This window comes from Pan paniscus, chromosome 13 (genome assembly GCF_029289425.2).
Source record: "Pan paniscus chromosome 13, NHGRI_mPanPan1-v2.0_pri, whole genome shotgun sequence".
Lineage (NCBI taxonomy): Eukaryota > Metazoa > Chordata > Mammalia > Primates > Hominidae > Pan > Pan paniscus.
Window position 1 is genome coordinate 109,327,472 of NC_073262.2, and position 1,093,448 is coordinate 110,420,919.

A 1,093,448-nucleotide genomic window follows, 5' to 3' on the forward strand; every position below is an offset into this window, starting at 1 on the left:
TGGGGACAATGCCCCAAATAAATCAGTAGTTTACACCATGGAATACTATGCAGCCATATAAAGGAACAAGATCATATCCTTTGCAGGGACATGGGTGGAGCTGGAAGCCATTATCCTCAGCATACTAATACAGGAACAGAAAACCAAAGACTGCATGTTTTCACTTATAAGTGGGAGCTGAACAATGAGAACACATGGATGCAGGGAGGGGAACTACACACACTGGGGCCTGTTGGGGGTGCAGGAAGAGGAAGAGCATCAGAATAAATAGCTAATGCATGTAGGGCTTAATACCCAGGTGATGGGCTGATAGGTGCAGCAAACCACCATGGCACATGTTTACCTGTGTAACAAACCTGCACGTCCTACGCATGTATCCCAGTACTTAAAATAAAATTAAATTTTAAAAAAAGAAAGGAAAAAAGAAATCAGTAGTTCGCAGAGAGATAACTCATTTTGAGAAGGGATGAGAGGATGTGAAAGATGAAACCCACAGCAGTGGACCATCCACATCAGTTTGCAAGAAAAAAATGAAGTTTTTTCTTTAAAGAAATGTGAATGCTGTAATTTAAGAGGACAATTAACAGAAGAAACAATAGCCAACTCCATAGATAGCTCAACTGATTGAGCTTACACAATTCTAACTGAAAAATTGAAGTTGCGCTAGCTTTCTACTAGAAGGGTGCCAAAACCATTGCACGTAGATCAGCTGCAGACAAGAGCAGAGTCAATGGAAATTTTAAACATGTGGGACCGAGATTCTGAAGCCTTTCTTTGCAGAATTGTAACAAGAGATGAAATATGACTTTGCCAGTATAATCCTGAAGACAAAGTACAATCAAAGCAACGGCTACCAAGAGATGGAAGTGGTCCAGTCAAAGCAAAAGCAGACCTATCAAGAGAAAAGGTTCTGGCAACAGTTTTTAGGATGTTCCAGGTATTTTGCTTGTTGACGGGCCAAAAGAACAATAATATCTGCTTATCACGAGAGCATTTTGAGAAAGTTAGCCAAAGCATTAGCAGAAAAACACCCAGGACAGCATCACCAGCGAGTCCTCCATGACACTGCTTCTGCTCATTCTTCTCATCACATAAGGACAATTTTGCAAGTGATTTGAAGAGAAATCATTAGGTATCCACTTTACAATTCTGATTTGGCTCCTTCTCTTTTCTTTTTGTTTCCTAATCTTAAAAAATCTTCAAAGGGCACCTAGTTTTCTTCAGTTAATAATGTCAAAAGGACTGCACTGACATGGTTAAATTCTCAGGACCCTCAGTTCTTTAAGGATGGACTAAATGGCTGGTATTATCACTTACAAAAGTGTCTTGAACTTGATAAGGCTTATGCTGATAAATAAATTTGTTTTTATTTTTATCTTTTAATTCCATTTTTCCATGAACTTTTGAAGTCTCTGTGTGTGTCTAATATACTATGTATATACGTATATATATACGTATATATGTATATATACATATATACGTATATATATGTACATATATATATACACATATATATTCATTTTCAGCAAAAAGAATGGGTTATGGTGTAAGAAAAGCCTTATTAGTTCTCAGAAAAAGATGTAACATGGGTACATAACTACCTGTGTTATCATGGGTAGTTTAAAACTGTTTTTAAAAAGTTATATGATAATTACATTTAAATAATACTTTACCCTCCTTCTAATGAATGAATGAATTAGAGCACAAGTTATTTGGGCAGATAAATAACATTTTACAGAAAGCAAAATTAAAGAAAAATCTGATTACATTCATTCTTTAAAAATATAACAGTGGCCAGGCACAGTGGCTCTCACGCCTCTAATCCAGCACTTTGGGAGGCTGAAGGAGGCAGATCACCTGAAGTCAGGAGTTTGAGACCAGCCTGGCCAACATGGTGAAACCCCATCTCTACTAAAAATGCAAACATTAGCCAGGCGTGGTGGTGGGTGTCTATAATCCCAGTTACTCGGGAGGCTGAGGCAAAAGAATTGCTTGAAGCTGGAGGCAGAGGTTGCAGTGAGCCAAGATGTGACACTGCACTCCAGCCTAGGTGACAGAGCAAGACTCTGCCTCAATAATAATAATAATAATAATAATAATAATAATAATAATAATAATAGTGGTAATCTAAGACTTCCCAAAACCTAGCAAGTTTCCATATATATTCAAATAAGATTTTTTAGAAAAGTTGTAGCATGGGAAATAAGTTTAGAACTCTTCTTGGTGTAGAAATTCCTGAAGTTCCTAGGTAGGCCTGGAAGGGTCCAGCCTCTCGGCCAGTCAACAGGATAGCTGAAGATATGATCTATCTGCCTCCACACCAAGTCCTTACCTTTCTTAGTTTCCGCAGAGAAGCATTCTAGTCGAACCTCCGTAAAAATGACTCAGCAGTTCTAGAAGACAGAAGCTGAGTAAAATCAGGTTTCCAGATGTAGCATTCCTGTGTAGAGTTGATTTCTTGTTCTGGTTGTCTAGCAATTGCATGCAAAACAGTAATCTTTGAGGCTGCACTATTTTTAAGGGCTCACAGAAGCACATTCATTAATAATAAAGATCCTGAATAATTTAAGGCTACTCCCACATCTCTTGTTTCAAAGGGCCATTTTCATATCAGTTTCACATGTAAACTGATGTAAACTGAAAGGCAGGTAAAATATCTGGGTGCTATTGAGAGCAGGGCATATCACAGAGAGCAGCAAGCAGTCAGAAGGGCCCCATGTCCCACATAACCGCCACCTTCCAAACCAACTCAGATAGGAGTGACCTAGGAGTGGAACTGAAGTAATTTTATTCTTTTATAAACACAGAGATGGGGTTACACATTTTTAAAAGGCATTAAATATAATGCAGGTCTTGAAAAGGATAATAATAATTTGTTATGAATGTACATTTCCTCTTAAAATTAAGTATAATCAGAAAATGTCTTATTTCTAAAGAAGTTTAGACTAAAAATGAATTTGTTCTAATCCTATTAGGATTTTTAAAAGATGATGTCACATGAACCAAATGTATCACAACTTTACCATTAATGACTTCAAGCTGTTGAAAAGGTAGGGAGCGGATATAGTTTGGCTGTGTCCCCACCCAAATCTCACCTTGAATTGTAATAATCCCCATGTGTCAAGGGCAGGGCTGGGTGGAGATAATTGAATCATGGGGGCTGTTTCCCCCATACTGTTCTCATGGTGGTGAATAAGTCTCACGTGATCTGATGGTTTTATAAATGGGAGTTTCCCTGCATAAGCTCTCTTGCCTGCCACTATGTAAGATGTGCCTTTCCTCTTCCATTGCTTTCTGCCATGATTGTGATGCTTCTCCAGCCATGTGGAACTGTGAGTTCATTAAACCTCTTTCCTTTATAAATTACCCAGTCTGGGGTATGAGAACGAACTAATATAGGAATCAATTTTAACATGTCTTTAAAAAATGTTTGAACTCCAAGCATAGGTGTTTTACTTCATGAGCAGCACCTGGAGAGCTGAAATATCTGAGTTTTCAGGTCCCAAAAGATACACTTAAAACAATTCTGGTAAGTGGGCACAGATTCACTCTAGAATGTCCCATAATAAAATCAGCTTTGAAAAGTTAGTATGACATCCAATGATAGTTAATTTATTATTTTGTTTTTGAAACATATTAGTATCACACTATTGGTTTCTTAAAAACTGAAACTTGAGACATTTTAAAAAATAAAAATTGATAAGTTATGGGGCAAGAATGGAATCAAGTGAAGGAGAAAATAATCTATCATGGGTCTTTGTCTAGATAAATGACTGATTTTCTGGGAACAGATAAGACAAAAATCTAGGAAGAAAGTAAATCTATTGCGAAATCTGTATCTGTTTGAGTACTGCAGACTTAAAGCTGAAATTGTATTTAGAAGTTTTAAATTACATTATATCTGCATTGTGACACATCATAGTGTCTGAGATATCAGCAATAGAAGGAGGTTTGAACATTTTTCTGAGTGCTGACATTTTTAGATTTCATCAGACATCTCTGGCATTGACTGATTCTGTGGAACAAGGATCTTGGTGCCAAAAAAAATTGTCTGAAGTTTCAGTCAAAATAACGTAACTAAATAAACAAATGTTTAAGTACCTAAGAATGAACCAGGGTATGTTGGAAAGTAATCTAAGCAAATGGACAATTGATAGTCCTAAGCTCTTAGCATGGCTGGATTTCAGACAGGCTTAGAGAAAAGATCTGAGGACTGTTTTGGTTTCACTTACTTCTGTCAACTGGAACTTTGTAGTTACTGTTGCAGCCCCTGGCTCGAGTTCATATAGTCATATTAAGACTTTTCCTTTTCTTTCCATAAAATGTTTAGGGTTATAAGTCAAAACCAGTTTTTTCTTCCAATAAATGTTTTGGGTTATAAATCAAATTTATAATCTTACAATACCATAAATAACTGATGAGGTGGCATTTTTTGCTAGCAAGGTAGTAGTTTCTATAAATCATAATTGGTGATTGACTCTGTCTTTACCTTGAGAAAGCAGGTAGGAAGAAGGTGCAATCTTTCCACACAATCACAATTTGCCCTGGTTGGGACATAAATGTTTCACACCAGCCAGAACCTGGGCAGCCACTCCTTCCTGTGTATAGGCACTCTTTCTGTTCACTCTCTCTCTGATGGCTCCTTACACATACATTTGAAGACTATAACTCCCAAGAGAGAAAGAGGATTTACATGTATTTACATACATGGTGAATAATCTCAGAGAAAAAATTAAGTTACTAAAGTTGACTGAAGAAAAAAATAGAAAACCTGTACCAAGGAAGATAGAACAAATGACCTTAAAATATTACATTCTGAGCCCAGATCATTTTATGGGTAAAGACTTCAAAGCTTTAAAAAACAAAAGATTTTTATACTTTGGAAATGGTTAGAAGACCTACAAGGTTACCAAATGTATTTTATAAAGCCAGCAAAACACTGAATGCCAAAAATGACAAAGCAATCATATGTTTCTCTCTATCCCACACATACTCTCACATAAAAACATATGGGCCAGTGTAATTTATAAATACCAATGAGAAAATCCTAAATAAAGAACCTAGAAACCATATATTAAAAGAATAATTTACCATAACTGTGTAGGTTTTATTCTAGAGCTACAAAGATGCTTGATATGTGGAATTGATAACATAACTATTAATAGGTCCGGTAAATGAAATCAAGTGATAATTTCAGTAGGTGTTATGAAGACATTTGGTATTATTATTAATTAACTATTTAAATGAACAAAAAATGGTATATGCTTATTGTGTATATGATGTTTTATTTATTTATTTAGAGACAAGGTCTTGCTCTGTTGCCCAGACTGGAGTGCACTGGCATGATTATAGCTCATTGCAGCCTCGAATTCTTGGGCTCAAGGGATCCTCTTGCCTCAGCCTCCCAAGTAGCTAGGACTACAGGTGCATGCCACATGTCTGGCTATTTTTTTATGTTTTATTTTTGTGAAGGCAGGGTCTTCCTATGTTGCCCAGGCTGGTCTTGAACTCCTGGCCTCAAGCAATCCTCAGTCCTCGACCTCCCAAGTTGCTGGGATTACAGGTGTGAGCCACTGTGCCAGTGGGATATTCTGAAATATATATACATTGTGGGATGAGTAAATTTATCTAATTAGCATGTATTACCTCACATACTCACTTTTGGGGTGAGAACACTTAAAATCTGCTCTCTTAGCAATGTCCAGGAACACAATACATTGTTATAAACTATAGTTGCCATATTGTACAATAGATCTCTCCAAGTTATTCCTCGTGTCTTACAGAAATTTTTGTATCCTTTGACCAACATCTTCCCAACCACCCTCCTCTCTCAGCCCCTGGTAACCATCAATCTAGTGGCTACTTTTATGAGTTCAACTTTTTTAAGATTCCACATATAAGTGAGATCATGCAAATATTTGTCTTTTTGTGCCTGGCTTATTTCACTTAACGTAATGTCCTCTAGGTTCATACATGTTGTTGCAAATGACAGATTTTTTTTCTTTTTGAAGACTGACTAGTATTCCATCGTGTATATACACCATATTTCCTTTATCTATTCACCCTCTGATGGACACTGAGGTTTACTCCTATCTTGGCTATTGTGAATAGTGCTGCAGTACACATGAAGGAAAGATATCTCTGATATAATGATTCATTTCCTTTGGATATATACCCAGTAGTAGGATTGCTGGTTCATATGATAATTCTATTTTTAATTTTTTGAGGAACCTCCATGTTGTTTTCCATAATGGCTGTATTAATTTATATTCTCACCAACAGCGTGAAAGGATTCCCTTTTCTCCACCTCCTCGCCAACACTTATTACTTTTTGTCTTTTTGATATAGCCATTCTAACAGGTCTGAGGTGATATCTCATTGTGGTATTAATTAGCATATCCCTGGGGATTCGTGATAGTGAACATTTTTTTCATAAACCTGCTGGCCATTTGTTGTCTTCTTCTGAGAAATTTTGATTCAGTTCTTTCGCCCATGTTAAAATCAGATTATTTGTTTTCTTGCTATTTAGTTGTGTGCATGTCTTATATATTCTGAATATTCACCCCTTATGAGAGACATGGTTTGCAAATATTTTCCCCCATTCTGTAGGTTGTCTCTTCATTCTCTTGATTGTTTCCTTTGCTATGCAGAAGCATTTTAGTTGAGGTAATCTCATTTGCCTATTTTTGCTTTTGTTGTCTGTGCTCTTGGGGTCTGATCCAAAAAGTCGTTGTCTAGACTGATGTCATGGAGATTTAACTTTACCCTTTTCCCATTGTTTTACATCTTCTGTTTCTTATTTCATGACTTTTGCCACAGTTTGCAGAACAGGTGAAACACATAAAAATTATAAAAACAATCCAGTTGGAAAATATAAAAGAAAGATTTAACTCATAATTTGAGAGAAATTTAAAAATATTTAGGTAGAAAGCTACCAGAGGCTATGATTTCATGGCTGAGGCTCTTAAAACTGTATATCAAATTCATCAATGACTTCCATATTGCTAAGTCCAAAGTACATCTTTCTACCCTTATCTTAGCTTTTTCTTGCTAAACTTTATTTTGCAATTTCAAAATACATAAAAGGTGGAAGAATAGTAAAAAAAAAAAAAAAAAAAAAAAAAACCCCCTCATATGCCCTTCTTCCAGAATCACTAATTGTTATTGTAAAAATGTTTGTTCAAATACACACACATCATGATTTTATTCTGAACCATTTAAGAGTAAGTTGCAGATATTCTGGCTTTTTACTCTTAAATACTTCATCCAGTATTTTTTAAAGATGATTTCCTTACATAGCTACTGTATCATTTTTTAAATCAAGAAATTTAACATTGATACAATGCTATTACCTAACAGACAGTATTTAAATTTTGCAAATAATGTCCTTTATAGCATTTTGTTTCCTGATCCAAGATCCAATCCAGCATCACACATTGCCTTTAGTTGTCATATTTCTTTAGTACCCTATAATTTGGAACACTTTCTCAGCCTTTTCTTGTTTATTGTGACATTGACATTTTTGAATAGTATAGGTCAATTATTCTGTAGAAAATATCTCCAATCGAGTTTGTATGTTGTTTCCCCAAGATTATTTTTTAATTTATACATTTCTGGGGAGCAATGATACCAGAAGAAATTCTTTGTCCTTCTTAGTGTATCACATGAGGAGATTCACTGCTATGCGGATGCTACCGTTTATCTAATTACCATGTGACATTACCTGTGTATACTTAATTAAGTTGGTGTCCCTGCAAGCTGATGTCTGTGTCCTTCCTTTACACACATCACACATCACATCCATCTTTTTTTTTTAAGCATTTTCTCATTTTCTGGGTCAATAAGATATTGCAGATTTATCACATATGTTCCCTGCCCCAATGCTAGAACCAATCATTTATTCAAAAAGGGTTGGTTCCTTTTAGTAGGGAGTGGTTTTAGAAATCAAAATTTAGGTGCTAAATGTGTTCACTGCTATGGGGATGCCACTGTTTTCTAGGCCTTTTCATAAGTTCATCATGATATCTTCAATTCCAGTCTAGCAATCCAAAACCACAAGGTTCTTCCTTCCCTTCCCCCTTCCCAAATCTGTTATACCCTTCCCCAATCTTGATTATCCTGGCTTCCAAAAACATTGATATATTTGTTCATTTGCACAATGTTTAGCTTACCTTTTAAAACTTTCCCTTTCCAAACACTGTCTCTTGGCCTCTGTTTTTATCACTCTACAGGCTCTCTTCCAACAGAAGGTTGTCTTGAGTCTTCTTTGTTGGCCTCTCCTTGTAGATCTGGCCCTTAAATATGGGAGTGCCTTCAGAATGGGTCTTGGGCTTCCTTCCTTACCCTTCCCTTCCTACACATGTTGCATAGTGCCTAGGTCCCTTACCACCTTTAAGCTAGTGATTCACAAATTGATGACTCTAGCCCTGTCCTCTTCCCTGAACTGCAGACTCATCGATAACTTAGTACTTTCACTTAGATATTAAGCTTGACATGCCCCTGATTTTCTATTCTATCCACAAATCTGTGCTGCTGTCTATCCACATTTTAGGAAATGGCACCATCATCCAGCTGGTTGTTCAAACTAAAACCAGTTAATCTTTGATTTCTCCTTTTTATTTACTCTCCTCGCTATATTCATTCCAACTTAAAATCCCATGAATGCAGCTGGGCACAGTCGCTCACACTTGTAATCCCAGCACTTTGGGAGAGTGAGGCATATGGATCGCTTGAGATCAGAAGTTTGAGACCAGCCTGGGCAATACGGTGAAAGCCTGTCTCTACTAAAAATACAAAAATTAGGCAGGTGTGGTGGTGTGCACTTGTAGTCTCCGCTACTCCTTCTTGGGAGGCTGAGGTGAGAGGATGGCTTGAGCCTTTGAGGCGGAGGTTGCAGTGAACCTAGACCATGCCACTGCACTCCAGCCTGGGAAACAGAGGTGACATTCTGTCTCAAAAAAAAAAAAAAAAAAAATCCTATGAGTGAGATATATCCCTCCAGAATATAACTCAATTTTTCCACTTCTCATTCTTATTACCATCTTCCTAGTCTAAGCCACTAGCATCTCTTGCATGAACGCTCATAATGGCCTCCTAAATGGTATCCTACCATCTCTTCTTACATTCCTCTAAATTTTTCTTCAGAATGTACTTGCTAGTGCCTTTAAAATCCAAATTACCTACCAAGATTTTGTGAAAACTTCCAAGACCTGCCTTTTTCTCCAAATATATCCCATACCTCTCTTGCACTTACACTGGCTAGCTTCTTTCTGTTTTTAAAAACTAACCCATCTCCTCTCTTACTCCCTACACTGGGCCTTTGCACCTGCTGCTACCCCTGCTTGGAAAGCTTCCTCCAGCTCATCTCACGACTGCCTCACATTCATCCTTAGGCTCCACTGAGCTCTTCGATGACAACCCTATCTGGAATAGCTTTATCGCATCACTCTGTTTTAGTCATAGCTGTCAGCATAGCCTGTGGTCATCTTGCTTCGTTATATGTTTATTGGCTTAATATTTGTCTTCTTCACTAGAAAGCAAACTCCTCAAAAGCAGGAACAAGAGTTATTTTGTCTTTTTTGTCCCTGTATGCTTAGTGCCTGCCTCCCACACTGCATGACTCATCATAAGCACCCAAGAAATGTGTTGAATAAATGAATCAGGAGAGGCTGGTTAGCACTGTGCAGGGAGAGTGCCTTGCCTGTGATCTCTGCCAGTCGACACTGGATATGGCTCCATTGTGAAGATGCAAGTTAATTAGCATCAAAGACCATCAGATACCTAAATCATGTAAATATTTCTTGTTCTGACTCTGAGCCTTCTGATTATAATTTGTGTTTCCATGTAGCTTGTGCAGGAAGTTAATGCACTTTTAGAGCTGTGGACATCTGGTAACTTTGGTACTTCTATTTTAAGTCTAAGAGGGGTAAGCTGGCATTCTTGTTCTATCATTAGTATTGTTGGCTTGGTTATCTGAGGGACATTAATGGTAGCTGCAAACTACACTTCTAATCCTGCAGAGGTGAAGAATAAATGATGGTCGTGAATTTTACTAAGGTGCTATCAGCCTGATAGACAGCCCATTCATGCTGGCAGGGAAGTGCACCCAGGCTGCCGACACCCAGAATGGGAGGGGATGGACATCAAAAAGGGTGGGCTAAGGACTGGCGCCCAGAGGGCACGGTGGGGGAGGCACACACGGAGGGCACTCAGGAACGGGGCAGGGTGGAACTCCAGGGGTCGGCCAGTGAATGGTACTCAGGGGTGGGTGCCCAGGGGATTAAGAAAAAAAAAAAGAATGAGCATTGTTGGAATTTAGAAAAGAGGGATCCAAAGTATGTATTGATCAAAACTGTGTGCTAGGCATTTTTCTAGGTGCTTAGAAAACACCACAAAACAGATGAGTATTACTACTATAGAGCTTTCTTTTTAGTGTGTTAGAAGGACAATGGGCAAAAAGTATAATACATGAACAATAATAACGTGAGACTGTAAGCGCTGTGGAATACAACAAAAAGTAGAGAAGGATAAAGGGGGCTGAGATTGCCGAGAATGGCAGATAGCAGTGCTAAACAGCATGGTGTGTATAGGCATTATTAAAAAGGTGAAATTTGAGCAAAGGCTTGTAGGAAGTGAAGCGTTGGTCACATATCATTTAATGAAAGAGTGTTCCATGTAGAGGAAATGGCTAGTGCAAGGCTCTGAGGTGGGAGTGTGCCTGGCAGATATAAGGTACAGCCAGGAGGTTTATGTGGTGAGAGCAGAGTGGTATAAACGTGAAAAATAGTAGTAGGAGAGGAGATCAGAGAGATGAAAAGGTGAGGGTGGGAACAGATCATGTGGCCTTTCAGGCCATCATAAGGACTTTGGCTTTTATTCTGTAGTGGAGAGCCTCTATGAGCTCTTAAACGTAATTGAGCTACAATCTGATTCACATTTTTGTTTGTTTGTTTGTTTTGATAAAGTGAATGTTTAATGGTAAAAGTTAAAAATCATCAGATTCATCTATCCTTTCTGTAGAGATATTCTTACCAAAGGGGTTATACTATGTATAGTGTATTATATAAAGCTCTTACTCTGTTGGAAACTATTTGGATGAATATCACCAACTTTTGTGATTTTCTTTTTTTCCATGGTTGACACAATCCCTTTTTGATTGATGATTCCTTTTTTAAATCTACGAAAGCTTTAAATTAATTTATAGTCAAGGTTAGCTATTAACTGAAGCCTGGGATCCATTCTGTTACTTTAAGAGGACTGGTCATTTCACCCTCAAAATATAATTAATTACTATCCTATTCTTGGAAGTGAGAAGAAAATTCTTTTTTATTTTTTATATATCTCTCTTCCAATCCATTTTGTATGTGATGACTGCAGTTTAATCCCAAAAGGATAATCTTCTTTCCCATATGTATTTTTTATTTTACTTTAAGTTCTGGGATACGAGCAGAGAATGTGCAGGTTTGTTACATACGTATACATGTGCCATGGTGGTTTGCTGTATCTATCAACCCGTCATTTAGGTTTTAAGCCCCACATGCATTCCCTGGGATGTGAGACTGGTTCAACATATGCAAATCAGTAAACGTAATCCATCACATAAACAGAAACAATGACAAAAACCACATGATTATCTCAATAGATGCAGAAATCACCTTCAATAAAATTCAACATCCCTTCATGTTAAGATCGCTCAATAAACTAGGTATTGATGAAACACATCTCAAAATAATAAGAACTATTTATGACAAACCCATAGCCAATATCATACTGAATGGGCAAAAGCTGGAAACGTTCCCTTTGGAAACCGGCACAAGACAAGGATGCCCCCTCTCACCACTCCTGTTCAACATAGTATTGGAAGTTCTGGCCAGGGCAATCAGGCAAGAGAAAGAAATAAAGAGTATTCAAATAGGAAGAGAAGAAGCCAAACTGTCTCTGTTCGCAGATGTCATGAGCCTATATCTAGAAAACCCCATCATCTCAGACCCAAAACTCCTTAAGCTGATAAGCAACTTCAGCAAAGTCTCAGGATACAAAATCAATGTGCAAAAATCACAAACTTTCTTATATACCAACAACAGCCAAGCAGAGAGCCAAACTGCGAATGAACTCCCATTCACAATTGCTATAAAGAGAATAAAATACCTAGGAATACAGCTTACAAGGGACATGAAGGACTCTTCAGGGAGAACTACAAACCACTGCTCAAGGAAATAAGAGAGGACACAAACAAATGGAAAAACATTCCATACTCACGGATAGGAAGAATAAATGTGAAAATGGCCATACTGCCCAAAGTAATTGATAGATTCAATGCTATTTCCATCAAACTACCATTGACTTTCTTCACAGAATTAGAAAAAAATTACTTTACATTTCATATGGAACCAAAGAAGAGCCTATATAGCCAAGACAATCCTAAGTAAAAAGAACAAAGATGGAGGCATCACGCTACCTTACTTCAAATTATACTACAAGGCTACAGTAACCAAAACAGCATGGTACTGCTACGAAAACAGAGATAAAGACGAACGGAACAGAAATAACACCACACATCTACAACCATTTGATCTTTGTCAAACCTGACAAAAACAAGCAATGGGGAAAGGATCCCCTATTTAATAAATGGTGCTGGGAAAACTGGCTAGCCATATACAGAAAACTGAAACCGTTCCTTACACCTGATTTACATTTTAAAAGAAGGCATCACTTTGGCTACTGTTTCAGTCCATTTGTGTTTCCATAAGGGAATACCTGAGGCTGGATAATTTATAACAAAAATAAGTTTATTTGGCTCATAGTTCTGCTGGCTGTACAAGAAGCATGGTGCCAACATCTGTTTCTGATGAGCATCTCAGGAAACTTCTATTCATGGCAGAAGGTGAAGGGAAGGTGGCCTATGCAGATCACACAATGAGAGAGGAAGCAAGAGAGTGAAGAGGGAAATCCAGGATGCTTGTCAACAATCAGCTCTCGTGGAAACTAATAGAGTGAGACTCATTCATTGTGAGGATGGCACAAAGCAATTAATGAGGGATCCACTCTCATGACCCAATAACCTCTGCTAGAACCTATATTGAGGATAAAATTTCAACATGACATTTAGAAAGTTCAATCAAATATACAAACCACAATAGCTACTATTCTAAGAATAGTCTGTAAGATTTCAAGGGTAAAGAAGGGAGACTACTTAAGAGGCTCTACAATAATCCAGAAGACAGTAGAGGCTTGGACCCAGAGAGTAATGGTGAAATTTGGCTTCTGGTAAATGCAGAAGACTATTTTGAAGGTAGAGCTATCAGGACTTCCTGTGATTGAGCATAGAGTGTAAAAGAAAAAGAAGGTAAGGATGACTCCAAGAATTTTGGTTTGAGTGAACGGAAAGATAAAATTCCTTTTTATTGAGATTTTGTTTGAGATTGAGGAGCAGGTGGGAGATAAAAGAATTAAGAGGTAAGTTTGAAACATGTTAATTCATTTGCCTATTAGCCATTTAAGTGCAAATTGCAAGTAGGATAGGGGAATCTTAAGTTTGGAAGAGGTGACTGGCCTGGAGATATAAATTAGGGGATTACTTGTATATAGATGGAATATAGAATCATAGGACTGGATGGGGTCATGAGTAGCTACAGATGGCAATCAAGGACAGATCCCTGGTGTACTCCAATATTATAAGGGTATAAGAGGATAAATCAGCAAAGGAGACTGAGAAATAGTAAAGCACTTCATGGGGATGAAGTAGGAAGAAAACCATGAAAGTCTCATGCCCTAAAAGGCAGGTGAAGTAAGTGTATCAGAGACAAGGAAATGATTGATTATGTTGTTATGGGCTGAATGTTTGCTCCCCCTACCCAAACTAATATTTCAAAAACTAATACCCAATGTGATGCTGTCTTAGTTAGCTTTGTGTTGCTATAAAGGAATACCTGAGGCTAGGTAGTTTATAAAGAAAAGAGGTTTATTTGGCTCACAATTCTGCTGGCTGGAAGGTTCAAGATTGGACATCTGGTGAGGGCCCCAGGCAGCTTCTACTCATGGTGGAAGGCAAAAGGGGGCTGGCATATGTAAAGATCACATGGTGAGAGAGGAAGCAAGAGAAGTGGGGAGGTGCCAGACAATTTTCAACAATCAGCTCTTGCAGGAACTAAGAGCAAGAGAACTCACTCACCCCAAGGGAGGGCATTAATCTATTCATGAGGGATCCACCCCTATGACCCCAACACTTATTAGGCTCCACATCCAACATTAGGACCAAATTTTAACATAAGGTTTAGTTGGGATGAACGTCCAAACCATAGCAGGCTTTAGGAGGTGGGGCCTTTGGGAGGTGATTAGGTCATGAGGGTAGAGGCCTCATGAATAGGATTAGTGTCCTTATAAAAGATGCATTTGAGAGCTGCCTAGCCCCTTCCACCATGTGGAGACACAGTGAAAAGGTGCTGTCTATGAACCAAGAAATATGTTCTTACCTAACACTGAATCTGCTGGCACCTTGATCTTGGACTTCCAAGTCTCAGATCAAGAATGGTGATAAATAATCAAGAATTCCCAGAATGGTGATAAATAAATCTCTGTTGCTTCTAAGCTACTGGTCAATGGTACTTTGTTATAGCAGCACGAAGGGACTAAGACATATGTCAAATGCTACTGATAGGTCAAGTCAGCATGAGGACTGAGGGCTTATCATGGGATTTTGCAAACATGGTGGTAATTTTAGGGGCCATAGATGAAAACTTAATTTTAATGGCATTGTTTAAGTATGACTTATGTGTGTTGATCTTGAGCAAGACACACTAGGGTTTGTGGCTGCTTTCCCAGAGATGGGTAGCACACCTACAAAGGAGGAGACTGCCAGGACTCTGCAAAACCTTTGCTATGGCCTCTCTGTTTAGAAATCATGCTTCTTTGTACCAATAAACTGAGAGACTTGTGATTAGATAGCTCTGTGGGCTCACTTTTTCTGCCCAGAAGAAATTAATATGAGGGGTAGAACAGCTGCTCACTGTTGGGAGAGTCACCAGTTTGCTTCCAGAAACTCAGCTGCAAGCTTGGGTGACCTTTCTGTGTCCTCTGCAGACCGAGTAAGCTTTCAGCTCTGAGCCAGGACCATTTTAGAGTTAAAGATGTTAGTTTTAAGGCCAGCAAAGGAGCAAATGGAAGTTACACATTACTTCACAGTTGCATCTGGTAGTGTGTAGATGGAGGAATAGCTCTTTATCCTATTTCTGTCTCTTGGAGTCTCATAATGTTCATCTCCCTGAAATAAAAAGAAATAAGTAATGGTTTGGCCAAGAGAGGAAAGGCCACATCACTGTGTAAGATCTATCAAGGCTTCAGTGAGATGAAGTTTGAGGACATAGTGTAGGGCAGTGGTTGTCAAAGTATGGTCCCCAGATCAGTAGCATCAGCATCACCTGGGAACTTGTTAGAAATGCAAATTCTCAGGCCCTACCTAAGATTTACTGAGTCACAAACTCTGGAGATAGTCCCCAGCAATTTTTTTTTGGTTGGTTTTTTTATTTTTTATTTTTTGAGACAGAGTCTTGCTCTGTCATCCAGGCTACAGTGCAGTGGCACGATCTTGGCTCACTGTAGCCTCTGCTTCCCGGGTTCAAGCGATTCTCCAGCCTCAGCCTCTGGAGTAGCTGGGACCACAGGCAGGTGCCACCATGCCTGGCTAATTTTTGTATTTTTAGTGGAGATGGAGTTTCACCATGTTGGCCAGGCTGGTCTCAAACTCCTGACTTCAAGTGATCTGCCCACCTCAGCCTCCCAAAGAGCTGGGATAACAGGCATAAGCCACCATGCCTGGCCCTCAGCAATCTATTTTAACAAGTGATTCTGATTCATGCTAATGTCAAAAATCATGGTCTGGAATTGAAGTAAGTTGGTGGCATTTACTGACTGGATTTAGGGAAGATAAAACAAATATAACAGTCAGTACAGATTTTGAGCCTAGCTGAGTTGGAAAAGTCAGTTTGTCTAGGGGCTGAGTGTGGTTGTTCATGCTTGTAGTCCCAGCTACTCAGGAGGCTGAAGCAGGAGGATCACTTGAGTCCAGAAGTTCAAGACCAGCCTGGGTAACATAGCAAGATCCCATCTCTACAAACATAAAAATGAAATTAAAAATTAGCTGGGTGTGGTGGCATGTTCCTGTAGTCCCAGCTATTTGAGAGGCTGAGGTGGGAAGATCGCTTGAGCCCAGGAATTCTAGGTTGTACTGAGCCATAATTGTGCCTCTTCACTCTGGGCTGGGTACAGAGCGAGAACTTGTCTCTAAAAAACAAATGATCTAAATATATTTCTTATTAATTCCCTTAAAATGAAAAATTGAAAGATATTTCTCTAGTAAGTTAAATAGCTGTTAGCTATAAGTATATATAGCCACAAATTTAAGTATGCAGCCATTGTCTATAAGTAATAGAACCCATCAATAACATGCACTTAAAACATAGAGTTATTTATTGTTTATTAGACAGAAATTCTGGAGTTGATCCAGGGTTGGTTCAGAGGCTCTGTGAAGCCATCAAGCCCTCAGGATTAGGCACCATGCTTTTTCTGTCTTTCTTTACTGCTACCCTCCTATACTGGTGATGTCTCTTCTCATGGCTACAAAATGGTTGCTGAAGCTGTGAGCATTACATCCCAGTAGGACAGCATTTTAAGCAGGAAGGAAGTAGGTGGGAGCCAAAGTGCTTTCTCCTTGCATACCATTTATTCTCTCTGTCTCATGCAGGCCTCCAGAAGACTTATCTATCAGTGTCCAAAATGGGCTGTATGCCTACCCCTAGGCCAATCACTGGCAAATGGGACTAAATTAGATATCTCACTATTTATTGGGCCCATCAACCATCCCAACAAAATCAGAGTTCTGTTGGTCATGAGAATTAAGCAGGGCTGTAGGGAGGGCAACTAATAGTGCTTGCTATAGTTACAAAGATTTATAGACACTTAACTCATATTCCAGTGACCAATTAATTACTTTATACACATAATGCCTTTCTCCAAACAATACTCTAATTTTTCTACAGAATATTCCTCCCTCATGGCTTTACCATGATAGCTTTAACAACATAGAGAAACTATTTATAATAACCTCACATTAAAGTTACTTTTAATGGGAAAATCAGACTTGAGATTTCCCAAGTTGGTCTATTATATATAACAGGCTACCATGAGAACCAGTGCATCAGTCGAAAAAATAAAGAAAAAAACAAAACTCCCTGTGTATTAGTCCATTTTCATGCTGCTGATAAAGACATACCCGAGGCTGGGCAATTTACAAAAGAAAGAGGTTTAATGGACTCACAGTTCCACAGGGTGGGGAGGCCTCTCAATCATGGTGGACGGCAAGGAGGAACAAGTCACATCTTATGTGGATGGCGGCAAGCAAAGAGAGAGGTTGTGCAGGCAAACTCCCATTTTTAAAGCCATCAGATCTTGTGAGACTTGTTCACTATTGTGAGAACAGCATGGAAAAGACCCACCCCCATGATTCAGTTATCTCCCACTGGGTCCCTCCCACAACACGTGGGAATTATGGGAGCTACAATATGAAATTTGGGTAGGGACAGAAAGCCAAACCACATCACCCTGAAAAATACTTTTGAAGTGGCATCGTAATTATTTCTAAATAAATAGCAAACACTTAACACTTTCCTCGCAGTGTAATTCCATATATTAGTTTGGGACAAATGTGTGGTAGTAGATATGGTGACTAAAATCAATCCATTCTATTCTTCTATAGGAGTATATTCTAGAGCATTCTTGTCATCCTATGGTGGTCCAAACATATGGCAGTTCATATTCATGCTGGAAGTAGAGACTTCTGGGGATGGGGACTAATATGTCCCAAAAGGGGACAAAACTCTGTCTAGGTCTCCTCTAGCCCTTTCCTAGATGCCCACCAATTGGAGAAGAAGCTTATTATCTCATTGTTCACAACTTGACACTCATGGGAAGAAAATCACTAAGGGGCAGGGCCACTACTTTGAAAGGTGATGTGTTCGTGGTTGTGTTCTTTGGTCTAGCTTTTCTATCTGGTTATGGGTAATAAGTGAGTCACATAACTGATTCAAGGGGTATGGAGCGGGAAATTTAGCTTGGGCTTCTTGGTCTGAATCACAGTTTCTAATCTCGCTTAGTTTTATCATAAGAAGCCCTGTATGTTGAGGGGCAACCGCCATGTGCCCAGCTCTGTGTAAAGCACCATTTGATTTCCCATCCAGCTCTTGTTCTCTGTGGTCACATTCCTTGGGTTGAGGACCCCACAAGGTCAGGCAATGGTATTGGTAGGATTAGGGCACAAAATCAATGTCCTTAACACAGATATTCAGCTTTCTTCACAATAACATCAAATGAAGTGCTGACTTTGGAAACAAGCAGAAGTCAGTCATGGGTTTGAAATTACCCATTGCATTATGATGGTGCAGAAGCAATGCAGAAGATGCAGCTACAATTTCCCTGAATTTTCAGAAAGTGATTTGTATCTTAAGAGCTATTAAACATACAGAGAAAGCACAGATATCAGCAGTTTTTCACATGACTCCTGGGCTTTCAAAAGTTCCTAACTGGCATTGGTAAAGGGCCTTATTAGCTGGAAAATATCTCAGCATACTGGTTTGGCTATTACCGCTTTAATAAAAGACTGTAATAGTTACTTAAACCATGCAATTATATAGTAAAAATATTAGGCTTTTCTTTCAAAATTCATTTTATTCAGGCCATATCTGTTGTCAAGGAGCAGAAACCTATTCAATCTAAGCTTTAAAAAAGTGTGATTTATTGTACAGACCTTTATACAAAGCACACTCAAGGAAAAATGGTACAGAGGCAGGTCTTATGAAGGTGGTGAACCCAACCAGCTCTGAAGAGCTCACAGGCACATAGTTCACCACCATTAACCTGACCCAGACACCAACTTACTCACTGGTCTCAGTTCAATTTTTTTTTGAGAGACAGAGAGAAAATATGATTGGTTCTCCTTGAGTGAAGTACATCTGTTTGGCCTAATTAGTTGAGGCCAAGGTGATGAGGACATTTGAGCAAACATGGCCACTTAGGTGCAGGTCTTAGGTATGGCTGATGGAAGGAAGCAGGTTCTCTCAGAAGATGTATGGGCAGATGCAATGACTGACAACTCTATTTTAATGTAATATAAAAAATAGCATTTGACACCAAAATAGTTCTAAGAAAATGCAATTATTATGAAACAAACATGAGTGGATACAAGTAATGCAAAATGATGGAACTCTGACCTCTGTGCTGTCACAGTGATTTAATTGCCTTGCATGGTATTATCTAAGACTGACATAAATCTTTCAAATTATTCTTCCTTAAATATAGACATTCATATAAATTCTTTCTATGTTTATTGTGCTATCAAGTAATTATATATTTCATCCAATTTGATCTGTTAGGATTCCACGGTTTTGCCTTCAAAGTCTGTAAAAGGAAAAGAATGAAAAGACATAACTATTTCCAAAATATGTTAGTAGCATATGTTATTATTCGCTTTTTTGTTTGCTGGATTCCTGTATTCATGATTCAATAGCTGAGAAAGTGCATGTGTGAGAGTGATTCTATGGGGAAATAAAGAGATCATAGTTAGGTATTTTCATATAGCAAAACTAATTGTGGCCTCTTCCCTGGCCACAAGCTATTTTTATGTGCTCTCTCCTGTCACCTTGCTTTTCATTCCAAATTATGTATGCAGCTATGTTGTCAGCTCCATTTCTGCTCTTGACTTTGCTGCTCCTCTATGCACCAATTTTAATTCCCCCTGATTAGCCCCATTCCTAAGTCCATCATACCATACATTTCAGAATGAAAGGTGCATGAAATTTTGTTCATTTTATTGGACATTTAAATAAAAGGGTGGGGGCTTGGGTGAATATCCTGATTGGTCAACCACAAAGAAATCTACGTCAGCTTTGTTTTCAACTCAGTTATATACTTGGGAAATCTGGACATGCAGATTACTTGTGTCAATTTCCTTACTTATTCATCTTGAGGGAAGGATTTAATGAAGGATTTAAGGATTTGGTTGCAAAAGTGGGAAGCAGGCCAGGCACAGTGGCTCACGCCTGTAATTCTAGCACTTTGGAAGGCCAAAGTGGATGGTCACTTGGGCCCAGGAGTTTGAGACCAGCCTGGGCAACATTGTGAGACCCTAGATCTACAAAAAAAATTAAAAATTAGTTGGGAGTGGTGATACATGCCTGTGGTCCCAGCTACTTCAGGGGCTGAGTTGGGAGGGGCACAAATCTAGGAGGCTGAGGTTGCAGTGAGCTGTAACCGCACCACTGCACTTCAGCCTGGGCAACAGAGCAGACCCTGTCTTAAAAAAAAAAAGGGGGAAGCTGGGATCCAGGAGAGTAAGCAACCAAGGCTGGGTCCCTGGGGAATGTGGGAAGTGGGGAGGGTTTGACAAGAATAGTATTGCAAGGAAATTTGATCCTCTATTACCCAGTTCCACTTGTAGAATAAGAAAATACTAGTTAATGTTTTGTCTACCACCTACCATTTAGGAACTCAAGACTCTGTGGCTTTTCAAAGGTGGTTTGAGGAATCTCATTTGGAAAATCTGCTGCTGCAAATAGAGTTAAAAGAATAGTTTTTAGTATGTAAAGCGCAATAATTTTTGCAGTTATTTCCATTTTCTTCTATCTTGTTCCTTCCACTCTGAGGTTTCTCTGAATGCATTGCTCTCCTAGGAGTTACAAGATGCTAGACCACTGTTATATAAAGTCTCAACCATTGATGATGACTTATGTATGTCCTGAGTGGACAATATGAACAAGCAGATGTTCAGTCAACTGCTCAGTATAGCATCTTTCTACCAACATCCCTATGAAGCCTCCTTCCCTGGCCCCCATAAACCACTGGGCAACTTCTCAATGATTGCTAGCTTCCTTCTAAATAGATAGTTTCAGATGAAGCCGTAAAAATGGAAACAGACTAAATTATTATTTTTTTGATATATGGTTTGTATAGGCAGCTTTAGAAAAAATACAATTCTCTACATAAATATTTGCAAGCACTCACATTATATGTATACAGTTGACCCCTGAACAATGTGGAGGTTACGGACACCATTCCTCTCTGTGATCAGTAATCTACACGTAACTTTTGACTCCCTCAAAACTTAACTAATAGCCCACTGTTGACCAGAAGTCTTGCCAATAACAGTTGATTAACATATATTTTGTATGTTATATGTATCACATACTGCATTCTAACAATAAAGTGAGCTAGAGAAAAGAAAATGTTATTAAGAAAATCATAAGGAAGAGAAAATATATTTACTATTCATTAAGTGGAAATGGATCATCATAAGGTTCTTTATCCTCATTTTCTTTATGTTGACTAGGCTGGGGAGGAGCAGGAGGAAGAGGAGGCATTGGTCTTGCTGTCTTAGGGATGGCAGAGGTGGAAGAAAATCTGCATAAGTGGACCTGCACAGTTCAAACCCATGCTGTTCAAGGGTCAACAGCATATGTGTATTTATGTAATACATTATAAATTATATATATGATGAGATATATATACACATAACGAGACAAAAATTCCCAGATTTTCCCTGTTAAGGAGAATTCTAACTTGGTTCTCTCAGTCTTTTCCTCTCACCTGTGTTCTGAGGAAGATGCTGTCTTGCCCTATTGGTTATTTTGGGCTTCATAATAGAGAATTGAGAAGAAAAGGGAAAGGTGAGAAGCAAGAGATACAAGGGACTGGAGCTGAAGTTAGAGTATTTTGGGAGAGTTTGAGGTGAATATGACAAGGAAGCAGTTTTAGTGCTTTTTAAAAAAAAGTTGACATTTTTATGCCCATTTCAAAGTGTTTGTGAAGCATATGAAAAGAAGCAGTTATTTAAAACTTGCTTTGGTCGCTAGACCATAACATTATTCTCTAACAACTGGACAATATGAGTCATGACTATTAGCAATATAGACATTGTTTATAACCCCACTGACTTACCATCTGACATAACTAGATTTTTTTCTTCATCAGGGACCAGATCTTTATGTCCTGAAATCAAAATTAAATAAAACATGCTGGATTTAGAATATAACCAACAACCTAACTAGGTCATGAGATGTTCTGAGTCAATGTTTTTCAAACTTCAGTGACTATGACCCACAATAAAAGACACATTTTACATTATAGTCCAATGTGCATATTTGTGTACATATTAATGAAACAAAAAAATACATGAAATAATACTTATCTTTTTCTAATTGTGATGGTTAATACCGAGTGCCAACTTGATTGGATTGAAGGATGCAAAGTATTGATCCTGGGTGTGTCTGTGAGGGTGTTGCCAAAGGAAATTACCATTTGAGTCACTGGGCTGGGGAAGACAGACCCACCCTTAATCTGGTGGGCACAATCTAATCAGCTGCCAGCAAATATAAAGCAGGAAGAAAAATGTGAAAAGGTGAGAATTGCCTAGCCTCCTAGCCTACATTTTTCTCCCATGCTGGATGCTTCCTGCCCTCAAACATTGGACTCCAAGTTTTTCAATTTTGAGACTCAGACTGGCTCTCCTTGCTCCTCAAGCTTGCGGACAGCCCATTGTGGGACCCTGTGATTGTGTAACTTAATACTCAATAAATTCCCCTTTATTTATACATAAGTATCCTATTAGTTCTGTCCCTCTACGGAACCTTGACTATACAGATTTTGGTACCAGGAGTGGTTCTAGAGAAACAAAATATTAAGGATGGAGTTCTTTTGTTGGTTTTCAGGTTTCTGGAGTTGGCTGCTTAGTATGATTCGACCTCCAAATGCTAAGGACCTAAGGACTCTACTTTTAATAGTATGGAGAACACTGATACTCCTTGGCATGAACTGTTTAATGAGTTATGCAAAATAAATGCATTTGACACTCCTGATTCACTGCCCATGAGAGGCAGGGAGTTTAGTGACTCTATACATAATATCTTTGACCATATGTGGTGAACAAAGGAACATAATGAAGCTGGTTAGCTGCTCCTAAGTTCAGTGGACAAAGTGATGAAAGAAAATGATGAACTCGGAGATTCTGTCTCCTGGCAGATACTGAGCCTCAAATCTGCAAAGATTGCCCTGAGTGAGTCTTATCTCCTATAGAGAAAGAGCTGAAATTGTGGAAAAACAGACACAAGCTCTTATTATGTGAGTGGCTGAACTGCAATGAAAAGTGTATGCACAGCCTTGCCAGGTGTCTCCTGTTAAAGTGAGGGCACTAATTGGAAAAGAATGGGATGCTGCAACTTGGAATGGAGACGTGTGGGAGAACCCTGATGAAGCTGGGGACACTGAGTTTGTAAACTCTGATGAACCTTTTTTGCCAGACGAAACAGCTTCCCCATACCCAGTAGTGGCAACATCCCCTCCCTGACCCATGCTGTCATCAGCCTTTCCACCTTTGTCTGAGGAGATAAACCCTGTGCTGCCTGAGGCAAGAGTGACGGCCTCCCCTGAGGCAGTTGCCAGGAAAAATGTTGATTCTCCTCAGTAGCCACACCTAACACCCTTGTTTGCTTCTAGACCTATAACTAGACTAAAGTCTTGGTGGGCCTCTAGAGGTGAGGTTGAGAGTATGACCCATGAAGAAGTGAAGAAGTGTGCTACACTCAAAAAGAGCTGCTTGATGTCTCTATTTTTTTTTTTTTTTTTGAGACAGAGTCTCATTCTGTCATCCAGGCTGGAGTGCAGTGGTGCAATCTCAGCTCAAGCTCCACCTCCTGGGTTCACGCCATTCTCCTGCCTCAGCCTCCCAAGTAGCTGGGACTACAGGTGCCTGCCACCATGCCTGGCTAATTTTGTTTTTGTATTTTTAGTAGAGACGGGGTTTCACCATGTTAGCCAGGATGGTCTCAATCTCCTGACTTTGTGATCTGCCCACCTCGGCCTCCCAAAGTGCTGGGATTACAGGTGTGAGCCACCACGCCCAGCCGATGTCTCTAATTTATATAAACAGAAATCTGGAGAACAGGTATGGGAATGGATATTAAGGGTATGGGATAATAGTTGAAGGAACACAGAGTTGGATCAGGCTGAATTTATTGACTTGGGCCTACTAAGTAGGGACTCTGCGTTTAATGTTGCAGCTCAGGAAGCTTTCTACTCTGGTCTCATTTCTGCCCTCTCCATTGCACAAAATTGCTCTCATTAAAGTCACAAATGACCTTTGTCATACATCCATTGGGTATTTTTCAGGTATCATTTTATCTCACACACCAGTAGCATCTGACAGTGTAGAACAGTCCTTGTTCTTGAAACACCCTCTGCCTTCAGGTCTTTTACATCATCAGATTCCAGGGACTTATCCTGACTCTCTGACCACCCCTTTCTCATGGTCCTCTGTCAGTTGCTCCTGTTCTACTTAACCATGACAGGCTAAGTTCCTCCAGGCTTTTTTCTCTTACCTTCTCTCTAGACAATCTCCACCATACTGATAGCTTCATTTCTATTTATGAGGCAACAACTCCCCATTTGGCAACTGTAGTCCAGATGTTTCTGAGCTCCAGGAAGTATGCAGTTCTCCATGTGACATTTCCATTTTAGATATCACACAGGTATTTCAGAATCAAAATGTAAGAAATGAAACTCATGCTTTTCTAATCTGGCACCATGCTTCTTCCTCTTCCACCCACAGGCGTGCATGCACACACACACCCCTCCCACATTCTCATATTTTCTCTCTCTCTCTCATTCTTTTACCATTTTCCCCTTATCAATAGTAAATCTGCCCAGTTGCTCAGCCAGAAGAACCCTGGGATTCACCAAAGCCAATCAGATTCATCAGCAAGTCTTGATATTTCCACCTCCTAAATATCTCTCAAATTTCTACTGCCTCTGGTCTTGGCTATATGCACTGCCCCTCAATACCAGTCTTTCTGCAAACAGCCTTGCCTTATTCCAGGATGTTTTTCAAACTAATCCCACAACTGACCAGGTTCTCTCCATCTAGAAATCTTCTGTAGCTCTCACATCTACTCCTCATGGCTGTATCTCTCAGCTCCATCTCTTCTGGCTTTGGCCACATGAGCTTTTCCACAGTTTTTCCAAACAAGTTGATATGTACTTTCCTGCTTCAGGTTCTTCCCTTCTATCCGCAGGCATGAGCTCTGACAGCACAGCAGCCAACATTTACTCCTCCCACGCACCACAGTTGCAGTCGTCTATATAATGTGTGGCCAGCCTCTTGATGGACTGCAGGTTCCCAGAGGGAAAGATCAGGTCTATCTCATTCACCTCTGTATTTCCAGCTCCTAGCACTGGCTTATAGTTGGTACTGCACACACATTAGCAGAAGGAAGGAATATTGGGCTCCAAAAGACACTTGACTAAAGCCCTTTGCATAAATAAATTGATTTATTTCTACATGTATATATCCATACCTAAGATGAGATCATCTTTAAGGCAAAGAAAAGATGTCAGCCCTCCCCTATTTCTTATGAGTGGAGAAAATACCAATAAGAAAAATAAGGTTATTGAAATTCGTTGGCTTTTAATAAAGTTATCTAAAAATCTGGTGTTGTGAGTTGAATTGTGTTTCCAAAAAGATATGCTGAAGTTGGCCAGGCATGGTGGCTCATGCCTGTAATCTCATCACTTTGGGAGGCTGAAGTGGGTGGATCACGAGGTCAGCAGTTTGAGACCAGCCTGGCCAACATAGTGTAACCTCGTCTCTACTAAAAATACAAAAATTAGCCAGGCATGGTGGTGTGCACCTGTAGTTCCAGCTACTCAGGAGGCTGAGACAGGAGAATCGCTCGTACCTGGGAGGCGGGGCTTGTGGTGAGCCGAGATGGCACCACTGCACTTCAATCTGGGCAACAGAGCAAGACTCTGTCTAAAAAAATAAATAAATAAATAAATAAATAAATAATATATATATATATATGTTGAAGTCCTAACGCCTGGTACCTATGAATGTGATCTTATGGGAAATGGAGTCTTGGTGGATATAATCAATTTAAGATGGGTTCAGACTGGTTTAGGGCAGGTCTTGAATGCAATGACTGGTATCCTTATAAAGAGAGAGAAAGAGAGACTTAGAAACACAGACACACACAGAGGAAAGATGGACATGTGAAGAGGGAAGCACAGGTTGGAGTGATGCAGCAACAAGCCAGGAATGCAAGCAGTGCAACCCAAAGCTAGAAAAAGCAAGAAGGAATTCTTTCTCAAGCCTTCAGAGAGAGTGTGGCCCTGCTGATACCTCACATCAGGTCTTCTAGTCTCCTGAGCTGTGAACAAGTAAATTTCTGTTGTTTTTAAGCCATCCACTTTGTGGTAATTTGTTATGGTAGTCCTAGGAAATTAATAAATATGTTACCTACAACATTTATAAGATCATAGTGTTCATAAGTTGTGTTTTCTTTAACATTCTTATGAGATGTTTTATTTCAAAGGACACATTGAACTTAACAGTTAATTTTGTCATTAGTTTAGAAATGACAAAATATAAATGAGAGTTATTCATATTAACAGTGATTCAGTTATAACAAATATTTTAATACTCTTTTAATAGCAGTCCAATAAAACATCACGTCTAAGAGCTTACCTGATTGGTATGGCTGAAAATGTATCTTGTCTCCAAGTGCAACAAGTTTCTCCTGTTGAAATTTTATAATCACAGAATTAAAGGACCACAATTCCTAACTTAATTCTTCTTCTTCTTTTTTTTTTTTTTGAGACAGAGTTTCACTCTTGTTGCCCAGGCTGGAGTGCAGTGGCGCAATCTCAGCTCACCACAACCTCTCCCTTCTTGGTTCAAGCGATTCTCCTGCCTCAGCCTCCCGAGTAGCTGGGATTACAGGCATGTGCCACCATGCCCAGTTAATTTTTCTATTTTTAATAGAGACAGGGTTTCTCCATGTTGGTCAGGCTGGTCGCAAACTCCCGACCTCAGGTGATCCACCCACCTCGACCTCCCAAAGTATTACAGGCATGAGCCACTGCACCCGGCAACTTAACTATTCTTTAATAGAAAAACACCTTGATTCTTCATTTTTAAATAACGAACAAATATTTTTAACATACCAGAAATTGTATAACTAAATGAGTAGTGTTCCTTCACTGATTTTTTTCAAACTTTTATTATCTCATTATTTTTAAGAATTAAAAAAAAATTTGAATCCATAGAAAAACCAATGTATGCCTTGGCCTAGGAGAATCAGTTTAAGGTCATTATCAAGGTCAGTCCCCTTGCATCTATTCTGACATTACCTGAATTAGATCACTTGTCATTCGGGTCATCATTTGTTCACTTATTTCAACATCTTTGAGATCTGTAAGAACCACCCAAGTTCCATTCTCAAATTTCACAGGCATAGAAAAGACGATCCCTTTCGGAATACCAAACTGGCCTGCAGTGAGCAAACACAAAGCAAAGCAATGCAGCAGAACTTAGAAACATGCACCTTTTCTGTTAAGCATTGTAGAAAAGGACAGACATAGTATAGGATTTTTAATGATAATGATGGAATTAAATTTCTCGGAACTCTTCTCCAAAGAGGACTGAAACACTCCCTCTAGAAGGATTGACTGAGTGACTATCCAAGTTCTAACAATTCTGCCATCTGTATTTATCTGACATCCAGAGGCTAATGCAGTCTTTCTCTTTTGAACCCTGTCTGTATTCTTTTTGTCTGTCTGCATGGCTTTTCCCTGGACCCCTATGCAGCCCATGAGCCTAAGTCATTTGTCCATCTGGCCTTCCACTCTTCTCACCTGCTACGGCACTCACACAGCCAGAGTATGAAGAATTGGGAAGGGAAAGGAGGGGAGGCAGGAAATTTGGTTATTCCTTTGCAGCCCCCAGTTTGCCATGTGTTTTGGTGTGTGTTTGCCTCATGGGGGATGATTTCCTTTACATATTTCTATGTCTTAAGCAGAAGCCATCCTTCATTTAATAACACATTTAATTTCTTTAAGATACACAGAAATACTTATATTTGGATGTGCTCTAAATAAAAAGATTGACCATATTTATTACTAACTGAGCACCATTCAGACAAAATTGTCCCCGTTTCTGGTGCCTCAATCACATAAGAAAATTATTTCTGCCATACTAGACAACAAAAATATCACCAGGGCAAAAAAACAAACAACAACAACAACAACAACAAAACATTGAGGACATTCAAGAAACCAAGATCTAAAAGACTTTTCCTTAGAGGGCTTCCCAGGTCCTCAAGTAATGCTGTATTTTGTTTACTCTGTGAAGAGCTAGCCTTATGGGCAGACAAGGTCTGAGGGTTTACCTATTTGGTATGGTTTCAGAGAGACAGACAATGATCATTTACCCTCCTCCCCCAAGTACTGCATTGTTTATTTTTGAATATAATTCCTACAGAGATTAATTAAACTTTCTTTCTACAAATAAAGGTAAGGTTTTAAGTGCCTATTTCCCTAAGGAGATAATTTGCTGATCTGAATTCACACTATGGCAATGTTCATGCACCTTAACTTCAATTGAACACGATTGATTGAGTGTCTACCATATAAAATGCTTCTCCTGTGAAGAAGCAAAGAGGTGGCCCAGAAAAAGCCTTTGCCCTCAGGGTGCCACAAGGAAGGGGACAATGCAACTAATCATACTATCAAAAACAGGCACACTATAATATTCTCCGTGATAGGCGAACAAAATGCTATGTGGGGATACAGAGGAGAGACAGAGATTAATTCTGACATGGGGGATTTGGGGAGATTTCCTTAACCTGTACTGGCATCACTGAAACAATAGGGAAGATGGTGGTTCTACTTATAACATAAAGAATACAAGAGATGGAACCAATTGGGAAGGATGACAGTACATTCAGTCTGGTATATGTTGGATGGAAGTGATGACATGACATCCAGGTGACAATGTTTCAGAAGCTAGAGCTCGGCAGAGAGGTCCAGGTCTGCAGCTCTGGGAGTGAATTAGCTTGCTAAGGGAGAAAGTAGAACCCAAAGGGAAGAGATGCTTCAGATAGACCTTACAGATGACAGAACAGCAGCTATTCTCTTTCCTGTTTTGTAAAAATGGTAGAAGTCAGCCGGGCGTGGTGGCTCAGGCCTGTAACCCCAGCACTTTGGGAGGCCAAGGCAGGCAGATCACAAGGTCAGGAGATCGAGACCATTCTGGCCAACATGGTGAAACCCCATCTCCACTAAAAATACAAAAATTAGCTGGGCGTAGTGGCGTGCACCTGTGGTCCCAGCTACTCGGGAGGCTGGGGCAGGAGAATCACTTGAACCCAGAAGGCGGGGGTTGCAGTGAGCTGAGATGGTGCCATTGCACCCCAGCCTGAGCGTCACAGCAAGACTCCATCTCAAGCAAACAAACAAAAATGTAGAATTCTTCTGCATAGTTTTTAGCGGATTAAAACACTAGGGCTGTAAAAGTTTATATGCAGTATTCGTGGATGGAGAGCAACCTTTCCACATTCCCAGCGCTGCCTGGTACCCTGAGATCTGGGTCCTGAAGTGCCTCTCTCTATCCTGCCTTTGTGTCTGTGCTCCTATGGTTCCCTGTGCCCAGTGTTCTTTCCACACTTGTCTTCCAGGTCAACGCTCCTCATACTTTAGGCTTACTGTAGTGTCACCTTCTTTATGAAGCCTGTCCTGGTTCCACCTGCTTCCTGCCTAGAATTGACCTTGCTTTCCCTTTATCTATTGCTAGGAAAACCTAACAACATGATTTTGTTTATGTATCTGGCTCTTGTTTATTCCACTGTAGGTTTCCTGAAGGCAGAGGCCAGGTCTTAACTCCTATGTGTATTTCCAATGCATCCATACAAAATATTGTTGACTTTCTGAATGAATAATTGAATGAATGAATGATTATGAAATTGTAAAAGTCCAGGCAGCTAATGGACCATGTTAAGAGCTAGATGGGTGGGGACACAGAATTAGGAGCACGAGTTATAGATAGAGTTTTAAGATTTTACAAGATATGAAAAACCCAGATTTACCTTCACTCAATATTCCTAAAGATACAATCTCCCCAGGTGGTGAGCCATGGTACCAGTATTTCAGTGTAGTGGCTATACTGTGTGCAGCCAAAATGCCTCCAAATTGTCTTCCTGTGCTGGTCAAGTTTTTAAGAATTGCCACAAATTCTCTTTTTAGCCACTCACTGTAAGGAGAGAAAGAAACAATTTTACAATGGAGAGAGGAATTAAAGAGAAAAAGGATGTTCCCTGGCTCAACGGAACTAAGTATCAGAAACCTAATCCACAGTCAAAATAGAAATACAGCTTTATTTCTAGTGTCTTTCCTCAAGTGTCTTTGATCCCCATAAAAAGTCAATTGAAAAATAGTGAAATGTAGTAGAAAGGAGTCCCAAGATGTCAAACTAAAAATATGATACTATAAATATGGAACATAGAAAAGTGGCTGAAAATGGCAAGAACCATTATTTTCATTACAAAGAATTGATCCTGTGTAGACTCTACCTTGGAACCAGTAGCACCCTACATATTAAACAAAATAATTTCATTAAACATTGAATTACAGGTTGCGTATCCCTTAGCCTAAATGCTTAGGACCAGAGTGTTCCAGATTTTGGAATATTTGCATATACACAATGAAATATCATGAGGATGGAACTCAGGTCTAAACACAAAGTTCATTTATGTTTCACATACACCTTATACACATAGCCTGAAGGTAATTTTATACAACATGTTTAATAATTTTGTGCACAAAGCAAAGATTGTGTAAATTAAACCATCAGAAAGCAAAGGTGCTGAATGTAGAATTTTCCACTTGTGGCATCATGTTGGTGCTCAAAAAGTTTCAGTTTTTGGTGCATTTCAGATTTCTGATTTTTGGATTGGGGTGTTCAAGCTGGATTCACGTTGAGAATTAGGAAAATAATTATGTTTTTATGATCTGAAGTCTAAATTCAGAGAATAGTCCAGCTGGTTAGCTTCTGCTAACCCTGCACGACACAGCTCTATGCAACACTGGTCCTGCCCACGCAGCAAATGCAGAGGAATCATGCTTCAAAATAGTGAACTTGGGACACATCATCCCTAGGCAGGGGTGAAGCTCCTATGGTCTGAGGAAGAAAATGAAAGCAAAGGGCAATGGAAAGAAAATCCTACAACTGGGAAAGTGCTGCAAAGTTTAGAAAAAATGCTTCAGAGGTGCTCCTTCCTGCTTCTCCTCTGCCTCATCATAATTGCTAGTGCTTATTGTACAGACACAGCCCTAAGTCCTTTATTGGGAGTAATCCATTTCATCTTCCCCAAGACCCTATAGGGAGGACCCTTATCATGTTACCATTTCCACTTTGCAGATGAAAAACTGAGTTACAGAGAGGCTGCTTAGCCTCTCTGTAACTCAGTTTTTCATCTGCAAAGTGGAAATGGTAACATGATGGTCACACAGCTACTAAGGTCACACAGCTACTAAGTGGCTAAGTGAGAATCCCAGCCTGGGTGGCTTGGTCCTAGGACTGTGTTCCTCACCACCTCTTGCTTCGGCCTCCTGCCACAGAATGCCCAGCCTGGCCTGTGCCTGCTCATCGTCTTAACTCCTTTCTTGAAAACGTTTCAATTAATTTCAACCTGGATAGATAGCTCTGTCTTTACACGAAGTAAGATTCCCTTATACATGCTTGCTTTAGAGATAACCTTACTTGAATATATGAACTACTGAAGGATCTGAAATATAAAAATTCATAATTTCAAAATCAAATCAATTACCTAGTTGATATTCTGTGGAATTTTCTGTTTCTTCAGTAGACAGCATGAACAAATATGAGTGTGAACAATGCAAGTTATTTTTGTACAAAGATTTATGAGATGATTTAAAAGATTACAACCATTAAACATTTATTTTAACATTGTCAGTATGCTTCACTTCAAAATATACTGTACCTGTCAAAAATCAAGTTTAAAACAGGGCGTGAATAATGAAGAGGTCCCCAAATGGCACTCTCATATCTGTACACCCTTGTTTTTCTCAGATCAACGTAATTATTTCCACTGATATTACCCCAAATGATCACGTCTTTAATGTCTGTGAAGAATAGAAAGTTTAGAAAAATAATAATAATGTATGTTAATATAAAAAATTACCTGAAGCCTATTTTTTGTTTGCGTGCATGTTTGTTTTAGGATTGGTCTTTTTGGTATAAAATGAATCTAGGTTTATGATTCCTAAAATTGTGCAAATTGTGTGGATCACCTCCCTAACTGTCATAGTTTGGCAGTCCCTAATAATGTTCTATGAATGGTATGGTGTATAATTAAATTAAAGAAATAATGAAATGTTCCTTGAAAGAAACTGCTACTGAAAATTATTTCACTGGTGTTTGTCCTGACTTTGCTTACCATTGAGAGAGAGAGAGGTGGAGAGAGAGTGAGTGAGAGGTCAAGAGAGGTGAGGGAGAAAGGACTTTTTAATATGCTTTGGTTTTTCACAAGGAGTTCTTGTTCTAGACTAGAATAGAAATTAGGGCAAATCATTTAACTCTCTGATGGGTTTCATCTCTGGCAAAATGAGGATATTGTAAGAGAACCCTGGGCAACATCTTAGTCAACAAATAGTTATGAATTCTATTCTATGTGTGAGACACCTCTAGGTACCAGGTTTAGAAGAAAACAAATCAGCCCAAATCCTTACAACATTCTAGGGGTGGTGGGAAGTGGATGAGAAAACAACTATTATACAAAGCGATACATGCTAAGAAGTAAAATAAGACCATAGTGGTTAGAGAGAAATAGGCATTGGCATTCGACATGATTTTATCATTGTTAACTGTCTAGGAATGTTGTATGAAAACTTTAAATAAATAATTTTATTTACTTATTTAACTTATTTGCCTAAAAACTTAATCACTTTTAAGTCCATACCACTTCTTACTGTGGAGATTAACTTCTTCCCTCTTCTCCTGTATAAGATTGCTTTTGTCTTCAACTAACAGAACATCCTACTGACTTGTCTTAACTAGAAGGACTACTTTTCTCAGGTAATTCATGGTAGGCAGTGACATGTGCTGGTTCAGCAGCTCAGAGATGTGATTCTCTTGGCCTTCCCCTCATGATCATAAAATGGCTGCAGCAGCTCCAACTATCACCCTCTGTCACACAGTTGTGTTCAAGTATTACCCTAACACAGCTGTGTTCAAGGGCAGGCAATAGGGAAAAGGATGGGGTAGAAGCTTCCTCTTTTGCCTTTTCTCTTTTCAAAAAGTGAAATATTCTTCCCAGGGGACCCCAAATAGACTATATCACTCAACCACTCCTAGTTGCAATGAAGCTAAGAAAAGGGATGATTGTTTGAGCCTCTATAGTAGAGAGAGGCTAGCAGAAGAGAGCAGGAAACAGATTTTCAGTAGCCCACCATCACTGTCTACCTTTGTCCTGTGAGATTCCCGCCCCCATCGGAATGTTTCATGCAGTAGGAATAGCTAGTTCTCCCTCCACCACCCAACTCTCAGGGGAGTTAGTGATGTGCTCCCAGGTCCCTCAGCTGCAGGTTGTAGGAGTGTGGGGAGGGTGGGAGTCAGGGTTTGGAGCTCATAGGATCCCACATGGGGAAAATAATTCTTGGGCCAGGTAAGCATATGGTAGGCTTCCTTCCTACAGCCTAAAGAAGCCTTTTAATTGTGCTGGGTTTCATTTTTCTTATCAGCTTTGAGGCCCTTGATAGCTCTAAACATCCCAAATTATGCTACAGAGAATGATAGTGGACATCTGCTTTCTTCCCTCTTGGCATGAATTTCCCCTCCTCCTTTTTTTTTTTTTTCATTAAGAGCATCCTGATTCTTCTTTAAATAACTACTCCTTCTCCAGTGTCAGTCCCTATCTGTCGGGTGGGACTGTCCTCACGCCTTAGGTCCACCTATAGGCATTAGATGCAGATTCCACCCACCCACCCCCTGCCCCTGGCCATGATGATTGATTTAGAGATGGGCATGCGGTCCAAGCCTGGACGAGGAGTTTGTATTCCTTTTTGCACAAACAATTGGGAAAGAAAGCCCTCATTCTCCTGGGGTACGTAAACTACAAGCATGTGAGTCTGGGATGCCAGTGACCATTCTGCCACCTTTTAGGGCTGAACTGAGAAGATCAACACAGAGAGCAGAGCAGAGGGATAGGCCAGCAGAGAGAGCACAGGTATGTCCTGGCACCACCGTTTGAGCCCCAGCATCCAGCTATGTATGAAATAAGAACTATCTCCTGTGTTTTTCAGTTATGTGGGGAAAAAAGTTCTCTACTTGACTTCAATCACTTTTTGTATTTTTTTGAGTCAAGGTCCTTCTCTGTTGGCCAGGCTCACTGCAGCCTCATGGCTCACTTGCAGCCTCAAACTCCTGTGCTTAAGTGATCCTCCCGCCTCAGCCTCCCAAGTAGCTGGAATTACAGGTGTGAGCCATGGTACCTGGTGACTTCAGTCACTGTGAGTTGACTTTTTTGCAACAGAAGGAGTCCTGACGAGCCAATACACATGGTCTGATAAATAGTGATTTATGAACTGAACTTAGGGGTTATCACGAATCTTGCTTTTCTGAAAAGGTTTGCCACCCTCTTGGCATCTAGAATAATCCCTGTATCATTTCCTTGGTGGTTTTTCTCTCTCATGATGTTTTGCTCAACTTTGGTCATTGCTGGCTGTCTCTTTGCTGCCTCACTGACAATTCTACTTGGACTCTGTCCCTCTAATGCCTTTTTCCTTTTACCAACTTTCCTCCATTTTTCTTTTTTCTGCTTCTCACATGCTTATTGGATTTGAGTAGAGTGGAGCTTAGAGTCATGGCACCAGCAGACCCACAAGACAGCAGCTTTCTGGCTGAAAGCCCCCAACCCCCCTCAACCCCACACCCCACCCACACATACACCTTGTTTTAGATTTTTCTTGATACTTTTCAGGAGTGTATCATAGACTTTCTGAGATAAGTCACTGTCTACACATATAATTATAAGGTTGATGACAGAGATAAAATAGAAAAAAGTTTTCATTTCCTTCTGAATAATTTTAGCATCAATTTGGTTGAGTGTTGTAGTGACTGTGGGGATAAAATACTAAAGATATGTATGCAAGAATACCGGAAATTATTATTTACAGTTTCATTGTAACAAAAAAGAAAATATAGCTCTGGCTATAATGTTAGGGGTTCACTGAAGCCTAATTGTCCTGACTGGGAACATTCTAGACTCACATTTCATTGTCTTCCCAATTTTGCTTGAGAGAATGCCTGTCATCTCCTTCCCTTCTCAATGGACACTGTTGCACCTGCTCCATCTAAGGGCAAAAGTAGCTAAAATATGTCCAATATTATCTCCCTTTTCAAATACAACAATCCATTTTCTGATCTAGTCTCATCTTCTCATCTTCCTATGATTCTGATATTTACCATTCAAAGATTAATAGGAGCAGAAACCGATCAGATATCATAATCCTATTGATAAGTTTAACATCCTTGGAAATGTTTATTATGTGCCATACACTCTTCTTAGCACTTTAGGAATACATCTCATTGAATCCCCACATCAATTCTAGGAGATAGGCACTGTTAACGTCCTCATTTTACAGATGAGGAAACTGACGCACTGAAAGACTAAATGACGGCTCAAGATCATACGGGTGGGAAGTAGGGCAGAGCCACTTGCACATAGCTTTGATTTTTTTTAAAACACTGGTTATCTTAATTGACTATTACCATGGGAAAAATGGAATACGATGTGTCACATTATCACCTGAATAATATAAATTGTATCTTATTAAATATTTATTGATTTTTATAATGATGGAAAAAGCCAGACACAAAAGCCAATAAAAAAAAATGTTTGCACAGTAGTCAAATCACACAATAAGTTCTTTATGTCTGTTTTATAATTCCTATTCCAGATACTCAGAATGTTCCTAGAGGGGACAGCGTTCTTCCTAGCTGCTTTGAAATCATGTTGTTTCAAAATAAAAACAAAAACATAAAGAGACATTCACTCACATGAAGGAGCTGTCTTCAGTTTTCTGGCCAGTATGGCTTTCGCTTCACCTTCCACCCCCAGCGCCACAGCAATAATGTTGTGTGCAATGCGTGGGGCATATCTCATGAGTAAAACTGTCTTCAGGTTTACAAAGGTTCTCCCTCCCACGATGACTCTGACGGACTCATGAGCATTTTTCTCTATCAGGTACCCATAGAGCCTGCAGAGAGGCACCCTGCTTCGGAGGCAGTCCTCCAGAGTGAACACCTCCTTGTCGGTGCTGTCGTCCAGCACCACAATGACGTGGGCCTGGCGGAAGGCCTCCTCCACCTTCGTGCAGATGGAGACACTGCGCAGGACGGGAGATGCCAGGTCTTGGGTCTCCACCACAAGGCTTTTGAGATGTTCTTCCGCCTGCTTGTTGTCAAATAGAGTTATGCTAATTTCTGTATGCATCCCAAACACTTCGCCACTCGTCAATATGGGAATTAGGTTGTAGCAGGCAGGAGCAGAGGCACTGATAAAAATGCAAAGCCGCATTGTGAATAGTTATATCCTTTGTCCCTTTTAAGCCTTTATTCTTAATAGATATTTCTGCATGTGCATCAATAGGGTGGTTTAATATTTAAATAAGCACACACATAGCTGCACTGACATTCTAAGGCTAGAAGTCAAAAGTAGAACAAAAACTTCTCACTACCAATCCCTTGCTCTGGCCATCTGAAATCAGTCCCCAAATAAGAAATATACCTGTTTATTAGGTTTTTCAAAGAAAACAGAATTCCCCCTATGCAGAAATCAAAATAAAAAAACTATTATATTACTGTAATTATGTGTTTATATTTCCTCCTAAAAAGATAAAGATGTAAGTTTCAGTTAGCCATAGCTCTTTTTTAAAAAGTACAACCTCATCTACACAATAATGACTTTTTTTTTTTTGGAAAGGGCTATCTTTTCCAAATTCTTACACAGAAAAATCCTTACAAAGAGGGCGGGATCAACATAGGCTATGTAAGGTGTATCTGTAGCCACAATTCTGCAGTTGTCTACAGCTGTGACTATCAGCTGTGAACTGTAATGCCCACCATGGGAAGTTCAGAAATGCATCCGGGCATTTCTGGTATTCACAGTGGGTTTGGGGAGGTGTATAATGGGGGTTTCAACAGTATCTGTACTGATTTAATCCTTTGAAACATCTAAAGAAGATGTGATAGTTATTAAATCTGGGTGATAGGATCATGGATGTTTATTACATCATTCTCAATTCCTTCCTGTATTTAAAATATTTCATAATAACAGTTTTAAAAATGAGTATATATTAGGATACACATGCACGTATGAGCAGGAAAGTGCAAAAGACAAACTGAGGGGTGAGGAAAGGAGAAGGGGAGGGAGAGAGAGAGCAAGACAGAGAGACAGTGCAGAGAAAGAAAGAGAGAGAATATGACAACAAAGACTGCATGTGCCCAGACTGGGAGCAAAGTGGAGCACACATGAGAAGGAGAAAAGCAAAAGGGAGCAAGGCGAGGGGAGTGGGGTTACAGAGAGGGAGTGGGTGCATAGAGAAAAGGCAAAGAAAGCTCTAGCACGTGGGAAAGAGGGAGACAGCAATAGTCAGAGAGGGTGAGCTTCTGCAAAGCAGCCATGCTATAGAGTTGTTTTTAGACCAAGTGTCTGTGTTTGTGTCTGTAAAACATAAAACTCATTTATGAGTTATATGAAGGATACAAACACACACACACACACAGGCATATGTATATGTGTATACATATAAGTATACATACACACAAATTTCAAACCTGACATTCAGGTATTCTTCCATCATGAAATTAATCCCATCTCATTGTCCTTTCTAAATATAAAAAGTAAATCTCATGAATCCTGGGATTTGACTGTCCCACCTGGTGATCCAGACCTGCAAGGGGTTGATGCAAGTTTTCAGGGCTTCTTCCTCCTGCTCTTTTTCTATATGTGCCCCCAGGTTCTCTTGAGCAATTACCATCATCAGCTCAGTCGTCATGCTAGAGGTGACATCATAGTAAAGCTAAATATTGGGAGAGAAAAAGTCAATATCAGAGAATAGATAACTAGTTGAAATTGGCTATAATGGAAAGTTTTTGTTTAAAGTCAAAATACAATAAAAAGAGACATGAGAAAATGTCTCAGAAAGCAAGATATTTGAAAAATAAAATAATGTAAGAGAATTATCATTGTTAGAACAGATAAGTTAACTTATATACCTGAGCATGCTCCAGGAACTCATTATATCCTCCCAAAAGCAAACCCTTTCCTCCATGATCCAACAGCTCTCTCCAGATGATAGGGGAATTCTTGTGACTCCACTTATTCTTTTCACACACATCTTTCAGCCAATCCTGTTGAATGATATCCCAAGTGAAGTCATATATTAAATCTGCCTGGGAATTCAATTTAATACTTTAGAATTCAAACATTAAAATACTAGGTTGCTTTTAATGTCACTATATACACATAATATAATTTAGATATCTTCAAAGAGTAAAATGTAAATATAGAAAATAGTGATGTTAGTAACAGATTAATTAGATAAGAAAGCATATTCTTCCAATTAATTGACCAAATAAAGGTACTGAAAGTTGCTCTTTTTGCTGAGGAGACCTGGAATCCAAGTGTTTAGCTTAAAGAGAGGTCACATGTTCCAACTCAACTGATTTTTTAAAAAATTCAACTAGTTTTGCCCTTATTCTTTTACACATGCAATATTTCCAGTCTTAGGGGCATATAAAATTTGATACTTTTTTTTAAATCTGTGAGTGTGATTTATGTAGTTCAGACTAAATTAATAAGCTAAAAGTTATTTGGAGATTTCCGATAATATTTATCAGAAAAAATTTAAATTATCATCATCTGATTTATATAGGCTAGGCCTTCCAATGACAAGATCTGAGTAGAGTCAAACAGAAACATTTTTATCAGCAAAGTACATAGCAGCAGTCTTAAAAACCACGTCATTGGAGGCATGGGTAATGAGGCCACCTTACCCATAAAATCCTGGAAACTAATTTCCTTGCTAATATTGAAGATCTGCCTGCCTTTATCTCACTTAAAGCAAACAATGCTGCTATGAGGATTCCAACACAGTCCCTCTAGGCACAGCATAGCCAGACCAGTGAACTACTGGGCCCATGAAGGAAAGAGACATTACCCCAAAAAACCTTCTGCACCCTGCAAAGCATGTTAATGTCCCAGCAGGAGCTGCAAGGGCATGTACAGGACTGGACCCTTACAGTGCTGAATCAAGAGTGGAACATGAAGTTAGACAAGGGAGAATTTATTAGTATGAATCACTTTTCGGCAATTCAAGAGTGTATACCCTGGCAAGGACCTCAGAAGACAGGGACAACATGTTGCCAGACTGGCTCTTAGAAACTTGGAGAGAGTAATTAAATAAAATAGAAATGCCAGACTTCATGGAAGACGGTAGAAGAATGGATCAAAAGACTAGTGATGCCAGGTGTGGTGGCTCACTCCTATAATCCCAGCACTTTGGGAGGCCGAGGCGGGTGGAACATCTGAGGTCAAGAGTTCGAGACAAGCCTGGTCAACATGGTGAAACTCCATCTCTACTAAAAACACAAAATTTAGCCGGGCGTGGTGATGGGTGCCTATAATCCCAGCTACTCAGGAGGCTGAGGCAGGAGAATTGCTTGAACCTGGGAGGCGGAGGTTGCAGTGAGCCGAGATTGCGCCATTGCACTCTAGCCTGGGCGACAAGGGCAAAACTCCATCTCAAAAAACAAAAAAAAACTAGTGTACGTGGTACTGTGGAAGGCTAGAAAGCCCGCCATTCAACCATGTTCTCTGGAAGGGATTGGAGGATACAACATGCACCTAAGTGATAAGGAATGCACTGGTGAGAGGGGTCCTGGTGTCACTGAGGAGCCCAGTGTGGCTGTCCATTCTAGGCCAAGGCTGTTTGTTTTTTTTTTTTCTTTATTTAAACTTCTATTTTAAGTTCAGCGGTACAAGTGCAGTTTTGTTACGTAGGTAAATTTGTGTCATGGGGGTTTGTTTTACAAATTATTTCATCACCCAGGTATTCAGCCTAGTGCCCATTAGTTATTTCTCGTGATCCTCTTCCTCCTCCCACCCTCCACCCTCCGATAGGCCCCAGTGTGTGTTGTTTCCCTCCCTGTGACCACGTGTTCTTATCATTTAGCCCCCACTTCTAAGTGAGAATATGTGGTATTTGGTTTTCTGTTCCTGTATTACTTTGCTAAGGATAATGATCTCCAGCTCCATCCATGTCCCTGCAAAGGACATGATCTCATTCCTTTTCATGGCTGTGTAGTATTTCATGATGTATATGTACCACATTTTCTTTCTCCAGTCTATCATTGATAGGCATTTAGGTTGATTCCATGTCTTTGCTATTGTGACTAGTGTTGCAATGAACATATGTGTGCATGTGTCTTTATAAAAGAATGATTTATATTTTCAGGGGTATATACACAGTAATGGGATTTCTGGGTTGAATGTTATTTCTATCTTTCTATGCTTCCACCAATAGCCTATAAGTGTTCCTTTTTCTCCACAACCTCGCCAGCATCTGTTATTTTTTGACTTTTAAATAATAGTCATTCTGACCGGTATGAGATGGAATCTTATTGTGGTTTTGATTTGCATTTCTCTAATAACCTGTAATGTTGAGCATTTTTTCATATGATTGCAGCCAAGGCTGTTAAAGGACATGCTGCCACACACCTGAACTCCCTGGCAATTGAGATGATAAAATCCTGAAATAATAGAGGCCAGTGGGCAGTGCCAATCAGACAACATTTATTGTGACAGAAGCACTACCAACCCAGCAGATGAGATAACTTAGCTGAAGATCAGACCGGCAGAGAGTGAGGGAAATCTATACTGGATGGTAGAGAAGAGAGGGAGAGAAAAGGTGATGAGTGTCAGTTTGGCCCTGAAACTATGAGCAGTGGAGACTATAGCTCATTTGACTATCCTTTCTCTTATCAAGTTTACCCAGGGAAGGATGGCAACCAGAATCCTGGAGGAGCTGTTCCAAGATGGTGTGAACTGATTATAGGGAGCATGTGGATCCAAAAGGCACAACAGGTGAACTGTAGCCAGTGCTGTCATGTACACTCCAGGTTCCCCCTTCACAAATGAGGCACTCACTCTCCCAGGCACCTGGTGTATTAGAGGCTGATAACTTAAAGTCTGACTCCATTCTCTCTCTAGGAATTGACTTCAGCCAAAGCAAATTGCCTTGCCTAAGGTTAAGTTCCTTCCCAGGGGCAGCTGATATCCGATGGCTGGTTGAGGAGGGAGCACAAAAGCTCAGCTACCTTGCCTCAGTTTGGAATAATTCTGAAAGGCCATCAAGAGTTCACTGTGGGATCCGCTGAGCCCTCTGTTGCAGCTATGTCAAACTTCAACTTCTCCCTTTACCCAATCCTGCCGCCCTCATTCCGTTTCAGGATGCTGTTCCCAAGACCACTTCCCAGTAAAGCCCCTTCACCAAAATCTACATCTCAAAGTCTGTTTCTGGGGAAACAGAGTCCCAAAGAAGGGTATCCCAAATAAGTCATTGGAAATCAATACCAAGGAGAATGAAAAGTTAACAAGTGCAGTGTAAGCTACCTGGATTCTTCAGGGGGTGCAGTCAAACTTATTCTACTTATTGATTAGGGTCTCATTTGTTCTACTAGGTATTAGGGAAAAAACATAAATATTATTTTGAGACTGGTAAGTAGGGACTTGTTTTACTAGTATTCAAATATCACTAGCACATGAACAGTCATTCCTAGAAGCCAATCTAATACACCAGTTAATATTTAATCAAATTAAAACACATTTTGTGCATGAGTGAGTTCAACAAACTATAAAGGCTTCTTACCTCCCAAACCTCAGGACGTTGTGTGATTTTATGTATCCAAAAATCAGGAAGATTCTTTTGTAAATAGTCTGCCACAAGTTCTGTTTTAGCATAATATGGACAATCTGCTCTACCTAAAAGAGTTCAAATTAGCAATGTTTTCTTTCATCATGCAGAAATTATTATGTAGTTCTAAGTATTTGCTATGTAATTACAGAATTAGTCATAGTTATGATATAATTTGATAACATAAAGTTGCAGTATAAACTGCTATTACATAAACTTCTGATGTTTATTAGATTAATACAAATAAAATAAACTTCATAGGAGGTCAGAATCTTAAGTAACAAAATGTGGAAAGAAAAAAAACCCTACTGAATATTTATTCTTTTCTAGTAATATGCTAGACCTCACTTCCTCTAGGAGGCTGCTAACTACTACTAATTCAGCATGAATTAGTACTGATAATGAACTACTCACTAATGGCCACCAAAAGGTAAAGTTTGAAGTGAGGAGTGGTGGTAAAATCACTTTTGGATTTGATGTGTGTCAGGAAGTTGTGGGGGTGGGAAAGAAGAATCTGGGATAACTTCTATTTTCCGGCTTGGGCAGATGATGCTGACCTTAACTAGAGAAAAATCATGAATGAGAAATTTAACTTTAGTCAAGTGCAGTTGGAGGTATTTGTAGTGTGTCTAAGTGGATATGATCAGCAAGTAGCTGGATATATATGTATATGTACATGTATATGTATATGTATATGTATACATATATAAGGGGTGCAGGTGCCATGTAAGGGTTTCAGACACACAATTTGTAGCCATCAACACCCAGGAAGTTAAAGCCACTACAACAGATGGAATTGGGCATCTGATAGAGCAGGAGGGATGGGGAAAAATGCAGAGCCCTCTCTGTAGCATTCTTCCTCAGTTAAGATAACTTAACTCCTAAGTTACCAACCTGTCTGAAGCTACCCCTGTCTATCAGCCACCCTGTCTAGTTCAAATCTATGGTTCATCTCTTCAAACCACTTTCTGGTCCATGTCTTAAATTATCTTTCTCCACTATCCTTTTGGGAAATGAGCCTGATAAAAGCCCCTTATCCTGGATGAACTCAATTACTTGCCTTTTCTGTAGCTGGGTCCCACCTGCTAGCCACCACTACAGAAACATTGTAGAACCAAGCGGAGGGCACCTTTAAAATTCATGGTCATCAGCTTTAATTGGCCCTCAACCCTGCGTGGAGATCCCTCTGTTTCCCTTATCAGCACTCTCTTCTGTTCTCCACAATTACTATTCCAGGCTTTTTCCTCTTCCTCCAAATCTTTTCCTTCTCCCCAACATTCCTCTGCATTATCAGAACACAACAGACAACTTTGCTTTTTACTTTACAAAAACCAACCCAAACAAAACAAAATGGCATTAGTTTGGAAAATCTCCAACCTCGTCCATCACATCTACATGCCTGTCTGTACTTGGACTCATCCTTTCCTCCTTTCTTCATTTCAATGGAAGAGGAGTCCTACCTCCTGTCTAATCTAATCGCACCACTTATGCTCTGAATCCCATCCTCATCTGCCTTCATAGGAACTTTGCTTAGTTAATTATCCTCTCTTTCTAGAGTCTTGTATCTGTTTCTAATAGTCCCTTTCTGTCATATTTAAATATACTCATTACATTATGTTTCTCCTGTCCTAAGAGACAAAAAACTCATCTCCCCCTCTAGCTATTGCCTTTCGTATGTCCTTTTTGATCAAAATATCTTGAAAGAGTTCCCTATACTTGCCATCCTCAGTTCTTCACTTCCATTTATTTCTCATCCACTGCAATGTAGCAGACCCCACAATTCTCTTGAAGGTCACTGAAGACTTCCATGCCACTAAATCCAACAGATACTTTCCGATCCTTTTCTTGTTGACCCTTGGCAGCATTTGCCACCACTGCCCCCTTCCAGGCTTTTGAAACACTGCTATAGTGGGGGCATTCTCCCAGTTCTCCTGTTCTATGGTCACTCCTTTCTATCCTTTGTAGGTTTCCATTCCTTTATCAACCCATTAAAAGGTATCATTCTGAGAAGCATCTTGTCTTTATAACTTACATATTCTTTTTGGCCAATCTGCTTCATTCCCTTGGCTTCAAGTAGCAATCTATATTTCCAGCTCAGATCTCCTTATCTAGATGCCTACACCCTCCTGTATTTTCCCATCTCCTTCAAAATGTCTCATAGACACTCAGAAGGTCTATGATGTATTTTGTCACCATTCCCCTACTAAATGTGCTTAGTCGCTTATATTTATTATGTCCATCTCCCTAATTATCTAAGAGTAGTAAGAGTATCCAGAGTATTAAACCTACTCATCCGCTTTTTTTTTTTTCAGTGACTCCTAATCTCTGCAATTATTCAAACCTCTGCTTGGGAACAATGTTTAACTCCTTTTTCTCCCTTATCTACCCTCCTCCAGTCAATTAGACATCCAGTTCTATAGATTCTGCCTCCCTAATATCTCTCCAATCCATTCATTTCTCTCCATCTCCATTGTTTGCCACTCTAGGCCAGGTCACAATCAACTCCCTCCTGGACTATAGCACTAGTCTCCTAACTGGTTTCTTGGTATCAAGTCTGTTTGTCCCACACTATAGCCGTAACATTCAGATAAAATTCAGATTTGATTAGGCCCTCCTCCCCTTCTAAAAACCTTTCATGTACTCTGGATAAAGTCTAAACTACTGAATGTGGCTCAAAAGAATCTACATTATCTAACTCTAGCCTCGCCTTATGAAATTCTCTTCCTTGTACTATTTGCTTCAGTCCTAATAAACTTATTTCAATTTTATACTTATTTTATATTCTCAATTGTCACCAAACTTGTTCTCCTTGCTCTAACCCCACTCCCAGTTACCCATGCCTAAATTGCTCCCCTCCTTTCTACCTCTTCTCTGTTAGGTCATTCATTATCATCTTTCAGGTATCTGCTTAAAATCTCTCCCTCTGGGAAACCCTTACCTGATTAAGTAAGGTCCCCTGCTATCGTTCCTATAGAACCCTGCCCTGTCAGTGTCATACATGCAACATTCTCTGTGTGTTTTCCACTGACTTCCCACCATGTGGTTAGTCAGTGTTCAAAAATATTCTTCTGGGCCAGGTGTGGTGGCGCATGCCTGTAATCTTGGCACTTTGGGAGGTCAAGGTGGGCAAATCACTTGAGCGTAGGAGTTCAAGACCAGCGTGGGCAACATGACAAAACCCCATCTCTACAAAAATACAAAAATTAGCTGGGCATGCTGGTGCATGCCTGTAGTCCCAGCTACTTGGGAGGCTGAGGTGGGAGGATCGCTTGAGCCCAGGAGGTCAAAGCTGCTGTGAGCCACGATTGCACCACTGCAATCCAGCCTGGGTGACAAAGTGAGAGCCTGTCTCAAAAAAAAAAAAAAAATCTTCTGTGGATGGTAGATGTCAATTGTGTTCAATGCATCAAAGAGATCAAATAAGTCAAAGACTAAACAGCTTCTATAAAAGTCAGTGGTGACTTTGGTGACAGCAGTTTCTGTCAGGAAGCAGAAGTAGAAGCCTTCTTCCAAGACTGATTGGAAGGCAGAACTGGAGATGGAAGAGCAGTCTACTCTTTTAAGAAACTTTACGAGGAGAGGAGGTAGGTACCAGGGATTGTTGTAATAAAAGCCTTCTCAGTTGAGTCCTTGCTGTCAACCAGCACTTTCAATCATTCTCTCCGTTGCTGCCAAGACAGGCTTCCTAAAATGCAAACTCATTAAGACTACTCTCCTGCTTAAAATTTTTCTATAATTCCTCATTGCTTTCAGGATACAGTTCAAACACCTTTGCTTGACCTACATGAAATGCAAGGACCTGGCTCCTGCTCCTGTTGTAGCCCCAGGTCCTGTCACGCCCCACATATCCAGATCTTCTGTTAGGCCAGGAAGCTTCCTGCCTCTCTGCTTTTATCTGGAATAGCCTCCTCAGCTCACACCTTCACAACTCAGCTCCTGTAATACCTTCCCCAGCCAGTTCCTTGTGTCCACCTCTCCCTCATCCCCCAAACCCAGATTAGGAGTCTACGCTCCCAGAGGCCTGTGCAGGTCTCCTTCATCGCGTTAATCACACCGTATCAAAAGTACATGTTCTGTGCCCCATGAGACTGAAAGCTCCTCTAAGGCAGGGATATGTTTCCCTCCATTGCATCCCCAGTGTCCCACAATGCTTGGCGCACCGTCACGGTCCAGTAAATAACTTTGAATAAATCTATAGCAAAGCATGGAGCGGTCCGTATAGAGGCTGCCAAGCCAAGCGGCCATGGGAGGTGAGCTGTTGTCGGCGTTTTGAGCAATCTGCGGGCGGACGCGGGGATCACTCACCCGCGATGACGAATTTGGCCATGGTCGGGAGAGACTCAGAGGCAGGGACCGCGGCTTCGCGGTTTCCTGGCAACCACGCAGCCAAGGGCAAGGCGCAGGCGCACTACAAAGTCTGGCGCCCAGCAGAGGTTAGGTGTTTAAAGTTAGGACCTGAATGGGTTACGTTGCGATACACGATCAAACATCGCCCTTATAAGCTCTGTGGTATCCCCGAGCCCCACTCCTGTATGCAGGGAAATTAGTCATTCTCCTCGGTAAACTTTCTTCAAGTAAGTCCTTCAGCTACAGCCGCGAACATATGCTTTTTGACCTTTGAGGGAATCCGTAAGATCTCGTGAGAAGCGCAGCTTCTCGGGGAAGCTGTCATGGCTGCTCCTGTATGTAGCCACGGCCTTGTGCTCTAAGGTGAGTGGAGGACGAGCTTGGGCTTAGCGGCTGCCCGTATCACATCCTAGACTTTTTTACTTCGAGGAGAAGAGTCTCACGAGTTGTCTTGGAAGTAAGTTTAAAGGAGGTGGGTTAATGCTGGGCGGCCCAGCTGCGGAAGGACAGGCTCTTGAAGTTGGTTCTGGGGTCTGGTGAGGCTGGCTGGTTGTATAAGATCTTCCTCTTAAGCGCAGGCCACATGCAGACATCGCTTTCGTTTTCTGCTTCTTCCACTGAGCCGTTCTACCTGCCCAGGTCCCTATTCTTGATGGTCTGGGTTCGGCCGTTGCTAAATCGTCATGTTGAAAATGATCTATCAGCCGGGCGCGGTGACTCACGCCTGTAATCCCAGCACTTTTCGGAGGCCGAGGCGGGTGGATTACCTGAGGTCAGGAGTTCAGGACCAGCCTGGCCAACATGGTGAAACTCCGTCTTTACAAAAAATACAAAAATTAGCCGGGCGTGGTGGCATACGCCTGTAATCCCAGCTACTTGGGAGGCTGAGACAGGAGAATTGCTTGAACCTGGGAGGTGGAGGTTGCAGTGAGCCAAGATCGCGCCACTGCACTCCAGCCTGGGCGGCATAGCAAGACTTTGTCTCAAAAAAAAAAAAAAAAAAAAAAAACAGAGAAGAAAAAAGAAAATGATCTATCAATGCTAATCCCCTAATTTTCACCGAGAACATTTCCATAACAATGCCAACAAAAGTCTCTCCTACAGAGAAAGCTTTATGGAACGCTTTTGCACCAGAAAAATCTCATTAATACAATGACTACTTCCAAAGTGACCTGGCTTCTTTGAAACTGGACACATTGTGGTAGATTGGAGGGAGCCCACATTGGTAAAAAAAAAACTTTTACTGTTTTATGTAAATGTTTAATGGCTCCATAGGTTCCCCATTTTCTCTTCTGTTAAATGCATTTCATTTCTTTAAATAAAAGTTTTGTTTTAATTTTTATTCTTTTCATTACTTCTTCCCCTACAGGAAAACCACAGCACGTGTTCTTTTTCACTAGTAGAAGTGACGTTGGTTTCATATTGACAACTTTGAAGCCATTTGGAAGTGTTTCAGTGGAGAGCAAAATGAATAACAAAGCGGGCTCCTTTTTCTGGAACCTTAGACAATTCAGTACATTAGTTTCAACAAGCAGAACTATGAGGCTATGTTGTTTGGGACTTTGCAAACCAAAAATAGTTCATTCAAACTGGAACATTTTAAATAACTTTCATAACAGAATGCAATCAACTGATATCATTAGATATCTCTTTCAGGATGCATTCATTTTTAAATCAGATGTTGGCTTTCAAACAAAGGGCATAAGCACTCTAACAGCCCTTAGAATTGAAAGACTACTTTATGCTAAAAGACTGTTTTTTGACTCAAAGCAGTCTCTTGTCCCTGTTGATAAATCTGATGATGAATTGAAGAAAGTAAACCTTAATCATGAAGTCTCCAATGAAGATGTTCTTACCAAGGAAACAAAACCAAACCGTATCAGCAGTAGAAAACTGTCTGAGGAATGTAATTCCCTGAGTGATGTGTTAGATGCATTTTCAAAAGCGCCAACATTTCCTAGTAGCAACTATTTCACAGCAATGTGGACAATTGCCAAAAGACTGTCTGATGACCAGAAGCGCTTTGAAAAACGACTGATGTTTAGCCACCCTGCATTTAATCAGCTCTGTGAACATATGATGAGAGAAGCCAAGATCATGCAGTATAAGTACCTACTGTTCAGTCTTCACGCCATAGTGAAGCTTGGAATCCCTCAGAACACTATTTTGGTGCAGACTTTGCTGAGGGTGACCCAGGTAAAATAAAAAGGAGATTTAAACATGCATTTACTTGGTTTAGAATATTTTGAAAGAATGAAGGGATATAGATATGTAGCCTTCTTAAAAGAGACTATCAAATGGAATGGTAGTTTCCTTTATATTTATTTCTGCATATATGTTATATGATTTAGAGGCCTTAAGTTAGCTAGTTATTTTCTTCCTTTTGCTATGGAAATTTATGAAAGCCTTCCACATTTACCATCCCCAGGGTTGAGTAGTGGTGAAGAAGCTAAAGTGAGGAGAGATGCAAGATATACAAAGAAAGCCTGGGTAGTTGAAGAAGGAGAGAAGGGAAGGGGAAGGAAGAGAATGTAGTCCATGGTAGAATTGGAATTCAGGCCCAGTAGATGATGCCTAAACTGATGAGCAGAATGATAGTGAAGGGGATGGTGTTTCAAGTAGAGAGGATTGCATGCCCTACTGTTCCCAGAGGAAAAGTTTGGCAAATTTGAAGAGCTGAAAGTAGTTTGGTGTAGCTGAAGCACAGAATGATGGAGTTGTATGTTTGAGTGGGTGGGAACAAGTTTTGTACATGGTGATCAAAGGAGAGGAGTGAGGGGCAAGAGGCTTAGGGGCAGAACAAGAGGCCAGAAAAATAGGAACCAAATCATAAAGAGCCTCTTACGGCTAGCTAAGGAGTATGCATTTATCCTGTAGGCAATGGGAATCCGTTGAAGAATTTTAAGCAATGGGTTGACGTGCTCAAATTTGTATTTTAGATCACTGAATGAGTGGAAAATGTATTGGAAGAAGGTTAAAATTGGATGGAGGGAGCCATTTTTAGTCTAAAGCAAGAATGTCAGTGTCCTGTTTAATGTCACTGAAATGGTGCCAAATGTAAGGAAGGAAGGATTAGCTTGTTAATCATTTATGTTTTAAGAGTGTACACTTCTGACGTATAAACTCAATGATAATGAAGTAATTTCTTAGCCAGGTGTGGTGGCTCACACCTGTAATCCCAGCACTTTGGGAGGCCAAGGCAGGAGGATCTCTTGAGCCCAGGAGTTTGCGACCAGCCTGGGCAACAAAGGGAGACTCCATCTCTACAAAAAATACAAAAATTAGCTGGGTGTGATGTACTCGCCTGTGGTCCCAGCTACTTGGAGGCGGAGGTGGGAATATCACTTGAGCCTGGGAGGTCGAAGCTGCCGTGAGCCATGATCGTGCCACTGCACTCCAGCCTGGGTGACAGAGCCAGACCCTGTCTGAAAATAATAATAATAATTTTTTAAAAGACAGGAATTCCTTGGGGATAATCTGGCATGTATCCTGTCTTGCTATAGAATTCAATAATTGGGTTCATAGCTATGGGAAAGTTTTTAACTTTTTACATTACTGTGATTTCCATATGTCCTTAAGGAATAACTAATTTGTATTTAGTGTATGTGTGTGTATTTGTTTAAACCACAGAATATCCCTGTTTATTTGTAGGCTGTGTATTAGTTCCTATGTAGTTATTTAAAAGTGACTAATAAATCACCTTACCTGGTCAGTGATGCTCTTACTAGATTTTGGACAGATATTTGCATCGGGATGACATCTGTGTTGGTGAGGTATGAGTAGTAGATTTTTGTAGTCAAAACATCTGTATGGATGATGGTGTCTCACTGACCTGTTGGAATAATGTAAAGACATTTTAGAGGTGAAAGGACAGTGTGCCATCAATGAATTTGCCCTTCAAACACATAGACAAGTGGTCTTTTCTTTCATAGTAGATATGGATGGAATGCTGTAAAATTGTTAAGGAAACCCTTTCATAGGAAAGAAACCTTTTTTTTCTTCTAACCATAACCATTTCTTATTATTACCTGGTTCTGACTTACGACTTTGTGATTCATTGGTTATGTAATTTTAGCAAAAGAGCGTCTCTCTCTTCAGGCTAAGTTTCCTCAGATGTGATTTTTTGTGAGGTGTATAGACTAGTTGTGATTAAACTGTAGAGTACTGCTAGTTAAGCTGTGTTGTTACTATTCACTTTCCAAATTATGCCCACTATTTCTGGAATCAAACTTAGTACCCTAAGTAAATGGACCTGAAAGAAGAATCTGTGGGGTGTAGGCTTCCCTTGAGACCCAGATAGCAGTGGTAGAATGTGGCAGGAGATGTGAATCAGAAGACTCACAAGTAAAGTTTCACCTTGATACCCAGGAAAGGATCTAGGGAAATTGTAAAGGCACAACCATTTAAGGATCTTTAGAGATGGGCTAGTTACCTTCTGTACTTCAGTAGTTCTTATATTCCTGCACTTTAACTGTTTTTGCCTTTGTAATGACCTTGAATTCCAAGTAGAGGTAAAAATAATGTTTAATAAAAGTTGTTTCAGAAGCAGTGGAATATAATAAATATCAAATGTGTTTTCAGTGATAATGGTGAAGGTAAAAAAGTGTTGATGCATAAAAGGATGTGTATCAGTCAGCTGGAAAATTCAGTAAGTATGACTTTTTATTTCCCAAAGATGCTGTTTATTGTGGACTGACTGTAGGAATTGTTGGTTTGATACTCAATCGTTTTATTCAGTACATCAGTTCAGTGGTTTTGCTTGGGTAAGATAGTTTACTATGGGCTCATCACCTGTAGTGTTTTTGTAATTATATTTCAATAGGAACGTATCAATGAGTGTGATGAGATATGCCTTTCAGTTTTGTCAACTGTTTTAGAGGCAATGGAACCATGCAAGAATGTTCATGTTCTACGAACGGGATTCAGGTGAGAACTCTCTTATGCTTTCTTCATGTGGTTTTCTTTGTTCCTCATATATCTGGAATAAAGAAATTGAGATGAAAACTAAACTCCTTTCTTGAGGGGAGGAGGGGTTGGGGAGGCTTTGTTGGTAGTTACAGTCTTTCATGCCTTATTAAGCTTAAAATCCTGACTCTGGATGACATAGGCTGGAAATACTTCTCTTAGGGTCCATAATAACAAAGATGTGAGTAACATTGAAATCTAAATTAATTTATTTTAAAACATAGTACTGGCCAGGCGCAGTGACTCATGCCTGTAATCCCAGCACTTTGGGAGGCCGAGGCGGGCGGATCACGAGGTCGGGAGATCGAGACCATGGTGAAAGCCCGTCTCTACTAAAAATAAAAAAATTAGCCGGGTGTGGTGGTGGGTGCCTGTAGTCCCAGCTGCTTGGGAGGCTGAGGCAGGAGAATGGCGTGAACCCAGGAGGCAGAGCTTGCAGTGAGCTGAGATCGCGCCACTGCACTCCAGCCTGGGCAACAGAGCGAGACTCTGTCTCAAAAAAAAAAAAAAAATAGTACTGATGCGGGGTAGGAGAGAATTGATATGTATATTTAATTCAGAATAGTTATTCGGGGACTATGTGAGGGTTGACATTGACCCAGCTTGAAAAGGAATTTATAAAATTGATATAAATGATCTAATGTCATAGATTAGTGAGAGTAAAACTTAACTCCCTTTGACGTTGACTATGCATAGGATATGTTACTATAATCTCCTGACATAATTTGTTCTTTAGTAAAGACAGCACAATAATGTGAGAGAAAATAGCACTATTAATAGATTGGGTCTCGATCTTTAACTACTTACACTCTCTCAAGCAGGTAGATCATTTCTCTGGGCTTCATAATCCTTGCCTGTAAGAAGGGGCTGGACCAAATGAAATTTTAAGATTTTTCTTCTGCTTTGAAGATTCTATGATTTTAATATTTATTGTGTTTGATAACAGAATACTAGTTGATCAGCAAGTTTGGAAAATAGAAGATGTCTTCACATTACAAGTTGTGATGAAGTATATTGGAAAAGATGCACCGATTGCTCTTAAGAGGAAACTGGAGGTAAACACATGAATTTTCTCTAGTGGATGAGATTTGAAAAAATTCTTTCTTATAACCTGCTATCACTGCCTGAAGTCAATTTTCTAGGAGGGCATTGCTGGGCTTTTAGGTTTAGCTTCACTAAAGTGAATGAATAGAAGTACCCTTATATTTATTTATCTGTATATATATACATGTATATTTATTTATCTATTTGTCTGGGTCATATTACCCAAACTTCATCCTTTTTGTTTAAAAATAAATGTTTAGGCCAGACATGGTGGCTCACACCTGTAATCCCAGCACTTTGGGATGTCAAGGGCAGGGAGATCTCTTGATCCCAGGAGTTTGAGACCAGCCTGGGTGACTGATCAAGACCCTGTCTCTGCAAAAAAAAAAAAAAAAAAAAAAAAAAAAAAAAATCAAAGAATTAGCCAGGCGTGGTGGTACATGCCTGTAGGTGGTGCATGCCTGTAATCCCAGCTACATGGGCGGCTGAGGCAGGAGGATCACTTGAGCCTGGGAGGTTGAGGCTCCAACCTGGGTGACAGCACAAGACCCTGTCTCAATAAAAATAAAAGTTTAATTTATTTTGTCATAGATAGTAAATTAAATTAAAATTTGTTTTTCTTCAGATGAAAGCCTTGAGGGAATTAGACAGATTTTCTGTTTTGAATAGCCAGCACATGTTTGAAGTACTAGCTGCCATGAATCACCGATCTCTTATACTCCTGGATGAATGCAGTAAGGTGGTCCTAGGTAAGAGGAATTTTTCTTTCATCATTTGCAATACCTGAGTTTCTGTTTTAGACTATTTTTGTTTTGTTTTAAAAACTTTGCTTTTATATGAAAAAAGAATAAAGCATATTGTATTCAAAACAATCAGGTAATTTTTGTTTGTTTATTTAACTCATTCTTCAAGATAATATCCATGGGTGTCCTTTAAGAATAATGATCAACATATTGCAGTCCTGCAAAGACCTCCAATACCATAATTTGGATCTCTTCAAGGGACTTGCAGATTATGTGGCTGCAACTTTCGACATCTGGAAGTTCAGAAAAGTGAGTACATTAACAATTTAGAATAAGCCTCACAAACTTTTAAAACACTAGTTCATTTAGCATTTTAAGTATTTCTCTTTCACCTTTATAGTAGTTAAGATACCAAAATATTCCAATGCTGAATTGACTTTTGAAAAATTAGCTCCTTATTATTCCTGTCTGGGGGCTACTTGCTAATATGAATAGTCCCCAACTTAGGATGGCTTGACTTAATATTTTTTGACTGTTTGATGTTGCAAAAGCAATACGCATTCAGTAGAAACCATACTTTGAATTTTGAATTTTGTTGTTTTGCTGGGTTAGTGATATGTTGTATGATACTCTCTTTTCATGCTGGGCAGTGGCAGCAAGTCGCAGCTCCCAATCAGCTGTGCAGTCATGAGGGTAAACAATGCATATTGTATTCAATAAATTACTTGAGATATTCAACACTTTTATTACAATATAGGCTTTTTGTTAACTCATTTTGCCCAACTATAGGTGAATGTAAGTGTTCTAAGCGTGTTTAAAGTAGGCTAGGCTAAGCTATGATGTTCAGTAAGTTGGATGTATTAAATGCATTTTGACTTAAAATATTTTCAATTTATGGTGAGTTTGTTGGGATATACCCCACCGTAAGTCAAGGACAATCTGTATACTATTCTATCCTTTGGTCATCTTTCTATTTGAAACAAAAATTTGCTCTTCTTTTTCGTTTTAAAAGGGTTGTATGGGCTGGGCGCGGTGGCTCACACCTGTAATCCCAGCACTTTGGGAGGCCAAGGTGGGTGGATCACCTGAGGTCAGGAGTTCAAGACCAGCCTGGCCAACATGGTGAAACCCCATCTCTACTAAAAATACAAAAAGTAGCCAGGCATGGTGACGTGTCCCTGTAATCCCAGCTACTAGGGGGGCTGAGGCAGGAGGACCACTTGAACCTGGGAGGTGGAGGTTGCAGTAAGCTGAGATTGTGCCACTGTACTCCAGCCTGGGCAATAAAGATCAAAACTCTGTCTCAAAAAAAAAAAAAAAAAAAAGGGTTGTATGGTGCTTTTGTTAGATATTTAGCATGATTTCCGTGTTTATACTTTGTTCTTGTTAGATTTCAAATAATAAAGATGGGTGATGTGACAGGCTTGGGGTTTTTGAAGAATAAAATGTCACTACTTAATGGTCATGTCCATTGTTTTATCCAGAGTAAAAGCCTTTAAAATCAGGAGCTGTGTTAAGAATATAAACATTTAATGAAGCACCTGGTAAAAACTTCTTTTTGCAATGAAATAGGTGATAACTGTTAGATCTCTAGGTTCAGTTTATTTTGGAGAGTAAGGTAAATATTGAGTTTACTGTGGAAATTGGTTATAGAAAGAGAAGTAATAATCCTAAGTAAGAAAGATTGAGAAGGAAATTGGAGGTGAACTTGAAAGTTTATTTTAATCATAATGTTTCAGTTCCATTTTCACTTATAGGTATGAATATTAAATATAGAAATTTTGGGGTTATGTCTTACATGTTACAATCTAGGAAGTATTTAAGTTTGGGAATGCGAGAATTTCACGATTGAGTTGGTCATTTTGAAAACCTTCAGAAAAGGCATATTTAAAAGTAATTTTCAGATATGTTGTATGAAAAGCATGTGGGAAGAGATTTATTTTTAAATCAGATGGAAACGTAGAAATCATTGTATGCCCTGGTTCTCAGCTTAAAAAAGATTGCTTATTAACTGGATACCCAATTCAAGAATTAATAGAACAGATTTTGTGAGAGAAAGATGATTGTTCCTTTTCATGGAAATATTCTGTTTCAGGATATATTCTGTTGATCAGGACAGTTGAATTGCTGCTTAGATTTTTTGAGATCTAAAAAATTACTATTAGCATACTGTAATTATTATAGAGTTTTCCCTCAATTTTCTCTTTTTAAGGTTCTTTTTATCCTCATTTTATTTGAAAACCTTGGCTTTCGACCTGTTGGTTTAATGGACCTGTTTATGAAGAGAATAGTAGAGGATCCTGAATCCCTAAACATGAAAAACATTCTATCTATTCTTCATACTTACTCTTCTCTCAATCATGTCTACAAATGCCAGAACAAAGAGTATGTACTTGTTTTTTTTTACCTTTTTTATTGCCATATAACTTACAAAAAAGGTTATAAATCATAAGCTTAATGAATTATTACAAGTGAACACACCCATAGTCATCATCCATGCCAATAAATAAAACATAGTGTTCCTTACTCATTTATAAGGTTAAACAAAATTTTATTTTATATTTGCTGCCCTTTGTCTTGTTTGTTTCTTTGTTCTTTATAATGTATTAGTTAATTCATTATAGGAGTTTGATTTCAAACCCTCCCAGCTTATCCTCGTAGCTCCTAAGTTCATAGTTCATTTTAACTGTATTAAAAAATGGAGAAATCTGTCTTTTAAAAAATTTGACTTTTTTTTATTATGGTAAGAACATTTAGTAAATTTTAAAGTGTGCAGTACAATATTGCTGACTTTATTATTAACGATATAGTTAACAATATTGTACAGTGGATCTCTAGAACTTAATCATCTTGCATAACTGAAACTTTATACCTGTTGAATAGCAACTCCCCTATTTCCCCCTTTCCTCACCCCTGACAATCAACATTGTAATCTCTGTTTCTATGACTCACCTTTTTAGATACTTTATATAAGTGGAGTCATGCGGTATTTGTCCTTCTATGACTAGCTTATTTCAGTTAGCATAATGCCCTTCAAGTTGATCCATGTTGTAGCATGTGACGAGATTTCCTTCTAAGGCTGAATAATATTCCATTATATGTATATATCACATTTTCTTTATCCATTCATCTGCTGATGGATGTTTAGGTTGTTTCCCTATCTTGGCTATTGCAAACAATGCTGCACTTAACATGGGAGTGCAGATTTCTCTTTGAGATTCTCATTTCAATTCTTATGAATTGAAATATATCCACAAGTGAGATCCCTGGATCATACAGGGATTCTGCTTTTACCAAGGGTTCTACTTTTACCAAATGCCTTTTTTTTTTTTAGCATCAGTTGAAATGATCATATGGTTTTTATCCTTTATTCTGTTGATATGATGTATCATATTGATTGATTTGCATATGTTGAACCATCCTGGCATCCCAGGGATAAATCCTACTTGGTCATAATGAATAATCTTTCTAATGTATTGTTGAATTTGGTTTGCTAGTATTTTTTTTGAGGATTTTTGCATCAATCTTCATCAGAGATACTGTGCTGTAGTTTTTTTGTTTGTTTTTTGTTTTTTTTGATGTGTCTTTGTCTGATTTTGGTATCAGGGTAATGCTGGACTTGTAGAATGAGTTTGGAAGTATTCCCTCCTTCTCTGCTTTTTGGAATAGTTTGAGTAGGATTAGTATTAATTCTTCCTTAAATGTTTGGTAGAATTCAGCAGTGAAGCAGTTTGGTCCTGGGCTTTTCTTTACTAGGTAGTAGTTCTACTTTTACATTTTTCAAGGAAGCTTCATACTGTTTTCCATGCACCATTTTGTAGTCCTATCAACATTGTGCAAGGGTTCCAATTTCTCCACATCTTCTCCAACACTTGTTAGATTTTGTTTTGTTTTGTTTTTTTGATAATGGCCGTCCTAACAGATGTAAAGTGATATCTCATTGTGGTTTTGATTTGCATTTCCCTGATGATTAGTGATGTTGACCATGTTTTCACATACCTGTTGGCCATTTGTATGTCTTCTTTGGAGAAATATTTAAGTCCTTTGCCTATTTTTAAATCATATTATTATTTTTGCTATTAAGTTACAGTATGTTATAATATGTAAACATACTATAAATATATATATAATATATATATTATGGGATGCAGAAAAAGCAATACTGACAAGAAAACTTAAAGCATTAAGTTTTATATAAACTTATAGCAATAAGCATAAATATATGAGTTACAGGAATTCCTTATATATTTTGGATAATAACTGCTTATCATATGTATGGTTTGCAAATATTTTCTCCCATTCTGTAGGTTGCTTTTTCACTTTGTTGACTGTTTCCTTTGCTGTGCAGCTTTTTAGTTTGATATAGTTCTCCTTGTCTGTATTTGCTTTTGTTGCCTGCACTTTTGGTATCATATAAAAAAAATCATTGCCTAACTAAGCCAATGCCATCAGGCTTCTCCCACACATTTTCTTTTAGGAATTTTGTAGTTTTAGATCTTATGTTTAAATCTTTAATCCATTTTGAGTTGATTTTTGTGTATGTTATAAAATAAGGTTCCAATTTCATTCTTTTGCATGTGGAGATCCAGTTTTCCCAACACCTTTTGTTGAAGAGCATATTCTTTTACTATGTGTAGTCTTGGCAGCTTTGTCTTTTTTATGCCAGTACCATACTGTTTTAATTACTGTAGCTTTGTAATATATTTTGAAATCAGGAAGTGTGATACTTCTAGCTCTGTTCTTTTTCAAAATTGCTTTGGCAGTTCAGATTCCTTTGTGGTCCTATATGAATTTTAAGTTTTCTTTCTATTTCTGTAAAAAAATGCCATTGGGATTTTGATAGTGATTGCACTGAATCGGTAGACTGCCTGGGTTAGTATGGACATTTTAACAGGATTAAGTCTTTCAATCCATGAGTGCAGACTGTCCTTCCATTTATTTGTGTCTTTAATTTCTTTCATCAATTTCTTTGTAGTTTTCAATATACAAGTCTTTCACTTCCTTGATTAAGTTTATTCCTAAGTATTTTATGCTTTTTGATACTATTATAAACAAGATTGTTTTCCCAATTTCCTTTTTGGATAGTTTGTTATAAGTGTATAGGAACACAGCAGATATTTTTACTGCTTTCTTTCTGATTTGGTTGTTTTTCTTTCTTTTTCTTTCATTTGCATAATTACTCTGGCTAAGATTTCCAGTACCTTGTTGAATAGAAGTGATGAGAGTAGGCATCCTTGTCTTGTTCCTGGTCTTAGAAGAAAATATTTGTTTTTCATCATCGAATATGATGTTAGCTATGGCTTTTCATATATGGTCTTACTTACAGTGAGGCACATTTCTTCTATACCTAATTTGTTGAGAGCCCTTATCATAAAGGTTGTTGAATTTCATCAAATGGTTCTTCTGCATCTAATTAGATGATCATATGATTTTTCTCCTTTATTTTGTTAATGTGGTGTATCTCATTAATTGACTTGCATATACTGAACCGTCTTTGCATCCCAGGGATAAATCCCTTTTTATTCATGGTGTATGATCCTTCTAATGCTAATATTTTGTTGAGGATTTTTACATCTGTGTTCATCAGGGATATTGGCCTGTAGCTTTCTTGTGTCATAATGCATGTGTCTGGCTTTGGTATCAGGGTAATGCTGGCCTCATAAAATGAGTTCTCTGTCTTCAGGTGTTTGGAAAAGTTTAAGCACATTAGAAGTATTGTTAATTCTTCTCACAATGTTTGGTAGACTTCAGCAATGAAGCCATCTAGTCCTGGCCTTTTTCATTGTTGGGAAGTTTTTGATTACTGATTAAATTTCCTTATTCATTATTGGTTTGTTTAGATTTTCTATTTCTTTATGATTCAGTCTTGGTAGGTTGTATTTTTCTAGGAATTTATTCATTTCTTCTTGATTATCCAATTTGTTGGCATACAGTTGTTCATGATAGTCTCTTATGAGCCTTTTTTATTTCTGTGGCATTGGTTTTTATTTCTAGTTATAATGTCTTGTTCGTCTCTTATTTATTTGAATCTTCTTTCTTTTTTTGTCAGTCTAGCTAAAGGTTTGTCAATTTTGTTCATCTTTTCATAAAACCAAGTCTTCGTTTTGTTGGTTTTTTCTACTTCTTATTGTCTATTTTATTTATTTCTGTTCTAATCTTCATTATTTCCTTCTGCTAACTTTGGGCCTAGTTTATTTGTCTTATTTCAGTTCTTTGAGGTGTAAATTTAGGTTTTTTATTTGATAGCTTTCTTTTTTTTTAAGATAGGTGTTTATTGCTATAAGTTTTCTTGTTAGTACTGCTTTTTCTGCATCCCATAATTTTGGGTATGTTGTGTTTTCAATTTTATTTGTCTTGAAATATTTTCTAATTTCCCTTTTGATTTCTTCTTTAACCCATTGGTTGTTCAAGAGTGTGTTGTTTAATTTCCACATATTTGTGAATTTTCTAGTTTTCCCTCTGTTGATTTCTAATTGTATTTCTTTGTGATCCGAAAGGATACTGGGTCTGATTTCAGTTTTCCTAAATCTGTTATGACTTGTTTTGTGACCTAACATATAGTCTGTTCTTGAGAATGATCTATGTGCACTTGAGGAAAATATGTGTTCTGGTGCTATTGACTGGAATGTTCTGTATGTGTCTGTTATATCCATTTCATCTGTAGCAGGGGTCCCCAGCCCCCAGGCCACGGACTGGTACCAGTCCATGGCCTGTTAGGAACTGGGCCACACAGCAGGAGGTGAGTGGCAGGCGAACATTACTGCCTGAGCTCTGTCAGATCAGCCATGGCATTAGGTTCTCATAGGAGCGTGAACCCTATTGTGAACTGTGCATGTGAAGGCTCTAGGTTGCGTGCTCCTTATGAGAATCTAATGCCTTATGAAACACCCCCCTATGCCCAGTCTGGAAAAATTGTCTTCCATGAAACCAGTGCCAAAAAGGTTGGGGACCACTGATCTATAGTGTTCTTCAAGTCCTTTGTTTTCTTACTGATTTAGGTCTGGATGTTCTATAAATTATTGAAAGTGGGGTTATTGAAGTCTCCTACTGTTATTGTATCATCTGTTTCTCCCTTCAGATCTGTTATATCTTCCTGATGAATTGGCCCTTTTATCTTTATGTAATGACCTTGTTTGTCCTTGTGACAATTTTTAACTTAAAGTATATTTTGTCTGATATAAGTATGGCTACCTCTACTCTCTTTTGGTTACCGTTTGCATGGAATGTCTTTATCCGTTTCTTCACTATCAAACTATGTGTATGTCCTTAAATCTAAAGTGAGTATCTTGTAGACAAGTTATAGTTTGGTCTTTTTTTTTAATCCATTCAGCCATTTTGTGTCTTTTAACTGGGGAATGTATTAGTCTATTCTCACGTTGCTATACTACCTAAGACTGTGTAATTTATAAAGAAAAGAGGTTTAATTGACCAACAGTTCCACATGACTGGGGAGGCCTCAGGAGACTTACAATTATGGCGGAAGGCAAAGGGGAAGCAGTCGCCTTCACAAGGTAACAGAAGAGAGCAAGAGAAAGGGCGAGGAAGTGCTACACTTTAAGCCATCAGCTCTTGTGAGAACTCCCTCACTATTACGAGAACAGCATGGGGGAAACTGCCCCCATGATCCAATCACCTTCCAACAGGTCTCTCCCTTAATACATGGGGATTAAAATTTGAGATGAGATTTGGGTGGGGATACAGAGCCAAACCATATCAGGGAGTTTAATCCACTTAATGTTTAGAGTAATTATTGATAGAGAAGGACTTACTATTGCCATTTTGTTTTCTGTCTTACAGTTTTTTCTTCTATCTTTTCCTTTCTTGTTGTCTTCCTTTGTGACTTGTTGATTCTTTTGTGAGATGTTTCAATTCCTTTCTGTTTTTCTTTGGTGTAGTCTCTAAAGGTGTTTCATTTGTGGTTACCATGGGTCTTACATAAAACATCTTATTGTTTTAACAGTCTATTTTAAGCTGAAAACAACTTAACTTCCATTGCATACAAAAGCTGTACACTTGTCTCCCCATACTTTGCTATTGATGTGACAGTTTACATCTTTTTATATTGTATATCCATTAGCAAATTTTTATAGTTATTCTTGATAGTTTTTTTAACATTTATACTAGAACTAAAGCACACCACTATTACAGTATTACCATATCCTATATTTGTTTATGTATTTACCTTTACTAGTGAGTTTTATACTTTCCTGTGTTTTCACATTGATGTTTTGTGTTTTTTTCATTTCACCTGTCTTTAGCGTTTAGTTTAAGAAAAGACTAGTAATGACAGTTTTCCTTGGCTTTCATTTGTTTGGGAGTCTTGATCTACATTTTTGAAGGACGGTTTTGCCAAGTGTAGGATTATTGGTTGGCAATTTTTCTTTCAGCACTTTGAATACATTATCCCAGTCCCTTCTCTGGCCTGCAAAGTTTCTGCTAAGAAGTTCACTGCTAGTCTGATGGGGGCTCCCTTGTACATGAAAAGTTGCTTTTCATCCTTGTGGGAGATATGAGTTGCTTTGAAAGTTCTTTTTGTTTTTGAATTTTGACAGTTTGATTACAATGTATCTTAATGTATGTTTCTTTGGATTAATCTTATTTGGGGTCCTTTGAGCTTTATGAATCTGGATGTCCATTACTCTTTCTAGATTTGTGAAGTTTTCAGCCACTATTTCCTTAAATAAGCTTTCAGCTCCTTTTTTTCTTCTCCTGAGACACCCATAATGCGCTCATTGGTTTGCTTGTTGGTGTCCTGTAAGTGTCTTAGGCTTTCTTAACTCTTCTTCTTTCTTTGTTCTTTTTTCTTTTTGGACTGGGTAATTTCACATGACCTGCTTCAAATTCTCCGATTCTCTTTTGCTTGCTGAAATATGCTGGTATGGCCCTCTAGTCAATTTTTCAGTTCAGTTATTATATTCTTTAGCTCCAGAATTGCTGTTTAGTTCTTTCTATAGTTTATCATTTCTTTGTTGATACTCTTATTTTGCTCATATATCATTTTCCTAATTTCATTTGCTTTTCTGTGTTCTTATAAGACAATTATTTTTAGTTCTTTGTTGGGCAGTTCATAGATCTTCATCTCTTTAATGTTGATTACTGGACATTTATTTTGGTACTTTGATTGTGTTACATTTCCCTGATGCTTTTTCTTCCTTGTAGCTTTGCATTGGTGTCTGCACAATTAAAGAAATAGTATCCTCTCTCTGTTTTTACAGACTGGCTTTGACAGGGAAAGACTTATTAATCAGCTTAGCCAGAGATTCTGGGGACCTCTTAAACTTTTTCTATGATTTTTTTTTTTTTTTTTTTTTTTGAGACTGAGTTTTGATCTTTGTTGCCCAGGCTGGAGTGCAGTGGCGCGATCTCGGCTTACTGCAACCTCTGCCTCCCAGGTTCAAGCGATTCTCCTGTCTCAGCCTCCCAAGTAGGTGGGATTACAGGCACCTGCCACCACGCCTGGCTAATTTTTGTAGTTTTGGTAGAGACGGGGTTTCACCATTTTGGCCAGGCTGGTCTACAACTCCTGACCTCAGGTAATCCACCCACCTTGGCCTCCCAAAGTGCTGGGATTACAGGCATGAGCCACCATGCCTGGCCTGAATGTGTTTATGGATTTCTAAGTAGAGGGATTTACTGGTTTCTTTTTTTTAATTTCTTTCTTTCTTTTTTTTTTTTTTCCAGTATCAGGGAATGTCTTGCTCCCTCTGGTGTCTGACTGCTGTACTACAGTCGGGGACATAGATGCTCCTCTCCTTTCTCTCCTTCGCTGTAGAGAAGCCTTGAGTTGTGCTGTCTGCTGCAAGCCACTGACCCCTTTTTTTCCTTCTTAACTGCTCCTGAGCATTCAAACTATGCTGGTTTCGTCCGCTCTCCTTGTGAGGTGAGATAGAAACCAGCTCCTTGGACAGCTCACCAAAAGGCTAGGATGTTGAAGACATGCTCCACTCCTCTCATTTCCTCCTGAGGCTGAATCCTCGGGTTGCGTACCTTCTCTCAATCTCTCAGAGCTGTGCTAAGTGCAGGAAGCTGTCCACCCCTTTTCCTTTGTTCTTAACTGCTCTCAGGCATCTGAACCCTGCTGGTTTTGTTAGTATTCCACGTGAGTTTAGACAGAAATCCAGCCCCTAGGGCAGCGCAGTGAAAAGCCGGATGTTGGTTGCACACTCTACTCTCTCCCTCCAAGGGAGAAGTCCTAGGCCAAGGTGATCTCCTTGGTGCTGAGCTGTGCCGGCTTTGGGGAGGGGCTGACCTGGGTAAAATGTTCTTCTTGCCTGTTTCAGTGCAACTCTTCTTGGTTTTGTTCTTGTCTGGAGTACGACAATATCTTAATTGGTTTCTGGACTTTTCATGAAGGTATTTTTGTCTATATGTCCTTGCTAAATCAGTGTTTCTGAGAAGCTGTGAGAACTGGACCTTCTTCTAGTTCAGTTTTGACCTTAACTATTCATTTGGTCTCGAGCTACTGCTTTCTATTCTTTTCATTTTAACCACAGCCATACATTTCTACTATTAAATACAGTGATTCCTCAAATGTGCCAGCTTCTTTCATACCTCTGCTTTCTACCCAGAACATCTTTTCTTACTCTTTGGATCAGTCAGGGTTCATTAAAAATCAGAAAAGCATATAAAATGTCATTTGTTAAAACAGTGATTAAAAGCATGGACTCTAGAGCCAGCTTGCTTAGGTTTGAGTTTCAGCATTGTCATTTGTTAGCTGCTTGACTTTTGGCAAATTACTTATCTGTGCCTCAGTTTATTCACTTATTAAAATGGAGATGAGCTATGTCTAATCTCATTGGGTTGTTATTAGAATTAAATGAGTTAATCTATGTCAACTTCTTATGACAATGCCCAGCACATAGTAATTTTTAGATTTGAAAAAAATTAGAGTGTAGGTCACAGAGGCCTTGGGGGAACAAACTAGGGCAGTTGTGAAGGTCTCAGTGGCAAGATGCACAGGCCATCTGTTTGCCATCAAATGACTTGACTCCAGCTGCTTGCTTTCCTTTTAGTTTTCCCTCCAGATTTAGATTTCTGAAAGAGAACATCTGATTGACTGAGTCTGAGTCAAATGCCCATCCCTTAAGGGCAGTTAATCAATTAAGTGGTGTCAGGCCAACTAAAAAGCAGCTTCCCACTGTACTGTCCACTGAATGGACAGACTCAGCTCATACTGCATTTCCTGTGTCTTCCCTAATTGTCACCGTCAGAGTCCCTGTGCTTGTCATGTCTTACCCAGTCTCTGGTGCAGCCTTGACAACAGGCTGCACCAGAGACTGGGTAAGACATGACAAGTTGTGTCACATCAATTTGTTGTGTCAGTAAGTCTGTCTCTGCTCCTCAGTTGGTAAGCTCTCCAGAGTCCAACCCAGCTGCCTGTTTTTCTGAACTTAGTACAGGACCTGCCAAAGAGTAGACATTTAATAAAGGTCGAAAAATATCTCCCAAATTCAATCTTCCTTTACTCCCCTGGCTTCATTTTCTTCTGAGGCTGGCTCCTATTGATGCCTTGTACTTTCTAGACAAATAATATCAAGCTAAGTGGTAATTAAAACTCCAGAAACAGCCCCAGAGGGATTAAGAGAGTAAGTACTGGGCGGGTAAGAGTTTTTCAGGTGACTCCAGGCAACCTGAGAGATAACTTGTTCCAACAAAATTGTTACGTTGAAAATAGAGGGGGGATAACAAAGGTAACAAAGGCTAGGAGGACATTTAATAAAATGGCAGTAGTAGAATTAGTACAGGAGGAGAATCATGAATGTTGTCTTTTTGTCTGTCTATTCTGCTTTCATTTAACCGAGTGGTTTTCAAACAGGGATGATTTTGCCTCCCAGGGGACATTTGGCAATGTATGGAGATGGTTTTTAGTTGTCACAACAGGAGGGAGGTCTGTGCTACTGGCCTCTAGTGGATAGAGGCCAGGGGTGCCGCTAACATCCTACTATGCACAAGATAGCCCCTCACAATAAGGAATTATCCAGCCCCGGATGTTAGTAGTGCTGAGATTGAGAAACCCTTACCTAATTCTAAGCCTCCCACCTCAACATTTCTCCAAAGGAGAAGTAGGGGCAATATGGCAGATATAGCAAGATTAATTAGTCACCATTTCCTGAATGCCCATGAATGTACAATTGCCTGGATTTGGTATTTTGAAGGCTATAAAAAAAGAAGTTTGTATTCCCTGCTCTTCCTAGACCATTTATGAGAACAACTCTGTTGTATATCCAGAGGAAGGCAGTACATGGTAGGCACCAAGTAAGTGCTTTATGGAGGAAGGAGAAAGGAAGATGGCAACTTATCTGGAGTAGCAAAGGTTTTGGAAGCAGAATAACTCAAAGTATTTGGGAAGAGAGTTGACTAGAAGAGATGGTTAGATAGGAGAGTGGTAGGAATTCTGGCTTATTGTATATCCACATGCTATACATTAATCATTATTTCATTTATGATGGCCCATCGGGGAGAGGGTGTGTTAAATCCAGAGTATCTTGCTGGGCTTTGAACCCAAGGAACAAATATGTAACGTTTAAGCTCTGTTGTTTTGGTCCTTTGGTTTCTTCTCTTCTTGATCTGTATTTACCACCTTATGGATAATCCCACATTTGCATCTGTGGTCATTAGTGTGCTCCTTAACTCCAGACCTGAGTCTCTGTGGGTTGCATATGGTCACTGCACATCCCAGAAGTGTCTCAAGTTCAGTAATTCTGGAAGTCAGCTATTTTTCTTGACTCATCCTTTTCCAATGACAAGCTCGTCCTCCTGTCTTCCTCATCAAAGTTTATTTGTTCGTTTAGTCAGCATTTGCCAAGCACCTGGACACTTAGGAGAAAGATGAATAAGACAGTCCTTCTTGCCAGAGGATTCTGTGTAATGGGTAAGGTAGATATGTAAATTGGCAGTTAAATATAGCATGAAAATTCGAGTGATCTAGCATATTAGTCTGTTTTCACGCAGCTGATAAAGACATACCCGAGACTGGGCAATTTACAAAAGAAAGAGGTTTAATGGACTCACAGTTCCACATGGCTGGGGAGGCCCCACAATCATGGCAGAAGATGAAAGGCACATCTCACAGGGCAGCAGACAAGAGAGACAGCCAAGCAAAAGGGGTTTCCCCTTATAAAACTATCAGATCTCGTGAGACTTATTGACTACCACAAGAAGAGTATGGGGGAAACCACCCCCATGATTCAGCTATCTACCACTGGGTCCCTCACAACACAAGGGAATTATAGGAGCTACAGTTCAAAATGAGATTTGGGTGGGGACACAGCCAAACCATATCATCTAGGATATTTGGAAATAGAGGAAGGATATATCAGGATGCCAGCCTGGTGAAGAGGAGGGTCAGGGGATATCAGGCAGTGTTGCCTGGAGGGGTTGGTATCTGAGCTGATCTTAAAAGATGGAGAGATGGGGTTTTACCATGGAAAGATAAGCAGGAAAGAACATTCCAAGTGAAAGGCCCTCCATATGCAAGACCTGGAGGAAAGAAACAGCAGAGCACATGCAGGGAACAGCACACAGTTTGGGCTGCTGAAGCATGAGGTACAGGGTGAGGAGTGGGGCAAGAGAAGACCAGAGGGGGGATCATTACCCAGGCTCCCAACTTCCTTGTCCACACCATCCCCTGCCCCCGCATCCCACTGCATGTTCCAAAAGCAATCAGTTACTAATTTCAGAAGTGCTGCCTTGCTGTTGCGTATATGATCTGTTATATTCCTCCCATTTCATCATAATTCCTATCGTTTTCCTGGCCTTATCACAGCCCTTCATCCTCCCCAACACTTCTTCCCCTACCCATGGACCTCTCAGTTGATTTCAGTCTCATTGTTAACAAGGGCTTGTGTCCAGGCATATTTGCCCCAGCTGCTAAGAAACACTCCTCTGTACCTTCATCTCACCAGTTATTCACTATCAGGCAAGTAGCATGTGCTTTCAGGGCTGTGCTCAAATCTTCTTCCCTTATTCCATCTTTTCCACTTATTCAAATTCTCCTCCCAAAAGCTTCTGTTTATTTTCTTTCCTCTGCGAGATCACAGTACTTTGCATGTATTTCTTTTTTTATATAACTATATGTATCATATGCCCTGAGAATCAGATTGACGTGTGTTCAAAGGGTATACCATTTATTAGTGGTGTCACTCTGGGCAAGCGACTGCCCCTGATTTTGATCTTTTCTGTCTTCATTTGTGCTTAACCACGTTATACTGTGTAACATTAGCTCTAGGTGGTAGGATTAGGCTTGCAGTTCTTTTAACCCATAGTATTGATAACTAGATAATTTTAGTTGGTTATAAAACTGTAGTGGTGGTCCAGGCGTTATAGAAAATCTAGCATAATTATGAAAAGGTTCTGGAGCCTGACACCTTATGTTCTAATACTGCCTTTGCTACTTCCTTGTCTGTGTGTTCTTAGACAAGTTACTCAATCTCTAAGCCTGTTTACCCATTTTTTTAAATGAGGAGAATAATAGTAATACCCATGGAGTTTTTTAGTGTGAGTTAAATGAGTTAAAGTCTATAAAATGTTTGTCTCGTGCAAGACATACAGCAATAGCCAACATTTATTGAATGTATACACTTATTATGAGATAACCAACTGTCCAGAATGATGTGTGGATACTTACTTGCAAGCCTGATTTTCTTATCTCTTTTCTTTGGAATCGTTAAAGATATTGGCCTTCTGTATATGTTGGGAAACTGACTTTTCTTTGTTCCCCAGACAGTTCGTGGAAGTTATGGCTAGTGCTCTGACTGGTTATCTTCACACTATTTCTTCTGAAAACTTATTGGATGCAGTATATTCATTTTGCTTGATGAATTACTTTCCCCTGGCTCCTTTTAATCAGCTTCTGCAAAAAGACATCATCAGTGAGCTGCTGACATCAGGTAGGATGTTAGTGCAGAATTGGTCACCAATTGTGACCAATTCTGCACTACCACTAGCTACCATATGACTCTGAATGGGGTCTTAGTTGGAGCAGCGTTAGTTGAAATTTGCAGAGCAGGTGTTGCTTTGGAAAGGGCTGATAATGGTGAAGTCAAAGGATAGTGCTTCAAAGCAGCAAACCTACAGACCCTTCTTTAATGACAAGTCCTACATGTAGAAAAAAATAAGGAATGCATCATTATTCCTTTTATTTATACTCTATCCTTCTATACAAAGGCTAACTGTTCAGGCTGTTCTTTATGCTTTGATCAGAGCTGTTTTAATTCCTAATCCTTACTTATCACATTTGAAGCCAACCTAAGTCAACTTTTGCAGCTGTAATCACTTGGTCACTCCTGGCCTGTGATGAGGGAACACCTGTTAGATCAAGAAACCAAATAGCCACCAAATTAATTAGTTCATTTACTCTTGGAACCAAATTAACTGTTGACTTTTAGTCTTTAGTATTAAATAAGGCAAAGCAATATCCAGGTAGATGTACAAAATTTGACGATGTGTCTGAGAATAGAGTAGTTCAGAATTAAAACATAAATAAATAAATGTTATAAAATCCCAAAGTTGAGTTGTAGAGAGTCAGTCAATAATACCACTTGCTGGTTTTTCAGGCAGTGTAATAATGAAGAAACAGCCTTGAACCTCGGAAACCTGGATTCTAGTTCCAACTTTGCCTTAATTACGAGGCTTTTTAACATTCCTGGGCATTTCCTTATCCATAAATTGAGGAGTTTAGACTAAATGACCTCTAAAGATATTTGAAGCCTTAAAACATTATCAAGTGCAGAGCTTTGATTTAGACCCTGTGGAAACCAGGGAGACACAGAGAGAGTCCTTGTGATAAGAAAGAGATAATTAGAAATACAAGTGCATTTATGTATATATTTATTATTTTATAACTATTACTAAATATATACTAATATAGTTTTTTAATGTTGCATTTATTTCTTCTTAATGATATACTCTCTTTTTTATCTTTTAGATGACATGAAGAATGCTTACAAGCTGCATACTTTGGATACTTGTCTAAAACTTGATGATACTGTCTTTCTGAAGGACATAGCCTTGTCACTCCCACAGCTGCCGCGGGAGCTGCCATCGTCACATACAAATGCAAAGGTGGCAGAGGTGCTGAGCAGGCTTCTGGGAGGTGAAGGACACTTCTCAAAGGATGTGCATTTGCCACACAATTATCATATTGGTATGGGACATTATATGATTTCCTTTCATTTTATTGTATTTATTTTCCTTTTTTTCTGACAAAAAAATAGGTATTTGTGGCAGCAGTTTAGTGTAGTGCAGCATTGCCTCTGGAACTGGCCTGATTCTTGCCTCATAAAATTCTTGTGACCAATAAATGAAATTCTACACATTTTTATGTGTCTAAAATCCCAAGACTAGTATCTGACACATGGTTAGCTCTCAATATATTTTAGCTACTGCTATTATCATTATTGGTAGTACTATTAAACATTTTGAAACAGAAAATCACTTGGGGCTGGTCACGGTGGCACACGCCTGTAATCCTAGCATGTGGAGAGGCCGAGGCAGGTGGATCACTGGAGCTCAGGAGTTCAAGACCAGCCTGACCAACATGGTAAAATCCTGTCTCTACCAAAAAAATACAAAACTTAGATGGGCGTGATGGCATGCCCCTGTAGTCCCAGCTACTCAACAGGGTGGGGTAAAAGGATTGCTTGAACCTGGGAAGTTGCTGCAGTGAGCTGAGATCACACTACTGCACTCCAGCCTGGATGACAGAGCGAGACCACATCTCAAAAAAAAAAAAAAAAAAGGAAAAGAAAAGAAAAAGAAAGTCACTTGGAGCAATGTTTGAAAAATTAATATCAATTCTTTCCTTTCAGATTTTGAAATCAGAATGGACACTAACAGGAATCAAGTGCTACCACTTTCTGATGTGGATACAACTTCTGCTACAGATATTCAAAGGTTGCTTACATATATTTCACTTGCTGGGCTTTCTGAATTAAAATCCTAATTCTAAAAGACTTCATATTAAATAGCAGTAGTAAATCTAAGACTTGATGTTTGTATGGAGCCTGCAGCACACCAAGAGACTTGTCATCCATCAATGTACTCCTTAGAAAGTGTAAATGTGGACGTTATGGTTGAATACAATGGACTACAGTATTGGTCATTTAATGAGACAGACATTTTTTTAAAATGAGGTTTTGAAGCTATAGTTCAATAAAACAATATTAATATAATTGAAACTATCAATGCAGTGTAGACTTTGGACAAGATAATATAATAGTGATCATAAAGAATAAAGACTCGAGGCTTCTACAAAAATCAAATACCCAATAAATATTTTGCTCTACCACCAAGACTTTTCCAGAGGTAGAGAAACTGTAGTTTTTTTAATTAAACTGTATTTGTATGGGTTAGAGCACATTGAAGCTAATCCTAAGTTGTTTCCTTGGCTCACACATTACAAATAGAGTGTCTCTGGGGAGAAATATGATGCTGTACCATGAGAGAACATCCTGCCTCTTCAGTAGATGCATAAGATCATGCCATCATTGCACATACCCATGGGTCAGTTACCCTTTATGTAAAAGCTCTGCTACATGGATCCTGACCCCAAGGAACTTGTATCTTCTGTTAACTCCACTGGACACACACACACACATAAATATGGTAGAAACATACAAAAAAATCTGTAGGGATCCAAGCTCTTATCTGCCCATCCCTCTTCATTCACACACAGTTCTGTGACTTTCACCTCTTTCTGAATGCATCTAGCTTATTTCTTGGCCATCTTTTCAACCGCTGTCTTTCCTATTAGTGCTACCCATCTCCCCTCAGAAGAGGCTTTCTCTCTGACCTCATTCCAAGATCAGTTTTCTTTTTCGGGTACTCCGCTATTCTGGCATAATAAAATAACAGTTGTTCTCAGCATAAAGTCATGAGAAGTGAAGAATGTGAGCATTCCTTTAAAAACATAAAATTTGTCTTATAACAGCCAGAGTATAGGTGAAGGCAGTAAGGATATAAATGTCTTTTTTCTTCTTTTTTTCTCCCAGTAAACTTAGTATTTCCAAAGTGCCAGGAACAATGAAAAAACAAATTACACCTTCCACATTTTCGTTATATTTACAGATTTTATTTTAACAGTCTTGCCTTTCTCTTGGTGTTTTCTTTCTTGTATTTAAACTCCTATTTCTGTTTTTTAAATGCTGCTTTCTCTGGGAGATAATATGTGTAAGAAGAGCATTTACTATTTGGTATTATTTACACCGTTACTACTACTGGTAGAATAAATAATTATACTCAGATCAGAAATCAGCACTACACAGAAAACCCTTAAAATTGGTGCTTTCATGTCTGAAAATTTTCCTCTTCAAAAATGTAGCCATCCTTAAAGGGAACTGAGAGGTAACTGTGTATAATGTTGTATATTTTTGATTTATAAAGTAGCCTTGTATAGTGGAATATCTGCAGAGGCCAAGTAAAAGAAGTGAAGGACTAAGACAGGAATATCAAGGATTGTGGTCGGTGGAGAGCTCAACTTGGAAATCTCCAGAGAGCAAGAATGCAGCAAGACTAAATGGTAATATCAATAACTGTTCTTGTTTTGTTTATTTTTGTTTTCAGAGTAGCTGTGCTATGTGTTTCCAGATCTGCTTATTGTTTGGGTTCAAGCCACCCCAGAGGATTCCTTGCTATGAAAATGCGGCATTTGAATGCAATGGGTTTTCATGTGATCTTGGTGAGAAAAAAATGCAAATGAAATATTCTTTAATTACTGATGTACATTCTAACAGCTGCCAGGAATCTTGTGGTTGAGACTGGTTACTAGGACTAGAGGAATTGTCAGCATTATTGGAATGAGTGCTTTAGTTACTGTTTTCTTTGAAAAAGAACATTGCTAGTACACGATTTGGGTTCTGCTCAGCTGATTACTGTCATTACTAGAGCTTTTACAAATGTTGTTCTGGTCAGCTTTAATCCTTTTTTGCTAAGAAGAAGAATGCAAATAATATATTTTCATATTTAAGATACACAAAACCATATTTAATTTCCAGGTTATCTTGAACAAGGGAAGGAAAGATGTTAAAGCTTTGTTTTCATGGCCTGTGTGAAGCTGTTACAGGATGTTTGCTGCCAGAAAAGGCTGGATGGTTTTAAGAGGATGGGTCTTTCTCTTCCCTCTTATGCTTCAATTTTATTTTGTACCCCACAGCTTCTCTTGAACAGCCTCTTCTGATGTTTCTAGGTAGCTGGAACCTTACAAATACATTTATATATATGTTGCTGTTGGAATCTATCTAAATGCCACTCATTTGGTCCTGCGCATAATGTAAGATGTAAACATTCCAAGTCTTCTATTATTATACTTTAGTATTGGAAATGGATTACGTGTGGACTATTGAGATTAAGATGACTCCTTTCTCTTAGTGGGCTACTATTTAAGACTTTGTTTTTTATATTGCTGATTATATATATTCTAAGGAAGATTTTCTCAAGAAAGCAGTTTTTGCACCATTTAGAGGACCTTTAAAATTTGTATAATTTTCACAGTTAAAGCTTTCTTAAACCCTAGCATGTAGTCTTATTATGCCTTTAAAATATGAGTAGTTATAAGGTCACATTTGCTTTCAAAAAGCTATTGTCATCATGTTACTTTACTATGTTTGGATCTCTAAACTAGCTCTTTTGTTAGTATCGTCTCACAAACTGATTATTTTCCTCTTTCTTTGGTAAGGTCAATAACTGGGAGATGGACAAACTAGAGATGGAAGATGCAGTCACATTTTTGAAGACTAAAATCTATTCAGTAGAAGCTCTTCCTGTTGCTGCTGTAAATGTGCAAAGCACACAATAAAGTGAAAATCAACCTTTTCATATTAGGAGACATGCATTTGTAAAAATTAATAAAGATGACAAGTCAGTTGTCAATGGAATTGAGCTATCTGCTAAGACAAAAAATGTTACCTCAGTTCACTATTAAAATTAATTTTAGGAGTGGAAGAAATGTTGTTACTGCCATTTTAAAATATGCTGAGAAAATTCCAGAAGGGTTATTTTTCCAACCACACCTATTCCCTCTAGTGCCCAGATATTTGATTTGTGAGCTGTACGTTTCACCTTTTCATCTTTGATCTACTAAAAACTGGTTTCTTAGTTGTGAGGTGTCACAGGCAGGTTGATGTGGGTAGTAGTCCTTGTGTTTGGAATCTGAATATTTATACTCCTGCTCTAAGCTGTTCTAAGACTTGGGGTTATGCCTTTAAATCATTTTCAAGCATTGGCCAAATAATAATTGGACAAAGTTCTAAAGTTGTCAAGTGTGTAAGAATTAGTGAGGTAGCTGTTGAAAATGAGTGAGGATGGTATTTGTATTTGTAATAAGCACTGCAGGTAGAGATATTTCATGGATTATAATAAGAGAAACACAGATGAGGTAATATGTAGATGGTAAGGAGTCTTACTGTTTTTGGGGTCCTTCCTTTCTCTTTCTTTTTTCCCCCTTACCCCTCCTACAATTTCATGAAGTCTTTTAAATTAAATATATAGCTGAATTGTGTTGTGAATCAGACCTGAGGACTATTTTTTCGATTATGTGTGTTCATTCTTTGTTCAAATATTTGTCCAAATTCAACTATTTTGTTCAATATGCCTGTCTACCTAGTATTTGGCTCGCTGGGGATATAGTGATGAATAGGCATGGTCTCTTGTGGAACTTACAGCATGGGTTCCATGCAAGTTGGTGTTATTCTGCCCCCAAGCACACAGACATGCAATTACTAGACATCTTAGTATGTGCCGGGCACTGCTAAGTATTCATTTGTGTGCTGCCTTTTCATGATCTGAACCCTTTGAGGTGTAGCTGCTATTATGATTCTCTCTGTGTCTTCACTTCCTCATCTCTAAAATCAGGATAGGTATTTGCCCAAGGCTACACAGAGTAGGGGAGGGCTAGAGTTTGAATGTGAGCTAACATAGGCTTATAAGAAAATACAAAAACTGGGCTGGGCACGGTGGGTCGTGCTTGTCATCCCAGCACTTGGGAGGCCGAGGTGGGCTGATCATGAGGTCAGGAGATCAAGACAATCCTGGCCAACACGGTGAAACCCTATCTCTACTAAAATACAAAAAATTAGCCTGGCATGGTGGTGCATGCCTATAATCCCAGCTACTGGGGAGGCTGAGGCAGGGGAATCGCTTGAACCCGGGAGGTGGAGATTGCAGTGAGCCAGGATGGTCCTGCTGCACTCCAGCCTGACCACAGAGCGAGACTCTGTCTCAAAAAAAAACAAAAACAAAAACAAACAAAAAAACAAAAACTATAGCAATATGACAACAGCTGCCAGGTTGTATCAATTTATCCAGCTTGCATTTAGAAAAGGTTAGAGCTGAAAGGAAATTTAGTGATTATTTAATTGTTACTTCCCTCATTTTATGGACGAGGAAGATAAGGCTCAAAGAATTTTCCTTTCCTGAAGTCTCAGCTATGCCATTGGTTCCACATCATTTCATCCTCGCCTGCTCTTCAGCTTGTGTCCCAGGAGATCAGGCTTCTGGTTCCAGATTGGACAACCTCTAGTTTTGTATACTTGGTCAAATGATTTAACCTTATAAGCTTCAGAACAAGATGCAGATATTCTGTTATTAAAGAAACTAAGGTTTTGTCTTTAAATGTTGAGTGTGCATCAGTTTTGAGTGTCTAATTATGACTCCTCTTCAAAGGATTTGACAAATTTGTGAATATTTATGACCACCTTTTAGGGTAGTAATTTTCAGTTTGTACTAGTTAACCTGGCAGATAAAAAGGCATCCCTCTTTTACTAGCATTCTAGTGTTAGCATTCTTCATTGCTTTGTGTCAATGAAAGAAAAATGGGCAAAGAGCTGATGAACATGAAAAAAGTTCAGTCTACTTGTAAAGACATGCACATTGAAACAGAAGAGATGGTTTTGCCTTTCAAATTAGCAGTTTTTTTTCTTTTAAGAATTACAGTGCTGATGAAGGTATAATGAGGCAAGCACTTGCATAAGCTGTTGGTAGACTGTAAATTAATACCTTTCTGGAATGTACTTTGTGGGGTTTTCTTCTCCCATAATTTAAAAAATAGCTTTATTATAGTATAATTGACATACAGTAAACTGCATATATTTAAAGTGTACCATTAGGTCAGTTTTGACGTACATACACACACACACACATCTGTGAAACCACAATCAAGATAATGAATATATCTATCACCTCTAAAAGGTTCCTGTCTTTGCTTTTTTCTCTGTCCCCTAAACAACCACTGATCTATGGCACACATAGAAAAAATATTAGGAAATATATTAAATGCTCATTTTGTGTGAGATATCCAAATATTTTTTTCAGAATCCCTAATGAAAAGGTTGATCTTGCTCTAGATATAAGATATAAAATTGTATTCTTGAAACAGCTACATGCAATTCTTTTTTATTATTTTTTAATTTTAATTTTTAGTTTTTTAAAGATGGGGCCCTGCTATGTTACCCAGGCTAGCTTCAAACTCCTGGGCTCAAGGGATCCTCCCGCCTCAGCTTCTCAAGTAGATAGGACTGATTATAGGTACAGGCTACTGTGCCCAGCTCAATTCTTGATTGAGACATTTACCAGCTCTCCGAATTCTCAGTAGTTACCACTGAATAGAAACTTTCTTTACACAAAGCTGATTAAACAGTTTAGAACTTTTAAAAAACGTTCAAAAATTGAAAATTTTATATATACATAGCCTAACAACTCTTCTTGTCATTGACAAAATGTAATGGTATTTTTTTTGTGATAATACACATGGACCTCAAATGCAATTGAACTATTCATATCAAGTATTTCCAAATAACAATGACATTCCAATTTATAGAATGTCATGTGTTCTGAGGGTAGTCACCCTGCAACTGGCTTGGACATCTCTAAGCAAATAGAAGTTTCTGTAAGATAGAGATTTGGGGCATCTACTTGGAACTACCTATGAGGAGCTGGCATTCCTCAAATCCCAACTGACTGCACTTTTCCATGAAATTACCCAGCAGTTATGATGGTCAGTGGCTCACTCAGCAGCAAGCCACTTAGGTAGCTGGCGAGGTGACGTGGCACAGCCTTGTCTTCACACAGCACATCACAGCCAGGCAGCAAAGGACAGATCTCTCTCATACTCTTCATTCACAGGGCCTGAGAGGTGGACCATCAGACTCCACCCTGTTTTGGGCTGACTTGTAGGGAGACCTAGGTGTGGAGCTTCCTGGCCAGGAGGGCAGTGGCTGCCCAGAAGGCAGGAGATGGCTATCTCTTTTTTTTTTTCCTGAGACGGAGTCGTGGTCTGTCGCCCGGGCTGGAGTGCGGTGGCGTGATCTCAGCTCACTGCAAGCTCCGCCTCCTGGGTTCAAGCCATTCTCCTGCCTCAGCCTCCCGAGTAGCTGGGACTACAGGTGCCCACCTCCATGCCCGGCTAATTTTTGTATTTTTAGCAGAAACGGGGTTTCACCATGTTAGCCAGGATGGTCTCGATCTCCTGACCTTGCGATCCGCCCGCCTTTGGCCTTCCAAAGTGCTGGGATTATAGGCGTGAGCCACCACCCCCGGTCCAAGATGGCTATCTCTTAACACACTTGTAACCCATTTGTGCACACAGGTGTGCCATGACTCACTGGTGGATCCAAAAAAAGCTGAAGCCTACATTTCCCAGAGCCCCTTTCAGCTTGAATTCCAAATGTGACTTAGCTTCCTCTATGCAGATGTACCTACTTGAAACTGGGAAGGCCAAATGAGATAGAGATAATGTTTCTGCCAACAAACAGCCACAGGGCATTTTATTTTTCTAGAAGAGCAATAACAGAGACCCCAGGGTGTGGTGTGGCAGGACGAGGAGCATCCATTTTGCTGGTGGGGATTGTGGCTAAAATAATGTGGCTCTGGAGCCAGCAATGGGCAGCATCTTCATGACTTTCCAGCTTCCAGGCTGTAAGCAGAGATAGCATCTCTTCTGGACAGCCAGTTATGTGATAGTGTTCTGAGAGTCATTCCTGGAAGTCAGACTAAAGGCTGCTCCTTCAGCCTTTCCATTCATCTTGTGAGCAGGAGGCTTCTGTGCATGGCCAGAAACTAACAAACAAAAGCACATTGTGTCTAAACTAGGTTACAGTGGTTTCTGTTATCAGCAAGTAAATCCTGATTGATAAAGATACTACAATATATGCACATATATATGTTATAGAATCAATAAAAACTGGATACTTTGCTTTAAAAGTTTGTGAATTTTGCTTTTAAAGAATTTCCCTCAGGGCCGGGCACAGTGGCTCACACCTGTAATCCCAGCACTTTGGGAAGCCAAGGCAGGAGGATCGTTTGAGCCCAGGAGTTTGAGACCAGCCTGGCAACATGGCAAAACCCCACCTGTACAAAAAATACAAAAATTAACTGGGTGTGGTGGCATGCACCTGTGGTCCCAACTACTCGGAAAGCTGGGGTGGGAGGATCGCCTGAGCCTAGGAGGTCGAAGCTGCAGTGGGCCAAGATTGTGCCACCGCACTCCAACCTGGGTATCAGAGTGAAACCATGTCTCAAAAAAGAAAAAAGAATTTCACTCAGGGTTACAGACACTTAATGTTATTAAGACCCACTAGGAACACCTGTGTATACTGCTGGCTGGTTTTACATGTCACCCCACCCTGAGCAGGTTTCTCTAGGCAGCAATAAAGCTTCTGAGGCAGAGGAAGGGAGAAACCAACACACCTGCCTTTATTTTCCACTTGTTCTCCTTGCATCCAGTTTTCACCACACTTCCCCATGCTTTCACTACAGTTCTGCCAGGCTCCTCTCAGGCAATCTCTTTACACCAGTGGCCACATAATCCTAAAGAGGGAAGGGAAGATAGCATCAAACTTTCACCCAATTATTTCAGGCAATCCATCTCCTTCCCTCCTCCTTGCTTGCTTGCTTCCTTGCTTAAAAAATGCAGAATAGGCCGGGCACGGTGGCTTACACCTGTAATCCCAGCACTTTGGGAGGCCGAGGCGGGCGGATCACGAGGTCAGGAGATGAAGACCATCCTGGCTAACATGGTGAAACCCCGTCTCTACTAAAAATACAAAAAATTAGCTGGGCGTGGTGGCGGGTGCCTGTTGTCCCAGCTACTTGGGAGGCTGAGGCAGGAGAATGGTGTGAACCTGGGAGGTGGAGCTTGCAGTGAGTCGAGATCATGCCACTGCACTCTAGCCTGGGCGACAGAGTGAGACTCCGTCTCAAAAAATAAATAAATAAGAAAGACATGAAATATATTAAATATATAAATGAGCTTTCACCTCGTCATAACTTTTAAGTTAAATTAGACAAAGAGCCAATGCTATTCTATTCGAGAACCTTTGAAGTGCTCAGATGTTGCTTACACTCATCAGAAAAATACTCCATCTTATTAAATGTGAGGTCTGAAGAAAACCTAGTGTTAAAGAAAATCAATTAAAGATAAATAAAACAGAGGGGCAAAGCCCCGTTCGCCAGCTTGGGTTCGGATGAAGCTCCCCCGACAGCCACTGCTCCTGTGCTGTTGCAGGCTATTGTAACGGGGGTTCCACGTCGTCCAGGCCACAGGCCAAGCCTTGGATGCACCTGCTCTTTGCCCAGCTGCCCCAGGGCAGAGCTCTGCACAGATCACAGTGCCTTAAGACAGGATGATAACACCCCTCAGTGTTTTCCTTAGAGTGCTCCATGCACCACAGCCATTTTTCAAAGCATCCCCCAGGCCAGGGTTAAGGCAGAACAGGTTTTCCAGTCATAGCCTCCCATTTAGCTGAGTGACATTTCTTGAGTGATCTTGTAAATGAATAGTTTGAAAGAAAAACAGGCAACTAAGGCAGTGCGGTCACATTGTTTGAGAATACAGGTGCAAAATTACTTGTGAATTTACTTGCTCATTTTTCCAAAGGATGTAATCTGTACACTTAGAAGTATTTCACTCACGTGGGGCTCTTTGTAGCAACACAAACCGAAAGCTATTTCTGAAACTCATATTTAACTGTGATTTGATATCATCTTGATTTTCTTAATTTTTTTAAAAATTGTGATAAAATACACAACATAATATTTACCATCTTAACCATTTTTAAATGTACAGTTCAGTGGCAGTGAGTACATGCACATTGTTATATAACAATCACTACCCTCCAGCTCCAGAATCTTTTCAACTTGCAAAACGGAAATACTGACACATTAATCAGTAACTCCCATTTCCCCTTTCCCCCAGTGCCTGGCAACCACCATTTACTTTCTGTCTCTATGAATTTTACTACTCTAGACACCTTATAGAGTGGAATTGCTCAGTATTATTCTTTACTGACTGGCTTCTTTCACTTCGCATAGTGTTTTCTGGCTCATCCGTGTCATGGCATGTGGCAGTATTTCTTTCGCCTGGGCACTTTGGGAGGCTAAGATGGAGAGGCCGAGAGTTGAAGACCAGCCTGGGTAACATTGCAAGACCCCCATCTCTACAAGAAAATTAAAAAGGCTTGAGCCCAGGAGATTGAGCCTGCAGTGAGCCATGATCATGCCCCTGCACTCCAGCCTGGGGAAAGAATGATACCCTGTCTCAAAGAAAAAAAAAAAGAATTTCCTTCCTTTTAAAAAGATGGAATTATATTCTATTGTATGTATATACCACATTTTGTTTATCTGCAGATGGGCCCTTGGATTGTTTCTACCTTTTGTATCAGTGTGTGTGTGTGTGTGTGTGTGTGTGTGTGTCTTTCTAGAAACTTGTTATTCTCCTGAGTGTTAAACTGTTTTAAATGTTTGGTTTTTCATTTCTAGAACATTTTCCTGTCCTAAAGTTTACCTATCTAGCTATCTATCATCTATCATTTTTCCTAAGGATCTTTAGTTGTTTACTTTTTAATGAAGTATAATATACGTTATGATAGTGTATTTTATGTATCCTCATATCCTTTCACTGTGGATTTAATTTTTAGAAATAACAAAAAGTCACATAGGGCAAATTCATTAAGCTGAGTGGGTGATTAAGTTAACAATAGTAATGACCATGTATTAAGTGCCTACTATGTGCCAGGCACTGTGCTAGCATTTCACACCCATTATATCATTCAGTCTTCACACCCCTGTTTGGTGGTTATTAATGATTACTAATATTTTATAGATGAATAAACTGATACTCAGGGCCTTAATTGCCTTTCCTAGGGGTGCACAACTAGAAAAAAGGCAAAGCCAGATCTGCACCCAAGTCCTTCTGACCCCAGAGCTCATGCTTGTGTCATCGCACCAGTGTTACTCAAGCTTTCCTGGTGATTACAGTCACATGTACTTGACAAAACCACAAACTGCTGGGCCTGTCCCAGGGATACTGAATCGAAATTTACTGAGGAGGGACCTGGGAGATTACACTGCTTGAACAGCATGGTACCGGGGAACCAGAGATCAACTTCAACCCTTCTGTTAGCTCTTAGTGGGCTGGTCAGCTGGATGTAGAAGCTAAATTGACAGCAGGCAGATTAACAAGAGAAAAATGTATAGATTTTACTAGTTTTACATGTACATGGGGATCTTCACAAGAGAGTGAAGTCTGAACAAGAGGCCAAAGTAAGATATTCTTATACTTTTTAGACAAAGAATGATAAATTTGAGAAGAAACAACAGGAGAAAGAAAATCTGGCTAGGACAGTAAAATTTTCTAGGGGAGTCACAGGAGATATATGAGGGGGTGTAAAGCAAGTGGAAGATAAAGGTTATTTTGTTCGTAAGTTTGTTTATTTGGGTTCATTGCAGCCTCCAAGTCTCTGGTGATAAGGGCTCTTTTCTCATCCTGGTATGGATAAATCTCAGGGCCTTCGAAGAGTATCCGTCCCAGAGGATTCTTTATCCCTTGCTCCATACAGGAAGAGATAGATCAGCTCTTCCTTTCTGAAACTAGAATTTCTCCATTGTTTTCCATTAGAAATAATCAACATACAAATTTTGGGATGGCACATCCTTCAGTCCTCCAATGGTATCTACCATATTTTTTTCAAACATATAACATACTTCTAAGGTAATGAGATTAGGTTGTGCAGCTCACAAATAGCTCTGAAGGCAGTTCCTATAGCAGAGACTCAATTGATATGAGCATTAGCTATTGGCATGACAGAATAGGCTTCAAAGTGACTTCTTTGAAGGACAAGATTTATTTGAATGTTCTGCTTTAGAATCATTAAAATGAGCACCCTCACTGCCATGTTGGCTCTACGCACAGTAAGATTAGAGAGACAGCGTTTTACAGTGAAAAGAGTAAGTCAACCCTGGTTTGGGATCTGGATAAATCGCTTAACTTCTCAGAGCCTTAGTTTCTTCATCTGTAAAATGGATTACTACCCAATTTGAAGGACTATTGTATACATTAGAAATAACTATATATGCCTTGTCATGTAGTAGATGCTTATAGCAGTTCTTATAATAATAAAGCAAAGTCCCCGTGGTGTATTGTAAATGTGAACCACACTCCTCAGCAGTGATCCTTGTGTGCTAAGCTAGTGGACCAGAGTTTCCAGCTCAAGTAGATCTGGAACCGAGTCTTGAAAAATGTGTGTAGAGAAGCTTCTGTACTTTTCTTATGTGGATGGCGGTGGCGAGGGGGTGGTGGCGGGTGCGGCTGCAATACTTAAAAAGGAATTCTATTGTGGCAATAAATGAATATGGCAAGAAATGAGCCTGGCGAGAAATGAATGACAATGGCCCCTAGGTGGTGCTGAATCATCATGGAAGTGGAGGCTGGACACTTGGTATTTGCGGAGGTGACTTCCTTCTGGTTTGAATTTCAAATAAGAGCACGACAGCAACTTGGGATATCTGGGGAAAAAGACCAGGCAGAAAAGAGTCTTTTCACTAGGAGTGGGTGCAAAATACTCTTGCCTGTGAGGCCCCTTCAGGTCTTCGGTTTGCTTTAGTTGGAAACAGGAAGCAGGGTCAGGCCAACTTGTATTCGTTTGCTGAGAGCTGTTGGAGCTGTGACTGATTCTGACAGATCAAATACCATTTATAACACTCCTGTGGGGGACACTTTAACCGGGGATGTTAGTGCTAGCCCCTCCAGAGACTAAGTATGTTTGCGGGATGTGAGGACCCCTGGAATATACAAATATGCATGCTAATGAATTTTAACAAAAATAACCCATTATTGTTTTCTGTGCAACACTGTGCATTTCTCAGCTACACCTGTCCTTTCCAACCTCAATTGCTGGGCAACCTATTTTTCTTTCGGCATCAGAAGCGATAGCATCTGGGAAGTGAATCTGATGAATTCTGCCTGGCAACCAACATCTTTCCAACTGCCAGATCCTGGGGTAAGAAACTGAGATGCTCTGGAGCTGGTTCAGGGCCAGAACGCACCTGTCCTTGAGGGCCTGGTGATGGGGGAAGGAGGCTGGCCAAATGCAGAACTTCTGAAACTCCACTTCCTGAGTTCATTTCCATTTTGGCAAAATGTGACTTAGGTTTCCAAGGGAAGGAGTTTGCATGTATTAAAATGTCTCAGTGGCTAAAGTTGCTTTGTGTCCTCCGCTAAAGCCTCCTACCATCGATTCCCATCTCCAACACGTTTTCAACTGTGGTGTTTTGGGAAGGTAACCATAGCAACTAAACTTATTCAGAAATGACTGGACCTAGGCACTAAATGGCAAGGTAACCCCATGGTAATTTTCAGTGGAAACCCAATATTGATTCTAACAATTTTACAGGCTGAGCACTGTTAGCTCTTTACTAAGCACTGTTCTCCTTTAAGACATTTGATTCTCACAACAACCCTGTGAGGTAGTCATCATTATCCTCTCTAACACTCAAGAGTTGGCTCATGGTTGTACAGCTAATTAAATCTGCTGGACCCTGAAATCAGCTTTTTTCTCTTATACAGACTCTGCCTTCTAAGGAAAACTGGAGAGACGCCTTCCGGTGTCTATTTTGCAGGTAGTAAAAGTGAGTCACAGAATCATGGAAATTGTTCAAGGCAACAGCAGAGCTGCAGATCCTCTGCCCTAATCCCAATAATGCCTTTCTGTTATATGTAGAGCTTTAGAGCTCTCAAGATTATGTCATCTATTGCTCACAGCAGGTCTTTGTGGTGATTATATCTATTTATAGATGAGAAAATTGAGACATGAAAAGGTTAAATGGCATTTCTCAAGGTCACCAATTACTATATTGAAGAACAAGAAATAAAATCCGTTTCTAATTCTCTGCTGCCTTACTAGATGTGGTGCTTTAAAAATATTTCATCCACTTATCTGTTTCAGAATGTATCAGATACATTAGGTACCATATATTATGTGTGGTTGACAAGATTTTCAGGATTAACTTTAATTCATCAGAGATAAACTTTATATCTAATGAGATCATCTTTATGGAAATACTGTTTATGAGTATAAATGTTTTTATGTGAGAATTATATATTCTAATGAATCTTTAAAAATCCATACTTCATGTGCTATAGATGCAAAATCATAAATTTATCTCCGTAAATTGCCTAAGATGATGGTAGAGAAGGGTGTTATGCTTAAAATTTTTAGCGCTGTAAAAGCTACAATAGTCTCAAGAGAAAAATGGTCAGTAATCTTTAACAGAGCCACCTGCCATGCATGGGGCCCAGTGTATGGAGAGGAAGGGTGGAGGCATAACCCCAATCCCACAGGGTATGTTCGGTGGCTTAGATTTGTTCACTCAGTGGGGTAGAGGTACAACTCATGAAGTGACACCCAGAAGCCTGGACTCCAAGTTCCTTTGAGAGCTTGATGTAGACCCTTCAAACATTGGTCGGGGGTGGGAGTGTGAGGTGAGAGTAGGAGGTGTGGGAAGGTGACTGGAGATAGAAGCCTGACTCTTGCCTGGAAAAGCCCAAAGGCAGAAGGCTGCCTGGAGCTGCTGCTGATGGCAGAGCAAAAACAGGTGGCTGTAAGAGGGCTTTTGGCTTCCAAGTTTTGCAGGGGAGAAGGGATGGCATGGATGCATAATATTTCCTGTGGATTAAACGAATGCTGAAGAAACTAGCAGGCTTGAGTCATCCTGAAAGGCACCTGTCCTAGAGGACGTCCTGCCAAAGCTCAGAAATCTCAGCAAAAAGAGGCTGTATGGGGTCTTCACAGTCAGCCTGAGAGTGCCTTGTGGGGGTCAGGTCAGGGAACGCTGTGGTGTAAGAAAGACACGCCATGGAAAGAGAGGTGGGAGTAGGGGTGTCTCTTAAGAACCCACAAAAGTCACTCATGTGAGGAGGAGCCAGCACTTGGGCATCGAGCACACAAAGGGCATCCTCGCAGACTGCAAGGTCACCAGTGAATAGACCCATTTACCTCTAGTCCCTCCTCCCCACCTGGCCCTGGAGATGCCAGAGGCAGCACAGTGAGCGGGGCAGGAGGAGCAGAAAACAGAACAAGGGGGGCAAACAGCAAAAGAAGATTCCACAGCCTCCTCCCCCTGCTGCTCATTACTGAGCTGGAAGAAAGGAAGGAATCTTAGATTGGGTGAGAGCTGCATATTTTGAGAATAGATCAGGTGATGAGCTTTTTAATACCTTAAAATGAGGCTCTTCTAATAGCCATGTGCAACCAAAAATACTCTGGCATATGCCAGAGATGGCCTCTCTGAGGTGGGAAGGGAGAGCTGGCAGAGCCAGTGTGATGGGCAAGGCAGGGAAGAAGATGGAGCTGTTTCCAGCCTGCTGGAGCTACTGACCCAGCCTGTTCAATAAACTAGTGTCCCCTAGTAAGAGCCTTCCAAGTTAATCGAATGAACCCCTGGATTTCTTCTTGCTCTGTCACCCCCAGCAGTGAGGCTCAGTCTAGAGTTTAGATCCTGCGTGTTCTTTTTCTTTTAACATCTGGTAGAAAAAGCACCCCCTGGCCTCTTCCACTTGGTTTCACATTTTCACTTTAGAGTTATTACGAAGTAGAAAAGCCACTTTTCCCTAAACTGCAGGCAAGAGCTGCAAACTCCCTCTAGGTGACTTTGTTGGGCCTTCAGAAGGAGGTTAGAATCTGAAGGGAGTAAACATTACAATTAGGAAAAATTATCTCTTACAATAAAACATCCTCTCATACTGTCTGTAATAGCATATCATGTTACATGGGCCCGAACAATATGTATTCATCTGCAATTATTTATGCTCACCAGGGAAAAATTATTTGTTTATTGTTTTAATCATGATTAACCAGCAGTGTAATGATAGGGTGATAATGATAACAACATGAAGAATGAAATGTTTGAGGTGCAAATGGAAGGCAAGATGCTAACCCTAGATGCTGAAAGTTTCTGGTAGAGCACAGAGGCAGGAAATCTATTCTTTAGTGGGGTGTGTGTGTGTGAGTGTGTGGTGTGTGTTGGGGGAAACGCATGGTATAGGGGATACATTTATCCTGAACAAGGACGAGATAGGAGTGGCCCAGTGCTCTTCTGACTTCCAAAGCCTGCTTTGCATTCAAGTTCAGGAGCTTAGGGCTCTCAAAGACTTCTTTTTCCTTCCATTCCTCCCACAGAATGAGAACAAATCCTGGTTAGAGCTACAGGGATCTTCCCAGCTTGTGAAAATTCCCATGTAATTGTTTCTGAGAGGCTGTCTTTCTCAGAAGTTCCAGAGAATTCCAGCTTCCCAAGGGCTGACCTTGAGTCATCCACACACCCGTTTTCCACCTTCTCAGCTCTGGAACAGGGTTTGGTTCTGTGGCTTATGACTTTCCCAAGGTTTCTGAGCTCGGTCCAGCAAGTAAAATATGTATCCCCTTCACTTAAGGAAGCAAAATTTTGTGGGCAAATTCTCAATCATGGCAAATCTTCATCTTTTGTATCTGGCTTTGGTTTAAACAAATGGTTAAAAGTACCTCCCAGCTAGCTTTGGTGAATGAAGTTGATAAAACTAAGTTACATTCTTTTTGATTAAATATAGGCATGAAGAGTTAATTTTTCTCTTCAGATAAGAACTAACTCAGAAGGCAGTTCCAGAAGAAAAGTGCATCCAAATATTTTGAACAATGACAGCATCATGGGAATAAGTGTACGGCATGTCTCCCGGGAAGAGTATTTGAAGCCCAAACCAACAGATACCACATAAAATACAACAATAGCCACTATCTTTTAAGCATTTTCCTCAAAGGTTGATTAAATGAAACACTTCAACTTTGGGGTAAGTATTATTAATGCACACTTTATGGATGAAAAAATTCAGACTTAGACTTATCAGCCACGTGGCTTTGAGCAAGTAATTTAAATTTTTAGATTTGATTCCAGAGCCATATATCATATATGACATAACTTTGTACCAACCAAACAGAAAGCAAATCATTTTCAAACAAATGCTTTATTGATTTTCTCTTATTTATATACTAGGATATGAAGGTAACAATACATTTTACATGGGTACCTTTCTGTCAAGTTGGAATGAATTTCCGCATGAATAAGAAAGGCCCATTTTCTCTTCATTTTTGTATTTTGAATAGTAGAGAGGCAAGGGAGATTCAGGAGACCTGGGTTCCAGCCACTGCCTCTGTCATTTAAATTCTCTAGGATGCCTGTTATTCCAGCACTTTGAGAGGTGGGCAGATTGCTTGAGCCCAAGGGTTCGAGACCAGCCTGGACAACATCGTGAAACCCTGTCTCTACAAAAAAAATACAAAAATTAGCTGGACTTGGTGGCATACATCTGTAATCCCAGCTACTCAGGTGGCTGAGGTGGGAGGATTGCTCGAGGCTGGGAGGTTGAAGCTGTAGCGAGCCATGATCGCACCACTGCACTCCAGCCTGGGCAAGAGAGGGAGACCCTGTCTCAAAAAAAAAAAGAAAAGAAAAGAAAAGAAAAAGGAAAAGAAATTCTCTAGGTCTTGGTTTCCTCAGTGATATAACAGTCAAGTTGGGATAGACCTCTAAGATGTGGTGCTCTCCCTTCTTCGCAAATGCTTAGCATAAGCCCAGATTTCCAATTCCAGCATCTGGTCAAAGGCCTTCCCCCTTGCCCCAAACCATGACTTAAGCTTGTAGAAGGGTATGCTGTCATCCTAGGACTAAGAATGTGCAGTGCCTCATAAATCAAATTCAACATTAAATTGCACTGCAAACAAAAAGTTTCACACAGTTACAATGTTGCTGTATGGAATTTAATGAGCTCCATATGCCTGACCTCTGGATAGAAATGATTTGGGGAACTGTAGCTGTGAAAGAGTCTAAGGGCATCAGCGTCTGGTGGTGTGAGTTACAGAGAGTGAAGAGAATCGACCACATTTTTGTACTATTGCCAAGCTTGGAAAGGTAGAAATACTCTGCAATCTGTATGCTCACCTTCTGAGAGAATGCTGACAGTTTTCCAGAATTTTTCTCACTCATCAGGAAGTTGTGGAGTCCAGTGGATTCTGACTTCCTTCCTGCAGTGCTCCCAGACACTCGTGCCTGTGAGGCCACTGGGCTTTCACTCTGTCCTGGGGAGAGCAGCCTCTCTTGTTGGACATATCGGTGACTTTTGATTTACTACTTGTACTTGTTTTGGTCGTCTCTGCTACCCATAAAAAGGTTCTGCCTAAAACCCAGATCTGACAATGTTATCAATGTTATTCTTCTCCCTTATTTAAACAATTCAGGACTCCTCTTTTTTTTTGTTTTTTTTTTTTGTTCGTTTGTTTTTTTAGACAGAGTTTCTTTTGCCCTTGTTGCCCAGGCTGGAGTGCAATGGTGTGATCTCAGCTCACTGCAACCTCCGCCTCCCGGATTCAAGAGATTCTCCTGCCTCAGCCTCCTGAGTAGCTGGGATTACAGGCATGCACCACCATGCCCGACTAATTTTGTATTTTTAGTAGAGACGGGGTTTCTCCATGTTGGTTTTCATGCGCGTCCGTGTGAAGAGACCAAACAGGCTTTGTGTGAGCAACATGGCTGTTTATTTCACCTGGGTGCAGGCGGGCTGAGTCCAAAAAGAGAGTCAGAGAAGGGAGATAAGGGTGGGGCCGTTTTATAGGATTTGGGTAGGTAAAGGAAAATTACAGTCAAAGAGGGTTTGTTCTCTGGCAGGCAGGAGTGGGGATCGCAAGGTGCTCAGTGGGGGTCCTTTTTGAGCCAGGAAAAGGACTTTCACAAGGTAATGTCATCAGTTAAGGCAAGGACTGGCCATTTACACTTCTTGTGTGGTGGAATGTCATCAGTTAAGGCGGGGCAGGGCATATTCACTTCTTTTGTGATTCTTCAGTTACTTCAGGCCATCTGGGCGTATACGTGCAAGTCACAGGGGATGCGATGGCTTGGCTTGGGCTCAGAGGCCTGACGTTCCTGCCTTCTTATATTAATAAGAAAAATAAAACAAAATAGTGTTGAAGTTTTGGGGCAGTGAAAATTTTGGGGGGGGTGGTATGGAGAGAGAATGGGCGATGTTTCTCAGGGCTGCTTCAAGCGGGATTAGGGGCGGTGTGGGAACCTAGAGTGGGAGAGATTAAGCTGAAGGGAGATCTTGTGGTAAGGGGTGATATTGTGGGGATGTTAGAAGAAACATTTGTCATATAGAATGATTGGTGATGGCCTGGATACGGTTTTCTATGAATTGAAAAACTAAATGGAATAACAGAAGGAGAAAAACAGGTATAAAAGGTCTAAGAATTGGGACGACTCAGGATATCTGATTGGAGAGTGCTTAAGGAGATTCAGCATAGTCCTGCCAGCAAAGATTATTTATTTACTTCAAGAGTTAAGAGTGGCAGTTTGGGGACAGCACCAGGAGATATCAGCTGTGATGGCTTGGAGAAACAGTGTAAACTGGCAGTGTAAACAAGAGCAGGGCATGTATGAGTAGTTGAGAACGGTGAATAGGAGTATGACTAGACAGAAAATAGTAGGGATGACAAGTTTTTTTTGGGGGGGGGGCACAGTCTAAGTTGGTCTGGTGTCTGGAATGAGACTGGGGCCTAATAAAAAGGAGCGTCTATACAGGAGCTTAAATGGGCTGTACCCTGTAGCATTCCGAGGACAGGCCTGAATTCTGAGAAGGGAAAGTGGTAAAATTATTGTCCAGTCCTTTTTAAGTTGGTGGCTGAGCTTGGTGAGGTGTGTTTTTAAAAGACCTTCAGTCCATTCTACTTTTCTTGAAGACGGAGGACCGTAAGGGATATAAAGGTTTCACTGAATACTAAGAGCCTGAAAAACTGCTTGGCTGATTTGACTAATAAAGGCTGGTCTGTTATCAGACTGTATTGAGGTGGGAAGGCTAAACTGAGGAATTATGTCTGACAGAAGGGAAGAAATGACTGCGGTGGCCTTCTCAGACCCTGTAGGAAAGGCCTTTACTTATTCAGTGAAAGTGTCTATTTAGACTAAGAGGTATTTTAGTTTCCTGACTCAGGGCATGTTGAGTAAAGCTAATTTGCCAGTCCTGGGTGGGGGCAAATCCTCGAGCTTGATGTATAGGGAAGGGAGGGGGCCTGAATAATCCCTGAGGAGTAGTAGAATAGCAGATGGAACACTGAGAAGTTATTTCCTTGAGGATAGATTTCCACGATGGAAAGGAAATGAGAGGTTCTAAGAGGCGGGCTAGTGGCTTGTACTATAGTATAACCTGCCTTTGCTGGTGTGTGGCGATTAGGCCTGGTGGAACCGCCATCAATAAATCAAGCATGATCAGGGTGAGGAACAGGAAAGAAGAAAATCTGGGGAAATGGGGTGAATGTCAGGTGGATCAGAGAGATACAGTCATGGGGTCAGGTGTGGTATCAGGAATAATGTGGGAGGCCGGATTGAAGTCTGGGCCAGGAACAACGGTAATTGTGGGAGACTCAACGAAGAGTGAGTATAGCTGAAGGAGCCGGGAAGCAGAAAGTATATGCGTCAGGTATGAGGAAGAAAATAGATTTTGGAAGTTATGAGAACTGTAGAGAGTGAGTTGAGCATAGTTTGTGATTTTAAGGGCCTCTAAAAGTATTAAAGCAGTGGCAGCCGCTGCACGCAGACATGAGGGCTAGGCTAAAACAGTAAGGTCAAGTTGTTTGGACAGAAAGGCTACAGGGTGCCTTCCTGGCTCTTGTGTAAGAATTCTGACCACGCTAACCATGCCTAGGAAGGAAAGGAGTTGTTGTTTTGTAGAAGGTGCTGGGGTTTGAGAGATCAGTCGGACACGATTGGCAGGGAGAGCACGTGTGTTTTTATGAGAATTATGCCGAGATAGGTAACAGATGAGGAAGAAATTTGGGCTTGATTGAAGTAATGGGGGCTGTCTGTGAAGCTTTGCGGCAGTACACCCTAGGTAATTTGCTGAGCTTGATGGGTGTCAGGGTCAGTCCAAGTGAAAGCGAAGAGAGGCTGGGATTAAGGGTGCAAAGGAATAGTAAAGAAAGCATGTTTGAGATCTAGAACAGAATAATGGGTTGTAGAGGCAGGTATTGGGGATAGGAGAGTATATGGGTTTGGCACCACGGGGTGGATAGGCCAAACAATTTGGTTGATAAGGCGCAGATCCTGAACTAACTTGTAAGGCTTGTCTGGTTTTAGGACAGGTAAAATGGGGGAATTGTAAGGAGAGTTTATAGGCTTTAAAAGGCCATGCTGTAGCAGGCGAGTGATAACAGGCTTTAATCTTTTTGAAGCATGCTGCGGGATGGGATATTGTCCTTGAGTGGGGTAAGGGTGATTAGGTTTTAATGAGATGGTAAGGGGTGCATGATCGGTCACCAAGGAGGGAGTAGAGGTATCTTATACTTGTGGGTTAAGGTGGGGGGATACAAGAGGAGGACGCAAAGGAGGCTTTGGACTGGGAAGAAGGGTGGCAATGAGATGTAGCTGTAGTCCAGGAATAGTCAGGGAAGCAGATAATTTAGTTAAAGTGTCTCAGCCTAATAAGGGAACTGGGCAGGTGGGGATAACTAAAAAGGAGTGCTTAAAAGAGTATTGTCTAAGTTGGCACCAGAGTTGGGGAGTTTTAAGAGGTTTAGAAGCCTGGCTGTCAATACCCACAACAGTTATGGAGGCAAGGGAAACAGGCCCTTGAAAAGAAGGTAATGTGGAGTGAGTAGCCTCCGTATTGATTAAGAAGGGGACTGGCTTACCTTCCACTGTGAGAGTTACCGGAAGCTCAGCGTCCGTGATGGTCTAGGGGGCTTCCCAGGCGATCGGGCAGTGTCAGTCTTCAGCCGCTAAGCCGAGAAGATCTGGGAAGGAGTCAGTCAGAGAGCCTTGGGCCAGAGTTCCAGGGGCTCTGGGAGTGGCTGCCAGGTGAGTTGAACAGTCCGATTTTCAGTGGGGTCCCACACAGATGGGACGCGGCTTAGGAGGAATCCCGGGCTGCGGGCATTCCTTGGCCCAGTGGCCAGATTTCCAGCACATTTAGCAAGCTCCTGGGGGAGGAGGTTCTGGAGGAACGCCTGGCTGCTGCGGTTCAGGCATTTGGAAGTCTTGTGTGCTGGAGATGTGGCTGGGGTTTGTCTCACAGTGGAGGCAAGGAATTGCAACTTTTTTCTGTTATTGTACACCTTGAAGGTGAGGTTAATTAAGTCTTGTTGTGGGGTTTGAGGGCCAGATTCCAATTTTTGGAGTTTTATTTAATGTCGGGAGCAGATTGGGTAATAAAATCTATATTGAGAATAAGACGGCCTTTTGACCTTTTAGGGTCTGGGGCTGTAAAGTGTCTCAGGGTTGCTGCCAAACAAGTCATGAACTGGGCTGGATTTTTATATTTGATGAAAAAGACCCTAAACGCTATCTGATTTGGGATAAAGAAAAAGGAGCATTAACCTTGACTATGTCTTTAGCTCCAGCCACCTTTTTAAGAGTAAATTGCTGGGCAGGTGGGGGAGGGCTAGTCACAGAACGAAACTGTAAGCCAGACCAGGTGTGAGGAGGGGAGGCGATAAAAAGATTACAGGGTGGAGGAGCGGAGGCTGAGGAAGAATTGGGACCTAGCTTGGGCTAGCGAGGAGGGGAGAGGTCAGATGGGTCTGTAGAAAAGGAAGATTAGAAAGACTTAGCGACGCTTGGGGTTGGGACTGAGGGGACAGGCGGGAGGGAAAGAAGGAAGATTTGGGACAAGTTGCACTGGGCACAGAGACTAGGAAGGGACTGATGTGTAAAAGAATGCCTGGACGTCAGGCACCTCAGACTGTTTGCCTATTTTACGACAAGAATTATTTAGATTGTGCAGGATGGAAAAATTCAAAGTGCCATTTTCTGGCTATTTGGAACTACTGTCGAGTTTGTATTGGGGTCAAGCGGCATTGCAGAAGAAAATAAGGCATTTAGGTTTTAGGTCAGGTGTGAGTTGAAGAGGTTTTAAGTTTTTGAGAACACAGGCCAAGGGAGTAGAAGGAGGAATGGAGGGTGGAAGGTTGCCCATAGTGAAAGAAGCAAGCCTAGAGAAAAGAGAGAGTAGAGAAACGGAGGGAAGGGGTTCGGGGGTTCTTACCTTCCAGAAAAGTGGGAAAAGGGGTTGGGGTGCAGAGATAAGAGGTCGGGGCACGGAAATAAGGGATTGGGGCACAGAGATAAGAGGTTGGGGTGTGGAAATAAGGGATTGGGGCGCAGAGATAAGAGGTTGGGGTGTGGAAATAAGGGATTGGGGGTTCTTGCCCTGTAGAAAAGCGGGACTTGCCACTAAGGGTGAAGGAGAAGGGGTTGAGGGGTACTTGCCCCTCTCCCAGAAAAGCAGAGAAGGGGTAGAGACAAGGAGAGAAGGGGTTGAGGTACTTGCCCCTTCCCCAGAAAAGCGGGACTTGCCGCTAAGGGTAAAGGACCAAGGCAGGCATCCCTGCGTGGTCTGACACCCTTGAAACGTGGGTGTATAATCAGGCGTCCCTGCAATGATTAAACACCAATGGAAGGCTGCCTTCCCAGTCCGTGACCGGCGCCGGAGTTTTGGGCCCACGGATAAAACGTGTCTCCTTTGTCTCTCCCAGAAAATGAAAGGAATTGAAATTAAGAAAAGGGAGAGATGGAAGAGTGGAAAGGAGAAAGTGGTTGAGGGACAGTGAGAGAGGTTGGAGAAGAGAGTAAGAAGACGCCGTTTACCTGATTTAAAATTGGTGAGATGTTCCCTGGGCTGGTCGGTCTGAGGACCTGAGATCGTAGGTGGATCTTTCTCATGGAGCAAAGAACAGGAGGACAGGGGATTGATCTCCCAAGGGAGGTACCCCGATCTGAGTCACGGCACCAAATTTTATGCGCGTCCGTGTGAAGAGACCACCAAACAGGCTTTGTGTGAGCAACATGGCTGTTTATTTCACCTGGGTGCAGGCGGGCTGAGTCCGAAAAGAGAGTCAGAGAAGGGAGATAAGGGTGGGGCCATTTTATGGGATTTGGGTAGGTAAAGGAAAATTATAGTCAAAGGGGTTTGTTCTCTGGCGGGCAGGAGTGGGGGTCGCAAGGTGCTCAGTGGGGGTGATTTTTGAGTCAGGATGAGCCAGGAAAAGGACTTTCACAAGGTAATGTCATCAGTTAAGGCAATGACCGGCCATTTACACTTCTTTTGTGGTGGAATGTCATCAGTTAAGGCGGGGCAGGGCACATTCACTTCTTTTGTGATTCTTCAGTTACTTCAGGCCATCTGGGCTTATACATGCAAGTCACAGGGGATGCGATGGCTTGGCTTGGGCTCAGAGGCCTGACATTGGTCAGGCTGGTCTCGAACTCCTGACCTCAGGTGATCCACCCACCTCAGCCTCCCAAAGTGCTGGGATTACAGGCATGAGACTCCTCATTTTTTATGCACATACTGTCCAGTTGGGCCTGACCCACTTTTTAGACTCCTTGGTCATTATTCTCCGTCTTTGGCATTCTGTGCTCCAGCTACTCAGAGGTCTTCCCCAGCATTCAGATTTCATCTTTTGGAGCCTTTTCACATGCTTTGTACTCTGAGGAATCCCTGCCACCTCTTCACCTGGAAAGATTCTCCTATATGAGTGTAGATTGAACAACACTTTCCTGAGTTCTCTCTCCTCACGTGTTCCTGCCCCATTTGTGGTTAGTCTTTGCCATTTCTGTGTTCCCATGATCCTTAGATGCAGTGAGGGATAGACAGAAGGGGCTGTATCTTCCCCCAGTAAACTGGGGAACTCTTCAGGAGTAAATATGTGTCTGATTCTTCCCTTTCTTTACTGAAGCAGCATATACTTGGCTGTCAGTAAATGCTGAGTGAACAAATGACGGAGTGTATGAATAAACAAAGTCCTCAGAAGCCAAGCAGAGTTTTCCCTCTTTTAATGTTTCTTCACCATATTTCTCTGATTATGTTGCATATCATAATTTATGTCCATCAAAGTTTTAGGCCATACGTACATCCTTTTTGAAGGCTATCGTTCAAGGGCAGGAAAACAACTAATGTTCCTTTGACCTCAGGAAGTTGCTGTGAAACAGGACAGAAAATGTACCCCCAATCAAAAATAAAAGTTAAAAAAAAAAAAGAACAAGCCAATAGACTTGCTTGTCTCCACAAAATGCTCCCTGAACTCGTTAAGAATCTGGATGGAACTCGTTAAGAATCTTGTCTGAGAGATGTGCTTTGGGTGCAGTCATTTTCTATGTTAATGTTTTGCAAACAAATAGGTCTCCCAAATGGGAAACTGACCAGAGGCAATAATGTAGATCTTCATATAACAAAATTTAATTTTGACATTTTTGTACTTACCTTTATTTCTAACCCTGAGATACCCAATCCATGAATTAGCACCTTTCCTCTTGATCCTGGATTCTGAAAATAAAGAATCTTCGTATTTTGGAGATTCTTAGTATTGAATATCTAAAATAAAAATTCAGAAGAATTAATAGCAGTATTTTCAAAGGACATGGTAATATTCAAACATACCATCTCATGTGATTCTTATAACAGGCTTATGAAATGAACTGGGCAAAAATTTAGGTTCTTGTGTTATAGATGAGGAAGCTAAAGCTCACAAATGACTTGCTCAAAGTCAGAGAGCTAGGAAATTGGCAATGATAAGACGTGAACCATTTATGATGATATGAGTAACCTCATCTCTCAATTACACGTATTTAGATGTGCATATGTAGTATAGCACAATAGTTTTGGCTACCTTTGCCAGTCTCTGAACTACCCAAGCAAACAATTTGTCCTGGAACTAACTCCCTAGTTACTCAAGTTGTCTCTTTGGGTCATTTTCATGTTCGTGAGCACGTAGAAGAGAAAATGGGACTGAGAAAGGAAAACAATGAAGATTGACCATTTGTTTGATTAAAGTTTTGATGCAAAATGCCAACTGATATTACTTAGAAGGAGAAACAGATTGTGAAATTACAAGGGTGGTTTTGTTTTTTGTTTAGTTTTTTTGTGTGTGTTTTTTTTTTGTTTTTTTTTGTTTTGTTTGTTTGTTTGTTTGTTTTGTTTTTTAACTAGGACTATCCCCTTTCTCCATTCTCAGAGAGATTCTAGGGCAGACGATGGTAAAGAATATAGCGATTTCATTTATTTGACTACCTGGATTCTCTTTAGAAAAAGTGATCCAACATGTTAAGAACTCAGTTATTAATAAAAGCAGTGGACAATTTAAAAGACAGTAAATTGGGTGTTTCCTGGTAATTCTGCTCTTGTTAGAATAATGAAATTTGAAGGTTTAAAACATAGCTTGTTTTGAAGTGATGCATGAGTTCCCAAAAACCTTGTTTAACATATTGCTGGAATAATGCATATGAGATGGTTAAAAATGGAAGTAGAAAAAAAATCCCCAACACCCTTAGAGGAATTTGCAATTCATAAAGTTACTGCCAATTTTGCATTATAGTTGCTATGGTAACCATGCTAGGCTTCTGCTCAAATGTTTCTCAGAAGGGGAAGGAATAGTATATAATAAGCTCTTCAAGTGTAATTTTTTTATTGTAGTTGAATTAGTGTGTAATTCTTATGTGAGCATTTTAGTAATCCATAAACATGCACTCTAGTTATGGTTCTGATTTTTTACCTCAGTATGTTTAAGCAATGTGTGAAAAGTTGCTGTCTACTATCAGTGCTTGGCAATTAATTTTAAAAATAATAACAAAAAGCATTAGCAACAGTAATTAATTATAAAAGCAAAAACAAAAATGCATTTCCAACCTGACTCTAGTAAATTTCCCAGACCAAAGCATTGGCTTGCTTATTGATTCAAAGTGCTTTCAGCCAAGCTTTTAGCTTACATTCACGAGTCACCCCTTGGCCCCTCTATGTTTTTCCTCAGAAGAATCCTATATATTGAATAAGTGAAGTATCAAACAGAGCCAGTTGGACCAATTAGTCTAAAATAAAACTTTCATTTGGCCATTTAGATAGGGAGCTATTTTTAAATGGTAATTGGATTTTTCTTTTTTTCCTTCAGCTTCTAGGGAGTGAGTCTAACAGCTGAGGTGGAGCAGTACATATCTGGACATGGAGTAAAGGTTGTTCAGGGTTTGATGCCTCATGGGTTAGTTTTGAATGCAGAAGAAGAGAAATGGGCTTTGGAGTCCAACAAGCCTGGACTTACACTCTAGCTTTGCATTTTACTAACTGAGGTCTTGGGCAAGTCATTTACCATCTGGGGCTTCAGTGTCTTCATTTGTGTAAACCGGATGCTTATGCCTTTCTTGCAGTGTTTGTAAGAATTAGAACTAATTGGACATGAACCGCATAGCTCAAAATTTGGCACAGTGTATTAGTTTCCTATTGTTGTTGTAACAAATTTAGTGGCTTACAACAACACATAGTAATTGTCTCATAGTGCTGGAGGTCAGAAGTCAAAAATGGGTCTAACTGGGCTAAAATTAAGGTGTGGGCAGGGCTGTCTTCCTTTCTGGTATCTCTAAGATAATCAGGTTTTTTGCCTTTTTTAGCTGCTAGAGGCTGCCTGCATTCCTTGGCTTATGGCCCCTTCCACTGTCTTCAAGGTTGGCAGCGGCCAGTGGAGTGATTGTCTTTCATATCCCTTCACTCTGCTACTGACTTTCTGCCTCCCTCTTCCACTTTTAAGGATCCTTGTGGGTTACATTGTGCCCACTCTGATAATTGAAGATAATCTCCCTATTTTAAAGTCAGTTTAGCAGCCTTCATTCCACCTGTAATCGTATGGGTCTTTTGCCTCTCCATATAAACTTTAAAATTTAGTTTGTTACTAGCTACAAAATAACTTGATGGGATTTTTATTAGGATTATGCTGAATCTATAGATCAATTTGGAAAGGATTGACGTCTTGTTAATATTGAGTCTTCCTATCCATGAATACAGAATATCTGTCCATTTATTTAGTTCTCCTTTGATATCTTTATCAAAGCTTTATAGTTTTCCTCATATAGATCTTATACACTTTTTTTGGATTTATGCCTAAGTATTTGATTTTGGGGGTTCTGATGTAAATGATAAAATGTTTTTAATGTCAAATTCCATTATTCATTGCTGGTGTATAAGAAAGTGACTGGCTTTTATTAACCTTGTGTCCTGCAACCTTGCTATAATAGTTTATTAGTACTAGGATTTTTTATGTTGATTCTTGCAGATTTTCTACATAGACAATCATGTCATCTGCCAATGAAAATGGTTTTATTTCTTCCTTCACAATCAGCATATTTCCTTTTCTTGTCTTAGTGCATTACTTAGGACAAATGTACAAAGTTGAAAAGCAGTGGTGACAGGGCACATCTTTGCCTTGTGCCTTATCTTAGCAGGAAGGCTTCCAGTTGATTAGCAACCAAATTCCATCTGCGACCTCAGTTCCTCTTGCCATGTAATGTAACATATTTATAGTTCCTGAGAATTAGGATATCTTTAGGGTGAAGGAGGATGTCATTATTCTGCCTACCATACACAGTAAGCACAAATAATTGGTGACTATGGAATTTTCTATCATTATTATTACTATTATTATGTATAGTATTAGTAAAAGTAGTCCTTACTCTACCAAAAAGGGTGCTCGAAACAGGATTTGAGACAACAGAAAAAGCTCTCAAAATCCACAGCCACCTTAATCAAATGTTGGCCTGCCTGGAGTTTTTTTGCTGCATCTCTGTTGTCTGACAATCAAACTCTAACAGATTTGGGTGGCTCCCTAGTTGGACCCCATACCTGGAGAGCCACCACTGGGATGAAGTTTCACTTCAAGTGTCTTGTCTTAATGTGTTTTTAATTATGAGAGGCTTTATTTCATTCGTGTTAACTTTTAAAAATTATTTTCTCGGCTGGGCACGGTGGCTCACGCCTGTAATCCCAGCACTTTGGGAGGCCGAGGCGGGCCGATCACGAGGTCAGGAGATTGAGACCATCATGGCTAACACGGTGAAACCCCGTCTCTACTAAAAATACAAAAACAAAATTAGCCGGGCGTGGTGGTGGGCGCCTGTAGTCCCAGCTACTCGGGAGGCTGAGGCAGGAGAATGGCATGAACCCAGGAGGCAGAGCTTGTAGTGAGCTGAGATTGCGCCACTGCCCTCCAAAAAAAATAAAATAAAATAAAATAAAAATTATTTTCTCAAAATGCACTAATTCCTAAAGCCCAGGAATTCCCCTTCAGGAGGAAAGCCTTAAAGGACTCGAATGAATAAACCTAGAGATGGCAGTGGGAGCTCCTGATAATGTGCATCCAGGAATGGTATCTTGACACTGGAGAGTAATGCCAGTGCCTGTCAGACCCCATAAGAAAATAAGACGACCAGAGACATGCCTGCTCTTCTTTCCACAGCAAACAGAATGAGAGAGAATAATCCGCACATGACTGTCGGTTAGTAAGAAGGAAAACATTCTGGCCGATGTTCCATCTCGGAACACGGTGACCAGAGGAGATCATGGAGCTACATCTCTGGAGGTCTCATCTGCTTGGGATGGTTTAGGTGTGGTTCTAGATAATGTTAGGCAGATGGCTGAGGGCCACCCAATTCCTTCCTTCCCTTATGAGTCAGTGAATTTCCTATCTCTATCTTTAAATTCTCCTTGGACTCAGTAGAACTGTCTCCTAGGTCGGGTGTACATTATTGCTTCCACAGTTCTCTCCAGGGCAATCGAGCAACTGAAAACATCTGTTTTTCACTGTCTAAAATGGATTTATCCCATATGAGTTACAGGTTCTCTGACTTCACTCAGTATATTCTAGTTTGGGGGAACAGTGTCTTAATGTCACCACCACACTCTCTAATTAGTCCATAAGAAGGCTTTATTTCTACTTGTCCTCTTCTTTCTCATCTATGTGTTTATTCAAATTGCTTTTTCCCCCATGAATCTTTTGAAATCTCTGTTCTTATAATTTGCTATGCCTTCAATTATTATCATTTTTCTTGGCTAGTTATTTCTCCCTCCTTTGATTTAGTCAATATATTTTATCAAAATAATTTAATGGTGATTCTTTTATAAGAGCAAACAACCACCTCTCTAAGTTCATATTTTTTTTTTTTTTTTTTTTTGCAATTTGATTTGCTTAAGGAGAATGTGCTTGAATTCCTAGTCTTAAGCAATAGGAAAGAACAGCTAATACAAGGTAAAGAACCCAGGTGATTGTCTCTTTTCTCAAGAAATCTACTCATAATGAGTAAATATAAGAAATCCTATTTGCATTATCCCTACAGTTTTCATCCTTAGGTCCTTTACATTTCTATGCTGCTAATGTATATATTTTCTACTGCTGGGAGAAGGGAGGAATGTGAAAGAAGGAATTTATGTTTTTGTTGACTTCCCTTTTACCCAAATTGACCCTCTTTGGAAATATAAGCTATCGTTTCTGTTGCATAAAAGGAGTAAATGTTGCTATTTACTGTTAGTAAAATAAATGGAAAAGAGCAAGGATATATCAACTGTGAAGTTGTTCCTTTTACTTGAGAACAGGGATAGAATCTTGGACTCTTGAGTGTGTAAATTCAATAAATGCAATAGCAGTTAAATAAATAAGTTGATATTTAAGTATGTAAAATGATTGTTTTAAATTCTATCCAATAATTTCGGAGACTTTGCTTTGAATAACATCTCTCTCTCCTTTTTTTTTTTTCCAGGTTTTTGCGCAATTCAGGTTTTTTTTTTTCCAGTCTTTTTGAAATACAACCTGAATTTACTGAAGTTTTATTTCCTAGTCTTAATACACTTGAGCATCTCCAAATCTTAAGTCAGTTTCCAGATGTAAGCTGGCAGATACCAGAGGAATAGACTTGAGTCAGTCATCATTATGGCTGAACTGCTAAGACAGTGAGGGTTTCAGTGAGGTGAAGTTGCTAGCTCTGGTGTTAGACTGACCCAGCTTCTCTCCCTGGCTCTGCCATTTACAAGCTATGTGGACAAACCTCTTAACCAGGGTGAGCATAATAATCACCCAAACTAGGATACTTTTGAGAGTGAATAGTGGTGTCATTAATAATTATGCCAGGATAACATGTATAAATCAGGACTCTCTTGGCCAAACCAGAATGCATGGTCATCCAACTCTTAGTAGAATAAGCTCTTTCCTCTGTAAAATGTGTAGGAAAAAATGTAAACATTTGAAAAATACCATCTTATACAGTGGTTTGTGGGTTAAATGAGATAATAAATAAAAAGTCCTTAGTATACAACCTGGCATATACTAAGTCCATAAATGTTAGTTATTATTGTGAATACATATCTGACTTTTCATGTCCTTCAGAGCAATCTAAAATGTGAAATAGTATTGATAATTGATAGCTACCATTTGCTTATCATATATAACTCACAAAGCTCTTGGTTTTATTTCTTGAGACATGTGTGCCATTTTTCCCTGTTTCCCTTAAGTACAATTAGTCAAATCTTGCCATCCCAGCCCTTCCACCTGAATAAACTAATTTTTTATTAAATCTATTATACCAGAATGCTACTTACTGCCCTTGGGTTTAGAGAAAGGGAGTATAGAGGAGGCTATCACAGTTCTGAATTTAAGTTTATAATTTTCTATTGCAGTCTAATCACCAATAGAGAATTTTCTTCTCCAGTTTTAGTTCCTGTGCAGATATCTGCCTGAAAGCTTCAGAAAATGTTGCATGGCCTTTTCAGAGGCTACCTATGATTCTGGAGGCTGTTAGTGTTGCTGCTCTTGCAATAAGAGCTTGTCTTTGAGAACAAAAATACTTCTCTGATGCCGTTTTTGTTTAGTAAAGAAAACAAGAATTGGAGATATTAGAATGTCCTTAATACCACTGTGATGAAAAACTCAGCTTAATTGTGCAGGAAGGTTTGTGATAGGTAAAGAAGGTGGACACCTTGGAAAAACCTCATATTCCTCTTAGAAGGATTCTTGAAAACCCAACCCATACTGCTTGATGGGCCCAGTAATTTCGTGCTTGTTTCTGTTTTTGTAAGATCTTATGGATATCTATGGACAAATGTTTTCCTGCTAGCATCATCAAGATACTAGTTGAGTTATTGATGACTTGTCTCTGTGAAGAGCTCTGTAAACTAGCTTCATTCATTCATCCAGACATCTATACATCCATTAATCTGTGTATCTGTTCAACAAATATTTATTAAGCCTGCTAGTATGGACTAGGAGCAAAAGATTTTAAGCAAGTAATTTCAATCTTTGCCCTTATGATAGATTTGCAAAAATGTCTCCAATTATTTGCCTCTCCATCTTTGCTTCATAACTTTATAGTGCTCTTCCATTTCTGACTCTGGCCTCAACCATAAGACTTGCTTTGGCCAATGACTTGTCGAAAAGCAAGTCATTGGTCAAGCAAAGGCTTTAAAGTATTTGCAAAATCAGGCTTGTTATCACTCTTACCTTCTTCATCAACATAAGACTATCTGTGCTAGTCTGTTGGGTGATTAGAGACGCTTGGAAAAGAGATGAATTAGCACAGTCATTCCAGCCAAGAGTATCCTATATTGGCTGATAATCAGCTGACCTCTATACATCAATACATCTTCCTAAACATGTGATATTATCCAACCGAGGCCAGAAGATTCATCCATTCAACCCAGCCAAGATCAGCAGAGCTGCCTAATCAACCATCCCAGAGGCATGGGTAAGGACTGCTTATCATTGTATGCCTTTGAAGTGTTGTGGTTGGTTGATAGTCAGCATTATTGTGGGAACAGTTAATGATACAGCTTCAGACTCTTGTTCTCATCTTTTCTCCTTGACAGTTACACTCCCATTTTTCCTAAGACATGTTGTGTATCTGCCAACTTGATGCTCTCACACATCCCACAATGATTTCTTTGGAAGAATGCAATGGCTGTTTTGAGGTATTTATCTCTGGCGAGTTCATGTTTCCGAAAGACTTGGATCAAAACTGCAAAAACCTTGAGTGTCTGTGAAATGGAAGAGACGATTCATTCACTTGTTTATCATTTATTGGGTGTTTGGGTACTGGCTCTGTATCAGAAACAATGCTGAGCCTTAGGGATGGCAGGGGCAAATGTAAATAAGTTTGTTTATGCAGATCTTGCATTCTACTGGAGGATGCTTCAAATAGGGAAACAAACCAAAAAAGCACAATATGAAAAGAACAAATACAGAGAAATCAGCACAGTTTTGCTTATTTTCCAGCCTAGAGAGAGATAACTTTTGATGGAAACATTTGAATTAAAGAAATGCTAAAATATTGTTAAATCATTATTCATTCAATAAGTACATGTTGAACACCTAGTATGGACAAAACAATGAACTAGATACTTGAAGCTTATACAAAAATAAGTTCTTAACAGGTTTATAGTCTAGAAAGGGTGACCAACATACAAAATTAATATAAAGCAGAAGGAATGAAGTGCTAAAACAGAGGTTTAAAGTATAATGTAAGCTGAGAGCAAAGAATGACTAATTCTCATTTGGAAAATCATGGAATGCTGTAAGAACACAATGGAATTTAAGCTGGATTTTGAAAAGATTTGGAAAGAGAAAACTGAGAGGTGCTGCAGAGGAAGAGCACCTAGAAATAATGAGAGCCTTGAGTCCCATGTTCAGTCCTTAGCAGTGCAACTCACTGGTGTGACTCTGGCCAATTTTAATGTTCTCACCTCAAAAATGAGTAGAGTGATGCTAAATGATCTATATAGACCCTTCCAGCTTTAATACCCTGAGTCACCTAATTCAGTTGCCCATCATATGCTTAAGCACAATAAAGTGGCCAATAATTTCCACTAAGGACAGGCCAGCATGGGCTCAGTTCATGGGTGTCACTCTGGAAATGCTATTCTTGGAGTGACAGAATCATTAGTTCTTGTTAGGAGTCAGGAGAGTGGGCTATGTAGGGAGGTTCTATGACAGAGTAAAGAGAATGTCACACAGACCTGGCTTTGATGCTGATGCTGTCACCAGCAATGTTCTTCGACCTAAGTTACTTAACCTCTTCTTGCCTCAGTGTTCTCATCTACAAAGTGGGGATGATAATCCTGCTATATAAGGTGAGGAGCAAATAACGTGGGACATGCGACGTTACCCATTAATAATAGTTCACTGTGGATAACACATGAGTGAATAAGCGAGGTATTTGTATGAGGATGTCCCTCTCTATACACAAGAGATGTGTTCCTGAAAGATCACACGTGATTTGAATTGTCTAATACCTCTTTCATATTCGAAATGTGTTGTTTTAAAAGTCTTTTCTGTGACTCTTCTTTCTTAACAATTTATTGTTTATTAGATTACATAAAGTTTGAATTTATAAAACAGGGTAATTATTTTCTTAAACAATGAATTATGAAACTAGACTGACCATGGAATGAACTGGTAGTTTTCTATGCAGTATTCACTTTCCCCTTCTTTCTTAGAAAGATGTTATTTGAGGTGCCAGAGTGCTCAGCTAAAAGACTACATTCCACAATATTTCTTGCATGTATGGGTGGCCAATGTGATGTAAACTGAAGGCAGTAAGTAAGGCATCAAGAAGAATCCCCTTACTCTATCCCTTTTTCTCATCTAGAATGAAGGTGAGACATTTGCAGCTTTGAGAATGGAAGTCACACGCTAAAGATGATGGAGCTGCAGCCCCCGATGACTTTGTGTGCTGCAGCACCAGCCCTGAACTGCCCATCTTTGGACTTTCCTTTCTGTGAGAGAGCAATAAGCTTCTCTTTTGTCTAAGCCTCTATTAGTTCTGTTCTCTGATACTAGCAGCTTATTGCAGTTTCTAACTGATGCCCCTAGCAATATTAGTGAGATCATCAAGTTCAATGGGCTGGCATTGTGTGTATCAGAATTGAAAATCAGTGTAATAACCATGCCTGAGCACAACCCCCTGGGAATCTTTTGAACAAAATCCCACAAGATTAACTAGATAATATTAGGAATGCTGTTATCGATAAAGTTTATTGAGCGTTCACTTAGATGCCTGGGAACAATGCAGGAAGGGGACCTAGTCTAGTCTTGAAAAACCACAGACGTCTTCATTAGGAAGGTGACGTGAATGCTGAAAACTGAAGCAAAGCAGCTAAAGGAAAGGTGGAAGGGAGTGGAGAGGGTGGGGGAAGGGTGTTATGGGCAAAAGAAACAGTGTTTGCGAAGGCAGAGGCAAAGTGAACTTGTTCTATTTGAGGGAACTGTAAGTGCTTTATAAATAAACAGAACATCATGTCAGAGGTCAGGACGGGGAGTAGATGGAAGTACTACTTCAGGCCAGAAAACTAGGCAGGGGAGCAGATCATGCAGACTTTTAAAACCACACTTACACATTCCAGTCTTTCCCAAAAGGAATGAGCTTCCATTTTCTTTTATGTATATATATATATATATTTTTTTAAATTATACTTTAAGTTCTAGGGTACATGTGCACAACGTGCAGGTTTGTTACATATGTATACATGTGCCATGTTGGTGTGCTGCACCCATTAACTCATCATTTACATTAGGTGTATCTCCTAATGCTATCCCTCCCCCCTCCCCCCACCCCACAACAGGCCCCGGTGTGTGATATTCCCCATCCTGTGTCCATTTTCAAAAGATCACTGGGATGGCAAGGCAGAGAAAAAACGGGGTGGATGGGAGTTTGTTGTTTCAGTGAACCAGGTGCAAGATAATGGTGACTACTGTAGCATGCGGTATTGGAAATATAAGAGGTAGACAAATTCAGAAGATAATACAAGTTGGAACGAATACGACTTGATAATTGATTGGCTTAGTGGTGAGGAAGATGCCCAGATTCTTGGCTTAGGCCAGAAGACAGGAGAGGGAGTGGCATTAATACTTGAATATGTATCAATGCACATTTGAAAATCTCATAGATTGTATATTTGGTGTTTCTTATAAGTATCCTAAATGTCTGTTTCCTGTTTAAAAATTAGCTTGATAGCAATTGGCTTAGTGAAAATCCAGTTTCATTGGTAAGAAGAGCAAGCCCTCTGGCTGTTCTCTGACTGGTTGGTATCTATTTCCTGCAGTATAATAAAGGGTACCCCTTGCCACAGGAAGCTATTACCAGATCTTATTTATTTCCTGATTAAAAAGGAGTAAATCATAGCTGGACATCTGTGGAAAATGAGTTTTTAGTACAGCTAAGGTAGTTAATGTCTAAATGGGAGTTTCTCCTGTGATGATAAATGTCTACTCTGTTGAAATAGTTTCCATAAAACTCAATTGGTACGAGGGTAGAGATATTGTGCAACTGTCAATGAGGCATTGAAGGGATGCTTGTTTATTGGGTTTACAATCAACAACAAATCCTAACTCTTATAAAAAATGAAAATGTTTTGGTGTACCAGTTTAGCAATATAGGAGCTTCTTTTTCAGAAAAAAACTATATTCTAATATGAATTTAGTTTAACATTCAGTGGATAATAGAAAAAATGTGGAAGACGTCACTAGGAAAAATAGCGAACAATTCCCATGTGTGGGAGCACAGTGATAATAGTTCTTAGAACAAATGGTAGCAGTTAGTGTACACAAGGGGTGGGCTTTTAAAAGTCATTGTTCTGTATAAGCTTTGCCTGTAAAATCCCTCACTGCTAGATTGTTGTCTGTATTGATGGACTGATGGAATGTAGCTGCAAGAGGTGAAGTGTACCTTTACCTTCAATTCCTGCTTCTTTTTCTCCCTTAAATACCTTGATGAAAAATACTGAACTGCTTCAATGACATTGGATGTAATTAGAAACAACAAATCCATTGTGCTCTGTGTATGTCACGCTACTGCCGTCCTTGTCGCAGTTGCTTTCCGTAGACTCTGGTTGGGTAGAGAGGGTAAATAGGAAAGCAAGGAAGATGTGACCATTTCCAGAGGGTTGATGATTTTCTCTAGGTTATGAAGATCACTGGGTTCCACTAGGATATGTGGTTATCTTCAGCTGGTTGTGGTAGAAACCAGCAGGGCTTCCTCTTTTGGAGACAGTTATCTAGAACCAGTTTCTATTAGTCAAGATCAGACTAGGCTGCTTTAACAAAGAGACCCAAACATACCATGACACACATAAGCTAGACATTTACTTTTCTTTCACATAACAGTCCAGAGGTGGGGATAAGCAGAGGTCCAGGGTGGGAAGAGGATTCTGCTCCACTGGCCACCTTGGGTTTTGAGTTTCTTTGAACTTGTTGCTTTCCCTTCCCAGACTATTGTCCTCAGCTGCAGGGTCAAAGTCAAGTCATCAGCATCACATCCTTTTTCCAACACAAGAGAAGAGGGAAAGAGAAAATTAAGGGTAACCAGCTTTCTTTTAATGATATAACCCAGAAGCTGCTCGTCCCATTGGCCTACCTGCAAGGGATCCTGGACAATAAAGTCTCTAGCTCAATGGCTGTGTCTCCAACTAAAACTGAAAGTTTTCTAGTACTAAAAGAAAGTTAAGGAAAATGACATTGGGAGGCATATAGCAGTCTCTGCTGCACAGTCCTTTTAATTTGCTTTAGTGACTGCTCTCTTTCTCAAATTTCATTTCTTGGGTGTTTGGGAAGGTGTCCCTGTATCTTATTGATGATGCCCAGATGGTGACTATTTATTACTAAGGAAGAAACCATTGGAAACTATATATTTCAAATGTCATGTTTAAACTGACATAGTTTGAATATTTCATACATTTAAGTTATTCATACATGAATACACTTCACTCTTAATGTAGCAGACTCAACATGGTGGTAATTACATTGTCTATCATGCTTACCTTCCTACTTGCATATTCAAGTATTAATGCCACTCCTTCTCCTGTCTTCTGGCCTAAGCCAAGAATCTGGGCATCTTCCTCACCACTAAGCCAATCAATTATCAAGTCGTATCGGTTCCAACTTGTATGCTGGGGATTTTCTTGTGTTGTTCCACAGCTCTGTCCTTGGAACCTGGCAATTAAGATTTGCTACCAAGAAATAAATAATGATGACACTTGAAATGAAATGGGAGGCTTTGTATGTTTAACACTGAAGGAAAATATATTGAGTACATTTGTATTTCAAAATATTATAGAAAGTTTTGTTTCTATGAAGTCCAATGCATCTCAGAAGATTCTGAGTTTTGTTTTCTTCTGCAATATTAAAATTATCTTTCCTAGGACTACCATGGTGCTTTTGGATGGGTTGGGGCTGGTGAATTGAAAGGGCCTAGTCTTTGGATGTTTAGGAGACACCTAGGATTTACTATTTGAGAGCCCAAAGGAGACATGTGGGGTCATTCAGGACTCTTCACACTTTGAGCACAGCAATAACAACATAAATGTGAATAGAATAAATATAAAGATATTTTGGAGACGGTCTCGCCCTGTCGCCCAGGCTGGAGTGCAGTGGCTGGCTGGATCATGGCTCACTGCAGCCTTGACCTTCTGGGCTCAAGCGATCCTCCCACCTCAGCCTCCTGAGTATCTGGGATTACAGGCATGCATCATCATACCCAGCTAATTTTTTGTTGTTGTTGTTGTTTGTTTTGTTTTGTAGGGACCAGGTCTCACTATGTTGCTCAGGCTCGTCTCCAACTCCTGGGCTCAAGTGATCCTCCAGCCTCAGCCTCCAAAAGTGCTGGGATTATAGGCATGAGACACCATGCCTGGCAGCACTAACAATATTTTATTTCACTTATCCGTCTTGTAGTATGGTTGCCTTTTTTTTTTTTTTTGTAGTATGGTTACCTATTTTTCTCTCCAATAAACCTTGAACTCCTTGAGGCAAAGAACTCTGTCTTTTCCCCTTTGTGTTTCCAGGGCCTATGACACACTGGCACAAAGTAGAGGCTGTGTGAGCTGGATGGGAATGGATGGGAAAGAGAAGTGGGACAGTATCTCTAAATAGGAGTTGGGAAACTTCCTTCAGTGTATGAGAACAAAAGGAGGAAAAGTTGGGCATGGATATACAAAGTCCAGGACGCCCCTGACTGATGGCTTCTGCGTACTCTGAGAGGGAGGAGGAGCTATCTTCAGTGGGTAGTGAGAGGGGGTGGGGAGTCCAATACTTTTGGGGAGCAGAAAACTTCAAAATAGTTACTGTGGGAAATAGGAGAGACAGCTGGGGAAATATAAGGAGTTGGCTTGCAATACTTTTTCATCTTTTTCACTTTCTGTCCCATCTTCTATTTATTAACCTCTTTTCCCTTTTGGTTTCTTCCTTTCTCTGTTTAAAGATGCTAACATGCTTGCAGATTAAATGTACAAAAAAATTCCTCAAGCCCAAATCCCTCTCCAGAAATTGACTTCTCCCTCGCCTCTATAAAGACAAACTCCTAAGAAGAGTTGCTGTCTTCACTTCTTGACTTTTTCCTGTCCCTTTGGACCTCACCCATTGACCGCCTTCTATTCCCTTCATTGAAATTATTTTCAACAAGTCCTCACGATATATCCCTCTGGCTAAACCCAATGCAAACTTGAGGTCCTTTACTCACTTGATTTCAGAGCAGCTTTTGACTGCGCCTTCATTCGTGAAATATTCTATTTTCTTTGCTTCCAAATTATTCCTGTGTCTCTTATCTCTCACCTGATCTTAAGTGCTGGTGTCCCTCAAGGTTTTGTCCTGGGCCTTCTTTCTTCCATGTTTTCAGTTATATTGTTATACTGATGACTATACAATCCACATCTCTAGCTTATTTATCTCTCCTTAGCTCCAGACTCATTTCCAGATGCTTCCTGGACCTCCACACCTGCATGTCCTAAACTCTTCCTGTCCAGAACTCAACTCATCACCATTCATTTGACACCTGCTTATTCCCCCACGTTCCCTAGTTTAGTGAATGGTGTCTGGCAGACAAGCCAGAAATGAGGACGTCATCCCTACCTGCAAGTTCCCCATCACCATGATTTTCCCTTTTAAAACTTCTTCTCAAAACACTGCAGCACATTAATGCTGCCCTAGGCTAGCCACCAAAGTCTATTGTCTACATTACTTCAACAGATTCTGACTGGGTTCCCTATTTTCAGTTCATCTTCTCTCCCAGCCCAGATCTCTGCATTGCAGCTAGAATGACCTTTCTAAATGCAAATTTTATCATTTTCTTTCCTGCTTAAATTTTTAAAAAGATGTCCCCTTTTCCTTCTCCAGGGAGTTTAAACTTTTACCTGGCATAGAGTTGTTCATAATCTGACCATTGATTATCTCTCCTGCCTTATCTTTAACCCCTTTCCCCACCACCACCGCAGCAATCTAGGCCACACCCAAATTGATCTCCTTTCAGTTTCTTGAATATACCATTGTCTCTCATCTCAACATGACACTTCTGTCTGGAAATCTTTCTCTTCCCTCCTTCTTTGCCTGGCTAACATTCGTTAATTCATTTAACAATTTTTTGTTAATGTATTGTAGTATTAGGGAGGTATTATCCTAAACACTAAGGAGATAATAGTGAATAAAATTGAAAAGTCCCTGTCTACCAATATCAGGACTGTGGATGTACCAATCGGCTTGTGTGTCATCTGTCATGGCAAACATCCAACTAGGGCTCATTTTGTGGATTCTTCAGAGGTCCCCAAGGGAAACTTTTCACTATACCCTTCCCTAGGGGGAGATACTGGGTGGCTCGCCAATTTAAAGGGAGAGCTGAATGACAAAACCTTGGAGAAACAATACCCAAGAAAGCTCTAGGATCTTAAGGTCAGGAACCCTTGGATTGACTCCACCTGGTGCTAACCTTGAAATGGCTCAGTTCCTGCTAGCTTCCTAAAATTAAGATATGCTGGAGGGGAATTTCTATGTGTTTCCTTGATTAAGATTCAGATTTCTTTAAGGGTACAAAGTTCAGTTATGCAAGATGATTAAGTTCTAGAGGTCCATGGTAGAGTGTAGTGCCTATAACTAATAATGCTATATTACATACTTAAAAAGTAACTAAGAGGGTGGATCTTTTTTTTTTTTTTTTTTTTTTTTGAGATGGAGTCTGGCTCTGTCATCCAGGCTGGAGTGCAGTGGCACGATCTCGGCTTACTGCAAGCTCCACCTCCCGGGTTCACACCATTCTGCCTCAGCCTCCCAAGTAGCTGGGACTACAGGTGCCCACCACCACGCCTGGCTAATTTTTTGTATTTTTAGTAGAGACGGGGTTTCACTGTGTTAGCCAAGATAGTCTCGATCTCCTGACCTTGTGATCTGCCTGCCTCGGCCTCCCAAAGTGCTGGGATTACAGGTGTGAGCCACTGCGCCAGGCCGAGGGTGGATCTTTAAAGTGTTCTTATCTACACAAAAAATTTCAGACTCCTGGGAGAGAGAATCAGGTTGACTTAAGTAGGTTCAAATATCTATACCTACAGGTTGGATAATGGGTCTGGAAACTAGAGCTATTGTAACTACCATTACAGTGGTCTAGATAGGAGATGATGGTAATTTGGATTATAGTTGCAGTGGAGACAGAGAAAAGTGGATGAATATGTTAATGGGCAGAAGCCATCAGGATTTATAGAATAAAGTGATTGTGAAGATGGAAGGAAAAAGGAAAGAGAATCATGAATGATGCCTAGATTTGGGGCTCAAATAACTGGTGGAAGGTGGAGCCATTTACTGAGATTGGAAGAATATGTAAGGAGGGAGATTTATGTTAGTGGGGTTGGGGGAAAGACAGGAGAGCATGAGTCTGTTTTGATCATAGTACGTTTGAGATGCGCAATCAGCCTTTGGATATGAATCTGAAGCTCAGTGCAGCAGTGAGGTCTAAAGATGTAAATACAGGAATCTTCAGCATAGAGATGCTAAAGTCATGAGCCTAGATGATATGACATATGGACAGATGGAAGGTAGAGAAGAGACAAAGCCCTGGGACTGAGCCCTGGGACACAGCTATACTTAGAGATTATAATAGAGGAGGAGGAGTCTGCAAAGAGGCTGAGAAAGGAGGCCAGCAAAGTAAATGAAAAAAAAAAAAAAAGGAATTTCCCACCATTGTCAAAGAAGCCAGATCGTCAGCCTGGGCAACAAAGTGAGATCCCTTCTCTACAAAAGAATTTTTAAAAAATTAGCTGGGCATCATGGCACATGCCTGTAATCCCAGCTATTTGGGAAGCTGAGGTGGGAGGATGGCTGGAGCCCAGGAGTTTGAGGTGGCAGTGAGCCATGATTACACTACTGCCCTCCAGTCTAGATGAGAGAGTGAGATGCTATCTCTTAAAAGAAGAAGAGGAAGAAGAAAGGAGGAGGAGGAGGAGAAGAAGAAGAAGGGGGGAGGGGGAGGAGAAAGAGAAGGAAAAGGAGAAGAGGGAGGAGAAGAAGCCAGATCTTATTATCAGTAACAGATCTTCTCCTGTGTGGATGCCTGTTCAATCTTGAAATGGATAATCTGCTTTAGTTGTCTTGAAGTTGGATTCACTCTTGCCCTCCCTATGTATTCGAATGTCTCTGATTTAATCCATCACTGTTCCAAGTGTCATGGATATATCACCCAACCCAGAAGGTATGTGTGGCGTCATTAACAGTCTGACCACATGCTGTCCCTCTTCTCTGTGGTGCTTATTTTCCTGTACAGGCTATCACCTGTCCAGTTAATCCTGCTCTTCTGTGTTTACGGGGGAATTTCCCCCACCTAATTCCTGTTACAGTCATGTGCTTTCTGCTGTTGATGGCCCAAGATCTGCACTATGGTTAGGCCTTTTTCTAAGCAAATAGAGTATTAGGGCTAGGCGGATGCTAAGCAATCCTACAATTCCAACCCCTTACTTTCCCCCCTAGCTTTATTGAGGTATAATTGACACATTAAAATTGTATGTATTTAAGGTGTACAACTTCATGTTTTGATGTACATATACATTGTGAAATAATGACCACAATCAAGCTAACATATTGATCACCTCACCACATCAGCATCTTCAACAGATATCTGCCCTACTGTGTTTATTACAGCATTATTCACGATAGCCAATAATTGGAAACAACTAATCCATTATTTTTAAGGCTAAGGAGGCTGAGGCCTAGAAATGATCATCCTATGCAAAGGGATGTGATGATGACATTTTAGCAGCTGTACTAGTGGAATGAATTCTTTCTGATGAATGAAATGAATTCTTTTGTGTATTCTAAACTTAAATTCATAAATGTCATAGATCAAGAGACATAAATATCTGGGGCTGAGGCAGGGGAGGTGGTTGTGTAAAGAAAATGATAACACCAGTTCTGCCACCTTTATGGCTCTATCATTAGATGGCATGAATAATATTGTAAAGTTCATGATAAATAATAACGTGCCATACACACGTGAGGCCATCTCTGTGCTCCAGATAAGACAGACAAATACTCGGCAATTTTCTCAAAAGTCGTTTGCACTCAAGAGAGGAGCTTATCCCCTGTTTTAAGAGCCCTCTGGCTTTAGATTTCTCAGCTCTTATAAGCACATATGGGCCTCTAGCCCCAGACTAGGGTACCCCTTACATACAGTCAAGGGCCTTTGTGGGCTTAAGCAAGAACCCTTGAGATTCTCCCCATATTCTGGTATGGGCCAACTGGCTCAAACCTGCTGCTCCCTGTAAAGCAGATGTTCCTAAAGTACCAAAAGGCACCTGAGGGTGGGAAGCTAGGCTGCATGGCAAGCTTAGTCCAGGGGCAAGCCCTGGAATGTAGCAGGGCCATTGCATGTCCTCTAGGAGGCATAAGAATGTTGGAAAGACTGATAGGTAGAACACACCATTAAATAAATAGAGGTGAATAACACATACTCTTGAAGACAAATGCATTTTAGCTTGATTTTATTTTCTCATTTTTCCTTAGGGGACCAAGTGGAACAGGAGTCCCTCAGGTGGAATTGCTATTAATCATTATCATTTACCTTCCAGAAAGGAAAAAATGAAGTCCAATATGTGCAAGCTGTATTTCTAAATTTCAGATATATTTGGAAACCATAGCTTCATTCTTCCTAATAATTACCAACTACAGAAGGAGAGAAAAAGCTTGTAATCAGGGATGCAATGTCAGCCTTTTTGGCACTTTTGTTTAAGACATTTATCCAGCCTGAAAAAAACATTATTAGGTTTCCATTCCAGATTGGTTCCAGAGAAAGCTTTTCACTTTCCCTCCCATGACACGGATTTTTAATATAAAACACACAGGGGCTACTGGGTAGAGAAAGGACAGAATCAGAAGGGAATTTAAAGATCTGAAATTATAATAAAGATCACTCTATAGACAAGGTGAGAATGATTTCTAAACATATCCTCTATCCCTGCCCCCGACACCTTCCATTCCCCATTGACTGCCTTGTGTACAGATGTTGTGAGTACTCTGGGTTTAAAGGACCAATGCCAGGCAGGGGGACAAGAACTGTAATGCCTGAGGACAAACACTGAAACCAGGAACTTCACTTAGGGCAACAGGGCACAGAAGAACCATGGCCAAATTCATCCTCCTACTCCTTCTCTCCCTTTCACCTTAGTATGGATCTTACAAATTTAACTATCTGCTATTTTTTAAAATGCTCAGTGGTGAGTTCTCATTTTAAAATAATGGTGTTATACAAGCAGCTCATGATAATCTGTATTCTGGAATAATTTGAGTCCTGCACATCCACACTCCTGCTTCCATTTCTCCTAGGACTGACAGGATCATTTTTTACTCTTTCCCTTTATTTTTCCTTCCTCTTTCTCCTTCATTTAATTGATTGCCCACTTGTTCCCCACAGTAACAAAACATGGGTTTGAGGCTGCCTACAGAAATATGAGAAATATAAAAGAAAAAAAAACAAGAAATAGATGAAGAAATTGGGGTGAAAGGAAAATTGGATTGCAAACATGAGAGGCAGCCAGGGGTGAGGTTAACGTTTGGCAGAAGAAATGATAAAGTTCTATTTGAAAGCCAGAGGTTGGCCACAAAGTTTGTTTTGAGCTTCTTGGATAAAAGAGGAAGTGGGATTAGTTACCAATAGCCAGAAACATACCAGTTGCTCAGAAGAACTTTTATATACTGGTTCACATTTTATTTACCTACTTTTGACCTTTTTATTGCTTCTCCACTCTATTGGTGGCTGAAACGAAGATGGAGCAAGATAGAAGCTGTAGGCTGATTTGAGGCTGAGCCTTTGGTATAGCAGTGGTTTCTACATCAAGCTATACACTAGATTCAGCAGTGGAGGAGGAGCTTTGAAAAAATACACATCCTTGGGACCCATTCATGGAGATTATGGTTTTGTAGGTATGGGGTGAACATGAGAAATATGAATTTTTTTCTCCAAACATATCTGCTATAGCAAGTCCACAGCACACATTTAGAAACTGCTGACGTAAGATGTGGTGAGAGGTGTCATGTTGCAGGCCAGGTTCTCCATGAAACAGAGATTTGCTTGCAGAAAGTTGATTGGGGGCACTCTTGCGATCGATACCTGTAAGGAGTGAAGGAAAAAAATATGGCAGAGGAAAAAGTCAGGCTGTGAAGCAATCATTGAAAAGGACTTTGGTCAATTCCAAGAAGAACTTTGGAATAGCTCTGCATATTTGTCTGAATTAGGGTAAGGGAGACGGGACTTTGTATTTCCTCCTTGACCAGTCACTGGAGGGGAACACAATCTTGGAGGGCGTGGCCTTCTTCAATGGAGGGAATCTCTAGAGAGGGACTCATCATGAGCTGTCTGCTGCTGATACTCTTAGCAGCTGAGGAAATGAGACCTTCAGTGCTGGAAAGTAGAGTCTGGATGGCACAAGGCAGCATACACTACAGTCCACCCCTTGACCCATTCAGATTGACTTGCTTCATATATGTTTGGGGAGCAGCCCATTTGAGATTCTGGTGGCCCTCTTTTCCTGGGGTGAACTTATAAGTAGAGGTTTAGTGGGATGAGCTATAACCCCTATGACTCTCTGTCATCCATAGGGATGCCTTATTCTTTTAAGCATCTCCATGTCTTTCTAAGGGTTGGTCCTTCTTGGCAACCACTCTGTCCTTGCTGTTCATTGGTCAATAATTGCTTTTACCTTGTCCCTGATGTCTAAGTTCTCCCCTCCCACATCTGTATTCTGTTGGGATCCAGTGATCTACATTGCTGCCAGGGAGCTCAATTCTATGATAGCATCTCCTATTGTCAACCATGAACTACAGAAGTTGCTCAACACTGAGCTTCCCAGTGATGCTGCTGCCCCTTGCACTGGGCCATTCCTTATGGGTTTGTTGATAGAACGCTTTCTGGGCCCTCTTGTGGATCAAAGTCATCTGGTGGCCTTTTCAGCTTTATCTGCTACACCCGTGATTGCCACTCTTCTGATGCTTTTAATCTTTCCTGTCACCTGCGCCACAGTATTTCTATACTACTTAGTGTGGGCCATTGCTTTCTGTAAGCTATTAAGGATGCTCCTGGTAGCATATTATCACCATCTAACTGGGTTCTTGCCAAGGGTTGAGTCCTACTCTACTCTTATATCTATAAATTCTCCTTTATCCACTTTTATGTTCTATCCACTCCCTTAATCCTTAGAACTCAGCCCCATACATGTTCTCCTGGCCTCTGTCAATCCATGTTGTATGGGTTCTACAGCTCCTGTGGCCTGCCAGTCCTTCCTTGCTTAGCATGTCCAGCACTTCTTAGGCCAAATTTTGTTATGTAAGTTAAACTTAATTACTGTTTTAGTGGTCAGAAGGTGGGTGATCAGGGCAGATCCTGAGTGGAATCTATCTTGTCTAGCAAGAGAAAAGTCCTTCTGCCTTGTAGTCCATCAAGCAGGACATTGAAAAGAAAGAGGAGGCCACTTCTGCAGAAGATTCAGAAAAATCTGGGGACTCAGATTAAATGCATCAACGCCAAGCATTTCCATTTCATATCTCAAGGTTCCGTTCCTTCCTAATCAGGGTCTTGACCTGGGTATATAGACCTGCCAGGAATCTTGAGGTATTGGGAGTGATGCAACTCTTATTCTTATAAATCTTGGGCTTGATCATCAATTTTGTCTGTCTTGCAGTGGCAGGAAATGAGAGTCACTTGATGATGCTGCAAAGCCGCCTTTGGCTTTTGCACTCAATCTAAATTATTGATGAATTACCCATATGATGCCTATTTCCTCCATGTTTCTCAAATGCCTCATACATTGGACCTGCTAAACATTTCGTTTCACTAGTATATGGTGCTGGCTCACCATCAGTGAAAGTCTTCCCTCACGCTGGCATCTAACTGCCATTGGTGACAGCCATCATTATTGCTGCCTGGCTCATGGGTGATCCAGCTCCAACATCTTATTTGTGAGCCATTGTTTTGAGCACTCCTAACACCCTACCTGCTGCAGATCAGGTTCCCTGGGAGGTGGTAATCTTTGGATCAACCTTTGTGGGAAAGAGAAGAAAGCAAAAGTGGATAGAGGAAGAAACTGGTCTGTGAGGCATTCACAACCAAGACCTCAGCCCATTCCATTGTTTGCTCTGCAGCTGTGGCCACTCTGTATCATCATCCCCAATTGGGGCAAGGGGCCCAGCCTTTATATACCTGACCAGTCATTCACTGGGGGCTGCTCCCAGGTAGGTGATGAGCTTAGGTTTAGCAGAGAACAGTCTCTGCAGCAGGACTCAATTATGAGCTGTCAGCTACCAATACTCCCAGGAGCTGGGAAAATGAGTGTCTTAGTCCTGAAAGGGAGGAGATATTTGGATGGCCCAACACAATGTCCACTACAGAAAGAAAAGCAAGTTAGGGCTTTGAACTTTGAGTCACTTACAGAAAACATACAAAGTCTGATCTGTTTGCTGCTATAAGGACAAATATCATAGAGCTGTCTGAGATTAAGACTTAGAATGCTAATATAAATGTGGAAAGATGAAGGAGAAATGACATTTTGGTTATACAAATCCAAAAATGTCTCCTGATGGTGATCATTTCTTTAAAAGTCTTCTCTTTTCTCAGTCTAAGAGAGCCTGTGGTTATTAATTGAAGTTCCCCCAGGTCTCTATTCTGAAAGCACTCTGGTCCATCTTCTTAGAGAATACAAGCATCAGCAGGTGTGTTACCTGTCCTCCAGGTAGGCAGATTGCAAGGCTATTCACAGCTTGATCAGTTGTTAATCCGGCCACTGATTTAATGAGAGTTGATTAAGGGTGCAGAAGGGAAAGAAGGAAGGAGAACAGTACCACATTAAATATACTTATAAATTATAGGATGCATCTCAATTTCAGAAATGTTAAAATGTGTGTAATTATGTGCCTCAGGAAGGGAACAATACAGTATGAGATAGGAGTAAATGTTATGATAAAAATGGAGAAAATATGGGAAAAGCCATGGAGAGACCATTCCAGAAAAAGCAGGAAAAACCTCAGGGGAGAGGTACAATTTGAATAGGGCCTTGAAGAAAAAAAAATATGACACACTTACATATGTGTGTAATTCTGCGGTCGCTGACCTTTGAACCATCTATATTTATCCATTTAGGCTGGTCTAATCTGGCAGATAAAATCACATTTTTCTGTTGCATTCTTTGTTTTAGCTGAGTCTCCTAGTATATTAAATTTGTAGGGATCTAATTATTGATCCACTTACATTGTATTTTTATTCAACAATTTAAACGATATTTGCATATATATCATGTTATGGTGTCAAGAGACCTTACAGCAAGGGAAACCTATTAAAATATCAGTAAAGCAAATGGTGTTTACATTTGCTTTGCTACTTGTTAACATTTGCCAGTTGAGTGTTGTAGTCTCCTAGTAACAACAGGGACAAAATAATAATTTTGTAGCCAGTATTACATACTTACCTCAAATTCACAGTAAAGCGTTAGAGATAAAGTAATTCCCAGTTACCACCACATTTCATATTTGTGAGTAGTAGAACTAGATAAGGAGGAAATAACATTAAATGATGAAATCACAATATTTTGGCAAACCTTAAAGCATTTTTTTCATTTAAAATGCTTCTTTCTTCTGCTTATAGAATTAATACAAGCTCATTGTAAGGAATTTAGAAAATATAGACAAATGAGGATTGGGATGAATTATTCATGTATACTTCTCAGTAAGGTAGGAACAGCAATTTGGCAATTGAAAATTGGAACAATGCCACTATGAAGTGACTTTTGAATGTTATGATACACACACACACACACACACTCTTCATTCTATAGCTCAAGTCTTCTAGAAAACAGTAATAAGACTGCCTTGCCCCCTCATTCCTTCCTTCCTCCCCTCCTTTTTGATCTTTCTGAATAAACTAACCCCTTGTGAATAACATGAAATCCACTTTTACAAGGTTTATCAAACAAGGAGCCATGTGCTATACTAGGACTTGTGAGGCAGTTTTGAGAATAACAAGACATTCAAGATGATTTCAAAGCTGGTGTCACTGTATTATCCTGAAAACAATTGTTTTTCCCAAGAAGAAATGCCAAATATTGGCCATGACACTTCAGAATTGTTTTAGAGCGGTGCTCTTAGATGTCATAGTTATGGTGATGTATAATGGAAAATAAGATTTGTTGATTTAGGAAAACCGCATTACATATAAAAACATCCATTTGTAACCATTTGGCTAGTCTGTCTTTAAAGGCATTTGATCACATCTACTAAATCTCTCTAAAACAAAATCTCTCTTGTGTTAGTTGTGGGTCTGCCCTGTAAATCTTATTGGAAAGAGTTAAGATACAAATGATCAGTGAGTGGAAGTGGAACTTTGGGTCATATATCTATGTAGTGAATACTGATGGTATGACAGAACAAGAGCATGGCTTTTGAAAGTGAGCTGTATTATGGAGGCAGATGGTCAACTGAGTATATGTCATTCACCATAACTTAGTCTAAACTAATTACCTAATGTAAGAAACAGATGTCCGGAGAGCCTCATAAACAGAAATGATATATGGATGACTTTATATTGTGGCTAGAATGATGGCAGCTATTAAAATGCCATTGATCTCCAAAAATAGAAAAAAAAGTATGTCAAATAGTATTTTATAATTATTTTTTCTCTCAGAATTTAAAACATCATATTACCAGTAACATGACCCATGCATATTAGTAACCATAAAATAGGGCTATTTGTGAGATTGCTTACTCTGCATAGGTCATCAGGGTACTTTATTTAAATTATTGCTCCTCTGGATGGAATTGTATTCCAGTGACCTGCAAACATAAATGCACCTCTGAAGGTTTCCAGTGCCCAGGCAGAATCTGTTCTTACGAACAATGCAATGTTTGCTGTATCCATAAAAGGAAGCCAATGAGAAAACTAAGACCTGCTCTAAGAGGAATAAAGTCAGCTTCTTAACTCCCAATTTGGTTTGGGAGATCTATCTCCCATAGATCACGTTACTGATAAATATAGTGACTGCACATTAGTCTTAATTTAGGATCTCTGATTTGATCAAACAGAAGCTTATATATTTTAATAAATCAGATCTTCCACTACTTTCTGCTTCCTTTTATTTCACATTAGAGAAGTATAAAGAATGATATAAAACAAACATAGTTACTAACCACCAAGATTTAATAAATGCTAATGTTTTGCCACATTTGCTTCAGATCTTGGGGTGGGGATTGGGGACAGTGGGAAGAACAAAACACTCTAGGGTAAAGTTTGGAAGGACTTTTCTTTTTTTTTCTTTTGTTTTTTGAATTTTTATTTTAGGTTCAGGGGTACATGTGCAGGTGTGTTATTTAGGTAAACACGTGTCATGGGGGTTTGTTGTACAGATTATTTCATTACTCAGGTACTAAGCCTAGTACCCAAGAGTTATTTTTTTCTGATTCTCTCCCTCCATCTACACTCCACCCTCAAGTAATCTTCAGTGTCTGTTGTTCCCTTCTTTGTGTCCATGTGTTCTCATCATTTAGCTCCCACTTACAAGTGAGAACATGTGGTATTTGGTTTTCTATTTCTGTGCTACTTCGCTTAGGATGATGGCCTCCTGTTCCATCCATGTTCCTGCAGAGGACATGATCTCATTCTTTTTTAGGGCTGCATAGTATTCCATGGTGTATATGTACCACATTTTGTTTATCCAGCCTACTATTGGTGGGCATTTAGGTTGATTCCATGTGTTTGCTATTGTGAGTAGTGCTGCAATGAACATATGCGTGCATGTATCTACGGTAGAATGATTTCTATTCCTTTGGGTATATAATGGTAGTTCCATTTTTAGCTCTTTGAGAAATTACCACACTGCTTTCCACAATGGCTGTGGAAAGTGATTTACCCTCCCACCAACAGTGCATAAACATTCCCTTTTCTCTGCAACCTTGCCAGCATCTCTTATTCTGTTATTTTTTGACTTTGTAATAATAGCCATTCTTTATGGTGTGAGATGGTATCTCATGTTGGTTTTGATTTGCATTTCTCTAATGGTCAATGATGTTGAACCTTTTCTTCGTATGCTTGTCATCTGCATGTATGTCTTTTGAAAAATGTCTGTTCGTGTCTTTGCCCACTTTTTAATAGGGCTGTTTATTTTTTTTCTTGTAAATTTTGTTTAAGTTCCTTATAAATGCTGGATATTAGACTGTTGTCTGATGCATAATTTGCGAATATTTTCTCCCATTTTGTAGGTTGTCTGTTTACTCCCTTGATAGTTTCTTTTGCTGTGCAGAAGCTCTTAAGTTTAAGATCCCATTTGTCAATTTTTTGCTTTTGTTGTGATTGCTTTTGACATCTTCATCATGAAATCTTTGCCCATGCCTGTCCTGAATGGTATTGCCTAGGTTGTCTTCCGGGGTTTTTATAGTTTTGCATTTTACATTTAAGTCTTAATCCATCTTGAGTTAGTTTTTGTATGTGGTGTAAGGAAGGGGTGCAGTTTCAATCTTCTGCATATGGCTAGCCAGTTATCCCAGCACAATTTAATGAATAGGGAATCCAAGAAGGACTTTCCTAAGCTCATTTTTCTCTCTCCTCAAGAGCAACTTTTATCTCAAAGTTGATGTATATCCTTCCTTTCCATGATTTTATATTTGACTTCAAGCATGTGTATGCATAAACGGCATATGGAATAAAAATATACATAAATAGCATCATTCCTATACATATTCTACAACCTGCTTTTTTATTAAACGTTATGTTTTCTAATTCCTATCCACATCAATACAAGTGCATCTTGATCATGTGCTTTTTGTCTGGTTAAATAAGTCTTATTTAACTCTGGTTTGGAATTCCATTGTTTGAGATATACCACAATATATCCATCTATCCATTTCTCTATTCTCGAACATTTTAATTGTTTCTAATTTTTCTCTACTACTAACAAAGTTTCAGTAAACATCTTTGTACCTGAAAGTGAAATTACCTATTCATATGTCCATTTTTTTGTATTTTTAAATTTCTTTTTCTTATTCATTTGAGGGAGCTATTTAAGTTTTCAAATACAATTTGCTGTTGTTGTTGTTATATAATGCAAATATCTTCTTCAAGTGTATGTTTTATTTTTAAACATTAAGCTCTCTTTTGTTTGTAGTCAAATTAATCAAACCTTTCCTTTGTAATTGGTGTTTTTGTCTTGTGAAATCTTTTCTTCTAAGATTTAGTAGAGATTGTAACCTCTAATTTCTACTAAAAATATTAAAATTTTGTATTTCTTATTTAAATACTTAATCCGTTTGGAATGTTTGACCATACTGGGAGTTAAGAATTTAATTTAATGCTTTTTTTCTATATGAAAAATAATTAACCATTACCAGTTTTTGAATACCCAGTCTTTTCTTAACGATCTATAATGTCATCTCTTTCATATATCAAGCTGTCATATAAGGAGGACATTACTAGTGCTCACCAATATCTGGCTATTCTGTCTTCCTGGATATCCCAAAGACTACTTCTCAGCTCTTCACCAGGACCATGTACCTAGAAATGACCAATGGCTTGTGAGCAGAAATGATGTGTGTAATTCTGGGATAAGACTGTGAAACATCCTTGTTCTATCTTTCAGTTTTCCTCTTCTCCTGTGTTGGAAAGCGTGAAGAATATATGTTGGAATGAGGGAGCCCACACAAGATAGAGCTACCTGGATTGTCACATCACCTTGTGGTCATCTGTACTAACAGCAGGTCCTGCGTGAGTAAGAAGTTAACTCTGAAGTGCTAAACCTCTGAGATGTCAGGACTAATGTGTTACTGTAGCTTACCTTGATGAATATGCCATGGTTCTGACTGTGGGCTCTCTATTTTCTTCCACTGGTTCATTTGTCTATCCAAATACCATTACTGCATTATCTTAATTATTTTGGCTTTGTATAAAGTCTTGCTTTCTCATAGGTTAAGTCTCTATCCTCCTTCTCTTTCTTGTCTTTTTTTGTCTTTTTATCTTTCCAAATGGATTTTTGAATAATTATCAAGGTTAACAAAATTGCTGCTGAGACTATGATTAGAATTTTATTAAATCTGTGCTTTAAGTTGAGAAAAAATGACATCTTCATTATACTGAGTCTTCTATCCAAAAGCATGATAAATCTCCTCCATTCATTAGGTTTAACCATATTAAAGTACCATTTTTTGTAGATTGAAAAAGCCATAGGACCTGTCTGAGGTATCATTTAGAGACAGGAAAAGATGATCAAGTTCACATAGTGAGTTGAAAAAACAATGGAGAAAGAATAGAATATTTCTGCCTGTCCTATCAACTCTAATTTAGTCAATAAGCTAGTTGTATGAGTTAGATCATGAAAGCTTTAAATTTTTTTAAATTATTAAAAATGTAATTTCATACATAGCAAAAGAATATATATGAAAGATATGTGTGTAGGGCAGTGGTTCTTAATTGGGGGTGATTTTTGTCTCCTAGGGTACATTTGGCAATGTCTGTGGACAGTTTTGGATGTCACAACTGGGAGGATGGTGCTACTGTCATTCAATCAGTAGAGGCCAGGGTACTGCTGACCATCCTACAATTGCACAATTGCTTGCTTATGCCTTACTCATTTATTTTTTATTTTAATTATTTTTTAGAGATGGGGTCTCCTTCTGTTGTACAGACTGGAGTGCAGTGGTGTGATCTAAGCTCACTGCAGCCTCAGGCTCCTGGCCTCAGCTGCCACCCACAGCAAATATTTATTTGAGTTTGAGAACCCTGATATGAAGTGGCTTAGAATAACAATAAAATAAATACCATATCTCACAATCTGGCTTAAAAAATTAAATTGAAAATTCATTTAACCATAGAAGTCACCACTATACTGATTTTTGAGTTTATCATTCCTTTGCATTTCTTTATAATTTGACTCCATATGCATGCATCACTAAAAAATATATGGTTGAGTTTTGCATGTCTGTATACTTTATAAAATGGAATCCCACTGCATACCGTGTTTACAGGATCCATGTATGTTGAAGTGTGAAGCTGTAGTTCGATTGATTCATTCATTTTTCACGGTTGTATAGCATTCCATTGGGTGAATTTAACATACTTTATTTAGTGTCATGTTGATTATTTAGGTTGTTTCCAGTTTTCTATTACGAACAGCATTATTATGTACATTGTTGCATGCACCTTTTGGTGCACATGGAAAAGCTTTTCCTCATGGTATATGCTTGGAATTAAACTGCTGGGCTACAGAGTATATGCATTTTTTACTTTATTGGAAAATGCAGATGAGCTAATATGCATTTTTGTCAGCTGTGTGTAACTGTTCCTGATGCTCCACATCCATGGGACTCTGTGTCTTTATAATTTCTGTCAATCTGGTGAGTCTAAATGGTATCTTTTTTTATTTTAACGTGCATTTCCTAAATTTATAATAAGGGGGCAACATTTCATATTTTTATCAGCTATTTGTGTTTATTTTTTGGTGAAATGCTTGCTTAGGCCTTATTTATTTATTGTTTTAATTTTTTTAGAGATGGAGTCTCCCTCTGTCACACAGGCTGGAGTGCAGTGGTGTGATCATAGCTCACTGCAGCCTCCAACTCCTCACCTCAAGCAATTCTCCTCACTCAGACTCCTGAGTAGCTAGGATCACAGGCCCATGCCACCACCTCCAAATAATTTTAAACTTTTTTATTTTACAAATAGGATTTTGCTATGTTGTTCAGGCTGGTCTTGAACTCCTGGACTCAGGTAATTCTCCCACCTCAGCCTCCTGCATAGCTGTATTTATGTCTTTTGCCTATTAAGTTATTGGTCTTGTTTTCTTTTAGGAGCTTCTAAATATTCCACATACGAATCCTCTGTTTATTATATGAATTGCAAATATCATCTACCAATTGGTGGATTGTTTTCACCTGTTAAATAATGTCAGTATTTTCTTTTTTTGGTTCTTTAAAAGTCATATTGAAGAAAATTACTGTCTAACCTAAGGCTATAAAGAAAAGTTCTATTTGAAACTTTAACCTGAATCGAAATATATTTTTGGTTGTATTTTAAGGGATCTAGTTCTATATTTTCAATATACCTAGCCTATTGTCCAAGCACTATTTCTTCAAAAGTCCATTTTTCTCTTACTAATATGCAAAATCCCTTCTATCACATATTAGTTTTACATATATGTGTGTGGGCCAGTTTCTGGACTCTATTTTGTTTTATTGGTTTATTTATTTATCCCACACCAATATCATGCTATTATGCTATTTTTGTAAATGGGGCTTAGTATCTGCTAGGATGAGTCACCCAATTTTTTTCTCCTCATTATGTAGAAGTTTTTGTTTCTATTTTTGGCAATCTTGGTCTTCAGTACAAATTTTAGAATTAGCTTATCAAGATTTATAAAAAATCTGGTTAAGATTTTAACTGGAATTGCATCAAATCTATAGATTTAGAGAGAATTGATATCTTTACAATATTTAGTAACCCCACCCCACCAAAATTTATTCAATTTTTCTTATATATTTAAATTTATTCAATTTTTCTTATATATCCTGGCAATGCATTAAAATTATTTTCATGCAGTGATTCTGTGTTTGCAGTGAGAGGGCCTCGTTCTATATCAATCCATCTGCCTTGACTGGTATATCCTCAAATACTATTAACCAGATCTATATTTTTAACAAGATTCTTCAAGAAATATATAATCTAGTGATAATGGTTAATAGCTATAGCTACACATAGAAAAGATTAAATCAACTAAACCTGTAAAGAATTTTCAGTTTACTTGAATTAATGTGGGTTGGGATAATTCATGATTCTCACTTGAAGTATTCCCTTTTTATTGACTTCTTCCCTAATCTTATTTCTAGAACAACACTGAAGCTTCTTTTCCATTAAAATCTTCTAACATCATCTTCTATTTTAGAATATCCATGTGAACCCTACTTTTCCCCACTAGACCTCAAAATTACATTAATGCTTTCTTGCCCAATACCTCAAATGATCAAAAACAAGGATGTTTCCCCTCCAAATATTTATTATAGCAATTTTCAAACAGTAAGAAAATTTGCAAGAACAGTAAAATAGAAACCATATACCCACCACCTATAGAAACCATTTAAGGTATTAGTATTTTCCCCATGTACTTCATCTCTCTCCTATTCTAGTATTTATCAATCATCTATTTTGTTGAACCTTTTCAACATAAGTTGCATTATTATGACCTTTCATCCTTAAATACTTTAACATGCATCTCCTAAAAATGACATTTTTCTATATAAACACAATGCTATTATATACCTAAGAAAGTATTAATGATATTCCAAAAACCATCCAATATCAAGTCCATATTAAACTTTTCCCATTGGTGAGTTTTCTACTTCTACTCTTCCTTCTGTATTAGCCAGCATTCCTCTTTAAAGCAGAGGTTTTATCACTAACTAGAGAAGTAAACATTAGTTGCTTCTAAATAGCCAAATTAAATTAAAATGCAATTTCTTAACCTGGGATTTGTAGTGACCACAGGATGCACTTCGGAGTTTTCTGACCCTCTTTAAATTGTATATACATACATACATATTTTGGGGGGCAGGGGAGAAGAGCCATACTATGCTCAGGTTCTCAAAGGTGTCTGTGATACCCCAAAAGATTAAGAACCACTCTTCTAAATGTTCCTTGTTATCCAGTGTGAAACATGGAATTCTCTGTGTTGACATATAGAGGAACTATACCAAATGAGAAATAGCCATATGTTCCATTTCAGAATGTGTGTTGCTGATTAAAAGCCAAATGGGAGTTATAAAATTTGGGAAAGTGAAGGAAAATAAATGCAACTATTAATTAGGATCTAGTTATGATGCTGTTGTGAAGAATAATACATCTTTAGCTTAAATAATATTCAATATCTTGATCATATGTACCATTAGGGGAAAATAGTGACTAAGTTGTTGTTAGTCTATAAAATTAAAACATACCCCAAAAATTAAAGCATTGGCCGGGTATGGTGGCTCACGCCTGTAATCCCAGCACTTTGGGACGCCGAGGCAGGTGGATCACGAGGTCAGGAGTTCAAGACCAGCCTGGCCAATATGGTGAAACCCCGTCTCTACTAAAAATACAAAAATTAGCTGGGTGTGGTGGTGCATGCCTGTAACCCCAGCTACTCGGGAGGCTGAGGCAGGAGAATCGCTTGAACCCGGGAGGCAGAGGTTGCAGTGAGCCGAGATCGTGGCACTGCACTCCAGCCTGGGTGCTAGGGTGAGACTCCATCTCAGAAAAAAAAAAAAAAAAAATTAAAGCATTATCATTTACTGACAGGCACTAATGACTCCGGTGGTGACAGGTTAGCTTAGTTCACACATTTCATAGATGATTAAAGTTAATGAGTGAAGTGTAAGCAGGACTCTACTTAATGAATGTGCTAATTGTTTTCCTTGCTGCAAATGTTAGTGTTGCTTTTAACCACAATATACAGAAGATTAGGAGCCAATTCATTATACGTTATTTAATGAGTTATATTTATACTATATAATGGCATTGTTAAATTCACACAGTACCCTGCTTAATATTCAAAGCACTTTACTAGAGCACACTATTTTAAGCTCAAAGCTGTCCTTTGTCATGGGGAGGCAGGAAGAGTATGCCTGTTTTAGCATGCTGGTTATGAACTCAGCCTCTGAATTCATGCTGCCTGGATTTAAGTCCTGGCTCCTACTTACCAACTGTGTGACCTAAGAAATGTTACTTACCTTTCTGTGCCTCAGTTGTCTCACTCATAAAGCAGGGTGAGTAGTAGTATCTACATCATGGGGTGTTATAGAATTTGGTGAGTTAATGCTTGTAAAGGGTTTGATGCAGTGCTGGGCATGCTGCTAGTCTCCAAAGTATGTTACATGATTCTCAGTTACACTCCTTCCCTCACGATCCATTCTCCACGCAGCACTCAAAGTGAACTTTCAAAACTGAGAATCCCTTCATGCCACCTGGCTGCTTAAAATACTCTGGGGACTGCCCATGGCAAGGGATTGAAATCCAAACCATTCACCATGGCCAGGCCTGTTCTCTAGACTGTGCCTAGCTCTGTGCACTCATCTTTCTCTCCTCACCCGTGCCTGGCTCCTGTGCTCTAAGCATGCTGCTCTCCTTTTTGTTTTTCAAACACACCAAACTCTTTTCTGCTTCAAGGACATTGCCTGAACCCCCTTCCCCCAGATCCTCTGGCACCTCTGATTCATGTGCCAACTCAAGGCAGATTCAGGAATGAAGGCTGCCTTCCCTGACTACCCAATCCCAGTTGCACCTGGCTGCTGCCACAGCCCTGTTGAATGAATAGATGAATGAAATTTTGTGAACCTTCAGGCTCATGGCACACTATCATCACTAGTCCTTGCTTTATTCTATTTTCTTTATAGCTCTTATCCCTTAAACAATGCATAAATGTACACACAGGTTATTTATTTATCTGAATAAATCTGCAGTGATGCATAAGTACCTTAGAACTCAGAATCTCCTTGGCTGATACTGTCATTCTTTCCATATGCTCTCTTGGCTGGTGGTTCTCCAAGTTCAGTGTGTGCTGGGCCTATCTCCAGAGTTTCTGATTTGGTAGGCCAGGGCAGATCTCTTTGGGAAAGTGACATTCAAGGATGAGGCTTAAAGGATGAGAAGAAGTCCAATCACATGGGAGCTGGAGGATGAGAGTTCTAGGCGGTAGGAACAGCAAGTGCCAATAAGCTGAGCTGAGAAAAGAGCTATAGTGTTTGAGTAACAGAAGGAAGGTGAGTATGGCTAAAGCTTGGAGGGAGAGTGGGAAAGAATTCCAGGCTGACCTTGAACAGGAGGCAGGGGTCTGATCAGGCAGTGCCTATTGGCCCTGTGGGGGAGGGTAGTTTGTGTTCAGAGTACAGTGAGAAAGCTTTGCACAGGGGAGAAACATGATCCAATTCACATTGTTTTAAAGGATCACTCGGGATGCTGTGTGGACAAAGCCTTGTAAAGGGGCAAAAGTTCAGTAATGAGATTCATTCTACTCCTTCCTTTGAAGCAGTCCTCTGGTCTACACTGACTTCCCACAGAGCCCACTGTGTGTTTTGGGCTCTAGAGCTGCTATAGAACTCCTTTAAAGTAGGTGGTTGCCATTGTAGCAAACAAATGAATATAGTGTCTGCCTCAATTCCCAACTTGGAGGAAAAGCTTCAAGCTCACAGTCTCTGTCTAGGGAGCAGCCCATGTCTTTTTCTGTGTAGGGGAACTCTGTATTCTGCCTCACCTATCCTGTTGCTCTGGCCCAGGTGTTGGACCAGGAGAGACACCAGGGTGGCCAGAATGCAGGCTGGCCTGCAGTTAGTGAGGTGGCCTGGCACAGGGCTCTGCCTAGCAAGGTTAATGATAGTGAACAAACCACTCCCATCAGACACTGTCTTTTGCAGCAGCAGCAGTAGCAGATGGTAGCAGGACTCGAGGCTTATGTGCAGAGAAACATCATGAGGCTGCAGGAGCCATGAGAGCGAGGTTATGAATTAGAGTCCGAAGTGAGCAGAACTTATTGGCAAACCTAAAAGGCAGTGGAAAAATACCTAGAGCAAAATGGGTTGCTTGGTGATGGCGGAAGAGGCAGAGGCCAAGGCAAAGCAACACCAGGTCCCCAACCTGGTAGAGTCCATTAACTTCTGCTGCTGGGAAGTAGAATGAATGGAAGCAAAGAGGGCCGGGTTTCCAGAGGGGTGCCAAGTCCTCAAGGTAATCCGTTTCAAGCCTGCCTCTTCTGGGCTTCTCTGCCTTGATGACCTCCCTTCTATACATGTCCTGAAATACCTTCCTACCCACACTCATTACACAGAGTGCCCCGAGCCCCTTGCCAAAATGAACCTACACCCACACCCCACCTAGAAATGGAAATTCCTCCTTGCTTACTGGAATTCCTTTACAGCCCTTGGATGTACAACTTGTTGTAATTTAACACTGTTCTATCATTGTTTAGGCCAGAATAATGTCTTCATCTTTAGTTGAAACTTTAGTATAAATTTGCCTTCACAGAAAGAAATGAACACCTGTTGTACCAAAATATGAGAAAGTAGCCATCTGACTGTAAATTACTATAGAATAGCAAAATCTCCCCTAAAATATAATTTTTAATTCATTGAGCTTATGATTTATACATTTTTTGGTATGTAAAATTCTAAAAATGAAATATAAAATATGGTAACATTTTCTCAGAGGTGCAAAAGAGATGCATCACTTACCTGTTTAAAACCACTTATTAGGCTGGGTACAGTGGCTCATGCCTGTAATCCCAACACTTTAGGAGACCAAGGCGGGAGGATCATATGAAACTATGAGTTTGAGACCAGCCTGAGCAACAAAGCGAGACCCTATCTCTACAAAAAAATTTTAAAAACTCATTTATTAGTAATTCATAACCTTTAGGGAATAATCTCAGATCCTTAGAAGGAAATTGGAGGCCCATCTCTTCAGCCTCCTCTACCAACCCATTTTTCTGCTTTGTTTTCCAAAATGCAGAGGTCCTGCTCCATCTGTATGGAACCACCTGTAATGTACTGACCAGGTGTGCTCTCTCATGCCTTGTACTGTTATAGCATGTCTGGTCTGGAAGCCTCTCTGCAACTTCAGTCCCCACTAGTTTGAGTGACTCCCCTCCTTGATCACACTTGGAGCTGAGTTCTTCCATTCAATTGTGATGTGTTCCACTGGGCGTTTCTGTTTACTTGTACATTCAGGGCTAGGATCTCAGCCTCCAGAAGACAGGGACTGTGCCTTTATCTTTCTCCAGGGACTAGCTCTGTGCCAGGGCATGTATAGCATGTGGCCCAAAATAAAGGTTTATGGAATGAAGGAATGAAGCTGCAAAGTCACGTGCCATGGTCTCAGAGGTATGGCTTGGGGTTGCCCCAGGAAGACAGATTTGGTACTCTCAATATCTTTATCACAGAATATGTATACAGTCCTTCTTCACACATGATTCCTAAATAATGTCATGCATGGGTGGCATGCTTCATGAAGTTTCAGGGTTTTAAATACATCTCCCTTCCCCCAGGTCCCACCTAGAAAGGTCAAGTGTGTTGTATAAACCCTTCCTCTGTATGTGGCCTAGATGAGGAGATCAAACACCTCACCTGTCCCAGGAGCAGAATGTTTTCTGGGTCTCACTGGAGTCTGGCTTTGATTACTTTTTAATCATTGGCTTCAGTCTGTGGGAACTAAACCTTACATGCCACCTCCTCAGAGGCATTTTGTCTCTCTGGACAACTTGTTCATTCCTTTATAGCAGCGGTCCCCAACCTTTTTGGCACCAGGGACCAGTTTCATGGAAGACAATTTTTCCATGGTTGAGGGAGTGGGGGGGTTGGTTTTGGGATGAAACTGTTCCACCTTAGATCATCAGGCATTAGATTCTCATATGGAGCATGCAGCCTAGCTCCCTCACATGTGCAGTTCACAGTAGGGTTTGTGCTCCCATGAGAATCTAATGCTGCTGCTGACCTGGCAGGAGGTGGAGCTCAGGTGGTAATGCTTGCCCCTGCTGCTCACCTCCTGCTGTGTGGCCCAGTTTCCAACAGGCCACAGACTGGTACCAGTCCACAGCCTGGGGGTTGGGGACCCCTGCTTTGTAGCACTCAGTACAATTTTACTGATATATTTATTTCTTTACCCTCTCTCTCAGAGTTGGGCATGAGCTCTGCAAGGGTGGGGACGATGCCTGTTCTATTCATTGCTCACCACACAGTGTGGCTTCAAAGGTACCTGATGAGCATCTGCTGGGTTATGTTTGGGTTGAAATACCCTCCAAGTGTCATACTACTAACTGGCATGCCCAACTTTGAAAAATATCACATAATTTCTCTCTCTCAAAAAAAAAAAAAAAAAAAAAAAAAAACCCTGAAGGGTGTGAATTGCTATTACTGTTTTACCAGTAAGGTAATAGCCCAAAGAGAGGTTGACTTGATGAAAATCACAGTCAATGAGAGAAATAAAGACTTGGAACCAGATTTTCTGATAGAAAGCCAGTTTTTTGACTTCTACAGTTATCTTTAGAGAAAATTTCAGGAGTGCTAAACTATGCAATGCTATTCCCAAGGTCACCTGGTGGAAATTCTATTGTCCCTCTGCCAAGTGCATACTAGGGAAGAGAAAGAAAATCAACAGGATGATAATGAAATGATGGTAGAAATGATCCAGCCTATTGAACATGCTGCTTGGCTTTCCCTTAAAGTTGTTATAGTAACTTATTATAAAACAATAAGACACAAATCTTTAATTCACACCAAAAAATAAACTCCCTGTAGTCTCATATGTGTGCCATCACATCTTTAGGAAGCTTTTTGTTAGTTGAGTTGATAAGCATCGACATTGAAGTCTTATCAGTCCAACAAGAGTGAAGAGAATTCAAATGTGAAATTCAATCCGGTCAAGAATTTGTTATTGGGCAGGAACCAATAAAAATGAGGCTCTGAGTTCATTATTCTAGTTTTTAGAATGCTCTGTCAGAATAAACACTAGAAAATATTTTATTTTCAAAACATAATGTTTTATACATATTAGTGTAAAGCACTATGACTCAGATATTCTAGTTACCATATCTAAACATTATGGCAAAAATTGCTATAAGAACACATGGAGATAGTACAAGCTTCTATGAATTATGATGAGCAAATGGCATTGATTCATGTCTCTGTGAATTAAAAGCTTAGGAAATGTCTATAGACCTTTCCCTTTGATGTATTGTCTGCTAATCTTTATAAACAATTTCCTGGATATTCTCATGATAAATTTAGATGTTTTAATACAATGTTTCTTAAATGATTTTGATTACAATTCACAGTGAAAACTACATTGGAACCCAAGGTACACATACATATGTATATATAACTGGAAATGTGTCTTACAACAATACCTTTGCTGTGTACCATGTATTCTGGTATTTTTTATTTTATTCTTTCCTATTTCATTAGTTAAAACAAATTCTGGTCATTATCCAGTAAGCTGACTTCATGTCCCTTTCACGGATTGTGCCCATAAGCTTAAAAACTCTCTTAGAGGGTGTTCTCGGCATATATTGCTTTGCAACAAACAACTGCTACTTTGTGGCTTAAAACAAAAACAGTTTTTATTACATTTCAACATTTTATTGGTCAGGAATTTGGGCAGTGTTTGGCTGGGTGATTCTTATGTTCCATATGGCATTAATGGGTTCACTTGGCAGCATGTGGCTGAAGAATGACTGGTTTTAAGGGCCCCAGATGGCTTCACTCGTATGTTGTTGGAGATGGCTAGAAAACTTGGCTCAAGTGGGACTGCCAATAGAAGGGCCTGCATGTGCCCACTCTGGCTTAGAGAACTCTAAGTAGTTGAATTACATGATGGCCCAAGAATCCACCAGACAAGATGGAAGCTCTATGACCTTTTATGACCTAGCCTTGAAAGTCCCACTGTGTCATCTCCATGGTACACCATAGGTGAAAGCAGTCACAGAGCCCACCCAGATTTAGGGAAAAGGAACATAGATCCTAATTCTCAGTGGAAACAATGTCAAAACATTTTTGGACATGTTTTCAAAACCATACAAGTAGCATTGAGTCATGTTTCTCTGAATTAAGAGCTGTGGATATATCTATGGACCATCCCTTTTGATCTAAAATTTATAAACAGTAACTTCTCTATTCTTATATTAAATTCAAATGTTGTAATACAATGTTTTTCAAATGATTTGACTATAATCCACAGTGAGAAATACATTTTTCATTACAATCCAGGACACACACACACAAACTACACATACATAACATTAAAAATGCTTTATGAAACAATACTTACACTGTGTACCTTGCATTCCATAGCTTCTCTTGTATTTTATTATATTTGTAAATAATGGTAGCTATTACCCACTAAATGAATTTCACACTCATTAATGAACTGTGACCCTAAGTTTTAAAAACACTGTTTTAGTGGATGATCCCTTTTTTCAGTTTAGGCCCAAATTTGCCTTTTCGAGACCCTTAGCTCTTGGAGAGCAAGAAAGTGGTTTTATTATTCTTTGTTTCTGATGCCATTGTAGATGTTCAGTAAATGTTTCTTGAGTCTTGAATTGAGAGAAAGAAAAAAAATAAAGGAATGAAATTTCTCTTACTCTGTCTACAATTTTACATTTGTCTTCTATTCTCTTTGATCTCAGTGTTACAGTTCAGTGAAACTTGTGCAGAAGTTATATATCATGATATATAACAAGGCTAGTGGTGGCTAAAGATCTATTATTCAGTTGAATTTCTTTCTTTCCTTCCAGCCTTTCTTCTGTCCAACATCTAGCGGAAAGATAGACATGTAAACAGAAAACACTAATACAAGTTCATAACTGAGATGGTTGACAGTCTGTCCAAAGTGTGCAGAGTAGGGAGTTATTACTTCTGTCTGTAGTAGAATTGGTGAGGCCACACAAAGCAAAAGGCATTTAGGAGGATGAAAAGGATTTTGTTAGATAGATGAGAAGATGAAATGTTTTCCTAGTGGAGGCGCAACCTGAAGAAAGACTGAGAGGTGAGATGTGTCTGCAGGGGGTCCTGAGAGTCTGTGACATTCCTGTGAGTGTGGAGGACAAAGAGAGAAGGGAGGAAGGGAAGGATGGGGAGAGAAAACTGAGGAGGTGAGTTGGGGCCATGTCAAGAAAAGCCTTATGACATATTAAGTCATTTAGATCAGGGGTGCTCCCTGGTACCCGTCAGTGGCTTGTTAGGAACTGGGCGGCCCAGCAGGAGGTGAGCGGGGAGCAGGGGGCGAGTGAGTGAAGTTTCATCTGTATTTACAGCCACTCCCCATCACTTGCATTACTGCCTAAGCTCTGCCTCCTCTTAGATCAGTGGCGTCATTAGATTCTCACAGGAACAAAAATCCTACTGTGAGCTGTGCATGTGAGGGATGTAAGTTGTGTGTTCCTTATGAGAATCTAATGCCTGATAATCTGTGACTGTCTCCCATCACCCCTAGATGGGACTGCCTAGTTGTAGGAAAACAAGCTCAGGGCTCCCATCAAGTCTACATTATGGTGAGTTGTGTAATTATTTCATTACATATTACAATCTAACGATAATAGGAATAAAGTGCACAATAAATGTAATGCACTTGAATCATCCCAAAATCACTCCTTACCCCAGTCCACGGAAAAATTGTCTTCCACGAAACTAGTCCCTGGTGCCAAAAGGTTGGGGATGGCTGTTTTAGACTCTATCCTGAAAGCAACAGAGGAGTGTTTCATCATATGACACCGTTCTTAAAAATTATAGGCAAAGGTCAGCACATAGAGATATGAACCAATACAACCCTGCCAAAGGCCCTCCCAAAGTAAGCATATGTCTCTTTATTTCCAGCAGAGGAAATTAACAGCACCAGACTTTCTTCATTATTAACATGAACAAATGGTGGCTTCGGTCTGTGATCTATAGTGTAAGATAAGCTGCTATGCTGTATCCCAGGAATACACTGGAACCTGGTTTAGGGACGCAAGGTGGGGACTCAGGATAGCTGAATTGCTTTTGGCCACTCTTAGATTCCTGATCTCTGGTGTGACGTGACACTTCAGAAAACTGGGCCCCAGTTTTCTCCACTGCAAATTATGAAGTGAGATTAGATCAATGATTTATATCAGCAGTTGCACATTTTTTTCTTATAAAGAGCCAGATCATAAATACATAGGGTTTGTGGGCCATATGGTCTCTGTAACAACTACTCAGCTCTGCCATTGTAGCTTGAAAGCAGCCATAGACAATATAAAAATGAATTGGCATGGCTGGGTTCCAAAAAAGCTTTATTTGCACGTGCTGAAATTTGAATTTAGTACAATTTTCATATCTCGTGAAGTATTGTTCTCATTATTTTTTTCAACCATTGAAAATGTGTAAAATACCTTCTTAGTTTGCAGGTTGTAAATACCAGTGGTGGGCTGGATTTTGGCCTATGGGCTATTATTAGCCAATCCCTGTTCTCTATGGTTACATCAAAGTATGAGGTTTCTATATATGCCCTATTTCCTTACAGGAAACATAGAATGGTTTTTAAAAGTTCAACAATAGTATATTTTCTAATGTTTGTACATTTAATAATTTAGTTTTAAACACAGCCAACCTGTATGGATAAGACTTATGTTGGTTATAAGGGTGCTTACTTTTTGGTAACAAAGATTTGTGGAAAAACTATAGGACCAAAATTAATTAGCTTCCCTGACACTCCTACTATGACTACAGATACTTTAAAGAATTACTTTATCAATTCTTATATTGTCACACAGACGGATAAGAAGTTACAGTATTAATATTTTTAAAACTTTTTTTTTAAGTGAGAAAGAGCTGAACAGATATTTCTACATCCATGTTCCGACAGCATTATTCACAATAGCCAAAAGGTGGAAATAACCCAAATGCCCATCAGGTGAATGGGTAAACAAAATATGATATATACATACAATGAAATATTATTCAGCTTTAAAAAGTAATGAAATTATGATACGTGTTACAACATGCATGAACCTTGGAGACATTACCCAAGTGAAATAAGACCGGTACAAAGAGACAAATATTGCATGAATCCACTTAAATGAGAACCCAGAGTAGTCAAATTCATAGAGACAGAAAGTAGAATGGTGGTTGCCGCAGGCTGAGGGAGGGAAAAATGGGGAATTGATGAATGGGCACAGTTTCAGTTTGGGAAAATGTAAAAGTTCTGAAAATGGATGGTAGTGATGGTTGTACAGCAATGTAAATGTACTTAATGAACTTAAAAATGGTAAAATGGTAAAATGTATGTTATGTCTATTTTACCACAACAATTTAAAAAAGGAGAATAGTAGAACAATGAAATAGTTGACCTAGCATCACACAAGACAGAAAGAAGATCGGAGTCAGCTGCAGGACTAGGACCTGGGATAGTAGTGCAGGGCTCTTTGACCACAAGATGACTGTGACAACTTTAATGTCTGTCTTTTGAGCCCTTTGTAATGGGCACTTTGCAATATTATTTCAGAGAATCTCAACTGACATTTTACAGAGGAGGAAACAGAGGTTCATTTGTCAAGGAACCAACAGGCAAGGTTGGGAAGCAAACCCATGACTATGCTTCCAAAGCCTTTGTCTTGACCACCACAGAACACCACTTCCCCGAAATTCTGAAGCCATCTATCTTGGAGTATGGAAGCCTCTGCCACTGAATGCAGGTTTTTCAGTGTAAATCATGGAGCCATTGCTACCCCTGAAGGCGAGAGGCTCCCGTAACTGTGCTGCCTGAGTCTGGGCCCACGGCACAGGACCTGGTGCTGTTGGTTTATGGTAAAGCAGGAAGGTGGTGCCTCGTGCTGGCAGATGATGCTGCGGGCCAGGTTCGTTTGTGTCTTCACTCTCAGGAGCATGGCTAATATAGCCTTTTAACTCACAGATTCCCACCTCAAATGTTTACATGACACCACTGAATAAAAAATATGTGCATGCTCTACCTCCCCCACTTGACTGTAAGGTAAAGGCAGGAGCTGGGCCTCTTTAATATTTATACCCTCCATAAGCTCACCCTGTGCTAGGGTTTGCATCAAGTAGGCACTCAGCAAATATTTGTTGAATGAATGCATAAATGAATGTTAAATCATCTGCCTCCAGATTTTCCTTTTGTTTCCAATTTTCCCTTCCATCTGACATATGCAAGTGCCTCCCGTGTCCCTTTCACAGATATTACAGATGCCCTCAACTATTTTTTGTGTTCTTCTGGCCTGCTTTTTCTCATTGCTGCTGCAACAGACTGAGGGCCAAAAATAGAAACCTCCTTGACAGCTTTGCAGAGGACTTACATTCCTGATTCCTAAGGTAGCAACACTGACTCTGTTGGAGCAGGATGGGAATTTCATGACCTGTCACATATTTGATTTTGCCTGATTTTTACAAGGGATAAAAGTTTTCCCTGCATGGTGGTTGATGCAACTTGCAATCACCCTTGGAAGTTAGGGTTTGGGACAAATAGAAGAATGTCATCAAACAGAGGGATGTCACTACTTGTCTTAAGGATGCTTCCAAATTCTTGAAAAGGAGACAGAATTTCTTTTCCTTTCTCTTTTTCTCCTTCACTTCTTCCCTCCCTCTCTCCCTCCTTCCTTCTTATTTTATTTCTTTCCCTCTCTGGATATCTCTGGTTTATGGCAGGGCCCATGACTCATATGTGTTTTCAAGCCAGTGCATATTATGAAGACACAAGACAAGAATGTGTATAAACACATACTCTGCCATAATGCTGATTTCTTTGGATTAAACTGGGGGAAAAAACAGCAACAGACACTGCCTCAGTCTAGAATTATCTGTAATCCATATACATCAGCACATGGTTTCCAGTATTGTGTTATGGGGAATTAGAGAAGAGACCTGGCTCCTTCTCTCAGGGATACTACAGTATGCTAAGAAGATAGGACAGAGATAGAGTTAATAATACAAGTTAGCATCTAAGTGATAAGTGGGTACTAATAGAATCTAAATAGTCACTCTTAATAAAAATCATTTCCATTTATGCAGTGCTTGCTAAATTCTAGATACCATGCTAAGAACTTTATATCCTTAGCTCTTTTGAATTCCAACCATAACCCACAGCCTCAGTACATAGGTGTGGGGAGGCAGTGAAGTGCAGTGGTTGGTGCCAGGCTATGGAATCAGACTGCAAGGTCCTGGTCCCTGGTGTCTCTTGGCATTCCCTACTGCAGAGAGAGAATATTCCTTCCTAGACATTGAGTCATTGTGCCAGTGTCTGCTACCAGCCAGGTGACCCCTTGAGTGCAGATGCCCCTCTCTCTGTTTCCATTTCCTTGTCTATAAAATAAGGATAATCACCGTGGAGCTTACCTTATAGAGTTTATATTAAATGAGATAATGTAAGTATAGTGCTTAAAACAGTGCCTGACATAAAGTCAATGACCTATAAATATTAGATTTTATGACCGAGGCTCAGAGAAGTTAAATAACTTGCCAGTGTTCACTCAATAAATTTATATCAGAATGAGAATTCACACTCAAACCTGACTGATCCCAAGGCCCTCTGATCTTAACCACTTCACGGTAATGGTTGTTCAGAGAGCAGTAAATCATTATGGATTAGTGTAAAAAGGGGGAAGATTTACAGAGAATGTGAGAGAGTTTGAAGGATGGAGTAGAATTTATTGAAAAAGAAATGGTGACTCTAGGCTTCAATGTAGAAAAATCTAGAGTTAACAAAGTGCCTCTCCCCATTTCCTTTGCCCAACGACTACCTCTAGATTTCCTTTTTTTCCAATGAAGAAGACACAGCAGCTAAAATGCTCATCCCTGGGGATGGGCAAAAATGCTTCCTGCCCTTCCCTAAATCTCTTGCAGTGGTGCTCTGGGGTCATGGTTTCTTTTGTTTTATTTTAGGTTTTACTTGCTAATGTGCATGTGAATTTAAAAAATCTAATATTTTAGCACTTAATTATGTAACTCATTTATTTAAGTTAGAAACAATGTTTGTAAATGTGGTAGGAAGGGTATACCAGCTCTTCTCTCTTTGAGAAAACTAGGATCCTCTCAAAGTTAAGGAAATAGGGAAACTCTGTGTATATATGTATGCATTATTTTTCCATCTCCATCTAGGAACACAACAGAAGTTGGGGAAGCAAACACTCCTGGCATTAGAAGCTACAGGAGACTGGCTAGCACAAATTCAATCTTTGTAGTTCTCAGAGATTTGCAGATTATATTTTACATTTTCTAACCTTAGCATTGACCACAATAAGGGTCTCTCCTTCCTTTTCCATGTTAACCCTTGTAATATGCTTTGGCTATGTCCCCACCCAAATTTCATCTCAAATTGCTCCCATAATTTCCACGTGTTGTGGGAGGGACCCAGTGAGAAATAATTGAATCATGGGGGGCAGTTTCCCCCATACTGTTCTTATGGTAGTAAATAAGTCTCACAATATCTGATGGTTTTATAAGAGGTTTCTCTTTTTGCTTGGCTCTCATTCTCTCTTGCCTGCTGCCATGTCAGATGTGCCTTTTGCCTTCTGCCATGATTGTGGGACCTCCCTAGCCACATGGAACTGTGAGTCCATTAAAATTATTTTTCTTCATAAATTACTCAGTCTCGGGTATGTCTTTATCAGCAGTGTGAAAACAGACTAATACACCTTGGGCTCAGAGTCTTTAACAGACTGTGTGGAGAGAGGATGGATCACATTGTCTGGGGTTGGGGATGGAACTTAAGGAAGGGAGGGGAAGGAAGCAGCCTAAGCAGGGCCAAAGGACTGTGGGAGAAGAAGCACAACTGTGGGAGAGGCTGCGGGGAGCCACTTCGTGCAAACAGAGCAGGGAGAAGGAAGCCTCTAGCCCCTACTTGGGTGAACTCCAGGAGGCCTCAAATAGACTGGGGGCCACGCCCCAGAGCAGGCGATCTTCTGGTTATGCATGGAGACCCTTGCTTGCATCTGAGGCAGAGAACTGACAAAACACTTTTGTAATTCCAAATCTTTGTTTGACACCTTTTTGTTGTTTCCACCCAAGTCCTCCCATCACTGACCCCCACCACTACCAACTGTCAGCTGAATTCCACCAATAAAGAAGACAGGGACATGATGACAATCCTAAACGGATCTGCTTAACCAGCTGACAGCCACTTTTGTTACTAACTGTATCACCCCTCCTGCTATGGTAAGGGGTGCAGGGTCTAAGTGAAATCAGTAGCTTTATGTACTATTCATTTCTCCCCTTTCACCCAACAAAATCTGAGATCACTGAACTTGTCTACCTTACAAAATGCCCTAAAGTATATTTGAACATCTTGTGATGGCTACATTTTGTTTCTAACCTATGTCATGCTTTATCTTCTCTTGCAGTAAGCACTTTATTGGTTTTCATGCCTTCCAATCTACTTTCTAACTGATGCTGGAGTTGTTTTTCTAAACCACAAGTCTGCAGTTGTCATTTCCTGCTTTTCATTGTCATCTGCTTAAAAAAAAATCTTCAGTTTCCTTTCTGTCACAAGTAAAATGTAATATGAAATCTCAATAGGTAAGACATTCTCAAGCAGCCCTGCTCTGTGAAAGTGGGGTTGGGTGCAGGCAGAGTCCTGCCCTCTCAGCCTGTCTCACCACATCTTTTGCCCCCTTGACCTTGACCAGTCCCCGTCCTGTCAGTGGCAACCACAGGATCTGATAGAACCCGTTTTGAGCGTGAGCATCCTCAAGCCCATGGCCCACTTCTCCACTCTCTTCTTCAGCACTGCCCATGCGACTAGAACTCCAGGCCTCTTATTGTTCCTTCTGCCCTTGCATGTTCTCCCTCCTTTCACTTCATTGCTCTTCTTCTCCTCTTACCTGCTGATTTCCCACTCAGCCTTTGAGAAGGAGCTCAGAAGTCACTTTCTCTTAGAGCCATCTATAACACCCCCATGAGAGTTGTTCACCCTCTGTGTCCATGGCTCTCTCTGTCCACCCACATTATGCCATTTACTAGATTGCTTTGCAGGTCTTCTTCTGCATCAGTGTCATCCCTCACTCGGCCAAAGATGCCATGTCCTACTGTGTGCTATGGGTTGAATATTTGTCCCCTGCAAAACTCATGTTGAAATTTAAGCCCCAATGTGGTAGTATTGAGAGGTGGGGCCTTTTAGAGGTGATTGGGTCATGAGGGCTTTGGCTTATAAATTGATTAATCCATTCATGGACTAATGAATTAATGGGTTGATGGATTAATGGGTTATCACAAGAGAGGGACCGGTGGCTTATTTTAAGTTCTGGGATACATGTGCAGGATGTGCAGATTTGTTACACAGGTAAACGTGTGCCATGGTGGTTTGCTTCACCTATCAACCCATCACCCAGGTATTAAGCCCTGCATGCATTAGCTATTTATCCTGATGTCCTCCCTCCCCCCACCCCCTCAATAAGCCTTGGTGTATGTTATTCCCCTCCCTGTGTCCATGTGTTCTCATTGTTCAGCTGCCACTTATGAGTGAGAGCATGCAGTATTTGGTTTTCTGTTCCTTTGTTAGTTTGCTAAGGATAATGACTTCCGGCTTCATCTATGTCCCTGCAAAGAACATGATCTCATTCCTTTTTATGGCTGCATAGTATTCCATGGTGTATAGGTACCACTTTTCTTTATCCCCTCTATCATAGATGGGCATTTGGGTTGATTCCATGTCTTTGCTATTGTGAATAGTGCTGCAATAAACATACACGTGCATGTATCTTTATAATAGAATGATTTATATTTCTTTGGGTATATACCCAGCAATGGGATTGCTGGGTCAAATGGTATTTCTGGTTCTAGATCCTTGAGGAATCACCACACTATCAGTCCACAATGGTTGAACTAATTTACATTTGGAACCAGTGGCTTTATAAGCAGATGAAGAGAAACCTGAACCAGCAAACTCAGCCTCCTTAACATGTGATGCCCTTTTCTACCTCAGGACTCTGCAGAGTGTCCCCACCAGCAAGAAGGCCCTCACCAGATACAGCTCCCTCAGCCTTGGACTTCTCAGCCTCCATAACTAGAAGAAATAAATTATTTTTAAAAATAAACTACCTAGTTTTAAGGAAGCAACAGAAAATGGACTAAAAATCATAGGTTATAAATGACCATTGTTTGTTAAATGGGGAAAAATCATGCACTGAGCTCATGTCAGAATAAAAAATTACCTCGAGCCCATTTATAGTTTAGCAAATTTGGTGAAAGTGAGCATTTTCTTCATTAATAGTGCAGTAAATCAACAGTGCAGTTTTGTCCTTTAAACTACATCATTGAGACAAAATGGACTTTTTTGGCTACATTTTCAGTCAAGATGTCCAGAGTAAAATGAAATGGAAGAAAATGGTTCCTTAGCATTCCTGGGAAATGATCTCCTTCTCTCTCAAGGCTCAACTCACATATTTCCTTTTCCCTGGGGGGGCCATCGTTGGCTTCTCAGTCCCATGTTTGTCTCTATTTAATTCTTCTTCTGATGTTCCTCTCCACTGCATGATCCTCTCCACTGCATAATCCACTCCTGAATTCCCTACTCTGGACTCAATCAAGATTTTGAGTTGAACTATGTTCATCTATGGAAGCAAAAGCTGGGTCCTGTGGTCCTTAGTGCTCTGTCTCTTTGATCAGGTAGTGAAGGATTTGCATCTCCAAGGACTCTTTTTTCCAAAGCCTTAGCACAAAAAAAAAGAAAAAAAAATTATTCAAGGAAAATAAGTCATTTTGAAGTATATGCCATTTGTTGTTTTGACCCACATGAGGAAGTGTTATAGGAAGGCAGAGATTGCTATTCAAAAACAAAAAGGAAAATTATGTAGCAGCTTCCACATTTTTAAAGACGTGGCAAAATTTAATTAAGGGCAAATATGTCCTTGCTAGAAGAGTCCAATAATGGGCATAATTCAGAATGCAAAGTAAAGCACCAAGTGTGATGAGTTAGGTAGTCTGTAACAGAAAATCTCACTTATTTTCTGGTAGGCAGGGGGCTCTTGGAGCTGAGAGAAAAGGAGAGTTGGAAAATGGGAATCTGGATAGGTACAGTGTGCCACAGCATCATGGTGGCAGGCCAGAGGCCAAGGCCAGAAAGTTCTAGTAAGCAGTTTCCCCTGGTTGGAGGGAATGGGGGGCGGGCGGTGGTGGTGGTGGAGGAACTGTGAGTATAGTATTCTCTTGTGTGCACTTTTCAGTTGTTTATTATATCATGCAGTGTTAGTGCCTCTTCATTAATCCCAAAATTCAAATAAAGCCCATCATACACAATGGCTTTTAGTTGGTGGTGAATTATGGAAGCATGGAGGAGAAGGGCGGCTGCACACAGCAGGGAGAGGAGAGAGAGAGCAGCTACAGGAGGTGGGAAAGTAAGCAAGGATCAAAACTTCAGAAGAAGCAGAAAGTCTTGGCAAGAGGATATTAGAACATCAATAGACCTCCAGGGAATACCACAGAATCATTAGGCAAATGCTCTACACCTCCCAGTTCATGAACTGGGGACTCAATCATTTTATTTGAATAGTAAAGGAAAGAGTGGCCCCAGGAAGCTGGGGGACTTGGGGAAATTTGAGCTACAAAAGGAATGTATAGCAGAAGAATGTGCATGCTGTCTCAAAAGGATGCTTTTCCACACTCTGGCAAGGCTATTTTACTACCTGGGCATCTTGATTTTAGAGGGCTAATATCACATTTGTCACATTAAATACAATACAGTATTTTGGTGTAAAAATGTGAAAACATCTTTGTAACTTTGCTTTTGATATTCTTATATATTCTTGATATTATTATCATGTCCATTTTAGAGTTTAATTTTTTTTGGACCCAATAAATTTTTTAAGATCAGATCTTAAAAATTTTATTGTACCTTTTCAAAGCTTGTGAGTCTTCAGCCCTGTGCTCAGTATAGCTAATGGATAAAATGTTCATACACCAGAGTAAGCTCTTTCTTGCAGAGGTAAAGCCAATTCCCAAAGAGGCCTTATCAGCGTTTCTCGACAAACACAGATAATTAACTCACACCAACAAATGCTTGATTTGGACCCTAATTTTTCAAATGGAATTTCAGTAGGCTAATTAAAGTAGCATAGAAATAATTTTTAGTGTAGGTCTTTATCTATAAGCCTTTTGGTTATCAATTAGAGACTTATTTCTAATAAAAAGAAAAAAGCAACAATGTACTCAGTTATTAGTAAATTAAAACCTTCAAAGTAAACCTCAAGGCCTGATAAGAGCCCTAATTTTTTAAAGTGTTCTCCTGTCAAGAGAATATTTAAAGTACAGGTTTTATAGATACTTTCCTTTTAAATAGAATTCTCTTAGCTAATCAGATGCTGAGCGGCGTTGCCTTTAATTTTATCTGGCCAAGCTTCCCTCCATCTGTTTTCCCATAATGCTCTCATTCCCTCTTCCAGATGTTTGGCACGGCATCTCAACTTGATGTCTATTTCTTCTTGTTCTCCTTCACCTCACATGAACCTTCCAAGTCATAATTCTTTGGAAATAGACACAAGGAGCTTTATTTCAAATTACCATCCTTTACTTAAGAGGTTCCATCTCTAAGGTCAGTAGAAGTCATAAAAAAATTTCTATCTCATTGTAGAATTTTTGGGTTGTATATATTTTTAAAAAGAAGCCAAAAGTACAGGAGAGTTAAGCAACATCTCCATGTTCACATAAGCCAGAGACTTGAGAGTAGGAATTTAATATCAATAATTGTACTTTTAATTCTATTTTAGGATTTGATTTACTGAAAACTGAAGCTATTCTATCACTCTACAGCTTCAACTTTGATCAATGCCTCTATCCAATAGGGGGTCAAGTACCTGAAGGGAAGGAAAAGAATTCTCTGGAACATATGACAGGAAAGGATCATTTGTGTGTGCCTGCTGAAAAGACAAATGACTCGTCCTCCCTGCCCTCTCACTGTGTCAGTGATCCTTGCTGCTCAGCTGATCATAGACAATCTTATGCTCTAGCTAATCTGCTGCTTTTCAAAGCAAACTGAATGGAAACAAAGGTTTAAGTGTCTGGAAACTAAATCATGACTTTAAAAAAATCTAGTGGCATGAAAAATTTCCTTGATAAAAGTATAGAGCGTGTTAGGAAAATTCTTTTCTGAGGCCACCTGCTGACATTCTATTTTATAACTGGAGAGAATACTGCCTTATACCCCAAACTTAGATAGAATGAAAGCTTTTTGACCAGGAAGAAAAAAAATACCATAGACCTTATTTTTAAAAAGTTCGGTAGTTTTCATGGTACAAAGGAATCTGCAAAATAGAAAAACTCTCCTTCCCATCATTCAAAAAATACTTTATTCATTCCACTATCTCATGCCCATCCTTTATTCTTCCAGCCTTACTGCCAACATTTTGGGAAAGTCCTTATTGGCTCATGCTGCACAAGGGCAATGGCCAGCAGGCTCTTGCCAATCCTATATCTGTCCTACTGGAAGTCCTCCCAAGGAAAACCATACATTTATTTAAAAGAAATACCTCAAGGTATTGGGAGAGAAAATGAAGCAACACAAGGATCCACCTCAGTGCATGGGTGGAGCTGCCCTGCTAGGGACAAATAAGAACAACTTCTTGTCTGTCAGAAGGGAAGAGAGGAGAAAAACCAAACTCAGGGGTAGAGGGATAGGTCTAAGCGATGGCAGAAGACATCTCAATCCTTGATGTAATCTTGCCCTATGACTTCCATTCATCTTTAGAACAGTTCCCAAATTCAGCTGGGCGCAGTGGCTCATGCTTGTAATCCCAGCACTTTGGGAGGCCGAGGCGGATGGATCACCTGAGGTCAGGAGTTCAAGACCAGCCTGGCCAACATGGTGAAACCCCATCTCAACTAAAAATACAAAATAATAATAATAATAATAATAATTAGCTGGTCGTGGTGGCGGGCGCCTGTAATCCCAGCTACTTCTGGAGGCTGAGGCAGTAGAATCACTTGAACCTGGGAGGTGGAGGTTGCGATGGTGCCATTGCACTCCAGCTTGGGTGACAAAAGTGAAACTCTGCCTAAAAAAAGAAAAGTTCCCAAACTAGTAACATACTGGAAGCTGGTGGATTTCTGTGGACACCTGGGATTCACTTGTGCATGGTATCTAAATAGATGTGCAAGGTGCAGGAGCATGGAGATGTTGGGAAATGAGAGGAAAGAAATGCAAGAAAGCATGGAAAATGTGGGGAGAGCTTTTAACAGACATAGGCTGTGGCATTTGGCTTCACTCAGAGCTCTTGGGGAATGGGTTCCCTGGCTGTTTTAGGTTAGACCGTGAATGAGTCCTATTACCTATGGAGTTGACTTTGAATTGATCAGCCTGGCATTCCAGCCCTGTGTGATCTTCCCTTGATTGACTACCTTCCAGCCTCCTTTTCCAAACCTCCTTATAAATGAACCGAACTGTGCTGATCACTTTCCCCTGAATGTGCATATTCCATTCCAGTGCCACTAGTAACTGGCTGAGTGATCATGGAGAAATTATTTAACATCTTTGATTTCCAGTCTATTCATCTGTAAATTGAGAATAATCTCATAGGATTCTTTCAAGAATTAAATTTGATAGTGCGTAAAATAAATCTGTAACCTGCTTCTCACTCTGTAGACACTTGATGAGTCTCACCTTCAACCCTTGCTTTTCCATTTGCTCCTTATGAAATTTTGCTCCTACGGATCCTTTTACCTTGCCCCTGCCAAGTTCAAACTCTAAGTACTTTAACTCCTATCATACTTTATCAAATATTGCCTAGCATTCTAGTGATTAACGCCTCTCTCATCTCTTCTAGCAGATTGCAAACATCCTAGGAACATTCATCTTTATATTCCTTAGAGCACCTACCTAAAGAGTTTGCAAATAGTGTATGCTCCATAAATATTTACTGAGTAAATCCTCCATTATTGTTTACCAAAACACTCCACATGATTTTCAATTATGAAGATTTAAATTTAAACTTATTCTATTAAAGTCTCAAAAATAAGACAGGATTTCTCACTAAATATTTTCCACTCAGTTTCCAAAGGCTACATTTTCAATATCAAGCCACATTCCCTTGAAGACTATCACTGCATAGGTCATAACCAGAACAATGTTTTGACATAAATCAAGTCCATAATATGAAATTGAATAGAACTTATTTTGAGCTTCCTACTAATGAAGGAAGGAAAATAAAATCATCTGGGAAAGAGCTGCCAAACATTGGACAGCCTGCTAATGTAAAAAAATGGGATGTTTCTTTTCACCATCTCTAAATTATTTGGATGGCAGGTGTGCCTGTTTTATGTTGTTGCTTATGCTTTCAATTGAAGAGTAAACTTTGCCTGTAGCCTGTTAATCACCTGAGCCTTTTGGAAAACTTAATTGAGAGGTCATTTGCTTTGCTTCCTTCTTCCTCCACATCTCCACAGCATATCAGCAATCATGGTGACGTGCCACTCTGCTGGTAATTCATATGGCTTATTCGGAAGCACAGATCATGGCTGTTAGACCTGCCAGATGTTCCCGGTCCCTAGCTGCAATTAAGTTCCAACATAGCCCAATTTGAGAGAGATTGAGAAACCACAGTTCTCATTAAGAATATTCATGAGTTTGCACCTTGAATAGCCAGCAATCACGATATGCCAGAACGGACAAGATCGTTTGAGAAGAGAAAAAAAAAAAGATGCAATTTAAAATAAGTTACCAGGTATGTGCTACGGGAAGTTCTGAAGTGAAACAGGGGGTATGGAATTGCATGAACTATTTGAACTGTCAGTCAAATCTGTCTTAATAAGAATTTACAGGGCTATCCCAGGGCTGCACGTTATCATCTGAAAAGCTTAAAAAAGAAAATCACCCAGGCCGTGGGCCCCACCCACAGGGCTAGTCTAGATCAAGAAAAAGAAACAACATTGTCGTTGGCATCCTCATCTCCACACATAAGGAGTCACCTCTAGACAGTTGCTATGGTAACCATGAGTGTGTTCTTCTTAGACATTAAAAATGAGAACTCAAAGCATCTTCAGCTGGACTGGAAACAGATGCCATGTGTAGCATATTCAAAGAAGAGTCAGCCAACCAAATTAGGCAATGCAGAGGTTATCAGAGGTTCCTCGTGTCATCTTCAGGAGAAATAAGGAAAATAGTCTTTTTTAGGAAACTTGTCTGAAATGGTAGGATTCACAGTTTAGGAACCATTTTCTGTTGAGTCCATTGTGATCCCCGGAGATAGAACCCTTGAATAGACGAAGAGCACAGGATTGCAAATTAAGAAACCAAGGTTCTGTTTCTGTCCTTAACTCGCTATGAGACTTGGGCAAATCACTGGTCTTTCTTGGTAACAATTTCCTTATGTAATAAAGGAAAGATTTCAAGAGACAAATTTAGACATACAGGGGTTGGAAAGGGCCTTATGGACAATGTGTTTCACTCTATAGTGATCACCTGTTTTTTCAGGGCTTCCAAAATCCATTTCCCCTCTATTCTGTAGCTCTTGGTTTTCCTTTGGAAATCAGTCTCTCCTCACTCTTTGTTCTGACTCCACCTTTGGTTCTAGAGAAGATCATTTTACCTCGGTCTGGCCAGTTGAAACACTGTGTTTGCCATTACACAGTGGGTGTTTTTGGGATGTGACTGAAGTCAGCCTGAGTCCAATGAAAATTCTGAACTTCTTCTGGAATTATGGTGACGGACAAACTCTTTTTGGGTTGTAAACCTGGCAATGTGAGTAAGAATCTTACTGTAGTGGGAGAATGTGCCTGAGGATGCAGCCAACACAATAAAAAGCAGAGTCCGGTAGATGAAGAGTAATAGTGTTCTGATGATGTCACTTAAAGCACCAAGATCCAGCCATGCCTGAAGTTGATATACCCTTTTCAGTTATTAAAAAAATCAACAAAACCCCTTTTTAAAAGTAAGCTAGTTTAAACTGGATTTCTTTCACTTATGTCCAAAAGAGTTCTAATTCATACAAAGCCCTCATTTTATAGGCTTAGGAAACTGACACCAAGGACGATGGCTTGTCCAGACCTCGATAAAGTCAGAGGCAGAACTAGAACCAGCTCTTGAGCTTTTCAGTTCAGAGGCTTTCAGGATACATCTAAACCTTGAATTTTACGATGTTAAGGTATTAACATCTTTGAAATTTCCATTTAACTGACTCTTTCCTTCTTTTCAATAACATCAATCTTCTTATAATACTTGATAGATTTGTTTTCTTGCAGCCTTTTGCCATTTCAGAATTCACTTATTTTGTAGCTAGTGTACCTACCAACCAAATTAGAAACAAATATAGCAACAATTCACTACTCAAATTAATATCTTGGTACAGGGCAGATCAAATAAACAATGGGCTGTCTTTAAGAATTTTTTCAACGGATTTATTTTTCAAATCTATCTTCCAATAGATTTTTCAATGCATTATAGCATCATAACCTCAATTTCCAATCAGAGGCAGAAGAGATGGAAGTCTTAAAAAGAAAGAAGGTGAAATTAGAAGAGATTAATATTTAGCTAAAGATTGGCTTCCATGGACTGACTGTCTCTCAATCTATAGCTAGTGAATTAAGAACCAAATTACTATAGGTTTTGCTAAATCTGTTAATCCAGTTTAAGAGTTTCATTCTCCACAAACAGTGTACTCCCATAACCCATCATCCTTCTGTCTATTATAACACTTATGTTAAATATCTGCCTTCTTCATTGGGCCTTGAGCCCCTATATGCCAGGGACCTTGTTTTAATCATTTCTTAGTCTCATGAACACCCAATCATTTTGCATGCTGCATGTGTATGGAGTAGAGTTAGAACACACAGATATTCCCAATTTGCTACCGAGAGCATTGGACCATAATACTTCTTTTAACTATCTCCATGGGCTGGTGTCAAGTTCATTTGTCTGTTATTAGTGTGTGTGAGAAGAGTTTCTAATATATTCAAACTAATTTCAGGTTTTGAAAGTTTCCACATGGACCGTTTTTAAGCAGAATCTCATGGGATTTTAGACCCTGAAGTGTCATATCTAATTGTTATCTCTTCATGTTCATGTCTTCAGTAATCATCTAGAAGTGATATTATGGACTGGCACTCAGAGGCGGTGTGAACTGTGAGAATCTACATTCTAAAATCTTCTCAAATCTTTTTTGCTATCCTTCCCATTTGTCTCACATCATCTGGGGTATAGAAAGTGTGAAACTTTTTAGTTTTATATACCTTGAAGAATTGAAACCAACCAGAGAGAGACTAGAATAAGGAACATTATGGAGTTGTATGTTATTATGTTTACATGTTAATTTGTAAAGTTCTGCCCCGCTCAGAACAGAGAAGTAGAAAATGCTTTTTTTTTAAATCTAGAAAAGAGGTGACAGTAAATTTGTCAGTGTATCACTATTTATTTTTTGAACTTGGAAAAGTACAGAAGAAATCAAAGCAATGTTAATTTTAAAAAATAAGAGAACATATCCAAACAATTTTTATTGGAGATTTCAATTTTATTTTTCCATTTAAAAGTAGAATATTCATTTACATTTGTATATTAATTTAAAAGGAGAGAAAAGTCAGCTCTACATATAATATCTCATTTACTCTTCATGACATCCCTAAAAATGTAAATATTAGCCACAATTCATAAATGAAAGACTAGTTTTAGGGAGGCTACATAAATTGCCCAAGGTCATGTAGATTACAAGCAGCTGAAATGGGCTGGAAGTCAAATGTGACTGACTCATAGGTTTTGTCCTAAATACTCTGCTACAGGCTTCTCAAAACACTGTCTGGTTTACCTATGCAACAAACCTGCACATCCTGCACATGTACCCCAAAACTCAAAATAAGCCATTGTCTCAATAGGACCTTTATGTATTATGTGTCAGCTATATGCTTTACATTCATTACCTGGTAATTCACAAGAATCCTGTGAATTGGATATTATTACCCTTCACAAACCAGGAAAGAGACTTAGGTGACTTGCTCAAGATCATCAAACTCCTAGGTGGCAGAGTCAGGCCATTAGTCACCATTCATTCTTTTAGCTCACCTTGATTAAACACAACCTCTGTGCTGGGCATCCCAGGAGCCAGAGTTGGGCCAGGGTGAGAAGGAAACACATACTTCCTATTCTCAGCACTTTAAATATTACTGAAATATTTTGTGAATGAAGGTGTTGACTCATGGAGAAACTAAAGAACAGACATTGTCACAGCATTCGTTTCTCTGAAATTAGACTTTAGTCTCCCCAAAGGACATGTGCATACTACAGAACCTCCTAGAACACTCTTTGAGAATTACTGAACTCAGTGTAATCCATTTGCTTTTTAATCTAGGCCCAGCTTCTGCTTTCACCCTGGGCCTGTTAAACGTTACTAGCTTTCTTTCCCATCTTCTTTTGCCCCACATCTGCCAGGTCCCTCCTATGGAAAAGAGCGTGACTTGACCTGCTGCTGCCCATCCCAGCTACCATTCTGTTTGTCTCCTTTCTTCCACTGCCAGGCACCTCCAATGAGGGCCTTATCCCCTCTGCTTCCATTTCCACACTGCCTAGTTTTTCCTTGAGTCCCTGTAATCTGCCACTATCTGCACCCCAAACTCTCAATACTAGTTTAATTACTTAATTACTAGTCTGGTTATCTTTTCTTACTTACCTCCACCAACTTCTAACTACAGGATCAAGTTCAGACCCCTTAGATTGGATTTTCAGTGTTCTTCACAATCTGACTTAAATGAAAGTTCTGGGTTATTTCCCCCCGTGTCCCTCTGATGCAAACATCTGTGCATCACAAAACTGCTCTACTCCCTGTTTCCTGAATATATTTTACACATTCTTGTATAAAATATGTTGCGTCAGGCACATATAGCAGTTTTCTTATTAGGCAAATGATGTATGGCTTACAGTACTCATAAAGCAAAGGCCACAAGGATACAGAAAGCTGAAAGTTCAATTAAATTATGCAGAATTTTTCTATTAGAAAAATCTAGAAAGAAGATATTTTAATTTTGGCATACATGAATGATCTGGACTTTAGAGTTCAGCGTGTGTGTGTGTATTTCTTAAATTATATAAAAGGTGAGGTAGAGGGTGAACCATGATCTTTTTAATACTTAGTTACTTAAATCTCTTGAATGACCACTAATTACGTGCAGAATTTGGGGGAATTTTTCTAACACATTAAGCCTCAATTTCCTTATTTATAAAGTGCTGATAATTGTAATACCTGTTTGATGGTATTGTTTGGGGGAATTAAAAGATATTGCATGTAAAATGCTGAGCACAGAGATGTTCAGTAAGTGCTAGTGAGAGCTGCTGCCATTCCAGCTGCTCATTATTCTACTGCTACGGTTCAAATGTTTGTCCCCTTTGAAACCTGTGTTGAAACTTAATCCCCAATGTGACAATGTTGAGATGTAGGGCCTTTAATAGGCAATTGTGTCATGAGGGCAGAGCCCATGAATCCCCATGGATTAATGCATTCATGAATTAATAGGTTAATAGATTAGTAGGTCATCATGGAAGTGGAACTTGTGGCTTTATAAGAAGGGGAAGAGAGACCTGAGCCAGCAAGCTCAGCCGCCTTACCCCCTTGCCATGTGACACCCTGTACTGCCTTGGGATTCTGCAGAGAGTCTCCATGAGCAAGAAGGCCCTCATCAGATGTGACACCCTCAACACTGGACTTCTCAGCCTCCAGAACTGCATGTAATAAATTCCCTTTCTTTATAAATTCCCCAGTTCTAAGAGCCATTATCAGCCTACCACAAGATTCTTGAAAGGAATGATCCATTTCCTTCACGTTTGTGCCTCCCACAAGACACCAAGTTGTGAATAAAAGATGATGAGTTTATGGGTGTTCACTAAATTATTAAAAAGTAATGATAACATTATTACTTTTAATAATAATAATCTTAAGTAAATTACCAGAAAAAGTTCATTCTTGGGCCAATGATGAGACTATTTGTGCCTAAGGACTGATCTTAAAAAAATCAAAGCAGGGGAGGTGTCCAGCTTATATCCATTGAATGAAAAGCATAACCTTAAATATTTTATAATTAATAGTTTGATATATCAATAAATTGTTAGAAAAAATTCTATTAAAAAATTCTATTGCATATCAAACCTTTACCCACGTGATCCAGTCCTGTCCTGAATAGTTTCACACTCAAAAAAGCATAGCCTCGAGGGATTCCAGTGTTTACCCACCTTCCTCTCAAACATTTAAAGGTCCAAGCATAAGTATAACAACTCTTAATAAAATGCCCTGTTCTTGGACGGGCGCAGAGGCTCATGCCTGTAATCCCAGCACTTTGGGAGACTGAGGCAGGCAGATCACCTGAGGTCGGGAGTTCGAGATTAGACTGACCAACATGGCGAAACTCCATCTCTACTAAAAATACAAAATTAGCCGGGTGTGGTGGTGCATGCCTGTAATCCCAGCTACTCGGGAGGCTGAGGCAGGAGAATCACTGGAACCCAGGAGGCAGAGGTTGCAGTGAGCTGAGATGGTGGAGTGCCATTCATTGCACTCCAGCCTAGGCAACAAGAGTGAAACTCCATCTCAAAAAAAAAAAAGCCCTATTCTCCTCTGGTCCCCAGTCCACTCTGAAATTTTCTGAAACAATTGAGCCTCTCATTTTATTGATCCTAAAGAAAGAACACTTCCGTCCATGCTGGCCCACTGTGTTTACTCCACTTAGGCAGTAAATGTGCCTCTATCCTCTGCCTTCTTCACTTCCTACCTCACTCAGAGAGGCTGGGAGGCATGGACACTCTATTAGGACATAGGTGGAGGGGTACATTTCACAGGACTTGGAATTCATAGCCACTCTATGGCTGAACCAGCTGGCTTTTACTTCTTGCCTCCTTGTAGTGTTTGCCAGGCACAGAAATATATTAGCTCTCTTCTGATGATGTATTCACTATCTAGAAATCAGATGTTTGGCAAACAGCCCACCTGAATCCAGTCAAAATAAGATGAATAATTCTTCAACTAATGTGAGATTAAAAAGGCAGAGTCTGTTTGTATGTATAAAACCATTTTCTTTCTTAGAATCTTAGAAATCACAGAACATACCCTAAAGTAGGCACTGCACTTTTATCATTGCAAAGGAGAAAATTCAAAATAAAAGCTTACTACTGAATGGATTGCTCAGTCAAAGAAGAGCCATGACACGTTAAATTCAATAAACCACTCAAGCTTCTGATCAAATATATTATGGGAACACTATAGGCTACAGTTTAAAAGATTAATCCAGGAAGAAACAATATACTACTGTATTGGCTTTCCTGCTGGCAGTCTCAGCTTCAGGCACAAGACAATGCTACCTGATAGTTGCCATGGTAACCATGCGAGTGTTCAGCTGGAGCATTTTCAAACAGAAAAATATAACATCATACATGAGTCTCTGTTTAAAGAGAAAGAGGATGGGAAGCAGTTTGGAAAATGGTAGCATGGGAGTCTGCCAGCACAAATTCTGCAATGTAAGGCTTGTGAGTCTTCTGATTTTTGTGAGGCTAATTGAGGGTACCACACCACACCTATTGATGGATGTCCAAAATTGGAGGTATAGTGAGTAACTTTCAGGGGAACAAGGGTAAGAGCTGCATCCGTGATGCTGAGGAGGTTGGACAGGACTCTCTGTCCTCCTGGGACTTGGGTTTGCTATTTTCACCAAACTGTAGCTCTCTAATGTCTTGCTGAATTCACCAGGTCCTAGTATTCACAACGGATTATTTAACCACTTGCTTCATGTGCCTTGTCCTGACTCTGCCTCCATGCTCTGCACACCATTTCTTTGTTGGTCGTAGGTTTTTAAAGACTGAGGAATTCATTCCATGTTTTCTTCATCCTTTCAACCTATCCAAACATTGCCTTACCACTGAGCTCATGCCTTACTTCTGTCTGCAACTGCCTCACCCTGCGATCACTACTTCCTCCCTAGCATCCCCTGCATTTTACCACCTGTCCTCCTCATGCTCATGTGCTGGTTGGCTGCTTTATTTTTTTTGAGCCATCAGCTTCCTGGTTATAAACTACCCCCATGGGCCAGATCTAACCTTTTGTTTGCCCGACACAATGTTTTGAAAAACTGAATCAACATCCAGTCAGGAGATTTCACATAACATTTCCGAGTCTGACAACTCTAGACCCATGTTCTTGGTAAGGCAGCACTTGTCCAGAGCTAAGGAGTGACTGTCCCCTTTAGATCAAGGTTGTGCTCCCTCACTTGGCTGCATTACAATTACTTACCTGCCTGGCTCCTGTAGCATCTGAAAGCCCTGAAGGAACTTGAGGATAGGGACAGCACCACACAGTGCTGCTCCCTCTATGTTCCTAACAGACTTGCTTCCTCTAGAGCCTCGTTCCTTTGCCTGGTTGGCGCACGATATAGATTTGATTTTTCAATTAAAATTAAAGATAATTTCATTTATTTGATGAACACTTATTGCTTACTCAGGCTGTCCTCCTCTAACCCTTTATCTATAAATCTGAGCTGCCTGTGTGCTTGAATACCAAGAAAACCTTTGCAATGGGGTGGAGTTTCTAGTAATGAGAGTTTCACCATCCATGTGGTTCCTGTCTAGGTATCTTTCTTTAAATGGAATGAAGGGAACACTGGGCAAACTGGAGATCTATGTCATGGCAATTGCTGCAAGACTACTGTAGGAAACCATTCTTATGGTCCTGCACCCATCATTCATCCATCTATTCATGTGTTCGGTTAGCCATTCCACCAATGCCTACTGGATACATTTCACAAGCAACCATTATAGAGAATGATGACGATGAGGAAAACAGTCCAAGTTCCTGCCCTCAGGATGCTTATAGTCTTTGGACTATTTTTTCCCCTTTGACCCAAACGGCTAAAGCAGCTGCTAAGTGAACTTCATGACCAATTCCAGAGAGATCAAACTGTGTCAGAGACAAGTCAAAAAAATAAAAAGGAAGAAGAAGAAGAAATGTAAATGGTCAAAACGTTTTAATGTCTCCAAAACACAGAGAAATAAAATTAAAACAATAATGATGTATCTTTTTAACAACTAAATTTAGCAAAGATCATAAAAAAAATTATAATGCCAGTGTGCAGAATGTGTGAGGAAATGAGCCCTCTTGTTTCTTTTCATGGGAAAATGACTTGGCACAGTGTTTTAAGGGGGCAACTTAGCAATTAATGTGAAAAATGCATACATATTTTATGATTTAATAATACAATTTCTAAGACATTCCTAGGAAATAAGGATGTACCCTAAAATTTAGCAATACAGATTTTTTTGTGGATGAGTTGTTAATAATAACAAAATATATAACTAAGTAATAACTAAAGAAACTAACCTATGTTGAGCACTTCCTAAGTTCCCTGCCTTAAGATACCAAATGACCCTGTGAGGGAGGCATGATTGCTAGCTGAAAAAAATGGCTCAGAGAGGTTAGAAAAGTCCATGTTGATATAGCTCTAAGGAAGCACAATGGGAAAGAGGCTGAGACCATTTAGTGATCACACCATGTCCCTGTTGCTTCTAGTGGTGAAAAGTCAAAAGAACATGGAGGTTTCACATTAGGGATCTGGCTTAATAAATCATGGAGCAATCATGCTATGGAATGCTGCTCAGTCACAAAAAAATAACATAGATGAAGATACATCCACTTGAAAAGAGGTTCGAAATATGCTGCAAAGCTGGTTATTAAATAGTGTGTATTGTGTGGTCTCAGGTGTGTAAGAATCCATTTATAAGCACAGGTAAGGATAGAAACATTCAGAGATGCAGATACTAAGGTTCAATTAGTTACCCTCTCCGGGTGGGAAGATGATTATTTCATTTTCCATTCATTATTTTTCTTATCTATATTTTTATTTTCTTTAAAAGATCAATCTGTATTGTTTGTGTACTAACCTCTATATTTACGTTTTCAAAATATAGTGGCATTATTGACTTAGATTTAGCATTCCAGGTGGCTACATGACACTCTGTCACTTGCTTGCCTGAGTTAACATTCCTTCCCCTGGGGTGTTACAAAAATCATCCTGGATTGAGAGCAGGTCGCTGGGTTTCAGGCTGAGTGCATCTAGTAATGCGTCCACAATGTGACCCGAGGCAAGTCACTTCAGCTCTCCTGGCCTCAGCACAATGAGCCGGCTGGGCAAGCTGAACGCTGAGACCCCTTCCAGCTCTGACATGCGATGCACTCTTATGCATTCATTTTCTCCTTTGGAGACAGCCTGTAACCATTTCCAGTCTACAGGAGAAGGACTTGAGAATGCAAAATCATTTTGTTCTATAAAAAAGCATGGATAAACACCTGCCTAACCCATTTTAAGAAATAATAACATGACATTTATAAACCACTTTGCACAGTGTTTATGAATTCCCTCCCTTGAGGCTCTGAGTTTGACTCTAGTTACTCTAGTAATTTACATGCCTGCATTTGGGCAAAGGATTTGCAACTCCAACAGAGGGGGGATGTTTTCTCCTGAGTTGATTGTGAATTGAGTGTCTCCTATTATATTGCTAGTGCAAAATATGTTAAGACCAGTTTCTCTGACACAGAAAATGACCCAGAAAAACAAAGTGGGTCTTCGTTTCAGCTCCATCTTCATCTCCAGCTGTATCTATGGACAATAATCCTTCCAGAAAGCAGCTGAATTGGGCTGGAATTGCATATCAGAGTGGCAGCTTCACCCAACAAGGGCGACTTAGAGCAGCATGACGCACTGTTATGAGGGGTTCTTTCCCTCTGGGAACGAAGATCTCAAGTGGTGTTTGAAATCCCCCATTTCTTGCAAAATACTGCTAAGGCTGCTGAGCTTAGGTTCCACTTTGGGGGTTTTCATCTCTGCGTATGCAACAGAATTCCAGACAAGAACATGAAATAACACAAACTGTTTTGTTTTTGAGCATTTTTGTTTAGTCCTTAGATTACTAAGGACTAACATTTGAAAAATGAAGTGAAAGTGAGTTCATTTATTTTATTTCAAATTTAGGGCACTGAAAATCTTTAAAACATTTTTGATTCAGCCGGGCACAGTGGCTCACACCTGTAATCCCAGCACTTTGGGAGGCGGGCAGATCATGAGGTCGGGAGATCGAGACCATCCTGGCTAACACGGTGAAACCCCGTCGCTACTAAAAATACAAAAAATTAGCTGGGTGTGGTGGTGGATGCCTGTAGTCCCAGCTACTCGGGAGGCTGAGGCAGGAGAATGGCGTGAACCTGGGAGGCGGAGCTTGCAGCGAGCCAAGATCATGCCACTGCACTCCAGCCTGGGCAACAGAGTGACAGAGTGAGACTGTCTCAAAAAAAAAAATTGATTCAAGTTAATTTCAAATATATATCATTCATATCTGCATACAAAACAACTCCACTGGAATGAGGATTTTAATTGAAAGTGAAGCTACAAATCTGAACACCTGGAGTGATCCACAGAAAAACATAAAATGCCATTGCCCAGAGGTGCTGCCCTCTGGATGGGTACCACTGCCTCCTCCACAGTCCAACCCAAGGAAGCTGAAGACCTCAGCTTCCGTCTCCCACCCATTTAAGACCTTAAATGAGATGTTCCTCTGTCAAATGAGCTCCTTTCTAGACTCTTCATCCCAAACTACTCTGGGCCAGTCTAATCTCACTGTCTCCCAAACATCCCCTATTTGCTCATGACTCTGCACCTGGGATGCCTTGCTGCCTCCCTAAGTGTCTCTCATTGTTCAAGACCCTGAGTTCAAGTACCGGTTTTACTCCACAACTAACCAGGTTAGTTCACACCAATGTTACCCAACTCTAACCCCGTGGCTCTGAGACATATTAGGTGAGCATTTCAGCCTTTCTAACATATGGAATCATTAAGCAAATTTCCCTAATACATCAAAGTACATGTCTGATGTTGCATATAGCTGGTCAGTACAGGAACAAAAGCACTGATTATTAAATGTTCAGGTGCACTGTAAGCCAGTAATTTCACATTGATAGCTAAAAATCAGCCATGTTGAGAATATTTTTACCACAGGAAATATGCTTCAGATCACTTGCCCCTGTAATAAGTGTTGGCTGATAATATTATAAAAGCATGTCTTTGTTTATAGATGCTAAGGTTAAAGACCAAAATCTGACCTTCCGTGGTAGAACCCCACTTGACCACTTACTAGCTATGTGACTATGTTCAAGTCATTAAATCTAAGCTTCATTCAGTATCTTTATTTGTTAAATGGAGCTATCAAATAAGCCAGCATTACAGGGTGGAAATGAAAACAAAAATCAGACATCCAGGTAATATGGTTGGTAGGATGTCTACATAAAGTATCATTCAATAAACGTCATGAGACATTATTGTCATTATCATTACTTTTTTTTTTTTTTGAGACGGAGTCTCACTCTGTCACCCAGGCTGGAGTACAATGTTGTAATCTCACTTCACTGCAACTTCTGCCTCTCAGGTTCAACCAATTCTTGTGCCTCAGCCTCCTGAGTAGCTGGGATTGCAGAAGCACGCCACCACAGTACCATGCTACCACACCTGGCTAATTTTTGTATTTTTAGTAGAGACGGGGTTTCCCCATGTTGCCCATGCTGATCTTGAGCTCCTGACCTCAGATGATTCACCTGCCTCAGCCTCCCAAAGTGCTGGGATTACAGGCATGAGTCACCACGCCTGGCCCAATGATTATTACTTCTTAGTGAGGAGAATGTGAGCAACAGGGATACTTAAAGCTATGGTCACTGCTAACTGAATATGTTTTAGTCTATTTTAATTGATATATATGTATTATTTATTTAACAATTTTATTGTGCTTATTTAAGGTATACAACAACAATGTTATGGGATACATATAGACAGTAAAATAAGGTTACAATATGAATGTATTCATCATCTCATGTAGTTATCACCTTTTTTTTGCTAAAATCAACTCATTTTGCATGAATCCCAAATACAGCACCATTTTATTACCTATAGTCCTCACGTTGTACATTAGCTCTCTAGACTTAGTCATCCTACATATCTGCCACTTTGTCCTGTGACCTACAATCTCCCCATTTCCTTCTCCCCTGCAACCACTGTTTTGTTCTCTACTTCTGAATATTTGTTTTTGTTTTTGTTTTAGGATTCCACATATTAGTGAGATGATGCAATGTTTTCCTTTTTTAGGTCTGGCTGATTTCACTTAACATAATATCCTTCAGGTTCATTCACATTGTGCCAAATGGTAAGATCTTGGGTTTTTTTGGGCTGAATAATATTCCCGTGTGTGTGTGTTTGTGTGTGCATGTGTGTGTATCAGTCACAGTTTCTTTATCCATTCATCAGTTGACAGACACTTAGGATGTTTCCATATCTCGGCTACTGTGAATAATGCTGCAATGATCATGAGAGTGCAAATATCTTTATGAGATGCTAGTTTTATTTCCTTTGGATGTGCCCAGAAGGAGGATTACTAGGTCATATGGTAGTTTTATTGTCAATTTCTTTAGAAATCACATACTGTTTTTCATAATGGCTCTACCAATCTACATTTTTACCAACAGAGTATGAGTTCCTTTTTCACCATACCCTCACTAACATTTGTTGTCTTTTGACTTTTTGGTAATAGCCATCCTAATGAGTGTGAGGTGGTATCTCACAGTGGCTTCAATCTGCATTTCCCTGACGATTAATGATGTTGAACACCCTTTCATATACCTGTGGGCAATGTTTATTTCCTTGGAGAAATGTCTATTCAGGTCTTTTGCCCATTTAAAAAATAAGGTTATTTGTTATATGTGTTCTTTATAAATTTGAATATTAACAGCTTATCAGACATATGATTTGCAAATATTTTTTCTCAATCCATGGGCCATTTCTTCATTTTGATCATTGTTTCCTTTGCTATCAGAAGATTTTTATTTTGATAGATTCCCATTTATTTATTTTTGCTTTTGTGAACTGAGCTTTTCATGTGGTACCTTTAAAAAACATTGCCAAAACCAATGCCCAGGAGCTTTTCTCCATGTTCTCTTCTAGGAGTTTTATGGTTTCCAGTCTTATATTTAGGTCTTTTATCTATGTTGAAGTGATTTTTGTATATGGTATTAGAGCCCAATTTCATTTTTTTACTTGTGAAAATCCATTTTTCCTAGTACCATTTCTTAAAGAGCCTACTCTTTCCCCATTGTGCCTTGTTGGTACGCTTATCAAAAATTAGTTGACCATAAACATTTGGATTTATTTCTGGGCTCTGTATTCTGTTCCACTGCTCTATGTGTCTGTTTTTATTCCACTAGTATGCTGTTTTAATTACTATCACTTTGTAATATCACTTTAAATCAGGAAATGTGATGCCTCCAACTTTGTTCTCCTTTCTCAGAATTGTTTTGACTATTCAGGGTCCTTTATGTTTCCATACAAATTTCAGGATTGTTTTCTCTATTTCCGTGAAGAATGCCATTGGGATTTTTATAGGGATTAAGTTGAATCCACATAATCTTGCTTTGGGTAGTATGAACATTTTAACAATATTATTTCTTCTGATCCATGAGCATAGGAAATCTTTCCATTATTCTTTTTTCCTTCAATTTCTTTCCTCAGTGTTTTATAGTTTTCAGTGTACAAAGCTTTCAATTCCTCGGTTAAATTTATTCCTAAGCATTTTTTGATGCTATCATAAATAGGATCGCTTTCTTAATTTCTATTTTAGTTAGGTTTTCATTGGTATATAAAATGCTATTAATTTTTATATGTTGATTTTGTATCCTGCAACTTTACTGAATTCATTTATTAGTTCTACCAGTTTTTCCTGTGTGTGTGTAGAATCTTTGGGGTTTTTAAATGTAGGATCATATCTGCAAATAGAGGTAATTTTACTTCTTCCTTTTTGATCTAGATGTCTGTCACTTCTTTCTCTTGTCTAATTGCTTTTGTTAGTACTTTTAGTATTATTGAATAGAAGTGGTAAAAGTGGGCATGCTTGCTTTGTACTGTATCTTTGTATTAAAGCTTTCAATTTGGGGCATTCTGGGTTTGTCACTTAACAGTTTTGTGAATGTGAATGCGTGACTTAACCTCAGAATATAGGTTTTTGTACCTTTAAAATGCAGACAGTGATATCGATGTCATAATGAGATTAAAGTATAAAATCAGCTAGCAAAGTTTATGGTCTTTAAAATAATCCCACTTAATTTTAGTTTCCTTCCATTCCTTCCAACAGGTAGTCAAGAATGTTTTCATCAACTTTCTCTTTATTCCTTCACTTGGCTGACTAGCAGAAAAGGATTGATTCCAAATGGTATCATTTAGAAATTCAGATATTTAAATCTTGACTAAATGATCCCTTACTCAGTGATAGTTCAGAGTTAGTAACACCCTTTGATGACTGCTGCTCTTATCAGCTGGGCTTTGACTTTATTTTAATTTCAGAGCCCAATGACAGTTTTTAGGGTTGCTTTCAGCAAAATCTACCATTTGATTATCCACAAATAGCACATCTTTTATCCAAGTAAGGTAAGTAGCTAGCTTAAGAACAGAGAGTCATCTAAAGTCAAAGGAACTCTTAAATTTATATCAACAGTTAATCCTCTGTGGCCATGTCGGGTCTGTTGGTGGATATGCCAAACACGGAAGACAGTGAAGTGGTGGCTCAGCGTTCTCCAAAGGAATGAGCAAGGAGATGAGGCAAAGCACACTCTGAAGGTGAGAGGGGTAGAGAGGGAAAGGCGTGTTACAGACGTGGCCAATCAAGCCTTTCTCTGAATCGTATCAGAAAACTCTTGAAGATAAAAACTCCTTGGCTTCTTTCCAGTGAGCCAACTTGATAGCTCTAATGCTACACACACTTTGAAATGATTATTTGTTCTGTGTTTAAAATGGGAAATTGAAGTTTGGCAAAGTCATTTGGACTAGCCCAGAATCTCATGCAAAGCAATTGGTTCAGAGCTATTAGTGCAGCAGATTTCTCGGTCCATTAAGAGTCTGACATAGTAGGAGGCGTCTGCTTGTGATTCTTTCCATTTCTAGCTCCAGACAAACTGCCCTTTCTGAGTCTTTAGTCTGTTTCTCTGATTATCTTTTAAGTGTCTCAGGAAAGTTTTTCCTCGATTTGGTGCTCACTGTTCCAAGCCTTTTGCTTCTATCCCTCTCTCCTCGCTCCCTGGCTGTTATTTTTTTATACACCATCTTTGAGAAACCACGTCATATGGAGATCTCCTAAATTTACTGTTCTCTACTCTTCACTTTTTTTCTTGGCTGTCTATTTAGATTCCTCCTTTATATTCTTGCAGCAATATTTTTCATGTATTCACTCTTTTCCTCTAAATGGTTGCCAAAATATGCAGCTGCTTCCTCCTCAATATTGTGAAGATCTGCCTTCTTTATCTATCAAAAGTTTTTTAAAAAAGACTTTATTTCCAAACCCTAACTTCGAATTAACCATATAGGAAATGACGGAGTCTCTAGACATCTACTGTTTGATCAACTGGTCTTTTCCCTCTTGACTTTCACACCCTAACTTTTCTTGGGCAGTCCAGGCTCAGGCAAGCACCAACATTATTTCCATTGCCTCTACTCCACTGTTCATTCTGGTGTCTTGTCCAGGCAGCCACAGTGGGCACAGTTAAAAGCAGCACCCTGCCAGCCTGCAGCCATATCCTTCTTGTGACTAGAGTCACTGGCAAGACATCCTTGTAGGGTGGGAGGGAGATCTTCTCTCTCTCACTTCTTATTCTTCTTGGCCAACAAAATAGAAATTCCAACCTGTCTGAAGTAAGAGGAAAAAGTGCTTTTCCTTTTTCTGACCACTTTCCACAAAAGAAGAGTGGCATTTATCTGTTTGGTGTGATGGTGAGGATCAGGCATTCAGTGGTCTGCTATTGGGTCAGGGGGTCAATGCTTAAAAGGCTGCATGTACTTGTGGCATCATTCACTTTGTCTCTGCACTCAAAAGGAAGGAGGAAGCCCCAGGTCCTCTATGCAGCAAGTGGAGTGAGAATCGGCACTGCATGTCCGATGTCCTTGTGTGTGTGTGGCGGAGGCAAATGAAGAAAAAGTATTAGGATGCCTATATTGGCCTCAAGTCCAAGGTTCTTCAATATGGTTTTGGTAGCACTATACAGATTTTTTTAAAACCCCTGTATCTATTAGCTAGTTTGGGGCTCAGAGAAAAGAGGGGGAGTGATTACCATCTCAAACTCCAAAAAGACCATGCTATTTCCTTTTATTTCCTGATTATTAAAATTAAATATATAAAAAACAACAATTATCTATATTTTCATAACTCATTTTTTTCTCCTTAGGTATTCTCACATCAATCCTAAGAGATAGAAGAGTTAAAAGCCATATCATGCTTAACGCGATTCTAGTGGCAATTCTATGAGAGGAATGGGGCTCACGGAGTTAGCTACATGCTATAGAGGGGAAAACAGGCACAGGGAGGCAAGATGACTTGCCCAAGGTGAGACCACATCTCTAGATAGCGGAGGAGCCACCACAATGACCCTATCTCATTCCCGATAGAGGAGGCCAGCCTGTCTCTCTTGCTTTGTGTTAGGTGCTACCGAACACAGTGGATTCTCAGTCAGTATTACTGTTTCAATATACACTGAAAGATTTTTATTTAGTGAATTGAGTTGTAATTCTACAACTCAAGAAGAGAAGAATTATGAAGAGGCACGGTATGGCTGTTGAAGAAAATTGAGCTCTTTCATCACTGCTCAAATACAGTCCTACTCCATTCTTTAAGCTATTCTTTCCCTGGTCCTTCTGTTTTCTCTCCCAGCATCCCATGCATCCCCTCCTGCCTGCCATGGACTCTCCCTTAGTTTGTGTCTATCTGGCTTACTTAAACATCTTATTAGCTAACCTTGTGCCTTGAGAAAATCATTTTATGTTTTGCAACTTTGATTTTCTCAAATTTAAAATTAAACCATTAAATGAAACCTCTAAGATTCCCTTTAGGCTGGACATGGTGGCTGATGTTTGCAATCCCAGCACTTTGGGAGGCCGAGGCAGGCGGATCACTTGAGGTCAGGAGTTCGAGACCAGCCTGGCCAATATGGTGAAACCCCGTCTCAACTAAAAATTGGAAAAAATTAGCTGGGCGTGGTAGCGCATGCCTGTAACCCAGCTACTCTTGGGAGGCTAAGGCACGAGAATCCCTAGAACCTGGGAGGCGGAGGTTGCAGTGAGCTGAGATTGTGCCACTGCACTCCAGCCTGGGCAACAGAGTGAGAGACTCTGTCTTCAAATAATAATAATAATGATAATAATAAGATTCCCTTTAGCTCAAACCATGAGCAGAGTGGGGAGACTTGTTTGGGTGGGAGCTGGGGTCCAGATGCTTTGGCTAGTGAATGTGGTCATCTCCCCTCCATTACCAACGGCTTCTACAGATTTAATATTTAATTAAATTTAAATTCCCTCTTTTGAAATAAACAGTGAGATTGTTGTCTCCTAACTGGACTCTGACTAATACAAGGAGAAATTTTGTTTTATAGATTACTTTTACCTAATAAGTTTCTGCTTCATCTTTGGGGAAGATACTCACGGCCAGAAAGAAGAGGAAATATAGGAGGAAGGTGCAGTCCATGATTGGGGCCAGGCTGGCAGAGGTCAGCTGGGTTTTTATTACAGTTTTCTGGAAATACAGATTAGCTTGCATTAGAAAAGCAAAAGACCTTTTAGATGTTGAAGTAGACTGGAAAGTAGTGTGGGTTAGAGAACAGAAGGGTAACAATCTTCCCTCCAACCTAAGAAAATAGCTTTCAATTTCTCCTTGGAGACCTCAAAATTATAAGGTAAGCATATTTTTTGAAAAGTGGGTTCATTATGGTCATCAGGTTCTAAACATCTATCTGTGCCTACAGTAGCACATTCCACATGGGTTGAGGCATGGCCTGCTCTCACTCCAGAACTTCATATGTGTTATTGCCTCTGCTGCAAATAATATTCCCACTTTCAACCTTAAACTCCTTCCTCCTGCCTCATTCCTACTTGTCTTCCCTCACAGCCCTCCCTCAACTAGGTTAGGTGCCCCAACTATGTCCTGCTATAGAGGCATATTCTTGTTTTTTATTGCACTCATTACAGAATAATGAAATGACTTCTTTCCACATCTGTCTCCATAACTAAAATGTAAACTCTGAGGGAGTTACATGTGTGTTTTATTCCACTGTACCTGGCACAGTGACTGGCACATAGGCATTCGACTACAAATATTTAATATAGGTACCAATAAGGTGCTATGTTTTATGGGGTGGTAGTGGTGAGAGTTAATCCCTTGTAGATTTTCAACTTGCCTGTTATATTTTGCATCCTGTCTGTCTAGACCAGTGCTCCCAAGTGATTTTGATAGCATTTGCTAAGGGACCACATTTTGAGATGCAAAGCTAGATGTTTGGAAAGTGCACAGAAAATGGAGCACCAGGGCTGAGGTAGGATAGAAGTGAAACGAAGCTTAAGTGTTCCCATGTTTGATGCTGCCTGCTTTTCTCCCCACCCTTTCGATCTTGGGCTTTCTATCCTCCCCCAACCAAAGTCTATTTCTTGGAAAGCATTCACATTCCTGGGTTAAATGGCAGAAAAGAGTAAATGACCGTGTTACTTGTTCAAGATGGTTTGTATTTTTCACAAGGAACAAAGCCCGTATTGGTTTTGAACCAAAGGAATGGAATTCAAATTGTGTAATGTCAAGTTTAAGAAGCCAGTAGGAAATCAGGAGACCACACTTGTAGGTGACTGAAGACTCGACCCACATAGGAAGCTCAGTAGAGGGACAGTGTCCATCACAGGGTGGGTGCACAGGCATGCATGTTGAATCAACAAAGTCACACCAGTCTAGCATATCCCTCAGTGAGAAGAAAGTACATAAGTTGTATGTGCACAGAAATTCTGTGCCATCATGAGCCTTCTGGAATTGTCCATGGGGCTTATTGGAGGAACTTAAAAGAATACATCCTACCTAGTGTTTCCTCACTCACCATGGGAAAAAAAACCCTGAAAATAAAATACTGTTAAAATGAATACTATTCTGGCTGAAAGTCTGCACCCTTGATAAGTGATTTGCTCTGTTAGACAGGCAGGAATTAGCATAGAGAACTTTGGAAAAGCCACCAACTATCAGTGGCTTGGTATTACAAACATGGAGAAGAATGAATTTCTGTGCTCAATTCCTTGCATTCTCCCACCATTAAGAAAGATGCTATCATTTCAAAATGAAGATATGTACAGTCTTGGACTTTTGGGGAACTTCTCTTGGAAGTTATTGGTGCTTCCAAAAATGGGTAGTCTGTAACACTTTGTAGGGAAGATCTATACTGGGGAGGGCTGGAGCTGTCATAATCTTTGTAGAGAACTGGAAGGCTGCCATGCTGTGTTCCTGAGCATTCATTACTTCAGGGAGGACACCTTCATTCCTTATGGTTAGCCCGATGAGCCACCGAGCAATGCTGATGGATTGGTAAGGCTCACACCCTGACTCCAATGCTCCATCAAGGTTAGATATGCTCGACTTTGCTGCCTTTTCAGTAGTTTTGTGTTTACTTCCCTCTTTTCCTATATTTTATACATGCCTCCACGTGACACTTATTGATATCACTGTTGCTGAGTTTGGGCATACTTCCAGAGAAGCTCAGATTTGCTCTTACTTTTCCATCCAATAAATTCATCTGTTAAGCATTGGGAGAAGAATTCTGGAAACTCCATCACTAGTTGGCAACTATCACATTTCTTAAGAGAAGAAAAATCTTTAATCTAGCTGAAACCATATTTCTTGTGCTGGAATGGATTTAAGACAAAAATTATATTGCACATTTGGGCACGGACCTTGATTTTTTCAACATGCATCTTTCATGGGTTAGGAACTGATGCTGCACATTTTCTCCCCCGGGGATTTTCCTTTTCTTAAGGCATTAAATTGCTTGCTCAGATGTATAAAGGATGTACCACCTTGAATGGATGTGCTAATTAGCAATGGTAAAATTTATGTATGCAACATTGATAAGGAAGGAGAGATTAAAATCCTATTTCATTTATGTATTATATGTTTACAAAAAGGAAAAACATAAGGGAAAGCGACCTCTTTTGTCTAGCTGAGAATTTAGAAATGAAAGGCATGCATGCATTTTTCAGAAGGAGGTGAGCAAAATGTTTTATGGCTTTCTGGCAGATATTCCACACCAATAGTTCCGAAGCCCTGCCATCCATGAGCCCCTGAAAAAAATTCCATGGTTAGCCTTTGTCCTTGTGTAATGACTGTTTGCATTCCTCTATCCAACTATAGCCCAGTTCATCTTATAGATTACCACCACCAAAGGGCTCTTTAAGCCTGGGCAACTCTATTACCATTTACCCTTGTGACATTTCCATTCTCTAACTCAGAGGTTCTCAAAGTGTGGTTCCCACACCAGCAGCACCTGCATCACTGGAAACTGGTTAGATATGAACATTCTTAGGTGAAACTCAAGACCTACTGAATAATAAAGTTTAGGGTGATGCCCAGCAGTCCATGTTTTAAAAGACACTAGCTGATTCTGATGTATGCCCTAACTGAAAAGGTGTTGCCTCCTAATTTGAAAAGGAGGATCAAAAGACTGCCCTTTGCCCTAGTCCAAAGTAGTAAACAACTAACCACAGAACAAGTAGTAACCCCATCCTAATCGATTGTTGATAGTGTCATGCTCTTGAAGGTCAGCCAATCAACTACAGTATCACTCCAGGAACTGCTTCTGAAAGTCAGCTCATCCTTAAACCACACAGCTGAAAGTCAGCCAATCCCTAAACACTCTTGCTTCAGAAAATCTGCCAACCCCTGAGCTCCCTGTTCCTAAAACCCTTTATGATAGCAAGTCTTGGTCTGTTCAGAGAGACAGATTTATAAGAGTAGCTCTCCATTACTTAGGAAGCAATAAATTTAGCCTCTTTGTTTCACATACAGATATATGGGATGTTAAAAATTTCATCCTCCAAAAAATGATCATTGTAGATTTAGAAGTCAAAATTTGTATTAGAGAGGTTTTACCAGCATTGTTGAAATGTTGGTGATGGGGATGTTTGAGGAACATGATATGCTTGTCAAAGACAAGAACCAACTATGAATTAGAGATGATATTTTATAGTAAAAATGATAAAAAGAAATAAAATATAATTATCCATTACTAAACATGTATAGTTATTATAAAGTAAACAATGAACAATTACTTTATGAAAGTTTTGATATAGTAATATCAGGAGAATAGGGAAGGAAGAAATGGGGTGATGTTGGTGCTAAATCATAATTTTCTATAACAGGAAGCCCCAACCTGGGCAACACAGTGAGACCCCATCTCTACAAAACAATTACAAATTAAAAAACAATTAGCTGGACATGGTGGCATGCACCTGTAGTCCCAGGCACTCAGGAGGCTGAGATGGGAGGACCCCTTGAGCCTGAGTGATTGAGGCTACAGTGAGCCATGATTGTGCCACTGCACTTCAGCATGGGTGACAGGGATTTTGTCTTAAAAACATTAAAAATAAATGATGTCAAAATGGACATTAATTAAATTTTAATGCAACTCAAGAAATATTTGTTGAGCATATACCTTGGATTGTTAGATGCTAGAGATATGAAGATGAAACTGTCAGAGTAGACAGGCTGTAAGTGATTTCAACACAATCCAAAGAAGAAATGAATTGATTCTGATAGTGGTGTTGGTGGTGAGAAAAAAAATTGCAAAGAGGAAGTCCTGGAAAGTATGCCTTCTAAGGATGAGTAGATATTCTTAGGCAGACTGAAAAGAGAAGTGCCATCCAGGGTGAGGGAATAACATGGGTGAAGGCAAAAGGTCCTGAAAGTGAGAATGGAGTTAGGGAAATAGTGAGTAATTTGGGGAACTGGTTAGAAGTAAGACTGGAAAAATAGTCTGGTGATGGGATTTAAAAGGTCTTGAATGCCATGATCAGAAGTTTAGATTTATCACAAAGGCATTATTTTCATTTTTCCTAAGGAAGTAATATTAGCTTTTGCTATTTTTTTAAACTTTTAGGTTCAGGAGTACATGTGCAGGTTTGTTATATAGGTAAATTGCCTGTCATGGGGATTAAGTATACAGATTATTTTGTCATCCAGGAAATAAGCATAGTACATGATAGGTAGTTTGTTGTTGTTGTTGTTGTTGTTGTTTTTTGAGATAGGGTCTCATTCTGTCACCCAGGCTGGAGTGCAGTGGCATGATCTCAGCTCACTGCAATCTCTGCCTCACAGGCTTAAGCCAACCTCCCACCTCAGACTCCCAAGTAGCTGGGACTGCAGGTGCATGCCATCACACCCAGCTAATTTTTGTATTTTTAGTAGAGACAAGGTTTCACCATGTTGACCAAGCTGGTCTCAAACTCCTGACCTCAAGACATCCACCCGCCTCAGCCTCCCAAAGTGCCAAGATTACAGGTTTGAGCCACCATGCCTGGCCCTGATAGGTAGTTTTTCGATACTAACTTTCCTCCTTCCCTCCACTCTCAAGAAGGCCGCAGTGTCTGTCCTTTGTGTCCATGTGTACTCAATGTTTAGCTTCCACTTGTAAGTGAGAACATGTGGTATTTGATTTTCTGTTCCTGCGTCAGTTCACTTGGGTAATAGGCTCCAGCTCTATCCATGTTGTTGCAAAGGACATGACTTTGTTCTTTTTTATGGTTTTGTAGTATTCCATGGTGTATATATACCACATTTTCTTTATCCAGTTTACCATAATGGGCAGTTAGGTTAATTCCATGTATTTGCTATTGTGAATAGTGTTGCTATACATGTGTGCTATACATGTGTATGTGTCTTTATGGTAGAACAATTTTTATTCCTTTGGGTATGTACCCAATAATGGGATTCCTAGGTCAAATGATAATTCTGCTTTGAGTTCTTGGAGAAATTGCCAATCTTCTTTCCACAATGGTCGATGTATTAGTCTGTTCTCACACTGCTATAAAGAACTGCCTGAGACTGGGTAATTTATAAAGAAAAGAGATTTAATTAACTCACAGTTCCACATGGCTGGGGAGGCCTCAGGAAACTTACAATCATGGCAGAAGGGAAGCAGGCACGTTTTACCTGGCAGCAGGCAAGAGACAGCATGAGTGTGAAGGAGGAACTATCAAACACACAAAAGCATCAGATCTCATGAGAACTGACTCACTATCACAAGAACAGCATGGGAGAAGCCATCCCCATGACACAATCACCTCCCACCAAGTCCCTCCCTGGACACATGGGGATTACAATTTAAGATGAGATTTGGGCGGGGACACCAAGCCAAACCATATCAGTTGACTAATGTTAGTTTTAATCTTTTGGTATAATCCTAAACTGGAACAGACTAACCTCTACTGTTCTCAATAGGGATGTCCTATGGCCTGAACTGTGTTCCCCCTAACATTCATATATTGAAGCCTTAACCCTCAATGTGACAATATTTTAGAACAAGGTTAAATGTGGTCAAAAGGCTGGGGCCCTAATCTGATAGGATTAATGTCTTTACAAGAAGAGACACTAGAGATCTATCTCTCTCTCTACCACATGAAAATATAGTGAGAAGGATGCCATTAGCAAGCCAGGAAAAGAGTCCTCACCTGAAACTGAATTGTGCCAGAACCTTGACCTTGGACTTTAAGGCTCCAGAACTGTGAGAAAATAAATTACCATTTTTTATGCCACCCAGTCTATAGTATTTTGTTATGGCTATCCTGATGGATTAAGGCAGAGTGCTACTGGCATTTGGTTGGTACAGTCCTTCATTATTCAGGACTATCCCATACATTATAGGATATGTAGTGTCTCTGGTCTCCAACTATAAAATTCTAGTAGTGCTACTCTGTCACTATGACAACAAAAAAAATGCTCCTACACATCTTCAAATGCTTCTTTGGGGGCAACAGTACTTACTGCTTCTGGCAGAAAACCACAAAAGGAAGCCTGTGAGAAGACTAATACAATTAAAATAAGATTTATTATGTTCCTTCCTGATCTCCTAGCGACCATAGGAAGGACTTTTACTTATTAAGAGTAAGGCATATGGTATAACAGCAAAATACAATGACAACAATAACCTTGATGTTCCTAAGAATCTCTGGTGTTGGAATAGAGTCTTTTATTTTGAGAAAGCAAAGGGAATACCTTGTCTTACTACCAAATGACTAACATATTCAAGTATCACAGTGAAAAAAAAAAACCCAGAAAACAAAAACAAGCTCTTTGCATCCTGAGATAAAAACAAAACAAAGGGAAAACAATAACGCTAGTCTTCAAAATAAATAAGACCTTGAATCCTTTCTACTAAGTTGCTAACTCTTTAGGAAAAAGTAATTCCTGATTTTTACAATACTAAATTTGGCAGATGTGTGATGACCTTGAAGATACAACCGTGTGAGGAAATTGCTATCTATCTCATCTTAAAAAATGATAAATTTAACCTTGGTAACCTTGTGGGGTTTCTTTCCCCCCATATCTGTTCGAAACCCTTTCTAAAACCCTGCAAGTAAAAATACTTGAGAACAATCCAACTGCAACAGAAATTTCATCATGCTCCATTATAAACTATTAGAGGCAATTATTTTCTGATTTATATCACCACAGATCTATTTTATTCTTCTCAAATTTCATTTACATGGAATCAAACACCATGATTATTTTGTGTCTGGCTTTTCTTGTTTGACATGTTTTGGGGACCTTTTTATTTTGTTCATTTTTTTAATTGCTGAGGACTATTCCAATGAATGGATATAACACAATTTGTTTATATGTTCTTCTGTTGACAGATATGTGGATTGTCTCCAGTTTTTGGCTAATATGATCAAAGCTTCTAGGAACATCATTGCACAAGTTTTTTTTTTTTGTGGATATATACTTTCATTTCTTACCTAGGACTGGAACTATTGAGACATAGGGTAGATGTATGTTTCATTTTATAAGAGACCGGAAACAGTTTTTTTTGAAGTTTTTATAGAATTTTACATTCCATCAACAATATATGAGGGGTCCAGGTGTTCCATATCCTTGCCTTATATTATCAAACTTTTAAAATTTTACGCATTCTAAGTAATTGCAAAACCATGTTACTTTGTGCCTTTAATTTGCATTTCCATGACAATCATGTTAAGCACCTTTTTTGTGTTCTTATTGGCTTTACATAAATTTATTTTTGTTTAAGTCTTTTGTTCATTTGTAATCGGGTCATTGGTCTTTATCTTGTTTATTTGTAAAGAGTATTTTGTATTTGTGAATATGAGTTCTTTTTTCACATATATTGTGCCTCGTAAGATTTTTTCTTTTTCCCAGTTTGTGACTTGTCTTTCATTTTTTTTTTTTAATAATTAAAAAATTTATGGGTACGCAGTAGGTGTATACATTTATGGTGTACATGAATTGTTTTGATACAGGCTTGCAGTACATAAAAGTCACATCAGGGTAAATGAGGTATCCATCACCTCAAGCATTGATCATTTCTTGTGTTACAAACATTCTAATTACACTCTTTTAGTTGTTTTAAAATGTATGATATTGTTGACTGTAGTCACCCTGTTGTGCTATCAAATACTAGATCTTATTTATTCTGGCTGACTATATTTTTATACTTCTTAAACATCTCCATCCTCCCTATACCCCACTACCCTTCCCAGCCTCTGGTAACCATCATTCTACTCTCTATCTCCATGAGTTCAATTGTTTTAATTTTTAGATCCTACAAATGAGTGAGAACATGTGATATTTGTCTTTCTGTGCCTGGTTTATTTCATTTAACACAATGTCCTCCAGTTCCATCCATGTTGTTGCAAATGACAGGATCTCATTCTTTTATATGGCTGAATAGTTCTCCATTGTGTATATGTACCACATTTTCTTTATCTGTTCATCTGTTGATGGACACCTAAGTTACTTCCAAATCTTGGCTATTGGGAATAGTGCTGCAATAAACATGGGAGTGCAGATGTCTTTTTTGATTTCACTTCTTTTGGATAAATATCCAGTAGTGGAATTGCTGGATCACATGTTAGTTCTATCTTTGGTTTTTTGAGGAACTTTCATACTGTTCTCCATAGTGGCTATACTAATTTTCATTCTCACCAACTGTATATGAGGGTTCCTTTTTCTCTACATCATCACCAGCATTTGTCATTGCTTGTCTTTGGATAAAAGCCACTTTAATTGGGGTGAGATGATATCTCATTGTAGTTTTGATTTGCATTTCTCTGATGATCAGTGATGTTGAGGACCTTTTCATATACACTTTTGCCATTTGCATGTCTTTTGAGAAGTATCTATTCAGATCTTTTGCCCATTTTTAAATTGGATTATTAGATTTTTTTCCTATAGAGTTGAGCTTCTTATATATTTTGGTTATTAATCCCTTGCCAGATGGATAGTTTGAAAATATTTTCTCCCATTCTGTGGGTTGTCTCTTCACTTTGCCGATTGCTTCCATTACTATGAAGAAACTATTTAATTCGATGTGATCTCATTTGTCCATTTTTTGCTTTGGTTGCCTGTGCTTTAGGGGTATTACTCAAAAAGCCTTTGCCCAAACCAATGTCCTAGAGAGTTTCTCCAATATTTTCTTTTACTAGTTTCATTGTTTGAGGCTTTAGATTTAAGTCTTTAATCCCTTTTGATTTGACTTTGTATACAGTGAGTGATAGGGGTCTAGTTTCATTCTTCTGCATATGGATATCAGTTTTCCCAGCAATATTTATTGAAAGGACCGTGCTTTCACCATTGTATGTTCTTGGCACCTTTGTCAAAAATGAGTTCACTGTAGATGTATAAATTTATTTCTGGGTTCTTCATGCTGTTTCATTGGTCTGTGGGCCTTTTTGTATGCCAGTATGATGCTGTTTGGGTTGTTATAGCTCTGTTGTATAATTTGAAGTTAGGTAATGTGATTCTTCCAATTTTGTTCTTTTTGCTCGGGTTGGCTTTGGCTATTCTGAGTCTTTTTTGGTTCCATATAAACCTTAGCATTACCTTTTCTTTTATTATTATTATTATCTTTAAGTTCTAGGTTACATGTGCAGAACGTGCAGTTTTGTTATACAGGTATACACGCAACATGGTGGTTTGCTGCACCCATCAACCTGCAACCTACATTAGGTATTTCTCCTAATGTTATCCCTCCCTTAGATCCCCACCCCCTACAGGCCCCAGTCTGTGATGTTCCCCTCCCTGTGTCCATGTGTTCTCATTGTTCAACTCCCACTTAAGAGTGAGAACATGCAGTGTTTGGTTTTCTGATCTCATGATAGTTTGCTGAGAATGATGGTTTCCAGTTTCATCCATGTCCTTGCAAAGGACATGAACTCATCCTTTTTTATGGCTGCAAAGCATTCCATGGTGTATATGTGCCACATTTTCTTAATCCAGTCTATCACTGATTAAGTGATGGACACTTGGGTTGGTTCCAAGTTTTTGCTATTGTGAATAGTGCCACAATAAATATACGTGTGCGTGTATCTTTATAGCAGCATGATTTATAATCCTTTGGGTATATGCCCAGTAATGAGATTGCTGGGCCAAATGGTATTTCTAGTTCTAGATCCTTGAGGAATCGCCACACTGTCTTCCACAATGGTTGAACTAATTTACACTCCCACCAACAGTGTAAAAGCATTTCTATTTTTCCACAACCTCTCCAGCATCTGTTGTTTTCTGACTTTTTAATGATTGCCATTCTAACTGGCGTGAGATAGTATCTCATTGTGGTTTTAATTTGCATTTCTCTAATGACCAGTGATGAAGAGCATTTTTTCATATGTCTGTTGACTGCATAAATGTCTTCTTTTGAGAAGTGTCTGTTCATATCCTTTGCGCACTTTTTGATGGGGTTGTTTGCTTTTTTCTTGTAAATTTGTGTAAGTTCTTTGTAGATTCTTGATATTAGCCCTTCGTCAGATGGATAGATTGCAAAATTTTTCTCCCATTCTGTAGGTTGCCTGTTCACTCTGATGATAGTTTCTTTTGCTGTGCAGAAGTTCTTTAGTTTAATTAAATCCCATTTGTCAATTTTGGCTTTTGTTGCCATTGCTTTCGGTGTTTTAGACATGAAGTCTTTGCCCATGCATATGTCCTGAATGGTATTGCCCAGGTTTTCTTCTGGGATTTTTATGGTCCTAGGTCTTATGTTTAAGTCTTTGATCCATCTTGAGTTGATTTTTGTATAAGGTGTAAGGAAGGGGTCCAGTTTCAGTTTTCTGCATATGGCTAGCCAGTTTTCCCAACACCATTTATTAAATAGGGAATATTTTCCCCATTGCTTGTGTGTGTCATGTTTGTCAAAGATCAGATGGTGGTAGATGTGTGGTGTTAATTCTGAGGCCTCCTTTCTGTTCCATTGGTCTATATCTCTGTTTTGGTACCAGTACCATACTGTTTTGGTTACTGTGGCCTTGTAGTATAGTTTGAAGTCAGGTAACATGATGCCTCCAGCTTTGGTCTTCTTGCCCAGGATTGTCTTGGCTATGCGGGGTCTTTTTTGGTTCCATATGAAGTTTAAAGAAGTTTTGTTCCAATTCTGTGAGGAAATTCATTGGTAGCTTGATGGGGATAGCATTGAATCTATAAATTACTTTGGGCAGTAAGGCCATTTTCATGATATTGATTCTTCCTATCCATGAGCATGGAATGTTTTTCCATTTGTTTATGTCCTCTCTTATTTCCTTGAGCAGTGGTTTGTAGTTCTCCTTGAAGAAGTCTTTCACATTCCTTGTAAGTTGTATTCCTAGGTATTTTATTCTGTTAGTAGCAGTTGTCAATGGGAGTTCACTCATGATTTGGCTCTCTGTTTGTCTGTTATTGGTATATAGGAATGCTTGTGATTTTTGCACATTGATTTTGTATCCTGAGACTTTGCTGAAGTTGCTTATTAGCTTAGGGTGATTTGGGGCTGAGACAATGGGGTTTTCTAAATATACAATCATGTCATCTGCAAACAGAGACAATTTGACTTCCTCTCTTCCTATTTGAATACCCATTATTGCTTTCTCTTGCCTGATTGCCCTGGCCAGATCTTCCAATACTATGTTGAATAGGAGTGGTGAGAGAGGGCATCCTTGTCTTGTGCCAGTTTTCAAAGGGAATGCTTCCAGTTTTTGCCCATTCAGTATGATTTTGGCTGTGGGTTTGTCATAAATAGCTCTTACTATGTTGAGATACGTACCATTGACACCTAGTTTATTGAGAGTTTTTAGCATGAAAGGCTATTGAATTTTGTCAAAGGCCTTTTCTGCATCTATTGAGATAATCATGTGGTTTTTGTCATTGGTTCTGTTTATGTGACAGATTACATTTATTGATTTGCGTATGTTGAGCCAGCAGCCTTGCATCCCAGGGATGAAGCCAACTTGAAAATGGTAGATAAGCTTTTTGATGTGCTGCTGGATTTGGTTTGCCAGTATTTTATTGAGGATTTTCACATCGCAGTTCATCAGGATATTTGCCTAAAATTCTCTTTTTTTGTTGTGTCTCCACCAGGCTTTGTTATCAGGATGATGCTGGCCTCATAAAATGAATTAGGGAGGGTTCCCTGTTTTTCTCTTGACTGGAATAGTTTCAGAAGGAATGGTACCAGCTCCTCTTTGTACCTCTGGTAGAATTTGGCTGTGAATCCATCTGGTCTTGACTTTTTTTTGGTTGGTAGGCTACTAATTATTGCCTCAGTTTCAGAACCTGTTATTGGTCTATTCAAGGATTCAACTTCTTCCTGTTTTAGTCTTGGGAGGGTGTATGTGTCTAGTAATTTATCCATTTCCTCTAGATTTTCTAGTTTATTTGTGTAGAGGTGTTTATAGTATTCTCTGGTGGTAGTTTGTATTTCTGTGGGAACAATGGTGATATCCCCTTTATCATTTTTTATTACATCTATTTGATTCTTCTCTCTTTTCTTCTTGCTAGCAGTCTATCTATTTTGTTGATCTTTTTTAAAAAACCAGCTCCTGGATTCATTGATTTTTTGATGGTTTTTTTGTGTCTCTATCTCCTTCAGTTCTGCTCTGATCTTAGCTATTTCTTGCCTTCTGCTAGCTTTTGAATTTGTTTGCTCTTGCTTCTCTAGTTCTTTTAATTATGATGTTAGGGTGTCGATTTTAGATCTCTCCTGCTTTCTCTTGTGGGCATTTAGTGCTATCATTTTCCCTCTACACACTGCTTTAAATGTGTCCCAGAGATTCTGGTATGTTTTGTCTTTGTTCTCATTGGTTTCAAAGAACATCTTTATTTCTGCCTTCATTTCATTATTTACCCAGTAGTCGTTCAGCAGCAAGTTGTTCAATTTCCATGTAGTTGTGTGGTTTTGAGTGAGATTCTTAGTTCTGAGTACTAATTTGATTGCACTGTAGTCTGAGAGACAGTTTGTTGTGATTCTATTCTTTTACATTTGCTGAGGAGTGTTTTACTTCCAATTATGTGGTCAATTTTAGAATAAGTGCGATGTGCTGCTGAGAAGAATGTATATTCTGTTGATTTGGGGTGGAGATTTCTGTAGATGTCTATTAGGTCCGCTTGGGCCAGAGCTGAGTTCAAGTCCTGGATATCCTTGTTAATTTTCTGTCTCGTTGATCTGTCTAATATTGACAGTGAGGTGTTAAAGTCTCCCATTATTATTGTGTGGGAGTCTAAGTCTCTTTGTAGGTCTCTAAGAACTTGCTTTATGAATCTGGATGCTCCTGGATAGGGTGCATATATATTTAGGGTAGTTAGCTCTTCTTGTTGAATTGATCCCTTTAGCATTATGTAATGGCCTTCTTTGTCTCTTTTGATCTTTGTTGGTTTAAAGTCCGTTTTATCAGAGACCAGGATTGCAACCCCCATGTTTCTTTTGCTTTCCATTTGCTTGGTAGATCTTCCTCCATCCCTTTATTTTGAGCCTATGTGTGTCTTTGCATGTGAGATGGGTCTCCGGAATACAGCACACCAATGGGTCTTGACTCATTATCCAATTTGCCATTCTGTGTCTTTTAATTGGGGCATTTAGCCCATTTACATTTAAGGTTAACATTGTTATGTGTGAATTTGGTGCTGTCATCATGATGCTAGCTGGTTATTTCACCCATTAATTAATGCAGTTTCTTCATAGTGTCAGTGGTCTTTACAATTTGGTATGTTTTTGCAGTGGCTGGTACCGGTTGTTGCTATCCATATTTAATGCTTCCTTCAGGAGCTCTTGTAAGGCACGCCTGGAGGTGACAAAATCTCTCAGCATTTGCTTGTCTGTAAAGGATTTTATTTCTCCTTTACTTATGAAGCTTAGTTTGGCTGGATATGAAATTCTGGGTTAAAAATTCTTTTCTTTAAGAATGTTGAATATTGGCCCCCACTCTCTTCTGGCTTGTGGGTTTCTGCCGAGAGAGATCCGCTGTTAGTCTGACGGGCTTCCCTTTGTGGGTAACTCGACCTTTCTTTCTGGCTGCCCTTAACACTTTTTCCTTCATTTCAACCTTGGTGAATCTGACAATTATGTCTTGGGGTTGATCTTCTCGAGGAGTATGTTTATGGTGTTCTCTGTATTTCCTGAATTTGAATGTTGGCCTGCCTTGCTAGGTTGGGGAAGTTTTTCTGGATAATATCCTGAAGAGTGTTTTCTCACTTGGTTCCATTCTCCCCGTCACTTTCAGGTACACCAATCAAACGTAGATTTGATCTTTTCACATAGTCCCATATTTCTTGGAGGCTTTGTTCATTTCTTTTTACTCTTTTTTCTCTAATCTGTCATCTCACTTTATTTCATTAATTTGATCTTCAATCACTGATATCCTTTCTTCTGCTTGATCAAATTGGCTACTGAAACTTGTGTATGCTTTACGAAGTTCTCATACTGTGGTTTTCAGCTCATCAGGTCATTTAAGCTCTTCTCTACACTGGTTATTCTAGTTAGCCATTCATCTAACCTTTTTTCAAGGTTTTTGGCTTCCTTGCAATGGGTTAGAATATGCTCCTTTAGTTGGAGAAGTTTGTTATTCCCGACCTTCTGAAGCCTACTTCTGTCAATTCGTCAAACTCATTCTCCATTCAGTTTTGTTCCCTTGCTGGTGAGGAGTTGTGTTCCTTTGGAGGAGAAGAGGCATTCTGGTGTTTGGAATTTTCAGCCTTTCTGCTCTGGTTTCTCCCCATCTTTGTGGTTTTATCTACCTTTGGTCTTTGATGTTGGTGACCTAAGGATGGGGTTTGGTGTGGATGTCCTTTTTGTTGATATTGATGCTATTCTTTTCTGTTTGTTAGTTTTCCTTCTAACATACGGGCCCCTCAGCTGCAGATCTGTTGGAGTTTGCTGGAGGTCCACTCCAGACCCTGGGTATCACCAGCAGATGCTGCAGAACAGCAAATATTGCTGCCTGATCGTTTCTCTGGAAGCTTCACCCCTCTGGAGAGGGGCGGCCACCTATGAGGTGTCTGTCAGCCCCTACTGGGAGGTGTCTCCCAGTCAGGCTACACGGGGGTCAGGGACCCACTTGAGGATGCAGTCTGTCCGTTATCAGAGTTTGAATGCTGTACTGGGAGAACCACTGCTCTCTTCAGAGCTGTCAGGCAAGGATGTTTAAGTCTGTAGAAGCTGTCTGCTGCCTTTTGTTCAGGTATGTCCTGCCCCCAGAGGTGGAATCTAGAGAGGCAGTAGGCCTTGCTGAGCTACGGTGGGCTCCACCCAGATAGAGGTTCCCTGCTGCTTTGTTTACACTGTGAGCATAGAACCGCCTACTCAAGCCTCAGCAATGGTGGCCACCCCTCCCCCTGCCAAGCTCCAGCATCCCAGATCTATCTCAGACTGCTGCACTAGCAGTGAGCAAGGCTCCGTGGGTGTGGTACCTGCTGAGCCAGGCATGGGAGGGGATCTCCTGGTCTGCCAGTTGTGAAGACCATGGGAAAAACACAGTATTTGGGCAGGAGTGTACCGCTCCTCCAGGTACAGTCACTCATGGCCTCCCTTGGCTAGGAAAGGGAAATCCCCCTACCCCTTGCACTTCCCGGGTGAGGCAATGCCCTGCCCTGCTTTGGCTCACCCTCCATGGGCTGCACCCACTGTCCAACCAGTCCCAATGAGATGAACCAGGTACCTCAGTTGGAAATGCAGAAATCATCCGTCTTCTACGTCGATATCACTGGTAGCTGTTCCTGTTTGGCCATCTTGGGAGGAGGGCCAGCATTACCTTTTCTATTTCTGTGAAGAATGTCATTGGTATTTTGATAGGAATTGCATTGATTCTGTAGATTGCTTTAGGTAGTATAGCCATTTTAACAATATTGATTCTTCCAACCCATGATCATGGAATATCTTTCCTTTTCTTTTTGGTGTGCTCTTAAATTTCTTGCATCATGTTTTACATTTTCATTGTAGAGATCTTTCACTTCTTTAGTTAGGTTTATTCCTAGGTATCTTGTTTTATTTGTAGCCACTATAAATGGGATTACTTTCTTGATTTCTTTTTTCTAATTGTTCACTGTTGGCACATAGAAATGTTACTGATTTTTGTATGTTGATTTTGTGTCCTGCAACTTTACTGAATTTGTTTATCCATTCTAATAGATTTTCAGGGTACTCTTTAGTTTTTTCCAAAAATAAGCCATGTCATCTGAAAACAAGCAAAATTTGACTTCTTCTTTTCCAGTCTGGATGCCCTTTATTTCTTTCTCTTGTCAAATTGCTCTAGTTAGGAGTTCCAGTACTATGTTGATAACAGTGGTAGAAGTGGGCATCCTTGTCTTGGTCCAGATCTTAGAGGAAAGGCTTTCAGTTTTTCCCCATTCAGTATGGATCTGTTGTATATGGTTTTTTATCATGTTAAGGTATGTTCCTTCTATATCCAGTTTTTGGGGGGCTTTTATCATGAATGAATGTTGAATTTTATCAAATGCTTTTTCAGCACCAGTTGAAATGATCATATGGTTTTGGCCTTTATTCTGTTGATTTGATGTATCACATTGATTTATTTGTGTGTATTGAACTATCTTTGCATCCCTGAGATAAAGCCCACTTGATTATGATGAATGTTGTTTTCATGTGTTGTTGAATTTTTTGCTTCTATTTTGTTGAGAATTTTTGCATCAATATTCAACAGGGATATTGGCCTTTAGTTTTCTTTTTATTTTTCAATGTGTCTTTGTCTGGTTTTGGAGGGTAACACTGTCCTCATAGAATAAGTTTGGTAGTGTTCCCTCCTCTATTTTTTTGGAGTAGTTTGAGTAGAACTGGTATTAGTTCTTCTTTAAATGTTTTGTAAAATTCAGCAGCAAAGCCATTGAGCCCTGAGCCTTTCTTTGCTGGGAGACTTTTTAGTACAGCTTCAATCTCATTACTTGTTATTGGTCTATTCAGGCTTTGGATTTTGTGATGGTTCAATCTTGATAGGTTGGTTGTATGCATCTAGGAGTTTCTCCATTTCTTGTAGGTTTTCCAATTTATTGGCATATAGTTGCTTATATTAGCCTCTAATGGTCCTTTGAATTTCTGTGGTGTCTGTCGTAATGGCTCCTTTTTTATCTCTGATTTTATTTGAGTCTTCTCTCAAATTTTGTTTAACTTTTCAGAAAACTAACTTTTTGTTTCATTTATGTTTTGTATTTTTTATTTCAATGTCATTTATTTCTGCTCTGATTTGTATTATTTCTTTTCTTATGCCAATTTTGGGCTGGTTTGCTCTAGTTCTTTAAGCTGCATCAATAAGTTGTTTATTTGAAGTTTTTCTACTCTTTTGATCTAGGTGCTTATTGCTATAAACTTTCCTCTTAGTACTGCTTTTGCTGTACCCCATAGGTTTTGGTATGTTGTGTTTTCATTTTCATTTATTTCAAGACATTTTTTAACTTCCTTCTTAATTTCTTCATTGACCCACTGGTCATGAGGAGCATATTGTTTAAATTCCATATGTTTGTATAGTTTCCAAAGTTCCTCTTGTTATTGATTCCTAGTTTTATTCCATTGTGGTCAGAGAAGATACTTATTATGGTTTCATTTTTTCTTTTTTGAAACTTGTAAGATTTGTTTTGTGGCCTGACATATGGTCTCCTTGAGAATGAGCCATATGATAAGGAGAAGAATGTATATTTTGCAGCCATTGGATGAAATATTCTGTAAATATCTATTAGGTCCATTTGTTCTGTAGTGCACATTAAGTCTGATGTTTCTTTGTTGATTTCTGTCTAGATGATCTTTCCAATGCTGAAAGTGAGGTGTTAAAGTCATCAGCTATTATTGTATTGGGGTCTATCTCTCTCTTTCACTCTAATAATATTTGCTTGATATATCTAGGTGCTCCAGTGTTAGGTGCACATATACTTACAATTATTACATCCTCTTGCTAAATTGACCCCTTTATCATTATATAATGACTCTCTTTGTCTCTTTTTATAGTTTTTGTCTTGACATTTATTTTGTCTGATGTAAGTATAGCTACTCCTGCTCTCTTTTGGTTTCCATTTGCATGGAATATCTTTTTCCATCCATTTATTTTCAGTTTATTTACGTCTTCATAGGTGAAGTATGTTTCCTGTAAAAAACAGATAGCTGGGGCCGGGTGCAGTGGCTCACGCCTGTAATCCCAGGACTTTGGGAGGCTGAGGCGGGCAGATCACGAGGTCAGGAGATCGAGACCATCCTGGCTAACACAGTGAAACCCCGTCTCTACTAAAAATACAAAAAAATTAGCCGGGCGTGTTGGCGGGTGCCTGTAGTCCCAGCTACTCAGGAGGCTGAGGCAGGAGAATGGCGTGAACCCAGGAGGCGGAGCTTGCAGTGAGCTGAGATCATGCCACTGCACTCCAGCCTGGGCGACTGAGCAAGACTCAACTCCAAAACAAACAAACAAACAAAAAAAACCAGATAGCTGGGTCTCTTTTTTTATTTTTATCCATTCAGCTACTTTATGTTTTTTTCTTGGAGGGTTTAGCTCATTTACATTAAATGTTATTGTTGATAAGTAAGGACTTCCTTATGTCATTTTGCTATTTATTTTCTGGTTGTTTTGTGGTCTTCTCTTCCTTCCTTCTTTCCTTTCTGTCTTCCTTTGTGTGAAGGTGGTTTTCTCTGGTGGCATATTTTAATTTCTTGTTTTTTCATTTTTTGTGTATCTGTCTTAGGCTTTTTTATTTGAGGTTACCATTAAGCTTACAAATAACATGTTATCAGCCATTATGTTAAAGTGATGACAGCACTGATTGAAAAAGAAAAAAACAAATTAACAAACAAGCACAGAGATAACTAATAACACTACATTTAATTTTATTCCCCTTTTTAACTTTTTATTTATTTATATATTATTGTGCTATGTCTTGAAAAGTTGTTGTAGTTATTATTTTTGATAGGTTTATCTTTTAGTCTTTCTACACAAGATATGAGTAGTTTACACACTACAATTGCAGTGTCATAATATTCTGTGTTTGTCTGTGAGTTTTGTACCTTCAGATAATTTCTTATTGCTCCCTTTTCTTTCAGAATGAAGAACTCCCTTTAGCATTTCTTATAGCACAGGTCTGGTGTTAATGAGGTCCCTCAGCTTTTTGTTTGCCTGGGAAAATCTTTATTTCTCTTTCATGTTTGAAGTCAATTTTTACTGGATATACTATTCTAGGATGAAAGTTTTTTCCTTCAACACTTTAAATATGTTATGTCACTTTCTCCTGGCATGTAAGGTTTCCCTGAGAAGCCTGCTGCAAGATGTGTTGGAGCTCAGTTGTATGTTATTTGTTTCTTTTCTCTTACTGCCTTCTTTTAAGATTCTTTCTTTATCCTTGACCTTTGGGAGTTTGATTATTAAATGCCTCGAGGTAGTCTTCTTGGGTTAAATCTGCTTGATGTTCTTCTATAACTCTCTTACTTGAATATTGATATGTTTCTCTAGGTTTGGAAAGTTCTTTGTTATTATCCCTTTGAATAAATTTTCTACCCTGATCTCTCCCTCTACCTCCTCTATAAGGCCAATAGCTAGGCTATTTTCTAAATCTTGTAGGTGTGCTGCATTCTTTTTTATTCTTTATTCTTATTTGTCTCCTTGGACTGTATATTTTCAAATACACCATCTTCAAGCTCACTAATTTTTTCTTCTGCTTGATCAATTCTACTGTTAAAAGACTCTGATGCATTCTTTAGCATGTCAATCTAATTTTTCAGCTCCAAAATTTCTGCATTTTTAAAAATTATTTCAATTTCTCTGTTAAATTTCTCTAATAGGATTCTGAATTCCTTCTCTGTGTTATCTTGAATTCCATTGAGCTTCCTCAAGACAGCTATTTATTTTTTATTTTTAATATTATACTTTAAGTTCTAGGGTACATGTGCACAATGTGCAGGTTTGTTACATAGGTATACATGTGCCATGTTGGTGTGCTGCACTCATTAACTCATCATTTACAGTAGGTATATCTCCTGATGCTATCCTTCCCCCAGACCCCCACCCCACGACAGACCCCAGTGTGTGATGTTCCCCATCCTGTGTCCATGTGTTCTCATTGTTCGATTCCCACCTATGAGTGAGAACATTCAGTGTTTGGTTTTCTGCCCTTGCGATAGTTTGCTCAGAATGATGGTTTCCAGCTTCATCCGTGTCCCTACAAAGGACATGAACCATTCATCCTTTTTTATGACTGTATAGTATTCCATGGTGTATATGTGCCACATTTTCTTAATCCAGTCTATCATTGTTGGACATTTGGGTTGGTTCCAAGTCTTTGCTATTGTGAATAATGCCGCAATAAACATACGTGTGCATGTGTCTTTATAGCAGCATGATTTATAGTCCTTTGGGTATATACCCAGTAATGGGATGGCTGGGTCAAATGGTATTTCTACTTCTAGATCCCTGAGGAATCGCCACACTGACTTCCACAATGGTTGAACTAGTTTACAGTCCCACCAACAGTGTCAAAGTGTTCCTATTTCTCCACATCCTCTCCAGCACCTGTTGTTTCCTGACTTTTTAATGATTGCCATTCTAACTGGTGTGAGATGGTATCTCATTGTGGTTTTGATTTGCATTTCTCTGACGGCCAGTGATGATGAGCATTTTTTCATATATCTGTTGACTCCATAAATGTCTTCTTTTGAGAAATGTCTGCTTATATCCTTCGCCCGTTTTTTGATGGGGTTGTTTGATTTTTTCTTGTAAATTTGTTTAAGTTCTTTGTAGATTCTGGATATGAGCCTTTTGTCAGATGGGTAGATTGCAAAAATTTTCTCCCATTCTGTAGGTTGCCTAAGACAGCTATTTTGAATTCTCTGTCAGAAAGATTTCTCCAGGATTGGTCATTGGTGCCTTATTTAATTTGCTTGGTGATGTTATGTTTTCCTGAATGGTCTTGATGCTTGTGGATCCTTGTCAATGTGTAGGCATTGAAGAATTAGGTATTTATTGTGGTCTTCACAATCTGGCCTTGTTTGTATACCCATCCTTCTTGGGAAGGTTTTCCAAGTATTCAAAGGGAATTGACTGCTATGATCTAAATCTTTGGTCACTGCAGCTGTATCTGCATTAGGAGATACCCCAAACCCAGTAATACTATGACTCTTGTAGAATCATAGAGGTGCCTTGGGTAAGATCTGGGAGAATTCCCTGAATTACCAGGCTAAGACTCTTGTTCTCTTCCCTTACTCTAGCGCAAAAAAACAGTCCCTCTCTCCATGCTGAGATGTCTGGAGCTGGGGGGCTGGTGACACAAGCAACCCTGTGCCCATCACCAATAGGACTATGCTGGGTCAGACACAAAGCCAGCACTGAGTCTCATCCAAGGCCCATGGCAACCACTACCTGGTTACTACCAACTTTCACACAAGGTCCAAGTAATCCATCTCAGATGATTTTTTTGGGTAGGGAGTGGGGTAAGGGTCAAGTTTGTTATAGATTGAGTTATCCATGAAACAGACTTACATGCAGGAGTATTCACAGCTAAAATACTCTTGAGGGATGAAGAAAGCAGAATTGGGCAGAGGAACTGTGGTACAACAGGGGCCTCAGTGAATCCTATGAGGAGCCTGATATTTTATCTAGCTCCTTAGTATCATTCCAAATGATGCAAGAGAGCTGGGCATTTGAACCTCTGCATCAACCAGTTACAGGATTTGGGCTGCCACCAGGGAGAGATTGTGATATTGGTTGGCCAGAACAATTCCCGGGGAGACAGGTACTCAGTTGTGAGCCATTAGCAGCCACCAACATGCTAGCAAAAGAGAAAAGGAGTCACAGGGCAGGAGGAGGGGTCAAATGAATGGGGTACGGGTGGGTCGGAGGGATGTAGGGGTGATGAACTATAGAACTCATGACAAGATTCCTTGTTTTATTTTTCCATATGGATATCTAGTTTCTCTCCCACCATTTCTTGAAAGACCTTGAATTGACTTGGTGCCTTGGTCAAAAGTCAATTGTGTGAGTCAATACCTCTAGTCTATATTATGTTTTATTAATTTATTTATCAATTCTTATGGCAATATCAAACAGTCTTGATGACTATAGTTTTATAATAATTGTTGCTATTGTGTAGTGTAAATCCTCCAAATTATTGAACTTGCTCATTTCCAAAATTGTTTTTGCTCTTATAGATCATTAGCATTTTCAGAAAATTGTTAGGATCAGTTTAAATGTCTTCAACTAACTTTGCTAAATTTGTTTGGAAATTAAATCTATGGATAAATTTGGGGAGAATGAACATCTTAATATTAAACTATTCAATTAATGAATGCCATATGTATCTGCCAGTGTATTTATGTTTTCTTTAATATTTTTCAGCAATGTTTTGCAATTTTCAATGTGTAAGTCATATATCTCCCAATGTATTTGTGTTTTCTTTAATTTTTTCAGCAATCTTTGGTAATTTTCAATATGTATGTCTTCCTTTAGTTTACCTTCCAGTTATTTAGTTTTAAAATGCTATTGTAAATAGCATTTTAAAATAATTTCATTTTCCAATTGCTTAGTGATAGTATATAGAAATATGGTAGATTTGCACATTGAACATGTATCATACTACCTCGCAAATTCACTTGTCAGTTCTAGTAGTTTTTGGTGAATTATAATGAGTGTTTTCAATGCACAATCAGGCATGCAATCCTGTAGTTTACATATAGTGACAGTTTTACATTTTCCTCTCCAAACTTTTTGCTTCTTTCTCTTTTCTTATTTCACTAGACTAGATTGCAGTACAATGTTTAATAGAAGTGGTAAGAGTGTACATTTTCCCATATCCCAGAGGAAATGTATCCATCATTTTGTGATATATAATATCAGCTATTGGTTTTCCATATATGATCTTTATCACATTGAAAAAGTGCCCTTCTGTTCCTCATTTGCTGAGAATTTTTATCATGAATAGGCAAGGAATTTTGTCAAATTCCTTTTTTGCATTTATCCAGATATTCATATTTTTAAATTATTCTATTATTGCCAATTGCTGGTTGATTTTTCAAATAACTATATTCTGGGAATAACACGAACTTGGTCATGCTTTTTAGGTATTTCTGTATTCAACTTGCTAATTTTTAAAAAGTTTATTTAGTATAACCATTTTGGAGTACAGTTTGGATGTTCCTCAAGAAACTAAAAATAGAGCTACCATAGGATCCAGCAATCCCCCTGTGGGACATATGCCCAAAAGAAAAGAACTCAGTATATCTGAGAGATATTTGCATTCCCACGTTTGTTGCAGCACTGTTCACAATACCCAAGATTTGGAAACAACCTAAATGTCCATTAGCAGATAAGTGGATAAAGAAAATGTGGTATATACACAATGGAGTACTATTCAGCCATAAAAAAGAATGAGATGAAGATGGCCGAATAGGAACAGCTCCGGTCTACAGCTCCCAGCGTGAGCGACGCAGAAGACGGGTGATTTCTGCATCTCCATCTGAGGTACCAGGTTCATCTCACTAGGGAGTGCCAGACAGTGGGCGCAGGTCAGTGGGTGCACGCACCGTGCACGAGCCGAAGCAGGGCAAGGCATTGCCTCACTTGGGAAGCGCAAGGGGTCAGGGAGTTCCCTTTCCGAGTCAAAGAAAGGGGTGACAGACGCACCTGGAAAATCGGGTCACTCCCACCCGAATATTGCGCCTTTCGGACCGGCTTAAAAAACAGCGCACCATGAGATTATATCCCGCACCTGGCTCGGAGGGTCCTACACCCACGGAGTCTCGCTGATTGCTAGCACAGCAGTCTGAGATCAAACTGCAAGGCGGCAGCGAGGCTGGGGGAGGGGCGCCCACCATTGCCCAGGCTTGCTTAGGTAAACAAAGCAGCCGGGAAGCTCGAACTGGGTGGAGCCCACCACAGCTCAAGGAGGCCTGCCTGCCTCTGCAGGCTCCACCTCTGGTGGCAGGGCACAGACAAACAAAAAGACAGCAGTAACCTCTGCAGACTTAAATGTCCCTGTCTGACAGCTTTGAAGAGAGCAGTCGTTCTCCCAGCACACAGCTGGAGATCTGAGAATGGGCAGACTGCCTCCTTAAGTGGGTCCCTGGCCCCTGACCCCCAAGCAGCCTAACTGGGAGGCACCCCCCAGCAGGGGCACACTGACACCTCACATGGCAGGGTATTCCAACAGACCTGCAGCTGAGGGTCCTGTCTGTTAGAAGGAAAACTAACAAACAGAAAGGACCTCCACACCAAAAACCCATCTGTACATCACCATCATCAAAGACCAAAAGTAGATAAAACCACAAAGATGGGGAAAAAACAGAACAGAAAAACTGGAAACTCTAAAATGCAGAGTGCCTCTCCTCCACCAAAGGAACGCAGTTCCTCACCAGCAACGGAACAAAGCTGGATGGAGAATGACTTTGACGAGCTGAGAGAAGAAGGCTTCAGACGATCAAATTACTCTGAACTACGGGAGGACATTCAAACCAAAGGCAAAGAAGTTGAAAACTTTGAAAAAAATTTAGAAGAATGTATAACTAGAATAACCAATACAGAAAAGTGCTTAAAGGAGCTGATGGAGCTGAAAACCAAGGCTCAAGAACTACGTGAAGAATGCAGAAGGCTCGGGAGCCCATGCGATCAACTGGAAGAAAGGGTATCAGCAATGGAAGATGAAATGAATGAAATGAAGTGAGAAGGGAAGAAGTTTAGAGAAAAAAGAATAAAAAGAAACGAGCAAAGCCTCCAAGAAATATGGGACTATGTGAAAAGACCAAATCTATGTCTGATTGGTGTACCCGAAAGTGATGGGGAGAATGGAACCAAGCTGGAAAACACTCTGCAGGATATTATCCAGGAGAACTTCCCCAATCTAGCAAGGCAGGCCAACGCTCAGATTCAGGAAATACAGAGAACGCCACAAAGATACTCCTCGAGAAGAGCAACTCCAAGACACATAATTGTCAGATTCACCAAAGTTGAAATGAAGGAAAAAATGTTAAGGGCAGCCAGAGAGAAAGGTCAGGTTACCCTCAAAGGGAAGCCCATCAGACTAACAGCGGATCTCTTGGCAGAAACCCTACAAGCCAGAAGAGAGTGGGGGCCAATATTCAACATTCTTAAAGAAAAGAATTTTCAACCCAGAATTTCATATCCAGCCAAACTAAACTTCATAAGTGAAGGAGAAATAAAATACTTTACAAACAAGCAAATGCTGAGAGATTTTGTCACCAGCAGGCCTGCCCTAAAAGAGCTCCTGAAGGAAGCGCTAAACATGGAAAGGAACAACCAGTACCAGCCGCTGCAAAATCATGCCAAAATGTAAAGACCATTGAGACTAGGAAGAAACTGCATCAACTAATGAGCAAAATCACCAGCTAACATCATAATGACAGGATCAAATTCACACATAACAATATTAACTTTAAGTGTAAATGGACTAAATGCTCCAATTAAAAGACACACACTGGCAAATTGGATAAAGAGTCAAGACCCATCAGTGTGCTGTATTCAGGAAACCCATCTCACATGCAGAGACACACATAGGCTCAAAATAAAAGGATGGAGGAAGATCTACCAAGCAAATGGAAAACAAAAAAAGGCAGGGGTTGCAATCCTAGTCTCTGATAAAACAGACTTTAAACCAACAGAGATCAAAAGAGACAAAGAAGGCCATTACATAATGCTAAAGGGATCAATTCAACAAGAAGAGCTAACTATCCTAAATATATATGCACCCAATACAGGAGCACTCATATTCATAAAGCAAGTCCTGAGTGACCTACAAAGAGACTTAGACTCCCACACATTAATAATGGGAGACTTTAACACCCCACTGTCAACATTAGACAGATCAACGAGACAGAAAGTCAACAAGAATACCCAGGAATTGAACTCAGCTCTGCACCAAGCAGACCTAATAGACATCTACAGAACTCTCCACCCCAAATCAACAGAATATACATTTTTTTCAGCACCACACCACACCTATTCCAAAATTGACCACATACTTGGAAGTAAAGCTCTCCTCAGCAAATGTAAAAGAACAGAGATTATAACAAACTATCTCTCAGACCACAGTGCAATCAAACTAGAACTCAGGATTAAGAATCTCACTCAAAACTGCTCAACTACATGGAAACTGAACAACCTGCTCCTGAATGACTACTGGATACATAACGAAATGAAGGCAGAAATAAAGATGTTCTTTGAAACCAACGAGAACAAGGACACAACATACCAGAATCTCTGGGACACATTCAAAGCAGTGTGTAGAGGGAAATTTATAGCACTAAATGCCCACAAGAGAAAGCAGGAAAGATCCAAAATTGACACCCTAACATCACAATTAAAAGAACTAGAAAAGCAAGAGCAAACACATTCAAAAGCTAGCAGAAGGCAAGAAATAACTAAAATCAGAGCAGAACTGAAGGAAATAGAGACACAAAAAACCATTCAAAAAATTAATGAATCCAGGAGCTGGTTTTTTGAAAGGATCAACAAAATTGATAGACCGCTAGCAAGACTAATAAAGAAAAAAGAGAGAAGAATCAAATAGACACAATAAAAAATGATAAAGGGGATATCACCACCAATCCCACAGAAATACAAACTACCATCAGAGAATACTACAAACACCTCTATGCAAATAAACTAGAAAATCTAGAAGAAATGGATAAATTCCTCGACACATACACTCTCCCAAGACTAAACCAGGAAGAAGTTGAATCTCTGAATAGACCAATAACAGGAGCTGAAATTGTGGCAATAATCAATAGTTTACCAACCAAAAAGAGTCCAGGACCAGATGGATTCACAGCCGAATTCTATCAGAGGTACAAGGAGGAACTGGTACCATTCCTTCTGAAACTATACCAATCAATAGAAAAAGAGGGAATCCTCCCTAACTCATTTTATGAGGCCAGCATCATTCTGATACCAAAGCCGGGCAGAGACACAACCAAAAAAGAGAATTTTAGACCAATATCCTTGATGAACATTGATGCAAGAATTCTCAATAAAATACTGGCAAAACGAATCCAGCAGCACATCAAAAAGCTTATCCACCATGATCAAGTGGGCTTCATCCCTGGGATGCAAGGCTGGTTCAATATACGCAAATCAATAAATGTAATCCAGCATAGAAACAGAGCCAAAGACAAAAAGCACATGATTATCTCAATAGATGCAGAAAAAGCCTCTGACAAAATTCAACAACCCTTCATGCTAAAAACTCTCAATAAATTAGGTATTGATGGGATGTATTTCAAAATAATAAGAGCTATCTATGACAAACCCACAGCCAATATCATACTGAATGGGCAAAAACTGGAAGCATTCCCTTTGAAAACTGGCACAAGACAAGGATGCCCTCTCTCACCACTCCTATTCAACATAGTGTTGGAAGTTCTGGCCAGGGCAATTAGGCAGGAGAAGGAAATAGAGGGTATTCAATTAGGAAAAGAGGAAGTCAAATTGTCCCTGTTTGCACACAACATGATTGTATATCTAGAAAACCCCATTGTCTCAGCCCAAAATCTCCTTAAGCTGATAAGCAACTTCAGCAAAGTCTCAGGATACAAAATCAATGTACAAAAATCACAAGCATTCTTATACACCAATAACAGACAAACAGAGAGCCAAATCATGAGTGAACTCCCATTCACAATTGCTTCAAAGAGAATAAAATACCTAGGAATCCAACTTACAAGGGATGTGAAGGACCTCTTCAAGGAGAACTACAAACCACTGCTCAAGGAAATAAAAGAGGATACAAACAAATGGAAGAACATTCCATGCTCATGGGTAGGAAGAATCAATATCGTGAAAATGGCCATACTGCCCAAGGTAATTTACAGATTCAATGCCATCCCCATCAAGCTACCAATGACTTTCTTCACAGAATTGGAAAAAACTACTTTAAAGTTCATATGGAACCAAAAAAGAGCCCGCATCGCCAAGGCAATCCTAAGCCAAAAGAACAAAGCTGGAGGCATCACACTACCTGACTTCCAACTATACTACAAGGCTACAGTAACCAAAACAGCATGGTACTGGTACCAAAACAGAGATATAGATCAATGGAACAGAACAGAGCCCTCAGAAATAACGCCGCATATCTACAACTATCTGATCTTTGACAAACCTGAGAAAAACAAGCAATGGGGAAAGGATTCCCTATTTAATAAATGGTGCTGGGAAAACTGGCTAGCCATATGTAGAAAGCTGAAACTGGATCCCTTCCTTACACCTTATACAAAAATCAATTCAAGATGGATTAAAGACTTAAACGTTAGACCTAAAACCATAAAAAGCCTAGAAGAAAACCTAGGCATTACCATTCAGGACATAGGCATGGGCAAGGACTTCATGTCCAAAACACCAAAAGCAATGGCAACAAAAGCCAAAATTGACAAATGGGATCTAATTAAACTAAAGAGCTTCTGCACAGCAAAAGAAACTACCATCAGAGTGAACAGGCAGCCTACAAAATGGGAGAAAATTTTCGCAACCTACTCATCTGACAAAGGGCTAATATCCAGAATCTACAATGAACTCAAACAAATTTACAAGAAAAAAAACAAACAACCCCATCAAAAAGTGGGCAAAGGACATGGACAGACACTTCTCAAAAGAAGACATTTATGCAGCCAAAAAACACATGAAAAAATGCTCATCACTGGCCATCAGAGAAATGCAAATCAAAACCACAATGAGATACCATCTCACACCAGTTAGAATGGCAATCATTAAAAAGTCAGGAAACAACAGGTGCTGGAGAGGATGTGGAGAAATAGGAACACTTTGACACTGTTGGTGGGACTGTAAACTAGTTCAACCATTGTGGAAGTCAGTGTGGCGATTCCTCAGGGATCTAGAAGTAGAAATACCATTTGACCCAGCCATCCCATTACTGGGTATATACCCAAAGGACTATAAATCATGCTGCTATAAAGACACATGTACACGTATGTTTATTGCGGCATTATTCACAATAGCAAAGACTTGGAACCAACCCAAATGTCCAACAATGATAGACTGGATTAAGAAAATGTGGCACATATACACCATGGAATACTATGCAGCCATAAAAAATGATGAGTTCATGTCCTTTGTAGGGACATGGATGAAATTGGAAATCATCATTCTCAGTAAACTATCGCAAGAACAAAAAACCAAACACCGCATATTCTCACTCATAGGTGGGAATTGAACAATGAGATCACATGGACACAGGAAGGGGAATATCACACTCTGGGGACTGTGGTGGGGTGGGGGGAGGGGGGAGGGATAGCATTGGGAGATATACCTAATGCTAGATGACGAGTTAGTGGGTGCAGCGCACCAGCATGGCACATGTATACATATGTAACTAACCTGTACAATGTGCACATGTACCCTAAAACTTAAAGTATAATTAAAAAAAAAAAAAAAAAGAATGAGATTCTGCCCTTTGCAACAACATGGATGGAACTGGAGATCATTATATTAAGTGAAATAAGTGAGTACTATTCAGCCATAAAAAAGAATGAGATTCTGCCCTTTGTAACTACATGGATGGAACTGGAGATCATTATGTTAAGTGAAATAAGCCAGGCACAGAAAGATAAACATTGCACGTTCTCACTTATTTTTGAGATCTACAAATCAAAACAATTGAACTCATGGACATAGAGAGTAGAAGGATGGTTATCAGAGGCCGGAAAAGATAGCTGGAGGTGAGGAGGAGGTGGGGATTGTTCATGGGTACAAAAAATAGAAAGAATGAATAAGACCTACTATGTGATAGCACAACAGGGTGACTATAGTCAATAATAATTTATTTGTACATTTAAAGATAACTAACAGAGTGTAACTGAATTGTTTGTAACACAAAGGATAAATGCTTGAGGGAATGGAGACCACATTCTCCATGATGTGATTTTTATGCACTGCAAGCCTGTACCAAAACATCTCATGTACCCCATAAATATATACACTTACTATGTACCCTCAAAATTAAAAATTAAAAAATTGTTTATTTGAATCTACGTTCATATGGGATGTTGGTCTATGCCAAGATCTCACCATTGCACTCCAGCCTGGGCAATAAGAGTGAAACCCCGTCTAAAAAAAAAAAAAAAAAAAAAAGTTGTTAAGTATTGTTATTGGGGTTATGCTAGCATCATAAAAAATGGACAATTTTTACTCCTATTTTCTGAAAGAGTTTTCTTCTATTTTTGATTAAATAAACCCCCAAAATTTGAAATTTCTTTGTAGGAATGTTTTGATTGCAAATTCAATTTACTAGATATTGAGTTATTTAACCTTATATCTTTTGTGTCAGTTTTCATAAGTTGTTTTTCTTCAAGGAGCCTGTCCAATTCACCAATTGGTATTGGGAGACAATTCTCCATGGGTCTGTTGTATTTCTGCGCATCTTGAGCAGAGACACCAACAGCTTTTGTTTCAGACTATCTTTCCAAGATGTTTCTATGGAGAGTACTCTAGAAAGACACAAATAGTTTCTCTTTCTAGAGTAGAAGGCAGGTTTGTTTGCTGTCCAGTAAAATAAAGATAATGTCTCCTTCTGGGGCAAACTTCAGGCAGGTTTGCTTACAGCTTCTTATCTAAGCCTTGAGATTTCTCATCTCTGACACAAACCAGCTGTGTGCACAACACTCATCTGAACTGCTTGTGTCACCCTATGGAAGGGAGGATTAAAGAGGAACTGACTCAAGCGTGAAGCTCATGTGGCTTGCTGTGCCGTGAGTAATAAAGGCCTTAGTCTGTGACCCAGGAGTCTCATATCTTCTGCCAACATACATAAGTCTGGCAGGCTAACTTGTAAGCTTGCAAACAGAGTGAAATAATCATAGTTCTTGACAATTTAAGATCCTTCACAGTTCCTGACAATTGGCATAGGTTGATTATCATATGCTTTATTCTCTTTTAAATGTCTACAGCTCTGTAGTGAAGTTGCTGCTTTCATTTATATTATTGTTGATTGGGGTTTTTTCTCTCTCTCTCTCTTTCTCTCTGTGCGCATGTGAGTCCTTTGATCTTTCTTGCTAGAGGTTTATCAATTTTATTAGTTTTTAATTATTTAATTATTATTATTTTTGAGACAAGAGTCTCACTCCGTTGCCCAGGCTGGAGTGCAGTGGTAAGATCTTGGCTCATTGCAACCTCCGCCTCCTGGGTTCAAGTGATTCCCCTGCCTCAGTCTCCCCAGTAGCTGGGATTACAGACATGTGCCACCATACCTGGCTAATTTTTGTATTTTCAGTAGAGATGGGATTTCACCATGTTGGCCAGGCTGGTCTCAAACTCCTGACCTCAAATGATCTGCCCATCTTGGCCTCCCAAAGTGCTGAGATTACAGGCATGAGTCACCATGCCTGGTCATCAATTTTATTTTTTTAAATGACATCTTTTGACTTAACTTTCTCTATTTTTGTCTGTGCTTTATTTCATTAATTTCTGCTCTAATATTTCCTTTCTTGTATTTATCTTGGGTTTAATTTTCTTTTCTTATTCTAGATTAATTGGTAAACTTACATTATTAATTTGATTATGGCATTCTTATTTTCTAATATAGGCATTTAAAGTAATAAATTGCCCTCTAAAATTGCTTTAATGCATCTCCAAATTTTGATATGTTGGATTTTCAATATCATTTGGTTGAGAACACTTTCTAATTGCCTTTTAAATTCTTATTTTACCCAGGGGTTATTTAGACATGTGTAGCTAACTTTCCAAATATTTGAAGATTTTTGAGATGTCTTACGATGAACAATTGCTAATTTAATATTATTTTGGACAGAGGACATATGCTGTACATCTACCCTAGCAAATGCTCCTTGTGCATTTGAAAAGAATGTATCTTTTTGGATGTAAGTGTTGGGTATTTTTCTAAAATATCAAATAGTAATGGGGCTAATAGCAGTTTTCACACCTTCTATATTCTTATTGATTTGGTCTATTTGTTTTATCTATTACTGAAAGATGGGTGTTAAAATTTACAACTTTGTGGATTTTTCTATTTCTTCCTTTTAATCTTTTAGCTTTTGCTCCACGTATTTGAAACTCTGTTATCGGCGCATGCACATTTAGAGAATTGTGATGTCTTCTTGAAGACTTAAACGTTTTATCATTAAGTAAGGTCCCTGTTTAATTCTGGTAACATTATTGATCTTGAAATCTACTTTATCTGATATTACTGTAGCCACACAGCTCTTCTTAGTATTTGCATATTTTATCCTATATATGTTTTATCTTATAGTACATTTTAACTTTTCACCTGTCTTTATATTTAAAGTAGATTTCTTGCAAACAGCATAGAGTTGGGTCTTAAATTTTTAATCGTACCTAGTAATTTTGACTTTTAAGGGAGTATTTAGTTAATTTAAAATTAATATAATTAATGGTATGGTGGGGTCTAAGTCTGCCATGTTGCTGTGGTTTCTGATTCTCCCATTTACTCTTTGGATTTTTTTGTTCCCTCTTTGATGACTTTTTTTGGGTGATTGAGTATGATTTTTTATTTAAATTTTTCTCCTCCTCTCCTCAATTGACTTTTTAGTTGTACTTTTTTGAATGTTTGCTTTAGAAATTACAATATGCATCCTTAACACAGTCTACTTTCAACAATATTTAATTATATTACACACAGTATAAAGAACCCTACAATGATACAAAGAGGCTTTTCAGCTCCCACCTTACCCTTTGTCTTCTGGTGGTTATAAATTTTACTTCTACATTTGCTATAAGGCCCAAAACACATTGCTACCTTTTGCTTTAGAAAATCTCTCTCTCTTTCACTCTCTCTCTCTCTCTCTCTCTATATATATATATATATAGCTTATTTACCATTTCAGCTGCTCCTCATTCTTCCCTGCAAATCTTCAGAGGTGAATTTTTCTCACTTCTCCTGCTCTGTCCTCAGTCTTCTAAGTATTAACCCAATGAACTTAGTGAAGGACTGTGGGAAAGAGTTCCTAAATTGGTGTAGACTTGCTCTGTGATTAGAGACCCTTGGATTTCAAATTTACTATGTCAGTCTACATGTTACCATTAAAAGTTTGATTTGCCTGGTTTTCCCATACCCCTGTCTACATCGAATTTTCCTTCTCTCACCACTCTGCCAGGAATGAACACAACCATGCATCTCTTTTCTCCTTGAAAGGGCTTGTGACTTAGTTCATTTAGGTTTCTGTGTATCCTCAGCTCTCTGACAGATTTAAAAAATAAAAAAAAATCCACAACTATGATTTCATAACTTCTTTTGAGTGTCCTTGTTGCTAAAATGAAAGCAACAGTATCTTGTGACTTTCCACACCTTTAAAAAAAGTGGAAGTACCCCGACGTCTCTCTCAATTTATTTGTGGAACTCAGTCCCTCGATGAAAGGTAATATAAGCCCCATGGCTTTTCTAATCATTTTCAGTTTAATAAAAAGGTCTTATTGTCAGCTGTTCAAATGTTCACTCCAATACCATCATAAATACTTTAAGTTTCATTTAACTTTCTCTCTTTTCTCAGGTCCAGCCTATTGCAGGCTGAACACCAGCACTGAGGGAGAAGGGCAACACTGGCTCCCCTCTCACCCCTCCAGTGCTTTTCTCTGTCCTCCTGTCTTTCTAATCTGCTTCCAGATCCCTCTATGGGGGAATACTGGGAATGGGAAGAAGCAAGGAAGCAGGAAATACCTAATTGACCGACACCTATTCTGGCTGTGGTAGATTTTATTTTTTTTTAACCCACCTCCTTTTTGAGATCTTTCATGGTTTCTTAAAGACCTAGATCTCTCTCCCCCCACTGCCAGGGAATCTCTCACCTGACATTCCCTTCATGAAGATACATCCATCTCCATGACAACTGGCCTTTTATGCTTCCTCAGCCCTTATGCATCTGTGCATCTGCTAGTGACTTCAGCTGCAGTTCTGCTGAGACTTTTTTCTCCCAAGTATTCCTCTTAAACAAAACCCAAGACATTTCACACTGCCCTTGCTTGGGGTCCTCATGTAGTCCCAAGGAAATACATATACATCCTTTGTCCTAATCAACTCTGAGAGCACAGGCTCCCCTGCAGCTGCCTCTCTTTATCCTCCAAGCAACTAGCCAGATATCCCTTACCCTTTAGCTTTTCTAGGTGGATTTAATACGTTATCCCCTACTTATAGGGACCACATATGAAACTCCCTGGGCAATCATCTTGAAGCCTTTTCCTTAGTCATGAAATGCAGTTTAAGAATGTCCAGTGCTCCATCATAGGGAGATAGGATTCAAAACCTATAGAATCTACTCTCCATAATGCTTCCTAACCTCCAACTCCCACCCCATCTCTAGACTCTATGAGTGAGAAACTTAAGAGTCACAAAATTGGTTTTTCATCTTTAGAAATTATATGATGTTCCACCTTACTTTGGAATGTAACATCTTTGTGTCTCAGTGGAAATTGCATTTAAAAAAAAATCCATGAACCATGTAGGTCCATCTCAAAAAAAGAATCCAGCTATATTTGCAACCACAAAAAATTAAAAACAACCTAAAGTTCAGCAATATGGGACTAGTTAAATAACTTATGGTACAACTATGCAAGAGAATATTCCACAGCTCCCCCCACCCCAAAAGGACAAGGATGCTCTTCATCTGTTGATATAAAATGATCCCTATAGTGTTAAGGGAAAAAAGGAAGAGTGTGGTGTGTACATACAGGATGGTATTGCTATTTTTAAAAAGGCTTTTGCTTGTGTTTAATAAGACATCTCTGATAGGATACACAGGAAACTGGTTGCATCTGAGGAGGGACATTTGGTAGCCAGGAATAGCTTTTTGTACTTTGTGAATTTTAAACCAAGTGAATATACAACTATATTTTAAAAGAAGATAATATTAAATTTAAAAATGAGTGTACAGCAAGGAAATAAAGATTATAGCTGACTTTCAAGCAAGGGGCTTGGCTGTGAAGGGCAAATGTGAGGAGATGAGCTAGTATGAGCTGCAAGACTGAGAAATGATGTTTCATTTTTTGTAGCAGGGTCATGGCTATTGCATGATTTGCATAAGCCTATTATACTGACTTGCAACATCCTTCTTCCCCCCAGGTAATCAGTTGACACCCATTCCAAGGCCTGTTCTTTTTTTTTTTTTTTGAGATGGAGTCTCGCTCTGTCACCCAGGTTGGAGTGCAGTGGTGCGATCTTGGCTCACTGCAACCTCCATCTCTCAGCTTCAAGTGATTCTCCTGCCTCAGCCTCCCAAGTAGCTGGGATTACAAGTGCAAACCACCACGTATGGCTAATTTTTGTTTTTTTATTAGAGATAGGGTTTCATCATGTTGGCCAGGCGGGTCTCAAACTCCTGACCTCAAATGATCTGTCTGCCTCAGCCTCCTAAACTGCTGGGATTCATAGGATGCTGACGATCTTCCTGGGAAACCTTGAGCTGTATCCATGATGGAGGTTCAGACATAGCTAGACATGTCTGTCAGGTGGGGTTTAGTTTGAGGCGGGTAAGCAGAGACTAGATTATTAGACAGGACAGCCCCTGAGAGAGAGAAACACGGTGTTTGGGGTGTATTGTTCACATAGAAAATAACTGCACAGAGCCCCCTGTGGCAAGGTATCAGGCCTGTTGAGGGCATGCTTGTTGTTGGTCTTCTAATGAAGATTAAGGCAAAGTGATAGGAATCATTACCTTCCCTTCTGTCTGCAAATCCCACTTGTCCAGGCACCACAAGGGTGCAGATCAGTAGATGCTAGCACCATTACATTGAGAACACTGGTGGCCACAGCTATCAGCAGATTCTGCATGCTAGCTTGAAACCCTACCTCAGCTGAGGATGAGGCCAGCACTTAGGCATATTGCTGACTCAGCTGGAATCTTCAGAGGCTGCTGAGCTGAAGGCAGCGGTGCCAGTAGCTCTCTAGTGGTGTGCGATGGAACCTTAACATGGCTGAGCTAAGGGTGGGCTGGAAGAGGAAGGTCACTAGCAAAGCAGCACAGCAACAAATGAACACAGCTTTTTCATGAACACGTGTGAGACCTCCCTTTCCTTTGGGAATCCTAGGCATACCTGGAGGCAGGAGTGGGTGGAGGTTAGGTTAGAATTATCTGCAAGATGCTAGAGAACATTTGTAAACTGGTAATTTTATTTTACCCGGTTACAATTTAGATTTAATCTGGAAGCTGGTGAAACCTGAAAATATTTGGGTTGTTCTATTTATTTATAGTTTACCTTTTGTATAAGAGAGGTTTATATATGTTTATTAGCTGGGGATTGAATAGTTAGGAGGAAGAGCTTGAATATAAGGAAATATAAGCAAGGAAGAAAATAAACCAATTTGTCAGGGTCCTGATCTCAAGATGAATTGGGGGGTGATGGTAGAGAGATAGGGTCAAAAGCAGGGCACCTTCTCTTCTAAGTCAGGAGGGGAGGAGTTGAAGTAAAGGTGGATTCTTAAATATGCATTGGACTTCCTCAATACAGTCAGAGGCTGTGTCATCTGCTGAGAGATGAGTAAGTTAAGAATGGGTGGAGCTCTTGAGAGCAATGAAGGTTTGACCATCATTGAGGGAATTGAGGTGGAGCTGACTAGACAAAGAAAGGATTGCTGAATGGCGCCAAGTATCCCAGTGAAGTTGAAGGCCATGAATTTGAAGTGGCAAAGATTTCTCTGTCTTCCTAAGTCTCTGATTTAGAAGCCCTCCTTTGGGCTTCCAGGGCACTGTGCTATTCCATCCTGATAATGCTTATCACATTATGGGGTAACTGTTGAACTCCACCTCACCACCCCACCCCATCAGACTATATGCTCTGAGAAGGAAGAGAACCTCCCTCTTATTTTTTGTGTATTGCTCTGAGTCTAGCAATTTCTTCTGCTGTTTCCAGTGCACAGTGGATGCTCGATAAATACTGGCTGAATAAACATTAGCATTGTCATCATTGTGAGATTCTTCTATTTCTCTCAGAAGCCTGGGTAGAGAAGCAAAGGAGGCAGATGGTGTAAATGATCCAAGGTGGTTAGAAGGTTTGCAGGGTGGATGTGGCACAGGGTGAAGATGTTAAGGGTGCTGGCGAGAGTCTTGCTGACACAGTGCACCATGAGGGCTGGGTTGAGTAGGATTTGAGAGGTGGCACACATCCAGATGAAGGAAATATTTGGGGTGAGGCCATGGGAGCGGAGTGCTTATGAGAAAAATGAGGATTGAAGCAGGGCTGGGATATGACCTTGGCAGTCCAAATGTCTCCTGGTCTCTAAGCTCTACTTTTCAGTGAATTCCTCACAATCCAGTGGGAACCTCCCATCATTAAGGGTAAGGAGGGGAAAAGCATTTAAACAACAAATAGATTCTAGTTGAAAATAGATTTGTGAGTGACAGAAGAAAACAGATATTAGAACTTTACTTCTAAACCACAATATTGACATTGAATTTGTACAGATAATTTTTCTTCAAAGTAGATAAAATGAAATTTGCATAATCATGTGGTTAAACTTTGCAACTGTCATAGCTTTTGGTCACTATTATTACCCTGGTTTTCAAAGCACAGACCATACCCAAGTCATCTTTGTGGACCCTGAACCGAGCACATGGGGGTACTGCCCAGCTGGCTGGCACAAACCTGGAAACAGTCTCCAAGTTTTCAGTTCTTTATTTTACTGGTAACTAAAACCTATTTCTACTGACATGTTAGTCAGTTAAATTTACATGTCTGTTTTATGGTCTTTTTTTGAGCTACCAAAGACTTCTGCTTTCCGTTTTGCAGATATTCTATTTAGATAATACCAGGCAGGGAAACAAGATTTGCACAGATTTGAAAATTCCATAAGTTTTCAAAGAAGTGGGGAACACTCACAGGTTCAGGAAGACTGCATCAAGAACTAATTTTTTCTGGGATAATTGAACTTCACATCATTCTAACAAATAGGTACTGAACATATACTCTGTGAAAGACACTGAACAAATGGAAAATATATACTGTTCCTGCTGTCAAGCAGTTTGCAGTCAGGTAGAGAAGGATTAGAATGACATAAGTGACTACAGAAGAAAGCAGAACTGTGGAGGAGACAGGACAACTGCCTTGGGTAAGAAGAAAATCTTCAAGAGGTCAAGGATCAAGTCTTTTGTGAAAGTTTATAATCACAATCACTTCATGCCCACAAGATGCTCTGTGGATATTCCCTTGGACAAAAACTGTCATCAACAAGGATACCCTCAGAGACCCTGCTCTTAAATGCAAGGCCAATGGGAGCCAAGGTGAAGTCCAAAGAGAGGTACCAGATGGGCAAGAACAAGTCATTCTCCCAGAAACTGTGGTATTAGATGTTTTTGTTGTTTTCAGTCTTTACAAATAAAAAAATAAATAATATACATATGAAATCAGTACTCAAAATGTCATGGTTTAAACGACAAGCATTTATTTGGCACATGAATCCATGGGTTGGACTCAGTGATCCTTCTGATCTGTGCTGGCTTCTTCAGGCCTCTGGGGTCAGTTAGGTGTTTCTGCCTCTAAAAGGTGGCCAGCTATTGGCTAGTGCAATGGGGACACTTGCTCTCATCATCTGAAACTCTAGTCCATGCTTGTTCCTATGTGGCATAAGCACAGCCTGAGGGCAAACCCCAGTGCACATGCATTTTTTCATGCCTCTGCTTGTGTTGCATTGGATACTATTCCATGAGCCAAACAAGTCACAGTTCCAATCTCAGAGTCAGTGCAAGAGAGCACCGCTACAGTGTGTGGAATCAGGGAAGGGGCAGACTTGTACCCATTTTTGTAACCTACCACTCCTTGCTAATTGATAAAGGAAACAGATAGTAAGTTACACAACAAATAGAAAGTCATCACAGTAGGTCATCACACATTCATAGTAGGTCATAGTGGGAGACTTCCTATTATTACTAGTGATTAAAGAAATATACATTAATATGGGCTTCTAGTCCTCATTTTGTAGAAGAGAAAACTGGAGGCTCAAAGCCTTGCTAAGATGATGGGTAGATGACTATGACTACCCAGCCTGCAGACCAAGCAAGATCCCCAGCTCCAAGTTCAGCAGCCAAAGGCAAGTCTCGATTCATACTCTGGCTCTACCATGTCTTAGTAGTATAACTTTGTATAACATTTCTATGACTCAATTTCACCTCTGTAAAATGAGAGTAATACGCAGGATGTGGGGGCTCACACCTGTAATCCCAGCACTTTGGGAGGCCAAGGTGGCGGATCACAAGGTCAGGAGATTGAGACCGTCCTGGCTAACATGGTGAAACCCCGTCTCTACTAAAAAAAAAAAAAAAAAAAACAAAAAATTAGCTGGGCATGGTGGCCGGCACCTGTAGTCCCAGCTACTTGGGAGGCTGAGGCAGAGAATGGTGTGAACCCAGGAGGCAGAGCTTGTAGTGAGCCGAGATCACGCCACTGCACTCTAGCCTAGGCGACAGAGCGACACTCTGTCTCCAAAAAAAAAAAAAAAAGAGAGAGAGAAATAATATCTACCTCACAGATTACGAGGACTAAGTGAGATCGTCTGAAAACATTCTTTGAAGGTCTTGGTACCTGTTCAGTTCATACCTCCTCTTTTTCTTTCTGATGCAATTTTGTGAAACCAGCTACAAAATAAAGCAAAATCAGGAAAGCCCAGACAAAACAAACTAGCAAATAAATAGATAAAACTATAGGGACTAAGAAGAAACTGCAATTTTTGTGTTTAACTGGTGACTGTTCATTCTGTTGTTCATTCACCCAGCAATTATTGAGTGCCTCTACTGGACTTGACACTGTGCTAGGCATTGGGAATGCAGTGGTAAACAGAAAGAGGCAGATTCCTACCCTCATGAAGCTTAGAATCTAATGTCAAAAACAGACAATAACCAAATGATCACATTAATTAGTGCTGTACAATGCCCTTGGTTAGTTTTAGTAGGAGACCATATAATTGAAATATGTGACCCAATTAAGAGTAGGAGGGGGCCAGGAAGGGTCTCCTTGATAAATGGATGAGTGAGTTGAGGTATGAAGGGGACAGTGATTATTTCATCTAGACCACGCTGGTGTTATAAGGGGCCAAGCCATGTGGTCTCTGGGGAATGACAAGGAGATTATATTAACCCTAGGCAATTGGAAGTCATAGAAGGGTATGAGCAAGTTTGAGATTTGGAAAGCTTTCTCTGGGATCAGGGTGGAGAACAGATTAGAGCAGGGAAGAAGTGGATGCAGCTAAATTACCAGAAGATTATTAGAAATACAATTGGAATTCCAATAATTGGAAGATTATTGGAATTACAATTCACTGATTATTTCCTTTAAAAAAATAAAGTAATGGTAGACCTGTTAATTCTACTTTGTGAAGCATACATCCTAAGAAAATATACCCCAAATATTTGTACATTGATCAGAACTGGTCAGTGACTAACATTAGACCACTAATAGTACATTTTAGAATGAAATTATTGACTAAATGGGTTTTAGACAGCTAAGTTATTGTAAAATCCATGTGTATTGGTCCTTAAGAACGAACAGGGCCATATTTACTTTATCGTTACCAATTTTAAAAATCCATATACCTAGCCAGGTTGTCCCTACCCTAGTGTCACATTGCAGGGAGAAATATTAAGTGGGCTGTGATATTTCAATATGAAGAGATCCTGCACAGCTGCAAAGTACGACAGGAAAGTGTAGATGACATGAAGATGTTAAGTGTTAAACAAGCTGAATACAAATTATTAGCAGCACACTGATTATTAGGAAAAACTCATGAGCAAAGTTCAGAAGAGAAACTGAAATATTTCCTGAGGCTCGGGTACTTGGTTTAAAAAGACTTAAGAGTAACACTTGAGTTTAACAGTAGTGTTGGGAGTGGAGTCTACTTATTCATCACCGAAGGGGCTCAATCGCATTGCTTCCCAAAGAAAGTTGAGAGACTGTGCTCCCTGCACTGTGTAATTGTAGCTTGATCCACTAGTCATAGATTCTTAGAAATAAGTAAACATACAGATCTTCAAATGAGACTCTCAACTTCAGCATCTTCATGATAATAACTGTACATTCCAAGTTTTTGGTACTTTATAGCACTTTTTTTTCTACAACTGTAAAGTGCCTGTGGGAAGTGTTTGTATTTTAAATATCTCAGCTTAATAAAAAATGCAAGAAGTTAAAGGTAGATCTGAGAAACATTCAGATATCTGCAAAGCAATTTTTAAAATATTAGTGAAATTGGTGACTAAAAATGAAATTTCAAGTTGCTGCTGAATCTCCTAGAATAAACCTAGACTGCATTGACATGTAATTGTTTTTCTCTTTCAGAGTGACAACTATAGCTTCCATAAGAAAGTTTTGGAGGCTCCTAAAAATGACAGATAAATGAACTAACCTAATCAGCAAAATTAAACTATAGGAAAGAGTATGGACCTTGAAAAGACAGGTATGGTTCAAATTCCTTCCCTCAGTTGGGAAAATCCCATTACCCTTTGAAATTGCAGCTTCCTTGTAGGAAAAACAGGGATAAAAGTAACTATCTTTCAGGGTTGATAGGAAATTTAAATGAGGTATTGTATATGCAAGCAGCTGAGGAACACTCAATTAGAATATTAGAGCCCCTTCCTTATCTTTCCGACTTGAATGAGTTTCTTGGTGCATTTTCTTCCTCTTTCCCAGCTTAGCCAGCTTGACGACTAAAGCAACACCTTTCCAAGCAACATTGGAAATTTGACCTCCTCATCAGAAAAATGTGTATAGACATCTCTGGAGTCAGGCTACCCCACATGAAGCTTGGATTTTGGCTTCACTGTGGCTGCAGGTATTTGAGGATGCAATTAGCTGAACTAATCTCACTCAAATTCCTAAGTGCGACTTCTTACGTGGTTTTCATCTAGCCGTTCTATCTATCCCAACAAGAATCTGTTGCTAGACCTCAAAAACACTGAGTGCTGTCAGGAAAAAATGTACAAGGCACCACAAAGATTATGGGGCATCTACTATGGAAAACCTAGACATTGTCTAGAGCATTGTTTGTGGTTATCTCTGTCTTTCATTGCCTTTGATCTATTTTTCAACTCTCCACATTGTAGAAAATGTCTGATAATTCAAATGATTCTTTTCCATAAAAATGCAAGTGAACAATGTTCAGTGGGATGCAATGGACTAATTTTGTAGGTATTTGTAAATTTATTTTAACATTTTGTATTACCTATGTATATATGTGATTCTCTGAATTCTCTTTTGAACTGATCATAACATCTTACTGGATCTCGTTAATTAATGCATTAAAGTCTTTGACCCATGTTCATTTTATATGAGAGTCTTGATTTTATATTAAAAAATGATCCTTTGAGAGTGGCTAATCCTGACAAGGGGAAGTCTCCCAGCACAGTGCACCAGCTCTTCAGCTGATCCTGACAAGAGGGATTCTCTCAGGACAGCGCACCAGCTCTGCTAAGGGACAGACTGCCTCCTCAAGCGAGTCTCTGATCCTGTGCCTCCTGACTGGGTGAGACCTCCCAACAGGGGTCAACAGACACCTCATACAGGAGAGCTCCAGCTGGCATCAGGACAGTGCCCCTCTGGGGTAAAGCTTCCAGAGGAAGCAGCAGGCTGCAATCTTTGCTGTTCTGCAGCCTCCACTGGTGATACCCAGGTGAAGAGGGTCTGGAGTGGACCCCCAGCAAACTGCAGCAGACCTACAGAAGAGGGGCCTGACTCTTAGAAGAAAAACTGACAGAAAGCAACAACAACATCAACAAAAAAGACCCCCAACACAAAAACTCCATCCAAAGGTCATCAGCCTCAAAGATCAAAGGTAGATGATAAATCCATGAAGATAAGCAAAAACCAATGCAAAAATGCTGAAAATTCCAAAAGCCAGAAAGCCTCTTTTCCTCCAAATGATCACAACACTTCTTCAGCAAGGGCACAGAATAGGGCTGAAGCTGAGATGGATGAACTGATTAAAGTAGGCTTCAGAAAGTGGGTAATAACAGATTTCACTGAGGTAAAGGATTATGTTCTAACCCAATGCAAAGAAGCTAAGAACCATGATAAAAGATTACAGGAGCTGTTAACTAGAATAACCAGTTTAGAGAATGACATGATGGAGCTGAAAAACACAGAACGAGAACTTTGTGATGCAAAGACAACTATCAATAGCTGAATTGACCAAGCAAAAGAGAGAATATCAGAGCTTGAAGACTATCTTCCTGAAATAAGGCAAGCAGACAAGATTAGAGAAAAAAGAATGAAATGGAAAGAACAAAATCTCCAGGAACTATGGGACTATGTGGAAAGACCAAACCTACGACTAACTGGAGTAGCTGAAAAAGATGGGGAGAATGGAACCAAGTTGGAAAACACACTGCAGGATATCATCCAGGAGAAACTCCCCAACCTAGCAAGACAGGCCAATACTCAAATTCGGGAAATCCAGAGAACCCCAGTAAGATACTCCATGAAAAGATCTACCCCAAGACAGATAATCCTCAGATTCTCCAAGGTCAAAATGAAGAAAAAAATGTTAAGGGCAGCCAGAGAGAAAGGCCAGGTCACCTACAAAGGGAAGCCCATCAGACTAACAGCTGACCTGTCAGCAGAAACCCTACAAGCCAGAAGACACCAGGGGCCAATGTTCAATATTCTTGAAGAAAAGAAATTCCAACCCAGAATTTCATATCTGACCAAACTAAGCTTCATAAGCAAAGGAGAAATAAAATCTTCTCCAGACAAGCAAATGCTGAGGGATTTTGTCACCACCAGGCCTGTCTTGCAAGAGCTCCTGAAAGAAGCACTAAACATGGATAGGAAAATCACTACAAAAACACATTGAACTACACAGACTAGTGACACTATGAAGAAACTACATTAACAAGTCTGCAAAACTAACCAGTCAGCATCATGATGACAGGATCAAATTCACACATAACAATATTAACCTTAAATGTAAATGGACTAAATGCTCCAATTAAAAGCACAGAATGGCAAGCTGGATACAAAGACAAGACCCATAATGGTGCTGTATTCAAGAGGCACATCTTATGTGCAAAGACGTACATAGACTCAAAATAAGGGGCTGTAGGAAAATTTGCCAAGCAAATGGAAAGCAGAAAATAGAAGGGGTTGCAATCCTAGTTTCTGAAAAAATAGACTTTAAACCAACAAAGGTCAAAAAAAGACAAAGAAGGGCATTACATAATGCTAAAGGGTTCAATTCATCAAGAAGAGCTAACTATCCTAAATATATATGTACTCAGTACAGGAGTACCCAGATTCACAAAACGAGTTCTTAGAGACCTACAAAGAGACTTAGACCCCCACAAAATAATAGTGGAAGACTTTAATACCCCACTGTCAGTACTACACAGATCATCAAGGCAGAAAAATTAACAAAGATATTCAGGATTTGAACTCAGCTCTAGACCAAGTGGACCTGATAGATATCTACAGAACTCTTCACCCCAAAACAATATAGTATACATTTTTTTCAGCACCACGTGGCACTTACTCTAAAATTGATCACATAATTGGAAGTAAAGCACTCCTCAGCAAATGCAAAAGAACTGAAATAATAACAAACAGTCTCTCAGACCACAGTGTAATCAAATTAGAACTCAAGATTAAAAAGCCTACCCCAAACCACACAACTACATGGAAATTGAACAGCCTGCTCTTGAATGACTCCTGGGTAAATAATAAAATTAAGGCAGAAATTAAGAAGTTCTTTGAAAACAATGAGAACAAAGAGACAATGTATCAGAATCTCTGGGATGCAGCTAAAGCAGTGTTGAGAGGGAAATTTATAGCACTAAATGCCCATATCAAAAATGTAGAAATATCTCAAATCAACACCCTAAGATCACAGCTAAAAGAACTAGAGAACCAAGAGCAAACAAACCCCACCGCTAGCAGAAGACAAGAAATAACTAAGCTCAGAGCAGAACTGAAGGAGACAGAGACACAAAAAACCCTTCAAAAAATCAATGAGTCCAGGAGCTGGTTTTTTGAAAAAAAATCAGTAAAATGGACGGACCACTAATAAGACTAGTAACGAAGAAAAGAGAGAAGATTCAAATAAACACAATCAGAAATGATAAGGGGGATACCACTACTGACCCCACAGAAATATAAACAACCATCAGATAATACTATAAACACATCTATGTGAATAAACTGGAAAATCTAGAAGAAATGGATGAATTCCTGGACACATAACCCTCCCAAGACTGAATCCCTATATAGACCAATAACAAGTTCTGAAATTAAGGCAGTAATAAATAGCCTACCAACAAAAAGAAAGAGTCCAGGTCCAGATAGATTTACAGTTGAATTCTACCAGAGGTACAAAGAGGAGCTGGTACCATTTCTTCTGAAACTATTCCAAACAATTGAAAAGGAAGGACTCCTCCCTAACTCTTTTTATGAGGCCAGAATCATCCTGATACCAAAACCTGCCAGAGATACAACAACAACAAAAAAACTTCAGGCCAATATCTCTGATGAATATCGATGTAAAAATCCTCAATAAAATACTGGCAAACCAAATCCAGCAGCACATCAAAACACTTATCAACCACAATCAAGTTGGCTTCATCCCTGGGATGCAAGGCTGGTTCAACATACACAAATCAATAAACATAATTTATCACATAAACAGAACTAAAGACAAAAACCACACAATTATTTCAATACACAGAGAAAAGGCCTTTGATAAAATTCAACATCCCTTCATGTTAAAAACTCTCAGTAAACTAGATGTTGAAGGAATGTATCTCAAAATAATAAGAGCCATTTATGACAAACCCACAGCCAATATCATACTGAATAGGCAAAACCTGAAAGCATTCCCCATAAAAACTGACACAAGACAAGGATTCCCTCTCTCACCACTCCTATTCAACATAGTGTTGGAAGAAGCTCTGACCAGGGCAACTAGGCAAGAGAAAGAAATAAAGTATATTCAAATAGGAAGAGAGGAAGTCAAAGTGTGTTTTTTGCAGGTGGCGTAATCCTATATCTAGAAAACCCCATCATTTCAGCCCAAAAACTTCTTAAGCTGGTAATCAACTTTAGCAAAGTCTCAGGATACAAAATTAATGTGCAGAAATCACAAGCATTCCTATACACCAACAACAGACAAGCAGAAACCTAAATCATGAATGAACTCCCATTCACGATTGCCACAAAAAGAATAAAATATCTAGGAATACAGCTATCAAAGGAAGTGAAGGACCTCTTCAAGGAGAACTATAAAGCACTGCTCAAGGAAATCAAAGAGGGCACAAGCAGATGGAAAAACATTCCATGCTCATGGATAGGAAGAATTAATATCATGAAAATGGCCATAGTGCCCAAAGCAATTTATAGATTCAATGCTATTCCCATTAAACTATCATTGATATTCTTCACAGAATTAGAAAAAAAACGGGCTGGGCATGGCGGCTCACACATGTAATCCCAGCACTTTGGGAGGCCGAGGTGGATCACGAGGTCAGGAGATCAAGACCATCCTGGCTAACATGGTGAAACCCCATCTCTACTAAAAATACAAAAAATTAGCCAGGCATGGGTGGCAGGCACCTGTAGTCCCAGCTACTCGGAGGCTGAGGCAGGAGAATGGCATGAACCCGGGAGGTGGAGCTTGCAGTGAGCTGAGATCGTGTCACTGCACTCCAGTCTGGGTGACAGAGTGAGACTCCATCTCAAAAAAAAGAAAACAAGTATTTTAAAATTTATATGGAACCAAAAAAGAAATCACATAGCCAAGGCAATCCTAAGCAAAAACAAAAAAAAAAAAAACAAAAAACAACCAAAAAAAACAAAGCTGGAGGCATCACACTACCCAACTTCAAATTACACTACAAGGCCACAGTAACCAAAACAGCATGGTACTGGTACAAAAACAGGCACATAGACAAATGGAACAGATAGAGAACTCAGAAATAAAACTGCACATCTACAACCATCTGATGTTCAACAAACCCAACAAAAACAAGCAATGGGAATAGGATTCTCTACTTAATAAATGGTGCTGGGAGAACTGGCTAGCTATGTGCAGAAAATTGAAACTGGATCCCTTCCTTACACCTTATACAAAAATTAACTCAAGATGGATTAAAGACTTAAACATAAAACCCAAAAGTATAAAAACCCTAGAAGAAAATCTAGGCAATACCATTCAGAACATAGGCAAGGGCAAAGATTTTATGAAGAAATTGCCAAAAGCAATTGCAATGAAAGCAAAAATTGACAAATGGGATCTAATTAAACTAAAGAGCTTCTGCACAGCAAATGAAACTATCATCAGAGTGAACAGACAACCTACAGAGTAGGATAAGTTTTCTGCAATCTATTCAACTGACAAAGGGCTAATATCCAGAATCTACAAGGAAATTAAGCAAATTTACAAGAAAAAAACAAACAACCCCATTAAAATGTAGGCAAAGTATATGAACAGACACTTCTCAAAAAAAGACATGCAGCCAACAAACATATGAAAAATAGCTCAACATCACTGATTGTTAGAGAAATGAAAATCAAAACCACAATGAGATACCATCTCACGCCAGTCAGAATGGCAATTATTAAAAGGTCAAGAAACAACAAATGCTGGCAAGGTTGCAGAGAAATAGGAATGCTTTTACACTGTTGATGGGAATGTAAATTAGTTCAACCATTGTGAAGAAGAGTAGGACAATTCCTCAAAGATTTAGAATTAGAAATACCATTTGACCCAGCAATCCCATTACTGGGTATATACCCAAAGGAATATAAATCATTCTATCTTAAAGATACATGCAGGCATAGGTTCATTGCAGCACTATTCACAATAGTAAAGACATGGAATCAACCTAAAGGTCCATCAGTGATAGACTGGATAAAGAAAATGTGGTACATACACTCCATGGAATACTATGCAACCATAAAAAGGAACATGTCCTTTGCAGGGACATGGATAAAGCTGGAAGCCATCATTCTAAGAAACAGGACCCACAATAAACAAATGAGTACAAAGATTTTAAAATGTGAATCACCTGGGGATCTTGTTAAAATGGAGGCTGAGATTCTACCTTTCTAACAGTGTCCTAACACATCTAACGGGGTCATACTGATGTGGCTGGTCTTGAGCTCACATTTAATTTAATTTTAGATATTAGGTTTTAGATAGTGTCTTAGTCTGTTTGGGCTATGATAACAAAAATACCTTAGTCTGTTCAGGCTACTATAACAAAGTTATAAACAACAGAAATGTATGGCTCACACTTCCAGAGGCTTGGAAGTCCAAGAAAGGCGCAAGCAGATTTGGTGTTTGGTGAGGGCTTTGCTTTACACCTGGTGCCTTCTTGCAGCATCCTCACATGGACGTTCTCACATGGAGGAAGGTGCAAACAAGCTCTCTTGGGCTTCTTTTATAAAAGCATGAATCCCCATCCATGAGGGCTCCACCCTCATAACCTAATCACCTCCCAGATGCACCCACCCCCCGCCACCACAGAACTGCACTGGGGATTAAGTTTCCACAAATGAACTGGGGGAGGATACAGACATTTAGACCACAGCAAATAGCATGGTCAATGAAGATCTCTCTGTGACTCAGTCTCCTTTTCTGTAATTGGGGTTATTAATTGATCCTGCTGCATAAAGGGTGTTTGTACATTAAAGTACAGTATCTTGGACGCAGTAATAATTCTATACCTTTTTTAAATAACTGTATCACTTACTTTGATTTTTAAAAGACTTCCCTGCAGAACAGCATGGCATCCTTCTAAGGAGTTAAGAAAATGATAATAGAAGCAAGAAGGAGATAGGAAAGTTAAGGTAAAGGACATTCACCCTCCACTGACAATATTATTTCCAGGAATGGTAATAACAAGTAGAAATTTTGTGAAATCTGGGAGGTCTCAGTGTATAAATGTGGAATTGGACTTCTGAATATACAGTATTTGGGTTTATTAAACCCCATAATAATTTTAGTAGCAATTACTTCTCTGAGTGTAAAATTAATCTCAATTTATAAAATAAAGTAGAAATTTCATGTCTATCCTTTTATAGAAATTATTTTAGAGATATAGGGTAAACCCTCAGGAATAGGAATATACAAATTGCATTAAATTATGTATATTTTATTTAAAAAGCCAATTATGCTGGAAAATGTTATTATTTTATAAACAGAGAGCTAGGATTATGTAGATTATATACGGTTGGTTTTAGAAGCTAAGATATAGCTTATTTTAAACAGATGCTGTATTTCAGAAATGCATTTCAGAAATCTGTTTTTTCAATATATATAAAGCTGAGAAACTTCACCCACCCCCCTTTTTTAGGAAAATCCTCTGATGAACTTTACATTAAGATATTTCACAGTAAAAGAAAAAAAAAACAGCTTGATATTATGCTCTTTGGGGAGTTTGGTTTTTCTCTTTGGTATTGTGTGGTCTTATGTTAGAGTAATCCTGCATAGCACTGTAATCTAGTCACAGATCATTGTTATTAGTGTCAATGATAATTATACCATACATTTTGATGGCATCACAGTCTTCAAAGGGTTTTTCCATACATTACTTCAGTTAATGTGCTCCACAACCTGAGAGGAAGGCAGAACAGGTATAATTTTTTTTCTTTTTTTACAACAGAAGACAAGTGAGATTTGCTGAAAATTGCATGGTTGAGAAATGGAGGAACATGATTCAGAATGCGAGGCTTCTGAATTCTAACTCATTACTCTGCACCCAGCCCATCTAACGTTGCACTGAGACTCTGACAAGGAAGGCAGTGATCTGTGATGACCTTGCTGAATATATTAAGCAGAAATGAGAAGATGTAGGACAACAACCTGGGGCAAAATGCAGATAAGGAAAGGAAACCTGTCCTAATTGGGCTGTCTTTCCTTTAAGTACCTGAGCAATGGATGGAAGCAGAGACTCAGAATGATAACCCTCTTGATCAAGTTTTTCAGGATGATGATTCAGGGTGATGGTTTGGAAGCATTCTCTTTGAAAACTAGTTGGTAGTTGATGCACAATGAAATACTGTCCAGCTGAGAAAGAGATGGAAAATTATCCGGTGGCTAATTCCCAAGCTAATGGCCCTACCCTACCTCAGTTCTATCCCCACCTCATGCCCTGCAGATTGCTGGGGTTTCTGGTGGAAATCCAACTCCTCTTTAAAACCTCCTCCATTTCCTCACCCTCCACCTCTACTCTTAGCACTTGAGAGTGTACATTTCGTCTTTGCTCCTCTTCCCTCCCCAGATGATCCAAATAGAAAATACATCAGCACGTGGGAAAGAGCAACGTTGATCGTCTTCACGGAAAGGCTGAGGACCCTGCGCCTACCACATGTTGGCCAGGGTGAGCAAGCAGTGAAAGAGAAAACACTTTTTTCAAAAAGCCAACTGGTAAGGAATGTTACTAAGCTACCATGTAATTTTCTGTAGCTTTCTGGCTGTGTGTCACAAGCCTGTTAAGGCCTAGCCATGTAGGATTATCCCTGTTACTTCCAAACTTCAGTTTTGTTTCTGAATTTAATTATCCACAAAGTTTCAGAAAGATCCACATAGCTCAAGATCAATTACATTCATTTATTTTCATGTTTTCTGGGATCTGGCTGGTGTGTTGGCTGGATCATCTGAAAAGCAGATACCAAGATGGAGTTGAAAGTAGAAGAGATTTTAGGGGTGTAATTTTTGTGAAAGATAAAGGGGAGAAAAAGCAAGAGAAAGCAAGGAGAGCCTTACACCCAGATCTGGCATCTGTGAAAAGATAGAGGGAGGAAAGGAAGATTGGCCAGAAAGGCCTCAGACTGTGGTACAGCCACCAGAAGTTTGCTCCTAGAGGCACCTTGCATTAGTTCAATGGTGAGCATTTATGCCAGTTCTGTGCTCAGTCATTGGTTAGAGGATGTCCAGGTAGCACATAGTCCCAGCTTGAATACAGAGTCAGATTCTGAAGCTACCCATAGTGAGAAATTGACAGCGGTTTCTTTCTTGAAGGTAGAGCTGACTTGCACACTTCCACAGCTGGGCAAAGGAAAGAAGATGGTCGCAGCAAGCTAAGTCCCTACCTGTGTATATGAGAGGCTACATCTAGTCAGTGGATTTATGCCATCTGACTAGAACATAGATACAGATTCATCCATGCATCCATGCATCTGTGGACCCATGTATCCATCTATCCATCCACCCATCCATCCACCCATCCATCCATCCATCCATCCATCCATCTATCCATCTGCTCATTTCTTGCTTTAGATGATGGCAGCAATCTGCTGAAGCTTCTGTCAGAAGAACCTCTCCTTGGTGCTGCCTCAGAAATCAAATCTAGATTTTGCCTCTTCTGCTAGTAAGGCTATAAGTTCTGAGTGTCAACCAGCTTATATCTCCACCCAACCTGCCTCCAGCTCTCCTTGTGACCATAAGTCAATGTATTATCCATCTGAGACCAAGCCCTTAACCACACCTTAATTGCTGCCAGTCTGATATACCAATTATTTGAATCCCACTGGTACTTTGCTCCAGTAGGTGGATCATAATTCATGTTATAGTCCCTTTGATTCAGTGTTCCAGGCACAAACAATGCACACCAAGCAAGTGATGAAGTTTATTGCAATGTCCTTGGGTTCAGGGTCAATGAGAGCAACTGACAAGCAGCAGAGGTAGTGACCTGACTTGGCTGTGTGCCTTCCAGTTCTTAAGTCACTGAAGCTGTTCACCTTCAACATGACCCTGGCTTTTGGTAATAATATTTCATAGCAGCCTCTATCCAACTAATGTGGCAACAAGCCATGCAATTTTGAGCCCAGAGAAATCATGGGCCTTTTGAGAGCACATTATTTTGGAGGATGAAGTCGGTGGAAATGTGTAGGGCTTGGCAGGTACTAAAAAGAGGTTGATTTTTTAAACGAATAATTCTACCAATTAGAATATAATTCTCTTTGAAATCAGCTATCTCTAAGGTCCTTTCATTTCTTTCATCCCATTACTTCATCAAAGAACGCAAGTTTCACCATAATTGAAACCAATTCCCCCCCTTTTTCCCCTAGAACAATGTTTATGTGTTGGCAGGCTTTCTCTCATGTGGCTTAAAGGACCACATGTGTTTGCAGGCATTCTATCAAGTAGTTTAAAGAGCATAAAACTTGCAGTAATATTTTTGGGAGTAAATTTTATTGTTATGGCTTTAAAACACAATCAAATAAAAATAAGAATATCCATTAGTAGTTGAATATTGTAATAATAGAGTTGAGAACAAATTTTACTGTTATAGGAACTATAAAACAGCAATAATAAAACACTATTATTGTGAATAAATTGTGTGGAGATGACTAACTAGAAAGCTATAAAACACAACGATAAGAAATAATCTAATCACCAGGAAAGATGTGATAATAATTCACCCTTGTTAGTGAGGAGCCCATGGTTCCACTTCATTGGCCCTGAGTTCCCTGGGTTACTGCTTGCATTCCATAAGGTTACAGAAAGATAATCTTTGGCCAGGGGGGTTGGCAGGAGACCACATATTACAGTGAAATTGGACGTGGGGATTGAGGAAAATCCAATTATCAGTGACAGTTAAGAAAATCCTGTGTAGTAATATCAAATGTCCTCACAACACATTTAAAAAATTATTTGCAGGTTTTTACTAACAATTTGTGTGTATTATTTGACTACATTTTTATGTGTTTTTAAACTTTTATTTATATTCTTTTGTTTCAGAATAACTGTATGGAACTACATATTGGTAGAGGGGGAAGCCTTTTGTAGTCTTTCTTTTTATTTAGACTACCCATACGTCCCTCTGCCATGAATCCATCTCAGCCCATTCCAATTAGCAAGAGTATGGAAAGACGACACCCTTAACTTCCAGGTCCCCCTCTCTTTCTGTGGAACTGACAGCACCATTAGAACCCTTGCTCCAAAATTAGTACTACCAAGGTTCCTGCCAGTCCCCTCACTTGGGTGAGGAAGAGAGTGGCATGAGTGTTGTATTTTACCCCTCATTCTGAACAGCAAAATTCAAATTCAGGATTTTTGAATTAACTAAATCCCAAGGGAAGGATGCAAAATGCTAACAATGCAGTTTTCTTTAAGGTGCCATTATCGTAGGCAAGCTATGCTGAGTTTTCTATACTCACCGCCTCCACTTTCTCACTTCCCTTTCCTTCTTTAACCAGCTCCAGGCAGGCGTTTGTCCCCACCACGTTATCTACTGAAATTGCTCTTTTCAAGGTCTCCAGGAGCCTCTATCCTGCTGGTTATGATTGGTTAGTTCTTCGTCCTCGTTTGACCAGTGGGTAACTCCCATTTTTTTTGTTTTTAATGCTTTCCTCATTTGGCTTCTGGGACACAATAGTCACCCATTTTTTAACTACCTCACTGGCTGTTCTTCACAATTCCCTCGCTGGATTCTTCTCTTCTACCAAGTCCTCTAAATGTTAGGTCAGCCCAGGTCTCAGTCTTTGTCTTTCTCTGTCTATACCCACACCCTAGATGAACTCCTCTAGCCCAGTGGCTTTAAACACCATCATGATATTGTGATACAATAGGAAATACATATTTTGTCTTTGTCCCTGGTTCCTGACACAGAGCTCCTAAAACCCTTGGAATTTCCTCAGTGATAAGATCAATAAAGGTGAAAGGGCCATTTTTGTTATTCATGATGTCCCTTTTGACTATGGCTAAGTTTAAGTGAACAGGTAACTTTTGGAAAGTTTCTAAGGATGGCGGCTGATTGCCAGGAGAATCAGCCATGTTATTAGAAAGTTGGAACTTTCAGTAATCCCCTCCCATCTCTGGGGAGGAAAGAGGGACTGGAGATTTATTTAATCACCAATGACCAATGATATGATCAATCATACCTATGTAATGAAGTCTTCATAAAAACACCAGGGAACAGAGTTTGGAGAGCCTCTGGGTTGCTAAACACATGGAGGGACTGGGTGGATGGCATGCCTGGAGACAGCATGGAAGCGCTTATCTCCTCTATTTTTTTAACTGCATTCTCTTTACTTGAAACTGTAACATTTGTTTGTATACGCATTTATTTTTCTCTCAACTCTACTGTGAGTTCCATAAAAGAAGGGACTCTGCCTTGTTCACCCTTGTATCTTAAGTATCTAGCATAGTGTCTGGTATACAGTGGTACTCATGAGATTTTTGTAGAATGAATACATGAATACAGGGCAGAAGATTTAAACTGGGTCCCTAAATGGCAAGGACTCCATTTAAATACTCTACCTGCTCTGCACTAAAGTTTGCCTTGCTCAGTTAGACTATTAGCAATGGTCTTAACATGAGTCTTTAATTTTACTGGTCAATGAGATTCAAGCATAACTTGGCTATGTCTGAAAACATGGTGGAGTATCTGACAGAGTCCTTCATGTAAGAGGGGCGTGGGGTAAAATCCACATGGGAAAAGATTGAAACTGTCTTCACTGCTCAGATTTGAAGAGATCTGGGTTTGTTTAAGAAGCTGGTGATGTGGTTCATCAGAAAAAGAGAAGGCATTTGACCCCAATCAAAGCCTTAGATTGAAGGAGGAAGTGGAGATTCTGAATAATGACCATGTCCATTTTGACCAGAGCAGAGTGTTCTTTCTGGTCTCATGAACAGGCTCATGATTCACAAAGACTAGCCTACTATTCCCATCCAACCTGTGTGAGGGGAAGAGCAGGAATGATTGCTCCTGAGTACGAGTGATGGGGGTTCCTAGAAATACTCCTAGGTGACTTTACATAGGGAGGAAATTTATTTCAGGATCTGGTGAAGTTGAGAGCTCAGGTAAATTTGGTTTTAGAGAAGAAATGAAATATCAAATGGTACAGCATTTCCCACACTGGAAAAGGTGTTTGAGGACATGAGAGAGTTAATAAAGCAATTGCCCGTGACTCTTTCTGCTGAGACATCCACTAACTGATTTATCTCATCTTGATTGTGGGAGCCACAGTCTTGATGCATTCATTCTCAAGGACACTTGATCCACTGCCAGAGAGGCCCAGAATTTTCTAACTTACTGTGTGGCAGAATGAAGCCTCTGCTTGAAACCCTTTATCTTTTGGGGATGCTGGTTCCTGGAGGGCTGGGATATGATAGGTGAGTGTAAAGTAGGAAGAGGAACTGATTATTATAATTTAGATTGTCTAAATTGAATGGTTTCTTTTTAAGACCAATGCAGCTGGCTTCTCCTTCCTTGCTACTCATATATACCACCATGAGATGAGAATAATAAAGACCACTGAAATTTATCACTGAATAATCATAATCCTCTAATAATCCTTGAATAAATGAATAAATATCTAGCAAACATTTCCTAACACAATGCATGAGATATACAAATAGACATGTCATGTTTTGTGATCGGAAAAAGAAAATTGTAATACAAATTCTATATCCCTCATTTTCATAGTATCTCATTTGGTAAATCACATTATCCTAATTATTAAGAAAAATGTTAAAATGACCAAATAATTTCACCTAGAGATAAGTATATTAATGTTTTCAGATAGCTACCTGGTTATATATGCAGCACTATTTCTGAAATATTTCACTTAAATTGTATTACAGAAATTTTCCTATGGCATTAGCAATTTATTTAAAACAGTTGAAATTGCTAATAATATTCTGTCATTTAGTCAATTCCTGCTTTTTCATTTTTACAAATAATGCTGTGATGAGCAACCAGCTACATAATTTTTTTTGCTTTTTGCAAATCTTTAATTGTTTCTCTAAGAAGTGGAATTACTGGGTCAGTAACTGAGGAAAATGTAAGGATCTTGCTACACATTGCCCAATTACCTTCTAGAAAGATTACATCAGTCTACACTTCCAATAACAGTGTATGAAAGCACTTTTTAAGTGTTTGGCAAATTGACAAGTAAAAAATACACATTGTTGACTTCCTTTGTATTTTGTTGATTTATAAGAGTAAATATTTTGTTTATTACTAATTTTATCATTTTATAAATTGCCCATTAATGTCATTTGCCCATTTTTGTGGTCTCTCCCTACTCTTAATGAATCATAAGTTCTCTAAATACATTCTATTGAAATCTGTGTGTGTGTGTGTGTGTGTGTGTGTGTGTATAGTTTCCATATAAAGTGTGTTTTTCCCTTGTTCATATGCAAATCATTATTTTGCTCATTTAGCATATCTCATGAAGTATATGTGGTTATAATTGGTATTTCCTCTTTTGCTTCATGGTTAAATCTTGCAATGAACTTGCTCTCACATAACATAGAAACCCACTCCAATTTTTGTCCCACAATAATTGTGTGACCTTGGCTTGTTCCTTATCTTTATAGACAGTTCAATTTCAGATACTTACAGAGTCCAGGATCTCTGTGATATCAAAAACCTGTTTGAATATTTCTTTCTCATTTTTCCATTAGTTTACTTGGTTTCATATACATAGGGCATTTATTTTCCTTTCTGAAATTCCTCATCCATAAATTGGAAATGAAGACTCTTACATTTTTTACAGGAAATACAAAAACAATTATGCTGCTTAAAAATATCAAGAGCCTTAAAACATAAATCTTTTGGCCTAGTGTTCCTGCCATCTATACTGGACATCTATACTGAGGAAATAAACTAAAGTCTGAAAGAGTTTTATGCAGCTCTGGGATACAACTTTATTTATAATATATATATTCTAATATTTGGAAACAACTTGAATGTCTATGTTAGGTTATGTAAATGCTGATATGTGATATAGGACAATGGGATATTATTCATGCAATAGAAAAATAAGTATAAAACTTTTTAATGGCATAGGAAAATGTATGTTTTATGCTAAAGGAAAGAGGCTGTATATAAATCTAATGGAGTACTTTAAAAAATAAAATAAAAATATGTACTAAAATGGTAATTGTTATCTTTGGTTGGTGATATTTTCTCCCTTCCCTCAACTATTATTCATTTTGCAAATATCGTACAATGAACATGACATAAAACTTTAATTTAAAAAATTAGATTCCAAGCCCAGGTTAAATTATTGAAGTGACTAGGCTCAGGCAGTGGGACTCAGATGAGACAGCTTCCATTGGATGGTTCCTCATGACTGCACTTGACCGTGCTTGTCTTTATTGGCCGTTTTTATTTAAATTATTAGTTACTGATATAAAAAATAATGGTCACTTTTATGTAACTCTCGCCAACTCAAAACATGTTAGCTGCAATTTTTGATAATCTTTATTCACTACATGTGATAATAGTCTAGAAAATTTAAAATTAATAAAGATTACAAGCTTTGTAATATTTCTCTTGAGCATTTAGGGAGGTAATCTCCCCTATGTTATATATTGCATACATCCTGAAAAAGTGTAACTCTGTATAATCATTTGGGATTTAGCAATATCAATCAAATGGCTTGAAAATGTTCATCCTCTTTGATCTACTAATTCTTCTTTCTGGAATGTAGCTCAAGGAAATAATAAAAAATAAGAACAAAGATTTACACAATAAGGTATTATCTCTAGAATTATTTACAATAGTATAAAAACAAAAAGGGACATAGCTTTAATATCCAGCATAGAAGAAAATATTTAAATAAATGATACTATGTAACATATACTTACTGTCAAATAGTGTGCAACCATTAAAGAGTTTTCATTGGTTTGAGGAAATGTCTTTGGTAGAATACAGAATACAAAGAAACGAATACAAAATTATATATAGATATAATCTGCACTGCATTTAAGAAAAATAAATGCACAGATAAAAGTCTGGAAGGAAATATGCCAAAATATCAGTAGCAGTTAACTCAGGGAGGTGGAATTATTGATAATTCTTCCTTCTCTTTTCTATTTTTCTCCTCATTTTTTACCTCTCCGTAACTTCTACGTTTTCCATGTTAGGCATATGTTAATTTTGTAAGCAGAAAAATGAAGTTTGAAAATACAGAACTATCATGAAATATTCATGTAACTATTTCTTCACCAAGTATTTAAAATACAAAATTTGCCTCAATATTCATTAGGATTTTTTGGCCTCTTTATACATTCCAGTCAAAATGCTATCAGACCATCATCTTTGATCTGCAGACTTTATTAATAATGTACCCCAAAGGATCATTTTCTCTATTAAACATTTTATGAATTCCTGTTCAAAAAGAATACACAAAGTACAATAATCTTTTCATTTGATCAGTGAGATGAGACTGGTGATAATTTGGGAGATTAGCCAGCTTTTTCCTCCCCTCTCTACATGTTTTATGCATCACCCAAGAAATTGCCTAGAAACAGAGAATAGCCTTTTCTAAGTATATGGTTTAAGCATTCATTTGAACAAAGTATTCGAGTTTCTGAGGTTTACGTATTGTGTTTCAGTTTCACATACAAGTGATAAGCATTTTTAATATCGGGGCTTTCACTTAAATCCTAGACCATTCACTTTTTTTGCATATGAAATGGACCCAGTTGTTCAATGCTGGGCTTAGGAAGTAACAGACTCACACATTTTGTAGACATTGTAGCCAAGAGTAAGGCAAATGCCTGAGGGTGTTAGGTTATCTTTATTTAATTTATTTCCCTCAGTGTTATGGCATTGCCAGGGAATCCCAGCCCAATTGAAACAAGAATGCACCAGGTGCAAACCCCACTTTTTAGTGTACTCCCTTTCCTAGACCACTGAGTAGATAACTGTGATAAGGAAAAACCCAAACATTTGCTAAACTATGTGAAGGAAGGAAGAACAGCCAGCTTCCTTGTTCTCAATACTGTTGGGGAAGCATTGTCAATAATCTCATTTCATGGCAGGACAGGATGGGCCAAACAGCCAGTGTGAGGAATGAGAGACAGGGAGTGGGGGGTTGAGGGGAGTTAAAAGGATATCCTCTTCATTTGCTTCATTCCCTCTCCTCTTTCCATTCTGAGAAAGGGTTAAAATGATTTTTCAGTGACTTTATAATACTTATTTTTATTCTCTTTATAGTCCCAATCAGAGGTAGACAATTTGGATGATTTTTTAGCCCCTAAAAGTGGACTAATTAATGCTTCGTCCTTATTTTCTAGGATGTCATAAAAGAATAGTTAAGCCTATGTAACAAAGTCTTCAGGAAAAAAAAAAAACTGGGATAATAGTATTTACCTTAAGAATTATTGTTACGATCAAATGAAGATAGATAGATGATAGATAGATAGATAGATAGATAGATAGATAGATAGATAGATAGATAGGTGATAGATAGGTAGATGATAAACAGATAGATGGACAGACATGATATAGATATCAAGTTTTTAGAACAGTTTCTAGCATACACAATTGCTAGTAAAATATTGGTTGTTATTATTGGCTATGCTTGAGTTTGGAATTCTCCCTCTCCTGACCTTAAAACAGTTTGTGCACCATTTAATTGATAGTTAATCAGGCACTAGCTTATCATACCTCATGCCTTGCTATTTAATGACAAAGTTTTTTTGCTTTTGATGTGTTTATGTCTTATTGTCTTAAGTAGATTTTCAATTCTGCAAGAAATAAATCTTCTTTTCAATTACTACTACCTATTACTACTTTTGCATAGAGTAGTAAGAATATATACCCACTGGGTGGTTGAGTGACTTAAATAAGATAATAATATAAAGTGCTTTGACCAGTGCCTAGCATACAGTGCTCAGTAAGGGTTAACTATTGTTAGTATAAAATATACATATTTGCTGATTACTTTATAAAGACATGAAATGTGCTCCTGAAAATGTATGTTAAGAATGAATTTTTATGAATTTTAAATACACTAGAAAATACATGTATTTTCTTTAAAAAATGATCATCTTTTGTAAAGCAAGCAGCCTCAACATATTACTTGCACCAGCATATATTTTTATATTAAAATTTCTCACTCTGAAGCACCCTTGTTTATTAAAAAATCAAATGAATGGTAAATATTAGAAATAGATTTGTGAATAACATGAAGATGATCGTTTCTCAGCTATTACAATGTAAATAACATTTATTTCTTTTAATCTTCTTTTAAAATTCATTTTCATTGTTTTAACCAATTATTTGGACAATTCTATCTCATGAAGACATTGAGATTGTCTTTTCATTTGGACAAGCTAATAGGGCAAACTTCATTTAACAATGTAATAAAACATCTTTAATTTTGAGGACAAAGAGCTTCTGTTAAAATTATTATCAATATTACTAACAATTAATAATAATAAATCTAACTCTAAGTTTAAAATAGTGGAATTGTCTGGAGAAATTGATTTCCATTCGAGTAGCTTAATGTGGTACATGATGCTAAGTGAACCAGAAAAAAAATAAAATTAGGACTTACATAGATATGACTGGAACTTGCATTTTAATTAATTCTATCAAAACATTTTGTAGTTTGGCATTGTTTGAGGATAATACTAGTTGGATGGCTAAATTATTCTTTGTACAATTTTTATTTTTAATATCATGCAGCAAAATAGGGCTTGTGCTTTGTTTTGAATTGTATTTTAACACTTACTAGGAATTGACTATGTGTCAGAAATTGTGCTTATTGTTAAACACAGATTATCTTATTTAATCCTCATAAAAATCCTTTTGGAAGGTACTATTATTATTCCCATTTTACAAATAAAGAAATGAAGACTTAGAGAAAGAGAAGATACAATACTATTTTGAGCATTTTTTGAATGCTCAAGAAAATGTAGAAGAATAGGTAAAAGTCATAGAAATGTTAGCTAATTAGATCTCTAACACACTTCATTGCAACTCAGTATCACTATACAAAAGTTTGTACCCCAACAGCTCCAAAAGTTCATACTCCAATGCCATTAACATAGTAGTCATTCTATACATATTTGCTGGGTAAATGAATTACCACTTAATATGCCCTGACAATAAAAATATAACCCCATTTCTTGCTTACATAGGGCATTTAAACTAGGAAACTAAGTCATTCAACAAATGTTTGTGCGGCTTAGAGATAGAATATTAGCTGTATGACTTACTAGCTCTGTGACTCTTTGCAAATTACCTAATTTCTCTTGGTCTCAGTTTCCTCATTTGTAACATATGGAGAATAACAATTTACAGAGTTGTAGTGAGAATAAAATTATATACTCTGCATGAATGTTTCTCTTAGGTGTGAGCACAATATCTGGCAAAGAGGAGGCACTGAGTAGCTTTATTAAGCTGTTTGTTAAAAAATAAAGCATAAATAGACATTTGGAATAAGCCCATATCTATTAAAAAATTGAATAGATAGTTAATTAGCCAGGCATGGTGGCACATGCCTGTAATCCTAGCTACTCGGGAGGCTGAGTCAGGAGGATTGCTTGAACCTGGGAGGCGGAGGTTGCGGTGAGCCGAGATCATGCCATTGCACCCCAGCCTGGGCAACAAGAGCAAAACTCCGACTCAAAATAAATAAATAAATATTTTTAAAAATTTTTTTAAATTAAAAAAAAAGATAGTTAATAGTCTTCTAAAACAGAAAGCACCAGGCCAAGATAGGTTCACTGGTGAATTCTGCCAAATATTTAAGGAAAAAATTATACCAATTCTCTGCAATCTCTTCCAGAAATAGAAGCAGAGAGAATGCTTCCTAACTCATGAGATCAGTATTATCTTAATGCCAAATCAAAGAATTAAAAGAAAAAAAATTACAGACCAATATCTCTCATGAACACAGATAGAAAAATCTTCAATGAAATAGTAGCAAATCAAATTCAACAATGTATAAAAAGAATTAGACACCACAACCAAGTGGAATTTGTCCCAGGTATGCAAAGCTGGTTCAACATTCAAAAATCAATTAGTACTATCTGTTCTACCCACAGGCTGAAGAAGAAACATAACATGGTTATATAAATAGATGTAGAAAAAGCATTTGACAAAATCTAACACACATTTGTGATTAAAAAGGTAGTAGGGAACTTCCTCAACTTGATAAACAACATCTCCAAAAAATCTACAGTTTACATTATACTTAATGATGAGAAACTAGAAGCTTTCCTACTAAGGTGAAGGCAAGGATGTTCCCTCTCAGCACTCTTTTTCAACATTATACTGAAAGTCCTAGCTAATGTAATAAGACAAGAAAATAAAATAAAAAGTATACAGATTGGGAAGAAAGAAATAATACTGTTTTTGTTTGAAGATGACATGATTATCAATGTAGAAATCGGAAAGAATCAACCACAAGAAAGTCTCCTGGAATAAGCAATTATAGCAAAGTTGCAGGATACAAAGTTAATATTAGAAAGTCAATTGATTTCCTATGTAACATCAATGGACAAGTAAAATATGAAATTAAAAACAAGTTACCATTTACATTAGCACCCCTCAAAATAAAATACTTAGGTATAATTCTAACAAAATTTATACAAGATCTATATGAGGAAAACTAAAAAACTCTAATGAAAGAGATCAAAGAAGAACTAAATAAATGGAAAGTCCATGTGCACAGACAGGAAGACTGAATATTGTTAAGATGTCAGTTCCTCCCAACTTGATAGCAAGTTACTTTGTGGTTATTGACAAACTGATTCTAAAGTTTTTATGGAAAAGTGAAAGACCCAAAATATTCAACTCAATATTGAAAGAGAAGAACAAAGTCAAAGGACTGACAGTACCCAACCTCAAGACTTAATATAAAGCTACAGTAATCAAGACAGGTGTTATTGGTAACAAAATTAACAAATAAATCAAAGGGAGAAAATAGGGATCCCATCAATAAACCTACATAAATATAGTCAAAAGATCTTTGACAAAGGAACAAAATAGTCTTTTCAGCAAATAGTGCTGGAACAACTAGACATCCAAATGCAAAATAAGTAAATCTAGACATAGACATTGCACCTTCACAAATATTAATTCAAAATGTATCATAGACCTGAATAGGAAATGCAAAACTATAAAACTCTAGAAGATAATGTAAGAGAAAACCTAGATGACTATGGGTATGGTGATGAGTTTTTAGATACAACACACATGGCACAATCCTTGAAAGTAAGAATTGATAAGCTAGACTTCATTAAAATTGGAAACGTCTACTTTGCAAAAGACAATGTTAAGAAACAAAAAGACAAGCCACAAACTGACAGAGTATATTTTCAAAACACACATCTGATAAAGGACTGTTATCCAAAATATATAAATAACTCTTAAAACTCAACAACAAGAAAAGGAATAACTTGATTAAAAAATTGGCAAAAGACTTGAACAGACACCTCATCAAAGAAAATATAGAGACAGCGAGAAAACATAAAAAAGATATTCCACATCATATGTCACTAGGGAATCACAAATTAAAATAAGATGATAATACTTGTTAATAAAACAAGAAGATAATATACTTCACACCTATTAGAATGGCCAAAATCCAAAACACTGACAACACTAAATGCTGACAAGGATGTGGAGCAACAGGAACTCTCATTCGTTGCTGATGAGAATTCAAAATGGTACAGCCACTTTGGAAGACAGTTTGGCAATTTCTTACAAAACTAAACAAACTCTTACCATGTTATCCAACCATTGCACTCTTTAGTATTTATCCAAATGAATTGAAAACATGTCAACATAAAAATCTGTACAGGGATGATTATAGCAGCTTTATTCGTAATTGCCATATCTTGGAAGCAACCAGGGTGTTCTTCAGTAGATGAGTAAGGGTAAATAAACTGTGGTATATCCAGACAATGGAATATTACACAGTGCTAATAAAGAAATTAGCTTATTAAGCCATGACAAGACATGGAGGAAACTTAAATGCATACTATTCAGTGAAAGAAGTCAACCTGAAAATGTTGCATACTGTATGAGTCCAACTATGTTACATTCTGAAAAGACAAAACTATGGAGAAGTAAACAGGGCAGTAGTTGCCAGGGGTTAGGGAAAGGGAGGGATAAATTGGAAGAATGCAGAGGATTTCTAAGGCATTAAAACTATTTTGTGCCTGGCTCAGCGGCTCACACTTATAATCCCAGCACTTTAGGAGGCTGAGGCAGGAGGATTGCTTGAGGCCGGGAGTTTGAGAACAGCCTGAGCAACACAGTGAGACCTTGTCTCTACAAAAATTAAAAATTAGCGGAGTGTAGTGGCTGGGACCTGTAGTGCCAATTAATTGAGAGGCTGAAGTAGGAGGATATTCTGAGCCCAGAGCCCAAGGCTGCAGTGAGCTATAATCATACCATTGCAGTCCAGCTTGGGTGACAAAGTAAGACCTTGTTTCAAAAACAAAACAAAACAATTTAGTATTATACTGTAATGGTAAATATGTGTCACCAAACATATGTCAGAATCCATTCAATGTATGAAGAGTGAGCCCTAATATAAACAATGGACTTTGGGTGATAATGATGTGTCAAAGTAAGTTCATTGATTCTAACCAATGTACCACTGTGGTGTGGGATGTCTATAGCAGGGAAGATTGTGCATGTGTGAGAATAGCGGGTAAATGGGAACTATCTGCATTTTCTGCTTAATTTTTATGTGAACCTAAAAGTGTGCTAAATAATAAAGTCTATTTTTAAAAAGATAAACCATTGCAAAAAAAAAAAGATTAGTTCTCACCATTATATGCAGTACAGTGGTTAATATTGCAAGGTCTTCAGTCAGACTGTCAGGGTTTAAAGCCCTAATAACACTTTCCCTGTGATTCAGTTTCTTCATCTCTGAAATGGAGATAATAAGAGTACCTATCTCAGAGTTTTAGAGAGAAGTAAATGAGATTTAAATTGCTTAGAACAGTGCATGTCTCGTAAGTTTCACTTCAATAAATCTTAGTTATTATTTCATATACAAATTTTAAAGTATTTTTATCTACAACATTTTATTGAATTATCCTAGCCTCCCTGCAAGGTTGGAATAATTGTTCTCACTCTACAGATGAAGAAACTTCAGCTCAGAGTGGCTCAGTGGCTGCCCAAGGTCTCACAATTAGTAAGTCACAGAGCCAAAGACTCCAACACAGGCTTTTGTCCTCCAAGTCCTGTGCACACTGATTCTACTACCTTTTTCAACAACCCGCCAACCCTCAGGATATCCCAGTTTCATCACTGCTTTTCCTCTTACTTTCTTCCCTTTGCAGATCCTTAGCCCAACACAGACAAGAGATTGTGGACAAGTCAGTGAGTCCATGGAGCCTGGAGACGTATTCCTATAACATATACCACCCCATGGGAGAGGTAAGGAAGGACACATGGCAGGAGGTTGGTGGTTGTCACAACCTACTTTAGGATGGGCAAAGAATGGTTCACTAGTAATATCCATGCATTAGAGAGGCTGAAAATGTGGTGTTAAGATCTGCCAATACATTGAGTTCAAGGGATTCCTGAACATCTCCCCACCCGCCACCACCATTGAAGCTGTAAAAGCTGGTGATATGAAATTTTAAAAAATTAATAACAAAAAGAAAATGAACAAGAACATCCCAACGAGCCAGTTTTGCTGCTGTGAACATGAACCAGAATTAACTCTTATTTTTGTTTGTCAAGTTCTTAGCAAGTTTAAGCTGGGCAGCATTGCTGTTTATATGGGTATGAGGTGGAGAAGCCTTCTGATTGAATCATATTTAGCTGAAAATGTGTTTATTGTAGGATTTACAGGACACATGCAGTAGTTCTTAAGAGGGGAAAACTTTTTAAAATTTTTATAATCTATCCATCTGACAAAGGACTAATATCCAGAATCTACAAAGAACTCAAACAAATTTACAAGAAAAAACAAACAACCCCATCAAAAAGTGGGCAAAGGATATGAACAGACACCTCTCAAAAGAAGACAATTATGAAGCCAACAGACATATGCAAAAATGCTCATCATCACTGGTCATCAGAGAAATGCAAATCAAAACAACAATGAGATACCATCTCACGTCTAGAATGGCGATCATTAAAAAGTCAGAAAACAACAGATGTTGGAGAGGATGTGGAGAAATAGGAACGCTTTTACACTGTTAGGAGTGTAAATTAGTTCAACCATTGTGGAAGACAGTGTGGCGATTCCTCAAGGATCTAGAACTAGAAATACTATTTGACCCAGCAATCCCATTACTGGGCATATACCCAAAGGATTATAAATCATTCTATGATAAAGACACATGCACATGTATGTTTATTGTGGCACTATTCACAATAGCAGACTTGGAACCAACCAAATGTCCATCAATGATAGATTGCATTAAGAAAATGTGGCACATATACACCATGGAATACTATGCAGCCATAAAAAAGGATGAGTTCATGTCCTTTGCAGGGACATGGATGAAGCTGGAAACCATCATTCTAAGCATGCTATCACAAGGACAGAAAACCAAACGCTGCATGTTCTCACCCATAAGTGGGAGTTGAATAGTGAGAACACATGGTCACAGGGAGGGGGAACATCACACACCGGGGCCAGTTGTGGGTGGGGTGGGGGCCTGGGGGAGGGATAGCATTAGGAGAAATACCTAATGTAAATGACAAGTTGACGGGTGAAGCAAACAAACATGGCACATGTATACCTATGTAACAAACCTGCATGTTGTACACATGTATCCTAGAATTTAAAGTATAATTTTAAAAAAAGGGGGTGGAACCAAAAAAAAATTATCTTGCATGTACCTTTTAAGTATAAATAGACAAGACCATGTAAATGATACCTTACAACTACACCCTCTGTAATCTCCATACAGTAAAACTGGAAAGGTCAGAATATTATATAATGTTTTACAATTTATATGAGAATAAACTGAATTGTAGCTTCACCTCCAAAAAAAGAAATATTTGTATTGCTATTAAGATAAGTTTGGTGGTTTCCAAAATTGGATACAGTGAAAAATTAGCTTCTACTTATGTACGTGTGTGTATGTATGTGACATTATGCAAATCTTTTTTGAGGTATAAATTTCTAAAAATAGAGTTGCTGGGTCAAAGAATACACGTCTACATTTTTATATAAATGCACAATTTGCCCTTCAAATGACCTTTACCAATTTATTCTCTCAGCATTTAGGAATATATTCATATTTTCCAGACTTTTTTTCAACAAGTACAAGAAAAGATTTATACTTTCTTATATAGCAGTCACCCCAAAGTACTGAAAGTTCTACAATTTTGTAAAGGTCCAGTATGGCCCACGGACACTTTATGACCTGGTATCAGAGATGAGTTCACACATGGCTTGACCACTTGCTGGCAGTGTGACTTTCACAAAGACACTTAAACTTTTTAATCCTCAGCTTCCTCATCTGTGAAACAGAAATAGTAGTATCTATCTCATAGCATTGTTGTGAGAGTAAATGAAATAAACACTACTACTGTGTACTGAACAAGCAATAAATAAAGAATATTTGTTGCTGCTACTGGCTGCTATTTGTAGCTCTCTCAAGACTTAAGGCATCTGCATCTCACCTAGTCCCATCACGGATATAAACACAACTACCCATGTGGTAAGCTGTTATTCTTTTCAGTGAATAGACTGAAATGAAAATACCCTCACTTGAGTAAGTATTACTACTGTTATAATACATTTTATCTATACCTAGCCCATGCTAAAATGAATGTCAATTGAGATATAACAATTTTCAAATAGGATATTTGTTATCCCTCAATTAACTTTTTTTTTTTTGAGACAGAGTCTTGCTCTGTTGCCCAGGCTGGAGTGCAGTGAGCAATCTTGGCTCACTGCAACCTCCACCTCCTGGGTTCAAGCAATTCTCTGCCTCAGCCTCCTGAGTAGCTGAGATTACAGGCACTCACCACCATGCCCAGCTAATTTTTTTGTATTTTTAGTACAGACAGGGTTTCACCATCTTGGCCAGGTTGGTCTTGAACTCCTGACCTCTTGATCCACCCACCTTGGCCTCCCAAAGTGCTGGGATTACAGCCATGAGCCACCATGCCCAGCCAATTAACTATTATTTACTATAACTCTTGGTTGTTGTCAGAGACATCAACTATACAGAAATTGATTGTAAGAGGTGTGAAATGCTGATGATTGTCTGAATATGTCTTATGTTTGTGAATTTTCTTATTGCATTAATTGTTATGGAACCCCAAATTACGGACTTATACGAAGTCCGTACGACTTATACGAAGGTATAAGACTCTTTGTAGCACAACATAAGACTTGTAATTAAATCAGCTGCTATTCAGGTCTACTCAATTGAATCAAAACACCTAGCCTAGGACTTGATTCAGAAACTTCTGTTGGCATGTGAGAACATGTGAGAAGGCCATACTCAGGTCTTCTCTAATCTTGGAACCATGGTGTATTAGTCTGTTCTCATGCTGCTATAAGGACATACCCGAGACTGGGTAATTTATAAAGGAAAGAGGTTTAATGGACTCATAGTTCCACATGGCTGGGGAGGCCTCAAAATCATGGTGGAATGTGAAGGAGGAGCAAAGGTATGTCTGACATGGCAGCAGGCAAGAGAGTGTGTGCAAGGGAGCTGCCCTTTATAAAACCATCAGGTCTCCTGAGACTTATTCACTATCACAAGAACAGCTCAGGAAAACTTGTCTCCCACCCCATGATTCAATTACCTCCCACCAGCTTCCTCCCATGATATCTGGGGACTATAGAAACTACAATTCATGATGAGTTTTGAGAGGGGACACAACCAAACCATATATTCCACCGCTGGCCCTTCCCAAATCTCATGTCATCACATTTCAAAACTAATCATGCCTTCCCAACAGTCCCCCAAAGTCTTAACTCATTTCAGCATTAACTCAAAAGTCCACAGTTGAAAGTCTCATCTGAGATGAGGCAAGCCCCTTCCACCTATAAGCCTGTAAAATCAAAAGCAAGTTAGTTACTTCCTAGATACAATGGGGGTACAGGCATTGGGTAAATACACCCATTCCAAATGCAAAAAAATGGCTAAAACAAAGGGGCCACAGGCCCCAAGCAAGTCCAAAATCCAATAGAGCAGTAATTAAATCTTAAAGCTCCAAAATAATCTCCCTTGACTCCATGTCTCACATCCAGGTCATGCTGATGTAAGAGGTGGGCTCCTACAACCTTGGACATTCTGTCCCTGTGCCTTTGCAAGGTATAGCCCCACTCCTGGCTGCTTTCATAGGCTGGCATTGAGTGTCTGCAGTTTTTCCAGGTGCACAGTGCAAGCTGTCAGTGGATCTACCATTCTGGGGTCTGGAGAATGGTGACCCTCTTCTCACAGCTCTACTAGGCAGTGCCCCAGTGGGGACTCTAAGTGGAGTTCCAACCCCACATTTCCTTTCTGAACTGTCTTAGCAGTTCTTCATGAAGTTCTTCATGAGGGCTCTGCCCTTGCGGCACACTTCTGCCTGGACACCCAGACATTTACATACATCATCTGAAATCTAGGTGGAGGTTCCCAAACCTCAGTTCTTGACTTCTGTGCACCTGCAGGCTCAACACTATGGGGAAGCTGCCAAGGCTTTGGGCTTTCACCCTCTGAAGCCATGGCCTGAGCTGTACCTTGGCCCCATTTAGCCGTGGCTGGAGAAGCTAGGACACAGAGCACCAAGTTCCTATGCTGCACAGAACAGGGGGGCCCTGAATCCAGCCCATGAAACCAATTTTTCCTCCTAGGCCTCCAGGCCTGTGATGGGAGGGGCTGCTGTGAGGGTCTCTCACATGCCCTGGAGACATTTTCCCATTGTCTTGGTGATTAATAATTGACTCCTCATTACTTATGCAAATTTCTGCAGCAGGCTTGAATTTCTCCCCAGAAAATTAGTTTTTCTTTTCTATCACATTGTCAGGCTGCAAATTTTCCAAAACTTTATGCTCTGTCACCTCGTGAATGCTTTGCTCCTTAGAAATTTCTTCCTCCAGATACCCTAAATTATCTCTCTCAAGTTCAAAGTTCCACAGATCTCTAGGGCAGGGACAAAATGCCTCCAGTCTCTTTGCTAAAGCATAGCAAGAGTCACCTTTGCTTCAGTTCTCAGCAAGTTCCTCATCTCCATCTGAGACCAGCTTAGCCTGGACTTTATTGTCCATATCACTATCAGTATTTTGGTCAAAGCCATTCAACGAGTCTCTAGGAAGTTCCAAACTTTTCCACATTTTCCTGTCTTCTACTGGGCCCTTCAAACTGTTCCAACCTCTGCCTTTTACCCAGTTCCAAAGTCATGTCCACATTTTCAGGTATCCTTATAGAAGCACCGTACTCTACTAGTACCAATATACTGTAGTAGTCCATTTTCATAATGCTATGAAAACATACACAAGACTGGGTAATTCATAAAGGAAAGAGATTTAATTGACTCACAGTTCAGCAGGGCTGGGGAGGCCTCAGGAAACTTACAATCATGGTGGAAGGGGAAACAAATCCTTCTTCACATGGCAGCAGCAAGGAGAAGTGCAGAGTGAAAGGGGTTGGGGGTAGCACCTTCTAAATCCATCAGATCTTGTGAGACTTATTCACTATCATGAGAACAGCATGGGAAAAGCCCACCCCCATGATTCAATTACCTCCCACAGAGTCCCTCCCATGACATGTGGGGATTATAGAATTCAAGATGAGATTTGGGTAGAGACCCAGCCAAACCATATCACATGGACATCAGCAAAAGATATCACCGGGATCTGTAAAGATGGAAGAAAATCTCACAAAATAAGCCTCACCTGTAATTTCTGGCATGATTGTGTGCCACATGAAAGCTAAGGCTGGTGGTCAATTGAAGGATGTACTGTTATACAATATTTCTGAAGTGTTATTGGTGGGTTATTCAAACTGTTAATTCTTAATAACTTATTGGTAAAGTGCAGTGGTAGAACCTAAGACTTGGTGACAGAATAAATTGTTAAAGAAAGGGAAAGATGGGAGGTTGTTTTCTGTTTCTTTTACCGCACAGCTGTTGCAATCTAGAGCAAAGATAACAGAGTTCAATGTGTCAGTGAAAGAAGCAGTTATCTTAATCAGAGGCATGCAAACAATCTTCCTACTGATAGCCACAGTCCTCTCTTGCTGTTTCAGATCTATGAGTGGATGAGAGAGATCAGTGAGAAGTACAAGGAAGTGGTGACACAGCATTTCCTAGGAGTGACCTATGAGACCCACCCCATGTATTATCTGAAGGTGAGTGAGAAGGCTGAGAATTACCTTACCAGGAGAATTATCCAATCTGAGGATATGTGTTTACTATTCAGGGACTCTAATCAGAAATGTGGAAAAGAGGCTATGCAGAATCAGTTTGCTTTTTCCACCCCAAATGGGGCTCTTAAAGTTCAAAACTCATAGATGCTCTTGCCTTAATTATCTGGGTGAAATCAAGTTCAGGAGTGAAGAGAATTTTGGAGAATTGAGTGGGACCATGGGGGTAGGGCTGAAAAACAGCAGGGCCCAGAAGTGGACAATGCCCACTCATGCTTCAACCAGAGCTAGTTCACTTCTCACCTGTATTTTAAGTTGTTATTTTGTTTATATTTTTAAATTTTAAAATGTTCTTTTTTAAAAAAAGAAAAATGTTTAAAAACCACAGATAATCTTCATTTTTAGCTTCTTCCTTTTATGGTTAAGGGAACAAAGATCCAGAGAAGTGAGGTGACTTGTGAAAGGCCACACAGCCAGATGTCAGCACAGCCAGGGGGATAACCAGGTCTCCAGCGTCTCCTACCCCTTTTGCATGCAACATGACCAAAAGTATTTGGGACCGAAAAACCATTTTTCCACAGGGCCAGGACCCCTGAGCTCCTGGTTCTGCACCAGTGATTTTCAATTCAGGCTGCACATTAAAATCACCCGAGAGCTGCCAATAATCCTTATGCCTAGACCCCACCTAATTTGGTTAGAGATTTTGACCTAATTGTTTCAGGATGGGACCAGGCATACTTCGAACACTCTCTAGGTGATCCTAATGTGTAGCCAGAGTTGACAATCTCTGCACCAAACCAGTGGTTTTCAAAGGGCAGCACTTAAATCATCATCATCATCAGCAGCAGCAGCAGCAGCATCACCACCTGAGGGCTTGTTACAAATGCACACTCGCAGGTCCCTGCAAAGGTCTACTAAGTCAGAAACTTGGAGGCTGGAGCCCAACAGTCTATTTTAACAAGGCTTCTTCCAAGTGATTCTGATACACATTCAAGTTTCAGAACCAGAGTGCATTTTTACACTTGATCATAGCCAAAAGGCTGAGAAGCGATACCACAGTGCATTTCTAACAAGTTCCTAGGTGATGCTGATACCACTGGTCCAGGACCACTCTTTAATTAAGAACCACTACTAAAGTAGTATGGCATTAAGAACCAGCATTACTTAGTTTACTGCCCTCTTACTACTTAGTGTAGTTGTGTTAATTTACAAAGTACAGCCCTAAATTTGAGAGTTAACTACAACTCTTAAAAAATTATTGGCTCTGAAATGGAATTTACCCAGGGATTATGTGAGCAACTGGTTGATGTATTAAGCATGGGCCACCTGCCTACCTGATTTTCCATAGGCCATCCAAGTCTACGCTAAAGCAGTCAAAAAGACATCTAAATATCCTCTGCCTAGGGCATATTAAAAAGAATAGAACATAATAAAGAGTTGCACATAATAAAGAGTTGATAAAGATAAACATGTAGCTAGCATACATGTACTCATAAAAAAGGCTAATTATAGGAGGACATTGGCAGGTGCGGTGGCTCATGCCTGTAATCCCAGCACTTTGGGAGGCTGAGGCGGGTGGAACACGAGATCAGGAGATCAAGACCATCCTAGCTAACACGGTAAAACCCCGTCTCTACTAAAAATAAATAAATTAGCTGGGCGTGGTGGCATGTGCCTGTAGTCCCAGCTACTTGGGAGGCTGAGGCAGAAGAATTGCTTGAACCCGAGAGATGGAGGTTGCAGTGAGCCGAGATCATGCCACAGCACTCCAGCCTGGGTGACAGAGCGAGACTCTGTCTCAAAAAAAAAAAAAAAAAAAGAACATGAAGGTAAGAGGTGGATTAGGAATTGTCCTGACAATTTGAAAAATAGATGAGGCTAAAAGGAGAAGATTCCTTGAATATGATAGATCCAGCCATGTATTTATCTCATTTTGTAAGTTTCTCATAGAGAGGAAGGGGGCCTTCATCACCTCAGCTTCCAATGGTTTTCAACAAATAGCCTTGGTCTAGGCTATTTACAAATCCAAAACAGATGTGACTGTTCCAAGCATGGGAGTGTTAACAGCCTCTTCTCCACCAAAGAGAATCCACAATTAGCAGTTAATTCCCACCCACCCACCGCTCTGAAAGAGGGGAATCTTCCTTAGAGTGAGGCTGCACTGATGTACAAGAATAGCAAATGGGGAGAAGGAAAGAAGATTGGGCTGGCAGGGAGTCAGGGAGTCTCTGAGGGGAAGGGGAATTTGTGTAATTGAATCCATTTGAAATTTCAAGAATTTTGAGTGGAGATTGGGATTCATTTTAAAGACCTATGATTCTTGAATATTACCTCTTGTGCACTTCACCGCTCTAAGTGAACTCTAAGTGCAAAGGTTTTATAAGGTTTATCCATATTTAGCCTTTTAGCTTGTGGATTAGGGGTTATGCCTTTATCTATAGTTAGGGAGTAATTTAAGGTATAGGGAAGATCATTCTTTGGGTGGGTACTATGGGGAACCAGTGTGCAGTCCTGAGAACAACCATCAAGGTAACTGGCAGGAGAACAAGAGTAGCAGAGGAAAGAATCATATTGATGGGTGTCTCATTAGCATCCTTGCCTCCCTCTTGAAACCACAGAGTGTAGTGAAAAAGGAACCTCTAGGGGAATTAAAAATCTCATAACTTTGCACAGTGGCTTACAATAATCAGCAATTGTTTAGTAATGGGGCATGGATATCTTCTCCAGATCAGCCAACCATCTGGTAATCCCAAGAAAATCATTTGGATGGACTGTGGAATTCACGCCAGAGAATGGATTGCTCCTGCTTTTTGCCAATGGTTCGTCAAAGAAGTAAGTGTCTTTAGCTTTCTCATACTGGTAAATCACCCCCATAAAATATCTGTCACTTCTTGGCTGCTTACAAACCACGCTTCTTTCACATATTAGTGATGCAACTCTTTACTGTGCTAATCCTTCACCTCAAGTGAAATAAAATTAATGAGGAACTTCACTGAAAACTGAATATTCTGATCTCTTTCTAGTGCATCCAAAATAATTTTTATTGGAGGGTAAACATATCTAAATGTAGAAGAACATATGTCTATGGAGTCAGAGATGAGTTTGAATCCTGGCTGTGCCTCTTTCTAATAGTATTTGGCAAATTTTCTAGTTGTTTTTTTTTTTTTTTTTTTTTAAGACAGAGTTTTGCTCTTGTTGCCCAGGCTGGAGTGTAATGGCACGATCTCAGCTCACTGCAACCTCCGCCTCCTGGGTTCAAGCGATTCTCCTGCCTCAGCCTCTTGAGTAGCTGGGATTACAGGCATGCACCACCATGCCCAGCTAATTTTGTATTTTTAGTAGAGATGGGGTTTCTCCATGTTGGTCAGACTGGTCTGGAACCCCCGACCTCAGGTGATCCACCTACCTCGGCCTCCCAAAGTGCTGGGATTACAGGCGTGAGCCACCATGCCCAGCCAGTTTTCTAGTTTTTCATCTGTAAAAAGAGTAAGAAATAACTACTTCATGGGTCTGTAGTGTGGATTAAGAGACTTAGCATATGGAAAATACCCAGCACAGTGAATTTTTGTGTATTACTTATAATCCTCCCTTGAGGGAATAAGACATCTTTAAAAGTAATATAGAATACTTTCTTGGTCAGTTTTTTCAGAAACCCAAACACAGAGAAACTCATAAAGAGTAGTTCTCGGAGTGTTGTCCCCAGATCAACAGTATCAATACCAACTGCAAACTTACTAGAAATACAAAGTCTTTGGGCTCCATTTCAAACCTAGTAAATTAGAAATGCGCGGAGACAGGGATGGCAGGAGGTGAATGGGGTAAGGGAGAGTAGAGGCCAGCAATCTGTGTCTTAACAGGTCCCTCAGTGATTCTGATGTGTGATAAAGTTTGGGAACAACTACTGTAATAAGACACGGAGGAGGGCTTGGGGACTGGAGGGTGGAGGTGTGATGTACAGTCACCTCTTATAATTAAGTTGAAATTGGTAGAAAATTAAGAGAGAAAAGATCTCAAAATAATTCTGAACATTTCTTTCTTAAATTTCCAGATTCTACAAAACCATAAAGACAACTCAAGGATACGCAAGCTCCTTAGGAACCTGGACTTCTATGTCCTTCCAGTTCTTAACATAGATGGTTATATCTACACTTGGACAACTGTGAGTACACCATGTTTGGTCCTGGGATGAGTTCATGAACTAAAGCTCAATTCAGGTTAATTTTTCCAATGTTAGCCATTCCAGCTCTAAAAATATTTCATACCTATGTAAAGAAAGGAACCCCATTTGGGATAAAAATCAGCTTAACATTTTTAATCAAACCATCTACATTAAGTTTAGGCCTGAGGAAGCCTAAGGCCTTTTTAGAGTTGAAGTCCATTACAGGTTTTTTCTTTGTTTTTTACTCTCCTCTTCCATCTTCTTAATGTTTGTGGATTGCCTGCCACCCAATTAGGATTATATTGATAAAAATTCATGTACCAACTTGCATCCATGTCAAATCAGTTCTAGAAGCGTGAAGGCAATGAATAATGTATAAACACAAAACCAGCCTACATTTTTCAATGCAATCATTCACACAGGGGGCAAACATCACATAAAGTCTTTTTATGCAGCAGACAACTGTCTCTTTAAAATGTTCCTAAAGCCTATCACTCTTCAAATAAGAGCCCCTATTTCTAGAGAGTATGCATTGCCTCCCCTTTTCCATTGCTCCCCTAAGGACTTCAGGGGCCCCTTTCTCTGGAACAGCCTTTCTGGCCTGGTGTGTGAATCGAGTTCTCCCTCTGAGCTTGTCTGATGACACTTGTCTTTATTCCCATCTCCACTCATCAGTCTTCAGCTTCCAGAAATATGCAGAGACCATCTCTGACACACCTGGAATGGTCTTTTTCCATCTGTCAAGCTATTTCCCTTTCATCCTGTATCACTTGAATGTAGAAAATGACTCCAAAGCAAACGTTCCCTGAGTAAGCAGATCACGTCCACAGGCACTGCTAATCTGCTCATGAGGAGAAGGCCAAACTACTTCCTCCAATTTAATTGTTTACATGTATGTATACTTTTGGTTGTACAGATGTTCCTAGTATTGGGGGCTGCTAGCCCATCTGTAAGACTAAAAATTACACACACAAGCTGCCTAATGTTAAAGGGAAGTTCTTCCAGATAATCCTAGGAAACATTTTTCATGTTCAAGGACCACCTATCATCACTAACACTGTGATTTATGAAACCTTAGAACAGCAACATCCCTATGTTTCTCTGCTACAGGATCGTCTTTGGAGGAAATCCCGTTCACCCCATAATAATGGCACATGTTTTGGGACGGATCTCAATCGAAATTTCAATGCATCTTGGTGTAGTAAGTACATGCTTAGTAGATGAATTATGAACAAATAAATAAAGCTGAGAAGAAAAGAGGTGAATTACTAAATGTATAATTTTTGAAAATAAACATCTAATATGGTACAGCTTTCTGGGCTTCCTAATGAGTTTTATTCCCTCTAACAGGATAATATTATCTACATAGTAAGAGCTATCAGCATTCAAGTACAGGACTCCAAGTGAAGCTGGCTAAACAAGAAAAAAGTAGAGCTAGACCAGTGTGAATATATTTCAAATCCATCCCTTTGTTTTTAAATATATGAATTATCATAAAGAAAAGAAAAATCAGAGACTTATCCTTGCAGATTATTTCATAGCAGGGGGCAGGCAGTAAACAAAGCAAACATTTTTCTCTCCTTATGGCATTTTCATGTTTCCAAATCTCAATATGCCCAGTGAATTGGAAGCAAATAAAGAAGGAGGAATGGCTGAGAACGTTGCCATTAACCAGATGGGAAGGGTTAAAATTGAGACTTGGCAGCTGTGTGGTCTTGAAAAAATTGCTTCATCTCTCTGCTTTAGTTTTCTTTTACGTAAAATGTGAGCCACAGTAGCCCTACCTTATCAGTAGGTTGTTGTGGGGATTAAATGGGATGCTACATGGGAAGTGTTGGGCACAGTACCTAGCAGATAGGAGGTGCTCAGCTGATCATTCTTATTATTATTAATGAGGATTACAGACTACTTATGTCCTTGCTAAATAGCTCTAATGAGACTCAAGCTAGTAAGACATGAAGGAAAAACTTAAATCAAAAAGACAATGTCAGAACCTTACCCAGGAACCCAAGAACTGCTTTCCAGGCATTTGTTTCAGGGCCCACCACAGGTTTAAGTAAAAGTATACTGGCCAGGCACGGTGGCTCATGCCTGTAATCCCAGCACTTTGGGGAGGCCGAGGTGGGCAGATCTCAAGGTCAGGAGATCGAGACCATCCTGGCTAACACGGTGAAACCCCATCTCTACTAAAAATACAAAAAAAAAAAAAAAAGAAAATTAGCCTCGCATGGTGGCAAGTGCCTGTAGTCCCAGCTACTGGGGAGGCTGAGGCAGGAGAATGGCATGAACCCAGGAGGTGGAGCTTGCAGTGAGCAGAGATCGCATCACTGCACTCCAGCCTGGGTGACAGAGCGAGACTCTGTCTCAAAAAAAAAAAAAAAAAAAAAAATACAAGTGTACTAAAATGCCATTTCATTTTGTATCCCCTTTCCCGGGCCATGGAAGCATGGAGTTTGTTTCTAAATCCTAACGTTATCCCTTTCTGCTATTCTGAGTTCCTTCTAGAATGGTTATCCTTCAGTGACTATCCAAGTTGACTAATTTAGCCTGGACTAACTCAGACAACCAAGGGCAAGCACTGATTCTACTCACAGAGGCCCTGAGTATGGATGACTCCTTGCCATTGGTCATTTCCAAACTGAGATCATGCAGCCTTCTTTGTGGTTTCTTCCATATTCTAGGTATTGGTGCCTCTAGAAACTGCCAAGATCAAACATTCTGTGGGACAGGGCCAGTGTCTGAACCAGAGACTAAAGCTATTGCCAGCTTCATAGAGAGCAAGAAGGATGATATTTTGTGCTTCCTGACCATGCACTCTTATGGGCAGTTAATTCTCACACCTTACGGCTACACCAAAAATAAATCAATTAACCACCCAGAAATGGTGAGTCCACAGCGCCAAGGCCTCCAGAAAAACCTCAGCAAGACCTCTGCCTTCCTTTTTCTGATTTCCATTTCCAAGATTTTGGCTCCAGCCACCCTTTTGTTCTCTCTGCTTATCCCTATATTCTTTTTCCTGCTTTTGCACCTTGCCAAACGCCTGCTGGGAAGGCTTCGGGTTAAATGCTGCTTTACCTACATTAATTAACTACCTGTTTCATAAAGTGTCAAGTTGGGAGACATCTTAGGTATTCATCTATAATATAAATGAGATTATTATGTTAATAATCTGCAGGAATGCACTTTCATTTCTGTAAATTCTCTTGGAGCTCCGTTCAGCAATTACAGCTTTTGAACCGTGCTTTCAAGAACTTGCCAGCTGTTAGTGGAATATGGCATATCTAAAATAACATGGCTAAATAATATCTGCTCTCTTCTCTGCTAAACACAATGCTCTATTTTCTTCTAAACTCTTCCTTCAGTATTTGCCTAGGATTATTTGTAAGGGGAAGTGCCAGCGAAATGCAAGCTGGAGCAGGGAAACTGTGTTTGGTCTTATCCGGGTCCTTCTCTGAAGCTCTGTTTACCCAAGCACTGTTGGGCAGAATTACTGAGAAGGACTGGGCTCTTTGCCCTTTTGTGAACCAGAGGACAACAGACACAAGTCAAAGAGAGGATAAATTTAGAATTGCAAATTGTAATATTTGTTTTCCTTTTATTTTTAATTTTTTTCCATTTTAATTGTGGTAAAATAAACATAAAATTTACTATCTTAACCATTGTTAAAGTATACAGTTCAGTAGTGTTAAGTATATTCATATGGTTATGCAGCCAATCACTGGAACTTCTTCATCTTGCATAATTGAAACTATGCCTATTAAACAACTTTCCATTTCTTCCTACATGAGTCCCTCACAACCATCACTCTACTGTCTGTTTCTATGAATCTGACCACTCTACATATCTCATATAAGGGAACCATGCAGTATTTATCTTTTTATGTCTGGCTTTCACTAAGCATATTATCCCAAGTTTCCTCATGTTGTAGGGTGTATCCGAATTTTCTTCCTTTGTAAAGCCAAATAATATTCCATTTTGTGTATATGCTACATTTCGTTCATCCCATCCTCTTATCTGTCAACGGACACACTTGGGTTGCTTTCACCTTTTGGCTATTACGAACAATGCTGCTATGAATATGGGTGTGCACTTCTCTCTTAAGACTCTGCTTTCAGTTTTTTTGATTCATATCCAAAATGTAATTGCTGGATCACATGGCAATTCTATTTTTAATTTTTTGGGGAACCACCATACTGTTTTTAATAGAGGCTGCTCCATTTGATGTTCCCACCAACAGTACATAAGGGTTTCTCCACATTCTTGCCAACACTTGTTATTTTCTGTTTATCTTTTTATTTTTTTAAACATGCTCCTCTTTATATGCAAATGCTGAGAAGAAGTGGGGCTAAGCTTGCTCTGTTCTTAATATCACAGAGGCCTGATGACCTATTGGTTAGGTTATACCTTTTGCACATCTCCCTCTGGAGCACGACCCAGAAGACACAAGGCCTGAACACTAAAAGAAAAACCACTGTAGACCTTTGTTGGAAGGAGCCCTTCTCCCAACAGTCAAAAATGTCCAACAACACTCAAGTACCTTTCTTGCAATTATTCTTTCTTTTCTTGGTCCAGGAACACTTGCACTATATGATCATTTTGTAACATGTGGAAATAACTAACATCTGCCTAGATCTTTACAATTTACAGAGAGATTTATAGCTGTTATCTCCTTTGACCCTCATGATAATATATTACATTCACTTTGGAGTATAGAAATCGAAACTCTGAGTTAACTTTATCATCAGAACTCTATAAATAGGAAGTGGTGGGGCCCAGGCTAGAACTCACGTCTTTAGACTCTAGAGGCCACATTCATCATCCCACTACCTCGCACTGCCTCTCTCTGCTCAGAAAGGATGTGCAACTTCTAGGAGTCATTATCAGCTAGATTCCCAGTCAACTATGCACTATTTCCTTCTCATCTGTGAGCCCTGGAAGTTCTATTTCTTCAATAAAGAAATCTACAGAATCAGATATTTCAGTCAAGAAGCCCAGAATGCTCCTTTTTCCCAGTTTCAGGGATATTTGTTGTAGATTCCTACTTTCTGCTTAAAGGGATCTGTGACAAACACAAATGAATCTCCAAAGACAGGTAACTAGAGATCTTTGATGGAAAAGGGTCTTCCGCCAGCAGAAAAAGGAGGCTAGTATATTCCAGTATTTTTCTTGGCTACTTCGTTCTCTAATTGGTTCAGGAAAGCAGATACTCTGTGACCATTTTGCAAAGTTTGTATTCAAAGATTGGAGGGTCTTGTACTGCTGATTGGCTGTCTGGTTAGAGCCCTGTGCTGTGGCCAGAGGCCAGAAGGAGCAAGACAGCAGGAGGCACCTGAGGCAATGGCACCATCACTACTGGACAGTAACTCTAAGAAGAGAATAACTGGCAACTCCATAGCACTATATACAGAAACCAGTAAATCAAATTGAGAAAGATGGCTTCAATTCTGTATCTCTTACAGTCTCAGGTGCTGAAGAGTTCACATAAACAGTCATCTCCAAGACTTTTCGATAAAAAGACTGTGAATATTTTACTACCACATGTCTACCTCATTGAAGCTACTTAGCAGTGTTTTTAGGTTCTTGGGGGCAAGCTTTGATAGAGTGCGCAAAGACACAGAATCAAGCCAACTGCTCCAAGGAGATTTCCATTTCTAGTACTATTTACAAGCAGCAGAGACTAGTAATTAATCTCCATTATTTACAAAAACCAAAAGTTTATAGAAATCATGGTAAATATTATACTACGTGATAGACAGCTTGGCAATCACTATGTAGGAGAAACATAACTATATATAGCCTCTTTCTAAACTGCTCTGGAAATTAGAATAGCTATAAGAATTCTAATGTTTTACATGCTTACATTCTTTCCATTTGAACTCTCTTTGTATCAACCTCTGTACTCCATCCCAAGCTCTGTTGCCCCCACCCCTACTAGGCCAGAGCTTTATTCAACCATTCTGTGGGCCTGCCTCTGAATATATGCTTACAGGAAATTCTCTGGGCCCAGAGAAGGAGTTGTTAAGCAGGCCGGAGGTTTTTACAAATGTGTATTATGTACTATTGGCAAATGAGTTTTTATTATTTTTATTAGGAAGTACCTATAAGCTGAGAAAAAAAGGCGGCAGAGAAATTGGCTCTATTATAGCCTTGCAATGTAGCGTCGAAGGAGAGAGAAGTACAATCAGGAGTTCCACCTCCAGAGACAGAAGTTGAATTCGGAAGTCTGGGGGATTTCCATTTTATCTTCTCAGAAATGCCCAAATTGCTAAGCTGAGGATCACAACTGAATGCTTCTCATGGCTATCTCTTACTCCTCTCTGCTTCCGCATAGAAATTCCTCATGGAATTATTAAAATAGAGCTCAAAAGTTATTTTATCAACAAAGAAGGGTAAACTGGAAAGACTGTTTCCTACCCCACAGCCAGGATTCGAGGAAAGGCAATGATATCGGATAAAATAAATGATAGCTGGCAATGTGAAAAAAAAAAAAATTTGTTGTCTAGGGCAAGCTGCAGGAAAGAAAAAAAAAAGCCAGGAACCACTGGGATGGCAAGTGTAGTCTGGTCTGATGCATATATCCCAATGAAAGGTAAGGCCCCACATGGACCAGTTAGCATGGAGTTCCATTTAAAAAAAAAAAAAAGGGAATTAAAAATAATTAAAAGCAATTCGTATCTCTGCTAGAGACTCTTAAAGAACTTCAGAAGGGAGTGTGGTTGGTAAATCACAATGCTTTTCCCAGGCCCCTTCTCTCAACTTCATCACATACAGCAGCTACCCTGAATCCTGCCCACCCCTCACTCTCATTTCCTTACCAGAATTTGTCTCTCCAGCAGACCATTTTTGTACCGCCTCCCAGTGTAAATGATTAAACCAGCATTTTTAGCCTCTCCTACCCATTATCTCAATTCTGGATAACACAAACCCAGGAACTGAGGCAGACTCAGAATCCCTTTTTAGGAAGTGAGGGAGGTGAATGGCCAAAGATGGCATTCTTAGTATTGAGTGGAGAGAAAGCAAGTGACTTGCAAGTATGTTTGACAGAGTGTTTTTCCTTTGATTTTAGTCAGACACAGAAAGCCCCAAGTGCCTTAAGAACACTGCCCACAACCGTCCAGTATGATCCCCCCAACTTCCTTACTGCCTTTTGGCCAACATAAATGTTGTTCCTTTTGAATTTCGCTGGGCCAGTTCCCTCTCTAGACAAGCACTACTCTGCAACATCTTAGGGTTCAGCTGGACAATACAGAGCTGGGAGAAGGAGAATCTAAAATGAGACCTGTCCCTAGTCAGGCATCCGGGGAGCTGGTGCACCTGGAGTGCAGTCAGGAAGCCCTGAGGGGTAAAGCTTTGGCAGATCACAGTCCAGGCAGGGAGGGAGACTGTCAGGGGAAGCAGTGGGATATTCCGTCCGACAGGTAGAACACACATGTTTAGGCTGGGGAATACCTAGAGCATCTGTCAGCAAACCTAGGCGACATGCAACAGAAGGTCAATAAGCCCAGCCAGTAGACTTGGGCCTCAGTTAGTGACTCTGATCTCTGGAAAGGGGCTGCAGAGGTGAAGTGGTGGTAGGTGTGGGGATGGGTATGACTTCCAGCTCTGAAATGCTATATATATATAGATGTATAATGAGATTAAACACTATAAGGAAAAAGAAGAGGGGGGTCAGAGAGAGGAATGAAGAAAGGGCTCTGGGGATTCAAAGTGGAGAGAGATAGAATCCAGTTGGAGGGATCAGGTAAGGCCTCTTGGAGAAGCTGGCATTTGAGAAAATCCTTTGAAGCTGGGCAGAATTTCAGCAGGCAGAGAAAAGAGGTAGGGGTCCCATGTGGAGGAAATATCCTGAGGAAAGATAGAGGCTGAGGAATGTAGGGTAAGGCTGAGGAATGGTAGGAAAATGAGTTTTTGACTATCATCTAGGAGGGATGACAAAATATGGTGTTGGGAAGGTGGGTTAGAGTCATATTGGAGAGGATCTCAAAAAGTAGGCTGAGAAGTTTGTACTTAATTCAGTGAGCAATGAGGAGCTCTTGAAGACTTTTCCACAGGATCATGATCACAGCTGTATGCTACCAAATTTCATCTGGAAGCCAGGTGGGATCACTTGAAAGAAGGAGTGGTGAGAGAAATCTATTAGAAGATGCAACAGACCATTTCAGAGGCAGAGTCTGACATAGAATGATGGCACTGGAAATGCAACTTGGCAACTGTTTTAGAGAGGGAATATCAGAGATGCCTGCAGAATTCTACGTGTGTGTTTGGAAGATAATGCAAGCCCAGAAATATGAAAGTCAGAGCAGCCTTATTAGTGGGAGAGATGGTGAAACTGGATAAAGTGTGTTGAATCTGAGTTACCAGCAGGCTACCTAGATGTAGATGTCCGATGGGAAGTTGGAAAGGTGGCCTAAAACTCTGGAGATGAATCTGGACAAAACACCAAATGGTTGGATTGTTGGATTTATTTTAAACACCAGATATCTGTCTCTGCATTTCCCACCTACAGATTCAAGTTGGACAGAAGGCAGCAAATGCATTGAAAGCAAAGTATGGAACCAATTATAGAGTTGGATCGAGTGCAGATATTTTATGTAAGTATCTTTTTTTGCCTCTTCAATAGTATCTCAGGCACAAAAGAAGTCAGTGGACTTTGGATGGTGAGATAGGCGGGAGAGGAACAGAAGAGTTCCTGGGATCAACAGGGAGTTGTACAAATCAAAATGACCAAGGATAAAAGGGAGTCTGTACAAATCTGGAATTATACTCTCTAGGGATAAGGTATGAACTAAAAGAAAAAGAATTAATGCGCTGGCTCAGACCAGAACTTCTCCTGGCTTCAGTTAAAAAGAGCTGGCAAGCTAGAAGGCACAAGAGTTAACAGGAAGGACATTGTCCACTGACCTTTGGTCAGTCAATTCAGTTCCCAGAGGACCCATCAGGCTAAGAAAGCCCTGGAGAAAAAATCTAAAGACAAGAATTTAGTTGAAAGGAGAGCACAGTTTCTCCCAACCCCAATCTCCACCTTCTCCACCCTCTATGAGCCCCCCTCTAAATACTTGTATAATATTTTTCCTGTGGGTCATTTTGTTTCTGTTCCTTTCTTTAAATGACTCAGTTCACTCTTGCCAGGCAATATTAGGTTGCCAAGTCAGTCAGTGACTCAGCTAAGAAACTTTAGCCAAACCTCTCTATGTGCCAGACACAGTGCCAGGTATGATGGGGGACAGAGATACTGAATAAGACGTGGTTCCCACCCTGCAGGGGCTTACAACCAAGAAGAAAGAGAAGACAGCTATTTCTGAGACCCTGATCTAAAAGAGCTTCTTTATTTAACTAAGTGAACCTTTAGTTCCTGAAATGGCTATAGAAATCCGTTCTTCCAAAGTACGACTTCTACCTCTGCCTTCATGTTTTCACCTGTAGATGCCTCATCAGGGTCTTCAAGAGACTGGGCCCGAGACATTGGGATTCCCTTCTCATATACGTTTGAGCTGAGGGACAGTGGAACATATGGGTTTGTTCTGCCAGAAGCTCAGATCCAGCCCACCTGTGAGGAGACCATGGAGGCTGTGCTGTCAGTCCTGGATGATGTGTATGCGAAACACTGGCACTCGGACAGTGCTGGAAGGGTGACATCTGCCACTATGCTGCTGAGCCTGCTGGTGTCCTGCATGTCTCTTCTCTAAGTGCATTCTGCCCAGGCCTGCTCAACCCCAGTGGCATGAGTGTGGCTGGAGGAACGGTGTATTATGGTTGTAAAGAAACCAAATAATTTAACTAAAAATACTTCCTATTTCAATAAGGAAAAATCATGTCTGAGTTTTAATATTTGTTTTTCTGTGAGTTGAGCTTTATTCCTTTATACGAGGAATTAGTTAGGTATTAGTTAGTTATTGCTACAATAATGCTACAAACCAAACCTCTCTAAAACCAAGTGGTGCAAATCTACAGGTCACGATGCAGTGATCTTGGTTGTGCTCGCTTAGGCATCCATGGTCAGTTTCAGGGCAGCTGGTAGATCTCGGATGAACTCACTCTGGGGGTTGGCTACTGTAGGCTAGTATAGGATAGCCTCAGCTGCAATGAGGAACGGGGGCTGTGCTCCATGTATCTTCTCGTCCAGCACATTAGTACTGTGCACTCATGGCCATGGTGAAGGGGCAAAAGCAGCAGAGCAAGTCTCAATGTTCAGGGGCTTTTCAAACCTCTGCTTGCATCCTATTTGCTAACATCCCATTTGCCAAAGGAAGTCACATGGCTGAGCTCTGCATCAAGGGGTGGAGCAGAACAGAAGGTGGTGGTGAGTGAAGAATTGGGGCCATCAGTGAAATGACTCTATCTGGTGTTTATATCACACCCTTGAGCTTCACTGGCTTAGCTTCATAGTCGGTAGCTCAGCTACAATTCCAGGCAACTCAACTAGATGGCTATTATCCTATTCAGCTTTAAACGTGGAGAAGCCTGTGAGTTCCAGTGGAACCCCACTGCTCTTGAAATCTAACTAAAAGTCACACAATGAGATTCTGATAGGGCCTTTTGTGTTCTACTAATTTTTGTGATTTATGATCTCAACATTCATTAAGGAAAATGAAGTAGGAATAGGTCTTCTGCCTGGGGGTCTGGGGATTTTTTCTCATCTGTATTCTTCAAAAATTTTGCTTATGCTTTTGAACCAGGGTCCTGCTTTCTTAATTTTGTGTTAATGAGTTAGTAGCAGCATTCAGAGGATAAGTTATACAATCTCTCTTGATGACTGTTGCTGGTTTTATTTACTTATTTATTCATTAAAAAAATTAAGGATCTACTAGGTGCATTTTGATAGGTTCTGGGGTTACAATGGTCAATAAGATAGACATAGTCCCTGTCTATTTGAAATTTATATTCCAGTGGGTGAAATCAGGACTAGAAGCCATAAATAATTGGAATGGACACGCTGTTTCATACCAGGTGAATCCCAGCTCTAGGGGAGTACAATAAGCAAGAACACAAATAAAGAAACTAAATATTGCAGTTTGTGACACATACTATGAAAAGTCAGTAGAGAGGAGAGGAAGGCCCACATTGTACGTGTACGGATATCTAGGCATTTAATTGTGCTATCTCATCTATTAAACTGTGAGTGCTGTTAAAGTAGCAGCCATGACTGTCATTTCCTATGTATCTCTATGTGACACCTTGAAATGGTGCTAAGCAGTTGTCAGGCTTCGAATAAATGTAGTCGTGACCAGCTGACAGGGCATCCTTGGGTGTTCAGTCACCCATTGCCAAATTTCCTTGTTGGTCACAGTCACAGTACACTTCTTGGTTGTAACCCTTTTATTGCCTTTCTTTGTCGTCTTTATTTCTTCATGTTTTGCTAGTGTGTGGCTGATAAGGGTCAGAAAGGAAAATGTCAGAGGCAATAGGGTTTAATGAATCAGGGAACTGCTATTAACATAAAAATGCCAACTCCACAATTGTGGCATTGTCAGGAGGAAATGGTTTGGTTTCATCAACGGTCAGCCTAGAAGGGAAGAAAACTAGTGTGACCACCCAATGCTATATTCAAGAAGAAAGCAGGGGAGCTGTGCTTAGAGACACTGGTTATCAGTGTTCATCTAGCTTGGGTTTTATCTCCAAGGCTATTTTAAAAATAATTCGGACCTCTGGGTACTATGGGAGCTCTGATCTACAAAGTTTAATTCATGTCTAGAGATGGAGCTCATGGGCAAATAAAGTCAGAAGAGAATAGAGAGAAACTCAGTTAATCAATCAGCTTGCCTGAAACCTCCCACATGGATTTTTCCAGATTTCAGGATGTGATCATAGCTTCCTTGAGGGGCTTCGCCTGTCTCTGGGGGAATAGGATACTGGGACACATGACACATTTTTTACTGCTTCTGGAAGTTGTTTTACTTCCTGTGAAAGAATCCTAAGAACAGGGATAGAAAGATGGTGAATGACCACACTGATCTTTCTAAGAATGTTTTCAGCTTTGTGGTGGAAAATGATATTTGGCTGGGAAAACTTCACAGCTGATGCTACTAATGCATTCTTGAGAGTATCCTGTTTGTAGTTTGGTTAGGTCTGGGATTTGATTTCATCCTACTTTAAAGCTAAGAAGTTAGTTTGTTAATGCTTCATGTATGTTAGTAGAAGGCAAGAAACTCCCAGTCAGAGTCAAAGGACACTATTTCCCAAAGCACATGAAGCAGCATGAGCATCAGCATATTTACAGGGATTCCTCCTTCTCCCAAGCACCAAGAGGATGATGCAAAGAGCCCAGATGCCACGTGCACATGCAGCGAGTTGTGCAACCGAGAGAAACACTAAACTTTGGAATTCACTGCTTCTACAGCAAGCAATAAGCAAGCCTGATCTTATCCCAGAAGAAGACATGTCCCCATCACTCAAGGTTGCTTGCTTACTGCAAATAAAACTGAGAAATGGCCCAGGTAAAAGTGGTCAGGGCCTTGCATCCTTGGCCCAGCTAGGAAGATGTGCAGGAGAAAAAGAGGCTCTAAAGGACTGTCTCCCAGTAGGTTTTATGTGCCAGTTTGAATCCTATGAAATTGCTGCTTTTGTGGGTCAACAAAATTCAAGTATTGGTGATTTTACATGGTTCAATTTAAGATTCTCTCAGTGCTAATCAAAGTATTTTTATAATGCCTCCTTTTTTATTTTTAGGAAGTTTGACTATTCTGCCTTTTCTGTTACTATTTCTGTCTTTCCACCAAACTCTATCAGTGCTTTTTCCATAACTATTCCTACAAAGGATCTAGATCTTCTTGACTTACAGGTGAATTTAGAGTTTAAAATGATGCAAAATAATAAATGCAGGTGATATACAAGCTTCTAGCTCTAGGGTTTTTTTTTTTTTACAGCACTGTCAGAGTTATATTTTTGTTTTCACTATGTATGACCAAGCTCCTATTTCTCTTCCTTATGCAGTTTATCAGTCTCCTGATATGTTATTTAAAATATATTCTTTATACCACCCCAGTATTATTCATATCTTATGTATATCATTTGAATCTGGTATAAATTTATTATGTCACTAAGAGAAGCCCACTGCCCAAGAACATAAAATTGCAGTACTAAATACAGAGTTTTAAAAAAACTATTAATAATTATTAATTTATTTTATGATGTGCAGCGATTGAAATATTTTATGTGTATTATCTTGTGTGAAGATGTTACCAGAAAGTCCCAATCCAGACCCCAAGAGAGGGTTCCTGGATCTCACGCAAGAAAGAATTTAGGGCAAGTCCATAGAGTAAAGTGAAAGCAAGTTTATTAAGAAAGTGAAGGAACAAAAGAATGGCTACTCCATAGACAGAGCAGCCCCAAAGACTGCTGGTTGCCCATTTTTATGGTTATTTCTTGATGATATGCTAAACAAGGGGTGGATTATTCATGCCTCCCCTTTTTAGACCATGTAGGGTAACTTCCTGATGTTGCTATGGCATTTGTAAACTGTCATGGTGCTGGTGGGAGTATAACAGTGAGGACGACCAGCAGTCACTCTCGTCGCCATCTTGGTTTTGGTGGGTTTTGGCTAGCTTCTTTACTGCAACCTGTTTTATTAGCAAGGTCTTTATGACCTGTACCTTGTGCAGACCTCCTATCTCATCCTGTGACTTAGAATGCCTTAACCTTCTGGGAATGCAGCCCAGTAGGTCTCAGCCTTATTTTACTCAGACCCTATTCAAGATGGAGTTGCTCTGGTTCACACACCTCTGACAATACTCATAAGAATCTTGAGTTAGATATTTTATTTATTTGATGAAGAAACTGAGACAGAGAGGTTAAGAATATGCCCATCCATGGGCACACGTTTGTTTGTTTGTTTGTTTGTTTTTAGAGACAGGATCTCACTCTATTGCCCCAGGCTAGAGTGCAGTAGCACAATCATAGCCCGCTGCAGCCTCAAACTCTTGGGCTCAAGTGATCCTCCATCCTCAGCCTCCTGAGTAGCTGTGACTGTAGGTGCACACCACCACATGTGGCTAATTTTTTATTTTTTTGTAGAGACAGCTATGTTGCCCAGGCTGGTCTTGAACTCCTGGCCTCAAGCAATCCTCCTACCTCAGCCTCCCAAAGTGCTGGGATTACAGGCGTGAGCCACTGCACCCGGCTGATAACACTGTTCTTAATGATTGATTAATTTTATTGGAATAGGAATTTTCCAGTTTTAGGATGTCAGAAGTACTCTCTAATGGATACTGCCAGTGCTTTGCCAAAACTCCTTCAGGTAACTTCTCCTGCATCACTCTCCATCTTTGACGTGTTTTTGCCTCCAATGGCTCATACTCGTGACTTTTTCCAGTGGCTACCCCTGAGCTACTGCATGTACTTTGCCTGCAGCCACAGGGAGTTAGAAGTGTGTGACAGTGACACCTGTTAGAAGAAAATCTTTAGTCAGATTAAAGTTAACAGATTTTAAGTGAGCAAGGAATGATTCACGAATCAGGCAGACTCCTGAGCTAGAGTAGGCTCAGAGAGACTCTGGCAAAGTCACATAGTGGAAAAAGATTTATAGACAGAAAAAGGAAAGTGACATATAGAAAACCCAAAGTGAGGTACAGAAACAGTCAGATTGGTTACAGCATGTCCTTTGCCTTATTTGAACACAGTTTGAACAGGTGGCCCCCTTTGATTGGCCAAAACTCTGTGATTGGCACAAGAGTAGGTTACAGTCTGTTTATACCTCCATTTAGGTTATAGCTCACTATGTACAAAGAAACCTTTAGGATGAACTTAAAATATGTAAGAAAGCAGCTTTAGGGTAAACTTGATTTAATACATCCACCACCAGAAACCCCCAGTCTCTGCTTAGAGGGTAACGGATGAGTCCAGGGGTGTGAAAGCCCAGTTCTCTTGCAGTGGGAAGTGTAACTATTTCCAGAGATAGTGTGGGATAAGGTTAAACTTACTCTCCAAAGAACTTGCCTTGAGGTTGCACCCTTGCTTGGCTTCCTCCCTTTCTTTGTCTTGCTTCCTCACTCCCGTACTAGTTTATTTTGGGAGTACCTCCTTAATAAATCACTTATGCATGACTCCTCACATCTGGACCTGCCTCTAGGGAACCCAATGTAATTGTCAGTGTTTTAGAATTATTACCAAAACATCATAAGTTTTTAATTTCCTAAAATAACCTTTAATACAAGTATTACTATTATTCAATATTCAGAATATGCCTGGAGATTACAAATGTTGTGTGAACAGAAATATTTCTATTTTGAATATTTTCTCATTCTAGAATATGAAGTCTTCTTCCAGATAAGACTTTCATTTCAGGATAACATATATTTTTAGTTGAACCTCTTGTTGAAGGCACAGTAAAAAAAAGATTAGTCTTTATGGACTTGTAAATTTTAAAGTATTTGGTGTTATGATAAGACTTTATGAGAAAATAGTAGCCACTTATTATAGTTTTCCACTCTACTGTAATCAAGACTGCATAGTCTTTTCTCAGCTACTCTGAAAAAGGACTTTTATTTCTGTCTCAGGATTTATTCATTTAAAATAATTAAAAAATAAAGCTCCAAAGAGCTTTAATGCTGAGTGTATTAAGTCTTATCCTGCCAACATGTTCCTTTCCTACAGAGCTCTTATTATGTTTTTGCTGAGGATTTAAGAAAAAGAAAAACATTTTTGAAAGTCAGCTCCAAAATGATGCTTCCAATAAAAGATGAACAGTGTCCTTTTTATTTACATAGATGGTGCAAAAGCAACCACAGAGACACAAAGGAGGCAAAGAGTAATGTGTCTTCCCATTATGAGTTTGAACCCACAAAAACCCAGTTGACTAGATAGAGGATCTTGAGAAGGTGAGGTGTAAAGTCAGGTTAGGATCAGGTGGTTGAAGAGCCTGAATGCCAGACCAGAGTCTAAACATTCTCCCTATAGGCTGTGGTGAGTACTAGCAGAAGTAGTAAAGCAGTAAAGAGGCAGAGGGAGTAAAGAGTAAAGATTACTCTGGAAGGATGATCTAAGGTGAAATAATTAGAGGGAAGAAGTCAGGAAAAACAGTTCAGAAAATATTATGCTGGGCATGTAACCACCCAATGGGTTCATTTTGCCCCCTGCCTAGATAGAGCTCCTTTACCAAGACAGGGGAATTACAACAGAGAAAGAGCTTAATATACATAGAGCTGGCTAAACGGGAAATGGGAGTTTTATTATTACTCAAAGCAGCCGCCCTGAAAATTTGGAGGCTAGAGTTTTTCAAGGATAGTTTGAGAGGCAGGAGGCTAGGACAAGGGGAATGCTGATTGGTTGGGCATGCAATCATAGGGGTATGGAAAATGGCCCCCACGTGCTGAGTCTACTTCTGGGTGGGGGCCACAGAGGAGTCACTAGTCCAGGTGAGGCATCATCAGAAATGCAAAAGCCTGAAAAGACATCTCAAAGGGCCAATCTTAAGTTTTACAATAGAGGTGTTATTTACAGAAGTAATTGGGGAAGTTGAAAACCTTACGACCTTCAAAATAATGGCTGGTAATCTAAGGCCTACGTCTTAGCATAAATCAGGCCCCTCATACTCCTAATATGGTGGCCTTCCATTAGTTTTACAAAGGTGGTTTAGTTGGGGAAAGGCTATTATCATTTAAACTATAAACTAAATTTTTCCCAAAGTTAGCTTGGCCCAGGAATGACCAAGGGCATTTTGGAAGTTAAAGGCAAGATGGAGTTAGTTAGATGAAATCCCTTTCACTGCCATAATTTTCTCACTATTATGATTTTTGCAAAGGTGGTTTCATACACACATGAATTGAATAACAACTAAGTTGAGTTGGTGGCCACAGAAATTTCCATTCTTTCCCCACAAAGGGACAGAAATCAGAGAGGTTATTCAGAAGGATTCAAGTATTATAAGATCATGAGAACTTGTCTTCAATCATCTTTGTTTCATCCCTGCCTGAGAAAGTATAATAATGCTGAAAATTGACTTATAGACCTACAGAAGCCAGAAGGGAAGCAGAATGGAAAAATGAGGAGCCATGTGTTTTCAATAGGAAATAGGAAATGCAGAATTGTCACGCTGAGGTGTCAGTTGAAATTCAGGGTTAGTTTTCAATCTTATAGTCAGGTGTTGAGTCACATGCAACCTTCATTTCAATCTCATACTTCAAACCTCATTCAATATGGGAACTTGAAAAAAGCTTTTAAAAAATTAAAAACTATAATCTCCATCAGTTTCCTCTTACACATACGCTAATTCACCCTATGACATTTACTTTATAATTAGGTTTGCAAGTCTATCACTTTAAAGGTTGACTATTTTCTCAAAGGCTGTTGCTTCAAAGATTTGTTGTGCAGGAGAATTCTTATTTCAAATAAAAATTTACCTTGAAGCATGAAATATAAGTCAGATAAAAACAGAACTGCTCTGATTTGAGAAGGCTGGGTAATGGGTCTAAACATACTACCTGTCCCCCAATTTCCCTGCAGACCTGAAGCACTTACTACTCAAATTGTGGTCCAGGGCCAGTAGCATTAGTTTTAGATGAAAGCTTGCTCAAAAGTCAAATTTTTCAACATCAGAACTTGCATTTAACAAAATCCCTAGGTAATTTGATGCTCTTGAAAATTTAGGTAGCACAGCTTTAGAGTGCAGACATCACCTGGAAAGTTTGTTAAAACACAGATTCTTGTCCATATCAATAGATCAGTGGTAGAGCATGAGAGTCTGCATGTTTAACAAGCTCCCAGGTGATGCTGATATTGCTGGTCCTCAGACTACTGCACATCAAGTGGCAAGAAGCTAGAGTAGTGATTCTCCACTGTTAGTGGGCATCAAAATCATCTGGAAGACTTGTTAAAACCTGAGCTGGTGGGTTCCATCTCCCCATCAGAATTTCTGATTCAGCAGTGGGACAGAAGGCGGGAATGTGGAGAATCTTCATATCTAACAAGTTCCCAGGCAATGTTGATGCTGTTTCTCTGGGGAACGCAATAGAGCATTTGGCTCATAATTAGGAAAAGTTGCCACTAGGTAAGCAGAGGTATCTTGATTTAGTTTTTGAATAAAAAGAAGTAAAATACAAAAGAAAGACAAAAGTTTCTGCCCTTAAGGATCTTAGAGTCTAGTTCAAAATGCAGAAAAGTAAACAAACACCTCACAAAATGGTAAGTACTAAAATGAAGACCACGTGCAAGCAACTAATGGAGAAGAGCCATTAACTCAGCCTCTGTGGGGTGGGCGTAGGAGCGGGCTAGGGAAGGGTTCATTAGTTTTCTTAGAATGTGAGAAAAACTTGGAAGTAGTCTGATTGCTTAAATGATCTGCACTCTGTACAAGACACAATCTTCAATTTGAGATCCTGGTAATAGCCATGGACATACCAGTTAATTATACATTTGTAATTAAAAATAATCTCAGCATCTTTTATGAGGCAGGATGCGGTAGTTGGGGAGGAGTGTTGAGAATCAGGGGTTTGCAGCAGAAGCAATGGAGAAGGGGCTAAACCTGAACATGCCCTCCCTCAGAGTGGGGAAGAGGCTGGAATTAAATCATAGTCAAGAAATAACCAGCCAGGCGCGGTGGCTCACGCCTGTAATCCCAGCACTTTGGGAGGCCGAGGCGGGCAGATCACGAGGTCAGGAGATCGAGACCATCCTGGCTAACACGGTGAAACCCCATCGCTACTAAAAATACAAAAAATTAGCTGGGCGTGGTGGTGGGCGCCTGTAGTCCCAGCTATACAGGAGACTGAGGAAGGAGAATGGCGTGAACCTGGGAGGCAGAGCTTGCAGTCAGCCAAGATTGCACCACTGCACTCCAGCCTGGGCAACAGAGCCAGACTCTGTCTCAAAAAAAAAAAAAAAAAAAGAAATAACCTGGATGTCTCTGGCTCTTTACTTCTCAGAAAGTCAAGCATCTGATGTTAGCTCCTGTTCCCAAATTCATTGGTTCATATAACTAAAAGATCTGAAGGGAGTTCAAGAATAAAAGAATCCAGAGATTCCAAAGATGTTATCAGAGTTTAATGAGTTTCCATATTTTAATTTTGCATCAGATCTTTTTCTGTTGGTTTTATTGAAGCAGGCTCTTTCCATGTGAGAGCAAAATGCAACCCCTGCTCTTATTGTCCTTCCACCCATCCCCTGCAGCTCTAGTCCTGGATCCTAGCCTCTCCACAACCCCGGAAAAAAAGTGTTTCTCTTTTGTAGTGATTCCAGTACAATTCCCAAAGAGGGACTGAATGGGCCTCCATGAGTCAAGAAGTTGGAATATGCTGTTGTCCCAGCCCAGGTCACATGTTCACTCATAGACCAGCTTCCCAAACCACGTAGGTTGAGATAGGAAATAAAATCAGGCCGCTTATGTTGGAAGAAGAGTGAGTAGACACTGGTCAGTTAAAAAGCAACAACTGGCTGGGTGCGGTGGCTCACACCTGTAATCCCAACACTTTGGGAGGCCAAGGTGGGTGGATCGCCTGAGGTCAGGAGTTCGAGACCAGACTGGCTAACATGGTGAAATCCTGTTTCTACTAAAAATACAAAAAACTAGCCGGGCTTGGTGGCAAGTGCCTGTAATCCCAGCTACTTGGGAGGCTGAGGCATGAGAATTGCTTGAACCTGGGAGGCAGAGGTTGCAGTGAGCCGAGATTGCACCATTGCACTCCAGCTTGGGCAACAAGAGCGAACCTCCATCTCAAGAAAAAAAAAAAAAGCAACAGCTTCCCCCTAACCCAGAAAAAGCACAGGGCCTTTCTACAAGTCTCAGAGTTCACCCTAGCAGATTCTAAGTGTCATATTCTCAAAAAGAAGGTAAAATCATTTATTTCTCAACTATGTGCTGGGCATACATTCAAAGTTAGGTTCAGAATTCCCCAGAGCAAAGCCAAAGTCCATTCTACTCACAGTGTCTGCTTAATTGTAGCAACCATGTCTCTGTGACCTTACACAAAATCTTCAGGAATCTATTTTCATGAACCATTCCCAGGATTCAGGTAAGTGAGAGACACTCTAGGGAAGCGTTAACAGCAAAAACTCTGAAGCCATATTGCCCAGGTAAAGCTCCACCCAGTCACTTCATGGCTGTGTACCTGGGCAAGTCGCAGAACATGTTTGTGTCTCAACTGCCTCATTGATAAACTGCAGATAAGAGGACCTACCTTACACTGCTGTTGGGGAGATTAGGTAGGTTAACGTTTGTAAAGTGCTTTGAATGATGATTTTCCATGACAGAGTGACTTGTCCACCCTAGACCACCTACTCTAATCACAATGTAAGAGCTTAGTAAATATTAGGAGTTAAGACTATTAACACTAATGATACTGTCAGAAAATGTGGTGTCTGATGCTCCTGCCACAAGAAAGCCTATGTTCCCAAATCACTTTCATTAGGGTTTTTCTCTAGGGCTAAATACAGAGAGCATGTCCAAACAGGTGCTATGGCAGAACCCTGATTCAGCTTTGTTTTCCTGGAGCTGAGCTGAAGCAAGGTGTTATCTGAGCTTTTCAGATGTGTGTCTCTGAAGGTCCAGGATTTTCAAACGATGAACGTTTAAATCTACTTTCAGTGTGAGGCCAGGGAACAGAAGAGAAGTAGAAATATCCTTGGCCATTTCTTGTAGGTGCCCAACCCAGGGATCTGCTTATTGCAAATATTCCTGTGGCCCCTCCTTTCTCCCCAAATTAACCAGGATGCCCAAAACTTGAACCCAGGCTTGCAAAGAAAACTAGCTACAAGAGGCATTTTTAATTAAGTGCTGTTAAGATCACTTTGGCAGTGGTGATGGGGTTTCACAGATATTATTAAATAATAGAAAAAATGTGTATACATTTTTCTGGAAGAAGCATACAGACATTTTCACATTTTAAAAATATTTTTCAAAGAGTCTGTAACCCCCCTTTCAAAAGATAAGAACTGCTGACTCAGAGGGATACTAGTTGAATTTAAGCAATTCAGGTAATTAACTGAAATCAATCAATTCAGTTAATGAGAATATGTTCTTATTTGCCTGATAATCATATTTTTGTTATTTTAAAGGAAACTGTTGACAGAGAAATGTTATCCCATTATTTTTCATGATGATAGGACTGATATCTCCCCAAATGTATTTTTGCTTTTCTAGCCAAAACCTGACAGCTAGCCTCCTCTAGTCAGCAGGGTGCGCCTCGAAGACACAGTTGTGTGTGCTGGTCTTCATTTGCTGTGAGTCTAAATGGAAACCTATAGGTGCTTTTCTGTGTCTTTGGTGTTTTCTGAAAATATCTCATTAGACATCTCAACATGCTGGTAAGGTGGAATCTCAAACAATCACCACATAGCAATAGGGCCGAAGAACTCAGGGCTTCCTCCACTCCAACACTCTGCCTGTGCATGTGACTTCTGCTCCAAGTCCTTGGTCCAGTCCTTAACGCATTTATGCCTGAGGTTGCAATTTTTTGAATTTTTGCCATCAGACCTTGGCAATGACCTTGAGCAGTGGGATATAAATAACTTCCACATGCTTAGCGTTGCAATAATGGAACGCTAGGCATAATGGTGTAAATAATGTTGGCACTTCTTCCAGAGATCCCGAGGGCAGGATCCTACTGGTGCCAGGCACTCATTTACAGTAAGCAGCGTCTGTTACCAGCCTCAGGAGCAGAAGGTGAGAGTAATGATCACGGATCTCTGCACCAGTGGCTTCCCCGACCTAGTTACTTGTTTGTAATTAAGATGACAATGCAGCCGGGTGTGGTGGCTCATGCCTGTAATCCCAGCTCTTTGGGAGGCTGAGGCGGGCAGATCACTTGAGGTCAGGATTGGAGACCGGCCTGGCCAACATGGTGAAACCCTTTCTCTACCAAAAATATAAAAGATGAGCCAGGTGTGGTGGCTCATGCCTGTAATCTCAGCTACTTGGGAGGCTGAAGCAGTAGAATCGCTTGAACCCAGGAGGTGGAGGTTGTAATAAGCCGAGATCATGCCACTGTACTCCAGTCTGGGCGACAGAGCGAGGCTCTGTCTCCAAAAAAAAGAAAAAAAGAAAAGACAATGCAACACATTTTCACTTCCCTCAGGAATTAGTACATTCCAATTGGAAGGGACAGGAGAAGATGGCTAGGTGTGCCCAGATCTTGGATTCTAAAGACAGAAGGCCATGAACAAGTGCTTGTTTTCTGGTTGGTGGCATTGGAGGAAGGATGATAGCAGGCGCCGCACACAGAGGGTTTTCCAGGAGGTGGCAGTGCGCCCTAAGGCTGGATCTTGGCTGTGCCTGCCTTGTGTATCAACCAAAGAATATTGTAATTGAGACATAACATTATAATGCATTCCAGACCACACAGCTACTCGAGTGTCACCTCAAAATGCTTCTTACTAGTTTCAAAGTCACTGTAACCAGGGTAGGGAGCTGGAAGTGAGGTAGAGGGTGGGGAGAAATGGGAGGGAGCTCTCGGAGACAAATCCGGCAGCGACACTTAGCATTGCTGTGAGTGGAGTTTCAATAGCATCAGACCAGGAGATACCCTGATGCATATTTACAACTGCTCCCACGTTCACCTCTGAAGACCAATAAAAGAAACTGAAGGACTCATATTGTCTGCATTTTAATTCCCAGGTTTACAAGAAATATTTCATTATTCTAATTCACAGGGAAATAAAGCATCTTCCCTTTTTAAATGAAAGGTCTTGTTCAGGGTGAAGAGCAAAGCAAATCAGTCTCTCCCCTGAGAGGTAAGGTTGGCCCCAGATACCAGACTGTGAGGTGAATGGCCACGTGTGGATGATGGTGATGGGAGGAGGGAGGAGAAAAAAGAACACTGGGTGTTGACCAGATCGCGCGTGTGAAACACACATAAGAGATGTATTCACACGGAGTCCATCACAGGCGGGGCAGATTGACTCTGTAATTCCCAATGCCTGACAATGACATCTCGGGACAGACTAAGTGATGGAGGAATAAGAGGGAGGCTAGGCAGGTGTCTTTCCCCTGCAATAGGCTGTTGGCTGGGGTGCTGGTTTACGCAGGCACATTTACAGAAATGAAAGAGCTGGATAAGATCAGAGCAAGGAGTGCTACAATGACTCCTTAGTGTTGTCACATCGTTTACTAGACACATTTCTCGCTTGGGAGCCTGACTTCCTGTTTACACAGTTCTTATTTGTATTTTTTTGTTTATAGCTCCTTGGACTTAGCCAGAGACCTCCCTATGGATGAGAGAAGAGTAAAGTCAGCCAGGTGGATTGCTTGGGAAATCTGTGCAAATGAAAGTGATACTTAAAGAAAAAAAGCCCAGCCTTTAAATGCCTTTGAATTCATCCAGAGTCTGTATGTGGTTTCCCTTTAATTTAGAAAACTAGTTGCTTTCTGATTTCCTCAACCCTCTTGCACTGGAACTTTGTTCTATATTCTCCGCAAATCCCTTCTGCAAAACTCTCTTTATTCAGCTCTCTTACCTAATTCTAAGAGTGATCCATGTTGAGAACGCACAGAAGTAGTGTTTCCATGCCTTGCTGATAGCAATCAAAATATACCTGCCTTTCCCATGGCCGAGTGATGTTTTTAAAGCTAAAAAACAAAGCAGACAAACAAACAAAACATTTACACACCAAAAAACTGGTTTTCAGTGCTGGGGTGATGTTCTTCCTATGGCCCTCTGCCAAGAGGCCAGGCCTTCCTAGCAGCGACCAGACTGCTTTCTGGACAAGTAGGGAGAAGTGCCTATTTTGCAGAGAGTGGGAAACCATTCACCAAGTGCAGAACTGGGTTATTTAATGGGGTGGTGGCAGCTCAAGAAAGCTCATCAATAATCAAGTCAGGGGGGCAGAAAGGGGAAGACTGGAGAATTACTGAAGCAGGTGGGCTTTCAGCATGGGGACTCAGCAGAAGGCAGGAGTGGAATGTAGACTCCTCTGGGCAGCGCAAGACACAGAATGTTCAGATTCCCACAGAAGAGTAATGTGCAAGAGGTGAGATGCAGTACATTCCCTAGAGGCAATGAAATCATCAAGAAAACCTATAAACATTATGGTGAGGCGGCAAGGTCCTATAAACAAAATAAGTACACATTGGATAGATCACAGAGAAAATGCATGTTAACTCTTTGCAACCTGTACAATAACAGGAATCCCAAACAGAGCACACAGCTAGAACTCTTAAGACATGCAACAGTCCTAATGAGATACCAACTACCCACTCTAGTGAGAGGAATGCCTGGTCTACCCTCAGCTCATTATGATGTTTATGATTCCTGCATTCAATTGTTTTCCAAAGATAGCTTTTCAGCTTTTCGTTTGAGTCCCAATCTAAGGAATCAAGTGTTTGCCTGATGCCAAAATATCTAAATCCAGGTATTTCCTACAGTCTGGCAGGAATGTTATATCATTAGCCATATTTAAACTCAGAAATATCAGCCATGAAGATTGTAAAGGTGGTACCAGGATGATACAAATTATTCATGGAAAATGGTGTTATTGTTGTGCAGAAAGGGCGCAGCCCTAAAAAGCACCTCATTCAAAGTCAGTAAGTGCAGGAGATAATGTTCCTATTCGTCATCACGGAGAGAAGCATACAGTGAGGTTTACAAGGAAAACCCGTATCACACAGCTCCAGAACGTGCAGCAAGCCTGCAGCTTTTAAATGTTTAGAAACATTTAAGAAAAATGTCATTTAAGAAATATTAAGAAAGAGTTAAATTTCACAGGCCAGTGCAGGAAGATGGTGGGAAAGATATTGAGACATCTTTTACATGATCATATTACTGACCTAGGTTTCTTTGTGGTTCCTGTTGGTGGTAACATTTGCATTGAGTCAGCTGCCAGATCTGCAAAACGCATTTTCTTCTGTTGTTTTTTAAGCTTAAAAGCATAAGACTAGGAGCAATATCTAAAATCATTTGGTCCAAACATTAATATTTTAGCATGGAACTCTTTGCAAAAAAACAAGCAAGAAAACAAAAACGTACCTTGATAAATCTTTATACACTTAGGGTTATTTGGTTGTAGGCAAGAGAAATTAATGAGCTAACTAAAGCATAAGGAAATTCACTTGAAAGATGCTAATGCTTGCACCTGATTGAAGGGAGGATGTAAGCATGAGGCTTTGAATATACAGGTAATTCTCTCTGTGATGAAGAGAAAGAACCTTGTCTCACACACTTACTGACTTTGAATGAGGTGCTTTTTAGGGTTGTGCCCTTTCTGCACAACAGTGACACCATTTTCCATGAATAATTTGTATCATCCTGGCACCATCTCCTCAATCTTCATGGCTGATATTTATGAGTTTAAATATGGCTAATGATATAACATTCCTGCCAAATAGTCAATAGGAACTATCTGGATTCAGATATTTGACCATCAGGCAAATGCTTGATTCCTTAGATTGGGGATCAAACATAAAGCCATATTTTGAAAAATAATTTAATACTGCACAACCAAAGTGGCAACGAACTTTCACCTTTTCTTTTGCCATTGTAGTTGCTGGTGTGAGGGTCAAACTCTAAGGGGAGAGAGTCTGATTAAGCTGGGGTCACATGTTTGGCTGTACCTAGGTGGTGAGAGCTTCTCGTAGAAACCAATAGCCTGTGTGGCTTGTAGTCAGGACATCTTGAGGCTTTATACAATATGAAGGGTGTAATTCTTCACATGGAAATTTGGGAGCTGTTAGAAGAGAGGAATGGGTGCTGAGAAACAAAAATTCATCAAAAACACACACACACACACAAACATGCACCCCACACACCAAATAAAGCAGATGAACAAAGCTGAGAACAGAAAAGGAAAGGAGCCTGGAGCCCCAACCCTTACCCATTATAAAAGTGTCTGGGACATTCCACGACACAGAATGGAAACCAGTAATGTGACTCATCTTCTGAAGATTTGGTATCATGAGATCTAATTTATTATTCCCCACATTTTCAGGGCATGCATTCCACACTATCTTTCCATCACTATTTCCTTCAAAAATTCTTAATGATCATAGTTATAATTTAAATATCAACTCAATATTGACTGTTATCAAAATGTGATTGTGGAAATCACTTGTGTAGTCTCAAATCTGTATGACTTTCTACCTCTGGTCTCGTGATATGATTGTACTTCTTCAACTTCTTTGAAGTTAGGTGTGACCAGGTGTTGTACAAAGAAATATGAGTGGAAGGGTTGTACATGACTTCCAGGCAGAAGTGTTAAGAGCCAGTGCATAGTTTGTGATGCTTTCTGTCTGCAGCTGCTGTGATCAGGTAAGCACATGGTGAGATAAAGCCTGTGTCAGCCAGGCTCCCTGACTATGGTGGGAAGACTCCCCTGCCGATCCCTGCAGAAGGTGTTAGGTTAAGCCACTGAGATTTACGGATTGTTCATTACTGCAGTTTAGCAGATCCTTACTGATATATCTATTTTCTTTTACTCTGATCTCATAAAAGGAGAATATCTTGTTTGTTCTTCCAAAAAGATACTTAGAATTATGGGTACTCTGTACCCATACAGAGATCATTGACTACTGGGCAGAAACTGAGGCTCAGTAAACTAGTAAAATTAGTATACTAAACCTTAATATTTGTCTTCTCCAACCTCCTTCTGATATGGTTTGGCTGTGGGTCTCCACCCAAATCTCATCTTGAATTGTAGCTCCCATAATTCCCATGTGTGGTGGGAGGAACCTAGTGGGAGGTAATTTAATCATGCAGGCAGGTCTTTCCCGTGCTGTTCTCATGATAGTGAATAAGTCTCACGAGATGTGATGGTTGTATAAAGGGCAGTTCCCCTGCCACACTCTCTTTCCTGCCACACTCTCTTTCCTGCCACCATGTAAGACGTGACTTTGCCCCTCCTCACCTTCTACCACCATTGTGAGGCCTCCCCAGCCACATAGAACTATGAGTCATTAAGCCTCTTTTCCTTTATAAATTACCCAGTCTCGGGTGTGTCTTTGTTAGCAGCATGAGAACAGACTAATACACCTTCTAAGGCAGGAATTCACTTGGCTATATCCCTACTTTGAAACTACACAGACATGGGTTTGAATTCAGGCTGTGCCACTTACAGGTAATGAGATACTAAGCAAGTGATGTAACCCCTCTAGACCTCAAGTCCCTCATTTGTAAAATAGCAGCAGTATTTTTTTCTGCCTTGCCAGATTATTGTGAGGATTTGAGATATAAAACACGTATCATGTAAACTGGCATATAGCAAGCTAGTATGATGGTTGTTAACCTCCCTTCTCTTCTTGGACACTTCCAGAGGCAGCATAGACTCATCACTTGGTAACAAACCAGTTTCATCACACAGAACATGTCTAATTGCTAGCAAAGTCCTTCTTATTCAGCATAAATCTGCCTTAGCTTCTATCTATTAGACATTTGGTGTGCTTCTTTTACCTTCTTGAACAGCATGGACCAGTCTTAGTCTTGAATTGTAGCTCAATTGTAGCTCAGTGTTGTCCACATGACAACATCATATATGTGAACACAGCTATCCTGTTCCTTCTAGAGGTCTTCCCTCCTCTCAGAAAAACATTCTCAGTTTCAGTTTTCATAAAATTGAATTTCTAGACAACTCATCTAACCTGGGGACTGTGTTTTAAAATCTCTCTGTAGTATCTAGTAATTAGTAGGTGCTAAATAAATATGCATTCCTCTACTCCTGAGTTCAGATTTCTGAGGCGTTTAATATGACGCCTAGGGCTGAACACACCTTTGATCTAACAAGCACAGAGCACAGAAGGAGCCACCTTCTCCCACATTGCCTGCTCCCTACTCTGCTCTGATCTGGATACTGTACTTGTAAATGCAGCCTGAGATGGCAAATCTTTTATTTAAAGCCAAGTCATGCCACAACCAGCTCATGGTCAACTAAAATTCTTAGATTTTTAAAAACTAATCATTGTCAAGTCAGGGCTCCTCCATGCTGTTATTGCCAAGTCAATTGTTAACCTAATTAAAGAGTCTTTATCCCATTATATGTAATATTATTGTTTTGGGCACTAGGAAAGTCTACCAAACTTTCAGTGTCCTTTTTCTGTCACCTAACTTATTAGCTATTTCTCCCAGTTTGAAGTGTACCCTGAATCTAATCAGTATGCTGCCCTCATCATTAATAATTGTTTTGACTAGGGCAAAGATAGAAATCACTTTCAGGGTGGTAGAATTCATAAAGTGACATTCCCTTGGGGCATGTTACTTTCACTAGTATAGTGGGCATCCATAATGTTATCTGCCAGTGGCCTTTCTTGGAGAACCATCTCTTCTCTTTCATATGGCCACAAAAGTAGGCTTCTGGGGTGTGTTTGTACAATGCTACATTCGCCCCAAACCTTTGCTCCTGGCTGCTGTGCCAAACTTCTATTTACCTCAGTGAGGAAGGCACCAGGTTCAAGAGGCCAAAGAAGAGACCTAGAACCAGCAAACAAGACATAGGGTTTCATTAGAGGCTTACATATAGAGGAGAGAGTCCAGTGGCAGTGGTTGAGCTGGACAGGATATCTGCCTTACCTATAGCCCGGGGGTTCCGGACAAGATATCCATATGGCCCAGTGGGGAACCACTTGAAAACAACATGCAGTTTATATAGCATTTTCACTTAACACCCTCCCCTAAACGACCTCCACCTGGCAACCTTGATTTAACCCAAAACTCAGGGCCTCAATCTCCATAAAGCTTGTGTTCCAGGGGATGGGTCTGGGGCTCTGACGTTTCTCATAGACAAGGAACAATCTCCATGTTGCCCAGTCTCAAGTTCCCTAGCTTGGAGCACACCTTCAGATGCATCTGCCATCCAGGGTCATTCTAAGGATGTGCTTAAGCCACTGCCCTCAGGTATGTTTACCCTACACTGGCTAAGATTGACTGGTCCAGGGCTAACTTGACACAGGACCAATGAAAATTCCTTCTACTGGAATGAAAAATTGGGACAATGGAGTCCAGTCCAATCTCCCAGGTGGAAGAGAGTGAAATATTCAGAGCTTTATCATGACTGTGCTTTCCTCCACAGGGCCTGGTGGGCAGAGAAGAAAACAGTGAAGCAGGTGCAGAGGTGACAGAAAGGAGGAGAATGTGGGTGGCCTTCTACTGCGGCTGACCTGCAGCCCATAGATCCTCTGTGGCAACCTAATTCTTTTTTTTTTTTTTTTTTAACAGAGTCTTACTCTGTTGTCCAGGCTGTGTGCCTCAGCCTCCCAAGTAACTGGGATTACAGGTGTGCACCACCACACCCAGCTAATTTTTGTACTTTTCGTAGAGATGGGGTTTTACTATGTTGGCCAGGCTGGTCTTGAACTCCCAACTTCAAGTGATCCACCTGCCTCAGCCTTCCAAAGTGCTGGGATTATAGGTATGAGCCACTGTGCCCAGCCTGCACCCTTATTCTTTGAAATACATCATCTTTTTGCATTCAGTCACTTCAGAGGACTGTCTGTTACTGGGAAACTACTGAGTCCTAATTAATTGAAGCACCTTCTGATTCTTATAACCCATTACTCATCAAACCCACCTTGAACCAAGGCTCTGACTTCTGTTCCATTTATTTGTTAGATTTTGTTTTGGTTTTTCTTTCTCTATCCCAAGTAGCCTCTGTTTAAAGCCAGGTTCTCTAGAACCAGAGCCTGAGGTAGAGATTCAGGTGATCTGATTTATGGAGGGGGTGCTCTTCAGGAAATGGCTGTAGGGGAGTGAGAGGACCAAAAGGAAGGGAAAGGGTTGAGCCAGGAGGTGGTTTCAGGTGAAGTCTAGACTTGGCTTGAGGCCCAGGAGGATCAGAAGACAAATGCACCACAGATCGGCCCCAGCTCGAGGACAGGGGGCTGGATTTTTGTGCCTTGTCTGTCAGCAACTGACATGGGGACAGGGAGGGAGGTGGGCAAGGCAATGCAGTCAGTTACTAGCAACTCCCCAGCAGCCCTCTAGCGGCTGGGGAAGGGCTCTGCAGCCTGATGAAAGGTATGAGGGTGGGGTGCCCGCCCTGCCTGCCACAGCTTTCTTCATTCTACCTATTCCATCATCTTCCTTCTTCCAGCAGGCCACTTCAGGGACAGGTCCTCTCAGACTGCTTAGGACAAAAAGCACCTGATGAATCCCAGTGGTCCTTTTTTACCCTTTGTTGTTATATATATTTTTTATTATTCTGTAAAATATGTTAAAATTAGTATCAAGAGTAGAAGCCATTATACGAAGCCCATTAGGGCAGGGGTGGGTGGTGGTGCCCGTCATGGTTCTGCACATTGCAGTGGATACCTGGGATTTTATTGCCTATGTCCATTCCCCCCTCTTTCATGATGACAGCACCCCAGATTTCCTTTGGGAAAAAGCCCCACTTCCAATAGGAGTGATCTGACTTTGTTCCAGGGGTGAGTTCTGATTGACGCAAGCTGATCTGCAAAGTCCATCTACCCCTTCCCAGGCCTCGCAATTACCTTTGAGATGAGAACACAATCTAATTTGAACCAATAAAATGCAGGGAGACTTTGAAATTCCAGGGGGAAAATGATTCCTAGCTCTTGGTGAAGACTAAGGAAAGATGCTTTCTCATCTTCTGATCGGCGTGGGGAAAGGATGTGATGTTTGGAGACATATAACCATTTCTGGAACCTCAGCCTGGGACCAACCTGAAGAAAAGATCTGACACCCAAAGTGGATGAAAGCCTCTCAAATCCATGGCGCCCCTGAGAATATGGTGAATCTCTGCCTCAAACCATACCTGAAGCCAAATACCTTGAAGCCGTCAGTATGTGAACCAACAAATTCCATTATTTGCTTAAGCTAGTTTCAAATGGGTTTTTGTTTTTTGAAACATAAACTATCCTAAGTGATAGACTGCAGCGAGTGGGAGGAGGAATAGATTACAGTCGGGGAATGTCACCACCCACTTGTTTTTGGCAAACTTTCATGTGTAAACTCTCCTCTTAAGTCTCATAATTTGTTCAGATTTAAAAGCTGGAACAGACGATTCAGCATCCCCGATAACCCTTCATAAAGCATCCTGGCCTGAATGCTGAGTGCCTAGCCTTCCACTGCAGACATCTGATTTTAGGATCTGGTTTCTGGTATACTAAACCATTGAAATAACATCAGCTTCATTTGGAAGACCTCCAATTGTTAGCAGAGCTTTGCAGAAACATCTCCTGAAATGAGAAGAAAATGACCTCTCCCATAGGGGTCTCTTTGAAAGTTTATTAATAAAACATTTGATTGAAACTGTGCATTAATGTCCCTCTGCAACCACTTTGGAAATCGTAAAAGTGCTCCAGATAGCTTAGGATTTACATGTATCATTTCATACTGTGCCCTATGCTGTCCTAGAACTGATTCCAGGCCTGGGCTAGGTACAAGAGTCCATGGAGAGCTGCACAGGGGACACGGCGAATCATGATCTGGTCCATTTTTCTTCCTCTCCGCAGCCCTTCTAGAGCTCTCTCCTATGAGGGCTGCGGAATTTGCCTCATGCCTGGAGGTTGTGGTGCCCCTAGATGATTTTTAAATATAATAGTCCCAGTTATTATCATAGTTAGATATCTCTTTGTTTCTTTTCTCCATTTACGGTGCCTAATGCCATCTTTGACCAGATGGAGAATGCAATTAAAATAAATATAATGTAATATAAAAATAAAACAGAACATATTGCTTTTGCAGGGCAATCTGGGCCCAAGATTTCTGCAGTGGAAATTACTGGCTAAATAAACCTATCTCCTCATTGACACAAAGCTGCGAAGAGAGATTGGTTACAACAACAAGAGAAAGAAATGTGATTATTTCCTAAATTGAAGCAAAAGAAGTTTTGTTCAAATGGAAAATTATTGAAGCAGAAAGTTGAGGTTTTTTAAAACTTTCTTTTAACATAAACACCATCAACAAATTCAATAACATCACAGTGCAGGTGCTACAGGGGATGACAAGATGAGCAGGGAGAGTCATCTTCCAGAAGAAGATTCTAGTTTAATTGGGGAGAATACATGTACATGGAGGGAAAAACAGAAATACACAGTGGGTGAACTTAAATAAAGAGATTGTTGTAGCTCTGCTCTGGCCGAGGCCCTTCTTCCTTGTATGGCGGCATAAGGAACTCATCCTTCCCAATAAGACATTTCTAATACAGAGTGGCTGAATAATAACCTTGACCACTAAATCAACATAGACCCTGTCTCATTAAAGAGATCTTTGATACAAGTAACAGACTCCAATGCGTGAAAGTGAGAATTTGTTGGAAGGACCCATGTGTATCACACAGAACTCAACAACGCTTCATCTCTAGGAAAGAAGAAATCAGAGCCTGGAGAATCAGTAGGGACCAAGGGAGCTATTGCAAATCTTTCTGTGGCACTAGGGCTCCTTGCCTCTACTTCCCTCCATGTGCCTACTTTATTTTTCTCTCTTTTCACACCTTTTGCACATGGAGAGACAGCTCTATCACAGCCCTAGCATCACACTGCTTCCTAACATCCAGACCCCCAAGTAACTGATGACCATACTAGGTCCAAACTCCTAGCAGAGAATCTAGTTGGCCCAGATTGGGGCAGGTGTCCATCTCTGCTCCAATCAGCTATGACCAGTAAAGTAACTGTTGGTCAGTACAGAAATAGCTACAAGAGTCCACCCATTTGGGTAGGTGAATAGTTCCCAGAAAAGGGGCTGGGAAGATATACCAAAAGGTCTTCTACTACAAATTTGGTTACAATTCATTATATTCATTCCTGGCAATGTATTAAATTCTTTCACTTATGATCATTTCTGTGGTTGCAAGCCATAAGAGATATCCTTATTCTTAAGTAGAATTTATGTTTGATCTCTAAGTCCCATGTCTAAAACTTAAGATCATGGCTGACATAAAGTCTGTACCCTTAGAATAAAGTCCTATCTATAATATTTATTCTTTTCAACTGTTCCCTTTAGAACCATACACATACTAACTTAGCATATCAAAATTAGTATAGGCAAAGTTTTACCCAAAGGATTTCTAATTCTAGATAAACAGAGAGGTTGGGAAAGATTAAAGAGCTATATTCTATCTATTGCATGCCAATTGGAATATCTGAAAAATCAAAAAAGGAAGCAAACAAATAATTATTCCAGAGAGAAGTCTGATCAGAAGGCATATTACAGTCATGGTTAGGTATTTCTGTTGATATCTTGATTATGCTTAACCAATTATAGAGCTTTTATTTTTGTTACTCTTCAATATTTTGATTATCAATGCAGAGAACAAATCGTAACATTTCTTGAACATTTGCTACATGCAAATCATTTTATTTAATGTAAGGATAACCACTTAATTCTTATATTAGTCCCATGAGGCAGATATTTATGTTATTATTTTGCAGATGAGAACATTAAAGCCCAGGAAATTTGAGTGGCTGGTCATAGTCACACAGCTAGTGAGCCTGTGTTTGTCCATGGGTACAATAACCCAGTTCTGTCCACCACTCAAAATTTGCCTCCCCACACTGATGTCTCCCTTAAATGTGTATATATATAATTTATATGATGTATGATTGCATATCCACAGAAAGAATAACAAAATGCTTAGAAGTTCTAGGTCTTACCTCTGAAATCAATAATTCTACAACCTTAGGAAAATCAGTTCAACTTTGCAAACCCATTTTCTTCACTTCACTACACATAAAAGAGCTTCCAGCGGCAGGTGTCATGTCAAAGTACTGAAATGAAATGTTATACAGACCAGACAGTGGGTCCTCCTCAGTATCCCCACAATGTTAATTTCTCTGCTTCCTATCACTAATCATTGGATTAGTACGAGAGATAACCAATAAAATAAAATAGCATCCTCTGTTTCCCTTGACTTCCAATTCCTAAAGACAGCTTGGAGATGTCTATGAAAGTTTGGGTGGTAATAGAAGGGAAAAAGTTAGCTCTATTTTTAATAACTTGGTATTTTGGCTCGTGATTGAATCATCACTGTTCTCCCACTGCTGGTTCCTCCTTTCTGTATGCATTGCTCTTCCCTTCTTCTTCAGCCAGAAGGTGGAGTGGGGTCATCTTCTGAGCAGACCTGAAGTTCTTCCCAGCCAAATCACCCTAGTGCTATGCACAGAGCACTATATTGGAGAGTTGAAAGACCTGGGCTGGACTGGAAGTCTCAACTCTGCCATCACCAACTTGGTAGCTGGTGAATCAGATCCTATCTTTGGCCTTCAATCTACCTATGTAAAATGAGAGAGCTAGAGAAAAATATCTTCCTAGGCCCCTTCCAGCTTTACTGTTTTATCACCTTGCATGAGAAGAGACAACATTCATCAAAGTTTACCTGGTCTCTGCAGCCAATCCTTTCCAGGGCTTTTTGGCCCTGAGAACACTAATGGGGTTTTCTTTCAAGCCCTAGTTCTTCCTGCTTTCTGAGCCTAACAGATGTGAGGTCAATATACAGAGAAGAGCACAGCAGATGATATTCACTTCCCATGTCATTTGCACATTTCACTGTGACATTTTGTGGTTCATTCTGCATGTTTTGCTGATGTCTATCTAAAAAGGCATGTACTTTAAGAGGTTCCTTTTCATAAAGAATACTTGAGTGAGCAGGGCCTCCAGGCTTCACAACTCCCGGTATGAAAGATACCTCTAGATTGTGCAACCTGAGGGCCTATTATAGTGGTGGGAGGACTGGGGAGGAGGGAGTGGTGCAGTCTGTAGCAGACTTTGGCACTGCTGCTCAGGACTGTTATACGAGTGTCAGAGGGCACAAACTGGTTAGCACTTGGTTCAGGTATTTTTAATTCAGATATTTAAAATTCCAGCTTCACTATTTATTTGCCATTTGATCTCAGGCAAGATATTTAACCTCTCTGCACTTCCCTTTCTGATCTGTAAAAAGAGAATAACGTTCATTCCTACCTCACAGGATTGTTGTTGAAGACAAAAAAAAATCTTTCATATAAAATGCTTAGCAGAGTGCCTAGTAATAAAACATGTTAATTAATGTCATTATCCCTTCAAACACACATGCAAACATACAGAATAAATTTTTTAAAAGCAAAGTTTTGATTATAAGACACCAAGACCAATTTCCCTATTGCATAAGCAATAAGCAAAACACATATGGTTTCTCATTTCTTTGAGTTTTCAAGTAAAACTATGGGTATACAATTCAGAGCTGGGCCAAACTGAATTTCCAGGAAAGCAATACCCGAGAAAGTTTTAAAGAAGAGCAAGATTTGTTGGCTGAAAAGCATAAACACATCTCAACCTCAGAATCAGAATGGGAGCAGATAGCACGGCTGGCCTCTGACCACTTACTAATGAACTGCCACCTGCATGAAGACCAGGGTACACTGGTCAAATTTAACTCCATTCCATAGCTCTACTCCATGTTCCTTTATTTCACTTCCTTACTGAGATAGTACATCCCCAAAAGGAGCTTAGGAAAACTGTGTGCTTTCATGCAATAAAGTTATCATGGGGAATGTGGCAGTGATGGAGTATATCATTTTGGACATTGTGAGCATTCTTCCAGCTATGGTTTGAATGTTTGTCTCCTCTAAGACTCATGTTGAAATTTGATCCCCAGTATTGGAGGTGGGGCCTAATGGGAGGTGTTTGAATCATGTTTGAATTTCCTCATTAATATTTGTTCCTTTGAGAGCTGGTTGTTTAAAAAGAGTCTGATACCTCTCTGTCTCTCTGTCTCTCTCTCTCTGTCTTGCTTCCTCTCCCACAATGTGATTTCTGCACACACAGGCTCCCCTCACCTTCTGCCATGAGTGGAAGTAGCCTGAAGTCCTCACCAGATACAGATGCCAGTACTATGCTTCTTCTGCAGTCTGCAGAACTGTGAGCCAAATAAACCTCTTTCTTTCTTTCTTTCTTTCTTTTTTTTTTTTTTTGAGATGGAGTCTTGCTCTGTCACCCAGGCTAGAGTGCAGTGGTGCAATATCGGCTCACTGCAAGCTCTGCCTCCCGGGTTCACACCATTCTCCTGCCTCAGCCTCCCAAGTAGCTGGGACTACAGGTGCACACCACCACGCCCAGCTAATTTTTTTTGCATTTTTAGTAGAGACGGGGTTCTACTGTGTTAGCCAGGATGGTCTCAATCTCCTGACCTCATGATCCACCCGCCTCAGCTTCCCAAAGTGCTGGGATTACAGGCATGAGCCACCGCGCCTGGCCTAAACCTCTTTCTTTATAAATTACCCAGCCTCAAGTTTTCCTTTATGGCAACACAAAATGGATGAAGACACCATCTATGTGTAAAATTTTCTGCCCACATGCTGAGGTCACACATACAAATAGCTACAGGGTTCAGACAGGCAACATGATTGAGTAAAATGAACTGGCATGGGACTGTGGGCAGACCAGAAAATATACACCCTGTCTAAAGAAGGAAACTGCTATACTGCTTCAGACTACTATTTCCATGCTCATTGAGTGCCATCTTATCTTTCCATTTTACAAAAAAAGTAAAAACTCTGAATTTTTATGTGAAACTTCTCAAACTTTTAATTGATGGCAACTTGTGCAAAAAATTTAAAATACCACTGGGGTCTGTCTTATCCCCACAGTCTTAGCCACACTGGAACATCCAGCAATAATCAGAGCTCAGAATCTTCAGATGATTGGGGGGATGAGGATGGCAGTGAGACAGACTTCAGGTCCTAATGCATTGTTTTTATCAAACCCATTGTGGTTTGTCATAATATCTTAAAGGTACAAATGATTTTCATACTTCTGCTTCCAATCATTAGGGAATAACTAGTAATGAATCTTCCTTCCCACCATAAACAAGTATAAATATGGTCAAAATATATGAGGCATCTGTTTTCAAGCATTGAACAACAGGTAGTGAAAGATTATGATTCCTGAGAGAAGGGAAACAAACAAGGTTTCCTTAGCTTTCTGCTGGGGAAGCACTTTCCTTCCACAATGTAGAAAACTGGGGCCCAAGTGGAGCGGCAATCTTGCTAAGTTGAAAAGGCAGAAAATAAGATTCCAGGCTGCAGAAGTAACTGGAATTTGCAGGGCAGGGTACCAGAAAAGAGACACCTCCAAAAGCAGATATCTCAGAAGTCTGTGTGAGGATTCACTATAGGTCTGTGGCTGTAGAATGCACTGAGATTTTTTCAGGGCAAGACCTAACAAGGTCTAGTAGAGAACAGCTGCTGTGGGGCTGACAGCTGAATGGAGAAATAGGAAGTTGTGCAGTACTGAGAACACTGGAGTCCTAGCACATCCAGGATGAAGAGAAAGTAATGAAAGTTATGGCAAAAAAAAAAAGGGAATGTAATGAAAGTAATGCCATTGAAAGTAATGGCAAAAACCACAATTACTTTTGCACCAACCTAATAGAAAAAGAACCACAGCACAAGATTAAGGTCAAAATCACCATAAAATTGCCCTAAAAATAATTCAACCTAAAAACTTCTATAGTTATTTAACTGCTTCCCAGAACAAAACTAAACATTCTTTAAAAGAAGATGAAACAATTCAGATTCCTACAACATATGATCCACAAGGTCCATTATACAACACAAAATTAATAGATATTGGAAGAGGCAGAAAAATGTGACCCATAATAAAGAATAAAAGCAATAATATGCCTAGCCAAGACAGAAAAGAACATGAAAAAAACCTATTGTAAATAAGTTCAAAGGCTTAAAGGAGAAGATTGTCACTGTAATTGAACAGATAGGAAATCTCAACCTAGGAATGGAAACTATAAAAAAAGAATACATTTCTGCAACTGAAAAGTACTATATCTAAAATGAAAAATTCACTGGATAGTCTTAACAGCACGTTGGAGACTATATAAGAAAGAGTGAATGAACACGAAGCTAGATCAAGAGAAATTATCAAATCTGAAAAGCAGAGGAGAAAGATGAACACAGATTTATTAATTTGTAGGGCAATATTATGTGGTCTAACATACAATAACATATGTGTAAGTGGAGATCCAAAAAAGAAGAGAGAGAATTGGGCAGAAAAATAAATGAAGATATACATGAATAATTTTTGGCAAAAGTTTACTCAATTTGGAGAAAAATATCAATATATACATCTAAGAAACTTGACAAACTCAAGAATAATGGTAAATTTATGTGTAAACTTAACAGGGCTAAAGGATGCTCAGATAGCTGGTAAAACATTATTTCTGGGTGTGTTTGTGAGAATGTTTTGGAAGAGATTAGCATTTGAAACAATAAACTGAGTAAAGAAGATCATTGTTACCATTGAGGATAGACATCATCCAATTGAGGGCCTTAATAGAACAAAAAAGGTGGAAGAAGGGCGGATTTGTTTTCTTTTTCAGCTGAAACGTTCATTTGATCCTGCCCTTGGACATCACCACTCCTCGATATCACGTCTCTGGGCTTGGACTGGGAATTACATCACCTGGCCCTCTGGTTCTTAGGTCTCAGATTTGGACTGAATTACACCACCAGCCTTCCTGGATCTCTAGCTTGCAGATGGCAGCATAAGACTTCTGAGCCTCTATAGTTGTGTGAGCCAATTTTCATAATAAATATATCTATACATCTATGTCTATCTATCTATATCTATCTATCTCTATCTCTACATCTATATCTGTCTCTTGTTGGTTCTGTTTCTCTGTAGAACTCTGACTAATACATCAAGCAAAACTTTTTTTTTTAAATCACATAGATAGATCATAGCAAACTACTGAAACCAAATATATAAAAAAAAATTTAAAGGAACCAGAGGGAAAAAGAAGACATCTTACATCCAAGAGAATAATAAAGTGGAAAAAAATGGCTGATTTATCCCTGGAAACAATTAAGGTAAAAAGACAATGTAATGACACCTTTAAAGTGCTAAAAAAAACAGTAAGAACAACTCTCCACCAGAAGTATATATGCAGTGAAAATGTTCTTTAAAAATTAGGGTGAAATAAAACATTTTCAGGTAGATGAAAGTTGAGAGAATTCCAGCATGTGGGCACTACAAGAAATGCTAAAGGTAGCTTTTCAATTTGAATAAAATAATATCAGTTAGAAATTTGGATCTTTAGGAAGAAAGGAAGAGAATCTAAAATGGTAAATATAGGATTAATGTAAAATATGTATTTTTTCTCTGTTTGGCTGAATAACAATTCACTTTTTAAAAGAAAAATAATAAAATTGTATTTTTTATTACTTAGATACATTATCTATACACACACGTATGACAACAATATATGGCAATAAAAGATAGCAATTAAATAAAATTTTAATATTGTAACATTCATACATTTTATGTGAACTGGTAGAAAATCAACTCTAAGTGCATTATGATGAACTAAAAATGCATGTTTTAATGCCCAGAAAAGTGGTTCTCAAAGCACGGCTCACAGACCAAGTGTCAGCATCACCTGAGAACTTGTTCAAAATGAAAATTATTGGCCTCTACTTGGACTTACCAAATTAGGAGCTCTGGTTAAAGGTCCCATCAATTTTTGTTTTAATAAGCTTCCCAGATGGTTAGGAAAACACTAGACCTTAGAGTCACAAAAAAGCAAACAGAAAAATGTATAAAAGACATCTTTCTAAGGCAATAGAGAGTAATAAAGATGTCTATAGGAGTAAATACTTCTCAGCTCATTTTATGATGCCAACATATCCCTGACACAAAAACCTGTCAAAGAATATTAATTACAAGTACAGAGAATTGTAGACTAATATCTCTAATGAACATAGTTACAAACCTTCTTAATAAAATGTGAGCAAATTAAATTCTGTGGAACCTAAAATGAATAATACATCATGGCCAAGTAAGGTTTAGTGCAGGTATATAAGGCAGGTTTAATATTTTTAAGAATCAATCAACATAATTCACCACATTAACAGGAAAATAGAGAATAACTCTATGCTCATCTTAATAGAGGCAGTAAAATATTTGACAGAATTGAACACTCATTCATGATAAAAGCTTTCAGTAAACTAAATATATAAGTGAAATTTTTTCAACCTGATAAATGGCATCTACAAAAGAGCCAAAGCTACTATCATACTCAGAGGTGAATCGCTGGACCTTTTCTCTAATATAGGAAGCAATGCAAATTCTCACCACTTCTAATCAAATTGAACTAGAAGTCTTAAGGCAAGAAAAAGAAATAAAGGGCATAGTGACTAGAAAGAAAGAAAAGCAAAACTACATATATTCACATATTCACATAACAATGTATAATATTCTAGGTATATTTCCATATACTAGCAACAACTAAAATTTAAAAATTTTAAATAAATATTTTAAATTGCATTTAAAAATGTAATAATAAATCTAATTAAAGATCTGCAAGACTTCTACCTATAAGAAAATTAATAAAACCTTTTGAAAATGAAGAAATACACCAAGTTCATGGATTGGAAAAATCTCTATTGTTAAGATGTCAATTCTCCCCAAACAAATTTAAAGATTCTACACAATATCAATTAAAATCTCAACTGAATTTTCTTTTCTTAATTATTTGAAAAATGTTTTAAAACTTAAAATAGCCAAAATAATTTTGGAAAGTTGGAATAGGTGTATTGTTTTCCAAACTCACTATGAAGGTATAATAATCAACAATATGGAATTGGTATCAGGATAGACAAATAGGTCACTAGAGCAGAGCAGAATTTAGAAATAGACACATATAAAATCAACTGATTTTCAACAAAGGCACCAAGGCAATTCAATAGGGAAAGAAAATCTTTTCAACAAATGGTGCCGGCTATATATAGGGAAGAAAAATAAACTGTGACCCTTACCTCTCACCCTCCGCAAAATTAAGTTAAAACGGCCTCTAGACCTAAACAAAAGGGCTTAAATTACATAGTTTTCTAGAAGAAAATAGAAGAGAAACACTGAATCCAGGTGTTGGCAAAAATTTAGACAAGACTCAAAAGCACTGATCATAAAAGAAAATAATTGGCAGTATGGTAGCCATCAAAATTCACATTTTTCTCCTCAAAAAACACAATTAAGTAAGTGAAAAGGCAAGTCTGGGAAAATACAATCATATTAATTGTATCTGAAAAATTATCGCCCATAATTTACAAACAACAAAACAACAAAATTTCTATAAATCCTCAAGTCAAAGATAACCAAATTTTAAAATAGGTGAAAAACATGAACAGATAATTCACAAAAGCAGATCTATAAATAGCCAATACACATGTGGAAAAGTGCTCAAAATCATTAGTCATTAGGGAAAGGCATAAGGAAATTTCCAGTATGATGGAAATGTTCTATATCTTGATTGGAGTATTATTTACCTTGGTGTATATTTTCACAAAACTCACTGAAATTTATAGTTAAGATTTATATCTGGGCCCGGGAGCCAAGATGGCCAAATAGGAACAGCTCCGATCTACAGGTCCCAGCGTGAGCGACGCAGAAGACAGGTGATTTCTGCATTTCCATCTGAGGTACCGGGTTCATCTCACTAGCGAGTACCAGAAAGTGGGCGCAGGTCAGTGGGTGCACGCACCGTGTGCCAGCCGAAGCAGGGTGAGGCATTGCCTCACTCGGGAAGCACAAGGGGTCAGGGAGTTCCCTTTCCTAGTCAAAAAAGGGGTGACAGATGGCACCTGGAAAATCGGGTCACTCCCACCTGAATACTGCGCTTTTCCGACGGGCTTAAAAAACGGCGCACCAGGAGATTATATCCCGCACCTGGCTCAGAGGGTCCTATGCCCACGGAGTCTCGCTGATTGCTAGCACAGCAGTCTGAGATCAAACTGCAAGGCGTCAGCAAGGCTGGGGGAGGGGTGCCCGCCATTGCCCAGGCTTGCTTAGGTAAACAAAGCAGCTGGGAAGCTCGAACTGGGTGGAGCCCACCACAGCTCAAGGAGGCTTGCCTGCCTCTGTAGGCTCCACCTCTGGGGGCAGGGCACAGACAAACAAAAAGACAGCAGTAACCTCTGTAGACTTAAATGTCCCTGTCTGACAGCTTTGGAGAGAGCAGTGGTTCTCCCAGCATGCAGCTGGAGATCTGAGAATGGGCAGACTGCCTCAAGTGGGTCCCTGACCCCTGACCCCCAAGCAGCCTAACTGGGAGGCACCCCCCAGCAGGGGCAGACTGACACCTCACATGGCCGGGTACTCCAACAGACCTGCAGCTGAGGGTCCTGTCTCTTAGAAGGAAAACTAACAAACAGAAAGGACATCCACACCAAAACCCATCTGTACATCACCACCATCAAAGACCAAAAGTAGATAAAACCACAAAGATGGGGAAAAAACAGAGCAGAAAAACTGGAAACTCTAAAAAGCAGAGCGCCTCTCCTCCTCCAAAGGAATGCAGTTCCTCACCAGCAATGGAACAAAGCTGGACGGAGAATGACTTTGACGAGCTGAGAGAAGAAGGCTTTAGATGATCAAATTACTCTGAGCTACGGGAGGACATGCAAACCAAAGGCAAAGAAGTTGAAAACTTTGAAAAAAATTTAGAAGAATGTATAACTAGAATAACCAATACAGAGAAGTGCTTAAACGAGCTGATGGAGCTGAAAACCAAGGCTCGAGAACTACGTGAAGAATGCAAAAGCCTCAGGAGCCGATGCAATCAACTGGAAGAAAGGGTATCAGTGATGGAAGATGAAATGAATGAAATGAAGTGAGAAGGGAAGGTTAGAGAAAAAAGAATAAAAAGAAACGAGCAAAGCCTCCAAGAAATATGGGACTATGTGAAAAGACCAAATCTACGTCTGATTGTTGTACCTGAAAGTGACGGGGAGAATGGAACCAAGGTGGAAAACACTCTGCAGGATATTATCCAGGAGAACTTCCCCAATCTAGCAAGGCAGGCCAACATTTAGATTCAGGAAATACAGAGAACGCCACAAAGATACTCCTCGAGAAGAGCAACTCCAAGACACATAATTTTCAGATTCACCAAAGTTGAAATGAAGGAAAAAATGTTAAAGGCAGCCAGAGAGAAAGGTCAGGTTACCCACAAAGGGAAGCCCATCAGACTAACGCAGATCTCTCGGCAGAAACTCTACAAGCCAGAAGAGAGTGGAGGCCAATATTCAACATTCTTAAAGAAAAGAATTTTCAACCCAGAATTTCATATCCAGCCAAACTAAGCTTCATAAGTGAAGGAGAAATAAAATACTTTACAGACAAGCAAATGCTGAGAGATTTTGTCACCAGCAGGCCTGCCCTAAAAGAGCTCCTGAAGGAAGCGCTAAACATGGAAAGGAACAACCAGTACCAGCCACTGCAAAATCATGCCAAAATGTAAAGACCATTGAGACTAGGAAGAAACTGCATCAACTAATGAGCAAAATAACCAGCTAACATCATAATGACAGGATCAAATTCACACATAACAATATTAACTTTAAATGTAAATGGACTAAATGCTTCAATTAAAAGACACACACTGGCAAATTGGATAAAGAGTCAAGACCCATCAGTGTGCTGTATTCAGGAAACCCATCTCACATGCAGAGACACACATAGGCTCAAAATAAAAGGATGGAGGAAGACCTACCAAGCAAATGGAAAACAAAAAAAGGTAGGGGTTGCAATCCTAGTCTCTGATAAAACAGACTTTCAACCAACAAAGATAAAAAGAGACAAAGAAGACCATTACATAATGGTAAAGGGATCAATTCAACAAGAAGAGCTAACTATCCTAAATATATATGCACCCAATACAGGAGCACCCAGATTCATAAAGCAAGTCCTGAGTGACCTACAAAGAGACTTAGACTCCCACATATTAATAATGGGAGACTTTAACACCCCACTGTCAACATTAGACAGATCAACGAGGCAGAAAGTCAACAAGGATACCCAGGAATTGAACTCAGCTCTGCACCAAGCAGACCTAATAGACATCTACAGAACTCTCTACCCCAAATCAACAGATTATACATTTTCTTCAGCACCACACCACACCTATTCCAAAATTGACCACATACTTGGAAGTAAAGCTCTCCTCAGCAAATGTAAAAGAACAGAAATTATAACAAACTATCTCTCAGACCACAGTGCAATCAAACTAGAACTCAGGATTAAGAATCTCACTCAAAACTGCTGAAATACATGGAAACTGAACAACCTCCTCCTGAATGACTACTAGGTACATAACGAAATGAAGGCAGAAATAAAGATGTTCTTTGAAACCAACAAGAACAAGGACATAACATACCAGAATCTCTGGGACGCATTCAAAGCAGTGTGTAGAGGGAAATTTATAGCACTAAATGCCCACAAGAGAAAGCAGGAAAGATCCAAAACTGACACCCTAACATCACAATTAAAAGAACTAGAAAAGCAAGAGCAAACACATTCAAAAGCTAGCAGAAGGCAAGAAATAACTAAAATCAGAGCAGAACTGAAGGAAATAGAGACACAAAAAACCATTCAAAAAATTAATGAATCCAGGAGCTGGTTTTTTGAAAGGATCAACAAAATTGATAGACCGCTAGCAAGACTAATAAAGAAAAAAAGAGAGAAGAATCAAATAGACGCAATAAAAAATGATAAAGGGGATATCACCACCAATCCCACAGAAATACAAACTACCATCAGAGAATATTACAAACACCTCTACGCAAATAAACTAGAAAATCTAGAAGAAATGGATAAATTCCTCAACATATACACTCTCCCAAGACTAAACAAGGAAGAAGTTGAATCTCTGAATAGACCAATAACAGGATCTCAAATTGTGGCAATAATCAATAGCTTACCAACGAAAGAGTCCAGGAACAGATGGATTCACAGCCGAATTCTACCAGAGGTACAAGGAGGAACTGGTACCATTCCTTCTTGAAAGTTGATTGAAACTATTCCAATCAACAGAGAAAGAGGGAATCCTCCCTCATTTTATGAGGCCAGCATCATCCTGATACCAAAGCCGGGCAGAGACACAACCAAAAAAGAGAATTTTAGACCAATATCCTTGATGAACATTGATGCAAAAATCCTCAATAAAATACTGGCAAACCGAATCCAGCAGCACATCAAAAAGCCTATCCACCATGATCAAGTGGGCTTCATCTCTGGGATGCAAGGCTGGTTCAATATATGCAAATCAATAAATGTAATCCAGCATATAAACAGAACCAAAGGCAAAAACCACATGATTATCTCAATAGACGCAGAAAAGGCCTTTGACAAAATTCAACAACCCTTCATGATAAAAACTCTCAATAAATTAGGTATTGATGGGACGTATTTCAAAATAATAAGACTATCTATGACAAACCCACAGCCAATATCATACTGAATGGGCAAAAACTGGAAGCATTCCCTTTGAAAACTGGCACAAGACAGGGATGCCCTCTCTCACCACTCCTATTCAACATAGTGTTGGAAGTTCTGCCCAGGGCAATTAGGCAGGAGAAGGAAATAAAGGGTATTCAATTAGGAAAAGAGGAAGTCAAATTGTCCCTGTTTGCAGATGACATGATTGTATATCTAGAAAACCCCATTGTCTCAGCCCAAAATCTCCTTAAGCTGATAAGCAACTTCAGCAAAGTCTCAGGATACAAAATCAATGTACAAAAATCACAAGCATTCTTATACACCAACAACAGACAGAGAGCCAAATCATGAGTGAACTCCCGTTCACAATTGCTTCAAAGAGAATAAAATACCTAGGAATCCAATTTACAAGGGATGTGAAGGACCTCTTCAAGGAGAACTACAAACCACTGCTCCAGGAAATAAAAGAGGATACAAACAAATGGAAGAACATTCCATGCTCATGGGTAGGAACAATCAATATCGTGAAAATGGCCATACTGCCCAAGGTAATTTATCGATTCAATGCCATCCCCATCAAGCTACCAATGACTTTCTTCACAGAATTGGAAAAAACTACTTTAAAGTTCATATGAAACCAAAAAAGATCCCGCATCGCCAAGTCAATCCTAAGCCAAAAGAACAAAACTGGAGGCATCACACTACCTGACTTCCAACTATACTACAAGGCTACAGTAACCAAAACAGCATGGTACTGGTACCAAAACAGACATATAGATCAATGGAACAGAACAGAGCCCTCAGAAATAACGCCGCATATCTACAACTATCTGATCTTTGACAAACCTGAGAAAAACAAGCAATGGGGAAAGGATTCCCTATTTAATAAATGGTGCTGGGAAAACTGGCTAGCCATATGTAGAAAGCTGAAACTGGATCCCTTCCTTACACCTTATACGAAAATCAATTCAAGATGGATTAAAGACTTAAACGTTAGACCTAAAACCATAAAAACCCTAGAAGAAAACCTAGGCATTACCATTCAGGACATAGGCATGGGCAAGGACTTCATGTCTAAAACACCAAAAGCAAAGGCAACAAAAGCCAAAATTGACAAATGGGATCTAATTAAACTAAAGAGCTTCTGCACAGCAAAAGAAACTACCATCAGAGTGAACAGGCAACCTACAAAATGGGAGAAAATTTTTGCAACCTACTCATCTGACAAAGGGCTAATATCCAGAATCTACAATGAACTCAAACAAATTTACAAGAAAAAAACAACCCCATCAAAAAGTGGGCGAAGGACATGAACAGACACTTCTCAAAAGAAGACATTTATGCAGCCAAAAAACACATGAAAAAATGCTCACCATCACTGGCCATCAGAGACATGCAAATCAAAACCACAATGAGATACCATCTCACACCAGTTAGAATGGCAATCATTAAAAAGTCAGGAAGCAACAGGTGCTGGAGAGGATGTGGAGAAATAGGAACACTTTTACACTGTTGGTGGGACTAGTTCAACCATTGTGGAAGTCAGTGTGGCGATTCCTCAGGGATCTAAAACTAGAAATACCATTTGACCCAGCCATCCCATTACTGGGTATGTACTCAAAGGACTATAAATCATGCTGCTATAAAGACACATGCACACGTATATTTATTGTGGCATTATTCACAATAGCAAAAACTTGGAACCAATCCAAATGTCCAACAATGATAGACTGGATTAAGAAAATGTGGCACATATACACCATGGAATACTATGCAGCCATAAAAAATGATGAGTTCATGTCCTTTGTAGGGACATGGATGAAATTGGAAATCATCATTCTCGGTAAACTATCACAAGAACAAAAAACCAAACACCGCATATTCTCACTCACAGGTGGGAATTGAACAATGAGAACACGTGGACACAGGAAGGGGAACATCACACTCTGGGGACTGTTGTGGGGTGGGGGGAGGGGGGAGGGATAGCATTGGGAGATATACCTAATGCTAGATGACGAGTTAGTGGGTGCAGCGCACCAGCATGGCACATGTATACATATGTAACTAACCTGCACAATGTGCACATGTACCCTAAAACTTAAAGTACAATAAAAAAAAGATTTATATCTGTGTGTACATTTTACCTCAATTTAAAGGAGTATACACAGCTTGTATTTTTTTCTAGCTGATTTGTTGCTATTATACTATTTGTACTTGAGAGTAGATTTCATTCTAAATTGCTCGTTTTTGTTTTGTCATTCATTCTTTCATCCCTTTTAAGTTTTAGAGAAAACCAACCTGTCATCAATTTGAATATGAATAGGGAAGCAAGGGAGGGTGAAATGCGGTGGCCAGTTCAGTTTAGTTTATTATAGCACGAATACAGTGGAGAAATGACCAGGATATCAACCAAGGAGTTGACATTGGTAATGGAGAAGAGGAAAAGTGCTAGAAAATTTGATGGTATATACAATAGGACTGATTAGCCATGGAGGGCAGAGTAGGGCAGTACAGTAGAGGGAGAAAAGTAGAAATACTTCTAGGTTCCTGTCTTGAGTGACTAAAGATGAATGTCAGTGCCCATTAAATAAGAAAAAAAAATACAACAGGCAATAAGTTAGAACAGGAAAGGCGAACGGGTGATGGGCTGATAAAAGACGATGAGTTCAGTTGTGTACAGATTGAGTTTAAGTGCCTAAGGGAAACCCAAAAGGAGAGGTCAAATAGGCAGCTGGTCATATTATCCAGATCCACTAAATCCTTATTAGGTTGTTACAAAAGTAATTGCAGTTTTTGCCATTAAAATTAATACTTTCTGCTTTGCAGTAGAAACTTGGGTTGGTCCCTGCATATCGTTTTTCAGTCTCATGTATAAAAATGAGTTTAATCCTTCTGACTCCTTTCACCAAAATATTCCAAGGCCAATGACAAATTTTTGACTTGGTTTGCATTTTGAAAATAATTATCTCCAAAGTTTAGATCAGGATCTATTATGAGCTATCATGGTAGAAGTAAAAAGCATCTGAGTTTTGGAATCAGGCTGACCTTGATTCCAATCCTTGCTCTGCCATTTAGAGGCCAGTTGATCTTGGATAAGTTTATTTATGCATCCTGGCCTCAATTTCTTCTTCAGCAAAAGGGGATTAGGAATCCTATCTTGCAGTAGTGTTATGAAATACTGTGTGGGAAAGAACCTAGCATACAATAAATGCTTAATACATATCCATGTATTTGTAGCCTTCCTTTCAGAGGATGAAGGGTTGATGTTTTACAAGCAAAACAGTATTAGGCAAAATTGTAAAGTATGAAAAAATGCTAGACCATTTTCTTCCCCATGCCTCTTCAAAGTCCAAGACTGTCTTTCCTCTTTTCATCATCAAAAATCAGCTCTCAGGAGAGGATGTGACATCAGTCCTTTGCCTCTCATTGTTAAGTTTACATCATCCCCTCCTTCATGTGCCTGGGGGTACTTCACATTCCAGGCCTTCTATGCAACAATAGAAAGAATGGCTTTGTTTCTGGTTAAAGGCTCAGTGTGCTGGTTAGAAGGAGGCTGTGCCTGGCAGGGTCCCTTCCTGGAACTCCTGAAATCCTCCCTATGAAAGTAGCTAATTCTCTTCTGTGCCTCCAAGTTAGTAGCTTAAAGCAAAAGAAAACACTATTTCACCATATCTAGTATATACTTGTCCCCAGTTAGCCATCTGAAGCTTCTCTCTCTACCCTCCCCATCATCTACCCACCTCCCTGGCTGTGTGGTTTTATTTTGGATTTCAATTATTTTGTTATTAGTAGTAGTAATTCTCCATAAGAGACAAATAGGGGGAAGGGGAGTATTTGTCTATTATTTATTGCTGTTTAGGCTAAATGTCTGCAGGTTAATTAAATAGAAAAGTGTCCCCCCCGGGAATGTATTAGGTCCCTAGTGGTCCAATAAGGTAATAAAACCATGGTGAAACTGAAAGCATTATTGCATGCTGCTTTATTCTCATCAGCAAAGACTTCCAAATACAAATGTAGTCAATTATTGGGTGATTCAGAACAGGAATTTTTGGAATTTAATTATGAAAGTGGTCTGTGTGGGCACTGCAGTCACTGATGGGCAAATGACTGGGAGCTGTCCAAGGGCCAGTGACCTGATGTCTTGACTAAGCACATTCACCCAGAAAGGGATGGTTGAACAAAGAATTCTGCTCTGGCTTTATCAAAGAAATTGTCTACCACTACAACAACCTCTCTTCAGTGTGTGTGTGTGTGTGTGTGTGTGTGTGTGTGTGTGTGTGTGTACCACCTCATTTTCTTTGTTCCTTCAGCCTCCCTCCATTAATTTGCTAAGTCCTCCTAAGGATCTTAAATTCCTCCAAACAATAGGACAGATATCTTCAGCATCTGAGCAACAATGAAATCAATAAAGACTTTGGAGGGGAGCAAGAAGAATGGTGTGTAGTAATGGCAATTATTCACTGAAAGCAATCTAACCCATTTTTAATTTAATTTGGAGTGCCATTATTTCAGGATTCCAAATGCTAAGGTCATTTTAATCATGCAGATCTCATGTCTTATCAAGTTGTGGCAGAGAATTACTCTTTTTTGTGGCCCTGAGTTAGCAAGGACATACTGGGCAAACAGCCAAGGTGCAATATGCTCAATAATAATAATAATCTATACCTAAAGTTAGAGTGATGGTTATTAGCCATTGGCTATTCTGATAGGAGGAGTGTCACCTTTTCAGACCCTCTAGCTGGGTGACTTAGCACTTTCTTTAGTGAATGAAAAGCATCATCAAATCAACTATCTTTCTTTCATGGGAGGAAAGAAGGCATAACACACATACTATAGAGAAAAGGTATAAAGTAACAAAATTTTTTATATGTAAAAGAGAAGTAGGTATAGGGGGAGAGGTTTGGGGGAGAAAAGGAAAATAATCTGACCTTGGAAAGAAGGGGAAAAAAACCTCTTTCCTGGGAGGTTTTCTTAGAGTGTAGGAAGAACCAGAGATTTATTTTGAACCCATTTCCTCATCACAAAAAGAAAAAGAACTTGGAGATCTACTTCCTGTAAAAGAGCAAACAGATATTAAGTCCCAGGTCATTTTAGTCTGTAAGCAAGGTTTGTGTTCTCTTTTCTAATAGCTGTTGTTTGTTGAATTCAAATTGTATACAGGAAAGTTCGCAAGTCCTTTGCATATATTAACATTATTTAATTTTCACTGCAAAACCTGCAATATATATTTTCTTCATTTTATAGATGAGAAAAGTGAAGCTTTAAGAGGAAATATGTAATTTGTCCACAACTAGCAAGAGACAGAGCTGGAATTTTTCATTTAGAATTCCAAGCCTCCCACTTTTTATTCTGCGTCACCAGGATTTTTTCAACTTGCAGAGGTATTTTGTTGTTGCTGCTGTTTGTCTTAATGAAGAATTCAAATATGGCCTTCCAAAATATTTTTTTCTTGAGTTAAATAGGTTTCAAAGCTCTCAAAAAAGTACTGAAATATCTAATCATGTATTATCTCCTTTTCAGAGTGCTCTAAATAAGTTTGATTTTAAAGGCACAATTAGTTAAAATAGGCCTAAAAAGTTGGCGTGCACTTGATTTGGAAGCTAAGATTGGCACCCATGGTCTTAGCAATTAGCTATCATGAAAAAGTAGATGCTGAACCAGAGGACACTTGATGTGTCCTATCTTGGGCCAGCTTGTGCTAGAAGATTCTATGAATGGGTTGAAACCAGTTTGCTCTGTGATGTTGAAAGCCACTTACCTTCCCTGTGCCTCACTAGATAGTGATATTAGTAGAAATTTTGATCACTATCTCATTCTGCAAAAAGCTGCCAGGACTAATAAAATAATACTAGCAAAATACTATTTGGTATAAAGATATAAGTGAATTATTTTTCACTATTTGGTATAAAGATATAAGTGTTTTTTTTTCTTAAACACAACTCCAAAACATTAATCCCTCTAATTCACCTTCTAGGGAATAAAGTCACAAGCTAGTCAATAATTCAAATTCCCCAGTAAAATGAGAAAGTATTATTGACCCTGAAGAGCACAAAGGTTAATTTATTTGCAAAAACCACCTCCTGCCTCCTGCTGTGGGTGGAACAAAAATATGTCAAGACTCATGAGAAAGCAATCACCTCCTTCTCCCTATAGCTCGACGTTCCTGTTTGTTTTGTGTGTGTATTGGTAGGGGACCTAGGTCTCAGGAAGACATGTTGGAGAGATGTTTGAGTATGCTTGCTACATATCTAAAAATTTGTATGTTCTAACTTTGTCCATGAAGCCATAGGGATCAAGAGGAATATTGGCAAATGTAGATGACAGCCAAGCACATTTTGCCGGCCAGGCAGATTTTTTGCAAGCCCCTTTATTTATTTATTTTTTAATGATTTGCAAGCCGGTAAATTGAATTACTCAGTTTTGATTATAAAATAGGTTAGTAGGGAAGCCCAGAAGGTCCACTTGTTCACCATTACAACTACTATCTTTTCTCTCTACCTGATACTGTTCTTCAGAGAAATCACTTCTACTTTTTTTTTTTTTTTTTTTTTTTTTTTTTTTAAGACAGAGTCTCACTCTGTCAGCCAGGCTGGAGTGCAGTGTCATGATCTTGGCTCACTGCAACCTCCGCCTCCTGGGCTCAAGTGATTCTCCTGCCTCAGCCTCCTGAGTAGCTGGGATTACAAGCATGTGCCACCATGCCCGGCTAATTTTTGTATTTTTAGTAGAGACAGGGTTTCACCATGTTGGCCAGGCTGGTCTCAAACTCCTGACCTCAGGTAATCTGCCCACCTCAGCCTCCCAAAGTGCTGGGATTATAGGCGTGAGCCACCATGCCCGGCCATCACTCCTATTTTTAATCTAATCTACAAAAACTATGCATTTCTTCAAATTAGTCCCAATAATTTGAATAAGAAAACACTAATTTTAAGTTATGACTTGTTGACATTTCACTTTTAAACTTAGTCATGAGCTCATTAAGAGGCTTTTTGATTTAAAATACCCTTGCTTTGGCCAGGTGCAGTGGCTCACACCTGTAATCCCAGCACTTTGGGAGGCCAAGGCTAGTGGATCACTTGAGGTCAGGAGTTTGACACCAGCCTGGCCAATATGATGAAAGCTCGTCTCTACTAAAAATATAAAAATTAGCTGGGTGTCATGGCAGGCACCTGTAATCCCAACTACTCAGGAGGTTGAGGCAAAAGAATTCCTTGAACCTGGGAGGCAGAGGTTGCAGTGAGCTGAGATCACACCACTGCCCTCCAGCCCAGGCAACAGAATGAGACTCTGTCACAAAAATAAATAAAAATAAAATAAGTAAAATAAAATACTCCCGCTTTAAAATGCATTTGGGAATGATGTATAGTGGATAATTGTTCTTTTATTATTATTATACAGAATCCATCCTCCCTTCTTTCAGCAACAGAAACCCAATTCCCTTTAAGGGACATGTATCTTCCACAAGGTGTGTAGTCTGAGTAGGATTATAAATGAAGGCTCCTCCCCATCCCCTTGATAAGTGGTGGAAGTGTAACACCCAACAGGCTCTCCTTGCCCCCTGTCTAGGCAGGGCCAATTTATCAAGACAGGGGAATTTCAGTAGAGAATTGCAACTCATACAGAGCCAGGTGTATGGGAGACCAGAGTTTTATTATTGCTCAAATCAATCTCCCCCAAAACTTGGGGATCAGGGTTTTAAGGATAATTTGGTGCATAAGGGGTTGGAAAATGGGGAGTACTGATTAACTGGGTCAGAGATGAAATTATAGGGAGTGGAAGCTGTCTTTTGCACTGAGTCATTTCCTCAGTAGGGGTCACAAGACCAGATGAGCTAGTTTATTGTTCTGCATGGTACCAGCTGAACCATGGAGTACAGGATCTGCAAAATATCTCAAGCACTGATCTTAGATTTTACAATAGTGATGTTATACCCAGGAGCAATCTAGGGAGGTTCAGAATTTTGCAGCCTCCAGCTGCATGACTTCTAAACCATATTTTCTAATCTTGTAGCTAACTTGTTAGTCCTGTAAAGGCAATCTAGTCTCCAGGCAGGAAGGGGGTTTGTTTTGGGAAAGGGCTGTTATTGTCTTTGTTTCAAAGTTAAACTATAAACTAATTTTCTCCCAAAGTTAGTTCAGCCTATGCCCAGGAATGAACAAGGACAACTTGGAGGTTAGAAGCAAGGTGGAGTCAGTTATGTCAGATGTCTTTCACTGTCATAATTTTCTCAGTTATAATTTTTGCAAAGGCAGTTTTATAAACCTCACTATGTCAAAGGAGCCTCCGTCCTATATATCTTGAGAGTGGCACTTGCCCATCTTAGCACCAGAGCCTGGTGAGATAGTTAGGTAAACCTTGAAACTGGGAATTCTTTTTTTTTTTTTTTTTTTTTTTTGAGACAAAGTTTTGCTCTTGTTGCCCAGGCTGGAGTGCAATGGCGCGATTTCGGCTCACCACAAACTCCGCCTTCTGGGTTCAAGCGATTCTCCTGCCTCAGCCTCCCAGGTAGCTGGGATTACAGGCATACACCACCATGCCCGGCTAATTTTTTGTATTTTTAGTAGAGACGGGGTTTCTCCCTGTTGGTCATTCTGGTCTCGAACTCCCCATCTCAGGTGATTCACCAGCCTCGGCCTCCCAAAGTGCTGGGATTACAGGCTTGAGCCACCTCACCTGGCCAAAACTGGGAATTCTAAAACAATTTGCTTCCTTTATTTTCCTCAGTCAGTCCTATTCCTCAGTTTTCCCTTTAATTCCATGAGTCCTCCTAAATCATACTTCTCTCCATCCTTTATAAATTCTCATTTCATGTAAGTTAACCATAATCCATTCCTTTTGCTTGCAAACAAGTATGCTGCTACACTGTCTTTCTGAAAATACTACAATTAGCTGGAAGCAATGATGTGAAAATCAAAGCCTAACTGGACCAGGGATGTGGATGACTTGTCTTAAACAGCTCAGGCTTTGATCTTATTTCTCCTCTGTATTGTTTTAAAAGCATCTGTGGGAGGAAAAAGAAATATTATAATGAAATCTCTCAGTTAACTACCAAGTCTCTTGAAGAAGTCAAAACTTAAGCTTCTCTAGTATTTGCCTTTTTGAATTCTGTACCCTGAATGGAAAGTCTTGGTATCCAAGCCAATTCTGATACAAAAAATAAACAATATAAATCAGTTAACTGAAAAATAAGACTAGGTCAGATTTCCATCTGACTTTTTTTTTTTGGAGACTGAGTCTCACTGGCTCTGTCACGCCCAGGCAGGAGTGCAGTGGTGCAATCTTGGCTCACTGCAACCTCCGCCTCCTGGGTTCAAGCAATTCTCCTGTAGTCCCTGAGTAGCTGGGACTACAGGCGCCCACAACCACACCCAGCTAATTTTCGTATTTTCAGTAGAGACGGGGTTTCACCATGTTGGCCAGGCTAGTCTTGAACTCCTGACCTCAGGTGATCCACCCACCTCGGCCTCCCAAAATGCTGGGATCACAGGTGTGAGCCACTGAGCCCAGCCTCCATCTGACATTTTTTATCAGCATCCCTTCAAAAGGCAACATCGGGAAATCGTGAATTAAATAAATTTTGAATCCTGTTTCAGATCATGCCAATTCCTTAGCTTTGCAGATTCCAAAATCTGCTTTCAAATTAGGTATTTCATTAGCTTTAATGTATCTTCTAACCTGATGCAGACTCTGAGTTGCATTTTGTAATTTGGGTTCATTCATAATTTACTCTTCAGGAAATTATTATATGAGTATAACAGCTGGAGATGATCGTCCTCCCTCTTCTGTTCTGAGCATTGAAGTAATAACAGCAAGTTAGCACAAGTTTCTTTGGCTGCTCACATAATAAGCTACTTAAGTAACATTATGGTTGAAACCACATGAAGGGAAAGACAAGAAAGAGAACTAATATTTATTGAACACATACTATTCGCCAAGCATTATGTAGGAATTTATTATTACCATTTTTAAGAGAAGAAAACTGAGGTTTGAAGATGCTAAATAATCTTTTTTGTTTAATATACACTTATTGGAGATTTACCATGTGTCAGGAACTGTGCTAGGCCCTGGAGATACAAAGATGACTGCTGTAGTAGTAAATGGCAGATCCGTGAATCAAACCTAGGTCCACCTGTCCCTGAAGCCTAGGCCATAACTGATATAGCTCCCATGGCACATCCCCTAGGTCAGGATCTCCTCTCCTGATATGAAAGCGAGACCAAGAGCCAGAATAGAGCCTGTTTCTCCAATGTTTTGGCATCAAGACAATAGATTCTTGAAATTTTTATAATTAGAACCACTTCTAAGTACAGTGAAGAAATTTCATAATTCTCAATCTTATGGTTTTAGTTTTCCCAAGGTTCCTTTAAACTTTAGAACAAGTATTATTACTCTCAATTTACACACGGGGAAGAAAAAAGCTTAATGAGATTAAATTACTTAATAAGGGTCCTGGAATTAAAATAAGAAATGATCATCTGGGCTTGACAGTCTGGGCAAGATAGTGAGTTAACACATTATTGGCTACCCCCACTCTACTACAACTTAACCTTGGAGGTGCTACAGGAGAGGTCAGAAGGTGGAAGGAATACAGAGCCTTAATTATTTACCGTTAACTGCAAGTAGCCCTTGGGGAGACCAAAAGTAGTTAAGAAGAACAGCCTTGGAAGGAAGAAGGTCAGAAACCAAAGAAAAGGAAAGAACTCAAGGATGGCTTGCTTTCTTCCACATTATCTTGGGGGCATATTTCTGTCCATCTACTGCTGCCTCAAGGCAGGTCAGTGCCAGTCTGAGGTGGCCCTACCTAAGGGCAATAATGGAGCTCAGTAGATTATTGGGACTGGGAAACAAAACATCCAAAGTTAGATACATGTTATAGTTCAAAATATCAGGAACCCAATGGGTAGATTAAATAGCAAGTGAATGAACATAGCTAAAGTAAAAATTAGTAAGCTAGAACATTATATACAAGGGGTCCCCTAACAGGAACTAGAAAGGGTAAGAGTTGGAAGAAAAAAGGTAAAAATTAAGTGATATAGAAGATAGAAATAGAAGTAACAGACTCCATCAATTATGAGTCACAAAAGGAGAGAAATCAGTTTCCAGATGAACAGAAGAAAGAATTTTTAAATGTAATGGTGATGAATTTCCCATAATTGAATAAAAAATATATATCCTTTGTACCCTTTGTTCTGGGTTACTGCCGTATGTGTTCCACAAAAAACAGTCAACTAAGAAAGAAAAAGACGTGTGATTCAGGAAACAGGGATTCCATCATGGGAGAGAGGCCAAGGAAATTCTTTAGTTAATGGGGGGAAGAGATCCTGGAATGATTGTCATGTGGCAGACCTAGGGAGCAACCAGTCCATGTTAGAGGAAAAGGTCAGAGGCTCTGAGAGAAATGCTTTCAAGACAATAAATTCTTAGACTATGTGATATTTAAATGTATTGTGAAGAGACATGCTGGTGACAGAAATTTTAGGGATGAATTGGTATTCGGTGTCTACAAAACTAAGCAAGTAGAAAAGCAAAAACAATTATGAATGCCAACAAAAACAAAAAATTATACAAGAAAGAAAATATATGCTGATAATACATTAAATGCTTGCTTTTGAATAATTTCTATTATATATACATTGAGCTCCAAAACAGAAAAATGGAAGGCCAATTGCGTGCATTTCTTAGGGCTGCTCTAACAAAGTACCACACACCAGGTGGCTTAAGAAGAGAAATTTATTGTCTCACAGTTCTGGAGGCTAGAAGTCCAAAAACAAGGCGTTGGCAGGATTGGTTCTTTCTGAAGACTGTGAGGAAGGATCTGTTCCAGGTCTCTCTCTCTGCTTGTAGATGACCATCTTTATGTTCACATGGTGTTCTCTCTGTCTTCAAGTCTAAATTTCCCCTTTTTATAAGAACACCAGTCATACTGGATTAGGGTCCTCACTTTATCTCAATTATCTCTGTAAATATCCTACCTCTAAATAAGGTAACATTCTGAGGTACTGAGGGTTAGGAAGGTAACATGAATTTTGGAGAGACATAATTCAACCCATAACACTGCCCAATTCATTTCATGAGGCCAGTATATCCTTAATATCAAAATTGAATAACAATTTAATTGAGAAGAGATGTCATCAAGATGGCTGGCTAGAAGCACTCAGCACTCACCTCCTCCAGGAAGAACAATTAGAACAACAAACAGGCAATCACATGTTCAATAGAGTGTCTGGGGGAGAACACTGGAATTCAGCCAAAAAGTGATGAAGACCCTTTGAGGCACAGAGACTCAGGATGGCAGCATAGAGAGGAAAGCAAAGCACCAGCTCAGATTGACTCAGAGCCAAGAGAGACTCACACTGTGAGGGAAAAGGTAAGTGGAAGATCCCTGCCATCCACATTTCCACCACAGTTACCTGTGTCAGGCCTCTGAGCCCAAGCTAAGCCATCATATCCACTGTGACCTGCACATACACATCCAGATGGACAGTTCCTGCCTTAACTGATGACATTCCACCACAAAAGAAGTGAAAATGGCCTGTTCCTGCCTTAACTGATGACATTGTCTTGTGAAATTCCTTCTCTGGCTCATCCTGGCTCAAAAGCTCCCCTACTGAGCACCTTGTGACCCCCACTCTGCCCGCCAGAGAACAACCCCCTGTTGACTGTAATTTTCCTTTATCTACCCAAATCTTATAAAATGGCCCCACCCCTATCTCCCTTCACTGACTCTCTTTTCGGACTCAGCCAGCCTGCACCCAGATGAAATAAACAACCATGTTGCTCACACAAAGCCTGTTTGGTGATCTCTTCACACGGACGCACATAAAATTTGGTGCTGTGACTCAGATCAGGGGACCTCCCTTGGGAGATCAATCCCCTGTCCTCCTGCTCTTTGCCGTGTGAAAAAGATCCACCTACGACCTCAGGTCCTCAGACCCACCAGTCCAAGGAACATCTCACCAATTTTAAATCGGGTAAGCAGCCTCTTCTTACTCTCTTCTCCAACCTCTCTCACTATCCCTCAACCACTTTCTCCTTTCCACTCTTCAATCTCTCCCTTCTCTTAATTTCAATTCTTTTCATTTTCTGGTAGAGACAAATGAGACACATTTTATCCATGGACCCAAAACTCCGGCGCCAGTCACAGACTGGGAAGGCAGCCTTCCCTTGGTATTTAGTCATTGCAGGGACACCTCTCTGATTATTCACCCACGTTTCAGAGGTGTCAGACCATGCAGGGACACCTGCCTTGGTCCTTCACCCTTAGCGGCAAGTCCTGCTTTTCTGGGGGAGGGGCAAGTACCCCAATCCCTTCTCTCCGTGTCTCTACCCCTTCTCTGCTTTTCTGGGGGAGAGGCAAGAACCCCTCAACCCCTTCTCCTTCACCCTTAGTGGCAAGTCCCACTTTTCTGGGGGAGGGGCAGGTACCCCAACCTCGTATGTCTGCGCCCCATCCCTTATTTCTGTGCTCCGACCTCTTATATCTCTGTGCCCCGATCCCTTATTTCTGCACCCCAACCTCTTATATCTCTGCACCCTGACCCCTTATCTCCATGCCCTGATCTCATATCTCTGTGCCCCAACCCCTTTCCCACTTTTCTGGAGGGTAAGAACCCCCGAACTGCTTCCCTCCGTGTCTCTACTCTCCCTTTTCTTTAAACTTGCCTCCTTCACTATAGGCAACCTTCCACCCTCCATTCCTCCTTCTTCTCCCTTAGCCTCTGTTCTTAAGAACATAAAACCTCTTCAACTCTCACCTGACCTAAACCCTAAATGCCTTATTTTCTTCTACAATGCCGCTTGACCCCAATACAAACTAGACAGTGGTTCTAAATGGCCAGAAAACGGCACTTCCAATTTCTCCATCCTACAAGACCTAAATAATTTTTGTTGAAAAATAGGCAAATGGTCTGAGGTGCCTGATGTCCAGGCACTCTTTTACACATCAGTCCCTCCCTAGTCTCTGTTCCCAATGCAACTAGTCACTAATCTTCCTTCTTTCCCTCCTACCTGTCCCCTCAGTCCCAACCCCAAGCGTCACTGAGTCTTTCTAATCTTCCTTTTCTACAGACCCATTTGACCTCTCCCCTCCTTGCCAGGCCAAGTTAGGTCCCAATTCTTCCTCAGCCTCCACTCCTCCACCCTATAATCTTCTTATCACCTCCCCTCCTCACACCCGGTCCGGTTTACAGTTTCATTCCATGAGTAGCCCTCCCCCACCTGCCCAGCAATTTCCTCTTAAAAAGGTAGCTGAAGCTAAAGGCATAGTCAAGGTTAATGCTCCTTTTTCTTTATCAGACCTCTCCCAAATCAGTGAGCGTTTAGGCTCTTTCATCAAATATGAAAAACCCAGCCCAGTTCATGGCTCATTCAGCAGCAACCCTGAGACGCTTTACAGCCCTAGACCCTAAAAGGTCAAAAGGCCGTCTTATTCTCAATATACATTTTATTACCCAATCTGCTCCCAACATTAAATAAAACTCCAAAAATTAAATTCCGGCCCTCAAACCCCACATCAGGACTTAATTAACCTCACCTTCAAGGTGTACAATAATAGAGCAGAGGCAGCCAAGTAGCAACATATTTCTGAGTTGCAATTCTTTGCCTCCACTGTGAGATAAACCCCAGCCACATCTCCAGCACACAAGAACTCCAGACGCCTGAACCGCAGCTGCCAGGGGTTCCTCCAGAACCTCCTCCCCCAGGAGGAGGCACTTGCTACAAGTGCCGGAAATCTGGCCACTGGGCCGAGGAATGCCCGTAGCCCGGGATTCCTCCTAAGCCATGTCCCATCTGTGTGGGACCCTACTGGAAATCAGACTGTTCAACTCACCTGGCAGCCACTCCCAGAGTCCCTGGATCTCTGGCCGAAGGCTCTCTGACTGACTCCTTCCCAGATCTTCTCGGCTTAGCAGCTGAAGACTGACACTGCCCGATCGCCTCGGAAGCCTACAGGACCGCCACAGACACTCTAAGTAACTCTCACAGTGGATGGTAAGTCCATCCCCTTCTTAATCAATACGGAGGCTACTCACTCCACATTACCTTATTTTCAAGGGCCTGTTTCCCTTGCTTCCATAACTGCTGTGCATATTGACAGCCAGGCTTCTAAACCTCTTAAAACTTCCCAACTCTAGTGCCGACTTAGACAATACTCTTTTAAGCACTCCTTTTTAGTTATCCCCACCTGCCTAGTTCCCTTATTAGGCCGAGACACTTTAACTAAATTATCTGCTTCCCTGACTATTCCTGGGCTACAGCCATACCTCATTGCCGCCTTTTCCCCCAGTTCAAAGCCTCCTTCACATCCTCCCCTTGTATCTCCCCACCTTAACCCACAAGTATAAGACACCTCTACTCCCTCCTTAGCTATCGATCATGCACCACTTACCATCCCATTAAAACCTAATCACTCTTACCCTGCTCAATGCCAATATCCCATCCCACAGCATGCTTTGAAAGGATTAAAGCCTGTTATCACTCGCCTGTTACAGCATGGCGTTTTAAAGCCTATAAACTCCCCTTACCATTCCCCCATTTTACCTGTCCTAAAACCAGACAAGGCTTACAGGTTAATTCAGGATCTGTGCCTTATCAACCAAATTGTTTTGCCTATCCACCCTGTAGTGCCCAACCCATACACTCTTTTGTCCTCAATACCTTCCTCCACAACTAACTGTTCCGTTCTTGATCTTAAAGATGCTTTTTTCACTATTCCCCTGCACCCCTCGTCCCAGCCTCTCTTTGCTTTCACCTGGACTGACCCTGACACACATCAGTCCCAGCAGCTTACCTGGGCTGTGCTGCTGCAAAGTTTCAGGGACAGCCCTCATTACTTCAGCCAAGCTCTTTCTCATGATTTAGTTTCTTTCCACCCCTCTGCTTCTCACCTTATTCAATATACTGATGACCTTCTTCTTTGTAGCCCCTCCTTTGAATCTTCTCAACAAGACACACTTCTGCTCCTTCAGCATTTATTCTCCAAAGGATTTCAGGTATCCCCCTCCAAAGCTTAAATTTCTTCTCCATTCGTTACCTACCTCGGCATAATTCTTCATAAAAACACACTTGCTCTCCCTGCTGATCGTGTCTGACGAATCTCTCAAACCCCAACCCCTTCTACAAAACAACAACTCCTTTCCTCCCTGGGCGTGGTTAGATACTTTCACCTTTGGATACCTGGTTTTCCATCCTAACAAAACCATTATATAAACTCACAAAAGGAAACCTAGCTGACCCCATAGATCCTAAATCCTTTCCTCACTCCTCTTTCCGTTCCTTGAAGACAGCTTTAGAGACTGCCCTGACTCTAGCTCTCCCTGACTAATCCCAACCCTTTTCATTACACACAGCTGAAGTGCAGGGCTGTGCAGTCAGAATTCTTACACAAGGACCAGGATCGTGTCCTGTAGCCTTTTTGTCCAAACAACTTGACCTTACTGTTTTAAGCTGGCCATTATGTCTCTCTGCCGTGGCTGCTGCCGCCGTAATACTTTTAGAGGCCCTTAAAATCACAAACTATGCCCAACTCACTCTCTACAGCTCTCGTAATTTCCAAAATCTATTTTCTTCCTCACACCTGACGCATATACTTTCTGCTCCCTGGCTCCTTCAGCTGTACTCACTCTTTGTTAAGTCTCCCACAATTACCATCGTTCCTGGCCCGGACTTCAATCCGGCCTCCCACATTATTCCTGATACCACACCTGACCCTCATGACTGCATCTCTCTGATCCACCTGACGTTCACCCCATTTCCCCACATTTCCTTCTTCCCTGTTTCTCACCCTGATCACACTTGGTTTATTGATGGCAGTTCCACCAGGCCTAATCACCACACACGAGCAAAGGCAGACTATGCTATAGTACAAACCACTAGCCCGCCTCTTAAAACTTCTCATTTCCTTTCCATCGTAGAAATCTGTCCTCAAGGAAATAACTTCTCAGTGTTCCATCTGCTATTCTACTACTTCTCAAGGATTATTCAGGCCCCCTCCCTTCCCTACACATCAAGCTTGAGGATTTGCCCCCACCCAGGACTCGCAAATTAGCTTTAATCAACATGCCCCGAGTCAGATAACTAAAATACCTCTTAGTCTAGGTAGACACTTTCACTAGATAAGTAGAGGCCTTTCCTACAGTGTCTGAGAAGTCCACCGCAGTCATTTCTTCCCTTCTGTCAGACATAATTCCTCAGTTTAGCCTTCCCACCTCTATACAGTCTAATAACGGACCAGCCTTTATTAGTCAAATCAGCCAAGCATTTTTTCAGGCTCTTAGTATTCAGTGACAGACTAATGATCTATTAAAAACACACCTCACCAAGCTCAGCCACCAACTTAAAAAGGACTGGACAATACTTTTACCACTTTCCCTTCTCAGAATTCAGGCCTGTCCTTGGAATGCTACAAGGTACAGCCCATTTAAGCTTCTGTATAGACGCTCCTTTTTATTAGGCCCCAGTCTCATTCCAGACACCAGACCAACTTAGGCTGTGCCCCAAAAAACTTGTCATCCCTACTGTCTTCTGTCTAGTCATATTCCTATTCACTGTTCTCAACTATTCATACATGCCCTGTTCTTGTTTACACTGCCAGTTTACACTGTTTCTCCAAGTCATCACAGCTGATATCTCCTGGTGCTATCCCCAAACTGCCACTCTTAACTCTTAAAGTAAATAAATAATCTTTGCTGGCAAGGCTATGCTGAACCTCCTTAGGCACTCTCTAATTAGGTGTCCTAGGTCCTCCCAATTCTTAGTCCTTTAATACCTGTTTTTCTCCTTCTCTTATTCCATTTAGTTTTTCAATTCATACAAAACTGTATCCAGGCCATCACCAATAATTCTAAATGACAAATGTTTCTTCTAACAACCCCACAATATCACCCCTTACCACAAAATCTTCCTTCAGCTTAATCTCTCCCACTCTAGGTTCCCACTCCACCCCTAATCCCGCTCGAAGCAGCCCTGAGAAACATCGCCCATTATCTCTCCATACCACCCCCAAAAATTTTCACCTTCCCAACACTTTACCACTATTTCGTTTTTTTTTCTTATTAATATAAGAAGACAGGAATGTCAGGCCTCTGAGCCCAAGCTAAGCCATCATATCCCCTGTGACCTGCATGTACACATCCAGATGGCTGGTTCCTGCCTTAACTGATGACATTCCACCACAAAAGAAGTGAAAATGGCCTGTTCCTGCCTTAACTGATGACATTGTCTTGTGAAATTCCTTCTCCTGGCTCATCCTGGCTCAAAAGCTCCCCTACTGAGCACCTTGTGACCCCCACTCTGCCCACCAGAGAACAACCCCCCTTTGACTGTAATTTTCCTTTATCTACCCAAATCTTATAAAACGGCCCCACCCCTATCTCCCTTCACTGACTCTCTTTTCGGACTCAGCCTGCCTGCACCCAGGTGAAATAAACAGCCATGTTGCTCACACAAAGCCTGTTTGGTGGTCTCTTCACACGGACGTGCATGAAAACCTGCAATCCAAGCTGAAAGAGAGACCCACAGCCCTTGCAGTCCTTGAGACTTGTATGGAAAGCTGTCTTGGGTTCCCACAATTGCATTATTCCAAAGAGGGATTTTATAATAGGTTCTCCTCAAAATGGCACCACATTTTCATTTTAAGAGTGAAGCCAACATAAGAGTGCATCATGTCCTAGGGTCCAATAGGTCCTGTATCTCCACATCCTGGGACCCCACCAACATCTCACTACATTCATCCAAAGGGCTACCGTGTCACAATCCTAGCTCGATCCAGCAGTGCAGCCATGACTCTGGCACTTCCCACATTGCATACTACATACAATACTACAGTGAGGATGCTGCCTCTAGGACAGAGGAAGCCAATGCATGTGCTCCCCAGAACTCAAGTCCTGCTTACCTGGGGCCTGACACCACCACTGCCTGTGACCCTGCACCCCAGTGGTGGAGCTAGTGCTCCCTCCAGGGACCCAAGGACTCACAAGAACAGGGCCTGCTGCCACTGCTGGCATTCCTGCCTCCTCCAAAGCATACCTGTCATGGGTCTTCATGTGCCCCCTAGGGACTTGAGGACTGGCCTGTCTGGGACCTACTGCTGCTGCTAACAATCTTATCCCCTTCAGCAGCAGAACCACTGAGCATCCACATGTGTCCTCCAGGGGCCTGAGGAGTGGACCTCTCCAATGGCAGAGTTGCTGTGCACCTGAGTGTGGCCCCCTGGGGCCAAAGGACCAACCCATTTGGCATCCCCTTCTCCAGCAAAGCCATGCCACAGCGTCTACCACAGCCTAGGCCACTGAGGTACTCACAGACATGCTGACATTGATTAAAACAAAAGAAATCCTGTGGAGACTACACTACTGTGCCATCCACAACCAAAGGCAAAGTACACTATCCAACCAACACTACAGGATACAATACACCCACAGGAAAAAGTCTTTTTCTATGAAAGCTACTCCATAAAATTGGAAGAAATGGCTGTTCGACAAGATGTGCAGATATCCATGTAGAGATATAAGAAATATGAAAAAGCAAGGAAACATGACACCTTCAAAGTAAAACAATAATTCTCCAGTAACAGTCCCCAAAGACAAGAAAATCTCCAAAATGTCTGAAAAAAAATTTACAATAAAAATATTAAGAAAACTCAGTGAAATGTGAGAGAACACAGAAAGGAAATTCAATGAAATCAGAAAAACAATTCATCATCTGAATTAGAAATTCAACAAAAAGATAGGAGATAGATATCATAAAATAGAACCAAACAGAAATCTTGGAACTGAAGAATTTAATGAGTGAAATAAAAAATAAAATGAAAAGCTTTAATAATAGACTAGATCAAGCAGAAGAATGAATTTCTGAACTTGAAAACAGGTCTTTTGCAATACCTGGTCAGACAAAAAAAAAAAAAGAAAAAAGGAATAAAAAAGAATAAAGAAAGTAAGAAAGTCTACAGGACACATGGAACATCACTGAGTTTCAAAAGGACAGAAAGATGGGAAATAGCATAGAAAACCTGTTTAATGAACTAATAGCTGAAAACTTTCCAAGTGTTGGGATATGGACATCCAGATACAAAAAGCTCAAAGATCCCCAAATAAATTCAACTCAAAAAGTCCTCTCAGAGGCACATTATAATCAAACTGTCAAAGGTCAAAGATAAAGAGACATTTCTACAAACAGCAAGAGAAAAAGCGTCAAGTCACATAGAAGGGAAACTTCATCATACTAACAGCAGATTTCCCTGATAGTCCAGAAGAGAATGAGTTTTATATATTCAAAGTGCTGAAAGAAAAATATGGCTAGTCAAGAACTCTATGCCCAGCAAACCTATCCTTCAGAGATGAAGGACAAATAAAGTCTTTCCAAACAAGCAAAAAGTGAAGGAATTAATCACCACTAGACTGGCCCTACAAGTAATGCTTGAGGAAGTTCTACAGCTGGACATGAAAGGATGATATCTACCATCATGATAACATGTGAAAATATAAATCCCACAGGTAGAAGAGATATACAAATGGGAAATAGAGAGCAATCAAATGTTATTACTAAAGAAAACTACCAAACTGAAAAGATGAACAAAAGAGGAAGAAAGGGACAAAGGCTAGAAAACAATAAATTGACAAGAATTAAGTCCCCACTTATCAATAACAACTTGAATGTAAATGATTTAAATTCCCAAATTAAAAGATACAGACTGGCTGACTGGATTTTTTTTTTAAAAAGACCCAACTATTTGCTGCCTAAAAGAGATTCACCTCACCTGTAAAGAACACACACAAACTGAAAGCGAAGGGATGGAAAAGATAGTACACACAAATGGAAACTAAAAGTGAGCAAAAGTAGCCATACTTTTATCAGATAAAATAGACTTGAAATTATAAAACCCCCAAAGAGACCAAGAAAATCATTACATAATGACAAAGGAATCAACTCAGGAAGAGAATATAACAATTATAAATATATATGCACCCAACACCAGCACACACAGATACATAAAACAAATATTATTAGAGCTAAAGGGAGAGATAGACCTTAAAAAAATAAGGTAGAATTTCAACTCTCAGCATTTCACTGTCAGCATTGGACAGATCATCTACACAGAAAATCAACAAAGAAACTTTGGACTTAAACAGCACTATAGTCCAAGTGGACCTAACAGGCTTTTACAGAATATTTTATACAATAGTTTCAGAATGCACATTCTTCTCACTGGTACATGAAACACTAAGATAGACCATATGTTAGGCCATAAAATCAGTCTCAACAAATTTTTAGAAATTGAAATCATATCATGCATCTTTTCAGGTCACAATGGAATGAAACCAGAAGTGAATAACAGAAGGAACTTTGGAAACTGTACCACCAGATGTAAATTAAACAACCTACTCCTGAACAGCCAATGAAGAAATTAAAGGTCAATGAAGACATTAAAGATACTACAAAATGTATTGAAACAAGTGAAAATAGAAATACAACATACCAAAACCTATGAAATACAGCAAAAGCAGTACTGAGAGGGAAGTTTATAAAAATAAATGTTTACATCAAAAAAGTAAGACAATTTCAAATTAGCAACCTAATGATGCACCTCAAGGAATTAAAAAAGCAAGAGCAAATAGAACCCAAAATTAGTATGAGGAAAGAAATAGTAGAGATCAGAAAAGAACTAAATGAAATAGAGAATGAAAAAGTAATACAAAAGATCAATAAAATGACAATTTTTTAAGATAAAATCAACAAACCATTAGCTAGACTAAGACGTAAAAAAGAAATCCCAGATAAATAAAATCAGAAACAAAAAAGGAGATATTAAAACTGATAACACAGAAATACAAAGGATCATTACAGACTTTTATAAACAACTATACACCAACAAATTGGAAAAGCTAGAGGAAATTGATCAATTACTAGACATATAAAACCTATCAAGATTGAACCTGGAAGAAATAGAAAACCTGAACAGAGGAACAATGGATAACAAGATTGAATCAGTAATAAAAAGCCTCTCAACAAACATACAAAAAAGGCAGGACCAGCTGGCTTCACTGTTGAATTCTACCAAACTTACCAAAACAACAACAATGACAAAAACAAACAACAACAAAATCACTAACATAAATTCGTCTCATATTATTCCAAAAAAATCGAAGAGAAGCAAATTCTTTGAAACTCATCTTACAAGGCTAGTACTACCCTGATAACAAACAAGGCAAGGACACAACAACGATAAAAAAAAAACTACAGACCAATATTCCAGATGAACATAGATGCAAAAATTCTTAACATAATACTACCAAACCAAATCCTACAGTACGTCAAAAATATACAACATGATCAAGTGTTGTTTATCCCAGGAATGCAAGAATTGTTCAACATATGTACATCATCAATAAACATGATATATCAAATTAATATTAATAGAATGAAGGACAAAAGCCATGTGATTACCTCAGTAGATGCAGAAAAAGCATTCGATAAAATTCAATATCTCTTCCTGATAAAAACTCTCAATAAATTAGTTGTAAAAGTAGTGTGCCTCAACACAATAAAAGCAATATATGACAAATCCACAGCTAACACCATACTGAATGGAGAAAAGCTGAAAGCTTTGTCTTTAGGAATTGGAACAAGGGCTGGGTATGGTGGCTTATGTCTGTAATCCTAGCACTTTGGGAGGTCGTGGTGGGAGGATCACTTGAGCTCAGGAGTTTGAGACCAGCCTGAGCAACACAGTGAGATGTTGTCTCTACAAAAAATTTTAAAAATTGTCAGGGCATGGTGGCACATACCTGTAGTCCCAGCTGCTCAGGTAGATGAGGCAGGAGGATTGCTCGAGCCCCAGAGGTCAAGGCTGCAGTGAACCATGCTCATGCCACTGCGCTCCAGCCTAGGTGACAGAGCAAGACCCCGTCTCAAAAAAAAAAAAAAAAACACACACACACACACAAAAAAAAAAAAGCAAAAAAAAAAAAAACTTACAATAAGACAAGGATGCCCACTTTCACCACTCTTACTCAGCATGGTACCAGAAGTCCTAGCCTGAGCAATCAGGCAAGAGAAAATAATAACCAATTTGGAAAATAGGGAGTCAAATTATCCTTTTCTGCAGATCAAATGATATAGTGAAACCTAAAGGCTCTGCCAAAAACCCCTTAGAACTGATATATGAATTCAATAAAGTTTCAGGATACAGAATCAACATACAAAAATCACTATCATTTCTAAGCACCAATAACAAGCTAGCTAAGAAAAAAAATCAAGAAAATGATTCCATTTAAAATAGCTACAAAAAAACCCATATAGGAATACATTTAACTAAGCAGGTGAAAGAGTTCTACAATGAAAACTACAAAACACTGATGAAAGAAATGGAAAGGGCCACACAAAAAAATGGAAAGAAAAAAACCTAATGTTCATGATTGAAAGATTTAATATTGGGCCGAGCATGGTGGCTCATGCCTGTAATCCCAGCACTTTGGAAAGCCAAGGCAGGTGGTTCACCTGAGGTTGGGAGTTCAAGACCAGCCCGGCCAACATGGAGAAACCCCATCTCTACTAAAAATGCAAAATTAGCCAGGTGCATGCCTGTATTCCCACCTACTCGGGAGGCTGAGGCAGGAGAGTCACTTGAACCCAGGAGGCGGAGGTTGTGGTGATCTGAGATCATGCCATTGCACTCCAGCCTGGGCAACAAAAGTGAAACTCCATCTCAAAAAAAAAAAAAAAAAAAGGAATTAATATTGTTAAAATGACCATACTACCAAAAGCAATCTACAGATTAAATGCAATCCTTATCAAAATACCAATGGCATTCTTTACCAAAATAGAAAAAACAATCCCAAAATGTGTACAAAAGATCCCAAGTAGATAATTCTAAACAAAAAGAACAAACTTGGAGGTATCATACCACCTGACTTCAAAATATATTACAAACCTACTGTAATTAAAACAAGATGGTGCTGGTATAAAAATAGACACATGGACCAATGGAACAGAATAGAACACAAAGAAATAAATTCATTTATTTATAGACAACTGATTTTCAACAAAGGTTCCAGGAATATATATTGGGAAAATGTAAGCCTTTTCAATAAATGGTGCTGGAAAAACTGGATATCCATATGGAGAAGAATGAAACTAGGCTCACGTATCTCACCATATACAAAAATCAACTCAAACTAGACTTAAAAGATTTAAGTATAAGATCCCAAACTAGAAAACTCCTAGGAAAAAAAACCGGGGAAATGCTTTGGGACATTGGTCTGGGAAAATATTTTGTACCCCAAAAGCACAGGCAGCAAAAGCAAAAATAGGGGAATCTATCAAATATCTAAAATAGTATTATATCAAACTAAAAAACTTTGCACAACAAAGGAAACAACCAACGTAGTAAAGGGACAATCTGTAGAATGGAAGAAAATATTTGCAAACTATACATACAAATGATTAATATCTAGAATATACAAGGAACTCAAACAACAGGAAAAAAATGACAACAACAACAACAAAACAATGAATAATCTAACTTTAAAGTGGACAAAGGATCTGAATAGGCATTTCTTTAAAAAAGACATACAGGCCTGGAGTGGTGGCTCACGCCTGTAATACCAGCACTTTGAGAGGCCAAGGCGGGTGGATCATGAGGTCAAGAGATGGAGACCATCCTGGTCAACATGGTGAAATCCTATCTCTACTAAAAATGCAGAAATTAGCTGGGTGTGGTGGCATGCACCTGTAGTCCCAGCTACTTGGGAGGCTGAGGCAAGAGCATCACTTGAACCCGGGAGGTGGAGGTTGCAGTGAGCCGAGATCGCACCGCTGCACTCCAGCCTGGCAACAGAGCAAGACTCTGTCTCAAAAAATAAAAAGACATACAAATGGCCAAGTATTATGAAAAAATACTCAACATTACTAATGATTAGAGAAATGCAAATTAAAACCACAATGAGATATCACCTCATACCAGTTAGAATGACTATTATCAAAAAGACAAAAATAAAATAAAATAAAAAACAAATGCTGGCAAGGACACAGAGAAAAATGATCTCTTATGCACTATTGGTGGGAATGTTAATTATTACAGTCATTATGGAAAACAGTATGGAGGTTCCTTAAAAAACTAAAAATAGAACTATCATACGATCCAACAATCCCATTACTATTTGTTCAAAGGAAAGAAAATAAGTATATTGAAAAGGTATCTGCATTCTCATGTTTATTGCAGCACTAGTCACAACAGCCAAGATATGGAGTCAACCTAAATGTCCATTAACTGATGAATGGATAAAGAAAATGTGGTATATATACACAATGGAATACTACTGAACCATAAAAATGAAATCCCATCATTTATGACAACACGGATGAGCCTGAAGGACATAATTTTCTGTGAAGTAAGTCGGACAAAGAAGGAAAAATATTGTGTGTTCTCACTTATGTGTGGAATCCAAAAAAGTCGGGCTCATAGAAGTGGAGAGTGAAATAGTGGTTATTAGGGGATAGGCAGTGTAAAGGGGAGAGGGAGATAGGGAGAGGTTGTTTAATGAATACAAAATTGCAGCTAGATAAGAGGAAAGTGTTCTAGTGTTCTAAAGCACTACAGGGTGACTAGTTAACAATAATTTATGGTGTATTTTCAAACAGCTAGAAGAGAGGATTTTGAATGTTCCCAACACAAAAAATGGTAAATATTGAAAGTGATAAATATGCTATTGACCCTGATTGTATCATTACACATTGTATAAGTGTACTGAAATATCTCTCTCTACCCCATTAATACATACAGTTATTATGTGTTTATTTAAAATAAAAATGGATTTAATAGAATAAGTACTGATTTATTACAATATAATGAAGACATTTATAGATCAGTTTCATGAATGAACATAGATGTAATAATTACCTGATCATCCCAGATGCAAAACATTGTTTGATAAAGTTCAGTACTTACATTTATAATTTAGAAAATCTTAGAAACTTGAAAAAATATATAACTGTGACTGGTGAAGCAATTAAGTTAAAATTACAAAATGTAAGGCAGTATTTTTGTGACAGGGCAGGAAATGACTTCTTAAACAAAACTTGAAAAGCATAAATCATCAGGCCAAAAAAAGAACTAATTTACACTGAAATTAAGAATTTTACTTCAATAAAGGACATCACACATTAATAGATATCTACCAAGATGAAGAAGATATTTGTGGCATCTAAACCAACAAGGGATTTTTTTTAATATACAAAGATCTAAAAATGGATAAGGAAAATATAACTCCAATAGATAAAATGGGCAAGGCAATTTTACAAAAGAGGAAATCTAGAAAGTTAACAAGCATGTATCAGGATGTTTAAACTCATTGGTAATCAGTGAAATACAAATTAAAACAATTAGATTGACCAACAAAATAGACAGTTCGATAATACCAAGTATCAGAGAGGATGTGGGGATATAGGGACACTGGGACTTTCAGGCACTGCTGAAGCAAAGGCAGGCTATAGGGCAGTTTTTCACTATTTAGTATTATTAACTAGGCATGTGTCCTGTAAGTTAGCAATTCCACTCTGGATATGTATCCTGGAAATCATCCTTGGGGTCTGTAAAGTGACATGTATGACCATGTTCATTGCAACATGGGTTAAGGGAGCAGGGATTCATAGGTAACTTGGGTATTTATCACTGTGGGAGTGGATAGGAAAAACGTGATGGAGACACAATATGGAGTATTATGTAGCAGTTGGAAGCAAAGAATTACAAAACATTACATTGTACCCCGTTAATATACATAATTATTATGTCAATTAGAAATGAATCAATACACATATGCTTGGTGAAAAAAGTTGGAAACAGAAGATATATAATATTATTTACAAAAATTAAAAAGTTATGCACACACAAAAATACATATATTTAAAGACGATTTTGAATTAAAAGGATACACATAAAGCACATTAACCTATGGTAGTGTTATGACAATAAAATGAGATATGCAAATAGGAGAAAAAAGGCAGAAGGAATGAAGGGTGAAAGATGCATTAGTTAGCTATTGTTACAGTAATACTGCATAATAGTTACTAGAATTTCAGTGGTTCATAAATAAACATTTATTTCACACCATCTGAAGGTCAGTTTGGAGTTGGCTTATCTAGGCTAGGAACTCAGTTACAAGCTAAAGGTTGGGTCCAGGTATGTTCCATACGTTTCTCACCATTCTTAGATTAGTCACTACCAAGTTATGTTTTTCTTGTGATGAAGAGCAGGTGCTCAAGTGGGCAAGCCTAACCATGCTAATGCAATGGGACTAATATCCTGTTAACCAAAGCAAGTTATTCAGCCAAGCCCAAAGTCCAGTGTCAGGAAAAATGTTCCACCCACCAGGAGGAATATTCCTCCTGGCTATGGCAAGGGTATAGATATATAATAATAATACAGGTAGGCTAAATATTTGGAATCAGTAATTCCATCTACCATAATGGTGCCTAAGTAGATAGGTAGGTATGTAGGTAGGTAGGTAGATAGATTTATGTTATTATATGTGTGCATATAAATATATTCATACATTCATAAAATAAGAAATAAAGAGGAGACTTGCATGGACAAATAACAATAAGGCATAAACAGAGGAATATGATAAATAAATTCCGTACACTGAAGACCCAAAAAACCAAACCAAAACGCTAAACCACACTAGGAACAGAAGGGAATGGTAAGTGAGTAGGAAGTTCAGGCTAAGTATCAGAGGTGGCATTGCAAATGATTTCAATTAGTTATTGCCATACTCATTATAGGAAGGAAGAGCACAAAGAAAATGTATTACTCTCTTATTTGGAACTTGTGTGTTGGGTTTGTTTTTGTTGTTGTTCTTTGATAAAGATAAGTGATCCCATACTGTTAAATAGAGCTATAATCTGCTTCCGTTGTAAGCAATGCTGCAATATGGTCAAGAATATCTAAAGTTTTGGAGTTCTAATATAAAGTGAGATGAGGCCCACTTTGGCTCTATTCTGAGCTGCTTAATGTACCAAAGTCAGCTCTTTGCTGTTTGTTGTACATTTAGCATATCAGAAGGAAAATCACACACGGATTTTACATAGGGACCATTAATGGAAATCAGCTAATAGAAAAAAAATGGTGAAATGACCACACTTAAACTTAAAACTTCCATTTATCCATAGAAAAATCAGCAAATTATTGGAAAGAGATCTTTGCAAAGCAATGTGGAATTGATATCTAGAACATACAAGAAACTTTGCAAACAAGCAAGAAAAGGACAGGAAACAAAATTTTTTTTAAAAATGGGCAAAGCACATGAACAGGCAATTGACAGGAAAATTGAAATAGCTATTGTGTATGTGAATGATATACATCCTCATTAGTAATCAGACATACAAATTTTGTGGGTTTTTTTAACAAAATGAGATATGATTTTGCACTCATTAGATTGGCAAAAATTAGAAAGTGCTGGCAAGAATATCAGGAAGTTTTGTCCTTACTGGTGGTGAATTATAAATTGGTAGAAACATTCTGTATCACAACCTGAGAAGTACTTAGTGAAATAAAGTATGGGTATAATAGAACTCAAAAATTCCCTTCCTGGATACATACTCTAGAGACTGTCTTGCTCAGATCCGCAAGGAAACATGCTCATATAAGATTATTGCAGCATTATTTATGGTACCATAAAGTTGGAAGCAATCTGAGTATCCACTAGAGAATCTGGGTAACCCATAGATATCCCCTAAGGAAATGAATAAGTAAAGTGCATTACATGCAGGAGTCAGAAATGGTGTATGCGTGTATTAGAAAAATCTGCAGGATTCAGAAGCAATGAACTAGATTTATATAGAGGAAGTATATAGAGATCTCAAAAATACTATGTTAGATAAAAATGAGAAGGAAAATGAGATTCATAGCACATTACCATCTATAGAACTTTAAAAAATATATAAATGACACTAAATATTTGTAGGTAAACACCAATATACCAAATAAACATACGGAAGGTGGTTTAGAAGGATCTGTAAAACACACTTGAGAAGGTGCTGATGAAAGTGTTGCAGTGGATGATTGGAGACGGACATGAAAGGGGTAACAAACCAAAATAAAATAGGGCTTTGCAAGGATGATAGCGTTCAATGAATTATCTCAACTCGATATACCTATGCTAATAGATAAACAGCAATTGAGTCCCTCAAACAATTCCGTTTCTTTAAAAAGTGCTGTGATCAGAAACTATGTTTTCAAGTTTCTGATGAAGTCCAGCATCAGAAAACACATGAAAATTGAAGAAAACAAGGCCATTTGTAGATTCTTTTGGTCAATCATTCATTTACACATAGAGGTGGAACGGTGCTCATCTAGAGAGATTTTCTATTGGTTTTGATATAAGTTTGCTGCAGTTGAGTGAGTTAACAATGGCATTTGTTTAAGTTAAATTGTTTTCTCTTTGTTCACCTGCAGTGACCATCATTTAAGGACTAAACACTTATCAAATAACTCCACATTTCTGACCAAATAGCCGATTGCCAGTAAATGAACAGTCTGAAAGCATTCCTACAGAAGTCAGCCAGCTCTAAATCTCTCTCTCTCTTTTTTTTTTTTTTAACAAATAGAGACATCAAGAAGGACTTGAACCATAAGCAAGCAGAAAGTCAGACTGAGTGTCAAAGGTGGCACCTCAAATAATTTTAATGAGCCGTCTTCCTACTCATTACAGGAAACATTAATGTAATGGGAATGCATTTCTCTCTTATTTGGAACCTATAAATATGCAATTTATTAATAAAGATAAGTGGAAACCATACTGCAAAATAGTGCTGCGATGTGATTCTCTTCCTAGCAGAGCTCCAACATGGGCAAGAGTGTCTAATGCTCAGGAGTTCTAATATAAAGTAAGACATGGCCAGGCACAGTGGCTCCCACCTATAGTCCCAGCACTTTGGGAGGCTGAGGTGAGCAGATGGCTTGAGGCCAGGAATTCAAGACCAGCCTGGGCAACATAGCAAGGCCTTGTTTCTACAAGAAAAATAATTTTTAAAAAATTAATTAGGCATGGTGGCCTGTACCTGGAGTTCCAGCTACTCAGGAGGCAGAGGTGGGAGGATCACCTGAGCCCAGGAATTTGAGGCTGCAGTGAGCCTCCAGCCTGGGTGACAGAGCCAGACTCTGCCTCAACAAAATAAAAATAAAATTTAAAAAATAAAGTGAGATGCAAACCTTTTACATCTGACTCTACTCTATTCTGGGTTGCTTAATGTACTAGTGCCAGCTCTGTGCCACTAGACATATATTTAGCATATTGGAAGGAAAACCAAAAACAAGGATTTTTACATAGGAGCTAATCTGATAATTATATGGGTATCCAAAAGTCAGACAGCAAGGGATAGTAAAAACAATATAATTAAACAACTTGAATGAGGCAGGGAGACTAGGGGAATCTATCTCTGAGACTGGATGCTGCATACATTTTATCAAAGAAGAAATTCTAAAGCAGAATTTCATGCAGACGCACATTCACTCCCAGATGATTGATGGGAGCTAATGATCCCAAACATCCCCCTTGACCTAGTGTTCCATTTTCAGGGAGAACTCAAATCGTGATTCTAACAGAAAACAGAACAGTTAGAAGAAGAAGATCAGGGAGGATTTAACTTTTGGCAACATTCCAGGTCAATTCTTCCAATTCCTGAGGCTTGGGAATGGAGATCAGCCATAAGAAATTTGGGATCCCTAAGAATGATAATCTACAAATTCCAATTATTTTCGGTTAAATGTTTTGCTGTCAATGTAGCATTTCCTTTTGCCAGAGACTTCCAGGACATTTTTGAAGCCACTCAAATGTTGCCTCCAAAGAGAGGGGCATCATTACCTCCAGGTCCCAGATGGTGAGGTTGAGGGGTTAAATGAATAGCCCCAGGCCACACACTTCATTTCCAGGAATCAGATGCCAATATGGGATTATCTCTCCAAGTTTCTGATTCTTTGTACAGAAAATAAACCTTTCTAGAGTTAAGACATATCATATGACATCTGCTGTTTATACAATATGAGAAACTCTCCTGAGCAGTGTACAGATCTTGGGATGTAACATCTACCCTTAGAAGTACCCGGCATATATTCATCTATGACTCCTCTTCATAACATGGGGTATACATTATGTTTCTGCAGTAGTAAGTAGGAGAGGCTTGTTAAAAGCACTGGCATTGAATGAGCACCGGACCTTCCAAGTCATTAGCAAGATTGAGACGAGCAGTAAGAAAACACAGTGGTTCTTAAAAAGTACCTTGTGTCATTTAAAGAGCCAAAGAAACTACTTACTATCCTGAGAAGGCAGTATTATGTGGACAGGAAGAATACAGACCTTTGAATTAGACTTGGTTTGATTCTTGTACTCCACCACTTACTATCTGAGTGAACTTAAGCCTCCTTTTCCTTGTCTGTAAAAGTGAGGAGCGGGGTACTAATTGAATAAGGCTTTTGTATATTATGGGTTGAATTTTGCCCCCTGGCACCGAAGTCCTAACCCCAGTACCTCAGAATGCGACCTTAGTTGTAAATAAGATCTTTGCAAATATAGTCACATGAAGATGAGGTCATTGGGATGGGCTCTGATCCAATGTGACTGGAGTCCTTATAAAAAGAGGAAATTTGGACACAGACACACACAGGAGGAAGATGGTGTGAAGAGACAGAGAGAATACCACGCGAAGACAGATGATTGAAATAATGACTCTATAAGCCAAAGAAGTCTGGGACTGCTGGCAAACCACCAGAATGTAGGAAGGGGAATGGGAGGACCCTTCCTCTGGAGTTTCCAGAGATTGCACAACCCTGCCATCATCTTCATTCCAGACTTCCAGTTTCCAGAATTGTACAATTGTACAACAATCAATTACCACACCGTTTGTGGTACTTTGTTACAGACAGTAGCCTTAGAAATGAATATATTGTAAATATTAAAAGCAATTCCTTATGTAAAGCATATTGTGGAACCTCAATCAATCCAAGTTCTCTTTCCAAAGAAAAAGATTTGTACATTGGTATGCAGACAAATACGCCTCACTTTCTCCCTTGAGCTCCACTATGATCTGACCACATGGCAGATGAATCTTTGAGTCTGCTTAAATTCTACAGAGTAGTGCCAGAAATTATCTGGTTTCCTGAGGGATCTCTGGGTTAGGACTGAGCCAAAATTCCTAGATCTGAATTAGAACAGAAGAAACTCCTGAATGGAACACAAACTGCCATTTATTGAGAAGAGCTGAGATGATTTCCTCCAAGGGACACTGTGACACAGTGTCAGGCCTAGCCTAGATTTTCCCTGCATACCTCCTTCCCGGTAGCTGGGGCCTCTCAGCACTCACCTGCAGGCTTGTCCCCAGCCAAGGTTCTGGGACTCTATAACCCTCTAAGGAGTACCTGCTTTGAGAGGCCGTTTGACACAGTGGCTGAGAGTGGACACTGGAGTTTGACAGCCTGTGTTTGATCCCAACTCTGCTATTTGCTGTGTGTCTTTGGGCAAGTTTCTCTCTCAGCCTCAGTTGCCTTCTCTGAAAAATGGGCATATTGATAATCATACCCAGCTCATAAGCATGTGGTGAGGATTCGTTGACTTAACCTACTAAAGCTTAAGGATTGATGTCAAGTTCCTAGGGTGCCTATTATTGTTTCTGCTGTTGCCATTAAGATCAGGTCCCTGCCTGCCCTCCAGTCCTGACAGCTGGCTTTCTAACCCAAAGCCTGAAGCCTCGTCTTAATGACTTGCTAGAGAACCAGGGCCTGAATCAGACTCTCTCTGCACCCTTCCACCATTGTCAAGGGAGGGAGTGTGGTGTCTATGACCCTTCTGTCTCCCTAAGACATCCCTGATGCTATTCACCTGCCAGGATGTCTGAACGCTTTGAACTGTCTACCCCTGTGCTCAACCCCTCATGGTGTCATCTTATGACACTCTGTGTTAACTCCTCCAATGGCAGGAAGTGATTGGGCTGTCACCTGCTGCCTGCCAGCCGGAATGGACTTGCTTCACATCTCAGCAGCTGAACGGTCCCTAAAACACCTGCCCAGACAAGCAGGCTGCAATGCCTCCTATGTACTCTAGCTTCCTGCAGTTAAAGGAGCCATGTCTAACCATAAGACTGGATGCTTCCACACCCCACCAAAATGGAGTTTGCCTGTTTTGACCACAAAGCTGCCAAAACATTACAAATAGTGGGGACTAGATGGACACTTGACAATCTCTAGTTAATAATGGCAAACCCATCACCCATTGGTATTGTATTTAATTTACTAAACCATAAGATCAAGCAGAATGGGAAATTCAACATTTGGAAGACTTTATAATATAAAATTTCATTTTGCAACATTCATTCTAACTGCCTTAATGAGTGGTATTAATATTTAGAAAAAACATCAATAGCAAAATATAAAGTCAAAAAAGTTTAGGTCCCTCCTTTCCCTATGATGACTTTAACTATAAGGTATTACTTAGTTCTACAAAATAAACAGCTGGAAGGGCAACTGAACTACAGGAACACCTAGTGAGCAAGGCTTGTTATAAACGAAGGTTTGTCAAGTACTAATTATGTTCCTAACTATGCTAAATGCTTCATACACATAGTATAACTGAATCCTCATAATAAACTTGTAAATTAGTTACTAGTCTTTTTTCTTACAGATAAAGAAACTGAGGCACAAAAGAGGTTAAATAACTTGACCGAGATTCAAAATCTACTGTAGGTGAGATTTTAACCTAGATCAAAGTCCAGACCCCGCACACTAAGACACAAAACTCTTCTACACTCTTTCTTCCTTTTTCAGTTGATTTTGTCTCCTACAGCTTGACAGTGTCCAACTAAACACGCTCCTTCTAAACACATTCAGTGACATTTGCTTGTGAGAGCCACAGCCAGCAAACACTACCCTTACTGTCTCCAGCACAATGCAAAGTCACCGTGGCCGGCAGCGAGTTGCTTTTCAATTTCATTAACCTTGGTAGAGGCTGGGATGGGGCAAACACTAGAACTGGTTCTCCCAGCCAGCAGCCAGCTTGGACAGGGGCAGAATGTGATTGGGACTTGCCTTAGCATTAGAGGTGATGGTTCACCTCTAGACGAGATGGGCTCTGAAAAGTGATCCTTGAGGATTTCAAATATGTTGATGAAAATGGGAGTGGTGGAGGAAATGGTGAACATTTTTAAGAATGTGCAGGCAGGAAATTAGTGGCCAAAGCTACCCTCTACCCGCCCCCCCCCGCCCCCAAATCAGAGAAAATGGCTTTAGGAAGTTGTGCCTCAACCCCATTCCTGTTTCCTCCCCGTAAATCTACCCTCTAAGTAATCCTCAAGGAATTGGAGTGGTTGCTTTCTCTCTGGCAATAACGGGAATTCCAACTACAGGACAATTAGAATACACCCAGAACTGCCAGTAAAATGTTTCAATGACTTGACTTTACTGGTTTTATAAAACAAGTGAAAGAAATCAGAGACAGTCCAAGATCCTCGCCAAGACGTGAAGTCTCTTTATGAAGTAGACTGCAGGGAACCGTGTGGGCTCCGGATCTCTAGTGCTTCCTCCAATGTGCTGCTTTTAACTAATGCCATCTGCGCGGGGCCCTGTGGTCTCAGGAACACCAGCTCGTGACACAGACTTGAGATTTAGTCGCCACTTCCCTGAATATTTGTTCTGTGTTTTTGAGAGGATCCACTTGGTTTTTCTGAGCCTCGGTTTCCCCATTTGACACTTTCAGGTGATACTGTGTTTCTACCTGTTTCAGGCATAGGTACAACTTGAGGTCTTAGAGGGCAGCCAAACACTTAGAAATGCGATGGATTTTTCCCCTCCCCACTTTACACTTCTAGGTTGCTGTTTGAAGCCTCAGCATAAATTATTTCTGCTCTTATTGACTCCCTATTGCAAATGGGGGTGTGTGTGAGCGTGTGCACGTGTATTTGTGAATGCGCGTGCCCAGCTTGTCTGTCTCCTTTTCATTCTTTCTTTGTTCTTTCCCAAGGCTTCTGTGAGAGTAGCAAATAGAATGGAATGTCCTTGTCCAGCCTGCTCCCCCTCCTTAGGAGGAGGGATGGACCACTTCCTACCGCTCCCTTCCTTCATGCCCCCTCCCCCATCCTCATCAGTGCAGTTGATGAAATGAAAGCCGAGGAAGAGTGATTCGATTATTGCCTGACCTTTGCCGGTGCTGGAAAGAGTGTAGATCCACGTGCTTTCCTCCAATCCTCCTTTGGGGCTTTTCTGGACGTGTCCCCATAGGAGCTCTCCTGCGGCTGGGTTAAATCAGCTTCAGTGGGCTGAATGTGGTTCAAAACCTAAGCGGACCCTCCCCCCAGCCCCCACCCCCACCCTGCTTTATCCTGCGTGGCGTTCATTACAAACAACAATTACTGACAGTAATCAGCTGTCCAGAATAACAAGGACGTTGTATTTTGCTCAGCTTTAGTGCAAAGGCGCATGAGCAAATCTTATTGTGTTCCAGCACAATAAAATACATCTGAAAATCCCCTTTTAGAATTCTGGAAAACATGACCCATGCTACTACTTCTTGACAACATGTAGGAACAATTCCTCTCTTCATTAGGTTGGATTTTCCTTTTGGGTAGAGCACAAACAGGTGGAGAGAAAACTGATGTTTAAGAAAACTGTCACTTTGCCCATAATTTTTTGACAATCCTGGTGCTTGATTGGGAATATTTTACCAGACATCCACTGTTAGATTTCTTGGATTATACACCTTCAGGTGGTGTTGAAATTGTCAATAGTGAAACAAAAGCAACAATTAAATACGAAGCAAGAGAAGAGAAACGGTGAGAAGTTAATACTCTATTTAAACTACTGGAGGGGTTGGAAAGCCGACTTACGAAAATAGCAGTAACAAAAAAAATCTGAAAAACAAATTCACCACCAAACAGTTTCTACTGCTCCATTTATTTCAACTAGTGTGGTATTAATAGAACGCCTAACAGCAGGGAGTAGGAAAATAAATGTATTCTCACTCACAAGGGAATGACTAAATGACTCACAAATGCAAAAATAAATAAATGGCTCCCTATGAAAATCTGAAACTATATTACCCCAACTGAAGCAACTAAGCTTTTTAACTGTAACCTAACATGTTAAATTCAATCAGTTTTATTTGAGGCCATAGATAGATCGAGCGATCAATCTCCATTATCCTGGGCTTTTTTTCATCTTCATAGTGCTATTTTTCTTCCTATGAGACATTTCAGTTCATTTCCTTGAGCCTTCTTCAGTTTAATGGCTGATTTTCAGACCAAAAAAAAATCCCCTTCCTCTAGAGGGAATGGAGAAAAATAGAGCAATGAAAAAAAAAATTTAAGAAGGGCATGTCTTAATTGTATGTAGTGGAGAGAAGGGGGACACAATGTGAGAAAAAGATAACAGGTAGATACATAATGTGTATTATAGCTGGTTTCAAATGTTATGTTAAATGTTAACAGGTGCTGCCTCCTGACACTATAAAAAGACCAACTTTTTGTCTCCTTTATAATTTGTGAACAGGTAGGCCCTGAGGACCAGAATGAGGTCATGCCAATTAACTCAATCACTCTGATTCCTGCAATCAGAGTGATAATGACATCCTTAGCAACCATCCTATCACTATGGCACCAGCCCACTGCTGTAAAAACCCTCTTCATCTACATTGGTTGTAGGTTGGGTGCCAAAGCTGTGATCCTAAAATACACAGGCTGAGAATTTACGTTAAACCTTCCCCACCACCCCATCTCATCCAGGGGCATGACATCTTTCCTCTCTCAAAAGAGGTGCAGTGAGAAAATAAAATTTTCATTGGCTCCAAAAGTTAAGGTTCGGGCTTTCTCCAAACCTATATAAATCATTATTTGGCTCTTTGGAATCGCCTTCTATTAAGAGAAGCTAATGAGCTTTATCTTTCAACTTTATCCAGCCTGATTACACTGTACATACCTAGTTTCACATAAAAACTATTCATTACTGGACTGCTTTTATCAATAGACATTAATAGTTAACTTCACAGGATGGGAACTGATACTCTGAAGGCAGCAAAACAAAAACCATCAACGACATCTAGGGCTTTCTTCCCCAGAGTACTTTAAATAATGTTAGTTCCCTAGAGATAGATCAAATATATATAACAAACAAAAGGAGAGCAATCAAGAACATACAGTCCAAAAATATCTAAAAAGTATCTTTGGTGGGCACATTTGCATCAATAAGCTTCTCCAGCTTATAGTGTTTCAGACTGAGCCAACTTTCATTATGCTGAGCCTCTCCTATCTGCCCCTCATTATATTGGATACTTTGGGAAATCCATAAAAATCTAAGAAACTTGAGTCTATCCTTATCTTCAAGGAAGCAAAAATCTATTTGGTGAGAGAGACATCTGAATAATCAACAACAACACAGATCTAATAGGAAGATAAGTCTTTATGGCGTAGGGTCTTCATGAACATCAATTCCTTAAAAGACTCTGACAGTATATCTTAAGAAATAATAAAATAAAAGACAGAGGAGAAGGAAGAAGGTGGGGAGGAAGAAAAGAAGGAAGGAAGGAGCAACCAGTCTAAGAAGAAACCAGAGACCAAAGATCAACAAAACACACCAGCAGTGTCAAGATAAGGCAGTTGATAGATACCTCAGGGCCTTTGCAGTTGATCCCCTGGAGGGAATCCTCTTTACCCAAATCTTCAAATGACTTATTCATTTTCACACAATATATCACTTACAATGTACTTTTTCATTGTTTATAGCCTTCCCTCTCCTCCCCTTCCAACCAGGAACTCTGTCCTAAAATAGTGCTAGCACAAGGTAGGTTCTCAACAAATTTGCTGAATCAATGAACGAATGAATGAATGACTAGGAATAGTTAGTTGTGTGGGATGGAAACTGCATATTGGAGGAGAGAGTCTGGTAAGCACAGTGAACAGCACAACTGAAGTTAGGGCTGTGTTCTCAGACAGATTCCCTAAGCACCAATAACAGTGTCGGCAGACCTAGGACTTCAGAAATGATTTGCAGAGGCCACGTTATCTGTAATGTCAGCAGTTACCATATATTTTTCATTGACGGATATCAATTCTCCCTTTTCCTAATTGATTCCAGTAACATAGATACCCTGAGTGCTGTATACAGCTCACTGATTGCTGGGCAAACATTATTGAAGTGTCAATATTTGCTCTTTTTCCTAGAGCATCATTGTCGAAAAGACTGCAATTCATTTGGGGACATGTCTCTTATATTTAATGCACAGAGAGTGCCGATACAAACTAAATCTTCATTGTATTATTCTTTACCCTTGCTCTGGTCACAGGGATGGCTTCACTCACCAGCCATCGTGGCTGTCCTTAGGCAGCTCCGGATATCTCCCCCACTGGATGCTGCTACTGGTGACCGCTACACAGTATTATTGCCAACTCTTCTGATGAGCCCTGAAAAAGAAAATCTAGAGAGGCTTGGGCTCCTGTTGTCAAGATTCTTAATCCTTCTCTCCTGGACTACCTTAGATATGGCCGCTGGCTTTCCTGTCTGACCACGGGGTCCTCAGCATCTTGGGTTAATCTGAACCAAGTTTTGACCAAAAGTTCCATTGTCATGTGGCTACATTATTTCAAGGATAAACACATATAACAGACTTTGAAACATCTCTTCCATTGTGGCAAAACAAGCTCACAGTTCCTTTTTAGGTTTGTTTATTTTTGCCTTAGAGAGAAGGGACTTTGCCTTGGCGGAGTCGTTGACCTAAGGCTAGGTCCCCATTACTCATATGGAGGTGATTTTTCCTACACTCATTTCCAGTTGCAAATAGAGCCATGTCCCAGTGCTTTCTGTCTTCTGGGAAAATTCCTGTAGCTAGCTTCCCTTGGAGCATGTGCCCTGCTGCCTCATTAAATTAGTGTGTGCTATTCTAGCCCTGAGCAGACCTGTTTTCAGAGTTACTTTCCTCCCACTCCCACTGGGCGAGAATTCCAGACTTAGAATCAGAATAGACCAAATCACTGTTATATACATAGGGGTTTTGAAGACATTTTATGACCAGGGTCTTTGTTTCTGATGACCCCAGAAACAGAAGTGTTTTAATTTCTTGATATCTAAGTTGAAGATATTGATAAACTGCTTCATTCCTTCCAGCCATGTTAATGGCAATTGAGGAGCTTCTGAAAACGAGGAAAACCTGTGATGGTCCTGAAAATATAATCTGATATGACGTGCTAGGCAGTGATATTTCTGATTAGTTATCACTAGGCCACCTAGACTTTCAGTTTACTTCTAATTGTGTTTCAGATAATGCTATTCCCAGTTAGGCAGATGATCATTGTGATTTCTGGTAATGAAATGGCAAGGGAGCCCATTCTGTACTGGGAAGAGAGCCAGAGCCCAGCACTTTATAAGAAACAAGTGTTATGGTCTAGGACAGAGAAATGAAGCCAAGGTGCTGTTGAACATTTACAGTATGTATCAGATTGATTATATCTCTCTCATACTTAGGACTGATTTATTTTAAAAAGGACATTCCTCAGCTTGAAAGAAACTCTGCAGAAAGCAAAGACACCACATTTTTTCTCACCCCTTTGTACTGTTTAACATGCCAAAGAATCACTGTTGGCCTTCCATGATGGCTAAGCCATTTTCTTTCACCATGGATAATAGTGGTTTGGTCCATAACTTATACAACTGGCATCAATAAATAATAATGGAGCTTTCTGGTGAGTTATTAAAATGATTGTGGATAAGAACTCTCTAGATGAAAAAGGAGAATAGAAGGGAAGAAGAAGAAGGAGGAGGAGGAGGAGAAAGGAGCAGCAGCAGCAGAAGGAGAAGAAGAAGAAAGAAGAAGAAGAAGAGAAGAAGAAGAAGAAGAAGAAGAAGAAGAAGAAGAAGAAGAAGAAGAAGAAGAAGCAGCAGCAGCAGCAGCAGCTTCCCAAAAGGTATGGGATTGTCAGCACTTCTTTTCATGTTTCTTATCATTTTACACTCAAGTACTTTTATAACAAAATAATCACCTGGATTTGAACTTCTGGATCTTTACACCTTCCAGCTAAATGCTGAAACCCTGAATCTAAATGGCTCCTCTTGAATATATCAAGTAGTTCTTTATTCAATCTCATAGGCATGAAGAGTTCATTCTCCTTCAAGGTTGAAATCCATCTCTGTTGAGTCTGTACACATTGATGGCTCTGCAATTTGTTCCCTAAGCTTCTTTGTCAACAGGCTTCTGGCTAGGTTCAGTCAATGGGAGGCACCAAAGGGCAGGAGGAGGGGAGAACCCAGCGTTTAAGTTCTCTCTTTCTTCTTCAGGTCACAGTTCACAGTAGTGATTTTATCTTCTCTATGGTTTAAGCTGCCCTCCCGCAGCCTCTTTCTCTGAGGTTCCAGCTCCTACCAAGTAGTCCCTGATGTCTGGCTTCTGTAACATCACATTTTCCCTGCGATTCTTCAGTCCTAAGGGTGGCAGCAGTTTCCTGCTATTGTTAATCTATGAGTTGCTTCACCATTTCCTGTTTGGTTTCTCATCTCTTCTGTCGCCTGCATAATTAGGTCGTGTATTTAATTCCCTCTGTCTAAAATACTTAGAGGAGTTACTATGTTCCTCATTTGATTCTATCACAGCCCATTCTGTTTGTTTTTGGGAATCTTCTTTGGACACCGTTACAGATGCAGATTAAGCCACCGTTCAGATTTCAGGTCATCTCACTAATAATTAAAATTAATAATAAGGGCAAAACAATAACAGTAGCACTTCTCCCTACTCACCCATAGCTTTTGATGTCCTTACATACAGCCCATGTTATGCTAAGCATGTTACTCACATTAGCTTACCTAATGCTCTCAAAACATTCGAAGTAAGTATTATTATTATCATGCTCATTTTACAGATAAGGAGACTGAGGCTGAGAGACTTTAAGTAACTTGATCATGGTAAGACAGATAACAAGTGTCAAAACATTGTTTAGGAAGTATGTTCATTTCATGCCCCTAGTTTTTAACCCACTGGTCATACTGGCTCTGAACATTTTGATAACAACCAACTTCATATTGTAAGGCACAGTAACTCCTGAGTGTGATCACCAAGGAGTCCAAGCAATGTGCCTTTCAATAGCGTTGTCCACTCTCTACCTTAACCTTCAGGGGTTACTTCCTCTGCTTAGAGGCATTAAAGTGGTTATTTTCCATGTCTTAAGGATACAAGGGAAAAAAGAAATGTCCAGAGTTAAGGACAACTTTTTTTTTTTTTTGAGACGGAGTCTGGCTCTGTCGCCCAGGCTGGAGTACAGTGGCGCGATCTCGGCTCACTGCAAGCTCCGCCTCCCGGGTTCACGCCATTCTCCTGCCTCAGCCTCCCGAGTACCGAGTAGCTGGAACTACAGGCGCCCGCCACCGCGCCCGGCTAATTTTTTGTATTTTTAGTAGAGACAGGGTTTCACGGTGTTAGCCAGGATGGTCTCGATTTCCTGACCTCGTGATCCGCCCACCTTGGCCTCCCAAAGTGCTGGGATTACACCGCGCCCGGCCGAGGACAACTATTAATGTCTGACAGGGTGCTCGTGAGGGATGAGAAAACCGCCTTGTACCCAGGGAGGACAGGCTGGGCGCCTGCGGATGCCTGCAGGCCTCTCATTCTGTGAGCTCCCTGCAGGCCTGGGATGCTGAGAATTGCAGCCTCTGGAGCAGGTGTGCTCAGGCTCTGATCTTTTCTTACCCAAGGGCTAAGAGATAAGCTGCAGAGAAAAATTAATAAGAGTGAAGGAAGGAACAGTCTTAAGAGGAGGAGGGGAGCCTTCTGCAAACAAAGGGAGATTGTCTAGATACGTGCTCCATCCTTTCTGCTGGTTTTTCCCCTCCTTTCTCTCTCCATTTTTCCCCTAAGCTTTGTTTTCAGACTGATTTTCCTACACATTCTTTTCTTAGCCTTTCTCCTTCCATGTCTAAATATGGGGTGGGGAGGGGGGGTCAGAACCAAATTAGCTAAACATTTTACCTTTGGGACTGAGCGATAAAAATAACAGCCCAGTTTCAGCTCTCTGAATCATTTCAATAGTATTGGAAGCATGCAGAGGAGCTCCACAGGAGGCGGAGCTGGGAAGAGAGGGGTTAAGACTCTCGCCCTGTATTAGAACTTGATTTATGGCATGGATCAAGTTCATGTTCCTCTCAGGATCTGGTTTTGAGCAAAAAAAATGACAGTTTTCCAAGTACGAAGTCCAAAATGGTCACGCAGTGTATTAACATGCCACCCTGGCCTCCAGGAGATAGGCATAAGCAAGAACCTGCAAGCCCACAGCTTGCTTTGAAGTGTGCAAAACATAGTTGGTCCTTCAGCCCAAGGGTGTCTTCAGAAATGAGAACGGTCAACTTTCTATGATCCAGGGGCAGCTTCCCCAGTTTGTGGTTGATGAAAATCTTTTGATTTTCCCGTTTTCTTTTTCTAGCTACTTGCCTTCTATACTCCTCCCAAAGAGGTGGCAATGGGAAGGAATTAAGAATACTAGCAGATTAGCCAATTATTGCTTGCATCTAAACAACACTGATACTGTTTATTTAGCTCCCTTTTTATTTTATTTTGAGTGCACAGAAAGCTATTTTCGAATTTCAAAAAAGCAGGAGATATAGTGAACCTTCCAATTAAATTCACGTTCAGATCTCTGTGTCTAACATGTTTTCAATTTGACTATGTGAAGGGAAAAAAAGAAAGATATTCTCATTTACCTTCTTGCACAAACTGGTGAATAGTCCGTGTGTGTTAGCCGTTGAGGAGCCACATGCACGCAACATCTTTTCACACCCCAAACCAGCAAATGATGCAATGATTTAACACTGCAATCATAAGAGCTATTAAAAATGAAGTTTTTATGAAAAGGGGGTATTTTCATGTAACTACAATGATGGTGTGACACACAAAAAGCAAAACAAATGCAAACGTAAGTCCTGCAAAAGATAAGTACCTGCTAGTTTAATTATTATTAAAAAGAAAAAGAGAAATAGCAGACTGAGAAAATGGAAGACATGTAAGGATGGTCTGAAAGACAAAGGAAAGGGGAATAAACGATGTCTTAACATTGAGATGTTCAACTCAGCAGCAATTATCACTGGCAAATTCTGCCCTGACAAGGGGAGACACGGGTTGATATAAAAGGGCTTTTTCATTTTTACTTCCTAGAGTTTGTGAATAACTGGCTTCCCAGGTGACAATTACTCTGCTTCCTCCAAACACAATCCCCTACCCCCTTTGACCTCTTGCAGCACAAACACTTCAGAAATAAAAACCCCACTGGGCCCTCTGGTGCTCTTCTTTCTCTGAATTGCAAGTCTGGCCTTGATGGTCTGGATTTTGGAGGATGGAAATAGGAAGAGAAAGGCTGCATTTAAGAGAAAATCTCCTTTTCACAATTGGGCGGCTCTCCAATATCGCCTGGAATTAAAATATATTTCCCTGCCACCCTGCTCTGTGAGACTGTCAGTCAAAGACCCAGACAAAGGATCACACGTTTTCTAAATCCACTTCCACCTGCTGGAGTACGTGATTGTCAACATTTGAATGTTCCAGAGGAAAGAAGGAGCTACTGATCGTCAGGAAGGTGCTAGCACGCTTGACTTTAGGATATCCATGGAGGCAACGTAGGGTATCATCATCTTCTTTCACTTAAAAATCTCTCCCCAAGGGTGCCAGAAATCTCACTACGATTTGTCTGTAGCATTGGGGTGAAGCAATGGGCCATATTTCTACTTTGTAACATCCTAAGAAGATATGTTCTCAGAAAGATGGGGCTAAACATTTCTCTTTTCCTAAAGAACTCTTTTTCCCTTTTTCCTCTTTTGAGATTCCTATATCATGGGGGTAGTTGTCATAATCAGTGACAAACACTCTAGCATGAATTAGTTTGTTCAAATTACATTTCTACAAGCACACTTTTATAAAATAACAAACAAAAGTTAGTTTTTGTAGATGCTAGAAATCTATTGGGGGAACGCTGGGCATAACTGCAAAGGTTATGAAAATTATAGGACAGTGCATTCATGACAAATGAATTATATAAATATAAAATTCTGCAGCAGTTTAGAGTAGGGGGAATCATGGAAAGCCTCTAGGAGGAGGCAGAACTTGAACTAGGAAAGATAAAATATAAGTGGAAAAATGTAGTAATCATCCAACGTTTTGTTACAGTCACCATTGGGACACTTTTCTTTGAGGGGATGATATCATCTGCGCTAATACTTTTGAAAAGTTGATCTGGAAGGCACCAGACCTGTTCTGGCTCATGCTACCAGGCTATCTTCCCTGCGTTCTCACAGGTTCCCCAGCCCTCAGCCCTGCCATTTATTCTACAAAGAGCGCTAGAGGGGTTTAAAACTCTAATTGGATCCTAATGTGACTCCTCATTGGTTTCAGGAGAAAATTTAAACCTACACACCTAGTTTACAAGCAAGGTCTAGCTTCAACTCTCCCCCTCCCCAACACTGAATTTCAGCCCTGTTCTCTCTCCTCCTGGCTTTGAATGGTGATTCCTCCCTCCTTCCCACCACCAACCTAGTTAGCTTGCGTGCATCTTTCCATCTTCATGCTACAGATCATTTCTTCCAGAAACCTAATCTGAACCCCCAGACTAGATCCCTTTCCTTTTTTTTTTCTTTTGAGACAGAGTCTCTCTCTGTTCCCAGGCTGGAGTGCAGTAGCACAATCTTGGCTCACTGCAACCTCCACCCCCCAGGTTCAAGTGATTTCCTCCTGTCAGCCTCCCAAGTAGCTGGGATTACAGGCGTGTGCCACCATGCCTGGCTAATTTTTCTATTTTTAGTAGATACAGGGTTTCACCATGTTGGCCAGGCTGGTCTTGAACTCCTGACCTCAGGTGATCCAACCACCTCAGCCTCCCAAGATGCTGGGATTACAGACGTGAGCCACTGTGCCTGGCCCCTAGATCCCTTTCTACTATGTGTCAGCACTGTTCAACCCAGTGAATCTACTGCTGACAAGTGAGTCACAGTCTCTGCTCTTGGTGGAGTTCCCATTCTGGTGGGACAAGACACAGAATCATCAAATAAACATAAATATATATGATAATTTCAGATGATGTTAAGGACTGTAATAAAAATAAAACAGAATGGCAGGCCAGGGAACAATGAACAGTGAAGGGGATGTGTCCTGCTTACATGAAAAAATAGGGAGATTGGGGCCTTCCCACATGTTCCTCTTGTACCCTGCACTTCCCCATTAGCGGTAATAACAACTTAATGTGATAGCAGCCTTTTTTTTTTTTTTTTTGAGACAGAGTCTCTCTCTGTCACCCAGGCTGGAGTGCAGTGGCGTCATCTCATAGGTTCAAGTGATTCTCCTGCCTCAGCCTCCTGAGTAGCTGGGACCATAGGTGCGTGCCTGCATGCCCAGCTAATTTTTTTGTAGCAGCCATTTTTTTAACTGATTTTCTGTGCAAGATTAAAAATGCAGGGTCAAGGTCTATCCATTTCTTTATTTGCCTCTAGTTGTAAACATGGTGCCCAGAATATAGTGCTTGATAAGTATTGGTGGAATGAATGAGAGATTAGAAGGGAGAAAGACTTGGAATTTAAAGGCCATTATAGTTGTCCAGTTAGAGCTCATGAGGGCCTGGGCTAAGATGGCGTGACATTCAGGATAGAAAACAGGCTGGATGTGATGAGTGGTATTGTAGAGGAAATAACAACAGGAGCTGGTGACTAACTGGAAAAGGGAAGGAGATCAGGAGGAGTAAAGGACACCACCTTTAAGTCTTTGAACACAGGTTACAGGGAGAATGAGAGACAGCTAACTACTCACTAAAACCCATCTTCTCCGGGACACACAGTCAGATATTACCCAGCCTCCTTGGCAATTACACCATGTGACCAAGTTCTAGCCAATGAAATGTGAACAAAATGATGTGCGCCACTCCCAGGCCTGGCCTGTGTAAATCTCCACACAGGATTCTCAGTGCCTTTTCTCCTCTTGCCATCTGGATGTCAATGCTTGGGACTTCCTCAGAAGCCATGCACTGAAGATGACAGAAGCTCCCCTCACCCTGATCCCTGAATGGCAGTGAGAGCAGAGCCCACCCTCCCCTCATCCCTGCCCCCTGGAATTACCTTGAGCTATTTCTAGATCAAGAGATGTCTAGAGATCAAGAAATGAATGGAAATAGGAAATTTAGGAGAAAAAGATGGTTCGGGTTTGGGCAAACCCAAACCACCCTAAAACAAAATCGAGAACACTGATCAATTTAGTTGTAGGAAGTAGAATGTGAAGTTTCAAAAAATATTCAGTTGAAGGTGTCTCAAAGGAAGGTGGAAAAGCTAGTTCAGAGTTTAGAACCAGGCTGGGGACATGATGAATAGAGATGAGGTCATTTGTTTAAAATGGGAGTAAGTGAGGTTAACAAGAGGGAGTGGATAGAGGGAACACATGGGCATAATCTCTAAAAATCACTATATTCAAAGATCAGGAAGAGCAGATGCCACAAGGGACAGAGGAGTGGTCTGAGGAAACTAAAATGGTGGACACTGAGGAACCAGAAACTGGTGTCCCAAATCCTGGGGCAAGGCCCAGGAGGAAGGGGGCTTGGGTATGGTCAGGGAATGTGACACTGCTGGGGCCAGAAGTGGCATCAGGGCCAGCGGTGGCATCAGAGCACAGTGGAAATAGAAACCAAATTGTACACTGGTGGCTTGACCCGTATGTGGAAGCCATCATATTGCAGTAGATCATTAAAAGCTACGTCTTGATTACCTAGGGGAAGTCGCAGAGTAAAGAAAAGGCTGTTCTCACCTTGAGACTGGAGGGTCTTGAGGGTCTTCATTCTACTGAATGAAGTTGTAAGATGGAGAAGGAATAAGGAATATGAAAGTCTCTGGCAGAGAATTTGGGAAGTAATAGTATGAAAGGCCTGAGTTAGGGATACATCTCTGTCAACAGAGGGACCCTTTCGTAGAAGGGTTCTCCTTCATTGAAGAAGAACATAACTGCTTTGACTCCAATAAAGGTAGAGAAAGTGGGAAGGGGTTAAGGTGCCTGGCCTAGGAGCAGATGGCAAAAACCTGGCCCATGAGGACCAGATTCTCCCTGCAGGCTGCATACTTGCAAGATCTCCCCTCACCCTTTTGTTCTCAGTTTAGTTTGAAGCACCTGTTCACTTTTATCTGGAGTCTTACCTCTCCAGTTTTATGTACTTCTGGTCACCAAATCTTAAGACTATGTTCAGTGTCATTGACTTGGGGCCTGAATGGTGCTTCAGTACCCTAAAAAGAGATGATATATAATTACGGGAAAGCCAATACACTGTCTGAAAGAGTAGAAAAGAAAAACCTGTTTTACACTTGTAACATAATTACTACAGAGCCTGTTCTGGAAAACAGACTGCATCTCTTGAATTGTAAACTCTCAGGGACGTGGACCCCTGGGATAGAAAGGAAAATCTATTTTCTTCCCCTAACATAGAGCCTTACACATAGTAAGACCTCAGCAAATGTTAGCAGCACTTATTAATATTATTATTAACAATTCTCCCCTGGGGATTATGTAGTCAGCCCAGAAACGTTATTGCAAACATTAGAGCAAAGGGTCTTTGATCGTTTACACTGAAGTCCAGAACTTCCATGGCAGGGATACCTGGGAGGGGGATGTGAAGAGGAGGCAGGATGACCATGGGGCCTTGGCTTTCCATTAATAAAGAGGGTCAAATTTATACTTTAATTATTTCACCAAATGAGATGGTATCTTCAGTCTCAGAGATACCCTGACAGGACTGAAAGAAGCCATTCATCACACAACCTTAAACTTGTGTTCCATTTTTGGATCACACTGCCTATGGTTTCCTAAGCGTTAATATTGTTCATAAATCTTTTAATTATCTTGTGAGATTAAATTGTATTGCAATCTTATATTCAGTGTTATTAGGTTAAATGTAAACACAGGTTATGGGATTCAAAATGTGCTTACCTATTTAAATGATTTTTAAGCCCCATTTTGACTTTTCTTCATTTTTCAATTACGTGAAAGCCCTAATACATCAGAAATGAGGTTGCCTGCCCTCTCTTGACAGATGAGAGTTCTGGCTAGAGATTAGCTAGTTTAGTGATTCTTAACCAAAGGAACATGTCTGATTCATCGGTGGAATTTCTGGAAAAACAATGCCCTGCCCACCCCAAGATTCTGATTCAAGAGATCTGGAGTGTAGCTAGGACCTGCATCTATTCTGAAACATCCTTGGATTTTCTGGTCCACAGTTCTGATGAAGATCCACTGACACGGTCCAGTTGTCTCTCCAGCCTCCCCACCTGGGGCTCCACCCACAGGTTCACAGTCGGCATGTAATTTACAAACATATGCCCTGACTTGAAGGGCCTGGGGCAGGTGCATTTGCACTCTCTTAATAGCAGCAAGTGAATCATTTATTTCTTGCCATCCTTATTAAATCAGAGCCCTAAAGCAAGACCACGATGTTGTGCCTCCTAAAAACCATGTGCATCTGGCTTCAGAAAAAATTAAAGAAAAAAAAAGAGCCAACGTTCTCTCACCCACCCCCTTTCTCCCCATGCTCCCTCTCCCCCTCTTGAAATTTGGTGTGGGAGGCACATGTCCCAAAACTTAAATTGCTGATTAACCGGGAAGCTTGCTTTATGGATGGGACTTTTTAGTTCCTATGCCACTGGGCATAGAAATGTGATCGATGAATTAGCACTTTCTTAGCATAGCAGCCCCTCAGTTGTGCACTCTCTGTATCCTAGGACTGTGGGTCTTGCCCTAGGGGCACTCTTCCCAAAAAGGATCTGGAGTCAAATGGTCCTGCTCCTCCCCTCCAGGACACAGAGGACACTGGTACAGCTGTGCCTCTGGTGCTCCAGGAAAAGACTGAGCATTTGTTGACATGCCGCAGACTCCTGTGGGACGGTACAGGACACAGATGCTGCTTATAAAGGGATTGACCATGTGTCATCTTTGTGCTTCCAGAGGGTCACGGCACATTAGCACTGGGCTTGGTGCCTCTCAGAGGGTAGGGCATTCTAACTCCAGATTTCATTCAAATTCTGGACTTAATGTCTGCGCATTTGACGCTAAATAATATCCTGTCTTATGAAATTGATGATCTTGTCTTCCATTGTTCTATAACTTTATATATGAGTGTATCTCATCTCCCCCATTGGACTGTAGGTTCCCAGCACAGAATTGTTAAGCTGCCCATCTTTGTGTTTCTACAACCTAGTACACAGTGTGGGTTCAGGGATTTCAGATAAAATAAACAAGATTTCAGGAAAGTAGCCTAAAACCTAACTTCTAGTTCCTGGTGCTATTAAGTCACATCCAAATATTCATGATCTTTGTTTAGGCTTTCTTGCTAACTGTCAGAAAGATAATGAGTAATAATGTAGATCATCACATACACCCCTGTTGTTAAAGGTAGCTCTGTACAAGTAAAGAGATCTGGGCTTTGTCGATTATTAGGGAATCATCTACAGACATCATCATGTCAAATTCCTGAAGTCTCTTGAATATAAGAAATGCCAAGACAAAAGACAAGAATAATATTGAGTGACAAATGAGGTGTATAGCTTTGGACTTTTCTTATTTGAGGTCCAGGTTAGGCATAAGTGGATATTAATAGTATGACAATTGCTGAGAGCCTGAGGAACTATGTACTCTGATACAAAACTGGTCGGAATGCAAACCAGTATCATCTGGTGTAAACAAGATTTACATACTTATTTAATTCATAGACTCTTTTACATTTTTTAGCAAAGGAAAGTTATAATTCATTGTAATTTTTTCAACTTTTAAGTTCAGAGGTACATGTGCCAGTTTGTCATATAGGTGAACTCATGTCATGGGGCTGTCCTTTGCAGGCACATGGATGGAGCTGGAGGCTGTTATCCTTAGCAAACTAACTAAGGAACAGAAAAGCAAATACCACAGGCTCTCACTTATAAGTGGGAGCTAAATGATGAGAACACACGGACACATAGCGGGGAACAACACACACTGGGACCTATTAGAGGGTGGAGGGTGGGAAGAGGGAGAGGATCAGGAAAAATAACTCATGGGTACTAGGCTTAATTCCTGGGTGATGAAATAATCTGTACAATTCTTTTAATTAATTAATTAATTTTAAATGGACAAAATTTGTATATATCTATCTTGTACAACATGTTGTTTTGAAATGAGTATACATTGTAGAATGGCTACATTGAGCGAATTAACATGCAATCCATCAATTCTACTTCTAGGAATTCAGACTGAGGAAGTTAACCTAACAAATGTGCAAAGATATACATTAGGGAAATTCATGAAAATATTGGAAACAACACTAATGTGCAATCCTGGGGAATTGTTACGTAATTTACGATATGGCCATACAATGCAATATTATGCAGCTGTCAAAAAGGTGAAGGTAGGTTTTTAATACTGTCTTTCATCATTTATAAGATGCTTTTTTATTCTTTTAGCATCTCTGAAATAAGGATGTGTCTTATAGTCAAAGGAATCTGCCACTTATAATCTGCAGCAATTTTTTTCCTTCTTAATGGGCACATAATCTTACAATTACATGTATTTTTGATTCAATGAAGTATGGCGTATTGATGTGAAATATGGCCACTGCACATGAAGTTAAAAAAGAATCCTATACAACAGTCCATAGATAATATCACATTTATGTTAGTATATATGTTGATTTCTGGAAACAGATGCATCAAATTTTTGATTGTGATTGTCTCTGGGTAGGGTTATAAGAGTTCTAACTTTTTCTGTATTTTTTTTCTAAACAATTTACAACACTCATGTATTATCAGCTAAAATAAAGGTATTTTTAAATAAGTGACTTGCTTTGTCTTTTTCTTTCCACCCACTGCGAGGCTGTTACTCGAAGTAAGAAAAATTCCAGGACTGACTGACCATAAAAGAGTCAGGAGAGCAAAGTGTTGCCTTTCTCACCTCCGACCATCATCAGCAATGTGGTCACAGCCTCAAGTCTATGGTTCTTGGCTTCCAATTCCCAAACTCAGACGTCTTTTTGTGAAGTACATTTGTATAGCTGAGCACCTGGATGACCTATTTCAAGTTTAGCCCAGCAGGATTTATGCCACGCTGTCTTAAGATGAGGGCAAGGAGACATGTTAGGGAACCCTGCTTGGTGAGGGAACAGAGAGGAAAGAGACAAAGTAATTGAGGAGAGAAGCTACCTATTCTGATAATGGAAGAATAAGGGATGGAGAATAATGATAAGGCATTCTGAAGCTAAGTTTGATATTTATCTTCTTCTAACCCAACAACCTCATGTGTTTGGAAAGGTGTGGCTGTCAGGATAATACTACCTCCACCAGGACTGCAGTGTTGAACACTAAATGCTCACAAGGAGAATTCAGAATGTGAGAGTGATCATTTAAAAGTACTAGGGCTTTTTTTTTTAAAGCATTTAATTATATTACATTATTTAAACAACCATAATTAGATGATAACCATAGTCATTTAAATGTATTTAATGTGTGATTTTTAAATTCCTAAGCATTGTGCTAAGTATAATGTTATTATCAATTAAATTAGCATTCTTACCACTTTTGCTCTCAGTAACTTTTCAGCCTTCCACTGCTATTATCTGAAATTTTATAGTAGCATCTTATCTGTAAAGGATCAGTGTGGTTATCCCGTCTGTTCCATTAATAATTTTTTAATTAAATGAGATGACAGCTGTCCCTCCTCCATGTCCTCACTACCTTGTCACTATCGTTCTTTCCAAAGCAATTTTTTTTTCTGGTCTTCCTCATTTTTGCTCCTTTTTTCCCCCATAGATAAGCTTAGCTCCTGGTGTCTTTCACAAATGAATCTGGAATTTCTTCTCTGATCCTCATGCCACCTACCCCAATCTGTTTTCTCTCTGTCTTCTTGATTTCAGTACTGTATTCATTTCTTCCTTTCAGAAGATTTTCTTACTTCTCTCCATCTCTCGTCTTTAGTCCTTTCAATTGTCTTGGGGTTCCTTTCTTCTGAGTTCCCACTTTTTCCCCAAACACTTCAATCATGTTGCCTTCCATTTCTGTCGATTTTAAAAAATTAGATTGCACCTTAGGTTCTAAATACTCAGTTTAGGAACACAATTCTTATATAAAGAAACAAAATTAGTGCCAGGTTCATCATGGAAGCCCTGGTGACCTCACAACTGACAGCATCATATAAACAACTCCCATGGCAGCCATTCGTTTATCTATTCAATTCCAAATATTTTTTCTCTAGTGATCTTTCTTGATGAGAAATGAAGGATATTCACTTTGGAACAAGTAATCGACTTGATACCCAAATATAACTCCCGGGAGAATGTGTTTCTTAAATAGTTCATCTTCCAGGATGACCTTTTACTTACGATTGCGTTGCTATTGTTTTGAAGTCTTCCCTCCTGTTGATAAATAAATAAGATATCAAATTTTAAAAAAAGTCTAGTGTTATATTAAACTTGAGAGTTTAAAAGAAAGCGACTCAGGATTCAACCCTTATTCTATCCAAATTGGCTTATCTATTTCTAAATTGTGCATGTAGAGGCATAGATAGAACTAGAAAAGATTTTACTGGGTTCTTGTTTTACGGATAAGGACCCAAGAAAGTGGAGCATTTGGACTTGCACTCTTCAATACAATAGCCATTAGCCATACCTGGGAATTTAAGTTTAAATTAAGTAAAATTTAAAAAGAAAAAGTAATATTTATTAGTCACACTAGCCATATTTCAAGTTCTCAGTATCTACAATGGCTAGTGGCTGCCCTATTGGACAGTGCAGACATACAATGTTTCCATTTTAGCAGAATGGTCTTTTGGACAGTGCTGGTTTGGGCCATATAAGGCTGAGATTCAAGAATCTGGGACTCCCTAGCTGGGCATGGTGGTGGGCGCCTGTAGTCCCAGCTACTGAGGAGGCTGAAGCAGGAGAATCTCTTGAGCCCAGGAGGTGGAGGTAGCAGTAAGCTGAGATTGCACCACTGCACTCCAGCTTGGGTGACACAGAGACCCTGTCTCAAAAAAAAAAAAAAAAGAATCTGGGACTCCTGTAAGCTAAAGACCCCAGTGCCTTATAAGGAAATATGTTTTATAATGTTTCCTTACAGTATAGGAACCTGAGAGGTCACATACACAGGGAAAGTGAATTACATATAATTTCGTACAGTTGACTGCTCATGAAAAGTTCCTTTTCAGCTTACAAAGCATTTTAACATCTATCATCCTATTTGAAGCCCACAAGAGCCCTGCATAATAGGAAGAACAAGTGTTCAGCATCTTCATTTCACAGATGAGGAAATAGTGGCTCAGGGAAATTAGGACTTGTCCAAAGCCATGTTTCTTTTAAACTAAGACATGAACCCAAATCTTCTGCTCTAAATCCCTTGATGTTTTTATCTTGTCAAAATGCACTGAGAGAATGGGTGTTACCAAAAAAAAAAAAAAAAAAAAAAAGACTACGTATATTAACATTCTAGAAGCCAGGTGCTTTGCCAGGTATTTTATATGTGTTATCGTATGTAATCCAGCCTGAGCTTTAGTCTTTTTTTTTTTTAATTATTATTATACTTTAAGTTTTAGGGTACGGAGCTTTAGTCTTAAACGTCCAACTGCCTACTTCACTTCCCGCTTTGAAAATCTAATAAGTTCTCAAACTTACAGAGTCTAAGGTAGGATCGCAGATAGCCTAGACAAGAGATGGTAGCTCAGATGGAAGTGATTTTAGTAGAGGTGGAGAAAAATTAAGATGCTTAGGTTATATTTTAGAGAGCAGGTTCGCCGAGTTTGCTGATGGCGGGGAGAGGGAAGTGAGGAACCAAGAGGGACTCAAGTTTTTCACATAATCACTTTGGTGGATGCTGATGCTCTTTACTGAGACAGAGTGTTTGCTTAAAAATGTAAATCAGATAAGGCTGCTCCTCTGTTTAAATCCCTCGGTGGCTCCTTATTGCTCTTAGAGCAATCCCTCACCTTGCCCTATAAGGCACTCCATGATTTGGCCACTCTCCAGCCTCTCTTCCACCAAGTATACATTTGTTCTGTTGGCTCAGTCCCCAGCGGCCTCCTCTCTGTCCTCCGGCTCTGCACTCCTGTCTCCTCCCTGGGCTTCGCTTTTGCTTCCTCTGCCCAGAAAACTCTACCCTTGATGCTCACTCTCCTCTCCTCAGATCTCAGTTCAGGTGTCACCTCCTTAGGGAAGCCTTTTCTGATCGTTCTGTCTCAAGTGCTCCCATGCTCACTGTCAAGTCTGCATTACCCTCTTTATTTCCTTTGCAGCACTGCATCACAATTTTAATTAACTTGTTCACAGATTTTTTTCCTTATTTATTGTCTAGGAACCCTGTCACCTCTGCTTTCTGAAATATATGCCCTTTAACTTTGAACAGTGCATATTAGCTTAGTAGATGCCCAATAAATATTTACCTAATGAATATTTATTCAACAAATAAACAACACTGAGACTAAGTACCATTATTATTTCCATATTACAGCTAAGGAGACAGAGGCCTAGATAATAATTTGCCAATTGCTTCACATTTAGTAGGTGGTACAGCCAAAAATTGATCCCAAGCGTATCTGACTCTTTCTTTTAATCAAAGATCTATACTGTGACTTTATTTTTTTTTTAATTCCTTGTGTTTGTTCATCAAACATTTATTGAGCACTTACAATGTACCAGGCACAGCAGACCACACTGGACAAATTCTAGCTCTTCAAAAATGTGATACATTCCCTGTCTTCATGTGGCTTACAAAGCAAGCAGGCAATCCTTTTGTAAGGTGAAAAAATTATCATCCATTCATTTTACACATTATGTGACTCATTTAAACCTGCACGTACTTGTTATAACAAAAGAATCTTAGGAATAAGCTAGTTCTTGAAATGGCATTTTCGTCTCCCTTCCCTCCCACTCCACATGACAAGAATCCCTTCTTTTAGATAATTTTCTCTAATGGATGTTTTAGAAGATTTTTAAAATAGCTGACCAAAGTAAAATACATACAACTTATTTGGGGACCATCCAAGTGGTTTTTCATAACAGATCGAATTATTAGTGACACAGATGTGATCCCTTAAATTGGCATTAAAGGAAAACCTGGAGGAGGGAGCTGAAAGAAGTGAGTTGTATATTAAAAACCTGGGTTTAGAAGGGCACAGTGGCTCACGCCTGTAATCCCAACACTTTGGGAGGCCAAGGCAGGCGCATCACAAGGTGAGGAGTTCAAGACCAGCCTGGCCAATATGGTGAAACCCCACTTCTACTAAAAATACAAAAATTAGCTGGGCATGGTGGAGCGTGCCTGTAGTCCCAGCTACTCGGGAGGCTAAGGCAGAAGAATTGCTTGAACTTGGGAGACAGAGGCTGCAGTGAGCCGAGATCGCACCACTGAACTCCAAGCCTGGGCAACAGAGCAAGACTCCATCTCAAAAAACAAAACAAAACAAAACAAAACAAAAACCTGGGTTCTAGTTCCAGTTCTAACCCTAAACTAATGACAGCCAAGTCACAACCTTTTAAAAATTTCTTTTCTCATCAATAAAATGAAAAAAAAAAAAGAGTGCTTACTACCTACATCATAGGGAATCAGGAATTCCACATCATAAGACAAAATTGTGTGAAATTAATGAATTCATAAAAATGCTCTGAAAAGCCAATGGTTCCATGAAACATGTTTCTGTTATTTTAGGACCTCATTTGCTCCTTAAAGGATGGGGAAAGTGGATGGGTCACAGGTACAAAGGGATAGAGAGCTCTGTTTTCTTTCCCAGCCTTATTCTTTCACTCATTCATGCTGGGATTCCATGCCTCTGAGCTTCCAGACACACAGTTCCTTCTGCCCGCCATGCCCTTTCCTCACTGATGATTTTCTTGTTCTATTTCAAGACTCAGGTTGAACCTCACTTTCCCTATACAGCCTCCCTGACTCCTCCCTCTAAGCAGAGTAATTGTTCCTTTTTCTGTGTTTTTTGAATAATGTGATATACTTCTCGAATCCAGCTTATGTTAACATTATAGTGTCATCTGTTTATAGATCACTAGATTGGGAGCTTCAGGAGGGTAGGGACTGTCCACTGTTCATGGGATTGTCTTCCCCACATCCACCTTCCAGTAACAGCTCCTGTTCACCTACACCCATGTGGTTATCATAGGGTCCACCATCCTAGTCCAGTGTGACCCCACACCTTGCCCCTGCTGATGGGTTGGAGGTAGACACCTGACAGAAGCAGAGAATCCCATCCCACAGGGCAGAGTTATCTGGTGAGCTCCTGGTCCAGGGCTAATCAGTGGCTTTCCTCGGGAATTCTGGAATTGGAACTGAGAAAAGGAATTCAGTCTCTCTGGTTTTGAAGCAAGAAATTTCAGAGCAATTGGTAGCCCTGTTTTCTGACAATAAGGGCAAAATCAATGGAAGTCTTTAGAAATAGAAGAATGAAATAAATGAACTGAGGGGAACAGAGCTCAGATGGAGGGTCCTGAGCTCTTGAACCCCCCATTCTAGAAGTCATGTTTCACTGCTAGGGTTTGCACAAAGACACCCTAGTATCCCTGTAATAAATTATACCCTAGAGTCCTTATAATGAACTCCCCATTGTGCATAGACCACTTCGAGTTTTTGTCACCACCAAAAATAAATAAGTAAACATAAATGTTCAGTTCTAACTAATAGAATTTGCCTTGTGCATCTTTGGAATCCCTAGCATTTGGCACAATCTTTAGCTCATTGTCTACTCCCTAGTTAAATTAGTAAATTAATTAATCCTAATCCCAATTCCTGTGTCATACAGTTTTTACAATACTAAACAGAAATGCCTGACCTTATAAATGACCAAATACAAAAATGTAGTTGTGTTTTTAGCTTTAAAAATGGACTTAAAAATATATTTCAACTTACCGTCTGAAAAAACCTTCAGGATATTTATAACTCAATTATAAATATAAGCATCTATTAAGTGAACCGAATATTTGGACATCCCATTACAGTAGGGTAAAAATTGCTTAATGAAATGCTGGTAGCACACAGTGGGTGAGAAAGAGAATGGACAGGAGAGTGATGTTTTGACCTTAGCCTTATAGCTTAGGACTGCTGGGACTGAACCTCCCTGGGCTTCAGTTTCCTCACTCAAAAAACAAAGAACAGATAAGATAGGGAGTTGGGCTTACAGAAAATCTACCCTCCTGACCTCACAGATTTATTATGACTCTTAAATGAGGTAAGATGTTAAAGATCTTGGAGAGCTGTAACATAACAACCAAAATGGGTATAGCTTTCACTATTAATAGTTCACCATTATTGTCCTAGCTTTGCTAGTAATTACTTTGATAAATTGTTTTCTCTTTATTTTATGCCTGTTAGAGCTGTTATTAAAAATCTAAATAACCAAGTCAAATCAACCCAATCAGCTTTACTATTATAGTACTAGAAGTACTACCACCTGTGATTGGTTTGTGACAACCAATATAAAGGTCCCCTTAGAGAGAGATGGGGGACGGGTGGAAGAATGGCTCAGAATATTCTGCTGAAACACTCTTCGGTACCTTTCCCTTTTCTCTCAGCTTCTCTCTCTTTTCTTCAACTCTCACTGAGTGCTATTTCCCAAGACAGAAGTCTTTTATTATAATAATAGTATGTTAGACTTTCCTGATATTTTATTTTGAAGGAAATCCAAGTCGTTGAACAAGCAAGTGTTGTCTCCTTTAAATGGCTGAAGACACTGGCCCAGGGAGGCGATGCCCCCGGAAAGTCACACGGCTGGTGAGTGACAGAACCGAGGGGAAAGAGCTGAATCTTCTGCTCAGACCATCTAGAATACATGAACAATGACATTGTTCTCTCTATACCAAAATAACTGAGGCAGGGAGGCCTAAATGCTCTTTGTTGCCGTTGGGAAGGAAAGGGGACAGAAATGAGTGGGCGCTTAATCACTGCGCCGCTGGCCCAATTTCCTCAACCTTCTTCCTCCCAGTGCTCTCCAAGAATTGCAGGAAATCAGACCTCTAATATGGAAAAAATAACACTTAGCAAAGAAAATGGCAAACATTCCCACCGGGGTTCTGTTTTCTGAGAATGCATTGATTAGCTTTTCAGGGATGAAGTCTCCGGACAAAGAGCAGGATGGAACCTGGGAAACACCTGCCCCAGGCTCGCTGAGGATCCCCCTGTTAAGGGGCATCTTGGCTCTGTGTGGAGTGGGGGACACGGCACCTGGGGGGCTGCAGAAGAGGAAGGGAAAGAGAGAGGCCAAGTGCCACAAATGGAGATCCCCACCATTGTCTTTCTTGTCCTGAACCCCAAAGCTGAGGCCACAGTCCAAGCTTTGGGCTGAGCGTGAGCAGGGTGCGCATTTCTCCAAGAACTATGATTACCTTCGGATCCAGAAACACCCCCCACCCCCAGAATGATGAGAATTTCTGTTAGTAAAGATAATGACAGCCAGCACTTATCAAGCATGTTACATGTGCCAGGCCTGACTCCCCTCATTCTCCATGCATCAAATCGTGTAATTCTTAAAATCATCTCCAGGAGCTAATTAATACAGCTTGGATGGAAAACATGGCGGATAATTCATAATTAGTGTCTGGTTGTGCTTCACCATGTTTTTACATTTATCTTGCAATATAGGGCTTCTGATGTTTTTGGAAGTTATTCTAAACCAGAAGAGGAAGTCCTGTTGGAAAGATCTGACACAGAAGGATATGGAAAAGAGGCCCAGTGTCTCTCTCCAGCCATGTCCATGTTTCTCTGCAGCAGTTAGGGTGTTAGGGTTTCCAAGGGCTTCCCCAGGAGACTGAAGCCTGCAGTCACTTAGGGCAAGAAAAAGAGAAGCCACATGTCATCAGTTTTGTAGGAGAAAGCAGCATTAAATGTAAAAGGAAGGCTTACCCCGGAGATACTACAATGTAGATGATAAAGATTTTCCTTCATGTGCTCAATTGTGCATTCTGTGGAAGATTGTATCTGTTGTCATTTGTGTACTCAGAGCCTAGCACAGAGATTGCCAGCATGTAAAACAGTCCTAATAAATATTTGTCGAATGAATGAAAAGAACGATGGAAAAGATAAACAATTCTCTGGGACCATTCAAATTATTTTGCTGTTCTATAATTTTTATGTCAAATATTTCTGGAAATTATATTATCACAGAATTTATGAATAGAACTTTAAAATTCAGTTAATCCATTCTTTTTATTTTTTAGGAAAGAAAGAATGGGGCCCAGAAAGGCTAAGCAATGTGCCTCAGGTCACAAAGCTCACCAGAGGCACAGCTAGCGCTAGGACAATGCTTCCTGACTCCTCATCCACCATCATTTCTGCCTGTACACCATGTTGCCTCACACCTGGCAATAAGAAAACTCATCTTTGTCCTTACTGTAATGGAATAATGTGGGTTTTTTTCTTCATTATGCAGCTTTCCTCTTGATTTTCCTCTTAGTTCTCCTCTTGATTCTCTCTTGATTCACTGTCTTGAAAAATGCTCTGAATTTTTTTTACCCCTTAAGACTTTTGCAAGAAGATGCAGCAGAAGTATGGATGAGGAACAATTGGTAGTTCTGGAAAAGTGAGTGGGTCAATGCAAGAGTTGGCGTACACTGTAAATTATGAACACACAAAATAGAACTATTTGCAAGGCTGTGTTGAATATTCTGAGAGAGTTGACCCCAAAATAAATAGGAAGGTTCTTGCATTGCACTGAGGAAGCTCACCTGAGCTGCCCATCTTTTCCTTCTTGCCTATGGTTCAGCCTTGGTTCTGGAAGGATAAACACATGTGCCTTGGCCTTGTCCCAGGGCAACAGCCAATTCAGCCACCTGGGAGCCTGGCCAATTAAATTCTTTCTCATGGGAAATTGGAATGGGGACCCAGAGACCGTGTCAGTGGGGAGCCAGGTAACAGGTTCTGTAGAGCCTGGAACTAAGGAAGTTTAGAGGCAGCTATGATATAAGTGACATTAGGCCATCTGCAATGGGTGAGGAGGCAAGGAAGTTCGTTTGTGGAAGGAAGAGAAAATATATAAAGAAAAGGAGAAATGAAATGAGAGAGAGGGAGAGGCCTGATAACTCTCAAATTCCCACAGCGATGATTTTTCCAACAGGGTTTCATCTAATCCCTCTACATCTTTTTTATTAATCTTTTTACCTTGATACAATTGTAGTACATTTTTGTTCTTTGCAAGGAGATGTTGACGTCTGAGTTGGAGCAGCCAATAGAGCAGAGGATACATTTTGCTTTTAAAGTGAACTGCTGCTGGAAAAGGAATGCAATTTTGAGAATGAGGATAGAAGAGAATAGAGCTGGCAGAAACAGGAAAGGGGACCCAAGAAGAACGAGGCATGGAGAATGCCACAGCAGTGAGCCTGGGGAGGCTGAGGGGTGTGGGTGAATTGGCTGTCTTCCAGACACCCCGTTGACTTGGTGCCCAACCATTCACATTTTCTGTCCCCAAGAGCCAATCAGCTGCTCATCAGCACAGCACAGGGAAAGCATCAAAGGGATTTAATAATGGTTGGCAAATGTCAAATTACATTGAATCTAAACCAAATTCCAGACATTTAGGGCTGTGCAGTCATTAACAATCAATTAGTGCACTTGCTTTTCAGTCAAAGCATTTTTAATACCCTCTCCTTTCCATGACAAGGAGACACATGCTTCGCCTCCTTCTCCCCTCAGCAGCTGAGCAATGGATCCCTCCTCTAGCTTAGTCAGTAAAGGAACAATTTAGTTGCTGTTCTCACTGTGGTTTTCTCTCCTTGTTTGCACTTTCAGGAGTGGAAGGAAATGTTAAGTGGCATTTATACAGCCCATCCTGCAAATGCGGGCTAAGGAAGGAGAAATTGGTCATTTTTCTCTTTCTTAGGAATCATGAAATAATAAAAGTAAAGATGATGTAGAGAATCATCCAAAACCTTTTCTCTAGTCAGAATCATGAGAACATGGACTCTGGTACTCAGAGGAATGATGCATACCAACTATACAGGGAGGATGTTACGTGAACTCATTTCACCTCTAATAGCCCATGTTCTGATGCAGCAGGATTACATTCCAGCAACAGAGCCAGTAAACATTTACCACAAAACAAGACATCGTTCTATTGATTGCTGCGTATCTGCTCCATCCTTCCCTTTCCAAATTAGCTCAGATTTATGGCAATTCCCTTCCTGTTCCACGAGCCAACCACATCATCTCTGGGGTGCTGCAGGTCAGAGGAAGGAGATAAGCAGGGATCTGTCTCTGAGCATTCTCAGGAAGAGATTTCACAGGCGTTTTGAGAATTCCTCTTTTGCTCATATTTTTCCCTGCTAGGTCTTCCACAGGCCTATTCTTAGAATAACTTTCTCAGAATACACAAAAGCCCATTTTTGCAAAATGTGACATATATTCCTTCCTCCAATTTTGTTGATTAAAAAAATCTGGACATACAACTGGGCTTAGCTCAAAATGCTTTGTTGACAGACAACAGACTCACATGGGGTCTTCAAGCTCTCTCTCTCTCTCTCTCTCTCTCTCTCGGGGTCTCAAGCTCTTAGTCCCAGGGAGCTTCTGCTTAAAAGCTGAGCTTCAGTGGCAAAAAATGGCAGTGAGGAAGAAGGCAAAGTTTTAAAAAACAAAGAGGACTTGCAACGTAGACGGTGCCCATGGCTTCTGAGAAGCCAAGGGTAAGACACGGACTGTATAGTCTTACATCTTAAAGCAGGCAAGTTCTTCAGTCTTGGTAACAGGTATTTCTCTTCTTTTTCTTTTCTTTCTTTTCCTTTTCTTTTTTCTTTTCTTTTTTCTTTTTTTTAGACAGGAACTCGCTCTGTCTCCCAGGCTAGAGTACAGTGGTGCGATCTTGGCTCACTGCAACTTCTGCCTCCCAGGTTCAAGCGATTCTCCTGCCTCAGCCTCCTGAGTAGCTGGGATTACAGGCGTGCGCTACCACACCCAGTTAATTTGTATATTTTTCATAGAGATGGGGTTTTGCCATGTTGGACAGGCTGGTCTCGAACTCCTGGTCTCAAGTGATCCGCCCGCCTTGGCCTCCCAAATTACTGGGATTACAGACATGAGCCACTGCGCCTGGCCAGTAACAGATATTTCTATGCTCGGTTGGGGGCCTGGGCCAGAGATTATCTCAGCAAAGGGCGTGAGATGCCAAGTCCATATAAGAGGACTGAATCAAACCCAACCAAATACAAACTACTATCCCCAAAGAGTTACCACCATAGATGTCTTTTCTGGGAAAAGACCCAGGGATAGTCGATTTCAGTACATTTTCAAGAGTGGGTTCCTGGAACTTTACCTGAACAGCTGCCTTCTTGGAAGTCACCCCATAGTGACTGGTGGTAGGGCAGTTTTCTTTGTGACAGATCCGAAACATATGCAGTGCAATGAACAGACACACCATACTTTAAGCAAATCATAAGTGCAGATGTTTAAAAATCCGTATTTTTCAGAAAACTAGAGAAGGCTTATTTTCTTTGTAAAAATGTTGCTTTGCTTTGCTTCACAGAATGATCCCTCTCCCAAAGTGTTTCTGAGACTGAGGTGGTCTGGGATGACCCTGAGAGAGCCTGTTAAAATGCAGATGTCCAAGCCCCACCCTGCAGAGGGTATGATTCAGGTTTGGGGTGAAACTCAGAAAACTGAATTTTTTTAAAAACACCCTTGATGGTTCTGATGCAGGTGGTCTTGGCCCACACATTAAGAAACATTGCACATAGTGGGTTTCTGCACGCATTTAAACAGAAGTCCATTTCTGTTTGGAAAATTATTATGTTGTGTAACTCGAAGCCCACCTTTATTGTAATGGAAAAGACTGGAACTAAGGGAGAAGGTTTATATTTGGTATTTTACAATCCTAACTCTCGAAGATTCATAAGATAGCTATTTTATTATTATAATTTTTTATTGCTCATGTGTCTTGTTAAGAAACATTCAAATTTGTAAGTATGTGATTAACACACCTTATACAACATGCATTCCTGTGCTGACCTACTGTCTGGCATATCACAGTGTTTAAGAAATAGACATGTGTTGGAATCCTCCATGTTAGCCTGCAGTTTCCTGTTTCTAATTCTCCCTAGGGGGATCAGCAAAACAACCCAAATCATTCTCTCAGTAGCACCATTCTAAATTAGGCTGAAAAATGAACACCCTCCAACTGGGAGATAATGACTTTATAAAGGTACAGAGGAAGAGGGGAGGAGGAAGAAGGATGACCTAGGGGAGATGGGGCCATGTCATTGGGGTGACACTAGAGAAGGAAGCCCAATGTGGGTTTGGGAGATGGTTTCTCACTGTGATTTTTTTTTTTTTTTTTTTTTTTTTGCAGCTATCAGAAGGTAGAGAGGCGAGAGAAAGGCAAAACAGGAAAAGAGAATAAATGGGAAGAAAAATGAAAACAAAGAAACCAAGATTGGGAACAGAAAGGTGTTACCAGCTCTCAGCATCAAAGACAAGATTTACATTTTGGCCATTCATTAATATTGTCATCATGTACTATATGTGCATTGGAGTATAGTTAGATATTTCTAAGGAAAGAGAGAAAATAATTTTTTACAAGTTTGAGACAGCATCAGTTCATTTAAGGTTTCCAGTGGTAAATCTTTTGGTTTTTGTTTCCATGAGTTCACCAAACCATGTAAATAAGATCAGAGTTTTAAATTTTCTAATAGTCTGGGTGCTTTGACTAGCAATCCTATAATCCTAGTTCATGTACTTCTCAGAACAGTCTGCAAACTTAACCCCAAGAACAGAATGTTGTCGAGCTGCAAAAAAGTGTGTCATCATTGCTTAGGTTCTGATGTTAGAGTTCACAAATGATGTCCTTTAAATATACCTGCCAGTGACTCAAACACATCCTCGTTTTTATGAAGGACTGTTGACTTTCTGCTCACAGCAAAATAAGGATGCTGAAAGTTGTTGATTTAAAGAACAGAAGCAAGGCCAGCAAGTAGGGATGTGTCATTGGCATTATTATCTAACAAGAAGCTGCCCACTTGCTGGTAGCTCTCTGCTATGATAACCCCTGCAGACCCAGGTTCCTGTAGACTCTCATTTTGGTCATGTAGGAGACTTTGTCTGCCAGAAAATATTGCTTCAGTTCCTTTATGAAATGGCATGACTATCCTGGAGTTCTGCAGTGATGGGCAAAAAACTGCCTGCCTGATTACTTACACTTCCCACCTCCTGAATCCCCAAATTGGGCACTCGCTTCTATTTTTTTTCTATCCATTATCTCCCTACCTCTCATCCTCCTTGCACTTAAAAACTTTTCATATGAACGGATGGAATAAACGCATTAACTTTAAGGTCCATATGATAGATAGGGCATAAAGAATGATGTGTTCCTGATTAGTTGTAATTTAAAAATAAGGAAACTCTTAGGCTAAAACAATAAATATTTAATAGTAGAATATCAAGTGTTTGGGAGCTGGTTGGAAAAATATTTTGGGGGCTGAGTTGTGTGTTCATGTGCATGTATAGGCAGTGGCCTGGGCATCTCAGAACTGTGCCACGAAGGTGAGCACATTTTGAAGCTGTGCCTCACAGCATGCATTAGTTTCTGGGCATTGACTGTTGATTGGGAAACCTGGGGAAAGGCTAAGACTTCCTTGGAACAGTCAAGATCTAATGCTCAGGGCTCCATCCCCAGAACAATGGCAGGACGTGGCCACGAGCCCACCCACCGGAAGCGCCTGTACCTGAGAGAATGGGTGTTCCAAGCAGGGGAAAACGAGGCAGAGTATGTGCATTCACTCCACTCACAGGCCACATTATCTTTTTCCTCTTAGGGGATCTCTGCATCCTTAAGTAACTTCCCAGTCATCAAATCAGTCTTTATTAAATTTTCATATGCACTTAGTTTTCGATTCAATTTGAAATGTGCTCCGAGGAGCATCATGTGGACTAAATAATTAGCTAAAGAGAAATGGTACAGCATAGATTTTAGAGAATGGCACAGAACAGTGCCTCTTAAATACCACCAGTAGTAACTGAGGGCTTTTATGTAACACAAAGACGTGTACTTTTATTTTGAGTTATTTATTTATTTTCATTTTTATTTAAAGGAAAAAATGGCTTATCAGACCAGTAGTTTTGGGGATATTTTTGCTGAGAACAAAGCTAAAACAGGTATTTGGGTTTTAAAAAGTGTGTCAATTTAAAAAGCTATTAAAGAAGTAATAAATAGTGCAAGGATAATAAAAGAATCTTGAAGGCTGTGCTCAAGTAACTGCAGTTTAAGAAACACTGCCAAGTCCAGGAGAGCATCACTGCATATCAATAGCCCTGGATTTACTCCTGTTCTGCAAAGGACGTACTATATGACCCTGGACAAGTTGGAACCTCTCTGAACCTCAGTTGACTCAAGTAGAATGGTGACATTGAAGGAGATTGCCAAGATCGCCTCCTATGGTAGCATGTGGTGATGCTATTGATATTACAGGTTACCTTCTGTGTCTAGTGAGGTGGAAAAGGGGAAATGATGTCAATCGTGATACTATGTCTGGAGACATCATGTACATAAGCATCGAGTTGACTCCTCCTCACCCTGAAGCAGTGAGGTATAGAGAAAAGTCTGCCACTTACTGTGTTCCCTGGGCCTTGATCAAGTCACTTACTCTCTTTGAAGCCCAGTTTCTCTACTTGTTTTTTGAATTATGTTTTTAATTGACAAATAAAAATCATATATGTTTATTGTAAACAACCTGTTTTAAAATGTGTATACATTGTGGAATGGCTCAGTCAAGCCATAATTAACATATGCATTACCTCATATACTTACCATTTTTGTGGTGAGAACATTTAAAATTTATTCTCTTAGTGATTTTTGCACAAATACATTTCTAGTGATTATAGTTACCATGTTGTACAATAGATCCTTGTATTCCTCCTGTAGAACTGAAATTTTACATCCTTTGACCAACATCTCCCCAACCCCTCCTCACTTCAAAGCCCCTGGTAACCACGATTCTACTCTCTATGAGTTCAACTTTTTTAGATTCTGCATATAAGTGAGATAATGCGATATTTGTCTTTCTGTGCCCCCAGTTTTACCATTTGTGAGAGCAAATGGTCATGGTGATGAATAATACCTATTCAGTGTATGTAGTCTTATTGGACTACTCAAATGCAGTGTATGTAAAATGAAAAATTTCAGAAACATAAGTAAATGTTCATAAAACAAACATAAATTTTGTTCTTCCACCCTCCTGTAACTTTGTCATCACTTCCTCATTTTTAAATATAGTGTTGTTGTATGTATAGCTATATATATCATGATCAGGCAAAAAAGTTAATAGGTTAAGTTCAAGCCAGTCACTATTGATAGTTTTTAAAATCTTAGATAAAATATTTAATGTTGGAGAAGGAACTAGGAATTGGCTCATGGATAAAACAGAAAACCATCACCTGCCAGTGACCTCAAAATCTTATTTTAGCTAAAAGTTTTAACCATCTCCTCTTCTAAACCTGTAAGTGGCAAATGAGCTACAAATAATAAATTATTTATCAATTCCACTGAACTCTGCTTTTTATGAGACTTCTTTCCATTACCCCAGCATTCCCAACTCCATATACAACCACAGATTATAGCTGGTACGCACCTTCTTCCCCCTAGGACATGCAGGTTACACTTTCAGACTACTGCCTGTTGGATTCAAATTATAGTTGTTTTTGCACTTAAGAATTCTTGTTACCAAGCTTGCCTATTTGATCGTCTAGTTGACTAGGAGATAAATATTTCTAGAAGATGACACACAAAGAACTTGCAACTTCTAAACAGGGAGAACACAGAAGAGAAAGTAGAATCACCCAATATAAAGTATAGAGTCATTTTGTGCCAGGGCAAGCAACCCCGCAGTCTGGAGTCATCCCTGAATTTATATTATATTGTAAAAATGGATGCTCAAAAAGGTTGTAAAGTGGGCAATATATATATTTAGACCAGTCTTAAGCAAAAATTTCATTTCTAAATATGTAAGCTTAAGTCTTTTAGCATATTCACTTATGTAAACCATCTCATTTCCTTATGGCAGATAGATTAGACTTACCACCCTCTTGTCTGAACATTTCAGTACAGTGCAATTTGTCCTTCACCTAAAATGTTCAATGTGATATCTTTTTGTAAGTCAGGGAGTGGAATAATAAGCCTTCTTCTAGGTAATATTGCCAAGCTATCTTATCCTTCCTCACTCAGAGAAATTTCCAGGTAAATGATTTTGGTTATCAGAATGAAATTACTCATCTAGTCCCAGAGCTACTGAAGACACAGGGAGTAGGAGGCAGGTCTTCAGACTCCAGGGGCTGTGTTTTCCCCACTACACATGTGGTTTCTTGTCAGTCAGCTTTGGGCTGCCGTGTTGCCCAGCTCACTTGCCTGTTCGGGAGATGTGGCAGCTGATGCTTAACACTTCAAAACCATTTTCCCGGCCCCTGCAGCACCTACTGTTCTCTTCACCTTGAGTTTTATGAGAGCAAGAACTTGATCACTCAGCTTCCCTTCCAAACCCGCTGTTACACTCCTGACACCTGTCTGTTTCCTGTTCAGGGACATGAGAAATGTCTGTGTCCCATGCAGCAAATTCAGTCACACTAGCCACGGTTTCTAAAGTAAACATTTATTGGAAAGTTTCTTGTCAGATTCATTTGATTAGGGATAGAGGTTATTCACCACCGTATCCACTTCTGTAAGTCCAAAGAATGCAAAGAAAGCTTGACTACTGCTGTGTCCCATGTGACAAATGTGTTTTACTGCTGTTTCCTGTGAATGACACCACTTCTCTCGGGGAATCGCTGAGCTCGGGATGCTGAGGCGACACCACCAGCTGGGTTCGCTACCTTCCTCCTTACTGGTGATGCTCTTTCCTGGAAGTCGTGTGTGGCAGAGATTTTAGTACTTTTCTTTTCAGTTCTGAGAATTTTCCCTGGGGCTTTCATCTCCCTCTCTTCTCTGGGTCTGAAGCTGCTTGTATTTCCATCTAGTTTTTTGTACTCTCCACAGCCGGCTGGATTTCCTGGCTTCCGGTTACCCATTTCCTCCCCACTCCAACCATCTCCTGTCATTTTACTGCCCCCTACCCCTCACCTCAATTATTCCCTCTGATCTTTCCGCTTCCTCCTTCCTTCACAAACTGCTTCAAAGATCCTTTCCCAATAGGTTCCTATTAAACACCATCCCAGAACAAACTGCCTCCTTCTCTCGCCAAATAAACCGCTTTCAATAAGCCTCTCCCAACCCCCTAAACAAATAACACCTTGTAATCTCTATCATTCTAAAATATTGCTTTTCATAATCTCCAACAATTGGCTCCCTTTTTCCCCTTGAAGAAATAAACTCAGTGACCCTTATTTGGGCATTGAGCTGCCTCAATGAAACTATAAAATACACACATACGCACACACACACACAACTTCCCAAACGAAGATAACCTAATACAACCTTTTGCTTTCCCTTTCTCCAAGAAAGAAAACTTTCACGAAGTATGTAAGTACCCACTTGCGTCTTTCGAAGATTTTTTTCCCCAGTGAAACAAGCTAAGGAGAAATACAGTAAAGTATTCCAAGGCCAAACACATTCTACTGTTTATTACACATATTACATTCTTAAATAAAAATGCGTCACATAACATTTTTTGCATAGATATCTTACAATATACCAATTTAAAAAAGAATTATGAAACAGACCAGTAACAAAAATAAATTTTTTCTTCATTAATAATTTTGTAACATTAACATACCACCATCATATAATACAAATAATAGTTTTAAATCTTAAGACTTTTGTACAGCAAAAAAACTTGACAAAGTAATATATTTATATATATATATAAAAAGCTTAAAAAAAATAAAATGTCAAAAAAAGGCATAACCGAGGGCTATAAGACTGGGTACTTCTGTGATATATTATAAATACCAGAGAAGGCCTGAGAGAATGTGACGGGGGGAGGCGGGGAAGGAGACGGGGCTGGGAGTAGGTCTCTCCAAACACACTTGTTAGACACATCTGGCAAAAAGAAAATGTATAGTGCAAAAATAAATTTATTCAAGCAACTGTTAAGAGGATAATAAGAGATTTGAAAGAAAAGTTTCAGTGGCTGGGAAGTTGTGTGGGAGTAGGAAGTGGGAGAAGGAGCTTGACGCAGGGGCGGGTGGGGGCTTGTGGAAAGGAAGGGGAGGCTTCAAAAACATTAGACATTTATTTTTGCCTCTGTGTTAGCAAGGAGATCTTGGCCATTAACAGGTGTATTTTTCCTCCCTGGAATGAAGCAGAAGTGAAAGATAAGGAAATTAAACTAAGTCTGGGTTTAGATAGGAAATGCATGCTGGGAAGAAAAAACAAAAAGGTTGAGAACCAGCCAATAAGCCCCAAAGCCTTCAGGACCTAGGTTTGCAGAAATCGTTCTGCCTCCAGTCCAAAGGCCTAGGTTTAAAATGTCCCCTCTGCCCACCCCCAATCCCTCCCCGCTATGTGGAACTCCCAGTGTGGTTTCGATATACTGGCAATTATAAGCATCCATCCCCCCCAAAAGATATTAGGCACTGGTGGCTACTCCTCCGAAACGTCAGTAGCCTGTTTTCCTTCCGTGAAGGTACGACAGGTACATATGCGCATGTCTAGGTGCGAGCATATATACCACCCTCATTATGCTGACGTGGGGTCCATCTTATGGCAGTAGACAGAAGCTGGACTCACAGCAAGTTACGATTCCAAAGCTCACAGTTGAAAAAAAATTGTATAAACAGTCCCCAACAAAGAACATTATCAACCTTCCCTCATGACCACTGAGAGGGAGCCCTGTTTGAAAAGAATATCTTGTTTGGGATATTTGTGAAGTGATGGCCCAGGATTTCTCTCTCTGTTTTTGACACCTGTTTCCCGAGGACTTTTATGTTAAATGCAAAACACCTGAAAAATACAGTACTATATTGGAAGGATGCACATAAGAAAGTTAACTGCAGCTTTATTTTTCCCTTTTCTGGGATCTATTAGGAACCAACAGAGGAGATTTAAGAGTGTTAAAAGCAAGAAAAAACCCTGAAGCCTCAGGCAGTTCGTCATGGGAGGTCACGTTATTTACAAGAAGTTTCTGCTTCCTTTCACACATTTCTGTTGTTCCATCTCAAGTATTCCCAAAGATCCTCACTGAGGAAAGTAGGCCATCAAAGAGACATTGATGTATACTCAGGATAGGCCCTCTAGTTTTCAAACTGAGATATCACCATGTTCACCGAAATTTAATCCAGACACCCTGAATTTGAGTCCTCCCCTCCTGCCCCCCAACTCTTGCGCTTGGCAGGTGGCCACTTCCCGAAAATGCAAAGGAAAGCTTCCAGGAGTAAATTTCAATCAGGTTCTATTTACTGAATGTTCATTTTGGCAATGTTCTGGGTGCAAAATTGTAGCCAGAAATGCTGGCCCTCTTAAGATTTCAAAAAAATTCTAATAAACTAAAAAATGAACCTGATTTTTGTAGTTAAATGTGTTGCATCTTTATCTTACTTTGCCTACCTTCTTCCTGCTCCTAAAAGCAACTCATGCAAAAGAGAAGACAGAAGCACTTCCCACTTTTTACTTAACATTTTATGAAGTGACTTCCATAAAGGAAATCATTTTGAACCATCAAAACGAGTCACTGGGTTTTGTTCTTGCAACTTGAGTTTCTTTTGGCTTTGCCATAAAATGCAGGAATAAAGGCAAGAGGCAATGTTCCGAATGCACTGGAAGAGCCATCCAAAAGCCCCATTTCTTTCCCCTTTGATGCAAATAGACATGGATAATCTGGAAAGCTTATCCCAAACAAAAGTCCTTATAAAATCTTCTCTGAAGCCAGAGAAGATTTTTTAAAACTAGGATTCAGTTCTGCTAATCAGGCATGAGGTTGGCTGTCCTTTTACCCTGTTATCATCAGGCAATCAAAGATGTACAAAGGGCACAAGAGGTGCAGGTGGAGAGGAGATGGCGTCGAGAGAAGAGGATATTTGAAGGGCTTTGCAAGGGAAAGCACACAGAGAGGAGGAAATGGTCAGCATGAAGTTCATTTTGGGGTCTCCAATATTTTTACAAAAATGCAGCTTTGTCATGGAATCTGAACATCTCTTTTTCTGGATATAATACTCATTACCACCAGGCATTGAGCTGAGCCATTAACCATGGGTGGGGCAGGAGGCCAGTAGCTAGGAGCAGCATTATAATTTCAGGTTTCCATGTCTATGACTTACAGTCATGTGGCAGGAGAAAGAAGTATAATTTGAAATTACAAAAAAAAAATTGTCAGTGGCTTAGAAACTCTTTTTCTACATGTCCAACTCTGAACCCTGGATAAAAGCGTGCTTGTTAGGACACCACCAGAAACACCAGGCCGGGTTTTTCCTTTCAAATTTGGGATCCCCTGGAGGGTTAGGAGATAACAATTGAAATGAGAAAGGGGTTTAATGTGTTTCAAATGTCCATTAATGCACTGTTTTAAATAACCAGTCCTCTTGGGAGCAAAATGTCTTCAGGTTACTTCTTGGAAAACCTGCTCGCTCTAGAGGCTCTTAGTAACCATCTCTGCCACTGCAGAGGTGATGGACGTTTTATTACAAATCCATTTCCAAAATGATCAGGACTGGTCATCATTCACGGGTGTCAACTGGGCTAAAGAAGAACAGTTTCAAAGCCATCCACTTAGCACCCACCAAATTCTTAGGCCAATTCTCACAGTCAACAAATGACTCTGAAGCAAGCAAGCACCACCATTGAGTTTCAATGCACCCTGCTCCGAGAAAGGTCAGGAGCAGATTACAAAGGACCTCACTGATACAAAAGAGAGAGAAATTACTGAACATTTCAGACACTGATGAGGACCAAAGGGCCTTTGTTCTGCCACATTCAAATGAGACCACAGATGACAATAGGGAGCAAACAAGCAATGATTACTCTTTTGCATTTTTTAAACTTTCTTTTTAATAGAGCCTTGCATTGGTCAGTTCGAAAATTAAATTAAGTATTATAAACCCTTAATAATAGCATTTCGAGAGGCAAGAGCAGCTCCAGCTTGGGAGAGAACATTTGCAAATCGTGGTGGCCATGGCTTAATGCCATCACTGGCGTGTGCGTGCATTCATGCTGGAGGCTGCTACATAAAGGAAAATAAAGGAACCAACAGAATTCAGGGTGTCTAAAAGTTTCATCTAGTGCACTGACTGGAGGCGCTACAGTTTAATACAGCTGAGGTTCAAGGTCCCTCACACATCCTTCATCCAGGAAGGATGCACCACACATTCAAATATAATCCCATGGTACGCCCTGATGGACTGGCCACAAAATGCACTCAAATGCAGTAGAGAACTACGAGATTGTCAGCAAGCAGTGCTCCAGAAATTGTTTTTAAGTCATGTCTAGTTTTAAATCTTTGGAATAAAACTGATTTTTAATACCCTCCAACTAACATACATACAATTGCCTCCGGCAAATGGACAGATTTTGTGTGTGTGTGTGCGTGTGTGTTAACGGGTGTTCTTTTTTTTTTTTCGTTTTGTATTATTTTGTGTTTTTTTTTGTTTTTGTTTTTGTTTTTTTTTGGTCTAAATAGAAAAAAGGAAAAGGAGAAAGTAAATTCTTAGGGCCAGACCTCGAAATGCCCCAAGTGTCCAATTGGCAGCTATAGCATTTGTGAGGAGGTTCCTTTGCCCTCAGACGAGTAGTTTCAACATTTCAGTGAAAACAAAGGTTGCAGAAAGCTGAAAACCCAGATCTTGAAGGTTGCTGTCATATATGTGTTTGTGTTTCTTATATTATTTCCTTTTGACTTCAGTTTTGCATCCCAAATATGTATGGGGTGGCATTTTAACAGTCAATGAGTCAAACAGTCAAAGGAGGACAGGAGGGGAGCCAGCTGGTAGGAGGGAGCAGCAACCGTGTGTGGACCAAGCGCCATTTTTGTTTTATAGACGTGTCTTGAAGGGATGGTCCCAGAATATACAAAATATACAATCTGTCCTAATAACCACCCCGCTTGCTTGCATAGGCCATTTGATGGTCCTAAAGGCAGTCTTTGGAGTTGAGGCCAGTGCCAGCTAGCTAGGAATGCGGGTAGATAGAGACCACTACTGGATGTGTGAGTGTGGCATGACAAGTAAGGACTGTAGACTCCTTTGGAGTCAGCTTGCAGAGTAAATGTGAGGCCTCTGTTAATCCTGGGGGTTCTAGGTCACAAGTCATGGTGGGCCTAGCCAAAAAAAAAAGAAAGAAAGAAACGTGTCTCTCCTTTTACACAGCCCATGAGAGAAACACCTCAACCTTTTCCTTAAATGTCAACCCTTCACTCCCACAATGGCGTTTTAAATTGTGTATTGTAACAAGTAGGGGAATAGGAGCTCAGAGGGCATGACAGAGAAGACAGGATGATCTTTTGTGAAGCCACTAGACTTGGGAGGCATCCTCAGTTTTCCCCACTCCTGGAAAGAGTGATATTTTTGGCTTTTTGTCAGGTCATAAACCAGAGTTAAATTAAATACGCAGCTGCCCTCTGAGACTAGCGACATCTATGCTGTAACTGGTTATGGGGTAGCAATGACACACAGCACAACGGTTGATCACTATGAGCTGAGGTCATCATGCCTCAAGGAGGATGAGAGAACTGTGATGTCCCATCTGACTGGCTGCTTCGAGAGCTGGACATCCAGGTGCCGAGAGAGTCCTGGAGAGGTTTAGTCCATGGAGAAAAGATAAAACATTTAAGCTTCCAAATAAGCTTTTCAAGTTTTCGTTAGCAAAAACGGAGAGATTAAAAAGAAAAAATCTAGCACTGGCAATAAGGTGAGGCTCAAGGGATATACTGTGATTTATCATCAAGGACTTTATTCTCTTGGCCACTTTGCAGTCATGCTAGAAGTTTCCAGAATCCCTAGTGCATATGGTGTGCAAAAGTCAAAAAGTAAGAAAAGAAAACTTCTCCCTTGAGAGTGAAGTCTACAGAAATGCAGGCCAGAAAGGTGTAAGGTGTTATTCCAGTCTGCCGCCGCTAAGGCCGTTGGGATCGACGCGAAAGATCTCAATAGTACTAAGAACCAAAACCAGTCAACAGTTCTGTGAGGAAGTCTGACGCACGGAATAGTAGGACTTTTCACACACAAAGGACAAATAAACCAAGAGTTAATTTTGGCTACCAAACTGCAATTTGGTTTTCTAGGTCATTTTCCCCCAACTATTTAAAAAGAAACATTAGTGCTACACATATGCAACTTTAAGATGCTGGATTCTCCTATCAAGTTGCACTGAGAAGCAAGTTAAATAAGCCCCTCGGACTGCCGTCCACCTGCACAGACGTCACATCCATTTTCTTTGATTTCCATTGGCAACAGCGGGAAATAATTCCAATAGTGCTGAAGTAAGCAGCCAGTCTGCCTTGCTGAGTTCACCTGGTTTCCTTCTTCATCTTCTTCCATCTGGCTAGGGCAAGGCATAAAGAATAGACGTATATATTTTAAATATAGTTGAGTGCATGACAGTGTGTATGTGTGTGGGTCTGTGAGTGTGTGTTTATGTGTGTGTGTGTGTACAGAGGTTTATAAGTGAGAACTTTCTTCTGCGAGGCAATGGGTCCCCGCCTGAAGTCCAGCCCCCTGCCTCATGGTGTTTCCTTTAGACACTAGCCAATGCCATGGCAACTCTGGCCTTTCGGTTTTTTAGATATGTCTCTTCATGTGGAGGGCAAGATGGTCAGATCTGGAAAAACACCTAGGAGATATAAACAACAAGGATATTAGAGAACTCCCAGCAAACGGCTTGACTTGCATCACTCCTTAGGAAATGATTTCCCTTACTTTAAACAGAGACAGTGCACATGCATTGAGAAACAGGGCCATGTGTTGGGAAGGTAAGTTTAAGGGGCAAAATGTTTGGGTTTAAATCCCATCTCTTCCAATAGCTGTGTGACTCAGCACATTAACCTCTCTGTACTTTAATTCCTCCTCAGTAGAGTGGGGATAATTATAGCATTTACCTCATAGGTGGGTTGTGAGGATTAAATGAGATGATCTATGCAAGGTACTTAGAATACCGACTGGCACACTGTAAGATCTCAGTGCATGTTAACTGTTATGATCATAACTGTGATTATTAAAGAAGAATGGGAAAGTGCTTTTGAAACCTGTGTCATGCCTGCATACTGTAAATATAATAAAGAATAATTAGTCTATATCATCAAAGGGTGGAACTTTGAAATTTCAACACCCAGATTTCAACCCTAAACTTTACAATGAAAGCCTAGAAATACTGCTTGTGATACTACTTACAGGCTTATCAGACACTCTATATTCAAGTCAAAAAAAAAAAAAGGATGAAGAAGGGTGCTCAGTTATTGAGTATGTTACGATATGTAGGCACTATGCTAAGGGTTTTCCTAATATCACGCCATCCTCACCAACCCTCCATGGTAAGTATTCTCACGCTTTGTGTGTGTGTGTGTTGGGGGCAGAAAGGAGGGGGGTGAAGGAAACTGAGGCTAAGGTTTTTCTTGGAACCTAAGGCCCATAACTGAGTGCCTTCTTCATGTCAGAGTGGATCCAGTGGTCATCTTCTTTCCTCTTTCCTCTAACACTGGCTATTTGATATTCTCTTGGGTAGCAACCCTTCTGCATTCTCCTTTGTGTGAGGCTGAAGTTGTGGCCACAGTACTCTGCTAAGCAACAGCCATGTGACCTGTAAAGGCCAATGAGAACCAGCCCTGGGACATCTGCTGGAATTATTGGAAGAGAGAAGCTCTCTTTCCACTGGGATCCCGGAGTGACTGGTGTCTATACTGCCCTTGTGGTAAACAGTTGGCTTGAGAATGAAGTCAACAGAGAAAAAGGGGTTCTGGGGGATAGAAAGGGTCCAGATGATAATATCAGAGAAGCTGGATCCACCGAAGCCTAAAGACAAATCTAATTCTGTTCTTCTTAGTTACCTGAGCGCATAAATACCCTTGGAGGCTAACTGCAGTCTATAACATACAGAAACCTGACTGTATGGGTGTTTCCAAATCGCTGCAGGCTTCAATCTCAGGTTCTGAATGAAATCCCAGTGAAGTCAGCCTACATGACAGCAGTCATTCTGAGCTCTGAGTGTATGCTTTCCCCCTGGATCATTCGCCTGAAACTAGCTGCTTTCTAACCTATGAGAAAGTTCCCAGGCTCCCTGAAGCCTGAGACACCCCTACAGTCCAAAACTCCTGTCAGAATGTTAGCAAGCTACACTGTTCAGGTTAGCAGGGTTTCCTGTTCAGGGCAGGATTTCCCTATGTTTGTTCATTCTTAAAACAAACAAAAAATATCCACCCTTTCCCTTGACCGCAACATTCTCCACACCCCCTGTTTGTGTCCATTCCTTAAATAGGTACATGTGTAGGATAGAACTCCAAGGGAATGAAGTGAAATGGGACAAGAGTAAAACGAAAACTACATCAAAATGCGAAAAGTACAACTGAAAACAATCTAATCCAATAACATCCTGCATAATAACAATTCCAATTATACCCGCTTACTTCCAGCCCTGACTTTGTATGAGGAAGATATTTAGATAATCCCTTAGAGATGCCTCTAAAGGGGCTTTGGTTTGCTATAAAACAGTGTCACTAAGTTTTCTTTAAAAACTAGTACTCCATGTCACTGGTACACAGAAAAATCAATATAGCCTGCAGGGAATTTAGCATCTAACTGGCATAATTCATGTCCTGAGGGTACAACTCAGTATTGCCCACTGCCTGTTCTCTTTCCCTCTCTCCCTCTCTTTCTCCCTGCCTTCTTTCTTCCTTCTTTTTCTCTCTTTCCCTCCTTCATTATCCCAACAACCTGGAGAAAGAAGATCCAAGTTGGGACATTCTGTTTGTAGGTATTTCTTTTTTAAATGTAACATCCTTATAAGATCCCTATAAAGAAGGTACCGTTCTTATTCCCACTACCAGATGAAATATTCATCAGAAAGAGGATTTGAACACAGGCAGTCTGACGCCAGAGCCCACACTCTTAGTCACATCTGCTTAACCACATTGAGAAGAAGAGAGAACTGGCCTGTCAATTTAAGGAGCTTCTGGTAGGCAGAATAATGCTCCCTCCAAAATGTCTATACTTCATGCCCAGACACTAGGACTATGTTTGGTTACATGATAAAGAATTAAAGTTGTGGATGGAATTAACTTATGAATCAGCTGACATTAAACAGGGAGATTATTCTGGATTGTCTGGTTGGGCTCAATGCCATCACAACGGTTCTTAAAAGTGGGAGAAGGAATTGATAGAACCAGAGAGATGTCAGCACGAGAAGGACTCAACAGCTTTAATGATGGAGGAATGGCATCATGAGCCAAGGAATGTGGGCAGCTTCTAGAAGTTGGAAAAGGAAAGGAAATGGATATTCCCCTAGAGCCTCCAGAACAAAAATGCAGCTCTGCCAAAACCTTGAGTTCAGCCCAGTGAGACCTATGTTGGACTTCTAACCTGGAAGTTTCTAACCTACAGAACTGTAAGATCATAAACTTGAAAAATATATAAACATGATACTAAATTTGTGGCAAGTGGTCAAGGCAGCAACTAGAAAATTAATCCTGAGGTTAAGCTGGTCAGGCCTGAGGAGGATGCACCTGTGAGAAGCAACAACACAGACACCCAGAAGCCTGCCTGTCCAAGAGGAATGCAGGGATTTGAGATGGTAAAGAGTGAAGAGAGGGCCTGGCAGTGGGAAACCCCTTTCCTTTCCTTTCTATATCCTAGGAACTCTCGGGAAATTAGTATTCTTGATACAGAACTTTATTTGAAAGAACCATTCGGTAATATATGTGTTCGGCTTTATTTCTGCCTTTACCAATTACTGGGTATTTAGCAACATATGTATAAGCATCTCCCTTTATCCTTCAAATTCAGGGAAAAAAAAGTGGAAAAAAGTAAACCAAACCTTTAACATGGTAGGAAATGTAACTGCACCCCTACTGAATCAAATGAGCATCATTATTTGCTCAAATTCCAAAAAAATGTATGATGCTTAGGATTAGACCAGGTCCCTTACTATTGAGGTTTTTATTTAAATTCAATACCCCAGCAAGGTACTTAGTCATGATTAACTTATACTTATTAATTTATACTTACTGAATTCCACATAGGAATAGTAAAAGGTAATAGATAAACTTGGCGTCTAGAAGTGCAAAATCAAATAATTTTAAGAGTAATATACCCCTAGAGGGTATTTATAACTTTACAGCAGCCAGGTGACCTTAAATAAGAAGGTCCTTAATTATTGAAATTTGTACATAATGGAGAACTAGTCAACCCCACAGTCATTTCTCTCGTTTATGAAAAAGGCACACTAGGCCAGGCGTGGTGGCTTGCGCCTGTAATCCCAGCACTTTGGGAGGCTGAGGTGGGTGGATCACTTGAGGTCAGGAGTTCAAGACCAGCCTGACCAACATGGCAAAACTCTGTCTTTACTAAAAATACAAAATTAGCCAGGCGTGGTGGCAGGTACCTGTAATCCCAGCTTCTTGGGAGGCTGAGGCAGGAGAATCGCCTGAACCCCGGAGGCAGAGGTTGCAGTGAGCCGAGATCGCACCACTGCACTCCAGCCTGGGCAACAAAGCCAGACTGTCTCAAATGAAAAAAAAAAAAAAAAAAAGGCACACTAACGTCACATAGGGATTAAGTCAACAGCAATCTCCTAGGTGACCAAGAGGCTAAGATACGGGCTGGTATTTCTTACCACTTGTAAGTGGGCTGACATAAAGATCAAAATGCACCCTCTAAACTGCCCAAGAACTGGAATGTACTACGCTAGTAGCTGTCTCCCTGGATTATAACTGCACTGAGTCAGTCGGTAGAATGAGGGCCTGCATGTTACCACTGATGGAAACTGAGCCCTATCTACCACCATCAGCAGCCTCCAACTCTGTGGGTTGAAAAACCACTTATCCCTCTAGCCACTGGTCACTCAGGGGGGCTGCACTGTCCAGTCAGATGGTGAAGAAATGGCACTACTACTGTGCTTTCTTTCCTAACCCAAACATGAAGCCAGAAGTCACAAAACCCAGTGTCTGCAAGGCCAGGCAGATAAAGTATGTGCCGTGGGTCAAGTGTAAGAAACACAGCACTCTTGGGCTATCTGTTTCCACTTCCGATAAGGCATGGATACAAAGAAGTATAGCTCTTCTTGTAAGAAGAAACAACAGAAAGCAGGACAATACTTGGCAACCAATGGCTTGCCTTTGAGTTGTGGAGCCACAGGGAGTGTTGGGAACAGTGGAAACATAGTCATCACATGGCTATGGCAAATGGGTAATGATTGCTCTTCAGCTACATCCAATTACAGCCACATGGGAATGTGAGCCCACTGTGGCCAGATCTGATTTTTCCAGACAAAGCCAGAAATACAAACTTTTTTGTGTGACATTTAACGATTTTAAATGTTGGCCAAAAAAAAAAAAACCACCAAACCAAAAACGTCATGAATTTTTTAAAACTACCCTATAGGCAAAATAAAAGCATACGTTAGACTTGGTACATGCTTAAGGAAAGGAAGTCTAAACCCTATTTAACTTCTAAATAGGGCAGTGTAATTGTTCAAATTTTAAGAGACAAGAGGTGGTGCACTCATATATACTGCGGTACCAACAGGATGCCATGTCCTGCCAAGGGCTACAGATGCCCTCTGTTTCTGAAGGTAAACATCTTCTAAGGAATGCCAACTCCCGGTCACTCCAGGCTTTCCTTTCATCTGCTTTGGGACCACTCCAGTTCCCCATGTTGCCTCCCAGACCTGGCTATTCTTAGCACAGTCACTGCAATTGAAACGCCAAGGTGCTGCCTGTCATGAGACACTAATGGGAATACAAACTCTCATTTCTGATGCTGTCGAAAATGCACTATTGGCCTGTGTCGCGGGACGCTGATCTACTCAATCTCCCACAAATACCATGTTGCAGAATTTGTACCATCTGCTCAGCAAATTTCTAGCTCCAGAAACTGTAGTGTATTTTAAAGAAGAAAACAAAGCAAAAGACTAACCAAATCACCCATCTCTGACATCTCTTTCAGTGAAATAACCAATCGGTTTGGAATATTTCTCCACGTAAATCATACAAAAGACCAGATTAAATCCAAATACATCAACTGCTGGAAGGTTGTAAATCAATAAGTCAGTTGATTTGAAGAGTGGAATACTAACTTTGGCAATTTCCCCATAAGAACTCTTTGTCCACATCCAATAATTACGGCTACCCATAATGCTCACAATCTCTAAGTAACAGCCTCCACACCCTTCAGAGCTGGGCAACTTGTGTGTACACGCTACCATCACACTCTGACCACTCACAAAGAATTCATCTTGGTCCCAGTTGATTTAACAGAACACTCTCCTTCAAAAGACTATGGACAGAGAGTCACCGTCTGCAGGGCTTCTTTATTAGCCAGAGTGAGAGAAGCATAAAGCAGAGAAACTTGAGATGGAAATAGAAGGAAGATGGGGAATAAGGAGAAACTCTCCTGGAGCATACTCTGTAGAAGACAGCTGCTGATTCATGTAAATACAGGAGGACTTCTAGGTAATGGATGGAAATTTAACAATAACTTGTATTCTTGGGTAGCAGAACAGAGTTCCAAGGGAATGGGAGACAATAACTGCATAAAGTACACTTCCTCAGCCCTGGGGTGGGAGGTTATCTCTGGGCTCCAGGACGCATGGGGTCTTTATTTAGTACTTAGAGAATGAAGATAAGAGGAAAATAGCTTCCCAGGAAGAAGGAAAAAAAAGGAAGAAAAACATAACTGCTCCTTCATAAGCATCCTAAGGGAGCACTAAGCCAACGTGACCAGTCTGGACACCCCTTCCCTATTCACCAAACACTACTACAGAGGAAGCCCTGGTGAGGGGGAGGTGTGGGACACAGGGACTGGGGGAGACAGGATGCAAAAGCGATCCCATTTCCTCCCAAGAAAAGCCAGGCCCCTGCTGCCATCCTGCAAGCTGGGGAACCCTGAGGCTTTCAGGGGCTTTTATCGTATTAGAAGCATTTTTCTCATCATAACCGAGACCTTTAGTATTGCATTAAAAAGATGGTTAATTTTCTTAAGCTTCCTTTTAAACACAGAAATAGGATTAGAAGGATAACACGCTCAGATGCGAGCCCATTATTTGATTATGTCTAAACCTAATCCTGCCTTCACCTTGGCCTGCAGAGTCTCCATTTTGGGGTTTATTGGTTGATAATGCCAGGGCTGTCAGATACTATTACTTGGGTAGTATCTGTTGCTACGTGCTCTTTCTTCTACTATTGAATGCAGAAGGCTTAAAATTGAATTACAGGAGGAGTTCTCAAAACCTCGTCATTTTTTGCACCCTTGTGCCTATTTTCAAGGAAGAAAGAATGATCTGGGCCCCCAAAGAGTGGGAACTCTGTTCAGTACAATTCATTTCCAATAATGGTTCAGAGAAAAGCCTTATAGTGATAGGAACCCTAACCTTCCTTCCATTAAGCAAGCTTTCTACTCTTTCTTATTACTATAGATGAGGGAAAGTGGTACTGACATTGATACAAAGATCAGAAGTCCCTACAGGTGACCATTCTCTGTCTCACTACTTTTCATATTATACTAAAGTTATCTGTCACATCTTGTTGATACCCAGTGATTAACACCATTTCTGGCTCAAAGCTAGTGTTCTGAAAATGCTTGTGTAACTGAACCAAGAATTTACACCACCTCTTGATTTCATGCAAGAGGGCACCCCCTCTTCTCACTGGTCCTCTCCATGGAGAAAAGGCATTCCCAGGTCCAAGTGTCTGTGAGTCAGACCTGTGATAAGTCCAAGCACACGGGTGCTGCTCACCCTCCAACCCACTTCCCCATCTCTCCTCCCTAGCCCATCAACTTCTACTTCTCTTTACCTGTCGCAGTGGTTGCATTTGAAGGGCTTTGCACCTGTGTGTTTCCTGTAGTGCCTCGTGAGCTCATCGCTTCGTGCAAAACGCCACTCACATCCCTCCCATGAGCACTTATAAGGCTTCTCACCTGCAAGGAGAGATGGAAGGACCGTGGTCAGCAGCAGGAACAAAAGGGATTATACCCAACCAGCCTGTGCTGCCTGCTGGTCAGGCTTGGGAAAGGGCTGTTTAACTCATTCCTGAAAGACTAGATTTCCTAACATAGTATACCACTGTCTTTTGGGGTTTTTTTCCAAATCTCCTGGTGTTTTGTTTTTTGTTTTCTTTTTTGTTAACCTTCAAAAGTGGTTTCACCAGATCCTCAAATCTGGAGCTGTCATTTTAGTTCCCAGAGTCAGAGCATTTCCTTTGACTGGTGAAGGATCAATTTTTATTTATTTTCGATTCCCCGGAGCACTTTCACCCCCACAGTCCAGGCAGAAAGGAAATGTGCTATTTTCATCTGAACCACAAATGCTTCTAATTCTATTTTTCTCCAGAACCTACACTCATTTGCCATTTCAGGCTTTTTAGTCTTCTCCCTCCCCTTCCCTCCTACCACAAGCTGCAGCCAGGTAGCTGACTGACAAAGCAAACAGCTTAGGTCTCCCAGAGCCACCGCTCCTTCCAGTAAATGTGATGGATGGACAATGATGAGAAAGGTCTACAATTTCAGAGTAAAACAAAAATCACTTGACAATCCCTGGCATTTATGGAAAATACTATCACAAAAGTCTGAGTTAGGAAGCTCATAGCTTAACAACTGCAGAGTGTTCTTATTAGAGAATAATATACATTATTGTAAAATATTTTTAAAATCAATTTGGAGAGCAAGGTTTTAGCCACAGGGAAGCTGCTTATAAGCATGAAATTCAAACACTTGTGCTCAAGTGACCTTTTCACACAGTAAATACAGATGGAAGGATATGTAAGAGAAAGTACATGACTTTGCCTTAGACCTTTTTTTAACTCATCATATCTGTCACCAAACATGACAAATATTTACCCTTCCAACTGCATGGTGGACTGGTTCTAATCAAAAAGAAAAATAATCTTTGGAAACCTGTGAAATCATGAAGCTGAGTTACTGAGCCCCGTCACTGAGAGGCAGGTTAGTATGTGGTTAAGAGCTTTGAAGCCAAACTTCTTGGGATCAGCTTCTAGTTCTGTCCTTAATTGTCTGACCTTGGGCAGGTTAATAAACCTCTGTGTGTCTCTGTTTTCTTAGCGATAATAATAATAGGTACCTCAAAGGGTTTAGAGAAGATAAATCAATACACATGCATATTATATATTAATTAGAACAATGCCTGGCATATGTAAGAGTCACATAACTAATAAACATTAAAAACCGCCAAACTCAAAATTTCAGGATACCTAGGTGCCAAAGTACTATGGCATCCCATTATTTCCCCAGTTTTAAAAGCTAAATCTTTACTAGGCAGCCCTGAAGGAGACATTACCCAGGTACTATACTTGACCTACTTTCTTCTTTCCACCTTTCCCCTTCCCTTTAAACCTGACTACAAAGCATTCACAATTCTTTATTTGTATCACCTAGAATCAAACCAAACATGCTTGAAAATTTTATTTCATTAAATTGGTGCCCTAGTGAGCCACTGCTCTGTAAGACCCACAGAGAAGGGGAACGAGAAACACGGGCATTTCTTTTAAAGGGAACCAAGAGGACATGAAGGAGGGCTGGAGGCACAGGAGGAAACCCATTCAGTTTTGGAAACCAGGAAAAAAAGAGGATGAATCACTGAGCAGTGTTAAAAGTTCACCTTCTGGCTCCTTTAAGCCAAAAGTTTAGAAAAGATGTGCTGGCTGAAGAAAAGGTAGCCAAGTGGAGGTGCCACATAACCTTTGGAGTCAGCATACTTGGGATCTTGCTGCGTTCATTCCAGACTCTAGAACTCAGTGTATTTGTCTGTTAAACGAGGGTGAGCTTATTAATAAATCCATGTTTATAGTGAGGTTTCAATCAGTTGTGCGTAAGAAACGTTTGTTCAGCCTTGCATGCAGTCAGTATTCAGTTCCTGTCTCAACTCCCTTTCCTCTGCCTGTGTTCACAGAGGTTACTAGGAAGACAGGCCCTGAAATCGCTGTCAATAAAATCCTTCAGAGCTCATGGCTCCAGAAAGCCAAGTCTACAGACATTCTGGGTATCTGAAATATTAGAAACAGAGAGTCTTTTAAGTTTTAAGTATTTTCTCAGCATATTGATGGAGAATGAATCCAAAACAGGGAGTGTTCTTTAGGACTGCTCTGAATGAGTAGGACACAGAAGGGGAAGTAAGAGATCCCAGCACCCTGCAGGAGAGACATGTTAGCATCATGTATTTAATGCTGCTGATCACCCACTAGGCTCTGTTATCTCAAGGGGAAATCTGGCACAAACAAAAAAAGGAGAATGAGGCACCTAAGACTTTGGAAATTCAAAATGCCCTCCACCCATGAAGGCCTTCAAATGTAGTTAAAACTGGAGGTTCCTGGAACCTTGGGGACCAAACACACTTCAAATGCAATGAGGCACCTAGGAAATTCCATGAAATTCTACAGCAACAAGCAGAGACATCTAGTTCCCAGAATCAATCCCAAAATCGAACTGACTTGTCTATCACAGGCAACCACATTCTGAAGGACACAGGAACGGCAGATAAAATGAAGAAGACTGAAGTGGACGTCTTTGGATATTTTTTCCCATTTCAAACTGTTTGCTCTTCCCCTTGCTGAATTCCTTTAACTAGTTTCATTTTGACAAATAATATCAAGGATAGAGTTCTTTTCCAGAAAATGATAAGACTCTTAGTTACTTCCCAGTACAAACCAACTCTCCAACCCAGGAGCTATTTCAGTGTCCTCGTGGCTGTGTCCACTATTGAGAAACTGCAGATAGCTTGACTTAGCTCTGAATCTTATCACCTGACATTGTTTCCTGCTTGCGGCAAACACTACTCAGAATAATACTGAGGACAGGCTCCTTTGTGCCCTGATATTTTAGTCATGTTACTATTATAGTGATTTATCAAGCTATTTTTCCACCATCTGGCTAGTTTACTGACAAGTTGCCATTCCTGCAAATACTAATAAAAAGTTTAAAATAATCAAGAATGCCCAATGAAGGAGCAGTGCCTGAAGGCAGAACTCGGAAATCAGAGAAGCAGAAAAAATATATATAAAGAATTGGGAATATGACTTTATATTTAGGGCACAGGAGTTGTGAAGTTAGACTGACCTTGTTTCCAGGTTCTATACCCACCTCTATAAACCAATTCCTACTGGAAAGGCAGGTCAGGGAAATTCTTCTGTCAGTATTTTCAGCATGGCCAAGACTGCATCTCCCTAAACACCAACAGCCACAGCTTGATCTTGGAGGGTGGACATATCTGTAGCCATGATACATTTGTTTTCATCCTTAAAAGCCTACCTGAAGATTTCTGCTCATTTCATCAAAGGCTGAATTTCTTTCTTTATAAAAGAAAAAAAGAAAGGCTTTCTTTATGAGAGAGAGGAAAACTGCACGTCAGTGGTACCAGAGCAGGTTTCATGCAAAATCAGCTCTTCTCTTTCACTCTCCCTTCTTTCACTTTCCCTTCTCTCCTTCCTCCACTCCAGATACTTCTCCTGGGTATAAAACAGAAACTGTCATGGCCTTGCACAACACTATGCTGTATCGCACTTGGAATGATGCACACTGTTCAGCTCACTGCACCTCTAGAGTGAACAAAAATGCTCAAGAGTGGTCTATGTGAGACAGGCAGATGGAAGAGAGACTTAAAAACCCAGGACTCCAGTCCAGGAAGGGCATGTGAGTGAAGGCAAGGACACCACCCAGAGGGTGGGTGAGGCAGTGAGGCTGTGCCCCCACAGCTCACAATGCTGGAGGCAGAGGACACCCTCAGGACCTCCTAAATATCAGGGTGAATATCAAGAACCACTTTCTCTGTCTGGCAACAACCCTAGGATACTTGTTTCCCTGGGGGAGTATATGCCACCTCAGAGGTGAGAGTAAGCCTCATCAGGTGAAAACAGACTTATAGCCAGATGAGGGCTCGTAAGGAGAGGTAAGGGTGCTTGAGAAACAGGACTGACATTTAGAGAGGTTAAATCACGTCAAGAACTCGCGTTCTCCCACAAAATTCATCTGAAATGAAATGTGGTCTAAACCAGTGTGGCATTTTGTTAGTTTCTTACAGGGTCACTCTCCCTATATCGTGATCATCAGAATTGACTGATCAAAAAACACTGCCATAAATACTTTTTGAGCATGCATCTATGATATATGTAGGCTTATTCATGAACCATACAGATGTACTAATGTCCTATTAGGATATTATAAAATATATATTCAATAGACCAATTAAAAATGAGAATAAATTAAATATAAATAGAAGTCATACATATTTCTTCTTGCCTTCAAAAAGACTGTGTTGCACAACCCTACTTCTGGCCACTGCCCTGTAGGATAAATAAAAATAGCTTTGCTCTCAGCCCCACCATCTCACTGGTCTTAGGCCTTCCATTCACGGCTCCTACAGTCTATTCTACTTATAACAGTCAAAGCAATCCTTTGAAAATGTAAATCAGAGCATAAGTGACTCTTACAGGGGGACTTAGTCTATGTATTTCCATATAAATGGTCTCTTTGACATCCACTGGATTTTATGCATTTAAAAACATTATTCTGCAAAGGGTTCCACAGGTTTTGCCAGACTGCCAAAGACATTCACCCCAAAAAAGGTTAAGATGAAATTAAAGTGTAAATGTTCCAATGGTTTTCTATCGTTCTCAGAAAAAAAGTCAAAAGTCAGGCAAGGCTCTACAGTACAGCCTACATGATCTGGCTCCTGGCTACCTCTCCAATATCATCTCCTACGCTCCCCTCCCCGATTCACCACATTGCTGCCCTGCCTGCAGGCTCCCACCTCGAGACCTTTGCACTGGCTCCTCGCTCTGCCTGGAACACTCTTGCTCCCTCACTTCATTCCGGTCTCTGCCTGAATGTCTCCTCCTCTTAGAGAACTTCCTTCACTATCCTCTGTAAAACAGCAGATTCTGTCACTTTCTCCATAGCACTTAATTACTTTGAAATGCAGTTGCATATTGTTTGAGTGTATTATAGTCTGTTTCCCTCACCAGAGCATAAGCTTCATGCAGACATCCATTTTGTTCACTGTGATACCAACAGCACTAAAGCAGTGCTTGGCTCAATCCCGTCCAATACATTAAGTGAATTTAACAAAGCATCCTGATTTGCAACAAAAACCTGAATACACCTAGAGGGGCAGAACAGCCTGTGTGATTTCCAGTCCCTCACTTTCTAGGTATTAAACTGGTTTACGAGGGGAAATGTTTGCTTGGTTGCTTAAATCTGATATCCTTCTTTGACAAGGACTAAAATGTGGTAAGTTTTCCTTTACCATTAAATATCACTTCTACTTCTTCCCTATCTTCCACAGCCTAAAAGACGAGGATCCTGAAAACTTCCTATAACTTAATCTCACACATAGGAACCTATCCTCCTGAGCAATATCCCCTCTGGGAAGCAAGGTGCGTCATTTTATGAAACTCATTTGTAATGTTTATCTCTGAAGATGTATTTGAGACAGCATAAGTGATATGTCAAACGTACTGTGCTATAAATTTGCCTTTAAGATAGAGAGTGTAGCATAAAATATGAACACGTGGCAGAATCTTGCACTCAAGGTTTAAAATCTGTTGAAAATAAACTCACTAATACAAATGTTCTGCATTCATTTCCTGATCTGCAAAATTTCAAATTCTTAATGCAAGTTCTAAAGAGATTAGGATTTTGACCTGCCTAGATTTCTGTTAAGACTAATTTTACCTGTTTCCTTTTATTTATTTATTTTTTTAATGTGGTTCTAGACATTTAGGTATGTCAAGGTCCTAGTCTCTTGAGGACTTGGATTAAGAATTTGGAAACTCTGCAGATCAGGAAATGGAAAAGAAAACTGGAAAAGAGGAATACTTTGCAATGAGTTAATACTGCTGCCTAGTACATCTCGAAGAAATCAGCAAAGACCCATCAATTGCTTTCACATCACACTCAGTCGCACTAGAGAATTTAAGCAAGCTGGAGAATAAAGACATTGTAGAGAAAGTGTCACTAAGCTTTCTCAGCACTGGAAACAGAGTAACCGGTGAATTTCACTCCATAGCTTGTCAATGTCTTCTCAACCTGTAGGTGATGCAACTAAAAAATACCTATGCTAAGTCACTGAATCTGCTTTGGAAAATTGTCTCAGAGCCCCTCTTAGATTCCAGCTGGGTCTTAAATATTTTTTTTCAAGGCTTTTTGCGTATCTGATTGATGGAAAAGAAAAATTCTTTTACAGAATTCCCAAAACATTTATAATAACTACTACATAAATTAAAAGGTACTCATTGATGATCAATGTGGCTTTTTCATTCATCCATTACTTGCTTACTCAAACGAGGTCCAAGTACCTGAGTTTACACAGTGCACCAGTCACTTTACAGAGCATGCAAACATTTGCCCTATTTGTTTTTATTCTTTTTTTTTTTTTTTTTTTTTTCTGAGACGGAGTCTCGCTCTGTTGCCCAGGCTGGAGTGCAGTGGCGCGATCTCGGCTCACTGCAAGCTCCACCTCCTGGGTTCACGCCATTCTCCTGCCTCAGCCTCCCAAGTACCGAGTAGCTGGGACTACAGGCTCCAGCCACCACGTCCAGCTAATTTTTTTGTATTTTTAGTGGAGACAGGGTTTCACCGTGGTAGCCAGGATGGTCTTGATCTCCTGACCTCGTGATCCGCCCGCCTCGGCCTCCCAAAGTGCTGGGATTACAGGCGTGAGCCACCACGCCCGGCCTGTTTTTATTCTTAAAACAACTAAAAAACAATAACTGGTCCTGGGTTAGGTTTACTCCTCACCACCTTAAAATGTTTGTTCAAAAATCTGTAATCCAAAATTTAAACCATATCCTCAATGAGGTACAGCTCCTACTTCAGAATACGGAGAGAGGTGAGAAAAGATTTTGACTGAATACTGCAACTGCTGACAACAATTGTGTTTGTGTTCAATATAGTAGCCAGTAGCCACACATAGCAACGAGCGCTTGAAATGTTGCTGAGGTAACTAAAAAACTGAACTTTTAATTTAACCTTGATTAAAATTCAGATTAAAAAATTGAAGCAGTGTAAAAATATTTCACACTCTTATTTTGGTAGAACTGCATTTAACTTTCACCATTGAAAATTTAGCATGAGATACCCTGGAAACACACAATACACACTGGATCTCAAAGAATTAGTATTAAAAAAGAATGTAAAATATTTCTCACTAATAACTGTTTAAATATTGATTTTATGTTGAAATGATTATATTTTAGATATATTAATTTAGGTAAAACATATTAAAATTAATTTTACCTTTTATTTAACTTTTTAAAAAATGAGATTACTAGAAAATTTAAAGTTACATATGTGGTTTGCATATATTTCTATTTTGGACAGCACTGGCTTAAAATAGATTTTCTACGTAGAAACCCCATCGACTCAAGCTTAAAAGCTCATCCTTCCCGTATTTTTCTCCATGTCCAGCCCATAGCCTAGAATCCCAGTGTTCCCATTTTTACATTCCAACCCGTGGTAGAAGCACTCTCCCAGGCTCAAAATCTTAAGAGTTATTTTTAACTGTGAGAAAGCTAGGGGAGGAAGGACTCAGTAAACAAGTCCAAGTACTCCACCTTTGTGGAATCTCTCCTCCCCACCCCTGGCTTTTATTCTCATTACTATCAACCTTGCCGTGTACAAGACCCTGAATGCTTCACCAAATGCAACCAACAGCAGCCCTTCTCTGTTTCGAGGGATCTCCTCCCTGTTGCTGCATCAGGATCACCTGAGGCACTTATTAAAAATGCAGATTCCGAGTTCCCATCTCAGACCTTGCGTATCAGAATCTGTTTTTAGCATCTCTGTTTATGGGTTCAAGAATCTGAAGAAATGACATTTAAGCTGAGATATGAAGGAGGAGTTAACCAGGTGCAGTGGGAAGAAAGCTCTGCAGATTTAAAAAGCAGCACATACCAAGGCCCTGGGAGCAGAAGCAGCTTGGTGCTTTTCAGAAACAGTCATAAAACCAAAAGGCTCAAAGAAGCCTTCTTCTCTGATCCCCACCCCACCCCCAAACTTAATAGAACGTTTGGAGCCTCTCTCACTGGCCAGGATGTGAATTTTGTGAGGGCAGGGGCCACATTTGACTTGTTCGCCACTTTATCCACAGTGGCTAGCACAAACGTTATACACAGTAGATGCTCAGATAATACACTTATTTACATATAGGACCCATAAATGTGCCATTAAGAAACACAAAATAATATTTCTCTTTAAATTGTTCTCATCCCCTATATCCATCTCTCTTTCCATAAGCAGTCCTCTAGCACAGTGGTTCTCAAACTTATTAGAATTCCCTAAAGGGCTTGTTTAAAACACAGGTTAGTGAACCCCACCCTGAGAAGTTCTGATTCACAAGGGGAGGGCCCAAGAATCTGCATTTCTAACAAATTCCCAGATGATGCTGCTGCTGCTGCTGCTGGTCCAGAGACCATACCTCAAGAACCACTGCCGTAGTGGGGAAATAAAATGAACTCAGCATCAAAAAATAGATTATTCTAGTTCTGGCTCTGCCACATAATAGCAATGTGGCCTTGTAAAGGTATTTAATAACTTCTTTGGGGACTTATGGCTCTTAACTGTGTGGGGAAGGAATTTAAAAAAAAAACTGTCCCACTTCCCTATACTCATGAAGATTCGATGGAACCTAGTACCTGGAAGTGACTGGTCAGTTACAAAGTCCCAAATGAATAAAAAGTGTTATTAACGGTGTTTGTTATTAAAGTTGCTATTCATAGTGGTGATATCAACAGGGAGTTTACAGACACACAGGAAGCCAGAGAGAGATGTGGAAACAGAGAACTTTGTCACCTGTATGTCCAGGGCAAAGGCACAGGGCTTCTCTATAAGACTCAAACTGGAGCCCAGCCTGCCCCGTGGAGCACAGCCATGGAAATACACGGGACTAAAGAAATCCTTTGGGGTCATGTGCCATTTTTAACAACTGTTAACTTTGTCTAAAATGTTTCTTTTGAGACAAAGTGTTAGATTCTTGGTGAATTTGTTTGAAATGCTGGAGGAAGACTGTGTTGGTCATGAAAATTACTTACCAACCCAGATGCTGAAATAAATGTAGCTGTTGAAAATTAAAGAACTTTTGTAATGTGTAATTTGTTATTCCAATACATGTATTTTCAAATACTGTACCATGTTTCTCATAACCCAAGGAATGCCATAAAATTATTTTTTATTTAATTAAAAATGTATGCAGTATTCTAGTAGTTTCTAGTGGGCTGAGTGAGGTTTAGCCAACAAACACCACTGCTCCCCACCACCCCGACACAAGGCAAAACAAAAACTCATAACTGTTTAGGTATTACTATAATTTTCAAAAGACTGTAAACTCACTTAAGAATTTAGACCTCAATAACACTTATACCTGAAGCTGTATGTTCTCAAGTTTTGAAACAGGTAAGCATGATCATTTGGGGAAACTATATTTATTATTTTTTTTAAGCAACAAGTTTAATTTGCTTGCCTTTTTTGTCCATTTTACTTTGTTTTTGTTCTTTTTGTTTTTCAAGGTTAACTTCAAAAATTATTTTTATCAGCTTTTTTGGAGTTAAATCCAAATAAAACTTAATGTCATCTTGGAAATTTAAATATATTTTGGTGATTACCAGTTACAATAAAGTTAAAAGCTAGGTATATACTAAATTTGAAGAAAAATGTTATTAAAACATTAATCTTTCCCTTTCAAGATGACAACTACACCATGTGAATCTGTTTGAAACTCATTTGTAGAACATTTTTTTTCCATTTAGCAGCAATGTTATCACTCTGTAAGTCAAGTTCTCACAATTCAATTTGATGTATTAAATAGAAATTTGATTATTAAAAAACGTTAATTTTAAACTCACCTTTGGTCAACCTTTGCTTTTTGTTTTCAAATGTAAAGATCACCATACGGCAGAGGACGTATACAGGAACAGACTCTTACTACAATGACCAAGCTATTATTATTATTATTATTTTCCTTAGAGACAGAGTCTCACTCTGTTGCTCAGACTGGAGTGCAGGGGTGCAATCACAACTCACTGCAACTTTGAACTCCTGAGTTCAGGCTCCCAAAGTAGCCTCCCAAAGTAGCTGGGACTGCAGGCTCTGGTGCCACCACACTTGGCTAATTTTTTTTTTTTTTTTTGTAGAGACGATGCCTCCCAATGCTGCACAGGCCGGTCTTGAACTCCTGGCCTGAAGTGATCCCCCCACCTCAGCCTCCCAAAGCACTAGGATTACAGGTATGAGCCACTGTGTCTATTCCCAAACTATTAATTTTTGAATCACCTTAAAAGATTTTCAGAATGAAGAGAAAAAAAAATCACTTTTACTCCAAACAACATGTTCCAAGCATGGGTAATATCAAGGCATTACTCTGAAAGTGATACCACTAAATCAGAAGTATACCCTGTAGAAGTAAACCAACATAGAAAAGGAAACTTCCCCTAAAAATGCAGTCAATTCCAGAGGTTGGCAAAAGGTGTACAACTCCTAGTGAGTATAGCCAAGGAATTCATTTTTCTTGCAAGGAGGGTGGTACTAAGAAAAAGATAATCGGAGAGCACACAGCTTTGAGGGAGGGTAGGTCTGCATGACACCCTACTGGGGAGGCTTTTGGAAAGCCTGAGGGCAGGTGAGAGGACTGTGTGTCTGTGAACCACAGAAAATGCAGAGACATGGAGGGCCAGGACAGGTGGGGAGGGGAGACTAAACTAGGCCTTATCAGATCAGGGACCCATGGTGGTCACCCATTGGTACGTATCACATTAGTTGACAATATCTAATTTACTTTACTGGATACACTAAATTTTGCTTTTTTGCTAACCAAAAATTTAGAAAATATACACCTAAATCATTTATTATTTGGATAAAAGTTAACTTTCTGCTACATATGCGATATATATATATATATAATATATATATATATGAAAAGAGATAGATCAATGGTATTAAAAAAAAAACATAAGAAAGGATAATCAAAAAACCACCTAAGATCTGCTTCTGGAAGCTATAAAGTAAGTGGCTTCAGCATCCTAAATTTGTTTTAATTAAGCTAATGATAACAAAAATTGATATTCCTTGATGATATAAATGCAGATGGTAGAGAAGTAGCTTAAACATATCACTAGTTCATATGGTAATTTTCTCTAAACTTAAAAAAAAAAGGCAATTTTATCAATCTTCAAGAAGCCCAAATGAGATCAGATGTGGTGGCTCACACCTGTAATCCCAGCACTTTGGGAGGCCACAGCAGGCAGATCACCTGAGCCCAGGAGTTTGAGACCAGCCCAGGCAATGTGGTAGGTCCCTGTCTCTACAAAAAATTAAAAAACTAGCTGGGCATGGTGGTGCACGCCTGTAGTCCCAGCTACTTGGGAGACTGAGGTGAGAGGATCACTTGAGCAGGGGAGGCTGAGGCTGCAGTAAGCAGTAAGCTGTGGTTGCACCACTGCACTCTAGCCTGGGTGACAGAGCGAGACCCATGTCTCAAAAAAAAGAAGAGCCCAAATTAGATAATTTATATCCAGATCATGGAGAGAAGGGCCCTCCCTGGGCCAGCTACCATTCATGTTGAATAGATATTAATCCAGTTTTTTAGAGCTTTTTAGAGGCAAATATCAAATCAGTGAAGATTTAAAACATCAATATGTCTACATAATTCTCTTCCAAGATGATTAAACATTTTTTTAGAGACTAAATTCCCCCATTAGCTAAAGCAACCCAAATATGTACCTTACTCAAATATAAAGTCTAAGAGTAACCCCAAAAGAAAATTTTCATTTGTTTGTTGTTTTGACACATAATAATCTAGGATAGATGCTCTTCACATACCACTGCCTATGTACTCAGGAAAAGATGTACACAAAGCCATGTCACTTATTTTTCTACCTTATCACCCATCACTTCTTACATAACCCTCTAGTCTCCAACATCCCTAGACAGCCCCCGCTCCCCAACTCCCGCCCAAGCCTTTCTCACTCGCTGGGATGTCCCCTGCTCAGAATGTGCCTATTCTCCACATGTCACCCCATCCGCAAGGATTTCTCCTCCTCAGAAAACTATACCCTTATCTAAGTTTTCACTCTTTGGCCAGTTATTTACTATTTCCTGTAGATATTTATCTTTTTATGCCTTGATCCCTTGCCCTGCTTCTCCCCACACACATTAAATGAAAAGTGCTTTTAAAACAAGGACACCTTATACCCCCAGTGGAATAAATGCTGATTAAGTATCTAGTGTATGTCCAGGCACTGGGCTAGATGCTTTCTCATTGGCCTCTTTGTAATCATGCACAAAGTCTAGCACAGGCTCAGACACACTGTAACATGCACTGAATACAATGTTTGCTAACTGAGACATCAGACCATCAAAATCCAACAGCACGAAAAGCTTTGTTACCACCTTACCTTCCAGATTCATAAACCCTAACATGCATTATCTCCGAAACACTTCATCTCTGTCCACGGGTAAACAGGAAAAGTCAAATGCTTAGACTTCTGGTCTAACTCACCGGCAATGAAAGAAATAGTCTCTTCAGTGTGACAAGTTAGATTCAACCAGCATTAATTGTTGGTTCAAATATATGCCAACCAATGACACTGCTAGAAATTAAAGCTAAATGGAAAGGTTCTTCACGTTAGAGCAGCTCCCAGTTAGGAAAGCACCATGCATACATACAAAGAACATGAGACTCAATATGTTTGATAGATGTGTGTAATGTGGACATGTGAAACAGAAATTCCCTAAGACTTGATAAGACTATTAGAGCAGGTGTCCCAGAGATGATCAGCCCCCCTGAAACTTGAAGGACACTAAGGACAAGGGCAATAAGTATTTCCTGGAGAAGGAACAGCATGCACAAAGGCCCAGAGATAAGAGACAGTGGTTTATCATCCTGAGGTCAAGGGTAAGTATGTGAGGAGGACCCTTAAGAATGGACTGAAGAGGTGGTAATGCCAAACCCTGAGGAACCTTGATGACAAACTATCCCCTCAAGAGACTGACTCCCTTGAGGCCAGACCCCACATCTGTGCATAGTTGTGTCCTCAGGGCCTGGCACAATGTGTGGTCCTAGTACTTCCAAAGCATATGCTGTGGGAAGTGGCTCTAGATGGACTCTGATAGAGTTGGGCACTCCTTTCTTCTGCTCGCCTAACTTCCTCTAGAAGAGACTATCATATTGTTTGAGTAAATTGTTTACATTCTATGTAGCTCCACAAAACCAAATGGTCCCTTTAAGGGCAGAGGCCAGGCTTATTCACCTTAGTATTCCCAAGACTTAGAATGCTGGACACATGTCAAAGACCCTCAATTAACCTGGCTGAATGAACATACCCATATATTATTGGTCCATCTCTATACCTTCCTTTAAGCAGTTACCTAGATCTTCCTACATCTTCTTTCTGCTGCTCCCTAATAGGAATCATTGGGAAGAAAACACAATGACTGAAACCACCCGTGAAAGCTACATTCACATTCACACACACACACACACACACACACACCCTGCCCTCCCCCCAAATCTGCAAACAACTCAGCACAAACATATTGACACCCACATATGTAGAAACACCCCCACACAATCTGTCATCCTATATACCTCTAACCTCAAACAGCCTTAATTTTTGTCTGTACTGAACTCAAAGCTACAAAATACTTTCTCTTCATTCTTCTACTGAAGAATGAAGGCATTCTGGGAGGAAAATGTCAATGTTATGTGACTTTATACTTTGGAAGGGGGAAAAAGAGGTGCAAGAAATATTAAGATGCAGTTAATTTGACTCCATATGCTTTTGTGCTTAAGTTATTAATTTCCCAGTCACTTCATATTACTCCAGTAATGTAATATTCTCATGAAATGGAAAATGTAAATTATGTTTCCATTCAGAACTTAAGCCATTCCACAGAAACCTAGTTTTCATGCAATTATTTTGATCTTGCAATATGCCACAAACTACAATGTACTAGGATGTTACCCTTATCATTTCATACATTTAGAATTTCAGAACTCAAGTTTTCTGTTAAAATGTCTGCATTAAAGGCTTTTTAAAAAGAATTATTAAGACTAAAAGCATAGCAGCAACTGCCAGTTGTCCTCTATATTCATTCTCCCCTTATCCCTAGGTAAGAGTATCCCTTGGTTTTTGTTGAGCTTATGGCCACCCAGAACAAAGACTGTATTTCCAAACTCCTTTGCAATTGCTTGTTGACATATGACCAAGTTCTGGCTGATGAGACGTAAGTGGCACTGGCAAGTGCAATGTCAAGCTGTACTTTTATTTATTTAGAGACAGAGTCTCGCTCTGTCACCCAGGTTGGAGTGCAGTGGCGTGATCTTAGCTCACTGCAACCTCCCCTCCTGGTTCAAGTGATTCTCCTGCCTCAGCATCCTGAGTAGCTGGGATTACAGGTGCCCGCCATCACACCCAGCTAATTTTTGTATTTTTAGTAGAGACAGGGTTTCACTATGTTGACCAGGCTGGTCTCAAACTCCTGACCTCAGGTGATCCACCTGTCTTGGCCTCCCAAACTGCTGGGATTACAGGTGTGAGCTATCACGGCCAATCAAGCTGTACTTCTAAAAGTAGGGACATCCCCTCCCCTTTTCACTTTCGAAATATCTGCATGAAAACTAGATTCCTGGAAAGCAGGCCTGGTGGCAGCCATCTTGAATGGCAGGGACCTGAGCAATACCTCAGGAATGGAAATCCTAGGGATAGGTGACCAACAGAACAAAAGGAGTTTGGGCTTCTGACAGTTCTCAGTGCAGACTTTATATTAAAGGGAAAAAGAAATCTTACATCTTTAAGCTCCTGTTAGCTTGGGTCTTTGTCACAAAAGCTTCATTTAGGATCTAATTAATTCAAAGCATAACATACATGAACAAAGGAAATCTCGCTTCTTTTCTCCAGAAAGGTTGTCAGAGTTCTGGAGATGTTGCCCCATGTGTACAAGTACAGTTTACTGGAAAACAGACACACACACACAACTCACCATCAGGAGACCTGTGCTCTAGTCCTAGCTGTTACCACTTATGATGTGCCCTCAGGAAAGTTACCTACTCTTTAAGTCTCACTTTCCTCCTCTGCAAAATAGAGCTAATCCCTTCTTTGGCACAGCCCTCACAGGATTATCGTGAAATGTGAAGAGAGATGATTTCTGTGCAGATGCTTCATATGCTGCAAAGCACCACACAGGCAGCGTAATTATTAAAATATTTTATCCCAAAATCCTTCTTTATGCAACGTGGGTCATATTAACACCCAGTACCTGAATATACCTTTCTGGTGAATAAAGAGCCTGCAATCACCTGATTCTAGCTAAGATGGTTAGAGATCAGTTTGAGATGTTAGGAGCAGACCACCTCCAGAGGCTGGTGTTTCATTCAACCATCAAAGATAAGACGTCAAGCCCCAACTCCTCAACTTAAACATGGCATTGATTAGAAAGCCAAAGGGTTTTAACCAAACAGTACAAACCCAATACCACATGGAGAGAAACTGCCCAGAGCCCATATACTACTAAAATATGGTGCATATATTACTACATCTCATATCTCATCTGCTGTGATATATGTGGCTTTTTCTATTAGATGTATGAATATACGAGTGGCAGAATCAATCTCTGATGAAATGTCTATATTTTCCTTCCTCGTGTAGATACACATATAGTAGAAAACTAAGTGTAGGGGAAAGGTACAAAATGTTATACGTAAACAAACTAGACAATACATGCATCTCTGTAGAGAAAACACCTCAAATAATCAACATCAGCCAAGACTTGTGGTCCAATTCCACCCACCTTCAATGGGTGATAGGGTTTTTTAAATCCAAGTAAAATTAGCTGTTGGCTAATATTTACTGGGCCCTCACTATATGCTGGGCACTACAGAATCTAAGGGCTTTATGTATATTCTGTCCTCTAATTCTCTCAATAGCCCTAATGCTATTATCCCTCCCCATTTTCTAGATGAGGAAATAGAGGGTTGGAGAAATAAAGCTGTTCCCCAAGTTCACCCAACTTATATGTGGTACAGTCAAGATTGAAACTCAGGCCATCTCACCTTCAGAATTCACATGCTTAACCACTACGTCACTCTGCCTTTTATATAAGCAGCAATAATTAAAGTGGAATCAATGCTCATATTCCCTTTGGAAATATTTTCTGATAAAACAAATGTTTCAACTGGAAAGAATGTCAGAACTATTCAGATGAACCTATATAATAGCTGTTCTAACTTTTTAAAAACGAATAAGCAAAGGAATCGAATCTACTGAGACAGGAAGCCAGGAGTGCGAACTACAACTCATCTACCCTCCCCTAGAACCCACGGTCTCATTTTCAGCTCACAGAACGGTACTACTGACTACTAGACCTTAGTGTGGGTAGAAAAAATTTTTTTCAGAGAATACCTGATATTAACTTTACCAGCATTTTCATTTCATTCCGTCACCTTCTCAGAAAAATCTGTGTCACTTAACAAGTTCTACATAAACCAAAAATGGAAACCCCGAAGGCCAACAGCAAAGCAAGGATTTCATTCTTAACCCGCATCTCAGTGTGAGATGAGCTGAAGCTTCATTTCTACCTGCCGCCCCTTTCTGAAGGGTAGGTACTGACTGGGCTGGAGTGAAGGAGAAACACCAGGTAATAACATCACTGTTCCTGGTATGTTCTTTATATATCAGGCAGCCCAATGGTGCTTTACCTGTGCTATTTCACAGAAGGCTTGCAAGGTAGGTGGTGATGTTTCCATCTTAGGGAGGGGAACATGGAAGCCCAGGGGTAGACACCCAGCTAATAAGTGGCTGAGCTGACTTTTTAAGTCTGGGTCTGACTCCAAAGCCTGTTCTCCTGCAGCATCATGCTGGGGTTTTCTAGAAGCCAAGAAAGGGACACAGAAGCAAAAGACCCCACCCTTCTTCCATCACAGTCCATCCTATTTGCTGTGCCAGAAAGCCCTGAAGAAGGGTAGAACGTGGATGGCTCCATGTTGGGCTGTTTCCGCCAGTTCATTAGCAGGGGTGAAGTCCTCTCATCCCTCTGCTACATTCTCTCCCACACCTCACCAAGAAGCTGATCAAAGAGGAGTATCAGTTTGTGTGCTCTGCAGGGACTGAGAGAACAGGCAGTGGCCAGACTGTGAAAGGACTTAAACAGACCTGCACGATCCAGTCTCCTAGACCCTAGCACAGGTGGGTACTGAACACCCAAAATGTGAGCACTCTGAACTGAATGTGCTCTAAGTGTAAAATACGCACCAGATTTTGAAGGCTTTCCAATAGAAGAAAGAGATAAGGAAATGTAAAATAGCTCATTAATAATTGTTTATCAATTATTTACGTGTTGAAATGAGAATGTTTTGGATATATTGAGCTAAATAAAATACAGTATTAGAACTAATTAGTATGATTAATTACTTTTTAAATGTGCGTGCTAGAAAATATAAAATTATATATGTGGCTTACATTACATTTCTATTGGAAAGCGGTCTTAAGAGATCATGTTCAAGAATTTGTACTTTAAGAACAATGGCAGCCATTGTGAGCTTTTAAACGGAGGCATAACATGATCAGAATTGAACTTTAAAACATTACTCTAGCTACAAAATGGAGAATGGACTGCCAAAGGCAATGAGCCAATGTGGGGAGAGTTCTACAACTTCTAGGAGGTTCTACAACTGCCGAGGAGAAAGAAGATAGTGCCTGAAACACAAATGACTCTGCTTATTGCAGCAGAGATGGAGAAAAGCAAACAAATGTAAAACGTATTTAGAAAGCAGTGCCCATGAGATGAAAAAAAATTGATTGAAAGGACATCTATCACAGATGCCTCCCAGGGTTTTGCTATGAGCTGAGTGGATGGGCCATTCAGCATTCATCATGTGGTATTTACGCATCTACGAAAAAAATGGTCAACCAAGTATCCTAGGGTCACAACAGCCTTTCTCCATGAAGTTCCCCTGCAAGAAGCGTGAATCGCACATGCTCTGGGGACTCTGGAACTCGTGCATGCTGTTCCAAAGTGCTTTCCTTCTGAAGAGCTCCCAGAAGAAGTGCCTCAAGATTTTGCCAAGTCAAGAAACACTTTGGAAAGCTGTCGGAAATGATGGTAATGGATGCTAAGACCGGGAAATAGGCTGAAAGCACAGAGAGTGGGATGGAGTGGGGTGGAAGAAGGGTGGGGTCTGCTCCACTGTCCCTTTCTTGTCCTTTTCTCTAGGAAATGCCAGCATAATGCTGCAGGGGACAGGCTTTGGAGTCAGACCCAGACTCGAAAGCCAGCTTGGTCACTTATAAGCTGGGCGTGTCTACTCTTGGGATCTTCTAGGCTTCCACATTCTCATGCCTAAGATGGGAAAATCACCACCTACCTTGTAAGGATTTCATGAAATGGCTGTTATCATTCAGGCTTTCTCTTCCACTCCAGCCACGTCAATACCTGCCCCCTAGGAAGGGATATCGGGTGTCAACAAAACTTCAGGGCATCTCACCTCTCACAGGTGAAAGCATGACAAATCTCAAGAAAGACTAGGTGGGTTGTTTTGGTGTTAACTGCACAGAGAACCAAACAGCACCCCACAGCTGCTGTGGCATCGGAGGCCTGCTCCTTCCAGGGCAAGCATTATCATGAATAATTAAAGCCAAGCTCTGCTTATCAAAATAAATGAACAAAGGATGCCTCTGACACAGCAGTTCCCCCACCCCAATCTTCTTTGTTTTAGGAGCCACTTTTTCTCAGCTACTGCTCCTACCCATCTGATGATCTTCAGCGGCATCCCTATCAATTTGGGTAAATTAGCAAGCTTCTCCTCCATATGGAGCTGCGGCCGTAAATCACAAATATGAGTGTGTGTAAAATTATATAGCATAGGCCCAGTGTAATAATAAACACATTTATATTTTATAACTGCTGTTTTCTCCACCTTCAAGCCGCATCATTGCCTGGGCCCCAGAGGTTCCTAAGCACTCCCCACCGGCTCCTGTGTGCAGCCGTCTTGCTTTGTGTGCAATTTCCTTCCCCCTCGTCACAGACCGCTATCTGCCAAATGCCAGCCGGCTCTTCTTTGTGCTGCGGTGGGCAAGGAACCATACCAGCTCACAGTTCTCTCTGCAGCAGAACACAGACACAAATGAGCAGGTGACCTCTCAAACCGTGTCAAAACGGGCCCTTGACCCAGAGACCTCAAAACTTTAGTGGGTTCGCTGTCTAAATCACCCAACTAAAAAGACCTATGTTTGCACAACGTGATTGTGTTTACACAAAGATTTAACGCCTCAATAGAGCAAAAGCTGTTCAGTTAATTTTAATTATTGCTTTACTCTTCTCGCAACAGATTTTTAAAAAAATGCTTAACGGTGAGCTTGTGGTAATTGATCCCACAAGCTTTGTACCTATGGTCCTTGTAGCTCATACAATGACAGGAGTGGGAAGGATGTATGAAAAGTTTTCCCTGGCTGCAAAGGATTCTTTCTGGCTTTGCTCATTAACTATTCTTTTTGGATAAGGTGCACACCAGGAAAACCACAAAAACAAAACCAAAAACTTTAACATCTAACCATGAGAGGGGGGAGAAAGATACACAGGTGGATTTGAAAGCATTCTAAATGCTTAGCAGCCAATTATCAGCAAGGAAAAGGCTATTATCAAATTGGGTTGGGGGCCCCGCCAATTCTAACGACTTATTAAGGTTATTTCCATGGCAGGTAGAATGAAATAAAAAGGGGAAGTTTGAAAATACAAAGATGTACAGGAACACATGATCACACACAAAAATATCTACAGACAAACAATCCTCAAAAGAGTGGAGCCCTCAGGGGTAATGTGTGTTATTCCTTCAGCCTTCCAGGAATTTGTCTTTTGGTGTTAATACCTTTTCTTTCCTCAGATCTCTGGATATAATATAAGTGCCCATCACTCTGAGGTTCCTGTAGATCCTTTTGGCAGAATGCTAGAAAGCAGCTATTCTTCTTCACTGTGTGCTTTTCTGAATTCAGAGGAGAGGCTGCTGCACATATCAAGCAAAATCATAACCTGAGTTTGGGATCTTTGCCAATGAATAGATTTACAATTCCTATATTTACCAAGGGTTTTTATTCTTACGACTTCTAACCCATTATAAATATCCTCAACTGGGCAAAAACAAAGATAAAATAAAATTATCCTGAATTCCACACTTATCATACAAACAAAAATAAAGGCACAGAAATCATTTCTTCAACCTCACCTTGCAAAGCTCTGGTGTAACTGAGAGGAGCATACAACTCATACACCAAGATCCACCCATCCACAGATTCCTTTGAATTCTTTAAGGCATCTCCATTTGGGTTTTCCAGCTTAGTAATAAAGAGGATTGCTAAGATGCATTCTTTCAAGGGGTTCAGAGAAAAGTTTCTATTTGCTATTTCTCATCAAGAATTATCTAAAATATGCAAATGCGGTAGTACTGAGATACCACTTCAAGAATCAATACCTTGTGTTTGTTTGCATCTTCAAAACCAGCTTTCTTTCTTAAAATAGGGGAAAACCAACTAAGATCAAGGATTCTTAAGTTCAACCAAAATAGACAGAATGTAGGAGTATACAAGATAATCACTCAGTTTTCTTAGCTATTCTGAATTAGTAGTTACACTGAACAAGTAAAATAACAACAAATAGCCATTTATTTTTCTGAACCACAAACAAAACTGAATTCATTTATATTGTTTCAACTTAGGCCCCCAAAAGAAATAACTGATCTCTAAAGGAAAAACAGAGTAGGGCAGGCTCTGTGATGGTTCAGCAGTGAAATCTTTGAAAAATGATTCTTTCAGCCTCAGTTCCCTTATTTGTACAATGGGTATAATGAGAAGACTTACCTCATCAGTAAGTGAAGGTTAAATGGAAGGATGTATGTGAAACACTTGGCAACTGTAAAGATCAATACAAGTGATATTATTATTGCTTACTTGGGTAATGCACTAACATAGAAGCAGCCATTCCCAGGCTTGGTACCCAATTGCCTTCTTACTCCCAAAGCTGATCTGAGTAGGAATGCCTCAGCTTACCCTTTCTTTAGCACATCTGCTCTGGGAAGCTGACTAAGTAACCCACTGCATCTTCAGGTCATCAAGATAATACTACTCATTCCCTACTGGGTCTAAAACTAAGGTCCGATAACAACTGTGATCCAAAACATGGCACTTAGCATGACCCCACAAGGCCAGCTCACTAATGGCAATCTCTTCAAGTGGCAAGGGATAAGCTAATACATGTAAAAGCCACAGATGTCACGTACTCCCTATAGCCACATTCACATGTATGAGAGGAATAAAGTCAGCAGTATTATCTCCAAACAGCAAGGACAATGCCATACGATTATAATAGCATATTGTCCGTTGTATCTGGGGATGACACGTCTGACAATGTTATTTTCTATGCATGTGAATGTAGCTGAAAGGGCCAATGCATAATTCACAGCTCCTGACAAAATGCAGACATAAAGTATGTGTCCATTAGATAAGGCAATTTAAATCCTTTTACCTGAAATAGCACGTTTCTCCCTAAGAACTCAAAAAGCTTCCAGTATGCTCCTCATGGTGCTGGTGTGAACCAGAACAGTGAATAGTAGGAAATGTACTGAGGTAGCAAATACCAGCGCAATATACAGTTTTCCCAATAAAAGTTTTATTTTCCCACGGAAAACACGTCGCTCTTATTTCTTCACTAACAGTTAATCTTCTTTTTGGTAACGAGGAAGCAACTGTTACATTTCAGCAAGGCCACTGTACCCAGGGGGAGAATGACAATACCATATGATGGTGTGTGTGGCTCTTCAGTGCGTGGTCAGCTAGGCCCATTTCCTGGCAAAGCACCTCCCTCCCACGTACCAGCCTGGCAGCCGATGTGATCAAACCTCTGCCTCAGCAAAATCCCAAATTATTACAGGTCAGGAGCCTTCTGCAAAAGGGGAGGGCATGAGGCTCAGGAAGAGTCACAATCACGAATCTTCAATCTAGAAGGTTAAGCATTTAGTGGAGGTAGGGAGATTTCTTTCTTACCATAAGGGGAAAAGCGGCACATCATCTAAATCCTGACAGAAATAATAAATAATGCAATATTTCCATTTAGTCAATATTGTTAAAGATCATAAAAGGGAAGAAGGCAAGACCTGGTGGGTAGGTCATCTTAAAAGGATTAGGAAATGTTTTGCAAGTGGTTCAGAGCAACCTACAGAGAAGAAGACAGCTAAGGTTGCATTAGGCCAGGATTTCTCAACCTTGGCACTGTTGACCCTTGGGCCCACATGATCCTTTGCTGAGGAAGTTGTCCTGGGCATTGTAGGATACTTAGCAGTATCCCTGCCCTCTACTTCCCAGATGCCAGTAGTATACCCCCAACCCCAGATATGACCATGAAAAATGTCTCCAGACATTGCTAAATGTTCCCTGAGGGACAAAATCTCCCCTGGTTGAGAACCACCACATTAGGCAACTAATGATCTCACATTTTGGGAGAGTGGCTGGACCAAAAGATTTGCTGTCACACATAATGGCCTCTTCAGACATTGATAGGATGTCCCAATACCCTCCTTGAACCATTGTGTGACTCTCCCATTCCTGCTATGCCCTTCTTAGCCTCAGAAGTTCTTAAAAGTTCAGGGAAGGCCCATCTGTGTGGAATGCTCTCCCAGTGCGCACAGGCCACATAAGGTTTTGAGCACAGGGTGTACAGCTACAGGCTGAGAGGGGCTGAATCTGGCTCTGCTCCTCAAGCACAGGGAAGCTGCCCCATGCAAAGGGTACTTTTTCTAATTCACACAAAAGCATATTATGGCTTAGCAGCAGCCCTGCTGGGGGACTAGCAGCCATCAGATTCGTCCTTTCCAATTTTGTCAACCGGTTTGCTTGATGTCAAAGGTAGCAGTTTTGTGTGGCCATGAGAATTAGCAAAGCAGGTTTTCAGGACTGAGGAGAACCAAGGGTTGAAGCAACTCCATGGAATACCTCCTTTCTTCATTCCCCAAAGCATGCTTGCTTGTATGCCTGCACTCTCACTATTGTTTTAAACATGGAGACATCAAAAGAAAAAAGATCTGCTCTCCAAGAAGAGTACAATGAGAGGAAGCTTGGAAGTATGCACTGATGTTCATTTATCACTGGGTTAATAACCATGACCACCTTCAGCCTTCAAAGACCCCTGCCCTGGGTTTCCAGGGTCTTGCCAGACCACAGCGAGGCCATATAACCACATCCAATCAACCGGTGAAGAGGGCTGGGTAAGACAAACTCCCCAGACTTCTTTGAACTTTTCAATCTGTATCCTGCTTAAGTCAAATAGGGACAATCCATAACATACTTGCAAAGTTGTTATTCTGACAGTCTGCTCTCAACAAAGATGAAATACTCAAACAAAACCACCTCCCTCTCAAAGTCAGAATATAAAACTTGTCAAGTGACAAAGGGATATTCTGACTTCTGATGGTTCTTCGTAAGTAAATGGCTAATTCATTTAATGGGCAAATGCTTTTGAGTGATTAACAACTGGTCCTTTTAACAGAGATAGCAGAAATAATATTATACCCTCTCTGTAAGTTTTTCTTTGATAACAAGATTTTCTTTTGCAATCTGAGCACTACTAATGGCTAGCTGGTTTCCTTTAGATAGGTGTTAACACTGCGATCTTCTCGCGATCACCTAGCCTGGCTGGAGGCCTTCTGCCTATGCTAAGGGTACTTTAAGTAGAAATGATTCCATAAAGCCTGAATTTATCTTATGGTGGAAGGGCTTGTAGCTCAGCCTAGGCCTCCTCCTGCTTCAATTGTGATAGGGTATGGTGGATCTCATTAGTATGGGAAACCAGTAACAGCCATTAGTGTCAAATAAGAGTTGCCTTTGCTAACTATTTCTGTGCACAGTCACACAACATGTTCTGAGTTTTCTCAATAAAACAGCTCCTTCCCAGGGGAATAAAGCTGCCTCTTCAAGGGGCCCCAATTTACATACACTTTCTCAACCATTTAAAGTGAAATCTCCTTGGAGCATCACTTCACTTCTGAAGAATCTTCCTTGTCACACTTCCGGTGAGAATTTCAATAATGATGAAATGGAAACTTCTACTTCAACAAGAGAGGACAACAATATATAAAGTAATTACCTTTTTACTTGTTTTTTAAATCACAAAATTGATTTTAGATTTTGCATCACATTGTTCATTTGCCATGAGGAAAGCAGCTGTGGTGCAAAATGTGTTATTGCCACGTAAATGCTATGTCCCAGTGAAAAGCACCAGGGCATGTGCTGTGCACATCAAAGGAATAAAACCCATAATAGGAAAGTCAAGGGTCTACAAGCCTCCCTTTACACCTTCATAATAAAACAATCGGGAAAATCCCATAATGCGTTTAGTCCATTCTATTTCCTACTTTATACTCTGATATCAAGAAGAATGGCTACACAATAATTTGGTCCATTTAAGAAATAAGGTGGCACTATCCTTAAGATGTTAAAGATGCTGTCTTGTTATAAAGTATTTTTAATATCTGCACAAATTCTATTACTACTCATATCAAAACATAGGTATGTAATATTTTGCCAGTTTTTTTTCCTGAAGAAGACCAAAGCTGTCATTTGAGTTATGTCTTCAAATGTCTTGTTTCCTTTAAACTATATTTATAAAGTATGCCGAGAAAGAAAGACTTGAAGACTTTAGTGTGTTTCCATAGCCAAAGGATTTAGTTGAGAAGGCAGGATGAGGGGCCGCAGGTGCCAGACATTGTGTAGAATTTGCACTTATGCTCCATTAATTGCCAGCATATCTTCCTCTCCCTTTTCCTCCCCTCCCCCCTGACTAAATCCCTCTGGAAAACAGCAGAGCAGCAGGCCCAGACTGGTACCCAGCAGCAACACCAGGAGCAGAAATAGCCAATTACCCTCCAGAATACAAAGTGGAATGGGGGGTGGGGGTGGGGGGGAAATGATGCAGTTACCTAGCAACCAGAAAGAGCAGAAACAGCTGTGTAGCAGGCCCAGGCTGGTACCCAGGAAGAAACAGGATAGCCAATTAGCACACTGTATTTAATGCTGATGTGGTTTCCTAGTAACAAGATGTACAAGTCTGTCTGTTGCATTTTCCCCCTCCCCTTCTCACATTTTCCTCAATCATGCACAGTATTACTATTTGCCCTAATTACTGTTTCTCCACTGCTTCCAGCGACCATTATTTTATCCCCAGAGAAATTGGAGGAACTCAGGAAAAATCTTCTGTAATGACAGTATTTAGTTTCAAATTCAGTTTAGTTGTAAGCCTTGAGACACTAAACAACAACAAAGAATGAAAAAAACAAAAAGCCAGCAAATTGCCCTCTGCCTAAATTTTTAAGTAGCCTATGATACCTTTTCTAAACGCTAATATTTATGTGCAAGTGAAACAAAAAAACTTAATACATACCACCATTTTGCCACACATTACATTTTCAAATAGGGTGAATCCTGTGTACTTGAATTTATTCATATTGATTTTCTGACATTCTCTCCGGAACACTAGGAACATAAAATGTCTTATTACCTATATCAAGGAAGGAAGATGTATCTTTTGTTGCTCTTTTTAAAATACCAATACTAGTTTCAACAGGCTCATGACCAATTGAGAATTCAATATGAGGGATCATTATTTCCTTTCTGCAACAGAAGTTCAGTACAGGTGAAGGATGTTGCATATCCCATAGTAAGGGGATTCCAAACACCATGTTATAAGTTCGTAACCAAGCAACGAATTCCATGAGATGACATTAAACTACATAAACACACGAAATGAAGACAGAAACCTTTTAAACAGGACTACTGCACAGTTATTCTAAAATATTTCCTACCATATCTTGGTGCTCTTCTACACTCAAATATGTACCAGAGTCAAGCTTTTTCTTGGTTCTATTCATTAAGACACAGATAGAATCCTGCATTTTTTAGGGCATCTGCTAGACTCCTAGAACCACTCTCATTTAACATTGGCTTCAATATTAGAACAAACTATAGTCCTTATTACAAAACATCCCTGCTAGGAAAATAGCAAGGTCTCCAGAGAAAGATATTAGATACCCTAAGACACCTAACTAGGCAATACTCTACCATGGAGGTCAAGTTCTTTCTCAGCTAAGGATGGCTTCTGGTTTCCTGCCTGCAACAAAATGATTGATAGCTTTTATCATTTTTAGCTCATCTAGTGAAACAGATAAAACTATGATGGCCCAACAAAGTTGGTATTAAAACATCTTTTTACATTATTTGCCTGAAAACAATATGTACCACTTTACTGAATTCCATACATGTTACAGTAATGGAAACGGGATACATTTTAAAGGCAGAAACAATAAAATAAGACTAAGTATATGTTTTATAATACCAGATGAGTAGTTTAGAATATCAAAGGAGTTTTAATCTGTCAATGTATTTTATTTTGCAAACAAAATAAAAGGGGTCTTACATGAATGCAGATAACTTTTGAAGGGAAGAAAAAAAAAAGATGTCAGTTGCAAAAAAAAAAAAAAGGGGGGGTATGCCAAGGAAGTTTGGTTTAGGACAAAGCTGGACTGAGGCTCCATAAGGAACCAGCAATGGGGCATTCTGATCTTTCCTCCCCTACAAGATTATGGGGTCCAATCCCGGGTCAGTCCCCAGCTCACCTAGCTCCATAAACATACATGTTGAAGGAGAAGGTAGGGTGAACAGAAATATGGAACAAAGCATGCTAAGCTTATTCTCATTGCAGACATCCTTAAATAATTGAAGTGCTTTCACCTCCATTATATCACCACCCATTGGTGACTGAACATGGGGACACTGCAGGAGTGAGAAGTAACTCCATCAGTGATTGGCTGAATAACCAGCACATTAAAAAGTCACCAACTTTTAATTATTTTAAGTGATCTTGCCTCGACCAACATTTAGCTTAATAATGTCATGTCAATACATTAACAAATTGTTGAAAGGAAGCCACTTTTAGAAAATGTAGAAAATCCAGTAGCAGAGGAGGGGTAGATGGGATGGTGCTGGAGTGAAGTGGGGGAATGCCATCCCAGTTCCCAACACTCCCCCATCATGTCTCCCTACCTGTTTACAGACTACTGAAATTCTATTAAGTTTCCCCTAATTGAAGGTTAAAAAACTAATAATAGAAGATTAAAGTGTTATACACTGGTGGATGGACGTATAATCCACTGACCACAACAGTCTACAGTGTACCCACCACAACAGTCTACAGTGTATTGCTACCAGATCTTTTCTGCTGTGAAGGACAGAGGAAAGCTGCAGGGCAGAAAGTGACAGAGTACAGGAAGGGATCAGATATTAGGTACTTAGGTGGGGAATGCAGAAGAAAAAAACCCCATATTTTAGAAAACAAGTTTGGCCAGGGCTATCCAGTTTGCCTCCATCAGGGTGAAGACAAATAGAAACTGCCTGCCTGGAAAGGGTTAGGCGTTCTCCATTCGGTACCGGAGTCGTGCAGCAGAGCTTAGTGTCATCTGACACATTCTGCCCCTGGTGGACCAGATTCCCAAACATCTGCATTTACTCATCAGAACTAATTTCCTTATATGAAGTTTGTTTCCTGAGGATCCGTTATCAAGGTTTCAACTGTAATTTCTGCTACATTCAAGCTGAATATTTTTCAAAGAAAGACAGGTCATCTTACAATTATTTTTCATCTGTCCTTATATTTTAATTTTTTTAAAAAGAGGACCATTCAAAACCAATTTGTTTAAAAAAATTAACACGTGAGTTTCTTAAACTCCATTTCTTTCTAATTCAAACACAATCACTACATTATTATTTCAACTTCAGGAAACATAGAAAATCCCTGCCTACCATCAATTCTTATAATGTCATCTTAGCCTTCACTCTTTACAAAGCTCCACATAGCTTTCCTTGAACCTTCCTATATTATATGTACAGGATAACCATGATCATGACGGTAATTAACACTCACATTATAATAGAAACAGCCTCTGTACATTATCAATTTATTAAAAGGAACAGTGTTTCTAAAAGTTTACACTTGGCCTTCTCAATGTCATTTTTTCATTTACACAGACTTCTCATGACCCTCTTCTTTTCTTCTCTATCAAACAGAACTCGCCCACCCTTGAAACCTTTGAAATTATAAAATTCTATTACTTTCACTGCCTTTTCTGAAATGAGATTCCTCTTTTCTCTTCTCCTTCCTCCCAGTTCCCCCACATCCCCCATCCAAACTATATTCTGAGATCAAGTTCCAAATATAATGATTTTATGAAACCATATTTCAGGCTTTTGTGTCAAAAAGCGAGGTCCTCGGCAATAATAGAGGGACTAGTGTATGTACAGTGGGTGTTCAAAAATATTGTTTATGATGAAATACTCATTAATTTCATGCTTTTCTTTCTCCTCGATTCTTATTTTAACATACTTATTTGCTTTGTGACTATCAATTATCCATTAAAAGGACATCTGGAATAGGCGTCCCACAAAGCCTATATTTATTATCATAGTATAATGATAAAATAAATGTGCTTGCTGTGTATATGCTGAGTTTAGGCCATGCTTCCCAATATATGTTTACATTAATTTATCTTCATAAATGTTAGGAGTTATCATATTGCTAAATTATCATGTGGTAAAGTTTTAAGATTTTACTGAATCAGAAAATTCTCCCAGCGATTGTTTTTCACCACCTCATTTCATACCCTTTCTTTTCAAACTTCTCTTAAGCTCTTGAATATGCTAAATCCAAATTATCAAACCCTCCTATTCAGCTCTCTCCACCTTGTGAACTGAACATTTAACCCTTATTCTTGTTTCCATCCCATAATCAGGGTTTAATGAGTTTCTGCCTCAACACATGGATAAACTTCATTAGCAGCCATGTGTCTCGGCATATTAAAGGCCCTTTAATGTCTTAAAATCACCCCATTTCAGTTGCTATTGTATAAATTCAAAGAATTCTTATCTATGGCACTAGCAGGTTGAAAGTGGTCGATGAACCCCCTACAGTTCCACACTGAGGTATTTAATTTTATCCTGCTGATATGCCTGACCTTGAATTAGGGCTTCTATTTATATAAATTACTATATTATCACATTGACATCATTTAAAAAGATGAACAGCATCAATAAACACTCTGTCCAGAAGGAGAGAAGCGACTTGTTATCTCCAAATCTTCCATGCTGCCTCTGACTGCTGATGCAAGCCCCTGCTTTCATTTACTGCCCCATCACCACCCTTTAGCACTCCTTCCCAAATGGACCACCCTGTTCTCCTTTGCTGGTCACTCCATGGTACAGTGCCTGACATCTATCGGCACTTAATACCTGTTTGCAGAAAGACTGAAGAACACATACAGTAAATAAGAAGCAAAACAATCTACTGAGTAGGAGGTAAGCCTATAGGTCAGGAGACATGGGTCCAATTTAATTTCTAACAACAGGGACTTGCATAGCCTGAACCAAGTTACTTTTTTGTTGTTGTGGTTCCTCAGTTTCTCCTATGTTGTGATAATACTGACCTTTCTTATTTGATAGGGACAGAATATTAACATTTGTCATTTTAATGCGTGAACTGAGACTGGCATGTCTCTCTTTAACACTAACATTAAAAAAAGTGAAAATAGTAACAACCATAAAATAGTAGCTTTATCAGTAACAATAATAGGCCTGGAAATGGAAGACCATTTCTTTGTAATTTCCTTGTACTGCTTCTCAGTCACCTGATGAGGCAATATGTTTAAGGACCCTCCTAATTCTCACCTATTTATAGAGGATATTTAGTTTTCATTGTCCATTTGCATTTAAACTATACGTCTTTAATTTCCTCTTAATAACGGGTTACTTTTAAAAAATTCATTTGACTTGTTTCCCCTTTATTAGTAAGCTTGGAAGTTAAGAGAGCTCCGACTGGAGCAATACTGTTTGGTGCAAATCCTTGCCCAACCATCTATGATGAGCTATGTGACGCCAGGCAAATTACTTGACTTCTCTGGGTCTCATTTTCCTCATCTATAAAATAAGATGGTACCTATGTCATTGGGTTAGTATAAGGATTAAAAGGGTTAATATTTGTAAAACATTTAGAACAATGTCTGGGACATAGCAAGTGCTTTATATGTATTTGTTGAATAAGTAAAATAAACTGTATTTCAAACTTTAAAGGCCTTTCATTACATGTGTGACACAACATTTCTGTTTGCCTTTTGAATGCTACACTGGTCTTTTTGTTTGTAGTATTTTTAGCCACCTTTTCATTTGAAAATAAACTATTTCCTAAATTCTGATTAAACTTAGAGATTGTGCCACTTTCTGATTCAATAAGATGAGCCCCAAAGAAAATGTAAAATGCTAAGCAAATTGCACACTTGTATTACTTTTCCACCTGAAACGTATCCTGTTATATTGTTCGGGACAAAATCTAGAGAATGCTTATCACCACCCATGGTTTAGGTGACAGCAACTTCAGTCTATAGAGAGAGTCCTCCAAGCAGCACGTTCAGAGAACATGGCTTCTTCACATCTCCCTTCACTGCAACCAAGAATCAAAGATCTAATGACAGGCCATTGTCCTGACTTCACAAATATGACTCACTCATAATAACATAAACGTGGACGTGCCTTTATATGGATTTTCAAATTTGAAAAGTCTGTTTACTTAGCACAAAGCACCATTTCAATGAAAGGTTTTTTATCTCTTCTCAGAAGTAATTAAGAAGAAATGTAGAAAATCCTTCTTTTTTTACATAGAAACTATTAAGATTTTTTAAAAATTGATTTTTGCTGAGAATGAGCATAGTTTTTTTTTAATATTGGAAGTGAAGGTTACCTTTCATCAAAATATAAGGATTATTTAGCTGACTCAAGAAGATGAATACAACTATGATCATAATGGTAGAATTTGTGAGAAAGAAAAATATATGAAGACCAGAAAACAGAGTAGGAGAGAAAGGTCTGCAATGACTTGGCTGCTAAGAACATTTTTACACTCATGCCAACACTAGGTGCTCTTCCCAATGAATAAACCATATGTCCATTTTTTTTAATTTTTATTGTTTTTGAGACAGTGTCTCACTCTGTCACCCAGGCTGGAGTGCAGTGATGCAATCTCGGCTCACTGCAACCTCCGCCTCCCGGGGTCAAGCAATTCTCCTGCCTCAGCCTCCTGAGTAGCTTGGACTACAGGCACGCGCCACACGCCTAGCTAATTTTTGTACTTTTAGTAGAGACGGGTGTTGGTCAGGCTGGTCTCGAACTCCTGACCTCAGGTGATCCACCTGCCTAGGCCTCCCAAAGTGCTAGGATTAGGGGCGTGAGCCACCGCACCTGGCCCTTATGTCCATTTTTATATGCTTCCTTTCACTAAATCCTGCTACTTCATAATATTCCCTTTGTCCCATTCCTCGCCTCGTTATCCTGCACCTCCAGCTCAGTACCCCCATCTCTAACTTTACTTCCTTGGGCAACCTGCGTTTGTGCCCTAGCTACCAATGTGAACATCTGCTACCTTAAAAAACAATAAATAAAAAATCACCTCATTGCCTAATATCCTCCAGGGCAAAAATTTTGAAGGATTCAGCATCCTCAAAAAACAGCCACAGAAGGAAAAAAATGCATATCTTTTTCAGCTCAGTAAATTCTGTCTATATAAAGATTAAATGAATAACACCTTAAAAATTCTTCAATGCAAGCAAATCCATGTTACCAACATGTATTGTCTTCCTTTATGCATATGAGAGGAAGACACACACATTTTATTTTACTTCATTTCTTCACTGTATCTCCTTTGCAATGTATTACCATATAGAAGAGATACAGCATATATCTGCAACTCTAGAGAACAAAATGCAAATACTTCTCTTCTTTCTCTGGGATGGTATTCTTATCTCCCTTTTTTTCCTGTTCCAAAACACCTCCCCAACTGGAAGATAAGAAATATTTTGACTGAATTAAAGTGAGTCCTGGGTTAAAATAGCTTGCCTGAATCCAACCAGAGCCCATTTTTAAAAAATCTTCATTTCCACATTTGGTCAGCAGCTCTCCCAACTCCAGTCCTTGTATCAGCAGCCTCTTTCCAACCTGAATTCCCATCTCCATACACCTTTGCCCTCGAGCTTTTACCAGTCCATTTCCTTTATATGTTTGCACTTAATTTGATTCCATCCTTCATGCTGTTTTCATTATTCTTAGTTCATCTACACCACATAAATTATCACCTTTGTTTTCAGTTCCCCATGTGCTCCAATTCACACCAATTCCAAATAAATACTTCTGATTTTCATCCATTTAATCCAAATTAATTCATATTCTCCCCACCCTCCATCCCTGTCTCTACCTCCCCTTTTATCTGTTTCTCTTTCTTGTAGCACCTACTTTCCGTGCATGTCTCTGAGGAAGGTTTTACAGGCAAAATGCTTCTGTGGATGCAAGGTAACTGCTTTCTATGTTGTGGGAGGAAAGCCATGATCTTTCTGCCTTATTGCCAACTTCTATGGGCTAATGCTTGCATGTCTGGTTTATCCTCCACAACTTGTGTCCACAGGTGTCATCACCCCACATCCCATTGATCAACCACTGGGAGCGAGAGGGAAAAAGCTTCTTGCTGTTTTGTGGTAGTTAACTTTGGCTAACTGGCTTGTTTCTGGTTTACAAAGCTGTTTTATCACTCAGTCATCACTAATATCAACAACAACAGTAATAGCTACAATCAACCCCACTACTATCTGTAGTGAGTTCTTACTATCTATCAGGTATTTTGTTTTTTTTTTTTACAAGTATTTTACAAGTATCTGCTCATTTAATATTCAAAACAATCTAGGAGGTAGACACAATTGTCTCTACTTTAGAAATGAGGAAACTGAGGTCATAAATCTAGGAAGCGACAGTGCGAGGACATAAACCCAAGTCCACCTGATCACAAGGCTCAGCTCTTAAGTGCTCTGCGATACTGCTTTTCTAACAATGCCTGGTGCCTCCCTGAGTGAATTCCCAGTAGGAGTCTTTCCACTTTAGTCCAACATGAGGCAAGTAGTTGCAGGTGCCAGGTAACATAATGAGCTCCACCTTGGTAATCACTCTGAGTAGACAATGCTCAAAAAAACAAAGCACCAAATAATGTATCAACCCTAACAGTCATCCTTCTGACATCTCTATTGGAAAGAGGGGATAAGAAAGAAGAAAAAAATGCTCTGGACTCCCTAAAAAGAATCTCTGCTTTCCCAGAGCTGTCCAGCCTCCATGCTAAGCAGGATGTGCCCTTAGTGCCAATAATTCAGAAAGTGTCCATAATCATGAACTCCACAGCCCAAAGACAACACAACATTCTTGCCCTTTTCTGCTTTCTCCGGTTTCCTGGAGGGGCCAGGAGATGAGTCATGCACTCCAGCCTGGGAGCACTGCAATGTCTTTCCAATGTCTTGCCATAACTTTACTCATTGACTTTAGAAAGAAAGAAATATCAATAAAAACTACCTTCAGAACAATATCAAAGAAGCAAAAACTGACAATAGCATGAATCATTAGCCTTGGTGTGTGTATGTGGAGTGGTGAACTGGAACCCAAATTCTGATGGGAAACCATGAGTGGGTCTCTATGCCTGAGCCACGGGATATAAACATTATGTTAGGAGACCGTCCCATGAACCAAGCAAGAGCCACACAGGAAATTAAGTTCAGAATTAGAGCAGTACAGGCCCAAGTCCTGGTGTGCAAGGAAGCAATGTCAGTCTTCATCCTCCCATGGGAATAACTCTGAGGTTCATAACAGTGATTTCCTCTGTCATATATTATATATTCGAACTTCAGGAAAGTTCTTCTCTAACTACACAGAAACAGTTCATGGACCTCCAGAACACTAGAATTGAAAGGGGCCCTAAGAGCCAGATTGTTCAACAGATGTGGAAAATGAGGCCTGGTGAGGTAAAGGAACAGGCTCAAGGTCACAGAGCTGGATAGTGGCAGAGTTAGAACTAAAGCCCAGGTTGTTCTGATTTTCCAGCCAGCAATCTCTCCCCTGCACATTTCTTTGGAGGCACAGCCCAGAAGGCCCCCCAGAGCACCAAACACTTTTCCTAGCTCATATGCTATCACTGATTTCTCTCCAAGAATGCTTTTATACTTCCACTTACACCGTTGGGGATTTTCCCTATTCAGCTCGCAGTGTGCAAACAGTATGCAAAAACCATACAGGTAGCACACTGTTGGAGACTCACTTAAAAACCACCAATCACAGTAATTGCTACTGGCATCCTAGTAGCCCAGGAAGAGACGCCACCCCTAAGCTCCAATCTCAAAGCAGAGAACAAAGACCAGTTCCAAGAAAAATAAGAGTTTCACGCTTTTCTGTGTAAACCCCACTTTTCCAAATTATCCCATTGCTCAAAAGATCAGTATGACTGGAACTTAGGGATGGTGTCTCTTCCTGGGCTACTAGGATGCCCTGAGTAAAATACACAATCCCCATCCCTCCCCCACCCACTCTTGCCACACACATAGCAATGTAATCACTTTAGCAACTTCTCAGTAACAAGCTCATTAAAAAGCAATTCTGCCATCTCTCCATAAAGCACGCGCCAGAGAACAATGCAAAAGAGGAGATGCCAATTAATTATAGAATGATCACATCTAATGAACTCTGAAACCCTCCTGCTGTTGGTGACTTTGATGAAAAATCAGGATGCTGGGAAAAGAGTGAATAGGGACACCCTAGCTACCTTGTTTAACTGTGAATGCTTTCAAATGCATCCTCAGCTCCCAGTGTTGATCAAAACTGTGGAGCTACACTCATAAAACAATGCAAAGTGTCAGGAAAGCGACAAGTGTCCGTGTCACAAACAGCTATGAGTCACTGCCAGGGCCCCCTTCAGCCATCCTCAGAATTGCATGATTCTATGCTGTGGTTGGCACTGTAGGGACAAACCCGTCTGTGCTTGGGACATCTTGAGATCTTAAGGTAACAAGTGAGTCATTCTTTGTCCCTACCTGGGGCCTCCCGCCTGTCTATCACCTCCTCATCAGCAGGGGTGCCACTCCTCAGAACAAAGAGGAGCCCTCCCACATGACGAGGCTACAGGAGGGGAAAGAAGAAACCACGTGCGGCCAACTTGTACCACTACCTGTGTGAGTCCTCTGGTGGGCCTTTAAGTGGGAGCTTTTTGTATAAACTTTCCGGCACCCGTTAAACTGACAGCGGTGAACCCTCTTCTTGTTTTCGGGACATGCTTCAGCCCCTAGCCCTCCTTGGTCACTGTCGCTCTGTCCACTCTTAACGGCCCCCGCAGCCGTCACGGCTGCTGCAGCTGTTGCGACCCCTCCCACCTTTACGGAGCTGAGAGCAGCCTTCTTGGCCACCAGTTTCAACGTCACCGTGCCATCCACGGCAGAGAGAGTTTGTGAGGTTTTGACCAGATGGCGGCTGAGCTCAGGGGACGATGGGGGCGTTAATGAGGTCACTGCGTTGAGCTGGGCCTGGTTGACGGCTGTGTAGCTGTCTAGAGAAGAGCTGGCCGGCTGGAGGCTGAGGCAGGTCTCAGATAGCAACTTGTCCCGAGAGAGCAAGATGTCCACTGCCGAGCTCTTCTCACAGATGGCCGCTTCCACGGGGAGCAGCAGGGGGTCTAAGCGACGGAAGCTTTCCTCAATGCACGGGGGAGGGGAAGCGTGGAGGAAACAGTCCAAGTCCTCACCAAAGGTCTCTGAGATCCTCCGGGGCTCCGTCTGTAGGTAGCGTTCCAATTCAAGGCATGTCTGCAAGAGGAAGAAGGAGGGAGAGAAACAGCCATCAGAGGCACAGAACACCATGAGGCCACACGTTGACAGGCAGAGGGGGAAGGTGCAGAGAGAATGGTTTCATGGCTTGTATCAGAAATGCTTTAGTAGAAGGTCTGACCTTGTTATTTATTCTCTGAATACCTCTGAAAGGTTCATAAAGGTCACATCAGATGATTTCAATTACTCTAGCTGAAGGAGAACAAGAGCCCTAGAAGGACTATCTCATACCTTCGAGATTCCAGAGAACATCAAATGATGATCTCTTGCCCCTCAATCCAATTCAGCAGGTAAGATGCTCCAATTTCCCCTCTAGAAATTATCATGCAAGCAAGAAGCAAATAGAAACAGATAAGGTTTTCATACTAAGACAAGACTTCCCAGAGTCCAACTTCATTATTCAAAATAGACTTGAGCACATCACACAAGTAAGTCAGTTTTCCCACTTGCTCTGAAGAACAAGCCATGTTCACTCAAACTAAGAGGTGACCTCAGTAACAATCAAACAACAGCAAGCCCTGCCTTGGGGATGGATTCCATAACCAGCAGGAAAGAATACTGTTCTAAAGAATGTCTACCATAAAACTTTTGAGGCACAAGACAAAACCCTTGTTGTTTATAGCAAGTCATTTAAAATACAATGCTATATTACTTTGTGGCAAGGGGCATAAATCCCATTTCAATGGTTTAGCATCTCTGACTACATGATAAAAATAAATTCAAACATAGCTATTTAGACCACTTAAAGATAGGACCCAATATATTTCAACATAAAATTTTCACCCGATAAAGAAACAGGGGAGAAGAACAAAAAAGTTTAGTTTCAACAAATCTTCATCCATGGCACTTATAAGTTTTTGTAAGATGGGGGAGTGCTTTTATGGCAAAAGTCGATATTTAAGAAGTTTGTTCTAAAGCCCTCCTCACTCAAAAATCCTACAATTCCAGAATCTTGTATAAAACTATGTTGCTAACTTGCACTATCAGCTCAATTTGCTCTATCTTCTGGATTCAACAAAGACCCACTGATGGCAAATTTAAAATGTGACTAGTTCCAAATTTACTGCCCCCGTAAAGCTCCTATGTTTTCAACTGATGTTCTGATTCTAGGAATTTATTCTATTAAGAATATATTTTAATGATATACCTAGTAGTGTTGTATGTGTCAAGGATTTTATTTTGGTGACATTTCAAAAGACTGGTTTTTAATCACACTTCTGGTAAAACTCTGCATTACTGAATAAGAAAATCAGATTTTTAACTATGAATCAGCTTTGGGTCTCACTGTTGATTTTCAATGGTAAGAACTAATGAATGGTTCCAGTCTTCATTCAACACTCATGTCACAAGTGTTCATGCAACTACTGTGCTCACAGCAAGGTACAAGGCTTTGTATGTGGTAGATGGAGAAGATATAGCAGTAGGTCCACATGATGCAGGTATAGAATAAACAACCACAAGCTAAAAATTACATAAATTCACATAGAAATGTGATACCAAAAAATAGTATAAAATGTGTTGATAAGTTCTTAGGGGCTGAGTGGACACCTAATTCTATACTCTATTAATGAAGTATTAATCAAGGAAAGCTTAGTGAAAAAGTAAGTTTTGATTCTGTTTTACTTATTGATTAAATAATAGCTCTGACTCAGTAGCTTCCCACTACTCTACGTTAGAAACCAGTATGATGACCTTCTCAGGTCTAGAAATATGAATTATCCTCACTTGCTTCTTTTCTGAACTCCACTTCTCAAAAATTTCCCCTTCCTTATTCCACCTCATTGCTAGAAATTATCACTTACATCTCTCCAATATTGAAGCCCTCAGTCTTGGCTCCATTCAATTCATTTCTGAATTATAAGATTCTACTCCTGAAACCTCCCTTAAATTTCTTCTTCCCTTTCTGAATCATCACCTACCAAGCACAGTGCCTGGCACCTAACAGGTACATAATGTCTGTCAAAGACAAAGCCCACTTTATACTATTACTTTGATCATTCTACCTCTTCTACTCTTCAATAGCCATCTTTGAAACCCTACCCTGTACCATGCTGAGGGGGCAATTTTGGAAATGACCACTAATACATATCTCTGGGAATACAATTGCAATGCTTCTTGAGCTTTGCCCAAAGAGCAGTACCAGATCTTTGAGACACAGATATGTTTTAGGTAAAAATCAGTATGCCTGGGCAACACAAGACCCTGTCTCCACAAAAACTAAAAGAAAATTCGCCGGGCCCAGTGGCTTGTGCCTATTATCCCAGCTACTCTGATGGCTGAGGCGGGAGAATCACTTAAGCCCAGGAGTTCAAGGTTGCAGTGAGCTATGGTCGTACCACTGCACTCCAGCCCTCTGGGCAAGACAGCGAGACCCTGCTTCTACCAAAAAAAAAAAAAAAAAAAAAATCAGCTGACTCATGGGGTATCAGATGTCCTTGAGGTAGTTCTCTGCCTCCTCTACAATGACTTTCACATACTCAATCATCACTGCCTGTGAACAGAGTTTTTGTATGCCATTTCTTTACATACTATCCAGCCCAAAGACTGAAAAGTCACTAAGATATTGTGATTATTAGAAGGCCCAGATCTCTTCATATTCAGAAGAGATCTGAATGCAGGGCTGAGATATTCTAAATACATTTACACACTCTTCTGGGAGGATTAAGTAACTTATCCAGTATGCCCTGGTGTGAATTGCAGGAGCACATGAGTCGTATTTATGATCTAAAGATGAGAGACATCTGATCACTAAAATGTGGAAAAATCTGGACCATTTCAGAGTGGCTATAATTTGCAATCCTAATACAGGGCATTTTTATTCCTCCTGAAAATTGAAGAAGCATAAGTACCCATCGGGATGTGCTGGACAGTCCTGTCAAATCATTATGAAATGATTGCTGTCTTAGGAAATACACTTCTTATATCTGCTGGAGATGAAGTTAAGGTAGAGGAGAAGATTTTGTCAATTCGAAACCCCAGTGAGGGGGTTAAAGACTTTTCTCATCAGGAGTATGGAGATTAAAATGTTAAGGATGAGGAGGATTCTAATATTAGATTATTTCCAAGCCAATGAGAACATTTACTTCCAACATTGTTTGTAAATGATTATGAGAACTCTCATAAGAAATGTCCATGACAGGCCGGGTGCAGTGGCTCATGCCTGTAATCCTAACACTTTGGGAGGTTGAGGCAGATGGATCAATTGAGGTCAGGAGTTTGAAACCAGCCTGGCCAATATGATGAAACCCCATCTCTACTAAAAATACAAAAAATTAGCCAGGTGTGGTGGTGCGCACCTGTAATCCCAGCTACTCGGGAGGCTGAGGCAGAAGAATCACTTGAACCCGGGAGGTGGAGGTTGCAGTGAGCCAAGATTGCACCACTGCACTCCAGCCTGGGTGACAGAGCAAGATTCCATGTCAAAAAAAAAAAATCCCTATGATGTTTGATGGGAACTGAGGTATTAGTATTTCCTCATGGATTTTAATATACACACACATACATATATAGAGAAATAAATGTGTATATCCATGTGTGAGTATACATACATATATTTCCTAACTCCATCCACTGAAAGAAGCTACAGGCAAAGATAACCCCAGGAGCAATGAGCACACTTAGCCCAGGGATCTTGGTTTCTAAATATCATTATCCAATAAAGGGAACCAGGACTCCCTAGAGAAATAGTTGTTGGAAGGGCTGGAACAATGAAAATAAAAGTTGAGCCTAGAATATCATTGTGGTACCAAAAGATAAGGAAGTGCTCATAAAGTGATGAAGTCATGTCAGAAAGACTCAGAAGCCAACTTAAAGGAGCTGTCAATGGCCAAATGAATAATAATAGGTTATAATTCATAAAATAAATATCCCTGAATCCATACTGATATAAATAAATGACTGAATAAATTAAAAGATGGAAGGAAAGGGTCAGCTCCTCATTACAGTAAAATTATGATTCAAAAACACAGAAGGAATGATGGAAATAGAAAATCACCGTTAGGCAAACGGCAAAGTAATAATGATTACAAGTAAGAATTACCAATGGATGCTAAAACTAGTAGAAAGATGTATGATGAGAAACAAGGTATCTGCCTAGTTTCAAAGTATCCACCGAACAAAATATTTATTTGTTAATTATGAAGACAAAATATAATAACTCTACAGTGGAGAAACCTGGAAGAAACCACCTTAGCCATATGATCAAAGTTAGCAGCACAAGGAACAAGTAATATTGATCACATGTACCCCTGATATGATAAGCTGACAAGGATACAATATTATTCTATGATATTTCTGTCAAAATGGGTAACCTCAATCTAATCATGAGAAAACAGACAAATTTAAATTGAGGACTATTCTACAAAGCAAATAGCCAGTTATTCTTTAAGTGTTGGGTCACAAAGAACAAAGAAAGACTAAGAAGTTGTCACAGACTGGAGAAGAATGAGGAGATATGGCAACTAAATGCAATGGATCCTGGCCTGGGTCCTGAACCAGTAAAAGGACTGGTGGAAAAAAATAATGTAATTCAAAGGAAGTGTTTAGATTAGTTAATGGTATTATATCAATGATAATTTCCTGGTTCTTATAATTGAACTATGGTTGTGTAACATTAGGGGAAGCTGGACAAACAATATTTGGTAACTCTATGTACGGTTTTTGCAACATTTCTGTAAGTCTAAACTAACTTCAAAAAACAGGGAGAGACGAAGACCATCAGCAGGCTAAAAGTGTCCCTAAACTGTAAATTTGGATACAGAGTTCAAATGTTTTTCCACTAGAACCAGAGATTTTCTCTGTTCAAATGATACTCTTGCCAGCAAACTTCAAATCGGAGTCAGCGGATGTCAGTTTAATGACACAAATTATGCCTGTCTGGCACTCACCTCGGAGGTACAAGGCTTCCCTCAGCCTGACCTAACCATACAACTTAAGGCTTGAGCCACTGGATTAACCCCCAACCCCTAAAAAATTCATTACAGTCAGCAATGGGAAGAAAATGTTCCCGAGTGCAAAGTGATTTTCCTCTACATTGATGAGTCACAGATGAGCTTTGTGAAGATTCTCTTGATATCTCAACTTTGAAATGCATGGCTTCTCCTAGCTTCCTAATAAATATCACCTGAAATTCGTATTGAACTGCTCATCTTGAAACCTTTTTTAATACTCTCTTCATGCTTTTCATAGCATTCTCACTTGTTGCAACACGCTTATTAAAAGTAATAATCCAAGACCTAGTTAAAAAATAATAACTTTAAACCTATTACTGCCTACTACATCTATGATAATTTTCCTACAAGGAGGACCTGACTTTTCCTCTCCATTTGTTTATTTATTCAATCATTTGTTTGTATCAGTATGAATTCATTTTTATTTTATCCTATGGATTGTAATCCACTATCATCATTATTCATTTTTTGTTGCTCAGAGGCAGAATTTTCCAGAGACAGAAGTTGAAAGAAAACAGGATAATTCAAGTTTTGTGGCACATATTAAGTTTATCAAAAGCTCTCTGCTGCTGGCAAGAGGTAGTTACTTTCACAGCCTTGAGAACAATGTAAGACATTTGGTCATATATGGGCATGGTGCCAAGGTTACCAAATGGCTTCTATTTAACCTGTCTTTATCTCATCATCAATTACGTGGAACTTGTCAGTCAGGATTGCACACATCTCCTGTCACATTGACTATTTCCCCTACGACCCTTACCTAAAGGGTTTCCTTCACCTATTTTTCTTGTCCTTACTTTCCCATGCCCATATGCTCGAAACAATCTTCCTTTCACCTTCCCTCCCACTCATCATTCTTTCATTCAAAGTTCAACATAAAGTCTATCCCCTTCAGGGAGCCCAACCTAGAAAAAGATGGAGTCAAGAAAATACGCTGACTGTCAAGTGTTGAAAGACACTCCTCTTCAACCCTGGACAATTAGACGGTATTTCCAAAATGAATCTTAGAGTCCACAGATTGGTGGGATGTCTGGTTTATTAAGATCATGATTTTAAAAGCAATGATATTTCTTATACCATATGTTCCTAAACAGTAAAGTTAAGTGATTAGAGCTAAACCTGTACCTCTGTTTTCTCATATGGCAGATATGTCTAAGTGTTTGAAGTGATGGAGAGTTGGAAGAGCTAGAACTTTCTGAAAAAATGAGCTAGAATCGTCTCACAACTCCCATCCATTCCAACCACTATAACTACAACCATGTTTAGTTGGGGCAGACTGTAGTCCAGCCTCTTCAATACCATCACTTTTCAAACAAATCACCTGGAACATAAAAGGTTCAGTTTTTATTTCTGTGTCTTTTAATTTGAACATAAGACAAAACCATTGGTGCAATATTTTTGCTACTACCCAATAACTATGCCACTTTGGGTAATTATTGGGAGTCTCTGGATCCATGTATACTCAAGTTAGTAAGTAAAACAAATTTAAAGAAATAAAGAAATTGCAATTTTCTAATGACTTTTTCTGGTACAGAGTCAATGAAATAAAAGGCCACCAACTACACTCAATGTTTCTAATCAATTTTCAGTCATTTGCGGTCCTTTAGCCAGCTGCCCTTAATCTCAATCATTCCACCTATCTCGCCTAAAAGGGCCAAGAGTTAAAAGTACAAAGAGATTAAACAAATTGGGGACAGAATGTAGATATAAAAGCATGGGAAAGTGCAGCTTTCCACCATGTGGAAACTTGCAAAGTCATGCTTCCTCTGAGATCAGATCTGGATCTGAAGGATGATGATGATGGTGGTGAGAAGGATGATGCTTCTGGCGAGGAAGGGACAGACTTTGGTTCCCAGAAAGAATGTTCACCTAAGTAATTGCACAAGCAGGTAAACTGCACTTGGCTGCCCATGGGAGCCCTTTCTGACATTTATTGTGTGGTTTTTGTCACATGCTATTAACCATGGTGTCACAGTCCCCAAAGAGTTTCAAGTGAAGAAAGAGAGAAACAAACCCCTTGCCTTTCTCCTGGGAGGGTCCCAAAGTTTAATTAGCTTTTTTGTGCTTTGAAATCTTCAAACATCCCAGAATGGAAATTCAGAGTGACACAAAACAAGCTACTGTTAGGAGGGAAATGTGTGGCCTTCTTTCTTCAAGCCACCCTCTAAAATACTCATTCTTTTCTAACTTACTAGACGTGTTTACATATCACTTTTTAGCAAAAAAGGCAGATTCTCTGACTCCAGAAACCAACTTGAAAATCTGGATTGCAAAGACTGATACTGATGGGAACTTTGTGACTCTCTTTCTCTTCAAAGAATGATATGATGTAATGATTCTGACACATTCCTAGGCTTTCAAAATTAAGTCAGAATTGAAAGACAGGAAAAGATGTGGGAAGCATGGCCAGGGAGATCTGGTACATTTTTGACAGGAGTTGGAGGAGGAGGAAAAAGATGTACTATGCTTAATAAACTCAGGAAGTCCATGAGACAATCTCAGATGCCAAGCATCTGAACCTTGTTGCCTGCCTTCCTGGGTTTCAACATTATAAATAGGCTTGAGGAAGAAGACGGTAACACTGAATCTACCTCGTGGCAGAAAGGATGCATGAACCAGTGCAAGCATCCACCTTGGGAGACCTAGAGAGTGATTCCTAACAAGATATTAAGCATATGTTCACTTTTTCTTGCCTTTCATGACCAGGAAATATTAGGAGAGAAAGAATTTCATCTAGAAAATGTGGATAATCAAGTAGACAGTATGAGTGAAAATCTTACTGCATATTTTTTAGCTATTAGGTTAAAAGAAAACCCACAACAATAGCACACCCCAGAGGTACAATAGCATTACACATTACTGTCAGGATTGCTGAACTCCATGAAGTAACCAGGGGACTACAACAAATGTTAAGACTGCATTGCTTTCCACTGTTTCTCACATCTACTGGTTGCTAGAGCTGAAACCAAGTTATATATTTCCCTCTGGTAATTTGTAAATTTTGAGAGACAATGCTGTGAAAACTAATTTAAATCTAAACAAACATGAAAGCTGAAAAATTTCTATCAAAACCTCTTCCATGTTTCTCTTCTCCTATTTTCAACAAACAAAGAAAATATTTGTTTGTATATGTTTCCTTGGGGAGGTGGGTGGTGAGGATGTTGGAGGGGGAGAAAGACAAGATTAAAGGCCTGGGGAGAGGGTGATGTCTTTGAAATTACTTTCCCCAGGCACATGATGCAAAGCAGCCTCAAATACCCCTTTCATCTTCCAAGGATTCCTTAGTTGCAGTGCATAAAAGAAATTCCCAAAACAACTCAAATCTAAATTAACCATCAAAGTGAGCTTTAAAGTCACATAACCTGGGCAGAGCTGGTAGCTATGGCCCAAGCCTCACACCCCTTGAAGGAAGGCACTGGGTTCCCCTACACTTCCAACAACTTGGAAATGCATTTTCCTCATTCATTATGTCTGTGATCCTCAAAATTCAATGCGACCATTAGGGACATGATGGCCCATGCACAGAGAGGCTTCTCTAACTTGGTTTAGAGTTGTTTTTCCAGATGTTACTCTGCAGGACATACTGACTGGGAGTCTGTTGGCCTGGCCTCTACCCACAGTTGCAGAGAGCCCTTAAGAAGAATTGCTCACTATTACTTGGCCATTGGACTATAACTAAATTACAGCTTCTGAATAGTCAAGAGACAACACTGCTCATGCAGAGCTGGGGCCTAGAAGATGCTCCTGTATGCTATCCCCTCATCTCCTATGCCCTCATCTCCCAACCAGGCCCCTATTCAGGTTGGCACTCACTGGTGGAAATCCCATTTGTTACATACAGATTGAAATCAAGTTCCATTAGATGGCCCTGCTTTGGTCATTACACTTCCACGGACAAAATGAAATTCACATCTTAAAGAGTCAATAAAAATAATCCTACCCATACTACTGGGAAGTGCAAAGGGCTAGATCTGCACTGAAAGTGAGATTTAAGAATGAGAAAATGCAGGAGAGACACTCCAATGGGAAAAACCCATCACATCCCATGACAATGGCAACCAGTCGGTCCCTGCTCCAAAAGGAGAGGACTCTAACCAGTTCGTCAAGAGCCCAAGGACGTGGGAGGAGGCCTCTTTTCAGAGGAGTGATGGCTTCCTAAGAACAACAATGGCCCTGTCGCTTTTTCAGCTTCCCATTAATTTTCCATAAAGAGCAGTTTTCTTGACGAGCGCTTGTGTCAGGCAGGGCCTGATGCTTCAGAAACCTGTAATTATTCTTGGCTCCCCACCCCCTACAGCCTCTGCACCTGTGTCAGTTCAAGGCACCAGCTGGCCATGTCTTGCCTCCTGCCTCTTAAGAGGGGGAGAGGGGGAGCCATCATTGAAAACCCAAACTCACATTACTCGCCTCTTCTTCCAAAATGCAACAACAAAACAAAAATTTTAAACTCACCAATCTCATTCCTCCCCCCAATGGATCTTGCCAAAGGAAACAAATAAACATTAATTGGCTAGAGAGCCCTCATTCAAACCAAAATTACTGAAAAACACAGTAACAGGGAAAGGTCTGACAAGGGATTATTAATCCTGTTTTACAGCCCGCTCTTATGCACCCCCACCCGCTCCTGTTAACTTTGCACACACACTCACACACCCTCTCAAACTCCCTGGGCCCCTTTACACTCACTGGCCAAGATGGGAACATGCCGAACCAGTTACATCATCTCCCCTTCCTCTCCCAAATCACTTGCACAGGCTGACTCAGGCTACTGGGATTTTTTTTTTTTTTTTTTTTTTTTTTAAAGCAAACTCATTTCATTGGCTCCTTCCTGGAACACAGTCATCTCCTTCTCAGTTGGGTTAATTAATATACCCTTCCCCTACCCCCATAAAAAACACACAGACACATACGATTACTTCTTGTACTCCAAAGCACAGCTGCACACGTGTACAATGTTCTCTCCCTCCCTCGCAGCTTGAATTTCCCAAGAATAACGGGTTCAAAGCCCATTGGGCCCTCAGTGGCAGATGCAATTTAGTGGCTGGTAATCATAGAGGATGCTTTCAAAACGGAGAGCTTTGAGGAACTTCCACTGTGGAATGTTAAAGACAAGGTGGGGGTGCTAGGAGGAATGTTTCTTCTACTCAGAATGCATAAAATGGCAGCCAAAAACATAATGAAGTCAAGCCCTAAGCTGTTTTTCCTGATATGGATTGTTGTACTGTTACTTGAGATACTTGGACTTGATTTCCCACAATGTTTAAGGTGGCTGTGTGGGTATGCCAAGTGCCACTCACTCCAATTAAAGAAACAGACTGGCCATTCGCATACTGAGAGGCAGAAGAACAGGGACCCAAGCATTGGCCCTGGAGCCAGACTGCCTGGGTCCAATATCAGGTTACACTACTCACTAGCTCAATCCCCCTGGGAGAAGTTAACCCCTCTGTGCCTCAGTTTCCTCACCTGTAAAATGGGGTAATAGTAGTACCTACAACGCAGGAGCATTGTGAGAGTTCAATCAATTGACATGCCAAGTACTTGGAAGGGCCGGGCATGCACACTCTGTATGTTGTAGCTATTCAATAACTAGTGTTATTTTTCATTACACTTCCAAACAGACATAAAGAAACCTATCGAGGGCATGGAGATGGAAAATAAAAAATACCAAATAAGTTTCCAGGGGAAGTAAACCTGTTGGATATAAAAGTTTAAGTAAGCAGGGGACTCTGAGTTGGGAAGATCAACCCTGACTAGCTGGGTGACTTTAACTTCAATGGGCTCAGTTTTCTCATCTACCAGCTGAACTTCCAGGGGCCCACTAATCTGGAATTGTATGAGGAAGCAAAACAGTAATAGGAGAGTGAAGACTGAACAGTAAGAAAAGCTCATTCAGAACAAGTTCAGAGGAACTGACAGATAGCTCTGCTGTCATTGAGTGGTTAAAAAAAAAAAAGAGTTTGGAGAACCTGGAAGAAAGTGGTCTTTGAACCCCTCCTCTGACAGGGACCTCATGGCCTTTATTAAAAGCCCTAAGACACTCAATAATCCATGTTTACAGGATGCTATGAAGGTTTAATTTCCTGCTTCACCATGGATACACGCCTCACAACATCTAAAATGTAAACTTCACAAGAATGTGACTCTTCAAAGATACCAGACCTGTGCCTGACTTGCAGCCTGCCTCAAGCATTTGTCAAATGAATGAATGAATGAATGAGTAATTGAATCAACTCTCAAACAATCAAAGTGAAAGTCAACAGTGATCACAATCCTGGGTAGGGAGAGATTCAAGAGTATCATGAAAGCCAGAAATTCTTCCTTCTTCACCAAAGGAACATCAGAAGCAGTGTGCATGTGTTTATTACCAACATTTCTGGTAGAACACGTCAGTATTTTCAGATTTAACTATAGGTGTTATTTACTTGTCTTTAACGTTTTTCATTTGGAAAAAAAAAAATTTAAATGCTTACTGTCTGGGACAGATCCGGATTTCTAAACAGAGAGGCCAATTTAGCTTCACGGGGTAGCCCTGAGAGTATGCACCTGTGTTGGAAGTAAAAGCTGTCTCCTTGCCCTGGAGAATGCCCTCTCCCTCTGCCACTTCCTCTTTTCTCCTCTGGCCTCCAGAAACCACCAGGAAGAGAAGCAATTAAGATGAGTGAACAAAACGCTATTTTCAACTGTCATTTTTTATTGGTGAAAAGAACTCTGGCCTGGGAATCAGGTTCAGCGCCTGCCTTTCCCACACCACTCCTCCCCTTTCCAGCAAACTACTGAATCTGAGTAGAGAATTCACTTCCTTCCCTGAAAAATGGATGAACCACACTCTCAAAGACTCTTTCTGGCTCAAACTTCTTGCTGATAATCCTTCAGTGGCCTGTTGTCACTCTCAGTTCCTTACCACAGCAAACCAGACTCTACATGATCTGACCTTACTCTTCTCTACTCCTCTGCTTCTCCCCTTCAGACAGGACACTTCTCGCACAAATGCCCCCAGTTCATCCCTCTCTCAGAGCCCTAGTAACTCCATCCGCATCCCAGAACGCAGACTCCCCAGGTCACTGCACATCTGTTTCCTTTTCATCGATTATGTCTTAGCTTCATTGTCACCTACTCAGAGAATCCTTCTTTGACCTGCCTAGAGAAACTAGGCCAAACAGCCCATTCATTCTTCATCATACTACCTCATTTTATTTGCTTTTTAGTACTTACCAAGTCCTGGAAAGGTCTAAATTATTTGCTTGCATGTTTATCGTTTATCTTTCCCTACTAGCGTGGAAGTTTCAGGAGAACAGGGATTTAGTGTATGTACCAGTGAATCCCCAGCACCCAGCACAGTACCTGGAAAAGACATCCAAAACATACTAGTTGAATCAATCAGTGAACCAATGAAGCCACTAATCAATCCCGGAATTCCAGGGAACACGTGAGCTGGTGTCTCCAGTCAGAAAATCTATCCTAAAATGCTCACCTTATTAGGTCAAAAGGCTCCCTCATCATTTCTCCTCAGTTCGAGTTTTTATACTGAGAAGGCACTTGCTGATTCGTACTCATCAGACAGAAGCCAAATGGAGCCTCTTTTCAGGGTGGAGAGGTCAGTTGTGGGTGCTTGTGGCTGCCCATTTCAAATAGACACAAAGAGGGCTTTTCTCCTCAGCAGTCCATATTGCATCATGCATTCACTAACATGAACAAAACCCACCCCTCCCCTCTCCTCACCTGCATGATGACTGCTTATTAACTGGTATCCTGGGTGAACAGATCAAAGAGAGAGGCTCAGCCCACTTTATTCCCATTTCTGTCACCTAACAGGATCTCCCTGAGAAAGGCAACTCCAGCCACCGGTCTCCGAAGCACTTGAGGGTCACAGGAATTCGTTCCCTGACATTAGCAGCCCCACTTCTATCAGTCCTTACATGAAAGGTCCTTAAATGAAGAGGTCCATTCAAACCTAGCAGTTGGCGAGGACTCGTGTTTTCTGTAAGCCCCACACACCACTTACACAGGTGAGGTCCTCCAAAATTCCTATGTGGGCCCATCCTGGTATCTTTGCCATAAATTCCTAAACACAGAAGCTTTTCCTTCCCTCCTAGTCCCTTTAAGAATTTTACATGAAAAGGTATCTCTACTGAGAAGTGCTATTTATTTCAGGATCATTATTTCACAGATACAGAACCCTCGAACACTGAACCTGGAAGTGAGCCAAAATCCAATTAAGAGGGTATGGAGTTTGAACTAGGCAAGAGTGGAGGATGGAAATATGGAATATAAGCGGTACAGGGTTCCTATGAGTGTGAGTGTGTGTGTGCACACACGTGTGCATAGTGTGCCACTGTCAATGAAGTGTAGATTCTCTTTAATGTATTTTGGATGCCTTTCTCTCTAAATCTTTCGTTGTCCCTAGAGTCACAAAGCTGTTCTTTCTCTTATTCATTATGTCAGGCAATAGGAATCTTTCCCATCCTGGCGGGGGAAAGATGAGGGAGAGGGGAAGAGTTGATGTTCCATCGTGTAAAGAAAAGTAAAATTGTGCTTAGCCCAATTCTGAACCCCATTGCAATGTTGCAGATTTCAAATTAACAATTCAACCCAACATGACAGGGAAAAAAAATCAAGTGCTGAGACCCTGAAGTTTGGATTCCAGTAGCTCTGGCACCTACCTCACTTAACCTTAGGTGGCTTGAGTGATACCGAATGATATGCACTTTCAGGCACACCAGACTCTCATTGAGGAAGAGACATTAATTTGAATCATCACTGCCATCCCCTCTCCCCTTTGTTCCTGTCTGAACCAATTTCCATATAGTTTCAAAGAAATCATCAGCCCATGCAAAGGGGAAATCCCAGTGGAGCAAGAACTACATTAGCAGCATTAAGGGGGAAAATCTAATTTCCAATCCAGTTGCTTTGTTGTTTCAACCTCCAAGGAAGGTTGCTACATATGCACAACACAAATTAAGTTTTAAAACACCATCATGATTTAAAATTAATAAACACTCTCATGGGAAAAAGGTGGTCCTTGATACAAATCTTCTCATACAATGAAGGTCAACTCCACCAGAGCTTGTGGGTGGTCTGGGTCTTTGAGGTCTCAATCATCTCAGCCAAAAAAATATTTAAGAACAGCATATATTCATTGAAACCACTGCATCTGCTACTTATAGTTAATGGTGAGTTCATTCTTAGTCTAAGGCAGTATCCACATTAAGAATTCTTAAACTACCTTGTTGACAGATCCCATGGAAATGTATTTTAATGGTCCAAATTAAGAATTCTTTTTTGGCATGACAAGATATGCCAATACAATTTCCTAGTGCCCTACTTACTAGAATAAAACTCATGGCAAGACACCAGTGTGACTACATCATTAATTAACCTGAACCACATACCGGAACATTGCTGCTAATAAAACTCCTCTATAAAGAAAACATGTTTTCTCTGCTGAGAATCCTGGAATGTAGGCCCCAGCAGAGCTGCTGCCTTAATTAAGGAGATATTTCGATGTTTGTGTCTGTGTCTGCGATTGCCACGAAATTTGGTCATTTATTTGGCTTGATCTTCAATAACTTGAGTTCTTCCTTGCGTGTGCTTTTTTGGAAAAGAAAATGAAAATGGCGCCTACACTATCAGGATTTGCTAACAACTATGTGAATGAAAGGATCATTTTTGCTAAGGTAGGGGATGCTTTATCCTCACTCTTTTAAAAGCACACCCTGAGCTTTCAGCCCACGATGTACTGCATCAGAGACCTGTAGAAACCATCCATTTTCTCTAGAAAACAGGCTGACAGAAACAGGAGCAAAGTTGTAACAGCTCTAACTCCCAGGTGAAACTGGGATTTTTCCAATCCATTCCATATGAAATGACATACATTTCTTTTTTCTTTTACAGAGAATTCTTTTGGGAAAAGCATCTGAAAATACTTATCAATACTTATCTGGTAATCTTGTAACCTTGGAGTCCCCCTGTGAGACTGTAATAGGCAGCAAAGATTAAAATCCCCATCCTATTTATGGGGAACCTAACTTAGTAAAGAAAACTGAGTTTTTCACTGTTCTGTAACCATACTACCAAAAAGACCAGAAACAGAACAAAAAGTTTCTTGGCCACTAACAATTAGGTTTTTTTTTCTGGTCCAACCCTGAACTTTCCACCAAGGATCTCAAAACATTCTAAAAATCCAACAAACCATTATCTCTTAGTACCTTGGAAAAATAAGGATTCCTGATGAAGATTTTGGATCTTCTCAAGTTGGAAACCATCAGATCCCAAACTTCATTTCATAAGCTTTTCAACTACATTTCTCTATGTAATCTCTCCTAGTGAGACTGGGGCAAATAGTCTTGGTTTTGACAACACCCTTAATTATGCAATTTCCGAGTTCTCTCTGGTCATTGCATGTCTTGGTTGAATTGTTAAAAGCAAATGGGATTTCAGACATTTCAACCTGTCAACATCAAGTGTAGTCATTGAGAGGAAAACAGATAGAATTAGAATCATTTTTTAAGATCTTTTTTTTCTTTTTTGAGACAAGAGTCTTTCTTTTTTGAGACAGTCGCCAGGCTGGAGTGCAGTGGCGCAATCTCAGTTCACTGCAACCTCTGCCTCCCAGGTTCAAGCGATTCTCCTGCCTCAGCCTTCCGAATAGCTGGGACTACAGGTGCCCGCCATCACACCCAGCTAATTTTTGTATTTTTAGTAGAGATGGGGTTTCACCATGTTGGCCAGGATGGTCTCAATCTCTTGACCTCGTGGTCTGCCCACCTCGGCCTCCCAAAGTGCTGGGATTACAGGCGTGAGCCACTAGGCCTGGCCTGTTTTTTTAAGATTTGAATTGAGAAAATTTATAAACACAATTTATTGAAGACCTTATTTTGGTTATTTGATTAACACCAAATACATAGAAACTCAAATTTATATAATTTTTAAAGGGGGGGATTTGAACCTGCTATCCAACATTTTAAAAAACATTTTCTAATTTTAATAAATATGAAAATACAAATTGGACTAAATAAGTCAACATTTTTCTCCCAGTCCTTAGAGACTAATGCATTTTCCAACACCAGTATCATCTATCACCCATCCCTTTTGTTCAAAACAGAAAATGCAGTGAGGAAAAAAAAGCATGTAAGAAATAGAAGCAACAAGAGGAGGAAAAATAGGAGCAATGGAAAACAGATGAACAGTAAGCATCTCATTCTTGTATAAAAATCTTGGATGCCAGTAGCTGCTCCCATCAGTAACACACCTCTAACCAAGAGGATCATCCAACTCTGGGAAGCAGATCACCTCAAGGGCACAATTTACACCTGGCCCTGCTCCCTACATGGAGCCTAAACATTAAAGTAGTTGTGTCTATAATCACCTGTTAGTAACAGACTAAAAAGAAGGGTGGGCCAGTGGGTGAGGAAGACTATTGTGATTCAGAAATGTATGGTGGTAGAAGACCATCTCTGTTAAAAGCAGGCAATTAAGTATCTCATTGTAAAGGGTACCTGATCCGTCTTGGACACCAAATCCTTCAACTTTGAGACTTTTTGTAAGTATGTAAAATAAAAGACAATGTGGAGTCATGGAGAGAACACAGACAAAAGTCAGGATGACTTCTGCCTGCTCCTTCTACATAATTAGCTCTATGCGTTTCCTCAAGTCATCTCATCTTCAGTCTCTGGTTTCTTTATCAAGAAACCAAAAGTATTAGTATATATAGAGAGATATATAAAATGGACTATATATATATCCTTCCCAATGGTATGAAAATCCTCTGTGAATATAATAAATTTCTCATGACCAAATCTTGTTTGTTTAGGGAACCAGGGTATGAGGAAAATGGAATTCCCTACTCTGATCCCTCTGCTTATAGCAGTGCCATGCTCCAGGTATCTCAATTTCAGACTCTGGACTGCAGTTTCTGCTCAGTCTCCTAGACAAGGTCCCATGATACAAGACCACATACTTGTCCTTAGGGTGCTGCAGTAGGTAGATGCTATTTCTGAGGATGCTTTCCTCTAAAAGGTAACACATCTTCCCAGAAATCTAGGTTAGGAATCAAACTCAAACACATTCAGGGACTAGGAGCATAACATACATTAGTGAAACAGTCAAGGAATATGACAATAATGAGGGGTGGGGACTGTGGTAAACTGGATAGCACATGCCATCTAAAAGGGGAAGTTGGTACACAGCACCAGCTCATCGATATCATGTAGAAAACAGAGGTCCAGAGTTGGCAAGTGTTTTTAAAGGAAGCCCAAATCTTTTGGGGTTTATGTGGAATCTCCCCAATTGTTTCAATGTTGGCAACGAATATTAAAAAGTTAGAGTGCGTGAGACAAGCAAAGGGCCCACAGCTGCCAGTCTGAGCCTTCTGTTTCAAATGAAAGCAGAGGCAAAAGAAAAAAACAGAGGCATATTTGGGCAGTTCTTTCTTCCCTGTGGATCCAAATTATGGTATAACTGTCTCTTAGGGTAGTTATCAGCTGGAGAACCTTAAGCCTCACGTCCCAGTTTCCCTAAGAAATCCCTTATTTGAGGAGAGACCCAGCTGAAGGAAATAATGATGAGCTGCACTTTCATTCGGCCCTGCTCAGCTCCTCCTGCCCCGCAGTACTCGGCTGGAATCCCTGCTCTCAATAAGAATCTTGTCACAAGAATGAGAAATCTGTAGAGAAGGCACCATGAAATGTCAAGCAGGAAGAGGCAAGAGCTCTGACAAATCCAATGAGCCTTGAGGTCTGGCACCAAGCTTTAAACTTCTTTTGGGCATAATCAATAGCTGCTCAATAAATACTTCTTCAATGAATTTTTAAAAAATCTTGATTAGGAGCTACTATTATTTTTCATTGCATGCTCTTCACTGAGGTGACTGGGAGATTGGTAGATTTTGCCCAATAAGATAATGCCTGGGGAGAAAAAGCTCTGCTAAGATAAACAGGTGACACCTGTTTGAACTCTGATGGCCTTTCAGGGCAGGGTCTGTTATCTTGTACTTCTTTCAAATTAATTCAACAATTATTTACTGAGCTTCCACTTTATACAGGACATTGTGCTGGAGACTTCAAGCGATTCTAGAGCTCAATATCTGCCTACAAGGTGCTCATGGTATCATAGGAAAAGAGGGATAGAAATACATGCAATTCAAGATAACACAGCACATGCAACTAAGAACTAGGCTGAATAAAGTGGTATGGCAACACAGAGAAGGAACCCACTCACTCTCCCTGCAGAGGTCAGTGAAGGCCTTGTGAAGAAGTCACATTTGAAACAGACCTTGGCAAATGAGTGAACTTTTGCCAAGTGGAGAAAGGGAACAATGACATTCTAAAAAGTGCACACAGTGTGAGCAAGGGTGTAGAGAGGTGAAAGCCCCACTGTGTGTCTGGAAAAGGATGAGCAGTCTAGGGTTCTGATGAATGGGGTACACATTACGGAGCAGCAAGAAATGCATGCCCTCGGGCCTAAAAAATGTCTTGTATTTTTGGCTGACAATTACATTGGTGGTTTGCTCTGGGTTAAGCTTTGCCAACGCACTTCTAAAAGGCAGTAGCTGTTTCTCTAGATCTTCAGTGATAACTCAGGGAAAGATTAAAGAGCTCAAAAGATATTAGTGAAACCCAGTAGCCGTATTAATGTTGCCCAGTGATATTCCTGAACCTAAATGTCAAAGAAATCATTCAAGGCATTTTCTTTTTCAGATTGATACTCCCAATTTAGAAAACAACACAACAACAAAAACGTAACAAATCAAAATGAGGACAAAACCCAAAAAGATGGAAATAAATACTATCGAAAAAATCTTAGCTAAAATACAATGCCACTGGATTAAGCACAGAATTAAACTCATCTCTGATTTGCCTGGTAGCTGAAGCAAAAAGATCAACAATGAGTTAGGAAATTCTCATCATCAAAAGAAACGTCAGTTCCTCAGAGATCAGTTGATCTTCACACGTAAAGTTTAAAGTAAAAGGAGAAGGAGGAGGACAAGAAAACGAGGAAGAGGAACAAAAGAAATGACATGAAAAAAAAATCCCTCCATTTACCAAAAAAAAAAAAAAAAAGTTAAACTGTTTTTATTTAAAACCCTCAAGTATTTTGTCAGTTGAGGGAACTGAAGGTTCGGAGCCTGGGTATGTTTTTCTGCTTTGTAGCCTCTCTCTGTTGATGTTTTTCTGGCTTTCTAAGCAAAGAGGAAACCTCACCCATTCCTGTAGACATGCATTTATGACCACATTCTCCTGGCCAGTAACCCTCAGTGGCTCGTGGAGGCTCTCTCAAGGGTGGCATGTCAGGCAAATGGATTTGGCTACGGAGCTACTGCTTCTGTGGCTACTACTCAGATTCAACGCAGGCGCCTTCAGCGAGGGCTCCAGGGCAAGGCTCACTCATTAAGGACAAAATGTGCAGGCACATTTGACCTTTGGAAATCCAGCCCTGGTCTGAAGCTTCCCGATTCAAAACAAAAGCTTCAGGGCCTGAAAGAGAGTTAGAGGAGGCACACTTCCAGCTTGGGGCCCATCCCCCACACATTCCCCCTGTGACTGAGAGGCTCACAAAACCAATAGAGCAGCATTATTAACTCTGCAATATCATAAGAGAGGGCTTCGCTCTCCGCCTTGGTGGAGAGAGAGAGGCCAGGGGAGGGGCAGGCTGGCTCCAGGGGAAAGCATGCTTCATTATAGAGTCTTAACTCAAGGGAGGCAACTGCTGTGTAAGCGCAACAGATGAAGGCAATGTAGAGAGGCTCCCATAAAAACCCTGGCCCTGGTCTAGGAGTCGCCACAGCGGGGGGGAAAAAAAAAGCATAGCTAGACTGAGCAAAGGCTGGGTGGCAGAGAGCTGTCATTTGGCATAGACTTCCAAAATGCCAGCAAGTGAAAAGTCATGTCAAGGGACTAACCTAAGGCAGAAGTTTTAAATGTGTCATACAAATGGGATGCTCCTTCATCTGCAGTCACAAATTTTAAAGCATCCACTGTCAATCATTTTTCACTCTGTTTTCTTGGGTTACCGACAAGTACCCAAATGAACACTTATAAATTTTTTCACCAGAACGAAATAATAGCTCTGCTTCATGAAAATGACACCACCAACCCTATCCTTGTGTTCCTTCTGATTTGCCTAGGACTCCCACCCAGCTGGGTCACTGTTTCCCTCTCATAGGTCATATGACCCAAGCCAACTGCCTCTATCACCAACTCCCATGACACCCAATGAACACAGGTTGGCTCAGTCTTCCCCTTTCTTTGAAGATCTGTGCTGGTCTTTCGGTCATCCTGCCACTATCCCCAAGCAGCTTCCATATCTGTCATTTCAGGGCAGCAAATCTGCTGACATTAAAAGTAAACCAACTAAGTTTTCAAACACATCTTAATCCCCAAATCCTTCCTCCAGTCATGCAGATCAAGTAAATGTCTTATCTTTATGAAGTCGTGGTTGGCTTCAGCTTCTCCAATTCTGGCGTTTGATTCTAGATAGAAGGTTACGTACCCCCTGTTGCACATCAGACTTGCATCAATTCAATCCATTTGCTGTTAAAGAAGCATCACACTTCCCAGAAAGGTTTTTTTCCCCTTTAGCCACATACCAAGCCAGAATCAGACAAATGCAGCCTGAAGTATTTTTAGTTATTATTCACATTTGTCAACAGGGACAGTGACAACTCACCAGTCAGTTCTGGGGCAGAACTTAAGGAATGGAACTCTCAGATCTATATTGTAAAAACAAATTGCCACCACTGATGACCATAACTACCTGCTGCTTACATGTATACAGACTTTGTTAGGAAATACTGTGCAGTAACGTATCATTAAGGCCTTACTGGCAGGCTCAGTCAAAATCTTTTATTTGACATGATTTAATATGTAACATGGAAAGACCCAATAACTTTTCCTATTCTTTACTTCACTCATTTTTTTCCAATGGAAGAAATACTACAAATACACTAAGAAAGAAGTTGAGAGTTTCTTTTAATGAACCTTTAAACAATAATACATCTATTCAACACTGGCAATATACCTACTATATAAAGTATGACAACTTTTTTGCTTAGCAAGATGAAAATTACAGGTAGATACATGCATGGGAAGTTATCAAACCCAAAAAGAGACTAATCATAAATGAAATACAGGTGTCTGAAAGTTGTAAGTGTTCTCAATGTCTGTTCCATTTTGGATTCCTTTTGAGTGGTAACTGTAAACTTTCAGGAAAAGTTTTTGAGAAGAACATTTTTGGGAAGATGAGTAGAAATATTCCTTGATCATGTCAGATGTGACTGTGAATGTCACTAAGGAGTATTCTTTCCTGGCACCCTAATCTTTCCCTTATTTCCCAGTCACAATTTAAACTTCTGTGCCTATTTATCTTCCAGGTCCACCTCTAGACTTTAAGATCCACAAAAGCATGGGCAATATCAGGTTCACCACTGCATCCTCAGCACCTAGCACAGTGTGTGGCACACAGAAGGACCCCAGGAAAGGAAGAAAGCGATAAGGAATGAGGAAAGGAAGGAGAAGGGTGGAGAAATTAAGTGAATGAACTAAAGAAAGAGAACCAAAAAATCACCAAAGAGAAATAAATTATAGCGATGAAATTGAGCATTCTCTACTTCCTTCTCAAGAGTTGCAATGGTTTATTATGAACGAGTGTGACCATTCTAATGTCTTCATCCCTTGCTGATGGGTGATGGACCCTGCTCCAGCAAGGGCCAGTCAACTGCAGGACTACAAGTAAATAACATTCTGATATAAAGTGACCAACAGGCAAGTGGACAGGTGAATACATAAAGCACAAAGCCCTCTATGCAGCCAGGGTGTTTTTGAGATTCTCCTGTTCTCATCTCTTCATACATATCACCCTTCCTTCCATTGAAGCTACCATGTATATTCCCCACATTCTCTCCATTTTCTCTTGCAGGTTACTTTGGGGGAATTCAAGACACACTAGAATTAAGCATATCTTAGATCACTCCCCTCCCCTGAGGACTCCCAGTCACTTTCTGGCCTATGCTCTTCCAGTACCAAGGCCTGGAACAATATGGCCTTGCCCCCTTCCCCTGAGTCAGACCAATATAAAGCTGTCACTGCTGCTTCCTGTCTTGCTTTCTGCACCAGACCCCTTTCCCTTGCTTTATGGGACCCTCCCCTTTACCTCCTCTGGAATATTCCCTTCTCTCAGTCTCCCTTCTCCTTAGGAGACCCTTTCTGTTGTCCTGTGTTTCCCTTGGGGAACTCCACTCCCACAAGTAAGTATCTTCCAGGATATCCTGGAAGTAAGGCTTCTGGACTTCCTTTCTTCCTTTTACTTATTCCTGCTCAAGAGAGAAAAGTGGTAGCATTGGAAGAAAAAACAAAAAGAAGAAAAAAAACGCCAGAAAAACAGAAGAAAGAGAAAACAGTGCATGGCCCATTTGTCTCTCATCCGGCCTCTTTCCTGGAGGGCTTTACTCTGCCCTCTTCCATGGGGGAAGCAGCTTGGGGCCAGAACATGAATGCCCCACTGATGCCCAGATAGGACAGGTAGGGCACGGAGATTCCTGCCAACCTGCTATTCTATGCAACATATACTTTCCCATGGTATAAGTCAGCCCATGGCCTAGAAGGGGTTGGGCACAGGGAAGTATGGGGAAGCTAAATTGAGACTGCACTTGCCAATTGGGTATAAATCCAGTTTCATTAATAATAAAGCTGATATTTGACCTCTGTCTGGTTCCTATACCTATCTTCTCAAATGGGTTAAGAGAGGGGTGAAGTGTGGCAAATTTGTTGCTCCCATTAAAAGAACAGTAATTGTACTATAATTATAGACAGTGGTTAGTGGTCCAAATTATTGGTCCTCTTAAGATGCCTGCTGTTTTTTCAGTTAACAAATAAAATTTCAAAAAACAGAAACACAGGATAACATAAGTGGTCCACCATTCCATCACCTAAATTGCTCTTAAAAAAATTAAAAGCAATGATCATATATGAAGGTCAATAACACTGAAACAGAACAGAAAAGGTATAAAAAGTAAAAATCAGACTTTCTTCGCCCCCAGCACTCTCCCCTCCTTCTCCCTCAATTTGTCAAGTGCTTATATATCCTTTTATTTGAAGTGTTATGCATATCAGCATACATAATAGACACTTTTATTCCTTCTTTTTTTCCCTCATTTACAGAAGATAATTGGCTTTTCATTTTAACAGCTGAAAGGCCCCAGGTGCAGAGTGGCTGGGGCGGAGGAGTCTGAAGGCTTCTATCCCCCACTCCACCCTCTGCCATGGCTCCCCTGGCCCCATAAAGGTTTCACCCCTCTTTTCTAGGTGTTCTTACGACCACACCCACCCAATTCCCTCTGAGAAAGTGGCTCAAAATAAAATACGTCTTAGGATAGCTACATGAGATGGCGCCATTGGGAGAAGCTGGCGAAGCTCCTGTGTAACACGATATGCTGGATACTAACACCAGCCCCTCGCCTTGGTGGCTTCGATGGGTTCTTCTGGCCAAAGTCATAACATCAGCCAGTTCTTGAAATGTTTTAGGATGTGTTTGATTTTCTTTAAAAGACAAAACCATGTTTTCCAATAAAGCTAACTGCAGTGAACTTGGAATGTTACCACTTGATCTGAAGCATTTTTTTTTAATAGTTAAGCTTCTATCCGCTTTTTAAAAATCAAAACTAAACCTTAAAAGTACATAAATATTTAATTTCACAGAGAAAGGTATGGCTCTCCAGATGGGGAGTCTGTCCAATTCATGATCTCAAGCATTTTATGGCAACACTTCCCTGTAAATCATATTGGTGGCAAAAATCCAGCTGCATACTCAAGTGTTTTGTCACATTCCTGATCCCAGAATTTAATTTCTCATGTGGAAGTTTGAGCCAAAGGTATGTCCCAACAAATCCCTACAGAGGTTGGTTGAGAGGCTGACATTCCTGTCCCTCTTCACCTTCACTTACTCATGGAAGTCTGGGGCCAGGGCAAATGGAAGCTGTGAGCTTCAGGGACCCGCTCGACTTGACCTAGGGTCTACCCAGTCAGGCACAGCAAGAGAGGCTCCTCCCAAGCCACCATGCAGTACTGCTTCCCATGGTCATTCTACATGCAAGCTTTTGCTTTAAATGGATGTATAAAGACAAAGCTACTCAACCCAAAAAGATAGTAATGAGCAAAAATCCTGGTAGCCTAGTGATCAGATCCAGCCCACAATGGTTTTTTGACATATATACTACTTTCATTTTGCTCATATTTTTTTTAAATCAGGGGACTTCAAATAAAAATTCAGATTTCTAGCTTCTCTTGAAAAACCAAAAGATCTGGCAACAGGTTCTGCAACTCTCTTGAGCAGTATTTGGCTGGAGATGAATGGCAACTGCCCCTTCAGATAGGGTCTATACTTTCTATGTCACCACAGTTCCCACCACTCTCTAGTGCCTTATACTGTGCCTGCCTCACTCACTGACATTACCAGGCTGACTCCCAGGGGCCATCTTTATGACTCCTGCTCTCTGACTTTTCCTTTGCCAACGTCTGCTTTGGGGGCAGGGATCTCCTATCACCCCTCCACCCTCACCTGATACCCCATTCTCTAAATTCTTGGTGCCCTTAATATATGATATACCCAGTCATTACCTGTGTCATCTACTGTCCTTCCTTTTATTCAAGACAACAAAAACAAAGGAATGTCTCCTTACAGCCAACTCTGTGTTCCACCTAAAGGATGCAGTTTCCATCAGCTCTTAGGGACTGATAAATCTGTCTTTTCCCCAGTCCCACCCAGTCATGTTGATTTCATAGTCAATAATAAGAAACTGGTGTGTTTTCTTTTTGGAGATGATCTTCAATAATTTTCTGAGGAGAAAAAATTAAAAATCTGTTAAGAGCAACACCCCCACTCAGCGCTGTCACTCTCTCTCCAGGAGGCTCTGACTTTGTCTTCTAGACTAGCCATACATTTTTCTAGCACTTATCACTGCTGAGGTTCAGCAGGGGTGCCAGACTAACATAGAGAAAGGGGCCTCCTGGGCCCATATCCCAGGCTTGCCCATATCTGCTCTACTGGCAGCACTGTTAGTAGTCCAAGAAATCTCTGATGATCCATCCCGGCTGACTCCTGTGCTCACACTCTGCTCAGCGGTGGTGCTGTCCACTGTTGATAAGGCACTCCTGCCACAGTTTTGGCAACAGGAAGACATCGGGAGAGCCTCTCACAGACAGAGCTGCAGATATGCCTTCATTTCAACTAGTACTCTAGGTAAGGCAGTATGAGAGTGCAGCTTTGTACCTGACACCTGGGCTCCCCAATCCTTGTCAGTATGGCACCTGTCTTAAGCAGGATGTAAATCTCAACATATTCATTTGAAGAGTTCACAGGGGCTTGGCCAACACAGTCAATGTGGTCCTCGGGTCTGAGTTCAACCTTCCTTCCAAGCTGCAGTAACCTTCTACCAACTTTATCCTGGGCTAGGACAAGAGTCTGCATCTCCAAGAGCAACATACTGCTCTGTCATTCTGACCCCAGTGTGCCATAAACTAGGAGGCTTCCATGGACGTAGACACATAGGTAAGTCCAGGACTTCCTATCCAGGTAAGTCCCCATCTTCTTCTTATCTAACAACATGTGACAGTGTATTGTTAATGAGTCACTGTAGCCACACAGACGTCTACTTTCAGAAGCAAATAGTCCCCAGAATTCTCAGTTTTACCCAAAACCCAGACTTCCTTCATCCCTGAATACCACTACCACCCTCCCCTACAACCACACACACATACACACATATACAAATGCACATGAGTGTTTCATGAATGTGGTAAAATATAATTGTTAAGAATGTATTTTAAAAAATAAAGAGAAGCATATTATATCTATCCAATAGTTATACAATACTGTATTCCACAGACTAAGTTTACTTTGCAAAATTTAGCTTAAAGCAAACATACGTGAATACACACGAAATAAATTACAAAGTTTTACGTCCCCATTTAGACAACCAGTAGGAAATTTTTCAAAGTACCACAATTAAGGTTCAAGTAACAGCCCCACTGGAACAAATAAAAAGTCACTAAGTTCCTGCTCGGAAAACTGAATAGAAATCATAAAGAGGAAGAAAGCCAACAAGAAGTAATAGTTTAAGGCTTGAAACAAAAGCCTCCCCCACTGCAGAATAGAAAACAATTACACCGTACAGCATGTAACAGTTTACAAAGCACTCTCACATCCATATAGCATTTGATTAGAGCAATCCTACTATTATAAGCCCTGCACTTCATACGGGAAATATAATTTAATAATTTGCTTTGTTTTATACTGATAAAGTCAAGACTAAATTCCAGGTTTTCTGATGCCAAATCCCTTGAATTTTCCACGACACCAGTATTTTTCAAACTTCAATTTCATTTCACCTTCACGGATTTTTACCAAATCAGCATTCCATCTGTACAATCATTCCCCTATTATTTTCATTTTTACTTGCCTCACTAAGGCATTATATATTAAGGCTGCATGTGTTTTAAATTCTTTTCCTGCAAATATTCATTAATAGAAGATAATCATAAAATTAAAAACAACAAAATCAAAACAATATTACAAACTTTCAACTGGATGTTTGCCTGTCAAAAGCTCTAAGACCTGTTCTCTTTATTAAAAAAAAAAAAAAAAAAAAGGAAGAAAGGAAGGGAGGGAGGGTGAAAAGGAGGGGTGAGGAGAGTTTACCAAGCCTTAGAGAGGCGTTAAAGACATGGCACCTCAAAGCTGACTGTCTCCTTGAGTTAAAAGGACTGAAAGAAAACAGCAATGGGAATAAAACTGCCTCCCGAGGTAATTCTGTGTTATCAACACTGTGCTTATGAAGCCCTGTGGAACTCAGCCCACCCTTCGAGAAGCAGTTCCCTCAGCCATGTTGCACCATGCCTTGTGTTAACATGTGAATATGTTTAAAATATTGCAAGGAGGCTCACAATTCTTGAGGGTCCAATACTGGCTTGGACTTAAATAATGATCTCTGAAGCTCAGGCCAGTTATCCGCAAATTGAGGAGGGCAGGGGGGAGGGATTGGAAAGAGATGTCTAATACTCCTCAAGTTCTGATATTTGTGAAGTCCTAGTCTCTATAAATATGGGGCATAAAAAAGAGCTCCTGGGTGCAAAAGCTGGAGGAAAAAGGCAGGCGCATCTTGGGTAGGAGGACAACTGGTTTGCATTCTGGTTCTCTTTTGCAGGGAAAACTGTGGAAGGACATTCTATGACCACATAATGTCTGCCTTTCCCTTTCTTTTTCTCTCTCTTCCTTTTTAGAAATATTTTTTCAGAAATATTTTAATAGTAGCTAATTCACACAGTTAAATAGTCATTGGTTTTGAAAAATTTTACACACACACACACACACACACAAAATAGTAATAATCTTGGGCCTTTATTTGGCACTCAAAATTTTTTAAAAAGAAAAAAAAAGTAATCGGAGATTGGAAAAATGGAGGAACACCCAGCAGCAAGTAATTTTTTTAAATGGCTTTTTTTAATCAGGAAAAGAATGACCCTAAAAATCACCATCTGGTCAACCTAAATGATATCCTTAGTAATGTAAGGAAGCCAATATAAAAGAATACACTTTTTAAAAACACCCCTAATGTAGAATAGCATCCTAAAAGCATTAGAAAAGGAAGGCCAAGTGCCTTGCTGGCAGTATTTGAGTGCCAAGGGTAGGAAGAAAACACATTACTTGATTCTCAGGAAACTACTTTATTATAATACCCTGGACTTTTTCACACAAAAAGCATCACTTCCTCAGTGAAACAAGTCATATAAAATCCACTTCCACAAAAAAATAAGCAGTTACAGTGGTTAATGGAATTCTCTACAACATGCTTCTATGTCAGACTAAGAAAACTAAGAACTGGTTACACGTTTTTCTTACACACACACACACACACACACACGCGCGCGCACACACACATGGAGTTTTTACTACAACTGACCAGCTGGGTCTCTGGGAGTGGCAAAAGAAACTGTGACAATAGCAGGCTTTTTTGTTAATGAGGGATGTCTGATGGGAAAAAAAAATTGTTTGGTATTGTCTCATTTTACTCCCACTTAGACCAAGAGGCTGCATGCTCAGGAAAATCAGTCAGTTTCCAAATTGGAAAATGTTACAAATACCAATAAGGAATGAACATGCTCTAGAGCAACTGCTAAGCCCAGGCAGGGGGAGGGGTGAACCAGATGGTCTTTTCCATCCCAGATTTCGATGATCTACAACAGAACCTGAATGACTAGGAAAAAGTGAGATGCGATTTGGAAATTGCTTTATAAAATAGAATCCCAAACAAAGACACTCAACAAGGCAGAGAAATCTAAAAGGAAATGAAAATGGTTCTGGGTGAGAGCAGAAAGCAAGCCAGTTTGAGACTATGATTGATAAATAAAGCTTGTCCCCAAATCAGAACATTTTGGAGCGGAAGGTGCCTTAGAGAGATGCTAGTCACAAGCCCAAATGCATGCTCACTGGGCCAGAGATCAGAAATTAAGCGAGGTGGAAACAGTGGGGACAGGGTTAATTGAAGAGTGCACGATCTGTCTAAAAGCATTCAAATTAAAAGGAATTGAAATATGCATGCTGGCCAAATAAAACACATCTTCAAGCCAGTTCAGTCTAGGAGCTTACTGTTTGTATGTCTGATAATCTCACTGTTCCTAAATCTACCTACACTGTTCACATGAGGAAACTGAGGACTAGAGAAGTCACATCATTTGATGATAACCACAGAGCAGCGAGTGTATACAGCAAAGCCAAAGTGCTAGGATTATGTTACACACCGAGATGATGTTAAACAACAGCAAAAATAAAAATGACATTAAGCGAAAGTCCTCCGCACGCCTTTGGTTCAGGTATACTCAGTTCACATGGTTTATTCTTTTAAGAACAAATTAAATTATCATGTAGTTAAACACAAAGCTAGTGAGAACTGGGGGAAGAAATAGAGGGAGGTCGTACTAAAAAAGAAAAAACAACAACAATGAAAGGTTCAGAGTCAGACATTTTGTTTCTCAAAAACAATAGTTAAATTTATAGTTAAATTTACTGCCCTGAGTAAGACACGGCAAACAGAGCTGATTTTACAGACAGGTAAAGTGAGACACTTACAATGGTTGTGTCATGGTTTATTTTGTAATATATTTTTTAAAGTTAGGTGTTCAAGTTTCCTTCTAGATGCTTCTCAAAGAGCAAAGTGAGAAAAATAACTTCCATTCCTGGTATTGGCTATTAAGAATCTTTTTTTTTTTTTCTTAAGTGTAATTCCAGGGGAACAAAAAACCTCAGTGAGATATATCAAGTAGTGGAAAATCTTTGCAGGAAAATCATGAAGTAGAAGAAAGATGAGAACATCCTCCCTTGGGGCAGCTGGAAAGAGACTAGACAAAGAACTGAAAAGTTCCTTTGGGGAGCCCACCTCCTGCTAGCCAATGGGACTTTCCTTCCCTGGTTTCTCTGTAGCTAAGAAAATACAAATATATAATCTACAGAAGGAGAGAATGCAGCCTTCACACAGGGCTGGCATCTCTGAAATAAATCTCTCCATAGGTGCTAGGCTAAACCTTAAATATGAAGATATAATCTTTTGAGTTTTATAGCAGCATATGCATGATTCTTCCCCTCCCCCATAAAACTCTCAACAGGAACAACCACATCAAATTATTGCTTTTCAGAGGCCAATTCAAAAACACCCTACTTTATCACAGAAAGAATATTCCTTATGTATGTGAGTGCTTCCATTATGTCTTATTTGAAGGGGGAAAATGAAATAAAAATCCGATCTGAGATATTTATAGATCTCATAAAACCTGATTCACTCTCATAAGCTGCAGTAAGCTCAGTCATCAGGTAAGGCAGAAATGGCAGGTGTAGTAACCGGCACTGTATTATGTTATATATGCCTAATTCTGGCTCTTAAAAAAAATAACTGCATGCTAGAAAAACATAAGATATGTAAGTCATAAGTCAGACTGGACAGAAAGAAAGGGGAAGAGATTGGACATTTGCATGAACAAGCCAAGCAAATTCCAAGGATGTCAAACTAGGCCCAGTTTCCGGGGACAAAGGGTATTGCTAGTCCTCCCCCAGTTCCAAGCACAAATTACTTAATGAGAGTTTCTCTTGTGGATGGATAAAAGGTATACCATATCCAATGCCCAGCATTCCACTTTCCCCTGCCTTCCATCATTTATTGTCTCTTGGGCATTCCAGGCTCACTGGGATCTTCAAGACACGAAAGACACCACTGAGAGAAAGAGCATTGTGCCTCTGTGTATTATTATTGAGGGGAAAATGGGGAAGGAAAGAGCATTTGTTGAGTGGATGTTATGTGCCAGACACTAGGTCAGAGAGCTGATTCTTATCAGGAATTAAGAACTCCACAAATGACAAACAAGACTCAGAGATGTTAAGTGACTTTCTCAAGGTTCCACCTCTGCTTGATTTCAAATCCTTCATGTAATTTGTCTACTATGAAACACTGTGACCTTAAAAGTGCCTCGGACAGTCCAGTCCTTTTACAGATAAGAAAACCAAAGCCCAGAGAGAAGACAGACCAATGAACTACTGGAATCCATACTGGGCCACTGATTGCCAGGTCACGACCTTTGGCTTCTGCCCTAATGTCTCCTACCTAAAGAGCAGTCAGTATAGATGTAACAATTAAGAGTGCTGGGCCCTGCTGAGGCTTGGATCCCAGCTCAAATACTTCCAAGTTGTATGATTTTAAGCAAGCCATTCAATACCTCAAATCTCAGCTTTTCCATCTGTAAAATGGGGATAAATAGAATATGCATTTCATAGAGCTGTTGTGAGCATTCACTGAAATGATGGATACAGGTGCTCAAATGAGATCATCTTTAGGAAGTGTCTGATACATATGAGACAGAACTATGATGGTTATTTTTATGACAGGAAGATTAGCCAAGCGGAAAGAGGGAAGAGAAAATTTATTCCACCAATGGTTTTTTGCAACTCATTTGCTTTGCAGCCACAGTAAGACAACTTGCTTAAGCTTCCTGTGCCCCATTTTCTCACACCTGAATGGGAAATTCTGTAGTATCTGTCTGCTCCCTAGTTACAGAAAGAATGTGCCAATGACAAAAGACCAGGAGCAAAACACCCTGAGCCCTTCAGAACAAAAGCTCAACACAGATGTTTGTTAGATTCTCATATGCAAACATGAAAAGACCCATCACAGAGGAAATCATCTCTTGATCCGTATTAAAGAAAAGCAAGAACCTTGAGAAGGGGAGGAGAATGTACAAATTAGGGCTGAACAATCTTGGAAGAAATGAAGTCGACTCAGGTCTGACCTTAAGCAGCATCTCATCACTCTCAGGGGAATCAGTTCTGCATAGGGCCTCACAGAAGACATCCTTCAACACCATAGCCAGAAGCTGCACTTCACTAACATGGTCTGTAGTGCCCATATGAACAAAGGCTAAAAGCTCAAAAGGCAGGGGGTGTTGGGGTGGAAAGAATCTATTTCCACTCCTTTGTATGCTGAGCAAATTTGCCGCCTCTCCAAAAATAAGCACCAATGTTATGACCACTCCATTGAATTCCTGCTAACTCGGCTCTGGAAGGTGAATGTGAGAACAGGGTCAAGAGCAGGTGGGCACTCCCTTGCAGGGCAATTGCTCCACGGCTAATTGCCGTTTTCACAGCTGGGTTGAGCTTTCCAAAAGGCATCCTTCAACCCTGAGCTCTGAGCTCCTCTCCTGATGTTCTCTCTTGCCAACCATACCCCCATCAAAGAGAGTTTACAGATGAAAGGATGTAGCTACAGGACATACAATTTTGCAAACATCACAGTTTGAGAAAGAGGCATTTCTAAGGCTTCTTTGTGAAGATCACCACACGCCCACAGTCATTACCACAGGAGCTAAGCCTTCTATGGGTGTGAAGGCAGCCTCCTTGCCGGAATGTCCTCAGCAGCAATTCTTCCACAGTTTATTTTTGCTCCTCTTACTAGAAAGATGGATCCTTTGAAATTCTTTATAAACAGAGTCTACTTCCAAACACTGTGGTTGGTCAGTAAGAAAATGGAGAGCTGCTACCTAATGCCTCTCCAGCATCATCCAACAGATGTACATGCATGCATCCAGCCCTTTCAAACCATGGAGCAGGCTGAGGTGAGTGGAAAATCATGGCCAAGGGCCTACTGAGAATGAATTATTTGAAACCCAGCAAGGCTGGAGTTTAAAGCCCAACACCACAAAGTTTCCAAATATGGAATTTGACCAGGTTAAGCAAACTCCTGATGGGTCACAGGAAATGTGAGCCAAACGACTGCCTTAGACACTTTAGGGTGAGGGAAAGCAAAGCAAGAAGGATGAAACAACACTTGGGCAGCTGCTATTAACAAAAGTGCCAGATGAAGCACATCCACCAGCATGATCCTGTTTTACTATAAACCTCTGGTCCGTGTGGATTCCAAATTACACAAGTCATTAAATATTTCAATATAAGAAGCAGGTAACCCCAACTCTGATATATCATTAAACCCTCTATACACCAATGGCTCAATGCCTTGGCTGCATACTGGAATTGCCTGAAAGCTTTACAAACACTGATGCCTGGGTCCTTCCCAAAGAGATACTGATTTTATTGGTCTGGGGTGCAGCCATGACTGAGAACCACTGAAAAAGGCATAGTCAAATCTTAAGTCATAGTCATAACATGCTCCTCAAATAACTATCGAATGCCCACAGTGTGCAAAGCTTTCTAAGAAGCAGGTGATACATTAAAAGTTGACTACCAAAACTATACGCAAGGAATCAACTCCTTAAAGCATAAACTTAACAACAAAAATGACACAACAGAAAAGTAAAAAAAAGAAAAGAAAAGCTTTATTATAACTCAAAACTGTAAAGCATCACGGGGAAGTAAAAAGCTCTGCACAAGAGTATGGAAATCATAGCAGTTACAGTTGGCTGGTAGCAAGGGAGGGAGTTTGGCACCCATTTGAAAGTTAAGGGATGGGTGGAACTTGGACAAAGAAAATCAGGAAGGGGAGAGGGAGGAAGAGGAAAAAGGCTAAAGGAAACAACAAAAATAAAGACAGAAGCAGGAAAAGCATAGTCACTTAATTTGGATGGCATTTACTACATGTGAAAAGGGGGGAAACTTGCAAATATTATGTAGACCCAGTCTTGGAACACCCTGACTCTTGGAAGTTTGGCCTCATGCTATGTATAAGAGGGAGCCATGAACAGTTTGAAAGCAGGCCACCTGGGGTGATGGTGGCAAAAAGGCAAGTCCAGGGAGGTGACAGGGATTGTGGCAAGGCAATGGCCAAGGGTGCCATCCATGACAGGCTGATGCTAAAGCACCTCAGAAGCCAAGTCAGTGGGATTTTTCAACTAATTTTAGACTTCCGCTAATTAGATCTTTTCACCTAATTTTTTATTAGATTCAAGAAAAAGAAAGGAGTTACAATGACTAGAATGTCAAACCTAGATCATGAGACGAATAATCACATTATCAAAAGAAATAGGGAAGCCAGGAAAAAGGAAGCAGTCCGTGGAAGAAGTTGATGAGTTAGGGGTTTAGGACATATTCAGCTGAAGTGATGGTAGAACAACCCCAAAGCCCATCTTGCTTGTTGTTTATTTCTGGTTAGAAAAAAATGAGGGCCTGAAACCCAGGGAAATATCTGGAGGTGGAGATGTAGTATAGCTGTGAGGAGATGAAGAAGCCCTGAACTGGGAAGGAGATTTTAACCTCTAAGATGTTAGAGGTGAAAGAGATCTGTGAGACACATTCCGGGAGAGAACTTTCACCATCATAACTACCAATTCAAGGAGGTAGGGAAGGGCAAAAAGTAACTGGGGAAAAACTGGGGCAAAAAAGTCAAGTGAGCCTTCCATTTTCCTTTCCTCATTAGGGACAATGGTAAAAATTAGGCCTACTTCATCCATCAGACCTCAAAAGACTTTTTGAAAAACCTCTCAGAGGTTGAGTTTCTTCACTACTGCTTATTACAACCCTCTCAAGATTTTAAAAACATTTAAAAAGATTTTCATAAACTGGTACATGGGTTGCTGGTAAAGTTTCGGGCACTCTCTTTGTTGGTGAGGTGTCAGAAACAAAGCAATTTCACGTTTGTTGCTTTCTACTTCCATCTAGTTCTATATTCCATCCAACCCCCTACCACATATGCCCCACTGCATACCCTTCATACTCCCGCTCCATTTGTTATTATTTAAATGACAATAATTTTTATAAGACTCGAGTTATAATTTGGGGCTATTTTTTCAGTACAGTGTATATTTTCCAATTTACCACACATTAAAAGTGGAAAAAGAATCAAATTACACAAGTCAGCCTTCTCCAAAATATTCGATAACTTGTTCTAGAACCTAGCCAATCCCAAAATTCCATGAACCAGTAGTCTTAAAAGTAAAAAGGGAATTTTCTTGCCTCCTTTGAAGGCAAAAACAAAAGAGAAAAGAATCAGAAGTGAGTCAACGTATATTCAGGTGACAGAAAGCAAGTAAACCGGTCTGGGCATCTGAGAGTCCTGGGCCCTGAAACCATCAGTGTTAATAAGCTGTGTGACCTTGGAGAGTGCAATGCCTCAACTGGCTTTAACAATCACTTAGTTCAACCCAGTATTTTAGAGTTGAGGAAACCAAGACCCTTTCAAGATTTGAAATTCTGAGATTCTATGTTCCTCGCTTTGGTACAAGGCTGAGAACCTGACTTTCAAAATGACCCTCAGGAAATGTCAATACACCCACATTCAAAAATAGATATCGCATATGGCTCTACGTTAATTATTTTAATTACCTCTAATCATTTCCGAATGGCACAGACATGGGCACTGTTTCCTGGCCATTATGGACATGTGTATTCACATTGTATACTCATCTGCCCTAAAAGTATCCAGCCCACAACATGACATTAGCTGAAAGCTTTTTCACAACAGAACTTAGTAAATCTCAAGCATGTTTTATAAACAAGGTTGGAACTATGTGGGTAATACAGATAGGCACAGGTCAGTGTTCCAACACAGAACTGAATGTTTCTTTCTTTCTTTCCTTCTTTCTGGCACTCATGCTCTATTCTGTTTAACTTAATTTTGAACATGCTTTCTCTGCCTTACTACAGTCAAGCTCCTAGAGGGCAGATTCTATATCCAATTCAATTTTGCATTGCCCAAATACAGTATTATGCACATAAAAAGGGCTTAAGGAATGAAGTATTTACTGTGGAATATTTTCTATACTTGAATATAAACAACAAAAATCCCACAAGGTGTGACTAGGTCCATCTACCAGCTCAATGAAGAATGGTATCCCCCTGAAATCAGAAGTCACTCGCACCTCATTTGGGCTGATACTAGACTCAGATCTCAAGGCTACTGCAAACGCTCAGCTGTAACATTTATATATCAAGCATGTGGTACTGCTCGAATGGAGGGGGGATGGACATGAGTTGTTTAAACGGGACCAAGTTCTTAGGGTCACACCAAATACCCGGAGAAGGAAAACTAAAGGGATGTAGGGTGGTAGAAATAATTCTGCCAATTAGCAGGAACTAATCTGGGCAAGGTGGGGCACAGCAAAATCACGAACAATCTTAGGTAAAAGCATGTCCCAGTAATGGCAACATTTTGTTTATTTGGGGAATTTTAGATAGAATAAGGATATGTATATCCTACAATGAGTATACAGAGAGGAGTGTTTTTTAACTTGTCAATGTTACATGTAACATGAATAATTAGACACTATAATTTGTTTCACCAACTTTAACACCATTAGTAGTTGAGTTTTCTAATCACTGTACTTGGTAAGATTCGGCATTTTGGGGTTAAAACATTCCGCCCCCCTACCCCCAATCGTTTATGCTAAGCAAGCAGTCAGTTGATTTGGGAGAACAAAGGGACTTCTGGACAGAGGAAATCTCTGCCCCTCACCCTCTGGCACCATTCAAGTTAAGTTGGGGAGCTGTCCTAAACTTTCAGCAAATCGCAGTTCTAACACACAGGCTAACGGATATATCGAGTGAACTGGAATCACAGAGCCATTTTCTGCATTTGCCAGTCGTGGGGTCCAGCAAAGATAATCAAAAGCCCATTGCACAATACTATAAAATGAAAAGATAAGGGGTATCCACCGACCCCGTCTGGAATCAGACCAGCTATCCTATCAACTTGAGCCAGATGGGACTGGCCAGAGGAAATTGTATTCTTCTTTCCTCAACAGGCACAGAGAGCAATTAAAGAAGATTGCAATGTCTTCTTGTACTCCAAAAGTTAAAACGCAAGAATTCTCTGCAGAGAGTAGAATGTGAAGATTCATAAAAGAATGGCTATTAAAGGCCCCATTAGGACCCTCTCTGAACTATCTCCATTTAAGTAGAGAGGCAAATTAGCCCCCACTGGCATTTATGTTTAGAATGGGCTGGCAGAAAGAAGCAGCCCACATTTGGATGCTTAAGGTCTCTGACATACCCATACATAAATCATTTCAGGGCAAGGCTGTCATCTTGCATCTTCTGCTCTGCCTTTTAAATGGATGGGACCCCAACATCCCATTCTCCTCAGGGTAAGGAGTGGGGGTGGGAAGTTCATGGAGAACAAAGAATAGTGACCTCCTTTTCCCCCTACTAAGGACGGATGTAGTAAAAAATAACTGCATTATAATGTTTGCCCACTTTAAAATACCAAACTGCAAACAGGTAGACTGAATGATAGTGTTTGAAGCCCCTAAATCTACACAAAGATGTGTCTATTAAAGGAACATGGAAATGAATCTATTAAAGAAAGGCTAAGTGTGTGATTGATTGCAGTCACATGTGCTTTCATTTGTAGAGTTACATCTATTTAGTGATTGCATCTTCATAAAGATAAATTCTGGGTAACGGGCAGTTATATTTTTATTTCATCTACCAAGTTGCTGTTTCAAATAAAGAAACAGATTTACAGTAACTGAAGAACACACAAATCACATACAAAAAAAACCAGTTATTTTATCCTTTCAGTGTGGCTAAGCAAGGCTCCTTTGTGTCTACAAATTTCCCTGGGTGGTGCTGTTGCCAAGAAATTCTAATTCATGACAAGGTTATCTGCGAATTGGGGACTGAGGCAAACCTGCGGATGGACAGACCCTACAGTTTGCTTTGTTTTCCTGGCTGATATAGCACCTGGCGGCCCAGGCCTGCAGAAGGAAGTGCAAAGGCAAGATCTTCACATAAAAGGAGAAGCAATGTGGCTCACAGACCAAATCCCATCCCTGGTACCATGAGGCTGTTCTTGGAATGCAACCATTTCTGTAGGTTTTCCCCTAGAGATTCCTTACACCAAAGGCCCTCATAAAAAGTGTTTCAGGGTGCCTAAAACCAAGATGAAATTGCAGTGTTATGGGGACACTTTAGTCCTTACAGTAGCCAAGTATGCCATTAGTTTAAAACAATAGGGGAATGGGGGAGGAGAGAAGAATGTTCTATGATTTATTTATTTGTTTCCAGTAGCAGTGGAAAATTTTCTCTGAGCAAAGAGAGGCCTGAAACTGACCCCATCTGCCAATTATGAATCAGCATTAACAACAAACATAATTCCATAAGACTTTTCAAGCAAACATGCGATGCTCCTCAATGACACGACGCAAAGCTAAGTCCAAATAAGACTTAGATCATCACTGCTTGACCTGCACTCATGAAATAGCAGACTAGAGATAAAACATATAAAAGTTCTAAAAGTCTTTGTATATTCAAGAAGAAAATAAAAGTATTGTATCAAATTCTTTTTATTTTCCAAGTCAGCAGTGTGTCTAAAAAAAAAGATCATGATTTCTATTGGCAAAAAAAGTCATGAATGAGTTTCCCTTTACCCATAATCAAGTGGTACCCCATAAGAAACTCTGGTTTCTGTCCTACCCTTGACCTTTTCCTACTTTTGCTCAGACAGCTCTTGGAAATTTTCCTACAAGTTTTCAAAGCGCTTAAGGCTGGCAGTCTTAAGAATTGCGCGTCAGCTGAATTCTATAAAATAATAGACCACATAAGCACAGTGTAATTTACAGTTATATGACAGGCAGAAAGATGATGTTACTTGGGCCGAGTGCTTAAGTATGCAGTCAGAGCCCAGGAATGGAGAGCTGTTAATGTGTGATGTCCATTTGGATTTTAGAATTATACCAGCAACGATTATTTTCAGACTTGGAGCTATGTGGCTAAGGCATCATTGCCAGAAAATCCAATGTCAAAACGAGGATCTCCGTGACGGGAGGGAGCCCTGCCACAGTCAGTGACTTTGTCACAGGCTCACTGACTATTAAGCAGAACAATTATCCCATATCCTAAGTTTAAAATAAAATCCCCAAATCGTTTATCTTCAATTTTCAAACGTAAAAATGTTCTTGAGTTTATCATCGAAGCCACTCTTTCTCTAGAAACCAAGTCAGATTATCAGAGTCTCCACATTTTGCTCATCTCCACGAGCCCAGGTACATTGTTCACTTTAAGAAGAACATCTAATAATTACTCCTCATTTGACCTCTAAAATCTGATTACCCCAGAGCATAAAGAAACTTCTTCCTGTCTGGGGTTCTTTGCAGAAACCCTGTTGAGCTGTTTTGAGCAAAAGAGTCTCAAAATTTCATTATCCGATAGTTGATTTGGAACTAACAGTTGCATATCACCATCACCACCCCTTATACTCAGAAGCGGCAAGACGGTTTTGGGAGGGGGAAGAAGGAAGGGATAGAGGTTAAAGGTTTTGTCATCAGTGTAAACCTATGGTCCTAGTCGCCTTTATATAGAGCAGTTGTGATTACGGAGTCCAGAACATAAAGCTCACTGGAGTGATATATTGTTTATTAGTGCTTCCCCACAAGCTATGCATCAGCATTGGCTATAAGCATGACGCTGAATAAGTTGGCTAAGGGTTTTAAGGTGAGAGTGGCTGGCAGTTGGAGAGGGTTAAGGCAAAAAATGAGGGGGTTCCGAGGGGTGAAAAATCCTTTGCCTGTAGAAACTAAACTAGAGCTTCCCTGAATGGGGAGGAGGCAGAGGAGCAGGGGGAGGAGGGGAGAAGGAAGAGCAGAGATGGCTTCTTAGGAAACAATAGATCTAATACATCCTCTAATTGTCAAACCGATGATGTTTCTTTGCAGATCTAGAGTTTGTCCTGGATGGTCTAGCCAGATCTAGAAAAGCAGGTTTCCTGTGAAGAGACCTTCCTCCAAATCTGGCTTTACTACTCTGAAAACTTGAACCAAAACAAAGTTGCATGATTCATCAGTAGGGAACGTTCTAACAAATAAAGCCAACTTTCTTCCTTCTAACACTGCTTAACAGTTAGTCACAAACAAGAGCTGCCTTGGGCAGGCTGACTAAATCAACAGATTCCCTTCTCTAACCTGTCTAGACAGTTGTTAATATGCAACCGATTCCATACCAGTGGGCTGACAGTGTGAAATGAAGGCTATTTCAGAAGATTTTGGTTTAATTAGCATTGGAAATAAAAGGAAGAAAAAGATCCAGTGAGACCCTTCATGAGATACACTCTCGTTAAGGATAAGGAAAAGGATGCATTGAAGAAAGACTTTATTCTAAAAATATGTGAACTGTGTATGTGTTTACAGAGAGACAGAGTCAAGCATCTGCTAGCGTCCTTGGACAAGAATGCATGTGTGGACACAGAGACACCAGACGCCAATACCTGGAGGAAAACTCACAGCCTCTGACCAGAAGTGAACTAGCAACAATGGTACAGTTAAAGGATCCGCCTTGCCACTCAGCTCCTTATACCAAAAGCCAAACCTCTTTTGCTAAAGCAGAGACTGTTACATCTCAGCCTCAAGCTGGCAAATCCTGCTTTGGATCCCGGCAGAGGAAATTCAGCCGTTCATTAGCCTTAACAAGCTGCTGTCACTAAGCGAAGAAATTACACGAGCAGCCACACACCGAGCCTCTCACAGCCCTCCCCCCAAGGGCAAGCGGGTTTCTCCAGGACGGACTGTACAAGTTCACACTTCCTATGTGCAAATCCGGACTGTCTTCTTGGACTTTCCATGGTGCACACTGTACAATTTTTAAATACCCGTGTCCCCCCGCCCCCACCCACCATCTTTCCTGCAGAATGTCCCCTCAGCAGCTCCTAATCGCTGGTGAAAAAAACCACTGTTTCCGCAGCAGAGCCAGCACTTTCCACTGACCAGCACTTTCTTTATTCCACTTCACAAAGCCCAGTGAACTTGTCACCAGCCCCACTTCATCCTCCCTGGGACGGCTAGCCAACTTGGCATCGGTGCCCTTCAGCATCCTGGGAGTTTCTTAACTAGTCCTCTAAGACAAAGTCAAAGGCATGGAAGCACACATCAGCCTTTGTCCGAGGTTGTGCTGCCTAACTAGAGAAGGACCCTAAACAAAAAAGAGAAACAAGGACACGCATAGAGGGTGTTCTCTTTCTGAAGGCATCACACTGGGAAAACCTACAATTCATTGTCAGCCTCAGCTACATCTTCCCGTCCTCCTTGAGTATCTTTTGTCAGTGGGCTCTTCTCTCTTTTGCCTACCTTCTAATCTCAAAATCAAGCTCCTATTCTTTATTGACACTCGCTAATTACTGAAAAACACTCCGCTTTGCTCCTGCCCACCCTCCCCCGCCCCCCATCCGATGGTCATAAGCACCAGTTGAAACAGATGAACCTGATTTCAGGTATCAAGTGGGTAGAGCTCATGCACGCGAGAACGTGGTCCCTGTCAGCAATCGCTCCTAACACCCCAAACCACCTTCCCACCCGGCTCCTCCGAACCCCAGAAGTTCGGCAGGTCTCTGATAGGGGACAGCAAACCCGACAACGTGTGCGCAGGGATGTGTGTTGGCGACTGAAACGCAGGCAGCTCGGACCGGCTGCTCAGCTCGGCACTCTACGAGGTTAGGGGTGGGTGGAGAGGTAAGCGCAGATGACTGTTTCAGAAAACATTTTCAACAACAGACAGCCAAAAAGGAAGAAAAAAAAATTAAACAAACAAACAAAAATTTCAACCCAGAGCCCACACCAACGCAGCCCCTGCGTCTCCGCCGCCACCACACGATTTACACAAGTAATTTAAATCATTCACCTGCTGCCAGGTCTCCTCCAGGGATGGTAAAGCTGAGAAGTAGCCGGTGTCGTGGACAAGTTGTAGCTCCTGGAATATACTATAACTAGCCAACACGTCCATGCTGCTGCTGCCGGGCAAAACGGGAGGCGAAACCCTCCCCCGAACACAGTTGGGGCTGTTTGTTTGTCAGTCTGTCTGGCTCACCCCCCAAGAAGGCAGACATCCAGTGGCCCTTTTGTTTTGTTTTGTTTCAGTCAACTAAAAAGGAAAAAAAAAAAAAATCAATGCAGGAGAGGGAGAGAGGAGGTGAGAGAGGAGCGAGTGAGTGGGGTGGATGGAGAGAGGCATCCAGCGTGTACAGTGCAGACGACTGCCAGGAAAAGGGGACTTCTCCACGGGAGTAACAATTCCCTTCCAGGGCTCTAATCACTCCAGCTCGTGGATCAGGAAGGGGGATGCAAACTCACTGACACGAAGCTGCCATCTATTTCTGCAGCGCTGTTCGCTCCTAATGCAATCTTTGCTCTTTATTTTGGGAGGTTGCATTTTTTTCTCTCGCGATCGCTTCTCTTCCCCCCCCTTCCCTTCCCTCCCCACCCCCCACCCCATCCTTGCTAGTTTGTAGTCTTCCCCCTCCCTTTTCTCCTCCTCCTGCTCTTCCCCCTCCCCAAACTCCCTCCCTCCGTTCGGTTCTCCGCGCAGCCGTGGGATCTCTGAGGAGGGCGTCCATTAGGCCGCGTGTGACCATGTAAGGTAAACAGGGGGCTCATGAAGTCACTGAGGACCAATGGGGAGCCCGGAGCAGGGCCTGGGGCGGGGCTTGGCCCTGGCGGCGGGCGCGGATTGGCGCGCTTCGAATCTCCCTGCTGCCTTACAAGGCGGTGCGAGGCGAGCTATTTTTAGAGGGCTATATAAGGGGGCTGAGGCGGCCGCCCGGCGGCCGGGCAGCGCGAGCGCAAGGGACGGGGAGGGTCGTGGCGACACTCGCGCCAGCTCCCGGGACGCCGGGGCGGCTGGGCTCGGGCTGGTCGCTGGCCTCCGACCCTCCACTAGATGCCTGGCAGAGCCCGGCGCGTCCGGAGCCCGCGCCCCTCAGAGGGAAGGGGTCGCGCATTGCCGCGGCGGCCCTGAGGCTGACGGTCGGGAGGTGAAAGTCCGGAGTGCGGGGTCAGGACGCCTCCTGGAGGGGGCGCGGCGCAGGGGGCCGCGGGGAAGCCGCCGAGGGCGCGGAGCGGGAAGGAAGGACACTGGCCACCCCGCCTCCGCCTGGGCACGGGGCAGGGACCCGCGCGAGGCGGTGCCGGGGAGGTCCTCACGTACTCAAAAACAAGCAGAAAAGGCATCCAGGGCCCCTCTTCCCGAACTCCCCACGGGCTGCCAGGGTGCAGAGAAGAAGCGCCTGAGGAGGAAGTGCCACACAATGGGAGAGAACAAAGGGGAGCGGAGCGAGACCGCGGCCTGCGCCCGCCCCCTCCTTGCGCACAGTCCCCGCCCCGCCCCGCGGGCGCCGCCGCCGCCGCCCTCCCTCCCGCGCCTCCTTCTGACCCCGAGCGAGAGACCTGGTCAGGAGTCCGGCGGCTAGAGTTGATTGCAAGGGGCCTGTTGCTCGACTGTGCGTTAAAGAGGCTAGAGGGAGCCTAGGTAGACGTGGGGCGCAAGCTGGAGCCGGCAGCTTGCGAGGGGGCCTTTACGTGATGAGGCTCACCATGGGGTCTCCAGCGAGGTGTCTGCAGAGCTTCGATGGTGAGAGGAGGAACTCGATTTCTCGTTTTCTGGAGTTGGGATGTAGACATAGAGAGATCTGTTACATCTGAGATGAAAACCCTGCACCATACACGTTAGGGTTGGCCAATTGTTTGCTTGACCTTAAATGGTTAGTGTGGTTTAAGCTTCCCCAAAATGCGCTGTGAGCTGAGCTTCCACTTTTGGAATGATTGCAGAATTCGGTGCTTAAGAGATGAGAAACTTCGTTCTACCAGTAATGGAAGAAACGCTTCACCTTAATCACCCTCCTTGTCTTTCCCTTCCCTTTGACTATGTAGGACTCGATAACACAACATTTGAAAGATTCTACTCTATGAAACAAGCACAGATTGAAATTATTTGCCAAGGAATATTAAACATGAATTACTGGGATTGAGGAAAGCCTGATTTATTTACTTGTTAGTGTCTGGAATTCTGTTGGCTAGATTCATAGCATTCATTGTATGAGTATAATTGGAACATTTACTCTAATGTAGATGCAGATGCATCTGCAATTAGATGTGCAAGGACGCTGCCAGATAACTAGCTGCACGACTTTGAGCGAATTACTGGGTCAGAACTTGTATCTACCCATCTCAGAAACAGAAATAGTGGGATCCGCGTTGTCTAGTTGTTATGAAGAGTCAAAATATCTTTGGTAACTCACCTAGCATAGTATCTGACACTATTAGGTGAATACTAAACATTAGCTATCATTGTCTCCCCACTTGAGCTATGTAAACTAATAGGACCTTTAGGAGAATATACTATTAATAGAATCTTGGAGATAGAGGAAAGGTAGAAACCCCTTGCTAGTTTATTACAAGGTCTCCCCTTCTCCATGCTCTCCCCTGACCCCCATGCTATTTCAACTGGGGGGATGGGCAGGAACCATTGAGAAACACTAGGGCAAAAAACATGTTCATGAATAATAGGGGAAGGAAAGGAACTTGGGTATAGAAAACTAGAGGCAAAAGGTGAGGCAAGACCAACCATATAATTTGGTACTTGAGACTCAAGTGAACTTATTTTGTGTGTGTTACATTATAACCATTTTTGAATAAAATAGGACATATCGGTTAACGTGAGTTTGAAGATTTTACAAATAATAGTTCCCATTTATTAAGCACTTCGAATGTGCTGTATGCGCATAAACATTTTATATGCAATGTCTCATTTAATCTTAAGGACAGCCCCAAAGTATCCCCAACTTTATGGATGAAGATACCCAGGCTTGGAAATAGTAAGTTGGTCAAGGTCTCACAACCTGGAAGTGGTCAAGCAGGGGTTCAAATCCAAGAGCATCTGACTCCCCACACTGTTCTGTACTGAGCTTTGTATGGTGAAAAATGGGGTTCCTCAGCTTTAAATCAGTGTGTGTTTACAAAAATTGCTTGGGTGGGGCCGGAGGAGGAGGCTTCCATTGAGACTTTTCCTATGTAACTATCAGCCGTCTGACTTGCAAAAGGACTCAACCAAAATTTTACAAAGCAAATACTGCAAACCTCATTATGATCTTTGCTCCAAGCTTTGTAGAATATTTTAGATTCATTTTAAGAGATTTATGCAGCAAGGCATTCTGAAAGGCACATTTTCAATATTAGTTATATTTAGCTACTTTTTATAGCCTAGAGACCCAAGATTCACATTGCAAAACACATGCAAGGTATCCAGATGTACAAAGTAATCAACAAATTAAGATCACAAGAGAACTTTGGCAGTTCAGCAAACCAAAATAAACTGCACTGTTGTAACTACCACTTACTGATTGATTACCTTCTTTGTACCTAGCATTTTACACATACCTCTGATCTCCACAATCCTGTGAGGGAACTATTAGTGCTCCATTTTTATAGATGAAGATACTGAAGTTTAGAGAGTGCATGTAATTTGCTCATTACCATGTGTCCAGTAAGTGGGTAAAAGCAGATTAGAATACAGGTCTGCCTCCAAATCGACTCCAAAATCTGTCTTCTCCACAAGTATTGCCTTGGGAGGTATTCATTTTACTTCTAATAATGTCACTCTTTGGAAGTAATCCTATAGGAAACACCCTAGAGTAAATAATAAATTATCCCCCCACCCGGGAGAGCTTAGAAATAAATGAGGATATTTTAAGAATAAAATAGTAAAAATTTAATATGTGAATACACACATTAAAGGCATCAGGCTGTTTCCACCAGTAAAGTTTTGCTTCATTAGTGTAGGAAGTCTTTATTATCCCAGTGTGATTAGTACTCCTCAAAGTAAATCTACTTAAAACTGGGACCAAATTTCAGACCAATCAGTGAAGAAAGCTTTGCTTAAGACTTTATTTGAAAATAAAACTAAATGTTATTAAAATACATTTATTCTGTCCTATATGGGCATACCTCATTTTATTGTACATAGCTTTATTATGCCTTGCAAATACTGCTTTTTTATATAAATCGAAGGTTTGTGGCAACCCTGCTTGGAACAAGTCTTATCAGCACTATTTTCCCAACAACATGTACCCACTTTATGTCTCTGTGTAACATTTTGGTAATCCTCACAATAGTTCAAACTTTTTTTGTTATTATATCTGATATGGTGATCTGTGATCAGTTATTTCGGTTTTACCATTGTAATTGTTTTAAGGCACCATGAACTGTGCCCAAATAAGACATAGAACTTAACTAGTGTGTGTGTGCGTGCTAATTACTCCACCGACTGGCTCTTCCCCTCCTCTCCTCAGGCCTCCCTATTTGTTAAGACACAACAATAATGAAATTAGGCCAATTAATATCCCCACTATGGCCTCTTAAGTGTGCAAGTGAAAGGAAGAGTGACATATCTCTTTAAATCAAAATCTAGACATAAGCTTAGTGAAGAAGGTATATCAAACACCGAGATAGACCAAAAGCTAGGCCTTTACACCAAACAGTTGGCCAGTCTGTGAATGGAAAGAAAAAGTTATTGAAGGAAATTAAAAATGCTACTCCAATAAACACACAGATGATAAGAAAGCAAAACAGCTTTATTGCTGATATGGAGAAGGTTTTAGTGGTGTGGATGGAAGATCAAACCAGCAACAACATTCTTTTAAGCTAAAACCTAATCCAGAGCAAAACCCTGACTCTCTTCAATATTACGAAGGATGAGAGAGGTGAGGAAGTTGCAGAAGAAAAGTTGGAAGATAGCAGAGGTCGATTTATGAGGTTTAAGGGAAAAAGTCATCTCCATAACATTAAAGTACAAGGGAAGGAGCAAGTACTAATGTAGAAGATGCAGCAAATTATCCAAAAGACTGAGCTAAAATCATTGATAAGGGTAGATGATGCAGCCTTCCATTGAAAGAAGATGCTCTCTAGGACTTTCATAGCTAGAGGAAGAAAGCAATGTCTGGCTTCAAAACTTCAAAGGACAGGTTGATTCTCTTGTTAGGATCTAATGCACCTGGTTCCTTTAACTTGAAGGCAATGCTCATTTACCATTTTGAAAGTTGTAGGGCCCTTAAGAATTATACTACATCTACTCTACCTGCGTTCTATAAATAGAAGAACAAAGCCTGGATGACAGCACATCTGTTTATATGATGGTTTACTGAATATTTTAAGCTCACTGTTGAGACCTACTCTTTAGGAAAAAAGATTCCTTTCAAAATGTTACTGCTCATTGACAATGCACCTGGCCATCCAAGAGTTCTAATGGAGATATATAAGGAGTTGTACATGTTGTTGTCATGCCTAGCTAACACAACATCCATTATGCAGCCTGTGGATCGAGGAATAATTTCAGCTTTTAAATCTTATTATTAAGGAAATACATTTCATAAGACTATAATTGCCATAGATAGTGATTTTCTGATGGATCTGGGCAAAGTAAATTAACAACCTTCTGAAAAGAATTCACCATACTAGATGCTATTGAGAACATTTGTGATTCATTTGTGGAAGAGGTCAGAATATCAACATTAACAGGAGTTTAGAAGAAGTTGATCCCAACCCTTCTGGGTGACTTTGAGGGGTTCAAGACTTCAGTGGAGAAAGTAACTGCAGATCGGGTGAGAATAGCAAAAGAACTAGAAGTAGAGCCCAAAGAGGTGACAAAAATGCTGCAATCTCATGATAAAACTTACATGAATGAGGAGTTGCTTCTTATGGATTAGCAAAGAAAGTTCTTTTCTGAGATGGAATCTACTTCTGGTGAAGATGCTATGAACATTGTTGAAATGACAAACTACTTAGAATATTATTATACATAAAATGAGTTGATAAGGTAATCACAGGGTTTGAGAGGATTGACTCTAATTTTGAAAGAAGCTGTACTTTTGGTAACATGCTATCAAACAGCATTGCATGCTACAGAGAAACCTGTCATGAAAGGAAGCATCAGTGTGACCAAATTTATTGTTGTCTTTTTCTAAGAAATTGCCACAGCCCCTCCAGCCTTCAGCAACCCACTCTGATCAGTCAGCAGCCATTGACATTGAGGAAAGACCTTCTACCAGGAAAAAGATTATGACTTGCTGAAGGCTCAGATGATAGTTACCAATTTTTAGTAGCAAAATATTTTAAAATTAAGGTATGTACATTGTTTTTTCTTAGACACAATGCTATTGCACACTTACTATAGAGTATAGGGTAAATATAACTCATATGCACTGGGAAACAAAAAACTTGCATGACCCACTTTATTGTGATATTTGCTTTATTGCAGTGGGCTGTAACCAAACTCAGCAATATTTTCATAGTATGCCTGTATTTAACAATATTTACGTTGTTAGTATGACTATGTGCTAATTGTAAAATGAATACATCAAGAAAGTGATTGTTGGTTTAATTTTTCTACAAAAGGTAAAGCACCGGTTGGGGCCCAGAACACAATACCCCAATATGTATGGCACCCTGACATACTGAGTATTTTGAGCCAAAGGAGATTGGGAGAGCCACTAAAGCAGGAATTTCTCTCTGACCTTCCCCTACTCCTATTTTCTCTCCTGAAACAGATCATAGAAACTGAAATTTCTCTCCCTCAAAGCAAGCCATAAAACCTAAGAAGGTCACTCTCTGACCTCCTCCCTTTTGCCCTGAAGACCTTCATGTGACAGGTGTTCTGCCCCTCCCTAGAGGCCAAAGAGAATCTGAACAAACAGGCCTTGTTAAGTTTCCAGTTTATTAACTTTAGGCCATACCTCCTTTTTATCCAATCCTACTTCAACACGACTGTTCATCCTTTATCCCACCTAAGCACTAAAATACAGTTTTCCCTGGGTCTTTGTGTCTTCATTTTTGAAGGCTCCCATGTTATGTAAAACTTTGATTAAATAGATTTGTGATACTTTTCTCTTGTTAAACTGTCTTTTGTTATAGGAGTGTCAGCCATAAACCTTGTGATAAGGGAGGAAAAGTTATTACTTTTTCTCCCCAACTCAACTTACAATATGCCTTATTTCATATTTGACTTTTACAGGATAATCAAAAAGAGGGTCATTTTGTAAAAATGTTAGAGGGCTTCATCAGTTTCCCCAAGGGTCTCTATTAGTTTTTTGTATTCAAAGTATTCTCTTCTGAATCAGCAATATAGTCACCCTCCCTGTTGATTTTACCTTCACTTGTTAGTTTAACTCTACAAATCTCTATTTGCCAGTGGCCTTATCAACCTTACTTTCATTGACATCATAAAATCTAACACTTTTGGCACGATTTGCAATTTTACTTTGCAGTATAATTGAATATATTGCATTGTATTGTAAATGTTTGCCACTATGAGAGCAGGAGAGAAGATTGTTAAGAAGGGATGTTTGAGTGGGGGACTAATTTATAAGTGGTCCTATCATTAATAAATATTTTTGTGTACTGACTTTTTCTTCCCTTCACCATCTTACTACAGTGGAGGAAAGTGTGAACTTGGGTTGTGTCGTAGAAAATGTGAGTGTCAGAGAGGCGGAGGTTGGTAAACAAGACTGCCTGAGAAACATGGTTTGAATTTGGAAGAACATGAGAACATGTATGTGGCCACTTGTGAGAGCTGTTTCATAATTGAGAAAAATGAAATGGTAGTCTCATCAGGCCTCTAGTGTCCTGGATAAAAATATTTCTTGAAAATACGTCTCTCTGTCTTCATTCTGTGCTCACTTTCTGCCCATAATTTGACTTCCCGCTTGTTCTGCCTACAGGAAAAAATGAACTGGTTACAACCACAGGAGCCTGGTCACCGTGGCAGTACTATTGCTATTGTCAATGCAAACATCCAAAGACATTTTAGTTAATATGTGTGTTTTTTGTGAGTTTAATTAGCATGGGTCTGACTTCCTAGGTTTAATTTTAAGACACTAACATATTGAGATTTCTAGACATGATAGACTTTAAAAAATGGTCTCGGTGAATTAACCAAGAACTCTTATTATCTTCTTCAGAAGACATCCCAATCTTGCCACTAGCTTTTAGAATTCTGTGGGTATATTATAGTTTAACAAAACATTTATTTTTAAATAAAATGCCAAAGCCAACCCTGAATGTTACATCTTACATTGCAGTGGGTCATACAAAATGGATAAAAGAGGGACCTGGTAGATTGTGAGTTATGGGCGTGTGACCCAGGAGACAATTTGCTGCTTCCTTCTAACTCAGGCGATCTATTGCTTAACAAAAATTCACCTACCATCATGATAAAGGTAAGGAATTCACAAGTCCAGCAAAAGTTCACTGTCAAGAATGCTCTGTCCAACCTTAGAATGTTGGACTTTGAATGTCATTATGACCTGTGTTACATGATTCCTGTGGAGATAAATATTAGTAGTCACTTTTCTAGCTTGAGCTATCAGCACCTAAAGTGTCAGTATCCTCTATGAAGAACAAAATCATCATTTGAATTCAATCAGTCATTCAACATATATTATGTAAACCAGTCATTTAACATATATTATGCAAAGGACTTAGGTTGAAAATAAAATGGTAAACACAGACATATTACCAATATCAATTTCTGAGAGAGTAGTACTGTGTCTCAGAAGTTAGAAAAGGCATTTGAAGTGTCTAGTCCAACCTTCATCAGATCTACTGCTTCCCTTTGCAACACTGCTTTTCAGGAGATGCCCAGTTCCTCCAATGGTAGGGAGATCCCAGCAAGCACTAGGATAAGCTGCTATGATTGAACCTGATTGGATGATTTTCCCCATCTAAGAATAGCATCACAAGCTATTCAGGGGTCTCTGGACAAAGATTTTGGAAAAGAAGCCAGTAGGAAATGAGAAAAAATTTAAAAAATAGTAAAAAGAATTAATTTTGCTGTGCAATGACGCAAATGCCCAGATAGTTGTGAAGCCAGTGAGAAATCAAGTTGCTAATGTTTTAGAGATTCTTAGCTTTTGCGGCATGTGAGGCACAATTTGTAAGAGTGTTGTGTTTCATCCTAAGCATTTTTTGTTGTGACATGTTGAATACAAGTGTAATTATTAATATGTTAAATATCACTGTCAATGTTTTATCAGAATATTATCATTTTTCTTTTAAAAGTGCCATTTCCAAAGGGCTTGGTATGCAGTTAATGGGATTTAACAGCAGAATGCATCTTGGATTTTGTAATGGAAATCAACGGGAGAATAAGATTGATTTGATGGAAAGTCTCTGTACTGCAAACTTTGCTGACAATGACCATTCCTTTAAGTGAGAGATACCTATTCCACAAGTGCTCAATGATGAGTTTTTATGTATATGATAGATCTAGATAGTTTGGAAAATTCATAATGTCAGAAGCAGGTTTTGTTTTGTTTTGCTTTTTTTCTGACTAGTCTCTCATTTGAATCTGACTAAATTTTCTTTACCAGAAGGATGCTTACTTGAGTGCTTTGAAAACTCAGCTGAGTCATAGTTTTTAATGCTGGTCCCTGCTCTTCTCAGGAGTAAGTTATCACATGCTTTAAAATCCTCCATTTGGGCCGGCCGCGGTGGCTCACGCCTGTAGTCCCAGCACTTTGGGAGGCCGAGGCAGGCAGATCACGAGATCAGGAGATTGAGACCATCCTGGCTGACACGGTGAAACCCCGTCTCTACTAAAAAATGCAAAAAAAGTAGCCGGGCATGGTGGCGGGCGCCTGTAGTCCCAGCTACTCCGGAGGCTGAGGCAGGAGAATGGCATGAACCCGGGAGGCGGAGCTTGCAGTGAGCCAAGATCGCACCAGTGTACTCCAGCCTGGGCGACAGAGCGAGACTCCGTCTCAAAAAAAAAAAAAAAAAAAAAAAAAAAATTCCTCCATTTGTGCCATCTAAATGGGAGAAATAATGCTTCAATGCCCCCCTCAGAATGCTTCACAATTCTCCTAACTCTCTTGTCCTGCCGCTTTGCAATGCTCAAAGATTGTTTGAAGCAACTGTGGTCATGCTTTATACTGTGTCATTTCATTTTGGCTTCTCCCAAACTGGGCATCGTGGAAGGTATGCCCTTAGCTGCTCTGCCTCCCTTTGGTCATTATTTGGGAAGCCAGTGCAATCTCATTTGATGAAGACCAAAAGGTAGCATAACTCAGAGAGGCTTACTCCTCTTACCCAATTTGTCCAAATGGGAAATTCCACCCAGCTCTCCTTGTGCCACATATAAGCCCCAATCCTTTCCTTTTCTGTGATATCAATTTTCAATCTTTGAGGAATATTCATGTTAAAGCAATCCTCTTTTGTTTTGTCCTTTCTACATGTTCAAAACTATTATTTTAAAAAACAATTTAAAGAACATACAAAATATCTTTAATAAAATTTTAAAATAATATTGCTTTCTATAGTATTGTTTGGACACCATATTGTTCGTGCTGGATTCTGTCAGCTTGGCCTAAACAGGAGCAGATGATATTAGCTCAAATGATATCAAATGTGCTTGAAAGAATATAGAAGTTCCAAGGCACGTAGAAAAATTTTCATAATTAAAATTACCAAAATCTACCCAAAGTATATGAGATGTTCTCAAAGAACCCACTTTACAGAGGGATTTAGAGTAATATATTTTTCAGAATTTAAGGCACTTCTCAATCTATTAAGAAACAGTTACTGTTACATTTATCACATTTTAAGGGAAACTATAATCTTGAATATTGTAACATTTCAAAAGGTGATACAATAACAGGCCTTTTTGTGAACTAGTAACAGCATTAGCCAAAGGAAAGCTAAAGAGTAAGGACTGGTTAAATATAACTTTCTTCCACACTGCCCTGGGGTAACTGTTGTCCTAAGTGACCTTTAAAGATAATTTAGAATGGAAACAGATCTACTTTAGTAGCTTTACTAAGTATTTGACAGCCTAGAATTTCCCCTTTTTGATTTGTCTTTACCATAGCAACCTTCTGATCTGTGATTTCCTCTTTTGAATGAACTGACTTATATGAGATTTCCCTTTGTAAACACATAGTATCTATTTTTATTTATTTACATACTTGTTTCTTATTTCTTTTATTCCAGAGAGGAAGTATGAACAAATACAATAAAATACAGGAACTACAATACAAAAAAAAAGTGTTAAATAAAAGACAGAAGTCAAATACCAGAGGATAAGGGAGAAAGAAATATAGTAGATATACATTGTTATTCTAGCTCCTTGTAACTTTGCTTAGTGTGAATCAATGTCCCTAGAGCACAGAATCTCACCTATTTATGGTTATTTACTGGAAAAAATTTTCAACATTGCTATATGTTTAAAAAGTTGATGATAAATTGTTTAAAAAATTAACTTTGAAGTCATAGAGAAAAGAGGAGGAGGAGGCAGCAGATAAAGGGGAGAAGGAGGAAAGGGAAAAGAAGTGTGAAAGTAAGACCAGTTTTGAGTGAGGGTGTGTGTGTGTGTGTGTCCACACAAATGAACCTTCTTTTCTCATTTTGATGTTCCTTCTGCAGGTATTGAAGGAAGCTAGTTTAGAATAATTTATTGAATGCTCAGTAAGTGCTGAGTGCTGTACTAAATGCTCTTACATGATTCTCTCATTTAATACTCCAAACAACATCAGGAAATAGATATTATTGGCATCATCCTTATTTTATTAAGCGGTTAAGTAAATTGCTCAAAATTACAGAGCACAGAAGGAGTACAGCCTGGATTTGAACCCAATGAGCCTGGACTTCAAATTTTAGAGTCCTAACTTTTAAGCTGAAACTAACAATAAGGGCAAAAGTAACAAGGTCCTCAGAACATGTCTGTGTTTTTTACTCCTTTTTTGCATTCCCTAAAACCTGGCACCATGCTTGACACAGAATACTTAATACACACTTATTACATGATCATATGTCACAGAAAGAAACAATAGTACTCATTTGGTTACATTTTTCTCTATGTTCTCCATCCTTCCTGCATGATTTCTATCCATTTGTCCATCCATCCATCAATAAATACAATGCAAGGATCCATGATGACTTATGAAGAATGGAACGGGTTCAAAGATTAGGGTGGTATCAGCAAGAACCATATATATTTAGAACATGTAGATTGCAACCAAAATTCAAATAAAAATTTTTAATGTTTTTTGCTCCTTAATGTAGACTTAGCTTTAAACATTTGCTATGTCAGTGTTTTCTAAAACTTGCAGTTATTCTGTAACACATCCCCAGTCTCTACATGTATCTGAATTTTACCCACACTTCCACAGATTTAACTAATTTCTCCTAATGTTTGCAGGACAAAACTAAGGAAATGTCTAGACCCTCAGGGTAAGGGAAGCCCCTAGAGACTGGCATGTGAATCACAAACTCAAATGCTTATGGACCAGACAGGTAACCTCAGTGAGTAAGGTGGGCCAGGTGAGGATGTTGGATAATTGGAGGAGGCACATTCCATTTAAAGGTGATGGCTACTGCTCAACTCCAGCCATCTGTGACAATACAGATCCACCATGTGCTGCTAGATCATCTTATCTTTCAAAGAAAGCAAAAAAAAAAAAAAAAGGAATTTTTTTTTGTGTGAAATCTCCTGATTTTTAAATTTTGACAAGGAATCCAGATATACAAGAAAAAAAATATTTCACATAGAACAAAAACTACACAATAGCAGACCAAATTTGGCCAATGGGCAACCAACATGTGACTTCTGTGTGAGTACCTACCCCTTCCTCAAAGCAGTAGGGATGCCTACTTGTTGGTCTGCTTGGCAACATCCTTCACCAGGAATTATCCCACCAACTATGGCTTAAGCATTTAGGTGAGCAGGGGCCCCCATGCAACCCACCTGAAGGAGGCCATTCCATTTCCAGGTGGCTCATAGTCATCTCTTTCTAAGACTGAGCTGTAGTCCAGCAGACCTCTAATTTATTCATATTGGGGATGTTCTGTCTTCTGTGGCATCCCAAAAATACATCTCTTTTCTTTTTCATATACCAGCCCTTAAAGAACGTGAAGGCAATTATCAATTTTCAGGGGCTGCTGTGAGGAATACTAGAAGGAAATCTATTATTTCAAGTGTGGTCCAACCAGTGCAGAGACAGAGTTGGGTTCTATTTTCCTTTGTTTCCAATACTGTGTTTCTATCAAGGCAACCTAAATCTAATTTTGTTTTGTAAGTGCATCTCATGGTTAACTTATATTAAATTTATAATAAACTAAAAACCTATTGGTCATTTTTTAACATGTGCTACTATAAAAATAGGCCTCCCTCATTCTTGCTATTTTACCCCAAGACAGGACCTTTATGTGTACTTATTAAACTTCATCTTTTTATATTTGGCTCACTTCCTTTCTGTCAAAATCTTTTTTAGATTCTTGATTTTATGGTCTAAAACATTTGCTATCTTTCTCGATTCCATATCACTTATAAATTGGATAGGCCTGATAATAACAGCTAACATATATAAAGTTTGCTATGTGCCAGGCACTGTTCTGAATGCTTTACATATATTATTTCATGCTCACAACTGTCTCATTTAGCTACTAATCATATACCTATTATACACATATAAGAAAACTGTGGCACAGAGATGTTAAGTAACTGATCCTGGACCACACAACATCTAAGTGATAGGAACAGGTGAGGTGACTCCAAAGCCTGCAAGCTTAGTTGGTATCCTTTGCTTTACCCCATCAGATCTCAGAGGGCAATGTAGACAGACAACACTAGAATGATAAACCCTTTTAAAAACTGCCCTCCTGTAATCCCAGCCCTTTTGGAAGCCAAGGCGGGAGGATCACAAGGTCAGGAGTTTGAGACCAGCCTGGCCAATATGGTGAAACCCCGTCTCTACTGAAAATACAAAAATTAGCTGGGCGTGGTGGCAGGCACGTATAGTCCCAGCTACTCATGAGGCTGAGGCAGGAGAATCACTTGAACCTGGGAGGCGGAGGTTGCAGTGAGCCAAGACTGTGCCACTGCACTCCAGCCTGGGCAACAGAGTGAGACTCCATCTCAAAAAAAAAAAAAAAAAAAAACCATAAATAATAAAAATTGGCCGGGCATGGTGGCTCACATTTGTAATCCCAGCACTTTGAGAGGCCAAGGCAGGTAGATTACGAGGTCAAGAGATCGAGACCGTCGTGGCTAACATAATGAAACCTCGTCTCTACTAAAAATACAAAAATTAGCTGGGTATGGTGATGCGTGCCTGTAGTCTCAGCTACTCGGGAGGCTGAGGCAGGAGAACTGCTTGAATCCAGGAGGTGGAGGTTGCAGTGAGCCGAGATCGTGCCACTGCACTCCAGCCTGGTGACAGAGTGAGACTCCGTCTGGAAAAAAAAAAAAAAAAAAAAAAAAAAGCTCTATTAAAATGCTAAGAGCATAGATTATTAATCCCATTTATCAGATAAAAAAAGCTGAGGCTTGGAGGTTAAAGCAACTTGTGTGAAACCACGTAGGAAGTTGCGGCAAAGTGAGTGCTAGTCCCCAAACCCTTTGCACTCTTTCCACTGCCTAACTTTATCCCCAACATGCTGTTACTTCAAATCTGATTAGTGTTGGAGGGAGAGCTACCCATCCTATGGCCACTCATTAAGTGCAAGCGTTTTCTCCCTGGTGGAAAATGCTCTTGATTATTTACGCCCTTCCCCCAATTTTTTTCTTTGCTACCAGAATCCTAATGCTCTGATTGAAATATGTTCAGTTAAATACATACTTGCCTGGCCTCCCTTGTAGTTAGGGAAGCCAGGGGCACAGTGCTGGCTAATAACATATGAAAACAAGTCTTCTGGTATGCATTAGTTTTCTAGGGCTGCCATTGCAAAGTACCAAAACCTGGGTGGCTTCCGGAAAGGCAATGTATTGTCCCATAGTTCTGGAGGCTAGAAGTCTGAAATCAAGATGTTTGTAAGCTTGGCTCTGAGGGAAGGATCTATTCCAGGCCTCTCTCCCTGGCTTGTAGATGCATGCTTCTCATTCACATGGTTCTCTCCTAGTATGCATGTCTCTGTGTCCACATTTCCCTTTTTTATATTGGGTTAGGGTCCACCCCAATGACCGTCACCCTTTTAATTTGATTACCTCTGTAAAGACCTATCTCCAAGTAAGTTCAGATTCACAAAGAACAAAAACTATGCTGATTCAGAGGTACTGGAGGTTGGGAAAAACATATCTGGCTTTGGAGAGGACAACACTCAACCCATAATGAGGGGGGCTGGTATGGGTTGCTGGGGAAGCTTTTGCTTTCTTTGTAAAAGGGGACAACCATGGTGTGCCTTCCTTCCACTGCCCCTCCTTCTCTCTGCCTTATATACTGCCTCAGTAGTTGGAGCTACCCAGCCATGTCATTATTATGAGAGAATGACCCAGAGAACTAAGGAACTGAACCTATACCAGAAACTGCCTGAGTCTGGATATCTTGTTACATAAGAAAAATAAACCCCTATGCTAAAAGTCATGTAGTTGGGTTTTCTGTTACTCATAGCCAAACACATTCCTAACATATTACCATTCTCAAAAATCTAGCTTTGTATGATTTTATCAAATAATACCAATTAATCCAAAGTAATTATCAGGCTATGTTTACAAATGATTTAGATGGAGAATGGGGTTGAGCAAATCAAGCAATGAAATGTTTTGAAAACAATGTCTAAGAAAAATATGTTCACTGTGAAATACTATACAGCCATAAAAAGAATGCAATCATGTCTTTTACAACAACATAGATGCTGCTGGAGGCCATTATCCTAAGCAAGTTAATGCAGGAACAGAAAACCAAATACCACATGTTCTCAATTATAAGGGGGAGCTAAACATTGGCTGCTCATAGACTAAAGATGGCAACAATAGTCACTAGGGACTACTAGAATGGAGAGGAAGGGAGCGGAACAAGGGTTAAAAAAACCCACCAATTGGCAACTATGCTCAGTACCTGGGTGATGGGATCAATCATACCCCAAACCTCAGCATCATGCAATATACCCATGTAACAAACCCACACATGTACCTCCTAAATCTAAAATTTTTAAGTTTAAATTATTATTTAAAAAGTATGTATGTTGAAAGCTGTGCACCAACAGCTTCAAGCTTCCTATTGTTGCTTATTTTTGAAGGTGACTGGTGTCTTCCAGGCCCCAGTGTTGTTCTTGAAAAGCCAATAAAAAAGATCCTGTTTGCTATTCTTAGCATTTATATATACTAAGGCTGGTGTGAGAAAGAATAAGGTCATGACTTGTTACCCTCAACGGTGGACATTTTAGCAAGTCCCTCTGTGTACTTTGATGATTGAACATGAAATCATCTCTGCAGTTAAATTTTATTGCTTTCAATGCACCTCGGTTTCCCTTCCCATGCTGGGTCCTGTAATGATCTTTCTGGAGTTTGTTTGGAAAGTCAAAGAAGTCTGTCAATGGTGGCTGTTTTGTCTCCAGGTATTGCGAGTGTGAAAGAAACCATTGGGGACAGGGCAAGATATCCTGCCAATGAGCCAGGTAGGATGTCCTTTGAACAGGACAAGGCCTAGGGTAGGGCATGGAGTCGCACTCTCAGTGTTGTGCAAGCTCAGGCTTAGTGCCTGCAGGCCCTGAAGCTGGGTGCCTCTTAAGTGTTCACCCTGGATGCTTCTCTTGCCTCTCCCTAGTCCTAGCCCTGCCTCTGAGTAAGAATAATCTCTAATGGACACCATTATCCTCTTGCACTCATTTTAGTCGTTGTATGTCTGCTTCTAGGTTCTAACCTGGAAGTTTTAATTAGTTTTAGTTGAACAGCTATTTTTTAAAGCCATAATCCTGAGAACACATTGAGAGAGGAAGAGATTTTCATTCTTTCATACCCAGGCATTTAATATTTTACAATGGTAACTCTAAATAACTGAGTACCTAGGTTTGAGGCACTGTACTCATATTGCATAGGTGTGTTGCATATATAATGTGCAAAACTCACTAAGAAATTCTGCAACCTAGGCATTCATAACCCAACCGAGAGATGAAATGCCAGGCCCAGGCCCCACAGAGGAGAGGGCCACTCTCTAACATAAGACTATCTTGCTCCACGTCGACTTGCTGCCTGTTTGACTCCCCTCCCTTCGGGCCTCAAAATCTCTGCTTTCTAAACTTTTCTGGTATTAACTGCCTCAATCACCACAAATACTATCTCTGTATCTCCTGGTCAAATTTTTCTTACTTGACTAAAAGATTTTATTATTGCTTTGCTTCTGTGGTTTCTTTCTCTTTTCCACTCAAAAAAAAGAAAATCATTGAGTTGAGAGTAGATCAGTATGTCAAGTTTTCTCAAAACATTCTTTAAAGCCATTTTCTGACTTAAATGTCTAGAAGGCAAAGCTAAATGGGGCCACCAGGTAAGAAAGCAGGACAGCTCCACACACTTAGGGGAATGAGGAGGGAGAAAATGGAAAGAAAAAATATCTTATTAGGTTTTGTAGGTCAGGGAAATCCTTTCTAGCCTGGATTTTAAAACTTCTGAATTTTAATTGAAAGTATTTCTCCAGGGTATTTACTTTAACATGACTGTGCACTCTCAAAAAAAATTCCCTATCCATGTAAGAAAAATAGTACAAATTCCAGGAAGGCAAAATTGCATTAGAAGGAAGAATTTGATGATGTGCCCTTTCCACTTCAGACAGTAACCATGAAATTGCTGGCAGCCGCAAAAGCTTCCAGACTTCTATTGAGCATCTCTGCTGGGAAAAACATAATGCTTCAGGGTATGATACATGACTCCATACTCCCACCTAGGAATCACCATTAATTCTTAAAAGAAGTGAGCAATATTCCCCTCAAGATTTATGACCATCCACTAAAGAAAATGTCCCCAAATTTGACAGTAGAAGATTGGTTTAATCTGGGGGCTGTTGTTAGAAAGGTATGAAAGTTAATGAACAAAACTTGACATCCCCCTGATTTCTCCAGTTTTGACCTCAAATGCAAAATAATGCTTGTTCCCTGTATAACACACACACACACACACACACACTCTCCAAAAGATAGAAATTCTCAGTTGCTCACTTATAACAAGCACAGAATCAAATGCTAAGTGTTAACCACTCATCTTTTAAAAATTCATGTCTACAGAGTACATCTTGGCCCAAACTAGAAATTACTTTATTCTCTTCTTTCTGCATGTTGACTTTTTATCGTAACTGTTAACATCATTCTTAGTAATAATGAGGATTATAAGAATACACTGGTTTAAATAGTGTTATCTGTCTTTCTGACTCAATGTGTATTTTTATATTGTATCTCCTTATCTTCATTGCATTCCTATAAAGCAGGTTGCTTATCATTTCTGATTTATAGATGTAAAAACCAGAGCATTGCAAAGCAAGATGATATGAGGTCAAATAGTCATGAAAAAATTGGTCCTTTTACCCACTCTCTATATTAGAATTAATTCACTCCCCCTGAAATTCAGGAAATGGGCTGGGGTGCGGTAGCTCACGCCTGTAATCCCAGCACTTTGGGAGGCCGAGGGAGGCAGATCACCTGAGGTCAGGAGTTCAAGAGCAGCCTGGCCAACATGACGAAACCCCATCTCTACTAAAAATACAAAAAGTCGCTGGGTGTGTTGGTGGGCGCCTATAATCCCAGCTACTCAGGAGGCTGAGGCAAGAGAATTGCTTGAACCTGGGAGGCAGAGGTGGCAGTGAGCCTAGATCGCGCCACTACACTCTAGCCTGGGGACAGAGCGAGACTCTGTCTCAAAAAAAAAAAAAAAGAAAAAGAAAAAAGAAACAAATAACAACAACAACAAAAAACACAAGACAGAAAATGGAGTGTAACAATACATAAAAAAGAATTTTCAGTTGAAAAAGTGATTCAGCCTTAGCACATGTTTCCAAATTAGGGGTCTTTCTTTCAAATTGCCTTTAAACATAGTACAGAAAATGGGGTAATTTGGGTGCTTTCAAAGCTGACCCACCTGAGCCAGGGCATTTTAGGACAACCTTGTAGGAACTCTGAGTCGAATTCTTGTGATGCTATGACTAAGTATCATGCTTTGGCTGCTTTCCCCCACCTCTTACTCAGATTCCCCCAGCCCCCTTCTTAAGGAGAATCCCTTTAACCCCTCCTAGGAAATATCCCTTCCCATAGCACTTCAGAGTCTTTGCGGCAACTCTGCTGCAATGTCCCCACTTGACACTGTGCTCCTTGCTGTGGTGTTAGGGCTAAGTTTCCCTTTCATGGGACTCCAAGCTAGAAGTTGGTCTCAGCACTAATGAAAGATGCACAGTATGTCCATTGCTCAGTCAGCCGTTCTGATCCACTGCTGAGGTTGCAGGTGTTCCTTGTCTCCAGGTTGCTGCTTGATTCGTGGGAACCACCCCCAATCCCCCTCCCACTTTCCACTCAGGTTCTGTTCTACAAGTCTCAGGGATCTCTGCACCACAGGAGACTCAGAGACAACAAGGATATGGGTATGGTCATAACCTTCCACTGTCAGCATGTAGAACATAGGATGATTCAGCTCCACCATGAAATAGAAGATAGAGGGAGGGAAACCATCCACTGTCTGCAACCTGAGAGACTGTTCACCTCCCCCCTCAGCAGCGGTAGGGTAGAAGTGGCACTAACCGATCTAATATTCAGGTAGTCAGGGTTCTAATTCTAGCTCGGGCACTTTCTTTGCCTCAATTTTTACATTTAGACCTAACAACTTTTTTTTCCTGGTAATGACTGTCCATCAGCCACATGTTCCTAGATTTTAGTATAATATTTTTACTGGGCAGTTATTGGATTTTGGTCATCTAGCATCTGTAACTGCTTGCTTTGATAACTGTACTCCGACTTTCCTCTGAGAACTCCGTCTGCTCTAGTCACAGCCCATGAGCTTCAGGATGGAGTTGATGTCTTCTCAGCTCCAGGTATGAAGCATGTGAACCGACCCTGACACATCAGCAGTTCCTATTTCCTTGGGTTACGTGGTTGATTCAGAGATGGGCAGCCAATCAGAGTGAATTTCAGAACTTTCCTAGACGCTGCCTGAAGAGACTTGCTCTAGCTCCATCAATCTGAGTGTTGGGTGTTGTCATGCTTGCAGCCTAAAGCCACTGAACCATATCACGTACAGTCTGAGAATGAGCCAGCCTATGAGAAGCAATGAAGCAGAGCCAAAAAATGGATCCTGGTGGCTTTGTTGAGGGCTGAATCACACTGACCCGAAGCTGTACCTGTTCTTGTACCTTTAGAAACAAAACCCTTTTGCCAGGTGCGGTGGCTCACACCTGTAATCCCAGCAGTTTGGGAGGCTGAGGCAGGTGGATCACCTGAGGTCAGGAGTTTGAGACTAGCCTGGCCAACATGGTGAAACTCCATCTCTACTAAAACTACAAAAAATTAGCCGGACGCGGTGGCAGGCGCCTGTGTTTCCAGCTACTCGGGAGGCTGAGGCAGGAGAATCACTTGAACCCAGGGGGCGGAGGTTGCAGTGAGCCGAGATCGTGCCATTGCACTCCAGCCTGGGCAACAAGAGCAAAACTCTGTCTCAAAAAAAAAAAAAAAAAAAAGCCAGTTTAAGTTGTGTCCTCTGTCACAATGTCCATAAAAAAATCTACTAACTGACATACTATCTTACTTTTTCTCACTGCTTATATTTTCATAAAAACTGGCTTAGCCAATACACAGTTTTACTGTGAACAGCAAATAAGATAATGCATACGAAGGAAATTTCAAGAAATTTGAAAGCATGAAAGATTAGTGTCATTCCACCATAAAGGTAAACTCCTCTTGCTGTTTTTTTCTCTTCAGTTATGATATTTAAAATCTGATTCCTGTGAAGAAGTTGTGCAAACTGACTTATGAAAGAAGACTTAGTCCATTAAAGGTTATTTGGCTGGATTTTTCTTTCCTTCCTTTTGGAATTGACCTCAGTAAAACATAAGCCCAACTGAATGAGCCTCTCCTCCTAAATTCCTGCTAGTCCCTAACTGCCCCACCTCCTATCACCAAGTTCTATCAAATACTTTTTAAATGTCCAGTTAATCCATTCATTTCTTGCCACTACCTTAAATAAGGTTCTCATTTTTTCCTGAACTTGGATTCTAGTGTAGGCCACTAAGGGAGGAAATGCAGGAGGCATTTCAGCTTTAGTTGGAATATTGGTTATATAATTGCTGCATAACAAATTACCCCTAAACTTAGTGGCCCAAAATAACAATAAACATATATTATTTCACAGTTTATGTGGGGTAGAGTTTGAGAGTGGCTTAGAGGATTCTGGTTCAGGGTCTTTTATGAGGTTATAGTCAGTATATTGGCTGAGGTTACTGTCATCTGAAGGCTTGATTGGGGCTGAAGATCTGCTTTCAGTTTAGCTTGTTCACATGCTTGGCAAGTTGGGGCTGGTTGTTGGCAGAAGGCATCTTTCATGCCACATAGTCCTCTGCACAGGGCTGTTGAGGGTCCTCATGACATAGCTGCAGGCTTCCCCTAGAGCAAATGCTGCAAGAAAGAACAAGAAAGAAGCCACAATGTCGTTATGAACAAGCCTCAGAAGACATGCTTCATCATTTCCACAATGTTCTTTTGGTTACACTGATCAGCCCCATCTAGTATAGGAAGGGGTACACAAGGGCATAAATACCAAGAGACAGGGATGTCATCTTGGCTACCACAGTTAGGAAGTGGCTACCAAGACAAGTGTCATCTTGGCTACCACAGTTAGGAAGAATGAAAATGTCAGTTTGGGATGTTCAGTTTTGGATATAAACTAGTTCAACAGTGTCAAGGTAGAGATGGACAGTAAAGAGCTGGATTGATGGGTTGTAGTTCAGAAGAAAGATAGGCATTGGTGAAACCATGCCCCGGAGAGTTAAAGAAACCAACTAACTAACAGAAATTTTTGAGTTTGAGGGATGGCAGATAAGAAAAGAAACAACTTGTTGAAACACTGAAACTTCTTCCATTTATGAAATTTTAAAAACTGACTGAAATTCGGTTGAAACCAATATGGCCAACTGTACTGTGCACAGAACAAGCTTGCTGATGTTGCAGCCCAAATTTCCATTGCATGTTTCATACTAACTCCCCCCAAATTTGCACATGCAACCCATGAGGTAGCATAAAGAGATAACTGCACATGCCCCAGGACTTTCCAAACGTCCCCCTTCCTTCCAAAAATCACTCATGAATCCTAGAATCCACCCCTAGACCTTTTCTACTAAACATACTGCTTTAAACCAGCACAAGAAGACAGATTTGAGGCTGGACTCCTATCTCCTTATTGGTTGACCTGTGGTAAAAACTTTTCTTTTCTCACAAATCTGGTACCATAATTTTGGCTTCTAGTGTATCATGCAGTGAGCCCCTTGTGCTTGGTAACATGAGGATTCATCAGCACAAGGATAGCAGCTGAAGCCATGGGAGTGAGTAAGATCACCTGGGAAGAGTGAGAACATGAAGGACTGAATTATCAATATCTAAGGATGGATAGGGAAAGAAGAGCCTGCCCAGAAGACTGAGAACTATGTAGGGGTGGAGGGAAAGCCAATATACAGCAATATCATGGAAGGAAGGAAAATCTCCAAGTTCCCACTGAACTCTAGAATTCTATGATCCCAGTTGTCATCTATAATGATAGTGGGTTTTGCTAAGGGACCGATACAATTAAAATAAAATGGGGGAAAAAAACAAAGGTCCTTAAAAGTTGATATCTACTGGATTAAATGTCTCATTGTCTTTGAAACACAAATGGAGAATTATTTCATTTTTGGTGGAGGTGATAGATTTTGTTTTTTGTTTTTTTTCTTTTGCAAGTTGAATGTTTTGTTTCTCTACACATTCTTTCCATATATTTCCTCCAAATCTTTTCTGGTCATTAAAAGAATACTGATTATTATCTGAAATATCAGACTTGGTTATCAACCTGTCATACTTTCCTCCTGTCTGTTGAGGCAGTAATCATTCAATTATGTCCTCTGAGATTTTGAAGGTTCCAGAGTCTCTAGACCACCATGGGGTTTAGGGCACCAGGGAATAGCATAGTTTATAAGAATTCTTCCAGGCTTAGAGTTTTGGGTTGGTTGATTGGTGCTTTGGTGAGCTCTAATTGTGAAAATAAAGCTTTAGGAAACACACATTTAATAGAAATATGAATGAGTCACAAATACATTAGATTTTTTGTTTTGTTTGTTTTTTGCCTTTGAAAGCCTTCAGGTTGGGTCTGTGTGGCTTAGAGATTTGTTTTGTTTTGTTTAGGACTATTTTAGTCAGTCTGTGAGCTATTTATCCAGCACCTGACCAAATATATTTGCTCTGACCCATTTCATAGACAGCTGTTTTCTATTTACTTTCCAGGAAGAAAAGCGCTTGGTCAGCCAAGAAAAATACTGCAAATGTTAGCAAGGGAATCTGTGTGACAGCTTAGCAAACCAATTGTATTTTGACCCTCTTCTCTATATGCTGAAGGGTTCAAGTTCAAGTCCCTTCAGGTGGGATTGAATCGGGAGGAAAATAAACTAAATTTATGTTACTATATAAATCAAATTTTTTCCATGTAAATGAGACCTACAAATGGGATTAAAACTTGCACTCCTGAATATCTTATAATGGTAATTGACAATACTAGTATCACCAATTTTCTTCCCTCTCCTTCCTTCATTACTGAAAAGGCACAGGAAACACTTCATTCATTTCTGGAATATAGCCACCTCTGTCATGGAAAGCAACAAATGTTATTTAACAGCTACACAATAAAGCATTTCACAATAGTGTACAAAGATAGTCGAGGCCAAAGGAAGCTACTGTCCCATGTGAATTTATCTGACGCTTAGCTGAAATGCTGTTAGGATGGCTGTGCATTCATCACCTTGGGGAATGCCCTATTTATGGCTTGAATTGTACTCATGTCCCCCCACAACAAAATTTGTATGTCGAAGTCCTAACCCCCTAATGCCTCAGAATGTTACTATATTTGGGGATAGAGTTTTAAAAGAGGTAACTAAGTTAAAATGAGGTTATTAGGGTGGACCCTAATTCAATGTGACTGGTGTCCTAATAAGAGATTAGGATACACACACACAGAGGGAAGATCATGTGAAGAAACAGGGAGAAGGTGACCATCTACAAAAAAGAGAGAAGGCTCAGAAAAAACCAACCCCACCAACACCTGGAACTCAGACCAATACAATTCTGTTGTTGAAGCCACCCAGTCTGTGGTACTTTCTTAGGCCAGCCCCAGCAGACTAATGCAGCTGCAATGTAAGGCAGAAAGAGCTCTGCTGCCTGGATTTATGACATGATTGGATCTCTAAGTCTCAGGAACCCAAGGTACATCGGGCATTGTGACTCCCTCCACTTCTGCCCTTGTCAGCCGATCAGCCCTCTACCCCTGAGTCTCATCTAAATCCGTTCTTGGATTTAGCTATTTTTTTAATCCAGGTGCAACATGTTGCAATCTAAATTAGCCCCAACAATAAGTAGCTAGAGAGCTTCATTCCTTTCAGTGCATGCACACACATGCAAACACACTTTCTGTGTTAATAACTAATAAATATTCTAATAAGTGTTCTAATGGCCACAAGAGGCAAATTCTTAGCAAGCCAAGGTACTCTTGTAAATGAGCTACATGGGAGAAATTCAGAGCCCATTTATGTTATGTCCCTTCAGCCATATATTAAGACACGAGGATTTAAAATGAATCTGTCAGGTGTGTAGTGAAAAGCCCCCTCTTAGACGGTTTTTTTTTTGGCTTCTTAATTTAATTTAGAATATATATTTGGGAGTATGCCCACAAACATGAATTAAACAAAGGAGATGGAGACCATTAACATAGGAAGTAAAATAAGTGCTAAAAAATCATTTTTAAAATCTGAATTACATTATCCTAATTAATGCATAATGTTTATGGAATTTTTGCTCTTTAGGGCAACACTGTTTTCTCTGGATCTCCTAACTTCCCTGGAAGGGAGGCAACAGAAAGAGAGGGGACAGGAGCTTCAGTTTACAAACGGAAAGGCAAAGGCAGAGAAAAATCCCGTCAGGCTCTGCATCACCATTTAATGCAGGGGTTCTCAGTCTTGCCTGGGCACTCTTCCCTCTAAGAACATCTTAAGCACACACCCTCAAAGTACATCTTTACTCATTTCTTTGTAAATGGTATACTTGTACTACTGTATAATGCAGCATGGACATTAAAAAGCATACACCAAAAATAGTGACTTTGTAAGGATGAGTTTAAAATTCATTTTCCTCTTGTGGATTATCTTGTGTTATCATTCTGCTTTGGAAATCACTGAATTATTAAAAAGGGTGTGGGAATGGAGGCAGATCCTTGGGCTTCCTCAAACACATGTATTTCATCATCCTGCCTCTCCAGCTTTAAAAAGTAAGTAATCTTGTGTGTGCAAAGGAGCATGTGCCATGCACTGCTTATACTCAGGGCCACAATATCATCTCTTTAGAAACTCCCTGTGGATCATACATGAAGCAGAAACATATGGTCTTTTTTTCTTTTCTGTTGGCAGTCCCTATGGCCATGGTATCATTGGTCCAAATACTCAAGTTTACCTGGAATTATACTCTAAGGTATGGTCATATGTTGCAATTAAACATCACAATAGAAGAAAACAATAGGGTGATGAGAATTAGCTGAGCACATTAAAGATTTTAGTCTCTTTGTCACTGTAAGTGAAGACAAATATGTAGGATAAATTAAGGCAAGCGTCTTCTCCTGGCAACAGATACGTGGAAGCAAGCACTTATTTTAAGCCAGGCAATTTCTTTTGTTTTATTTCAACTTATTTTTCTTTGTATTAAGTTTGAGTTAAACTAAAATCCACTCTTATTGTTTAAAGCAGTGTGACATTACCTAGTATAATAACATTTCTAGTTATCTAATCTCTCTTAAAGTAGCTTTTTCTGGGCAGTCAATGATTATGTCTGGGTTGTGGGATACAGTGTGGTTTTTGTTTGCTTGCTTTGTTTTTACTTCCTGCCTTTACTCTTCCATATTCAAAGTATCTTAGCCATGTAAATATATATATAGAGAGAGAGAGAGTTGAGAGTACAAAAACTATAAAGTAATTTTCCTTTTAAAAAAAGTCAGATATTTACATCTAAAGGAATGAATAAATAAATCTGAAAAGTTGTTTGCCTCCAATGTTGAAAGACTTTGTAGATCAGAGCAAAACAGAAGATATAGTTCTCTGGGGGTTAACTGCATATGTTGTCCCTATGGAAATGAAAATGTGGCCAGCTTTGATGTCCCTCCCACACTCCCGTCAAGTAGAGACAGGTTACACATCCCCACCTCTCCTGCACTGTCTATTTCATGATCAAAGGTACCCCCATCTGCAAGATAACTGGTTAGACTTTCAAGACACTACCTCAGCCCTAAAACCAATGTTTATATTTAGCTGAATAAATTATAAAAGTCCCAAGTCACAGGAACTTGAGATTTTAAAGCTGGATGATATTTCAGAAATCATCTAGTGATTCAGTCCCTGAACTTTCCAGCTGAAGACATCACAGCCCAGAGAAATGAAGTGTCTTACTCAAATTCACCAACATGTTAGGGACAGAGACTGGACTTGACCTTGTGCTTTTTTTTTTTTTAACTTTTATTTTAAGTTCAGGGGTACATGTGCAGGATATGCAGGTTTGTTACATAGGCAAGCGTGTGTCATGGGGGTTGTTGTACAGATTATTTCATCACCCAGGTATTAAGCCTAGTATTCATTAGTTATTTTTCCTGATTGTCTTCCTCCTCCCACCCTCCACCCTCCAACAAGCCTCAGTGTTTGTTGTTCCCCTCTATGTGTGTCTATGTCTTCTCTTCATTTAGCTCCCCCTTGTAAGTGAGAACATGTGGTATTTGGTTTTCTGTTCCTGCATTAATTTCTAAGGGTAATGGGCTCCAGCTCCATTTATGTTCCTGCAAAGGACATGATTTCATTTTTTATGGCTGCATAGTATTCTATGGTATATATATTTCACATTTTCTTTATCCAGTCTATCATTGATGGGCATTTGGGTTGACTCCATGTCTTTGCTATTGTGAATAGTGCTGCAGTGAACATATGCATGCATGTGTCTAAGTGGCAAAGGACATGAACAGACACTTCTCAAAAGAAGATATATATGCAGCCAACACGCATATGCAAAAAAGCTCATCACTGATCATTAGAGAAATGAAAATCAAAACCACAATGAGATATCATCTCACACCAGTCAGAATGGCTATTATTAAAAAGTTAAAAAATAACAGATGCTGGTGAGGTTGTAGAGAAAAAGGAACGCTTATACATTGTTGGTGGGAGTGTAAGTTAGTTCAAATATTGTGGAAGACGGTGTGGTGATTCCTTAAAGACCTAAAGACAGAAATATCATTCCACCCAGCAATCCTATTACTGGGTATATATCCAAAGGAATATAAGCCTTGTAATTCTTACTTGAAGCTCAACAACAGCCACTGTGTTGATCCTGGGCTTGGCACATTTCTGGTTCTCATTTCATTTGTCCTGGCTTATGACTTCTTTTTATGGCTTTATTATTGTTTTAGTATTCTTAAGTGGTCTCACACTATTTGGATAAGAGATGGAGGACTATATATTTATATTGTAAAGGTCAGGAGAGCTCTCCTAACTCCCAATCTAGTGCTCTTTCCAAAGAGGGAAAGGAGGACTGTGGACTTATTATTGTTCCTTCGCTGTCGCTGACAATATCTGCTGTGTCTGTGGAGCCACGAAGGCTCGAAGTAGCAAGCAGCATATCATGCACACTCACAGACTTCCTTCCTAAGTGGAAATTCCTAAAAAGTGATTTTAAAATACGTTTGCAGGTAATAGAGAAAATTTATGTATCTATTCAATAACTTTTCTCATAATCATGAATATTCCATCTTTACCAAAGGTGAAAATAGAAATCCTTGTTAGAAATCTTTACAATGGAGAGCTTTAAAATGTAAAATAAGTGTCTATTTGGGAGAATTTAAATTTGTGCAAAGTAGTTTTGTATTTACTTAACGAACCAAGAGATAAAAGCTAAGAAAAGAAACATTTGTAAAGAATAGTTTGAGACAGCAACAGCAATAGATGTAGCAGTAGATGACGCTTAGAGGGTGAAAGATATTCTTTTCTGGGAAATACAGTTGATCTTCTATTACACTTCCTTTTCCATAGAAATACACTAGGGATGATGTCAGAAAGACAATGATGTGGAAAATCTTAAGGCCTTTGACTGACTACAGAATCAACAATTAAAATCTATTGTTTTAAAAAAGTATCTACATAACATTTGAGTGATACAGGGAATAGGGAAAAAATGCATTGAATTTTTCTGACTTTGAAAACACAGCTAATTAGCAGTAATGCTGAAAGGAACAGTAAGTTGAGCTTCCAGGTCCAGTAGGAAATTAAATTAACAATGACTTTTAAAATTCAGTTATAATTCAATAACTTACCTCATGCTAGATGATTGCTCATGATTCTTGTCAATAACCTTTTAACAAAATCAAATCGTAAGGAGAAAATCACCTATTACATTACTATTTCATTCATTTATATTTTTATAATCTATCCATTTCCACTCTTTGTTTGACAAATTCATAACTAAGGTTGTGGATTTTATATCTTCTATAGAACATTATCATCCTCATAGAGAATGGTGGCCATTCTTTGAACAATCTGCCTTTAACTTACTGGTCTTCAATCGAGGCTGTCAATCATTGTTGGAACAAGACAGGGTGAGTCTGATGCAGTGAACACACATCCATCAAATTCAACTTAAGGAATATATACTCTATGAGGGTTTGTATTCTGTTCTGAAACATCATACAAACCCCTCCATAGTCAAACACAGAAGCAGAGCTCTTAGTTATTCACTCTCCTGGGGATGGGTTGAGGGGGTTACATACTATGGAAATTAGATGTGAAGAAATGCCAAATTCCAAAGCAAAACTTTTTAGACATAAGATTACATCAGGGAGTAGCCTAGTACCAGCTTTATTTTCTAGATTAATACAGAGAGGTATCCATCATCTTGTTTGAGGAATAAAAGCCAAATATGTAAATGTGTACTGATTTTATCTCAATAACAAGATTGATAGTAAAAATAATAATTAGGTAGCTGTGACATAAAAAATTAAGGGTTTTATATCCTGTTTATGTTAATGATAATAGAACCTCAAGGTATAGCGATAAAGAATTAACTTATTTTAAAACAATTATGTAGGAGGCAGCTAATAAAATTACATTGATGTTATATACACTTGTTCTTCCACGAGAACCACAGCAATCACATAAAATTAAATTTAAAATAATGCACTAAAATACTCACTACCCAAAGGTGATCAACAGATCTTCCTTAAGCATCTAACTGTGATAATTAGGAAGGGAATGTTTGATTTGCCCATAAAACTCATTATTTCTTTTTCTATTCCTGGGATTCATTTATCTCACTTACCTGTGACCTGTTTAGTATGGATCTGGGTCACTTTTAAATTAAAGATTATGCATTTTGGGGTAATAAGAAGGCCACAAAAGAATAGTGGATATAAATAAAATGCAGGCATTCCCTAAGTTACAAACAACCAACTTAAAATACATATACATGTGAGCCCAGCCCTGGAGAATGAAAAGTATAACCAGTCTTGCCAATCCTGATACCTCCAGGACCATGCAAGTAACATAAATGAATAGAGTGACCATGTGAATGGGAGGCAAACAACCACTACCAGGTCACTGAATTACTGCCACACAGGAATAAGGAGCAGCACATAATAACATTTCTGAATGTTTAAATGTTTGGACACACCAACTCAAAATTTTAAAAAATACTTCAGAGGCCTTATAAAAGACGTGGCAAGCCATCATGAGCCTGCTTCAGTGTAAACCCTCTGAATATTAAAGAGGGATAATTTGTAGACCTTCTTTATTCAAAATTTGTAAATCCAGTCTCCTGGGATTTTTTTTTTTTTTTGAGACTGAGTCTCGCTCTTATTGCCCATGCTGGAGTGCAGTGGTGCAATTTTGGCTCACTGCAACCTCCGCCTCCGACTCCCTCTCCCAGGTTCAAGCCATTCTCCTGCCTCAGCCTCCTGAGTAGCTGGGATTATAGGTGCACGCCACCACACCCAGCTAATTTTTGTATTTTTAGTAGAGACAGGGTTTCGCCACGTTGGCCAGGCTAATCTCGAACTCCTGACCTTAGGTGATCCACCCGCCTAGGCCTCCCAAAGTGCTGGGATTACAGGCGTGAGCCACCGTGCCCAGCCTTCTAAACATGTTTCTAAAATGTGAAATAGCTCATCTATGATTGGTAAACAAGAGGAAGATGTTAATAGAACATAAATGACACACTGGTTCGCACAGTTTTTTTTGCCAGCACATTAGTGTTTGGTGTCTTGTAGTAATGGCTGCTGGATGCAAAGTACATTCGCCCAGCTCAATGCAGCAAACCACAGGGGAATACAGTATTGTCCTATTCATTCTGTTCTGTCTTAGAAGTGATTATTTACAGTTTCCCCCCAATCTTTGTGCATTTTGGCCTTGTCTCAATAATCTGCAGACACAATCTGTTATTTTTTAAACATCCCTTTAATCAAGCTACCTTCATTTTAAGTTTTCTATGTACTACAGTATATATTTAGTAAGAAATTAATATGACTTTGATTTCTAAACTACTAGAATTTAATTAAAATATTGTTTTTATTGATGCTGTATTTGCAGTGTTGCCTCAGTGTTAATTAGTCTGTCTCAATCTTATTTTTCCCAAAAGCACTGTTATTTTTGGCATAGGCTTTTGCAGAACACAATGTTTTGGGTTTTTCCCCCCAGGAATACATTTATCACACTATAGCTAAAATGTTGCCACTTATTGAGATATGTATGTAGGGTTTCAAATTAGATCTGTTTACTAATTTGTTAGTATCCTTAAGCCAGCCTTTCAATATGTGGGATTCAATTTTAGCTAAGCCCTTTCCTTATATTATTTCATTTAAATTTCTCAACAACCTTATTCAATTAGCAGCATGTATTGATTGGAAGCTGGGTGCAAGGCAGCCTGCTAGACTCTGGGAATATAGTGGTGGACCAGACAGATCTGGCCCTTACGCTCATAGAGCTAAGCTCCTTTATCAAGTAGATACTCTAATAATCGCTATTATAAATTATCACTTGCTCTGGACTTCAGGGTTGCCTATGTCAATGGAGCATTCTAGTTCTTTGAGGCTGAGAAAGTGAGAGGAAGCCTCTTGTCACTGGATTCCCTGCCACTGCTCTCAGGAGGCAGCAGGTAGGTTCTCCCACACCACATACCTGCCAATCCACCCCTACCCCACCACCACCAAAGGAAGCCGGGAGCTCCCAGGGGCTCTTCATTGCTGACCTATTCTTGTCCCACTCTCAACTCTCAGCCATGTGACCCTGGCCCTCTGACTTCAGAACTTGTTGAGATTTAGTCTTTCCGGGGCTTGAACCTCAGCTTTCCCTGCAACTTTCTAGCTGAAATTGTTTCTCTGCTCAGGTTCTCAGCTTTCAGTCTTACCTGAGACAGCTATCTTCTATTCCTTCTCAGCCCTGCAGAACCAATATCCAATCATTTGGCCAACCTGGCTTCCCACAACGGGGGTTTGGATATTGGGCTCCATTCTTGCCATGTCTGGGACTTTTGCACAAACATTCTTCAATTCTCTATAATCTCTCCTTGCCACTCTGTGGAAACTACTGTCCCATGGAAACAACTTGTCTACATGTCCAGCTAGTTCTTTCAATAATATTCAATTTATGATCTAAAAAACTACAACTGTACTTAAAAGTCTCAATGGTGGCCCAGCATGGTGGCTCACACCTGTAATCCCAGCACTTTGGGAGGCCGAGGTGGGTGAATCACAAGGTCAAGAGATCGAGACCATCCTGGCCAACATGGTGAAACCCCATCTCTAATAAAAATACAAAAATTAGCCCGGTGCGGTGGTGCATGCCTGTAGTAACAGAGCAAGACTCCATCTCAAAAAAAAAAAAAAAAGTCTCAATGGGTTCCCATCACCTTTAAATTAAATCTGGACTCCTCTCAGAGGCCAAAGTCCTGTGTGACCTGGTATTTGCCTCCTCAAATCTTAGTTCTTGCCACCATCTCTCTTTACTTTCATGTTTACACCACACTAGCCTTCTAGGCTCTTGAGCATAGCAAGTTATTTTCTATCTTAGGACTTTTTCACACTTGGTTCCTTCTGTCTGGTGCTCTTCCACTCTGCCCAAATGATTCTTTCCCATATTTTAAAGTCAGTATAAATGTCACCTCCTCACGGAAGCCTTCTGTGATCATCGCATTACTTCCTATCCCTGCTTGCTGTAATTTACCTCTACAGCACGTATTTCCTAAAGAGGGTCCATATTTCACCACCATACACCCTGTGTTGGCTCAGGAAAAGTCCATAATACATAAAATTTGAATGAATAAGCTACTTACAGCATTATTAGGAATGATACAACAATAATATTAACTTAATGGGACTAATGCTACAGTATAAGCAAATAGACATTTGAAGGCTTGACAAGGAGCTTAAGCACCATTTTAAATTTTGTTCCTAAGGAAACAGTTCCAAATCTAAAATGTCAACTTAAAATATTTTAGAAAATATTCGTGATTAGTTGGTGGTTGCCTGTAACTACTTTCAGGTTCAATAACAATACTGTATTCTGGTTGCTGTCAGGGGTGGAGTGGGGACAGGAACAGGTAAAAGAAATAGAAAAATGGCCCCTGTTACTAAGACCTTGCAATATAATTGAAGAACAAAACCCAGATGTAAAACACTTTATGTATGATTGGATGAACAAGTTCTATACTGACAAAAGAATACACTGTAAGGGTCACATTAAAAATGTGAAGAAAGAAAGAATGATGCATTAAGGAACATATCCTAGAAAAGATAAATTTGAAGCTATGCTTTGCAGGATGTGGCTTGGATGAGTCCCTGGAGCTCTTCATTGAGTGGGCCTTTTGAGCATTGGGGTATCTCATAGAAAACCACAGAAGCAGAATGAATGGCTTTTTCTTAGGAGATAGCAGAGAGTACAAAGGAAGGAGAAATGCTGGTGATAAAAGAGATTGAAAGAGGGGTTCGGTTGCAGTGAGAGGGAGTTTGTGAGGGACCTGGTCTTAGAGTGAAAAATTTTTACCTGAATTACCTATTTGAAACAATAGGTTTCACACAGTTGAATTATCTGCTGGTTTGCACACAGTCGAATTATCTGCTGGTTTTAGAATGGATTGGACCAAAGAGAGATGAAAATTAGAACAATCATCTGAGAGGCTGCTGATATCTCTAGCTAGCTAGCTATCCATCCATCCATCTATCATCTATTAATCAATTTATCTGACAAAGAGAACTCAAACAAGCAGGGAACTATGGGAACTAAAAGGAGCTATAAATTCAAGGGACATCTTAAGGGATTTTAGGAAGGAATTAGACAGAAATTTGTCCGTCTAGATTATTACACCATCTTCAGAATGGAGACCTCAGTCTAGTAAACGTCCCAGCATTATCTGCCATTTTGAAGACATTCAGAGAGGAGTCACAGGGACAAAAGAATTGCCACATGAACAAGACCCTCGGGCTCTTCCACTCATGTGCCACTGGCCACAGTAACCCTGGATGCCCTGAGAGTACCTGCTTCTCCTCCAGGAGTTCAGACACAGTATCAGAGGACCACCAAGCATCTATCTGTACACAAAAAGTCTCAGGCTATACAGCTGTAGAATGCAGGCTATGTCAGAATGCAGTTCAGAAAGGCATGTAAAATAAAGGACTCACATACCAGTGACAAAACTCCACCTGCAAATCACATAAATGTCTTTGCATCAGCTCTGTCTATGTTGAGCAGCACCCTTTCGGGAAGAAAATGGAGACCTGATTCTATGAGCTTGTGGGAAGATTGGTCCTCGCTGAAATCACTACCAATTCCTTTCACTTTCAGCATCTCATCCAAAATTCAATTAATCTAGAAAACTTTCTACGGTTACCAATAAACTTGTTGTTTTTCCAGTAGCCCAAAGTATATAACCCACTTAAAGGGAAAGAATGTTCACAAAATTTAGAATCTTTAATATCAACAAATTAGACTATACAAGAAATCACTATTTACTCTATAAATAGCTAATTTTTTCAGTGCTTCACAAGATTCAGCCCTCACTCATCTTTTCAAGAACACAGCTATTGCACTAAGTGGCACACCTGTGTATTAATTTGGTACTTCCTGTTATTTGTTTTATAATTATATTCTTTAATCATTTTTATGAGTGTCTTCTGTCTAACTATATTATAAACCTGGAGGTACAAACCTAATGTATTAAGTTTTTGGTATCGTCCTGTAGGTCCCACTGCTGTTTCTTTATACACAGTGGAAATTCAATAAATGCCCTTCCCATCAGACTGAGTTGTTAAGTCAGAAGAGAAGCCAATGTTTTATAGTTAGGTCTAAATCTTTTGTGACTGGAGAAGAAAGGAAATGGGCAGGTATTTTAGCCTTAAAATGGCATGAGAAATTTTTTTTTTCTCTGTAACAATTCGAGTAGATTATATTGGATTTACCATGTAGCAGGGATCATGGAAGCGCAATACAAAACTCAGATGACAGTATGAAATGTATTTTGTGTGTATTCACAAAATTCCACAGAATCAATCACCATCCCTTTGACTGAGTTAATATGAACTCCAGTGGCAGTAACCCACGGACCTCTAATAGAATTCACCGATGGGAAATAGTAACAGTTCCCGTGGAGGCATTACCTTCACTGCCAACTGTGATCTATGGATGACAGCCTCCCAGAAAACACATTGACACAATAGGCTGTAATGGCTCAGATGGGGCCTTTATGTGATATCAGGCCAGTGATCCGCAGACAATGTCTCGCCGGGAGGTTTCTCAATTGCCTTCACCAAGGCTTTCCCTCCTGCTTTCTGGCCTGTCCGGGTACTTTCCTGAGCTCAGGGATGTTTGCCTGTGCTCTCAGGCTATAGAAGCTTGCCTCACAGCATCTCCATTACACAAATGAGCCACTAAAAAGCCAATGAGAAAATGAAGAATACCTACAGATAAAATATTTTATTCAATCTGCAATGATGTTGGTGCAGATGCATTTGTTTATGAAGTGTAATCCAGCTCCCACAGCGAGATTTGGACTTTCTTCCTTATCAAGCTCTGTTGACCAGTTTGAAAGCTCCTTTGTCCACAATAAAGAGGCTCTGCCACCCATGAACCAGTCAATCAGTCAATAAGTATCTGGTGAATATACTCATAATTGTACAATGGATTGTTGTATTTGTCAGAGAATAATTGGCTTCTGCCCTTAAGGAGTTTCTAATAGAGTTAAAAAAAGGTGAAACTGACCCACGTGAACTCCCATGTAATTATGGGCTAAATTGCTAGGTTGGTGAGCTCTGTGTTCTGTGTTACTTGATGATTGTGCATTTAAAGATGTCTAATAACACCTAGTCTTCACACATCATTGTTTTAATTCAGTGACACAATGGGTACATGACTTGGCAATGGGCAATAACTCAGACAGTACAAGGAGAGGAAAGAGTGCATTCATCAGCAGATGCTGAAAAGGCTTGAATCTTACATTCTAGAATAAGTCAAGGGCATCTAGAAAGAAAAATTGGGAAGTAGGAGAGAGATAGGTGATTATTAACATTTGCAAATACTTATGCCCCAGACACTTGACAAGTGACCTCATTTTATCTTAACAACTGCCACAAGAGATAAAGATTAGCATCATTTTATACTTGAAGAAATAGAAGCTCAGAGAGATTTACTTGTCTTGCCTAGGTAATACAACCAGGAAATGACCCAGCCAGGCCTCAAACCCAGATCTGTCTGCTCCAAAGCCCATTCTCTTTCTACTGCACCATCCTAACTCCCTATCACACCTTCTATCTTCTTGAACAAAGCACATAGATAATGACTATCTCTTCTGTCCTGCCATGTGAATTGTCTTCATAATGTCCCCTTTAGGATTGGGTAGGAAAAGAGAGAAATCAAGCAAAAGACAACAAAAGTGAAGAACAGATTTAAGAGTGTGCCTTCTGCCAATTCACAAAGCCAAGGCCAGAGTTGATATTCTGCCAGGGTGCCCCAGTCCAGCATACCAACCAGCATCCATCCGGACTGGTCAGTGCAAAAGCCATGTAAGATGTGACATATTTTTAAAATATCATCTCCCATAATGTCCTTACTGGATCTCTGAAATTTGGGGATATTGACTATTGGTTTTGAGAAGAATAATGTCAAATGCAGCTCTAAGGTCAAAGGAAGGCCTATGAATTACATTTATTGCTGAAAGAAAATTTACACTGGGAAAAAAGCAGTTCTTTCAGTTATACATTTTACTTTTTTTTTTCCAAATCTTAAGAGTGTGGGAAAGCAAGCACAAGGTCTTGTTTAAAGTTTTAAATACATATTATAATTGTTTGCTTTGGTCTAAAATTATGATACAGAAGAGATTTTATTTATTGTATAGATATTCAAAAGATATAATAATGATTATTCTAATTACCCAATCCATCTTCAATATCTAACTCCTCAGAGATAAGCACTTTCAACAATTTAGCATGTATCTAGCTGTTTTCTATCCATAGAGGAACATAAAATATATTTGAAATACATGTTTATTTTACAAAATTAAGTCACATAACCTACTCTGCAGCTTACTTCTTATACATAATGCATCAAGGGCATCTTTCCTCGTCAATATATATAGATCCATTTTGTTCTTTTCAATAACTACATGGTATTTTGTGTATGGATATACCATAACTTCAAGTCTTATTGATATATACTTAGAGTGTTTTCAATATTTTGATATCTTAAATATGCTACCATAACATCTTTGTGCATTTTTGCACACTTGCATAAATATATTGGTAAGAAAAAGGTATCTTTTTAAATACATTGGTCTCCTTTTAGCAAATTCATGTCAGGTATTCATCTGTGTCTATTTTTTAGAAATTAATGCATATATTTATAATTACTCTATATAATTTACTCATGCGTCATCATACCAATATAATATGTTGGTATTAGAATTATATATTTCATGCATTCTTGATTAGATGCACTCCCCACATATAACATTGCATTGATAGTTTCATAGCAATTCACTTTCAGTCACAGTTGATAAGCCCCCGTTGCAGTGCAAATCAGGCACCATCCCAACAGGTTTTAAAGCACATTCAGAACCTCAGAATAGTAACTCAGTAAGGACCGGGATAATCAGAGAAGATTTCTTGAAAGAGCTCAAACTTCAGCTATGCCTTGAAAGGCATTAAGGCATAAGGAAGATTTGGATAGGCTAAAAGACAGAGACCCGATAATGTGAACCCGAGAAGTCAGGACCACGGACAGAGCAGAGGTAGACTGGATGGAAAAGTGCACTTTGAGAGGAGTCCTGAGGGAAAGAGTAGGAGACACAAAGTGAAGCTTTATAATGAAGGTTTTGAAAAACAGGTCAGAAGTTCTAGATCTGATATAGAACCAGATAAGGGCTAGTGAGCAATTTGAGAGAGTATTTAACAAAGCTGGAAACTATGTAAAGTAGGGCAACCTCACAAACAAAAATAGAAAATTAAGTGAGACATTCCACAGAAAAGATTAACATGGTCCACAATAACAGCTACTACCTATTTAGAGTTTACTCTGTGACAGGTCCCGTGATAAGTGCTTGGATTACACCATCTCAGTTAATCCTCCTCATGACCACTCTTTGAGCCTGTATGATTATTAATCTCATGAGTGAGATATGCTTAGGCTCAGAGAGGTTAAATGGCTTGCCCAACTTCACATAGCTTACCAATGACAGAGTTTGGATCCCAACCCATGTCCAAAGCCAGGAACCAGAGCTGAAATGCAGTTTTATATCACAAACATTATGGAGATTACATTTCACATGAACTCACAGCTTCCAAAAGGAAATGTTCCTTCCTTTTCCACTGTTTCCCTCCTTCCATGGAAAAGTATAAAAAGACAGTTTTATAAAAAAAATTACTGAGTTCAAATCACCCCTGTGATAGTTCCATCCAAGCTTATAAAGTCTTTGAGAAGTAAAGTGAGCTAAACCCTAATATTATTTGTCAGCTCACTGAGTTACTTCACACAATGTCACCTAACCTCTAGGAATCTCACTCTCTTCACTCACAGTGAGGTAGAAGAGAGGATATTACAGATGCCTCCTAGATCCTAAATTACATGATGCTCTTAGTCTTTGCATTTTGATGCCAAATGATGCTGATTAAAGGAGGACTTAGCTAACAAAATCTAAATCTTACTTGGTCCCAAGAACTAGATTATAATCTCTTGTAATTTTCATATGCATTCATTAATTTAATCATTTATAAATACTTCTTGAGTACCTACTATATACCTACTTTTTTGGAAGATGTCCTACATTCCTTTGTGTGATTTAAGTTTTAAGCCATTTAATCTCTACACCAACCATATTAAATATTTTCTCATAAGAATGATACACAGATTAAGTCATCTGCCCTAGATTACACAGCTCTATAGCAGAATCAGGATTTAAACCCAGAGAGGCCCCAGAGCCCCAACTCAATCTTAATGCTTTGCTCAATAATCATTGCACCCTGTCTCCCAGGAAGTATCGCACTGCCTGATAGTAGAGTTAGTACTTGGCTGAGGCTGAAAAAATGAAGGCCTTTAAGAGAGGTTGTAGAACTCTATAGCTTGTGCTTTGAAATTATAAGACGAAGTTTGAATTCTAGTTTTAGTGCATGCTGAGTGATCTTACTTTTTCTGAACATTTTCTCATCTATAACATGGGGATAAAAATAGCGCCAAAAATTAGGTGGGCATGGTGGCAGTCGCCTGTAATCCCTGGAATACTTGGAAGGCTGAGGCAGGTGAATTGCTTGAACCCGGGAGGCGGAGGTTGCAGTGAGCCAAGATGACGCCATTGCACTCCAGCCTGGGCGACAGACCGCAACTCTGCCTCGAGAAAAAAAAAAAATAGTGCCTATTCCATAGGGTTGCCATGAAGCATAAAGACAATGTCTAGTGCCACAAAAGGAGTCAGAAAAACACCTGAATTCCTTTAAGAAAATGTTCTAGAACTTTGGATATTGGGAGGCATTTATAAATACAGAATCCATCTTTACTGCAGCTACCTGATTAACTACTTTGAAGAAGCCACTAGAGTCTAAGATTTGCTAATTCAGAACTGCAGGCATTTAAACATTAGAGTGCATTTTCACAGAAAACTAAATTCTTAGGGTTACCCATGTTTCCTATAAATAATCACTAGGAACGAGAGTGGACAATCACTGTGCAAAACCATGGCGCATTCCAGGAATACTCATACTGAAAGGAGGGTACATTTCCTCTCTGATGGGGGTATGCTTAATATTAAAGATGCCTTGTGTTTTGTTTACCATTGGTTGTATAATGACATTCAACACCTCAGGATCATTGTGTTAGCACCAGAATAGCTCCACAAGGGAGATTAGCAGGACTGTTTGTATTCAATTGATTCCTTGATACATTTCCTAAATGAGGCCATTATTTGCATTTTCCATTTTCCAGATAGCTAATCCAAATGTAGAGCTTCTAGTAATTGCCATAAGATACATAATGAGTTTGTGGTTTTGAAAAGTAAAAAAAAAAAGAGTAATCACAATACCCATTCCCACTTCTCTAAGTATTAAACTCCTTTCTCTTCTGAATAACTGTGCCTACATAAATAATAAATATCTGAGCTCATGGACCTGTAATTTTAGAGTATGACAAAAATGCAACTAACCATACAAGAAAAAGGTTATAGATGAGATATACTGAAAACTCATCATACTAGAATTATACAGTGCAAGGCAGAACCTAAATCACAGACATGACTAACACCTATAACTTAGTTTTTTAGTAATACAGGATTCAGAGTCAGCAGATTAGGGTTCAAGTCCATACTTCTTCACTTACTAACTGGAGAAATAACTTTAGCAAATTTCTTCTCCAACACTCAGTGTTTTAATCTGTAAAACAGGGAATAAAAATACTACTTACCTCACTGGGCAATTATAAGAATCAAATTATATAATGCATGTAAGCTGCTTAACATGTGGTCTGGAAGATAATAAGAACTCAATAAATGTGTTCTTACTGCAATTTCAAGGCACCTTGTACACATTGTTTCTGATCTTTTAAACAACCCTTCAAAATAAATGGCATTAACTCCATTGTACTGATAGGGCAGTGCAGGCTCAGACAAGCTATGTGACTTGTACCAAATTAAATAACTGCTAAGTGGCAGAGCCTGGTCTTTCTGACCCAGAGCTCAGGCATTTTGATCTGCTCCATTCTGCCCTTCAAAGTCACCTTTGTCCCCATACAAACCACCATCCTGACTGAAATGTTAAAGCTACTCCATCCTAAGTCAGCTTCCCTGGCTGGCCCAGTACTCAAATCCAAACACAATATTCCAGCAAGGCTCACCAACTAGACAAAGAAATGCCAACAAGAACATATTTACGATATGCCTTTCACCATAGAAACTGCACACTTTGACAGGCATATGTTAGCAGGAAACAAGGTAGCTTGCTTTCCAAAGTGCTAGCTCTTGCATCTCATAACCAAAGGAATAGAGCAGCATCTTTTTTTTTATTTGCCCATAAACTTTCAGTTGTGTGAGTTTGGCACAAAATAACAGTTGTTAACACAGCAGGCCACCTCTTGGCATTCCAGTGATGGCTATATTAGTGCCACCACAGGGCCCAGGCCTGCCATAAGCCTTTCATGAATCCAAGTGCCACTAATTTTCCCCTTATAAAAACCACAAGATGGTATTCAGGCTGTGCCTTACAATTGATATCGTTGCCATACAGCGAAAAGATCATTAATTTTAAATGCCTACTGTGATTTGGTCTTGTAACTGCACCATGGGCCCAATGCCATGACTAGGATAGTGGTGCAAAGTAAGCATAATAGTATTTTTACAGTGAAATCTGATTGCAATGAATCCCAAGGACTGAGGAGAAATACAATTAAGGATTATCATTAAATACTAATTCCCCCTTTTCAGCCCTGCACTCACCCTAGCCTCTTGTACATTATATAAATTTTATCTTACAGGACTTAGAATAGGGCTAAAACAAGCATCTTACTGCCTTTCATAGATGCTGGTAATGAAGGGGAGAGATAGTGGGGATAAGATAGAGGAGAAAGAAAGGATAAAGAGCTGAAGGCCAGTGTTGATTGTAGCTTCATTAATAATTCATAATCTCCTCTCCAAAACAGAGTTTTCTCCTAAATTTCTTTCTCAACTGATGTTGCCATAATTCTCCTTTGACGTCCAGCCTCGAAGTTACAAAACCAGATCTTTGACTTGTCCTTGCTTTTTTGCTCACACTCAGTCACTAGGTCTGTGACAATATCTCTCACAACCAACCTCCATTTCCATTCCCACTGCTTTCATCCTAACAGAGTTCTTTAAATCTAAAAATGGAATTATTGCAACCATCAGTTTATCAGAAAGTATATAAGGAGAATTATTTTTATAGAGATAGGGTCTTGCCATGTTGGCCAGGCTGGTCTCAAACTCCTGGCCTCAAGAAATCCTCCTGCCTTGGCCTCCCAAAGTGCTGAAATTACAGGCATAAGCCACCATGCCCAGCCCAGAAAGTAGACAAAAATTCAACTCTAGCTGCAAACAAATCTAGGTTTAAGTTCTGGATCAGATATGTGCTAGCTATATGACCTTGGACAAATTACTTAATATTTCCAAGCCTCATCTGAAAAATAGAGATAACAATAAGTAACTACCTTTAGGATGTTATAATAATCAAGATAATGCACGTCAAGTGCCATAATTTTTAAACTGTTTTTCATAATCAATTTCTTCCCTCTTTACTTCACTCTATACCTCTTTCAAGTTTCTCTTACTAAAGTAAAGCAACTATAAGAGTATCTTCTGTCCCCAAACATACACTAGGTCTCCAGTGTATAAGACAAATACCAAAATCCCCGGCCTCTTATTCAAGGCCTTTTACTATCAGACCCTAAGTTACCATCCCAACCTACCTCCCCCAACACTGCTCCTTGATAGGAATCCTCCCCGCACTACCAACGAAAGGCTTATGGCAGGATATAAGGATTTGTCCTCTCCTTATATACTTTCCAATAAACTGATGATTGCAATAATTCAGTTTTTAGATTTAAAGAACTCTGTTAAAGTGATAGCAGTGAAATTTACCATTTCATCACTGTCACAGTTCATATTATTTTTCCACTTCATCTCCATCTCATCTCCATCATCTAGACATACACACATTTTAAGGCCTATGTCAAACTTAGCACCCTTTAGAAATGTCTCCTTGACACTTCAACCTGAACTACACTCCGTTCGCCACCAAACCCTGTAGTTTATACCTATTTCCTATGTAATTTATGTTACAAATCACACACTGCCAAACTTAAACTCCTTATTTCAAGTATATGTTTTATTTTTGTAATTGAGGATGTTCTTTGGTTCCAAGCCAAGGAACCACCTTATGAGTGAAATTGCCTCAGAAGAAAGCCTTTTCATTCTTCAGTAACTACCTTCTTTTGGATGCAGTCCAAAATGTACACATCTTAAATGATACCTAGATTGATAACTTTTGGAAGATGGTGATTTTTAAACAATGAGAGCTTGGACCCAGAAAGGAATGAGAAAACAGCATCTCTGATGCTGGCTTGGTAGTAGCTGAAGTGAAGCCAATGGTATCTTAGATAGAGGCTCTTATTCAGTGCAGAGGAGGGTTCTTCCCCCAGATGCCTGAGGCAGGTACCTGGAAAGAGGGAAAGGGTTCCTTGGGCTACAGCTATATGTCAATGGATGGAGATAGAATCCTCGTCTCATGGGGCAGAGACCAAGGAGCCATAGACCACCCACCTGTGGAGGGATTCAGAGGAGGGAACCCATCCCAGATAACATCCATAGGTCTCCCATAGCATTCCTGTTTCTGACCATGGAATTCATACCACAAAGCCTGCTGTTTGAAAGGAGCTGTTTTATATACAAACAATTATAATAAATAAGAAATAAATAAGGTGCCAGTGTGTGAATGGATTCTACTTCACAAGGAGATAAATTGTCCTCACCCTCAGTGTCCTTCCATCCTTACTAAGCCAGCCAACTGTTTCTCCCAGCCAAATTGAACCACAAAGTGTTGGTCCTGATTCATTTGACAAGTATAAAGTCAAGTTTCTCATTCCCAGAAGCCAGTAATGGTTGAGCCCAGAGTACCAGAGGGTGAGCAAAATCAAAACCATGGGTGTATAGGCAGGTCAGTACCGGAAACTGGGAGAAAGTGTCAGGTGGCTCTCAGAAACTGTGTCACGATACAGGGTAGTCACGGGGAGATACAGATGCCAAATATCAAGAACTAAGTACCATAACCAGAAGAAAGGAGCAAGCTAATGACAGGCAAAGGTTTTGGGATTATCACCATCTTCATTACCATCTTCACGATCATCATCATTATCATTGATTTAAAGCCCCTTCTCTGGACCCCTTTGCCCTAGATATGTTTTAGAATTCAGAATTTTGGGACTTCAAGTACACTAATTAAATTTGTCTTAATGCATTAATATCTCTGCAGCAAATTATGCTAAGTGGAGTTAGAGCCATTAAATAGCTTCTCATTGGTTCAAGTCAGGCTTTGCCACTGAATAAGTTTTGACACCAACTTACAAACAAATGAAACAATTTTGTTATTTCAAATTTGGGGCATTTTAGAATTACAAATGAGGGACTATGGACTAAGAAAAGACTTATGAAGTGCCAGGCACTGTGTGAGGGCCTCCACATACCTGTTTGATTAAACCTTGGACAACAGGCATCATCTCTACTATGAAATGAGGAAACTAAGACCCCTGGAGGTTAACAGCTTTCTCACAGCCATCTGATAACTTGATTATAACCTGAAAACCACAAGTATAGGAAGGTGTAGGATTTGGCCATACAAGAATCAATGAAACCAAAAGTTTGTACTTTGAAAGGATAAACAAGATTGATAGACCACTAGCTAGATTACAAAAAAAAAAAAAAAAGACAGACGATCCAAATAAGCACAATCACAAATGACAAAGGTGACATTACAACCAATCCCACAGAAATACAAAAGATCCACAAAGACAATTATGAACACCTCTGTGCACACAAGCTAAACAGCTAGAGAAAATGGATAAATTCCTAGAAACATAGTCTCCTAAGATTGAATCAGGAAGAAATCAAAACCCTGAGCAGACCAATATCGAGTTCCAAAATTGAACCAATAATTAAAAAACCGACCAACCAAAAAAAAAAAGCCCCGGACCAGATGGCTCCACAGCCAAATTCTACCAGTCATACAAAGAAAAGATGGTACCAATTCTACTGTAACTATTCCAAAAAATCAAGGAGGAAGGACTCCTCCCTAACTCATTCTATGAAGCCAGCATCACCCTGATACCAAAACTTGGCAAAGACACAATGAAAAAAGAAAACTACAAGCCAATATCTCAGATGAACATATGCAAAAATCCTCAACAAAATACTAGCAAACTGAATCCAGCATTGCATCAAAAAGTCAATTCACCTTGATCAGGTAGGCTTCATTCCTAGGATACAAGCTTGGTTCAACATACACAAATCAATAAATGTGATTCACCACATAAACATAATTCAAAACAAAAATCACATGATCATCTCAATAAATGTGGAAAAAGCTTTTTATAAAATACAATATCCTTTCATGATAAAAACCTTCAAGTAAGTAGGCACTGAAGTAACATACCTCAAAATAATAACAGCCACTATGAAAATTCCAGAGCCAACATCATACTAAACAGGCCAAAACTGGAATGATTTCCCTTGAGAAATGGAACAAGACAAGGATGCCCACTCTCACCACTCCTATTCTACATAGTACTGGAAGTTCTTGCCAGAACTATCAGGCAAGAGAAAGAAATAAAAGCCATCAAAATAGGTAAAGAAGAACTACCTCTCTTTATTGACAATATGATTCTATACCTAGAAGACCCTAAAGACTCCACCAAAAAGCTCCTGGAACTAATCAATGACTTCAGTAAAGTTTCAATACCTAGGTACATATATAACTAAAGAGGTGAAAGATCTCTACTAGTAGAACTGCAAAATACTGCTGGAAGAAATTATAGGTGACATCATACAACAAATGGAATAACATTCCATGCTCATGGATTAGAAGAATCAATATCATTAAAATGGCCATACTTCCCAAAGCAATCTACAGATTCAGTGCTATTCCTATCAAGCTACCGGCATCGTTTTTCACAGAATTATAAAAAAACTATTCTAAAATTCATATGGAAACAAAAGAGTCCAAATAGCCAAAACAATCCTAAGCAAAAAGAACAAAGCCAGAGACACCACATTACCTGACTTCAAACTACCCTATAAGGCTACAGTAACCAAAACAGTATAGTATTGGTTCAAAAACAGACACATAGACCAATGGCAGAGAATAGAGAACCCAGAAATAAAGCTGCACACCTATAGCCATCTGATCTTTGACAAAGTTGACAAAAATAAACAATGAGTAAAAGATCCCCTGTTCAATAAATGGTGCTGGGATATCTGACTAGCCATATGCAGAAGAATGAAGTTTTTGTACCCCTACCTTTCACCATATACAAAAATGAACTGAAAATGAGCTAAAGATTTAAATCTAAGACCTTAAACTATATGAATCCTAGAAGAAAACCTAGGAGACACCATTCTGGACATTGGCCTTGGGAAATAATATATGACAAAGTCCTTAAAAGTAATTGCAATGAAAATAAAAATTGACAAGTGGGACCTAATTAAACTAAAGAGCTTCTGCACAGCAAAAGAAACTATTAACAGAGTAAACAGACAACTTACAGAATGGGAGGAAATATATGCAAACTATGCATTGACAAAGTCAAGAACCCCATTTAAAAAATGGGCAAAAGACTTGAGCAGATATTTCTCAAAAGAAGACATACAAGTGGCCAAGAAACATGAAAAAATGCTCAACATTGCTAATCATCAGAGAAATGTAAATCAAAACCACAATGAGATATCATTTCACACCAGTCAGAATGGCTATCCTAAACATGTCAAAAAACACCAGGCCAGGTGCAGGCTGTAATCCCACCACTTTGGGAGGCTGAGGTGGGAGGATGGCTTGAAACCAGGAGTTTGAGATCAGCCTGGGCAACATAGTAAGATCCTGTCTCTACAAAAATAAAAAAATAAAAACAAAAACAGATGCTGGGAGGCTGCAGAAAAAAGGGAATGCTTATAAGTGTTGGTGGGAATGTAAATTAGTTCAGCCACTGTAGAAAGCAGTTTGGAGATTTCTCAAAGAACTTAAAACAGAACTACCATTTGGCCCAGCAATCCCATTGCTGAGTATATATCCAAAAGAAAATAAATTGTTCTACCAAAAAGACACATGTACTCTTATATTTATTGCAGCACTATTCACAGTAGCAAAGATGTGGGATCAATCTAGGTGCCCATCAATGGTGGACTGGTTAAAGAAAATGTTGTACATATATAATTCATGGACTACTATGCAGCCATAAAGAAGAATGAAATCATGTCCTTTGCAGCAACTTGGATGTAGCTGGAGGCCATAATCCTAAGCAAGTTAACACAGGAACAGAAAATCAAATACCACATGTTCTCACTTATAAGTGGGAGCTAAAGAGTGAGTACTGTTTAAATGGTTCTGAATGGTTCCTGGTTACAGTTGTGAGGATTACAGAAGCGAGGGTGTCAAGGAGATGGTCCAAGGAGCTCAGTGAGTACATAAAGAAGGCAACAATAAACACTGGGGATTACTAGAGGGGAGAGGAAAGGGAGAAAAGGTTGAAAAATGAACTATTGGGTACCATGCTCAGTACCTGGGTGTTGGGATCAATTGTACCCTAAACCTCAGCATTACACAATGTATCCAGGAAACAAATCTCCATATGTACCCCCAAATCTAAAATAAAAGTTGAAATAATTGTAAAAATATAAAATACAAAATAAAAATTAGCTGGGTATGGTGACAACTCCCTGTAGTCTCAGCTACTCAGGAGGCTAAAGTGGGAGGATCCCTTGAGCCCAGGAGGTTGCAGTGAGCTATGATTGCATAGCTCACTCTGGCCTGGTGATAGAGTGAGGCCCTGTCTAAAAAAGAGAGAGAGAGAATTATAAGCAAAGCCATGGACAGTTGGCAGGGAACCTAGATTTCTAAGAAAATTTCAATTTGATATGGATCTAATTTAACTATATTCTGGAGTCTATATTCATCTTATATTGCTGTTTTATTGAATACTCCCTTGATGACTTTGGTTTGTATTGGAGTAAATTGGGCCCCTTACTCTGATATTGATCATTCACACCAATGACTCATTTTTCTTCTAATGACCAATTGACCAATTTAGGGAGTATATCTAAGTTTATTTTAAAAGTTATTTTGATTCCACAATATCACTAGCAATTACCTGGACCTGGGGTATCATGGGATCTGCAAGAGATAATATTATCTTTAAAAACTAGTTTTTTATTTAAAAAAAAAACAGTACGAGTGAAGAAGAAAAAGAGATCATGTTATCCTCCCTTTGGTCTGTAGATCATACTTATGCGTAACTACAGAAGTAAAATCAGACATGACTACCCAGTGATGTGGGGGACAGCCTTCCCAACAAACATCTGTGTCCCTGGACATTGGCCCTGATCTTTCATCTGATACTCCCACCTGCAGCCACTCTCTAGGCAGGGTGCAGTTCCAAATTAGAAGCTCTGCTCTGTGGAGTTGTTAGGTCAGCGGCATTGGCTCCCACTCCCAGCACATCCTCCATTGTGCCTCTCATCCAGTCATTCTGTCATGATGACCAAGTGAGCTGGAACCATTTGGGAGGGACAAGAGAGCAGATAGAGGGGAAGCAGAAACCACCCACCTTCCCTACTTTTTCCTGTGTGCCACCTTTTCTGAGCTCCTTGGACCATCTCCTTGACACCCTCGCTTCCGTAATCCTCACAACTGTAACCAGGAACCATTCAGAACCATTTAAACAGCAGTGATTCCTTGAGGATTTATCATCCAGAAACTTCTCCAAGTTTCAGGTGCCCAAACTCCCTCTCTCAAGTAGACAGACCCTTTTGGGAAATAAATAATATTCTTTGGCATTTGTTTTCCTCAAGCGTTGGTTTTCCAGAACATAGTTAAGTCACTTGCCACATTTATTTCCCTCTGGACTTTGGTGCCCTGGGAAATAAGGTGGTTTTTCATATTGAACCTGCTAAAATGCAGTTTGGAGCAAGTGAATGTAGTTAGGCTGGGAGAAGAAGGAGCAGTTCTCTAGCTAATGCATGTGAGGATTTTTACTTGACTCCTATTAATACTAATGCACAGGGATCTGCCAAAATCCCTGTACACAGAGATGAAAATATATGCTTTGGTGTAGAGATTTCCTGTTACACTGTTGATAATTCATTGTATGATGTGATCAACTTATACTATAAAAATGGCACTTATACATCACACTTTGAAGATGCTTTTTATTGACTTAATGTGAATATTATTGCCATCGTTTATTATAGAGAAGTATCTTGTAGTAATTGAAATACAATATGGTGTCATTAATCATTCTGAATACAAAATGTTAACTTTAAACTGGTCACACTGTATTAAATGCTCCTCTAACCATAAAGCAATTTGATTTGCAAGCCTGTAAAAAGCTGGATATTTGGGATGTCGTGTAACTAGCACTTACAACACATATCTGTATTAGATTTTTCAGCAGTTTGCTTTAACTGAAATCATATTGTTTTGTTTGGGTAGATCTTCTCTTTCAATGTGTATTTACTAAATAAAATGATTGTCTGAAGTCATTTTCACACAACCAGAGAGTAGGACTGTTTTCCTCATCTCTGTGTTGACTTTGAAAACTATTTTTAACTATCTTACCCATATTTCCAATATTTATATTAATTAAAGATAAACTGGTATCTTAAATAAAGTGGTACTGTCAGACCAAAAAAAAAAAAAAAAAAAAACCCACTGAAAATGAGATGAAGGGCTGATGACAGCTTTCTGCCCACATGTCATTCTGTTCTGTGCTGTTCCAGAAGTCCCAGTTGTTATCAAGTAGAGACTGAGATTTTATAGGTCAAATTATTTTGGGGTCTTGTGTTTCTTCTCATGCAGCTGAATATGACTAATTACAAAAATTGCTTCTAACTTGCAAATCACAGGTACAGATAGAAAATTTTCTTTTCTCTATTTGGGCTGAGAGATATACGAAAGAAGAGTTATTCAGTTTGGGATATAATACTAACCATGTAGTGAAGAAAAATTTAAGTCTATCTTTAATCCATCTTTTATATCAGAAAATAATTCTTGGGCATATGACAGTTTATCTACATTCTTACATAGTTCAACTTTAAGAAGCTGCTTTCTTTATCTCAGTCATTTATAAAAATAACTCACTGGGTGGTATTTTCATATTTAAAACATTTATGCAATAATTTCACTTTTGTTAAAATAGTCTCCTTTTTGACTATAGAAGTAATACATGCTCATAACAGATAATCCTTAAAATACAAAGAAGAAATTAAGTCAACCATAATGCCTCAAGGCAATATTTTCAAAGGCTCACGTAACCATTTTAAATGATGCAGGGAAGTTTAAAACACTCATTGGAGACATTTCCTTTTCTTTTCATTTGGGATAAACTGATTAGCAATTTAGAACCCTTGATGTGATAGGTAACACAGTGATTCTATGTCATTTCAAATTCAACTTTTGTCAGTAGCATTTCTCTTCATAAGCACATTTATTTTTGCCCATTTTGCAAAGAAATTAAAATGAAAATGTATGAAGAGTCCCAGAAGGTAGTCTCTTTTGAAAAGCTGTTTACTTGCCTTGGGCATGGTTTGGGAGGGTAAAGGTCAAGGATGGGTCACAAGAGAGCCCCACAGGCTGTCCATTCAGACACGCTCAATACTCTTTCATCTCTTTCTGTTTTTGTTGACACCAGCTGTGCCTACCTTAATCCTCCCTGTGAGTTTACATCTTTTTTCTTAATAATCTATAAGCAAACCATAGAAAAGGGGCATGTGCTGACTAGAAAGTAATGGTTGGGGAGCAGGCGATGGAAAGAAAAGGCAAAGGAAAAAGAAGTGTAATGGGGAACAAATTCCTTTTATAAACGTCAGAAAACCAACAGTGGATTTGACAAGATTTGATTTGACTCGGAGCATCAGCGGAAGCTGTAATTCTTAAACATTATCCAACACCTGAAACAAAGGAATAATAATATGCTACATTTCTTACAAGAATCTCAAAATGCTTTCCACAAATAATCTTTTTTGAAAAGTATAATAGGCGACAAGTACATTTCATGATTTTGAAGATTTTGACAATCAGAAATGTTCAATACAACTAGCATTATAGATGATATGTAATGCTTGTATTTTGCATGTATGTTTCTAATAAGTAACACTACCTAAGTGAGATGCTATCCCTTAGTCACCCCCTTTCCTAAAACATAAAGATGGGGGTGAAGTGAGGTCTTAATGGATTTCTGAAACTCTCAGTGTGTGAAGAAAGGGAAGCAGGTGGTAGAAGGAAAATCAGTGCACCTTAGTCAAATTTATTGGCCAAAAAGAATATGAAAATGCATTGGTTAGATAAGAGAGAAAGACTTTAGAAAGAAAAACAAGAACAATGAAAGTCCTGAAAATACACTGTGATGGCTACTATCTGCAAAATCCAATTAAGAACATGTTAATTGTTTGATGTTTATATTGCTACACTCACTGTTTGACGATGCCCAATTGTGACCCCACCTGTGGAAGGCCACAGGTTGGAACTGCGTGTTGACACTTACAGAAAAAGTGGTGCTGATGCTGTGATCTATGAGGAAAAATAGGAGGCAACAAAGGAATCAAAGGCAGATAATACCTTATGCAACATCTAGGGAATTTTTAGCATATTTATTACTTTGTTTCTGTTGAAAAGGAAAAAAAATCTAATATGAACCACAAACGTGGGGGTGGAGTGGGAAAAGGAAGGAAGGGTCATCTCTTCAGAGAGATGGGAGCCCAGGCTGGATGTGATGGGTAAGGCTGAGATGCTAAGTGCCCTGCAGTAACCCGTGGCAACAGCCATTCCCAGAACAGCTGTCAAGCAGTGACTTAAATGGATGACCCAAGTGCTGGGTTTGTTTTTATTTGGTTGCTTGTTTTTTAACCCTGATGTATGGCTTTGAACACCTAGGGACCCTCTTTTGGAAGAAACAAGCTGGCAAATATTTGAGGTTCAGAATACATCTTTTCTTAAATACCCAAGGGAAACAACTTCACTGCCATGAACACCAAAGAACTGGTAAATATATTACCCTTAAAAGCCCAATTCCAAAATTTAGTGCATGCCTTGTACAAATTACTGTCATTCTAATTAATGCTTTCTGCTGGTTTTAAGAAAATAGTCCCACAAATGGAATTTCTTTCCTCCTATCCTATCGGAGTCAGAATACCCGGATCCAAACCCTAACTCTTCCACCATTCATTAGTGTGTAATGTAAGGCAACACTCCACACTTAGTTCATACTTCTACAAAATGAGGGTAACAATAGGACTTACCTCCTCACAATGCTTTGAGAACTAAATCAGTCGGCTCAGGTAAAGCATTTAGCACAGTGCATGGCGCATCATTAATGTCCAGAAAAAAGTTAGCTAGCCATTATTACTGTATTTTAGTAAATATAAAATGCTATCGATTGTATGATACATCATTATTTTATGTATCACTAAGAAAAATTTATGCCAATCAACTATAACACAATGCTTTCTTACTGGCAGTTTCTTATTTTATGCTTTGGTGAAAGATCTTTTAAACTTACTACATATGTATTTTTTAATCATATATTATTCTTGTGTATACATTAAAAAAGAAATATCAGTTAAATAATTTATTCCTAAAACTTGTTAGAATTAGAGCCTGATTCTACTGATTTTTTTTTTTTTTTTTTTTTGAGGTATCAAAGCTCTGTACCAAAACCACCAGGGAACACTGCTGATCACAGAAAAACTGGGTTTATTAAACTTGCTGAGCAAAAGAAAGCACCACCTTAAGAGTTTCAGTATTCTCAAAAGGCGAGTCAGGGAAAGGTACTGCTCATGTTCCATGAGGTGTGGGGGTTGTCACAGGGTGATCTGGGGCAGAAATTATTAAGTCGGTGCAAAAGTAATCGGGGTTTTTGCAATAATTGCAAAAACCCCGATTACTTTTGCACCAACCTGGTAGTAAGTGAGAGCTGGGCAGGGATAGGTTGAAATTTGTAATGAGAAGTCAGTGGTCTTATCTTGGAACATATTAGTCTTAACCAGCTGGTATCAAAACCCCTTATATTTAGTTTGCTATGCATGTCATGGTTTGTACAGTTTATCTGACCCATTGCCATCAACATCCACATTTTTCCACCCAACATCATGCTCTGTGCCATTAAGAGCATTGTTGATGCCCTGCTTCCATTGCCTACAGTTTTCCTTTGCAGTAGCTGGCTCCCATTTTGAAAGTTTCAACGTCCATGTGTGGTACATCATGACTGCTGCTTGGCTGATGGTGATTTTGATATGCCTCATGATTTCAGAATTGACAGAATGTGAAAAAATTGTGCAATTTAGAATCAATAAAATAGAGTAATAATTTGATAACAATAAAGTCTAATTCTCATCTCGGAGAGTAGAACCAATCAAATGTTTAAACTCCCATTAGAGAAGTAGTTAATTCTGGGAGATAAGTTAAAAAAGTATCATAAAACTACAGTGCAAAAATATTTACCCCCTTGTAGACAGATCCTGACGACCCCTCTTCAAACCTAAAGGGCAGTTTTTATTGTTTGTTTTGCTCTGATCCTTATAATTGTAGCATTAATTTTATTTCCTCAACTTAACAATTAACTACTTTTTCAAGTCTTTTTCTACTGGGAAAGTATCTTGTTCCCAAAGAAATAATCTAAACCATGTAAAGAGACAAAGCCTGAAGTGTTTCGCCTGTAGAATTGCTGTGCCACGGGATGAAATTAGAAAGGATTAAGATACTCAAAGGTACATTTTTAATTGGATTTTTTAATTGGATGGATTTGAACTTGGCTCCATTGTAACTTGCCCAATAAGCATAATGGTAGCTCCCAAGAAGTCAAGTCCAGGAGCAATCAGGACTGTGACTTTTGGACTCACTGACTTCCCAGAAATGGTGTGTGTGCCTATTCACATACTGTGTGGGGATGCGGAGGAAGAGAACCGAAAATCTATTTATATTGTTAATATTATGCTTTCCTCTGAAAGATTACCCAAAATGTCAGGCTTACAGATAATGGCCACATTGCCTTATGACTAGTATGGGTGAAGGAAGAAATTTCATATATTACCAGGCAAATGAAGAGTTTTAGAAGCCCCATACAGTGAACAGATGTTAGGGCTCCATTCCCTCTTGTGCCTGATAGTAATTCAAATTAAAATAATACTAAGTCAGAAAATGAGCTTTTATTTCTCCAACAACATTCTGATTTCTCCATGACTATTTTGACACTTTTTTTTTTGAGATATGAAAAATCTTGTTTCTTCTTTTTGAACAAAAGAAATGTCAGCCACCCGGCATCGCTAATGTCCTGAACATATGCTTTGTCTGCCTGCTGGGTAATCCACACTGGGTGGCATCTTGGTTTGCTTCTGGATCAGGAAATGCTCTCAGCTTTAGGCTGTGCAGAATGGAGACATTCGAATAAAATCATGAACGTTTTTTGTGTTCATTTGTGAGCAAAATCCCTCCGTACTTCCCTAACCCAGCGTCAAATGGTTGTTTCTCAAAGTACAATTCAGATTTTCTTTACTGCAGATTATTCACTCTGTTGGGTTTCTTTATCTGAAATTATCCTGGGGAACCTTTGTGTTTGAAGCTCAAAATGATATGAAAAGTCAAGTTAAAAAAAAAAAAAAAAAGGCAAACCTAAAAGCCGAAGGCGTGTGTTGGAAGCAGGAAAATCATTCCTTGAACTCCCCAGGAGTTGATCAAAGAGACAGCCATAAATTGCAACAAAGGCAGAGATCTACTCTGCTCTGAAAGCCAGCCAGAAACACTGGAAATGTTTCATTATTTATTTCATTAATTCTGTGATAGCAATCTCTACTGACAAGATTTGCAAATCTAATCATTTATTAATGAAACGTGTCTAGTAGATTGTGCCAAAGATCTTCCTGAGGTCCCAGCCTCTGAATGGCGGCAGCCCTTTGCGAACTACCAGCTTGCTCTCTTGCCACAATGTCACACGGAGGTTTCCAGGATCCTCACTAGAGGTATGTCTCTCCCTCTGAGCTCAGAGGATATTCAAAGATGGCTCCCAGGCACAGCCTGCTCTAAGGACCAGCAGGATGGCCACTTTCCAGGATGAGTATAGCAAACATGGTTTCTATTCACAGAGAACATTTTCTGAGAATCACAACTTGGTATGTATGGTTTTAAGTCATGGTACAGACAGGAATGGATCTTTTAAGCTGTATTTCCATTGTTCTTACTCACCTTGATGCAGATAAGGTTAACCTGACTCTTGACTAAGACATTGATTTTTTTCTGGAAATTTTTTCTGTGGTTTCAGATATTTCCAAAATCTCAGCCTGTTTCCTTGGCGACTGTCTAAGGCTTCATTCCCTATAAACCAATGTGGCATGATTCATCAGTAAACAGTGAAGCAGCAGCCACCCAACTTACAGGCTTCCTAAAGATTTCCTGGAAAGCGATCCCTGCCCTGAGCTATTTCGCAGGCTCTGTTGTTGATATTTCACAGAGCGCAGCTAAAAAAATAATAAAAGTCCTATAACCGTGTGCATGGGGAACAACAGCGTTTATGGAGATAATGAAATGCAGAAATGAAAACCCCTCAGCAAAGCCCCTTTAGGTGTGCCTAAGCTCTGTTCATTAATCTGTGATAATTAGACTTATTTGCAAAGGTTAACAGCAGTGGCACATGGTAATTAAGCACTCCTTCTCTACCAGAGGGATCGAAAATGCTTCTCATGTGACACGTTTCCAGTCTTCAGGACATTTTATGTCTACTTTATAGCTCAGGTTTCCTATAGGAGAAAGAAGTTTTCTATACAGCCATGACCACATATCACTTTCTATAGTGAGAAGTAAAATCATATTTTACTTGTAGATTCTGAACTGAGAGTAACCTAGGGTGAGAATCATCACCTCCCTCACTGACTGCTATGTGACCTTGGGCAAGTTATTGAATTCTTTTTGCCTCAGTTTCCTCATCTGTAAAATGGGGATGATAATGCCTTCTTCAGAGTGTTGTGATAATTTAACAATGACAATGATAATAGCTAACGTTCACTGAGCAATTAATATGCCATGTACTGTTCTAAGTCCCTCATATATACCCATTAAGTCTCATTTTAAAGTTGAGGAAATTCACACACAAGAGATTGAATAGCTTGCCCAAGACCAAGCTTTGGAAGCAAATAATTTAATTCACTTTAAGACATTCAAGTCCCTTGAGAGCAAACTTCCAGAAAGTGAGCACAGATTTACTGCTTTGAAGACGACATCTCCCACTTGCCTCTAGAATACAAATAATATTTACACACTGAAACAACCTTATCCTTGGCAGTAGTCATCATCTGGGCTTGGGCTAGGTATAGTGGCATATCTATGAAGGAATCTATTAATGAAGAATTACTGAAATACAGAAAGGAGAAGTTCCACTTTTCTTCAGTTTTAATAATTGCATTAAATGCGGTAATATATGCAGAGCTCATAGCACAATGCTCGGTGCATACTGAATGCTCAATAAATAGTAGCTGTTATTATTATGATAGACATGAATGTGCAGAAAAGCTGCACAAAGGGTGCAGCTTGTCTCTAGACATACTCTAGACACACATGTCTCTAGACATACTCAAGATTGCACTCATCCGGATTTTGATCCATTTCAGTCAAAAATAGCTAGGTAGTTTATTGTATTAAAAAGAAGGGAGGAAAAAGGGAAAGAAGGGAGGGAGGCGAGACGAAGTGAGGAAAGAATAGGAAACTTATTCTAAAAAGTAACCATACTTGCCAGTTCTTAAATCTTGGAAAGCAAGATTTAAAAGGTCATAGGTCCTAAAAAGAAGAAGGTAGTTTTGCTTGTATTTTAAGATGTTACCAGACCAAGTCAGGAAATAATAATGGGATACAATTGGCTTGCTCCAAGACAGTGCTCATTTTTAACTCATATTCCAGGAGAACCTCACTTTTATTAGTCTTGCTCTCTGTTCACATTGTGGTTGAAGCCATGCTCATGTTTCTCACAGGCAGTCTAGAGTCAGGATCTCAGCAGAGAAATGAAAGCCCAAAGCCTGAGCTTGGCTGATTTTTCATACACAGTTGGTACGTTCATTAGCAGTTCCTGACTCCTCTCTGCATGGGTGTGCAAATGGGCAGCATGGCACTTGGTTTTCAAGTCCTCTTTTTACTTTTTCTTGGGGGGTGGCAGGCGTGGGGGTGGTGCTTTTGAAAGACAAGCATTGACACTTTCCACAAAAAAAGAAAAATCCCTTGCAGCACCAAGGAAAGAATTAAAGGAGCTCTAAGCAATGATCTGGAAAGTTCCACCAGTGCTCATTCACATGGGGAATCATTCCCACGCCTTCCTGCAGCTGGGAGGAACACAAGGCAATCTCTAGTTTATTCTTGCATTTCCCGTATCTCACCGTTGTCAGTTCTGACCTGAATTTCCTCTGCAGGATCAACCTTTCCTTCAGCTTGTGGCATGCAGATACCGTTTTACGAGAGAGCATCCCTGAAACCAACACAGCCCTGTTTGCTTCAGCTTTCTTTTTGGAAGGGTGGGGAGGCTTCTAATTGGGCTAACTGGCAACAAATGGCATATTTTGGTGGAGTTTTCCATTCATATGTTAAAAGAAGACACAAGATTTAACCAAGTAATTGTTCAGGAGGAGGCACTCTGTTGCCACCATTCTGTGGTATTGAATGAACTCAACGTAGTGGAGCTTTAAAAAAAAAATGTGTAAATATCTTTAGGTTGTCCAGTTTGCAGCACATGCAGTATTCTTTCCATTTTCCCTTCATTAATTGAACCAGACAGAATATGAGTCTGGTCTTTACCTGCCCTCTCTAACTCTTCTTCTCATTTAATAACCCTTTTACTTAAGACTTCTTTTTCCCTTAGCTTATGACAGTGGATCTGATGACGCAAAATAAGAGATCTCTGCACACTAAGCCTCAGAGATAAAGTTCAAAGTGTAATTATTGAAGTAGCTGTGCATCTTGGATTTGAATTCAGAGAAACTGAGCTTGAACGACAAAGATGGAAAGAGATAGAAAAAGATTCCTCTTGTTAAAGTAAATTAATTAGTTGGATTTATATGAGGAGACAGAAGGGAAGAAGTCAGGCTGTGTCCCATATTAATAACTCACTTGGGAGAAGCCAGATTGGATTGAAAGCAAAAGACAAAGAGGGAGGGGGCTATTGTGCTACCTTATAAAAGAAGTAGCCTCAGTTTTCCTGTCTTTGCACTCTATAACCCGTACATACACAAACACACATCCTCATTCCTGACATGAAAATGATGTCATCTTTCTTTTTGACTCACCAACCAGACTACATTAATCCCCTGCAGCGTGAGGGCCAGCAGGAGGCTGCTTAAGGGACTTCAGGCCTGTGAATAAATGATGACCCAGTGGTTAGGGGCGGCAGCCTAGATACATTCAGGATGCATTAAAGCAATTAGCTGGAAGAGGAGTGAGAGCACAATTTCCAATCCCCAAGAAGGACCAGACCATGCTTGGAACAGGGTGAGGAACTCTACAGCCTACAGCTGGTAAGAGCCACTTAGCAAAATGGCTGCACATGAAAGGAGTTTACAGTCTCAGCCCCTTGGCCTTGTTTGATACTAGTGCCATTAAGGGGGCATTTCAGGATCATGGGAGCCATGAAGCTGATTACTTTTGCAAATCACTGCATTAGAACCAGCCTTGTCAGAGAGGTTTCCAAATCATGGTTTGTAGACTGGTGTCCCACTGGTTGAATCTGGCTCATGGCTGCTTTTTGCCTGGCCAGACCATCTACGTTGGGCCAATATTTTAAAAAATTAAGAGATTTCACAAAAATATGAATTTCTAGATTATCTCAAAAACCCAGCCCTGTGTGACACCAATCTGCTGAAGCTGAGTTCTAGTTTTTCTCTTGAACTGGCTGTATGCTCTCCACTTAGCCCCCATCCCTACTGCTTCCCATTACCTTACTCCCATCCCACTTCACTCATTTTCTTCAGTTATTGACATCTACCTGGGCCTCTGTAGGTATCTGAGTTTGTGACCTCTCTCTTTTTTTTTTTTTTTTTTTTTTTTGAGACAGAGTCTTGCTCTGTCCCCAGGCTGGAGTGCAGTGGCGCGATCTTGGCTCACTGCAAGCTCCGCCTCCCAGGTTCAAGCGATTCTCCTGCCTCAGCCTCCCGAGTAGCTGGGACTACAGGCACACAGCACCATGCCTGGCTAATTTTTGTAGTTTTAGTAGAGACAGGGTTTCACCATGTTGGCCAGGATGGTCTCGATCTCCTGACCTCGTAATCCACCCATCTTGGCCTCCCAAAGTGCTGAGATTAAAGGCATGAGCCACCGTACCCGGCCGTGACCTGTACTTTAAATGGCTTCTGAGTTAGATTCAACCAGAAACATAAAGTTACATTCTAGAACCGCCAAGCACATTTTGTGCATGGATACATCTCAGTTCCTGCATCTGAAAGATTTACCACTAGCCTTGCATGGCAGCCTGCTGTAAACATGGCCACAACTCTTTGTGAGGCTTCCACCCTCACAAATGCAGAGATGCAGCACTGGAATATACACACTCCACTATTTCAACCTGGTCAGGGATGATGGCCATGGAATAGTTATTAGAACAAAGGAGTAGTCTGAACATGAATTTCAATCCAACAGATTTGGGCAGTGTTGATGCCCACCAGAATAAGAACAGCCAAGAATGTCACAAGCTAAACAAAATGCCAGCCAAAGCAGCCTGAGATCCAGAAACTGCTTGGCATATTTTGTGATACTCACTTCACAGTGGGATGAGAGGCGAGAAATAGCCTCTAATATACAAGAACAACCTAGCCAAGGTCCACAGTTCTGATTTCTCTTAATATGTACTAGAATCTTTCTATGATGTTCCCTGCCTCTTTAAATCAATAGAGCTTTGTCTCTTTTTCTCTTGTTCAGATGAATTTCCAATTGGAAATGTCATTTAAAGACAAAGAAAGAGCTCTGATGACTTAAGGAAACCAAATCACACCTCTTCTATGAAACTTCCTCCTCCTTCCTGCCCTCCTCCAAACCCTTAGATGCTTTTCTCACTTCTTGCTTTTAATCTTTCCTCTCCTCCTGCCCAATCACTTAGCGTAAATGGGATGGAAGTGCTAAGTGGCTGCTCCCTCCCTCCTCTCAGCTGTGCCACATTTGGGTGCTCCTAAAAGGCATCTCCCAGGCTGCTGTTGGCACCAAAGTCCTATGTTCGCAACCCTTTGCTTAAAACTAAAAGACAAAGCATGTGTTTAAAAGATGGCTGAGACACATGTGTGACTACTCTGCCCCCAAAGAGACTATAGCAGTAAAAAGTACCTGGTACAGGGTCAGAAAATGAATAATTCAAACTTTCCTCACATGCTGAATTAACCTTGACTTATTTCATGCCTCCCCGCCCCCATCACACCGATTTTGCTTCTCTCTGGGCTGGAGTGGGCTGGAGTCATTCAGGTGTACATTTTAATCCCTCCTGGAAACTTCTGCTCTATTTGAATCACAGAAAGTGAGAGCGATTGAATAAGTGTGAGCTCACTGCCCTGCAGGAAGGGGTGTCATGTGGAAGCCCACAGTGACCAGTGCTTGGGGCTTTAGCCACACCCGTGTAAAATGACCAGGGATGTCCTTTCACTAATATTGCCGGCCAGAGGCTAAGGTGACTTGGGATTTAGGAAATGTCCCTCTTTTCACAACACTCATTTTTCTTTAAAAAGTCTTTTTCCCAATTTCCTTATATTACCCCCAATAATAAAAACTGCCTCCTTCATTGCACCAAGAAAATAAAAACTCTTTTCTGACCCAGCTCTTGGAAGGCAGGCAGAGTAGGCACTCTTATCTGTTTTAAAGTCATCTCATATTCCACAATACAATTACAGAATGTGGTGGTATGTTTCTCCCTTTATGTTAGGCACAAAGCCATCCAGGGGAGCAAGGTCTATGAAATAGGAAAGCCCAATTTGCACCCACATTGTTTTCGTAGGGTCTTCCCCCGACCTGCTTGGCAGGGGGAGTAGAAGCTGGTCAGAAGACACATGTACAAGACCAGCTGAAAGGGGGATGTGAACACACCTGGCTACATAGTGTGGTTTTCTTGGTTAGGCTATGAAATAAATACTGTGTGTCTTAAAGGCAACGTCTTTAAAAGAAGACGACGCACTCTGAGGTGAAAGGAAATCTGGGTTTTGCTTTAAGAAGCTTGTTCTCATTGGTAGGGCAAGGCTCATTTCTGTAAGAATGCTCTTAGCACTGTCCCATAGAACTTTCTGGAATGATGGAAATGGTCTGTCTCTGTGTTGTCCAATATGAGAGCCACTACTCACATGTGGCCATTGAATGATTAACTTTTAGCTACATAACTGAGAATCTGCATTTTTAATTTTATTGAATTTTAATTAATTTTTATTTAAATAGCCACATGTGCAAGACAAGGTGACCAGACAGATCCTATTCTCTGCTCCCTTTGTTTGTTTGCTTGTTTATTTAGAGCCAGCCCTGAGTATATCTATTCCCAAATACTCCCACCAGAAATTCTTTCAGCATTATCAACAAGGAGGAAGGAAGGGAGCAGCTTCCTGGATTGGATTCAGCTTCCTGTAGGTGCCAGGCCTGGGAAAAGTGCTTCCACATATCAAACTCATTTATCTGTGGTTGAAGCCTTACAACTCTGCTCTATATGACACTCTGTCCTCATTTTATAGCTGAGGAATCTGGAGGTGACAAATTTTGGTAAGTGAACTAAGCAGAAATGGAGTTTGAGTCTTTGCATCCAATCAGATAACCTTTCCATTACAAAGAGATGGTGTTATTCCCAGTGCTATCCCCATTTCACAAAGAGGGAAAACAAGTCACTAATTACAGAACAAAGACCAGGGAGAAGTGGTAGGCACATAAGTTTGTGGTCTTTGTGGCTATGCATATCTTTCAGATTCAAGTGTATGTTGAAAGTACTCAATGAAGGAGTGTCTAATAAACTTTCATTTCTTGGTATCCAAGGTGTGGCAGGCAGGCCTGAAATGACCAATTCAAAGTCTCTCTTGTTGCTACTGAAGCATGTTTGAGACCTGCGAGGAGGAGGAGGCCTCTATCAGAGCAAAGAATTTGGAGCTGCTTCCAATCTGAAACTTCCTTAGCGTTGTAAAAAGCACCCTTCATTCGAAATCGCTCAGTGCCTGGACTCAGAGAAAGTGGGAGAGTTACCAAGGCTCGGGTACGTCTGGCACCCCTAGCCACCACGGTACTAACCAGGAGGGTGATGAGGAGAAAGCTTTTCTCTGCTGGTAGCCATTCATGCAAGAAGTTTCCTAGAAGGTGATGTTGATTGTAATTAGAGCCTCCTCTCTGGGCGGACGAGGGGGCGGGGCGGAGGGGGGGTGGTTGTCTCAAATCCCAGTCCCGCAAATGCAGCTGGTGGCTGGGAAGCTGCCGCCTGGCATTCTCTCCAGAGAGAGTCTCAGCTGCTCTTGCTGTCTAGAATGATCACTTGGTGTAGTTTCCCAGGGTATGAGGTGGGGGGAGGGGGAAGATGGCAGCTCGGCCATGACGCGGAAGGGGGCAGTGACCGTCATGCAGGCAGCTTTTCACAGCGTGTGTCTGCCCCTGCCCGGGCAGCAGACTTCAGTTCCTCCCTGGTCCCTTGCTGGCTGTTCACTTTCTACGCCAATGGGCTCTGAGGTGACAAGTTCAATTCCCAGCTCTGTCAAACCTGCATTTTCTTCCCTGACCTACTTTCCCCACTCTGCAGTGTTGGAACAATGCCTCGCTCTGTTCCCTGTTTAGACCCATCTTTTGCCTGCGCTGGTGCAGAAGCCCAGGCCTTTGCCAGGCTTTTTGCCTTGAATCCCTGACAAGTGTTGATGGGAAAATAAAAAAAGAGAAGGGGGAAAAAAAATCCTTGCTATAAAACAGTCCAGCTCTCCCACAGATGCCCAGACTCCGGAGGGAGTGAAAGCTTCTCAGCAGCAAGGAAAGAAATCAAAAGGTTGTGCTTCTCCTCTCATCACCTCTCCCCTCTCCCCAGCTCCCAAGGCACAGTGAGAAGAAACTGAGGCAATGCCAAGAACACCCCGACCTCATGAGCTTCAAAGAAGCTGCTGCTGCAGTTCCCGGTTCTGAGGCACCTCCAAGACCACTCTCATCCAAACTCTCAAAACACTCCCCTTGGGTGAGCTGTCCCTTAAAAGGAACAGAGCTGGGCCTTTACAAAGGCTCCTGTGAGACTTCTACCCCCTATGGGTCTGGTAGCACCAAGGGATTTCTCATGCTATGACCACAGACATCATCAAGAGGGTAGAGAGACCAAGTGGCCAGTGAATTGGCACACACGAAGATTCTTTGTGATCTGTAAAGAAAGTGTAAAATCTGCAACAAACTGTGGAATAATCTGACATAGGAAGAGGTGGATGGTACAGAAGAACAATAAAATAATAGCCAGCCTTTATTGACTGGTTGCTTTATGCCACTACTGCTCTGTGTGCTTTTACATGTGTAAAATGTGTATTTGTCATAAGACCCTTTGAAATGGCCCTACTGTCACTCCTATTTTATAGATGATGAAGCCCAGGACAGCACAAGGCTAGTGAGTGGTGCTGCACCCAAGGAGTCTCTCCAGAGCCTGCACCTGTTACCCTCAGCTCGCCCTCCCCTCTGCTCCATCTTACACTCCAAGAACAGCTTGGTGGGCTGTGTCCTCCACAGCATGCCAGCAGCCCCCTCCTCCCACTCCAGCAAACCCCAGCCAAGACCACTCTGGCCCTGTTCCTCCAAGTGAACCCGAAACAACAGCCTCCTCCAGAACATCCTCCCTACTTCAGTTACTCCATTAGTTTCCTAAGATAATGTGGGCAAACATTTCTCAAATAATCCCTGTGGACAGCTGCCCATGCTGGGCACAGATAGGGCCTTCCCTGAGCTCACCCCCTCCTAGACCCTCCCAGTCTGGGGTGCACACATAGTCAGTCTGTGCAGAGAGGTGTTAAGAGGAAATCTGCTGGAGGACAGCAGGGGATGATTTTCCTCCTAGATAAAAGGAAAGAGCTCTACAAGGAACATGTTTTTTGCATCCTCTTTTCTGTTTGGGAGGCTGCCACATGAGGACACAGAGTTTAGAGTTGAAGCATCTTTCTCAAAATTATGAGAGAAATCACCTCTGAGATATTAAGGATAAAAATATGAAAAGTCCCAGGAACTTGATGTCATTGAGCTGCTCCACCAACCCTGGAACTGCTGACTTCCAGACTTATTGTTAGATTTTTAAAAATTAATTTATATGATTAGTCTACCACCAGTTAGGATTCTGTTACTTGTAGCCCAAAGCACCTAACTGATAGAGTTACCTAAAAGCAGGCCCCGAGAAAGGGTGTGAAATGACTTCTTCTTCTCAGTGTTGGCCCTGCCTACCCCACTGCTACTCACCTGACTTACTTATCTCCTGCTCCTCTCCCCAGATGCTCCAGGAAAGGCCAACCTGGACGTCATCCTGCCTCATTTCCTGGCCCCTGCAATCACTACTCCTTCTACTGGAAAACTCCCCCCCAGTCTTCCCAAGGCTGCTTTCTTCTCTCCACTGACTTCATCTTGTCAGAGAGAAGTCCCCTGAGCACCCAACTTTGAGTGGCCACCCAGCAACTCTGTCTCAGTCACAATTTCCTTCACAGAAGTTATGACTCTATATAAATATCTTCATTGTTTGTTTAATGTCTCTGCACTTGACAGTTTGTTTGTCTTACCCAGAACATTACTTGGCTCGTAGCAAAATTCTAGACATTGGTGGGCACCAGAATCCCCTGCAGTGTTTTTTTTAGGAGTTTCAGAGGGTCCTTCTCCTCCTCTTTTTCCACCCGCTACTTCTTCTCTTCCTTCTCTCCTCCTCTTCCTTTCTCTTCTTTCTTTCCTCCTTCATCTGCTCCTCCTTCAAATCTGACTGATGCCCTTTGTGCCTCCATTGATGGTGTAGAAGACCTATGTCCCATACTAATCTTTACGAATCGTTAGAATCACGGTTAAAGTCCAAAAGCTGAAATCTCAGTTTGATCATCTCCAGTAAGGCTTGATTTTTAGGTATCATTCTAAACGGGGATTCTGTGATGGAATGACAATGTGAGGCTGTTTCTAAGCTTCTTGTGTTCGTTTTACTGTATCGCTATGGTGGTTTTTAGTCTTTCAGACATTTTAATCTATGCTTAATTATGCTCATTCCCAGAGGTTCCTTAAAAGCAAATGGCACAATTTCTAAAAAATCAAATAAATAATACACATGAGGCCTGCTAGGACTTGATAGGAGCCCATCTGAGCAGTTGAAGGAATGGCGGCCATCAGAGGGCCTGAGAACAAGGGTTTAGAGAATCATCGCCTTCCCTTTCAGCATTCACAGCCACTCAAGACAAATCTCCGAAACCTGGGGAGATAGAGTCTTTGCCAACTCTGTGCCCTAGCCTCTCCTCTCAAATTGGAATTGAGTCTGCTAAACTGGATTGGTTTTTGTGATCACTTTACCAAGAAGGATAACTGTAATTCATCTTTCTTCCAAAGGGGGCAACATGGAGTCCATCCCGGAGCACTGGGGAAAGGGACCCAGAGGCTGTCCTGCCACTCTGCACTAACAACAAGGAACAGTGTAAGGTTGGGGCATTGATGTCCCTTTCTAGGGCACCTGGAGCTCTTTTGGCTTGCGAATGGACATCTGCTGATTTTGCCTGTCTGGAACCTGGTCACTCTCTGCCACACTTTGGATCTTCCCTTGTGGCGAGCAGTCAAAGGGACCATCAGTTAAGGTTCCACACTCTTATCTAGCCAAGAGGTTGGAATGAAGCCCAAGCTGGGTCAGTCAGATTCGCATAGGAATTTTAACCTTGAACAGGAAAAGGAAAGAAATTGAAGATGACGTGAAACACTGGTACTTCCCTAAAGAGACTATTACTTCCTGCTACTTAAATTCTCTAGTTCCAGTACTTTCTGATACTTGATTTTCAGCATTGGCTTTTGCTAAATGACTACTACATATCCTTCAATTAACTCCTCTTTTCCCTTGTGAGTTGACAGAGTAAAATCTGTAACTTACAACAAAATGACTAAATTATAGACTTCTTAAGCAATGCAGTCCAGAGTTTGACACCTGCTCCCACCACTGAGGCCTCAGAATATGTTTATGTTATATGTCCTTGACTAACTCAGGTATTAACAAAAATAATGCCCAAATAATTATCTCTCATCCCCATCCCCCCAAAAAATCTGGGTCACTTCTCCCTCTGATTTGCCATGTAATTCTCAAGTAGACAACACAAATAGCAGTTGCAGAGGCTAAGGGGAAAAAAGTGTTAAAAAAAAAAAAACTTATCTGTCTTAAAAGTCATGAATGAAATAAAGGAAACTGTGTTCATAGCACCTGACTCACATGATTACTGTGGGTGAGCCATCAATATGTAGATAGAAAGAAAATAATTGGCATAAGCTCCTTGAAGTTTCTGCCTATAGCCTCCCCAAGGAGGCCTTGGGGAGAATTCAGATAGCATTTGAACAGCCAGGGTTCAGTAATGAGAACTGACATTCTAGTGTGTAGTACAAAAGGCACTTCCCTCCCGGAACCACGAAAAGTACTTTAATCAGCCAAAACGTTGCTACTGTTAAAAAAAAAAAGAAAAAGAAAAAAAAAGGAAGGGGAGGGGATAAAACAGCCCCCTCGTTTATTGTTTCTCCACCACTGCTATGCCCAACTCCTACTGAATGGACGAGCCCCTTTGGCATCATCTTATGCCTTCCTCATTAATGCCACTTGCTCACTGCTATGCCAGAAAACCCAGCTGATTCACAGGAAACCCTGAGCTGAAGGTTGCCTGGGTTTTGAGTTGCTTATGCACACAATTCACACTCCATGTGTTAGAAGCCCCCTCCATTCTGCAAATCACTCAGTGAGCCTGAAAAGTGGGAAACTGGCTTTGTACTGTCTCTGGCTCCCCCCTGAACAGTCAAACCCCAGGATGCCCACAAAATATTTGATTCCTTGTAAACTCAAAACAACCATCACAAAGAAGGAGAAAAGGTCAAATCCTCAAGTGAGGCACCCAGAGTGAACAGCCTGAGATATTGGAAAAGGTAAGCTGAGAAAATACTCAGACTCCTCTAGCAGAAGCTAAAGATAAAACATGGCTTGCTTCGTGCCCAAGGCAGACATTGAGCAGATTCCATTCTGAGAAGTTCATTGGAGGGTGAGGTCTCCTTCTCCATACGCACCCCCTCTGTCATCCTCTCTGGTATCCAGTCTTGCCTCCTGGCATGCTATGTTTTTCTTTGTCCCCTTCCTTCTAGCTGAAGCAAATACTCTGTTACTAATAATTGTGGTTACCCACGTCATTCACAGACAATATTTTCAAGGCAATAATCATAGAATACCTTAGTGAGGCATTAGATTCTGAGGACTTTGGATATATATGCAGATTGCTTTATACAAACAGCCAAACATGTCCTTTCACACATGTGCAGAATCTAAGAACTGAAATATGATTGAAGTCACACCCCCATTTCCTGAGGGAATCCTGCATTGACTTACTGGTCTGTGTGGGTTATAAAGACCTAGTCCCCTTGCCCTGATTCAGAACATCTCTGAAAATCCGTTCCAGCTCCAGAGTGCCCCTTTAAGACATGGGAAAACAAAACAAAACAAAACAAACAAACAAAAAATGCCATGCTGCATCACAGTCCAACATCTCCCTATGCTCAGTCCTGCTTTACTTACTCCCTCAACAATGTTGACCCTGAGAACACTTCCCAATGAACTTATTGCATTAAATTAAAAAAAAAAAAAAAAAAAGAAAAGCTAGAAAAGACTGAAGAGGTCTTAAAACCCAACCCCCTACGCAGTCCGCCCAGTAGGACTCGCTTCTGTGCTATCCTAGAGATAATCAAATGGCCTTCCCTTTAACCTTCCAAGTTTTTGGGGTTTCCAGATTCTTACACAGAAGTGAAGAGGAGAAAATGCTCTTTGGGGTAGGCAAATCTCTGACATCAGAGACGTTTGACACCATGAAATTCTGTAAGGTGATGAAGTAGGGTCCAGAAAGAGGAAACAGCTGCTTGGCCAAAGGGTGCTACATGAAATTATTAAAATGTGATGCTTGGTCAGGTGAGGTGGCTCATGCCTGTAATCCCAGCACTTTGAGAGGCTGAAGTGGGCAGATCACTTGAGGCCAGGAGTTCAAGACCAGTCTGGCTAACATGGTGAAACCTCATCTCTACTAAATATACAACAAATTAACTGGGCACAGTGTGGTGGTGCATGCCTGTAATTCCAGCTACTCAGGAGGCTGAGGCAGGAGCATCACTTGAACCTGGGAGGCAGAGGTTGCAGTGAGCCAAGATTGTGCCACTGCACTCCAGCCTGGGTGACAGAGAGAGACTCTGTCTCAAAAAAAAAAAAAAAAAAAAGTGTTGCTCCAGTATATGTGAGTATCAAAATGCTGACAGAGAGAAAACATCAAATAGTACTCTGGTATTGTAGGCTGAATGTTTGTGTCCCTCCAAAATTCATGTTAAAAACTAATCTTCCATGCAGTAGTGTTAAGAGGTGGGGACTTTTAGGAGATAATTAGCTCACAAGGGCTCCACCTTTATGAGTGGTATTAAGTAACTTTGTAAAAGAAGCCTGAGGGAGCTTGTTTGCCCCTTTTGCCATGTGAAGACACAGCAAGAAGGTGCCATCTATGAAGTAGAGGATGAGACCTTATCAGACACAAAATCTGTTGGTGCTTTGATCTTGGGCTTCCCAGCCTCCAGAAGCAAGAAAATTCTGTGATCAAGAAATTTCTGTTTATAAATGACACAGTCTAAGGTATTTTTATAGCAGCCCAAACAGACTAAGACACCTAGTGTCCTTTCCCTTATAAAACCAAGCTAATGAAGGAATACAGTGGGCAATCCTGCCAAGAGTGGTATATAAACAACACAGGGAATTTATGATAAAAGGCCAAGGAAATGGGCAAGAAAAAAGGAGCTGAGAAAACAAGGACACTGCAGAGAGAACCATTAAACAAGCATCATGCTCCTGGCTTATCTCCTTTGCACACTGAGCTCCCAGAGGCTTCCAACAGAGCTCAGCACAGTGAAGACCAACACAGAGAGAGTTTGGCTTGTCACATGTCTAGCACAGCAGAGAAAAGTTGAACGAGAGGCTGTAAAACATGGAGTCAGCCGATTTCTAATAGTGAATCTGGATATTAATTTTTGCAATTTTTGCAGTTACTGTCTACAGAGATGGTTATCAATGTTTTTGATATGGCCTAAACTAAAGATGGAGAAAAAGTGAGTTGATGATGAGTTGGTGTGGATCTTCTTTTGGTAGGAGAAGAAGTTTTATCTGAGATCAGACTCTAGATTGTAAAAGAAAACTCCCCACAAAGGGACAAGCAATTTGTATGAGTGTGTGTCAGGTCCAGAACAAGACATTAGGGGTGGTAAGACCTGTGGACCTTTGTAAAATATATTCCAAACACTTTGCTGGCTGAACAATTACGTTTGTGGCTAAATTTCACTGCTGGTCTGCCAGTTTGCAACTCCTGCTCTAAAAGGTGACTGTCTTCCCAGATAATCTGAAGCTATCATCTGCTGCTCACACTCAGAGGGTGAACTGATGGCCTTACAGTTAGGCTTCTGTTTTATTCCTCGTCAAAGAATAGCCTCCCCCCACCATCCCTACCCCCTCCGCCAACTCCTCTCTGGTGTTTGCAGCCACCATCCCTATCACCATTTCTAGATTAGAAAAGAAGGCCAGTGGAACTGCCAAAATGGAGAGGAAGAAGGAGACCAAATTGGGAAAGAATGTTGGATAACATTAGCAGAAAACTAAAGGCAGGGTGAACACTGTTCCTCCAAGGTTGCTCAGATATAATACCCCAGCTATTTATGTAGACTCTGACTTCAGCATCTGAAGACAACTTCCTCATTCTTGAGGAAAAGGAAAGCATGGACATCTATTCAATACCTGGACCATGTCAACCAAATACCAGCTACCTTACCCCGAGGGTCCCAGAAGAAAGCAGGGTGGGGATGTGACCAAACTCTACATTTTTCCTTTTAGCCCTAAAGATTCTGATTCTTAGGCCACAGTTCAGTTAATTTTCATTATTTAACAAGTCAATATGCCTATGAAAGCAGGAATACAGGAACCAAAGGAATAATCCATACATTAAATGTTTGAAACCAATACTAATACAGACTAAAACTTAAAGAACTTAGGCTTAAACTGTGAACATGCAGACAAGAAAATTACTTCTGTTTTCAAAGCTCCTAAGCAAAGGCCCCACCTCCCAATGCCACACACTGTTCTATTTTCTGAGGCTGTGATCAAAAGCACATACCGGCACTAAGTACCTGAGATGAAAGTGGGAAGAAAGACAATAAATTCAAAACCAAAATCTAATGGAGTCATTTACAATGGGACCACCCAAACTTCACATTGGAAAGGAAATAGAAGAATTTGTTTTAAAGCAGAAACATCTTCTAGAATGATTTCTCCAACCCCCTTACTTTACAGATAGAAAGACAAAGGTTAAAAGTGGTTACGTGATGAGACCATATCTCAGTCAGCTCGGTCTGCTAGAACAAATTACTGTAGACTGGGTGGCTTACACAATGTTTGTTTCTCATGATTTTGCAGGTTGGGAGGTTCAAGAGCAAGGATCCATTGGCAGATATGAAGTGCAGTGAGGACCCTCTTTCTGGTTTGCAGACAGCTGTCTTCTCTCTGTATCCTCACAAAGTAGACAACAGAAAAAGGAAAAAGCAAGCTCTCTCCTGATCCTTCACATGAGGGCACTAATCCCATTCATGAGTCCCCAACCTTGCGACCTAAATGACCTCCCAAAGGCTCCACCTCCCAATGCCATCACATTGGGGGTTAGGATTTCAACATACCAATTTTGCAGGGAGCACAACACAAAGTCCATAACAGACCAACTTTATTTGCTAATTATTACTTCAGGGCTTGAGGATGTTGAGTCATGTCATAGTTTCCATTTCGAATTTCATCTCCAATTGGTTAAATAATTTCATCTCATTCCTGAGATTATTTGTGTCTCGGCTTCTCCCCATTTGAAAACACTCTTTAAACTCCTAAAACTTGACATTCAATTTGACAAATACGTATTAAGCACCTCAACATGTATACCCAGCTCTATTCTAGGTGCTAGAGATCCAATGGAGAGGAGTCTGTGGAGAATAAGATGAGAAAGGAGCTTATGCTCTGAAGGGAAGATGTTTAGAAGCATTAGTTGACCAAGAATATCAAATGTATTAATATCATTTTGTTGCAGTTAATTTCTTCATGTAACTTAGATCATCTCATTCCTTTACATGGGTGTTCTTTCATAAAAAGAACTTGGGCTTTCTCAGAAACTAGATCCAAAGACATGACTTGTAATATGTGTCAGTACTATTGTTATCACAGGATTAAAAATAACAATGCTAAGGCAGGTTGCAGACATTGTTTACATCCACCCCATGACCTCTAGCACCAGTCTACATAAGAATACAGCAACATCTGGAATGGATTATGGAGGGGCACTGGAAGAGTATTAGAAGTAGACTAGTAAAAAGGAAAAGAAAAAAAAAAGAAGAGAAAGAATGGAGAAAAACAACCAGGAGGGAGAAAAAATAACACTAATAAAAAGAAGGTGGAGCTAGAGAATGAAATAGAGAGAGGCAGAGAAAGCATACTGGGACTAGGTAGAGGCCAGGGAGGGACAACCTACGCACATCATTTAGGGAGGTGCTCATTCTTGAAGGGCCTAGATGTCTTGCTTTCCCCACCCTTGTCCCAGCCCTGGTACCAAGGGCCCCTTAGTGACCACATCAGTGCCATTGTTACCCAACACTGGCCAGTAACACATGTAATACCATCTGGGCATAGAGGAAGAAAAACTGCTGAATTAAGTTCTCTCTTTTATGCCACTCCTTCCTAAAGCTGCTCTTTCCTTCCAGGCCACACCAAGGTCTCTTCCTCTCTATTCAGGCTTGGTGAGCTGTTGAGCATTTAGGGATTGTTGCTTACTGCATGTAACTTTTGTGTCTCCAACTGGTGTGTGAGCAATCTGAAGACAGGCACCATGTCTAACTGTCCAGAAGGCCAAGGAAAGGATGGGTACACAGTAGCTTCTCATTAAATGACTGAATGAATAATTGATCAATTGGTTAGTTGTGATGATATTGCTCATCTGCAGAGCTGGAAACAGAGATAATGAACTTCAGTTCATTATTTGACCTTGGGCCATCCACTCATGCCTGCAACCCCTGAAATACAAGAGATCCCCTATCCTGATCTCCTAAGCATCCACATCATCATACACAACAGGTATTATAAGAAGAGCTGAGGGTGATACTACATTTGTATTAGAAGCCCTAGTGAACAATAGCAGAAAAAGCAGAATATAAAGCAATCCTCTCACTAAAAAATATTTAGTTTACTACTATCTTTACTTGAATAAGAGAATACCCAGATTGCCATACACTTTCATTTATAGGGGGAAAAAATCTACTGTGTATGCAGCTGGAATTCAAAAGAATGAAATTTCTACAGGAAATTCCCCATTTCCAATCCAGTTAGACTACTGTTAGTTGAGATTTTAATCCCAACATTACAAAGGAATGAAAGTCTTTGGGTCTTTTTACATTTTGTAAATAATCCTTTAAACACAAGGAGGAGCTTTAACCACTGTATAACACCTGTCTGGGGCATGTAATCTGCCCTGGTCCTTCAAGCCAGCCTGGTCCATCCGCCTGGCAGACACAATCTGGCCTATACAGGTGAGTAGTGAATAATTGCAGGTGGTTAGGACAGCCACCCTCAAGGTGGCTCAAGATAAGGAATCTGACCTTATCTTGGCACCACTTCTAAACTACTAGGTCTGCAACCCTCTTTTGGCCAACTTCTTTAGAGTCCTGTTTGGGCAAGGCCTACCTGGTGTTGGTCCTTAGTGTGCTCCTTCTCTGGACTCCCATGGGCAGCACAGCTCTTGCCCCATGGGACATGCCACATGGCTGGTATTCTGACTCAGCCAACCCCGGTGGCCCTGTGAACACAGTGACAGACACTGGGAAGCCATTCACAAACCAGAATGAAGCACTTGCTAAAGTCTCAGTTGGACTGAAACAAGGTCTGCACGTGGCTGGCAGGTGAAGCGAGGCAGAACCCCCATCCCTGCTGTTATTTACTTCAATGTTTGCACCTGGGGTCTGAGGGGCCTTCAAGGAAATACATGTTTTCTGTCTACTGATGGGGTTCAAATATGCACCCAGACAAGATGCCTCTGACAGACAAGGAAGGAAGGGAGAAGGGGAGGCAACTCAAGGCAGTTTGCAGGGAGGAAAGGTAGGCACCTGAAAAAGACCAGACCGTGAGGAAAAGACCCTGGAGTGTGGACCAGACTCAGTAACAGACCCTGAAAAGCTGAGGGAAGTCGGGGTTCTGACTCAAGCTGGTGGCAGATATTCGAGCACTCCCCACTCAAGACCTGACGTGGGTGCACCAGTGAGAGAAAGGATAGAGCGTGTGAGATGAAAGGGCTGGGCTTATTAAGCCCTACAATACTCTGGGGTCCAAGCAATCCTGCTGTGGGACCCTGCTAAGTGAACATAATGCCGAGGAAGAACAGCTCTCCTCTTTTTGCCAAAGCCTGCCAAGGTGTCAAGGCTTGAGAAAGAGTGGTGGGTGCCACAACAGAGATCAGGTTCAGCCATCAAGGCCAGCAACAGCGCAGCAGCTCAGCCCAGAAGACTGGGCTGACATGCAGGCCTATGTTAGACGTCTCTTGGGAACTCTTAGGCATATCTTTTGGTGAAAGGGTGCGGGGGATGGAGGGGAAAGTTGGCAAACTTTTACAGAATTGGTGGGGATGTGAGTACCAAATACAATGGGACCTTGCTCACCTGCTGGTAAAGCTTGAGGATCATTTAGTTACACCGGAGTTCTGAATATTCTAGTCCCTTTTAAAGCATGTCATGAGATGTCTGATCTACCAGGACCAGCCCTGCTATTCTGCTGTGTCCTAGTAATCAGAGGTCTCTAACCTCTGAACCACCAAGAACTTGAGCTTCCATGATTACAGAGAAGGGCTCTTTCTCCCATGTAGAGAACTAGGAAGTAGCTGGTGACCACTATGTCCACATGGGCTCCCTCACCCAATCATCAAGGTCCCCTGTGCTATCCATAGCCTTCCCTCACCCTGGCAAAGGTGATGCAAAGCCTTTACTCTACACACCCATCCAACCTGAGCCTTATCATCTAATATACTCACATGGGGTCTTATTGTACTCTTTGCACCCCCAGTTCAAGAGGATGACAAGCGAACCTTACTGTAAATATCTTTTCATGTTTCTAATCCTCCCACACATGCCTCCGGTTTCCTCCCTGGCCCTCCAAGCTTACACAGTCTGTTTCCTTCTGTGGTGAAGTTGGGCAAGTTCCGATGCTTGGGGTGGAGAGCCATGAATCATGAGTGAGAGGCTCTGGGAACACCAAGTCCACACTACTCTACTTACAAGTCCTAAACTGCCTAGTGGGATCCAACGCTGACCCCAGTGGAGTTCTTTACCCATGACTGGTGTCCTCAGGAATGTGTCTGTGGGAAGAAAAGTCTCAAATGCTGGGGAATGGAGCCATCGATAATTTCTTTCCTATGTTGGAGTGCAAGAGAGCCCCTAAGGCTAGAGCACTCCCCAAGTAAGCAGGCAGAGACAGAGACCTGAGTCCTACTGCTGAGTCATTTAAATCTGCTTTAGATCGGGTTTTCCCAGGGCATGGAAAGGACAGGGCTCCCAGTGGAGATATCATGTAGCTATAGGGCCTAGAAGTATTTTTTCAGTAGATGAAATTTAGAAATAATTTGAATATTTTATGCTGGGGAGGTAGCTTGTGGAGTGAAATGGTCGGGGAAAGGAAACACTGAGTTCAAGTGCTTCTTTATAAAGGACACTTAACTGATCTAAATATTTGTCAAGCTGAATCGCTACATCCACTCTCACCTGCCTGAAATCAATATGCTCAAGTCAAACGCATTTGCCTGCATCTGAATGTGGAGAATGAACTTCTTAAAGCTGAACTGGCAGCTGGAAGGGGAGAGAGAAGAGCTGGACAGGGAGCCAGGACACCGGAGTTCTTTTCCACTGTGGTGGGATCTGGAAGAAGCCGTTGAATCTCTGTAGAGTTAGCTTTTAAATGCTGTGAGTCTTTGGAAAGCTGTGCGAATAACTGCTAAACACCCAGGACAGCTTATGCATTTTTTGAAAAAGGTAAGTACTTATCTGTTGGAACAAAAGCTCCTCTTTTTGTTTTAGCCTTGAATTCTCAGGCAGTGAATGCACTACCGTGTGCAGAAGGCAAGGACATGGCTGAGCATGTTGTTTTCTTCACCTTATATGGAGCTTCCTTAACAGGTCTGTGTCAAGGTCTTTTCATTCTGAATCACTTGAGCTCTATTCAAAGAGGAGACGGATAAAAAATTAACTGAGTACAGTGGCACACACCCGTAGTCCCGGCTACTCGGGAGGCTGAGGTGGAAGGATCACTTGAGCCCGGGGGAGATTGAGTTTGCAGTGAGCTGTGATAGTGCCACTGCACTCCAGCCTGGACAATAGAGTGAGACCCCAATTCTAAGAGAGAGAGACAGAGAGAGGTTGGGAGGAGGGAGAGAGGAAGGGAGAGAACTTTGGGACTTTGATTTATCCTTGTTTTCTACCAGATACTTGCAAAATGGGAGCCATCTGGTGCTAAAAGAAGGCCTGGTGTTTGCTGCCTTCTCTGGGGGGTGTTCAACAGGGGTATTAGCACCTGTGTTAGGCCCCACCATGCACACACACATACATATGTTCAGTTATGTGCTGGCTCCTTGTGAGTGAGTATCAGGAAGGACCGGGGATTCTGTGGCTTTCATTGGCCACAGATGAGTCCACACAGTTCTCCAGCAGTGGTGCATGCAGGGACCAGGTCCCCCGATTCCCCAGTCACCACAGCTGTGCAACCAAGAACACACTGTATCTTGTGGCCAGCCCTTTTCCTGTGGAGGAAAAGGTACTTCTGAGCCTGTACATGCCCTTTATGCCTTGGTCTGGGAAGGAGAATGTGGCAATGAAAAGTCACCACTTTTACTGCCATCCTTAATATGGTTGATTAATTGCAAAAATACCCTCAGCCGTTTGCCCCTGCCTGAGGCCACACCTTTGCAATGTGACTTTGCATTTGCACCCATCAATAAGTGGAGTCTATTTCCCCATCCCTTACATCTAAGCCTGCCTCGGAACTCACTTTGACCAACAGAATGTGGTATAAGCGATGATGTGCCAGTTCTGAGCCTCAGCCTCAACAGGTTTTGGGCACTTCTTCCCTCTCTCTCTCAGACCCCATGATTACCCTGCAAACAAGCTCACACTACTGGATGACAGAGACATACGGCCCAGTCATCCTGTCACCATCACTGTTTGTCAAACAGCTGCCTGACATATGAGTAAAGTCTTCCTAGACCAAGAGCCCTCAGCCATCCTGCCAGCTGACCACAGATGCACGAGCAAGTCAAGCCAAAATCACCCAAACCCGGCACAAGTCAATAGGCTGGTGAGCAATAATAAATGCCTGTTGTTTTCAGTTACTGAGTTTTGGGGTGACTTGCTACACAGCAATACCTGACTGATACACTTACTCATGACAGGTTGGTGTAATACTAGCCGTTGGGCATTCAGATACTTTATTTCACAGATTGACTGGATTCCTGCCATATATATAACCAGGATTGTTCCAGGCTCTGTGGATACAATATCTCTGCCCTCCTAGAGTTTACATTCTAAAGGATGAAGACAAACCACAAATAAATAAATGAGCATGTAAATAACAACAATATCAGCATTAGTAAGCAACATACAGACCATTTAAAAGATTATATGATAAAGAATAACCGTGCATTACTGGTCTGGTGTCCAGGGAAGCCACACTGAAGAAACATTTAGACAGATCTGAATGTCAGTGTAGAGTGGGCCATGTAAAAATTGGAGAAGAGCACTCCAAGCAGAGGGAATTGCAAACGCCCAGGCCTCAAGGTTGGACTATGGTGTCTGAAAAAACAGAAAGAAGACTGTGCCTAAAGCACAGTGAGAAAGGGGATGTGGGGAGGGAATGGAGAGAACAGGTAGGGCATTTAAGCCAACGTAAAGAATTTGGACTTTATGCTAAATGCACTGAGCAAGCTATTATCACTTTTAAAATAGGAGAGTAACATATCTGATTAATGTTTAAATGGATTCCTCTGGCTGATGGGCACAGAGTGGTTATTAAGGGGAAGACATGGAGGAACTGAATCAGTTAGGATAATGCAGACTGAGCCAGGTTTACAGCAATGGAGATTAAGAGATCAAATGTGTTTCGGAGGAAGAAGTGACAGGACTTGGGATGAATTGGATGTGGGAGTCAAAGGAGAGAGAGGAATCAGGATAACCCCTAGATCTTGGTCCAGTAACCGAATGAACTGAAATGTAAGAAACTCATAGAGGAGCAGGTTTAGGGGCTGGACATTCAAGTCTGTGGTGCCTGTTAGGACAAGGGGCAGGCCTGGTGTTTTGGGAAGGGGTCAGCACTGGAGTAACAGGTTGGATGTCACTGGCATAAATCTTAGACTGGATGAGGTCACTGGAGGACAGCAATTAGGAGTGACAAGAGCCCAGGACAAAGACCTGGACATTCCAACATTTATGGGTCGGGCAGTTGAGAATGAGCCAGCAAAGGAGATGAAGAAGAAACTGCCAGTAACGTGAGAGACAGATGTGGAGGTCTCCAAGACCAAGAGAGGAGAATGGGCAAGAAGACGGCCGTGGTCCATTGTGCTAAATGCTCCTGGCACATATAGGGGACAAGGACTTTGCTGCATTGAATCTGGCAAACTTTCAAATGCATTGTGCCTTCCTTAGGGCAATAATGAATCACAGAACCTAAAGTGGATTGTAACGTTATTATCTGGACTCTCTGTCCTACAGGCCTCTACTCTAGATAGCTGGGATTAGTTAATACCAACCCCTGCCCCTACTTAATCCTTGTTCCCATTGGTTCAGTTATTCCCCAAACTCCATGACTCTCTCTGCAGGCCCAGAAATATAATGACCCATCAGGTTCATCAATATCTAAATTCTCTGGAAACCATAAGCTCCCTGAGGGCAAAGATGGTGTCTGTCTTGTTCATGCTGTATCCCATCACCTAGGATATTACCTAGCCACAAATACATTCTTAATAAACATTGGGTACATGGAGCAATGTTGAATCCCATTTGCCTTCCTACCATCAGTGCTGGCCCCCGTGTCCATGCTGCCACTAACTTATCCCCTGTGGACAGACGTGAGGCATTTTTTTCAACATTCCCCAAACTCCAGTTTCTCTGGGTTGGGGTCCTATCTTGCTCTTCGGAGTCTTTATAGGGCAGTATGCTATGGCTAGGGCCAGATCCCCGGACTGCAGCTGACTTCTCAGCTGTAGATATCTCACTTGTGGGCTGGTGAGCTGCTCTTTGGTACCTGTGCCATCCCTACAGTTGGGAAAAGCTTAACCTTCACTACATCCAATGGTCTCATCTCCCTCGACCTCACCTTTAAGATTTTTATAAGTGTTTATTGTTGTGAAATCTCCTAATTGCTTTGTATTCAATTCACACATCTGCAGGGTCTGTATGGCTGGGTGATAGGAGGGGTTTGTGTCAGCTTGACCCGAAATATTGTCTCTGTAAAAGTCAAGTTTATAATACCTGGCAGTGGCATCAGGGAAGGTGCATGTGACTTTTTGACCCCTAAAAAGGCATTTCAGTTGATCTGCAATGCTAACCAGGATGTTTGTGTGTGAATCAGTATCAAAAGTTTCACTTTCAGGATTTCATTTGAACCCTCTCTCAAAAGAGGGCATTTGGTAACCATTCCACAGGAATCTAAAACCACTCACTTGCTCATCTGAGTACAATTCTGTTTTCTGGGACATGGTCAGGTGTTACAAGGCAGAGCCCTGAAAATTTAACCTCATTTAACCTGAGCAAATATCATCCTTTAATCATAATAATGGGGTTTTTTTTTTCAATTAAAGGCTTTGGTAATTATACTGAGCTTAACTTGGTAACAATTCTGCTACTACCTTCTACTGTAAGGATCTCATATTTGCTTGGCCTGTGAAAGGAAATTATCACAGAAGCAAAATCAGATTTTGGTTGAAGTCAAGACACATATTAAATCTGATGCTTCACAGCTGAACACAAGCCTCTCCACCTCCAATGGACTCCTCCTGACTGTGTGCGGACAGACACTTAATAAACGCTTTTGATGAAGGTCTCTCTGTCTTAAAAGGAAATTAGATTGTTCTGACAGTATCTCCTCATCACTAAACTGCTGGTTGCTATCCAGCAGCCTGTGATCCTCTAGGTGTTTGCAAATTGACTGCTTAATGTTTTGCATTTCTCTATGTCCACCTTTTTGGGGTGAGCAGCCACCTGTATAATTTCTGATATAGGCGATGTGTTTGTCTTTTGGTGGTGGTCTTGGCCATTTCATTGACACACACACACACACACACACACATTTTTGTTTCAGAACAGTTTCCTAGCTCCTCATTCATTCACTTTGTACATATTGATACCAAACCTATGGAAGGACATTAGGCTAATCCCTGGGGACACACTGATTAGACAGCAGATTCTTATCCTTTTGGGGCTTAAAATCTAGTGATTGTAATTTCAGATAGTAGTTAGGGCTATGGATAGAATAAATTGGCACCACAATGGAGACTAGATGGGGAGAACTCTCCAAATAGAAACATTTTAAGCTGTGACCTGAAGAATAAAGGAGGGAGAAGTAGAGGAGGAAGGAAGTGACAAAAGCAAAGACCCTGGGGTGAGAAAGAGCTTAATTTGTTCCAGGATCTAATGGAAGGCAAAGGGGAGTGGACATTGGGAAGAGGCTGAAACACGGGTGAAAGGTGGCCATATTATCAGATGCCTTGTAGGTAGGGTGAACATACATCCCAATTTGCCAAGAATAGTCCTGGTTTAGACCTTTGTCCTTGTACAATTATGGATAGGGCCTCCTCTCACTCTCAAAAGTGTCCTGGTTTGCACGATAAGTTATCTGGTCACCCTGCTTTAAAAGCATGTCAAAGAGCTGGGTTTTTATCCCATGTGAGATGGGAAATCATTGAAGGGTATGAGGCAGGGGTATGGCAGGACTAGATTTATGTTTTCAGATTGTTTCATCGTCAGTCTGAAGGGAGCCAGGTGTGGAAGTGGAGAGAACTGTAGGAAGGCTATTGTAGTGGCTCAGGGAAGAGCTGAAGGTCAACTGAGCGTCACATTTAAAAATAGATTACACTAAGCAACATTCTACCATCTTCTTTCTTTCAGGCTCCTGGTGCTGGTTCCAGCAGAATAGACACAGAGATGCATGGCCTAACTCCCACTCCCTCTTCAGGACTGAGCCACGCAGCCCCCCATCTGCCAGAAGTGTTAGCTGTTGACGGCTCACAGCTGAGTCCCTCCCCAGGCATTGCTGAAAAGAGCCACCTTGCTCTAGGATGTGCCCCCACCCTGGGGGCAGCATACATTCCAAGTGATTAGTCCATAGTGTGGTACAAAGGTTGTACCCATCTTGCCTGAATTCAGGATCTCTTGGAAAACCACCCCAGCTCTGCAGCTCCTGGTGGGGTGCTGAGGCCTCTGCTGCAGCTGCATCGCAGTTTACTTTCCCCTCTGCCTAGTCCTGCTGCCTTCACTCCCCAACAGGTATTGTTCCCCAGAGAACTCCCTGCCCCCAGTCACCTGTAAGCAAATCTCCACTGCAGTCTGTGGCCTGGGAAACCTGCTCTAGGATCCCAAAGTGAACACAGCTTCCCATTGAAATGTGTCTTTGGGTGTTAACCTGTCCTGCCATCTTTACATCTAATCAAGAGGTAGAGCTTCCTCTGGTGTTCCTGCTGGGTACATAAAGGATCTTTTCCATTGTCTTTTATGTCGTTTGTAAATTGAATCACCTCATTTGTTCTGACCTGGATAATTTTCTCAGTTAATGCTTGTGTTGGTTCGCGACACTGGGTCTGTGTAAGCAGACACCCTTACCACTTTTTATTGCATCCCAAGTACTTATTTCAGATATTGTAAAACAACAGCTCTCCTTTAAACACCTTGTTTTTCTATTACCTAAATTTAGTTTCTTCTTTTGGTACTTGAATTATTTCCTTAGGGAATGTAAAGATCCCATAAATTCCTTTTTTATTTCTTTTATTCATGAGATTATTCCTAGTACTTCTAGATAGTAATTTGAAATTTATTGAAATAAATTACAATAGGACCCCATTCTTTATAGTTCATTATCACCAAGAATGCAATATATCATGGATTAAATCATGCTCTCCCCAAATGTAACTACAACCAACAAAAGACTGATGCAGGGCCATTAGAGGATAATAGGAAAGAGTTGGCAATCTTTTCAAAGTAACGTGTTGAGTCTTCGCTCCTTCACAGGCATAAGGGGAATGAATGTGCATGTAGGTGAGCGAGTAAGAACCAGGAAAGGGTGGGGGCATTTCCTCACACTTTAAGCACCGGGGATTTGCCCATGCATCTGGTGGGAAGTCTTTTGCCTGGTTTCCAGCCGTCTAGCCACATGAAGTCGCCAGTCCCCACCTCTGCTAATAGTAAAGACGACATGGGAAGAGAGAAGGGATGTCTACACAGACTTATACTTTAATTCTCTCCATTCACTCATTCAACAAATATTTTTCAGTTCCTCCATAGTACCATGCCCAGGTGGCACCATGCGAGATACAGAGCATCTCTGTACGCACTCTGACTCCGGACTTGAAATGTGCCTCTTGGTGCTGAATCCCATAACAGGGTAATAAAAATATTCCAATTTTTTTCCTTTTGATAACTTTTTTCATTAAAATTCAAATTTTCTTCTATTTCAGATCACCCGCTCTGAACATGCCATCTACTGTGGAAATCTTCAATCTTTAATTAATTTTTCCTGTTACAGGAAGATTAAGTCTAAAAGGGTATCTTCCCTAGTTGATCCAGAACTAAATAACATTGTTTTCAGTACTTCCAGTAACTTGCTTACACTCTTACTTCTAAAGCATTGAATGTATCATCTTATGTGCTTGTCACCCCCAGCTTGTGTCATAGGAGAAAGTATACGGAGATCAGGTACAACTTCAGTTCAACAGCTTATGAGCTATTGGATCAGTCTCCTTATTAATCTCTCAGAGCCTCAATTTCCTTGTTTAAAATGGGGGCAATACCTACCTTAAGGAATTTCTTGAGGATCAAAAGAAACCCTAGTAACAAAGCCTTGAACCATGTCTGACTTATAGTATATATTCGAACTGCAAGTTCTTTTCATGTTTTGTCCATGAATTCTTCATTCATTCATTCATTCATCCAACAACCAAGCATTCACTGATGCTCCAATTGTGCAAGACACTGTTTTAGGCCTTGAGAATACAAACTGCACAAGCAGGACAATGTAACCAGTGTTATGCAGGGTCTGGTCTAGTGGGAGGAGAAGACAGTGACCATGGCCCATGATGAGTGACAGAATGAAAAGTAATCAGGAAGATATGATAGGAAATACAGGGAGAATGGGAGAGTCTGCTTTATGTTGCATAATCAGAGGGCAGCTCTGGACAGGCAAAATTTGAGCTGAGACCTAAATGACAAGGAGTGAAGCCAATGGAACATCTGAAAGAATAGTTTTCTAGAAAGAGAGCCCAGCTAGTGTGAGCCCTAAAGTAGGTAGAAAATGGGCTTGGAGGGTTTTATATGAGGAGAAGCGGGAAGTAGGCAGAGGCCTGGTCATTGTAGGTCATGTTGGCTAGACTAAAGAGCTTGTGTTTGATTCTCAGGGCAATGAAGAGCCTTTGGAGAATTTAAAGCAAAGTGGGGAGGGGGAACAAGAGCTGATTTACATTATTCTGAACAGCACCAGGAGGGATAGTACTGGATAATAAGAGTGGTAAAAGGAGACCATTTAGGAGGTTATAGCAATTGTCCAGGGTGGCCTGGCCTGCCACGGTAGCCACAGAGACGGTGAGAGGTGAGGAGGTGCCAGGTACCGTCATGGGAGACATAATGACATTCGATCAATGCTGAACTACATATATGACGGTGGTACCATGAGATTATAAAGGAGCTGAAAAATTCCCATCACCTAGTGACCTCGTAGCTGCTGGAACATTGCAGGGCAATGCATACACACATGTATGTGGTGATAGTGGTGCACACAAACCTACTATGCTGCCAGTCCTATAAAAGTGTAGCACACAGGATTATGTACAGTACATAACACTTGATAATGATAACAAATGACTAGGTTACTGGTTTATGCATTTACCATACTATACTTTTATCGTTATTTTAGAGAGTACTCCCTCTACTTATTTAATAAATATAGTTAACTGTAAAACAGCCTCAGGCAGGTCGTTCAGGAGGTATTCTAAAGAAGGCATTACTATCACAGGAGATGACAACTCCATGCGCGTTATTGCCCCTGAAGACCTTTCAGTGGGATACAGTGTGGAGGTGGAAGACAGTGATACTGATGATCCTGACCCTGTGTAGACCTATGCTAATGTGTGCTTGTGTCTTAGTTTTTCACAAAAAAGGTTTAAAAATAAAAATACAAAAGAATAAAAAAGGTTATAGAATAAGGATATAAAGAAAGAAAATACTTTTGTACAGCTGTATAAGTGTTTGTGTTTTAAATTAAGTGTTATTACAAAGGAGCAATAGAGTTTTCACAAATTAAAAAGTTAATAAATGTTAAAAGTCACTGTAAGCAAGCTAAGGTTAATTTATTTTTGAAGAAAGATATTTTAAAAATAAATTTAGTATAGCCTAAGGGTACAGTATTTATAAAATCTACAGTAGTCTACAGTAATGTTCTAGGCCCTCACCTTCACTCACCACTCACTCGCTGACTCACCCAGAGCAACTTCCTGTCCTGCAAGCTTCATTCATGGTATCTTTTAAAGGTATGCCATTTTTTATCTTTTATACCGTATTTTTACTGTACCTTTTCTGTGTTTAAATACTCAAATACTTACTGTTGTGTTACACTTGCCTACAGCATTCATTCAGTACAGTGACATGCCATACAGGTTGTAGCCAAGGAGCCATAGGCTGCATACCATATAGCCCAGGTGTGTAGTAGGCTACACCATCTAGGTTTGTGTTAGTACACTCTGTGATGTACACACAACTAAATTGCCTAACAGTGCATTTCTCAGAACATGTCTCCAGCATTAAGCAATGCATGACTGTATATATATCTTAGAGTAAGAGCCAGCAAGATTTAAAGCTGGACTGAACATAGGAGGGAGCTGAGGAAAGCAAGGGATCAAGAAGGATTCGTAGGATTTGACTTGAGCCATGGAACGATGGAGGTGCCATTATACACTGAGATAGCGAACACTGGGAAGGTGCACATTAGAGGTCCAGCAGAGAATCCTAACAGAGACCAGTACAGAATAAAAACCAAGAAAGTGTGAAAATACAAAAGCCAAGAGAATGGTAAGCAATGAGGGTATGATTCACAATTTTTATAGCCACTGGACTTACTTCGCAAATATTCCATTATCAGCAAACAGCTTTAAGCCCCGTCACCAAACTGGCAACCCCAAAAGTCATTTTGGTACTCACTTCTCAAATACGTCAGTGTTATTGGGTTAAACTGTGTCCTCCTCTCCCCTCAGATAAGACATGTTGAAGTTCTAGCTCCCAGTACCTTAGAATGCACCCTTTTCGGAGATAGGGTCGTTACAGAGGTGATCAAATGAAGATGAGGCTATCAGGGTGTGTCCTAATCTCCTATGATGAATGTCCTTAAGGAAAGAGGAAATTTGGACAGAGACACATACACAGGGAGAACATGGCGTGAAAATGAAGGCAGAGATCAGAGTGATGGAGCAGTAGCCAAGGAAGTCAAAGATTGCCTGCAAACTACTAGAAGCCAGGAGAGAAGCACAGGACTGTCTCATCCTCACAGCCCTCAGAAGGAACCAATCCTTCTGTCACCTTGATCTCAGACTTCTAGCCTCTAGAACTGTGAGATGATACATTCCAGTTGTTTAAGCTGCCCAGTCTGTGGAACTTTTGCTAGACAGCCCTGGCCAACTCCTACAGTCAGTGTGTCAGGAGGGCAACCACAGGTCTTCCAAAAGACAAAATTGCTTTCTGGGACAATGTTAGCCACTGTGGGCCATCTCCATGGGCTTTGTTCTTGGTATTTCAACATGGAACTTTGTTGCCTATGCTTGTAAACACTTGCAACAAAATTACACGGGGTGAGTACTGCTGGGGAGTGGTGGGTGATGCAGAAATCCCACATTTGCCAAGAAATGGAGAGAAGACCTCAAGCCTCAGGGAATAAATGAAACAGAACACATCTGAGGAAAGCAAAACCTGAGTACATGCATTCAATACAGAAGCAGTGAGAAGAACCTTCCATAAAGGAAAACATTGCCTATGCAGCATTCAGCCCCAGGAAGTAGCCCTGGGGAAAGGCAAGGTGAAGCTGCCCCACCCTGTTTGCCCAAATTAGTGATAACTTGTTTTGACAATGTACACATTTGGAAAGTCTCTTCTTTTACTCTACTCATTTCTGTTCCCACAAGGCACATGCTTGGTTTCTCTTTTTATCCTAAATTTATAAAATTCAAAAGAAAATATGACTTTTTTTACTTTCAAAAATTCAGGAAGTATTCTTGAAGTATTCTAGTTAAGCTGGTTTTGATCATAAGGAACAGATACCCACAAATGTACTCAATTTAAACTGGGGTTGGGGGTGGGGGCTATTATCAGGATTTATATGAGGTAGTAAGAGGGAGATTCTATTGAAACCAAGAACTTCAGTAGTAAAAATAGACCACGCTTATGTAGTGTGCCAGTTGTTTTTTTGTTTGGGGTGTGTGTGTGTGTGTGTGTGTGAGACAGGGTTTCACTCTACTGGCCAGGCTGGAGTACAGTGACATGATCTTGATCACTGCAGCCTCCACCTCCTGGGCTCGAGCAATCCTCCTGACTCAGCTTCCCCAGTAGCTACAACCACAGTTGCATACCACTATGCTCAGCTAATTTAAAAAAATTTTTTGTAGAGATGGAGTCTCACCATGTTGCCCAGGCTGGTCTTGAACTCCTGGGCTCAAGTGACCCGCCTCGGCCTCCCAAACTGCTGGGATTATAGGTGTGAGCCATGGTGCACCAAGCTGAGCCAAATGTTTTTGTAAGGGCTTTATGTGTGTTAACTTGTTTGTTCCTCACCATATCCCTAAGAGGCAGATACTGTATTGATCCCCATTTTACAGAGGAGGAAACTAAGGTACAGAGAGGTTAAGTGCCTTTGCCCAAGGTTACACAGCTAGTAAGTGATGAGCCGGGATTTGAATCAATGGCTGGTGTCAAGGAACGTTCCTTAAAGTACAAGTCAGCTACCCCAGGGGAACCTGAATGGAACTGCAGTAGATTAGGGATTCTCCCTATTGCCCTCCATCTTCCCACCCTTCTCCCTCTTCCTCTCTCCCTCCTTCCACATTTCTACCTTTCCTCCACCTCCCTCCGGCCCTCTCAGCATTTCTGTTTCCCCTTTTGTGTGTGTCGGCTCTGTTCTGTTTTGGCCACTGACTTACTTTTTCTCTCTTTATGCTCTGTGTAGCTTCTACTTACTCCTAGCTTCTCAGCCTGGATATGGCCCACTGTGACTGTTCCAACCTCCCATTGCTCATTAACTCATTGAGATTTCTTAGTACAGAATCCCAGTGGACAAAATCCTACTGGACCAGCCCATGAGGTGCCCCCCAACTCCAGTCCAATCGGGTATGGCTACATGCTGAGTCACAGGAACTAAAAATGAACAGCCCCTGACCATGCGGGGCCAGGCCCAGGACAGCTGCTGCGAGTGATGCCTGGTAAGCACAGGATCATCTTTGTTTTTGCAGAAAAACTATCTACTGATTAATTCTGTCACATATAAGCCTGCCAGTCAAATCCCTACCCCTCTGTGGCCTGTGTCCCCACACATGACGTCCCTGGTGTAACGATACTCACACACGCTGTGTGCCTCTGTGAGATGGTAATAGCGGATAGTGAGTGAATAAATGAGAATCTTGTCTGGCTCCTCCAAGAGAAGACAAATGGGCCTGTGTTGCAAGGTATATCTGATCAAAGGGGAACCCAGGCATCAGGAGGAGGCTAGGGACAGGGGACCACGCCATTGCATGGTGACACTCAGCAGACATCTGCCTCTCAAATAAACCAGAGTCCTCAATCTGTGTTGAGGGTAAAAGCTGGAAACTAGGAGAGAGAGATGCTGCCTGGGTAAAGAGACAGAAGGAACTCAGCCTAGGTCCAAGGGGGAGCTCATTCCACCTAGAAAGAGAATCCTGATCTCTCTGGAAATAAAGGAGAGATGTTGAGCTACAAGGAGGCAAGGCTCACAGAGCCAGATGAAAACATCCTGCTTAGAGCATGTGGAATGTCTCTGTTAGATTTCTGCAGTCACTGAACTATAAACTAGGCTCCTGCAATATATATCTGCACTTGGTCACCTGAATATATAAAGGTGTTTAAAAAGCAAGTCTGCAAGCCATTTCTCTCTTTTTTTTTAACTGACTCTCTTCCAAAAAAGTAACTAAATGACACATTACTATGTTTCCACATAATCTCTTATCAGATTTGAGCAGATTTGTCATAGTCCTAGACAGGTTTTAGTATCTTTGTTTATCCCAGCCTTCCACACCTTGCAAGATCATTCAGCCTTCCTTCTAGAAATTTTATTCCCTTCTTTGATACACTGGATTGACTGAAAACAGGTTTTGCATATACTTCAAGAGAATAAAAATATTTTTTGCATTAAAAATAGAATTACCACAGGCACAGAGACAGTTAGACATTTAAACAAAGGGTATATCAAATCTTCTATTCTTCTAGCTAATCTATTTTCAGTACTGCCAGAAACACCTAACAAACTATAGTCTCACAAAATCAGAATCTGTGGTACTAGTATCATGTGGTGATGATTAACCTTGTCAACTTATTTTTTAAATAATCCTCATCGTTTATACCATTGTAGTAAAGGGTTCCCCTCTCCCATGCAGCAAGTCCAGAATGGAAGTGGGTTGTTCCCATGGCAACAGAATACAAGGCAGAGAACTCCAGAGAAGGGGGGCGGGTGCATCTCTACACTCAAGGCCATAGCTGCAAGAAAGCCCCAGGCTCCAGGATGGTGGCAGCAAAGAGATGCAACCTGCCATGACATCACACTGCCAGATGGCCTGCTGTTGACATAGGGTTCCCCCCCAACTGATTATTTGCATAAATCTGGATCATTCATTCAAAGAAAAATAAAGGATTCACTCAAGTATACATTGACGTACTTATTAGACAGTTTTTCTCTTTGAACAACTTAGTATTACAAACATTCCCCAAACACCAAGCACATAGTTGCCTTACACATGGAAGCTGTTTAAGAAGCATGTATTTCACAATATATTGGACCGCTTCCTGAACCAGGTATTGCTCAAGATCCAGAGGAGAGTTCTCTCTCTCCAGAGAGTTCACTGTTTAGTGGGTGGACAAGCATGTATAAAGATCCATAGAACCTTACATATCAGCTTAATGATAGACTTGCCCAGGGTATCACAGGGGTGAGAATTCAGGAGAGGAGACCACAACCCTGGAGAAATACACAGGAGGGGAGAAAGGAGACAACGTACGTGTCACATGACCCCGAGGATGAATGAGGAGCTATTGATGCTCCATTGTTTGCTCTGTCTGCTTGCTTTGAGATTGTTGGCGGAGGAAACAGCACAAGCAAAGACCCAAAGGCAAAAAGTAGCACAGTCTAAGTAGGGGAAGCATATGCAGTTTGCTCGTGTTGAATACAAATCTGTAAGGCAGGGACTGGAGGGAGCTGAAGCTAGAGACACAGGGAGCTAAGATGTTAAGAGAACATGTAAGTCCCTCCATCTGGAGAGCTTGGACTATATTTTCTGGGCAATGACGGCACCAACGTGATAAAGCCTGCTTTCTGGATAGACTCAACAGCAGTGAGGAGAGTTGCTTAACAGATAAGATTGGAGTCCAGAGGACCAGTCCCAAGACTGCTTCAAACATCCAGGCAAGAGACAATAAGAGCCTGACTTAGATGGAGGACTAGGGATGGAAGGGTGAGGAGACATTCTAGAAATATTTAGTGAGTAAAGTCACATAGCTTCTCAGCATGACTCACCTTCCCAAATTCCTAAGACTCAAATCTCCATCCACGTCTCCATACCAATTTCAACACTAAAGAAAACCTGGAGGGAGGAAGGATAAGATTTGCAGCGGCTAAAGCTCCTTCAATAGTACATAGCTTATACAGTACATTCGTTGAGCCACTTAAAATGATCAGAGTCACTTTAAACCTTATTGGCTGAGTCGATGAACAGGCAAAATATTTCTTTCTTGAATAGTCCAGTACATTGTTTTCCACAATTAGCGGTCACTGGGGTCAGAAAAAGAATGGAGATTTTTAGAAAGATTCTGAACAATATATCAATGCCAACTGAGAGTGGCAGGCACAACAAAACTGATAATGCTTCATATTGAGATAGGATCATTCCTCTGTGGCTTTCCTAGTTTCACAGTGAATATTAATTTTTAGAGCATTCCTATGAAGTAGAAAAGTGGCAAAGCAAGTTGGCTCCATTTCAGTGTGTGGGGTGGGGGTGGTAAGATACTAGTGCAGAGAGATGAACTGACTCGTCAGAGGCAAGGCTAGTTGGAGGAAATCCAGAGGGCAGTTTGGGCTTCTTGGTTTCTTCTGGTTTTATCATCTAAACCCATCCTAATGAGGTTACTGTCTTTAACTCAGCCTGTCCAGATCTCATCTAAAAAGAGGAAGCAAAGACCTGGGTAATTTTCCAGATAATTTCTTTAAAAGAAAAAAAGCAACCTCTCTTTCCTCCAAATTGTTTATAATTGATGCAATACAGGAAGTCTCACTGCTTGTTAATGAGTTCCCAAACTCAAATTTTGCTATTTAATTTCTTTTTGAAATCTGCGTTTGCCCAAAATATCTCAGTAATTCAAGTGGAAGGGGAAGTTTTGCCTAAATTATGAAAATGACCTCAATTTCCTTCTTTGCGTAGCTAAGGGAGAAGTGGGCAGAACATGGTATCTGAGCTGTAGGAATCAAACCCTTCCCCATGGCCTGGGGTACATGGATCCCCTCTTGGTGTTGGGGAAACCCCACACTCAAGTTCAACATTGTCATCCTGTTTTCCGTCGTCAATCTGTAAGTCTTCATCCTTTACTCATTTGTATCTCCCAGGACTGCAACAGACACCACCTGCTTTGTTTCATTTATGCATTAGTAAAAACGTAGGACTTATACTAATGATTGGAAGAAATGACTCATTTCAAGTTCTTGCTACAGGGTCAGTCTTGGACACAGTTTATTTTGTATGTATATAAAATGGGTAAATTGAGCTAGCAGTGATGAAGCAAGGAAATGACTGCCCTGCCTGCTTTTTTGCCAAAGCACACGTCCCAGTTCTTTGTCTGACTCTAGTCCCTGTCATCTGCCAGGCTGCTTTTGTCTTTCCCTCATTCGGCCACTCTTCCCTTACTCCTTTCTTCTTGTATCTCTCGGGATAGAGCCACATGCTTCTGGACGGCTTCCATTCAGTGAGAACCTTGGATAACAAGGTGGTCCACAGGCAGCAGTTCAGCTGAAAAGCAGCAGCCCTATCCTGAAGCTATTTTGGAGGCAGACTATGAGTCGACAGCAGGACACCAACAGTTTGCCTCTTCACTGGGGCTCACAGACAAAAGCCTCAGATCTTGATGATGAACAGCGGCAGCTCCTTTGGGCGGGCATGTGGGCTGTCCTGCTGCTCCCGGCAGTCAGAAGAGCCAAGAACAAAAGATGTCCGCCAGGCCGCCCTGGTACCCAGCCGGAGCACACTGGGTGTCTTGCACACTCACATCCACACACTGCCCGACTCCCTGCGGCATGGAGATTGCTCTCTTCTGGATTCACACATCTCCCAAAAGGAAGAGACCCTTTCTGAGATAAAATCACTGCATTTTTACACCCTGAACAATTAGACAAGATTTCCCAAAATGTAAGAGCAGTTAGTAGTTAGTAGACTCCATCCAAGGCGGTGAAGGCAGGAGGAGAGAAAAGGAGGGAGGAGGGAGAGGGTGGGGGAAGGAGAGCAGCAGCTTTGGAGTCTTTGTTTCTCTCCCATCTGGCTGAAAGCCAGAGGCAAAGATCGAAGAGACCTATCCTTTGTCCACTGATCTGACAGTCATCCCATGTTACCACTCGGCAAAATCAAAGTGAAATGCGTTCACACATTCACGTCCGTCGCTCAAAAGGTTGCTATGAAATCTGTCTTCCTGTGCCTAATGGCAGCAGGATTTCTATGCAACAGTCCTGTTTTCAAGGTCATAATAAAATGAAGAGAGCTCCACTTTTTCCACTATAGTCCATCATTCTTAGCATGCTCCTGTCCTCCCAAGGACCCAAGCATGTGCTCTGTGACTTTAAGGGAAGAGAGAGTTCTTCCCAGCCTCTCTCTATCAAGTCAGGTTAGGCTGTAGCATGTAAAGTTCCAGGCCATAAATAATTCAAAAGGCATGAAGAAGATTTTCTTCATTCTCCATCTATCTCTGCACACAACATCCCTCCCTCCCTTTCTGGCTTATAACAAATGCTAATTTAATCAACTGGCAGTAGATTGTACTGGTTGCTGACTCATGCCAGACACAGCCCCTATGGACTAACAGAGCTATGCCATCTCATTTGGAAATGAACAATGAAGAAGTGTGGTCCTGAGCTGACCACCTTCCTGCATTTGTCCTTTGTTTCCTCATTTTTCTACCTCCTCCCCTAAAAAAAGGTTATTTACAAATGTATCCCCTGACATACACGCAAGCAATTTACATGGCAGCCACACCGCCTGCAAGGGGCTGAGCTACATGCAAGCTATGTGGCCTCTCAACTGCCTGTAAGGACACATGGGACTTCCCTAGTGGTCCTGAAAGCCGTTCTCTAGAAAGACCCTGTGCATGTGGCAGGGGGAAGGGGAGAGCAGGCAGTGCCGAGGGTGGGAAGGGCGGGAGGCAGAGCCTTGTTATCCAAGCTGTGAAAGCGCGTGTGTCAGTGAGAAAGCATGTGTGTTCTGAAACCGACAGCACCGGATGGAAGCTGATTAAAAAGTGTAGGGGAGCAGCTCCCCCAGGAGAAGTCTTTTTCACCTTACCAAGCTGGGCGGGAGTGGGGACTCTCAGACCCCTGGGAACAGCGGAGAAAGGAGAGTGGGAGAAAGAACTTTCCCAAAGACAAGACAGTGGGTGCAGCAGGTAGAAGGGCAGTGGGTGGAGAGGATAGAACATAAAGAAACGCCTCCAAAAGAAAGGACCAAGAGATACGGAGATATTTCTGGGAAGCCTAGGGAGCCCCATGGCCTATTTCCTTTTCCTTCTGCTCTTTCACTGTAGCTATAAATATTTATCTTATGAAGAAGCATCCTCCCTCCCCACCCCAGAGGGATTTATTTAAAGCCCACACCATCACGATCATGCAAATATTTGCTGAGTGCTATTGTATAGGGTCCTCTGTGAGGACACAGAAGATCGTTTACCTTCTCACCTTCCAATGCCTTGTAAAACACTTATGGTGTGCCAAGCACCATGCTGCCCCTTATTTTGTTAGCTTTCTCCTTTTAGCCACCCCCTCAGGTACACAGAGCTGGTAGCATGAGGCCCATTCTACAGAGAGCTGGAGCTCCGGGAAAGGGCTAGCGGATGGCACAGTCATGGCTGACACTATTTCCACCAGACACCCTGCTCCCTGGGGGTTTACACACAGGAGGTCTAGCTGCTTAGACATTAGGTTATCACCTATTAAGCAAACGGAGCAGCAAAACTTCAGAATTTCTGGAAGGGTCTGACCCATCTGGTCACCAGACCCTGCCCACAGCACTGACTATCCCTGCTATTCTTCTGGTCTTGAATTGTCAATGAACGCTTTTATGTGCAATTGTACACCTCCCCAGCCCACCACCACCACATCGGATTGCAACTCCTCCTGGCCAGGAGCTGAGTCTGGGGAGCTTTTGTGTTCCCTGACAAGGCTAAGAGGAAAGGCTTGCAGAGAACAAATTCAAATTTTCTGGTTGATTGCAAGCACACTTTCAGTCTCTTAAAACGAGAAACCCTACCCCAGCCACCTTTATTTCCAAATCCTCACGTTGAGGCTGGTGTCTGCAGTGGTGGTTCTCCCAGGATGGTAGCTGTGTCTGCATTCCTTTGGATTGTTTTTTGGGCGTGTGTGCATATGTGTGTGCACACATGTGTGTGTCTCAGACTGTATTGTTACATGCCCTTCTTCGAGGGTTTTTCTCTACGAGGCTCCCTGCTGACAAACAGGACATGCACAATGGCAAAAGTGCTTTTTCTCTTAGACCAATGAGAATTCATAATCCACTTCCTACAGAAGCCCAGAAAGGGAACCAAACAAGCAGCCCTCTTCTCCCCCAGCATCCTGAGTCATGTCACAAATATTCTACACTCTTTTCTTCTAATTTATGTTGCTACAACTTCAAGGTCATTGGGAAGCTAGGAAAGAATTGGCCCTGCCTGGGGGAGGCTTTTGCACCCAGCACACAGCATTCTAACTGCCCCTGCTTCACTGCCAAGAAGGGAAGGCGTGGTTCACTTTGTCCTTATTTGACCAGAGGCTAGGCATGGAATGCTGCCTCAGTGCCTGGACTGTAAACTCCTGAGGTGGTCATAAATAGGCACTCGGCCTGGTATGGCTTCTTGGCTAAACATTTGCACAGTAACACAAATGAGGCAGCAGACATGAGTCAGGAGGGAGAAATCAGCTCAAGAAGGGGTGGGGGCTGGAGCTTAGGCTTCTCAAGCCTTTGAGATGATGCTTTAGCCAGAGATACTCAACTGAGCCTCCAGGGACAGACTGCGGGCCCTCCCCCATGCACTGCACCACCTGCCAGATACATTTGCAAAGCAGCTTGTAAGACCAGCTAAGTAAAGAGCTACTTGTCCATACTCCATGCATGAGGCCAACAAGGACCTTGTGTGTTTCTGAAAGGGGCAATAAAAAGACATTAATTATTTTATCCAGATTGAACATTCACAGTTTCATCCAAGGTTATATACAAGCTGAGAACTTAAAGCTCAGGGATGATACTGACCCTGCAAGGTTAAGTCTGGTAGAAATATGAAAAGATAATAGTTATATCATTCCAGTGATCATTGTTAAGTGCTCAGTGATCAGTGGATCACCAGATTTATCCTTGCTTCCCAGAGACAGGGTGCCAGTGGCTGGTGGCCAGAAGTTTTTAAGCCCACACAGCATGTTTCCTATTCTCTGCTGGGGACAATGAAAGGGAGAGCCTCTCCCAGCTGCTACATGCCACCCTCTAAAGATCAGAAATAAAGTATGTGCTGAAGAAATGAATGGATTATTTCCTTTATTCATTCACAATAAAACACAGTGCTGCCCCGATATTGTGTTTCTCCATAGTAAGTCTGCCTCCCTCTGCTCCTGTTTAACAATTACGGTTTGCTAGGACTGCAAAGACCACAGATTGGGTGGCTTAAACAACAGAAATTTATTATCTCACAGTTCTGGAGGCTAGAAGCCCAAGATGAAGATGTCAGCAGGTGGTTGCTTCTAAGGGCGTCTCTCTTTGGCTTGCAGATGATCACCTTCCTGTGACATCTTCACAGGTCTTCCATCTTCACAGGTCTTCCCTCTGTGTCTGTCTACATCCTAACTTCTTCTTACAAGGACACCAGATATCATGGACATCATGGATTAGGGCCCACCCATATGAGATCATTTCATTTTCCCTCTTTAAAGACCCTATTTCTAAATGCAACCACATCTCCAAGTGCAGGGAGCTAGGACTTTAACACATAACACAATTCATTCCATAACAACAATTATAATTTTTTGGTGTCACAGGGCCAAATAGCTTAGTCCCCTCCTCTCTGTGTCTGCATAAACATTTTGGCAAACGCAAATACTGCCCCTGACACAGACAGACACAGGATCTGCCCTTACCATGTCTGCCCACACCCTCTCTCCAAAAAAGGCTCTATCAAATAATTCCATGGCGTTTCAGGTTGTAACAACAGAAAAAAAGGTCTTTTTCTTTACGTATGAATTTTCTAGTCAGTCTTTCTACTGCGGAAGGAAAGGGGCAGTGACAATGCCTTGCCCTTTGTTCATTTATTCCTACCACCTGATTCGCTTGTTTTGGTATGAAGGCAGCTTCTGTCTGGCTGTCTCATTATCAACATCACATGTGAGCAGTTTATTTTGGTAATAGAATGAGGTTTCATTTATTTTGAACATAAACTGAGATTCAGCATTTCACCAGCCCAAGTTGTAGGAAAAACTCCAAGTGGCAGGGTTATACCTGGTTCTCTTCATCCTGCGTCTTTCCTCCACCAGGTAACCCCAGATCCCATGAGGTGGCAGTGTCACCATTGCCCCAGCCCAGAGTCATTTCAAGGAGGAGCAGGTCACTTCCTGATTCCCAAAGCATCTGCCTGTACCATTGAAAACTTATTCCTGCTCAGGTAAGTCCTAACTATCCATCCAGCCCCACACAGCCCTTTTCAAGAACAGGAATGCTGAGCTCATGGGATGAATTTTGGTCCCATAACTACAGAATAGTTAAATGGGTAAGCATCAAGAAAGAACACACCTGTGATATTTTTGATGCTTTAAAAACTCTCATTTAAAATTTCCTGTCCCTAAACCCATGTTGAGTGTGTGTGTTTTGTTTTTTGAAATACTCCTCTGAGCCCAGCACACTGGAGACATGACAAATTTGGTGTTTTGAACCATATGCCCGTTTGAATTTTAGAGATGCACATTGGTTAGGTTTTTAGAGCACCTTCTGGTAAATTAAGTCAGAGGTAGATATCAATGCTGGTATATACTCAAGCAGACAAGGAAAATTAATTGCAAGAATGGGGCAGGAAAATATCTTCCATTTATCTTCTTCCTATTTCAAAATTCAAACCTACATTTCTAGAGATTTAAAGATATGACAATAAGGAAGTTTTAATTGGCCAAGATTTGAAGCCAAAGAGGCTAACCTCAAGGAATTAATATTATTTGTTTATCTACTACTAATGGGGTATAGAGCTGTATACTGAGTCATAGTTAGATATGTAAATCTCTATTGTCCAGGATCACATCATCAGAGTAAAGAGACCAAAGATGCTTGAAACTGTAACAATGGAAAGCAGGAAAACCTGATCAGTTCCAACTGGGCAGGATGGACATTCCGTTTGGGGTTCAGAGTGGGAATGATCACTGCAGTGAAGGGGTCTCAGAGGAGGTGACATTTGAATTTGGATTAGGGGCTTGGAGTGGGAGAATGATATGCCAAAACTGTTGTCAGAGGTGAGTTCCCTAGCACAGGGCACAGGATGTGCGGGGGCAGGTGGGGAGCAAGCTTGGGAGGCAAGCTTATAGACCCTTGCCACGGCCCAGGCACAAGTCAACTCACACGGGAGCTGAGGTATGGCAGTGGTGAGTAGAGGCAGAGATGGGTGGGTAGAGGAAGAGACAGCATCTGTGAAGAAGAATAAGCAGAGCTTTGAGTCTACCGACTGTGAGGAACAGAGGACAGGGACCAGGGTCCTGACCACCGACCAGCTTTCAAAGGAAGACGGCTGCCCACGGGGAAGGTCTGGCTCCTAGACCTTCTTCCTAGCTGGGCAGCTGTCTCAGCTCCCTCTACTTCTCACATGCTCTTAAAATAGCAGAACTGTCCAGCATGCTGGGCTTTCCAGTGGGAGTCCAGGCCACCCCAAGAATATAGCCCTGCCCTCTGAACAGATAGGAAGAATGTTCAGGGCACAGGTATGAATTATCCAGGGGCAGTTGTCAAACAAAAAGTCCCAGAGCTCCCTCTGGCTTCAACCCCAAAACAAGATCTCCATTCCAACTGTACTCAATCAAGTGGACATAGTCCAGCTATGACTGGGATCATTCGGACTTCATATCACATATCTTTGTCCCCTTTTGGATATTGTCATGATTTTTTTTGTCGGCCCCTGTTACGCATCTATTGTCTTCATTCCCCTTTTCCAATATCCCTTATTTCTATTTGAATTTCTCATATGATCCTGGGACTTACATGGTCTAGGTGAGGTTAATCAGGCATTCCATCCACCTGTTCTTGTTGACATATTTAAGCTTCTGGTTCAAATGTCACCTGAAGCCAGATACCTCTAAACTTTTCATTTATATGAAATAACTTCCCTTTATTGTTTGAGCTAGTTTGAGCTCGGTACCCTCTGCTTGCACGTAAAAAGTCCCTGACGTGGCCCAGCGTGGTGGCTCATGCTTGTAATTTAAGCACTTTGGGAGGCTGAGGTGGGTGGATCACCTGAGGTCAGGAGTTCAAGAACAGCCTGGCCAACAAGGTGAAACCCCATTTCTACTAAAAATACAAAATTAGCTGAGCATGGTGGTGCACACCTGTAATCCCAGCTACTTGGGAGGCTGAGGCAGGAGAATCACTTGAACCCTGGAGGCAGAGGTTGCGTTGAGCCAAGATAGTGCCATTGCACTCCAGCCTGGGCAAAAAGAGTGAAACTCCGTCTCAAAAAGTCCCTGATGCAGGCTCCTTGTTTAATTATGTTATTGTAGAAAGGGCTCTGGGAAGGAAGACAGAACATGGTCACTCCAGGCCCTACTCTGGCATGAACTGGGCCTGTGTCCTTTGTCAAAGCTCTGTATCTCTCTGGGCTTCAGTTTCTTCATCTTAATGTGATGAGTTGTTCAAGCCAGTTGTTAGTGATCCTTCTAGCATTGGCATTCTGACTCACAACACCCCTGTATATTGAGACTCTAGTGAGTTTGGCCATGCACCTCATGATCTGCCTCAGTCTGACTCCACGCCGTGGCCTATGAATACCAGGTAGACTGCCACCACCAAAGACACTGAGGAATTAAATGTGGTACCAGATTTGAACACATGTAGACATGAATGGACAGTAGCATGCACATAGGTTGGATAGTTAGAGTGTTTTCTTTTCTTTTTTTAGGGCAGAGAGGACATTGGCAAGCATGAGAAAGGCATGGGCTGGGGTCAATATGTCTAAAATGTCACTTTTAGACATATTGATCTGGGCTGAATAAAAGATAACCAAAAAAGAAGGATCCAACTCACTGTGGGAGATTTCACACTTAAAGGGAGGTTCTCAAACTTGAATTAGCATCATAATAGCCAGGTAATTTTGAGATGGGTAAGGATAAACATAGAGCCAGAAATGGAGAGAAAAACCTACCTGGAGATGTTCAGCTGGAGGCAGTGACACAGCTGTGAGAGCTGAAACTGGGGACCAAATTATATCCCTGGGGATGTGGGGAGGAAGAAGATTGGAGCCTTAGGGACTTGAATGTCAGAGACAACCACGTTTTGTAAGGAAGAGAAAAGGAAAAGGAAAGGCCATTAGAAGGTAAAGGAGGAGGTCAGGCATGGTGGCTCATGCCTGTAATCCCAGCTTTTAGGGAGGCAGAGGCGGGAGGATAGCTTAAGCCCAGGAGTTCAAGACCTGCCTGGACAATATAGTAAGACCCCCATTCTCTATGAAAAGGAAAAAAAAAAAAAAGACAGAAGGTAAAGGAGGAAAGAGAAGGGAAGTAAGTTTTGCAGTTACTGCTCACACATGGAAACCCATGAGTGTGAGTGTTAGGAAAGCCAGGGAGGAAAAGAACAGTGTAGAAGAGGCATCCTTGGGCTGATATCATGGAGCAATTTTCCCATTGTCCAAGGAATGGGCAGAAGAGAGGTAAGAAAGCCAAGCTCAGGTCAGGGCAGCAGCACCCAGTCTGTGGCACTCCCAGGATGGACGGGTCCTTCCTGGATGGGTCTTTCACATTATAGACTGTAGTAGTTACTTTTGATGCCCTGCATGGTGCCACTTCCCTCAAGTCAGATCCACACTGCCAACACCTATCCCAAGCTTGCTACTAAAGTTCTCTGTTTTGCCGCCTCAGGGCTTCTCTGAAGCTCTGGGAGCTTCACACAGGGAAAACGCAGACAGCCAGAGAAGTTAAGTCACTTTCCTCCTGTCTCCAACCACTGAGAGTCAATGGATCGATACTCCACCCCCACTCTGTATGCCTACAGCAGAGATCTCCATGCACCTGTGTGTTAGTTTTTCCTCCTCCCCTGCCTCAGTTTCCCATGCCCTCACTTTTGCTTCCTAGGGTCACCTCCCAAATAAAACACCTGCATTCAGTTCTTGACTGAGGCTGTGTTTTCAGAAGAACCTAGACCAAGAGAGAGATGAGCTAGCCTCAGTGGTGGCAAACCAAGAAGTGGTGGCAGAAGCATGAGTGCACATTCCCTTTAAAGCCCCAGAACACTAAGTAAATGGAAAAGATCTCTGCAATGACCAAAGACTGAGCTGTATCCAGTGGGGCACATAGAGATGCTACTCTGGATAGGATCCAAAGGCCCTCAGCTGTAAATTTCCCTTGGCAGGGTGAACATGCAGTGCTAGTTCCAAGGACTCCGTGTTTAAAACACGAACAGGCATAAGCTCCATCCACATGATTGCAGAATCACACTCCTCCTTTAGAGGGTTACCTTCCCCAGTTCAGAGGCTGCAGTCTGGGAGCCTGGGGTAATATGAAACCCAAAAAGTTATTTTGTTTTACCGTTCAACACATCCCCACAATGTTTTAAAAGCCAAAGTAGGCCGGGTGCGGTGGCTCACGCCTGTAATTCCAGCACTTTGGGAGGCCAAGGCTGGCGGATCACGAGGTCAGGAGATCGAGCCATCCTGGCTAACACGGTGAAACCCCATCTCTACTAAAAATACAAAAAATTAGCAGGGCGTGGTGGCGGGCGCCTGTAGTCCCAGCTACTCAGGAGGCTGAGGCAGGAGAATGGCATGAACCCGGGAGGTGGAGCTTGCAGTAAGCCGAGATCACGCCACTGCACTCCAGCCTGGGTGACAGAGCGAGACTCTGTCTCAAAAAAAAAAAAGCCAAAGTAACTTAGTGGGTATGATGTTTAATTGTAGTAGAAGGAGCCTAGCACGAAGCTTATACTAAGCCTCTTCAACTATTCATGCTGTTGGCTGGCACCTGTAGCCATCTGAGTCAGCAACTCCGACTCCAGCATATTTAGGAGAAAGGACTTTCGTTTCAATCTACTCTTCCATTGGTTCCTGCAGCCGTGTCCTCCACATTGCCTAGCTCCTAATTTCCTATCTCTGTTCGACCTTTAATTTCTCTGATGGTTTTGCTGCTGATCACGTCCTTGGACCTGCAACAACCATTTAATATACTGTTGTTTCTACTCTTTGGGGAAGAGTGGTCCTGGGAGGGTTGAGCCAACTCTCCTCATTTTTCCATTCCAGCTTGGATTCTGACCCCTTGCATAGTCTCCTACTCCCTAGGGATGTTTCTAGGTAACTGACTCTACCCAAGCCTCGAGAAGATCATAAGGGAATTTCCAAAGCCAGAAAAGGAAAACAAAAGTCAAGGCCTGATATCTCTGTTCCCCAAGAACATCAGCACTACCATATCATGGAGAGCCCATGGCTGGTCCTCTCTCTTGTCTGTGGCCCGCCATGTTGCTCAGGCTCTATTCCTCCTCAAAGCCTTTTCTCTTCTACCATCTCTCTCTCCTCAGAGCGCTAGTTTTCAGACTTCAGTGTTGGCTGACAATGGAGAGGTCCTTCTGTTCCCTTTTGAAAACTAACTATCAGCTATCTTTTCACATAGGATTCTCCTATGCTAGGCTGCGTTTTACATTTTCCCTAAGTATTTAAGAAATTAGTTGCTTTACTACTTTAATCAAGCCATTTTAACCTTCATTCAGCCAACTTACTCCTTGTAGAGGAGACCTGGATCCTACCTTTACATATCCACTGACTTATCTACAGCTTCTTCTTAAAGAAAATAGAGTGAAGTGATATCATTTCACTTTACCCCTAACCTGGACCTGATGCGTTGCCGCTATTTCAATTAGTCATCACGATGACGAACACATCCTTTACCATCTGTAAAAGCTGTCAAGGCTTAAGATTCAAGGGGAATAAAGTAAACCCTGTGGCCCAACAAGGATGTTTTGCGTTCTCCCCTCAGTGCTCTCTCAAAGCTGGGGATTTGGTATCTGCCTTAAAGGCAGAATGGTCTGAGGCCAGACATCTGCACATACGTTTCCTTCCTGTTTTTGTTCCTTTAATCTAGCGCAATGATTTTCAAATTTCACTGTGAATGAAAATTAGAACACAGGGATATATGTTTTAAGGGTGATGTAAGGGCTTTTCAAGGGTAATTCTGAGTTTATATGATGTTCACGTTAGGTGTTGATTATAGAACCTAAAAATACCACTCCTAAGATGTGACTCTTCTGTTTGGAAAACTTCCTTCAATGTGAATTCTGCCAACAAACTAGAATTTCTAAGTGGCCATGAAATTTCAAATAGCACTTTTTTCTCTTTGGAAAGAGAACTCAGCCCTCAGGCCTAGAGGGGATGCTGAAAGCCACCCCTGACCCCCAAGTGACCACTTAGCAGCTTCTCTGCAGTGCAGTGCAGGGAGAGCAATAGAGAACAGGAGCTCGGCATTCTCACTGGTCAGCCGGTGACCTGGGGCTGCAAAACCCAATACCCATCCATTTCAGCTTCGCATTTCAAAGTGAAGATCTCCTTGGGCCCATCGTATGCGTCCTGAATTTCCCAGCTTTTTTTCAAGCCCTATTTTATGTGTCGCTGCTTATACCTCTCCTCAGGTTCATGGTAAGTGGTCTGCTTCTGTCAATGACTTTTTCATCTATGTCAGGGAAAGGCCCATTAGACAAATCCAATGGGACAAGTTCAGAGAGTTTGTCAGTTTCCGTCACTTTCAGGTCTGGCTGTGCAGTGGAGCACAGACTCAAAACAGACTTGTCAAGATAGGCAGCTTCTTGTGGAAGAAGTTTATCTCAATGGAGAGAAACACACGATGGGTAGAAACAGCAAAACACCAGCACGTCAGCCTGGTGAGCTGAAAAGAGCTGCCGGTGAATAAATTAAATCAGACTCTCACTCCCCAAAGTGGGGGTGGGGAGACAATGGTATATATCCAAGAGCATTTGGGGGTGCTCAGTGAGAGCCTGATATCAACGAGGAAGCTAAATTTCTTGTCAATAATTATTTTTTCTATTTTCAGCTTGTCAATAATCAATAATTATTGATAAGAGAAGTGAAAGATAATACTTTATATCTTATTTCACTGAGACAGTAAAGAACCTCTACATCTTCCCACTGCCAAACTGAGCAAGCTCCCAACGTACCCACAGCCTCACATAGTTACCCTCCCCTCTCACTACAGAAAGTAAACCCTCCCCACTGCAGTCCAAGGCAAGCCCTTCTCTCATCCAGTGGAACCTCTTCCTCCACTGCCTTGTCAAGCACTCACTCCTAGAGTTGTCCTCTGCCTTCTATGTTATTAATTTCCCTCCACTTGGCCATTCCCTTCAGCTTACAAGCATGTTGTAACAAAAAAATAAATAAATAAATAAAAACAGCCGGGTATAGTGACTCCTGCCTATAATCCCAGCACTTTGAGAGGCCAAAGCCGAAGGATCACTTGAGGCCAGGAATTTCAAACCAGCCTGGGCAACATAGCAAGACCCTGTCTCTACAAAATTTTAAAAAAATACAAAAATTAGCCAGGCATGGTGGTGTGCACCTATAGTCCCAAGTACTCAGGAGGCTGAGGTGGGAGGATTGCTTGAGGCTGGGAGGTCCAGGCTGTGTGAGCTGTGATGGCACCACCGCACTCCATCCTAGGCAACAGAGAGAGACACTGTCTCCGAAAAAATATAAATAAATAAAAATTTACAAACCAAAAAGCGCCAGGTGCAGTGGCTCACGCCTGTAATACCAGCATTTTGGGAGGCTGAGGCGGGCGGATCACAAGGTCAGGAGATCGAGAACATCTTGGCCAATATGGTGAAACCCCGTCTCTACTAAAAATACAAAAATTAGCCTAGCCTCGGTTTCTCCATCTGCAAAACAGCAGCAGTCTTAGGTGTCAGAAAAAAACAGGTGATGTGAGATGACTGACTTCCATAGATAGTGTTTGGTCAAGACTTCTCTGCAGCTTCTAAATAGAAACCTAAATGATTAGAAGAAAGCAGCTACGTGAGGGGAAAGAGAGAGAGACAGAGAGCAAGAGCAATCTTGTGCTTGTATCTGTGCAACTGTAGATAAGATCAAGAAGACAGAGCCGGACAATGTGTACAAAATGTTTAATAGGGACAGCAGATTCTATACTGACCTGCTTTTCAACAAAAATAAAAGAAACCAGATTTTGAGTAAAGTAAAAACTTGACAACTGGGGCAAAAGTAGGACTAATCTATAAATCACTCTTCCTGAAGTGGGTTTAAGTGGTGACTTGAAATGCATGCTAAGTGAGGAAGAAAATATAAAGATTGGGCATAAACACAGCATGGAGTTACGATCAAATTAAAGTTGCAATGAAATTAACCCCATCAATACTTGCTACTGTGTATAATGGGCATCTTAAAATAGGGCAGTGTTATGGAATGAATAGTGCCTACCAAAATTCATATGTGGAAGCCCTATGTGACTGTATTTGGAGATAAGGTATTTAGAAGGTAATTAAGGTTAAATGAGGTTGTAAAGGCGGAGTCTAATCCAACAGGATTAGTGGCCTTGTAAGAGGATGAAGAAATCTCTCTCTCTCTCTCTCTCTCTCTCTCCCCCTCTCTTTTTCTCAGCCCACACACTGAGGAAAGGCCATATGAGCACACAGGAAGAAGACTGCCATCTGCAAATCAGGAAGACAATCATCATCAAGAACTTACCATGCTGGCACCCCGAACTTGGGCTTCCGACATCCAGAACTGTGGGAAAATAAATTTCTGTTGTTTAAGCCACCCAGTCTGATATTTTCTTATAGCTGCCCAAGCTGACTAAGACAGGCAGTCAAGAATTAAAATCTGCTTGGAGGAGCACCAACATACCCATTTTAAAAACCTTATTATGTGAAATGGCTACAGTTATTTAAACTCAAGAACATGGAACAAGAAAGAGAAATAAAGTCAGTGAGATGAATGGACTAAAATAACCTAGCAGTTAATGGAATAAATAGGAATGAAGCCCCTTTTCCAGTGTTAGGGTCAGCCTGGGATTTATCAAGGCTCTAAACAAAAGGAATTGATCATGAGAGGTTAGCAGAGACATATGGGTAGCCCTGCGAGAGTATTCAGCACTAGTTGGAGATTTGAATTCTAACTTTAAAATTCTGAGACTTTTGACCTATTAATTTATCCATTTTCATTGTTCTTTTGCTTTGACTGTAAAGAAACAAAATAAGGCACAATCAAGTGAAACCTCTTGTCCAAGGTTCATTCATTTAAGACATATTAAGGTATGAGAGAATTTGAAGACAGGAGTTCCTGCTCACAAGGACATAGAATTTGGTAGGAATGATGTTCAGAAAATCCAAGCAGTGAAAACCTGGGTTTGAAAAGACATTGGGTAAATAACTGTTATAAGATTGAATGAATGGGTGGATGTATTGATGGATGGACAGATGGATGGGTGAATGAATGAATAATACAGTGGTTGTTACAGAGGTTCACAGAAGGCTTGGGTCCTAAAGTGGCAGCCTCTGGCCAGGTTGAACCTATTTGACCATAGGCATTGACCATTCTCTGACAAACTGGTAGCACCCTGTGCCTGATGGCTCCACTACGAGCACCAGATAAATATAGACAATACTGTATCTGCCTTTGCTTTCCTAACAGCACAGCCTCAGCTCCAGAAATCAGGACCCTGACTGTCCCATTGACTCTTGGTGAACATTCTGAGCTCCATTCTATTCCCCTTGTCATTACTAGGGGTCTGTTTAATTTACCGATTTATTCACTTATTTATTCAAGAAATATTAAGTGCTTACTATATGCCAGGCACTGTTCTACCCTCCGATGATACATTAGAAAGAAAATGGGCTTCAGCTTCTGCTGAGTACAGACAGAAAATAAACCAACAAACAAAGTAAATACCTCAGTAGTAAGCACTATGCAGAAAAGGCAGGAGAGAGGGATAGAGTAGGGTGAAGCTGAGAGTGCAAGGTTTAAAGGTGTGGCTGGGGAAGATTCCACAGGAAGGAGACCTTTGAGCAGAGATCTGAAGGAATTGGCAGAGAGGCCCATGCAGCTACCTGGAGGGAAGGTGCTTCAGCCAGAGGGAGGAGCAAGGCTCTGAGGTGGGAGTGTGCCTGGGATGATGGGGAAAGCAGTCGGTGGACCATCACATCAGGACCAAGGGAGTGACGGAGGAGGAGGACATGATGAAGAGGGAAGAGGGGAAGGACAGACCCGTGTAGGACCCTGGAGGCCCTAGGAAGGATGTGAGCTTTTACCTTCAGCCATTAAGTCTTGATAGGATTGCTCTGGCTGCTGGATTGAGATACTGAGAAGTGGGGGAGGCCCTAGAAAGTATGTGAACTTTTACCTTCAGCCATTAAGTCTTGATAGGATTGCTCTGGCTGCTGGATTGAGATACTGAGAAGTGGGGGAGGCCCAAGCAGAAGCAAGGAAGCCAGGTAGGTAATAATTCAAGTAATAGAGGATGGTGGCTTGGCCCAGGTGTTTGTGGCAGAGGTGGTGAGGATATCAGGTTTTAAATACATTTGGGCAGTAGAGCCAATAGGATTTGCAGATGGTTTGGGTGTAGGGTTCACATGAGGAGACTCCTGTCAAGCACCCCTGGTATCTACTGACATTGCTGCATGGCGTCTTCTGCTAAGGAACCTCCATGAACTGGTTGGCCCAGTTTGAACTGGGATTCTTCCAGCACCACCAGTCTCTCCCCTATCCTCCCCCATACCACTGTGGTTTGGATTGATGGTAACTCTGTTCCTAAGCCCTCCACTGACTCATCACCCCTTTCCCAAAGGCCAGCCCAAGCTCTAACCTATAATTCTCCATTTTTACCTCTTTCTATCTGCACTTTGGTTCCTATAGCATAGAAACTGTAGATTTTGAAGGAAGAAAATGGCCTACATGATAAGAGCAGGTCTGAGTAAGGAAAGCAATTCCAAGCCAGAGGAACTGTTAAGGGAAGGCGTTAGCCCATGTGTGGTAGTGCTGAGATGATCAGAACACCAGGGTCAGTGAAAATTAGCACCTTTCTAGTTTTCAACCCAGTCCCTGTTCCCAGATTTCAAGATATTTTAGGTCAGAACAAGATTTATACAGTTGCCATCTGAGAGCAAGAATAAATAGAAAATCTAAAGGCAGTGGCTCTTGCAAACTCATAGTCTTAGCTAGGATTGTTTAAGCAACAAAGAAAGGAATAAGGGAGAGAGAAGAAGGAACAAAAAAAGAGAGAGAAAGATTGATTGATTCTTTCCCATTAACTGTTTTATGAAAACCAGCAATAGGTTACTACCACATTCTATCTACACTGTTTACCTAACTTAAAAAAAAATCCAATCCATCAACCCCTATATATTACTTTATGATTTAAAGCAGGACTTTTACTTTTTTACTTTAGACCCAGGGGTACATGTGCAGATTTGTTACATGGGTATATTGCATGATGCTGAGGTTTGGGCTTCTAATGATCTCACTACCCAAGTAGCAAACATAGTACCCAATGGGTAGTTTTTCAGTCCTTTCCCTCCTCCCTCCCTCCTTCCGAATCTCCCATATTTATGTCCCTCTGTTTTTCCCATCTTTGTGTCCCTCTGTATCCAATGTTTATCTCCCACTTATAAGTGAGAATATGCAGTATTTGGCTTTCTGCTTCTGCTTTAATTTGCTTAGGACAATGGCCTCCAGCAGCACCCATGTTGCTGCAAAAACATGATTCCATTCTTTTTCATGGATGCATAGTATTCCATGGTATATGTACCACATTTTCTTTTGTTTTTTTTTTATTTTCTTTTTTTTTAATTATACTTTAAGTTTTAGGGTACATGTGCACATTGTGCAGGTTAGTTACATATGTATACATGTGCCATGCTGGTGCGCTGCACCCATTAACTCGTCATCTAGCATTAGGTATATCTCCCGATGCTATCCCTCCCCCCTCCCCCCACCCCACCACAGTCCCCAGAGTGTGATATTCCCCTTCCTGTGTCCATGTGATCTCATTGTTCAATTCCCACCTATGAGTGAGAATATGCGGTGTTTGGTTTTTTGTTCTTGTGATAGTTTACTGAGAATGATGATTTCCAATTTCATCCATGTCCCTACAAAGGACATGAACTCATCATTTTTCATGGCTGCATAGTATTCCATGGTGTATATGTGCCACATTTTCTTAATCCAGTCTATCATTGTTGGACATTTGGGTTGGTTCCAAGTCTTTGCTATTGTGAATAGTGCCGCAATAAACATACGTGTGCATGTGTCTTTATAGCAGCATGATTTAGAGTTCTTTAGGTATATACCCAGTAATAGGATGGCTGGGTCAAATGGTATTTCTAGTTCTAGATCCCTGAGGAATCGCCACACTGACTTCCACAATGGTTGAACTAGTTTACAGTCCCACCAACAGTGTCAAAGTGTTCCTATTTCTCCACATCCTCTCCAGCACCTGTTGTTTCCTGACTTTTTAATGATTGCCACTCTAACTGGTGTGAGATGGTATCTCATTGTGGTTTTGATTTGCATTTCTCTGACGGCCAGTGATGATGAGCATTTTTTCATGTGTTTTTTGGCTGCATAAATGTCTTCTTTTGAGAAGTGTCTGTTCATGTCCTTCGCCCACTTTTTGATGGGGTTGTTTGTTTTTTTCTTGTAAATCTGTTTGAGTAACCAATCCACCATTGATAGGTACCTGGGTTGATTTCACGTCTTTGCTATTGTGAATGGTGTAAAGCAGAACTTTTTCACAGCAGCAATTGAGAAGAAATCCTCTCAGGAAATGAGACTAAGCATGTTAAGTCTAACCAAACAATTTTTTAGTATTAAAAAAACACACCGCATAAGTGCTTTCCAACACAATTGATGCAATAGATCCTGACTTCCTGCTTTTCAGAGTCATGATCAGGATTTCCAGACACAGAAATGTTGGGGGCTGTGTGTGCACATGTTGTTGTTTTAAAGGATTTAATACTATAATTCTCACATGTGGAAATTTTCCACTGACTTTAGTTTTACTAGTATGAGCCACCAAATCCACAAAAATTGTACTAGGGCAATTTGGAGGCATACTTCCAACCTCCTAGTGGAGTAAATTATAAGATGTGATGAAGTAGTTATTTTCTAGGGCTTGTTGTGTTTTTATTCCTCCCACAGACAAACCATCTCAAATTAAATAGATTCCACACGGTCCTAAGGAGGCTTCTCATGTTGTATTTTGTATATTCGGCCATAGTGTCGCAACAGATGTTAAAGGGCCAGCCGCAGGGTATTTCAGTGATAGGATGTGAATGGGAAGTGGAGAACTTGAGGGCCTTACCCTGAAGAGGTTTTGATAGAGGGAAGTGAGTGGTGGGGGAGCACCAATTTCAGCCCCCTAAGAAGGGGCTCTGCATCTCTGGGGTCTTCCAGTTGCCTAAAGTAGTAGGTTCTCCAAAATGCTGGATCCCTTGAACCTATCCACTCCCATCCCCCCTTAATTATGAAAATAATATTTTCAAACAGCTACTCTGATGATGGACTACTCCACCAGATGTAACTCTTCACCTATGTCCCTGATGATGATCTCTTAGCTGTTTGTTTGTTTTTTTCTCCCAGCAGAAACTGAAGGGGCCAGATTCACTGTCAACTAGAGTAGTTGGCACTGCCCCTGTTATTTTGAATTTGTACAACTGGAGACTTGGAACTCAGAACCTTTGAGACTGCATCTGAACAGCATCTCCATGCATGGCCAATGTAGCCATTGGCAACAGCAGCCACAGTGTGTAGGACCCACGAAAGTCACACTGTGATCTTGTCTCCACCTGCCTCCCTTCGCTGGCCTTCATTCACGAGCAAAAGATAGTATCCCTGATGCCCAAGTCTCCCTTCCTTCCACTGTGTATAATTCGGAAGCTACAGGAGTAGAGTGGTCCAGTGTAGCTCCTTCAAAGACAGGGAGCCACCCTCTGTACAGCTCTGTTCCTGACCCTCACTTTACATGGGCTGATCAGAAACACATAGTGCCGGTCGGCTTTGGGGGTGCAAGCCCACGCACAATCTTTTGCTAGGAACTGCCCCTGCCTAGGGTAACTGCCAGAGGGCCAGTTCTAGATGTCCACGTTTGGGCCAAAATGAGAATACAGATAACTTGTTCAAACCCAAAGTCTGGTTAACCTGACCACAGAATTTAATAGGCTCCATATTCTTTTAACATACCTCTGGCTTGAAATTATAACTGAAGCCAGGAGTTACAAGCTTCAGTGAGCAGATTAATGAGAAACTTTGAACTCTCGGGAGACAGTCAACACTGGTTGTTTGACTAGACAAATCTTTCTGTTAGAAATTTCCTTAATAGATAGTTAAGAAAATTATTACTGAATATTTACATACCAGTTAACAATATTTAAGTTGAATTAATCCCTTGTTTATATCTTAAAGTTGAGCTTCTAAGCCTGCTTCTTATGGCAAAGAGATTTCTTATGACGTTAAAAGTGTATTTTAATCGTTCTAAGAACTTTTGTCTTATAACCTTGAAACTATAAGTGTTCTTTATGGAAAATGAAATATTTTAAAGTGCATTACAGGAATTTGTTACTGAACCTTGTGAGTTTTAGTAGAAAACAGCCTGTGCTGACTTGTTCTACGTTTGTTGTAGAATGTTGATATAAACAACCAATCTTGTGATAGTTAACTCAGTATTAGTTCACTGCTCTAGATCTAATCTACTCAACCACCACAAAAGGGCTGTGCACTGTCTCTTAAAATTAAGAACATAGCTAAAGGCATTCCTGCTCATAAAGATTTATTTTACAAGTATAATTAAAGTGATGATAACAATGAATCTTTTAAACACAATGAGAACTTATTTGCCATATTAGTAACAAGATTCTAGGGATTCCACTGTTTTCAGTTCAGAAAATGATGTCCTCTACATTTAGTTTTTAAACAAACAAGCAAGTTGAAAAATCAAAAGAAAATCATGCAAAGGGTAATTTTCATTACAAACTAATTAAGATGAGAGTATAGGCATGTAGGACCATACATGAAAATATCTAGCACAGAAGGTGGCATATACTAGGCGCTCAATAAATGCATGCTGAATCTGATTTGCAACAATTAAAGTTCCTTTGTACTAAAGTTAGTCCATGGCGTGAGACAGAGGTAACAGACAAAAGTCAAGACATAACAGTATCCTCTGGGAAGTTATCTAACCCCACCTGATGCTTAAAATTCCCTCCCTCCTGCCTCCCTGAACCCCTTTCTCTTTCTGAATTGTGGATTACCAGTTCACAGGCATTCCCTACATTCCCCCTTCCCAAATCGGCATACCTGCAATATAGACCCCAGAGCTGCGCCCAGCTTCCTTTTCAAGGAATGACTTGATGTGGGAGTGCAGATAGTGGACCTCCTCCAGCCTTCAGCTATTTCAGGCCCTGCCCTGGCTGCAGAGACATTCTCCACCTGAGGTCACACTCTTGCCTTCAGCTATTTCAGGCCATGTCCTGGCTGCAGAGAGACATTCTCCACCTGAGGTCACACTCTTCCGGGAATAGCCCACAACCTTGACTGAGGGAGATGCCCACAGGGAAACCAGGTGGATGGGCAATATTCAATCTGGCATTCCCGACCAGCTTGGCCAAGGCCTTTTCAGGCTCGTATCACAGGTCAGCTTTCTCCCTTCCCCAATCCTGGTTTTGTTTTCTTCCCTTCTCAGGTGTTGATCTGATGAGCATCTCGCTTTGGAAACTTGGGCTCAGCATCTGCTCTGAAGAGACAATCTGAGACAGCTGTTTCACATTTCAGTCTCTATGGGATTACCGCCAAATGACCAATCTGACCAATACATCCAGGTGAAGAAAGAGGAATGGCTGGAAGCTCATTAGACTAAATCAGGGGTTCCCAGAGTTTAGCCTTTAGAAATAGAACTATTTCTTCAAATAAGGCCGTACAGCAGAATAAAGTGGCACAGTTCTATTGAAGCATCTGAGGTAGGCCATGGAGCCTTAGAGAGATGAAAATCAATGGACCAAATAGATCAGTGGTTCTCACCCCACACCAGGCATGAGAATCCACCGGGGGCATTTGAAAAACACAAATGTCTGAGTCTCACCCCATTGATTCAGTTTCAACATTATAAAAGTCCTTCAGGTGAATCTTATAGACATCTTGCACTGAGAGCCACTAAAATCATGAGCTCTAAGGCCCTTCCACCTTTCACGGTTCTCTGGTTCCATAATAACACAAGATTACCCTTACTCTAGTACAATGCAAACATTTAAAAAGAGGGCCTCTACCATCCAAGGTTAGGGAATCAACTCTGGCCTTTACACTAATGGAGGGCTTTAATTTTTATTATACACGTAGCACCACTAGCTACACTCTCTTCCAGAAATCAAACAAATGAAATTACAGATGTGCTAAAGTCCCTTTGATTTCCCTCCACCCCAATATTAAAGGACTCCTCCTAATGTTCCTGGATCCCTTCTCTCCTCTACTGCTAAATTCAGCCCCCAGATTCCCCAAAACTTAATTATAGAGCCCATATAACTGCAAGGAGATCCCACAATGGCTTTCCCTGTGATTCCCAGGAGATTTCAGTAGGACAATTCATTGTTCTGACTTCTGTGGCTTCATTTCCTATATCTTATCGATAGAGGAAACAGCAGAGATTTAGGCAGTTCTCAAATATACATGTTGGCCCTCATATTTATTGTCTAGTCTCAAGCTACCTGAAAAATAAAATGATTAATTTTACTTTTTTTTTTTTTTAAAAAGCAGAGTCTCGCTCTGTTGCCCAGGCTGGAGTGCAGTGGCATGATCTCCGTTCACTGCAACCTCCACTTCCCAGGTTCAAGCACTTCTCCTGCCTCAGCCTCCTGAGTATCTGGGATTACAGACGTGTGCCCTCACACCCAGCTAAATTTTGTATTTTTAGTAGAGATGGGGTTTCGCCACGTTGGCCAGGCTGGCCTCATGTGATCCGCCCACCTCAGTCTCCCAAAGTGCCGGGATTACAGGTGTGAGCCACTGTGCCCAGCCAACTTTTCTCTACTTACTTGTAAAATTTTTTGGAATATGGTTGGTTCTCTTAATAGGTGCCCTTTTGAATACTTGCTTTTGAGTGATATTTTTTCTTAAAGTTGACAGCTAGTGTTAAGGCAGTTTGCACAGGGTTTGGGATTATTCATGGTCAACGGGTACTCAAAGACCTTTCAACTCTTGGTCAACAGCTCTATTTAAGTGTTAGAAAAACAGGAGCACCTGATTGCCCCTTTTGCTGAGACCCTCTGAGTAAACTTTAATCCACCTAATGATCTGATCTCCAATTCGACTGCCAAACTGATGCCAACAGAATTGTGATAATAGAGTCAAGTTAAATGTCTTCAATTTTAGAAAGCCAACATATGGTAACACCTGATATCCTTTCCAGAGATACATATGCATTTGTATATATGTTCATAAAGATAGGTGGTATTGGGCTGGGCATGGTTGCTCATACCCGTAATCCCAGCACTTTGGGAAGCCGAGGTGGGCGGATCACCTGAGGTGGGGAGTTCAAGACCAGCCTGGCCAACATGGCAAAACCCCATCTCTACTAAAAATACAAAATTAGCCAGGTGTGGTAGTACGTGCCTGTAATCCCAGCTACTTGGGAAACTGAGGCAGGAGAATTGCTTGAACCCAGGAGGTGGAGGTTGCAGTGAGCCGAGATTGTGCCACTGCACTCCAGCCTGGCGACAGAGCAAGACTCCATCTCAAAAAGAGAGAGAGAGTGAAAAGGCAAGCTACAAAAAATATTCACGATACATATACATAACAAAAAACACCTACCCACAATAGATTCTTTTAACTGCTGCGTATTATTCCACAGTATGTATGTATCATAGTTTATCTCTTAGTGATGATCATTTACTCTGTTTCTGATTGTTCACTATCTAAAACAATACAGCAATAAATACACTTGTACATCTTTGAGTGTTTTCTTAATGAATTACTCAGAAGTGGAGTGCTGAAGAGCATTTCAAACCACAGAGGCCAATGGAAAGATATTTCCACCCCATGGGTTTTCTCCCATCTTGCAAATCTCATTCTGAAACAAGCTGTCTGATCTCTCTTTGCCTGGGCCCTGCCCATTTTTACTCCTTTTGGAGACCCTAACATAGCTTAACCAGAGTACACAGGCTTGAGAAGACTTAAGAATTCTAATGAGGGGGAATAAAAGGACATAAGAAAATGAGTAGACAAGAGAGCTCTCTAATATTCTTGGCTTCTCAGCTTTCTAAAAGAAATTGTATTTATGCCATAGTTATTGACTGGAGCCATATATCTTACAAGCTGACAATAGGCAAATATCCTGGGGTCTTTTGAAAAAAGGAATGTATCAAGTACAAACTCAATTAACTGATTAAATTTTTTGATTACTAGAGAGAGATCAGACATCTCTGCATTTTTCAATCTTAGTTATTGAAAGTACTTTCAAAGATACATTAATCAACTTTCCTGCTTTGGTAAGTACAATATCCTGAACCTCACTGACTATTTCTTCACAGGTTTAAAATCTTAAAATCCTCAGGGTCATAATTTGAACATCAATCTCATCATACCTGACATTAATATGGCAAGTGTCCCTGGCACATTTTGCCTTACAGTAGACTCTAAACTTCTTAAAGGCAAGAACCACATTCAAATTCTGATTCTACCAGGTGTCATGTTTGTGATATTCAGTGAGAGTGTCTAATTCTCAGTTTCCCCACCTAAGAACAGGAAGAGACAGCCTACCCCTCAGGTTGTTGGAAGAATACAAATTCCTAACATATAGTGAATAACACACAGTAGGACTTGGTGAATGTTCTTTCCTTCCTCCTTAATAATTTTTTCTTGAATCAAATTTAAATGAGTGGAGGAGGTGAGAATACATTTGTTCTAATACTAGGGCATAAAGAAAAAAAACCATGCCTCACTATATTTTGCTTTACAAATTGCATTTCTCATCAGAATGTGGGGTGACAGAGAATTCCAGCACACTGAGATTTCTAATTATTTGGTTCCAATTAGTAATTGGGCATACACTTGACAACATGTATCACATGTCCTTTGCCCCAGCAATCCCACTCAGTCATTTATCCTAAGGAAGGAATTGAGAATGAACAAGAAAGAATAAACAAGGATATTCACTGACCCGTTTTTTATAATATTAAAATATCAGAAACAACATAAATACTCATCAATAGGTGAATGGTAAAACATATTTCACATCAACCATACATCAGAATAATACAAAACCATTAGAAATTATAATTAGCTTTTTATTTATAGAGTTCTAATGTGTCAATAAAATATTGTTAAGTGAACAAAGCACATTACAAGAGTATATATAAATTCGGTATTCTAGTTTTGTCAAAATGTATGTAGGTGTATGTATGTATTTATAAAAAAAAGTCTTGAAAAATACACACCAACATGCTCATATGTTTATGTCCAAGGGGTAGGATTATGAATGATTTCCTCTTCCTTTTTAATATATTTCTTTTGACCTGAATTCCTTTACAACAAGCATATATTACTTCCATAATCAACAAATAATAAAGCACTTTTATTTTAAGAATTAAAATTTTTTTGTTGCAAAAAATGCCAATCAACGATTCTGTACTACAAAATCCTGAAAAACTCAAGTTTTATGGACCTTTTCTCATTGATTCTCAAACAGAAGGGAGAAGTCTCATTATTGCTGTTTATAGATCGAAGTCACGCTTTCTAAACCTTGGCACTACTGGCATTTTTGGCTGGGTAATTCTTCGTTGTGGGGCATTGTCCCATGCACTATAAGATGTTTTGCAGCAGCTCTGACTCTTACTCACTAGAAGCCAGTAACACACACCCTTTCCCCAAGTTGTGACATCCAAAAATGTCTCTAAACATTGTCAAATGTCCCTGGTGGTGGGGGGGAGGAGGAGGGAGGAAATTGCCCAGTTGAAAACCACTGTTCTAAGAAAACTGGAGGGCTGGAATTAAAACTCACGTTTACCACTCATTGGGTGATTCGACCTCTCTGTGTTCCAGTTCCTCATCAACAGAATGACTATCTAACCTTACAGATATCTTTTGGTCCTGAAATCTAGAATTTTATGGGTTTGTAGAAAATCAACTGGGTTAAATAGAAAGTCTAGCGTCATGCAGAAAACCAAAAATACAGATAGAAATGTAGCTAGGTTTTCTGATTGCAATTTTGTACCTGTTCATTCACTTGTGCGGCAAATATTTATTGTCTGTTATATCCCAGGCACCGTGATAGGCATTGGGAAAGAGTAGTACACCAAAAAATGAGATCCTTTCATGGAGCTTACCTTTGGCTGAGAAAAACAAACCAGAATCATGTAGGGTTAATAAGTAAGAGTATTTTAGATGGTAGTAAGTGACATAAAGTAGGTAACATGTAATAGATAACTACTGGAATGGTATTGGGGGAAGTAAGTAACATAGGATAAGGTGGTCCAGGAAGCCCCCAGAGGAGTTGTTACTTGGACTAAGATCTGAGTGATAATGAGGACAGAGCCAAGCAAAGGTCAATGGGAAGAATGTCCCCATGACAGAGGGAATTGACGTGTATAAGCAGTGACATGGAAAAGAGCTTGGAACTGCATTCATGACAATACAATAGCAATATGTACATGGTTAGAGAGGTACCAAAAGAAATTGCGTCAATTTATATTATTAGTAGCATGGGGAAAATGCAAGTGGAAAAATAATCTCTGATTTTTCCATAGGAGAGTGATTATAGTGGAAATTAGATCCAGAAAAAGCTCTCATATCATGGCCTTCATTCATAATGCAATTGAAAAATTGTGTTTGGGGAAATTCTGGAAACAAATGCCCCCAAAACTCATCAATGCCTTTCTATCATCATTTAGTACTAGGAGGGGGGTGCCAAGAAGATGTCTACTGAATTGCTAAAGCAATAAATTGAGGAGATAATCTTTTTCATGGTTGGTATGCTCAGGGGGAATAGGTCCAGCAGATAAAATGATAACTAGATTTAGTTGACAATTTGCTTTGAGTAAAATGTCGAGCTTGTAAATAATTTAAAAATAGCCTGTCATTCAATTGTGGTGTGTCCTTTAAGAAATTTTAATCGATGGAAAACACATTTCTCAAACACAGCTTCTAACCCCTGTGAAACCAGCTATTGGTTTAAACAAAAAGCTGTGACACAATCAGATCTGTGTGTGCAGTAGCTTACTAAGGAGAGTGAATTGAACTACAACCCCAGAATTTCATATTATAACAATATTCTGCAACCTAAGAATTAGCTATTGAGATGACATGTGATGTGGAAACACACAACTTGTTCAGCCCTTTTTGCTCAAGGGCACTGAGAAGCTGAGGTTTCCATCCACTCATCAGAAACAATCAACATACACATAAACTTTTGGCTGCAAATGGATTGTCTGTTTGGTATCTTTGCCAAAAGCTCAGCATTATAGAGAAAAAGAAAGTGAAAGGGAGAGAAAGGTGGAGGGAGAGGAAAGATATAGCAACTGTCTGAAATTAGGGTCTAGTGTCACCTTGAGAAGACGAACTCAAGAATAAAAATTCTACTACAAAATTTGGGGGTGGGGGAATCTCTCCTCACTCCCACAACTATCAGTAATCTAAGCTAAAATCCCTTTCTACAGTGACATCCATGTCAAAATGGGGAAGAATAGTGATCATTCTAAATGTAACATGAGCAATTTGTCGCCTTTTCCAGGCCCACTGCTTCCCCACTGTGGGTGCTGCAGAGGCAGTGGCTTTTCTTCCTCTTTCCCCTCTTCAACCCTGCCCAAGGCTGCACTGCTGGGGCACACAGCCTGGTGGCCTCCTCTGACTAAGCTGTTATTTTCCTGAAGAACTTTTTATCAAAGGAAACCAATCATTGTCCAGCCCCTGGTGTCAGGAGATGCAGCAGCAAAACCCCAAGGGCAATAGAAAGCTCTGGTTTTTTTAGGTTGAAACTCCTGGAGAAGATGTCTTGGGTTGTTTGTTTGTTTGTTTGTTTCTTGCTTGGATCTGGAGAACATTCTCTCTCTTTTTTTTCAACATTGACATGGATTATAAAGATATCATCCCAAATTGCTAGCATGGCAAATAAACCAACACAATTAGAGAATAAGGACACCTCCTGAGCATTTAACTGAGGCTGGCTAGGTGTTTATTTTTAATGAATTGATTGTCATCGATTATCAAAACATATATGTATTGATTTTATCCCTTAAATCTTGGAGGCTAAATAATCTGCAAAGCTGTTAATCCTGGATAGATTTAAAGATAATAGATAATGATGCATTATTCATAAATGTTGTACAGCAGGATATCCATTATACAACTGTTACTCTCTAGCAATATCACTTTCACATACATCTGTTATTATTTTATTTAAGCCAGATTGTCAGAAATTTTAGGAATGCTAATTTTTAACATTCAGCTTTATAACGAAATATCAATTCCTTTTTTTCAGTGTAATGCAACCATGGAGACTGTATGAAGATGTTGCTTCCCTCCCTGCACCTCTGGCCCGATTTACACATAAGCACACTCACAAAGATATGTCTACAGGCTGCATGGCTCTGTTATTGACTACTGAATGGTTTCCAGGCTGTCTTTGTCTCAAGGTCAATCAGACTCAAGTTTCACTTTTTTTTTTCCTCTTGTAGGAAGATTTCTTTATTGGTAAGCTGATTTAAATTCCTTTGCAGATATTGAACCAAATCTGCTCAGGCTGCAGCCTCCTGGGACCTTTCACTCTGGGCTAAATATAAATAAATACCCATATAGGACAGCTTTTGATGAAACATTAAAGATCACTCTGGTTATATGGCTTCTAGATTTTCTATTTTCTGTATGAAAAACCCATGGCGGTAGAAAGAACCTTCGCCACGGAAAGGAATAGATTTGTAAATTGCTGCCTATGGACCTCCTGGGACTTAATGGCACAGGGCAAAGAAGCAGCTGAGCTTGGCAAAGGAAGCAAGATAAATAAAATTAGCCACCAAATCAGCTCCTTTAAAAATACCAGCTGTCAACTCCCTCCAGCGTTTATGAATTTGGGGGCATGTTACTGTCACATTGTGTCTCACCCAGGACCAAGCAGCATTGCTCTTTTCAACTGGGAAAGGGTCCCTAACTCCCCTCACAGGGAAAGCTAATGCAAAAATTTGCCCTTTCTCTTTCACTCTGTCTCCCTTGTCATGTGTGCAAGGAAGAAACCAATCCAGGCCAACCAAGAGTTATTGCTATAATGATTATACTTGTCATTGTTTGTTCTTAAACTATTCACCAAGTAATCCCTTTAAAGGATAGGGCTACTGGTTTTAGAAAGTAAATTTGCTAATGGAGATGAGAGATAAGGCTGGAAGAGCAGAAATAAGAGAAGGGCAGGAATCCTGCAATCTTTGTGGGGTGCTTGTCTCTCTATTGTAGCTCCCCAGTGGGATCCAGCCTCTGCAGCTTTGGGAAAGAGCCTTGTACTACTTGACCAGGCATTGAAACTGAGGTACAGCCTCCTTCACAGGTGGAGATGGGAGACACACAACAATTTTAAAAGCTAACCTTAGCCAGGCCCTGCACTAATTGCTTTGTAAGCATTATCTCACTGAATGCTCCAAACAACCCACCAAGATGGGTAATATTATAACCCCATTTTAAAAATGAGCAAATTGAGTAGTTAAGCAGTTTGCCCACCCTCCTGGAAGACGCACCATGTAGCCTTTTATGATGTATGAGGCACCCTGCTCTTGCTGGGACTCAAGGGTGACCAGCAAACCACAGACACATTCTGGAGCCAATCAGTTATGCCCAAGCTGAAAGCATGTGCTTCAAGGTGCATGTAGATTCTTCTGGCCCGGTGAGAAATCTCTAAGCATTGCTGCATTGCTGGGCAAGTCATCCAGGGAGAATCAGCTGGAATCACACAGATCACATGGAGACCCTGGGGAAAAAAACACTGGGACAACTCCTTCTCCTTGTATCTATTTGCAGCCAGGGGGAAGAACCGGAATGGGATCAGACACAGACTAACCATTTTAATCTTAATTTGCACCTAACTATGTACATCCTTTGGCTGGAGGCCAGGTGAATTTCCTGTTACAGTTTATAGAAGCAAAATCATTAAGTATATCTCTTATGTTGCTGTTGATTCTAAGGAAAAAAAAAGAAATCTTACAAAGCTCAGTCCATAGTTGGCACATAAAGACCATGTGTTGGCTCATTAAAATAGTAATTTTTTGTTATTGTTTATTTTTTAAAACACATGAAGCTTTTCTACTATGCTTGGATCAGAACTCTGTATAATCCACAGAAAACCACAATCATTGCACAAAAGAAAGCTTCCATTCCAAAACAGGCAGAATATCAGAATACAAACAGGCAAAATCCACACTCCACAAACTGAATGCAGGACCTGCAGTGAGTGAGCCAGAAGGGTTGGCACAATTCAGACTGGGGGGAAAAAAATCTATTTTTCCCTCAACCATAGTAAATATGAGAGTGCTTTACTCATAAAGAGCTTTCCAATGCTATTATTTTTGTTTGAGCTTCACAAGGCAATGAGGGAGATGTGGTCATCCCCCTTTCCAGATTTAGATCAGCTACGTGACTTATCCAAGGTCATGATCAGCAGTGGAAGGAACTCAGGCTACATGTGGCCAGTTATTTAGCTAGTCCAAGAAAATGGAAGTCATCGGGATTTTTCTGCCTGAATATTTAGCACAAGAGCTGGTCATGGACAACAATAAAAGCACACACTCAAAAGTAACCTTTACCCTCGATGCTGTCTGGGCCCTATCCCTGGGAAGGAAGGTAAATGCCACATGTGCCTGCATTTCTCCCATCATATTCTCTGTTTCTACTAGGTGTAGTGGGGGGGACGGGTTGGTGACAGTCTCTAACCCCCAAGTAACCCCTTAAAAGGGCTACTTGAAGAAAATCAGGGGAGACCAGCAAAAAGCAAGATGGGTTCCCTTTACCTTCCCATGCTGGAGTGAAAGCATTTGTCTCCCCTGATGTCGCTCCTCTCCTCACTAAATTATTATGTGAGGCACGTGGTGACAGCACAGGAGGGTTTTCCATAAATTTGAGTTTAAAGGGGATAATACTCGATGTTAAATCGTTAAATTAAATCATTCTTTACAAGACATTTTTACAATTTCAAGCCATGTTCCCAACTAGAGCTGCATAGTAAATTAATTATTGCATTAGGAGTTCATTGGTGACTATTGTAAACAATGTTTGTACTAAAAAAAATACACAGAAGTATGTTCCAAATATTTGTTCACATGTTTTGAATGCATTAAAAAGTACTTGTACTGTTTGAGGGGAGAGCATTCTTAGTAATTTTGTTGCCTGCCCCATTTTATCCTAGAAAGAGTTATATTCATCTCCCATTGGCATATAGGGTAATTTATCACAGTTGCTTATGGAGTTCTGGATAATATAACTGAGGACTTTTTAGAAGTTGAACCAGGTCAGAGAAAGTTAGTTATTAATCTAGTAAAAACGACTTTAGTATGTTGGTTTATAGATATACCAAGAAGAAAGACAAACCATTTTTTCACCTCTAATGGCTAAAAATATGAAAGGTAAAAATCCCATGGTAGATAAACATACAACACAAGTCACATACATTATATCTAGCCATGCCTGTTCCAAAAACATTTTGCTTTTATTTTTTAAATAAATGGTTAGTCTTATAAAATAATGTATAATAAAGAGAGTATACTTTAGCAAGGTGGTTCCAACTAAAGTGGGTAAGAAGTATAATTTGGGTAAAAACATTCCCTATGTTATCCATGTAAAAGTAAGCCATACTCAAATTGTATATGAATAACCTGGATTGGTTTTATATGTAATTTAAGTTTTTTCTAAACATACATACTTAATGCATAGCTGAAAGTCACAAGGAATCAACATAGTTCTATATGAAGAACGGGTTTTTGTAAGAAACATATTTACATGTCTTATATCTGCAGAAACCATTTTCTCCAAACTGAAACTTGGCATAACTCATTTGATAAGCTGAAGTACACTCATGGAACAATAAGTATATTTGAAATCAGGCCTGAGCCCCAAAATTGATCATCTCTGGCAGCTATATCTCTGCAGAGAATAAGATCACACCTAGGCACCCATTTATGTGACAGCTTGTGTACACTGTGTGTACACAGGGCAGAGACGTATCAAAAGAGAGCTAAAATCCAAAGAAAAAAAAAACCACCCAAATGTCCATCCGCAGTGAAACTGATAAAGAAGTTGTGCTACCTACATACAATGGAATACCAAGCGAAACGACAGGGCATGAACTATTACCATCCTTGCAACATGGATGAATGTCAAAACCATAATGTTGAGCAAAAGAAGCCAGACATGCGAGAAACATGATGTATAGTTTCATTTCTAAACATTTTCATTAATCTGTGATGTTGGAATTCGGGATAGTTGTCACCTTTTGAAGGGAGAAGTAGTGAACAGGAGGTGGCCCGAGGGGTCTTCTGGGGTCCTGATGTCTTCTATTTCTTCATGTTTAGACTGCTTACACAGTCTAGTCTCACTTTTGGAAAATTCATCTAGTTATACACTTATGATACATGCACTTTCTATATGTTAACTATACTTCAATAAGAAGCTACTTAAAAAATAAACATAAGCTAGCAGCAGTGGCTCATGTCTGGAATTCCAGCTACTCAGGAGGCTGAGATGGGAGGACTGCTTGAGCCCAGGAGTTTGAGGCTGCAGTCGACTATGATCGTGCTACTCTAAAAAAGAAAATAAAATAAAAATTTTAAAAGATCACTAAGATAGTGAGCTCCCCCCCAAAGCATGGTTAGCCTAAAGTGCTATGCAGGGTTTGAACTCTCCCCATGCCCTATGCAAGGGAGCAGAGCTCCCAGAAGTTTTCAGACAGTCAAAGGAATAGGGACTCGAGATTGTAAGAAAAACCCTCATCTTCTCAGACCATTGCAGTAAACAAAAACTTCTCATTCCAAAAAAAAAAAAAAAAAAAAAAATGAGGCAGCACAGGGGGAAGCCTGTGGCCTCTGCAAGACAAATATCCCCTAGTGTGTGTTTATTCAGATTAGCCATAGCCTAGTCACACACAGCCAGGGATTCCCCGGAGGGGTTTCCCATGGTTCTAATTAGATGAACTATTTGCCAGAAGTGTAGACAGCCTCACTCCCTGGAAGAGACTATGTTAGCTTTTGGCAAAATAACCTAGTGGGGAAAGAGTGAATTCTACAAACTTCCTCTGAGCATCACCCAGATTTGAGAGGATATTGTAAAAGTAATATTACAGTTCTCCTGCCAAAATTAAGGAAGGGAGGCTTTCATTTGGTTTGAACTTTCTTCAAGAAATACACCAAAGCTAATGCATGATTCCATTTGGGGAATACGGGGCTCCGCCTTCCTCACCCAGAGCATTGCTCTGCTTGAAGCCCAGAACCTTCTCGGTAAACCATACAGGGAAGCTCACAAATGGGGAAACAAAGCTCAATGCTCCAAGTGAGATTAGGGAAACACCAAAATAAATACTGACAACCAAAAAAGACAATAGATAAATACCCTGTCATTCAGCAGGAGCAAGAGGGAGAACAGAACATCATTCTCCACTCTGGCTCTGCTGTCCCTTTATAGCCTTATGTAAATTACCTTACCTTCCTGAAAAATTGATATGTAATGCTCTCTCCAAGTCGATGCAAAGCAGGTTGATGGTTGTGAGGGAAAACAGGATTTTCCTGCTTCTCTGGGCATGGATCCATATTGCCCCAGTGACAAACATCTTTCTCAAGCCTGACGTCATTCACCATAATCAAGACCCTCTAGTCTCTTGGGGAAAAAAATCCTGGATCTGTATAATCTTTGGTTCTTCTTCTAACCCTGTCACTTACTTGCAACATCATCTTCAGCTAATCATTTAACCTCTCTGGGCTGCAAATACTTTGCCAACTGCAATTGCCCTCATCATTCATCAAATACTCAGAAGAGCAGGATAAAGAATTGCTCTCTATTGCTTTTCACAAGCTTAAGTAACTGAACAGGAAAGCCAGTCTTGCTTGCTGTGCCCTCCCTTCCCATCTCCATGGGTAAGCCCTGCCCAGCTCAGCCATGGTGACTGAGTCCTGCTTTCTGCAAGAGGTGGGGTGGAGCATGTGAATCTCCTGAGTCAAGGAGAGGTGAAGTCTCTTACTGTCTTTCATTGTGAATTAGGAGCCTCTAACTGCTACCCAGGATCCTCCCAGGATTATTGACCCTCTGGTATTTTCCCTTTCCATGACTTAAAAAGAGACTTTTAAAATTCCCAATTCGGTAAATCTGGTTTTTAAAAGAGTGATCAATGCCAAATCATGATAAAGATAAATTTTATTGTGGGGGGTTGGAAGGACAGTTATGACCATTGACAGTTTAGAAAGAACATACTTTACAGTAAAAGGTTAGAAGTTAGAGCTCCCAGAAGGCCAATGAGAAATAAAGTGAAAGCATTGCTGAGATTGAAATTTAAACAAAGGGGAAAGTGCCATTTGATTTCACCCCAAAAGAGTGATTTATATTCACATTTTTAGGGCACACATCTGCCGTGAAAGTGAGCAACGACACCTGTAGATTGAAGCCCTTCAGCACTTCCAGCAAAGCCAACACAGAATCAAGAAAACAAATGCTTCTCTTAGTCAAGCATGTAATCACATATTTCCAGATGAGAGGCACAAAAAATGATTAAAGGTTTGGGAAATTGGATCTATATAGAAATACTAATGGAACTGCCTTCCTATATCCTGGAGAAGAAAAGACTGGTAAGAGTAGAGGGCTCTCCACTTCCCTGTGTGTGAAGGAATGCATGTAACCAGTGACTCTGAGAAATACCTGAAGGGAAAAGCAAGATCATTAAAGAACAACCAGATACGTTTTACTTGCATTTGAACGAGATTTTTAAATCTTTGAGTTTTTAAGCTACAGAAATCCTTGGAACTATCTCTAATATCAAAAGAGGTCTTGGGGTCTGCCCAAACACACCGGAACAGAGTTACCCTTAACGTCCTTCCTCGGCTGGTTTGATGAGCAGCAGAAAGAAAGCTAGAGGAACTTTGGGGTACCTCTCAGAATTGTAGTTTTATGACCTTGACAACTATTAAGCTCAACAAGATGGCAGCAGTCTGATCAGAAATAATAGTGACATCAGTGCATCTTCCTCAATTATCATCCAATTACTGGCACAGGCCTACATCATTTTCCCAGACAACAGAGCTGTGCTGAACCCAAATGATGTCACCAATGTGTAGTCATCCAGGTGTGACACCTCAGCGTCATTTTAGACTCATCTCTCTCCCTCACTCCTCACTGACAGTCTATCAACAATGCCTTCAAGTCTTTTTTTTGTCTTTTGCGTCTCATGTCCATCACCTTCTTTCCTTTCCCAGGGCAAAATCCCAGTTCAGGCAATCATTAACACACTATTTAATTCCTGTCTCCTAAATTCAAGTTCTTTCTCAATGTTTCTCAAAAGGTGGTCAAAGATCACCTCCAACAAAACCACGAAGAGAGCTTGTTAGAAGTGCAGAATTCCCAGGCTCCAGACCACTCACCCTTGGAGAAGCCATAGCTGAGGTTGGCATTCCAGAATCTAAATTTTTAACAGGCTCTCCCCATGTGATATTTGTATACCCTAAAGTTTTAGAAACCCTTTTCTACCAATTCAATCCACCTGGAGATTATTCATTCATTTATCTAACAGTGCATGCCAGGAACAGTTTCTCTTTTCATCAAGCTGTTTCGTACACTAAAAAGTCTTAAGTGTGTTTATCAACAGTAGAAAGGATAAATAAAATGTGATGTGTTCATACAATGGGTTACTATATAGCACTAAAATGCACCAATTACCGCTACACAAAACAACAACATGGATAACTCACGGACAATGATGAGCAAAAAGAACTAAACGTATAACAGTACATACAATATGTTCCATTTATATGGAGTTTAACAGCAGGCTACTCTATGGTGATAGATGTGAGAACAGTGATTTCTAGGGGGTGATACTGACAGGGTAGAGACACAAAGCGTACCTTCTGAAGTGTCAGAATTGTTGTTTAATCCAGAGGTATTTACTTGTGTGTGTATGTGTGCATATGTATGTGTAAGTAAAAGTTTATTGGAGAATTGTGTACTTTGCTGTATGTGATTTATACTTCAATTAATACAATAAAAATAAATAAATGTAGTTCTGGGCTTTCGAAAGAGAAGAAGGAGTGAGAGAGAGAGAGAAACTTGAGTGACTTCACCATTGAGTGAAGAGTAAAATCCAAACTCCTTAGCATGTCTTTTAAGATCTTTCACAATATACTCATAACCTAACTTCAAACTGAAGTCCTACCACATCTCTTCTCCAATCAGGCTCACCCTCTTGTGTCTAATTTTATTGAATAGAACTCACGGTTCCTCAACTTCCTTTGCTTCTTCTCCTCCTTTCTTTGTGATCACATCTCATCAACTAGAGTATTATTCTTTCTCCATCCACATCTTAACCCTACTTGAAGCTCCAATTCTGTTTCCTCATGCCCTCTTTTCCTGACCACTTTTGGGTTGAATTGAGCTCCCCAAAAAGATATGTTGAGTTTTATCTCCTGGTACCTCATTTGGAAAATTAGGGTCTTTGTAAATGTAATTAGTTAAATTAACATGAGGTGATACTGGATTAGGGTGGACACTAAATCCAATGACTTGTGTCCTTATAAGAAGGCTATGTGAAGACACACAAAGAGAAACATGTGAAGACAGACACAGAGATGGGAGTAATATGTCTGTAAGCCAAGGAATGCCAAGATTGGCCAGCAACCACCAAAAGCTAGGAAAGACACAAGCAAAGATTCCCTGCTAGAGTCTTCAGAAGGAACCCTGCAACACCTTGATTTTGGACTTCTATCTTCCAGAACTGTGAGAAAATAAATGTTATTTGTTTTAATCCATCTTGGATGGGGTAATTTCTTAAGACAGCCTGAGGAAACTAATACAACACTCCTACCCAAAGTTATCTCTCTTACTTCTTGACTTCTACAGCTCCTAAATTCTAAACATTTCACTTGACACCTATGGTAGACATCCTCTCACATGGCCCCCAGTTATTCCTACCTCATGGTATTAGTCCTTTTGTATACCCCCTTTCACATTGATAGGACTCACCCATGTCACCGATAGTATATTATGAAAATGATGCATTATTTCTAAGTGTGAGTCATAAAGGACATTGCAGCTTCTGCCTTGCTTGCTTGGACCATTCACTCTTGGAGAAGACATACACTTAGAACATTCAGGACACCCTGTGGAGAAGTCCACCTGGTAAGGAATGGAGAACTCCTGCCAACAGCCATCATGAACTCCCATTTACATAAGTGAACCAACCTGAAAGTGGCTTCTTCAATCCTAGTCAAGCCTTCAGATGACTTAAGCCTAGCTAAGATGACTCAAGTCTAGCTAAGGTCTTGACACTGCAACTTTATAAGAGATCTTGAACCAGAACGACCACCTAAGCCACTCCTGGATTCCAGACCCACAAAAACTAAGGAAGATAATAAATGTCTGTTGTTTTAAGACACTAGAGGGTTATGGAGTATTTTTTCTGCAGCAATAGATAAATAGTACGACCTCTATTATAATATACTGTCTCCCATTTCCTAACCCTTCTTGGGAAGATCTTGACTTCTCAACCAGATTACAAACTCAAGGGCAGGGGTCATTTCTTGTGTCTCTTTGCATATGTACACACACACATACACACACAAATACACATATATATGTGTGTGTATACATAGACCATGTGTCTGGTGAACATGTGTGAATGAATGAATAAGCACAGTATATCCCACTAGGTAAGCTTTCAGAATATTGCATTCAACCAACAAATGTATCTCTTATTTCAAAATTCAGCTTGTGAAAACTTCTCTCACAATGAAATATTTGAGAAAAGCTGTGTTTGAAGCCATTTTGAAACCATCCTTCTTTCTCTCCCACCCATTTCGCTGCCTCTCTGGTGTTGCTTGTTGGCTTCTGAAATGTAGGTCACCTCCAGTGGCATGACCTAATTAGGAGATGTAATTTAACAGAAAAAATAAAATAAAAGAAATCCTCTGAGATGGCAGATTTGAAAGAAAGAAGAGTGGTTCTTTCATTTTATGTTTTTGGCAATAGCTTCCCTACTAAAGTTCTCCCCTTTCCACCCCCCCAAGCTACTTTGTAAAGCACAAAGAAGAAAGGTAGAAACGCATTCAGGAGCAGCTGGAAATGATGAATTTATAATGATCACAGAAGGACTAAGAGTAAGCTTTACTTCACTAAAGTGGCTCCACGGGGCTGCTTCTTGGCAGCACAATGAGTGAGACTTTGGAGGAAAACGTATTGATGATGCTGATACAAAGTACCACACGCTCTGAGGATAGAAGGCAACCTTATGGCTCATCTAATCCAACCCCTCAGGAAATGCTGTGACACCTGGTGTGTTTGTAACACAATAAAACTCCACACACAAATTATCCAAACAATAGATTTTTTTCTTTATACATTTGGCACTCTTGTTTTAGAAGAGAGAAAAATGGCAAGCAAGCTAAACAAATTTTAATAGTTCATCACAAAATTCACTTGCAGGGGATGTCATCAGGCCAGGTTGGATTCAATCCATCTCCCTCACCTCTTCCTCTCAGAGGCATGATGCTTGGTTACTGTAAAATGCTTAAGTGCTTTCTGAATCACCCCAGAAACACTTAACTACACTGATCATAATTGAATGCATTATTAATTCTTTATTTGAAACTGATATTTCATGTTTATCATTAGATAATTTCATTTATCCATCCAGCAAAACTCAAAAGCCTGCATAACCTGCCTAGTGGTTGACATTTATTCCCATTTTACAGAGGCACAGAAAGGCTAAGTACTCACATAAGGTCAAACAGCTGATAAAAGATGAAACCAAAAAGCAAACCCAGGCAATTTGACTACTATGTTCTTAATTCCTTACGTTACTTTATTTATTTATTTATTTATTTTTGCTTTCAAGTCTTTGTTTTTATTCAACTTTTATTTTAAGTTCTGGGGTACATGTGCAGAATGTGCAGGTTTGTTACACAGGTCAATGTGTGCCATGGTGGTTTCCTGCACAGATCAACCCATCACCTAGGTATTAAGCCCAGCATCCATTAGCTATTCTTCCTGATGCTCTCTCTCTCCCCTTTCCCCACCCCTAACAAGCCCCAGTATGTGTTGTTCCCCGCAATGTGTCCATGTGTTCTCATCATTCAGTTTCCTCTTACAAGTGAGAACAAGCGGCATTTGGTTTTCTGTTCCTGCGTTCGTTTTCTGAGGATACAGCTTCCAGCTCCATCCATGTCCCTGCAAAAGACAAGATCTTGTTCCTTGTTATGGCTGCATAGTATTCCATGGTGTATATGTACCACATTTTCTTTATCCAGTCTATCATTGATGGGCCTTTGGGTTGATTCCATGTCTTCGCCATTGTAAATAGTGCTGCAATGAACATACGCATGCATGTATCTTTATAATAGAATGATGTACATCCCTTTGGGTATACAACCTGTAATGGGATTGCTGGGTCAAATGACATTTCTGCTTCTAGATCTTTGAGGAATTGCCACACTGTCTCCACAATCCTTGAACTAATTTACATTCCCATCAACAGTGTAAAGGTGTTCCTTTTTCTCCGCAGTCTTGTCAGCATCTGTTGTTTCTTGACTTTTTAATAATCACCATTCTGACTGGCGTGAGATGGTATCTCACTGTAGTTTTGACTTGCATTTCTCTAACGATCAGTAATGTTGAGCTTTTTTTCATGTTTCTTGGCCACATGAATGTCTTCTTTTGAGAAGTGTCTGTTCGTGTATTTTGCCCACTTTTTAATGGGGTTTTTTTTCTTGTAAATTTATTCACATTTCTCTTTTTTTTTTTTTTTTTCTGAGATGGAGTCTCACTCTGTCACCCAGGCTGGAGTGCAGTGGCACAAACTCAGCTCACTCCAGCCTAATTTTTAAAATTTTTTAGTACAGATATGGTTTCACCATGTTGCCAGGCTGGTCTCAAACTCCTGGCCTCAAGTGATCCACCCACCTCGGCCTCCCAAAGTGCTGGGATTCCAGGCATGAGCCACTGTGCCTGGCCTACATTACTTTAAATTAACTATAAAACTATTATTCTTTATCTACTTGGAATCTATGGGAGTTTTCTGTGTAGACAGTATATCCATTTATCCCTACAAGTAACTTCCTAACTGTAGGAAAGAACCCCAGTCATTTTTTGCCTTTTTTTTCATCCCATCACACTCATGGGAGATGTCCCACTACCACTGATACCCAAAGTTCATCCACCACTCTCCATGTTTCTGAACATGGGATTTTGATATGCTCTCCTCCTACCCACTTTCTATTAAGAATTCCTACCCTATCATTGGGAAGTTTCACTGAGCATGAGGAGCTCTGCAGATTCACTTCTCAGTGAAACTGATAAAAATTATTTTTGAAAACAATAATTTAAGGTCTCTGCAAATAGCCTTACCAAAATATAGTAAATAAAGAAGCATTTATTCTTGAAAATCTACTAAAACTAAAAAGTACAAGTGTTAGTAATATTCGAACCAAGACCAACATACTTCCTTCCCTCTCCCAGCTCAGGAAGGTGGAGATTTCACTCCAAACTGCAGCTGAAAACAAAGGGCTTCCTCCTGCTACCAGTCTGAGGGCTATTTTCCTGGGAGGAGTAGGGCATTTGGTATTTCTCATCTTTACTCCAGCTTTCTGTTGCTGAGGCTAAGTTTTGGGTGAGTGTGGCCAAAAGGTGAGGGTTCCCTTCTGCCCAGCAGCCCCCACTGCTATGAGAATACTGAGGCCCTATCTTGGGGATGCTGCTATGAGAATACTAGGGCCCCAGTTGTGCTTATCTTGGCTTGTAACACTGGGATTCCATGCCAAAAGTGGCAGCCTGGTGCTGCACCCTTCTCATCCACTAAGCACTCAGCTTCTAAAGCAAGAATGTCACTCAGAGGAAAACACACTGTGATCCCTGCCCCCAACACCAGAACCTGGATCACAGATTTTGTTTGAGGGAAGAAGCAGGTCATAGAACAGAGAGCTCCAGATCTCTCCCCAAAGGAACTGACTTTAATTCAACAGTGTGTGAAAGAGTACAAGCCTAAAGGTGCTCTCCAAAGCAGTGGCAGTTGTGATGTAAGGCAATTTGAAGTTGATTGAGAGTCGCTGGACATTCAGACAAAGCTGTAGGACAGCTAGTTTGCTGGAAAGACATGAAGAAAGAGACATCTTACCTTCCTGAGGTAAGAACAAATTGCAAATATCTGGCCTCAGAACTTTTCCTTCAAAGGAGCCCAAATCTGATTGGATTAGGCTGTGAATCAATTTATGCCTGGGGCATTGTTGAAAACAGAGAAATCAAGCTGGAAATTAATAAAGTTTAAAGTTGTGTCTGGTCAAGGAAAGAGAAAAACAGTCAAAGTAAGCCCAGTTAAAACCACTATCATTGCAGGTGACTGTGGGCATATCTAACATTACACCCCTGAAGAGCAACATCAGAGACTTCACACTGCCAGAGGGATGAGATGGGAAGGAGAAATAGATTTTACTAAAGTAATTCAATCAATCATTAAAGAAGTAAACAAGCAAATAATAAAAATCCCCAGAGAGGCTGGCACTTAGGGTTGTTACAGTATGTTATCCCAAATGTACAGTTTCCAACAACAAAAAAAGATAAATGCAAAGAAATAATAAAGTACAATAATAATCATATAATAAAACATGACCTGTATACTGGGGTAAGGAGGGGGGAGGTGGCAACAAAAATTGACTATGAGCGTGATCAATTGTCAGTTTAACAGAAACAGGTTTCAAAGTGGCAATTATAAACATGCTCATAAAAACTAAAGGAAACCATTATTAAAGAAATAAAAGTAGATGCTTGGTTCAGCAGCTCATGTCTATAATCCTAACACTCTGGGAAGCTGGAGAAGGAGGACTGCTTGAGGAAATGAGTTAGAGACCAGCCTAGGCAACATAGTGAGACCCTGTCTCAAAAAAAAAAAAAAAAAAAAATTAAAATTTGCTGGGCTTAGTGGCATGCACTTGGAGTCCTAGCTACTCAGGAGGCTGAGGTAGGAAAATTGCTTTAGCATAGGAGTTCAAGGTTACTGTGAGCTATGATTGTATGATTGTGCCAGTACACTCCAGCCTGGGTGACAGAGTTAGACTCTGTCTCTAAAAAAAGAGAAAGAAAGATAGGTATGATGACAATTTTGCATCAAATGGTGAATATCAATTAAAAGATAGACATTCTATTTTTTTTTAAAAAAAGAACCAAATGGAAATTCTGGAGTTTATAAACACAATAACTAAAATGAACATTTCACTAGAGGGACTCAGTCATAGATGTGAACTGGCAGGAGAAAGAAACAGCGAGCTCAAAGCTATATTGATAGAGTTTATGCAATCTGAAGAACAGCAGGGAAGAAATAATGAAAAATGAACTAAGCATCAGAGATATATAGAATGCCATTAATCATACTAAATGTGTATAATGAGACTACAAGGAGAGGAGAGGAAAAGCAGAAAAGATATTTGAAAAAATAAAAACCAGGTGCTATGGCTCACGCCTGTAATCCCAGCACTTTGGGAGGTCAAAGCAGGAGGATCATTTGAAGCCAGGAGTTCAAGACCAGCCTCAGCAACATAGTGAAACCCATCTCTACAAAATACAAAAAAATAAGCTGGGTATGGTGGCATGTGCCTGTAGTCGCAGCTACATGGGAGGCTGAGGTAGGGGGATTGCTTGAGTCCTAGAGGTTGAGGCTGCAGTGAGCTGTAGTTGCACCACTGTACTCCAGCCTGGGTGATAGAGTGAGACCCTGTCTCAAAATAATAATAATAATGTCTGAAAAATATTAATCTACATATTCAGAAAGCTCAATGATCTCCAAGTAGGATAGACACAGAGAGATCCACAAATAGATGGTAAAAATATTGAAAGCTGAAGACAAGGAGAAAATCTTGAAAGCAGTAAGGAAAAAAAAAAAAAAAAGACACATTACTCATAAGGAAACCCATATTAGGTTAACAGGTGTGTTCTTAACAGAAACAATGGAGGCCTGAAGGCAGTGGGATAACATTCAAAGTGTTCAAATAACCAGGAATCCTACAACCAGCAAGGCTGCCTTTCAAAAATGAAGGTAAAATAAAGAATAAACAAAACCTGAGAGAATCTGTTGCTAGCCAATCTGCCTCATAAGGAGTATTAAAGGAAGTTCTTTAGGCTGAAAGCAAGTGACTCCAGACAGTAACTCAAATCCACATTAGAAAATAAAGAGCACTGGAAAAAGTAATTATGTAATTATAAAAGACATTAGAAATGCATAGTTCTGGTTCTTTCTTCTTTAAGTGATTTAAAACACAATTGTCTAAAACAATATGCACATAATGTATTGTTGGGCCTATAACATGCAGAAAAGTAATATATTTACCCACAATGGCACAAAGAAGGTAGATGGGAAAAAAGCTTATTGGGCAAAGGAAATGACTCCAGATGGTAACTGGAATCCACAGGAACAAATGAAGAGAAACAGAATGATGAATAAGAAGATGAATATAACAAAAGTTACAAATATATACTTGTTCTCCTTCTGTTAGCTGTTTTAAAAGACATAAAGTAAACAAATATAACAATGTATTATTGGGATTGTAACATTTATAAATGTAATATGTATGATAATAATACCAAAGGGGGAAAAGGAATACAATTATAAAGGAGTAACATTTCAATATTTCATGGGGATTAACTTAATATAAATCTGAAGCTATTTCTGATAAGTTAATATGTATATGGTCCCTAGAGCAACCAGTAAGGAAATAACTCAAAACATGAAAATACAAAAATCAGTAAAGCTGGATACATGACATTATGCATTTATTAAAACCCACAGAACAATACAATACAACACAGAGTAAATGCTAATATAAACTATAGACTTTAGTTAATAATTAGTATCAATATTGATTCATAAATTGTAATAAATGTCCTCTAGAAATGCAAGATATTAATAACAGTGGAAATTATATGGTGGTGAAAGACAGGTTAAATGGGAGCTCCTTTACTTTTGGCACAATTTTTCTGTAGACTTAAAACTACCTTAAAAAATAAAAACCTATTAGAAAAAAAAAATCTCAAAGTCTCTGACCAATGATTTTTTAAAATTATTAAATAAATTTAAATGGTATATTAGAAAATCTTTACTTAATGCTAATAAAAGCACTAAAAGAGGAGTAGAAGAATGAAAAAGGCATGAGAAGGAAAACAAAAAACAGCAGATGTAAGCCCAACTATATTAATATTAATCTTAAATGTGAATGGATTAAACACCCCAATTAAATGTCAGAGATTGTCACACTAGAAAAGTCCATCCCTACGCTGTCTATAGGAGACATATTTAAGATTCAAAGATTAAAATATATTGAACGTAAAAGGATGAAAAAATATTATGAAATAGTAACCACAAGAAAGCTGGAGTGGCTATACTAATATCAGGCAAGACAGACTTTAAAAGGAAAAAAAATTACTAGAGATAGAGAAGGACATTTTATAATGATAAAAGGAGCAATCTATGAGGAAAATATAAAAATTAGGAACATACATACATTTAACAAGAGAGCAGCAAAACAAAAGGAGCGAAAACTGACAGAAATGAAGGGGAAAATGAACAATAAAAAAAGACAATAATAAAAGGAGAAATTCAATGATAATAAGAGACTTAAGTACCCCACTTTAAATAATGGATTTAAAAACTGGGCAGAAGATCAACATTTCAACAACACTATAAACCAAATAGACCTAACAGACATCTGTGAATAACTCCACCCCAAAACAGCAGACTATAGATGATTTTCAAGTGCTTAAGGAACATTCTCCAGGAGAGAACATAAGCTAGTCCATAAAACAAACCTCAACAGAGTTAGAGGAATAAGTATAGTCCAAACTATGTCCTCCAAATATGATGGAATGAAGTACAGAAATTAATAACAGAAGAAATTTTGGAGACTCTGAAATATTTGGATATTAAATAACATACTCCTAAAAAACCAGTGGGTGAAAGATAAATCAAAAGGTAAATTAAAGAAGATTTTGAGATAAATGAAAATTAAAACATAGCAAAATCATGAAATATAGCTAAAGCAGTGTTCACAGGGAAATTTATAGCTTTAGATACTTAAAAAAGAAGGATCTCAAATCAATAACCTAACTTTCCACCTTATGGCACTGAAAAGAAAAGCAAATTTTCATGCCCAAAGACAGCAGAAGAAAGGAAATAATAAAGATCAGAGGAAAAATTAATGAGCGACAATGAGAAAAATAATAAAGAAAAATCAATAAAACCAAAATCTGCTTCTTTGAACACAACAAAATGGACAAACCTTTAGCTTTGTCAAGAAAACAGGAGAGAACACTCAAATTACTACAATCAGAAATGAAAGAGGGGATATTACTACCAACCATACAGACATAAAAAGATGTATCAAATAATACTATAAACAAATATATGCCAATAAACTGGACCACCTAGATGAAATAGACAAACTCCAAAAAGGAAACCGACTGAAGAACAAACAAACACCCTTAATAGACCAATAACAAGTAAAAAGATTGAATCGGTGACCAATAAACTACCCATAATGAAAAGCCCAGGCTCAGATGGCTTCACCAGTGATTTTTATGACACATTTAAAGATTAATACCAATTCTTCACAACTCTTCCAGACAATAGAAGAGGAACACTTCCTAATCCATTCTGTGAGGCCAGGTTTACCCTGATGCCAAAACCAGACAAAGGTATAACACAAAAAAAGAAAACTACAGACCAATATCTCTTATGAATATGGATTTAAAATTTCAACAAAATACTAGCAAACTGAATCCAGCAATATAAAAAAAGAATTGTACACCTGTAATCCCAGCACTTTGGGAGGCCGAGATGGGTGGATTGCTTGAGTCCAGGAGTTCAAGACCAGCCTAGGCAACATGACAAAACCCCGTCTCCACTAAAAATACAAAAATTAGCCTGGCACGGTGGTGTGCGCTTATAATTCTAGCTACTCAGGAGGCTGGGGCAGGAGAATTGCTTCAATCTGGGAGGCGGAGATTGCAGTGAGCTGAAATGGCACCACTGCACTCCAGCCTGGGTGACAGAGTGAGACTGTCTCAAAAAAAGAAAAAAAAAATGAATAGCATGACTAAGTAGCATTTATCCTAGGAATACAAGATTGGTTTAGCATCCAAAAATCAATAAATACAATGCACCTTATTGAAAACAAAAACAAAAACCATATGGTCTTTTTTTGTCAAAAAGCCATTTGACAAAATTCAGCATGCTTTCATGATAAAAAATATTTGACAGACTAGGAACGGAAGGAAACTTCCTCCACCTGATAAAAGGAACCTACAAAAACCCACAGCTAACATCACATTAATACTTAATAGTAAATGTCTACATACTTTCTCCTAAGCTCAAGAAAAAGACAATGTTGTCTGCTCTTGCCACTTCTATTCAATATTGAACTAGAGGTTCTAATCAAAGCAACTAGGTGAGAAAAATAAATAAAATGCATCCAGATTGGGAAAGAATAAATAAGACTATATCTATTCACAGATGACATGAACTCGTATTATAGAAAATCCTAAGGAATCCATGAAAAAAACTGCTGGAACAAACAAGTTCTGTAATGTTGTAAGATACAAAGCCAGTATTCAAAAATCAACTGTATTTCTATACACTTGCAACAAAGTATCCAAAAGTGAAATTAAAAAAAAAAATTCCACTTAAAATAGCATCAAAAATAATAAAATATGTAGGAATAAATTTAATGAAAGGAGTACAAAACTTACACACTGAAAACTATAAAATATTGTTGTAAGAAATTAAAGAAGATCTACATAAAATAGAAAAACATTTCACTTTGATGAATTGAAGGATTTAATATTGTTAAGTTGGTAATACTCCCCAAACTAAGCTACAGATTCAACAAAATCCCTATCAGAATCCCAACTGGCTTTTTTGTAGAAACTTGCAAGGCAATCCTAAAATTCATATGAAATTGGAAGGAGTCAGAATCACTAAATTCATCCTAAAAAGAGTAAAGTTGGAGGATACACACTCACCAATTTCAAAACTTACTACAAAACAACAGTAATCAAGACAGTATGATGCTGACATATAGTTACAAATAAACATGTACACCAATGGATTAGCACTGACTGTCCAGAAGTAAACCCATGTGTCTCAACTGTCTTTCTACAATGCCGAGACAATTCAATTGGAAAAAAATAATACTTTTAACAAATAGTGCTGGAACAAATGCATAGCTACAGGCAAAAGGATGAAATAGGACCCTTACCTTAAAAGTTAACTCAAAATGGATCAAAACCTAAGTATAAAAGCTAAATTTATAAGACTTATAGAAGAAAATATAGGGGTAAATCTACCTGACCTCAGATTTGACAATGTATTCTTAGATACCACACCAAAAGCATGATCAACAAAAGAAAAAATAGGTAAGTTGGACTTCATCAAAATTTAAAACTTCTTTGCTTTAAAGAACACTGTCAACAAAATGAAAGGACAACCCACAGTATGGGAGAAAATATTTACAAATCACATATAAGGAACCTGTATACAAAATATATAAGAAGTCTTCCAACTCCTTAATAAAAAGGCAACTTGGTTTTAAAATATGCAAAGGATTTGAATAAATGTTCTCCAAAGAAGATACATAAATGGCCAACAAACATATGAAAAGATGTCGATCTATTAGTCATCAGGTAAATGTAAATCAAAGCTACCAGATGTCACCACACCCAAAGATGGCTAAAATCAAAAAGTTAGGTAATAATAAGTATTGGTGAGGAGATAAAGAAACCAGAACCCTCATATACTGCTGGTGGGAATGTAAAATGGTACTGCTGCTTTGGAAAACAGTCTGACTCTTCCTAAAATTGTTAAACATAGTTTGTCATACAATCCAGCAATTTTATTCTTAGGTATATACTAAGAAAAATGAAAATGTATGTCCATACAAAAACTTGTACATAAATGTTTATAGCAGTGTTATTCATAATAGCCAAAAGGTAGAAATAGCCCATACATCCATCAACTGACGAATGGATAAATAAAATGTGGTATATGTGTACAATGGAATATTATTAGGCCACAAAAAGAAAGGAAGTATTGATACATACTACAACATGAATGAGCTTTGAAAACACCATGTTAAATGCAAGACGCTAGTCACAAAAGGCCACATATTATATGAGTCCATTTATATGAAATGTCCAGAGTAGGCAAATCTACAAAGACAGAAAGTAAATTAGTGGTTGCTTACGGCTGGGAGAAATGAGGAGTAGGGGAGGGTGACAGCTAAAGGGTAGAGGGTTTCTTTCTGAGGTGAAAAAATTATCCTAAAATTGACTGCGGTGATGGTTGCACACATCTGTGAATGTACAAAAACCATTGAATTGTACAATTTAAATGCATGAATTCTATGGTATGTGAATTATATATCAATAAAATTATTGTAGAAAATTCAACAGCATTCTACAAAATGTCTGACCAGTATTCTTTAAAACCCAAAGTCATCCAAAACAAGAAAGGTCAGAGAAACTGTCACAAACCAGAGGAGGCTAAGAAAACACCATGCCCAAATGTCATGTGGTGTCTTGGATGGAATCCTGTAACAGGAAAGAGGCATTTGGGAAAAACTAATGACTCCTGTATAAAAGGTGGAGTTTAGTCAATAATAATGTACCAGTGAGGCATCTTTACTTGTGACAAATGCGCCCCCAGTGAGGTAAGATGGTAACAACATGGAAACTGGGCGAGGTGTATGCAGGAACTCTTGGTATTATTATTGCAACTTTTCTATAAATCTAAAGCTACCTCTAAAATAAAATGTTTATTTAAATTTCAAGGAAAGGAATCCCTACCCTAGCTCAGTGTTTCCCAACTCCTCTTATTTTTAGGAGTTAGCTATAGATGACCACAAGCCTCCTTTGTGGAGGGGCCAATGAAAGGTTGTTAGGGGTGAATGCTGCTCGAAAGGGCAGGGAGGAGATGGATTACACTGCTGGACATCATTTAAAAGACAGAGAGGAAGTAGTAAAAAAAAAAAAAAAAAAAAAAAAAAAAGGCGTGGCAGAGGCTGTCACCTAATCCTGGTGGCCAAAGTTGAGCCTTGGCTGCAAACATTTAGGAGGTTAGAGAAGAGCAGCTGGAAAGGAGGAAGGGGTCTGGCTGACTGATGGAGGGGGCTAGGCCAGGATGTCGGGTGTCAGATGGGTTGTCAGCGCAGAAAAGGAGCAAAGAAGGCACAGGAGCCACAGCACCTGCTCCAGGTCATGTAGATTGTCATTTTCTCCTCACCAGATAATTATTTACAAGTGTCCATTTCTCACAAAGCACAAGAGCAGATAGAGATGACCATAGACACCTTTTCTCCTGGTAATTCCCACTGGACTAATGTCCTGAAAGGCATACGTACTTTGTGAAATGTTTTTTGAGGACACAGCCTTACAGGAATATCTTATAAACATAAGATTTCATTGCCAAAACAAGCAAATGTTCAGAATGTAGGACTCTAATAAAAATAGCAAGACAAGAATCTGATCAGAATATAGAAGAGAAATCACTTAGGCATTTTATTGGGCATTTACTACAAATTGTGTCCTAAGTCGGAGGCTGGGGTAGGGGGTAGAGGACAAAAATCATCTCTCCTGGCCCCTGAGAAACTCACAATCAAGGTGAGTCTGTATGAGAGGGGAGGAGATGAGGAAGACAGTGGTCCAGAAGAGAGATAATTTAAAAAGGAAGAAAGAAAAAGAAAAAGAAAAAATCACAATACAAAGCCAAAGGGCTAATCATAGAGATCTAAGCCGACCTCTCGCCCCTCCTGCAAAAACTCGAAGTCAGAAGAAAACCTACCCAGGGGGTATGAAGTGTAGAGGAGACATGAGAAGCAGTAATCTTGGCTGACCCTCACTGAGCATTCACTGTGTACCTGTAGGAACCATGCTAAGAACTTGACATGCCTTATGCCATCTAATGACACAACTCTACAGGAAAGCACATTTTAAATCCCCATTTTCTAACTTGTGAAATTATAGTTCAGCAACATTCCATGACTTGCCCAAGGACACAGAGATAGGAAATATTGGAACTGAGGAAATCAGTCTTTCTCTAGATCTATGGGTTTAATGTCTAAATGACTTTGTCTAGGCAAAAGAATGCAAGCTAAAAATAACAGATTCTTTCCTCATATTAAAATGAAACTTTGCACAGGGATGAAAGAAAAAAAAAATCAAGATCTAAGTCCTCCATCCTTAAGTCCAACCTTACAATCAGGGTCTGCCTTGGCCTGATGGAGGAAGATGGAAATAGGAACAAAAGAGAAATGGTAAATGCACAGGTGTTAGCCACACTCCAGGGAGCCCCTGCTGTTCTGCAAGGGGAAGGAGATGGCCTCAGCTCCAGTTAGCACTTCCCATCCCAAGACTATTGATCCAGTGAGACAGTGACACAGAGACAGCAGAGAGAATTAATAAATAAGTACTTGGAGCCATTACTGCTTCAGAATTACATATGCAACCAGCTAGTGGCCATTTTAAGATGAGGGAGGGGAGTGCATAGAGACGGTAAGAAAAAAAGGCAGAAATGTCTGTTGAACAATGGCAAAGAGTCAGACAAGTTTATTTGTTTGTTAGAGCTGGGAGATCTCAACTCCCTCGGGCAGAAGCCTGTTAGCCTCATCGCTGCAAGGTTTTTCCAGTTGGAGGCATAAATGAATACTTATGGGTTCTTGAACATATTATACACAATATGTAAAAGCAGATCCATGTATAATAATGTGTGGAAATGTCTTGGCCATATTTCTGATGCCAGAAGGTCTTGTAGCCAAAGTAGGAGTAAGTGTGGCATCTGAGACACATTCCAAGAGCCCCCATTCAGTTTGGTAACACCCAGACATTTTGGTACAAGCAAGCCCTTTTCAACCCATACACTCAACTTCCAGACCTCAAATCTCTCCACCTTTACTCATTGTCCCCATTCTAAGATCTAAACCAGCCTTCCTAGTTGTCACTTTTGCCTGAGGCTAATGTGACTTCACATTCCATGAGTCTGAATATATGAATTTTAAGAAATTACATGAGTGACGTGAATATCTTTGTGTAGATGGAACCCACTTGAATAATGCTTTTTAAGGTCATATTTTCTTACATTTGCCAATAAGAAATTCATGATAGAGTTTTTTTTCTTAAATGCTTCCCTAGTACCTTCATTACATATTCTGAATCAGAAAAATATGACTCTACAGAAGCATGTATGTCACGTAAATTGTAAGCTGCACCTATATTGAATTAAAATATGGGAAGAAGTTGTGGGACTGGATGCTGCTTAGGAAAGACATAATCTGGGGATCTAGTTGTCAGTATGGATGATAACTGATACCTACAGTTCTCAGCTTATATTGGGGTATTCCTCCACCACTGATTACCAATGCCAGATTCTGTTTCAGTGGAAAAAGCATAGGATATTAGTGGCAGAGAGCCAACTAGAATACATTTTGTTGACCCTCTTACTTCACAGATGAAGAATCTAAAATCTACAATGTTGAGTGACTTATTCAAGATCATGGAGCTTTGCAAGTTTGTTAAACATCCCAGGTCTCATAAACATTTTTAAACTTGGGCTCAGCCTATGTGACCCAACCTGCTGAGGATATGAAGTCATTACAAAAATTTTCTCTCATTGCCAGGCTAGGAAATGAAGGCCATTGAATACTGTTACCCAAAAAGGATTAGGGTGTCAGGGGCAGGTACAGGTTTTATGGGACTTGAAGTTTATAAAACTTCAAAGCTTCTCTGAGGGAAAACAATGCTAAGCTAAAAATATAAATTGGGTACAAAAAGAGAATATTTATTTAGAATGAGGAAATAAAATGTAATTAATTTTTTAAATGGACATGAGTTGGGCATGGTGGCTTGCACCTGTAGTCCCAGCTACTCAGGAGGCTGAGGCAGGAAGATCACTTGAGCCCAGGAGTTTGAGGCTGCAGTGAGCTATGATGGCACCACTGCACTCCAACCTGTGCAAAAGAGCAAGACACTGTCTCTAAATATAAAATAATAAGGTGGGAAAATATCAAATACATCACAAATACCAAAAAAGTAATGTTTTTATTAATTAACGTCCTCACATGCCTATAATACTTGTTCCTCTACAATCTTTGCTGCATGCTCTTTAGTAACTTCTTCACATGACAAGGATTTTGTAAATTCTTTCCTATGGGAAAAACTCAAAAGCAATTCAGTCTTTCCTCTAGCATCATTGACCAAAATTCACCTTTTATTATTGACGGTTTAGAAAAAATTTTTTATTTTTTTTAGTTCCAGAAGTCATTCTCATGTAAACTATTAGGATAGTTGTCAAATCTGGGGGAACTTATCAAATTTCTTTTATACATATGAAGTGTAAGATGTGGAATAATTTTCCAAAAGCTAACTTCTGGCTCTATTTGAAATATTGTTATTCCCTGTATACTCACATACTCCTAATCTCAGACATCGTATCGGGATACCATCAGAACCATCCAGGCAAGAGGGAACCTGTACTTCACAGGAATACATTCTGCTCCTCTGCCCTTGGTGTCTCTCTGTACAGGGCAAGAAATCTGCAGGGCTAGGAGACATGTCTGCTCAAAACCCATGCCCCCTACTTCTTGATCTCACTCCAAGTACACAGGACCCTGGAATTTCTTGGTGAAACAGAGCCTACCTAGATCTCTTCCTGGAGTCTTTCCTCCCAAGGGCAAAATGTATCCTCAAGTGTGATTATTCTTTGGCCAGCTTCAGAGCCATGGACAGAGCCCATGGAAGTGAAAGGCCCTGAAGCTTAAAATGCACTAGCTTCATGGTAAATCCACCTCTATGCAGAGGCTCTGCGATGAAGTCTTCTGCATCTTGTACCACAATCCAATCTGGAAGCTACTCCACCCACCAAAAGTACAGTCTATAAAAACTTCACCACTGCCTCAGCATGGCAACCATGCAGAGGAAGCAGTTAGAAAGAGATCAAAGAGATAAAACTGTGTGTGGCTCTGAACACTGTGAAATCTTCCTAGATAATGATTGAATGGCAGCAGATATCTTGCCTGTCTGTCCTTCTGAACCAACATGGCTCCATCTTGGCATTTCTCAGAGGAAAGCCCATGGCCATGTAGTGCCTTCAATGTTCCCATCTGGCAGAAGCTGGGCAACATTTCCAAAAATCTAATCTTTTCACATTCTCTTCTTTCTTCTTAACCTCACGTAGCACACCAGGCACCTGGACCCCTTAACAGACCAGAACACTGGTCAGATGACCCTCTCTGGACGCAGTCATTAGAGGGCAAACTCCCACTCTCTTTATGCAGTGTGCACTGGAGTGAGGCAAGGAAGGGAGTGTGGGAGGAGTGGCCAAGGAAGGTTGCCCACCCTGGTCTAAAATGAAGACTTTTCAAGAAAAAACTGACCACTTTGGGGGCCTCTCGTGCACTGAGCATTAATTTCTCAATGCTTCTCCTCCCCAGCTCCCCTCTAACTCTTTGGCCCCTGTGCCCATGGTTGTCTCCTCATGCCACCACTGCATCTGCTCAGAGGACACCCGCCTGATGACCAAGATGAATCATGCTTAGGAAAGCTCCTGGGCAACCCTAGGCAATCCAGCAAAGCCCCCTAGACTTTCTCTAGCATGCACCCCTGCTCCCCACAACCACGGGGTCTTCAGGAGTTCTGGCCATCTCTCCTGACCCTCTGAGGTCCAATTTTCAAGCACTTTTATTCACATTCAAGGTACGAGATTAATAACACCCCCTACCTTAAGGTATATGTTTTGAAAAAGAGGACAATGTCTTAAGCAGAAGATTCAAAGTGAATGAACTTTAATTAAATGTCCAATAAAGAGAGATATAGATATGGATTTTAAGAAAAACTTCTAGGCATCTTAAAATAGGGTAGTCCATTTAATCCCCACATTTAAGCTTCCCTGTAATGGGAAGAAATAAATAAACTGAGAGCTTTGGGGTAGGAAGACAGGGTCGAGGGGTAACCTGGGAGGGGGCTGGGTGACTTGTTGCAAAAGTCAGAAGACCATGAGTCAGGGTGGGATCAGTATAACACTGTCATGAATTCTATCTTGCTGGCTTCTGTCCATGTGCTCCCGTGTGTGCGCGCACACACACACACACACACACACACACACACACACACGGTACAAATGCCTTTGTGGGAGGTGCTATTACCAACACCAAGTCTAAATCTAAGCCTCTCATTTTGTATTCCCTGCACTGTAAGGGGCAGCCCAAGGGGGTCGGGGTGGAGGGCGGGTGGGAGGCACATCTAGAAGGAGAAGGACAGATTTAAAAGGAAAGATTATTTATGAGGCCATGAAGACGTTCTTCCCAGACTCCTGAGTGCAGGAGTATGACTTATTTATTTTATTTTCGTTTGTAACCAAAACCTTCCCCTGACTCCCATTGGCCCCAGCTGAGAGGGGAGAGAGGGCCGGCCCGTCAGGCGTTGATCACCGGGCCAACGGGAGACAGTGTGGCGTGATGCTGACGCAGCCCACTGACAAGCCAGGGAGGCCCAGGGGAGCAGCTCTGAGCGGAGCAGCCAGAGCCAGGCAGGTAGAGAGCTGACAGCCGGGGAATTGCTAAGAGGCGCCGGGCTGGTGGGGGCAGGATGGTGAAACAGTTGGACTCGAGAGAAGGTGTGATTTGTGATGCACAAACTGTCGTTTACCCACTCCCCTTGGAGTCCTCTCCACGTCCCTCAGCTCCATCAACCTCTCTCCAGTTTAAATTTCCTCTCTCCCTTCCCCCTCCTGCATGCTCACTCCGTGGGTCCCCGCATTTCTATTCAATAATGTTTCTCTCCCTGTCTCCTTTTGGGAGAAGGAAGGGAGCAGATGAACACACATTAATAACATCAAAATGTCACATAAGTGATCAGCTGGAGGGGGCAGTCTCTCTGATGTCCTCAAGGCATCCTATTTAGGAATTGATATCTGCAGAGCCAGAAGAAAGCACAGCTGCTCTGGGGGACAGGCTAGGGAGTTAAGGAGATGGCTGTGTCAGTGTTGGGAATTCGTGCACTTACGGTGCAAAAGCACAAGGTGCATGAATTACCAAAGGCCTCAAGGACTGCCTGGTCCCACTCTCCTCCCTGGAGAGAGGCATCCCTGAGAAAACAGGAGCTTGTGTCTCCAGACCGGAGTTCTCTTTTAAGAAAATGGAAGTTGGGAGGGAAAGGGAGAGAAAAGCTTCAAGCCTATGGATAAGTCCTGAATCCTCCTCAGAATAGTGACCCCCGACATATGCACTGACGTGCCCATTTATTGAGAATCTCAGAATTCTTCGCAAAGGTGTCCCATTTAAGAAAATCCTCCCTCCTTTTCAGGCAAAAGCAACAAACAGTAACAGAATAAAACTTTACTCATCAGATGGTGGTTACCAGTCTTTCCCTGCCATTTTCTGGATAATGTTTAAAACCATGAGACTCCTGCTGGCCTTTCCCTTGTTACTGCACATAACCACATAGCCCTCTTACACTGGATGAAGCACTTTCTCCATAATGTTCACTTCTTTAATGGCAGGATAGACGCTGCTGTTCTGAAGACTGGAGTATTCAGACTGATGAGAACCACTGGTGATTCTCAGCAGTCCCAACATCACATGCTTCCTGTCCTGATGACCTGTGAGTCACCACTCCACCACCTCCCTATATGGGTGAGAGGTTACATCAGTCCCAGTCTATAGATGGAACAACAAAGGCCCAATTGAGCAGATGTGCTTTCATGAGTCTGTCTCACACTATCTATTGCCAGGAAACAGGGTACAGTTGGAGACATATTGTTGCATCATCTGAAGGCCTCATATTACAAGACACGACTATGAAGCTAGGCTTCACTCTATCACAGGAGTGGGAGCCTCAGACTTTAGCCCCTAGTTCCAATTCTGACACCTGCTTAGTATAGAAATACTTAGGTCCAGGAGTCAGAGGTTTGAGTTCTAGACTTAGAATTACCACTTAGCAATCACTTTCATCATGTCACTCACCTGCTAAAAATCTTCCTATGGCTCCCTATTGCCCTTAAAATAAAATCATAACCCCTCATCATGGAATTCAAGATTGTATCATCTGGCTTTTGCCATCTCTCTTACCCCATCTCACACCTCTCTCCCTCTCACTTGCTACTCCCCAGACACATCAGCCTATCTTTCTGTTCCTTTAAGTCACTCAGGCTGGTTCATACTTCATTGTCTTTGTACATGCTGTTCCCTCTGCCTACAATGTCCTAAAAGTGTCTGTAGTCTGCTAATCATTTCACCCTTAACAAATACTGCATTACTCAATAGGGAACCCTCTCCCAGAAAAAGGTTTTTTTGGGGGGTTGGGAGGAGAATTTGAAATTTGATATATATTTTTAAAATGCAAGTAGTCATCATGGGGAAAATAAGAATCTGTCATTTGTTCATTAATTCATTCATTTAGCAGATATTTACCAAGCACCTTCTATGTTGGACTTCATTACACAACATGGTACTGTTTCTATTCGAATTACAATACACAAGCAGGGATGGGGAACTATGAGTTTTTAGAGCCTCTAGAAGTTCTAACCTAGCCCTGGCGTCAGCTCATGTGTCACCTCTTCAGAAATCTTGTCCTGATCACATTATAAATTAGCTCTCCTTGCCTTCCCTCCACTTTCTAACACAAAACCCTGTTGTATAGAATAGAATAATATAATTTACCACTGCCCTAATTTGTTGATTGATGTATTTACTTATGTACCATCTGTCTCCACCAATTCATATTTAAGTTTCATGAAGGCATAACCTTGTCTCTCTTAGTCACCACCAGCACATAGAACAGTGCCTGGCACACAGACAGTGTTTGAAAAATGTCTGCTAAATAAATGAAGTAATGAATGAATGAATGTAGTCTTGGGCTAGTCGCTTAAACTCTCTGGGCCTTAGCTTTTTCATCTCTAAAGTATGATCAATAACAACAACAACAAAAATACCTGCCTAAGTCAAAATGTTGGCAAGAGTTTGAAATAAAATATGTATAGACTCAATTTCCTAGAAAACAGAGCCTGAGGCAGGGATCAAGTGCTGGTGCTTTAAGTAGGAGGTACAATCCCTAGGCATTGGGAATGAGGGAAAAGGGAAAGAAAAAAACAGAAAGAATGAGAAGAAATAAAACACGGGTGGGCTCCTACATTGACTACTGCTTCGTGTGAAGCCACAAAGGGACACATTGGTCACTTGACAAGGGCATCCATTGGACCACACAGGACATCTTACATGGAGAAACTCTACCCTGAAGCAATGTATCAAGAGAGAACAGAACATTGGTCAATATTCACCCATTGGAGATTTTACCGCCCCACGCTTCCATATTGCCTTATCTTTACCCATGTCTCCCCAGTCTCCCCTGAAATCAACTCCTCTGTCCTTTAGTATGACATTTCACCCAAGCCTGGGAGTGTCTGGAAGAGACAGAGTCTCCAGATTGACCATGAGTGGTGAAACCCTGCAGCCCCACCCAAAACCCTTTGGCTTCAAAAGTGACAGCTACTTCAGAACAAGCAACTTCAGCGCAAGCAGGGGACAGGGAAGGATGAGAGACTCTCAGGCAGATGAGAGAATCCCACGAGGAAGAGAGGATGCATGCGAGATAGATTTGATCCAGCATGAGAAAGTGGTTTAGAAACTATAAAGCTGCAAACAACCAATTTTCATGTTGTTTTATTGGTCTTCTTTGAAATGCAACTGTCTTTCCATCTCATAGTCTCTGCACTTGTATAAGTTTGATGAGCTTTCAACTAGACTGCACAAATGAAGCCTTCCTTGTTTTCACTGTTACTGTTGAAACAGTACCTCTCTGAAATAAGCCACTTCATCTCCTCATAAAAAATCCTTATATCCAAAATAGGATCTCTAAATGGATTCTGTTAAAGTGGGGTTTTTTGCTTGCTGTATTTAGTTTCTATCCTTGAGAGAATGCAGCTAATATGAGCAATCCATATGGAAGATACTTTTCAAGTTACCTCCTTATCTTTTGATTCTCCCTCCATCAGTCTGCTTTTATAACATCAGCTTCCTTGGGGCCATTCTTGTATCGTCTACACAGTGATAAATTTTAACGCACCTCCAACGTGTCATTAAATGTTAATAGCACAGAACCCATGTAATGGAAAGAATGAAAAGATTTCCCAGCCTGAAATGCCTCTGTCAGCAATTACATAACTTGTTGACATGTGGCTCCTTCATCAGGTTTATCTACAAATCCAAGACCCATACAATTAGGGGTCAACCTGAATTGGGGTCAACTGGAATTGGGTTCAGCCTGAACTGAGGAGCCACATGTGTTCTGGACTTTGATTGCATTCCAGAGCTCAGCTGAATAAAATGCCAGGCACATAGTAAGATACATACACAAACATAAACATATCATGTATATAATTCATTAAATATGTTACCAAATGAATGACTGTAGTCAGTTTAGAATGGAAATGCAAAAATTAAAAGCAAAAGCACAGGCTCTAGAACCAAAGTGCGTGGGTTCAAATCCCAGGTTTATCATAAACCAGCTAGTGTGACATTAGACAGTTGGCTTGACCTTTTTGTGCCTCTGTTTGTGCCTTGGTTTTTTTCTCCTGTAAAATGGGGATAACAGTCATACCTACCTCACAGGTTTGTTGTGATAATTAAATGACGTCGGGATTATAAGTCTTTTAGCCTAGTAAGAGTGCCTAGTGCACAGTGAACAAGGGATGCAGGTTAGCCTGGATGATAATTTCAACAGTGCTGCTAGCCACCCACCTGCCCACCCAAATCAGGAGAAGGGTGTCTCTTCAATCATGCCATCTGTCTTCACTAGTTCAACCAGACCCAGGCTTACATGTTTAAAATCCAGTGTAAAACCTGCCTTTTAAAATTTGTGTAGCCAAAAAGAATCTCACACTAGGCATGGCATTTTCTGTCCCTTGGTGATAGACTGTGTTTTTAAACATGGTGGTATCAATTGATTTAAGTATTTTATTGAATAATTTTACTGTTCCTGTGCCCAGAGGCTTTTTAAAGCAGGGACCAATTTTTTAAATCAAATAGATAAATGTGTAGTCGTTGCACTTGAAATAAAAGCAGCACAAGCAGTAGGGCTAGAATTTCCACTTGAGCTGTATAACTATTTGCCTAATAGCCTGGAGGGTTTCCTAAAATTTAGGGAAGAAGCAGTGGGGGCTGGTGGCTGAACTTCACCGACACCATCTTAAGCCTTTTACACACCGTCACCCAGGCCTGAAACCTGTGTTCTCAAAGTACCTACCAGGATCTGGGCCACATGGGAATCATCTTATCCTCCTGGGGAGAGGTAATCTGACCTTAACTATTTCTTAAGTCCCTTTAACATTCAGCTGTGTCTCTCCCCTCAATGGTAGAATAATGAATAATGAGTCATCATTTTAGACTATTCCTGCAAACTGTTGCCTGTAACTATTTTGCACACTGCAAATCACCTTAATTTTAGTACAAAATAGCTCTCTACTATCCAAAATACTAACTTTTTTAATGGAAATACTGAAATTAAACAAATTAAAAATCAGCATCATTAATAGTAGAGCATTCTAACATTATATACGTCCTAATGTGATGCAATATGAGTGTACAGCATCACTTTTGAAGGATGTTCAACCCAAATTGGACCAAGCCTAAGGGATAAAGAAAAATGCTATGACCCAATAAAACAAGAAACATCTAGAATGTGGGATGTTCTACAAAATAGCTGGCCTAGTCTCTCAAAAAACACAATGTTGTGAGAAAAAAAAGAGAGAGAGAGAGAGGGTGGGGTCTATTCTAGATTAAAAGTGACTAGAAACACTGAATGGAATCCATGACCTTAATGAATCTTGGTTTGAAAAATAACAGGTATAAAAGATACTTTGGGGATAACTGGGGAAATTTGAGTTTATTGGATGATATTAGAGAATTACTGTTAATGATCCTAGAAGTGACTATACTAAAGAATGTTTTTGTTTTTTAAATTCATATATGTCTTTACACATAACTGAAAGTGCTATTACAGTGCCTAAGTTATTTACAACTGTGCAATAATGTGTTGTGAAATAAATTATCTAAAAGGCAGCAGAAATACATTGTGAATGTATATAAAACTGTAGCGTGTTCACAGATATAATTTTTATATAATTACTGGTTCTGTAGTGTTTCAAGTTATGTTCTCAGAAAGAGAAACAAAATGCCCAAGATTAAAGAGAAAATATATGAACCATGTCCCAGCACCAGTGTCCCCAGCATCCCCAGCCCCAGTCTGAGGCCATCTGGGTCTGCAGCTCCATGGCAACAGGGCCGTGGCTGGGATGGCACTCTTCTGACCCTCCAAACTGCAGGTCACTAAAAAGCTCTTATTTTTAGAAGATGCATATTGAAGTATTTAAATCCGAAGTATTACATCCAAATGGTTAGTAAAATATTAGCTATTCCTGAATCTAAGTAGTTAGTATATGGGTAAATCATTGTAATATCTTTTCAGCTATTGTGTATGTTTGAAATTTTTCATAATAAAGAACTTTTGAAAGGTGAATTTTTTAATGTGAAGTTCTGAAATTATTAACAATTTGGGCCCTTGGAACCCACGTTTCTACTTCATGAATTGAGGGCTGGAGGGCGAAGGAAAAATAAAGCCAGTCTTAAAACCTGGCTTCTAAGCCCTGTTCAGTGCACTGTGTGCTTTCTCTGCACTCTTGGTCATCACATCAAAGGAAATATGCGATAATTACTCTTTACATGTGTCAACATAAATAACAAACAGAGAAAGGCTGTCTACAAGGAAAGACCTTTAAACCTGGGAATAAAGCATTGATTGCAATGGGAATTACACATACCATAGTAAATTATGTGTGTATTAAGGGAAGTAAAGAAAAAGAAAGGGTTTTAAAGGAAAAAATGAGGAGGAGTACATAAGTGTTTTGAAATAATTATCCTTGTCTACAAAGATCAATAACAGGGTGATGCTAGTCTGAAGTTGGTCAGACTGGTCAAGTGGCTGGGCAGATGTCCTTGGGGAAATCTTTTGCATAAGGTTGTGATGGCCTTTGTGCAAGGTTGTGGGTTTTGTAGAGTCTTTTTTGTTATAAAACATACAAGCATGAGACCCCTCTCTTCATGGCCTTCCTTGGCTCTGTTTGTCAGGGTTTTCTTAACATTAGTGACTCCATTTTGACTCTGACAACTTTCACACATGTAGTTTTTGCTATGCGTTTGATGAGCAAACAGATGAAGTACACAATATTTTATGCATACAGTGTATCTAGTCCATTATTTACTAGACTGAACCTCTAACATTCTCTCTCACCTCCCATGATCAAATGTCACGTTTCCATACCCTTCCATAATGCAGATTTTCAAGTCCTAGACCTGTTAAAACTGGGGTCATCTTCCTGTATTTCTCATAAGAAGATTAGTTTCTAAATTCAAGATGATAAAATTCCTCAGTACAATAATTGACAAAGAAAACACCTCTTGGAACCAAATACATAGTTTAATCATTGTGGTGGGAGAAGGGACATTTATTTGATTATGAAATAGAGAGCAAAGAGGATTTGTTTAAATTGGCAAAGCCAGCGTTGTTTGGAGCTTCTGTGTCTTCTACGAGTCATAACCTTCAAAGTTATTGTTGCAATCACAAATATATGAGATTGACCATTGTGTTACTCATATTGCACCTCTTACTAGGTGTCATAACCAGAAGATAGTAAAAACGTACATGAAATTGTTCATAATCCGGGATCAAAGTAGAACTAAAAACAGGACCTGAACTGACTATATTTTGGACTGTTTTTATTTGGAGGATTTACTCCCCTGAAAAACACTTTAGTCTGCCAACTTCTACAAAGAATTATTCTACTAGGAAAATGAATTACCACATTGCAAGACATCATCATATAATCTCATCTAGACCCCTGCTTCTGAGATACCTCACAGTGACAGTATTTTATTCTTTCCTTTAAAACCTAAAAAGAAAACTGTGCACATTCATTCCATGTCATGTTTTCACTCTTTTGTGCTTTGGATTTATTACATTCTCACTGGATGACAAGCAGTGTTTTAAGTACCTAGAACAGAGCAGACAACATTGAAAATAAAGATTCCTGTTTCATGGATGTTACATTCTACTGGGGAATAGAGGCATCTCAATAATAAACACAAAACACTGAAGCCTGGGGGTGTGAAGAACCTACCTCAGATATTGTGGTCCAGAAAGGCCTCTCCAAGGAGCGACCTTGGAGTTGAGACCATTCCTCAGTTAACCACATAAAGAGCTGGACAAGGGCATTCCAGATAGAAGAACCAGCAAATGCAAAGCTCCCAGGGCAGCCACAAGCCTGTTGGGCTCGAAGGGCAGAAAGCAAGCCCAAGTGACTGGAGCATGGTCAGTGACAGAGTGAAATGAAATGTAGGTCTTGGCTAGAAGAGTGAACTTGACTCTAATTGCATTGGGCAGTTATTGGGGGTCTGGAATCAGGAGAGTGGCATGATCCGATTTATACTTGAAAAAGGCCTCTTGGGCTGACATTTATGATCAGTGACTATCTACTGACATTTAGCCCAAATTCCTCCCACTGCAATTAAAGTGGATTCTCTCTCCTCACAGCGAACAGATGTTATTTGCTGCTGATATCAGCTCACATGCCTAAGGAAACATCAGATGGCTAATATCAAGATCGCCAGAACACTAGAATGAATGTAGTAAGAAGACCGGAGTAATAATCATCTACCTGAATTACACTCAGAGGCGGCAGATGAAAATGAAACCCATTTCCTGCACCTCTTCCCCACTAATGACCATGCCAGTTCTTTCCTTAATCCTCAAAAATGACCTTACATTCTCATTGGTTCTCAAACGTCAACTCCCCACCAAGCAATCTGTGGCAACAGCAACCTTAATATCTCAGAAGACTGTCTCCAGTATTCATGGTAGAGATCATAATGATGTAAAAGGGTATTAAGATTGGATGGGGGTGGCCGGGCGTGGTGGCTCACACCTGTAATCCCAGCACTTTGGGAGGCCGAGGTTGGTAGATCAGGAGGTCGGGAGATTGACACCATCCTGGCTAACATGGTGAAACCCGTCTCTACTAAAAATATTTAAAAAATTAGCCAGGCGTTGTGGCAGGTGGCTGTAGTCCCAGCTACTCGGGAGGCTGAGGCAGGAGAATGGCGTGAACCCAGGAGGCGGAGCTTGCAGTGAGCGGAGATTGCGCCACTGCACTCCAGCCTGGGCAACAGAGCGAGACTCCATCTCAAAAAAAAAAAAAAAAGATTGGACAGGTAGGACTTCTGGTGAAACCTCTCCCCAGCAAAACAATTTAACTGGTGATAATTATAAAAATCAAAATACATCATTTAAAGTTTCTGGAAATTGTCCTAAGAACATAGGACAAATGGAAAAATATTCATTTAACATAATCTACCAAGTTTTATAAAAATGGCAAGTGTGTGGCATTTTAGCCATGACCTACTTCTTTAACCCTCCTCCCCACCCACTCAATTCCATGTCACAGAAACTGTACCCTGACCATGAACAGCCAAGAAGATAGGGACTTCCTCTCCCCACAGCACACAGTCTAGGGCTATGGTTTCACCCTGGGAGGGGCATGTTGCCAGTTGCATTACTGATTCTCTTCCTTCCAGCCTGATGTTGCAGAAGCTCTATTCAAGACAGGCTTGGCCCTAGAGGACAGAGCTCCTTTACCCAGTTCTACACAATTGTAGCTCACTGAGAATCCTGGGGCTCTGATCACCCTTGCCCCAACTCACCCATAGGAGAAGTTCTATGTTAGAAAGGACAGGCTGAGAAGACCAGGGTCTGGCACTCCCTCCCACCTGCTTCCCCAGACGGCTCACAGAACTGGAGTATAACCCCTAGCTCTGGTGCAGTGGCACAGGGTACTGCCCAGGGGATGTGGTGACCCCAAGGATGTACAGCTCTGCAGCTCTGCCTGAAGGGGCTATTTGGAACAGAGAATGGAGAACTCCATGCCTAAGGATGTTGTCGAAAACAAGGGAAATCTTGGTGGAGAATAATTAAGAAGAAGCCAGTAGCTCCAGGATACAAGCAAAACAGCAGAGCGTTCAGAAGTTTAATAGATAGAATCGGACAAAGAGCAGCTGGAAAAGCCCTCCTGGGATCACAGTCAACACAAGGTAGATCCTCCCATGTAGAAGGGGCTTAAACACAACCTCTGACCAAACACTGGCTTGAATAATAAGCCTTCATGACCCACGGTGACTCCTAGGGAAGCCAGGCTTAAAAATAAAATCACACTCACCCTGGGCAAACTGAAAGATATGGCATGCCCAAGACTAAGCCCTCTTGGGAGCAATCAAAGAAAGAAACTCCAAGCTACGAGTCCATGGCTGAATATGGGGGCAATAAACATAAATTCTCTGAATTATTAAGGCAGCCTGTAAGTCACACACACATCCAGAGATAAAGAGTAAAAATCTAACTGGCTAAGGGGGCTTAAGTACCACCTTTGGCCAACGAGTGGCTTATATGGACCCAGACCCAGGGGCAGCCCCTAGGTAGCCAGGCTAAAAGATAAAAACAAGGGGGAAAATATCTAAGCATGGACGTCAGAGGTTGCACACTGTGGTAGAAACAGACATCACAGGATTAGTTCAGTCAAATCATTAAACAAATAAACAAATGACAAAACATACAACAAACACCACCAGTCCTGGGGGTTGGGAAGGAAGGGAGTCAGTGTCCAGGGCTGCTGTAAAATATTATTACAGTGTCCAGTTTCAACACAAAATTGTGAGACCTGCAAAGAAACTGCAGTTGTGAGCACACATTTCCCAGACCTTGGTTTCAAATACCATCCTCCAATAAAAGGAAACAGGGTCTCTTGAAGAAATGACTGAAACTAGCACTTGGGCAGAAAATAGAAGATAAACCTGGAGCATCTTATAGTGCCAGAAAGTAAGGAAGTGCTAAAAGCAAACAAAACCCCTACATTGATAGGGGTTTGTCAAAGGGACACAGAAGCCAACTGAAAGAGCTCCCGGTGGCTGAAGCTGGAACAATTTGAGCAAAAAAAATGAACAAAATAGTATTAGATTATAACCCACAGTATAAAATAAATATTCATGGGTCCATACTAATCTAAAACAATGATTGAATAAATAAATAAATGGGGGAGAAGAGCCAAATCTCCTGGCAGGAGAATTTTAGATAATTTATGTAGATACTCTTCCTTTAATGAAAGGACCATAAAACCCCAATCCTTAAATACAGACTGTTCATAATGACTTTCTAATGACTTTCGTCCAAAGAGTACCAGAGAAGAGGGGTAATTTAATAGTGGAGAAACCTGACAAACACTATCTCAGCCAAGTGATCAAGGTAAATATCAACAGTGACAAATCATATTGATACTATCTACCCTTCATACGATGTGATGAAAATGACATTTGACATCTATGGTTTTCCTTTAAACCCCTGTAACACCACTCTGAGTGTGAGAAAAACATTAGGCAAATTCCAAATTCCAATAGAAGAGCATCCTATAAAATACCTGACTGGTACTCCTTGATCTTGAAACCATCAAGGTTATCAAAAATGAGAAAAATCAGAAATTGTCACAGCCAAGGGGAGCCTAAGGAGACAGGCAAACTAAATGTAACGTATCATAAATCAGATCTCGGAACAAAAAAAAGACATTAAATAAAAACTAAGGAAATATGGGGTGTATACTCAAAAGAACTGAAATGAGGAACTCAAACAGATGTTTGCATGTCCACATTCATAGCAGCATTATTCACAATAGCCAAAATGGGGAAACAACCCAAATGTCCATTGACAGATGAATGGATAAACAAAATGTGGTACATACGTACAATAGAATATGATTCTGTCTTTGAAAGGAAGGGAGTTCTGACACATGCAATAACATACATGAACCTTGACAGCATGACACAAAGTGAAATAAGCCATACACAAAAAGACAAATGTTATATGATTCCACTTACATGAGGTAGCTAAGCAGTCAAATTCATAGAGACAGAAAAGACAATGGTGATTGCCAGGAGCTGAAGGAAGAGAGAATGAGGACTTAGTGTTTAATAGGTACAGTGTTTAACAGGAAGATGAAAACGTTCTGGAGATGAACGGTGGTGATGGCTGCACAGCAATGTGAATGTACTAATATCACTGAACTTTACACTTAAAAATGGATAAAATCATAAATTTTATGTTATATACATTTTGCCACATTTTTTTTCAAAAACTAAGGAAATCTGAATAAACTATGGAATTTAGTGAATAATAATGTTTCTATACTGGTTCTTTCATTGTGACAATTGTCAACACCAATGCAAAATGTTAATAATAGAGGGAACTGGGGACAAGATATACATGACCCCCTGCTATCTTCTCAATTTTTCTGTAAATCCAAAAAATCCTAGAAATGAAGTCTATTTTTCAAAAGGAAACATAAAGGAGAAATAGGGGGGAAAAAAAGACATGAACATGAAACACAGAAAATAAAAATTACAAATGACAGATGTAAATCCAACCATACCAGTGATAACATTAAGCGTGACTAGATTAAACAATCCAATCAAAAGAAAGAGATATCAGATTGGATTTTTTACATGACAAGATACAACTATATGCTGTTTATGGGAGACATATTTTAGATTGAAAGATACAAATAGGTTGAAGGTGAAAGGATGGAAAAAAGATACACAAAACAGATATACAAACAGCAACCACAAGAGAAATGGAGTGGCTATACTAATATCAGACACAATAAATATTGTGGTTATCCTGTTTGCGGCACCAGTTATTATAAACCCCTTCTTCTGCAGAATGGACCGTCACTGAAAATCTGGTTCAGATGTCAAAACAGATACCAGACCTACACCAACGAGGTATAAAACACTCCATTACTTCTGTAGTGAGGCGTTCTGAGGGCAGCAGGGCAGGCTTTCCAAGCTCATCCAAATGTGGGTTGAGTGAGTAGGGGAAAAAGACTGGCTTGGGGTTTCTATCGTGGCCAGGCAATTGGGGCAGGATGAGAGCTCCTGCACACCACCATATTCACCAAGTGAATAGAGATCCATTCACTTGGGTTAAGGAAACTCCAGGCAAGAGTATCAGCAATGTCTTCAAAGAAGCCACAAAAGTGTCCAGAAGAGAGGCCAGGCACGGTGGCTCATGCTTGTAATCCCAGCACTTTGGGAGGCTGAGGCAGGTGGATCACTTGAGGTCAGGAGTTCAAGACCAGCCTGGCCATTATGGCAAAACCCCATCTTTACTAAAAGTACAAAAATTATCCAGGTGTGGTGATGTGTGCCTGTAGTCCCAGCTACTCAGGAGGCTGAGGCAGAAGAATTGTTTGAACCCGGGAGGCAGAGGTTGCAGTGAGCCGAGATCACACCACTGCACTCCAGCTTGGGCAACAGAGCAAGACTCCGTCTCAAAAAAAAAAAAAAAAAAAAGTCCAGAAGAGAAAGAGAATACATTAAAGATTTTCTAAGCCCTGCCTTGGCTTCAGTGCTTGAAGGGTCAGAAAGCCAGGTTAGCAATGTGGGAGAGGAAGAGTAGAAAGGAAGAAGAAAGCTGACCATGCCCCCTTCATTGACTGCTGGCCGCCCATCTGTAGCAGGTCTGAGCTGCCATGCACAAACTGCATGATTGACATGAATACAATTTCAATCCCTCTTTCTAGGAGCTCTCCCAGCCCAGCAGAAGGAGTGAATGTGTAATGCTTGAAGTGTGCAGAGAGCACTAAGGGAGCAACCAAGAAGATGACATTTGCACAGGCCCTTGATGAACAGACCATCTTCTGGTTGGAAGGAAGAGTACGTGCAAAGGCAAGGTAGCTGAGAAGGCAAGATGGACTTAAGAAATTACAAGACATTTCATTTGCATCCTGTGTTCTTGTCCAGCTAAAAACTGTTAGGAAATGAGATGTCTGCAAATATCAGATTATGTAAGACCTGGTTAAAAAAAAAAAAAGTCTTTACCTGCAAAGAAACAGGTAGCCATAAAAGAATAGTAAGCAGTATTAGTAAATGGCATTTGCATTTATTAAAATTTCTTTCTGGAAGAAGTATGGATGACTGGCAGGGACCAGAATGGAGACAGGGATAATAAATATGAGACTACTGTGATAGTCCAGGCAGAAGACAATGAATGCCTGAACCAGAGCCAGCAATGATAGTAGATGGAGTGAGGGGGATAGTTTCAAAAGGAAGTGACATGTGAGGAGGAAGATGACCTAAAATGTCTGAGTCAGTGACTAGATAGATGGTGATACTGTTATCCAAGCATTGCCTGAAGAAGGAAAATGAACTGGAGTGAAAAATGATGAGATCAACTTTGGACTTGCTGAATCTGAAGAGTTGGTTGTAGCTGGGTAAAGCTGTCAGGTATCAGGTTGGATATTTAGGAATGGGATCAGCATAGAGATCTGGTCTGGAGGTGTCCAGAGATTTGATTCACTTGGCGTGACTGCAAGAGGGGCAGTTGAAGCCACAGGCATTGATGATCCCTGTGACAGATCCTGTCACTTGGGTTGAATTTCTTAAATTCTTAAAGATATGCCCAGCATACATGTAGACAACAAATTTAGGCTTAGAAAATTCATCAAAAATATTCAAAATACTAAAATTAAACATATTATCTTACGTTAACAGCAATACAGATAATTGTTTCATATCCATGGAAGAGATTATATTGTTTGCATCTTTAGAATAGGTCTAGTTTTGCATCTTACTCTTTTGTTCAATTAAGAAAATCTGGCCAGGCGCAGTGGCTCAAGTCTATAATCCCAGCACTTTGGGAGGCCAAGGCAGGCGGATCACCTGAGGTCAGGAGTTTGAGACCAGCCTGACCAACATGGTGAAACCCCGTCTCTACTAAAAATACAAAAATTAGCCAGGTGTGGTGCAACGCGCCTGAAAGCTGAGACAGGAGAATCACTTGAACCTGGGAGGCAGAGGTTGCAGTGAGCTGAGATAGTGCCATTGTACTCCAGCCTGGACTACAGAGCAAGACTCTGTCTCAAAAAAAAAAAAAAAAAAGACAAAAGAAAAAGAGAAAGAAAATCCTGGCAGGGCATGGTAGCTCACATCTGTAATCCCAGCAGTTGGGGAGGCCAAGGTGGGCAGATCACTTGAGGCCAGGAGTTCGAGACTAGCCTGGCCAACATGGCAAAACCCCGTTTCTAAAAAAAACACATAAATTAGCCAGGCATGATGGTGTACACCTGTGGTCCCAGCTACTTGGGAGGCTGAGGCACGAAAATCACTCAAACCTAGGAGGCAGAGGTTGCAGTGAGCCTAGATCGTACCACTGCACTCCAGCCTGAGCAACAGAGCAAGATCTGGTCTAAGAAAAGAAAAAAAAAGAAAAAAAGAAAAGAAAATCTTAACTAACTCACAATTACAGGTTGTTGGTAATAGCAGCTGATAACTGATGGCTTTTCAGATAGTTCTGTAGACTCTGAACAATCATAGGTTCAAGATAACTTTGGAGAGTTATCTTGCTGAGAGATACCATCAGTGTTCTGCCAGATGCTAGATTGACAAGCATATCACTCTCAAAAGTGGAATGTTTGAATGTTTGAACTAGAGCTAATGGGAAATAAATTCTTAAGCCTCTTTTTGGTCGCACTTACCTCTTGAAAGCATTTGTTATTATTTTCTTGTACTCTTTTGCATGTGGTTTTGAAATATGTGCAATGATATATCAAGTTATTTTTCCAACAAGCCAAGAAAATTACCTGTTGGAAAAGAGTAAAAAACTCAATAATTAAGCCAGTTGCACCACAATTTAGTGTACTAAAGAATATCCGACTCACGCCTGTAATCCCAGCACTTTGGGAGGCCGAGGCGGGTGGATCACGAGGTCAGGAGATTGAGACCATCCTGGTTAACACAGTGAAACCCCGTCTCTATTAAAAATACAAAAAATTAGCCAGGCGTGGTGGTGGGCGCCTGTAGTCCCAGCTACTCGGGAGGCTGAGGCAGGAGAATGGCGTGAACCCAGGAGGCGGAGGTTGCAGTGAGCCAAGATTACACCCCTGCACACCAGCCTGGGCAACAGAGCAAGACTCCGTCTCAAAAAAAAACAAAAACAAAAAAAATAACAACAACAACAACAACAAAAAACAGAGTATCTGAGAGCTCATCTTTAACATTAAAATCCATGTAGGGTTTTTTTTACCCTGATGGACTTGGTTCTATCTATTCAAGATACTGAATATATACCACTGAAGATACATAATTTGAAAAAGCTACTTGAAATCATAGAAATTATGTTTGCTGGAATTATACGACATTAAAGAAAAATGGCAAGGCTTTTTTTTATACAACTTTAGGAAGCAATTTCATAATACCTGGTAAAATTGAAGTTGCACCTACCCTTGAATTCAGCAATTCCTCTTCTAGATATAAACTCTGCAGGAACTCCTACCATATGCAGGAGGAGACATGAACTATTCATTTCAGTGGCGTTTATGACAGAAAAAAACAAAGAGCCTAAATATCCATCAACAGGAGAATGGATGAATGAACTATAATAAATTTTCACTAAATGAACTTAAGCCTAAAAGTATCAACATGGATAAATCCCCAAAAATTCAACTATATTAGTGTATCATACCACTTATAGCATATTTTAAAACATTACAATAACCTGAATATTATCTGTACATCATATACATGCAGCAATGTTATTAAAACAGTAAATAATAAACACCCAAATGAGCAGTTATGTCTATGTTACTCAGGAGGGAATAGGCTATGGAGTGTCAATAACCACATCCCAAAATCCCATTGGCTTATAAAGACATATTCCTCATCTGATGTGAGTGTGATATGAGTCAAGTGGCGCTTGTATCCGGACATTTGGGGCACATGGCCTGCAAGATGCACCACATCAGAGAAGGAGGCGGGTGACCACCCTTGCTCTGAATGCCTTGATCCAAAAGTGGTTACAATTCATATTTCTCTGGCCAAAATTTCATACAACCCCAACTTAGATTTTTTAGTGAGCTTTAACTCTCTGGTATAGTGGTAAATTCTGAAAGAGGAGGAAAGAAAATAGGATCTGGGAGGAATTTATAGGGTCCTTTAACTGATTCTGAAATATTATAACACTTTTTAAAAGCCTGAGGGTACTTATGGCGCATAAACTCTTGGTGAAGCTACATGGAAGCCTGATGAAGCTGCAGCTATGGATGCTCACTGCGTTGTTCTCTCTGGGTGCTTGTTTGTATTACTTAATTAATTTTTAAAAAACTGATTCCACTTCTTCCCTCATTTCAACACTTGTATGAGACCTTCTGCTTGGTATCCTGTGGACCTTTATAGGGTAGACAAATATTTTTTTTCACAGTGTCTTGAAATCACAACATCTGGCTGTGGCTTTGTCATATTCACAATTTTAACTATTTCTTTCAACACAATCAAGTTAAGGAAGCATATTGTCAATCACCAGTTATTCTCTGGGAATAAAGTTATGAGTGCTTTGGTATCCAAGTATGACTTATTTTATTCAGCAAACATTGACTGTACGTCTTCAAGAGCCAGGCACTATTACAGATTCTAGGGACAAAGAAGTCTCATGTTCACATGGAACTTATATTCATGGAGAAAGGAGACAGATGGTAAATAAGAAAGCAAAAAGTAAACAAAATAATTTCAGGGCAATAAGGTCCGAGAAAAAACAAAACAGAGAAATGAGACGGAGAGTTCTGACTCTGACTGATTAGGGAACTGGTACCTTAGCGGCAAGAAGGAGATGGTCATGATAAAATCTGGGGAGAGAGTATTCCAGGCAGAAGTATCTCCTAGTTCCTTGCTGAACCCACTGCTAGTGCTCCCCCAGTATCCACCCTAACATTGCATCTCACAGTATGACTCCTGAAATAATTGTTAATTAAACAAAATCCTCTCTCCTAGTAGCATGGAGTTTTAGGAAAACATAACCTAAAGACATCAAGCACTTCACCCTTTCATGTATATGCCACAATACAGCCCATTGATGTGCACAGGAAAAAAATACCTGCTAGTCTTCACACGTGTGATTAAGATTTCTCTTCCATTTTGTGTGTCATTGATCTTACATGTCTTCAACGTGTGAATGGATAAAAAGAATTTTGCTGATGTCCTGTTCCCCTTTATTTCCAGGCATAATGCTTTAATCAACTTTGTTCTTTGGCTTCTTGACAAAAGTGTGATCTGTAACATTTTTCCCACAAAAAAAGGAAACGTAAAATATGCTATTCTCTTCTCTACCTTTTAGAGACAAAATTACTCACTTATGTACCAGGAATTCTTATTTTGCAGTTGTTCTGGAAAAACTCAAATGGCTTAACAGAGAGGATGTTGGGCTTTAAGGGGACAGGTAGAAGAGTAATATTAATACTACTAAAAATAATTACTAATTATAATGTTTATTATACACTTACTATGTGCTTAGTATTGCACTAAATGCTTATGTGATTTAATTTAAACTTATTTAAATTTCATAACAACACTATGGGGTAGGCAGTATGATTAAAATTTTGCAAATGGGGAAACTGAGGCTTAGAAAGTTTAAATAATTTATCTGTGGCCACATGGTTCTAGAAGCAAAAGGTGAACTCAAGCAATCTAACTCTGTATCTGCACTGCAAAAATCTAACAATACCATGACTACACCATGCTGCTTAGATGAGGGTGGGAGATGTGGAATTAAGGAGAAAGTCAAAGTTGCTGAAGGAAAACCAGGCAACAGAAGCAAGCAAAGGAGAACGTCAAGAAGCGCGATTTTAAGAAGTTGTTGATAGTGCAGCCGACCCCTGAGAGTAAGCACCTTCTTAATTCTTTCATCTCGCACCCTAGGCATCTCTCTGGCCTTGAGCTAGTCCTGGCTCTGGGGAAGTAGAGGAATAACAGAAGATGAAAACAGGCAGAAGGGGAGGATCATGTAGAACCCTGTGCGTTATAGTCAGAACTTTAGCTTTTACTCTGAGATGGGAAGTTATTGAAAGGTGTTAGGAGAGGAAATAGCATTATCTAATTTAAGCCCTCAACTTTGGTTGTGGGTTGATAACAGGGTGGAGGAGGGTGAGGGCAGAAGCAGTGAGACAAGTTAAGAAACCATTGCAGTAATTCAGGCAAGAATGATAGTAACTTGGACCAGGTGGCAGTGGGATGGTGAGAAGTAGTTAAACTCCAGACAGATTTTCAAAGTAAAGCTGACACAATTTGCTGTGGGACCAGATGTGGGAAGTGAGAGAAAGGGAGGAGTCAAAGATGACTGAAGTATTTACCTTAAAGTCAAGCCATCTGAAGCCTAACAAAAGGCTGTTGAACTTAGAGTTTACAAGATGCTGGATGGCCTTGGTGAGAGCATTTCCTGGGGAGTGGTAGGGGTGGAAGTAAGATGGGACTAAATTGAGTAACAAATGAAAGATAAGGGAGTAGAAGTACTAAGTATAAACTATGCTGTGTGTACGTGGAGAGGAGACTTGATAGTAGCTAGGATACCCTAGGTTAAGGAAAATGCATATAAATATTTTTAAGATGGGAGAGAATTAAGTATGTTTATGTGCTGAGAACAAGAAAGCAATAGAGAAAGAGTGATTGAAAACACTGAATACAAAGAGCAAACCTCCTGAAGAGATGGGAGTGGGAGTGATGTAGCCCAAAGCACAGGTGGAGGGGCCAGATCTGGACACAGGAGGATTTTGAAGGGAAAGAAGGAAGAAAGGAGGGGTATGGCTGTCAGTGTTTCCGGGGTGGGAAGGGAGAAATTGAGGGAGTTCCTCCCTGACAGACTATACTTCTTTCTGTGAATTAGAAAGTAATATCATGAGCCAAATGTAAGGTTGTTCAGAGTGAGAATGGTGAAAATTTTTAACATTCTCTTGGAATAAAGAAGCATAGGATATGGGCTGCCATGAGGACCTTGCAAAAGCTGGAGATTGTAAATATGTAGCTGAATCAATTCACATGATTGTTAAGAAACTGACTTACATAGCAGGAAACTGCTTATACAATATACCTCAATCCAATAACACAGTGGGTCTCATCTCTGTTTCTTATGAATTGATAAAACATGATCTACAGGGCCAAAGCCACAGTTTCAACTATTTAAGAACAATGGTGCCCACACTTTTCCATTTAAGTTATGTATAGTGCAAAACTACATCAAAGCCTAGTGCTAAAATAGGTTTAGGCCAAATTCAGATTTATTTCACTAAAGAGCTCCAAATCCTTTGCTTCTTTCACACACTGTTTTGAAGAATATATCTGTTTGTTTTCAGTCTTGTCCATTTCAATATCTAGTTTCTCCAGTAGTAAGAGATATCAAACAATCATGAAAATTTTTCATCTCACTTTATTTTATTTTATATTTTGTAAAGGCCAGTATCACTTGGTATTTACCTGAAACTTAAATCTTAAAATTAGACTATTTTATTATTGAAACTTTTCCAGTATGCTTTTAAGATTTCTGCAGTCTCTCCATTTGAGAAAGAGATAATTAAATGTAGTAGAAAACTGCCTTATCATTGCAGTAGTTGTATAATTTATTTTTTTCCATTGGGCAATGTGCTTAGCAACTTGCACATTAAGCCTTCTATTAAGATTATATTAATATCATAAATATGCAAAAAGGAAACCACTCTGAAAGTTCAAAATAATAACAATAACCTTTCCCTCAAGTAAAACCTTTTATCTTGAGATCTCTATGCACTTTCCCAACAAGCCTGAGTATCCTTGCCCAGCCACTTTTGCAAGGAGACAGTTAAAATGCCGCCTTCACTTTATTCACTGACTCCAAATGCTAGTTAGGATCACCGGAAAGCAAAGCAGATGCCTAATGTAATCATGATTTTAATTCTTAACATTTCCTACAGCAGCATTTATAACCTTTAAGAAAACAGGACCTCTAGTCTGTAAAAAGCCCCAAGTGGATGTCTCTTTCTTCTTTGCTTTATTCTTTAGCCATGGCAAGGAAGGGCCAGAAGGTTGTAATTCTGGAAAACTCCCACACATGCAACATGGACTCATATCTCTCACAAAGGACACACATGCACACTGATGCAATCACGTCTAGAAATGAATCAGGGCCCTTGAGACAGGAGCTCGTGACTAATGCTCTCTGAGGAGCCCAGGGGCAGCTTGGCAAACCAACTATATCGGGGCCAGCACAGAACAAAGCACAGGTGAGCAATGAGCTATAGCACAGGGAGAGGGAGGGGCTGATCCCTGTGGTTCCAGGGCTTGAAACACATCATCTGAAGGTAATTCCCATGTAATTATAGAGCGCCAAAAAGGGAAACTGAGCTTTGGCCTGGGTCATGCGTGCAAACGCACTGTAGGATCTATGGTGACTTCCTTTACTTTTCTTGGCCTCAGTTTCCTCATCTCGAAAAAGGAGGAATTGTATCACAACAGAAAGACTCCTTTCTCCTTCCACACCCTATGAAATACTCAAAGGCATTGCTTCCTGTTCCCTCAACAGACATAAAGAATGTCATAAAAAGAAGTGGCGGGAATTGTTCTCCTAAAAAATATTTTAGATACTCAAAAATGACTGACAAGTTCTCCAGGTTGTTTCAGCACTATTTGTTCTGTGTGAAACACTAAACAAGCAGGAATGGTAGAGAAAAAAAAAGTGTTTCTCTCTTTATCCTAAAGTATAGTCATGCACTGCATAATGCTGTTTAGGTCAATGATAGACCACATGTGATTATAACACCATGTTTTACTGTACCTTCTCTGTGTTTAGATATACAAATACTTACTATTGTGTTACAATTGCCTACAATGTTCAGTACAGTAACATACTGCACAGGTTTGTAACCAGCCCAGGAGCAATTGGCTAGATGACACAGCCTAGGTGTGCTGTAGGCTGTATCACGTAGGTCTGTGTAAATGCATTCTAATGTTCGCACAACGATGAAATCGCCTAATGATGCATTTCTCAGAACGTATTCTCATCATTAGGTGATGTATGACTATAATGTCCATGGAAGACATTTTACCAACACATGTACACTTCTGTGGGTATTTCTCTGACAATGTCTAGTCTCCTAGAAGTGCCTAACGTGGAGTATGGAGTATCTCTCACCACAATGCATAATTCTGCCTAGTCACCACTTTCTCTAAAACATTTATCCTCTAAAGCATCTTTTTCCTGGAATCACATCCCAGGGAGTAATTTATTAAAGAAATAACCAAAATCCATAAATTTGTCAGCCTTGTTTCTCTCCTGAAGGAGAGGTAAAAAAGAAAGATAACCTTCCCCAGCTTGGGTCAGCCGGACTTAAATTGAAGGGGTCGTTAAAGCAAATATATGAATGTTTGGGGAAAGGGAGGCAAGGAAGGACCCTTGAGAGAGACGAGTGACTGCTCAGTCTCAAGCAGTGTCTATTACACACAAATATCCCAAGATTTCCCCTTTGCCTTTGACAAACTGGGAGGAGGGGACAGGTTGTCCCAAAAATTGAGGTGACTGGAAACCAAATTTTTTCTACTGTGGAGGGTGTCTGCAGTCTTAATTACTCCCTTCAAATGGAAGAACAAAGCTCCCATGGAGGAACTGGAGAGAGCTGAGCTGAACTGAGCTGTAGGTTGATCATATTTCAAGGTTTGCTTGTAATCAATACTACTTTGGTCACCCCCAGACCATTACTGCAGAAGCCTCCTTACCAGTATCAGGATCCTACTTTGCTCTGCAGCCACTTCCTGGAGTTCTTCGAAAACTCTAAAAGAAAACAAAACCCAAACACATCACATCAGAAAGATGAGGCATTGAGAAACTTTATAAGCTTAAGAGGAAGTAGATGCTTGTGTAGGGGAATTTTTAGATTAGGGAGAAAGAGACAGACATAGGAAGAGAGAAAGTCAGTTCTATTTCCAGAGAAAATAAGAAGTTGTTTTGTTGAAGATTAAACCTATTATCAGGGCCGAACCAGATCCACCAATAAAGTAGTACTCTTTATTGCTCCTCAAGTGTTTGGCATAGGTATTTTCCACTTGCAGCTAGCATCTTAACTGTATATCTAAAACTGACATTTGCAAAACCAAACAGGTGAGGGGCCATATTGGCTCTGGAAAAGAATTCACATCCCTAATACACAGAAAATATGATTTATAAAAATCCACTTTTTTTTCATAGAACCATTCAGGAGCACAGCATTGATAGAAAGTGAATATTCCTAGACTCTAACATAAAAAAAAAATCTAGTCAAAATGTATCATACAGTGTTGTTGAAAGAAATTGCACATACATGTAGAAAACAACTTTACATTGAAAAAAATCTTTACTGTTCATGGATTAGGTTTTACCTAAAGCCCTATTACTTGCAATTGTGCTCATCCCACAGATGTTTACTCATAATCTATCTTGCTCTTTATAAATCAAGTTAACAACTATTACATGTCTTTTATGGACTCAAAATTTCAAGAACTCTGTGAGAGGCATACAAACAACATATATATAACGCACAGCTATCCATGACATGGATTTCAACTGTATCCCCCAATAACCCAGGTTCTTCAGGTCATAAATGGATGGGCTTTATCTTCTAACAATCCACACGATCTGTAGCAGATTTTCCAGATGGTAAGCAATGGAATGACCAACTGTCCAGGTTTTCCCAAGACTGAGGGAGTTCCTTGGTTGTGAAAGTTTCAGTACTAAAACCAAGAAGATCTCAGGCAAACCTGGATAAGTTGGTCATCCTAGAGAGTTGAGGGAGAAATGACATCATTCAATTATATCAGTGTAGTAATCACATACTTGTCCTCTGCTTCTTCCTTGTCTTTCTTTCCTTCCCTTCCTATCCCATCTTACTCTCTTAGGATAGCTCTATGGCACAGTGACTAAGAACCAGATTGTGGTTTCCAAATAGATACGGGTCTAAATTCCAGCTTTGCCATGACTTTTTAAAAATCTTGTACAATTGACTTAACTTCTCCAGTCCTGCTTCCTTACTAGTGACACATGAGAAAATGCATATGAAGTACATACCATCATGCCTGACACATACATCATGCTTTATACATGTTAGTCACTATTGTCTCTGGATCATGCCCTTATGGATACTTCCAGCTTCCAGGGTTCTGGTTCTAATGAGACCAATATCAGGGCATGCTATAAATCAACAGGAATTAAACCTTCCCACCGCAGTGCATTTGCAGAGCCATATGCAAATCAATCCTTTGACGTTTCATTAATGAGAAGGCAAAAAGTACGTACAACTGAAAGCAAGAAGTAGGTATAACTGCAGCAACATCCTGATTACCCAGAATTTTTCCAACTTTTCTCATCCAATCTCTTCAAGCAACCCCCTTGCATTCTTGTTCCCATATGCTTGACACCCAAGCACATAGAGACATACACATCACATAAACACACAGAGGCACACACATATACAAAGAGGTTTTTATACGGCTGAGCTGGGAGAAGCCAAGTAAAACACTTCTTCTTTTGTTTCTAGACTATTTAGCAAATACGAGGAAAATGACGTGGCACTGAAGAGGGGACTTAGAGAGATAGGGCCAGCAGGTGGAGGAGGAGAGGACGTGCTGGGAAAAGAATGCAGAAAGGAGATTTTTTTTGGCCACAGAGTTTTTGCTAAAAGCAGCTAGGAAGCCCCACGGCTCCAGTGTGCGTGAACTCCTGGTAATTTCCTTGGGGAATCCCGCCTCAGAGAACCTCTACCCCGAGAATTAGGAGGAAGCTGAGCTAGGTGAGTTTCCAAACGGAGGGGGTGGGTGAGTGACTAAAGGCCTGAAGACCAGCCCAGACGAGTTTCCCAGTGGGCGTCCCCTGGCTGCTCTGACAGCCACAATAGGAACTCAGTCCAGAAGAGGGGAATGCCGAGGCCAGGGACGATTCCTAGTGTTTTCCTTTGTCTCTCAGCTTCCTGTGTTTGAAATGAAGGCATCCGAGGCTCTCTGTGGCCACTCTTGTCTGGGATTCTTTCCTCAAGAGGTGTTCTTGAATTTGTGAGAACTGCCAGGAAATGGCGTGAGTCATGTCTTCTTAGCAGACAATATTCAGCTTTAGAAATTCCCAGAGATATGACTTGTTTATAGGAAAGGAAACAGGGCTATTCTGAGCTGCCAGGGGAAGAGGAAAGCGCTGCTCATTTTTTAAAATACCGTGTTGAAAGGTCATACACGCGGCCAGAGTGCCAGCAAGAGCCCGGTATAGACACTGATGTTAGCAGTTCATTTGCCTACATTTCAGGCGATATTTTTGAGCGTGGCATTTTAAAATGCGAGTTCCATGGCATTGAAATTCCACTCCCAGTCTTAAGCCCAAAGGCATGAGCAGGCTCCAAGGGGGAGTCAGTGGGTTGGAAGGGTGCGGCTGGGGTGTTGTTAGGCCTGGCTGAGGGGAGGGGAGGAGCATATACAAAGACACCACCTTTCTCTACTTTCTAATTTCACATTTCTTGAGCAGCCAGCTGATTTTTGTTCCCATATTCCATGCTCCTTCCTCTACTGTCTTTTCTTCATAGTGTTAACAACTGCCATGTCCATTGTCCTTACCTTAAAGGATTGTTCAAAGTGGCCAACTTTGGAAAATGTGTCCAAGGAGAAAAACTGGGGGGGGATTCCTACTCCTGCAACCCTTGCTTCTGGCATTGGACCACCTTCTTGTGCAAAAAGTTTGGTCCTGAAATGTTTGAACTCGTAAAGGCACCGTTTACACATCTGTCACTGTTAGCAGAGCCAGTCAGCTGACCACAGAGATTGATTTCCAAGGAGAAAATAATCCACTGAGTATTCACTGATACAACAATAATTAGCCAATGTGATAATTTCATAGATACCACATCTGATAAAATCAACACCTTTTCCTAATTATAGAGTAAACATTTCAATAGGAATAGAAGGATGCTCCTTCAATGTGATAAAGATGCTCTTGGCTTAAAGTAAATAAAGATTATAATTAATTGGTAAACATTGAAAATCAGAAACAAACACAAAGAATGTCCTTTAGTATGATTATCACTGTTTCTGGTTTTTGTTTGTTTGTTTTTTGGGGTTTTTTTGAGACAGAGTCTCGCTGTGTCGGCCTGGCTGGAGTGCAGTGGCACAATCTCGGCTCACTGCAACCTCTGTCTTCCAGGCTCAAGCGATTCTCGTGCCTCAGCCTCCCGAGTAGCTGGGACTATCAGCTAGCATCATTATCACTTTAGATTCTCTGGTTAATGCAGTAGGTTATAAACACAAAAGGAATAAATTTTTGTGAACTAAGATACTAAAGTACATGAAAATCACACAAGTATAAATCTGAAAAAGTCAAAAGAATTAACTAAAAGCTTTCTTTATTTTAAAAAAGAGTCATAAAGTGGCTTGGAATAAGATAAATACCTAAAAAGCAACAGTATTTCTATATACTGGCAGTAAACAGATAGATAATATAAAGCAAAAGAAAAGCTATTCAATAGCGACAAATATAAAATATTTATAAACTCGATAAGAAATGTATTAAAAGTTTTAAAACCTTGATTGGGGGATATATTTTTAATAATTAAGAGGAAGAGTTATATTTTTATTAGATGGAAAAATTCAACATAAAGATGCCAAGGCTCCTCAAACTTACTGAAATAATTCTGTCTAAAGATCCAACGGGACGTTTCTTGAAGGTCATTAGAATGAACATTGACGAATTGCTAAGCTTAGTGCTTATCTTATTAAAAACATTCAAAACTATAAACAGGAAAACTAGCAAAATGCAAATGTTCTTAGGGATCAGCCTCGTCAGATATCAGAACCTATTGTAAAAACTGAAACTGTGTTTGATGTAAATATAAAAATATAAAGAAAAAGAAAATAATGAAATCCCCTGAAACAGACCCTGTTATATACATATGTGTCACATTTTATAGATGGCCTCATAGTTCACAAAGTTTTCCACTTGCATTATCTTTTATGCTTCAGAATCATGCTAGGAATCAAGTCGTATTATTACCCTCAGTCTTAGTTCTGAAGAAACTGACACTCAGAAGTGGCTTGACCAACATAATAAAACTAAGATAAACCCAGACTTGAACCTAGATTTTCTGACTTCTCTTACCAGGCCTCTTTTCACTACATCAATCTCACAATACATTGGAGAATATACTTTTTTTAACCATACTGAAATTAGGGGAAAAAATGTTTCGACCTGCCCTTACACCATGTACTCCTGCTAACAATAAACAAACAAAATCCTGTAGTTGTTTGATGAAACATAGAGATATGACACTGAACTAGGGTCTGTGTCTGTGGTTGTCCCTCACTGAGTCCACTCACAAAGTACGAAGCTACAATGCTTCCTATTCACCTCCTCCCACCCCCACCCCCACCCTATCACCCCCATCCACCCCAGATGAATTACTTATTGTCGCTAAGACGTAGCAGTGCCCAAAGTGAAATTGAAACTCTCCAGCAAATTACTGTTAAAAGAAAGTATAGTCCGTCTGTTTCTGGGGAGGGGTTGGATAATTAGAGAGCAACTAATTAGGAGCATACAGTTAAGAGTAAGGACAAACAGAAAGAAGAAAAGGAGTAAGCAACTCATACATAGCGCAGACCCACTATGTGGGACAACCACTCATCTCTGACATTGTAGCAAAAAAGCAGCTGTCAACAATAAACATAAATGCTAGCCTTAGCTGAATGGGCACAGCTGTGTTCCAATAAAACTTTATTTCCATAACAGGCAGCAGGCAGACTATACATTGATGACTCCTGTACTAAGCAATTTAAGATAGTTTTTCCATTCAATTATCCTAAAAAAAAAAACCCTTTAGATAAGAAATCAGAGGTTACTCAACATGACCACCTGACATTAAGATGGATACAAGTATTTGCCTCAGTAAGTGGCAGAGCTGAAATCTGAACTCAGGTCTTGTGACTCCCAAGCTGGGAAGCTGGAAAGTGTGTAGTCTTCTGATAGGGCAGCCTCCTGTGACTCAGAGGTTTAACTGGATTTTATGGGTGTGAAGTCTCAGCAGGTAGAAGAGGCCTGAACAGGCTGCATCTAATGAACTAGACATGTGTTGCACTGAACCAGGCTGGGAGTGCGTGGGTGATCTCTGTTGCAATCATTTAACAAAGTAGGGAGATATAGACATGCCCATTCACCTCAGACACACCCCTCACCTCCGAGACATCAAATCCGCTCCCCCTAACACAGAGCAGGGTGCAGTTGTGGTCAGAAGTGAGTGGGAGAAGGAGGGTAGGCAGATGGGTGGCTGTTTATGGAAACCAGGAAATCCCAAAAAATAAAGTCATCTAGAGCAATTCGGGCAACTTCTTTGAGTCCAAGCTTTCCTTTCTGTGGAATAGAAATGTCTGTCCTCTTTCTTTTCTTTTTTTTTAGCAAGATGTCAGAATAATACAATAGGAACAAAAAAAACAACTCTGTGTAAAGTTCATTGGGCACCTCAGGGATACATGTCATTTGATGACATAGTCTCATTGTCACCTGACGCCCCATGACTTCAGCTGGCTCCAGAGTCTGCATGTAGCTTTCTGTGGGGAACTCTGCCATCTTTACATTTAACACATCTCTGCTGACAGACCAGCACTATTGAGCTGGTGCTTTGACAACCACGTCGACAAGAGACCAGGAGAGATGCCATGTAAAGGTGAAAGGACAGTGACTAAGGGGAGCAAATGAGCTTTTAAACGAGCCTGACACCATCCAGCTAGTTTTCATACTCCCTCCTGTGAAAAATCTTGACATATTGGTACATTGCTATGAGTTATTTATTTATATCGGTGTATAGTGGCCTAATATTATTTGCTCTTGCAGAGTGTTATCTAGGACTACAAACTTATTTTATTTTAAGCTCAATGACATTTCATCAACAGTTAACACAGCGTGAGTAGCTAAAAGTCACTTCAGGACAGTACATGAGGCCTCTCAGATGTTGTTGCTTTATTGCTTGACTGGATAGTTCTCTGGCTTTCTCTACTTTTGATGGTTTCTGTTTTTACTCAGCTTTGTCTGTTTTGAGCTGTATTTTTTCAGTCCATTATTACATATTATATTATTTATTTCACCACAAGATTTATTTATTATCTGCAGTAATGAAAACTAATTTGTTTCATTTGCCCATGTTAGCTATGCCTAAAAGGGAAAACAATTCTCTCTTGGTCATACAGAGAGGGGTAGAATGGAAAGGAGATGGGGACAGTCACTGAGGAGTCTCTAAGAGGATTCCATCCTGGAGAACCGGGCTCAAACAAGGCAGGGTTCATGTCAAACCCCTGGCAAATTCTCTCAATTTGGGACTGAGTCTCTCATGGTGCCTAGACTTTGGTAATGCTTTCTGGAAACTCAGAAACTGTTGGTCCTAATCTCAATTCAGCTATTGACATTCTGGTCTTTTCTATTTAAAGCCACAAAATTGACTGTTTATTTTCTAGTCATAGTTTAATTTTGTTTTGTTTTAAGCTCTCTTAGTTGATTTCTGCCCAATCAATAAGATCAGCCACACATTTAATCTGATTCTGTCATTGAGACAGCTGAACACCCTGGCAATTCTACAGCCTACTCTGGGTAAGTTCAGTCCATATAAACTCAGCCCATTTCCAACACCTCTGTGACAGCTTTCTCATCTGTAATATGAGAAAACACTCACCTAGTTCACAGAATTGTTGGAAGAATTATATAATAAACAAGACTGTACTACATTTTTTAACTGACAACATACATTTTCTTAATAAAAAATAATATTTTAATAAAACAATAATAATATATGTCTCCAAGAAGACGAACGCTAGATTTCTCGGGTGTTCTGTGTGTTGCAGCACTTTGCTGGTGTTGACATGAATTTGTCAATCAGAACAGTTATACTCATTAATAAGAATAAACATTGACTTTTGCAGTTCTGTACTGATTATAATTTAGCCCTCTTTTAAAAAAACTATGAAAGTATTACATATAGAAAAGGGCATAAATGTTACATGTGATGAAGTTTCATAAAATAAACACACCTGTGAAACCAACACTCAGATGAAGAAACAGAACCCCTACAGCATCCCAGAACCAGCCCCATGTGCCCCATTCCAGGCATTCTTCCTCTAAAGAAAACTCCTTTCCTGACTTCTAACAATATAGATTAGTTCTACCAGTTTTCATAATTTTTTATACATGGAATTAAAAAATTATGTAGTATTAGTACAGATCTTTCTAAGCTTATTTAAGCTTAGTTCATAAAGAAGATATGGGTTCTAAAGCAGTCTTTCTTTTCTAGGCTGACTTGAGGAAAGAGAGCTGGAGGAGGGGGGTGAGTAGAGGAACCCTATAATTTGTCATCCAAACTGGGACACCTTTGAGAGTGAAAGAAGGTGCTATTCATAATAACAGTGGACAAAAGGCATAAGCAGTGACTGTCCCCAGCAAACCAGGACATGTGGTCACCCTGGTGAGAGGGGATGGTAGAAGGTAGCAGGGACACACTGGCAGGAAAAATCTGCCTTTGGGGCCCTAAAATAGAATCCATTCCAGTTGCCCAATATGGATTCAGGACTGGGGGCTGGTAGCACACTTCCCAAAAAGTGTTGTCATTGGTAGAAAACTCAGGTCAATAAATACTTACTGGATCCCTGCTAAGCGCAAGGCACTGCAATGGCACCAAGATGGTTTGAGCACTGTCCCTGCCCAAAGTAGCTCACAGTCTGATAGTGGCAATGAGACAAGTTCACAAATAGGTGAACTGTAAGGTGGCTGCCAATGGAAATGTGTGAAGTATTATGTGGATTCCAAATACAGCGTTATTTGGATTACAAGGAACAGGAGATCGTGCCCACTGGGAGACATGGAAAAAGCAAGCACCGTGGGGTAGGTAGCATTCAGCATGGTCTAGAATCTTACTTCAGTGGTCCTCAACTATGCATATTAGAATTAGCTTTTCTAACACCCAATACTCAGGCAGCACCCCAGAACAATTAAATCATAGTCTCTGGGAATAGGGCCCAGGTCTAAATATTTTAAAAGCTCGCCCAGGTAACTCCAGTGAAGAGTGAAGCCTGAGAACCACTATTCTACAAAGATGAGTAGATATTAGCTGGCAGGAAAGATGGGGCAGAGAGGAGGCCATGGAGAGAACAGCTGTGAGTTAGTATATTCCCTCTTTGGTAGGCACACAGAGAAGAGTTGCCCACTGGGAATTAAATATGGAGGAAAAGCAGCAGGGCAAAAATAATTTAACCCCCTTCAGGAAAAAAAAATTAATTAATTATGAAACCATTTGCTAAGGCTGATAACAGGGATGGATGGGGAAAAGATGCACTGAACACCAAGGGAACACAGAGTGGCAATAAATCCATCATAAATCGCACAAGCCATCAGATAACGTCTGTTCCTCACATTAGCATCCCATTAAGCTGCTATTAGTGATAGCAAGGAAACTGAATGAAACCGGCTTCCTGGGTTAGCATTAGCAGCCAGGGAGAGTTAACAAGCTGCAATCCTTCACTGGTACCTTTAAGGACCTGAGGTCCATTTGTAAAGGATGCTTAGAGGCCCCAAACCTTGACCTATCACGCTCATGCTGTGGGAGTTTGTGGGGGGGCTGGAATTAATCACAGCAGGGACACAATTTACCGATCAATACCAGCCAATTAGAAGGCTCCCTGCTGTGGAGAGTTCCCTTGGAATGCCAGATGACCTTTGCCCTTGACTTTTTGTGGGGGCAGATGTTTCTTTAGCACAGCTACTGATAAGGATGGTGTTCCGAGGGGCATAGCTCATTTCACATGCCAACCGCTGCCCGGGCATCTTGGGGCTGAAGTTTTTGAGCACTTAAGCATGAGCCACCTGCCAATGGAAGGTAAAGAAAGACAGGAATGGAAATTATAGCAATAATTAATTTAAAGCCATTGTGCCACTTTTTCTGTGAACTCAGCCCTGACCTTCAAGAAGCCACTGAAAAGAGCAGAAAATTAGGAAACTCAGTCTTTGCCCGGAGTTCACTATTGTGTTGCTGTCCTGTTCTGCAGCCTCCACTACCTATCAGAGAGAGGAGATTCTAAGGCCTGGAGAACCACCTAGAGGGAAAAAGCCCGATAGCTACCACTGCTTTCCATGATCTGGCTTGGGGACTCCAGCTAGAGCCTGGGTGGGCCCCAGAAGCCCCATTCTTCCAGGACTTCTGGATAGCTGTTTGCCATTGTTGTTTACAAGTCTTGGCCAGTATTTTTTAAAATCAGTTTTCTGACATCTTTGCCACAGAGGTAATGTGCCCCAGGACACAGAAAAATAAATAAATAAACATTTATTTATTTTAAAATATTTACTTAAAAATTAATAACTATTAGATAATTAATTCTAGGAAGTGTTCTGAAGTTTACCATTTTTTTTGGTCACTTACTTTTTTTAGTCATATTTTAAGGTAAACAATCTATTGTATACAGCCTTTCCTGGAAACTCCAGGACATTAAGCATTTGACCTCATCCTTCTAGCTGCTTCACCTCCTCTTGCAGATTTCCATCATGGTTTCTTCGGATGCCAATTTGGAGAATCCTTCTCAACATTTTCCCTCCTAAGTATTCCTCTGCCCCTTTCACCACAGAGAATCATGGTTTTCAAATGAAAAATAAAAACAAGTTTGGGGCTGACTTTAATAAGTACAAGACATGGGGCAAATCATACAGTGATTCCCTCCCTTTCCTTACCCTAAACCACAAACCTTTTTATTTAAGTCAAACCTGATATAAATGGTGATCAAAAATATCACTGAAGTGAAAAACAAACTTTTGGAAGATCAACAAATTTTTGGAGGGAACTGTGAGCAGATAGGAAAGGAACATCATCATCATCACAGATTTTGCCTTGGAAATGTAGACAGTGGGGAAGAGTTTTGCAAACCAATGACACATAAGTGTGTTAGCCTCGAGAATATTTAAATATTTAAATGCGCAACTTGGCAGAAGCCACCATCTTTCTATATCGCCCTGCACACCCACTAGCTCCTTAAGTCACTCTGTGTCCCTCCCCAAATGTGCAACTGTCACCCTGTCCCCTGATCTGAGGAAGGATCCTGCCCAAGTTCTTCACTTACACAGGAGAGGGCAATTGTCCACATTCCTTTCTACTCTAAATGCTTTTCAATCTCTGCTGTGTTGCAGTCTTGCCAAAAATGTTTAGCCTGAATCTTATCACGCAGGGAAAATCCACACAAATCCAGAGTGTGGGACATGGATGTGTGTGTGTGTGCCTGGTGGGGGTAGGGGGAGCACAAAGTGGCAAAATGCTAAAACAATTATTGAATCTAGTAAAGCAGAGCAGGATTCTATAATCATTTCAATTCTTTTATAGGTTCAACATTTTTCAAAATAAAAAGTTGGTAGAATAATAGGAAGCCATGAGGACCAAGAAGCTCACATTTCCAAGGCTTTCTAAGTTTCACCTTGAAGCAAGATACATCATAAAGCATTGTCTAGGTACAACTTGCACTTTCCTGTCCAAGCCTCAGACCCTGTTCTTCATCTGGGCCCACAGAGCAACAGCTTCCACTTTTGTGGCCAAAGAAAAATGCTAACCAGCTTGTAATTGCTGTAAGGAGGTATGTTTGATGGTTTACACAAAAATAATAGACATACTCAAAAAAATTCCAGATTGTAATGTAAAGTGCAAGGTCATATAGAATGTCATTAACAAACTTTCGGTGTGGCACGATGGCTCATGCCTATAATCCCAACACTTTGGGAGGCTGAGGCGGGTGGATCGTTTGAGGCCGGGAGTTCGAGATCAGCCTGGCCAACATGGTGAAAGCCTGTCTCTACTACAAATACAAAAACTGGCCCAGCATGGTGGTGCATGCCTGTGGTCCCAGCTACCCAGGAAGCTGAGGCAGGAGAATCACTTGAACCTGAGACGCAGAGGTTGCAGTGAGCTGAGATGGTGCCACTGCACTCCAGCCTGGATAACACAGTGAGACTCCGTCTCAAAAAAAATACCTTTCCATTTTTTAATTTTAAAATTCTTATATTATTGTTACTTTTCAAAAGTTTATTCAAACAAGTAAAAACACACCTCTGCCAGTAAGTGAGAACACAAAGGTGCACCTCTTGCTGACTCAGCACCTGATGTATTGCATTTCATGGCCCATGGATTAACTATGATACTCAAAAAATACGTTTCTACACTGATATTTGACACTGGAAATGAAACAGATTATTAAAAACAGTTTTCAGATTTTCCCGGGCAAGATGGCCGAATAGGAACAGCTCCGGTCTGCAGCTCCCAGCAAGACCAATGCAGAAGGGGGGTGATTTCTGCATTTCCAACTGAGGTACCCGGCTCATCTCACTGGGACTGGTTAGACAGCGGGTGCATCCCACAGAGGCAGCCGAAGCAGGGTGGGTGTTCCGTCACCCAGGAAGTGCAAGGGGTCAGGGAACTCCCTCCCCTAGCCAAGGGAAGCTGTGAGGGACTGTGCCATGAGGGATAGAGCTATCCAGCCCAGATACTATGCTTTTCCCACTGTCTTCGCACCTTGCAGACCAGGAAATTTCCTCAGTGCCTACACCACCAGGACCCGGGATTTCAAGCACAAAGCTGAGTGGTCGTTTGGGCAGACATGGAGCTAGTTGCAGGAGTTTTTTTTCATACCCTAGTGGTGCCTGGAATGCCAGCGAGACAGAACCATTTATTCACCTGTAGAGGGGCTAAAGCCAGGAAGCCGAGTGGTCTTGCTCAGCAGATCCCACCCCCACGGAGCACAACAAGCTAAGATCCACTGGCTTGAAATTCTCACTGCCAGCACAGCAGTCTGAAGTCAACCTGGGACGCTAGAGCTTGGTGGGGGGAGGGGCATCCGCCATTACTGAGTCATGAGAAGGTGATTTTCCCCTCACAGTGTAAACAAAGCCACCATGAAGTTCGAACTGGGCAGAGCCCACCACAGCTTGGGAAAGCACCTGTAGCCAGACTGCCTCTCTACATTCCTCCTCTCTGGGCAGGGCATCTGTGAAAGAAAGGCAGCAGCCCCAGTCAGGGGCTTATGGATGAAACTCCCATCTCCCTGGGACAGAGTACCTGGGGAAAGGGCGGCTGTGGGTGCAGCCTCAACAGACTTAAACGTTCCTGCCTGCCAGCTCCTTGGATCTCCCAACATGGCGCTCAAGCTCTACTAAGGGGCAGACTGCCTCCTCAAGTGGATCCCTGACCCCCGTGCCTCCTGACTGGGAGACACCTCCCAGCAGGGGTCGACAGACACCACATACAGGAGAGCTCCAGCAGGCATCTGGCGCATTCCCCTCTGGGACGAAGCTTCCAGAGGAAGGAACAGATAGCAATCTTTGCTGTTCTGCAGCCTCCGCTGAATGATACCAAGGCAAACAAGGTCTAGAGTGGACCTCCAGCAAACTCCAGTAGACCTGCAGAAGAGAGGCCTGACTGTTAGAAGGAAAACCAACACACAGAAAGCAATAGCATCCACATCAACAAAAAAGACGACCACACAAAAACCCCATCCGAAGGTCACCAACATCAAAGACCAAAGGTACACAAATCCACAAAGATTAGGAAAAAAACGTGAAAAGGGCTGAAAATTCCAAAAACCAGAATGCTTCCTCTTCTCCAAGGATCACAACTCCTCGCTAGCAAGGGAACAAAACAAGACGGATAATAAGATTGACGAATTGACTCAAGTAGGCTTCAGAAGGAGGTAATAACAAACTCCTCCAAGCTAAAGGAGCATCTTCTAACCCAATGCAAGGAAGCTAAGAACCTTGGTAAAAGGTTACAGGAACTGCTAACTAGAATAACCAGCTTAGAGAAGAATATAACTGACCTGATGGAGCTGAAAAACAGAGTACAAGAACTTCATGCAGCATACACAAGTATCAATAGCTGAATGAATTAAGCAGAAGAAAGGATATCAGACATTGAAGATTAACTTAATGAAATAAAGTGTGAAGGCAAGATTAGAGAAAAAAGAATGAAAAGGAATGAAAAAAGCCTCCAAGAAAGATGGGACTATGTGAACAGACCAAACCTACGTTTGATTGGTGTACCTGAAAGTGATGGCAGAATGGAACCAAGTTGGAAAACACACTTCAGGATATTATCCAGGAGAACTCCCCCAACCTAGCAAGACAGGCCAACGTTCAAATTCAGGAAATACAGAGAACACCACAAAGATACTCCTCGAGAAGAGCAACCCAAAGACACATAATCGTCAGATTCACCAAGTTGAAATGAAGGAAAAAATGTTAAGGGCAGCCAGAGAGAAAGGTTGGGTTAGCCACAAAGGGAAGCCCACCAGACTAACAGCAGATCTCTCTGCAGAAACACTACAGGCCAGAAGAGAATGGGGGCCAACATTCAACAATCTTAAAGAATGTTCAACCCAGAATTTCATATCCAGCCAAACTAAGTTTTATAAGTGAAGGAGAAATAAAATCCTTACAGACAAGCAAATGCTGAGGGATTTTGTCACCACCAGGCCTGCCTTACAAGAGCTCCTAAAGGAAGGACTAAATACGGAAAGGAAAAACCAGTACCAGCCACTGCAAAAACATACCAAAATGTAAAGACCATCGACACTATGAAGAAACTGCATCAGCTAATGGGCAAAATAACCAGTTAGCATCATAATGACAGGATCAAATTCACACATAACAATATTAACCTTAAATGTAAACAGTCTAAATGCCCCAATTAAAAGACACAGACTGGCAAATTGGATAAAGAGTCAAGACCCATCATGTGCTGTATTCAGAAGACCCATCTCACATGCACAGACACACATAGGCCCAAAATAAAGGGATGAAGGAAGATTTACCAAGCAAATGGAAAGCAAAAAAAAAAAAGGAGGTGTTGCAATCCTAGACTCTGGTAAAACAGACTTTAAACCAACAAAGATAAAGAAAGACAAAGAAAGCCATTACATAATGGTAAAGGGATCAATGTAACAAGAAGAACTAACTATCCTAAATATATATGCACCCAATACAGAAGCACCCAGATTCATAAAGCAAGTTCTTGGAGACCTACAAAGAGATTTAGACTCCCACACAATAATAGTGGGAGACTTTAACACCCCACTGTCAATATTAGATAGATCAATGAGACAGAAAATTAACAAGGATATTCAGGGCTTGAACTCAGTTCTGGACCAACCAGAGCTAATAGACATCTACAGAACTCTCCACCCCAAATCAACAGAATATACATTCTTCTTAGCACCACATCACACTTATTCTAAAATTGACCACATAATTAGAAGTAAAACACTCCTCAGCAAATGTAAAAGAATAGAAATTATAACAAACAGTCTCTCAGACCACAGGGCAATCAAATTAGAATTCAGGATTAAGAAACACACTCAAAACTGCACGACTACATGGAAACTGAACAACTTGCTCCTGAATGACTACTGGGTAAATAATGAAATTAAGGCAGAAAGAATGAGTTCTTTGAAACCAATGAGAACAAAGACACAACATACCAGCATCTCTGGGACACAGCTAAAGCAGTGTTTAGAGGAAAATTTATAGCACTAAATGCCCATAGGAGAAAGCGAGAAAGATCTAAAATTGACACCCTAACATCACAATTAAAAGAACTACAGAAGCAAGAGCAAACAAATTCTAAAGCTAGCAGAAGACAAGAAATATCTAAGGTCAGAGCAGAACTGAAGGAGATAGAGACATACAAAAAAAATTTTTTCAAAAAAATCAATGAATCCAGGAGCTGGTTTTTGGAAAAGATTAACAAAATAGATAGACCACTAGCCAGATTAATAAAGAAGAAAAGAGAGAAGAATCAAACAGGCACAATAAAAAATGATAAAGGGGATATCAACACTGATCCCACAGAAATACAAGCTACCATCAGAGAATACTATAAACACCTCTATGCAAATAAACTGTACAATCTAGAAGAAATGGATAAATTGCTGGACACATACACTGTCCCAAGACTAAACCAGGAAGAAGTCGAATCCCTGAATAGATCAATAACAACTTCTAAAATTGAGGCAACAATTAATAGCCTACCAACCAAAGAAAGCCCAGGACCAGACAGATTCATAGCCAAATTCTACCAGAGGTACAAACAGGAGCTGGTACCATTCCTTTTAAAACTATTCCAAAAAGTAGAAAAAGGAGGAAGCCTCCCTAACTCATTTTATGAGGCCAGCATCATCCTGATATCGAAACCTGGCAGAGACACAACAAAAAAAAGAAAATTTCAGGCCAATATCCTTGATGAACATCAATGCGAAAATCCTCAATAAAATAATGGCAAACTGAATCCAGCAGCACATTAATCCACCACGATCAAGTCGGCTTCATCCCTGGGATGCAAGGATGGTTCAACATATGCAAACCAATAAATGTAATCCATCATATAAACAGAACCAATGACAAAAACCACATGATTATCTCAATAGATGCAGAAAAGCCTTTGATAAAATTCAACACCTCTTCATGCTAAAAACACTCAATAAACTAGGTCTTGATGGAATTAATCTCAAAATAATAAGAGCTATTTATGACAAACCTACAGCCAATATCATACTGAATGGGCAAAAGCTGGAACCTTTTGAAAAGCAGCACAAGACAAGGTTGTCCTCTCTCACCACTCCTATTCAACATAGTATTGGAAGTTCTGGCCAGGCAATCAGGCAAGAGAAAGAAATAAAGGGTATTCAAATAGGAAGAGAGAAAGTCAAATTGTCTCTGCTTGCAAATGACATGATTTATATTTAGAAAACCCATCGTCTCAGCCCCAAAACTCCTTAAGCTGATAAGCAACTTCAGCAAAGTCTCAGGATACAAAATTAGTGTGCAAAAATCACAAGCATTCCTATACACCAATAATAGACAAATGGACAGCCAAATCATGAGTGAACTCCCATTCACAATTGCTACAAAGAGAATAAAATACCTAGGAATACAACTTATACGGGATGTGAAGGACCTCTTCAAGGAGAACTACAAACCACTGCTCAACAAAATAAGAGAGGGCACAAACAAATGGAAAAACATTCCATGCTCATGGATAGGAAGAATCAATAATGTGAAAATGGCCATACTGCCCAAAGTAATTTATAGATTCAATGCTATTCCCATCGAGCTACTATTAACTTCCTTCACAGAATTAGAAAAAACTACCTTAAATTTCATATGGAACTGAAAAAGAGCCCATATAGCCAAGACAATCCTAAGCAAAAAGAATAAAGCTGGAAACATCACACTACCTGGCTTCAAACTATACTACAAGCCTATAGTAACCAAAACAGCTTGGTCCTAGTATCAAAATAGATATATAGACCAATGGAACAGAACAGAGGCCTCAGAAATAACACCACACATGTACAACCATCTGATCTTTGATGAACCTGACAAAAACAAGCAATGGGGAAAGGATTCCCTATTTAATAAACGGTGTTAGAAAAACTGGCTAGTCATATGCAGAAAACTGAAATTGGACCCCTTCCTTACGCCTTATACAAAAATTAACTCAAGATGGATTAAAGATTTAAACATAAGACCTAAAACCATAAAAATCCTACAAGAAAACCTAGGCAATACCATTCAGAGCATAGGCATGGGCAAGGACTTCATGTCTAAAACACCAAAAGCAATGGCAACAAAAGCCAAAATTGACAAATGGGATTTAATCGAACAAAAGAGCTTCTGCACAGCTGTTCAGAGTGAACAGGCAACCTACAGAATGGGAGAAAATTTTTGCAAGCCATCCATCTGACAAAGGGCTACAAGGAACTTAAACAAATTTACAAGAAAAAAACAAACAACTCCATCAAAAAGCAGGCAAAGGATATGAACAGACACTTTCCAAAAGAAGACATTTATGCGGCCAACAAACATATGAAGAAAAGCTCATCATCACTGGTCATTAGAGAAATGCAAACCAAAACCACAATGAGATACCATCTCACACCAGTTAGAATGGCGATCATTAAAAAGTCAGGAAGCAACAGATGCTGGAGAGGATGTGGAGAAATAGGAACGCTTTTACACCGTTGGTGGGAGTGTAAATTAGTTCAACCATTGTGGAAGACAGTGTGGCAATTCCTCAAGGATCTAGATCTAGAACTAGAAATACCATTTGACCCAGCAATCCCATTACTGAGTATATACCCAAAGGATTATAAATCATTCTACTATAAAGACATATGCACACATATGTTTATTGCAGCACTATTCACAATAGCAAAGACTTGGAACCAACCCAAATGCCCAGCAGTGATAGACTGGATAAAGAAAAGGTGGCACATATATACCATGGAATATTATGCAGCTATAAAAAAGGATAAGTTTGTGTCCTTTGCAGGGACATGGATGAAGCTGGAAACCATCATTCTCAGCAAACTAACACAGAAACAGAAAACCAAACACCGCATGTTCTCACTCATAAGTGGGAGTTGAACAATAAGAACATATGGGCACAGGGAGGGGAACATCACACACTGGGGTCTGTCAGCAGGTGGGGGGCAAGGGGAGGGATACCATTAGGAGAATTACCTAATGTAGATGACAGGTTGATGGGTGCAGCCAACCACCATGGCACATGCATACCTATGTAACAAACCTGCACATTCTGCACATGTATCCCAGAACTTAAAGTATAATAATAATAAAAAAACAGTTTTCAACAAATTTAGAGGTTCTTTATGGAAAACTAAGTTTCCTTATTTAGGAAATAATCCTTTGAGGGAAAAATAATACCATGTTCAAAGGATCAACTTCCTCAGGAAGAGAATTTAGAGAAAGTTCTTCCTTCCATATAACAAATCCATGTTTAAATTGCTTTATCAAAAGACAAAGTTCTCACAATTGACTGAATCAAAGCACTCGGATGACAAAATGGCAAATTTTCAGGAGGAAGCCACTCCTCTAGACATGGGAGAATCTCAGAAATAATTGTATTAACCACATTAACTAGTAAACTAGGTTTTCTGCAATGTTCATGACACCAAAAATGAATAGTCAACTTATTTCTGTCTAAGAAAGTTTAGACTAAATTACTTTTTAAGTTTCTTGATTTAACGTGACCAAATATATATATACACATATAAATACACACACACACATATGTAGCATGGTATATGGCATGCTTCTAAATGCAAATTACTCACTTTACCACTGTAAGGAAGAAAGGGTAACACCTTTTCCTCACCCATCACAAGAGTCATGGCCAACAGTCCTATGACAGAAGACAAGTTAGCATGAAAAAAGCACAACAAATTTATTTAGCAAAGTTTTACTTGACACAGGAGCCTTCAGAAATGAAGACCTGAAGACCCAGGAAAATTTTGTACTTGTATGCTAAGTCTGATGAAAGAAGTAAGTAGTTATGGAGAAACATAGTTAGAAAGATCTGACCTACTGGTAATCAACTGAGAAGGGAACCTAGGAAGGCCTGTTTGCTCAGATTCTTCTTGGCCTCTATGTAGCATACCTTCTCCCTGAGTATGGGGCACGTCACCCTGGGATGAGAGCCTTATGTCCTACTTTCAAGCAAGGTAGGTTGGAGAATTCTTTTATGACCATGCTTCACACAGAAAGGCAGGGTAAGGTCACAGTGACCTTCTTATTTCTGAGGCCCTCCCAATCTCCTGCAGTTCCAAGTACTTTGGGGTAACATTTTCAAGGCCCCAGTGCCACACTGTTTACCACTTTTGTGCCCAAAGAAAGATACTAATCAACCTATAATTTCTGTAGTATGTTTGATGAGATCAAAAAACAATGGATATGCTTCATAAAATATCATATTCTAATGTAAGTATGATAGCAGTTTTATATATTTACTATAAATATATGACATTTTCTTGTATATTTACATTTATTTTACTAATTTATTTGGCATTTGTTTGTTTGTCTTTGTTGTGGTTGTTTTTTCTTTAAGATGGAGTTTCACTTACATCCAGGCTGGAGTGCAGTGGCGTGATCTTGGCTCACTGGAACCTCCACCTCCTGGGTTCAAGCGATTCTCGTGCTTCAGCCTCCCGAGTAGCTGGGATTATAGGTACGCTCTACCATGCCCAGCTAATTTTTGTATTTGTAGTACAGATGGGGTTTTGCCATGTTGGCCAGGCTGGTCTTGAACTCCTGGCCTCAAGTGATCTGCCTGCCTCAGCCTCCCAAAGTGCTGGGATTATAGGTGTGAGCCACCATGCCCAGCCTCATTTATTTATTCGTGTGTGTGTGTGTCTGTGTGTGTGTATAACTGCCTAATAGCTTATACCTTAAGAGAGCCTTAAATAGTATAAGAAAGAAAAGATAAACAAAGGGCAAGACTGTCACATCTGTGCGGCTACAAAAGGAAAATATTCCTTACACAGCATATTTCCTACATGATTGACAAAGCTAGCAATCTGCATTCAAAAGCATGTAGCCCATGTACCACAGGCTACATACAGGCTCTCAGGCTAATGATCAGAATAACAATTATGAGTAACTTTTCCCGAATGCTTACTAAGTGCCAGGCACTACACTAAGTGTTGTTTTGTTTTGTTTTGTTTTTGAGACAGAGTCTCACTGTGTCACCCAGGCTGGAGTGCAGTGGTGAGATCTTGGATCACTGCAACCTCCTCCCAGGTTCAAGCGATTCTCCTGCCTCAGCCACCCAAGTAGCTGGGATTACAGGCGTGTACCACCATGCCCAGCTACTTTTTGTGTTTTTAGTAGAGACCGGGTTTCACTATGTTGGCCAGGATGGTCTAAAACTCCTGACCTAAGGTGATCCACCTGCCTCAGCCTCCCAAAGTGCTGGGATGACAGGCATGAGCCACTGTGCTCGGCCTTACACTAAGTGTTTTGCATAATGTTATATGCCTTGTTTAATCCTCATTTTTCGAAGGAGGCTCCTGAGACTCACAGAAGTGAGCTGCACAGAGTCATGTGATTGATAAGTGGTCAAGCTGAGGTTCAAATACAGGCCACTGAATTTCAAACTAAAAACCCACAATCATTCCAGGCACCACCTTAAAGTTCTACTTATAAGGGGCCAGAGAGTGGCACACGGCCCAGGACGAAAAAGTGAGTGAGGACATTCAAACACAAGTCACATCACGACATGGCAAAAACAGAAAAACTTTGATGTTCTCCATCTGTTCTTCAGACAGAGCTCAAACATAAGAGAGTAGGGCTCAACTTTAAGACAGAAACTGCCCAGCACCATCTGCAGGTGGATTGCATTGTTTGGGGAGGCAGTCACATGACCCAGATCTGCTTCCTGCCTCTGCTTGCAGAAGTCTAACACTCTGAGGGCTAACACCAATCCTGCTTGCAGGATTCTAACACTCTGAGGCTCCGAGGTTGTTAAAGTCCCTGTCTCCCACACTACCAACCCCACTGTCAGCTTGACCATGAGTGAATGCCTTCACCAATGTATAGAAAGGACCTTGCTAATAGGAAAAAAGATGAGCCTGGAGCCTAAACAGGAAGGCTTTCTCTTCCACGGATTGGAAGCACCGCTAAAGAAGCTGGCTGACTTGTGAGGTTCGGGGATAATGAAGTATGAATGTACAGCTCCGGGTACTGTGCTTGGAGCATATGAAACATGCAACACATGACTAGTGTTGTTATACAGTTTTCATTCCCACAGTCTCTAACAAAATATAGTCATACGTCTTTTTTTAAAAAGACGTGTTGGATTCTAGTGCTGAGAAGAAGAGAAGCTACCACTAATATAGCATGAGAGAGTGGCAGACAGAGAGATCCCTGGGGAACCACATTTTTCAGGGAGAAACCCCAATTCTTTCTGCCCTTCAAGCAGTGGCACACAGCAGAAAGTGAAATCATTCATTGGACAGCTTGATTGGAAACTGTGATTTATATTACAGGGATCTTTTTGCCACAATAGCCTAATCTAAATCAGGCCATTATTTCATACAAGCCATTATTTCATAAAGTTTTACATTTTAACCTGTAACTCAGGTACCAAGTTTCCTCAAGCTACACATTCCCACTCATCAACAATATCATTGGTTTGACATTATACATACAAAAAGAGCTATTTTTTAAGAAAAACAGTTATAAGCTGATACATCATTTTCAACACACCCTATATATAAAGTTGCTGTGTTTCAGAGGTTATTTGGATTATTTTAATCTATTGAAAAAAAAAGCTAACACGACACTTTTGGACACTTCAGCCTCCTTTTTCTTTGCTTTGATGGTGTTCTTTTCTCCTTTTCTCCCTCTAGTTTTATCTCTGTTCAAAAGCAAGATTTTAAATCCTGTAAGTAGAAATTGGAACAACTTCTGGGCTTTGCACAGCACCTAGCTGGTTCTTCAGGATATTCTTTGTTCTATTTTTTAACATACATTTTTAAAGGTAATAATAAACTAAACTTTGACCTTTAAAATCTTCAAATAAATCAATCAGCAGAGAAATAACTAGGTAAAGAGCAGAATGGAAAACAATCAAACAAGGCTGGAAAGTCATAGAAAATTCCTAAAATTGTGTGTTTGTATGTGTGTGTGTGTGTGTGTGTGTGTGCATGTTGTTGTTCTTATTGTTCATTTGTATATGTGTGATTTGAGCAACATTTGAGTAAAAAAAAAAATAAGAAAATGAGGAAACTGGTAGTTGCTTTTGAAGTCATTTTATAAGGCAAATATTTGTAAAGCAAAGGAAAAGAGAAAGGGGTCGTGCAATCAGTGCCATTCCCTGAGCCCCTGCCTGCACCAGTCAGCTCTAGCCTCTGCAGGGCCCTTGTCTGGGCATTGTCCCTTGGGCTCTTTGTTCTTAGTTGCCAGGAGAAAGTGGTCATTGTTTCTCTACTTCTCTTCCTCTTTTTGTTTTTTATTTTTTTCTTCTTCTTCTCTTCCATCTCCTTATCTTTTTCCCTATTCTCCTTCCTTTGCTTTTAAATCCAGTTTGGTATAGAGGTCCTTTCTTGACTTACTTACAACCATGTTTCTTCTCTTGGTACAGATAACTTTCTTTGATCAAAGTATGACCTGTGAATCAAAACTCCTGCTACCAAAGTCCCATGTTGTACCACACTAAAACCTACAATGTCCTCCCTGAAGTTGTTTTCATGGCTCAACGAACATAAGAGCCAAGTTAAAGCCAGACATAAGATGAGTTCATATTTGAGGCTAAGGGAAAATTACTTCTGGGGGAAGTAATGTGTTGGCTTAAATTCACATGAAATATAAATGACTAATATCAAATATTTTGCTGAAGCAGAGATTGATGGAGAAAAGGATGAAGATAGAAAAGGGTGTCCAGCCCTTTAAAAGAAAGGGAGCTCTCAGTAGATGGGAGAAAATTATGCAGAAAACGTAGGCTAGTTCACTGAAGGCCAACTGGGTATGGAGTTCCACTTTGCCTTGAACTTGCTCTACCCTTCAATGTCAGTGTTATGTAAAAGTGTCCAGTTATGGTCATTCAGAATCAGACAGAGCATAAACACCTCTCTCAGAAGAACGGAAGTGTCTACAGAGCATCATAGAATGCCAGACAGTCTAATGGTCTAATTCAGCCTCACAAAAATGTGGCTTCACTGTCCTACTCTAGGCGGCTATCTGAACTTTTCAGATTAATAATAAGAGCTAAGGAAGTTATTCCATACAGTCTGTGATTGAATCTGTAGTAGAGTTTGTCTGAATTGGCTCAACATCCTTATGAGTTACCTCCCTGTTGACCAAGAAGTCCACAGGCCCACCATCAAAATGCTCACTCACTTTGCCTCTCTCCCTCCCACTTTCTCCTTCTCTCTCTCTCTCTCTCCCCGCCTGCCACCCCACAACATACACCTTAGGTTTGGGTCAGCCAACAACTCGTAACCCCAGCGCAGCTCCTGAAGTCCCAGACAACTACCTTCTCACCTAGGAACTTAGGCAAAGCTGGAATTTCCAAGTTTGTCACAAGACAGTTTGTTGGGTGCATCCCACCCTGTTGCTCCCCTAGCGAATTGCATTTCTCTGTGATGACTTTACTCTTATGGACCTTCTACATTCTCAGGAATTTAATGGCCCTAATTTGCACTAGACCCATCTAACTCCAAAAGTCCATGGCAAGAAGCAATTTGTCATTTGCTGAGAACTCTTTCTAATGTTGCATTTTCTAGGGAAGAAGGTTGGTTGGTTTGTACAATCAAAATTTCTTACTGAGGCTTAGTTGCCTCTTCTAAAATTTTGCTTCCATGGCTATGTTATCGCATTATTCTCAAGGGATTACAAAAGGTCTCCCTATATGCATTTCCTTCAGGAATGTTAATAATCTACTATAGATTTTCTATAAATAATAATAGCCTCACTTTTTGAATGCTTACTATGGATCAGGCACTATACATTTGTCAGATCATTTATGGTCAAAAAAATCCTATAGCCAGTCCAACTACTATTCCCATTTTACAAATGGTAAAATTGAGACTCAGTGAGCTTGAGATGCTAATTAGTGGAGACATTCTAGGTTATAAACTCAGGCAGTCTAACTTTAGAAGCCTATGAGCTTAAACACTACACTATCATGCCCCATATGTGCTTCTAACCACTATATAATGCCACTACATAAATCTTTTACAAAAGACTGGGAGCTCCTCCCATGTAATATGTGTGCAGATTTACTCAACTTTACATTCCCGTAGGGCCTGGCATGTAGGAAGATGGCCAGCATAAAAGCCATAAGATGGCCAGGAGAGAAACATGAAGTCTCCCTGGTTGGTACACAGAACATTCTCCCACATTCCTATTATATGATCTGTGTTCATGGCTAGCAACAGTGCCCTAGGAAACATAAGCTAAACAAGACCCTGCAGTGTCACTTGGAATAAATGAAAGTTCCTTTCTTCATCTCTGGACTTTACAATGGGGCAGTTCCCAAACTTCCCAAACAGAATTGCTGTCTCAGCACATTTTCCCCAAGCCCACACTCTAACTTCTTAAAGAGAACCAGGCTTGAGGCAGAAATGAGAGCTCTCCTTTCTTGACTCCCCTAAATCCCTATCCTTGCAGTCTGTTCTGGCTCCAAACGTGAGCAGTGCTCACTCTGGCCATTTCTGAGGCCCAGGTGAATTTTACCCACAAAGGAAACGATTGTGTTATCCCATCCACATCAGTAAGGGTGATCTATGTTGTTATTCAGTTGGCTACTTCTGGCGATGGCGCTTTTAAACGTGACTAGCACCCCTTTAGATAATTTCAAATGTATTTGGAATGTAACATAACAGAACACATTGTGAAAACTGTGCATAGCAAAACCATTTCTCCAACAGCGATTTCAGTGGACCAGAGTCTGCTTCTTTCAGAAGCCCCCTGGATGCCTTAAGAATATTTGTCTCATTATCCCCATTATTTTCCCCTCCAGGGAACCGTCCCTAATAAACTTTGCTATGTCTCTTCTCCTGGCTAGTTTTAATATGAGCCAGGGGAAAGATTTCAGAAAAGCAAGAGTTCTTTTCTGCCTGGGCTTGCAAAATTGTCTTTTGCTGCAGATGCATCTGTTAGTAATGATTGAGACAATCTGTGCAGCATAAGAGAACTTGTTGAGAGATGACTCTAAAAAGATCCTCTTCCAATAAATGTTTAACCTCTTAGTACCTTTTCGTGACAGCAGGATCATGAATTTAATGTCCCCAGAAGATGAGATGATGTCTTCTCACTTGGCATGACCATCTTAAAGTAATGCTTATACCTTGGAACGAGAGGTCCTTGAGAACTTCAGGGGCCCCAAAACTATAAATATTACCTGAAAGGATACTTCAGGTTCAAGTACCATTCCCAAGTTCTGGCCCTCTCTGATAAGCTCAGGATAATTGAATTTAGTAAAGATGATCATTGAGAGGACTGGAACCCCTCAGCCTTCTTCACGTGGCCAAGAAGACCTCAAGTCTAAAATCAAATTTTCAGGAGGCTGAGAACATCAGAAAACTATTAGTTCTCTAACCCACTTCTTCTCTTATCATCTTTTTGCCTCTGTCTGGAAATGAAATCAGCATGGTTTCCATCCAGAGATTTAGAGTAGTCTGGGTATAATACCAGGCCCAATGGGCCCAAGAGAAAACCGGAGTCATCTTCGGGTATCCCATTTCCCTCGTAGCTTTATTTGACAACACAACACATTAGCTGATAAGGTAAGTTCACTCTACTCAAGCAGGGATTACAGACTCTGAGGAGTACAAGGTGACATGCAGGAGGACAAGAAGCACAGGAAAACCCATGGTACATTTTCCTGGAGTGCCAATAGAAGAGGAAATGGCACTATTTTTGGAGCATTACAAACTAGAGTAAAACGCAAACTTGTAGTAAAACGCAAAATTCATGGACTTTCAAAATAAAACTTAAAACTGCAAATACATTTTGAGCTTGAGGCATGAGCTTCCCACTCCTTGCCTAGATCTCAGGGGGTCAAAATGTTTGTTTTCCTCCTCCATTAGGGGTGCTTTGATGGGTATTTGAGAAAAACTGTCCATATGTACCTCTCCCAGGGCTACTGACATTTTAACAAGGTACTCGTATTGAAAAAAAAAAAAACTGTTACAAAAAAAAAAAACAGAATTAAAGAAAAAGTAAAAAATGAAAGAAGTGTTTACAGGAGTCTTCATATAGTTATGGCATTACAGTTGGCTCCTCATATCTACGGGTTTGCATCTTCAGACTCAACCATGGATTGAAAATATTCCAAAAAATTAAACAAAATTTTAAAAAACAATAAAAATTACAAATTTAAAACAATACTGTATAACAACTATTTACATAGCATTTACATTATATTCAGTATTATAAGCAATCTGAAGATGATTTAAAGTAGACAGGGGGATGCATGTAGGTTATAGGCAAATACTACACCATTTTATATAAGGGACGTGGGCATCCATGGATTTTGGTACCTGTGGGGGTCCTGGAACCTACAACTATGACAGTAGTCCTCAATACACCTCATTTTATGTAAAAGTAGAATCTGAGGTCCAGAAAGGTTTGGTAATTTGTCCAACATCACATAACCCTAGGTGGCAAAGCCAAGACGCAATAAGCAGAAATAGTGAAGTAAGAAGGGCCTTGGCTAGACCCCTCACATCATTGCCCACAGACAGCCATCTGCTCCACCCTGTGAAAGGGCCACTGGATCTGCCCCCAGATGCTGTGTCGCTGCAGCTTTCCGGGCCTGTCCTGTGGAGGATGCTTCCCACCGCACCAACAGCACAACAGCAGCCTCCCAGACCCAGGAAGGGAGAGTCAGCTTAAGGTTATTCTCTCAGCATACATCTCTGTTGAACTTCAGTGATCCCTCCAGCCTGGCTGGGGATAGTTTTGTCGAGACAGACATGTTACTCTTCGCCAGTAGAAAGGAGGTCCTTGAAGGGATTGTATGGAAATTAGAAAAATGAGCGACCTGAGGATGCACGACTATTTTGGTCCTAATCTCTCGTTCTCTCTGTGGGTCTCGCTCAGAGCTTGATTCCCAAATCTACCACTCTGTTTCTTCCTCAGTTTCTATTTATTTCTGTCGCTGTTTGTTTTCTTTCTACTCTCTTCCCCCCTCTTCTTCTTCTATTTTCTCTTTATTTGATTTGAGAAAATTATCATTTGTAACAAGCCTGAGGCTATAAGCATCACAATATGTAATTAAAATACGTAAAGCAAGTGACAGCTTTAGTACATTGCTTGGAGTTTTGTTGCATATTTATTAATATGTCTGCAATTTAATTGGAAAGATTTCAGCCTAGTCTGTCAGATATGCTTATATGCTAGTCTAGGCTTCCACTCCAGGAGAAGTCAGTCACCTTAATGGAAAACCCATACTTCTGGGGTGCTCTGTTGGCAAGATATCAGAATGGATGCCCCTAGAAGCAGCTACTAAAAAATGCTGCTTCTTTCTATATTTCAATCAGCACCCAATATTTTGTTAATTAGCATAGTGAATTTTAGAACTATTAAAAGGGGCTACTTATTCAATAAATCAATGACTTTCTAATTGGCATATTACAGGATTTTTCACATATTTATTATACTCCTTAAATACCCTATTTTATAGCAGTGGATTCTGAGGTTCAAGAATGTTAGAAATGGGCTTTGTTGGTAAAACTGTGTTCAAGATATATATATATACACTAAAATATTTAAGACACTCTCCCCACCCGTGCTTAAACAGGGTATCAGAATCTAGCCAGGCCTATGGACAATCTCTTTTGAGATGATGCACAGAGCTTGTTTTCTGAATGGCCCCACGTCCAGCCATTAGCCAGGAGGATCTCTGCTTGCCTGAACTGCAGTTGGAACAGAATCCTGCCTCTGGAATATCTTCATGTCCACCTCAAGTGGATTTTCATGCAAGCAGGGATGCATGCACCCAGAAGGACAGAAGCTTAGGATGCCATTATGTTTGCAGAGCAGATTATCAGAGCTGTTTTGTGCCTACTTACATGACTGCTTCGTGAATGTTCACGTGTGTGGCAGAATTTGGACTGAGATCTGCTTTCATGATAACCTGATATGAAGGTTGTGAGGCAATAGCTAACCCACACCCACCACAAACTTCATCAGAGGTTCTTGTTACCTACCGAAAAGGACTTGAGAATTGTGTGTTAGGTTAGTTCATAACAAAAATATAAGAAAACAAGCAAAGGCAGCATTGTTTCCTATTTCTGCTGCCTCCAGAGGACTCTGAGAAGGAAACATGGAGAAGAGCTGGTATAACAACAACGCCCTGTACTAAGAGACTGAGATGGAAACCTAGGTTCCCCATAGCTACCACCAATTATCTATTTAATTTTGGGCAAGTCACTTAACCCTGTGAGTCTTGAGTGTTGCATCTGTAAAGCAGGAATAATTGTTTACTTGCACCAAGTGTTTCTTGAACTTTGGAAGTTATTACTCAAGGAAGTGGTAGCTTTGCTTTTGGGTAAAGATACACTTCCCTGACTTCAAAATATTCCAACTCCTTTTTTTTTTAATCATTGGAGATTTTTTTTTGTTACAGCTTTATTGAAATATAATTCACACACCACTCAATTCAACCATTTAAAGTACACTGCTCAACAGCTTTTAGTATATTCATAGAGTTGTGAAACTATCACCACAAGCAGTTTTAGAACATTTTATCACCCCAGAAAGACACCCTATATCCTTTTGTTATCGCTCCCTAATCTCCCCATTCTCCCTCAGCATTAAGCAATCACTAATTTACTTTCTATCTCTGTGTCTCTACTTTCTATTTTCGGGGGACCAAGTCTTACTCTGTTGCGAGAGCTGATCTCGGCTCACTGCAACCTCTGCCTCCTGGGTTCAAGCAATTCTCCCACCTCAGCCTCCTGAGTAGCTGGGATTACAGGCGCCTACCACCATACCCGGCTAATTTTTGCATTTTCAGTAGAGATGGGGTTTTGCCATGTAGGCCAGGCTTGTCTTGAACTCCTGACCTCAAGTAATCCACCCACCTCAGCCTCCCAAATTCTATGTCTCTACTTTCTACCAATTCTGGATATTTCATATAAATAGAATCTCACAGTATATGAACATTTGTGGCTGGCTTCTTTCACTTAGCGTGATGTTTTGAAAATAAATTTATGCTCTAGCATGTGTCAGTACTCCACACCTTTTATAGCCAAATAATATTCCAGTGTATGGATATACCACATTTTATTTATTAAATCATCAGTTGATGGACATTTGGTTTGTTTCTACCTTTTAGTTATTATGGATAATGATGCTAGGAACATTTTATGTGCAAGTGTTTGTGCAAACAGATGTTTTCATTTCTCTTGAGTAGATACTGGTGGGGTGGAACTACTGGGTTGTATGGTAACTCTGTGTTTAGCCTTTTAAGGAACGACCAGACTGTTTTCCAAAATGGCTGCATCATTTTACATTCCCACCAGCAGTGCATAAGGATTCCAATTTCTCCATATCCTTGCCAACACTTGTTATTTTTTGTTTTTTAATTAGAGTGGGTATGAAATGTATCTCATTTTGGTTTTCATTTACATTTCCCCAATGGCTAATAATGTGTTGTGTGTCATTTCTTGTGCTTGTTGGGCTTTTATATATCTTTTTTAGAGAGATTTCTATTCAAATCCTTTGCCCATTTTAATGTCTGGTTATCTAGTATTGAGCTGTAAGCATTAACACTCTAGATATAAGTCCCTTATCAAATATATGATTTGAATATTTTCTTCTCCCTTTCTGTCAGTCTTTTTTACTTTCTTGTATTCTCTGAAGAAGAAGGGAAGTTTTAAATGTTAGAGAAGTCCCGTTTATCTATTTGTTTCCTTTTGTTTGTGCTTTTGGTGTCATATCTAAGAATCCATTGCCAAATCTAAGGTCACAAAGATTCACCCCTATGTTTTCACCTACGAGTTTTATAGTTTTGCTCTTATCATTAGGTCTTCAATTCATTTTGAGTTAATTTTTGCATATCGTTTAAAGTGGTAATCCAACTTCATTCTTTTGCATGTGGCTATCCAGTTACACCAGCACGATTTGTTGAATAGACCATTCTTTCTCCTTTTAATGAACTTGGCACCTTTGTTGAAAACCAATTTACCATAGACATGTAGGTTTATTTCTGGATTCTCATTTCTGTTCCATTGATCAATATGCCTATCTTTGTCCCAGAACCACACTGTCCTGATTACTGTTACTTTGTAGTAAGTTTTGTAATTGGAAAGTGTGAGTCCTCTAACTTTGTTCTTTTTCAAGATTGTTTTGGGTTATTCTGGGTCCCTTGCATTTCCATATGAATTTTCAACTCCTTCTTGTCTCAAAAAGGAAAACTATTCTAGTGTTAGTGGGTTGCAACATCTATAAATGGCTTTTAATTGTTGCCTTCTTTAGACTTAAAAGCAAAGAAATCTAAAATTTCTATAGTTCTGTGTCCTTAATATAGTAGGAATTTCCTGAAAACAAGTTTATCAAAGACTGAACATTCTTTAAATTTTCTCTTGCACAATTTCTTCTCATTTCCCTAATGAGAGATCTTTTAAAACTGTTGGCCTTGAGAAACTGCCTGCTAACAATGCTCTCAGACACTTGGCCACATTGTCCTTAATTTCAGGCTTCTAGAGGCTCTCACTGGCCAGAGAAAAAGGGACAGCCAACAAGAATTAGTCCAATATCAATTCGGCAATCTGAAGAAAAGAATAATTTTTAAAAAACGTTCTCTGAAACCACTCTCTTATTTAAAATTCTTGATTCAGAAATAACCTAATAAAGCTGTTTGCCCTTACCCTCCCCACTTCACCCCCGCCGGATAATGCAACGGTCTTCAGAACCCATGTGAAAATTCTCTCTCAAATGAGCACATTGAGAGGCAAGGAAAATGGTGTTGAAAGCAGTGGAAACCTGCAGAGAGGAGAGGAAAGGATGGTGAGCACAATAAGAGCATAAACCAATAGGAAGAGAGAAGGGAAGAGAATGAAGAGGAGAAAGGGAAAGGGGAGCTCAGAAAGGGAGAGAAGCATATGGCAGGTATCAATTATTTACCATTTATGTACAATAAAAAAATGCACTTTAACTACAGGAAGAGCACCAAATCCACTCAATAACCATTTAAAAGCATATGGAAATAAAACACAGCCATTTAAAGGGTTGTAATAAATGTGCAATGCTCTTCGTAATGCCCCTGAAAGAATACAAGTGTTAAGCCTTGGTAAATTACACTTAAAAGTAAGTGTAACATAAAAACGAAATTAGACATACAAATAACCTCACACTTAGGCATTTTTTAAAGTCTCTTTCAAACAGTTAATTGGAAAAGACTCTAAGGAGCATAACTTTTCTTTTTCCCATATTCTCTTCTTTTAACAATAGAGCCAAGCAAATGGCAGGAGCAAATAAACACAGATCTGGGACATAGGAAAGGTCTGCGTCATGTTGTCTGCTCTGAAAAAGGGAAAAGGGGGAAGAAAATAAATAGATGGCACTGTTGGAACTGTTCCCTTCACTTATTAGAGAACTGAATGAAACCCTTTAAACAAAGGTCACAAAAAATATGTAGTTGGCATCATAGGCTCTGTTTCCCAATTACACATTTTAATAGATTCAATGTTCTCTTCAAAATGCACTAGCCAATCAGAAAGTACTCTCCACCTCATGTGCCCATTCTTCATTAACATCTGCTGTGGAATACAGTCATGGTTCCAGTAAACCAGGCCCAGCATGGTTCAGCCTTCAAGGGGAGAGAATTGAAAGGAGTTTTGCTCTGAGGGGGCTGTGCCCATGAAATCCCAGATTAAAGCAGGGGGCTGTGAGCAGCTGTGTTCCAGCCTGCAAATTCCACATAACAGCTCTAATCACAAACCAGAGTTCTCTCATCAATGAGGAGCATATTGTCTTTGCCACCCCATCCAGTCGGTCCTCAAATCTCTTCTGTATTTGGAGCCTATAACATGATACATATATAATTTTATGAATGTTGCAGCTTGGGTTTTCAGGAAGCTGATTCTGAGACAGAGATTAGTGTGCAGAACATTTTTAGGGAGTGCTGTTAGGATTTAACTCTTAGGAAAAGAAAGGGGAGAAGAGGGGACAGGAGAGGAAGGGAGGGGAGGGAAGGGAAGGGAAGGGGTAGGAAAGGAAGGGATTAAGACTAGGCAGAGGGAGAAAGCTGGGCTACAATGAAGTTTCAGTGGACATCTCGCTGGCCCACTGGGGAATTCTGAAGATGGACTGACCTCTCAATGCTATTCCAGTTGGGGAGAGAGCCAGGCCTCTCTACCCCTTCATCAGCCAGTCATTGGATGTAGCTGCCCAGGAAGGGGCTGTGACCTGTTCAAGGCTGCTCTCCTCATCTGAGACATCCCTGAAAGGAACTGAATGCCGTGAGCCATCTGCTTGCAGACCAGTGGCTGGGAAGTCAGACCTAAGTCCTGAAAGACGATTAAGCAGCACATCTCCACGTCCACCACGGAGAACAAGTAGAAAAGTCCCACTCAGGTTCCTGTGTGCATTCAGGAAACATGTGTTGTATCATTTTAATGGGCATGGCATGGATCTGTGATTATGGATTACTTTAATGTTTTCCAGCAAGTCTTCAAGCACAGAACACAAAGAGTTTTGGGCCCATTGCCTCACCCAAGTTCTCTGTGAGGCAGTACTGCCTCAAGGACTCGCCTGCCCATTTTACACGTTAGAAAACTGATAACAGCAAAAAGCAATTGACCAGAGTCTTTGACAGGCAAGCCCTTCAGTATTTAAAATAAAAAGGCGTCTTGAGGAGATGATAGTAAACCTTGCCTAGAAAAACAGTCGATGCATTGACATAGGGTTATAGGTGGACGTGAAAAAGGGGGATGTAGCTAATGAGAAATACCCTAGAGCTCTAAATTCTTTCTTCCTCCCTGGCTTCTATCTTTGCAGATGCTGAAGGGAATGATATAGTTGATAAATTATACTCTGACCCCATTTTCTAAATTTCATTAAAAACATTTTTTTTTTCTGTATCTGAAAATGCCTCTCTCAACTCTTACAAAGACACTCCTGGGTCTGTGTTATTACCCAATAAGTAACGTGCTACTGTGCGCACTGACTGTAATCAAGCCCATGCCGCCATCCTAACAATGCACCTAAGTGTGCCACAGACCTCCAGTGCTCACCCTGTTGTGTCATTTCACTTAATTAATAAGCAGAACAAAGATTTCAGAAAAGGGAGAAATTCGATTACGCAGCACTGTAATGGCACTCAAGTCTGCTGTAAATACTGAGTGGGGTCTACCCCCTTAAAATCTCCATTTGCTCCACCATTGTACAGTAGAAATGTCAGCGCGACTCCCCGCACGTCCCCTTTTAGTTGACCTTTAGCTGCATCTCTCAGTAATACTAAACCATTAGTCATGCCTGGGTCAGTGATGTGTCAATAACAGAATAATTATTGAAGATAGCCTTAAGAGGAAGGACATCAGCCTCAAATCAGCATTAGCTCAACTCAAACCGCCACCAGGGCTTGTTGAATAAATGAATGCATGTCTAATAAAAGGCCTCTTTACATCTGGAGACCTAAGGACTGTTGATTCCATTAATCCAAAGGGTTATTTGTAGCTGCTAAACACGTTTTTAGACCAATAAGTGACAGGCTTTTACTCCTGCTGACTGCAACCCACCCTTCTCAAGTAGAACAAATTCACTGTACTTAATGGCTCTGGCATTTTAAAAGGAAGTTGGTCAGCAGGGCTGTTTGGAACATCTGCACCTTTGCAGAACACTAAATGCAGGGGAGAAACTCTTCCCACTCACAGGAGATGCAATCTTGAGATTCTGAAATCAGGGTGCCTCCAAACTCTGCGCTAGACCTCTGGTGGAAACCAAACAGCGAGGTGCTAATAAAAGAAATAAGGGACACTCAGAGAGGCAGCGCAGCTCAACAATTAACATCAGAAACGCAGGAAATAGATATGCACACAGAGAGAGCACCATGTGAAGATGGCAATTGTGCTGCCAGAAGCCAAGGAACTCCCAGAAGCTGGGAGAGAGGCCTGGAACACATCCTTCCCCAGCACCTTAGAGGGAGCATGGCCCTGCTAATACCTTGATCTTGGACTTTTAGCCTCCAGACTGGTGAAACAATAACTGTTTATTGTTTAAGCCACTCAGTTTGTGCCATACAGTACTTCATTACGCCAGCCCTGGCAAACTAATACACCAGAGTAATAACTTGCAGCTAGCAGGCCTTGTGTGGAATTCTATCCTCATCATTCACTTGTTGTGTCATCTTGGGCAAGTTACTTAGAATCCTTGACCCTCTCCTATAAAACCAGGACAACAATACATGGTTTATCTGTCTCACAAATTTATTATTGGGATCAAAACTTTACATACACAAAAGCATTTTCCAAACTCTAACAGAGCCCAGGGAAGGAGAGAGAGCTCAAGCTAGGAAATGTAATATAGATGCTCAATAGCAGTCTTTATATACTGTGACAGTCTTCATTAAAAGCAATATATAATATTTCTGTAATGCTTGTTGATTTTTTTTAATGAGAAGGTGTTTCTTCTATGTTCATTGTAACCAGAATAAATCCCGTGGTTCCTCAGGCCCAGTTGTTGCATAGAGCTCCATTAAAGAAAAGAAAAGTTCAATAAACAGGTGACTTTAAAGGGCAGTCATCTGTAGCCTTGATATGACGTAACAAAAAATAGCACTTTACCTCTGTGGTCTTCCTCCTCAAAACCTAGAACCCTAGTTTACTCATAAGAAAAACATCAGGCAAATTCCAATAAAGGAACATCCTACAAAATACCTGACCCGTACTCCTCAAAACTATTAAGATCATCAAAGGAAAGCTTAAAAAACCACCACAGCCAAAAGGAGTCTAAACACATATTACAACTAAATGTTATGGGGTATCCTGGATGGGATCTGATATCGTTTGAATGTTTGTCCCCTCCAAATCTCATGTTAAAATGTGATCCCTAGTGTTGGAGGTGGGGCCTATAGGTGGTGTTTGGGTCATGGGGGTGGATCCCTCCTGAATGGCTTGGTGCCCTCCCTGTGGTAATGAGTTATGACAAGATCTGATTGTTAAAAGAGTTTGGAACCTTCTCCCCTCTCTCTTGCCCCCTCTCTCGCCCTGTGACACACTGGCTCCTCCTTTTGCCTTCCCCCATGAGTGAAAGCTCCCCAAGGCCTCACCAGAAGCCAGGCAGATGCTGGTGCCATCCTTGTACAGCCTGAAGGACTGTCGGTCAAATAAACCTCTTTTCTTTATAAATTGCCCAGTCTTAGGTATTTCTTTATAGCAATGCAAAACAGGCTAACACAGGAGCCTAGAGCAGGAAAAAGACTTTATGTAAAAAATAAAAAAATCTGAATAAACTATGGGATTTTATTAATAAAAATGTAAGCATTGGTTTATTAATTATAGCAAATGTATCATACTAATGTAAGATGTTAATAATAGGGGAAACCAACCACAGGGATATGGAAACTCTCTACCATCTTCTCAATTATTTTGTAAATCTAAAACTGTTCTAAAAAATAAAGTTCATTTTAAAAAAAGCAATCCAAATTGCTTTTATCTTTTGAAGAGTATTAGAGAAAATTAAATGTATGACTCACAAAAACACTTTATTTATTTATTTATTTTTTGAGACAGAGTCTCGCTCTGTCACCCAGGCTGGAGTGCAGTGGTACGATCTCAGCTCACTGCAACCTCTGCCTCCCGGGTTTAAGCAATTCCCTGCCTCAGACTCCCAAGTAGCTGGGACTACAGGTGCCTGCCACCACGCCTGGCTAATTTTTTTATTTTTTGCAGACACAGGGTTTCGCCATGTTGGCCAGGCTAGTCTTGAACTCCTAACCTCAAGTGATCCACCCACCTTGGCCTCCCAAAGCACTAGGATTACAGGCACAAGCCACCGCACCTATCCACAAAAACACTTTTTAAAAATCCCCATATTCTCTTCTCTCTAGGTATTGATTTGTTAACTTCTCCAGAGCCTCTTACTCTGTCAAATCTCTACACATACATACGCATGCAGACACACACACACACACACACACACACACTCACACTGCCTGAAACATGTGGCTTTTTTGTCTCTTGTGCTCTCCTGCTGATACAGTGTCATCTCCACTGTTCCCATTCCCCATGAAGAGACAGCCCCTCTAGAACACCTGGGGACTCAGTAGTTCCATGTCCCTGTTCTTCCCTCAGTTGCTCACAAAAAAAAGTATGAGGCATTCCCTGGAATATATAGTTCTTCTCCATGTCTGTCATTCACCCCAGCAACACTGTAGCCCCCCGCTTTGGCCTTTTCACCCCTTTTGGCATGAGGTAGTAATTGGAGTCTCCAGTAAGGGTTTGTTTTTCCCCAGGGCTGTTATAACCAATTATCTCAAATTTGGTGGCTTAAAATAACAGAAATGTATTCTCTTGCAGTTCTGGATATTGTGGAGGAAAAGTCTGAAATCAAGGTGTTGGCGTGGCCACACTTTCTCCAAAAGTTCCAGGGGAATATTCTTCCTTCACTCTTTTGGCTTCTAGTGGCTCCAGCTGCTTCTTGGCTTATGGCAGCCTGACTCCAATGTCTGCCTCTGTCTTCACGTGGCCTTCTCCCAGTGTAGCTCTGTGTCTCAAATCTCTTTCTCTTTTCTCTTATAAGAACACCAGTCATTGGATTAAGGATCTGCCCTAAATCCACGATGACCTCATCTTGAAATCATTAACTTAATTACATCTATTAAGACCCTCTTTCCAAATAAGATCACATTCACAGGTACCAGAGGTTAGGACTTAGATGTATTTTTTGGGAGGAAGACACAAATCAACCCACTACAATGAGCATCCACATAGGATATACAAATTCTCTAACACTGGGCTCATTCTGAGATTTCTAACCAGAGAGCTGGTCCCCAAACCTCTAGGTCAACAATCTCCACCTTTGTTCTTGCCAAGTCACTGCCCAACCTGCCAAACCATCAGACATGCCCATGAATCAGGGTAGATCTTCATCTCCTTATCTAAGTCTCTTTTTGTCCAAACTGGTTAACGAGATGTAGCAAACTGAAGGGAAGTGCACAGACCAGACCTTCACCTTGAATTGGAGAAGGGTCATAAAAAGGAGATGTGCTTAACTTGCTGCAGCTCCACATACTCAGGACAACTGGCATTAAACATGCGATGCTATTCAAAATACCCTAACCCGGTTGATGACTGCTAAGGATTAGATTTGGGACAATTATGTGCTAAAGTGATTATTTTGTTGGAGACAATGGAGTGCAATGTCCTCTGAATATAATAAATGTTTCTACTATTAATCCTTCTGACAAGAAGTACAACCTCTGGCCTTAAACATTTGAGGCCTGGCTTTCTAGAAAAGTGGCTTTCTGCTTCCAAATGTAATCCACTTTCTATTACATTGCATTGCCTCTCAAAATATCCCCAGACAAGGGAAACTAGAGCCCACCACTAAAATATATGTTGGGACATATTCAAGTGCCACATAATTATACACTGAGAAAATATTTAACCACACTTTCAGGTCAGCATTTTTATTTTATCCTCTAAGATTATTCAAATTTTAGAAAAATGAGAAGAATAGAACTGAGACCTTTTTGTTCCATTACTCCTACATCAAGAAGACCTCACTATCCTTCTTCTTTGTGTCTCTTTTTTCTTTACTAAGAAATTTGTCACTCATGCTGTTCCTCTGACAATCAATTCATTGATCTTCAACATTCCACTCCAGGAATATTTGAAATGCAAATGAGGTCACAGGTCTCTTTTCCATTAAAAAAGGGTCGTTCAGAAACAGTAAAATAGTGCAGTTCCATAAATCCTCCATCTTTTTAATATGTGTACACACCAACCTTTCTTTTTCTTTAACTTTTTTCTCTTTGTCAGAGCAGAAAAATAAACTGCTAGCAGAAGCATACACTAGTTAGTCTCCCAAAACACAGGAAATCACTATATTGAAAGAATCTTTATTCATTTGACTGAAACCCTTCAATTTCTTAGACACTAAACATCGGCAGACTTAGCAAAGCTCTTTGTATCTATCATCTACTCATGCATCATTCATGTAAAAGGTGACCTGGGTCCCATTAGTTGACTAGCTGATCTGAATCTTTTGGGTTACTCAGATAAGTCATTTCTAGTGGTCCTGCTTTTAAAATTAATGGAATAGAACAGAGTACATGCTACTTAAAAGAATGCCCTGCTGGGAATGTCTCACTAAAGTAAGGCTAATTCTTTTCTGTATTCTGCCTTTCTTTCCCACCCTTATTTTTGCTTTCATTCCAAAGAACTGTATTTCTGAATTTATTTCAGATCCAGGAGTACAGAAGATCAATGTCAAGGCCCCAGCTGGGACTCAACATACATGAATTTGAATCAGTAACCACCCTCTGGTACAAAGCCTCCTTCTCTCAAAGTGCTGTCTTTCTGCTCAAGGCGTTTGGTGAAGCCCCATAAGAACAATGACCCAGTCACTCCTTGGAAGCCCTGTTGATCAGAGCCTCATAGATAGTCAAGGCTTTCCCTATAACACCCTACAGATCAGAGCAATTGCTCATTTCCTTATTTGCCATGCAATTATGACCAACCTCAACTGTGATTACGGCTTTTAAAATATATGTCTATGTCTTAGAGAATTTAAATAAATGATCAATATCCTGTTTAAAAATTCTTCAGTGGTACCCCATAAATTTCAGTTCAGAGTTCAAATTCTGAAGCTTAACACACAAATTCCCTAGTGGCTGCCCTCTGCCTATCTTCCTACCATCATTTCCCACCTCTTCCACAGGTACATTTTATTTCTACCATCCTGAGCTACTTAACATTTTTCATGTTTCTGTACTTTTGATGTCTGGGATGTCCTCATCCTCCCACCCTATCTCTAATTAATTATTTCTCATCCTATAATAGCAGTTCAAGCCTTATCTCCCAGGAACCTTTCCAAAACTCCCACTCTGATCTAGATATCCCTGCTCTTTGTTCTTAATGTTCTTGCACCTACCTCTAAGATAGTACTTATCATGCTATTGTGCAGTAAATGCTAGTCCACTTACCTGTCTACCATGCTAGTTCAGAGCTGCTCCTTTCACTTGTCAATGAAAGCATAACTTTTCGCCAATCAGAATCTAAGTGTTAAAGAAATGGCCATTGGGTCCACCTAGTATCTAAAATAGGGATGGATCAACCTGACCAAGAATTGATGTTGCTTTTATCAATATCCTAATAACAAGATTTTCAAAAATTAACTATGGGATTTATCATATGGTCTGGTCCTAAAAACAACTCACGCTGTTCAATTGAATTACTTATATGTAAAAACTATTTTAATATCTTTTTATATTTTGGGGAAAAAATTTCTACCTGCATTCTTCAAATTGCAATTGAATCCCTAGGAAATTGTCTTTAGCTGCTGTCTTATGATTTGATTGCCTCACTAAGAGCAAAACCACTTCCCTATTGAGGAATTATTTCAGTGTCCTATGTTTCATGCTATAATATCTTTCTTATGTCTTCTGATACAACAGTTTTTGCCTTGTTTTCAGCCCCCTCTATAATGGTAACCTCTTCTACCACTGCATGGCTTTCCTGCTCAATTTCCCTGTTAGTCAAAACTTGGTTACAAGTTTCAGAAAACACGGCTCAAACCATCTTAAACTAATTAAAAAAGAGGCAGGGATGATTTTCTTGGGACATGTAACAAAAATTTAGGGCACAGCTAGATTCTAAGGTTGAAATGATGTCATCAGGAATCTGCCTTTTTTCCTGTTTGCTGGTTTTATTCTCAGGCAGGGTCTGTAACAAGGAGAGGAGATGGCCTTGTCCATGGCTCCAGCTTTACATTGCCCTTTCAGATGGCAAATTCCATACAATAAACTGCCACTTTCCTGAGAGTTGAAGCAAAAATGCCAAGGGAAATCTTATTGGCCCAGCTTAAGTTACATTCCCATTCCTAAACCAATCACTGTGGCCTAGAAAATGTGTTCTTTTGATTGGCTAGAGTGGGTCAAGTGCCTACTCCTGAAGTGAGTCAGTCAATCTCATTCGAAGTACAGGGCCATTATGGTAACTACAATGCAAAAACCTATAATAGAATCACTAAAAATAAAAGCAACAAATTAAAACATACTGCCAGAGATAGTCATGTAACCACAAAGGAAGACAGTATAAAGGAAGAAAGAAAGAGAGGAGTTATATAACAAACAGAAAACAAACAACAAAATGGCAGTACTAAGTCTTTAATCATCAGTAACAACACTGAATGTAAATGGATTCAATTCTCCAACAATTAAAAGGCATAGAGTGGTTGAATGAATAAAGAAACAAGATCCAATTGTATGTTGCCTACAAGAAACCCACTTCACCTACAAAGACACAAATAGACTGAAAGAAAAGGGGTGGGAAGGATATTCCATGCAACTGTAAACCAAAAAAAGGGCAGGAGTAGCTATACTTAGATAAAATAGACTATGAATCAAAGACTGTAAAAAGAGACACAGAAGTTCACTATATAATGATAAAGAGGTCAATTCAACAAGAGGATATAACAATTCTAAATATGTATGCACCCAAAACCACAGGTCCCAAGTATATAAAGCAAACATTAATAGATCTAAAGGGAGAGATACACTGCAATATAATAATAGTAGGGGACTTTAACACCCACTCAGTAATGGTCTGATCATTCAGACAGAAAATCAACTAAGAAATATCAGAGTTAAACTTCACACTGGACCTAATAGGCATAACTGACATTTATAAAGCATTTCACCCAACTGCTGCAGAATACTCATTCTTTTCATCAGCATATAGAACATTCTCCAGAATAGACCATATATTAGGCCACAAAACAAGTCTGAACAAATTCAAAAACGTGGGAATCATATCAAGTATCTCTTCCTACCACAAGGAAATAAAACCAGAAATCAGTAACAAGAAGAACCTCAGAAAATACATAAACACAAAGAAATTTTAAAAACATGCTCCAGAACAAGCAATGGGTCAAAGAAGAAGTTTAAAAGGCTATTAAAAAATTTTTTGAAACAAATGAAAATAGAAACACAACATGCCAAAATCTATGGGATACGTAGCAAAAGTACTATTAACAGGAAAGTTTATAGTAACAAATGCCTATATCAAAAAATTAAAAAGACTTTAGATTAAAAAGCTAATGATGCACCTCAAGGAACTAGAAAAGCAAGAACAAACCAAACCCAAAATTAGGAGAAGGAAAGAAATAATAGAGATCAGAGCAGAAATAAATGAAATTGAGATTTTAAAAAATACAGAAGATCAATGAAATGAAAACTTGGTTTTTTGAAAAAATAAAATCAACAAACCTTTACTTAGACTAAAAAAGAGAAAAGACTCAAATAAAATCAGAAATAAAAAGAAGACATAACAACTGAGAACATAGAAATACATAGAATCATTAGAGACTATAATGAACAACTATATGCCAACAAATTTAAAAACCTAGAAGAAATTGATAAATTTCTGGACACATACTACCTCCCAAGATTGAGCCATGAAGAAATAGAAAACCTCAACAAACCAATAATGAGTAATGAGATTGAAGCCATAATAAAAAGTCTCCCAGGGCCTAATTTCTTCACTGATGAATTCTGCCAAACATTTAAAGGACTAATACCAATTCTACTCTAACCCTTTCAAAAAAAATTGAAGAGGAACATCCAAACTCATTCTACAAAACAAGCACTGCCTTAATACCAAAACGGGACAAAGACACAACAAAAAATAAAACTACAGGCCAATACTACTAATGCACATACATGAGGGAGGTGGCACAAGATGGAAGAATAGAAGGCTCCACTGACTGTCTCCTCCATGAGGACACCAATTTAACAACTATCTACACACACACACAAAAGAAAAGCACTTTCTTAAGAACCAAAAATCAGGTGAGTACTTGCAGTACCTGGTTTTAACTTTATATTGCTGAAAGAGGCACCGAAGAGGTAGGAAAATCAGTCTTTGCCGACTGATTGCCAACACCACCCCTTTCCCACAACCCCCAACCATGGAAGCATGGTGCAGAGAGCATTTCTGTGCACTGGGGAGAAGTGCCCAGAAACATTGTGAAGCACTGAACTTAGCGCTGTGCTGTTCTAGCAGAAAGTAAAATAGGACCAAATGCAGCTGATGCCTGCCCACGGAGGGGGCATTTAAACCAGCCCTAGCCAGAGGCGAATCACCAATCCCAGTGGTCAGAACTTGAATTCTCACAAGCCTCACCACCATGGGCTAAAGTACTCTGGAGCTCTAAATAAACTCGAAAGGCAGGCTAGGCCACAAGGACTGCAACTCCTAAGTGACTTCTAGTGCTGAACTGGGCCCAGAGTCAGTGGACTCGGGGGCATATGACCTACTGAGACACCAGCTGGGGCAGCGAAAAGAGTGCTAGAATCAGCCCTCACCTAACCCTATGCTGCACAGCTCATGGCTCCAAAAGAGACCCCTTCCTTCCACTTGAGGAGAGAAGTGGGGAGAGCAGGGAGAACTTTGTCTTGCATCTCGGATAGCAGCTCAGCCACATCAGGATAGGGTACCAGTCAGAGTCATGAGGCCCCTTTCCAGGCCCTAGGCCCAGATGACATTTCTAGACACACCCTGGGACACAAGGGAAACTGCTGCCTTGAAGGGAAGGACCTAGTCATGACAGGATTCACTACCTGCTAACTGAAGAAACCTTGGGCCCTGAATAACCAGCAGAGATACCCAGGTACTGAGGGCCTTGGATGAAACTCTGAGATTTGCTGGCTTCAGGTGAGACTCAACACATTCCCAGCTCTGGTGGCTACAAGGCAAGACTGCTTAAGAAAAGTGGAGGGAAAAGAAAAGGGGACTTTGTCTTGCACCTTAGGTATCAGCTCAGCCACAGGAAGATAGAGCACTAAGCAGACTCTTGAGGTCCCTGGTTCCAGGATTTGGCTCTTGGATGGCATTTCTGGACCTGCCCTGGTTCCTGGGGAGGCCACTGCCTGAAGGGTGAGTCCCAGGCCAGACAGGATTTACCACAAGCTGACTGAAGAGCCCTTGGGCCTTAAAGGAACATCAGTAGCAGTCTGGCAGTACTTCCCATGGGACTGTGGTAGCACTGGCCATGAGGTGAGGCTCCTCTGCCTTCGGAAAGCATAGGAAAGAGTGAGAAGGACTGCATCTTGTGATTTGAGTGCCAGGTCAACCGCAGTATAATAGAACACCAGGTAGACATTTAAGGTTTTTTACTCTAATCTCTGGCTCCTGGATGTCACCTCTGGACCTGCCCAGGACCCGGAGGAATTCATTGCCCTGAAGGGAAGGACACAGGCCTGACTGGTTCTGCCACCTGCTGATTGTAGAACCCCAGGGCCTTGAGTGAAGATAGACAGTAGCCAGGGAGTAGTTACTGTAGGCCTTGGAAAAGACTCATTGCTATGCTGGCTTCAGGTCTGACCCAGTGTAGTCTAAGTGGCCGTGGTCCCAGAGGGGCTTGTGTCATTTCACCCCCAGCTCCAGGTGGCTCAGCACAGAGAGAGACTCCATTTGTTTGGAAGAAAGTAAGAGAAGAAAACAAGTCTCTGCCTGATAATCCAGAGAATTCTTCCAGATCTTACCTAAGACCACCAAGGTGGTACCTCTCTGAGTCTGCAAGAACCACAGTGTTACTGGGCTTGGGATGCCCCCTAAAGCAGATACAGCTTAGACTATAACACCCAAATCCTTTTGAATAGGACTTCCCAAGAAGGATGAGTACAAACAAGCCCAGACAATGAAGGCTACAATAAATACCAAACTCTTCAATGTCCAGGCACAGATGAACATCTACAAGTATCAAGACCATCCAGGAATACATGACCTCACCAAATGAACTAAATAAGGTACCAAGAAGAATCCTGGAGAAGGAGAGATGTGCGACCTTACAGACAGAGTATCCAAAACAGCTGTTTTGAGGAAACTCAAAGAAATTCAAGATAACACAGAAAAGGAATTCAGCATTCTATCGAATAAACTTAACAAAGAGATTGAAATAATTAAAAAGAATCAAGCAGAAATTCTGGAGCTGAAAAATACAATTGGCATATGGAAGAATGCATTAGAGTCTTTATTTCTTTTACTTTAAGTTCTGAGATACATGTGTAGAACCTGCAGGTTTGTTACATAGTTATATATGTGCCATGGTGGTTTCCTGCACCTATCAACCTGTCATCTAGGTTTTAAGCCATGCATGCATCAGGTATTTGTCCTAATGCCCTCCCTCCCCTTGCCCCCCACCCCCCAATGGGCCCCAGTGGGTGATGTTCCCCTCCCTGTGCCCATGTGTTCTCATTGTGCAACTCCCACTTACGAGTGAGAACATGTGGTGTTTGGCTTTCTGTTCCTGTGTTAGTTTGCTGAGAATGATGGCTTCTGGCTTTACCCATGTCCCTGCAAAGGACATGAACTCATTCTTTTTTTATGGCTGCATAGTATTCCATGGTATATATGTGCTGCATTTTCTTTATCCCGTCTATCATTGATGGGCATTTGGGTTGTTTCCAATATTTTGCTATTGTAAACACTGCTGCAATAAACATACATGTGCATGTATCTTTACAGTAGAATGATTTATAATTTTTTGGGTACACACCCAGTAATGGGATTGCTGGGTCAAATGGTATTTCCAGTTCTAGATCCTTGAGTAATCATCACACTGTCTTCTACAATGATTGAACTAATTTACACTCCCACCAACAGTGTAAAAGTGTTCCTATTTCTCCATAGCCTCGCCAGCATCTGTTGTTTCCTGACTTTTTAATGATCGCCATTCTAACTGGCATGAGATGGTATCTCATTGTGGTTTTTATTTGCATTTCTCTAATGACCAGTGATGATGAGCTTTTTTTCATATGTTTCTTGGCCACATAACTGTCTTCTTTTGGAAAGTGTCTGTTCATATCCTTTGCTCATTTTTTGATGTTTTTTTTTTCTTGTAAATTTGTTTAAATTCCTCGTAGGTTCTGGATGTTAGTGCTTTGTCAGATGGGTAGCTTGCAAAAATTTTCTCCCATTCTGTAGGTTGCCTGTTCACTCTGATGACAGTTTATTTTGCTGTGCAGAAGCTCTTTAGTTTGATTAGATCCCATTTGTCAATTTGGGCTTTTGTTGCAATTGCTTTTGGTGTTTTAGTCATGAAGTCTTTGCCCATTCCTATGTCCTGAATGGTATTGCCTAGGTTTTCTTCTAGGGTTTTTATGGTTTTGGGTTTTACATTTAAGTCTTCAATCCATCATGAGTTAATTTTTGTATAAGGTGTAAGGAAGGGGTCCAGTTTCTGTTTTCTGCATGTGGCTAGCCAGTTTTCCCAGCTCCATTTATTAAATAGGGAATCCTTTCCCTATTGCTTGTTTTTGTCAGGTTTGTCGAAGATCAGATGGTTGTACATGTGTGGTGTTATTTCTGAGGTATCTGTTCTGTTCCATTGGTCCACATATCTGTTTTGGTACTAGTACTAAGCTGTTTTGGTTACTGTAGCCTTGTAGTATAGTTTGAAGTCAGGAAATGTGATGCCTCCAGCTTTGTTCTTTTTGCTTAGGATTGTCTTGGCTATAGGGGCTCTTTTTTGGTTCTATATAAAATTTAAAGTAGTTTTTTCTAATTCTGTGAAGAAAGTCACTGGTAGCTTGATGGGAATAGCATTGAATCTATAAATTACTTTGGGCAGTATGGCCATTTTCACGATATTGATTCTTCCTATCCATGAGCATGGAATATTTTTCCATTGGTTTGTGCCCTCTCTTATTTCCTTGAGCAGTGGTTTGTAGTTCTCCTTGTAGAGGTCCTTCACTTCCCTTGTAAGTTATATTCCTAAGTATTTTATTCTCTCTGTAGCAATTGTGAAAGGGAGTTCACTCATGAGTTGGCTCTCTGCTTGTCTGTTGTTGGTGTATAGGAATGCTTGTGATTCTTGCACATTGATTTTGTATCCTGCGACTTTGCTGAAGTTGCTTATCAGCTTAAGGAGTTTTTGGGCTGAGATGATGGGGTTTTCTAAATATACAATCACATCGTCTGCAAACAGAGACAATTTGACTTCCTCTCTTCCTATTTGAATACCCTTTATTTCTTTCTCTTGCCTGATTGCCCTGGCCAGAACTTCCAGTACTATGTTGAATAGGGGTGGTGAAAGAGGGCATCCTTGTCTTGTGCTGGTTTTCAAAGGGAATGCTTCCAGCTTCTGCCTGTCCAACATGATATTGGCTGTGGGTTTGTCATAAATAGCTCTTATTATTTTGAGATATGTTCCATCAATATCTAGTTTATTGAGTGTTTTTAGCATGAAGGGGTGTTGAATTTTATTGAAGGCCTTTTCTGCATCTATTGAGATAATCATGTGGTTTTTGTCATTGGTTCTGTTTATGTGATGGATTATGTTTATTGATTTGCATATGTTGAACCATCCTTGCATTCCAGGATAAAGCTGACTTGCTTCTGGTGGATAAGCTTTTTGATGTGCTGCTGGATTCAGTTTGCCAGTATTCTACTGGGGATTTTCGCATTGATGTTCATCAGGCACATAGGCCTGAAATTTTCTTTTTTTATTGTGTCTCTGTTTAAAGTCTGTTTTATCAGAGAGTATGATTGAAACCATTGCCTTTTCTTCCTTTCTATTTGCTTGGTAAATATTCCTCCATCCCTTCATTTTGAGCCTATGTGTGTCTTTACACATTACATGGGTCTCCTGAATACAGCACACTGATGGGTTTTGACTCTTTATCCAATTTGCCAGTCTATGTCTTTTAACTGGGGCATTTAGCCCATTTACATTTAAGGTTAATATTGTTATGTGTGAATTTGATCCTGTCATCATGATGCCACCTGGTTATTTTGCACATTAGTTGATGCAGTTTCTTTACAGTGTCATTGGTCTTTATATTTTGGTGTGTTTTTGCAGTGGCTGAAACCAGTTTTGTCTTTTTATATTTAGTGCTTCCTTCAGGAGCTCTTGTAAGGCAAGCCTGGTGGTGACAAAATCCCTCAGCATTTGCTTGTCTGTAAAGGATTTTATTTCTTCTTCGCTTATGAAGCTTAGTTTGGCTGGATATGAAATTCTGGGTTGAACATTCTTTTCTTTAAGAATGTTGAATATTGGTCCCCACTATCTTCTGGCTTATAGGGTTTCTGCAGAGAGATCCACTGTTAGTCTGATGGGCTTCCCTTTGTAGGTAACCTGACCTTTCTTTCTGGCTGCCCTTAACATTTTTTCCTTCATTTCAACCTTGGAGAATCTGATGATTACGCGTCTTGAGGTTGCTCTTCTCGAGGAGTATCTTTGTGGTGTTCTCTGTATTTCCTGAATTTGAATGTTGGCCTGTCTTTCTAGGTTGAGGAAGTTCTAAATAACATCCTGAAGTATGTTTTCCAACTTGGTTCCATTCTCCCCGTCACTTGCAGGTACACCAATCAATCATAGGTTTGGTCTTTTCACATAGTCCCATATTTCTTGGAGGCTTTGTTCATTCCTTTTCATTTTTTTTTTCTCTAATCTTGTCTTCATGCCTTATTTCAGTAAGTTGATCTTCAATCTCTGATATCATTTCTTCTGCTTGATTGATTATTGATACTTGGGTAGGCTTCACGAAGTTCCTCTGCTGTGTTTTTCAGCTCTATCAGGTCATTTATGTTCCTCTCTAAACTGGTTATTCTAATAGCAGTTCCTGTAACCTTTTATCAAGGCTCTTAGCTTCCTTGCATTGGGTTAGAACTTGCTCCTTTAGCTCAGAGGAGTTTGTTATTACCCAACTTCTGTCAATTCATCAATCTCATTCTCCATCCAGTTTTGTGTCCTTGTTGGAGAGAAGTTGTGATCCTCTGGAGGAGAAGAGGCATTCTGGTTTTTGGAATTTTCAGCCTTTTTGCACTGGTTTTTCTTCATCTTCATGGATTTATCTACCTTTGATCTTTGAGGCTGATGACCTTTGGATGGGGTTTTTGTGTGGGAGTCCTTTATGTTGATGTTGATGTTGTTGCTTTCTGTTTGTTAGTTTTTCTTCTAATAGTCAGGCCCCTTTTCTACAGGTCTGCTGCAGTTTTCTGGGGGTCCACTCCAGACCGTGTTTGCCTGGGTATCCCCAATGGAGGCTGCAGAACAGCAAAGATTACTGCCTGCTCCTTCTTCTGGAAGCTTCATCCCAGAGGGGCACTGGCCTGATGCCAGCCAGAGTTCTCCTGTATGAGGTGTCTGTCAACCCCTGTTGGGAGGTCTCTCCCAGTGAGGAGGAACAGGAGTCAGGGATCCACTTGAGGAGGCAGTCTGTCCCTTAGCAGAGCTGGTGTGCTGTGCTGGGAGAATCCCTCTTGTCGGGATCAGCTGGTCTCTTCAGAGCCAACAGGCAGGAACAATAAAATCTGCTGAAGCTGCACCCACAGCTGCCCGTTCCCCCAGGTGCTCTGTCCCAGGGAGATGGGGGTTTTGTTTGTAAGCCTCTGACTGGGGCTGTTACCTTTCTTTCAGAGATGCCCTGCCCAGTGAGGAGGAATCTAGAGAAGCAGTCTGGTCACAGCCACTTTGCCACGCCTAACCCAGACCTCCCAGCCTCCTTAGCACTGTCAGGGAAAACCAACTACTAAAGCCTCAGTAATGGCAGACACCCCTCCCCCCATCAAGTTTAATCATCCCAGGTTGACTTCAGACTGCTGTGCTGGCAGCAAGAATTTCAAGTCAGTGGTTCTTAGCTTGCTGGGCTCCATGGGAGTTGGACCTGCTGAGCAAGACCACTTGGGCTCCCTGGCTTCAGCCCCCTTTCCAGGGCAGTGGACAGCTCTGTCTTGCTGAGGTTCCAGGCACTACTGGGATATGAAAAAATACTCCTGCAGCTAGCTCAGTGTCTGCCCACACAGCTGCCCAGTTTTGTGCTTGAAACCCAGGGCCCTGGTGGTGTAGGCACACGAGGGGATCTTCTGATCTGCAGACTGCAAAAACCGTGGGAAAAGCATAGTAACCCGGCCAGGTAGCACAGTCCCTCACAGCTTCCCTTAGTTTGGGGAGGGAGGTACCTGGCTCCTTGCACTTCCTGGGTGAAGCAACACCCCACCCTGCTTCTGCTCACCCTCCATGGCTACACCCACTGTGTAACCAGTCCCATTGAGATGAACTGGGTACCTCAGTTGAAAATGCAGAAATCACCAGCCTTCTACATTGGTCTCACTGGGAGCTGCAGACCTATTTAGCCATCTTGGCCCCTCCCTCTGCATTAGAGTCTTTTAAAAGCAGAATCAATCAAGCAGAAGAAAGAATTAGTGAGCTTGAAGAAAGGCTGTTTGAAAATATACAGTCAGAGAAGACAAAAGAAAAAATAAGAAACAATGAAGCATGCCTATGGAATCCAGAAATAGTCTCAAAAAAACAAACCTAAGAGTTATTGGCCTTAAAGAAGAGGTAGAGAAAGAAATGAGGATAGCAAGTTTGCTCAAAGTGAAAATAAGAAAACTTCCCAAGCCCAGAGAAAGATAACAATACCAATCACAAGAAGGTTATAGAACTTCAAGCAGATTTAACCCAAAGAAGACTACCTCAAGGCATTTAATAATCAAACTCCCAAAGGTCAAGGATAAAGAAAGTATCCTAAAAGCAGCAAGAGAAAAGAAACAACATACAATGGAGCTCCAATATATCTGGCAGCAGACTTTTCAGTGGAAAAGTCTGACCTTATAGGCCAGGAGAGGGTGGCATAACATATTTAAAGTGCTGAAGGAAAAAAACTTTTACCCTAGAATAGCATATCTGGCAAAAAATAACCTTCAAACATGAAGGAAAACTAACAACTTTCCCAGACAAACAAAAGCTGAGGGATTTTATCAACACCAGACCTGTCCTACAAGAAATCTTAAAGGGGCTTCTTCAATCAGAAAGAAATGGACATTAATGAGCCATAAGAAATTGTCTGAAAGTACAAAACTGATGTACATACATGCAAAAATCCTCAACAAAATACTAGTAAACTGAACTCAACAACACATTAAAAAGATGATTCATGACCAGGCATGGTGGCTCATGCCTGTAATCCCAGCACTTTGGGAGGCTGAGATGGGAGGATCACCTGAGGCCAGGAGTTCAAGAGCAGCCTGGCTAACATGGTGAAACCCTGCCTCTACTAAAAACACAAAAATTAACTGAGTGTGGTGGCACACACCTGTAATCCCAGCTACTTGGGAGGCTGAGGTGGGAGGATCACTTGAACTCAGGAGGTGGAGCTTGCAGTGAGCTGAGATTATGCCACTGCACTGCAGCCTGGGTGTCACAGCAGGACTCTGTCTCAAAAAAAGAAAAAAAATCATTTGCCAGAATCAAGTAGAATTCATCCCAGGCATGCAAGGATAGTTCAACATAAGCAAATCAATAAACATGGTACATCGCATTAACAGAACCAAGAACAAAAATTATATGATTATTTCCATAGATGACAAAAAAGCATTTGATAAAATTCAACATCTCTTTATGATTAAAAAAAAACCCTCATAAAATGGGTTTAGAAGGAACATACCTCAAAATAATAAAGGCCATATATGACAAACCCACAGCTAATATCATACTGAATGGGGAAAAAATTGAAGGACTTTTCTCTAAAATCTGTAATAAAAAGAATGTCATTTTCATTTATTATTATACTAGAAGTCCTGGCCAGAGCAATTAGCCAAAAGAAAGAAATAGGCTTCCAAACTGGAAAGGAAAATGTCAAATTAGTCTTGTTCACAGATGACAGGAGCATCTACTTAGAAAAATCTAAAGACTCCACAAAAAAACTGTTATAACAAATAAATTCAGTACAGTTGCAGGATACAAAATCAACATCCAATATCAGTAGCATTTATATATACCAAAAGCAAACAATCTGAGAAAGAAATAAATAAAGCAATCCCATTTATGATAGCTACAAAGAATATAAAATACCTAGAAATCAATTCAACCAAAGAAGTGAAAGATCTATACAAGGAAAGCTATAAAACACTGATGAAAGAAATTGAAGAAGACACAAAGCAATGGAAAGATATTCCATATTCTTGGATTAGAAGAATTAGTATTGTTAAAATGACCATACTACCCAAAACAATTTACAGATTAAATGCAATCCTTATCAAAATACTAATGACATTATTCACAGAAATAGAAAAAAATATAAAATTTGTATGGAACCACAAGAGACCCAGAATAACCAAAGCAATCCTGAGCAAAAAGAACAAAGCTGGAGGTATTATGTTACCTGACTTCAAAATATATTACAAAGCTATAGTAACCAAAACAGTATGATGCTGGCATAAATACAGACACATTGATCAATGGAACAAAATAAGGAACTCAAAAATAAATCCACATATTTACAGCCAACTGGTTTTTGCCAAAGTGCCAAGAAAATAAACTGGGGAAAAGACAGTCTCTTCAATAAATGGTGTGGGGAAAACTGGGTATCCATATACAGAGGAATGAAATGATATCCTATCTCTCATCATACACAAAAATAAAATCAAAATAGACTAAAGACTTATCTAAGAACTGAAACTATGAAACTACTAAAAGAAAACATTGGGTAAATGCTCCCAGACATTGGTCTAGGCAAAGATTTTTTGTGTAAGACCTTAAAAGCACAGATAATCAAATAAAAAATAGACAAATGGGATCACATCAAGCTAAAAAGCTGCCGCACAGCAAAGGAAACAATCAAAAAAGTAAAGAGACAACCCACAGAATGGGAGAAAATATTTGCAAACCATCCATTTGACAAGGAATTAATAACCAGAATACATGAGGAGCTTGAACAACTCAATAACAAAAAAAAAAGATCCAATTTAAAAATGGGCATAAGATCTGAATAGGCATTTCTCAAAAGATGACATACAAATGGCCAACAGGTATATGAAAAAATGCTCAACATTCTAATCATCAGAGAAATGCAAATCAAAACCACAATGAGATATCATCTCATCTCACCCCAGTTAAAATGGCTTTAAAAAGAGAGAGAGAGAGAGGCAATAAAGATGCTGGCAAGGATGTAGAGAAGGGAACTCTTGTACCCTGTTGGTGGGAATGTTAACTGGTGCAGCCACTCTGGAGAACAGTACAGAGCTTCCTTAAAAAACTAAAAATGGAACTACATATGGTCCAGCAATTCCATTACTGGGTATATATCCAAAAGAAAGGAAAACAATATATCAAAGAGATATCTGCACTTCCAATGCAGCTCTATTTGCAATAGCCAAAATATCAATGGATAAAAAGATAAAGAAAATGTGGTGTATGTATACATAATTGAACAGTATTTAGACATAAAAAAGAACTAAATCTTCTCTTTATAGCAACATGAATAAAACTGGAAGTCACTTGTAAAGTGAAGTAAGCCAAGTACAGAAAGACAAATATTCCACGTTCTCACTCATGAGAAAGCTTAAAAAGGTGATCTCATAGAGTAGATTAACGGTTACCACAGGCTGGGAAGGGTAGGGGTGAGGGGGATGAAGAGAAGTTGATTAAGGGGTTCAAATACACAGTTTGACAGAAAAAATAAGATCTAGTGTTCAATAGATCAGCAGGGTGATTATACCTTACAATAATTTATTGTACATTTCAAAATAGGCAGAACAGAGTAATTCAAATGTTTCTAGCATCAAGAAAAGACAAATGTTTAAGGTAATGGATATCTCAAGTACACTGATTTGATCTTTCAAATTATATGAATATATTATCACATGTATCCCCAAACTATGTATATCTATTATGCACCAATTAAAAAAACAAAAGAACAACAAGAACAAAAAAAAGTGCAGGGCCAAGAATCTCCACAAGACCAAGGAATTTTATTACCAGAAAAAAGGAGAAAGAAAAAGCACGCTGGGCAGAACAAAACAAGAGACAGATCCTATTTCCCTTCCTCAGCAGTGCTTTGAGAAATATAAAGAACATTCCTTAGTACCTTCCAAACATTTCTACCAAGCTCTTCTAATAACAGAAGAGAATTACAGTTGGCCCTCTGTATCTGTGGGCTCAGCATCCATAGATTCAACCAACCATAGATAAAAAATATGCAGAAAAGAAAAATATGGGAATTCGTTTTCTTATCATTATTCCCTAAACGATATGGTATAACAACTATTTTCACAGCATTTATACATTTATTTACACATTGTATAGATGCTATGTAAATAGTTATACATTGTATAAATAAATGTATAATTGTATAAATGTATACATATGATACATTTATACATTGTATTTCTTGTCTAAACAATATGGTATTAACAACTATTACAAGCATTTACATTTTATTAGGTATTATAAGGAACCTAGAGATGGTTTAAAGTATATGGGAAGATATGCATAGGATATACACAAATACTATGCCATCTTATATAAGGGACCTGAGCATTCCACGGGGTTGGGGTGTTCCTGGAACTGATACCCCATGGATACTGAAGTATGACTGTATTATCAGTCCGGATTCTACCAAAGAAACAGAACCAATGTATGAAGATTATATATATACAAATATGCACATATATGAGTATATATACATATATATCACATATACTCACATATACATATATACTATATATATGCACACATATATAAACACAGATTTATTTCAAGGAATTGGCTTCTGTGGTTGTGGGGACTGGTGAGTCAGAAGTCTGTAGAGCAGGCCAGCAGGCTGGAACTCTCAGGCAGAAGCTGATGCTGTAATCTTGAGGCGGAGTTTCTTCTTCCTCAGGAAACCTCACTGTTGTTCTGAAGGCCTTTCAACTGACTGGATGAAGCCCACCCATATTATTGAACATAATCTCCTTCACTTAAAGTCAACAGATCATAGATATTTGCCACATCTACAAAAGACCTTCACAACAACATCTAGAGTAGTGTTTACTGTGTAACTAGTTGCCATCTCCTAGCCAAGTTGGCATAAACTAACCATCATAGGGAGTGAACATAAAAATAAAATACAGGCATCTTTGAGGCCAGTCTGAAGCAGCATTTCTTTGAAGTCTTGGTTTTTGGGTTAAATTTTTTTGCATAGTTAACATTTTAGTCTAGAGTATATCCATATTTGTTCTTACGTATAAATAATGTGGAGGCTTTTTAACCCCCCAAAAAAATCTGTGGATAAAAACGGTGGTTTCAGGAAGGTAGTCCGTGTTTATTAGCTCTCTTTAATTACTCTGGACACTCTGCCTCATTTCTAAAGAGGTATACACACTCCAGGTGAGACGCGTAGGCATGGTAGGCAACTTTTGCATCCAGCCATATGTCCTCAGCTGCCTCAAGTTCCAGCTTGGGTTAACAATTCCTATGCAAGTCATTAGGGTCCAGTGACATATCTCCAATTTTCTGCCTTGGCCAACGATGCTCTCTCTGCCAGAGCAGTAGGACACTCTGGAAGTGTAGGGCACTGTACTCTTCCAAAGGAGGACAAAGTTGGCTCATAAATGTCCCCCTCCTAGGCACAATTTTGAGAGATGGCCTACAAGTTTCCTCAGAGGGTCTCCCAGAGAGATGGAGCCCCAATTGTCCCAGTGTTAAACAACTCAGGAATGCTCTTTTATCAGGTTTTTCCTCCATTCTTGTCTTGTTCCCCTGTTCCCTCACTTCTGTTTTCTGAGATCATTGCCTAAATAAATTACTTATACTCACATCTTAGGCTCTGCTTTCAGAGGAAGCCCAGACCAAGCTAATAGGCACATTATTATGTCTTCTGAGCCTTTAAGGCAGTGGGATTACAAGAGTTTAAAAATTTCCCAAAAAACCGACAGTGTCATCACAGCCAACTTACAGCTTCTCATGCAGAATCACTATTTCAGTTAATAGAAACAGAAACCCAAAGTCAAGTTTGATGGCCTTGACTTTTTCTTGAGATCATGAATGATGAATAAACCTTTGCTCACGCCACACTTCTAGGCAAGCTGATCCTTCTGTCACCCCAACTTCAACCGACCTACTCCACCCACATTCATGCTGCCACCATATCCACCTATCAAACTGCCAATCATCCTGACATTGTCTTCTGTCTTATAGTTCCTGATCCAATAGAAAAGATAAGACCAGAAGACAATAAGCTGTAGGGGGACAGGGACTGGGTCTCATTCTCCTTTTTCTCCCCTCACCCAAATATTTCTCTCCTCAACACTCCCAAGAGCCTACCACCATGCACACAGTAAATACTCAATAAATATATACGGAATAAATAGATACATTGGAATGGAACAAATTGCATTGTAAGTATCTTGCTTGCTCCATTCAATATGAATGATTACTATTTTTCTCTTTATACAGCTTCCACCTCATAGGGTCATAGAATACTGAAAACGCCTTTTTTATAGCGCAATGTATTAACAATCTATAAAATAATGTTTTTATCTATAATAATATAGGCATGGCAGCAATTCATATGCTCTATATTATGGACAGAATTCCCACTTGCAATAAAGTTTATAATTTTAATTAACTTTTTTGTATGACACTGTACTAGATGCTTTGAGTATTTTTATCAAGAGACTGACATGAGGAGAATAGAAGGCTAATTTAGTTGTGGTGGTATATAGGATAGATTGTAGAGTGAAATGTCTTCAGGCTAGGAGACTTTAGCATTATTGTAAAAGTCCAAGAATGAAGGAGGATGGTGACAGTAAAACTGGAGAGGGGGAATGGATTAAAAGACATCACAATAGGAGAAAGAAAAGATTCAGGTTAATCAGATGCTACGAGAAAAAACTGCAGCATTTAAGACTGGATGAATGAGAGAATGATGACACCTTAATGAGGCTAGAGAAGGAGTTGGGGTAGAAGGTATTCTGATGAGTTAGTTTTACATTCATTAAGTCAGAAGTTATGGAAACACTCAAGATGGCAATGTCCGTTCAGCAGTTGAAAATGTGGTAATGACACTCAGAAGTCATGACTAGAGATTCAGATGTAGACATTGCAGCTTAATAGGCATCAGCAAAATCCTGTTTCCATCCAATCCTGGGCTGTCTGTGTCTGTGTGATTAGATGGCTTATTTTCAGAGCATCTCCCAAAAAGACGGTTCCTACAGCCTATGTTCTGACTTTTACCCGAGTGACATTTTACTTCCATAACCTGGAAGAGGTTTTTTAAAATCAGACAGAGAGAAGCTGTTCTCTTCAAAACAGCCATGCCTGAAGAGTTACCACTGTTTCTCATCTCCAGATTGGTAGAGGTCTACCTTCCTCAGCAAGTCTACATCATCACACTGATGCAATTCATGCACGATCTTCATCTGTATTCTAACCTGAGGGGGTTCATTAAGTTGGGTCAATAGATATTTATTGAGCATATAATATGGTCCAGGAACTGTGCTCACATAGAGGAAATAAAAATGATTAAGATATACTGTCTGCCCTGAAGGAACTATCAGTCTGTTTGGAAAACGTATAAACAAGTAGACAAGACAGTATGTGAGATAAAGGAAGAAAAGATCTACTCTGCGTTGAAGGTTCAGGGAAGGTATATAGAAAAGAGGTGCCTGGAAGGACACCTCACAGACCACCAGGTAGAAAATGTGAAAAGAAACAGGACTTCCAGGCAGGAGGAATATTATGTGGGAGGCACAGGGGCTGTGAACCGCATGGTCTATTAAAAGACCTGAAAGAAGTTCAGCTGGACGTTGGCTGGTGCAAAGGACGTGAGGCAGAAAATGGCTGGACATGAAACTCAAGAATAAGGACCAGAAGATCTTAGACCTCGTTTGGTGGGGTTTTTGAATTACAGGGCACCGACTATGTACAGTTGAGGCCCATCATAAATAAATCTCACATCACTCAACATGGCATAAGCTTGGATCATTGAAGACTATTTCTATTCACTGAAGGTTTTTGTGAGCCTTCTGACCACAGGCCACTCTCCCAGACTCAGCCCTTGGAATGGGGATCACAGTAATTTTTTTTTTGTTGTTCATCTAAACTGCTTTTCCTCCCAATCAAGATCTCATTAATTCCCATTCTATCTATCCTATGCCCTTTAGACTCCTATCATATGTTGTAATTATTTACTTGCAAGTAACAGAAATGTATTCAGACAAGTTTAAATCAAAAAGTTGAGTTTAACATAGGGTACATGAATGTCTTACAGAAACTCAAGACAGGGGCACATCTTGGCCTCAAAAGAGAGTGGACTCAGGAACCAGAAGAACATTCAAGAGCATCTCTTCATCTCTTATCTCTGCTTCCATCTGCATGTCACAGAGACCAAAGAATAAAGCTAAAAGGCATGCTCTGCGTCTTTGGTGTGCATGGCAGAGAAAAAACACCCACCACACAGCAAGGAAGCTTTCAATGATCCAGCCTCCACATAGGAATCTGACTGTTTTCAATCATTCTCAATTCCAAAGCTACAGGGAAAGGACTCTGGTCCAGCTCAGGTTAGGGGAATACCATTGGACAATTCCATGTGCCCAGGGAGCAGAGTCACCTTGTCAGGAGTGTCCCCACAGGTCAAACCACTGGGGCTGGTTGGACCAGTTGAGGGTGTTTTAGGCTGTGCAAATCCTCTATGGAGGTATCCACGACAGGTTGCAATCCCAACAGCACCATCACCTGAGCAGCTAATTCAGGGAGGATTCCCCAGACTTTAACCCAACAAATCTTTAACTGGCCTTCTCCTGGTTCTGGAGAATGTCCTAATTTTCTTTAGCTGGACGTTTCATATTAATCACCATACCAGTATTCTTTCTCTAGCCTTCAACCTGGTTTCTCCAACTAACTCTGATCTTTAAACTATGCCTTTGAGCCCCTACCCTATACTTCTCTCACCTTCTCCAGCACAGAAGTCTCATCTTCCTATCATGGATCCACTCAATCCAGCTGATGTGCATCTTTCATCCTAGATAACAGATTAGGATGTCATAGAAACCTTTTGCATTTATTCACCCATCAATGCCACTGCTTCCAAAGAGTCTGATAAAATTCAAGTTAATAAAGGTGTGGGGTGAAGGGCTATTTTACACAGACTACAAGCAGTTCTCACTTTGCATGGTTCTATGTTAACTGAATTGTGTGCATATTGGCACTGTGTCCTCTCTTTTGCACAATTCCATGGTAACAATCTCAGCTGCCACTGAACCATGTAAAATGATGACACAGTTCTGCTACGCACACAATTCAGTTGACATGGTACCATGGAAAGTGAGAACTGCCTGTATTCTGATTTGATTAATAGTCTCATGGCAAAAGATTATTCCATATAACGGTACATACAACACACCAAGAGTTTCCCTGTTCTGTTCAACTCCCTCCTTGAGTCTTAGAGCTTTCTTCAGCATCAGAAATTAGAGAGGTTGATAAGTGGCAGGGCAGGGACATATCTCAGGCTACCTTTCCTTGCTCACTTATCCTGTCAATTTTCATTGTTACCCTTTTATTGTCATCAAGTTTATGGGAGAAAAAGATGGCATCATATTAAGGCATAATTAGGATAATAAACGGGAGCTGTGGTTTGTTTTTGGACTGATTCCACTTGGGTAGCACACATAATCACCTCTAGCTGACTGCTTGATGATTGACTTTGACAAAGTGGTATTATTTACTGCTAATGGATGAGATGATGATTTATTACTAATTGCTCTCTTTTTCCACAATTTTTATATTATGTTAAATGAAGGATTACAGTTGGGGTAATAAATATTCACTGGAAAAAAATGTCTAGCAGCAGAGTTCATGAAACTAGACCCTAAAGAGAGGAGCCATTTCAATACTCAAGACCAGACTTTAGAGAAAACTGTAAACTAAATAGCATATCACTATTTCTCTCTCCCACCTCTTCTGCGAACTGCTACTTCGTGCCTTCAGGAGTTTCTAACCCACTCCAAGTTCTTAAATTACCTCCCTCCACCTACCCTATGTTTCATTCATCTTCTCTCCTGATAAGATCTTAGTGAAAACTCAGGTCAAAGAGCTTAACTTGTAACACAGCACCTCCCCTGAGTAATTTTGGAGTTCAAGAGTCTTCTGGAGAAAAAAGGAGAAGAAAACAAAGTTCTTTCTAGATGAGAACTGAAAATGGGATTAAGATTCATTTCTTTCCAGAAACATGAGTATGTAGAAAAAGATTTAGGGTAATAGAGGTGAAGGTAATTAGATATAAATGGGGGGCCTTAACTCTTATAAACAGTGGTGAAAGCTCTGGGGCAAGATGGGGGCTGTATTAACCAGTTAATTGCACCCCTTGTGGAAGAGGGACAGATGCAGGCCAGAGTGCTCCTAACTGGAGTGGGACTTGACAAGCTGATGTGAAATGTGAAAGAATGTAAGTGCTGATATTGGATTTAGAAGAAGGGTGTGGATAGAGAATGGTACTCATTAACCAAACCCTTGAATACAAGGTTAGGAGAGGGAATCTGAGATTAAGCTAAACTGAACAAGAAATAGACTGAAAGCCCCTTGAGGCCAGGAACCACCTTTTTACACTTCTTTGTAATCTCCACAATGCCTAGCACAGTGCCCGAAGCATAGAGAATACCCTGAAACTGTTTGTTGACTGCTTTTTGGCAGACAGACTAAAGCAGTAAAAAGCAACATTCTCTCCATGCAGATCAATTAATAACTAATTTTTTTTAAGTTTCCAGACCACATTTGTAATAGATGCTATATACTTTTATTATCAGGAGATGCAATATCATCGACTTAAGCCTTATTCTTTTATCTGCCTTTCACTCGAGGTTTTCATCACAGGCTAAAATTTTATATATTTTATAATTATCATACACAGCAGTATCTGATTTTAATGTTGTACCCTTGATCAAATTTTATTGTTGAGTAAGTTGCTTTTGAAGATGGTTTGTGTTATTTTTCCTTGACTGAACTTGCAGATCTCTTATTGCTAAATGTGATTTCTTTTAGCATCTTAATATTATATATTTTGATTTGAATTCTATTTCAGATTCCAAATCTGAAATACATGAATTGCTTTATTAAGCAATATAATGTAAAATGAATTTAATAATGTTTTAAATTTTATGGAAAGTTTATGTGCCATTACTGGGTTGTCAGCAGAAGGGGCCACCCATCCCCACCCCAGTCCTTAGGATTCACCCAGACAAGCCTGGACTCCAGCAGTAGACACAGTGGTAGAGCACAGACATTGCCATGGTCCACATGTACAACAGAGCTGAAGAAGTGATATGTGACCTGGATCCTGAAGGATGAGTAGGAGTTAACCTGGCAAAGAAGAGAAGGTAGAATATTCTAGATAGAAAATAAACTGCTTTTCAAGGCAGAAAGGCTCACAGAAGACAGAGTGGGGAATAATGAAAAGGTCAGTATAACAAGAATGTAGGGTGAGTGAGAATACGAAGGAAGAAAATTTGGCTAATGAAATTATTTAGAGCTAAACCGTGCTAAGAATTTACACGGACAAATTTTAACCTATGGGCAACTGAAGGCTCTGAGCCATAAGAAGGAAAGTAATATGTTTATATCAGTATTTTAGAAAACTAACAGTAACACAATATAGAGGAGAGAGTTGAAAAAGAAGGCGTTGAAGAGACCAGTTGGGAGTTATCCTACTGAAAAAGGAGGTATAGTATCCAGAGATAAGTGGATGGTCTCCAGGAATAATTCAGGAGTAGACTCAACATGACTTATAACTTATGAGACACATGAGCAAGACAGAAAGAAATGACCCCAACATTTCTAATTCAACCCTGAGCATGTATGAGAAATTTTATGTTAAAGTGTTCTATATTTTTTTAAACTTTTGCTCTTTTAGACTTTGTCTTCTAAAGAACTTTGGGCTAAATGGAGTAAAGAACACCGTAAAGGAGAAAAATTGACATCGTTTGAGCACCTACTAAGCGTCGGCTTTAAGCTAAACACTCATATTTATTCCTCACAAAGACCCTGTGAGGATTATCACTGTTTTTGTATGGATTGAGAAACTGATGATGCACAGAAAAAAATTAACAACCTGCCCAAGGTCACACAGCTGACAAATGGCAGACCCAAAAAATTCAAACTCAGGACTTTTGGCTTTGAAACAAATATTTGTTTCATTGTCTAATGTTGCCTCGCAGTAGAATAAAATATATGCTCATAAAACTCCATATTTTTGCCAGTAATTTCATCAATAAGAATTCAAAAGGGCTTTGAATTTCCACCCTGGAAATAATAAGGAAAAGGAATTAAGAAGTCATTCTGAAATTCTGAGCACACACAAAACTCTAACGCCTCAAGTTCCATTAGCAGCTTTAAAACTGGCTGGAGCAGACATTAGAATTGCTTTGCATTGGTTTATTTGTATTCCCCGGTAGTGTTATTAGTGGCAATAAGAATTACTTGCAAGCAAAATGTACCACTTGTAATGCAGATTCACATTTAGTCAGGAAAAGACTATTTTAAAAATTCCAAAAGACTAAGTACATTTTAAAATAATTTGCACAGAAGGATTTCTAACAGGATATAGATTGGTTGGTTAGTTGGTTGACTAGATTAAGATATACCACCAGGTTCTTCCAGGATGGTACAATGAGGATTTAATGCAGAAGAAATGGTTGATTTTACTGGTTGAATGATTGATCAGCACAACTGAACCTTAGTGATTGAAAATGTAGAGTGGCACCGGCATTCCTATACCAACTCTTCTTCATTGATATGAACCCAGGACCAAAAGATTTTATCCGTTCATTTAATAAATATGTATTTAGTGACATATATGTGCCAGTCAGGTTTTGTGTGCTGGACATATAGACAGCAGAGAGCAAGACAGTCAGGCATGGAGTTTACATTACACAGATGGCGAGTAGGGGCAGAGTAGACAGTAACCAAGTTAAAAAGCACAGATAATTCCAGATAGTTGATTCATGTTGTAAAGACAACTAAACCTGGTGATGTGTCTGTATTGCATAGTCAGGAAGGGCTCCTGAGGGGATGGCATTTGAACTGAGGCTTGAGTGTTAAAGAGAAATACCCAGGCAAAGGTCTGGGAACAATAACTTTCCAGGCAGAAGGGAGAGAACACAAAAGTCCTAAGTCAAGGATGAGTCTGAGGTTAGAGAAGGAAGGAGGCCAGTGTGGCTGGACCATAGCCAGGGAAAGGGGATGCGAGGAGGTTAGAAAGGAGGGCAAGGACAAGTCATGGGGGGCCTGGAAGACCATGTGCAGCAGGATGGCTAGCTGGCTGGCCACCAAGGATTCAGACTGCCCTCCATAGCGCTTTTCACTGCCTAGAGAGCATCTCCCTGACAGAGACTACATTTCTCACTCCCCCCACTAGCTTCTAGGGAAGTTCATGTGACTCTTAACTGAAATTAAGGCTGTTGAGACAGAAATAATTTGTGAGGGTCCCCCCGGGAAGACAGGCCAACAAAGTTGTGTGTGTGCCAGAGGCTGCTACAAGCTGGAAGGCTTTTATGGGAAAGTTTAGAAGGGAGGAGGACTCCTTATACCAGAGTTGTCCTGTTCAGTGGAGGCTACAATACAGAGGTTACAATCATTGGCTGCAGATGACATCATACAGGCTAAAATGTGCTACGTGCAAGACAATCAGTAAAACTTCATGATTCAGAAACAAATCAGCAAAACTTCATGATTCAGAAACACATCAGCATCCTTTTCACTGTCAGTAGGATACGTATTAATCAGTGTATTAACAGTTTGAAGAACTCACAATAAGATTCTTCACTCAGGACAGGATATACTCCATGAATCATAAGACCTCCCCCGGGGTGGGGGGGTAATTTGGAAGCCTGCGAAATGTGGCCTGTAGGTTATCATGACCAGTTCTCATCTGTGGAATGTGAGTTGCTGTAATGGGGTCATATTAATGTCGCAGCAGTTAAAAAATGGGTGTGACTTTTCCATTCTCTCTTCCTCCATCTGCCAGCTGGATGTGAAGGCTCTGAGGCCATAGCAGACGACAGGATCACAAGAAGAAAAAACCTGGGTCCCTGAATCACCATGTGGAGGAAAATTGCTCAAAACCAGGGACATGTGCACCAAACTATTACCTGAGCCAGGGATATGTTTTCATGTGTGAAGGAAGCACTGAACATTAGAGTTGTATTCACCACCACAGCCAGTATCACCTTAACTAACATGCCATAATATGGAACTTGGATTTTATTCTAAGTGCAAGCAAATGCCACTGGAAGGTTTTAGGGAGAGAAGGAAAGTGAAGTGGTTTAGGTGTTGAAAGACCACTGTGGTTGCTATGCAGAGCCTAGGGGCAAAAGAAGCTGAGAGAACACTGAAGCGGTTTCTGCCTTAATCCATGGAAGGACTGGCAGATTGGTGAAACAGAGGAGGTGGAGAGGAATGAAGTAATCTGAGATCAACTTTGAAAGCTGAACCAAGGATTTTCTAGCTGATTGGATGTCAAAGGTGAGGGAAAGAAAGGAGTCATAGGAGACTCCTGGTTTGTGGCTTGGTGTCATTTCATCTGGTAGGAAAGCCTGAGGAGCAGACTCAAGGGAGATATTCTGAGTTTAGTTTTGGTGGTGTTATGCTCACTGTTCATGAGAAAACTTAATCTATTATCTAGTGGTTGTGCAAATATATATATGTAAACACATACACATATATATAGCCTAAGAGAAACATCTAGTAACTTCTTTTACAACCAGTGAAGAGAGAATACTAGTATTAGAACACGCACATAATTAAAGTCACTGATCATTAGCTTTTCATTACTAAAAGTATAGCAACATTAAATAACAAAATTAAAGGCTGAATGAATTGTATGATGAATTTGTGAATGACGAAGTTCTGTGTCTAACAACACTGTTGTCAGTGCAAATATTGAATCAGATATATTTTAAAAATCAGTTACCATTCTTTAAGCTTCCTTTTCAACTCACACCAACATGAATGTATATTATCCAAATGTGGCAAACTATTCAAGGCTTGAAGGACTTTAAAGATTACCCAGTGAAATCTTCTCAATTTAAAAATGATACAACCAAGTCCCATATAAAAATGCTTTGTCCAAGGTCACAAACCTGAGCAGTTCACCTGATATGAAGCTCTGTGCAGTTAATCAAAAACATATGAGAAATCAGAATTGCTAAAGCCAAGAATTGCACACAATATGATTCTCTTTATAGCAGGTTTTCTTCACTAAAGAATATTTCAATGTAAATATTAACTGTTCAACCAAAAGAGGTGTCAACATGAAGAATACTGAACTCAAATATTATTCAACAAGTCTACACTCTAATATTTACCTATCTAATTTTGTAATCATATGTTTTGAATTTGGTGGTAAAAGGTATGATATTAGAATAAGAAAAGAATAAACATCTGGGCTTTGGAAATGCCTTGCTTCACCTATAAGAATCACGCAGAAGAATCTGGAATAAACATTGAAGGAATGTGTGCAGTTATAGTTTATTTTTCACTAAGGGAACATGAGACATTTAGTGCCACAAATTGTTTTTGTATCATGACATGGTGTTAACTGAGACTTCATCTGACATCTCCAAGGCTAAAACCAGAAGAGTTACACGTCCCATATTTCAAAGACCCTCCTTGCAGGACTAACGAGGTAAGAAGTGGCCCGAACTGGTCTGGGAATCTTAGCCCATCATTCACAGCCTGCTGCACACAAGAGAGAAGATTCTTCAGAGAAATTCATGGGAGTGGGTTTTCCAGTCTCCATCTCCATGGAAAAGGAAAGGAGGGTGGTATGCCTCCCCCAATTCCCCGCAAACCCTCCCAGCCAAGTGGAAGGGGCTTCAACACAACCCCTTGCATTGGAGAGACCAGCACCTTAGTCCACTAGGAAATGATCTTAGGAGATGGAGCAAGAAAGAGTTCTTGAGAGAACCTGGACTGCCCTCCAAGATAATAACTGTCCCTGGAGAATAAATGAGCTGAAAAGACAATAGAGTGAGTCAGCTGCACTTCTATCAGCCCAAGGCAGGATGAAGATTTTCTGGGCCATGTGATGCCACTAGGGGTACCCATTCTAGGGGCCTCTTGACAGGAATCAGGATCAGGGACCCCCCAGCAAAGGAAAGTTCAGTGGAGTATATGAATGGAGCAAAGAACTGAGAGGGTGTCACAAGAGGTCAGCCAGAGAACACACTCCCCTATGCAGGACAGAGTCCCCTGTGTCGGGGGTTCTGGTGGGGAGGGTCCCCAATTACCTACACAATACACCAACTAAAGAAATTCGGCAATGGGGCATTTGCCACACAGGGAACTCTGACACCGTTGTATGAGTAGCAGCCAAATTAGAAACTCGGTCACCGTCTACCCCTCCTCCCTTTTTGACAGCCCAACTCTGTAAGAGTCTGAGAGCAACCTGCTGATGAGGGGCTGAGAATGAAAGAGCCAAGTGGAGAACCAAAAAAGGGAATCAGGCCATGCTTCATTGCCTGTCTACAGCCCTGAGGAGTCACATTTCCTCTGAGAGACCCTGGGACAAGGTGGAGAAGGGGGTGTGTTGGGGAAGGAGCTTCCATTAAATGGAAGATTTAAGTTTTTACATTAGATTGGGTTGTGCTATTTTATTTTATACTTGAAAATGAGCCTGTTTGTTAACACGTTGAAACTGACTGAAAGACTGTGCGGTTTGCGCAAGTTGTCACCAAGGAGGCAAAGAAAGGAAATCTGATCAAGTATAATAATTAAGGCCAGACGTGGAAGAAGGATAAAAGTTGTTTCTTAGTTAAACTCCACCCTCAATAAACCAGTTAGAGTTGTAGTAATGAAAAGCCACCGGTGAGATGCTGAGTTAAGATAGGAATATAGTCATGTCACAGCTCATACATCCAAAATTCCTTTCCAGTCAAAAACCAGCTACAGTGTATCTGTAACTAGGTGAAATGAGTTTATAAGAGGCCTGAGAATGTTTTCTAAACAATTTACATATTAATTTAACAAATAAATTTGAGGAATTTTTTAAGGGAAAGCAAATTAATGCAAATGAAACTAAGACCAGAAAGCTGATATTACTAGGGAAGCATATTTATTAGGCATCTTCAATGTGCTAAGTGGTATTTAGAGGCATAAGAAGAATTAGAAGATATGGCTCCTATTCTTGGAACCAGCTGGATGAAATTAATCCATGCTTAGAAGAAAAAAAAAAACACTAGAGAAAAGAATAATAAAGCAAAGTACATACAATCAACTGCTATAATAAGGGTAAGAGGATATACTGCTGTACAGAAATGCACACACATGAAGGTGGAAGCATGGTGAAGAGGATTTGTATAAATGACAAAAGGGGAAACAGACCATCCAGAAAGACAGAGGATATTGAAAATGCTTTCTTGATGCAGATTACAAAGCTCGGATAGAGATGATCCATGGTAGTCAATGGAGATTTCCATTATATGGGCATCTGTTGGCAGTCTCATTATAGAAAAAAAATGAGTGCCTAAGAAATCAAGTAGCTTTGCTGCGAATTTTACTGCTGGGAAGGATACCATGGGGAAACGGTTAACAGGATTTTTTTTTTTTTTCTAGCCAGAAGAGTCCGTTGATAATCTTAACCAGTCAGGATGCTTCAGGGAAACTGATGGTGATATTTTGGACTTCTAAATATAGAATGAATTAGAAATAACCTGGACTTTAGGAAAATAAGTGTACCTAAAGCTATGTTAATGAAATAATAAAGATTGAAATGCAACCCAATTAGAGAAACTATGGAGAATTTAGTTGGCAAAAGGATTTCTTTGAATTCAAATTTGAGCAGAACAGAGACCCTTTGTTTGAAACGTCAGCAGGCCCTTTGTTCTCCCCAGTGACATATGGCTTTAAAGTCTAGCTTAGCTTTAAGTCAATCACTTAATCTGGGTTTCTCTGTGAACTACCTTTAAGACTCCAGAAAGACATTCCGAGGTGCATGGGTGAGTTGAGTGGTATAAATAGTGCCCCATTTGAGGAGAGAAGCCTTTCTGCCTTATTCCTAGATGGTTGGTCTTTGCATAATAACTCTGCTACCTACTTTTTCCACTTGTGAATTTCCTGTTCATAGAGGACATTAGGAGAAATTGTCTCGTGTTTGGGGTGTACCAAAGCATTTGAACGAGAGGAAAAGAACTCTGAACATTGGGGAAGGCTGCTCAAGTTAGATTTTTGTCATAGTGCACATTAAGTTGTGCTGACCCAGATATTCCAATTTCAACTGTTTCCCACATCCACTAGAAAATCTTGGTATCAGCAAGCATGTGGCCTGGCGAGCTGGGAGTATTAACTTGTGGTCTGACCAGGATTCTTCGTCATTTTAGCACAGCCTTGGCCGTGGTTAGCAAGGCAGTTCTAACCTTGTTATTCTAATTATTCTCTCACTTTGGGTGTGATTGCTGTTAGTCCTTCCACTTAAAACAGATGGAAGAGTGACCTGTACATTGGGAAAGGTCATCTGTGTCTTGATTTTTTTTATCTGGAAGTTTTCACTTATAAAGATGTTATAATTATAATAATTATTATTATTTTGTACTTAAATCGGGCAGTGCTGAGATCTAAAACAAACTCTAGGTCTGATTATTTTCTGAAGAAAATAACATTGTACCTCATATACACCATGAAATACTATGCAGCCATAAAAAGGAATGAGATCATGTCCTCTGCAGGGACATGGTTGGAGCTGGAAGGCATTATCCTCAGCAAGCTAACTCAAGAACAGAAAACCAAACACCACATGTTCTCACTTATAAGTGAGAGCTGCACAATGAGAACACATGGACACAGGGAAGGAAATGGCACACACTGGGGCCTGTCATGGGGTGGGGTTGGGGGAGGGAGAGCATTGGGAAAAATAGCCAATATATGCCGGGCTTAATACCTAGATGATGGGTTGATAGGTGCAGCAAACCACCATTGCACACGTTTACCTATGTAACAAGCCAGCACATCCTGCACATGTACCCCAGAACTTAAAATTAAAATTAAAATTAATTTTAAGAAAAGAAAGTTAAAAAAAAAAAAGAAAATAGCATTGTACTGAAGCAAAACTAGTTACTCTGTCCTTTTACCATAAGATGTGAGCTGTAGATTATAATGAACCACTGAACAGTTCAAACCAAAATTATAACTTTTGATTAAGTAGTATGGCTTGGCTGCTGAATCACCAGTGTGAAAACCCATCCCTGGAGAATGTGGAGCCTGAAATGATATGGGTAGCCACTGTTGGTGGAAAAAGCAGAAATTTTTGAAGAGTGACCAAAGTCAGGAACATAACAGACAAATTCTGGGGAGCAACAGGCAGTATTTATTGATTCATCCCACAAATGTGTAGGAGCACATACTATGTGCCAGGTGCTGGAAAAAGAGCAGTGACATGCTCCAGGCTCAAAGTGCACTGACCTAACTTCAGAAAGATGTCTGCATCGCCTCTATAATCTCAGAACATTAACCCATGAGTGATCTCAGATGTTAAGAAAACTGGTAAATGTATCACTCAGGATGATTTTGGTGGTAAGTAATAGAAAACCCAACTCAAACTGGCATTAACAATAAGGTTAATTTATTGGCTCATACAACTGAAAGCCCAGAAATCATGTAGACTTTGGAGACAGTCTGATTAGGGCTCTGGCTCCAATTTTTTATATTCTCTTGGATCTTCCTTTTTTAAGTGCCACCTTTAACTTTAGGCTAGCTTCCCTCTTGAGGACAAAATGGAAGCTATAGTTTAGGGTTCACATTCCCATACCAGATTATTCAGAAAAATCAAGCTTCCCAAGCAATGGCCTAAAGTCATAAGCCATTGACATTTACCTCTGCATCAATCACCATGACAGAAGGGAAGGAATTTTGCTGATTGATTTAAGCCAATGAGGGTACATACCTGAACCTGGCAGTGGGGGTAGTCCCAGTTAACTTCATGGCTGCTTTTCCAATGGAGAAATAAATGCTAAGACAAGCATGACAGCAAACCCAAGCATTCATTCAGATATTCAGTATTAGAAACAGAAGATTTATCAAAGGCTTCCTGTTTAGGCAGAAAACTGATGAGCTGCAGAAGACATACACTCATTGCTGTTGGCAAAAATCTCAGAAAGCACAGGAAAGTCTATGAAAGGCAAAAGTTTCCATGTCTGCTTCTGATAACCTCAAAGCGTTTTCCTACAGCCTCCTTTTAATGAGTTCCTCATTCATGGGCCCAAATATTTGAACACAGATGATTGGTCCAAGAAGGAGGACCTGATCCAAAGGCAGCAATCTATGGACTGGCCTATAAAATGGCCTAACAAAAGAGCTTAGTGCTACCGGGATTTTCTATTCTGGATGGTGACTACCTGATTCTGTCAGATCCTATAGGGTGTTGGACTATAAGACATACAAGTCAAAAATAGTGAAGAGGTCTAACCTTCCTTGCAAGCTAACAATTTAGTTGGCCATGCTTTAATGGATGCTGGCAAAAAACACAAGACACCTGTGTAAGAGACAAAGGACTTATTACTCACAGCTCAGCGAGCATAAACTTCACATTTGCCTCAATTTCTCTTGTCCCCCACCCCTCTAACTTCCAAAGGTGTGACACGGAACAGCCATGCAATGTAGTAGGTGATATAGTTTGGATGTCCCCTCCAAATCTCATGTTGAGATGTAATCCCCCTTGTGGAGATGGGGCCTGATGGGAGGTATTTGGGTCATGCAGGGCAGATCCCTCATGACTTGGTGCTGTCCTCATGACAGTGAGTGAGTTCTCATGAGATCTTGCTGTTTAACAGCATGTGGCACATCCCCTGCACTCTCTCTCTCTCTTGCTCCCACTCTCACCATGTGATACATGGGCTCCCCCTTTGCCTTCTGCCATGATTGTAAGCTTCCTAAGGCCTCACCAGAAGCCAAGCAGATGCCAGTGCCATGCTTCCTATAGAACCTACAGAACTGTGAGCCAATTAAGCCTCTTTTCTTTATAAATTACCCAGTCTCAGGCATTTCTTTATAGCAATGCCAGAGTAGCCTAATAGTAGATTTGCATCACACTCAAGGAACCTTGAACCTAGAAAACCTAAATCTTTTATAATGAATTGCTAGCAAACTTGCCCTTTCTTTGCCCCAAAGGAGATATTATCTTTATTATACGAAACAAAAAGTAAAGCCATCTTTCACTCTGGAGAGTGACCCTATCACTATCTTCCAAGTCCATTTGCCATGTAAACACCCATGAAAAGATAGTCCAAAACAAAAGTTGTCAATGCCCCTGATCACGAGATGTGCAGAAATGCAAGAGACCCAAGGAGAATTGTCTCCCAACAGCAGCAGACAATAGAAAGCTACAGAAACTGAGATAAACACAAAGAATAGGCTGTAAGTACTGACAGCAGAAGCCATGAGGTAGAGAGAAAGAAAGGAATGAAAGCTATTGCATTAGCGGCAGGAGAAATAAGCAAGAAAGGACATACCATCACCATGCCAATGGAAGTGTGTTGATATCTATAAACATGAGCTGCAATCATATTCTCTCATTAAATAGATAGTGCAGTACTTCTGAAGAAGTTATCAGTGAATGTGGGATCATTTTGTTTGACAGTGGAAATTTCTCACACTATCCACTAACCTACCCTGTCACCATAGTCAAGCAAGTCAAGCTAGAATCTCTGACTGTGTCAGCCTCTGGGGTTTTGTAGAAAATTTGTATCATGGAGATGTGGGCTAAATACTGGAGGTGATTCACTTCAGAAAGCTAAGCATTGGGAAACCATGTCTATCACAGTAACCATTTATGTTAAAGAAATTGATTTTGCACTGTTTTTAGCCTCCTGTATTTTATTTCTTTGCATCTTAATCTAACATTGTTTTCTAGACAAGAGATGTTTATTGTTATTTGTCAGTGGCAATAGCCAGATGTTCTAGATATACCTTTGTTAAAGGCAACACAATTATCTCAAAGGGCAATATTTATTTTAGACACTAACTTGGCCTCTGTTGACAATTTGTCTAGTTATGGTTAGTTCATTGTACTTTGTCTCCAAAAAACAAATATCCCAAATTTTTTACATGAAGTGTACACTCAAAGCAGGCATCTTAAGTTGTTACTACCTCTTATTTATATTGCATTAAGTATTTTATTCACTCCCACAATAACGACAACTAAAAAAAAACTTCCTGTTCATTGATAATTAGATGTTTTGCTTCATTTGGACTTCCTCCAACAATCTTCTGTTCAGATTCAGCTCTTATAATTAATTATCCTCTTGCTGAACAACTAAAAACTGAAGTCTGACCAAAGTACATCTCATCCCACACAGATGTCCTAGTTACTCCACAAAAGGTTAATTAATCATAAGAGGTGCTTTAGAGCAGGAGGCGCTGGAAGAAATTCAGACCTAGTTTCTGGCAACACAGAAAAACTACCATCATGCCCCTTGTTATTGAGCTCACACTGAGAGAATCATTTCAATGGAGCAGAAATCCAACTGCATGAACGAAATAGCTGGTGGATATAATATCATGCCTCAGATAATGGAGCACACCACTTCTCAGTCACTGATGATTCAGAATCCCAGCCTGCCTGCAAGAGAAGGTCAGCACTGTTTGTCCTCATTTAACAGAGGTGCCTGAAAATCCCAAATCGCAACAATGGCAGAAGCAATCTTCATTGTTCTCCTCTCTTTGGCTGGGTGCCATTTTGTAACAGGAATGAGCCCTCTTCTCCAGCCGAAACAGTCTATACACACAGTCATCCAAATACACCTTGCATTTTCCAACCTGTGGCTTCAGTCATGCTAATCCCTCCAGTCCAGGTATAAACTTGTCTTCTTCCACCACCTAGCCAAACCCTATAATTCAGTCAAGAACCAGTTCAAATAACTCCTCCTCATAAACCTGCATGTGGAACATTCCAACCCAATGGAAGTGCGTCCTCTTTTGATTCAGGAGCAGCTGTGGTGCGTTAGAAGGAGCACTGTCCTGAAACAGAAAATAGATGCAATATTGGCTGTATTAAATGCGTAACTTTGAGCAAGATATTTAACTCCTGTGAACCTCAGCTTTCTGTTCAATAAAACGAGAAGAAGAATAGCTACTTTGTGGGCTTTATTGTGGAAATTAAATAAAATCAGGATTGTGAAAATGTTTATCATTTTGTTGCTGCTCAGCACATATTTCTTCACTTACTTGATAACTGACATCCCTGTGTTTCAGTTTGCTTTCTTTAGTTGTTTTTTCTTCCCCTTTTAACAAAAGATGTGAGAGAAAGTCACCTTAAAATAGTTCTCAAAATAGTAATCATCATCATCCCTTTCTGGGAACAGGGATGTAATAAATTGTGTGCTCTAAAGATCTATGAGATTTCCTTTTGGAGGAGCAGGGACAGAAAAGAGGTCAGGACTCAGATCAAGAATCTGAACCCATCATGGCCAAGCACTGGAGGACTCATTTCTGGTGCTGGAGATGGCTGTGAATTGAACAGGAGAAGAGTCCACTGCAATAGGTCATGCTGTTAGAGGTAGCATCCACAGGAGATGAGCACAACTGTGGTTCCCCTCACCCAGACGAGGTGTCTCTCTGTTACCAGCATGCTTTCCTAGACATGAAGAGAGACTGCATATGAGTTTCCAGGTCCCCCTGGGAATCAGAAAAAAAAAGTGCTCCATATTCTGGAGATGAAAGGGAAGTGATGCTCTGGTGACAGCCATAAATCATCTCATTGAGTCTCATAAACTGTTAGCATGCCTTTTCTCTCCAACAGACTCTAAACTCCTGGAGGCCAAAAACTAGTTTGAAGTGTTTTATCTGTCCCTCAGGCCCTGAGCTCAGAGTGCACTTAGGTTCTGGTTTGTTTCTATGGGCTTTACTGGATTAGCCACTCTTCTTGTTCTCTCCACCAACTTTTCCTTGTTTATTGTTTAGCCATAATTTAGACCATATTAAAGTGGATTCTAAATCAATATCGAAGACTCTAGATGGTCAATGTTTTCTCCTCGCTGAATGATTCCTTCAATTTCTCTTGGAAGCTCCCATTGAAACAGAGAATTAACAAGCTTGCGGGAAGAAGAGAGCGGGAAGGGAGCAGGAAAGAGGATATTTGGCTATGGAATAGGAGCAAAAAATGCAATTTGTCTTTCAAGAATAAGATTCTGTGAGAAAAAGGTGGCAATTCTAGTTCATGGAGATAGCAAGGTGTTCATGCCACTTCTGAAGCACTAGATCTTACTGGTCTTCTTGTCTACCATGTTTATTTGGTTCTTTGGAAGTCAGTCTTGAGCCAAAAGTATATGCAAGATTTTCGTCCGGTCCACAGTGTCAACCTATAAAATACATTGATATAAATAAATAACAACTTGTGTTCAACGCATCTTTATTCAAGGGTTCAAATTCCTTTTCCAGCATGATTGTGCCCAGTCTTCAGAGATAACAGGGTACTTATCAACCTTCTTCATTTTAAAGATGCCAAAATTGAGTCAGTAAAGTCAAGTATCAAGTTCAGCCAAATAGAATTGGAACCCAATTCCATCGTGTGTGTGTGTGTGTGTGTGTGTGTGTGTGTGTGTGTGTGTGTGTGTATAATTATTGTAATTATTATCATTCAACGGCATTTCTGAAGCTGAATGTGAATCCTGCCCACTGTGCAGGATTCAGCCAGCACCTGAAATGCAGCCAACAGTGAAGAAGACAATGTTTTAATAAAAAAATAGTCCTGAGACCACAGCACTCCCAGTTTTGAAAGCCTTAAAATAAATTCCAAATTTATTCATAATGGAAATAAATCACAGAATCCAAGGTACAAAATTATTTCTATGGCTGCTCCAATAAACATCAGAAAAAGCCTCGCCAACTCCTTCCTGTTCAGCCTACTGGTGTACACTAGAGGAGTTTTTAAAAGAATAACTCTTATCTGTCCTCATGAAAGCTAAAAAGCAAGTCTTATCAGGTCTAAAAAGAACATGTTCAATTTCAAGGCTTCTAAAAAAACCTTCTGGTTGTATTTACCCACTTTCTCAATTAGCAAGGGTTTGAAATCCTGAAAAGCTTTCTTACTGCCTTAATTTTATAGTCAATGACATATATGCAGATATAGATATAGATATGTAAAGAGATATAGAGATAGACATATATCTCATCTATCTCCCCAACTAGATTGTTAAACTCATGAATCCTAACTATAGCTAGAGTCTTCATCAATGTATTCATGTGGTCAGGCTGCCATTATAGAACACCACAGACTGAGTGGCTTAAACAATAGGAATTTATTTTCTCACAGTTTTAGAGGCTAGAAGGCCAAGACTGAAGGGTCAGCATGTTTGGTTTCTTCTGGGGCCTCTCTCCTTGCCTTGTAGATGACCACCTTCTCTCTGTGTCCTCACATGATCTTTCCTCTCTCTGTGCACAACTATCTGTATCCTGATATTCTCTTTTAATAAGGACCCCAGTCACGCTGGATTAGGGTCCACTCATATGACTTCATTTTACCTTAATTACTTCTTTAAAGGCCCTAACTCCAGTACAGTCACATTCTGAGGTACAGGGGTTAGGACTTCAACATATATAGTTGCAGGCGACACAAATCAGCTCATAAGACTGTATCTCCCAAGTACTTATGGTTTGCCCATGGAGAGGCCTCCATAAACGCATGTTGGTTAATGACTTGATGTAAATAAATATACAAGCTAATTCTGAATGGGTGGAAAATTATGGTGAGCTTGAAAAATCATCCCACATCCTTACCCTTTCAATTGTAATTAAAAAAAAAAAAAAAACGAAAACAAATACAGAGCTCCTTCCTAATTCTGTATAAAGGCACGGGTGGTGGTGCCACACACACCTCTCCAAAAGGAAGCAAGGCCTGCAGTATGCAAAGAACACTCCCCGAAGCTACCAAGCAGGGATGAGGCTTTCAAAAGCAGGCCAGACAGCAAGAGAAAAAGACACTACTGTGATAAGGTTTGGAGGAGCAACTCCATGATTCACAGCAAAAGTATAGGATGCTAAGCTTTTTTCCTCAATTATTTAAAATGATGTAATTGGAGTGTTATTAGACATCAGAGAAATCTAGGTTGAAGTCCTGTCTCTTATCATGTAGGTGAACTTGAGCAAATTATTAATTGTCTCTAATGTTCCTCTTCCTCATCTGTAAAAGAGATAGCAGCTTTATTGTGAGAATTAAATATGCTAATTCACTTAATGTGTACTGACATTAATTGAGTATTCAATTAATGTTAGTTTCTTTCCCCTTCTGACTTCCTCCTCAACCAAGACACAGTTTTTCCTCCTCAACCAAGACAGTTTTTCCTCCTCAACCAAGCACAGGCTCGCTAGAACACTGAAAGACCCCACTTCTCTCTAACACACTGTTTCTCAACTTTAAAAATCCACATGGCTCTTGATCATACAAAACTTTACTTTTCCACACCCCTTGTTGAGATTTGTAACTGTGACCTCTAAGATAGGTCGGAATATTAAAAAGGCAAATAACGCACACAGATTCCCCAAATCTCTCTCTCCAAGCCACAGAGAGCAGGGAAGATGAGCCTGAATGTCTGTCTGTGTGTGAGTGAGTGCGGGGTGCATCAGAGCGGATTCTCCCATGCTGCTCTCCAGTTACTTAGCCCCAGTGTAAGAATTAAATTATTCCCAGAAGTCACAGACAAGTCAAGTCAGCTGTTCTACTTAAAGGAGCAAGACAAAACCGAAAGCCCAAAATGGAAAACTGGAGAAGAAAGCAGTTGTTTGGGTGACAAACAATCACTGAAGCTCTTTCCGGCAACTCAAAGCTGGCTCTCAACACCTGATTATTTTCAAGAAGAAATGCAAATGATACGTGTTTGTTTTGTGGTTTATCAGTAAGCCAACTTGCTTGGTGTTTGCTAACCCTCTGCATTTGACTATATGGATCCAGCATTGGTAAGGGCAGGGAGGAAGTGAAAGAGGCATCTTTCAGATTTATTTTGCTTCTTAGTCTGTCTGCATCCTGGCAGGAATCCACCAGGCTTGTTTAAACACATTACCCATTTGTTAGACAAAGGGAGCTAAGCTGTGCCAGGTGCCTGTGGCATTGTACAGGGTTAAGCAATGGCAGGAGAACATTTCCACAATTATCTTTCAGTCTATGATAGACCTAAAGGAGCCAGCAAAGTTTGTTTACCGACCTTTCCAAGAAGTCTCAATGGGAGATGTGGGGACACTGAAAAAAATAAAAGAATGTATTACAGAAAATTATTTTAATAAATGGAAAAAGACTCAAGATGTCTACACCCTACCTGTAACTGCATATTCTGGGTTACCTTTGTTATACTCTATAATTTCATGTATTTGATATAAGCTACATTCTCCTAAATTGGTTTGGTCCAATGCCAATCACATACACACACACATACAGCCACATTCAAAAAGACTAAAAAATCTTTTTTAGTCCTAAAATCTGGGCTACAGTAGTGATCAAACATCTAAGAGTAACCTTCTAGGATTTGCTACTTTTCCCTTTCTGAAGCAAAGCATTTTGACATACATAGGTCATTCTCTGGCAAAAAAAAAAAAAAGAAAAAAAAAAGAGAGAGAGGAAAAGGCAGAGCTCAGCAACTGCTTTATCAGAAGAATTCATAGGCATTAAATTTCTAACAAAGCTAACCCATGTAGTGTTTGGCAGCACAGTACTCCCAGACACACACACACACACACACACACACACTCACATGTGCCCTGCAATTCTGCTCTATCAGCCTCTAGTTCTTCCCACTTGGCTCTGGGAGAAACAGACTAAACATCTTAACCCACCCTTAACATTTTCTGTACTCAGAACAACCTGATTAGAACCAGATCTCACTTTTAATTCTGTTCTTTGAGACATCTTCCAGAAAGAAAATATACCTGTCTAGGGAAAGTTTAGAACAATGGCTAGAAATAGATACTGAGGCCAAATGAACACTTTTTGCCTTTGACCTGAATTAAAGGCAGCAAAAAGCAGAATTGGAAAATAGAATGGCTCCCTCTCTTAGCCTCTCTGGCTGTCAGCTCTCCACGTTAAGTACTAAGGATACAAGATGAGCAGGGCAGATGTAGTTTCTGCTCTCATCGAATTCACAGAACAGTGGCAGAAATAGACAAGTCAAGAGGCAATTTCAGGACAGTCTGATCATGGCCTACAAGTCCTTTTGCTATCTGACCCATACTTAGCCATGATAAAGATTTGGGGAGTCATAGAAGTCCTTTAAGCAGAGGCGTGACATGATCCGATCTGCTGTTTAGAAAAAGCACTTTGGCTGCAGTAGAGAGAATGAATTTAGGAGAAGTACAGTTAGTGGTGGAGTGACCAGTTTTAAGGCAGTTGAAGTAGCCCAGGGGAGAGATGGTGGTGGCCTGGCTTACAGACTTGGCATGGCAATGGCGAGAAGTGAACAGATTCAAGCAATAATGAGGAAACAGAATCCCTGCCTTCCTTCAACCTTCAACCGTGGGAATAGAAATGATGCACAGCTTGGGGGGAGGAGGAGTGAGACATTTCATTTTTTGCCTAATATTCTTCAAACACAAATTATCATTCCACATTTTCCCTTAGAAAATCACCATCTCTCATTCATCTTCACTGCAATTCTTGGTAATTGAAAGAAATATGGAATCCATCATTTATTTTGAACCCAGAAAGGTCACACAGTTCTCCTGGCCAATACAAGTGGTTTGCTTTGAAACCATCCCACGTGTATTTTCCACAGGCCCTGCACAGCTACCATTTCACTCCTGGCACTTGTTCATCATTCCATTTTCTCAAAGTGAATGACGAGCAAATGGTAATCAATGTTCCCAATAAAAGTTTTAGGAGATAATTACAGTGACAGGAAGCATAGTCATTACAATAGTCATGCTGGGTTTGTTGTGATGCTACTAATCACACCAAGTTTTCTGATTCATGTAAATTGCAGGTAACTTTACTCCTCTAGAATTTGCTATTAATAGATAATATTATTATGCTAATAGCTGCCTAAAGTATAATTTAAGAATTTCAAGTGATCTAAGCCAGATATTTTAAAACACTATAATAACCTAACAGATATGAGCCAAAAAATAAATTTTATCACATTTAAGGAAATTATTTTGAAGGAGAGACACCTGCAATTTACACATTAAAAAATCAGTTATACTACATGGAGCTGAGTGATTTAATGTATGCATGTTTTTTCAATTGCTCAACAAAATAGAAATTGCAAAATATTATACTATCTAATCTCTGGTTTATTGTTAATCCATGAGTGCTTATATATACATGCTATATGCATATATATGCTACCATTTGTTCATTCACTCAACAAATATTAGCTAAACATACACACTCCTGAGCAACTAGAAGGGGCAACATAAACTCAAGTAAGTATAATACTGAAATGTGTGCTAAATAGAGATAAACACAAGAAACTACAGTGCTGTAAAGAAAGATGCCTTTAACTCTATCATAGAGGGCTTCCTAGAGAAGGTGATTTTTAAGGTGGGTCTTAGCAGAAAAGTCAAGAGCACGGCAGAGAAACCCAAACAGTTGGGGGATAATCCAGGAACCGAAGAAAAGGCTATTCAAGGATATGGTAGGATCTGGCAGCCGCAAGAATGTAGACAAGGTTCATTAGGATAGGGTCAGGAGAAGACTATGAAGAGCTTAGAGTACCAGAGCAAGGTCACCGGAGCAGGGAAGAAGCACAGACACATTATCTTTGACTTGCTCTTCAGAAAAGAGGATTATGCTTCGCAGATAATTGTTTTATATAAATTGAAAGTTTGTGGCAACCTTACAATCGAGCAAGTCTATCAGCACCATTTTTCCAATAGCATGTGCTCACCTCTTGTCTCTGTGTCACATTTTGGTAATTTTCACAATATTGCAAACTTTTTCATGATTATTATATCTGTTATGAGATATGTGATCAGTGATCTTTGTTGTTATCTATTGCAATTGTTTTGGGGTGCTACGAACCATGCCTTATAAGACGGCAAACTTAATCAATAAATATTGTGTGTGTTCTGACTGCTCCACCAACCAGCCCTTCCCCCGTCTCTTTTCCTCTCCTCAGGCCTCCCTATTCCCTGACACATATAAATCTTGAAATTAGACCAAATAATAACCCTACAATGACCTTTAAGTGTTCACATGAGAGGAAGAATCCCCTGTCTCTCAATTTAAATCAAAAGCTAGAAATGATTAAGCTTAGTGAAGAACGCATGCAGAAAGCCCAGACAGGCCAAGGTTAGGAGGCTGGGTCTTTGGGAGGTAATTAGATTTAGATGAAGCCATGAAGGTGGAGCCCCCATAATGGGATGAGTGCCCTTATAGGAAGTGGAAAAAATACTAGCACTCTCTCTCTCTGTCTCTACCACGTGAGGCCACCGTGAGAAGGCAGCAATTTGCAAGCCAGGAAGAGGGCCCTCCAGAAGAATCCAATCAGCTGACACTTTGATCTTGGACTTCTTAGACCCCAGAACTGTAAGCCATCAATTTCTGTTGTTTAAGTCACACAGTCTGTGGTATATTGCTATAGCAATCTGAGCTAAGATATACCCCTTCCCTTCCATCCTCCTGACCTGCTAACTCAGGCTCATCCTTCAGCTTTTGCCTTAAATATTACTTCCTTAAGAAGTCTTCCTCGAACCACTATGATTGGTCAGCGATCCCACATCCATGCCCTCCTCTCTTTATACACTCAAATACAAACACACACACAATGTTGAAATGTCTCAACACTCACTAAGGGTTTGGTCAGTGTTACTTGGAGATTCATTAATTATCTGGCAGGTAGTTTAATAGGAAATAGTTTATCTATCCAATTACCTCTAGCTTCACAGTCCTCACTTGAAATCAGGGCTCCATTTGATTGGGAGTGATGGGAGGAGGACAGTGAGGGCCTGGGGAGCAAAGGGCAGCTGGAGAAAGATAGTGGGGGATCTTAGTGGAGGGATAATGAGAGGAAGCAAAGGGACCCCCAGAAGTGGGGAACTCCAAAGGGCTACTGAGAACTGTGTATCTGATTGCACAGAACATCAAGTTCTGGATGTAGAAAATTCCAGAGAAAGCTAGTGTAAAAATAAATGCTGTTGGAGAATTTCCTGTCTGAATCTGGTCTTTTCAGCTCCACTGGGAAGTAGTACCCTGTTTTAATATCATCCCATTTCTGCCACCTGTATCACTCTTCTAATCTTTTAAAGCAGTATTACTCCTATTAAAAGACTGCAGCCTTCCCACAGGGCAGTTTTCAAATACCTGACGCCCCATTCAATCAGGGCAACACCTGGCCATACATATTTAGGGATTTTAATCTTTCCACATAAATCACTCCCTCCAGCTCCTTAATCATGTGTGACAACTTGCAGTGACTGCATCTCATGCTCTGATTTCCTTGAAAGGTCTTGCAAACTAAGCATGGTTAAGCCGAGTCAGTAACTTCGATGGAAAGCACAATAACCAGACAGGAAATGCACAAAATGAGTCCACACACAGCACATGTCTCTCTGAACCTAGCCCCCAGTTTTCTGAAACCCTGCTGTTTTCTGAATGAGGGGACCAGCTCACAAGATGACGGTGTGCTCTCCTCACCTACAGAAACTGAGGAGTTAGACTAGGGATCCCCAAGGGCCCTTTAAGCTTTAGTATGCTCTGCGCTTGTGCTCCCAATCTCCCTTAAGAGGCAGATTGTCCTAATCAGAGTTATAACAGAACCAATCAAATTGGAATAGCAGGAGGACTTTAAATCAAACCAGGGAGAATCCTTGGACTTCAGCAAGATTCCCGAGCCATAGTGGCTGGGAATAAGGCAATGCTCTAGCCCTTTATTATTCTGAATCTTAAACTATGATAACCTGGTACTTTCTTATCTCTTAAACAGGGTCTCTTGATGATGATCTCTGCTTCCTTTCACTGTGACTCCTGAAAATCAGATTTCTGGTTCCAGATTCCTGTGACTCTGATGGTGATGATGTGATGTAATTCTGTGCATTTGTTTTATCTACAGATACAAGAGAGAAGAATCCAAATGCTAATTCTCATAATATTAGGTTGGTGCAAAAGTCATTGCGTTTTTTGCCATTTAAAAGTAATGGCAAAACCACAATGACTTTTACACCAACCAAAAAATAAGTTGATGGTTTTTTTGTTTTGTTTTGTTTTGTTTTTTGTTTTTGAGACCGAGTCTTGCTCTGTCTGTCACCCAGCCTGGAGTGTAGTGGAGCCATCTTAGCTCACTGCAAACTCCACCTCCCAGGTTCAAGCGATTCTCCTGTCTCAGCCTCTTGAGTAGATGGGATTACAAATGTAAGCCACCACGCCTGGCTAATTTTTGTATTTTTGGTAAAGATGGGGTTTCACCATGTTGATTAGGCTGTTTTCAAACTCCTGACCTCAAGTGATTCACCTGCCTCAGCCTCCCAGAGTAATGGGATTACTGGTGTGAGCCACCACACCCGGCCCAAAAAGTAAGTATTAATAACACTTACCTGAGTGCTTAATCATAACACGCATTCTCCAAGCACTTCACTCATAGTAACTCATTTTAAACCTCATGAAAACCCTACAAGGTGGATGAGAAACTAAGGCAGAGAGATTAAAAAACTTGCCCAAGGTTACACAGATAGCAAGAGGAAATGCTGAGATTTGAACCCAGGTAGTTTGACTTCATAGCCACTCTGCTGTTCTATCAAGATTCTTTAGTATTACAAAGATTTCTGTCTCAAATAAAATTGAGAAGCTGGGCATGGTGGCCCACCCATGTAATCCCAGCACTTTGGGAGGTGGAGATGGGGGGATCACTTGAAGCCAGGAGTTAGAGACCAGCCTGGGCAACATAGTGAGACCTCCTCTCTACAGAAAAATTAAGAACCAGCAAGGCATGGTGGCATACACTTGTAGTCCCAGCTACTCAGGAGGCTGAGATAGGAGGGTTGCTCGAGCCCCAGAGTTCTAGGTTACAGTGAGCTATGACTGCAACACGGCACTCCAGTCTGAGCACCAGTGCAAGACTTTGTCAAAAAAAAATTATTTTATTTTAAAAAAAAGGAAATTGAGAGCATAACAAGAGCTGACAAGAAAATGATTTTTTTTTAAGGTGATAATAATGAGAATCTCTGAAATGGGAGAAAAAGCCATTGGCTCTTCCTGGAAGGCTGGAAAGAATGTAGGGCTGTGAGGATGATTCAGTGAGGGATGAAGATGATAAATATTCACTAGCTATGGTCCAGCAGCCCACTTCAGTGTGGGGAAGACAGTTGGTTAAAACCAAAGGACACTGGGCAGGCAGGTGCATCATTGACTAGAGAGTGGCTGAAATGATGATCATGAATGTAAGCTACTTAGGAGAGGGAGTGAGGAAAGTTGGCACCAAGGGAAAATAGATCAAGGATCTGGGTGTTTCTCAACATAGATTATCTCATTTAATCCTCCCAACCATATGAAGCTTCATAATCATTTTCATTGAAGTCCTCGGGAAGTTAGTAAATTGCCCAAGGTCACAGAGCAGGTTAAGAGGTAGCATTTAATAAATGGGCATGTGGTAAGGCAGGCTAATCCAGAGGCTGTGCTCCTAGTCTAGGCAACTCTACTTTCATGCCTCCCTGGAAGGGTCCATGGAGAAGGGAGAAAGATTCCAGGTACAAGAAACACCAAAAGTAACTCGATAACCTGGGCCTGGAAGCAGCAGAGGGAAGGGGTTGGCGGGCACAAGTGTAGGGTTTGTCTTTAAAAAGAAAGATGAGATCTTTTCTTCCCCTGAGATAAGAGGGAAAAAGTAAAGATGAAGTGCACATACAAGGACATTCTAGCAAGAAAGGAAAGGCTGGCTCGTGTTAGATGGGTCTCATTTCCTCAACGAATTAAAACAAAGTTCATCTGCCAAGGTCTTTAATCCTAGAGGGGTTGAGATGGAGCTAGAGTTTAAGACAATGGCATGTCTGAAATAGTTGTTGTCTTGGACTCTTTGAATGCAAGTATTGCTCAGCAGCTCTAGAGGCCCTTTCTGAGTTTACATGATCTTTAGAGTGAAACTGTTGGCCCTGATTTTGTGATTTTCTCTAGCAGTGGCTAGAAGTACAGAAGTGGGAACAAAGAAAATGACTGGAGTCCTTTGCTCAGTATTGGAGGTTTCTTGCAAACTCATGGGTTTACCAGAGTGTTTAAATTATCCAGTTTCTTCTAAAGAGGAAACGTTTGAGAGCTGATAAGCCATACAGTGAAAAATCAAGGCACAGTGAACAGGAGTCATGGACACTGGCATCAACTGCTTCGGCTCAGCTCACATTGGTGCCTCTTGCTAGCTGGTGACCTTGGACAAATTACTTAACCTCTCTATGCCTCAGTTTTTTATCTGTAAAAGAGAATATTAGTTAAACTTACCCTCCTAATATTCTTATAAGAATTAAATAAAACATATATGGCAGGTAGCACTGTGTCTGAGACATAGTAAGTGGTCAATTAATGTTAACTTTTATTAAGTCTCAAACAAAGACCTGTCTGGTATTTCTAGTTGCTCTATGTCTTCATTGCTCAACATTCACTACTAGAAGCATGGCATTTTGGGCATAGACCTATATGTACTAAATCATGTGAGAGACTACAGTCTCCTAGCCATTGGCAATGGCTTATCCAGCTGTGGTGACTAGCTTTGTTTTCAAATATAAGCAAACCGGTGACCTAATGGACTATGAGTTTGCTCCAAGGGAAAGTAGCCAACTCTTCCTTATTTAATGCCAATAAGACCTTGACCTTTCCTGCTTTCTATGCCAGCCCTTCTCTCATAAAGCCAACCCAGACCACAAGTCTAGCCAGACAGTCGATATGAAATTAAGCCTAGAATTTTAAAACATTGCCCAGGTCTTTCTCAACAATTACAATTTCTTTTAAGCATTAGACTTTCTTTATGGGGCCCCCAAAGAGTTGCAGAATAGAACTAGTATTGTTAAACCTTCTTCCAAATCTCTGTAGTCTACTCAGCATCATTTCTTTTTAAAGTCTCCCAGGTGTGATACTTGTGGCCTGGGCTTGTGTTCTTATTCTGCATAACAAAAAGATTTTCTTGAAAATGTGATTAGAGTACAAATGCTTTATGTACTTAGATGTGTTAAATATCTACATGCTTAACTCCCTAAGAACTTCCTTTTCATGAAAGAAATGTTTTTTCTCTTTTTCTGGGAAATAAAAGTAGTAAAATTCAGAAGCCTAATGACCAGGAACATCAATGGCATTCTTTTCTCTGAATTCTTATGTGGACTTGTGCTCTCTTCCAGGCCTGTCTCTATTTGTTGCACATGTCACTATCTTCTTCCTCCTGTGGGCAAAAATATTCTTGTCCCTCCCACAGTACCTAACAAGTCCACAAAAGTAGTGTCCCAATAAAAACTTACTTGACTAACCAATTGACTGAAAATACTTTTTGCTTAATTGATTCATACAGACCAGGGGACCAGGAAGGTAACTGAATGATGGAGGTTGAGTATAAGACAATATAGAGCAGTGGCGACTGCAGTTACATGAAAACTGCGTGTCCCATATAGGGGGTAATTGGAATTCAGCTCTGGCTCACCTTTGCCCTGTGGCAATATAGGTCCCGTATTACTAGATGTTCCCACTTTTAGATAGAGGAAAAAATTTTAATGTGAAATCTCCCAGCTTTTAAGTGCTGGCAATCAATTAAAAAAATAAAAATTTTAACATAGTGCAGGCCCAATATAACACATCATTGAACCAGGTTCACCCCAGGACCAACAGTTTGCAATATCTTAAAGAAAACTTTCCACGAAATTGTGATGAGTAATTCAAACTCCCCTTTATCTATCTTTTACACCAGACCCACCTTCAAGCAGCTTGATGACCACAGCCCATGCTCTGCCCCTCTATTGCCCGTCATAGTTGGGCTAGCTGTCACAGCAAAACTCATCCCTGAGTCAGTGCAGAATAACAAAAACCACATACTCACACTGCCAGCTGAGCCCTTTCATGGTGTTGTATAAAACTGAAATGGTGGTAATTGCTACAAATGATGTCCAGATTAAATGTTGTGATGAACATTTTTAAAGGCCTGGATGATTTCATGATTCTATCATAGTCCCAGCAAAGCTACCTAAAGAAGTAACATAGATAATCAAGTGTCATATTTCAGATATCAGCTGATTTTCTGCAGTGGGAGAGACAGTCAGGGTCAGAAGGAATATTCCATTCTCCCCATTCCCAGCAGCTCCAAATTGGTTGGTAGATAGCAAAGATTCCCACCTTCCTATGAAGCAGCAAAAACATGTCCCTCGTAAAGGAAGACTATTTAACCAATAATAGGGAGACTATTTAACCAATAATAGGTTTGCATTCTTATCAGAGCCTTTTTTTTTTTTGACATAAAACTCTATCTTCATTCAACTTTTGGAGCCTAGGTAAGGCTCAGTACTTTTTCTAAAACAAAACACTACTGACATCCCCTAAAGATGAATTCCATGTCATATCAACCTTTCTATCCCCAGCACCTGGCACAATACTATTACAGAACAGGGACTCAACAAATATTTGTTTAATGAATAAATTAATGATGAAATGATAGAGATCAATCCATGCCTCAAATGGTCTTGATTTATAGTCATGCTGGAGAAAGGGGATCAAAGAGAAAGGACGACAAAGATGAGCATCTTAAAATGCAGCATGTAGTGCTTTTTTTTTTAAAGATACTTTAGAGAATTGCATGGTAATTTATCTAATCCACCCTGTCAGGAAGAATCTGAAGATGCAATCTCTGCCTCCCTGCTAAGTCTTAGCGTGTGCTGATTTGAGGTGGCTCCAGAAGTGAAGCTAAACAATTAATTGCACTATTAAACAAACACTTTATGTTCCCTTGAAAACCTTTAATGAGAGCCTCAGTGTCAGAGAGGAAAAGATGCTGAGGCATCAGAACCATGAAAGAGACATTAAATTTCTTTCTGCCACAGCCCTGTGGCAGTGGTGTCTGTGCCCCATTCCTGCCAAGTTCACAGTCTTTAACATGACACTGAGCTTGACAGAGAAATTGCAGGTACTTGAGTATGTATCTGCATTGCAACAGATGTCAGCATCACGTTTAGAAGAAAATTGAATTACAGATGGAAGGAGCTTGGGAGTTGAGAGCATCTGTTATATGAATCTGTATTTGAGAGAATACATTTGAAAAATAAGTCTCCTCAACTTCCGAATGAACTAAAATTGTTCATGATTCTTACTGCCATCCCTCTCTCTCTCTCTCTCTGTCTCTCTCTCTCTCTCTTCCTCACTCCCTCACTCCCTCTCAACCTTTTAATAAGAATAACATAATTGATGCTTTTTCACACCGTCAAGGTAACGAATATTGGTAGAAACTGTTTTAGAGAGTAATGTGTCATCTGTATCAGTAATAGAATATCAATTAAAATATTAGAATGTCCCAAAGATTCTTTCCAAATAATCCTAATATTCTTGCCCTAATAAAAAGCACCATGGTGTCTGGATGACCAATCATGTTTGGTCAGCATAAAACACCTAGAACCTATATGTGACCTTCTTTGCTGTCATTGTCCATTTCTTTTTAGTTCCTATGAGAAGGGACCTTCAATCCAGGTAGTTACTATGATTTCATTCAACAAAGAAGTCACTGTCTGAGCCAAGAATTCTCAGAGGATAGTTTATAGCTCTAAGTAAAATCATTTCTGATAAATATGACCCTTAAACTACACACAGGACACAGCTTACTCCTTCCCAATCATGTCCTGACAACGGCTCAACTCACACCTAACAGAAGCAGTTACAGCTACATGGACTGCAGGCTGTGAAGGAAATGATGGAAAGCACACACTCATTTTACACAGGTCCAATCACCAGCTGCTTGGCTTTTATGCCCTTTCGGTTATCTGCAGTCTCATCTCCAATTGTGAAGGACGGGTGAGTTATAGATTCTAATAGGTGGAACAGTGATTATCTGTGACCTCTTTATCACCCTGGAGACCAACTCATGCTTGGACCAGGATATCCAAGTGCCCTTAGCTGCAATAGGACTTTAGTTCAGCATGCCCAGGCCCCACCACCATGTGCTTCAGTTAGCCCCTCAAGTTCCACTAAAAACTTGCTGAGATCCAAGATACTTCCATGGTGCCCTCAGCATGGTTCCCACACCAATTGGTGCCCAAAAGTGAGTGAAGGGAGCTGGGAGGAAAGTGGAAGCCTTTTCCCCAAAATAGCAAGTAATTTGGCAAGGATATATTCTACACCAAGGAGTCAGGATACTGAAGGACAAGGGGTGGCTGTTTAAACGTGTCTGTGCAAAGAGCTTTTTAAATGACCTAATAAAGACCATTGAAAGCTAGAACTAGGATCAATTATCCATAAAAATGAAATGTAACTCTCCTTTACGGGACTTTTGAAGAGACTTTACTCTTATCCCCTGCCCCTTGAACAGCGATGCTGTACTTGGAAGAGAGTCTCCCTGCTTGAAGGAGCCAGGAATCAGGATTTCACTGGGCGTGTCATGACGCTTTCCCTCCACCGTCTCTCTAATCATGATGAATGCCATGGCTTTGGCACATCTGGCTAAAGTCAGGAGTGTGAGGCAGCCACATCTGGACTCTGGCATTATTTCATCTCTAATTTAATAGCTGACTTCCCAGTTCTGAAGCTGACAAAGGACTTGAGCATCAAAAATTGAAAGGATGATCACTAAACTTTGTTGGCTTTCAGGCACTTGCTCTCGCCTCAGGGAAATTTATACCCTATTCCATTGAAGACACTGCTCAAGTGACAGTCATAACTCAACAACAGTGTTCAGAAGATTTTCCAAAGATTGACATTCTTACTGAGATTCCTTTAGCCTATGGTTTGGGTCAAATCCAGACTGTGGAAACTCCCTTTATGTACTAGGTTCAAGGTCATCAGTTCACCAAGGAAAAAAATACCCATTCCCATTTTCAAACTTCCCAATCCATTTTTATCTTCTTTGTCTGCATTAACCTCATTGATCCTCTCACATCTTTGCACTATCCCAAGAGCATTATTTTATTTTATTTTATTTATTTATTTATTTTGAGTAGGACATTCTCAAGAAGTCTTTGCTAAAATTTTTCTTACAGCTGTTACCACTTAGAATCACTTAAAAATTCTCTTATTTTAGGGCCCTTGTTCTCAGTGTTTAAATTTAACTTCATAATATTTGCAGAAAGCTGGATTGCCCAAGAAAATTCACTGTAAGACTCAAGGCCTCTGTTTACTTATCTTTGAAATTGATTTCTTTATATGGATCTAATATGACTTTATTAAAATATCAAACTTAGAAAATATAAAGTAAAATACTATGTAACTGCTCCCTGTACAATAATCTTAAATGAATTTAGCTTGTTCTTCCATAGATGATACCAAGGGTAGTTATTCAACCACAGAAGTGGCTAAAAAAATGAAGATATTACCTGACAACCTGAAGCTCCCAAGACCTTTTATTCCCCTTGGAAACATCTAACGAGCTCCTACCATGTGCAAAGTGTGAGACAAAGTGCCAAAGGGGTGAAAAGGAACTTAGAGACAACCCCGGCCCTTGCAGTTGCTCATTATCCAGGAGAAAACGCAGACCCGTGGACATACTGTCAGATCGTAGAAGCAAGGCCAGAGGGAACTGGGAGGTTAAGTGTGGGGCACGCTCTGAATAATCAGATTCCAAAGCAGAATAGGGGTGTCTGCTTATGTTGGTTCTAAATCCTGCCCTGAGAACCCATATGTATGGGTTCCCCTATACAGGTCTGCAGCTCGGAAAGTTGACCTTATGCTTGGGGACCGTCCATCACAATGTACTACATTATTTCTATCCAAAAAAATGCAGGTGAGTGTACTCCTGCTGGCAACCTCCTCAAAGCACAAATCGGGTGATGAGCCCCGAAAAGGGCTTATTAGTCCCGGTTTTGCATGTGAAAAGTCAGAGAGCGATAAAGCCATTTCATTCCCCATCGACCTGGCACCCAGCGCTGCAGGGGTCAGAACCCCACGTGAAGACTGCATGCCGCACTCCCAACCACGCCAAGAGGCCTCTGGTCCCCTTTGGCCACTCTTCAGAGACACCAATCCCCGGCCCCCCGCAGCATTTTCAACAATCCACTTCCGACTACCTTTTTATGACTTTACAACACAGTTTTTCCTCAAGTTTTATGGCATTTCATTAAAGCCGCCAGAAGGTGATACTACCCCTTTTCTAGGAGTGAAATAAATTCAAGTTTTATCGCTTCTGGAAATGCCCGAGCAGCTGTCAGGACATTTGATAGATTTTCTCAATTACAGGACTTGTGGAGCATTTTATACTTACATCTGCACCGAAGCCCAATAGAGTCGATGTTCGTCTTGCCTCTCTCCCTTTTATTCTGTGCATCCTTTTAATGACCAATTTGTTATTTTTTCCCTTTTATTTCTCCTTACCTCCTATTTTCTGCATTTTGTTTCTCTTTTTGCTGTTTGGTTTAGAGAATGACTCATTTCTCACACAAATTTACATTATTTGTAAAAGAGAAGGGAAGTGGGGTCGGGGGGCAGGGTGCCTAACCAGGATCTATAGAAGTAAAAAGAATAAATTAAAATTTAAAAGCAAATCAATTTTTGCATAAAGGAATTTACTGTTAAAGTCAGGTACCCTTTGCACATGCAGTATTTATCGATGTGGCATCACAGATGTTGAGTTTTTTCCTAATGGGATAGAGGCTCTTGGTTGTGTGACTTTTTACACTAATGAGGCTATTCATTGGTGTTTTTCTTCATTGTCAAAATAAAGAATATCAGCTTTCAGTGACAACTTCAAGGATGATTCAAAACTGACCAACCATGGTCCCAGTAGATGCTAAATATATTTAAAAGGCTCATGTGTAACATAGACCAGACCAGTAGAATGTGCAGACAGACTACGGTTATGGCAGATAACATCTATTTCATTGGTTTTAAATGTATCATCTTGTGGACAGAGCAGAAACCTCAGACAGAAACTGAATGGGTGGTCAAAATATCTGTTTTCATGAAAATGCTTTTCTTTTCTTGTTTGTTTGTTTTTTTTTAAACAAGGTCTTGCTCTGTCACCCAAGTTGGAGTTCAATGGCATGAACACGGCTCACTGCAGCCTCGACTCTCAGGCTTAAGTGATCTTCCCACCTCAGCCTCCCAAGTAGCTAGGATTACAGGCACACGCCACCACAGCTGGCTAATTTTTGTATTTTTTGTAGAGATGAGGTTTCACCATGTTGCCCAGGCTGGTCTCAAATTCCTGGGCTCAAGTGATCCTCTCACCTCAACCTCCCAAAGTACTATGATTACTGGTGTGAGCCAGCGCACCCAGCCAGAAATGCCTTTCACTTAAATAACATTTTAAAACTTTGGAGTATTTTCTCATACATTACCAAGTATAACATCCCCAGCAATACTGGAGAGTAAACAAGACGACTCTATTAGAGATGAGGAAACTCAGGCTCACAAAGGACCAGCACTTTGCCCAAGATCAAAAGCAGAGTCTTAATTCCAATCCAGCTCTTCTAACTCCAACTCTAGTGTTTTTCCTCTATTGTTGATTTCCCACACTACCTGACAGTCTCAATAAGAAACTTAATTCCCCAGTTTCTGTATAGAGCGCCCTACCAATACCTTACAAGTACATGTGACTTTAAAGTCTTCAAAATGTGTCCACATCACTCTCTGAAATCTCCCCTCAATCATTCTTTTTTGTTGTGTTTGTTTTTGTTGAGACAGGGTGTTGTTCTGTTGCCCAGGTTGGAGTGCAATGGCACAATCACGGCTCACTGCAGCCTCAACCTTCCAGGTTCAAGTGATCCTCCCATCTCAGCCCCTTGAGTAGCTAGAACCACAGGTGCATGCCACCACGCTGGGCTGTGTGTGTGTGTGTGTGTGTGTGTGTGTGTGTGAGAGAGAGAGAGAGAGAGAGAGAGCGAGACAGAGAGAGAGAGAGACAGACAGAGAGAGAGAGAGAGAGACAAAGACAGAGAGTAAGAAGAGAGACAGGGTCTCCCTACATTGCCTAGGCTAGTCTCAAACTCCTGGGCTCAAGTGATCCTCCCACCTTAGCTTCCCAAAGTGTTGGGATTACAGGCATGAGCCACCATGCCCAGCCTAAGTCATTCTTTATACCATTACCCCATTTAATATTTTATAGCCCAAATCATACTCTGAAATTATATTCCTTATTTATTTACTCATCCCTTTATTTGTTTCAGTTATCTAATGCTATGTAACAAATCACCCCAAACTTAGTGGTTTAGAAAAAAAACTATACTTTATCACTTCTCACAAGTCTGTGGGTTGACTGGGCTCAGCTGAGTGATTTTCCTGCCCCACATGGTGTAGCTGAGGTCACCCATGTGGTTGCACTGAGCTGGGAGCTTGGTTGAGGCTGAAACACTCAAGATGGACTCACCCTCCAGGCACTTCCTCCATGTGGTTTTTTAACATTCAGCTATCAAGTTCAAGCTTTTTTACAGTGCAGCAGCTGGCTTCCAAAAAGGAGCATTCTAAGAGCTAACGCCCCAACGTGTAAGCACTTTTCAAGCTTCTGTTTGCATCACCCCTGCTAACACCCATTGGTTAAAGCAGGTCACATAGCCGAATCCAGAATCAGTGTAGGTGTGTGGGTGAGAACCACCCAAGGGTGTGAATGTCATGTGTCATAAGTCATTAGGGGCTAACAATGTGACAGTATACCCCAGTATTTGGAAAGGGAACCACTACAATGTGAACTCTATGACAATGGAAACTTTATCTTGTTTATTGCTGTAACCCTAGCACCGGAAGAGTTCCTGGAAAATAATAGAAGCTCAATAAATATCTGCTAAATAAATAAATAACTGAATGAGGTGCAACCCTATGATTAGGAAAGATTTTATTAACTTCATTCCTTTTTATTAAAATAAACTTTAATTAAAGTCTAGTCCCTTATACTCCTTCCTAGCCATTACCCCTCTTAAAGGGTAACTACTATCCTGACATCTGGTATGATGGATTAGTTCTGCCTATTTCTGAAATTCTATCTAAATGGAAACAAACTGTATATACTCTTTGTGTCTGGCTTCTTTCATCACTATTATGTTTGTGAGGTTAATCCATGTTGCTGTGTGAAGCTGTAGTTTTTCATTCTCATTATTTATAGTATTCCATAACATGAATATACTACCATGTATTTATCTGTCCTACTATTGATGAATATTTGAGTTGTTTCCAAGTTGGAGCTATTATGAACAGTGTTGTTATGAACATTTATGTTTGTGATTTTTGGTGAAAGCATACATTTCTCTTAGGTATAAATGGAATGGCATATACTCAGCTTTAGAAGAAACCCAAGGAGTTTAGCAAAGTGGCTGTAACATACACTCCACCAGGAACATTTAGGTGTTCCAGTAACTTCATAGCCTCATCAGCACTTAAAATCATCTGTCTTTTTCCTTTCGGCTTTCTAGGGGGTGGGTAGTGATATCACATCGTGCTTTTAATTTGCTTATCCCTGATAATTAATAAATGGTGGTTTATTAGTTTACTATGGCTGCTGTAACAAATTGCCATAAGCTTGGTGGCTTAAGACAACATAAATGTATTTTCTCACAGTTCTGGAGGCCAGAAATCCAAAATCAAGGTGTCAGTAAAGATATATTCCCTCTGGAGGCCTAGAGCAGAATCTATTTCTTGCCTCTTCCAGCTCCCAGTGACTGCTGGGATCCCATGGCTTGTGGCTACATCATTCCAATCTCTGTCTGTCTTCATGTTCCCTTTCCTGTGTGTGTCTGTATCAAAACTCCCTCTGTCTCTCTCTACATAAGGACTCATCCAGATAATCTAGGATATAATTGCATGTTGGACTCATCCAGATAATCTAGGATATAACTGCATGTTGGACTCATCCAGATAATCTAGGATACGTTTCTCATTTCAAGATCCTTTACCTTAATCATATATTTTGTCATATAATATGTATTCTTTGGCCATATAATATTCATGGGTCCTAGGGATTAAAAAGTAGATCTATCCTTGGGTGGAGGGATATTTTTCAGCCTACAGGTGGGAAAAATGTATATGTCCTCTTTTGTCAGTTGCCTGCTTAAGTCTTTTGCCCATTTTTCTATTGGGTGGTCTGTTTTTCTTACTGATTTGTTACAATTTATTATTCTGAATACAAATCCTTTAACAAATGCATATATTACAAATTCTGTGGCTTGCCTTTTCACTCTTCTAATTGTAACTAGTTCTTAATGTAATTCAATTTATCTCACTTTTTAGTAGATGAATAAAGAAGAGAAGCCCAGTGACTTCTTCAGAAGGCATATCTAATTAGAAGCAAGTGATCAACCTTGTGTCCATGTTACCAAAGTTCATTAATGGATGAATGGGTTTTTGTAGTGCTGTAAAACTACTGGGTATTTAAATGTTTCCTTTAGCATTTATAGCTTTTATTTTAAAACAAATTAAAATAACAGAGTAGTGAAATTTTTTAATTAAACAAATTTTTCCAATTTGGTTTCTCAAAATTCCAATTGGCTTTTTTGCAGAAATTGACAAGTTTATCCTAAAATTCATATGGAAATTCAAGAGATCCAGAAAACCAAAACAATCTTAAAAAGAAAAAAGCAAAGTAGGAGGCCTCACACTTTTCAATGTCAAAACTTACTATAAAGCTATAACAAACAGGACAATGCAGTACTGGCATAAGGGTAGGTCAATGCAATAGAATTTAGAGTCCAGAAGTAAACCTATGTACTTGGTCAACTGATTTTCAACAAGGGCGCCTAGACCATTCAATAGTATTTTCAACAAATGGTGCTAAGACAACTGGACAACCACAGGCAAAAGATCGTTGGAATCCCTACCTCACATCATATACGAAAATTAATTCAAAGGGGATTCAAGGCCTAAACGTAAGTTCTAAAACTATAAAACTTTTGGAAGAAAATGTAAACATAAACCTTCATGATCTTGGATTAGGCCATAGTTTGTCAGATACAACACAAAAAGCAAAAGCACCAAAATAAAAAAAACAGATAAATTGGACTTCATCAAGATGTTATGCTGCAAAGAACACTACCAAGAAAGTGAAAAGACAGCCCACAGAATGGGAGAAAATGTTAGCAAAACATGTACCTGATAAGGGACTTATATCTAGAATGTATAAAGAATTCATACAACTCAATAATAAAAAGATCCAGGTAAGATGTGGAAAATAATTAATAATAATAAAGATATATAGCCCAATTTAAAAATGGGCAAAGGATTTGAATAGACATTTCTCCAAAGAAGATATACAATAAATACATGAAAAGGTATGCAACACAATCAGGGAAGTACAAATCAAAATTACAATAAGATACCATTTCATACCCACTAAGATGGCTAGAATCAAAAAGATAATATCAAGTGATGGCCAGGTTATGGAGAAATTGCAACCCTCATACACTGCTGATGGAAATACGAAATGGTGCAGCTGCTTTGAAAGAAGAGCCCAGCAAGTACTAAAAAGTTTAGTGTTACCATATGAACCAGCAATTTTACTCCTAGGTATACACCAAGAGAAATGAAATCTATACCCACACACAAAACTTGCATGTGAATGTTCATAACTGCATTATTCATAATAGCCAAAAAGTAGAACAACCCAAATATCCACCAACTATGGTAAATAAATATATAAAATGTAATATATCCATATCATAAAATGAGATGAAGTACTGACACATGATATAACATAAATGAAACTTGAAAACATTATGCTGGCCAGGCACGGTGGTTCACACCTGTAATCTCAACACTTTGGGAGGCCGAGGCAGATGAATTGCTTGATCTCAGGGGTTCAAGACCAACCTGGGCAACATGATAAAACCCTCTCTCTCTTTTTTGAAAATACAAAAAATTAGCCGGGCCATTTGGGAGGCTGAGATGGGAGGATCACTTGACCCCAGAAGGCAGAGGCTGCAGTGAGCTGAGACAGCACCACAGCACTAGAGCCTGCCTCAAAAAAAAAAAAAAAAAAAAAAAGGCCAGGCGCGGTGGCTCATGCCTGTAATCCCAGCACTTTGGGAGGCCGAGGCAGGCGGATCACCTGAGGCCAGGAGTTCAAGACCAGCCTGACCAACATGGAGAAACCCCGTCTCTACTAAAAATACAAAATTAGCTGGGCGTGGTGGGACATGCCTGTAATCCCAGCTACTAGGGAGACTGAGGCAGGAGAATCACTTGAACCTGGGAGGCAGAGGTTGCGGTGAACAGAGATCGCGCCATTGCACTCCAGCCTGGGCAATGAGAGCGAAACTCCGTCTCAAAAAAAAAAAAAAAAGAAAAAGAAAAAAGGAAAGAGAATATTATGCTACATGAAAAAGTCAGTCACAAAAGACCACATACTGTATGACTCCATGTGTATAAAATATCCAGAATAGACAGATCCATATAAACAGGAAGTAGATTAATAGTTGCTAAGGCTGGAGAGGTTGAGCGGGAGAAATGAGAAATAACTGCTAATGAGTATGAGGTTTCTTGTTGGGGTGATAAAAATATTCTTAAATTGCTGGTGGTGATGATTGCACAACTCTGTAAATACACTAAAAATCATGGAATTGTACACTTTAAATAGGTGAATTATGCAGTATGTGAATTATATCTCAAGAATGCTGTTATGTTGAAAAAACTTTTTACTTTTTTAATCTAACTGAAGCTCCTGTCTCTGTTTGTTAGGAGTATTTTCACTAATTCTAGCCCATGTTATTATCTTTTGATAAGCCAGAAAGCATTTTCTACATTTGAAAAATACTGAGGACATTACTCTGGGCATTTGATATATTTCAGATAATATTAATGTTATCATAAGAAATAGCCTGTGGTCTGGTAGAAAAAATCCTGGACTTGAAGGCTTAAATATTTAATAACGAGGTGCTTTGAGCAAGTCACTTAACTTCTCTGAAACTTCATTTTAAAAAATAATAAAAAAGAGTTGAAGTACCTAATAGAGTTGTTAAGAATTAAGTAAGGTAATTACATGAAAGTGCTTGCCACATTAATGTGTTCTGTGAATTGCAGACAGAGTTTAGATATTGAGAAGACCCAAATTTTACTTTTAGCATTGCCACTTTCTTACTGGCTCTGTGACTTCGGATAAGTTACTTACCCTCTCTGAACCTTATTTTCCTTATTGATAAAATCTGAATGATTTTAGTTAAAATTAGGGGCTTTCATAAAGAGCATGTCTTTCAAGCCAGCATAGTTCCTAGCTTGTGGTAGGAAGCAATTATTACTAGCAGTATTAATAATGGTAAAATACCGTAGAGATGTAAGATTTATAACTACTCTGAAATACTAATGTGGCAATATCCCATCTGCTTAAAACAGCCAATTCCACTACCATTAGGAGAAAAGGAAGGTACAGGATGCTCAACTCGGTGTGGAGGCATGGGTTACAGGCAGTGGGGAGGGAATGTAATTTTCTGATTTAAAGCATGTATAATAGAAAAAAATTTGTATCTAATATATCTATTTTAAAATGCAAATACCCTGTCCCTTTTGCTATCCCTTAGTATTACCTAATACTTATTAAATGTTGGCTATATGGGCATATGAGTCCCCTCAAACACTTTAATGTGGGAAGATGGACAAATACACTCTTTTTTTATTGTTCTACAGTAAACCATTGTTATGTTATATTCTACTGATTTGAAATTTATAATTTTGTCAGGACATTATGAGACATAAAAGATTTATCATGTAAATGAGTAATATAAACATAATTTTATGAAAGCTGTTTAAGAAAACTCATTGTGTGGCTGGGCATGGTGGCTCACGCCTGTAATCTCAGAACTTTGGGTGGCTAAGGTGGGTGGATCGCCTGAGGTCAGAAGTTTGAGACCAGCCTGGCCAACATGGCAAAACCCTGCCTCTACTAAAAATACAAAAATTAGCCGGGCATGGTGCACACGCCTGTAGTCCCACCCACTCAGGAGGCTGAGACAGGAGCATCACTTAAACCCAGAAGGCACAGGTTGCAGTGAGCCAAGATCGCGCCACTGCACTCCAGCCTGGGCAACAGAGTGGGACTCTGTCTCAGAAAAAGAAAAAAAAAAAAAGAAAGAAAACTCATTGTTCGGACGGGCACAGTGGCTCATGTCTATAATCCCAGCACTTTGGGAGGTTGAGGTGGGTGGATCGCCTGAGGTCAGGAGTTCAAGACCATCCAGTCCAACATAGTGAAGCCCCATCTCTACTAAAAATACAAAAAATTAGCTGGGTGTGGTGGTGGGCGCCTGTAATTCCAGCTACTAGGGAGGCTGAGGCAGGAGAATCACTTGAACCCGGGAGGCGGAGGTTACAGTGAGCCAAGATCGCACCATTGCATTCCAGCCTGGGCAACAAGAGCGAAATTCCGTCTCAAAAAAGAAAACTCATCGTGCATTTTTAAAAAATGGAACTTGTCTCTATCTGTATAGTTTTATGAACCAGTTACTTGTAAATGCCTATCCATGTGTCTTTTTTCCTGGACTGAACCCTTGTCCATTAAAAGCTGGGAATTTACATGTTTTTATATACAGTGCCGAGTGCAGGGCCTGGCACACAATATGCATTCATTCAGTAAATGTTAACCAAAGGCTTGCGGTTTCCAAGTCTGTACTCGGAATACTTCTGAATCCATTTACTTAGACCAGCTAGTACACACATCAAAAATTGGGTATTGGGGAATTTTTGCTGACTTTCTTGTAGTTATATGTTTCTATTAAGTTATTAAACTTCACATCTGCACTTCTTTACAAAATGTGGTATGATTTAGAGTTTCACTAATTCAGTCTTTTCCCCAAATTAATCTGAACTAGTAAAATTTCATTGGGCTAAACCAGTATTCATGTTTTCAATTTTGGTCTTAAATATGCATATTCTTAGATCCAGACTGTTCATACCTGATAAATTGACCACTGTTTTTGGTTATCATGATTTAAGGACATTTATGAGTTGGAAGTAAATTTAAATAAATTATTGGTTACATTTGCTTTGTAACTAATGTTAGCATTTATTTTAGGTGGAAGGAACACAGGTGTTTGTTAGAATATCTTTTGCATTTCCTGTACATTTTTTAACTTTTCAAAAAATTTAAAAAGAGGCCAGGCACAGTGACTTATGCCTGTAATCCCAGCCCTTTGGGAGGCGAGGCAAGCGGATCACCTGAGGTCAGGAGTTCAAGAGCAGCCTGGTCAACATAGTGAAACCCTGTATCTACTTTAAAAATACAAAAATTAGCTAGGCTTGGTGGCGCATGCCTGTAGTTCCAGTTACTTGGGAGGCTGAGACAGGAGAATCACTTGAACCCAGGAGGCAGAGGTTGCAGTGAGCCGAGATTGCACCACTGCACTCCAGGCTGGGCAACAAAGCGAGACTCCATCTCAAAAAAAAAAAAAAATTCAAAAGAAACTTTAGGAAGCTGCTTTGAAGGGTGTTCATTGAGAAGTTGTTCTGGACCCTAAAATTAGGATGATCAGGCGGTAGGCAGGAAAATCAAGGACAAGTAGATCAAACATACAGAAAGAAAGTCAGTGAAGATATGGATGAAGGGTCTAGCACCTGGAAGGCCACCATTGGGCTCTTTTAATTACTTATTATAATGAGTTAGTGGTATTTTTCACTCGGTTATCAGTTTGTTTTTTACAATTGGTTGGTTTTTGTGTCTGTGAAATACCCAGAAATCACCCTTCAATCTACAGTTTCACATACATTCTCTTTAAAAGGACAAACATGTTCATAGATAATGAACTATCTATATTAAGCTAGAATCCAATTCTTCCATAAACTTATTTGTATTTGTGTCTTCTTAGACTTCTCTGACACAATGGTTCCCAAAATTGTTTAGGGTGTTGGAAGAAAAGAGATAGATAGATATTTCTATAATACCCAGGGCAAACAAGATGAGAGAGAAAAAAAGACTCCTTCCTGATGGTAATTAGCTTTATTCTGCACACTAGATTGTATTACCCTTGTCTTGGCAGGCAAAGGTTGCCCTTGTTCATAAATTTTATCCTGCCCACAGACTAATCTAACTATAGTAAATAATTTTCTCAATTCACAATTCTGCTTTCTCCAACCTGCTCATTATTTTCTATATTTTTGCAATAAGCACTACAAAATTCCATGTTTCATTACCAATTCAACATCCCTCTGAATGATGCATCTCTAAGTCCATTCCTTACCTACCCTGCATCAAAAGTGCTATACTCTTCAGTCTTTCACACTGTAAAATCTCTATTCAATAAAGAGTAGTTAATTTTTGATCAGGGAAGTGGGGGTTATAATACTTTCATAACACTGGCAATATTACAGAAACTTGAGAAGCAATATTTTGTCAGTGCAGAGTGGTGGCAAGAGCATCAGACTGGGAGCTGGATGATCAAGAGGCCTGTTAGCTGTGCGACCTTGGGCAGGTCTCTTCATCTTCCTGATCTTCAGGTTCACCGTGTATAAAAATCTCACCCACCTTCCAAGGTGATTTTGAGGCTCAAATAAATGAAGTAAAAATACTTGTAAACTGTAAAGAGCTACATAAATATGAAATGTTATTATTTAAAATAACATAAACGTTAAAGGCCCAGCTTTCACTCCATGGGCCTGTGGCTATAACTTTCTGAAGTAAACACTGAAATTGAACCTACACTATGTGCTCCTGTAGTTACTATTTGTGCCCCAGTAAATCCTTCTGCTACATCCTTGTGTCTTGTGGGTGTTGTGTTGTCACTGTTTGTTTTGGTTTTGGTTTTGCTATCTGAAGTACTGATTTTATAGCTTTCCTCAATGAGGACAAGTGAACATATTCATAGGCAGAAATTCATCTCCATACAGGCTATCATTCCATCATTTCACAGCACTAAGGGAGACAGCCTACAGAACCTTAAACCTTTTTTTAAAGACCTCAGTGATATATGAACATTCATTTCCAAACGCTCCCACTAGAGTAATTCTAATCCGGGGAGCTCTAGGGACTGTTTGCACGTGGTCTATATGAAGTCGTTTCTCAGGCACTTCTCCTCAATGTCATGTAGCCAACAGGCTGAATCAACCACATGCAGTAATGAAAACATCCTGTATTTATAGGAGTATTTCTCCAAGGAACATCCTTCAGCAGGAATGCCTGAAAGAGTTCTAAGAACTGAAGGACATATTTCAGATGTGTCTAACCTGTCTCCAAACCCCTATAAAAATGGTCAGGATACCAAATTGTGCCTTTCTCCGCCTTGTGCTGTAAAATGAAATGGGAGAGTTGTTTGGCTTTATGGCTCTCTGTGTCATTGTGTCTTTTTGCTATTACATGGGTGTAAAAATAAATAAATAAAAATAAGCAATCTGAAGCATTACGCCACGTCACCACCTCACCAAGCAGCTAAATAACTTCTACTGTGAAATTTGTTTTATCTTAAGGAATTTTTTTAAACATCAGTCTGTATAAAATAGTCTACAGGCATATAATTTTTAGATTTCCCCACAAACATAAACAAAACTCTTGGCAACTAGAAATACTAGAAGGAGAAAAAAAAAGATAGGGAAGATTTGCAGCAAACCAGTTTACAGTCTCTCCTCTTTAAAGTGAAGAGGAATTGGACTAGATTTGCTTTAGGATGCTCGTACTGCTTAAATTTTTGAAATACATAAACAAAGAGTACACTGAACAGTTAATTATTTCATAATAGAAGATAAAATATATATTTTTCAAAAGCCTTTCTATAAATAGCCTTTATTCAAAGTGACCTGAGAGCAGAGAGGATCCCAGGATTTCTGGGACAAGGGTTATTGATTATTTCCTTGGTCATGGTGGGGAAAAGGAAGAACTTCCTCCAGAGGAAGATGCTCACAGCCAGTGACCATGTAACAGACCTCCATTTCAAAAAGGCCGACAAGATCTCAAACTCCACTTGGAGGCTGATGGATGTAGATCCCATCCATGGATCAAGGACCTTTGCCCAGGGTTGGTGCTGACCCAAATGATGGAATTTTTATCCATCCTCCTCGCTGTCCTAACCAGATTTGGAGACCTGCTCGCAACTCTGGATGGTGTGAATGTTCAAAGCACAAGCTTAAAGAGGTGAAGGAAGTGGAGGTAAGGAAAGTCCCTTGATCACTATCTAATACCATGAAGACTGGACATAGCCAGTATGTCTAGAGCATCTACTATGTGGCAGGTACTAGAAAGACATATGACCTATACTGCCTTATTATAGTATGGCAGAAAATGGGTTGTTATCTCCATGCCCCTTGTTCCTTTCCATCTTCACTCAGCAGATGACTTCAGTTAGTTGCTCAAGGTGATGTTACAGGAAACTCAATAAGTTTGTCCTATGGATGCTCTACTCTGAAGAATCTGGAATACCCATGCCTATACCATGGAGGACCTGAGGACCCACCATCTATTCCAATGATCCGCCATCACCACCCTCTAAAGATGGAGAAAGGTACAAGAGTTTCAACCTTGGCCAAGTCTAGTGCCAGGAAAATGGAGCTAGGACAGGGTAGGGAAATCATAGAGGCAGAAAAAAAAAGAAATCAGGAAACAAAAAGTCTGCTTGGAAACCCATCAAAGGCTGACACAGTAGGGCTGAAAGGCAACCCAGTGAAGAAGTCTTATACCTCACTCTGGACTTTGTGTTTTTCCATGATCAGCTTATACTGAGCTCTTCTAAGCAACAGACTGTTTCTCAAGACTTTCTAGATGTTGCATGGCTATAAGATCCTTGTCTGGACCTACAAGGTCCAGAAGAAGAAACTGAAGCCCAGAGAAGTTAGGTAATTTGCACAAGAATACTTAGCTAGTAAGAAGCAGAGCCAAGATTCCAGCCCCGGGCAGCTTAACTCCAAAGCCCATGTATTAGTCACTACCCTACACACCTTCTCACCAGTGACAATTCTCCTGCCACATTTCCTCTACCCCACTAATGTACACTGGTAGTGTAAAAATTCAATATTCATCATTTTCTTCTCTGATGAAAAAGTTACTTGCATTGATTATGTATTTATTTGCATATTTCTAGGTGCTCCATAATATTCTAAATAACTTCCTCCACTATTCATTCCACACTTATTCAACACATAGCTCCTGAGTTTCTAAGGCAAGCGGGGCATTGTGCTGGGTGCTTAAGAAAGTCACAGTCCACTGAAAGAGATCACATTAAAATGAAAATAAGTGCTTGGTTTCCCATGGTACAGTAAGGCATAACCAAGATATTAGAGCTTGCTTATTGAGCTGCAATCCAAAACCACATTACTGGGCTATAATTTTCTATTTGATTGACAAGAAAGGACTAAGCGACTGGCCCAAGGTCAAGCAGCTAGTCAACAGCAGTTCATTTCACTTACTTTATTGTCTCTGACATACCATGTTTTCATGATTCACCCCCTCTTAATAGCCTTATATAATGTTCAAAACATATTTTATGTTTTATAGACATTTTTTAAATTTAAAGCCAAAGAAGCAAAAGCGTCAAAAGCTAACGTTGGGCTGGATCACGTTTCAGCTGCCAGCTTTAAGGAGAGCAGAGTGCCTATAAGGTTTGGCTTCTCCCCAAGCATATTTCCAGGCTATGGAAGCAGTTAATTCTGCCCTAAATGCATGCTGTGTCCTCATCTCCTCAGTAGCCCTCTATCCAGGCTGAGACTTAATTGGTTTGGGTTGGGTAATTCATAGTGCCTCATTAGGGCATCAAAACACATACTAGGCTCTCTAGTAATTTTCTCCCCTGAAAGAACATTGATTGGCTCCTTCATTGGGAAAGGAATTAGCTAAAAGACTACTGGGCTTGTACAAAGAGATTAAGTTCACAATGAATAATTTCAAAGTGTATTGTACAATCAGATTTCTTTGAGCATATCTGTTGGTCAAATTTTTCTTTTCTTGCTATAACTTCTTGCACATCTACCCAATAGCAAGTGACTATTAGTTACCTTGCAGAAATTAAATAGCCTAAGCATTCTAAAGTTTTTACTTGCCTGTCTCTCTATTTTCCTTTGACTGAGGTGAACTTTGTTAATGCACTGATAGGAAAACCACCAAAAGATGGCTTTTCTGCTGAACTTGATCATTAATTACTCCATCTCCCATTCTTGCTATAGCAGGCTTGGTCAGCACCCTGTCCATATCCCTTCTCTATATACATCAAAAAGTGCTAACTGTGAATACCTACCATTCTCTGCTTATGTTTTCTGGCTACAAGAGACAGGTCAGCCCTCCTACAGGGCAAGCTGGAAGTGCTAGGGTGTCTATGACCCTGCAAGCAACCTTCCATCAATGACAGATGGGATTTGGTTGATAAATACCCCAGATTTCTCACCTCCCAGTTGGAATAACTCTGAGATATGTTTTACACTCTTTCCCAGAGTTCCTGGGCAGAACAAGCTCAAGTTGCCTAAAGTGATGACTGGCGCGCCAATGCAAATTTCAGCGGCTTGTTTTTGTTCCCTGTCTCATTTCCATACTCCACTATCAGTGTGTCTTGGAGTCACCTCCCAAATATACTACTTCCATTTGATTCATTGTACCAGAGTCTGCTTCTGAGGCACCTAAAGCAAAACAGTCATCATGATCTAGTTAGTCTTTGGCTCTCACCACCTGACACTTAAATCTTGAGGTCACTGTGACAACAGTTACCCTGACATGAAGGGAGCTGAGCTTTCTCAGTTAATTCTGTGTTCATTCTATGAGCCAGATCTGGGGGCTAAGGGAGTAGATTTGCCAGGAGTCTGTTTTCATTAAGGTTCAAATAACTTCCCGGAAAGTAACTTACCCTAAGAGAAGGAAAAAATTGAGATCTACAAACTTGGTCCAAGGACTTTAGATCAGTATTGTTGGGAGGAGAGGAAGTGGGTTTGAGTAGTGCCTTTGTGTACCTTTTACATTCTCTTACTCAAAATATCCTTACCCCATACCCATGGTCTTCTGAAGGCCCTCTAGTAGGGAATGGTAGGGGCGAGTGAAAGGAGGGCAAGGAAAAAGAGGGAGTAAAATAAACTAGAATCAATAAAATAGTTGTCTTTCTTACAGTTGCTGAAGGAGGTCAAAACAGAGACTTGCTGTGTTTTTGCTATTGTACCCTATTTTTACCCTCAGGTTGGTATGTCATGGAGAAACACTAAAAACATTTTGGTCAGCATCCCATTAATATAATTCCCCTGACAGTAGCCTGACTTGGTGTAGGCCAAAACATTCAATTTCAAAAAACCTGTGAATTTTTCTCTCAAGACAATATTCTGAAACTTTCCTACTAAAAAAATTTAATTTAATTTAAAAATAAAGCCATTTCCTTCTCGCCACAAACTATACATTAACCATATTGCTACTGACAGCCTTGAGGGGGCTGGCCTGCTGGCTTTCTTTCTTATCATTTACTTTCTTAGAAATCTGACATGACCCCTAGTATCAGCATGAACAAGATTGTGAATGGGACCTACTCATGGGATTATGGATTCTGAATCCTCCAGGAGTGTCCCATAATGCCCCTGTCAGTTGGTTTTGCCTTTGGGCATCTAATTTAACTGACAAATCTGAGGAATCACATGGAGGCAGCCACCTCCCCAGCGACTTCACAGATGGGAGCCCTGCAGTGAGTAAGTTATTCCAGCAAGTTTGACATTACCTTATGTTGAACATTCTCCTGACAGGTCTGCTTATTTCTTAATGGCATAAAACAAGTCACTGTTATTAAGCATGAGTCTCCCTTGACTTGATAAATACCATGGCCCCATTTCTGGCTGTTTTAATGGATGTCCTAAAGGCATCTGAACATGGCATTTTACATTTGGCAGAAGCTCATCAACAACAATTTTTTCTAATTAGCCTTGGAAGCTTCAGACTTAAATGCACAGGGTCAAATATTCCAACAAGTGAGGGACATCCAACTCTCTGGACAAGTGCACTTTTGAGAGTGAACGGAGGGCGGGAGGGCATTCCTACTGCCTGAGCACATGTGGGTACATTTTGCAAAATCAACTTAGCTGCAGATTTAACCAGAAATCAAATCATGTCCTGGCATTATGCCTAGCAGGCATTATATAGTTGTTAGTTTCAATCACAAGAACAATTACTTCAAGTTACGGTGCAGAGCAGTGTTCAAAGTCCTCAGGCCAGTGAAGTCTTCCTGTGATGCTGCTAGCTGCAAAAATCAGTAGATGAAAGAAGTGCAATACTTTATACTTTCAGCTTTTATTAATATTTTGTCTGTCAATTGGCAACAGGCACAGAGCCCTGGCACTACACCAAACACCATGTGTACAGTGCCGAGAGAGCACAAATGAATGAGGAAGACATGACCCTCAGGCTCAGAACACTGACGTCTACACAGAGAGTCACGCTGTACTGAATAAGCATGCCCAAAACTGAAGAGAAAATACAGAACTCCGTATAAAGATGAGATAAGGGGCCAGCCACAGTGGTGCATGCCTGTAATCCCAGCACTTTGGGAGGCCAAGACAGGAGAATCGCTTGAGCTAGGTGTTCGAGACCAGCCTAGGCAACATAAAGAGACCCTGCCTCTACAAAAAATTAAAATATTAGCTGGAATTGGTGGCATGCACCTGTAGTCTCAAATATTCAAGAGGCTGATGAGGGAGGATCGCTTGAACCTGGGGCTTACAGGCTGCAGAGAGCTATGACTGTGCCACTGCACTACAGCCTGGACAACAGAATGAGGCCCCACCTCTAAAACTATATATCTGTATGAGATAATGAATACAAAGCATTTAGTTCCATGCCAAGGAGATGTCTCCCACAGTAAACACAAAGTGAGGAGTAACTATTATTATTTTATTAGAAACTTAAATTCATAATTACATAAATGCTGGCAGGAAACAAAGTCAGGTTAGAAAGAAATGAGTTCTGGGTTTTAGAGAGTTAGGTTGGAGCAGAGAAGACAGGATCCATTTCCATAAGAGAGAGCTGTTCAAGCCACAACACAGTGACAGAAGTGGGTCGATTTTATGCAAGGGCAGCAGATCTAGCTAGCCCTGAACAAGGCTTTCCTCCATCAAGGAAAGGTTAAAATAAAAGGTTATCTAGTTAGGAAGGTGGACATTCACTTTTGAGGCTAGGCAGAGGAGTTTAGATTCAATAGAGTCAAAAAATAAGGATCTACTGTAGGTTCTTTTGACAGGCCAGCTACATAGTTTGTAGGACCCAAAGCAAAACAAAAATGTGGAGGCCCTTGTTCAAAAATTGTTAAAAAATTTCAAGACAGGGACAAGTATTAAACCAAGCATGATTCTTTTCCGAGCACAGGGCCCTGTGGCAATGCACAGGTCACATGACCATGAAACCAGCCCTGTCTTTGGGAGCGTAATGGTGAAAATGCTTTCCAAGGACTGTGATTTTAGAATCTACTCATGAGATGCACTGGAAAAGGAAAATATTAATAGTTGAGGTAGAGATCCACAAAGTTAACTCTTGCTGTAATTTGAGAAGAGATATTGCAGAAAAGAATCTGGGAGAAGATGACAATAGATAAGACGTAAGGCATAAAGGAGAAAGAGGGTTTCAAATGATCTCAAGTTTAGCAGGAGGTTTAAAAAAACGGGGAAGTACAATAAAAGGTCTTTTAAACTGACCAACTCATTTCATTAACTAATGCTATTATTCCCTCTGTAATATGTACAGCTGATGTTCCAGCATAGAGCATGCTAGTGCCAAACGGAAGCTCAAGGACACAATGGTTTTTGCCACTTCTGTTCATTTCTGTATACCTGGGTCCCAAAGCAGTGCCTGGCATATAGTAGTCAGCAAATACATAAATAATGGATGAATGAATTAACTTGTCAGGAAACTCATCTCTAAGAGACTGTGATTCTACTTCTATAAATTGAACTCTTCAGAGTTTACCTAAAATCAGTTACTTTCCCAAAACTGTCAACGCCATTCATTTTTGTTATAATTTAATCAACTATGAAAACAAAGGAAATGTCAATGCGAAGAGAGTTGCTTTTATAAAAACTTTTTTGAATCCTTGGACTCAATAGAGGTGAGTTATTGGGAGATATGCTGTCAATTATATGTGGACAACTGTGAAATTTGGGGGCAAAATGAATAAAATTCTAGAATTTTTTACTCAAACTGCTTTGCAAATCATTCTATGTTCTCATTCTATTTTTGTTTTATTTTAAGTTTCAGAGTACATGTGCAGGATGTGCAGGTTTGTTGCATAGGTAAATGTGTGCCATGGTGGTTTGCTGCACTTATCAACCCATCACCTAAGTATTAAGCCCAGAATGCATTAGCTATTTTCCTGATTCTCTCCCTCCCCTTACCCCCCGATAGGCCCCAGTGTATGCTGTTTTCCTCCCTGTGTCCATGTGTTCTCATTGTTCAGCTCCCACTTATGAGTGAGAACATACAGTATTTGGATTTCAGTTCCTGTATTAGTTTGCTAAGGATAATGGTTCCCAGCTTTATCCATGTCCCTGAAAAGGACATGAGAATTCCTTTTTATGGCTGCATAGTATTCCATGGTGTATATGTACCATATTTTCTTCATCCAGTCTATCATTGATGGGCATTTAGGTTGATTCCATGTCTTTGCTATTGTGAATTCCCTCCATTTTAAATAGATTAAAATTGAAAATAAGAATGTTATGTGTGTATTTAATGCAAGAAAGACAATGTAGACTTTACACAGCAGACCCATGCTCAAAGAAAAGGCCTCAGCCCTATGTCAAAAGATAACTAAAGGACTGTAATTTATATATCATCTGACTGTATTTATCATTTTTTATAATTTGTTTCAATTGAATATTCTAACGAACTGATCAACCACTAGACCTGAATGTATTAGATACGAATAAATTGAAGTAACATTAAGTAAATAAATGAATACATAAACTAACTTAAAGGAAATGAACAAAAATGTCAGTGTATTAGGCCAATGGTCTAATTATAGATTATAATAATTATGTATTATGTAATTATATTTATAGATTACAGATAATAGATTTTATTTATATATATATATATATATATATTTTTTTTTTTTTTGAGACAGAGTCTTGCTCTGTCGCCCAGGCTGGAGTGCAGTGGCACAATCTCGGCTCACTGCAAGCTCCGCTTCCCGGGTTCACGCCATTCTCCTGCCTCAGCCTCCTAAGTAGCTGGTACTACAGGCGCCTGCACCACACTTGGCTAAGATTTTGTATTTTTAGTAGAGACAGGGTTTCACCGTGTTAGCCAGGACAGTCTCGATCTCCTGACCTCATGATCCGCCCGTCTCAGCCTCCCAAAGTGCTAGGATTACAGGTGTGAGCCCGGCCTTTTTTTTTTTTTTTTTGAGACAGGGTCCTGCTCTATTGCTCAGGCTGGAGTGCAGTGGCACAATCATGGCTCATTGCAACCCCGACCTCCAGGCTCAAGTGATTTTCCCACCTCAGCCTCCTTAGTAGCTGGAACTATAGGCACATACCATCATGCCTGGCTAATTTTTTAAATTTTTTGTAGAGACAGGATTTCGCCTTGTTGCCTAGGCTGGTCTCAAACTCCTGGCTTCAAGTGATTCTCCCAACTTGGCCTCCAAAAATGCTGAGATTATAGGCATGAGCCACCACGCTTGGCCAATTTATATATTTATAATTTAGATTTTATATTTATACTGTAATTAGTATACTAACTTATACTTACATTTGATATATATTTTTAATATCTATCGAGTCAATTATTTGCATTCTCTTTCCTAGTACCTTCCTGACATCAAGTTCCCTGAGACGTGAATTTTAACCAGAATGCTATTTGAATTTTAATCAGAATCATAGAGTAAAAATTGCTCTGGGAAACTGTTTTATAGAAACTCTAGAAAAACCCAGTGAAATATGCCTACTCCACAACTATATATGCTGTTCTACTGACCAGATAATGGAATCCCCAAATACAGTAGCCTTTTACCATTAAAAGCATGAGTTGTTTTGGAACAGAGAGAGTGACGAGAAGCAAAACTGATAAGCTGTATGGGATAGGCAGAATCGCCCTCCGAAGATGTCCAAGCCCTCATCCCTGGAATCTGTGAAATATGTTACTTTGCATATCACAGTGGACTTTGCAGATGTAATTAAGGTTACAGACATGGTTATCCAGGTGGCCCTAATCTAATTACATGAACCCTTAGGAGAAGTGAATCATATTTCTGTTGTATACCTGTGCTGAAGTTCAGTACATGCTACCCCAAAATATGGTACCTTGGCATTTGAGAAAACAACAGAAGCAGGAAGGTCATTCTCACCTTGACATTGCCTCTTCTCCCCTAAAGTAGGCTATAAAACCTAGCTGAGGCCAGGCGTGGTAACTCACGCCTGTAATCCCAGCACTTTGGGAGGCCGAGGTGGACGGATCACCTGAGGTCAGGAGTTCAAAACCAGCCTGGCCAACATGGTGAAAACTCATCTCTACTAAAAATACAAAAAAAATTAACTGGGGCGTGGTGGCACATGCCTGTTGGGAGGTTACTTGGGAGGCTGAGGCAGGAGAATCGCTTGAACCTGGGAGGCGGAGGTTGCAGTGAGCCAAGATCACGCCATTGCACTCCAGCCTGGGCAACAAGAGCGAAACTCTGCCAAAGAAAAAAAAAAAAGACACCTCGCTGAACTTCCCCTGAAATAGATCATAAAACCTTCTTTCCACCCTATACCTGGAAGAAAGGAACATCTTTATCGCTGAAGAGACAGGGAAGAATCTGAACAAACAGGCCTTGCTAAGTCCCCTCAGTTTATTACCATTAGCTCATAGCCTCTTTGTCTAATCATACTTTTCCATGACTATTCTTTTCTTCCTTAAACTTAACATAAAAATACATGGGTTTCCCTGTCTCTTTGGATCTTTATTTCTGAAGGCTCCTATGTGATATAAAACTTCTATTAAATAAATGTCTATGCTTTTCCCTTATTAATCTGCCTTTATTATAAGAGCCCTAGCTGTGAACCTAGCAGGGGGTGAGAAAAGAAATCTCCTCTACACCTGTTTATATTTTCTACATTTCAACACTGAATATTTATTTCTTACATATATAGTTACATAATTAGGACAATTGTTCTTAATTTATATGAAAAGAAAAAAACAAAATAGAAAATAACTCCCAAGACTGTAGGACCTGAGAACAGAGCAGGCTGCTTGGAGATGGGCAGAGGAAGACATGGCAGAAACTTCAGTTGTTAGGATTATTTAGGACTATTGTTGTTAGGACTATTTAGATTACAAGTGAAAAAAACCAGCCTGGATCACGTGTCCATCCCTGGCCCAATTATAGTCACCAGCAGAGTGATGCATCAATTGTGGGTGGAAGAGCCACCCAACCGAGAGAGAGTGTGAGAGAGGAGGCCCAAGGGAAGTGGGAGAGGCTGTTAACAGAAGAAGGGGGTGAAGAAATGCTTACTTGCCAAAAAAGGCTCCATTACAATATCTCCAAACCTAACAGAAAGAGAGAAACGGTCAAGGGGCATGAGAGGAGGGGGCATAACCAATGATAGGAAGAAGAGTAAAGAGAAGACCATCATAAGCTCAGTTTTTATTTATTTATTTATTTTTGAGATGGAGTCTTGCTCTGTCGCCCATGCTGGAGTACAGTGGGACAATCTCAGCTCATTGCAACCTCTGCCTCCCAGGTTCAAGTGATTCTCCTGCCTCAGCCTCCCAAGTAGCTTGTATTACAGGCACCTGCCACCACGCCCAGCTAATTTTTGTATTTTTAGTAGAGGCAGGGTTTTGCCATGTTGGCCAGGCTGGTTTTGAACTGCTGACCTCAGGTGATCCACCTCCCTCAGCCTCCCAAAGTGCTGAGATTGCAGGCGTGAGCCACCGCACCCAGCCCAGCTAAGTTTTAAATACATTCAAGTCTTGGTGTCAGAAGTTGTCTCCAGTGTCAATGCTCTAAAGGTAACTGCAAATGAATTATTACAGAGGTAATGAGACTTGCAAGTCTTCAGCACTGACACGCTAACTGAAGTAGGTTTGTCAGGAATCTTTCTATGTCTCAGGAGAAAAACCCATTTCTAGTTAGTTTAAACCAAGGCACTGAAAAAGTCCAGGGTAAAATCCAGAGACTCAGCTGGATCTAGATGCTCAGACAATGGTGTCAAGTAGTTGTTTCATCTCATTTTCCCAGTTCTGCTTTGTCTGTGCTGACTTCACTCCCAGAGAGGCCCTTGTCACATAAATGGCAAGAGGATCACCAGTGATCTGAGCATTCATCCTACAAATTCAGCAATGCCATTGGAGAAAGAGTACCGCCACTGCAACAGTTCCAGAAAAAGTCCTGGTGCTCTTTGAACTGTTTTGTTTTTGTTTTTGTTTTGCCACATCTGCAAACAAATTCCTATGGCAAGAGAGAAAAATACATACGGATGAGCCAGCCCTGGATCATATATGCCCAACCCCAGATCCACAAGGAGGGGTCAGGAGTGGTTCAAACAAAAAATACCCTCCCAAACAGTCAGGGTGTTATTACCAGAAGAAAAGATACTAGGTGAGCAGAAACAACACAATTCCATTATAAAGCTATATGGATACCATACTCAGGTTCCCTAGAACTCTGAAAGGAGCTCTTATAATGTATAAATAGGCCAGGCACAGTGGCTCACACTTGTAATGCCAGCACTTTGGGAGGCCCAAGCAGGCAGATCACCTGAGGTCACGAGTTCAAGACCACCCTGGCCAAGATGGTGAAACCCCGTCTCTACTAAAAATACAAAAATTAGCTGGGCATGGTAGCGCACACCTGCAGTCTCAGCTACTCGGAAGGCTGAAGCAGGAGAACTGCTTGAACCTAGGAGGCAGACGCTATAGTGAGCTGAGATTGCGCCACTTCACTCCAGCCTGGGTGACAGAGAAAGATTCCATCTCAAAAAATAAATAAATAAACAAAAAATAAAGAAAGTATAAAAAAAACTAACCCATGATAAGAGCACTACAGGAACACTGGCCTGAGCAGCAGTCAGCAGATGTGTGTCAACTGCAGGTGAGCGATGAGCATAAAAAGAGGGCCCAGAGGAAAGCCCTCCTCTCTTTCCTCTTTCTTTTGATTCCATCATATTTTCCACCCAGTATGTCAACTGAGGAAGCCTGGACCTTCTATTGGGTGCTCGATGACTGCTCACTCCCTCACCCAAGTTTGGTGTGCAATCTCTCCTCGATCACAATAACGTGAAGTGTGGAGTAGTGGCTCAATGTCCCAGACCCCTTTTTGACACCTGTACAGTTCTTCCCTGATGAAAATCCTAATGCACTTGGTTTTCCTCCAAATGTACACAACCCATATTATGCTCCTTTGATCAAAATTATGCAAAGAACCAGACGTTTACTTTTCATTATATCTTACAGATAACAGTTGGTGCTTGAACGCCCTATCTGGTGTTTCACTGTCCTTGTCTCTTGCATTCTGTTTGGGGGAAAGGGAGGTGGGCACATGCACAACTGTGTTTTCCCCCACCCCCGCCCCGAGATTATTTTCTTAGACTGAATTTGAACATATTAATACAGCATTTTGATTTTTTATTACTACAAAAACAAGTTACCACAAATATAAAGGCTTAACACAACACTCATTTATTATCTTGCCATATCCATGGGTCAGAAGTCTGGGCAGATCTTGGCTCAATTAGTTCCTCTGCTCCAGGTTCCATAAGGCCAAATCAGGGTGTTGGCAGAGCCACATTCTTTTTTGGAGGCTCTGGGGAAGAATCTGCTTCCAAATTCAGGTTGCTGGCAACATTTTGTTCTTGGAGTTGTAGGAGCGAGGTTCCTGCTTTCTTTTGCTGGCTGTCAGCAGGGGATTGCCCTTAGCTCCCAAAGACCTCTTCAGTCCTTGCCGGTGGCCCCCCACATCTCAGAGCAAGCAACAGCACTTCAAACCCTTCTCACACTGGCAATCTCTCTGATTCCCTCTCCTGCTTCCTATGCCACTACCTCTCTATGACTTCAAAGCAGAAAAAATTCTGCTTTGAAGGGCTTGTGTGAGTAGACTGGACCAACCTGGATAATACATGTCCAAGACCTTAATTACATCTGCAAAGTCCACTGTGATATGCAAAGTAACATACTCACAGGTTCCAGGGATGAGGGCTTGGACATCTTTCAAGGGCGATTCTGCCTATCCCATACAGCTTATCAATTCTGCTCCTCATCACTCTCTCTGTTCCAAAACAACTCATGCTTTCAACAGTTAAAAAAAAATGTGTTTGGGGATTCCATTACCTGGTTATTAAAACAGTATATACAATTGTGGAGTAGGCATATTTCCCTGGGTTTTTCTAGAGTTTCTATAAAACATTCTCCCAGAGCAATTTTAACTCTATGCTCACCAAGTAGCATTCTGATTAAAACTCACTTCTCAGGTAACTTGATATCAGAAAGATGCTTCCTAGGATGGAGGATGCATATAATCAGGTCAATAGAAATCTAAGTATATATTAAACATATGTTAATATACTAATTAAAGTATAAACATAATTTATGTTTATATTTTAAACTAGAAACTTACTATTTTAAACTATAAATAATTTTAAACTATAAAAATATAAATATATTAAGATAATTAAACACATATATTTAAATGATGGCATTCTGATTTATACATTGGTATCAACTGGATTTGGTAATATAACCCAATAACCAAAAGAATGATCATGTTTTAGACTACTTAAAACATCCAGTTTTCTGACTTTCATATGGTGGCTCAAATGAGGTCATCCTCTGAATGACTGAGTCATCAGACCCATACAACATTCTCATCACAGTCCCCCTCCCCAGAAAATCAGTATCAAAGAAGAATATTGGAAGATAATTTTTACAGATGCTAACTGATACAACATAAGCACATAAGCTTTCCAAGAGTGTCTATCAAGACAGAAGAACCAGTAGCCCAGGACCTTGTGAGAGCACACTGGTGATTACTAAGCAGGTCTGAACAAAGAGTAATGCGGAATAAGCCATTCTGTAAGAGGTGCAACTTACCTCGCTACCTCTCTTGGAATCTTGACTGTAATTGTTAAGGAGTTCCATTAGGCATCTCAAACAATTCCTGGAGATGTTCTTTATCAATGGATATTATACAGGTAACTAAAGACTCCCATACTATGGTATGGGAACCAAACCTATGTACATATATGTATATAGGAGACAGCCAAGCATAAAGGGGTCACTGGAGAACCTCCAACCAGCCTGCGCACTGGGAGAAGCGCACACTGGGGTGGAGCCTCGGGAAGTTCCTGCTGTTTGCAGTGGGGAGGAGCCTGGCCTCTCCTGTTCTGGGGTCGTACCTAGAAATCAATCTGTGAGGCGGGAAGCCTGCTAGCAAAACTCTCACTTTGCTGAGAGTCCCTGTTTCCCTTTTTTTCCTTTTCACCCAGTAAACCCTGCCCTTCTCACCCTTCAAAGCATCTATGAGCCTAATCTTTCAAGGTTGTGTGAAAAGAACCCAGCTTTTAGCTGAACCAAGGGGAAAGTCCTACAATATATATATACATGCATGTATGTATTATATGTGTGTGTGCGTTTAAATAGGATCTGTGTGGGTATGGGGTTGATTTACAATCCCCTGTGACTTGGTTGCAGCCCATGTCGTCTGTGTGGATAATGGGTCTGCATCAGAACCCTAAACCCTGCTCCTTTTGTAGTTACACCATCTTGGTTTTCAAGCTGCCATTATTTTTTATTATCATTAGACACCACATCCTACTTTTCCTTCTTTATCACAGCTCAACTTCTGGAATGGGTATTCCCCGTCCACTGCTTCATCATCTCACACCAGAATTGTTGAAATTGTACTTTTATTACTGTACTACTTTCTTCTCTTTTTTTTCTTTCTCTGTACTTTTTTGTTTACTGCTATTTATTATTATATTACTTTTCTTACTTTTCTAGAAGTTGTGCACTCTCTGTAAGCTCTTAAATCACCAGTCTAGGAAGAGAACTAGGAGGTCAAAGAGGAAAGAGGAGCCACTTGCCAAATTCCAATTTCAGGTGGACACCATGAATATATCACAGAACAGGTCAACTGCCCAGGACTTGCAGAAAAGCTTGGTTTTCATTAGATTCTCCTCCAACTCTTTCATAATCTAGGCTTCCTGCCCTGTGTTAATTATATTTCTGACCCAAAACCAACAAACTAAGAGGCTGCATGTTGTGATGGAAAGTGTGTTGGACCAGATGCCAAAAACTGTGAGTTTTAGGGCCAACTCTGAAGCTAGCCAGCTGTGTGACCTTGAACAAGTCATTTCTCCTCCAGACCCGTTGTTCCCTCACTGCTTCAATGAACAGTTAATAAGATTTTGTCCATGATTTCTTCCAGGTCAAAATTATGTCATTCTTTCACCCTAATTCCCTTTCTTCTTACTGGTAATATATCATATATAATAACATAGTTTACAATTCTTATGAGCCAGGTTAAGAGTTATTACTACTTCTTACTAAACATAAATTACTACTCATGAATTACTTAACACCAAAAATGAACACTTAACATGCAATTACAAAAAAAAATTTTGTTAGCTTTATTTGAGGTACGATTCAGCAAATGAGGTATTTAACACACCACTGTCAAAGCAAACCTTAGTTTTAAAACCCAGCAAATAAAAACTGGATCTGAGAAACTGGAGCTAAGATTGGCTGGGGTCCATCATCTTTATGAGGGTAGACGGACTTAGAATACACCGTTTATCTAAGAATTGGGCAGATAATCTGGAGCAAGACGGCAGGGGGTGGTAAATTGGTGGGAAAATTAAAGATACATTTTCTCCAGCTGTTTGATTTTTCATGCTGTTGAGTTTTAAGGTTACAGTATGTAACCAGAATATGAAACATCACTGGGAGGAAGGGAACTCATTTAATATTATGTTAGTTGTAGAATTATAACTAGGTGTAAAGCAAAGAAAGTAGTTATCTATTATTCATTCCTTCTGAACAGACATTTCCTGTCTGTGAATACAAAGCATGACTAGAATTTACTTGCTGAAACTCAGAGATGCTATAAGAGAACATTTCATTTTCATTTGATCTGACCTTGTGTATGATAATGGAGCTTCTCTAAAACACTGATGCTTGTCTGTTCTCCTTATGTTATGCCCCTGAGAATTATTCCTATTCCTGACCTCACAGATGGGGAAATTAACCTCAGAGAGTTGTAGAGACTTGTCCAAGGTCATCGCCAGGTTCAATCTCTTTAGGCAGTCCTGAACGGGTGTGGCCACAAAAATCAGTGAAGTTAGTTATCTGCGTATCTATATGTGACTTCCTATATTATACGAAGTATTTCTCTCACTGATAACTGAGCACATCCAATCTAGCATGTCAGATTCACCAGAAATTAACATGCATTCTGTTCATTCCAAATATCCCTAGCTGCTTAGTGAACCTGTGAATGAATTAAAGATGGCTTCTCAGCATGATGACAGAAAAAAAATTTCTAGCTAGAGACATTGTACCAGACATAGATGTGCTGGACATAGATGTACTAGATATAATTTAGCCTCATGTTCAACTGCTAAATCAAGTGCCCTGCCTCCTGACCAAGGCCTTGATTTGAACCAAAGCATAAAACCCAAACTATAAAGAACTCAATAAACTGAGATAAGACCTTCTTGGTTTTCTCCTGTATTTGGTTTTTCAAATTTAATTATGAGCTAAATCAACTTCAAAATTCAGACCGTTTTGACCTAGAATCTAATCTACTATTTTCTAAAAATTATTAAGTCAGAATATAATCCCATTGAATTGATATGTCATCCAGTTCAAGCCCTCCAAAAATTGATACATTGATACATAGGTAAGTAGGTGGAGGAATGGAGAGATGAAATGGACGAATTCCCCTGCCAGGACTGCAGTTATTTGCTCCAACCTCTAAAACTACCTAATACACCTCTTCACCTAAATACCCCCTTGCTAAAATCCTGACTGATTAAAAAGCGAAGTTAACAAATTTTCTCTGATGAGTTTTTTATCATGTTCATAGAAAGAGAAGTCTGATATAAAGTAGTAACACAAGAATAAACAAACCTATAATTTGGAGTAGCAGCTCCAGGGACAATAATAAGGTTTTCCAATCTCCCAGATCATAATTAACAGTGTAAAGAATTAAAGAGAAGTTCAGGAAGGAGTGCTTAAACCTTTTTGTAAATTTAAAAACAAGTAATGATCTCCATTGCTGTTCTCCAGGTTTATTCAAATTTGGACAATTAGAACAATTAAACATAAAATAGAGACAGCTCTAAAGAGGGAGCTACAACAAAGCAGAATAATTGCTGGGACTGGCTATCAAATTTACATAAAAAAAGATTAAAAAGCTGATTTACATTTAAAAAACAAGATCAGGCAATATCTAAAATACTGAGAAAAGCTCTTTTCATCAATAAAGGAGAAGCAAAGGTGATTATACATAACAAAACTAATCTTCTATATTGCTTTAATCACCTAAAGCCACTTTAACTGTTTATTTGGGAACCACTTTGTGGGGGAAAAAAATATTGCATGTAAAAGCACGTAATTTCTAGGTTGCAGTAAAACACAGACACCATCAAGATCATGCTTACATATTTTCAGCTCATTACCTGCTCTCTTCTCTAGATCCTGTCTTCTCTTGGTTATCAAAAATTCTCACCACTTACAAATTCATTCATTCTAGAACTTGAAAATTTGCCATGTAATTGATATAACAGATGCTTCCAGAACAGACGTTCTGCTTATTGTTACAGCATCTCATGAACAAAGTAGATTATAAAGCTTTTTCCTTCCTGGACTAAGCACTTACATGGCATTTTGAGCTTTTTTCAAAAACGAAAAAGAACATAATTACCTGAATTTTAATATGTACTGTAGGATAGGGGGAAAAAAATCTCTTTGTCTCTTTATCCATCTTAGGTTCTCCAGGTGGGACTCTATAAATTAGGCTAACAAAAGACAGATTAACAAGAGAAAAGTATACACATTTATTTAATGGAAGTTTTACATGACACAGGAGCCTTCATCAGAAAATGAAGACCCAAAGAAACGATTAAGCTGAAGTGTTTTTATACCAGGTTTGATAAAAAGTGAAAAGTCAAGCAAAAACATGACAGGACAAAAGGGTATGAACTAAGGTTCTGAAAGAAACTTAGCAAGGCCTGTTCATTCTGATTCCTCATAGTGTGTCCTGTCCAATAAATCCAAAAACACTTACTGGCTTTGGTTCTGAATCTCTTGGTAGATACTTTCAGTTTAAAAGAAAGAAAAATAAGAAGAAAAAAGGCCAGGCATATTTGTTATTTGCCTTTGCTGAAATGATAAGATATTTGAAATAATTTTTTTTTTTTAGAGCTCTATGGTCAGAAGTTAGCTTAATAGGAAGCTGATATTCAGGCTACAATTTTTGTTAAGTCCCCTCTGTTGTTCTGTCTGTTGGATCCTGCTTCTATCATAGGAACGTCTCAGTCTACTGAAACCTCTCTTACTGAACCCCTGCTAACCATATGGTCAGTCCCTCTGTCCACATTTTTTTTTTCTTGTTGGCATGATTTTCACTGAGGATAATGTGGAAATTCATGTACCTTTTTGGGAAACTTGAGACCTCCCCAAACTAGCTCCTGTAAGACTTCTTTCCATTTGCTTCTGTTCCTCCTTCCTCCCTTTGGCACTTACAATCTGCCATCCAGTTCTCTCGAATCCTTGATTTATTCTCCTTCAAATCCTTACCTCCTCCATTTAGTGGTCAGTGGATGAAAAATTACTAACAGGAAACACCAAAGGTAAGAAAAATTTCAGTCTCTATAGTCAAACTTTAGGTGGGCTTCTGGACCTTCTCCTAGGACTATCCATGTACATCCTTGTAGAATCCTATAGTGAATTCCTATAATTTTATGTCGCCTCAGAATCCTTTTGAGTCCTCCTCTGTGTGTCACCTAACTGACACACCTCAAACTCCTTCTTGGAAAAACTTGCATTCTTTCTCTGTGCCTTTGAGATATAAATTTTCTACCCTTTCTTCTCTAGAATTTGATCATTACCATTTGGAAATACTGTTGTCCTTTGATATCCACAGGAGATTGGTTCTAGTACCTCCCACAAATACCAAAATCCATGGATGCTCAAGTCCCTGATATAAAATAAGATAGTATTTTCATATAACCTATGCACATCTTCCCATATTCTTAAAATCATCTCTAGATTACTTATAATACCTAATATAATGTAAATGCTATGTAAGTAGTTGCTATACTATATTGTTTAGGGAAAAATGACAAGAAAAATGTCTGTCCATGTTCAGTAGAGATGCGTGCTCTTTAAAACAATATTTTCAATTCCTGATTGGTTGAATCCACAGAAGCAGAATCCATAGATACAGAGGATCTCTTGTACAAATTTCAGGGAGATGACTGTCATCAAAAAGAAAAAAACTGAACTGTTTAGAAATTGGTCAAATAAAAAATCTTAAAAGCCTTTTCCACAAAAAAACTAGTAAAAAAGCTTTAGCCAGGCCAACCGTGGTGGCTCACACCTGTAATCCCAGCACTTTGGGAGGCCAGGGCGGGCCAATCATGAGGTCAGGAGATCGAGACCATCCTGGCTAACACAGTGAAACCCCATCTCTACTAAAAATACAAAAAATTGGCCGGGCGTGGTGGCACACGCCTGTAGACCGAGCTACTAGGGAGGCTGAGGCAGGAGAATCGCTTGAACCTGGGAGGCAGAGGTTGCAGTGAGCCGAGATTGTGCCACTGCACTCCAGCCTGGGTGACAGAGCTAGACTCCAACTCAAAAAAAAAAAAAAAAAAGCTTTAGCCATCTGAGCAGATAATCTTAACTTGTATCATTTATCAGGTCTAGCTAGTGAGTCTTGAATTAACAGACTTGGTGCAAGGCTAAAAGTGTTAGAGTAAAAGATGTAAGATCTGCTTCTATCTGTATGTTTACGTCATTAAATATAATACAGACATATATTTTTGCCTGCGTTTGCTGGCCAGACAGGTGTATTGTCTCTGCTAGATGGTTAAGGTCATAAAATTATAAACGCAACCTTCAAACAGAATACACAGTAAAAATGAATTCCTGAATTGCCTGATGCACATCAGTCACGGAGAAAAAAAAGAGGAAAGAACCATGTTTAACTTTCTTGTTTCTTTGCTTCTATGATATTTTGCTTGCCTGATTTGTCAACAACAAAAACAACTTGAGACAGAGGTTAGCTTTGTTTGATGTCTCATAAAATTGTCATGAACAGTTCACGTAAAATTGTTAAGAATGAGTGAGTTACCGGCTGGGCGTGGTGGCTCACGCCTGTAATCCCAGCACTTTGGGAGGCCGAGGCTAGCGGATCACAAGGGCAGGAGATCGAGACCATCCTGGCTAACATGGTAAAACCCCGTCTCTACTAAAAATACAAAAAATTAGCTGGGCATGGTGGTGGGCACCTGTAGTCCCAGCTACGCGGGAGGCTGAGGCAGGAGAATGATGTGAACCCGGGAGGCAGAGGTTGCAGGGAGCCAAGATTGCACCACTGCACTCCAGCCTGGATGACAGAGCAAGATTCCGTCTCAAAAAAAAAAAAATCAAAAAATAAAATAAAAGCACTTAGTTATTTAAAAAAAAAAAAAAAGAATGAGTGAGTTACCAAATGAACTAAATAAGGTGAACTACATAAGGTGCTGGGACCAATCCTGGAGAAACAGATATGTGACCTTTCCGACACAGCATTCAAAATAGCTGCTTTGAGGAAACTCAAAGAAATTCAAGATAACACAGAGAATGAATTAATAATTCTATCAGATAAACTTAACAAAGAGATTGACATAATTTAAAAGAACCAAGCAGAAATTCTAGAGTTGAAAAATGCAATTGACATACTGAAGAAAGCATCAGAGTATCTTACCAACAGAAATGATCAAATAAAAGAAAGAATTAGTAAGCTTGAAGACAGCCTACACGAAAATGCATAGAGGAGACAAAAGACAAAAATAATAAACAAGAATGAAGCATGCCTACAAGATCTAGAAAATAGCCTCAAAAGGGCAAATCTAAGAGTAACACCCCACAAGCACACACAACCAAAGCAAAAATGGACAAATGGGACCACATCAACTTAAATAGCTTCTGCACAGCAAAGAAAACACTCAACAAAGTGAAGAAACAGCCAACAAAATGGGATAAAATATTTGCAAACTACCCATCTGACAATGGATTGATAACTAGGATATATAAGGAGCTCAAACAGCTATATAGGCAAAAATTTAACAATCCAATTAAGAAATGGGCAAGGCTGGGCATGGTGGCTCACATCTGTAATCACAGCACTTTGGGAGGCCAAGGCAGGTGGATCGCTTGAGCCCAGGAGTGTGAGACCAGCCTGGGCAACAAAGTGAGACCTAGTCTCTAAAAAAAAATAAAAAAAGAATAGCCAAGCATGGGGGCACACTCCTGTGGTCCCAGTTACACGGAAGGCTGAGACAGAAGGATCACTTGAGTCTGGGAGGTCAAGACTATAGTGAGCTGTGTTTGTGCCACTGCACACCAGCCTGGGTGACAGAGTGAGACCCTGTCTCAATAACTAAATGAATACGTATTTTTAATTGGCCAAAAAAAAAAATTTTTTTTTTGAGATGTAGTTTCGTTCTTGTTGCCCAGGCTGGAGTGCAATGGCACCATTTCAACTCACTGCAACCTCCACCTCCTGGGTTCAAGAGATTCTCCTGCCTCAGCCTCCCAAGTAGCTGGGATTACAGGCATGTGCCACCATGCCTGGCTAATTTTGTATTTTCAGTAGAGACGGGGCTTCCCACATTGGTCAGGCTGGTCTCAAACTCCCGACCTCAGGTGATCTGCCCGCCTTGACCTCCCAAAGTGCTGGAATTACAGGGGTGAGCCACTGCGCCTGGCCGGGAAAAAAAATTTGAATAGACATTTCCCAGAAGAAGACATACAAATGGCAAACAGGCATATGAAAATGGCTCAACATCATGGATCATCAGGAATATGCAAATCAAAATTACAATTAGATGTCATCTCACTCCAGTTAAAGTGGCTTTTATCCAAAAGACAGGCAATAACAAATGCTGGAGAGGATTTGGGGAAAAGGGAGCCCTTGTATGCTGTTGGTGGGAATATAAATTAGTACAACCACTATGGAAAACAGTTTGGAGGTTTCTCACAAAAGTAAAAATAAAGCTACCATACAATCAGGCAATCCCACTGCTAGGTATATACCCAAAAGGAAGAAATCAGGATATGTAAGAGATATCTGCACTCCCATGTTTATTGCAGCACTGTTCACAATAGCCAAGATTTGGAAGCAACCTAAGTGTCCCTCAACAGATGAATGGATAAAGAAAATGTAGTACATTTACATGATAGAGTACTATTCAGCCATAAAAAAGAATGAAATCCCGTTATCTGCAACAACATGGATGGAATTGGGACTCATTGTATTAAGTGAAGTAAGCCAGGCACAGAAAGACAAACTCATGTTCTCGCTTATTTGTGGGAGCTAAAAATTAAAATGATTGGCCAGGTGTGGTGGCTCACGCCTGTAATCTCAGCACTTTGGGAGGCTGAGGCAGGTGGATCACAAGGTCAGGAGATCGAGACCATTCTGGTTAACACGGTGAAACCCCGTCTGTACTAAAAATACAAAAAATTAGCTGGGCGTGGTGGCAGGCACCTGTAGTCCCAGCTACTCCGGAGGCTGAGGCAGGAGAATGGTGTGAACCCAGGAGGCGGAGTCTGTCCCCCCAAAAAAAAATAATAATAATTAAAACGATTGTTGAACTCATGGAGATAGAGTACAAGGATGATTACCAGAGGTTGGGAAGGGAGCTTGTAGGGAAGTGGGAAGAGTTAATGGGTACAAAAAAAGTTAGAAAAAATTAATAAGACCTAGTATTTGATAACAGGGTGACTGTAGTCAATAATAATTTAACTGTACATTTTTAAATAACTAAAAGCATAATTGGATTGTAAGATAAAGGATAAATGCTTCAGGGGAAAGCTATCCCATTTTACATGATGTAATTATTATGGATTGCATGCCTATATCAAAGTATCTAATGTATCCCATAAATATAGACACCTACATACCCACAAAAATTAAAACTTGAAACTTAAAAAAAAAAATGAGTGAATTAGATGAATATAAGTAGGATAATAGTTTATAAGCAAAGTTTTTCAATAACAATTATGTTTTAGAAAATATGTCTAGTTAAAAATAGTTTTAAAATCTTTTTGGTAACTTGAAACCTTAAAATGAAATTAAGTAATAGATACTTATTAAATATCTGGGTCACTTCTAAGTAAGTTAAAAATATTGAAACACTAATTACTAGGCACAAGTTTATGTACTTTGGCATCTTGTTTTTATATAGTACAGAGAAGCTAAATAGATTGAAGTTGGTTTGAAAACATGAAAAATTGCTTCTAGAAATTATGAAATGATGAATGCTGTTATAAAAGAGTTTATAATGCTTGCTAGTTTTCACTAGAAATTAAGGTTACTGGCCAGGCATGGTGGCTCACGCCTGTAATCCCAGCACTTGGGGAGGCCAAGGCCGGCCGATCACGAGGTCAGGAGTTTGAGACCAGCCTGGCCAACATACTAAAACCCCGTCTCTACTAAAAATACAAAAATTAACCGGGCATGGTGGCGCGTGCCTGTAGTCGTAGCTACTTGGGAGGCTGAGGCAGGAGAATCACTTGAACCTGGGAGGCGGAGGTTGCAGCGAGCTGAGATCATGCCACTGCACACCAGCTCAGGCGACAGTGCAAGACTCAGTCTCAAAAAAAAAAAAGAAAAAAGAAAAAAAGAAATAAGGTTACTAAGAGTTAAACATTATAATTAACATATGTAATTAAACTGCCAGAAAATATGAGGGAAAACTTTCTTTGCTTAGAAATAAGATGCATTTGATAAGGAAAGTTATGTAAATGACACATTTTTGTTTTTTAAAAAGGCTGAATTTTTTTTAAGTTTTAAATGATTTATGGAAATGTTATCTTTTGTGATCAAAACTAAGATTGGATGAATTTATTAAAAGATTTTATTTAAAATTAGCTTTAGTATTAATAGTACACTAATGCAAGAGTGGAATTTGGTCTTCTTTGTTAAAGTAACAAAGTTTTCTAGAAGTATTGGTCTGAGAATGTGAAGGGTTTTTTTTTCTCCTTTTCAGTAACTGACCTAGAAAACAAAGATTTTGTGTTTTATCAAGATCATTTTTGGGCTTCTTGCTGTATTTTATTAGGTCTTTGATTACATTTTATTCACAACTATGCAACCTTTTGTATTTGCCTTTAAAATCTCTTGTTGTCGGCCAGGTGCAGTGGCTCACCTGTAATCCCAGTGCTTTGGGAGGACAAGGCAGGAGGACTGCTTTAGCCCAGGAGTTCAAGACCAGCCTGGGAAATACTGCAAAACTCCATCTCTACAAAAATAAAAATAAAAATAAATGAGCCAGGTGCAGTGGCGCATGCCTGTAGTCCCAGCTACTCAGAAGGCCAAGGTGAGAGGATTGCTTTAAGCCAGGAGTTTGAGGCTGCAGTGAGCTATGCTTGTGCCACTACACTCCAGCCTGGGTGACAGAGTGAGACCCTGTCTCTAAAAAAATGTTAAAAAAATAGAAAATTGTTTTTCTATTTAAAACTGTCACTTTAATTAGATAGCCAATATCACATTTAATTTTTTTAAACCTTTTGACATTTTGACATGCTTCCCAAAATCAAATTCTAAATTAAGTCTTTTTGACCTTGAACTTACTTTGAGATTTACCAGTTAGGCCTCTTGAAAGCTACAAAATATGTGTTTTTCTCACCTTGTAAAAGAAAGATACTAAAATAATTGGGCTTACATATATTTGATGCATTAAGTTATATAGTAAGTGTGGTCAAATAATGAGTAATGCTAAACCTAGAGTTATACTTAGGAGCGTATTATTGATATGAAAATGTGTGAGATTTTTAAAAGTCTAATGTTATCAGTAACAATTCTGGCAATTATGTTAAAATGTTGTATCCACAGAAATAACTAAATTTCCTTGTCAACTGCTGACTATAATGAACTCTCATCAGATTTTTAACCATGGCCATATTAAGTCTTTGTCATCTACAGGCCATTACTGTTTTGATTTTTCTCTAAAAGTATTTGCAATCAGCGATAGTCCAAAACTGCTTTTCTTCGAAAAGATTCATAGAAAAGACTTTGACAAATACCCTTGAATACAGGTTTCTAATAACCATAAGATCATACCATTGGACTGTGTGAGAATTTTCAGAACTCTAATGAAGAAATGAATGGCTTCATGAAACTGCCAAGCAAGATCAAGCAGATCAAGAAGTAATTACATGAAACTGAACTGATGAAGGTAATGTTTTCATGACTTTTAATTTGAAATTTTTAAATTTGAAATTTGGTTCTTATTGTAAATGTTTCCTTTTACAGATTTAAAGAAACTATTTCTCTTAAGCTTTCCAGAGCTTGCAGAGATCTGGTAGCATATACTTTTGTGAACAGAATTGGAACAATTACTTTTTCTTCCTACCTGATCCTGCTAGGACTCAGAAACTATTTGTGAGTATTCTTATTTTTATGGCAATATAATTATTTATACTAGTTTAATAAAAATCTGTTCTCCTTGTAACAGGGCACAATTGGAAATACTGGTTATGTTACCTTACCAAGGCTTTGACTGGAATATTCTATTTTCAAATATGACAGACAACTTTAAAGAACTAAGGTTGACTTTATGGAGCCAATAAAGCCCGCGCTTGGATAAACTGGCCTGGTACTTTGAAAGCATCGTTCATATGGTTGCCTTAGAGGTAGGTAAAGAATGTCACCTCCTGGCAGGACCAGGAACCTCAGGATATTTTGGGGACCTAAAGCAGAGAGGAATTCAGCAAAATCTAGAAGTACTTCAGGTGAAATTTTTTTCTTTTTTTTTTTTGAGACGAAGTCTCGCTCTTCTCCCCCAGGCTGGAGTGCAATGGCACAGTCTCAGCTCACTGCAAGCTCCTCCGCCTCCCAGGTTCAAGCGATTCTCCTGCCTCAGCCTCCCGAGTAGCTGGGATTACAGGCGCCCGCCACCACGCCCAGCTAATTTTTGTATTTTTAGTAGAGACGGGGTTTCACCATGTTGGCCAGGCTGGTCTCAAACTCCTGACCTTGTGATCCACCCGCCTCAGCCTCCCAAAGTGCTGAGATTACAGGCATGAGCCACCACGCCCAGCCACTTCAGGTGAATTTTAATGGTGAATCTTTAGCTTGGCCTCCTGGCCTCAAGAGGCTTTTCAATGTCTAATCTGAGATTCCTTATAAAACGTTCCAGCAAAGCAAATTTAAAGACAGCCTATGTGGCCAATCACTACTCTTGCTGAACTTGTATAAATAATCAGGTCAAGTTTAATGAAACTAAATTTATTTTGCAAACAAATTAGTTTTACTTTGATTATCTTTGATAGAGATGAAGGTGACTATAGAGAGAAAAATTTTGTTTCAGAAGAAAAGTATAGTGCACCCAGTATTAGATGCTAGCTCATTATTTTTGAGAGTTTGTTATCCACCTGAAATCTGTGCTGGATCCTGAATTTCTCTAGTTTCCTCCAATATCTGGCTATGACTCACCAAACGAATATTTCCAATTTTTATCCCAGTCTTCTGGCTTGGAATCACTAAAAATTAAAGCACCCCTTTTTCTGAAGCCCTGCAAGGTGAAATTAGATGGCTTGATACAGACTTCAGAGAAATCACTACGACAGCTATGTAGAGATAACCTTCGGGCCTGCTGCTATATGGACTACTCAGAAAGCTCATTGGAACACCTGAAGCAAACTTTTGCAAACAAGGAAAATCTGTCAGATCATCACTGCCTGCCCCTGCTCCAGCTGGAAAGGCTTTAAGTCCAGCATCTAGAAATCTTGACTGGCTGCCCTCTAGAATTAAAAACTGAGTGTATAGTTTGTTCTAACCATTACACTTATTTTTGTTGTTATTATTGTTTCCATAGAAATGCCTCTTGCTACATATCTGATTGTTTGCACTGCATTAGTGCCTAACTTTAGTGGAAGCCCATTTGCAACACCTCTGCCTGAAGTGAGACAACTGCTGTTTAACTCGACTGAGCTTAGGACTGAGAGGTCTGGTTCAATAGCTAATGAGAATCCACCAAACCAATTTCTGGATGTGAAACTTCTTGAGGAAGTTTCAGACAGGGGACTATTGGGGCTCAGAAAATGAAATCTCAAAGTATGGCACTTTGGCAAGCTGAGTACTTTGATCTAGAAAATATTAGAAAGCCTCAGAAGCATGATCTCTATGACCTTTTCCCCGCCCTCCTGTCTCTCACCCCTCTTTCTCCCCTGAAGTGAGGCATAGAAACCAAAATTTCTCTTCCCCAAGGTGGGCCATAGAAACTAGAACCCCTATCCCCCAAAGCAAGCCAAAAAACCTAGAAAGGTCATTCTCTCCCTTTGCCCTTCTTCCTTGAAGACCCTCATTCCAGAGGGGTCCTGTCCCACACCCAGGAGGAAAGAATGCTACACAGAGAGGCCAAGAAGACTCTGAACAGACAGGCCTTGCTGGGTTTTCCCCTGCAGTCTACTATCATTCAATCGTACCCTTTTTGTCCAACACATTTCTATATGGCTGTCCATTCTTCATCAAACATAAGCATACAAATAGATCGTTTTTCCTGGGTCTTTGGTCTTCATTTCTGAGACTCCTATGTAATGTAAAACTTTAAATAAATTTGTTAACGCTTTTCTCTTGTTAACCTGCCTTTTGTTGTAGGAGTGCAGGCCATGACTCTTATGAGGGGTAAGGAAGGGCATTCATTATACATTTCACCCCTACAAGCTTGAGGAATCAAAAGCAGTTAAGCAGATCTCAAAACTGACAGATTAATTGCCATTAATACATATTTTTATTCTTAAAGTTTCTTGTTAAATTACCCTAGAAGTTAAGAAAAACTTTACAATTATCCCCGTCATGAATTTGAATTGATTTAAAAAATAAACAAAAAACAATCAAACCAAAAAAAACACAAAAGACTGGAAATTGGGAGAAATTTCCATTTTAATCCATTTATAAAGAAGCAATGAAATGCTGATAATAGCAAGAGCATTCAATATATCAACAAACCACAAATCAAACGAGAATAAAAACAAAATTCAAACTTGAGACAAGCAAGGTGAAGACAGATTAGATTTTAAACTGTTTTACAAATTCTCTCAAAATATGTTCATACTCGTCTCTAGCAGACATGTCTTTAAACTCTTCATATGAAAAGTGCCTATTGTACATTAATTAGATGGAATATTTATGATTGCATGTATTTGTGAATAATATATAAAGTATTTGCATGTTATAAAATACTTCAAATATGATCTGGCCAAGTTGGGAATCACTTCTATTTTTTAGTCAAATGAATCTGGTTTTCCCACTCATTTCTATTATAAATCAGAAATGCATTCCCAAAGAAAACAAAAAAGAAAGTTTCTGCCCCTCCCGCAAAATAATAATGGTAAGAACATGGCCAGTTCTGTGGCCTTTCTGGAATTGTGGGCCCTAGTATATTGAGCTCCTCAGAAACTAAAAACATTTGCATTTTTAATGTGGAAAGGTATCAATGTGTACCTCTCCTTACGTGAGTAAATTTGTAACTTCCCACATCTGGTTTATGTAAAAGTAATACCTATAAAAAGTCACAAAAGGTAGACAACAAAACACATTAAAGACAGACCATTAACCCTCACACATATAGAATGAAACAACAGCATACTATGAACTCATATAATAACAGTATTCCAAAACTTTAAACTTCTCCTAATATTTGTGGTTCTTCTCCCATGAGAATAATCCTAAAGCCCTTGGCCAGAGATGTGGGCACCCGGGGAATGAGACCAAGAGAGAGAATGAGCTAAAACTAAATTACACCTTCAGTTTTGCCACTAATATTCTCTAGGACTTGGTCAGTGGCTTATCCTCAGAGCATCTTAACTTACCCATGGGCAAAAGGACCTCAATGCCTTTCCCGCCAAACTCTAAAAGAAAATGAAAGTCACTCTGAATCCCTGTTATAAAGGTCCTATAAATATCTATAGCTGTTATTATTATAGGAAAACATGCTTCAGCCCCAGATACAACTATTTCAGCTACACACGCAACACAACCAGGGAGAGAAGACAAAAGCTCGCTTTCACTAAGTAACCGTATGAACTGGAATATAGTCAGTGGTCACCCGTGTAATATTTTTATTATCCATAGTAGGCTAAAATATAAAATATATAAAAGACGCAGCCTATACATTAACAAGTATTCAAGGTAAAAAGGAAGAGGGCAAAAACACACACAATAATAAGACAAACATATAACAAGACATGCTGTTGTATAAAGAGGTAAACAATAGATGAATCTCACAGGCATAACAATGAGCAAAAGAGGCCAGATACAGAGGAATATATGCTGTGTGGTTCCATTTATATGAAGTTCAAGAACAGGTGCAACTAGGCCAGGCGCTGTGGCTCATGCCTGTAATCCCAGCACTTTGGGAGGCTGAGGCAGGTGGAGCACTTGAGGTCAGGAGTTCGAGACCAGCCTGGCCAACATGGTGAAACCCTGTCTCTACTAAAAATTACAAAAAATTAGCCAGGCGTGGTGGTGCATGCCTGTAGTTCCAACTACTCGGGAGGTTGAGGCAGAAGGATCACTTGAAACTGGGAGGTGCAGGTTGCAGTGAGCCGAGATGGTGTCACTGTACTCTAGCCTGAGTGACAGAGCAAGACTCCATCTAAAAAACAAAAAAACAAAAAAAAAACAGGTTCAACTAAGCTGTGTTACTAGAAGTCAGAGTAGTAGTTTCCTCTTACAGGTGGGTAGAGGATAATGGACTGAGAAAGGGCAGGAGGTGCTGAAAATGTTCTAGATCTTAATCTGGATAGTGGTTTCCAAGGCAAATGCATACATAAAAAGCCATCAAGGGCACCATAAAGATGGAAGCCCTTTATGTATGTTATCCATATATTTAAAAAAAATGAAGAAAGTCTATAGATGCCTTAAATGTGATTGAACGTAGCTGTGTGGAATTATAATGAATGAAGGTCAGAGATATGGTTTGGATGTTTGTCCTCACCAAATCTCATGTTGAAATGTTATCTCCAGAGTTGGAGGTAGGGCCTGGTGGGAGGCGATTGGATCATGGGGGTGGATTCCTGATGAATGGTTTGGCACCATCCCCTTGATGATAAGTGAGTTCTCTCTCAGTTAGTTCACGTGAAATCTGTTGCTTAAGAGAGTCTGGGCTGGGCGCAGTGGCTCATGCCTGTAATCCCAGCACTTTGGGAGGCGGAGGAGGGCAGATCACCAGGTCAGGAGAGAGAGACCAGCCTGACCAACATGGTGAAACCCCATCTCTACTAAAAATACAAAAATTAGCTGGGCGTGGTGGCATGTGCCTGTAATCCCAGCTACTTGGGAGGCTGAGGCAGGAGAAATTGCTTGAATCAGGGAGTCGGAGGTTGCAGGGAGCAGAGATCACAACACTGCACTTCAGCCTGGCGACAGAGGGAGAATCCATCTCAAAAAAAAAAGAGTGTGGGACCTCCCCCTTCACTCTCTCTTACTCCCACTCTCGCCATGTGACACGCCTGCTCCTCCTTCATCTTCTGGCATGATTGGGAGGTTCCTGAGGCCCTCGCCAGAAGCAGATGCCAGCACCACGCTTCCTGTACAGCCTGCAGAACCACAAGCCAAAATAAACCGCTTTTCTTTATAAATTACCCAGTCTTGGGTATCGCTTTATAGCAACGCAAGAACAGACTAACACAGTCAGAGGGATTCAGGGCAGCCTGGAGTGGCCAAGGAGGAGGACTGTCCCTCAGAAATTGTTTAGAAATGTGGTTTCTGCATGATGAGGGACTTGACCTGGCAAAAAAGACACTGCCCATGAGGAATACCAAGAGGTTTCTAGATAGAGAAAGACTGTGTTTCCAAGTTATCAAAAATAACTACGACAAACACCAAAGACTCAAAGACGAACGACCTGGCTTTCGGCAGAACAAATGGCAAGCATATTCTGAGACTCAAGAATTTGGGTGACATTCGCTATCCTGAAGCAGTTTCGGGTCAGAATATTTAAAGTCTTCTCACAACTGGTGAAAGCTAGACCTCAAACAACTGATGATGTCCACAGACGCCTCAGATGCAGTCATCAAAATGCCATCTATTTATTCCGAGAGCATTCGGAGAAGCAGCCATGGGTGGATACACTGCCTGCAGACAGAGGAGCCGCCCCTTTCTCTCTCTACCTTTCACACTTCACACTTCTTCAGCCACAAAATAGAGAGAAGGCCTGGGTTCCCTAGAATTAGAACTCCTGACAGGAATTCAGGAACACATGATTTATCGAGCATATACTCATCAGAAAATAGAGACAAAAACCACTGTGAGGGGGTGAGGGAAGCAGGGGAAGAGGTGGGAATAGGGTGGAGGAAGGGAGGCCTCTACAGAGGTGCAGAACTTGAGCTTTGCCTTCAGTTCTCTTCATGTCAGTCACTACAGGCTAAGCAGAGAGGGCAGTAACTTCCTGCAAAGAACCTCCTGTTGATGGGGGCAATTCTTTGGAGAAAGGGAAACTGTGTGACATTAGCAGCCAACACTCCCAGCAGCTGGAGACACTGCTGAAGATGTTGCAGCAGCCTGGTAGAAGGAATTAGGTTGGACAGTATCCATGACAGTAGCTACTTGAGCACTACACCCATTTTTAAAATAGCAGCTCATGTTGGCAATTAGACCAGTTATTTTAACACAGTCCTCTTGCTTTGCATAGCCAATGTCTCAAAAAGTCATTTGATTGGCCAGGCACGGTGGCTCACACCTGTAATCCCAGCACTTTGGGAGGCTGAGGTGGGCAGACCACAAGGTCAGGAGTTCGAGACCAGCCCGGCCAATATGGTGAACCCCGTCTCTACTAAAAATACAAAAGTTAGCCAGGCGTGGTGGTGGGCGCCTGTAGTCCCAGCTACTAGGGAGGCTGAGGCAGGAGAATCGCTTGAACCCGGGAGGCGGAGGTTGCAGGGAGCCAAGATTGCACCACTGCACTCCAGCCTGGGCGAAAGAGCAAGACTCCATCTCAAAAAAAAAAAAAAAAGGCCAGGCACGGTGGCTCACGCCTATAATCCCAGCACTTTGGGAGGCTGAGGCAGGTGGATCATGAGGCCAGGAGTTCGAGACCAGCCTAGCCAAGATGGTGAAACCCCATCTCTACTAAAAATACAAAAATTAGCTGGGCGAAGTGGTGGGTGCCTGTAATCTCAGTTACTTGGGAGGGTGAGGCAGGAGAATTGCTTGAACTTGGGAGGCGGAGGTTTCAGTGAGTCCAGATCGCTGCACTCTAGCCTGGGCAACAGAGCAAGGCTCCATCTCAAAAAAAAAAAAAAAGAAAGAAGAAAAAGAAAAAATCATTTTATTTTCCTGCAAAAGGAATTTCATCTTAATATCAGACACACAGATTGGCTTCCATGATACTTCATATCTCCTGTGTTCAAAGCAATGATAAAGCAAAGTAATTATAATTATCACTGGGCCACGGAGATGGGCTCAGGTTTGCCTTTAGAAATGAATTTCCAGCCAGGCACGTTGGTGGCTCACGCCTGTAATCCCAGCACTTTGGGAGGCCGAGGCGGGCGGATCACGAGGTCAGGAGATCGAGACCATCCTGGCCAACATGGTGAAACCCTGTCTCTACTAAAAATACAAAAACATTAGCTGGCCATGGTGACGCATGCCTGTAGTCCCAGCTACTCAAGCGGCTGAGGCAGGAGAATCGCTTGAACCCGGGAGGCGGAGGTTGCAGTGAGCCGAGATCATGCCACTGCACTCCAGCCTGGCGATACAGCAAGACTGTCTCAAAAAAAATTAAAAAAATAAAAAAACAAAAATGAATTTCCTTCAGATCCCAGGAAATTTGGGAGTAAGACAGAAACAGAACAAAGTTTGGGAGGAGGACAGAAAGTGTCTTCTCTCAAGCTATAAATCACAGAAATTGAATTAGATCATCTCAAATTGAGGGACAAAAAGCCAGTTATAGATCCATTTCATGACACTGCCTGACATGGATTCCATTTGTGACTCACTGAGTAGCATTACTTATTCTGAGTGCTCCTCTGACAATGCAGGCACTTAACATGAAGACATGTGTAACATTACAGGAGGAAAATAGAAAGAGCAAAACCCCACAATTTGCCCGGAAAGCAAATTCTGAGTGCCAGTGTATGCATTTCTGAAGCCTGTTCTCAGTTTCTCTGTAAGTTCTGTTTTCTGCATGGCTCCAAATTTCTAAGATCCTATTCTCTTTCCAGACACAATCAATACAGTCAAATCCTTTATTTTTATTTTATTTACTTAATTTTGAGACAGGGTCTGACTCCTGTCACTCAGGAAGGAGTGCCGTGGTGCGATCATAGCTCACTGCAGCCTCGATCTCCCAGATCCCACCGCCTCAGCCTCCCGAGTAGCTGGGACTACAAAAGCATGCCACTACACCTAGGTAATTTTTTTTTTTTTTTCATTAGAGACGTCGTCTCGCTATGTTGCCCAGGCTGGTCTCAAACTCCCGAGCTCAAGCGATTCTCCCGTTTCAGCCCCTCAAAGTGCTGGGATTACAGGCATAAGCCAATGTGCCTGCCCAATCAAACCATTTTTATCTTATAAAGAAATAGATCAACACTAGAAGACTGACTATACAGTAACTGGGTCTATCAGTCAGGGATCCAGACATGGTAATTGAGGAAACTTCAGGGAGGAGTCTATTTGTGGATATGGGTAGAGCTAAAATAAAGCAATAAGGATGGTGAAGCACCCTGGGGCTAGCAACAGCAGTGCTGCTGCGAGGTCTAGGGGAGACGGCAGAAAGGGAGCAGAGCCATGGCTGCCAGAGAGAGGCTAGAACTTGAGAGCTGTGGCCCCAGGAAAGAACTCCACCCTCCGGCAAAGCAAGCTGGGTAAGTAAACATTCCAACCAACCACTCTCCGACCACTCGGCAGAGCCACCCTAGTGTGAATTCTAGGAAATTAAAATCTGCCCCATAGAGTCCACACAGAGCACAGAGCAAGGGCAGAAGAATAGAGGGTAGATCTGGGGCAGCCGATGGATAATGCCTAGCACAGAAGTCAGCGATGCAAAACATGGCGTGGATATACTTTGTAAACAGGTTGGAAATTATAGTTCCAAAAAAATTATTCGTTCCCTTCAAATTATTCCTTTTGGAATTAGCCAGGCGTGGTGGCAGGCACTTGTAATCCCAACTACTCATGAGGCTGAGGCAGAAGAATCACTTGAGCCCAGGAGGTCGAGGTTGCAGTGAGCCAAGATCGCATCACTGCACTCCAGCCTGGGCAATAGAGCAAGTCTCTGTCTAAAAAATAATAAAAATAATAAATAAATAAATAAATATATACACACACACACACACACACACATTCCTTACATTCCTTTTGGGAAGCTCTTCATGTATTATTGATAATAACAACTACCATGTGTCAGGCACTGAACCCAATGCTTTGCCATTAGTTATTTTATGTTATTGAATCCTCACGATAACTCGTGTAGTGGGTCAAATTAGCTTCATTGTGCAAATGATCAGCTTGAGGCTTAGAGTGGGCTAAGTAACTGCTCTAATGTTACACAGCAAGGATGTGAAGGTGTCAAGGTGAGAAGCCCCAGCTCTTAGACCTCTGAGCCTGTGTTCTCTCCTCTGTCCTGCTTTTCTGTAACAAAGATGTTGCCATTGTTTAAAAGGCTTCAGAAGCCCTCCTCTGTGATCACTTTTAGAATGCCTTCAGGAGCCTTACCCCACCACCACCCCTCCCAAAAAAAAAAAAAAAAAAAATCCATCGCATTACTTTATAGTCACACATTTTTAACAACAACTGAAGAAAGATGGTGATGATTCATCCCCACCACGTTCACCAGATGTAAGGCCAGATGACGTTTCACTGTTTCTAAAAGTCAAATTCAATTCACCCTCAAAGGACTGAGGATATTAAAAATAAGTTCTGAAAGACAACTCAAAAAAGAAAACAAAACAACAACAAGATGTTGTCTCGAAAACAGAAAACAACATCTGTATTGCTGGACACCCCAGATCAGAAAGTGGCGGCTTTAGGACTGTGTAGAGAGCACTCCCTAACTGTGTTTCCCTCTGCTCTCACACCACAGCAATCAACACAGAAGATTTCTGTGACCAAATGTGTGAGGGTTTCTCCCTACCACCAAGCAGGGGACACCAGCTGGGTGTCCTCTAATTCAGTTCCAACACTATCTATTAGTGTCAGATCCCACAGCTTGGGAGTTCAGTCCCCAAAACTGCCCCCTCTGCCAAGACACACACACACACACACACACACACACACACACACACACACCAGGTGCAAATCTGAGCCTCCGGAACTTCTTACTTGAGGTTCCCGCGACCCCCTCCTTGGGTTCAATTAATCTGCTAGAGCAGCTCACAGAACTCATGGAAACACTTATGTTTACTGGTTTATTATAAAGGATATTGCAAAGGGTACAGATGAAGAGAAGCGTAGGGCGAGGTATGGGGGAAGGGGTGCGGAGCTTCCATGCCCTCCCTGGGCACCCTCCTCCAGGAACCTCCACGTGTTCAGCTATCCGGAAGCTCCTTGAAGCCTGTCCTCTTAGGTATTTATGGAAGCTTTGTGACGTCAGTGTTTCTTCCCCCAGAGTATAGGGTGAAACCCTCTCATGGGAGGATCTTAAGACTCACAGTCAGGAAGGCAGAAGAAGGGTAGAGTCCTGCCTTGGGGCAGGTGAAAGGAGGGCAGGAGAAAGTCAGAGGCCTGCCCCTGAGGCCTAATACACCCAGCATTCTAACAAAAGACTGGAACAAGGGCTATGAGAGCGATGAGCCCAGAACCGTATAGATACCATAACACCACAAAGACCAACAGCAGTTTTCCCACAGAGTAATCCCAGGCCTCCAAAAGAGGTCCACGCTTATTTACAAGAGCAGGAAAATCTCCAAAAATAGAGCCACAAGTAGCTATGCATGTTTGCGAACGGACTGCCTCCACTCTGCTCTCCCCTCATCAGATGGAAACCAACAAAAGGGCAGGATAGGGCTCCCTCGTCCACCTGCTCTAGCCAGCTCTGTGCATGCACCATGCCAGCACACAGCAGATCCTCCAAAGATTGTCCATTGAATGAATGATGGCTGGAACGAATGAATAGATGGAATTCTTCTTCCTACCTAGGGTATAATCTTTGGTTAAATATCACATATCCTTTGACATCATTTTGCATGAAAAAGAACTGTCAACAATGAACACAAAATGTTTTGGCCCTTCACTTATGAGGCCCGCAAGTCATCTCCAGAATTATCTACGGGAAAGTAAGAAATAAATAACCCTCGACTCCTCTCATCCTCCACACCACACCAGCTTCCCTCTCCCTCGCATGCTCGAATGTCAAACAATTGCCTGGGTCTGTTTGGCAGACATCAAGCATCCTTTTCGTGCAAGGCTATCCAAAAAATAATGAGTATTATTATATCTCCTCCACGGCCATGTAATTGGCTAATACTAAAAGTGCTAAGAGAGATGGCGTTTTGCTGGTTCACATCTAAAATTTAGACAATCAACCATGAATGCCTCAGGCTGATCACATGCTGGGAGAAGCAATAATAATACGTCTGGCCAGATTTCCCTGCCAACTGGAAGGCCCAGGTTTGGGGAGCAGATGTGCTGTGGAGGTGATACATTTGGTGTTCAGTGGGGAGGGTCTGCAGGTCTCATCTGTCTTCCGCACCCCTACTGGTCAGCTCAAAGCTCAGCGCTAATGCCAGCTGCTTAAGGACCTGATCTTGTGTGTATCTTCCAGTCATAGGGGAAAGAAATGCACCCTCAGGAGGAGACAGCCCCAAAGCATTCTGTGACCTAGTGGCACTGCCAGGTTTTGCTTGCAGGTGCCTCTTTTTGATGTGGACTCAACCCTTCCTTTCCCCATGGCCAGAGTTGGGTGGCATTCTCTTAGGTAATTGCGGTGTCCTGCTATGAGTGCAGCTCCTGCATATAGAATCAGCCTGCAGATCCAATGTCAGCTGGAAGCCACAGATGACCAACTGCAAAATCAATAGGCCTCTGTCGCTGCCACAGCAGGGAAATCCAGAGCTTATCAGCAGCATCATGATAAGTACCTATTTGCCTGACATCTCCTCAATCAATAACTTTGTTATTGTTTGCATTATCTGACTATAAGTTTGGTCAATATACCCAGCTAATGGGTAACATGAGCCAGGATTGCATTTCAATTTTTTTTTTTAAGTTTAACTGTCTCTGTGCCACAAGGAGTCATTAAGTGAACCTCACCAGTCCTGCTTCTGTCCTTCCTGAGTTTTATCAAATCCTTCTCTGATATAGGCTGTCTTGAGACAAGGAAATTAATGTTGCCCAGGTCTAAACAAAATTGAATAAACCCTGCCTCTCTTTGCTGTTACTTTTATTAGGTTTTCACAAGGATGAGCAGATGGTTTGAGGGTGTGTGTATGTGTGTGTGTGTGTCTCTGTGTGTGTGTGTGTGTTTCCTTTACTTGATGCTCTGGAGAGAAGATAACAAACTTGCTAGTGGGCAGATCAAGATGCACAATGTAAATGGTGCAAATGTGTATTGGTCTAAAGAGGTTTTGAACCCCTCTACATGATTAGGCTAAGATATATATGGTAAGACCAGAATAAAAATAAATATCTTTGAATTGTGTAACAAATCGGTTCCATGCACTGTATCAGAAGGGCCCTGGCCATTGTCTCATGAATTACCAGCAGATGGCCCAGCACACAGAGATGGCTACATCTGGCCTCTCACCTTTTCTGGGATTGCACAGGGCTCTTGTACCAGATCAGGCTCAAAAGGTTATGGCCAATAATAAAAGAAGAAATAAAACTTGTAGTAACAACAATGTGTAAGGCACCGAATGCTCTGATTTTCTTGTCACATTAAAAATATTTACTGGTTTCTCCAGCCCAGATTTAGTGGCAACCCCAAGTACAGAGGAAATAAACAAATCACTCACTTACCAGAATGAGCCTGGTGGCATCATCGCCAACTTCATCATTCTGCCCTTTGGTGCTTTTTCTTTTCTTTTTTTGATTGGTTCTAGTAAGTTATTCATACATAATGGTATCAGTGATGGGGTATAAATACATATATCACAGGAAGGGTTTTGTTGTTGTTGCTATTGGTTTTGTTTTGTTTTGTTTTGTTTTGTTTGTAAATTAACTTTACAAGCATCCTGCAGTGTTTTCAAATTGTAAACTGCTGTTTCCTAGTTCATAGACTCGTAGAACCCCAGAGCCAGGCTTAGAGCACGTCCAGTCTGTTCCTCTGATTTACAGCTGTGATAACTGAGGCCCAGAGAGGTGAATGACTGCTCAAGTCAAACATCTCATCCATCTCAGCATTGGATCTCAAGTTTCTGCCTCCAGACCCCCTGTCCTGCAGGACCTTTTGGCTTTGCTGTCCTTATTTCTCTTCTTCTGATCCCTCATCTGCTCTTTCCTTTGCTGATCATTAGAACAGGAAGAGGGATAAGGGGCAGCTGCCTAAGGTAAGGCAGACGCTTGACCTCTATCACAAACCCTGATCTCATCCTTCAGGTCCTCTTTGCAGTCTGTAAGGGAGAGGAAAACAGAAGGAGAGAGTGGAAACCAAGAAAGTATCCAAGAGGAAGAGATAAGGAAAAAACGGCATGGGGAGAGGTTTTTGTGTCTACCTGCTCAGATACCAGGAGAAGTGAATAAATGCCTCCCCTACAGCTCTCCTGCCCTCCTCCCACAACTGTGAAACTGAAGTCTTAATGAGAATTGATCCAGCAAACAAATAGATCCAAAGGGGTAATAGGACTGATATGGATGTTTCATGGGAAATTGGATGTATCATGGGAAATAAGGAGTCATAGAAAATTATGAATGAAAAATAAGCATAATCAATATACGATTAGAGATGCAAGGGGAGTGGGTAATGATTCCAAGGCACTGACTCCTTTGTTTCACATCATGATGCTCATCACAGGAACCTATGTGCTCCAGACTGGGCCATGCAATTATGACCAACATGTTAGCTCCCTATGCTGACTGGCTGGACTGAATTAATTACTTTTATTATTATTATTATTATTATTATCTTAAGGAGACAAGGTCTGGCTCTATTGCCCAGGCTGGAGTGCAGATCTGGTGTGATCTCAGCTCACTGCAACTCCACCTGCCAGGTTCAAGCCAACCTCCCGCCTCAGCCTCCCAAGTAGTTAGGAATACAGGAGTGCACCACCGCTCCCGGCTAATTTTTGCATTTTTGTAGAGACAGGGTTTCACCATGTTGCCCAGGCTGGTCTCGAACTCATGGGCTCAAGAGATCTGCTTACTTCAGCCTCCCAAATTGCTGAGATTACAGGCATGAGCCGCCATGCCCGGCCTGAATTAGTTACTTCTTCAGCTTCCTCGTCTTCTAGCTAAAAACCAAGATCACACCTTCAAATGCTATGATTTCACATTTACATTCTGCTCTTTTTCTTTCTGTCACGTGATCCTATCTTTAAATTTGGGAAGGATGGGGAGAGAAGGCTGTTGAGAGATGTTGCATGAACATTCATCATACAAGCCCATGAACCTGAGAGAGAATTCAGCAAGAAAAGTGAGACCAATAGGTTTGTGTGGAGCCTTCCAGTGTGAGCCATGCTGGGTTGGCCACGCTTTCCTTTGTTGCAGATGACACCTGGCTAGTGTCCTGTCTAGGATCCCAAATTCTAACTAGGTTTCCTCCTTCATGAACTGTTGGGTTTTAGTTAATGACTCACCCCTTCAAACACTCAGTTCTGACCCAGGACTGACTCAAGGCTTCCCAAGTCCCTGCTCGCAAATAACAGAATTCTTTGGAAATAAGCTCTTTTAAGAAAGTCTATCCTTGCACTGCAATCTGAAACGTAGCAATTCGGCCTCTCCGGCCATCTTCATCTGTGTGTTTCTTGCATACAGAATTAAACTGGAAGGTCAGAGCCATTGTCTGTCTCTAGATCCGATTTCTTGCTTCGTAGTCTGGCAAGGAAGTGCTTTATTCTGGTATATTTACATTAGTCCTACTAACACATTTCCAAGTTCTCCAGCTGCCATGCTACGTGAACCAGGTCAAGTCTGGGAGGGAGAGGTTTGCTTTTCCTTCCTGTGACCTCAGGACTGATTTAATTAAACATCTCCTCCAGCCCCGATTTATAGTCTGAAAAGTGTTCTCACAGAGGCCCTTCGATGTGCTCTGCTTTTCAATTAGCTGAAATGCAATAAGTTAAATCGAAACACCATTCTGAGTGTCTGCTGCCACCCTGAGAGCAGCTGCAACAAGCGCATTCGTCTCTGAGCATTTAACTGCAAAGGGTTTAGATAAATGAGTGGTGGTTTCCTTTGGTAACTTAGCACGGTTCTGTAAGACAGATGAGAGGATTGCTGAGTTCCTCCCTGAGCTCCTGGGGGCTGCCAAGCTATCTCCCTGGATTCCCACTGTGAGGAGGAAATAACCTTTTAAATCTTATTTTATAAACACAAATTCTTTTTCTTTAAGATTAAAAATAAGAAAACCCATTTAACACATGGGGTAGGGGGGCTGAGGAAGTGAAGGGGAAAAAAGGAAAAAGGATGTCACAGTGGAACTGTCCTAAGCCTGTCCCTGGTGGCTTTTTGTTTTACTATCAGGCATCAGATGTCCTCCCCAGTTTGACAATCCTGACCCCCCAACCTGCCACCTAGGAATGAATGAAACCAAATTTCCCATAGGAAATGCTCTCTGCTAGTCTCTCAAAGGCTTCAGCCTCAAAATGAAATCTGACAAAAGAAACAAATTAGATTAAACTGCAGCGCTAAGGGCTTTGGATTGCTCAGATAAAAGAATCTACAGAGAGTTGTTAGGACTGAGCACAATCATCTTCTGCAACTTGGAGAAAAAATCTGAAGTCTTCTTTCCTACAGCTGTTCTTGCTGGCCATGGTGCAGTTTTTTTTTTTTATCATCATCTAAAGGCAATAAACAGATGGTGGGAGATGGAAGGGCTCACGAAGGACCACAACCCATGTGCCCACAGAAGCCGGGCAAGTAACATATGTGGACAAAACTGATCAGTGAGGATTTTTATGTGAGCTCTCCAGATTTTTAAATGTTGACAACTCATTCAATTAAAAAAAAAAAAGAGTCCACCACTGTTACCGCAATGTTTACTGAGCACTTTCTATGTGCCAGGCACCTTATGAAATCCATTATAAAGTGCATCCTCACAACAGCACAGTGAGAGGCAGAGGCTGTTATTACCTTCAGTTCATCTATGGGGAAAAGCAAATCTCGAAGTGGCAGAAGCAGCCCCTGCCCACAGCTGGGGCCCCGTTTCTATTTACTACCCTAGACTGCTTACCAGTTCTGTAGATGGCCGGGCGCGGTGGCTCACGCCTATAATCCCAGCACTTCGGGAGGCCGAGGCAGGTGGATCACGAGGCCAAGAGATCGAGACCATCCTGGCCAACATGGTGAAACCTCGTCTCTACTAAAAATACAAAAATTAGTTGGGCATGGTGGCGGGCGCCTGTAATCCCAGCTACTCAGGAGGCTGAGGCAGGAGAATCACCTGAACCCGGGAGGCGGAGGTTGCAGTGAGCCGAGATCGCACCACTGCACTGCAGCCTGGGCGACAGAGCAAGACTCCCGGGGAAAAAAAAAAGTTCCGTAGACAAAGAAATTGATGCTCACTGGGATTCATGTGGCCAGAATCATAATAATAGTCGGGTGATTTTTTTTTTTTTTCAAAATAAGTAAACTACAGAAACGGAGCATAGAGCATGAAGAAGACATGCTGGAAAAGACAGAGAAATATAAGAAAAATATGTGTCATTGTTCCACGATATTTAGCCTTGTCCTAATGGTTGCGCAGACGAAGAGATTAGAGTTTTTATTTTAAAAACTGTGAATTTAAGCATCAATGATGCTGTTTCTATGATCATTCCCTGTGATTGAAACCAAATGGTGAAACAGCCTCACGAAAATGTCTGAGGTTCAAATGTAGTCGCCATTCTGTGTTTGTGTAGACAATGCTGCCCTCTCGTGGCTAACTTCTGAATAGAATTATTTTGTGTTTAAAATCAGAACATTTTTACTTTCTCTATTTTCCCGAAGTATTCTGTAGAATGTTGCATCCATTTGCATCGCATATGTGATAATAAGTACATTACTTACATAGCACAACACCTTTGCATATTTTATATCTAATTTGGGATCGAGTTTGTATTATTTTTGCGATTGTTTTATAGGGCACTGGAAGAAATGAATGGAAAAAAATTATGATGCTACTGGGCTCCTGAACTTTCAGAATTCAATTCCTCAGGGAAGAAATGTTTTCTCATGACAGTAAACTTCGAAGAACTCTAGGACAGAAAATGTTTGCATCTCTAATCTGAACATGATCTTACAGAAATGACTGTCCTCTTCCATTCTAAGGTTTAATATTTGGAGGAAACAAGAGATCAGTTCATAAATATATTTTTAGGTAAAAACATGGTTCATGGTTGTGCATAGAAAATCACTTTCTGGTTTCCTGCAGGGCAGGAATTACAGAGAAATGACAGACCAAGAGGAGGCTATCAATAAGAGTTACCATGCCAAGGGTAGACGCTGCAAAGCAGTTTTCTTGGACCTGAGTGACAACTCCTGAACCACTGAACAGAAGCCTGCTGCCTGCATGCCTGTGTCACGAGCCCCCGTGCTGTGAGAGGACACACCTACACAGGAGCTGTGATGTGAACAGTGGGTAGACAGCAGTCCTAAACAAAGGAAATGCCTTTTACAGAAATAAGGTTGGGGAGTACTTTTGTAAAAAGAGAGGAATTGGCCGGGCGTGGTGGCTCACGCCTGTAATCCTAGCACTTTGGGAGGCCAAGGCCGGTGGATCATCTGACGTCAGGAGTTCGAGACCAGCCTGGCCAACATGGTAAAACCCCATCTCTACCAAAAATACAAAAATTAGCCGGGTATGGTGGCGCATGCCTGTAATCCCAGCTACTGGGGAGGCTGAGGCAGGAGAAGTGTTTGAACCCGGTGGGTGGAGGTTGCAGTGAGCTGAAATCGTGCCACTGCACTGCAGCCTGGGCGACAGAGCAAGACTCTGTCTCGAAAGAAAGACAGAGAGAGAGAGAGAGACAGAGAGAGAGAGAAAGAAAGAAAGAGAGAAAGAAAGAAAGAAGGAAGGAAGGAAAGAAGGAAAGAAAGAAAGAAAGAAGGAAGGAAGGAAGGAAGGAAAAGAGAGACAGAAAGAGAAAGAGAGAAAAAGAAAGAAAAGGAAAGAAAAAGAAAGAAAAGAAAGAAAGGAATCAAGCTACCTTCAAGACCCATCTTCAGGAATATTTGCAAGTGAAAGGAACCTTTCCACCTAACAGATCAACTGTTATTCTTAGTGGAACTCTAAATCTGAAAATAGTTAAAAGTCAAAAATATGCCAAGAGTGGACTGAGGCCTGTGGGGCATACGTCACTTGCAGACATACTAATGTGGCCTGCATTGTTTGTTCTTTTAATCAAAATATTTTACATAAAAATCCAATTTTGGGTTTCTCAGTAAAGTCAGAGGACTTGGCGTGACTGGGCCAATCCTTCCACTGGAACTGACGAGTGACTGCCCCTTTAGAGAGAGCACATCACTATTGTTTGCCGTCATCCCTACCCCTCCCTGACATGAACCCAGCTCATCTCACCGGTTTTCACTAGTTGTCTGCACTCTGTAGACCTTTAAGTTACATCCTTTTTGGTTCTGTCTCTGAGAATTGTGAGGCACATATTTATTCTTTAACATCCACAAAGCTCAGCAAATTTAAATAGCACTTGGGCAGGGGACAAAGTTTATGAGCACTAATTCTGACGTATTCCTTTTCATTTCCCATACACTTTTCTTCCACTTTATCCTGTCATCGTTACAACATCCCGCAAGGGTTTTAGGCATTATTTGAATTACAGGTTATCTCTAAAGCACCTGAAGTTTTTGTAAAGGAAGTTTTTATATAAATCTACATTTAAAATGATTAAAACAGGCTAACGGAAAGCACATTGAATTAGGAAGCAGAAAACCTGGGATCTTACTCAAAGCTTTTTCCTGGATAAAGTCTGTGGCATTAAGTAATCCATTTAAACCCTCTTTACCTTTTAATACTCCATAAATAAGAGACAATGATACTTGTTCCCCCTACCTCACCAAGATTTTTAAAAATAACCATAAATCAGAAGACATGTGTTAAGTATTCAGAGTCTACAAAAGAAATGTATGCTAGAAAGACCAAGATAGCATCAGATGATGCAGCATTTGATATACAGTAAATATGAAAGAGTTATTCAAAGGGGACCTTATGAAAAAGGAAGCTATTGCTATATAATCATATCTTATATAACAAATAATAACTTTTTAAAAGATAGAGGTTGGGAGAAAGGAAATAAAACTCTTTACAATTTTATTTTCTTTTTTTTTTTTTCTGGAGACAACGTCTGGCTCTGTCACCCAGGCTGGAGTGCAATGGCACAATCTCAGCTCACTGCAACCTCCACCTCCCAGGTTCAAGCAATTCTCCTGCCTCAGCCTCCCAAGTAGCTGGGATTACAGATGCGTACCACCACACCCAGCTAATTTTTGTATTTTTAGTAGAGATGGGGTTTCGCCATGTTGGCCAGGCTGGTGTTGAACTCCTGACTTCAGGTGATCCACCCACCTCGGCTTCCCAAAGTGCTGGGATTACAGGCATGAGCCACCAGGCCCGGCCACAATTTTTATTTTTAATGGACTTGATTGATTACTGATTGCTACTGCAACCATTACTTAAAATTTTTTTTATATACTTAATATATAAGTTATGATATGGGGTTCAGGACAGACTATCCCAGAATATTTTCAGCTGAAAGAATTTGAGAAAAATGATAGAAGCAGCAAGTCCACTCTCTTCATACCGCTACCCTTCTCTGAAGCAGGTGCTAACACAGCTTCATATGTGAGGCGTCCTCCCTATGCCTGGAGGGAAAAAACATCCTTATCTCTGAAGACCTAGGGTCACAGAAAAGAATCTGAACAATCAGGTCTTGCTAAATTTCCCCCAGTGCCTTACCATTAGATCACACCCTTTTCGCCCTATCGTATTTCTCCATGACTCTTCACTGTTCATCCAACCTAGCATGAAAATACTCACGTTTACCCATTTCTTGGGGGTCTTCATTTCTTTATGAGGGCCCTCATGTCACATAAAATTTATATTAAACACATTTGTATACTTTTGTTAATCTGTCTTTTGCTGTGGGGGCCTCAGCCATCAACCTACGATGGGTAAAGGAAGAGATATTTTTCTTCTACAGTTAAAAACCTAAAAATTAGAAAATCCCTGGGAAATATTTTTCTATCACCAGCAAATATCCTGACTAGTCAAAGTGAGGCTTGCCATCAAAAGGAAGTCAGGATTCATCTATTTCTATTATGACCTTTCATTTCCTGCTGCATATTATAGTACATAGTAGACATTCAACAAATGTGGTTGACTGATGGATGGATTCATTTAACCGGTAATTATCAAGCAAGCACTATCAGGCAGACTGATCCAAGCACTATGGGAAGTGGGACTCGGCCTCCCTCTCTTACGACAGACTGGGCATGTGTAAACTTCTGTGCCTATGTTGCCCCATCAGCAATCTGGGGTTTCTAACTCCTAACATCCTCTAGTAATTTTGTTCATTGTAGTGAAAAACTGTCACTATACTCCTGGACTGAAGATTGCTGTAAGACAGTGGTTCTCAATGGGAGGCAAAGGCATTTGTTGAATGTCTACTATGTACTATAATATGCAGCAGGAAATGAAAGGTCATAATAGAAATAGATGAATCCTGACTTCCTTTTGATGGCAAGCCTAACTTTGACTAGTCAGGATATTTGCTGGTGATATAAAAATATTTCCCAGGGATTTTCTAATTTTTATGTTTTTAACTGTAGGAGAAGAAAAATATCTTTTCCTTTACCCATCATAGGTTGATGGCTGAGGTCCCCATAGCAATGGGAGGCAATATTGCTCCCTGGGGACATTTGGCCATGTCAGAATACACCGTTTATTGTCACACTAGAGGAAGGGGTCCTACTAGCATCTAATAGGGAGAGGCCATGGATGCTGTTAAATAGCCTATAATGCACAGGCAGCTCCTCCGTCCCAAACAGAGTTAGCAGCGCTGCGGTTGAGTAGAAAAATGCTCTAAGTTCACACATAAGTGTCGTAAAGATCTTTGTGGGGTCACAAGGATGAAGGTCATCAACTTCATGCATAATGATTGAAATGGGAGGGGTCTAGCAGATCCAAACTACTTGATAATTTGATATTTCACAAAATACTGACTAATCTTCGTCATAATAGCTATTACTTACTGTCAAATGAGATTATTATCTCTTCTTAAAAGCCCATGTGTTTGAACTCTGTGGAAAGTAACACCACGAGAAAAAAAATCAGGGAGAGTTTGAAGAACTGTTTGTCACTGTTTACATTTCCCTCAACCCAGTAAGATGAGAGAAATTCTTGGAGCTTTCTAAATGCTTTGCTCGAATGAAGTGAAACCCACATCCACAACATCAAACATGCCAACAAGACATCACTCCCTTGAAATTCAAAGAGAAAAATACTCTCAACAAGAACTGTGGAAGCTTAGGGTAGTATAAATGTTTTAAATGATTTTCTTTAAAAAAAAAAAACTTATTCTGAAAACTAGTATCCTTAACAAAGGAAGATCAACTCTACATAAGAATTTTAAAAACACTCAGGTGGAAGTAGAACAAAAGCAAGAAGATATATTTAGACACAAATGCTGTAACTGTTTTCCATTGACAATCATTCCAGAAAATTTCTCCAATTAGGCAAATAAAGGGGTTTTAAAGGCATTCTCAGATGTGCTTATTAGTGTGGATTATTGTTTCTTTTTTGTTTGCAAACAGTATAAGACAAAATGGAGTTTCATCAGTCAAGGAGTTATTCAAGATAAAAATTAACAAATTACTTTTTCAGGTGAAAACTTTTACTCACTTTTTAAAATCTAATTTCCACTCTACCTAAAGATAAGTTATGAAATCAGTACTGTAGAAAGGGAGAAAGAGAGCATACATGTGGCGCCTTTGCTTTTGTCTTCGAGCCAAATCCTTGACATTCATTATTAATATATTATGGTCATAATAGATATTACAATCAAAAATCATTTGCCCGATTGTTCCCTTTTTGACCCATAGGTCACAGAGTATCCTATTTATAATTCTGCTTTAGAAAGAAGTTTAAGAAAGGGACAAAATAGCCTCACCGCTTCATTGATTAACAAGTTGAGTTGAGTCTCTAAGCCCCTGACCTCACTCTAGATTTGGTGCAGCAGAGAGAGAGAGCTGGACACTCAGGAGAGGTCTGGGTAGAGTATTAGCCAAGGACAAAGCACTACACTGGCTCTCGTGTAGCTTAGATATCAAGTGAAAAAAATGATATGAGAATGTAATGAAAGCCTAATAAAATCCATTTCAAACCACTGCAGGGTAAGGTCAAGAGTCCTGGGAGAGTCCAGACAGGGACATGTGTGACCGCTGAAATTAACATCTCACCTGGCAAGCCCCACTGCTTCACTTTGATTGGCACCCAGCTCAAGAGCTCATCACAGTGGTTCGAGGCATTCAACCTGCTTGGCTCCTTTTCTCATCAACTCAGCTGCTCCCCTTGTCCATCCCTCAGGGATTCTTTCTCTGGCCCAGTGAAAGATGACCAAGCAGACACAGCAAAATATGTTTTTAGAGGAAGAGGAAGAAGAAAAGGAGAAGGAGACCATGGAAGCACTTGTGAAAACATGTTTGGGAGAAAAACAAGCCTGGACTTCTAGACTGATACTATTTTGCTTCTAAATAAACCATTGGAAAACACTACATAATAGTAGCTAACTTTTATTGAGTGTTTACTACGTGCCAAGCTCTTTCTAAATACTTTGCATATGTTAGCACAAGCTTCACATCAGCCCCTGTAGTTTGTACAGTCATTGCCCCACTTGTTGGATGGAGAAAGTGGGACACACACCCTTGGTTACGCTAGTAAATGGCAGACCTGGAAGAGGAATCCAGGAAGCCTGACTTCAGAGCCCAGGCATGCTCCTAATTGTCTTCATCTCCCCTTGTCTATCCAATGCCTATGCTGGATGGCCATTGCTATGGCATGTTTTATAGAGAGAAAATGAGAAGCACAAAAGCTGTATGACCATCCACAACCCTGATGCTATGAAAACCCAAGTATCTAATGCCTCCATTGTTTTTCTGCCCCACTGGGCATATTTAACCAAATAATTTGATGAAAATAGTCCTGGAACCAAATCCAGTGTAGCAGTACAATAATAGCACGAACAATAGAAAGCAAAACACAGATGAAGAATTGTGCTCTTTTTATCAGTTGGATTGTTCTCTAATCATTTCATATATATGAATGTCTGAAATTGCAACTATAAATCCCTCAAGGATAGGAATATATATTTCTTTTTAAATATCATAGAACACTGACATGTAGTATGATTGATAATTACTGGTTAAATGAATCCATTCATCAATCAACCACATTTGTTGAATGTCTACCACGTACTATAATATACAGCAGGAAATGAAAGATCGTAACAGAACTAGATTAATTCTGACTTCCTTTTGATGGCAAACAGGATAACATAAATACCTTTAAAATCAAAAATAAAAGTATTCTCCCTTTTTTTCTTATCAAGAGAACTCAAATCCATTTGGGGTGGCAAGGTACTCAGTTTAAAAACCCTGCCCTGACCTGGATTATTCCCTGATGGTTAGAGGAGGCCATGGAATTAGTGCTGGCTGATTAAATGTAAGCAAAAAATCACAGGGTGGAGCTGCCAGGAAAGCTTTTGAAAAAGGCACCAGCTCTGCAGGTCTCTGCCTCTCTACTTCTTCTTGCCTGGAGCATAAACACATGGCTGAGTTTCCAGCCAGGATGACTGTGGAGAAGCAGGAAGGAGCCCAGGTCCTCAGTGACCTTCATAGATACCAGCACCTGCCCTGGACTGCCCTGCTCTGGGTTCATGTCACATGAGGAAAATATCCACCTTCCTCGTATAAGCCTAGGAAGCCAGGTTTCTCTTCCATGCAGCTGAACCTAACCGCAATTGCTGATGACTGCTTATCTGGTCTGTCCTCCCTCGCCCCTTACTGGTTTTGAGAAGCCAGTAAAATTCTTCTAATTCTGTATATATGGCCACAGGCAGAGATATTTTTAAAGGGGAAAGAAACTCAAGGAGATACAATAATTACTAATTACACATTATATAACTCTTACAGGTTTGATTATTTTTGGAAATTATTTGGAAGAAAAACAGTAGATATTTTATAACATTTTTTTCTTCAAGGTCCCCATCTGTTTATTTTTTACACCTTTTTGATGAAATCACTGTTCATATTATTTGCCTCTTAAAAGTTTCTCACATATGAAGTTTTTGAATGATCTCCCACTAGACTTTCTAGTTGATTTTAATTACTATTTCTTGTTCCAAAACTAAACTGTATCATGACATCTGGGATCTTCTAGATAATATTAGATTTGAAACATTATGTAGTTTATTCTTAGAGTTGAAATCAAGTCTTCATATAACTTCTAAGGCACTTATTGAAATGACTGCTCAAAAAAATTGCTAAAGGAATCAACTTGTTCTCTCAGATGTTTAAATAGTATCCTAGTCATCACTTAAACAACGTTGCATAGTTAGCCTTGTACTCATATAGCATAAGCAAACGTATTTAGGTCAACCTCAATATTTTTTGGAACTGTACATATTTTTTCACTTCACAGAACTACCTCACAAACTTGATATGTTGATATGCCATCTGCTAGCTTTACAGTCTCAGTTATTCATATATCTCACGTCAAAACACCACCTCACTTTGCTTAATTGCCTCATAATTGAGAGAAAAGTTTGTTTCAGATTGGGAGTTATTGGAAAGACTGTTTTATTTACTCCCAAACATTAATACTCTTCACCTTTCAGTGTGAGGATCTAACTTTTAACTTGGTTAAAAGTTACTTTAGAAAATATTCAAAAATAAACATACTAAATAAGAATCAAACTCAGAAAAACTTGCCTGGCACTTACTCAAGTTATGCAAACTCATAAATAACTAGGAGATGAAGTTTGGTGCTGATGAATTGCTGCATAGCATGGGAAATTTATTTTCTAGGGCAGTCTCTGGCTTTTAGAAGCTTAAATTACATACATCTCTTAAATACAAATGACTGCACCAGCCAGTGGGTTCCTAAAACTCCCCTTTCCTCTCCACTGTCACTATCTAGAATTTCTTTCTCCTGTCTCTCCTCTTTCCTCCTCTTCCCCAACTATAACCCTTGTGCTATGGAGGCCCCAATCTGCAGGGGTAGTAGAGATGGAAACAAATGTGAGAGAGGAATAAAGAGTCAACCTTCATCGCTCATTTCTTCTGTCCCTCTGTGCTTTGTAACTTCTCGAATCACCTATTGAGGGCAGAGGGAGGGGCCCTCCTTATGACTGCATACAACCTGCTTCATGATCTGGCTTCTAGGCATTTTTTCTAGTGTCATTGCCTAAAAAGTTGACCAATTCCTAGGGGGAACCCTACTCAGTTCAGTGTGGGCATCAGCCCAGTGTGGGTCTAGCTCCTCCCTGACCTCCTGGGATGAACATTCTTCCCACGTGCGGTTTCCTCATTTCACATCTTCCTGACTACACACTGAGCAACTTGAGATCAGAAAATGTCATTCATTTTTTGTAACTTCAAGGACCAGGAGGCTTGCTCAGTGTCTGGTGCTAAACTGGCAAAAAAAAAAAAAAAAAAAAACACGCAGTGCTTAAAAAATATCTGCTGTAGCATTACTAAATGACCCTGGCACCTCTCCAAGTGCCTCATCCCAGAGACCCTACTCTTGCCCTCACCCTGCACGCTCCCCACCAAAAGTTACTCTTACATTGTAAAGAAGAAAGATGAAGTTAATTGAGCTGATATGGTTATAGATAACAGCCAACATTTAGTCAGTCTTTATGCTGTCTACATACTATTGTAAATATGCTACATCTATTGTGACCTTTAATTATTGAATCAACCCTCTGAGGTCTTGATGCTCTTCCTGAGTTAGAACTCCAGAACATAAGTTCTCTACTCCGTTAATAGCCACTGACAGAATATAGCCAGGCATTAAAAAACAAGCATGACAACTAGGTAGGAGCATAGAGAAGAAGATAAAAAGTATATGTGCCTATAATCTATAGCTGTTGAAACATATCATTGTAACAAGAGCTGAAAAGGAATGCCCAATGATAAGCAGTCTTTTTAAATATGTTATTATTGTTTTTAAAAAAACTTGTAATATAATTCAAAGGTACTTTTAATGAGCTGGACCTATGTTTCAATGAATATCAGAACCAACAGTTAATGGAGGCTCTTAGAGAATGCTTGAAATTCTTAACTCTCCTTTTGCTTTTTATTTTTAGTCTTTGCCTTCTTTGCCAAATCCCCAAGCTGAGTGCTCACTTCAGACGCTAAGAAGAATGGAAGTGGGGGAGGAGAGCTAACACTTGTTGAGATTGGTAGGGAGGGACAACTAATGTTGCTTCCATCTTGTGTAAAATGTATATAAACACATCTTCAAATCTTTCTTTCCAACCAAACCCTCAGCCCCACCTAGAAGGAAATTACGGAGTCACCAGTAACTGAGTGTCTACTGTGTGGCAGGCTCCAGGAGGCTCCGTGGCACAGTGGCTTTTTCCACAGTGGAACAGAAGAGGTAAGTCAGGTTAGAAACCACGTAGCAGTAAATGAGGAAGTAAAAGAAGTCTTAGCAGAAAATCAGTGAGGGATGACTCCAAAGCAGATTGAGAATCAAGAGTTATTTCAACTTGGCCAGGTGGGGTGGTTCACACCTATAATCCCAGCACTTTTGGAGGCCGAGGCAGGCAGATCACTTGAGGTCAGGAGTTCAAGACCAGCCTGGGAAACATAGTGAAACCCCATCTCTACAAAAACTACAAAAATTATCTGGGCATGGTGGCATGAGCCTGTAATCCTAGCTACTCAGGAGGCTGAGTCACAAGAATCCTTGAACCCTGGAGACGAACGTTGCAGTGAGCTGAGATCACCTGGGTGACAGAGCAAGACTGTCTCAAAAAAAAAAATAAAATAAAATAAAAAATAAAAGTTATTCCAACTCAGGGATTTGTGCTGGCAGATTTGGCCCCTCCCGTATCTCTGTATCTCCTGATCCCGAATTCCACTATCATTCACCTACCCCAGACCTATCCTATTGGAGAGGGTTTCTACCCCAGCCAACCTCGATTGGTTCAGGAATATGAGAATCTCCTATCCCAATACGTGGCTGGAAAGGAAGGTAGAGGAAGGATAAGGCCAGGTCTGCCAGAGAGAGGATATGTTCCTGGCTCTCTAAGTCAGAACAAATTTCCCAGTCAACTACCTCTCAACCCTGCTGATCTCTTACCATTGGTTAGGCAGGTTGTAAAGTTAATGGGTTTCTGTGAGCTGGGCAGATGGGCCTAGTCTAGGCACTTAGGCAATGTGCTTAACTGCTGCTGTGGGAAAATCCATGGTAAGCACCCTGCAATCAATCACCAATGAACAATTGAAACCCAGTTCCTCATAACCAGGCACTGTCCATATAGCCAACATGAGCAAAGGGTTGGGGGTCATTGTCCAAAGGCTTTATGCAGAGAGTTTTAATTTTTTTTGTCATTGTCATTTTTATTGGACTTTTTTTCTTGCCTTATTCTTTTGCCCAGCTTAAGCAGAACTTTAGGTTTTTCTAATTCAAATTTTTAAAGTAGATAAATAAAACATTACAAATATAGTTAAGGCCTTCCAAGACCCCTCCCTGATTTCATTATCTCATTCTTCATGGGTAACCATTGTCCTCAATGTGGTGTTTCTCATTCCATGCATGACTATATACTTTCACTACATATGTATGTGCTCATTAACAACATGTATTTTTGCTTTGCATGTTTTCAAACTTTACATAAATGGTACACTGGCCAGGCACAGTGGCTCATGCCTATAATCTCAGTACTTTGGGAGGCCGAGGTGAGAGGATCACTTGAGGCCAGGAGTTCAAGGCTAGCCTGGTCAACATGGTGAAAACCCGTCTCTACTAAAAATACAAAAATTAGCCGGGCGTGGTGGTACACACCTGTAGTCCCAGCTACTTGGGAGGCTGAAGCAAAAGAATTGCTTGAACCTGGGAGGAGGAGGTTGCGGTGAGCCGAGATCATATCACTGCACTCCAGCCTGGGTGACAGAGTGAAACTCTGTCTCAAGAATAACAATAATAATAATAATAATTTTTAAAAAATAAAATAAATGGTACACAGAACTTGAATCTCTTACTGTTTGCTCACCACTGTTTTTGAGATGCATTCATGTTTACATGGCTGTAGTTAATTCATTTTTAGTTGTAGCATTCTATTATGTGAATTATATGTTTCTATTCATTGGTATTCTATTACTATTACCACTCATTATAGTCTTCAATTGTGGTCATCAATTACGTAACTATATCATAATTTGTTTCTTAATTCTCCTAAGGAACAGAATAAGTGGATGATAGAATATGAGCATTTTTAACTCTAAAGAGAAATTTAGTAACATTTAATAATCAAACCAATTTATACCATTTATACTCCTACTAACAGAGGTTGAGAGCTCCAGTGTTTCATAATCTCAGAAACACTTTTCACATCTTTGTCAAACTTTTCCATTTTTGCCCATGTGATGGAGGTAATATTTAATCTCATTTTTATCATGGTCTATATACACAGATTGAAAACATTTTCTCTTTTTTTTTTTTTTTTTTTTTTGAGACGGAGTCTTGCTCTGTCACCCAGGCTGGAGTGCAGAGGCGCAATCTCGGCTCACTGCAAGCTCCGCCTCCTGGGTTCACGCCATTCTCCTGCCTCAGCCTCCAGAGTAGCTGGGACTATAGGCGCCTGCCACCACGCCCGACTAATTTTTTGTATTTTTAGTAGAGATAGGGTTTCACCGTGTTAGCCAGGATAGTCTCGATCTCCTGACCTTGTGATCCGCCCACCTCGGCCTCCCAAAGTGCTGGGATTACAGGCGTGAGCCACCACGCCCGGCAAAAACATTTTTTCAAAAAGATCTTATAGGTCAGTGGTTCTCAAAGTGTGTTCTGGGGACCTCTGAGATCTATATAGGTAGTCACTGAGGTCAAAACTATTTCATAATAATACCAAGATGTCATTTGCCTTTTTAACTCTCATTCTTTCACAAGTGTACGGTGGAGTTTTCCAGAGGCTATCTGACTTGTGACATGTGATACTGCAACAGACTGAGTAGAGAAGCAGATATGAGGATCCAGCTATCTTTTTATTAAGCCAGTCACTGAGGAGATTTGCAAAAATGTAAAGCAATGCCACCAGAATTATTTTTGTTTTGGAAGAATTAACTATGTTTTATTTTTAAATCATGTTAACATATAATGGGTCTATTATTGTTCTTATAAGAATAAATACTTTTAAATATTTCAGTTTTAATTTCTTATGTGGTAAATATTACTAGATATACATATAAGCAAGAGCTCTTTGGGGTCCTCAATAATATTTTAAGAGTATAAAGGAGACCTTATGCGGCCAAAAAGTTGGAAAATTGCTGTTACAGGTCATACCCTTTTCTCATCATTCCTACTCAAATGAATGCCAGCTGACACTTAGAGGGTGCTGTGTGCAGATGGGGCATTGTGCTAAGTGCTCAAGGGTCACTTTTCCTTTAACCCTTATGATACTCTTGTAAGCAGGTGCCGTGATCAGCTGCACTTGAAGGAGAGTAAGCTGAGGCTTGGGGCAGCTGGATAGAGTGCCGGGGACACACAGCCAGCAAGGGAAGCCATCCCAGCTACTGTCCTCCCATCCTCTCCAGTTTTCTTCTCTTAGTCATTCTCTGAGTCAGCCAGCTTGAAGCCATCTACGCTTCTTTGACTCATCCCTCTCCTTTTTTCTTGAAATGATCTACATTCCCTTCTGAAAGCAGCAGAGGGACTCAAGGTTTGGACGCTGGGTTCCTGGAGCTGCAGCCGCCAGTAAGCGTGGCGAGGTCCCAGGCTTCCAGGCAATAGAGCAGGGAGCCAAGGGGGATGTGCAAGAGGAAACCCAGGAAACAGACCCTCCAAAAGGGCAAAACGAAGGGGGAAAAAATATTTGGTAGTCAGGTTCTAGAAGGAACGATTGCTGAGGCCCTGGAAAGGTAGATCCCTTTCTTCCGGGATCAGGCCCACGAGACGGGCGGAAGTATTAATCATACTCCTCAATCTCTATTCCCACTCACTTACTTCATTCGGCAAATACCTTGGTGTGATAAGTGGGCAGTGATGGGGTAATAATAACAATAACATTTATTGGGCACTTACTATGGGAAAGTGACTATTTTAAATACTTCATGGATATTAACTCATTTAATCCTCATCTGAATCCAGTGAGGTAAGTACTTGTCTTACACGTGGAAAAACTGAGGCACAGAAAAGAAACAACAGAGTGTAAGGGAGTGAGCAGGAGAGGCACTTAACTTGCCCCTGGGGGAAAAGGTGATGAGGAAAAGCTTCTCAGATATGGCACATGTATTCGTTTCCTATCGGTGCTGTAGCAAATTACCAGAAACTTAGTTATTTATTACATTTTTTCATAGGTGGTTTTCAATGGCCTACAGAAACTTAGTTATTTAAAACAACATTTATTGTTACAGATTTATTATCTGACAGCTCTGGAGGTCAGAAGTCTGAAGTGGACTTCACTGGGCCAAAATCAAGGTTGTTGGCAGGGCCGTGCTTTCTCTGGAAACTCTAGAGGACAATCTGTGTCCTTGCTTTTCTGGTTTCTAGAGATTACCTACATTCTTTTGGTTCATGACTCCTTCCTCTAGCTTCAAAGCCAGTAGCATAGCATTGCCTCTCTCACTTTGTTTTTTTGTTTTTGAGACAGGGTCTCACTCTGTCACTTAGGCCAGAATGCAGTGGCACAATCTTGACTCACTGCAACCTCCAACCCCCAGGCTCAAGCAACACTCCCATCTCAGCCTCCCGAGAGGCTGGGACTACAGGCACCACTACTGGTACTTTTTGTATTTTTTTTTTTTGTGGAGATGGGGTTTCGCCATGTTGCCCAGGCTGGTCTTGAACTCCTGGACTCCAGTGATCCTCCTGCCTCAGCCTCCCAAAGTGCTGGGCTTACAGACATGAGCCACGGCACCCCGCCAGCATTCCCTCCCTGATATCAGTGTCTGGCCTTAAATCTCCTCCCTCCCTCCAGTGCAATGCCTCCCTCTGATAAGAACCCTTGTGATTACATGGGTCCCACCTGGACAATCCAAGCTATTTGCTCATCTCAAGATCCTTAACTTGAACACATTTGCAAAGTCCCTTTTGCCATGTTAGGTAACACATTCACCGGTTCTGGGGATTACGATGTGGACATCCTGGGTTGCGGGGGGCATTATTCAGTCATTTAACTAATCCTGGCTGATATTTATTGAAAGTCTACCATGTGCACTCTTCTAGGCACTAGGGAGGTAGTGATAAATAAGATCCGAAGACTGCCTAGGAGTCAACCAGGTGAAACAGGATGAGGGAAAATGTGCTCTAGGCAGAAAGAACAGCATAGACCCAGAGAGGGAAGAGAGCAGCTCCCTCCAGAACATGGGGTTCAGCCTGTCTATTAAGCATTGGCTATCCCTGGCTGCTTATTAGGAACTGCTGGGGAGATTCTTTACCAAAGCTTCCTCTGCCCCTGTCCCTGTCCCCAAGTTCTGACATCAGAGATGGGACCTGGGCATCTATCTGGTGTTCTAACATGCAGCCAGGAGAAAAATCATTGGTCAGCAGAGTGGCATGAAAGGACACAGGTGCCTAAGGCTGGGCATGGTGGCTCACACTTGTAATCCCAGCACTTTGGGAGGCCAAGGAGGGCAGATCACTTGAGGCCAGGAGTTCAAGACCAGCCTGGGCAACACAGCGAAACCCCGTCTCTACTAAAAATACAAAAATTAGCCAGGCATGGTGCCACATACCTGCAGTCCCAGCTACTCAGGAGGTTGAGGCAAGAAAATCGCTTGAACCTCAGGAGGCGAAGGTTGCAGTGAGCCGAGCACTCCAGCCTGAGCAACAGAGTGAGACTCTGTCTCAAGGACACCGATGCCTAATCATGGGGCTGGAGAGAAAAGCAAGAACCAGCTCATGAAAAATCTTGTAACCCAAGAGTATGGATCTTACACGAAGGGTTTAATCAAGGGGGCAACATAATCAGGTTTGTTCTCTACAAATGCCCTCTTACTGTACATTGTGAAGGGAGTGGAGAGGGGCAAGGGAAGAATTAGAAGATGGTGGAGACTGGATTTAGCATAGGTATAGTGGGAATGGATGAAATCCATTCCATTTGCAGGAAGCAAAGATACGAATGGTTTCTGGAATGCCTATAATTATTGCTACAGCCTCCTAACTGGATTTCCCAACCCCACACTTTTTCCCTTCTCATCAACCCTGTGCATCACCACCAGATTTACCCATCCTTAAATACCACTTATTGTGTTAAGGAATACTAGGCAGCCTAATAATTAAGTGTATTTGCTCTTGGACCGAACAGACTGGGTTCAAATCCTATCTCTGCCACTTTACGGTGCCCCATTTCCTCATCCATAACATGTGATACTAAAAATAGTGTTTACATCACAGGGTTGCTTTGAGTCAATGTAGGAGAACTTCTATAATTACCTGTGTATGGTAATCATTCCCAAAAAAAATCATTATTCAAACACCTTCAATATAAAACCTTCTGTTTTCCATTTGTCGGAATGCCAAGGTCTGCCTGTCCAGATCCTTCACCTTTTGGGTCCACTCTGCTACTCAGCCTCGTTGAATTCTGTCCCCAAAATATGTCATATGAACACGCCAGATACAGCACCTTTGTGCCTGGGTCATGCTGCTTTCCTCATTTTGAATGCCTTTATTTTTCCCTGCTACCCTCCCCAGTCCTTCTGTCCCTTAAATGCTTATCATTACTTCTTAAAAAGTGACTCCCAATGCTGTGACTGGTGACCATATGACCATACCCAGTATAATCATCTTTCCCAAGGGAGGACTGCCTGTCATTCCTACCAGGAGGCTATCATTCCAAATAACTCACAAAGCCACTCATGCTCGTAACTGTCACTGCTATCTAAATGCTAAGCACTCACAGAAGGCCCAGAGCATAAACTTGTCTTTCCCATGCTTTGTGGAGCACCATTGGATGCCCCTAGAAGCCCATAAATAAAAAACAACTTTGCTATGAGTTAAGTTTTCATCAGGACTGTCAGCTGTGAAATATTTAGAGGCTTTCTTGAGTTATTAACCCAAACCAATGTTGCATATTACAAAGAGACAGGACCCAAAATATGTGAATTAATTGACCAAACTATATTTTAGCAGTTGTCCTTAAAGGAGAAGCGAAGTCCTACCCCAAGCAGGACTTCACAAAGCATGTGTGTCCTTCTTTGCCTCGTGTCCTTTCATTTTTACAGATTTCTTGAGGCATGAATGACAAACAATAGATGATGCAATATTAAATTGCACAATTTGATAAATCTCATGTCCTTTTAACCACAAAGCTTTATAATAATAATCATTTTTATTAGACTACTTAAAATTCTCTTCTATTTTCAAACATGATAGTGTAATATTAAAATCCAAGTTTGCCTACAATAAGGCTTCCACACCTATAAGTTACTAAAAATTTCCCTTGGCTGGGAAAATGTGTTCCAGAATTTGAAATTACAAAACCAAAAGGATTTTTCTTGTCAATGAAAAATGATTGGCACAGTGGCTCACATTTGTAATCCCAACACTTTGGGAGGCCAAGGCAGGAGGATTGCTTGATGCCATAAGTTCAAGACTAGCCTGGGCAACATAGCAAGATTCCCATCTCTACAAAAAAAAAATTTAAGAAAATTGACACGTGCCTGTAGTCCTAGCTACTTGAGAGGCTAAAATGGGAGGATCCTTGAACCCAGGAGCTTGAAGCAGCAGCGAGTATGGAGTATGATTGCATCACTGCACTCCAGCCTGGGTGACACAGCAAGACCTGTCTCAAAAAGGAAACAAAAGAAAAATGATCGCGTTGGATTTTAAACCAAGACGTTATAGGCACTCAACTTGCTTTTGGCTGGAAATAAAATATTTTCTATAAATTGGGCCTCTCATTAACTATCATCTGTCTATAGATTGAACTCAGTTTGGTAGAGAGTGTTTAGAGACAGACATTAACTTCTGTGTTCTCAGGGAGGTTGAGAGTGAGAGAGTGCATCGAAGTGGCCCCATGCATCAGACTCAGGCAAATGTTCACAGCGAGGCTGAATGCTCACCTCTCATTCATTCATTCAACCAACATTTACTGGCCCCTGCATTCTACTGGGCTGAGTGGCTCTGCCCCACCAGTAGCTTACAAACTATTTTGAGAGATAAGACACAAATTGTCAACCCCTGCAGTGACCCAGCAGGCAGCTGCAGCCTGCTCAGGACCTGAACAGCCCTGAATAGCACGGCTTTATCAATGTAGGAAGCCAGCTGCGGGTGGCTGGGAAGGGGTGTTGGTGGTGGCAGGGGGACCCAAAGTACTACATACACACTTCCCCTGCCCTGCTGTGATGGACCAGTCTATATGGTTTGGTTTCTGACTCAGTTTCCTAGACTCTCAACTTCTTAATAATTTTTTCCCTGAGAATATTCCTGCTGGAACTGAAATCTTTTCCAGAATCCTTGCCTGTCAGATGAGCCCAAATTGTCAATGCCATTCCCCAGGATCTGGCCTTTATTTCCTAAGCCCATAGCTGCTGGCTAATGTTCAGCCTGTCTAGAAAGCAGTGGTTAACCCCAGCTGCATATTAGGATCCGCTGGGAGAGATTCTTTTCCAAAGCCTCCTCTGCCCCTGCCCCTGCCTCCAAGTTCTAACATCAGAGGTGGGACCTGGGCATCTATCTGGTGTTCTAATGTGCAGGCAGGAGAAAAATCACTGGCCAGGAGAGTGGCATGAATGGACACAGGTGCCTAAGGCCAGGCGTGGTGGCTCGTGCCTGTAATCCTAGCACTTTGGGAGGCTGAGGCAGGCAGATCACTTGAGGTCAGGAGTTCGAGACCAGCCTGGCCAACGTGGCAAACCCCATCTCTACTAAAAATATAAAAATTAGCCAGGCATGGTGACGCTGCTTTGAATGGACTTTGTATCCAAAATCCATGCAACTATGAATGGACTTAGTATCCAAACTTCCTGACCATCAAATGTCAAAAATTACAGATTTCTAGTCCCAACCCAAGACTATTTGAATCAGAAACTCTGGGGAAAGGGCAGCCTCCCAGATGAGGAAACTGAGGTTCAGAGAGATTAAAGTACAGGCTCAAGTCCACACATTTGAGTGAAGAGCCAGGAATAGAACCTGGATCTGTGCAATCCCACCTTCTTTTATGTTAAAATGAGACAAATGGGAGGGTGTGGATCCATATTTACCTCTGCCTATTCCCTTTCCTCAATCAGAGAATTTTTATTCCATTTCCTGGAGTCATACACTTCTTCAGGTCCTTCAAGAATATAATCCCCTGTCATAAACTCAAATGCCACCAACAGAAAAATGGGCACAGCCAATGATTGAAGTAGGCTGGGTAGCAGGCACAAGCAGCACCAGCGGAAGGCAGAGACTTTGGAAAACCAAGAATCCTTCCCTTCCCAAGGCAGCAGCCACTATTCAGCTCCTACCAGCTGTTTCCCATGAGAATGTGCACCCAGCTTTGCCTAAAGATTGAGATTTTCAGGTGAAATCTCAAAATGCCACTCCCACAATTACATCACACTGTATAACACTCCATCTTAGAGACTGAAAAAGCAAGTGACTATGGTGTGAACTGCCTATGGAGAAGGCTGCATGGCAGGGAATTACAGGTGGCCTCTAGGAGATGTAGGCCTCAGTCCCACAACCCAAAGGAACTGAATTCTGCCAACAATGATGTGAGCCTGGAAGAGGATCCCAAGTGCCTGAAAGGAATGCAGCCCAGCCAGCATTTTGATCTCAGCCTTGTGAGACCCTGAGCAGAGGACCCAGATAAGTCAAGCCCACAGAAGTTGTATGATAATAAATGGGTGTTGTTTTAAGCCACTAAGATCATGGTAATTTGTTACACAGCAATAGAAAACCAATGCACCCCCCTCAACCTGCCCTTCTCAGACAGTGCATCAAACTCCAGAGGTTTCTCTCCCCATCTGCCATCATTAATTCCAACCCTAACTGCCCCGATCTCAGCGGGCTGTCAAGAGAGTATTTAATGTGACAAACTGACTTACCATTGATGACTTATCTATCCCTCCTGGGGATTCTTTGCATTTTTTAAGAGAGAACTTAGGTACTGGCTAAAGCAGAAGAATAATTGGTTAAAATGATGGAATCTCAGAAAATCATGCAGAAAAGTAGAAGTTATCTGGTGCCTGCAGGTTGTCCTCAAGCAATGGTCTTTACCTAGAAATAAGGTCAGTCCAGCCAAGAAAACATTCTAGACAGTGGGACCGAGAGTTTGAAAATGGGTTGACACTTATTAGGAAAATTTATTAAGAAAAGCCTCCATTTTCTTCTCCGTAAAACAAGGGTGAGACCTCCCCTGCCCCTGTGACTGGACTGTTGTAAAGATATGCAAGCTGATGTATATGAAAGCGCTCTGTAGGTAAAAGATATATTCAAAAAACATCATTGAAGTGAGGAAGCAATGACAGATCATTTAAGCCAACAGGATCCCAGGCACACATTCGGATTTCAGCCCTGCAGTTTCAGTACTGACCTTGCCCCTGTCTGTTGGCAGGCTTCTGTTCCCTTGTCACCTCTCAGTTTCAGCCAGAGGCTGACATTCACTTCTCCCAGCATCCATGCAGCTGACAAAGGCCAGGGAGGGATTGAGATATGCCCCTCTCACATACGGCAACCTCATTAACCAAAGACGAAAAGCTGCCCAGAAGCCAACACAGACGTCTAGAGATGTCCCCAGACACCAGACCAAAACAGCCCCATAATAACTCCCAGGCTACAAAAAGGAAATCACCCCTAGTGAGAATGAGAGCACCAAGTCCTTCAAACCCAAGCAGCCAAGCTCCTGAGAGTCCTAGAACACTGTCTCATCCAACAGGGCTCCACTGTGTCCAAATCCATATCTCCAATGGCAGGAGCAAGTGACCACTTTGCTCTGATGTCTATATGGCACATAGTAAGACCCACATTAGACAAGCAGTTTTAATGCATTTAAATGGACAAGAAAAAGAGAGAGGAGGAAGAGAAGAGGAAGATTTGCCCTTAATATATTTTAGCAAACATTTTAAAAATGCATGAGAAGAAATAAGCCCTTCTAATTTTAAAGCCAGATGTTGAAGTCAAGGACCACATGATGGATTAGAGGAGGAAAAAAAAAACCTCTCATTCCATAACTAAACTGAATTATTAAATTCTAGAATTCAATAATAGTAAAATAAGAATAATGTTAATACAACCATAACATTACTAAACATTTACTGAGTTTATCATGTGCCTGGAACTGTGCTAAATGCTTTCCATACATTCTGTCACTCAGTCCTCACAACAGCCCTGGAGGGGGAAAGGGCTGTCCCTTTTTAACAGATGAAGGAACCAAAGTGTGGCGAAGTTAAGTTATTTATACAAGCTCAAGCAACCAGTAAATGATAGAGCTGGCTTTTCAAGTCAGCTATGTCTGCCTCCAGGGCCTGTTCTCTTAACCATTATGTCATCTTGCCACCCTCAAAATGAATATGCAAAACTGTGCCCCTACTCCACAGAAGAGTCAAGGAGGTTGACCACAAATCTATCAAGTTCATGGTACTCCCTTCTCCCACACTTCCTCATCCAAGAGCCTTGCCAAGCATACCTGGAGAGGTGATTCTCTTCCTAAACTCCCCAAACCTCACAATCACCCTCCTCTCTTCAGAGAAGAGATAAGTTCCACACAATCACTGTTAATATTCATTGGTACTTTTTCTTCTTTAGAAATAAAATATGAATAATATACTCAAGTCCTAAAACAGTCTATGTGCTTTAACATTTTCAGAAAGTAAGAATCCTCTTTATTGAAGACAATCTAGATAATTCCATTTCCCCTGCAGCTTGGTGCCAAACAAATGAATATAGCCCTAGAATTCAAGGAAGAAATGGTTTGCTTTCCCTGCAATAACTTTATATTCTTGTAGTATTTTTGCCAGGCTACATCGAATTTTAATTGTTTGGCATTCTCTTTAAGGACTTCGAATTAGTAATCAATAGAAAATCTGGAGATAATAAGTTTACAGTAGCATTTAAGAAAGAAGCATGAGTTTAAAATGATCAAATGATTGCAACCTGAAATTAATATTCAGTGCATTTGGAGAATGTGAAGTTTAGGCAAAAATGAGAATGAAAGCAATAATGGAACAATGGTAGCCTCTGTGTGGCAGAGTAGATAGACAATCACTTAGATGGGCATTTGGAAGCCAAAACAAGGTGCTACATTCTCAAAGCTGCTCTTCCACAAAACAGACCTAGTCCTTTATGCCATGGAGAGTTTCCTGGAGCACAGTTTGGAGATATACCTAACTATAAAGAAGGAAGAGATGAAGGAAGCAAGGGGAGGAGGAAGAGAAGAGGAAGAAGAAAAAGCAAACATGCAGACGCTGAGTTAAATCCAACATGGGCAAGTAAAATCTGTATAACCACAACAAAAAGATTTTCAAGTTTCTAGATTGAAACCTCATGAAATCTAGGCATTAAAAACACAAACACAAAAGAATATTGGGTAATATATTAGAATTCTTGGTATTAGAATTCGACCTGTAGTTCAGGAGATAATAATAGCAATATTGAAGGCACAGGAAGAAGTGGAAGAGCATGATAACAGACAATATTATTTTGGATACTTGTGCTATATAGGTAAACTAGATAGTAGTTTTCCAATGTTCAGTTTTCATAATAATTGTTTTTATTAAGTGCTTTGTATACTCATTTCTGCACTACCACTATTTGTAATATTCTAATCTCTCTGGAAGTCTATCAGATAATTATAATTATCTGCATTTGTACATAAGAAAACTGAAGATGAGTGAGAGTAAGTTGCTCAAAGACACACAGATAGTTAGAGGCAAAGCTGCTCACCAGTGACAGCTCTGGGGCCACTCTCAAACCTGTTTAATCTTGAACATCATCATCATCACCAACAACAGCCACAACAATGTTAATTGGGCAGTTTACATACAGTAACACTTGTAGTCCCCATCATAACCTCTTGAGGTAGTTACTATTGTTATTCCAATTTTACATAAGAGAAAACTGAGGCTCAAGTAGGTTAAATCGTAGCTAGTCACCTAGCTGTTAAGGTGATAGAGTTGGGATATGAACTCAGGCAAGCTGACTCTATGCATTTAACCACTGCATGCTTAATGTTTTGTAAATTTTAGAAATATGACTAACACTTTAAACCACTCCTGTGTGAATATCATAGAACTAGCATTTCAATAAATGTTAATAAATGGCTTGCTCTACTGCATTCTTAATATGAGAATTAGCATCAGAATCAGGTCAAATTCAGTTACAGGTAATTTGATGCACAGACATTGGTTTTGTTTTATTTTCATTCTCTTATTTTGATGGAAATATGCTGTAATGAGTGAATTGTGATAAAGCACAATGATAGTTTATTGAAGTAAGAGATTAGAAAGAGCTGATGCTTTCGTCTTACTATCTTTCTAAAGTGACAGTGAATTAACAAATTAAGAAAAATGTTTTAAACAGAAAACAATACAAGAGGTGGCTGGAAACTCTTTTTTTTCTACAGACTTGCAGGTATATATGTATTTGTGGATGCGCATAATGTGGCCTATTAGGTCTTTGTAACTGATTGGGACTTCAGTACGTTTGCCTGTCAACAAACAGGAAAAATAATGAACTTTGAAGAGCTCGGCTTATCTTTCCTTTTCTACTCTCTTCCTACATTTTAACTTTAAAATTAAATTGTTAAGTTATAGGTATTTATCTAATAACTGAGAGGTACTCTCGAAAGAGCACATTTTACAAAATATGAATTAGTCAGGATAAGAGAGGCTATGCTACATTAAAACATGGGCCAGTGAGGGCCAGTGGGGGGTCTCATGCCTATAATCTCAGCACTCTGGGAGGGGAAGGCGTCCCAAAGTGGATCACTTGAGGCCAGGAGTTTGAGACCAGCCTGGCAACATAGTGAAACCCCAACTCTACTAAAAATACAAAAATTAGCCGGCCATGGTGGCACATGCCTGTAGTCCCAGTTCCTCAGGAGGCTGAGGCAGGAGAATCGCTTGAACCTGGGAGGCGGATGTTGCAGTGAGCCGAGATCGTGCCATTGCACTCCAGCCTGGGCGACAAAGCAAGACTCCATCTCACACACAAAAAAAGCCAGTGACTTAACAAAGTTGAATTTCTTGCTCACACAGAGTGCTATGGCAATTGGGCAACTCCCTAGCATCTGTCCTCTCTTTGGGAACTCAATAAACCAGGAGGCATCCATCCAATGGTTTCACTGTCTCAGCACATGGCTTTCCAAATCATAGCTGCAGAGAAAGACAGGAGCTGAAGGATTGCACACAGGCTTGTAAATGGTTTGGTTCAGATATGGCACGTGTCACTCCTCTTGTAGCTCAATCACCAGCATCGAACTCAACCAAGAGTGACTGGAAAGGTATGGATGCACACACATCTCTGGTGGGTAAAGAATGTCTCTGACACAGAGCATTATATACATGCTTCCTTACTGCTACTACCACTAATGCTAATACTGTAGGTTTATCACAACCAAAGTTTGTTTGTTTTTTTCATCTTTTTCAAGAAACAAACTTTTGGTTTTATTAACCAATTCTATGAAGGTTGTTTTGCTTCATTAATTTTGCTTTTATCTTTAATCTGCTGTAAATTCATTTACTCTTTGGGATTTATTTTTGTTGTTCCTTTTCTATCTTGAGTTGAGTACTTTATTTTGAATCTTTCTCATTTTCTAATAAAAAATCAAGCCTATAAATTTCCTTCTGGATACCTCTTTGGCTGCTTTCCACAGTTTTGATATATACTACTTTCATTGTGGTTTCATTCTGAACATTTCACAATTTTATTTTGACTGTCTCTTTATCCAGAGAATTACACAGGGATGTGCTTTGTTAGTCTCCAAATGTACAGATATGGAGCCACTCTCTTTTGTTGTTAATTTATTATTGTATTACATCATAATCAAACAACATATCACCTATATGAAATCAAACATTTTTTAACTTGTTGAGATTTTTTTTCTGGCAGACTACTGCTATACATCTTTTTGTAAAAGCTCCTTATATAATTCTTTACCTTGCTTTAGAGAGTGAGAAAATTTTAGAAAAAAACAAGCCACAAAAGAAATCTCAGCAAGTTAAAAAATGTTTGATTTCATATGGGTGATACCATGTTGTTTGATTATGATATGATACAATAATAAATTAACAACAAAAGAGAGTGGCTCCATATTTATTCAGATACCACTTTGGCTGCTTTCCACAGTTTTAATATATACTACTTTCATTGTGATTTCTTTCTGAACATTTCACAATTTTACTTTGACAGATCCAGGTATTGTATTTTTATCTGCCACATAATGCCCACCACAGCAATGACGCTCACAGACACCACTGGTTGAAAACCTCAGCTCTATTTTGTAGATTTGGAGTTTAAGGAATTGGGTGATTGGGAGAAGACTGCAGGAAAAGCTGACTGGGTGGCAGTGGACATGAAGAATTTTCTTGGTTTATATTAAGTAACTATATCTTGTTCATCATTATATCTTGCTTATCTTTGTATGCACAATGCCTGGCACAGAGAAGGCAATCAATAAATGTAGATGACTAGATGAATTAGTATTTACCTAGGCAACTATGAGCATCACATGATAGCTAATGGCATGTAACAGAAATAAAATCCTATTTCATCTTCTGAAATATCAACAGCTTGTGAGAAGGTGTCACAACATTTACGTTACTTTTGTATCTTCCCCCATGCACAATGTTAAGCACAAAGTAAATACTTTTTTTTTTTTTTGAAATAGAGACTCACTCTGTTGACCAGCCTGGAGTGCAGTGGCAGGATCTCAGCTCAATGCAACCTTCACCTCCCGGGTTCAAACAGATTCTCATGTCTCAGCCTCCCGAGTAGCTGGGAGTACAGGCATGTGCCACCACGTCCGGCTAATTATTACATAATTTTTAGTAGAGACGGGGGTTTCACCATGTTGGCCAGGCTGGTCTCGAACTCCTGGCCTCAAGTGATCCACCAGCCTCGGCCTCCCAAAGTGCTGTGATTACAGACATCAGCCACCACATCTGGCGGCAAATACTTCTTTTTTTTTTTTTTTTTTTCTGAGACGGAGTCACTCTGTCGCCCCGGCTAGAGTGCAGTGGCGTGATCTCAGCTCACTGCAACCTCCACCTCCCGGGTTCAAGTGATTCTCCTGCTTCAGCCTCCCAAGTAGCTGGGATTACAGGTGCCCACCACCATACCCAGCTAATTTTTGTATTTTTAGTAGAGACGGGGTTTCACCATGTTGGCCAGGCTAGTCTCGAACTCCTGACCTCAGGTGATCCACCCGCCTTAACCTCCCAAAGTGCTGGGATTATAGGCGTGAGCCACTGCACCCAGCTGGAAAATACTTCTTAAATGCAATTTATAAGCATGTGTATTAGTTTCCTATTGCTGGTATAACAAATTACTACAAACTTAGTGGCTTAAAACAACACAGATGTGTTGTCTTACAGTTCTAGAGGTTAGTTCTAAATAGGTCTCACTGAGCTAAATCCACAGTGTCAGCAGAGCTGTGTTCTTTCCTAGAGCTTCTAGGGGAGAATCTGTTTTCCTGCCTTTTCCAGCATCTAGCAGCTGCCACATTCCTTGGCTTGGGACCTTGTTCCATCTTCAAATTCATCAGTAGCAGTTCTTTCTCACAATGCTATTTCTCTGTTTCTAACTCTTTTGCCTCTACTTTATCCACTTAAGGACTCAGGATAATCTTCTTATTTTAAGGCCAGCTGATAAACAATTTTAAGTATATCTGCAACCTTAATTCCCCTTGCCATGTAACATAACATTTACAGGCTCTGGTTGTGAGGACAGGGACACCTTTTGGGGGTCATTATTGTGTCTATCATAGCACGTAAAACAAAGAAAAAGGACAAATAGAAGAAGAAAAGACAGTGAATGGACAAAATGCAGTGATAGAGTTAATAACAGTAATAACACAAGAGATACAAGGATTGGTGCATGGACTACAAGATTCTCGAACAAGGCCAAAAAAAGGATCTGTCCCACACTATTAGCTAAATTCAAGCACTTGCACACACGTGAGTGCACAAACACACACACACAAAGTAATATTATGGTTAGCTGATGTCACTGCTGGGATATTACTGTTTACTAATAATAAAACAAACTACACAAGGCATGAATGGCACGTGTGTTATTTATAGTTTTTGTAGAAGAAGTTCCCAAATTCCTTTCTTCCTGAAAAAGGATTATTTTCTTACCCTTTGCATTCTAGCTCACCTCTAACATGTCCAAAAATTTCTAGGAAGGCAGAGGAAAGACTCTACATTTGCCTCCCCAACTGAAGCCATCACTACACAAGGGCTGAAGGTGATTGTCAAAGTGCCCTCCTGAGACTGGACACCGCTGGCCTAAATTAGAGGAGGAGGCTGGTAGACACCGCCCCCTTGTGCAGAGGGGCAGAGAAGCCATTCCCCATGGCTCCCCACCTGTCTTGCTGGAGGAAATTTCTTGGCTAAAAGTCCATGGAAAATGGTTGTTTGGAAAGTGAAGTTCCCCAGAGCTTTGAGAATCAACTTTTTTTTTTTTTTTTTTTGAGATGGAGTTTCACTCTTGTTGCCCAGGCTGGAGTGCAATGGAGCAATCTCGGCTCAGTGCAACCTCCGCCTCCTGGGTTCAAGCGAGAATCAACTTTTTTCATCATTTTAAACCTACTTATTGGGAAATCTCTCTAAAATATATTACAGAAAAAGAATAATCATACCGAGTCAATACTGCATGAAAAGATATAATAGCATGGAATAAATTATTCATTTCCTTGCCTCTTAGAGAGTACTCTGAGTGCAATTTTAACCATTCTTTCTGGCTGTGAACCTCAGAGTTTTTTACAGTTCTGTAGAGCAGATAGAATGCCAATCTTCTTTGCATATTTATGTCATTTTTAAAAGGTTTTTGTTGCTGTTGTTTTATTTTGTTTTGTTTTTCCCTCCTCTGTGGTTGTCAGTGGTCACTTTTTAAATTTTGGTTTTGTCAGTGTGACTTCAACAACTTCCTTCCTCTTTTCCTTTGCTATGGAAAATAGTAACTAGGATACCAATCTAGTTAAACTTGTAAGTAAAATGAGGTAAAGTGAGATCCTAATGAAGACACAAGATACTTACAAGTGAAGTGTATGAGATTTAAGACAAAACCAGAGTGACGCTGCAGGCAGGACTGCCCATTCCATCTGGAATGCATGACTGTCTGTCATCTATTTGGCTACTTAGAAACTATTTTTACCTCTTCTCTATTTTTGTTCTGAATAGGTTAGTGTGAAATAATTGTTTTAGCAAGATGAAATATTGCTATATTTTTTAATGTGCCAAAGTCTTCTTTTTTTTTTTTTTTTTTTTTTTGAGATGGTGGTCTCACTCTGTTGCCCAGGTTGGAGTCTAGTGGCACAATTTCGGCTCACTGCAGCCTCGACTTCTCAGGCTCAAGCAGCCTTCCAGTTCAGCCTCCCAAGTAGCTGAGACCACAGGTGCACACCACCATGCCCAGCTAAGTTTTAAATAATTTCTAGAGACAAGAGCTTGCTATGTTGCCTAGGCTGGTCTTGAACTCCTGGACTCAAGTGATCCTTCCACCTCGGCCTCCCAAAATGCTGGGATTATAGGAATTAGCCACCTCACCCAGCCAAAGTCTTGAAATGGGATAAAACAGGAGTCCTCAGTCCTGATATTGACCCCCTCACCAAAGTCACGCCCCTTTCGATGTTTATAGCAACTTGATAAAAACCAGGGCTGTGAATTAAATGTCCATTAACAAAAGAATAGGCTCACTTCTATAACAAAATACTATGCAGCTATGAACTATGTATACTACATATTTATAAACACTAAGTGGAAATTGTGTTCCTTCTTATATTGTTTAGTTAGAGGAGTGTGTATTGACAGAAAAATGCTTCCCTCTTTGATCCCCCAGGTTGACAGTTCTGAGATGCATTGCACAAGGCCCCCCAGGAGGTCCCAGCAAAATCTAGCACCAGTTACTCACGGCACTGTCCAGCTCAGTAATGAACCTTTCTATTAGCCGCCCCTCTTTCCCTGCTTTCCCCACTCCCCGCCCTGATCCCTGCCCCTACGCCCTGCAGTCACCTCCCCAAGTCAGTGCATACAAGCTTTTGTCTCAGAATTTGCTTTTGAGAGAAGCCACATTAAGAAAGACATTGCTGGCCAGGCCTGGTGGCTCATGCCTGTAATCCCAGCACTTTGGGAGGATCACTTTAACTCAGGAGTTCAAGACCAGCCTGGGCAACATAGCAAGACCTTGTCTCTACTAAAAAAATGTTTTTAATTACCTGGGCATGGTGGTGTGCACTTATAGTCCCAGCAACTAGGGAGGCCAAGACAGGAAGATCACTTGATCCAGGAAGCTGAGGCTGCAGTGAGCTGTGATTGCATCACTGCACTCCAGCCTGAACAACAGAGCGAGACCCTGTCTCAGAAAACAAAACAAAAAAAGAAAAAAAGAAAGACATTGTCAAGTGAGGACATGGTGTTTAGAGCTGCCTTATCCATGTGGCAACCAGGGGGCAAGACCTAGAGAGCTTCAGAGAAGCTGACCCAGAATGCAGGCACAACTGAGCCACATAATGACCAATTACCTCTAGATATCTTGTTCTGTGAAAAGAATAAGCCCCTATTGTTTAAGTCACTCTTAATTGGGTTTTCTGTTACTTGCAGCAAAGGTACTTTTTTTTTTTCTTTGAGATGGAGTTTCACTCTTGTTGCCCAGGCTGGAGTGCAATGGCACGATCTCAGCTCACCACAACCTTCGCGCCCTGGATTCAAGCAATTCTCCTGCCTCAGCCTCCTGAGTATCTGGGATTACAGGCATGTGCCACCATGTCCAGCTAATTTTTTGTATTTTTAGTAGAGATGGGGTTTCACCATGTTAGCTCAGGTGATCTGCCCGCCTCGGCCTCCCAAAGTGCTGGGATTACAGGCATGAGCCACTGCACCCAGCCCATGATACATGAGGCCAATTGAAGACCTCCTTGGGAATATTTTATGTAGAAAAGAAGGCAGAGGAACAAGCTCTCCGTATGGGGAAGCCTGAGGGTGTCAGCTAGGCAGCTCCTGTGACCACAGTTCTAGCTCGTGGACAATGCTGATCTGACAGAAGCAGAGAAAAAAAGAGAGAGAGAGTCCTGTGATTTAAATTCTTCTGGCAGTGAATTCCTCTTTTTGCCTAAGATATTTCACACAGCATTTCTATCACTTGCAAACAAGAGTCCTGCCTAATTTAAGTATGAGCCATTCTTGTTTTGTTTTGTTTTTTTTTTAAAAAAAAAAAAGTGGGGAAAAAAGTGGGTGCATGAGTGTGAATGTGTCTTCATCTAAGCATAGAAAAAATCGGAATGGATACACTTAACAGTCGACAGTAGTTATTTCTGGGGAGAGTCAGAATGGAGGGGAGTAAGGAGGACATATGTATCATTTGTACTTTGTAAACTTCTCAATGTTTAAACTTGTTATAATGAGCTTGTATCATTTTGCAATTTTAAAAGTCTAAAAACTACAGAAACTCTGAGATAATAAATGTGTGTTATTTGATGCTGTTAAGTTTGAGGTATACAGCAACGGAAAATACACATAGGGAATCACTGAAAACTTGACAACCACTGCTTGCAAACCACCCAACAAACCTCAGATAGACAACCACAGGTCCCAATGCCCACATAAAACCAGTAACAATTTGCTGAGTGAAGGACTGATGCCGGGAAGTTGTATCCAACTGGCCTGTGACCACGGCCCCACGTGCACAGATAATTTCCCCTAAAATCCAACCCAAGTAAGCCTATGACGTAAATTTAAAAACAAAACCTAAACCAGCAATCTTGCTCTGCAACTGCAGCTTCAAAACAAGCTTATCCACTTGCCCCTTTCCAGCCCAATACATTTCTAGAGAGAAAAATCTAGAGTTGCCACAGGTCAATGAGTCTGTATAAAAAGCCTAAATGCTAAAGGAGGCAGGAAATATGGGGTACCATTCTACGCACACAAGCTGATAGGATGGAACCAGGACCAGAGAGAATGGGGTTATGGGAAATGGATACAGAGGCTGGCTCAGCCATGAGCCACTTGGTAGATAGGTCAAAGCACATAATCATAAGGACATGACAATTTCAGGGTGGAGATGACGTTGGCAAGTGGAGTGCAAACAGCTAAAAGGAAAGCAGGTGACAGTTCTGAGTGGTGCTAGCAGAACCCGAAATGAAAGGTGGAGTGTGCCAGGAACAGCAAGAGAGGGGACTGGCAAAATCCTGTGTGGGGCTAGAGAATTGGGAGGCAGCATCCATTTACAGGGAAGACCCAGATTCTGGGCAGGGATACTGAGGCAAAAATTCAGGCTTATGAATAGTAAAAGCTACATGGCATACTTACTACATGTCTACATGCCAAGTGCTTTAAACTATATTTCACTGAATTCTGCCAAAAACCCCATGAGGAGGGAACTTTTATCATCTCCATTTTTCAGATGAAGAAACTAAGGCAGACAGAATATATGTGTTTTGCTCACAGTCACATAGCTCATATATCAGTCAGCTCCAGATGCCATAACAGAATACACAGACCGGGTGGCTTAAACAACAGAAATAGATTTTTCTTGACATTCTGGAGGTTCAAAATCTAAGATCGAGGTGCTGGCAGGGTTAGTTCCTGGCGAGGCCTCTATTCTCAGCTTGCAGATGGCCACCTTCTTCTATGTCCTCACATGGCCTCTTCTCTGTGCACTCGTGGAAAGAGATCACTGGTTTCTCTTCCTCTTCTTACAAAAACACCAGCCCTGTCAGATTAGGGTCCCACCCTTAGGAACCCCATTTAACTGTAATTACCTCCTTAAAGGCCCTATCTTTAAATATAGTCATATTGTGGGCTGAGGCTTCAACAACATACGAATTTGAGGAAGACACAGTCCAGTTCATAATAGCTCATAAGGAGCAAACATAGACAGTGTGACTCCAGAGCCTGATGCTTTTCGTGTGTGTTAATATATATTTTATCAAGGTATAATTTAAATATTATAGCTCACTTAGTTTTGAATAAATGCTTATGTCCATGGGACCCACATGTCTATCAAGAACGATACAGTTCTCTCAACCACCACACCCTACCAGACCTCGTGATGACAGAAGGTGCTGCCACTGGTAGATTTCACAGCAGGCAGTAATCATCCCTAGAACTGTGGACAAAAGGTCCACCCCCAGCAAGACTCGATTCTGAGCTCCCTCCCTCCCATGCACACACTGCATGGGGCTTCCTGCCTGGGCCAGTCCTCACGCTCTGCTGCTGTTCTCTGGGTCCCAGGAGACTGACCACTGCAAGCTGTATTTCCCAGGATATTTTTCCTCCTCCCTCTCTGCCTTGGGCAGTATCTCAGCATCTCTTCTCTGGCTCCAGCTCCCAACAGATGACCCTAGTGCCTCCCCTTCGGTTAAAAAAAAAAAAAAATACGACCTCCTCCCTGTTGACCTCCAGTTTAGAAGTGGTACTGGTTTTCTGCTATCGCAATTCTTTGGATTATCTCACCTTCCATTGTTTGGCTTCTCAGCTCTTCTGTCTCCTGTATAACCAGTTCCCTGCATATTCCCTCTGTTTCAAATGCTCAGCCGGGTTTCTCTTTTCTGGATTATACTTTTCTGGTATACTGACATATTCCCTATTTGTCATAACTGGCTCAGTAACTGGGATGAGTCTAGATATATAGATGGAGCCCAGGCACAGAGGCTGAAAGCTAGAGGACTCATAAGCAGAGGTTTCTCCAAGAGAATACCAGGAATTGTATTATATTTGTTCTCCACTTATTGACAACTTATTGGTCCATCTTGTTATCAAATTTGCACTTGTTTGATTTATTCACTGTCTATGGCTCACCTATTTTTCAGGTAGACCTCTAACTGACATCAAGACAAGACATGCCTTTATCACCAGCTTCTTCAGCTGTTGTCATAACTGTAAGCTACTATTGGATTCGTCACACTGCAAATACCTCATGTTCTCACTTATAAGTGGAAGCTAAATGATGAGAACAAACGGACACACAGAGGGGAATAACACACACTGGGGCCTATTGGAGGGTGGAGGGTGGGAGGAGGGAGAGGATCAAGAAAAATACCTAATAGGATTAATACCTGGGTGATGAAATGAGATAAGTTTACTTGTGTAACAAACCTGCAGCTTACCTATGTAACCTATTACCCCTGAACTTAAAAGTTTAAAAAAAAATGTGCTTGCTGATATGAAATGGTTGGGGAGAAAAGAGGGACTAAGGAAGACAGGATGGGACACTAACACCGAGGAGCCTTCAACAGCCTGTGGATATTCCTGGGGATCCTATCAGCCAGCTGGGGGTGGAGGAGGAGCCACAGGCTGAGCCTTTCAAGAGGCAAATGCCCGTCCAGCTCTGGCCCCAGTTTTCCTTACGGCAGCCTCTGCTTAACTATAAAATCTATACTGAGTAGATTACCATGACTACCGCAGAAAGACCTCCACCTCTAGTTTGGCTGCAAAACTAAGTCTTTTCTTCCAAGAGCCTTTGGCTTCAGGAGGGAGCACCAGGAGGCAGACTGCAGCCACTGGCTCACTGCCCTACATGCCAGGGCCTTCTGCAGAACCGCAATAGTTACAAGTCAAGCTTCCTTTCCTCAGCCCATACCACCAAAGCAATGGGCTGTTGGCCTGCCCTGACAGCAGGAGGAGAAGCCCCACTGTCAGGGGGTAAAAAGAAACGAGACGGTTCCCACTTCTTCACTCTACGTGATAAATCACTTCAGCTGGGAGAACTGTCATGAAACGACCTGGCAGCTAATGAGAGAAATGGAACCCAAAAAAAGAAAGAAAGGAAGAAAGAATCCTGTTAGTCACAGAGCTTTTCATCTGAACCGCAGAACAGGCTCGTGCTTTTTGCTTTCTGTGGGAATAATAAAATCACAGTCCTGTAACTATATTAGCTCCTCAAACAAAAGTAACTCCCTAGAATAAAATTATGAGGGGTTTCTGAGTTGGATTTAGTTTTCCCTGGGTAAAGGCATAAATTAAAAGGAGGAACCGGGTACCCTTAAGAAAGTCAATGAAGTAACTAAGCTTGCTATTCAAACCAGGAAAACACAGGCTGTGAGGCAGCTTCACTCTGCAGTCTATTCAACACCTGGCGAACAAAACAACACTGACTCTGCCCAAGCCGGGATTTTCCCACAGTGGACCAGCAATTTCAGAGGCCCCTAGAATGCCAGGACTGTGTCTTAGACCTTGGAAAATAGGATGAAAAGGACAGGCTCAAAGGGATATTTAGTTCCAAAGGAAAATCACAAAAGCTAAAAGTTATTATAAGAGAAAGGCCCTAAAGCACATTACTGGAGATAAAATTTTAAGGGTAAATAAATACCCTTTGTGGAAAAGTGTTTAGGAAAAAACACAAAGAGAGCATGAATATCATATTATAGGTACAATATGTTCTATCCAAAATAAAAAGTAGGTTCAGAATCACATCAGCCTAATCATGCCTCCTAAGCAGCAGGCTATGTGAGGTGGAGAAATGTGGGCTCAGTACCTCTATCCCACATTCTTCATCCTCCCCTGCTCCACCACACCCACCTCCTGCCTTTCAGAACCGCCTTCCTCCAAAGACACCCAGGAACCTCCGAAAGAATGCTTCTCTAAATTATTCATACCACAGTGCTACTTCCTGTCCTTTCCTTCCAAGAAATATTTGCTATGTTAAAACCCAGTGAAAGTGAGCAATGCTTGAAACAAATAGTGAATCACTCCTGGTAATATTTCAGGCACTGGTAAAAATTTCATTGGATGGGGGAGGGAAAGAGGAGTCTCTTTCTCATACCCTAAATTATACCACATATAAAAACAGACTATAAACATGACCTCTTTTATGTGGAAATTCACATTGCATAGGTAGAACATTATTTTTTTAAATGCTGACTTTCAAAAGTTGACATCAACTTTCAATCAAAATACTCATGTATTTAAAGAAGACCAGCAGAAAAATATTTATGAACTTATTTTCAACTTGTCCCCATTTTTGAACTTTTTTATCAGTGAAGAAATGGAAACATTTTTTCAATAACCAACAAACCTTTCTAAAACCCTGTTTGATCTTGCCACACTTCTATTAGTAAACCAAAATATTTTGGAAGTGTTTTATCCAAATTACACTTTGGTCCTGATAGGGATAAAATCCAATAAATGATAGGTCTATGTCCACATGACAATTATATGAGGTTCCTACTGTAATACTGGCATTCTCATTTCTGACTGTGGCAGTCTGTTGCAGAGATAGCTATAATAATCCCTCCCCACTGCATGCTCTTTTTTGCTGTGACTTTGCCACTCCTCCCATCAATAGATGAAGTCTGCTTCCTCTCCTCTTGAATCTGGGCTGGTTTCATTATTTGTTTCGACCAAGAGATTCTAGCAGAAAGGACTCAGTTTAATTGCTAGGCTTAGGCTTTCTAAAGAAGCTTTAGAACCTCTATCTTGCCCCCTTGGAGCTCCAAGCCTCCATGTAAGAAAGTCCAGGGTATACTGCTGTACTGCTAGAGAGTCACCTAGAAGAACACCGAGGTGCCCCAGTTGACAGCCAGTTCCAGACATGTGAGGAAGGCCATATTGGATCCTTCTATCCAGTCAAGACCAGCCAGCACATGAAGAGCAGAGGCCAGACTTCTCCACTGAGTCCTGCTCAAATTGCAGATCCACAGAATCATAAGCAAATGACTGCTTTAAGCTACTTTGTTTGAGGTGGTTTGTTACATAGCAGTAAGATAATGAAAACACAGACCTTATACAAAAATGACTAAATTGTGTAAAGCTACCCAGAACAGACATCTCAAAGACCAGATACCTGATCTAAGAAAGCACAGTCTGTCTCGCCGGGCATGGTGGCTCATGCCTGTACTCCCAGCATGAGCTCCACTGAGTCCTGCTCAAATTGCAGATCCACAGAATCATAAGCAAATGACTGTTTTAAGCTACTTTGCTTTGAGGTGGTTTGTTACATAGCAGTAAGATAACGAAAACAGACCTTACACAAAAATGACTAAATTGCATAAAGCTACCCAGAACAGACATCTCAAAGACCAGATACCTGATCTAAGAAAGCACAGTCTGTCTTGCCGTGCGCGGTGGCTCATGTCTGTACTCCCAGCACTTTGGGAAGCCGAGGCGGTGGATCACGAGGTCACCAGTTCAAGACCAGCCTGGCCAACATGGTGAAACCCCATCTCTACTTAAAAAAAAATAATAATAATACAAAAATTAGCCGAGTATGGTGGCGGGTGCCTGTAATCCCAGCTACTCGAGAGGCTGAGACACGACAGTCGCTTGAACCCAGGGGACGGAGGTTGCAATGAGCCAAGATTGCACCACTGCACTCCAGCCTGGGCAGCAAGAGTGAAACTCCATCTAAAAAATAAAAAAAGAAAAAAAAAGAAAGCATAGTCTGTCTCAGTACAAAAAATGTAAATGATCAAAGTCCATATCATGGTCCAAGTCAGAGAGTGTTCCCTCAATATCCATGCTTGCTTTTTTTTTTTTTTCCTTTCTTTCATTTTTTTTTAACAGGGTCTTACTCTGTCACCTGAGGGTCTTACTCTGTCACTGGAGTGTGGTAGTGCAATCAAGCCTTACTGCAGCCTCAGCCTCCTGAGCTCAGGTGATCTTCCTGCCTCAGCCTCCTGAGTAGCTGGGACCACAGACGCATGATAATTTTTTAAAATTATTATTTGTGGAGATGGGGGTCTTGCTATGTTGCTTAGGCTGGTCTCAAACTCCTGGGCTCAAGTCATCCTCCTACCTCAGCCTCCCAAAGTGCCGGGATTACAGGTGTGAGCCACTGTATCTGGCCATGCTCCCTTTTTACAGCAATGGGTCTCAAAATGTGGTCCTGGACCAGCATTATCAGCATCACATAGATACTTGTCAGAAATGCAAATTCTTATTCTCCTACTGAATGAAAAACTGGGGATGACGGCCAGTCATCTGTATTTCAACAAGTCTTGCCGGTGATTCCGATGCACGCCATAGCGTGAGAACCAGTATAGCAATAAAACCTCTGATGTTTAGCTGGTATACATGGCCACCTGGACAAAGAGACTAGGTAAGGTGGCTGCATAAGGCCCCTTGACTAAGTTCTGTCAAAACAGAAACAACAAAAAGTAAAATAAAAAGTTCTGTCAAAACAGCAAAAAGTAAACAGAAATGGGAAAAGGGGAGTTATCTTCTCTGACTCCTCCTGCTTCATGATGGCTGGAATTCAGATGTGATAGCTGGAGCCCCAGAAATAGTCTTAGACAAGAGATGATGCTGAGAAATTAATCCACGCACAGCAGAGCAACAAAGTGGAAGGGGTATGGGACCCTGGCACTGTGGAGCTGCCACATTAGCTCTGAACTGACTCCCTGATTTCCTGAACAGAAAATTTCTACCTTGTTTAAGCCTGTTATTCTGTTTTCTATCTCTATAATATCCTAATGCATGATCTTAATAAAGTTAGTCCCCTTTCCCCTCACCTACTAAGATGTTCTTTAATATAAGAATATTTTCTTTATTGTCACAAGTTATCTTGCAGATTATTTCTTTAGTTGTTTGACTCTCTTCCTATTGGTCTGGAAGCTCTATGAAAGCAGTTACGTTTTCTTTATTATTGAATCCCCAGCATCTAATACACACTATCCTCACAATATTTACTGAATGGAAGATGGAAGGATGGATGTAGGCAAACCAAATTTTGTCCATTTTTGGCACTGATAAATTGACTATGCTTCAAAATAAATATTTTAAATACTAAATTTTCAACAAAACTATCCCCTGCCCATATCCTAGCTTTGTTCCACATTTAATCTGAATATGAAGCAATAATATCAGTAACAAACACTTTTAGAAGCTTTAAAATGTGCCAAAGACAAATTCCAATACAGGAGCAACCTACAATATACCTGACCAGTCCTCCTCAAACTGTCAAGGTCATCAGAAATAGGAAAGTCTGAGAAACTGACACAGCCAAGGGAGCCTAAGGAGACATGACAACTAAATATAACACAGTATCCTGGGATGGATTCTGGAATAGAAAAGGACACTAGGCAAAAACTAAGAAACTCTCAATAAACTATGGACTTTAGTTCAAAACAATACTCTATCAATATTGCTTCATTAATTATAACAAATGTACCATACTAATGTCAGATGTCAGCAATAGAGGAAACTTTGGGTAGGGTGGGGTGGGGAGGTTACATGGGAACTCTCTATATTATCTGCTTGCTTTTTCTGCAAGTCCACAACTTTCCTTAGGGCTGGGTGCGGCGGCTCACACCTGTAATCCCAGCACTTTGGGAGGCCAGGGTGGGTGGATCACTGGAGGTCAGGAGTTCAAGACCAGCCTGGGCAACATGGTGAAAGCCTGTCTCTACTAAAAATACAAAAATTAGCCAGGCATGGTGGCAGGTGCCTATAATCCCAGCTACTCAGGAGGCTAAGGCAGGAGAATCACTTGAACCTGGGAGGTGGAGATTGCAGTGAGCTGAGATCTTGCCACTGCTCCAGCCTGGATGACAGAGCGAGACTCCATCTCAAAAAAAAGAAAAAAAAAAAACTTTCCTTAAAAATAAAGTCTATTAATAAAAGACGTGTGCCAAAGACTGTTACATATATCAACTCATATTGCCTGTATTAATTCTCATAGAGACTGAGATAGATAACTATGATGAGCCCTATTTTACAAATCCAAAATGTACATTAAGTTATGTTCCCTAAAGTCCTTTAGGCTTATGCTATATGTTTCCTCTGGATCAAAATCTATTTGATTCAATTACTTAACATAATGTGTATTGCTTATTGTGTGCCAGTAAGGGACTGAGTTTAGGCAATTCTATGAGCAGAGTTAAAATTGGGAGAGCAAGGAGGCTTTGTATCAGCCCACTAAAATTTAAAGGGCACAAGCAAACATTTTCAAGAATTTTCTGTTCTGAAATGTGTTATATTTACATGTTGACAACACATATATTTCTCTAACAGGTAGAAACAACTAAGCTTGGTATCTAATTATCAAGAAAAATTACTTAAATATGAAGCCACCAGATGGCATATAGTGTTAAGAACACATAAATCATACATCATATGTTACAAAGCTGATTTAAGAGTGGGTTTGTGTCTTGTACTTATAGTGAAGGCTCTATCTCCGAATATATCCCTGGTAAAAGAACATCTCAAATGAGAAAAATCTCTAAGTCATTGCATTACTTTCCAAAGATATTCACTGTAAACCTTAACTATGATTTTGGCTTAGTGTTTTTATTATTGGCTACCCTGTTGACCAAAACAAAGATTTGGCACCTTGGCTGGTCAGACTGAAACTCCCGGCCAATGCAATTTGACCATGAAATGTTATGAGTGCTCACTATGATAACATGGTACAATTCAGGCAGATATAAGCTTTGCTGAAGAAGTATTCTACAAAGTGCATTACCCATGAGGTTTGATTTCTATACTCTGAATTGGAATCAATTGGTAATATTCAATCCAAATAGCCACCTGAAACAATACCCAAGTGCAATGGACCAAATGTTTGTGATCTCACAAAATTCATATATTGAAATCCTCATCCACAATATGATGATATTAGGAGGTGGGGCTTTGGGAGGTGATTAAATCACGAGGGTAGAGCTTTCATGAATGGGTTAGTGCTCTTATAAGAGATCCCAGAGATGTCTCTAGGTCTCTCTTCACCATGTGAGGACATGATAAGAAGATGAGAAGATGGCCATCTGCAAGCCAGGAAGTGGGTGTTCACCCACAGAGAGAGATGCCTTGATCTTGGACTTCCCAGCTTCCAGAACTATGAGAAATAAATGTTTGTCATTTAAACCACCCAGTCTATGGTATTTTGTCATAACAGTTCAAGCCGACTAAGACACCAATGGAGCACTTTGCATCTATGATTTCATTGCTTCTCATGGTTCCTTCATCTGCCTCACTCTATTTATCATTAAAAGTTCTGCAGAGAGGCCGGGTGCGGTGGCTCACACCTGTAATCCCAGCACTTTGGGAGGCCGAGGCAGGCAGATCATGAGGTCAGGAGATGGAGACCATCCTGGCTAACACAGTGAAACCCCGTCTCTACTAAAAATACAAAAAATTAGCCGGGTGCGGTGGCAGGCATCTGCAGTCCCAGTTACTCAGGAGGCTGAGGCAGGAGAATGGCGTGACCCCAGGAGGCAGCGCTTGCAGAGAGCCGAGATCGCACGACTGCATTCCAGCCTGGGCGACAGAGTGAGACTCCATCTCAAAAAAAAAAAAAAAGTTCTGCTGAGAGCTGAGGTGTGCCTGTAGTCTCACCTACTTGGGAGGCTAAGGTGGGGAGGATTGCTTGAGGCCAGGAGTTCAAGGCTGTCGTATGCTATGATCACACATGTGAACAGACACTGTACCCCAGCCTGGGCAACACAGCAAGACTTCATCTCCAAAAAAGGAAAGTTCAGGGGAGGCCTCAACTCCTTCACAGTCTTTCTTAACCTGATCTGTGTGGGGTCATTTCTATATACTCCCATAGCACCTTGTGCTGACATTGCTCATAGGATTTATCACAATTCAGTACAACTCAACAAGTATTGAATGAATGCCAATGAGACATGGTTCTAGGCACTTAGGAATCATTACTGAACAAATCAAAGATGCCTACCCTTCTAAGGAAAGATAGATAATAAACTACAATACATAAATAAATGTTGTAGTATGTTATACTGATAAGTGCTATGGGAAAAAGAAACCGCGGAGTGGATTACAGGGAATGGGATGGACTGGAGCACAGAAGAGATTCAGGTTGCAGTCTAAAATAGGGTGGCCATGGTAGGCTTCAGTGAGAACATGAGATTTCATCAAAATCTTGATGGACGTGAGGAAGTTAACTCTGTAGATCCTGGAGGAGGAGGATTCCAGGCAAAGGGAAGAGCTAAAGCAAAGATCCCTCCAGCAGGAGCATGATGATGAGACTGAGAAACTTCGAGACCAGTGAGTCTTGAGCAAAGTGCACCAGAAGCAAGGAAGAGAGGGAGAGAGGTGAAGCAGGGAGCACTAATTTTGTCAGACCTGTAGCCATTACAAAGACTTTGGCTTTTACTCTGAGCGAAATGGGGAGCTGGGAGAGCTGAGTTTGGGTAGAGGAGAGACATTATCTGACTTAGTTTTGTAAGATTTGCTCTGGCCACTATGTTGAGAATAGAATTGTAGTGGGGCCAAGACAGAAGCAGAAAAACCTGTTAAGAGGTAATTATAGGTGAGAGATGATGATGCCTCAGGCCAGAACAGTAGCAGTAAAAGAGGGCAAATTCTCTATATAGAAACTTGGTAGATTAGATGTGGTATGTAAGAGACAGACAGAACCCAAGGATGACTCCTGGGATTTCGATCTAAGCAACTACTGCAATGGAGTTATCATGAACAAAGCAGGGAGACTATGAAAGAAACAAGTTAGGATCCAAAGAGCAGGAATTCAGAAAAGAATATAAACCTGGTCATTTTCTAAAAACCTTCCATTGACACGTTCTAGTAAGATGGAGCAAACAGAAGGAGAGTGGGCATAGTAGTTTGAAAGAAAATCTGGGATTCTGCAGAGAGGAACATTTTAGAAATGTTGCATTTCTCACTTTCAATACTTGATATCACAGACAATATTTTGAGGAAAAAAACACAGAAATCAATGTCTCTGAGTTGAAAAGTGATCCTGAAGAATTAGACTCTGATCATGAAAAAATCCTAGAAATACTTGAAATGTTATGTTTACAGATTTGTTTACATTTGCCTTTATATCTATGGCACAATAATATGATTTTTAAAACCTGTCTAAATAAGTCTAATATTTTTTCATAAATGTAAAATAATTTGGTGATAAATCATTGCATCAGTTTAATTGGAAATTAATTTTTATTGGTGATACAAAAATGACATTTTAATCAGATGCAATGAAATATGATAGTAATATCCAATATTAATCATTTTCAATGTGCCAGGGACAGTGCAAAGTGATATGTTTGGATCTTTTCACTTCATCCTCACAACAATCCTATGAAGTAGTTGCCATTATTTTCCTCTTCAGCAAAAGCTCAAAATAGCAAAGTAAATTTATACTTTCTGTATGTCCCATAAGATTTTCATACTTTGCAATGTTTTTTCTTGGAAAAAGGTCATCAGCCTCTTATTTAATAATTCCTCACCTTTAAGAATTTTAAGAACAAAATCTTTAGCACAGGCCTTTCATACCTGCTCCATATGTTATCCCAAGTGTGGCCTATATCTCTGTTCCATGTAGACCTCGAATTCTAGTTTCCTCTGTCTTGTGTTTAGAATGCTAAATTTGGTTCTCTCTGTTAAGGTCAAAATTCAGGCATAGAAGGAGAAGTTGGGGTTAAGAGGATTGGGACACTTAAAGTCTAATGGCTTAGACAAATATCTGAATGCGTAATATAATTCATAACACATGACAGGTGCTCGGCCTCTGTGTGTGTAGCAAGCTCTGACAAGGAAGGGACAACTTAGGACAAGCCCTAAGTTTTTTAAACTCCTTTGGCTTTATCACATATTGTGGATAATTCCAGTAAGCATTCCTGGGCTTCAGCAAGCTACTTAGGGGTGTTTGGTTATAACCCTTTCGCATCTTGTATCACTTAGGCCACAAGAGCATGCAGTATCTGCTTAATCTTGGACTACAGATGACAGACTAGGTTATATAAAAGTCCTGAAAATGATTCAGTTGCAGCTTCCTGGAAAATGTGCAAGAAACTCTGACACATAATGACAAAAGCATAGGCTCAAAACCACAGTTACGAAAACTATTTAGGACTGTGCCATGGAAAGATATTAGTAACACTTACAGAGTATCAGACAGTAACATATTAGACAATAACATCTGCAGACTCGGTCCATGAATTTGCACTGGGTAATTGTACTGGGGGAAGAGAGGGACAAAAAGAATGTAGTTCGTCCTGGAAGAAGCCTAATTAAGGAGATTGTGGACTTTGATTAAGAAATTATACTGGCAAGAGCCAGGACTGTGAGCACAACAAATTCTAGCTAATTCAATTCCATTTCACTCTTTATAACTCTCATTCATAGTTTGAGAATATAGGTACTAAGGGGCCTCTAATCTTAAAAGGATCTCAGAACTGTAAATGTATCTGCTCCAACTCATGGATTACGATAGAATAGACATGTTTCCTGATCTATAAATGTAAAACCCTAATGATATGAAAATCTGCTTGTGCAGGAGAGGCATAGGCATATGTGCCTTCCTCTAAGTTCTGTTAGCAAGAAGATATTCCTGGAAGAAAAACAAACATGTACAATAAATCATTGTCATTTTTGACAGGACTTTTTAAAAAAGTATGTCAAATAGTTAAGAATTTAGTTAATAGGAAGAGATTCCTTGCTAAGAAAAGTTTACACAGAAAAATAACACTAGCAATCATGACATTGAATTTTTTAAGGGTTCGTATTCTCATTTGCTGCCCAGGGATGTACACAGACTAAAAGATTTATTCTCAGTTCTGGAGACCTATGATACAGCATGGTGACTATAGTTAAGAATAATGTATTATGTACTTGAAAATTGCTAAGAGAGTAGATCTTAAATGTTCTCACCACAAAAAAGAATAAGTATATGAGGTGATAGATATGTTAATTAGCTTGATTTAATCATTCCATAATATTTACATATATTAAAACATCACATTGTATGTACTATATAAATACATACAATTTTTTTTAGTAATTTTTTTTGTCTTTTTAGAGACAAAGCCTGGATCTGTCACTCAGGCTGGAGTACAGTGGCATGATCATAGCTCACGGCAGCCTCCAACTCCTGGGCTCAAGTGATCCTTCCACCTCAGCCTCCTGAGTAGTTGGGACTATAGGCACATGCCACCATGCCTAGTTAAAGTAATTTTATTTTTTGTAGCGACAGGGTCTCATTATGTTGCCCAGGCTGGTCTCGAGCTCCTGGGCTCAAGTGATCCTCCTGCTTCGAGCTCCCAAAGTGCTGGGATTACAGGCATGAGCCACCATGCCCTGACACATACACAATTTTTATTTGTCAACTATACTTTAATAAATTTGGGGGGAAATCCTGAAAAGAGACATAATTCTTCACAGCCTTATTGTCAAAGGAAACAAACTTAAAGTTGCAAATAAACAAACGAAAACAACAACAACAAAAAAAGATTCATTCTCCCCTTCCCCATCATATGTACACACCCAGACAAGAAACCTGTTTCTAAATCGTCGCAGAAGTGGGGAGGGTGGAGGGAGAATAAAAGTCTTGCTGGGAGGACCTTTTGAAAATAGACCCAGCCCTTCTTTGGATGTTATTAATGTAAATGTGTTGTGTGTGTGTGTTTGATTGGGGGGGGTTGGGAAGACAACCACTGATTAAGCATCTGAACACACAAGTCAGATACTCTGATAAGGTTAGTTTTAGAAAAACTCCTAACCATGTTATGACAACCTTTTACTATGCAGAGATGGGACGCTCCTTGGGCATGAACCACTGTATCCTGTAACTGAGTTTAGGTAGTAATGATTCCTGTTAGGGCATGAGTCTTCTGTGTTCTGTTTTCCAGTATTACCAAGACAACACTCATGACTGAACCACAACTAACACAGAGAACAGAAGCGCTTTATCAAGATGCACGTGAACTTCAGCTTTAGGATGGGTAGAATTACTGATATCTTTTTTACTTATATATTGAAAGAAGTGTCACTATTCTTAACAAGAACTGTTTACATCCTATGATAAATTTTACTTTATCCCAGTAAAGCATCAGTTTTTAAGCCCCAAAAGACATTTGCTGTGGACATTTTCTTTGCTTTCTTTTAGCATCAGGTAGCATGGGCATAAAGTCTGAAGGGAAAGAAGCAAGAACCCAATGAATCAGTTAAAAAGGCATGAGAATCCCTATCATTTTGCATTATTACTATGAATGCTTTAGATATTTGACTATTAACACTCACTGGTATGAAAGTAGTACAGTCAAAAATGCAGAATTTGGACAGAAGTACAAAAAAGTGATCTTGTTGTTCTCACAAAGTTAAGTGTCTCCACCTTCTCAGGGTTGCTAATGCTGTTTTCCCATGGCCTGTTGGAAAATATCACTATTTTCTTTGGGTTCTTTCCAGGTGCTTTATTGAGAGGGCAAGATGGAGGAAGAGAAGGCTGTTGTGAATCACTTAATTATGGAAAGACAGGGAGTGCTGACTTCAATACGCTTCTGTTTCTTCTACATGAACTCTCATAATCATGGAGGAGGAAGGATGGTCAGAAAATGTAGCATTAGTGATTTGCTGATTGTTCTAGCATAACAATTCTCAAATATTTTTATCCTATAATCTTACCTTTGTACCTTAAACCAGTGTTTCTACACTGTGTAAAGATGGACCAATTTTTTAAAATTTCCAATCCATTGCAGACCAATGCCGTTGTAAAATACAGTTAAAATGAATTACTAGAAAAGCAAAATGTTTAAAGCCAAGAATACAAAATATAAGCCCAAAAAGTTTACAGTATTGATTTTAATAGACATAAAATATTCTGTCAAATTACTATTCAAGTTTATAAATGCTTACTCTCAATGCCTGCACTTATCTTGCTGCAGACAGTAACAAACTATCCCTAACTATAGTTTGACAATTAGTCACACATATATACACAAACACAGAACATATACACAGCACAGATGCACACACACACTGACATATCAGAGAAAGTAAATTTCTATCCACTTAAAAAATAGCTTAAACGTATATTATTACATTGCATAGTTTTTAAAAACACTTCATACAAAAAAAAGCTGATGAGAAAACAGCAGTCTCTTACCCCATCTCTCCCTATCTTCTAGTGCCCACCCAGAGAGGCAGCTATCTAATAACTAAACCTGTCAGAAAAGCAACAGATGTCACCCACCCACCTTCCAACCTGACCTTCCTCTTGGGGCTCTCTTACCTATCCTTCTCAATCCCAAGTTGTTGCTTCTGAGACCGTTGCACACATACTGTCCTGAGCATTCTTTCTGCTCCCTTCTATAAGAAGGTTCCTTTTGAAATAGGTTGTATTATTGTTCAAAATATTTGCTATTCCTGCATTGGGGTGGATTCTACTTCTTCATCCCATTGATATGAGTCTTGGCCATGATTTGTGATGTCAGCCTTATAGACATGCTGTAATAGAAGGATTTCGGATCCTTGCCCTGTTAAACTCAGAAGTGACCAGGTGATTTGGATTAGCCAGTGATACATCAATTCCAGGTGAAAGCTTAAAAGGCAGACTTACCATCGCTGTCTTCTCCCTCCGTCATAAGACTAGCAATGTCCCAGATAGAGCATGCTCCATTATCCTGCATCCCATAAACCTATGATGTAAACCATGGAGAGTTTGGTGTTATTTGTTACTGCATCATAGCCTAAGCTGACAGCTATATCCTTGTTCCTGGCTCCTTTTTTGGATTACTCCCTCATTTGGTATTCTAGTAGCTTCCTGAGAAAGTATTCATAACAGGCGAAGACCTAGTAGTCTGAAAACAACAGAATACTGGATTTGGTATAATTTTCTCTCAAATTAGAAAGCATTGATACGTTATTTTCTAGCTTCAATGATGCTGTTGAGAAGTCCAAGGCCAATCTCACTCCTAATCCTTTGTATGTAACCCTTAATCCCCACCTACAAGGTTGTATGTGTTTTTAAAAAAATAACTGTTATTCCAAAATGTCATGGTCACAGGTCCTTTTCAAGAGATTTAAATACCTCTTTCAATCTTAATGTTCATGTGTTTCTAATCTAGGAAAACATCTATCATTTTTCTCTTTAAGATCATCTTTTAGTCCTTTTTTTAAAAAAAATAATTTAGCCTTTTCAAAGTTATATATGTTCATAGTTTGAAGAGTCAAAAGCCCTCTCACTGAATATTTACCCTTCCCCAAACACAGCCACTGTAAATGCTTTTAGCTGATTCTTTGGAATTGACTACCATATCTCTAAATAAAATGTTTTAGTTGTGGCAATGTGATATTTCTGCTTTAGACATTATTTATTGACTTCATTATGGAAATAAGAGGTCTCCTCCCTCTCTGCATGCCCACCACATACATTCACCTTTCACCGTGTATCATTATTTTAGTTAGATTAATAATTAGTATTTCTATTATTAGAACCTTGTATTTTAGTCAGATTTGAGCCAAATATAAACTATGATTACTTTTCTTCTCCTACCCAACTCTTTGTTTTCCCTGGAGTTAATAAGTGTATTGTTCATTAGTTTTCTAAGAAGATATCACTAATTCAGAACTATCTACCACTTGTTCAAATCTCATCTCAATACATTCAAACACATCAGATTTTCTGTTTGTTTGGTCAGTTGGTTAGATGGTTTGCTGACTTATCTCTTTCATGCTGAACACTTTCTTTAAGCGTATGCTAATCCCTGATTTTCCAGTCATATTTAAGAACGCACTAAGATGGTGAAGGAAAGCTCTGTGTGCATAACAGAACTTGGATATATTTTAGTGAGCAATTTTTTAGCAGTCTATATATCTTTTAAATGTTTAGCTAAAATGTTCTGTAGGCCCCACTTTGTACTTTTTTCCTAGCTTCTGCAAATGGAATGAAAAAGTACAGCCTCCGATTCCTTCTGCAGGCACTTAGGTATCAGCTCCCTCTACTCTGCCAAGTCAGTTACCTTTCTTCCACCCACTTTTCATCTTCCAAACATATGTTGAGTTCTCTCAATTTCTATTACCTCCTTTCCTGCCCTTTTTGTCCTCAGAAGGTTATATTAATTTCTTATTGCTGCTGTAACAAATTACCACAAACTTAATGGCTTAAAACAACACAAATTTGTTATCTTACAGTTATGGAGGGCTGAAGTACAAAATCAGTCTCACTGGGCTAAAATCAAGGTGTCAGCAGGGCTGCATTCCTCCTGAAAACTCTAGGGGAGAATCTGTTTCTTTGACTTTTCTAGCTCCCAGAGGTTGTTTGCATTCCTTGGCTCATGGCCTCATCTTCCTTCTTCAAAGCCAGCAGTGGAGCAAATCCTAACTCTCCTTCCTCCCTCTTTCCCTATAAGGATATTTGTAATCACATTAGGCCCACCCAAAACCTCCAAATTAATCTCCTCATCTCAAACTCCTTCACTTAATCAAATTTGCAAAGTCCCTTTTGCCATGAGAGAAAACATATTCGTAGGTTCCAAGAATCAGGACATGGACATCTTGGGGGAGACAGCATTGTTCTACATAAGGTTTTATACTTTGATTTTTCTTTTCTTTTCTTTTTCTTTTTTTTTTTTTTTTTGAGACAGAGCCTTGCTCTGTCAACAACCAGGCTGGAGTGCAGTGGCACAATCTCAGCTCACTGTAACCTCCGCCTCCTAGGTTCAAGCGATTCTCCTGCCTCAGCCTCACAAGTAGCTGCGATTACAGGCATGTACCACCACATCTGGCTAATTTTTGTATTTTTAGTAGAGATGGGGTTTCAGCATGTTGCCCAGACTGGTCTCGAACTCCTGACCTCAGGTGATCCACCCACCTTGGCCTCCCAAAGTGCTGGGATTACAGGTGTTAGCCACTGCGCTGGCCAGTTTTATACTTTTCTTATTCCTTACTGTGGGGTATCAGGAAAAAGAAGAGTAAAAAGCATTGTTCAGTCATCTTGTTTAATCAGGAACCCAAATAGTATGTGCCCTACGTTCCAATCTTTGAGACTCTTCTCACATCTACTTCTGATATAGATATAATAACAGCACAGAAATAATCAAATCTCACTAAAGTCCTCAATCCACATATGAAACTAGAACAGGGCCAGGCATGGTGGCTCAAGCCTGTAATCCCAGCACTTTGGAAGGCCGAGGCAGGCAGATCACCTGAGGTCAGGAGTTCAAGACCAGCCTGGCCAACATGGCAAAACCCCATCTCTATTAAAAATGCAAAAATTAGCTGGGTGTGGTGGTGCATGCCTGTAGTCCCAGCTACTGTGGAGGCTCAGGCAGGAGAATTATTTGAACCTGGGGGGTAGAGGTTACAGTGAGCAGAGATCACGCTACGGCACTCCAGCCTGGGCAACAGCGAGACTCCATCTCAAAAAAAAAAAAAAAAAAAAGAAAAGAAAAAAGAAAAAAAGAAAAGAAAAGAAGCTAGAACAGGCCTCAGAAATGTTTTCATAAACTCTGTCACTGTTTTGGAAAGCAGGCAGAATAGGAATGGGAAGAAAATAAAAGTAGAAAAAAGAAAAAAAATGAGAGGGGGGAAAGTTTTTTTTAAAGGAAATGCATATGACAAGATTATGAAATGTGCAGGTTACTTAGTAATCTGGTGCTACCTGTGGACTAGTAGAGAAGAATCAATAGGATTCTTGGGAACAGGAAGGCAACATCATATATGAACAAAAAAGCTAAAGTTAGAATTGGAAGTTCTAAATTCAGACCCCAATTCTCAAACTTACAAGTTTGATCTTGAGGAAGTCAGTTAGGTAACTTGGTTCCATAGCTGAGGAACCTGAAACCCAGAGAAGTTATCTGAATTTAAATTAGCACATATATGTAAAAGACCCTAGGAAAACATCCATCACACAGCAGTTGAATGTCAGCTGTATCTGAAGCAGACAGTGGCACTAATTGAAAACTTGGCATTTTGGCACTGGCAGTGATACCATAACACGAAAACCGAACAGCTAGAAGGCAGATTGAAAGAAAATCATCTCTTCCATTTCTAAAAAGGTAGGCTAGCCTAGCCACAAGAAAATTCACCTTAATACCTGGATATAATTGCAGATAGGCTATAGAAATATCACTTAAATTCATTCAGATTTTTTTTTTACCAAGTCTGGTTGGAACATTCAAAAAAATTTTATCAAACTCCTCCAACATGCCAAACACCATGATAGGTATTAAGGGTACAGCAATGAATAAGACAGACACAATCTCTGTCTTCACAGAGATTAGTCCAGCAGGGAAATAGACAATTCACCAAACAATGACAGTTATGATAGGTGCTTTGATGGAAATAAAAACATAGAGTCCAGGGACCTAAACCAGACTAGGGTGTTGGTGTTGGGGAGTTATGTGTGGCTCTCAACAGTTAATGACACACCCTTAAGAGCTCAGCTAAAGAGCAGGAGCTAGTGAAGCAAAGATACAGGGGAAGGGTTTGGCAGAGTGTTTCGAGGAGCCCATTCCTTTGACTAGAAAGAGTGACAAAGTACCTTGGAGGCCAGTCAGCCTAAATCTTGTATTATGCATGAAACAGCAACAGGGTTGATGCCAGAAGAAAGTGCTTGGTTACGAAGGTGCTTTTAGAATGGCAGAATTACTGTGATGGAGTCATAGTTATTTTGCTTTCTTTTCAAGGTAAAGTTCTTCTCCCTTTTTCATTCTGTAAGCAGGCAGTGGAACACAATGGTTAAGAGTTCAGGCTCTAAAGCCTGTCAGAATGTGCCTCGGTTCACATTCTGACTCTGACACTCACTGGCTCTAAGACCACAGACACGTTTCTTCTCTGGTTTCAGTTTACTCATCTGTAAAATGTTCCTAATATTAATATTTCCCTCACTGGGTTGTTGTGAGGATTCAATTAGGTAATATATCAAAAGGTGTTTAGAACAGTGCCAGCACAAAGCAAGCACTCAATACATCTTTTTTTTTTTTTTTCCTGAGACAGAGTCTCACTCTGTCGCCCAGGCTGGAGTGCAAGTGGTACGATCTCGGCTCAGTGCAACCTTCGCCTCCCGGGTGAAGCGATCCTCCTGCCTCAGCCTTCCAAGTAGCTGGGGACTGCAAGCACGTGCCACCGTGCCCAGCTAATTTTTGTATTTTCAGTAGAGACGGGGTTTCACCATGTTGGCCAGGCTGGTCTCGAACTCTTCACCTCATGATCTGGCCGCCTCAGCCTCCCAAAGTGCTGAGATTACAGGCTTGAGCCACCATACCCAGCCAATAAATCTTTGCTTGTTACTGTTACTGGTTTTAGTGCCAGCCACTGGACTTTTTGCAATTTCTAAGATAATAAGAGACCACCTGACATGTTTACATCGTATTGCTTTCAGTTGCAGAGAAGATGGAGCATGCAGCAGCACTAGTATCCTACCATTTGGCCCTTGAAATGCTAATTACAAGCTACCAGAATCTTGCTGATCAGTTCTCCAGTTCCGACTCTGTGACATGGGAAGACTAGAAAGCTTCAAAGAGGTCTTCGTCTCTTTAAGGTTATAAGGAACCCAGACAGAAATGGCAGAGTGTAGCCACATAGAAATTGGGCACCACAAGAAGCTGTTAGCTTGGTGGAGCCACCATGATTCAGGCTGTAATACAGAAGCTCAATATTTATACATGCACCTACAGGTGATCAGTCTAAGAAAGACCTGCTTATGCTAATCCAGGAGATTACATCCAAAATTTCAATTGCATTCATTCAACAAATATTTGAGTCCCAGATGTGTACCAGGCACTCTTCTAGATGTTAAGGAAACAGTAGTGAAAAAAAAAGGGACAAAAGTCCCTGCCCTAGAGGGGGCAGACAATAAACACAATAAATAAGTTAATATATAGCACAGAGAAAGTGATATGTGCAATGGAGAAAAATAAGTAGTAAAGGAAAATAGGGAGAGCAAAAGAGCAAAGAGGTGGTTGTTCGGTGATCAATTTCCACCAGAGTAGTAAGGAAAGGCCTCACAGAAACAGGAGCATTTGAGCAGACGTGAGGAGTCAAGGAAGACATGGATATCTGGGAGAAGCATTCACAGCAGAGGAAATAGCAAGGGGAAAGTCTCTTGGGAGAAAGTGTGTTCAAAGTGTTTGAGAAACAGCAAGGAGGCCGCCAATGTGACTGAACAGAGAATGGAGGGGAATAACAGAAGGAATTAAGACCAGAGAGGTAAGGGGGTGTACAGGGACTAATTGTAAAAATAAGTGCTTTTACTCTGAGTGAGATAGGAAGCTTTTAGAAAGTTTTGAACAGTCTTAATATGGTCTGCTCTATATTTTAAAGGCATCACTCTGGCTGCTGTGTTGAGAATAGAATGAATGTTAAGGGTAGCTAATACAAAATTCTAGTCAATGATGACAGCAGTTTGGACCAAGCTGCTATCAGTGGAGTTGGGGAGAGTGGTCATATATTTTTAAGAGAGAGCAATAGGCTTTGATGACAAACTGAATGTGGGATATAAAAGAGTTGCTGAGTTGGCCTCAGCAATCAAATGATGGAGTTGCCAATAACTGAGATAAAGAAGGTTGTAGGTAGAGAAAGTTTTTGAGGGGAAGGGGTATGCTGAGTTTTGTTTTGGATATGATCAAATGAAGAGGTCTATTAAATATACAAGTAAAGATGCTGAGGTACTTGGAATACAAGTTTGGATGTAAGACTTGGGAGTCGTGAGCATATTTACATTTAAAGACAGAAGACTGAATGAGAGCACTATGGGAAAGGGGGTAGGAACAGAAGAAAAAAATTCCAAGGCAGAGGCCTGGGACACTCCAATATTAAGAGGTCATGAGCAGGAGTTTGAGAACAGTGACCAGTAGTGTAGGACTAAAACCAGGAGACTGAAGTATCCTATAAACTAAGTGGAGAAAGTGTTACAGGGAGGAGGGAGTAATCAACTATGGCAAATGCTGATAGGTCAAGGATAGAGACAGAGAACCGGCTATTGGATTAACTAACAAAATAACAAAGTAATTGGAGAGTAATTTCAGTGGAATGCTGGGGGCAAGAGGTAGTTAAAATAGTTTTAATAGAAAACAGGAGAAAAGGAATTGGGGCAGTGAATATAGAACTCTTTCAAGGATTTTATAGTAAAGGAGAACAAAAAAAATGGGACAGTAGCTGGAAGGGGAAGTAAAAGCCAAAACTTTTTTTGTTTTGTTTTTCTGGTTTTTAAAATCAATTTTAAGATGCAATACATTAATTTGCATGGGGGAAATGTAACTGGTAAACAGACCAGAAATAGTTGTGAAGAGATTAGTGCTTTCTTTTCTATCTGGAAAGTCAAATTAAAATCACAGCTGGGTGTGGTAAGCTCATGCCTGTAATCACAGCACTTTGGGAGGTTGAGGTGGGAGGACTGCTTGAGCCCAGGAGTTTGAGACGAGCCTAAGCAACACAGGGAGACCCGTCTCTACAAAAAATAAATTTAAAAATATTAGCTGGACATGATGGTGTGTGCCTGTCATCCCAGCTACTCAGGAGGCTGAGGTGGGAGGATTGCTTCAGCCAGGAGATAGAGGCTGCAGTGAGCCATGATCGCACCAGTGCACTCCAGCCTGAGCAACAGAGTGAGATCTTGTCTCAAAAATACTAAACAAATAAATAATAAATAATAAAATAAAACCACAGGATTACTTAGTGAGCATTGATAACACCTCCTTTCACATTGATTTCAACTGTGAAGAGTCTCAGCATCCCCATCTTCTCAGCAGGGGAAGAATTTCTGAGTAGATCTGATGCTTGAATCAGCAGGGTAGAGCACACTCCCTTGGCCAGTGTTGGAGAAACTGTTACCATTCATTCACTCTTTCATTCAACAGACACTGCTGAGCACCTACTATTACATGACAGTTACTAGGATACAAGTTCAACAAAACACAACTTTGCCTTTAGAGAGTTCATGGTTCAATAAAGAATATATGTAAGTATACATGAAATGAATAAGTATAGTCATAAGAGTTAAGAGTGGTACATGTATATAAAAGAGACAAAAACAAATTAAGTGGTTATCTATTCAGTAATGGGGACATTTGGGTCATTCACATTTTTTTAGCCATTATAAATAGAGGGATACTGAGGATTTCAATTAATTCCTCACCCAGAAGTATTTATTTATTGCTATCTATTATATTAAGACTATAGGAAATCTTACCAAATAAGAAAGAAACCCATAATATATCTCCCTCCTTGCTTTAAGGCACTAATCCCATTCACAAGGGGTTTACCTCCCAAGTAGAGAAGTTGAAAATGTTAGGACATTTGAGAGGAAAGACAATCTGTTTTGTTCATAATTTCCCCAGTCTCTAGAAGAATGCCTGGCACAAAGGAGGTGCCCCACAGATATTTTTAGAATAAATGAAATAGGTCACCATGGTCTTGGGGTTAGGTAGGAAAGCAAATCACAGGAGGTGATGAACAAGGGCAGGCAGGGTTCATGGAACTTGAGCTCACAGTGAGGATGAAAATTATATTCGACAGCAGAAATGAGCAAAAAATAACAGGAAGAGGAAGTTGTGATTATAGAAAAGCTCTCAAATACTACTTTCTCTTTGAAGCCTTTTATAATCATCTTATGGGACCTTCCCCCTATTCTGGACCTCTTTCAAGATACTTTTCTTATACTCTATCAAGTTACATCCATGTGCGCTTCTCTTTCATCTCCCTGATATTGACCACATTTTGCAATTGGAAAACTGAGTCAAAAATGGGGGATCACCTGTAGTCCCAGCTACTCAGGAGGCTGAGGGCAAGAGAGTCGCTTGAGCCCAGGAGTGTGGGGCTGTCACATGCGATGACCGCTCCTGTGTACAGCCACTGCACTTCAGCCTGAGCAACACAGCGAGAGACTGATCCTGGAAAAAATTTCTTTTAAAATGCAGGTGGCTTCCAAATCCCAGAGACAAAACTTGGACGCTGAAAGTAGAAATGTCAGATAGTGAGATTGAAAATGCTAGAGTATATCCGAAAAGAGAATATCCAAGAGAGAAATGTCAAAGTAGAGAGGTTGAAAATCTAGAGTATACTCAAAATGTTAGTAGTAAAATAACTTGCATTGGAATGAATGGATGATTGAATAAATGAATGAACAAAGTTAGGTGGGAACGGAGGTCATTTGAGCAGAAGTCAAGAATAATACATGTTTTAATAATTGTTTGAGGCCCACTGGTCTGACAGTAAGGGCCCAAATGAATAGGGAAAGCTAGCCTCCAGTTAGAAGACACCTAGGAAGTTAGCAAAATAATCAATGATAATAGAGTCTAAATGAAGGTTAGTGTATATAAAAAGGAAGAATGAATATGAACACATTTTTAAATAAAAACTCACCATATTTGGTGGGTGATAATTATAGGTTATGAGTAAATAATTCCAAAGTTTTTTGATATCATGTATAGAGCCACGGTAAGAAGAGCAGGAAGATGAACTCAATTTTGAAAACGTATTTGACACAACGATAAGCTATCCAAGTAAAAGCTAGTAATAGGCAACATTTTTCCTAACATTGTTCCAAGTATACTTCACATGTATTATGTCACGTAATCATTACAATAACACTATGAGGTGCTATTATCATCTTTATTTTACAGATGGGAAAACTGAGGCACAAGAATGAACAATTTGCCCAAAGTCATTAGCTAATAAGTGGCTGAGCCAGTGCAATGAATTCACCCCCACCCCCGTCTCCTGCAAATTAGTATTTTGAAATCTTCACCCTCAATGTGATGGTATTAGGAGATGAGGCCTTTGGGAGGTAAACCCCTTGTGAATGGGATTAGTGCCTTATAAAAGGAACCCGAGAGCTCTTGCTCTCTTTCTGCATTGTGAGGTAAAGGGAAAAAACAGTCATCTACAACCCTGAAGAGGGCCTTCACCAGAACCTGACCATGTTGGCAGCCTGATTTCAGACATCCAGCCTCCAGAGCTATGAGAAATACATTTCTGTTGTTTATAAGCCACCAGTCTATATGGTATTTTACTACGGCAACCTGAACTCACTGAGAGCCAGGATTTGAACTCAAATGTTGAGAAAACTTTGCCCGAGACCACTCAGAAATTCACTATTTATTCGATAAATACCTAACAAGTACCACTATATTCTAGACATTGTGCTGTTGCTAGGGAGAGGAAAAGCTGGTAGTGAACAAGACAGACGTGGTCCTTACCTGCACAATTACATGGACACTAAACAAATAATGAGAAGTAGGAATTGGAAAAGAAAGTGATAAGTTACAGTTAGGTAGGAGGAATGGGTGACAGAAAAGAATTCCAGGGGAAGGGAAGGGCATGCGTAAATGCCCTGAAGTGAGAGCCTACAGTAGGGAATAAAAAGAGGAGAGTCTGGAAAAAATTAAAATACTATGGCAGGAGTGCAGGCAGCTAGGGGGACAGATGGAGAGGCTGGAGAGAAAGACAAGTACAGATAATGGAGCTTAGACAATGTGTGGTAAGCAAAGGGAGGCCACTGGAGGAATTTAAGCAGGTCAATGATCAGATTTATATTTTAAAAATTACTCTGGCAGCAGTATGGCAAATGTATTGGAATGAGGCAAGAGCAGTTTTGGAGGACCTGAATGGGTTACTGTGGGACTTCAAGCAAGAGGCAACAGTGGTTTAGACTAGAATGGGAATGAAAAAATGGTCATGGGAACAGAGAGAGGTCACAAATCCAATTTTCCAGGGAGCAGACAGATGTAGGTGATTCTGCTGTGTGTTGGAGGTGTGCTAGGTTTCTGGCATGAACTGGGTAATGCTAAGATACCCTTTACTGAACCAGGGACTATGGGAGGAGCGTTTTGAAGGAATTATGATATACAGGTTGAGTTTGAAATGCCCTAAGTCATCCAAATGAAAGTGTACCAAAGGCAGTATGTTGGGAACTATGAATGTAGGATTCCAGAGCAAGATCTAGGCTTGAGTTATGGATTGAAGAGACAGAGGGTATTTGATGCTGCTGGGAGAGCATAAGACCACCTAGGAAAGTGTATGCGGAGACTCAGTAAGAGGGCCAGGGTTCAGCTCAGCATGATTCCAATGTGTAAGAGGTAGATCAAGGAGGAGCTGGTTGTTAAAGAGCAAACTCAGGTAGGGAGGAAACCTGGGACATAAGACCAGAGGGAAGAGGGTATTTGGAAGCAAGTGTGGTCAATCGTGTCAAATACTGGGATGAGGGCTTGTAAAATGAGGACTGAAAATGATCCGCTGCATTTACAGTCATGAAGCTTGTCTGTGGACAATTCAGAGCCACTTCAGGTGAGCGGTGGGGACACTGGAGAGGGCTGGGAGGTGGGACATGAAAGACTGTCCATGGGGTAAGAGACAGCTGCAGTTGTTGGAGAGCAATTTAGGGAGAAGAGAAATCTTTTTAAAGAATTGAAAGACTTAAGCATGTTTAAATACTAGTAAGAAAGAGCCGGTAGAGAAGGAAAGGTTGAGAGTAACAGAAGGAAAGGAGACTCGTTAAGGGCAAAGTCCATAAGAAAACAGTAGGGTACCTGGAGTACCAGGAAGAACAACTCTTTCTTTACAAGAGAAGTGAGTCATGGGCGGAGTCCAGAATCGAACCCTCTCTGCTTCCTAAAGACACGTCTCCTTTAAAGGACAGAAAAAGAATGATTAAGACTTGAGGCCGGGCGCGGTGGCTCATACGTGTAACCCCACCACTTTAGGAGGCCGAGGCGGGTGGATTACCTGAGGTCAGGAGTTCCATACCAGCCTGGCCAACATGGTGAAACCCCGTCTCTACTAACAACACAAAAATTAGCCAGGTGTGGTGGCAGGTGCCTGTAATCCCAGCTACTTGGGAGGCTGAGGCAGGAGAATCGCTCGAAACCGGGAGGCGGAGGTTGCAGTGAGCCGAGATCGTGCCACTGCACTCCAGCCTGGGCGACAAGGGCTAGACTCCGTCTCATTAGGAAAAAAAAAAAAAAAAAAAAAAGACTTGAAACCCCAAGGAGAGGGCTGCAGAGTTCACTATCAAGGAGAATGGGGACCTAGTGGTGCCGTCCTGAGAGACCTCTGAAAGAACAATTCAGTAGTTTCCAGCCACGGAAGTCCCCCTGCTGGGTTTAGGGTGCAGTGGGTGCGAATCCCTGCTGTAGAAAACAGGCTGAGGAAAGAAAGCGACACAGGATGTTGTCTGGAGAAAGGCGGGCAGGTAGGATGGGGCATATTTCCAGGGGTCCGGGCAGGTTGTGTGGCTTGGAGGCCTCCGAGGGCCGTCGACGTCAGCCATGGTCCGGGCAGAGCCCCGCGAGGTGCCACAGTATCGGGGCCAGCGCCCCCCGGAAAAGCAGGCTCCGCTGGCGGCCGCCAGGTTTCTCCGCGGAGTCTCGGAAAGGAAAACCCGCCCCCACGGGGGTCCCACGACGCCCCCGGGCCCCAGGCCCCGGGACGCTGGCAGAGGCGCAGCAGACCTTCTTCCCCAGCCCGCACGGCTCCAGCGGTCCGGCCGCGTCCCAGCCCGGCGCCCCCTCTCCCGGCGGCGTCGGAAAGTTCCCGGGGCTGGCGGCGGTCAAGAGCAGAGCCAGGGCAGCCGCAGCCGCCTTCTAGCCCGCCGCTCACCGCCGCAGGGGCAGGCCTGCGCGGGGGTTTCCACCAAGTCGTCGACCCCCCTCGGGAATTCCCCCACTGGGCCACACACGAACCCCGCTTCCTCCTTCAAATTTCCGCTGCCGGCTTTATCGATGCGAAAGCCGCGGTGGAGTTTAGACCACTCCTCCCGGCGCCGGGCTCAGCCCGCCTTCGCCTTCCCTCTCCCGGCGGAACCCCTTCTCGTCGCCCGAAGAAACCCGAAGGTCTTCGGCAAGTTCCGTCCCCAGCGCGGGGGCGGGGCCGCTCGAGCTGCTCCGGGCCTAGCTCGGCTGTTTCCGTGCGCGGCCGCTGCGCACTCGGCACTGGGCGGCGCTGGCTGGCTCCCTGGCTGCGGCTCCTCAGTCGGCGGCGGCTGCTGCTGCCTGTGGCCCGGGCGGCTGGGAGAAGCGGAGTGTTGGTGAGTGACGCGGCGGAGGTGTAGTTTGACGCGGTGTGTTACGTGGGGGAGAGAATAAAACTCCAGCGAGATCCGGGCCGTGAACGAAAGCAGTGACGGAGGAGCTTGTACCACCGGTAAGAGGAGCAGGAGGAGGAGGCAGGAGCCAGAGAGAGCCGGGGGGACGGAGGGGGGACGGGGAGGCGCCGGACACCCGCGCTTGGGGCCTTCCCCTCGCAGGAGGGGCCGCGGTAAAGATGGAGCCTCCGCCCGAGCCCCACAACATCGCCGCCGCTCGCAGCGAACAAAGAATAATGGCGGCGGACTGGAGCCAGCGGCGGCCGGGGCGGCAGCGACTCTGCCTGCAGCCAGCGGCGGCGCTCATGGCGGGGGGCGGCGGGCGGCGGGCGGGGTGGGAGCCGGCGGCCGGGGGTGTGTGCGGGCGGCCGGCCGCGGCGAGCTGGCGCCCGCGTTCCCGCCGCCGCCGCCGGGCCGGGCGCGGAGCCGGGAACCCGGAGCCGCCCCGGGGGAGGCCGCCCGCTCGGCCCGGCGCTGCCCCCCGCGCCGCTCGCTCGTCCGGCCCCCGCCGCCCGCCTCGCCCCCGGCCCGACCCGGCCGGGCCTCCGGGGCAGCCGCCGCCTAGGTGCCGGTGGGGGGTGGAGGAGGAAGAAGGCGACAGTTGAGGGCAGAGGAGGTGAAGGTGCCTGCTGCCTTCCCGGTGGCTTCGGTGCCTGCCATGCCCGCTTCGCAAGGGGAAGAGCTGCAACGTCTGACCTACTCTTCTCTCCACTCTTTGTGCAATAAAGTTCGAAACCCAAGGTTTCCTCTCGTGCTGTATTTTATTCGTGCCCTTTCCCCCCCGCTCCTACACCGTTGAGGAAATGCTGCTTTCTGCCCTGTGTTGCTTAGTTGAGAGATGAGAGCTTGTGCTTTTGGGGGGAATTTTTGACTCCCTCACCCCTTTGCTTTTTTTTTTTTTTTTAAAGTCAGTCATGGAAATGCATGCTTTTTGGGAGAAAGGGTGCTAAGAAAAACATTTATAATAACTTTTTAAACTGTTGGGATCTTATAAAAGGGAAGCTGGTGTTTGAAAACAGTTTCGGTTTTAACCCTTTTTAATAAGGTAATCATCACTTGAGGTCTATCATTCTGAAACACTTCGTTGGAACGAGTATCAGCCGATGTACTCTTGTTTTACATCATTTCGCGGGGTGCAACCTTGCCAACCGCGTTTGGGTCATCTGGATCTCCCCTCACCCTCCGTCCCACTCCCCCTACCATATTTCCCACGAATTTCTGTGTGAACTTTAATGAGAGATTTAATACTACTTCTAAAAATAGACATTAAAGTATCCATTATTTGTCTCTCATGCAGTAGGTAACCCCCGTCTTGAGATTGACAATTTAAGCCACAAGCTGTATTTTTTCTTCGCCTGTTGGGAAAAGAGGACAGCAGAAAAGTCATTGACACATTAAAAATTAAAAGACAGTTTTTGAAGGACGTGCGGTATGACCTATTTAAGTTTGTAATACCATCTCAAGTTATAATTCTAACCTCAGCTGGCGTCTAACTTCTGAAGGTTTAGTAGAAGATACTTTTGATTGCTGCCTATTGAAATCTTTTACATTTATGGCTCATTTCCTGATTTAAAAGTAAAGCCCCGAACAGTTATTTTACGTGGTGCAAAAGACGAACAAGTTTGTTTTAAAAATACTTGTCTGTCACTGTATGATTGCATTGTGATTGATACGTACAAACCTTCTGGTTAAGAACAAATATTGATTGGCAGCAGAAGCACTGTCTTATTTTTCTGTATTCTAGTCACTTTTCCAAAACGTGCTTTGCTGTATTGCTTCTCTTTAAAAGACCACATTGGCAATTTGTCATTTCCAAGAAAATTAAGAAGCAATAAAGGGAGGTTTTCTATAAAGATTGGGGAAATGATTTTATTTCCAAACACTGAAAAAAATTATAGTATTGATAATGGTAGCTTACCGTTTTTCCTTTATGTTGTTCCGCAAGCCACTATCAGTAGAGTAGAATTTTTTTTCTTGTTAAGAATATAAGTCGGGCGCGGTGGCTGAGGCCTGTAATCCCAGCACTTGGGGGGTCGAGGCGGGCGGATCACTTGAGGTCAGGAGTGCAAGACCAGCCTGGCCAACATGATGAAACCCCATCTCTACTAAAAATACAAAAATTAGCCGGGTGTGGTGGCACGCGCCTGTAATCCCAGCTACTCGGGGAGCTGGGGTTGCAGTGAATTGAGATCGTGCCATGCACTTCAGCCTGGGCGACACAGCAAGACTCCGTCTCAAAGAAAAAAAGAAAGAAAGAAAGAATATATGACTCTTCATTTGTGAGATTTTTAAAAAATTGTTCACTGATGGCCGAGTGCGGTGGCTCACATCTGTAATCCCAGCACTTTGGGAAGCCGAGGCAGGCGGCTCACGAGGTCAAGAGATCGAGACCATCCTGGCTAACATGGTGAAACCCCGTCTCTACTAAAAATACAAAAATTAGCTGGGTGTCGTGGCGCGTGCTTGTAATCCCAGCTACTAGGGTAGCTGAGGCAGGAGAATCTCTTGAGCCCAGGAGGTGGAGATTGCAGTGAGCCGAGATCGCGCCACTGCCCTCCAGCCTGGTGACAGCGAGACCCCATCTCAAAAAAAAAAAAAGTTTACTGATAAGTTCTTTCTTTAGTCTTGCCCGAGAGATATTTTAAATTGTATTTTTTATTTTAATTTTTATTTATTTGTTTTTTTTAGCGGAGTTTGGCCCTTATTGCCCAGGCTGGAGTGCAGTGGGCTGGTCTCGGCTCGCTCACTGCAAGCTCCGCCTCCCGGGTTCAAGCAATTCTCCTGCCCCAGCCCCCCGACTAGCTGGGATTACAGGTGTGAGCCACCGCGCCCGGCCTGTTTTATTATTTATACATTCATAATTTGTGATTCTTAGCAATTCCAGATGAAACTTCAAACTTATATTCATTAATACTTGAACATTCACCTGGAACATGTTACTAAATTGTACTTCTGCACTGTTCCAGCCATGGGTAAAAATTACAGCTGGATCTGCTTGAATCTTTTTTTTTTTTTCATGAACACCTACATTTAGAAAGCTAATAAATTACTTGACAGAGTTGGCTTGAAGAATGTTAAAAGAACACTTCTTTGGGAATTTAAAACTTAAGTGTTACCTGTTTTGAGTGATTTTTTTTTTTTTTTTTCACATAAAGAGCCTGACGAAACTTAGACACCTGATCCATAAAAATGGCACCTTTTTCTACTTTCTGAAATTCATATTCTTGATTAGGTCTCATTATTAGAAATTTTGGTTTCTTCATAGAGAAGTAGCTTTATTTCTCTCTCATTCTAAGACATTTGGTTTTGTTTGTTTGAATACAGTATGGTTATGGGGTTATAGTAAAACCAAGTATGTGTCTTCTTCACCTGTTTTTAAATTCTACTTTTTATAACAGAAAATTATTTTTAACCTAATGCTTACAATATATTACCGAAATTTATAATTTCATTTATTCCATAAATAGCTTATCAGATATGAGTTACATAAACTTGTTTACAGCCAGCTTGTGACATAGTTTTGCAAATATCTTGATATATGGTGTAACTTTGATGGCTTCTTTATTGAATAGAGCTCAAATCTAAATTTAAGAATGTAATAAGATGTCAAGATGGAAAAATGCAGGATTTTTTTTTTCTTACCCATGTGTAAACTCATCTCTACTGCAGTATCACTTGAGACAACAGTTTATGGTAATTCAAATATTTATTTGGCACTCACTGTGACAGAGAATGTAGTTGAAAGAGCATGAGGTTTGGAATCATAGGCCTAGGTCTGAATCCAAGCATTGCCACTACTATCCTGTACCCACCCTAAAGGAATTTTGTGTCCTGAAGGAAGTTTCTTAATCTTTCTCAGCCTCAGTTTCCTTATATGTAAAATTAGAATACTACTACTTATTTCATAAGATTGCGAGATAAACATAAAGTACCTTAGGGCTACAACTAATGATAGCTAGTCCCTTAAGCTTTATTTTAACTTCCTACCTGTGGGCCCTTAGGCAAGTTATCTTAACTTCTTAATACCTCACTTTCCTTTCTGATCAGTGTAGAATAACTACCTCAGAATTGTGGGGGTTAACTATAAAGTAATACATACTAAGTCCCAGGCATTTTGCAAGTGTCAAGTGCTCAAGTGTTGACAAGGCTTTTTTCTTTTGTTTTAATTTTTTTTTGAGACGGAGTCTTGCTCTGTTGCCCAGGATGGTGTGCAGTGATGCAGTCTCAGCTCACGGCAACCTCTGCTTCCTGGATTCAAGTGATTCTCCTGCCTCAGCCTCCCTAGTAGCTGGAACTACAGGCATGCACCACCACGCCCGGCTAATTTTTGTGTTTTTAGTAGAGACAGGGTTTCACCGTGTTGGTCAGGCTGGTCTTGAATGCCTGGGATTATAGGCGTGAGCCACCATGCCCAGCTGGCCTGTTACTTTTTAAATTATTTATTATTACTATATGTAATACAGTGGGTCAGAAGCTACAACAAATCCAAAGATGAATTACACTGTCTTATCTCTATCCTCAGGAACTGTTGGGGACACAGTGACTGAGGCAAAATATGTGTCAAAAGAAAGCAGTCAAAGGAAAAAGGGATCACCTTTGGTGAAGTGAGGAGTATATTTTTTATATTTCTAATTTGGTTTTTTGAATAAGTAATTCATTCACATGATCTATAATTCAAAACATAATAAAAGCAAAATGCCGTACATTCTCTTGCCCTATTACCTAAGTGTTAGCAATTTTTTATTTGTCCTTTAAGAGGTGTTTTATGCAAACACGAGCAAATATGTATGTACAGTCTCTCCCTTTTTGTACAAATGGTAGCATACTAGGTATACGCTCTCCTATATCATGCTTTACCCCCACCACTTAATATGGCTTAGCAATTTTGTATCAGCACATAAAGAGCTTCTTCATTTTTTAACATACAATTGGAAGCATTTTATTATGTAAGTAGACTGTATTAACCAGTTAGTGAGCTGCTTTTATTCTTAGGTCTTATATGACCTTTTAAACTAAGGGAAACTGCCATCTTGCCTTTATTTCTTTAAATGAAAAACTTTCTATTTGAATGAAAAATAAATAGTTTGTGACAGGAAATTGTTATTTAAAGTCCCTCATTTCCTGTTTAACTCCAGTTTTTAAAAGTTTTCGTAAAATGATCAAAATGTACATGAGGAGGCAAGCAAGCCAGGTTAAGAGTTAACTCACAAGGTGAATTTAACTCTTTTGTTGAGGTTCTTACAGTTCTGAACAGACTACTTCTTTCAATTATTATTTTGGCCCAAAAGGTTTTTATAGCTTTCTTTCTTAATGAGAAAGAACATTTCATATAGTCCGGTGTTTTTTGGGTTTTTTTTAACAGACAGCTCATGGGATATTATTACCCAGTAAGGCTGATTACTATACTAGATTTCTCCCTGCATTCATTTATTTTTTACATACTTGTTAACTTACCTTGACGATTTTCTAGTATTTCTTAATGTAATTATGTGAGTTTTATATTTTGTACCTAAATTTAAAAATAGTGAGATTCACCTATATGATTGCTGAGATGATAAACTTTACTGCATAGATGATTTTTTTCCCCCTGTGGAAACCTTTGGTCAACCAGTTGGACCAAGTAATACGTATTTCAGCCAAAGCACAAAATGCGTTTCACTACCTTTTTTTTTCCTCTAGCTTTTCGAAACAGCATTGAGCTACAATACTTATTTATTTATTTATTTATTTATTTATTTTTATTTTTTTGAGGCAAGGTTTGGCTCTATCACCCAGGCTGGAGTGCAGTGGCACACACTTGGCTCACTGCAACCTCTGTTTCCTGGCTCAAGCCATCCTCCCATTTCAGCTTCCTGAGTGAGTGGGACAACAGGCGCGCACCACCAGGCCCGGCTAATTTTTTGTAGAGACAGGGTTTCGCCATGTTGCCCAGGCTGGTCTCGAACTCATGAGCTCAAGCCATCCACCTGCCTCAGCCTCCCAAAGAGTTGGGATTACAAGCGTGAGCCACCATGCCTGAATGCTGTAGTACATTTTAAATATACATGCTGTTTGTATTTATCTTTAAAATGTACACACTATGACTTTTTTAAGTTGATTAAACTCAGAAAGTGATTAATAATATAGCAGCAAGGGCACAAATCTCTTTCCAGAAAACATCATTAAGTAAAGCTGTCATGGGCCAGTCGCGGTGGCTGACGCCTGTGTGATCCCAGCACTTTGGGAGGCTGAGGTAGGTGGATTACCTGAGGTCAGGAGTTCGAGACCAGCCTGGCCAACATGGTGAAACCCCGTCTCTACTAAAAATACAAAAATTAGCTGGGCATGGTGGCAGGCGCCTGCATTCCCAGCTACTCAGGAGGCTGAGGCAGGATAATCACTTGGACCTGGAAGGCAGAGGTTGCAGTGAGCTGAGATCGCACCATTGCACGCCAGACTGGGCGACAAGAGCGAAACTCTGTCTTAAGAAAAAAACAAAAGCTGTCATGGTATATTTCGTTTTTTGTATTCCCAAGTTGGTGTTTATGCGTTGATCATATATACAAAGTTTTTAATGTAAGAATATTGTTTTGAGGTTTTACTAATATTTGATTTAAAATATTACTATGTGCTATTTGGCCAGGCGTGGTGGCTCACGTCTGTAATCCCGGCACTTTGGGAGGTCGAGGCGGGCGGATCACTTGAGGCCAGGAGTTTGAGACCAGCCTGGCCAAGATGGTGAAACCCCATCTCTACTAAAAATAGAAGAATTATCTGGGTATAGTTGTATACGCCTGTAGTCCCAGCTGCGTGGGAGGCTGAGGCAGGAGAATTGCTTGAGCCCTGGAAGTGGAGGTTGCAGTGAGCCAGTATCACGCCACTGAACTCCACTCTGGGTGACAGAGCAAGATGCCATCTCATAAATAAAATATTACTGTGTGCTATTTGTACCTGCTAAATGATTAAAATGTTTACAAAGTGCTTTGTTGTTGTTGTTGTTGAGACGGAGTCTTTCTCTGTTGCCAGGCTGGAGTGCAGTGGTGCGATCTCAGCTCACTGCAACCTCCGCCTCCTGGGTTAAAGCGATTCTCCTGCCTCAGCCTCCCAAGTAGCTGGGATTACAGGCGCCTGCCACCATGCCCAGCTAAAGAGACAGGGTTTCACCATGTTGGCCAGGATGGTCTCGATCTCCTTGACCTCGTGATCCACCCACCTCTGCCTCCCGAAGTGGTGGGATTACAGGCGTGAGCCACTGCGCCTGGCCTACAAAGTGCTTGTCTTTACATATTTGGGGATGGGGGTGGGGTAGATCATTGAAATCTGTAAAGGCAGAACGTTTTTTATCTGGAACATATCTGTAGACTAACAAAGTTAAATGATTTCCCACAGTGTCATGGAATCATCAGTGGATTGCCTCTTGGGGTGGAGGCAAAGATCATTAAAGCAGCAAACTGATAATGTGAACGTGGTTGTTTTTTCTCTGCCAATTAAATATATGCTAGTTTAGTCATTATAGAAGAGCCAGATGCTGGTCAGCTTGTTGAAGTTATAAGTAGAATGTGTGGTTTTATCACATCTGTAAATGTAGGTTTTTGAGACAAAACTTAAATAAGAATAGACATTAGTTTTTCTTCACATTCAGAATGTCTGACTCCCCTTAATATATACACACTCTTGTCTTATCTACTGGGTTTTTGTTGTTGTTTTTTGTTTTGCCTTTTCTCTCTCTCTTTTTAAGCTCTGCCAGACAAGGCCCTATGAAGATAGGTTTTACAGGTTGAGAATCTTTTATCTGAAATTCTTGGGACCAGAAGTATTTCCAGTTTTGGGTTTTTTCAGATTTTAGAATATTTGCATATACATACATAATGAGCTATCTTGGGGATGGGACCCAAGTCTAAACATGAAATTTGTTTCGTATACACATTATACACATAGCCTGAAGGTAATTTTATACAAAATTTTTAATAATTTTGTGCATGAAACAGTTTTGACTGTGAACTGTTACATGAGGTCAGGTGTGGGAATTTTTTATGGCATCATGTCAGTGCTCAAAAAGTTTGAGATTTTGGATGTTTTATTTGGGATGCTCACCCTGTATTATATTTTGCCCAGATGTTTCCTCATTTGTCTTCTAGGCTACCAGAAAGAGGTTAGCTTAGAAAAACGTATTCTGGCGTTTATTCCAACAGGTGAGAAGGCAGTTTCTCCAGTGATGAATAATTACCTATAATTTAATACGTGCATTATACATCTCCAGTGATGAAAAATCACTATGTATTAAAAAATTCTTGAAGCTAGGTACATAATCTCAACTTCTAAAAAAGAAAATAAACAGTAGTACTCCTTGATGAACTTACAGATGCTAAGTTGCCTTTTCTTAGGGTTGAAATAAGGTGATAAAGGAGTTTACCGTGAGACTAGCTGTGTGAACAAAGATGAAAAACACCCTTTCAGTTTTCTTCCTCTTGGATGATTCTAGGATCTCTAAAAAATAATCTTAAAAGGGACGAGGTTTTGAGAGGATGAGGTCTAAGGAATTGATGGTGAGTTTTTTCTGAAAGAAGAGAAGTGACATTTGATTAGATAAGAAAGGGTTAAAAAGGAAGTTATTAATAAAATAGTTTAGGAGTAGAGTGGATCTGAAAGTTGACTTATACCAATGATGATAGAATGTGTCTTTTCCCAAAGATTAGTGCATCTTCTCTGAAATGAAGACGTTTCTTTCATCAATTTTAAGTGAATTTCTAAGGATCTGGTTATCTACTTGTGAGTTTTTGGTTGTAATTGTATGACAGTACAGATGTAACTAAAAATGTTTGTAATTTACCCAAGGTTAAATAACCATTATTTTTGAGGGCTGTTATCCCTGTTGGTATAAGTAAGTAGTTGGCAGTAGGGGACACAGAAATACCTTGTTTTTCACCACTGAAGTGAAAATTACAGATTATTCTGAATTATTTGTACTCTTTTTTTTTTTTTTGAGAGGAATCTCGCTCTGTCTCCCAGCCTGGAATGCAGTGGTGTGATCTCGGCTCACTGCAACCTCCGCCTCCTGGGTTCCAGCGATTCTGCTGCCCCAGCCTCCCAAGTAGCTGGGATTACAAGCATGTGCCACCATACCTGGCTAATTTTTTTTTTTTTTTTTTTTTTGTATTTTTAGTAGAGACAGGATTTCACCATGTTGGCCAAGCTGGTCTCGAACTCCTGACCTTGTGTGATCTGCCTGCCTCAGCCTCCGATTACAGGCATGAACCACCGCCCCCAGCCCTATTTGTACTCTTAAAGGGGAGTCATTTTCTTATAATAAGTATCAGTAGTAGCTCTATTGTTGGCTGTGATCAATGGTGACACCTTGACTTTATGTATTGCCATTTATCAATCATTTATTCAGTGAAGATTTATTGACCATTGACTTTATTATGGTTGGTGAAATAATCGCAAGAAAATTTATTCAGTTAGGTATTTATAAAAATACCTAGGTATTAAATGAAGATTGTTCTAGTTGATATAAGCAATAAAGCCTGACTATACGGCTCCTGCCCTCAAGAATCTTATGGTATAGTAGGGATGATGAAATAGTGTAATAATGATTTATATGTGCCAGAGTACATGACAGAGTTTTTACTGTCTTGAAGAGCTACAGAGTTCAGAAGAGAAGGGGCTTAGTGAGGAAAAGTTTTGTGGGAGAAGTAGAATTCAAGGTGAATACTAAAGAACTTAAGTAAGTACAGATAAAATGGAGTGTATTCTAGGCAGTGGAATGGACAAAAAAATGAAGACATGGACATATAATGAACTTGACATACTCAAATTGGTGAAGAAAGTATTAGATTATAGATCTACATTTTGAGGAATGCTGAGTATGAGGCAGGGAGCTTTGAGTTTCACGTAAGAGAAGGTAAGATATAAACAGGAATACAATGATAAATTGGGCTGAAATGTAGATTTCCTGACTCCCAATTCTTCTCCTTAGTGTAGATAGAGATATACGGTCATGCACTGTATAAGAACGTTTTGGTGAATGACAGATTGCATATACAACAGTGGTCCTGTGCTAGTGTAAGCAAACCTATTAAGAACTTCAGATAGGTCCTTCAGGAGGTATTCCAGAAGAAGGCATTGTTACCATAGGAGATGACAGCTCCATGCATGTGATTGCCCCTTGAAGACATTCCAGTGGGACACGTTGTGGAGGTGGAAGCCTGTGATGTTGACAATCTTGACCCTGTGTAGGCCTAGGCTAACGTGTGAATGTCTTTTTAACAAAAAATTTTAAAAAGTGGCCAGGAATGGTGGCTCACGCCTGTAATCCTAGCACTTGGGAAGGCTGAGTCAGGCGGGTTGCTTGAGCCCAGGAGTTTCAAGCAGCCTGGGCAAAATGGCGAAATCCTGTCTCTACAGAGAATACAAAAATTAATTAACTGGGCTTGGTGGTGCATGCCTGTAATCCCTGCTAATCACGAGGCCAAGGCAGGAGAACCCAAGAGGCAGAGATTGCAGTGAGCTGATACTGTGCCACTGCACTCCAGCCTGGGTGACATAGTGAGACCCTGTGTCAAAAAAATAAAGTTTAACAAAAAAGTTTAAAAAGTAAAAAAAAAAAAAAAAAAAAGGAAAAAACCTTAGATTCTTTTATTGCTTTACTTTATTAATAAATTTGCTTTCACTTAAAAACCCTTTAGAGAAAAAATATTTTTATACAGCTGTACAATTTATTTGTGTTTTAAGCTATGTGTTATTACAAAAGAGTTGACAAGTTAAAAAAACTAAAAAGCATATGAAGTTACAGTAAGCTACAGTTAATGTATTACTGATGAAAGAAAATTTTGTTTATATAAATTTAGTGTAGCCTGGATGGGCACAGTGGCTCACGCCTGTAATCCCAACACTTTGGGAGGCCAAGGCAGGTGGATTACCTGAGGTTAGAAGTTCGAGACCAGCCTGGCCAACATGGCGAAACCCTGTTCCTACTAAAAGTGCAAAAATTAGCCAGGTGTGGTGGCAGGCGCCCGTAATCCCAGCTACTCAGGAGGCTGAGGCAGGAGAATAGCTTGAACCCACAGGTGGAGCATGCAGTGAGCCAAGATCGCGCCACTGCACTCCAGCCTGGGTGACAAGAGCAAGACTCCATCTCAAAAAAAAAAAAAAATTAGCCTAAGTATACAGTGCCTTTGAAGTCTACAATAGTGTACAGTAATGTTGTAGGCCTTCACATTTCTCACACTGATTCACCCAGACCAACTTCTAGTCCTGCAAGCTCCATTTGTGATAAGCACCCTGTACAGGTGTACCATTTTTTATCTTTTATATTTTATATCTTTTATTTTTACTGTACCTTTTCTGTGTTTGGATATGTTTCGACAACAAATACTTACCGTTGTGTTACATTTCCCCACAGTGTTCAGTACAATACCATGCTGTATGGGTTTGTAGCCTATACTATGTAGCCTTGGTACATAGTAGGCTATACCATCTAGGTTTTGTTTTCACAACAAAATTAACTAATGATGCATTTCTCAGAACATATTACCATCAAGTGACACATGACTGTATATGTATTACAGTTAAAAATTGGACATCATAGATTCTTTTTTAAACAGCTTTATTGAAATATAATTCACATACTCTACAATACACCCATTTGGTGTGTACAGTTCAGTGGTTTTCAGTATATTCACAAAGTTGTGCATCTATTACCACCATCAGTTTAGGACATTTTCATTCCCCCTAAAAGAAATCTACACATCTCCTCTCAGCCATCACCTCTTAATCTCCCCATACCTGCAGCCCTAGGCAACCACCTATCACCTTTCTGTCTCTATAGGTTTGCTTATTCTGGGACATTGTGTATAAGTGGAATCATATAGCATAATGTCCATTGTGATGAGCTGCCTTTAGCATAATGTTTTCAAGGTTTATTCATGTTGTAGTATGTATCAGTATTCATTTTTATTGCCATAGTAGTCCATTTTATGGATATACAACATTTGTGAGTTCACGGACATTGGACTTTTTGATTATTATGAAAATGCTGCCATAAACATTCATTTATGTTGACTTGCCTTCATTTCTCTGAGTATATACTCAGGAATGGAATTTTATGGTAACTGTGTTTAACCATTTAAGGAACTGCCGGGCTGTTTTCCAATCTGCTGCACCACCAGCAGTGTATCAGGGTTCGAATTTTCCCCCATCCTCACTAACACTTGTTATCATCTGTTTTTTGGGGTTTTGGGTTTTTGTTTTTGTTTTTTTGTTTTTTTCAATTATAGCCATTCTGAGTGCAAAGAGGTAGCTCAGTTTGGTTTTGATTTGTATTTCCCTCATGACTAATGATATCAAGCTGCTTTTCATGTGCTGATTTGGCCATTTGTATATCTTCTTTGGGAAAATTTCTGTTCAGATCTTTTGCACATTTTAAAATTCGGTTGGCTTTTTGTTGTAATAGTTGTTTATTATTCTAGATACAAATCTCTTGTCAGATACATGATTTACAAAAATTTTCTCCTGTGGGTTGTCTTCACTTTCTTGATGGTGTCTCTTGAAGCACAAAAGTTTTTAATTTTTATGATTTCCAGTTCATCTAATTTTTCTTTTATTTGTGTTTTGGTGTTATATTGTGTATATCATAAATTCTTGTTTATTATAAACATTTAAAAAATATCTCTGATCTCTGTGAAGGCCCAGGCAAACAAGATACCATTATTTAATGAAAAATAACTGAAGCTACTAATGTGTATTTGGAGTTATAATCCACCTACCTCAGGCCTTCCCTTTATTCTGTGTCCATATCCTTCAGTTTGTAGTGACAGATGAAAGAAGCAAAGATGAAAATCGAGAAATAATTATGAGTGAAACATTTTAATTTGAAGCACAGTTGTCCCTTGGTATCGATGGGGAATTGGTTCCAGGACCCCCTCAGGTACCAAATCCACGGATGCTTGAGTCCCTTATATAAAGTGGTATAGTATTTGCATGTAATCGACAAGTATCCTCCCATATACTTTAAATCATCTCTAGATTACTTATAATACCTTATACAGTGCCTGCCCATCACTTGACTCTTATGGGTTCAACATAGGAGTCAGCATGCAGCAAATTCAAGCTTTACTTCTGGGACTTGGGGATTTTTTTCCCCCAAATATCTTTGATCTGCAGTTGGTCGAATCCACAGATGCTGAATCTTTGGATACAGAGGCCCAGTTGTAACTATGATTCAAGAATTTGTTATTTATTATGAGAGAATTTATTATAATGACTGCGATGGTAGTTTATAACTTATAAACTCTACCATATTGGGAAATTCACAGTTACAAACATTTACCTATGAAGGGGGAGTGAGTAGTCATTCCTTCATTTTTTACAAATAAGCTGAGTCGTGGAGAATTTAAGTGATGTATTTACTGTGTAGAAACTCACAGTAAGTAAGGCGTAGTCTTCATCACTCTTGTAGTACTGCATTATCTCTTTGTAAAGTTTTCAGGGTTTCTGTTTTATTAATGGTTATTAATTTTATTTATTTATTTATTTATTTATTTTTGAGATGGAGTCTGTCACCAGGCTGAAGTGCAGTGGTGCTATCTTGGCTCACTGCAGCCTCTGCCTCCTGGGTTCAAGTGATTCTCCTGCCTCAGCCTACCGAGTAACTGGGACTACAGGTGCATGCCACCACACCCAGCTAATTTTTTTGTATTTTTAGTAGAGACAGGGTTTCACCATGTTGGCCAGGATGATATCGATTTCTTGACCTTGTGATCTGCCCACCTCAGCCTCCCAGAGTGCTGGGGTTGCAGGCATGAGCCACGGCGCCCAGCCAAAATTTGTTTTTTTGTTTGTTTGTTTGTTTGTTTTTTGAGACGAGGTCTCGCTGTGTCGTGCAGGCTGGAGTGCAGTGACACCATCTCAGCTCACTGCAAGCTCCGCCTCCTGGGTTCATGCCATTCTCCTGCTTCAGCCTCCTGAGTAGCTGGGACTACAGGGGCCCGCCACCACGCCTGGCTAATTTTTTGTATTTTTAGTAGAGACAGAGTTTCACTGTGGTCTCGATCTTCTGACCTCGTGATCTGCCCGCCTTGGCCTCCCAAAGTGCTGGGATTACAGGCGTGAGCCACTGCCCGGCCAAAATTTTTCTTTTTAAGCAATATTAGTTTAGGCTTGTAAGTAGCTCACTTAGGGTAAATATTCTAGCCAAGATCATGAAAAAATACATTGATTTCATTATGTTCTTAATCAGATCTGCATCAGATTACCATAAATAGGCAGCTATTCTTTCTTTTTTTCCACAGTTCATTGTATTCCTACCGTTTCCAAATAGAAGTTTATGGTTTTAAATTACTGATGTTAAGTACTTGTTTGGAAGGAATTTATAGTTAAACTAGTTATAATAATTTATACCTGTCAAGCTCTTTCATATATAGTACATATTTTATCTCTCATTAGTTTCTGTAAGCTCTTGAGAGAAAGGTTCTTTTTTATTTCCACCTTTTAAGTTCAGGGGTACATGTGCAGGATGTGCAGGTTTGTTACATAGGTAATCGTGTGCCATGGTGGTTTGCTGCACACATCATCCCATCACCCAGGTATTAAGCCCAGCATTCACCAGCTGTTCTTCCTGATGCTCTTCCTCCTCCCATCCCCAACCCTCTGACAGGCCCCAGTGTGTGTTGTCCCCCCAACCACCAATGTGTCCATGTGTTCTCATCATGTACCTCCCACTTACAAATGAGAACATGCGGTATTTGGTTTTCTGTTCCTGTATTAGTTTGCTGAGGATAAAGGCCTCCAGCTCCATCTATGTTCATGCAAAGGACATGATCTTGTTCTTTATGGCTGCATAGTATTTCATGGTGTGTATGTACCACATTTTCTTTAGTCTGTCATTGATGGGCATTTAGGTTGATTGCATGTCTTTGCTATTGTGAATAGTGCTGCAGTTAACATATGCGTGCATGTATTGTTATAATAGAATGATTTATATTCCTTTGGGTATATATCCAGTAAGGGGATTGCTGGGTCAAATGGTATTTCTGCCTCTAGGTTTTTGAGGTATTGCCACACTGTCTTCCACAATGGTTGAACTAACACCACCAACAATGTAGAAGCATTCCAGAGAAAGGTTCTTTTATTTTTGTTTTGTTTTGTTCGAGACAGTCTCACTCTGTTGCCCAGACTGGAGTGCAGTGGCATGATCTCGGCTCACTGCAACCTCTGTCTCCTGGGTTCAAGTGATTCTCCTGCCTCAGCCTCCTGAGTAGCTGGGACTCCAGTCATGTGCCACCATGCCCGGCTAATTTTTGTATTTTTAGTAGAGATGAGGTTTCACTATGTTGGCCAGCTGGTCGCGAACTTCTCACCTCAAGTGATCCACGCGCCTTGGCCTCCCAAAGTGCTGGGATTACAGACGTGAGCCACTCCGCCTGGCCTAATTCCAGAGAAAGGTTCTTATATGTTTTATGCTATAGTCCCATAGTATGGGACTACTACTATGTAGTAATTTTCAGTTCTGCTGAAAATGCTGTAGTCGTTACTACGTAGTAGGCGCAGAATATTTGTTTAATGAGTGATTCTCTATTAAAGGGTCATAAATTTGAAAGGTAAAGGTTAAGAACAATTTCTCTTTAGAGTTGTACAGATTAAAGGAAGTGAACTTTTTTTTTTTTTTTTTTTTGAGATGGAGTTTCGCTCTTTCTGCCCAGGCTAGAGTGCAATGGCGCAATCTCGGCTCACTGCAACCTCTGCCTCCTAGGTTCAAGCGATTCTCCTGCCTCAGCCTCCCGAGTAGCTGGGATTACAGGCATGCGCCACCACGCCTGGCTAATTTTGTATTTTTTTAGTAGAGACAAGGTTTCTCCGTGTTGGCCAGGCTGGTCTTGAACTCCCGACCTCAGGTGATCTGCCCGCCTTGGCCTCCCAAAGTCTTGGGATTACAGGCATGAGCCACCGCACCTGGCCAAACATATTTTTCTTTAACTGAGGAAATTAGATTAATTGTCCAAAGCTTAAAAGGAAGGTTTTCTACTTTGAGTTTTTATTAACTCTGATACTTTACTATGACAGTACTTCCAGCCTCTGAGACATGAGAAATAGCGTGAGATTGTAGTAATCAAAATGACCTTACCAGAAATCACCACCAGGTTGGTGAAAAACAGTACATCTACACGGAAGGATGGACTTGATGTTGATTCTTTCAAGATTAAAGATGAAGATGCCTGAACTTGAAGCAAGTCTTTTATCAAAACCGTACATAAAGCAAAATACACTGTATGATACTGTAATGGTGGACACATATCATTACACATTTATCTGTAGAATGTGCAACACCAAGAGTGAACCGTAAGATTAAAAAAGAAACAACAACAATAGGCTGGGCACAGTGGCTCATGCTGGTAATCCCAGCACTTTGAGAGGCTGAGGTGGGCGGATCACCTGAGGTCAGGAGTTTGAGACCAGCCTGGCCAACGTTGTGAAACCCCATCTCTACTAAAAATTAAAAAATTAGCCGGGCGTGGTGGTGGGTGCCTGTAATCCCAGCTACTTGGGAGACTGAGGCAAGAGAACCGCTTGAACCTGGGAAGCGGAGGTTGCAGTGAGGTGAGATCATGCCACTCACTGCATTCCAGCTTGGGGGACAGTGAGACCCTATATCAAAAAAAAAAACAAAAAACAACAAAAACAAATCAAAGCCTGTACATAAAGTATGTACTGTTGCCTGTATGCCATTTGTCAGTTTTAAAGATTAACCATGGTCAGTTTTTAAATGTAGTCCAGTATATCCTTGGTACCTTTGAGTTCTTGGGCTTTATCCTTTGCTGTTTGACTAGTAAGCAAAATGTAATAAAAGTAATTAGCATATTGCATAATAGTCCACATAGTTCCATTCCCAAATATTACAGAGAACTCCTCATTTTTTATAATATTGGAGGCTGTTATAACCCTGAAGTCTTGAACATTCCTTACAAATCTCTTGACATCTTTTGTTCTCCATCTGTGAAGTTAGCTAACACCAGAATTCCTGTATTATGACTCCTCCCATAACATGTGCTGTCTCACCTCAAGAAAACTGAATTTTTCACTCTTCCATGTCCAATTTGTAAATAATTCACCAAGAATAACATTTCAAAATTTAGTTCAAAATAACAGATTTTACTTCATAAACTTATTTAAAAAACACTTGGACATTCATCTCCCATTTGGATGTAGTGATTTTGACGTAATCACTTTGATTTTCTTAAGTAAATGTAAGTAGGCTATACATATTTAACTTCGGGGCATAGTAACTTTTGGGTACTTACAGTTTCAGCATTGAGCTAGTTTACGAAGCAGAACTAACATTTGAAGACAGCTTCATTCTTTAGTCAACATAAAAATTGTTTTTGTCAAAGTAACTGTATGTAGGAAGTATGTAATCCTTTTTTTCTTAAAAAAAATGAGCTCCAAATAGCCATTTAGTAACACTTCATGTATAGAGGTTTCTGTGAGATCAGTTCTTCCAAGTGTTCAATGTGTAAAAAGCTGTGAAACACCCATTAAGTGGGTGTTTGGAATGAAAGGGGAATGGAAAGAGATGAGATAAAAATATTATCTAAAATATTGCATAGTCGTGGCTGCTGCTTTGCTAAGCAACACTGTCTCTTGGTGGTCACATACATGAAGACTTGTTTCAAATTCGTGAGTATAGTCTTACCTGAAGGAAAACAAGGCAAGTAAACTTTGCAAATACTTAATTTCAAACAAACAAACAAAAAACTTTAAGAAAGCACTACAGCTTTCTTGTTGAAAGGTGCTATAGAGCTAGTCACATATTCTGAGATGGCTGTCAAACCATGCAATATGTTTCTATATATCAGATGACTTTTTTTTTTTTAATTGAGATGGAGTCTCATTCACCGTGTCACCCAGGAAGGAGTGCAGTGGTGCAATCTCGACTCACTACAACCCCCACCTCCCGGGTACAGCATTCTTGTGCTTCAGCCTCCTGAGTAGCTGGGATTACAGGTGCACACCACCACGCCCAGCTAATTTTTGTATTTTTAGTAGAGACGGGGTTTCACAATGTTGGCCAGGCAGATCGCAAACTGCCTCAAGTAATCTGCCCGCCTAGGCCTCCCAAAGCGCAGGGATTACAGGTGTGAGCCACTGCGTCTGGCTGGCATTATTTCTAACACACTTCTGTTAAATATTTCCTTCAAGAACAATATCTTTGTCATAGAATATGCTACATTTTTTAAAAACAAATTTATCAAGGATGGCATTCAAATACCCTGGTAATTACAAAACTGCAATGATAAAATACAAAATATTGAACTTCAGTTTCTCTGAGCTAAATCCAATAAATAAATCAGAGAATTTGTTTTCTTAAATAATATTGAAAAGATTCCTGGGGCCAGGCCCGGTGGCTCACACCTGTAATCCCAGCACTTTGGGAGGCTGATGCGGGTAGATCACCTAAGGTCAGGAGTTTGAGACCAGCGTGGCCAACATGGTGAAACCCTGTCTCTACTAAAAATACAAAAATTAGCCAGGTGTGGTGGTGCACATCTGTAATCCCAGCTACTTGAGAGGCTGAGGCAGGAGAATCACTTGAACCGGGGAGGCAGATGTTGCAGTGAGCCGAGATCACTCCATTGCACTCCAGCCTGGGCAACAAGAGCAAAACTCTATCCCCGCCTGCCTCCCCCGCTCCCCCCCAAAAAGATTCCTTTTTGCTATTTATTGCCCTGTTTTTGATGACTATGGTGGTGGTCGGGTTATTTTGGTATTTACTATTAATACAGTTTATAAAAGTAAACATTTTCAAGCTTTTGTTTTTGTCATATAAGTAATTTAAATCTTATCAAATTCAGATCACAGAGTTAACTTCATGTATAACTTTTCTTGCTTTGTAATATCTAGATTGGAGGCTGAAATAAGGATTTGTTCTCTGTTAAAAGCAGAAAGACCTTGGTAGGAGCACAGGGAAAACTCAGCTTGATAAAGATACCAATTTATTTTCGTTTATCACATTGTCTGCTCTGACTTGTTCCCTTAAAATATTTATAACCTTTGTTACAGTGTGATCAGTCTAATCTAAAGTTTATTCAGTTGAGGTTGATCTATGTTGAGGAGTGTGTGTACATATATACATACATGTATATGCATCTGACATTTGAATATGCTTTTTTGCCTGTCTGGTTTCAATGAAGGTGTGCTATATTTAACACCAATAGACTATTATTAGCATCAGAAACCTGGAGCATTGCTAAGTTTCCAGTATTGATTAGATAACAGCTCAGTTCTGCCAGGTTGGACATATGGTAAAGATAAATGACAAGTATTTTAAGGTTAACCCTCCCCCGCTTAAAAAAAAAAAGGTGCAGGAAAAAAAGTAGGGGAAAACAGTAGACAGTGCACCCTAGTTATTGATTCTTGGAAAGCTAAAGTCTATCGTATAGCACCTGAACATTATAACACTTTAGAAAATTAAGACATTTGAAGGATGTAAGAATGTATCAGCAAGGCTTTGGCTGGGGCGCAGTGGCTCACGCCTGTAGTCCCAACACTTTGGGAGCCCAAGGCAGGCAGATCACAAGGTCAGGAAATCGAGACCGTCCTGGCTAACACGATGAAACACAAAAAAATTAGACGAGCTCACACCTGTAGTCCCAACACTTTGGGAGCCGAGGTGGGCAGATCACAAGGTCAGGAGATCGAGACCGTCCTGGCTAACATGGTGAAACCCCATCTCTACTAAAAATACAAAAAAATTGGCACGCGCCTGTAGTCCCAGCTACTCGGGAGGCTGAGGCAGGAGAACTGCTTGAACCCAGGGGGCGGGGGTTGCAGTGAGCTGAGATCGTGCCACCAGACTCCAGCCTGGGCGAAAGAGCGAGACTCCATCTCAAAAAAAAAAGAAAAAGAAAAAAAATGTATTAGCAAGGCTTTCAAACAGTTACCCTAAAAACTAAATACAGGCACAACATAACTGTGTAGAAATAATTATGTATCACATGTAGGTACTTCTAGATATATTTATGCAGAGTATTTTTAGTTAACATATCTGACTGTGACAACAAAATAGTCATTTAGTTTGAAAATCATGTGCCCAAATATGCGTTTTGCTGTGGTTACCCTGGAGACTTTGGAGTTCTGCCATGTGATTTCCTTAAATCCCTGGAATTTTTGATTGCTGAGAATTCAGGAGGAGTTGCCCACTTAGTGTGCAGGGAAATGTGTTTTTCTCATTTCTAGTTGAGGTCATTCTATTTTTTTTTTTTAACCATAGCATGTGTTCCATTAGTTATGAATGTATTATTTCTTTAGAGTCAAAATTCACGACTCATTTCTTTGAATATTATCTCTGATCCTAAATGGGATCAAAATTGCCCTAGATTTAGGAGTTTTAAAAGTTTACTAGGTTGTGGGGAAGATGGGTTTATTTTTCATAAACTTGAACTAGAATGTTGACGATTATAAGGACTGGGACACTTCCTAAAGGTCAAAATATTTTAAGGCGAAAATATGTATTCTTTCCTTTTGCTTAATGATTGAAAGAAAAAGTGGTAATATGCGCTTGCTTTCTATTATGAGCTTTAATTTGTAATTTGATGAAGATTTTTGTTAACTTGCTATAGGTAGTCAGGTAAGGAAACAGTGGTGCCAGAATTTGTCCCTGATTCAGTATAGTTCTGTGCAGGTCTTGAGTAGATGAATTTAAATGCTACTTTATTAGTAAGAGTTAGATGGTCAGCCTTGTACTGAGAACCTCCAACCTTCTTCCCAGCTTTATTTTTCTACACACTTCCCATCATCTGACTTACGTGTTTTACTTGTTTACTAGAATGTAAGCTACATACAAGCAGAGTTTTTAAAATTTTTATTCTGTTCATTGCTTTATTCTGAGTGGCTATTATCATTTACCTTTTTTCATTGTTTTCTATGCAAAGTCTCTTATCAGCCACTACTTGCTCATTTCCATACAGGGCTATAGTTCAACCCTTTGCTGATACCATTTTTCTTATAGAAAAAGTTCTTCCAAAACTTATCAATACTGTATTCATCCTTAATGCCTCTTTGGAATTCTCTCATTCTCCTGACTATTGCTGAACATAGTCTCTTCTTTTAAATGCTGAGGAAGCACTCATTTGACACTTTGCTGAGATGTTTACCTAAACTACATTTTAAACTTTTTAATTACTACTGTTTTTACTGTGGAACGGGGTGTGAAAGTGTTACAGCTCTTTACTATTGGGAAATCTAATCAGATAAATTTCTTGAGGCTAGGATGGAAAGGAAAAACTTTACAAGTTAAGCAAAGGGACTGTTAATTAACTGTTTAATAACTGTAACAACAGTTATGACCAGAGCAGCATAATAGATAAAAGACAATCTCCACTAAGAGTCTTCATTGGGTAATAGTATGACTTGTAGTTTTTTTAAAAAATGCTAATAATCTCAGGTTGTATTACAGTCTCATGGTTATACAGATGGATGGGAATATCTCTATTTGCCTAGGATCAAGAGGCTAGGTGACCTCTTACTCAATGGGTCGTTCTTTGTTATATGTATTAGTATATAGTGAAAGGAAATACTTCCTTTACCATAAATGTTATTTTATTATGTGGCCTTGTAATTATGGTCTCAGCTCCTAGGATCAGAGGATTTAAACTTAGAAGACATTTTTCGGCTGGGCGCAGTGACTCAACGCCTGTAATCCCAGCACTTTGGGAGGCTGAGGTGGGCGGATCAGGAGGTCAGGAGATCGAGACCATCCTGGCTAACACAGTGAAGCCCCATCTCTACTAAAAATATAAAAAATTAGCTGGCATGGTGGCGGGTGCCTGTAGTCCCAGCTACTTAGGAGGCTGAGGCAAGAGGATTGCTTGAACCTGGGAGGCGGAGGTTGCAGTGAGCCGAGATCGAGCCATTGCACTCCAGCCTGGGCAACAAGAGCGAAACTCCGTCTCAAAAAAGAAAGCTATCCTCTACCCTAAAAAGGATTGGTAGGCTGCTTGAATGAAATGATAATAAAACACCAGTTGTTTAAATGGGGCTCCTATACATTGGAAATATCACACTTTGTTTTAAAAAGAAATATCGAGTTGTGGAGGGAAGAGGATGAAAAACATTTTGAGTATGTCTTTGTAACTAAAATTTACTTGGATTCACTAATGGCTTTGTTCCTTTATTGTAATGGAGTAATATTTTCTAAAACAAAAAGTTGTAATGGTGTTCTATACCTTAAATGTCAAAAAAGATTAAGTAGTCTCAATGTGTTGTAAATAAAAATGAAAGAAATGGTCAATCTGTGCATTAGATTGTGTTTAATCAAATGGTAGGGTAAAACTATGCATACCAGATGACAGCATAGCTTTAAAAATGTGGCTTGGAATAAAGTCTTCCAAAAATGGTTGTGTATACCCTGTCTACAAAGGAGGTATTATGATACATTTGTATTTATCTTCATTCTAGATAAAATGATGGTTTACAGGGGGAGAAAATGAAGAAAAAATTGTGAATGTCTTTTTTTTTTTTTTTTTTTTTTTTTTTGGTAAGACAGTCTTGCTCTGTCACCCAGGCTGCAGTGCAGTGGCGCGATCTCGGCTTACTACAACCTCCGCCTCCCTGGTTCAAGCAATTCTCCTGCCTCAGCCTCCCAAATATCCCAAGTAGCTGGGATTACAGGCACCTGCCACCACGCCTGGCTAATTTTTTGTATTTTTAGTAGAGACCGGGTTTCACCGTGTTGGCCAAGCTGATCTCGAACTCCTGATCTCAGGTGATCCACCCGCCTCGGCCTCCCAAATTGCTGGGATTACAGGCGTGAGCCACCGCGCCCGGCTGTGAATGTCTGCTCTTAATACCTTGACTCATTACTGTCATTGAGTGTATTCATTTGTTTATTTTATTTTATTGTTATTGAAACTAGTTTTTTGTTTTTATATGCCATTTTCTTCAAGACGAAAATTATGGATAACTTACAGGTAGACTTTTTTTTTTTGAGATGGAGTGTCACTCTGACACCAAGGCTGGAGTGCAGTGGCACCATGTTGGCTCACTGCAACTTCTGTCTCCTGGGTTCAAGCAATTCTCCTGCCTCAGCCTCCTGAGTATCTGGGATTACAGGCGCCCACTGCCACACCCGGCTAGTTTTTATGTTTTTAGTAGAGATGAGGTTTCACCATGTTGACCAGGCTGGTCTTGAACTCCTGACCTCAGGCGATCCACCCGCTTTGGCCTCCCAAAGTGCTGGGATTACAGGCGTGAGCCATCGCGCCGGGCCCAGGTAAACTTTTGTTGTTGTTGTTTGTTACATTTGATGTCTTTCTTATTTTTAGTTTAAAAGACCACAGTTTGCAAAATATAACTCAGTGAATTAATCACCAGTTATTATTTGATAATTTGATTATTTGATAATAACCAGAGTTACTTGATAATTTTTAAGTTTTTTTATAATTTAGAAATATAGGGTAAATAGGCAAAATTTAAACAAAAATGGTAATTTCATATAAAAAAGTATCTGGTATTTAAAAAACTTTGTATGCATCTCAAAATCATGATTAAAGTATAGTTTTGGTTTATTATTTTAAAGTGTTATATATGTCTTCTGATATTAAAATTTGTTTTAATTATCCAAGTAATCCTGAATCCATTCTCATGGGAGGAAAGATACTTAAGTCAATATTAAAATACTGAAATATGTAAAGAGTTAAAGGTGAAAGTCATTCTGTACAGTTCTACAAAATTCTGTTTCTCTGTTCAGAGCTACTGCTTATAGTTTAGTGTTTAATCTTGCACACCTTTTGCATGCATAAACCTTTACAACAATTTGTTTTACTTTTTTAAAAAAATAAATGGGGCTCTATTTTACAATGTGTCAATATATTAATTTTTTTCATGGTTACAATTTTGTAATGGTTCTCTTAATGATGGGTAATTGTTTTCAGGGTTTTTTTTGCTATGATTAAAAAAATTTTACAGTGAATACTGTTGAACTACATCTCTGGATATTACTATCGATTATATGGTCAGTGCACTTGTGGCTTTATGAATATTTTAAATAATGTAGTCAAGTCTGTTGCTCTTTTTCCTTGTCATCTGTGTTTTGTGGATTTTGGTATTTCCAAACTATTCATTTCTACAGAGTTATTTTCATTTCCATATTTTGAACTGTCACTTGTAAAACACTTTCTTTTTATAGAACCTTATGAGTGATAGCAAGATGTATTAGTATGTAATGCATTGTGATGGAGTGTAATGATCACAAGGATCAGTGACAGTTTTGATGACCAATTTCAGAGTTATAAAATAAATGAAATATATTCTGGAAAAGTCGTGGGCTTTTTGTGTTATTTGTGGAATCACTAAAGGTAGTCCCTCACTATTAACAAATTTGTTTTGACACATAATATGTGAGGCACTGAATTATAATAGGCACTAGAAACATTGCCTATTTTCCTGAACCCTTTAGACAGGATTGCTTCCCCAGTTACCAGAGATTTCTCTAACCTTGATTTACAGTAGCTACTGCTGGTAGGAATTGCTCTCCACTCCACTTTTGCTGCCATCCAGTGTTACATTACCCTACAAATATACTAAGTGCTTAGCAAAGCAGAGTCCAAATGTAAGATCAATTTTTGTCTTACCCAGAATTTTACAATTAAAATATATAAATAAAAGATTTCTCTGTGTGTGGATGTATGTGTACAGTATAGTGTTGCATGCTATACATGGGGTGAGGTATCAGAATGCTTTAACTTTTTCAGTGTTTGGCACCTCTAATTTGTCTCTGTGGCCATTTATTCTACCTTTCTACCTTGAAATTCCACAACTTGGGCTCTTGAAATTACCTGGTATGGTGCCATGCACGTGTATTCTCAGCTACTCCAGAGGCTGAGGCGGGAGGATCACTTGAGCCCAGGAGTTTGAGGTTGAGATTGAGATGAACTGTGAGAACATGCTACTGCACTCCAGTCTGGGCAACAGAGCAAGAACTCATCTCTAAAAAATTTTGGGCTTGAAACGGGCTGATTTTGTCCTACCACTAGTAATCACTTTTGGAAGTAGCTTACAATTGCTGTTTCTTCCTTCTTATGGGGGGAAATACCCTTATAGGAGGTATTATGAAGCCAATATCTAATAGACTCTGTCATCATTAGCTCACTTCCACTCTTCTGCCATCTCTCTGTACCTGATTAGTATAGTTTTGAAAAATTATAATTTTGCTACCACTGCACCTCTCCTTGTTAGTAGGGGAGATTTATGTAAGAGAAGAATCTTTTATTTCTAGACAAGGTAATATCCCATTGGGAAGAAACAGCCAAGGGAGAAGAAATGTTTTTTTCTTCTTTGAAGGGACTAGAACTTTTATAGCTCAGCAAATTTGAACAAGTTTGATGGTAATTCAGCTACATTATATTTTAGCTAGATTTCTGAGTTCATTTGGTAACCTAACCACCACATATATACCTATTTGTAACTTGAAATTTGCCTTTAAAGTCACGAAAGCACAAAGCACTGTGGTGCTTGTAACACTCTTCCATATTATTATAGGTAACTAAATGACCATGGAATCTGGAGCCGAGAACCAGCAGAGTGGAGATGCAGCTGTAACAGAAGCTGAAAACCAACAAATGACAGTTCAAGCCCAGCCACAGATTGCCACATTAGCCCAGGTATAAAATACATGGAGAGATTCCAGTTTGTGTCTCTTCCTAGAGGAATACGTTTCCAAGAGAATTTAGTTGTTATTACATAGATATACATAGAATGAGCAGAGATACTCTTACAATATCAAAATTCCTATTTATTTAGTATTAGAGTATATTTAGAAATGATAGTATTAATTCAATAACAGTAAAATGTATTATTAAACAATAATACAGTATTTTTAGTGAAATGATCCAGAAATAATTACATTTTAAACTTATGGGTAAATGGTGCTCTCAGATAAGGGAAGAAAACCTTGGCTATGTATGAAAACTGCTTTTTTTATTTTTTTAATATGACACAGATTTATTTTTCAACAGTGGGAATGCAGATAATATGAAAGCCTAAGTTTATATAACTAAACTAAAAATTAGGATAAGCAAATAAATTGACATGTAAGGAAATTTTAAGGATGATAGCAGTTTTTTGTTTCCTGTATATTTTAAATATAATTTCTGATTCTTTCATTTTATCTTTCTCTTTAACATCCTATCTTTAAGAATGTTTTCTCTCATTCTTATGTTTTTGTTTGCATGCATTCTCCTCAACTATTTTATTAACAGCTGTTTACATAGATAGGAATGAGAAAGGTGGTTAACTTAAAAAACAAATAGCAGATACAGACCTGCTAGGTAATAGTGTGATACCGTCTCTTTCAGATGAAGGTTCCCAGGAGAATATAATCCTAGCAGAAGCTCTGATATATGTAGCTTCAGTTTCTCCAAGAGTTTAAAAGTTCCTAGAGAAGTCACCTAGCAAGAATGAATCATGGAAAATAGAGGACTCACCACACTTGGGTGTCTGGCTGAGGTAGTGTGAGCCAGATACTGGATTTCCAGCAAGAATATAGTCAGTAGGAGTGAGCTGTTCTGTGTTTTCTCCTAAGACCACCAGGGTTTACCTCCAGCCTTCAGGAATAAGACAAAGCCAAATACATCTAATGTACTCATACGAGGCAGGCTGCAGGATTGAAGGGGAGAGAGCCAGGACTTCCATCAATATAGGGTCAACAGATAAGAATCTGGGCTCATCTGTACATTTTGCCCTTTAGAAAGAAGAAGACACAATGCTAGGCCGGGCGCTGTGGCTCACGCCTATAATCCAAACACTTTAGGAGGCTGAGGCGAGCGAATCACTTGAGGTCAGGAGTTCAAGACGAGCCTGGCCAACATGGTGAAACCCCATCTCTACTAAAAATACAAAAATTAACCAGGCGTGGTAGCACACACCTGTAAATCCAGCGACCTTAGAAGGCTGAGGGAGGAGAATTGCTTAAGTCCGGGAGGCAGAGGTTGCAGTGAACTGAGATTGCGCCACTGCATTCCAGCCGGGGTGACAGAACAAGATTCCCTCTCAAAAAAAAAAAAAAAAAAAGAAGATGCAATGCCAGCAGGCTTCTTTATGATGATAGCCCTTAACACATATTATCTCTGGAGTCACACTATTTTGTCCAGTCTGGTTGTCCCCAGAGTAGGCTGTATTGTGTCATCCTGGGAATTCCTTTCTCCCTACTTCCATTTTCTCACAGTTTGTGTTTTTGATATGGTAAAGCATGTTTTTCAGTGGTTTTATGAGAAAGAAAAGTTGGCTGAGTAAAGATAGCATGTTATAAAAATTGAATGTACGGGCCGGGTGTGATGGCTCACACCTATAATCCCCACACTTTGGGAGGCCGAGGCAGGTGGATCACGAGGTCAGGAGATTGAGACCATCCTGGCTAACACAGTGAAGCCCGTCTCTACTAAAAATACAAAAAAATTAGCTGGGTGTGGTTATGGGCTCCTGTAGTCTCAGCTACTCGGGAGGCTGAGGCAGGAGAATGTCATGAACCCGAGACCGCACCACTGCACTCCAGCCTGGGTGACAGAGCGAGACTCCATCTCAAAAAGTAAATAAATACAAATAAAAATTGAATGTACATGTGCCTTAACATCTAGAAGATGTACAACAAAAATATTAAAAGTGATTAGCTATGGGTGATAGGAATATAAAGGGTTTTTATTTTATTTTTTATATCTGTATTTTATAAATTTATAATGAGAGGAGCCATTATATAAAATTATTAGTGTAGAAAAGGGATTATTCATTGAGTTAGCTAGGTATATTTTCCCTAGAGAAGACTCAGGAAAGAGAACATAGTAATTGCTTCAAATATTACAAGAGCATTTATATGGAATTGAGATGAGATACTCTGAATAAGGTTATGGTTCTCAAACTTCAGTGTAGGGGAAAGTATGATTGGGTTCCTGTTAGAGTTGACTTTACAGAGTATCCTGTGTGACTCTAATGAAGCTATTCCATGGACCACATTTTGAGAATCAAATAAAACTAAGCAAGATTTATAGTGGCCAGAGAGAAAGTGATTAATAAGTAAGGACTTTATTACTATCCAGAGATGGAAGCTTCTGGTTTTAACCTATATGCCAAAGACTCTGTCTTTATAGGGATCTTCCCCCCAGGCTTCACAGTCACGTATTTCGCTGCCTGCTAAAATAAACATCTCTACAAATTCAGATGTCAGATTAGTTTTCATCTTCTTCCATTACAACCCCAGCCACCCAAAAGCCTATCCTTACTTCTTGCATTCTCTTTTTCAATTAAGGACTGTCTGCCAATTCTCTTTCAGACATGAAACATGGGTCATCTGCAGTTCCTCTCTTCACCTCTTTTAACTATTCATAAAGCCCTTTCTGGACTGCTTCCAAATTTTCATAAAATCACTTCCCTTGTTCCCATCTCTACTACTACTAACTGCCCTCTTTTTGCCTTCATCATCTTTCCTTAACTACTTCATGGGCTTTCTTCGTTGGTCTCCCCACCACCAGTTTTCCCCCTGAAATATATATCTTTCACACTGCCACTAAAGTGATTTTTTTTGTTGTTTTGTTTTTTGTTTGTTTGTTTGAGATGGAGTTTTGTTCTTATTGCCCAGGCTGGAGTGCAATGGCACGATCTCGGCTCACTGCAACCTCTGCCCCCTGGGTTTAAGCAGTTCTGCTTCAGCCTCCCAAGTAGCTGGGATTACAGGCACCTGCCACCATACCTGGCTAATTTTTTGTATTTTTAGTAGAGATGGGGTTTCACCATGTTGGCCAGGCTGGTCTCGAACTCTAGACCTCAGGTGATCCACCCCCCTCGGCCTCCCAAAGTGCTGGGATTACAGGCGTGAGCCACATTGCCCGGCCTAAAGTGATCTATCTAAAAGCAAACATCACCATGGTATTCAGGAGTTCAAAAGCCCTTCAGTGGCTTCTGCAATACCCTCAGGATAAAATGCAGTTTCTCTGAGGTGACATAATACAGGCTTTTTGTGACTAGCACATCTAGCCCCACCTGCCTCTGTTGTTTTCTCTCTCCCTACTTCATACATCATACAGTAACACACTTATGTGCACCATTGGTGCTGAGCTGCTGGTTATCCCACTCTGCCATGTGTGCTGTTTCTCTTTGCTTTTGCCACTACTCCACTCTGTGCTTGAAATTCTGTGACTCTTCCCTGTAAGTAATAATAACAAGTCTAACTTTTTTCTTTTGTTTTAAATTCACATTCTTCCCTGATAGCCTCCCCTTCTCTTAGGTTGGGTAGAGTAATTCTCAGTGTGTCCATTTTTCTTTTAGCAAACCTCATTACTAAACTGAATTGTGTTGTGTCTCTTTTCCCCATTCCTTCGCATACATACCCCCAATAATTTATTTGAGGTCAGAGACCCCTGTCTTTCTCACTTTTGTAGTTTCAGTTCTAACATTATTCCTGGAACATAGGTCCCCAATAACTGTTTCCTGATTTAGCAAATAAAATTCCTATCCTTGAATGTGTTCAAGCATAGGAGCAATAAATAACATCTGATAGACATGTATGATTTAAGGACCCTTTTAACCTGGGTATTGACTCATTAAAACTGCCTTAGTTCTAGACTTAGTAGGTCAGGTTTGCTTATGCTTGAGAGCAGTTAGATTTTAGAACGTGACTTATTTAACATGATATTCTTTAGAATTTTATGTTTCTTCAAGGATAGTATATCTGTTGACCTTGGGTGAACACTTAATCTCATTGAGCAGTTATTTGTGTTTTTAAAAATGGAGATCCTTATCACCCAGTCTTCAGTTTCTTCAAATAGCAAAATCAGAAATTGGAAATGAAAGCAGGTGGGAAAATGTAAAGTGCCATACAAATAAAGTGATATCTCATGTTCAGAGAGTCTGTATTACATATTTGGTATAACATGGAAATAGTTTTTAATTTTTTGTCACTTGGGAAGAGCTGAAAAGGATAAGGGTATAGTTTTTGGTGTTTTTTATAGTGTTTTTTCTTAAAGAATATTAAATTTAGTCATTACTTTCATATCAGTGAAATACATATCTAGCAAAAAGGTCACGTTTTTGCTTCTAAAAAGTTATTTCATATTGAACATGAGTACTGCCAAAGAGTGTCTGGGATGATAATTCTTTTCTGTGTTCAACACCATAGGTATCTATGCCAGCAGCTCATGCAACATCATCTGCTCCCACCGTAACTCTAGTACAGCTGCCCAATGGGCAGACAGTTCAAGTCCATGGAGTCATTCAGGCGGCCCAGCCATCAGTTATTCAGTCTCCACAAGTCCAAACAGTTCAGGTATGTGTATAAAAAGTTCTGCATCTATTTTAATAACTTTTGTTTATAGCCATATCTCTCTCCTTTCACTAGTTATGAAAATAAGGACACATCTAGTTCAGTTTATTTTATTCACAGTATAGGAATATGCTGCATCTGTATAGTCGCCTTATGTATAGGAACATATATACAGAAGAACAAACATAAAAGAAAATGACTAATTTCTTAAGCTGCAGAAGAAAAAGAATTGATTGGGGAAAATAATGAAGTACATGAGATAAAGTGGAAGTGTTTGGGAGAAACTGTAGGACTGAAGTACCTCAGTTAAGGAAAATTGAGATGCAAAAATAGTAACTAATTTTCTAAATCTGCAATTGGAGAAAAATAAACCCTTGATCAAAAATTAATAACCTTACCTAAGATATTATTTGACCTTAGAGATTACATAAAGCATTTGTAAAATCAGCTGTGCTTAGGGTTTTCAGTTACAGTGTGTAACGTTGAAATAATATATTCAGAGGGTACATCTTAAGGGTCAGGAATTATACTATGCATGTTATCTAATTCTTTGGAGAGATCTTTCCTTTGGGTTTGATCCACAGGTAATAAAGGCACTGTAGACCTTTGAAGGTGACTACTCTGTTTAACTGTAGGGAACCGAGAGCAGTATAGATCATTGCAATTGAGCTTATTGAAAAAAGACTTGAACGTTCATTCAAGTAGGCCATAACCCCAGCCTCCCATTTCATATTTTTTGCTTCACAGTCTTCCTGTAAGGACTTAAAAAGACTTTTCTCCGGAACACAGGTGAGTCCTAGGTCCTAGATTTGGAGAGAACTATTATTAGAAAGGAAGGTGAGAAATTATTCTTTATGTCTTTGTCCTTTTCCTCTATAAACATGGAATTTCAACACTTGAACAAAAACCTCAGAGATCTTCTCGGTCTAGGCCATACTTGTTACCTCCCCAGCCCTTAGTCTGTTGCTTAATTCTGTTTAACATTTCTCCCCTCTTCCTAATGGTAGTCCAGCATTTACTTGAACACTTTCAGAGAAAGGAAGCTCAATCTCCTGAGGTAACCTGTTTACAATTAGGAGTGATTGCTAAAATATTCTTCCCTGTGATGATCCAAAATAGATCTTCCTAAAACTTTTACCTAGTGATCCCGGGTAAACACAGGTTCTATTCTCGGAAACTAGATTAGCAAGTCTAATTCCTGTTCTATTGGACTGCTTCCTCTTCCCCATCCCCCACACCCTTCCTATTTTTAAGAAAATTTCCAGACTAAACAAACTATTTTTCTTTAGCCATTTATTAGATGGTATAACTTTGTTTCCTCTTCACCATCCTGGTTGTTTTCTTCTGGGTGAGCGCTGTTATGTTTTCTTTACATATAGTAACCAGAACTGATTAATATTTGTAGAGGGGAGAAGTGCTGTCTTTGTCCTGGAAGCATTCTATTAATGTCCTCAGTAGAATTTGTCAGCCATTTTATACTATTGAGTCATCGTACTGCTATTAACCACCTCTACTTCATTCTGTCTTTGTGCTTTTGGTTCACTTTGACACTTAAGTGGGAGTGTGGGGGAGGAGAAGTAATGTTTTTGTGTGAAATCACCAGTTGTATGAATTTCCATAAGACACTGGGAATGGCATTTGTTAACAAGTAAAAGATAGTGTTGTGCATGTAAAGATCTAAGAACTTGATATTTCTATGAAATCACAATGACCGAGCAATAGTCCTTTGCCTTAGTTTTTATTCCATTGAGTGCTACCTTACCATTGTCCATACTGTGCCATTACTAATTCCCTAACCATATGCTCCTCTTGGTAATAGTGAGAAAACTTGATTTGCTAGTGAGGAGACCTAGATTCCAGACCCAGTTTGGACATTAATAAGTCAAATGGCCTTGGGCACATCTACCTTTCTCTTTTTCACTTATAGAAGATCTTTCTATAAAGAACACAAAAATTACTTAAGTTACAGCCACAAAATTTGCTAAGATTACTGTTTTTTATTGTAATATGTGTTATTGTTGATTGTATTCTTGATTTTAATCTTTATTCTGGGGCAACATAATTTGGACATGAAGATTTTATGGCCATTAAGTATAGAAATATTCTCTTTTTTTTATTTGCTTGTATTCATCTTTAAGGAACACATTTGTCCATTAAGGTCCATTAAGGTGAGCTGTACTTCTAATTTAAGAGTGTGTATTTATAAAAGAAAAGTTGGACTTATTGAACCCTGGATTCTACAAATAGAGATACAAATATAATATTTTTTTCTTTAAAAGGCCTAAACTATAGAATATCTATTTTAATAGTTAGCCAGTTAATGGTGATTAGTGTTAACAACTAGGAAATAGTTTATATCAAAAGAGATGATCAAACAAGGAGAGGATCTTCTAGATGGGAGACCTCATTAATATTCCAGAATAAAGTTTCCAAAATATACAAGGTACAGTTCTCTTGTTGTGAGAATAGATTATTACTTTAAATTATCATTCATTCCTATAACAAATGTTTATTGGTGACATGCTATGTCACTGTTCTGCTTGCTATAAAAGACAGCAATGAGCAAATAATACTTCTCTGTTCTCAAGAAGATCACATTTTAATGCAAAGAGACAGACTATGAAAAAATAAATTGTGTCAGGTTAGGAGAATTAACGAGAGAGATGAATAAAGCCAGGGGAAAGGGATGGAGAATGATGTGGAGGGAAGGGTGTTCTACTTTATGTAATGTGCTCAGGGAACACAGCACAGACCAGAAGGCAATGAAGGAGGCTAAGGCATGCAGATCGAAAGGTTTGGAAGTGAGGGTATACTTGGGATATCAAGGAATAACAGAAAGGTATGGCTGGAATAGAGTAAGTGAGGAGGGAAGTGATTGGAGATGCAATTTACAACGTAAGTTTGTCTCCTTTAAAATGTCAAATCTACATATTTTAAAACCCTAGGAATAGAACTTTGTAAATTGTTCAGGAGTCTTCCGGAGTTTCAGCAGGTATTGAACTTATTTCTTAAAAATACAAAATTGTAACCCCTTCCTATTAACATGGAATAAACTGACTTAGAGCCAGGGAGATGAAAATAATAAACTAGATAAATCTCATTGAAAGCTTGCATAATTGGTAGATGCAAATGAAAATGATTATTTAGTAAGCATACCTCAAATGCACCTAGTTTTGTTATCTACATGAAGTTTTCTTTTTCAATGCCAGCAGTTGTTAAATCACATTTCAGAAAACCCAAGCTTAGAATCTGACTTCTAAATGACTGTTATAAAGTGTTAAATGAGGTCAGACTCTGTGGCTCATGCCTGTAATCCCAGCACTTTGGGAGGCTGAGGCGGGCGGATCACTTGAGCTCAGGAGTTCGAGACCAGCCTGGCCAACATGGCAAAATGCCATCTCTACTAAAAATGCAAAAATTAGCCAGGTGTGGTGGTAGGCACCTATAGTCCCAGCTACTCGGGAGGCTGAGGCACGAGAATCGCTTGAACCCTGGAGACGGAGGTTGCGGTGAACCAAAATCATGCTGCTGTACTCTAGCCTGAGTGACAGAGTGAGACTCTGTCTCAAAAAATAAAAGTGTTAAATGATTTTTAATGAAGCATATTATGTCATTCTCACTATCCTGAAAAATAATATTATTTATCTTTAACAAATATATAAATTTTTAATATTTATGCTTATCATATCTCTTTAAGAACTCTTGTTTTATAATACGAATACTTAAAATTTAGAAATAAGAAAAATGTATGCCTGTGTAAAATTTTTCTTATTTATAAGAGATACATGCAGATCAAAAGAGTTGGAAGATCATTGATCTAGACTTTCAGTAAGCTTCTTGATCCAGTGAGTAAAACACTGTATCTAAGGCCTGGTGCAGTGGCCTATAATCCCAGCCCAGGCAGGAGGATTGCTTAAAGCCAGGAGTTCAAGACCAGCCTGGGCAACATAGCAAGACCCTGTCTCTACAAAAAAATTAAAAATTAGCTGGGAGTGGTAGTGCATGCCTGCAATCCCAGCTAACTCAGGAGGTCGAGTCTGGAGGATCCCTTGAGCCCATGAGTTTGAGGCTGCAGTGGGCTGTGATCGCACCACTGCACTCCAGCCTCGGTGAGTGAGTGAGATCCTGTCTCTTAAAAAAAAAAATCTTAAAAAAAAAAAACTATATCCAAACCATGAGTCTCAACTCTACCGAGGGATAGTACTTAAGTTTCCAAAGGACCATATATAGGTTTAGGAAACATCGAATATTACCATTGTTTTGATTGGTTCTAGTTACTTTATTTTAAAATTTCAAATAATCAAAACGGGGTCCTCCACCTTTCCAATATAAACAGGTAGTATAGGTTTTAAATAAACCAAAGTTGAGAAATACAGACCTAAAACTTTGTATCTACAAGTGGTAGTTTAGCTTTTTGAAAATTTCTTGACTTACAAGTGGCCAAAATTAAAGACCTATTTAAGGAATTCAGAAAGAAGTTAATAAGTGATAGGAGATGAGAATAAAAGGAAGGGGTTCCATCACTGGAATGTGATGATGATACGTGATGTTTATAATTGGGATATAATTTTTCATATGATGTTTTTATTCTGTTATTTATAAAAATAGATTTTTGACATGATTTTTATTGATCTCAGTTATGTGGGTCCAGTATGTTTTTTTTTTTTTTTAACATCAGTTTTAGGTTCACAGCAAAATTGAGAGGAAGCTACAGAGATTACCTGTATACTCCCTCCCCAACTCCATGGATAGCTTCCCCTGTTCTTAACATCCTCCCCCGGAACGGTACATTTATGTTATAATTTGATGACCCTACATTAACACATCATAATTACCCAGAGTCCATAGTTTACATTAAACTTCATTCTTGGCTTGGTATATTCTGTGGCAGTATTTTTATTATTGATTAAGAGATAGATCAGGGACTCCATAGGAATTAGCTTCATGGCTTACTTCTCTTCAGATGGTATTCCCAAAGAGGAAGTGTTGTGTTTATTTCAGTGGTCTGAATTCTCTTTACATTTACAAAGTTGCAAGCACTAAATAGTGATAAGTTAATTCCTTCTGTGTGAATTGACAAAATCTTACAGGTCAGAGAAAGGCAACCTTTTTTTTTTTTTTTTTCATTAAGGGCCATAGATCCAGAGTTAGAAAAAAAAAGGACACAGATTAAAAAACAACATTAATTTGTTTCATTTCAAAACTATCCTGTGGGTAGTTTATATGGCATGTTTTAATGTTGTTGTTTTAGTGAGTTCCAACTTGGAAGGGGGGTGTTCCTTAATCATTATGTGTCCTTAAGAGAAGCATGTAAGGATGGGGCATATGAGAGTCAAGCAGTGGACACAGAAAGAGCCACAGAGGAGCTAAGTGAATTCTGAGTGGTGTATTAATGAAGGGAAACAACACTTGTCACAGTACTATCAACTTTGAGTTCAGTCTTGTTATTCCTTGAATTTCTGATCCTTTCCTCAGGCCTTTTCATAGCTCCTGATCTTCTGTATGTGAGAAAGTTTGTGCAGAGACTCTTGTGTGTGGGCTAGTTACAGCAGCTACTGATTAACGTGAAACTTTTCTGTGTGCTTCTTTGGCAGTAATTACAGCATTATTATTCTGCTGAGAATCACAGACTAAATTCAGCATTACTCATCTTTTTATCTGTCATTTGTGAATTCATTATATGTTGCCTATTGATTTTTAGGTCTTTCAGATTGTACTTAGACTTTAAAGTGTTTGGATGGGGCAAATTACTTCATTATAAATATATTTTACTACAAGTTACTAGCTTTACCTGGTTTCATTTTAAATGAGCATGCATATCACAAAGCCCTGTAAAATGAATGCCCACTTGGGAGAACTGTTAGGCTCAGACCACACGTAGAGTACGCTTGGAATTTCTCAAGTACTTCTGAATATGTTTTCTTACTGCCATTGCCATACGTTTTGACGTGGAGCTGACCTACATAGACCCTTTTGTCTTGGTTAAGTATAATTCTTACTCTGACCGCATAATGTGCCCCTAGTTCAGGAAAGAGCATAATGTTTCTGCTGATTAGAGAAACTTGGGCAGTGTAAATTTGACAATCAGGCATACTTAGGTAAGTGAACTCTTCTAGTCTAGAAAAGGTGTGAAAATGCCACTGGTTGCTGCTTCTGACAAACCTGGTTTGAGACTATAACAGTCTGGTTTGAGACTGGAACCACCAGGATTTTGATGCTGGTAAGGATGTCTAAAATGGAGGTACTAATGACAGTGGCTCCACTACTTCCTAGCTTTGTGACTCGGGTGAGTTACTTCTTTGTGCCTTAGTTCTTCCATCTATGGAATGGATATAATAGTATAGTACCCATCTGGCGCCTACATTACTGTGAGTATTAAGTAATGTAGTATATGTAAATGCATTAGCATAACACCTGGCACATAGGCATCTGTAAATTCTAGTTTCTATCATTAATATCCCATGTAAATTTTTTATTCACTTATCTTCATTACTTTTCAGTCTAGGTATTCTTATCAGAAAAGCATAGTTCTTTACCTTGAATTTTTACTTAAAAGTGATTATAGAATGCTAACTTTGAAACATGTTAGGAGTTTTTCCTAACTTGCTAGGAACAACTGTCAGGGATGTGATGATGGATCGCCAGTCTTACTGTACAACTGTAAATATATTCATAAGTGTTTATACAGTTAAATAATAATATTTGTATAGTCACTGTATAGACTTAGGACCAAATATTTAGCCATCCATTTTATCCTTTATATCAGAAACCTTATTTTAGTTGGTAGTTTTGTTCCAACAGATGTAAGAAAAAACTGATAAGTAATACTGATGCATTCAGGATTGATTACATGGAGTCCTGAAAAAAAAATTAAACTGCAGCTATTTTAGGTTCTCTAACTTCATCGTAGTTTATAGGGTAAGTAAAGGGAAGGGGAAAGTGATTGGTATGGTTGTCTCCCATAAGAACTGATTTTTTTCTACTGAAGCATGTATAAAGTTTATATATGACTTTTTGTATTTGACTGTTTAATAAAAATTTTACAGGAACTAAATTTGATTATCAATATGAAGTTTTTCTTTATTTTCAGATTTCAACTATTGCAGAAAGTGAAGATTCACAGGAGTCAGTGGATAGTGTAACTGATTCCCAAAAGCGAAGGGAAATTCTTTCAAGGAGGCCTTCCTACAGGTATGGAATTTAATAGTTAGAATCAAAGATGTGGAGGAAGTCTTAGGTAGTTGCAGATAAAGAGATGTCAGAAGACCAGTTAGTTGTTCACGTCAGTTCCTTATAGATTACTTTTCTTCATCTTGAGTTATTTGTCTCAAATAAAGTGGAAGCTTATCCTACAGAATAAGAAGAGCACTTGTTACTCTCACCAGTCCTAATTTTTTTTTTTTCTGTTTCTGTTTCTGTAGACTGTGCTGGCTGTCTTTCTGTTAAAAGTTTGGAATACAGTTGATAAGGTTATAGCATTTTTTAGTTATAAGCCAACTCTGAGGCTCTTATTTATCTACTTAGGAACACATTGCAAACCATTTTTTATGCCATGGTACTTAACAGATAGCTATTAATTTAATAATTGTCTCAGGGAGATGCTTTACTAACATCCCCTAATTTTAGCAGTAGCTTACTGTAATTTTTGTGTTCAGTTATAGATGTTGCCTAGTCCATGCCTTGCCTCCAAGGTGAACCAAAACCATTTTTTAATGTAAAAATTAGCTCCACATTAAATATCTTCAGGAAGGGCAGTTCCATAAATCTTGATAAGTTTACTTCAGCATTGAAGAAACTTCAGACTCATAATTATCTTCCTTGTTAGTGTAAATTATTTTTTATATATTCCTATTTTTCAAAGGGATGGTTTTTTCCCCCCGCTTGGCTATTAAACTAACCCTTTTCTCTGTCCTTACAATTAAATTAAGAATCCTAAGTGACTAGCAATAAATAGATTTTGAGGTCTAAGAAATTTCATATTACCAGTTTATGTTATATGTATTTATATTCATAATTTATTTTAAGTATAGCTAGTGTTAGATTTTAACTTTGAAGTATATCTCCTGTTAGTGTGTAACACATTTGATCCTGAAGCAAATCCAACCAAATACTACTAGTAAAGTAATAACACAGGTAAATATAAAAGCCAGGATTATTATAGTTTTGGTTTGTAACTCCTTTTTTTCCTATGTGATTGGAAAGACAAAGGCATAGAACAATAACTATAAATTTATGTGACTAAGCACATGATATATGAAGATGTCATTTTTGATAATAGCATAAAGGGACAGCGTTTATAACTAGTTTGTTACAAATTTAAGATATCAAAAATTACTTGGGTTAGGGTTTTTAGGGGTTTTTTCCCACCTTTCAGTGTGATTATGTTATTCATTTGAAATATGGTATGGTTCCTTTGTTTTTGGGTTCCATTTTAGAGTTTCTCCACCCATCCTTGTTGATCTTTATTTTTTTTTCTAGTAAGTGAAACATTTAACACTGTACCAAAAGTCAGAATTGCACAAAAAAAGTATACTCAGTAGTGCCTCCCCATTCCTTCTGTCGTTTTCATTTCTTTCCTACCCATCCCCAGTAAATAGCTAAAACCATTACTCTCTGGTTTATCCATCCTGATTTTTTTTCTTGAACAAATGAGCAGATACATGTCTGTTTTCATATTTCCCTTTTTTCCTTACACAAAAGATATGCTGTATCCATTATTTGGATGTACCATAGTTGATTCAACCACTCGCCTTTATATGGGCATATAGATTGTTTCCAGTATTTTTTTTCCTTTTTATTTGTTTTTCTATTTTAGACCTTGGATATATGTCTCCAGTATTTTGCAGTTACAAACAGTGCCAATGGGAATAATCTTAAGCGAGTTTATTTTAATATTGTTGGAATTGGGGTGAATTCCTGGAAATGGGATTGAGGCACGAACACCCATATTTCCTTAAATATCAACAATTCCTTATATCGAGATTGTGCCAATTTTATACTCCCAGCAGCAATGTATGAGAGTGTGGTGTTTTTTGTTTTTGTTTTTGTTTTTGTTTTTTTCGTAGCTTTGCTAACAGATTTTGTTAACACTTTTTTGTTTCCCAATCTGAGAAGTGAGAATTTAAAAATCAGGTTTTGATCTTTTTTCCCTTTAGTTGATTGTTGACTTTTTACTTTCCGACTTTGTGTGTGTGTTCTTTGAGATGCAAAAAATTTTTTTAATGTAGTCAGTCTTATTATTACCCTTAATTGCACCCTTCCTTACATTGAGGTTAAAGATAATACATCTTTTTTTTTTTTTGTACATATTTGGGTTCCTTTTGACATCTAGATCAATCCCTGACCCATGAAGAGTTTATTCATGTAATTTATATATTTTAAACTTCTGCTGGCTGGGTGCAGTGGCTCACACCTGTAATCCCAGCACTTCGGGAGGCCAAGGCGGGTGGATCACATGAGGTCAGGAGTTCGAGACCATCCTGGCCAACATGGTGAAACCCCATCTACTAAAAATACCAAAAAAATTAGCCAGGCGTGGTGGCAGGCGCCTGTAGTCCCACCTACTCTGGAGGCTGTTGCAGAATTGCTTGAACCCGGGAGGCGGAGGTTGCAGTGAACCAAGATCGCGCCACTGCACTCCAGCCTGGCGACAGAGCAAGACTCCGTCTCAAAAAAAAAAAAAAAACACCTTCTGTCCTAAGCACTAGCAGCTTTCTGTGAGTTTTCTCATCTTTAACTGTATTTGTATTTAGCCAGTAAATTTTACTTATATTTTTAATTATTCTAGTTTTCTAATTTTGTAGGAAAATTTTGAATGACTTATCTTCTGATGCACCAGGAGTGCCAAGGATTGAAGAAGAGAAGTCTGAAGAGGAGACTTCAGCACCTGCCATCACCACTGTAACGGTGCCAACTCCAATTTACCAAACTAGCAGTGGACAGTATAGTGAGTAATAGACAATTTCTGTTTCTATTGTGAGGAGAAAAAAGTGAGGAGAAAAAGCTAATAGTTGCATTCTCTTCAGAGAAACCAATACAAGTGCCAAGTCTTCTCAGTTTTGCTGCCATTATTATATTTCCTTTACTCTTCACTATGCAAAGGTCTGTAATGGTAGTATTTTCTTTTCTTCAGAGAGTTTTAGTTAGGATTAGTCGAGTGTATAAACCTTTTAGATGTCCTTTTGTTTTTGTGCAGATGCATGGAAAGTCTGAAGTTTTTGAACCACTAATTGAGACCCTAGGTTTGAGGCCTCATGTGTTGAGAGAACATGAGTTTTTTAGATTAAACAAAATCATTCCTTGAATATATCTCGGTATTCATTTTAATAGTTTGTCTTGCCTTCTGAAAGTAGCATTTTAATGTCTTCGTATTTAATAATGTTTCAAGTGGGGATAAGTGTGGCTTGGTTGAGTCAGCACATTCAATTATTCCTTTTCATATGAAAGATAGTAATATACTTTTTGGCCCACATAAAGCAAAAATTGCTCTTACAAAATTATTTAAAAGTTTTCATTTCTATGATGTCTCTGTCTGGCACTTAGGTCTGTCTGCTTATCTTTCACCAAAATCTGTTATAAGGCACTTTTGAATTTTACTTTGTTTGATCAAAAGCATTTGTGTGAATGGTACTTTTTTCTCTTTTGCCCTTTTTTTTTTTTTTTTTTTTTTTTTTGCCTCTCAAAGTGCTTTATTCATTCAGTGATTTTTTTCATTTGGATTTGTTTATTAAACCCGGTGCTACCCATTTATACCCTTTTCCCCACCCACCTTAGTTTCAAATTAAATGTACACATTGAAACTTCTTTACTGAGATAGTTTCCTAATCCCTGAGGGAATCTGTATCAGAAATATGAATAAAAGTTTGAGGCCAGGCACAGTGGCTCATGCCTGTATTCCCAGCACTTTGGGAAGCCAAAGTGGAAGGATCACTTGAGCCATCCAGGAGTTTAAGACCCCATCCCTATTTATAAAAATAATTTAAAAATTAAGAAATATGCATGAAAGTTTGACCCCCATGTTATTTTTTAGTTCCAGTTCAACTTTGTTTTGCGTAACTCTAAGTTGCATTCCCAACTGTATTAAAGACAAGTTCTCAAGTAGCAAACTTTTTAACTCTGCCAAGGCTGAAACTTTTGAGACTAAGTAGAAGGAAGGCATTTTTGACTAAGGTTTTTATCCACTGTGCTCAATTAGCTTAGTCATCTTTTTTCTTCTTAAGATCTTTGTGGCAGATATAAAGTACAACTCTTTACCTACAACTCTGTACATGTGTGTGTATTATCAGTTGAAGCCTCATACCAGATGCTTTTAGTTATTCAAGATATGTGTTCGAAGACATTGATACATGATGTTTATTTTTCTTCTTCTTCAGCATACCTGAGGGATACAACATACTCCTGTCAGTAACAGATTCACTGTTACAGAGATTCTCACTTGAACTAGGAAGCATGCTCTTTAGGAAGGAGGCCTATCAGAATCTAAAAAGGGGAAATGAAGGTTAGAAAAGTACCAGCACCCCCATAGATGTTTAATTTGGTACACTCGTCTCCTCCAGCAGCTGAAAATTGCTAGTTTTAAGAGATTGAGCCAGGCGCCGTGGCTCTCGCCTGTAATCCCAGCACGCTGGGAGGCCAAGGTGGTGGATCACGAGGTCAGGAGTTCAAGACCAGCCTGCCCAACATGGTGAAACCCTGCCTCCACTAAAAATACAAAAATTAGCCGGGCATAGTGGCGGACGCCTGTAATCCCAGCTACTCGGGAGGCTGAGACAGGAGAATTGCTTGAACCCAGGAGGCGGAGCTTGCAGTGAGCTGAGATCACACCACTGCACTCCAGCCTGGGTGACAGAGCAAGATTCCGTCTCAAAAAAAAAAAAAAAAAAGAGATTAATACTTTGAAATTTTTTAAGCTTTGTTCATTATTTTTATCCTGTGTCCTCTCTGTATATGCACACATGGCTTTGGCTTTGATGGAACTGATTTAACATTATATTCTTGATTTTCATTAAGAGCAATATAATAAATACATATACAGCAACATTTATATTTCTTAACTTATAAAATGAACATATGGTTGTCAGAATTCACCATAGATATATAAAAACACATAGTTATATATTTTGTTTAATAGCTGCATTGTGTTTCACTGTGTAAATACAGCACTTATTTAAACATTCTCCTGCTGATGAACATTTAGGACATTTCTATTGTTTCAAACAGTGCTACATAAATATCCTAAGAGTGGAATTATCGACCATCCTGGCTAACACGGTGAAAACCCGTCTCTACTAAAAATACAAAAAATTAGCCGGGCGAGGTGGCGGGCACCTGTAGTCCCAGCTACTCGGGAGGCTGAGGCAGGAGAATGGTGTGAACCCAGAGGGCGGAGCCTGCAGTGAGCCGAGATAGCGCCACTGCATTCCAGCCTGGGCGACAGCGAGACTCCATCTCAAAAAAAAAAAAAGAGTGGAATTATCAAAGCATATCCTCCGCAAGTACCCTTCCAGGTGGAGGCATGAATTTCCACTCCTTCCTTAAATTGGTTATTTCATTAAATTCATGCTGTTACTAGATTTATCTGTTACTTAGTTCAGTGTCCCAGATAGTAAAATCTTATTAGTGATTCTGCTCTTAGATAGAAAATGTGTATCTGTCATTTTGAACTTGAATTTTTTTGTTTCAGTAAATAAAACTATGACTCATGATGTTTCCCTCTTTATTCTGGCAACTCAGATTCTTAGCTAACTTTCTGTTTAATTGTATTCTTTTCTTAGTCTAGATTTTCTTCTACAATTGTTTTATATAACTAAGGATACATCCGTTACTTGACTTCTGTCTTTTTATTTTTGTTTTAATGAATTGTGTTTTATTGAAAGCTATCTCAAATGTTTTTGGAATAATAAAGTCTATACATAAATATTATAGAGAAAAACTGTGTTCAGTAGGATTAGACTTCAGTTTCCAAAGTATTTTCATATACATGACCTCATTTGATATTTACAACAATTGTACTTAGTGGCTAGAACCCAGATGCTTTTGTTTTTAGAGAAGAGATAACAGAATCAAATAACAGTTTAGTGATGGCTGGGCACAGTGGCTCACGTCTGTGATCCCAACACTTGGGGAGGCCAAAGTGGGAGGACTGCTTGAGGCCAGGAGTTCAAGATCAGCCTGGGCAACATAGCAAAACCCTGTCTTTACAAAAAAATGTCTTTAGAAAATTAGTAGGGCCTGATGTCCTGTGCTAGCTACTTGAGAGGCTGAGGCAGGAGGATCACTTGAGCCCACCAGTTGGAGGCTACAGTGAGCTGTGATCTTGCCACTGCACTCCAGCCTGGAAGACAGAACAAGACCCTGTCTCAAAAGAAAAAAATTAAAACAAAAAACTGTTCAGTGATGGAACGCAAACTACAACCCAGTCTTGTCATATATGGTTTACTATTTCTTTGTTCTTCCCACCTTGAGTTCACTGCTCTGTAGCCAAGAAGAAAGTGGTATGTTAAATACAGTAGAATTCACTCATTAACTCTAAATGAGAAATTGTGATTTGTTTCTGTTAACCTTCTGATTCTTTCAAGTAATCATGCAAAATTAATCTCAGAATAGTTCTTACTCATTTTTCTCCCTGCCTAAGATAAGTAAAACTTCTGGGATTAGCTAAACTAGATCCAGTGTATATGCCAGCATTTTAATTTTTCACAAGTGTCATTTTGCTAAACTAATCACACTGTAGCCATTAACTCTTCTTACTTCTTGATGAGGCAGTAATCAATTTTCCATGTACAGATGTCTCAGGATGTTATTTCCCATAGCTGGTGGATAACTGATCCCAAACTAATTCCCTTCTAATGGACAGTAACATGCTTAATCAGACATGTTGACTTTCCTGCATTGTTTACTTTTTTCTTACTCAGTCAAAATCAGTTTTGCAGTTTTATATGTGATATTGTGATTTTTGGTCCTTCTCTTTCTGAAAAGCTTGACCCCTACAGGGAGAATTGTCTAGAGACGATATTGCCACCTATCTAAAAATGCTTCTTCCAAATAAATCATCTAATTTTTAAATTAAATTTTTCTATGTACTGTAGCATAAAGGTGATTTAGTTTTTCATAAAGTGAAATATCTACTAATATGAGCAAAAGTTGACTGATTTATTGTTTAACAAATGAATGACAGGTGTGGCTAATTAGGGCATAAACAACAAAAGGTTCTATATGAGAATGCTTGGATATGTATTAAATAATTTAGAAATGACAGTAAAAGTTTTTTTTCTAAATGATGATCTTGAGCTCTGATTTTAAAATTCCATGAGAGACTGTTGATAATTAAGTTCCATAGGATATTTCAGTTGTTTCATTGAGTGGATTAGATACCATTAAAGAATTTCTACAAGAGTTAGGGAATACAATGCACTGATGAACTGCTTTATTAGTTATATGTTAAAACAACCATTTATTGGGTGCCTATTTCATGGCTGCCACTGTGCTAAGTGTATGAAAGTATATAAGAAAATTCCTACTCTCCAGAAATTTATTTACTAGTGGGACAAGTATTAATACATTATGCAGTTAATGCTAAAATAAAAGAAAGGATCACAGAGTGGAACCTCTTCAGAACCAAATAACTTCAGAAGGAATTTAACATTTTTCCACTTAAAAAAATTGTTAACAGGCATTATTATTATAAATTAGAATGCAGTTCATAGAGTGCATTTCTATTGTAGAAGTTGAATATGGGTTTCCTGAGGAGCAAGTTACTTGAATATATTAGACCCTTCTTGGTGATGTTATTTGCTGTAACTTCTCCTAGATTATTTTACAAATTATTCTACATTGGATGTAATGTTTTAAAAGTCTTATATGGTATTAAACTTGTAACAATAAAATCCATTGGCTTTTAGTTGCCATTACCCAGGGAGGAGCAATACAGCTGGCTAACAATGGTACCGATGGGGTACAGGGCCTGCAAACATTAACCATGACCAATGCAGCTGCCACTCAGCCGGGTACTACCATTCTACAGTATGCACAGACCACTGATGGACAGCAGATCTTAGTGCCCAGCAACCAAGTTGTTGTTCAAGGTAAGGGAATTCAGAATTCACAGGTGTGGTAAATTCTTCAAAATACTAAAATTTTATAAACTCACAGAAAAAGTAAGTATCATATTGCAAACCACCATTCAAATGTAGTTAACATTTCTTCATATTGATAGTATTTTTCATGAACTCTTCCATTATTCCAATTGGACCAAAATGTCATGGCATAAAAACAACTATTTTCAGTTTTAAAAATATTGCATCTACCTTTAACATCTTTTGGGGTAGAAGAAACAGGATAGGTTAGAAGGAAAGACCAGGAAATCAGGAGTTAGAAAAGATGGATTCTATATCTAACTGCATGGATCTGCTATGAGGCCTTGAGTAAAAGTCAGCTGCTCTGAGCCTCAGGAAAGTGTTTTGTTTTTTGTTGTTGTTGTTTTTGTTTTTTCATCTGTAAAATAAGAGTTGCACTGAATCTCTGGAAACAATCTTCAGAAGTTCAGGATTCTGTTTCTCTGCTTTTTTTTTCTTTTCCCCCCCAAAAGAAATTTAAATCTTCTGAGATCATCAGTTTTTATTATTATTATTTTTTTTTTCTAGAGACATGGTCTCACTGTGTGGCCCAGGCTAGTCTTGAACTCCGGGCCTCAAGCAATCCTCCTTTCTCAGGCTCCCAAAGTGTTGGGATGCCTCTGCACTTGACTCAGTTTTTGTTTCAGATGAAAACATTATATTCCACAGGATCTTATACCAATATGCAAATCTGCTGCTCTTTAGAGAAAAAGTAGTTGTTAAATTCTCGACAAATTATAGAAGTTGCTTTTTTTGGGGTTTTTTTTTTTATTTTGTTTTTTTCTGTTTATTTCAGGAATCTTTATGGATAGCAGTTAACCATTTTTCTTTGGATTCGTTTGAATATTTCAAGAATATAGTTAATGCCAGGTTAGAAATTTGCTGATTGAGGAAATAATAATAAATTTGTTTCTGAAAATATTTTTATAAATAATAATGCATTTTGCCTGTGTTAGGTAATGACAGTTGTATCCTTTCACCATGGATAATTGAATAATCCTGAAACACCAACTGGAGAGAGTCATAACTTATTTAAAGAGCCCTAATGTTTACAGAATATATTCTGTTATTAAACGAGTATTTGAAAAAGATACTATTTTGCTTATTGATGAGAGTAAAACACCTTTTCACTTTACATGCAGGTACTCAAAAATTGTAAAGCAGGATGTCAGTGAATTTGAATTCTGAACGTCAGTTTGAAGATGGTAACATGTTTAGTATATAAATCTTTTCCACTCAAACCATACATTTTAATTGATATTAATAATTAATATGAATAATTTTATAAAGACCTTCAAATTTTTTTAAGTAACATTAGGTTCCTTATTAGGAGAACATATTATTACGCTGTTTTTAGAAGCAGTTTGACAAATAGTGATTGTGTTTGTTTTTACAAATGGTGAATCAGTTAGAAAAATAAAACTTCAGTTTATTTAGCCATTATCATTTACATTAAAACGATATGTTTTCAAATAATATAATTGGCATCAAGTGATACACTTTTTCATACTTTTAGTTTTGTTTTAATTCAAAATTTATAATAGTTGACCGTAATGCTTTATTTTCTTTTTCATTTTGCTATTTTATGAAAAATCATGGTCGTTTTTATGTCGTGGCAAGAGTCTACTTGAAATTTTTTAATATGAATTTACCAATATCAAAGGAAGACACTGAGGACTATACTCTATCTAGGAAGATCATCCAAGCTGTGCCCCACTTACCTTTTAGACTTAAGGTTGGTAAGCATGTTAACAACAGAATAGAACTGCATTCAAATGAAAAATAAAATGTAAGATCCAGCGGACATAGGTTACTGTAATAAATACATTACATTGGGAATTATTTCTTAGTAGTGGCGCGAAGAGTGCTGATTCTTTCAACACTTTAGCCAGAATCATCTTTTCTTTTTTGTTTCCCTTTTAGTCCAAAATACATGCTTAGATTGATGATTGATACACATAATTGAATCAAGTTGCAATGTTTCTGTCTTACACCATGCTCACTGTTTTTTTCAGCTGCCTCTGGAGACGTACAAACATACCAGATTCGCACAGCACCCACTAGCACTATTGCCCCTGGAGTTGTTATGGCATCCTCCCCAGCACTTCCTACACAGCCTGCTGAAGAAGCAGCACGAAAGAGAGAGGTCCGTCTAATGAAGAACAGGTACAAATACTGCATTTACTTAGATTGTTATGGGTTAAGTGTGTCTTCACATTCTGCTGGATGTGTATCTTTACATCTACTGGTAATAGGATCTTTGCATTGGATTTTTTTTTTCCAGCAGAATTAATGGATCTTGCTAAATTTTCTTTATTTAATAAGCTGCACTTATAAGATAGCTATATGATAATGGGTCAATCTTTGATCGTGGAGTAGTTTTCTTTCATGCAGTTTCCCCACAGGAGATTTAATGCACAACTTCCCTATGTCTGCACTCCAACCAGTTAGCCAGGTTATTTAAAAATGGTTTCTTTTCATGTATAGTATTGTTCAAGAAGATCAAGAGTTTCATATATGTATATTAACTGTGTGTTAAATTTTATCTATATTAAATTTACTTGATATAAAGTAAATGTATGGTGGCCAGTTCATGTTTTAATGAATAATATCTTTACTCAAAATAATAACATTTTAACACCTAAAGATTCTTCAAAAATATGTTAATTCTAAGAATACCATGTTACGGACAAAAATCTTAAAATATAGTCTTCAAAAAAAATACTACATTCAAAATCTGTGAAATGTTGGTAAAGCAATTCTCAGAAAGTAACTTTATTGCTGTAAATGATTTTGCCGTCAAAAACAATAAAAATAAGTTACTAAATATTGGTTTAGAACTTTCATATAGAAGTGACCGAGACAAAGAAAAGAAAATGAAAATAAGGTTATGTAAAGGTTTAAAAAGTTTGAAATTAGTGAAAGTATCTCACTGTTCATCCCAGGATACTTCAAACACTGATAAAGTGAAAGAAGCAGGGCTTCCAAGTCCTAGCCCTATCCCTCCATTTTGGGAGAAGGTATTAACCTTCTGTAGCTCAGTTTTGTAAAATGGGATTCCAGCACACACCCAAAGTATTGTTGTAAGAGTCAAGTAAGAGAATTCCTTTGAAAGCACTTTGTAACTGTAGTGCTCTGTTGAAATGGGTTTGTGTGTGTGTGCAATTTCGCAGCTCAGATCAGCTTTTTTGTTCCTAAAATATTCTTAGCTGTCACAATGTTAGTAAATTATATCTAAACTCTGAGAAATGGCAGAGATTTTTCTGGGATATTAGAAAAAGGGTTGGAAACAAGCCAAGTGACTTTTTTTTTTTTCTCCCGAGACGAAGTCTTGCTCTGTCACCCAGGCAGGAGTGCAATGGTGCAATCTCAGCTCACTGCAGCCTCCACCTCCTGGGTTTAAGCAATTCTCCTGCCTCAACCTCCCGAGTAGCTGGGATTACAGGTGCCCACCACCACGCCTGGCTAATTTTTGTATTAGTAGAGACATGATTTCACTATTTTGGCCAGGCTGGTCTCGAACTCTTGACCTTGTGATCCACCCTCCTCGGCCTTCCAAAGTGCTGGGATTACAGGTATGAGCCATGGTGCCCAGCCTCAAGTGACTTTTATTTGTGCTCCATCCATCTGTGATTTTGAGTATTTAAGTTTTACTAAAGAGAAGCATAAAGGCTGCATTCATAATTCAAATATATTTTAAAATATAAATTAAAATCTGTAAATAAAAATTAAAATATTTTCAGTTTTTAAAAATGTTTATAAGGAAACCTTTAACTTAAAATTAGAAGCAAGTCTGATCAAGAAGTCTCAAGCAAAGGCTGAATAGTAATATTTAAGACAACACTGCTTACTAAAGAAAAGAGTTCAAAGCAAACATAGGAGCAGAATCAAAAAATAAATCCTTTTGATTATAAAAAACAACAGAAGGACTTCTGTTTATGTCTATGTAGTTTGGCTGTGTGGAACAAAATGTTTACCCCCGTTGACTGGCAGTCCAAATTTCCTTTTTGTTCTATTTATTTTTCTTTCAGATTTATGACCACTGCCACCAACAAGTTAGGAACAGGGCGCACATAACTACAGTTCCTACCAGGCTTTGCTTGCCTGAGATCTTCAGGGAAACTACCTGACTTACCATGGACTCTTTCATAACATTACTTTGCTTAGATACAGTTACCCTACTCTTTAAAAAGGAAACTTCCCATTGATTCTGCCATAGTTCCTTTTCCCCTTTGTTACCAGATTACTGCTGCTTTTACTTTTTCAGCCTCCATTCACTGGAATCTGGCTTCTATGACTAGCATACCGCTCATATGTCTATAAAAAGGTACAAATTCCCTCCCACTTGGCAAATCTAGTATTTTCTTTCATTTAATTTTAACTCTATGGAGTATTTGACACTTTTGACTTCTCATTACTCTAAACTCTTCCTTGGCTTACCTCACCTGGTTTTCTGGCTACTTTTCAAATTTTTCCTTTGAACCTTCATCCATACCCATGTATTTCAGGCATTACTTTATATGCTGATACTTCCTAATTCTGTATATTCTGGCTTTGACCTTTCTGCTGAGTGCTATTTATTAAGCTCCAGTATATATTATTTTATTAATTCTACCTACAGTGAGGTAGAAGCTTATCCCCACTTTAGAGGAGGAGAAGGTAAATATCAGAAAATTCAAATATTTTGCCAAAGGTCACACACTTTATGAGATTAGTAGAACTGAAATTTGAACCCATATCTGGCACCAAAGCCTGTAAACATGCTACTTCACTGATTCCAGTATGCAGCCATCTTCTGCTGTGCCTCTCAAACCAGAGCACATGGCAGTATGCTAGGGATGTGTAGCCTAAGGAGGTGAACGTGGAGTGCTTTCCTTGAATGTTCATTTTGCTAAAATATTTGAGAGAAATAAACCTTATTTTTAAGGTAAAATAAGAGATTTAAAAGAAATTTATACCAGCAGTGGTTTTGCTGCACCCCCAGAGTCTCCGTATTTGGTTTCCTCTTCTAGTGTGGCTATTTCAGTGGAAAAGTTAAGAGAAGCACACTCCTAAGCATGCTCACTAGGATGAATTTCCCTTATGCACATCAAACACAGCCTATCTTAAAGTTTGATAGTAAAAGATTGTAATCCAAAAAATTCATCACTATCCAAATTGCCATTTATTTCAAGATGAAGGTAAGTGGTAAACATTCTAAAAGAAAGTGTAGACAGCTCTTCTGTTAATTTGTGTTGCTACAGTAACAACCACGAATCTCAGTGTCTTAAAATTTCTTCCTCACTTCTGTTACATTTTGGCAGCTGCAGGTCAGTTGCTGTGGCTCTCCTTCACGTGCCCATCTGGGTCTAGGATCCTGGGCTAGATAGAGCAGCACCTCTTTGAGAAAAGGGCAATGCTTTTGAAAGCATTTGCTTGATTTTGGTGAACGTTACATCTACTCGTGATCTGTTAGCCACAGCACAGGCAAGGACAAGCCCAAAGTCAGTGGAGTGGGAATGAACTCTTCCTACAGGAAGTGGAGAGTGGAAAATTGTGAAAGTAATACAGTCTATCACCTTTGCCTTTATGTAACTTTACATTGTAGGGGGATTTTAAAAGCAGATTCCCTAAAGGCAGAAGTAACAAAGGAAAAGGTTAAATGGATTTGACCATATAAAACTATAAACCCCCTATTTAGGAAAGTAAAAGATAAAGTAGCAAACATTTTAACAAATAATGTCAGAAGACTAATGAGTTGAGGGATATAAATAGGCAGATTCTTAGAAAATGGATAGGGTAAAAAATCTGAAAAATTCTAAAAAAATTAAAATGTATTTGATATGAATTAAAATATATCCATTCAACTATATACAACTAGCCATTAAGAGTAAATAAAGATGTATTTTTATTAAGATGGGAAGATGTTCTTGGACAAAAGCAGGTTACCAAAGAGTATTTACATTACTATCAGGTTTTTTAAATTTATTATTATTACACAAGTAAAACATGTTAATTATAAGTAAATTAAGAAACAGTACCTAAAAATTGAATTACTTCTAATTTCACCATCTAAAATGTTAACATTCTAAAGTCAGTTTTTTTACTCAAACCAGTACACAAAGGTAAATATACATTTTTAATATATTTTTAAGTAATTTTAAACTTACAAAGGAGTTGTAAAAATACAGAGTTCCGGATACCCTTCATCCAGCTTTCTCTAATCTTAGTATATTACATAACCAGGGTACATTTATCAAAAATAAAAGTACATTGGTATAATACCATTAACTGAATTATACATTTTATTTCCCCAGTTTTTTTACTTACATAATCCAGTTTGGGTACCATATCGCATTTAATTATAGTCTCCTTCAGTCTGTGAAAGTTTGTTTCCTTGTCTTTGATGGCCTTGTAACTTTTGAAGAGTAGTGATCTGTTTTCTTTTAGAATATCCCTCAGTTTGCATTTGTCCAGTGTTTTCTATGGATAGATTGAGATAATAGGTTTTGGGGAGGAATTCCACAGAGGTATAGTGTGCCTTTCTCATAACATCACATCCGGGAGCACATACATAATTGGCGATGTTAACTTTGATAACTTGGTTAAAGTGCTGTCCAGGTGTCTCCACTGTTGAGCTACCATTTTTCTCTTTGTCCAGCCCATATTCAAGGGGAGGAGAATTAAATTCCACCTCCTAAAAGGGAGAATATGAAAGAATTTGTGGTCATATGTTAAAACCACCACAGTAATTAGGTGTATTTTAGAAGTACTTGGAGGCTATGCAGATATATTCTTTTCTCTTTAAAGTTTTGCCCACCAGTTTTAGAATTCATCAGTAAATCTTGTCTACAGTAATTATTACTATTTGCTATTCTAATGGGAATTTTGTATATCTCCATCCCTTCTATATATTTAACAACTGAATTCTATAAACAAGATTTGTTTCTTCTCCACATTATTTATTTTATCAATACAGACACATACTTTGGGAGTTATAATCCAATACTATTGTTATTTATTATGTTGTTCATATTGTTCTAGCTTTGGCTACTGAGATCTTTTATAAGTGTCTTCTGTGTCCTTTTGACATGCCCCATTTTTTTCTTTTTAAGCACATCTTTACTTTCTGAGACTACAAGATTGTCCAGGTTCTCATCTTGTGTTTTCCCTTCCCTAGCCTTGGAATGAGCTGTTTTTCCAATAATCTCTAGTTCCTTTATTAGAAAATGGTGGCCAATATGGTGAAACCCTCTCTCTACTAAAAAGAGAAAATTTAGCCGGGGTGGTGGTGCACGCCTGTAATCCCAGCTACTCAGGCGGCTGAGGCAGAAGAATTGTGCGAACCTGGGAGGTGGAAGTTGCAGTGAGCTGAGATGGCACTACTACTCCAGCCTGAGTGACAGAGTGAGACTCTGTCTCAAAAAAAAAAAAAAAAAAAAAAAAAATATATATATATATATACACACACATACACCTTCATATATGCACACATTCTTATTTCTGTATCTTTATATATAGTTGGCTCTGTTTTCCATAGTCCACATTCAAGAAAAAAAGTAACAATATAACAATTTTTTAAATAATACAAATAAAAAAGTAATCTAGTATAACAACTATTTACATAGTATTTACATTGTATTAAATATTATAAGTAATCTAGAGATTATTTTAAATATATAGGGGGATTCATATAGGTTATATGCAAATATAATGCCATTTTATATAAGGGACTTGAGCATCTGTGGATTTTGATACTCATGAGAGTTCCTGGGACCAATCCCCCACAGATACTGAGGGACAACTATATACTTAAATAGGAATACACACTAACATATCTGACTCTAAGCTTTAACCACGTGGCTCATTTTAGACTTCTCTTTGCCTGTTTGTAACTTCTTTCTCCGACAGAAACTTGGCTTATATGTTTGTTTAAATCTACTATACATACAGAAAACTTGTAAGAATTGATAATATGTACCATTGTGAGAAACAGGATTACCAGTTACCGTGCAGTATTTATATACACTTCTTTTTGTTTTTGGCCTAATAGTATTTAGCAAAAGTGCTGTTTTCTAAAGTTACTTCACTCTGCTCCTTTCTCCACCCCTTTCAATGAGGTTATATCATATGATTGTAGTACAGTTAGATTTGTCACAATCTTCAGTCTGGGATTTTCTGACATCCCTAAGTTTTTATCCTTAAATTTGCATATACATAAGTTCACTCTTTGTGCTGTATAGTTTTATGGGTTTTGATAGATGCAGTGTCATGTATCTGTCACCACAATGCCATATGGAACAATTATACTAGTTAACTAACAGTTATATAATACTAAGTATTCTCTTATATCCCTTTGAAGTCAGCTTCCCCCACGCCCTGAAAACCAATGAACTGTTTTCTACCCTTATAGTTTTGCCTATTCCATAATCTCTTATAAATGGTATCTTAAATTATAATTTGTAGCCTTTTAGATCTGGTTCCTTCATCTAGCAAAATGCATTTAAGATTTATTGATTTTGTTGCATGAATCAGTAGTTGGGACTTATCCCAGATAATTCCATTTTATAGATATACTGTGCTTTGTTTATTCACTTTGAATTTCATCCCAGTTATTTCCAGTTTTAGAGAAATAAAGTTACTATCAACACATAAAGGTTTTTATATGAACTTTCCATTAACATGAGTAAATATCTAGGAGTAGGCTGGTTGCATGAAATGTAACTAACTGTATATTTAACTTTTTAAATAAACTGTCCAATTGTTTTCCAAAATGGCTGTACCATTTTATATTCCCACCAGGAATGTATGAGAGTTCAGTTGCTTTGTATCCTTGCCAAAACTTGACATTGTCAGGTTTATTGTTTGTCCCCCAGCTCTAGAACTGGTATAATGGATATCTTATGGTTTTAACTTGCACTTCACTAGTGACTTTTTTTTTTTTTTTTTTTGAGACGGAGTCTCCCTCTGTCATGTCACCCAGGCTGGAGTGCAGTGGCACCATCTCGGCTCACTGCAACCTCTGCCTCCTGGGTTCAAGAGATTCTCGTGCCTCAGCCTCCCTGAGTAGTCAGGATTACAGGCACCTGCCACCACGTCTGATTTTTTGTATTTTTAGTAGAGACAGGGTTTCGCCATGTTGGCCAGGCTGGTTTTGAACTCCTGACCTCAGATGATCCACCCACCTCGGCCTCCCAAAATGCTGGGATTACAGGTGTGAGCTACTGTGCCCAGCCTTCATTAGTGACTTCTATGTGATTTGCTATCTATATGTTTTCTTTGATGAAATGTCTATTTAGATCTTTTACTCATTTCTATTGTTTGTTTTCTTTTGTTTTCAGAGACCTTTTTTCCAAATCCTTTGTCAGAGCAGGTATTTTCTTTCAGTCTGCAGCTTTTTCTTTAATTTTCTTAACATTATATATCTTTTGCAGAGCAAAAGGTTGCCATTTTGATGAGGCCCATTTTCTCAGTTGTGTCCTTTTGTACATCGTACTTGTGGTATTTATGAATTTTCTGCCTGGATAGGCCCAGCCCACTTACACACATCTAGGAGCCTATGGACAGGCCCATTGGTGTCCACATACATCATCTGGGGTGCCTGAGGATTGGTTGGTCCTGCCCACCAGCACCCACTGTCTGGAATCATGAAGGCCAGCTCACTCTCACTATCACATGGGCCACCCAGAGGCCTGCAGATAGGCCTGCCTGGCCTGCTGCCACCGTAAAGGCCTTTGTGTCCACATACCAGCCAACCTGATGTCCCCATCCTCAGCAAAGCTTTATCACAGCCTCCACTGACAACCGAAGCCTAAGCCACTGAAGAAATCATAGATGCCATGAGAGAATCATAGATACCACCATTGATGACAGTAAAAGAAATCATACAGAGACAACACATGTGAACCCACCTAGAATCAAATCCAGAGCACCCTACCCAGCTAACACTACAGCTACATCTACAGTAAAAGTGTTTCTCTACAAAAGCCAGTCCATAAAATTGGAAAAAGCAGCAGTTGCACAGATATCAAGATAAGGACACAAGAAACATAAAATACTAAGGAAACACGATACCTCCAAAGGAACACAATAATTTTCCACTAACAGATCTCAAAGAACCAGGTAATCAATAAAATGCCTGAAAAGGAATTGAAAATAATGATCTTAAGAAAACTCAGCAAGAAACAACAGAACACAGATAGACAATACAAATAAATCAGGAAAACAATTCATGATCTGAATGAGAAATTAAAGAGGTAAATATTTAAAGAAACAAATTCTGGAACTAAAGAATTTAATAAATAAAAAACAGTCGAGCAGAAAGAATTTCTGAACTTTAAGAGAGAGGTCTTTTAAAATAACCCAGTCAAACACACACTAAAAAGGATGAAGAAAGCCTACATAGGACATCATAAAGCAAACAAATATTTCAATTTTGGGAGTGCCACAAGGAGAAAAGATAGGAAAAGGCATAGAAAACCTATTTAACAAAATAATCACTGAAGACCTCCCATGTCTTGAGAGAGAGATATATATCCAGATACAGGAAGGTCATATGTACTAAAACAGTTTATCCAAAAAGGCCTTTCTAAGACACATTATTTTCAAACTCAAAAGTCAAAAACAAAGAAAAAATTCTTATGGAACCAAAAACAGCCCAAATAGCCAAAGCATTCCTGAACTAAAAGAACAACATGGAAGGCATCACACTACCTGACTTCAAAATATACTACAAAGCTGTAGTAACCAAAACATAGTATTGATATAAAAACACATAGACCAGTGGAACAGAATAAAGAACACAGAATAGATCTACTTATTTACAGCAAATGTGCCAAGAACATACATTGGGGAAAGGACACTCTCTTCAATCAATGGTATTGGGGAACCTGGATATCTGTGTGCAGAGAATGAAACTAGATACCTATCACCATACCCAAAAATCCACTCCAAGTGGATTAAATACTTAAACATAAGACCCCAAACTCTTAGACTACTAGAAGAAAACATGGGGGAAATGCTTCCTGACATTAGACTTGGCAAAAACTTCATGGCTAAGACTCCAAAAGCACAAGCAACAAAAAGAAAAATAGTTAAGTGGAAATATTAAACTAAAAAGCTTCTGAACAGCAAAGGAAACAACAGAGTGAAGAGAGAACCTGCAGAATGGGAGGAATATTTACAAACTGTTCATCTGACAAGGGACTGATAACCAGGATATATAAGGAACTCAACCGAACAGGAAAACAAACAAAAATCCTATTAAAAAGTGGACAAAAGGTCTGAATAGACATTTCTCAAAAGAAGACATACAAATGGCCAAGAAATGTATTTGAAAAGCTCAACATTACTAATTGTCAGATTAAAACCACAATGAAGTATCATTAGATAGAATGGTTATTATCAAAAAGACAAGAAGTAACAAACTGATGAGGATGCAGAGAAAGGTGAACTCTTCCTCTTTGTGTTAGGAAGTATCATTAGTTAGAATGGCTATAATCAAAAAGACAAGAAGTAAACACTGATGATGCAGAGAAAGGTGAACTCTTTGTAACTCTTTGTGTTAGAATTGTCTCAGTGTTGATGAGAATGTACATTAATGCAGCCATTACGGAAAACGGTGTGGAGGTTTCTCAAAAAAACTAAAAGGGCCAGGCGTGGTGGCTCACGCCTGTAATCCCAGCACTTTGGGAGGCCAAGGCGGGTGGATCACAAGGTCAGGAGATCGAGACCATCCTGGCTAACACGGTGAAACTCCATCTTTACTAAAAATCCAAAAATTTAGCCAGGCATGATGGCGGGTGCCTGTAGTCCCAGCTACTCGGGAGGCTGAGGCAGGAGAATGGCGTGAACCCAGGAGGCAGAGCTTGCAGTGAGCCGAGATCGCACCACCGCACTCCAGCCTGGGTGACGGAACGAGACTCCATCTCAAAAAGAAAAAAGAAAAAAACACACAAAAAATAAAAGAACCACTATATGATCTAGCAATCCTACTACTGGGTATCTATTCAAAAGAAAGGAAACCAGTATTGCATCACTTCACAGTAGCTAAGATAGGGAATCAACCTAAATATCCATCAACATATGAATGGATAAAGAAAATTGCAGTATATATACACAGTGGTATACTGTCAAGCCACTAAAAAGAATGAAAATACATCATTTGTGGCCATGTGGATGAACTTGGGGGACATTATGGGTTATGCAAAATAACTCAAACATGGAAAGATAAATACCACATGTTCTCACTCATGTGGGAGCTAAAAATTTTTTGAGCTTATGGAAGTAGAGAGTAAAATTGTGGGTATTAGAGCCTGGGAAGGGAAGGTGAGATAGGGAGCATGGGGAGAGGTTGGTTAATGGACACAAACTTACATCTAGGTTGGTAGAATGAGTTCTGGTGTTCTGTAGCACCATAGGGTGAATATGGTTAAATACAACTTGTGTATTTTCACAAAGCTAAAAGTGAGGATTTTGAATGTTCACAACCCAACAAAATGATAAGTTTGAGGTGATGGATATGCTAGTTACCATAATTTGATCATTACATACTGTATACACATATCAGAATATTACTGCATCTCATAAATGTCTACAGTTATTTTATGTCAACTAAAAATAAAAGGGAAAAAAGAATTCTTTGCCTAAATCAATGTCACACAGACTTCTTTGTTTTCCTCTAAAAGTGTTATGTTTTATGTTAGAGTTTTATATTTAGATCTATAATTCCCTCCTGAGTTTACTTTTGTATAAGGTGTGAGGATGTGTCGAGATCCATTTTTTTATATAGGAACATCCATTTGTTCCAGACCATTTGTTGAAAAGACTATTCTTTCTCTATTGAATTGCCCTTGCTCTTTTTTTCAAAAATTAATTGACCATATTTGTTTGAGTCTGTTTCTTGGATATCTTTCCATTGATCTTTGTGTCTGTCCTTTAGCCAATACCATGTTGCCTTGAGTTCTGTATAATAAGTCTTGAATTTGATAATGTGAGTCCTCCAACTTTGTTCTTAAAATTGTTTGGCTCTACTGGTTCCTTTGCACTTTAATGTATATTTTATAATCTGCTTGTTGATGTCTACGGAAAGTGTGCTAGAATTTTAGTTAGGATTGTGTTGTGTCTATAGATCAAATTGTGAAGAAGTCACATCTTAGCAATACTTAGTTTTTGATTCCATGAACACAATATAATCTTAATTTATTTTTCAGCATATAGATCCTGTACATATCTTACTGGATTTATACCCAAGTATGAACTGTTTTCTGTTTTTTTGTGTGTGTGTGGGGGTGGGGGGACATGTGCTATTTGAAATGGTATATTCAGTTGTTCATTGCTGGTATATGGAAATAAAATTGGCTTCTGTATATTTACCTTTTATCCTATGACCATTCTAAATTTACTTATTAGTTCTAGGAGCTTTGTCGGGGGGTGTAGATTCTTTGGGATTCTCTACACAAATTATCATGTCACCTACAAATATGGACAGTTTTAATTATTTCTAATCTGCATGCCTTTTAATTTTTTTTCCTTATTGCAATGTCTAGGACTTGTGCTATGATGTTGAATAGGAGTGGTGAGAGAGGACATCTTTGCCCTATTCTTGATCTTAGGGGGTGTATTCGTTTTCTATTGCTGCATGTCACAAACTGCCACAAACTTAGTGGCTTAAACAACACAAATGTATTGTTCTCCAGTTCTATAAGATCAGAGGCCTTCATTGGGTCTCACTGGGCTAAAATGAAGGTGTCAGCAGGACTGCATTCCTTCCTGGAGGTTCTAGGTGAAAATGTGTTTCTTTGCCATTTCTAGCTTCTAGAGGCCACCCACATTTTTTGCCTCATGGCCCCCTTTCTCCATCTTCAGCATAGTGTATCTCTGTTCCCCTTCTGCAGTCACATTTTCTTCTGCTTTCCTCTTCTACTTTTAAGAATGCTTGTGGTTTAACTGGGCCCACTCAGGTAACCCAAGATAATTTTCCTATTTTAAGGTCAGCTAATTAACAACCTTAATTCCATCTGCAACCTAATTCCCCTTTGCCATATAAGGTAACATACTCACACACTGCAGAGATTAGTACATGGACACCTTTGGGGGACCTTAAGTAATGTAATAGCTGTAGGGTCTCTGTAAAAAGCTCTTCATTACATTTTTTTAAAAACTCTCTTTGATTTTTAGTTTCTGAGAGTTTTCATCATAAATTGTTGTTTAATCTTGTCAAATGCTTTTCCAGAATCTACTGAGGTGATCGTGTTGTTTCTCTTATTTAGTCTGTTATTAGAGTGAATTACATTCATACTCCAATTTTGAGATATGCATGCATTCCTGGGATGAACCCCCAATTGGTCATGAAGTATCATTTATACATTGCTGGATTCAATTTGCTAATATTTTGTTGAGGATTTTTATGTCTACGTTTATGGCTAATATGGGATTTTAGTTTCTTTGTCGTGAGTTTGTTATTAGGGTAATGCTGACCTTATAAATGAGGTGGAAGTCTTCCCTTCCCTTCTCTTTTTCTGGAAGAGATTATAATATTTGTATTATTTAAGCCTTATATGGTTGGTAGAATTTGCCAGTGAACCCACATAGGCCTGGAGTTTTCTATTTTGAGAATTTTTTTTTTTTTTAATAGATACGGGATCATTCAGACTATTTCTTCTTCAGTGAGTTTTGGAAGTTTGTGTTTTTAAGACATTGGTCCATTTCTTCAAAGTTATCAAATTCATGACCATAGAGTTGTTTGTAGTGTTAGTTTATTATTCTTTTACTGTATGGGATGTCAGTAGGGATGTCCCCCCGCTTCATTCCTAATATTGTTAATTTTTGTCTTTCCTCTCTCTCTGTATTCGCCACCCCTACCCCAGCCACCCTCCTTTTTTTTTAGTCTGGCTAAAGGTTTATCAATTTTGTTGATTGTTTTTAAGCAACCAAAATTCTTAGTTTCATTAGTTTTCTCCTTAGAATTGTATTGATTTGTACTCTGATCTTTGTTATTTTCTCCTGCTTGCTTTGGTTTTTTTAGTTGTTCTCTTTGTAGTTTCTTTTTTCATTAACTGTAAATTTTTTCCTATTAATATATACCTTTGTCTTATTTCAGTTTCTAAGAAAACATCTGCAGGTATCTAGTTTCTTAAGACAATAGTTGGATCAGTTTGGCAAATCTTTTGTAAAGGGCCAGATAGTAAATATTTCAGGCTTTGCAGACCAAATGATCTGTCACAACTACTCAACTCTGCCGTTGTAATACCAAAGCAGCGATGGATAATACTGACTGTGTTCCAGTAAAACTTTATTTACAAAAACAAGCAGGGAAGCAAAGTTTGGCAACCCTTGATATAAATAATTGATTTAAGCCCTTTTTTTCTAACATAAGTATTTAAGGCTGTAAATTTCCATTTTAGCATTGGTTTAGCTGTGTCCCACAAATTTTGGGTTGTCATTTTTATTTGCATACAGTTTAAATTTTTTTTTATTTCCTTTGAGACTTCTTTTTTGACCTATAGACTTAGAAATGTTTAATATTCAATTTCCAAATAATCGAGGATCTTCCCAGGTGTTTTATGGCCCAAGAGCATACTTCGTATTATTTTTATTCTCTTAAATTATCAAGTATCATATCAATGTCAGATAGGTGTAGTTGATTATGTCATTCAGGTGTACTGTATCATTTTTAATTTTCTACTTATTCTGTCATCTCTGAGACTCTACTTAGTCTGTCATCACTGACAGGAGAGTGTATTAAGGCATTCATCCCTTTGTTCATTTCTCCTTTCAGTTCTATTAGCTTTTGCCTCATACAGGAGAATTACATCTTCCATTTAGAATTATGTCTTCTTAGAGGATAGACCTCTTTATTATTATATAATGTCTTCCTTTATCCCTGACAATATTCCTTCTTCAGAAGTCTGCTTTGTCTGATACTAATAAAACTACCCCAGTTGGTTTGTTTTGTTTTTGTTTGTTGAGACAGAATCTTGCTCTGTTGCCCAGGCTGGAGTGCAATGGCAGTGGCACAATCTCGGCTCACTGCAACCTCCACCTCCCTGATTCAAGTGATTCTCGTGCCTCAGCTTCCCAAATAGCTAGGATTACAGATGTGCACCACCACACCCAGCTAATTGTTGTATTTTTAGTAGAGACGGGGTTTCGCCATGTTGGCCAGGCTGGTCTCAAACTCCTGACCTCAAGTTATCCGCTCACCTCAGCCTCCCAAAGTGCTGGGATTACAGGCGTGAACCACCATTCCCAGCCTCCTTTTGATTAGTATTTGCATAATATGTATCTTTCTCCATCCTTTTTCTTCTCTGTTTATATTTGAAGTGGGATTCTTGTAGATGGCATATACTTAGGTCTTTCTTTTTTACTGAGCTACATGCCTTTTAAATGGTTTAGATCAAGGATTGGCAAACTATGGCACAAGTAGAAATTTTTAATTTTACATTTATATATTTAATTTTCAGTTGTCTTCATTTCCTTATATAAATCCATGTTTTAATCTATTATATTTCTGCTTCAAAAACTTTTTTACATTTCTTAGAAAATAGATCTTCTGGCAATGAATTCCCTCTAGTTTTGTTTGAAAAAGTTTATTTCATCATCATATTTGAAAGATATTTTTGCTGGGTATAGAATTCTGGGTTTATCATTTTTTTCTTTGAAGTGACAGACTTTAAAGATGTCACTTAAGGCCGAGGTAGGCGGATCACAAGGTCTGGAGTTTGAGACCATCCTGGCCAACATGGTGAAACCCTCTCTCTACTAAAAATACAAAAAATGAGCTGGGCGTGGTGGCACACGCCTGTAGTCCCAGCTACTCGGGAGGCTGAGGCAGGAAAATCACTTAAACCCGGGAGGCGGAGGTTGCAGTAGCCCAGATCACGCCACTGCACTCCAGCCTGGCAACAGAGCAAGACTCCATCTCAAAAAATAAAAAAAGATGTCACTTTTTTTCTTATGATTTAAATGGTTTCTGACAAGAAATCTGTGTGTATATAATGCTCCTTTTCTTCCTCTGCCTCTGATTTTCAGCAATTCAAATATAATATGCCTAGGGATTTTCCCTGTCTTCCCTCCTTCCTCCCCCATCCCCACCATATTTATCTTATTGTTCTTGTGTCTGTGGCTTGGTGTCTGTCATTAATTTTAGAAAATTCTCGGCCAGGTGCAGTGGCTCACGCATGTAATCCCAGCACTTTGGGAGACCAAGGCAGGCGGATCACGAGGTCAGGAGATTGAGAACATCCTGGCCAACATGGTGAAACCCCGTCTCTACTAAAATACAAAAAATTAGCTGGGCATGGTGGCGCATGCCTGTAGTCCCAGCTGAGGCTGAGGCGAGGGAATTGCTTGAACCTGGGAGGCGGAGGTTGCAGTGAGTCCAGATTGCACCACTGCACTCCAGCCTGGTGACAGAGCAAGACTCCATCTCAAAAAAAAAAAAAAGAAAAGAAAAGAAAGAAAAGAAAATTCTCAGATATACTTTCTTCAAATATTTTTCCGTCCTGTCCTCCCTCTTCTTCTGAGATTACAGTTATAAATATGTTAGGATGTTGGAGACGCTCACACAGCTTTTTGTTGTTCTGTCTTCAAGTTCACTGATTCTTTCCTCAGCTGTGTCAGTCTTACTTACCAGAACATCAAACATATTCTTAATCTCCATTTCCATTTGATTCCTTTTCATAATTTCCATGCCACTGCTGAAATAACCCATCTGATCTTACATGTTATCCACCGTTCCTATTAGAGCCTTTAGCATGTTAGTCATACTTACTTAAAATTTGTATCAAGGCCGGGTGCAGTGGCTCATGCCTGTAATCCCAGCACTTTGGGAGGCTGAGGCAGGAGGATAGCTTGAGCCCAGGAATTCAAGACCTGTTTGGAAAACATAGGAAGACACTGTCTCTACAAAAAATAATAAAATAAATTAGCTGGGCATGGTGGTGCATGCCTATGGTCCCAGCTACTGGGGAGGTTGAGGCAGGAAGATCACTTGAGCCTGGGAGATCAAGGCTGCAGTGAGCCCTCATTGTGCCACTGCACTCCAGCCTGGGCAGCAGAGCAAGACCCCATCTCAAAAATGAAAAATAGAAGCAAATGCTACTTTTTTCTGAATCGATAGTTACATGAGGATGAAGACATCAATGGAATTACAATGTACTGCCATTTGGAGTTACCTAAAAATAATAATAGCTAACACATCTTCAACATGCTAGGCACTGTATTGTGTGCTTTACATGTATTAACTCATTTGATCCTCACAAACTTTTTTTTTTTTTTTTTTTTGAGACGGAAACACCTATCACCCAGGCTGGAGTGCAGTGGCGCTATCTTGGCTCACTGCAATCTCTGCCTCCTGGGTTCAAGCAATTTTCCTACCTCAGCCTCCCAAGTAGCTGGGATTACAGGCACCTGCCACCATCCCCAGCTAATTTTTGTATTTGTAGTAGAGACAGAGTTTCGCCATGTTGGCCAGGCTGGTCTCAAACTCCTGGCCTCAAGTGATCTGCCTGCCTCAGCCTCCCAAAGCGCTGGGACCTGGGATTACAGGGGTGAGCCACCACACCAGCCCTCACAAACCTTTTGAGGTAGAAAATATTACCATGTCCTTTTTTACAGTCAGGAAATTAAGGTTAAGTAATAAGATTGTGGCCCTTGACCACACAGAGCTAAAAAAGAATTTACTGGTTTAGATTGAGCAGCTTGCTAAAGAATAATTTTTAATTATTTTTAATCTGTGTTAGATTTTTTAAATAATTTTATTTTTAATTGTGGTAAAAAATATAACAAAATTGACCATCTTAATCAGTTTTAAGTATACAGTTCAGTCATGTTAAGTACATTCATATTGTGGTGCAGTAGATTTCCAGAACTTGTTCATCTTGCAAAATTGAAACTCTATACCTGGTAAACAACAACTCCCCATTTCCTCGTTCCCCTAGCCCCTGGCAGCCACTAATGTAAGTCCTGTTTCTATGAATTTGATTGACTTTAGATGCCTTATAAGAGAAATTACACAATATTTGTCTTTTTGAGACTAGCTTGTGTCAGCATAATGCCCTCAAGGTTCATCTACGTTTTAGCATGCAGAGGGCCTTCCTAAGGCTGAATAATATTAATATTACATTGTATGTATATACCACATTTTGCTTACCACTCATCTGCTGATGGACATTTGGGCTGCTTACACCTCTTGGCTATTGTGAATAATGCTGCAATGAACATGAGTGTTCAGATATCTCTTTAATACCCTGATTTCAGTTCTTCTGGATCTGTAGCAAAAAGTGGGATTGCTGGATCATATGGTAAATTTTGTTCTTAATTTTTTGAGGAACCTCCATTCCATTTTCCATAGCAGCTGCACCATTTTACATTCCTACCAACAGTATACAAGAGTTCCAGTTTCCTCACATCCTCATCAACAATGGGTATTTTCTGCTGGTGGTGGTTTTTTGATAGTAGCCATCCTAATGGTTGTGAGGTGATACCTAGTGGTTTTGATTTGCATTTCCCTAATGATTAGTGATGTTGAGCATCTTTTTTTTTTTTTTTTTTTTTTTTTTTCTGAGATGGAGTCTCGCTCTGTTGCCTAGGTAGAGTGCCATGGTGCAATCTCGGCTTACTGCAACCTCTGCCTCCCAGGTTTAAGCGATTCTCCTGCCTCAGCCTCCTGAGTAGCTGGGACTACAGGCACCCACCACCATACCCGGCTAATTTTTGTATTTTTAATAGAGATGGAGTTTCACCGTGTTGGCCAGGCTAGTCTTGAACTCCTGACCTCATGATCCACCCGCCTCGGCCTCCCAAAGTGCTGGGATTACAGGCATGAGCCACCGCGCCCGGCCTATATTGAGCATCTTTTTATAGGCCATTTATATATCTCTGGAGAAATCTCTGTTCAAGTCCCTATGCCCATTTTTTAAATTGGGTTATTTTGCTGTTGAGTTCAAAGTTCTTTATATATTCTAGATTTTTTTTTCCCTTTCTTTTGAGACAGCATCTTGCTGTCTCCCAAGCTGTGGTATAGTGGCATGATCATGGCTCACTGCAGCCTCGACCTCCCGGCCTCCAACTTCAGCTTCCTGAGTAGCTGAGACTACAGGCACACACCACCTAACTAATTTTTAATTGAGACAGGGTCTTGGTTTGTCACCCAGGTTGGAATGCAGGTGGCAGGATCACGGCTCACTGCAACCTAAGACCTCCTGGGCTTAAGCAGTCCTCCCACCTCAGCTTCCTGAGCGGCTGGGACTACAGGCGTGTGCCACCACACTTGGCTAAATTTTAAAAAAATTTTTTTTAGAGACAGGGTCTTAATATATTGCCCAGGCTGTTCTTGAACACATGGGTTCAAGAGATTCTCCCACCTCAGCCTCCCAAAGTGCTGGGATTATAGGCGTGAGCCATACACCTTGCCTATTCTAGATCTTAACCCCTTAGCAGATATATGATTTGCAGATATTTCTTCTCATTCTGTAGGTTGTCTTTTCACTATTTATTGTGTCTTTTGATGTGCAGAAGTTTTTTAGTTTGATATAGTCCTATTTGTCTATTTTTGCTTTTGTTACCTCTGCTTTTGGTGTTGTATTTAAGATATCACTGCCAAATCCAATGTCAGAGAGTGTTTTCTTCTAGAAGTTTTATAGTTTTAGGTCTTACGGTTAGGTCTTTGATCTATTTTGAGTTAATATTTGTGTACGACATAAGGTGCGGCCCAACCTCACTCTTTTGCATGTGGATATCCAGGTTTCCCAGCACCATTTGTTGAAGAGACTGTTAGATTTTTTTAAATGCCCTGAAATGATTAGTTTGTAAGATTTTCTATTTAAAGGATTGTTACACATTGAAATTTAGCTTTAATGTTTTCTTAGTTATTGATATGGATAGAATTTCAAGTTTTGCAGGAATTATGCAGAATATGTTAATTAATAGTAAGAGATGTAATTTTTAAGTGGTCATTTAGGTCTTGTTTGTTTATGGAGTTGTTTTTTTGTTTGTTTCTTTGAGACGGAGTCTCACTCTTGTCACTCAGGCTGGAGTGCAGTGGCGCAATCTCAGCTTACTGCAGCCTCTGCCTCCCAGGTTCAAGCGATGCCCATGGCTCAGCCTTCCAAGTAGCTGGGACTACAGGCATGTGCCGCCACACCCTGCTAATTTTTGTGTTTATAGTAGAGAGGGGTTTCATCATGTTGGCCAGGCTGATCTTGGACTCCTGACCTCAGGTGATCCCCCTGCCTTGGCCCCCGAAAGTGCTGGGATTACAGGCGTGAGCCGCCACGCCTGGCCAGATTAAAATTTTAATATAAGGTGATTTCCAAGTAATTCTGTATATCTTTTCCAATGCTTAATATATACTAAAATGTTGGTTGCTGTGAGCTATTTCTTTAAAAAAGAAAAAAAAAGGTAATCCAAAATAAATATGTGGAAATCATTTGCATAATTTTTCCCGTCCTCTTTTGCTTGTAGGGAAGCAGCTCGAGAGTGTCGTAGAAAGAAGAAAGAATATGTGAAATGTTTAGAAAACAGAGTGGCAGTGCTTGAAAATCAAAACAAGACATTGATTGAGGAGCTAAAAGCACTTAAGGACCTTTACTGCCACAAATCAGATTAATTTGGGATTTAAATTTTCACCTGTTAAGGTGGAAAATGGACTGGCTTGGCCACAACCTGAAAGACAAAATAAACATTTTATTTTCTAAACATTTCTTTTTTTCTATGCGCAAAACTGCCTGAAAGCAACTACAGAATTTCATTCATTTGTGCTTTTGCATTAAACTGTGAATGTTCCAACACCTGCCTCCACTTCTCCCCTCAAGAAATTTTCAACGCCAGGAATCATGAAGAGACTTCTGCTTTTCAACCCCCACCCTCCTCAAGAAGTAATAATTTGTTTACTTGTAAATTGATGGGAGAAATGAGGAAAAGAAAATCTTTTTAAAAATGATTTCAAGGTTTGTGCTGAGCTCCTTGATTGCCTTAGGGACAGAATTACCCCAGCCTCTTGAGCTGAAGTAATGTGTGGGCCGCATGCATAAAGTAAGTAAGGTGCAATGAAGAAGTGTTGATTGCCAAATTGACATGTTTTCACATTCTCATTGTGAATTATGTAAAATTGTTAAGAGACATACCCTCTGAAAAAGAACTTTAGCATGGTATTGAAGGAATTAGAAATGAATTTGGAGTGCTTTTTATGTATGTTGTCTTCAATACTGAAAATTTGTCCTTGGTTCTTAAAAGCATTCTGTACTAATACAGCTCTTCCATAGGGCAGTTGTTGCTTCTTAATTCAGTTCTGTATGTGTTCAACATTTTTGAATACATTAAAAGAAGTAACCAACTGAACGAAAAAGCATGGTATTTGAATTTTAAATTAAAGCAAAGTAAATAAAAGTACAAAGCATATTTTAGTTAGTACTAAATTCTTAGTAAAATGCTGATCAGTAAACCAATCCCTTGAGTTATATAACAAGATTTTAAAATAAATGTTATTGTCCTCACCTTCAAAAATATTTATATTGTCACTCATTTACGTAAAAAGATATTTCTAATTTACTGTTGCCCATTGCACTTACATACCACCACCAAGAAAGCCTTCAAGATGTCCAGTAAAGCAAAGTGATATATATTTGTTTATGAAATGTTACATGTAGAAAAATACTGATTTTAAATATTTTCCATATTAACAATTTAACAGAGAATCTCTAGCGAATTTTTTAAATGAAAGAAGTTGTAAGGATATAAAAAGTACAGTGTTAGATGTGCACAAGGAAAGTTATTTTCAGACATATTTGAATGACTGCTGTACTGCAATATTTGGATTGTCATTCTTACAAAACATTTTTTTGTTCTCTTGTAAAAAGAGTAGTTATTAGTTCTGCTTTAGCTTTCCAATATGCTGTATAGCCTTTGTCATTTTATAATTTTAATTCCTGATTAAAACAGTCTGTATTTGTGTATATCATACATTGTTTTCAATACCACTTTTAATTGTTACTCATTTTATTCACTAAGCTCGATAAATCTAAGTTACTCTTAAAAAAAAAAAAAAGACTAAGGTGGATTTTAAAAATTGGAAACTGACATAATGTTAGGTTATAATTTCTCATTTGGAGCCGGGCGCAGTGGCTCACACCTATAATCCCAGCACTTTGGGAGGCCAAGGTGGGTGGGTCACCTGTGGTCAAGAGTTCAAGACCAGCCTGGCCATCATGGTGAAACCCCATCTCTACTAAAAATACAAAAATTAGCCAGGCGTGGTGGCCGGCGCCTGTAATCCCAGCTACTCAGGAGGTTGAGGCAGCAGAATTGCTTGAACCCAGGAGGCAGAGGGTTGCAGTGAGCCGAGATAGCACCATTGCACTCCAGCCTGGGCGACTCCGTCTCAAAAAATAAAAATAAAAAAATGTCTCATTTGGGAAGGAAATTCCTTTTAAAAAAGAGTTGAGACACTTAGAAAACTAATGTTTTATATTTAGTCAAGAGTTATTTAAGAAAGTCAAGCTTGTTTAACAACAAAATATGAAGATTTAAGTGTTAATTGCGGGATCCATTTTAAAATAAGATTTTAAATAACATTTGTAAATGGTATATTTTCGTTTGTAACAAACCATTGTCTTTTTTCAAGGATGAACAGAGTTTATGAAGGAGCATCATTCTAAGAATTAAGTGATGTAGTCTTTATGTTTGGACAGTTCACCAGATTCTCAAGAAGGCTTTCAAACAACTATAAAGTTTGATGTTTGTCCTGCTGAGCTAATGGGGAAAGTTATAGCATAAAAATTGTGTAACCGCATAGATATGTCATTTTTAAAAACTGGTTTAACAGAAATCAAGCAAAGTCACAAATATGTTCACAAGTTGGAATTATTTATTGAGTCAAAATGTCGAATCGAACATTTTGAATGTCGTAAGTGTTATAAATGAAAAATTGCCTGATGTTTAGCAGTTTGTATTCTCTAAAGCTTTTTTTCAAAAGTTCAGGCTTTCTACTTACTGGGAAGTTGGTGGTCCTCTTAGTCCCTGATAAATCAAGGCAATCACATTCATGTGAGCTGGATGAATTTATAAGTTATAAAGACCTTATCCTTCATACCTTGAGGATGATTGCACTGGTTTTGAAGTCAATTACTTAATGATGAGGTGAGAAATGTATCCTGTTGCTAAATCTGTCTTAGACCCTTGGTGAAACTTGAAGATTTCAGTTTATAAAGATAAAATCAAGCATCTTTTGTGCAGTTTTCTTTTTTTAATGCAAGAATGGTGGGGAGGTTTGTTTGTAAGCATGAAACTTTGAGAATCTTTATTAAGAAAATGACATAATTTTTAAAAACCTTGTAGCCAAGAATATATGTGGCCACATTACCAGTAATAAATGTTTTTCTCTTTATATTGGCCAAAAGGGAATAAAAATGTCACCATAGGAATTTGTACATATGCTACTGATTTGCCTAGAAAATAGCAAGTTTGGTATTGCTCACTTTGCAAATATAGGGCCATGTGGCACTTTTATCTATAGACAGATTAACTCTAATAAAAATGAAGTGGGGAGGGGTTTATTTTTGATATATTACTCTTATGAGTTTTCAAGCTTTGATAACGTTTAACTGAAAAGTGGCTTAGAAAGGGCTAGATCCAATGTGTTCATTATTAAATAATTGCTATCAGATACAATTTTAAGTTCATTCTTTTTCAAACCCAAGTACCATATTGGCAACCATAATATTGTCATAGGTGCTCTCTTCATTTAGATATTCTTGGGGGGGGTGGCATTTGTATAATATATGTGTACATATATATATATATACATACAGTATATAATCTAAAGCTCTGAGAGCTCTTAAGTCAGGAATGCTGAGTATTATAGTATATTGAGGTCAGATGAAATTTTACATTTTTGTGTGTTCTGTTGCATCCCTTCTGGTAGTTTCTATGACTGCATTACTCCAGCACTCATGATTGATTTTATCTTCTAATTTTCTTCCAAGTATTTTATTTTTTATTAGTTTTCTTTGGCTTGATACTTTTAAATATGTTACTAGTCACTTGAAAGCCTCTCCCCCAAAAGTATTTGGTTTGTATGCTTTGTCTGTGGCAGCTATAACAGTGGTAAGAACATTTTGAAGATAGCTTTTTAAAGGAACCACTGATTTTTTCAAAAATCATCCTGGGGGAGGAATTTTGGCATTTCATTTGAGCAGGGATTTTGTCAGAAAATGTGTTTTGATGGTAGGTCAGCAGCAGTGCTAGTCTCTGAAAGCACAATACCAGTCAGGCAGCCTATCCCATCAGATGTCATCTGGCTGAAGTTTATCTCTGTCTCTCAGGACAAATCCCTACTATCTTTTTTACCTTTTGGGGTGACATGTGGAATCATACAAAGGCTTAGGAAGAAGTAACATTTGTTTAAACCAGGATGCTTTACTTACTTGAAGTGACTTCAATCTAGATTTCTTTTAATATTTAACAAATTTTTAATTCTATGATCAGCCACAGTCAGCTATTACCATAAATTGGTCTCTGTTTATTTTGAAGATCACGGCTGCTTCATTTTGCAGGATTAAGTAGGGCTAATATATCTTAAAGTTAAGATCTTGAATTAAAGTGAGTTTTAGAAATAGTATTACATACCTTTTCAGTTGTTTTCAAGAGGCTTTATTTTTGTTGCCTTTGTAGCCCTGAAAGCTGTTGGTATATTTTTTCCCTCATGGACCTAATAGAAAAGTTGTATATTTATTTGGATTATATTTACATTCTGTCCTTTGTAAATGTTTGGTGTAACTTGCACTTTTTTAAATGACCCAGTTTGGGTATTAGCAACTTAAGAAATTCCCTCATCAAGTAATTCTCAACTTTTTAGTCTTTCTCCTCTCTTCAAATCATGTGACTTTTTAAATGGAAGTTTTTCATTGATTAAAATATTTTAGCACCTAAAAGCTAGCCTTAAAAACAGCTGTAAAAGAAAAACATCAGGAAATTAGATATGACTAGCCCAGTTAATTAAAAGACAGGCTCAAACCTTGTTTTATTCTTTTTCATCTTGGATGAAGATTGAAGGGAAAATAACTCAAGTGCATAATATTTATTTTCAATTTTTAATGAGACTTTATCCTCATCACAACATTAATACTGTACATAGTATGCCAAAATATCCATTAATTTGTCTAGAATAGTACAAGACTTTTTAAAGCAATTGTCTTCACAGAGACCACATGTAATATACTGAAATATGTTCATTTTTAATGGCTTTGTTAACATCAAAGAAATGCTGCCTAAATTTGATTTCAGATGAGGAAGGAGAAAGTAAAGTGTGCATAGTAAGGCTGTAGGTGAAGAGTTGTGAGATAAATAGTTCACTCAGTTGTACAAAGCACAACTAGAACTTTTTGTTGGGTGGCTTACATACATCTTGAATATTCTTAATGTAATAATGTTGACTATTAAGTTGGCTACACAGTCACTGTATGTACTAGGAACTGGTTTCCTTGACATTCTAGAATCAATGGCTAGGAGAGGCATTAATCTTTGAGGGGCTGAACATATCATGAAGCTGAGTCAGTATGGAAAATTTTCAAATAAACAGGGTGCTGAAGTTCCATCTGTCTCATCTGCTTATGATAAGTTCTTATTGATTAGTGAATGTAGCTTAAGCCTTTGTATGTGTCCTCAGGGGGCAGACCGACTTTAAGAGGGACCAGATAATGTTTGAATGGAGGGATTATATTTCAGGTGTTTTAGCTTGAAATTTATTTTTTAAAAAAAGAAAAATTTAAAAAATATATAAATAAAATAGAACAAAGCCGGTGATGCAAGTTGATATTATAAACAGGCAGTTTTAGCACAGAAAGAAAACACTGACCTGTCTGCATTCTGGTACGGTGGGTGCAGGTCCCAGCTGGGTATGACATGATACATTTTTAATTATTCTCACCAGCAAGTAAAAGGAAAATGAACAATCTTTTGGAATTGTCTTTGAAAAGGATCAAAGAGTAGGAAATTCACATTTGACCTAACATTACTTGCCTATAGAAGTATGGCATTTCCAAGCTTTTGTCTGAGGAGCATCTCAGAGAAGTGAGAGTAAATCTGAGATAGCTTAAAAATTGGTAGGGAGGAAGAAAATCTCTGCAAATAATGATTTTATGTTTGTTGGCCAAGTGAAATGATCTATCATTGTGTTTGGGAGGTTTTATTTTCTTATGTTTTTAAAATTGAATTGGTAAATGCTTTATAGATGTATTTTTATCCAAGTGCCACTCCAATTTGTGTATGTAATAAAATTATTTATATTAAAAGTGGGAAATAATTGTCAACTTTTTTTTGAGTATAGATTTATTAGGGGTGGCAAAGAAGAGTGCTAGTTAGCAGTTTTCCATGTAAAGTTGTCCTTGACTGATTTGTCCACATGTCAGTTGTAACTCCCCCACTCCCTGCAAAAGGAATTATTTCTAACCCAGATGTATCACTTGAAACTTTTTAGAAGCAAAATAATCAGGGAAGTTCCTAGAAAGGTGTTTGGCTTTTTGGTTTTTGAGGATTGGGGTAAAGAAGACTTCCCCCACAACTGTCAGCACAAAACAGGGTATTGATTTTTAACTCTGATGTTTCCATTGGAGTTGAATACTAAATAAATAACTATAATGAGGGAAATACATTTCTAATAAAATTCCCTACATTCTAGAAACATCCCTGTTTTAATTTTTTTATCTAAATCTTTTTGTGCTTTATGTGTAAAGAAAAAAATGTACTGAGTTACAATGCATTTTATTAACACTATGTACATAATAGCTGCTTTGTGTTCAGAATGGTAGCAGTTGCTTTGTATATTAAAGTGATCCTTGTGAATTTGTGAAATATTGTCATAAAGTGCTTTTTCTTACTGTAATCTTTGTGGTATCAACTGTCATAATGCTCTTTTTACACAAACATTTATGTGCAGTCACATAAACATGCTTTTAAAAACTCTGTAAGTCTCTTTTTTGGGGATGGGATCTCTATATTTTGTTGGGGTTTTTTTGCTAGTAGTGTGAAGCCATGTTTTATTGGACTTAAAGTTACAATATATTACAAGCTTGTGTTGGAAGGCAGCAAAACTAATTCAGACAACAACAACATGTCTTCAGTTACTGGATCCCTAATTTTCAGGACAAAACCTGTTTTTCAATAAGATTGAACAGTGCCTATTTGTGGATTTGGAGATGTTACTGTCAAGATGACTAATGGAGACATACGACCAGCTGTGTCTGATGTCATAAAACACGTGTTCACTGAAAGGACAATAAGAATATATACCTTCTCAGGTCCCCTTGCAATTCTAAAACTCTGTGATCATATAAATTGGAAGGAAAGGGGAGGGGATATGGTTAATCTTTGCTTAAGATGTAAGAATAAAAAAGTTATCTCCTATACTATTAACTTCTGAAATAAGTTCTGAGATGAGACATCTGAAAATAAGCAGCTGCATTATTTGTATGTTCTTCACTGCCAAGATGTGTTCAAGCCTGCTATACCTGCCATTGTATTGGAAGGCTTAATGAATTTCATTTATTTTCTGCAACAACGATTACATAATTTATTGCACAAAATGAGACATTTTGAGAGTGATGTTAATTACATGAGGGACAATAGGCATGAACTAGGATTGTTCTAAGCAAATCGGAATCTGGGGTCACCCTGCCACGTTCAGGTGCTTGGACCTTCAGGAAAAGATTGCCCATCTTGTCATTTGACCAGGCACTGAAGTGACAAGACCATCCTTGAGAAGTCACATCCAAAGATAAAATACTGATCCATTTCTAGTTTTAGTGTTTCGCCACTGAAGACTTAACATATGTCTTTTACACTCAGGTTGCAAAACACAGGCCCAAGACAAAACTTAACTTCTCCCCCAAATCTTCCTTCCGCTGGTTTTTCCATCTCGTAAGTGGTGCCACTATCCATCTGTTAAATTGTTTAGGGGAAACCTAGAAAAGCACTACCTTAATCAGTGTTATCCTTCCTCTTAACTGTGCGTCCTAATTTCTCCACATCTTTCTTAAGTGCAGTGACCAAACCGGATGAGAATTCTAACACGGGCCTGACATCAAATGGAAAGGAAGGATAATGTCCAGGAGTTGGAATGCTATCCTTGTTTTTAATTAAGATGCAATTCACATAAATTAACTTTTTAAGTGAACAATTAAGTGGTAGTACATCCACAATGGTGTACAACCACCACTTCTATCTAGCTCCAAAACATTCTCATCACTCCAAAAATAAAGTCCCGTTACTCTCCATTTTCTCCTCCCCCCGCCCTTGTCCCTGGCAACCACCAATCTGCTTCCTGTTTCTTTGGATTTACATCCGGGTATTTCATGTGAGACTCATACACTGTGTATTACTTCTTTGGTCTAGCTTTAACGTGTTGTTGAGGTTGATCCATTGTAACATGTTATCAGTACTTCATTCCTTTTTATAGCTAAGTACACTTTTTATAGTAAGTATGCCATTGTAGATATATACCACAAGTTTATCGATTCATCCAGTTGAGTTGTTTCTACTGTTTGGTTAATGTTCATAGTGCTGTTATGAATGTTCGTGTACAAGTATTTGAGTCCGTGTTTTCAATTATTTGGGGTATATGCCTGGGAGTGGAGTTGCTGGGTCATGTTGAAATCGCACATTTAACTTTTTGAGGAACTGTCAAACTTTCCCTCAGCAGCTGTACCGTTTTACCTTCCACCATTGATGTATGAGGGTTCCAATTTCTCCACACCTTCACCAACACTTATTTTGCCATTTTAAAAATTATAGCCATCCTCATGGGTGTGGTCTCTCATTGTGGTTTTGATTTGCATTTCCCTGATTACTAGTAATGTGGAGCATCTTTTGTTGTCTTTGGCCATCTGCGTATCTTCTTTGAAGAAATGTCTGTTGAGGTCCTTTGTTCATTGAAATTTTGTTGTTGGGTTCTGAGTTCCTTATATATTCTGGGTACTAGGCCCTTATAATATTTTCGCCTATAAGTTTTTGCTTTATAATGTCCTCACTGTTTTCAAACTTACTTTATGTAATATGTACACTTCTAAAAAAAAGAAACATGGAAAAGGGCAAACTGTAAGAAGTAGTTTTTTGTGTTATGTTTTTTGTGACAGTCTGTGCATATATACACAAATATAATGTATGTTCTCTCCTCCTCCCTCTCCCTTTTTTTACACAAAAGGTAGGTACAAACAGTGGTTTATAAACTGCTGCCATTGTACAGATACAGTTTAACCAGTCCTCTTTTGGGGACATTTGGCTGTTTGAAATTTTTTACTGTTACAGATATACAGAGGTTGGTAACTAGGTCTACACAAGTTGTATCTCCAGGATACTGAGAAGTAAAAGTTATTTCTGAATTATGGTTTTCTTCATATTTGGATATTGTTCCCTAATGATTATTAGGTATCTGCTAAGCAATTTTTATTAACTTATGTTGATTACTATTTTTATGTCAAACTTTACAGTCTAGGCATTTTTTTCTGGAATTAAAATTAGAAGTGGCACAGACTTTCATAAGGCTTTCCTTTTCTCATCTCTGTTAATACTGTTTTCTTTCTAATATCCTCAGAAATAACTGTTCTTAGCAAAGAAACAAGTTTTCAATATGCCATCTTTTCTAGTGTTACTAAATTTTTAACCCCTCTGGTTGTAGAAGGAAAGGTGTAACATGATTTTAGAGCAGAAAGCTAACAATTAAATCTTCAAGTTGGGCCGGGGTGCGGGTGGCTCACGCCTGTAATCCCATCACTTTGGGAGGCCGAGGCAGAGGAGGGCAGATGACCTGAGGTCAGGAGTTCGAGACCAGCCTGACCAACATGGTGAAACCTCATCTCTACTAAAAAATACAAAAATTAGCCAGGCATGGTGGCGGGCGCCTGTAATCCCAGCTACTCGGGAGGCTGAGGCAGGAGAATCACTTGAACCCAGGAGGCGGAGGTTGCAGTGAGCCGAGATTGCGCCATTGCACTCCAGCCTGGGCGACAGAGCAAGGCTCCCGTCTCAAAAAAAAAACTTCAAGTTTTAAGGTAAAACAGAGCTAAGGACTGTCCGGTGTCATGCTGTTTATGTCAGTGCTAAGACAGTACAAGTTTCCAGCTTCCCAGAGGAGGGTTCTCTATACTCACTGTACTTACCAATTCATGTTAAAGACCTTGAGAAAGCTACTTCTCTCTAGGTAGAGGTTCTGGGGAGCAGTGAGGTTGTGACTTCGTCTAACACTAACACAAATTACAAGTCTGTTTTACCAACTATTAAGTGAAGTCCTATATCTAGGGCCACTTAACAGTACTGGGGTACATTATATAGTGATTTTTTAAAGTACTTTAAAATTTTATTTTTGTTCATTTTTAAAGAATTGGCAGTAAATGCTTCCCATAAATAGCAATTAAATGGTATTATTATTGGAGGTGAATCTTTTGCATTATGGTAATTTTGTTATTCAGCATATGCCTTGATACTTTAATATCCCTGAGAATTTATTTCTCCCATACCTTCAGCAAGGAGAAATAAAGCACATAAATTAGGCATATGGTAACTCATCTGTAAAGGAATGTGTATTTTTCATGAGTCAGTGTGAACTCCCTTTATGAACAGGGCACCATGTTACCACTTGAAATACAGAATATAAGGTCGGGCCTGGTGGCTCACACCTGTAATCCCTGCACTTTGGGAGGGCGAGGCAGGTCGATCACGAGGTCAAGAGTTCAAGACCAGCCTGCCCAATATAATTAAAACCCCATCTCTACTAAAAATACAAAAAATTAGCTGGGCATGGTGGCAGATGCCTGTAATCCCAGCTACTCAGGAGGCTGAGACAGAAGAATCGCCTGAACCCAGGCAGAGGCTGCAGTGTGCCAAGATCACGCCACTGCACTCCACTCCACCCTGGGTAACAAGCAAAATTCCATCTCAAAAAAAAGAAAGAAAGAAAGAAAACGATATATGGATATATGCTATCATCCTTGCCTTCTAGGAGCATAAATTATATTTGCTAAGATAAAACATTCCAAATAATGTTATTCTGCCCTGAGTTTGCAATCTAGTGTTCAGTTAACAGATAAAAGCATTTTGATCAACTACTATTTGAAGATGGTATCCAGGCCATCTACCATGAACTAAAGCAAGCCACCCTTTAAGTGATAATCTACTTCGAAAACAGCATTCTTTACAGTGGGGTTCCAAGAACCTGGTATCATACATACATTTTAACATAGCATCTTGGCAGCAGTATTTGGTATTAATTGGGGGAAAAATTAGTGATACCACTGGATTATTTAACTGCATAACTTTAAAGAAATTGGGCAATGTGAGTGAGAATCAAGACTTAGTAAAATAGGTTTGGATTAGGTTTCTATCTTTGAGAACAAAACAAGCACACTTAAAATGTACATTTATGGGATAAAATATGTAAGTAAAAAATAAGTCCCAACTTCACTGACATTGGTAGTGGACACTGTGGTGTGCTGCCCAGATACGCGCACGCTCTCTCTTCTCTCTCACACACACCCCACACCTGAAACACTCATTTCCCCAGCTTCCAGGAATGTTGGTGGCTGATGGCTCCCAACTGATTCCCTCTCCAATATTGTCTTCAGCCTCAGGTTATAACCCTTGTATCCACTAGTCCATGCAGGGTCATAAAGGACCATCACCCTGCCTCAATATGGCCTAACTGCAGGACCATCTCAGCTCTAAAGAATTAGCTGAGGACTTCCCCGACTACATCCCAGCCCAATTTCTTCCTCTTTCCCAGTCTGTCTTCTTTCCAAGATCAGAATATTGATCTTGGAAAAAGCATTCCCATATGAACTTTTCACACCCTAATCTCAATCTTTGAGTCTATTTCCCCAAGGAACCTGACCTGCAACAACATTCTAAGTCCAAAGCCAAGAAAATCACTTGATTTTCACTTGGACAACCCAACTATTTCTGATGATTTTTTTTTTTCTTGCCTGTGCTTCTAATTTGTAGGGCAAGGGAAAAAAACTGCCTTCAAATTTTTCTGATTCCTAATGTTTTATGAAAACAGAAAACAACCCAATAACAGCTTACCTCATTTGGTAGATCACCCAGGGATATTATTGAAGCTCCCCACCTCTAACCCACCCTGCCCCATCCACGTTAACTTCCATCTCCAAAGTTAATGAATCTTAAAGAAACTGAACTCTGCCGGGCGCGGTGGCTCATGCCTGTAATCCCAGCACATTGGGAGGCTGAGACAGGTGGATCATGAGGAGATCGAGACCACCCTGGCTAACACGGTGAAACCCCATCTCTATTAAAAATACAAAAAATTAGCCGGACCGTGGTGGCAGGCACCTGTAGTCCCAGCTACTCGGGAGGCTGAGGCAGGAGAATGGCGTGAACACGGGAGGCGGAGCTTGCAGTGAGCTGAGATCGTGCCCCGCACTCCAGCCTGGGTGACAGAGCGAATATGCATTCCCAATAACATACCTAAGTGGGACTGGCTTGTCATTATGGTGTTGGTGATACTGCCAGGCTTTATTTTGTTTTAAACAATCTTTCATATTCATGGTGCAGTACTGACATTTTATGGATTCAGTAAGCTATGGATATTTCCATTTCATGTGTATTAGAATTGTGTTGAACTGGTATATCACAGAATGCTCACAACTTTTAATCCATCTTTATTAAAGTGAAACTACTACTTCAATATATGCAGAAAACAACATATTGGATATTTTCACCTCTGGGATAAAGGTTCAAAAGGAAGAGAACGTCCTGTTTTTAAGATTTTATAAAAGAAATCTATCTCTAGTACCAAATACCATATTGAGATTATAATATTCTTGCAGTCTAAATTTAAGCTATTGTTTAAACTTTTGCATTGTAAAAAGAAAAGTTCATGTGTGTGTGTGAGATGTCAAAGTGTATCATAGATAATCCTAAAACAATATAACAATCATTTAACCCAAAGTCAATGCCCTTTAAATGGAATATATCTTTTTCATTATTTGGTTATGAAATATACAGAAGGTACTGGGGAAGCAACAATGGAAGAGGCAGAAGCATTCTTGGCCCTCAAGGAGCTTACACTCTACAGGGCAATACTAACACTGAATGAGCAATTACAAGTCCAATACAAAAGGAGCTTATTTGTAGGAAGCTAACCTCTCAGTCAGGGATGAGATTTAAAACTTTTAATGTCATCCTATGCGTTGTTAAGGAAGCAGGGAAAGCTTGGGAAAGAACTGCTTTAAGACATTTGAGCAAGGGTAAAACAGAAGGGGAAAACCTCAGCTCTTGACTTGAAATAGAAAACCTATTCAAGATTTCAGGTGCTTTTTTTTTTTTTTTTTTTTTTTTTTTTTTTTGAGATGGAGTCTCGCTCTTGTCCCCCCCAGGCTGGAGTACAATGGTGCAATCTCAGCTCACTGCAACCTCTGCCTCCCAGGTTCAAGCGATTCTCCTGCCTCAGCCTCCTGAGTAGCTGGGATTACAGGCGCCTGACACCACGCCCGGCTAATTTTTGTATTTTTAGTAGAGATGGGGTTTCACCATGTTGGCCAGGCTGGTCTTGAACTCCTGACCTCAGGTGATCTGCCCGCCTCGGCCTCCCAAAGTGGTGGGATTACAGGCATGAGCCACCGCATCTGGCCAGATTTCAGGTGCTTTTAAAAAGTAACTGAAATTTTATTTTTACTTAATTCCTTTATTTATATATATATATACCTGAAATTAAGGCAAAAAGCATGATATGAGACCCAAAAAAGCTCATATCCTACTCAACTAAAAGTGTTTAGGACCTAAACAGGGCAAAAGATTTAAATAGCACTAACAGCTCAAGGAATGTATAGGTTAAACCTTTTGTTTTACATCCAGAAAATTAGAAAACTCGGCTAAACATTGTATATATCAGAAGGTTTTAAAAATAATTTGTAAGATTTAATCTTACCAAAGAAAGCTTACTCATTTAAAGACTTCTTTATACCGGCCCTTCATATCATCAGTGGAAACTGTTTATTAAAAGGGAGGAGTATGGGATACACAAATAGCATAAATCGAAATCTCACACTTAATCCTTTAATGTTAATTGCATTTCAGACTGAGTAAAGTCTGACTAAAAATCACAGTAATGGGACAAAGCACTGCTTTGTTTTAAAACTGCACATGTGCTTTCTCCCCTGAGAACCTTTGGCTTAGACTTTTTGTACAGTAAGACATTTCATTAAATATGGTTAGATTTGCAGTCTAAGACCTTAAGTGACACACTCAATGACAACATTCTTATAAATTATAGCCAATTATAAGTCCTCCTTCTGGTTTCTCTTCTGTGCTTCGTAAATATGTACATCTTTTTCAGGATCGTAGTGAACCTTTCTCACAGTAAATTGCCTCTCCAGCATTGCTAAAAAGTTGTTATCCCGTTCATAGCGAATTCGGCATGCTAAAAGAATCACAGAGTGATTGCTACAGAGATGTTCCAGTGTTTGAAGAAGATCTGTGAATGTTTCTTCTAAATATATGATATCAGCACCAAGTATCAGGTCAAATTCTCCACGAGAAAAACTCCCCAAATTTTGTCCCCAAGTCAGCTCCTTAACAACAGTTTTGGGTTGGATATGAGGAGGTAAGTTGGCTTGAACGTTTGATTTAAGAAATTCTAATGCTACTTTTCGATCCGTGATAGTCACATGAGCACCTACAATGTGGAACAAAGAAAAAGTGATGTGTACATCAGTACAATTCTGTTAGGTAGAGAGGGGGTCAAGTTAAATGTAGAGTGTCTCTTAAATATTGCATCTGATATGCAGAATATCAATCACACCTTTCATGGACAGCTGCAATAGAAAAATGACTCACAGCTCCTTTTGCATTAACTACTGGTAGAAGTGACTCTTGATTTGCCTCTATGACATACCTGCTATTTGCTAAAATTGTGCCTATAAATTGCAGAATTGGCTGGGTGTGGTGGCTCATGCCTTTAATCCCAGCACTTTGGGAGGCCAAAGCGGGTGGATCACCTGAGGTCAGGAGTTGGAGACCAGCCTGGCCAACATGGCCAACTAAAAATACAAAATTAGCCAGGCATGGTGGCGGGCACCTGTAATCCCAGCTACTCGGGAGGCTGAGGCAGGGGAATCACTTAAACCTGGGAGGCAGAGGTTGCAGTGAGCTGAGATCTCGCCACTGCACTCCAGCCTGGGTGACAAGAGCAAAACTCCATCTCAAAAAAAAGTAGAATTAATCAGTGACACGGCTGATGCTTCTGAATTCTGCCAACAGAGCTGGCCCATACTTTATTCATTGGGTCATTATCTTTAAGTCAGTTGGCCGCAGGCTAAAATGGAATCCAAGAATGAAATATCTGGGAGCAGGCCAGGTATGGTGGCTCAGGCCTGTAATCCCAGCACTTAGGGAGGCTGAGGTGGGAGAAGCCCTTGAGCCCAGGAGTTCAAGACCAGCCTGGGTAACACAGGGAGACTCCATCTCTACAAATAATTTTTTTTAATTAAGCACAGTGCACACCTGTGGTCTTAACTACTCAGGAGGCGGAGGTGGGATATCATGTGAGTGTGGGAGATCGAGGCTGCAGTGAACTGTTATTGTGCCTGGGCAACAGAGCAACACCCAGTCTCAAAAAAAAACAAATATCTGGGAGCAGACTATTATTGCAAAGATGACAAGATACCAAAAACAGAGAAAGGCTGTTTTGTAAGGTTACAGTTTAAAAAAGAATCATGGAAGAAATAAATTGGCTACTAAGAAATCCCAGTCCACTTCTCCTTAGGCTGTTATGAAGCAGCCAACTTACATGTTTTACATATTTCTTGAAAAATTGTAAGCTTAAAAATTACTTAATTTTATTAATGTAGGTTAAAATGCTTGTTCTTAATGCTAAGTTTCTACACACAGTGTAGGAAAATTAAACTGTTTCTTATGGGTTGTTGACAAAAAGATCCTTTTTTTTGAACCAATGTGGGTAAGAGAAGACCTTAAGGTGGAGCAAGCACATAAGGTCAGGTCGGATCCACCTCATCTACGTTGTAGGAAAGATATAATATGTGTAGTACTCTTTACTTCTGACCCCAGAAATTCTGAAATTTAAAATTATGTTTCAATCTTTCATAAAATTCTTTCCATTTGCATCCTTCTTCAGTTTGTAATCTTCATAGGTAATCTTCCCACAGGATTCCAGACTAGTTGCAATAAGCACTATTTCAGTGGCAGCTGATACTCAGTGTTTCTTATCTTGACACATAAGTTAGGGCAGTAATTCAATTTGACATTTACAGTCCTAGTATGAGATACTGATGAAAATGCTCAAGTTGTAGATTTTACAAGCCTGAACCTACCACTTTGACCATTCGTTGCTAGACAGTGTGTTGCCCAGTGGATAGATTTCAATGACAGTTTTCATCTTTTCTGAAAATAAAAATTGCAGACAGCCAGGCCGAGTAGCTCAACCTGTAATCCAGCACTTTGGGAGGTCGAGGCAGGAGCATCACTTGAGCCCAGGAGTTCAAGACCAGCCCTGACAACATAGAGAGATCCCATCTCCACAAAAAAATAAAAAAATTAGCCAGGCGTGGTGGCACTATTCAGGAGGCTGAGTGGGAGGATCACTGGAGCCCAGGAGGTCAAGGCTGCACTTAAAAGAACAACTTTAGGCCAGGCGTGGTGGCTCATGCCTGTAATCCCAGCACTTTGGGAGGCCGAGGCAGGTGGATCATGAGGTCAAGAGATCGAGACTATCCTGGCCAACATGGTCTCTACTAAAACTACAAAAATTAGCTGGGCATGGTGGCACATGCCTGTAGTCCCAGCTACTCAGGAGGCTGAGGCAGGAAAATTGCTTGAACCTAGGAGGTGGAGGTTGCAGTGAGCCGAGATCATACCACTGCACTCCAGCCTGGCAACAGAGTGAGACTCCGTCTAAAAAAAAAAAGAAAAAAAAAGGAAAGAAAAGAACAACTTTAACTTACCACTTAAAGAACAAGTATTTTCACTTACATTACTGTCATACAATTCAGTAATTTTTCAGTGATTATATATGTATTACATAAACACATATAGATTGGCTGCTTCATAACAGCCTAAGGAGAGGTGGACTGGGATTTCTTAATAGCCAATGTCTCTCTTCTATGATTGTTTTTTTTCCCCAAACATACAGAGAGGGTTTTGCCATGTTGTCCAGGCTGGCCTCCAACCCCTGGGCTCAAGCAATCCACCCATCTTGGCCTCCCAAAGTGCTGGGATTACAGGCGTGAGCTACTGTACTCAGCCCTATTATTCTTTTTTAAAATTTTAACCTCACGAAACAGGCTTTCCCTATTTTTGGTATTTTGTCATGTGAGCAATGAGCCATGGTCATGCCACTGCACTCCAGCCTGGGCAACAGAGCGAGACCCTATCCCTTTAAAAAAAAAAAATGCAGACAGCCTTTTCCAAGGTTTGAGTTAGAACTGTATCTCTGAATTTCTTAACAGTACACAGAGCACTCTGCAGGCAATATTGGAGTGACTGAGTCATCTGCACATCACCTCAGTATTCATTTTACCAGCTCATAGATAAAGGCCTTCTCTAATGCCTGTCCCAGGCATTTCAAAGGCTACTTCTAACCTGGTAGGTATTCCAGAAGTCTGAATAGGATCTTAATGTCAGTTGACCACCCCCTGTAATTCCACACATATCTGAATGACTACCATCAGCCATGGAACAGAAACCTCTCCCCTCATACAACTTACATTCAAGTGAGAGATAGGCAGTAAGATGTTTTTTAAAAAAACAGAATATCCGGCTGGGTGCGGTGACTCACGCCTGTAATCTCAGCACTTTGGGAGGCCAAGGCGGGTGGATCACCTGAGGTCAGGAGTTCGAGACCAGCCTGGCCAACATGATGAAACCCTGTCTCTACTAAAATTACAAAAAATTAGCCAGGCGTGGTGGCAGGCGCCTGTAATCCCAGCTACTCAAGAGGCTGAGGCAGGAGAATCGCTTGAACCCGGGAGGCAGAGGTTGCAGTGAAGATCGCCCCACTGCACTCCAGCCTGGGCGACAAGAGCGAAACTCCCATCTCAAAAGAAAAAATACAGTGAAACCCAGCAGCAGCATTTCCTTCAGCCCCACTCAGCCACAGAGGCACAGACCAGGGACAGTGGAAGGCTGCAGTTAACCTGGCTTGTTTTGAAGCAAGGAAAGGCAGGGAGTTGGTGTCAACCGTACATGAAGATGGTGATAAAATGACTGCCTGTGAGATTTATGCTGGGTAAGGAGGGTGAGACAGTATTTAGTTCAGAAAAGACTAGTGGAGACTGACCCAATAGGACAACACAGTATGCTGTCCATTAGTAATGGGAAAAGAATGTATAAACATGTGTCATCACTTTTCGTTTTAGTTTTATAACACCTTATTTATGCAAACATTCGAGCACATACTATGTGCTAGAGATACAAAGATGAGGAAGAAAGTCCTTACCCACAGCTCAAAAGTCTCATGTGGGAGAGACACATAAACACAGTTGTGATGCAGTGTGGGAAGAAAAATAATAGAAACATGAGTGTGCGCAGGAAATCATGAGGTCACAAAGGAGAAATTCTTTCAAGAGGAGCAGAGGTCAAAGAAAAATTCCCAAAGGAAGGGAAATCTGAGCTTATGCTTAAAAGATGAGGCATGAACCAAGGAAAAGGTGTGAAGAAAGGGCATCCAAGGCAGATGGGACAGGCCAGAGCAGGATGTGTGTCCCAGGAACTTCATGCACTCCAATCTTGCTGAGAAAAAGTGAGGCTGAAGAGTCAGGCAGGATGCGATAACAAAGCCTTACTAAGAAGCCTGGGATTTAGCCTGCAGGCAGGCAGTGGGAAGGCAAACAAGTGTTCAAGCACAGGTCATGCCATCAATTTTGCATTTTAGATGGGCCACTCTGACAGCTATTGAGAAAATAGGTTTAAAAAGACGAAACAGAGGCAGATAGGCCAGGTGGAAGAGTGATGTGATCATGCAGGCAGGTGACAGATGATGAGAGCTCAAGCCAGGCAGTGGGAGTGGATAGAGAGAGACAGATCCAGGAAATAGTTAAAAGATGGAATCAGTGGGACTCCAAGGGGTAGGGGAGGTAGACGGGGAGTCAAGGAGTTGGGTGGGGGCGGTGACTACTTAGAAGGCGATGCCAACTCAGAATAAAGGAGGAAGAACAAGTTTAGAAAGAAAAGAGTTTGGCTTTAAGCAGATACCATTTGAGGTGCTGGGAAATAGCCAGGTATAGATATCCAGCTTTCAGTTAAACACACAAGCCATAAGTTCAGCTGAGATTTGCACTCGAATTACAGGAAAATCAAAGACAGTATCTTCCTGAGCATTATATTTCAAGACAGTGGTCCCCAGGCTTGGCTGGGCATCAAATCACATGGGAAACTTAAACTTCAGATTCCCTGACCCCGTCCCAATTTACAGAATCCTCCTATCTTCAAGATGGGGTGTTTTTATTCTATGGATACAGCAGTTCCCTCTTATCTGCAAGGGATACGTTCCAATACCCCCAGTGGATGCCTGAAACCACAGATAGTAACAAACCCTGTATATAAGGTGCTTTTTCCAATATGTATATACCTATGGTAAAGTTTAATTTCTACAATAGGCACAGTAAGAGATAAATAATAAAACAAAATAATTATAACAATATACCATAATAAAAGTTATGGGTGGATCACAAGGTCAGGAGTTCAAGACCAGCCTGGCCAAAATGTTGAAACCCCATCTCTATTAAAAATACAAAAAAAATTAGCCTGGTGTAGAGGCAGGTGCCTGTAATCCCAGCTACTCAATGGGCTGAGGCAGGAGACTCGCTAGAACCCAGAGGCGGGGGCAGAGATTGAAGTGAGCCAAGATCACACCACTGCACTCCAGCCTGGGTGACAGAGTGAGACTCCATCTCAAAAACAACAACAACAACAAAAGGTATGTGAATGTGGTCTCTCTCTCTCTCTAAAAAATATCTTATCATACTCTAGTCACCTGTTTTCAGACCAAGGCTGACAGTGGGTAACTGAAGCCAGGGAAAGTGATCACAGGTGAGGGGGGACTGCTACAGTTCCAAGTACCATAAGACCAGGGAGATTTTCAAACTAAGAACGAGGGTCTGAGAGTCAGATTGGATTCAAATTCTAAGCACAATCCATTAGCTTTGTGACCTCAGGCAAGTTACTTACCCTCCAAGAAGCCTCCCTTTCACCACTGGAAGGGCGCTATAAGTAGGTAAGGCCTACTTACCATGCAGGGTGACTGTGAGAATGAAAGGGTGTAATGCACAGTCCTCAGAACACAGGAACTACTCAGGAATTAGCAGCTGGTTTTTAACAGGAAAGTCTCATCACCCTATATTAATATCTACATAGCACTGCTTTTTTTTTTTTTTTTAATCTTCTTTCTTTACCTCTACCCACTAAACTCAGAACGTAAGCTTCCGGAGACACCTGCCAGCCTGTTTACTGCCCCATCCACAGTGGACCGCCAGGCTTCTGGTGGGTTCTCCCCAAATTCAGGAATAAATGACTAAGGTTACAAAAAGAGAATATACTTTAAAAAGAATAATAATTAATCTCTTCCTGACATTTCAAAATCACTACCTGTTCTAGTACTCACTGATTCTATTTTGAAGAGACTAACATTTTCTTACCCTCAGGCTCCAACAGCAAAACCTCTCCAACCTAACACTTTGTAGCGACTACAAATAGTGAGTATGAAAATCATACAGTAGCAGAGAAATGCTTATGACATAATGTGAAAACATCATTTGTATAGGTGTGTGTATACAGATACACAAAACACACATACGCAGACATATATATTTACATATATATAATCATAATTACAACTATGATTAAAAATACAGATGGAGAGAAACAAAACATACCAAAATGCTAATGGTAACTCTGTGGTGGTATCTGAAATATCTTATTCTGACTTTCCCAGCCCCAGAGATCCAGATTGCTAGATCAGAAAAAGCAGTACTCAGAGAGTAATCAACACTCATGGAGCACTTCCTTTGTGTCACTCAATGAGCCAGCAGATGTTATACACACAATCTCATTGGTTCCTCACTGTGGAGTAAATATTACTATTATGCACAATGTACAGATGGGGTAATCAATGTTTAAAGGTTAAGCAACTTGCCCAAGGTCACACGACTAGTAAGAATGAAAAGAAATGTCAAAACCAAGTATAACTAAGCCTATGCACTTTGCTACACTAACATGTCTATACACCAGCCAAGAAAGTTTTGCATGAATCCCTGGTTCTCAGGAGGAAACAGAAGAAACCTCATTTCCCCTTATAGTAACTCTTATATCAGCAGAGAGAGAAGTTGGTGTTACAGAAAAAAATAAAACAGGCCAGGCACGGTGGCTCACTCCTGTAATCCCAGCACTTTGGGAGGCCAAGGTGGGCAGATCACCTGAGGTCAGGAGTTCGAGACCAGCCTGGCCAACATGGTAAAACCCCATCTCTACCAAAAATAAAAAATTAGCTGGGCGTGGTGGCACATGCCTGTAGTCCCAGCTACTAGGGAAACTAAGGCAGGAGAATTGCTTGAACCCGGGAGGCGGAGGTTGCAGTGAGCCGAGATCATGCCACTGCACTCCAGCCTGGGCAACAGAGTGAGACTCCATCTCAAAAAATAAATAAATAAAATAAAATAAAATAAAATAAAACAACTAACTGTGTCTAACAAGCCTGGTTTTGAGTCCCAGAAAAGTAGCTTCATCTCCCAGAATCCCAGCTTTGTTTGAAAAATGAAAATTAAAAATAATACCTAACATACACGGGAATGTTCTAAGGCTCACCTGAAAAGAATAAAAGGCAGTGTACCAGCAAGGACTTCATCGATGACTTAAGTGCTGTGGTTGAAAACGGACGGAAACCTCTGTCAATTTACACAGACTTTTAACCACCACCCCTGCCCATGCTCCCTGTCGAATTTTGGAAAGCAACAGCTAAGCAGAAAAAGAAATAGTGAAAAAGTATTGGGTTTCTGGAAAACAGGCAGAACAAAAGAGGGGCTTTAGCTGGTCCTCAAATATCTGTAGACAATGCGATGGGTTTAGAATACTCTGGAATCCTGGATCCTTCCTACCCAAGTGTGGTCTGAGAACCAGCAGTGTCAGCATCACTACTGACATTTCTACTGCTTGTTAGAAATGCAGGTTCCCAGGCCCCGGTCCAGCCCTGCCAAATCAGAATCTGCATTTTAACAAGAGCACCAGGTGACAATATGGAAGTGATAAACATTATACATTGTATCTTGAAAGCTGGTCTACTCTTATGATTAGATAGCTTGAACTATATATGTCAGAAGTTATAGAAATGAGTCAATAGTCAATAATAAAAATAACAATGAAGCCTAAAAATGCTCTAGCTCCAAGCCTCAATTAATGTGTGTATACCAAATTTTAAAATGACAAACTTTGATATCAAGTCAGAACTGTATACTGTTCATACAATTTTAAAAATAAGAAGTCAGTACAAACTATAGTGGGGGCTAGCCCTCCCTACAAGAGAAAAACCAGCAAAGTTTCCTCAGCAATGAAGAAAAGACTGTCTGCTCTATCTCCCTCACAGGGTTAAATCAGATAGTGTATGGGAAAGAAAGCCCCTGAATGTGAAAAAAACTCTATACATGGGTAAGATTATTCTCCTTGAATCAACTCACTTTAAGATCATAGTATTGGCATCACAGAATTGAAGGGGGCAGAGCAATCTCCCATGGGAAGTATAAATAACAGAGTGTGTGTGTGTGTGAGAGAGAGAGAGAGACAGAAATTAGAGAGAGAGAAATTAGCCCGTTAGCCTCACTGGAGTTAAGAACCCCAGCAGTTGGCCCACAACTCATAAGTATAAGCAAAAGATAGTAACCCAGTAAGGGGAAAACCCACAAAGGGTTTTGCGCTAAGAAAACAGCAAATGCACCTCTCAATGAGTTCTGCTCACTAAGGAGTCAATGCGTGACACTCACCCAGCAGGGCAGCCACTATGCCCACCAGCCCCGTGCCAGCACCCAGCTCCACGGCAGAGCGGCCCCTGAGCTCCACAGCTCCCATCTCCAGATACGTGGAAAGAACGATGGCCTGAGTGAAAACACAGTGTGATGACGATTAAGGTCAACATGTGCTTGAGTAGCTGCAGGGTTTCAGGTCAGCTACACACACCCCTCTCCCACTTCGAGGTTCAATTCCCAGCTTAACAACACACACAGGAACTTAGCTGGTGCAGCAAGGTAACCTCCCCCTTAGAGCAAGCACAGGGTCCCATAGCAGTGCCCAGAGACGATGCCTACACTAAATGGGGTCCTGCTGGATCTGGAAAGCTTAATTTTTTTTTTTTTTTTTTTGAGATGGAGTCTCAGTCCATCTGTCACCCAGGCTGGAGTGCAGGGGCACAATCTCAGCTCACTGCAACCTCCACCTCCCAAGCTCAAGCGATTCTCCCACCTCAGCACCCCCAGTAACTGGGACACAAGTGTGCACCACCACACCCAGCTAATTTTTGTAGTTTTTTTTGGTAGAGATGGGGTTTTGCCATGTTGGCCAAGCTGGTCTTGAACTCCTGAGCTCCTGCATCAGCTTCCCAAAGTGCTAGGATTATAGGCGTGAGCTATCACACCCAGCCTGGAAAGCTTAACTTTTTACTGTGTCACAGCACTTTTATGCTTGAAGTTTACACAACTATTCTACAAGAACTGACATGAACAATTTCTATGATTTTGTTTAAGGGAATGCCCAGTTCCTAAACCAAACTCAGGTCAGCAAAGCCACAACTTCACCCATAGGGAAAAAGCAACACATTGCCCAAGGGTCTCTGAACTGCGTCACTGACGGTCATCGCCCCACAGGGGCCCTCACCATACGTTTTGGGCATCAGAAGGTAAGTTTTGGCCAAAGTTTTGGATACTTGATGTGTGGTTTCAACATTTGTTTATGACCCTACAGAAAGAAGTGTATAAAGCTAACATAACTTGTTACTATAATTTATTTCTCACAGCCGCATACTGTGAGTATAATTGGCAATTCCTCTTCTTGGTGAGCATTTATGAGTCTTCCCATTCCTCGTTATTATTTATCTTTTTTTTTTTTTTTGAGATGTAGTCTCACTCTGTCACCCAGGATGTAGTGCAGTGGTGCAATCCCAGCTCCCTGCAACCTCTGCCTCCCAGGTTCAAGCGATTCTCCTGCCTCAGCCTTCCGAGTAGCTAGGACTACAGGTGTGCGCCACCACGGCTAATTTTTGTATTTTCAGTAGAGATGGAGTTTCGCCATGTTGGCTAGACTGGTTTCGAACTCCTGACTTCAAGTGATCCGCCCACCTCGGCCTTCCAAACTGCTGGGATTACAGGTGTGAGCCACCACACCAGGCCTATATCTTTATTATTACCAGAGTAACTTTCATGTAGTTACCTGGACTGGATTCCTAGAAGTGGTATTACTACATTAGAATATATTGAGATTTTTATTCCTACGTGTTTAACATCCCTAACAATGTTAAAACTGTCAGACTGTATTTATGCCAATCATGCATTCAACATTAATTGAGTTCCCACTGAGTCCTAGGTGTGGGGCTAGATGCTGAGGGCTCAAGTCAGAACAGGGCTGGGAGAGGAAGAAGTTAAAAAGCAGTTACAATTTTTTAACAATTACAACTATGGAAAACTTAAAGAAAACACATAATCTCCATTTTGGGCTCTGCCACTTTACAATACTCTGTGAAATAAAGAGACTAACTCGGCTGGGCGCTGTGGCTCACGCCTGTAATCCCAGCACTTTGGGAGGCTGAGGCAGGAGTTCCAGATCAGCCTGGCCAAAATGTCGAAACCCCATCTCTACCAAAAAATACAAAAATTAACCAGGTGTGGTGGCGTGCACCTGTAGCCCCAGCTACTCCAGAGGCTGAGGTGGGAGAATCACTTGAACCCAGGAAGCGGAGGCTGCATTGAGCCAGGATCGCGCCACTGCACTCCAGCCTGGGCAACAGAACGAGACTATGTCTCAAAAGAAAAAAAGACTAACTCGTGTCCAAAGCAGTTGGGGGCTTTCCTTCCTATTCTCTCCGGCAAGTCATTAACTTTCCTCAGCTTTCATTTACACCTTTAAAATGTAATCTATGTGGAGGGACAAGAGGAGTGACTAAGGGATACGGGTTTGAGAGTGGCAGTGATAGTAAAACTTTTAAAATTGAAGCGGTAATAGTTGCACTACTCTGTGAATATACTGTATTTTTAAAACCGCACTGAATTGTGCACTTTAAATAGGTAAAGTGTATGCTATGTGAATTATATCTCAATAAAGCTGTTCTAAAAAAAATAAAAAATAAAAGCCAGTCTTGCAAGTGTGAACGTTTTCAGAGGTCCCCCAGGGCTTACTTACCGCATCCCAAACCACCGCTGCGACTCCCAGGTGTCTCCAGTCCTGCCGGATCTGGATCGTGTGGTTTGCAAAGGAAAAAGTTGCAAGAGGCTTGTGGAATTTCTGCAACCCAAATTCCGTGGTCTCCTCATAGGGCACGAGGGCCATTCCGCCTGCACCCCGCCCTCTGCTCAGACCTGCCGTGCAAAAGAATTCTGGGTGACGCTCTGGCCAAAAGATACATTATCTGTTCTTAACTAACTCCAAATGCTTTTACGGTCGTTTACAAGTTCAAAAGAAAAAAAGAAACAGGTGGAGGAAGCCTTTGTCCAATTTCTTTTGCATGGCTCTTCCGAATCTGAGTGAGATTTGGCTCGGAATTTGTTTCAACGGATGTTGTTTGGGGAAGAAAAAAAAAGCCCAGAACATTCCAACTTCCGCAGAATACCCTGTACACTGCACTGCTACCACTCCGTGAATTCAGAACTACACAAGCGGCGGAAGCGGCGGTGATCGCCCAGGGCCCCAAAGCAGCGCGGAAAGCAGCGCTTCCAACCCAGACCCGGGCGCCCGGACTGCAGCTGCAGCCAGCCGGGCGGCCCGGGTTCTTTCGCTACGGTTTCGCTACCCACCTCCCCTCCTCCATCGGCTGCTTCAATAGTGATAACAATGGGACAGAACCTGCCCTTAGACTGGGTGTTAGCGGTTTGATAAACCAGAAATACATGGTCGCCGCAGTTCCGTCTCCCCGACCCTGGAAGTGAGCGACACTGGGGGCCTCCAAGCGGCTCGCGGGGACAGCGGGGACTCGGAGGCCTCCCCGAACTCCCCCTATGGCTGCCCCCCACTCACCCCTCTCCCGGGACGACCAGTGCGCCCTTCCTGCCCGGGGGCCCCGGAGCTGCGGCAACCCTCCAGGGGTGAGAGGGAGACCAGGCGAGGGGGGGTGGTCACAGGGCCTCTTAGGATCCCCAGGCCATACGGGGCGCCGTGAGCTGCCCGGCGGAGCACCCAGGGCTCGCCCAGGCCGGGCTGAGGCGCCGCCACGCCGGTACTTACGGCCCGGGAGGCGGTCCCGCGTGGAGCGCGCGCTCCGCTTTCCCCGCCCCGGGCTGGCTGCGAAAACCGCCGACCTTAAAGAGCCCGCGACGCGGGGGCGGGCGGCCCCGGCCCGGAGCCACGCATTTCCGGTCTCCCGGCACCCCGCCTCCGGCAGGTGCCCCCAGAGCTCACGGCGAGGGCGGGGCCAGGCCGTGGCGCGGTGGAGGAGTGACGTTGCGGGAGGGGGGACTGGGGCTTTCCCTCGTGCGTCCCCAAGGTACACGGACGACTTAATCCGTTTCCCCCGCCGCCGAGGGAGGCGCTGTGGGGGCGGGAGCAAGAGTGAGATCGGGGTGCCGAACTGCCGCGGGTGCACAGGGAGAGCATGGGGTGCCCCGGGCTCTCCTAGCGGGAGAGAAAAGCCACCCACCTGGCGCTGAATGTGCCTCTCGACCTTTTCTATCATGTGCTCCGCCGCTCTCTGCCTCTGACTTTGTCGCTTGCGCGTTGTGCCTGTTTTTTAAAGGTGGCGCGTTAGCGGATGATGGAGACAGCTCGCTCCGAAGAAGGCATGGTCACTCTCGTCTCCGCGTCTCCACGGTGGGGTCAGAAGCGGCGTAATAGCCCGCTTGGCGGCAATCGAGTGGAAAAGTCACAAAACCCTTTTCAACTAAAGCACAGTGGGGGAAGTGAACACGTGGCGCCCGAGTCCAAGTTTTTAAAGTGGGGCGGGGGGCGGCGGGCTCTGGCTGCAGTCGGAAGCGCGGAGCTCTGGGCGTGCGCTCGGCTCCAGCCCCGGCCCCAGGCGGCGCTGCAGACTCCAGTGCCCCAGTCTCCCTCCTCCCGATGCCAAGACGCACCTGCCCGTGAGGACCCACGCTGGACGTGGAAGGTGCCGAGGGCCTGGTACCCTGGCCGCAGGCCCTGGCAGAGCGCGCGGCTGGAGTGGGTCCGTTGAGTGGGACCGTGCGGGGACCGGCATCCTCCCGGGGCAGGCTTCTTTTTCCTCCTGGGCCCCCTCGCCCCACACCGCCCGCTGCGCTCTCAGGCGGCTGCACGTTAGAACCAGCTGGGGTAAACCTCCCTTACCAGTCCCCCGCCCCAAGAGCCGGCCATGGGAGGGGGCCCGAGCGCTGATTTTTTGTTTGGTTTTTTGCTTTTGTTTTTGTTTTTGTTTTTTTTGAGACGGAGTCTCTCTCTGTCGCCCAGGCTGGAGTGCAAGGGCGCAAACTCGGCTCACTGCAGTCTCCGCCTTCCGGGTTCAAGCGATTCTCCTGCCTCATTCTCCCGTGTAGCTAGGATTACAGGCCTGCGCCAGCACGCCAGCTAATTTTTGTGGGATTTTGTTTGTTTGTTTGTTTGAGACGGAGTCTTGCTCTGTCGCCAGGCTGGAGTGCAGTGGCGCGATCTCGGCTCACTGCAGCCTCCACCTCCCGGGTTCAAGCAGTTCTCCTGCCTCAGCCTCCAAAGTAGCTGGAATTACAGGCGCCCGCCGCCACACCCGGCTTTTTTTGTGTTTTTAGTAGGGACGGGGTTTCACCATGTTGGCCAGGCTGGCCTCGAACTCCTGATCTCCGGTGATCCGCTCATCTCAGCCTCCCAAAATGCGAGATTACAGGTGTGAACCACTGCCACCTCCCCCACCCCTACCGCCCGAGCGCTGATTTTATTATTATTATTATTATTCAGAGTTTCCCTCTTGTCACCCAGGGTGGAGTGCAATGGCATGATCTCGGCTCACTGCAACCTCCGCCTCCCAGGTTCAAGGGATTCTCCTGCCTCAGCCTCCAAGTAGCTTAGATTAAGGGGCCCACCACCACGACTGGCTAATTTTTGTATTTTTAGTAGAGACGGGGGTTTCACCACGTTGGCCAGACTGGTCTCGAACTCATGACTAAAGGTGATCCACCCGCCTCGGCCTCGCAAAGTGCTGGGATCACAGGCATGAGCCACCGCGCCCGGCAAGCGCTGATATTTTTAAGAGCTCCCGGGGCCTCCCCCACCCCGAGCCTGCTTCCCGCGGTGGGAGCCTGGCGGGGGCCTGAACCTCCCTCTCCTGGCCTCTTCCGTCCTGTAGGCGGCGTCCCCGGCCTCCAGATTAATCTTCCATCGGAAGGTGGGGCCTGCGGCTTCGAGGGTAACTTCAGGGAACTTGGAAGACCACCAGTGAGGGTCTTTTACCTCCTTTTTCGTTTTCTTTTTTGGTCCTCTCGCTTTCTCTCTTAGTATTTCCTTTCTCTCTTACCTCCTGCACTTGGTGTTGTTTCTGCCTCTCAGCTTTCCCTTTATCGAAGACCTCCCTTTCTTGCCTTTATTTTCTCTCTGTCCCTTTTTGCAGGGAGAACCAGCATTGGGCACAAGAAAGAACATGTATGGGCTTTGGGGCCAGACAAATATGGAAAATTTAAATTCTTCCTCTGACTCTTTAAGTGGGATGACTTTGGGAAATTACTAAACCTCGCTAGATCCCAGACTGCTCATCCCTGAAGCCTGGCATGGAGCCTTGGGCCCCTTCTGTTTTTTCTCCCTATTCTCCATCCTTTCTGCTGAAATCAAGCATATGACCTCAAAAAACAAAGCAAAACCTTCCCCACCTCTCCAGCACTCTAACATGGAACATGTGCCTCATTATATTATGAGTTTTCTAGGAAGGTGTCATTTACTTTTTCTCAACCGTCTTGTCCTCCCAATGTTCTAAGCTGTATCAGATGGCTCAGGAAGCACCAAAAGGAATATTGAGGAACATATGCAACTCGTATAGCAGTGTAGCCGTTAAGCAGAGCTCTGTTTTTATCAAAATAAGCCAGTGGTCCACTGAATATTTGAAAATACATTTTTAATCCTAAAAACAAGTTGGTGTGTGGCAGACTACGTATTGTTTGGAGTAGTTGGCCAAGTGTGGTGGCTCACGCCTGTAATCCTAACACTTTGGGAGGCCAGGGTGGGAGGATCACTTGAGCCCAGGAGTTCAAGATCAGCCTGGCCAACATAGTAAGACCCCATGTCTAAAAAAATTTTTTTAAAGGCCAGGTGCGGTGGCTCACACCTGTAATCCCAGCACTTTGGGAGGCTGAGGCGGGTGGATCACAAGGTCAGAAGATCGAGACCATCCTGGCTAACACGGTGAAACCCCATGTCTACCTAAAATACTAAAAATTAGCCGGGCATGGTGGTGGACGCCTGTAGTCCCAGCTACTCGGGAGGCTGAGGCAGAAGAATGGCGTGAACCCAGGAGGCAGAGCTTTCAGTGAGCTGAGATTGCGCTACTGCACTCCAGCCTGGGTGACAGAGCGAGACTCCGTCTCAAAAAAAAAAAAATTAAAAAAAAAAAATAGCCGAGCATGGTGGTGCACACCTATAGTCCCAGCTACGTGGGAGGTTGAGGTGGGAGGATCATGTGAGCCCAGAGGTGGAGGCTTCAGTGAGTCCTGAAGTCACACCACTGCACTGTATCCTGGGTGACACAGCAAGACCCTGTCTCAAAAAAAAAAAAGAAATTCTGACAATCTTTTTTTTTTTTTTTTTTTTTGACACAGAGTCTTCTCACTCTGTCACCCAGGCTGGAGTGCAGTGGTGCAATCATGGCTCACTGCAGCCTGGACCTCCTCGGTTCAGGCATCCTCCCACCTCAGCCTCCTAAGTAGCTGGGACTACAGGTGTGTGCCACCACACCCGGCTAATTTTATTTTTTGTATAGAGAGAGTCTTGACATAGAGTCTTGACATGATGCCCAGGCTGGACTTGAACTCCTAGCCTCAAGTGATCCCCCCACCTCCTGCTTCAGCCTCCCAAAGTGCTGGGATTACAGGCGGGAGCCACTGAGCCTGGCCTCTCCTGACAGTCTTGTTAGGAATATGCAAAAAGATAGATTTACTTTCCCGCATTGTTTGTAATTCCGAAGTGCAGTTTAATCGTAGTGTTAACAGTGTATGAAATAGTGCTTTAGCTGGGCGAGGTGGCTCACGCCTGTAATCCTAGCACTTTAGGAGGCCGAGGCGGACGGATCACCTGAGGTCAGGAGTTCGAGACCAGCCTGACCAACATGGAGAAAACCCGTCTCTACTAAAAATACAAAATTAGTCTGGCATGATGGCGCATGCCTGTAATCCCAGCTACTCGGGAGGCTGAGGCAGGAGAATCACTTGAACCCAGTAGGCGGAGGTTGCAGTGAGCCAAGATCACGCCATTGCACTCCAGCCTGGGCAACAAGAGTGAAACTCTGTCTCAAAAAAAAAAAAAATAGTGCTTTTTACTTTTATCTGAATGACTGAAATGGCCTTTTCCCAATCCTATGACGCCTGACTGCAAAATAATGGTAGAAGGACACTTAGGCCTTTGTCCCTCCTGTCTCCTGGAACTAGTCCATGTCCAAGGTCATAGTAGAAGCAGTCACCTTGCTACTACCTTGGCACAGCTTGATCCCTATGTTCCCCCAGGCATGTTCCCTTTTTAGGCCAGGGTGGATACCCAACCCCGCACTGGGTACATAATTCTCTCTGCAGAAAGAATGCAGAGTGACTATCAGACATCTGTTGTTACTGCCTGCCCAACATCTATTTCTCATTTTCCTGGTAGCAGCAGTTCTCTTCTGCTGATGGTCAGGAGCCCAGCTTCTGGAGTGCAAGTTCTGCACCAACTCAGCTCTGCAATTTATTAGCTGTGAGGGCTTGGGTGAAATGCATTAACCTGTGTCTCAATGTCCTCATCTATAAAATAGGGATAATGCGATTATTGTATGAGTAAACAACAAAGATAACCTGAGATTAAAATGAGTTAACTTATCTACTTAGAATTGCGCCCAACAAACACATTTTATAGAGCATTTGCTTATACTGTGATGTGTTTGGACTGGTCTATCCTCAGCCCTTACAACATGATCAGGCACATGTCCCAGGCCTGGCCAATATGAACACAGTCCTTCTACCTGGCCACAGGTAGGTGAGACGTGAACATGTAACCAAAGCTGGGCCTAACCAGAACCCATTCTGAGACTTGAGACTCTCAGAGAACCAGCCTGTTGGGAAAGGATAGAAATTTAGAGGTCCTATTGGTCATCTGGTCCCAAGAGAACAAAACTAGCAGCAAATGTGGCCAGTGAAGGCGCTGGTGGAGAGAGAGGCTGCCTCCTGTTGATGTTTGACCACCTGGATCCAGCTGTCCTGGAATTTTCAGTTATTTGAGCCATTAAATTCCCTAATTAGCTTAAGCTGTCATTTGAGCAGCTTTTTTTTTTTTTTCCCATATCCTGAAGAAGAAAAACAATCCTAATACATTCAGTCTGGGCCGGTCCCTTGAGCAAAGGAGAGATATAAAGCCATGCCTGTATGGGGCCATCTTCACTGTGCGGTATAGATGGAGAAATCATTCTACAGAGAGCAGTCACCAGCAGAAACTTGGGGCTGAGCTGCCAGCCGCCGGTTTCCCGATGCCTCTCTTGTCCTGAGCCCTTCCTGGCTGCACCTGGGTTCTCAGGTCCCATGGGAACCCGGGGTAACCAGACAAGACATTTTCCTTTCTTGATTAAGCTAGCTGGAGTGCCTGTGACATACATACAGCCAGAGTCCCAGTGAAAAGGATGTTTTTTGTTTTTAGGAAGTGATGTAAACAGAATATAAACATTCTATAAGTTCCTCAGACCTATTTTGATAATGGCTGACTTCCATCCTATTTACCAAACAACCTGATCCTAACAGATGGCTTGTATTTGAAAGACGTCAGTCCCCTCACCACACCTGCTGTCTGCAAGTGACTTGAGCTAGCACAAACATCAATACATGTTTGTGAAATGGAAGTGTGATCTCTGGCTCCATCTTTCTGTCCATTCCAAGATGAAGAGGCAGACCCTGCCTGCCCCTGCCACCACCACCACCACCACAAATGGCCCTGGGTGTTCTGTCCCCTCTCCAGTCCAGAGGAGGCTTGCCCCTCAATTTGTTCCCGCCACCATCTCCTTTTTGCCTTTACACGTGTATGAGAGTCCCCTGTTATCTGAAGACTCGAACTCTTTTCATTCTCTCCAGCATGCTGTCTTGCTCCTTCCGTCACAATCAGGATTTGAAGAGTGATCCAAGCTTACTGCCTCTGGGTTTGCACTGCTCAGTCAGCTGCCTGGAGTCTGTGTCTGCTCTCTGTGCCCTACTGAGATGAGCTACTCCTGGCCAACATCAGGTCTTGCCACTATCTTGGACCCCCCAGACTTCTTTATGGCACTGGACTTAAGAGGCCCTTCTGTCTGCAGGGTTCCTTCCCATGACATTGGGCCACCAGTTTCCAGTCTCACCCTCTTGCCCCTCTCCCACCACTTCCACTCAACCTCTAGGTTTCCCCTAGGCTAGTGCAGCTTCTCAAAGGGCTTGCTTTTCTTTTTTCCTGCACTTTTGCCTGCTTAACCATTTTACTGTGACTTCGGATTCAACATGTTCAAGAGTACCACCTCCACACAAGCCACGTCCTCTGCTCAGCAGCCACAGCGGTGTAGTGGAAGGAGCGGGGAGGTTGAGATTGCAGGACTTGAACTTGAGTCCCACATCTGCTATTCTCCAACCATTCAACCATAGGCAAGGCACTAAAACTCCTTGAGCCTCCATTTCCTCAACTGTAAAATGGAATTGGCAATAATACCAAACTCATGATGTATGCAAACAGTCCTTGAACACTGCAGCACATACCATAGAGTAACACAGTATATAGCACAAGAATGAAGAAAACCAGCCTGGAGTCAAAGGACTAGATGTAACTCCTGGCTATGTCTTTTCCTAGCTGGACCATCTTGACCAATGAATTAGCATTTCTGTGCCTCATCTGCAAAATGGAGATATTACCGTGCCCCCCAGGCTTGTTGTGAGAGGAGAAGGTAGTTAACACATACTCAGTGCTTACAGCAGTGCCTAGTGGACTATAAGCATTTACTAAATACTTGCTGTTACTTACTTCTTCATTCTTGGGTGTTGCACCAGTTTTTTTCCTGGTAAACAGGATTTGTAACCTGAGAGCTACACATATGTAGCTCCTTCTTCCCATTCAGTGCCCATATATATATATATATTTTTTTTGAAACAGAGTTTTGCTCTTGTTGCCCGGGCTGGAGTGCAGTGGCGGGATCTCAGCTCACTGCAACCTCAGCCTCCCAGGTTGAAGCAATTCTCCTGCCTCAGCCTCCCGAATAACTGGGATTACAAGTACCCACCACCATGCCCAGCTAGTTTTTTGTATTTTTAGCAGAGATGGGGTTTCACCATGTTGGCCAGGCTGGTCTCGAACTCCTGACCTCAGGTGATCCACCGCCTTGGCCTCCTAAAGTGCTGGGATTACAGGTGTGAGCCACCACACCCAGCCCAGTGCCCATAATTTTCATCTGGGTGGTTGATGCTTGTGTGATCCCAGGTAGCCAAAGTGGCTCTGCCTTCATGGGAATTTTCAAAGGACTAGTCCTGGGGGATGTGCCCTGGGAAGAAGCCCAGGGTTTCCCTCTGCTCTTCCGCCACCAAGCTGTGGGGTCTGCCTCTGACCTGAGGACTTAGAGAAGGACTTGCATCATTTGCCATCTTTCAGGTTATGTCTGAATTTTTTTTTTTTTTTTTTTTTTTTAGAGACAGGGTCTCGCTCTATCACCCAGGCTAGAGTGCAGTGGTGTGAATCAGAGCTCACTGCAACCTCAAGCGATCTCCCGTCTTGGCATCCCAAAATGCTGGGATTATAGGCATAAGCCCCCACCCCAGGTCTGTCTGAACTTTAGGATACTTAATGTATAGCAGTATTCTTGTTTCTCCCTGAAACCTTCTTTCCTCCTCTGAGACAAACCCCAGTATTTCCAGACAGGCCACCTAGTCTCCCGTCCATGTGCCAGCATCAGCACACATTGGGCAGCCACACCGGAGTTTAAAACACTACACCACTCTGCTGTCAGCCCGAGGGCTGCCTCCCAGGTGGGGCGGGAGCGTCTTCAGGCCCCCACTGCCATCCCATTGGTCAGTGCCCAGCCTTTGCAGATGATCACTCTACCACCCTCCCCTAAAAACCTACTGTCATCATCATTACATTCAATTCAAAAGCCTGCTGTATTTTTCTTAATATTCTACCTTGTTCCAGAAACTTTCAGGCAGTCTCATTATTATGGTTTTTACAATTCACAATGATCTCACTCGAAAACTAACCACCAAAATAACCCAAGAACCCAGATTAAATTATGAGCTCAGTGTGCTCAGGTCATCTGTTCATTTGATTGCCATCTCCCTAGGGATACAAAAGTCAAGGTCTCTCTTGGGCTCTAGGTTCATCTGGGACCACAGCCCAGGAAGTCATTGTATTAGTTCCCATGGCTGCCATAAAAAGGACCACCAATTGGGTGGCTTGGGAAAAAAATGATTCTCTCACAGTTCTGGAGGCTGGGAGTCTGAAATCAAGGTGTCAGCAGGGCCACGCTCCCTCCAGAGGTTCCAGTACAGAATCCTTCCTTGCCTTTTGTAGCTTCTGGTGGCCCTAGGTGTTCCTTAGCTGGCATCAGCATAACCCCAGTTTGCCTCTGTCTTCATGTGGCGGTCCTGTCCCTATGTATCTGTGTCTCATTCTCCCTCTCCTTAGAAGGACACCAGTCACTGGATTTAGGGCCCACCCTAATCCTGTATGACCTCATCTTTACCTGATTACATCTGCAAATGTGTGTATTTGCAAATAAGGTCACAGTCACAGAGATGGAGTTTAGGACTTCAGTGTATCTTTTTGGGGAGCGGGGCAGAGGGAGGAACAATTCAACTCACAATAGTCGGAAACCAAAACAGCAAAGACAAGCAAATGAGGATAAAATTGTAATGAAAATATTTCTATTTCAAAACTCTGAATTTGATCTGGGTATGATGGCAAAAACTTGTAGTCCCAGCTACTCAGGAGGCTGAGATGGGAGGATCACTTGAACCCAAGGAGTTTGAGTCCAGACTGGCAACATAGCAAGACCCCCATCTCTAAAAAAAAGAAAAAAAAAAACCTGTTAGGGATTTGTTTTAAAAGCATAGGATAGGTTGGGCACAGGGGCTCTCGCCTGTAATCCTAGCACTTTGGAAGGCTGAGAGGGGTGGATGCTTGAGCCCAGGAGTTCGAGACCAACCTGGGCCACATGGCAAAACCCCGTCTCTACAAAAATATACAAAAATTAGCCAGGTGTGATGGTGTGCACCTGTAGTCCCAGCTACTTGCGGGGCTGAAGCAGGAGGATCGCTTGAACCTGGGAGGTTGAGGAGACTTCAGTGAGCCGAGATCTCCAGACTGGGTGACAAAGTGAGATACAGTCTTAAAAAAAAAAAAAAAAAAAGCATAGGATAGTGGTTGAGAGCCTGGGTTATTGACTCATACTGTCTGAGTTTAAATCCTGCAAAGATCAATTTCTTCACTTTTGTAAAAAATTGAATAATAGAGCAGGGCGCAGTAGCTCACACCTCTAATCCCAGCACTTTCGGAGGCCGAGGTGGGTGGATCACGAGGTCAGGAGATCAAGACCATCCTGGCCAACATGGTGAAACCCTTTCTCTATTAAAAATACAAAAATTAGCTGGGTTTGGTGGCACATGCCTGTAATCCCAGCTACTCAAGAGGCTGAGGCAGGAGAATCGCTTGAACCAGGGAGTCGGAGGTTGCAGTGAGCCGAGATCCTGCCACTGCACTCCAGCCTGGTGACAGAGGGAGACTCCATCTCAAAAAAAAAAATTGAATAATACTAATGCCTACATCTTTGGAGTATTGGGAAGTGGTGGTGAATGCACTGAAACATACGAATCACCATGTGTATGCCTGCACAGAGTTATTACTTAATAGCACTTAGTCATTATTAACCCATGAGAGTATGGGATAATTTCACCTGGTTTACTGTTTTTTTATTTTTATTTTTATTTTTTTTTGAGACAGTTTTGCTCTTGTTGCCCAGGCTGGAGTGCAATGGCGCGATCTCAGCTCACAGCAACCTCTGCCTCCTGGGGTCAAGTGATTCTCCTGCCTCAGCCTCCCGAATAGCTGGGATTACAGGCATGCGCCACCACGCCTGGCTAATTTTCTATTTTTAGTAGAGACGGGGTTTCTCCAAGTTGGTCAGGCTGGTTTCGAACTCCCAACCTCAGGTGATCCTCCCGCCTCAGCCTCCCATAGTGCTGGGATTACAGGCGTGAGCCACTGCGCCTGGCTCTGTTTTTTTAATTTACTATTTAGAAACTTAAGTTTTCAAAAAGCTGGAATAATTTAAATGAATCCATTGTTATCAAGCCTTTACTCATGCATGATAATGGGCTACTTTGTGCCACACAGCAATTTTTTTTATATAAGGTAACATGAATTGTTAATATCAAGTTATTATGACATATAGCTATTGCAGTGAACTGGAAGAAAGTGGCCACTTGATTTTATTTAAACTGAAGTTTACCATAATGACAACATAGGACAACACATCCAACCATCAGCCAAGTTTGAGAGCTATTTGTTCACACAGCAGGCAGTTAGAATGAGTTTTGCCATGGAATTTCACCTGTATCCAATTTTCATTAATTGAGTAAGTCAATGAAGGTAAATTGATTAGACTACTAATCTCCAATAAACAGAAGACCTCAGTGATTGAATGTTGTGCTGATAACAAATTGGACCCATTTTCCTAATATTCTTGAGAAAGAATGGAATTAGGGAAAAGAGAAAATTGAGGACATTTTTGAATTTATTATTAATGCTCCTCTGTTAGTTCTTTAGAGTTCTTGATTCTAATCCAGGTTACTGTGAGATGTTTTAAATTAATCTTTTATTCAATGTTATAATATAGGCAGTATTAGAAGTGTTCTTCAAAAAATTTAAAGAAATTGAGGCCAGGCGCGGTGGCTCACGCCTGTAATCCCAGCACTTTGGAAGGCTGAGGCGGGCGGATCACGAGGTCAGGAGATCGAGACCATCCTGGCTAAAACGGTGAAACCCCATCTCTACTAAAAATACAAAAAATTAGCCGGGCATGGTGGCGGGCGCCTGTGGTTCCAGCTAGTCGGGAGTATGGGGCAGGAGAATGGCATGAACCCGGGAGGCAGAGCTTGCAGTGAGCCGAGATCGCGCCACTGCACACCAGCCTGGGCAACAGAGTGAGACTCCGTCTCAAAAAAAAAAAAAAAATAGGAAAAAGAAATTGAAGACCAGGCACTGTGACTCACGTCTGTAATCCCAGCACTTTGGGAGGCTGAGGTGGGTGGATCACCTGAGGTCAGGAGTTCGAGACCAGCCTGGCCAACATGGTGAAACCCCATCTCTACTGAAAATGCAAAGAATAACCGGGCGTGGTGGTGCACCACTGTAATCCCAGCTACTCAGGATGCTGAGGTAGAAGAATTGCTTGAACCCGGGAGGCGGAGAATGCAGTGAGCCGAGATTGCACCCTCGCACGCCATCTTGGGCAACAGAGCAAGACCTCATCTCAAAAAAAAAAAAAAAAAAAAAAGAAATTGAGACAGAATTTTTAACGATTTTTTTTTCTTTTTAGACATGGCATCTCACTGTGTTGCCCAGGCTGGTCTTGAATTCCTACACTCAAGCGATCCACCCACCTCGGCCTCCAAAAGCACAAGCATGAGCCACCGTGCCTAGCCTAAAAGATTTTTTTTTTAACTGAGATCCTTAATTGCTGTACACTAGAGATTAAACTGATAGCAGAAAACACATTTCCTTGCACTGTCTAACCCAGCAGCAGTTCTCACATTTTTTGGTCTCAGGATCTATTACACTCCTTAAAATTATTAAGGACTCCTAAGAACCATTCATATTTATTGTGTTAGAAATGTTAAGTTTTAAGAAGTTAAAACTTAAAATAATAAACTATTTGTTATTTTATGTAAAGGTAGCAGCCATACCTCCATTATGGATTAACATCACAGTAGTGACATCCTCACATATCAGGGAACCCCTGGAAAACTTCACAGTATACTCATGGGAGAATGAGAATGAAAAGGGCAAATAACATCTTAGTATTATTACGAAAATAGTTGCAATTTCATAGATGCTGTAGAGAGGTGTTAGAGTTTCCCAGAAGCCGCAGACCATATTTTGAGAACCACTAGTCTACACTGCTTCTTAGCCTTCTTAGCAAAACTATCTTTTGTCTAAGTTACTGTTGTTCAAGGACTAAATAATAAGAATACTTATAACACTGACTTCCTATCACTGACTGTAAATATACAACTGATACGTTATCAATTTTCTTGTTATCTTTAACGTGAAAGCAGTATAGAGAGAGTGTGTTCAAAGTGGGCTTTGGAGGCTGGTGTCCTGGATTCTAACCTCAGTGCTTAGCTGGGTGACCGTGGGTGAGTCACCTAGCCTTTCTGAGCCTCAATGTCCTATCTGTAAAATGATCATTATATTACTATTTATCTTTGCTGTGAAAATTAAGTGAATTAATCTATTCTTCAAAAGTGGAGAAAGAAAATAAAGTAAAATTTTTATTAGAAAAAAAAAAAAACTGGCTGGGTGCGGTGGCTCACGCCTTTAATCCCAGCAATTTGGAAGGTCAAGGTAGCCGGATCACTTGAGCCTAGGAATTCGAGGCTGCAGTGAGCTATGATCGCACCACTGCACTCTAGCCTGGGTGACAGAGTGAGGCCCTATCTCAAAAAAAAAAAAAATCAATGTAGAAGAAAACTAGTTTTTCACCCCTCCTTCGAAATAACTTGAGGCCATTCGCTCATATGCCTGGGTCCTGGCCAGTATGATGTGGGCCGTAATGTCCCTGCCTAAAAGCCCTTTCTTCCCCATCTGCACACCCTCAGAGGTGGGCAAACTGGAGAAGCTGGATCCCTGAGTCATTGCTTAGAGGAGAGTTGCTCAACTCACAGTGGATTGTGACATCAGCAAGAAATCAATCTTTGTCATGTTAACCAATGACATTTGGAATTTATTCACTATTGTAGCATATAGCCTATCTCCATTAATACACAAGGGCAGGCCATTTGAGCTGGGGAAAGGAGAGGGCTCTGAAGAGGTGACATTTAAATGGAAATTTAAAAGAGTAGAAGAAAACAGCCACTTGAAGAGCCAAGGGAATGGCATTTCAAGCAAGGGAACAGAAACTGCAAAAGCCCCCAGGCAGAAGAAACTGTCAACTGACCAGCCAGGAGCAAGGGGGAAGTGGCACAAGATCTCTTAAGATTAAGTCAAACAGAAGAATGAAAGCTTTGAACTACCCAAACTCCACTAACAACTTACACCCTGCAGGAGAGGTATTTTTGCATCATCACTACACAACTCTCTGTGTGAGTCACAGACCCCGGGTGCCCTCAAGGGTGAGGCTGGCTGCCCTGAAGACACTACCATACAGCTAAGGAGTTGGCTTAAGGATATTCAAAAAGCCTTAAGGAATAAAGCTCCAGCTGGTGCTAAAGAAAGACAACCATAGACAGTCTTGGTATAACTGTGTTCACCACCGTCTTTTTTAAGTTCTTGTCTAGCTTCTCAGTATTTCCGTAAGACCTGACTGCAGAGAGAAAAAACAAGACAACTGCTCAGCGCTACCTTGAGGGAATATGCAGCATAAATAGCTACATTTGGATTTTTCATTTTGCTGATGAAATCACATTTTTGATCACAGCTCCTGGACAACTGCAGCCATGCCTGATGCTCTTGTTCTACAACAAAATAGAAGCAGCAGCTAGGGGAGAAGTTTCCAGACTTGTGTTCTGTTGGGTTTTAGAGTCACATCTGTGGCTTTCAGCTGGAAACGGCTGGACAACTATTTGTTGAATGAATGAATGAATGAATGAATGTTACAATACACCACATCAAATTATTGTCCACCTCACTCCAAAAGTGTTTAAATGCGAATTCAACTTATTAGATACCTTTGAGTTAATGATGCTGAAGAATTTGTAGTTACTTTCATTATTTGTGTTTCATTAACCTAGGGTTCAATAATATTCCCAGGTATAGTACATGTTTGGGTAAGAAGCTATTGACTGTCTTATTTTTTGATGATTCCAAGAAAAGGTATGAAGCCATTTGCCTTTTCATAATTTATAGGTTAATTTGTGTGTAATTAGAAAAGCAGGTACATTTTAAGTAAGTCAAACCAAAAGACAACATCAAGAAGAGAATAGTAAATAGTCAAGTGAAAATGCTAGCTTGTAATTCCAAGAGCTCATGTATTTATAGCAGTGCCTCTTCCCAGGTGACACAGGGCATTTGGAGTTCAGGTTTTCCTGGTGGTATGTACAGGAGTGGGAGTGGAGTTACATGCTAATGTGACCAGAGAGGATGCAGTGCTGAGGATCCAGGGCAGGATGGAGGCAGTGTCCCCGACTGGCAGCCTCCAAAAAGCCTTGACCTACAGATGTGTTTTGTGTATCCCATGCAGACTTGGCTCTCATGGTGTTTTGTTTTTTAGCTTAGTGTCAATATTTGAAAGCAAGGAGATGTATCTTAGTCCATTTTGTGCTGCTATAGAAGAATTACCGGCTGGGCGCGGTGGCTCATGCCTGTAATCCCAGCACTTTGGGAGGCCAAGGTGGGCAGATCACGAGGTCAAGAGTTTGAGACCAGCCTGACCAACATAGTGAAACCCTGTCTCTACTAAAAATACAAAAATTAGCTGGGCATAGTGGCGTGCACCTGTAATCCCAGCTACTTGGGAGGCTGGGGCAGGAGAATCACTTGAACTCAGGAGGCAGAGGTTGCAGTGAGCCAAGATCGCACCACTGTATTCCAGCCTGGGTGACAGGGCGAGACTCCATCTCAAAAAAAAGAAAAAGAATTATCTAAGACTGAGTAATTTATAATGAGCAGAAATTTATTGACTTCTGGTTCTGGAGGCTAGAACGTCCAAGATCAAGGGGCTGGCATCTGGGGAGAACCTTCTTGCTGCGTTATCCCATGAAGGAAACACAAAGAAGGAGTGAGAGAGACCAAGAGTTCAAACTTGCACCCTCAAGCCCTTTTATAATCATTATTAATCCATTCATGAGGGTGGAGCCTTATGACCTAAATACCTCCATTAGGCCCCACCTCCCAACACTGATTAAGTTTCCAATGCATGCCTTTTGGGGGAACACATTCAAACCGTAGCAAGATGTCAGATAAAAATCAAGATAGTAAAATTGAGATAATTATTTGAAATGGCTTTCTTTGAAAATTTTGAAATATCTGGCAAACATGGGTCCAAATGCCCACAAGATGGCAATGAGCTAGAGCCAAGCTGGCTCTTCCTTTGGACATTATGGTCTCCTCTCAGTGTGCCACGGTCCCCTCCCCTGCTTGTTGTCTTGTCCCCACAAGCTTCATTCATTTACTTACGATACTGTCAGGGTCTGTGAGGGAGCACCAGTAAACAGCCTCTCACTTTATTTTCTCTGGGTTCTAAACAAGCTGAGAAATAAAACAACGACTAAAGCTGAAGGCAAAAACATCCCCTCTATTTACTGAGACAGAAGAAGTTGGAGGGCGAGGCTTATATCTGCAGGCAGATGGACCTACGAAGAACGAAGACCGCTAAGGTGACTCATCCAGCACTGGATGGGGCAGGCCTCTCATGTAATTCCTGTAGCATGAAGGAGCAGAGGAGAGTGCAGGTTCTGCCCACAGGCCTGCTCCTAGAGGCAGAAAGATCTGGACTGAGCCGCACATAGGGAATTTATTGCCAATGCATGCTCCAGGGCAGAGAGGCCTGGAGTGGCATTCACAGAACTCCCGTTGAGGAGAAGTAGCACTCCTCAACTCACCGGGGCCTCACAGGTCTGGAGTTGATGAAGGCTACGGAAGATTTCTTTAACATCCCAAGCAAAGAATACCTGATGGCCTCTCCATGGTCATGCTGATTTTTTTTTTCAAGGGGTTTTTAGCTCAAGTAAATATGGTAACATTCAGCTACCATGGAAACATAAAAGTTTCTAGGAAGAAAAAAGCAGAACTCACCATCTACTGGGGCAAATCAACTAGAATAAAAAGCAAAGGCAAGAGAATAAAAAAAAAAACGAATCAAAAGGGAATCCATGATGTGCTGTTAAGATAGATGCTAAATTGAGGAAAACAAGAAAGGGCCCAGGCACAGACAGGTGGCCAAGTGGGGTCCAGGGGCCAGTGAGTGAGGTATAACCACCATATTCATTGAGCACTAGCTGGTGCCATGCACATTTGTGACGATGCAAAGTAGGTCATGTGAACCCCACTTTAGAGATGAGGAAATTGAAGCAGAGAGTGATTCCAAAAGGCCAGTGGAGAGATGCCACAGGCAGCGCCACTGACTCCGAAAGGAACCTTTCCCCTCTCCTTGCCTGCTGTTTCAGCCAAATAAATGGGGCTTCATAGACAGCAGGAGCAGCCTGAGGCCTCTGGGATGGCTGGAATCGGCTCCTTTAAAGAAGGGCAGGGCAGGTGCAGTGGCTCACACCTGTAATCCCAGCACTTTGGTAGGCAGAGGGGGGAGGATTCTTTGAGCTCAGGAGTTTGAGGCCAGCCTGGGCAACACAGAGAGACACTGTCTCTACAAAATATAAACAAAATTAGCCAAGCATTGTGGCACACGCCTGTAGTCCCAGCTACTCAGGAGGCTGAGGTGGGAGGATCCCTTGAGCCTAGGAGGTCGAGGCTGCAGTGAGCTATGATCATGCCACTGCACTCCAGCCTGGGCAACAGAGCAAGACCTTGTTTCAAAAAAATAAACAAAATAAAATAAAAAGAAGGGCAGGTCTGGAGCCAAGGCCCTCAGCTGGGGCTGGAAACTCAAGGCTCACCCTGCCCAGAGAGTCCAAGCATTGGCGCATCTTCCTGCTAACAAGCACTCATTTTCGTCTTCCTGTTCATCCTCTTCCCTGTGGTGCTGTGACCTGACCGACCCCTCCTCTGGCTGTCCAGTCCCCACTCCACACCACAGAGCAACACCTAGCCAAAGAAGGTAGGTGAGAAAAGCTAAACACCCAGGGATATGAAACCAGCCTTCACAGACACTGTTTTTGACCCTCTCCAGTCATCAGCAACAAGGTTTCCAGAAAAGCTGGGGAGCTGTGTGGCAGGAGAACCTTCTTCCAGGGACTTCCTTGACTCCTGATTCTGTAGTCACGATGCCACCAGCAGACAAACCTAACACATACCTGTATAGAGTCACGTTCACTCAGCAGTTCTCTAAGAGAACAACTGTGTAAATTTCCTTAATAGGAAATGTTTTTAGAAGGAACATATGGAGAGTCAAAAAGTGGCTAAATATAAATCTATATTTACAGAACTGAATCAGGAGCAAAGAAAATTTGAACAGAAAGAGCTGGATGGATAAGCTTTCTCTCAAGACAGGTTTTTCTGTGTGTATGTTCAGTGTATGTGAATTTCTAGAACACTAGTGTTACCTACAGTTAAAAAAAGAAAAGAAAAAATCATGATGCCAAAAATAATTTTGATGCCAGTCACATTACAGAAGTACCCAAGGCTCTATCCCTCTATCCACTAACTTTCTTTGTTTTTTTCGTTTTTTGTTTTTTGTGTGTGTGTGTGTGACAGAGTTTCACCCTGTCGCCTAGGCTGGAGTGCAGTGGCACTATCTCGGCTCACTGCAACTTCCGCCTCCTGGGTTCAAGCCATTCTCCTGCCTCAGCCTTCCAAGTAGCTGTGACTTACAAGCGCCTGCCACCATGCCCAGCTAATTTTTTGTATTTTAGTAGAGACAGGATTTCACCCTGTTGCCCAGGCTGGTCTCGAACTCCTGAGCTCAGGCAATCCGCCTGCCTCGGCCTCCCAAAGTGCTGGGATTACAGGCGTGAGCCACCATGCCCGGCCTCTATCCACTAACTTCCCTCAGCAGTAAACCCATTTGGTTGCATGATAGACGTGGAGATGATCAAATAGAGCATAGATTTTTCTTTTTTTTTGAGACGGAGTCTCGATCTGTCGCCCAGGCTGGAGTGCAGTGGCGTGGTCTCGGCTCACTGCAACCTCTGCCTCCCGGGTTCACACCATTCTCCTGCCTCAGACTCCCGAGTAGCTGGGACTACAGGCGCCTGCCACCACGCCCGGCTACATTTTTGTATTTTTAGTAGAGACGGGGTTTCACCATATTAGCCAGGATAGTCTCGATCTCCCGACCTTGTGATCCGCCCACCTCAGCCTCCCAAAGTGCTGGGATTACAGGCATGAGCCACCACGCCTAGCCGAGCATAGATTTTTCTAATAGAAGTTTCAAGCTTAAGAATTTTTTTTAGCTAGTTAAAGTAACCCTAGGAGAAATGTTTTACATTATCGATGCTGAAAGAAAAAAGAGGCAAACTTTGGGCCAGGCTTGGCGGCTCACACCTGTAATCCCAGCAATTTGGGAGGCTGAGGCGGGTGGACCACTTTAGGTCAGGAGTTCAAGACCAGCCTGGCCAACATGGTGAAACTCCATCTCTACCAAAAACACACAAAAAAAATTAGCTGGACATGGTGCCAGGCGCCAGTAGTCCCAGCTACTCTGGAGGCTTAGGCATGAAAACCACTTGAACCTGGGAGGCAGAGGTTGCAGTGAGCAGAGATCACGCCACTGCACTCCAGCCTGGGCAACAGAGCGAGACTCCATCTCAAAAAAAAAAAAAAAAAAAGAGTGGCAAAGTTAGCAGGAATGAAGGAAATTCCCATGGCTTAAAAAAGAAAAAAAAAAGTGAGAAAGGAATGAACATTTATTGAGCAACTACCACATGCAAGATGATTGGTGGGCATTCTCTCCTTTGAGTTTCATAATATAACTTGTATTAGTCTATTCCTGCATTGCTACAAGGAAATACCTGAGACTGGATAATTTTTTTTTTTTTTGAGACCGAGTCTCACTCTGTCGCCCAGGCTGGAGTGCAGGGGCACGATCTCAGCTCACTGCAACCTCCTCCTCCCAGGTTCAAGCAATTCTTCTGCCTCAGCCTCCTGAGTAGCTGGGATTACAGGCGCATGCCACCACGCCCAGCTAATTTTTGTATTTTTAATAGAGATGGGGTTTCACCATGTCGGCCAGGATGGTCTCGATCTCCTGACCTCGTGATCCGCCCGCCTCGGCCTCCCAAAGTGCTGGGATTACAGGCGTGAGCCACTGCACCTGGCCTCTTTCTTTTTTTTTCTAAGACATGGGGTCTTGCTATGTGATTCAAGCTGGTCTCAAACTCCTTGCCTCGAGCAGTTTCCCACCATGGTCTCCCAGAGTGCTGGGATTACAGGGATGAGGCACTGCACCCAGCTGATTTTCCTTCTTTCTTCAGGGAAAACTACTTCCATGAAAACATTTGATAGTAAATTTTTCTGTGAAGAAATTCTGGGCCAAGTGCAGTGGCCCATGCCTGTAATCCCAAAACGTTGGGAGGGTGAAAAATTCCCTCATAACTTTTATTTGTATGTTGTTACTTTTACTATGATTATTTTATTTATTTATTTATTTATTTATTTTGAGACTGGCTCTCACTCTCTCACCCAGGCTGGAGTGCAGTGGCACCATCTCGGCTCACAGCAACTTCCACCTCCCAAGTTCAAGTGATTCTCCTGCCTCAGCCTCCCAAATAGCTGGGATTACAGGTGCCTGCCACCATGCCTGGCTAATTTTTGTATTTTTAGTAGAGATAGGGTTTCACCATGTTGGCCAGGCTGGTCTCGAACTCCTGACCTCAAGTAATCCACCCACCTCAGCCTCCCAAAATGCAGAGATTATAGGCGTGAGCCACCGCATCTGGCCATATTACTATTATTATTTTAGAGCTTTATTGGCCACATCAATTTCCAAGCCGTGAAGAGGAAGTCCCCAGTGTCAAATAAAGGTGCTCCCTCTTGAAAGGACAGGTTAGGTTTTATGACTCACAGGGCCAGTATCATACATAGTGACCAAGTTTTAGTGAAAAGCTATACATATTTATGAGAGGAGCCTGGCACACATGCAGTGGGTAATTTTTCTATTTTTAGTAGAAACGAGGTTTCACCATTTAGCCAGGCTGGTCTTGAACTCCTGACCTCAGGTGATCCTCCTGCCTCGACCTCCCAAAGTGCTGGGATTACAGGTGTGAGCCAGGATTACAGGTGTGAGCCACCACGCCCAGCCCATAAGGGTAGATTTCTAATGAATAGCTAAGCACTATCCCTTTGGTGCTGTCCTTTCAATAGCGAGTTATTGCAAGAACTGGTTGTTTTAAAGTGTGGCAACTGCCTGCCCCCCTCTCTTGTTCCTGCTTTTGCAATGTGAAATGCCTGTTCCCACTTCACCTTCTGCTATGAATAAAAGCTCCCTGAGGCCTCTTCAGAAGCCAAGCAATGTCTGTGCAATGCTTATACAGCCTGCAGAACCATGAGCCAGTTAAACCTGTTTTCTTTGTAAATTACCCAGTCTCAGGTATTTCTTGTTAGCAATGCAAGAATGGTCTAATACATATAGAGACCTTACATGTTTACACAGTATATTAGTCCAGTCTCACACTGCTATAAACTGCCCAAGACTGGGTAATTTATAAAAGAAAGAGGTTTAATTGACTCACAGTTCCACAGGGCTGGAGAGACATTAGGAAACTTACAATCATAGCACAAGGGGAAGCAAACATGTCCTTCTTTACATGGCAGCAGGAAGGAGAAGTGCCAAGCAAAAGCAGGAAAAGCCCCTTATAAAACCATCAGATCTCGTGAGAACTCACTCACTATCATGAAAACAGTATGGAGGTAATCACACCCATGATTTAAGTACCCCCCACTGTGGGATTATGGGAACTACAAGTCAAGATGAGATTTGGTTGGGGACACAGCCAAACCATATCACACAGTATGATGTAATATAATACTTTACTCAATTGGATAATTGGAAACAAACTGTAACAGCATAGGGTAGGTCCTGCCAAGCCTCCTACTATTGCTTTCCTTTACTCAAATGTCAATGGCAATTTAAAAAAAAATAGAGACAGAGTCTCACTATGTTGCCCAGGCTAATCTCAAACTCCTGGCCTCAAGCAATCCTCCTGCTGGGGCCTCCCAAAGATCTGGAGTTGCAAGCATGAGCACTATGTCTTTCCAATGGCAGTTTTTGAATAAAAAGATTAACTACTAATTCTGAGGCAGTGGAGATTGAGGAGAATAAGAAAGATGGCTAGCACTGCTTGCTTCTCTGGCTGTCCATTGTATACATTTTGCCTTAAAGGACATTGGGCTCAGTTTACTGATCAGTAGTTTAAAGTGCCCTTCTTTCAACCCCATAGAAAGTGCTGGTTTACACAGCCAGCTGATCAGTGTCTGAGAAAGTCTAGCACCCTAAGAAATATTTAAACGACTCACAAGCTCAGACAGGAGACAACCCACTTTTCTGCAAATACACGAGAGCAGTGGACTCAAAAGTGAGGTGCTCAGAAGGAAATATCACTGACCAAGAAGGAATGTTGGTACTACCATGTTTGTATATCTTTTTCATCTCACCCTTTAAAATGTAGAGCTTTGTGTGATAGGTTTATATGTATTTGATATACTAGATGTAGAGTTTTGTGTGATAGGTTTATATGTATTTGATACACTAGTATTATGTAATACATGTATTAGACTTTATTCATTAATAGACATATATTTGAAATGCATGCTTGGAAATTGTTTACTAATGTGTGTGCAAAACTAAAAAAGCTTGGAGTCTACCTACCTAGAGGAAGGTCAACATTAATGAAGATGCTGATCACAAAAGCCCACACTTGAGTTCCTATGATCCAAAAGATAAACTGAATTGCCTGGGTCATGGTACAGGGAAAGGAGAACCTACCAGAAGCAAGGTACAATTAAACCTCTCCTGCTTTTCTTGTTACCAATGAGGATGACATCTTGTGAGACTGCCTCAGAAACAAGTGGATTGTCACAAGCCCTAAACAGCCCTCTCATTTCCTGAGCAGCCCCAGGCTGTGGCCCCTGGGATTCAGAGAGACCAGCTCTCCTTCCCAAAGTGATGTGCTTTTGCTGATCAAGAGAGCAAAATGGCAAAAGACAATAGAAAGTCCAACATGCCTGCATGGGTTGCAAGAAAAAAAAAGTTCAACATCATTTGTCCTACAAGAAATCTGCATTAAAACTGTAATGCCCTATTCTTCAACCAGCAATTACATAGATTTAAACGAATCAGTAGTTGGTCAGGGTAGAAAAACAGATATTCCTGGTAGAGTGGAAAATGGCCAAACCTTTCTGCAGGCAATTTGAAAATACCAACCAAGGGTTCAAAAAATAAACAGATCCACCTACTTAGCAATTTCTCCTCTGAGGATTTTTCAAAAGGAAATAATTGAATTTGTGAATAAAGATTTAAATACATAAAAGCTTGTTATTCGGCCAGGCACAGTGGCTCACACCTGTAATCCCAGCACTTTGGGAGGCCAAGGCAGGTGGATCACGAGGTCAGGAGATCAAGAGCATCCTGGCAAACACGGTGAAACCCCATCGCTACTAAAAATACAAAAAAATTAACCAGGGGTGGTGGCAGGCACCTGTAGTACCAGCTACTCAGGAGGCTGAAGCAGGAGAATGGCACAAACCTGGGAGGCGGAGCTTGCAGTGAGCTGAGTTAGCACCACTGCACTCCAGCCTGGGTGACAGAGTGAGACCCCGTCTCAAAAAAAAAAAAAAAAAAGCTTGTTATTCAAACACAGTTTTTTTTTTTTTTTGAGATGGAGTTTCACTCTGTCACCCAGGCTGGAGTGCAATGGTGCGATCTCAGCTCACTGCAACTTCTACCTCCTGGGTTCAAGCAACTCTCCTGCCTCAACCTCCTGAGTAGCTAGGACTACAGGCGTGAGCCACTATACCCGACTAATTTTTGTATTTTTAGTAGAGATGGGGTTTCACTATGTTGGGCAGGCTGGTCTCGAACTCCTGACCTCAAGCAATCTGCCTGCCTCGGCCTCCCAAAATGCTGGGATTATAGGCGTGAGTCACCATGCCCGGCCTCAAACACATTTTTTTCTATCCATATTTACTGGGTGTCTTTTATCAAGCAGATTCTGTGTTAGATGCTGAAACACAAAAAAGAACGAAACAGAACAGATCAGACAAAAAAGTATTGGGAAACATACCCATCATTTCTTCCTCATTCATGAATGTTTTTCAAGGATGATTCTAGAAGGAACTAGAGGAGTAGGTAACAGCAGCATTGATGGAAGATTCTGAGAGGCAGTAAGTCACATCTAAGGAACTCTAGCCAACTGAAAATAAGTTATTTATCTAGTATTTAAAAAGCATCTTCAGTGTAATCAATTAAAAATTTCCTAAGAAAAATGGGCTTGCACATACATTGTTGGTATGAGGATATATTGTTATAAACGTTTGAGAAGGCAATTGACAATAGGTATCAAAATTCTTTTTTTTTTTTTTTGAGACAGAGTCTCACTCTGTAACACAGGCTGGAGTGCAGTGGTGCAATCTCAGCTCACTGCAACCTCTGCCTCTCAGGTTGAAGCAATTCTTATGCCTCGGCTTCCCTAGTACCTGGGATTACAGGCATGCCTGGCTAATTTTTGTATTTCTGGTAGAGATTGGGTTTTGCCATGTTGGCCAGGCTGTTCTCAAACTCCTGACCTCAAGTGATCCACCTGACTCAGCCTCCCAACATGCTGGGATGACCGACATGAGCCACCACACCCAGCCCTATCAAAATTCTTAATGTCACTGCCATAACCTAGCAGTTCCACTTAAAGAGTACACCTATAGGAGTACTTATGCCTGTAATAAAAATTTTGAATAAGGCAATCAAATTAACCACATATGCATAATGGGAATCCCACAGAGGGAGGAGAAAAAAAAAGAGGCAAAAATAATATCTGAAGAAACAATTGCCAAAACCTTTCCAAATTTAATGGAAAATATTAATTTACACATCCTAGAAACCCAATAAACTCCAAGTGGGATAAACTCAAAGATATCCACACTGAAACACATTATAGTCAAGTTAGCAAGTTATCTCAAGACAATGAGAGAATCTTGAGAACAGCAAGAGAAAAATGACATATAATGTACAAGGGATCCTCAAATAGATTAACAGCTTACTTTTCATCTGAAACTGTAGGGGCCAAAAGTCAGTAGAATGACATATTCAAAGTGCTGAAACAAAGACCATCACACAAGAATTCTACATCCAGCAAAATATCCTTCAAAAATTGAGACATTAAGACATTCAAATAAACAAAGATACACAAAAACTGAAAAAATTCATCTCTAGTAGACCTGCCCTGTAAGAAATACTAAAGGGAATCCTTTAGCTACATGAAAGAACACTAGACCATAATTGAATCCAAGAAATAAAGAGCACCAGTAAAGGTAAAAATAAAACTGCAAAGGTAAATATAAATAACATTATAAATGGGTTTCTGTTTGTGTCTGTAACTCTTTTCCTATCTAAAAAAGACAAGGGCAGCCAGACATGGTGGCTCACACCTGTAATCCCAGTACTTTGGGAGGCTAAGGCGGGCAGATCACCTGAGGTCAGGAGTTTGAGACAAGCCTGGCCAACATGGTGAAACCCCGTCTCTACTAAAAATATAAAAATTAGCTGGGCGTGGTGGTGGGCGCCTGTAATCCCAGGTACTCAGGAGGCTGAGGCAGAAAAATTGTTTGAACCTGGGAAGTGGAGGTTGCAATGAGCGGAGATCACACCATTGCACTCCAGCCTGGGCAACAAGAGCAAAACTCCATCTCAAAAAAAAAAAAAAAAAAAAAAGACAAGGGCATAAAGTAGCACCTGTAAAACTGTGTTCATGCATATATAAATCATAAAGATGTCATTTGTATGGCACTATAATACAAAGAACAAATGAGGATGGGGGAAACAGATATATTGTTACAAAGTTTCTGTATACCATTGAAATGAAGCTAATATTAATCCAAACTAGATTGTTTTAAGATGCTAATTGTAATCCCCAGAGCAATCACTAAAAAAAGAAATAACTAAAACATACATAGTAAAAGGCCGAGAGCAGTAGCTCATGCCTGTAATCCCAGCACTTTGGGAGGCTGAGGTGGGTGGATCACCTCAGGTCAGGAGTTTGAGACCAACCTGGCCAACATGACGAAACCCCATCTCTACTAAAAATACAAAAATTAGCCGGGCATGGTCCCAGCTACTTGGGAGGCTGAGGCAGGAGAAGCACTTGAACCTGGGAGGCAGAGGTTGCCGTGAGTTGAGATCATGCCATTGTACTCTAGCCTGGCAAAAAGAGTGAAACTCTGTCTCAATTAAAAATATATATATATATATATATTCCCATATATATATATATTCCCATATATATAATTCCCATATATATATTCCCATATATATAATTCCCATATATATAATTCCCATATATATATTCCCATATATATATATTCCCATATATATATTCCCATATATATATATTCCCATATATATATTCCCATATATATATTCCCATATATATATTCCCATATATATATTCCCACATATATATATTCCCATATATATATTCCCATATATATTCCCATATATATATACCCATATATATATTCCCATATATATATACCCATATATATATTCCCATATATATATACCCATATATATATATTCCCATATATATATACCCATATATATATATTCCCATATATATATACCCATATATATATATTCCCATATATATATACCCATATATACATGTTCCCATATGGGAACATATATATATGGGAACATATATGGGAACATGTATATATGGGAAAATATATATATGGGAACATATATATATGAGAACATATATGGGAACATATATACATGGGTACATATATACATGGGAACATATATATGGGAACATTATCTGTATCTATATATATATATGGGAATAAAAATAATACACCAGAAAATATCTATTCAACACAATGGCAGTAATTAAAGAATAGAGAAACAAACAAAAAAGACGTAAGACATATGAAAAACAAATAGCAGGCCAAGCACAGTGGCTCACACCTGTAATCCCAGCACTTTGGGAGGCCAAGATGGGTGGATCACCTGAAGTTGGGAGTTTGAGACCAGCCTGACCAACATGGAGAAACCCTGTCTCTACTAAAAATACAAAAATTAGCCAGGCATGGGTGGCACATGCCTGTAATCCCAGCTACTAGGGAGGCTGAGGCAGGAGAATCACTTGAACCTGGGAGATGGAAGTTGCGGTGAGCCGAGATTGCATCGTTGCACTCCAGGCTGGGCAACAAGAGCAAAACTCTGTCTCAAAAAAAAAAAAAAGAAAAGAAAAGAGAAAAGAAAAACAAATAGCAAACTTAGAAAAAAAATGATAACATAGAAAAAATAAATGAAACAGAATAGAAAACCAACAGAGAAAATCAATGAAGCGAGAAATTGCTCTTTGAAAAGATCAACAAAATTAACAAACAGTTGGCTAGACTGACCAAGAAAAAAAGAAAGAAGACCCAAATGAAAAAGGGAATATCACCACCAACCTTATAGAAATAAAAGTAATTACAAGGGTCCACAAACAGATCTTGAAAGAAAATGATAATAATTACAGGGGAATACTATAAGCAACTGTATGCCAACAAACTTGATAACTTAGATAAAATGAACAAATTCCTAGAAAGACACAAACTACTGGCTTAAGAAATAGGAAATCTGAATAGGCCTATAGTAAGCAAATAGATTGCCGGGCACGGTGGCTTATGCCTGTAATCCTAGCACTTTGGGAGGCCAAGGCGGGCAGATCACTTGAGGTCAGGAGTTTGAGACCAGCCTGGCCAACATGGTGAAACACTGTCTGTACTAAAAATACAAAAATTAGCTGGAAATCGCTTGAACCCAGGAGGTGGAGGTTGCAGTGAGCCGATATTGTGTCACTGCACTCCAATCTGGGCAACAGAGTGAGACTCCGTCTCACAAAAAAAAAAAAAAAAAAAAGTAAACAGATTGAATCAGCAATTTTAAAACTTTTCACAAAGAAAAGCCTAGGCCCAGATGACTTCACTGGTGAATTCCACCAAAATTCTTCTTTAAAGAAGAATGAATACCAACGATTCACAAACTTCCAAAAACTAGAACAGGAGGAAATGCTTCCCAATTCATTTTGTGAGGCCAGTATTGCCCTAATACCAAAACCAGACAAAGACATTTTAAGGATTATACACCATGATGAAGTGGGATTTATCACAGGAATGCGCGGTTGATTTAACATCCAAAAATCAATCGAAATAGTATGCCATATTAATAGAATAAAGGACTGAAACCACATAATTCTCTCAACACACGTAGAAAAAGCATTTGACAAAATGCAACACCCTTCTGTGATTAAAAAAAATACACAACAAACTAGAAGCAGAAGTGAATTTCTTCACCTGATATGGGGCAGCTATGAAACACCCACAGCTAACACTATACTTAATAGTCAAAGACTGAATGCATTCCTCCTTAGAGTGAAAGGATGTTTGATCTCACTACTTCTGTTTCGTATTGTAGTAAAGGTTCCAGTCTGGGCAAGAAAAAGAAATAAAAGGCATCCAAATTCAGGAAGAAAAAGTAAAGCTATCTCTATTTTCCGATGACATGATCTTGTACATAGAATATCCTTAGAAATCCACACCAAACAAAATAAGACAAAAGCTATTAGAACTAATAGACAAGTTTAGCAAGGCTGCAGGATAGTAGGTCAATATACAAAAGTCAATTATATTTTTATATACAAGTGACGTACAATCCAAAATGAAATTAAGAAAACAATTCTAGTTACAATTGCATCAAAAAGAATAAAACACTTCTGGATAAATTTAATAAAAGAAGTGCAAAATTTGTACACTGAAAGCTAACAAGTATTGTTGAAAGGGATTAAAGACCTAATAAATGGAAAGCTATTCCATGTTTGTGGATCACAATACACTATTATTAAGATGATAATACCCTCAAATTGATCTACAGATTCAGTGCAATACCTATCAAAAATTCCAGCTAGACTTTTTGGAGAAATTGGCAAGTTAATTCTAAAATTCAGAAGAAAATGCAAGAGACCTAGAATAGCCAAACCAATCTTGAAAAAGAAAGTTGGAGGATTCACACTTCTCAATATCAAAACTTACTACAAAGCTCTAGTAACCGAGGCTGTGTGGAACTGACATAAAGAGAGACATGTAGACCAACAGAATAGAATTGGAAGTCCAGAAATAAACCTTTACATTTATGGTAAACTGAGCATCAGCAAGGGTGATGATATGGTTTGTATCTGTGTCCCCACCAAATCTCATGTTGAAATGGAATCCCCAGTGTTGTGGGTGGGGCCTGGTGGGAGATGATTGGATCATGGAAGGAGATTTTTCATGAATGGTTTAGTGCCATTCCCTTGGTGATGAATGAGTTCACGTGAGATCAGATTGTTTAAAAGTGTGGCATTTCCCATTCTCTCTCTTGCTCCTGCTCTCACCATGTGATGTGCCTGCTCCCCCTTCACCTTCCACCATGATTGTAAGGCTCCTGAAGCCCTCACCAGAAGTTGAGCAGATGCTGGTGCCCTGCTTGTACAGCCTGCAGAATTGTGTGCCAATGAAACCTCTTCCCTTTGCAAATTACCTAGTCTCAAGCATTTCTTTACAGCAACTCAAAAAGGGCCTAACACAGGTGCCAAGAGAATTCAATGGGGAAATAACAGTCTTTTTAGAAAATAGGGATGAGACAACTGGTATCCACATGCAAAAGAATGAAGTCAGACCCTTACCTCTCACACCATACAAAAAGATTGACTCAAAATGGATCAAAGACCAAAACATAAGAGCTAAAATTATAAAATTCTTTGAAGGAAACACAGGAGTAAATCTTCATGGCCTTGGACTAGGCAATGCCTTTTAAGATGTAACACCCAAAGCACAAGTGACAAAAGAAAAAATGGAAAATTGGACTTCATCAAAATTAAAATATTTGTGCTTCAAAGGAAAGCATCAAGCAAGTTAAAAGACAATCAGAAGCAGGAAATATTTACAAGTCATTTGTCTGATAAGGGAATTGCACCCAGAATACATAAAGAACACTTACAGCTCAAAACACTTAAAAATGGGACAAGGATTTAAATAGACATTTCTCCAAAGATATACAAAAAGCCAATAAGCATATGAAACAATGCTCAACTGTAGTTTTTTTGTTTGTTTATTTTTATTTTATTTATTTATTTTTGAGACGGAGTCTCACTCTGTCGCCCCGGCTGGAGTGCAGTGGCTTGATCTCAGCTCACTGCAACCTCTGCCACCCTGGTTCAAGCAGTTCTCCTGCCTCAGCCTCCCGAGTAGCTGGGATTACAGGCTCCTGCCACCATGCCTGGCTAATTTTTATATTTTTATAGAGATGGGGTTTCACCATGTTGGGCAGTCTTGAACTCCTGACCTCGTGATCCACCCACCTCAGCCTCCCAAAGTTCTGGGATTACAGGCATGAGCCCCGTGCCCAGCCAATGCTCAATATTATTAATTCACAGAGATTGCAAATCAAAAACATAATATGATGCCACTTCATACCTGCTAGGATGGCTATAATCAAAAAGACAGATAATAATAAGTGTTGGAGAGGATGTAGAGAAACTGGAATCCTAATAAGTTGCTAGTGGGAATGTAAATGGTGCAGCCACATTGGAAAATAGTTTGGCAGTTCCTCAAAATGTTATAGATAGAGTTATGATATGACCTACTATTCTATGCCTAGATATATTACCAAGAGAAATGAAAATATATGTCCACACAAAACCACATACACAAATTTTATAGTACCATTAACCATAGTAACAAAAGGTAGAAACAACCCAAATGTCCATCAAATGGTGAATGGATAAACAAAATATGGTATATCCATATAATGAAATATTATTCAGCAATAAAAAGAATGAAGTACTATATATGTTACACCATGGATAAACCTTGAAAACATTATGCTCAGTGAAAGAAGTCAGTCACAAAAGACCATATTTATGTATGTATGTGTGGCTACATGTATTGTATGATGCTATTTATGTGAAATATCGAGAAGAAGCAAATCTATAGAGACAGAAAAAATAATGGTGGTTAATTAGGGTTGTGGGGGTGGAGAATGGAGATTCATCGCTAATGGGTACAGGATTTCTTTTTTGGTTGACGATGTTGTACAACTCTAAGCATATTAAAAGTACTCTTTTGTACACTTTAACTGGGTGAATGCTACAGTATGTGAATTACATCTCTATAAAGCTGTTTTTTTGTTTGTTTGTTTTTGAGACAGAGTCTGGCTCTGTCGCCCAGGCTGGAGTGCAGTGGCACCACATCGGTTCACTGCAATCTCTGCCTCCTGGGCTCAAGCGATTCTCAAGCCTCAGCCTCCCAAGTAGCTGGGATTACAGGCACCTGCCACTGCGCCCAGTTAATTTTTATATTTTTAGTAGAGACAGGGTTTCACCATATTAGTCAGGCTGGTCTCGACCTCCAGACCTCCTATTTATGTTACTTATATAAATACCTATTTATGTTACATAAACACCTATTTATGTTACTTATATGTTGTTATGTACTATGAGGCAAAAGAAAATTTTTTTCTTTTCTTTTTTTTTTTTTGAGTTGGAGTCTCACTCTTGTTGCCCAGGCTGGAGTGCTGTGGCATGATCTTGGCTCACCACAACCTCTGCCTCGCCCGTTCAAGCGATTCTCCTGCCTCAGCCTCCTGAGCAGCTGGGATTATAGGCATGCACCACCACACCCGGCAAATTTGGTATTTTTAGTAGAGACGGAATTTCACCATGTTGGGAAGGCTAGTCTTGAAATCCTGACCTCAAGTGATCCACCCGCCTCGGCCTCCCAAAGTGCTGGGATTACAGGTGTGAGTCACCACACCCGGCCTCAGTAAGTTGATTTTTATGACTATGAATGGGTCCCCCAAAACAGGTCTAAATCATAATTAGTCTACTTGCTATGAGAAAGTATGTGTTTGGCTTTTTGTTTAAGGAAAAAGCAAAAAAAAAAAAATTGGAAAAATTCTCAAAAATGAATGTTCATCAGCATTTTTATGGGAAACAATCTGATGGAACAGGAGGCCAGCCAGGTAAATCATACAATCCAAGCAGAAAGAAATCATGGGAACATGTCTCTGAATGGAGAGAGAAAAGTGGCTCCACAGGGAGCTTGCTTATTGAGATGTAGGACAAATAAAGTGGGTGAAAGAGGTTAAAAAAAAGAAGCACTCTGAGAGGAGATTGAAGTGTAACTTTAATACACAAAAGAAAAGCTGTATTCCACACTTCTGATCACCTCCCCTTTCTTACTCTTCAGGCTTTAAATTCTGACTTTCTAATACCTCATTCGATCATATTGAATTAGCCTGAAGTTTGATTTGGAGGGCTGGTGACCCAGTCTCATTTTGGCCTGATGACATTTTGGGCTTGGGACTATCTCCCTTTTTTAGTACTTAGCTCAACTGCAGAAATAATACCAGCAATAATAATATCATCCCCTTACCATGCACCTCTAATTGAAATGTGAATGGATGTGCTATTGGCCAAGGGCCCCTATCCACTAATTATGTATCATCTGAAAATCTGACCCAAGTATCTGGCAATCAAAGAGGGATAGCTTTCATCCTGCTGTTACCTGTTCACAGTTATGCCATCTGGCTCTTATACCCAGAAGAAAACTTGGCATCCGTATTCAACCAGAATGACCGTCAATTCTCAAAACATCTTATTTTCTCTTTGCCAAGAACCAAGTGACAACTGATCTCAAAGTGTAAGCACTTAACCTATAAAACAAATGACTTGGGGGAAGAGGCATTTTTCTCAATGAAAAATAGGGTTGAGAGAGTATTTTTGTGTCATCAGACATCTCAAACTATGTTTTAATAGTATAACCTAATTTATATTTCCTTTGTGTTTGTCTCTGATTTTTCAGTTCATTTTAATAAATACTTTTTGAGCACCTGCCATATGAAATGAAATGAGCCAAGCACTAAAAGGATACCAAGTTGTAATAGTCAAGGAAATGGCTCTAGCTCTGTAGGAATAAAACATCAGATTTCAGTCCGGGCACGGTGGCTCATGCCTATAATCCCAGCACTCTGGGAGGCCGAGGAGGGCAGATCACCTGAGGTCGGGAGTTCGAGATCAGCCTGACCAACATGGAGAAACCCTAACTCTATTAAAAATACAAAATTAGGCCGGGCGCGGTGGCTCATGCCTGTAATCCCAGCACTTTGGGAGGCCGAGGTGGGCAGATCACGAGTTCAGGAGATTGAGACCATCCTGGCTAACACGGTGAAACCCCATCTCTACTAAAAATACAAAAAAAAAAAATTAGCGGGGCATGGTGGCAGGCACCTGTAGTCCCAGCTACTCAGGAGGCTGAGGCAGGAGAATGGCGTGAACCCAGGAGGCGGAGCTTGCAGTGAGCCGAGATAGCGCCACTGCACCCCAGCCTGGGCGACAAAGCAAGACTCCAACTCCAAAAACAAACAAACAAACTCCTAGAAGAAAATATAGGAGAAAAACCTAGATACGCTCAGGTATGGTGATGACTTTTTAAATACAACATCAAAGGCATGATCCATGAAAGAAATAATAAATAAGCTGGACTTCATTCAAATTAAAAACTTCTGCTCTGTGAAAGAATATGTCAAGAGAATGAGAAGGTAAGCCACAGACTAGGACAAAATATCTTCAAAAGATATATTAAGATTATTACCTAAGATACAAAGCATTTTTTTTTTTGAGACGGAGTCCTGCTCTGTTGCCAAACTGGTATGTAGTGGCACGATCTCGGCTCACTGCAACCTCTGCCTCCTGGGTTCAGGTGATTCTCCTGCCTCAGCCTCCCGAGTAACTGAGATTACAGGCACACGTCACCACGCCTGGATAATTTTTGTATTTTTAGTAGAGATGGGGTTTCGCCATGTTGGCCAGGCTGGTCTTGAACTCCTGATGTCAGGTGATCCGCCCACCTCGGCCTCCCAAAGTGCTGGGATTACAGGCATGAGTCACTGCACCGAGACCAAAGAATTCTTAAAACTCAACAATAAGAAAAAAAAACAACTTGATTTAAAAATTGGCCAAACACCTTAACAGACGCCTCACCAAACAGGTTGTAGATGGCAAATAAGCATATGACGAAATACTCCACATCATATGTCATCAAGGGAAAGCAAATTCAAACAGACACCACCTCACACCTATTAGAGTGACCAGAATTCAGAACACTGACAACAAATGCTGGTGAGGACATAGAGCAACAGGAACTGATGCTGGTGGGAATGCAAAAATGGTGCAACTAGTTTGGAAGACCATTTGGGAGTTTCTTACAAAACTAAACATACTTTTACCACATGATCCAGCAATCATGCTCCTTGGTGTCTACCCAAAGGAGTTAAAAACTTATGTCCAGGGTGGGGAATGGTGGCTCACACCTGTAATCCTGGCACTTTCGGAGGCTGAGGTGGGACAATCACTTGAGCTCAGGAGTTTAAGACTAGTCTGGGCAACATAGTGAGACCTCGTCTCTACAAAAAAATTAAAAATTAGCTAGGCATGGTGGTGCATGCCTGTAGTCTCAGCTACTTGGGAGGCTGAGATGGGAGGATAACTTGACTCCAGGAAGTTGAGGCTGCAGTGAGCCATGACCACACCACTGCACTCCAGCCTGGGTGACAGAGCAAGACCCTGCCTCAAAAAACAAGAAAAGAAGGAGGAAAGGGAAGAGAAGGGGAGGGGAGGGGAGGGGAGGGGAGGGGAGGAGGGAGTGAGGATGGAGGCAGAGAGGAGCTGGGAAAGGAGGCAGAGAGGGAGGGAGAGGGGAGGCAGGGAGAGAAGGGAAGGAAAAGAAAAAAGAAAGAGCTCTCAAGCCATAAAAAGTTATGAAGCGGCCAGGAACAGTGGCTCACGCTTGTAACCTCAACACTTTGGGAGGCCGAGGCGGGTGGATCACTTGAGGCCAGAAATTGGAGACCAGCCTGGGCAACATGGTGAAACTCTATCTCTACTAAAAATACAAAATTAGCCAGGTTTGGTGGCATATGCCTGTAAACCCAGCTACTCAAGCGGCTGAGGCAAAGAATCGCTGGAAAACAGGAGGCGGAGGTTGCAGTGAGCCGAGATCGCATCACTGCACTGCAGTCTGGGCAACAAAGTGAGGCTGTCTCAAAAAAAAAAGTTATGAAGAAAACTTAAATGCAAATTACTAAGCGAAAGAATCCGATCCAAAAAAGGCTGCTTACTGCATGACATTTTGGAAAAGGCAAAACTATGGAGACAGTAAAAATATCAGTGGTTGCTAAGGGTTGGAGCCTGGGGTTAGTGCAGTGAAAATACTCTGCATGATACTGTCATGGTGGATACATTTCACTATACATTTGTGCAAACCCGTAGGATGAATAACACCGAGAGCACTAATATAAACTATGGGCTTTGGGGGATATGATGTGTCAGTATGGCGTCATCAGTTGTAACGAGTGCACCCCTCTGGTGCAGGATGTTGATAATGGTAAAGGTTATGCATCTGTGGGGACAAGTATATGAGGTATCTGTTTACCTTCCTCTCCATGTTGCTGTGAACCTAAAACCGATCTTAAAAAAAAAATCTTGGCCAGGCGCAGTGGCTCACGCCTGTAATCCTAGCACTTTGGGAGGCCAAGGTGGGCTGATCACCTGAGGTTGGGGGTTCGAGACCAGCCTGACCAACATGGAGAAACCCTGTCTCAACTGAAAATACAAAATTAGCCAGGTGTGGTGGCGCATGCCTGTAATCCCAGCTACTCGGGAGGCTGAGGCAGGAGAATGGCTTGAACCCGGGAGGCAGAGGTTATGGTGAGCCAAGATCGCGCTACTGCACTCCAGCCTGGGCGACAAGAGCGAAACTCTGTCTCCAAAAAAAAAAAAATTTTTTTTTTACTTTTACCTTGTTAAACTCCTGAGAGCAAGATGGGTCACCAAGAACTGTACTGGAGCCGCCCGCGAAAATTTGGCCGGGGTTCTCGCTCTTGTCGTGTCTGTTCAAACCAGCACGGTCTGATCCGGAAATACGGCCTCAGTAAGTGCAGCCAGTGTTTCCGTCAGTATGCGAAGGATATCGGTTTCATTAAGTTGAACTTAATGATCTTCCTTCAAAGGATAATCCAAGGCATCTACCCAATGAAAAACCATGATACTTTTTTGTACATAAAATAAACATTTATTTTTAAAAACTCTTTAATTAAAAAAAAAGAGAAAAGAAACTTCATCAGAGTAGAAAAGAGTTCATAGAAGAGGTGTATCATGGAGGAAGTAGCATTTGAAATGATCCTTGACAGAACTGCCAGACAGCCTTAGTAAGAGCAGCATTCCAGAAGGAGCAATGAGCACTAATAAAGCAATAGTGGTGGAGACAGAATGTTGAGTAACTACTTTTCCTCACAAAGTTTTGCATAGGGGAGAGATTAAGCTTTAAACGTGGGTTAGATCCCTGCTATCTAAGGCCTTCAATGTCAGGGAGAGGTTTTTTTGTTTTGTTTTGTTTTTTGTTTTGTTTTTTTTGACACGGAGTCTTGCTCTGTCGCCCAGGCTGGAGTGCAGTGGTGCGATCTCGGCTCACTGCAAGCTCCGCCTCCTGGGTTCACGCCATTCTCCTGCCTCAGCCTCCTGAGTAGCTGGGACTACACAGGGAAAGAGTTTTAATTCCATTCCTCCATTATCATGATCATCATGCTTTTTCCAAAATTGTTTTGAGACGGAGTCTCACTCTGTCGCCCAGGTTGGAGTGCAGTGGCACGATCTCGGCTCACTGAACCTCCGCCTTTTGGGTTCAAGTAATTCTCCTGCCTCAGCCTCCCGAGTAGCTGGGACTACAGGCGCATGCCACCATACCCAGCTAATTTTTTATTTTTAGTAGAGACAAGATTTCACCGTGTTGGCCAGGCTGGGCCTGGAGGTCTCGAACTCCTGACCTCAGGTGATCCACCTGCCTCGGCCTCCCAAAGTGCTGGGATTACAGGTGTGAGCCACCATGTCCAGCCAGATCATCATGCATTTTTAACGCAAAGGCCCAAGAACAATTACAGCATTAATTGTTGACAAGTAATGGCCCCAGACCAGAAAATACATTCAGTCAGAAAAGACTTCATTTTGCAGAGGGCAACACTAATGACAGCATCAAATTGCATTCATGGGCTATAACAGAGTCCAGAATTTTGCATTTGTTCCCATGTGTCTTAATGTTTATTAAATCCAATCCAAACATTTCCACTACACTCTTGCTCTACTCCCCAGATTGTCTCATGTATTTATCTAGAGATCCCAGCGGTAGCCTTACACACCAACATCACAAACCATCTGTGCCTCCTCTCAGGTATGGAAAGGGAATCCTATCAGGCCTGGGAACTCTAAATACCAAAACCAAACACTGTATATTCCACAAATATGATTTCCTTTTCCTTCAGCAGACAGTGCAGTCACAGTATTAAGGTCAACAGTGGTGTACGATCCATACTAGGAATTTTACAGGTATAAATATTTATTTTTAAAATTTTAGGTGCAAAGTAACAGGAGGAGTACATACAGCAGCATTGGGACGCCTTAGGAAGGTAGTAATTAAACTTTTTCTGAAGTTGCTCTGTAATTCTAGCATTCTGGGAATTATGCCTTTCGTGTGTATTCCTCCAAATCAGTTGAGGTTTCAAAACATACCCAAGTAGAGTATTTGAGAAATTCTAGTTGCAGGTGGGATCTGACTGCTTTGCATTGTGCTATATACATCAATCTATTAATATTAGTTGTTCCCTTTTTGGAACACAGTAGGAAATAAACAGACAAATTAGCAAATAGCTTACAAGAGAGATGGTGGCTTCACATCTTCTACAGAAGTCTTACTTGAGGCTCTATGACTTGCCTTTACTTATTCTTATTCTTTTGATTCCATTTAATATAATTCAGTCTTACAAAATTGTTTTTAAGCCATGCATGATATAAACTAGAACTTAGATATCTAGACTTCTTAATATTATATGCTTAATTTTATTTGTTCCATAAAATAATTATAAGGAAGCAATAATTTTCTTTCTTTCTTTCTTTCTTTCTTTTTTTTTTTTTTGAGATGGAGTCTCACTGTGTCACCAGGCTGGAGTGCAGTGGCGCAATCTCAGCTCACTGCAAGCTCCACCTCCTGGGTTCACGCCATTCTCCTGCTTTAGCCTCCCGAGTAGCTGGGACTACAGGCGCCTGCCACCACCCCCGGCTAATTTTTTGTATTTTTAGTAGAGACAGGGTTTCACCATGTTAGCCAGGATGGTCTTGATCTCCTGACCTCGTGATTGAGGCCTCGGCCTCCCAAAGTGCTGGGATTACAGGCGTGAGCCACCGCACTCAGCAGGAAGCAATAATTTTCATAACAACCGATATATATTTTTTATAAGTTCACATTCACAACCATTTTCCCACTATCGAATTAGCAAAAATTTAAAAAACATTGTTGGTGAGACTATCACGAGATAAACATTTTCATTCACTGATGCTGTGAGTTTAAATCAGAACAAACTTTCTCAAAAACAATTTGGCAAAAATGTATCAAGAATTTAAAACATCTATTCCATTTGTCTCAATTATATACATACGCACAAACAGAACTAAAAGAAATGCCCCACCCCTTGCCAAGTCAAGGTGTTAATGATAGTTATTTCTTGGTGATGGGATAATAGGTAGTTTTTATTTTGGAATTATATTAAAAAATTTTATAACCAGTGAGAAAGTATTACTCACTGATTATAGTTATTTTAATCACTGAAGAATATTTATACAGGCCGGGCACAGTGGCTCATGCCTGTAATCCCAGAACTTTGGGACGCCAAGGTGGAGGGATCACTTAAGGTCAGGAGTTCGAGATCAGACTGGCCAACATGGTGAAAACCCGTCTCTACTAAAAATACAAAAATTAGTCAGGCGTGGTGGCGTGGGCCTGTAGTCCCAGCTAACAAGGAGGCCAAGGCAGGAGAATCGCTTGAACCCAGGAGGCGGAGGTTGTAGTGAGCCGAGATCACATCACTGCATTCCAGCCTGGGAGACACAGTGAAGCGCCGTCTCAAAAAAAAAATACAAAAAAAAAGAATATTTATGGAGAATTTTAATAAAACAAAATATTCACAATATGTAGTAAAAAACACTATATTTTATAAAGAATATAATAACTAATTTTGTATGTATATAAGTGTGTCTATGTATAAATATATGACCATTCACCTAATAAATACATCTGCTTAGCAAGGCCTAAAATGAGGAACAAGCAAATCAAATCTAAAACCATGTTAGCATTTTTGGAATATGTATTATGGGTTATTTTTAATTTCTGGTTTTATTTAGTTTTTCATTTTTTTAACACTGAGCTTGTATTGCTTTAATATTTTTAAAAATACTATTACAAAATCAATTAGAAAAAAATCTCTGCCGAGCATGATTATATCATACATGTGTTCACTGCACTGTTGCAGATCCCTCACTGCACTGTTACAGATCCCATCAAGTTGTCAGCTTCCTCATTATAAAGTAAGGGGATTTGGCCGGGTGCAGTGGCTCATGCCTGTAATCCCAGACTTTGGGAGGCTGAGGTGGATCACCTGAGGTCAGGAGTTTGAGACCAGCCTGGCCAACATAGTGAACCCCACCCCTGCCCCACACCCTGTCTCTACTAAAAATACAAAAGTTAGTGTAGTGGCAGGTGCCTGTCCCTACTAAAATTAGTGTAGTAGCAGGTGCCCCATCTCTACTAAAAATACAAAAATTAGTGTAGTGGCAGGTGCCTGTAATCCCAGCTACTCAGAAGGCTGAGGAGAATTGCTTGAACCCCGGAGGCGGAGGTTGCAGTGAGCTGAGATCGCACCATTGCACCAGCCTGGGTGACAAGAATGAAACTTTGTCTAGTCCCAGCTACTCAGAAGGCTGAGGCATGAGAATTGATTGAACCCAGGACGTGGAGGTTGCAGTGAGCCGAGATCGCATCACTGGACTTCAGCCTGGGCGACAGAGTGAGACTTTGTCTCAAAAATAAATAAATAAATAAAAATAATATTATATATATAATAAGGGGATTATATTTGGTGTTCTCTAAGACATCTTCCAGCTCTAAAATCCTCTAAGTCCATGAACCATACAGCAGACATCTAGTAAATAGTTATTAAAATAATGGACCAGGCTGGGCACGGTGGCTCACACCTGTAATGCCAGCCCTTTGGGAGGCTGAGGCAGGTGGATCACTTGAGGTCAGGAGTTCGAAACTAGCCTGACCAGCATGGTGAAATCCTGTCTCTACTAAAAATACAGAATTAGCCAGGCATGGTGGTGCATGCCTGTAATCCCAGCTACTTGGGAGGCTGAGGCAGGAGAATCGCTTGAACCCAGGAGGCAGAGGTTGCAGTGAGCTGAGATCACACCGTTGTGCTCCAGGCTGGGCAATGAGAACAAAACTCCGTCTCAAAAAAAAAAAAAAAAAAAAAGGAGCATTCTATTGTAAGTCTCAAAAGACTCCAACCTTGAGGTGTCAAGGTGTGATAATCAGAGGATGGCCTTGGCATTAAGGAAACAGCTGGAATCCTGGCTGTGTCTCACTTTCCTCATTTGAGCAGTGGGGATAATAACACCTCTCTCAAAAGACTGAAAAGGAACTGAAATGTGATCAGTCTGCAGGCCTTGTGTGTTGGCTTGCATGGAGTAGATGCTTCATACATGATAGTTTTCTCCTCAATAATCCAAGGCTTGATCTGTCAGATTGCACCGAACCATCAGTTTGCAATCCCTGGATCTAAGCTCCCCTTTTGGGCCCCCACATCTGGAAGTGGAAGGGTCCCATTTGTGAGGACTAAGTGATATTTAGCTTTGGGATGTTGAGACGCGGTTCCAGAGAGATGTGCGTGCAGCAGCCAGAGCGGCCAGGGCAAGTCCTCTGATCCCCGAGCACAGAGAACCAGGCAGCAGGGGGAGCCGGGGCAGGGGTGGAGGAGAAGCTTGGTCCTGTGCCTTCCTTCACGCCTGCTTGTCCACCCACCCACCAAACTTTCTTCATCCTCCCCTCCCTTCCTTCAGAAGACATCAACGATGCAGATTACCTGGCAGTCCCCGTGCTGGGTAACAGAGTTTCAAAACTGAATACAATATTGGCTCTGGGCCGGGCACAGTGGCACGTATCTGTAATCCCAGCACTTTGGGAGGCTGAGTCAGGGGGATCGCTTGAGCTGAGGAGTTCAAGACCAACCTGGGCAACATATCGAGAACTCCTCACTACTAAAAAAAAATCAAAGTAATTAGCTGGGTGTGGTGGTGGACACCTGTGGTCCCAGCTACTTAGGAAGCTGAGGTGGGAGGATCACCTGAGCCTAGGAGGTCGAGGCTGCCGTGAGCCTCACTGTACTGCAGCCTAAGCAAGAAACAGAGTGAGACCCTGTCTCAAAAAAAAGATATTGGCTCTGCCTTTAAGGATCTCTGGTCTTCTAGGGGAGGCAGATAATAAATAAAAATCACACCGGGCATGGTGGCTCACTCCTGTAATCCCAGCACTTTGGGAAGCTGAGGCAGGAGGATCGCTTGAGCTGAGGAGTTCAAGACCAACCTGGGCAACATATCGAGAACTCCTCGCTACTAAAAAAAAATCAAAGTAATTAGCTGGGTGTGGTGGTGGACACCTGTGGTCCCAGCTACTTAGGAAGCTGAGGTGGGAGGATCACCTGAGCCTAGGAGGTCGAGGCTGCAGTGAGCCTCACTGTACTGCAGCCTAAGCAAGAAACAGAGTGAGACCCTGTCTCAAAAAAAGACATTGGCTCTGCTTTTAAGGATCTCTGGTCTTCTAGGGGAGGCAGATAATAAATAAAAATCACACCGGGCATGGTGGCTCACTCCTGTAATCCCAGCACTTTGGGAGGCCAAGGCGGGTGGATCACGAGATCAGGTGTTCAAGACCAGCCTGGACAACATGGTGAAACCCCGTCTCTACTAAAAATATAAAAAAATATATTAGTCGGGCATGATGGCGGGTGCCTGTAATCCCAGCTACTTGAAAGGCTGAGCCAGGAGAATCACTTGAACCCCAGAGGCGGAGGTTGCAGTAAGCCAAGATCGCGACATTGCACTCCAGCTTGGGCGACAAGAGTGAAACTCCATCTCAAAAATACGTACATAAATAAATAAATATCACAAGCCTGCCCACATGATCAGCCCTGCACACCAGTGAGGTCCACAGGAAGGAGGACTCAGATCTGTTGGAGGGGCTGGTGGGCTATGGGACATGGTGAGAGACGGCTTCCCAAAGGCGATCCCCTCAATGTCATTTTTCTTTCTGAGGGAAGTGGATTTTGCCCTAGCGATCAAGATGTGCTTGAGGTGGGGAGGGGAACACCCCATCAGGAACTCCCAGTGGAGATGTGAATAGTCCGGCTCCTCCATGACGGAACCTTGGGGAACTCCTCTCACCAGAGAGAAGGGTGTGACGAAAGGGGGTTTAAGACCATATCCTGAGGGGCGTGAATCACAGTTACGAAGTAGAAACAGTCTGGTGAAGGCAATGGGCCATTCCCTGAAGTAGTTTAAAGTTCGGAGGGACACAAACACACCTGTATTTTACGGAGCAAACTCAGAGGAAGGTGCTTCACAGTTTGGCGGTGGGACAGACTAGAGCCTAGGAGGCCAGCTGCAGGGCCAGGCAGTCCAGCATGGGGTGATGAGGTGGGTCAGGCTCAGGGAGAAGCAGGAAGGAGAAGCGACAGCACGCAGGAATGCAGGGGTGGCTGGGAGCTGCTGTCGCCATTCCTGAGGTGTGTAGCCATGGACATTGCCTGGCTGAGTAACTCTGGGCATTGTTTAGCTTAGTTTGTTGCTGATACTGCCTGGAGAGATCATATGGTCACTAGCTTGTTTGCCATTGTTGTGTGTGACTCTGGGAAAGGGTCTTCTGCCTCTTTCTTTCTTTCTTTCTTCTATTTCTCTTGAATATTGCCATTTGTATTCAAAGTTGCAATTCTCCTGAACCAATTAGAGAGAGTTCTGATCTGGAGACTAGCTCCAGAAATTCACTAACTTCCCATTTATTTTTCTTTTATCTCCATTCTATGAAAATTTCCAGCAATAATACTATTCTCCAGAAACGCATTCTAGGTGAGACCTTTTTTTTTTTTTTGAGACAGAGCTTCGCTCTGTCACCCAGTATGGAGTGCAGTGGGATGATCTCGGCTCACTGCAACCTCCGCCTCCCGGGTTCAAGTGATTCTCCTGCCTCAGCCTCCCAAAGTCCTGGGATGATTACAGGCATGAGCCACCGCGCCAGGCCTAAGTGAGACCTTTTTTAGTCTCCATATTTGAGAAAAAACACAGTAATAAATGCTTTTTTTGTCCAAACACACTAACGTGTGACTTCTGGAGAGTGACTGAAATTCAGGTACTAGAAGTCTACTATGGTTTGAAGGTTTGTGTTCCCTCTAAATCTCATGTTTTGAAACGTAATCACCAATGTCATGGTGTTAAGAAGTGGGGCTGGCTGGGCAGAGTGGCTCATGCCGATAATCCCAGCACTTTGGGAGGCCGAGGCCGGCAGATCACGAGGTCAGGAGATGGAGATCATCCTGGCCGACATGGTGAAAACCCCGTCTCTACTAAAATACAAAAATTACCTGGGCATGGTGTCATGCACCTGTAGTCCTGGCTACTCGGGAGGCTGAGGCAGGAGAATCGCTTGAACCTGGGAGGCAGAGGTTGCAGTGAGCCGAGTTGGTGTCACTGCACTCCAGCCTGGGCGACAAGAGTGAAACTCCATCTCAAAAAAAAAAAAAAAAAAAAGAAGTGGGGCTTTCCAGGGGTGATTAAGTCATGAGAGTGGAGCCCTCGTGAGTGGCATTAGGCTTGACTGACTTACAAAAAATCTTAACCAACTGTGTTCAGCCCTTTTCCCCTTCTGCCCTCTGCCATGTGAGGTCACAGTGTTCCTCCCTCCTGAGGATGCAGTGTTCATGAAAGCAAACACTGGGCCCTCACCAGGCAACAAACCTGCTGGTGCCTTCATCTTGGACTTCCCAGCCTTCGGAACTGTAAGAAATAGATTTCTGGGGTTTTTAAAAATAAATTGCTCAGTCTGTGTTATTTTGTTATAGCAGCAGAAACAGACTAAGATGGGGGTTCAGATAGGATACTTTTTTTTTGAGACAGAGTCTCACTATGTCACCCAGGGTAGAGTACAGTGGGGTGATCTTGGCTCACTGCAACCTCCACCTCCCAGGTTCAAGCAATTCTCCTGCCTCAGCCTCCCAAGTATCTGAGATTACAGATGTGCACCACCATGCCCGGCTAATTTTTGTATTTTTAGTAGAGGTGGGGTTTCACCATGTTGGCCAGGCTGGTCTTGAACTCCTGACCTCAGGTGATCTATCCATCTCAGCCTCCCAATGTGCCGGGATTGCAGGTGTGAGCCATTGCACCCAACCTACTTTTTATTGAGAGACTCAGGGATACTATGCCTTCCACAGAATTCAAACTTTGACACTCAACAACAAAAGCAAAAAAATTTGTGTATCATTGGCTTTTGAGATTTTTTGTAAAATGTAGACATCACTGAATGCCAAATGCCAAGAATAAAATTTCTTCTAAATTCATCATGAGTGGCTTCTGGTAAAATAATATGGCCTGCCAAAATCACCTTTAATATTACAATTCACAAATTATCAAATCTCTTGTTTTTGTCTTTTGATATTTCATTTACTGTTTCCAAGCTTTTAGATAAGTTATAATTCTTCTGAAGATATCATAACTGCTTGTTTCTGTTTTCACTACTTTGTTATGACTTGATTTATATGTTTAACTGTTAAATCTCAAGTTTTTGGGGGGCCAGGTGCTGTGGCTCACACCTGTAATTCCAGCACTTTGGGAGGCCGAGGTAGGTGGATCACCTGAGGTTAGAAGTTTGAGACCAGCCTGGCCAACATGGTGAAACCCCGTCTCTATTAAAAATATGAAAATTAGCCAGGCATGGTGACAATGCCTGTAATCCCAGCTACTTGGGAGGCTGAGGGAGGAGAATCACTTGAACCCAGGAGGCGGAGGTTGCAGTGAGCCGAGATCATGCCACTGCACCCCAACCTGGGCAACAGAGCAAAACTCCGTCTCAAATTAATTAATTAATTAATTAATAAGAATAAGATTTGTTTGGCATAGTGTAAGTTAAATTGTTTTTGATATTGCTAGCATGAAAAAATAAATTTACAAGGGGTTTTACTTCTCTGCAAAGCAGATAATTTGCATGTTTTGTAAACTGCTTAGCATGGTATAATGTGAGATAATTTAAGCCAGAGGAAAAAGATTTTTCTCACTCCACCACTCCCTTGGAAAATATTTAAAATACGGTGGTCATATTTCTAATTTCCCTTTGAAGGTACTTTTGGATAGATTCCAGGAAAATGACCCTTTGTAAAACAGATGAATGTTTCATCTAAAAATTTGGTCTGCTTATAAAAAGTTAACTACCAAACATGTTTAAGTGTCCATGTTAGTTACTGTGGTACAAATTATATTCAGTAGAAGTTTCACGCTGAGAAAAACCAGGAAGTGCATAAGATGAATACATTCATGGTGATTATGCTCTTCAGGAGCTAGAAAATAACTACTTAAGAAGATTATGCATGAGAGTAATTGCTGTTTAATGGAGAAAAACTGGGGAAAATAATTATAAGAGTAAAGAAGACATTTCCTAACCATCTGTCATTTAAAAATCAGAAACGAAAAAAGGAAACATAGCATGTTTTTCGGAAAGACTTGGAAATGATGCCAAAAGGCAATACTCTGGTGGTGCACACACAAAAGCTCTCAGAAGAGTCTCAGATTACTATATAAAAACAGTCTAAACACCCAAGGTGTATTTACTATTACAGTTAGTCACCTTTATTTGACATTTCTGTGTAGCCAAGAGGAGGGAACAAACCCAACTGAGATATCCATCACTGGAACCAGGAAACACCAATAAGAAGACATTTTCTCCCACTAGAATTAAAAAAAAGGTGACTATAGGGAAAAACAGTCTTCTTTTTTTTTTTTTTTGAGATGGAGTTTTGCTCTCGTTGCCCAGGCTGGAGTGCAATGGCACGATCTCGGCTCACTGCAACCTCTGCCTCCCAGGTTCAAGCAATTCTCCTGTCTCAGCCTCCCCAGTAGCTGGGATTACAGGCATGCGCCACCACACCCGGCTAATTTTGCATTTTTAGTAGAGACAGGGTTTCTTCATGTTGGTCACGCTGGTCTCGACCTCCCGATCTCAGGTGATCCGCTCGCCTCGGCCTCCCAAAGTGCTAGGATTACAGGTGTGAGCCACCGCAGCCAGCCAAAAAGCAGTCTTCTATTTATCACTTTGAATTTCCTATTTTGTTGAATGCATTGAAGAAATATTAGTAAGCTAATAAAGGACTATATTGTTACAGGCTTTATTCCCATAACATTTTGTTGGTGGTCTCTTCTGCTGAAGCAGGTATTCTTAAGGCTATAGATAGGCTGGGTGCTGGGGCTCACACCTATAATCCCAGCACTGTGGGAGGCTGAGGTAGGTGGATCACTTGAGGTCAGGAGTTCAAGACCAGCCTGGCCAATATGGTGAAACCCCATCTCTACTAAAAATACAAAAATTAGTCAGGCAAGATGGTGCATGCCTATAATTCTAGCTACTCAGGAGACTGAGCCAGGAGAATTGCTTGAACCCAGGAGGTGGAGGTTGCAGTGAGTCGAGATTGCACCACTGCATTCCAGCCTGGGTGACAGAGCGAGACTCCATCTAAAAAAAAAAAAAAAAAAAAAAAGAGGGGGCCTATAGATATTAGCCTCTGAAATGTGCCTATCAGAGTCTCCAATCCTGACTTGGAGGAGCTGATGATCTGGATGTGGAGGAAGAAGCAACACCATCAATTATTCAGTGTGACTGGTTTGCTGTTGTTTAACGATACAGGAATTAATAACCAGACAAGACAATAATACAAGAGATGTGAGGCAGTATGTGATTAAGGGTGCAGCTGGAAGTAATCTCTCTTCTCTAAATTTCTGCAACACTTTAGCTGTGTTCCTTATGACACTTTCCCCTTTCTCTCTCTCGCTACTGTTATTTCTTGTCTTTTTCTCCTGACAACAGCGAACTACTGCAGGGCAATTCTATGTCTGATTCATCCTTGATTCCCCACACAGAGCCTAGCCTAGGCCTGCAGAGCACTGCTGCCAGGAATTATTTATTTCAATAAAATGAGGGACATAGGGGATAAGTTTTGGGTGTGAAGAGGGGGAGGGGAAGGGTGTTGCTTGCTGTGAAGATTCTCACTTTGGGCAAAACTAGATTCTTTTTGTTTTGAAACAGGGTCTCACTCTGTTGCCCAGCCTCCCGAGTAGCTGGGACGTACCACCATGCCAAGCTAATTTGTGTGTGTGTGTGTATTTTTTATAGAGACAATGTCTCACCATGTTGCCCAGGCTGGTCTCAAACTCCTGAGCTCAAGCAGTCTGCCCCCCTTGGCCTCCCAGAGTGCTAAGATTACAGGCCTGAGCCACTGAGCCCAGCCTTTATGTATGTGTGTCTGTGTGTATATAAAAAATTATCTGGAAAGCTTTAAAAAAGATACAGAAATATCCAGGCAGAGAGACACTCACTGCAAGCTCTGCCTCCCGGGTTCACGGCATTCTCGTGCCTCAGCCTCCCGAGTAGCTGGGACTACAGGCACCCACCACCACGCCAGGCTAATTTTTTGTATGTATAGTAGAGACGGGGTTTCACTGTATTAGCCAGGATGGTCTCGATCTCAGCCTCCCAAAGTGCTGGGATTACAGGTGTGAGCCACCACGCCCGGCCATGAATTAATATTTATGAAGTATTTGAAACACTGTCTAGCACAAAGTAAGGACTCAAAGAGTTCAGCTTTTATTATTTTTTAAAAAGTATTTTCTGTATTGTAGCCCCTTGATCTAGATGAGAAAGTTGAGCTTAAACAGGTTAAGTCAAAGACTGCAATCTGGTCACTCACTGTTGGCTTGCCTGGTTTAAACAAATGTTTAAATGGATTGCAACCATTTGGAACCTGAGAGGTTTCATATGAATATGAAGAATTCTGGCTTATTTGAGTAACAGGATAATCTCTTAGCACTGGGCCAGCAATCCTGCAAGGCACCCATTGGCTCTTGCTGACCAGTGGCTTCTCGTTGCAGATGGAGCCCGCACTCTCCAGTTCATCACCACTCCAGCATCCCTACTCTTGCATCTAACACTTGCCGCTATTTTGCACCACCTGCCTGGCCCTTATGGGCAACTCAAGGAAGAAAGGAAAGAAGAGATAGAGGAAAAATGGATTCAACAAATGAAAGTGTTCTTTCTGACTATTGCTGTGTTTACAAACATTTTAATCATCAAAACATGCTTTATTTGATAGAAGGATCAAATCTGCCTTTGTAAAACAAGAGACTATTTTAATCATTAAGACAACACACATGTTTGATTTGGAGGCGTGTTCTCATTCAAAACCTTGCAAAATATAATTTCTTCTTGTCTGGGAGATGGTGTCTTTCTTCGGGGAGAACCTTGAGAGAAATGTCTATGAATGTGTCTGTAGATTGAGGATAGGCCAACAAACATATTTTGAAATATTTTTTCTTTCTTTTAAAAAAATAGATACTTTTAAAAGAAAATGCTTATTTAAATTACATAGCTCTTTTTTTCACTCTCAGTCATCATTTGTGGTTTCAGTCAGTACTACATTTATTCCCCAGAGCTAGGATTGCTGTGTTTTTAGAAAGGGAGCCTGTTTGAAGGGACTCTATACTCTTGCAGTAATTAAAATCCTTTTAGGAGTCTTTGACTTTGACTTACTGCTTTGTTTTAAATTATTGAAATTATTCAACTTCCCCATTCTAACCCAGGGAAGGCTGTTGTTGTTCTCATTTATAATGGCACAATGTAAGTTTAAAGATAGCTGTCTCCACATGAATGCATCTGCAAATCCATCTCTCTTCTCCCTTCTGCCATCCAGGTTAAGAAGCTCCACTGCGCTTTGTCCATTGCAAGTTGAGAAGTGAGGCACCAGCTGTCACATACAGTGAGTGAAGAAGCTGAGCTTCCCTCAACGCCTGGGCCTGTATGAATTTTTTTTTTTTTTTTTTTTTTTGGAGACGGAGTCTCACTTTGTTGCCCAGGCTGGAGTGCAATGGCACTATCTCAGGCCACTGCAACCTCTGCCTCCCAGGTTCAAGCGATTCTTCTGCCTCAGCCTTCTGAGTAGCTGGGATTACAGAAGTACACCATTACACCTTGCTAATTTTTGTATTTTTAGTAGAGAAGGGTTTTCACCATGTTGGCCAGGTTGGTCTCGAACTCTTGGCCTCAGGTGATCCGCCCGCACGGCCTACCAAAGTGCTGGGATTACAGGAGTGAGCCACCACGCCCGGCCCTCTATTTGCTTTATATTTATCTTTCCAAACTCTCTCTCCCACCCTTCTTTTAAAATTTTGTTTCAAATTCATGATTTTGTTTTAGATAAGCTTCTTTTTTTATTATTATTATTTTTCTTTTTTTTTTTTATTTTGAGACAGAGTCTCCCTCTCTTCCCAGGCTGTGGTGTGATCTCAGCTCACTGCAACCTCTGGCTCACTGCAACCTCCGCCTCCCAGGTTCAAGCAAATCTCCTGCCTCAGCCTCCCGAGTAGCTGGACTATAGGCATGCGCCACCATGCCCAGCTAATTTGTATTTTTAGTAGAGATGGGGTTTCTCCATGTTGGTCAGGCTGGTCTCAAACTCCCGACCTCAGGTGATCCACCCGCCTTGGCCTCCCAAAGTGTTGGGATTACAGGCGTGAGCCACTGCGCCCGGCCTTAGGTAAGTTCCTTTTTTTTTTTTTTTGAGACGGAGTTTCACTCTGTTGCCCAGGCTGGGGTGCAATGGCATGATCTCGGCTCACCGCAACCTCTGCCTCCCGGGTTCAAGCAATTCTCCTGCCTCAGCCTCCTGAGGAGCTGGGATTACAGGCATGCACCATCATGCCCGGCTAATTTTGTATTTTTAGTAGAGACGGGGTTTCTCCATGTTGAGGCTGGTGTCAAACTCCAGACCTCAGGTGATTCACCCGCCTCGGCCTCCCAAACTGCTGGGATTATAGGCATAAGCCACCGCACTCGGCCTTAGGTAAGTTTCTTAAAGGAAATGCAGACTTCAATTACTTTCACCTTGGCTGTATATAAAAAATTATCTGGGAAGCTTTAAAAAAGATCCAGAAATACCCAGGCAGAGAACAAAGGGAATTTGCTCCCTGCTCCCTTAGAGACATTAAATTGAAATTGCTTGGATCAGCCAGGCACGGCGGCTCATGCCTGTAATCCCAGCACTTTGGGAGGCCGAGGCGGGCACATCATGAGGTCAGGCGTTCGAGACCAGCCTGTCCAACACGGTGAAACCTGTCTGTACTGAAAATACAAAAATTAGCCAGGCCTGGTGGCACATGCCTGTAGTCCCAGCTATTTGGGAGGCTGAGGCAGGAGAATCCCTTGAACCCAAGAGGTAGAGGTTGCAGTGAGCCAAGATCGTGCCACTGCACTCCATCCTAGGCGACAGAGCAAGACTGCATCTCAAGAAAAAAAAAAAGAAATTACTTGGATCCTAAGAATGGGTATTTTTTTTAATTGTGGTAGAACAAACAGCAACAACAACAAAAAAACGCACAACGTAAAATTTGCCATCTTAATCATTTTTAAGTGTACAGTTTAGTAGTGTTAAGTAAATTTACATTGTGATGCAACAGATTTCCAGAAGCTTTTCATCTTGCAAAGCTGAATCCCTACACCTTTTTTTTTTTTTTTTTTTTGAGACAGAGTCTTACTCTGTTGCCCAGGCTGGAATGCAGTGGCATGATCTTGGCTCACTGCAACCTCCACCTCCTGGGTTCAAGCGATTCTCCTGCCTCAACCTCCCAAGTAGCTGAGAGTAAGGCGCTCACCACCATGCCCGGCTAATTTTTGTATTTTTAGTAGAGATGGGGTTTCACCATATTGGCCAGGCTGGTCTCAAACACCTGACCTCGTGATCTACCCGCCTCGGCCTCCCAAAGTGCTGAGATTACAGGCATAAGCCACTGCGCCCGGCCATCTACCCCCATTAAACAACTCCCCACTTCCCCTTCTCATCAGGTGCTGGCAACCACCATTCTACTTTTTGTTTCTATGAGTTTGACTACTTTAGATGCCTCATATAAGTGGAATCATACAGTATTTGTCTTTTGTGACTTATGTCACATAGCATAATGTCCTCAAGGCTCATCTATGTTGTAGCATGTGTCAGCATTTCCTTCCTTTTTAAGGCTGAATAATATTTCATGGTACGTACATAACACATTTTCTTTTTTCTTTTTTTTTTTGAGATGGAGTCTTGCTGTGTCGCCCAGGCTGGAGTGCAGTGGCGTGATCTCGGCTCACTGCAAGCTCCACCTCCTGGGTTCTTGCCATTCTGCTGCCTCAGCCTCCCAAGTAGCTGGGACTACAGGCGCTCGCCACCATGCCCGGCTATTTTTTTGTATTTTTGGTAGAGACGGAGTTTCACCGTGTTAGCCAGGATGGTCTCCAACTCCTGACCTCGTGATCCACCCACCTCGGCTGGGATTACAGGCCTGAGCCGCCACACCGGCCCATAACACATTTTCTTTACCGATTCATCTATCGATGGGCATTTAGGTTGTTTCCACATCTTGGCTATTGTGAATAATGCCGGGGTGAACATGGGTGTGCAAATACTATATATCTTTCCTTTTTAAGGCTGAATAATATTTCTTGGTATGTACATAACACATTTTCTTTATCCATTCATCTATCGATGGGCATTTAGGTTGTTTCCACATCTTGGCTATTGTGAATAACGCCGCTGTGAACACGGGTGTGCAAATACTATATCTCTTTGAAATCCTGCTTTCAATTCTTTTGGATATGTAGCTAGAAGTGGAATTGCTGGATCATATGGTAAGTATATTTTTAATTTTTTGAGGAACCTCCATTCTGTTTTCCATAGCAGCTGCATCATTTTACATTCCCACGAACTGCACAAGTGTTCCAAAGAGCATGGGTATTTTTAAAAGCTCTTTCAGTAGAAGCTTTCTGTTTATTATCTTTTGCTTTCCTTTTTTCTTCTCCACCATTACCTTAACACAACCTATCTCGTTTGCCTGGACTAACTGATTGGTTTGATAAATTTTCCTATATTTTCTTTCTTTTTCTTATTGGAGGTTATACAATTCAACTCTTTTACAATAGACTTTAAATTTTTTTACACGTATATTATTTAATAAATACTTTTTTCTCTTTTTTTTTTTTTTTCTGGAGACAGGGTCTCACTCTGTCACCCAGGCTGGAGTGCAGTGGCATGATCTCAGCCCACTGCAACCTCAGCCACCTGGGTTCAAGCAATTATCATGCCTCAACCTCTGGAATAGCTGGGATTACAGGGGCGCACCATCACCCCCGGCTAATTTTTATATTCTAGCAGAGACAGGGTTTCACCATGTTGGCCAGGCTGGTCTCAAACTCCTGACCTCAGGTGATCCATCCACCTTGGCCTTCCAAAATGCTGAGATTACAGGCCTGAGCCACCGTGCCCGGCCATAAAATACTTTTTTCTAACAAAATCGAGTTTTTACTGTTTTTTCTTAAGCACATTGTGACATATTAAAGTATGCTTGAATAATTTATTGTATAACTTTACCTCCCACCCCATCATAATAGTGTTCTCTGGAGGTTTAACATTCTTTTAAGCACCCTCACCCCATAACTGTTTTTCACAATTGTTAAATAAATTTTCTAACATTATTTGTCAATTTGTGTGCTAAAATCTGTTTTCCGTGTACAAATGTATCTGAGTCACTTTTCTTCTTGCCACTTTCAAGAAGACCTGCTACAATACAAGGTATTATTCAAAATATGTAACAGCCAGGGCCCTGGAATCAAACTGAGCTGACCAATCAGCATGCTCTCTTCCTGCGGGGGCGGGGAGCGGTTGAAGAAGGATGGGAGGATTGTGGTGAGGGGGAGCGGTGGAGAGACAGGCACTCACAAGCCAGAACAGGGCACTGACCCATCAGAATGGGCACTGACTTTAAGCAGCCTCTTTGTTCACACCAGTGCTGCCGTCCTTGGTGACCATCAGCCCCAGCCTTCAGAGAGAGAAAGAGAGACAGAGACAGAGACAGAGACTATATGCAGTATTTTTTTTTCTTTTTCCCGAGATGGAGTCTCACTGTGTCACTGAGGCTGGAGTGCAGTGTCGCAATCTTGGCTCACTGCAACCTCAGCCTCCCGGGTTCAAGCGATTCTTCTGCCTCAGCCTCCTGAGTAGCTGAGATTACAGGTGCATGCCACCATGCCCGGCTAATTTTTGTATTTTTAGTAGAGATGGGTTTTCACCATGTTGGCCAGGCTGGTCTCGAACTCCTGACCTTGTGATCCACCTGCCTCAGCCTCCCAAAGTGCTGGGGTTACAGGCATGAGCCACCGTGCCTGACCTTTTTTTTTTTTTTTTTTTTTTTTTTTAAAGATATTTACTGTTCTAGTGTGGAATATTGCCTGGAATGGAATGGTTTAAATATTACCATAGTGTAGTTTAAAATATAAAATAGGATTTGGAATCTTATTGTGATAAATTTCTGTATATGATGTATGTGGTTGTCTCCCTCCGCCAAAGTAAGGAACCCTTTTACAGCATGTTGAGAAGGTATTTTTTGGTATGAAAGGGTGACAGGCCTTTAAATCTTTCAGGGATACACATAAGCATAAGGATTCAGCCTCTATGGAGAAGGTGTGTGCAGCACTCAAAGTTGCTAACATCAACTTCCTAACTTTCAGCCAGGGTTCTTACTGCATTTGGCATGGCTCTGATGAGAGAGTGGAGAATTTCTGACAGCATAGCACACTAGCTTCTGACAGATGGGGTTAAGTTGCCAAAAATGACAATCAGGGATTCAATAAGAAATTTTGGTCATTAAATCGATTTTATATTATTGCTTTTTTTTTTTTTTTTTTTTGAGACAGAGTCTCCCTGTGTCGCCGAGGCTGGAGTGCAGTGGTGCAATCTCACTCACTGCAAGCTCCACCTCCCGGATTCATGCCATTCTCCTGCCTCAGCCTCCTGAGTAGCTGGGACTACAGGCGCCCGCCACCATGCCCAGCTAATTTTTTTTGTATTTTTAGTAGAGATGGGGTTTCACCGTGTTAGCCAGGATGGTCTCGATCTCCTGACTTCGTGATCCACCTGCCTCGGCCTCCCAAAGTGCTAGGATTACAAGCGTGAGCCACCGCACTCGGCCTATATTATTACTTTTTATTAGGTTGGTGCAAAAGTAATTATGGTTTTTGCCATTACTTTTAATGGGAAAAACCGCAATTACTAATCTTCCGTTTGTCATAGGACTTTAAAACCATATATTTCCCCTCAATTTTATTCTCCTTTTGGTTTAATAGTTGTTAAGACTTTTTTTCATAATTAGCACAGTATGTTTGACTGCAGACCCTTTTTTTTTTTTTTTGAGGTGGAGTCTCACTCTGTCACCCAGGTTGGAGTGCAGTGGTGTGATCTCGGCTCACTGCAACCACTACCTCCTGGGTTCAAGCAATTCTCTGCCTCAGCCTCCCAAGTAGCTGGGATTACAGGCGTCCGCCACCATACCTGGCTAATTTTTGTATTTTTAGTAGAGATGGGGTTTCACCATATTGGCCAGGCTGGTCTTGAACTCCTGACCTCATGATCCATCCACCTCAGCCTCCCAGAGTGCTGGGATTACAGGTGTGAGCCACTGCGCCTGGCCAACTGCAGACAAATTTATGATACTTCTAGGCTATAAATCTTTAGAATTCTGTGAATTTCAATACTATTTGAAGTAGTTCTTCAGTTATATTTACATATGTTGTAAATATATATATATATATATATTTTTTTTTTTTTTTTGAGACGGAGTGTCGTTCTGTCACCCAGGCTGGAGGGCTGTGGCACGATCTCAGCTCACTGTAACCTCCACCTCCCAGGTTCAAGCGATTCTCCTGCCTCAGCCTCCCGAGTAGCTGGGACTACAGGCGCCACCATGCCGGGCTAATTTTTTGTATTTTTAGTACTGTCAGGGTTTCACCATATTGGCCAGGCTGGTCTTGAACTCCTGACCTTGTGATCTGCCCGTCTCAGCCTCCCAAAGTGCTGGGATTACAGGCGTGAGCCACCGTGGCCAGCCTTGAATATATTTTTAGTTTAGGGAATCTTCCAAAATACAAAGCACTCCTAGTTAGGTATCAGTGAGTTTGAATTATTGGTAAGAGTTTGAATTATTGACAAAATGCCAAAAATATTGTTTGATTTCACATAACAAGCTTGTTAGATATATTTTTGTGGAAAAGAATGAAAAATGGTTTTATTTTGCACCCAGATTGCAGTAGTTCAGCAGTGTAGATACTGTTTTCCCTCAGCACCTTGAAGATACTACTTCACTGGCTTCTTTGTGACATTTAATCTCTCAATTGAGAAGACAGTTGCCTAATTGTCATTCCTAATTGTCATTCCTTTGCTCCTAATCTGTCTTTTATCTCTGATAGCCCTTAAGATTTTCTTGTTGTTCTTGATGTTTTAAAATTGTTCTGTAATGATTTGACTTCTTTATCTTTTTGGTATGTAACACGCTTTTGTAAAAATTAACTTTCCCTTCATTTTCTCCTGGAATCCTCGCAATCTAACCTCAATACTCCTTCATGGTTCTCTCATGTTATTCTCGTCTTTGACCATGATTGTGTGAAGTCCCCCCTCCAATTCAGTAATCCCCTTTTCAAAGGTATCCAGCCTAGAGTTCATTTTTTCAATTGATTTTTTAATTTTAATGTTTATTTTTAAATTTCTACTTGTTTCTCTTTCAGATCTACCTATTTCTTGTTGCATAATAGTTTTTTTTTTGCTTCCTATTTGCTTGTTCTTTTTTAATGGAGGAAATATCTTTATCTCTTTAAGTATCATAAGCACATTTATTTTCAATTCCTTATCAAGCAGTTCCACAAAATTATTATTATTATTATTTTATTTATTTATTTATTTGAGACAGTCTGGCTTTGCAGCCCAGGCTGGAGTGCGATGGCATGATCATGGCTCACTGCAGCCTCAATCTCCCGGGCTCAAGCCATCCTCCTGCCTCAGCCTCTTGAGTAGCTGGAACTGCAGAAGTGAGCCACTATGCATGGCTAATTTTTTTATTTTTAGGTTAAGGTCAAGGTCACGCTGTGTTGCCGAGGCTGGTCTCAAACCCTTGACCTCTCAAAATGCTGAGATTACAGAGAAGATCCACCATGCCAGGCCTAATTTTAACTAGAGTGAATTCATACTCTTAACTGGGGAGGTGGAATTTATATTCTTTCTTATGTAAAATATTTTAATGTGGTTTTGAATTTTACTTTGCAGGAGGCTATTCTGAGCAGAAAGAGCTGTAGTCTTTTATTTTCTGTTTCCTGTTCCCTCCATGCTCACTTTTTCCTACCTGACAGTATTGCCTTTACCTCCACATGGCAGCCTGGGACCTCAGTTCAGAGCAGAAACACAGCATTTTTTCTTGGTATTCCTGCCTTAGTTTGATATTGTAAATATCACAATATCACAATTGTCACAATATTTACAATATCAAAATAAGCCAGGAATACCAAAAAATTAAACCCACATGTCGATTTGAGAAAAATTTATAGGACTATGACATGCATTAATTTGTCTTCTAAAAAATCTTCCATTAAAGTGTTGTATTTTTTTCTTTTGATTCCTTCATTACATCAGGCTCTGTCCTTGAATTCCTTTCCCAACTTCTGCTTCCATACCTTTAAGCCATGGGGTATCCAACTTTTTTCAGGCTCCATCACAAGAGGGAGCCCCATTGCTAGTCCCCATCCTCAAAGCCCTCTGCGTGATGTTGTCTACTGTTACTCTTCACTACCCTGTGGGAGCCAAAGCCCTGGACATAAGAACAGAAGGCAAGTAGGTATACAGCTGCAATTCAGCTCTCTTCACTGTGTAATTTTTGTTTGTTTCTGTGCCACGGAGGTATGTACGTTTTTGCATTCTGAACTAACTACATCATTTTTATTTCCTCTTTTTATAAACTTTTTATTGCTACATGTTTGGAATGAGGGTAGGGGCTGAAGGTGGGAGAGGGGGAGAAATTGACCAAAGAATGAGGCTGACACACCTCTTAGGCAGATATCAATTGTGTCCTTCTCCTTATATTCAAGGTGCAAAAGTTTAGGCTGGGCGCAGTGGCTCACACCTGTAATCCCAGCACTTTGCGAGGCCGAGGCCGGTGGATCACCTGAGGTCAGGAGTTCAAGACCAGCCTGGCCAATATGGCAAAACCTGTCTCTACTAAAACTACAAAAATTAGCTGGGCATGGCGGCACGTGCCTATAACCCCAGCTACTGGGCTGAAGTAGGAGAATCACTTGACCCTGGGAGGCGGAGGTTGCAGTGAGCAAAGATCGAATCGGCTTCAAAAAAAAAAAAAGTTATGTTCATTTTTTATTTGACAAGCTATTTTATACATTTTAGTTTTTATTTCTTTTTTTAAATTTACCAATAAAGCAAAGGCAAACCATTTAGTTTTTACTTCTGATTACAAAAGCAATAACTTTTTTTTTTTCTTTTATTCTTTTTTTTTTTTTTTTGAGATGGAGTTTCACTCATTTGCCCAGATTGGAGAACAGTGGCCCATCTCAGGTCAATGCAACCTCTGCCTTCCAGGCTCAAGCAGTTCTCCTGCCTCAGCCTCCCGAGTAGCTGGGACTACAGGTGCACATCACCACGCCTGGCTAATTTTTGTATTTTTAGTAGAGACGGTGTTTCACCATGTTGGCCAGGCTGGTCTCAAACTCCTGATCTCATGTGATGTACCCACCTCAGCCTCCCAAAGTGTTAGATTACAGGCATGAGCTACTGCTCCAGCCACAATAACTCTTAATTATAGAAAATTATTAAAATTCAGGAAAGGAGAAATACTAGTTTAGAGAATGGTGAGTGGGATGCTTTATGGATGCCTCCTCTTTGAAGATGTGCCTTGAAAGAGGAGGATTTTAGCAGTAGGATTGTGAAGAAAGAAAAGAAAAAGGGTATTTTAAAGGGGGGGATGGAATCCAGATATGGAAATAAAAATATTCCACATGCTTCACAGGATGTTGCTGGGTACATGGAGTAAGGGTGGATATATAGATAAAGCTGGAAATGATTCGGGATGAGATTTTGCAGATCTTGAATGTAAAGGAGTTTGGCATTTATTCTTCAGGAAATGAAAATTCAACTTCTTGGCCGGGTGCGGTGGCTCGCACCTGTAATCCCAACACTTTGGGAGGCCGAGGTGGGTGGATCACATGAGGTCAGGAGTTCAAGACCAGCCTGGCCAATATGGCGAAACCCTATCTCTACTAAAAATACAAAAATTAGCCAGGTGTGGTGGCAGGCGCCTGTAATCCCAGCTACTTGGAAGGCTGAGACAGGAGAATTGCATGAACCCTGGAGTCGGAGGTTGCAGTGAGCCGAGATCGCTCCACAACACTCCAGCCTCAGGGACAGAGTAAGACTCTGTCTCAAAAAAAAAAAAAAAAAAAAAGAAAAGAGAAAAGAAAAAAGAAAAGAAAAGAGAAGAAAAGAAAATCCAAGTTCCATATTTGTCCTTAAAAAAATTCCTGTAAAGCTCTTTTTGTACCACAGCACAGAGAAGCACAATGTTACATTTGAGAATCACTATTTTGTTCATTTCCTGTGAGACAAGTTTGAATGTAAAATGGGAGGAAAAGCCTTGTATTTTAGTTCCTTCCTGATTCCCCCTTGCCCCCCTGAAGGTAGGCAGGGGCTGGGGAGGAGAGGAGTTATGTATTCACTCTCCGCAATTAAACACAAGTAAAAATCCATATCTATCCCCAACGGTAAAACAGTCACATAACCAGCACTTTAACTATAATCACAGAAAACGTTTTACATTGCTACAAGAGCAAATGTATAATCAAGAAAGATTCTTTGTAATGTTATCTAAAACCTGAAAAGTCTGTAGTTTTGGTTGATTGCCCAGTAAATTGAAAGGACTTTTTTTTTTAAATCTTGGGTTTCGTTTTTCTTGGTCTAAGGCCCAATCTATTGCCAGTGGTGAGTCAGAAGGGATGCCTGAAATAGTTCTTGTGAAATTATCTGTGTTCCTGTCTTATCATCCACGGATGGCCAAGACTTTCTCATTCATCTATATATTTCACAAAAGCCTAGCACAGTGTTCCCATGTTAAATGTTTGCTGAATTACAAAAAAGCATTTCAACTAATCTGTCAAATATGTGAGACAACAAATAGCATTTTGTGATGTGTTCACGGATATGTAGTTAGAATCGTAAGGCCAAAAGTAACCCAGAAGTTTCCTTTTCCCTTTTCCTTGACCAGGAAGAACTGTCCAATGAACGCTATTCACTGATGAGGGAAAAGTTCTGGTAAAGATATTTTTTCAAAATATTAAGATAAAACTAAAAGCACTTATTTTCAGAAAGTGATTATCATTAGCTAGAAAAATCGAATCACAAGGCCAGACATGGTGGCTCATGCCTGTAATCCCAGCACTCTGGGAGGCCGAGGCGAGCGGATCATGAGGTCAGGAATTCCAGACCAGCCCGGTCAACATGGTGAAACCCTGTCTCTATTAAAAATACAAAAATTAGCTGGGTGTGGTGGCAGGTGCCTGTAGTCCCAGCTACTTGGGAGGCTGAGGCAGGAGAATCGCTTGAACCTGGCAGGCGGAGGTTGCAGTGAGCTGAGATCGCATCACTGCACTCCAGCCTGAGCGACAGAGCAAGACGCCATCTCAAAATAAATAAATAAATAAAAATAGAATTACACATAAAATAGTGGTATCCAGCTTACGGGACGAGAGAGTAACAGAAGCTGGGCCCCTCCAGAAACCTAAAAAAAATGAAGAAAAAAAGGCCGGGCGTGGTGGCTCACACCTGTAATCCCAGCACTTTAGGAGGCCAAGGCGGGTGGATCACAAGGTCTAGAGATCGAGACCATCCTGGCCAATATGGTGAAACCCCGTCTCTACTAAAAATACAAAAATTAGCCAGGTGTGGTGGCATGTGCCTGTAATCTCAGCTATTCAGGAGGCTGAGGCAGGAGAATCACTTGAACCCAGGAGGCGGAGGCTGCAGTAAGCCAGGATTACGCCACTGCACTCCAGCTTGGCAACAGAGCGAGACTCCTTCTCAAAAAAAAAAAAGAACAAAAAATAGAGTGGTGAATATACTATACCATACTACGCTACACTACACTATACTATACTGTGCTGTATTATAACATACCATATTATAATATGCTAGTGATGCTAAAACTAAAGGATCCCACAGATTTTGAAGAATATCATCATGAGGTAGAGTGAGAGAAGGTATGAGGGGTCTTCTCACTTGTTACTTCTGTCCCTCTCTCCACAGGCAGTGGTGGCTGAGAGGAAGAACTGACACCTTTGTGCTATCAGAGCACTTTGCAGAGGAGCTGTTAGTGGCCCTGTAGGAGTCTGCTGGCCATACATCTGGGTGTCAAATCAAGAGAGCATGAGAAGTTGGACAGGAAAGGTCCAAGGCAAAATGGTTACTAAAGGCCATCCCTGATCCTGACCCTAAAAGAAGAAAAGGCCCTTTGCTCTTGGCATGCTTTTGCAGGAGTGTCTCAGTCTGTTTGGGCTGCTATAACATTGACTGGGTGATCTGCCTGCCTGGCCTCCCAAAGTGCTGGGATTACAGGTGTGAGCCGCTGCACCAGGCCTTGAGGTCAGGAGTTCGAGACCAGCCTGGCCAACATGGTGAAACCTGTCTTTACTAAAAATACAGAAATTAGCCAGGCATGGAGGCGCATGTCTGTAATCCCAGCTACTGGGGAGGCTGAGGCAGGAGAATCGCTTAAACCCAGAAGGTGGAGGTTGCGGTTAGCCCAGATAGTGCCATTGCACTCTAGCCTGGCCAACAAGAGTGAAACTCTGTCTCAAAAAATAAATAAACAAACAAACAACAACGATGTGTTTCTTCATGGTTCTGGAGGCTGGGAAGTCTTTGATCAAGACGCCAGCAGATGTGGTGTCTATGGAGAGCCTGCGTTCTGGTTAGTGAGCAATACCTTCTCTCCGTGTTCTCACGTGGTGGAAGGGGAGAGGCAGCCCTCTGGGGCCTGTTTCATGAGGGCACTAATTCCATTCATGAGGGCTCCCCTCTCATGACCTAATCACTTCCCGATGGGCCCACCTGCTAATACCATCCATCGCCTTGAGGATTAGGTTTTTAATATATGAATTCTGGGGGACAAAAACATTTTGATCATAGCCAGAAGGTAAATCGGTGTTGCTCTAAACTAAGGAAACAGAGAGGACTCTGGGAAATGCTCCTCCCTCCCTGGGGCTCCTAAGCTTCTCAAATATTTTCATCATTGCCATATATCTCTCCTCAACCACTCTACAGCCCTGGATTAGAACATAGCATAGGCCACGACTTTCAATTTGCTTATAATCTGGTGTAGAGATTCATTCATTCACTTAACATACATGCAGCACCTACAATGTGCCATATATATATGCCAGAAAGGCAGAATATTTGCCAAACAAAAGGTGCAACTACTATATGCAATGAGATTTGGGAAGCTGTCTCTGAGGGCTGGATAGCCTGGGAAGGCTTTATCAAAAACTCGTGATTTGAAGTGGGACTTGTAAAATGGGTGGGATTTAGACTGGAGGAGAAGGAGGAGGTAATTCTGGAAGTACAGAGGTGTGAGTAGGAGACATGAGGGAATTCAAACTGGAAAGGGAGGTTCCAGGCCAAGCGTGGTGGCTCACGCCTGTAATCCCAGCACTTTGGGAGGCCGAGGCGGGCAGATCACTTGAGGTCAGGAGTTCAAGACCAGCCTCGCCAACATGGTGAAACACTGTCTCTACTAAAAATACAAAAATTAGCCGGGCATGGTTGCAGGCACCTGTAATCCCAGCTACTCGGGAGGCTGAGGCAGGAGAATCACTTGAACTGGGGAGGTGGAGGTTGCAGTGAGCCAAGATCATGCCACTGCACTCCAGCCTGGGTGACAGAGCAAGATTCTGCCTCAAACAAACAAACAACAAACAAACAAACAACAACAACAAAAATTTATACTTTAAAAGAGTGAATGCTGCTATGTAAATTCTGTCTCGGTTTTTGTAAAAAAATTAGACTATTTATTTATGATCCCTGAATGGAATTAAACTAAATGATAAAAATTTTCTTAAAATCAAGGTAGGAGTCACTTTTTAACCAAAGATTATATTCTTTTTTTTCTCTTTTTTAACTTTTGTTTTAGGTTCAGGGGCTCATTATGCGGTTTTGTTATATAGGTAAACTCATGTCACGAGAATTTGGTGTACAGAATATTTCATTACCCAGGTACTAAGTGTAGTACCTGATAGGTATTTTTAAAATATGAAACGCTTCATGAATTTGCATGTCATCCTTATGCAGGGGACATGCTAATCTTCTCTGCATCATTCCAATTTTAGTATATGTGCTGCTGAAACTAGCACCAAAAGTTATATTCTACAGTGTAGGTCAAATGAAAATTGCATCTGATCTATGAATATTACTCTGGAAAAATCCCTTGAATTGTCCAGGGTATAGTAATAGTCAGGGTTAATATATTCTTTACTGTATCTTAATAAACGCAGTGCAGCCAGTTTTTCCTCCAGCGTTGGAGTCCATCACTGTTGCTGTGGATCGGCAACAAATGAAGTCATTGGTTTGCATTTCAGGCCTCTACTGTATGAAAAATACAGGTTGTGTGAACATAGTTGACTTGTGAGAAATTAAAGACATAGATAATCCAATTTCCCTGAATTCTGTTTTTTGAGACTGAGTCTTGCTCTGTTGCCCAGGCTGGAGTGCAGTGGTATGAACTCCATACACTGCAACCTCCACCTCCTGGGCTCAAGTGATTCTCCTGACTCAGCCTCTCGAGTAGCTGGGACTACAGGCATGCGCCACCACGCCTGGTTTATTTTTATTTTTATTAGAGACAGTGTTTCTCTATGTTGGTCAGCCTGGTCTCGAACTCCTGACCTCAAATGATCCACCCGCCTCAGCCTACCAAAGTGCTGGGATTACAGGCGTGAGCCACCGCACCCAGGCTTGAATTCTTAAATTCTATTTCCTTCATACTATTTCATCTAATTCCTTTCCTCACTTGTATTTATCTTATGATTAAGTTATCCTATCTGGTCCTAGGGAACCTTAACATTCTTTAGGGCGGCCGCGGGGGACAAAGGGCGGGCGGATCGGCGGGGAGGGGGCGGGGCGCGGCCAGGCCAGGCCCGGGGGCTCCGCATGCTGCAGCTGCTCCCGGGTGCCCCCGCCGCCGCCCTCGCCGCGGAGCCGCGCGGAGCGGAGCCGGCGAGCTAACCCGAGCCAGCCGGCGGGCGTCCCGGAGGCGGCGGCGCAGGGAGGGGCCGGACGCGCTCACGTGGCCCCGGCGGCCGCCATGGCGGACAGCTGCACCGCGAGGGGCGTGGCGTTGGCTGCCCCGGACCCCGGGCAGGGCAGTGGCGGCCCAGGACCACGCGTCTACTTTCAGAGCCCCCCTGGGCCGCAGGAGAGGGCCCGGGCGGCGCGGACGATGAGGGCCCAGTGAGGCGCCAAGTGAAGGTCACCGTCAAGTATGACCGCAAGGAGCTACGGAAGCGCCTTAACCTAGAGGAGTGGATCCTTGAGCAGCTCACGCGCCTCTACGACTGCCAGGAAGAGGAGATCCCAGAACTGGAAATTGACGTGGATGAGCTCCTGGACATGGAGAGTGACGATGCCCGTACTGCCAGGGTCAAGGAGCTGCTGGTTGACTTGTTACAAACTCACAGAGACCTTCATCTCTGGCCTGCTGGACAAGATCCGAGGCATGCAGAAGCTGAGCACACCCCAGAAGAAGTGAGGGTCCCCGACCCAGGCGAACGGTGGCTCCCACAGGACAATTGCTGCCCCCCGACCTCGTAGCAACAGCAATACCGGGGGGCCCTGCGGCCAGGCCTGGTGCCATGAGCAGGTCTCCTCGTGCCCCTGGCCCAGGGGTCTCTTCCCCTGCCCCCTCAGTCTTCCACTTTTGGGGTTTTTTATTGTGATTAAACTGATGGGACTTTAAAAAAAAAATTCTTTCTATATATAATACATTCTCCTGAAAAAACATAGTCTTCCCCAAGTAGATACAATTTTTATATTTTTATATTTTTAAATCTTTTTTTCTTTATTTTAAAACACAGTTGAGATATTCTGTACATACAATGTAACAGTATCTTGCTTTTTAGGGTTTTTTTGTTAAGGTTTATTATAAATTCTTAAACACCATATCTTTCATCAAGTGAAGATATTTAGCCATACGAATGGTTACGTATTTTTAGTGTTTTTAGTTTTCTGATATTATAAATAATGTTGCAATGGACATATATGAACATAAATCTTAGTCCTCTGACTGTACTTTTCCGTATTTTAAAATATTTATTTATTTATTTATTTATTTTGAGATAGGATCTCATTCTGTCGCTCCAGCTGGAGTACAATGGTGCAACTCACTGCAGCCTTAACATCCCTGGGCTAAAGCAATTCTCCCATCTCAGCCTCCCAAAGTCTCAAAGTGCTGGGACTACAGCTGTGAGCCACATGCCAGCCTGACTGTACTTTCGTGTGTTTTTTTTGGTTTTTTTTTTTTTGAGACCGAGTTTCACTCTTACCGTCCAGGCTGGAGTGCAGTGGCCTGATCTTGGCTCACTGCAACCTCTGCCTTCTGGGTTCAAGCAATTCTCCTGTCTCAGCCTCCCAAGTAGCTGGGATTACAGGCGGCCGCCACCAAGCCCAGCTAATTTTTGTATTTTTAGTAGAGACGGGGTTTCACCATGTTGGCCAGGCATGTCTCGAACTCCTGACCTCAGGTGATCTGCCCGCCTCAGCCTCCGAAAGTGCTGGGATTACAGGCGTGAACCACCCCGCCCAGCCAATCTACTCAGGATTTTTTATGGGATTCTTAAATAAGAACCTATAAGTGCCAAACCTCAAAATTTCCCCCTTTTCTCACAACAGCAGTTGTCCTGGCCTCACCCAATCCTTTTGATTTCTTTTTTTAAAAAGCCAAAAATCAAACAAGAGTGTTGGGATTTAAAATCAGTTTTAATATATCTGCTAAGTATTAAAGGTGCTACTAGTAGGTACAGTACTACTAGGTACTAAGTCAATAATTCCACTCATAGTTTTTTTTTTGCCAAGTTCTGTTGCTCTCCTCTTTAATGTATCCCAGACCATTCCTACCAACATTATATGCCAATCTTTCTTGATGCAAGTTTCCCTTTACAGTCATGATCTTTCTTTTTAGAGATGGGGTCTTGCTATGTTGCCCTGGTCTCAAACTCTTGGCTTCAAAATAGGAAGATCTGTTTCTCTCGTGTTCGCTTTGAATGGCTGCTGGACCACTGTTTCCGTGCACAGGCAAAGGGGCAGAGCTGAGGAACAGTCATCCCTCCTCGCTGTCCATTATCTGTTGCCAACATGGTTATTTTCATCTTTGTGCCAAAGTCTCACTGCTCACAGCATTTTCCCTCTCGTGTACCTGCTGCCTCCTGATTCTCACACATATGAGTGTGATCCTGGGCAGGTCCTTCTGTTAAGAGCTGAAGCAATATGAAGAGAGTTCGTGGCCTTTTAACTACTTATTTAGATCTTTTGACTTATCTGCATAACTTTTGTAAAGTTGCAAAACTTAAGTAGAGTTTTGGCCCACATTAAATAACCACCTTAGAAACTCTAATCAAGGTAAGTAGACCAATTTCCTAAGTGCTCTCTAATTATGTTTTTAAATTTATTGTCAAACCAACTATGACCATAAGTTGAAGTGCTGTGGTTAGAGGACACATTTCTGGTCAAATGAATCACAAACTCATGTCAGCTGGTCAAGGAATAATATGCTATTTTCAGTTTTTATAGTACTAGGAAGCAATAAATGACAAGGACTCACATGCAATAAAGCTGTTATCAGTCTGTGAGAAAAATCTCATATATTAGTAGTTATGTTATAGCTATACCAACCTAATAAATTCAGATGTCTTTTGCATATTAGATTACTTTCCCACCACAAGCGAGCTACAAATAATGTTTGTCTTTCTGAAGACAAACATTTGTCACAGTCATTCCTACCATTCTTGCATGAATCACACTGGTTCATCTGCTGTGACTTAGAAGGTTACGGCCAATGTTCAACACAAGCCAAAGTGATAAATGTGCACTTAGCTCATGTGAAAGCCCATGTAGACCCATTTCTGGAACAACGGGAGGAAGATTTATGGCAGTAAGGCAGTGGCATGTGTGAGAATTTCCACAGTGGTGGAGCTGAGACATGGATGGAATTGGGGTGAGAGGTTAGACCCATCAAGTTTAGAGAGAACTGCTGAGTCAAACTCATGGCAGCAAGCCAGGTGCAGTAGCTCGCACCTGTAATCCCAGCTTCTTGGGAAGCTGAGGCAGGAGGATTTCTTGAAGCCAGGAGTTTGTGATCAGCCTGGGTAACACAGCAAAACCCCATCTCTAAAAAAAAGTTAAGAAAAAAAGAGGCCAGGCGCGGTGGTTCACGCTTGTAATCCCAGCACTTTGGGAGGACGAGGCGGGCAGACCACCTGAGGTCAGGAGATCGAGACCATTCTGGCTAACACAGTGAAGCCCCATCTCTACTAAAAATACAACAACAACAACAAAAATTAGCTGGGCGTGATGGCATGCGTCATGCAGCCCCAGCTACTTGGGAGGCTGAGGCAGGAGAATCACTTGAACCCAGGAGGTGGAGGTTGCAGTGAGCCGAGATTGTGCCATTGCACTCCAGCCTGGGCAACAAGAGCGAAACTCCATCTCAGATAAAAAGAAAAAAAGAAAGAGACAGAGTCAAAGAAGGTTTCAGATCGATGCTAACCTAGATCCCCAGATTCACCCAGTGGACATACTGTAGGTTCTATGGCACATGGGGGCCCCCGGCCCTGGTTTCGGCACTGGGCAGCTCTGCTGTTAAATGAGTGGAGTCGTAATTTTATCTCTTTTCCTTAGAGGACTCTCGAAGTCAGTGAGGTGACAGGTGACAACAAGAGTTTATAAAAATCTTGATGTCCTATACAGCAAGGAACACATTTGATGTTTTTTTCAAAAAGATAGTTATCGTTAGTAAGAATGGTAAAGACTTCTTACCATTACTCTCTTTCTTTTTTTTTTTTTTTTTTGAGACAGAATCTCACTCTGTCACCCAGGCTGGAGTGCAGTGGCGAGATCTCAGCTCACTGCAATCTCTGCCTCCTGGGTTCAAGCAATTCTCCTGCCTCAGCCTCCTGAGTAGCTGGGATTATAGGCATGCGCCACCACACCCAGCTAATTTTTGTATTTTTAGTAGAGATGGGTATCATCATATTGGCCAGGCTGGTCTCGAACTCCTGACCTCAGGTGATCCACCATCCTTGGCCTCCCAAAGTGCTAAGATTACAGGCGTGAGCCACCGCACCTGGCCCATTACTCTCTTTGAGGTGTCATGTAATTGAAGAAAATGCATTTTCGTGATGTAGATAAAAATCAGACCCTACCAAACAATTGCCCGAGTTATTCTTATTTGTATCCAGCCCCCTCTTAAATTTTTTCACCACCAATAAGGACAAAGCGGCTACAAATACCAGAGATCTCAGTAGCAAGAGTGGCCCCTGGCATGGAGTAGAGGCACAAGGTTAGGGATGTCCCATTGAGGTAGGTTTGATTTTTTTATAGGCTTGGGACAGGACTTGTGGTGAGGGAAGAAGTTCAGTTCAGGCCGGGCGCGGTGGCTCACGCCTGTAATCCCAGCACTTTGGGAGGCCAAGGCGGGCAAATCACGAGGTCAGGAGATCGAGACCATCCTGGCTAATATGGTGAAACCCCGTCTCTACTAAAAATATAAAAAATTAGCCAGGCGTGGTGGCGGGCGCCTGTAGTCCCAGCTACTCGGGAGGCTGCCACTGCGCCACTGCACTCCAGCCTGGGTGACAGAGCGAGACTCCATCTCAAAAAAAAAGAAGTTCAGTTCAGTTTCCTATTATGGTAACTGGCAAATTATAGCACACACTTTACAAATTGTATTTCATTTTGGTGAAAATCCACTTTGGAATTAATCATAAGAAGAATCTTGAGAAAGATGCAGAAGTAAATCTACTTTTCTGCTTATGATTATGAAGCATAATGTTTACTTTTTTTTTTTTTTTTGAGACAGAATCTCTCTCTGTTGGCTAGGCTGGAGTGCAGTGGCATGATCTTGGCTCACTGCAACCTCTGCCCCCGGGCTCAAGCAATTCTCCTGCCTCAGCCTCCCGAGTAGCTGGGATTACAGGCATGTGCCACCACGCCCAGCTAATTTTTATATTTTTAGTAGAGACGGCGTTTCACCATGTTGACCAGGCTGGTGTCGAACTCCTGACCTCAGGTAATTCGCCCGCCTTGGCCTCCCAAAGTGCTGGGATTACAGGTGTGAGCCACCGCGCCGGGCCCAATGTTTACTTTTTAAGAATTAATTTGATAGAGGTTTGAGGTTGATAGTGTCTTCAGATGGCACTAACAGAGTCTTGAATACAGTCTAGAGCAACCTCTTAGCTTTCTTGTCTGCCTCAACATGAAAGATAACATTTGGCTGGGCACGGTGCAGCCTCGGTGACAGAGTGAGACCTTGTCTGAAGTAAAGAGAAAAAGAAAGGGAAGGGGAGGGGAGGGGAGGGGAGGGAAGGGGAACGGTGGGGAGGGGAAGGAAAAGAAAGAGAAAGAAGGGAGGGAAGGAGGGAGAGAGGGAGGGAGGGAGGTTGGAAGGGAGAAAGGAAGGAAGGAAGGGAAAGAAGGAAGGAAGGAAGGAAGAAAGAAAAAGGAAGAAAGAAAGACAAAAGAAAGAAAGAGAAGGAAAGAGAAAGGGCTGGGCGTGGTGGCTCACATCTGTAATCCCAGCACTTTGGGAGGCAGAGGTGGAAGGATCGCTTGAGTTTAGGAGTTTGAGATCAGCCTGGGCAACACAGCAAGACTCTGTCTCTATAAAAACTTTTAAAAACAAGCGGGGTGTGGTGGTGTGGGCCTATAGTCACAGCTACTCAGAAAGGCTGAGGCAGGAGAATCCCTTGAGCTCAGGAATTCAAGGCAGCAGTGAGCTATGATCAGGCCATTGCATCCCAGCCTGAGCGACAGAGTGACACCCTATCTCAAAAAAAAAAAAAAAAAAAGAAAGAAAGAAAGAAAGAAAATAATTCAAGGAAACAAGGATCACATTATCATACAGGAAGAGCCTTAAATTTATTTGAAAAGGTGAAAAATTGGAGAATTTAGATGTTCTAACTATTAATCTCTTGTGGCTCTTCAGATGGATAGCAAGACCCAGGTTGCTATCACACACAGGTGTGCTGCCATAGCCTGAGATGCTCTGATCTAGAAAACTTCTAGAGGACTTGAAATACAGCTGAGGTAACTCTTTCCTCTCCAAAGTTACAAGAGTTCCACAGAACTCCTCCTACCCCAAACAATAAGATTCCTGTATCAAATGCAATAACAGTTTAAAATATAGGCTGGTCGGGCTGGTTGCGGTGGCTCATGCCTGTAATCCCAGCCCTTTGGGAGGCTGAGGTGGGCAGACCACCTGAGGTCAGGAGTTCGAGACCAGCCTGGTCAACATGGTGAAACCTCAGTCTCTACTAAAATTATGGCGGTGGGCACCTGTAATCCCAGCTACTCGGGAGGCTGAGGCAGGAGAATCTCGCCATAGAGTGACACTCTATCTCAAAATAAATAAATAAATAAAATATAGGCTAGTCTGTGTGCAGTTGTGTTTACAACTATGATCACCACGAGTTACAGATTTCTTTGCTCCTTCTCCATTCCCACTGCTTCACTTGACTAGCCTAATCCTTCCAAAGGAAATATCTAGGCACCAGAACAAAAGATAGAACTCAAAACTAGAGTGTGACATGATGTCAAAGAAGCCTATGGGGGCATTGTGCCCAGATACAAGTTCTAATGGCCATGGACTGGCATTTTATTTTTTTTGAGACAGAGTCTTGCTCTGTCGCCCAGGCTGGAGTGCAGTGGCCCGATCTTGGCTCACTGCAACCTCTGCCTCCCGGGCTCAAGCGATTCTCGTGCCTCAGCAACCCAAGTAGCTGGGATCACCTCAAGTGATCCGCCCATCTCAGCCTCCCAAAGTGCTAGGATTATAGGTGTGAGCCACCGTGCCCGGTCCAAGCCCAGAAATTTGTATAAAAGTGGGCCCTGAATAGGATGATATCAGCGAAAGCCGTGACAGAAGTTAACACAAAATCTCTTTTTGGAGACACTTTTATAATTCAAGGCACATGGAATGTCTAACGAGCAGTGGCACTTTGCTAAAAATGTGCTCACAATGAAAAATTACAGAGCATGTTGAGGAAGCGATCTACAGGGGAGTCAGGAAGCAAAATGGGAGAATTAGCACCCCAAGAAACTGAGACAGTAAATGATAAAATAAGAAACAACAAAAGAAAACAAAGAGGCAATCAATCAAACAACCCAAAAAGGAAAAGATGAAAAGTAACATGCTATTTAGTAAAAGAGATGTTAGAATATGACCTAAGTGGACATACTCCTACAAACTCACCGATTCACAATGGATTCAAATTGAAACTAGAGAATTGAAAGTAAGCTTGAAAATGTTTGGTTATACTTTAGAATAAATTACCTGCAAGAATTATGAATTATGTGACTCTCATTGGATTTTATTACCTCATTGGATTTTATTATCTCATTGGATTATGTGACTCTCGTTGGATTATATTAAAAGCCATGTGACAGGTTTAGCTTAGATGATAAATGCATACATTTTTCATTGATTTTGAGTTGCTATACCAGTAAATTTTTTTCATAGAAATGTTTTCTGGGCTGGGCATGGTGGCTCACGCCTGTAATCCCAGCACTTTGGGAGGCCGAGGCGGGTGGATCACCTGAAGTCAGGAGTTCAAGACCAGCCTGGCCAACATGGTGAAACCCCGTCTCTACTAAAAATACAAAAAAAAATTAGCCCGACTTGATGACAGGCGCCTGTACTCCCAGCTACTTGAGAGGCTGAGGCAGGAGAATCGCTTGAACCCAGGAGGTGGAGGTTGCGGTGAGCCAAGACCATGCCATTTTACTCCAGCCTGGGGACAAGAGCAAGACTTCGTCTCAAAAAAAAAAGAGTGTTTTTAATTTTTAACGTCTTTAAATTACCAAAATAACACAACTTTTTTATTTCAGATAAATTCTGAAATATAGAAGAGACCAAAAAAAACCCCCCCAAAAAACAAAAAAACAAAAACCCAATAGTCTCACTACCCAGAAACACTACTGATATTCTTTTTTTTTTTTGAGACAGAGTCTTGCTCTGTCACCCAGGCTGGAGTGCAGTGGTGAGATCTCAGCTCACTGCAAGCTCCACCTCCCAGGTTCACACCATTCTGCTGCCTCAGCCTCCCGAGTAGCTGGGACTACAGGCACCTGCCACTGCGCCTGGCTAATTTTTTACATTTTTAGTAGAGACAGGGTTTCACCATGTTAGCCAGGATGGTCTCAATCTCCTGACCTTGTGATTTGCCCGCCTCGGCCTCCCAAAGTGCTGGGATTACAGGCGTGAGCCACTGCGCCCGGCCACACTATTGATATTCTAGCAGTCTCTTCTGGGTTTTTTTCCTGAACAATGTTTTCTTTTTTTTTTTTTTCTTTTTTTGAGACAGAGTCTCGCTTTGTTGCCAGGCTGGAGTGCAGTGGCATGATCTTGGCTCATCGCAACCTCCGCCTCCTGGGTTCAAGCGATTCTCCTGCCTCAGCCTTCCGAGTAGCTGGGATTATAGGCATGTGCCACCACGCCTGGCTAATTTTGTATTTTTAGTAGAGACGGGGTTTCTCCATGTTGGTAAGGCTGGTCTCGAACTCCTGACCTCCGGTAATCCACCCGCCTTGGCCTGCCAAAGTGCTGGGATTATAGGCGTGAGCCACCGCGCCCGGCCCTGAACAATGTTTTCTAACAAAGCTGAACTTACACTGAAATATTGTTTAGTATACCCTTTGTTTTATAAATTTAACCTACATCATACACATTTTCCCATGTCCTTAGAACTTGCTATAAGTATAGTTTAAATGGACGTATAGTATTTCTTCATGGATACACCATTTATTTAATAATTCTCATTATTGCATATTTAAATTGCTTCCTTTCTTTCATTGTTATAACTCTTCAATAAATATTTGTGCATTAGTCTTTGTTTACGGGTTTAACTATGTCCTTAGGCTACATCTATAATTTTTAAAATCAAGGGACAAGCCTTGATCTTTACAATTCATGTATTCAAATGTATTTTATTTCAATTCGACAAAATTCACTGAGCATTCACTAATTGCCACGTAACTTTTCCCTAGACACTTATTGTCTTTGTTTTGTTTTTCTGATTGTCAAGGTCATCACATACATAATTTGGAATTTATATGTGTGTTTTTCGAAAATGAAAAGCCAGGAAAGGGGAAGCATCAGTGAATTCAGCTCTTTTCTGTGTTCAGTTTGTAGGATCTAAGCCAGCAAAAAGAAAACTCCAAATTGAAGAATTTCTGCTGGGCATTTTAAAATCTGCAAAGTGCCGGGCATGGTGGCTCACACATATAATCCCAGCACGTTGAGAGGCCAAGGCAGGTGTATCACTTGAGGTCAGGAGTTCGAGACCAGCCTGGCCAACGTGGTGAAACCCCGTCTGTACTAAAAATACAAAAATTAGCTGAGTGTGGTGACGCGTGCCTGTAATCCCAGCTACTCTGGAAGCTGAGGCATGAGAATCGCTTGAATTTAGGAGGCAGAGGTTGCAGTGAGCTGAGATTGCGCCACTGCACTACAGCCTCCGTGACAGAGTGGGACTCTGTCTCAGCAAAACAAATAAAAAATTTTAAAAAGCAGACAAGGCATGGAGGCTCATGCCTGTAATCCCAGCACTTTGGGAGGCTTAGGCTGGTGGATCGCCTGAGGTCAGGATTTCGAGACCAGCCTGGCCAACATAGTGAAACCCCGTCTCTACTAAAAATACAAAAAATTAGTTGGACATGATGGCGGGCGCCCTTAATCCCAGCTACTCTGGAGGCTGAGGCAGGAGAATTGTTTGAGCCTGCAAGGCAGAGGTTGCAGTGAGCCAAGATTGCGCCATTGCACTCCAGCCTGGGCAACAAGAGCGAAACTTCGTCTCAAAAAAAAAAAAAAAAAAGAAGAAGAAGAAGTAAAAATCTGCAAAGCAAGTTTGCTGGATGGGTACAAAGGTGATGGAGTGTTGGTTTATTTCACTTGATCTTTAGAATATGTCTGCACCAAATCAGTAAGGTGAGTCAAATTACCACCTTCCCAGACTTTCTTCCTGTTATAATTCTGTATTTGGTGGCTATTTTTGTAATGACATTAAAAAACTATATTGGTTTACCAAAATGTCTAATCAACCACAGCATACACGTTTCAGAGCTATGTTTACAAACTCCAGCTCTTCATTACTTACTTCAACTAAAAGAAACACTAACCCTCTGATCAACTAAACCAAATTTACTCACAGCAACAATTTCCTGGAAAACTTATATTTTAAAAACAATTAAGTTGAAATTATTTCAAACAGGCCAGTTGATTTCCATTCTGTCTTAGACACAGAGGTAGATAGACTATTTTACGTCTGTTTAGATTCTGCCATAGCAGAGAAAATGATTTAAAAGTCATAGTGCTGGCTGGGCGCGGTGGCTCATGCTTGTAATCCCAGCACTTTGGGAGGCCAAGGCTGAGGCGGGCGGATCACGAGGTCAGGAGTTCGAGACCAGCCCAGCCAACATAGTGAAACCCCATCTCTACTAAAAATACAAAATTAACCATGCGTAGTGGCATGCTCCTGTAATCCCAGCTACTTGGGAGACTGAGGCAGGAGAATCACTTGAACCCGGGAGGCGAAGGTTGCAGTGAGCCAAGATCATGCCATTGCACTCCAGCCTGGGCAACAAGAGCAAAACTCCATCTCAAAACCAAAAATAATAAGTAAATAAATACATGTCGTAGTGCTAAAACTAGAAATAAGGCAAAAGATTACAGATAGAGCAGGAGTGATAAATCAAAGGACAATAGTTCCTGTTATTAAGTTCTCTGCTCCAGTGCTCAGTTCTCCTAGCATACAGCTCTGACCTCAGGGCCACTGCTTATCGTTGTTTGTGCCCTGAATAATCCCAGGGGGCGCCATTCACAGCAAGCCCTGGCAGAGGACTCAAGCATCGCAATTGAATAATGCAACAGACTAAGATGACTTCAGAAAGAAGAAATGACAATAGTTTATTGTATGAAGGGATATATTTCTGAAGAAACAAAGAAAAGTGACAATTGTGTATACAGTTCAGAAAAATGAAACACCTTTTTTGCAGGGGAAATGTCTTTTGCCTTGTGCACCAGGCTAGGCTGGAACCATCTCCAGATTTTTGAAAGTACACTGCAAAAAGCTGAGGCTATGTCCTTCAAAAAGTAATGTGGGGAAATAGAAATCTAAGAAATTTAAGAAAATAGAAATTACTTCAACTTAGTGCCTAAATAATGCCTTAAACAATGTTCAATGGTGAGGAAGAGGAAACGCAAAATGAATAACAGGAAAAACTACAAGCTGGTCTTCACTTTGCAAGAATAGTTTCTCTTGTGCTTCCACTGCTCGCCTGCCACTTGAGCCTTTTCACACCATTGGCCTAAATAAATAACTAAAACGATGTTTTTACATTTTTTTTAGAGACAAGGTCTTGTTATGTTGCCTAGGCTGGATTCTAACTCCTGGGCTCAAGGGATCCTTCTGCCTCAGCCTCCTAAGTAGCTGGCCCTGTAAGTATGGCCCACTGCTCCCAGGTAATAATTTAAAAATATGAGAAACCATGAGGATAGATTCTGACCCTGTGTCTTCCAGCCTGGGCAAGCCCAATAAAGAGTCGGGTTGGATGCAACCAGGACTCATGGATGTCTTCCAAGTCTGGTTTGCTGAAGATGGCAGCTTCCCCCGTCCTTTTTTGAGATGGAGTCTCGCCTTGTGGCCCAGGCTGGAGTGCAGTGGCGCGATCTCGGCTCACTGCAAACCCTGCCTCCCAGGTTCACGCCATTCTCCTGCCTCAGCCTCCCCAGTAGCTGCGACTACAGGCTTCTGCCACCTCGCCCCGCTAATTTTTTGTATTTTTAGTAGAGATGGAGTTTCACCGTGTTAGCCAGGATTGTCTCCATCTCCTGACCTTGTGATCCGCCCGCCTCGGCCTCCCAAAGTGCTGAGATTACAGGCATGAGCCACCTCGCCCAGCCTCCCCTGCCCATTTTTAATCTTTTTCTAGGGCCAGAACCCTGGAAGATGCAAGGAGACAAAGGAAGGGTGTCATCTAGCTCTGCACTCCCGTGTCTGTGTCTAACATGTGGCACACTGTGTTTGCGGGGCATTTCTTCTATTTCATGACCTGATTAATCAAATTTTCACTATGCATATACTTTTCCTTTGGAGTCACTATGCATCTTTAGAAGCCATACCAACTTTTCCTGTGCAGTAAGGTGGAAACAGTAAGAGCCTGGGAATCAGGCAAAACCAGATTTTGAATCCTAGCTCTAAACTCTGAGCAAGTGACCTGTACCTTACTTTCTTCATCTGAGTAATGGGAAAAACAATGAGCTCCTCATGGAGAAATAATTTAATAGCTGAAGATCGTTTGAGACAGTTCCTGGCATGCAAAAGTCTTAAAGAAATTGTAACTAGTGTTGACTAGCCATTTAGAGAGGAAAAGATTGGGCTTAGAGCCAGATTGCTAGAGCCTGAGCATGTTGGCTTGTCACTTACAGTTATGAGACCTTGGGCGGGTCACTTCAGCTCTGTTTCCTTATTCCCTAAGATGGGAATAATGAGAGCGCTGCTTTGTGGGTAGTCGTGAGGAATGAATGAGTTAATCCACATACAGGACCTAGAACAGCACCTGTCACATAGTAAATTCTCAATAAAAATCTTAGCCATTATGATCCCTAGGCTCTGAAGTAAAAAATTATTTCCCCTATCTCATAAGGTTGTTGGGAGGTTTATATGAGACAACCTATAAAAGTACTTACGGCCAGGTGGGGTGGCTCATGCCTGTAATTCCAACACCCTGGGAGACAGAGGTGGGCAGATTGCTTGAACCCAGGAGTTTGAGACCAGCCTGGCCAACAAAGTGAGACCCTATCTCCACAAAAAAAAAAAAAAAAAAAATTAAAAATTAAAAAAGTGCTTAGCAGAGCTCTCAGCTCATCTTAAGTCCTCAAAATTAGGTATTAACTTGATGATTATTATTACTATGATTATTAGTTCACTATATTGAAAAGTTCTGTAGTAAAAGACAGCTTTCTATGTTTCTAACAATAATTATTTAGTATTAGTAATTAATTAAATACTATCACTAGTTAGCAAAATCAGCATTTTCACATATGGCTGCTAAAAAAGTGAATTGAAAAGGGCTACACTAATATAATTAAAGCATAAAACTTATTAGCCTTTTTGGAAATTTCCTACTTTACTACTTTCTAACTCTTTATAATACAAATTTTCTGAGTTTTCTACAGTTCGTCATATGAGTTCGGTAAAGATATATTTATTTCCTTCAAAGTAATTTGAGTCAGTCCCTTGGTATTCAGCTAAGTTGAACTCCGGTATTTTGGAACAGTATCTGTTGACACAAATATATTTGGCATCACTGGGGAATTTAAAACTACATACAGACAGTGTCATGATCCCTCAGACTCAAGGCGACAGTACTATTACAGAGGACAAGAGTTGCTAAAAAGCTTTACGTTGTCATTTCTATACTGAACATATGGGCATTCTAGTTTCTGGTAGGAAGTGGCAGTTACAAAGACTAAACTATAGTTTTGCAAACATTCTAAACAAGGTATTTAGGATTGCTCAAGAAAATAAGCATGAGAATCTGGTAAGATACACATCGAGACACGTGCAACCTCTCATTCACCTTCTCTCTGATCCTGAGGTGACTGCATGGGGTAAAAATCAGTTCCCTCGCTCACTTCAGCCCAGACGCATATCTGATTCTCACCAACCTTGAAGATATGGGCTCATGCTCGAGATTTTGTTTGGGTTCTGCCTAGGTATTTCTAGTCTCAGAAATTCCCTGATGGCTAAATTAAATGAAAAATCTAAGAATTCAGAAACTGACAGGCCCGGGAAGAATATTTGTGACTCTGAATCTTTTGCAACAACATTTTGTTTTTCTAAGTAAAGAAGTAATCTGAGGCGGCCCTTAGTGCTGAATGACCAGACTTTGTCACCTTGCCTCGGTTTCAAGTTTTCATAGGGCCTTCCAGAGGTCAGGAGAGGCACTGTCCATTTCCATATTAAACAAAAACCAAAAAGAAGAAAAAGATATGCCAAAATAGGGTTACAAGATTTGTCGTGTATTTTAAACATCAGTATTTAACAAGTAAGCAATTCCAACATCCACATGCACACACACATTCAGTTCAGTGTAATTATTATATTCCCAAAGTGACTGGGGGGTTATTAGGGGATTTATTTAAAATATTGGTTCATAGTTCATGAGAGATGAGACAGTAATGAGACAGAGAGCTAAAGTTGGTTGATGCCATCTTTTTTCTTCAAACCTGCCAGTGCTTCTATTTAACTGTGGGTGCGACCTGGTGGCACTGAGGCCCTTGGTGATAGTGAGGCCCAGAGCTAGTGGCCTCCTGATGTCCCCTTTTCAGTCTCAAGATGTTTGCTCCTAGAAATGTCCAGCTTATATAGATAGGCACCACTGCCTATCATTTCTTTTTTTAGATAGAGTCTTGCTCTATCGCCCAGGCTGGAGTGCAGTGGCACGATAATTGCTTACTGCAGCCTTGACCTCCAGGGCTCAAGCTATCCTCCACCTCAGCCTCTCCAAGTGCTGGCATTACAGGTGTGGGCCACCGTGCCCAGCCCTACCTATCTTTTTTTTTTTTTGGGACAGAGTCTTGTTCTGTCGCCAGGCTGGAGTGCAGTGGCGCAATCTCGGCTCACTGCAACCTCTGCCTCCCAGGTTCGAGCAATTCCCCTGCCTCAGCCTCCCGAGTAGCTGGGACTACAGGCACACACCACCATGCCTGGCTTATTTTTTATATTTTAGTAGAGACAGGGTTTCACCATGTTGGCCAGGATGGTCTCGATCTCCTGACCTCATGATTCGCCCACCTCGGCCTCCCGAAGTGCTGGGATTACCGGCATGAGTGCTAGGATTACAGGTGTGAGTCACCGCATCCGGCCCCTACCTGTCTTTTTAATGTCACCTTTCTTCTGTGGTCAAGTGAGCAGATGGGCCCAAGAACCTGGGCTCTTACTAATGGCATTTTTTGTTTTTTATTGTTATTTTTTCCAATTCACGTGCCCTGAGTTTGATCCCTTGTTTTTGTTGAATAACTGTCAAAAGCAGCCTGGAGTGGAAGGACAAGGGTATGTAGATGGAGTTGATTGGCCTTGGGGTGGGCAGTTTGGGGGAGGATGTGGAGAGACTTTGAGCAGAAGGAAGCAAAAAATGTACATACACCCTGTATTAGTCAGGGTTCTCTAAAGGGACACGACTAATAGGATAAATGGATATGTGAAGGGGAGTTTATTAGGAGAATTGACTCACATGATCACAAGGTGAAGTCCCATAATTGGCTGTCTGCAAGCTGAGGAGCCAGGAAGCCACTCCAAGTCCCAAAACCTCAAAAGTAGGGAAGCCAATAATGCAGCCTTCAGTCTGTAGCCGAAAGCCCGAGAGCCCCTGGCAAACCACTGGTGTAAGTCCAAGAGTCCAAAAGCTGAAGGACTCAGAGTCTGATGTTCAAAGGCAAGAAGCATCCAGCACGGGAGAAAGATGGAAGCTAAAAGACTCAGCCAGTCTGCTCTTTCCGTGCCTGCTTTTATGTTGGCAGCTGATTAGATGGTGCCCACACAAATTGAGGGTTTGTCTGCCTCTCCCAGCCCACTGACTCAAACGTTAATCTCCTTTGGCAACACCCTCACAGACACACCCAGGAACAATACTTTGCATCCTCCAATCCAATCAAGTTGACACTCAATATTAACCATCACACATCCTTAAAGGAAGCTATTGATGCAGGCTCTTTCCGTAAGAGAAGACCCCTGAGTATCATAAAAGGGGTCTTCAGACTTATCTCAAAGTCTCCCAAGAGGAGCATGCTGGTCAAAGTTTGGTCCAACTCTGAGCTGTGTTATTTCCCACAAAGCCATTACCACTGAGTTGATGGACATTTCCAAACTGGGCAGAGCACTCATGACTTTTCTCCCAAACCTGACTGGCAAAAATTGTCCACTTCCCTGAAATTTTGTTTGCAGATATCAGAGGAGGGTTACATTTCTGCATTCCCTAAGGGGAAGCCAGGAATGTGGGAGTTGGGGTTGGAGAGGGGAGAGTGAATGAGCGCTGGAATCCTGGCAGATGGCAGTTGCTACCAGGGAGCCAGAAAGGCTTGAGGATGAGGAGCCTGGTGTGCAACACAGGGACAGGGAACAGAAGTAGGAAGGGGAAGGAAGAGCAACCAGTTGACTTTAAAGAGGGGAAGAGAGGTCCCATTGAATGACCCTGCAGAGAGGACTCATGAAAAAATCAGGCTGGTTTCAAATGATGGCTTATCCAGTTTATCAGATTGGGAAGTAGGATGGCCAAGTGGGATAGCAGGGGTACAAAGAGGGATTTGGACTTGGGGTCAATGCCTTAGAAGCGCTTCTTTCTGTCTTGCCCCAAACCTTCAAACTGTGCTACTAAATAATTAATATGAAGGTTACAAACTTTTTGATATACGTAGTCTGGGCTTCATGCAGGAGCCAAGGAGCCCCTATAAAATATGTCAGGTTCAGTGGCTCTCCAGTGGCTTCCCATTTCCCCCAGAATACACTCTAAAGTCCTTTCTAAGGCCTGCAGGCACTTTAGGACCTAGTGGTACCTTGCTGCCTCTTCTAACCACATCTTCCATTCTCCTCCAACCCCTCTTCCAGGCACCTGGGCCCTTGGCTTTCCTCTAGGGCTCCACTTTTGGGCTGTTCCCCAGATACCCATAGAGCTTGTACCCTCTCACTTCATCCAGGCTGCTTTCTATGCCCCTTGTTAGTCTGCTTGGGCTGCCATAACAGAGTACCACAGATGGGTGACTTAAAAAACAAATTTATTTTCTCACAGTTCTGGAAGCTAGAAGTCTGCCATCAAGGTGCTGGCAGGATTGGGTTCCTCTGAGGGCCGTGAGGAAGGGATCTGTTCCGGGCCTCTCTCCTTGGCTTGTAGATGACCATTCCCTCCCTGTGTCTTCACACTGCCTTCCCTCCACATGACTATGTCCAAACTTCCTCTTCTTCTTCTTCTTTTTTTCTTTTTTTTTTTTTTTGAGAGAGAGTCTTGCACTGTCACCCAGGCTGGAGTGCAATGGTGCGATCTCGGCTCACTGCAACCTGTGCCTCCTGGGTTCAAGCGATTCTCCTCCCTCACCCTCCCAAGTAGCTGGGATTAGATGCACCTGCCACCACACCCAGCTAATTTTTTGTATTTTTAGCAGAGACAGGGTTTCACCATGTTGGCCAGGCTGGTCTCGAACTCCTGACCTTGTGATTCTCCCGCCTAGGCCTCCCAAAGTGCTGGGATTACAGGCATGAGCCACCAAGCCTGGCACAAACTTCCTCTTCTTTTTTTTTTTTCTTTGAGACAGAGTTTCACTCTGTCACCCAGGCTACAGCGCAGTGGCACGATCTCGGCTCACTGCAAGCTCCGCCTCCTGGGTTCATGCCATTCTCCTGCCTCAGCCTCCCGAGTAGCTGGGACTACAAGCGCCCGCCACTGCGCCCGGCTAATTTTTTGTGCTTTTAGTAGAGACGAGGTTTCACCGTGTTAGCCAGGATGGTCTCGATCTCCTGACCTCGTGATCCACCCACCTCGGCCTCCCAAAGTGTTGGGATTACAGGCATGAGCCACCGCACCCAGCCACCTTCCTCTTCTTATAGGGACACCACACACCATTACTGAATTAGGAACTGCCCTAATGATACCATTTTAACTGTATTACCTCTGAAAAATCCTGTCTCCAAATATGGTCACGTTCTGAGGTACTGGGAGTTAGGACTTCAACATGTAAATTTTGGGGGGTAGAGGGGGAGGCAAAATTCAGATTATAACAGCCCCTTATTGATTGGAGAAGACTCCCCAACCATTCTTTATAAAATAGTGCCCTTATTAACCGAATATATTTATTCATTTAGTTTTTCTTTTCTTTTTTTTTTTTTTTTTTTTGAGATAGAGTTGCACTCTTGTTGCCCAGGCTTGAGTGCAATGGGCAATGGTGCAATCTTGGCTCACTGAACCTCCGCCTCCCGGGTTCAAGGGATTCTCCTGCCTCAGCCTTCCAAGTAGCTGGGATTACAGGTATGCTCCACCACGCCCAGCTAATTTTGTTTTTGTTTTTGGGTTGTTTTTTTTTTTTTTTGAGACAGAGTTTTGCTCTTGTTGCCCAGGCTGAAGTGCAATGGTGTGATCTCTGCTCACAGCAACCTCCGCCTCCCGGGTTCAAGCGATTCTCTTGCCTCAGCCTCCCGAGTAGCTGGGATTATAGTCATGTGCCACCACACCCAGCTAATTTTGTATTTTTAGTAGAAACGGGGTTTCTCCATGTTGGTCAGGCTGGTCTTGAACTCCCGACCTCAAGTGATCCACCCACCTCGGGCTCGCGAAGTGCTGGGATTACAGGCATGAGCCACCGCACCCGGCCTCATTTAGTTTTTTTGAAGGTCTCCTTCTACTTAAATGTCAACCCCAGAGTGCCAACTTCTTTATGAACTGATGTATCTCCAGTACCTAGCTCCCTGCTTGGACAGTAACAGGCCCTCGATAAATGTTCAGGAATGGATGAACACATAGGAAGCCATTACAAATCACTCCACAAAAAAGTAATGACAGAGAAAGATGTTCAAGGTATATTGTCAAGTGAAGAAAGCAAATTACAAAAGCCTCCCAGGTAGTGTAGTTTCACTTTAAAATCATGTACATATTATTTATTTGTATTCAAATAAAGCTTAGAGGCTGGGCATGGTGGCTCATGCCTGATATTCCAGCACTTTGGGATGCTGAGGTGGGCGGATCACCTGAGGTCAGGAGTTCAAGACCAGCATGACCAACATGGTGAAACCCCATCTCTACTAAAAATACAAAATTAGCTGGGTGTGGTGCTGCATGCCTGTAATCCCAGCCACTTGGGAGGCTGAGGCAGGAGAATCACTTGAACCTGGGAGGCGGAGGTTGTAGTGAGCCAAGATTGCGCCATGGCACTCCAGCCTGGGCAACAAGAGCGAAACTCCATCTCAACAACAAAAACAAAAAACTGGCTGGGTGCAGTGGCTCACACCTGTAATCCCCGTGCTTTGAGAGGCTGAGGCGGGCAGATCACAAGGTCAGGAGTTCGATCAAGATGAGCCTGGCCAACATGGTGAAACCCCATCTCTGCTAAAAATACAAAAAAATTAGCCAGATGTGGTGGCGGGCGCCTGTAATCCCAGCTACTCGGGAGGCTGAGGCAGGAGAATCGCTTGAACCCAGGAGGCGGAGGTTGCAGTGGGAGGTTGCAGTGAGCCAAGATCGCGCCACTGCACTCCAGTCTGGGTGATAGAGGAAGACTATCTCAGAAAAAAAGAAAAAACCAAATAAACAAATAAAGCTTAGTGAAATATGCCACAAATTAGTAATAGCAGGTGGCTCTTTTTTTTTTTTTCTTTGAGACAGAGTCTCGCTCTGTCACACAGGCTGGAGTGCAGTGGCAAAATCTCAGCTCACTGCAACCTCTGCATCCTGGCTTCAAGCAATTCTCCTGCATCAGCTTCCCAAGTGGCTGGGATTACAGGCACTCGCTACCAGGTCCGGCTAATTTTTGTGTTTTCAGTACAGACAGAGTTTCATCGTGTTGGCGAGGCTGGTCTCGAACTCCTGACCTTAGGTGATCTGCCTGCCTTGGCCTCCCAAAGTGCCGGGATTACAGGTGTGAACCACTGCACCTGGCTGGCTCTTGAGATTTTGATTTATTTTTCTCTTATTGATGTGTATTTTCTAATTTCTCTGTAGTGAATATAAATTCTGTAAGAGAAAAAACAATAGAAGTTATGAACGGTTAATAGAAGATATGTTGTCATACTTTTAACTGGCTGTTAGGTTAAGAAAGAAAAAAGATGCTCATTTTCTTTCAGTGGGAATGGTGGGAAGCACAGCGAGTGGATGTCACAGCTCGGATGTCTCCGAGCCCAGCAGCTGGGGACATAACCTGTGCAATCCATCCCATCTGGATTCATGCCCTCACTTGCCACTTTCTAGATCTGTCATCTCGGACATGTCTGTCATTCATATTGTCCTGGTTCTTCAACTGTAAAATGGGGTAATATTGTACTTACAGGACATATTGCCTCTAGTCTCTGGCCCAGGCTGGAATTTTATTCTTTTGATCTCAGTGATTTGGAAATATCAAGACACCAAGGGTCAGAGACTAGTCCAAGGGTTTGGTTCTCCTTTTATTCCCCTCCAAGGGCAAGCCAAGCAATATCCAGATACTGCTCACATTGCTTCTGAGTACAGGCCTGAACTAGGGTGAAGTAGTAAGGTGCTTGCCACAGGCACCAAACCTAAGGGGCACCAAAACCATAAACCATTGGTACTCATCATAAATAATATGCTAATGCAATATTTTAAAACATAAAATTATATACAAATTTACAATGAACAAGATAGCAATAATTTTGATAAAGACACAGTAAGTATTTGTAATTTTTCCTTTGCCTCGGGCTCCATTATGGATGAGTTAAGCACTGCTTCCAGCCCACAGCCTGAAGGGAGCAGACCATCAATTATCCAAATCATTATTAATTATTTCTTAATTATAATTAATTATCCAAATTGTCTTGAGCCTCAGAAGCTGCATTGCTCATTCTGTGTTTGTTTTGCTTTCAGTCAAGGCCTTGTTAGGATATCAATAGGGAATATTTATTTTTCTGACCCTGTTTGTTCCTTTCCTCTATATAGATACCTAATCATAATTGCTACCTAATTGTGGCCCTTCTACCTCACTGAGAACTCTGAGGGGCAGGTTTCTCCCTATTCTTTTATAGAAACATAAAATGCCAGAAGAGTATGATTTCTACCCAAAAGAGGACTAAGCAGAGTTTACAGATGTTGCAGACTCCTCCCCTGATACTTCTGGGGAAGGGCACCCAGACCTGGGCATACCTTGCTTCAAAAACAGGCCATAGCACACAGTCTGCTCATTCCATCCACTTCCTGGGAGAAGGGAAATTCTTATGTGATGGAGTTAGGCAGGTCTTTGGTCTTGGTGGAGGGTTTCCTGAGGGACTTTCATATTACATATCCTGGGATTTTTGTGGGTATTAGTTAATCATGTAAAGCAATACCCAGTACACATTCACATGGTAATTGCTAGTTAAACGTAGCAATGATAGGCCCATGCCGTGGCTCATTCCTGTAATCCCAGCACTTTGGGAGGCCAAGGCGGGCAGATGACCTGAGGTCAGGAGTACAAGACCAGCCTGACCAATATGGTGAAACCCTGTCTCTACAAAAAATACAAAAAAATTAGCCTGGCGTGGTGTCACATGCCTGTTGTCCCAGCTACTTGGGAAGCTGAGGCAGGAGAATCGCTTGAACCCAGGAGGTAGAGGTTGCAGTGAGCTGAGATTGTGCCACTGCACTCCAGCCTGGGTGACACAGCGAGACTCTTAAAAAAAAAAAAAAGTAACAATAATAATCACATTTAAAATCTTGTTTTATGGCCGGGTGCAGTGGCTCACACCTGTAATCCCAGCACTTTGGGAGGCCGAGGAGGGCAGATCACGAGGTCAGGAGATCCAGACCATCCTGGCTAACACGGTGAAACCCTGTCTCAAATAAAAATACAAAAAATTAGCCAGACGTGGTGGCACGTGCCTGTAGTCCCAGCTACTCGGGAGGCTGAGGCAGGAGAATCGCTTGAACCTGGAAGGCAAAGGTTGCAGTGAGCCGGGATTGTGCCACTGCACTCCAGCCTGGGTGACAGAGCAAGACTCCATTTCAAAAAAAAAAAAAAAAGTAGCCAGGCATGGTTGCAGGTGCCTGTAATCCCTGCTACTTGAGAGGCTGAGATGGAAGAATCGCTTGAACCTGGGAGATGGTGGTTGCAGTGAGCCAAGATCGTGCCACTGCACTCTAGCCTGGGCTGGTGAGTGAGACTCCGTCTCGAAAAAACAAAAAAAAGAAAAATATGATGTTCTTAATGTGTAAATTTTAGGAAATTTCCCCTGTTACTCTTTTTAGTTTGATTTAATGTGTGTGTGTGTGTTGTTTTCAAAAAAAGTAAGTTGAATATACATTTAAAATATAAGTTGATGCGACAAAATAGACTTACAGCAAAATAGACTTATGCAGGTGAAAGCACCTGCAGAAAGCTGCGTTCTTTGTAACTCCTAAAAAACTCAGAGGCAAGGAGAAAAATGGGCTTCTCTGGATGCCAGATAGTGCATAAGACTTAGATTTGGTTACAGTAATTTTAGCATAATCCATTGTAAGCTGATGATCTGGATGAACTTCACAATAGTGAAGAAACTGGTTTTGAGATTTGGGGATTTTTTTCCCCTTCACTTAAAGGAATGTTGCTCACCACACCTCTTCTACTTGCCCCATGTTTTTAGATTAATGTTTCCTGGAGAAGTGAAACACACTGAGATTAGATAGCTGCATTCTGTAAGAAGTCTGACTATTCTGAGATTACCATGCTATAGGGAATGTGCAACCAGTCCCACATGTGCCAGCCTTCACGGGCTAGTCACTTGATTTGCAAGTCATCATAAACTTTCAGTCTTGGGGATGTGATTTGGAGAAGAGTGGAAGAACCCCACTGACAGCTAGAGCTAACAAACACTCCAGACATATGGCCCCAGGTGAGCAGTCTCAGCCAGGTCCAATCGTTACGTCCACTCCAGATGAGGCCCCAGTCATCCTGGAGCAGGCATGAACAGTCCCTATAGCGGCCTGCCTAATTTCCTGACCCGAACTCATGAGCTTTATACAATGGTTGTTGTTTTTTAAAATGCTACAGGAGAACAGAAACTAGAAGCAGAGGCATAAAACAGAATAGGAAATACTGAACAAAATAAGGAATCATTGCACACAATTCTCAAATTGTGATTGTTAGTACTGTCAATTCAACTTTTTCATCTATTTATCCATTCATTCAGGAAAAATTTGTTGAGAGTGCTACAAGCTAGTTAGTGTGGGAGATATTGAAAAATGACTAAATTAGCTCTGATCTCAGCAAGTTCCTAGTTTAATGGGGGTGTCAGACAAGTAAACAATTAGCATACACTGTAATACAATGTTGCTCTATAGTAAGGGTTTGGAGAAGGAACTGATTGCTTTGAAGATGCAGAATCTCACAGCCTTGAGGGAATCAAAGAAATTCATAGGCACTCTGAGGCTCAAAGACTGAATAGAGGTTTATCAGATGGCTAGAGCAGGGCAGCTACTGAGTTCCCAACTCTTTAGATCTTGAAGCTAACACTATGGCTGCAAAGAACAGGACAGGTCCAGTTTGGACACTCTAGCTCCAATTGCTCCTGTGAGCTCAGAGTTTTTCTTTTTCTTTCCTGAGCAAAGTATTGATTACATAACCAGAATTTTTTTTTTTTGAGACAGAGTCTCGCTCTGTCACCCAGGCTGGAGTGCAGTGGCGCGATCTTGGCTCACTGCAAGCTCTGCCTCCCAGGTTCACGCCATTCTCCTGCCTCAGCCTCCCGAGTAGCTGGGACTACAGGTGCCCACCACTGCGCCCAGCTAATTTTTTGTACTTTTTAGTAGAGACGGGGTTTCACCGTGTTAGCCAGGATGGTCTCGATCTCCTGACCTCGTGATCCGCCCGCCTCGGCCTCCCAAAGTGCTGGGCAGAATTTTTTTTTAATAAGAGCATTCATGGCCGGGTGCGGTGGCTCATGCCTGTAATTCCAGCACTTTGGGAGGCAGAGGTGGGTGGATCAATTGAAGTCAGGAGTCGAGACGAGCCTGACCAATATGGTGAAACCCCATCTCTACTAAAAAGTACAAAAAAGTTAGCTGGGCGTGGTGGCACACACCTGTAGTCCCAGCTACTCGGGAGGCTGAGGCAAGAGAATTGCTTGAACCCAGGAGGCGGAGGTTGCAATGAGCCAAGATTGTGCCATTGTACTCCAGCCTGGGCGACAGAGTGAGACTCCATCCAAAAAAATAAAAATGTATTCTATTTCATCTGTGTGTTGAAAAGAAACAGCTCATGGAGTGTGTGGCATTATTCAATGTAGACTCATCAAACAAGCACCCTATAGAAGCAAGGTCTGCCCAGCACAGGAGACAAGGACCTATTCCCAATAAAATTCAATCTAAGTAGGTATTTTGTTTGTTCATTTGTTTTAATGTGCTTTCTATACAAACATATCGCTTAAGACTAGTTTCCTGGGCCCTATATCCATCCAGATTGCTGTCCTAATCCCTTCTGACAGAAAATTTCTAGAGGTACTTAAGGGTAGACTGCACGCTGTGAGGATAAAAATAGAGTTGTCTTAACAATAGGGCAATAGAGCCATCATGAGAAAAAGATGACGTCCTAAAATCTATGAGCTTTGTTTCTAGGGGACAAATCTGGTTCAAAAGACTTCCTCAAACTTTTCCCTGCTGTCAAGTTTAATGCAATTCCTCCTCCTCCTCCAGTTTTGCCTTTCTAATGTCAGCTTGATTTGAGAAGGTACCTGTCAAAAAGGCTACTAGAATAACCTGGTGGGAATGTGTTAAGCCATTGCAAGAAAATGGTTCCAGCTGGCCGGGTGTAGTGGCTCACGCCTATAATCCCAGCACTTTGGGAGGCTGAGGTGGGTGGATCACCTGAGGTCAGGGGTTCGAGACCAGCCTGGCCAACATGGTGAAACCCCATCTCTACTAAAAAAATACAAAAAATTAGCCGGGTATGGTGGCACATGCCTGTAATCCCAGCTACTCAGGAGGCTGAGGCAGGAGAATCGCTTGAACCTGGGAGGCGGAGGTTGCAGTGAGCCGAGATCGTGCCATTGCACTCCAGTCTGGGCAACAAGAGCAAAACCCTGTCTCAAAAAAAAAAAAATTCTTGCTCTGTCACCCAGGCTGAAGTGCAGTGGCGCTATCTTGGCTCACTTGAACGCCGCCTCCCGAGTTCAAGAGATTCTCCTGCCTCAGCTGGAATTACAGGCGTCTACCACCATGTCCAGATAATTTCTGTATTTTTAGTAGAGACGGGGTTTCTCCATGATGGCCAGGCTGGTCTCAAACTCCTGACCTCAGGTGGTCCACCGCCTCGGCCTCTCAAAGTGCTGGGATTACAGGCATGAGCCACCAGACCTGGCTAGTTTATTTATTTATACTTGTGTTGTTCCCAGATTAATTTTGTAGTAAGTTTATTTCCTGAGCAAGTGTAGATGGCAGCTCTCTTATAAAACTAAGTAACTGCAAACAACATGTTGTTATAGTCATTGGAACTGGGAGTAGAGCAGGCATTTGCTTAGAAAACCAGGAGCCTGAACAGACACTTCCGGAAAAAAAAAAAAAAAAGGATCTTCCACCCCCACTAGGAGGTGATCTGAGGAAGTCTAGCAGTGGGCTGAAAAGGCTGGGTAAGATTTTAGACCTTTTGCAGCACCTAGGCAAATGAAACTGGAAGCAAATACACCAGTTTATAAGGCAGGAAGGCAAAAGGAAGCTCCTAGTCTCTCTTAAAACTGCAAGCCCTTCCTAGAATTTGTCTCATAAAATACCCTGATGTTTGGAACTGTAATCACAGTGAAAATTTGGGGCAAGAACTGACCTGTCCAATGAGCATTACCTGCCCTGGTGATATGGCAAACTAACACCCTTCTTGTTTTTTTTTTCAGAGCATCATTTCACATAAATTAGCTTTCTCATCTCAACTGACTCACTTGGCAGAAACAAATCTACATGGTGTAGAAGAGAGAAGGCAGGGGAATAGTTCAGAAGGAGTGAAAAGAGATAAGTGAAGAGATAAGTGGAAGAAGGGCAGTTTACTAAATTAGAGGTACCAGCACCATCGTATGCCGAATTTACTGAAAAATCCAGATTGGAATTTTTTGAAATCAGGAATGAGAGAAGTTGAGCTGTTCCACATCATATTAGGCATAACAGTAATTCTTAAAATTTTTGCTAAGAGCTACCTTTGAGGATATGATGAAAACTATAGACCCTCTGCTGAGAAAAAAAATGTATATATAACTTACACACAAAATCCTATTATATTAGAACAACTAGTTATGATACCTGAGATGGAACCAATTAGTCACAACACACACACAACAAACTGTATATCCCTGATCTCTTGACTGTCATAAAATTGTTCTTGCATCTAACCTAAAGTCTCATTCTATAGTTTAATCCTCTCTGTACTTTTTCTGTCTTCTTAGCTTAAGAAAAGATCATTACAAATTCCTTGTTTTTCACATACTCTTGCAAAGGGCTATGAAATTTTATTGCTATTATTCTTTCTCGCTTTTTTTTTTTTTTTTTTTTTTGAGACGGAGTCTCTCTCTGTTGCCCAGGCTGGAGTGCAATGGTGTGATCTTGGCTTATTGCAACCTCCGCCTCCTGGGCTCAAGCAATTCTCCTGCCTCAGCCTCCCAAGTAGTTGGGACTACAGGCACGTGCCACCATGCTCAGCTAATTTTTGTGTATTTTAATAGAGACGGGATATCACCATGCTGGCCAAGCTGGTCTCAAACTCTTGACCTTGTGATCCACCCGCCTTGGCCTCCCAAAGAGCTGGGATTACAGGCATGAGCCACCATGCCAGGCCTGTTGTTATTCTGGTTTTAAACAGAAACTTCCTTAATTTTTCCTTACAGAATGTGGCAGAGAGTGCTAGTTGCCTTCCAATATCCATTTCTTCCTTTTGTATTAGTCACCCTAGCTATATGACTATTTTTTTTTTTTTTTGAGCCTTCCCTGCAGCTAGGTATGGCTATATGACTAAGCTTTAAGCCAATGATTTGTAAGCACTATGCTATATGGGCCTTCCAAAAATTTTTCTTTCTTTTCTCTTTTTTTTTTTTTTTGAGACAGAGTCTCACTCTGTCACCCAGGCTGGAGTACAGTGGCACCATCTTGGCTTGCTGCAACTTCCACCTCCTGGGTTCAAGTGATTCTCCTGCCTCAGCCTCCCGAGTAGCTGGGACTACAGCTGCCACCATGTCCGGCTAATTTTTTTGCATTTTTTTTGGAGACGGAGTTTTGCTATGCAGCCCAGGCTAGAGTGCAGAGGTGTGATCTTGGCTCACTGCAACCTCCGCCTCCATGGTCCTGGTTCAAACAATTCTCCTGCCTCAGCCTCCTGAGTAGCTGGGATTATAGGCAGGCACCACCATGCCCAGCTAATTTTTGTATTTTTAGTACAGACAAGGTTTGATCATGTTTGCCAGGCTGGTCTTGAACTCCTGACCTCATGATCCGCTTGCCTCGGACCTCCCAAAGTGCTGGGATTACAGGTGTGAGCCACCGTGCCCAGCCCTTTTTTTGTGTTTTTAATGGAGACAGGGTTTTGCCACGTTGGCCAGGCTGGTCTCAATCTCCTGACCTCAGGTGATCCACCCCCCCGCTCAACCTCCCAAAGTGCTGGGATTACAGGCGTGAGCCACCATGCCCGGCCCCCAAATTTTTTCTTTCTTTTTCCTTCCTCCACCCTGCTGTCTGGAATGAAGACCCAATAGCTGGAGATCAATAGCCATCCTAGGCCATGAAGGTGGAGGTTGATGGCCAATGTTGTCTGTTGACTCCCTTACTGGAAGTTTTGCAGGAACAGGAGCCTTTTTTTATCTTGGTGAAAGCAACATCCCCAGCACTTAAAAAGTATGTGACATGTGCTAAGAGCTCAGGTATTGAATGGATAGTGAACGTATGAGTTAACTCTGGACCTATATAAAGTCTCAGCTTCTTTCACAGAATCAAACTCTTGCTTAATTCAAAGCACATTCCTCCTACTTGCTTCCCTTTGCTCTCCCAGGCTTGCCACTGTTACAGAATTTTTTTTTCTTAATTCTCTCCAATATTCCCTTCATTCAAAATGTTTTAAAATCTATTTCCGTAACAATGCTTCCCAATATCTTCCTGGTTAGCAAGTTTTAAATTCTTCAGTTTTCAAGGTCGTAGATATCTATTTTTGTGTATGTCTGTTGTTAAATGCAGGCATTATTTTGTACCTTAAAATAGGCATCGTCTCAAGTCTACAAGAATCATCCAAAATGGTATCTAATGACATTCCTAGGGTTTCAGACAATTTTTTTTTTCTTTGAGACGGAGTCTTGCTCTGTCGCCCAGGCTGGAGTGCAGTGGACTGATCTTGGCTCACTGCAATCTCTGCCTCCCAGGTTCAAGAGATTCTCCTGCCTCAGCCTCCCTAGTAGCTGGGACTATGGGTGGACGCCACCATGCCTGGCTAATTTTTGTGTTTTTAGTAGAGACGGGGTTTCTCCATGTTGGTCAGGCTGGTCTTGAACTCCTGACCTCAAGCAATTCACCCGCCTCTGCCTCTCTAAGTGCTGGGATTACAGGCGTGAGCCACCGCGCCCAACAAGAGCAAAACTCCGTCTCAAAAAAAAAAAAAAAAAAAAGCAATCCCATTTTGCAGGTTTTATAGAAGAAATTGGGACGCAGAAGTTAAGTTACTTCCGCAAGCTTACATGACTGCTCAGGGTGAGGGTCCCTGATCATGATGATCAGAAAATAAAGGTAGAAATCAAGCTTAGGGAGGAAGTGACATTGTGTGTGTATATGTATATTTGTTTATTTATTTTTATTTTTATGTTTTATTTTTTTGAAACGGAGCCTAGGTCGCCCAGGCTGGAGTGCAATGGCGCGATCTCGGCTTACGGCAACCTCTGCCTCCCGGGTTCAAGTGATTCTCCTGCCTCAGCCTCCCGAGTAGCTGGAAATACGGGCGCGTGCCACCATGCCCGGCTAATTTTTTGTATTTTTAGTAGAGACGGGATTTCACCGTGTTAGCCAGGATGGTCTGGATCTCCTGACCTCGTGATCCGCCCGCCTCGGCCTCCCAAAGTGTTGGGATTACAGGCATGAGCCACCGCGCCCGGCCGGGATTGTTTTTAAGGGTTAAATAAATATACCACAGTTGGAACACTGTCTGGCACATAGTGCTTGCCAAATGGTAACTATTCATCTTCATGGAATCAAGACTGTGGTGCCCCACTGCATGGTTCTCAGTTTTGCGTGAGAAAATCGTGCTTTCTGTGCTGTTTTTAGTACAAGAAGAGAAACCTGGAAGTCCCTGCCTAGAGGAGAGAAACAGGCAAGAAAAGGGAGTTGGCGAGTCCCAGCATTTCAGAGTTGGCAGGGACGAGTTAGGTCCCTATTTTATGGATGAGGAAGTGGAAGGGTGACGTGTCCTCGAGTCTCATTCAAGACCCACAGCCACAACTCTTTATGGAGAGTAGGACCAGGGCCCCAGGGTTGCTATGATCACGTTGCAGGTGAAAACTAACGCTCATTGGAAGACAGGAGCGGAGCACTGAGTTGCAAAAACAGTTAACAATTTGGGTGTAACCAAGTTTAGTGAGCAAACGAAAGCTGTCAGACTCGGAAAAAGAGTTGCTAATGGAGCGCACTCTTTACTAATAATGGCTTTCTACAGAGATCATTGACACAGCTTCCAGTTACAAATGCCCATGCGCTTCCAGTAGGACCGGAAAGCTCCCAGCAGCCAGCGATGAATGAAAACCCGAGTCTGGGATAGCGGCGTGAGGGGCTGGGCAGCTGCCAGGCGGGGGCGGGGCAGCGGGTCACGTGCCTGGCTTCGAGGCGGGCGCCGGAGGGGGAACTCTGAGCATGATTGGTTCCTCCTAACCAGGTGACCGCAGGTCGCGTTCCGGTTGGCAGGCACCGGCCAGGGCCAGCGGCCTTCAGTCGGTAGGCGGCGGCGGAAGGAGGAGGAGCTCCAGCCGCGCTCTCTCCCGGCAGTGGCTGTGCTTCACAGCGCTTGTTGGGTTCCCCACCCCTTTTAAATAAGCCGGGCTGGTCACCGCCCTCGCAGACGAGTCAGCTCAAGGGAGGCGGCGGCAGCGCGGCGGTGGGGGTGCGGCCGAGGCCCGAGCCCTGCCCGGGGCCGGGCCGCGGGGCGGGCGGGCGAACCGCGGGCGAGGCGGCGTCTGCTTGCGCGGTGCAGCCCCAGCGTAGCCCGGGGCTGCCGGTGCCGGCCGCGCCATTGTTGGGGGAGGGGGCGGCTGTTGAGGGCGGCGGAGTAGGGGGCGAGCGAAGGCGGTGGCAGAGAGGAGCGGAGGCTTCCCATGGGGAACACGCTGACCTGTTGCGTGTCCCCCAATGCCAGCCCCAAGCTGGGCCGGCGCGCGGGGTCGGCGGAGCTGTACTGCGCGTCCGACATCTACGAGGCGGTGTCCGGGGACGCGGTGGCGGTAGCGCCCGCTGTTGTGGAGCCTGCCGAGTTGGATTTCGGAGAGGGCGAGGGCCACCACCTGCAGCACATCAGCGACCGCGAGATGCCCGAAGGTAAGGAGGCGGCGGATGCCATCCGCCCTCGGGCTCACCTCTGCCCGCCTCCTCCCCCAGAGTCCCCCGGGAGGCATCCGCCGCCTCGGGCTCCTTCCTGCCGGTAGCCGGCTTTCCCGGGGCTGGGCTCCGGGACGAAGGCTGGTTCTGCCTCGCGTCCCCACCCCTTATTCTTTCCCTGCTGCGTCTGGCCAGTTTCTTTCCCTCCTCCTTACCGTAACGCCCAGTTCTTGCTCCCTCTTCCCATTCTCCCAAGCCGGCGTGGGACCCTCTAGTCCGCCGCCCTTCTTGTTTGTAGCTCTGTTCATTGTCTGGTGGGACTTTGCTAAGACTTTTGGGGTATATTGTTTTCCTTTTCTCAATGGAAACTCAAATACCTCAACTTCGGAGTACTCATCCCATTCCCTTCCTTAACCCATCCAGATGGTACCTAAGTGAAGGAACCAGGTAAGGGTCTGATTGTTCCTTCCTCCCATCCGTGAAGATAGCTGATGCCCGCGACAGTTTAGACCCAGATGTTTGAGGATTTCTTATCTAGACTCAAAATAGAGGTTGCCATAGGAGACACTATATGGTATTCCTAATAGGTTAAGTCGGCTTGAAAGAAGCTGCTTTATTCCTTCCAACTATAATTTGAACACAGAAAGAAAGAAAATGGGGGGAGGGGCGTAAAATGACTGTGAAGGGTGTGAGAGGTTATTACCAGGGGTGCAGACAAGTTGTTTTTTTGAGACGGAATCTCGTTTTGTCCCCCGCCCAGGCTGGAGTGCAGTGGCGCGATCTCGGCTCGCTGCAACCTCCGCCTCTCGGTTTCAAGCGATTCCTCTGCCTCAGCCTCCCGAGTAGCTGGGATTACAGGCGTGCGCCACCACGCCCAGCTAATTTTTGAATTTTTAGTAGAGACGGTGTTTCACCATGTTGGTCAGGCTGGTCTCTAACTCCAGAGTTCTTGATCCGCCCGCCTCGGCCTCCCAAAGTGCTGGGATTACAGGCGTGAGCCACCGCGCCCAGAGGTTGTTAACTCAAAGGAGTTTAGCCACGGAGTTCTGATTACTTTAAAATTCCCACGGTGGCAAATACATCTCCAGCCATTCTCCGGTGACTTAACAGACTTCAATACCTCCTTGTTCTAAAAGAGAGGTGGGGTGGTTCATGGTTAGAAGTTTCAAAAGAGACAAAGTATAAATTTAGACTTAATTTATAATGTAATGGTTTGGAAGTTAAAATGCTAGACCCTGCCTGCTCAAGAGTGTTTGTTTCCGTGGCTCCCCTTCCTTCCTCCCAATCCTGCCAATAGAATCCTGGTCAAAGATGAGAATGTTGGGGTTCGTCAGACTCTAAACCGTTGAGGTAGGGGTGAGGAGAGAGGAAACGTTTAGTTTTTTGCCTCTAGAATTTTGGAAAGAGATAAGTCTAGGTAAAAATAATTCTGGGTAACAGCGTGATTCTTGAATAAAAACTAATTCCTTTGAAGTAGAAAAACATTGTATCATAAAGATGTTTAAATCCAGTGGGCTCATTTGTTTCGTTTAAATGCCAGAGATTTCATTACTGTAGAAGAAATGTGTTAGAACTCTTATATTTAAACTTTGCTTGGACTCTTAATTTTTAAAATAATAATTAAGCTTCATGATGGACATGCCTTTGTAACTAGGAACTACTGTACTTACCTTTCGGAATATTCAAACATTGTGAAAGAATGAACAAATATATTATGTGAGTTAACTGATTGTACCTTTAATACACAAAGCATGTAAGTACTTGTGAAAACTTAATGCTCTCTTAGTGGTGTCAGGTAAGCCTCTGAGTGATTTTACACACCAGTTAGTAGATGGGTGGGTGGTGTTGGGTGAGAGCCCCAAATAAGGCTCCCACCCAGTGTACATGAAAATACATACTTTAATGTACATGTAATTTAGCCCTTCCAAAATAAGGCCTGTTTATATTCCCCGTGTTGCTAATGAAGAAATGAAGAATTAGGTATGTAGAATGACTATGTAAGACAGCCACTGAGCAGAACTAAGGTTCTCAGTTCTCCGACTGACATGGAGGTGAGATATACCAAGTTCAGTTCTTAAAAAACTTTTAAAAATCCAGAATGCATCATGTATTTTACCCATAAAATAGTCCTGTTTTTGAGAACTTACTTCGGTCTTGATTAGTTCCTTTCAAAGTTTATTTTACACGATTCAGAGGCAACACTTACATCTCTTTTTTTTTTTTTTTTTTTTTTTTTTTAAGAGAAAGAGTCTCACTGTGTTGACCAGGCTGGCCTCGAACTCCTGGCCTGGGCTCAAGCAGTCCTCCCACCTCAGCCTCCTGAATAGCTGGGACCACGGGCGTGTGCCATCTTGCCTGGCTCCATCTTATGTCTATACATTCATTTCAGTGGATAAGAATAAAAGTAGAGGTAACAAAATGGCCTAAATATACCCATCAAATAAACAGGTTGATAAATTTTAAAGAGTTTTTTCTGGTAACTGTGAATTGAAGCTGAGAATGCACTGGACAGAGGAATATTAGAAGCTGGCAAGAGGGAAGGTAAGGTACCAGGCATTAAGCATGGGATGATGATAAAGAGTGCTAAATCAGAAAAGTTGGAAAAAGAGAATTTGTAAGCACAGAATTTACCATTGTATGTTAGTATGACAGTTACATTTTTATTTCAATTTGTCTCAAAATTTATTTTTGTGGCATTCAATAAAGTGATAATAGAAATCTCCATTTCGGCATTTGCCTATTATTCATAAGTTTCCATAGAAACATGGCCAGAACACCAAATATAAAGTATAGACACATTGAAAGTTTGCTTTTAATATCTTTATTTCAGACAATTTTATATCAGTCTCCCTGGAAACAGAAATTCTTACTGAGATGTAAAACATTTGGCTGGGCGTGGTGGCTCACACCTGTAATCCCAGCACTTCGGGAGGCTGAGGTGGGCGGATCATGAGGTCAGGAGTTCGAGACCAGCCTGGCCAACATGGTGAAATCCCGTCTCTACTAAAAATACAAAAATTAGCTGGGTGTGGTGGCGGGCATCTGTAATCCCAGCTACTCAGGAGGCTAAGGCAGGAGAATCACTTGAACCCAGGAGGCAGAGGTTGCAGTGAGCTGAGATCGTGCCATTGCACTCTAGCCTGGACAGTGGAGCAAGACTCTGTCTCAAAACAAACAAACAAAAAATTTAGCTTTTCTACAATGAAGAATTATTTTTGTTACTTAGACAAAAATCATACATAAATGACGCTCGGCTTTGTTCTTCAAGCTATTTCTTTTTTTTTTTTTGACAGAGCTTCACTCCTGCCTAGGCTGGAGTGCAATGGCACAAACTTGGTTCAGTGCAACCTCTTCCTCCCGTGTTCAAGTGATTCTCCTGCCTCAGCCTCCCAAGTAGCTGGGATTACAGGCATATGCCACCATGCCCAGCTAATTTTTGTATTTTTAGTAGAGACGGGGTTTCAGTATGTTGGCCAGGCTGGTCTCGAACTCCTGACCTCAAGCGATCCAGCTGCCTTGGCCTCCCAAAGTGCTGGGATCATAGGTGTGAGCCACCGCGCCTGGCCTTTTTTTTTTTTTTGAGATGGAGTTTCGCTCTTGTTGCTCAGGCTGGAGTGGAATGGCGCGATCTCGTCTCACTGTAACCTCTGCGCCCAGAGTTCAAGCAATTCTCTTGCTTCAGCCTCCTGAGTAGCTGGGATTACAGGTGTGTGCCACCATGCCTGGCTAATTTTTTGTGTTTTTAGTAGAGATGGTTTCACCATGTTGGCCAGGCTGGTCTGGAACTCCTGACCTCAGGTGATCCACCTGTCTCAACCTCCCAAAGTGCTGGGATTACAGGTGTGAGCCACCACGCCTGGTCTCGTCAAGCTATTTCTAAGAGATGCTCCTAAGAACCCAGTAAACATTTCAGATAGACTCAAAGTATTTTCTACTACCTTGCCTTTATTTAACGGTATGTCTAACATAACTGACGGTAGTATCAGTAACACAAAATAATATCTTATTGTCCGATTTTATTAGTACTCTTGACTTTTCATGGAGCATTTTATGTTCTGACGTTAGGAGCTTTGCTAATTTGCTGGCTAAAGGCGCTCTCTGAAGTGACTCTTTCTATTCTTTTCCACTGATGGGTGAAGGTGGGGAAAGAATTGGCAATGTAATGTGGAAAAACCTCTGAGCAACAGGTCTTTCCTCTTTCCAGTAGCTATTTTAAGCCCTTTTTTTTTTTTTTTTGCTTTTTTGAATAATATGTTTGATGTAAAAGACGTAGAGAATACAGAAAAGTCATTGATTATGGTATGCATATGAATATAACATTTTATTTTAGAAAAATGAGATCATTCTATATGAGCTGCTTCATAACTTACAGCAGTGAAATAATGTCATAAATTCCTGAATCACTGCTTGACATCCAGAGAGTGCTCCAGGATATCTTTCCATGCCAGGACACCCTGCTCTATCGCATGCCTTCTAGTAACTGCTTAATGTACCATCAGATGGTTGGAGTATCATTTATTTACCTATCCTTTATGATTGGGCATCTTTTCTAGTAACATCATACACAGTCTCATTACATTTGATTTCAAGGGTACCGATAAAAACATATTTTGATGACTGATGCCTTGTACCTCCCTGTAGAATTCAGTTAAATCTATGGGTTGAGTCATTTTGTAGTTAATATATTTTAGTATTAAATGTTCTTATGGGCCAGGTGTGGTGGCTCACGCCTGTAATCCCAGCACTTTGGGAGGCTGAGGCGGGTGGATCACAAGGTCAGGAGATCGAGACCATCCTGGCTAACACGGTGAAACCCCGTCTCTATGAAAAATACAAAAAATTAGCCGGGCGTGGTGGCGGGCGCCTGTAGTCCCAGCTACTCGGGAGGCTGAGGCAGGAGAATGGTGTGAACCCGGGAGGCAGAGATTGCAGTGAGCCGAGATCGCGCCACTGCACTCCAGCCTGGGTGACAGAGCGAGACTCCATCTCAAAAAAAAAAAAAAAAAAAAGTTCTTATGTCAAATTGGAGTTAGCATTGACTTTTCCCTGGACTTTAGAATTCATCATTTAATATTTTTTGTTTCTTGGTAGCCTATCTTGCATCTTTAATTCTGAATAGCTACCACTTTAAAAGATTTGATGCTTACCACTTTAAAAGATTTGATTAGATGACAAATCAAGAGAGAACGTTAGAAGAAATCTTAAAAGATGTGGGAAAACTGGGAGAAACTTGTCTAGTTTTGGGTGTGCTGAAACAGATGTTTATTGAGTACCTTTAGGTGGCCAGGCTGTGTTCCAGATTTAGGGCAAACAGTGGTATACAAGACAGAACCTCATCCTAACTCTGATCCTTACATTCTGGAGGGAGCTAGGGATAGATAATACATGAATAATCAAGAATGTTAGGTGGTGAGGTGCTGGGGAGAAAAGTAAAATAGGGTCATGGATTGGGGAGGAGGACAGTTACATGGGGGTTGTGGGGATGAAAGATGGCTGCTCTCCTTACGTGACCTGTGAGCAGCCCTAAAGTGAGAAGGGAGCCTTATGAGGATGGTTGGTGAGAGCCAGGGGTCCACGCAGACAGTTACTTTCGAGTTCCTTGAATGGGAGCAAACTTGTTTTTGGCCAAGGACAGAAAGACACAGGGTGGCTGCGGAAGAGTGAAAAGGATGCCAGGACTATGGTGGGTTAAGGCCATGTGTGTATAGTGGGCCTTGGCAAAGAATATAGACTTTAGTTGTGATAGGAAACCATTGGAGGATTATAGCCTGGGAAATATTTTTAATTCTTTTTTTTTTTTTTTGAGATGGAGTCTTCACTGTGTTGCCCAGGTTGAAGTACAGTGGCTCAGTCTTGGCTCACTGCAACCTCCGCCTCCCGGGTTCAAGCGATTCTCCTGCCTCAGCCTCCCGAGTAGCTGGGGCTACAAGCACGTGCCACCACACCTGGCTCATTTTTTGTATTTTTAATAGAGATGGGGTTTCTCCGTGTTAGCCAGGATGGTCTTGATCTCCCAACCTCGTGAACCACCCACCCTGGCCTCCCAAGGTGCTGGGATTACAGGTGTGAGCCACCATGCCCAGCCAATATTTTTAATTGTTTAAGAAAAAGATCAGACGGTGGCTCATGCCTATAATCCCAGCAGTTTGGGAGAAGCAGAGGCAGGAGGATTGCTTGAGCCCAGGAGTGGGCTGGGACTAGCCTGGACAACGTGCTGAGACCCTGCCTCTACAAACAGTAAATTAGCCAGGTGTGGTGGCACACACCTATAGTCCCAGCTACTCAAGAAGCTGAGGCAGGAGAATCTCCTGAGCCCAGGAAGTCAAGGCTGCATTGAGCTGTGATTGCTCCACTGCCCTCCAGCCTGGGTGACAGTGAGACTGTCTCAAAAAAAAAAAGATCAGACTAGCTGTAAAAGTAGGTAGCAAAGTGATGAATAGACAAGTCACAGAAAAATAAATGCAGATGATCCTTAAACACAGCTTCACACTTAAGAGAAATACAAACGAAAACTGTGCTGTGATTTCTCTTCTGTTGGGAGAAGATCCAAAAACTTGACAATACATTCTTTGGTGTGGCTGCGAAGAGAGTTGCATTTGTGTATTGCTGGTTAAAATGCAAGGTGGTTTGACTCCCTGAAGAGGAATTTGGCATAATCTCAAACATTGCAAATGCATTTAATCCAGAAATCCTACTTCAAGGAATTTATCCTGAAGGCATACCCCATAAATATGAAATAACATGTGCATAAGGTTTTGTTGCATTATTTTCAATAGCTAAATATTGGAAATAATATGTCTAGTAAGAAATTGGTAAAATAAACTGTTATATCCACACAGAGGAGAATTATGGAGCTGTTAAAAAAAAAAAAAACTCTCTTTACTGCTATGGAGTGATACCCAGATATCCAGGATATGTTACATGAAAAAAACAAGGAGGAGAATGTACAGTAATGTATGAAATAATATGTATTTGCTTATTTAAAACAACAACACTGAAAGGAATTCTTGGTGGTGGTGTATGACTGTTTTTCCCTTAATTTCAGAGGCAGCCAAAGTGCATATTTGCTGAAGATGTTATTTTGGTATGGGCTCTCCAATAAATGCTAACTGTTCACTTTTGCTTTTAATTTGTGAAAACTTTGTTTTATAATTTATTGTGCATTATGTGGTATATAGCAATTGCTTTTTTTTTTTTTTTTTTTTTTTTTTTTTTTTTTTTTTTTTGAGATGGAGTCTAGTTCTGTTGCCCAGGCTGGAGTACAGTGGCATGATCTCAGCTCACTGCAACCTCCACCTCCTGGGTTCCAGCAGTTCTAATGCCTCAGCCTCCTGAGTGGCTGGGACTACAGGCATGTGCCACCACGCCCAGCTAATTTTTATATTTTTAGTAGAGAAGGGGTTTCGCCATCTTTTTCCAGGCTGGTCTTGAATTCCTGACCTCAGGTGATCTGCCCACCTCAGCCTCCCAAAATGCTGGGATTACAGGTGTGAGCTACTGCGCCCGGCTTATAGCAATTGCTCTTGCATTTCATTTTATTCTCACTATATTTTGAGTTAGGTAGTATAAGAATTATACTTGTTTTACATATGAGAAGACATATGTAAATTTGAGAGGTGTAAATTGAGTTTTCCAAGGTTTTTTTTTTTTTTTCTTTTTTATTGATCATTCTTGGGTGTTTCTCGCAGAGGGGGATTTGGCAGGGTTACAGGACAATAGTGGAGGGAAGGTCAGCAGATAAACAAGTGAACAAAGTTCTCTGGTTTTCCTAGGCAGAGGACCCTGTGGCCTTCCGCAGTGTTTGTGTCCCTGGGTACTTGAGATTAAGGAGTGGTGATGACTCTTAACGAACATGCTGCCTTCAAGCATCTGTTTAACAAAGCACATCTTGCACCGCCCTTAATCCATTCAACCCTGAGTGGATACAGCACATGTTTCAGAGAGCACAGGGTTGGGGGTAAGGTCACAGATCAACAGGATCCCAAGGCAGAAGAATTTTTCTTAGTACAGAACAAAATGAAAAGTCTCCCATGTCTACCTCTTTCTACACAGACACAGCAACCATCCGATTTCTCAATCTTTTCCCCACCTTTCCCCCCTTTCTATTCCACAAAACCGCCATTGTCTTCATGGCCCGTTCTCAATGAGCTGTTGAGTACACCTCCCAGATGGGGTGGTGGCCGGGCAGAGGAGCTCCTCGCTTCCCAGTAGGGGCGGCCGGGCAGAAGCGCCCCTCACCTCCCGGACAGGGCGGCTGGCCGGGCGGGGGGCTGACCCCCCCCCACCTCCCTCCCGGACGGGGCGGCTGGCCGGGCAGAGGCGCCCCTCACTTCCCCGACGGGGCGGCTGGCCCGGCGGGGGGCTGACCCCCCCACCTCCCTCCCGGAGGGGGCGGCTGGCCGGGCAGAGGGGCTCCTCACTTCCCGGTAGGGGCGGCCGGGCAGAGGCGCCCCTCACCTCCCAGACAGGGCGGCTGGCCGGGCGGGGGGCTGATCCCCCCACCTCCCTCCCGGACGGGGCGGCTGGCTGGGCGGGGGGCTGACCCCACCACCTCCCTCCCGGACGGGGCGGCTGGCCGGGCGGGGGGCTGACCCCACCACCTCCCTCCCGGACGGGGCGGCTGGCCGGGCGGGGGGCTGACCCCCCCCACCTCCCTCCCGGACGGGGCAGCTGGCCGGGCGGGGGGCTGACCCCCCACCTCCCTCCCGGACGGGGCGGCTGGCCGGGTGGGGGGCTGACCCCCCCACCTCCCTCCCGGATGGGGCGGCTGGCCGGGCGGGGGGCTGACCCCCCCACCTCCCTCCCGGACGGGGTGGCTGGCCGGGCAGAGGGGCTCCTCACTTCCCAGAAGGGGCGGCCGGGCAGAGGCGCCCCTCACCTCCCGGATGGGGCGGCTGGCCAGGCGGGGGGCTAACCCCCCCACCTCCCTCCCGGACGGGGCGGCTGGCCGGGCCGGGGGCTGACCCCCCCACCTCCCTCCCAGACAGAGCGGCTGGCCGGGCAGAGGGGCTCCTCACTTCCCAGTAGGGGCGGCCGGGCAGAGGCGCCCCCCCCACCTCCTGGACAGGGCGGCTGGCCGGGCAGGGGGCTGATCCCCCCACCTCCCTCCCGGACGGGGCGGCTGGCCAGGAGGGGGGCTGATCCCCCCACCTCCCTCCCGGACGGGGCGGCTGGCCGGGCGGGGGGCTGACCCCCCCACCTCCCTCCCGGATGGGGCGGCTGGCCGGGAGGGGGGCTGACCCCCCCACCTCCCTCCCGGACGGGGCAGCTGGCCGGGCAGAGGGGCTCCTCACTTCCCAGTAGGGGCGGCCGGGCAGAGGCACCCCTCGCCTCCCGGACGGGGCGGCTGGCCAGGCGGGGGGCTGACCCCCCCACCTCCCTCCCGGACGAGGCGGCTGGCCGGGCAGAGGGGCTCCTCACTTCCCGGTAGGGGCGGCCGGGCAGAGGTGCCCCTCACCTCCCGGACGGGGCGGCTGGCCGGGCGGGGGGCTGACCCCCCCACCTCCCTCCCAGACGAGGAGGGAGGACGCTCCTCACTTCTCAGACGGGGTGGCTGCCGGGCGGAGGGGCTCCTCACTTCTCAGACGGGGCGGTTGCCAGGCAGAGGGTCTCCTCACTTCTCAGACAGGGCGGCCGGGCAGAGACATTCCTCACATCCCGGACGGGGCGGCAGGGCAGAGGTGCTCCCCACATCTCAGACGATGGGCGGCCGGGCAGAGACGCTCCTCACTTCCCAGATGTGATGGCGGCCGGGAAGAGGCGCTCCTCACTTCCTAGATGGGATGGCGGCCGGGCAGAGACGCTCCTCACTTTCCAGACTGGGCAGCCAGGCAGAGGGGCTCCTCACATCCCAGACGATGGGCAGTCAGGCAGAGACGCTCCTCACTTCCCAGACGGGGTGGCTGCCAGGCAGAGGCTGCAATCTCGGCACTTAGGGAGGCCAAGGCAGGCGGCTGGGAGGTGGTTGTAGCGAGCCGAGAACACGCCACTGCACTCCAGCCTGGGCGCCATTGATCACTGAGTTAAGGAGACTCCGTCTGCAATCCTGGCACCTCGGGAGGCCGAGGCTGGCGGATCACTCGCGGTTAGGAGCTGGAGACCAGCCTAGCCGACACATCGAAACCCCGTCTCCACCAAAAAAATACGAAAACCAGTCAGGCGTGGCGGCGCACGCCTGCAATCACAGGCACTCGGCAGGCTGAGGCAGGAGAATCGGGCAGGGAGGTTGCAGTGAGCTGAGATGGCAGCAGTACCGTCCAGCTTCGGCTCGGCATCAGAGGGAGACCGTGGAAAGAGGGGAGAGGGGAGAGGGGAGAGGGGAGAGGGGAGAGGGGGGAGGGGGGAGGGGGGAGGGGAGAGGGGAGAGGGGAGAGGGAGCTCTATCTACCACACAGTCCTTCTCTCTCTTTTTTTTTTTTTTTTTGAGACGGAGTCTTGCTCTATCACCCAGGCTGGAGTGCAGTGGCGCGATCTCCAATCCTCCAAGGTTTTTTAATTTGTTTTTTGTTTTTGAGATGGTCTTTCTCTGTTGCTGAGGCTGGAGTGCAGTGGTGTGATCATAGCTCACTGCAGCCTCCACTTCCTGGGCTCAAGTGATCCTCTTGCCTCAGCCTCCCAAGTAGCTGGGACTAAGAGTTTTCCAAGGTTTAAAAAGATTAGACTTGGTATGGTCAGGTGTGGTGGTGGCTCATGCCTGTACTACAGCACTTTGGGAGGCTGAGGCGGGTGGATCACGAGGTCAGGAGATGGAGACCATCCTGGCCAACATGGTGAAACCCCATCTCTAATAAAAATACAAAAATTAGTTGGGTGTGGTGGCACATGCCTGTAGTCCCAGCTGCCTGGGAGGCTGAAGCAGAAAAATCGCTTGAACTCAGGAGGCAGAGGTTGCAGTGAGCCGAGATCATGCCACTGCACTCCAGCCTGGGTGGTAGAGTGAGACTCCGTCTCAAAAAAAAAAAAAAAAAAAAAAAAAAAAGGCTTGGTAGATCAAGAATGTAAATTTCAGATATATGGCATATAGGATTAGAATTTATAGAATGACTCATGGGCTTCTTTGGATACTGCCTTTTTTCCACCTTTTTTTCATTTAATTAAGCTTTAGAGTTAAAATAATAACATTGGATAATGAAAAATGAAATGGAGGTACTTGTAACCCAGACTTTTTTTTTTTTTTTTTTTTTTCTCTGTATGAGACAGGGTCACAACTCTGCCTGTCGCCCAGGCTGGAGCGCAGTAGTGCCATTAGAGCTCACAGTAACCTCAAATCCCTGGGCTCAAGCTATCCTGCCACTTCAGCCTCCCAAATAGCTGGAACTACAGGCATGTGCCTCCACACCCAACTAATCTTTTAAAAAAATTTTGTAGAGATGGGGGTCTCACTATGTTATGTTGCCCAGGCTGGTCTTGAACTGTTCTGAAGTGATCCTTCTGCCTCAGCCTCCCAGAGTGCTGGGATTACAGATGTGAGTCACTGCACTCCACCCAGAAATATTATTAAAAGTCTAAGAAAGGAGTTAAGTGGTATTAAGAAATACACAAAGGGAGAAAGGTATACTATAGCATATGAAATGTCACAGCTCAGTCACGATCACTAAAACATAGATTGAGGCGTGAAGGTAAGTTAAAGCAAGACTGAACACTGACATAGAAGGAGGTAGAGAAGTGTTTCGGAAACCAGATTTAGGATTGTCAGAAGCTAGGAAAGCAAAAGCAAGGCATGAGTGAGCATGAGACTGGAGCTTGGCTGTGTACTGTGTGACCTCAGATGAGGCAGGGCAGCTCAAGACCCATCAGGTAAGACTTACCTGATAGGTGGAACGTGTGAACTTAGATAAAATCTCAGAGTTTACATCATAGTTGAGAGGTTTGAAATGTTTGTGTTATGGACCGTAAGACTAATACAGTGTGCAGTATGGTAGAGCAGGTCAGTAAATGCAGTAAGCCTTTAAATAAACAGATGCCCAGCAGTTGGCCCAGAAACTGCCAATGTCTCCTGTTTAATTGGGATATATTGAAATCAATATGTTGAACTCAATATCTTTCTCTGAAATATGCTGCTTCTGTCAGTTACTTTCTTGGTTGCTGCCCTCTCCCTTTAATATTTTGACAAGAAAAATAATTTCTTTACAGTTTACAATTGCATAATTTTAACACTTTTAGCCTTTAGTAATAATGCATTTCATTTATTCTAAGTTCCATATTTTTACATTTTTAATTAACATCTGTGAAATTGAGATGGCTGATATATTCAAGGAAAAGCAGTGTTCAATGTCAGTGGATCTTACAGATTTCTTCCCCTGAGGGGGGTGTTTATATTAAGACCTGAGTTTAATTTTTTTTTGTCTTACTTGCCCCCCATCATACTATCATGCTTTCGAATTAAGTTGCAATTTAAATTGATAATACAAAACTGGTGGGTCTTAAAATACAATTTTATACATAACCCCTAACCATGATATCAAAAACTATTTCTTCTAGTTTCAAACATTCTTAGGAGTTTTTTGGGTTTTTTTTTGTTTTGAGACAGAGTCTTGCTCTGTTGCCAGGCTGGAGTGCAGTGGCGCCATCTCGGCTCACTGCAACCTCTGCCTCCTGAGCTCAGGCAATTCTCCTGCCTCAGCCTCCCGAGTAGCTGGGACTACAGGCGCAAGCCGCCATACCCAGCTAATTTTTCTTTTTTTTTTTTTTGTATTTTAGTAGAGACGGGGTTTCACCATGTTGGCCGGGCTGGTCTCGAACTCCTAAGCTCAGGCAATCCGCCCACCTCGGCCTCCCAAAGTGCTAGGATTACAGGCGTGAGCCACCGTGCTCAGCCCATTCTTAGGAGTTTTTAAAAAAATAATTTTTGAAGGCATTCACATATAAGATGCATGGTAATTGATGAGTTTCTGTTTTCCAGACATTTCTCTAAATTTTTTATGTGCATGTTTGTGGAGCCTAATGCCTTAATAGTTGGCAGTCTTACCTTTGTGATAATGAGAATAGAGTAGTGTCATTTATCAGAGTCTCCCTAGGTTCTTGGGGAAAGAGTTAATGGAGAGTGCAGAAATGATACAGTGTGTGTGTGTGTGTGTGTGTGTTGGTATGTGTATGCATACTTTTACCGTCTAATGGCTTAAATGTCCATTCTGTAAAATAGCAATGTGTGGTATTTATTGTTAGTGCAAGTTATATAGCAAATTGTATCAAATAAATAAATGCAAGTTACAGCCATGCTGATGTTCCTCATTCACATCAGTAGGAATTTTTTTTAAGCATCCAAAGCTGTGGTAGGAGCTAAAACTGGTATAATTGGTGGCTTTATATCCTAATATACCCTAAACTCCTTTAGAAAGCAACTGAGCACTATATATTGAGCGATGAAAACAATCTGACCTTTTGATCTGATTGTCCCACTTTTTTGAAAAATCTTTCCTAAGGAGACTTTAAAAATAATTTTAAAATACCGTAAAATTGAAGGTTTTCCTCCTAGGAGCAGAGCTTTGTAAGTACCTAAGTCCCCAAGAATATGGGATTGGCTGAGTAGAGTATAGGAATAACACTTGATGGACCATCATTTATCCATTACACAGTAAATATTCTCCATTGGAGTGGAGATCATTTGTAAAATAAGACCTAAGTTGTATATGGATTAGAGCTATTTTTTTAACATGCATAAGAAAAGCAACCTAAGGCTGGGCACAGTGGCTCACACCTGTAATCCCAGCACTTTGGGAGGCCGAGGCAGGCAGATCATGAGGTCAGGAGTTCGAGACCAGCCTGGTCAACATAGTGAAACCCCGTCTCTACTAAAAATGCAAAATGTAGCCAGGCATGTTGGCACATGCCTGGAGTCCCAGCTACTTGGGAGGCCGAGGCAGGAGAATTGAACCTGGGAGGCGGAGGTTGCAGTGAGCCAAGATCAGGCCACTACACTCCAGCCTGGGTGATAGAGCGAGACTTCATCTCAAAAAGAAAAGCAACTTAAAGTAATGGTTGTGAATTTATAATTTGTAATTTGTTTGTTTGTAATTTGCAAATGAAGCATTATTTTGACTGTTGCAAATTTCTGTTCATGATAAGATATTAAAGGAATGAGCTAGAGGCTTTTACCTATCCCCACCTTTATAAAGTGTGATCACTGCAGTATTGTTGATAAACCAGGCCTTTTACTTGCAAGTTTAAAAAATCTATCTCAAAATAGTTAAAAATTAAAAAAAAAACTGTATAAACAGGGATTCACATAGTCAGTTAGGGGCTACTTGACCCAGGAATTAAGTGATCTCAGAACTTGTGTCAGTTCTGCTCTTCTGTTGATCTCTCCTGAAAAGACACCCTTCATGATGGCAGAGGAAGCCACTGGTGGCAGCTCCTGGCTGGCTAGCAGTGCTAGAATACAGCCCTGCCTTTCTCCTTTGGTTCTTGGGAAGTCCCAAGAGAAATGTAATTGATTGGCCAGCTGTAAGTCACATGCCCACCCTAAAACCCCTGAGTTGAGGGAGTGCCAGCTTGTTACTTGGGCTGATTTGGCTTTTTTCTCTATATCTTATCATTTCTGTTATCCTAGTTGCCTTGGATTTTTTTTTTTTTTTAAGATGTAGTCTTGCTCTGTTGCCCAGGCTGGGGGGCAGTGGTGTGATCTTGGTTCACTGCAACCTCTGCCTCCTGGGTTCAAGCGATTCTTCTGCTTTAGCCTCCCGAGTAGCTGGGACTAGAGGCGCACGCCATCACGCCTGGCTGATTTTTTTGTATTTTTAGTAGAGATGGGGTTTCACTGGGTTGGTCAGGCTGGTCTCGAACTCCTGACCTCATGATCTGCCAGCCTCAGCCTCCCAAAGTATTGGGATTACAGGCATGAGCCACCATGCCCAGCCGCCTTGGATATTTCTTATATTTACACAGTAGCACATCTTGGTTTTCTTATATTTAAATACATAATAGCACATCTTGATTTGGGGCGGGGGAGGTGTGTGTGTGAAGCCTGCTCCTCTTTGATTTTGGTACTTAATTTTCCTGGACTTCCATTGAAAATTCCTAATTAAACTTTATCATGACATAGGTACTGATTCATAATATGGCTTCTTCTGTAAACATCAGTTATTTTTTAGATTCAAATGGTAGTATATTTGCTTTCTTTTTGAAAGGAAGTAGTCATGAATCCTTTTAGAAGCTTTAGGTAGAGGCTGGGTGTGGTGGCTCACGCCTGTAATCCCAGAACTTTGGGAGGCCGAGGGGGCAGATCACAAGGTCAGGAGTTTGAGACCAGCCTGGCCAGCATGGTGAAACCCAGTCCCTAGTAAAAATACAAAAATTAGCCGGGCATGGTGATGTGTGCCTGTAGTCCCAGCTAGTTGGGAGGCTGAGGCAGGAGAATCACTTGAACCCGGGAGGTGGAGGTTGCAGTGAGCCAAGATTGCACCACTGCACTCCAGCCTGGGCGAAAGAGTGAGACTCTTATCTCGGAAAAAGAAAAAAGAAGGAGCTTTAGGTAGAGGCAGCTGTGAAAGTCTCTGCCTGTCATTTTGTGCACAAATGATTTTATTTTTCCAAATAGCTTAAAATTGTCACATCATCTTTTCAAGATGTGGAAAAACTTCAAACATAATTTTTGTGTGGGTCTTTTACATAAGAATAGTTTTCTCTAAAAGCAGTTTAAAAAAGTTCAGTGAAGGAATTTCCATGGAGAACAAAGCAGTTGGTTTAGGTATGTAAGTTTTTAGTGATCTGGCAGTACTATCAAAATGGATGATTCATAATTCATTTTAACCAGGAAGCCCCAAACTTGTGTTCATATAAGATTCTAACCAAATTACTTGGAAGAGAGAAAAGGATTCTAGGTAGATAAATTTGTGAAATGCTGAGTTAAACAGTAATCACTACTAGACTGATTAGTTTTTAATATATCAATGTGCGTTTTGATTTTGTAAGAGCCAGGGATAGAGTATATTGTCATTTGACCACTAAATCGCTTTTTTAAAAGTAGAGCAATTATATTAATATGTAGTTTTGGGAAATATCGCCTTAACTGTTACTCTGGATCTTGGCCCAGTTTCTTACAAGGTTGGTTAAGGTAAGTGGCTTGAAATGGAACTTGCTGGGCTGGGCGCGGTGACTCACCTCTATAATCCCAGCACCTTGGGAGGCTGAGGTGGGTGGATCACCTGGGGTCAGGAGTTTGAGACGAGCCTGGCCAACATCGTAAAACCCCGTCTCTACTAAAAATACAAAAATTAGCCGGCGTGGTGGCAGGCACCTGTAATCCCAGCTATTTGGGATACTGAGGCAGGAGAATTGCTTGAACCCTGGAGGCGGAGGTTGCAGTGAGCTGAGACCGTGCCACTGCACTCCAGCCTGGGCAACAGAGTGAGACTCCATCTCAAAAAAAAAAAAAAAAAAAAAGGACCTTGCTGAAGAATATCATAGATTTTTATTTTTTTCCCCTCGTGACAATTTTTATTATCCCATATTATGGCAAAGTTTGTTTCATGAAAATTCAAGAGTCTGTTTTGTAGTCTTGCCTAAATATATTATCCAACTTTGGTGCAAGGTGGACTACAGACAGGTTTATCTTGGCATAGATAGGGGCAAAATTTTTTAGAAACAGCCCTAAGATCTGCTTTAAAACGTACTCTTGATGAAACACCAAATTAACCATGCTGTTAGAAGGAAGAAGTGAGAAATTGAGGGCAAACGTTAATCATTTTCTAACATGTTCCTGTGTGTTAGAACACAGAACTTCCATTCAGTCCTCTTAAATCTGCCATGATGAATGGCCCCCCAAAAAACCACAGCTAACTAAATTAGTTTACTTGTTGAATGGAGTTAGAATTAGCCGTTTAATTGTCTAAAGAACATTTGCCAAAAACAACTCTTTGTTTTACCATATTTGATGTATTGAGCTGGTGCCTAACAGTAACTGGCCACAGCATCACTTGCTACTTGAGATTGTTCTTGAAATGTGCTAGTAATAGCAGCAGAGAGGAGAGTGTGGTTATATTTCTATTTGATAAGTTGAAGGAGGAGGGCATGTGTATGATTCATCTAACATTTGTACCAGATTATTTAGGCGCAGATTTTTTATTAAAAGTCTCTGACACAGCCTGGTTTTGTTCCACGTGTGTGGAGAGATTCTACAATTTTGCATTCCCCAGGAGTATTTTTGTATTGTCTTTATTTCCTTTATATTTATTACTAAAAACTTATCTGAAGACTGTTAAAAGTGATTAAAATGGATGTGTATCTATTTCAGAAATCATCTTTTCTACTCACCTAAAGTATCACATCTTTTTCCTCCTCTTCTATAGATTTAGCTTTGGAGTCAAACCCTTCTGACCATCCAAGGGCAAGCACAATTTTCCTGAGCAAATCTCAAACGGATGGTAAGACAATACTGTTTTTTCCTTCCAAGGAAAAGACTGAAAACTGTTTCTATTTTATTGGGTGTATTATAGAAGGTATTTAGAAGAACTGATGTATTAGTTTAAATTTTTCTTTTCATACGTTCACTGATTTTAATATGTGATATACTTTCCTTTAGTTGTGATTGTTTAGTAATAACATGTAGACCTATTTACAGGTTTTGCCACCTTTTTATAACACAATTAATTGGCCACATGATTTAGTAACATGGATTTTTTTTTTTTTTTTTTTGAGAGGCTGGAGTGCCTTTATTGCCCACGCTGGAGTGCAATGATGCGGCCTCAGCTCACTGCAGCCTCCATCTCCCACGTTCAAGCAATTCTCCTGCCTCAGCCTCCCAAGTAGCTAGGACTACAGGCATGAGCCACCATGTCCGGCTAATTTTTGTATTTTTAGTAGAGATGGGTTTTCACCATGTTGGCCAGGCTGGTCTCAAACTCCTGACCTCATGATCTGCCCTCCTCAGCCTCCCAAAGTGCTGGGATTACAGGCGTGAGCCATCTGGCCAGTATCATGGATTTATGCTTATTTCTCCATACTTCTTTGACCTCTTTCCCTTGCTCCAAAACAGTACATTTTAAAGATGAATGATAGGATTTAAGCTGCAGCTTGGTTTCATTTGAACAACAACAAAAAATCAGTTCGTATACAGGGATTGAATCTGTGATTTTGGCTTCCTTTTATACAATGCTCTAACCACATGAGCCTATCACATTCAAATTTATGCTACTCAGAACTTTTAAGCTATTAACTTTTCCATCCTAATGTAGTGTAAATATAAACATGCCCCATGGTGTTTCCCAGAAGGTTAGCCTCAGCAAGTGAAACTTATGTACATTTTCCTTGTCCTGCTTGTTTTAGGATGAGAATCAGAACTGTTGTATTTTTCTGTACTCCTGTTTATCTTCCTTAAAATTATGTTAAATCCTAATTTATTTGCTAAAAAGCTATATACGGCCAGGTTTTTCATTTGATTTCAACAGCAAGAATACAAGAAGTGGGGGTTCTATAATATTTGAAGTAATGCAGCACAACACAAAGCAGGGGGGTTGTAAGCAGCATTTTCGAAGCTCGTGTGGACTTTGTCTTGAGCTGGTCATTTCTGGTTAGGATAGTTGTATTTCTCAGTTTCTTTCAGAGCCATAGGCTTCTCACACAGACAGAGTGTGGAAGCAGTAAAAGAAGAGCTATCCCATGCTCCTCTTTCTTCAGTGGTAAGGAGTGTGTGCTTGTGATACTTGTCTAGCATCAAGGGAAGAGGCAGTATAGGAAACAAAGCGTGGTCCAAGTCCCTCTTGGAGCTTTTATTCTTCTGGCCTTTGTTAAAATGATTTTATGTGCTGAATAGACCATATTCAATTAGGTTAACATTCATTTTAACATTTAAATTTAAGGAAGTTTACTTTCCACTTGTGTAAAGACCCGTTTATTTTTTCAGTAACATACTAGTAGATGACCAGTAAGTGGTTCAGGATGTTTGCAGTGATTGTGGTGCAGCTAGAGATTGGCACCTAGCCAGAAACTGGTTCTTAGAGCTGTCAGGTGTTAGATCTTGGTAATTAAAGTAAGCTACCTGTAAATGTAGAATTAAAAAATACTGCTGGATGATGGTTCAGATATGCAACAGGGAAACCTATTAGCTAAATTTCTCATTTAGCATAATTTGTTTTGCCCCTTTCTTTTTTATGTAGGGATTCTTTCATTTCCATGTAATAGAATATCTGTCAGTTCAAAAAGTAAAACTAAGTTTTTAGATTTTATTTTATGGGATTCATCTTGCCAGATGATTTAAATGATGAATTTTGTTGGAAATTATTTTTTAAATGGAATTTTATCTCATTTTGTATATTGTTAATCAGATGATTAGCAACTACTTTTATACTGTGGCATTTGTATCAGAATTGATCAGCTAATTTTTTTTATTCTTAGTGCGAGAAAAGAGGAAGAGCAACCATTTAAACCATGTAAGTAAACAGTTGGAAAGCTAAGAAATTAACAGTTGAATTAAAAGTATGTCTGTCATGATTCCATAAAAATATAATGGGGACCCAATACTGTTAGTATGGGCCTCTTTTTGTGGATTTTCTAAATCATTTCTATTTTGCTGAGAATCAGATATATGCAGTAAAGTCTTTGACTTAGTGTACCCAATAATTGTTAAGGGTTTCTGACATTTAAGTTAAATTTCAATAGTTTGGTTGTGGTATAAATATCTGCCTTAAATATTTTTGCCTAAAGTTTTTAATCTTTTTAAAAATCAAGTAACAAAATTATAATAGCTAAGTTCATTTTTAGCACTATATGTTGACTTCCTGTCATAACAAGTGAAAACTTAGCTTCCTCACTCCACCGTGACCTTATTTTCTTCCCTCTATTTCTCCCATATATATCACATTTTTAATTAAATCAGTAATTGATGTTTACATTGTTATGATTATACAGATATTATTCACTGCTGAGTCATATATTATTCTCACTGTCTTCTCCTTGTACATCCTTTGTTTCTATTAAATATTTCTGAAATCTGGGCATGTCTGCACGTCTCTTCCTAGCCTCCACTAGCTCACACAGCCAAATGCAGTAGTAACCCTTGGCTGGTCTCCTTGCTTTCATGTCTTTTTTTGTGTGTGTGTGGAATTAATTTCCTGACTATATTCATTTGGCTGTTTTCTAACAGCTATTTTCCCCCCCAAATGTTGTAGCATTTGCCACATGCCCATCAAAAATGTTTTCCATCTACTAAAACACATCTGTTCCATTTTTCTCTTGGAGACAGCTTTCCTCAGCCTTTTGTCATCCTCTTCAAATATAGACGGGTTTTTCCTAAGACTGCTCTGTGCCTGTTTTCCTGGGATATCTCTCTGAAGTCATCTGGGATCTCACATAACTGTCCTTTTGTGTTGGGTCCCCTAAATCCTAGATTCTGTGTTTCCCTCTATCTTGTTAACCTTCCTAGTTGTACCAGAGTACATTTTCCTGGGAAAGGGCCCATAGACAGACATATTTAGAGATCTAGCCTGTCTGAAAACCTCCCCTATTTCTTTCTCTCTCTCTCTTTTTTTTTTTTTTCTGAGACAAAGTCTTGCTCTTGTCCCCCAGGCTGGAGTGCAGTGGTGCGATCTCAGCTCACTGCAACCTCCGCCTCCCAGGTTCAAGCGATTCTCCTGTGTCAGCCTCCCAAGTAGCCGGTATTACAGGCGCCTGCCACCACGCCCAGCTAATTTTTGTATTTTTAATAGAGACGGGGTTTCACCATGTTGGCCAGGCTGGTCTCGAACTCCTGACCTCAGGTGATCTGTCTGCCTTGGCCTCCCAAAGTGGGGATTACAGGCATGAGCCACTGCACCTGGCCTTTTTTTTTTTTTTTCTTTTTTTCTCTTTTTTGAGACAGGGTCTCACTCTGTTGCCCAAGCTGGAGGGCAGTGGTGTGGTCTCGGCTTACTGCATCCTTAACCTACTGGGCTCAAGTGATCCTCCCATCTCAGCCTTCCGAGTAACTGGGACTACAGGCATGTGCCACTATGTCCAGCTAATTTTTGTATTTTTCCATAGAGATGGGGTTTTGCCCTGTTGCTCAGGCTGGTCTCAAACTCCTGGGCTCAAGCCATCCACCTGCATCAGCCTTTCAAAGTGTTGGGATTACAGGTGTGAGCCACTGCACCTAGCCAAAGCTTCCTATTTCATAAGAGTATAAAATGCTAGGTTCACTCAAATTTCATAGTTCTGAAGACATTTCTCTATTGTGTTCTCATTATAGTATTCTTGAATCTGTTGCCATTGTGTGATACAGTTCGTGTAACCAGTTTTTACATGTCTCTGGAAGCTTTTTAGTGCCTTCTGTATCCCTGAGATCCTGAAATTTCATAATATGGCTTGCTATGGACCTTTTCTTTTTTCCTTTTTTTTGAGACGGAGTCTTGCTCTGTTGCCAGGCTTGAGTGCAGTGGTGTGAATTCAGCTCACTGCAATCCCCACCTCCCAAGTTCAAGCAATTCTCCTGCCTTAGCCTCCCAAGTAGCTGGGACTACAGGGGCGCGCCACCAAGCCTGACTAATTTTTTTGTATTTTTAGTAGAGAAGGAGGGATTTTACCATGTTGGCCAGGATGGTCTTGATCTCCTGACCTTGTGATCTGCCCACCTCGGCGTCCCAAAGTGTTGGGATTACAGGCATGAGCCACCGCACCCGGCCTGGACCTTTTCTTTTTATTGGGACCAATAAGTCTGTAGACTATGTCTTCTAGAGAATTTTGTTTTCTTTGTTCCTTCTTTTTCCTGATATTCTTACTATTCAGATGCTGAGCTTATTAGACCAGTGTTTCTGCATTGATCTTTACTTGTCTCCGCGCCCCGCCCGCCCCCGCCCCCCCCCCCCCGCACTCTCCCATTTTCTAGTTAGTCTTTTGTTCTACTTCTTGGGCATTCTTTTACTTTATGCTCTAACCGTTCTATTGAATCTTTCATCTTTTTGAGGGTATTTTAAGAATTTTTTAAAGTTTTCATTTGCTCCTGAATTTTCACCACTCCCATGCATTCCTTTTTCCTATTGTTTTGCTCTCTCTTGTTGGAGGCTTCCCTCACGTGTGATAGTCCCTGGCTTTCTCTAATTGGAAAGGACTTTTGTTAACTGATGATTCTTACTGCAAGGACATTGGAGGCCAAGCTAGCCTTTAATTTAGAAGACCTCAGTCTGTTATCTGGTGGGTCTTGTCTTGTCTTTTCTCTCTTCTTTTTTTTCTCCTTTCCTTTCCTTTCCTTTCCTCCTTCCTTTCCCCTTTCCTTTCTCCTGTCCTGTCCTTTCCTTTGCTTTTCTTTCTGAGAGAGTCTCATTCTGTCATCCATACTGGAGTGCAGTGGCGTGATCTCAGCGCCCTCTGCCAAGATGCAACCTCTTCCTCCCGAGTTCAAGTGATTCTTGTGCCTCGGTCTCTTGAGTGGCTGAGATTACAGATGTGTGCCACCACGCCTGGCTAATTTTTTTTTTTTAGTAGAGACAGGGTTTTGCCGTATTAGCCAAGCTGGTCTCGAACTCCTGGCCTCAAGTTCACCCACCTTAGCCTCCCAAAGTGCTGGGATTACAGGTGTGAGCCACTGTGCCCTGCTGGATGCGTCTTTTCTGAGACTGTTCAGTTTCTTCAGAGAAGAATCTCCCAATTTTCTACCTGGGGAGTACAAGCATGGCTGCTCATTTTCCAGAAGCAGAGTTGGAAAAGGGAGGTGGAGTTCCACTTCTCAGTGTGTAGTTTTTTTTCCCATTTCCCAGATTTCAGTCCTACTATTTCTGAGCCCAGAACCTTCTATATTCCTTATAAGATGGAAGGACAGGTGGACCTGGGACTCCAACTACATATTTTCAACTGACCTTGCTGGCTTTTGTTTTATGTTTCACTCTACCTTCCAAGGTGCCATGTGCCTCTGAGTTTGAAGCCTGCCTTGGGTTCTGTAAGACAAACTAATTTGATCCTGTTCCAGTCACTCTCTGTAGGCACTGAAGTTGTGCTTCCATATCAGTTACCACTCCTTTGTCTTTTTCATCTCTCAAGATTTACTAAAAGTCATCTGCTGTGGCCAGGTGCGGTGGCTCACGCCTGTAATCTCAGCACTTTGGGAGGCTGAGGCGGGAGGATCACTTGAGGCCAGGAGTTCGAGACCAGCCTTGCCAACATGTTGAAACTCCGTTTCTACTAAAAATATAAAAATTAGCCGGGTGTGGTGGTGCGCACCTGTAATCCCAGCTGCTCGGGAGGCTGAGGCAGGAGAATTGCTTGAACCTGGGAGGTGGAAGCTGCAGTGAGCCAAGATTGCACCACTGCACTCCAGCCTGGGCAGCAGAGCAAGACTCTGTTTAAAAAATAAATAAATTTATAAACTCTGTCTCAAAAATAAAATAAATGGAAATATCTGCTGTCAATCCTGTTGCCTGCTCCTGTGTATAACCTTTATTTTATGTCTTTAATTCTAATGAAATTTCAGGAGGGCAAGGAAATAAATTTATGGTCAATCTGTCATGTTTAACCCAAATTTAGAACCTTTATTTAAAGTGTAAATCTAAGTTTAAATTCAACATAATGATACTAATTCAGACATTTTTTAGTTATACCTATAATAAGCATATTATACTCTTCTAGTAAGGCCTTAGGAATTGTATTCAAACTCTGCACCCTGCTATATTGCCCCATTACTGTGCAACATAGATGGAGGTGTTTCATTAATGCACAAAATGTCAGAAATTTTTAAGTTAATTAAAAGTCATTAATTCTTTTTTTCTTTTGAGACAGATTCTGTAGTAGCATTTACTTCTTATTTTAAATGGGTTAAAATTAGAGGCAGTAGGCACAATGGGAAAAGTCAGTGGATAGGCATAGGAGTTCAACAGGTACTTTACCTTTAAGGTTTCAGTTGTGACTCAGTAGATTACTAAGTATGATTATTTTCTATCTTTGCTATTCTCCCTTAAGTCTACTCAGTACCCCTTCCCTTTCTTGTTAAAGATTGTCATTTGTGCAGACTAAATGAAGATGAATGATATATTCTTTGTCCCTATTTTGTGACTACCTGAAATGACATCTGTGAACTTTCAGTAGTGTTTTGTTGTTTGGATTTTTTTAAGTATTTATATTTTATATTATTATGTTTGTCAGTAGAGTTTGTTGAGGTTGTAAGTCAGCTTTGGTAAGGCTTTAGCCTAAAATAAAGGAAATTGTTGAGTTTTCCAGCAAGATGATGGGAGAATTACCTGTTGCCAGCTGTAATTGCTTTGCTCAGAAGCTTAATTCTGCCACCCCGTAGTCTCAAGAGATATAGGGATACTCTTGATAACAAAAAATTTGGATAGTTGAAAGTTAGTGGTGTGTCTCATGCTATATATTGATTAGCAGAGAGGTTTCTTTCTTTTTTTTTTTTTTTGAGACCAAGTCTCGCTCTGTCACCCAGGCTGGAGTGCAGTGGTGCGATCTTGGCTCACTACAACCTCCGCCTCCCGGGTTCAAGTGATTCTCTTGCCTCGGCCTCCCGAGTAGTTGGGATTATGGGAGCCCACCACCACGCTTGGCCAATTTTTGTATTTTTAGTAGAGATAGGGTTTCTCCATGTTGGCCTGGCTGGTCTCGAACTCCTGACCTCAGGTGATCCACCCGCCTTGGCCTTCCAAAGTGCTGGAATTACAGGTGTGAGCCACCGTGCCCAGCCCCACCTTCCACTTTGAATGAATGTATTTGAATAAGTCAGTTTTTATTTTTTATACTGTATGTGTTTCTTGAGACAATAAAAGTATATACATTAGCACACATACACAGTTAATGTAAACTATATACATTAAATATAATAGCTTAAGAAACATGAGTTTAGATATAGTTGAAAACATTTCTAGGTTGAAGGAGAATTTGGTCCTTCAAATAGTAATACTTTTTAAAAACAGAATATCTGGGACTTTTTGTTAGTAAGAATTAAGTGACTGCAGTAAAAACATCTGAAACAAAATGCTGTTACACTGTATGGATAGTTCTGATTGTTGGCTACTGGCAATTTTTTGATGCATGCATTTTTAAAAGCAATGACTAGACCTTCTCCCTGCCCTGTCTTTCATGTATATGTGTGGGATACTGATGGGAGAGTGTGACAACGTGGTAAAAACTATCATATTAATAGGAAGAAGGAAGGCTCATCTGAATTAGTTTTTTTTTAAGTGTTAAAATTATTAGTATTCTGTGGTTTTAAAAAAAAATGCTACTGTTACTTTCAGCTATTCAATGACTGGGATTTGGTTACTGACCTTCTTAACATAGTTCAGGCTGTTTCAGTATTTGACTGTTGCACTCTTCCCAAATAAATGGATACTTCTAAAGTGTTTTAAAGATGGTTTATTTTCTAGAGGGCTCAAAAAGTTCATAGTCACCTCCTTGATACAACTGCAGATAAATTCTGCTAATTTGTGTGTGTGCATTTACCTTCCAAATTGTAACTGATTTAAATAATTTGTCAAACACTTGTTGAACTCCTTAATTTGTCCCCAATTCTGTGCTCAGCAGCCAGAGGTATGAGGAGGAAGAGTCCTTCCTTCCCTGGAGAAGCTTACTTTCTTGTGAGGGGTTACTCCACAAGCAGTTGGTATCATGTAACAAGTGGTGAATTAGATGGATGAATGTACCAAAAGGGAAATGTTTTTTGGTGTGGCTGCGGGCAAAGGGATCCCAGAAGGCAGATGGGGTCAGGCTTATCGGGATAAGGAGGAAGAACAAGGTATTCCAGGCAGAGCAGCATGAGTGAGTCAGGCAAGTGCCATGATGCCTGTCAAATAACTTATAGAATAAAATTAATAACATTTTGAAATGGAGAGTGTTCTCTGAGGTTCTCATTTGAATAATGTAATAGCAGTTTTATTTAAATATGAAGTGCAAGTTAAATTCCTAAAGTTGTTTTTGTCATCTTTTTTGTTTGGAATATTAAAGTGATACTTTTTCTCCTCCACATAAGAAAACAGGCCCTTTCACTGAGGGTGATGGAGCAGCCCTGGCAGACGAAGCCTCTGACTGTGAAACACTTGTTTCTCATACTGTCTCCTGAACTAATATGTTTAATATTAGTAACTTAGTAAATGTAGTATTAGGCTTTCATTTACTGCAATAAAATGCTCTTATGCAAATATGACTTAAGGCATTACATTTTACTGTAGTGAAGGAATAATAGAAAATCTCAGCTGCTTTTTATTGCTTAAGAAAAAACACTGAAATCTTATTGTAAACTTTTCCCATTAATTTATACAGGGAATGCATAACAGATGCTTGCCAGCTTTGATTATAGGTACCACAAGAGCAGCATTTCATAACCCATTCCTCAAACACTGTCTGTGGGAGAGCCTCCACTGGGTTTCCCATAGAGCTGCACATGATACTACACTCAGGCAGTTCATGGAGTGTAAGAAATATCTTAATGCTTTATCATTTGACATTTTAACCAAGGAAAAACCACACTTTTATAGGTTTAACTTACTGTGACATTTTCTTCTATTTCCCTTCCCCTTCAGGTATCTCCAGGGCAGCTTACTAAAAAATATAGCTCATGCTCAACAATATTTCTAGATGACAGCACAGTCAGCCAGCCTAATCTTAGAACCACAGTAAAATGGTGAGTACAACTAGGCTGCCAAGGGCTGAGTGACAGACCCCCTTATGCTAAAAGCATCCTAGCCATCCTCGGTAATTTCAGCCATTTGATTGTCCTTTTCAGCAATGAGTTTAAGAAATCGGTGTCAACTATATATTGATTTCAAGGATCTAAATATGAATTTTAATTTCCTGTTTTAATCTTAGGCTGCATGGTGGAAGGGAAAGCCAGTTAGTGAAGAAGCAATCCCAGAAAAGTGTAGCTATTTATTTAATGCATTTATGTTAAGACAGTGTTGAACATAATGTGAGAAGGAGAGGTGCTTTTTATTGGATGTTTCTGGAAAAACGTTAGTTTGTTATGAGTTACAGGCCTAAAACAATGTGTACTGCTTTGCAAAATACTCTTGGAAGAAGGAACAGCTTGTCCTCTACTGGCACCATAGTGTATCTGCATTTACATTTTCCCTGTCGTGCATGAGCACCTCTTGGGCACAATCTGAGATGCACTTTCAGAACACCCTAAGATGAACTTTTCAAGTTTATTTAAAAACCAACAACAACAGCAAACAACTCCATTGGGGTTGTCAGGAAACTATTAACATCTCCTTGGATTATGAGCGTTGATTTTCAGAACACAGTTTGGGAAGTGCTACACTAGAATATTAATGTCCTTATCCCTAATTTTACTTTTTAGTCTAAAAACATAACTAGCTTATAAACTTAATTTTGTTTCTAATGTACTAGCTTTTTTTTTTTTTTAGTTAATTCAATTGTCAGTAACTTCTACTTTAAAAGCAGCAAATTTACACTCATAATAATGTCACTTTCCTCTCTCACTTAAAACAATAGTTGAAATCGAATTGTGTTTTAGCACAAACTGGACTCTGACTCTGTCTAAAGTCCTGAGCTTTGGCACCTACTGAGTAATCGTTCAATGTTTGTATTCAGCCAAGGTCCTAAATCCTTGAGTTAAAAAACCACTCCACTTTGGCTAGAGTCCCTGGCTTCTTTTGAATTCAAAAGATTCTGATGTTTCTATAAGATTCAAAGTAGTTTTGAAGATTAACCTTGCTCAAACAAGTATAATAGATTTCATGCTTTTTTCCCCCCATTTTAGTCTTAATTTTTAGATGTCTACTTTTGGAAGTACAGTAAGTTTTAATTTGTTCTCAGTAAGTTTTAGAAATGATCATTTGGTATATTTCACTACTGGTTAAATAAAGGTTTCACAAGTACGGCAAATTGACTTTTAGGAAAGATTTTGAAAAATGTTTATCATGGCTTACTAGTGCGTTATTCTCATGGGATGGGTGAGCCATATCAGAATCACTTACGCAACTTTTTTCAAGATATATGTCCACAAACACATTCATCTCACCTCCACCTTCCCTTGATCTCTAGGCAGTCACAAGCCTTTTAGGAAAATGGAGAAGGCATGTGAGGCATAATTACACAGACAAGCACATCCCAGATGATTCTGATCTTAACCCTAACTCAGTCATTCCCAAAATTTGCAGCACATTGGAATCATCACCAGGGGATCTTTAAAAACAACCCTCAGGCTGGGCGTGGTGGCTCACACCTGTAATCCTAGCACTTTGGGAGACCAAGGCGGGTAGATTGCCTGAGCTCAGGAGTTTGAGACCAGCCTGGGCAACACGGTGAAACCCCATTTCTAGTAAAATACAAAAAAATTAGCCAAGTGTAGTGGCCTGCACCTGTAATCCCAGCTACTTGGGAGGCTGAGACAGAATAGCTTGAATCCGGGAAGCGGAGGTTGCAGTGAGCCGAGATTGTGCCATTTTACTCCAGCCTGGGCGACAGAGCAAGACTCTGTCTCAAAAAAAACAAAACAAAACACACAAAAAGACAACAAAAAACACTCCTCATACCCCAAGTCATACCCGATGCCAATTAAATCACAATGTCTCAAGTTGGAAGTTAGGCAGTTTTTAAAGCTCCTCAGGTGATTGCAGTGTGCAGAAAGTTTGAGAACCACTGCTTAATTGAATGTAGGGGGATGAACTGCTTCTATTTGGTGGGACCTTGGGCAAGTCAGTTTTAAGCCTTGGTCCCCATATCTGTAAACTGGGTGTTGGATTAAATGTCATGTAAGGTTCTGTGGTCCTTTTCAGCATATAACTTCAAATTCTGTAATGTTAAAATCAATTTGGACATGAAAATGTTTGAAGCACTATAGAAGTATCCATCTTAGATGCTAATGTTACAGACTTTTTAAAAAAGTGCTAACATTGTATGGACTTAAAATTCAGATTTGCCTTCCCTCAATTATTTTGAGCCTCAGTTTAGAGACTGAGGGCAAATGGAAGCATATAACTTACCTAAGACAACTCCTTGTTTCCTGATACACAACATCTGTGGGTAATTTAGGAATACAGTAACATATATCTGAAAAGTCATGTCTGTTCACTAATATTTTACTTAAACCAATGTGGAAATACTTGCCATTAATATTACACTTTGTAGTTTTATGCTGCATTGTTAGCACTGCTTATTTCAGGATAGCTACACTTATCATTGGTTTTGTGTGCACTTATTTACTAATAAGTTTTCTACTAATGATGCAAAATTGATCATAAATGATTTTATTTGGTATAAAACACTTTTATTTACTTTAAGGGGAAATAATGAAAGATGGGTGGGTAGGTGATAGTTAATTAAATCAACTGAAATGCAGAGCCTAACAGCTTAAAAAGCAAAAAATAAAAATAACCAAAAAACCAAATAGTTTAAATTTAAGCATGTATACAAATAGGTAGAACTTGTATAAAATGAAAGGTTCTATGGGCAGAAGAGCAAATGGGGATATATGTAATTATTTATATAATAGTCAACAGAAACATGTATTTTAACAGCATATTACTGGGTTGTTTTTTTTTTTTTTTTTGAGACGGAGTCTCGCTCTGTTGCCCAGGCTGGAGTGCAGTGGCACGATCTCAGCTCACTGCAAGCTCTGCCTCCCGGGTTCACGCCATTCTCTTGCCTCAGCCTCCTGAGTAGCTGGGAATACAGGCGCCTGCTACCACGCCCGGCTAATTTTTTGTATTTTTAGTAGAGACGGGGTTTCACCGTGTTAGCCAGGATGGTCTTGATCTCCTGACCTCGTGATCCACCTGCCTCGGCCTCCTAAAGTGCTGGGATTACAGGCGTGAGCCACTGCGCCCGGCCTTACTTAGCATTTTGGTTCGTGTATTTTTGCTGAAAGGAACTAAAACAAGGGGAAAGTACCCATATGGTACTGTTCTGAACTAGAGGATTTCAGGGCCGCTAGGAGGGTTCCTCCCTTCCCTCATTTAAAAAATGTCTTCAGGCCTAACAAATGTTTAAATCAGTTGTTAAAAATAATTTTTTTTTCCCTTCACAGTGTGACCTTAGCAATATATTACCACATAAAGAACAGGTGAGCTCCTTTAAAACCTGTCTTGTTATTCCAGCTAATTACTTTGCATGATATCAAGTTCAGTATTAGGTCATAACTATAGACATCATAAGCTATAGATTGCTATTACAGTATTGAACTGAATCATTTGTGGCTTTTCTGGTCCCCAAGATGGTTTCAATTATTAAATTACTGAGGATCCCAAAGAGTATTTGTTTATGTTGGTTATACTGATATTTATTGCATTAGAAATTGAAGTTGAGAATTAAAAAAAAAAACCCTATATTTAGTTTCAGTTTCTCAACGTTGGCACTGTTGATATTTTGAGCTAGATAAGTCTTTGTTGTGGGGACTGTCCTGTGTATTGTAGGATATTTAACAGCTGTCCCAGGTTGTGACAACAAAAATATAACCCCTGAGTGAGAATCATATTGTTAACATAAATAATATTTTTTCATGAAAAATAACTCTCTTTTACAACAACGAAGTTGAGTAAAATGTGTCATGTATTTATATTTTTGCAACTCTCTAGTGTCCAGCTTAACAGAAAACAGCTGGATTCTCATCTCTGTCTTTGCAATTAGTTTTTTTTTTTTAATTTCAACTTTTATTTTAGATACAGTGAGTACATGTGTAGGTGTATTACGTGGCTAATAGTGCACCCTGGTAGTGAGCTGTAATTTGTTTTGAAGAAGTCATAAGAAGATGACCTAGCCTCCCGCAAATATATAGTTGGTAAAAGGTATATTTTTAAAGCTTTCAGATGGTTGTGGGTATTCTTTATTTTTTAGTTTATTTTTATTTGTTTTTTTTTGAGACGGAGTCTTGTCTGTTGCCCAGGCTGGAGTGCAAGTGGCACGATCTCGGCTCACTGCAACCTCCACTTCCCAAGTTCAAGCGATTCTCCTGCCTCGGGCTACCGAGTAGGTGGGGTTACAGGCGCATGCCACGACGCCTGGCTAATTTTTGTATTTTTAGTAGAGATGGAGTTTTGCCATGTTGACCAGGCTGGTCTTGAACTCCTGACCTCAGGTGATCCACCCGCCTCAGCCTCCCAAAGTGCTGGGATTACAGGCATGAGCCACCATACCCGGCCAGTATTCTTTAATACTACCCAACACTCCACAAGTGCTAGTTTCTTAAAATGGTTACAGTGGAATTTTGTGTTATCAATGAATTTTTTATTAGTACTCACCCATCTGTCTTGTACAATAAATGTATCATTTCCCCTTACTTGGTTTTCTAATATTATGCATTGGTTATATGGAAAATATTGGTTCACATCTCTTTTTTCTTTTTTTTTCTTTTTTTTTTGAGACAGAGTCTCATTCTATCACCCAGGCTGGAGTGCAGTGGTGCAGTCTCAGCTCACTGCAACCTCCGCCTCCCAGGTTCAAGCGATTCTCCTGTCTCAACCTCCCAAGTAGCTGAGATTACAAATACATACCACCATACCCAGCTAATTTTTTGTATTTTTAGTAGAGACAGGGTTTCACCATGTTGCCCAGGCTGGTCTTGAATTCCTGAGCTCAAGCAATCCGCACACCTCAGCCTCCCAAAGTGCTAGGATTACAGGCGTGAGCCACCACACCCAGCCTGGTTCACATTTCTTGACAGTGGCAAAGCTCACTTTTGTTAGTATCACCACCAATTGTATTAAAAAATCTTTAAGTATTGAGAAGCTGTTAAACTCACATAATAAGGTACAAGTTTCTCCAAATCCTGATTTTTAGTTTGAAAGCTTGAATTTTATCATTGCAACAAATAGTGTTATTTTCTTGAAGTGACAAGCTTCATTTTTTAAAAACTTTTTATTTATTTATCTTTTGAGACTGAGTCTCACTCTGTTGCCCAGGCTGGAGTGCACTGGTGCCATCTTCGCTCACTGTAACCTCTGCCTTCCGGGTTCAAGTGATTCTCCTGCCTCAGCCTCCTGAGTAGCCAGGACTGCGGGCGCCTGTCACCATGCTTGGCTAATTTTTGTATTAGTAGAGATGGGGTTTCACCCTGTTGGCCAGGCTGGTCTCGAACTCCTGACCTCAAGTGATCCACCCGCCTCAGCCTCCCAAGGTGCTAGGATTATAGGCATGAGCCACCACACCTGGCCACTTTTTTCATTTTTGAGAATGACAGTTGTACTTTCAAGTAAAAATGATATTCTGTGAAAAAAAAATGGCTTGTTTAGCTCACAATTAAATCACAAGTGCTTTTCCTTAACACAACTCTACCTCGGTATGCAGAATTACTTTATGTGAACTTTCTGCTTACTCCAGAATAGTGAAAAGAAAGGTCAAGATTTAATAATACCATTAATTTTTACTGCTTCAGCAAGGATATTCATGAGTGAAGCAGGTGTTTTTCTTAAACTGCAAGAGGCAGTAAAGAGTAGCGTAACTACTAGTATAATTTGGTAGCACTGCCTTGATTCATGCTGACAAGCCAGCAGTTTACCCACTTTTGCTGTTATACACTCATTACAAATGTCATACAGTCAAAAAGCAAGCAATATCTTAGTATTCTTTTTTTAAAATTATTTTTATTTCTAAATTTTCAATCAGCTTTCTCAGGTTGAATAAGTGTTCTTAAAAGAACAGTTTTGACCTCAAGGACCTCTTGGAAAAGGATCTAGAGGGTCTCCAGAAGTCCACAGACCACACTTGGAGAACCACTGGTTTTATTAAATGAGCACAATGTATTAGTTTTATAAACTTGTAAAGATTATCAAAGACTTGTCTCTTTTAAAATAAAAAGACAATAAGGTTTTTAACTCATCAAACTACTTAAACAAATACATGTCAAGAATGTAATACAGAGAACTAGAGAGGAAAAGCCTGGGAAATCTGAATTTCATTCACAGTCATTAAAGTTCTAAAGAGTTTATTGCCCACCACTACTGCTGTGTAAAATGTTCTCGAGTTCCAATGAGGGGTTAGAAGAGTGAAAATATACTTTATTACCATTGCCTGTTAGGGAGGTCCAATACTTAAAGGCAATTCTGAATCGTCATTGTAGAAAAGACCTCACAGTACAGAACCTCATATGCTGAGTAAAAAGAGGTCAGGAAATCCTCTGAAGGCTGGCATCCAGGAGAAGAATTTGTACAACTCTTTGCTTTGGTGAAGCAAACACCAAAGCAAACAGGAGGCATCTCCCGCCACCCCCAGCAGACATTTTACTCAGATATTAACAATTCCTGAATTAACTTCTTCAATGCATATTCTTATTTTATAGAGATGCAAATAGATCCCTGGATATTTTTGATGAGAGATCACATCCACTTACAGTAAGTGTCACTTTTTTTGAGGTAGTATTTTTCTCTCATAGAGTTGTGTTTATTTCATGCTGATATTTATAAATAGTCCTAACAAATATACATGATCTCTATGAAGATAATTAGAGAACAATTTCAATTTAAATCAATTAAAATGGTGTAAACATTTAAAAATTCACTTCCTCAGGTATATGATAGCCGCTCGTGGCTAATGACTATTGTCTTGGACAGTGAAGCCTTTGAGCCTTATGGTTACAGGAAACTAAAGATATTTTTTCAGGCCGGGCACGGTGGCTCACGCCTGTAATCTCAGCACTTTGGGAGGCCGAGGCAGGCGGATCACGAGGTCAGGAGATCAAGACCATCCTGGCTAACACAGTGAAACCCCGTCTCTACTAAAAATACAAAAAATTAGCCGGGCACGGTGGCAGGCGCCTGTAGTCCCAGCTACTCGGGAGGCTGAGGCAGGAGAATGGCGTGAACCTGGAAGGCGGAGCTTGCAGTGAGCCAAGATCGCTCCACTGCACTCCAGCCTGGGCGACAGTGAGACTCCATCTCAAAAAAAAAAATTTTTCAAAGTGTATTTGAGAGAATCCTGACATATGATTAGTAAGACTTTCGAGCCTACAAGTAGTTTACATTTTGATAGAATTCTGTGGATAGAAAGTGGAAAGGAACATAAAAATTTTCTGAGTTGTGCCTGTATTTTTCCTTAATGATAAATGGTGATGAGTATTGAATCATTATGATATTTTAAGATCCAATTGTTTATATTTTAAAAACTAAAAGTCATATCACTCAACCAGAATTATTTTAAGGGGTACATGGGCTCAAACGTCAACACTGCTGGTCTTAGGAGTACGTAGGCCAGCTGGGCATGGTGGCTCACACCTGTAATCCCAGCTCTTTGGGAGGCCGAGGTGGGCAGATCATGAGGTCAGGAGTTTGAGACCAGCCTGGCCAGCATGGTGAAACCCTGCCTCTGTTAAAAATACAAAAAATTAGCCGGACATGGTGGTGCACGCCTGTAATCCCAGCTACTCAGGAGGCTGAGGCAGGAGAATCACTTGAACCTGGGAGGCGGAGGTTGCAGTGAGCCGAGATTGTGCCACTGCATTCCAGCCTGGGCGACAGAGCAAGACTGGGTCTCAAAAAAAAAAAAAAAAAAGTACTTAGGCCGGGCGTGGTGTCTCACGCATGTAATCCCAGCACTTTGGGAGGCCAAGGCAGGTGGATTGCCTGAGGTCAGGAGTTTGAGACCAGCCTGACCAACATGTTGAAACCCTGTCTCTACTAAAAATACAAAAACTAGCCAGGCTTGGTGGCGGGTGCCTGTAATCCTAGCTACTCAGGAGGCTGAGGCAGGAGAATCGCTTAAACCCGGGGGGTAGAGGTTGCAGTGAGCCAAGATCATGCCATTGCACTCCAGCCTGGGCAGTAAGAGTGAAACTCAGTCTCAAAAAAAAAAAAAAAAAAAAAAACAAAATTTTTTTCTTCAGTGGATACTAACATTGCATCTTTTCTTCTTTCAGCGAGAAAAAGTTCCAGAGGAATACTTTAAGCATGATCCTGAGCACAAATTTATTTACAGATTTGTTCGTACTCTTTTTAGTGCTGCACAGCTAACAGCTGAATGTGCAATAGTAACTTTGGTAAGATATTTCTCATTTATAAAGTGTCTTTAGAAATTAGTCTTGTACACAGGGTATGGTCCTATTTTTCAAATAAAAATAGGTTCCTGAAATTATCATCAGAACTTTAAGAGAAACCTATGAAAGGAACATAAATACGTACATTCGCGTTTAATCATCATTATGGTTGAACATGTTTCCATTGCTTTTCTCATCACAGAACAGTTGCTACAAAAGGCAGCCAGGGAGATTTCTGGTTTCTCCCCCTACCCATCAATGCACATGTACACATTCAGTGTGTACACATACAAGGCATGGTGGCAGGGCTGGGGGTGATGGGGAGCGGTAACAAAACCATGTGGTTCAGAGCCAGATACTGATTCCAGTGTAGGTCTAAGCCAAGTCCCAGGCTCTATTCCCCAGGTATTTCCGATGTGTATTGTGATTGAGAACTATTGCCCTAAATTCTTTGTTCCTTGGATGATGGGTTTTAATCATCTCTGCCTACCTCTTGTGCCTGCTCGTGATGTTGCCCAGCAATGTGGTACCAGTAATACTTGGACAAAGGCTTTGCTGATTAGCTTACTAAGCTATAGCTGTGTCCTTAACTTTATGTCCTCCATACAGAATTCCTATGGTAAGATTTTATCATTGAATAATAAATCCCATTCAAGTGGTTAGGATTGTTTTACTCCTCCCCACAGCAAACCTATAGAGGAAGGTCAACTGCATGGCCTGGAGGGAAAGAATACTTAGGTCAGTACCTACTCCTTTAGCATCCAATTGGAATTTAGGAGAGAAGGCTTCTGTGCACTTGAATAGAAGCCCCTCAGTGGGTACTGGATCAGACTTAGGCCTTTTCATGGAGCTGTAAGCCATTTGGAACACTTAGCACATACTGTAGAGAAGCAGGAGTGGTGCTTCCAGATGTAGAGAGACAGGTGATACAAGAGAGAAAGCTGTATAGGAAGAGGGGAGTTCATTTTAGATGGTTTAAGCTCTATGTGCCTGTGAGGTAGCAGTGACAGTGTCCAATAATCATTTGAATGTACTGGACTGGAGCATGAATCTGAGCTTAGAGGTAAGGAATGAAGAGTTATAGTAGCTGTTCAAATACAGAGAAAGGTTGCAGAATGAAAGTGGAGAAGCTAGGCATGGTAGTGCACACCTGTAGTCCCTGTTGCTGGGGAGGCTGAGGTGGGAGGATCACTTGAGTGCAGTAGTTTGAGTCCAGCTTGGGCAACATAGCAAGGCCCCCATCTCTAAAAAAAGAAAAGAAAGTGGATAGAAGATAGATCTCTAAAGACTGTTAGCATTTTTGAGGGACAAGCTCCCAGATGGAGTGGAAGGAGGAAACCCAGGAGAAGGTAATAAAAGAACAGAGATCAAGATAAGAGAGGCTATGGTCCCAGTGTTAAATGCTGCCAAGAAGTTTCTGATTCTGTAAATATTCACTGGGTGCCTACTCTATGCCACTATTCTTGTTTTTTGTTTTTGTTTTTGTTTTGTTTTGTTTTAATTTTTTAGTAGAACTAGAGTCTAGCTGTGTTGCCCAGGCTGGTCTCAGAACTGACCTCAGGCGATCCTGCCAGAGTGTTGGGATTACCGACGTGAGCTACCAAGTGCTAGAGTAGAGGAGAGGCAGATTGAACAAAGTTCTCGCCTTTATGAGCTTATGTTCTAGTGAGGAAGACATTTTTTCAGGTAGTGGTAAGTAGCAAGAAGATGAAGCAGCATAAAGGGATACAGAGTGACAGGAGGGGCTCACTATTTTAGATAGAATGATCAGGAAGAACCTCTCTAGAGGTGACATTTGAGCAGTGACCTGATCAAAGCAGGAAGGTAAAGAGTGCTGGCATTACAGGCAGCCAGACAAGTGCCAAGACTAGACAGGAACATTTTGTGTGTGTGTGTGTGTGTGTGTGTGTGTGTGTGTGTGTGTGTTCAAGGAACAAACAGCAAGGTGTCCCGTGTGGTTGGAGTGAGTTGGAAAGAGTGGAGGAGGTGAGGTCACATAGGGCCTTTTGGCTTGCAGGCCACAGGAAGGTTTTTTTTGTTTTGTTTTGTTTTGTTTTTGAGACGCGGAGTCTTGCTATGTCACCCAGGCTGTAGTGCAGTGGCTCAATCTTGGCTCACTGCAACCTCCACCTCCCAGGTTCAAGCAATTCTGCCTGACTCAGCCTCCCGAGTACCTGGGCTTACCAGTGCCCGTCACCACGCCTAATTTTTTTTTTTTTTTTTTAAGTAGAGACCGGGCTTCGCCATGTTGGTCAGGCTGGTCTTGAACTCCTGACCTCAGGTGATCCGCCTACTTCGGCGTCCCGAAGTACTGGGATTACAAGTGTGAGCCACTGCGCCTGGCCAGGAAGAAGTTTTTATTCCAGTTTGATGGGTACTTTAGGTAGATTTTGAGCAGGGGAGTGAAGTGCTCTTAAGAAGTTATGCTGATGGCTTGAAGAGAGTAGGCCATAATTGGCAGAATAGAGGCAGAGAAGAGAGTTAAGAAGCAACGAGGGTGATACAGGTGAGCAGTGACAAATGGCAGCTCAGAATCAAAAGCGAGCAGCCTACCAGTGAAGGTGGACATAGCAGGAATTGTGCACAGTCTGGTGTGGGATAACTTGAATGTAGGTATTTGGCCTCAGCAACTAGGTGAATGGAAATGCCCTGTACAATATTAGGGAAGACTTGGGGAGTGGAGCAGTGGGATGAAGAGCTCTGGCTTGTAAGTGTGAAGACTCTGGGGACCTTGGCAAGAGGAGTCTCAGGAGAGTGACAGCAGCAAGGGACAAACAGGAGTGGGTTAAGGAGAGATGGGAGATGAGAAGCTGACACCAGGACGTGATGCTTTGAGCAAATGAGAGGACACATCCGGGGAGTTGTGGGAGGGGGATGGGAACAAAGGAAACACATTGGGGAAAATCTCTGGCAGAGAAGGAGAAAGCCTTCAAAAAGACGCAGTTGTGGGGACAGTGTTCTGCACAAGTGGGATGGGATCAACTGCACTGATGGAGTTGGCTTTAGTGGGAAGAAAAGAACTCTCACACTGACACAGGAGGGCAAGTGGTATCAGTGAGCATCAGCACATCACCAGCTTACCCGTAAAGGCAACAGGAAGTTGAGGGATTGTCTATGTTGTTTCCCTGTGGTCTAATTATTCCCATTGAGATTTGAACCCTGTTAGGATACTGAGAGTGCAGAATTTGGGGGAAAGGGAACAGAATCTCTCTTAAGAACATGTCATGTTCAATACCCATTTTTGAAAACACAGTCGAGTTTGGAGAACACTGCCAGATCTGATCTGCCTATCTGATAACCTTCAGACAGTAAATAAGCTCTGTTAAAATGAACTTTTTTCAGGCTTGGCACAGTGGCTCACGCCCGTAATCCCAGCACTTTGGGAGGCTGAGGTGGGCAGATCACTTGAGGCCAGGAGTTAGAGACCAGCCTGGCCAATGTGGTGAAACCCCGTCTCTACTAAAAATACAAAAATTAGCCAGGTGTGCTGGCGGGTCCTCAGCTACTTGGGAGGCTGAGGCAGGAGAATCGCTTGAACTCAGGGGGCAGAGGTTGCAATGAGCCAAGATTGCATCACTGCACTTCAGCCTAAAAAGATTTCTTTTTGTCTTGATACAGAGTTCAAACAGCATATAGACATACTCTTCCACAGAGAACCCTTTGAGGTAACAGCAAATTACAGCTTACCTCTGAAATCTTTACTCAGCTGTTCACTTTGCTCAGTTCTTTGAAGGATGTTTGGTAGATGTAAAATAATTCATGAAATTGTCTCATAAACTGCTTGGCAGGTTTAGAGGAATACCAGGGGTCCAGAGACATCCTTTTGTCCATCTGTGTTCCTTGTGGAGGCACTGAATACGGGGAATATTTTACAGCCTAAAGATCTGTCATGCTGCTCTGCACAGCAGCCACTGGGTGGCTCTCTTGACCAGCAGTTCTTCAAGCTAGTGCCACAAAAGGGTTAGTTACTGTGAAAAGGAGAAGGTAAAAATGTGCTCAGTATTACTTGGGTTTTACATATTTGAGCATAATATAATTACCTGTAAAATTACTATCTACCATGCAGGTATGATACATTGTACCTGGTAGGCACTCATTATTTATTGAACAACTCTATTATGAGTGTGGAGGTGATAAGAGTGCCTCTCTTGATGATGCTCTTTGCTGAGATGTCCAGTCATTCCTGTGACTGGGCGGGAAATGTATATGGGCAGAATAGGCAGCAGAGATATCTGACCTACAACTGTGATTTAGTGTCTTGCTTTGGCTGAGTAAGCAAAGTCTCTGTAGAACATAAGAATAAAAGGCACTTATTTTCTGGTCAAAAACAAAAGAAGTTTGTCAGTCATGAATTCTTATCAAAGCATTTCGAGGCCGGGCGCGGTGGCTTACGCCTGTAATCTCAACACTTTGGGAGGATCGGGTGGATCACCTGAGATCAGGAGTTAGAGACCAACCTGACCAAAATGGAGAAACCCCGTCTCTACTAAAAATACAAAAATTAGCTGGGCATGGTGGCGCATGCCTATAATCCCACCTAGTCGGGAGGCCGAGGCAGGAGAATCACTTGAACCTGGGAGGCGGAGGTTCTGTGAGCCGAGATCGCACCATTGCACTACAGCCTGGGCAACAAGAGTGAAACTCCGTCTCAAAAAAAAAAAAGCTTATCAAAGCATTTAAACTGAACTAAAATCAAAGACCAGTGCTCTATTTTACAGGTTTACTTAGAAAGGCTTTTAACTTATGCTGAAATCGACATTTGTCCCACCAACTGGAAAAGGATTGTTCTGGGAGCCATTCTTCTTGCCTCCAAGGTTTGGGACGATCAGGCTGTATGGAATGTGGACTACTGCCAGATCCTCAAGGACATTACAGTTGAGGACATGTGAGTTTGTAAGGTTTTGGTGAACTTTCTAACCATTTTCCAGTATCTTATTCCTATAAAGTTAACAATTTAAGGAATATTTTTAGAGGTTACATTATGCAGATAATGGAAATAGGCATAAGACTATATCTGTCTATCTTTAGTATAACAGTTCACAATAGAGCAAGACTGTCTCAAAAAAAAAAAAACTAACTTCATATTTTCCATCATTACTTGATAGGTTTTGATGTGTAATAATCTGCTTGATAAATTGAAAAATATTTTTTGGGTGGTTTTTGGCAAAAATCTTACAAGTATACTACCAGAACAACATAGCACAGTAAATATCTTTATTTTATTTTATTTTTTGTTTTGAGACGGAGTCTTGCTCTGTTGCCTAGGCTGGAGTGCAGTGACGCAGTCTCGGCTCACTGCAAGCTCCACCTCCCAGGTTCAAGCGATTCTCCTGCCTCAGCTTCCTGAGTAGCTGGGATTACAGTGGGATTACAGGCATGCGCCACCATGCCTGGCTAATTTTTGTATTTTTAGTAGAGACGAGGTTTCACTGTGTTGGTCAGGCTGGTCTTGAACTCCTGACCTTGTGATTCGCCCGCCTCCGTCTCCCAAAGAGCTGGGATTACAGGCATGAACCACTACGCCTGGCCTCTTTATGGCTTTTAAAAAGTTATCTGCCAGTTCAAGGTCCTATCTCTTTTTCATTCATTCATTCATTCATTTATATTTTTTCATGTGACCAGTAGGGTATAAACAGCCCTTAAAGGGCATATGTCTGGCCTTTGAAATAATTGTTTGGCCACTATTAGGTCTTAGGGCCTCTGGACTATTGAGAAGTTACGTAGCTTCAACCTGAGTCACACATTGTATATTTGCTCTTGCTAGTCTTTCCACATTTTATCTGAAGGTCTGTTTTTACAGAAGCCTTGAGATATGAAGATCCCTGTGCCCCTGACCCCTCCCCATTAGGAGTGTTTTTTGTATTTAGAAATTGGTCTCATGAGTTAGGAAGCTCCAGCGTTCCCCTCAGGCGGTCTGAGAAGCACTGCTGGGGCATCATCCAATGCTCACCACACTCGAGAGGCTCCCTGGGCACTCGGACAACCACAGCACCACTTTGGGGGCCTTGAGTTACCTGTGAGAGTGTAAGGATCCTTGCTGAGTCATGGAGTTCCTCACAGATGGCACCAATATGACCCTGAAACAGCAGCTTCATCAGGGTTCCTTCCAGGCTGGCCTCATGACGGCCGTGAAGGGAAGGGCCTTGGAGCTTGGTAGGCAGGCTGAGCCAGGGAGGCATTTCCAGCAAAGGCTCTCAGGGTGCCCACCAGACAGTGAGAATGGCTTTGTGGGTGGCATTTAGAAAAATATGAAGGAGCACCTCTTGATGATGTTGAGCAGCAGAGGAAGATCAAGGTCATGACAGGCAGTGGCAAGAGTTTGTTTTTATTGCCTTTGCCCATTACTCCGTATGACTGTCATTCAGAATTACCATACCATATATTCACAACTGAAGTGAGGATACTTGTGACTAAAAAGGAACCAGTAATTGTGGTAGCTGTTGAAGTGGCTTCTGGTGAAGTTGACCACTTTACTGTTTACCGAACAGCCCTAGTGATATTGCTGGTAGCCGTTTTAGCAAAGGGTGTGACAGCAAATGAATTTGAAACAAATGGAAGTACTTTTGGAAATTGCAGAAACTAAAATGACTTTGATCACTGCTGTCATCCGTCTGCAAACTGGTTTCTTGAAGGAAGCAAAATTTATTATTATGAACTCTTAGCCCTACCATGATGGCAGCTAAAATGTTCTCAAAACCTGCAACTGAACTGACTGGTGCTCTAGTTCAAGATACAGTATCAGAGAACCCGCAGGGAAATGTGCAGGTTTCTACAGATGTAAGCTTCAGGAGCGGTAGCAGGGGCCAGCTCCAAGAAGACCAGTTCTAAATAGTGCTGTTTGTGTATGCCCAGGGAAGCACCAGGAGCTATGCTACAAACAGGCTGCTTTTGTTTATGATCTTTGGAAAGCATTTCAACAAACTGTTTAATATACATTTGTCTCATCCCCCTGCTGTTGACTATTTGTAGTGGTCTCATTTTGAGTCTAAATTGAAACAATTTTAAATTGGTGTCTATCAGGTTTTTCTTAAAAATTTTCAACAGCTACATGTCCTGTTAGAATATATTTCCCTTTAAAAGAATAAGTTAAACTGAGCAGCTGCTATTCAGACGGTTTGCTGTGCCTGTAAAGGGTATGCTATTCAGCTACCTAGCCATTTAAAAAACAACAAAAAACCTAGAAGATGCATATTCTGTAAGCATAATGCTTTTCTTCGTGATTAAACCTCTATTAATATGTGTGTTAATCCTATGAAGTACTATATTTCTACACAGTTAAAATGTATTAGTGGAAAAAATATAAAAGGGATTGTGAAGTGCATTTATTGCTGTAGTAAATTAAGTCCTGGTTAGCTGATTATCAAAACATTATCTGATTTACATTTCTATAGGCTTATGGACATATGAACAGGAAATTAATTTTGGAAGTAGGTTCAGTTGGGTTTTTAAGCTCAGCAAATGAGAAAACCACATCTCTGCTCATATTAACTGCTCTCCATACAGGAGATCATCAAGCATTTGTTGACTTACCCAGTGGATAAAATATTAAAACTTTGAAACCAAGAAACCAAATATGTTGTTTAGGTATTTATCATTTTTATACAGTTAACTCCTTATAGGGATTACTGTGAAAGTGGTTAAGATTTTCTCTAGTTTTATGTTTATTTGCTTAAGCATTTGGCAAGGGCAGCCGTGTGGTCATGTAGCCGACTACTACTCCCAGCCCTTTCCTCTCCCACTGCATTCAGCTCACTCCTACATTCTGTTCTGACCAGGACGGTAGATACTGAGCACCTCAGGGTTTCATTCCCAACTCAGAAGAAACACTGAGTTTTTAAGTCCAGTGACCTACCATAAGTCATATCATAAAATGGGTTTAGTCTAGCCAAGACATCCATCTTTGATCTTTCTGCCTTCCAAAGTTTAAAGAGTATCCTCACCCTGTCATAGTGACAATTTCTCACCTTCATAATATTAAAGTGAGCAGAAACTTGCATTATGCCCTTTGACATAGCCTCATGCGCTGGGACAGGGGGAGGGGATTCCCTTCCCCTGTAATGTAGCTTGCTTATTTATTTATTTGAGATGAATCCTTGTTGCCTCAAGAGTTTTTCCCCCTCAGAGATAATAGCAGTGGCTCTTGATGGATCCATTTGTTGCCGTGGTGATATGCCTACTCCTTTTGTTGGTGCTTCTCTACTTCAATAAGCCCCTTCCTGTTATCAGCCTGGTGAAAATGTCTGCAAGTTCTTCAGAGCTAATAAACAGCATACATCATTCCTTTCATCTGATCACTATAGTGGGGCCTTGTGAGTGAGCGTGAAGTATGAATTGTACAGCTGCACTAATGGAACTCTGAAGAATGAGGCCCGAGTCAGCAGCACAAGTGCATCAGAGGCCGTAACCTTCAACCTTCATCCCAGTTCCAGAGTGCTGGGATGCAGAAGGGACCACAAGTAACTGTACCTTGTGTGAACATTAGTATGTTAATACAACTGGGTAGCCTATATTTTAAAATAGAGTTTAGAGCCATTCTAGTCTCTTAGAATGATATTTTTGAAGATAGCCCAGTTGACTGACATTGTCCTGTGCTGGTGCTGTTGTGTTCTTCCTCCTCCAGGAATGAAATGGAAAGGCATTTTCTGGAGCTTCTTCAGTTTAATATTAATGTTCCTGCCAGTGTTTATGCCAAATACTACTTTGACCTTCGCTCCTTAGCAGATGACAACAACCTGAATTTTCTATTTGCTCCTCTTAGCAAAGAAAGAGCACAGAACCTAGAGGTAAGGCTATGAAGTCACTAAGTGAGGTTTTCCATCAGCCACCAAAGCCAACATCTGTGACTAAATCATATTAAGTAGTGATTAGGAAAATGGAAAGCTTTAAAATTAACTAACACTGAAGAGCTTATTAGCCCTTTGGCATCAGATTTCCTGTGTCTTTTATGGTTTATACAAGGATGAACATTATTTAAAAATTATACATATTAACTCTTCTGTGACCATAATTCAGAATATTTTAAATCAAATTTAATCTGTTGTTAATGAGGTTTCCTTTTGAACTTCTACCCTTTCACATAACCATACATGAATAATTTTTTTAGCTGGGCACTGTGGCTCATGTCTGTAATCCCAGCACTTTGGGAGGCTGAGGTGGGCAGATCACTTGAGGTCAGGAGTTCAAGACCAGCCTGGCGAACATGGTGAAACCCTGTCCCTACTAAAAATACACACACAGGCCGGGCGTGGTGGCTTACGCCTGTAAGCCCAGCACTTTGGGAGGCCGAGGAGGGCAGATCACCTGAGGTTGGGAGTTCAAGACCAGCCTGACCAACATGGAGAAACCCCGTCTCTACTAAAAATACAAAATTAGCCGGCCGTGGTGGCGCATGCCTGTAATCCCAGCTACTCGGGAGGCTGAGGCAGGAGAATCGCTTGAACCCGGGAGGCAGAGGTTGTGGTGAGCTGAAATCGTGCCATTGTACTCCAGCTGCATCCTATATAGTGAAGGGTATAGGTCTCTTGGTTTTGAGAGCGAAACTCCGTCTCAAAAAAAAAAAAAAAGTACACACACACAAAAATACAGGCATGGGGGTGCATGCCTGTAATCCCAGCTACTTGGGAGGCTGAGGCATGAGCATCGCTTGAACCTGGGAGGCGGAGGTTGCAGTGAGCCAAGATTGCACCGCTGCACTCTAGCCTAGGTGACGGAGTGAGATTGTGTCTCCAAAAAAAAAATTTTTTTCTTTGTGACTGTATTCCTAATTTTATCTACATACATAATTCACTTGCCACTCTTGACTGTCTTACTTATTCTGTTTGCAAATTCATGTCATGGTTTATGTATGACAGTGCCGTCCCATGAGTTTTTTAGACAAAGGATTAGTGGATAAGCCAAGAGACCTATACCCTTCACTATATAGGATGCAGGTGTTTCAAATGCTGGATGTAAGTGCTAGGCATGGTGGCTCACACCTGTAATTCCAGCATTTTGGGAGGCCGAGGCAGGTGGATCACTTGAGATCAGGAGTTCAAGACCAGCCTGACCAACACAGAGAAACTCAGTCTCTACTAAAAATTCAAAAATTAGCCGGGCGTGGTGGCAGACGCCCAGTTACTCAGGAGGCTGAGGCATGAGAATTGCTTGAACCCAGGAGGCGGAGGCTGCAGTGAGCCGAGATCATGCCACTGCACTCCAGCCTGGGCGATAGAGCAAGACCCTGTCTCAAAAAAAAAAAAAAATAATAATGTAGGAAGTACATGGGTTTTTAATAGAAATGGTAACTTTATGGGGCAAAGTAATATTTATGGCTTATGACTCTTGGTGAGTATACAGCAGAATTACAACTGAAATGGACACATATTTTAAACACTTTGTGGTACCTTGGTGGTACTTTAGAATAATATGTATTTCTAGGCTGGGCTCAGTGGCTCATGCCTGAGAGTGGCTCATGCCTCAGAGGCTCATTCCTCCCAGCACTTTGGGAGGCCGAGGCAGGCGGATCACCTGAGGTCAGGAGTTTGAGACCAGCCTGGCCAACATGGTGAAACCCTGTCTCTACTAAAAATACAAAAAATTAGCTGGGTATGGTGGCACATGCCTGTAATCCTAGCTACTTGGGAGGCTGAGGCAGGAGAATCGCTTGAACCTGGGAGATAGAGGTTGCAGTGAGCTGAGATCACTCCAGCCTGGGCAACAAGAGTGAAACTCTGCCTCAAAAAAAAAAAAGAAAAAAATAATAATATGTATTTCTACCATAATTAACATGCATGTGAAGTAACACCTTTTGGCGCGTCAGTCATCAGACCACTCATATGTTCCAGTATAGTCCAGCACACACCTGCCTCATTAAAATGTGCTTTGAGTATATAATAGCTAATAAGGATTGGGTAGAATTTGAATAGCTGAATAAACATTTTTTTGCACAAGTGTACGTTTGTTATATTTAAGGAATAAGTTAACAGATAACAGATGCTATTGCTGTTAGGAGCCTATCACAATACCTGTGATATCTTTGGGAATCCAGCTTTTTAATAATATAATAGATTCCCCTTTGTTCTCTGGGAATCTAACCATAGTCCTTAAAGGATATTACCTTGGTGAACTGTCAGGAAGTAGTGTCCCCAGAACCTGGCAGTGTAAAACTCAGCCAAAGTAGCTGTAACTGTGAACTATCTAAAGGAGTCCACATGTGTGGCTTTCATCAATGGTGCTTTTTCAAAGGTGGGAACCCTTTTTAAAATTGTACCTGTTTTCTATTTGATTGACTTTCCTAGGCTATTTCTAGATTGTGTGAAGACAAAGACTTGTGTAGAGCCGCTATGAGAAGGTCTTTCAGCGCTGATAACTTCATTGGTATTCAGCGCTCTAAAGCCATCCTCTCTTAAAAGGAGAAATGAGGGGTTATAACGTCATGGGACCTTCATCTACAAAGACTGGAGAAATACCACCTTTCCTGCTCAAAAACCAGCAAAATTAGTGTTTTCATCAAAAGGAAAGATCTCAAATTCAAGAGACTCATGGACAACAAGGATTATACTCCACAGGAAAGAATGGGACCTTGTCAATGCAACAAAACACTCTTCTGTCCTTTTTAATGTAAACAGAGTTACAAAAACCACTCCAAAGTGAAGGCTCCCATCCTACACACAGATATTTGCTTACTGTGTGGGCCGATAGCTGTGAACTATGTAAGGTTTTTTAAACAATAGTTTAAATTTTTAGACTTTAAAGACACTAACCATATAACTTTTGTTTCTTCCAGTTTTTCTCCCTCCCCCCGCATTTTGCTGCATATGCCTTTAAAATCAATGCAGTATTACCATTAAAACATGGGACTCTAACTAAAGCCACTTAGGAGCAGACTGCAGCATTGTTAGGTACTGAAGGGTTCTTCCTCCCTACTGTTACCATTGAAGCTGCTAGTCATTGGCAATCATTTTAAACCAAAAAGCTGCTGGATAACATTTGTCATTCATATTCTTTGCAAGCATTACTTTAGCATTTTAGCATGTTTGGGGTCATAAACAGAGGAAGTATCAGTTATTGATATCTACTTCTATTGGAGTCCATGTTGCATTTCTTGTGAACTATAAATGGTGCTTCTCATTTTCTGATAATTTTTCTCTTGCTAAATAAATGTATTAAAAGATATTTTCATAATGCCAACCAACATGGTGGTTCAGTGACGATGAAAAAAGTGAAGCAGTTTTAAGCTTTAATATAGTTTGGGCCCTCCAAGGCACTGCAGCATGAGTATAAATGCTATAAACCTTTAAAAAACATGATTTGAAAGTTTTTTGTTTTGTTTTGTTTGTTTTTAAAGAGCTGGGGGGGTCTTACTGCGTTGTCCAGGCTGGAGTGCAGTGGCTTTTCACAGGTGCAATCATTGTGCACTCACGGCAGCCTAGAACTTCCTGGTCTCAAGCCATCCTCTAGCCTCAGCCACACAAGTAGCTGGGACTACAAGTGCAACTGGCACCTGTCTCCTGAATATTAAGCTTTTAATTTTTTGTTCCGGTCACTCTTGATAGCAGACATTGACTGAAACAAAAAATTAAAAGCTTTATGTTCAAAATTTGCGAAATGAAGCTGGGTGTGGTGGTGCACGCCTATAGTCCCAGCTACTTGGGAGGCTGAGGCTGGAGGATTGCTTGAGGTCAAGTATTGGAGGCTGCAGTGTACCATGATGGTGCCTATAGGAATAGCTACTACACTCCAACCTGGACAACGCTATCAAGACCCCATCTCTTAGAAAAATGCAAAATTAAATGCAAAAGAAATGGGCTGGGCATAGTGATTCATGCCTGTAATCTCAGTACCCTGGGAGGCTGAGGTGGAAGGACTGCTTGAGTGCAGGAGTTCAAGACCAGTCTAGGCAACATAGTGAGACCCTGTCTGTAAAAAAATAATAAAAATAGTTGGATATGGTGGCATGTGTCTGTAGTCCCAGCCACTCTGGAGGCTAAGGTGGGAGGATCAGTAGAGCCCAGGAGGTCAAGGCTGCAGTGGGCCATGATCATGTCACTGCTCTCCAACCTGGGCGACATCCAGACCCTGTCTCAAAGAAAAAAGCAGAAGAAAAATGTTCAGACAAGGTTTTGTAAAGGTTTGTAGCATTTATATTTCTACAAGTATCAAAGCTTAAAATTACACTGAACTTTTGGAATACCTTGTATCTATCTCCATAAAATGCCCTCTTTTTAAAAGTAGTTACCTGCAGAGCTGTGCTCTATATGCTTTGATTACCGAAGTTTCTTTAAAGGAAGATTTTGAAGAGCAGTGTTAATTAACATGTAATAAAAGGAATTGGACCCTAATTATAGAAGGTGATAGGAACAGCTGTTTTATCATCCTACATGCTACCAAGCTGTAGGTGTCCCATTAAGTCCTGCTATTTAAGAAATACTTACATAACCCTTAGGAACTCTTCAGGCTTTAAAAGGCAAGGAGCAAATAATTTTAGGAGACCGATAATGTCACCTAAATTTGAAATACTAAGAGGTTAGTGTTCTCAACTATGTGAAATCTGTTTCTCCTATTTTCTCAAATCTAATCCTAGGAATCTTGCTTATAAACAAAGCATTTCTGGGACAGGAGTACTTCCTCTATTATAGCAATGCTTCACATCATATTGTGCTGCAGTTTCCATCATTTTTAAAGGACAGACATAAATGATAAATAATGGTATACAAATATTACAATCTACCACCTCAAAAAAACAAATATTGTTTATGGAATTCAGAGTTTGGAGATTCAAGTATTGATTGCAGTTTTATTTTGAAAAGAATGCTACAATTTATGTGGTTTTTATTTCTCATGTTTATATTAAAAGCTAATAAACTCTATTTTAATTAAAATATGGCTAGTGTGTTTGTAACACTTCTATCCACATAGTGTTACATCTCTGCCCAGCCTAGTTTTAAGTCAACCCTGATATGTCTTAAAGCATTTTCAAACCAACCATAAGTTGATTTGATCCATGCCTCTAGTTAAGATGTAGTGATCCATTTCTTTTGCATATGCTCTTTTCAACCTGAAGATAATTTATTACACTTAAAATCACTGACCACAATACTTAATGGCATAGTGCATTAGATGGCATCTTGAATAGTTGGTTATCGTGTCTGAGAGGGAAAAGCACATTAGAATATAAAATTAAGCAAAATGTATCAAAGAGAAAGGAATTAAAGGAATAGCGTAGAATTAGAACAAGAGGTATTTGAGGTTTTCAGACAAACAGGAAAGAATGGAAAGACAGGAACTAGAATTTGTGTTGCTGTTGAGAGGATGTCTTAAGCCACATAATTTGACTCTAACGTGCTATTTTCAAGCTTACATTTCAGTTAAAAATATGCCAAGTCACTATTAGGTTTCTTTAGAACTAAGAGTCTAGCCACTGAGCTTTAGCAATTCTCAATAAATCCTGATAGCATTGCAATATTTTCATCCACTTTAATTCTTCTTCATTACCTAAAGTCAAATATTTAAGTAAATGATCACAGGCACGGTGGCTTACGCCTGTAATCCCAGCACTTTGGGAGCCCAAGGTGGGTGGATCACTTGAGGCCAAGAGTTTGAGACCATCCTGGCCAACATGGTGAAACCTCGTCTTTATTGAAATTACAAAAAAGACGGTGCAGTGGCTGACGCCTGTAATCACAACACATGAGGTCGGGAGTCTGGCCAACATGGTAAACCTCGTCTCTATTAAAAAAAAAAAAAAAAAAAAAAAAAAAGCCAGGTGTGGTGATGCACGCCTGTAATCCCAGCTACTCGGGAGGCTGAGGCAGGAGAATCCCTTAACTCTGGAGGCGGAAGTTGCAGTGAGCCAAGATGGCGTCACTGCACTCCAGCCTGGGCGACACTGCAACTCCGGCTCAAAAGAAAGAAAATTAGAAAAACGTTAGCGGGACGTGGTGGCACACGCCTGTAATCCTAGCTACTCAGGAGGCTGAGGCACAAGAATCGCTTGAACCCAGGAGGCAGAGTACAGTGAGCCGCGATTGCACCACTGTACTCCAGCCTGAGCGACAGCATGAGACTGTGTCTCAAAAAAACAAAAACTAACTGATCACTGTGTCTTGATAAGTTGCCGACTAGGATAAAAGATCTGATTTAACTTAGGAAAAAAATCTATCATACATCACTTTATAAGATGGTTTGCACCCTGTGATATGCCAGTTATAAGCAGAAATGCTGACATATTTGGCCAAAGGTTTAAAAGAAAGTTTGGGAGAGGGACATTGGACATGAATCTGTGACTTGAAGAACAAGTTGGTAAAATAAGTATCACTAAGCTGCTCTCTTCCTTTGACTTTTAATTCTAGAAGGCAATACAGCGACTTTGATAAATGGGAAATTGGGTCAGTTGAGGAAAAGAGTATAAATGTCACTGAAAAGCAGGTAGGTTCTCTGACAAATGGGGCATGGAAACTAAGTTGCTAGTGGGGTGGTAACTATGGCATTTTTCTCAAGAGTTCTATACCTACGGAAGATTTGTTCCCTAACATGAGACTTTAAAAAAGGGCTGATTACCTGGACTCAAATTTATTTTCATTTGTAGGTTTTTTTTAACTACTATAATACAGACCCCAATAGAATATTAACTTTGGTATATTGTGAATTGAACTTTCACATCTTCATTACAAGACAGAATACCTGAAACATATTTGATAGGAGTCTGGGGGTGAAGAGTTAAGAAAATGAAAGATATATTTGAACCAAATTGCCATTTTTATAGGCCTTTTGGTTGCCTTTTGGCAATTTCATATGTTTCATCCTAAGATGACCACTTAGGGCTCAGTGTTTCTGGTTAAAGAGAAATTTTATCCTGGCCCTTTATTTTACATTTCCTCTTTATGTAATCCATATGTCTATACATTATTGAAATCCAACAGCACTAAATCCTGGCTTTATAACAGCTCAAGGTTCATTTCTTGGTCTAGTTTTCCTGCATTTCTAAGTATACCTTGATTTTTTTTAAGCCAAAGCCAATTTTAACCAGAAAACAAAATCAGTCTTGATTCTGTGTTCAGGCTCTGCAGTATTTCTGGGAACTAGTTTAGCTACAGTATGCAGGTTAACTAGAATCTTTCATCACCCAGCCTTTCTCCCTAACTACATTTAAGATAGCTATGAAGGACTCTCAAGCAGGCTTTTTTCTTTTTTCTTTTATTTCTTTTCTTTTTCTTTTTTTTTTTTTTTTGAGACGGAGTCTTGCTCTGTCACCCAGGCTGGAAAGCAGTGGCATGATCTCGGCTGACTACAACCTCCACCTCCCGGGTTCAAACGATTCTCCTGCCTCAGCCTCCTGAGTAGCTGGGATTACAGGCATGTGCCACCCTGCCCGGCTAATTTTTGGAGTTTTTTGGGGCTTTTTTTTAGATGGAGTCTCACTCTGTCACCAGGCTGGAGTGCAGTGGCGCGATCTTGGCTCACTGCAACCTCAGTCTCCCAGGTTCAAGCGATTCTCCTGCCTCAGCCTCCCAAGTAGCTGGGATTACAGTCTTGTGCCACCACACCCAGCTAATTTTTGTATTTTTAGTAGAGACGGGGTTTCACCATGTTGGCCAGGATGGTCTCAATCTCTTGACCTGGTGATCTGCCTGCCTCAGCCTCCCAAAGTGCTGGGATTACAGGCATGAGCCACCACACCAGCCTCAAGCAGGCTTACTGAGTATAGTACTACTTGGAAAAGCACTTGACAGCTGGCAGAGAAATCTCCCAGATAAGTGCTAGTTTCTATGCAGAATCTGTAGATTACACCCAGCACCTCTCAACAGATTAAGGATTGTATTACCTTAAAGTCTAATTTCTGCCTACTTACCCATCTGGTGGACCTGGCTGGGGCTGACTGACATTGTGCCAGCAAGCAATACCTAGCAGCCCTTCTTCAGTGAAGCCTGCTCCCCTAGTATACAGGAGCAATCTGTTTGGTTTCTAAGGCAATTTCCATCTAAACTATTTGGCAAGTGGGAGAACGTGCACTTAAATGTGAAATTTTAAGAGTGTTAGTTTGTGGTTTAGGATGTCTAGGGTGCAGGAAGAACAACTAACTATGAAAGTGAAATGGTATAGAAATTAAGAGGAATCCTGAGTCCAATGAAAAAAGGTTAACAGTCTTTAAAAACGGACAGGTTAGCCAGGCGCCGTGGCTCACACCTGTAATCCTAGCACTTTGGGAGGCTGAGGCGGGTGGATCACCTAAGGTCAAGAGTTCGGGACCAGCCTGGCCAACATGGTGAAACCCCGTCTCTACTAAAAATACAAAAATTAGCCTGGCATGGTGGCACGTGCCTGTAATCTCAGCTACGCAAGAGGCTGAGGCAAGAGCGAAACTCCATCTCAAAAAAAAAAAAAAAAAAGGGGACAGGTTTGGTGATAATTATAACTGCTGTAAGGGAGCAAAGCAATTGGAATGTGATTAGGAAAATTCAGTAATGGTCCCAGAACCTAAGGTCTTCAATGAGCTATCAGTAGTATCTACTTCAAAAGACCTCAAAAGATTCCCAAATTAGGCTGTTAGCTTTACGGAAAAAAAGAAAATCTGTTGCTTTGTCTTCTTAACCTCAATTCTACAAATGTTTACCTGCCACCCCCTAGCTGGTGGCTCCTGTGTCTCCTCGGCGTGAGAACTGCCTCTGACAAAGGAGGAGCTTCAAGTGTTTTACACACCTCGTCTTCCACCCGCTCCTTCACTCTTAGGTGAAGATCCTTAGGACCCTCCCTCAACAAAATCATCCCAGCCTCACCCTGACCCAATGTGGCAATGCTTAATGTTGGTCACTGTGACCCACTGCCAAAGCATTAGCATCAGGTTCCAGGACATGCAGGTGTCATGAGGCTCACAGGCTAACAGGCCTCTTGTAATTCCCCTTCATCACCTATTTGAGCCCACCTGTGTTCCCCAAAGCAGCTGTTCCCAACTTACTGCACTTACCCCATCTCCTGACCTGCTCACAACCCTAGTCATGTATCCTCAATCTAGGCTGTGGACTAAGTGGCATCTGCACCTTCCAAAATCTACTATTTCCTCTGGCATTAGATGCCTTCTTTAAAGTAACCCTCCTCATCTAGTGGAGAGGATTCTATCTCTAACTCTAAAATCAACCTTCTATATCCACCCTCTCCACTACTTTATTCCCTTCTGCTTTAAAATTGCATTCATCTCCCCAGTTTGGGGATGCAGCAATTTTTGTCCAGTTCTTTAAATGTCCCAGTGGTTCTCACAATGTGGTCCCCAACCCACCTGCCTCTCATCAGCTGAAAGTGCCTGTGAAAAACAAAGCTTCTCTAAAGGCAGTGTGGTGTCCTGCACTGGATCCTGGAATAGATAAAGAACATTGGTGGAAAATCTGATGAAGTCTGCAGTTGATAGTAATGTGCCAACATTGACTGCTTAGTTTTAACAAATGTTAACGTTGGGAAATGAGTAAGGGGCATACAGACACTGATTTTGGCAACTTTTGGTAAATCTAAAATTATTCCAAAATTAAAAGCTTATTTTTTTAAAAAAAAATAGCTTACTGCGCCCCAGAGCTACTGAATCTCAATTCCTGGGGCTGAGATCTGGGAATTGACATTTTTAACATGAACCTCAAATGATTCTTACGCAAATACAAATTTGAAAACCTAATCTCTCCATCTCCTTTCATTCCATGTCTGAACAGCGGCTTCCCCCATTGTTTTACTTACCTTAACTTTGCCTTAATCTGAGTCAATCCTTTAAATCTTTTTAACCCTAAATATAAGTCTCCCTTTTCACAAATGAGAAAACTGAAATACCCAGAGGTTGTGTCCAGGATCACATGGCACATAAGTGGTGGAGCTGGGATTTTAATTCCTAATAAGTCTGGCTCCCAAATCCATGCTCATAACCACTCTGCCTCTCAACCCTGTTACCATCCATAGACAAGCTAACGAGCTGTGTAACGAAATCACTAAAAGAACCATTGTTACCAGTATTACCCTGGGCCCACCTATTTCTGCAACCTTCTTTTTTTTTTTTTTTTTTTTTGAGACGGAGTTTCACTCTTATTGACCAGGTTGGAGTGCAATGGTGTGATCTTGGCTCACCACAACCTGACTCCCAGGTTCAGGTGATTCTCCTGCCTCAGCCTCCCGAGTACCTGGGATTACAGGCATGTGCCACCAGCCCTGGCTAATTTTAGTAGAGACAGGGTTTCTCCATGTTGGTCAGGTTGGTCTCAAACTCCCAACTTCAGGTGATCTGCCCGCCTTGGCCTCCCAGAGTGCTAGGATTACAGGCGTGAGCCACCGCACCCAGCCTATTTCTGCAACCTTCTAAGCCCAACAGTCCCTCTCTCTGTTCCAGCTTGTGACTTTGCCCTTTGCCCCCTTTTCCAATGGGGAAAAATGAGTGACAAGAAAGCACGGGGAAGATGTACTAACTACTGTGTCCCGGACATGTAAGGTACAGTTGCTCTTCTCTTAGGATTCAACTCAACTATATTTTCTAGTCTGCGTCTCCTAACTACCTTATGCATCAATGTAATAAACTTCCTAGTGTTCACCTTGACATTGAATTACACACTCTCATAATGCTAACTTCTTACTGGATTTATGTTGTCTCCCACAAATATTTTAAGCTAATTACCCATGTTCTCCCACATACTTATGTCTCAGAGCATTGGTGGAGAACACTGACATCCCAGGCATTAAAATGAGGTGGTGTTTGGTAGATGGTGGCTAATCTGCATTTTGCCAAAGCAGCATCAGTAGGTGGTCCGACAATAGTATCTCAGGCTTACTAAGCATCTGTCCAGATAACAGGGAAGAGCCAGCTCAGTCAGTGTTACTGTCTCTTCTGGGCTCCCTGACTTGTATTTAGAGCGCAATACCAAGTTGCAGATCCAACTGCTGGATGACAAAGTTTTGGGAGTTCCTGCCCTCCAACCGGACGCACAAAACAGCATCATCTCTAATCAAATTGGTTCAGTGTAAACAGAGGGTTTATAAAATAGAACGCAATCTCAGGCAAAGTCTCTGTTCTTCCACGTATCTGCCTTCATCAAGTGACTCATGAGACAATCACAGGATCGGCAGGAGTGAGACCTAGGAAATATATTCAAGTAAAACATGTTTCTTAACTAGTTCTGTTTCTGGTGATTGGAATTTGCTTGATTTTACTTACTAATAAAATTTTTGCTGCTTATATTTTAAGTACATCTGAAAAACCTGATTATGAAGTTAGAATCCGTATTATCTCCTCGAATACTCTTAGAAAGCAGTGTCTCTCTATAAAAACATGAGGAGAAAAAGACTTCTACAGCATCTTTTTATTGTCTTTACCATTACTTTAATGCATTTTAAAATTTATCTACATTAATTGGGAACAAAGAAAAATAGACATTTCTTTGTTTTTCATAAATAACTAATCTTCATATTTGATAAAAATCTCAAATGATTATTTTACCTTCCCACAAATATAATACATACAAAATTTTTCTGAAGTAAGGTCAACAAATTAAGTATCTTGAGACTAACATAACCACATACAACTGCTGTTTCTACTGACTCCCAGGAACGAAGCAGAAACAAAAACTCATCAAGCTGCTCTGGGTTTCCTTTTGTAAGTGTTACAGATTCAGAACTGTAATCATGTATCATCTGCCAGTAATAACATATGGATTCAAATTGATTGTCTACAAATAAAGTATCGCTGGCTCTAGTGTAACTTCTGGATTTAACATAACAGTGACTACAGCATGGGATAGGCACTATACATATATGGAAATCATAAACAGTATCGAATGCCCTGGACTTCAACTACTGACTCGGTATGTGCCTCATTTGGCTCAGTAATAAATTCACCTGCACCAAACCCGTATCAAAAGTCACCAAATCTCTCATATATATATATATAATATATATTATGTATATACACAACCCACAAAACATACATACTATACATAGTTTGTAACAACATGAAGTCATACTGTCTTAAAATGATGCACTCACAGACAGACACTATCCTGGCTGAAATAAATCCTATTGTCATCAGGCTGCTAGCTTTTGAGAGTCTTGACTCAGGTTAGCTACTTATATTCTGCCTACTCTTCACCCTTCTTTAACGTCTTGGCAGTTCTTTCAGAACCACCCTCCCCAATCCAGACAGATTTGTTTCCCAGGATCACTTGATTGGACTTTGGAAACAAGAAAGAGCATGCAGAGGGAGCAGGCAATTCTTAGCCACTGTCCCTCACACCTGCCTATACGTGTGATGTGCTCTGTCCTGTTGGCCACATTTAGTGTTAGAAAGCAGTTATTCAAAGCTTTGTCCCTCCTACCCCCCTTGGGCTTTCTGTAGAGCACAAAAGTGAAAGAAGCTTCTTTGGCTGGGGTAGCAGTTCATTAAAATATACAACTACATTTCCTAGCTCTGGGGTTCCCATTCTGTACTGGAGAGTGCAGGCCACGGATGCTGTTATTAAGGTTTGGTGTGTGATCCATGAGGTTTTCTCCTGGCAGCCGGTGTCAGGATTAGTGCAGCTCCAGCCCAGGAGGCAACAGCCTAATGAATACCAACTTTGAAACAGTGCTGTCGGCACGTTATTTAAGCTTGTACATGTGCACAATTACACACAACACACACATGGGCCTTGGTCACTGGCAATGGTCATAAGAAAATATGACAAAGGTTTGCAAGGAAAACCAATAAGGCACCAAGAAAAATTATTTCCAGTCAATTTTACCATTTCAAAATGTGAGAAGGGAAATCATAGAAATTAAAAAGATTTCCTAAAATCTGGTCAGCTAATTCACTCAGAGGTCCCATTAGTTCCTTTAGACAACCTACCTGAATGGAATCCTTACCCCCTAAGCTATAAAGTGAGGCATTGCTTAAAATCAAACTGAAAGGGACAGCCCTGAAGCTGTACACATAAGAAACTCCAATGGGCCCTAAGTCCTCCCCAACTCCACAAAGCTGGCTGTGAAGAAGTTGCTGAACTACTCCATAACCTTTTATTTTACAGTTGCTTTCATGAGCATGACTTGTTTCCATAATCACATGCAAATTGGGGGAAGTAAGTATATGGATGGAAACAGGGGGTGGCTGTAAGTAGATCCAGTTTCTCTCCCCTGGGGTGGCTGATCTCAGTAAGACTTAGGGATGCAGGTGGGCTTTTATCTTTGTCTCTCTTAGGGGATGAGGGAAGAGAGGGACAGCAGAGGTGAGAACAGAGACAAAGAAGTGCCTCTGAAAGTTGGTCTGGAATTAGACCCCAAAGATCCTGACTAATATTGCCCCCCACTTGGGCTTAGCGTCCTTTGTTTTAACTGGCTTATTTTTAAAGTAAATTAGTTGTTCAGCATGTTGCTAAAACAAACAAACAAAAAATTCTAAAAATGAATTAAATCACTTTCATCCACTTCATCCCACAACTTTTGGATACACTGTGCATCATTTCCAGGTTTCTCCACAAAGAAGGAGGGACAACCCAAATGAGGCACAATGACTGAAGGCAGCAGAGCAGTCTGTCTACTTTCTGGGAAGACATATGAAATGAGGGAAAAGGTCAAGGTGATCAGAAAAGGTTCTCTCATTTGAAAAACAGGAGAGGAATTGGCATTCAGTCAAGGGATCTATTTCAAGATTCTAGGAAGAGGCTTCTTCCTAGAAGAATAAATAGAGGAATAAAATAGGCACAAAGTTCTGTAGCTATTTGTACGAGGTTTTGTAGAATCCACTGAAATTTTAATTCAGAGGATAAATTGGGTAAGAGCAGTGCATTTTAATAAATGTGAAGTTTTTGAGAGTCCTTAAAACTTTAATACTAGGTTTCTTCCCACCAGTAAAGTGTTTAAATTCCCCCTGGGAACTATGCATTTGTCTATTTAACATCCATCAAGTAAAAATTGACCTAGGCTTAAATTTTACTTTTCCAACTTTGGTATAAGTGAATTACAAATGCCTACACTCAAGTTGTTTTCCTAGACAGGATTTTCTCAAATGTTAATTGCTCTGGCCATTTTAGCTTCCTAAATTTAGTCCCCAATCCTGGTCATTGGTATTTTGCTGGCTGAGGCTGAGGCACTGTCACCCCCCTTCCCCAGTAATGGCCCCACACTCTTCATGAATGAATGCTTAAACAGATTAGGAAAGCAAACAGAATTTTCTAATAGCAAAGAAACCTCTGTGTGTATGTTCATCAATACAAGCGTTCATAATGAATGAAGGAATAGTTAAACAGATTAGTAAAGCAAACCAAATTCTCTAATTGCAAAGTGTGTGTGTGTGTGTGTGTGTGTGTGTGTGATCATCAATATACAGGCTTTCTCAGAAGAGGAAGAAAACTATAGAGGTAGCACTATACTGATCTATATTTTAAAAGGTTGTGCAAGCATGTTATGCATCTGTTTTGTTTTCAGAGACGGCAGAGAGCAACGTCTTGCTGCTCTTGGAATATCTGGCTACAAACTAGTCCAAAGTCCAGGGACACTTATTTTCCCTTATTTGGGCCAATGTTTGTTCACAGGTAGCCAGCCTCCCTCCCCCAGTTCAAGCACTTCATTCAAGGGTGGGTGTGGTTTCTAATCACAGCTCTCCAGGAGAGGAGGAATAAGAAAAGCAAAAAGGCTGTTTAACATGATAAAGGGGGAGGGGTGAGGGGGTGGAGCAAATAAGTGTTGGAAATTTACTTATTAGAAGTATATCCATTTCAGTCCTTACATTTAAAAAGGAGCCCCCTTTAGCAACTGTCGCTAAGTACTGTCCAGAGGGAGTGGGTTTATACTTTTACCAAAATTATAACACAAGTTCCTTTAAAAAAAAAAAAAAAAAAAAGGGATCACTGAAGCCTAAGAACCACCCACTACCTCTCAGGCACAAAGCTGCCATCTCACCAGCCTAAAATTCAAGCTCCACCAATCACCATCGCTTAGGCTCTCACTACTGCAAATATTTATGCCAGATCCTCTATAATGCTACCTCTAACTTATTCAAGACACAACGATGGTGCTGTTAGGAGTGAGAATTATTACAAGCACTACAGAAAAGAAACTGAACCTCCCTCTATAAACAAAGCTAAGGCTGAACACAAAATCGCTAAGCACTCCCTAACCTTGTCACTTTGGGGAGGCCCTGAGCACATTATGCTCCCCTCCTAGGTATGACCTGGGGCTATAAACTGCAGCTCACCTTAAAGAATCATGGACACTTTAAGCAGTGGAAGGAGAAGCTGGCTGAAAAAGCACACCCAACAACTTCCCAGTCACAGCAACCGAAACGTTCACTGTTCACATTTTTTTAAAAGACACACGTATAGGAAATATATTTTCCCAACTGAGACCACACAGTTCAAAGAAACCTGAACCAAGTGGAACTTCATTACAACGCCAACCTTAGGATTGTAAAGCCCCCAAAGTAAAGGTAAATTGTTGCCAAAATGCAACAAAGTTACAAATTAAGAAAAATACATATAAATTAAAAAGAGGGTTCCCATAAAGAAGGCAGTAAGAAACGCAAAATAGAATACACGTGAGCTGGGCCCCTTGGAGAAGAACTGGGACAGGTTCTTCCTCGAAAACGCCCCTCTTCCCTCTCTCCAAGTCGCCGCGGGAGGGGGCAACAGCACCATAAAGGTAAACGGAAGTGACCTTGGCAAAACTACCAAACAAAACGCCCCCCTCCCCTCAGCTCTCCGGCCGAGTCCCTCGGCGGCAGCCTCCTACACGTGCGACAGGGACACCTGCTTGTGGTAGGTGGCGGCGGGGCCCGGCGGCCCGGTCCTGCCTGTGAGCGCGGCGCTCGCCTCGGGGTAGTCCCCGGCGGCCATGGCGCCCCCGCTCTTGTGGCCGCGCCGCGGGCGGCAGCAGCAGCGGCTGGTGAAACGCCGCCACGACTCCACCGTCTTGCCCGACCAGATCCAGACGCCCGACGTGATGCCCACCACCAGGCACATGAAGTACTTGAGCATGAGCACCCAGTACTCGGGCTTGGCGCGCGGCTGGCCGGCGTCGTGGCCCGGGCAGGCGCAGATGAGCGCCGCCTCCCAGCTCTCGCGGTAGTGCTGCTCGTACAGGTAGCAGGCCACCACAATGCTGGCGGGGACCGTGTAGAGCAGCGTGAAGATGCCGATGCGGATCATGAGCTTCTCCAGCTTGTCCGTCTTGGTGCCGCCCTGCTTGATGACGCTGCGGATGCGGAAGAGCGACACGAAGCCCGCCAGCAGGAAGAGCGTGCCCACCAGCAGGTAGAGCACCAGCGGGCCCAGCACGAAGCCGCGCAGCGAGTTCAGGTTCTGGTTGCCCACGTAGCAGATGCCGGCCACTGGGTCCCCGTCCACGGAGCTCAGCGCCAGTGCCGTGATGGACTTGACGCTGGGGATGAGCCACGCAGCCAGGTGGAAGTACTGCGCGTAGCCCGCGATGGCCTCGTTGCCCCACTTCATGCCGGCGGCCAGGAACCAGGTGAGCGACAGGATGACCCACCAGATGGAGCTGGCCATGCCGAAGAAGTAGACCAGGAGGAAGACGATGGTGCACAGTGCAGGGCCCGTGGTCTCGTAGTGGATGTGGTTGTGCTCGCGGCTGCAGGCCACGCTGGCATGGCCCACGACCAGACGCACCAGGAAGCCCAGCGACACGCACAGGTAGCAGGCTGACAGGAAGATGATGGGGCGCTCAGGATAGCGGAAGCGTTCCATGTCGATGAGGAAGGTGGCCACTGTGGTGGACGTGGAGATGAAGCACAGCACCGACCACAGGCCTATCCAGAAGGTGGCGAACGTGCGCTCGTCGGCACTGAAGGACGGCTGGTAGCAGGGTACCGCGCAGTTGGGCACCTGGCCCGTCCGCACCTTGTTGTAGAGCGGGTGTGACTCCTTCAGAATGGGCACGAAGGGCTCGCGACACTTGCACACGAACGGGCCCCCAGCGGGGCATTCGCCCCCCGAGGCCGGCGCCCCTGGCGGGCCTGGAAGGGTGGGCTTGGCTGGGAAAGGCCTGGGGGGCGCCGTGGTGGCCTCGCTGCGGTTGTAATCCATGCAGAGGACCTCGGCGTCGCGGCCCAGCACCGGGAGGCGGTCGCAGCTCATGCGCTCGGGCCAGGCGAAGCCGTACTGGCGCATCAGCGGCGAGCAGCCCGCCTTGGCGCGCTCGCACACCGAGCGGCAGGGCGGCAGCGGCTTGTGGTAGTCGGGCAGACAGATGGGCGTGTACATAGAGCATAGGAAGAAGCGCAGGTCCGGCGAGCATTGGATCTCCACCAGCGGCCAGAACTGGTGCACCTCCAGGCCCGCCTCGTCCTGCGTGTCGTGGTTGAACTGGTTGGGCATGTGCGTCAGGTTGTAGCCGATGCCGCGGCACATGGGCACCGTGATTTCCTGGCACACCGGGGCCTTGGACGCGGCGGCCGCCCGGCCCACCAGCTGCGCCAGGAGCAGCAGCAACAGCGAGGGCGGCGCGGATGGGTCAGGCCGAGCCATCGCCCCCTCCCTCCCCTCGCCTCCAGCAGCCCGCGAGGGACGCACACAGGCAGAGGAATCCGGGCCGGGGCTTCTCCCTCCGGCGTCTCGTGTGTGGCGCCGGGGCTGGCAACCTGTTGGTTGCTTTTTCCTTTAAAGAAAACCGTCCAAAGATAAACTGCTTCGGGAAGGCGCTGCCTCCGCTGGCAGCGCTCCGCTCCTCGCCGGATAGGGCTGGGGAGAGACGGTTAGGGCTCGGATTCCAGGGAAAGGACTCTTTAAAAAAGAAGGGGGAGAAGAAAGATTGCAACCACTCCCTGTTGGAGAGGCGTCAACAGTTCGGTCCCCGCGAGCTGTCTCCAAATCTCTTAAGTTAACCCCTTTCCTTTCCTCCCCGCTCCGCCTCCTGTAACCAAACTACTGATTCCCCCACCCTCTCTTTCCAAGCTGGGCCTTTCAGGCAGTGCCCGGAGACCAGAACCCTCAGCTTCCCGGAAAAGGGCACAGGAACCGGGAGAAGAACAGGGAGAAAGGGAAGGTTCTCACCTCCACGGATCCCGCCGAGAAGAGCAGACAGTCCCCAACCAGCCTGGGTCCTCCGTCCCTGGGTCACTCCGCTGAGAAGCGCGACTCAGAGCCGGGCTGGCGCCCGGAAAGTTTAGCGACAGGCTGGGTACCCGTGGCAGCCGCACATGGCAGCAGGTGGGGGCGACTCAGAGTGGGGGGCGCCCCCAGAACAGGGGCGGCGCAGGCCGGTCACTCGCCCTCTCCTCCTCGGGAGCCCCCCGCATGATCCAGACGGAGCCGGGCAGGGGCAGGCCGTGCGTTCTCCCCGGGGCCGGGAGCCGGACGGAGGGCGAGCGCGCCTGGCAGCACCTGGGCGGGAGGAAGGCGGGAGGCGGGAGCCGTGGGACCCCGCCGCCTCACAGCACCGCGAGCAGCCGGCGCTGGCCGGGCCGGGACTGCATGGTGAGCGCCGGCCGCCGCGTCCCGCCCGCCGCTCGCCTCCTCCCCTGCAGGGGGCTCCGCGCTCCAGTGGACTCCTGGGGGCGGTGGCGACGCTCTCGGGACGTGCCCTGCTCGGCTCCTCCCCCGCGCTCTCGCACCCTTTCGCCCACCTCTGGCGAGCACGGAACCGCGCGCGGCTGCGACCACAGCGGACTCACGGCCGCAGGCTGGCTGCCCTCTCCCGCCCCGCCCGGGTCACCTGCTTCTAATGCCCGCCGGGAAGCCCCGCCCCGGCCCCGCCCCCTCAGGCCCGGGCGCGGTTGGTGGGCCGCCTCGCCACGCTCTCCGCGCGTCCCCGCCCACTGCCCCGCGGGCTCGGCCTTTCCCCCGGCGCCCTCTGGCCCCGCCAGGAGCGGGCGGCCAAGGAGCGCTGACCAATCGCGGGCCGGGAGGAGATGGGGGCGGGGCGAATGCTAATCATGCCGCTCTGGGCACCCGGGCGGGAAGCCCTTGCCAGAAGTCCCTCCGGAGTTCTCTGCCCGCGCCCTGGGTGCAGGACTCGCTCCTGTAACTTCCTGGCTTATGCACCTTTGCTCCCAGGGCCCCTGCCCTTTCTGCCTGCAGCTAAGCGTCCTTACAGAGTTCAGTGCTTCTTTGAAAGAACTGCTCAAGGAATCATTCTTAGGCGTGGCTGTCTCCCTTCTGCGCTGTCTTGGATCTGTGTGAAAGAAGAGAGGATACTTACTGAGCCCTTTACTGTGTGCCCAACAAAGTGTTAATCGGTTACATCCTTTTTTTTTTTTTTTGAGACGAGTTGTTCTGTCTCCCAGGCTGGAGTGCAGTGGCGCGATCTCGGCTCACTGCAACCTCCGCCTCCCGGGTTCAAGCGATTCTCCTGCCTCAGCCTCCTGAGTAGCTGGGATTACTGGCGCCCGCCACCACGCCCAGCTAATTTTTGTATTTTTTGGTAGAGACGGGCTTTCACCATGTAAGGCTGTTCTCGAACTCCTGACACCGTGATCTGCCCGCCTCGGCCTCCCAAAGTGCTGGGATTACAGGTGTGAGCCACCGCGCCCGGCCCGTTTACATCTTAAGACAAGATCTCACTCCTTACAACAATTCGGAGGCAGGTACTTCCTACAGGTGAAGAAACCGAGACTGAGACTTGGCCAAGGCAACCGAGCTAATCATAGTTCCCCCAAGAAAGGGCGACCTCGGCAAGCAAGTTCACCTCCGTTTTCCGATCACCTGGCACATAGTAGCCGCCCAAATGGCAACCCTGGGATTCGAACCCAGGTAGTTGGTCAGCGGCACTCACCATCGTAGCCGCCCCTCCCCCCATACCATCGCAGCCTCCCTGGCTTCGACCTTTACTTTTGCATCTCTTAACAAAATCTTGTTGTGACAAGAAAATGGATTTCTTTCTGCCTTTAGAAGACCCAGAAAGATGTGAGTCCTTTATTGGTCGAGGTTTATAATCCCAGGCAGTTCCGAAGTCCCCCGCAGAGAGAAGCGATACCGACCCAGGGTTCTGTGCTGGGCAGGGCGCCGGCCTCCCCGTCCCCTTCCGTCCCCGGCTGCCTGCTGCTAAGCCGCGCACTTGCGCGCCGCGGGGGGTCGGAGGGCGCACCGATGGCGGGGACACGGCGGCGCTCTTCTGTTGCGCAATTATGCTACAAGTTTTAAATGTCCTAAAATTGCCTCTTTTCTATGTGTTGTAATTAGATTGGAAGACTGAGGTATTTAGCATACTTGAAATACATTCACACGCCTAGGAAGAGGGTTTAAATTTTTTCCTTCTCCCCAAACTTTTCCTTCCACTGGGCAAAGGGCGAAAATAGGCAAGAGGGCCTGGGGACACTTGAAGGGATAGGGACTGGACTAACTGGACTAGATCCAGATCAACCGCGGGTTACTGTCCATCTCCTGTCCGGGATCCCATTGCCACAGGTTGGAAGAATAAATTGCGGAAGTGCCACTCCCCTCCTGCGTATCAACAACGCTTTGTGGGCAATAATGAAGAACACGTGTGTTAATCCCAGCCTCCAAGTTAAAAAGGAACAAATATCAATCACTTCGCAGATATCAAAACTATTAATAAACGTTTAAAAGGCCGGGCGCCATAGCTCACGCCTGTAATCCTAACACTTTGGGAGGCTGAGGTGGGAGGATGGCTTGAACCCAGGAGTTTGCAGACCAGCCTGAGCAACATAGCAAGACCCCCCACTCTAAAATACATAATTAAATAAATGAATAAATATACCTTACATCTTTCTTTCTCTGGAATTCTACAGGTGTTCATATTTTATCTCTTGTGTTTTGGAATTACTTGCCACTCTGGGTCAGGAAGCATCCCGGGGTTGAAAATAGTGGGAGTTGAAAAGCTGTGGGCATAGCAGTGAGCAAGAAAGGGAAGCCCTCAGTGGAAAGTATGTGCAGACTATGAACATGCCAAGGGAGGCCCATCTCATTCTGTGCTCTTTATGCAACGTGTGTATTACTGGGGATGGACAAGTGTTGGCTAATAATAAAAATTATGTGAAGTTGGAGAATGTTAATCACTCACACTGGAATTTAGCCAGAATATTTGTGTTATTTCACACGGTTCTGTCAGAGGCATTTGAACCAGAGTGACTCCATCTTGGATAGGGACTGGGTAAAATAAGGCTGAGACCTATTGGGCTGCATTCCCAGGAGGTGAAGACATTCTAAGTCAACAGGGTGAGATAGGAGGTCAGCACAAGATACAGGCCATAAAGACCTTGCTGATAAAACAGGGCGCAGTAAAGAAGCCGGCAAAAACCCAGCAAAACCAAGATGGCCAGGAGAGTGACCTCTGGTCGTCCTCACTGCTTATTGTAACTTAATTATAATACATTAGCATGCTAAAAGACACTCCCACCAATGCCAAAGCAGTTTACATTTTACAGATGCCATGGCAACCGTCAGGAAGTTACCCTGTATGGTCTAAGAGGGGGAGGAACCCTCAGTTCCGGGAATTGCCCGCCCCTTTCCCGGAAACTCATGAATAATCCACCCTTTGTTTAGTATATGATCAAGAAATTACCATAAAAATGGGCAACCGGCGGCCCATGCCGCTGCTCTGTCTATGGAATAGCCACTCTTTATTCCTTTCCTTCTTTTTTTTTTTTTTGACAGTCTTGCTCTGACGCCCAGGCTGGAGTGCAGTGGTGCAAGCTCGTCTCACTGCAACCTCTGCCTCCTGGGTTCAAGCAATTCTTGTGCCTCAGCCTCCCAGGAAGCTGGGATTACAGGCCTACGCCACAACACCCTGCTAGTTTTTGCATTTTTAGTAGAGTCGGGGTTTCGCCATATTCACCAGGCTGGTCTGGAACTCCTGGCCTCAAGTGATCCGCCCACCTCGGACTCTCAAGGTGCTGGATTACAAGCATGAGTCACCTCGCTCGGCCCTTTCTTACCAAACTTGCTTTCACTTTACTCTATGGATTCGCCCGGAATTCTTTCTTGCACGAGATCCAAAAACCCTCTCTTGGGGTCTGAATCAGGACCCTTTTCCAGTAAAGGTTCTGAAGCAAACAATGTTATCTACTGGTTTGTAAACCTTTTCTTCATCAACAGCAAAATCTTAATTTTACTTGGAGATCTCTAATAATAATAGTGATAGCAGAAAACTTTATAGAAAGAAACTTATTTCAGCTGGGCAAGGTGGCTCATGCCAGTAATTTCAACGCTTTGGGAAGCTGAGGCAGGAAGATCACTAGGGCCCAGGAGTTCAAGACCAGCACTGGCAATATAGTGAGACCTCATCACTAAAAAAAAAAAAAAAAAAAAAAGGAGCGAGACATTTTATATTGTATATGTTTTTGTATTGTATTGTGTTGCTTTTTGTCTATATTTTGAAGGCACTTTAAAATATGCTGGCTGTTTAAGATGTATTAGGCAGGGTGCTAGACCTCGTTTAATCATCAGATGAAGAAACTGGCGCTATAATGACTTTGATGACTTGCTTGAAGTTATTTATTTAGTCTATGGAAAGAGTCAAAAACTTTCACACACCGTGATGATGACAGTTCAGTAACAACATACTGTAAATGAAAATTGCTAAGAGAGTAGATTTTAAGTGTTCTCACCACAAAAAAAAATGAAAAATATGTAGAGGTAATGCATATGTTAATTAGCTCAATTTACCCATTCTAGAATGTATACATATGTCAGAACATCATGTGGTACATCATAAATATATACAATTGTTATTTGTCAATTAAAAAATAAAATATCTCACAATTTTCACCTGAGTCATACTTTATTACCCAACAAACTAGAAAACACTGAATTTTTTTGTTGTTGTTGTTGGGGGGACAGGGTCGTGCTCTGTCACCCAGGCCAGAATGCAGTGGCACGATCTTGGCTCACTGCAACCTCTGCCTCCTTGGCTCAAGTGATCCTCCCACCTCAGCCTTCTGAGTAGCTGGGACTACAGGCATGCATCACCATGCTCAGCTAATTTTTTAAAAACTTTTTATAGAGACCAGGTCTCACTATGTTGCTGAAGCTGGTCTTGAACTCCTGGACTCAGGCAATCCTCCCACCTCAGCTTCCAGAAGTGCTAGGATTACGGGTGTGAGCCACTGTGCCTGGCCAAATTTTTTTAAAGATGCAATGTTTAAGCATTTAGAACCTTGTTAAGCATCCTTGTCTATTTATTCACTCATGTATCTGTCCATCTATTGATTAATCCATCCATTCACCAAACGTCAAATTTCTGAGTTGAAGACACTACTGCCATACAAAACATAATTTGACGAAGCCAAATTCATGAAATTCAACTGAAATTATTGTCCAAATTGTGTTTATTAATTGATGAAAATACAAAGGATAATGCTAAATATTCCATCTAATAGGCGTGTGACATTCCATAAGTTTTGAAGTATTGGTTTTGGATTTTTGCCATCAGGGAACAGTTACATCATTTTAAAACTTTCTAGGTTTGGCTGGGCACACTGGCTCATGCTTGTAATCCTAGCCCTTTGGGAGGCTGAGGCGGGCAGATTGCCTGATCTCAGGAGTTCGAGACCAGCCTGGGCAACATGGTGAAACTCTGTCTCTACTAAAATACAAAAAAGTAGCCAGGCATGGTGGCGGGCGCCTGTAGTACCAGCTACTCAGGAGGCTGAAGCAGGAGAATTTCTTGAACCCAGGAGGCAGAGGTTGCAGTGTGCCAAGATTGCGCCACTGCACTCCAGCCTGGGCGACAGAGCGAGATTCTGTCTTAAAAAAAAAAAAACTTCCTACATTTATGTTGTTTTTACGTGCATTATTTTGTTGAGATTCTTGAGAGTTCAATGCTGTAGGAATGAATGAACAGGTATCCTTTGTATGTATACTATTCAATATCTTGATAATCAAGCCTGGAATATTATGTTACATCTAGACACCTTCAATAAATATTTGTGAAATAAATAAATGAGTGAATGACAACTGATACTAACTTTTTCAATTTTAGCAACTGGCATTCAGTCCTTGAATTCAGATGAACTCTCCCTCTGAGGTTGACCAGGTCCTGTTAAATGAAGCCTAAGTCCAAATTTTGGCTCTGCCTTTACAAGCTAGGCAACCTCGGGCAAGTCACCTAACAGCTCCAGGCCCCCATTCTTCTCTGTAAAATAGAGTTAGAAATAGTTATCTACCTCCCAGAGCTATAGTGAGGAGTAAGTACATTTATATGGTAAAGAGCTTAGAACCATGTCTAGCCCCTGAGTCTCTATAGGTCTTGGCTATTATTATTAGTTTCTTCTAAGGTTCATTCTGTTTTTCCAGTTTTCTGTATTTTCTTTTGTATATTACTTTAACAATGGAAAAAATAACTATTTTTTTCCAGGTGTACTTTATTTCTGACAACACTGCAGGCTCTCACCAACTATCTCCGGCACTTAGATATTGGTAAATTTAGTGCCAAAGCAGGGATCGTGTCACTTGCCCAGGATCAAAGTGCACACACCTGATTATCGGTAACCATGTGTGTGCACACTTGCTGGCTCAGGATAGAGGGCCACCAGCCAACCCAAGTTCCTCACAGGTATTTCCAGACTAGCTCCCAACATGTCCTACAGCATCTCTGATCACTGCTCTTCCCATCGTATCAGATACCTCAAGACACAAACCAGAGGATTAAAACGATGAGCCATTTTTCCCGGGTTCATAATGAGAATATCTTTTGTAAGTGGAATAATTCAACAGTAATCTTCAGTCCTCTCTTCTCCTACAATGTGGTGGAGATTATAGAAGAGTAAAAGCAGCTTTCTTTTTCTCCTCGGGGTAATGGAAGTACTGGGCTAATCTTTGCCACGCTGATCAGTGGCCCTCAGCTGCGCATTACAATCACCCGGGGAGCTTTTAGAAATACTGAAGCTTGGGCCCTGTTTAATCGGAGTCTCTGGTTGAGGGACAGGAAATGGGTTTTGGTTTATTTGTTTGTTTTGGTGGTTGTTTTGTTTTTAAGTCTTAACCCTGTTTTTGGCTAGGGTGGAGAACCACTGGCATAGATGGTTTTGGTGTTTCCTCAGTACAGCCCCAAACTTGGGCCTAGCTGAGTCTTTTGCAAGGAGGGTTATTCACATCAGTGTGTAAAATGGAACACCGGGAATAGGTATAAAGAACTGCATTCTAGGCTAATTGCATCCGAGTCTGTTTAGGCTGAAGGAAAAATTATATAAAGCAACAGAATTGTGATAAAGTGACAACAATGATGACCATTATAAGAGCTACTGATAAATATCGAGCACTTCATAAGTACATGCACTGTACTAAGCATTTGATATTTTATGCATACCTTTTTATGCCTAAGAATCCTGTAAGATTGATTTTATTATTCCCATGTTATAGATGAAAAATCATGGCTGGGCGAGTGGCTCATGCCTGTAATCCCAGCACTTTAGGAGGCTGAGGTGGGAGGGTCTCTTGAGCTCAAGAGTTCGAGACCAGCCTGGGCAACATAGGGAGACCTCCAGCTCTACAAAAAAAAAGTTTTTATTTTTATATTAGTGGGGCATGGTGGCAGGCACCTGTGGTTCCAGCTGCTCAGGAGGCTGAGATGGGAGGATCACTTGAGCCCCAGAGGTTGAGGCTGCAGTGAGCCATGGTCACACCACTGCACTGCACTCCAGCCTGGGCGACAGAGTGAGACCCTGTCTCGAAAACAAACAAAAACCTGAGGTTCAAACAAGCTGAGTGACTTGCTGAAGCTTGCACACCTTCCAACTTGGAGGGTTTTCCTGGCCTCAAAGCCGATGCTCTCACTCACCGCAGCCTTCACTGCAGCCTAGCAGCAACCATTCATCAAGTACAGGGCCCTAAGAACAACCAGATGGTAAATCTTGAGATAAGCAATTTTTCTTGCTCCTTAGCACCTTTTTCCTGGGACCAGGTCAACTCTCCAATTCTGGTGTGGCCTCTTGTGGCGGGGTGGTTCAAGCGTGGAAAAGTCGAGGACCTGGGATTCATCTTGAATCCAGTAAGCGTCCAGAGGCAACATGTTCTTCGGGCTTTGCAGAGCAAGCAGGAGGTGGAGTGCCCCTTAAGCTAGATTATAGAACCTCCCAGTATCTTGGCAGAGGGAGCTTCAGTTCATTAAACACTGACTCTGCACCTGCTGTGAGCCAAGCACTGGTGCCAGGGTCACAAGATGAAAAGGCAGGAACTTACAATGTGGGGCATAGTGGGAGCTCACACGAGGCACTTAGCACAACCTGGTGGTTCAGGGAAGACCCAGGCTGGCCTAGGGGTTAGACGGTCCATCAGGGTTTAGTATAGGAAGTAGAAACCTCTGTAGGTATTTCTTTTTTTGTTGTTTGTTTTTGTTTTCTTGAGACAGGGTCTTGCTCTGTCACCCAGGCTGGAGTGCAGTGGTGCAATCAAGGCTCACTGCAGCCTTGACCTCCTGGGCTCAAGCGATCCTCCCACCTCAGCCTCCTAGGTAGTTGGGACTATAGGCCTGTGTCACCATGCCCAGCTAATTTTTGATTTTTTGTATAGATGGGGTTTTGCCACATTGCTCAGGCTGGTCTCAAACTCCTAGGCTCAAGCTGTCAGCCTGCCTTGGCCTCCCAAAGTGCTGGGATTACAGGCATGAGCTACTACGCCTGGCCTCTCTAGGTATTTCAAGCAAAGAAAAATTTAATACTGAGAATCAAGCAGACATTACACAATTTTCGAGAGGGCTGGAGGGATACATGCCAGGGGGGTACCCCTGGAGTACTGAGTTCAAGGGCCCACCACAGTAGCCATGCTCCAGAAACCAGGATGGTGGTGGTGCTGCTGCAAATGCCTGTGACAAGGCAACTGCCACACGAAGCTGGCGACCAGACGGTCAGAAGGGACACTGAGTCCAGCAGCATTCAGTGCCTTCACCCTGCTTGCTTTACGCAGCCGCTACTGCAGCAACAGTGGAATAGTAGCTTCTGCTTTGCCCGCCAAATCTCACACGAGAACTTATTTCAGATCCACACCGGAGCTGTAAGGGAGTCTGGGAAATGTAATTTTTTTTTAAAGATGGGGTCTCTCTATGTTGCCCAGGCTGAGTCTTGAACTGGGCTCAAGTAAGCCTCTTGCTTCAGCTTCCTGAGTAGCTGAAACTCTAGGCACGCACTGCCACACCTGGCTCTTGGAAATGTAGTTTCGAGATTTCCAGTCTCTCCAACTAGACTACTAGAAGGATAGAAAGGAGGCCAGGAGAGTGAAGCCTCAGTGTCTACTCTGTGTGCAAAAAGAAAGTGAGAAGGACTTCCTGGATGGAGGAGTCAGCCCAGGCAAAGGGCATAGAGCCAGGAGTGAGGCTGGCACAAGTGGTGAACAGCTGGGGATTACCAGGTTATCAAGAAGTAGCAGAAGCAACTGAGTCAAGGTTTGTACCTGAAAGTCAAACTTGTACCTGATTAGTCACTCATGTCTAATCAAAGTATTCTTTTTGTCTTTTTTCCCCCCTTTTTGTGGAGAAGAGGGTCTCACTACATTGCCCAGGCAGGTCTCAAATTTCTGGGCTCAAGCTGTCCTCCCAACCTCTACCTCCCTGAGTGCTGGGATTACAGGGTGTAAGCCACCACGTCCGGCCAAAGTATTTTTTAATGAGTTAAATTCATATACACACTCTACCTAAAACACTTATTTATTGATACAGTGTTTGATTTATCCAACTCATTACTAATGCAAAAGGACAGAGGAAAGGAGCAAAGAGCACAAGAGAGAAAAAACAAGAGTGTTGGGTGATACCCACAAAGAAAACAGAGCCTTAACCTTCCCCAGGCTTCATGCTACAAACACTATTGATTACTGCCCGAGTCATCTCTCCTTTCAGTTTCCTAACAGAACCCCAGTTGGTTTTTTTGTGTTTTGATTTGTAGGCATCTACCCTTCTTTTCACCGCCATGTGCTTCAGTGGAGGCAGGAACTCCAGTCCAAGCCCAAAGACATAACGCACAGTTGGTCCAGTTGACCATGTTGCTCCCTCCTGCCCCTCTTTTTTTTCCATTTTTTTTCTTTTTCTTTTTCTTTTTTTGAGATGGAGTCTCGCTCTGTCCCCAGGCTGGAGTGCAGTGGCATGACCTCAGCTCACTGCAAGCTCCGCCTCCCAGGTTCACACCATTCTCCCGCCTCAGCCTCCTGAGTAGCTGGGAATACAGGCCACCACGCCAGGCTAATTTTTTGTATTTTTAGTAGAGATGGGGTTTCACCGTGTTAGCCAGAATGGTCTCGATCTCCTGATCTCGTGATCCACCTGCCTCGGCCTCCCAAAGTGCTGGGATTACAGGCGTGAGCCACCGCGCCCGGCCTTTTTTTTTTTTTTTTTTTTTTCCATTTTTTCTTTTTCTTTTTTTTCTTTGCGACGGGGTCTCAATCTGTCTCTCAGGCTGGAGTGCAGTGGCACGACCACGGCTCACTGTAGCCTCAACCTCCCAGGCTCAAGCAATCCTCCCACCCCAGCCTCCTGAGTAGATGGAACTACAGGCACGCTCCACCACGCCCGGCTAATGTTTGTTTTCCTTGTAGAGACGGGGTCATCCCAGGCCAGGTGTCAGGCACGTGACTAAAGAAGCTCCCTGATGATTCTACCCCCAGCCTCAAGCCACTCCCTGTCGTTCAAGTCTTCCCATCTGAGGCCCCAGATAGCACGGGGCAGAGACTAGCCATCCCCACTGTGCTCTCTCCCGCTTCCTGATTTGCAGCATCCGTGAGCATAATTAAATGGCTCCTGTTTTACACCACTAATTTGGAGTGGTTTGTTACACAGTAGTGGTAACTGGAATACCCAAATACCCCCAAACCCACCGTCCCGTGACATCTTAGATAATCAGGTAGACAACTTTTTTCTTTTTGCCTGACCCAGTTGGTGATCAACTTATACACTGAAGCTTGAGAACTTTCATCCGCTGTACTTTTATCCTATTGAGCCTCACTGTTGATGATATGCATGTGAAATGTCTAATCCTTTAAAACACAAATCTTCACCATTGATCTTAATATCCTGCTGCAGTGAGTTCCCCAGGTCAATTGTGTGTAGTGGGGGAAAAAAGTACCTCCTTTTATCCATTTAAACATGCTTCCTTTTTATCTCATCTTGTCCTCTTGTTCTTCCCCAAGTAAAGCGATTTCCATTCTGTGGGTACCTACACACAGAGACCTAAGTTGAGACAATAATTTTCCTTTGAGCTGGTCACCCAGAAGGCCTCGTGCGCACTGGGACATGGAGCAGTGGATTTTAGTTGGTGACTTAAAGGTGGTGGAACACTCCATTCTAATTAGTCACAGATTTAGTTCCAAGCTTTAAAAAAAAAAATAGTCTCTGCAAGAGACTAATTCTGCAAGAGGCAGGCCAGGCATGGTGGCTCATGCCTGTAATCTCAGCATTTTGGGAGGCCAAGGCGGATGGATCACCTGAGGTCGGGAGTTCGAGACCAGGGAACTTCTTTTGAGACAGGGTCTCACTCTGTCACCCAGGCTGGAGTGCAGTGGCGCATTCTCTGCTCACTGACACCTCCACTTCTCAGGTTCAAGCAATTCTCCTGCCTCGGCCTCCTAAGTAGCTAGGATTACAGGTGCCTGCCACCACACCCAGCTAATTTCTGGTACTATGTTCACTCTCTGCATGATGGGATAATTCATACACCAAACCTCAGTGACACACAATTTACCCATGTAACAAACCTGCACACATACCCCACGAACCTAAAAGTTTTTTTAAAAACCCCAAAGCCCACACACCAACATATTTAAAATACAACAACTTTTCTCAGATTCACCTCTTAGTGAAAGAAAATCTGCCATCCTGAGGGTTGCCAAAATCATATTTGCAGATGGCAATAAAAGATTTATGGAGTGCTTTCTATGTACCAAGCCCCTAGCTAAATGCTTCATGCATTATCTCATTCAATCCTCACAACACCCAGTAATAATAGGTTATTTTATTTTCCCGATTTTACAGATGAGGAAACCTAGGCATAAAGAGATTGAGTAGCTCGCCTATGGCCACTCAGTGTGTAATTGGCAATGCTTCACTTGCAGGGATTCCTCTTGCTGTAACTCTATTGTGGTTTTATTTTAAATATCTGTGCCAACATACCTCTGCTATTAAATACTTGGGCAAAGATTAATGCCACATCAGTTTCATTCTTTCGATATACAGTGTAATGAGCGGGGATAATGGTGGGAAAAATCACAGTCACCTATGTATGCTGGAATGGATCTTGATGACCCTGTGGTTTTTACCTCCTCATTTTACAGATGAAGAAATGGGTCAAAGAAGATTTTGGATAAACTTAAACTGAATGAGAGAAAATTAGAGAGTCCAAATACTCCTGGGGAAACTCCAGGTAACGCTTCCCTGGGCAAGTAGGGGCTTTGACTTATCTGTTCTCGCCCTCAGATGTGCAAGTTTGAGGCCTTTGTAAATACAACTTTGTGGCCAGTAATGTTACTACTATTATTTGGTTTAACATTCGTCACAAGTGAATATTATTATTTATAGAATTGTAAGTCTCTGTATAGTGAGCTTATAATCTAAACCAGAGAGAGCTGATGATCACAGTTATCTGAGTTGAAAAGTGGGTTCTCTCGGGTTTCTCTGAATGTGTTCAGTCTGTTTGGATTTCATGTCATATGTGACTGGCCTCCTAGCATATTTATTCTGGCAGTGAAAGGGGTAGGGTGTGTGAAAGAAATCTCTTGGAGAAGTTTTCACTGAAAACTTGGTGTTAAACATCTAAGTCTCTTCTTGAGCCCTTCCAGGAAGGAAAACAAATCTCAGAAAATGTGAGGCTTGTTGCTTGTCCATATTTCTCCTCTAAGATGATTTCAGAGTTTCTCAGAATTGTTAAAAAATGTTTTCTTCTGTTTTAGATCTCTCTCCCACCCCTCACATCCACAGGTTTATATCTACTCTTCCAGTTACCCACAACCCTTATCCTGCTTTGTTCAGTCTTTCCTAGACTTTTTGGTATTAAACTCCCTTTGAGACAAAGTGTCTGGACTGTTGCTCACTAATTTTTTTTTTCAGAGCAATTTTCTCAATATAAATTACACTCTCAATTACTTTTATCTTCCTAGAGCAGTGAATCACATTCTAAAAAGCCATTAGGGTGGGGGCAGCTGGATGCAGAGCTGAGAGGTTCGAGCCAGTGCCAGCTTGTCAACCTCATTCTTTGTTTACCCTGCTGCAGCAGGCCAAAGTGCAACCTTTGTGCTGAAGTCACCAGCCAAAGAAGTACCTTCAGTGCCCATTTCTGCTACACTTGTGTGCTTGGGGTACCTATGTGATGGGGAGGCCATGTTTTAGAGAATGGGCTTGTGCTTGGAGGCAAGAAAAAAAAATAGCTGAATGCAGGATGGCTTGATATTTGAAGGCTGTGGGAGTTTGCTTTAGCGCCTCCACTCTTCATCCCTCCTGATATCCATACCCTCTGCCATGGGACTTTGCAGTTCCTTCCATCAAGAGATGGGTATATTCCCTACATGTCGATTCTGACCATGACAGCTGCTTTGGCCAATAGGATGTTACAGATGTGACTCAAGCAGAGACTTGAAAATGTTCTTGTGTGATTGGACTTGCTCCCTCGCCTCTCTGCTATTTCCATGAGAAGAGTATGCCAGGGTGCCAGGGGCTAGCCCGCTGGTCCCAGCAGGAGGATGAGAGATATGTCGGGCAGAGCTGCTCCAAGGAAGCTGCCCCAGGCCCAGCTCTGCCTGGAACAGAGCAGCCCAGCTGACCCAGAGGTGCATAAGCAAACCCAGCCAGGATTTGCAGGTCTGCGTAGCCAGGCTTCCAATGAACAGCAGATGCAGGAGCTGGAGTAGGAAGTGATTGTTGTTTTAAGTCTCTCAATTTTTAGGTGGTTTGCTATCCAGCAATAGCAATGAGGTCATGCTCTCTGAGACTTACGATGATTACCTGAGCAACTAGAAACAAAAGCACTTTGCAAATGTACAGCCATGGGAACTTGGAGAGTGGACTGAACAGGCTCTGGAGTCTGAAAACCTGAGTTACAATTCACCCTCACTCTCAGCTCACTCTAGACTTGGGCAAATAATTTCACTTTTCTGGGTCTTACTATAAAGTTACAGAGCTGACTTGCGGATTCAAAACATAAGAGCTTCAGAGGATGCCAAAAAATTAATATGAGTCCTAGAACTTCATTGGCAGAGGTGAGGAAGGGATGAGGAAGGTAGGAGGGAGTTTAGAGGGAATTTTGAATATAAAATATTATAGCCTGTAGTCCCAGCTACTTGGGGGGCTGAGATGGGAGAATTGCCTGAGCTCAGGAGGCTGAGGCTGCAGGGAGCCAAGATCATGCCACTGCACTGCAGCCTGGGTGACAAAGTGAGACCCTGTCTCAAAAATAAATAAAATAAAATACCATACTCAAATAAAAGGGGCAGATCTGTTGAGTCGTGAATTGAAGAATTTTGAAGAAAATGTTTGATTAAAGCTGAAAGGTAGTCTTGAAGCCCAGATATAAAATAGTCTCACTTCCCCAGAGATCAAAGACATTGCCCTGAAAGTGTGGGCTACATGAATGAGTACGAGAGAGAAGAGTGACCCTGAAAATGGCTTCTAGAAGGCACCTTCCTGACAGCTCTTCCCTTCCCATGGAATAAAGCAAAGCTGGGGACAGTGATGAAGTATTTGGTCAGGTGGAGAGATAATAGGCCCAACTAGCAGTCAGATGCCTGTCTGAGCTCCCTCCTTAGTTACCTTTAGCTCGTCTTGGTCACTCAATATCTGACCTTGGACGAATCACCTATCTTATGGACAAGTGGATGAAATAGGATTCATTTATTCATTCCATTCTGATTACATGATCCCCTCCAGAAACTATTCCGGACTCTGGGGATGAGATGGTGAACACGTGGTTCCTGAGCTGGCTACCAACTCAGGCTAGACAGATTTCTCACATATTGTCATTCATATCAAAATATGTAATACTAGGCCAGGCGTGGTGGCTCACGCCTGTAATCCCCAAACTTAGAGAGGCTGAGGTGAGAGGATTGCTTGAGCCCAGGAGTTTGAGATCAGCCCCTGGGCAACACAGGGAGATCCTGTCTCTACAAAAACTTAGCCAGGCATGGTAGCATGCACGTGCAGTCCCAGGTACTTAGGAGGCTGAGGTGGGAGGATTGCTTGAGCCCAGGAGCTATGATTGTTCAACTACACTCCAGCCTGGGCAAACAAACACACACACACACACACACACATACATACATACATACATATATATATATATACACACACACACACATATATGACTAGATCCTTTTTCAGAGGGGAAAATTATAGCTCAGAGAGATTAAGTGGCTTGTCCAAAGTCACATGCTTTATACGAGAAAGATAAAAAATTAAGTTTTTTTACCCTAAAATTTATGTTGTTTCTATTGAACTATATCAGAGGCAGAGCCTGGAATAAGCAAGGCGGGTTGGGGGCAAAGAGGTCCACTTTGGTGGGACCAAGGAGACAGATGTAGAGAGTGACTCAGTGATAAGATTAAAAGGGTAGATGGGGCAACACTAGAGAGGGCTTTGGATGCCAAGATAACGATCTGGAATTTTGTTTAAGTGTTTGAGTGAGAGGCAGCATGCACAAAACTTTGTGTTGGGAGTGTAATCTAGCCATCCTAGGCTAAGCGGATTGCTGCAGAGGAGGTCTTCAGTTTAGGAGATTCCAGGAAACCATGATAGAAGCCCAGGAATGAAGTGAAGAGGCCCAAGCTAGGCTGGTGGGTGCAAAGGTAGAAAAAGACAGGCAGACATGAAGCCATCATTCCTCAGCCTACTCTGTCTGGACACGACTTTGACATTCCACAACACGCCTCCCTCCCTGGCAAGTCATAATTATCGTGACAGTTATCATCTCCAGTTTTGCAGGTGCATAATGCTGTGATTGTGCAAGATCTTGAGGGTCAAAGATCATCAGGTTCTACTTCCGTCTCTGGTTCTCTGTTCCCAGATTGTCACAGATTGAAAACTGATGGGGGCCATGTCTTCCAACACAGATTCAGAACTGCACCCAGCCTGCTGGCTGTGCCCACCGAGAAATCAGAAACATAAATCCACTTCCTGAAAGCAAAGACTAAAGGGTAAAAGCAGTTCTTAAAAGTTATTTTTCTAGTATTCAAAATTCTAGAATTTTGATTGATTCTTTCATTAAAAGGGGGATAATTGGCCAGACGCGGTGGCTCAAGCCTGTAATCCCAGCACTTTGGAAGGCCAAGGCAGGCGGATCATGACGTCAGGAGTTCTAGATCAGCCTGGCCAATATGGTGAAGCCCCGTCTATACTAAAAACACAAAAATTAGCCGGGCGTGGTGGCACGCTCCTAGTCCCAGCTACTTGGGAGGCTGAGGCAGAAGAATCACTTGAACCTGGGAGACAGAGGTTGCAGTGAGCTGAGGTTGCGCCACTGTACTCCAGCCTGGGCAACAGAGTGAGACTCCATCTCAAAAAAAAAAGGGGGGGGGATTATTAAAATAATATGCAACTGTTAAAAAAATTGAGTATGAATGCTATTACGTAAAAAGGCCTATCCTCTATTGTTAAGTGATAAAAGCAAGTAAAAACAATGTCATGTGCACTGCTTCTGCTAAAAGCATTATTTAACATTGTTTAAATATGAAGCCTGGGAGGCCATTCTCCAGGTCTGGGACAGGGTCATGGAGAAGGGGACAGAATGGAAAAGCCAGTTTTTGCTTCTGCATTGTTATAGTAGTTTATAAGCAGGTTACGTTCCTAATGGAAAGGTTTTTTTAAAGCATTCAGAACATCCCAGAGCAGGTAACCCTCATACTGCCTTTCTCAAGCTCAAGACTACTTTAGGAAAATAGACAGAAATGCTGCTTAGGAAAATGCAGGCAGGGAGAGCAATAGTAAAGCCCTTCCTTGATTCTATGGACTTCTCCAGGCTAACTCCCCAACATACTGCAGTGTGGTTAAGAGCATGGACTTGTAAATTAGCTGGTCATGGTGGTGAGTACCTGTAATCCCAACTACTTGGGAGGCTGAGGCAGGAGAATCACTCTTGAACCCAGAAGTTGGAGACTGTAGTGAGCCGAGATCATGCCACTGCACACCAGCCTGGGTGATAGAGCAAGACTCTGCCCTCAGAAAAAAAAAAAGGAGCATGGACTTGTTTGGTTGAGCAAGTTACTTAATGTCTCTGGGTTTCAATTTCCTCAACCGTAAAATGGGCATGTTGTGATTAAGTGAGGTAAGATTAAATTAAATTAAATTAAATTACAATAGACATTAAGTTTGACATACTCATACAAGGATGTAATCTGTAGCCACAGAGTGATATTCACTAGCATGGAAAGATGTACAAAATACATTGTTGGTGAAAACAGCAAGTTATCAAACAGTATTTATAGACTAATCTCATTAAAATTATACACGGAATTCATTTTTAAAAATATTTTCTGAATTTTTGCAATGAGCATGTGTTACATTTAAAATCATAAAAGCCAATAAAGCTATTTTGATCTTGAAGAAAAAGATAAATATTTAAAATGTCACTTTGCACACAGTGTCCAACACCCAGTTAAGCTTTCAATAATTACTGGCTATTACCGTTATTATCTACTTAACATATCAAACGTCTAAGTGACCTTCTACTTTCCCTTGACTCTTTAGATTTTTATTTACTTACCCATCTGTTAGAATGTGCACCCTATGAGGGCAGATTTTTCAAGTTCTTTTAATTGTTTTTCTCCCCTGTTGACAAAAAGAATACATTCTTTCTGGAAAAAAGGGAAAAAAAAGAAATGTAAGAATCTGCCCTAATCTCAATCTCCAAAGATAATCATTGTAGATTATCTAAACACTGTTGGGCAACACTGAGAGCTTTTTCCTGTAAAGGGCTAGATAGTTAATATTTTTGGCTTTGTGGCCACACCATCTCTGTTGCAACCACTCAATTTTGCCCTTACAGCAGAAAAGCAATGTTAAGGAAAAATTATTCATGACTTTTTTTTTTTTTTTTTGAGACAGAGTCTTCCTCTGTCACCCAGGCTGGAGTGCAGTGGCATGACCACGGCTCACTGCAGCCCCAACCTCCTGACTCAAGCAATCCTCCCACCTCGGCCTTCATCATAGTTGAGACTACAGTCTTGCACTACCATGGCCTGATAATTTTTTAATTTTTTGTAGAGACAGGTTCTCATTATATTGCTCAGGCTGGTTTTGAACTCCTGGGCTCAAATGAGCCTCCCTCCTTGACCTCCCAAAGTATTGGGATTACAGGTGTGAGCCACCAGACCTGGCTCACAACACTTGTTAAATATGGGAAGGGAGACTTTACTTAGGAGGCAACTATCACTGTAGGAATAGGGACCACCACAGTGGGGTCTTGCAGTGGGCTCAACTCCCGCAAGGGTAAGTGGAGATTTACAGCCAAGGAGCAGGCTTGGTGGCAGTGGATGGAAAATTACTCAGACGAAACATCAGGTGTAAGGGGGCTTCTTGCTAGACAAACTCAGTAGAATTCTTGTTGAAGGGAGACCAGGGTGATAAAGATATTGAGGGTGGGGGATGTTCACTAAACTGATGTAGTGGGATCTTGCTCCAAGTAGATTCTACAACGACAGGGAGGGAAGCCCAAGGTCAGCTCAGTCAAGCAGAGGACTCAGGGGAGCCTGATTCAAGTTTGGTCAAAGGAGAGCGTCTCTGTGAGCAGCCAGACAACACCTAAACGAATAGGTGTGGCTGTGTTCCAGTAACACTTTATTTACAAAAACAGGATTCAGCCTGACTTGGCCCTGCAACCACAGTGTGCCACCCCTGCCGTAGAACCATGTGGTCCAACAGAAACATGATGGGAACCACATATGTAATTTTCCATTTCCTTGTAGTTTAAATAAAGGTGAGATGAGATCAATTTCTTTCTTTCTTTCTTTCTTTTTTTTTTTTTGAGATGGAGTTTTGCTCTTGTTGACCAGGATGGAGTGCAATGGCACGATCTCAGTTCACTGCAACCTCTGCCTCCCGGGGTTCAAGTGATTCTCCTGCCTCAGCCTCCCAAGTAGCTGGGACTGCAGGCATATGCCACCATGCCCGGCTAATTTTTTTGTATTTTTAGTAGAGACGGGGTTTCACCATCTCTACTCCTGACATCAGGTTATCCAACCACCTCAGCCTCCCAAAGTGCTGGGATTACAGGTGTGAGCCACTGCGCCAGGCTGAGATCAATTTCAATGTTATGTTTAATGTTCAACGTTATGTTTAATTTAACCCAATATACCCAAAATATTATTTCCTCACAAAATCAAAACATAATCAAATAATTACTAAAATATTTTACATTCTTGTATTTTACTAAGTCTTCAAAATCTGCTGTGTATTTTATACACACGGCACATTTCAATTCAGACCAGCCACATCTCACATGTTCAATAGGCACCTGTTGGACAGCTAAGCTGTAGAATCTAGATTGTCAGCGGGTACAGTGGCTCATGCCTGTAATCCCAGCACTTTGGGAGGCCAAGGCAGGTGGATCACCTGAGGTCGAGAGTTCGAGGCCAGCCTGACCAACATGGAGAAACCCTGTCTCTACTAAAAATACAAAATTAGCCAGGAGTGGTGGCACATGCCTGTAATCCCAGCTACTCGGGAGGCTGAGGCAGGAGAATCGCTTGAACCTGGGAGGCAGAGGTTGCCGTGAGCTGAGATAGCACCATTGCACTCCAGCCTGGGCAACAGAGTGAAACTCTGTCTCCAAAAAAAAAAAAGAAACTAGATTGTCTTTGTAAGCATATAATTACACACACACACACACACACACACACACACACACACACACATTTGTTGTTGTTGTTGTTGCTGTTGTTGAGACCTAGTTTCACTTGTCAGCCAGGCTGGAATGCAATGGCGCAATCTCGGCTCACTGCAACCTCTGCTTCCTTGGGTTCAAGAGATTCTCCTGCCTCAGCCTCCTGAGTAGCTGGGACAACAGGTGTGCACCACCACACCCAGCTAATTTTTGTATTTTTAGTAGAGACGGGGTTTCTCCATGTTGGCCAGGCTGGTCTCGAACTCCTGACCTCGGGTGATCCACCCACCTCGGCCTCCCAAAGTGCTGGGATTACAGGCGTGAGCCACCATGCCTGGCCAATTACATATATTTTTAAAAACAAAAGTAGTATAATAACTTTTTACTAAATAATCTTTCTTAGAGATCTTTCCCTACCATTCTACAAAGATCAATTTGTATTTATTGGGCCAATTATAACATTCCATTGTTTAGATTTATCATATTCTATTTTGTCAGTTCCCTACTGATGGACATCTGCATTGTTCCTAATTTTGGATTGTTATTCAAAATAGTGCAGGGATTGTCCTTTTACATGTAAGTTTTGGCACTAGGCTGGGCGCAGTGGCTTACACCTGTAATCCCAGCACTTGGGAGGCTGAGGAAGGTGGATCACTTGAGCTCAAGAGTTCAAGACCAGCCTGGGCAACATGGTGAAATTCTGTCTCTACCAAAAATACAAAAAAATTAGCCAAGTGTGGTGGTGTGCCCCTGTGGTCCCAGCTACTCAGGAGGCTGAGGTGGGAAGATCGCCTGACCCCTGGGGTCGGGGGGCAGAGGTTGCAGTGAGCCGAGATCTCGCCACTGTACTCCAGCCTGGGCAACAGAGTGAGACCCCTTCTCAAAAAAAAAAAAAAAAAAAAAAAAAGCTTTGGAACCTATGGGAGTATATCTTTAAAATAAATTTTTTGTAAATTGAATGCTGGGTCAAATCTATAATGACATTTAACTTTTTACTAGCAATTGCCAAGCTGGAGGGCTGAAATTCTACCTTGTTTTCCTTTTTTTTTGAGACGGCGTCTTGCTGTGTTGCCCAGGCTGGAGTGCAGTGGCAGATCTTGGCTCACTGTAAACTCTGCCTCCCAGGTTCAAGCGATTCTCCTGCCAGCCTTCCAACAGCTGGGATTACAGGCACGCACCAACATGCCCGACTAACTTTTGTATTTTTAATAGAGACGGGGTTTCGCCATGTTGGCCAGGCTGGTCTTGAACTCCTGACCTCAAGTGATCCGCCTGTCTCGGCCTCCCAAAGTGTTGGGATTACAGGCATGAGCCACCGCTCCGGCCTCTTGTTTTCCTTTGTATCTCCAGCATGTTGGCACTCCATGAATAATTGTTAAGTGAATAGATGGCTGAAAACCTCCCAACAGGGGTGTAGGGGATGAGGAGAGAAATAAGTAAATACAATGGAATACATGGAACAGTTAATGGCATATTAAGGAGACACAAATTGAAACCCCGGAGGTCATGTAGTGAAAGATGCTTGTTTAATATTTCAACAAGCTCCTCTGAGCTCAGCCCAGTTCCTACCCTCTTCAGAAAGCCTCTAGGCCTTGGGCCTCAGGCTATGGCATTTGGGGTTTCCCTGGAAAAGTGCTCTCTACATTTGGAGTCCAGTGTGAATATCAGTCTACCCTGTTGTGAGCAGGACAGAGTGGAGCAGGGAGAGGGGCAGTTGAAGTTTCTACCATCTCCCAGGAACATCAGGAAACCCCCTGCTCTGCAGAATCAGATGGACTCCCAGAAGGTTGGGAGTCCCATCTGTGGAGGTCTTTCACACCAGCCCACTGCCCTTCTGGAATAGGGGAGGCTTTCTCCCCAAGACACAACAACTTGTCACCACCATGGCAAGGAAGGTTCTACTCTCCAGTGGCCAAGCACATGGCTAGAAAATCTGTCTACAAAAACCTGAACTTGTCTTGAGGTCTCCCTTCCTCCACCAGTTGAGAACTCTCCCCTGGTACTATCTCTCAAACCAGTGCCTCTGGCCACATTCCCAGCCTTGCCTGGTCCTGTCCAGCCACAGCTAGAGCCTCCCGGCTAGCCTCCCACCCATCAGTGTCCCTTGTGCTCCAGTTTTTCCACTTCCCAGCCAAATCCTCATCTCTAACATCACGAAACCTGGCTTTTATGCAGCACCCCTAAGAAGGCAGGGTCTGGCTTCTGTGCCTTTCTCAGAGCCTGCTCTGGAGATTAGCATGTAATCACTGTTAAATAAAAGGACAAAACAATCACTGGATTTGCAAATTGAACAATTTGCTATCCAAGGTCTTCCTTATGGAATAATTCATTGGACAAGTACTATCAAGTGCCAGTGATATGCCACGCACTGTGCCAGATAAACCTGAAGGACAGGGTCCCTTAAATTCATGGAGCTTATGATCTCTGATCCATATCTAACACTTCCCTAAACAAATTATTTTCACAGCTCCCCAAAAACATCCATGGATCGTTCTTTACTTTTATTCAGTGCAAATGTTTATTTCAGCACCTATGATGTACTAGCATGATGCTAAACTATAGCTTTTAATTTAGTCCTCACAAGACTCCTCCAAGGAAGGTAACACTGGCCCCACTTTGTACCTGGGGAAAATGAGATGAGGTAACTCCCAGTTCCACATCTGCCCACTAGCAAGTGGAGTCAGCATTCCAGCCCAGGCCTGCCTCTCTTAGCGTCCAACCCTGTCCTCCTGGAGCTCTATTACCTGGCAAGAAGTATTTGACCCTCCAGGGATGGGGGCATTCCAGTCCAGATAAACACCTGGAGCCTAGCCGGCATTCACTCGTGTGTGTGTGGGGGGGGGGCGGGGGGGAGCAAGAGGGGTTGGGCGCGGTGGGGGTGGCTGGGGGAGCTGTTCCATTTGACTGGGGAACTGGAAATAAAGATATTGAGAGAGAAAACCGGGAGAGATGGGAAGTTGCTGTTTGCAGAGTTTCATGAATTGCTTATCTCTACATCCCCAAACCTTAGTCCTCAGCATTTCTCATTGTCACTTCTAATAACACATTTCCTTCTTTTATTATGGGACTGCTTTATACATGTTGCTGAATGGAAGCTCCCTGAAGTGCCTGGATGTTAGGTGGCTTGTCCAAGCTCCCTTGGTTAGTAGTGGGCCGGGACTAGAATCCAAGCTTACTTTCCAGATTACATAGGAGGAGGTGCAGAAGACCGGAATCTCCTCCCCACCCCCCCCACCCCACCCCCACCCCCCGCCACAGCTCAACTGTGAGCTGGAGGCTGAACAAAGACAGAACTTCCTGGATCTAGATGAGTCACTGGTTTGTTCTTCCCTAGCCACCTCCAGAAAGCCATGCTGAACATGCCATTTTCCTCACTTGGACTCAGTGGTGGGGAGCCTGACCACGTCTTCTCACCTCCAAGACGGGGCAAGGAGTTGGCTAATGGCCCAGCTTCATTCCTGGGGCATCTACCTTTGAAAATGTGTGCTCCTACTTGGAGCTCTTTAGCATGACTGCTCTCTTTACACATGAGGGGACTGGGGTCCTGAATGATTGACTCACCAAAGACAAAGTCAGTCCCAGGAGAAGCGAGGGCTGGCTGAGGTCTTACAAATCCAAGTTCCTGGTATCTCCTACTCTAAAATGCTGCCGCCTCCCATTCCAGCTTATATTTTCCCCCAAACTCTCTTTGCCTCCATTTTGTCCAGGCAGTGAATCTTGAGGTACTGAGTGACAGGAAGAATGTGGAAAACAGTCAGCTTTAATCCAGCCATTCAGCTCCTAGACATTCACCCAAGAGAGGAAAAACACCTATCTTCAAAAAGACTTAGACATGTTTTTTTTTTTTTTTTTTTTTTTTTGCTGTGTTTGTTTTTTTGAGACAGAATCTTGCTCTGTCGCTCAGGCTGGAGTGCAGTGGTGCGATCTCAGATCACTGCAACCTCTGCCTCCTGGGTTCAAGCAATTCTGTTTCAGCCTCCTGAGTAGCTGGGATTACAAGCGTGTGCCACCATGCCCGGCTAATTTTTGTATTTTTAGTAGAGATAGGGTTTTGCCGTGTTGGCCAGGCTGGTCTTGAACTCCTGACCTCAGGTGATCTGCCTGCCTCACCCTCCCAAAGTGCTGGGATTACAGGCATGAGCCACCACACCCGGCCTTTCTCTGTATTTTTATTTGTAGTAATCAAAAACTGAAAACAGTCCAGGTGTCAACTGACAGATGAATACACAAATTGTGGTGGATCCATGCAACAGGTTATTACTCATCAATAAAAAAGAACAAACTAGCCAGGCGCAGTGGCTTGTGCCTGTAATCCCAGCACTTTGGGAGGCTGAGGCGGGCAGATCATGAGGTCAGGGGTTCGAGACCAGCCTGACCAACATGGTGAAACGCCATCTCTACTAAAAATACAAAAATTAGCTGGACGTGGTGGCCCACACCTATAATCCCAGCTACTCGGGAGGCTGAGGCAGGAGGATCGCTTGAACCTGGGAGGCGGAGGTTCCAGTGAGCCGAGATCGCGCCACTGCACTCCAGCCTGGGCGACAAAACAAGACTCTGTCTCAAAAAAAAAAAAAAAAAAAAGGAACAAACTACCGATCCATATGACCGCATGAATGAAGCTTAAGACATTATGTTGAGTGAAAGAAGCTAGAGACAAGAGTACATGCCATATGACTCTGCTTACACGATGTTCTAGATCATGCAAAACTAGAAATCAGGTCCATGTTTGCTTGCAGGGGCTGGAAGGATAGGAAGATGCACAGAGGACAGAAGGAGAAGACGATTACTTGGAAAGGGGCATGAGGAAAGTTTTTTGGGTTCATCTTAAAAATGTTCCATATCCTGCTTTTTGGGTTTTGTTTTGTTTTGTTTTTTTGAGACAGAGTCTCTCTCTGTCGCCCAAGCCGGAGTGCAGTGACAGGATCTCGGCTTACTGCAACCTCTGCCTCCTGGGTTCAAGCAATTCTCCTGCCTCAGCCTCCCGAGTAGCTGGGATTACAGGCTCCCACCACCATGAACAGCTAATTTTTTGTATTTTTAGTAGAGACGGGGTTTCACCATGTTGGCCAGGCTGGTTTTGAACTCCTAACCTCAGGTGATCTGTCTGCCTCAGCCTCTCAAAGCACTGGGATTACAGGTGTGAGCCACTGTGCCCAGCGAAAAATGTTCCATATCTTGATAGGTGTGTAGGTTACACGGATGTAAGCATTTGTTAGAACTGACCAAATTGTACACAAGATCTGTGCACTTGGATATCATAAGTTCTAACTACATTTGAAAGATGGGGGAAAAGGTAGTACATGACTGTTGCAAAACTATATAGACGTAAAGAAGTAAGCAAAAATTATTCCTTTTTGGGGGGCGGGGACAGAGTTTCACTCTCGTTGCCCAGGCTGGAGTGCAATGGCACGATCTCAGCTCACCACAAACTCCGCCTCCTGAGTTCCAGCAATTCTCCTGCCTCAGCCTCTGGAGTAGCTGGGATTACAGGCATGCGCCACCACGCCCGGCTAATTTTCTATTTTTAGTAGAAATGGGGTTTCTCCGTGTTGGTCATGCTGGTTTCTAACTCCAGACCTCAAGTGATCCGCCCACCTTGGCCTCCCAAAGTGCTGGGATTACAGGCGTGAGCCACCGCACCCGGCCAGCAAAAATTATTCTTATTTCCCCATATTCAAATTTCACATCTCTGAGTTAACTGCTATTCATTCTTTCATGCAATAACCTTCCAGAGACCTTTTCTGGGCATATATGAATGTAATTCTGTGTAATGGGCTCACCCTGTACCTCACACTGTAACTGGCAATGGGAGAGGAAGAAGCTACAAAATTGAAAACAGCCGTTTCTGAATCTCAACAATTTCCTGTTCTTCTGTTTTAATATTAACTATTTTTCCATGTTAGAGCCCTCAGAAAGATTTTGTGGATGCCACTAATGGGTAAAAGAACATTTTGAAGATACTGTTTTTTTCTAAATTGTTTTTCTTTTGCAGAGCCACACCCTTCCATCCCACCTCATCCCAGGTTCCCATCTCCTCAGCCCCCTCTTCTTTCTTTCTTTTTTTTTTTTTAAGACGGAGTCTTGCTCTGTCACCCAGGCTGGAGTGCACTGGCTCGATCTAGGCTCATTGCAATATCCACCTCCCAGGTTCAAGTGATTCTCCTGCCTCAGCCTCCCAAGTAGCTGGGTCTACAGGCGTGTGCCACCGTGCCTGGCTAATTTTGTATTTTTAGTACAGATGGGGTTTCTCCATGTTGGTCAGGGTGGTCTTGAACTCCTGACCTGAGGTGATCCATCTGCCTCGCCCTCCCGAAGTGCTGGGATTACAGGCATGAGCCACCATGCCTGGCCTCCCTCTTCCTTCTTGACATCTAAGGTGACACTGTCTAATCCCCATTGCCTTTTTTTCCATTTCTTTTTCTTTTTTTTGAGACAGAGTCTGGCTCTGTTGCCTAGGCTGGAGTGCAGTGGCACAATCGTGGCTCACTGCAACCTCCGCTTCCTGAGTTCAAGCAATTCTCTTGCCTCAGCCTCCCGAGCAGCTGGGACTACAGGCGCCTGCCATCGTGCCCAGATAATTTTTGTATTTTTAGTAGAGATGGGGTTTCACCATGTTGGCCAGGCTGGTCTCAAACTCCTGACCTCGGGTGATCCACCCACCTCGACCTCCCAAAGTGCTGGGATTACAAGCATGAGCCACCGTGCCTGGCCTTTTTTTCCCATTTCAACTGTGCAAAATCCTGTCATCTTTCATGGGCCTGAGCCCTCTTGAGGTACATGGAGACAGTGCTGATCTCTCATAGGCTAGATCAGTGGTTTCCCAAGAATGAGGACTGTTTTTAAAAGTCTAAACACCTCAAAGATGGCCCTTTATGACACTTTTTGTATCTACTGAATGGGAAAATACAGAAAAGAAAAGCATATTAATTAAATGCAATGCTTCTAAATGGATTTGCATTTTATTAACTATAAGAATATCTACATGCGGCCGGGTGTGGTGGCTCATGCCTGTAATCCCAGAACTTTGGGAGGCCGAGGCGAGTGGATCATCTGAGGTCAGGAGTTCAAGACCAGCCTTGCCTACATGCTGAAACCCTGTCTCTACTAAAAATACAAAAAATTAGCCCGGCATGGTGGCACATGCCTGTAATCCCAGCTAGTTGGGAGGCTGAGGCAGGAGAATCACTTGAACCCAGGAGGTGGAGGTTGCAGTGAGCTGAGATTGTGCCACTGCACTCCAGGCTGGGCGACAGAGCAAGACTCTCTCTCGAGGAAACAACAAAAAAAGAATATCTACACGCATTAAAATATTACTAAAATAATAGTAATAGCAGTTACTATTTATTGTGTACTTGTTATGTGCCAGGTATTTTGCTAAGTGCTCTCCATGCATTTGCCTATAATTTGGCCCATAACTCCTCAGGGTGGATACCATTTTATCCTCATTATACAGATGAGGAAACTGAGGCACAGAGAACATTAGTAACTTGCCCAAGCTCCCACTGATGGGCAGTGGGGGCCTAGAATTCAGAGTCTGACAGGCACAAAGGATGTAGTGCCACTTGATCCTGCCTCTTTTATTTACTTGCTCTGCAGACAAGGTTTGGCTGCCTATGAGTTCTCCAGTCCCTGGCTTAAACTCCCAGGAATGAGACTGCCAGGAGGGAGTCACAGGCTATTTGGGGAAGATGGGTGCCGAGTGCTCAGCCTCAACCTGTTGGCTGGCCTGGGACCCCACTAACTCCGGCCCCGTTCTTGGGACATATTTCAGTCCTCTGAGCTCAGGGGGCTTGAGTAGCTCTGCCCAGGCAGGGCTTGTCCAAGTGTCCCCAGATGCTGGAGGGTTTAACAGTTGAGAAGCTGTTTGCAGACCATTAGAAACAATAATCACCTTACCTGTAACCTGATCTACCTCAAAAGAAGGGTCTTGATTTTAGCAAACAGTGTAAGTGGCCTCTGTGTAAAGTGGAGGGGTGGAGCCGGCTGCCTGACTGCTTAGCTCTTGTTTCTCAAGCCAGGCCCAAGGGTCAATTCCTGGGCCTGCAGGGTGAGCTCACACCCTTTTCTGGCTGCTTTCTCCCCCTGGAATTCTGAAAACGGCTGCCCTGTGTGCAGTGAGTTGCTACAAGCCCCACATGGCTGCTCTCCTGGCCCAGCCAGGGGGAGCAAGTAACTTTCTGTTTGAGGTCCTCTTGACCAAGAACAGTCACGAACTCTTTCCTGTGCGCTCAAGGGCACACTCTTCTTTAATCCTCGCCTCTAAGCATGATTGCTTGCTGTGCTTTCCAATTCACAGGTGAGAAAGAACAGACTTAGAGACAGCAGTGTGAGGAAGCCAGAGCTGGTTGTTAAACTTCAAGAATTTAGTGGCCAGGCACGGTGGCTGAAGCCTGTAATCCCAGCACTTTGGGGGGCCGAGGCGGGCAGATCACGAGGTCGGGAGATCGAGACCATCCTGGCTAACACAGTGAAACCCTGTCTCTACTAAAAATACAAAAAATTAGCTGGGTATGGTGGCGGGAGCTTGTAGTCCCAGCCTCAGCTACTCGGGAGGCTGAGGCAGGAGAATGGCGTGAACCCGGGAGGCGGAGCTTGCAGTGAGCCAAGATCGTGCCACTGCACTCCAGCCTTGACGACACAGCGAGACTCCGTCTCAAAAAAAAAAAAAAAAAAAAAAGAATTTAGTAAGCGAATGGTTAAACATAGCCATTGGTAAGCCTGAGGTGGGAGGACTGATTGAGCCCAGAAGTTTGAAATCAGCCCGGGGAACACAATGAGACCTCGTTTCAAAAAATAAATAAATAGGCCGGGCGCGGTGGCTCACACCTGTAATCCCAGCACTTTGGGAGGCCGAGGTGGGTGGATCACTTGAGGTCGGGAGTTCGAGACTAGCTTGACCAACATAGTGAAACCGCGTCTCTACTAGAAATACAAAAATTAGCCAGATGTGGTGGCACATGCCTGTAATCCCAGCTACTCGGGAGGCTGAGGAAGGAGAATCTCTTGAACCCAGGAGGCGGAGGTTGCAGTGAGCTGAGATAGCGCCATTGCACTCCAGCCTGGGCAACAGAGTGAGAGTGCCTAAAAAAAAAATAAATAAAAAGTTTATTACATAAACTTATAATTAAGTAAATTATGTTTAGAACAAAGGTAATAAATACACAGAACTCATCACTTACTAATTATTTGACTGTGTTTGTATCTGTGCTTTGGAGGTTACGTCTGTTGTATCTGTATGGTAGAAGTTCTGTGGAATATAGTGTGCTAGTCTACTGCTTTTCCCAACTCTCCATTTAGCGACATCATGCTGGTAACTTGAAACTGGTCATGGTGGTGTCAGAAGCGTTTGAACCAGAGCGACTCCATCTTGGATAGGGACTGGGTAAAATAAGGCTGAGACCTACTGGGCTGCATTCCCAGGAGGTGAAGACATTCTAAGTCACAGTGTGAGATAGGAGGTCAGCACAAGATACAGGCCATAAAGACCTTGCTGATAAAACAGGTTGCAGTAAAGAAGCCGGCAAAAACCCAGCAAAACCAAGATGGCCAGGAGAGTGACCTCTTGTCGTCCACACTGCTCATTATACGCTAATTATAATATATTAGCATCCTAAAAGACACTCCCACCAACCTCATGACAGTTCACAAATGCCATGGCAATGTCAGGAAGTTACCCTATATGGTCTAAAAAGGGGAGGAACCCTCAGTTCCAGGAATTGCCCACCCCTTTCCTGGAAACCTCATGAATAGTCTACCCCTTGTTTAGCATATGATCAAGAAATAACCATAAAAATGGGCAACCAGCAGCCCTTGGGGCTGCTCTGCCTAGTCATTCTATAGTCCTTTACTTTCTTAATAAACTTGCTTTCACTCTTATGAATTTGCCTCAAATTCTTGTGCAAGATCCAAGAACGCTCTCGGAGTCTGCATTGGGGCCCTTTCCGGTAACAGTGTGGGTATTTACACCACAAGAATTGACGGGGCCGGGCGCGGTGGCTCACGCCTGTAATCCCAGCACTTTGGGAGGCCGAGGCGGGTAGATCACGAGGTCAGGAGATCAAGACCATCCTGGCTAACACGGTGAAACCCCGTCTCTACTAAAAATACAAAAAATCAGCCGGGCATGGTGGCGGCGGGCGCCTGTAGTCCCAGCTACTGGGGAGGCTGAGGCAGGAGAATGGCGTGAACCTGGGAGGCGGAGCTTGCAGTGAGCCGAGATCGCGCCACTGTACTCCAGCCTGGGCGACATAGCGAGACTCCGTCTCAAAAAAAAAAAAAAAAAAAAAAGAATTGACAAATGTACAGATCAGGGCTTGCATTTCTTTCCAAGCTCCTACTGATGGGCAGAGTGCTGGTTGTTAAACATTGACCAGTACCCTAGTGCTTAGAGAGGTCAACTAACTTGACAAGGTCACAGGGCTCATGGTGGAGCCAAGCAGACAGTTGGACTCCAGAACACTTATTGCTGTGCTATTGTATCTCTTCAAAAATAATAAAGAATAACTTCGGGCCGGGCGTGGGGGATCATGCCTGTAATCCCAGCACTTTGGGAGGCTGAGGCGGGCAGATCGCCTGAGGTCAGGAGTTACAGACCAGCATGGCCAACATAGCGAAACCCCATCTCTACTAAAAATACAAAAATTACCTGGGGGTGGCGGCAGCACCTGTAATCCCAGGTACTCGGAGGCTGAGGCAGGAGAATCGCTTGAACCTGGGAGGCGGAGGTTGCAATGAGCCGAGATCGCACCATTGTACTCTAGCCTGGGCGACAACAGTGAGACTTCGTTTCAAAAAAAAAAAAAAAAAAAAAAAAGAATATCTTCAAAAATTAATTTCTAGGAAATAGTAGACTTGAAGGAGGGCTAATGGTTAAATAATGGTTAAAGATTAAGAGACTTAAAGGCATACCATTCCATCACAGTATGCGTACTTTCTTCTGATTAAAATAAAGTGTAAAAAAATTATGTAATTGATGAAGCATTTGCAAATGTGAGCACTCATTAGATGTTTAATGGTATGAATGAATTATTATTTTTCAGTGTATTATCTTTTTTTGTTCATATTAATGTATCCAACTGAGTAAGTATATTATGTTTTACAGCACTGAATATTTAAGAAGAAATGATGTGATGTCTGGGATTGGCTTTGAGAAAATAATACCAGAAAGGAAAAGTGACTAGGCATACAGATCAGTGGTTCTCAAAGTGGTTGCCAAAGGGCAGCATCAGCATCACCTGGGAACTTGTCTGAAATGCAAGTTCTCAGGTCCCACCTCAGACCTAGTGGATCAGAAATCCTGAGAAGGGGCTAAGCACAGTGGCTCACACCTGTAATCCTGATACTCTGGGAAGCCGAGGCGGGCAGATCATCTGAGGTCAGGAGTTCTAGACCAGCCTGACCAACATGGCGAAACCCCGTCTCTACTAAAAGTACAAAATTAGCTGGGCGTGGTGGTGCATGCCTGTAAGTCCCAGCTACTAGGGAGGCTGAGGCAGGAGAATCACTTGAACCCAGGAGGCAGAGGTTGCAGTGAGCCGAGATTGTGCCACTACACTCCAGCCTGGTGACAGAGAGAGACCCTGTCTCAAAAAAAAAAAAAAAAAGAAAAAAATATTACCGGGGTGGCACGTGCCTGTAATCCCAGCTACTGGGGAGGCTGAGGCAGGATAATCGCTTGAACCTGGGAGGTAGAGGTTGCAGTGAGCCAAGATCATGCCATTGCACTCCAGCCTGGGTGACGGAGCAAGACTCTTATCTCAAAAAAAAAAAAAAAAAAAAATCTGAGATGGGGTCCAGCGATCTGTGTTTCAACAAGCTCCCCCCAGCTGATTCTGATACACACTCAAGCTTGAGAAACACTGGTTTAGATGAAACAAGATTCACCATGAGTTGATAGTTGTTGAGGCTGGTGACAGGTACATGGGGTGGGGAGTTCACATGTGTTTTTGAAATTTTCTATAATAAAAAGTTAAAAGAAATGATTAAGCACATTGGAAGGGAGGAGTGTACATATAATGGGGGAAGGGTCATTGCTGGAGGACCTCTGGATATAGAGTGAGACAAAACAGATTCTTGTGCATGCATCTGTGTTGCCTTTTGAATTAAACATCCAGGATAATGGTTGCATTAGCTCCTGCCTTTAACAGGAAGCTCTGCTCCCCCACCCCGCCCCCCACCAACCCCAGTTCCTCAGGTTTCTCTTCATTTGGAGCCTAAGTTTTAACAGGATTAGATCCTGGAGCCTCAAATCTCTTAGAGAAGCAGCGATTTGAATTTTCAGCTTCCACCTGAAACTGTGTCACCGTAAAATATGCCACCCACTAGACCTGCTTTATCAGCTGCAGACATGATGCAATTAACTAATTTTCTGCAACCTCTCACCACACAAGCCGTGGAACTTCTAGCCCATTGTGTGGCTCGTTTACTTAGCAGATAGGGTCTAAGAGCCTGTAACTATTTACCTCCCTCTAGAGGGGCTGTCCCAGACAGGTGAATTCATTAGTTGGTGTTTGTAAAGCAGCAGGAAAACCAAAAAAGCATTAGGCAAGTTTTTATTTTTATTTCTTTATTTGGCCTGAACGCCACTCAAGCGATGTCCTGTCCTGTCCTGCGTTGTCAGTTTGCCTCCCTTCATATCCACCCCCTCTTCTCTCTAGCCCATTTTTCTCTTATTCAGAAATGAGAGATGCCCACAACTGGAAAACTCTTCCCATTTTGTCCCAGAGGATGCAAAGTTCTGCCTGCCCATCACATGGGATATTTAGCGATCTTTAGGTTTTTTCATTTAAATGCCAAGGCATCTCTGCTTCCTGTTTCAGGTGTCCTTCTGCCCCATCTTTGAGCAGTGGTCTTTTCTTTCTTTTCTTCTTTCCCCACTTCCATTTTCTCTCCTCTCTCTTTTTTTTTTGAGACAGAGTCTCGCTCTGTTGCCCAGGATGGAGTGCAATGGCACCATCTCGGCTCATTGCAACCTCCACCTCCCGGGTTCAAGTGATTCTCCTGCCTCAGCCTCCTGAGTAACTGGGGTTACAGGCAGGCACCAAAACGCTAGGCTAATTTTTGTATTTTTAGTAGAGACAGGGCTTCACCATGTTGGCCAGGCTGGTCTCGAGCCCCCCGACCTCAGATGATCCACCTGCCTCAGCCTCCCAAAGTGCTGGGATTACAGGTGTGAGTCACCACGCCCGGCCTCACTTGGTTGTTTTTTTTTTTTTTTTGAGACGGAGCTTCACTCTTGTTGCCCAGGCTGGAGTTCAATGGCGCAATCTCGTCTCACTACAACCTCCACCTTCCAGGTTCAAGCAATTCTCCTGCCTCAGCCTCCCAAGTAGCTGGGATTACAGGCATGTACCACCACCCCTGGCTAATTTTTTGTATTTTTAGTAGAGACAGTGTTTCACCATTTTGGCCAGGCTGGTTTCGAACTCTTGACCTCAGGTGACCCACCCGCCTCAGCCTCCCAAAGTGCTGAGATTACAGGCATGAGCCACTGAGCCCCAGCTCCCTTGTATTTTTAATAGAAAAGGCACAAGGAAGAAGTTCAATGATGAGAAGGAAGAAAGAATATTCCTCAAGTGTAATTAAAGGTAAGAAAAATGACAGTTCTTTTGGAATCCAAGTTTGAAAATATTTCTTTTTAATGTGGTAGGATAAAACAAAGCATAACAGTAAATTGACCGTTTAACCATTGTTAGGTGATAGTTCAGTGGCTAAGTACATTCACACTGCTGTGCAACCATCGTCATCAGCACTTCCAGAACGTTTTCGTCATCCCATACTGAACTCTGTACTCATTAAACGTGGAATCCCCATTTCCCCTCCCCACCCCTGGCAATCACCACTCACTTTCTATTACATCTCTGTGAATTTAACTACTCTAGGTATCTCATATAACTGGAAACCTACAGTATTTGTTCTTTTGTGTCTAGCTTAGTTTAGCATAATGTCTTCAAGGTTCATTCCTATTGTAGCATATGTCCAAATTTCATTCCTTTTTAAGGCTGAATAATATATATATTATAATTATATATGATGTATAATGTATACACATCATACATATATGTATGCATAATATATACAACATACATATATGTATGCATAATATATACACAACATACATATATGTATACATAATATATATACACCATATTTTGTTTATCCATTCATCTGTTGATGAACATTTGGGTTATTTCTTTTTTTTTTTTGAGACAGAGTTTTGTGCTCTTGTTGCCCAGGTTGGACTGCAATGGCACGATCTTGGCTCACCGCGCAACCTCTGCCTCGTGGGTTCAAGCGATTCTCCTGCCTCAGCCTCCCCAGTAGCTGGAATTACAGGCATGTGCCACCACGCCTGGCTAATTTTTTTGTATTTTTAGTAGAGACGGGTTTCTCCATGTTGGTCAGGGTGATCTTGAACTCCCGACCTCTGGTGATCCGCCTGCCTCGGCCTCCCAAAGTGCTGGGATTACAGGCGTGAGCCACCGCGCCCAGCCCATTTGGGTTATTTCTGTCTTTTGGCTAGCGTGAGTAATGCTGCTATAAGCACTGGTGTGCAAATAACTGAGTCCCTGCTTTTAATTCTTTAGGGTATATACTCAGAAGTGGAATTGCTGGATCATGTGGTAATTCTATGTTAACTTTTTAACTATGTACTGCAAAATATTCCATTGTATTTTTCACATATTTTTGGCAATTTAAGTTCTGTTTTCTTTTTTTTGTTTTTGTTTTTTGTTTTTTGAGACTGAGTCTCGCTCTGTCCCCCAGGCTGGAGTGCAGTGGTGGGATCTTGGCTCACTGCAAGCTCTGCCTCCCGGGTTCACGCCATTCTCCCGCCTCAGCCTCCCAAGTAGCTGGGACTACAGGCACTCGCCACTATGCCTGGCTAATTTTTTGTATTAGTAGAGACGGGGTTTCACCGTGTTAGCCAGGATGGTCTCAATCTCCTGACCTCGTGATCCGCCCGTCTCGGCCTCCCACAGTGCTGGGATTACAGGCATGAGCCACCGCGCCCGGCCCACTAAGGAGCTATTATTTAATATCTGATTTAGTCTTTATAATAATCCTGCAAGTGAAGTATCATCATCCCCATTTCACAGTGTGGAGGGCTCAGGACAGCTGAGTCCCACACTGAAGGTCACCGTTGTGATAGAGAGTGAGCTGGGAATTCATCCCTGTCCCTTTGGTGGAGCCACCATTATCCTAATCTGTGCTCATGGAATCCCTGACACTGGATCTGGGGTATAACAAGAACCGTGGCCAGGAATGGATGACTTTGCAAGCATGTATGTGTGCAGAAGGAGACAGGAAGGGGCTCCCGTGGTTTTGCTTGGGGCCCTGTGGTTGGATGTGGGAGCCCAGGTTGGGTGGCTGTGTGTCCATGAGCCCCTAAAGTCCACAGCCTCACTGGCAGAGCACCTCCTACTTCTGGGACTGCCTTGGGGCTGGAGGAGCCTCTGTGACTGCACCATGTCTCCAGGTTGTCATCCCTTGGGAATGGTCCTGCTTATCGCCTCTGTGAAGCTGCCTCCTAACTGTAGCCCACTGAGATCTTTGCCTTTTCCAACTCTAACCACACCAGTTTGTAACCCATACTTAACCCTTTTCCCGCTTGCCCCGAGAATACTCACAGGCAGCACTTGTGCAGCATTTACCCCCAAGATAACTTTGCCACAAGTATCTCACTTTTATTATTATTTTTGCATCACTCTAATATATTGAATTTGGAAACAAAAGACATCATTCTGTTTTTAACATTCTGTTTTTAGAAACAGTATTTCCATTTACAAAATATAGTAATTCTCAATCACTGAAAATGTCCAATCCTAGAAAACATAGCATTCCTGTGCGTGATGTTAACATCATTCTGGAATGGTTGTTGGCCGGATTCTTTTGATGAATCTGATTTTTCTGAAATAGATAATTCTGATGATTCAGACAATTCTGATGTTAGTTCTATTTAGAAATAACTCTGAGAACAGTTCTTTTTTTTTTTTTTCTTTTGAGACAGAGTCTGACTCTGTACCCCAGGCTGGAGTGCAGTGACGTGATCTCGGCTCACTGCAACCTCTGCTTCCTGGATTCAAGCTATTCTCCTGCCTCAGCCTCCCAAGTAGCTGGGATTACAGATGTGCACCAAGAGGACCGGCTATTTTTTTTTAATTTTTTTTTTTTTTTTTAGTAGAGATGGGGTTTCGCCATGTTGGCAAGGCTGGTCCCGAGCTCCTGACCTCAAGTGATCCCTCCTCCTCGGCCTCCCAAAGTGCTGGGATTACAGGCATGAGCCACTGCACCGGCCTGAGAACAGTTTTTATATTTTATTTTTACATTGAAGTCAGTCAGATTTGCTTCAGCCTCAAATATCGTGTTTATGTGAAATTAAATGAGTGCTGGCAGTGAGCTGCACTGTTTTTTTCTAAATGGGAAAAGGGTTAATAAGGGCTTATGTTCATTCTTGTATTGCTCTCTAAACTTTGTTCCTTGTCACAGAAGAAAAATAGTCACCCCTTTTGAGGCCAGAGACCTGGGTTACACTTTTTTTGTACACAACCCTTCCTAAATAGAGCACTAGATTCAACTATTGACTGACAAAGTACATTTTTAGTGGACACTCAGAGCTTCTGTAAGAGTCAGCTAAGAATAATTGGTATGAACAGCTGTTCTCATAGAAGAGGAAAAAGAGAAGGACAAACCCCTCAAACTCAGTTTTATGATTCCGGAACGAATGAAAGTGTGCTGTGTATCCGTTTTTATTTATTTATTTATTTACTTACTTATTTATGAGACTGGGGTCAAGGTCCCACCAGCACTCAGGCTGGAGGGCAGTGGCATGATCACGGCTAACTGCAGCCTCAACTTATTGGGCTCCAGTGATCTTCCTGTCTCAACCTCCCGGCTAGCTGGGACTACAGGTGCATGCCACAATGCATGACTCACTTTAAAATTTTTATTATGTAGAGTCAAAGGTCTTGCTTTCTTGCCCAGGCTAGTCTGGAACTCCTGGCCTCAAGAGACTCTCCTGTCTTGGCCTCTCAAAGTTCTGGGATTATAGGCAAGAGCCACCATGCCCGGCCTGTATCTGTTTTTAAATGCAGCCAGCAGAGCTTTAAGGGGAACCCTACCCCGCTTTGCCCAACACACACTTTCAGCTATCATTTCTGTCATTCTCATCCTAACTTCTGGGGTGTAGCTAGTTTTCTAGCACCTCCTTTGAAAACAGGGAGTGCCCTAGGGAATCTGGAGGCCATGGTGG

The 1,093,448-nt window shown here is 40.9% G+C and overlaps 9 protein-coding genes, 3 long non-coding RNA genes, 2 other non-coding genes and 1 pseudogene across 55 annotated transcripts; 8 read left to right on the forward strand and 7 right to left on the reverse strand.

The window, feature by feature from the left end:
- Positions 1-18,558: 18,558 nt before the first annotated feature.
- MDH1B (malate dehydrogenase 1B) lies at positions 18,559-46,504 on the reverse strand. 9 transcript variants are annotated; one of them, XR_003027377.3, is made up of 13 exons: positions 46,171-46,319; positions 41,821-41,933; positions 38,168-38,302; positions 37,829-37,971; positions 35,948-36,444; positions 31,872-32,013; positions 29,958-30,121; positions 27,226-27,365; positions 26,561-26,612; positions 26,216-26,308; positions 21,982-22,310; positions 20,525-20,593; positions 19,418-19,446 (listed from the first exon to the last, which is right to left on the reverse strand). XR_003027377.3 is itself a non-coding variant. In XM_055109011.2 (12 exons), exons 1-12 carry the CDS (start codon positions 46,190-46,192, stop codon positions 19,418-19,420), a joined length of 1,599 nt encoding a protein of 532 aa, XP_054964986.1. In that variant the 5' UTR covers positions 46,193-46,460; the 3' UTR covers positions 18,559-19,417. The 9 variants fall into 9 exon arrangements, 8 of the variants coding, with proteins under 8 accessions (XP_054964986.1, XP_003820845.3, XP_008972500.2 ...); XM_055109011.2 differs by lacking the exon at positions 26,216-26,308 and having other exon boundaries at positions 18,559-19,446; positions 21,982-22,032; positions 38,168-38,344; positions 46,171-46,460; XM_003820797.5 differs by lacking the exon at positions 26,216-26,308 and having other exon boundaries at positions 18,561-19,446; positions 21,982-22,032; positions 46,171-46,504.
- On the forward strand, positions 46,254-72,776 carry FASTKD2 (FAST kinase domains 2). 4 transcript variants are annotated; one of them, XM_003820798.5, is made up of 12 exons: positions 46,254-46,575; positions 47,582-48,408; positions 51,035-51,138; positions 52,124-52,232; positions 52,847-52,970; positions 53,134-53,273; positions 55,177-55,349; positions 67,686-67,852; positions 68,890-69,108; positions 69,773-69,857; positions 71,526-71,640; positions 72,637-72,776. In XM_003820798.5, exons 2-12 carry the CDS (start codon positions 47,680-47,682, stop codon positions 72,754-72,756), a joined length of 2,085 nt encoding a protein of 694 aa, XP_003820846.1. In that variant the 5' UTR covers positions 46,254-46,575; positions 47,582-47,679; the 3' UTR covers positions 72,757-72,776. The 4 variants fall into 4 exon arrangements, with proteins under 4 accessions (XP_003820846.1, XP_063451327.1, XP_003820847.1 ...); XM_063595257.1 differs by having other exon boundaries at positions 46,288-46,575; positions 72,148-72,776; XM_003820799.6 differs by having other exon boundaries at positions 46,495-46,669.
- Positions 72,777-195,073: 122,297 nt separating this feature from the next.
- Positions 195,074-320,597, reverse strand: LOC134728712 (uncharacterized). The gene is made up of 2 exons (XR_010109407.1): positions 320,445-320,597; positions 195,074-195,181 (listed from the first exon to the last, which is right to left on the reverse strand). It is a non-coding gene; the product is annotated as an uncharacterized LOC134728712 (long non-coding RNA).
- CPO (carboxypeptidase O) lies at positions 218,799-251,519 on the forward strand. Its single transcript, XM_003820802.4, has 9 exons — positions 218,799-220,127; positions 230,061-230,157; positions 235,932-236,033; positions 238,776-238,880; positions 240,097-240,207; positions 241,318-241,408; positions 242,889-243,091; positions 248,714-248,798; positions 249,631-251,519. Exons 1-9 carry the CDS (start codon positions 220,060-220,062, stop codon positions 249,891-249,893), a joined length of 1,125 nt encoding a protein of 374 aa, XP_003820850.1. The 5' UTR covers positions 218,799-220,059; the 3' UTR covers positions 249,894-251,519.
- A 33,208-nt stretch (positions 320,598-353,805) lies between the features above and the next one.
- On the reverse strand, positions 353,806-809,269 carry KLF7 (KLF transcription factor 7). 6 transcript variants are annotated; one of them, XM_063595260.1, is made up of 9 exons: positions 808,959-809,269; positions 807,807-807,903; positions 796,898-796,976; positions 609,594-609,648; positions 445,411-465,605; positions 444,109-444,348; positions 402,427-403,057; positions 367,125-367,248; positions 353,806-359,956 (listed from the first exon to the last, which is right to left on the reverse strand). In XM_063595260.1, exons 6-9 carry the CDS (start codon positions 444,208-444,210, stop codon positions 359,905-359,907), a joined length of 909 nt encoding a protein of 302 aa, XP_063451330.1. In that variant the 5' UTR covers positions 444,211-444,348; positions 445,411-465,605; positions 609,594-609,648; positions 796,898-796,976; positions 807,807-807,903; positions 808,959-809,269; the 3' UTR covers positions 353,806-359,904. The 6 variants fall into 6 exon arrangements, with proteins under 6 accessions (XP_063451330.1, XP_063451331.1, XP_063451329.1 ...); XM_063595261.1 differs by lacking the exons at positions 609,594-609,648; positions 796,898-796,976; positions 807,807-807,903; positions 808,959-809,269 and having other exon boundaries at positions 445,796-445,862; positions 452,458-452,530; XM_063595259.1 differs by lacking the exons at positions 609,594-609,648; positions 796,898-796,976; positions 807,807-807,903; positions 808,959-809,269 and having other exon boundaries at positions 402,424-403,057; positions 445,796-445,862; positions 452,458-452,507.
- Positions 388,642-388,708, reverse strand: MIR2355 (microRNA mir-2355). The gene has a single exon (NR_163085.1). It is a non-coding gene; the product is annotated as a microRNA mir-2355 (primary transcript).
- On the forward strand, positions 444,719-506,950 carry LOC117979449 (uncharacterized). 2 transcript variants are annotated; one of them, XR_004670296.3, is made up of 3 exons: positions 444,719-444,843; positions 505,486-505,699; positions 506,510-506,950. It is a non-coding gene; the product is annotated as an uncharacterized LOC117979449 (long non-coding RNA). The 2 variants fall into 2 exon arrangements; XR_004670297.3 differs by lacking the exon at positions 444,719-444,843 and adding an exon at positions 497,754-498,488 and having other exon boundaries at positions 506,510-506,938.
- On the forward strand, positions 518,175-524,483 carry LOC130541293 (uncharacterized). The gene is made up of 2 exons (XR_010109411.1): positions 518,175-518,763; positions 523,885-524,483. It is a non-coding gene; the product is annotated as an uncharacterized LOC130541293 (long non-coding RNA).
- A 6-nt stretch (positions 809,270-809,275) lies between the features above and the next one.
- On the forward strand, positions 809,276-882,688 carry CREB1 (cAMP responsive element binding protein 1). 5 transcript variants are annotated; one of them, XR_008624573.1, is made up of 10 exons: positions 809,392-809,418; positions 834,869-834,990; positions 839,493-839,639; positions 840,384-840,425; positions 846,727-846,827; positions 849,440-849,582; positions 854,537-854,719; positions 856,765-856,915; positions 876,194-876,763; positions 878,352-882,688. XR_008624573.1 is itself a non-coding variant. In XM_034954946.2 (9 exons), exons 2-9 carry the CDS (start codon positions 834,877-834,879, stop codon positions 876,336-876,338), a joined length of 1,026 nt encoding a protein of 341 aa, XP_034810837.1. In that variant the 5' UTR covers positions 809,276-809,302; positions 834,869-834,876; the 3' UTR covers positions 876,339-882,688. The 5 variants fall into 5 exon arrangements, 4 of the variants coding, with proteins under 4 accessions (XP_034810837.1, XP_003820856.1, XP_008972514.1 ...); XM_034954946.2 differs by lacking the exon at positions 809,392-809,418 and adding an exon at positions 809,276-809,302 and having other exon boundaries at positions 876,194-882,688; XM_003820808.4 differs by having other exon boundaries at positions 876,194-882,688.
- METTL21A (methyltransferase 21A, HSPA lysine) lies at positions 860,616-902,700 on the reverse strand. Of its 19 annotated transcripts, XR_010109408.1 has the most exons (6): positions 902,159-902,289; positions 901,121-901,296; positions 898,717-898,828; positions 897,548-897,601; positions 880,355-880,436; positions 876,291-876,394 (listed from the first exon to the last, which is right to left on the reverse strand). XR_010109408.1 is itself a non-coding variant. In XM_055109018.2 (5 exons), exons 2-5 carry the CDS (start codon positions 901,265-901,267, stop codon positions 861,087-861,089), a joined length of 438 nt encoding a protein of 145 aa, XP_054964993.1. In that variant the 5' UTR covers positions 901,268-901,296; positions 901,952-902,416; the 3' UTR covers positions 860,616-861,086. The 19 variants fall into 19 exon arrangements, 16 of the variants coding, with proteins under 16 accessions (XP_054964993.1, XP_054964996.1, XP_057157467.1 ...); XM_055109018.2 differs by lacking the exons at positions 876,291-876,394; positions 880,355-880,436 and adding an exon at positions 860,616-861,211 and having other exon boundaries at positions 901,952-902,416; XM_055109021.2 differs by lacking the exons at positions 876,291-876,394; positions 880,355-880,436 and adding an exon at positions 860,616-861,425 and having other exon boundaries at positions 901,952-902,368.
- Positions 902,701-935,436: 32,736 nt separating this feature from the next.
- Positions 935,437-938,076, forward strand: LOC117979291 (small ribosomal subunit protein uS14-like). Its single transcript, XM_034953849.2, has one exon. The coding sequence runs from the start codon at positions 936,979-936,981 to the stop codon at positions 937,222-937,224; it is 246 nt and encodes an 81-aa protein (XP_034809740.1). The 5' UTR covers positions 935,437-936,978; the 3' UTR covers positions 937,225-938,076.
- Positions 938,077-963,497: 25,421 nt separating this feature from the next.
- Positions 963,498-963,604, reverse strand: LOC112439236 (U6 spliceosomal RNA). Its single transcript, XR_003027518.1, has one exon. It is a non-coding gene; the product is annotated as a U6 spliceosomal RNA (small nuclear RNA).
- A 768-nt stretch (positions 963,605-964,372) lies between these two features.
- LOC100988817 (protein phosphatase 1 regulatory subunit 14B-like) lies at positions 964,373-966,140 on the forward strand (annotated as a pseudogene).
- A 26,194-nt stretch (positions 966,141-992,334) lies between these two features.
- On the forward strand, positions 992,335-1,043,396 carry CCNYL1 (cyclin Y like 1). 3 transcript variants are annotated; one of them, XM_008974269.5, is made up of 10 exons: positions 992,335-994,715; positions 1,012,001-1,012,075; positions 1,014,045-1,014,079; positions 1,021,136-1,021,236; positions 1,024,603-1,024,638; positions 1,027,849-1,027,900; positions 1,029,421-1,029,540; positions 1,034,256-1,034,422; positions 1,038,158-1,038,320; positions 1,040,814-1,043,396. In XM_008974269.5, exons 1-10 carry the CDS (start codon positions 994,496-994,498, stop codon positions 1,040,922-1,040,924), a joined length of 1,080 nt encoding a protein of 359 aa, XP_008972517.1. In that variant the 5' UTR covers positions 992,335-994,495; the 3' UTR covers positions 1,040,925-1,043,396. The 3 variants fall into 3 exon arrangements, with proteins under 3 accessions (XP_008972517.1, XP_003820860.1, XP_054965000.1); XM_003820812.6 differs by lacking the exons at positions 1,021,136-1,021,236; positions 1,027,849-1,027,900 and having other exon boundaries at positions 992,336-994,715; XM_055109025.2 differs by lacking the exons at positions 1,021,136-1,021,236; positions 1,024,603-1,024,638; positions 1,027,849-1,027,900 and having other exon boundaries at positions 994,342-994,715.
- A 10,472-nt stretch (positions 1,043,397-1,053,868) lies between these two features.
- On the reverse strand, positions 1,053,869-1,056,648 carry FZD5 (frizzled class receptor 5). The gene is made up of 2 exons (XM_055109024.2): positions 1,056,513-1,056,648; positions 1,053,869-1,056,242 (listed from the first exon to the last, which is right to left on the reverse strand). Exon 2 carries the CDS (start codon positions 1,055,985-1,055,987, stop codon positions 1,054,230-1,054,232), a length of 1,758 nt encoding a protein of 585 aa, XP_054964999.1. The 5' UTR covers positions 1,055,988-1,056,242; positions 1,056,513-1,056,648; the 3' UTR covers positions 1,053,869-1,054,229.
- Between the last annotated feature and the right edge of the window lie 36,800 nt (positions 1,056,649-1,093,448).

What these genes read in the sequence shown, in the direction of transcription:
- CPO (XM_003820802.4), top strand. Translation starts at nt 220,060, where the DNA reads ATGAAGCCTCTGCTTGAAACCCTTTATCTTTTGGGGATGCTGGTTCCT. An exon ending in GGAGGGCTGGGATATGATAG is followed by an intron (nt 220,128 to 230,060) that starts GTGAGTGTAAAG and finishes TTCCCTTTGCAG; the next exon opens with ATCCTTAGCCCAACACAGAC. An exon ending in ACCCCATGTATTATCTGAAG is followed by an intron (nt 236,034 to 238,775) that starts GTGAGTGAGAAG and finishes TATCTTCTCCAG; the next exon opens with ATCAGCCAACCATCTGGTAA.
- MDH1B (XM_055109010.2), bottom strand. Translation starts at nt 46,192, where the DNA reads ATGGCCAAATTCGTCATCGCGG. An exon ending in ACTGAAGACAGCTCCTTCAT is followed by an intron (nt 32,014 to 35,947) that starts GTGAGTGAATGT and finishes TATTCTTCACAG; the next exon opens with ACATTAAAGACGTGATCATT. An exon ending in TTTTCAGCCATACCAATCAG is followed by an intron (nt 26,244 to 26,560) that starts GTAAGCTCTTAG and finishes ACTTGTTCACAG; the next exon opens with CTCAGGAGACTAGAAGACCT.
- LOC117979291 (XM_034953849.2), top strand. Translation starts at nt 936,979, where the DNA reads ATGGGTCACCAAGAACTGTACTGGAGCCGCCCGCGAAAATTTGGCCGG.
- FASTKD2 (XM_063595257.1), top strand. Translation starts at nt 47,680, where the DNA reads ATGAATAACAAAGCGGGCTCCTTTTTCTGGAACCTTAGACAATTCAGT. An exon ending in ATGCAGTAAGGTGGTCCTAG is followed by an intron (nt 52,971 to 53,133) that starts GTAAGAGGAATT and finishes TCATTCTTCAAG; the next exon opens with ATAATATCCATGGGTGTCCT. An exon ending in TACAAATGCCAGAACAAAGA is followed by an intron (nt 55,350 to 67,685) that starts GTATGTACTTGT and finishes TTTGTTCCCCAG; the next exon opens with ACAGTTCGTGGAAGTTATGG.
- KLF7 (XM_063595259.1), bottom strand. Translation starts at nt 444,210, where the DNA reads ATGGACGTGTTGGCTAGTTATAGTATATTCCAGGAGCTACAACTTGTC. An exon ending in TGGAGGAGACCTGGCAGCAG is followed by an intron (nt 403,058 to 444,108) that starts GTGAATGATTTA and finishes TTCCTCTTGCAG; the next exon opens with ACATGCCTTGAATTGGAACG. An exon ending in CCAGAGGACTCACACAGGTA is followed by an intron (nt 367,249 to 402,423) that starts GTGGTACAAGTT and finishes CTCTCCTTGCAG; the next exon opens with GTGAGAAGCCTTATAAGTGC.
- CCNYL1 (XM_008974269.5), top strand. Translation starts at nt 994,496, where the DNA reads ATGGGGAACACGCTGACCTGTTGCGTGTCCCCCAATGCCAGCCCCAAG. An exon ending in CTTAGAACCACAGTAAAATG is followed by an intron (nt 1,021,237 to 1,024,602) that starts GTGAGTACAACT and finishes TTCCCTTCACAG; the next exon opens with TGTGACCTTAGCAATATATT. An exon ending in AAAGAGCACAGAACCTAGAG is followed by an intron (nt 1,038,321 to 1,040,813) that starts GTAAGGCTATGA and finishes TGACTTTCCTAG; the next exon opens with GCTATTTCTAGATTGTGTGA.
- METTL21A (XM_008974261.5), bottom strand. Translation starts at nt 901,267, where the DNA reads ATGGCCCTCGTGCCCTATGAGGAGACCACGGAATTTGGGTTGCAGAAA. An exon ending in CAGCGGTGGTTTGGGATGCG is followed by an intron (nt 898,829 to 901,120) that starts GTAAGTAAGCCC and finishes GTTTTCACTCAG; the next exon opens with GCCATCGTTCTTTCCACGTA. An exon ending in CTGCCTTTTATTCTTTTCAG is followed by an intron (nt 890,409 to 897,547) that starts GTGAGCCTTAGA and finishes TCCACATTGTAG; the next exon opens with GTGCTCATGTGACTATCACG.
- FZD5 (XM_055109024.2), bottom strand. Translation starts at nt 1,055,987, where the DNA reads ATGGCTCGGCCTGACCCATCCGCGCCGCCCTCGCTGTTGCTGCTGCTC.
- CREB1 (XM_034954946.2), top strand. Translation starts at nt 834,877, where the DNA reads ATGACCATGGAATCTGGAGCCGAGAACCAGCAGAGTGGAGATGCAGCT. An exon ending in AGATTGCCACATTAGCCCAG is followed by an intron (nt 834,991 to 839,492) that starts GTATAAAATACA and finishes TCAACACCATAG; the next exon opens with GTATCTATGCCAGCAGCTCA. An exon ending in GTCCGTCTAATGAAGAACAG is followed by an intron (nt 856,916 to 876,193) that starts GTACAAATACTG and finishes TTTTGCTTGTAG; the next exon opens with GGAAGCAGCTCGAGAGTGTC.